The 1,153,433-nt window shown below is 41.5% G+C and overlaps 5 protein-coding genes across 5 annotated transcripts; 3 read left to right on the top strand and 2 right to left on the bottom strand.

Annotated features, from left to right (window-relative positions):
- Window positions 1–200,862: 200,862 nt before the first annotated feature.
- LOC126412931 (uncharacterized) lies at window positions 200,863–237,082 on the top strand. Its single transcript, XM_050082820.1, has 5 exons — window positions 200,863–200,982; window positions 203,767–203,824; window positions 204,148–204,316; window positions 221,144–221,244; window positions 237,033–237,082. Exons 1-5 carry the CDS (start codon window positions 200,863–200,865, stop codon window positions 237,080–237,082), a joined length of 498 nt encoding a protein of 165 aa, XP_049938777.1.
- A 37,036-nt stretch (window positions 237,083–274,118) lies between these two features.
- On the bottom strand, window positions 274,119–274,844 carry LOC126412930 (uncharacterized). The gene has a single exon (XM_050082819.1). The coding sequence runs from the start codon at window positions 274,842–274,844 to the stop codon at window positions 274,119–274,121; it is 726 nt and encodes a 241-aa protein (XP_049938776.1).
- An 89,868-nt stretch (window positions 274,845–364,712) lies between these two features.
- On the top strand, window positions 364,713–951,270 carry LOC126412579 (calcium/calmodulin-dependent protein kinase type IV-like). The gene is made up of 10 exons (XM_050082230.1): window positions 364,713–364,755; window positions 509,158–509,270; window positions 740,308–740,380; window positions 790,135–790,203; window positions 873,087–873,242; window positions 896,360–896,513; window positions 907,233–907,308; window positions 916,111–916,243; window positions 926,206–926,349; window positions 951,034–951,270. The coding sequence occupies exons 2-10, from the start codon at window positions 509,158–509,160 to the stop codon at window positions 951,130–951,132; spliced, it is 1,017 nt and encodes a 338-aa protein (XP_049938187.1). The 5' UTR covers window positions 364,713–364,755; the 3' UTR covers window positions 951,133–951,270.
- Window positions 896,502–926,261, bottom strand: LOC126412580 (uncharacterized). Its single transcript, XM_050082231.1, has 3 exons — window positions 926,183–926,261; window positions 924,893–925,082; window positions 896,502–896,790 (listed from the first exon to the last, which is right to left on the bottom strand). Exons 1-3 carry the CDS (start codon window positions 926,222–926,224, stop codon window positions 896,672–896,674), a joined length of 351 nt encoding a protein of 116 aa, XP_049938188.1. The 5' UTR covers window positions 926,225–926,261; the 3' UTR covers window positions 896,502–896,671.
- A 95,612-nt stretch (window positions 951,271–1,046,882) lies between the features above and the next one.
- LOC126412929 (probable aconitate hydratase, mitochondrial) lies at window positions 1,046,883–1,051,768 on the top strand. The gene is made up of 3 exons (XM_050082818.1): window positions 1,046,883–1,048,670; window positions 1,048,793–1,049,107; window positions 1,051,718–1,051,768. Exons 1-3 carry the CDS (start codon window positions 1,046,883–1,046,885, stop codon window positions 1,051,766–1,051,768), a joined length of 2,154 nt encoding a protein of 717 aa, XP_049938775.1.
- The last annotated feature ends 101,665 nt before the right edge of the window (window positions 1,051,769–1,153,433 follow it).

Here is a 1,153,433-nt window from a genome sequence, read left to right as displayed (position 1 = left end):
AGACAAAATAGTTAGTAGTAGGATTAGAGCATAATAGACTTAAACTTTTTCTATTTTGATGGTGCACACACAGAGGACAGCTGCAGCAACAATACCAATAACTTACTTCTCCTAGCAGTTGCTTGTATATATAAATACTCACCTGCTCACGCAGCAGCGGCTTCCGTCTCCTTCCGAAAGGTTCCGATAGGAAAAACTGCTTAGTGAACAAGACAGTACGTCTTGCAGTCTCCTGGCGTGTTGCATCTCACCAACTTGACAAATCAGCACATGTTGTGGCCTGCAAAATACAACATCGTGATTTCTAACTCCTTCATCTGTATGCAGCGGCTGTTGTACAGCAATTACATGTTTTATTTTGAGTATTTCTTGGGTATTTAGCCTGATGTCATTTTACAGAAAGCTTGATAGTACGGCAAGGCGATTTCTTCCCATCTTCAGGCGTTCCTGATGACTCGCTACCTTCATATGCTCTCCCATCCATGCACAGCCTCGTCTCTGGGCGGAGACCTAGTGCGAGGATGGGGAAACTGCGTCAGCAGGGAACATTCCTACGCCCACATTCACTCTACCGCCAGCGTCGGATGAAGGTCTGGGCAGACGCAGCGAATATCCGGCCTTTTATTCTTCAGTTGCCATGACAGCGACGAATTTCCGCGTGTTGGATCTCAATCCTTTCTTATCTGAAAACTCATTTCTCTATTTATTAGTTCACCATGTAGTCCAATCTTTACAGCCTCTTTTAGAATACAGTCCCAGAAGGTACTGGACTGTTGCTACAACTTGCCCCCCCCCCCCCCCCCGGTTATTCAAAACGTGTCTGTGACAAAAGTAGTGCTCTTCCACAGTGGACTTTGTCAGCTGTTAGTTGTATGTGTGGCGTTTATTTTCAGTGCATCTCTCCTGTACTGTGAGGGTAGTCTGGCGTACATGCATTTTGTCACACTAGCAAGGGATGTGGTAGGCTCCTAGTTTCCGAAGTGCTATATCATCCTTAATTGATCTCAACATGGATTTCGTCTTCGCTGAATCAGGTGGTGCAGGATGTCTTGTAGGTCAGATTACGGACCTATCATATGCATATCGAAAAAAGCACCAAGGCTTGTAGACTGCCAACTCCAGGGATTCTTCTTCACATACCCCAATAAACGTATTGGCCACCAGTGGTCATGGACAGCCCATCACCACTCTTGTAAGAAAATTAAATGCCTATAGCCGTTCTTGTGGTCTTATTTATTGTGTAGCTACCAGTTTTGGCACTTTAGCGCGCCACCTTCAGGCTGTAGTCGATACTGAAGTGATTATCGCGATCCATATATACATTGCATCAGTGGCTAACACAACTGGTTTGCACATACTATCTGTAACTGTGGCGTCAGAACAATCAACTGCCAACTGACTGGAGACACATTCAGTATACAACATTCAAGAACATGTGTGGCTGATCTGTATTTCGAATGTTTCTCCAGTCATTTGGCAGTTGAGGGATGAAGTGGTGACACCACAGTTACAGATACTCTCCGTCAACCAGTTATGATGGCCAGTGATGCAGTGTATATATGGATCGTGATAATCCCTTCAGAATTAACTACGGCCTGAATATGGCTCAATGCAGAGCCGAAACTGGTAGCTATATGATAAAAAAGGTCATAAGGAAGGCTGTAGGGGTTCATTTTCTTACAATGGTGAACGGCTGTGGCCCCAAAGACCTACAGTCAAAGGGATGGACATACAAAACATCAGCACTCTGTCTGTTCATTCATAGTAATTCCCATCAAAGAATTGGTAGACTGAAGTAAGCACGAATTAAAACATTTTTACGATATTGCAGCACGCTGCAGATAAAAAGAAGATCCGCAATTTGTTCTATAAATGAAATAAATGGTTGTAGCTCCTTTATAAGTTGTATTAGCAAGTACCTTTCTTTATTTCTTGGTGGTGACTAGTTTCGGGCGCCTATGTGCATTTTCAAACCTCGCGTCGAAGATAAAATGTTTGCTGACTAAACAATATATTGCCCGCCCAGCTATCTGCGCGGTCTAACACTGCTTCCCAAGCTGGAAGGCGTGCCGGTCCCCGGCACGAACCCGCCCAGTGGGTTAGTGTGTCGGCCAGTCTGTGGATGGTTTTCAAGTCGGTTTTCCGTCTGCCTTGGCGAGTGCGGGCTGGTTCCCCTTATTCCGCCTCTGTTACACTATGTCAGCGATTAATGCGCAAACACTGTCTCCACGTACGGGTTCACCGTAATTGCTCTACCACGCAAATATTGGGGCTACACTCGACTGGTATGAGACGTTCCTGGGAGCGTGGGGGGGGGGGGGGGAGCACTGGAGGCCGAACTACACTATAACTGTGTGTTCGGTGTGCGGCAGCTGTGGGGTGGGTGGACTGCTGTGGCCTGTTGTGGGATTGTGGGTTCAAATGGCTCTGAGCACTATGGGACTCAACTGCTGAGGTCATTAGTCCCCTAGAACTTAGAACTAGTTAAACCTAACTAACCTAATGACATCACAAACATCCATGCCCGAGGCAGGATTCGAACCTGCGACCGTAGCGGTCTTGCGGTTCCAGACTGCAGCGCCTTTAACCGCACGGCCACTTCGGCCGGCTGGGATTGTGGGCCACTGTGGGCTACGGTAGGACAAAGCCTCTCCATCGTTTCTAGGTCGCCAGTGCAATACACAATACACACACAAACAATACATTCACTTTTCTTTCATTAACTTAATATAGTCTAGAAAACCCTACAACGCAAAGGTTTGTTTTTATGCGAAAACCATTCATTGGTCCCCAGTGAGTCAAATTACACCAAAGTGTTATGCATTACGTCATGACATGTCGCCATCTGCAGGAGACACTACAGTTTCGTGAGCTGCACTCAATACTGTCATGCATTACACATAATTTGCGCCCTGACCCCAAAATGTTACAAGTCTTTACAACAGCTCAAAATCAAAAAGAGCGCGAGCACCCCGTTCCAAAAATAAATTAACGTGCCAGTTTACAATAAGACTGTCTGCCAAGAAAACCATCTCAACAATAACACATTATTTTACATTGACTCCTCTAATGGAGAAAAGAAGCGTCTTACTTTAATATAGAATGTAGTACAACAGTTTCACATTCAGTGAGCAGAAATTGCATTTCACTATAATAACTTAAAATCACAACATACTGCTCTGCACACAATTACTAAAAGGTAGAAACAAACAGCCAGCATACAGTAAATCACCGGCAGACGAGCCATTTGCAACGGAGTATTATTAAGTCACATAATAAGTTTAATCTGCTAAAAGAAAGGATTTGCTACTTTTATTATATACTTTAAAGATTTTTAAATACTTCAGTTTTTACTCATCTGGATTTTGTCAATCGACAGTTTATCGTAACCTAACTACATTTCAATACAGCAGTTTGCTCTCGCACCAGTTTGCGCTGAGAATCTAACATGAGTTGTATAACAAAAAGTTTACTCCTTAAAAAGAAGGATTTGTTATCTTAATGACATAATTTAAAACTTTTTAAGAAATCCAATTTGCATATTTCTTACAGTCTTCGTCAATCGATGGTGCTTGTTGCTACACTATTGGATGTGCTGTGACATGGTTGCGCTATGCATTTAAAAAAAGAACTGTACATTTTGCTCGTTAGAGCATAATATATAAAATTAAGAACATCTGTGATAAATGGCTTGCCTGTGTGTAATTTACTGCATGCTGATTATTTGTTTGCACTTTTTGGTCTTTGTGATTAATACTGCGTGTTGTGATATTATTATTAAATGTAGCTTTTGGTCTCTGTATGTAGAACTGTTTTACTACATTCTGTATGAAATAACTCATTTCTCGTATCCACTGAGGACTGAATACAGACCATTGGATTACTGTTGAGATGATCTGCTTAGCGGGCAGTATTCTTGTAAATTGGCAGATTAATTTATTTGTTTTGGAGTGGAGGCTGCCACATTTCCTGGTTTTGAATTGTAGTGGAGACATGCAATTTTGTTTCATTCTTTATTGTAATTTCATGTCCCTGCCCCAGTTGGGCAGGGAGGCAGTGTCACAGGCAGTGTCACAGTCAGCCACTCTTCAGCCAAGTGGCTTTGCAACAAATATAAAAAGAGGAACTTATACATAAAAAGGGAGAAAAAAAGGGGGACATGAAAACACAGTAAATGGAGATAATGAAAATAAAATATACACTAATACGGGGACATTCACTGGGGGACAGTTAAAAAGTCGACATAAAGTTAAAAGAACACAGCTGGCAATTCGTGGGGAACTTAAACTACACTGGAGTCAAACACAAGTTAAAAGTCGGCCATAGTATAAAAAAACACGCACGGCGAGACGCTTAATAACCACTGTAAACGACACTTAAAAAACTACTGTAAACAACAGAGTACACGTGAAGAATAAAAACCACTGGTTGAGACCTGCCAAGGGATGGGTTGCCGGAGAGGAGGGAAAAAGAAGGGAGGAAGGTGGGGCAGGAGAGGGACTGGAGAGTGGGAGGAAGAGGAAAAAGAAGGAGGCAGGTGGTGCACCAAGAGGCAGGAGACGGCCAGGGCGGGAGATGAAGAGGGGAGGCAGGAGGGAGCACAGGGACACAGAAGGGGGACACAGAAAAATAAGTGGTGAGACAAACCGCCCAGAGGAAGGGTAGGGGAGAGAGAGCCCTGAGGAGTAGTGGGGAGGAAGCTGAGGTTAGAGTTGGTAGGAGAGGTAGACGTCAGCTCGAAGCTCATCATCTGGGGGAGGGGTGAGGGGGGGTAGGTGCTGGAAGTTACAGTGCGAAAGAAGGTGGGGGGGGGGGGTGTGACGATGTACAGGGTGTAGATGTGTTCAAGGAAAAGAAGATAGTACAGCAAGGGGGTTAGGTTGTAGAGGATGCACATGGGGCCCAGAAGGCAGATATGGAAGGCGAGGCAGACTGCATGGCATTCCAGGATGTGAAGGGCCTTTAGAATCTGGGAGGGGCGGAAATCCAAGCGACACTGGCATAACTAAGGATGTGGCAGATCAAGGATTTGTGGGTGTGAAGGATGGTGCAAGGACACATTCTCCATGTCTGGCTGGGCAGGCGTCTCAGAAGTCAGAGTTTATTGTGGGCTTTGTTTTGGATCATAAGGAGTTGGGGAGTCCAGGTGAAGTGGTAGTCAAGGGTAAGGCCAAGGTATGTCAGGATAGGAGTGAGAACCTTAGGTAGAAATCACTGGAGATGGAAGGAGCGGATGGTGCGGCCTATGATGATTGCCTGGGTCTTGTAGGGGTTGCACCAAGTGGTGAACTGATCATGGTGGGTTTGGAGGGTACGTTGGGACCTTGAAGGGTAGGATAGAGTGCTAGGAAAGTGGTGTCATCAGCAAATTGGTGGAGATAAACAGGTGGGGGAGAAACTTCCTGGCAGATTAAAACTGTGTGCCGGACCGAGACTCGAACTCAGGACCTCTGCCTTTCGCGGGCAAGTGGTAGAGCACAGTTTTAATCTGCCAGGAAGTTTCATATCAGCGCACATTCCGCTGCAGAGTGTAAATCTCATTCTGGAAACATCCCCCAGGCTGTGGCTAAGCCATGTCTCCGCAACATCCTTTCTTTCAGGAGTGCTAGTTCTGCAAGGTTCGCAGGAGAGCTTCTGTAAAGTTTGGAAGGTAGGAGACGAGGTACTGGCAGAAGTAAAACTGTGAGGACTGGGCGTGAGTCGTGCTTGGGTAGCTCAGCTGGTAGAGCACTTGCCGCGAAAGGCAAAGGTCCCGAGTTCGAGTCTCGGTCCGGCACACAGTTTTAATCTGCCAGGAAGTTTCGTATCAGCGCACACTCCGCTGCAGAGTGGAAATCTCATTCTGGGAGCCGGCCCGGTTGGCCGAGCGGTTCTAGGCGCTACAGTCTGGAACCGCGTGACCTCTACAGTCGCAGGTTCGAGTCCTGCCTCGGACATGGATGTGTGTGATGTCCTTAGGTTAGTTAGGTTTCAGTAGTTCTAAGTTCTATGGGACTGATGACCTCAAAAGTTGAGTCCCATAGTGCTCAGAGCCATTTGAACCATTTTTTTCTCATTCTGGAAACATCCCACAGGCTGTGGCTAAGCCATGTCTCCGCAATATTCTTTCTTTCAGGAGTGCTAGTTCTGCAAGGTTCGCAGGAGAGCTTCTGTAAAGTATGGAAGGTAGGAGACGAGGTACTGGCAGAAGTAAAGCTGTAAGGACAGGGCGTGAGTCGTGCTCGGGCAGCTCAGCTGGTAGAGCACTTGCCCGCGAAAGGCAAAGATCCCGAGTTCGAGTCTCGGTCTGGCACACAGTTTTAATCTGCCAGGAAGTTTCATATCAGCGCACACTCCGCTGCAGAGTGGAAATCTCATTCAGGTGGGGGAGGTTTGTGCATATCGGCAGTAAGACATGCAACTTGTTACGGACTGGCTTTACGGTATGTCTAATGTGTAACTACTGAGCATAGCTCATGAAATTGTAGGTTTTGTACAGGTAATGTCATATCATGATGTAACAGAAAAAATAGTTTTCAAGCATACAGTAATGAAAGAAAAAAGAACGTATTGTTCAGTCAACAAACCTTTATGTTCAAAGCGCGCTGGTGTCAGCGGCCTCTAGGGCTTTCCTGGTAACCACTGGTGTCTCAGTACACCTTTTCTCCAATGTATGTCCTATATGGTCTGTTTATTGTTGCTGCGCGGGATTAGCTGAGCGGTCTAAGGCGCTGCAGTCATGGACTGTGCGGCTGGTCCCGGCGGAGGTTCGAGTCCTCCCTGCGGCGAGTATGGGTGTGTGTGTGTGTGTGTGTGTGTGTGTGTGTGTGTGTGTGTGTTTGTCCTTAGGATAATTTAGGTTAATTAGTGTGTAAGTTTAGGGACTGATGACCTTAGCAGTTAAGTCCCATAAGATTTCACACACATTTGAACATTTTTGTTTACTGCTTACTGTTTTTGTACATACACTTCCGCCTCTGTTGTCAAACTTATGATACGCTATGCAGCTGCTAAGACAACTCAAAAACCTAAAAATCGTGACAAATTTGCGTACTTTAGATCTATATTAGTGTAATATAATAGTACTGCAAATATATACGCCTCGTTTGTATAAAATCCTAATGCCTAGTTTTCTTTGCTGAATGGTTTGAAAATGGACGTGAGTGTCCGAACCTAGTCACCATCAAGAATTCAAAAACATGCTTCCTAAAGCAACTTATGACGTAGCTACAACCATTTATTTCAAATAGTTGTGTTTGCACTGGCACAATCTTTTCTCTTTTGAGGCTTACGGAGTGTCCTATAGATACTCTTGTAAAGAGAGAGACCATCATATCGAGGCTCATCCTGAGGTCTTTTTAGCCCAGTCGGAGGTTCTGATAGTTCTCCACGGAACGTGCCGAATTTCTTATGTTATGCATTTGCCCATAAAGGGTCTGAGTATTGGCTGTCATCTGTTTTGCTAATTTATACGCTGGTATGCCAATTTTGCTAACAGTTGGGTGGAGTGGCATTTCTTCTTTGTGGTCTTAACTTAATCTGCAAGTAAAAAATAAATTCATCCTGCAGCTGCGTAATTTCCGACTAAACCGAGAAGACCTTATAGGAAGCTCGAACGTAGCATCTTTCATTACAAGAGTATCTCTAAGGAACTCCATAAGCCTCCTAGGAGGAAATTTTGGGTCAGCATTCAAGAATCAGACTGATATTTGAATTAAATACAGTCTTGATTGAAGTTTGTTCATTTATTGGCTACGCATTTCGCCTTCGTGGGATATCTTCGGATTATCTTAAAACTTCCCTCACGATTTTCTTAAAGTCTGACAGAGTCGATCTCTTTCGACGTGTACTTCAGTTTAGCACAGAGCTGAATAATGTTTTTTTTTTAATACAAAAGGAAAAGGTCTCTGCGGGTTCACCTGAATCGACACGTGCTTCAGTCTAGCACAGAGACATTTTACGGTTTTTGATACAGTGTAAATGGAAAATTGTAAGATAATCTGAAGATGTGCCACAAAGCTGACACGTGTCGTTAATAAGGGAATAAGCTGCAACCAACACTGTCTTCAATTCACATATTCTACATACAGTTGCTGTATCAAATGGCATAATGGAGTGGAAAATATTTTACACAACCATCATTAATACCTACACTTCGACACCCGTCTCTCAGTCTTTCTATACAGCCTAATCACCCATGGCCATTGCATATGTAGTGATGAGCGGTTCCTCTCGAAATATACCGAAGCCTTCAACCTTCTACAGAAACAGACCTCCCATACTTTATCTCTCCAGTTTCACGCCACCAACCTAAGTCACACTATCCAGGCCACTAAGGAGCGTTCCCCCCCATGACTCGGTACCACCCAGGACTGAAGCAACTGAATCACATTCTCCACGAGGATTTCGACTACCTCTCATCATCCCTAAAGTGAGGGATGTCCTACCCACTATCTTTCCCATCCCACCCACAATGGTAATTCGCTTCCCAACGAACGTACACAATATCCTCTTCCAGCCCCAGTCCACCCCTGCTCCCAACCCCTTGCCTCATTGCTTGTATAGTTGTTACAGACGTAGATGCAAGACCTCTCTCATACATCCTCTCATCACCATCTACTCCAGTCCATCCACAAGCATCACCTTTCCCATCAAAGACAGGGCTACCTCTGAAAGCAGTCAAGTCATCTATATGCTAAGCTCCAACCACTGTGCTTCGCTCTACATGGACATGACACCAAACAAACTGTCATGCCAAAAACCAGATGGACCACCCAGTTGGTGAGAACATTGCCCATCACAACTTCCTTTACTTTAATGACTGTCTCACAGTCTGCACCATCTGCATTCATCCTACCAACAACAGATTTTTTGAATTGCCCTGGCAATCTTCCTTATTCACTGTTCTTTATCCACCTATACCTTTCCCTGTTTCCACTCCAGCACTATACAGCCTTCTGTTCTACCCCTGCACCCACAGTCTTTTTACTTCTCACCTTTCTTGCTACCTCCCTTATCTTGCCCTCCATCTAACCTCCCGACGGCATGTAGCTGTCTTACCCTCTCCCCAAGATATCCCTGTATGATCCCACAAGCAGCACTTTACCGTCCCACACCCCTAACCTTCTATCCCTCCCCTTCCCAATCTCAGCCTCCTACTTACCCCCACTACCCAGAATGCTTCTCCTATTATGCACAGCTGCTTGTAGTCCAGCCTCGGTAGCCAGACACATTGGTCATATGTGTGCGAGCTGTGTGTGCATGTATGTTTGTGTGTATGTTGTCTCATCCAGAAGGAAGCATTTTGGCTGAAAGCCTACTTGTTTAACAGTCTTCTTGTTGTGCCTGACGGCGACTCGACACCTCCACTATATGGTGAGTAACAATCTGTCCTTTTCATAATATTGTCATTACTCTATCCTTGATTTTCCATTGGTTAATTCTGACAAATAGCTTGCCTTCCGTCCCAAAGCTCATTGCTGTTTTCCTTTGATACTATTTTCAAGCGCATTACCTTACTCAGTGTCCGCCATATTGTTTCATTTCTTTCCTATCTTTTATATGTCGCCTTCTAAACTGTACCACACACTCTGGCTTATGAGTCACACTGTGTCACCCGTCTCGCTCGCGTACAACACACTTTTATGTGACCACTTTGATTGTTGGTGCAGCATCTCATAGTCCATATTACTCCCTCTGAAATCATAAACCCTAGACCTTGAAACAGGTCACTCTTCCTGCGTCACTCTCGCGAATTTCCTCGAGTTATTTTCCGTACCTTCCTGTGCCACCTAACCTTTACCTCGTCCTACCAGCCCCCTCAACCAAAACTCTTTCTCCTCTCTTGTTTCACTATGCGCTTACTAACCTCACCTAAGATAGTCGCATCTGCTGTCCCCTTCTTCATACTTACGTCTGTGCTCACCGACGTGTAACCCCCAATATAATCTGTTTATTCATTTTTTCTTTGCTCTCGTTGAGTTTCCACGTCGATTTCTGTTCGTTTTCACCTTTCATAATCGGCCCCTCTCCCTCAGGTTTCATCATGTCTCCCCATACTTCATTCATTCCGCCCTTTTTGTGATTTTTCCCACGTAGTTTTGCATAATTTTGTTAATTTTTTCACACATATTTCTACGCTATTTACGTATTTTTACGCATTGCACCAAATTCGATCATGTTGGACTTGTTAAAGACCTTCATTCCTTCTCCCATTCCCAACAGTGGAACACTTTTTCGCCACCAGCCCTATCAGTCAGACTCAAACCAAAAACTATGTTGAGCACTGCCTGATTCAGTTCACTCGTCCATCCAACTGTGATCTACCCCCACTGCTTCCACATCACCCTCTGTTAACTTTCTAGAATTTCTTAACGTCGAACTTTATCTCACCATCATTCGCCAAATCTCTCAACATGCAAGATAACCTTACATCCTCAGAAAAACCGCAATCCCTAACTTAATAATTCTACCTGCTGACAAAGGCTCTATCACTGTGCCTTTGAACTGCAAGGATTACCTGGCGAAAGGACTTTGCCAACTGTCAGATTCTTACACCTACAAACACTGCCACAGTGACCCCATTCCAGATATTCAGTGAGATATCCAGTCTCTTCTCAAATCCTTGGTCCCATCCCAGAACCACTCTCCTAACTCTCTCTCCTCATCCCTACCCCTCCCTGCACTGCTACCTTCTACATGCTTCCTAAAGTCCACACAGTGGCCCCATTGTGGTCAGTTACTCTACCACCACTGAGAAAATCTCTGCTTTCATAGACCAACATCTCCAGCCTATAACCTGAAGTTTGCCCTCCTTCGATTCTATTCCTGTTCCTTTACTACATGGTGAAGTGCTCATCATTATCGATGCCATCTGCCTTTACATTAACAACCCAAATGCCCATAGTGTCACTGCCATTGAACACTCTCTTTCCCTAAGCTGGGTGGACCTAAAACCTGACCACCATGACCACCTATATCCTCACCCACAATTATTTCACTTTTGAAGGCATCAAATGCAATAAAATCCATGGTACAGCAATGGGCACTTGTAGAGCATCATCCTATCGAATATGTTCATGGGCCATCTATATGAATCCCTCCTAAGCAGCTGGAATCCTAAACCTCTCACCTGCTTCAGATTCATTGATGGCACCTTCATGATCTGGATCGTTCCTCCAGAACCTCAATGCCTTCTCCCCCATTCACTTCATCTGGTCCTCCTCAACCAAACAAAACTCCTTCCCCAATGTTGACTTCCTCTTCAAAGATGGCCACAAATGAGCATTCTCCCCATGACACAGTATCACCTGGGAGTGGAGGAACTGAATCACATTCTCTGCCTGGTTTTCGATTACGTCTTGTTGTACCCTGAAATGTAGAATGACCTGCCCATTATCCTTCCCAACTCTCCTACAGTCGTATTCCGCTGATCAACAAACCTAAACAGTATCCTCTTCCATCCCACTCCACCCTTACTCCCTGCCCATTTCCTCATAGTTCTTATGCCTGCGACGAACTCTTAGCCCTGTAATGGACCTAGATACAGGACTTGTCCCATACATCCTCCCATCACCATCTACTCCACTCCAGCCACAAGTATGAGCTATTCCATCAATGGCAGGGCTTCCATTGAAAGCAGTCAAGTGATCTACAAGCTAAGCTGCAAGCACTGTGTCGCATTCTATGTGGGCATGACACCCAATGTGCTGTTTGTCTACATGGTGGTCACCAACAAACTGTGGACAAGGAACATCTGGACCACACAGTTGCTGACCCAACCAAGGAATGTCTGTACCATCCAGTTGCTGAGCACGCTGCACAACACAATTTTCTTCACTTTAGTGATTGCTTCACACTCTGTGCCACATTGATCCTTCCTTTCGACATAATATTTTCTGAACTGCGCAGGTGGGAATTCTCACAGCAATTTACCCTATGTTCCCATAACCACTTGACCTCAATCTTTGTTAGTCATTGTCCTTCATGCAACTACCCCTCCCATGTTCCCTCTCCAGGAGTAAAAAGCATTCTATTCGACCAATGTACCTACAGTCTTTTTATTTCTCCCGTTTTTCTCTCGTTTTCCGCCCCTTCCTCCCCACCACCACCTACCTCTGTAACCATCCTACGACACCCAGCAACCTTACCATCTCCACTACATCCCGGTATTATCCCACAAGCGGCAGTTTACCATCTCTCACCCCTACCCTGCTAGCCCTCTCCCTCTAACCTAAGCCTCCTCCTTTGCTCAGTCACCCAGAATGCTTCTTCCAACATACACAGTTGCTGGCCTCCGCAGCCAAAGACAGTGGTCATATATGTGTGAGTTGTGTTTGTTTGAATGTATGTTTATATGTTGTGTACTTCAAAAGATGGCCTTCTGGCCGAAAGCGTACTTGTATGGTAGTCTTCTTGTTGTACTTGTCTGCGACACACCGTCTTCACTATATGGTAAAGAATCAATTAACAATGAATTGCTTTAGCCCACTTTAGCTGTGGTTGTATTTTGTGTTTTTGTCTCTTTTAATCAAACCATTCTCATAGATATTTTAGTATAGGCACTATATGCCTGAATGTCATTGGCAACATCATTATCAAGGCTCTAAAACTGTCATTTACACAAAAAATGAGTTGTTCTTCGAGAAATGTCGTGCCATGAAACCTATATTTTATACCTTACAAAAAAAAGTATGATATCCCACAGAATTACTGAGTATCCTTCCTCATTGTGAACAAAAACTCTGTACTCCAGATTGCATGTTGGTGAGGGTGGGAGCGTGTGGTGCACAAGTGTTCCCTCTTGCCCTCAACCCCTCAACCCATTATGGCCACCTATACCAACAGGAATATGATGTTAATATATACACACATCAATAAAAAATTTCCATCACCTCGGTTCCGAAAGTTACGGAACCTGTACAGAAAATTGAATACGCAGAGATCAACATAAACATTATTTCCGCCCTTTTTATTGCTCATGAAAACCACACATTGCATGTTGTACCACAATACAGCGAGACGTTCAGAGGTGGTGGTCCAGATTTCTGTACACGCTATCTACATCTACATCTACATACATACTCCGCAATCCACCATACGGTGCGTGGCGGAGGGTACCTCGTACCACAACTAGCATCTTCCCTCCCTGTTCCAATCCCAAACAGAACGGGGGGAAAATGACTGCCTATATGCCTCTGTACGAGCCTTAATATCTCGTATCTTATCTTTGTGGTCTTTCCGCGAAATGTGAGTTGGTGGCAGTAAAATTGTGCTGCAGTCAGCCTCAAATGCTGGTTCTCTAAATTTCCTCAGTAGCGATTCACGAAAAGAACGCCTCCTTTCCTCTAGGGACTCCCACCCGAGTTCCTGAAGCATTCCCGTAACACTCGCGTGATGATCAAACCTACGAGTAACAAATCTAGCAGCCCGCCTCTGAATTGCTTCTACGTCCTCCCTCAGTCCGACCTGATAGGGATCCCAAACGCTAGAGCAGAACTCAAGAATAGGTCGTATTATTGTTTTATAAGAGGTCTTCTTTACAGATGAACCACATCTTCCCAAAATTCTACTAATGAACCGAAGATGACTGCATTAATTTACATTTATCTATATTTAGAGCTATCTGCCATTCTTTACACCAATCACAAATCCTGTCCAAGTCATCTTGTATCCTCCTACAGTCACTGAACAACGACGCCTTCCCGTACACCACAGCATCATCAACAAACAGCCGCACATTGCTTTCCACCCTATCCAAAAGATCATTTATGTAGATAGAAAACAACAGCGGACCTACCACACTTCCCTGGGGCACTCCAGATGATACCCTCACCTCCGATGAACACTCACCATAGAGGACAACGTACTGGGGTCTATTACTTAAGAAGTCTTCGAGCCACTCACATACTTGGGAACCAATCCCATATGCTCGTACCTTAGTTAGGAGTCTGCAGTGGGGTACCGAGTCAAATGCTTTCCGAAAGTCGAGGAATATGGCATCCGTCTGATACCCTTCATCCATGGTTCGAAAGATATCATGTGAAAAAAGGGCGAGTTGCGTTTCGCAGGAGCGATGCTTTCTAAAGCCTTGCTGATGCATGGAGAGCAACTTCTCTGTCTCAAGGAAATTCATTATATTCGAACTGAGAATATGTTCGAGAATCCTGCAACAAACCGATGTTAAGGATATTGGTCTGTAATTTTCTTCTTATATACAGGCGTCACCTTCGCTTTTTTCCAGGCGCTCGGGACTTTACGTTGGGCAAGAGATTCACGATAAATGCAAGCTAAGTAAGGAACCGATGCAGTAGAGTACTCTCTGTAAAACCGCATTGGAATCCCATCAGGACCTGGTGATTTATTTATTTTCAACCCATTCAGCTGCTTCACAACCCCAGGGATGTCTATCACTATGTCCTCCATACGGGAATCTGTACGAGACTCAAACGGCGGTATGTTCGTACGATCCTCCTGCGTGAAAGATTTCTCAAATGCTAAATTTAAAATTTCAGCTTTCGTTTTGCTGTCTTCCGTTGCCAGGCCAGACTGATCAGTGAGTGACTGGATGGAAGCCTTCGACCCGCTTACTGATTTTACGTAAGACCAGCATTTCCTTGGGTTTTCAGCAAGATCTTTTGCTAAGGTATGACGATGGTAGTGGTTGAATGCTTCGTGCATCGCTCTTTTTACAGCCGCACGAATCTCTACTAACTTTTGTCTGTCCTCATTCTCCCGATCTTTCTTGTAAGGCTAGTGCAACTGCCTTTGCTTCCTGAGCATTCCCCGAATTGCGCTGTTAAACCACGGTGGGTCTTTTCCGTCCATAACCCACTTTTTCGGCACATACTTGTCCAATGCGTGATTTACAATGTGTTTAAAATTTGCCCATAATTCTTCCACGTCCATCGTACCTCTAATACCCAGTAGCACGTCCTCTTGCATTGATGCATGCCTGTTTTCGTAGTGGCATACTATCCACAAGTTCATCAAGGCACTGTTGGTCCCGATTCTCCTACTCCTCAACAGCTATTCGGCATACATCCCTCAGAGCGGTTTCTGGGTCACATCGTCCATAAACAGCCCTTTTCAATCTAACCCAGGCATGTCCGATAGTCAATAATTCAAGAACAGTCTTAATCACATTTATTATTGTTATAATACCGCCAACCGGTTTCAACCCGACGTAGGGGTCATCTTCTGGGCGTTCACACCATTGGTCGACTGCTGGTGGTGTCACTCCTGTCTACATAACGGCAGGAAACTATGTAGACAGGAGTGACACCACCAGCAGTCGACCAATGGTGTAAACGCCCAGAACATGACCCATACGTCGGGTTGAAACTGGTTGGCGGTATTATAACAACAATAAATGTGATTAAGACTGTTCTTGAATTATTGATTAATCATACTAATCGCTGCTTCTCTCCACAACCATGTTGCCAAAAATCAATGTTCGATAGTGTTCTTGTCTGGAGAACATGTTGGCCACTCTAGTCGAGCGATGTCGTTATCCTGAAGGAAGTCATTCACAAGATGTGAAGAGGAATGCCTCTCCAATATGCTGCCGATATGGCTGCACTATCGGTCGGAGGACGGAATTTACGTATCGTACAGACGTGACCACCAGCGGTGTACATCGGCCCCACATTATGCTACCCCAAAACAGCAGGGAAACTTCACCTTGCTGTACTCGCTGGACAGTGTATCTAAGGCTTTCAGCCTCGTCAGGTTGCCTCCAAATACGTCTCCGATTATTGTCTCGTTGAAGGCATATGCGACACTCATCGGTGAGCGGTCCATTCGGCATGTTGCTGGGCCCATCTGTACCGCGCTGCATGGTGTCGTGGTTTCAAAGATGGACCTCGCCATGGACGTCGGGAGTGAAGTTGCGCATCATGCAGCCTACTGTGCACAGTTTGAGTCGTAAGACGACGTCCTGTGGCTGCAAGAGAACAATTATTCAACTTGGTGGCGTTACTGTCAGGGTTCCTCCGAGCCATAATCCGTAGGTAGCGGTCATCCACTGCAGTAGTAGCCCTTGAGAGGCCTGAGCGAGGCGCGTCATCGACAGTTCCTGTCTCTCTGTATCTGCTCCATGTCCGAAGAACATCGCTTTGGTTCACTCCGAGACGCCTTCACACTTCCCTTGTTAAGATCCCTTCCTGGCATAAAGTAACAATTCGGACGCGATCGAACCGCGATATTGACCGTCTAGGCATGGTTGAACTACAGACAACACATGCCGTGTACCTCCTCCTTCCCGGTGGAATGACAGGTTCTGATCAGCAGTCGGACCCCCTCAGTCTAGTAGGCGCTGCTCATGCATGGTGCCGGCCGGTTTGGCCGAGCGGTTCTAGGCGCTTTAGTCTGGAACCATGCGACCGCTACGGTCTCAGGTTCGAATTCTGCCTCGGGCATGGATGTGGATGAGGTCCTTAGGTTAGTTAGGTTTAAGTAGTTCTAAGTTGTAGGGGACTGATGACCTCAGATGTTAAGTCCCATAGTGCTCAGAGCCATTTTTTTCATGCATGGTTGTTTACATCTTTCGGCGGCCTTAGTGACATCTCTAAATAGCCAAAGGAACTGTGTCTATGATACAATATCCACAGTCATTGTCTATCTTCAGGAATTCGGGGAACTGGGTGATGCAAAACTTTTTTTGATGTGTGTATTTTTAAGATATATTTCTTAAACTTCTGTGACAAAAGATGTTACAATGTGCAAAGGTCATCTATAGAAATGGCTAAATAGCTTTAAATTTTTCAGTTCATGTGAAGATATGATGAGCTCATGTCTCTTATATGATGGAGAAGTTCAACTTTATCACGATTGTTCTGCTTCGTGATGCCCAATCTACCGTTCCTGATATCTCTGCTGAGTGTTACCATTGTGTGTGTAGTTATTTGACAGCATAGTTTCTTTCCTCTTTTTGGAAACTTTCATTCAGAATAAACGTAAATGAAAATGTTTAAGTTGAAAGTATTGGACCACCTGTTCCTACACTGATTACACCCCTTTGTAAATGAGTGAAGCAACTAATATCTTCCCAGTGCGATGCGATCTTAAGAGGTGTGACGCATCAGTGAGAAACACGATGTGCTAAGTGACACGTTAAGTTTTGTTTTTACACGTTTCACAGAACGCATCAACAAGTGCTTGCGGCAGCGCTCAAAGAGTCCGCCTGTTTAGCTGGGTGGCAACGTGCTTGCCTCCTATGCACTGAGCCCGAGTTCGATTCCCTGCCATGTTGGAGATTTTCTCCGCTCGAGGACTGGGTGTTATGATGTCCTCATCACCATTTCCTTCTCATCACCGGCCGCAAGTCACCCAATGTGGCGCCGACTGAAATAAGACTTGCACTTGGCGGCCGATCCCGACTGGAGCATCCCGGCCAACAATGCCATACGATCATTCCATTTCAGCGCTCAGGGAGTCATACAAATTTCCCATTTGTGTGTACGGAAGAGAAATGTGGAAAAATACGAGAAACAACTGGCTGTATTTGAAAAGCGTTGTTACAGAACGATGTTAAAAATGAGTTAGACACTGAAACTACTTAACAGAAAAGCACAGGGGCCATACCGAATGTAATGAGAAACAATTTTTAATTTTTTTTAAATTTTTACTTTTTAGAGAAACTTAGTAAATCATCTCAATAGAACCAGTGTAAATCACTTTCCAGCATAGTCTTTATTTAACTTCCTGGCAGATTAAAACTGTGTGCCGGACCGAGACTCGAACTCAGGATCTTTGCCTTTCGCTGGCAAGTGCTCTACAAACTGAGCTACCCAAGCACGACTCACACACCGTCCTCGCAGCTTTACTTCTGCTCAGTTGGTAGAGCACTTGCCCGCGAAAGGCAAAGGTCCCGAGTTCGAGTCTCGGTCCGGCACACAGTTTTAATCTGCCAGGAAGTTTCATATCAGCGCACACTCCGCTGCAGAGAGGAAATCTCATTCTGGATAGTCTTTATTTCTTTGCGCACAATTTCTCAATTTCCCCATCATTCTCCAAGACTTAAAACACACTTACACTAGAATTCCGTTCTAGCTTCCCGAAGACACCGACACATTGCTGGCCAAACATCCTCTATCACCTCGCATTGTTGACCTCACTTCTGTTCCTTAACAGAACTGAGAAGACAGTACTCGGAGGGTTTCTCACCCAAATGTTCTGACCTTCTCCGCAGTGGCACGAGCAGTGTTGCAAGTAATACTGTATTCCTGACGAAAACAGTGTGAGAGGGGGGGGGGGGGGCTCACCTGGAGAAGATTCCATACGTTGGAGCATCGCGCAGTCTGCTGCACATGTAGATTAACCTTGCTGCACTGATTGGCCTCGGCATGCAAATGTGTTCTGATCCACACTTTGCTGTAATCCTCGGGGTTCCACAGATGCAGCGGAGACCCCACAACTGAAATAAAGGGAAAGATTGCAAACAGAAAGCGGATTCCACAATGTTTATAACTAAGTCCATTGTGCTGGTGCCTCTTTAACAGTCTAATGTGCGAATAGAGAGTTTCTCATCACAAACAATTCTAATTCCAGGACTTGAAGAAAATAAATACAGACAGCCGTAATTTTACTGATTATCTTATTTAACTACAAGTTTCCGTGTCTGATTGGCACTATCTTCAGGCTCATGAATGAACGGACACAACCAAACTTACAATAGACAAATGTGATATGCAACACCAGTTGTCACTATTTAAAATAAATTAACCACATATATGGGTTAGTAAAAAGTATGAGAAGAGAGATCATAGAAATCCAGACGGTAAAGTAAAATGCATGACGTACAGCGTTGGTCACAGTATTCTCATGTATCCATTAACTGTATCAATAAAACAGTTTAAAGTACAATAATAACATAATATTGCACAATAAAAAGTAAAGGTTCTCATATTTTAGTAATTAGAGCAACCTTCATTGAAAAATACTCTATTACACGCACTATAAGGCATTTAAATTACAGGTACATACTCCAAAAAAAAAAAAAAAATACGCTTTCGACCTTGGACTCTTACTTTGACCTAAACGCATGGTTACTTTCAGGTTGTATGGTTTTTCTAACGGTTATCGTATTCTTTCATACTTCAAATACAGTGCTAGAGTTCGTTTTCCTTACTCCTTTCTCGCGTTTTATGCCTTCATTATTCCTGCTCCTTATTTTTCGATATTTAAATATTGAGACAGATTCTTTGTATTCAGGACGTTTAAGTACGACCACTGTTTGTACGAGATTATTCCGTGTATTCTTCAATTAAGGTTTCTCTAATTACTACAGTATGAGAACGTCTACTTTATTTCGTAAGTTACGTTAGCATCGTGTTTTAAGCGGTTTTTACTAATACAGTTAATGGGTACGTTATAATTCTGTGACCAATGTCGTGTGTAATGCATTATACTTTACCGTCTTGGTGTATTGATCTCTCTTCTTATACTTTTTACAAGTGCATGTGTATGGTTAATTTATTTTAAATAATGAGAACTGATATTGCATATCAGAATTGTCTATTGTAAGCCTGATTTTACCGATTTATGCAGGGGTCTGAAGACGGTGCCAATAAGGCACCGGAACTGTTTGTCAAATTAGATAATTTATAAAATTATGGCTTTCCGTTTTTATTTTCTTCAAGTCTTCGACAAGCTGCAATCCCATTGTATTTACGCAAAGTGGAACTACAGTTGATTTTACGTTTTCAAGAATGTACTCTCCACTGTTATCAAAAATAACCTCTGAAACAGGCTCTTACATTTAGAAAAGCGATCATATATTTTTCTTTGATTATTTCTCTCTTCAGGCATTCAGCTTACAATGTCACAAGCCATTTTTTACTCTTTAGTATATCAGTCTCTTTCATGAAGTGTCTGATTTCTTCACTGTCATTCTAAATTAACGTTTGCTTCAAATTGTCACTAAGGATCTGACAGAACTGTTTCCTAGCAATTTGGTTAGTCATTCTGCTTGACTCTCTTCTGGGAACCAATGAAACGTCTCTAAAGCACACTTCTGAAATAGCTTTATTTACTTCATTCATGCAAGCACCACTGATTTCCTTCAGTTGTTCAGTAACGCTTACTGACCTCGAAATGTTTCTAAATGATGAGCGCATGTTGGCCCTGTCCTTTGGGAGGTACTGTGACAGGATATTACTGTCTTCAAGAACGCCACAAAGCAGTGCAAGTTTACATAGGAACTTTCGAGATGATAGTGTTTTCTGCAACCCCTTATGAGCGGATACTATTCTCTTCAAGAGCGTCACAGTACAGCGCAATGTTTCATACGAACTCACGACTTGATAGAGTTTTTCGTAACCACTTCAAATATTCCCTTACATTTAGTTTTCTTGTTATGTCATTAGAATGTGCATCCAAAGCCTGGTAAGTCTTCCATGCTGCTTGCGCTGATCTAAAGCTTGAGGCCACCCAGTGCGCTGACAATACTTCGGGTATCTTCAAAGTTCTTCACCTGACTCTTGTGCAACAACTGACAGTTCATGTTGCATAATGATGGCATCATGCATACAGCTTATTAAGAAATTGTTGATATGATTCAAACCCAGAACCTGTTCAACTTGATCAGCAATCTCTAATCCAAATCGGTAGCACAAACAACGCCATTTGAGCAGTTTGTTACTTGTTCCTGAGTCGTTCTAAAACACCTGAATTCCTAGCTAGTATTACACCATCACTACAGGTTCCAATCAAACTGTCATTCAAGTAGTTTGAAGACAAATATTCTGCGACAGATATTTTATAAGTTCAGCCTCTGTTTTTTTACGTTTCCTTTTTAATGTTCAGTAACATCCGGGTAGAAGGCGTTTCCTTTACCATCCCTAACTTCTAACCTTAAATACACTATTCAAATAGACTGTGAAGCCACCGTTGTAGACTCATCAATGAATGCAGAGGTTTTGTAATTCTTCGATATTATGGATCATAGCGTACGCAATGCAGTCTGTGATGTTCGCACAACTGAGTTTACTATGCAGTGTTTCGTCCATGTGGAGACAATTTTGAATTTGCAAATCCACAAGCTTGTGAAAGACTAAATATGGTTTGTTTCTCCTTGCTTCAAAATATGCTGTGCGAAACACTCTCCTTACACTTCGAAAAATGGCATTATCCTGCTCAGTTACTCGTCTTTTCAGAACACTGTCGCGTCTCGTTTTTCCTTGTCAGGAAGCAGTTAAATGGGTTTCGGAATACCTGTGTTTATTATTCTTTTCTCTCAATGATATTTGGGATTGATCACTTCCACAAACTGGACCCACCGAAATACTACTCCGTTCTTTAGAAATGCACATTTCCTATGAGTTACTCATCTTTATATTCTGCACTGAGCACCCCAACTTATCTTACCTAAACTTCACCCAAGCGTATTTCGTCTTAAATTCCCTCCACGTACTATTATTCCAGGAAACAGGATTACGAATTGCGTTTTGAAAATTCAAATAACAATGAATTGCATCACATGATTGCATTTTATCTTCAGCAATGCCCTTTCCGATGTTACTATTCTTACACGATGTAGATGGGTCCGTATCAGTTTCACATCATTTCGAACCACGCAGAACATCTTCTGTAGCTGAAAACCTGGATCTAGATTTACCGAAATAATCTGCTATACTAATCTACTGTACAAGGTTTCATACTTGAAAGAGACGTCTTTCAATTGCTAGCACAATTTATAGACTTCTCGTAAAACATAATACACTGGGCATTAAAAGAGCGAAGTTACATTTAGAATCGCAGAAGTCAACAGAACTGTCTGCTACAATGCCTATAACTTCACTGAGAAGAAACGTAAACCTCTATAAGTTCTATAAGTAACGAAAGTGGTGTTCTGTAATAAGAAAATGTTCTCCATATGAAGTAGTGTAGGGATGATGTATCCATCGGGAAAAAGTTGTGGGGACGGCAGTAGCCCTCCAATACGGCCCTGGTTGCAGGGCAGCACTTACTGTCTGTGCAGGTTCAAGAAAATCTGAATCTTTCCTTGTTACATTCCGTGGATGCAGTTGGAGGGCGACCGCTACTAGGCTTATCATGGGTACTTGTGTTTCCATCTGTGAAATACTTCACTCATCTTGCAGGTGGTCATCTTCATAGGTACAGTAATGTCTGAGGTGAATTTCAGCAGCTCATTGTCCTCTTTCACAAGGGATTCAATGAAACCACCCTGCCAAGAACAAACAATGATGTCTGTCATTTTGGAATTATTGCCTGTCATCACGTAACGGACGGTAATGACGTTGCAATATGGCATCATGTTGTGTGAAGTCAGTAGTTTGTGATCCTGCAGTCGTTTTTGTTACATTGCTGGAATTTTAATTTTAACTCAGGGTTGCTCACAGCTTCCAACATGGCCTTCACAGGATAATGAATGAACCAGCAAATAAGTTACAAGCAAATTTTATGTGAAGAGACGTGTTGGTGTGACTTATACTAAGACGTTTTGCAGTAGTCAAGTAGACTTTTCAAGGAGCAATAGAGAGGATTGGCTGCGGGATCAAAGATACGCAAAACGTTATTGAGCATGTTTTACATGGTGCTCTAGTTTGTAGACCTGCACGATGATCACAAGACTGGAAGCTGTAGAGGGCAGCAGAAGGATGGTAGAACGTAGATAACAGGAAAAAGTATGATATGTATGAAAAAGTATGATAGACGATACAATTTTCATCCAGGAAGTTCCTTAAGAACTGGAAAATAAAACATTGCATAGTTAAACATGGGTAACTTTTACAAATTTGATATATGAGTATAATTTGGAGAAATATTTCAAAATGATTTTTGTTTGTTTTGTTGGCAGGTACCTTAAAACAAAATCAAAAATGGATATATTCCAGTTTGGTGATGCTCTTAAAGAAGTGGTGTACTTCACTGGGCGTCTAGCCAGCTATAAAGCAGTTTGCATGAAGGAGAATGTTTTTGACCCTGAATCCAAGTGTTTTAGAAACAACTTTACGCATCTGGTATATTCAGTAAGTATTCCGAAGAAACATACAGAACTGTCAAATTAAGTAAACTAATTTCTTCGTGAGATTCAGATACTTTATTGTATGGGTAAACTTATTCAATAAGTTTTGAATCTAAATTAATTCTATAGACATTGTGTTGAGGAAAAGACGTGGTAGTTGACTATCGTCCGAACATCTCTTAATTTTCCGATCAGTCCTAAGGATATCAAAAAGTACGATCGGTTTCTGTTGCATACAATAAGCATCTTCAAATGTACTATAGACTGAGATCCGTGTAAGCAATGTAGCTGGAAAATCAAATCTATAAAAATTATAGGATTTTCCTTCTTTGGGAAGAATTTTATATAATCGTCTACATCAATATTCTCCCCTTCAAAATTGTCGCTTGTTTTCCGACTATGCCAGTCCTTTTCGCTATCCCTGGAACACATCTGGACCTCATCTTAGGAAATAGCTTTAGCTACCTCAGTGATGCCTTTTTAACTTTGTATATGCTTGTACATCGACGTCGCTTTATTTTTTTACCAGAGAAAAGTCAAGTGGGGCCATGTCTGGCGAGTATAGAGGCTGACGCTGAATTACGGTATTTTTTTGGCCAAAGGTTCACGAAGAGGCAGCGAAGTGTAGGCAGGCGCATTGTGGTGCTGCAAAAGCCATGATTTGTTTCGCCGTAAATGTGGGAGGTTCTTTTTCTTCGGACTGCTTCACGCAAACGGCGTTTATGTTATGAGTAGTACTCCTTCCCGATCATTCGACCTTGCGGCGACAGCTCAGGTGTATTAAGTCGTTAGAATCTAAGTTCACACTGAGCATAACCTTTGCATCTTACCGCAATTATGAAGCCTTTTTCGATCTTGAGTCCTAGTTTCGGCGTCATATCCGTAAACCCACGGTTCACCACGTGTTATGACATCTTTCAGTTGTTTAACATCGTTGCTGACTTCATGCAAAGACTCCTGAGTGAAGTGCTCTCGCAGCTGCTTTGTTCGGAATTCTTTAAACTGTTGGCACAAATTTTGCTGTCACTCGTTTCATACCCATAACATCGGCAAAATTCCGTGGCAGGAGACAACTGACACATCAGCCTCATTAGTGAATTCTCCGATCGTGATTCGACGATCGTTTATAATCATTTATTTCACTTTTTTCACGAGATCAACGGTTTTCGATGTTCTGGTGCGTCCAGGATACTGATCATCATCATCATCATCATCATTATCTTCAAAGTCATCTTAGAAACGCTTATAGCACTCGTAAAATCCTGTTTAATCATGGAAGACTCATGAAAAGCACTATTTAATACTTCCAAAACTTTGCTATACTGTATTCCATTCATACGGCAAAACTTGAAATAACGACCGCTACTACTAAAAAACATGTAACTTTTTTCCGGCTGACAGCAGAATAAATATCCGATGTAGCTACCAATATACAGACACAGTGGCGTAGCTTAGCCCGGCTAACTGGAGAGTGTGTGACTCCCCCTCCCTCAGCACACAAACACTTCTACTAACTACGCATACTCACGGTCCGTGCTTACCTCCTCTCGACAGCGCAACGGCGCATTTAAATTGACATTGCCACCCATATCTTTTCTCACCAAAATTTTAATTGCAGGTGCTTGAAAATGGTGATAAAGCCGAAACAGTCTTTCGTAAATAAAGATCACTTATTATAAGCAGCTATTTGATATATCTACTATAATAATTAAATTTTTTGATACAGTCATGCAGTTTGTTATAAATTTGTTCATAAAAACTGTAAAAGTAATTAATCCAGAGTTTGAACTTCATCAGATCAATAATTAATTCGTTTCCAGCATACGAGGCATGTTTATACACTGATGCAGGTTCTTCAGCACAATTTTCACTTTCAATAAAATGCCAGCAGCAGTTGCAATTTTCATTTTACACAACACGTTTCGTTCCCCACCGCCATTGACCAGTGATTCTTTACATTTTATCGAGAAACAAAGTACACAGTGGAATTATTCATGTAGAGAAGAACGTAGCAAAATGTATCATCAAGTGTAATACAATGATGTTGAAGAACAACACGTCCACGAACTTCACCATACCAATATAATAACATAAATAATCTGATATAAAAACTATTAAAGAAATAGATACAGGTAATGTAAACAAAATAATGTTGAAAACATCTCTGCTACGAACGTTATTAAGCTAGCATTATAACATAAATAATGTTGTAAAAATTGATGCACAATATGAGAAATCGGTGTATGTAACGTGACCTACCATGTCGTAAGCCCTGAAAACAGGGAACGATTGATGAGAACTGCAAGGAAGTTGGAGGGGCAAGTTACAGGGGGGCCTGCAGAGGGCCGAGAGGTAAGCAGGGTGTGCAGGTAATAATAAGAATATAGGTGCAATGCTATAAATGTAAACGTGATATCCACCCACTGGCCATGACGGGTCCATCTGTTCATGTCATCATGATGGAGAGCTTTTATATCATTCTTCCTGTTAACTGGTGATAAACCATCTAGCTTCTCGTGTCTTTCAGTGATGGTATTCTATTGTGCCAATACATAGCATACACTACATTCATAAATGTAATCAAATTGAAGAGGAGTCAATAGTTTACAGAGTTGCAACATAGGGTTCAAAAGATCGTGGATGCAAGGTGGAGGAGCGTTGGACAACGTTATAAAAATAAAGTACTGGCTTATTTGGTATTTACCGTATTAACGTAGCTACATAAAAAAATACTGTGATATTATGAAAAGAATAAGGACAACAGACGACACTCAGAGAATATAAGTCGAATGAAGAGTCGATCATGGAAACCAGTGATGGGAAACAGGTGGAAACAGCAAAGCGTATCTCTGCGCAGAAGCACGATATTTGTAAAACACTCAGCCTGAAGGACTCTTGTAGGTGTCTGTGTAACAAAAAACGATCTTTTGAACCCTAAGTTGTATGAAGCCCGTTTGCAACTCTGTAAACTATTGACTCCTTTTCAGTTTGATTACATTTATGAATGTAGTGTCTGCTGTATATTGGCACAATAGAATACCATCACTGAAAGACACAAGAGGATAGATGGTTTATCACCAGTTAACAGGAAGAATGATACAAAAGCTCCCCATCATGATGGCGGTGGTCTGGAGACCAACATAGGGCTTAACTTTCTTAACACAGTCCTCAGCAGAACCAGTACAGCTATACCAAACATGGAACTGACATGCTAGGTAAAGGAATGGAATATAGTCTTCATAGCAAACCAGCACAATCCTACGCCACACATCTTGTTTAGCTACTGACAAAATTAAAGCTAGTAAAAGTCAGTAAATTAAGCTTGCAGTCACAGCTGATAAAATCTTCTCCAGTGATTTTAATACTAAGTGATTTCTTAATCATGAACATGCAATCTCCAGTAGAATAAATCCTAAATTATCACTCAGGAATTCCCTAATACGAAAGCAAGTAGGTAGAAGACAGTGGTTGTTAGTCATGAAACAGAATATATTTCTAAGACAATTGTTTTGCAGAATATAACATCATAGAGATAACGTCCATTCCCATCACTACCTTTAAAACCCACATTCCAAAGGCTAGATTTTTCCTTAACGAATTTGAAAAAATGTTTCTAAAATAATGAATATATTGACTGCAGGACTGAGGACACAGTTTAAAATATATTAAGAAAATGTGCCAATAAGACTGATTGTTTATGCGGTTGACAGTACAGACAATAGACACTTCATCATGCAGCTGACGCATTTGGCTATGAAGCAGTTGAGAAACAACTTTTTCACTGAATAATTTCTTTAAAATATTTTCAGAAAGGTTGTAGTGCAGCCAGCATGTGCACACCCCCATTCCCGCGGTGTAGCCGTGGTGGGAAACGAGTGTCTCGTTCATAACAGATGAAACACACAGCTAGTAGGCGACAGCAAAGTGAGGCAGCCCACGTCCGTTCCTTTGGAACAGAGGGGTGGACTCGCCCATTGCTGAGAACGAGAATGCGATTCTGCGCACATAACAAGTAGTCTTGTGCAAGCTGTATCACACATCGCACGTTACTATCCCCCTTTGTACTAGGGCGTAGGATGGTAGAAAACTGAAAATCTCCACCCACCAGGCGTCTTACAGTGATGATCTTGTTCCTACACAGAAGTAGCACTTATCAGACACCGAAGTTTTCTTTTTTTAATTCCATGTAAGATAGCCATGACCACACCTCTCAAATACATCACACTAGCTATTAATAATTTTGGCCCCATATAGCTGTAACGTAGTGGCATCTGATACACCAGTGGGGCTACTGTAATCGTAGTCGGTTAATTATTATTACTTTTTATCGTGAGATGAGCTAAGTGCATTGCATTCTCCGTAAATCTTTCCTTAACTTGGGAGACAGTGTGATCTTTAGTATGAGATATGCTGGTGCAATGTGCTCCTCAACTACAAATTAGACATTTTTAACTTCAAGAAACGTTATGTAGCATTGAACAGTAAGACTTCTGTAATACGCGTCTATTGCTCTAGCAATATCTCTGCTTCAGAAATATCGATGCACAGACGATTGAGCGCATGACTGCACAACAAGAATAATCTCAATGTTTAAAACTGACCTCCCCTCATGAACCATGGACATTGGCGTTGGTGGGGAGGCTTGCGTGCCTCAGCGATACATATAGCCGTACCATAGGTGTAACCACAACGGAGGGGTATATGTTGAGAGGCAGACAAATTTGTGGTTCGTGAAGAAGGGCATCAGCCTTTTCAGTAGTTGCAGGGGCCACAATCTGGATGATTGACTGATCTAGCCTAGTAAGCTAACCAAAACGGTCTTGCTGTGCTGGTACTGCGAACGGCTGAAAGCAAGGGGAAACTACAGTCGTAATTTTTCCCGAGGGCATCAGCTTTACTGTATGGCTAAATGATGATGGCGTCCTCTTGGGTAAAATATCCCGGAGGTAAAATAGAAACGATCACAATTGTGATCGTTTCTTATTTTTCGTTACTGATAATAACTTGATATCAGTGCCTATGAGTTTAATTTGTACACCACAGCACTGAAGATGATCACTATGTAATTGAAAATCGATTTTTCTATCAATGAACTATCAATATTACGCCCAACGCTGACCTTCCTTTTAATTTCGTAGAAATGTTGGAACACATGAGGCAATACTGACCCTACGACTTATCTCAGAAAATAGATTAAGGAAAGGCAAACCTACGTTTCTAGCATTTGTAAACTTAGATGAAGCTTTTGACAATGTTGGCAGGAATACTCTCTTTCAAATTCTGAAGGTGGAAGGGGTAAAATACAGCGAGCGAAAGGATATTTACAATTTGTACAGAAACCAGGTGGCAGTTATAAGAGTCGAGGTGCATGAAAAGGAAGCAGTAGCTGGGAAGGGAGTGAAACAGGGTTGTAACCTATGCCCGATGTTATTCAATCTGTATATTGAGCAAACAGTAAAGGAAACAAAAGAAGAATTCGGAGTAGGAATTAAAATCCATGGAGAAGAAATAAAAACTTTGAGGTTCGCCGATAACATTGTAATTCTGTCAGAGACAGCAAAGGACCTGGAAGAGCAGCTGAACGGAATGGACAGTGTCTGGAAAAGTGGATAGAAGATGAACATCAACAAAAGCAAAACGAGGATAATGGAATGTAGTCGAATTAAATCGGGTGATGTGAGGGTATTTGATTATGAAGTGAAACGCTTAAAGTAGTTAATGAGTTTTGCTATTTGGGGAGCAAAATCACTGCTAATAGTCGAAGTAGAGAGGATATAAAATGTAGACTGGCAGTGGCAAGGAAAACGTTCCTGAAGAAGAGAAATTTGTTAACATCGAGTATAGATTTAAGTGTCAAGAAGTCGTTTCTGAAAGTATTTGTATGGAGTGTAGCCATGTGTGGAAGTCAAACGTGGACAATAAATAGTTTAGACAAGATAAGAATAGAAGCTTTCGAAATGTTGAGCTACAGAAGAATGCTGAAGATTAGATGGGTAGATCACATAAGGAGGTGTTGAATAGAATCGGAGAGAAGAGAACTTTGTGGCACAACTTGACTAGAAAGAGGGATCGGGTGGTAGGGCATATTCTGAGCCATCAAGGGATCACCAATTTAGTATTTGAGGGCAGCGTGGAGGGTAAAAATCGTAGAGGGAGACCAAAAGATAAATACACTAAGCAGATTCAGAAGGATATAGGTTGCAGTAGGTACTAGGAGATGAAGAAGCTTGCACAGGATAGAGTAGCATGGAGGGCTGCCTCAAACAAGTCTCTGGACTGAAGCCCACAATAACAAAACTGATATGCATCTGACTCTGTAATTGCTTGATCTATAACTGTTTTTCAGTCTTCCAAAAATTATAACAAATAAAAAGGCACTGAAAGCGCATTGGTAATAATGTTCATTGCTTTTACTAGGGTAAATGCCGAACATGGGATAATGAACCTGTGTTTTCTTTTTATTCAGCAAAATTTGTATGTTGATTGACAATATAGTTGGGTCAAAACAAGTGTCATATTACCCCACTGTACAAACTAAGCTTGCTCATCACAAAAATAAAACAAAAACCAGAGCTATCTGCAGCTGACACCGCCACTTCCCAGCCTACCAAACAAAAACAGACAGTTTCTTCTTAAGGCACTGTCACCTATCTATCATCAAAAACTCTCTCAATATTAATCTACACAGTATTTTGTCAATCCTGCTCAAAGGCCATGTCTGGCTTGAGAATTAATACAGGTTTGTTTACTATCTTCCAGGATATTAATATAGGCGTACACAGAATAGGGTAGCATGGGGAGATGTGCCAAATGATTCTTTGGACAGAAAACCGCAGCAACAACATACAGTATCATCAGTCACCAAATTCGAATCGCTGGCTTTGAATTCATACTCACAATAAAACTCACATTTATAATTTTCGACCCACAAATAAGCGTCTTTTAATGCTTTACAATCCTTATAATAATAGTAGCCTTCTCCGTCGGTGGACGTAGCACTCCAGAGTGACATCTTTGGGGCTCAGCACCATCTGTAGTCTGGGTTATCGCTAAGCTACTGAAATCAGGAGACCAAAGTAGTCTCTCACATGCCGCCACTCTTCCGCCCTCAGAATGTCAAGCAACGCCCTTTTCATAACAATACAACAATATTTTTTGCATAATAAACAAAGATATTTTCAAAAATAAGGGCAATAACTCAGTATACTTTGTTTGTATTCTATAGCTCTATTCTATAAGGACAGATTTTCATAATATCATTTTCCATTCTACAAGTAACCCCAAATAGAGGATAAGGGCTACAACTTTTCCTTCTGGAAGCTATTCTTCAAAACTCTATTTCAAGTTCAACCTCAATTTTTTTATTATATAGAAATAACACTACCATCATCGTACAACTTTCTAACAACTCTTCAATTTTCGTTTTATCTGATGTCTTAATTTACATCTTTGCCAAGTCCATTTGCATTTTCAGGAGAATAAGAGGCTACAGATGCTACAAGAGAGGCGTTGTGTATCACAGAGAGGTTTTAAATTGAAATTTCGAGAGAGTACTTTCCGGGAAAAGTTGTACAACATATTGCTTCCTTCCACATACATATCGTCACAACGAGAAAACGGGAGATATTAGTTCCAATACAAAGGCTTACTGACAATCATTCTTCCCATGCACCATTCGCGAATGAAGCGGGGAAAGAAGGATCGGTTTGTGGTACTTATACGTTCATTTACGGATTCTTTTTCTTTTCTGTCCAGTACTCTGCCAGCAAAATGCAATTCAAATTAGAATCAGCTTCCGCCTAAATACTTCAGTTTCCATCGTCAGCTCGTCATCTTGACGACACAACAACAATACAGGTTGTTCATTTTACCTTAAGACTTTGAAATATCTCGAAAACTACACATAGTATCAAAAACGTTATAGTTGAAATTTGTTTGTTTCCGACGGGGACATCCAATGACACCACACTCGACCCTTTCCCCACCCCACCCCGTGCGTGGATGGCCAGGGACAACTTTGAAATCTTCAATCGAAACCCTCGTTTCTTATTTCAAATTACGATTCTGCGGCAAAATCTGCATCCGCTTTGTCTGAAGCATTTTCTTCGTTTCGCCAAAGATGGCGCTGTAATCGGAGAAACGACACGCTACTCAATGGACCTTGAACATCCAGTGGCTTGTGACCCCACCTCCACGCTGCGAGGGTAGGGCACGCCAATATTTCATAGCTTCTAGTTGGAAATCGCATTCGCAACGATGTATTCCTCCGACATATCGAAAAGGGAGTACTCGTTGCACCACTCGATGCACTCGAGGCGAACGCTACTCAGCTTTCCCAATTAGAGTAACTGTTCAGACACCAACTTCAATCAACTTAATGATACGCTTTTCAAATTACCGTACACGGGACAGAAGCATATCTACTGGAATGTCAGCACAAGCGTTTCTGACACCGTCGACTAAGTCTTCGCGGCCCGTTGGCGCTTGCTGGTACACCTTATCTTTTAAATGTCCCCACAGAAAGGAGTACGGCGACATCAAATCCAAATTAATAGGGCCACCTTTACCATTCCACTGACTATGTAAATGCTGTCTAATACCTCCCGTGCTTAAGTTGCGAGATGCGCTGTGCAACCGTCATGTTGAAATCAAATACGTTGTCGGACGTCCAGGGCAACATCCTGCAGTAGTACCGGTAGCTCCTGTCCCAAAAACTTCCGATATCTGCGCCCATTCAACGTGGTGTCGATGAAATACGGACCATTGAGTTTGTTCCCCCTCCCCCCCCCCCCCTTATGCCTTATCATATGTTAAGAGGCCAAGGACGTTGATGGTCATCTCAACGTAAACAGTGGGGATTGCCTACGCTCCAGTAATGTATGTTATGCCGGTTAGCGCTGCCATGGTTTGTCAACGCATACTCAATGGAAAATAGTATCGCGGCAAAGAACATGGGCGTCGTTTGCATTTATTGATGTGCCCATTCACAAAACACCACCCGGTTATGAAAATCGGCGCCTTGAAGTTCTTGATGCGGTGACACTTGGTATGGATCACACTTACGACGACGCAGTATTGTGTGACATATCGGAATCGCAGGGTAACTGCCGTGCGTTTATCGGTGGGTTGTGGTGCGCTGCCGCTGGTACAGCTATTTCATTAGTTTCTGCTGTAACGCGTTTCCTTCTTTTCCTTTTGCCGGTCTGTACGCTGCTGTCAGACATAAAGGCGTTCACAACCTAGTAAGAGCGAGCTTCTCTGGAAAACGCTCGGCGCACAAGGCAACAACTGCCCCAACACATCTACATTCTCCGTAAATCAGGAGCACTTCATTTTTTTGTTCTGTGGTTGCAACATTTACCGTCCATATTCACTTCTCTCCTCCAAACGATAGGTAGGTGTGCAGGCAATACACACTGTGCAAGTACTGTAATGTTTAGTGCCGCTATCTGTTCTACGCCAGTAAGGGGACTACTTCTTTTTCCAAAAAATCAAAAAATAAACATATATGTCGGTGATATTTTTTCTACCGATATACCCCGATTAATCGATATCAAAATGGTAATATCGAAAGTCGATATTTTTGTTTTATATTATATTTTTTTCGCAATTTTCGGTAAATATTTGAAGTTGTTCTTTTGAAACTATAGTAGAACATAATTTTACTTTCACTGTGTGAAGGAGTGTTACTACTTTTTGAGCTTTCATCACGTCCAATCTTTCTCTTTGATTGTGTGGGGCAAGTATAAGTGGCACGAAAGAAGAAGTCCGATTGCACTGGCGGTAATTTTTAACGCAACTCGTGTGCTGTTTCTTCACAATGGTATTCTTCAAAAACAGTTGCTGAAAATGACGAACAAAAATTTATATGACAAGGATGGTCTTTACCCTGGGCGGAGACATGTGAGGGGCAATACTGACGTAATCAGCGCTTGGCGCTATCAGTAGAAACTGGAATGTTTAGATTCGCCAGTCAGTTGCCATGGCGATACATTAAAGCGTGTTCCATCTTTTTGTCATAGAGCCAGCACCCAGCATTATGCTGGAAATAATTATGTAACTTCCAGAAACCATCTGAAGATGAGCCTGAAAAGGTTCGAAAACCGGTCCATGGAATAAAACATAATTATTCAAAAAAGTGACTGCTTGCAGTCGTATATAAATTAATTACCTTCGATTAACAGTCACGGGTCTAAAAGATCCGTAATGGATAAGCATAATGAACGTCTGGAATCCTCGTCGCCAGCTTTGTAAGGGCCTCGTCGCTGTTGCTGTGGAGGACGAGTTGCAGCCATTGTTGAAACGTCCCATCAGAAAAATTTATTAATGACTGTGCTGATAAACCTCTTATGTTATTTGATTTTCAAACATCTGAGCAAAACTGAACGTACTCAGACATTTCTCTCTTTACTTATTCTGATCATCACTAAACCGACACACAATATTTTTTTGCGCAACGCAATCTGACTTTCAGTAATCCCTACAAAAGATTGGCCCTGACTAACAATAACCTATACCTTTCATGAATCACTTACCTCAGAAAATCTTCGTTACTCGAACTACTGCAATCCAGCGAGCGCCAATACTGCCACCTAAATGATTCTACTAACTACTGATAGGCATAGTTAGCAAATAAAGATTTTGATAGAGAACAAACAATGTATTTACGTGAATAGTGTTCAAGAGTCATCATATATATATATCTATCAATTCATGACATCGATCTTTACAAACTTCCTTTTTATGGCGGAAACACGTCCAGATCGCTTATAGCAACTTATCAAAACTCTGCCATCTCTCTCTCCACATCCACCACCGCTGGCGGCTCACTTCCAACTGCACAACACTACGCGCTGTTCACTTCCAACAACCCAACACTACAATAGCGAATATTCCAACAATGTCAACCGGCCACAGACTGCACACAGCACAGTCAGTGATTTTCATACAGAGCGCTACGTGGCGTTACTAACATAAAAATCTAAACAGCCTACTTACATTGTTAAGGTAGAAAAAAATTGGTGATTTCGTGAAACGGCTTTTGGTGCAGTACACCGCTAAGTTAATTGTTCCCTACCGCTATTACATACCTGTGCCCCAAGTCAGTTAACAGCATAGGAGAACGAAGGTCGTACAACACTCCAACAGTTAGTAACAAATGAGTTGAGGTTTACTTACCTTTGTGACTTGTCGAATAGTGAAGTCTGCAACACAGCATGTAATATAACAGAAAATAGGCCCTCAGCGGCCAAGTGTAAATAGTAGTAGGTGAATTTCTCAGTACATAGGAAATGCAATTTACAACAGCTGTTTGTTCACTTGTAAGAGTTCACTAAACGACGTTCCCTGTCTAAGTCAGCAGTGGACGATGATCTATAAGCGTGTGGGCGAGAGCTCCTCTTCTATCTTCCGAATAGCCTTCTGCCCGTTGTCATCCGGTCATTGGCTGATTGTACTCGGCCGGCAATTGGGCGAGGCGAAGTCAATATCTTCATCATCCTCATCGCCGCCCGTCGTGCTGGTGGAACTCGCGCTAGTGCTGAGTCTCTATGGCACCGGCTCCGGCTCGCATCTTTGCGCCTGTGGTGCTTTTGTCCTGACCGTGTCTTGTTCGGACGACTCAGCAGAGATCATTTATTAAATCACACATTGTTACAGAGACTGTGGCCTAATACGCGCTGTACCATGCACCCACAGAGCCGTAGCATGTTCTCTCTCACACCTTCACATCGGCCAGCCTGCATCCGAACAGAGTCAAAGGCAGCAAGAATAAGCTGCTCCAGAACCTCCCCATCTGAAATGGGCGCTGCATACAAGGTACTTTTGAGATAACCAGAAATCGCACGGGCTGAGAACCGTTGAGCGAGCAGGACATACAACTGGACCCCCTAGGGGAAGACACGGTTGAGATGCGTAGCGACATTAGCGGTGAAGTGGCCTGGAGCACCATCATTTATCGTCCAAGGGCTTCCTGTTCCCAAACAACGGTAAAGTCTTTATAGATGACAGTGCTCTGTGCCACCGGTACACGGTTGCTCGTCTTTGCTTTGAAGAACATTCTGGATAATTCGAGCGAATGATTTGGCAACACAGATTGCCATACATGAATCCCATTGAATATTTAAGGGGCATAATCGAGGGGACAGTTAGTGTACAAAATCCTGCACCGTAATTATGGGCGGCTTTAGAGGTAGGATGGCTCAATATTTCTGCAGGCGACTTCCAGCGACTTGTTGAGCCCTTGACACGTCGAGTTGGTGCAATACGCCGGGCAAAAGATAGGTCTGACATGGAGTCAGGAAATATCACATGACTTTTGTCACCTCAGTGTAAAGTTACACGAAAAACGTGCTGACCTTAGCACACCTACACAAGCACCAGTTCTTCAACGAACATTTTATAGTCATGTAAGACACACAATCTATTTGGTTTCTGAAACACTGCCTTGACAGGCCTGGTCATGAATCAGAAACAACACCTAAACGAAACGGATCTGCCCCGCAACGATCGTAACCGCGACTATCACACTGCCTAAGAAGCCACGCTGTTTGAATGTAACTCGCCGGGTCGTAAAATAAATAACCGCATTACCTTGAGTTGCAGAATAGGTGCATAGAGAGGAGCTGTATATCCTAATTAAAATCACTTCGTCATTACAAGTTCATTACTACTTCCACGAATGGTTTCCTCTTTTTCTCTCAGTTGTATGTTAAGGGAGCAAAGCTCGCAAGCGCACATATCAGCACGAGCAAAACATCCTTCAGTCCAGGGCAGCCGAAATGAAATAGATTGACGCAGAACGCTTTGTTTTCCTTCCAAACTGTAAAGCCATCAGTGGTGACCATGCCCTCCCTAGACACTGGCCGACGCGTCGATTATCTCAGGCAGATACAATCGTGTATCAGAAGCAGCCGTGAATAGGCAGAAGTCGATCAATGTGCCACAGATATAACAGCAAAGCTCGCTGTGAGAGGAAGATACGTAAAAACAGAACATACTGAAGACTGCCGTCCATAACAGACACCTTTCCGGTGGAAAGTTCAAAGTAACATTTGTCTTAATTATATTTTTAATATAGTATTGTCGTACTACAAAAATTTATGTAAGTTAACTTGACATGCTATCAACGCTCTCAAATTATATTGCTTATCAGTTGCAGATGAAGTGCAAAGATTTATTCGATACCTGTCACTGGAGAGGTGAAGAGATAAACTGCTGTGACAATTTTTTGCCACTCCACTCAGACAGAGGGATTTGCTACGCCATCAACAATGTAAATACATGGTGAGTGTCAGTCATTATTTTTCATTGTAAGTACAATCAGGAGACAAATAGTGTCTTTGTTGGTGAGTCCAAATTGAAGTAACAACACTCATATTGTAAACTTGTTACAAAGAAATTTCCAAGCTCTGTCTCTTCTCACTCTTTCTCTCTCTCTCTCTTTCTCGCTCTCACTCACACACACACACACACACACACACACACACACACACACACACAAACGCACTACCCTACAATAAAGTTTTGATTTTGAAATATGAAATTAAGTCAATCAATGGACTCACAAGAAATGAAGAGGTTGTCCACAGAATCGGCGAGGAAAGGAATACGTGGTACCGAATGACTGGAGGAAGGAAGAGGCATCTTATGTGAGTGTTAAGACACTATGGGGTAACTTCGATGATACTAGAAGGGTAAAAACTGTTATGGGAAGAAGACAGAAACATAACTACCAAACAATCGAGGACGTTGAATATGACGCTATAAATACCGAAACGGTGAGTATTATAGTAGATGGTTCACCTGAGGAAGAAGGAATGTCCCTAACAATGGTAATCATGGAACTTGGGCCGACAAATATTGCTATAAGAAGGATAACTACGAATAAACTTTGGGTTATTATGCAGTTCATCGACGAAAGAAGGAAAGTTAGTAATATTTAGCAATATGAATGAATAGAGCAATATAAATTATTCAGGATGAAATAAATTGCAAATTCAAGGAAGGTAGGCAAAATGGATGCACAAAAAGTTTGGAGATATCTAAAGTAAAATGCCAACAGAAAGGCATTCAACATTAGGAAAATCTAAACCGCTTCCTGAGACTTTAAAACCAAAGGCTTCCACATTAAGTACGCACACTTAATTTAACAAGAGAACTTAATAAAACCACCTTTTTAAATTTGGAAATTTGTGGTAAGTTCCTATGAGACCAAACTGCTGAGGTCATCGGTCCCTAGGCGTAATCTAACTTAAACTAACTTACGCTAAGGACAACACACACACCCATGCCCGAGGAAGGACTCGAACGTCCGACGGGGGGAGCCGCGTGAACCGTGGCAAGACGCCTCAAACCGCACGGCTACCCTGCGCGGCACACCTTTTTAGAATGGAGCACGACAGAATATCGAAGTTTGCCAGTAGATGCCATCCTGCTGAAAGACGAGAAGTTGGTCGACTCATGAAGAGGTGGCAAGAATACTGAGGTCAGAACAGACTAATAGTCTGATCCTACAAATTGAAGTAAGTGGAAAGAGTGCTACTGGACGGAGGAACAGCTTGCCAACATAAGTAAGATAGCTGCAGCAGTACAAGGACAGATAACGATCTTATCTCAAGGTTACTTCTCTTTTTGATTTTACACCTGAGACAATTGGGCCTGTTATCTTCATGGTTACCTCCCTGCCCCATGGGAATCCCCACATCTCAGGCACTACTGTGTGGTACTTTCAGAACCATCATCCTCCACTGATCTCGTTCAGTAGGTTGGCAGGATCCCCTGGGCCAAAGGAACACATTAAGAAGCCGGGAAACCCATCCTCTTCTACCTGTTATCTGTAGTTGGCAGTTGCACGAGCTTCGCCATTGAAGGTCTATACGCTGTAGCGAGAGGACCATTAGCAGCAGAGCTATCCTACTCGAAAAACGGGGGCAAATATTAATATAATTTATGGATTAAGAGACTTTCAGATTATAATGTATGGCTGACTTACTATAACGGAGGCCCGGGATAGCGGCCTCTACTGTAGCTGGGATAGTGTCGTGGTCTGCAGATCTGCTAACCAATTTCCGGGCTATTTCCGTGTACGTCGGAGACGACACCCAATAAAGGCGCGAAGGCTTACATCACGGTCTCTCTGCAGCACAACGGCCTGTGACATCAGGGTATGTCTTGAGTTCGAATCAAGATGTTGGTTGATCAGCTCGCCAGGAACCCATCAGTGAGGTCTGCAGGTGGCTGGTGTTATGAGGCACCAAATTCTTTCCATCAGCATAGGCGAGGATGAGGCAGCAGCAGCTCTCGTTAGCAGAGTGAATCAGATCTTGTTGGCGTTGAGTGTTAGGTGTCTGTTAAGCTGTTTAGAAAACCTCTAAGATGCTATAGATTTTATCCCCGGTGACGTGCAGGGAAGGGAAACTACCCATAAGATAACGCAAATGTACAAGAAATAAAATAGCGCAAAGATTAATGTCTAAGTTGAATTCACTAATAGTAACCCAGTCTTGTACCACGTCTCACATGGACATGTTAATGAAAGGAGCCATCAAATCAGTAAACGAAACTAGTGGTCACTATAAAAATATGGTTTATTGCCCTAACACGTCTCACAGAATGATTTGCCCATTAAATCAACTACTTAAACATCTGATAAGTGTACGACAGATTATAAATATGAAGCAAAGCCTTGGCACTGGTGGGTGGACACGTAAATAAACAAAGTGAAACTGTGTCGCAAGTACGCCCAATGATTCCTAAAAAAGTTAGTGATTTTAAAAAAAGGTTTATTTGAATACGTGATGTAAGTCCTTTCGGAGATGTCCAAAAGAACAGACACCACGCTTTCATATTATTGATTCGCCTGGATGGGCAATGGATCCACTTTCTTCATTGCGGTTACACAAGTAGGTCCTACCTCTGAGGGGAATCTCAGAGTAGCGAGCATGGAAGAAATGGACAGGGACTGCGGACAGGTGGCGATCCGTGGGAATGTCGGTCAGCCGTGAGGGGTACCGACGCATTTGCGATAAACACTGCGTCTTAGCTGATGCAGCGGTTAACGGAACTGCGTCATAAGCAATATCTCGTACGATCGAATCCCGGTCCGGCACACATTTTCGCTCGTCGCCACTTTTCGCTCGTCGCCACTCATGTCGCACAGACTCCTGATGAAGATGATGTCACAAATGTCTTCCATTTCCTTTTTCCTCCCTCCTTCTTCAATTAAATCATAAGTCCTGGTCCCACACATGTTCTCTTGGGGACAGTACTGGGGATCTTGCTTGCCATATGAGAACCTCGGTACAATAACACACAGTTAAAAGAGGCTAATGCCGTGAGTTGAATGACATTGTACTGTTGAAAAATGTCACCAAAGTCCATGAGACGTGACACGTAAGGACGCAGGATGTCTGTGATGTACCGTTGTGGTGTCAGAGTTCCCACGATCACTACCAGCCATGACGTGGAGTCATATATGGCGACTTCACCCACCATGACGGCAGGCTAAAACTGCTGTGCCTTTCTAAGACATCTGAAGAATGGAACCTGTCACCAGGTAACCATCACGCCAACTACAGTCATCCAGGATAGTGCAGAACTGCGATTCATAGCTGAACACAATGTGGTGCCGTTCATCAGCAGTCCACGCTTCCCGGTGGCCGGGGAACGCCACTTCAAACGCAGCACTTGGTGTTGCATTAATCGCGGGCTACGCATGAGATGGCGATTGCCCAGTTTGGCTACTGATAGTCTCCGATGAATCATGTGTGACCGCACAGAATGTTGTAGGTAGTCCATTACTTGTTCTGCAGATGTGAAGGGGTTACAATGTGCTTGGTTCTTAATACAGTGATACTCTCTTGTAGTCGTTGGACGTGGTTGACTGGAATCATGACTTGCCTGCCCCCATGATCCCGCGCATTCCAAATCGGTCTGTTGCCATATACAAATGCACCACAAATCTGGATACTGCACGATTCGATCAGCAGCCTAGTGGAAATCAACAATGAGGACACTGTGAAACTCTGTCAGGTACTAATAATGCTGTGTCACTCTAGTTCGCAGCATCTCCATGTCCTTCACTCAACATCTCATGCTGTTCATGAGTACTTATACGCGCTTGAAACTTCTACGTTTTTACTTAAACTGCTTACTTAACTTTCTAAAACTGCTGAGTGAAATTTCTTAGACTTAACCACGAGATGAAATTGCTGAATGCAACTGAATTTGCTTAAACTGCTGAATGCTTTACTTTCTTTTATCATTTTAACACTGGCCTATAGAATTTTCCCTGACAAATACAACTCAAATTTAACCTATTTATTTATTACCCACAATATACATTATCTACCTCAAACGTACTTCAAAAGTCATGATCTCATTAAATATACATCACTCGAAGCTCTCGCAGTTTCACAGTGGTTCCGAAAATCTAAGTGAACAGATCCCAAAAGGCAGACAAAGTACGATGTTATAAATGCAAAGTAATCCAACTGTGTAATTACATAGATAAGTGTCAGAGACGTCGTAAAAAAGTGTTTATTTCTTTCAGTTAAATGACCAGGTAGCTGTGTAATTCTGTGTTAGAGAAATATGGTACCGATGTGTAAAACTGAATAAGCAAATACCATATTAGCTACGGCTCTTTGCACTTACCACACGCATGGTACACAAAGTAGGCGTACCCCCCCCCCCCCCCCGGGCTACTGTGCAGACATAAAACAGATTCAGCGCAAAAGCAAGAACATTACTTCAGATGTTACAGATTAAACTGTGGAACGAAAGGTATCACCAGAATCCTTCTTTGTATCATTGTAGTTCAAAAATATTTCTAAAAATGTTGCAAGTACAAAAAGTAATCACTCAAATGCCTGTCCTGTGGGCTAAACTATACTTCTTGTTGTAAGAATATTTCTGTAATCGCTCAGCGGTAAAAATGTGGCAAGTTTCGTAGTTATCGTCGTCCATAAGCAAAGGTCTCCAAAAATCGATGGTAAAAATGTGCCAACTGTCGTAGTTATCGTCGTCTATAAGCAAAGGTCTCCCAAAATCGATGTACTTAACTTATCATAAACAAAAGTAAAGAGCTATGCGTATAAATGTCCTAGTTATTACGTTCATTGCCGTGACCTTCAAAGTACTACACTGTAATGTTTTCTTGTGTTACAAAAATAACTGTCTCATTGTAGCTATGCCACAAAAGTCATTACCAAAGCGTGTTTTACTTTTCAGAAGAACGCAGAAAAACTGTGCAGACATAAAACAGATTCAGCGCAAAAGCAAGAATAAAAATTGTGTCACTCGTTAGTAGTGTCGTAATGTAATTGTACAGCTGTCAGACAAACCAAACATCGTGTCATCGATGACCTCTCTGAAAGCATTTTAAATAAAAACAAATGTTTCTTCAAGTAAACCAAAATGTTGCAGTAGAACCTCACTAGCAGTGTATGCTCCAAGAATCTGAACCTTATAGTCGTTATGTAACCGTGCAACTAACAAGCAAAAATGTACAATTGAGAGAATGGTAATGACGCAAAACCTGAATGTACGGTATTTACAAGATTCCATCCTGTTATTTCGCACTCCTGAGGCGAACAGCTACTAACAGATCGATAGACAATATTTCCCTGTTCACTGATTGTTTCCATTTCCACACCGTTATTTACTGCCTGTTCCATGTCCCTATGCCCAGTTACCAAATTATTGTCTTGAATATTTGTCACTTCGTTACTAGGTACTGCTAAAACAGCTACTCTCGCCGTCGCTGTCATTTCTCAATTTACTTTTAGCATAATGTTACGCTTGTGACACGCCTTGATTATCACAGTATTTCACAGGGTAACACACAAAAAAACAATTTGAAAAGCAAAAATAGGAAAATGGACTAAAACTGCACTGAAAATAATCAATATCGTATTAGCTGAAAAAGCGACTACAAGATACTTAGTGCAAATCCACATGCATGACACAACTGCTTTGCTCATTACAATATAGTACAACAATAAGAGACTACAACTGCAAAGCAAATTCCATATACAGTTACGCGCTAGCAGTACACAATATCAAATTTCTCGTCATGCACTAATTATTCAAACTGAAAGAAAGTGAGAAGATTCCAGTGAGTATTCTCGGCTAAGGGTCGACAGATGAAACTTCTAAATATGTTTTTACTTAAACTGAAATAACTGAGAAGTTGAAACTTCTACGTTTTTACTTAAATAGCTGAATACTTACTTAACCTTCTTAAACTGCTGAGTGGAAATTCTTAGTCTTTACCGCGAGATGAAATTGCTGAACGAGTTCGAGTCTCGGTCCGGCACAAAGTTTTAATCCGCCAGGAAGTTTCACATCAGCGCACACTCCGCTGCAGAGTGAAAATCTCATTCTGGAAACATCCCCCAGGCTGTGGCTAAGCCATGTCTCCGCAATATCCTTCCTTCCAGGAGTGCTAATTCTGCAAGGTATGCAGGAGAGCTTCTGTGAATTTTGGAAGGTAGGAGACGAGGTACTGTCGGAATTAAAGCTGTGAGTACGGGTCGTGAGTCGTGCTTGGGTAGCTCAGTAGGTAGAGCACTTGCCCTCGAAAGGCAAATGGTGCCGAGTTCGAGTCTCGGTCCGGTACACAGTTTTAATCTGCCAGGAAGTTTCGAAACTGAACGTGCTTAAACTGTTGAATGCTTTATTTGATTTTATTATTTCGACACTGGCCTGTAGAATTTTCCCCGACAAATACAACTGACACTTAACCTAATCGTTTTTTACCCACAATATACAAGAATAACGCAGTCTGACTGCTCAAATAATTAACACAAAAGAATGGCCCTGAATTACAAGAAATTATAATAATAACGTGCACTTTTTCATAATTCAGTAACCTCACAGCAAATCTTCCTCACACGAACTACAGCAATAACAGCAAGCAGGAACTGCAGCCAGCTGAATAAAAGATTCTAACTACTGTAGGCCCTAACTACAAATAGGCATGTGGCTAGCAAAGGAAAGATTTTGTTGCAGAGCAAACAATGCCTTTAACAGATTTTACCTTAAAATGTGACATCCAGTTCCAAAATTACACTATTGGCCATTAAAATTGATACACCACGAAGATGACGTGCTACAGACGCGAAATTTAACCGACAGGAAGAAGATGCTGTGATATGCAAATGATTAGCTTTTCAGAGTATTCACACAAGGTTGGCGCCGGTGGTGACACCTACAACGTGCTGACATGAGGAAAGTTTCCAACCTATTTCTCATACACAAACACCAGTTGACCGGCGTTGCCTGGCGAAACGTTGTTGTGATGCCTCGTGTAAGGAGGATAAATGCGTACCATCACGTTTCCGACTTTCATAAAGGTCGGATTGTAGCCTATCTTGATTTCAGTTTATCGTATCGTGACATTGCGGCTCGCGTTGGTCGAGATCCAATGACTGTTAGCAAAATGTGGAATCGGTGAGTTCAGGAGGGTAATACGGACCGCCGTGCTGAGTCCCAACGACCTCGTACCACTAGCAGTCAAGATGACAGGCATCTTATCCACATGGCTGTAACGGATCGTGCAGCGACGTCTCGATCCCTGAGTCAACAGATGGGGACGTTTGCAAGACAACAACCATCTGCACGAACAGTTCGACGACGTTTGCAGGAGCATGGACTATCAGCTCGGAGACCATGGCTGCGGTTACTCTTGACGCTGCGTCACAGACAGGAGCGCATGCGATGGAGTACTCAACGACGAACCTGGGTGCACGAATGGCAAAACGTCATTTTTTCGGATGAATCCAGGTTGTTTACAGCATCATGATGGTCGCATCCGTGTTCGGCCACATCGCGATGAACGCACATTGGAAGCGTGTATTCGTCATCGCCATACTGGCGTATCACCCGGCGTGATGGTATGGGGTGCCATTGGTTAGACGTCTCGGTCACCTCTTGTTCGCATTGACGGCACTTTGAACAGAGGACGTTACATTTCAGATGTATTACGACCCGTGGCTCTACCCTTCATTCGATCCCTGCGAAAACCTACATTTCAGCAGGATAATGCACGACCGCAAGTTGCAGGTCCTGTACGGACCTTTCTGGATACAGAAAATGTTCGACTGCTGCCGTGGCCAGCACATTCTCCAGATCTCTCACCAACTGAAAACGTCTGGTCAATGGTGGCCGAGCAACTGACTCGTCACAATACGCCAGTCACTACTCTTGATGAACTGTGGTATCGTGTTGAAGCTGCATGGGCAGCTGTACCTGTACACGCCATCCAAGCTCTGTTTGACTCAACGCCCAGGCGTATCAAGGCCGTTATTACGGCCGGAGGTTGTTGTTCTGGGTACTGATTTCTCAGGATCTATGAACCCAAATTGCGTGATGACGTAATCACATGTCAGTTCTAGCATAGTATATCTGTCCAATGAATACCCGTTTATCATCTGCATTTCTCCTTTTTGTAGAAATTTTAATGGCCAGTAGAGTATATAATCATAAATAATCCCGTTATTCAAACATTAGCAGATACATCAATCATCATTTTACAATCCATTGCCAACCAATATTAAATCTCCCTGACGGCCACATGTCCGGATCGCTCACACACTGCTACCTCCATCACTACTAACTATTAACTTCCAATTGCGAGTCCAACCTCCATCACTACTAACTGTTAACTGACAACTGCGAGTCTGACTAGCCACAGAGGCTCTTAGTAAGGACGGAGAGTGCTGTCAGTGATATTAATGCAGTCTACAGCGCTGCCATCATACGAACACATGACCAGGCTACTTATATCCTAAGCAGCCCTGGTAAGAAGACTAAACGCAAGCTACATTAACACATTCTGCTGGCCGTTCCACCCTCCAGAGAATTGCTACTCTGATTTCCGCCGATGGTGTGTTCATGTACGATTCTACACTGATACCCGCCCATGTCTTCTGGGTGCATCACTCTTTTTGCAGCCAGTGCCTAGTGGTCATTAGTAATTCTGGAGTAAGGCATTTTGTCCCAGAGCACAGTTCTGTATTACTCTTATTGGTTTCAGAGCCCGCAGCCTCACCGACAACTTGTAAACTCAATATTTCAAGAAAATTACGATGACAAGAAGAGTATTTCCCGGCGTAGAAATACAAAAGTGAGAATTTAAATAAAGAAAAGTGCCACCGACTGAGGTGCTGTAGTGGGGACTCGTGTCCTGGAGAACGACAGTTTATATCATCATATGGCAGCTCAGATTTGGGTTTAACGTGATTTCTTGACATAACCTAAGGCAAATGCAGTGCAGTTCATTTGAAAGGGCACGTTTGATTTTCTTCTTTACCACTCCACAACCCGGGTTTGTGCTCCATCTCTAATGACCTCAACGTCGACAGAACGTTAGACGCTAGTCTTCCTTCTTTCTTTTTTTCTACGCCATTACTTTCTGTTAAGGTTTTCCTTTCAGTAGAAATTATACACAGTCCGTCCATAAAGTTCCGGGTCTTATCTTTTCAATATGACATTGGTTTCTGTATGTGCCCTCATAGCCGTCTAAACAGTGTAAGGAGAGACCATGTGTGTCGACAATTCACAACATTCATTAAGGGCCAAGCCATGCCCTGATACGAAGTTACATAGACTTAGACTTGGCATGCGACGCCTTGGATTCTACAACACTCTCAGTGGCATTGTAGTGAGAAGGAAGTACTTCTCTGGGTGGTATCACTAACCTGGTGTCTTCCTCTTCGGTAAGTCCCTCGTAGCACAGTGGTAGCCCTCAGTCGCCAGGTTCCATGTAGGTGGTGATCCTGCTGAAGTGGAGTGTTTAGGGATGCCAGTTGTTAATTGTCAACAACGTTTGAACTGTACTTCTTTCAATACAGAAATTGCTTTGTCACACACGTCATAGAATCAGAATTTGCAATATGGCGGCTCTGGACTACGCCATTATTCGACCCTTCACACACATTAACATAGTTTTCTGAATTTACATAATGATAGACACCGCCCACAACACGCGGAGTTCTTATAACTAATAACTTCACTTTATATCACGCTTAGCATCTGAAATATGCACTCGCGACCGTTCTTTTAGAGCCGCCCCGGTTACCCGACCATCCGTTTTGCTGGCTCCTCGCGACTAGCTCTCCCTGTCCTCCCGAAGGACAAGAGAGACCACCCCCACCTTTCTCCGTCAGCCAATAAGGACATTTCTCTCGTTCCCTGTATATATCCAAACTTTCGGGGCCAATGGGCGTTCAGATCGCTGTTGCAACAGCTAGGCGGATCCGACGTCACGTTTGCGGACATTGTGACGGAAGTTTGTCTCGGAACACTGTCTCAGATTGTAAGATCCTACTCCCGAACAGTCGGATCCTATCCCTACTAAGGTTGCACAACATTGCCTCCTATGATTTCATCACTAATGCTCTTTCTGACGCTTAATTGTTAAATGTACATGTAGGCTGGCTGCTACTGAGCATTCCCGATCGCATAAATGTGAGTAATACTTGGCTTAAACTCGTGAAGGGAATGCATATATGCATTAAAATTCTATTTTCGGCACTATTATGATGGTGCGAAGATAAGGGCAGCGCAACATCCGGTCCCCGTGCGAACAAAATCTCAGATGTAACCAGAATTCGAAGCCGGACCCCCAATGTTAGCAATCTGCCGCGCTGACGCCGTAGCTACAGAGGTGGACACTGAGACTGATTTTATTCCTCAGGTGTAAGTGACATCAGTACAGTCACCACGGTGGCAGCTTCAAATAATAACTGTAAATAACGTATGTCCTTTCCACTATTCAATTGTGAGCAGCCAAGGTTAAGTAGCGGACGCGTGGCGGTACTGTTTCAAAGTGTCACAAATCGCAACGCAGCAACGAACTGAACGCCTCTAAATCAAGCGTTCAAGATATTATTATCCATTACACTTTGAAGCAGAGAAAAATGCCCGTGAAGCTTGTCCCTCGCATCTTGACTCCAGAATAAAATCGACGAAGTATGAACACCTGCTGCAACGTGACTGATATGAACGTTGCTGACGAGTCTTTTCTGGTAAAAACCATCGCAGGTGACGTGACTTAGCGCTGTTAATACAAACATACCACAAAACTACAAAGTGTAGACTGGATCTCTGATGGTTGGACAAGACTGAAGCAGTGTGAATGTGACACTCAAACATCCCTAAGAAGAACTTTTCTGACAGTTTCACTGAGTTGTATGAATTTTCTGTGCCATTTACTCAAGTGACAGGAGACTATGTAGAGCACCAAAGGCGTTAAAAACAATATCTTAACTTTTTCCTACTTTTTAGTAATCCCAAAATGCTGTTCTGAAAAGATTTGGAGAAAACTACTGCTAGGATTATATACCTACAAAAGATTTTCCGACCACGTATTCCTTAAGATACAGGAATGAATATAAATAATGGTTTGACAAATCTGACGAGTAGAATGTATTTTGCAACAAACCTTACACGGCAGATAAAAGGAACCTGATTTTAAATACTTTTTAACGTGGTGACGCGTTGTCGACCTCGGTACTTGAAGATCAGCTGCTCTTTTGCGAATGGATTTTGATGAAATTGGCTGAACCGCTTAATCGACTGCAGCAAACTTTTATTCCCATGTTGATGGTGTTGGGATAGCAACTAGTTACAATTTTACTTTCAGTTCCTTTATTCTAAGGGTATCGTTACCGGTTTCGAACCGTTGTGATTCATCTTCAGACGGTTTACACACTTTCCTTATAACATGTGATGGTTTTTTTTTTACGTGTAAACCGTCTGAAGATGAATCACAACGATTCTAAATCGGTAACGGTACCCTTTGAATAAAGGAATTGAAAGTAAAATTGTGGCTGGTTGCTGTTCCAACACTATCAACATTTGTCTTCAAATAACAGCCACGGTCTCCAACCATGTCATCATATGACAAAATTGCATTTTATTACTATGTTTTCTTACGTCCACTAAGCGGGCTGCATTTGACACTGGCTCAGTGCTGAATTTCGGCCGGAACTGGAATTATTCAATACCGTAGATTTAAAATAGACACGTATATTAAATCGCAATGGAACCATAATTTGCCGCTGCGCCAGAACCACTGAACATGACAACGTATGACCACCGTAAGTGTTGGGCACGGGTGCGGAACGAGGCAATGTCTATGTGTGTGTGTCAGTGTCTGTGTCTGTGTGTGTGTGTCTGTGCGTGAGTGTGCTTGCGTGTGTTGTGTGTGTGTGTGTGTGTGTGTGTGTGTGTGTGTGTGTGTATGTGTGTTGGTGTGTGTCTACACTATACCCAAAATATGTCGAGCTTCATTCTGAAGTAGTGATCGGTACACATCGGAAAACCTTCTGTTGACTGTCTTAATTATTTATTGTAACGAAAATGAATGTAAATCATTCCATTTCTAACACAGCTCAGTGAGTAGAATACAAATGACCTTTAAAGCTTTTGCTAAATCTCTAACTCCATGCCTCATGACACATCGTCTTTTGTTTTTCCTAACTCTTCGGGAAGTTAGAATTGTATGTGACGCCGACAGCCCAGGAAACGTTCATCGTCATTCACTGCTATAAGTTTTATTAATTAATAATGGACGCACGTACACCGAGATGCTACAACGGAACTGTTTGGAAGTTGCTGCTGGCAGCAGTTGAAAAGATGACGTCATAGTCACGAAGACTGCCGACTTTTGCCGATATGTATCGAGTAGAACTAGGTAGCAAAGTGACAGGCTGTAGCTCATGTTGTTCATAATAAATTTTTTGGTTCTATTGTTTTGATTATAAGAAATCGTGTTGTAAGAACCTGAATTTCACAGCAGTATTTTGTAAGAAATGATTTCTCATTGTAAGCTTTATCACAAGTTTTCAAAAACTTGTGATTTTCGCGGATTAAGTACTGCACTGCTGAAACCAAAGCATGCTTGCCGTGTCAAGCGTAGGTGCTTAACGGCTGTGGCCCTACCCAAGTGTTCTCCAAACCCACCCATTATCTGCGCCTTTGTTTTACCCGTCTGTGGCCGTTCACACAACCACAAACATGCCACTAATCGCTTTTCAGCCGCATTATCGTGTTCGCTTACATCAGCCATGGCTTCCACACTGAAATGATGCAATGCTGAAAAAAAGCAATGTAGTACTGACATACATGCTTTTCCCCTTCTTGAAAGCAAGGATACAAGAATGCTCTTTTTTCCCCCGTCGTAATATTCAAGAAGATATGGAGACTTCTCGAACTGACTGTACTTAGTGAAATTTTAAATTTCTCTGTTTGAAAGTTAAGTTACAATTCTTTGCAACATTTTATGTTGTTTCTAGTGTAAATCAACGGTTCTGTTAAAAACTTTTTCTTATTTAATAAAACAGTCCCTACTGCACAAATATGTTTATTTATTTATGGGCGACCAGCTTCGACCACCGTTCTGATTCTCATCAGATCGCTTTCTCTGTGAAGAGAATAACATGATTGTACTTAGAAGAATGTAAAATTCAAGTACAAAAAATGAACATAAACATCAACAAATAGTGAAAGAAAGACAGCTATACCCATGGGAGTCGGCAGAAACTGGCGAGGAGCAGACGCCACTCTAGCAGGCTTACAACCACTGCTGCATGACATGCAATTTAATCGCTTAAATAGCGGAAGCTCCACCCAACGCCTCCAGCAATACATCATTCCCAGCCAATGGCCGTAACACACCTTAAATAAAGTCTAAATACAATTATTTGCATACAGTATTTACGGCCAGACCATAAGCATGTCGAAAATACAAAGAAGCTTTATGAAACCATAATACAAAGCTTAAAATTGAGTAAAAATAAAGAAACTTAACTATTACTGTATAAGAATACGCATGGTGACCATTAGAACCTGAAATGTTTCAGAAAGAAGTTAATATTCTTAAGCAGATAGCGAAAGCCAATGAGTATGAAGCTGATGACGTTGATCGTTTATTCAGAAAGTTGCAAATATCGTATTAGAATTCGCTTCCACTTAATGTTAACAATAACTGTGAAATTACTAAAATGATGTACTTAGGTAGCACATCCGACCAAGTAAATAAAATATTTAAGAATACAGAATGAACTACAGCTTTCACAATTAACAGTGCCTTCCAGTTTAAACTTTGACACACCATTGATAACCATCACCATAAGTATTCAAACTCCGGGGTATACAAAATAATCTGCGTCAAATGTAACAACATTTATATTGGACAAACAGACCGGAATTTTCAGACCGGATTCCGTGAACTTACTTCAGTAGAATCTCTTTCAAGCAACGTAAAGGTTGTTCATAAAGCCCCAAAAAGAGCTCTTTGCTCAAGACGTTACAAGAATTAGAAATGTATGATCATCATAAAAGAAAACCCCTATCTTTGCTTAATGAACCCTTAGATTTCAGAGAACAATTCTTTCTCGATCTCTTCGAGAATTTACTCTTGGATTCCTCGCTCGACTGTTTCATTCGTTTATACATTTGCTATTTCGTTGCTGAAAAAGTTTCCTCTGAATATATCGTTGTATTCGACGGTGTTTTCAATAGCGAACGTCCTAGTCACTTTATTTTCTGAACTTTATTTATACAACAAGAATGACATAATTTTAACCAACAACTTTGTTTAATCAAAGAAGAGGTTCATTAATGGACCACTTTTGTTACTGAATATTCGCATTTTTGTGCTATAGCTGATTACAATTCAAGTCAAAGCTTTAATGACTGACCAACGTTTTTTTATTACCGGAATATTGAACACAATGTTGAAATACCTCTGGTTATCAATGTTAGCTCATGTTTCGTGCTGAGGGCACTGTATACTCAGGAGTATTAATTTTGACAAAAGAACTAGTTCTCCTTTTACAGTTGACATAATACAATTTATTTTCATTGTACATATTAATATGTAATATTTATAGAAACCAAGAAGTGATAGCAGCTCAGCGCTTACTCTATAATAAGGATACATTCATGTTTTTGTTATTACCAGGGTACCTGTGAGGCACAGTCCTAACCGTGGTTACCTTACATATGTTTATATTCCAATTTTGGACATTTGAAGTTAATACCAAAGACTTCTTTCAATTTATTTCGGCGTTATTCCATTGAGGTTCATTAATGCCTTTAATTTTATAAATAAACTCGAGAATAATTAACCTCACATCTAATGTTTTACATAATGTTAAGAATAGGCATATGTCAAACTTCATACGATTCAGGCTGTGATGGCTTCAGTTACACAGCTTGAGGCTGCAGTGGATGGGCTCCACTGGTGTGGGCCGGCCGAGGGGATCCAACGGACGTCCAGCACGTCCGACTCCTCCGATCGGTCATCACCGGTGGCCAGCCCAGTTACTGCTCGCACTAAGGTTGACCCCTGACTTGTGGTCGAGTAGGAGGTTGCCCCTGGGCGTAGCAGGCGGCGAGAGACTTCCCAGACGGTCGCACCTAAGGCCTCCCCGGTTTGTCTGACAAGCAGGGTGCAGATGCAGTCTGTGGCTGTCACTGTCGTTGAGTTAGATGTTGTCACCTGTACTGTTTCAGAGGAAACCACTCAGCCTGCGAGAACCGGATAATCACAGAGGGTGGGATTATTGATAGTTGAAAGCTCCAACAGTACGTGCGTTATGGAGCGCCTCAGGGACGTGGCTGCCAAGAATGGAAAGAAAACCAATGTGCACTCCGTGTGCATACCGGGTGGAGTCATTCCAGATGTTGAACGGGTCCTCTCGGATGCCATGAACAGCACTGTGTGCAGCCAACTGCAGGTTGTTGCTCACGTCGGTACCAATGATTGTGTCACTTTGGATCAGAAAAGATTCTCTCTGGTTTCGAGTGGCTAATAGAAGTGGTAATGGCTGTCAGTCTTGCCTGCAAGATGAAAGCAAAGCTGACCATTTGCAGCATAGTCGACAGGACCTATGCGGATCTCTGGTACAGAGCCGAGAAGAGGGTCTGTATAAGAGGCGCAGACGGTTCTGCGATCGTGTAGGCGCAGATTCTTCTACTTGGTTGGGTTTCGGGTTCCGCTGAATAGGACAGGTGTCCACTATACGCAGGAGGTGGCTACACTGGTAGCAGGGGCTGTGTGGCGTGGACTGGGCGGTTTTTTAGGTTATAGGGTCTCGGGGAAACAAAATCAGGGCTTCAGTCACAAAGGCTGCAGGCCGAACACAGGAAGAACGTGGACACAGGAACCATCGGTACAACAGTTGTAAATTGTCGTACCTGTATTGGGGAAGTACCAGAGCTCCAAGCGCTAATAGAAAGCGCTGCTGCCCGAATCGTCACAGGCAGCCCGAGATAAGCTCAGCCGAAGAACCTAACGGTCTTCCGAAAGTTAGAAATAGTTTGTCTTGTCGCGGAATTGAAGTGAATAGTTCCTGTGAGTTAGTATGGGCAGAGGTCATTGTTGGCCACCGGAATAAAATAAATAATTGGATCCTTTTTCCGACCTTCCAGTTCAGATGATAAAGTTGCTGAAAAGTTCAAAGAAAACTGGAGTTTGATTTCAAACACGTGCCCGGCTCATACGATTGTAGTTGGTAGTGACTTTAAATTACCGTCGATATGTTGGCGAAAATACATGTTTAATTCTGGTGGAACGTAAACATCATCCGAAATTGTGTTAAAAGCATTCTCTGGAAATTATTTCGAGTAATTAGTTCATGAGCCCACGTGAATAGTAATCGGTTGTGAAAATACACTTGACCTCTTAGCAACAAATAATCCTGAATTAATAACGAGCATCAAAACGGATGCATGGATTAGTGAACACAGGGTTGTCGTAGCGAGATTGAATATTGTAACCCCCAAATCCTCCAAAAATAAACGAAATATATATGTATTCAAAGAAGCAGATAAAAAACACTTGGCACCTTCCTAAGAGGCTCCACTCCTTCCAAATTAATAATATAAGTGCACACCAGATGTGGCTTGAATTCAAAGAAAAAGTATCGTTAGCAACTGAAATATTTACACCAAATAAATTAACAAAGTACGAAGCTGATTCTCCTTGTTACACAAAACGGGCCAGAACATTGTTACAGAAACAATAAAACAAACATGCCAAATTTAAACAGACCCAAAATCCTCAAGACTGGTGATCTTTTACAGAAGTTTTTCCAGAAGCTAGATGCTTGCAACGGTTTCCACAACGAAACTTTGGCTCGAAACCTGGCAGAAAATCCAAAAGGGTCCTGGTCGTATGTGAGGTATGTTAGCGGCAAGAAACAATCAATGCCTTCTCTGCGCAATAGCAACGGAGATACTATCGAAGACAGTGCTGCCAAAGCAGAGTTACTAAACACAGCCTTCCAAAATGCCTTCACAAAAGAAGACGAAGTAACTATTCCAGAATTAGAATCAAGAACAACTCCCAACATGAATAACTTAGAAGTAAATATCCTCGAAGTAGTGATGTAACTTAAATCACTTAATAAAGGCAAGTCTTCCGGTCCAGACTTTATACCAACTAGGTTCCTTTCAGAGTATGCTGATGCATTAGCTCCACACTTAACAATCATGTACAACAGTTCGATCGACGAAAGATCCATACCCAGAGACTGGAAAGTTGCACAGGATACCAGTATTCAAGAAAGGTAGTAGGATTAATTACCTAATTACAGGTCCATATTATTAACGTCGATATGCACCAGGATTCTGGAACATATATTGTATTCGAATAGTAGTAGGCTCTGAGCACTATGAGACTTAACATCTGTGGTCATCAGTCCCCTAGAACTTAGAACTACTTAAACCTAACTAACCTAAGAACATCACACACATCCATGCCCGAGGCAGGATTCGAACCTGCGACCGTAGCAGTCGCGCGGTTCCGGACTGAGCGCCTAGAACCGCATGGCCACCGCTGCCGGCTGTGTTCGAATATTATGAATTACCTTGAAGAAAACGGTCTATTGACACAAAGTCAACATGGGTTTAGGAAACATCGTTCTTGTGAAACATGACAGGCTCTTTATTCGCATGAAGTGTTGAGTGCTACTGTCAAGGGATTTCAGATCGATTCCGTATTTTTGGATTTCCGAAAGGCTTTTGAAACTGTACCACACAAGCGGCTTGTAGTGAAATGGCTTGCTTATGGAATATCTTCTCAGTTATGTGACTGGATTTGTGACTTCCTGTGAGAGAGGTCACAGTTCGTTGTAATTGACGGAAAGTCATTGAGAGAAACATAAGTGATTTCTGGCGTTCCCCAAGGTAATGTTAAAGGTCCTTTGCTGTTCCTTATTTATATAAACGATTTGGGGACAACTGAGCAGCCGTCTTAGGTTGTTTGCAGATGACGCTGCCGTTTATCGACTAGCAAAGTCATTAGAAGATAAAAAAAAGTTGCAAAACGATTTAGAAAAGATATCTGAATGTTGCGAAAATTGGCAGTTGACCCTAAATAACTAAAAGTGTGAGGTGATCCATAAGAGCGCTAAAAGGAATTCGTTAAACTTCGGCTACACGATAAATCAGTCAAATCTGAAGGCCGTAAATTCAACTGAATATCTAGGAATTGCGAACAACTTAAATTGGAAGGAACACATAGAGAATGTTGTGGGGAAGGCTAACCAAAGACTGCGTTTTATTGGCAGGACACTAATAAAATGTAACAGATCTACTAAAGAGACTGCCTACACTACGCTTGCCCGTCCTCGTTTAGAATACTGCCGCGCGGTGTGGGATCATTACCAGATGGGACTGACGGAGTACTTCGAAAAAGTTGAAAGAAGGAAAGCACGTTTTGTATTATCGCGATATATGGGAGAGAGTGTCACTGAAATTATGTAGGATTTGGGCTGAACATCATTAAAAGAAAGGCATTTTTCGTTGCGACGGAATCTTCTCACGAAATTCCAATCACTGACTTCATCCTCCGAATGCGAAAATATTTTGTTGACACCGAACTACTAAGGGAGAAACGATCACCATGATAAAATAAGGGATATCAGAGCTTGTACGGAAAGATGTAGGTTTTCGTTCTTTCCGCGCGCCATACGAGGTTGGAACAATAGAGAATTGAGAAGGTCGTTCGATGAACCCTGTGCCAGGCACTTAAGTGTGATTTGCAGAGTATCCATCTGTACCTAGCATATCTTATGAACTTGTCCCTATACAAGGACGCTAATGGTTTTTAGCTTAACACTGTTTGCTTGTAGCTCATTTCAGTAGTGAAATGCCACGTCAGTTTTGAATATAATTGTGACAGAAACTATTATCAACGTATAATAACTATTGCGTTTTCTGATCGGTAATAGTAACATATCAATCTTGACGGTGATAACCTTGATTACTGGCTAGCCAAAGATTGTAAGCCAGTACTGATGTATCTGTGACGTGCAGTCATAATACGTACATCGATCTTCAGGACGTTGACATGATTACTGGTGGCGTTCGTGCTAAAGATCTTTACCTCATGGTTGTTACACACAGGGAATTATAGTGGGCATCATGCGAAGTTTTAGTGGCTACTAGTTACCCCTATGATCTGGACGTAAATATTGTACACATATAATTGTATTTAGACTCGATTTAACGTGTTTTGCGATCACTGGCTGGCACTGTTGGAATGCTGGAGACAGTGGGTGGAGCATCCGCTATTTAAGCAAATGAAACTGCGTGTCATGCAACAGTGTTCATATGTATACTAGAGTGGGGCCTGCTCCTCATCAGTTTCAGCAGACTCCTATGGACATAGCTGTCTTTCTTCTACGTTTTCGTTGCTGTACTGTGTTTATTTTTTTGTGCTTATTGTTTACATTTATCTAAGTACATTCATGTTACTCTCTTCATCAATAAGCTGTCTGATGATCAGAACAGTGGTCGAAAGTGGTAATCTATAAATAGATCAACATCTTTATGTGATGTGGACTGTTTTCTTATGTAAAACAAAGTTTATTTACAGTTAAAGTTAACATTTACAGACCTACATTGGTTCATGACATTACAAAATTCATAAAATTAATCGCTGCTGTAACATTTTTAAATATTCTGACTATTTTTTCAATACCCAAATATTTTAAATAACTTATCATTTTAAGTAGTGATGTGTAGTTCATGAACGAATTAGTTCAAATGAACTCTTCTAGGAAAGGAACTGTTTGAAGCAGTGAACTATCTTTTACTACTCATTTTCCTACGTTCTGGAACTGAGAATGCACATGCACAAATCTCCCCTCTTTTTATACTGAGTACATCCTACCTCCCAGGACCTAAGTGTCTGCAGTTCTGAACTCTTAACGGTGAAATGTATGAACTGAATCTTATTGAAAGACCAAAACATTTCCGTTAGTTCACTTAGTTCAGTTCTGGCCCAGCATCGAACTGTGTGAACTGTGAAGGATTGGAAAACTGAAACCCTTCTGTTAGTTCATTTAGTTCAGTTCAGGTTCCAGTTCCGGACTGTTCCAGATTGAAAGACCAAGACCGTTCTGGTAGTTCACTTAGCTCAGTTCAAGCTCCAGTTCGAAACTGTACCAAACTGGAAGACTGAAACCATTTTGTTAGCTCACTGTAGTTCAGTTAGGACTCCAGATCAAAAGACCAAAACCCATCCGTTTTTTCACTTAGTTCAATTCAGGATCCAGTTCCGAACTGCGTCGAATCAGAGGACCGAAACCACTCCGCTAGTTCACTGTAGTGCAGTACAGGCTCCACTACTGAAAGACTCCAATTCCGATATTCTGTTCCTTGACACTTGCTAGCACTCGCTACATAGTTTTATTTACACTGCAGCTAAATATTTCTTCCTCATCTTAAAATTTTTTTTTTAAACTAACTAAGAATACGTTTAATTTCTTTTCCCAGGCCCTATCAGATAAGAAAAAGCAGACAAACGCTCTTGGTGACTATAAGAATAATTTAATTTTTGGTGGTTCGCATTACACAAGTTTTCAAGCAAAGGCTAGGGTGACAACTGAATGCGGTCAGCCCATCCCTAACTAAAACATTCCATGTAGAAAAAAAAGTTCTTAGAAATATGCACACTGGGTTTTTTCCTAATGGTCACACAGTTCTGTAGGCAGTAAAATCTTGCTTCAAATTTATTACTTCAAAGATTTGTTGGTAGTATTTTAAAACGAAAAATGAACTATGTAGTCCTTTTGAACTTGTTCAGTGAGAAGACCTATCTCAGAATGTATAGCTCTGTGAGAAGAACAACACTGTCCATGTCTAGTTTTAAGAGCCCTTAACCCTCAGATGGAGTTCTGACTTTGCGGGGACTTTACCACAGATACGGCAGTGGACCAGATAAGGCTCTCTGAGCAGCGCGGCAGTCCCTCAAGTGGAATATCTTGATAGGGGTGTGGTGCGTTCTTAGCTTAACGGCGCGTACTGGGCTGTACCGCTGTAAATAATAAAGCGCATTTTATCTGTAGCAGTGCCGTTATTATTTCAAGGTTTTATTATTTCCCAGGGTAAAATCAACAAGTACTTTGTATCATAAATTATGTTGGCGAAGAGTTCTCGGGCTTCCAGCCGGGTGGCGGTGTCTTCAAACTGCGACGTTTCGAAGAGTGATATACCCATCATCTTCTGGCGAAGATAAGTAAATTTTGATCACATAGAAAATAGAAACACTACACTTCGCCAGAAGATGATGGGTATGTCACTCTTCGAAACGTCGCAGTTTGAAGACACCGCCACCCGGCTGGAAGCCCGAGAACTCTTCGCCAGCTGTATACGGCGAGAAAGCATACATTCATAAATTATGTTGTGGCTTTAAAAAAGGAAATCGATTTGGCTTAGTGATGAAAATAATTTATATTATTTTAATCACAAATATTTATTATATATTTCATATTTGTATGTATCAGAATATAAAACATCAGCTGAACAAAAAAATCAAAATAAATCATAAAACGGAAACAAGTTAATGTAACACTTGATAAAAGTGTTGTGGAATGAAAAACAAAAATCCAAACTACTTTATTGTCTTGGAAATAACATGATAGAGTAATAGATTCCTGTAAGATGAACACATACGGCATGAAAAATTAGCAGCATATAATGAACTTCACATATGATATGGTACACTGTTTTTCATTTGTATTGAGTATTCACGCACGTTCTCTTCTCCACACTCTTTACACACTACACTTTGGCAAACTGGACGACTGTAAGAGGTGCAATATTTGTTACTCTTTTCCTCGCACGCGTGGGGCAAAGAGCGCATCACTCCCTCTTCGAGTTCAGATTGGGTATATGTGATCTTGGGAGAGGTTTCTTCAAAACTCTTGAGACTATTAATCTTAGTTCTTTCAGTAGTCTGCCTCTGATCAGCCACCTTGAGAAAGTGTTCAGTAAGCGCCTGGCAGGTGTTTTGATAATTAAGCATAAAAATATGATATTTAGTTGATAAGTAAATTTTGATCACATAGAAAATAGAAACACTAATGGTACCAATCAAATTTACAGCTGTGCACTGAGAAAGTGGATGCCTCCAAAATGCTTTCAGTTTGCCTGCAGGACGGTTAACAATTGCCGGCGAAGTATGTGGAACCGCCAACAATACAATGGCCAACAGAAGAAATGGTAGCGGCGTACAGTTTCACTGGTATCAAAAAGGGTCCTAAAATTCTGTTTGTGGGCTAAAATTATTCATTTTCTTTTATACCCACCACCTACCTGAGCCAATTAATCATCACAATCTGTCTTCCTCAAAAGCCTGCTAAGAGAAAACTGATTCAGTCCTTTCACCATACTGCAGGGCAAGGAATGCTTTGCAGTCACATTAAAGGAAGAGATATATAGATAGATACACATAAAATGAGAGAGCTCTCATTCCCTGCAAATGAAAATTGTTCGAATTGGGCAGAACAGGGATTTAAAGAATACAAATTCTTCTGATCAGCTTTTGAGATATGTTCCAAGCAGCTAAGTCCAAGTAACTTGTACAGAGGTGACAAGAGACGTCTCAAAACTGTCAAGTGTTTATTGCTCTAACATCATACACGAAGTAGCTTCAGTTGTAGTTTCACCTAGTGATCAAACCCCACCATATTGCAATAAAAAACATCGCGAATTTAAGCGAGGTAGCCGCACCTGTAAGACTATGATGGAGACGCCTACACGTCCGTTTGACAACACACAAGCACTCCCTCTTCCATTAGTAGTGTTGAATCTACCATGTCGTCAAAAGAGATTTATCACGCCATGTGCATCCTTATAGAAATTAGCACTAACAAAATACCCCATTCATAAACTGAGCCAATTTATTTCCTTGTGCCAAGTACTCTCTGTAATTTTCTCCATCCTTCGAAATCTTTATGCACATTGCATACGTGTGGTAGGAACCTTTTACAGATGAAGGAGGGAACCATACATGTTAGGATTAAGATAGACCACGAAAAAATGTTGGAGCTATAGAAACTCTCCCGGGGCTTTGATCAGGCTGCGGATTGTAGGTATTATTCTTAATCGTTTCTTTCGTCTTGGTGTTCTGAAAATGGAAATAATTTCGTCAAGAACAACAGAAAAACATCGTCTCTGTATGTTCATATTTCCAGAGATGGTTCGAGACCTCGGCCATCTCGAATCAAACACTTTTCAGCAGTCTAAATTTGGAAATTTAGACGACTGAAGGGTGTTTGATCGTCAATTGTGGAATACAGTGTAACGAACGCTATAATTTGTAGCCTGCCAGATACTAATTGCACAAATTGGAGACTATTTGTAAAGATCTGCAATAAAATTTCGAAACATTCTCATAGAGCACTTCGTTAATTAAAATCTAGGTAATGGTTGCAGTTACAAAAAGGAGCTTCAAAATTTAAAACATTAATTATTGTATAACAGAGAAAATAACGTATTAGATTAATTTCTGCCGCCACGTTGAAGGGGATCGCCTAGTTTGTAATGGCCTACCTGCGATTATAGGCCTACTTTGCTTAACGGGAAAGAGCAGACACTTGCTTTAGAAATAACCTTCCTGTTCAAATTCCCACGAGGCCGCTACTACACTGTGAAATAACTTATATATTGTTACAAACACGTCGTATAAAATGTCGGAAATAACAAAGTTTGAAATCTAAGACAATGTATTGAAGAGAGCGAAATGGAGGTCATAACGGTCTTTCTCAGGAAGTACTGCACTGTGAATCTTTTTTCCCCCTTGAGAACGCTGAAAATTGTAAGTCCCTCTGCCCAAACGTGTACAGCCGAACTCGCATCAGGGACTGGCATGAAAATGCTCTCAGGCTGAGAGTCACAACAAGAAGCTTAAGGCTCACATTTTACACAATGCCAGTAGGCGACAACCACAAAATAATAGAAAACTATACGGTGGTAATCATGTCTTATACTAATAGGCATTAGTCACAGCTTAATCTAAAACCCATGTCTAGAGATAGCCATGCGCAGACAAGTCGGAGCTTCTCAAAATCTCTAAGACAAAAACAGAAAAACTTCATAGGAGCTAACACGCTCTCCAGAGTAGATAAACTCAAACAACTCACAAATACTATTGAAAAAGCCCACATAAAAACCCTTGCGATTCAAGAAACACGGTTTACTGACGAAAATGATTTTGATCCAGGAAACTTCAGAATCTACAAAGGAAAACCAGCTGTCCAACTGAACAAGGGACTCAAACAATTTGGCACAGCTTTTTTAGTGCACAAATCAATTGTAGATTCAATAATAAACTTCCATTCAACATCAGAAAGACTCTCCACAATCTCAGTGATATCTGGAAACGAGGTATACACAGAGACAAATGCACATGCCCCCTCAAATGATTACAATAGGAAAATCCAGAGGTAACAGATTACTCGTGGGCACTATTGGAGGAAGCCTCAAATAAAATCCCTACTCATCATGTGAAAATTATTTAGGAAAATTCAATGGACAACTTGGTAAAATGAAAAAAAAATCAGGAAATGTAGGAAAAGTAAAATGCCAATTAATAGCTAGCAGCAATAGCATTAAAAGGACACATTAAAAATGGGGTCAATTTAAACCTGCTAACCAACCGTCGACAACTAATTGAGGCTTACATTAGATTAGGTATTAACTGGCATATTATTTTCTGACAGTATAGACTGTAAGGTGTCGCTACTTTCCTTGTTGATCAGTAACGTGAGCATGTAAATAGGAGTGGCACATGTGCATGTGCTTTTAACTGATGACTGTGGCGCTTTGTTCCACGTTGCCACTTACATACCCCCACTAAATTTAAAACTTGTTTGCCACTCATGTAAAAGGAAAGCTTCATTGCGCTTTTCTGTTTATATAATAATTTTATATCGCACCTTCCACTCAATTTTACCGCAGTTCTGGACCGACCTGTTCAATACGCTCCTTTACTACGCATAAAGCACTTTTAACTTATATCGTGTATTTTTTAAGTAACTTTTTATTTTTTTCTTCATTTTAAATGTAAACCACTAAATTCAAATTGAGAACGGCCGGGCTAGTGGCGCCGTGTTCTTCTCTCCGTCAATACATGGCAGCACTTTTGCCACTCTTGTTTACCAATTTTCCTCCTCGTTCGCATCCGCCACTCCCTGCTCTGCGCTCACCGCGCCTTGTACGCGCGGCGCTCGGGGACCACGTGTCGTGACATCATTTGTATATATTCCCTACCCAGGCAGTCGCCCGTAGTACTGTCTGGTGAAACTTGCACATTGACATAGGTTTCGTAGCACCTACCCCGACTGGCGGTTTCGAAATTTTTTTTAAGTTTTTAAATCTTCTTAGAAAAAATTGTTCTTTGTTTCTTATGTGTGTTGCGGCTTGTGTATATCATCTCCAGTCTTTTGCTATTTCCAGTGCGACACCCTTGAGGATAGACTCATAACAGTCCGAAACCGGTCGTGTGAAAATCAAGTAAGTTACAACTGAAGCGGTATTTTCAACCTCTGCTATAATGCTCAGTTGCGGACGTTCTGCCAACAGGATTGCTTGTCTCTATAGATAATGTTGTTTGTTAGTCTAATTTTAATTGACTCCTTTAATATACAAAAATGGTTCAAATGGCTCTGAGCACTATGGGACTCAACTGCTGAGGTCATTAGTCCCCTAGAACTTAGAACTAGTTAAACCTAACTAACCTAAGGACATCACACACATCCATGCCCGAGGCAGGATTCGAACCTGCGACCGTAGCGGTCTCGCGGTTCCAGACTGCAGCGCCAGAACCGCGTGGACACTTCGGCCGGCTTTAATATACAAACACAACAGCGACATGCAGATGAGATTGTGTCTCACAAAATGTCATTCTGTGCCCCTGATTAGACAGTGCTTGGTCACTGCAGATTCCTCAGGTGGTACGTGCGGTGCGAATTATTTGGCCAACATGCGAGTACGTTTCGCCACAATGGCAAGGGATTTTGTGAATGCCGTATTTCCTGATTCCTAGACCATCTTTTAACGAGCCAAGGAGCGCTCTAGTCTTGGCTGGTGGACGTAAAACGCTTTTTAAAATCCTTCCTAACTTTGAAGGTATTTGTTTGCCTTTGGGTCTCGCTATTGGGTCTGTCTCTTAAGGTATCCAATCGGAAGAAGACTGGCAGAAAACGCTATAAACAGAGGAAAGTATTGTCCTTTAAGTAAAATTTGGAAAAAATGGTTCAAATGGCTCTGAGCACTATGGGACTTAACATCTGAGGTCATCAGTCCCCTAGAACTTAGAACTACTTAAACCTAACTAACCTAAGGATATCACACACATCCATGCCCGAGGCAGGATTCGAACCTGCGACCGTAGCAGTCGGGCGGTTCCGGACTGAAGCGCCTAGAGCCGCTCGGCCACCGCGGCCGTCTAAAATTTGGAATCCTGTTTTATGTTGCATTACAAAATATGGACTTTAATGCGGCCGGTAGATTGTGGCGTCAGTGGTACTAGGCATCGGTTCATCGTTTTTGGTGGCTTTCACCCTGAGTCGCCGTACGTTCACTTGTGTTAGTGGGCAACAGCGACGATTTCTGTTTCACGCGCTGTTCCTCTTAGACGGCGTATAAAATGGCCATCGTTCACAGTAGAATCCTATTAAACATCCAAGAGAAAGCCCACAATAGACTAGAACTACTGCCACAAGTTGTGGATTATACCTCCCATTACCCTTCACACCCACAAAACCTTCATCCGACCCATCCTCTCCCATACAAATATCACATGTATACCTGCCCATAGTCAGCTTTGTCAGTTCCTACAAATTATTGAACGTCACACAATCCGCCTTGCTGTCCGTATCCAATTACCCTCCCTTATCTGGATACAACATAAGATCCACAATAGACTAAAATTACTAATAGTCAAAAGCTCCCAAGCTTCATCAGTCGCCGAAAATTCTTGAACATCATGCACTCTACCTTGTTTTCCACATCCGTTTACCCTCCCTGACGTGAATCCACTGTGATCTCATCAAACTTCCGACACACCTCCGCCATATCGAACACCTCCACTATTTACTAACGAGGTTTCAATAACTCCATTGCTGTCCCTCTGCCCATAGTCCTGGTATGCTGCCGCGCCTTCAAAAACACGTCCCGCCATCACTGCACCTACACAGACTCCATATCTCATAACAATGCATTTTCAACCAGCTCCTTCTCCCAGACAATGAAAGCCGCTTCGATAATTGTCCGTCCTATTTATAAGCTCTTTCCACCTATACCTCTCCACATGAGGGCTCCACCGCCCTGTTTCCTCTTCATCTCTCCCCATCTCTTCTCCTCCTGACACCACGAGCCTGAGCACCCATCAAACTCCTCTTCCTTTTCCGTCTTCCACTGTCCACCCAACCACCTACTTTCTTTTCCATAGAAGCATCCCAACGGTCCACGTATTTGCACCCTAAAGAACATCCATTCTTTCCTCTCTTGATAACATGTTTTCCCCAGTGCAGAAACTTCACCCTTTTCTGTGTAAGTTCAGCGCTGCTTTTTAATGAATGTCGTCGTCCTTTTGAAGGTGTTTAAGAGTTTTTTCGGTTTTATCTTCGCCTGTTAGGCTTTTTGATTTCAATTCTAAACTAAGAATAACAGCATTGTATTTTACGTAAATAACGTCATACAATGATCTTTATATTTTCAAAAGCTTTTGAATTTGCATCCATAAATCTTGTTGTATTTGTATTGTAAGAGCATTTGGCTGAAGATCGTGATATTGTACCGCTGGCAGCCCAAAACAGCAAATATGAGGCAAGGGAGATGAAAAAACATTAAAGAAAAAAAACTTGGTATGCATTAGTTCCAGTAAGATTATCCGAAAGCTTCCTCTCCTGAAGGTGGCGGCCAGATGGGCCACTGAAATATTGTGTCTATATGAATGAATGAACTGACTGCAGACCCAACAAGAATAACTTATGTTGAAACGCCAGGGAAGTCCACACAGTCACATTAACAAGTTTTTGTCTACAAAACAGAGTGTTGACTCGCTGAAACTTATATTTAGTAAATTAATGAATAGTGTACCACACGTACTGTATACCCACCCTTCAGCAGCCCACAGTTTACACGCCATATGGAAGCAGAAAAATATTTAACGACGTGGAATAATCTAAGTGGGCTTTGCAAAATTTGGAAAAGTAAATCGAAAAATAAAATAAATCCCTATTCCGCCTTTTTCCTTATAACCTGGCTCTTTTGTATAAAACAAATCTGAGACTGTTCGCTAAAACGACAATTCAGGCATAAATACCTCATATTCGAGACTGTTATGTTCCATGAGTGCTGTAACGTTGGGGGGAAATATGAAAAGCGGAGATGTAAGAAAACAACAGTATGGAAGATGAAAAATGCACAAAGTTCAGTCCCAGAGAAGAGGCTATTACACAGTGTTCTCCAATATCGACTTTAGGTAGAGGAGATACTGAGGAAGACACTGCAGTTATCTGAATGAGCAGTCTGAGTAATCACAGAAAAGAAACTCGCCTAATATTTTTAGTGGATGATTACATTAATAACGATGGTGATGATGAAAGCATAGCACCCTGACTTCACCCAGCATGGTATATAGATTATTCTCGATAGTGTGCCTGTTCATTTGTTCTTGTGCAGCACTGAATTGGAAAATGATTTACTGCTACGTGGCACGACTATCTACTGTTCAAATCACATCAGTTATTGACACAAAGTTTGCCAGAACATCTCATCTTGGTGGTGGTAGTTTTACCCCAACACAGGATACACCCTTCAACGGTGGCCTGTAATGTGTGGAGGATGTTCGTACTGTTACACAGAAAGGACGTCTGGCCCCGATGGCCTTACCCGTACTGCGTTCAAATATATTAGTCTTTTCCCTGCTGCGATACATTTGGCACATCAAATACGTTGATGAGAAGTGCGAATCTGCGAAGAAATACTATTTTTTGTAGTGGGACTCAATTAGAGAGCAGAACAGATTCTCAGACTGAAGTTATACCGTGCTTTAGTACGGCTCGTTTTGATTATGCCTGCCATTGCTTTTGATCGGATTTTGATTAAACATTAAATCCTCTTGACATGTGCGAACATAAGAAACTAAGAGTTTGGTTAGAAATGCGAGGAGTTCGTAAAAAGCTGAAGCCTGGAGTTTTCCATGTACCACGCTCATATATCAAATTCCTTGCTGAAGACAGGGGCCCGAGTTCAGATTCCGGTGTGCACTATAGTTGTAAATTCTCGCCTACAGTCACTGCATCAAATACTTTACTTCGAGTAAAAGAATTAATTCTCAAGCTACTTCATTTCCCCCCTGGTCTTGGTAGCCAAAAATCTGTTAGTGGAGACAAACGAACATCGCTTCAGATAAGACCTCACTATCTCCGTGCGATATCTACATCTACATCTATACTCCGCGAGCCACCTTACGGTGTGTGGCGGAGGGTACTTATTGTACCACTATTTGTCATAATGAGTACTAAGTATTTATGAGCTAACTAGAGCGGACTTACTTCGAAATATCGGATGCACAAGCGATTTCTGCCACCTGTGGTGTATCTTGCTTCTGCTGGTGCAAGAAATTGTCGTTAGCTATCCAGAGAGTATACTGCTTTGGTTCTAGCTACCAGAGCACTGTCTCTCAGCAGGAGGTATCGTGATACCTCATTTTTACCGACGGAAACGTTTACTGTATCCTAGCAACGTATATCTCCAAATGGAGAAGTGTCAGGTTACCCACTATCATACACTCACAGCACTCTGCCCTAATATCGCCCACGTTGTGTGTACGAGGAGGAATCATTTCTATTCTCCAGTGGCATTATACTGCCGTACTATGAGAACTGCCTCCTGCTGCCTTCAATAACCTCGTTATTCTCAGAGAAAAACTGCAAAATTCTTTCGCAGGAGTTTATTCGCTTTTCGATATACAAATTTAGTTTTATGGTTCTGTAGCAGCTTATACAAAGTTTAGTGAAATATGTAACGCGTTTTGACCACACTACACTACTAGTCATCAATGTAAGACGTCTTCTCAGATTTTAACAAAAAATAAATTCTTTTCATGCACAGTGACTCACTGATTGCCTGTTATGGACATCACACTCGGTGCAATGACATTCAAGCTTATTATGGATAGGATCGTATAACAATTACCAATTACATTACTGTGTATATTGCATTTTTCATAACTTAAACTTTCAAAAATACCAATAAAGCTCCATACTTATTTTTCAGGAAAGATGGACGACGGCCAAGCACTGCCATTGATATGACTTCGAATGGAACAACTAAGGATGCAAGACTGGTAGTAAAATTTAAGGAACTTACAACGACTGATTGGCCTGTGGTGAGTGTAACTGCCAGCTACATTGTCAAAAATTTACTGTTTAAACCTTAAGTTATTGCTGGGAGTTGTTGTTAAGAGCGTAATCAGGATATAAGTGCAAACTGTATGTAGCTAGGGTACGTTATAGTGGCGTCGCAATAGACATACTGGGCAGAAAAGTGCTGATGTAAGCATCAACGTGGTGTCATATTACTGTTGACACAATAGCGCATGTCATATTTCACTGGCAGCAGCAGCAGCAGCACTTCCTTACTTCCAAGGTCATACTGGTAACCGCAGATGCCAAGGTCAAGATGGGGAAGGGAGGGAAAGGAGGACACGGCCAACCCCACACAGTTCTGCTAATTTTGCTTGAAAAATCCCCAGCACTGAATGCCCCTCGCTCTGTAATTATTATTTTTGCATTAGCGACTTTCAAGAGTTCTTTTAAGAACTGGCTCACCAGTCAAATTGCAAATTTTTTTCCTTTATTTTTATTATATTCCGCACCCCATATCAGGGTCCATGGTACAGGCGACCACTGATTAGTCAATGGACAATAAAACAGTAAAGTAGATGAAAAAACAAGAAACAGATAACGGAGATACACTGGCTTTAAAACCCTTTCAAGAGGAAAAAATAAAGTGGAAGTTTTGAGATACACAAAGGATGACTTTTGCACCGGTATTTAAAAAACATTATTAATAGCTAAAATGAAAATCAAGTACAGGAATCACACATTTAAAACATGTTGCCGAAACGCTAACTTGTAAAAGAAGCACTTTTCTATCACTGGAAATTGGAAGACCGTGCCACAGGACAGGTAGTCTGCTGTTGAATGGGAAAGGTTGGCCAGTGAATAGAATAGCAATGTGGTGGTATAACGATGTAGGACCGGTGCACTGCTGTGATGGGGTGACTGATGGGACAGAAGAGGGGTGGAATAGAGGTGGGAGCCGGTGACACTAACAGTTGTTGGGTAAAGGAGGTGGGGAAAGAACGTAGAAGGGAAAAAGAGGGGGTAAGGTTATGTGGAGAGGGGAGGGGAAAGAAGCCCTAATAAGATGGACTGGGTGGGGTGGACATATATCTGGTAGGATGGGTAAATGTCGGAACGGAGTACATGATCTGAGAGGAGGAAATGGTTGAAGTTTCCTTGGGAGAGCATATGGAGGGCGAGTAAGTGGAGGATTGGAGGAATGTGTTGGTAAAGGCGCAGCTGCATGTGAGGATTGGAAAGTAGAGAGGAAACGATAGGATTATTGGAGTCGAGTTTGTGGATGGTGTAAAGTGTTTGAAGGAGTTCCACATGAGTGAGGAGAGACTGGAATGTGATGAGCTGGTAAAGAATCCTCAAGGGGGAAGCTTGTGGACCTCTGGTACAGAGCCGAATGGAGGGTCTGATCAGAGGCTCAGACGGGTCTGCCACCTTGTAGGCTGCCGTTTCCTAGGCTTGCGCCATGGAGTGACTGGGCTTTGAGTTCACTGAATAGGCCAGGAGTCCACTACAGGCAGGAGGTGGCTTTGGGGGTAGCAGGAGCTGTGTGGCGCAGACTGGGTGGTTTTTTAGGTTAGAGGATTTCAGGAAAACACAAAAAGGGCTTCGGTCTCAAAGGGCGCAGGCCAAACACAGGAAGAATGTAGATACAGGAACCATCGGTATAACAGTTGTAAATTGTCGTAGGTGTACTAGGAAAGTACCAGAGTTACAAGCACTAATAGAATGCACTCATGCTCAAATCGTTACAGGTGCTGAAAACTGGCTAAAGCCGGAGATAAGCTCAGCCGAAATTTTTGCGAAAAATCTGTGTTCTGAAAGGACACAGTTGGCGGTGTCGTGTTTGTTGCTGTTAAAAGTTGTTTACCTACTCCCAAAATTGAAGTGGATAGTTCCTGTGAGTTAGTATGGCCAAAGGTCATTCTTGGTAACCGGAATAAAATAATAATTCGATCCTTTTACCGATGTCGTAATTCAGATGATAAAATTGCTGAAAGGTTCAGAAAAAACTCGAGTTTAATTTCAACCAAGTACCTGACTCACACAATCTTATACAATTATAGTTGACGGTGAATTTAATTTACACTAAATATGTTTGCAAAAATACATGTTTAAATCCGACATTGTACAAAACGCACTCTCTGAAAAGCGGTTAGTTCATGAGCCCACATGAATAGTAAACGGTTGTGCAAACACACATGACCTCTTAGCAAGAAATAATCCTGAGCTAATAACAACAATCAAAATGGATACAGGGATTAGAGAACAACACAGGGCTCTCGTAGCGAAATTAAATATTGTAACACCCACATCCTCCAAAAATAAACGTTTACAAAAGCAGATAAAAATTCACTTGACGACTTCCTGAGAGACAATCTCCACTCCTTCCAAATTACAATGTAAGTGGAGATCATATGTGGCTTGAATTCAAAGAAATAGTATCGGCATCAACAGAGAGCTTTATACCAAATAAATTAACAAAGTACGGTGCTGATCCTCCTTGGTACACAAAACGCGTCAGAACACTGTTGCAGAAACAACTAAAAAAACATGCCAAATTTAAACGGACGCAATGTCTCCAAGATTGCCAATCTTTTTACAGGAGCTCTAAATTCTGTCCGTACTTCAATGCGAGATGCTTATAATAGTTTCCACAACGAAACTTTGTCTGGAAACATGACAGAAAACCCAAAGAGCGACAAGACACAATTAATTTCTTCTCTGCACGACAGAAATGGAAATACTATAGACGGCAGTGCTGCCAAAGTAGATTTACCAAACACAGCCTTTCTAAATTTCTTCGCAAAAGAATACAATGTAAATATTCCAGCATTCGAATCAAGAACACATGCCAACATGAGTAACGTAGAAGTAGATATCCTCGGAGTAGTGAAACAACTTAAATCACTTGACAAAAGCAAGTCTTCCGATCCAGACTGTCCACCTATTAGATTCCTTTCAGAATATGCTGATGCAATAGCTGCATACTCAACTATCGTATACAACCGTACGATCGACGAAAGATCCGTACCCAAAGACTGTAAGGCTCAAGAGGTCACACCAATATTCAAGAAAGATAGTAGGCGTAATCCATTAAATTACAGGCCCATAACATTAAAGTCGACATGCATCAGGATTTTGGAGCATATATTGTGTTCGAACATTTGACATACAGTCAACACGAATTTAGAAAACTCACATAAAGTGTTGAGTGCTACTGACAAGGGATTTCAAAACAATTCCGTATTCCTAAACTTACAGATGGCTTTTGGCACTGTACCGCACAAGCGACTCGGAATGAAATTGCGTGCTCATGCTGTATCGTCTACGCTATGTGACTGGATTCGTGGTTTCCTGTCAGAGAGGTTACATTTCGTAGTAATTGACAGTAGGTCATCGAGTAAAATAGACGTGATTTCTGGCGTTCCCCAAGGTAGTGTTATAGACCCTTTGCTGTTCCTTACATATATATTTAAAAACCATTTAGGAGACAATCTGAGCAGCTATCTTAAGTTGTTTGGAGATGATGCTGTCTTTTGTCGACTAGTAAAGTCATCAGAAGATCAAAACAAATTGCAAAACGATTTATAAAAGATACCTGTAAGGTTCTAAAATTGGCAGTTGATCCTAAATAACGAAAAGCGTGAGGTCATCCACACGAGTGTTAAAAGGAATCCGTTAAACTTCAGTTACGCGACAAATCAGGCAAATCTAAAGGCCGTAAATTCAACTAAATACCTAGGGATTATAATTAAGAACAACTTAAATTGGAAGGAACACACAGAAAATGTTATGGGGAAAGCTAACCAAAGACTGTGTTTATTGGCAAGACACTTAGAAAATGTAACAGAGCTGCTAAAGAGACTGTTTACACTATGCTTGTATGTCCTCTTTTAGAATACAGCTGCGCGATATGGGATCCTTACCAGATAGGTTTGATGGAGTACATCGAGAAAGTTCAAAGAAGGGCAGCACGTTTCGTACTAAAGCGGAATAAGGGAGACACTGTCACTGAAATGATACAGGATTCAGGTTGGACATCATTAAAATAAAGGCGTTTTTCGTTGGGGCAGAATCTTCAAACGAAATTTCTATCACAAATTTTCTACTCCGAATGTGAAAATGTTTTGTTGACTCCGAGCTACATATTGAAAAACGATCATCATAATAAATTAAGGGTATCAGATCTCGCACGAAAAGATATAGGTGTTCGTTTTCTCCCCGCGCAATACGAGACTGGAATAATAGAGAATTACTGAGAATGTGGTTCGATTAATCCTCTGCCAGGCACTTAAAAATGTGATTTGTAGAGTATCCGTGTAGATGTAGAGTATGTTCGGTCACATGTCGATGATAATGTTGTTTCTGGTACTGCGACAGTATTTCGGCGAGTTATTTTAGCAGAAGTTGCAGGAGATGTGATTTGTGTGGCAACAGTTGGAAGTAGGGGATATGTAAAGGATGCGTTAGAAGACGTGGAAGAGGTTGTCGGAAGGGTAGGGTAGGCAAAAGAAGCTACTGCAAATGGAGGCGATACTGTTGGAAGGGGAGGTTGGACATACGGCGGTAGGCCAGAGGGAATGCTCCGCACAGTGATAGTGGGAGCAGAGGAAGAGGTGGTGTAAATCACGTAGCTGCGTGGAGTGTCTGTCATGGGTCATAGGAAACAGGGAACAGTAGGTGGACGATAATTACCGGCGGCGGAGCGTCTGGCGCGATGTGACGACAGTAGGTGAGGAAGGCGGCGCCACTGAAGACGGACGCGGCAGCGGCGAGTAGACTGTGGCGACGGAGCAGGCGGAGGGACGGTACAGGGGCGACAGCGGCGGCTGCGACGATTCAAAGGCAGCTGAACACGGCGGAACGCGATGGTAACGGCACCGGCGCCAGTGCCGGCTACGAAGACAATAAAACGATGACACGCAAGGATGTGGCGTACAGACGCACACAGAAGACAGTCTCGACGACGCAAGCAAATTACGTCGGTGGACACAAACGTACGCAAAGCGTAGCGGAGTGCCCCTACCAGACTATGCACAACAAGACGCATGTGGTAACTTTGATTTGAAGCTACACTACTGGCCATTAAAATTACTACACCAAAAAGAAATGCAGATGATAAACCGGTATTCATTGGACAAATATACTAGAACTGACATGTGATTACATTTTCACGCAATTTGGGTGCATAGATCCTGAGAAATCAGTACCCAGAACAACCACCCCTGGCCGTAATAACGGCCTTGATACGCCTGGGCATTGAGTCAAACAGAGCTTGGATGGCGTGTACAGGTACAGCTGCCCATGCAGCTTCAACACAATACCACAGTTCATCAAGATTAGTGACTGGCGTATTGTGACGAGCCAGTTGCTCCGCCACCATTGACCAGACGTTTTCAATTGGTGCGGGCCAGGGCAGCAGTCGAAAATTTTCTGTATCCAGAAAGGCCCGTACAGGACCTGCAACATTCGGTCGAGCATTATCCTGCTGAAATGTAGGGTTTCACAGGGACCGAATGAAGGGTAGAGCCACGGGTCGTAACACATCTGAAATGTAACGTCCACTGTTCAAAGTGCAGTCAATGCGGACAAGAGGTGGCCGAGACGTGTAACCAATGGCACCCCATACCATCACGCCGGGTGATACACGCTTCCAATGTGCGTTCACCGCGATGTCGCCAAACACGGATGCGACAATCATGATGCTGTAAACATAACCTGGATTCATATGTAAAAATGACGTTTTGCCATTCGTGCACCCAGGTTTGTCGTTGAGTACACGATCGCAGGCGCTCCTGTCTGTGATGCAGCGTCAAGGGTAACCGCAGCCATGGTCTCTGAGCTGATAGTCCATGCTGCTGCAGACGTCGTCGATCTGTTCGTGCAGATGGTTGTTGTCTTGCAAATGTCCCAATCTGTTGACTCAGGAATCGAGACGTGGCTGCACGATCCGTTACAGCCATGCGGATAAGATGCCTGTCATCTCGACTGCTAGGGATACGAGGCCGTTGGGATCCAGCACGGCGTTCCGTATTACCCTCCTGAACCCACCGATTCCATATTCTGCTAACAGTCATTGGATCTCGACCAACGCGAGCAGCAATGTCGCGATACGATATACCGCAATCGTCATAGGCTACAATCCGACCTTTATCAAAGTCGGAAACGTCATGGTATGCATTTCTCCTCCTTACACGAGGCATCACAACAACGTTTCACCAGGCAACGCCGGTCAACTGCTGTTTGTGTGTGAGAAACCAGTTGGAAACTTTCCTCATGTCAGCACGTTGTAGGTGTCACCACCGGCGCCAACTTTGTGTGAATGCTCTGAAAAGCTAATCATTTGCATATCACAGCATCTTCTTTCTGTCGGTTAAATTTCGCATCTGTAGCACGTCATCTTCGTGGTGTAGCAATTTTGATGTCCAGTGGTGTATATATCATTCGGCATCGAATATTGGAACCAGTGAAAGCATATTTCTCTACAAATAATAAAAATCAAAATTTGATTATAAAATATCGATAATGAAATATAAATTTGTATTTGTTGAGAATGAGTTTAAATACAATATCTCAGGCTCTGAAAACGTAGAAAAGCAAGTCCACTTTCACATTCTGTTTGCTCCTATCACCAGCAGATCGCTGGATTGTACAGAGCGAGTGCTTTGCGCCACCAGAAGATTGCTGCATGTTAAAACAAAGAAGTTCGTTCTCTGAATTATGATTTCGTACTACCACTAGTAGATTGCCGCACGTTTAAAAAACGGAACAGAGTTGTTAACTATTTTCCACACTTAAGATGCTGAAAAAATTGGAAAACGTCTGCAAAATATGTCAGCACCACGAAAAATGCGATATTTATATAGCTAGTTGAGGGGAAATTCGATCTTTAGGCCATGATTTCCTACTGTCGCCGATATATTGATGGAGGGCTAAAAAACGCAACAGAGTTGCATATTAATTACTTTTTCCACATCTAAGTTATGGAAAAAATTCTAAAATGTCTGCAAAATACATCAGCAGGACGAAAAAGTGTAAAAGAAAGCACGAGTCAATTTCTACATATACATACATTCATTAAATCAGTGCCAAAATGCTAAATTGTGTACCCTAAAGGCAGAGTTCAATGCCTAATAACAGGTGACATTTTAGAAGGTAGGACTGAAATTTCGATGTCGTAAAACTACACTGACCAGACTTATAATAACAGAACAATAAGTGTTAGCTATGCAGGCAGATGGACAGATTAAATGTAACTAATTCTGTCTACTCACAACACAGCTTCAAATAAAATATTTCTTAGGTAGCGAAAAAAGTACGATGTTTCCAGTTTTATTTTCGGTTAATACGCGAAAAAAAGGCTGTAAGACTCAAATCGATTGAGGTAATGTCATACTCATCTGCAGTGTAAAAGAAAGCGTACATTTCAACACCTAATAATAATTTCACAAGCAGTATTTTGGGAGAAACAAAAATATTTCATTCTATTATTCACTAGAAAAAACTATAAACGAAGCTTTTCGTACAGGCCCACTGAAGACTATGTAAATAATAGCAGTCTGCAGTCAGAAGGATCTCTAGAAGCTTTATAGTCAGCAGAGCGTAAACTGTGTATTCAAACTGTACAGTTGGATTTTCGGAAAATATGGCTCCCAAAATAAAAACCTCTAACCAACTATACCTTCAACTACACACACGATCAACATAGTTGTCTTCATAGGGAAATATTTAAAAAATTATGTGTTTTTAGTACTAAAATGTTACTTAGGCGACAGAAGAGTATGTAGGCCTACTGCTTGTAAATACACGGCCAAAGACAGTAAAAGTAAGAGATTTGAGATTTCCAAGGACAATGTCAGAGTCGATATTTCGGAAGAATGACTTACCATGTAATGTGGAATATTTCACAGGTTTCAAGTACAAATTAAATATCGTCATATCTACACTGCCTGTTTAATACGGTAAAATACATGTTTATCACAATATAAGCAAAATTGCTACGAAGATTCGATTCTATACGCCTTGCAAACACTAAGAGCCATCATAATACGCCTAACAACTAAGGCAAGACTCTATATGGCTACCCTCAAGTGTTATAAATGGTAAACAAATGCCACAACATATATTAAAGTGATGCTATTCTCTGTAACGCACAGATATGCAGACGCAGATGTGGATGTCGTAGTGTTCTAAAAAATATGTGGATCACAAGCGGAAATGTCATTGGAGATTCTACTAGTCCATGATGTTGCCTCAGCCGGAATATATGCTTCATGTCAAGCCTACAAAAATATCGTCCATGGTAGGACATTAACAAGCAAAGCTCAAAAAAAAAGGCTGTAAATGTTACCTCTACATTTCAATGTAACAGCATGAGACAACCGGTTTCCAGAGACGAAGACATCGACGTCGTAATACACGGAAAGCAGAAACGGAAAAATGTGACCTCTGTGACATTAGTGGCATGGGCTTACCAATAACTGCCGAAGTGACATAATTATATTCCATAACGCAGTTGAAAAGAGAGACACAAATCATCTTCTACTTACCTAAACAGTCATGCACAGGGAACAAACACGAGATCCATTCAGTGGTGGTCTCCAACCGGGTAATAGCATGTTCTTAATCCAAGGAATACATAATTTTTCTTTAGTTTCGTGTCCGTAGATGGTTAACAGTAATGTTGCCTCCTCCTGGGCTTGTGATTTGACATATATGATCTATAAGCTTTACTCTATAATTGGAGGTCACCGACGTTAAACTGTCAACACTAACTTTCTTGTCATATAGCATAACTGCGTAGCCGTATGTGTTGCTGTACACTGACGTGACAAAAGTCATGGGACAGCGGTATGCACACACTCACAAGTAGGGGTAGTATCTCGTACACAAAGTATAGAAGGGCAGTGCACAGGTGAAGCTGTCATTTCTACTCAAATAATTCATGTGAAAAGATTTCCACGTGATTATGGCTGCACGACAGGAATTAACAGACATTGGAAGCAGAAAAGTAGTTGAAGCTTGACGTGTTGGGCATTTCGTTTCGGAATGCGTTACTGAATCCAATATTCCAAGGTCCACTGTGTCATAAGTGTGCTAAGAATACAAAATTTGAGGCATTACCTCTCATCAAGGACAAAGCAGCGGCAGATAGCTTTCATTTAGCAACCGAGACCAGCGGCATTTGCGTATATAGGGTGGTCCACTGATCGTGACCGGGCCAAATATCTCACGAAATAAGCGTCAAACGAAAAAACTACAGAGAACGAAACATGTCTAGCTTGAAGGGAGAAACCAGATGGTGCTATGGTTGGCCCGCTAGATGGCGCTACCATAGGTCAAACGGATATCAACTGCGTCTTTTTTTAAATAGAAACCCCCATTTTTATTAAATATTCGTGTAGTAAAGAAATGTGAATCTTTTAGTTGGACCACATTTTTCGCTTTGTGATAGATGGCGCTGTAATAGTCACAAACATATGGCTCACAATTTTAGATGAACAGTTGGTAACAGGTAGGTTTTTTAAATTAAAATAAAGTACGTAGGTACGTTTGAACATTTTGTTTCGGTTGTTCCAATGTGTTACATGCACCTTTGTGAACTTATCATTTCTGAGAACGCATGCTGTTACAGCGTGATTACCTGTGAATACCACATTACTGCAATAAATGCTCAGAACGATGTCCGTCAACCTCAATGCATTCGGCAATACGTGTAACGAATTTCCTCTCAACAGCGAGTAGTTCGCCTTCCGTAATGTTCGCACATGCATTGACAATGCACTGACGCATGTTGTCAGGCGTTGTCGGTGGATCACGATAGCAAATATCCTTCAACTTTCCACAGAGAAAGAAATCCTGGGACGTCAGGTACGGTGAACGTGCGGCCATGGCATGGTGCTTCGACGACCAATCCACCTGTCATGAAATATGCTATTCAATACCGCTCAACCGCACACGAGCTATGTGCCGGACATCCATCATGTTGGAAGTACATCGCCATTCTGTCATGCAGTGAAGCATCTTGTAGTAACATCGGTAGAACATTACGTAGCAAATCAGCATACATTGCACCATTTAGATTGCCATCGATAAAATGGGGGCCAATTATCCTTCCTCCCATAATGCCGCATCATACATTAACCCGCCAAGGTCGCTGATGTTCCACTTGTCGCAGCCATCGTGGATTTTACATTGCCCAATAGTGCATGTTATGCCGGTTTACGTTACCGCTGTTGGTGAATGAGCTTCGTCACTAAATAGAACGCGTGCAAAACATCTGTCATCGTCCCGTAATTTCTCTTGTGCCAGTGTCAGAACTGTACACGACGTTCAAATTCGTCGCCATGCAATTCCTGGTGCATAGAAACATGGTACGGGCGCAATCGATGTTGATGTAGCATTCTCAACACCGACGTTTCTCAGATTCCCGATTCTCGCGCAGTTTGTCTGCTACTGATGTGCGGATTAGCCGCGACAACAGCTGAAACACCTACTTGGGCATCATCATTTGTTGCAGGTCGTGGTTGACGTTTCACATGTGGCTGAACACTTCCTGTTTCCTTAAATAACGTAACTATCCGGCGAACGGTCCGGACACTTGGATGATGTCGTCCAGGATACCGATCAGCATACACAGCACACGCCCGTTGGGCATTTTGATCACAATAGCCATACATCAACACGATATCGACCTTTTCCGCAAGTGGTGAACGGTCCATTTTAACACGGGTAATGTATCGAGAAGCAAATACCGTCCGCACTGGCGGAATATTACGTGATACCACGTACCTATACGTTTGTGACTTTTAAAGGCCCATCTATCAAAAAGCAAAGAAAGTGGTCCAAATAAATCATTCATATTTCTTTACGTACTACACGAATGTGTAATAAAAAATGGGGGTTCCTAATTAAAAAAACGCAGTTGATATCCGTTTGACCTGTGGCAGCGCCATCTAGTTCAAGCTAGACGAGTTTCGTTCTTTGTATTTTGTTCGTTTGATGCTTATTTCGTGAGATATTTGGCCCGGTCACTATCAATGGACCACCCTATATATAGCCATCACACGAACTTTGTGATGTATTACATGTACAATGACATGGTTTGAGAGCACTATGGCCGCAGTGTTGGCTTGCTGTTGATCACCAACATCGCTGCAGCTTTACCTTCCTGCTGCAGTCAAATCGTTTACAGCACATGAGAGCCAGACGATAGATGACAATTTAATATCACTCAATTACAGTAGGTTCCACCCACTCCGGCAGTGTGTCTCCTACACTTGTATGCTGTGACTTCGGTATGTGCTGCTAGCATTGGGTCAAAAGGCTCTCTGTTGTTTGTCTGATACTGTACAGGTGGATCCTTAACTCTATTCTATCCGTACTCGTCTTTAATAAGCTACCTTGATTGCGACAGAAGTGCTATATTAAAACAGAGGAAGTGTTGTTCTCCACAGTACCGTTGGTGGTTCAATCTGTCCGTCGCTATTTGAAATTCTGTCACATAAATCACGGAATATAGCACTAAATTATCCCATTACGTTATTATTCACCGTCATTTTTTTTTTTTTTTTTTTTTTGCAGTTTAAGCTCTGACGCCATTAATTTATACATAGCTCATGTGGGATTCACATACTATTCTACATCACCAAAATGCACTATAAATCTACCTGAACGGAGTCGACCTGCTTCAGTAATTCTATAAAGTTTTTCCTGGGTGGAGCAAAATGTTCGGTTAAAGATGATATCTCGCATATACAGCAACATGTAGGACTATACGGTGCGATAAGAGAGGGGTTGAGAGTTCAACATCGATGACCTTCCGTATTTTAGAATAAAACTTATGTATGTCAAATCGCAAGCCCAGGAGTGGGCAGCATTATTCATAATGACCTTATGTATTTCATCAAGTGGCCAGACACGTAACTACAGCAAAGTTTTTATGTCTTCCTTTGCTAAAGAACTCGGTGTTACCTAGCCGGAAATCGCTACTGAATGGGCCTTGTGTTTGTTCCCTGTGCAAGACCGTCTAGCTACATAGCTTATATGATCACTGGCATCTTTCTTTTAAACTACTCTGTTATGGAGTATAATTACGGCACTTCGTCAATTAATGGTAATTTCACGCCGGCATTGCTACTGTGATCACATTAATTCTTCTCTGCTTTCTGTGTGTTACGACATCGATATCTTCATCTCTGCAAATTGGCAGTGTCATGCTTTTACATGAAATCTTGAAGTACAATACCTTGTAAAATTTACAGACACTTTGTTTGAACTATGCTTATTGGAAGTCCTAAAATGTACGATGTGCTTTGGATCTTGATATTAAGCGTGTGTTCCAGTTGAGGCAGCATCATGGGCTGGTAAAATCTCAATCGTCATTTCCGGCTGTTATTCACAAATTTTTGAGAACACGATGACGTCTGCATCTCGTCTGCATATCTGTTATAGACAATACCCTTATTTTAATACATGTTGTGGTATTTTTCAGCATTTATAACAACTGAGGGTGGTCATACAAAGTCTTGCGTTAGGCGTTAGGCGTATTATGATTGCTCTTAGCATCTGCAAGCCGCATGAAATCGAATTTTTGTAGCGATTTTGTTTGTACTACCATAAATAAGATTTTTAATGAGTGCAACAAACAAAATTTGATATGACAGTATTTAATTTGTGCCATTAAAGTGTGAGACGTCTCACAATATACAGTAAATCGTTTTTCTGAGATATCAACTCAAACATTGTCCTGGTAACGTCACATCTCTCCCTATTACGGTCTTCGTTCATGTATTTATAAGTACTAGGCCGACATGTTATTTCAGCAATATCTTGGTATTAAAAACTACTTATTCTGTCCCTCTTTCCCTAATAAGAAAATTGTACTGAGTGTCCGTGGCTGTGGTGATGTAGTTGGTTACACGTTTCTATTTTCATGTGGCATAGTCTCGGGAAATGAAACTGCAAAGTTTGAATGTAGAATTTACGTATTTAGATATGTGAACATCGTTCTGTTTTAGAATATTGTGAGCAATAATATCTTACAGACGCAGTGTATAAATACACTCCTGGAAATGGAAAAAAGAACACATTGACACCGGTGTGTCAGACCCACCATACTTGCTCCGGACACTGCGAGAGGGCTGTACAAGCAATGATCACACGCACGGCACAGCGGACACACCAGGAACCGCGGTGTTGGCCGTCGAATGGCGCTAGCTGCGCAGCATTTGTGCACCGCCGCCGTCAGTGTCAGCCAGTTTGCCGTGGCATACGGAGCTCCATCGCAGTCTTTAACACTGGTAGCATGCTGCGACAGCGTGGACGTGAACCGTATGTGCAGTTGACGGACTTTGAGCGAGGGTGTATAGTGGGCATGCGGGAGGCCGGGTGGACGTACCGCCTAATTGCTCAACACGTGGGGCGTGAGGTCTCCACAGTACATCGATGTTGTCGCCAGTGGTCGGCGGAAGGTGCACGTGCCCGTCGACCTGGGACCGGACCGCAGCGACGCACGGATGCACGCCAAGACCGTAGGATCCTACGCAGTGCCTTAGGGGACCGCACCGCCACTTCCCAGCAAATTAGGGACACTGTTGCTCCCGGGGTATCGGCGAGGACCATTCGCAACCGTCTCCATGAATCTGGGCTACGGTCCCGCACACCGTTAGGCCGTCTTCCGCTCACGCCCCAACATCGTGCAGCCCGCCTCCAGTGGTGTCGCGACAGGCGTGAATGGAGGGACGAATGGAGACGTGTCGTCTTCAGCGATGAGAGTCGCTTCTGCCTTGGTGCCAATGATGGTCGTATGCGTGTTTGGCGCCGTGCAGGTGAGCGCCACAATCAGGACTGCATACGACCGAGGCACACAGGGCCAACACCCGGCATCATGGTGCGGGGAGCGATCTCCTACACTGGCCGTACACCACTGGTGATCGTCGAGGGGACGCTGAATAGTGCACGGTACATCCAAACCGTCATCGAACCCATCGTTCTACCATTCCTAGACCGGCAAGGGAACTTGCTGTTCCAACAGGACAATGCACGTCCGCATGTATCCCGTGCCACCCAACGTGCTCTAGAAGGTGTAAGTCAACTACCCTGGCCAGCAAGATCTCCGGATCTGTCCCCCATTGAGCATGTTTGGGACTGGATGAAGCGTCGTCTCACGCGGTCTGCACGTCCAGCACGAACGCTGGTCCAACTGAGGCGCCAGGTGGAAATGGCATGGCAAGCCGTTCCACAGGACTACATCCAGCATCTCTACGATCGTCTCCATGGGAGAATAGCAGCCTGCATTGCTGCGAAAGGTGGATATACACTGTACTAGTGCCGACATTGTGCATGCTCTGTTGCCTGTGTCTATGTGCCTGTGGTTCTGTCAGTGTGATCATGTGATGTATCTGACCCCAGGAATGTGTCAATAAAGTTTCCCCTTCCTGGGACAATGAATTCACGGTGTTCTTATTTCAATTTCCAGGAGTGTATTTGTAGAGAGCCTTCTGACTGCAAGCTGCTGTTATTAACATAGCTCCCAGTTGGCCTGTGACGTTTGTAATAACAGCAATAACTGGAAATGAATAGCTCCGTTTATATTTTCTCCAGTGAATAATGTTATGAGATATCTTTGTGCGTCCCAAAATGCCGCTTGAAAACTTTTTTAAATGCAGGAATATATTCTTTGAGGATGTCTTGTGAGTAGGCCTCATTAGCTACATTCAGTCTATTTACCTGCTTAGTTAACATGTATTTTTCTGGTCAGGGTAGTTTTACAGCATCAAATTATTAGGCCTGATTCTAAAACGTCAGCTGTTATTAGACATTGAAATCTACCACTGGGGTAAATACTTTGAAATTTTGGCACTGTTTTGATGAATATGTGTATATATGAAAATTAATTCCTGCTTTCTTTTACATTACAGAGGTTTTTGCAATATTGTGACATCAAACAGTCTTTTTCGTATGTATTATACTTACTCAGCAATGTAAAGATAGCCCTTTCTGGCACTACAGATGTATTTTGCTGATATATTAGCATTTTTTAGAATTCATTTTTCCTTTATTGTGTTTCAGTGCCCCATCCGAGACGGGCTGGCAGCAGTATATGCGCCGCTCTGCAGCCAAAACACAGTAATAAGACATTTAAAATAACAGAATGGAGAAAACATGGCGTACATAGATATAAAAAAAATGGGGATCAGTATGTAAGAGAACAGACAAAAAGGGGGCGACTGTAAAATGGAGATAAAACAGTAAAAAAAGTAGTTACACAAAAAAACCACACACTGAAACAATTAAGGAACACAAAGTGAAGTATGACCGTAGTATAAGAGTATTGACGGTCGGCGTAGCACATAACAATCACTGACAGTAACGCTATGTATAATACCAGCACACAACTAAAATCATAGCTCTTGATGCACGGGAGAACAGCACCAAACACAACACGGACGTAGCACACTGGTTATGACGAGCATACTGAGAGCATCTTCCAGGGGAATAGAGAGGAGGGAGGAGGAAAGGGGGGAGAAGGGAATAAACTGAGGGAGGAGAGAGGGGAGATGAGTGGGGGGCGTGCTGAAGAGCGACAGGGAGGGAAGGACGTGGGAGGGAAGCTGTAGAGGAGGGGGTGCAGGAATTCAGGGAGGGAAGGGGGAAAATCCGCTCTGGGAGAAGTAGGGGAGAGTAAATATGGGGCCCTGGGGAGGGGAAGGGGAGCAAGGCCAGGTTACAGTTGGAAGGAAAGGTAGATGTCATGGCGAGTTCAACATCTGGGAGGTGGAGGTGCTGGAAATTGCCCTGTTGAAGGAGATGGAGGGTGTGGAGGTAGAGAGAGGGAGGGTTACAACGATAGAGGCGCAGCAGTTGGCGGGGGGTGGAGGGGAAGGAAACCAGGGGGTGGAAGGGATCAAGCCTGCAGACAGTGTAAAGGAGGCGGAGATGTTGCAGGAAAAAGAGGAGTTGGGGGAAGGGTTCAAAAATGGTTCAAATGGCTCTGAGCACTATGGGACTTAACATCTGAGGTCATCAGTCCCCTAGAACTTAGAACTACTTAAACCTAACTAACCTAAGGACATCACAGACATCCATGCCCAAGGCAGGATTCGAACCTGCGACCATAGCAGTCGCGCGGTTCCGGACTGAAGCGCCTAGAACCGCTCTGCCACCGCGGCCAGCTGGGGGAAGGGGATGAGGTCATACAGGAGTTCTGTGCAGGAAGGAAGGCAGATACAGAAGGCAAGGCAGAGCGCATGGCATTCGAGGATTTGGAGGGCCTTGTAAAAGGGTGGGGCGGGGGAGGGGGTGCGATGTAACAGAGGATAGGATGGATGACGGATTTGTAGTTGTGGAGGATGGTGGAAGGATGCAGTCCCCATGTCCAGCCAGACAGGAGTTTCAGGACTCAGAGGTTGGAATGGGCTTTCTGCTGGATGGTTAGAAGGTGAGGGGTCAAGGTGAGGTGACAATTGAGGGTGAGGTCAAGGAATATCAGGGTGGGGTGAGCTATATTGGATGACCATAAATGGTGAGGTAGAAATCATGGTGACGGAAGGAGCAGGTGGTGTGGCTTCTGATGATTGCCTGGGATTTTTTTGGGGGGGGGGGGGTGAGGCAAAGGAGCCATTGGTTACACCAAGTGGTGAACTGGTCAAGGTGGGTTTGGAGGGTACATTGGGATTGTTGAAGGATAAAACAGAGAGCCAGGAAGGCGGTGCCATCAGTATACTGGAGGAGGTGGACAGGTGGGGTTGGCTTGGGCATATCAGCAGTGTCCGGGAGATAGATGGGAAGGGAGAGGATGGAGCCCTGGGGGTCACCGACCATGGCATAAAAGATATGGGAATTGGTTTTTTAGAAGTAGAAAGATAATCGACTTACAACTTGGTTGCGCAGCAATCTATTAGCAGCAGTAAGATATTATGGTCTAGTGATCAAACATCGTCTCAAGTACCTATACAAACTTCGCTGCAGACGTATTTTGCAGACTTTTAAAAATTTTTCTACTTCTTAGATGTAGAAAATAATTAAATTAACGACCCTGTTGCATATCTAACTGTGCAGCTATCTACTGATGGTAGTATGAAATCGTGGTACAAAGAACAAACTTCTTTCTTTTACCATGGAGCCATCTGCTGGTGGCGCTATGCACTCGTTCTCTGCAGTTTCAGGGGCAAGTAGGATTTAAAGGTGGACTTGCTTTTATTTACGTTTTCAGAGCTTGTGGGGTAGTACTTAAGCAAGAAAACTTATTTTTCAACAAATAAAAATTAATATTTCGTTATTTATGTTTAGTAAAGGTTTATAGAGAAAAATGCTATCTACTCGTTTCACTATATGATGACGAATTATATATGCCTTCATATCAAAATTACGATTGTGCACATTCTGTGGATTGGAGTCTCATACCTCCCAAATCAGAAGATTCTGCTGCCTGGGCTACACTCAGAGCTCAATAGAAGTTTTCGAAGACCCTGCCACAGCCGCTCCCACCCATGTTTGTTCTCATCCACACTTCGATGATACCTGTCACTGGGAGAACACACAGTTCACCATGGACACCCACAGTACCACCATCCCATTCACCTCACTTTTTACTGCACCAACTGTTACCACCATCATATCACCTCCCCTTCCCCTGCACCCACCATTACCTCCCGGAGTGCCTCCTCTGGGCTTCCCTCATCTCGTCTACTCCATCCCCTCTTCTCACAGTCTTCTCCCTTTCTATCTCCTCCACACTACTGTATCGCTAACTGTATGCTGCTCCTGTGCTTGCTCCTCCTCCTCCTCCTAACAATACTCCTGTATCTGCTCCTGCTCCTACCCCCCCCCCCTCTCGCCAGTACCACCTGTCAGGAAGACTTTCCCCCACTTCCCACTTGCCCTGCTATGACCGCCCCTGCATACCACACCCGACTCATCACCTTCCATGCCACCGTCGCCACCATGGAGCTCCCATCCTCTGTTCAAAGTGCCTCTGCCACATGCGAGGGGCCTGCTTCCCACCACCTCCCATTCCAATCAGTCCTTCACCCCTCCTCCAGGCGACCCCACATTAAAACCCCCAAGTGCTCAAGTGGCCACCTCACTTCCACCCCTCCAAAAAACCACCACCCACCCTTCTTCCTTCTGATCCCCCATGGACATCACCCCTCCTCCCGCATCCCCAGTCCTCACACTGCATTGCTTCATCCCTTCCAACACTGATCCTAAATTTCTTGATGCCGACACCCCGCCCTCTAAATCCACAAATGTATCCCCACTGCTCCCCATTGCTCAACTTATCCTCCACAGAGACTCTGCCCTTATCAAATCCCCGTCCACCTCTTTCCACACTGATCTCCTCTGGAAACATCCCCGCATCACCTTTAGCCCTCATGTGTCCCTCACACCTTTCCTTACCTCCTCCTCTCCCCATCAGTGCCAACCTCCTCATCATCTGTCAACCCTCACTGACATGATCACAAAACTGGTCCTGGTGGCAGAGGTGAGGCAGAACTGAATGGCCACCCCACCCAGGAAATCTGCACAGCCCACCGTATCTACAACATCTCCAGCACTACCTTCCTGATGTTTATGTTTACCAAGTCCGCCTCTTCCGTAGATCACCTCCTCACCAAGGGAGCCCTGATTTTCAACTATCACCATCCCGCTGCCCCCTCCTGTTCCCCTCCTCAATCCTACTGCTACCAACACTGTCTCCTCTACAATGACCACCTCACCAAAAACTGCCAACCTCACCCCACCTGCCCCCACTGTAATGCCTCCATTTCCTCAAACAGTGTCCAGACCTCATTTATTTTCCTTCCTGCAACACCTGCAATGAACCCCATCCCACCACCCTCCCAAATGCAAGGCCAAACCCCCTCCATCCAACCCCGAGCTCACTCCCCCCATTCATCCCACAGACCAGCCCATCCATCTGAACAAATTCCTCTGCCCTCCCTCTAAGAGGAAAGATACCATTCTGTTCCACACCATCGTGCTCCAGAATATCCACCACTTCCAACAACCTCATACCCTCCAGCAGATCTCCCTTGCTGCCCACTCCATCTTCCATTTGAATACCTATGCCACACACTCTCACAACCAGCCCCACTTCACCTTCACCTGTCTAAACACCATCGTTGAAGCCTCTCTCCCTTCCTCCCCCCTCTCCCTTCTCCCCTGTCACCTCCTGGTGCACCAACAGTATTGTAGCCTACACATAAACATTTGCTCCCTCCCTGCCAACAAATACCTCTTCATGCATACCCTGTCCCAGCAACGGGTCGACTCCTTCATCCTTAACGAAACTGTCCTCCAACCTCACCAAGTTTTTCACACCTCTCCCTATTTACTTCACTGCACTGACACCCTCCTTCCTTTCGCATTCGGTGGGGTCGCTCCTGGCCACCTCAAGCATGACCCTGTCCGGCCACAACCCCTGCTCAATGACCTGATGGAACACCTTAGCATCTTTTTTCCCTTGCTCACTGTCACCTGTACCACTATCTATGTCCACCCCACAGCTTCTCTCCCCTATGACTTCATCTCCTATGCTGACCACACCTTCACCTATGTGATTGCTGCAGACCTCATCATTCACAGCCATGACCCTGTCATTCTTCAGCAGTGGCATCAGTTCCTCACCACCTTCCATAGTGACCTTGTTCCCCTCATACAGCAAACCCCTTCCCAAAAGTAAGTCCTCCCCAGATGACATCCTCGCTCTCCCCCCCCCACCCAATCTCCTTCATTGTATCACTGCAGAGATCCTCGACCCCATTGGTAGCAACCACCACCCACTTCTTCTCACCATCTCATCAGCCCATTGTCCCCCTCCTGTACCCCCACCATGCTGCTCCTCTGAAGTATGTCTGTGACTACTGTAGTGTCAACTGGAATACCTACTGAGAGTCCATTGCATCACAGGCCAAAAGCCATCCCCTTACCTTTCACCATCCAGCTGACATTAGGCATGGCTCATTCTACCTCCAGAAGACCATCACTGGTGCCATGGAGGCCCATGTTCCTAGTAAACTTATCCACCCTCACTGCCTTACTCTTCCTCTTCAGGCTGCCCTTCTCCTCTGTGAATCCTGCAGCCTCTGCCACTCCTTCTTCTGCACCTGTGACCGGGATACACTCCTCCGCCACTGGCAATTATGATGACACATCCTAAACCTCCTAACAGCAAAGAAACTCTGGTACTGGCGCCAAATTCCTCCAAGTACTGGTCTGCCTTCCAACGCCTTACTAGTAGCCATCCCACCCTACATTACCCCCCTGCTTCAAGACAACTGCCCCTTCCCTGGCAATCTCAGTAAGGATAACCATTTTGCTTCCCACCACTCCAAGGTCTTCTACAGTCCCCATAATCCCCAGTTTGATTTCTCTCTCTTCCCCATAGTCCTTGAATACACCAATACCTCTGTCCCACACCTTGCCCCTAGCGTCTGACACTTGGATCAGTTACCCCCCTCAGACATAAACACCCCCATTACCAAACACAACATCACACATATCCTCCACTCTACTGTCCGCAATATTTTTATTTTTCAGACAGAGCACAATATCCCCTTTCCTGGAGCTCGTACTTCATCATTTGTCTGTAACAGCTGAATGATAGCTGGTACAGTAATTACAATGACCGGCTTCGAAACTAGGTATGGCAAGAATTTCTCAGTGAATCACTTCTTGAAAGTGACAGCGGTCATTTCCGAATGGTACTCACTATTGATTTTCTCAGACTTAAATAGAAGTTTACTCTCAGGAACCAAATCAGAAGAAGATCCAGCATGTAGAATAAGTATCCGAGAACCTTTTTCTAACGGAACTTTAAAACCGTCAGTATCATCACTCATTTTCCAGAAGGTATTCATTGAATGTTTCTGATTCACCCATATTTCATCAACGTAATACACTGTAGAATTACCTCCTCCTCTCGTATGGTGCATTTTTATAAAGGGCTTGCTTCGTGCTGGTTCTATGTCATTTCTTTCAGTTAAAAAGTCTCTTCTAAACATATTTGAAACCAATCTATTTTAAAATTTTTAGCATTGACGATTTGCTCAGGCATAACTGTAACAAGTTTTTGCGATGTTTGGTATTCCTTTCTTATATGAATTTCACACACAGAGCGCTTTGAAACATCGTTGTCAAACCAATTGTTTGTGTTTTTGTGTTACAGGTTTCTTGCGATTTCGATTATTTTCAGGCGACACGAAAACAAATTTTACTGAGGCTTCTACAACTCAGACACTTTTGTTACCATTGTCGATACAGTTCTCTTGCCGACACGTACTTCTGCAGTTCGTTCTTGAGCCTTCAGAATGTGAAAAATAGGAGTATCGCTTTCAGATTCACATTTGAAGAACTTATGAATACGGGATATAAACCTCCTCGACTGCTTGTAAAGCATCTACATCTACATGATTACTCCGCAATTCACAATTAAGTGCCTGGCAGAGCGTTCGTAAAACCACCTTCAAGCTATTTCTCTACCGTTCACCTCTCGAACAGCGCGCGGGAAACACGAACACTTTAATCTTTCCGTAATTTCTCGCTTTTTTTATTATGATGATAATTCCTCCCTATGTAAGTGGGCGCCAACAAAGTATTTTCACACTATGAGGAGAAAGTTGGTGACCGAAATTTCAAGAGAAAATCCTGCCACAACGAAAAAGTCTTTGTTTTGGTGATTGCACCCCAATAAGCGTATCATATTCGTTGCAGTGTCAACCCTAGTTCGAGAAAATACAAAATGAGCTGCCCTTCTTTGAATGTTTTCCATCAGTCCTATCTGCTACGGATTCCACACCTGCCACCCGTATTCCAGAAGAGAGCGGAAAAGCATAGTATACGTAGTCTCTTTAGTAAACCTGTTCCATTTTCTATGTGTTCCACCATTTAATTGCTGTCTTTGATTTGCTTTCCATGCAACGTTATCCATGTGATAATTGCATTTTAAGTTATTCGTAATTGTAATCCCTAAGGATTTGGTTGAATTTACAGCCTTTAGAATAGTATGTTTTATCCCATAAACCGAATTTAGTGGATTCCTTTCAGTACTCATGTGGACGACTTCAGACTTTTCATGTATAGAGTCAATTTTGCAACTTTTCTCGCCATACAAATAGCTTGTCTTTTCTAACTCGCTTTAATCTCTCATGACTTTATAAGACCGTTAATCATAGCATAATCTGCAAACAGTCCAAGAGGGCTGCTCAGATTGGCTCCTAAACAGTTTGTAAGATCAGGGCAGAGGAGCGTCCATAACACTTCCTTGCTAACGCCAAATACCACCTCTCACGAATATGGCCGAACAACTAAGACGATACTCCACAGCCACGCAATTAAATTAAAGTTGTTCGTGAGGGACTTAACGTTTATTGCCGTCACATGACATTTTCATTTGAAAATCACACTAAAGCGTTTACAGATACACAATCACAGCTATACTGCTACAAGAAAGCAGCAGGACATCTGAATGAATAGTTTGGTCGTTCAGTGAATTAAACTGCTTTGTCGCAAAAAAAAGGCAACGGCGCAGCGTTTGGGAGAGAGATTCTCGCAGTGTAGTTCACAAATCGCGACTAGCCGCTCGGAATGACAATGAATCTTATTGGCTGCTAGCAATTAATGGTGGGGTATGCGCAGAACTGCTGAAAACAGGACCGCCTTCCAACATGACGCGAAGTAGAGAAATTTGTGAACCCCTACAGTCACTTACATGTATATATCGAATCATTTCTCAGAGTGGAAGTCTTTGGTACTGTTATGTTTGCGATATCGCCATCTTTGTACAATGCGTCCATGTCGTGAAAGTTCTTTATGTGTGAGTGGTGGTGTAGGTTATGTGAATCCCTACATGTAAAAAAAGTGTGTCATACAGTCTTCACTGCTGCATGATCACAAGAAGTCAGCACTGGAACGTAATGGCATGGATTTTTCAACGTAATTAACCAAAACATCTTCACTTTAGTAATTTGTTCACATAATTAAAAATCGTTATGATGCATCATTACAGTAAAAATACATTGTGTCACATTGGTTGTACGGCACCACAACCCCAAAAAAATTTCATAATTTGGGAAAACAAAGTGAAAGTTAATGTAAAATATATGTCAAAGTGAACTAGCCTTCTGAAGATTAACCTATAATGTTCAGAAGCGGTAACGGCGCTGTTAAAATAAATAGATAGCACTGCAAAAAGTGGCTGGTCGCTGTTATCTTCTATGTAAAAGTCAACCTATATTTCGTACACAGCCACAGGCTCAGAATGTCAGTTTTCGACACAATAGCAACATGCCTCTTCATTTGTAAACAACTACCGCAACCTACATCCTTCTGAAACTGTTTACTGTAATCATCTCTTGGTCTCCCTCTACTTCCTTCCAAAAGTAAATTGGTGATACCTTGTTGTCTCAGAATGTGTCGTACCAACCGACCCCTTCTTTCAGTCAGGTTGTGCACAAATTTCTTTGCTCCCCAAGTCTATTCAAGACCTCCTTATTATTTTTGTGATCTACCTATCTGATCTTCAGCATTCTTCCGTAGCCCGACATTTTGGAAGCTGCTATTCTCTTCTTATTTTACCTGTTTATCGTCCATGTTTCACTTCCATACAAATATATTTACAAAAAACTCCTTGACACTTAAATCTATACTCGACATTAACAAATTTGACTTCTACAGATACGATTTCCTTACCAGCACCAGTCTGTCCTTTACATCCTGCCTACTTCGGCTGTCTTCAGTTATTTTCTGCCCAAATAGCAAAACTCATCTACTACCCTAAGTGTCTCGTTTCTTAAACTAATTCGCTTAGCAGCACATGATTGAATTTGACTAATTTCGATTATCCTCATTTTGCTTTTGTTGATGTTCATCTTATATCCTCCTTTCAAGACACTCTCCAGTCTGTTCAACTACTCTTGAAGTCCTTTTATATCTCTCATGGAATTACAATGTGACCAGTCAACCTCGAAATTTTTATTTCATCTCCCCGCACCTTAATTCCTACTCCAGATTTTTATTTTGTTTGTTTCATCGTTTCTTCAATGTACAGATTGAATAACGTAGGGGATAGACTGCAACCCTGTCTCACTCCCTTCTCAACCACCAATTCCCTTTCGTTCCCCTCGAATCTTGTAACTGCTGTCTGATATATGTACAAGTTGTAAACAGCTTTTCACTCCCTGTATTTTACGCTTTCTACCTTCATAATTTCAAAGAGAGTATTCCAGACAACATTGTCAATAAAACTGCGTGCCCGACCGAGACTCGAACTCGGGACCTTTGCCTTTCGCGGGCAAGCGCTCTACCATCTGAGCTACCGAAGCACGACTCACGCCCGGTACTCACAGCTTTACTTCTGCCAGTACCTCGTCTCCTACCTTCCAAACTTTACAGAAGCTCTCCTGCGAACCTTGCAGAACTAGCACTCCTGAAAGAAAGGATATTGCGGAGACACGGCTTAGCCACAGCCTGGGGGATGTTTCCAGAATGAGATTTTCACTCTGCAGCGGAGTGTGCGCTGATATGAAACTTCATGGCAGATTAAAACTGTGTGCCCGACCGAGACTCGAGCTCGGGACCTTTGCCTTTCGCGAGCAAGTGCTCTACCATCTGAGCTACCGAAGCACGACTCACGCCCGGTACTCACAGCTTTACTTCTGCCAGTATCTCGTCTCCTACCTTCCAAACTTTACAGAAACTCTCCTGCCATGTCTCCTGCCATGTCTCCGCAGTATCCTTTCTTTCAGGAGTGCTAGTTCTGCAAGGTTCGCAGGAGAGCTTCTGTAAAGTTTGGAAGGTAGGAGACGAGATACTGGCAGAAGTAAGGCTGTGAGTACCGGGCGTGAGTCTTGCTTCGGTAGCTCAGATGGTAGAGCACTTGCCCGCGAAATGCGAAGGTCCCGAGTTCGAGTCTCGGTCGGGCACACAGTTTTAATCTGCCATGAAGTTTTAAAAAAAACCTGGTTTATGATCCTAACTTAAGTGAGTACCTACTGCCACGGGGACATTACATTTCGTCGCTCATACCCAGAAAAACCATAACAGCGGAATATACTTCTCTTTCACTGATCTGTGCAATCATTGTTACAGTTTGACAACACATCACGTAATTAACATTTCCAAATTTGGGTAACGAATGGATTCAGTAACCACTGTTTTGTACGTTTTACGTCTTCTTGTTACTTTTATTTTGTTTTTCATGTCCAGATGCAACCAAATTTTTATAGATTTTCGGCTTAGATGTGATCTACATCTCAGGTACATTTATTTGTATCCCATACATCCGCAAAGGTAGTAGGGAAAAGAGAAGCAACATACTGTGCATGTCTTGCACCCATCTGCAATCACAAAAGATGTTGTCTCAATCTTCAGGGCTCATTTTTGTTGGCGTTCACTACTCGCAGCCGATTTAGCATTCTCAGCTGATTCTACGAAAGTTTAATATCAGTACTTTCATCGTCTTCACGTAGGTAATAGCTTAGCGGTCCTACGGCAAGCTGAGACGCTATTTCTCCTTGATTTTGGTCGTTGCTGTACACCAAACGTTTCCTCCTCCCTATTCATGACAGACCTTTCTTCAGTGATGTGCTTAAATTTGCTCAGTATATTCAAAGAAATGCTCATTACATTGTTCGCAAATCTCATTAAGGATGACATCTGCTTTCCTGGTGGGGGTAGACTGGGAAGGCAATAGTCGAGTGCCGAGCGAGATACTCTGTGCGTTGTACTTGAAACATGACTACGAAACTGACAGGGCTTTTTATAATTTTGAAGATATTTGTAGTTGTTATTGTGTTAGTTATCAATTTTTTCCTCCTAAGAACTGCTGGTCGTTTTATTAGAGGTGCAAACGTTCTCTAATTGTGGAGTGGAATTCTCAATGACGTTAAGTTCCAAAATACTTATAACTGAGATTTTCGGTCTCATAAGCGCTAGGATCCTACTCGTCGACTTCGGGATAAAACTGATGGCGAAACTGGTGTCAAATCCAGCACTCATGACCTCTTGAAAAGTGTTAAGGGCCGCATTGATCTTATCACCGATGAGACTGTTAATGTTGGCGGTATTGAATTTAGTGCGGGTCATGCTTTATGAGGCGGAATTATATATATTACCTGTATTTAAAGTGAAAATGGTTATATTTTGTTGTTATGATCGTGCCTGCCAGTCTAAAACTAAAGAGAAGAAATCTCCAGCACTTGATGTGACTGAGTTTCAGGTTAAAATTAATTATATTAAATTGTGATTTAAAACTGAAACCATTATCTAGGATAGATATTGGTGATTACATCTTCGTAATTCAGTCTTGCAGAAAATATGTAAATACAAATTCCAATGCGGAGAACTCGAGAAATATTCCAAACTGCATCTCTTCATTAAATGATGTAAGCTAGATCTGATAAGCCAGAAAAAATCTTATATAATATGTCAACGTTGGAGAGGTCCAGAGACACCAAAAACGCAATAGCATAAGTGAAGGTGAAAGTAGGCAGCAGATTACTGCAGTGTACAGTGTCCCAAATGGGAAAGGTGAGTTACTTCAGGTTTGCAAAAATACGTTTATGAACATGAACGATGCAGGCCGCAACGAAACATAAGTGTTAATTTCTAAAAAGAGACAGAGTGGTAACAGTTACATTGACAATGGGAAGCCTAATGCACCATCTATGTTACAGATGATGACGAGAGCAAAGTGAAAAATAATATTAATTCATTTACGAAGGATGGAACCCATTCGTCAAGGGCAAAATTTATCACCCAATTTCTGAGTCCAGACTTAAATATCCACAGACTGTCAGTTGCGTTCAATGAAATAACGAAATTGGATACAAATATTATGAGAAAAGCTTTCAGAAAAATTTCCGTGAACGGAAATTCCGTCATCCAGAAGACAGATACATGTAAAACAGGCAACAAACTGCAATGCGGAATTCGAGGGCAAAGTTCACAAAGCGTACCCACAATACACGCACTAGAGTTACACATATGTAAAGCAGAAAGCGCTACGGTCAAGATGAAAGCCACAACTGCTTTAGCGCAAATTCCAGGAAGTGAAATATCTATTATTTCTATGGATTAGGACAGAGTACTCTATGTCCCTACTCTTATTCGTTCTAAGAATTTTTATCGTCATCATTTGAGCTGTTTTATCTTCTACATCAGCTTAGGTGACACACGTACTTCTTATGTGTGTTAATGGTATGAATGTATTGCTGAGAGAGGGTTTAACGAAATAGCTTCATGTCTTTTACGAATTATCAGTGTTGCTACTTCAGAACGAAAGGAACTGCATACGCCTAGTGATAATTGTGCAGGACGAAATAAAAGCAGAATAATATTTTGGGTCTGTTCCTAATTTCTCTTGGAATTTTTGAAGTAATTCAGCAAAATTATCTTGAAGCACTGACACCTATTTACAGTACTACCGAGGTTTTGCTCTTGTGAGGCATAAAAGAATAATGAAGTCATTTATCCCAGCAAAACTTTGGAAAGTTATTACATCAGGAAAAATATAAATAAGTTAAAAGATGTACACATAGAGGTAAATCATTTCGTTGACTTGCAATTTGTTGCAGATTCCTTAATTTCTATTAACAAAATGAACATAGCAAAAGCCTCCTGCTTCTGAATAGATGCGAGATATCCTGGAAAAGTATTGATGAAAACAATTTTCAGTAATATAGAAAAACGCAGAAAATTTTATCTTTTGAAAAAAGCAAAGCCATTGAGGGGTACACAGGAAGGTTAAATACCTGTCTACATCTACATATACATGGTTACTCTGCAATTCACACTTAAGAGCGTGGCAGAGGGTTCATCGAACCATTTTCATACTACTTCTCTACCATTCCACTCTCGAATGGCGCATGGGAAAAAGGAACACCTAAATCTTTCGGTTTGAGCTCTGATTTCTCTTATTTTTTATGATGAATATTTCTCCCTACGTAGGTGGGTGTCAACAAAATATTTACGCATCGGGAAGAGAAAGTTGGTGATTTCGTAAATAGATCTGATGTGTATGAAATCTTATGGGACTTAACTGCTAAGGTCATCAGTCCCTAAGCTCACACACTACTTAACCTAAATTATTCTAAGGACAAACACACTCACCCATGCCCGAGGGAGGACTCGAACCTCCTCCGGGACCAGCCGCACAGTCCAAAACTGCACCGCCATAGACCGCTCGGTTAATCCCACGCGGCAAATAGATCTTGCCGCATAGAAAACCGCCTTTGTTTCAGTGACTGTCACCCCAGCTCGCGTATCGTATCGGTGACACTCTCACCGCAATTGCGCGATAACACGAAAGGAGCTGCCCTTCTTTGCACTTTTTCGATATCCTCCGTCAATCCTACCTGGTAAGGATCCCATACTGCACAGCAGTATTTCAGCAGAGGACGGACAAGTGTAATGTAGGCTGTTCCTTTAGTGGGTTTATCGCATCTTCTAAGTGTTCTGCCAACAAAGCGCAGTCTTGGTTTCGCCGTCCCCATAATATTATCCATGTGGTATTTCCAATTTAAGGTGCTCGTAATTCTAATTCCTAGGTATTTAGTCGAATTGGAAGCCCTTAGATTTGTGCGATTTATCGTATACCCAAAATTTATCGGGTTTATTTTAGTACCCATGTGGATGACCTCGCACTTTTGTTTGTTCAGTGCTAACTGCCAGTTTTCGCACCATACAGAAATTCTCTCTAGATCATTTTGTAATTGGAATTGATCGTCTGATGATTTTACTAGACAGTAAATCACAGCGTCATCTGCAAACAATCTAAGGGGGCTGCTCAGATTATCACCTAGATCACTTATATAAATCAGGAACAGCCATATATCACTTCTGTTCTACTCGATGATTTACCGTCTATCACTATGAACTGTGACCTCTCTGAGAGGAAATCACGAATCCAGTCACACAACTGAGACGGTGCTCCATATGCACGCAATTTGATTAATAGTCGCTTGTGAGGAACGGTATCAACAGCCTTCAGGAAACCTAGGAATAAGAAATCGATCTGAGATCCCTTGTCGGCAGCACTCATTACTTCGTGGGAATAAAGAGCTAGTTGTGTTGCACAAGAACGATATTTTCTGAATCCGTGTTGGTTATGTATCAATAAGTCATTTTCTTAAAGGTGATTCATAATGTTCGAGTACAGCATATGCTCCAAAATCCTACTGCAAATTAAGGTTAGTGATATGGGTCTGTAATTCAATGGGTTACTCCTATTTCCTTTCTTGAATATTGATGTGACCTGTGCTACTTTCCAGTCTTTAGCAACAGATCTTTCGTCAAGTGAGCGGTTGTATATGATAGCTAAGAAAGGCGCTATTGTGTCTGCATACTCTGAGAGGAACCAGACTGGCATACCATCTAGACCGGAAGACTTGCCTTTCTTAAGTGATCTGAGTTGTTTCGAACACCTAAGATATCTACTTTTATGTCAGTCATGCTAGCAGCTGCTCTGGGTTCGATTTCTGGATTATTTACTTCGTCTTCTTTCGTGAAGGAATTACGGAAAACTGTATTTAGTAACTCCGCTTTAGTGGCACCATCATCGGTAATATTTCCATCGCTATGGAAAGAGCAAGGCAGAAATGAGAAGTAGAATAGCTCAAGCAAAGGCTGCTTTTAACAAGAAGAAAAACATATTAACATCTAAGAGCATCAGCCTTGAAATCAGGAAAAGAATTTTGAAATCATGTGTGTGGAGTGTGGCATGCTATGGGTGTGAAACATGGACTCTCGGGACAGAGGAAGACCAGAAGCTAAATTCTTTTGAAATGTGGTGCTATAGACGCATGCTCAAAATAAAATGGATCGACAAGGTCACAAACGAAGTGGTTCTGGAAAAAGCAGGTGAGAAGAGAAGCTTCTGGAGCTTCATTGTTAAAAGAAGAGTGCAATTTACAGGCCATCTATTAAGACATAAAGGACTCCTGAACACAATCATAGAGGTATATGTCGAGGGAAAAAGACCAAGAGGAAGACCACGACTGAGGTACATGGACCAAATCGTGAAAGATGTGGGATGTAACACCTATAAAGAAATGAAGAGAAAAGCTGAAAGACGCACAGAATGGAGACAAGCTGCCATCGTATCTGTTGCAAACCAATCCTTGGATTGACCACTACAGAAGAAGAAGAAGAAGATCGCGCAGTGACGGTATTGACTGTTGCCTGAAACATCAAAGTAGTATCGTTGCTGAAAAGAAGAAAGATGTGTTGTCAATGTTGAACTACATTCCTGAAGAAGTAAACTTATTCTACATTGAATCCTGTCAGGATTAATAGTGAAAAGTGTTCATATTTCATACTGCTTTTAATTCTAGTCTTTTTGGTAAATATATTTAGTGTTATTATTGTTCGAAAAATATGATTTTACAAAATCAGTGACAAAATACTTCAATGTTTCATACTGTTGAACCCCAGTTTTGTACTGATAAAATCATTTTAATTATATTAACACTTAATCACATGTTTTTGTAAGCTAAATGACATAACACCTTTCAGAGGAAATCTATCGTAGTTTAGCACTTTAACTTATTTCAGATTTAAAAATTACATTATACGCTTTTTAGCTCAGTGTTATTTGCATATGCTTAATATGGTAAATAGTCGAACAAGAATACTTTACTCTAATGCAAATACCTTATTAATATACAATTTTGTTTATAACTAAATAGCAATGTTATGTCACTTAGCACCTTTGAGAATGCCTATTTTCAGCTACGTTTTTTCGTCGAAATGACATTAATAAGTGTAATATGAGTGGGAAATGATCAGAGTATGAAGCATTGGCCAGTGTTGTTTCATTATATCTTCACCCTCCTACCACTTCTTCCGTTTCTTACCACTAGAACTCTATAATCTACTCACAGCATACTGATAACTTTTCTCTTTTAGTTAAATGAAGGTTTTTCTGTTTCACTCTTAAATATTTCACGTCTTTATTATTAGAAGCAATTTATATGAATACCATTCAGTTGATTATTCTAAACACAGTGTTACATATTTGAGTATAATTAATCTTTCTTTTAGGCATTTGTGATGCCCAAAGAAGGTATCCCTTACTACGGCATCACTCATTGGAAGTTCATTGAATACATGAAGATGTACATTCAACGCTACGTTATTACAGAGGTATGTTATGGTAAGCAAAGCTTAGGTCATTATATGATAGAGCTGTAATAATGTTTGTGAAGTCGGAACACAGAGGGAGAAACATGAAAATTCATTTTAAATTAATACGAATTAGACTTAATCTAATGTACAAAACCATCAATACAACACAACAGTGTCACATGCCACACCCAGTGTTTGGTAAAAAAGCCACTAAATGGTACAACAAAATATTCTACGTATTATAGTATAGATTAGAGGGACTTTTTAATTTTGTGCCATGGGAACTTTATTTTATACCCTACTGTAGCTGAGTTTAAAATACAGCTCTACAGACAACTATCAGGATTATGTCGCCGAACAAAACAGATACATGCCTGCCCACCTAGGAAACAAAATACGTGGTAATTAAGCTTCACACCAGTTATATAGTTTAGTCTGTGAAGATTACTAATCACAAAAATGTCATCCCGATGTTAACAGTGAGGAGACTAATTCACGTGCAAAAATAGCGTCAGCTGTACATCAAGGAAGTGTGATGGAAACTTTCTGATGAACGATTGTAATTTTTTACATTTAAAGCTGGCGATTTTAATTCTTTCATAGAACCGTTTATTATTTCTTTTTCTTTGGAGAAACCTTTTGAAGAGGACTTCAGTGGCATAACATGTGTGGAACTTGATCAGGCAGAAAGACGACGACGGCGCGTCACTGGCTTGCTGTCAGGAGAAGAGATCCCATAAAATCCTGCCCTATTGTAGCATATGCATGCACACACATACCTCAGGTGCTGTTACAGTGTTTGCCCGCGCGCTTCAAGCTCACTAGTCTATGCTCTGCTGTCGTAGCGGTCACACAACTTGCTCGTGAAGCTGCTCATACTTTCACAATGTATTCGACTACGGTCGAAAAGTAGATAGGATTTTCGTTTAAGGTGACTGCTAGAAAAAAAAAAAAAAAATGTTACAGCAGCAATGCGGTTATATGCTGAAAGTTATCATGATAGTGCCAAGCTCTCACCACGATTGCAAATATTAAGAACGATATCGAGAAAGTGGAAGCGTCAAGAATAAAATAGATAAATGAAAAGAACTTTCTATTGATGAAACAAAGACAAATAAAGTTTTCCGAGAAGTGACTCAAAGTCCATGTGTCATTTCGAGGCAGCTTGAATGTAAGATTTGGGTCACCCAATGGAATGTCGTGCGAATACTAAATTCCAATTTCGCTGCGTCACCACCTTCATGACAATGAGTTTCAGAATCTGTTTCAGTTCTCCTAGTGGTATCTAGAAAAACTGAGAAGTGAATTTTTGTACGTACAATTTTGGTAACCGATTATGCGTCATTTACAGTCCATGGACAAATCAATCTTCGCAATATGCGCTAAACATCAGCTGAAAATCCACGCTGTCTGAGAGAAGTTGATAAACAATAACCTTGGCCTACTGATGTATGGTGAGGGCTTTTTAAGAATCTCATCATTAGTCCCTGTTCTATTGATGGAGCTGTAAATAGTGACAATTATCTACATTGTGAGATAGGGACGTTGCCTCAGTTATTGGAAGACATCCCAATGGACGAAACGCAATCCAAACGGTACCAGCTTGATGGAGGAGGTGATTTTCTACATTCTGTACTGTCTCCCCGAACCAAGTTCGGTTACTCTACTGGACATATGTTTGGGAGGTGTACGGTTCAAATCCACTTCCAGCTATTCCAATTCAGGTTTTCTATGATTTCTCTAAATCGCTTAACTCAACTGCATAAAATGACGAGATACAGTTGCATCAAGTTGTTTTGGTATTTGAACAGTATGATGAGCTCGGCTCGCTAACGTGCTTCACCAAGTGAATACATGAAGTTCAATTTCTATCTAGTAGATGGCTCTTAAATGTATTCTAAAACGAAGTACACGTCAACTCTACCACATGGGAGCTGAACTTCGTAAACAACTAACTTGGCGAAAAGAGTAGTTTTTGGTGATGATGAGGAGGTTATACAGAAACTTATTGTTACTCCTTTCAACAGTGGTAAGAATGTAAGTGGTCTGTCTTTCAGTGATTCAGGTACTGAAGAACCCCAAACGATAATTCAAAGAGCCCCTCACTATCAGAATGTAATGGTTGTCGGCGTAGATCTTCAAGACAATCATACGACGCGGAGTGAAGGGGTATACTAAGAAATCTTTTATATCATTGATATGAGTTTTTTAAACTCCTTCATTATATACCACAAGATCACTGGAAAGAAAAGAAACTAGTGCACTGATCTCAGGACCAACGTCGCACAGTCCAAAGGAACGGACAGCTATCTAAGTACACTGTCGCAGGCAAGACTCCTGTGAGATTTCACGAAGGAAAAAAAAAATACATGAGCGCATTTTGCAATGCTCGTACCCTCAATTGAGAAGGAAAAACTGACAAAATGGTGTTTTGGAGCTAGTGAGCAGAAAAAAGAAATGAAAGGGCACCCCATTGTAAAAAGTGTGCTATTGCTCTATGTTTAGAAAACTGTTTTGATGTCTACCGTACTCAAACATCATACATCTGATATCTAAAACAGCCATACTAGCTGATGTGTATAAATTATGATTTCACAGCGACCAGTATGGCGTTTACGGGTTGAAATAAAAACTACAATGGGAATCAAAAGTATTTTATCTGCAACATTTGGCCACACCATTCAGCTCCTTCTCTACACAGTAACCACTCAGACACAAACACTTTTCATAGCCATGTATCACCTTCCCCAAACCTTCATAGAGGGAAGGGAATTCCCTACGCTGTTTTGCAGTTCGACATCTGTGCCAAAATGTTGTCTTCACATCCAGCAGTTCATATGAGAGAAGAGACGAAAATCTCATGGAAAAAGCTGCGGGAGCATCTTCGTTGCCCCTTTCATGAAGAAAGAAACTCATGATAGTTTAATCAAATGGCCTGGACGAAATCAGGAGACGCCAGTTTCTATGCATCTTTGCGTATTCGCTGTGACCTCAGAACTCAAAAGTACGACGTGGCACTATAGACTGACATATTAGAGACACTGCGCAACACATACGCTCAAAGCTTCATCAGCTTTTCCGTCCGGTATTAGTTTAGCGACCTCATAAATGCGCTGTTATTGGGTTAAAGCTAAGGTCGACATCCCTCCTTCGAAAGAATACGACAGATTTCCTTTCCTAACCAGAGCTTTCGATCGGTCTCTGACGACCTCGTTGTCGTCGGGACATTAACTGCATTCACTCTTCCTTTGTGTTTCCAGAATCTCTTTTTAACTACCGACGCAAAGGGAAAGGTGTTATAAGTTTAACGTGTATATCTGTATATCTGTCTGCGGCATCGTAGCTCCCATACGAAAAATTCGATTTTATACAGGTTTTTTTTCTGGCAGCTGGTTTAGTAGCAATGGTTCTCACCCGTACCATGTAAGTCTGTTCTGCCGTCTGCATTTCATCAGATAAATTAAGTTAAAATATTTTCCGCCAGTGCACTCACTCTCTCGTTACACGCTACGCAGTACGTAAGAGCTACATTGGTTCAAATGGCTCTGAGCACTACGGGACTTAACAGCTTTGGTCACCAGTCCCCTAGAACTTAGAACTACTTAAACCTAACTAACCTAAGGACATCACACACATCCATGCCCGAGGCAGGATTCGAACCTGCGACCGTAGCAGTCGCGCAAAGAGCTACATTAAGTTAGGTAATACCAGAATGTAGAGCTCCAAAAGATCTAAATGAAAGCCCCATACAACATATGTTTATCTTCTGCGGTTGACCAACAATATTGATTTTTGGCTTTAAAGTCGCCCACTTCGGCACCTACAAAGCAAAGAAAGGGTGATAGTGACTCAGTTTAAAAAATAAACATATGCTCTTGCAGGTTTTTTCTAGTTCTTTTTTAGGTCTACAGTTCAGCACTAAACCTAATAATTTAGAAAGCCTATTGCAAGAGAGCATAATAGGAGCCCACTTTCTTCCCACTTGATTTAGAATTATCGTCAACGTTTATTGCTTGTGTTACCTGCGCTAGCTAAATATATGCTAAAACGTGGTCAATGAATATATGTGTGAATTAAAAAGAGAAACATGTAAATCACGTAAGTGAAAGAGATCGCAAGTTGCAATTTCGTGTATTGTGTGTATTTGTGTGAAGGGGGAGTAGACTGTCAATCGTACGAGGGTAATCCCAAAAGCAAGGTCTCCTATTTTTTATAAAGACATTGACTCGTTTATTTCTATAATGGTTTACATCAGTTTACAGCTTGAACATTCAGCTATTTTTCAACATAATCACCATTTCTGTCGATGCATTTTTGTAGACACTCAGGCAATTTTTGTATGCCCATGTCATACCAGCTCGCCGCCATGCTGTTCAGAAAGTTATGAACGTCTTCTTTCACCTCGTCGTCGGACCTGCGTCGCTTTCCGGCCAAATGCGCTTTTAACCTAGAGAAGAGGTGCTAGTCACTGGGCGCCAAGTCAGGACTGTAGGGTGGGTGGGTGATTCTGTTCCACTGAAACTGTCGCAGGACAGCAACGGTTTGCCGAGTGATGTGTGGGCGGGCGTTGTCATGGAGAATGTGTGCGCTCTTGCTCAACATTCCTCTTCTCCGGTTCCGAATTGCCCATTTGAGTTTTTTCAGAGTCTATCAGTACCTGTCAGTGTTAATTGTGGTTTCAGTGGGCATAAAGTCGACTAACAGTACCCCTTTCCGATCCCAAAAAAGGTTGTCATGACTTTACCGGCAGACTGTGTTTGTTTGAATTTCCGCGGCCTTGTCGAAGAAGGATGCCACCACGGCGTAATTGTTGCTTGGTCTCAGGTGTAAAGTGGTATTCCCAGATTTCGTCACCCGTGACAACTGAGTCCAGAAAGTTGTCCTGTTCGGCTGCAAAACGGCGAAGAAATGCGTGGGAAGCACCAACTCGTTGCCGCATGTGGTCCTCAGTCAGCATCCGTGGTACCCGTCTTGCGCACACCTTCCGGTAGTTCAATGTTTCCGTTAAAATTCTGTGTGCAGTGCTTCGGGAAACCTCAGGAACCCACGAGCAGAAATCATCCAGGGTGACCTGTCGACCTTCACGCATGTTTTGCTCAACCTTCAACACTGTCTCCTCAGAAATTGACGGTCTCCTACTCCTTTGTTCGTCGTGAATTTCGGTTACACCAGCTGTAAACTCTCTACACCACTTACGAACATTTTTGACATCTATGCACGACTCGCCATACACTTCCGTCAATTGGCGATGGATTTCAATCGGCGCAGTGTCCTTTGCGTTCAAAAACCGAATAACTGCGCGCAATTCGCACTTGGCGGTAACATCCAACGGAGCTCCATTCTCAACGGCTGCCAAGCCAAGACTAAGCGCCTCTGCGCGGCGTGCACGTGTTTACACACAGTGCGTGAAGCACTCTTCATAACAGTGTGACCAACTGACACACAAGCAGAGTTCCGTACTCATAAAAAAATAGGAGACCTTACTTTTGGGATTACCCTTGTACTATGTCTACTAGTAAGGTATGAAGTTTAAAAAGCGTGTAATAGAACTTGAATCAACAATCTAAAAAAACTCCAAGACAAAAAAAAAACCTGTAAAAAGTAAAAAAATACTACTGCCCCCTTAAGTTTAATGCCAGTAGTGATATTTTTATTCAGGCATCGTCACATTGGGGGCAAATATCAAAACAACAATATCAAATTGTTGAGTCTAATAAGTCTTAATTAATCTAATCTGAAAAATTCGCAATATACACGTAACTGTCAATGAGGCGTGCTCTCGCGCGCCTGCCTGTCCGGGTCACCGCAGTTGGTCACGACCTGCGTGCCGCAAACACCCCGCGCGACTCGTGCTTGCTGTTTAATGATGTGTGAGTTAGTATTCTATTATCAAACCATTGCATGACATAGGCCTCGTAAGACAGATAACTACAAGAGAGTAAGTTCGTATGAAACTATGGAAGAAAACTGTATATAAGAATAAGGAACTCTATTCTTTAACACTGTTAGGCTAATGTTAAGCACATATTGGTTTCCATATTTTACGTAACAAGTAATTATAACTTCACTAGCTATTTTGAGGTGTAGATGTGGGACGCGAAGGCCTGGAAGAAATGACACTAATCAGAAGTGGCTTATACTGGGCAAAAATGAAAGTATGCTGTTCTAGAAAGGAGAGCTGCTGTGAACTACTTTTTTTTTATTTACTTAGCGGTCCCCCACGACGACGACGCTTGGATCAAAATATTACAACTTATATTAAACTTAAATGAGCAAAGCATTCTTTTTTACTTTTTAGGGCTTTTATAAGGTTTTCTAAATTTCTAATTTAAGCTTTACTAGCATCTAGGATTACATGTATCGTTTGTAAGGGTCAATGTATTGAGCACTAAATATGACAATAAACAGATTTGAGTTACATATTAGCTTACATTTGCTACAGTAGGCAGATGTTTGTAAATCCAGTTCTCCAGTTGGAATGGCGGCGGTTAGCGGCGCTGCTATCTTGTTACTGTTTAAATAAGCTCGACACATGGTATGTCGCTGAAGACCTCCCGAAGGCTCTTTCCTCTTGCACATAAAATAGCAGATAATTCCATTAAAAACAGAGAGAAAATGGAAAACATAGTAGTTCGTCCCGCCGATATAAACTCTAAATGTTACTTGCGTACGTCAGAAATTTCGTCACGTTTCCGCTGTACCTGGAAATAGTCACTCATTCTAGAGACGTCGGGGTCGATTATCTTAACTGAACCCCCCCCCCCCTCGTATGAAGGGTCATCGCACTATTAAAGCTATAACAGTGTTACAAAATCTCGCGTAATATCGCATAAAATAATTCAGTGTTTTGCCATTTACAGTAGCCTATGAAACGTTTCTTATTCTAATGCTGCATAAAATATGTCGAGAGTCACCATGTGTACTAGATACCTTCAGTAGGCTGTTTTCCTAACGTCGTGATCCTTGAATGATCCATAAGGTTACCCTGGCTGTATTTTAATGCAGCCTTAGCACGGGAATCGTTCCGTGTCTACTGAAAATGACTGGTAATCAGAAATGAATTTGGCCACTGAAATATTTTATGCAAGATTTTGATCGTAATTAAGGAAAAATGCGCTCGCTGTTGCTATCACCAAGCTAAGTGGGACACTTAGATATTATTAAAAACTGAGAGATGCACGAACACCAACAGGTGACCATCAATTGTGCAACATCTGTTACCTTCATTAAGATAGAATCCCTGATGGCATCATAGTTTGTCCAAGCCATTCCACCTACAAAACTCTGACTTTTCTAGATTCATAGTAACATCATATTCTTTGAAAATACTTAATAACCTAGTCCAAAATCTCAATGTATTTTTTCCAACTATCTTCAGCAAATGAAACATCTTCATTGTAAGTGATTAATCTTTTTATCACATCTGCTGGAAGATTGCTATTAAAGCCTCTGATAAATGCAGACAAACTGACGTTCATCCCAAAGGGCAACTTGTTAAATTGATAATAGGCGCCACAAAATAAATATGCTTTAAATTTATTACATTAAATTTGCGACTCAAGCAGCCAAAAACTACACTTAAGTCAATATTAGGCATGACTCAAATACCACGAAAGTTTTGCAAGATTTCATCTAATGTCAATGGTCTGGCAGTTTCTAGCATTGTAATTTTATTTATTCTCTAGAATCTGAAACCAAATAGTACCATCTTTCTTCTTAAGAACCACCACCAACAGACTATTGTGTGAACTGACAGAAATGACAGCATGCTCAGTCACACATTGCTGCTACATTTTCTCAGCCTCAGCCTTCACTCTCTCTTTATAAATCAGTGGTGTGGGATATGGTCCGATAAAACCTCTTTGTTTTCTTTAATACTGAACTGACATGAAAAACCCTTAGTTGCGTGAGCATGTTTGGGAAACACTGGAGAATAAGTTCAAAGTACACCAAATAAATTTCTTTCATTACTTCTTCCCCCATCTCAACACACTGATCACAACACCATATTTCGTGTGAAATACAAATACTGCAAAATCGCTTAAGCACACCCTGAGTCCATCTCTCCTTGGTGTGTAGACAAACAATCTGTGTCTAAAATTGTATCAATTACCAACCTTGGTACAGTCACAAAATTTCCAGGATCCCTATTAACTTTACACAGAAACTCAGTACCAACTTGTCTCTTCACCTCTACAATTTTTCCATTAATCCGCACCGCGTTTCAACTTAGTTCACACTAAAGAAAGAGTAGCACCTCTGAAATTCTGACCCACTCAACACAGACATCTAGCTATTCATATCTAGAACACTAGACAAAACAACTCCATTGGCGTTTATTAGAAACACTGGAGCCACAAAGGAATTTTTTCCCATCTCTCACTAGCCAAAAGTTCCCTCAGATCTTCGAAATTCAATATATTCATTGGTTCATAGCCATAGCTTGTCATATTTGCAAGACCTCAATTGTCTGCTGGCAGCAACTGTCCATTATATGGCTGCTAGCTCTCATTGTTCCTTAAATCTGCTGATTATACCTCCACAGTGCATGGACCTGAACCTCTGACATCCCAGCGACCATCTCTGCCATTTCCTCTACTGCCGTGATTATGACCAAAGTGCCAAACATTTCAACGTCGTTCTGAGGCCTCCTTTTACTTTATCCATATCTCTCACAAAATCTATTAAATGGCCCACAATCATAATTCTAACTTCTCTGTAGCCACGGATCAGGATAACAGAACTGATCGTCTTTCTTGCCACAAACATTCTCATCACTTTTGTTATATTCCATATCTCACAATAAACTCTGACAAGCTTTCATATCATCTTTACACCTTCTAGCAAGAATAATGTTGCATAAACAAGAAGGATGTTTCAGAAGATAAATGCTAATGAACTCAGCATGACTGTAAGGATTGTACAGAAATTGATTTTTGATGACATACCTTTATGTTCAAAGAATTAATCAAGACTGCTCGAACCAGAATGACTGAAATTTGTACCATGAAAAGAAAGTGTTCTGCTGTGCCCTGTGCTGTCCTACGCCAATATGCTCACAAGAACAAGTGTATAACTTCTTTTTTAGTTTAGCAACCATTCCCACTAATCAGCAGTTGCCAGTTCTCAGATGCCCCAAACTTATTACCTGCCAAACTTCTCCTGATAGACCTCTCCTTTCCATTGCTTTGTCTAATCCCATCCATGTTTCCCTTAGCCTTCCTTAGTTCCTTTTTCCAGGCAGAGTTGAGTAAACAATGCAGTAGTTGTTCTTTCATTTATCCGATGTATCTATATTGTCACAGTGCTCAAGCATTAGTCCTGTCTGTGAATGGTGCGACTACATCCATCTCTATACTTATTAATTCATTTGTAAGTCCATTTATGTGGGGTCGCTCTATGAGCCATACGTCAGAATGCTTTCAGCCGCAGCATGTAGCAGTACTTTCTTTGTTCATCTCGATATGTCCTGACACCAAAAGATGCCATTTAATGATCTAATGTCTAGTCTTATCAATTAGCGATTCCATATACTTAAACATTTCCACATTTCGTAGCCTTGCATACTCAAAATCCAAATCCTTACCTTACCCACTTCCAACAACAAAATATTCTGTTTTATCTATACTGACTGTTAGTCTCCAGTGTTTATAAGTGTTCATTAACAGTCTTATTTGATACATGGCACCATCCTCATCCGGAGCTATAAGTGCTTGATAGTTGGCTAAAATTAATGAATGTAAGATTTGATGCTGTACTGTCACACCCAAACACTTGCAATGTCTACTCCAGTAACCAAGAACAGCTTCTAAATACAACTTAAATAAGGTTGATGACATACAGTATGCCTGTCTTAGCTTCTTACTTGTTTTAAAACTTTGTGATAACTTACACCCAACCTTCACAGTTGCCTTGTATTGGTGATATATAGTTTCCACCAAGTTCGTTAATGCACCATCCACTCCATCCTTCCCTGTGCTGTCCATAAAAAACCCCTTGGCACAGAATCATAGCCCTTTTCTAAATCAAAAAACGCCAAACTGAGTTCTTGACTTTTTCAGAGCATTTTCTGGCGTACATAAAAAATGTTATCAACATAGTTTTTCTCAGCAGTAAAACCCGACTGTTTCTGTGATACAACAAGCTGTGCAAGATTTTCCAGTCTGTTCTTTGCTTTACCACTGAAATACCTCCTTCCTGAAGCTATTACACTTCTTCCCCTGTAATCAGTCAGATCTCTCCTGCCCCCTTTCTTACATATGGGTGTAGTGTGTGATACCTTTCATTCTTAGAGTAATTCATCTCCTCAAACCACTTTATTAAAAACAGGTACTAGTACTGCTAATGCTTTATGCCCTGTTTACTTGAATAATTCCGTTACTATACCATCAGGACTCGTTGCCTTTCATTCTTTGATTCTTGAAGGACCTGATAAACTCCATTATCACCACCTCTTCCACAGGATAAATCTCCACTTCTTTCTGCTCTTCTTGAAACTATTCTCTATCCTCTGCAACAAGATCTTTAAAATGTGTCTTCCATTTAAGAACAGCAGTCATACTGGCATCCTCCTCTAATTTAAGTAGGAGTTCTCAGTTGACATATAAATCGCCAACCTTCTGATCCCATGCTTTATCCAACTAAAGACTCTTCATTGTCATATTTCTTCCCCCACAACTCTTCTTTGCCTCAGATAACCATCCTTCTTAGTACTCTCTTAATTGCATTCTATTGAGCTCTATCTTCCTTTCTTTTAGCGCTTCACCATTTCTGGAAGGCAGTCTTATTTTCTTCAGTCCTTTCTCTCCAGGCATGAGTCATCCAATCAGCATCCCTCCCTCATTGTCCGTATCTCCACAGTTTCTAATGACCTCAATGTCGATGGGATGTTGAACCCTACTCTTCATTCCTTCCTTTCTTTACTTCCAAGAGGCCCCTAACTGCTCCCAGTAAACATGAATTTAAGTCTTCATTTACTGAAGCTGCAGTTCTGTCCTTATTCACTCTGTGTTTCTGCTCAACCTTTCCTGGTACAGATCTCATATACTCCAGTGCGAAAGAAGCCCTATATTTGGAGGTCGAATTTTTATACTAAGTTCTTCTTTCTCTTTCCTCTCTACATATTTGGCTCTCAGGTCGGATTATGACTCTTCGCAATACTGTGTGGTCATATGATTCACATTCTAGCCCTTGAAACTCTCTTACATCTTGAACTACCGAACTTCCATCCTGCTTGGCAATTACTAAATCTACGGTTGACCTTAAGTTCCTAATTTGTTGAATCCATATGTTCTTATAGATGTCCTGCTTGCTGGAAAAACCAAATCATAATTTGACATTATATCTGCTGACATGCTTCAATTAATCTACTCCTACTGATGTTCAGCGTTTCATCGCCAAATTTCCCAGCCACACTATTATTTATTCGAGGCCCAACTCTACTGTTTAAGTCGCTGAGAACAAACAATTTCTGATAGGGAACAGTCGCTTCAGTCATATCCCTAAAGCAGTCTAACTACTCCCCTTTATCACTGATGGTAGCATCATCACTGGGATCACATGTTGCTCTTATGGCCACAAAGTTTTTCATGACAGAGCCCTTAAATAAAAAGTTCTCGGTTTACTTGTCAAATAAAATTGGAATAAGATTCCAAGCTTTTGATGATTGCCTCCATCACTGAAACTATGGAATTTCATCAGAATTTGACGTGACAAGTAAACCAATAACATTTTACACAAGCTTATGTTGCCATTACAGCCACTTTACAAAAAAATTTCAGTCAACCACTTCAGGAATCTGACATTTAGCTCCTCCTAGTTCTTTACTCTTCCTTTCTGTCTGGTCTTTATCAGAATAAATGTGTATTATTTTCTCATACAGTTTTCATCTTCAAAACAACCATTCAAAAATTCAGTCTTATAACCAATAGGCCAAGTGGGCAGGAGTAAATAATAAAATTGCTGTGACCAAGCATGAGGATGAACACTATTTGACACATTTCTGGACACTAAATTTGTTAACAGATAAGAAATGATTTTACTCAAAACCAGATATGCCTTCATGACATACTTTTTCATGACTGAAATGACCACAGTTTTAATGATATCTTCTCATATCGTTATGAGACACAGGATATGCCTTATGTTAATGACCTGAATCTACATAATGATTTACATGAACTCTGCAGTAACAGTGGCTGTACTTTCACCTCACTTTCCTTTGGTGTTAGGTACACACTCATTTAATTCCTGACCTAACTCTATTCATGTCTTATGAATCTCCACCTGACTTTCATTAACCTTATCAATGACCCCATCTCTTCAGATTCACTAACACCTATAGGCATAATACCACTGGAGTTCTGTTCAGCATTAACAACCAACTGTGTAACACAAGTTGTCAGATCATCAGCCTTCTTAATTTATTGTTTAATCTCTTCCTTATTTTCTGATATTTCCATTTGATCTAATGCCTATTACTCAAAATTCTCTTTTGAACTCTGTAGTGCTGTACATAATTGTTTGAAACTTTTTATTGTTTCTGAGTAATAACTTCTTGGATAGGCATCACCTCAAATCTCTCGAACAAATCTCTTTTATTCATCTGACCTTACTCTCATGAAGTCAGAAAGTCATTTTGTATCTTCTTATTCTATTTACTAACAACCTCCTGAAATTTATTCTGCTCTTCCTGAACAATGGCAAGTTTATTTTCAACAATAATAGTCCTGAACAGAACTCCTTTGTTAACTGCATATTAAGTACACCAGGTCCTCTGTAACCTCTTCCTCAATTAATTCAAATTTTTCCTCTGAACTGTGGATCTACCCCTGTGAAGTAATAATATTAGCTTGCTGTTCTCTTGCATTTGCTTCTAATCTCACAGATAACTCCCTAGCAACTGGCATATAATCTTTCTCCTCATTCCTCACACTAATCTGTATCTTCTCATCAAGTCCCTTTACAACAGTTTTCAGTTTGTTACTAAGTCCCTTTACATTAACTACTTGTTCCTTGTTTTCCACCTTCATAGCTAATAGTAACTTTATAATATTCTGAATAAAACTAGTTTAAGTGAATTGACATCCTGCCATTCAACTACAACATGACAAGCTCCTGAAGCCCCTGCTGACACACCAAAACTACTAGTAAGCTTAAGTGGGTGAACCATGCTATATTCAATTGCGCCCTAATTATGCAAACATTCCTGATTTCTTGATTCACAACATAAACATCTCTGACTCAAGCACTTTCACTTGAATAACCAACAAAACACAAGACTTAAACTCTTCTCAGAAACAATCAGATATTCAATCAAAGCAAACATCATATCAAGAATATTCAGAGTTCACCAAAACACAACTTTAGGAGTGAATTGTTTAAAGAACTCTAAAAATTGATCAAAAGTGTCATCTGTATGACCAAAAAGTCCCAGAACATTCTTAATGTTCCCTCAGTATAGTCAACACTACACCAGATCAGACTCACTAACAAATTTTATCAAAGTACATGTCTCAAAGTCATATAAAAATAAGTGAATAAATTAGGTAAATTATAGTTTGCTCATTTACATTCAGTCAACTCTGTATCTAACCTCTAACACTTGAAAATACATGTGCGGACATATGTTTTTCGAAGGTTTACCACAAGTTACAAAGACTGATTCACTAAGAAAAATTACACCTTCAGCACTATCAACTTCTCCAGAATATCAGTAGACTTCCACATAAAGTTTCCCTTACTAACAGCTGATCTAGAAGCTGAAAAATTAACAACAGAATAAACAACTTTTCTCAGTCAAAAATATAATGAACAAACATCCATACTTATAAATAAATATCCCACATGACATATTACTGTAATGAAAAATAAAAATTAGCACTGCAAGAAAATTGCAACGTTAAAAGGACGAAACATTTCAACAAATTGTGAAATATCTGTCATCTAACATGCAAAAAACCAATAAGAGAGTGGTATAGTTTCTCCATTTAAACATAAGACAGTAATATCCCTCTCATTTGAAGTTGTTGTTCCATATATTTTCAGACAAACACAAGTTTGAACGAAAATCGTAATTACACCCTAACTCCATATTATTCCTCCAGTACTCCACACTTTCGCAAGATGGCGGCGAGTATAGACGTTATAGTAAACTGCTCCGCGAAATTTAGTAGTATTATTGATATAAATTGCGTATTGTGCAATGAAGAGGTTATAGAAGGTATCAGATTGTGTCCAGTGATTAATAAGTGGATTCACTCATCGTGTTTGTGTAAAATAAATACGACAGATCACTCATGTTGTTGTGGCCAGGCGCAGTGTGATCCACAAGTAACTACTCTCACGAAATTTTTAAATGGTCACAATGAATCCGTTGAAGATTGTTTAAAACAGGATTTACAGAATGCAAGAAAATACGTCCTCGACATTGAAAAAGTGGTAAGTTCTTTTGAAAAAAGAAGAAACTCGGAAGAAAGTGTTATTTGTAATCCTTTCCCTAATCCTATAGAAACGATCCATTCAAAACATCATAAACCTATGTTAACATTATTCTCGGCAAATACTAACAAGTGCAGCAAGCTGTTATTATACAGGCCTACTGAACAATTAAATGCTGCGAGTGTGATGTTTAAGTCTGCCAATGATGAAAACAGCAACCTCAAAAAAGTGAGTTGAACTTGTAAATCTACAGGGAAGAAACTTAATGTCAATCCAGTGCCAAATAAAAGTGAAATATGTATATTAGGAGATAGCCATGCCAAAGGAGTAGCCAGTATAATGATAGCTATGCAATCTCGCTACAAAATTACTAGTGTTGTGAAATCAGGTGCACCTCTTGGCGAGATTGTGAAAAACTGTGAAAAGCTAACAAAAAATTCCTCTGTCTGTGTCATAATAGGTGGTGCAAACGATGTTTATCGTAATGAAAGCCATCATGCAACAAGAGCACTCAAAGAAACTTTGGAGAAACTCTCACATATAAAAGTTTTCGTGCTTAGTGTTCCACATAGGCATGACTTAATAAGTAGCTCGTGTGTTAACCTAGAAATTAACAAAGTCAACAGGAAAATAAGAAAACTCTGCTGCAGTTTCCCACAGGCTACCTTTATTGACGCAAACAGCATGGAGAGAGCTCACTTTACAAAGCATGGTATGCACAGGAACACACAGGGAAAGGAAGCTATGTGCAAACAATTGTTAAATTCTATTAACTGCAACACAGTGGAAGGTCATGCTGTAATTCCTCTGCCAGTATGCTTAACAACAAAATAGAAGAAAATGAATGGATCAGAAGTTTCAGTACCTAGATGCTCAGATGATTCTGTTTCTTCACCAAACAGAGATAACTCAATGGTTACATGTCCTGCAGAAGATGAAAAGGCAGCATTTCCACTCTGTGAACCTACAGCAACACCACTTGTGCACCTGCCTACATGCAGTTCGTCAAAAATATCACTGCCAGCAGAAACACCAGCTGCAACAGCAGTACAACCCCTGGAGCCTACAGCAACAGCAATCTTATCCCCACCTGCAAGCAAGTCAATAGCTTCATCATCTCCAAGGGAATTGACAGCATCAGCTCAAGGTAAATCAACAAGCAAGTCATCAGTTTCATCATCTTCAGTAAAGAAGGAAGCATCTACTGAAGAAAAATCGACATCATCACAGAGAACAGGAGGTAAACGTAAAGTTGTGTGTCCTCCTCATCTGAAGGATTTTTTAACCACAGGCATGAGAAAGAAGAAACCACCAAAATAGGTAATAATCCAAACAACTTCTCCATTTTTCATCAAAACATAAGGGGAATAAGAAGCAAACTAGATCAATTAGAAGTTAACATAAATAACAAAAACTTTATGAACAATGCTCAGATCTTATGTTTCTCATAACACCATATTACAGAAGGAATTGAAATGTTACATATAGACAGTTATAGCCTTGCCACCTACTACTGTAGAGATAGCATGAGAAAAGGTGGAGTAGTAATTTTCATTAAGAATAATTTAACTTTTAGATCTGTAGATGTAAGGAAATATTGCAGTGACCAACAGTTTGAAGTGTGTGCAATAGAAGTGACATTAAACAGTTCCAAATTAATAGTAGTTACAGTGTACAGGGCACCAGGAACCAATTTCACAGTCTTTATGGTTCAGTTAGAATTGTTACTATCAACCTTATTTTCTAAAAATAATGACATTATCTTACTTGGGGACTTTAATGTCAACTTCGCAATGGAATGCAACAACAAAGTAGAGCTCCAGAATTTGCTGAGTTCCTACAATCTTACATCAGTGGTTGACTTTCCTACTAGGATCACACCTGACTGTCAATCTCTGATAGACAATATATTTTTAGATGTAAATTTATACCAGAACTTCACTGTCACTGCAATAGTAAATGGCATATCAGACCATGATGGACAGCTCCTCACTCTACATGACTACAGACCTGTCAAGAAAGCAGTCCCATCCTGGAAGGCAATCAGACTTATGAACAAAGAGACCCTGGAATTTTTTAACCATAAGCTGCAGCATGAAGATTGGAATTCAGTTCGCAGAGTAGATGATGTTGATACAAAGTTCAACATATTCATAAATGAATTCCTATCCCACTTTGAAGAAGCTTTTCCTAAAAAGTTTGTTAGGAACAATATTTCCTCGTCCTTAAAGAAGCCGTGGATCACAAAGGGTATTCGAGTGTCATGTAAATATAAGAGAGAACTTTATGTTGCAACCAGAGGGTCAAGGGACAGAGAATTAATCAGCCATTATAACATGTATTGTAAAATCCTAAAGAAAGTTATTCAGACATCAAAAGCACTGTATTATGTAAAAGAAATTGATAACTCCAATAATAAAATGAAGACTGTCTGGCAAATAGTTAACAAGGAGACAGGGAACAATAAAAAAAGAACTGTAGAAAACTTCATAATCAAACATGAAGGGAATCTTGTGCAAAATCCTGAGATCATAGCTGAAATCTTTAATAAACACTTCCTGTCAGTGTCTGAGCAAATAGGCTGCAAGGGTTCTGTGAATGATGCCCTGACCTTTTTGCGAAATGCTTTCCCTAACAAAATCATCCAAATGCATATTAGACCTGTTACAGTATCAGAAATTGAAAGAACAATTGCCTCCATGAAAACCAAGAACTCCTGTGGAGTAGACAATATTTCTAGCAAATTGTTAAAGCAGTGTTGTACTTCTGTAAGCAATATACTGTGTCATATTTTCAATGCCTCTTTGCAGCAAGGAATTGTTCCTGATAGACTAAAGTATGCTATCGTGAAGCCTCTCTTTAAGAAAGGGGAGAAAACTGATGTTAAAAATTTCAGACCAATATCTAAAGCTCATGTATTCTAGAATTTTAGAACACCTACATAAATTCAATATTCTCAGCAAACATCAGTTTGGTTTCCGGAAAGGTCTGTCAACTGAACAAGCAATATATGCTTTTATAGATAAGGTTTTGGAATCTCTAAATGAGAAAATGGTGACAACAGGGTTATTTTGTGATTTATGTAAAGCCCTTGACACTGTGAACCACCAAATACTGTTACTGAAGGCAGACCATCTAGGAATAAGTGGTGTAGCAAATAACTGGCTTCAGTCATACCTGACAGAGAGGAAACAGAAACTAGTCTTAGATAATTCAGACAATTTGTGTGGTGGAATGATTTCATCGGAATGGAGAGACATAAATTGTGGAGTTCCACAGGGCTCTATTCTTGGTCCTTTACTGTTCCTGTTATTTATAAATGATTTACCTTATTCTTCAATGATTCAGTGCAATTTTACCATCTTTGCAGATGATACTAACATAATGGTTAATGGTCTTAAATGTGAAAATGTTCAAGAGTCTGTTAATACTATTCTTATAGATTTAATGAAATGGTTTACTGCAAATGGTCTTTCACTTAACCTGAGTAAGACTAATTATATTCAGTTCACCCCAACTGCCAAAACTGAGGAAGAAATGACTGTTAAATATGCCACACAGGTCATAGAAAGAGTGGAAGTAACAAAGTTTCTAGGAGTGAAGATTGACTGTAGAGTAAACTGGTCCCATCACATTTTAGATCTTTACAAGAGACTCAGCTCTTCAGTTTTTGCAATGCGAATCATCTCTGTCAGTGCAAACTTAAGCATTAAAAAAGCTGCATACCATGGTTACTTCCATTCTTTGATGGCATATGTAATTATTTTCTGGGGAAATCAACCTCTTGCAAAGAAAATATTCATTGCTCAGAAGCGTGTTGTAAGAGTGATGTCTGGTGTAGATCCTAGATGCAGCTGCAGAAGCCTATTCCGGAATCTGGGAATTCTTACAACTACTTCTCAATATATATACTCACTTATGTGTTTCATAAGTAAAAACACTGATTTATACAAATGTAACAGTGAATACCATCAGTATAACACAAGGAGGAAACATGATTTCCACACTGAAGGTAAAAATTTGAAGATTGTGCAGAAGGGTGTACAGTCCTCTGGTATAAAGATATTTAATGCTCTTCCTCCAGAAATCAAATGTGAAATTGCCAACAAATCTACATTTAAAGAGCTTCTGAGGCAATTTCTTTTAGCCATGTCATTTTACAGTTTGGAAGAGTTTATGAAACACAGTGAGAAACGGCCTTAAAATAAGATGTACTATCATATAAATTGAACATTAAGCTGAACATTCTTGTCACATATGTAACTCTTTTAGTGTTAACTGCTTATATTTAACAGTCTGGGTTATATGACCTTTTCAGGTTTAATTTACTTTGTTTTATACCTGTAATCTGTAGGTCTAAGGATTCTCATTCCATTATATTGTGTTATGGATCATTGTAGTGGTTAAGTAACTTTATATTCTTTACCTGTAAACATAGTGTACAAGTACTTGTCATTGACAATGTAAAAATTGACACACACTACATCCATGTGAAATTGTCACAGTTGGATCCATGGTGTAAGAAATAAATAAATAAATAAATCATTGTTTTAGTTCTCAGGATAATTTCAATGAGTGATCACAAATAGCCTCGACTCACCTTCTACTTCACATATGAAGATCAATTTCTCTCTGCAGTACATGAGCAATACAGCAACTCCTAACCACAGTTTTCATACCCCAGCTATAAACGAAAATTTAAAACTATTACCTTCTCTCTAACTTAGCTGCATATTCTTCCAACAATATCAAACAAGCTGACAAGTATCAAATAGCACTAAACTACAGAAAATCTATTTTCCAGAGGATCATCATAGTAATTCCAATTTATGACATACATTTTGTATTTAGTATTCAAGTAGTCATTGATTATTAAGTTGCTTGCAAAACATGAATATCAATGTAAAGTTATACATTCTCATTAAAGGTAGCAGTATCAACATCTTTAAGTAAAACATTTAATCATAAATATTGCAGCTAACTGAGACAACTGTAGCTGAAAAGCAATTAGGAACTCACAGAAAAGAATAACTATGCAATGATAACCAATAGGTGTAATAAATGAAAAGTGCTACTTTGCTTTTGTTTCACCGAAGAGCAAATACAAACTTGCACTTTTCATTTATTATAATGTTATTCTACCAAGAACCATACACACACACAGCAATATGTGGTTAAATAATCTTGCACAGTTGAAATTGGGCTTTTAATAACTATTTTTTGTACGCTGACTTGTGAATGATGATCCATCAACAAAGTGATTAAGAACTGAAGGAGTATTTGCATTCTTCTAGTAGCGTCCAACAGTGCACATGAGAATGTTTCTTTAGTTTTGAAATCATTGGCTTTAAGCATAAAAGAATAGCTGAGCCATCAATGTCAATACAAAAATTATGAATATGATTTGCATCTTATATCACAATAATGTGTAAGATCACTCTACAGCACTTTTAGCAAGCATTGTTCATTGAAACAGCACTCATTAACCTATCTTTCTGCATCTCCAACATAGTATCAAGCAACGGAAATTACTCAATACTAATGTTTAATTAATGCAATTCAATATGTTGTCTCTCAATATTCATGGGTCATGACTGTAAATCAACAAGTTCCAGCAGTTTTGCAACCATTTAGTGGGCCATTGTATTACACATAAGTATGACTTGTTTTGGTTATGCTTAATTCAACTTCATAAGAAATGTGCAAAATCTTGTGTTCTCAGTACATGACTTGAGACACAGCAACAGCTTTTTTAAATTCTGGATATGATGACGACCTTGAAACTGCAGCATCACAGACTGAAAAGATAATGTTAGTCACTATATTCAGTTTTCACTTAATGAAAATAAAGCAGCCTATGAGTTTCCATCTCTCCATGTGGTAGAATACTACCACTTGCCATGAAAGTGTAGTAAACAGAGTAAACAGTACAGAAATGTGGCAAGCAGTCCTGAAATAACTTAACCACTTCACCCAAGTTCTACCCACCACAAGAAATTTTAATAGTCCCACCCAATTCTTACATAATTGTAGACTATGAAAACCAACGCACATTGACACCATACAAGGTCAGTCTGATTCCCAAATCAGAAGTCAGAACAGACCTCCAAATAAAGATCCATGAACTAGAATGACATAAGCTATTTCAAATCAAGAAAGTCTCATGCCTTCTAATCTGTTAAGGCTTACCATTGGCTGAAAGACAAACTGAAAGTGCCTGAGTGACTATGCAAAAAGGTTACTCAGAGACTTCAGTCGAAGCTGAATACAGCAAAAACATGCAACATGTTGCAAAAGACAACTGTTGTGATCTACTAAATGCAAAGTATAGTGGATAAAAGTGAAACTGCTGGATGAACAAACAACTTTTAACATACAATTTCACATTGAGTGGTATTTATGCTTAAAATATAGTTTAATTTTTAGATATAATATTTGTAATTTCAGGTTTACAATGATCACCTGGTACCATCAGTGGACCCAGAAGTGAGACAATGTAGATTTTCATGGGAAACTGATGGACTGAAACATTATAAACGATACTCGCAAAGTATATGTATTTTGGAGTGTAGGAGGCAAAAAGAACTGGAAATTTGTGGTTGCAATACTCCCTTGATGCCATTTGCAGGTATGTATTCTCATAACTGTTGCATATTGCAATTTCCATCACTGCACATTCTCAAAAGCCACTGCTGTTGTTCCAGTAGATCTCAGTGTCTACATCATACAAAATGTATTTCATATTCATCAAATGTGCTGTAATCACAGTATTGTACTGATGAAGTAAATATATGGTTTGGAAGCAATTTATTGGTCAACTGAAAATGTATACAACTCATAATATACGGAGAAAAATCGCATTCAATCTGACAATATTCCTTGAAACTGTGTTGAGGACGAATGCGTTGTTTGGTTTAGGCCAACATAAATACTGAGTGACGTAATTAATTTCAGTTTGAGCACACGAGTTGCAATGTGGCTGTTGCATTCTTGAAGTTCAGTTACATAGAGCAGTGATGGATTTGTTAGGCCCTTGTTTATGTGTTAATTAAAGCTGATTACATTTATGAGATTATTGCACTTGATTTACCATATACAGTTATCAATAAATAAATGACATACGTGTAAAAGCTACATGAATTAATTTAGTACATTATAATCTATTCATTTTCATAAAATGGTATGTTTTTGGCAGTGGTTAGTTAATTTCAGTTACCCCTTATAGAAAAATGATTAGAAAACGATTTATATTTTTAATTTACTATAATTACACTATGATAAAAATTAGATGTCCATTACATGAATGAAAAATTTGGTAATAAGTTGTGTTGTTTCTCTGTAGCATACACTTTTCTCGCATTGAAACGTACTCCCGTGTGACTCTATTCTGTAAAAAGCAGATGAGTTGTGTGTATCGTCTCCAACATCGGCAAGATCTTTGTCCCTCCATCATCTGCAGTTCGTGAATTCTGTTCAACACGCTTTCTTTATGTAACCTAAATATCTCTGCACTTGTTGCCGGCTATGACATACGCTGCGTGTGCACCCACCCGAGCTGGTCAGAGAATGGTGCTTGAAAGCTGATTCTACTTTGTTCTTTACATTTGTTTAAACTTCTTCCAACAGGCCGCTTTGGATGCGTTGAAAGCTACTATAGCTTATTTAAAAGTTAATTTTGCATGTCCTACTCTTTTTCTTTTTTTGCAGTCTCCACATGTAACTTTTTAAGTACTTGGCAGCATGTGCTTCGTTTTACTTTATCACCCATCTCTGCCTCGTTGTCTTAATTTCAGTGTGTTATTTGCCTCAACTAACAGAACCAATTGAATTGTATACTGTTGCATAATTAACATATATGGAGACATTATTACATGACAATCAGACTTGTCCATGTAGGTGCCGATGACTTAGCACATAGTACAAGGGTAAAGTAAAAATGACACACTTGTTGGTCGGCATGCAAATTCTTCATCCCATTTCAAGACAAAAGTCAGTCTAGCAAAACCTAGTCCCGCCAGTAGGTTCAACAGAAACGTGAATTTAAAAAACAAGGTTCTGGCATCGCTGTATCTGCGTGCAGTATGGCCAAGAAAAGATTGCATGAACTCTGCACTGTGCCGGAGCCGTTCCATTAGCTCAGCAAGACATGGTAATGCAATGAGGAAAGATATGCAGACACGCCAATGTTTAAGTTGCATTCGCGCCAAACTTCGTTTTCAGTTAAAGTCTCAAACTGAATCCAGTTTACACCTCTACAAAGCAGTATCTTGTATATTTCTCACTGTTACTGTTACCTATATTTGAACATTAAGACATAACATGAACTTCTTACATACGTGGATGACCACTTTGTTCCGTCCATGACACAAATAAAGCCAACAGAGAATAATAGTGGTCACAGTAACTTCGACTGTATCCAGTGGGATACATAAAACACATTGCGGAGGCTGCACTAGATTGCATATTACGCTGTGCACAGTAACTCCATTCTGTATATCTGACGTCTAGACTTATCTTCACATAGCCGTCACGCACACATACGAGCAACGGTCACTTTACAGATGATGTTCAAAGCAACAACCTTGCATTTGCAAACAGTTTGCACTCAGTAGATCATACTTTGCTGGACCCTAAACAAGTCTCCAGCATCCACCACTCCTGAATCAGCATGCACGCTACTTATTAGGTTGTATACATCCATGGGCGAAATATTATAAACTCGTTCCTTTATGTGTCTGCACAAATAAAAATCTGGTGGATTAAGGTCTGAGAAACGTGGAGATCAGAGCAATGGACCTCCATGACCAAGCCTTTTTCTTGTAAATACTTCATTTCAATAATTACACATGTTCATTCCAAAATGTCGTGGTGCACGTGACTCCATAGCTTTCGCTGAACACCAAATGAAACATTTTCTAATGCATCAGGTAAATTATTTCAAAGGCATGTACGATAGAGGTGAACATTCAACTTGTAGCGCCAAAAAGCACTCCTCTCACACTGCCAGCCCACGGTTTATGCCAAAGCTTTCCCAAAAGGCACACATTCACAGGTGGCATGTGGGTTGAGTTCTGACCAATAATGTCTGTTGTGAAAGTTGAAAATTCTTCACTCGTAAAGCTAGACTCGTCATTCCATTTAACGTCCTTTATAAAATGTTCGTTTGTAGGAAAGAAATATGTGTTCCGGATGAGATAACGATGTTATCGCATACGGTGTCATGTTGCACATCTGGTGTTGGGTTACGTATTTGGGCTCCTCGTTTCCCCCACCGCCTCTCCACGCAGGGAAGTCGCCCAGACAATTGTGTCAGTGACGTAAAAATGACGGGAACCTCCGTCGCCTCCCCTCTGGACCAATGACGATGATGCACCCACCACACAGCTTCATCTTTTATAACTGGGACACTTGTGTGAGGTGGATCACTCAGGAGCTGGACAGTGTAGGGCGAGGATGTGTCTATTCGTTAATAACGAATTCCATTAAGTCACATCACTTGAGTTATATTAGATAACACCACTATTATGTGTCACTAACAGAGACCGCAGCAAGGCAGATTCATTTTCGTGTATTTTCCCATACTTTTCATAGCGTCCTCAGTTATACGTATTTTTCACCCATTTCTTACAAATTCCCTGTTTTATAGCTGGTGGCACTCTGGAGCAAATGGAGAGGTTGTAGACGTTGTTTGTATGTTCATATCAAATTACGACACTCTAGGTCTATTTGTTAGCAACAATTTAGGAGGCCTATCTAGGCAGATATGTCATCACTGTGAGATTTGCATATTTTTCGTATTTTCCTCAATTTTACTTAATTTTGGCGTTTTTTCCACTGTAAGAGTATATTGCCCAGTTATGCAGGGCTGTTCCTGACTTCACGTAGATGTCATAATGCGCTAAGACAATCACCTTATAAATTAGATGTCATTTCACTGAGGCACACATCTACAGCTCCATCTTTTCTAACTGGAGGCACTCTGGAGCATAGGAAGGGGTTGTTTATAATAATTACGTCACTCAAGGTCTATTTGTTTAATATTTCGAGGCATCAACAGACGACACACCTAAGCAAGTAATATGTAACTACCCTAAGTTCTACGTATTTTGGACAATTTTGCACATTGTACGCAATTAATTACATCACTTTACATTTATCGTTTTCCATGGATCCCTTGGAGAGGAGTGTCTGGGATGTGGAAAGAGTCAAGGTTTTTTTTTCTCAGATACATGGATATTGTACAATTCTAATGCAGACAGAGTTATGAGCTGCAATCCTTGTGAAGATATTCATCAATGGAGTAGAAGGAGTTGGCGAACAGGAAGTTCTTTAATTCACTCTGAAACCGATCTTTATCACTTAGAAGACCTTTGATATGCTCTGGTAAGTTATTGAATATATGAGTATCCACGTATTTAGCTCCTTTATGTATTAATGTTAAGCTTTTATAGTCCTTACACCGATTGTTTTCGGTTCTGGTATTATAATTAAGTTTTGCACTACTTTGTGTAAAAAGAGACATGTTGGAAATGACAAAGTACATTAGTGAGTATGTATACTGAGTAGTAGTAGTTAAAATACCCAGTTTCTTAAAGAGGTCTCTGCATGTTGATCTAGGACTGACACCAGATATAATTCTAATGACTTGTTTCTGAATTTTGAAAATGTTCTCTTTGTGAGAGGAGTTTCCCCTAAAGATGATTCTATAACTCATTAGTGAGTGGAAGAAGGCCGAATAAACTAAGTTTTTCATTTTTAAATCACCTATTTCTGCTATCATGCGTACTGCAAATGTGGGTGAACTAAGGTGTTTCATTAAGTTTAGAGTGTGAGTTTTTCAATGTTGGTTAGCCCTAAAAATTTGACACTGTCCACAGCTTTAATTTCATTGCTTGAATACCTTATACTTATGGGATCAGGTGTTCTTTGTGAGGTACTAAACTGCATGTACTGGGTCTTGTCAAAATTCAGTGACAATCAATTTGCTGTGAACCACCCACTGATACTTAAAAATATTTCATTAGCTGATTGCTCAGTGAGATCATGGGTACTGTTTTTTATACCAGTACTTGTATCATCTGCAAATAAAACAAAACTTGCATTTTGTGACGCTGCATATAGAAGGATATATAATAGGAACAACAAGGGACTTAAAATAGAGCCCTGGGGCACCCCTTGTTTGATGGTTTCATATTTTGAATGACTGTTGTTATGTGGTAAGCCTGATACAGACACACACAGTTTTCTGTTAAAAAGAGAAGATAAGAACCATGAGCCTGCTACTCCTGTTATCCCACAATAGTTTAACTTTTGTATAAGGATATCATGCTTAACACAATCAAAAGCTTTAGCCAGATCACAGAATATTCCAAGTGGTAGTAACATTTGATTTATTGATTGTAATATATCATCTGTAAAAGTGAATATAGCTTGATCAGTTGACAATACTTTCCGAAATCCAAACTCATTGCGAATGAGAATATTTTTCTGTACTAAGTGTTTATAAAGTCTGTTGTACATTACCCTTTCAAACTCTATTGAAAATATTGCCAATAATGAAACGGGACGGAAGTTTTCCACTGATGATTCGTCTCCTTTTTGTGTAATGGTCTGACAATATCATATTTAAGCCTATCTAGAAAAATACCATTGTGGAGGGATTCATTACATAAGTAATGACGTCGCGTCGCATCAGCATCATCATGTTGCCAGCTTTGGTCGCAATTTATGTATTACTTCTAACCCATCATTCAGTTACTATTATTTGAAGTCATAGCGTTAGAAATTAATATGTTGGTAGAAATGATGACGACATAGAGAATTCTATAAGCCAAAGATAGTGTATAAAAAATACCACTTTATATTGCTAGATTGTGCGACGTCATAGTAAGATTATGATTCTTCCCACTTAAGATACTGTATTTGTAGGACAGCACTAGAGAGAGTCGTCCAGTATCTGTGACAAATGCAGCGAAACTCATGCCGCCTGCTGCAGGGTAGTTCAGCCCCCTCAGACATCGACTTGGAGGTGTGTAACTGCGAATGCCGACGATCGCGGACGCAGTGCCCAGCAATTGCCGAGAAAGTAGCGGTTGGTGTCTGACATTGCCGCTATACCAATTCTGGACGATAAATCTTGTGCTCGCGGTAATAACGGCAAACAGATCCCAAGTCCTAGGTAGAAACATCAAATACCAGTACACACATAGATTATGAGGAACTCCTCACGTGTATTCGCCGGATATTGTCGATTCGGTAAGATAATCTTTGTACGATCAGGGCCACCAGGTCGAGAACGTGAGGGAACCACACGTCTGTCTAACACTACGCCATACCATCTCCCTAGAAGTGGTAGAGAAATTTCCGCAACACATGTGTAACCACTTCCGACATAGCAGCTGTCACAAATAGCGCTCAGTCGTCCATGGAAAGAGCGTCCTTACACAGCAAAAATTGTCTTAACTTATGGACGCTTTTGCAGCTGAAAACCGCTAACAGTTTTAAGCGCCGAACACCACCCTTTCCAGCTCCTCTACACCTAGACAAACCAGTATTAGCTCGTTGACACCTACACGCTCACCAGAGGAAACCTGTGTACTCCTTTGCGGATAACAGATTCTAACAGTTTCAGCTTCAAGCCCACCTTTCTCTAGCGACCTTTCTTTCAGACCAACCGGAAACGTATTCCCATCCGCCTGTTTTCAACGGTCATGTTTTTGAAACTAGCATGGGTGACTCCATTTTGACCTAGGCGGCCTCCTGGGTGGAATGAAAACTCGTAACAAAGTAAATTGTGCAAATATATGCGACATTACTATAAGCCTTATATAGTAAAAATGGCAAAATCTGAGGACGGTTTGTTATTTCTACTGCTAAAGACACGCTGCACCGTCAGCGCGCAGCTATATCTGCTACTAAAAGTTATTTGTGCATTAATAATGAGCATGTCTGAAAGGAGAGTAGTATTGGTGCAATAGACGTATTCCCCCCACTACGCGTAATCTATAACTGGTACGACGGTGAAAAAAATTTAGGAACCAAGTACAATCATAGGGCCACGTCACTGGTAGATTAGATCTGCCAGACATGTAACTTTAGCAATGTTATGTCACGATAAGTCTCGTAAACAGATGCGGAAATAATCATATAAGTCATGACCACACGCAAATGAGATAAAGAAATGGTTGCAAAGCAGCAGAAAAAATAAACTCTTGCTACACACAAAATCATAGACAGACTTGCAGAGGTCACAGTGCTATAAAATGACCAGTTCCTAACCTGATTCAAAAATGGAAACAACACATGTACAATGATAGATGCATAACAGCGCAATCAGCACCGTATTTATGACGATAAGATATGTGTCTCTATTGACTCAGAACCACGACTCCTGCAGAAGTCACTACGAGCCAGCAGACAGACCTGGGAATAGTTAAACTTCAACCGTTCATCCCGTGTATGCGCTCGCCAGTCGCGGGGAAGTGACATGTCATTGGCTGCAAGTAACCCTGAGAAAAATCATATGCCAATTGAGGGATGTTGGGAATCACCTATCGGTGGGTAGTCTAACAGTCAGCAACAAGTGCGAACGCCTTTGCCTCATAAGACGAATGCGCCAGCAATTGTTGGAGAAAGCAGGATCTGCAGACTGCCCATGTGCTGCCGGGATCAGAGAAAGCAAGTCATTGATATTGTTATGTAATTCTTAAAGCTTTCCCGGCGAGACGTTGTCATGTTGAACAATCGGGTTCCTGCCGGTTATTTGCGTCTTCCTTGCACCTTATGTTAAGCACGTGATTCGCAGTCTTCTTCAGGTGCTCTCTGATAAACACGAAGAAGACTACGAGTCATGCATTTTGCTGTTGCCAAACAGATGAAATTCGTTCAAAACAGACGCGAATAACCGGCAGAAAGTTTAATATTTTATCCATTCTCAGCAGCTGTAGTCGTATTAATGAAATAACAAGCAAAAAGTTGCATAAAAGAAATTTAATTTCTTTACCACTTTCTGGCACTTAGTGTCATTGTTCAGATGGTTGTGCCATGGTCCTAAAAATATGGAGAAGCAATAAGCAACACAACACTGAATCCATTAATAATTATATTAAAGGATTCGGTGTATACCGGAGCAATAAGTAACACAATGCAGAAACCATTAATAATTGTATTAATGGATTCCGTATAGTGTTACTTATTCCGCCTGTATATTTTTAGGACCATGACATTTTGCTGTATGCACTTCGCTCTTGACACGCGCAGGTAATGCGATAGGTATAACCATCTGAAGAAGGGCACTAAGTGCCCAAAACCGCTAAAAAAATCTATCTCTTTTTGTGCAATTGGCTGCTTATTATTTCATTATCACCGGAGAAACCCCTATTGTTCAACATGATACTAATAATATCGACAGTGTATGCCATCTGGCGAAGACTCGTAACAGTCAGTGGAATAAAAACCTACTAAAATTAATTTATATTACACGTCTGTGAGCTGCTGCTTAAATCTTATTAATAAAATCAGCACCATTTATTAGCTACTCCATATTTGTACTCGAGACAATAATATCAGCAGACGTTGGACCCTAAGATTCTACCCACGAATCCGCCCCTCTTATATCGTTAGAGCTTCGAAACGCAATGTTGTCAATGTCAAGTCACAAATCAGGAGTCTCATACTTCTGCGAGATATGGAAGTAGAGTCTATCTGCAAAGCGAGATTTTATTAAGTCGATTATATTACGAGAAAAACCTGACACAAATAAGCAGTAACATGTGTTCCTTTTGCCATCTTGATAGAACTCATTGGAAAAAGCGTTCGGACAACATTTCTAGTGACATATTATGATCGATGTCTGATGTTTCAAAATGGTTCAAATGGCTCTGAGCACTATCGGACTTAACACCTGAGGTCATCAGTTCCCTAGAACTTAGAACTACTTAAACCTAACTAACCTAAGGACATCACACACATCCATGCTCGAGGCAGGATTCGAACCTGCGACCATAGCGGTCGCACGGTTGCAGACCGAAGCGCCTAGCACCGCTCGGCCACTGCGGCCGGCGTCTGATGCTTCCTAGGAAGAAGAAAAAAAGAGCTATGATCAACCAAAGTATTTTATAAGGTTGCTGACCACCTTCCTAGCACTGTCTCTTTTGTCGCTGTAACACACTACCTAGTAAGTAGATGAGCTCTTAAAAAAATTCAACAGGGTAATGCTGGAATTCTGACTGATAGAATCAGTCAACAGGCTCGAAAACACGTTCAGAGTCAACGTAACATGAGGGAAATTAGGCCCTGCACAAACATATGCTTTCCTCTCCCTTTAGCTCTTGAGTGGCATTTGGCACGATAAAGAATATGTTTCTGTTTCTCAAACGGGGATACCTCATGATGGAATGATCCTCTTATACACTGAAGCGCCGAAGAAACTGGTACAGGCCTGCGTATTCAAATGAGAATACACTACTGGCCATTAAATTTGCTACACCACGAAGATGACGTGACACAGACGCGAAATTTAACCGACAGGAAGAAGATGCTGTGATACGCAAATGATTAGCCTTTCAGAGCATTCACACAAGGTTGGCGCCGGTGGCGACACATACAACGTGCTGACATGAGGAAAGTTTCCAACCGATTTCTCATACACAAACAGCAGTTGACCGGCGTTGCCTGGTGAAACGTTGTTGTGATGCCTCGTGTAAGGAGGAGAAATGCGTACCATCGCGTTTCCGACTTTGATAAAGGTCGGATTGTAGCCTATCACGATTGCGGTTTATCGTATCGCGACATTGCTGCTCGCGTTGGTCGAGATCCAATGACTGTTAGCAGAATATGGAATCAGTGGTTTCAGGAGGGTAATACGGAACGCCGTACTGGATCCCAACGGCCTCGCATCACTAGCAGTCGAGATGACCGGCATCTTATTCGCATGGCTGTAACGGATCGTGCAGCCACGTCTCGATCCCTGAGTCAACAGATGGGGACGTTTGCAAGACAACAACCATCTGCACGAACAGTTCGACGACGTTTGTAGCAGCATGGACTATCAACTCGGAGACCATGGCTGCGGTTGCCCTTGACACTGCATCACAGACAGGAGCGCATGCGATGGTGTACTCAACGACGAACCTGGGTGCACGAATGGAAAAACGCCATTTTTTTAGGATGAATCCAAGTTTGTTTACAGCATCATGATGGTCGCATCCGTGTTTGGCGACATCGCGGTGAACCCACATTGGAAGCGTGTATTCGTCATCGCCATACTGGCGTATCACCCGGCGTGATGGTATGGGGTGCCATTGGTTACACGTCTCGGTCACCTCTTGTTCGCACTGACGGCATGTTGAACAGTGGACGTTACATTTCAGATGTGCTACGACCCGTGGCTCTACCCTTCACTCGATCCCTGCGAAACCCTACATTTCAGCAGGAATAATGCACGACCGCATGTTGCAGGTCCTGTACGGACCTTTCTGGATACAGAAAATGTTCGACTGCTACCCTGGCCAGCACATTCTCCAGATCTCTCACCAATTGAAAACGTCTGGTCAATGGTGGCCGAGCAACTGGCTCGTCACAATACGCTAGTCACTACTACGAATGAACTATGGTATCGTGTTGAAGATGTGTGGGCAGCTGTACCTGTACACGCCATCCGAGCTCTGTTTGACTCAATGCCCAGGCGTATCAAGGCCGTTATTACGGCCAGAGGTGGTTGGTCGGGGTATCGATTTCTCAGGATCTATGCACCCAATTGCGTGAAAATGTAATTACATGTCGGTTCTAGTGTAATATATTTGTCCAATGAATACCCGTTTGTCATTTGCAATTCGTCTTGGTACTGCAATTTTAATGGCTAGTAGTGTATATGTAAACAGGCAGAATAGGGTGATGCGGTCGGCAACGGCTATATAAGACAACATCTGTCTGACGCAGTTGTTAGATCGGTTACTGCTAATACAATGGCAAGCTATCAAGACTTAAGTGAGTTTGAACGTCTGTTACAGTCGGCGCACGAGCGATGGGACATAGCTTCTCCGAGGTAGCGGTGAAGTAGGGATTTTCCCGTACGACCATTTGGCGAGTGTACCGTTAACATCAGGAATCCGGTAAAAAGTCAAATCTCCGACATCGGTACAGGCGGAAAAAAATTCTGCAAGAACGAGACCAACGACGATTGAAGAGAATCGTTCAGCGTGACGGAAATCAACTCTTCCGCAAATTGCTACAGAATTTAATGCTGGGCCATCAACAGGTGGCCGGCCGGAGTGGCCGAGCGGTTCTAGGCGCTACAGTCTGGAACCGCGTGACCGCTACGGTCGCTGGTTCGAATCCTGCTTCGGGCATGAATGTGTGTGATGTCCTTAGGTTAGTTAGGTTTAAGTAGTTCTAAGTTCTAGGGGACTGATGACCTCAGCAGTTAAGTCCCATAGTTCTCAGAGCCATTTGAACCATTTGAACCATCAACAGGTGTCAACGTGTGAACCATTCAACGAAACATCATCGATGTAGGCTTTCGGAGCATAAGGCCCCCTCATGTAACCTTGATGACTGCACGACACAAAGCTTTACGCCTCGTCTGGGCCCGTCAACACCGACATAGGACTATTGACGACTGGAAACATGTTGCCTGATCGGACGAGTCTCATTTCAAATTGTATCGAGCGACTGGACGTGTACGGGTATGAAGACAACCTCATGAATCCATGGACCCTGCATGTCGGCAGGAGACTGTTCAAGCTGGTCGAGGTCTGTAATGATGTGGGGCGCGTGCAGTTGGAGTGATATGAAACCCCTGATACGCCTAGATACGACTATCTCAGGTGACACGTATGTAAGCATCCTGTCTGATCACCTGCATCCATTCATGTCCATTGTGTATTCTGACGGACTTGGGCAATTCCAGCAGGACAATGCAACACCCCACACATTACACGCCCCGAATTGCTGCAGAGTGCCTCCAGGGTCACTCTTCTGCATTTAAACACTTCCCTGGCCACCATACTCCCCAGACATGAGCTTTATTGAGCATATCTGGGATGCCTTGCAAGGAGCTGTTCAATAGAGATCTCCATCCCCGCTTACTCTCAACGATTTATGGACAGACTTGCAGCATTCATGGTGTCAGTTCCCTCCAGCACTACTGCAGACATTGGTCGAGTCCATGCCACGTCGTGTTGCGGCAGTTCTGCGTGCTCGCGTGGGCTGTACATGATATTTGGCAGGTGTACCAGTTTCTTTTGCTCTCCCTTGTAAGTGACCGACTGCCAGTATAGCATTTTCGTATAACTGATTTCTACATTAAAATTATAGACACACAGCACGTGGTTTCATAAACAACTGTAGTTCAAGGCTGTCTAATTTTTTAAGTAGAGCATCAAGGTATTGTATTATTCCATTACCGAATAATCCATTGAAACTGCCGTCTTCCACGCCATGTACACATCCAGCCAAAAGTATAATACTTTTATATTCTAACTGTGGGAGTCATGACCAAAAAGGACGTCATGATCAATTCCGTATGATCTAGAAATATCTTAGGGATATATATACTTTAATAGGTAATGGTCTAACATTTCTCAGCAAGTAATGTGTCCTACACGTATCACAAGGGCGTAATATATTCTATATCAAAACCAACCAGACCTTCTCCTACAGATGCGTAGATGTTCTTCGCATTCTCAGATTTACTCTTACTATAATTTTCCATACTGATTTGCTTATGACTAGTATACAGTCGTCCGAATGTGCAACTTCAGTAGTGTCAGGTCACCATTTGGTATTTTGTGTAACGTCTTATCAGTCCATTTTGATGGAGGTGGACGTGCTTCGACCCAGTCATCTACACATATCTACATTAATTCGCTTGATGGTTATGGTTAGACCCCATGTCAGTCTATCTTAGTCACTTTATATATCCGTCACTTCACTAGTAAGTCCTGATTCGGCGATATCTTTTTTTGAAAGTACCGTGGAGATCCATGTCCAGGATTGAGAGAAATATATTTTTCATGCATTAATATAGCACTTCTGTGTAATACTTCCATCGTCTTTTTTGGAATCAGTGTTAATATGCTCTATGTTGTTGATAATTAAAACTGTATGCAGGTAGAACGTAATGGACAAACTTTCCACGGTCTTCAGTGTCAGAACAGTTTAAGGCAATTTTCGAACATTCTTACTCCATCCAGTAGTCAAATTGCTGCTGTTCCGCAAGTTATCTCTTAGTTGACACTACATGGACATAACTGGGTCAGATTTCACTGTATCAAATTGTAAATACTGTTTTGTATAATTCAAAAACACTTAAACAGTCTTGCACGGGTCAAATACGAGTACACGATCCATTTTGCAGGAATACATAAAAGCTCTTCATAGTCACATATCTTTACACTTTATAAAATCCATGAGATGGTTACCAATAACTTAGTTGTGATTTGACATATAAATTTTTATATATCCGTACTCTATAATAGGTCACCCATTTTAAACAGTCTATTCAGACTGTCGTATAGTTATCCACAATCACATACCAGTTTCCCTGGCAGCCTCCTTCTCTGCAGAAGTCATGGTCTGGTGTTATGTAACCAGTGTAAGCGGCATCGCTACTATCCCAATATCTAATCGTTACAGCTCCTCTCTATCAATTACACCCTCTGTATAATGATCATGTTTTTCTCCAAGGACATCTGTTACGCTGCGTCTATCACTTCCTCTGTATAAGGAACAATTAAATCGATATCTTTTTTCCAAGGGGTCAACAACAAGTCCTCTCTCTCTCTCTTATCCTTTAGCGCAGATCTCAGTCAATTAGGAGGCACATTGCGCAGTGATTCTAATAGATCACTGTATAATGTTATGTTTTTCTTTTCTAAGTAGATCTGTTACCCTACGTCTATCACTTCCTTTGTGTAAGTAACAATACAATCCATTTTTTTTTCCAAGGGGTCTACGACAAGCTCTCTGTCTCATCCTTTGGCTCACATCTCAGTCAATTAGGAGGCATACGGCACAGTGATTCTGAAAGATCACTCGTACTCTTAGCTTTCTAGGTAAGTGTCTAAGTGTTCTCCCCCAGACACTTTGATCTAGTGCTTATATCACAATTCGACTACAATCTGAGTAAAATGCAGATATCTTATGTAAGCATAGAGTATCAAGATTTACAATCAAATTTCTTGACATTTGACGCTTTCTTCAGTATTCATCCATTTTTTCCACATTCCGTATGCAAGTATAAACATGCTCTTACTGATTACACGAACATATTTGGCAAGCTATTTTTTTATGCCATCCACCTATGATACAGAGCCTCAAATAAGCCAGGGTATATCGTTATTCCTCCAAATGGCAACCCATGGACTGCTGTTGGAGGTACTGTGTTGACTTAACATCATGTAAACACACAGTTATATTATTTCGTGGGTAAGCTCCCCCTCTCTCCGTCCTCCAACGCTGGGGGCGTCGTCGTTAGAAGCAGAGGCGGCAGGGGCGCCGATGGCAGCTGCAGTGGCGGATGTGGCGTTGGACCTAACGCAGGATGATCCATCCCGGGTGTACTGAATGCTGAATCCAGCCCCGAACAATATTTCCCCTACGTACTACTCACTGGGTCCGCCCGAACAATATTCCCTACGTATCGCCCGAGGATCGGTCTTTCAAACGATACCTCGGACCATACGCGGGCGGATCCATACAGAACATTATTCAAGAACTATTGAGCATATAGATCGACCGTGGACTTTGTGCAGATCGTTCCACACTGAATGAACCCATGCTGGACCCAAGCTTGAATAATATTCCTCGATGTACAGCCTGCTGGATCGAGCCAGAACAATATTCCCATGCGTATAGCTTGAGGATCAGCTTTTTGGAGGATACCCTGGATCATATGAGCGTGGACCCATACGGAACATAATCCATTAATTTTTTTGTGTGGATGGATCCACCCAACTGACATCCTGGCTAATTATGTGAATGGATTAAACCCAGATATAGTGCATCCTGGATTCACACCCAATAATAATATCCCTGACCATTCTGTGTTGTAGATCCAGCCCAGTAATATCCCACACCTAACACAGGGCGGTCCATCATTTGGATTCATCTCCAAATGTATCCCAGAAAACCATCTCCAGCGCCACTGCTGACTCCAAAACCGCCACCCCCACTGACGACGATCTGAAGGCGTCGGTGGATGGAGTGGGAAGCCTACTCGCAACATAGCGTAACTGTGTGTTTATAGCCGAATAACATCAACACACTATCCCCAACAGCAATCCGCATGTTTTAACGTTGGTGTTGCCATTTAGAGGAATAAGTACCGGTATACATCCTGGCTGGGTTAGGGCTCTGTATCAAAGATGGAGTGTCTAAATAAAATACCATACCACAGCTGAACATGTAAAAAGTTAGAGCACATTCGTATTTGTACATTTACTTATGGAATAGGGAAAAATTGATAAATATTGAAAATATGTTGGAAATATCAAAACATTCGATAGGAAACCTCTGTATTATATGGTCACATAGGATATCTGCATTTACACTTAAAGTGTAATTGAGATTTGATATAAGCATTAGATAAAAGTGTCTGGAGAAGAAGTCTTGGGCCTTTGCATAGAAACCAATGAGTATCAGTGATCTGTTACAATCACTACGCAATATGCCACCTAATTGATTGAGACCTGTGCTAATGATTGAAAAGCAATCTCATCGTAGACCCCTTGGGGAATAAAATGAATTTATTTCTTACTTATACAGAGGAGGAGGCGGACACAGCATCACACAAATAGTTAGAAAAAAACCTTATACAGAGGGCATAATTGGTCGATAGAAGCTGTAACGACTAGATTCTTGGATAGTGGTAACGCCACGTACACTGGTTATGCAACAACAGATCTTGACTGAGACTGCCAGGGAAATTGCTATGTGATTTTTGACAACATTTAGACTGTCTGAATAGATTGCTTAAAGTTGATGATATCCTATTGTAGCATACAGAAATATAATAAATTTATATGTCAAATCACAAACCAAGAGTTGAAAAATCACTTTATGGATTTTATAAAGTGTCCAGACGTGTGACTACGATGATGATGATGATTATTAGTGTTTTGGGGCGCACAACAGCGAGGTTATCAGCGCCCGTTCCCAAAAGTTCAATTCAGAGCCAAATTGTGAGAGAATGGGTATTGTTCAAATTGCAAGATTGGACACAGCACATCAAAACAGGGAGATAAAACTAAAAATAAAATAGCAGTACAAACAGGTAAAAATAATTAACGGTGGCTGAGTGACCACTTACAAATAATGGGTGACCAAACCACTGGACAGCACATTAAGACTTCGATCCCAATATTTTGGGAAGAAGGCAGGACATCACACAAAAACGTAAAACTCTAGCGACACTCGCCTCATTATTAGTTAGAAGAGAGGGTAGGTCTGGTGGGAAACTGAAATCTTCCCTCAAACCCGCATATAAAACACACTCAGTTAAAATACTCAGTTAAAATATGTCGTATCGACAGCTGTGTCCCACATGTCTGACATGTTGGTGGCTCCTCACGACGTAACAGAAAACCATGTGTCAAAGGACAATGTCCTATTCTAAGCCGTGTAAGGGCTACTTCCTCAGCGCGTCGATGTCGGAAGGAGGTGAGCCACGGTCGGACAGAATCCTTCACCGCTCGCAACTTATTATCCCTCACGTCCAGCCACTGAGCCTCCCACCAACGCATGACCTTCCGAGTCACGAAAGACGTAATGGCCTGCAGGGGGACGGAACAGCGAGCAGGAGGTGGGATGGAGCAAACCTCCTTGGCAGCCGCATCTGCAAGTTCATTTCCAGGAATCCCTATGTGCCCTGGAACCCAGCAGAAAATCACATCCTTACCCTGCTGTTGCAAGAGCAGGAGTGCGTCCTGCACCTCTTGCACCATCCGATCTGCTGGGTACATCTGTTCAAGAGCGTGTAGAGCACTTTGGGAATCGGAGCAGATGATGAATTTCGTGCCACGATGTCGGCGCATATGCTCTAATGCTTGCAGAATGGCAAACAGTTCTGCATAGTAAACTGAGAACTGCTCTGGGAGCCCTATCCGATGGACAGTATCGGGAAACACAGCAGAGCAGCCCATAAAATCCCCCTGTTTAGACCCATCCGTGTAAACAGTAATAAAATCGGAATGACGTTCTAAAATCTCAGTAAGTTTAATTTTAAAAAGGTGGTCCGGGGTACAATACTTCCTGTAAGCAGCCAGATCAAGAAGCAATCTTGGCCTTTGTAGTCGCCAGGGAGATCCCCTACTCCATCCCTGGTGGAGTACCTTAATGCCCTCCAGGTGTACTGACTCGAGACTCTCCTTTGCACGGATGCCAAACGACTTTGTTGCCGCCGCACGGTGGCGGAAGCGACGTGCCAGTGCCGGCTGGGAAAAAGTGTTGGACGCCAATGAAAGAGGAGTGGACTTGGCCCTGTACGCGTGCCGTACCACGAGGAGAAGACGCCGAATGGACAGCGGAGGCTCTCCCGCCTCGACACACAGACTAGCAACTCGACTCGTGCGATAAGCCCCCGTTGAAAGCCTAATACCCTCATGGTGAATCACATCCAACATTTTGAGGTAGGAAGGTCTTGCAGAGCCATAAGCTTGACATCCGTATTCCAGTCGAGGCCGTACAAAGGCCTTATAAAGTTGGAGCAGACGTGCCCTGTCAGCGCCCGAGGATCTATGACTGACGCATTTAAGGACGTTTAAAGCCTTGAAACAGCGGACTTTTAGATCCTTTAAGTGTGGCAACCATGTGAGATTCTCATCAAAAATAAGCCCGAGATATTTCACTTTTTCCATAAAGGGGAGAACAGTGTCTCCTAGTTTTAAAACAGGGAGATTAAAAAGAGAACGGGAACGGTTAAAATCTACACAAACAGTCTTCTCCAAAGAGAATTTAAAGCCTGTGGTCTTAGACCATTCCTCCAATCGCACGAGTGTCAGCTGTAATTGGCGTGTAGCAGCTGTGAGGGAGGAAGACGCACAGAAAATGGAGAAATCGTCCACAAACAAGGAGCACTGCACGGGCCGTCGTACTGTGGACGCAATACTATCGATGGCAATTGCGAAAGCTGTCACACTGAGGACACTTCCTTGAGGAACACCGTTCTCCTGCTGAAAACGGTCAGACAGGACATTCCCAACCTTATACTTAAAATACCTGTCCGACAGAAAGGATCTGATGAGTGTGGGTAAACGCCCACGGAAACCCCACTCATAAAGCTGCCGCAAAATGTTATGCCTCCAGGTAGTATCGTACGCCTTCTCCAGGTCGAAGAAAACGCCGATAAGGTGTTGCTTACGTAGGAAAGCATCTTGTATCGCTGTTTCGAGTAGGATCAGGTTATGGAGGGTGGAATGATACCTCCTGAACCCACACTGGCAGCGGGTAAGTAAGGATCTGGATTCGAGAACCCACACCAGGCGCCTATTGACCATACGCTCAAATGTCTTTCCGACGCAGCTCGTGAGACTAATGCTGCGGTAGCTACTGGGTTCGGTCCGATCCTTCCCTGGTTTTAAAAGGGGAATTAAAATCGATTCTTTCCATGAACTAGGAAAGTCGCCTGTCTTCCAAATTTCATTAAAAAGTTGAAGGAGGACTTCCTTTGACCGCAGATCCAACTGCTGCAGCATGCTATACGATATCAGGTTTGGACCAGGTGCGGTATCCCGAGATACGGACAGTGCAGAGTCCAACTCCCACAAAGAGAAAGGCTGGTTGTATTCCTCAGCGTTCTTTGAACGGAAATCAAAACCAGCCCTCTCCTGTGTACCCCGATAGCGCAGAAATTCTGGGTCCTGTCTAGAATCGGCCGTAATAGTTTGAAAAGATTCTGCCAACGCCTGGGCGATGTCTCTTGGAGATGTTAGGAGACACCCCCGCTCACGTATAGCTGCTAGTGGCGGTCGAGAGTATCGCCTTGAGATCCTCCTAATGGCTTCCCATACTTTGCTTGAAGATGTGGACCTATTGATGGAGTTCAGGAACTCACGCCAAGACCTCCGTTTACTCTCCCTAACGATTTTTCTCGCCCGCGCCCGTGCTATTCGGAAAGTTGTCAGATGCGCAGCAGTGGGGCACCGACGGAATCTCCTCAAAGCCGCCCACCTGTCTCTGATGGCGGTACGACAGTCGTCATTCCACCAAGGGGCAGGCTGCTTCACAGGTGTTCCCTTTGACTTTGGTATGGATACATCAGCGGCATGGTGCATCACCGCCGTAATGTGATCCACCCAATCCTGGACGCCTTCACACCGTTCAAAAACAGCCAACTGCCGGTAGAGCGTCCAGTTTCCCTTCCGGAACAACCATTTCGGCGGCTGTGCGACACGACCCATTTCAACTGGCAGATGGAGCCAGATAAGATAATGGTCGCTGCCATGAAGGTCGTCGTCTACGACCCACTGAGCAATGTCCGCAAGCACAGGCGAACAAATAGAGAGGTCTATGGCAGAAGACGAACCTGAAGCGGTGCTAAAATGCGTGGCCTGACCTGTGTTCAGCAGTATGATGTCGGAAGTCCTGATCAACAGCTCAATCATCTGGCCTCTGGGGCAGGTTTTGTTGGAACCCCATAATGCATTATGAGCATTAAAGTCTCCTAAAATGAGAAAGGGACGGGGTAGCTGATCAATGAGCCGTGCGAGGGCTTCGCTGTCAATGAGCTCAGCGGGTGGTAAATGCAAGGAGCACACTGTGACATTAACCTGGGCCAGGATCCGAGCTGCAACCGCTTGTAGCGTTGTGGTTAAGGTCACAAGTGAGGAGTGGAATGTGTCCTTAATGAACACTGCCACCCCACCCTGAGCCCTATTACCAGTCAGGTCGTCTTTCCTGTACATGTGATATCCTGTAAGTACAGGCGTGTCAGTCTCTTTAAAATGTGTCTCTTGCAAAGAGATGCAAAAGGGGTTTTCCTGTACTAACAGCCGCAATTCTGCAAAGCGAGGTCTGACTCCATTCATATTCCACTGAAGTATGGGAGCCATATCAGCGGTTCGGTTTAGATTTCCCCCTGTCTTTGCGCCGCGCTGGTAAGGCACTTGTAGAGCGAATGGCAGCAGAGGGGCTGCCAGGTTCTGGGGAAGAGGTATCAAAATCCATGACGATTTCCTCCTCATCAGTCAGGGATGCCATGACGACATCCGATGGTGCCTTTGGCAGGTTTGACGTCAAACGCCGTGCCCCTTTCCCTGGTCCCGTTTTCTTTGTGGAAGTCGGGGATGGGGGAAGTGGAGAGGCACTCTGTGTCTGGAGGGCCTTCGAAGGCTTCACTGTAGCTTTCTCTGCAATAGCGGTTGGTGCAGGCGGAGCAACCTGAATAGCTATGTCGTTATTGGGAGTGCTCTGGCAGGTACAAACGCAGGTACAGGTATTGGTGGAGGATACTGCTACGCTGGACATGGTCTGCGTCGAAGCGTCTACTTGCGACGCACGGTTGTGCACCAAGGAGGCATAGGATGTGGCAAAGACAGGGGGATTTGTAGCCCTATACTCTTTTTTGGCTTCCACATAAGGTAGCCTCTTTGTCACCTTGATCTCCTGAATTTTTCGTTCTTCCGCAAAGACGGGGCAGTCTCTGCTCCAGACGGGATGGCTCCCAGAGCAGTTGATACACAGCGCTGGAGATGTGCAGTTGGTCCCAGCTTCATGAGCTGCCTTGCCACATATACCGCAGGTTGGTTCACCCCCACAACTCATTGTCGTATGGCCAAATCGCTGACATTTGAAACATCGCATAGGGTTAGGTATATAAGGCCGAACCCTAAGTCGGAGGAAACCAGCCAGAACGTATTCAGGTAAGACAGGCGAATTGAAAGTCACAATGAAGGTGGCAGATTTCTCAATAACTCCATTATTCCTACGTATCCTTTGTTCCACGTCTACAATCCCCTGTGTTGCCCATTCTTGCTTCAGCTCGTCGACATCGATATCCATTAAATCACGGCAGGTGACATCGCCTTTACTGGAGTTGAGGGAATTGTGCAACTCGACAGTAATATCATACTCGCCTAACTTGGTTGACTTTCGAAGCAGCTCCACTTGCTTTGCCCTAGTAGTCTCAACTAACAGGGTACCATTCCTCAGGCGTTTGATAGATTTCAGTGTACCTGCGAGTCCTTCTAAACCTTTATGTATGTAGAAAGGAGACACTTTTTCAAATGAGCCCTCCTTCCTCTTAATCACGATGAAAACATTCTCATTTATGACTCCATGAGCCCTGTTACTCTTTTCTATCTGCATATCTGGAAGACTAGCCTCCCTCATGCGCTTGACTGATTTCGAAGTTGGTGAAGGGAAATACGTGGTTGCCATGTGCGTCCCACGAGCAGCTAGGGAATTAAAGGGCCGCTCAGACAAAGCCCCGCGTGCCTGAGTAAGCCTTATACAACTGGGGTGCGGCAGGTGCCCCAGAGATTGCCCGCTTGCGACTGTTCCATCCCAACAGCCATGCATCTCATAGGCGCGCAGCACACCGGAAGATTGAGGGGTTTTTATAGAGGTTTACCTTGCTCGCAATCCAGGCGGTCAAGCCAAGATTACCATTCCCCGTAGCACACAACATTCCACCGCCGCGCCATACGGTGGTCGCTGAAGCATGTCCGGGGGTTACGGTGACAGGAGACTGGCGGCGCTGACCAGTCCCCAGCTCAGGACCCTGGAGTCGCCAAGCCCGTACTCAGCAAATGAATGCTGTGCCCCTGGGGGGGGGGGGGGTGACTACGAGGAGGTTTTAAGTATTCCTTGGATAAAGACCATTGTATTACCAGGCTGTAGACTACAATATACAACTACAAAGTGGATCTTGTGTTTGACCCAGTGCAAGACTGTTGAAGTGTTTTTTTAATTGCAACAAACAGTATTTTCAATTTGCTGCATTGTACTCGGTGCCAGTTACATCCATGTTGTGTCATCTAACGGATGACTTGCTGAAGAGCAGCAGTTTATCTACTGCAGGTGGAAAGAGTATTCGAAATTTTCCTTGCACTGTCCAGATGTTCGAGACCGAGGAAAGCTTGTTAGTTATGTCCTGTCTGCATATAGTTTTAATTGAGATTCTTAACATTGACTCCAACAAAGGTGACGTAAGTATTACCCAGAAGTCCTACATTAAAGTATGAGAAATGTATTTTTCTCAGTCCCGGACCTGATTCTCCGCAGTAATGTCAATAAAGGTATCGCCGAATTAGGACTGGTATTCACAGACTATACAGACCATAACAGCAGATCCGTGTGGTAGGTCACGGCTGTTGTCGTAACCGAATCATAAGGAACGCCGCAATCGAGCACCACGCACCAGTCAACGTCTCATCGCTGCTGGATGTGGCAGGTGGTGTCTAACATTGTCGAAGAGTCCAGGGTCGATTACAGCTCTATCTGCCATCCTGCGATCTTCTCCTATCATAGTCCATTGGTTGTAAAAGAAATTGTTGCTTATAAAACAGATTCCAAGCGCTAATGGATATTCTTCGCAAGTAAATTAGTATGCTGTAGAAAGTGTGAAATTGGTGGAATGGTCGTCTGTTCGTCATAAATGTTACTGCTGGGGGTCTGGTACACGCCATTGAATCAAGACTTGGAGACATGGTTATTATTTACGGTTTCTAGAACCGTCCAAAGCATCGACACTCCCAAAGATTTTTTATGGTATGTTAAGAATATTAAGGAAAAAAAATCTCGTGAAATTATTTCTGGTAATGCAAAGAAGAGGCCTAACTGGTGATGGTACGGATGTCTAAAGTGTCACATGATCGTATATTAGATGGCTGAAAGGACACCAACCCTGTACTGTTGAATCCTGCCTAGTTGTCAAACATGGGATGTCTGGGAAACCAGCTTCTCAGATCACTAGACAACAGTTCAGACAAATCGTATTAATGAGTTTTATTTCGAAAAGTACATAACAATACTTAACTTTGTGTTAAACAGATGTGTCACAAGCAAAGAGTGACAGACAAAATAAACAATGTTCTTCAGTATGTACATTTCCTTAGTAAATGTCTTGAAGTGCCTAATCTTGATGCTGCTGTTGAACTGGCGCCCAGCTGGTGGCGCTTATGTCCTCTTCGCATAGAGGCCGCTTATGTTGCGTTGTCGTCTGAAGAAGGGTCGGTCAGCGTGCTATTGGCTGACGCCATCTCACAGCCCTCTCTGCTCTAACGTTCGCGACTGGAGTGCCAGCGCTTGACTTTACGCCGGAAGGTGTACTTGGAATGTTGTTTTCTGTCATCAGTACGTATGATCGTCATTCTATGTTCACCATACTTATTCAAAAGATGACACATGTTAGAGAGAAGTGGTCAAAACTGAGACTAGTCGATGTGAGAGCTGAAACACAACATTCCGGGAGTAGAGGTAGATATGGGTGACATGCAGAAAGTCATGCGTATTCCTGACCATCAGGTCGAATTATCGGTTATAGAACTGTATTCCTATAGTTTTAATTATTTAATGTCGAAACATGCATTCCAGGGGCTGACCTACCCAGTAATAGTGAAGTAACAGATATATAAAGGTACTAACATAGATTGACATGGGATTAACCAACTGTCGTCCGGAGAATTGGTGAGTGACAGTACTGAAGTGGCACATCTGGATCATGTCTATTCGTCATAAGCAGACCAGTGCGGAAAATTCTAGTGAGAGTAAATCTGACAGTGCAAAGAATAACTAACTACACACCTGCTCTACAATGTCTGCTTGGTTGCTCTATAGAATAAATTATGCTTTCCTGATATGAGACATTGGTTGTCGAGCAGACCTCTTAAAATTAACGAATGTGTATACCTAAGATAGTTCCGAAATTTGTCTATTGCGGGTGTGTAATACTCTGATGGAATTGACCATGGTGTCTTTTCTGATCACGACTCATAGAATTCGAATAGGTCTTATATTTTAACTGAATGTGTAAATTTTGTGGGATACTGTAGTTTTAATGGATTATCGGTAGTGGTAGGATGCAATATCTTGATTCGCTACCAAATAAAAAACCAGTCAGGACCTATAATTGCTTATAAAACAATGTGCTTAGTGCCCATAGTGAATGTCTGTAGTTTTAACATGGTTATCGGTTACACAAAACACCTCTTTGGCAGCCGCACTCTAGATCACTTATAAGAACATCATTTGGACATGTATCCTTCCAGCTCTTTTTAAAACACAGATTCCTTATTGTACCAAGTCCACTTAAGAGCTAGAGAGAGATAAACGTTTCTATCTATACAAGGTCTATTTTCGCTTACATTTCGTTACCTGGGAATGTTGGTTCTCAACACTGTTTCTGAGCGAACTACCACTAACAAATCCAGCATTATGCTATTGAATTTTTGAAGAAGTTATCTGCTTACTAAGGAGTGTGTTACAGTGACGAAAGAGTGCCTGCTACGAAAATGGTCAGCAACCTTATAAAACAATTTGGCTGATCACAGCTCTTTTTTCTTCTTCGTGTGAAACAGTGTGTGAGTGTATCTTGCGATACATCGATCACAATGTAACACCACATATGATGTCAGATCGCTTTTTTCAATGAGTCTCATCACACAACTAAACACGACACAAGTTAATACATACCTGTCTCAGAACATTTTTCTCATAGTACAACCGACTTATAAAATCTCCCTGTGCAGGCAGATACAGCTGCCATATCTACCAGAAGTATTAGGCTCCTGATTTGTAATTTGTCATCGACAACATCGTGTTGTTGGAGCTCTAACGATGTATGAAAGACGGATTCAGGCTAGATTCTTAAGGTCCAACATCTGCTGATGGAACTGTAACGAGTATGATGTATTTTTGCAAGTAAATAATGCTGTTTTTGTTAATAAGACTGTAAGCAGCAGCCCCCAGGCGAATACTATAAATTAATTTTAGTACGATTTCATTCCTCTGACTGATACCGATGTTCGTCAGGTGGCACAAACTGTCGATATTACCAGTCGCCAGCCTCCTCTGATACCGTCAGCACGTGGACAATCCACAGGTCCTGTTCCTTTCCAACTGCCGCTGCAGCACTCGTCTTAAGAGACTGCGCCAGTTAGGCGAAGACGTTCCCACGTGCGGCTATCCGTTAAACCATCCCATCTCTCAGCTTGCTTATGATTTCTTCCCACGGTTACTTGGAGCCGATGACATAGCACTTCCCCGCAACTGCGGGCACATAGACGTGACTGATTATTTCCAGATCTGTCTTCATGCTAAAAGTGGCTTCTGCAAGAGTCGTGATCCTGCGGCAGCAGAGACACACATCTTCTCCTCTTAAGTTCGGTGCTGACTGCTCTGTCATCAGGTCCGTGCAATCCGTGTTTTCCATCTATTATTGCGCGAGTGTTGTTCACTTATTTTAATTACGTTCGGAATAGGTCTTTCGAGAACTGGTTTATCGGTGTACGGTGCTTAGTCTCTAAGGTGGCATTTTATATGACCCCTGTGAGTCTGTCTATAACTTTGTATGTAGGAAGAGTTTATTTTCTCTGCTGCTCTGTAACCATTTCATTGCCTCATTTGCATGTGCCAATGTCGTATATGATTATATTTAAATCTATTTACGAGTCTTTTAGAGACGTAATATAGATAGGGTTACATGCCTGGCAGATCCAGCCTACCGTCGACGTGATCTTTGATTGCATTTCACTGCTACAATTTTTTCGCTGATATGCCAGTAATGGATCACGCATGGTGGAGGAAATTAGTCTTTGCACCAGTTCTGCTCACGCTTCAGGTATAGCCCACTCATTATTAATGCACTAGTAAGTTTTAGTAGCAAATACAGCTGTGTGTCGACGGTATAGCGTGTGTCTTTGGAATTCTATGGATCAGTTAAATTTACATAACGTACTTAGATTTTCCCATGCTTAATATAAACTGAAGAGCAAAATAAACTGATACACCTGCCTAACATCGGGTGCAGCCCCCACGAGCACGCAGAACTACCACAACACGACGTGGCATGGATTCGACTAATGTCTGAAGTAGTGCTGGAGGGAACTGACAACATGAATACTGCAGGGTTGTCCATAAATCCTTAAGAGTACGAGGTGATGGACATCTCTTCTGAACAACACGAAGCAAGGCATCGCAGTGTAAGATGTGTATATTTCTATTGTCTATTGTCAAACCACAATTTATGAAAGATGTTTATATTTTATTAATAGGATTAAGTAGGAATAATTAATATTTGTCATTTTGGAAATAATTGTGGTAGCAGGGAAAGTCTGCACCAAAGTATTGTTGGCGAGAGAGACCGCACATTGATATAATTTTAAAAGGGCGGGAGAGACCGCGTATGGATACATTTTAAGAAAATAGCGGGAAAGACCGAGCATTGATACATTTTGTAATGGTTGCAGGGATTGTCTTCACCAGAAAGCATTGTTGGCGGGAGAGACCGCACTTTAGCGTTCGTAGGAAGTCAGTACTAAGCGAGAAGTGAAGCGGATCGGCAGCAGGTCTGAAGCGTGAGGTTGAGAGGAGCGGTGTTCTGCCAGCCACCAGCTATGATTTACAAGAGATTATAAACGGATGTACAGAGACATCAGCTAACTACACTCCTGGAAATTGAAATAAGAACACCGTGAATTCATTGTCTCAGGAAGGGGAAACTTTATTGACACATTCCTGGGGTCAGATACATCACATGATCACACTGACAGAACCACAGGCACATAGACACAGGCAACAGAGCATGCACAATGTCGGCACTAGTACAGTGTATATCCATCTTTCGCAGCAATGCAGGCTGCTATTCTCCCATGGAGACGATCGTAGAGATGCTAGATGTAGTCCTGTGGAACGGCTTGCCATGCCATTTCCACCTGGCGCCTCAGTTGGACCAGCGTTCGTGCTGGACGTGCAGACCGCGTGAGACGACGCTTCATCCAGTCCCAAACATGCTCAATGGGGGACAGATCCGGAGATCTTGCTGGCCAGGGTAGTTGACTTACACCTTCTAGAGCACGTTGGGTGGCACGGGATACATGCGGACGTGCATTGTCCTGTTGGAACAGCAAGTTCCCTTGCCGGTCTAGGAATGGTAGAACGATGGGTTCGATGACGGTTTGGATGTACCGTGCACTATTCATTGTCCCCTCGACGATCACCAGTGGTGTACGGCCAGTGTAGGAGATCGCTCCCCACACCATGATGCCGGGTGTTGGCCCTGTGTGCCTCGGTCGTATGCAGTCCTGATTGTGGCGCTCACCTGCATGGCGCCAAACACGCATACGACCATCATTGGCACCAAGGCAGAAGCGACTCTCATCGCTGAAGACGACACGTCTACATTCGTCCCTCCATTCACGCCTGTCGCGACACCACTGGAGGCGGGCTGCACGATGTTGGGGCGTGAGCGGAAGACGGCCTAACGGTGTGCGGGACCGTAGCCCAGCTTCATGGAGACGGTTGCGAATGGTCCTCGCCGATACCCCAGGAGCAACAGTGTCCCTAATTTGCTGGGAAGTGGCGGTGCGGTCCCCTACGGCACTGCGTAGGATCCTACGGTCTTGGCGTGCATCCGTGCGTCGCTGCGGTCCGGTCCCAGGTCGACGGGCACGTGCACCTTCCGCCGACCATTGGCGACAACATCGATGTACTGTGGAGACCTCACGCCCCACGTGTTGAGCAATTCGGCGGTACGTCCACCCGGCCTCCCGCATGCCCACTATACGCCCTCGCTCAAAGTCCGTCAACTGCACATACGGTTCACGTCCACGCTGTCGCGGCATGCTACCAGTGTTAAAGACTGCGATGGAGCTCCGTATGCCACGGCAAACTGGCTGACACTGACGGCGGCGGTGCACAAATGCTGCGCAGCTAGCGCCATTCGACAGCCAACACCGCGGTTCCTGGTGTGTCCGCTGTGCCGTGCGTGTGATCATTGCTTGTACAGCCCTCTCGCAGTGTCCGGAGCAAGTATGGTGGGTCTGACACACCGGTGTCAATGTGTTCTTTTTTCCATTTCCAGGAGTGTATTATCATAAGGGGAACTAATATTATTAAATTATTTTTTTGAGAAACTCAAGACTGCTGAAGGTATGTTTGCGCAATGCTAGTTGTAAGATTGTTGTAAAAAGTAAGTCAAATTTGAACGCTTGTAGAATCATTTCACTCAGAATATAATTAATTTTTGCCAGCAATGTTGCGTTACTGATTATAATCCATCCCAAAAGCCATCAACATAAAACTTTGCAAAATTTTATTGTTGTCAAGAAAGAGTTTAACTATGCATTACGTGACTTCGTCAAATTAATCAAAGAATAACGTCAGCTTTGGTAATAAATACAGCCACTTATTATGACAGCCCACCAGCAGCTAATAGAGTGTAGTAAAACAGAGTAAGTATATTTATGTCGCAGATCGATGTAGCAGTCAGATGGCGATCCAGTAGCAGTAAAAAGGTAAGGAACAGTTTTGGGTTACTGCAGATAACGACTGAGGGCAACGACGACGACACGTTGTATGTTTCGTCTTAATAATCAGAAAATCACTTTTAATAAGCAGCATTTAAATTTGTATGCGAAGATTGAGAAAGAGAATTAATTTCAAATGGAAGATTTCATTTGTTATTATTAAGCAAGAGATAGAATTCCTATGGAAGGTTTCATAGGTTATTGTAGAAGGGAAGGTTGCGTAACAAAAGAGATATAGAGCAGACGGGAAGGTTTCACCAGATATGCTCAATAATGCTCATGTGTGGGGAGTTTGGTAGCCAGGGAAGTGTTTAAACTCAGAAGAGTGTCCCTGGAGCCACTCTGTAGCAATTCGGGGCGTGTGAAGTGTGGGGTGTCGCATTGTCCTGCTGGAATTGCCCAAGTCCGTCAGAATGCACACTGGACATGAATGGATGCAGGTGATCAGACAGGATGCTTACTTACGTGCCACCTGTCACAGTCGTATTTAGACGTATCAGGGGTTTCATATCACTCCAACTGCATACGCCCCACACCATTACAGACCTCGACCAGCTTGAACAGTCTCCTGCTGACCTGCAAGGTCCATGGATTCATGAGGTTGTCTCCATACCCGTATACGTCCATTCGATCGATACAATATGAAACGAGACTCGTCCGACCAGGCAACATGTTTCCAGTCATCAATAGTCCAACGTCGGTATTCACGGGCCCAGACGAGGTTTAAAGCTTTGTGTTGTCCACTTATCAAGGGTACACCAGCGAGCCCTCGGCTCCGAAATCCCACATCAATGATGTTTCGTTGCATGCTGATACCTGCTGATGGTCCAGCATTAAAATCTGCAGCAAATTGCGGAAGAGTGCATTTCCGTCACGTTGAACGATTCTCTTCAGTCGTCGTTGATCTCGTTCTTCCAGAATCCGCCCATAGCGATGTCGGAGATTTGATATTTTACCGGATTCCTGATGTTCACGGTATACTGGCCAAGTGGTTGTACGGGAAAATCCCTACTTCATTGCTGCCTCGGAATAGCTGCGTCCCATCGCTCGTGCGCCGACTATAACACACGTTCAAACTCACTTAAATGTTGATAACCTGTCATTCTAGCAGCAGTAACCGATCTAACAACTGCGCCTGACACTTGTTGCCTCATATAGGCATTGCCGACCGCAGCACCGTATTCTACCTGTTTACATATCCCTATATTTGAATACGCATGATGATACTAGTTTCTTTGGTGCTTCAGTGTACGAGGGTTATAGTAATATCGTATGTACTTGAAAGGTTTATTTTGTTACGAGTCTTAATTCCGCCCGGGCTGCCGCCTGGGTCCAAATGGAACTATTTATGCTAGTTTCAAAAGCATGACCGTTTGAGGAAGGAGCAGGGAAGTATGTTTCCAGTTGGTCAGGAAAGAAAGGTTGGTGGGGAGAGATGTGCTTGGCGCTTAAACTGTTAGCAGTATTTATCTGCAAAAGCGTCGACAAGTTAGTACAGGATTTTCCTGTTACAGGACCACCTCTCTCTGGACGACTGACCGCCATTTGTGATAGCTACTAGGTTGGAAGTGATTACACTTATGTTGCGTACATTTCTCCAGCACGTCTGCGGAGATCTTCTGGCATAGTGTTTTGCAGACGTGTGGATCTCTCACGTGCACGAAGTGGTGGCTACGATGGTGTAAGGATTCTGAATCGGCATTATCCGGTGAATACAGATGAGTTCCTCGTAATCTAGTCTTTAATAGTCTTCGATATTTCCACCTGCGACTTGGTATCTGCCAGCCGTTTTTACTGCGAACGCGAGATCTAGCGGCTAGAACTGATATAGCGGCAGTTATGAGCACCAGCAGCTACTTTCTAGGCAATTGCTGGGCACAGTATTGGTGTAATCGGCGTTCTTGGTTACACACCCACACGTCGGAGTCTGAGAGGTAATGTACCGTCCAGCAGGCGACATGATTTTCGCTGTGGTTGTCATAGAGTAAATACCTCTGGAGTGAGCATTGCGTTCTGCGCATGTTGTCAGCATTAAACCAGGATTGTCACGTGTTCTCGGGACTTCGCTATGCGTGTGTGCTTTCCGCAGAGTTTGAAGTTTATAATATCAAGAGTTTTTGTTGTGCTTTCACCGTTTGTTGATAGTGTAATAGCGATGGTGAATTACTGTTGTTGCTACGGATGCAAAGTAAAATATTTGAACGGAGGGATAGTAACTTTTCATGGGTACATACCATGTAGCTCTAATTATAGTTAGCATATTAGTAAGAGACACTGTATATGTTTAAAAATATCGAGACGCATTATAATTAAGGCTTGATTCTGTAGACCTATTTTTCTACAATTTTATGACTATATAACAGATATTACGGCTGGTACAAAAGCTTACAAACAATCGCTTCCAGTCGTAAATTTGCTAGTGGAACAGGAAAGCGAGTGGTTAGTTGTTTCAGCAAATACTATCCTCCATGCATTTATCAGTGACTTGTCGACTATGTATATAGATTTGAAAGATGGGAGACAGATAAATTCAATAGAGTGGGAGTCTGTAATATGTCTTCGTATAATATGTGTCCAGACCTTTTTGTTTGCTATAAAGTTACAGTAGGAGACCATGTTAAATGTGTCTAGGACATGGAGAATGATTATTTGTGATTTATATTTTAGTTTCCCGAATGATGAACAACGAGTAATGATGTGGCTCCAGAAAATAGGGAGGAGTAATTTTGTCCCCACAAAATATTCCAAAGTATGTTCGAAACACTTTGAAGAGGAATGTTTGGACAGAGAAAAATTTGGACGTGTGTGGCTGAAGGTAGCTAATCAAAGTACACATTCATCTTCTTTGGTGTATTTTACCTTCAATTTATTTTCTTCACCATTTGGTTAAGAAGCGTAAAATATTAGTAAATATGTCCCCAAACTCTTTCATTTGTGTCACTTTCCACTTCCCTTAATGGTGTTATATGGGTTGACTGTTACATGACCAACTGTATTTGCTTTAAAGTACATTTATTCTCCAATCGTCTTCCCCCCCCCCCCCCTTCTTACTCAGTCTAATATTTATTTAACAAACTGGGAGCAAGTACGTAAAATGCATTAAATAAATACTTCAAAGTATCACCAGTAAGAAACATTGTGCTTTAGGTCGCAAAAACGAGAAAATAAATACGCAGAAATAGCAATAAAGAAGGACGAATTAGCAGGGATATAATCGCTAATGTGTGGCAAATTCGGTGTTTTTCGGACACTTTCAAAAGTACTAGCGTACTGTCAAGTCGTTTTGCAAGACTATCACTGCAAAAATGTACGCCAGGCTCTGTAATACTATAAAGTGCCGTATCATACCGAAAACTACCAAAAATCGAGTGCATCTGAACTGTGACACCTATCGCAAAGAAGCAGAATGCAATATCACTTGCTCTTAAAAGTTACGTAGCTGGTTTATTCCCGATATGAAATGGATACTGTTAAAGTGTCTGCGCAATCCACGACACGTACGAAAAGAATCCATCTGTACTAAGGATGTAGTGACATTCTAAATATACAGGACGCTATACGGACAAACGCACGACGTCCCGAGAACACGTGACCAGGCCGGCAATAAATGTTGACACCACAAAATCTGTCCTGCGCATGTGAATGCTCACACCCGAGATATTTACTCTATGGTGGTTGTCACAGATAATCGACGAATCTCTCTAGAGTTGTGCTACGCAAACAGTATCTTTGGTTTGATGCATCACTATTTTAACAGACATCATATAATCTAGTAATGTAGTGTGATATTTCTTGTACCATATCTTTGGCTGATAGAATTCTCTATAACTACAGTATTTCTACCAATGTGTTCGTTTCTAACACTACGACGTCAGACACTAGTAATGGAGAGGTTGCTTGGAAGTGATACATAAATCGATCCAAAGCTGACAACACCAAGATATCTACACGACGCTAAGCGAAGTCGTGACGCGAAACGATGTAACTCTCGAAATCGGGTATCACGTGCACAATTGTGGAAAATACTTGAAACTGAGAATACTTACACATTACTTGTCTGGGTTTGGCCTCTGCTATATTAAGTAAATTGGCCTAGAGTGGCGTAATTTCTTATAAACAGACAGACACAACCCCTCCCTATGCTCCAGAGTGCCTCCTTTAATAAAAGATGGAGATGTGGTCGCAGTAACAGTGATATCTAATTTGTAATAGGATTGCCTGAGAACATTACAGTATTGCATTGTCGAGAACAGTGTTGCATAATGGGACGAAACACGCAAAGTTGTGAAAACACTGTGCAAATACGTAAATCTGAGGAAAATACGCAAAATCTGTAAAACTGAGAGTGCTTCCGTACCTGCCTATATGAGATCTCTGCTAATTATTTCTTTCCGCTGCAACGAGCGCAGTCATTGATGATAGCGATTTGTATCGCGTGTTTGTCTGTGTTTTCCTTAGAAACAAATCAAATGTTTGCTTGATGAAATCTAATAGTGCACAATACGAAAGTAGATTTTATAGCGTTTAATAACCATTTTAAATATTTACTTACTTGCTCTAACAATAGAAAGTCTCTATCAATTGTCTGCCGCCATCTTAACAATTATCTCAGCGGCAAATTCAAATTTAAATTACGCAACTCTGCAGAATAAATGCCGAAGGTGATACAAATGTGTAAAAATGAGTGTGCACTGGTGGTCCCGAACTCATTTTAATGAAAATAATTCGAATCAGATTGGTTCTCAAAAAACAGTGCTCATAGCACGAACGTTACAACAAACTTTTCTAGCTGATGTATGGAACCGAAATTAATTACGCACGAGTTGCGAAGAATATTGTTTCAGGTAACATACGTCAGTGTTGTGCGCGGCTGATATTCGGTGGTTTTATTGATCATTTTGCTGAAGATAACTGCTTCCATCTTAATCAATAGTTGTATAGAATCTGTTGTATGAACTGTGATTTAGTGACACTTACACAACTTACAGACAACACTTTAACACGACGTTAACTTGGAGTTCTTTAGCAACTTGATCAAATCTATAGCCGGGAGAAAAATTATTTAGTAACTACTCAATGTAATAAAATAAGATTATCATTTCCATTTACAAATTAGTTAAATACCAAACCACTGAATAACACAGCGAACGCCACACCATGCTGTCCAGCTAATTTGTAACCTCTCTCACACAAGTATTCCAGTTGTAAAAGGTGTAAAGTAGGTGCTTCATCCTCATTGGTCCAGAGGGGAGAGGAAAGATGTCCTCGCAATTTTTATGTCATGAGGCGCAACTGCCTGGGTGAATGCCCCGGATGAGTTTGATCAATTCCTGGTAGTTCCCCGAGGGAGAGGGAATGGAGGAAACGAGGATCCCATGAGTGTAACCCAACACCAGATGTGTAACATGACACCAGATGCGATAAGATCGATATCTTGTAACATACACTCCTTTCTTAGTCTGTTATTTTCCACTTGTTGCAAATGCCATTCACAAAACTGTACTCTTCGAATGCGGTCTTCTTTCTGCTGGTGTTGAGTTAACGTGTAATGATATGGATACAGTTCTTTATAGTGCAACACTTCAACAACCAGTCTTTGAGATATCTGGAACTGCCTGGTAATATCTTGGGTACTTTCCTGAGATGATTGATGAATAGTTTCAAGAATCATGTTTCAGTATGTGGAGTACATCTAGCCTGTGGATGACCTCTGTTTAATTGTGGATGACGATTACAGTTTCCCGAAGGCATTGCTCCAGGCAAAGGAAAATGTTAGCGGGATGATGCCTTTGAGGGTACTGTGCAGCATAAAGATGAACAGTAGCAGCAGCAGCCGCAGCAGCTTGGTTGTCATATGTCTCCAGCGCCAAAAGCGTGCTGATATATTTATCATTTGTGTGCTCCATCAGGAATCCCCCCTTCATGACCTTGACCTCGTACATGACAATGCCATAATAAAAGATTAACAACGCTAATAGCTTCTTTCAAGCTTCATCAATGCATGTTTTCTTTTCATATAAGCAATGTGATATAGTCATTATTCGAGAACATATTTACTTTCATGAACAAATTTAAATCACAAAACCCATACCAGCCAGGAAAGAATGGTACATTACAACAAGGCAATTAGAACACAAGATTTACATTTGTGTGGAATTTGCTTTTTATTGTATGACATTAGAATCCATCTATTATTACCTAGTTAAGCAGTGTTTTTAACATTTCAGTCTGTCCTAGTCGTCAAACTACCACTGCACAGAATTACAGTTTAATTTATTTTTATTTTAAATATCTATATTTTAACACGTCTCATTTATATGTACTGTAGTCACTGTAATAAATTAACCTGTAACACAACAGCACATGTTAATACATGACATGATTTGGCACTACTATTCGATCTCAACAGTCAAACCAGTTCTCTGACATGCTGTCATACCTTAATTGTGGAGCTTTTTGTGTCGTTTTATTGTAATCACACAACAACTGACACTGGTGATAACAGATGTCCTATATTATAAGCAACTTGATACATCTGCATATACTTTCACATACAGCTAAACGGCCCACCTCACATACACTATCCGATACAAAGTATCTGTACACATAGTAGTGGCCATCAGTATTAGGTGCGTACACCCTACACCTTGATGAACTCTGCTGGGGACACTTACAATGAGTTGTCTGAAACCAGAGTCTGGAGCGAAGTCGATGTCATAACTCATCCCAAAAGTGACCCATTGGCTTCCGGTCGGGACTCTGGGCAGGCTAGTCCATTTCAGGAACGTTTTTAGTCTCATACCGTTGCCTCACATATGTCGCTGTATGACAGGGTGCATTGTTGTGCTGGTATAAACAACCATCGTCTCCAAACCGTTCCTCTACCATACACTGCACACAGTACTGTAAAATTTGTTCATATCCGTCCGCATTTAGCATTTTCTTAAACACAATGAGGAGACCACAACCTAACCACGAGAGATACCCCCATCCATAACATCACCACCTTTGTACTTCACTGTCTGCACTATCCATGATTTCAGAATTTGCCAAAGCCAGAGCCTTCCATTGGATTGCCACAGTGTATAGCACGGTCCCGCATTACATATCACTTTTTTCCAGTCATCCACCATGCAGTGACATCACTCTTTACACCACTTCAAGAGTCACTTAGCACTGAGTACAAAAAATGTGTAGCTTATGAGGAGCTGCTCGACCATTGCATCCCTTTCCTTTCAACTCCCTACGCACAGTCATTGTGTCAGTTGGAGTGCTGGTAGCTCTTTCGAGCTCACGAGTGATCCTTTCACCTGATGTCACGTGATTCTTTACAACCACCATCCGAATTGCTCAGCGGTCCCAGTCCATCAGAACATGAAACCCACCTGGTATCGGTTCAGCTTTGGTTGTTCGTTCGCGTTTTCACTTCACAGTCCCAGTAGCAACTGTCGACTTGGGCGTCTTTAGAAGGGTTCAAAGGTCTCTGATGGAATCGTTACTCAGGTGACATCTAATGACTAGCCCACTAGTCTCCTGACCGCCCCATTCTCTTGTAACTGTTTCTCTACCGACAGCACAATACCCCCAGTCTCCTGTTATACTAGTTGTTCCGCCCTTTGTGTGGTCTTACGGTCACTTCAGTATTACATAAGGGTGTTCGGATACGTTTGAAGAGATCGTGTATTTCCTGAAATAGTTTAAGACATCGAAATTCTGTTTTCACCCAGATTAATTTTGAAGAAGATCTACCCAAACGACGAATAGCGCATTTTCATAGCTATATTAATTACAGAAATACCGGTATCAATTTCGATATTAAAATAGAAGTATAGTAATTTCTGCAGCTTGTGCTGTGCTGCTAAAAGCGACGAATTCAAAAGTCGTCCAAATCCGATTACTAGTTTCGGAACATAGGACGTATCTATTTTGAATATGAAACTGATTGCCGTCTCAGGATAAAGTTCGTGATTTATACGTTTTCAAGTTCGTGATTTCATACCCAATTAAAGATAAACTTCACGTCGGATAAGAAGGAAATAGTGTTCCACCGCCACTATGGATATATGAAAGGGCATGAAGAAAATCTAGCTTTCATTCTGTTTCTATTGCTCACATGAATGAAGTGCTGCTTGTTTGAGAACAAAAATGTGAAACAGAAAGCGAAAAGGAACCTGTTGCTGGAGAAGTAAAATTTTCAGTACTAACAAAAATCTTAGATAAAGTCTAAAATATTCATTTTTTTGCGTATTACGATAATTTAGTTCATTCTGTACGTGTTCGCATCGATCTGAAAGTTGTTTGAATATAACAGGAGTCAGTAACAGCGTTAGAAGCAATCGACATGTCTTCTGAAAACGGTCCTCATGTTGTTAAGGGGAAATAATTTTGACCCAACAAAATCTCGCGGCTGTGTGCATAAACGCTTCACAGAACAGAACCTCCTAAATTTTAGAGGCATTTTAAGAAGTTCAGAGTAGCTTTGTATAAATGAAGGACAATTTGTGATTACAGTCATGCCAAACAAGGCAAGATGTCCCTTTTTTACATGAGAGTTATAAATGCTTGCAGATGCTGCCATACTGTAGAATAAAAATACCAATATTGTGGCAAAAAGAGCACCACGCGTTTCCCTGTTTCTCTCAACTTGAGGCCAGTTTACTTGGTTTTAAATTTATCTACGATGTAATGTACTATGGATCTGAAACGGTTAACCACATCATGTGTAATTTTAACTAAAAAATTCTGTACCACCTGACAAAGGACATTTAAAGGGTCCTGGGCGATTCACAATTCATATTACACATTACTAGAGGCTGTGTAGGGGACTTAATGGATGAAAATGATACACTTATCCATCTCCATCATCCTCTAAAGTTAGTAACATCATCCCTGTATATGTATAGGCCTATACATTTACGGGTGCTAGCGCCTATAACTTTGACGCTCCGTAGCATCGCCAGATGACATTTCTAGACATGGATTCTAGTCTAAAGCTTGATCTGCTAAGTACCCCTACAACTTCTAGAAGTGTGCAACGTGAATAGTGAGACACCTTGTACATGAAAGATTTGTTTTTATATTGGTGCGGTTAAACAATGGCAATAAAATTAAATTTTAAAACACCTCTTTTCCATCACAGATATTCAACCTGTAAAACTCACTCAAATTCAGATATAGAAATCAGAAATTGTTTACATGTTAACAGAAATTGCGATATCTCAAAATTCAAAATTTTCGGAAAGGAACACATTTGTTTCACCAATCAAAAGGAAGTTAATAGGTTCGCCCGCTCGCTTAGAAGCGCTGGCTTCATCAGCCAGGTGTGGGTGCAGGGAAAGCAGCCAGGCTGCTGTTCCTGCATAGACCTAACCTGTGGGTTATTGGCCTATTAGTGTGGATTGGACTCTGTGAGCACCTTCCGGATTTAGAGACGCTATTTGTGTCAGCATCTGCGCCGCGGGAGACACTACTCCCGCCAGCAGGTCAGGCTAACGTATCGTCGACCTGTGGTGGACTAACGTATCGTCGACCTGTGGTGGACCTGGCGGCCCAGTCAGCTTCGTTGTAGAACACCCTGGTGGACTGTCCGAAGCGATCGCGCAGGAGGGGAATGCCGGCTTCCTCGTGTAGTAGTCTCGTGGAATAACGAGGCGGCTTCCAATTGTTTATAGAAAGTGCAGAAGAAACGTGATGAGAACAGTTCAGTTGTATGTATAAAGGTGTGTCTCCCACCATGACAGACTGTGTTCAACAAGAATAACAATTCAGCAACTGTGCAAAAAAATTATTACTGCTATGGTACTGGAATACTACCATGAGTGTAAGGAGCATGCAACGAACGGAGCGAACGAAATAGATGTTATGACAGCTGGTGCTCATAATCAACATGTTATGTCGAGAGAAATAAGTCGCCCCAGCGTTGTCTGACACACGTGCACGCGCGCACACACACACACACACACACACACACACACACACACACACACACACAGGTACATAAGATAATGAAAAACAAAACAGGGTATACATAAGAAATTCATAAATTCGTAATACGAATATACATATACACAATTTATCATTAAAATGCATAAGGCAGAAAAAGTCTGCTAAACATAAGAGAAATAAATCATAAGACTCCTCCAATAATATAATTTAGTTTTGTCTTGCTTGGCGTAAATTACAAACTACAATGTATTGTGTTGCTTACAAGCATATTCCATTCTCTTTGTAACTGGTCATCCTGATCATTTATTTCTAATGATTTTATGTCGAATGAACTCTTTAATGGTGTAAAAACTATTTGTAGTAAACATTCTTGAAGGTGTGTTTTAAATTTTTAGAGTTTCTTTACGTTTTTGATCAATTTTAGCAATTTGTTATATACCTTGTCTCCCTGATAAAACACGGTGGTTTTGGATCTTTATTCCTGGTGCAAGCAGTCGCTGTATCGGGTTTGATGTTCATGTATTGAGCTGTTTGTTGCATACTGGTCAATGTTTTTTGTATAAAAACTGTAGTTTGCAATATGTAGTCACTTGGAACTGTCCCAATACCTCTTTTTTGAATGGCTTAATCAGTGGGACCTTTTGTGACTCTTGCTCATTATACTAATGGCTCACTTTTGCAGTTTGAACACATTCTCCACATTCTGAGCATTTACACCCCAGAAACTCGTCTTATAGTTGATGATAGACTGAATGTTTTTATAGTTATATTCTTTTAGCCATAAGTTTTTACACACTGTGATTAATATTCTTAAGGCATAGCACGTTGTGCTAATTCTTTTTCTAAGTACCTCCTAATGTTCATCGTTGATCAACAAGCACACATAAAACGTTTGTGGCAGTTACACCCCCTACAGTTTAACTACATACTTTAAGTTTTGTTATAATAGTTTTTTATTTATGTAGAAGTTCATGTTATTAGTCTTTTTTACATTAAGGGTTACTCTATTGTTATTTGACCAGTTGTGGACCACCATAATTGCCTTTTCAACTTTTACTTCCAACATTTCTGGTGTCCTATCTGTAATTATTATGTTACTGTTACTAGCAAATAACACAGTTTCTCTTTGTGTAAGCCATAGTGGGAAGTCATTTTGCATGCAAACAGTTTGCATTTGTATCGTGTGTCACTTCACCAGCAGCTTAACCAGTGGGATTGCAGATGACAGATGGAATTCTATGCTTCAGTTCTATGTCATATCAACAAAGAATGTTATTTCTTCAAGTAAATCTCTTTGTCTGTGAAGCTACCTTTAGAAATAATGGAATTATACATGTACAAAATATGCAGTGTTTGGTCTCTGGGAATCCGCACAGCTGATGTAGGTTGATCATTAAAAAAGTAGAATCTGAACGTAAGTGGGATTATTGGATACTAAGTGACTGGTCCTTACTTCATTGAAGAAACCTTAAGAGGAAAAAGACATACACAAATTATTAAAATAGTGCTAGCAGGTCTCCTAGAGGAAGAACCAACTAAACTTCGTAGACATATGTGGTACCAGCACAACTGGTGCCTTGCAATTAGATGCGCATTTTGTGGAAGACTGTGAGACAACATTATTTTGTGATTTCCTTTTTGTTGTTGTTGCTGCAGTAATTTTGTACGTAAGTGTGCTTCCTGACGTTAACCTCATGAGCAGAAGTTATTATCTAACAGTTTTTGCTCTCATTTCCCTGATTTTCTTTTAAGGTTCTGGCAGAAATAAGAACAGATATGCTATCGTTTTAACTAGTATATCGTACTTAGTTGCCACATCCTTTGCCTTATAGTTCATGTGTTGGCCCAACCACATGCATCTAGATGTGATTAATATTAATTTTTAGTTAAACATTTCTCCACTATTCCGCTTTTGTTAGTAGACTCTGTCAACTGCATTAAGCTGCATCATCTCATGACTACCCATCTCTCTCATCTATGACAGTTTTCCTCCTCTCACTCTGTCCTTAGAGATATTTCTACTCTTTGACTCTGTCCAGCGATTACACGCTCGTATATGCACAGCATATTTCAAGTCTTTGATAACACCTGAATGAGAGCTCTCTCATAACTTACCGTAATCGATAACGTGATATGGGTCACTGTGTATACCAAAAGTAAGAACACATATTCTGTAAACAAAACATGAACATAACAGCGACCTTAGTAGACTAATGCTTCTAATTTCTCGTGTTTCTGGGTGTATCCATGCATAGACCTACACCCTGTCTGGCAAAACACAATAAACAAATGAAAATGAAAATTAAACTCATGTGGTCAAAGTACCACAATCAAATTACTTAAGATTCTTTGTGTATTCTCCATTAATTTTGGAACGACTTATCAAATGGACCATTTATATCGTTCCAACAATGCAGTTTTGATCATGGGTGCTGTTTCAAACTCTCCTGACAACCAGCTGACATGATGGTAGCAAGAAACAAAAATTACCTAGTGAGTCACCTACCATTTACAAGTGTCTGAATAAAGAGGATCAGTCGGATCAAAACCCACTCACTCTGCTATCCAGATCTGACACAGTCACTAAACCTAAGACCAAAACATGACACAAGCAATCAGATAGTACTCTTCACAAGGAATGCATGCAATGTACAAACTTTTTGTTTCAGTAGCAACAACTTTTTTCATTCAAGATCAGAATGGCCCAAGCCAATGCAATTGTACTATAGTGAAACAAAGTTCCTCCCTGCAAAATCTACATCTACATCTACGTGATTACTCTGCTGTTCACAATAAAGTGCCTGGCAGAGGGTTCAACGAACCACGTTCAAGCTCTCTCTCTACCATTCCACTCTCGAACGGCATGCGGGAAAAACGACCACTTAATTTTTTTCTGTGCAAGGCCTGATTTCTCTAATTTTATCGTGATGATCATTTCTCCCTATGTAGGTGGGTGCCAATTGAATGTTTTCGCAATCGGAGGAGAAAACTAGTCCAAAAATAAATGTTTCAGATGGCTCTGAGCACTATGGGACTTAACTTCTGTGGTCATCGGTCCCCTAGAACTTAGAACTACTTAAACTTAACCAACCCAAGGACATCACACACATCCATGCCCGAGGCAGGATTCGAACCTGCGACCGTAGCGGTTGCGCAGTTCCAGACTGTAGCGCCTAGAACCGCACGGCCACTCCGGCCGGCAGAAAACTGGTGATTGAAATTTTATGTGAAGATCCCGTTGCAACGAAAAACGCCTTTGTTTTAATGATTGCCACTCCAATTCATGTATCATGTCTGTGACACTATCTCCCCTACTTCACGATAATAGAAAACGAGCTGCCCTTCTTTGTACTTTTCCGATGTCATCCGTCAGTCCCACCTGACGCAGATCCACACCGAACAACAGTACTCCAGAATCGGGCGGACAAGCATACTGTAAGCAGTCTCTTTAGTAGACCCATTGCACCTTCTAAGTGTTTTGCCAATTAATCGCAGTATATGGTTTGCTCTACCCACAATATTATCTATGTGATCGTTCCAATTTAGATTATTTGTAATTGTAATCCCTAAGTATTTAGTTGAATTTACAGCCTTCAGGTTTGTGTGATTTATCGTGTAATCGAAATTTAGTTGATTTCTTTTAGTTCTCATGTGAATAACTTCACATTTTTCCTTATTCAGGGTCATTTGCAACTTTTTGCACCATACAGATATCTTATCTAAATCATTTTGCAAGCTGTTTTGATCATCTGATGACTTTGCAAGATGGTAAATGACCGCATCATCTGCAAACAATCTAAGACGGCTACTCAGATTGTCTCCTATCTCGTTAATATAGATCAGGAACGATAGAGAGCCTATAACACTTCCTTGGGGAACACCGGATATTACTTCTGTTTTACTCGATGACTTTCCGTCTATTACTACGAACTGTGACCTTTCTGACAGGAAATCACGAATCCAGTCGCACAACTGAGGCGATAATCCTTAGGCATGCAGTTTGGTTAGAAGACGCTTGTTAGGAACGGTGTCGAAAGCCTTCTGGAAATCTAAAAATATGGAATCAATTTGACATCCCCTGTCGATAGCATTTATTACTTCATGAGTATAAAGAGCTAGTTGTGTTTCACAAGAACGATATTTTCTGAAACCGTGCTGATTATGTGTCAATAAATCGTTTTCTTTGAGGTACTTCATAATGTTCGGATACAGTATTGTTCCAAAACCCTACTGTAAATCAACGTTAGTGATATAGGCCTGTAATTCAGCAGGTTACTCCTACTTCCCTTTTTATGTCAAGATGGCGTCAGTTGCGGAAGTTTTGAATATAGAAGTTCGCGAAAATAATGTTATATAGTGTCAATCTTGCAAAAAGTGCGCGAAACCTGTTAAAAGTGGCTTCGTCTGTGTCCATTGGAACCATAAATTTCATTTTCGTTGCGGAAAGCTTGATCCTTCCCTGAGAAGCGAGGATAACTGTGCGACTATGTGAAACTGTGCGGATTGTAAACAAAAGGATGCATCCCTTAATGATAATGAAACGTGTACTTGTGATGCGGCAAGGAAGACCGACAGTATCAAAAAGGAAAACCTATCATATATTACAATTATTGGACTCTTACAGGACGAATTAAAAAAACTGTACGAGAAATATGAATTAAATCCACACAAGTCAGAGCAATGGCGTGGTAAAACAACGACCAAAGATGTGAAAATCGGTGCTTCATCCTCCGAAAATGATCTGTTGTTAATTATTGCTGGGCTACGGGAGGACACCAAAATTCTGAGTGAAGAAAACGGAAGACTCAAGCTTAAATTGTCATAGGGTGATCATCAGGTATGTCTTAATATGTCGAAACACATTGAAGGATTGCCAGAAAGTGAAGCTACGACTAAAACGGCTCTCAACAGGCCTAGCAGTAGATGGGTAACTGTAAAATCGAAGGGGAGCTCTTACAAACATATTAACAATAAACATAGGCAGGACTTTGTGTTACCGTTAAATAACAAATATAATTCACTTCAAAACACAGATGACATAGAAGTTGTTTCAGCATACTCATCTGATAAGGTGGTGCAGGATACTCAAAACTTAGCGAACAGCCACGTAAGATATAATAAAAAACGTAAAATCAAGATTTATTCAGACAGTTATGCCAGAGGATTAGCAGCTGTGTTAACGGAAAGCGGACCTCATGTGATTAACGAGTCTGAAATAGAAGGTACCGTTAAACCAGGAGCTGGTTTCTGAGACGTTTCAACATCAATCAAGAAAGAAAGCACAGCCCTCGCAGAAAGAGACTTTGTAATGGTAATGGCCGGAGCAAACGGCGTCAGCAGAAACGAAAGGAAGATAATTTTGGTAAACATTTTTGGAATACAGTGATCAATTAATTGTTATATTTAGATTAAAGTTCAGTCTTGATCACATTATGTCTGTTTTAATGAGTAACTGGTTTCGGTTTTCTCTATAAAACCATCATCAGACCTGTGAATAAATTTTAAGAAATACTAGATACCAATCTTTAAATAAATGAAAAAGTCTAATGATGTCAAAAACAATTTTTTTTTGACATCATTAGACTTTTTCATTCATTTAAAGGCCGATAAAGGAAATACCCTTGTAATTATTAAAGAAGACGATTATATATTTAAAACACTCTCATTTTTTAACGAAAATGGGATCGTTGAAGTGACTAAAGACCCCACTCCAAAGTTCCAATTAAAGATTAAGAAACTAGTCGATCAAAATAATCACCTCTTGACCCCTGAGGAAAAAAATATGATGGAAAAATATGAATCCCCAAATACCTAAATTAAGATCACAGATTAAACTGCATAAAAAAGAGAAATCTATACGACCTATTGTCAACTACAGAAGTAGTTCTTCATATAAACTAAATATGAAACTTAATAAAATTTTGAAAGCATTCTATACATATGACAGCAACTTCAGTATCAAAAACAGTTATGAACTAACACAACAAATCCACAATATAGACATTCCAACTAGTGCAAATTTCGCCTCATTAGATATTAAAAATTTATATACAAATATACCAATTACTGAGACGATTAATATAATTAGGGATAACTTAATACAATACAAAAATATGACTAAAGACGAAATAATCGAACTTATAGAACTACTTGAATGCACTTTAGATTACAATTATTTCTCGTTTAATACTAAAATCTACTGTCAGAAAGATGGCTTAGCAATGGGAAATTCTTTGTCTGGGACAGTAGCAGACATTTTCATAAACCACATTGAGATGCAATTCCTGAAAAATAACCCTGATATCGCAAATAAAATCACATATTACAAGCGATATGTAGACGATACATTATTACTTTATAATGGTTCAAAAGACGAAATTGAGAAACTTGCTATAAAATTAAACTCTATGCATCCGAAGTTACAATTTACAGTTGAGCATGAAAATCGAAAATCTATTAACTACCTAGATCTCACTATAACTAATAACAATGGGAAACATTTATTCACCATATACAGGAAACCTACAACCACTGATGTTATTATTAATGCTACATCATGTCATCCTGACAAGTATAAAAAAGCATTTTTTAAGTCTATGATACACCGAATACTAAAATCACCGCTAGAAGCTAATGAGATCAAAAAGGAAACTACCATCTTAAAACAAATTGCAAAAGCCAACTCTTTCGACACACGACAGGTAGATATCATTTTTAATAAAGTACAACAATCACAAAGTACTCCACTAATAAGTAATCCAAAATATATGAAGATGACATATATGGGAAACATATCAGATAGAATCACTAACTGATTCAAAAATTCTGGAATAACAATAGCATTTACAACTAACAATACTTTACAACAAAAATTAAGACATACCGTAAATAAAGATAATGGAAAATCTACCAGATCAGGAGTGTACAAGATCCAATGTAGAGACTGTGAGAAAATATATATCGGCCAAACAGGTCGAAATTTTGCAGTAAGGTACAAAGAACATACGTCAGGTACCTCACGAACAAAGTCTGTTTTTGGTCATCATATAACATTCAATAATCATGCTGAGGGGACAGTACAACAGAATTTACAAGTTCTTCATTATGCAAATAAAGGCTTACTTATGAATATCCTAGAAGAAATCGAGATATATGCTCATTTGAAAACCAAATCATCAATGCTGCTCAATGAACAATTAGATTTTCGCGAAAAATATTATTACAAAATTTTATAATAAAAGCATATACTCTTTTGTTTTTTAAAAATATAAGATTAGTTATACCCATGGCAAAAGCAATGTATGTAAAATATGCTGCATCAGCAGTCTCATCAGTTATTCAGATATACATAATGTGGAACGTACTATTGGCTGCTAACTTAATGCTATAAAGAACATTGCCACAAAAACTACAGTTAAAACAAGACGATTCTGCAGCATCCAACAAAGATGCAATTGTGATGTAGACGACTTGGTATAATCGATATATACCACAACGCCAAGGATTTTACATCTTTGATGTAACTGGCACTGTAATAATATTAAGGTTGTCCATAGAGGGCACAGCTATCACACATCGTAATTCACTGTTTTTATCCAAAATATAAATAAGTTGTAGACACAACTATTATCTGTTAATCAGATATTTAAATGAATCAATTTTATGTTATTAGTGTATTTCCTACTTTTATACTTTGACGATGGCGTCATATTATGAACGCTGATTGGCAGTTATGAAGTAGTGTGACAGGAAATAGGCGGAGCCTCTGCATGTTTAAGCTCCTGCTCAGCCCTCATAACCATCAGTTGACTGCACAGCAGCAAGGAGAGCTCCACCTACCAACCCACGGGAGCCAATGGGTATAACTAATTTTATTTTGTTTTGTTAAAAATTTTTGACATCATTAGACTTTTTCATTCATTTAAAGATTGGTATCTAGTATTTCTTAAAATTTATTCACAGGTCTGATGATGGTTTTATAGAGAAAACCGAAACCGGTTACTCATTAAAACAGACATAACGTGATCAAGACTGAACTTTAATCCAAATATGAAGGGAAGATAGCTACTCTGGCACTGAAGAAGACTCTCGGAGTGTTAAGCCACACCAACGTGATTGTCGTTAATATGCCTCATCTACATGATTTGCCGCGGTGGTCATGTGTGAATTAGGAAGTACAGCAGACCAGCAAGGAGTACAAAGCTATCAGTAAGCACTTTAAGAATGTTTCCTTAATAAACACCAGTAGTTGCAGCAGAGAACGGCATACCAAGCATGGTCAACATTTCAATAGTTTAGGTAAATGTATCAATGCAAATCTTGCTCTTAGTATACACAAGAGACAGTAAAGACGACGAAATTGCAGTGCTTTTAAGTGAAATGTGCGCTTTACATAACAGATGTGATTAACTAGAGAAGAAAAACAGCCAATATAAGAAACGCTTATACACTGATGAGACTCTAAAACTCGATCCCCAGAGTACTTATGTTGTACTGGTTGTGAGAACTTACATTCAGACGCAAACACAGCAGCTGTAGAAAAATCTGAAGTGAACAATTTAGCACAAGAAAAGTGTAATAAGTCGCAGATGTTTGGTAAAAGTGAAGAAATAGTTATTTACTCTTACAGTCATGGACGAAATCTCTCAAAAATATTTCGTTATGAGCTCAATGTGAAAGCATGTGGCTTTGTCAAACCTGGGGCACCCATGAAGGAAGTTATCAAAAGTATCGACCAGGAATATTTAGAAAACGAAAACAGAAGTATTGTGTTGATTGGGGGAACCAATGATGTTTATAGAAATGAACTAGCATCCGCTATCGGTAACCTGAAGCAAGTTTCACATTCTGCAAGAGAGAGCATCGTAATTGTAACTGGAATACCTCACAGACACAATCTGATGACTACTTCTTGCGTAAATTTCTAAATTAAAAAGGCAAACAGGCATTTGCACAAGATCTGCAAAATGTACCCAAATGCACATTTTCTTAGTGTGGACTTTCTTCAAAGGTGCAAATACACAAAACATAACAGAAGTAGCAAAAGGTTACTCAGCGAAAACATTGTATGTACACTAGAATGACTCAGTTTGCAAGATAACAGTCCTCACAATACAGCCATCCCAATGATGTGGGGAGGCTTGCAAGCCTCAGCGATACAGATGCCCGTACCGTAGGTGCAACCACAATGGAGGGGTATCTGCTGAGAGGCCAGACAAACGTGTGGTTCCTGAAGCGGGGCAGCAGCCTTTTCAGTAGTTGCAGGGGCAACAGTCTGGATGATTGACTGATCTGGCATTGTAACATCAACCAAAACGGCCTCGCTGTGCTGGTACTGCGAACGGCTGAAAGCAAGGGGAAACTACAGCTGTAATTTTTCCCGAGGGCATGCAGCTTTATTATATCATGGAGAGCTGCATCAAACCAGTCTCAGGACTGAAGACAACAACAACAACAATGATATATCCAAAAACAGTCGAGCAGCTATCAGTATTAGTTGATTACCACTTTAAAAGCAATGGTACTGTAAATACAACTCCTGCTAACATGCCAACAGAGAGAACAGTGACAGAAGCAGTAGGTCTACCTGAAAACGTGAAGTCAACAAAAGCTACATTAACAGGAGCATCAGTCCCAGCGATGACAGAATCACCCAGGCAGCCAATAGTACCACCAGCAACCACAAATGAGAAGACAACTACAACAGATAGAATGGTGCCTAGTGGAAGAAATGTTGTGCCGCCTTCCTGTTTCAAGGATTTTTTGTGTGCAGGCCTGAAGAAGAAAAAGTCAATACCCTAAACAGTATCAAATGTTTACTACTACATGACTTTAGGCAGACTCCTCGGCAATCTCAGTCAAGAAATAACAGCACTGACAAAATAAAGAAGGTAGGGTTATCAATTTTTCATCAAAATGTGAGAAGCCTTTCTAACAAAATAGGCCAATTGCTTATCAACATTAATGAGAGAGACTGTATAAATAACACCCAGATATTGTGCTTAACTGAGCACCATGTTACTAGCAACAGCATCATGCCCTTTTTACCAAGTTACGACTTAGCAACCCAATACTGTAGAGTAAATAAAGAAATGGGGGGGGGGGGGGGGGGGGAGTGGCAATATATGTTAAGGAAAATTTTGAATACAAAGTAATTGACATTACAAAATACTGTATGGACCAATATTTTGAAGCATGTGCTACTGAAATAAAAAATAATCTCAATTCATTAATAGTCCTGGCTGCTTACAGGGCACCATCAGGAAATATAAAAATGTTTTTTAGTCTCATGAACCTGGTATTGTCAGTTTTATTTTCAAAAACAAGGGATATTGTAGCCTTAGGTGATTTTAATGTAGACTGTCTGACTGATAATAGCAATAGAAGTAACTTCCAGAATGTGATGTCCACTTATAATCTGAATTCAGTAATCAATTTTCCCACTAGAATCACACCAGATTCCCAAACTATGATAGACAATGTATTTTTAAATGTAAGTAGATACCAGAACATGAATGTAAACCAGGTTATGAATGGTCTCACAGACCATGATGGTCAATTAATCACTCTTTACAGTGTTAACCCTCTTGTTAAACTATTTCCCCAGTGGAAATGTATAAGAATAATGAACAAAGAGGCAAAAGAATCCTTCAACTGTAAGTTGCAGCTAATGGACTTGTCCTTTATTTACAACATTGATAATGATAATGACAAATTTAACTATTTTATAAATGATTTTTCAGCCCTTTTCGAAGAATCTTTTCCAAAGAAATGGGTCAAAAATATTAATCTAAATTCCGTAAGTAAGCCTTGGATCACAGAAGGTATTAAACCGTCATGCAGAACTAAGAGAGAAATTTATGCTAAAATCAGAACAACTAATGATACACAAAAATGTAATCATTATAGATCATATTGCAAAATTTTAAAGAAAGTAATACAGAAGTCAAAAGCCCTTTTCTATAAGGAGAAAATGGATAAATCTAATAATAAAATGAAAACAATTTGGAACATCATAAAAAGTGAGACAAAGACAAAAACAAGTGACACAGATGACCTAAAAATCAGGCATGGGGGTAACATAATAGAAAATCAAAAAAGTGTGGTTGAAATTTTTAACAAACATTTCCTTTCAATAACCCAACAAGTTGGCTGTAGGCCCTCTGTTGAGGAAGCTATGACTTTGTCAGGATGCATACTCCAACATAATACCAGAAATGTACATTAATCCTATCACTGTAGAGGAAATTCAAACAGTCATCTGATCTTTAAGGTGTAAGAACTCTGCAGGAGTTGATATTGTATCCAATAATTTATTGAAATTTTCATGTAAATGGATTAGTGATATTCTGTGCCATATTTCTGATGCTTCATTTCAGCAAGGCATTTTTCCTGAAAGACTCAAGTACGCCATTGTGAATCCCCTGCACAAGAAGGGTGATAGAGCTGAGCTCACTAACTACTGCCCTATTTCACTGTTAACAGACTTCTCTAAAATTCAGAAAAAATACTGCACAATAAAATTACTGAACACCTCATAATGAACAGACTTATCAATAAGAGCCAGTTTGGCTTTCAAAGGGGCTGTTCAACTGAGGATGCAGTGCATGCGCTTACAAATGAAGTACTTCAATGTCTAAATCAAAAAATGATAGGAATTGGTGTTTTGTGCGACTTATCAAAGGCATTTGATTGTGTAGATTGCCAAATTCTCATGCAGAAAGCCAAACTACTTGGAATAAGTGGTGTCACAGGTAACTGGCTGCAATCTTATCTTCAGGAAAGAAAACAGAAAGTAATTTTAAACAGCTCAAATGAGTCAATGGATACCTCCACTCAGCCTGAATGGACTTCTATTAGTTGTGGTGTGCCTCAAGGCTCAATTCTGGGGCCACTGTTCTTTTTATATTTATAAATGATTTACCATTGTATGCAAGCCTGCCCTGCAAATTTACTCTTTTTGCTGACGATACCACCATCTTCAAGAGTGGAAAATCAGATTTTAGTTTCGTGGAGTCAGTTAACAACATACTCTCTGAAGTGATTAACTGGTTCAGTGTTAATGGTCTCTCTCTAAACTCAAGTAAGACAAATTTTATCCAGTTCCATACAAAAACAAAAAAAAGTGAGAGAAATAAATGTAACATGTGGAAATCAACCAATAGAAAGAATGGATGTGTCTAAATTTCTTGGAGTACATATTGATAGCAAAATGAACTGGTCCTTCCATATACAATAGACCCTAAAAATTTGAACTCGGCTATGTATGCTATCACAATGATGTCTTCCATTGGAGACCTAACCACTATGAAGTCCGCATACTAAGGGTATTTTCACTCCATTATGTGTTACGGAATTATCTTCTGGGAAAATTTAGCTTTGGCAAAGAAAATTTTTGTGGCCCAGAAAAGGGCTATTAGAATTATGTGCAGAGTACCCCCTAGGACATCATTCTGTAACCTTTTCAAAAAGCTGCAAATAATGACCACTGTATCCCAGTACATATTTTCGCTGATGTGTTTTGTAATTAAGAATCCTGCACAATTTCCATCAAATAAGAACTACCACAAATATAATACAAGTGGGAAAGAAAATCCTCATTGTGAACTTAAGAACCTGACAGTTGTTCAGAGAGGTGTCAAATGGTCAGGAACAAAAATTTTTAACCATCTCCCTGACCAGACAAAATGTTTAAGAGAAAACGAATCTCTTTTTAAAGCAAAACTAGAGGAATATTTGTTAAATATCTCTGTTTATACATTAGAAAAGTTTTATGATGCAAAAAGGGAAATAGCTTTTAGATAGAATTATCCATCTTGTTAACAAAGAAATGTGCTTGTAATTTTTCTCCAAATTAAAACATGAAATTTTGTATTAACACTCAAAGAAATCTGCTGTTATATGTACAATATCTGTTTTTCCTCTAAACTTTGTATTAACTATATGCAGTTATGTAGAACATTTTGATATATTTAATGAAGACTGTTTTGTATCTTTTTGTATGTTTGACTCGTTCCACATCTCATGCGACGTGCTCACAATACGAGATCTACGGAACATGAAATAAATAAATAAATAAATTTAATAAATATTGCATTCAGTTCATTGAAGAAATTAGTACTTCAATAAACATAGCCCCTGAAAATGCATTTAGTATTATGAACGGCTGGTTTGAAATGCTTCCGCCAAGCATCTTCACTTTCACAGAAGTGAGCCCAAATAATATCCTAAACATAGTGAAAAATTTCAAAACCTTCAGTTAGCTCTAATTACTATGATATGTCATGTAATTTGTTGAAAAATGTTGTTGCTTGTTTGATTTATCCTTAACTTTTAGTGTTGACAAATACCTAGTTGAAAGTAAGTTCCCCGACACTAAAAATTTCTAGAGTTGTGCCCATATTTAAAAAGGGGGAAAAGAACTGTCACTCTAGTTACAGACCTATATCCATACCCCAGTTTTTTCAAAAATTTTAGAAACAATTATGTATGAACAACTTAGTGTCTACTTGGGTACATTAAATATAATTAGTGATAAACAGTTTGGATTTAGGAAAGGTAAATCCACAGCAGATGCAATGGACTCCCTTTTAAAAATAGATGTATGTTTTCGAAGCTAGGGACTATGCCCAGGCTACATTTTGTGACCTGAGCAGAGCCTTTGATTGTGTAGAGCATGACACTGTACTGAATAAGCTAGTTTACTGTGGTTTTGATGACAACAGTATAAATATGTTCAGGTCTTTTGTAGAGAACCGTCAACAAGTTGTGTGCATTGGTAGGGAGAAATCAAATTTGGTTATTGTTAGGTATGGAGTGCCTCAAGGGTCAGTGCTTGGACATTTACTGTTTATACTAATGATTAATGACCTGCCCTCATTCATAAATTCTCACACAATATTGTATGCTGATGACACAACTTTTCTATATAAAAGCTCTGATCTAGGTACACTAAAAACACTGACCGAAAATACCCTTGCTCAGTCCTCATTATTTCAAGGCTAATGGCTTCTTACTAAATGAAACAAAAACCCATACACTTTACTTCAGCCTCAAAGAGATTCCTAACTACCAAGAATTAGAAAATGTTAAATTTTTAAGTGTTACTATTGACAATAAATTGACATGGGAACCACACATTAAAAATATATTGGCTAGCTTTCAAGAGTTATTTATCTATTAGAAATTTAAAAAGATGTGTTCCCAATGATTATGTGACATCACCATATTTTGGTTTCTTCCAAAGCATCATCTCTAATCTAATCTTACTGTGAGGTAGTAGCTGTCATGTAAATGACATTTTACTGTTACAGAAGAAAGTAATAAGAATAATAACGGATTCTGATAAAACAGAACATTGTAAACCTCTGTTTATTAAATTTCAGAGTCTTACGGCAGTAAACTTATTCATCTATAATGTTTTATTGTACATTAGAAACAATGTCTCTAATTTTGTGTTGATAAGTGATATTCATAGCCATAATACTAGAAACAGAACATCTGTAGACGTGCCATATCATAGATTATCAAAATTGCAGAACTCCTACCTTGGACTAAGGATGTTTAATAGACTAAGTGCTGACTTTAAAGAGCTGCCTGTAAATATTTTTAAAGCTAATTTATACAAGCTACTAGTGACAATCCGTTTTACACCATTGATGAAATTCTTGTAGATGAAAGTACTGTATTCTAACGTGTACCTATTTTATGTAAACAAATTTACATCGATATAGTAGTTTATGCAGAAATATATGCTCTTGACTTTGTCTGTTGCTGTAATCAGCTGAATAACAATAAACTTTTTATTATTATTATTTTGGTATTGGCATTACAATATTCCAGTCTTTAGGTATGGATCTTTCTATGAGCTTGTGGTTGTATATAATTGCTAAATATGAAACTATTTTATCAACTCACTCTGAGAGGAACCTGACTGGTATACAATCTGGACCGGAGGCCTTGCCATTATCAAGTGATTTAAGCTGCTTCGTTACTCCGAGGATGTTGTTGTTGTTGTGGTCTTCAGTCCTGAGACTGGTTTGATGCAGCTCTCCATGCTACTCTATCCTCTGCAAGCTTCTTCATCTCCCAGTACCTGCTGCAGCCTACATCCTTCTGTATCTGTTTGCTGTGTTCATCTCCTGGTCTCCCTCTACACTGCCCTCCAATACCAAATTGGTGATCCCTTGATGTCTCAGAACATGTCCTACTAACCGATCTCTTCTTCTAGTCATGTTGTGCCACAAACTTCTCTTCTCCCCAATCCTATTCAGTACTTCCTCATTAGCTATGTGATCTATCCATCTAATCTTTAGCATTCGTCTGTAGCACCACGTTTCGAAAGCTTCTATTCTCTTCTTGTCCAAACTATTTATCTTCCACGTTTCACTTCCATACATGGCTACACTCCATACAAATACTTTCAGAAACGACTTCCTGACACTTAAATCTATACTCTATGTTAACAAATTTCTCTTCTTCAGAAACGCTTTCCTTGTCATTGCCAATCTACATTTTATATCCTCACTACTTCAACCATCATCAGTTATTTTGCTCCCCAAATAGCAAAACTCCTTTACTACTTTAAGTGTCTCATTTCCTAATCTAATTCCCTCAGCATCAACCGACTTAATTTGACTACATTCCATTATCCTTGTTTTGCTTTTGTTGATGTTCATCTTATACCCTCCGTTCAAGACACTGTCCATTCCGTTCAGCTGCTCTTCCACGTCCTTTGCTGTCTCTGACAGAATTACAATGTCATTGGCGAACCTCAAAGTTTTTATTTCTTCTCCATGGATTTTAATACCTACTCCGAATTTTTCTTTTGATTCCTTCACTGCTTGCTCAATATAGAGATTGAATAACATCGAGGAGAGGCTACAACCCTGTCTCACTCTCTTCCCAACCACTGCTTCCCTCTCATGCCCCTTGACTCTTATAACTGCCGTCTGGTTTCTGTACAAATTGTAAATAGCTTTTCGCTCCCTGTATTTTACCCCTGCAACATTCATAGTTTGAAAGAGAGTACTCCAGTCAACATTGTCAAAAGCCTTCTCTAAGTCTACAAATGCTAGAAATGTAGGTTTGCCTTTCCTTAATCTAGCTTCCAAGATAAGTCGTAGGGTCAGTATTGCCGCACGTGTTCCAACATTTCTACGGAATCCAAACTTATCTTCCCCGAGATCGGCCTCCACTAGTTTTTCCATTCCTCTGTAAAGAATTCGCGTTAGTATTTTGCAGCCGTGACTTATTAAACTGACAGTTCGGTAATTTTCACATCTGTCAACACCTTCTTTCTTTGGAATTGGAATTATTAACCTCTTCCCAAAGTCTGAGGGTATTTCGCCTGTCTCACACATCTTTCTCACCAGATGGTAGAGCTTTGTCAGGACTGGCTCTCCCAAGGCTGTCAGTAGTTTTAATGGAATGTTGTCTACTCCTGGGGCCTTGTTTCAACTCAGGTCTTTCAGTGCTCTGTCAAACTCTTCACGCAGTATCATATCTCCCATTTTGTCTTCATCTACATCCTCTTCCATTTCCATAATATTGTCCTCAAGTACATCGCCCTTGTATAGACCCTCCATATACTCCTTCCACCTTTCTGCTTTCCCTTCTTTGCTTAGAACTGGGTTTCCATCTGAGCTCTTGATATTCATACAAGTGGTTCTCTTTTCTCCAAAGGTCTCTTTAATTTTCCTGTAGGCAGTATCTATCTTACCCCTACTGAGATAACCCTCTACATCCTTACATTTGTAATCTAGCCATCCCTTCTTAGCAGTTTTTCACTTCCTGTCGATCTCATTTTTGAGACGTTTGTATTCCTTTTTGCCTGCTTGATTTACTGCATTTTTATATTTTCTCCTTTCATCAATTAAATTCAGTATTTCTTCTGTTACCCAAGGATTTCTACCAGCCCTCGTCTTTTTACCTACTTGATCGTCTGCTGCCTTCACTACTTCATCCCTCAAAGCTACCCATTCTTCTTCTACTGTATTTCTTTCCCCCATTCTTGTCAATTGTTACTTTATGCTCTCCCTGATACTCTGTACAACGTCTGGTTCTTTCAGTTTATCCAGGTCCCATCTCCTTAAATTACCACCTTTTTGTAGTTTCTTCATTTTTAATCTACAGTTCATAACGAACAGATTGTGGTTAGAGTCCACATCTGCCCCTGGAAATGTCTTACAATTTAAAACCTGGTTCCTAAATCTCTGTCTTACCATTATATAATCTATCTGAAACCTGTCAATATCTCCAGGCTTCTTCCATGTATACAACCTTCTTTCATGATTCTTGAACCAAGTGCTAGCTTTGATTAAGTTATGCTCTGTGCAAAATTCTACCAGGTGGCTTCCTCTTTCATTTCTTAGCCCCAATCCATATTCACCTACTACATTTCCTTCTCTCCCTTTTCCTACTGACGATTTACAGTCACCCACTACTATTAAATTTTTGTCTCCCTTCACCATCAGAGTAATTTCGTCATACATTTCTTCAATTTCTTCGTCATCTGCAGAGCTAGTTGGCATATAAACTTGTACTACTGTCGTAGGTGTGGGCTTCGTATCTATCTTGGCCACAATAATGCGTTTACTCCGAGGGTATCTACTTCTATGTTTCTCATCTTGGCAGTTGTTCTTGATTGGAATTCAGGAATATTTACTTCGTCATCTTTGGTGAATGGGTTTCTGAAAACCGTGTTTAATAACTCTGCTTTGGTGGCACTGTCATCAGTGACTTCACCGTTGTTATCGCGCAGCGAAGGTATTGGTTGTGTGTTGCCTCAGTACCATCACTTATTAATTTATGTGGTATATATGTTGATACTATCTCTTTGAAAACATTCTACAACTTTTCTACATTTACATGATCAGATCGGAAGGAGTGAAGACTGTCTCTTAAAAAGGCGCTAAGACCATTTTATCAGCTTCTGTAAATGGATATAGGTCCTACTTTGCATTTCTTTTTGACGGTTTTAGGTGATACGGTATTCAACCTAGCAGCAGCTGTATTGTGGTCGTTAATCCCTGTATTCATCACAATACTCAATATTTGTCCCGGATTATTTGTTGCTAAAAGGTCAAGTATGCCTTCGCAACCATTTACGCTTCGAGTGAGCTCATGAACTAATTGATCAAAAAAAATTTCGGACGACATTTTATGCCTGCTGCTGGCCTTAAACGTATAATTTTTCTAACATATTGAGGGTAGATTAAAGTCACCACCGACTATAATAAATAATCCACCACCAACTGTATTTAATCTATCCTTTCTGAACACTGTAAGATCATTTGAAAAAATTTCGGCTGAACTTATTTCCGGCTTTAGCCAGCTCTCTGTACCTACAGCTATTTGAGCTTCAGTGCTTTCTACTAAGGCTTCGAGCTCTGGTTCTTTCCCAACACAGCTACAACAGTTTACAACTACAATACCAATGGTTTCTACAATTACCTTACTGTGTTTCACCTGCCCACTTTTAGATGGACATCCCTTCTGTGATTCCCTGAGACTCTCTAATCCAAAAAAACAGCCCACTCCCTTCCACACAGCCCCCACTACTGATGTAGCCGCCTCCTGTGTATAGTGGACTCCTGACCTATTAAGCGGAACCCAGAAACCCACCACCTGATGGCGCAAGCCAAGGAATCTGCAGCCTACACGGTCACAGAACTGCCTGAGCCTCTGATTCAGACCCTCCACTCGGCTCTGTACCAAAGGACCACAGCCAGTTCTATCAACAATGCTGCAGATGGTGAGCTCTGCCTTAATCTCAGAAGCAGACTGGCAGTCTTTAACATTTCTGCTAGCCGTCCGAAACCAGACAGTATCTGCTCCAATCCAAAGCGAAATACATGATTGGTTCTGACATGCGGCACCACTTGCAGTTGGCTGCACCGTGTACTCTTCATGGCATCTGGAAGCACCCTTCCACATCCGGAATGACTCTCCCCTGGCATGCACACGGAGCGCACACTGGCTTCCTTCCCCTCCTTGGCAGCCATGTTCCTAAGGAGCCCCATTATGCACCTAACGTTGGAGCTCCCAACTACCAGCAAACCCACCGTCTGTGAATGCCCAGACCTTGCAGGATGAGAAGCTTCCTCTGTAACAGGATGGACGACTGCATCCGGCCCAGAGACATCGTCAGCCACAGATAATGCCTGAAACCAGTTCATCAAACAATCGGCCCTTCGGAAACTTTTTCACTGCCTGCCAGACTTTGGAATGATCTCCCACTCGACCACGGGTGACAGGTCAACCACAGTGCAGACAGTACCCGCGGTGGCCACATCAGTGGACCGATCAGAGGACACGTGGGACGTACTCGATGTCCATTGGCAGGAGAGCTTCTGTAAAGTTTGGAAGGTAGGAGACGAGATACTGGCAGAAGTAAAGCTGTGAGGACCGGGCGTGAGTCATGCTTCGGTAGCTCAGATGGTAGAGCACTTGCCTGCGAAAGGCAAAGGTCCCGAGTTCGAGTGTCGGTCGGGCACACAGTTTTAATCTGCCAGGAAGTTTCATATCAGCGCACACTCCGCTGCAGAGTGAAAATCTCATTCTGGAAACACACATTAAATACTATAGAGGGATGACACCAGCTGCAGCCTGTTCAGCCACACTTTTACTCTCTCTGTCATCTGCAGTTCGATAACAATAAGAAATATTACCCCCCAAAATACACACAACATGGATCCTCAGTAAACTACCCCTTCAAAATTTTAACTTAAACATAAAGAGCACACAACAAATTGACCCCCATAACATTATCCTAACAAATATACCCATGACAGTATGACCCCCAAAAATCTTATGCTACACAGAGCCAATTGTGCAGTCCATATACACCACTTTAATTTGAAAGAACACCGACTATAAGCTGCTACTGCTCCTTACTGGCTTACTGTAATGTCCAGTAGCATTTTTATTTCTCACCCCTGTGACTGAAAATTCAACTATTTGCTTATTCTTAATATGTTCATTGAAATTCTCTGCTATCCCACAAATGTAACTACCAATTGCATCAAAGTACCGTCTCATATCTCTTCCACTTTAATATTTGTTATAGGCTGAACTTTTTGAATAAAATTATGTTTTAGTTGTGTTACTGCCAAAAATCCTGTTATACCTCATGTACACAGTCTCTAGTCATTGTGAACATCTGCTTTTAACTGAATGTCTCAATACTAACACCCCAAGCAAATATAAAATTAAAGGCCTCTTTAATTTCTAAATTATGCACTTTTAATACCTTAACTTTCTAGCAATACTATATTTCTTTCTGTCCCATGCTGCTGGTGAAAGTCTGCAAAGTCTATCCAGTCTTTGTCTACACATTTACATTCACCTTTCTCCATCCACTAACTGTTTTATTCACACTCTTCCACATCTATATGTTGTTTATTATTAATATCAAGAGGGTTTGAATTTCATGATCATCCTTACAGTTTTCACCAGGTGAACTTCTATTAATTGTGTTGTTATTTCCTATGCTATCTTTTCCCATCATAAACTCATATTCTCCCCCAAATAATTCAAAATCTTTGTACCCATTAAATATTTCATGGGTAATAGTTCTTTTCACCTGGCCCTTTATCTGCTTAGGTTAATCGAGCTTAATAAGCTCTGAAGACCCAGGTGCCTGCTTTTTAAACTACTTGGTCCTGACTACCCAGTCATTATAATTGAGATCACTGTCCTTCCTACTTTCCCAAAGTTCCACAAAAAAATGTGCATGCCCAACTTCTTCCTTCACACTAATTGAAACAGAATATACTTCAGTAGGCTTTAATGTATCACTCACACTTTCTACCACGAAAGTATTATCTGCAGCTCTATTCTGCACATCACAACCGTCAACAAAAATCATCTGATACAGCAACCAGTGCCTGCTCGCAATTACTCTCAATTACATCACTGGAGCATGCACCATCTTCTACGTCTTCACCCACACTATATTCAGGCCGCATTGCCTGCACATAATTGACACTGATTGCACAGAAGCAGGTTTCATTTTACCTACATTATTATTATTATGTTTGCAGTTCACACTCTCATTACACCACTATTTCTCAGCCTCCACACCTTATTCTGATGTGTTATGGAACATCAATGCCAAACCATCTCTAGCATTGTCACTGCCCTAATTAAATAAACAACCAATATTAATTCCTCCCCTTTGATGCACTGTTTCTTTGCAAGATTTTCTCTTATTAACATTCCTTTTATCGTTCTGATTGTGAACATCTGCTTTTAACTGAATGTTTCAATACTAACACCCCAAGCAAATATAAAATTAAAGGCCTCTGCATTAACTTTCATAACACAAAACTGCCTCCATTACACATATTCTCCCTTCCTTTACTTGCTCAGTTTTATTATTCTCGTCAAACTCCTTCGTATTTTGCTTTTAATTGTTTTTTTTACTCTTGATCCTATTCCTGACATTATTTACTACCCCAAAGACGATGCCACTTAAAAAAATAGTTTGACACATTCTGTCCCTGTTAAGCTCCTCCTGAACAGGCCATGAAGGCCCAATGGTACCGATCGGCTTCCATGTCATCCTCAGTCCATAGGCATCACTGGATATGGAGATATAGGGGCATATGGTCAGCTCACTGCTCTCCCAGCCATGCATCAGTTTCTGAGACTGGAGCCACTACTTCTTAATCAAGTAGCTCCTCAGTTTGCCTCACAAGGGCTGAGTGCACCCTGCTTGCCAACAGCACTCAGCAGCCAGGATGGCTACTAGCCCAGCCCAATAGCACTTAACTTTGGTGATCTGATGGGAACCGGTGTTACAGTGTGGCAAGCCGATGGCTATTCATCCCTGTTGCCCTCTATTATTCAGTTTGACAGTCCTGTTTCCTCTCCAATTCTCATCCTTATTTCTATTCCTGTTCTGATTTTGCTGGTTGTTTCTGCAGTTTCTTTCATTCCTATTATCTTGGTACTTTCTCAGATTCCTGCACAAATTGTTTTATCCAAAGTTTGTTTTATGGCACATTGCCAGATCCATGATCCCTATAAAATCCGAAAAACTTTCTTATATGCATGTCTGAGAGAACAGTCACTATTGACGAAATATAGCTGTATGAAACACTTCAAAATTAGTTCATTGACTGTGAAATCCTTGACATCGACTGTATTAGGTATAATCTATTACCCAATTCTGACATATGTAAATTTGTGCCAGACTAGGGCTCAAACAATTATTTCTCAGTTATAGTGAGCAGTTGCCTTAACCATATCTGTTCACTATCCCTGGACTGACCCAAAATTTTGTACATCAAACTGCTTACTTCTGTATATGACAGCCCACTGAATTCACCACCTAGTGCTCCCAACATTACTTGGATTCCCATAACTGAAAGAATGAGACAATGGGGAATCAAGACCAGTGTTCTTATCATTGTGTGCCACCTAGGTTTGTAATACTTACATTCATGACCGAAAGAACAGTCACTATTAAAGACCTATGATAACAACATTGGTCTTGACTGCTTGTTGTCCTATGCACCCTGTTGTGAAAATCAAAGCAATGTTGCGAACATTAGGTGATGAATTTAGTGAACTACGATACAAGGATGTAGACTTCCTCTTAATGCAGAAATTTCAGAGAGGGCACCCAACGGTCTATCCATATTTACCAATTTTCTAAACTCCTGCTGAGAAAAGTCTTTCATAGTGTATCTGCCTCTTCTGTTAACAGGTCCACTGAGAAACTCAGTTTGTAAATACATTGCTTAGGTAGGTCTAGTATTTATTTAAAAATTATTATTCAGCTACATTGTAAGAAATAAACTGGTCAGAAGATTAATTTGTCGCAGACGGGTGTATCTTTCATGTTCTATACATAGTTCATGGACAGTTCTTGTCGTCTGGCCAATATATGCAGAGCCACATTCAGGCCAGACGACAAGAACTGTCCATGAACGATGTATAGAACATGAAAGATACACCCGTCTGCGGCAACCGTCAAAATCGGCAGTAGCAGAGCACTGTATTTCATTAGGACATTCAATGGAATACAATGTAACAAAAATTTTATCCCCAGTTTCCGGTTTTTGGGATTCCGTAATCAAGGAATCAGTGCAAATACGTCTTGCCAATAATCTTATAAATCGTGACAACGGCTTTCAGCTGGATAAAAATTGGAATCCTGTTATTAAAATTATACAATCACAGCGGAATCGACAGTGTCATTCGATACTGAATGACTAGATGAACCTTTATTTTCACCACCGAGGGCAGCACGTACAACTCGGCTATGCTGCGCATGTCAACACCTGACGCACGCGCTGTAGGATGCCAGTACATTTCACATGCGCGAGATTCGGCATAAATACCGCGACTGCACCTGGGCTCTTCAGTAGTTGTGTACCCACCTGATGATGGCCGGACATCTCTGGGCCGAAATATCGTGGCAGAATGTCGATGGGATCCGGCTGCATACCCGGAAATTATTAGAAGACGAAATACGCCGGGAAAATTTCAGAAGTCACAGTTTCAATATTATTTACGGCAACCACATTCCCATCTCTTTCCTTAGATTACCAGCTGTGGCTGCCAATTCACCCACCAATAAAATTATTGTTTCTTTACTATTGGCTACAATCTTTCTATCCACTATCCACCTTAGTCAGAGCCCACCTTATCTCTTCATCTCTTGTGTTACAAAATTGCCTGCATGAGTCAATCTCACCTTGAATTCAGCCTCAACTGTATCAGCAAGCAAATTCTTTTCTGATTCCACAAACTCTTCCCTTAGATCCTCCAATTTGCTGATGGCTTCCTCTCTATCATTTAGTACCTCAACCATGGAACTATCTATTTTCCTGTCTATTCTGTTCCCCATAGAACTTTCCAAACTACCCAAGGACTCATGTATTTGCCCATTAATTTGAATCATCAACAAAGTCAGCATGTCTTTTGTAGTTCTATCCCTTGCTTCTTTCTGTCTCTGTGAGCTAATAGGCTCTCTCTCACCAGTTGTGGAGCCACTAAGTAACCTCTTAATCTTGTACTCCATCACTATGGCTAATAAGAGAACTGAATTACAAAAATAGCATACCTACAGCAATATTTAACTTAAGCTGTTGCGACAGTGATTTTGCTGCTGCCGCCACTGCAGTAGGATGCTGCTCTGATGTGGAAAGGTGTGCCCCCTTGTGTGTACAACAGCTGTTGATAGCTTTCTGGTGTCCATTGCTTTCAGTGTAGTTGTGTGGTACAGTGCTTTGAGGAATGGCTTGGCAGCTACCATGGCTGCAACTCCTGCTGGACTGGTCAGTGCTCGGACGATCATGATGCACTGATACTGCTGGTCACTCCAAAATTTTTCTCACAGCTTATTTAAATGGTTTCACAAGCAGGCCTGCAGTGCATACCAAGTCATTTACTGCAAGTTATCCCCGACCCGCGCCCACATATGTGATGGTTGTTGTTGTGGTCTTCAGTCCTGATACTGGTTTGATGCAGCTCTCCATGCTACTCTATCCTCTGCAAGCTTCTTCATCTCCCAGTACTTACTGCAACCTACATCCTTCTGAATCTGCTTAGTGTATTCATGTCTTGGTCTCCCTCTATGATTTTTACCCTCAGCCCTCCAATGCTAAAAGTGTGATTCCTTGATGAATCAGAACATGCCCTACCAACTGGTCCCTTCTTCTTGTCAAGTTGCGCCACAAACTCCTCTTCTCCCTTATTCTATTCAATACCTCCTCATTAGTTACGTGATCTACCCATCTAATCTTCAGCATTCTTCTGTAGCACCACATTTCGAAAGCTTCTATTCTCTTCTTGTCCAAACCATTTATTGTCCATGTTTCACTTCCATACATGGCTACACTCCATACAAATACTTTCAGAAACGACTTCTTGACACTTAAATCTATACTCTATGTTAACAAATTTCTCTTCTTCAGAAATGCTTTCCTTGCCATTGCCAGTCTACATTTTATATCCTCTCTGCTTTGACCATCATCAGTTATTTTGCTCCCCAAATAGCAAAACTCCTTTACTACTTTAAGTGTCTCATTTCCTAATCTAATTCCCTCAGCATCACCCGATTTGATTCGACTACATTCCATTATCCTCGTTTTGCTTTTGTTGATGTTCATCTTATACCCTCCTTTCAAGACACTGTCCATTCCGTTCAACTGCTCTTCCAAGTCCTTTGCTGTCTCTGACAGAGTTACAATGTCATTGGCGAACCTCAAAGTTTTTATTTCTTCTCCATGGATTTTAACACCTACTCAGAATTTTTCTTTTGTTTCCTTTACTGCTTGCTCAATATACAGATTGAATAACATTGGGGAGAGGCTACAACCCTATCTCACTCCCTCCCCAACCACTGCTTCCCTCTCATGCCCCTTGACTCTTATAGCTGCCATCTAGTTTCTGTACAAATTGTAAATAGTCTTTCGCTCCCTGTATTTTACCCCTGCCTCATTCAGAGTTTGAAAGAGAGTACTCCAGTCAACATTGTCAAAAGCCTTCTCTAAGTCTACAAATGCTAGAAATGTAGGTTTGCCTTTCCTTAATCTAGCTTCCAAGATAAGTCATAAGGAAAGTATTGGCTCACGTGTTTCAACATTTCTACGGAATCCAAACTGATCTTCCCCGAGGTCGGCTTCTACCAGTTTTTCCATTCATCTGTAAAAAATTCTCGTTAGTATTTTGCAGCTGTGACTTATTAAACTGATAGTTTGGTAATTTTCACATCTGTCAACACCTGCTTTCTTTGGGATTGGAATTATTATATTCTTCTTGAAGTCTGAGGGTATTTCGCCTCTCTTGTACATCTTGCTCACCAGATGGTAGAGTTTTGTCAGGACTGGCTCTCCCAAGGCTGTCAGTAGTTCTAATGGAATGTTGTCTACTCCCAGGGCCTTGTTTTGACTCAGGTCTTTCAGTGCTCTGTCAAACTCTTCATGCAGTATCGTATCTCCCATTTCATCTTCATCTACATCATCCTCCATTTCCATAATATTGTCCTCAAGTACATCGCCCTTGTATAGACCCTCCATATACTCCTTCCACCTTTCTGCTTTCTCTTCTTTGCTTAGAACTGGGTTTCCATGTGAGCTCTTGATATTCATACAAGTGGTTCTCTTTTCTCCAAAGGTCTCTTTAATTTTCCTGTAGGCAGTATCTATCTTACCCCTAGTGAGATAACCCTCTACATCCTTACATTTGTACTCTAGCCATCCCTGCTTAGCAGTTTTGCACTTCCTGTCAATCTTATTTTTGAGACGTTTGTATTCCTTTTTGCCTGCTTGATTTACTGCATTTTTATATTTTCTCCTTTCATCAATTAAATTCAATATTTCTTCTGTTACCCAAAGATTTCTACCAGCCCTCGTCTTTTTACCTACTTGATCGTCTGCTGCCTTCACTGTGATGGTACAAAACTAATAAAACATTAATATTACTTCTAATTTATTTGTTTTTGAGCCCCAAGTGCGACTGCAAGTATTATTAATTGAAATACTTAAGTTCTGAATTTTTGAGTGAGTAGTTAGTTTTTTGTGATCTGCTTATGCTAATGTCTAGGGGCCATCCAAATATATTTTTTGCATTTTCCCTCAAAATGCTGTTGCAAAGACCAAAATATATGCAGACAGAAATATGCAGTGACAATTAATGACCACAACTCACACTGTCTTACTATTTAACAAAACTGTGTGCTTTCACTGTTTCTTTAGCACTGTATCAGCTCATTAACTGTTTACTACTGAAGTAAAGTGTGACTGTGTACGAGCTTGAAGCAAACAAGATCAGTATCTTACTTTAAGTATTGGGTAAGCCTCTAGTAAAATATCTCAAAAATAAATATAATTTTAAATAGCAAAGCTTTAAATTAAAGTACCACATATACGACAGGTCAAAAGCACAAGTTCAGATCATTTGAAAACGATTACAGTACAGTTTCAGAGTTCAGACTAGTTTGCCTAACATGCATATCGTAAGTTCACAAGCTGAAATATTTCAGAGCATTGAGTATTGACACGTGCAAATATCACAAGTCACCGTTTCAACACTTGGAAAATTTTGGGTACTATCAAAATGTGACCAACTCATCAGTCACACACATGTGTCGCCTCTTCGAGTTCTCATAGCTGAATGACCCCAGCTGATGTCAAGAAAGACGTGGATGCTTGAAATGACCTGGGTCACATTTCTGTGCATATTCGCTAGGTGACAGAGCTGTTTTTAGCAACACATCATTTCCGTTCTTAGCTCATTAGTTACGGTGACACAATGGATACTGATTGTGAGTAAAGAGTGAACAGTAAGACCTATGTTAAGCTTGCGAAAACCCCCTAGTGAAACGTAAGCAGTGATTAAGCAAGCACGTGCAGATGTGTCACTTTCAAGAAGTTGTTTTTTCGACAGCAATGACAGGTTTTGTGAACGTGAGATTCAGTGCTAGACAATCCCACAGCTGGTTGCCCGTCTATAGCACATGCCAATGCAAATGTGGAGCATGTAAAGCTGTCAGCAAACAGACCATGCATCCGAACGTTGAGCATTGAGCATGCAGAGTTTCTGACATCCTAGGTGGAATAGCGCATTCAGGAGTCTTTCCGAAAAGGCAGAGCAATATCTACCATGTCAGATATTCTGAGCGTCAAACAATGAGATGGCACAATGCCATCTACGTCACACGCATGCCATCTTCCTTCCATACAGAGTTGCGAGGTGCCATATTGGCATTCATTTCAAGCCTTTACATATATATATGCTGTTTCTGAGCACCATTAAATTGAGAATCACTTGAAACCACATTGTTAACTCTGTGATTCGTTGAAATAAAATATGAGAAACATCATATTCATGGCAAAAGAATTATTGTAACTTGTGTATTATGAGCCTATGCCATTTGATGGCAATGGCACACTGAGGATCCACCAAAAATGCAGTGTTCTTGGTACAATTTGTTGTAATTAAATTTAAATTAGAAACATAGCTATGATTCAGGCTTTTAGCAAGAGGAAATATGCTAAAATCGGCGATCAACAACTTGTCATTGGTTTAGCGTAGTGAGTAGTGCCACTCATTTTCTACAGCATGCGAGTTATGGCAGCAGTTCACGTTTTATCATAGTTGATTTTTTTTCCTAACATTCCCATTTTAAATAGGATATGATGCTTTATTATTAGTTTAATAGAAATGTATAATGGAGGTATATACTATAATATTTTATGTTATGTAAATAGACCATTGAGCACTGAACAGAAAGATGGAACATGGAGAATTTCTGATGAACTACTGGATAGAGCTAGACGTGATTCCACATTTCTGTCAATGATTATTGCTGGGGGTGAAAGTCGCATCATTTCTGAGCATTCACCAGTACATTGAATTCAGTACATTCAACAGCATGGTCCATGTGCTGATGGCAAGACACAAAGAACTGCTTTAATGTTGTTCCAGAAACTGGTTAATCCAAAGATACTAAATTCCAAAACTCTGGTTCAAATAGTTTTGAGATACCATATGAATTATGAAAAGTGTTCATACTGGCCACAGCCTCCCATACTAGTGCTAAATGCCCATACAGTCTCAGATCGTTACCTAGTGCCCTGCATCAGAGATTTCACCAATGAACTGGCAGGAGCAACAGCGTTTAGTGTCATTAAATACAAAAAGGTATGTGACCAGTTACCACTCACAGGAGACGTAATGCAGACAGCTATCATAATGTGATTCGGGTTATTGGAGTACATCCAGGTGTCATTTGGTCTTAAGAATGCAGCACAGTCATGGACTAGTGGCAGCAGTTTAGATACGAGTGCTAAGAGGGTTGTAGTAATGTTTTGCTTGCCTGGATGATATTTTGGTGTTCTCAGAGTGAGATGTTTGTATTTTTCCACCCCCGCGTTGCAAATGTTTTGACTTTTGAGTGAAATGCCCAGTCGATGTGCTGTTGTTTTCACGTCAATTCTACCAACAGTGAGAGTTGTTTAGTTCTGTGGGTGTTGTAAAATTCCTGGATTCGTCTCGGCGCTGTGCAGCCTATGAAAAGCATTGTGGAAGACTCCCAAATAAATTCCAAAGTTCAGTGCAGTTTTAACACCAATATATTTCCAGGACTCTGGTGTCCGAGCCTGGTGAACTGTACCAGTTACATCACATGTACCCAAAGTTGACATCAAACGACACAGAGTTCACAACAATCAACAAACCAGTGAGCCTACAATACATATGCTCGCAACCCTAGCCAAAAAACGAGTGCCCCAAGGCACTTGCATGACCTCTATTTATACTTTTGTTAACAATTACAGACAATGAAAATTACAATTTTATGTAAAATCACAATTAAAAGTTAAACCGAATATGAGATTCACATAGCTAAAAATTTACAATCTCAGTGCTGAAAAAGGTGAACCTATTTTCAGCTTAGTTACGAGTTAATATAACATTTTCTGACTAATTATGTTACAGGTAACAAATCAACTAGTGCCTGAATTTTAGTGCTAACATATATCGTAGATTCAATTAACATGCTTTATTTCTATGTTCTATTTAATTTGCTGTAGTAATTTTATAATGATAGGTTTACTGGTGCATCCTGACCATGTGGTACATTTCTTTCGATTAGTTACAGTACTAATTTCACATTTATATTGTGTTTTTCACATAAGAACAATGTTAATCAGTAAAGCTAAATTTTTGAATTATATGTATACTGAAATAGTGGTTATTTTTGTATGTAATTTGGAAACAGGTAACTTTACAATTAGGCAATTAGGACTGGTGTTTATCGTTAATGCTCTCCGAGGGGTTCTGATATGGCAATGAGATACAGTAATATTTCAATACCCCCCGAAGAGTTTTGCCTAGCCTGATAGACGAAACTCTTCTCACAGAAATATTAGTGTGATTGATGTGATACGGTACTAGTTGGACAAAATAACACAAACTGCATATATCTTAAAAGGTACAAAATTGAATCATGCAAATTTACATACAGATAAATTTTCCAAATAGCTACAAACATATAGATCAAGAAAACAAGAATTGGAAATATGAGATTACAAAGAAATTTCCAAACTTTTACAAAATCAATATTTACGTCAAATTGTCTGAATCAATGTTTTTCTGAAATTATGACTTCTAGAGCGTCCATTAATTTTCCCTCCTTCAAACACTCAAACACAACTAAGCTAACAAATCACTAATTTGATTGGATTGATTACGTTGCACTTTTAAAGTGTCCATATGACATGTTCTAGAATAATATCATCATATAAAAGACAGAAGAATAAAATTTATCCTAACAGTTTGCAATACCATAAAATATTTTACAAATCTTATCAAACATGAATATTCAAAATTATATTTGTATATTTATATTGTGACAGTATAGAAACTGTTCATTTATATCCAATCCGGGTTGTTGTCACAAGTATCTGAATATACTACGTATAGTCAATATTTCTTGGCTTTGTACATCAAATGCAATAATGTTTCAAAATGTTTAGCAGACATCCAGAAAGTCAGATCAAATTAACACTGCGAAACAGCTTCAAGATTTCATAAATGGTCACAAAATAAGTATTATGTCAATAAAATTCCTGAAAGTGGCAAGATACACTTAAGCAAGTGAAAATGTAATTGTGCTATAGTTAGCGACCTTGCAGTAAGGAGATTCTGTAAAAAAAATCCAGAACCTTGTCACATGGCATCTTATATTTCATTTCATCAAAGTCCTCAGTCTGTCTATTAAAGTTGTTATTTCCTAACCCTCAATACCAAACTAATCTCCAGATTGTGTCTTGTGAGATGTGACTAATGTAAAATAACAGTTTTTCAATGTGATTTGTGTGCTATGTGTTGTCATAGTTGTTCAAAAATAACTCTCAATTGTAATTTCACATCAGCATTTCCTTCAATCAAAATGTATAAGAGTTCTACTTCATGTGATTCAAATCATTCATAAGTTTCGTTGTGTGTGACTGCACAGTATCATCATCATCATCATAATCCTCTCAATTAAACTAATCATCAAAACCATTAATAAATGAGGGTTGAATACCACCGAACCACCTCAGCAGCATTGCATATCATATAACCTAAACTCATCATCATCATTATCATCATCATCCTCATCCAAATACCCCTATGAAAATGCAATATTAAATCAAACCATCTTCCATCAATAAACGGTAAACATCAGTTAATGTGAATCAGAAACAGGAATGAGTCAGCAACCTCAAATCCTTAATACAAATGCAAATCACAAACTCACTTACCTTATTTCAAGACAATCCTCAACAATTCATAGCAATTTCAACATCTCTCTCGTGTGTACATAACTGAGTGAAACATGTATATAGTATATCATGGTGATAATCCCTTCTTAACAAATCACTTCAACCCTTTCATAAATCATAACGTCTTTCAACATCTCATGTGATCTTATATATAGTAACATATCAATTCAATTGTTAATCGTATAATGGTATGAGAAGCAAAACATAGTAATTCCTTCCATGTGAATAATATATATAAGATAAAAAAAAACAGTGAAAAGATGTATATAGTTCTTTTTAACTGCACAAATGTACCATAAAATCTTTAAGTATGTGTTAATAAGCTTAGTGTATCTTCACACAATTCACCTTTCATTTCTGGTTAAGCTGCTATAAATACAGTATGGTCTGTTGTCTGTAAAGATGTGTAACTGTTCCTCACTAGAAAATACATATTCGTTTTTCCTGGCAACGTAAGTTCAAATCATAGTCCTCACATATCAGTAATAGTCACAATTGGTAGGATGTAAATGTCAAATTATCAATACATCTGATGATGCAGATTACTCAATCAAAACAAAATGTATCTTATACTACAAATTAAATCACATGAAAATATCTTACATAACAAATATAAGCAAACATAGGTACAAAAAGTTAACATATGTATTGTCGGATGTTTGTGTGTCAGAAAGGTATTGCAGAATGTGGCATCAGTGTTTTCGAGAAGAAAATGTCACATTAGCTGGGGCACCTTGCATAAGCCACATGCATAGTACTCAAAGATTGTGTACCCCCCCTGAGGGATTGCAATTATTGCACATAAGGTTTCAACTGAGTGACATTTCTTAAACCAAATAGCTTTTTTGATTTGGGATAGATAAGTCGGTAGGCATTTGGATGTGGTTTTTCATAAACTTCAAATGGACCAATGTAAATATCGAAAAATTTCTTGATCTCTCTATTGATTGCCTTGGATTTCTCATAACTTTTGGTTAAGACTAGATCACCTACACTGTACAGTGTAAACTTTCTTTTCGAATTATTTACCTTATTTCAAGACAATCCTCAACAATTCATAGCAATTTCAACATCTCTCTCGTGTGTACATAACTTTCTCTTGGCACAGTGTGTTTCAATATTTTTCTTTACTATTTCCATTCTCTCATCCGGTGTTAACTCATTACAGACAGGAAAATTTATCAGTTCATACAAGATGTTTGGTGGGTGTTTGTTAAAATGGACTTCATAAGGCCTAAAGCCAGTTGTTGTATGTTGTAAGGTGTTCAAAACATCTTCAAAATTACATATGTAACTTGACCAATTTGTACGATCTTTAGAGCAGTAAGTTCTACAAAGCCTGCTATTTTATGCATATAGTACTCAGTTGGGTTGCAAGACGGAGAATATATGGAAATAAGAATGTGCTTAATGTCTTCATCTTTCATGAAATCTTTCCAAACGTTAGATGTAAATTGGCTCCCATTGTCTGAAAGTATGGCTTTTGGTTTTCCAATCTGTGTGAAGTAATCATTGCAGAAACAGTTTAAAATTTTCCTGCTTGTTGCCTTCTTTAGTGGATACAATTTTACTAGTTTAGTGAATAAGTCAACAACTACAAACAAATATGTATAACCCTCTTTAGTTCTAGGCAATTGACCAAACAAATCAATTCCTATCAGTTCCAATTTGCCTTTTGGCACAATACTCTGTAAATAACCTTGGTCTTTCTGATTTGTGACTTTTACTCTTTGACACCGATCACATTTTTGTATAACCTGTCTTACTCTTCTAAACATATTATTAAAATAGACATTTTCCTTAAGTTTGTCAGTGCATTTCATGATTCCACAGTGTCCATAGCTCTCATGTGTGTACTTAATTAAAACATCAACACATTGTATAGGCCAACAAACCTTCCAGATGTCAGAGTCAGTGTTATGTCTCCTGAATAAAATACCTTTAAAGTTTTGATAATACATGCCAAACTTTTCATAACCCTTTTTACCAATAAGGCTTTTCACAAGTTTCAAATCATCATCCTGGTACTGGTATCCCCTAAGCTGACTGCAAATGTTAGTAATTTCCTTTTCACCCTTAATCCCTCTCATGTACATTATTTTAAACACTTTGTTATCCAATAGTTCTTCTTCCTGACCACCCCCCACAGGTAATCTAGACAAAGCATCAGCAATTATATTCTGATCCCCTTTTATATACTGAATGCTATAATCAAATTGTTGTAAAAATATGGCCCACCTGGTTAATCTACGATTGAAAAGTTTACAGTCTTGAATATGACATAGAGCTTTGTGATCCGTGAAAACTATGACTTTATGGCCTGCTAGATAGTTCCTGTATTTAGTGAAACCCCATACAATGGCAAGTAGTTCCCTCTCAGTCACTATGTAATTACGTTCATGTTTCTGCAGACCTCGGCTGGCAAAACGGATTGAAAGATGTTCTATTTTTCGATCAATTTCCTTCTGTTGAAACAAATGTACACCCAATCCGTAATCTGAACTATCTGTCATTAGGCAAAATGGTAGTGAAAGGTCCGGTCTGTGGAGTGATTGACTGTTATTTAGTTGTTGTTTGATCTCATTGAATGCTGCTTGACACTGATCTGTCCATTCCCATATGGTGTTCTTTTTTAATAGCTCTCTCAAACACAGTGCATTTAAAGCATGGATGCTGACATACTTACGATAAAAATTGCATAGACCATAAAATGACCTCAGCCGTTTCTTGTTCTTTGGACATGGAAACTGGACAATTGCAGAAATTTTATCACTGTCAGGTAGAAAGCCTTCTCTGTTAATTATATGGCCTAAAAACTTCAAGTCTGATACTCCAAATTTGCATTTACTTAATTTAAGGGTCATACTGCCTTGTCTGAACTTATTGGCTAACTTGTACAAAGTATCAAGGTGTTCCTCCCAGGTTTGGCTGGTTATTAATATATCATCCACGTAAATAATTAGTTTAGATAGTAGTTCACTTCCAATCACATGATCCTAAGCTCAAATAAACTCGGCTACAGGCACATTCAGCCCAAATGGAACAACACAATAATGAAAACATTTACCATTATATAAAAAGGCTGTGTACTGCTTGAATCCTGTGCTAATGTGATTTGATGAAAACCTGAGGTCAAATCCAGGCTAGAAAAATATTTTGTCATTGAATTTGTACAGGACTTCCTCCATGGATTCAGGATGATCTGTTTCTCTTTCTATAACACCACCATCCTTTTTGAAATACAGACCATCGGGCTGTTATATGGACTGTGACTTCTCTCTATTATTCTCCATTTTTGCATTTTCTCGAGTTCCCTCTCCACTTCTTTCCTTTTACAGATGGGTACCCCATAAGGCTTAATGAAAAAGGGTTCATGTGGCTTTAACTTCAAATGACATTCATAATCTTTGACCCTAATAGGTTGATCACTAAAAATATTACAGTTTTCCCAGATAACATTTTCCAATTCCTGCTTTTCAGACTCAGTCAAGTCATTTGCTTCTTTTACCTTTTGTGATATGGTTAGGGAGTAACTATCATCAACCAAATTCTGGTTATTGTGATCCCTATTTTCCTCTTCCTCCATGTAATGGCTACACTCTGGATAAACTGTTTCCCTAATATGGTTACTACTGCTTGTACTTGAATTTAACTGGATTACTACTTTTCCTTGAATACTGGTCTTTGATTCAGTGAACAGTAATTCTGAATTTTGCCAATTAAAACCCACCTTTGCTTTAACTATCCAGTCCATCCCTAAAATCATTTGCTCATTGAGGTCTGGAATAACTAAACAACCATGTTCAAAATTAATGTTGCCAACAGAAAATGTAATTAAAGCTTGTTTATTTATTAACTTACTAAACTTGCCAGTGGCACCTTTAATCCGTACACCTGTGATTGGAAATTAGATGTAACTTTCCATGTCTTTTATCCTGTTCCTCAACTTGTCTGAGATACTACTAATGGGACTGCCAGTGTCAATCAAACAAAGTCCTGACCAATTGTTAATACTTATTTCTACATAAGGACTACCTAAGGTAATGTTTGGGTCACTATTCACGTTCTCTGCCAACAAGTCACTTTCTAATTCAGTTGTATTGATGTTGTTACATACTTCTTCACTACGGGTTTCAATGTCAGAATCAACATAAGATTGAGTGTCATTATGACTGGAATCAAATACACATGAGACAGATACCTTACTTTCACTAGACTTAAAATTATCTTTCATGGATGGATCTGATTTGATGACTTCACTTTCCTTATTATTTTCTAAACAAACTTCATTTTCACTGATAATAGATTCCAAAATCTTCTCACATATCAACTTAGCTTGTTCCTTCTTATTAGTAGATTTACTTAAGATTTCTTTTATACAAATTGGTACCAATACATTGTTTGCACTGTTAATATCTTCACGTGAACCAACTTCGCATTCAGAGTTACTTTCAGTTGCAACACCATTATCAATAACTTCAACATTAATAATGCCATCTAATTTCTCTTGTGTACATATATCATCAAATGCATCATCCTTCACAACATTATCTTTATCAAAATCATCATCAAAATAATCTGTGTGTGATGCCTCTGCATGCACATCTGCCTTAACTACTAAGTGTTCGACATCTGAAGTTACACTACTGAAATCGCTACCTGTTTCATTATTTAAGTCAGGTGTTATTTCCTCATTTTGGCTACCAATTTCTACTAACATAGATACCTCATTATCCTTATCTTCATCAGAAAACAAGCTAGTGATACCATACATATCATAAGTTATGTCTACATCAGATGTTAATGTGTCACCAATTAATGCTAAGTCATGTTCATTAAGTTCAAACTGTGGTCCTGCTTGAGTATGTGCATTATTCAATTCACTCAACATGTGATCCCAAAAGTTTTGCTTATAACTAGTATCATCTAAGTAGTAGTCCCTATTTACATTACATTTATGATTGCTTTTACGTTTCTGTCTCTTTAACCTCCTATTTGCCTGGTTTGTGCCATAACTATACACCCCAAATTGACAGGCTCCCAACGAGGTGGTTACCTGTTTCCCTGGTTGGAATTTCTGTTGTGAAGCTGGTTACTGTTTCTCTGTTCTTGATGGTTTTCATGTCTGTTGTAACTACTGTTTTGGTTACCATGCCAGTTATTATTTCTGTGTCCATTATATTGTTGTGACCCCCCATTCCTATTGTGAGTGTTTCTGAGGTTTTGATTGTACTGTCTGTCATCATTCTGCCATGCACGGTCAATTTTGCCTACATGACGTAAAAATTCGCCAACACTGTCATCTGGTCCATATACAAGTCACCACTGAAAACGGTGGGATAGGCGCCGTTTCAGTGTCTCAATCTGTATCAGTTCGTCCAAAGGTTTGCTCAAATGTGACAATGTCTTTACTTGTTTTTCACAAAATTCTCGCATGCTAATTGCGAGACCTGTGTGATATTTGCTACCGTTAAGAAATTCAGATTTTATTCTTGCCTGTTTGTTTTCTGACCAAAACTTTGTCAAGAATTGGTGTTCAAAATCAGCAAAAGATGTAGTATTTGTATCATTGTTTTGGTTCGCCCATGTAAGGGCTTCACCATCCAAAAAACGTTTCGCAAATTTAACTTTAGCAGACTCCGGCATGTTAGGTTGGAAACTGTCTTTGCACTAATGCACAAAGTCAACCAGATGCAATTTCACATCACCTGGGTAACATTTTAAACTAAAATTGTTACAATTATGCACAAACATCTGGTTCGAATCAAAATTGGGCATTATATTATTTTGCAATTTTGAAACTTCATAGCTGAATGTTTGCAGTTCTACTGTTACACTTTCTACTTTCTCGTCAATACGAGATATCTAATCAGAAACAACTTCAGAATTTAATTTCAATCTTTCCCCTACCAATTCTTTTTCTGAAACAATGAGTTCCTGCAACATTTTTAACTCATCTGTTCAGTTCACTAATTCATTTAAAACAACTACCTCCGTGTTTTTCACATGTTCATTAACTAATTCAATGCTTTTGTTTGTTTCTTTAAATTCGGAGATTGTGAAAGCCTCCAAACAGTCAACTTTGGTTTCTACCCTTTCTATGTCACATGCAACAATTTGTACTTTGTTATTTGTTGCGTTGATTTCTTCTCTCAATGATTTTAAATTTTGGTCCAGATTTTCTGTGACCTCTTTAATGTTGGTACCTAACTGGTTATTTTGAGTTACCAGTTGTTCTAGTTTGTTATTCAACAATTGAGATATCTGATCAATTAAATTCAGTTGCTGATTTGCTCCCGAAAAACCATGAAAAGGCGAACTACTGCTCGCGGAATTTGCTTCACTGTTTAAGTGTACATTTGGAGTAGAAGCATGAAATTGATGACCTGACAGCGTGGTCATGCCTATTTGATTTAACTGAGTTTCGCTCATTTTAATCAAAGTGGCTAGACACTAGACAAAACACTTTCCTGCCTATCAAGTAAAATTGTCACATGCATACAATGAAACAAAAACAGAAAATTGTAGCACACAATTAAAAGAGGTACTTATCTGATTCATTCCCGATGTCATTCCAGAATATCACTTTTGCTCCTGGTGACGTCCGTGGCGCAGTCTGCAACATACAAGATTATGGTTCCTGCCTCTTGTACATGGAATTCTTGTGAGTTGTCCTCTTCACAGTCTTCCACTTGCTCCCAGCACCTCCACCACGTTGAGATGTTTGTATTTTCCCACCTCTGCATTGCAAATGTTTTGACTTTTGAGTGAAATGCCCAGTCAATGTGTTGTTGTTTTCACGGCAATTCTACCAACAGTGAGAGTTGTTTAGTTCTCGGGGTGTTGTAAATTTCCTGGATTCGTCTCGTCGCTGTGCAGCCTATGAAAAGGATTGTGGAAGACTCCCAAATAAATTCCAAAGTACAGTGCAGTTTTAACACCAATATATTTCCAGGACTCTGGTGTCCGAGCCTGGTGAACTGTACCGGTTACATCACATGTACCCAAAGTTGACATCAAACGACACAGAGTTCACAACAGTCAACAAACCAGTAAGCCTACAATACATTTGCTCGCAACCCTAGCCAAAAAACGAGTGCCCCAAGGCACCTGTGTGACCCCTATTTATACTTTTGTTAACAATTACAGACAATGAAAATTACAATTTTATGTAAAATCACAATTAAAAGTTAAACTGAATATGAGATACACATAGCTAAAAATTTACAATCTCAGTGCTGAAAAAGGTGAACCTATTTTCAACTTAGTTACGAGTTAGTATAACATTTTCTGACTAATTATGTTACAGGTAACAATTACATTTCTAAATTTGTTTATAACAAATCAACTAGTGCCTCAATTTTAGTGCTAACATATATCAGAGATTCAATTAACATGCTTTGTTTATATGTTCTATTTAATTTGCTGTAGTAATTTTATAATGACAGGTTTACTGGTACATCCTGACCGTGTGCTACATTTCTTTCAATTAGTTACAGTATTAATTTCACATTTATATTTTGTTTTTCACATAAGAACAATGTTAATCAGCAAAGCATCATTTTCGAATTATATGTATTCTGATATAGTGGTTATTTTTGTATGTAATTTGGAAACAGGTCACTTTACAATCAGGCTATTAGCACTGGTGTTTATCTTTAATGCTCTTTGAGGGGTTCTGATAGGGCAATGAGATACAGTAATATTTCAAGAGTTGACGGAGCTGCACGAAGAGCACCTCAAGGACATTTTTGAGTCAATTAACAAATTTGGCATAGTGATCAATGAGGCGAAATGCACACTCCCGCAACAGCAAGTGACATTCCAGGGGCAGGTGCCATCGACAAAAGCAATACACTCCCTTAGAGTCAAGATAGATTTAATTGAAGAAATACCTTGACCACCTAATCAATACAGCTCAGAAAATTTTTAGGGGCGATATATTTCTATTGGTAATGCCTGCCAGGATCTGCTGAGGTGCAAGCACTGTTGACAGCAGCACTGGTGGGAAAGAGCGCGAGAGGCTGATGGCTGCTACAGTCACCCACAGAAATGTGAAAAGCATTCGACCAAGTGAAGATAGATTTACAGATGGCAGTTCTGTTAGCACGCCTAGTATCACACTAACATGTTACATATCCCTTACTATCAAAATGTTCATACAAATTAAATATCCTACATTGAACTAACTATTCTAGTGTTGTCAATGTTTATATAGTTTCATAATGGCAGAAACATTATATTAGCAAATAAATGCTACTTATCTTGGTGTGGCTGTCTCATTCTCTAGGGTGTTAGTTATGTTTATGCCTTCCAATTAATAGGTTCAAGGTACATTTTTTTGGAAGTTTGTGGTAAGCTCTTATGGGACCAAACTGCTGAGGTCATCGATCCCTAAGCTTACACATTACTTAATCCAGTTTAGACTAACTTATGCTAAGGAAAAAACACACACACACACACACACACACACACACACACACACACACACACACACACACACACACACGCCCATGCATGAGGGAGGACTCGAACCTCCAATGGATGCAGCTGCGCAGACCATGACAAGATGCCTCAGACTGCACAGCTACCCCATGCGACTTCAAGGCTTCTTATTTCAGTAAAAGCATCTGGAATATTCTTACTTTTTAACATCATCAGCATTAATTCATGTATTCTTGACACTTTCTACAGCACACTTGTTAAGAAAATGCATTGTGCAACATTTTAATATGAAAGAAAGAAGTTGATAGTTACTTTGGTGTCTACAATTTCTATAAGTATTGCTTACATGACTTCCATATTGTTCTAGAACAGAATGTAGTTTAACTAAATTTTATTATGACTGTGTTAATTGCAATTTCAGGTATAATTTACATAATGTTTTTTTTTGGAAATAACTATTTATACAAAGATTTCTGCCCTAATAATTAATAATGAAGGTTTGTCATATAATGGAGCAAAAATGTTTTTGCGTGGTGAAGTTTGGGATGCGTATCATTGCTTAACAGAAGAAAAACAATATGTCACATCATAATATGGCTATCCTCCATCAAATAAATAATATGTATCTTGTGTAATCCGTGGTGCTGCTTCTTAATGCTGCCATAGATTCATCTTAATGTTACTACATTGCCATAAAGGAATTTTTCAATGGTTGAAATAAGTTCCAGTATTTCTTGTCCACAAAGATTTTTATTTCACACACTAGAAGTGTAAAACTGACTTAACACTGTCTCATGACTGACATAAGACTGACTTCAGATTGACTAATGGCGGTGTGCAAATCACCTCTATTTATATGACTTCTGACATTGTTACATATTAAATTTTTAGATTTATACAATTAAAATTTTTAGATACATCTTCACAAATTGCATAGACATTTACATGAATTAAGAGTGAATAATTCCATACAAAGTCAGGAAAGACTCTATTTCTATTAATATTATAAATTATTTTTTTATTACTGCAACAATGTATTTCATTAGTTTGTATACATCATTTTACTTACTTAGAGAATGATCACCGTATCATTTACAGGTAAACAGAGTGATTAGTTTTATGTAATGAAAGACCTAGATTCAGTTAGTTAAATTTTGTAAGAGCTAAACTTTATATTCCTACATAATTGTAATCACAGTTCCATTAACTAATTTCAATTAAAATATGAGTATGCTTAATTCTGATTGAAAAATCATCATGTCATATTTCTATTAGGGATTTAAACAACTTTTTAGCTTGAAAACATAAAAGTAGCTGTCTCTTGATGACTAGAAATATTGGAACTTTAATTGTTAATTACTCCATAATTACAATAGCAAAATTATTACTACCACATGACTGAAGTTTGTATTATGTAGAAATTTGTTATAGTGCATTAACTTTTAATCCAACATGTTTCCTTTGTTGTGCATACTGGTGAGGCCCAATGTACACAATGTCCAAACAGTAGCTTAAATTAGTGCAAATTATAATCTGCTACAAAAGAAATCTTCAGTGTACTCAAATCCAGATAACCAGAAAAGACAAAATCAAATCAGCAGTTTAAATTGGAGTAAATTACTGATATTACACATATGCCCTCTTTAGGAGAGTGGGGATAAGACTGGGAGAGAATACAGGATCTCAAAAGGGTTGTGATATTACAGGTTGCAAGTTTTGACAATATAAAAACTATCAGCTTCCTGTTTTCATACAATTGCCGATATTAGCAATAGTGAATTAGCGATGACAAATTTTTAAAAATTAAAAATTAAAACAGAAGTTTTGTTTACATGAAAACTAAAGCTTAACAACTTTAGTTTTACTATAAAATGTTTTTTGATTCATTAAGGCTAATAGCTGTGATTACTAATCTTCACGGTTCAAGCTCTATGTTGCTAAATGGATCGATATGAAAAATAAAATTACATTGTCAGAAAAATAGTGTGTTCTTGATCAAATAAATGAAAATTGTCTTTAGATGTGGAATATATAATTGAAGCATAAAAACTAGTCATGCTGAAATTTACGTGGAATCGAACATTTAAACTGAAGAAGGGTAGTTCAGTGATATGCGAATGAGGTTGGGCAACATTTGTTTTATGTAAACTCGAAGCAGAATATATGAAGTGGAGCACATACCATAGAGAGCTCCTGGTAATTTATGAAGCTGTCATTATTTTTGTCCTTAGATAGGGGGCACGGCTTTCACAATTTATGCCGACCACACACCAGTGACGGATACATATGGGCTGCGTGCGGGGCGCACACCCCCCTTTGCGGGGCCACCCGCATTGCCACCCATGCCGTCCCCACCAGTCAGCCTGCACGCTATTTGTTCCTTTCTTTCATCAGTCAACTCAACTGAACTGAGTTATCAAGTAGCTGTACTTTCCTATGTAGCATGCGCATCCACGTCTTCGTAGTTTATATGTTTCTGTCTGACACATAGATACCTAATACATGAAGAACTTAACTAATCTCCATCTGAACAGGTCTCTGAAGAACCTAACAGTACTGATGGACCGCCTGTCATCCTCAGCGTACAGGCGTCACTGGATGTGGATATGGAGGGGCATGTGGGCAGCACACCGGTCCCCTGGCCACTGGTTCTCAGTCAAGTAGCTCCTCAATTGGCCTCGCAAGAGTTGAGTGCCAAATAGGAAGCTAGTTTACATTCAGGAGCAGAAATATTAAGACTGCAGAATGAATAAGTAAAAAGTCCTATTGAAGAAGAATCACTCTTTGTGATTAAAAAGAGACTAATGGGAAAGATTCTCAGTACAAGCAAACTATCGTAAACGCCCTTAATGATCGTGACTGTTATGCAAGTGTTGTCAGTTTGTCCCAGATCTTATTATCCTACTTCGTACATGCTGTACAAAATATTTACTTGTCTATCTGCATCTATTGCCAGGGTAGAAAGAAGTTTTTCAACAATGCGGCTTACAAAGACACGGCTGAGGTCAATAATGAAGGAGGAATGACTTAATGGCTTAGCTCACCCTGATGTTGATTGTCCTATTGATGACGTAATTATCCTATTTGACAGGAAGAATAGGCACATCGAATTCATCATTTAAGGAAGAGAACAACAACTGTAACTTTTTTATATCATAAGATGGCATTGTCTTGTATGTGTGTATAATCAGTTTAAACAAAACTCTCCTAAAATTTGCAACTGGTTACTTTTTACTACAGTAAAAGTAAAGGTAGCTGAAGATATCTTTAGTGCCCCCTCCTTGAGGTTTTTCCGTATTTACCACTGCCACAAACCGATAACATTCACATTCAGTAAATTGAAGGACAGCTACTCCCCATGACAAATCTGACTGTTGGAAACCTCGCATCCAATTAATTATTGGTCCAATGTAGGAAACACGTCCCAGACCACTGATTATCAAGAATTGGCAGCAACACAGGCCACTGATCAACAACTACAACAGGTCCTGCAGGACGACACTATCGGACTGAAGCTTCAGCAAGTATGGCCAGCAGTGGAATAGGTCAACCTTTGTTGTGAGTTATTGTGAGCTGAGTCTAGACCTTACATTTCTGATGAATTACGGAAGACTATCTTTGACAGTGTTCATGGAGTAGCCCATTGAAGTGCAAAAGCCAGCATCAAATTTATAATGGACCACTATGTGTGGCCGAGCATTAAGAGGGATTGTGGGAGGTAGGCAAAGGCGTGCTTGGTGTGCCAGAGATGTAATGTCAGTCAGCACATTCACAAACCAGTAGGAGAGTTCACGCAGACTATCCAACGATTCGTTCATGTCCATCTGGACATTGTGGGCCACTGATGCCTTCAGAAGAGTAGGAGCAGTGCCAGTTGCAGATACATCAGTGTAAACAAGGGTACAAGCATTCTTATCTACCTGAGTCATATGGTTCAAATATCCTTTGCATTGTAGTTATAGGTTGCCAGTTTTAATCGACATTATTTTTGGAACTAGCCAAACTGTGTGGATTCGGACATCACTGCACAACTGCCTACCACCCAGCAAGTAACTGTGTAGCTGAGTAGCGGCATAGGACTTTGAAGGCTTTCCTGATGTGCAACAACATGGCATTGCTGCTGGTGTTGTGGGGCCTCAGGACTGCTTGTAAAACAGAGTTATAAGCTTCCACAGCAGAGTTAATTGGGAAGTACTAGACTGGAGTTTTTTGCTGCACCACCGGAAGAAACAATGATCAATATGCCACCTGTCCTGCAGTTGGTGCATAAACGTATGTCTAACCTCTGCCCAACAAAGGGTAAGTGGCATATCATATGCTAAATGTTTGCACATAAATATCTAGGTTCTTGCTCTCATGTATGATTATGGACGGATGCAATATGACTGCCACTGCAACTATCATATTCTGCTCGCTATACGGTAATAACAAGAGGTGAATGTACAATATAGACAGTAATCAATGGAAAACAGCAAACCATCTCACTAGACAAAGTGAAACCAGCACACATGGTGTTGCCAGATGATGACACAGTTCATCAGCAACAGAAAGAGATGGCATCAACACAGCCACTTGGACAAGAAGTGGTGACAACACAGGATGACAGCCCACCATTTCTAACACACGAGGTGTGCTAGAGGGAGAAGACACCGACTCCAGTGAGATATTCTAACACGGACTGACAAATAACCTACAAATTACCATACAGCCTCAGAGTATAACAATACTGCAGGGAGTATCCGTGGGAGATGCCATCATGTGAGTAAGGTGCACTTAGTCCACATTGACATTTTATTCCTTGTAACTTCTAAAGTTACAGCTCATTTAGTATTTGAGAGTTGGATTATTCTTTTGTTTCATTGAATTTGATGTTTTATCTTTAGTCTTGTAATTCTGATTAGAAAAATATTTCATTATATTGTCCTGAAGCTTATTATTTCATCTGTAGTGGAATAAGACTAAACAGGACTGCTATTGTGTGTTTATTCCATACTTCTGCACTATTTGTTGCACAATGTAGCTACATATTAAATAATGTATAGCTACTATACACCGTATCCAGTATTTGAGAACAAGAGAACTTAGTGACTTGATACAAACTTTACATATAATTTCAAAACTTAATGAAACTTTTTCTTGCTAACAAGCCCTACAAAAAGATGAAAGGAAAAAAGTTTATAGGATACTAAATTTTTGATGTTCATTCAGTAGAACTGTCGCATCACGCATGATGTCATGACTTTTATATGTATTGCTTCATTGTTATTAACTCTATTTGCAACACATTTAGCAGATGATATCCACATATGCTACTGAATGTACCTAAAAAATTGTATCATTGTATGGCATATAGTTCAAGAGGTATGAGGGAAAAAGGACATGAAGAGGGGTGGAGGAGGAGATGGACAGAGAAAGGGGAAGAGAAGGATATGGGCAGGCAGAGTGGAGAAGAGGAGATGGACATAAAAGGGAAAGAATGGAGAAGGGTAGAGAGGGGATGAGAAGGAGATGAACAGGGAGTGGGTGTGGAAGAGGTGGACAGAGAGAAGGGGCAGAAGGAGGTGGACAGAGAGGGGGCAGAGGAAATGGACAGAGAAAGGGTAAAGGAGGAGATAGATTAATACAACTGAAATAAGTACATACCAGGGCAATGCCAGATACTCAGCTAGTTGTTGAATATTTCTGCCCCAGTCACAAGGAACATTTATATTACGTAAACCACTTTCTTCAAAATATTTGAAGGAAACAAGCGAATATTTTGAAAGTTTCTAGTATTTTTGTAGAGCGGTTTTATACCCTGCAACTGCTGTCTCTTCATCAGTTAGTAATTGGAAAAAGTTGTTTGTTTTTTTACTGGTACTGTTGTAGTTTCTGAAACATCCTGGCACTTATGACATTACCACCTTCAATTATGACAAATTAAATTTATATTCTGAATATGACCATCAAGAAGTATGCAATGTTATGCAAAATTATTTATTTGAACTCTATCTATGTTGATAAGATTATAAGAAAACTGTGGCCAGATTATATATTTGGATTAATCTCAATTACTTTCACGGTAGTCAGGAGTGATAATAATACTATTACCTTCCATCAAACTACGAAATAGCTATGGCGCACACCTAGCCTGGAAATTATTGTTTGGTATTTACTTGACTATGAAAAGAAATTAAATTTACTTTCGTAATAATATCAGTCAAAAATTTAATGGACTACAAGAAAAATAAATGACTAGAGGTTCTAATGGCTGTAATATGCGAGTAGTAATTATACACAAAATGGCTTTTAAAATAATCACGAACCAAACAAAAAGCTTCCGTATTTAGTTATCTCACTTGCACTGAATGAAATTCATATTTTATTTTTATCCAAAATGAAAGAGTTTCTTCTAATGACACAAAATATTTTAATGCTCTTAATGGATATTCAGTCTAAATGTGGAAATACTACTCACATTTAGTAATACAGCTTAGTGATAAAGACCTAATCCCATCCAAGATCCAATAACATAAGAATTTGAGCAAGTGAGCTTTTCACACTTTTAAATGTTGTTTTACAACATTCTAACAGTGTTATCCTTGCATGACTGTTATCTTAGTACTAGTTACACGATTCATGCTTTGCTGTATGTCATAGATGGTGGAACCAATAAAACTAAATACTGTACAAAAACGCTGGCAGGTCGATAGACACACAAACAAACACAAACATACACACAAAATTCAAGCTTTCGCAACAAATTGTTGCCTCATCAGGAAAGAGGGAAGGAGAGGGGAAGACGAAAGGAAGTGGGTTTTAAAGGAGAGGGTAAGGAGTCATTCCAATCCCGGGAGCAGAAAGACTTACCTTAGGGGGAAAAAAGGACAGGTATACACTCGCACACACGCACATATCCATCCACACATACAGACACAAGCAGACATATTTAAAGACGTGGAATGTTTCCTTCCATTATATTGAAACTAAATACTGTTTCACTCAAACATACTAGACACTGTCATTTAGTAATTAACTCTATTGATATGGGGGAAAATTCGTTAAGCCTGGTTGTGTCCCCAGGGACTTGACATTTAGGAACTGTTTGCAAAGAAGAATTACTATACAGTACCATCTTGTAACCAGATATGCTTATGTCCAAAAACCACAAACATTTCAAATAAAAATATTCCGATAGTACTTGTTAACTGCTAACACACTGCAACCAAGTTTTATTCAAGTTCAGACTCTGTCAACAATTAGAGAAAAAGTAGTGGACTTCAGAACATGTAAACAAGAGAAAAAATGTCAGTCATCACTGAAGATGCTTCGAAATAAAAGCAAAATGCATCTGGTGAAAAAACTCTCAAGTTGCAGTAAGCTGAAGATGGAAAAAACAATAACAATGGATTGCCATTGGTTTGCCTTTACAGAATTCAGATATCCAGCTGTCATTTGATAAAGTTGATAGAACAGGAGGTGCACTATGGAGTTGGTGCATTCTATTGGTCCAGAAGACGTAAACACTACTTGTATACTTGTGATTCATTTAATTTTTTAGAACATTTCATTAACAAACACACTGTTGTCTAATTTACAAATGGAGTAATAATAATGACAGTATTAGACAAGATAGTAACAACAACAAAAAACATCAAAATAATTACAATATTAATAGCTCTTACATTTTCAAAGGCAATGCGCTCTGTGACATCATCCCATACATCTTCACAATTATGAACAAGGTCTGTGATCGCTTACTTTGTCAGTAAGTATGAAACACAATTAGATGATATGTTTTTGTTTCATTTCAGAGGTGAAGGATGTCTGTGACATAGAGGGATTGCTATGTCACCACATGACAGAAAAGTTACATAGGCTGAAGCCAAAATCCAGCAATGATACAAATGCTATCTATTGTCAATGCCCCAGTGGATGTGAAGAGATTCAAATAGATGAGACATACAATAGTGAAGTACTCAGGTAAATTTTTGTAATAATATTGTTAAGTCTCAGTTTCATTCTTCACATTTTTGCTTCAACATAAATAATTTTGTACTTTATATATCCAAAAACAAAGATGATGTATTTTTCCCACTTGGAATATTTCCCTCTATTATATTAATTTTGTACTTTGTTTTATAATGAACACCAATTCACTGAAATCAACTGAAAACGTACATTAATTTCATGTGATATTGGGGCTACACCTGGATGATATTGGCATCTTGTCACAAAATTTTGTACAAGAATCATTCAGCCATCTTTACCCGAAGATGGCTGAATAGTTGCCAGCCAAATATGGCAAGATGTCAATGTCCTATGGCTGCAACACGAAACCTCACAGAATACTCATTACACAGCCAAAACTTAAGGAATTGTACCTCATTAGGGGAACTCTGCCTATTATTGCACCTCAGCCTAATGTTGTAACCTTCTAAATAGCCCAAAGTAGGTTCTGCCACCTGGCTGGATTAGGTTAATCGGGTACGTAACATCAACTCTGCAGTACTGTGTCATCTTTAGTTGGATGTACTGCAGCATTCAGTTTGTGTAATGTTTCAAAAGTTTTGTGCACAGCAAAAGTTTTTGACATTCCAAAAGTACAGTAATCAATCTTTTAAGAGGCAAGCTATTTTTAGAAGTGCAGCATAAAACAGAACCACAAATAATGTAGCTTGACAAGACATCGGGATATTGTCATTTGTATTGTTAGTTATGACAATAGAGTCAGCCATAATGGAATGTTGGTTTGCACCTAATACTGCAGCTCTATGATCATTCTAATGTCACATTGTGTGATAATAGGCTCACTTTTTTATGCATACCATTTCTGACATATCATTGTTCTATCTGTACTTGCAACAAGTTATCACATATTGTTACAGATGCCACCTAAAAAGAGAAATCAGTGGACTGAGGGAAGTATGAAAAGAGCTATCATTGCTGTTAGGAATAGAGAGATGGGCCTGGGACATGCATCAAAGCAATTTGACGTTCCAAAATCAACTTTTAAAAACAAAGTTAAGTCTAGATTCAAATAAGTTAGTGTCAGTTAAACTTGGGAGAAAACCTGTGCTTAACACTGAGCTAGAGCAATCCCTAGACAAATAGTGCTTGGACATGGAGGCCAGATTTTACGGTTTAACTGCAAAATCTATGAAGAAGATGTCTTTTGACTCGGCAGAAAAAAAATCTGTGTGAATTCCTTCTAATAAAGAGACAACTATTGCTGGCTGGAAGTGGCTCCACTCACATATGCGGAGACACCAAGAGCTTAGTTTAAGAAAACCTCAACAAATATCAGTGAAACATATTAGAGGATTTAGCAGGGAAAATGTTCAGCAGTTTTTTGACATTTACAAACCTCTTCTACAGAAGATAAACTTTGACCCTAAGAGACTTTACAGTTGTGATGAGACAGTTATATAGCATACGACAGTGGAAGTTTTACACTGAAAGCTAAAAGCTAAATTGGCTCTGTATCGTCAGCAGAGAGAGGATTGTTAGTAATGGCTGTTAATTTCATGAGTGCAACAAGTCACTTTATACCTCCTTTATCTGTATTTTCATGAAAAAATCAAAATCCAGAACTGTTAGATGGGGCACCAAATGCAAGCATGGCTGTCTAACACAAATCAGCATGGATAGAATCTGAAAGTTTCCTTAAATGATTTGAAGACCAGTTTTCAGAAAGTGTGAAACCTATCAAGGAAGACCCCATGATGCTGGTCTCAGATGGCCACCATTCACACACAAGAAACTTACCTTTACTCAGGTCAGCTAGGAAAAGTGGTGTACACATAGTGAGCTTATCAGCTTACTGTTCTCATGAGATGCAACCTCTTCACAGAGTATTCATATTTCCTCCAAAAACTTACTATGCACAGGAAATAGAAAGCAGGTTGAAAAATCATACAGGTGGAGTGGTGAGTCATTTCCAGATTGCAGAGCTGTTTGATTAAGCCCACAGAAAGTCAGCCACAGTAGCTACAGCAGAACATGGTTTTAGAATAACTGGGTTGTATCCACTGCACAGAAACATTTTCCAAGACCATGAATTTTCAGTGGCTGACTCTACCATGTCCACTGCTCAGTGAGACAACCCACAAGACTCTGTCCATCATTCAGCAGAAAATCACAGGTATTCAGCTGAAATGAATCACATCAGACAGGAACTACTTGAGCCCCAGCCTGGACCTAGTGGCTCCCAACCACCTGAAACAAGAGTGGTATACTTATTGTTCAAGGACAAGCCAGGTGTGAAACTTCCTCACTCTCTGCAAATGACAACAGCATTTTTCCAACAGATATAAGTCCCTCACCACAACTGAAAGACCAAACAGTTCATTTGAAGAGAAGAGGATAACCAAGCTGCCCAGCAACTGTTCTGGCAAGTACACCAAATAAAATGAAACTCAGCGAAGAGATTTCAAAAATCAAATAAAAATGTTGCAAAAACTGTTTTTGCTGATAGATAAAAAAAATCAACTCACTATATAACATAAAAAGGAAAAATCATGCATAGGAAAAAAACTATTGTAATCAAGAAAAGGAATGTCCCACATAAGCCATTATTGGAGATATCCTCAGAATCAGATGTAGATCCCGATAAACGATTTACAGTGCCCACAGATGACAAAGACAGTGAAAATGATTGTGAGTGTCCTTTCTGTAACCAGCTTTATATGACTGACAGGCTCAAAGACAAATGGATAACTTGTACTAAATGTTGCATGTGGTGTAATGAACAGTGTACTGGCTATAAAACCTTTATTTGTGATTTCTGTTTGGAAGCATAAATTCCAGCTTTGTGTAATGTATGTAGTGTATGATATTTTTCTATGTGAAATTGTGTGACAGAACTGTATCTGCACATGTAATTAAATATAATAATATTCTAAAATGTTCAGTTAATTTATTTTCATTCCTTAATTCTATTTTAAAATTGTTAGAGCTAGTAACTCTAATATTGCATGGGGCAATATTAGGAAGACGCCTGGTGCTATATTAGGAATACCTTTTTCCAAACTCCTATATGTATTTGGTGTGGTTTTTTATTTTTGAATTATTTATTAGATGAAATATTCACTTAATTATTTCAGATGAGGGACAGCAATAATCATGTTGCTAAAAAATTAACAAAGCAACTCAATAAAAGTAATACAACAAAATTACACCCAAAAAAATGGTGCGATATTAGCCATAGTTCCCCTAACTGTGTCTTTTAGCAATGAATTCTCTAGTAGGATATTCATTATAGATTTAAAATGCTTTTATCAGTAAAATACTTAATTATCTAACATAATAAAGCCTTTTTCTTTATTGCTTCTCATGATCTGATGCATGGGGCCATGTTAACTAACAGAAGGAATGTGACACTTGCCATCTCTCTTTACAACTACTGGAAATCATTTTATGAACAGAGTGTTGAGTTTATTTTTGGATTGTACTTCCCTGCTCTGGGTCAGAATCTAGTTCCAGATTCACCTGAACTTCTGTGGAGAATCATCCAAAAGAGACATTAAAGCTGGCATGTATACCAAATCAACAGTCATCAAACCAGCACACAGATTCAGCCCTTGGCAGTCTCATGTCCCTATTACAATTGCTAGTGCACAATGTGTTACATCACATGAAAGCTTCTGGACACTTATTCCTTGACAGAGCAAAATGCTTGAAGACTACACCACTGAGAGGCTTGTGGGTAAAGTTACAAGGCTGCACATTTTGAGTACTTCAGCAACAATATTTCTTTCTCTCTCTTGTGCAAATATAGAGGCCTACTGACAGCCATTCTTCCAATGTTCCCCTCCTGACAGACAAGTTTGGTGTCTGTCACTGTGTGTTTGTGGTGGCTTGGAGGGGGGGGGGGGGGGTGATGGCAGGAGCAATGGATGGCAGTTGGATGAATGGATGGCTGAAGGGGGAGGAGGGGAAAAGGAAGGGTACGATGACAGAGATACTCAATTTACCTGGTGTTTGTGGAGGTTGAAGGAGTGGGTATTGCCAAGCATGTCAAAAGCATCCAATGCATGATACTTGGCTTCCACAGAAAAGTAAGAGAGTGCTAAGGAGTATCTCTGCATGTGCTCTAGTGACCACCATTGGAATGTTGAACATCTTAATGTATGGAGATCTTGACTTTATCATACAGATCATGAGGATGACATAAACCTCTGATGCAAAACAAAAATATGTCTGTAGATGGCCTTGTAAGCCAAAAACTGGTTAACATAATAAAAGCTCAGTACAGCCGATAGATAACACAAAACAGAACAGAAAATTTACATTCCTAGCTTTCGGAACTTTGTTCCTTCATCAGGGAGGAGAGAGGGGAAAAAAGGGAAGAAGGGAAAGTGGATTTAGTTACTCACAACCCAGGTAACTAAATCCACTTTCCCTTCTTCCCTTTTTTCCCCTCTCTCCTCCCTGATGAAGGAACAAAGTTCCGAAAGCTAGGAATGTAAATTTTCTGTTTTTTTTTGTTTTATCTATTGGCTGTACTGAGCTGAGGTAAGTACTGGCCAGCCCCTCTATCTCTTTGTTAGTATTTGTTTCACATCTTTATATGAGACTTTCCATTAATCATTAACATAATAAAAGTAATACAGCAGAACAAAATCAAAATAGCATGTTGCACTTATTAAAAAAAGAACTCAAAATGAAGTACGTTCACCAACAGACTGAGTGACAACTGACATAATGCAGTTGTTATTGGTCAACCTCTAGAGCTCTTTCCACACCATTGTATAAAGGTTCCTCAGGTATGCCATTGGGCTGCTCAGCAGGAGCTGACACAGTGTCAAGCAGGGGCAACTGTACAGCAGGGGCAAGCATGCAACCTTCGTGATATTGGAATTTTTATGACTTTGGCTGTAATTCTGTGTTTATTTAAGATCTAATTTCATACCCTGGGGAGTTATTTCATTGCTTGCAGAGGGGATATTGTTTATTTAGGGCTTATCACTATAATTTTTTATCCTTATCTTTATAAGTTACAACTCATGTTAGCTGGATATTTTTACAACAGAACTTTATCTTAATTAGTATAGTTTTTGACCCAGTGTAAATGCCACTGTCAAAACATGGCTGCTTGTATATTTATGACACTCTTATCTTTATCACTATAATTTATGATACGCTGTGTCTGCCACAATCAAAACACAACACAGTTGCCATTATACTTAGGCCACCTTATTTTTATTGCTGTAACTTATTACCCAGTATGTTATTCCACTTATCTTAATGTGTTTAATTTATGGCATGATAAATGGTTACCACACTCATAACATGCTTTTTTTTTTTCATCATCAATCTTAAGTCTGCTTTGATGTGGCCTGCCACAAAATTCCTCTTCTGTGCCAAACGCTTCATCTCAGAGTAGCACTTGCAACCTACATCCTCAATTACTTGCTGGCTGTACTCAAAATCTCTGTCTTCCTCTACAGTTTTTGCCCTCTACAGCTCCGTTTAGTATCATGGAAGTCATTCCCTGATGTCTTAATAGATGTCCTATCATCCTGTCCCTTCTTCTTGTCGGTGTTTGGCACACATTCCTTTCCTCTCTGATTCTGTACAGAACCTCCTCATTCCTTATTTTATCAGTCCACCTAATATATAGCATATGGCTGTAGCACCGCATCTCAAATGCTTCAATTCTCTTCTGTTCTGGTCTTTCCACAGTCCATCTCTCACTATCATACAATGGTCTGCCCCAAACATACACTCTCAGAAATTTATTCCTCAAATTAAGGCCTATGTTTGATACCAGTAGACTTCTCTTGGCCAGAAATGCCCTTTTTGTCAGTGATAGTCTGCTTTTGATGTCCTCCTTTCTCCATCTGTCATTGGTTATCTGCTGCCTAGGTATCAGAATTCCTTAACTTCATCTAATTTGTGACCATCAATCCTTATGTTAAGTTTCTTGCTGTTCTCATTTCTGCTATTTCTCATTACTTTCATATTTCTTTGATTTACTCTCAATCCATATTCTGTACTCATTAGACTGTTCACTTAATTCAGCAGATCATATAATTGTTCTTCGCTTTCACTCAGGATAGCAGTGTCATTAGAGAATCATGTCACTGGTGTCTTTTCACCTTGAATTTTAATCCCACTTTTATTCCCATCACTGCTTCTTCCATGTAGAGAGACAGGACAGCAGGAGTGAAAGGCTACACCTGTGTCTTAACTCTTTTTAATCTGAGCACTTCATTCTTTGTCACCCATTGTTATTATTCCCTCTTGGCCATTATACATATTGAATATTTCCCATCCTGCCTATAGCTTACCCTCATTTCTCTCACAATTTTGAATTAAAACATGCACATCACCACTGTTGATAAATATATTGCAGAAATCGCACACATACAATACAAAGAAAGGTACCACCATCACACTAGATTCTTTTCACAGAGATGTTTTTTTCACACTCTGCTCAAATTGCACCATAGAAGCTCATACAGAGAAGAGAAGCATACACTAGAAACCCTTGGCTTCTTTGTGCTCTGGGAATGGCGCTAAATTCAAATGATGGTCACTGCATTAAGTAACATATGTACAATGGAATACTTGGATGGAACAGGCCCTTGTTGGTTTCTGTTGTTTGCCATTGCTATCACCACATGGTGGAAGACTAGTACACATCTTCAGCATGAGGATGTAGAAGGCAATAAGTATAATGCTCTCCTTCTTGCTACTGAAAATCCTGAAATGTTGAACAATCTGTTTGGCCTTATTGTATTGCTTTTCATGGTATCAACCTTGAGTCCTATCAAAATGAATGGCTGCAAAAGCATGTTCCACAACATCTGATATATCAATGTCTCTCCTTCTATGGTTGCTCTTGTGCTCTTCTGGTCTTTTTTTTTTTTTTTTTTTTTTTTTCACCGCTCATTGCTTAGTACCCATCTACATGTTCCCCAAATACACAGAACCCTATAAATTTCTGCTTTTTTCCAGTGGTTTGCGAGTATCCATGACCAGTTTTAGATGATTATGTATCTTCCAGATGGGTTTGTAGATTACAGCAGTGTTCTATTTTGTCAAAACTTTCCCTACACAATCAGGCAGGAAAACTTTTAAAAACATTGCCAGGTAGAGCAAGAAACATCTGCAAACCAGAGCTGCTTGATGCAGGATTAAAACACATCATCAGTGCAGTGCTCAAGAATAGTTCTTCATCTGCTGAGATAAAAAGAGTCTTAAGACATCCACACAAATCCATAGCGATGAACAAGTGCCAATGAAATTGGAAGTTTTTCTGCCTTACGTTAATGATGTTGACTGTATAGGAAACATTTTGACACAACTAAACATTGCTGTAATCTACAAACCCACTCAGAAGACACAGGATCACCTGAAATTGGCCATGGATCCCCGAAAACTGCTGGAAATGCAGGATTTATAGAGTTCTGTGTATTTGTCAGGATGTGTACATGGGTACTAAGGAAATAGCTGTAAAAAAAACCAATAGATGAGTACAATGCCAGCTGTAAAATTGGAGACTGACAGATCAGCTATGGCAAAACATGAACATGTTTGCAGCCTGGAACCACCACATTCATTTTCATAGGACTGAAGAACTGGCAGCCCGAAGTGGATGCCACAAAGGGCTGTGCAAACAGGCCAGACAGATTGGTAAATACTTCAGGAATTTAAGTAGGAAGGAGGAGGGCAAGAAATTAATTGACATCTTGATCCTGGTACTGAAGATATGTGTAAAAGTCTTCCACCATGGGGTGATACCAACGGTAGAAAACAGCAACCTACAATGGCCTATTGTGCTTCAATATTCTAAGAATGTGGCATCACACCACTATGCAGGAACACATGAAAATGGAATTTTGCTGCAGTTGTCCATGTACCCAAGGTCTAGGGATAGTGTCCCTAGTCACAGGTTGAAAACCCGCCACTGCTTAAATTTTGATTAATAATCAGCCTTGGTGCCAAAGACTTCCAGCATATGAAGTCACCCTCATTTGAGGATGCAGAAGGCAATGGAAGCCACTGAATTAAAGATATGTAACTTGTAGGACATCTTGCCTGTGATTGAAAAAGTGTCATGACGATTTCTCTGTTGGTAAAAGATTCCAGAATTGTCCCCTCAATTCAGATCTCTGGGAGCAAATGGTCTACAGGGGAGATGACCATGAGAAAAAAATTGAATAACCAACAAAAGCCTAATGGAAGCTTGAACATTGGTAGGGAAGCTGGAAAATCTGAAAATGGAAATGCAAAGGCTCAATCTAGAGATAATAGGAGTCAGTGAAGTGAAATTGAAAGAAGGCAAGGATTTCTGGTCAGATGAGTAAAAGGTAATATCAATGGAAATAGAAAGTGGTATAATGGCAGTATGTTGCATTATAAATAGGAAGTTAGGGCAGAAAGTGAGTTACTTCTAACAGTTCAGTGATAAGGTTGTTCTTATCAGAATCGACAGCTAACCAACACCAACAATGATATTCAGGTATACATGCTGACATCGCAACCTGAAGATGAAGAGACAGAGAAAGTATGTGAGGATATTGAAAGGGTAATACAACACACAAAAGCAGACAAAAATCTAACAGTCGTAGAGGGCTGGAATGCAGTTGTAGGGGAAGGAGGAGAAGAAATGGTTACAGTAGAATATTAGTTGAGACAAGGAATGAGAGAGGAGAAAGACTAATTGAGTTGTGTAGTAAATTTCAGCCTATAATACTGAATATTCAATTCAAGAATCACAAGAGGAGGAGGTGTAACTGGAAAAGACTGGGTGATACGGGAAAATTTAAATTATCTTATATCATGGACAGACAGAGTTTCTGAAATCAGATACTGGTTGTAAGGCATACCCAGGAGCAGATATAGACTCAGATTATAATGTAGTAGTAATCAAGAGTAGGCTGAAGCTTAAAAGATTAGTCAGGAAGAATCGGTATGTGAAGAAGCAGGCTACAGATGTGCTAAGGAATGATGAAATATGCATGAAGTTCTCTGAGGCTATAATAAAGCAATAAGGAATAGCTCAGTAGGCAGTACAGTTGAAGAGGAATGAACATCTCTCAAAATGGCAATCACAGAAGTTGGAAAGAGAAACATAGAAGCAACTGCAAAGAAACTAAGGGTAACAGATGGAATACTTAAGCTAATCGATGAAAGAAGGAAGAACAAAAATCTTCAGGGAAAATCAGGAATACAGAAATACAAGTCAATGAGGAATAAATAAATAGGAAGTGCAGGGAAGCTAAGATGAAATGGCTCCAGGAAAAATGGGAAGAAATTGAAAAAGAAATGATTGGAAGATCTGACTCACCATGTAAGAATGTCAAAACAGTCTTTGGTGAAATTAAAAGCAAGTGTGGTAATGTTTAGAGTGCAACAAGAATTCCACTGTTAAATGCAGAGGAGAGAGTGGAAAGGTGGAAAGAATACATTGAAGACCTCTATGAGGGGGAGGACTTCTCTGATGTCATAGAAGAAGAAACAGGAGTCAATTTCAAAGAGACAGGGGTTCCAGTATTGGAATCAGAATTTAAAAGAGCTTTGGAGGTCTTAAGATCAAATGAGGAAGAAGGGATGGATAACATTCCATCAGAATTTCTAAAATAGTTGGGGAAAGTGACAATAGAATGACTATTCATGTTGGTGTGCAGAATGTATGAGTCTGGCAACACACCATTTGACTTTCAGAAAAATATCATCCACACAATTCTGAAGACTGCAAGAACTGACAAGTATGAGGATTATTGCAAAATCAGCTTAATTTCATGCATCCAAGTTGCTGGCAAGAATTATATACAGAAGAATGGAAAATAAAACTGAGGATGTGTTAGATGACTATCAATTTTGCTTTAGGAAAGGTAAAGGGACCAGAGAGGCAACTCTTGACATTTTGGTTAATAATGGATTCTAGACTAAAGAAAAATCAAGACACATTCATAGTATTTGTTGATCTGGGAAAAGCATTTGACAAGGTAGAATGGTGCAAGATGTTTGAAATTCTGAGAAAAATAGGGGTAATCTGTAGGAGAGACATGTAATATACCGGGTGATCAAAAAGTCAGTATAAATTTGAAAACTGAATAAATCACGGAATAATGTAGATAGAGAGGTACAATTTGACACACATGCTTGGAGTGACATGGGGTTTTATCAGAACCAAAAAAATACAAAATTTCAGAAAATGTCCGACAGATGGTACTTCATCTGATCAGAATAGCCACCTTCATTCCTCAACAGTAGCTGTAGTCAAGGAATAATGTTGTGTCCGGAGTTATGGTGAGGCATTGGCATCGGATGCTATCTTTCAGCATCCCTAGACATGTCGGTCAATCACGATACACTTGCCACTGCAGGTAACCCCAAAGCCAATAATCGCACGGACCGAGGTCTGGGGACCTGGGAGGCCAAGCATGACAAAAGTGGCAGCTGAGCTTATGATCATCACCAAACGATGCACACAAGAGATCTTTCACATGTCTAGCAATATGGGGTGGTTCTAATAAAACCCCATGTCATTCCAAGCATGTGTGCCAATTTTTACCTCCCTATCTTCATTATTCCATGGTTCATTAAGTTTTCAAATTTATACTGACTTTTTGATCACCTGGTACATATGTGCAAGAGCCAGGAGGGAATAATAGTGAATGGACAACCAAAACTGAAGTGCTTGGATTAAAATGGGTTTAAGACAGGAATGTAGTCTTTTGCTCCTACTGTTCAATCTGTACATCGAAGAAGCAATGACATCGATAAAAGGAAGATTCAGGGGTGGGATTACAATTCAATGTGAAAGGATATCAATGATATGATTAGCTGATTTCATTCCTAGCTTGAGTGAAAGTGAAGAACTACCTGATTTGCTGAATGCAATGAACAGTCTAATGAGTACATAATATTGACTGAGAGCAAATCAAAGAAAGACGAAAGTAATGAGAAGTAGCAAACGTGAGAAGACAGAAACTTAACACCAGGACTGATGATCACAAAGTAGATGAAGTTAAGCAATTCTATTACCTAAGCAGCATAGTAACCAATGAGAGGTGAAGCAAGGAGGACATCAAAAGCAGACTAGCACTGGCAAAAAGGGCATTCCTGGCCAAGAGAGGTCTATTGGTATCAAACATAGACCTTAAATGAGGAAGACATTTCTAAGAATGTATCTTTGGAGCACAGCATTGTATGCTAGTGAAACATGGACTGTGGAAAAACTGGAACAAAAAAGAATCAAAACATTTGAGATATGGTGCTACAGATGAATGTTGAAAATTAGGTGGATTGATAAAGTAAGGAAGGAGGATCTACTGTACAGAAATGGAGAGGAAAAGAATAAGCGGAAAATTCTGATAAGGAAAAGGATGATAGGACATCTTTTAAGATGGCAGAGAATGACTTCCATGGTACCAAAGGGAGCTGTAGAAAGCAAAAACTGTAGAGAAAGGCATAAATTGGAATGCATCCAGCAAATAATTGAGGATGTATGTTGCATGTACTACTCCAAGATGAAGAGGTTGGTACAGGAGAGACAGGCTGCATCAAAACATAAAAAAAGAGAAAGAAAGAGAAATGAAAAGAAGGAGTGAGCCAGGGTGTGAATCAGACACTCAAAGAAGCTAAAATGGGGATAAACTATTCAGTTTTAATATGAAAGCCATCTGACTATGGCATAATAGCCCAGAATGGTGTAATAATTGTGACATTACTAGAAGTAAAATTACAAGCTTTCATCAAGTTTTGTTAAATGAAACTGATTTTTTGATTTAAAGTGTCATTTTTAAATAAATTTTGTGAAAGTCAATAAAGCAAGGAATTAGGGTTTAATTATATTATAATTAAGAAGTACTTAATGAAGTAAAGATACATTAATGAAGTGAAAATATGTAATGAAGTATGTGAAGAGCAACAAGGAACTGATGAAGATGTGTGGAGCAATAAGGAAACCGGTAATGAGGTAATAATGACAAGTATGAAAAGTATTGTGTAGGACAGCAATGGTTAGGAACTCTGGCTTTGTGTTAATTTGTTTTGCAAATTCAATTTTGCAATTTACAAGGTTTGTTATCGAAAGTATTTCAAGAAAACACAAGAAAAAGAAAATTATAAAGGCTAACTACCATATGCAAAGGTTAATATAATTCTGTTATGGTAAAGTGTCTGTATGATTTGTCACATAGTTTGGTACTTTGCTTATAGTTTGTAACACTTTAAACAAAAATTGAATGAAATATTATTGTTTTAATGCTACATGGAACTATATGGCACAATAGAACTCATTTTTCATGTTGTTACAAAGTGCTATTTTCATCTTTGTTTCCAATGGATTCAGTGAATATGCATTACTAGAAAAGATGATATGATAATTAACTAGTTGCAATACCTATAGTAAATATGAACATTCTGACAGGAGAAACAACAGTAAAGCAAAAATTTACCAAAAGTTAAGTAAGATTTGATACTAATAGTAAATTTGACTTTTTCCTCAATAAGTTTAAGTAATTTGTTTTGAGTGCAATGAATTGAGATTAAAAGACAGCTTCCATCCACCTAACTGAAGTAATTAAGTAATATGTTGCCATAAAACAGAAATAAATGTTAAATTCATAATGAAACATTTTCATTATTTTGCTCTAGATTTAGAGCATTTTGTCAATGTAAGTTATTTTGTATATACTTTCCATGTAATTGTTTGCTGAGCATGAGCATAACCATACACACTGTCAGGGCTGCATGAAAATGAACTCATGGCTTGAACATTTCGAGGCTGTGAATAGAGATGGTTGTGAAGTTGGTTGGATTATAAATGAAGTATACTGCAAGTGTAAAATGTAAATATGGTGTTATTCCTATTATTATCATCATTGCTATTTATTTATAAAATAGTAGAATTTTTTCTTATCCAAGAAATTTATTGTCTATACATATGTAAAACTTTTGTATAAAATTTGTAAATTTTTGTCTGGAAGCCAATGACCAAACCTAGTTCCAGATTAATGCTGTTATTAAAAATGAAGGTTACGTGAAAAATTTGATAATTTATTTACATTGTACTTTAAAATGTTTGCAACTAATTGCTGTGCAGTGGGCTATACAGCCAGCTGTTTGTCAGTATCTGTCCATAAAATCCAGTGTTGGGCGATGAGTAATTGCTCCATCTGTTAGGACTTCAACTCCTGTTAATAACTATGTTTTTCCCCTTTTATTATTTCTCAAATTTTGTTCAGTCTCTAAGTTTTCGATATTAAAAAACATCAGTTAAACTATTTCCCACATAGATTCATTAGTCATGGTAACATTTTATTGTGTTGACCCCAATATCTTGCTTAGTTTTACCAGGAAATCTGTTTACAAAGTGTTAAACCTAATTGAAAAATCCACTGCGTTACATAACGTGAAATACACTATGAGCTAATATGTACTTCTGGGCATACTGAAACCACTAGTAATTAAAATCGGTAGTTCAACTTCCAAATAACATATTTCAAATCCTATGAAACTACTTAATTTGTGAGATAATTAATATTCAGTCTCAGAAGCAGCTACATCTTCCATTGCAGATTTTGCCTCCATTCTTATTAAATTCCAACATCAATCAGTATACTTTTATAGACCTAAATTATATGCTCAAGCTGACATACTTCACTAATTGATAAATTCATTAAATTTGAGTAATTTACCAAAATTTCCAATATGACAGTTGGATTCATAAGTATGGTATTCCTAATATGGATGCATAAAATTGTTCCACAAACATTTCTAAATTTTTAGACCACCACATTTTTCACAAATAAAATTTTTATCAATACTTACATACCATTCTGAGTGGAAAAATTTAATCAACCTGTTTTCCAAATGATTGTGTAGTTTCCAAAATAACATTGTACTCATACGCTGATCTTTAAATAGTTGAATGTCCCTCAAACTCAGCAGTTTGTCCCAAATCCCAGTCAAGTTAACAAACATGTAACACCTATATCAAGTCTGTTCCCCTGTTTGCTAGTGCAATAGGTATCTACAAATTGTTGGCAAAAATATGTATATTGACATCGACAAAAACTCAATGATGACAGTGTCAAAAACCTTTAAGTGATTTCTGTAACTCACATTAATGAATATTTTTACTAAACAGTGTTGTGGTTGGTGGATACATGAACTATCATTGTCATCTGAATGGACTGTTTTTGAGCATGGTGATTTTTATTAAGGGCTGTCCTGAGTGAAACACTGTTATGAATTTTTCTCTGTTAGAGTACTAGATGACAGTACTGCATGTGAACTGTGGTATGTTGTATAAATACGAACTGTGTTCTATGCCACACTTAATTGCTTTGTTTAGTGACTTAGAGCTACCACTGATTCTTCAGCAGTGTTATTAATTTATACTGCAATCACTTAAAAATTTAAATTCTGCCACTGGATTCTTATTCATTTGTGAATTCCAACCTGATTTTATGTGCTATTAATCCTGAAAAGTTGAAAAACCAGTCATCTAAACAATAGGACTTCCCAGATAATAAATGCATGAGAAAGTGCAAAATTGTAGTTTTGTGTACATTTTTGAGTAAGCACCATTCTGTACTCAATTAAATTTTCAGCCTCATGACTTATATTAGGTAACGTCCTATTCAAAGTCATAAGCCTTTGCTTTCCTCCAACCTTTCAACTCACTTTCCTGTTCAGTTATCAGGAGAGCTATAATTTGTCAAGGCATCTGAACCATAGTGTAACTCAGCATTTTTTTCACATTAACAATCACTGCCAGAAGTGAAACTAGCAATAAGTGATAAACAAAAATTCTAAGAGTGACAGGGCATTGAATCTGATACCTTTGGATCAATAGTCTGTCACTAAAACACTAATTTTGTCACACATACTGCTACTAATTTTTGCATAACAAGCAATTCATAAAAATAGTATGTTGGTGTGCACTATTTCTTGGAGCATGAGCAAATTACATATTTTGGTAGCCCTTAATGTCTTTATCACACTTTGATTTGATATGATTCTTTATTTGGTCCTGCTGATTACATATTGTACAAAGGGTGTACTACATGGAAACACAAAAGAAATATAGAGACATGTAAACAGGCAGAATACAGCACTGTGTCAGCAACACCTATATAAGACAACAAATGTCTGGCGCGGTTGTTAAATCAGTTACTGCTGCTACAATGGCAGGTTATCAAGATTGAAGTGAATTTGAATGTGGTGTTATAGTTGGCAAATGAGCTATGAAACACGGCATCTCTGAGTTAGCGATGAAGTGGGGATTTTCCTGTGTGATCATTTCACGAGTGTATTGTGAATGTCAGGAATCCAGTAAAACATCAAATCTCTGACATCACTGTGGCCTGAAAAAGATCCTGCAAGAACAGGACCAACCACAACTGAAGAGAATTGTTCAATGTGACAAAAAATGTAACCCTTCCAAAAATTGCTGCAGATTTCAATGTTGAGCCATCAACAAGTGTCAGCATGCAAAACATTCAATGAAATATCATTGATTTGGGCTTTCCGAGCTGAAGGCCCACTCATGTACGCTTGATGACTGCACGACCCAAGACCTGAGCCCGAGCCTTGGCCCATCAACACAAAAAATTGGATTGTTGGTAACTGGAAACATGTTGCTTGGTCGGACGGTATTGAGTGGATGGACGTGTACAGTTATGGAGACAACCTCATGGATTCATGGGCTCTGCATGTCGGGAAGGGCTTCTGCTGGACGCCAAACTCTCGAGACATGAGCTTTATGGAGCAGATCCGGAATGCCTTGCAATGTGCTGTTCAGAAGAGATCTCCACCCCCTTGTACTCTTACAGATTCATGGTGTCAAATCCCTCTATCACTACTTCAGACATTAGTCCATGCCACATCATGTTCTGGCACTTCTGTGTGCTCGTGGGGGGGGGGGGGGGGGGGGGGGGATGTCCTACATGATATTAGGCAGGTGTACCAGTTTCTTTGGCTCTTCAGTGTAGTAATAAAGAACAAGTCAAGTAAAATGAAATAAAATTTTATGAGTATTTTATATATCATACAAATGCATATTTTTGATGAACCATTAGTTGTGGACAACATTACAAGCTGCATTTTAATAGTATAAGTTCAAGAGAATGCTTAAAGAGCAAACTGAATAGAAGCACACATTCCAAGCCACAAATAAATAATTAAATTTACATTCTGTCATTATGATTTAAATTGAAATACAAGATTTTTATCTTCATCACATAAGAAAGTTTTAGCGAATACTTAAAGTGTAGAATAAATGATAGTAGACATTTTAATCTATAATAGAAATAAATTTACATTTCATCATTGAAATTTACATCAGGAATATACAATTTTGTCTTCATGACATAGGTAAAGATTTCCTTCTAAAAGGGCTTTTTTTTATGTAAGTGGTTTCCTCTAATTTTACTCAGAAGGATGCCTTATTACTCTAGGAATTCATTCATTTTATAATAAGTTTGTTCTCTAAGGAATGTTTTTAATTTCCTTTTGAATACCTACATGTTGTTAATTTCCTTTTTTATTTTGATGGGAAGTTTGTTATATACTTTTATTTGTGACTTAGTTACTCCCCTTCAGACTTTTGTGAGAGTTGCAGAGCCTTGGTGGAAATTTTTCCCCTCTCTTGTGTTATGCTTGTGAATGTGATAGTTTTTTTTTTTTTTAATAATTCATTGTTTCTGGCTAGAAACATCATCAGTGAGTATATACATTGATTTGTAGCAGCAAATCTGCTGAGTTGTTAAAGAGACCTCTGCAGGATACCTTCTGTCCATTTTCCTTATTATGCTTAATAGATTATGGAATGATTTCTTGCAGGAAAGACTTGGGAGACATAGCCATATTAGACATTTCCTTGGAAAGATCTTCATCTCTTCGTTACCGGAGAGTTGTAGTCCGCGGGAGTTTGGACATGGTTGGTGAGTAGTCACCTTTAATTCTTTAAAATAATTGTGCTATTTTATTTCATATTAACTAATAATTAAACAAAATGGAATACTTTCATTAATATTTTCAACAAATGTGGGTGCACAACCTTTGTGAAATGTTTCAAAGGAATACTTTTCTAATCTGAGCTGTAAACATTTTTATTTATATGTACAGTTGGTAAATTTTCACATTTTGATATGTCAGACAAACATAATAAACAGCATTAATGCACAGTGTGTGACTGTTATGTATAGTAGGAAAACCATGTAAGGCACATAACTGATTATTCAGTTTCCTGCAGAAGTACAAGTCTATATGTAGACACACATATTGAGTGTATAAATTTGGATATTATAATTTATGAAGTAAATTTTCGTCCATTGTAGAAAATTGAGTGTCCCTTATATGATATTGTGTGAATGTTAAAATATCATTATTTGGGACATGAAGCACAAACATAGCACTATGTAAAATAAGAGAGTGAGGGTCAAGGTCCTTTATTACCCACCAACCTTCACTAATAGCTTCCAAGCATGTAACTGAGAACTGGGCAGTATGAGCTGTTGTAATGGAAATAATGCTTGTTATTGTCTGCCCATTGCACACATATACATTGAACTGATCACATGTTTGTTCCTGTGTTGGAAGCTGCTTGTACCCAACCTGGAACAAGCTGTATTACATTATTCACCACACTGATATTCCACATTCAAAAATTGATTAAGTAGCTTTATTTATTTATGTAGATGTTCCACTTATTAAACTGATTTATTGATTCACCCTATAAATATTTACAGATTGTGGGCTACAGAACATACACACACACACACACACACACACACACACACACACACACACACACACACACTATATATATAAGGGAACTTGCCCTTCAGTATACCCTCTCTTCTCATTACCCACGAGGCCTCAACCTCCGCTAATTTCAAGCTGCTGCCGCTCATACCTCACCTGCCATTCAACAACATCTTTGCCTCTGCACTTCCGCCTCGATTGACATCTCTGCCCAAACTCTTTGCCTTTACAAATGTGTGCTTGTGTCTGTGTATGTGCAGATGGATATGTGTGTGTGTGTGTGTGTGTGTGTGTGTGTGTGTGTGTGTGTGTGTGTGTCTGAGTCTGAGTGTATACCTGTCCTTTTTTCCCCCTAAGGTAAGTCTTTCTGCTCCCGGGATTGGAATGACTCCTTACCGTCTCCCTTAAAACCCACATCCTTACGCCTTTCCCTCTCCTTCCCTCTTTCCTGATGAAGCAACCGTTGGTTGCGAAAGCTTGAATTTTGTGTGTATGTTTGTGTTTGTTTGTGTGTCTATCGACATGCCAGCGCTTTCATTTGGTAAGTCACATCATCTCATATATATATATATATATATATATATATATATATATATATATATATATATATTATAATAGAGGGAAACATTCCATGCGGGAAAAATATATTTAAAAACAAAGATGATGTGACTTACCATACAAAAGCGCTGGCAGGTCGATAGAAACACAAACAGACACATACATACACACAAAATTCAAGCTTTCACAACAAACTGTTGCCTCATCAGGAAAGAGGGAAGGAGAGGGAAAGACGAAAGGAAGTGGGTTTTAAGGGAGAGGGTAAGGAGTCATTCCAATCCCGGGAGCGGAAAGACTTACCTTAGGGGGAAAAGAGGACGGGTATACACTCGCACACACACACATATCCATCCACACATATACAGACACAAGCAGACATATACAGAGGCAAAGAGTTTGGGCAGAGATGTCAGTCGAGGCGGAAGTGCAGAGGCAAAGATGATGTTGAATGACAGGTGAGGTATGAGTGGAGGCAACTTGAAATTAGCAGAGATTGAGGCCTGGTGGGTAACGGGAAGAGAGGATATATTGAAGAGCAAGTTCCCATCTCCGGAGTTCGGATAGGTTGGTGTTGGTGGGAAGTATCCAGATAACCCGGACTGTGTAACACTGTGCCAAGATGTGCTGGCCATGCACCAAGGGATGTTTAGCCACAGGGTGATCCTCATTACCAACAAACACTGTCTGCCTGTGTCCATTGATGTGAATGGACAGTTTGTTGCTGGTCATTCCCACATAGAAAGCTTCACAGTGCAGGCAGGTCAGTTGGTAAATCATGTGGGTGCTTTCACATGTGGCTCTGCCTTTGATTGTGTACACCTTCCGGGTTACAGGACTGGAGTAGGTGGTGGTGGGAGGGTGCATGGGACAGGTTTTACACCGGGGGCGGTTACAAGGGTAGGAGCCAGAGCGTGGGGAAGGTGGTTTGGGGATTTCATAGGGATGAACCAAGAGGTTACGAAGGTTAGGTGGGCGGCGGAAAGACACTCTAGGTGGAGTGGGGAGGATTTCATGAAGGATGGATCTCATTTCAGTGCAGGATTTGAGGAAGTCGTATCCCTGCTGGAGAGCCACATTCAGAGTCTGGTCCAGTCCTGGAAAGTATCCTGTCACAAGTGGGGCACTTTTGGGGTTCTTCTGTGGAAGGTTCTGGGTTTGAGGGAATGAGGAAGTGGCTCTGGTAATTTGCTTCTGTACCAGGTCGGGAGGGTAGTTGCGTGATGCGAAAGCTATTTTCAGGTTGTTGGTGTAATGGTTCAGGGATTCCGGACTGGAGCAGATTCGTTTGCCATGAAGACCTAGGCTATAGGGAAGGGACCGTTTGATGTGGAATGGGTGGCAGCTGTCATAACGGAGGTACTGTTGCTTCTTGGTGGGTTTGATGTGGACAGACGTGTGAAGCTGGCCACTGGAAAGATGGAGGTCAACGTTGAGGAAAGTGGCATGGGATTTGGAGAAGGACCAGGTGAATCTGATGGAACCAAAGGAGTTGAGGTTGGAGAGGAAATTCTGGAATTCTTCTTCACTGTGAGTCGAGTTCATGAAGATGTCATCAATAAATCTGTACCAAACTTTGGGTTGGCAGGCCTGGGTAACCAAGAAAGCTTCCTCTAAGTGACCCATAAATAGGTTGGCGTACGAGGGGGCTATCCTGGTACCCATGATGATGTAACTTACCAAATGAAAGTGCTGGCAGGTCGACAGACACACAAACAAACACAAACATACACACAAAATTCAAGCTTTCGCAACAAACTGTTGCCTCATCAGGAAAGAAGGAAGGAGAGGGAAAGACAAAAGGATGTGGGTTTTAAGGGAGAGGGTAAGGAGTCATTCCAATCCCGAGAGCGGAAAGACTTACCTTAGGGGAAAAAAGGACGGGTATACACTCGCGCACACACACACACACACACATCCATCCACACATTTACGGACACAAGCAGACATATTTAAATATATTTTGGTCTTTAAATATGTCTGCTTGTGTCTGTATATGTGTGGATGGATATGTGTGCGTGTGTGCGAGTGTATACCCGTCCTTTTTTCCACCTAAGGTAAGTCTTTCCGCCCCCGGGATTGGAATGACTCCTTACCCTCTCCCTTAAAACCCACATCCTTTCGTCTTTCCCTCTCCTTCCTTCTTTCCTGATGAGGCATCAGTTTGTTGCGAAAGCTTGAATTTTGTGTGTACGTTTGTGTTTGTTTGTGTGTCTGTCGACCTGTCAGCACTTTCATTTGGTAAGTCACATCATCTTTGTTTTTAGATATATTTTTCCTACGTGGAATGTTTCCCTCTATTATAACTATATATCTGTAATAGAGGGAAACATTCCCTCCTACCCTTGTAACCGCCCCCTGGTGTAAAACCTGTCCCATGCACTTTCGTTTGATAAGAGAGAGAGAGAGAGAGAGAGAGAGAGAGAGAGAGAGAGAGAGAGAGAGAGAGAGAGAGGGGGGGGGGGGGGGGGGAGGGGGGGGAAACATTCCACATGGGGGGAAAAATATATATAAAAACAAAGATGATGTGACTTACCAAATGAAAGCGCTGACATGTCGATAGACACAAACATACACACAAAATTCAAGCTTTTGCAACCAACGGGTGCTTCATCAGGAAAGAGGGAAGGAGAGGGAAAGATGGAAGGATGTGGGTTTTAAGGAAGAGGGTAAGGAGTCATTCCAATCCCGGGAGCGGAAAGACTTACCTTAGGGGGGAAAAAGGACAGGTCCACACTTGCACACACACATATCCATCCGCACATAAACAGAAACAGGGAGACATATATATTTTTCACATGTGGAATGTTTCATTATATATATAGTAATTATTTCAGCAGATACATGAATTTTAGCTTTATCCACAAAGTTTCTCCTGCAGTAGCTGCTACTGAATAGAAGCAATGATCCATTAAGAATGCCCTTAGGGTTTTACAAAAGAGTAAGAATGATGAAATGTCTTTTACTTTATATGGAACACTATTGTAAATTCACATAACACTGTTTACTGTGGAGGTTTTATAGGATGATGTCCTTATTGACTGTATATGTATGATGACAGGAAGTAAAGTAAGTCAAAATATAAATGTTATAAGCAAATAGAAAATGTAACATGAAGTACAGTAGCCATTTGTAAACATTTCCATGGATTGAAGTGACTGTGCTTAATTTAGCACAAAAAGAAGAGAAAAATAAATACACAAAAACTAGACACTATGCCCAGGAAAGAAATATGTAAAAGTAACTTTTCAAAACATAATTCTACAAAGAATCAAATAAAAACAAACAAAAAGGAAGCATAAAATACTCCACTTCTCTTGACTGACAAATGCATCTAATGATTACAAAGTTTTACCAATAACTACACCTTAGATTTCTTTTTATGTAGAGCATCATTATCATATAAACCTTGAATGTTATTAGGATGTGGGAAATGGTAAGTACAAGATTTTGACTGGGAAACTGTGATGTGATAATAGCAGGAAAGTTAAAGTTAGGTAAGAGTAACTAAACAAGAATGAGACTAGCTGATGTTCAGGTCAAACAGATTGTGAGGATAGAGGTAGTTAAAAGAAAATGGTTTTGTAAGGTGAGGAGAATCTGAATGACATGATTACTGAAGCAGCTGTTGAAGTCATTGGTGGTGTGTTGTGCTGGTGTGCATATTTGTATTTAGCCACAGCCTGGAAGTAAGTACTCACATGAGTTGGTAGTTTATCTGTTCTCTGTCCTATATTGAATGATGCTTAGTAATTGCAGAACAGTTTTTTATTTATTTATCTACTCATTCATCCATAGACAACTTTCGTTGGATGAGTGTCATCACTATTCTTGGGATGTGACGCTTTTATATCAATAGTAGTGACTGTGTTGATAGGGATCTCAACTATGAATGTTGTGTTTAACTGCACAGCAGTTAGTCAGTTAGTTTTAAGCCATGAATGTCTTCACTGTGTAAATAAAGATGAATTTGTATTTACCTTTTTCTAAATAAACATTCTTAATGTGATAGCAGTCCACAATTGTAAACTAAAAAACAAGAGTGTCATTCAGAAAAGTAATGATCAGCTATCATCTAAAAAGAAGATTGTTATTCAAAAAGCATGCTGTGTGAAATTGGACATGGCTGGCATTAAGATACCAATGTTTGATGGAGAACACTATGGGAACTGGAAACAAAAAATGGAAATGTATCTGAAAATGAAAAAATGCTATATAGTGGCTTCAAGAACGAAAATGAGCACAGATAAGGTGGATACTAAGGATGAAGAAAATCTGACTACAATGAACTACATATATAGAGCAGTCTTGAACAAGCATCCAAGTTTCATGAGTGATTAGGAAACCACAATTTGAGATAATGAAGTAATTTGATAAACTATATTCCAAAGAATCAACAGCACTACAGAAACAAGTTGGACAAAAACTATAGTGACACGGCAACATTCTGTAGTATTTTGGGAAAATGCTGAACAAATTAAAATTGGCAGGTACAAAAGTGAATGCAAAGTAAAGCCAAACTACATATTGAGAGTCCTGCTGGAATCCTGAGCTATGTCAGGGACTTGATCAATGTTTTGAAAGAAGAAGATCAGACAGAAGACTACGTTAAAAGTAAATGTTAAATTATGGATTTAAAAGACAAGGATGGAAATGAAAAAGTGTAAAATCCAATGTGTTTCATACTGAAAAGGAAGCCAGTATGGGCTGCCAGGAGCAGCTGTGTTACAGATGTGGCAAATCAGGACATTTGAAGAACTGCTGCCAGTTGGGAACAAGCAGAGATTCATGGATATGTGGTGGACATCACCAAGGAAGTAGTTGCAGCATTTGGCAACATAGGCAAACCAATCAGCAACAATTGGTCACATTGTCAAAGTAAACATTATATCTCAAGAGGCAGTCATCATCAAGGATGCCAAGGATATCAATAGAATAGAACTGGCATGAGCAGTTTTGCAAGAGAGGTACTATCTGCAGTGGTGAGTAATAATGTTGAGTCAGGTAACAATGTACAGACTATCTGGTTATTGGACAGTGCTTGCACAGATCATATTGTTCATAATGAACATTATTTTTCTGAGTGCTTAACCTTAAAACACCTGTGAATGTAAAAATAATGGGTCATAAAGTTTTGCAAGCTCCAAAGTAGGAAATATAATTAGTTATCTTACAGTTTATGATGACATGATTTCACTTGAAATTAAAAACGTATTTGGAATTAAAATTATGGACATAAATTTGGTAAGTGGTGCTAAAGTAACAGAAACGCATAAAATTGTGCCTGTAGGCAATATCTCGAAGATTTTTGATAAAGACACTAACATACTTGCAGTTGCTTTGAAAGAAGATAGGCTGTATAAAATGACAACTAAAATTTACAAGAAAGAGATTAATACGATCAGTGTGAGTAATAAGGAGAGTTTATCACTAAAGGAGAAATGGCATCATACACTTGGACATGTAAATTTTAATGATTTGAAGACATTGTGTAAACATCGTATAGCAGATGGATTGGCAACAGATTTAGAATCAGAATTTATGAAGTGTAAAGTTTGCATTGAAAACAAAATGCACAATTTACCTTTTGAAAACAGTAGAAGCAAATCAAAAGAAGCATTATAGTTTATTCACAATGATCTGAATGGGCTTCACTCATCTCCAGGTTTGCATGGGGAAATATTTTTTCTCACTTTTATTTATGATTATAATAAAGCAGCTACAGTCTACACTATCAAATCTAAAAGTCAAATATACAGCTTTTTGTGGAATATGTTATTGAATTTTAAGATTTAACTGATAAAATGGGAAAGAATAGTTAAATTCTAGTGTGTATCAAATTCTAAGACAGAAAAGAACCATCTTAAATGCCTGTCCTCCTTACATACATGAATTAAATAGTGGTGTTGAAAGACACAACAGGTCACTTATGGATATGTCAAGATTACTGTGAGAGTAGATAGGATGTTTTAGCCAGAACTGGTTTGTGTAGCTGCATACCTTAAAAGCAGAACTTTAGCTAATACTATTGAAAGGGAAACTTCTTGTGAGATATTGCTTGGGAAGAAATTTAATATTAAATATTTAAAACTGTATAGAAGTAGTGTTTCTGTATGTGTGCCAGAACAATTGAGAAAGTCAAAGTGACATTGTAAAGCAGATTTGGAAATTTTAATAGAGTACAGGTCCACAGCTCATGGTAGCATTCTTGCTTGCCACGCACAGGGTCCCAGGTTCGATTCCTGGTGGGCTCAGGGATTTTCCCTGCCCTGAGATGACTAAGTGTTATGTCCTCATCATCATCATTCATCCCCATTACAGTCTGAGGAAGGCAATGGCAAACCACCTCTGCTAAGAACTTGCCTAGTCAGCGGTGCAGGTCTCCCACATTGTCCCCTATGGTCCTTGAAGTATGGGACCTCATCATCATCATCATCATCATCATCATCATCACAGTAAAGTAGGATACAGAATATTGATTAACAACAAAAGTTATCTTTGCCACACATGCTGATACTATGAAAGATGATGTCAGATGTATTGATATTAAGGACTCTTACTCAGGGAATAAAGATTTTAGTGATTCTGAGTGCAAAAGCACAAACAATGAATCAGTAAATGAGCAAATTTAAGAAAGGTGCATTGAAGGCTGTCCAAGCAATCATAAACAAAAATGGAAACATGATTTGTGAAGGTCAACTAGAGAATGTAGAATGCCTGATAGATTTAATGATTATGGAATGAATAGCTTCATTTATGTAAGCTTCTGTATTGCTGTCAGTCCAGAAAACTTTGGGGAGGTGATGAACAGAATTGAGTCAGAAATTTGGAAGCAAGCGAGTCTCGGTCGGGCACACAGTTTTAATCTGCCAGGAAGTTTCAATGGATAAGGAAATTGAAAGTTTAAATAAAAATGAAATGTGGAAACTAATAACCAAACCAGTGAATGTAAATGTTCACATTTAAAGTGGGATTTACACGAAAATCAGATAACACTCGTAAAGCAAGATCAGTTTTAAGTGGCTTTCAACAAACACAAATTCTGGATGATATTTATTTGCCAGTAGCTCTGATATGAACATTGAAAGTTTTGTTCCATTCTGTTGTCCAAAAGGTTTAATTGTAGAGAAATGGATCTACAAGTGAATTTCTTAATGGTAAAGTTTTCTCAGAAATGTATGTGAAGCAACCTCCTAAATGCAAGGAAGGAACATACAGAGTTTGTAAGTTATTTGAGGCATGATACAGCTTAAGGAAAAGTCCTAGAGCATGGTATGAGTGTTTTAAAAGGTTAAGGTCTAAAAAGAAGTCAGTATTATTATTGCCTTTATCTGCTGATGATTAAATTACACTGAAGAGTCAAGAGTCATGGGATACCTACTAATATAATGATGGATCTCCTTTGTATGGCATAGTGCAGCAATTCCATGTGGTGTGGACTCAATAAGTCATTGGAAGTCCCATGCAGAAATATTAATCCATCCTGCCTCTGTAGCAATCCATAACTGCAAAAGTATTTCCAGTTCAGGATTTTGTGCAACTCTCCTGTGCCCTCTGTCTAACCTGCAGCACTTCACTGTCCACCATCCCTGCCATACTATCCCTCCACAATTGTTCCCTCCTCACATTGACAATAGGGTGTCTCTGATACACCAATTCTACATAAGTGGGGAGGCAAAGATCCATGACTGAGACGCATTCTCACAATGGATGTTATAATTTTCCTTGAATGTTTGAAGTTCACAAACCATGTCTGTCTTGGTATGAATGTAAGTATACATGCTAGCTTTTACCTCTTGTTTGTTGGCTTTCATTCCATTCTTCCTGCCATGAGAGAAATGCTTATCTTTTTTTACTTTTAGGAGGTAGTCTGTCTATGGGAGTTTAATGTCCATAGGTCTTCCACTGTTAATCACATCTCTTGCTGGTTGAACTGCAATATGGCTGCTCAGCTGCAGAAGCTGATGAGATTAAATTCACAAAGTCTTAAAGCTATGCGTCACTTAACGGAAGATGCATAGGGGAGTTTCTGTTTTTGAAAAATCTTAATTTCTTCCAAACATCAGTGATACTAACATTGTTATATAAAGATTCACAGAAATTTTGCTAGCTATTCTTTTTACAGTCTGTTAACTGTCTTCAAACTTTTGCTGCTATTTTCTGATATGCAATGAAGTTTTCTGCATTTTGTTGTTTAAAGAAATTACAGTGTGCAAATTTGCACTGTGCTTTGGCTCTAGAGCACTCTGGTGTCCACCAGACTGGGGGGCCGTTGCTTCAAAACGATGACTTCCTTTCTTCTTGTAATGGAAATTGTTGCAGCGTCTTCAATAATTGAAATTAGCTGTTGGTAGGCCTCTTTTGGAGCTAACAAATTGTTAAAAGATTGAAACTTCACCTAGACTATTGCAGTATACTTTGGCCAGCCAGCATCCTTTATTTTCCACCTGCTGTTTGGGTAGATAATTTCTACTGTATTTATAGGTAAGTCTATTGTGATTTCCAGAGTGAAATGATCTGAGCCAAGAAGGTCTTGTTTGACTGTCCATTCCATTACACGGTTGAAGTCAACAGAGCACAATGTCAAATCGATGGCCAACGGTTATCTTTTTGGGTTATGTATCATAGTAGGAGAACCATCATTTAGAAGAATCAAATTGAACTTTTCAAAAAGTGTAACTAACTCTCTGCCATCCATGTCATCTATTTTGCAACCCCACAGTTAGTGGTGTGCATTGAAGTCTGCGCAGAGGAAAAATGGCGTTTGAAGCTGGACTACAATCTGATCCAGTGAAAGATCTTGTATTTTACTCTTAGGTGGTTTATAAATGGTGACAATGGTGAATGCGTAATTAGGAGTCTGAATCACAGCAGCAACTACCTGGCATTCTGTTGTCCTAACAATGATGTCCAATTTTTTAAATTTAACTGTCTCTCTAATCAAAATGGCTACTTCTCCTCCTTTCCCATCATCTCTTTCATTTCTGAGAACAGCATATCCTTTGAATTGTATTCGTTGGGTTGGCTGAAACCAAGTTCTGCAAATACAAGCTATCGGTATGTGGTTGCTGCTAAGCTCCTGATAAAGACTTTCTCTGTTCGAGATTGCTGACTGTGTATTCCACTGGAGTATTTAAAAAGCCATTGTCAGATTTGCAGAAGTCTTCAACAGTATTATGTGTAAGAACCTGTGTTGTTACCATATCTGTTTCATTTTTTAAGAGAAAGAATGATCTGCATTATTAAAGCACAAAGACTGTTAATAGTAGTTCCTTGACCAGCATAAGATGTTGCCAGAGGAGTGGGAGGATATGGATTGTTTTGTATTGTGTTCTGTGGACACTGAAATTTGTATAACATATCAGAATAACCCTGCTAGTATGGACTGCAAATAAATGGTATATTTTTGTAATACCTGGGTGCTGGAACCAACATAGCTGCATGCTTAGGTCCCTGTTGTAACCTTTTGTCCATCATGTTCAAACCTTTTGGTTTCTCGCATATTTTAGACCAGTCACTAGAAGAGAGGTCTTGTGTTGTAGAAACACCAGCAATAGTCTATGCAAATGATGGTTGCGGTGACGAGACAGTAGTTGTGTAAGAGATGCCATAGGCTTTGCTGCACTTTGCTTCCATGTGCTGCTGATAAATTGGGCAATAGCAATCAGTAGTGAGGTGGTTTCCATTGCAATGCAAACACCTGGACTCTCTGGCATGTGAGCACTGTGAGGTCTCATGGGCTCCCATGCATTTGGCACAGCGGGCACTACTACGACATTGCAAACTTAAATGGAAGTATCTAAGGCAATTGTGACATTGCAAAACTGACTGGACATACAGTGCAACAGGGCATCATATACTGCACAAATATACATACATTGTTGAGGCTTAAATGTTACAACACATTTCGGTGTGGGAAATACTTTCAGTTCTCTGTTTTCTATTACTTTCTTTGTGAACCTTCATACGTTGGTTACTAAAAATGCCGACTTTATTTCTGCAAGGACATCTTGGTGGGATAATACAATATCAGCATCACAGATAACTCTCCTTCTCTTTGTTAGGAAATTTGGAATGTAAGCCTCCATATTCTTCATCTGAAAAAAACATCAAGCAACTGCAACCTGTTTGCAGGCTGCCCTGTTTTGGTTTCAATTTTATACCTGTTTCTACCAATAGCTGAGATATTAACTATTTCTTGTCTTAAGTTATTACTTTCTGCAAATAACATTCTTCCAATAGCTATCAGATGTAACTTTCCTACATTACCATTTATTATTTCCTGTAGGAGGTACCATTGTGGTCACTGGATTGTCCAAGTTTTTATGACTACCATAACAGACTTTAGGGAAGTAGGCTGCTTATTGCAATTCCTGTCTCCTATATTTACACTCAAGTTACTGTCTACTTCTAGAACTTCCACAGTGTATGCAACATTTTTAATATCTACCATATTTATGTCCCCTTCAACATTACTATTGTGCTTTTCACTTGCCTTAGCCATCTTCGGAACATTTGCATCCGGAGCTGCTGCCTGTTGGGGTGATGGTGATCGGTGTCTTGCCTTTTGTAACTGGGTGTTGTTTGTCAGACACTGAGACAAGACAGCTGAACTTGATGAATGCTGATCCATCTCCATCTGATCATTCTGAGGACAGTGATCTTGAGAGCATATTTTGATGGTTCCCAGTTGATGCTTATTTGTAATTAACAGTGTTGAAGGAGGGTGCATCGTGATAGTCTTGATGTTGTGACTCATATGCAAAGTGATAGCCAACTATTGGCCAGTATTGACTGGGATTTCATCATTAGTTTCCACTTTAAAAATAGTGCTGAGAGAAATTTCCCAGCGACAATGCTTTGACACTTGTTGCTAACTGCTTGCAGGTAAAATATCCAGTAGATTACACTAACAAGAAAACTTGGTAACAGTTCCCCAAAACACCTGATTAAATCAGCACCAGTCACCAAATGGAGCACAAACAACTGCTCAGCATGGCTACCATAACCTTTCTCAATATTCTTGAGAGAGATTGGAAAAACAGTGTTATTTATTTTGTTGCTAACCAAAGAAATTTTACTTCAGCAGCTTCTGTTCTCTGAACAGAACTGAAACCAAACATTTCTTTGCACAGAATTTGCAATTTACGTAGATAACCCATAAGTCTGTTTTTCATAAGAGTTTCTACTATTTTTGAAAAAGAAAACAGTAATGAAACCAATCTCTAATTCTCTGCATTTTCTGCACTTTTTTGTGACTGGTGTTCTGAACTCCTCCTGTGTTGCTAATAAAAATCTTCAATGGTTCACATGCACTTTTTCAGGAATAATATCACTAAGTGTGTGCAAACATTTTATGCAAGAAGGAATTTTGAAATAATAATTAAAATACTACAATGTACTCATCTCATTCTGATGGCTCTTTCTCAAAAGCATGGGCTGTTGATCACATGGCTTGCTGAAAACAATAATTATCTTATATCTAAGCAGTATAATTAGGTTCATATTGACCATTTTGCACACTGCATGATTTCGTCATCATCTTCTTTATTTTCTTCATTTCATATTTCCACATATCACAAATCAGCCTCCATTCTGGTGCAATTCAGTCATTTGAACATAACAATTTCACATCTCCATAACAACTGTTTAACAACTTGCCATACCAAAACTCACTGACTAACATCTTGTTACACAAAGCAACAGAAGTTGCAGTTCAGTGATATTAAAAAACATTGACAGAGTCATCTTTCTTTGGTATGAATCTGTTCACAGCAGTGATATCGATTACAGTTTTAACATGAATGAGTACACCCTCTCACACTGCTGTTATGGGTTGCCAACATAATTTATATTATGTTGATAACAGTGTATTAGTTATCTTTTTATCATCTGACAATAAAAATTTCATATTTCACCTAACATAATGATGTGAATTCTTTTATGAGCCTGACGATGGTGAGATGACTGAAATTGGTTGTGTAAATAAAGTATTTATAGACTAACTTTGTTATTTTTATAGATGAGCATAATTTTTAATTAGAATAGTGGTACGAAAAATAAATATGTTTTCAGAATAAGTTAAACAAATAGGAATAATGACAATAATTTTAATTTAAAATTTCAGTTTCAAATTATGCTGGAAATAAATTTTGTGTTAATTTTATATATTCATTCTGTTTTGTGGTAAATATAAGAGTGAATTACATTTCCAGTCTTATGATTTTGATTCTACTGGATTGTGTCATAAATTTAATGTATCATTTTCTGCTATCTGTCAATTACCAATTTCGGAAAATATAAGTAATTGAACAGATAAAAAAGTCTATTCACCAAGCAGTGGCAGGGGAGTACACATATAAAAGGTATCACAGTTTGCAAGCTTTCAGACCCAGTGGACCCTTTTCTGGCAGAATGATTGAGAGGGGAGGGAGGGAGGTGAAGGAAAAGGGGTAGAGTTTGGAAAAGTCATTGAGGCCCCAGGTCGGGGGAGACTTATTGGGCACTATGAGAAAGAAAGACTGGATGTTGGGAACTTCTCCAACAATCACTCTTTCCTTCTCATTCCATCCAATAAGTCTTCCCTGAACCAGAGTTCTGAGCAGTTTTTCTAAACTCCACCCCTTTTTCTAAACTTCTTCAGTCCTTTTCCTTCACCCTTTTTTCTTCCCCTTCAACCCTTCTGCCAGAATAAAGAGCCACTGGCTTCAAAAGCTTGCAAACTGTAATGCCTTTTGTAAGTGTTTTTTCCTGCCACTACTTGGTGAGTAGAATTTTTATCCATCAAAATTACTTTTGTTCTACCATGTGTGATAGAAATAGGACTGGCCAGTTTTATTACAATTGGAAGAATTTTTTGTGCTTTAGGAATCAGTGAAGCAGCAGGATATGAATGACTCATTTGTACTGTCTGTTGGAGGACCTTCCATACTGCTAATGCAGTCTTTTAGTACACACAGTTAAATTTCATCTATACCAGTGAATATTTTACTCTTATTTATATCCACAAACTCACTGGTTTCCTCCCCAGTGGTTGGTAGCAGCAGCATTGTCTAACGTACAAAGTTGTTTGTAGCTTAGGTGGTATTTTTGGTAATTATTATTGCAGCTGATATATCATATGATTGTTTTCACAAATAGCCACGCCTTTTAAAGGACAGAAAATGTCTGTGACTCAACTGCATTATCGGTTGGTGGCTGGCTTTATGTGGCAGGTCATACAGTTAGGGTATTGATAGGGGGAGGATGTTGGTGTACTCATTGGTAGTTCTCTTTAAGCACAGATAAATGTGAGATATTATGACAAAGAAAAAGAACCTGATTACAAGATAAGTGATGAACATCTTGACCATGTCACAATGTGTAAGTATTTAGAGGTAATTCTAAGAACAACATTAAATTGTATGAGCACATATAATCTGCAGCAGGAAATGGGAATGAAAGGATTAGATTATTTCAAAGCTTTCTGGGGAAGTGTAATGTATCTGTAATATGAATTACATACAAGACACTAAAAGTAACCAATTCTTGAGTATTGTTTAAATATTTAAAGTCCTTGTCAGGTAAGCACAATGATAGACACCAAACAAATTCTGAGACATATTGCTAGAATTGTAAGAGGTTGGTATGGCCTATACAGAAGTGTAACAGAATTCTCAGGAAACTTAAATGGGAATACTTGGACAAAAGATGTAGTTCTCATGAAACCCAGTTGAACAACTCTAGAGAATGTGAATGTAAAGAATACTGTGTGTCCATTATGCTACCCCATCATTTATCTCAGTTAAGGATCATGATAATAAGACAAGAGAGATTAATGCACACACAGAGGTATACAGACCATCAAATTTGCTTTGTTCAGTACCTGAATGGAATAGAACAGATAGTAGACAATAATAGTGTGCCCTTTGTCATGCACTGTACAGTGGCTTACAGAGTATATATGCTGTTGCATATGAGTTGGAATAGAAAGCTCCTTTGGACGAAACTAGGACTTTGGGTAGGCTTTCCTTCAGCTCTGGGTGTGATGAGAGGTAGCTGACTGCAGTCTGCACTGATAAATGTTGTAATTCAATTTTTAAAGGACTAGATGATAAGATGATTATTGCCCAGTGACTTCACAATGGTGATGGGTGTGGTGGTGTTACAGGAAGGGTGAGCAGGTAAGTTTTATTTCTGGACTGGCTTGGCAAGATCGTGTCTGTGTGTACTGATTCTGACAAACTTACTGACATACGCATTTTGTCATCTGCAACTCCAGGATCAATTGAACCAGATGTAATTCAGAGAATAACATCTTGTTGGAACAAGAGGCATATGCTTTTAAAGGTTCTGTGTGATGTGAAGATGCCTATAAACTCAAAGCCAAAGTTTATAAAATGGCTGTCTCACCCGTGTTATTGTATTACAGTGATGCCTAGGCATGAAAAAAAGACTTGTTATGATGGATGGGAGATGTAACAGTGAAAGATAAAGTGCACTTGTAATGAATATACAAGAAGTAACCTTAAAGTTGCTTCCACAAATTAGAAACTCTCATAATCCAGGCTGAGATGGATGGTCACTTAACATGAAGAACAAATGACTTAGTCATGAAAAAGTATCTTTCCATGGCTTCAAAGAGGGAAGAAAGAGGGAAACCTCAAACTACCTGGTTCACAGATACCCAAAGTGATATGAAGAAACTAAGCATTAATTGAAATGCTGCTTTCCAGCAGCATAGATTGTTTTGGATGATTAGGAAAGCCAATCCCTCTAACAGGAAAAGCTAAGGATGAAGAATACAATAAAAAAGGTGGATAGCTGCTGCTTCCCAGTGCTGATGTGGCACCCACAGAAGCCATGCCTGTAGGTAAGAAACATTTTAATGTGGAACAGGTGACATTCACATGGTCTTTTTCTACTCAGTGATTTACCTTTCTTGATACTGATCTTGGCACAAAGAAAGACTCTCTTTGTATCACATGCACAATTCACTAATAACACCTCCATTTTGACTGCTATTGCCTATTACCCATTCCTTGCATACATCCTTCATATCTGTGGACGTGTGTGTGTCAGATTGCATACCCAAACTGGAAGGATGATAGCTCATAAGGTAGTGACATCTCTGTCCAGCTACATGTGTGTATTTATCATCCATTAATAATCTTAAATTTTCTTTTTATAATCTTTCTGAATTTGTATTTATTATCATATAATGCTTTCCATGCTTATAAGATTATCAGCAACAAACAGATGCAATATCATTTGTATACGCTGCAGACAATTTAAATGAGAAGTTATCTTTTTTATGTAATACGTTTTGACCACATGCCAATTCTATTTAATTTCAATTCATATTTCACAAATATGAGGTTATTTATAAGTTCCTCCAGGGTTTCAAGGAACAACTGTTAGAAAACATACAGAAAATAAAAGAATTGTTACAAGGACTTGTCTCATCCATGTTTTTCAGAGAAGTCAGTGTAGAGGTGAATGATCCAAATGGTATGGGTTGTAAAGTAGCCTTTATAACTAAGCCATTCATTTCAGTGGCCAACTGACTGGTGGTCATGCCTGTATAAAGTATTATGTAGATGTTACAACAGATGGTATTTGATGTGACTGATTTCACAGGTGGCCCTGGTTTTCATAGGATGGGAGTCTTGCACCTGTGTCTCCCACTGTCTTCCCTTGTGGCTTTATAATGTAAAATATGATACGCTGCAAAGATTCCCACTTAACAATTGTGTGACTGATGCTATGTCATCCACTGATGATGAGAAAAATAGGAATTCTGAGAAGAAACAAATGGACCTAGGGAAGCATGCTGACAAAGGACAGAATTTGTTAAAAGAGGAATAGGTAGCTAGTTGACCAGTGTCTCAGAAAATCCTTCCCATGGCTGATGTTTCCACTAAAGTTTTGTTGACATTTCCACAATTTTCCCACAATTTTTATTATTTTTTAGTTTTTTATTGTTTTATTTATTTTTTACAATTGAGAACATTTTTCTTATTGCTAATATTATGAGAAGGATATGCCATTTGACAAAACAACCTGAAACTTTCAGTAATTGTACAGCCTATGAATTAATAAAATTTGTCATATACATTTCATTGTAGGACAAGAATATAAAATTGGTCTACTCAAAAGCGATAACAAGTTATTTTGATTTTTCAAGATGTATTATTTTTAGAACAATCACCAATGTACTTAAGTACATAAAGTAAGAATTGTTAAACATTTCTGTCATGCTGCTATAAAAGTATCTTTCTAATACAAATGACATTGAAAAAAATGATTTTTAACTGTCATTAAGCAACTATTAATGGGTGTAAGGCCTCCTAGTATCATTATAAAAGATGTGGAAATGAATGTAAATGAGTTAGTAAATATGACAGGTAGTAATACCAAGAAATGTTAATGTTATTGTGACTGGTAACTGCTACCAAAAGCAGTGTATAGCTATAGTTTGATAAACATTGTATTATGACAAGGGGGCCAAATAAGCAATGAAATTGGACATTTTAAATGCTTAAGGTTGATGCTAGATTGAAGTTTTTCTTGAAAGTATCAAATTCAGAATATTATGGACAAATTAGGTTCTGCTCTTCTCCTCATCAATACAATAATATCCACATTGTTTTTTATATGAACATTGCCAGTTTTCATTTTTCATGCTGTCTCCAAACAAATTTGTGAATAACTTTATGTGTTTAAAAGGGACTGCCTCATGATAGCTACCTTGGCTCAGCAACTCCCTCATCAATTCACCAAAGAACATGGGCAAGAATGCTAAAGTCTAGAATCAAGTAGCAGGGGACAGTACTATATCACAGTGAAAAATCCAAACACATATTTTTGGTACAGCTGCACCCAACTCAACATTCAAACAGTAGGTACATTGGAGCTCAATATCTGCTGACATGGAAGGCAGCAGGAATAGAAAAAAGTAAATCTCAATAATATATTACACCATAACCACTAGATGACCACTGCAGTCAACGAATACAGACTCATCATAGGCATTGCTGACTTTGTCATATTATAATTAATACAGAAACCAAGTGTGTAATTATGATGACTACTGTCCCACAATGATAAATGTATGACCAGATGCAGTTACTGATAACTTCTGTAAATTTAGCAATATTTTATGGAAACAACAGCAGTAATATTTGAAGCAAATTAATTAGCAGTATGGATATGTGCAAGATCTGTCTCCCATTAGTGATTAGTTCAGGGAATAAAGGAATCTTGTGCCACTGACTGTCATTCTCAAACTAGAGAGAAACCTTTGACAGTAGGCCTTACAAGAGAAGTATTTACCATGAAACAAAATTAACAAAGGTCACAAGGTGAGACATTGTACAATGAAGAGCCAAAGAAACTGGTACACCTGCCTAATATTTTGTAGGGCCACTATGATTATGCAGAAGTGCTATAACACTAGGTAGCATGGACTTGACTAATGTCTGAAGTAGTGCTGGAGGGAACTGACACAATGAATCCCTCAGGGCTGTCCGTAAACCTGTAAGAGTATGAGGGGGTGGAGATCTTTTCTGAACAATATGTTGCAAGGCATCCCAGATATGCTCAATAATGTTCCTGCCTGGGGAGTTTGGTCACCAGTGAAAGTGTATTAATTCAGAAGAGAGTTCCTGTAGGAATTATGGACATGTGGGGTGTTGCATTGTCCTGCTAGAATTATCCAAGTCTGGTGGAATGCACAATGGACATGAATGGATTCAGGTGATCAGACAGGATGCTTACATACATGTCACCTATCAGAGTCATATGTAGACGAATCAGGAGTCCCATATCACTCTAACTACACATTCCCCACACCACTATAGAGCTTCCACCAGCTAGAACAGTCCCCTGCTGATATGCAGGGTCCATGGATTCATGAGGTAGTCTCCATATCCACACATGTCCATCCACTCAATACAATTTTAAATGAAACTTGACCAACCAGCCAACATGTTTCCAGTCATCAACAGTCCAATGTCAGTGTTGATGGGCCCAGATGAGGCATAAAGCTGTGTGTGAAGTCATTGTCAAGGTTACATGAGTGAGCCTTCAGCTTCAAAAACCCATATCATATGTTTCAATGAATGGTTCACATGCTGACACTTGTTGCTGTCCCAGCATTGAAATCAGCAGCAGTTTGCAAAAGGGTTGCTCTTCTATCATGCTGAACAATTCTCTTGTCATCATTGGTCCCTTCTTGCAGGATCTTTTTCTGGCCACAGTGATGCCAGAGGTTTGATGTTTTACTGGAATCCTGATATTCATGGTACACTCATGAAATGGCCATATGGGAAAATCCCCACTTCATCACTACCTCAGAGATGCTGTATTCTGTTACTTTTGTGCCAACTATAACACAATCTTCAAACTCACTTAAATCTTAATAACCCGCCATTGTAGCAACAGTAACCAATCTAACAACTGTGTCACACATTTGTTGTCTTATAAGGCATTGCTGACCACAGCACTGTATTCTGCCTGTTTACACATCTCTGTGTTTGAATACCCATGCCTACACCAAACACAATCAGAAGTATGAAGATACCATGCATTCAACAATTTAAAGCCAACAATTCATCTCCATTTCCAGGGCATCACATATGGCACACCACTGATAACAGAGTGCTTCATAAAATATTAAAGTTTTTATGTGAATGAAGCTTCCATACTGCATAAATATGCATCTACATCCAGCCTATTCATTGGGTTAATTAAAAAACAGATACCTTATCTTGATAGAGACATTAGCCTAAAAACGGCTAAAGTAACTCCACTGTTCAAAAACAGGGACTCTGAAAATGTAAATAATTATTGTCCAGTATCCCAACTCAGTGTTTTCTCCAAAATATTTGAGAAAATTTTCTACAATAGACTACTAAGCTACATTACAAAAAAATCATTACTCTCAGCAAATCAACATGGATTCAGTAAATCAAAGTCTACAACAACAGCCATGTATGAGTACATAGAAGCTGTGCTTAAAGCACTGGATGACAGAAAAGATGCTACTGGTATCTTTCTGGACCTTTCAAAAACTTTCAACATAATTGACCATGACTTTCTCATTCGCAAATTAGATCAAAAAGGTGTCCCAGGAAGCCCAAATCAGTAGATAAGATCTTACCTAGAAAACAGGCAGCAAGTGGTGGTTTTAAGGCATGATGACATTTCAGTACAAGGAAATGTTATCACAACAACATATGTCTCCAGTAAATCAACAATAAAGTACAGAGTGCCACCAGGTTCTGTCCTAGGACCTCTACTGTTCCTCCTTTATATTGATGATATAAATGACTTTATTAAAGTGGGAAAACTAATCTTATTTGCTGATGACACCAGCATATTAATAACAGCTGCTGACAAAATCTCATTGGAAGTAGCAATAAATACTGTAATGTCCCAAACTACTAGCTGGTTTCAAAAAAATAAAATAATAATAAGGAAAGAAAAACTGTCTTTATGAATTTCCACTTCTCTCCACATGTGCAAAACTTTGTTACAGTACCATACCTTGAAAATCCGTTACTGAACTCAGTTACTGACACTAAGGTTCTAGGCCTATGGGTACAAGATAATTTAAAATGGGACTGTCATATAAAAGAACTTGAGAAAAAACTTTCAAAAGCTTGTTATGCTCTGCGTGTGTTAAATAAAAGCGCAAGCAAGTCAACAGTTATTCAGGTGTGTTATGCATACTTCCATGCAATACTTCGATATGGGCTAATATTCTGGGGAAATTCAGCCACCGGCATAAAGATCTTTAGGATGCAGAAAAGAGCAATCAGGGCTATCTGCAACCTAAGAAAACTGGAAACATGTAGACCACATTTCATCCAGATGAAAATAATGAGCCTACCAAGCCTTTACATATATGATTGTATCCTGTTCCCAAATGAGTATCTTTTAAACGAAACTGGACATCTTCAACAAAATAAGCATATACACAGTCACAACTCAAGAAACACAAATAATATCCACATATCACAATGTAGAACAGCACAGTACCAAAAAAGTGTATCACAAATAACATTTCAGCTATATAACAGCCTACCCAGCAACATAATTTTCTTTTTAAACATATGGTAATCTTAAGTCATTTCTAGTGGAAAAATGTTTGCCGTCTGTAAAAGAATTTTTAAATTACAAAAAATAGCCTTGTAAACAATGATTATGTAATATTGGTTAAATTTAAATTGCTATATTTGTCACTTGTAATTTATGATTGTTATCTGTAATTAATTTTGCCATGCTCTCTCTCTCTCTTTGTGTGTGTGTGTGTGGGGGGGGGGGGGGGGTGTTTCTACTCCTTTCGCAATTTTGACTTGTCCTATATTCAATCTACTGTTTAAGTATGTAATGAATCAAATGGACTAATGAATGAATGAATGAATGAATGAATGAATGAATATGTGCCACCACTCATGCCTATAAATGCCAACATGAAGCACAACAGCACACTCATGCAAAGTAGTGTTGTAATTCTGCAGAGCCATCACAAACCTCATTGACACAGCTCTATGTAAACAATATTTGGGAACATAATATGTTTCCAATTGAACATTGTCCTACAAGAACCATTGCTTCATCAGTCCTGTGTAATGTTTTTGCAGCTTTGTATCTCATCTTCAAATAATTCATTGCCTGCCCTTAACAAACACAACACATCATACCAGGTTATGTTTTAACAAACTAGGCTGACACACAGTGCAGTGTCTGATAGGAGTGACTGTAAATGGGAAATGCCTTTAAGCTCATAGGCTCACTCCCACCAGAGACTGCACTGGGTGTCAACTAAGTTTATGGCAACAGTAAATTACTGTCCCATATGGTACAATGAACAAAGTGGCTGATAAGACAACTCATATATCATTTATTACAGATCTCCCTGTATTACTGTGAAAAACAACTAAATGGTTGAAACTGAGAAATAATAGAATTAGCAATTCCTACACTAGTGTAGTGCAACTACCAAGAAGCAAGACCAAATAATATAAAAAACACATAGTTGCCCCATCTGCTTGTCAAAAATATGGTTCATTGAAAAACATGACTCATGCACAACAAATGTTACATCTAGGAATATGATCAGGTTTTATAGTTTAAATCTGAACACTGATGGTTTCAGTTTCTACCAACAGTTGTTGGATTTTCTCCATTTTAGATTTCCACATAACATCACAGATTAGTCCTCATACTATTCTTTTACATCCAGAGAGAGATACATGTAAGTAATTACATCTTTTCAAATAAATATTTTCAGAATAAATTACAAACATAGCAGTAATGACAATAATTTGGAATGTAATTACAATTTCATTTGGAAATATCGAAAAAATTGTGTTTTGAAAAATAATTAAATCAATAATTATCCACTTTAATACATCATTTGAGCATAAATTTTTATTTTGGATATAACTAAAGTAATGCTTTACTTTCTGATAACACAAAACTCAAATTTATGTAATTTCAGAAAAAAATGTTTATGTATCAGGTGGTCTAATTCACAAGATACATGGTAAGTACAAAACATAATGAAAATTGGAACATTGATCAGTTCCATTACTCATGAAATATACCAGGGCATAAGTTATTTATCAAATACTCATCTTCAGTTCTTGGTGATCTGTATTGGTGCAGTATCTGTAAAATAATTTTGTGAGTATCTACTCCATCAAAATTTGCTGCAACTTGTTGAATTCTTGAGAGTGTAACTAATGTAGTAGTGCCAAGAAAACTTTCCAGAAATTCAGGTTGATATGATGTTCACTTTCAGAATTACATATTTATGAAAAAAGAAACAGCTGGCTCATGAAAGTTGGTTTGAAAACTGAGACCCCAGTGACTGATTCACTGGTTACATATATTTCTAACAATCACTGCTTATGTCATCCACTGTTAGAAACAGAAAATTTATGGATTAAAATCAAAACCTTGCTTGTGTACTGCATATCAACTGGCCACATCCAGTAATGCATCAATTTGTTGTCCTCTCATCATAACATACTATTTCATGTGACTTTTAGCTTTTAGTATTAACACTAGAATGGCAGAGTTTCTGATATTCCTAAAATGGCGGAAAGGGATCACTTTTATCCAACATAAAATACTTTCTTATTTGACTTAAACAAGTACTTTTTTGTGTTTGTTAATCCATACTTCACTTCTCGTAATCACATCAGTTATTTACAATTATAAATAATAATTACCAATTTATTTGAACACTAATGTACTATATAAATTTATTGTTGCTACTGCTAACAAGTTTCTCAACTATAAATTTTACTTTATTAACTATTCATACAATCTTCTAGACACATTTAATATATTTGGTTCATTTTACTCTAATATGGGTTTTACAAACAGCTCTGTATTACTTTTCACTCAAGTCATTTGAAACTGCTAGATGAACTTAGCACAGGTGATTCCTGTTTTATGCACACATCTTCTGCACACAGCTTTGTGGCTCTTTACAAAGTTTCCACTGGTCTTGTTGCCTTTGCAGAGTCTGATTTGACACTTCCTTTGCTTTCTAGGTGATTTCAGTCCCATATCCTCTTCCTTTGCCTGATGTTCTTGTTCTTTTGTTCCATTGAGTTCATTTGCCAGTTGAAGTATGAACTTCTTCCTTTCCATTTTCTTGTGCATTACTATGTTATAGATGACCCATGCATTTATTACCGCCATGTCCAGTATGTTGTAGATGACATGCATTTGCCTTCTCCTACATGCAACCTTCGTAGTATATATATGGGTCATTTGGTCAACTGCATCCACCCCATACATTGTTGCATTGTAGAATGCTATGATTCCAGGTTCTTTCCTTCCTTTCTTGCTTACTGCTGCTTCAGCATGCAGCATACTCAGTACTCAGAAAAATTACATTTTTATTCTTCTTTCCTTGGTGTACAGTCAAGGTGCAGTTTGTATTGCCATATTGTGCAGTATTGTGGTGGAGTGTATTTCGGCATTTGGCTTACTTACTCATTGGGGATTTCACAGCAGATCTTATTCATTGTGCCAACTAATGTATTTTTCTTTTCTTTGAGTTTTTTTAGCATGTTGAAGAGATGTAAAGAAGTTGTCTGTGGTCACATTATTTCCTTAATTTACAAGTGGCTCCATGAGACACAGATCAATGTACTCTCCAAGTGGTTGTTTCTCTCTGTGTGTGTCCTCTTTGCCGAGGTTTGGGAAAGCATTACACATATACTTTGTCGTTAAATCAACAGCCAACCAAAATTTGAGACCATATTCATCTGGTTTGTTGGATAACAATTGGGTAAATCTGCATCTTGCTTTGCTTGGTAACAGTTGCTCATCAGTGATTATACTTGTATTTTCTCCAGGGCAGTAAGCACAAAGAATGTTTTCAATGAACTTTACCCAAATTTCAGATACAAGAGTGAATTTATTGGATGCCAAGCTTTCAGCACAGGTTAATTTTTCATCAAAATGGAGAAATTTGAAAAGCTCCTGATATCTGTCCCTTGGGATAATGTCCTTGATAAAAACTGGCCCCCAAGTGTTCAACCAGAGGTTATCCACAGACATACCTTTTTTGCACTGTACACCCTGAACATACATGGTGGCTGTCAGTTTCTCCAGTTCCTCAAGTGACAGAGTCCAGTCATTGTTTTGTAGTACTTTTCAAGCATTTGATTCTGTATATTTCTTCATGAGATGTAGCATTGCTTCATCAAAAATAAGATGAAAGGCACTGATGACAGAGGTGTCCACTCATTGGCAAGCAAATTTAGTGGGACCTCCTGTCTCCTTCAAAACATTCACAGCTGACCGCCTTTCAGAAGATGAATAATTTCCAATATCCCACAGAGTTCCATCCCTTGCAATCATCTGTACCTGCTGTGGTGATAGAAGTAATAATTGACATATATCAGCATCAGAATCCTGTTCCACTAATCACCCCTCACTCACAATGTCTTCAATTTCACTTGTCAGATACATAATCATCATCTTCATCAGTGAAATCAACTTCTGATTCAACTTTGGAATCCTCTAAGAGATATAACACTTCTTCATCAGAAACTCCATGATGACATACGTGTTCAAAAATGTATTTCAGGGACAAAGAGTGCCTGAGTGACACAACAAGTCATATGTCAAGTCATACCTGTTAAACAATGACTGCACACTAAAATTCAATGGAGATATTCATAACTATGCAACAAGGCAGCAATCTGACCTACATATGATTCAGTCCAGAACTACCTGCTATCAAAAAAGTGTTTTAAATGTTGGAATACAAATGTATAACAATTTACCCAATGAAATCAAAGCAACGAAGAACCCAAGAGCCTTCACACATAAGTTAAAAAAATATCTCTTGGACCATTGCTTTTATGCAGTTGATTATTTTTTTGAAAGGGGTTAAAAATGTAACAATATGATAAATGTTCAATTAGGTCTGAAAATTATATACTGAGCATGTCTGTGAAATATACTGGATTATTATATACTGTGCATGTCTATGAAATACACTGGACTACTTTACTATTACATTTGTATTGGCTGTTTGTATTTTATCATACAACATTTGTATTTACTGTTTTGTTAAAGATAGCTAACTTCCTCATTGTAAAATAATGTAAAATCAATTTATTAAATATTACTTGCAAATATGTTCCCTTGTCCTGTCCAATATCGTATGTACAACCTTACAATTCTATGATTTGTGTTAACTGTTTTGTTTAAGATAGATCATTTCCTTGCTACAAAATAATATAAAAATCAATTTGTAAAAATTACTTGTAAGTAGCTCTCTTGACCTATCCAATATCATATGTACAGCCGTACAATACTATGATTGCCTGGATCAATAAAAATACAATACAATGCAATACAACATAAGCTGTGGCAGACTGGAATGTACACATGCCAAGTTGCAACAATGAGGAGCAACTGCTCTGCATTACTGCTCACTGTTGACACTGCATTGTTGGATAATTTACTTATATTCAGAAGAAAAATTACAGTGGAGTCAAATTGACCCATTCTGCCATTCTAGGTATACAGAATGAAATGGCGAAGAAAATTAAAATATTTTATAAATACTGAAACATCTTCAGAAAGAGGAGAAAAAATTAGTAAAAGTCATATAATTTCATTAATGAAGTACATAAATTTATTGGATATGACAATCAACGAAAAATGTATGATGGGTCATTTTGAACCCTTCCACCATCCTAGTCTTAAAATTCAGCCTAAAAACATTCATAACATTTGCATGAGAGTATTCCATAAATACTAATGAAAAGTTTATGTTCAAGTATCAATTAGTAACCGTCCAACCAGCTCAGAGATATTTGTGCTCTTTCTGATGTTGAAACAAAATTAATGTCAAAATATAAATCAGTGTAATAAATTCAGTTCAAAGAGACCAGATAAATGAAATAAAATCATTATAAAATTTATATAAGCCTATAAATTTGGTGGCCTGGCACTTGAAGTAAACACTTCATGTCATACTTATCCGAACAATCTTATCAGTATGTTTCACACAGTCCATGCAAATTAGATCCTCTGTGTTAATGATTTAATTTATGAATGACATTACACTGAGCCAACAAGATGACAACTTCTGTCACTTCATTTCAAATGGTAGCACTAAATTTTTCTCTGGAATGAAGAACAGACTTTGCACACAATCACTACTGTACTCAAAGTTGATTTGACAATGAAAAATGGTAGTAATGAACAAGAAATGATGCTTTGCTAGATGCTGACATTGAGCTGAAATGTCCAGTTTGGTGCTGATGTCATGTGAAATTTTTAACATGTTGTGCCTGAGCTACTATCTGTCATAAGAAAGAAGAAAAGATTTGTGTAAACAGTATTTCATCAGTATGCACTTAGAAACTGTGGACATCACTAATAAGCACCAGGATTAAGTGTGGACAGGTGAATTTGCTACATTTTATGTTGAAGATAAATGCACTTGGCAAAAGACAGAGAGTCCTTGTGTGGAATTCATTCAGAAGTTTCATATAAAATGAAACAAGAAGTTACTACATATACATTTACAATGAAGATTTTGCTCTGACATACCATGTAGAAAAACACATTAGGAAACATCAGTTAGAAGTAGTGTGTTTTAATAAGTCTGATATTTTAGTATGTTCTGAGGTGGTCTCTCCTTCACTTCCTATTTTTGTCTGATGCTGACTGAAGTTAAGTTCAGTGTTAAATTAACTTATTTCAACATGTATTTTATTAATTAATGAGTTCTATGAGCAAGCTGACTGAGTTGTGAGGAGAGCCTTTTGAAACCTGTTATTACAAATATGGTTATGAAAGATTTCAAGAAGGTGCCCCAAAGTCGGTGGCCATAAAACCAGGATGCTTTTTTAGATAGGTTGATGATATTTTTGTTGTTTGATCTCACAACAGTGAGAATTTGTACAGATTTTTAAAACATCTGAATCCTGTGCACCTGAATATTCACATCACTATAGTGGTGGAAAAGGATGGCTGCCTTACTCTCATTGATCTGTCAGTCAGGAGTTTCATGCTACATTAGGATACAATATTTATAGGAAGCCAACTGACACCAGGCTAATGGTTGTCTCAGTGTGCCCTCAAAATCACTTTTTGCCAGAACAATTATAGTGAAAGATAGATCAGACATGCATTGCCCTATCATCAATAATGAACCGTGAATCAAGTGAGTGATGATTGTAAAGAGGTGGCATCTGAGTCTACGCCCCCCCCCTCCCCCCAAACATGATTGATCACATTATGTGGAAACATTGTGTGAAAAGTGTCTTTTGACCAGTATCTGAGATTAGGGCCCTTCCATGGCCCTTAAAAGAATAATGATCCTCAGGCTAATAGTTGTCATCAACTGTCTCAGTGTGGCCTCAAAATCACTTTTTGCCAGAACAATTATAGTCAAAGATAGATCAGACATGCAGTGCCCTATCATCAACCAACCATGAATCAAGTGAGTGATGAATGTAAAGAGGTGGCATCTATGGCCCTTAATGAATGATTTTTATTTGTGTAAGGTAAATTCATACTGTATCTCACGCAGTTGTGGCATGCCATACATTGGTTAGACCATCAAGACCATGAAGGAACATTATGTGGAGTGTAAAATGACAACAGGTTACTGCAGCTGAGCATTCTGGACTTGAAGCTACTGGGACAGTGTTGTTAGGGAAGCAACTGAGATTAAATTAGTAAGTGACCTCCTAGACAGAGGTAGGGGTTTTTGCTTAAATTTTTCTTGATATCCTCCTCTCTCCCTGATCAAACAATGCAGGCACAGAGTTAAAGCTGTTTGTGCACCTACTGGTAGTTAATATTCACTATCAATAATTTATGATGTTGGTCGTCTCTTGTTGTGTGGGATGTTGGTCGTCCCTTGTTGTGTAGTGATGATAGCTGTTTATGCTGTGTGTTGCTGTCTTTCTGCATATGCCGTACTATGATTCTCAGTCAGCATAGTCCCACCTACCGATCATTTCCTTGTATGACACTCTCTTTGCATTTATGCCTTGATGATGATGGGATATTCAACTGGTGGAATGTTGGTGGTTGTCAAGACACCATCCAGTTGCACTCCTGCAAGCTATTCAAAGAATACCCATACTTCAACAGTTCCACCCCTTTCACAGTAAACACTCAATTTGCTACAGCCTAGAAATCTGTGGCACATGTAGCTTCTCCCCCATATAATTCCTCAGCAGGTTTACCAGCAACATCTCCCAGGCATTTGTCTCCTGTAATTATCCCAAATTTCATTCACAAATAAATCTCCCAGACAGTACCCCCTTATCCTCTGACTATTACAGCAGCCACTTCAAAAAACACTCACAAGCATCCCCCTTGCCATCCAGCACTGCTTAGGCCTCGAATATCTCAGTACTTTACTCTGCCAAGGGTATGAGTTTCTTAAGTCTATATCCTCAGCACGCCACCTACTCTCATCTTCTATCATACTCCTAAATTCCATAACATCCTAGTCAAACCTAATGACAATCCTAACTAATTCAGCCACCCACAATCAACCACTCAAGCCTTGCCACTGGTAAACACTACATCAAAAGAGCAACTTGTGATGGCTCTAAGCACTGTGGGATGTAACATCTGAGGTCATCAGTCCCCTAGATTTAGAACTACTTAAACCTAACTAACCTAAGAACATCACACACATCCATTCCCGAGGCAGGATTCAAACCTGTGAGCATAGAAGCAGCGCAGTTCCCGACTGAAGTCCCTAGAACCGTTCGGTGAGCAACTTGTGAAACACACATGTTGTTTATCATCTAACATCTCTCCACTGCACATTGATTTATATGGCATGACTTCACTAATCTGGCTGACTGCATGAATGTGCATAGAAGAATTGTTGGCCTAAGGGGCATCCAATATCTAGTTGCTCAACATGTTCCATAGGCTGAGTCTAAGAACCTGTGTGCTTTCTGTACCATGTGGACTAAATCAGTTCTCCCCATAAATACTAGTTCCTCTGAACTCCAGAAATGGGAACTTGTCCTTCTCCACATTCTCATATCTCACCATCTCATGGACTTAATCTCCATTAACACATCCCTCCCACTCTTTTTTTTTTGTCATACTTTTTTATTGATCTCTCTTTCTCCTACTCTATCTTTATTTCACAAACTGACATCTTATCTTGAGTGAAGCTGCCACAATGCTCACTAGTGTACTGTCTCTGACCTATTCTCTCTGATCCTTCTTCCTTTATCATTGACTGTCTTCATCCTCATTATAGGTGGATCCCTCCTGCATTGAGGTCTGAGTGACCTCCCCTTCTTCTTTACTCACTCCCAGACTCTCCCTTTCTCCTCTCTGTGGAAGGAACAGTTAGTTCCAAAATTTGTGCAGTGTGTCACTTTTAAATTGACTGCCAGCAGGACTACACAGTTTGCCTCTTGAAGGTGAGTACATGCCAGCAATTCCATCTCATAATTTACTACCATATGGATACTAACAGCAGCTGAGCATTAGAACCAGCTATAATATTTCACACATACTGCATATATTTTCATACTAAATAAACATTTTCATTATTCTGTTTCAGTGAACATTGGTGGAACTCTGGGATTATTCATAGGTGCCAGCCTGCTAAGCCTCGTTGAGATAATTCACTATTTTGTGCTTCCCCTTATTTTTGGTGTCAAAGATACTCCAAAGACACCTGTTAAAACTACAGGTATCACAATGTTTAACCGACGTGTGAAAGCTCAATACCAAAGACATCTTCACAGTGTTCCCTCTATGTTCTATTAATTAATCTAGAACTGTTAATTCTGGTCACAAAATTAATGTAAATCTATATCATAAGTCAGTCTATAAGTTTAGTGTCTCATGTTACTAACAACAATGATCATTACATGAATAAATGTCATGCACAAGTGTCACAAAAAGTAGTATAAATTATGTGACGATTTGCCATTTACAGAGTGATTATAATAAAAGTTAAACTTCCAAACCACTGTAGAAATAACACCAGTGGTCAGAATGACATCAAATTGTAATGGAATATTATTGGAGAAAGGGGGAAATGTATGACAGAATTAAAAAAAAGTTGCAAAATTTAGCAATAGATGGCGCTGTAAGCATCAGAATTTAATAGTGGTCGGCTCCAAATGCCAAATGAATCATACAAAAATGCCTAAGGTGTACCTTTGACATTAAAAAAACTGTACTACTCAGTGTGGGTGGGTGTACTGGTATGATACTGTTAATTATGTAAGCCCATCCACCATGGCAAGGTCCTATCCCATCAGATGGGAAAAACTGGTTTTTAATTGTCCTGAGGCCAAAAATTGCATAAAAAGCATCTATCAAAATCAAATCTGATTATTAATTTCTATGTGGCTGGTGCAAAACACGTTCAATATGTTGTCCACCCATTTCTGCAACAAGTTGAAATCGAGAAACAGCAAGTTCCAAATTTATCGAAGTGTTTGTGGGGTCATGTTCAGAATGTGTTGCACAGTGCATGCCTTCAATGCAGCTAAGTTTGCAATTGGAACACTGAACACAACATCTTTCAGATATTCCCGCAGCCAGAAGTCACACAGATTAAGATTAGGTGATTATGATGACCAGGCTGTAAGGAAATGGTGGCTGATAATTCTAGCATTTTCAAAATGGTGCTTCAGAAGCTGCTTAACTGGATTTGCAATGTTTGAAGATGTGCTATCTTGCATAGAAATTACCCCATCCACACATCTACGCTGTTGGAGAGCTGGAATGACGTTGGACAAAAGACACTCATAGCACTTACCAATGATGGTACAGGTAACAGGACAGGAAGCATCTGTCTCTTTGAAAAAACGTGGCCTTATGATAAATGATGCTGTAAATCTGCACCACACAGTGACCTTTTCAGGATGAAGTGGTACTGGTTCATTTGTGTGTGGATTTTCCATTGGCCATACTCAACAATTCTGTGTATTGACATTTCCTGTCAGATGGAAGTGGGCTTTGTCCGTCCACAAAATCTTCCAAGGTCTCTCTTGCTGGCAGGTCAACAGGAAGCAACTCGTGCACATGGATAATTTTGAATGGATAGCATAGAAGGATATTTTGTATGATTTTACGCACTGTGCTCACAGGTATGTCCAATGTTAGGGTAATTCTGTGCACTACATGTTTGCTCACCGCCACTCATTTCCTCCTGCATTTCTGTGGCCACTGCTTCTACTGAAATTGAATCAATTCATTTCCTCCTTCTACCAGGTAGTACATCAAAATAATCTGTCTTTTCAAATTTCCAAATCATTTGCTACAGACATATGGCAGTCTCAGATGAATGCCTTTTTTCAAACCCTTCAGTATCCGGAACTCCTGCAGAGTGATGTGTGCACAATCATCATTCTTGTAATACAGCTCTACAAGCAGAGCACAATCCTGCATTGAGACAGTCATAGCAAATGCCACATTCATGAAAGGAGTGTGTTTATACAAACTTCAATGGGTTGTGCACATGACAGGTGTTTTCATTCTGACACATACAGCACTATCTATTGATCAATTTTCAAACTTTTTTTTCTTCTGCCATACGGTTACCCCTTCTCCGATAAAATTCTGTTGCAATTTGACATAATTCTGACCAGTGGTGTTATTTCTACAGTGTTTTGGGGGTTTAACTTTAATTATAATCACCCTGTATATCAGAATGAAATAGTGAAATAATCAGTGTTGCATAAATGACATACTGAAGTCATTAGAAAATCAATCTGTATCTTACATAAGCAGTCCTTTAGACACCTAAGGTACTAAAAACTGTTAGTGAATTCTTTATGTACATAAAGAAGACATAGACAGTTAAATTTGCACATATTGTCTAAGAACTGTATCTGTTTGAATTAACATATGTCACTTATTAATAATATATGTTCACAGTAGTAGGGTTTTATCCCTGACTATGAATCACCTGTTACCTGCTTTTACAATAAAAAGTGTTTTGTCAATATCATTTACTTACTTATATTTTAAATTCCTAAAATATTATATTAGTGCGTTCTTGGAGTTCAAATTATTTTGACAAAGCCAAGAATTTTCATAGGTATTCAAATTACACATATTCAATGAAAATTTACTGACCATCAGTTCTCAGAAAATATGATACTATAATATGTCTCAAAGAACTTTTACCATCACTGCTCACCCTTCTTGACCTTTTTTTATCTGAAAATTGTTTTAAGTACAATGCGTTGCTGTTGTGATCTTTAGTCCAAAAGCAGATTTGATGCAGCTCTCCATGCTATCCTATCCTGTGCAAGCCTCTTCATCTCTGAATAACTACTACAACTTACTGGATAACTACTACAACTTACAGCCTTCTGTATCAGCTTACTGAATTCAACTATTGGTCTCCCTCTAAGATTTTCACTCCAACACTTCCCTACAATATAATATGGTGATTCCTTGTTGTTTCAGAATGTGTCCTATCAACTGATAGGACACATTCCTGGGTTGTGCCACAAATCTCTTTTCTTCTCAATTCTATTCTTCACATCCTCATTATATGCATGATCTACTTGTCTAGTCTTTGGCATTTTGCTGCAGCACCACATTTCAAAAACTGCTATTCTCTTCATGTCTAAACTGTTTTACATCCATGTATCACTTACATACATCGATACACTCTATGAAAGTTTGTTAATAAAAGACTGCCTAACACTTAAATCTAGATTTGATATCAACAATTTCTCTTTTTCAAATATGTTATCAGTCTACATTTTATATCCTATCTACTTGAGACATCATAAGTTATTCTGCTGACTAAATAGCAAAACTTATCTACTACTTTAAGTGTCTCATTTTGTAATCTAATTCCTTCAGCATAGCATGATTTAATTTGACTACATCCCATTATCGTTGTTTTTCTTTTGTTGATTTTCATCTTATATACGCTTTCATTTGTGTTCAGCTTCTCTTCCAAGTCCTTTGCCATCTCTGATAGAATGACAATGTCATTGGCAAACAGATTGAATAATATTAAGTATTGGCTACAACTCTGTCTCACTACATTCTCTACCACTGCTTCCATTTATTTCATACCTCTTGACTCTTATAACTTTCATCCATTTCTGTACAAGTTGTAAATAGGCTTCCACTCCCTGTATTTTACCCCTGGTACCTTCAGAATGTGAAAGAGAGTTTTCCAGCCAGCATTGCCGAACGCTTTCTCTAAAGTCTACAAATGCTATAAACATAGGTTTGCCTTCCTATAACCTATCTTCTAAGAGAAGTCATAGGGTCATTACTGCCTCATGCGTTCCTACATTTCTCCAGAATCAAAACTGATCTTCCCTGACATCAGATGTACCCATTCTTCTGTAAAGAATTTGTGTTAGTATTTTGCAACCATGACTTATTAAACTGGTAGTTCAGTAATTTTCACACCTGCCAGGAATCAGAATTATTACATTCTTCTTGAAGTCTGAGGCTATTTCGCCTGTCTCATACATATTGCTCACCAGATGGAAGAATTATGTCACAGCTGGCTCTTCCATGGTTACCAATGGTTCGGAAGGAATGTTATCTACTTCCAAAACCTTACTGCAACTTAGGGCTTCAGTGTTCTGTCAAATTCTTCTTGCAGTATCATATCTCTAACCTCATCATCATCATCTAAGCCCTCTTCAATTTTTAAAATATTGCCTTCAAGTTCATCTGCCTTGTATAGACCCTCTATATACTACTCCCACATTTCAGCTTTCCTTTCTTTGCTTAGGACTGGTTTTCCGTCTAAGCTTTTGATATTTGTACAGTTGCTTCTATTTTCTCCAAAGGCCTCTTTAATCTTCCCGTAGTCATCATCTATCTTTCTCCTAGTGAAATACGCTTCTAAGCCCTTACAACTATCCTTTTAACCATTTGGACTTAATGTCAATCTCATTTTTAGATGTTTGTATTCCCTTTTGTCTGCTTTATTTACTGCATTTTTTAAATTTCCTCCTTTCATCAGTTAAATTCAGTAAGTCTTGTGTTATCCAAGTATTTCTACCAAGATTGTCTTTTCATCTATTTGAGCCTCTGCTGCCTTCACTATTTCAGCTCCCAAAGCTACCTATTCATCTTCTACTGTTTTCCTTTCCCCTGTTCCTGTGTATCATTACCTAATGAGCCCTTTGAAATTCTCAATCACCCCTGGTTCTTTCAACTTAACCAAGTTCTACATCATTAATTTCCTATCTTTTTGCAATTTCTTCTGTTTTAATCTACTTCAGTGATCTCATCTTTGACATTTTTAACTTCATTATTAAAAGTTCAGTTTCTTTCACTTTAAACTCCACAGATTCTACTTGACCATCTAACCTCTAAATTTTTTGATCAATATCATGTAATTGAAGTGTATTTTCCAATACAATCAAATAATGCTCCTATTGAATGAACAGATTCTGTGAACTGACTCGTATTTTCTTGTTTATGATTTTCAAGTTGCTCATTTATTTTTGCAAACTGATTGTTAATAATTTTTATTAACTGATCCTTACATCATTGTGCATTTTTATTAACAATGACAGTGTGGTACTTATATCATTATTATCATCTTGTTTTAATTCATCCATTAGTTTATCCTGTTTTATAAGTTTGTCACAAACATTTTCCTGTTGTTGTTTCACCACACTAATTAAGTCTCTCATGTCTGTATTATTCCCTATTGTTACAGATTCTTCAATGACTGCCATTGTTAATAATTATACAACAAAACAATGAACCAAAAATGTAAAGAAAATATTTTCAGCACTTACCTTTGTTGTTGGCTGTCAACATTGTTAACTGTTCACCTCACTTTTTATTTTTTCCATCCTTTTCTCCTCTTTGTTTGTGAACTCCTTCTTTGCTGCTGTTATTGTTGTTGTTTTGTATCTGTGGTTCATATCTGGCAAATCATTCACATAAAATATACACAATATCTTTTAATCTGCAACAAGAAAAATTGTCCAACACAGTATCCACATTTCACTTTCAGAAAATCCCAGATGATGTCACCATATTCTAAACTTCACTACCCTCTTGTTGTCCAAAGTTGATTCATTAATGTTTGCAGTGTGTTAGTAATTTGGATGCTCAGTCGCATTTCCACAGCAGTTTCAAGGCTGAAATAGTGACAAAGTGCAGCGAGTGACAGGGACAGTTGAATTTAAATAACCAGTTCTATTAATAATAAAAACACTCATCTTTTTTGTTGCTGTTCTTTCTTGTATGTTGATGGCTTGTTATCCATTTCCTTTCTGTGTTTTATCTCTCAATAATCATCTAGAGGATGATTAGATTGCTGTTTCAATAATAATGTGAAATCTGACTTTCTGCAGAATTACACATATATTTTCAGTCATTTGACTAAACAATATAAATCAATAAAACACATACAACTCATTCTCGATTCTTGCACTTCAAACTCATACAATTAATTGCATAAAAGAACAAAGATTTGCCTCTAACAATATGTAGCAAGGAAATTATTATCATATCTCAATCTATTTATGCAAAACAATCTTTGGAACATACATTTCATAAATGAAACACAATCAATTGCCTATCTTTCTTGAGAAGTGCATAATCATCATTGTAATTACATTAAGTATTTAGAAACATATCTCACATAGCTATGTATTAGTGGATTTTTATTTTTATTTCTTTGGTGCAGTATCACCCACTTCATATGATCCAGGATTGATTAGTACGTTTATCTCACTATAATCAGTTTCATTAACACATGACATGCATGAGATCCCAACCAATGTGAGCAGCAATAGCATACCAGAGTCTCAGTAAGCCACACTAAGGCCACTGTCAAATTCCAACACATGCTATTGTACATTTTTGCTACTTATCCAAGGCATAACATAATCTTCTTGCAAACAAACAACAATCAAATATAATTCTGAATGAGAAATCCATGGCATAATCTTTCCTTACACAAGGTGAATCACCTAAAACTTGCACCACAAATATTGCGGAAATGGAAAATGCCATTGATGTGCATTTTTCACAGAATGGATTGGTAGTCACAAGCTTATATCATTAGCCAGTCAACAGACTGTAATATTACTTATAAAGTGTAATTTTTGCGTAAACATGCAGATACTACTGACATTAACAAACTAAAACTAGTGTAAATCAGAGCATCAGTGGTGAGTTGTTGCAGGATTTTAGTGCAAGTCATTTATGAGAAATTGTATTATCAAAAGTTCACAGACTGACATTTCTAAGACAGCTACGACAGCACATACTAAATGACAACACAACTGAATAAACTAGTTACGTGGATTCTGACCAGTAATGAGGCAACAGACCAACACAGATTATGTTCAAAATTACCACCAGCAGCAGCAGTACACGCTTCCAGTCTGGTATAGAGTGATGGCTGCACAATTGCTAGCATTTCAGTGGAGATGTCAAAGCACGCTGCAGTAATAAATCATCGCATATCATCGGATGTCATTGGTATATCCTTGTAGACAGAGTCTTTCAGTTTTCCCTACAGAAAAAATCTACAGGCATCAAATCTGGGGAATGGGCCAGACAAGGTACAGGTCCTCTGCATCCAGTACAATGATTTGGAAACATGTTTTGTTCTGTGGGGCCTACAACATAGCATGTGTCATTATAAGACACAATGAAAATGTAGGTCCATAACTAACTTCAATAAGATAGTAAATTTCCTTAAATATTTTACATAACAGGCCTGTTTCAGCTTGTTGCCGTTATCAAGTGATGTCTTCTAGTTGAAAGTGACGACCATATTGCACCTATAGTAAATTTTTTGTGCCATATTTCAGTAAATATATTAATTTCTGTAGTTACAAAATGTATAAATGCAATTCAGAAAGACATGTGTAGTATTTTGTGCACTATGGGCTGGACAGCCATCATGTTGGTACCACAGGATTCTCCTGGTCTGCAGAGGTATTGTATGTATTCTGGCATCGATTGAAGATGGTCTGTTAGCAGGCTGTAATGATCGTGCAAGTTCAGCGTTCCATCTATGGAAAACATGTCTGTGAGCTGATGGTTCTCTGCCCCACACCATATGTTTACACTCCATGGATGCTGACACTCCAACTAACAAAGCCAACAAGGATTGTCAACAGACCAACAGTGCATGTTTCAGCAGTTTGCCATGATTGGTAAATGTGGCTTCATCACTGTGCAAGATATGATACATCTGGAGTATCCTGTCTTAATGCCCATGTGCAGAAGTTAACAAGACTCTCATAATTGTTTTCATGCTGCTCTTGATGGAGAGAGATGTGATAGGGATGAAAGCTATCTCAAGGAGAATGCTAAGGATGCCTACCCAACTCATGTCATCTCCTTGTGTGATTTTGCAGAATTTTGCATACAAAATTGACAAAAAATTGAACTTTTTGATACCACACTGTGAAATAAAATGAGGGAGATGATACCTGTTGAAATGGAATATCATAACTTAGATATATTACATCAAACAATGGAAAATCCAGGATGGAGTGTAACAATATGAGAGAAGGGAAGTTGCTACTCACCATATAGTGGAGATGCTGAGTTGCGATAGGCACAATAAAAAGATTCACACAGTCATAACTTTCGGCCATTAAGGCCTTTGTCAGCAGTCACATTCTGCATATTGTCATAAGAAAGACTTGATATCTTTCATATGTTTCATGTATCTTTACTGACTACTTCTAATGGATCACAATCAGACACTGATATATGTATTGTCCTACAACAAACTAGAGTCATCCTTGTGATAATTTCACATTAAGGATAATTATTGATATCCCCTTGTCAGTGATATCAAAATTAAATCCTCATCATTTTACAAAAAACTGAGTCTGTTTCTTTACATTCTGCTAATTTTGGCCTTGCACTAAAAATATAACGAAAACAGAAAGTGCTATTGATGTATGGTTTTGACGGAATAGATTGGTAGTCAGGGGCTCATATTGTTAGCCAATTAACAGATTGTAGAATAATTAGAAAGGGTTTTTTGTGCAAACATACACTTTTGTAAATGGGATAATGCCTGTTGACATTAACAAATTAAAAGTAGCACAAATTAGCAAGTCAGTGGTTTTTGTTACAGGATTCAAGTGCAAGTCATTTATGAGATATCATATTTTGAAATTTTCCACATCAACACATGTTTGTGCCATTCAATCTGCTTAGTTGTTAGGTAAAATGTTGTTGAGTTTGCTTACATTGTGCTTGTGTGTTACTTGAGTTGTTAGTACTGCAACTTGCTAGTCAGTTAGCATGTGACAGTCCAAGCAGTAGGTTATGAGTGGACAATGGGATTTACTAATACAGATAAAGCTGACATGCTCAAGGTGTATGGAGAATGTAGGAGGAATGCATTTCATTCTTGTATGGCTTATGTGGCAAGATACCTCAATAGATGACAACCATATCGGAAATTACATATCAACCTCCTCGGCCAGTTACATGAAACATCTACATCTACATTTATACTCCGCAAGCCACCCAACGGTGTGTGGCGGAGGGCACCTAACGTGCCACTGTCATTACCTCCCTTTTCTGTTCCAGTCACGTATGGTTTGCGGGAAGAACGACTGTCTGAAAGTCTCCGTGCGCGTTCGAATCTCTCTAATTTTACATTCGTGATCTCCTTGAGAGGTATAAGTAGGAGGAAGCAATATATTCGAGACCTCATCCAGAAACGCACCCTCTTGAAACTTGGCAAGCAAGCTACACCGCGATGCAGAGCGCCTCTCTTGCAGAGTCTGCCACTTGAGTTTGCTAAACATCTCCGTAACGCTGTCACGGTTACCAAATAACCCTGTGACGAAACGCGCCACTCTTCTTTGGATCTTCTCCATCTCCTCCGTCAACCTGATCTGGTACGGATCCCACACTGATGAGCAATACTCAAGTATAGGTCGAACGAGTGTTTTGTAAGCCACCTCCTTTGTTGATGGACTACATTTTCTAAGGACTCTCCCAATGAATCTCAACCTGGTACCCGCCTTACCAACAATTAATTTTATATGATCATTCCACTTCAAATCATTCCGCACGCATACTCCCAGATATTTTACACAAGTAACTGCTACCAGTGTTTGTTCCGCTATCATATAATCATACAATAAAGGATCCTTCTTTCTATTTATTTGCAATACATTACATTTGTCTATGCTAAGGGTCAGTTGCCACTCCCTGCACCAAGTGCCTATCCACTGCAGATCTTCCTGCATTTAGCTACAATTTTCTAATGCTGCAATTTCTCTGTATACTACAGCATCACCCGCGAAAAGCCGCATGGAACTTCCGACACTATCTACTAGGTCATTTATATATATTGTGAAAAGCAATGGTCCCATAACACTCCCCTGTGGCACGCCAGAGGTTACTTTAACGTCTGTAGACGTCTCTCCATTGATAAAAACATGCTGTGTTCTGTTTGCTAAAAACTCTTCAATCCAGCCACACAGCTGGTCAGATATTCCGTAGGCTCTTACTTTGTTTATCAGGTGACAGTGCGGAACTGTATCGAACGCCTTCTGGAAGTCAAGGAAAATAGCATCTACCTGGGAGCCTGTATGTAATATTTTCTGGGTCTCATGAACAAATAAAGCGAGTTGGGTCTCACATGATCGCTGTTTCCGGAATCCATGTTGATTCCTACAGAGTAGATTCTGGGTTTCCAAAAATGACATGATACTCGAGCAAAAAACATGTTCTAAAATTCTACAACAGATCGACCTCAGAGATATAGGTCTATAGTTTTGCGCATCTGCTCGACGACCCTTCTTTTCCAATCATTTGGAACCTTCCATTCTTCTAGAGACTTGTGGTACACGGCTGATAGAAGGGGCTCAAGTTCTTTCGCGTACTCTGTGTAGAATCGAACTGGTATCCCGTCAGGTCCAGTGGACTTTCCTCTGTTGAGTGATTCCATTTGCTTTTCTATTCCTTGGACACTTTTTTGGGTGTCATCCATTTTTTCGTTTGTCATCTGGATATGCTGTTTCGAGCCACTTACTGATTTAACGTAAGACCAGAACTTCCTAGGATTTTCTGTCAAGTCGGTACATAGAATTTTACTTTCGAATTCACTGAACACTTCAAGCATAGTTCTCCTTACGCTAACTTTGACATCGTTTAGCTTCTGTTTGTCTGAGAGGTTTTGGCTGCATTTAAACTTGGAGTGAAGCTCTCTTTGCTTTTGCAGTAGTTTCCTAACTTTGTTGTTGAACCTCGGTGGGTTTTTCCTGTCCCTCACAGTTTTACTCAGCACGTACCTGTCGAAAACACATTTACAATTGCCTTGAACTTTTTCCATAAACATTCAACATTGTCAGTGTCGGAACAGAAATTTTCGTTTTGATCTGTTAGGTAGTCTGAAATCTGCCTTCTATTACTCTTGCTAAACAGATAAATCTTCCTCCCTTTTTTTATATTCCTATTAACTTCCATATTCAGGGATGCTGCAATGGCCTTATCATCACCGAATCCCTGTTCTGCACTTACAGAGTTGAAAAGTTCAGATCTGTTTGTTATCAGGAGGTCCAAGATGTTATCTCCACGAGTCAGTTCTCTGTTTAATTGCTCGAGGTAATTTTCGGATAGTGCACTCAGTATAATGTCACTCGATGCTCTGTCCCTATCACCCGTCCTAAACATCTGATTGTCACAGTCTATATCTGGTAAATTGAAATCTCCACCTAAGACTATAACATGCTGCGAAAATTTATGTGAAATGTATTCCAAATTTTCTCTCAGTTGTTCTGCCACTAATGCTGCTGAGTCGGGAGGTCGGTAAAATGAGCCAATTATTAACCTACCTTGGTTGTTGAGTGTAACCTCCACCCATAATAATTCACAGAAACTATCCACTTCTACTTCACTACAGGATAAACTACTACTAACAGCGACAAACACGCCACCACCAGTTGCACGCAATCTATCCTTTCTAAACACTGTCTGTGCCTTTGTAAAAATTTTGGCAGAATTTATCTCTGGCTTCAGCCAGCTTTCTGTACCTATAACAATTTCAGCTTTGGTGTTTTCTATCAGCGCTTGAAGTTCCGGTACTTTACCAATGCAGCTTCGACAGTTTACAATTACAATACCAATTGCTGCTTGGTCCCCGTATGTCCTGACTTTGCCCCGCACCCTTTGAGGCTGTTGCCCTTTCTGTACTTGCCCGAAGCCATCTAACCTAAAAAACCGCCCAGTCCACGCCACACAACCCCTACTATCCGTGTAGCCACTTGCTGCGTGTAGTGGACTCCTGACCTATCCAGTGCAACCCGAAACCCCACCACACTATGGCGCAAGTCGAGGAATCTGCAGCCCACATGGTCGCAGAACCGTCTCAGCCTCTGATTCAGACCCTCCACTCACCTCTGTACCAAAGCTCCGCAGTCAGTCCTGTCGATGATGCTGCAGATGGTGAGCTCTGTTTCATCCCGCTAGCGAGACTGGCAGTCTTCACCGAATCAGATAGCCGCCGGAAGCCAGAGAGGATTTCCTCCGATCCATAGTGACACACATCATTGGTGCCGACATGAGCGGCCACCTGCAGATGGGTGCATTCTGTACTCTTCATGGCATCCGGAAGGACCCTTTCCACATTTGGAATGACTCCCCCCGGTATGCACACGGAGTGCACATTGGTTTTCTTCCCCTCTCTTGCTGCCATATCCCTAAGGGGCCCCATTACGCACCTGATGTTGGAGCTCCCAACTACCAGTAAGCCCACCCTCTGTGATGGCCCGGATCTTGCAGACTGAGGGGCAATCTCTGGAACAGGACAAGCAGCCATGTCTGGCCTAAGATCAGTATCAGCCTGAGACAGAGCCTGAAACTGGTTCATCAGACAAACTGGAAAGTGATAGTATAGCACATAGACAACATAATAGCAGGAAATGAGTGACAAATGAAGAGGGGGAAATTACTGTCCTTGCTGCTGTTGCAGTTGATCTGTATGTTAGAACCCATGCAATCACACAAGGAGATGGCATGAGTTAGGTATGCGTTCTAAGCATTCTCCATTGAGATAGTTTTCATCCCTTTTACATCTCTCTCCACCAAGAGCAGCATGAAAACAATTATGAGAGTCTTGTTAACTTCTGCACATGGGCATTAAGACAGGATACTCCAGTTGTATCATATCTTGAACATTGATGAAGCCACATTTACCAATCATGGCAAACTGCTGCAACATGCACTGATGGTCTGTTGACAATCCTTGTTGGCTTTGTTAGTTGGAGTGTCAGCATCCATGGAGTGTAAACATATGGTGTGGGGCAGAGAACCATCAGCTCACAGACATGTTTTTCATAGATGGAACGCTGAACTTCCATAAGCATCACAGTCTGCTAACAGACCATCTTCCATGGATGCCAGAGTACATACAGTACCTCTGCAGTTTTGAGAGATGAAATAGTGAAGGCAGCAGAGGATCAAGTAGATAAAAATATGAGGGCTAATAGAAATCCTTGGGTAACAGAAGAGATATTGAATTTAATTGATCAAAGGAGAAAATACAAAAATACAGTAAATGAAGCAGGCAAGAAGGAATACAAATGTCTCAAAAATGAGATTGACAGGAAGTGAAAAATGGCCAAGCAGAAATGGCTAGAGGACAAATGTAAGGATGTAGAGGACTATATCACTAGGGCTAAGACAGGTACTGCCTACAGGAAAATTAAAGAGACCTTCGGAGAAAAGAGAACACCTTGCATGAATATCAAGAGCTCAGATGGAACCCCAGTTCCAAGCAAAGAAGGGAAAGCACAAAGGTGGAAGGAGTAAATAGATGTGCAGGGAGGAGACCCCCCAAGAGGGATCATTGCCGACAAAGTTTTATTAAATAAAATTTTCCATGTATAATGTTTGGCCGTAGCCGGCTTGGGCATACTGTGGTGGAATGTGCCGACCATGGTCTTCCGGCCAGCATTTTCATATGTATGATTATGTTTTATGTTTTGCAAGCAATGCCACGCAACTGACTTGCTTCAAATGCAACCAATACACTTGGTGTTGGCAGTACCGCGGCTGCTAACTCCGAATAATATTCTTCAATGTCCTCTATTGCCATCTATTTGGCAAACCAGTCCATGTGGAGTATTTTTACTCCGAGCTTTTCTTAATACTTGTTACGTTGACGTCTAGTGTATTGTACTATATGTCATAGTTCTGTATTTGCTGCAGCTATTCGTAAGTAATCAGAACAGATAAAGCCAGGACTTGAAATGCATACACCTCGTACGCTTTGTTTACGGGACCAGCTGTTGGCGGGGCAACACATCAGCTGTCGCCTCCCTTCTTCTCTTCAGCGCTGTCCCTTCTCCTTGCCAAGAACTGGCCAGCGGCCATCATTTTTTCTCAGCCAGTAACAGCACTCCGCGCGATGATGTATCTTATCACCACGTGCGCTGCCGCCGCCAGCGTCTCAACACGCGGCGCATCCTAGTAGTTACAAAAACAAACCACAAATTACTGCCCTATCCTCCGTGTATGACAGACTACAATGTATTTACCATCATTTTATATAACTATCAGCCTTTTTAAAAACTCTTATTCTAGATAATTATCAATTTCTAATTCATCGATATTTCTGGTACACGCTAAGCGCGTGATATTTGTCGAAGCAGTAGCGGCCGGTCTCTCGCGGCTACACTCCGTCTCACATAACCGCTGACGTGCTGGTGCCTACTCTGCACCTACGCGTGCACTGCGTGCTCGCCAACAGCTCCAAGCTGGTTTCTTTCATGCAGCCGGAAGACACGGCAAACAAAATTCATTCAAACATCCCAATAAATCTTAACATAAATATTAAGTAGATGTGATTCATTGTTTAAATTATTTTCCTTGTTTTGTTTCACATTAGCTGGATAAATCACATGAAGTTCTTAACGATTTACATTATTCTGCATACCTTAGTCTGCCAATCCTATAAGTGAAGTTTCACGACTACTTTGATTCATTGTATAAGCTACAAACTACAGCCCTAACCCTCTTACACATCGAACTATGATGACATTTAACGTTATCTGCCTTGGACAAGGCCAGATATGGGAAAACCAATGCAATGCCACGTGTTTTTCACGCTACTGACGAGGCACAAACGACCAATCATCCGGGCTGCCGTATATCGATGGGCTATTGTTCCTTGGTTGCTACGCAGTTATTTTTGCCCTCCCCATTTATTTTACTCCACCGCTGTGGTCATTGTTCTATCCTGTTTTCCTTCTTCTGTCGATGAGGAGACCCCTACAACATGTTAGGTACCCTCTTCCGACAGTACCGGTCTTTTAATCTTACCACCTATTTACACCGAGATATTGCTCTCCCTTGTTGCAGTCTTGCCCCAAAATATCGGCCGATGATCCATTGTGAGATACGTACTTTGCGTCTGATTAGCCGGTGATGTAAGCGCTATGGGAACTGTGCCTAGTTGTCCTTTCAGATCAATTTGTTATCGTCAGTTTTAAAACTAACACACACACATCTTAGCAGCCAGCCCCAGGTGGCCAGTGTTACATGTTAACGTTGAGCGTTCCGACTACTTACAGCATTATTATTATACATCATTGTGTTTTTATTTTCCTGTCAATATATGTCATTGTTTTTAATTATGTCATTATGCTAGCGCTAGTGATTTATAGTTCATGATTTTCATTTTATGTAGTGTTATGTACTGCACGCACAAAAAGTGACGCTATTTATGCATGTATGCTATTCTAGCTTCAGAGCTAATTTTTATTGTTTGAACAGTTGACATTTTCCTAGTACAGCAGGTCGCTAATAACGCCGCTGATACTTTTATTACATGTATCGCAGGAAACCCATGTGCCTACACTAATTCTTATTAAGTCAGATGGATGCCCTTAGGCCCGCTGAACCACAGTATCGCAGATAGCTCCAATGCACTGCCTACCCCTCAATTATTAGACAGGTTGCTTAGCACTGTCCGCAGGTTGCTCCATTGCCCTGCAAATTATATAATCATCAATCCAAGTCTGCAGATTGCACCAATGCACTGTTGAACTTAATAGTCGAGTCACTCGCAGGTAGCTCATATGCACCGCGAACTTGTACTTACACGTCACTGAATCCTAGGCTCCTTGGTTGACCACGAAACAATTCATACATCAATTACCGTGAGACAATTTGCACTCACACTACGCCTTTGGCACTCAACCACAAATGAACTGAGCCCCAGATGCTCTTTTATTACATTTTATACAACGCCACTTTCTTCTAGATGGCAATTCCATTGCAAAATCATCGGATTCTGCCAAAGATTCAGATACCGTTCACCAGATGGCATCCTTTTCTGTTGCTGAACGGATTAGTTGCTTTTCACCATCTGGCAGTGCAAACTGCACTTTTAAGAACAATGTTGTTATATTACACACACTGTCGGATTCTACTGACGTGGTCCCTTATGCACTTCGTCAACCGACTAAAAAGAACAACATCCCCTGACGGATTTCGTATCCGATTCAGAAGTTATGTTCAGGAAATATTCCCTTTATTTTATTTCTTGTCAATTATTATCACTTCAGTGTTATGTTTTATTGTTATCAATTTTTAGTTATGATTAATGTTAGTACACTTTATGGTTATACGTTATTTTTGTGTCATATTCGGTATTCCCTTTTAACTTTCATTGTTTCTGGACTGGAAGTATCTCTGATAGCACTTATTGGCCTTCAATTCGTATCCGCCATCAGCTACCATTAGTCACACATTTACACAACATTTCATACGCCCAATAACAACTTACAACACCCTCACACTGTTCATATCCACACTACTTTGGTGTAACTTGTTGATGTTACCAGACCTCTATTGTCATATACTAAGTACATGAACAAGGCTTTTATCGTTTATGCCCTCCACTCTTCGGAAGGGGAAAGGGAAGTACGTACGTATGTACGTTATGTTCAGTAGCAGTTTCTTTTAATCAACAACGTAATCAATTTACCTGTTGAACACTTAAGTTGTTTTGTTAAAATGGAATCAAACGTCCTTGTGACATCAGCTATTCGTTTATTATTGCTTTTCAACAAACTGTTACTTTTAAGTTGCACTTACAATGTCTTCATCTCGGACGCAGAGCCACTTGCGCTCTCCGACGCTGTTATCTGAGCCCAGCACTCTGCCGCCTCAGTGCTGATAAAGCTGCACTGCGCCGCCTCCACTGCTTCATGCCCAGCCTCTGTATTCACGAGCAACAGACTCGCTCTCGCTAACATTCATTTCCGACTTCAGTACAGTTAATCTCTCTATTGACCACTTCTGTAAGTAAAGATCCTATGATTATTGAGTTAACTTGAGTTGTCCTACCCTCATTTGGGTTTTCTACAGCTGAAAAACCACTCAATATTATTTCTGAAATTTATTAAGTACTTCACCTGTCTCGCCATGTCGAGCCTTAGCGGGGTGGGTGCCCTTGCGTAGTGGCCAATGCGTGGGAGGTGCCTAGGCTGTGCAGGTTTACACCGCGATCACAGGATTCCTTTTCATTTTATTCATTAAAAAAGAAAAAAACTGTTTTTTCGTACAAACTCTCAAATTAATTAACAACACTTGGCGTTCATCCCATAGCAGGTTGAAAAATTTTTTCCAGCAAGCTACGCTTAGTCTGCGCTGTGTAGTACTGCCTCCGCGTTCAGCGTCTTTTTTTGCTGATGCGTGATTGATCAGCGGATACTCCGTGTTGAATTACACCATTGTCTTGCCACCTTGCTACCCCCACGGCTGCCAAACTGTTGGTTGCCTGCCGTGATTCTACTTCGTGGCCTTCTTCATCAGTAAGCGTGACTGAACGGGTCCATCGTCACTACTTGCCAGGTAATTATTGCTACAACGTTGTACCCTGTCTCTCATCTCTGAATTACTCATCAAGTAAGCCAGGAAATTTTTACTTGTAGGGTCACTAATACCTTCTCTCGCAGTCGACTGTTATCAACATTGGAAGCTGAAAGCAACCTCCGTTCAAATGGCTGTCAATTTATCATCCACCATGGGAAGCATTTTAATCCCAATGGTTGTCGTCGTCGCCGTTAAGGCACCTCCATTTCACGTCTACCCTTCCACATCTGGCGTGCTTTTTGGACGTCGTCACTATCTGGTGCATACTCCACATTATGCTATTGTGTTAGCTGATGTCAACTTAACATTATTAGAAGAGGAAGACCGTTCTTTATATGACACAGCTCAGCAATTGTCAAAATATGAAACCTTCTTGACGCAGACGAAGGAACATGAATTTCTCCGATCTTTGTGGGAAGTGACTAGAATTATTTCAACCCTTCAAAGTCAATTGAACAGTATTAGGGATGCAGTACCACTGCCTCGTTTCAAATGAGCCTGGTTGCCCATTGGAGGTACATTATTAAAATCTGTCTTTGGGACTCCTGACGAAACAGACGCAAAATGCTGGGATTTGGACACACAGCAAGCGCTTTCGGAAACACAAGTTAATCACGAAGTGTTGGTACATCAACAGGTGCACCTGACACATCTTGAGAATAACCTGTTAGCCACAACTAGACAAATACAAGTTGTAGCCGACAGATTAACACGACACTATGGTGCACTTGAACAATCTTTTAACCAAGAGTGGACTCATCTTCGCTCAGGATTATGTAATCTAACTATCACATTGGACATTATGAAGACCACGCAGATTCTTTTATTTAATATACACACAGCACAGTTGCACGTGCACATGTTACACTCGGCCATTCAACTCGGACTGCAAGGAAAGTTCAATCCACATCTGTTACCCTCAGAGCCCTTCTTGCACATCCTACACAATGTGTCGTCGCAAATTTTGGCCCCTAAACAAATGCTTTATGCCGTGCAGGAAAGCAACCTCCCCTTTTACTATGCTGCGTTGGAGGTCCGACTTACCCGTGATTCGGACGGTATTCGGATGCGAATGAGGTTGCCAATCACATGCGCAAATTACGAATATGAGTGCTATCAAATATACACTTTTCCAGTCTCTTGGGCTACCCTTCACCACGATGTTGTTTGGCAGACTCAAGAATTTTTAATAGTTAGTCGGGATCGACAAACTCACACCACTCTCTCTCGCGCTGAACTATCCAGTTGCTTCCATACAACACATTACTTATGCTCCACGCTAATTTTACACACTAACACTACTGAGTGTGAGATATCACTGTTTTTAGCTGAAACTACTACACCTCCATGTCATTGTGTTCTAGTCTCACTTCGTCAACCAATACTTCAGCCTGTTCGCAACAGTTTTCTGTTCACTGTTCCACAGACTGTCACCGCCACCCTGGTGTGCCACCGTTCAATGTCAGAGACTGAATCGTACCGGGTAACACTGAATAATAGTGGCCTAGTGTATAATAGTTCAAGATGTGACATATACGCTGCTTCTATGAGGATATCAGCTCAATTGCACTCCACCTTTCATGTCGCCATTCCCACATTTACCTTATACCTTCCTGAATTCTCTTTTAAACTCCATCACCATGAGAAGCTAAAGAATTTACCGAATACCAATGATTCAGATCTACTCCAATCGATCAATCATCTCCTTACCCAGGAACACAACCAAGTTGCTCTTGACCGAGTGGCCTCACATATTGCTGATTGGCACCAAACCATGCGATTAACCACCGTTGTATTACCCAGCGCTGGTTCGGTAATAATCATTGTAATGATTCTGATTATAGTATCCTGGATACTCTGTAAAAGAGGGTTTTGCAAATGTTTCACTTCCTTCCGAGAAGTAGTACCACCCACACAACCTGAAGGTGAATATCACACCTGAAACTACCTGCCAACCTTGGTGCATGCGATCAGGCATGACCCCCCCCTTATAATTAAGTTGTAGTCTAGGTGTCAGGTCAATGAACTAATTTTGTAATGGATTTGTATTTCTATGTAAAGTCTATGGAATCACAATTTAACTGTCTAGTCTTAACCCTCATGTAAGTCATTTTGTTTTCTCTTTAAATTTTTGTCATTTTGTAATGTTCTCATTCACCCACTTGGGCAATTACCATTGTAATCCTAGATTTAAGAACTCAAAGTAATATTATGGGGAAAAACCCCCTTGTGACTGTTAGGCCTGGGAGCATTCTCTCACCCCCACGAGGGTGGAGTGTTTCAGTGTGCTGTGATCCGGTGCCCCTCATCATCGCCTGGGTACCCACCACCACTGATACCGCCGACACACACTCACAGCATGGCGACGCCCCACTGCCGTCGCACCAACTTCACAAGTTTGTTTTTCAAGAGCCTTCCTTCAGGCCCTTCAGGCCACGTTGTAACTTTTGCACATATTTGCATATATTTTTAAATGGAATAATCAATTAGAATAAGCTCATTTATTTTCATCCAGAGAGCCTTCTTTGGAAGGGGAAAGGATGTGCAGGGAGGAGACCACCCAAGAGGGATCATTGCCGACAAAGTTTTATTAAATAAAATTTTCCATGTATAATGTTCGGCCGTAGCCAGCTTGGGCATACTGTGGTGGAAGGTGCTGGCCGGAAGACCATGGTCAGCACATTCCTGCCACGTGCTCCTCGGTCAGACTCAAGTCCCACGGGTTGGTTGCGCTGATGGGGGTACGCTACTAGCAAGGTGCGTTGGCGGAATCAATCCTCCAATCAGAGACTAATCGTGTGATCATGTGGGGATGCGGTCGGGAGTGGCGAGGGCAGCTTGGAAACAGCTCCGCGCTCTCTTAGCTTCTGACCTCGGCCCCGAGTAGTTGCTCCTCTAGCCTCTGCCTCTCTGATGAGCAGACGGCAACCCCTCTTGGGGCTGCTCAGCCCTACGTAGGCATCACTGTACCATCATTACAAGAATAAACTGGGTCCATTCCACTCAATTAATTGTCATTTTACAACGCCCTCTGCTCCTGACGAACATAGAGGGTCTATACAAGGGCGATGTTCTTGAGGACAATATTATGGAAATAGAAGAGGATGTAGATGAAGACGAAATGGGAGATATGATACTGCGTGAAGAGTTTGACAGAGCACTGAAAGACCTAAGTCAGAACAAGGCCCCGGGACTAGACAACATTCCATTAGAACTACTGATAGCCTTGGGAGAGCCAGCCCTGAATAAACTCTATCATCTGGTGAGCAAGATGTATGAGACAGGTGAAATACCCTCAGACTTCAGGAAAAGTATATTAATTCCAATCCCAAAGAAAGCAGGTGTTGACAGATGTGAAAATTACCGAACTATCAGTTTAATACACCATGGCTGCAAAATACTGACATGAATTCTTTTCAGATGAATGGAAAAACTGGTAGTAGCTGACCTCGGGGAAGATCAGTTTGGATTCCATAGAAGTGTAGGAACATGTGAGGCAATACTGACCCTACGACTTCTCTTAGAAAATAGATTAAGGAATGGAAAACCTATGTTTCTAGCATTTGTAGACTTAGTAAAAGCTTTTGACAATGTTGACTGGAATACTCTCTTTCAAATTCTGAAGGTGGCAGGGTTACAATATAGGAAGCAAAAGGCTATTTACAATTTGTACAGAAACCAGATATCAGTTATAAGGGTTGAGGGGCATGAAAGGGAAGCAGTGGTTGGGTAGAGAGTGAGACAGGGTTGTAGCCAGTTCCCAATGTTATTCAATCTGTATATTGAGCAAGCAGTAAATGAATTAAATGAAAAATATGGAGTAGTAATTAATATCCATTGAGAAGAAATCAAAACTTCGAGTTCACTGATGTCATTGTAATTCTGTCAAAGACAGCAAAGGACCTGGAAGAGCAGCTGAACGGAATGGACAGTGTCTTGAAAGGAGGATATGAGATGAACATCAACAAAAGCAAAATGAGGATAATGGAATGTAGTCAAATTAATTTGGGTGAGGCTGAGGGATTCAGATTAGGAAATGAGATGCTTAAAGTAGTAAATGAGTTTTGCTACTTGGGGGGCAAAATAACTGATGATGGTTGAAGTAGTGGAGATACAAAATGTAATCTGGTAATGGCAAGGAAAGTGCTCCTGAAGAAGAGAAAGTTGTTAACATCAAGTATTGATTTAAGTGTCTGGAAGTCATTTCTCAAAGTATTTGTATACAGTGTAGCCAGGTATGGAAGTGAAATATGGATGATAAATAGATTAGACAAGAATAGAATAGAAATTTTCAGAATGGTGTGCTACAGAAGAATGCTGAAGATTACATGAATAGCTCACATAACTAATGAGGAGGTATTGAATAGAATTAAGGAGAAGAGAAATTTGTGGCACAACTTGACTAGAAGAAGGGATTGGTTGGTAGGACATACTTTGGGGCATCAATGGATCACCAATTTAGTATTGGATGGCAGTGTAGAGGGTAAAAATCATAGAGGGAGACCAAGAGATGAATACACTAAAAAGATTTAAAAGGATGTAGGTTGCAGTAGGTACTGGGAGATGAAGAAGCTTGCACAGGATAGAGTAGCATGGAGAGATGCAGCAAACCAGTCTCTGAACTGAAGACCACAAGAGAAGAGAGGCAATTCTAGTAACCTAACTGAAAAGTAAACTGAATGAATATGAATTAGCGTCCAAAATGGAAATCAAAACATTTAGTTCTGAACAGGTTCATGTTGATGAGTGATGGCTCATCCTTAGAAGAGTAGCTAACCAAGCACAGGATAGACTTGCACATAGTAGAACAGTTCGTCATAGGACACCCACTATATATGAAGAAATTGCTGATGTCTTTAATTATGTTTGGCAGAAAATGGTATATTGGAGTAAAAATAGCTTATTCCTACTTTCTTTATTGTAACCAAAATTATACTACAATCATAACAACAAAAACAAGAAAACAAAGATATAATTTTATAATGTCACAGAACATGGATGCACACAGAATGAGCATAAATATCTTGTGTACTCATACCACGAAGACTGAAAATGAAGCCACCAAAGAAAACTCAATACAACAAGCTCACTGCTGTCAACACTCCCACTCTTATTTTATTGAGGTTTATTTATTTATTTATTTTTTTGAGATCATTGGCACAACTTTTCTGTTTGATATTAATTTGTCTGTGCTTAAAGGTTTTGTGAATAAGTCTGCCAACTGTTTATTACAATAAACACAATAGACTTCAGTTTCATTATTTGCAATATGTTCATGTATATAATGGTATTTAATGTCAGTGTGCTTGGTGTGTTTGTGATGTTCTGTGTTTTTAAACAGGTGAATTGCACTCTGATTGCCTACATGGAGTGTAGTTGGTTTGTCTAACTGAAAACCAAGTTCACTGAGGAAACTGCACAACCAAACAACTTCACTAGCAGCATCTGAAGCTGCTATGTATTCAGCCTCCATTGCTGATCTGCTTACACATTTCTGCCGATGTGAACACCATGTCAGAGGCCTATCTGCTAACAAGCTCATATTGCCTTTTGTTGACCAACGAGTGTCACAATCACCAGCAAAGTCGGCATCTGAGTAGACCACCAGTCCAGTAGAGTCAGCTTTGCGTCTTAAGGTCAGGACCCTGGTCCCCTGTAGATACTTCATAATGTAATTATGTAAAAACCTACTCACCATGCTCACAGCAAACATGATGTCTGGCTGTGAGACAGTTGCTGCAAACATTAAGCTGCCAATTGCCTGCCGATAAGGTTTGCTTTCCATTTCCTTTACCTCATGTTGATTTGCAGGAGACTGCCTACTGTGCAACATGGTTCCAACATCAAATGGAGTGGAGTTCATTTTTTAATCATCCATGTTGAACTTATGAAGAAACCAATTGATGTATCTTTGCTGGCCTATATAGACATCTTTTGCAGAAGGGCTGTGTCCAATCCTCAGAAGTATTTTCCATTGCCTACAGCAATTTCAAACATTGAGCCCAGTGCTATCAGAACATTTTCCAGTACTTTTGGAGACTTCTAAATAAGAAAGACATCATGCACATAAAGTGCCAGGGACACATCAGTGTCATCTGTTAAAGTATGGAAAACGCATTTCTCTGCAATCAGTTGCACAAAGCTAAGCATTGTCAGAAGCTGTACAAATTTTTGATTCCATCAGCATGCTGATTGTTTGAGTCCATATAGACTCTTCTTCAGTTTGCAAACATTATTTGAGCCTTCTACAACAAAACATTTTGGTTGCTCCTTGTAAACTTCTTCTTTCAAATCCCCATTAAGGAATGCAGTCTTAACATGAAACTGCTTAATTTCCTTATCCCGTGAAGCTGCTATGGCTAATAAAACTGTGATTGAATCATATTGGACCACAGGAGAGAATGTCTCTTCATAATCAATGCCTTCTCATTGAGAATAACCTTTTGCACATAATCTAGCTTTAAAGTGGCCAATTATTCCCTTAGAATTCTGCTTAACATGATAAACCCATTTACATGCAGCTGCCTTGCAGTTTTGTGGTAATGGTACTAGATGTCAAATTTTATTCTTCTTCAAGGATGTCATTTCCTCTTCCATAGCTTGTTTCCACTTTGATGCCATTGTTTCTTCAAAAGTTTGAGGTTCAAAGATAATGGCAGAACAAGTTATATCTTGGTCCGAAAACTGAGCAGCTGCTTGTAGATTAGACCTATCTCTCAGATTCATTCTTTGATTTTCTTTCTTTTGTTCACCAGTATTGTCCTCTTCACATTTCTCCTGAACATCTTCTGCAGCATGGTCTGCCAGTTAAAATTCAGTTTATATTTGTGCTATGTTTAAGCTATTGGTTTGTTCTTCATTGAAAGAGACATTGCAGGAGATTTTAGTTTTCTTTGACTCAGTACTGTAGAGGCGATAATTGGTACTGTACCCACCATTGCCAACCATGATCAGTTTCTTTGATTTACTATCCCATTTTGATTTAAGTTTATCAGGAACATGTACATATGCTGCTGATCCAAACTTCCTCATGTGTCGTGAAGGAGGAGGTTTTCCAAACAATTTTTCATATGGCACAATATTGCTATATTGTAGGTGATTTAAGATATATGCAGCACAATTTACTGCCTCAGCCCACAATTCATGAAACAAGTCAGTACTTAATAACATAGTGCATGCACACTCAGCAATTGACCTGTTTTCTTGTTCAATTCTACCATTCTGCTGTGGTGTAAAGGGACTTGTTTTCTCATGTATTATACCATTTTTCTTGAAATAATCTTCGAATTTCTTATTTATGAATTCAGTTCCACTGTCACTTCTCAGAACTTTGATTTTGTTTCCAGATTGTCTTTCAATCACTCTCTGAAATTCCAAAACCACAAGGAAAGTATCGTGCTTGCTTTTAAGAAAATACATGAACCTGTATGAAGTGCAATCATCCTTGAAAACTATGTACAATTGTGCACCTCCAAGAGATGGTTTTCTCAATCATTCACTCAAATCTACATGAATAAATTCACCAGGAACTTTTGATCTTGATTCCAAATTTTAATTAAAAGATTTTCTTTTAATCTTGCCATACTGACTGGGTTCACAATGAAGACTGTTGACTTTATTCTTATTGAAACCATGTATTAAATTCAGATCAGCCACATTCTTGAGGCCACTGAAATTAATGTGCCCAAGTCTCTCATGCCAGATCATGGCGGAATTCAGGGAAGCAGGATTTGCCTGTTGTGCATTTGGACATTTAAACAACATTTGATAACACTGATTGTTCATCTTAATTCCTGCTGCAATTAGACCTGAACTGCAAACTTCCATTCTCTTTTTGTCAAAAATAACTTCCATTCCACTTTTTGTGACTGCTCCAACAGAAAATAAATTTTTCGTTAGCTTATGAATATATAATGTGTTTTCCAAAGTGTGAGGTTGCCATTTGCCCTCAACTAATGACAATACTTCAATGGATCCAATGCCTTCTGCTGTGATGATCAAATTGTCTCCAATTTGAACAAAGTGTCATCTGACTAAATTGGCTTCAATATTTTTAATCACTCTTTGTGTGACATCATATGTTTTGATGCAGCACTGTCAGCTAACCAAATGTTTTCACAACCTGGAGCAAAAATATATGCATGTTCTGCACTAAAAGCTTGGTGCTCACACTTATTAGATTTCATATTAGCCCTTGAACAAGCATGCCTCTGTATAAAGCATGCCAACCACGAGTAACATTGTTGTGAATAGTTCCATTGTTGTTTTGCAATAGCAAGCCCCTACCTATTCCTGCATTATTGTTTCAGCTAGCACAGTGAGAAGTTGTGTTGTCATAGGTTCACAAGAGGTACAGTAATTTTAAATAAACTTTGAGTGTGTCATCTTAGTGTAAAAAGTACGCCACACATCCTATCATGCAAGTAATTTTTCCTTCATTTTTATTTCATTCTTCTTTAATTGAATCAAAAGATAACATGCAACAAGCAGGTATAACACTGTGCAGGGCAAGATCAAAGCTGACAGACAACGAGCTTCATAGGTTACTCAATGAGGATCCAGAGTTCAACTATGTACCAGACAATGGAAATGATGATGACTCTGAAGAAGAAGAGGAATTTATCACACGAAGTGACCACTATTCAGATTCTGATCAAGTCCATGATTCAGATGATGACTGTGAAGAGCCCCTCTCCACTGGCGGTATTTTTATTGGGAGGGACAAGACGTGTAAATGGAATAAAATATGTCCTAATGTGACTTCGGAAACAAAAAGAAAGAATATTGTGAAAATATTCTCTGGCCTACACTTGTTGCCAGAGGGCTGACAAGTGAAACAGAGGCTTTATGAATAATACTTAGCCTGGAAGTGATTGATGAAATTGTAAAAATCTAAGAAAGAACATGCACAATATTCCAGAGAAAGGGATGCTAAAGAAACTAAAAGAGGTGAAATAATGGCATTGTTGGGATTGCTGTATCTCAGCAGGACTATGAAAGCAAACCACACAAATGTCATTGAACTATGGATAGCAGATGGTACTGGTATGGAGATTACAAGAGCTGTGATGAGCTGCAGAACATTTCTGTTTCTCTTACAGTGTATCTGTTTTGATGACAAGAGTAAAAGGCAAGAAAGAATAGTAGCTGATAAACTTGCTGCAATAAGGCAAGTATTGGATGCCTGCAAGAATGCTTATAGTGTAGTGTAATTTGTGACAGTAGGTGAAAAGTTGCAAGCTTTCTGGTGTCGCTGTTCTTTTGTTTAGTATATCCTGAACAAACCAGCAAAGTATGGGACAAAGATTTTTGTTTTAGCGGATGTTAACACATTCTTCACTAGTAACATTGAAGTATATTGTGGAAAACAACCTAAAGGTCATACGATGTTTCTCATTCTTCCTGTGATATTGTAGGAAGGCTATTTACTCAGACTGAAGGCTGAGGTAGAAACGTTACAGTAGATAATTGGTGCTTTACATATTCCTTAGCCCACTCCCTTTTGAAAAAGCAACTAATATGCATCAGCACATTGAGAAAAAACAAACGTAAGACCCCACAAGAATTTTTACCTGGAAAATATAGAGCTATCCACTCCTCTTTATTTGGTTTTCAGAATGACATGACCCTAGTTTCACGTGTGCCAAAACAAAACAATGCAGTTAGTTGTATTACTTTCAACTATGCATGATTTTGGAACCACTGACTAAGTTACAGGTAAACCAGAGATAGTTTTGGATTACAATATAACAAAGGGAGGAATTGTCATAGTCAATCAACTGGGAGTTGCGTATTCCATTGCATGGGTGACAAAAAGATGGCCATTGGTTGTGTCCTATGCTCTAATGGATATAGCGGGAATCAATGCTCAAACAATTTTTCACGCAAATGAGGTAAACCAAAAAAGAAGAGAGAAATCTTCTTGAAAGCTTTAGCTCTGTCTCTTAAGAAGCCTGAACTGGTGCAAAGAGCTAATATTCCTTCACTTCCTGCTGATATTGCAGCTTTTCTCGTGAAATACAAAGATCAACATGTTGAAAGAACTGAGGAGCCTACCACCAAGAAGAGAGGTTGGTGTGTAACAGGTGAACAAGCAAGAAACATATCTACTACCATAAGGTGTAACTCATGCCATAGCTTTGCTTGCAAAGGACATGTAAAAACAGTGCATACATGTGAGAAGGGTAAAGCATTTCCTGAAACTGCACAAGACAAATAACTGCATAGATGGAAGGAACTTCATGATACTGATACTTCTTCAATATAAGCAACCTTTGTCCTTTTATATTGCAATGAAAGAGTGTTTTTGTCCAGTATGTGCTTAAAAAAGTTTTGGAATAGATTGATACATCAGCTGCAGCAATAGAATGATATGAAAGTTTCTTATTTGTTAAATCAAATAGTAAATTAGTGATGTAGTGTCAGTTTCTTGTATTGTTGTTTGAATAAACTAAAATTAATGTGTGATTTAGCTCATACATGTTTCCCTTGGTAGCATAATGACAGCTTTTGACTACTTGTGTACAAAGTACGTCGTGCACCCAGTCCCTTTACAAGAATCAACACACCTGCTTGAGGTTTAAGTTTTGCTAAAAGTTTTCTGCACTCATATTTAAAATGTCCCTTTTTGTGACAGTAATAACATTCAACATCTTTTGTACTGACCATGTTAGACGCACTGTTGTTACTGGTATTTGAACTGAACTTGTGTGTTTTGTTCACATTAACTGCTGTGAAGGCTGTTGAGTTTTCATCGCATTGTAAAAGTTTTTGTTTTCCTTTCAATAACCTTAAAATCAAATTATTTAACATTTTTTTGATCTTCAGCACACAAGTCCCAAGCTGTTGAAAAAGTTGCAAACTTTGCTGGCAGACTTCCCAAAATTTTTGCCATTTTGTCAGCTTCTGTAACAGGTTCCCCAATATCAGCTAATGCTTGTGCCAAGGACTCAACTTGAATTATGTCTGCTGGTGACATTCTGTAAACAAATAATGTCTGCTTCAAGGCCATTTTATTAACTGTAGATCGCTGTTCATGAATAGTCTTTAGTCTGGTCCACATTTCCACTGCATTTGTGCACGTCATAACAGATTGCAATTGGTCAAATTCCATCACAGTAGATAGAATGAGCATCATCTTAGCATTTAAGTCATCCCAAGCCGTTTGACTCTCACCTGTTTCAGTTGGCCTCGGTTTCCCCTTGACGATATCAAGCACTTTTTCAGCACAAAAAGTAATTTGCAACTGATATTTCCGCAGTTGGAAATTTTTACTGTCAAATTTCTGGATACTGCACATTTTCAGTTTATCCATCTCCATTTAGGCTCAATGTAAGTCAAACTTATAATACTCAGTTAAAAATGAAAACGAAGGTTTTCCACAATATACCAGTGAAATACAACCATTCCAGAACTAGAGCATCACAGATAATGTGAGCAAAACTCCAATAAAAAGCAATGAATAATACTGAACAGTTATTCAGTTATTTGTATGCCACCACCATTCACATACATTGTCTTCAATTATGTTTGGCAGAAAATCACAGAGCAAAATATGATATATTGGAGTAAAAATAACTTATTGCTCCTTTCCTTATTGCAATCAAAGTTACACTGAAACTGTAACAACAACAACAAAAAAAAGAGATATATAATTTTATAATGTCATAGAAAACGGCTGCACACAGAATGAACATAAATATCTGGTGCACTCATACCATGAAAACTGAAAATGAAGCCACTAAAGAAAACTCAATACAAAAAGTTCACTGCTGTCAACAAGTGCAACTCCACAAGTATAAAACAACACACAGTATTATAGGAAGAGAACTGCTGAATAAAATGTGACTGTATGACCAAAGGGCATTGCATGAAATCTTCAGTGATTATCAAGATAAAATCTTATTGAAAAATCTCTCACAAACACCAAAGAAATTCTGTTAAGCTGTCAGTGGCACCAGAGGTAGTTTCTGATAGTGATGGTTGACAAAGGAATTGAAATTGTGGATAGTAAAGCAAACAGACATACTGAATTATGATTAAATGTGTCTTTACAAAGGATGATCCTGAAAGCACTCCTCTGTTTGAGTCTCACATCACTGCAAAACTAGTGATTAGATACAAGTGTCAGTGGTGTTGTGTAACAGGTGGAACAGCTTAAATTGAGCAATACAGAAATATTGTTTCATATGACCGTAACATCAATGAGTCACAATTAAAATCAGCCATCTCATACAAATACCCTGATACAACAAGTTTTAGAGATATGAAATGGAATGATTGTAGAGATTCAGTCATAGGTAAATCATAGTCCTTTTCCCCATGGTTCTGGCTCCTACTCCTCACATCAAGTATCCCTTTTAACATACGCAATTATGATGCAGTAGTAAGTTCTGCCAGAGTAGTGTATGGCCATTAAATTTGAGCATGGTTTGCTGTCATAAACAAGGGGTGGTCACACAGTGTCTCTCTTTATCCCAACAACATCACTGTTCATCCGAACAACACAGCACAATAATGTTGATAACAAAACCTTATATTAACAATGAAACATTAGTGAATAATTTAATAAAAGATGTACAAAGAAAAGCACAATGTATGTGAATGGTGGTGGCATACAAATAACTGAATAACTGTTCAGTATTATCCCAAGTACGAAATTGGGAATTGCTTTGTGCAATTTACACCCAGCATCATGCACTAAATTATAACATACATGTCACAGTACATGAAAATAGCATTCATGTCATACACACCACCCATAATGTTATGGATCCAGACAAAATAAAGACAAAAATACCTCATCAAACCATCAGATGAAAGACAACAGGCGATAGAAACCAAACTCTGCCCTGCACATTTATTTGAAGGTTTGGTCACATCACCACCCCTCGATTCAGTGCAGAAGCTTTGATCCTGATCACCATTTGTAATTTTCACAATAATTTTACATACATACTTATGATAAAACATACAGAAATGAGAGGCTTGAGGAAACACAATGGTAAGTGCCAAAATCATATTTTGACATACAGTGGATTTAAAGTTAGAATTGACTTACAAATCTGAATAATTTTTTTTCCACATTGCTTTTATTCTGTAGTGCCTTTAACATCTGTCTTCCTCTATGCAGACACAAATAAAACTGAAAACTGACTAAAACAAATGAAATATACAAGAAGTATTACATTAGGGTCGTATAGATACAATTACGTTTTACCAACCACACATCATTAAAAATATATGGAGATAGAAAATTACTTATGAAAATTTACAGCAGCTATTCAACACTTTACTCAAACTATATTGTCATTCACCACTCTCATCACCAATGTGTTCTCTGCCTGAAACAGTTTCCTTAGTGGCAGGAAAAGTCCATGATGGACTGGAGATATGTGATCTACAAGCAACAGCATGTCAGCAACTTTCTTCTTTTCAATAAGTTTTGGCCCATTGTATTTAAGTTGAAGGGTAGAAACAGGGCATTGCCATCCACATTTTGTGAAACTCATTTCATGCCAGATGTCATGACAGAATGACTCACTTATGCATAAAGATGACGGAAATTCTAAGGTCACCTTCCAACTGCATACATTCTTTGGTTGACATCTCCACCGTCAACTGTCTTCTTTCTTAAGACAAATGCTTCTTTTGTGTATCCTATTTGAAAGAAATGCTCTTTTTTCATATTGGACACAAAAAACTGGATTCTTCTTTGCTGACTTCTGGATGATATCCAACCACTGATCTGGACTGTACACATCTTGTACTTGCCGGCAGACATAATTTTCAATTGTTGCCAAAATCTCTATCAGAGGGCAACACTGTGTGCCCACTAATGGGGAAGATACTTCCAAAACACAACCATGTTGGAGTTCTTATATTTTTGGCCATGGCAATTATCAGATATTGCAATGAGAGTCTAATTCACAACATGAAGATATCTGTCTGGTTCTGCCTGTTTTGTCTGGATTCCAATGTTAGCCTGCCTGGCCTCTGTGTGACATTGGTGTAATTCCAACTGACACTCAAGACTTGCTTTCAGCTGGGGGTCAACAGTACTCTCAATTTTCACTTTCAGCATGTCACAAGTCATACACATGTCGTTCTTTGGTGATTTTACTCCTATGTTAAATTCTTCAGTGAAAATTCACCTGTACTTACCTGCAGGTACAGAATCATAGGACATTTCATTGCAAAAGATATTCTTATAGTGATCGTAACAGAAGGCAATTTTTGAGCCTGCGCCCTAGTACAATCTACCACCATTGTTTGAGCATCTGTAGTGACTCTTGTATTTCAGTATTTTGTTGATGCATTCCCTGTCATGATTAACACTTGTTTGAGGGTAAGCGTGTGGACACATGGAATGCTTGCAACATTTGTTCTGGGGTAGCATGATCAATCCAGATGAGGTTTTCTTCTGTATATTTTCCATGCAGCTGCAATTATTATTATGCAGATCATGAATGTCAAGAAAAGCTTGCTTGCAGACTTTAATATCAGTTTCACAAACTTTTACATAGTAGGAAATAGTAAAATTTCTCTGAGATTCACCAACTACTTTTTGAAGATGTGCAACAGCATTACATTTCATTAAACCAAATAAAAATGCATTTTGAATGTTAAAGTCACCTATTTCCCCAAATTTTTTGAACGTTTTCATCACATTTGAATATCCTACTTTGTCGAAATACTTACAAGGGCACTGGCAATTAGATACCACACTTCCTTACTTACAGTTTCTCCTGTGTATGAAACATATTCTTTGTCCAAATAACGCCTCTTCTGTTTAATTTTGCACTAAGAATGGAACCTCAACCTTTTCCAAGGCAACCTCTTCATCTCTTCGAGTGTCCCATCCTGACTTGTTTGTGCAGCAGCAATACACTGTTCTTTGTTTTAGGAAATACAATCTGATTCGCTATTAACCTGTATAACAACAAAAATTACTATTATTATTACCATTAATATTATCAGGTGTAATTATGTACATGAAAAATATTTATACATACGTCACTTAACCAAAAGAAGTAGTGATTCTAATATAACCTCAAAATTCATGTACTTCAGGATCATAATGGTATGTACATGCACTTACCACTATGTTCATGAAACATACTAAATGCAATATACTTACAAATTAACATGCCCCTGAGTCATCTGAGTCAGCAAAAATTTATTCTGAATCCTTCTTGGAAATATCAGTATCACTGGAAGTACACTCATCATCTTCTATCATGTTCAATCTTGCCATAATTTCAGAAGTACACAGGTTGTTATTAATAGCCCCCATTTTCTCTGTCACTTAACATTATGTTTCCATAACAGATGGACACTGGTGCTTACCAATAAGCTTCACCCTGTCATCTGTTGAGTGAATTTAGAACTACTAATAAGTGTATTGCATTGTGTGCATCAGTAGCCATCTGTCACAAAATACACGGCAATGGCACTTACCACTGTGTTCCCCTGAGCCACTCAAATCTTTGCCTGAGCCACTCAAATCTTTGCAGTCCTTTTGCAACCTCTTTATTAACTCACTTATACATTATTTCAACAATTTTAAACAAATCTCAGACATGTAGATCACCACATTTGGCACTTTAGTCAAAACACTAACTTCACGTATTTTGTGTATCACAACTATAATTAAACACACATATTGAAAGTTATGGGAATACTGAAGATGGAAACTCATGCTAGTAAGATCTTTTGTGTCTATAGAGGATTCCATAGTTGATACTATTTGCACAGCAAACTTAAATTATAACATTTTCTTTTATTTGTTTGATTAGAAAAATAATCTATTTATAAATTGTGGGCACTATTCCCTTTCATCCGGTGCTTCACAAGTGTGACTTTTGCAATAGCTTCAGTTGTTACCATTTATTGTACACCATAATGGTAATAATGTTAATACTTCTTTAACTATTGAAATGCCAAACATGGATTTATGTGGAATGAGCTAATCCCATTGGTACAGTTACAAATTGTCATTGGTTTTTTTCCAGCATACTTTTGAGAAATTTTATTTATTTTTTTATTAAAAGTATATTTGCGACAACATTCCAAGTCACAGGTCCCTCTGTATTAGCTCGGCCCATGACCATGCCACCATAACACACCCCTCTTTATGCCTGCTGAGTGGTCTATGAAGTAGCACCATACATTGTCGTTCGTATAATGTCAATTAATACCAGTTTTGTCAGACAATTAACTGTGTTAAAACTCATGTAATAATTTTGTGAGTGGTGAACCAATCAGCATGAGCACTATCACTGGCAAACATATATACATTAACTTAAACATGTATCTAACTTAAACATATATCTAACCTAAACATGCTGCTAGTAATTTGATAATAAATCTTTCACTGAACTAGCAACTAAAATGATTTTACAGGAAATAAATGCCTATGTTAGTCTTTGTACATGCAGTGTTCAACATTACCATACGTTAACACTTTCACTGTTTTTAGCCATATAAAGTTGTTCCTGTAGTTGAATCAGGATGGTGTAACTGGATTCTTGTGTCTTGACACAATTGTACACTTTCCACACTCGTCAGTGTACATCCAGTGGTGCTGTGCCACCCATCACCAGCCAAGCCATATCCTATCAAAATTTTCAAACAAAAGCCACAATGAGTAAGTGCTCAAAATCTTTCAACCAGGACTACCCAGTGATCAAGTCATAGAAAGCCTTCCCTGCTTCACAATGTGGGCACTGCGTTTAGATCTCAGGTTAGAGTTATCTAGACAGTACAAATGCTTAAACATGGATTAAAACAGCAGGATATTACCATAATATTAAAGGACAATAAACAAATCAGTCTTAAATTTTTCATCCACAGATTGCCTATGATACTAACTGACAAAATAAATCAATTTCTGCTTTTCCATCTGCGAAAATATCCACTAACATATATTGACATAATCCCAAATCCATTGATCTCCATAATTCTAAATTTGAACAGTACATTCAACAACTAACACAAGAAAAAACAAGTAAAGTACTGTATATCACACTACTAATCGCACCCACATGTGTGTGTGTGTGTGTGTGTGTGTGTGTGTGTGTGTGTGTGTGTGTGTGTGTGTGTGTGTGTTTGTGTGTGTGTGTGTTTGTGTTTGTGTAGTAAACACTTAATGATGAACAACTCCGAAATTGCTTATAACTATACAAAAACAGTAAACAAATAAACACTTTACAATTGAGCACATTGCCTTGTCATGTTTTTATTTCTTCTGTAAATGTGCTATCATATCTTTATCTCTCAGTTCTCTTTAGAACTTTACTTTTTCTGGAATCCCCATGAAACTCTAGAGCTCTGTCTTTTACAGTTATGCTACATCAATAATTATCAAGAAAATCCATTCTGAGAATAATGTTCTGAGCATGACCAGCCACCATAAAGTAAACTATCTCAAAATACTGCTCCCCAGTCTTAAAATTTAACAGAATTTGCCTATTTATTGGCTTGCTACAGCCTCTAGATGCAGTTTATTTTAACCCCAGTTTCAGTCAACATCAATTCCACCAAATCTCTGCTTCTTATCTGTTGCCTGAATGATTCAGATACAGCAGGACACACTAGATCCAGGATCTAACACTTGGTACATTTCCCACTTTAACATTAATAACAGGTTGGACTTTTTCCATAACTATCCACTTTAATTCAGTTTCTTCCAACAGGACTGCTTCAATTTCTTCAATACTTTCTCTATTGCGTTATACAAACACTCTTAATACCCTTATAACAATATTATGAGAAGGAAAGTTTCCACTCACCACATAGTGGAGAAGCTGACAGCATCTTCACTGTATGGTGAGTGGCAACTTTCCTTCTCATAATATCGTTATATTCCATCCTGGATTTTCCATTGCTTGATTAATACCCTTATACACATCTCCATACTCTGAATCTGCATTTTCCTGAAAGAAATCCTTAACTACTTCCCACATATCCTGTTAACCCTCTAATTCTTCAATTTTCCTTTCCACTTCAAATATTAAATGATCTCATTCCGCAGGGAGTAACATTTTATGGGTCTTACCATAAGATACCCAGTCATCAGCACCATACTCAGATTATTTTTTTCCTCATCCAGTCACTACTAATATTCTTATACAGAATCACCTGATTACATTTTATAAAAACATGTGTCTCAACTTCTTCTTCAGCCAAAACTCTACAACATTTTCATTACTGCAATCAAACTTAGCGTCACTCACTTATTCATCATTATCACACACAACATTATCAGGTGCACCCACTGGTAAAGTCACAGGGTTTTCATACTATCCATTGCTTCAACATGTGCACCCACTGGTACAGGCATATTATCAATATTATCACTAACAGCACATGCTCCATCTTGAACAGGCTCACATACATAAATATTTGAAGAACTCTCATCATTAGTCTTCTTCATGTACACCTACATAACCACATCAAAAATAACTTCATTATTATTTGTTTTCCCTTCATTTTCACATTAACACTTATTTCTGCTTATGGCAGAGCCACTGCTTCTATTCCAGGGTTCTTAGCAATCTCCATTGAAGCTAACCCGTTCTATTGTCTTCATTATTTTCCAGTTCAATCATTTTATTTCTGGCAAACAGCTCCCCATCATAACTGATAGAATCATCAGTATTAAATTTATTCCTGTTGCACATATTAGTAACATTGTTCCTCCTGTTCCAGTTACTGTAGTTATTAAACACTTCCCACACATTTTCATTACCTATAATTGTGGGAACAATGACCTAGCAGTTTGGTCCCTTTCCCCCCTATTTAAACCAACCAGCCAACCTATAACTGCATCCATGCTGCATATAGCCATTTCTCTTCTTTGTTTCTCACTACAATTTTCTTCCTATTGTAGCCTAGAATCTGGTCCTATTCATTGCATATCCATTAGTTCTACGTGGACCTTAAGTGAGGCTCTCATAAGTCTTCTGGCTTTCTGCCATGACAACTTGCACCCTGTGCACTCATGTCTAGACCCTAGCCTTACTGCCTTTCTGTCCAAAATTTCCCTTTTTTCATTATAATTCACATTATCTCCCTGCTCTCTGTCTCTCCAATTCCTACTAAGATTGTTATGTGCATTACTATCATCTTTCTTGCCAGGCCTAGGATTTCACTGAAATAATTATTTAATTACCCCTGTCATGCTTTTTGTTACTAACCTTCTGCTCAACAGATTTTAGTCTCGTGATTGATGAAACTAAATTTGCCTGGAGGCATATGAGTCCTAATTTTATCTTCAATAAGGACAGTCACTGAAACGGTGCATTAAAATTTGTGCCATAGCTGAGACTTCATCGCAGTAATGAAAATATTGTTGAATTTTTTTCTGAGGAAGAATTTTAGTCTGTAACACAGAGCCCTCTCCATGTCTTCTATGAAATAGAGAAACTCCTCTACAGAATCCCTAAGGCTGTGGATGATATCCCACTGCAGTGATTCTTGAAGTCTCCTTTTCAATGTAGACATTTCTGTAAGCACTCCTCCTGGCCTGTCCAAATGTGTAAATTTATTTGATTCCCTTGCACAAAGTTCCCTCGTGCTCTCTTTACTGCACTTATATCATGACACATTCAAAAATTCATTTTGTAATCTTACTTGTTTAGCTTACCCCAGTATTTATTCAAGAACCAAGTTTTAGTTCCATTCCTTTAACTTGTGTTTGAAAAGTCTGAAAGTCAAATTGCTCTGCGTGCTGACTATCTCATGACTGAGCTCACCCTTCCTTCACAAATTTAATTTTTGTCATGTCACTTATGCCAGCAACAAAATTAACTTTACTTGCAGCCAAGAAGTCCACTTCACAGTATTTACCCTCTCTACTGAATGGTTTTGTATGCAATCCTTACACTATGGATGCCCCATCATTAAATCCCCTTGTCCAACTGCTACACTACTTATCGATTCCTTCAATTCATTTGTCTGTTTCTCTCTCTTGCTATCTTCCCTTTCCAGCTTTTAATGCACACATCTATAACATTCAGCAATGCCTACATTCACTAATTTAAACTCTGTATTTGTTTGTATTTCATAATTTATGCAATTTTCTTCTGCCTCAATTTGTTTCACAACACAATCTTTGACAGTTTCAATTTTGGCTATCAATCCCTTTTCAACCTCATCAACTCTGAGATTAACTCCCTTGACCATTTTAACCATATTTTCATATTTATTTATAATCTCAGTAAATTTAATATGTAGCTGATCACATTTTCCACTCACTGCACTTATCACCAAGTTTTAGTTCCATTCCTTTAATTTTGAATCTATATTCCCAATTATTTCAGTTTTTATACTCTTCATTTGTAAATCTATCTTTTCTAATTTGTTACGCAGTGTTTCAAAGAATGCTTGAAATCACTTTCTGGTCCCCAGCCTATTTCTTCCCTTCTCAGTGGTGTGCTGTCAGTGCTAACATCATTTCCTGCACCCTCTGACTCACAATCACTTTGCGATTTGTGAATTTCACTGGTCATGGCTGACTATGAGAAAACAAATTAACATTGCAGCCACTGACTGTACTTAACTTGTGTTTCTCCACTGACATATGCGGCCTCTACTGCTCTGTATTTGATCCAGTGCCGATGCAGTATCACACACAACATGGACCACCATTTGTGATGCTGTGTGAAGATGCCATCTGTTCTGCTTGGTGCCGATACAACATTCCTCACATGTGATGCTATGTGAAAATGTCACCTCTGCAGTTTGGTATTGGTTCAATTCCACCGTGTGAAGATGCCCCCTCTGGAGCTCAGTGCCAATGCGATTCTGCTGTGTGATGATACTGTCCCTGCAGTTTGGTGCTGATGCGATGCCTCCATGTGAAGATGCTGTCTCTGCAGCTTGGTGCTGCTGGGATAGTGCAGTGTGAAGATCCCAACTCCGCAACTCAGTGCTAATGTGATGCCACCATGTGAAGATGCCATCTCTGCAGCTTGGTGTCAGTGTGATCTTTCCCATGTGTGACACCATGCTAAGATGCCACTTCTGTCACTTGGTGCCAATGCGATGTCACCGACATATGATGTCAAGTGAAAATGCTACCTCTGCAGCTCAGTGCCAATGCAATTATAAAAACTCTAAAGAACAAAAGTTCTTGTGGGATTGATGATATATCAAACAGAATTCTGAAAAGTTGTTCCAACTTATTAAGGAATGTCCTGTGTGATATATTCAGTGCATCACTGGCACAGGGAATTTTTCCAAACAGGTTAAAATGTGCAATGATTAAACCACTTCATAAGAAAGATAACATGACAGCCTTAAACACTTATTGTCCAGTTCTCTTACTAACATCTTTTTCCAAACCATTGGGGAAAGTAGTGTACTCAAGAGTAGTCACACACTGAACTGGCAACAATTTGCTTAGCATGCCACAGTTTTCTCAACTGAGAATGTGTAAATAGTATTTAATCATCAAATAGCACAAGCCTCAAATATTAACATATAGCCGGTTGGTATAAGACCTTCAATTGTGTAGATCAGCATTTTTTTTTTTTTTTTTTTTTTTTTTTTTTGTTCCTGCGAGCTGATATTGACATTGTAGGGTGACTCCTTGGGCTAAATAGGAAGTGGGTGGGGGAGGGGGGGGGGAGGGGTCTGCTAAAGCATCCACTCAGGAGGAAATTTAGTTTTTACCAAACCATTATTGCTAAATTGCTGATAGAAGCTTACCAGTTACACATTTTGAATCTACATATGACATGGTATCACACGAAATATTTTTAAGTGAAAAAGAAAATAATATATTGGAACTAAACGTAATTTTCTGAAGTCATACATAGAGAACAAGCTGCCATACCAAAGCAGGCAATGCGGCCAGTGCTTTCTAAATAGGATTCCACATTTGTTTTTCTGATTTCAAGGCATATTTTCTAGCTGTCTTCAAGTCCTAATAAGTGAAATAATACCAAGCACATGCAGCAGACTGTTTTCAGTTGGACTTTTGTATTAGGCCAAATATAACAGAACAGAATGGTGCTAAATAATATTACTTTGTCAATGCAAAATTCCCACGAAGGGTCCATCCCCTTAGCTTAGTGGTCAGCACATCTGACTGCCATGCAACAGGCCTGGGTTCCATTCCCAGCCTGGTCAGGTTTCCTCTGCTTGAGGACCAGGTGTTGTGTTGTCATCACTGCTTCATCATAATCAACACACAAATCATCCAATGTGGTGTTGACTGAACACACTTACAACTCAGTGGGTGAACTTCCTCAGGTAGGAACTTCCAACCAGCAATGCCACATGATCATTCGCACCAAAGCTATAGAATAGCAGATGGTACATTTATATATAAAAAGGTTTGGAAGTCAGTTTTGTCTGATGTATTATGTGTGTTTTTTGGAAGTAACTAATTTGGCCAAACACCCTGGGCCACTTTTCTCAACAAATGGTGTGGGAACTCTTCCAAGTCAGACATCATGTCGGCATTAATTTTCATCGTGTAGAGCTACTCATACTTAATATATATTCAGACACGCACTGAGAATATACTTGAATCATTTATTACTTGGTGTTACAGAAAAAGGAGCACAGTTGCTACAGGTAACTTGTAAACAACAAAAACGGTAACCAACAAACAGAATAAACACAAAAAACAAAAGTTAAAACTCCAAGGAGTAGGCAACAACATTATTCAGTGCTTCAAGTGGCGGATTCAAACTTGGCAGTTTACACCGTTCATTTGTTGCTGTGCAGTCTGTGAATTCATGACACAAGTGTATCTATGGATGGCATGAATGGACCTAATGAGTGCGGAACAGCAGTCAATGTGAGTAGCAGTTGCTACACATTAATCTCTAATTCTAGTTTCTCTTAATATTGTACATAGCGTTTATCATTCACAGCATAAACTTTTCCCTACTGTTTGCTCATGTACTCAGACACACTGTAGAATTCTTCTTCTATTGAAAACTCTTTTAGGCATGCAGGGACCATCATCTCGGCTTAGAGATTTTGTAAGTACCTTGGCAATGCCTGTATTAATTTTATATCAACATATTTAGGTCCTATTTCAAAAGTATGGAGTCTGTGAGAAATGCACCACAGTTGTTTTCTGATCCTTGTGTTGTCAGGATGAACAGTCTCATTGGTCTCCAGCTTTGTGGGAGCTTGTAATGTAGCCACAGTGATGTAAATGTCAAAACCTTAAATTATTTGAAATAGTTTCTACAAGATTCTTTCTGCTTCTTTTTCAATATAATTCAAACGTCTTTTGTTTGTAGTGTGAATATTCTTTTCATTCCTGTGGTGGTTGAGTCCCTCATAGTGTGATACCATATTGCATGTATGGTTCAAAAAGTCCAGTATAGACAGTGCACAAAAGGTCTTGATGTGCATACTGAGCCAGTTGTTTCATTACTAATATCACTAAGGTCAGCTTGTTGGGTATAGTATTTATTTGCTGCTTCCTGTTTAGCTGACTGTCTATTATTACGACAAAAAATTTAACTGAAGTTACATCTTTCAGTTCTTTTTCACCTAGAAAAACATCTTTATGTTCTTCCTTTTGTTTCCAGATTAATTATTAACTCATTGTCTATAAGCCATTGTGATGTGTCATTGACTGATATGAAAGTGTTCTTCTCAAGTGCTTGAAAGTTGTTGGAAAGATTTAGCAGAGTCATATCATATGCCTGCAGTATCTTATGGTCATTTTCATACATTTGTACATTATTTAAAAATAAATTGAAGAGGATAGGTCCCACAACAGATCCTTGAGTTACATCACATTTAATGCTTTTAACTTCTGACGTGTTTAAATTGTTAATAGTTACATGTCACCTCCTACTACTGAGACATGATGATATCCAATCTGCTCTTTATCCATGAATACCAGAGTTTTCTAGTTTCTCTATTAGGACTGCATCATTAATTGTGTCAAACACTTTTCATAAGTCAAGGAAAACATCTGACACTACCATCTGGTTGAATAAGCCCTGTACAATAAATTAAATTGCTATTTCTGTTGGTTTCCCTTTCTGGTATCCGTGCTGTGTCGTACTGGATGATTTTCTAGGTACCGCAAAGTGGGATGACTTTGAATGGCGAGGTGACTTTGAATGGCGAGGTGACTTTGAAAGAGAATTCTGCATCTTTTTGAGTAAATGCTGCACTGTAGTGTGCAAATATAGAACTAAGGTCATAGTAGTCAATACCCCCAATAATTGGGACTTTCAGATGATATGACAGTCAATGCGAAATAGCAGAAAGGAGAGAAATAAAAAGAAGAAGAAATTAAAAGACTGGGAGTAGTGGTGCAATGACAGCTGTGTAGTGATGGAGTGACCAACTATATCCTCACCCACAATTACTTCTCCTTTGAAAGCATTACCAACAAACAAATCCGGGGTATGAGTATGGGCACCCATGTGCCACCATCCTATGCCAACCTATTCATGGGCCATCTAGATGAATCCTCCCTAAAAAACCCAGAATCCTAAACACCTCACTTGGTTCAGATTCATTGATGACATCTTTGCTACCTGGATTCGAGACAAGGACACACTATCCACATTCCTCCAGAACCTCAACAACTTCTCCCCCATTTGCTTCATCTGGTCCTACTCAACCCAAAAAGCCACCTTCCTAGATGTTGACCTTCACCTCAGAGATGGCTACATCAGTACCTCCATCCTTATCAAACCTACTAACCACCAGAAATACCTCCATTTCTACAGCTGCCACCCATTCCATACCAAGAAGTCCCTTCTGTACAGCCTAGCCACCTGTGGTCATTTTCGGGGATCTCACTGAAGCCTTCACTGACTGTAATTATCCTCCCTACCTTGTACAAAAACAAATCTCCCATGCCTTTTCTTTCCAGTCTCCCACCACCTCCCAAAGTCCCACAGTCCGGCCACAGAGGAGCATTCCCCTCGTAACTCAGTACCATCTGGGACTGGAGCAACTAAATTGCATACTCTGCCAGGGTTTCGATTACCTCTTGTCATTCCCTAAAATGAGAAACGTCCTGCCCACTATCCTTCCCACCCCTTCTGTAGTGGTATTCCGCCATCCACCGAACCTTCACAATATGCTAATCCAGCCTTACTCAACTCCTGCTCCTAATCCCTTACCTAATGGCTCATACCTCTGTAATAGACCTAGATGCAAGACCCCATACATCCTCCTGCCACCACCTACTCCAGTCCAGTCAGTAACATCACCTATACCATCAAAGGCAGGGCTACCTGTGAACCAGTCACGTGATGTACAAGCCAAGCTGCAACCACCATCATATCTGCAGTGATGAGAAGTCCCTCTAAAAATATACCGAGGGTCTCACTGAAGCCTTCACTGACATGGATTTATGTTCAATGAGCTATCCCCATTTGGCAGTTCAAAAACTGTTATTGGTTTTTCTCTAGCATACTTGTGGTAAATTTTACATATTTTTCATTAGAATTGTATTAATAACAATGTTCCAAGTCACAGGTTCCTCCATCTTAACTCATTCCATGACCATGTCACCAGAACACACTTCTTTTTTCTGCCTGGGAAAACCTTGATGGCCACTGAGCCTCATGGCTAGTTAGCCACTTTTACTTATGCTCAGCTCACCGACCAGCAGCTGGCCACACCAACAAATTTTCATGTTCACTCACAGCATCCTGTGGCAGTCAAATCTTCTACTTGTAACATTACAACAAGAATCAACTTTCAGTACAAAAGCCTGAAGGAACATCAATTGCTTGAGACATCGATTTCAATCAAGACGGTGTCATGAAATTTTTTGATTTTCTGGAAGCCAAATTCACTAGACATTGTTATCCTCCTGGCCTGGATCTCCTCCTAACCAGATCTTAAAGTGTTGGTAAGTCTGGTCGAAGTGTAGTGTAAAAAAATTCCTCATGTAATTGGCATGAAGGAAGAAAACAGATAGGAATCCACATTTCTACAGAGAGAAAGGGCTGTTGATGATCATCTTGTGCTTCAGTGCAGGCAGCAACTAATTGCCTCCGATTGTTTTTTTTTCATGCACCAATGGTACAGCCAGACTGATGAAAGGTGGACTTCCTGGAGTTACTGCAAAATGTCATCAGTCAGAAACTTCCTGGCAGATTAAAACTGTGTGCCTGACCGAGACTCGAACTCGGGTCCCGAGTTCGAGTCTCGGTCGGGCACACAGTTTTAATCTGCCAGGAAGTTTCATATCAGTGCACACTCCGCTGCAGAGTGAAAATCTCATTCTGTCATCAGTCAGGTTGGGCACACTTCTATCTGTTCACCGAATAATTTACCCACTTCATTAAACATACAAAATCTATAGCTGATCAGTCTTGGTCATATTGGATGGGCATTATTTTCTTATCAGGAATACAGGTGTCATAATAAAACCAAAAGATAATGATGTGACCATCCTCTGCTTGCCTCCTCCTACTAAACATAGATTACAACCCCTCAATAAGACTTTCGTGGACCCCCTGAAGACATTATAGTAAAGAGATCAGACAGGCTTTAGGAACAGGTGGTATATACATCTATGATTGTGCAGAACTTTGGAGAGCCATACCTCAGAGTCCAAAGTGGTGCAATAGTCGTCAGTGGATTTAAATGTATGGGCATTTATCCAATAAACAGAGGAGTTTCCACAGTAGCTGATTTCATTGCAGCTGAACATGAAGCAGAACATATTGCTGACAGTGGTGAAGCACTTTGTGATGGTGAAGTTTGTGACCTACAAACTTCTGGAACTGAAACTGGAGGTGATTTGATGGAAGGCAATGGACAGTGAACGGAAGAGCAGATAGCAAGTTTATCAACATCTGTAGGCTATGTCAAGCCCCAACACATTTCTCCAGGCCAAACCATAAACCAGAAGACATCAAAGAGAGGGCAGAAAGCACTTGCATTTACTGTCCTAACCAGTTTTCTCAGTAAAAATGTATTTAAGTGTTCTATAGCAAGAAAAAAAGTGAATAGAATCTACAGAAGAAGGCATCACATGAGACAGATTCCTCTCATAGGATTAAAATGACACAACGATCAAGCAGGAACCAGAAAAACATCAAATAGACCTACAAAAGAGAAGACTTCATACTGGGAAATAAAGACTCTTATCTAGGACAAAATGAAATGAGGATGAATTTTCTAGTGAGAAAGAAGAAACAGAACTATCTTCTGGTAGTACAAACCTGACAAAACCTGTAGGGGAAAGAAGTTCCTGAAGAGGATGATCCTGACCATCTGTTTTGTAGTGCGGCATTTAAAAAGTCAATATCTGGAAACTTTGGGTTCAATTTGCCATATGTCAGGAACAGGCTCATATGGTGTGCAGCACTTGTGAGACTAAAGTGCTCATTTGCGAGTATTATTCATGAAGAACTTTAAATTGTGAACTCTAAATGTGGTTTATAGCTCATAAATGCTAATGCAGCATGCCATGTAGTTGCCTTGGGGATGGTATGAGTGGGGAAATAGGGCTTGAACACCATTCCTGACTCAAATTTTAAATACCGTATTACTATCATGAAGTTAATTGACAAAGTAAAAAATTAACAGTGCAATAAATAGGTATCAACTGAAGCTCAAACAACAAGTTTCGACTCCAACACCATTTAATCAGGATACTTCACATGCTACACTGATCAAGGAACTCAGACACACTCTTACTCTAAAACACAAACATAAAACAACCTTGAAATGTGCACGTATAAGATAAGATTCAGTTTTCATTCCATAGACCCAAAAAATGAGATGATTCTCATGAGTGTGGAACATGTCTGAAAGTATATAACACAAAAGCAGAAAACATTTGAATATAATACTTACTGACCCGATCATTTGTCATAAGATTGTCAAAATAAGTGAATACAATGCAGTAAGATGGAACAGCAAATATTTACAGAATTAACGTGCTGTCAGACTGAAACATTGTTATGCACTACTAATAGGTTTATCATACACAAAATACCTAATATTGACTGTTGTGACCAAGTGCTGTAAAAACTGAAATCCAACAGACATTTTTACTTAAGCTGTCTTAACAGTCTCTGTTAAGATTTTCATCTATAGAGTAGAAGAAGTTGCCTATCAAAAAGTCTTTCAAACTCTGTTTAAACAGTGCTTTATTGGAAACCAAGTTTTTAATAGTTGCTTGCAATTTATTGAAAACGTGTGTTTCCTAATATTGGACCCCTTTTTGGAGCAAGGTAAGTGTTTTTATGTCTTTATGTAGATTGTTCTTATTCCTAATACTGATACTATGTATTGAGTTATTGGCTGGAAATAGAGGTGTATTACTTGCAACAAATTTCATTAAGGAATAAATGTACTGAGAAGCAGAAGAATTTACACCACAAATGATTCTTATCACACGCTTTTGCACCCTACAACTTTTGCTCAGTTTCATGAGTTGCCCCAGAACATGATCCCATACAACAGAATTGAATGAAAGTAAGCAAAGTATGGAAGTTTTTTATATTTATATCTCCTACATCTGACATCATTCTCACTGCAAATACAAACTTGTTTAGGTGCCTAAGCAATTCCATGGTATGTCCTTCCCAACTGAATTTACGAGGTGCATTCAAGTTCTAAGGCCTCTGATTTTTTTTCTCTGGACTGGAAAGAGATAGAAACATGCGCATTGTTTTAAAATGAGGCCGCGTTCATTGTCAATACATCCCAGAGATGGCAGCACCATATGGCAGATGGAATTTTACCGCCAGTGGAGAGAATGAGAACTGTTTTAAATACTTAAAATGGCGACGTTTTCCTTACTTGGACAGTGTGAAATCATTCGTTTTCTGAATTTGCGTGGTGTGAAACCAATTGAAATTCATCGACAGTTGAAGGAGACATGTGGTGATGGAGTTATGGATGTGTCGAAAGTGCATTTGTGGGTGCGACAGTTTAATGAAGGCAGAACATTGTGTGACAACAAACCGAAACAACCTTGGGATCGCACAAGCCGGCCTGACGACATAATCGAGAAAGTGGAGAGAATTGTTTTGGGGGATCGCCGAGTGACTGTTGAACAGATTGCCTCCAGAGTTGGCATTTCTGTGGGTTCTGTGCACACAATCCTGCATGATGACCTGAAAATGCGAAAAGTGCCACGAATGCTTACAGATGACCACATGGCTGCCCGTGTGGCATGCTGCCAAGCAATGTTGACGTGCAACGACAGCATGAGTGGGACTTTCTTTTCGTCGGTTGTGACAATGGATGAGACGTGGATGCCATTTTTCAATCCAGAAACAAAGCGCCAGTCAGTTCAATGGAAGCACACAGATTCACCGCCACCAAAAAATTTTCGGGTAACTGCCAGTGCTGAAAAAATGATGGTGTCCATGTTCTGGGACAGCGAGAGCGTAATCCTTACCCATTGCGTTCCAAAGGGCACTATGGTAACAGGTGCATCCTACGAAAATGTTTTGAAGAACAAATTCCTTCCTGCACTGCAACAAAAACGTCCGGGAAGGGCTGCGCATGTGCTGTTTCACCAAGACAACGCACCCGCACATCAAGCTAATGTTACGCAACAGTTTCTTCGTGATAGCAGCTTCGAAGTGATTCCTCACGCTCCCTACTCACCTGACCTGGCTTCTAGTGACTTTTGGCTTTTTTCAACAATGAAAGACACACTCCATGGCCGCACATTCACCAGCCGTGCTGCTATTGCCTCAGCGATTTTCCAGTGGTCAAAACAGACTCCTAAAGAAGCCTTCGCTGCTGCCATGGAATCATGGCGTCAGTGTTGCGAAAAATGTGTACGTCTGCAGGGCGATTACGTCGAGAAGTAACGCCAGTTTCATCGATTTCGGGTGAGTAGTTAATTAGAAAAAAAATCGGAGGCCTTAGAACTTGAATGCACCTCGTATTATTGAGTTGTATTCCCATAAATTTATCTCTGTCAACCTCTTTGATGTGCATGTCTTTGTATGTTATACGTATGCTGGAAGGAAATCTCTTACAGTTTCTCAACTGCATATAGTGGGTCTTCTCATAGTTTGATGACAGCAGATTAAATTTAAACCACTTATTAATGTCAGTGAAAATTTGATTAGCAGTTATTTCTAAATCTGTACTTGACTTGCTACTTATTGCAATGTTTGTATCATCTGCAAACAAAACAAACTTAGCATTTGGCAATGTAACAGATGACAGGTCATTAATGTACACAAGAAAAAGCAATGGCCCCAAGATGGAACCTTATGGAACACCACATGTAATTAATTTCCAGTCAGGTGAAGACTGACTGCTTACTACACAGGTATTTTGCAGTGACACCCTTTGTCTCCTGTTAGATGGATAAGACTCAAAGCATATCGCAGCATTGCCAGGGACACCATACTATTCTAATTTACTTAAGAGGATGCTGTGGTTCATACAGTCAAAGGCTTTTTACAGATCACAGAAAATTCCAGTAGCCTCTAATTTATTATCTGATGACTTAACTGTAAGTGTAAACAGCTCTCTCTATATCCCAACCCTTAAGAAATCCAAACTGTAACTTGAACCATATATTATTTGCAGTCTGATGCTTAAGGAGATGTGACAGTTATTATATAGGACAGACAGGGCGGAATTTTGAAATTTGATACAGGGAACATTGCAGTCATAGCAATCGGACAGCATTTGGAGCGCACGTAAAAGATAGTAAACATGAAGTGAGTAATATAAATGAACAAATGGAGGTGCTACATAAAGCTCCAAAAAGTCTCTATCTCAACGTGCTCGAAGAGATTGATATATACGCTCATCAAAGAAAAATCCCAGGCCTACTACTTAATGAGCAAAGCGATTTTATGCACAGGAGTTATTATGAGATTTTTAAAGACCTGTCTTAGGCTTACTCTTGAATGCAACAGCACGCTCCAGTAAGAACCAACTGCAGCGGAACGGTCCTCATCGTAGTGGCAGCGAGGTGAATTGGGCGGAGCGGAAGAGAACTTGGCGTGGCGTTGTGTACTGACGTAGGGAAATCCTCTCCACCACCAGTCAAAACAAAGAAGAGGAAAGCACATTTTCGAAAGAATATCTAGATTTTAATTATATTTTTAAGTTTCTTCATAAAGAAATTTTAAATTGGTGTAAATTAGTTGGGTACATGGTCCACTCAAAAAAAAAAAAAAAAAAAAAAAGATTATTCATATGTTATTACTTTAAAAATTGTTTTATCAAAAAGTATATTCGCCATTAATATGTACGGTGAAATAATAACATATGCACAATTCTTATAGGTAGAGGGCACTTTTTTGACTGTTACCAATCATGTTTCTCTAAAACTGCGATATAAGGTTTTAACAGATTAAAATTTACTTTAGTTATGACAGCGAACCGATAGTTGTGTACTGACAAGTTACTCTGTAACTATAATATATGGTATGTTGGCATTTAATACGTTCCAAATTTTCTTTTTGTAAACTAGGATATTCCTATCACTAACTGTATGCCGGCCGCGGTGGCCGTGAGGTTCTGGCGCTGCAGTCCGGAATCGCGGGACTGCTACGGTCGCAGGTTCGAATCCTGCCTCGGGCATGGGTGTGTGTGATGTCCTTGGGTTAGTTAGGATTAAGTAGTTCTACGTTCTAGGGGACTTATGACCTAAGATGTTGAGTCCCATAGTGCTCAGAGCAATTTGAACAATTTGAACTAACTGTATCTCTCTTGTTAATTATATTTTAACTTTGTCTAACAGATCTGAAGATGGGCAGCTAGCCTGAAACCGGTCATTGAAAATAAAAAATAGCGATCAAAGACTGAAATGCCATATTTTTATTTATTTAATGAACGATCGTGGAAATCCCATTACGACAATCATGTCTAGTTTTGATAAACTTGTTTTCAAATACTTTTGAGAAAGGCGACAAAAGTGAAATTGGTCAATAGTTTGATGATATCTCTTTATTCCCCTTCTTGTAAAGAGGTTTAACTTTAGCATATTTTTGCCAGTCTGGAAATGTTCTGCTGATAAGAAATTTATTATACAAATAACTTAAGATAGAACTCAACTCGCATGAGCACTCTTTGATTAACTTCATTGATGTTATCATACCCACTGGAATATTTAGATTTTAAGGATTTTGTGATGGATGCTACTTCTTTGGGAGACATAAGCGACATTTCCATTTTAATGAAGTTATTTTTAAAGACAGGAACAACACAAGTGGTCACAAGATGTTCTTTCCAAAAACAAAGTGAATATGCTTGAGGTCCATCAAATCGAAGGCTGTATCTCTTTTCTCACATGACAAATAGCAAGAAAGTTACACTATTTATCTCTGGCACGCCTCCCGCGAAACCCACATTCTCAACGTATTGCCCCGCACTACATTCGTAGTGCCCTCGCCCATTATACCCATTACTCGCGGCGAGTTGCCGATTCCCGTAAGAGTTCGGACACCGTTTGTGCATCCGCACAGAAGAAGAAGATGGTCAATAGGCCGGTGAGCCTTAACTATACATATATACTAAGATGGTATTTGGCGCGGAAGTTCTATTATTTAAGTGGAAAATGGATAACTTTGTAGTACATTTGCTGAGTTTAACACGTTAAATACAGTTCCAAGATGTTACAGCATGAGCAGAAATGCATGATTGCACTTTCTTTATGTAGAAATATCATCAAGTTGATTTCACACCAAACTGACATGAAAAGTCAGTGACTTGCTGTATGTATGTCACCTGACGTCTTTTAGATGTTCTGTGGAGATGTCTGACGTTTACACCATAAAACACAGATGGATTCTGAGTTTTGTATGACGTATTCGAAATGTATCAGTGCTATCAACAGCATTTTCTTCTTGTGTAACAAAGGATCGACGTTGTAATTTATAATAACATGCTATTCAACAACTGTTTCCATTTTTCAAGAACTGACAGTAAGTCTCATACGTTTTCTGACTTCTGTAGAGACGACACCACTTTGCTCTTGGTATTTCGACGTTCGACTTAGAAATCTAGTAGAAACCTCTGACGTCCTTATACTCAGCAAATCTTTATGTGGTGCATATGGAGTATATTGTATACCACTATTGTCATTGTGGGTGAGCTGACTGCAATACAGACATAACAACATCACGCCACATGACGAGAGGGGGAGGCGCTGCTGTATACTCTAAACTGAATAGCATAGAAGACGTCAGTATGATCAATACTGTGTGTGTATCATACACTGATAATAGAAGAACCACTCTATGTCAACTGCTTACAAACACAATTTCATAACTACGATAAGCTGTGGCTGTGCATGTGACAGAATGCCAGCCTGCTGCACTCCACCGCATACATGTGATTCATAGCCCCAGTATCCTGGGAGCACCATGCTCAGTCATTACACGGATGGACTATGGGGTCTATTCGCCTACACTCTTAAGACCATGTCGGCAGGTGTTCTGTGGTCTGGCGTTTGATACTGGTGACAGTTTTTCATGTTGAAATGCTGTGGATAAGAAAGCTACAGGCCATTAAACTCGTACGATTCTGTTTTCTCATCGTTTGTATTTACCACTTCTTTGAACGTTACGATTCTCCTTGTAAATGAGAGCTCTGCCCAACCTGCAGTAGAGAAATACAAGCCTTGAGGGCCCATCGGCACCGATCGGTCGCCATGTCATCCTCAGACCTTAGGCATCACCAGATGTGGATATGAAGGGTCATGCGGACAGCACACCAGTCTCCCAGCCATAGTCAGTTTTCATGACCGGCGCCACTATTTCTCAATCAAGTAGCTCCTCAATTGGTCTCACAAGGCCTGAATGCACCTCGTTTGCCAACAATGTGTCCACCCTGCCTGCTGCCTATGGCAGCGTGTGACCATGACAGTCCCATGAGTGTTTGTGGACGGTCTGCAGACGGTGAACTTACTAGAAGAGACCCTTCCTGGTGTGGTGTTTGTTTAAATAAAGACGCAATTGTCCACTTTCTGTCTTGGCTCTCAGCAAGGATGCTACAGATAGGGTGTTAGCAGAGTTCTCAACCAGTCTTGTGATCGAGAGCTTTGCGATCACCGAGTAGGGAGTTCTGCCCGGCAAGGTATTTGTTTAATTAAAGATGCGAGTGCTTCTACTACACAGCGTACAATTTGAACTTACGATCCTGTATGACATACGTGCTGGCCAAATATAAACATTTGTTTAAGCAGGGGGAATTACTTAACTTGAGACAGGCAAGATAGAATTACACAATGACCTGTTTGCTATAAATAGCCCCAGAGGTCTCTACATGCAAGTCACTTCCCTATGTCCTATCACCTTGGATTGTGACGTAATAAAGTTGTGATAGTTTTCCTGCTCTGGGCCCGCACACCAGAATTCCTAAGCGTTATAGATAGACTGACAGTCTGAGCTGTATTATGACATCGTAGAGGTGCACCAGTATGCCCAGGTTTCCATCTTGTATTCCAGATCAAACATCTTGGATTCTGATGCTTGCATTCCAAGTCAGCTAGCAAGCACTATATTGAATTTTGCATGGTTTATAGTCGGGACAACAGCCCTACATGAAACACACTTGCGCAATTGGGCTATTTTTTTTAAATTTCCTGGGAAAATTTTGAATTTCCCGCCAAAATTTGGATTCCTGCTGTTTTATACATAGGGCAATTGGCCTTTGTCAGAAGGAGGTGGCGGTGGGAGTGGAGGTGGGGAAATCCCATCACTCATCAATGACATCATCGATGATGTTAGCACGCCATAAGATCACGCCATACTGCCCCTTGTTATTCTGCTTACATAAGAAAGGAAATAAATAAGTTATTTACATCTTTGTTAAAGATGTTATTTAAACTGGGAAGTGTCTGTTGATTCAGCCACCCTTCATTTGGGTCACGAATTTTTCGCATCAGTAACAGGATAGCTCTTAAGTTTATTTTCCGATCGCAATTGATCGATTTCGATATTTGTGTCTGCTACCTGGACGTCTTTGGAGTCAGTAGTTGGGCCAATGAGCGGCTAGGAGGTGGTCATGTCACATGAGCAGGTAGAATTTGAAAGGAAGAAGGAGAGGCAGTTATAAGTGTCTCGTTTTGTGGGAAGGTATGTGGAGTACGTCTACTGGACTTCTGCCCTGCAATATTATGCGGCCTAGAACCAATCCTTGGTTACACTTCTAAATTAAACGCGACAGGATATTTATGCACAAACGACTAAGTTGGCGCCCTGCCAGTGAAACTGAAGTTGAGAAAACGTGTAATATTCAGAAATAACTCTTTTTATGGCTTTGAGCACTATGGGACTTAACATCTGAGATCACCAGTCCCCTGGAACTTAGAACTACTTAAACCTAACCTAAGGACATCACACACATCGATACCCGAGACAGGATTCGAACCTGCCACCGTAGCACCCGCGTGATGCCCGACTAAAGCGCCTAGAACCGCTCGGCCACCGCGGCCGGCTAACTCTTTTTATGTCCCATATAAGTGAATCAAATTAATAAGTGACTAAGGATTGTTATCTTTTGAAATAACAATAACATACAAGATAATAAGAGATTTATTTTTATAAATGGCATTGGACACGTACAGCTATAAACAACCTTGATTTGATACTTGCTCCTGCTTAATGCAATGAAGTATGTACTGATGTACGGTTGCCAAAGTTGGGGAGTGGTGAATAACTAACTTCAACTTTCACTATGGATAATGCAATCTGGCTGACTATTTTAACTGACAGTGATTGTGAACTGCAAAGTTTCAAGCTACCACGATATGCGTAAATTGAACAGCAACTGCTTCTGTTCGAAAGAGCACACCGTGGACAATGAAACTTCACCCTAAAGATTCCTAAAGTGCCAGAGCTGCAAAATGCTCAGCATACACCTGCGGGAGTCTGCATTGTGGCCACCAGTGCAGGTCTCCGTCCACTCGAACAATGGACTTCGTTTCCTCCCGTCCCAGGGTCTGCGACCGTGTCTTTGGATCAAAAGTAATATACTATCAGTCTCGCTTCATGACCAACACCCAGACGAATAAAACCACCAAGTCAAAGACTGAATCTATCTGCTCATGGCCAGAGCCTGAATCTATCTCCGAACGTCTCAGTCTCTCCACTACCATTTTCAAAAATGCTCCATGTTGATTACTCTCAAAAAGCTGAAACAATCAGTCAAAATACAAGAGTGCTTCTATATGCCAGTCACGTAGTTCTCCGCTCTCAATACAGCCTCCCTCCAGAAAACAGGTAAGTTTTGCTCCTCCAGTCCTGTCGCTTTCTGTCACATAGAGCAGGCGGCCGCTGGTGTGCCTTCTGAGGTCACCATAGGCGTCCCAGTCCACATACTGTTTCTCCAGTGGTATGGGAAGCAGTTTGGCATTGTTGCTTACGTGACTATAAAAAATATAGCGTCTGCCATGCTGGCCCACTTCAGCCATTGTGTCCTTTTTTCACGAACTTAACAGATACGAATCTCTTAGGAAGGTCTACAGGGAAACGTCAAGGGGATACCTGCAGAATCTGAAGATTGCACTCTCCTCGACAGAGAACAATCATCGTGACTCCGGTCGTCGCGATTCGACTAAAGCAGCTATAAAAAGCTCTGCTGTAAGCCTCTGGGACAATGGACTGTGGTCCGCTCAGAGTACTTGTCTGCCCGTGGCTAGGCGACTTCCTATTTCACAGGCTGTATGTGCCAACGAGCGCTCTTTTGCACGAAAGTAGTACCAGAGGCTACCAGGCCCTGTCGCTATATCTGCATCCACGTCCTTTCCTTGGTTTCCGAGCTGACGCTAATAGAGCGACCTCTTTCGCTGTCTATGCTCGGCAAGTTTTTTTTCGCCCAGCTGCAGCCGTAACTGCCCACCAAAGCATGAACTCAGTCCTATCACCTGAAAACTACTCAATGTAATTAGCTACCAGTGAACTCAGTACACAGTATCAAACCTCTTTAATAAACATCATATCGGTCACAGTGTCAGTCTAACTCGATATAAATGTGTACACATGAACTGGATAAGTGAAGTGAAAGAAAGGCGCGCCCAAAGTACGTTTTTTCTGGTCAGACGTGGGGAGTCCTAAGTTGTCTCGCCATGTAATGGTTTTCATGCTGTTGTGAGTTAGTAAGCGCTGAGGAGCAGTTTTACGTATGATATACCTTTATTGTCAGTTTGTGCGGGCACGCATCGCTGATCCGGTACAAGCCGTTTGAAAGCTGTTTTATTAGACAAGCTGTGATCTGAGATTTTCGCTGCCATTCAGCTGAAGAGAAGGATAGCACAATATTGCAAATGGTATTGAGAGATGCTACACTATTATACATTGAGAGAGCGAGGTATATTTTTTGAACTCGCGCTCCTCTCTTTTCATCCTGCTTAGTGATACGAGGCAAGGTGTCTTTGTTTTTCTCACCGTTTAGTGTGTTAAGAGACTGATTAGGTTTCCCTAACAAGCGTGTATCAGATTGACGATTAGACTGTTCAGCCCGCTATCTGGAGTTTCATTCACGGAACAGATCCATAATATTTCTGAGTTTTTTCTTTCTTTGTATTGTCCATTCAGTAACCTGGCACAATGCGCATAATAAGTGTAACAGGTGGTTCATGTCGTACTACCCTGTCTAACGCTTTGTCATAGTAATCAATATATATTAAGAAAGTAAGTGTAAAATGAACATGACGCTAAAACTCAGAAACCAGTCCTGGTACGATCAAGGGAGTTGTATGAGGTGGTGTTTCGCAGTCTAGAAAGTTCTAGAACATTCCAGAACATTCGATAGTATTCGAGAACATTCCAGAATATTCGAGAGTATTCGAGAGCATTCCACATTCCAGCATTCCAGAATGTTCTAGAATGAGCTGGGACGTTTTGGAATATTCATGAATAGTCTTAAAAATTTGGGAAGATTCCAGAATGTCTGGAACATCTCGGAAGATCCCAGGTCACTGTGGAACATTCCAGTACACTCTCGAATGTTATGGAATGTTCTGGAACAATGTCAACCATTCAGCTGGGTCCCGTCTAGGTAGATTTTTTATTTTTTTATTTTGCCTGGTCTAAAATCTTCTTTTTTCAAACATGAGAGATTTGGAGTCACTGATTGGCTCCTGTCAGGATATGCAAAGTGGAGGCTTGCTCCTCCAGCATGGGAACTCCGGTGCTGTGTCTGGATTGGCTGCCAGGACAACAGAACATTCAAGAGGGAAGATTCAATCAGTAGAGGATAGTTAGATTGGTTTGTGCAATGTGGGGGCGGTTTCGCTTTTGCTAATTCATCTCCCGTACCGAGGCTTGGTGGAAAGCGGTAGTTATTCTTTGCTTTCTATGTCTTATGGCCCTCCCCTGGTGGGGAACTTCAGGTCTTTCCCTAGTAGCTGAGACTTGTGGACGGTATCTTGTGGTGAGCTAATAGCAAGTGGCAGTTTCCAGCTATACAACAGTGGAACTACATATCATTTCGGACATATCATGTGTCACGAGGGTGAACTTATTCGTCCTGAGGCGGTTGTCTGACGTTTACAATTCCAGCACGCACCATCGTGCTTGGGAGTCAAATTGATTGGCCATACCAGCGGATGGGTGCACCTGACACTGAAATCTGCCGGGATTTCAGGGCTCTAACAGGGAAGTGTTCTGATAATCAGAAAGCCAGACCGCGTAGTTTGCAAATTTTTGTGGACGAGTCAGAACATCACAGCTGCCGCAACGCGCCGCTCCCCGTACACAGCGGGCCGTTCCTGCTGCCGCCTGAATCAAGGTGAAGGGGTAAAATACTGCTGCATCGACGTAGGGTTGTTAAATGATATTCACAGCTCCCTGTTCACAGGTGAACCGTAGTTTGTGGTATACTTGCTCGTAGTTGGATTTGAATAGAGTTGGGCCTCAGAGTGGCTTCATGTAAACAATGTCAGATTGCGTTGTAAAAGTGATTAATTCAGGGGAGAATGTGTATAGTTCTCACCACAATGTATACTTTGCCCTTTTCTGATTTGTGTTTGTCTTTTTTTTGTGTAAGATTTATCAGCTCGTTGTAGTTATAAAAGGATTAATAAAACTTGTCATTATTTTGTAAACTTAAACACGCTATTTTTCTCATTCATACTCCCTCAAATATCCACTGATTTGATATTATTGTGGTGGTACATGGATGCACCAGCAATTTAAGGTTCCATTTTATAAAATTAATTACTTTGATTATTAATTTGTGTTCTGGAAGTGACTGCAGGCTTAAGCGACAAAAATGCCATGACTGTATTCACTAATTTCATATAAAAAATTAAGGGTGTAGCTCTCAATTTGAAGGTTACTGAGGAGGTAATGCTTTCCATTATGCAAAGATAGCATCACTCAGACATATATTTACGACGGCTTGCAACATCAACAGTAACAAAACAGGCCGGCGGATTTTCGGTTCTCCCATACATGAACGTGAACCAACTGTGCAACATCTAGCAGTGCATCTGGAGAAAGAACAGAGAGTTTACTTCCACCGCCAGAAATATCACAAACAAACCACCTTAGAAAACAACAACAGATTTTTACCAACTGTATCAAAGGGATCCATTCGCGAAAAGATTACTATGTGTGGACGCCCTACTTATTACACATGAAACACAACAAGAAAAATCTTTCAATGACGAAAACAAGGAATTCCAGTAGATGATCATCCAGGAACCATGAAAACTGGGGCTCTAGGCCGTGTACCGGTATACACCGTACACCCGAACAACGCCGAATGTTTCTGTCTCTGGATTGCTACACGAAATACGAGGACCAACAAGTTTCACAGATCTCAAGAATATTGACGGTTACCTATGTCAGACGTACGGATAAACATGCCAGCGCTTAGGACTACTGGAAAACGTGAACCACTTGGAATTAATGCTACAAGAAGCCTCACTCACAGCCTCAGCTGAAGAAATGAGTCACTTATTCACCGTAATTCTAGCAACATGTAGCCATCGATTCCAAAACAGCTGCTGGACTTCCTCAAAGAAAGTATGAATAATGACTTACTGTATCATATCCGACAAGCTCATCCTCAAATGACCATCAAATTTAACAACTACATCTTCAATGGAACACTCACTCACCTAGAAGATAAATGTTTAGCAATAAGCAACCAGACCTTAGTACAACTTGGGATGCAAGCATCACGAAGAGATGCTATCACTGTGTTAAACTACGAAGCTACAAAGGGAAAAAGCTACAACATCAACGTACAACTTCAATACATTGCTCACAACAAAAAACTCCTCAGTGAAAATCAAAATCAACTTACAACGTGGTCATGTACCGGATCGACAAAACACTTGCGGAATTGTTTGCTTGGGTGCATCACGGGGCACAGGGAAAACGTTCCTAATAAATCTACTGCTGGTGGAAACGTGCTAAACAACACATCGCACTTGCGCTGGCATCATCCGACACTGCAACTAAATTTTATGGAAAGAGGAAGAACTGCCCATTCCGCCCTACAGTTACTGTTGAATATAGCCGAAGACAGTTCCCAGTATGTAAAACCTCAGGAGCATCTGGACAGGGTAAACTTTTAAAGCAAGGTAAAATTAACTCCTGGGACGAATGCACAATGTTACATAAAAATCACCAGAGCCATGGACAGAACATTATAACACATGCGAGGAAACTCTGAAGTGGTGCAAGGAGCTCTACTCATACCCTGACGAGATTTTCGACGAACACTTCCAGTTATCCAAAAGTCAACTCCAGCGGACGACAGCAGTGCATGCATAAAAAGATCACATCTCTGACCATACATACAAATACTGAGACTAACAAAAAACATGAGAGCTGAACTATCGAAAGACGAAACAACAGCACATTTTGCTTAACAATTTTTACAAATAGGCGAAGGCACATATAGTACTGATGAGACGACCGGCCTCATTAAACTCAACAGTTATATCTGCAACATAGCCACTGCAGAAAGCAAACTCATCGACCAAATTTATCCGAACAATCTTCACAACTATACCAATCCGGAGTTGCTATTTGGAAACTAAAAATAATATTGTCGATGGTATCAACTTTAATATTCAAAAGAAGATTCTGGTGGAGAGAGAATATACAAATCGATCGACGCGGTGGTAAACGTTGAAGAAAGTGTGAACTTACCTCAATAATTTCTAAACTCATTACACTGGCTTTGACTTAAAACTGGATCTCCGAGCATACTACTCAGAAATCTCAACTCACCAAAACTATGTACAAGGACGATCGTCAGACAGCTATCGAATAACATCATCGAAGCCAAATGTATGACTGGAAAGTACAAGGGATACACACTATTTATCCCCAGAATACCACTGATCTCTACTGAATTGCCATTCCAGTTTAAAAGAGCGCAGTTACCAATTAAATTAGCCTACTGTCTTACAATTAACAAAGAGCAAAGACAAACTTTAAAATATTGCGGCATCAACGTCAAAGTCTACTTCTTCGGCCACGGTCTGCTATACATAGTTTTCCCTCGAATAGGATATTCGGAAAATTTGTACTTATATAACCCGGATAACAAAATGAAAAATGTTGTTTATGAACAAGTATTGTAAGTAGCTGGAATATGTTTTCAATAAAATTTTCTTACGTCTATATACTTAAAACAGCTATCATTATACTCCAACTACCATGCATGCTCATATCAACTCCCTGAGCGAAACCGGGTGCCACATCCGGTAATTCTAATAAATCAGAAGGTTGTTTGAAATTTCCGTTTCCATTACCATAGTAAGACTAATGTTCCAATATTTTGCCTTTCTGAAGCAATAACAAATAAATATTTTGTGAGTAATGCTAGTTCAGATTTTTAACTTATTTTTGCCTAAGTAAGATGTGTATGAGGAGTCAGTGTTGTACAATAGGGCCGATTTTGTAAACAAATGGGTTCTCCCTCGGGCATGGGTGTGTGTGTTTGTCCGTAGGATAATTTAGGTTAAGTGGTGTGTAAGCTTAGGGACTGATGACCTTAGCAGCTAAGTCCCATAAGATTTGACACACATTTTTTGAAACAACTCGTAAGCCACGCGGTAGAACGACGAAACTGCGCTTGCCGAGCACTTACTCTTTTCAGGCGCTGTGGCATTGTCAGCCCCTGTTTGAGAAAACTTATCTATAATGTAATTTCTATATCCCATATATAGGGATAGGAACTGGCTGTTTATTAGCTCAGCCACACCAGAATATCTTCAAAGTAATGATAGATTGTACCGTTGCGTAGTATACGTATTGGTGTCCGTTTAAACGTATATACGTTTGCTAGACGAAGACACTTGACTATTAACGGCCGCTGCACAAAAATCACATATTATAGTTAACGAAATTTAGTTAAAATAAATTTCCGTATTTCGTATTAAAACTAAAAAATATCCTAATCACACAAAATATAAACAGTCATGCATGAAATAACGCATTTTAGCAAACATAGGCTTTATATGGACCTTTTCACTTGCAAATGAAACTAGTGATACCCATCGATATCCAGAGGGTTCAGAATGTGTAAAAGAGGTGATTATATCTCACTGTGTAATGTATAAATCTTAAATTTAGTGCAGGTGATCTCAGCTTAGTGATTTTTTTTTATTGTGTCATCGGTCTTCTGAGAGATTGATGCTACCCGCCACGATTGCCTCTCCTGTGACGTAATACGAGGGTTGAATGAAAAGTAATGCCTTCGCCTTCGTTAACTGGCTTTGGATGGGAATATTTTAGTACGTGGAACGCAGGAATAATCCTTAGAATGTGATCTTTAATTTCCAATATTCACTTTTCCACATAATCACCAGCCAATTGGGTACATTTCTGCCAACAATGAACAAATTTTCTGAAACCGTCACGGATGAAGTCGACACCCTGTTTCCGTAACCACAGTCGCACAGTTCTCTCAACGTCTTCATCAGAAGCATAATGATGTCCCCGCAGATCGTATTTCATTATCGGGAGCAGATGGCAGATCCTGGCAAATTTCAAGTCTGGGCGCTTTCATTTCGGGAGTCAGCATTAGAGATACCCATTGTGGACAGATCTTCCGATAGCCAAGCAAAGCAATATGGGGCCCCACACGTTCTTGTGAAATGCCGATTGTGCTTGCAGTTTCTGCCTGAGTGATACGACGATCATCCTGAATCAATGTGTCAACATTTTGCTTCTGAAACTCGGTTGTTGCTGCCACAGGAAGTCCAACTCTTTGTTTGTCACGCAGGTCAGATGTTCCCGCCTCAACATCTTTAAACTTACTCGACCGACGACGCACAATACTCACATCAGCAAGATCACCGTAAACTGCTTCCATTCTCTAATGAATCTCCTTTGGGGTGGCACCTTCTGCTGTCAAGAATTCAATGACTGCAAGTTGCTTAAATCGCATTCACCGACCGTCTGTGCAGTGTTCCAACTTTATACTGTAATAACACAACCGTTCAATGCTAAATCTTCCCGCCAACTGGAGCTGCAGAGAAGAGGCTGCGGAACGAGCCAGTACCTGCAGCATACCAATGCTGCCAACTGTTAAAGAGTTACGAAGGTGGAGGCATTACTTTTCAGTCAACCCTCGTATTATGGTAAACTAACGTACTTTTGGTAAACGGATTACATACCAAATACCTGACAGTATGGAATATGGACGAAAAATTGTTACGACTTCATTTGACTTCCCAGTGTTGCAGAAGTGTTGCCCTAGAAAATTCGCAGAATTTGTTTCAGTAATTATGAAGCACATCAAGAGTGTATGACAGGATACTATTCTTCCTGGCTGATTAAAACTGTACCAGACCGTGACTCGAACCTGGGGCCCTTGAACGTTCAAGTTCCGATTCGGCACACAGTTTTAATCGGCCAGGAAGTTTCAAATCAGCGCATACAGTGATTTAGAGTAAAAATTCGCTCTGGATGACAAGTTACGTTATATTAAAATGCGGTCATTAGTGACGTTCACGTTCTTAGTCAATGTATTGTAAATTACGAAGTCCAGCAGCAGGAGACGAAACTTTAGGCCAAACGCTAGTATAGTGTCAGGGCTCCGGTGTACTGACCACATTAGAATGAAAATTTTAATGTCGATAAAAGGGGTGTGGTGGTGTGGATGCAGATAGCCTTTCTCTTATCTGTAAAGACCTCAACTCGTAGCATGCCTAGTAGCACGAGAGCCTACGACCAAAATTTTTGACTTGTACCAATACGACAAAAACATATCAAGTCGATAGATTCGATTACACCAAACCAAAAGATACTAATTTTAGAAATTTTTCGAGTCACATCTGATCGGACGGCACTTTCAAAAATGTCAACAAATTTTACCTGTTGTGTCATAGCAGCATGTCTGATTTTTCAGACGCTTAGAGCGTAGCGTAATCCTGGGGAACCGTTTGAACAAATAAAAGATGCAACCAAAAAGCCAAATCATAGAAAACCACCTAAAAATCTCTTTTATTATCAGATTTGGGTCAATTAATAAGTAGAAACAATTTTGCAGAAGAAAATATGAGCACCTTCCATTCTGCGACTGTTACAAAACGGTTAAAAAATTTTACCGGTCGGCAACAAAACATTATGTCAGAAAAATTTTGGATATGATAAAATAAGTTGCTCAGGCGCAGAAAAAATAATCGAATTTACTGCAGCACCTTCCTAATCACAGCCTTTCACTACTTTCGTATGAAAGTCTATGTTGCAAGTAAATGAACATTCTGCAACCCTGAAATTCTGACGTGATTAGTATAGAGCTTACTCGAAACCATCGTACTGCAGGATTTCTGAAATAAATTACACAAAAAGAAAGTGGATAAACTTACAAAAATACAGTTCATTTAAAGAGAAAAATGAGAATATTTTTAATCACTGTCGGACTCATCAACATTATCGTCCTCATCAAAATCACCCTACAGGTCACTACCAATTTCTTCAGTGTCTTCTTCTGTAAAACGAGTATAATCAGACAAAATCACTCATTTATTTATAAAAAATATTATGGTGAAATTCACGTCGGCTATCCGTTTTGTGGATGTTGATTCTTCGTCTAAAATAACGTCGCTCATTTCTGGTAATTGACGAGTAATTGGAGAGTCATGAAAAATAGTTAAAGCCCCTCGTTGTCATACCATACGAAATCTGTGGGGTTTCGACATGTTAGGTTTGCTCCATATTTGCGAAATGTATTTTCTTTTCAATAATTGCTGTTCCATTTCTGTTTTACACGGTGGTAGAATCCTGGTGTCAAAATTAGATAAAAACAAATTTAGAACTTTACACGAATATTCACGTTTCATGTTATATGTTGGTATAGAAAACGTTTAATCTAACCGAATCGGCATCATTAACTTTTTTTCTTTGATCCGCACTTTAATTCTTCTAAGACGTTAAATATATTCCCAATATCAGAAGCACATCTGCAAAATCTGTGAAAGCCTTTTGGTACTGCGTTGGATTTTTCAACATTTTTATGTCCTTTTTTTCCTTGTGATAGAAAGCAGGAATGCAATCACAGGCGGTCACAGCATGAAGAGCAGGCGAAGATTTAGCTAGCGCAATTCGATTGTTTCACGCAGATGGATAACATCAATTTAATCCGGGAAGTATCGATACCAACATCCATTTATCCATTTTCCCTAGCATTATGCGAGTAATTCAAATCTCAGTGTTGAATACTGCATAGATACTCAGCCTCGTTAACTAATTTGACAAACTTGGTAACAATCTAAGTATGTGCGTCCTCGTGTTCTTGACAAGTTATATCTTCATTAATCGTTTGATTAATAGTATTATATTCAGTACAATATTCATAACACATGTCGTGATTTATGTGGACGGTTTTGTTTGCGATAATTTTCGCCATGTCCTATTGTGACCAATTATTATTTCAAAATTCGACCAGAGCTGATTTAAATTTTACATTTTATTCAATTATTTTGCGAAATCCAAAGGTCTAGCTTGTTGCGTTCGTGAGCTGTGAATCGAGGGACAAGAGCGTAACAAGTAAATAGCAATCTCAAAGTAGGAGGGTAACAAACGCTGGGATGTTCTTTTCATCACTGTAAGTATGGTTGACACCTGAAATGTCTGAAAACAATCATTTTGTTAGTAAAATGACAGAATCTATGTGCATTTTTAACATGAAACATATTGTGATAATATCGTCTGCCTTTTTGGACTTAGCAGAAAAGGACCCCCGTGAACCTGTGACATTTTTGACCGTTACTGCCCATCTACTCTTGATTCAGGATCATCTAATCTAACGATTTTGTACAGTTTTGGCCGTTGAATGATCAGACATGGTGGTTCATGATTCGTAGCAAATACGTTAAGTGCTCGTCTAGATTGTTCGACTCCAAGGTTCCCCGCAGGGGTGGTGTTCATGTTCATTAAAGTGTATCAAGACTCGTGCTACTGATAGAACGTCATCGTGTGTCTTCATTGTTGTTTACTATGACGTATTTCTGTCAGTCACGACAGGCAGGACAGTTGCCTCGAAAAACATTATCTGATATCTTGTTCCATCTTGGCATCGGGACATTTTGAATAATTATTTTTTAAATGTTGTAGAGAAAATAGGATCTAAATGTTCATTAGAAGAAGCAAGGCAGTTAATGGAAGAGACCTTACCCACACCATTTGATACAACTGAAATTCCACCCACCTCCACTGCTGAAATTAGGAAGATAATAAACACTCTCAAGAATAAAAGCTCACATGGAATTGATGGCATTTCCAGCAGGATAATAAAAGCTTGTTCCCAAGAAATAAGTGGGATTATTAGCCGCATATGTAACAGCTCTCTGAAGCAGGGCATTTTCCCAGATAGACTGAAGTATGCCATTGTTAAACCACTGCACAGAAAAGGGGATACGACTGATGTCAACAACTACCGACCAATCTCTCTTCTGACTGCCTTATCCAAAATTCTTGAAAGAGTAACGTATTGTAGAGTAGCTTCACACCTTTGTAAAAATAAAGTTTTAACAAAATGTCAGTTTGGTTTCCAGAAGGGTTATTCAACGGAAAATGCTATATATACTTTCACTAATGAAATATTAAATGCTCTGAGTAACCGGAAGTCACCCGTTGGGATTTTTTATTATCTGTCGAAGGCTTTTGATTGTGTAAATCACGAAATACTTCTAGACAAGCTCAAGTACTGTGGTCTGAATGGGACAGTGCTCAAATGGTTTAAATCATACTTAACGGGAAGAGTGCAGAAAGTAGAAATAAACAGTTCACATAATATGCAAAAAAACTGATGATTTCTCAAACTGGGGAGCAATCAAGAATGGGGTGCCGCAAGGTTCGGTCTTGGGTCCTCTGCTGTTCTTAATATACAGGGTGTTACAAAAAGGTGCGGCCAAACTTTCAGGAAATATTCCTCACACACAAAGAAAGAAAATATGTTATGTGGACATGTGTCCGGAAACGCTTACTTTCCATGTTAGAGCTCTTTTTATTACTTCTCTTCAAATCACATTAATCATGGAATGGAGACACACTGCAAGAGAACGTACCAGCGTGACTTCAAACACTTTGTTACAGGAAATGTTCAAAATGTCCTCCGTTAGCGAGGATACATGCATCCACCCTCCGTCGCATGGAATCCCTGATGGGCCGATGCAGCCCTGGAGAAAGGCGTATTGTATCACAGCCGTCCACAATACGAGCACGAAGAGTCTCTACATTTGGTACCGGGGATGCGTAGACAAGAGCTTTCAAATGCCCCCATAAATGAAAGTCAAGAGGGTTGAAGTCAGGAGAGCGTGGAGGCCATGGAATTGGTCCGCCTCTACCAATCCATCGGTCACCGAATCTGTTGTTGAGAAGCATACGAACACTTCGACTGAAATGTGCAGGAGCTCCATCGTGCATGAACCACATGTTGTGTCGTACTTGTAAAGGCACATGTTCTAGCAGCACGGGTAGAGTATCCCGTATGAAATCATGATAACGTGCTCCATTGAGCGTAGGCGGAAGAACATGGGGCCCAATCAAGACATCACTAACAACGCCTGCCCAAACGTTCACAGAAAATCTGTGTTGATGACGTGATTGCACAATTGCATGCGGATTCTCATCAGCCCACACATGTTGATTGTGAAAATTTACAATTTGATCACGTTGTACAGTACATACTGACGAAACTAAAATGAGCTCTAACATGGAAATTAAGCGTTTCCGGACACATGTCCACATAACATCTTTTCTTTATTTGTGTGTGAGAAATGTTTCCTGAAAGTTTGGCCGTACCTTTTTGTAACACCCTGTATATTAATGACTTGCCATTCTATATTCACGAAGATGCAGAGCTGGTACTTTTTGCCGATGATACAAGTATAGCTATCACAGCCGACAGACGAGAATTAACTGGTGAAATTGTAAATGATGTTTTTCAAAAAATCATTAAGTGGTTCTCTGCAAATGGGCTCTCATTAAACTTTGACAAAACACAGTATACACAGTTCCACACAGTAAATGGAAAGACCCCATTAATAAATATAGACTTCGATCAGAAATCGGTAGCTAAGGTAGAATATTCAAAGTTTCAAGGTGTATGCATTGATGAGGGGTTGAACTGGAAAAACACACTGAGGATCTGCTGAAACGTTTGAGTTCAGCTACTTATGCTATTAGGCTCACTGCAAATTTTGGCGATATACACCTGAGTAAATTAGCTTACCATGCCTATTTTCATTCTCTGCTTTCGTATGGCTTCATATTCTGGGGTAACTCATCATTGAGTAAAAAAGCGTTCATTGCACAAAAGCGTGTAATCAGAATAATTGCTGGAGCTCATCCAAGATCATCCTGCAGACACTTATTTAAAGAGCTAGAAATCTTCACTGTAGCCTCACAGTATGTATATTCACTTACGAAATTTGTTATTAACAATCCGAACGAATTCAAAAGTAATAGCCGTGTACATGGCTACAACACTAGGAGAGAGGATGATCTTTACTACTCAAGGTTAAATCTAACTTTGGTTCAGAAGGGGGTAAATTATGCTGCCACAAAAGTCTTTGGTCACTTACCTAATAGCATCAAAAGTCTGACAGATAGCCATATAGCATTTAAAAGGAAATTAAAATAATTTCTTACTCATTAGATGCATTTTTGATATAGTACGTGGGTAATTCCCCAACCTCAAAAAAAAAAAAAAAGTATTGAGTGGCATGTAATATTTTGTCTAATGTAATATCTTGTATGGACACCTTTTATTAACCTGACACGTTCCACATCATTACGAAGTGTCGTATTCACGATCTATGGATTAAGTACTAATCTAATCTAAACTAACCTCTGCTGCGACTGGTTCCCCAGCGGACATGTAAACTCGTGTCTTTGCCGGATACCCAGGCGGTGGACACCGAAATGTCGCCTCACTAAGGCGACAACTGACGGAAACGTCGGTCATGCTAGCCTCAACTGGTGCTTTTACAACACGACTTTCTAAAACGCATGGATCACGGCAACCATGTCAGTACAGTACTTCTTGGCTTCCGAAAAGCATTTCACTCATGCTACCGCCTGTTAATGAGTTGTAGGAACGAGTCACCACTCCTGCAATCTAGACTTCTCTTAAATAGCCCATGTTACACAGGAAAGCAGACTCGCCAGGCGAAGCGAGTCCACCAGCAAATGTATGACGGCCTCTTGAAGTTGAGAATTTGTCTGAATTTATATTTGTGAACCAGAGTTCTATTCATTTCAGTATTTGTGTAATATGTGAGTCTGGCGTTCGTCTGGGAGTAGCGCCCCTGATTACATCGACATCAGTGGTACCTTGGTCTTTGTTATCAACGTACGCACTGACGACAAAGACTACTACAACAATATCAAACGATATTTGTGACTGGACTGGGAATTTCTTGATAGGTAGAGCACAAGCTTATATATCTCAGATGAAGAGTCATCAACAGATGTAGATGTAACACCAGGTATGTCCCAAGGAAGTCTGTTGAGACGATTAATGTTCATGTTAAATATTAATGATCAGTCAGACAACATTAATAGTAACCTCAGACTGCACAAATATCCAGTCATATCTTGATAAGATTTCAAGATGAAGAAAAGATGGACAGCTTACTTTAAACCTCTACAAATGTAAAGTTGTGCACTTAACAGATGCAAAAATGTAATATCCAATATGTACGACGCCTGAATTACAATCGGAATCAGTCAACCCATACAAATACCAGGAAGTAGACTAAACCCCCCACCCCCTCCCCCTCCTTCCTCAAACGACGTGTATGACGTCATGCGCTAAACTTAGTCAACAAGCTGTCAAACGAATCAAGACTTGTTCTAAATTTAGGAATCATGAGCATGCAACGGAGGCCTGTGCTAAGATGTGTGCCTATGTTTAGTCAGCAAGGTCTCAGACAAGTAAAGACATTTCGACGTATTCAAACTTACACTTGTCTTATTTCTCATATTATACAGATATGGGTTGCACATGTATCAGGTTGCTATCAGAAGGGGAGCAACTTTGTACTTGCGGACTGCCAAAACCAATTGGAGAAGAGATTGTCTGTAATGTAAAAGGAGTAAAACTATGGTGTATTTAAACGTTTTCTACGTGTTAAAGCCTCCACGATGAGCTGCTGCCTGCAATACTGCAGCGACTTCGTGTAGACGGCTTTTACCTTTAGACCTGGATTTAGCGCAAAATTTTGCTGGGATTTTTAAGAAAATTGAAATATATGATTGCCTAACATAAAACCATGACTTCATTGTGCAAGAAGACTACTAAGGAAACAGCAAGACGATTTTTAAAAACGATAAGGAGGTTGGAACAGACAGTTTAATGTGGAAGAGTTCCAAGTGTTGAATAAAGATATACTCTGCGTTAAATTTATAAGTCAAATCACAAGCCCAGGAGTGAATCATCACATCGGTAGCCATCTTACCTATTTTATGAAGTGTCCCTAATGATTTTCTACGAGGAAATTTCACATCTTCCTTGGCTAAACAACATGGTTTTACCAAACTGGAAGCTATGATTTATAACTTGTGCTCGACCCTATGAAATAATTTCTAAGTGTATTAAAGATCGACTTCCACTGCTTGACAGTATAAGTTAGCATTACCAACAGGAGATGGTAAGCGTTTTGTACAGCAGGGAAAAGCTAATAATGTTTGGCTAACATTGAAAAGTATTGGAAGGTGGACAGTTGAAAGCATAGCAATTCTAATTTCTTACCTTTACGAATGTGTATTAAATCCAGATGTTTAAATTACTATTAAGCATGTTATCTTATTGATTTGTCATGTTGTTTACCACTGCTGTGACAGCATAAGTTAGGATGATCACCAGAGAATGGCAAACGTTTTGTACTGAAAAAAAGTAACTATCCTAGCTAAGCCACTATAATATATGGTTAATACTGAAAAACAGTTCAAAGTGGATAGTTGATAGCACAACAACCTTCGTTTTTTACCTGTATGTATGTGTATTAAATCCAGATGTTAGAACTACTAATCAGAATGTTAATTCATTGAAGTCTCATGCAGTTTTCACTGTGCCACAACATGAGTTAGTCAGTTATCACCAAGTGTGTCTCAACCTGTAAGTTAGATCGGTAGTGCCAGTAAATGACCCTCATGCGTTTTCTACTCTTATAGAAAAAGTCTTTATGTGTTTCCACAAATAACACAGTTTTAAATTATGTTTTACTTGGATGTGAAGATCGAATTTTTGTACTCAATGAGAAATCGAAATTTCCTCTATCTGGAACGTTGTTTATCCTTGTCTTTGACAGAAGCAAACCGAATAGCTACCATGCGTATCTTAGTGTTTACGATGCTAGCATATCGCATTTGATGCTTTTCGTAGATATACTTGCCTATTACGAAAATATACGGTTTAAGTGATATATCATATTAAACAGTTGTCTAAACCACACCATGCTTTGTTATGTGAAAGTCCTGGAAAGCGTGACGTCGGTCGATAAACTTCCTATTGATCTTAGTATTATTTGGCAGTTGATTATGGAAAGGAAAGGAGCTACAGTTCAAAAACTTTTTAGAGAGCCTCAATAAGAGAGCCACGTGAATTCTGGACCGTTGTAGAACAATAATAACATTGTGACACTGAATTTGAGGGCCCTTCGTGCCTTGCACCAAGTGGAGTACAAATATCGAACGTGAGGCGTTGTTAGGTGGAATACAGAGAATAAGACGGTCGACTCTAGAGGATAGGAACTGGATGTTTGTTTTTAATGGATGGTAAAATGGTGGTAAAATAACGTTATTGGGAGAGCAAAATGTACGTGTGTGTGTGTGCGTGTGTGTCAGGTTGCTGAGAATGCTGACGAATTATGTCAGGAAATGTATCCACAATTTATGAGTACGATTATGCATCAGCCGTGCCGTTTACTCGAAAAGCACGGAAATTTGTACCAGACAAGGTCTCGAATCTGATTTGACCCATTATCGTGAGCAGTTGCCTTAACCACTCCTGCTATCCGAGCATGTCTCCAGGACATGCATGCACGTCTGGGGAACATTTGCATCTAACTACACAGACACTGTAATGTACAGACACTGTAATAACTGATACTGTGCCAGGTTGTTGTGAAGTCAACAAGGTCTCTGACAAGTGTAGACTTGATAAATCTGTGTCTGTGTTCTGCTGATGAAGCTATGTCAGGTTGCCCTAAATTCTGACAAGACGGCGGCTCTAGGTTGTTTAATTTTAATGGCTGGTAAAACAAAGGGCTGTATTTGGGAAATCTAAATACTCTGCTCAACAAAAGTTTGGAATTCTATTGCAAAACGTAGTCCATGATACTAGAGGTCTCATCGACCTAGGTACTTCATGCATTGTCTAATTAGAGCCCATAAACTGGACGGCGTTTACTACTGGCACGCTTCGTGGCCGTTTCCAAGTTATGTAAACATAACGCTGCCACAGCGTCACATCGCGAGCAATCCAGTATCAACAACAGCTTCGTTCAGTTTGTGTTCAGCACTGCATTGCCATGCCACTTAGAGGTGTACAGCACTTTGATAGCGTCAGGATAGTTGCTTTACTTTCAACAGGTCATACACAGCAAGATGTTGCCGATCGGTTACATGTTACTCAAAGTGGTGTGTCTAATGTGTGGAGAAAGTACAGAGAGACGGGAAATGTGAAAGATAGACCTCCCAGTGGTCGTCCTTGTATGATAACACCAAAGCAGGATCTTTTCCTCCAACGGTCGCCTTGCAGGCGCCCAACATCTACTGCTAGACATATTGGAAAGACTTCTCCCGGTAACGGGGTTTCGTATCTCAGAGAAAACAGTGCGTAAGAGATTGCATTAGGGTGATCTCCATTCCAGAAGACGAACGAGAAGTTTTGCACTGAACCAATGGAGCCAACGCAAAAGAAGGACCTGTGCAATGGCCATCAACATTGGACCATTGTAGGATGGGGTAATGTGATGTTCGTTGACGAGACCAGGATTGGTTGGCGACTGGACACTAGAAGTGTTAGGGTTTGGAGAAGCACTAGGTGACACCAGGAACGCTGATACGTTCATGAACTCCATACATTTGCAAGTGGATGTGTAATATTCTGGACGGGAGTAATGATGGGATGGCAGGCCCCTCTAATCCCCATCTATGGCAGTTTGACTGGTCCCCGATACTTCCAAGACGTCCTACAAACTATTGTAAGCCCCTACAGACGTGAAGTCGGTGGCAAATTCATCCTAGTCGAAGACAATGCAAGACCGCACCTTACTCCAGCAATGTCTCTGTATCTTCAAAGATGCAACATCAACCGAATTCATTGGCCAGCGCAGTCACAAGATATGAATGTAACTGAGCATGCATGGGACTTGTTGAAGGTGACCATCGTATTGCATCCGAATTCATTTGACAATCTTCAGGACCTCACTGAAGCTGCCAATGAGGAGCGGGAACTCATACCCCAAGGTAAACTTGGGGTATGAGTCCATCAGACTCATCCAGACCATGCCTCGCAGAGTGGAACAACTCACTACTAAAGACTGATAATCATCATCATCATCATCATGAGATAAAGATTTTCACTGTTTTTGTTTTCACTATATACGCTTAGGAGAGAGCTTGCGTTGTTCTGTAATTATTTTTTCTAACTAACCAAAATAGTTCTTGTTTTCAGGAGGAACTATGTTTATTTTGTTAATAAGGTGTTATACAAATGTCAGTGGGTGTACTATAAGAAGTCATAGTTGTAAACTCTGTGATATTCCAATCTTTCGTTGAGGCGTGTTTGTGTAAGTCCGCTTACAAGCTCTCTGACTGATTTATTTCCAAGAAAGGGGCATGGATTAAAGGAGTAAAGAAATAAGAAATGTGATTAGGATATCTAATGCGCATATGTTGCCTGAGAAGCTCTCTAATTTGCCTATTTGAAAGAAAGGGACTTGACTTAGGAGAGGGAAGGGCATGATGATTCCATCTCGTCGGCGCTGCCACAGCCGTGCCCCTGCATGTAAGCAATCTGTGAGAGACAATTAAATCATTTTTATCCATAAAACTTGTTGCTCTGCTACTCCAACGTTAAACATAACCCATATTTCTCTAGTATTTGTGCCACCTCCGACTACGGTAAGTTAGTTTGCATGCCACTTTATTCTCCAAAAGTTGTCTGAGTAATTTTGAAATCGATATACGTAAAAATATGAACACTTTTAGAAAAATTCACATTGGGGGAGACATGTCATGACACCGATAACCCCATCCTTGGATCTGGTCTTGAAATACTGGGAATATTAAGTGTACAACGGAATTTAACTACAAAGCTCATGTGACACATGTTATATTACTGGTCAACTGTACGAGACCCATACCGAGTAATGGAAACAGGTACACAAAATAAGACAGCCTAGTAGTCACAGATTCGTTTGACATAGCGCCAGGGAAATATGAAAATCCTGAATTGGCAGATGCTAGAAGGTAGATGCCAACTATCACAGAACCACAGTTTATTCCCGACTGGGAATAAACTACAGCCCCTAGGTATGCTTCTGTAGGTCGCGAAGAAGACTAAGAATATCACATTCTCCTTGCCAACGAGAACTGTTTTTGGGGGGATATCCATGGAGGCGCAAATGAGCGGTGTGCATTACTAGCCTCGCTCCAAGGACACTGCACGCTTAATATTTAGTGCTCTGTGTGACCAGGTTACAGTGGTGTGTATGTCTGACCGACGTGGACCGAATAAATTATTCGTGACTCGGAAGGTCATGCGTTGGTGGGAGGCTCAGTGGCTGGAAGTGAGGGATAATAAGTTGCGAGCGGTGAAGGATTCTGTCCGACCGTGGCTTACCACCTTCCGACCACGACGAGCTGACGAAGTAGCCCTTACACGGCTTCGAATAGGACATTGTCCATTGACACATGGTTTTCTGTTACGTCGTGTGGAGCCACCAACGCGTCAGACATGTGAGACACAGCTGTCGATACGACATATTTTAACTGAGTGTGTTTTATATGCGGATTTGAGGGAAGATTTAAGTTTCCCACCAGACCTGCCCCCTATTTTAACTAATAAGGAGGCGAGCGTGGCTAGAGTTTTACGTTTTTGTGTGATGTCTGGACTTCTTCCCAAAATATTGTGATTGAGCTCTTAATGTGCTGTAAAGTGGTTTGGTCACCCATTATTTGTAAGTGGTCACCCAGCCACAGTTAATTATTTTTACCTGTTTCGTACTGGTATTTTATTTTTAGTTTTATCTACCTGTTTTGATGTGCTGTGTCCAATTTGGAAATTTGAGCATTTACAATTCTCGCAAAGATCGGCTCTGAATTGATCCTTGTTTAAAAAATCTTGGCTGCACTCGTCAACATTTATTTTGGGAACGGGTGCTGATAACCTCGTTATTGTGCGCCCTAACACACTAATAATCAATCAATCAACCGAATGAATTCACAGGCTTTTACAGTGGAGTATTTGTTCTGAGCGAGCTCCTGCGTTCCAAAGTGTTATTTACGTAGCACCACTAATGGCTGGAGTGATTTAGATGCGGTCTTCGGCTGCGCGAGGTTACCGGCAAATGAACTACTTGTTGGAAACAAACGGAGCTCCTCTTCAGAGCCGTTATGGCATTCGCTGTGTTAATTTTCAGTAGTTCTTGGTCGCCCTATGTGGGAACATTAGTGCTGGCCGAAGCATGATGGCGGCATGTAAGAAACGTCAAACAGGTGCGTAATGTACTGCGTGCTTGAATATAAAAACGATTAGCGTTTCTGCGTGGCAGCACAGCTTAGGTAAGAGTAACATCAACCACATTCTGTATATAAAGAAAGATTACGCAGAGGGTTTTTTCATTGACAAAACGCATTTGATTGTTAGAAGAGAGCGTTATGCTTTGTATAAAGATGGTGAAACGTTTACCAGTAGTTTTGCAGCCTAGCGTGACTACGAGCTGTCGGTCCATGATACTGCTGCTCGCGTTGATCAATATCTTGCGACTGTCATGCCAATATGGAATCAGAATTTTCATACTCAGCGCCATGCAAGGTCTCACTGGCACTAACGCCCGAGAGGATGGACATATTATTTGCTCTGCCATGCAGGATAATAGAGCACGTCGGGAAATGCACTGGTTCGCATGAAGAGAAGTATCCACTTTCTTTCAATTTTATTATTATCTTCTGAACTTTACATAGTTAATTCAGTATCAAAAATCTGATCAACGTGAAACGTCCCCTTAGAAAAATTATACATGACTGTGCTTATACTGACACACAATATCTTTTAGCGCAACGCAATCTGACTTTCAGAATTCCCTACAAAAGAATGGCCCTGACTAACATTAAACTATACCTTTCACAAATCACTTACCTCACAAAAATCTTCGTTACTCGAACTACTGCAATACAGCGAGCGCCACTACTGCCAGCTAAATAAAAGATTCAAACTACTGAAGGCACTAACTACTGATAGGCATAGTTAGCAAATGAAAGATTTTAATAGAGAACAAACAATGTATTTACCTTAATAATGTTGAAAACTCATAATATACATATCAGTTCATGACACCCAGTTTTAAAAATTTCAAAACTCCGCCATCTCTCTCCCCACATCCACCACTGCTGGCGGCTCACCTCCAACTGCGCAACGCTACGCGCTGTTAACAGCCCAGCTGCCCAACACTACAATGGCAGACAACAATGCAAACCAGCCACAGACTGCACACAGCACAGCGAGTGATTTTCATACAGAGGTGGCGTTACCAATAAAAAAACCTAAACAGCCTACTTACAAACGGAAATATTTTTATTCCTGACACAGTAATAACATAAAATTATTAATGAAAGAGATAACAGAAACATACAAATTAGTAATTTACAAAAAATGTATTTCGGTTTCATTCATGAAACGGCTTTCAGCTCCCATTCCATGATCCCTGTCCATTCCCGTAATTCGCAGCTGGAAGTTCATTGTGACTGGGTGTTCCTAAGAAGCCGACTGTGTGTAGAGGCATGCCTCGTTCGACAAACTGCAGCAGCTTTCTTCTAGGTCTTGACATGCCATTTTAGTGCAATGCCATTTTAGTGCATCTTTCTATTGATATGAACGCGTCGGTTTGGTGCTGTTGTTATACAGCTTGCTGTCCAGCCTTGTTACTGACATTAGTCACAACCATTCAAAGGCTGTATCTAATGCAATGTCTAGGAACATAAGGATTTCCTTTAACGTGGAGTTTTCCTTGTTTTTCAACGTTGTTCCCACATGTAAGTTAGAATTGTAATTTTATGATGTGCCGCAGCTGAAAGATGGAGTGCGCTGTTCATTTGGATCGTTTGTTGGTTTACCTATACGGTTATAAGATTTTTTGTCTGTTTTTATCGTCATTCGCCTAAGTAGTTTACGGCAAAGGATAAAATGTGGTACGCCCATAGCAATCAAGCCTGTGGAGCTAGCGAGAAAAGATTGAGAATATTAATTTTCTTGTGTTATCGGATGTTTCATCGATCTTGCACGATCTGTCTTTTCCCGTCTGTGATAGAGAGAGGACGTGAATTTCTGTTTAGTTCACCAATAGTGCGAAATATATCACTTCGTACATTACAAAGACAGCATCACTACTAGTTTCTTATTTCACCTGATCTATCTGCGTTACTGGTATCAGAGAAGCAAAAAAGCTGGATATCGTAATTTTGTTTTCAAAGAAGAAGAGGAGCTTAATAACTTCAAGCCTCGAAGAACTATCGTCTAATAATCCGATATTGTATGTTACAGATTTTTCGTGTATACGAAAAATCATAAGCATGACTGTCTGGAGTGCGTGTGTGTAAGTTACCTGAGACACATGCTGACGGGCCTACTGACTTGTCGCACCTCTTGTTTGGCGCCAAAAAATTTCCATTGTAATTATTATTCTTAAACTTACTAATTAATTAGTAGACTGTGCAGGTGGCCATCCATTTGGTGGCTGAGCCTTGTGTACATGTAATGCCTTGAAGGATGGTACGGGTGATAGCTGTTGCGTTAAAATGGTTCGGCACGGTTCTGTCGACCAGGCTGAGTATTTGTTTACCAGTCTGCCAAATGGGTGCGACCTTTTGACATAAGACCCTGTGCTCCACAATATGTAGTTTACTGCGTGTGTCGTAGTCCTCTGTTCGGAGCAAGTGAATGGCTGCCAGTTTTTCATTGGCCGGTATCGCCCTGTTAACAACTTTGAACCACGCGCTGTGGGTTTCTGGTGATAAACGCACTGAGACATTTTGCCATACGATGTTTCATCAGTACTGCGCAAATTCTGACAGTGTTATTCCTGACGACGGTGACAGCTTCAGGTATTTTCTTTTCTGCGTTGCAGATCTTCTGCATTTAATACTGTCCCGTGTCGACGAGGGCAGTTGGAATATTTGTGTATTCCATCGTTGCTGTTGCGGACTCTGGTCTGTGTCTGGCGAATGAGGGCGCTGTCGTACTGGCCGGGTCATTGTCTATGACTTTCGATGTCTCGTGTGTCAGCAGAGACCGCTTTCTCGTTTGAGGGCATTGCTGCAGCACATAAGCAACGTAGATCGACTACAATGCGGGTAGACAAGCACCGACATGTAAGCATGGATTAGTGTTGCATTCGTCCATTTCCGACATGTGCGCGATAAATGTGGAAACACGAAGTATGGCGACGTTATTTCCAAATGCGTCTAAAAATGGTTCAAATGGCTCTGAGCACTATGCGACTTAACTTCTGAGGTCATCAGTCCCCTAGAACTTAGAACTACTCAAACCTAACTAACCTAAGGACATCACACACATCCATGCCCGAGGCAGGATTCGAACCTGCGACCGTAGCGGTTGCACGGTTCCAGGCTGTAGCGCCTAGAACCGCTCGGCCACCCCGGTCGGCAAATGCGTCTAAACAGAGCCAATGTGCCGTTCTTCTTTTCTAGGCAGCCGAAGGGAAAACACCGGTAAAAATCCATCGGAGAATGAGGGACTGGTGTGGGTTAGCATATCTGTCGAAAACTACCGTTGTGCAATAGTGCACGAAGTTCCGTGCTGGTTGCTATTCGACACAAGACGGCAGTCGATCTGGGAGTCCAACCTCATCCACTACAGACCAAATCAATGGAAGACACTCGAGAGTGCTGATCCCGGCTCATGCCGTAATCACGCCTTCAGTCGCTTAACTAAGGTGTCGAAGGTTCGACGATTCCCGTCGGACGCGGATGTGTAGTAGTCAGAGAGTCTTCTTCACGCAATAGGACACGGTGCTTTACGAAACGGGTATCTTCAACCTGATGCGTCGGTTGGATTATTTCCTCAATGTTCAGGGTAGCGTCGCCTCAGTTCGTGCCGATTCTGGACGTACAGCCTTCGAACAGAGCATTTTTATCTCCCCTTATAGTTCGTCCCAGATCACTGGGCAGATGCGGAATTCGAGATATGTAACAAGCCATTAACAGTAAGAATTTGTTTATTTACTTTACCTTTTTTGTCAATGTCAGGTTTCTTGTTGCATTTGCTTTAATTATTTCCCTGTTATAATATAGTATTGCTTACTAGTTACAAGCTGCCATTTATCGAATACTGGCCGGGACACGTACTCCGAGGATTTTGTGTTTCTTTTTTATTACGTAACAAAGCCGCTGGAATTGCCTTGTACTTGTCCCTTAGCTATGGGCATAGTTTTTGTAGGGTTTATCGTTAAACACGATGCTCTTTCGTGTAATTTAAACCTTGCTTTAGCTTGTACGAGTTTTAGACATTTGTAATAAATACCACCAGGTTATCCGCTTAAGAATTACAAAATCTGCTTGAGTTTCCAAATGTCACACCCGTGCTGGATGACTAGATTTTGCGTAGTAATGGGTTGAGCTATATGACAAACTGTGGTGTAGATAATATGCGCATCCTTGTTTACTGCGCACTTGACAGAGAACGGATCTGCTGCATCTTCATTTACGAATATTCAAGAAATTGAATTTCTCAGTAGATTAAAGATTGTTGCCCATAAATTATTCTTAAATCCAAGGGTGTTCATGGCTGAATCTGTTCGAAGATTTTCTGAAGTTCGTTTTTATGTAGTACCACTATCTAATCTTTGAGGAAAACTTGTAAGTCTTCAGCAAATGTATTGGCAAGTAGTGCGGAAGATGCCCTACTGTGTAACAGCCGCAAGTCGGTAGCTGCCAGTGTGGTAACGTGTGGTCACAATAACAGACATGCAAGGTGGATTGCGAAGCCAGGATACCTGAGTGCAGCATTAAATTGTACTGCACAGCAGTAACCGGGATGCTGACGTCAATAGCGGTGACCTCTAAAGGCTGTCAGCTGACCACAGGCCTTCCGTCAGCAATGCGGAGTCCCGGGTCAGTAGGCGAAATTCGCCGCCCACTCATCGACACTGGAGAGGGAAAACAGTTAGAGGAGGGCTCGCCTCACCACGTCATGTATTAAAATCAATAAAAGCAGTTCTCAACTATCAACAGTATTTCCACTGGTTCCTCAACCCCACGACTCTCCCGCACCCTTGAAATATTTCTTATGTGGAAGTGAGGGTGGTTGTTGCTCATCCAATACAGTCGCGGTACGTCACAAGTGCATCCAGTTTTGATAAGCCTGGTATGCCGCACGGTTTTTTGGTGTTAATAAGTTTGTACATCATTTCCTTTGGGCGTCCGAAAAATCATCGCGCTCTGGTTTTACAGTCACAGCTTAGAACACTGATGTGCTGAAGGTTTTCGATGCAGTATTTCTTTTGACCTTCTGGCATTAGAGCACTTGGACCTTCAAGGAACTATGGTGGCACGTACTCTCCACACGCACTTTCATTGGCGATCTAAAGGTACATACCTCTCACGATGTCGACAATGACAGTGCGGTGACATCTGGTGCACCAAGGAGTGTAAACACAGGGGTGATTATCACGGCTCCCCTTGACAAGGCGGCAGGGAAAGGTGTGCCAATGGTCGTATGCCCAGTAAAACTGAATGCAGAGGTTGTACGTCATTGTCTTTTCAGACGAGTCCCGGTTCTACATTGACCAGCAAGAACATTATGATCACGGATCTACTATAGGTATAAATAAATACAGGCGATAGCAGCGTCTCCTGGTGAGGAATCATTGCTAGTCAGAAGCACGCAAAGTGCATGTAGTATCACTGAGTATGCTGTCCGTACGTAGAATGGAGAAGGCGCGCGATCTACCTGACTTTGACGGAAGGCAGATTGTGATGGTGCGGAGGCTCGGCACGAGCGTTTCGGAAACTGGACAACTTCTTGGGTATTCGAGGAGTACTGCATGAGTGTCTTCAACATGTGGCGAAATCAAGGTGAAGCCACATCCAGATATCGTGGTGTTGAGCGACCAACCCTCATTACAGATGTAGGACATCAGAGGTTGGGCAGATTACTAAAATAAGATAGACAGCGGTCTGTGGTGGACTGTGGCGGAACTAACATCAGACTTTAATTCTGGGCGTAATACAAATGTGTCTGAACACGCAGTGAACCGAAAACTCAGAACGATGGGCCTTCGCAGCACACAAACCATGCATGTGCCAATGTTAACACCACGACATCGGCAACTATGACTGAAATTGGCATGTGACGATCGGCACTGGACGTTGATGCAGTGGCAGAGCGTTGCATGGTATGAGGAATCATGATACGTTCTTCGTCACGTCAAAGGGAGGGAGCAAATCCGTCGTCTTCCAGGGTAACGGCTCCTTGACACCTGTACTCTGGTGGACTGCGATAAGCTGGTGCCGGTTTCATTAAGCTCTGGGAAGGATTCATATGGGCATCCCTGGGTCCAGTGGAGCTCGTAATTAACACTGGTTGCAGACCACGAAAACAGCTTCATGACGATCAAGTTTCCTGAAGCCAGTGGCATTTTTTAGCAAGATAATGCCCTCTGTCACAAGGCCAGGAGTGTGGTGGAGTGGTTCGAGGAACACCGTGGCGATTTCCAATTGATGTGCTGACGCCCCAGCTCGCCAGACTGAACCCAATAGAATGCATCTAGGATGTGACTGAACGTGGTGTCGAAGCTCATCGCCCCTCTCCCTGGATTTTACGGAAATTAGGTGACTTGTGTGCAGATGTGGTGCCAACTCCCTCCAGCAACCTACCATCGACTGCTTCCAAGCCCCGACGCATCGCCGTTGTTATCCGTGCCGAAGGTGGTCAGAAAATTCTTTCTGATCAATGTAAGTGCAGCATGACGATGAACATAGCCGTATGTGAAGGTTTTCAAGCAACATGAACTTTTCCAATTTCGTTCATGATCAGCATACAGGCCTGCCCCACAGGGTGTGGTGTGCAATGCAGTTGGGAACTCAACACGATAGCCTCTGATTTGCAAAGCCAGTAATGTGCACAGCACCTCCTCCATACTTGATGTTTTAATCCTGATGGCTGTGCGCTGTGCCAAAGTCTCCGTGACGTTATCTTTCAAGGAGACCACAAGTTGCGTGACGCTCCTCGATGTAGAGGGTGTTCGAATCTTGCATGGGCCAGCACATTCTCCATCTCTCTCATCCACTGAAAACTTCTTTCATGGCTTGCCAACAGCTTGGCTTGCCTCTATTCGCCAGCCACAACCGATAATGAAATCTGTCATAGCATTCAGGCAACTTGGAAAGACATACCCGTCCCTGCCATCCCTGTACGTCCTCCAGTCATCTAAAATGTAATCATGTATTGCTCATATTATAGACTATTAGCGACAGGGTCCAGGATCGCATGGGTAGGACTAAGTATGTACGGCGTGGGGTATTTTGTTTGTGGATCACGACTAAAATTATTCAGAGGACAACGTGAACCATGTGAGTATTATCAATTTCACATAAGCCATGCAATGTAAGTACTGCACGGCGGGCAAGTTATCTGGAGACAAAAATGTTATGTGTTCCATACAGAATTGACGCTTGGAGTGATATTTCATGGCAGTAATGGGAGCACATGGTGATGTAAGTAATATGTTTACACCGAAAGTAAAGGTACTGTAAGCGAATCACGGATGTATATGTGTGTTAGTGATTCAATACGTGTCGGAGACTGGCTGAGGGGTCATAAATAAAAGAACAAATAAGAAAGAGCTCGCGTGATGTACGTGTTTCGGTCCTGTCACAGAACAAATTCTTGTGGACCTTAGTACATGAGGCGCTGTTTAAACTCATTGCCGAAGTTTTTGTCGAGGACTTTTTATAACAGACTTCTTTGCGGTGCCACGCAAAGAATAGTGTCCACTTCTAGGTTTGATTCAAGGAGCTCTGAAATCTGAAAGTTGAAATGTGAAAGGACGTATTGCATGTAAACGTAGTGAAGCTGCCAATGTTGCGATTGCTAACTTGAGGGAGGCAGAAATTGTTTGTCCGAACTTGTCGTCATAATTGTAAATCCGTCGCCAGTGTGGATACCTTTACCAGTCTTCTGCATAATCTGGAAGTGCACAAACGAGTAATATATTTCGTCTCAGGATGCAGAGAATTATGTTCGTTTCTATACTTGACTCAAGGAAAGGAGAAAGCTGAACGCCGGCCAGGGTGGCCGAGCGCTTCTAGGCGCTACAGTCTGGAACCGCGCGACCGCTACGGTCGCAGGTTCGAATCCTGCCACGGGCATGGATGTGTGTGATGTCCTTAGGTTAGTTAGGTTTAAGTAGTTCTAAGTTCTAGGGGACTGATGACCTCAGAAATTGAGTCCCATACTGCTCAGAGCCATTTGAACCATTTGAGAAAGCTGAACGTTGAGTCATAAGTTGCGTTGCTGTAAAGCTTTCTTTAAATAAACAAAGCAAAGATGCACACCACACTGCGTTTTACATTATGTATAAAGAACTGAAAACCATAGGTTTCGAATTCGCACGTTATTTGCGATATGCAGTTGTTTCAAAACGACCGCAATCAAGTGAATGGTACTTAGGCGACGTGCATGTTCCTAGCCAGTTATCCAACCGGGAAAAGAGGAGCTACACTATAACGTGGACTCTGAGCCACGTTTCGCTTCTGGCGAATCTACAGGTGCTCGAGAGGTGAACACTAACGTAAAAGGCAAAGTGAAAGAAAATGTGACCCAGCCGTGATCCGATAGTACAGCCTTTCGGTTTCTAGCCAGAATCCTTAACGCGTCACTATCACGCCAGAAACAAACTGCGTCACGCTTTCCAGTCTCTCAAGTAACTGCTCCTCTGTAGAATTACGGTGGTTGCTCGCTAGCTGGCACTGGCTTCGCTTTCACACTAAACTTTAATTGTTGGTAATTTATACGAAATATTTATGAACCGCGTACAGTGACCACACTTGTGGGTCGGTGTATCCATTATTCAGAACGAGACCAAAATCCCTGCAGAACTTTCTGAGATTAGCGATTAGCCTGCACATACAGACAAATGCAAGCAGGCGACTTCAATTTATTATATATATATATATATATATATATATATATATATATATATATATATATATATATAGAGAGAGAGAGAGAGAGAGAGAGAGAGAGAGAGAGAGATGCAGATTAAATAAAATTTCTTTATTTCCTACCCTTCCTGTTGTGGAAGTTTAAATAGTCAGCAGCGTAAAACGCCCTCTATAGAAATATGTAGACGCATATATATATATATATATACATATGTGTGTGTGTGTGTGTGTGTGTGTTTTCATGGATAGTTCTGCAATGGGACGCCAGGAGCAGATCCAACCAAATGAGACAAAAATATGACCTACTGTCTGGGAAAAAAGTACTGGAGAAAGGTGTGTAATATCGCTAGCATGAATAGAGGCGCGGTGACATGAGATGGGGGATTGGAGGGGGGGAACGTGATGGAAAGGATGAGAAGCATGTAGCCTTGTAAAATAACTGGAAACGATCGATATTATTGTCATACCTTCAGAACTCGGTTTCGCAAGGATGTGGTGATGGAGATATGGTGAAATAAAAATGGACGACAATGATTTGTATATGCGTGATATCTAAAGTATTTGGGTTTTCTAGGTTCAATAATAATAATAGTCCTGATAATAAGGTTGTGGTAAATGACTACAGGTATTATAAGTAATATTTTTTTTTAAGTAGGAAATTATTTGTAGTTAGTAAGAGTGATGAGACACAATTTGCAGACTAGGGCAGTAGTCAACATGAAATATATAACTCTCAGGATGGAGATGCGGGGACAAATCTGTAAAACAAAAACATTGAAAGGGTCCAGTGATAAGTCCTGGTCATAAGGCTTTGATAGATGACTATGGATGTTACAAGTAATGTTAAAAAAGGTAGGAAATTATGTTTACTTAATAAGAATGATAGGACAAAAATTTCAGAGTATTGAAGTAGTCGACATGAAATATTCAGCTCTCGGGATAGAGATGTGGGGACAAATAGATGAAACTCAAAAGAACGGTATGGGTTTAATCGTAAGTCTTCATAATAAAGCTGTGATAGATCACTGCAGGTGCTACAGGTGTTAGATGACCCATGAATTGTCACTCATGGAGTATGAAAAGATACATCAGAATGACAGTAGATTTGTTTATTTAACTTATATATTCCGGCCCTCGGCCCTACTACATCAGAAACAGCTTGGTGGAGGTGTCCAGTTGTCTCTCATGTGAAACAATTGATGTCTGACTTTGCTGACAGTCTAAAGAGTGAGGAAAAGGATGGCATCACTCGAATACCGCTGTCAGGGACGTCTCCAGATGTGACCATGACAGCGGCCCAGCTGACCATACCACGGAGTCGGCCACCACCTCTCTCCACGAAGCAGGCGGCTCTCTGCTCCAGTGGCGGTTGCTTTCGTGGCCCAGGGCGGGATTCCCCATCCCATGGTCAAACAGCAGACCGCGTGCTGCATTCAGGGACGTCACTGCAGGTGTCACAGGCTTGTGGCGTAGGCTGTGATACTGAGACGAGAATATTTTAGTACCCGAATAGTGGAGTACTTATATGCTCCAGATTATGTTCGTTTAGGGCTTAAGGCACATACTCTAAATACTTCTGTGGTGCCAAGTAAGGAAAGGCTTCCGTCCTTCCACTACCATATTGCTGCGTTGGCTATTGCTATACCACACTCGTCGGCCGTGTTTTGCTTCACAACGCATGACACTCTTGTCCGCCTGCAGCTGGTTCTGTTGCAACTCACTTCGTTTTGGTGTACTCTTTGACAAAATACGGCCGATGCTCTACATTGCCCTCCTTTTCATCATGACCCGGTCCCTAAGGTCGACCAAATTAGATTAACCTTTACACTAGAGTTCCTGGGGACTGGTCCTTCTAACCCTGTTTCGCCTCTTAAAAATAATTCTAACAATTGATTTCCTTAGCCCATCACTTAATCTTACACATTTATACTGGACCCCTTGCACTGCTCCTTAACCAAACACTGTGTAACTTACTTTATTACTAGTCTTCTTGCGCAATAACTTCTAACTCTGTATTCCAAATTTATAAGCTAAAAAGAATCAATTATCCGTAATAATATTCCCTTGTTCCGTCATCTTCCTTCTGCTACTTTTATGTTCAGGGTATCTAATCCACAGGAATCTAAATGATGGCTGGGCCCTTGTTAATTAATAATCTTTGTAGACCTAAACGCTCATGAATAATATTAGATAAAAAATTAATCCAGAAGAACACAAACCATGCTCAACTTTTAAAGAAAGTGAACTCCGTCATGTGCTTCGTTTTCTGCATACCAAAACAAGGACTACACTCAGCAGAACAAGTGTCTTTGTGGTAGTTAGTGTGACAGTAGTCAGCATTGTCTCCTTGCGGTACTCATTTTCCTGATATAAATTTACATGCCGCACTAAAGTTCCCAGGGTGACTCGTCGCTCCTGCTGGTTCAGAAGTGTGTTTATAGACTGCATTGATTCCGGACCTAGAGTTTGATTTAATGTTGTTTGATATGCGGGAGGTAGCAGTTCCATGGGCTACTCTGGCCAATACAAATGAGGCTGCGAAACGTTCAGGTGAGTTAACCTCGAAATCCCGGCGGGCAAGTGGAAATTAGGTCCCATTATCTCGCACACTGTTCCGTTTAATAAAAAACCACTCCGTTCAATTTTAGCCTCTTTGCTGACGTATGCTTCCCCTGCTCGAAACAACTAGCTGTAACCGAGCCCGCCCATCCCACGTGTGACCGATTTACCTTTCCATTTTAAATGTCTGAATCGCATGTAATTGAAGCGTTTCTAACGTTACGGAACAGAGAAAGAAATGCTTTTGAATTCTGAACGCGGCAATATTTAGCTGTATTATTCACTAATATTGCTTAGAATGAAATTAATAGTGCGCAGAATAATTTTTGCATCTCTCCAGAAGTGAAAATACGGCGTTGGAGCGCTACGGAGAATAAGCACTGTTGGCGGTCGAATTTACGACAGCATGCACTAGCTGTCGGGACCGCTTCACAAAACAAAACATTCGTCCTACCCGAGCTGTCTATGTGCTGCTTTTCAGGAAAAAACTGTTTTTAATTTGTCTAGTAGAGTATTTTGACTGCAAGAGCACAACGTTGCACCGTTTTTACTAACATTAACAACAATCTCTAAAAAAGTTTTGACATGTTTTACCCAAAAGAATACAGTTATTAGCAAGGCCCCTAATTATAATTTGAAGTTCGTTCCAAAGCGCGGTGTGGGTAATGGGGTCCGATTTTCAGGAGTGGTACATCATACAAGTTTTTACATCCAAAACAATTTATATGGCCTACCTGGATTTGGTCCTATCTCTACCCCTATAGCAAACAGTTTTCAGCTACTGTTTGGCCATGATAACTTGACGATTTCACTAGTGCTGCCAGAAGCGGAGAAAATCGGCACTACTTGAAAGATATTCATTTGTCTCCGAGTGCTGCCAACCTCAAACTGACCCTAGACGCGAAGTATTACAAAACTAGCAAGCAACTTCTGTAAGTACTTGTTGATGTGTTTACATTAAAACAAAAACTTACTCAGGTTTACTTCTTCATGCCACTGGGGCAAGTTTACTTCAGGAACTCGCAGCAAGTACTTGTCACAGAAGAGCAGTTATTCTTTAAAGCCAGAGCAGTCGCCACTATTGCTGCTTCATTATTAATGATTAAAAACCATAACTAAACACAAACATAAAGTATTATTGGAGTACATATTGATGTTACCAAGAAACACTATCCAATTAACTGAAATTAGAGGATTTCTCGTGTCTATTGTATAATCAGGTACTCGATAATAGGAAACAAAAATGCGGCGTGGTATCTCTCCAACAGACAAACTTTTAATTACTCTTCGATTTTTGCAAGCAGATTTATTACTTTTATCAGAAATGTAATGCATTTTTGTTTACGATAACATTAAATAAATCAGTTAATATTTAAAGACGTCTGTACTGGCGTTCTACTTTGCCTTCTGGTGAAACAAATTAATTGGTAAACCCGTTTATAGTTCCTTGACTGATTCAGCCAATTATGTGTGTTTAGGGATTCCAACGGTACATTTGTTTCTACCCATCTGTCTTTGTGCCACTCTCCTTTTTGACAATGATACTTTCGCACCAGTACTGAACACACAACTTCTGCAAGTTTGAGAAGAACTTCCAAGAAAAGACAAATTTGGCGAGTAGGCCTACTTGCAGCAAGCTGCAAGAAAGTAGAAAAATTTCTCCCTGCAGCGGAGTGTACGCTGATGTGGAACCTCCTTACAACTTAAAACTTTGTGTCGGGCCGAGACTCGAAGCTGGGAGCCCGTTCAGGCACACGGTTTTAATTTGTCAGGAAATTTAAATCAAGAAACAGTTTCCACTATTAATTGCGAACTCCTTGAGTCTGACGAAACTAGAGGACCGGACGTAGGTGAGAGGGGGGGGGGGGGGGGGGTTGCAGATATGGTCGTTCGTAATATTCCACCCAATTCTGTGGTTGTGTAGATAATGCGCCATACCACAGCAGGAAGTTCGATTTCAGGATTACGACGTTAGAGTGATTGCAAGATGAGCAAAGAAAGTGCAACGACTCAATGAGTAAAACTGAACTGTTATCTACAATTAAGGAAAACAAACCCGCCTTCAAAGTGTACGTTGTGGATAAAATCGCTGAGAGCAGATGCCACAAAGTAGTGCGTTTACCGCCCTACAACTGAGATCTAAATCCGGTAAAATTGGCATAGGCCAAAATAAAACTCAATTCCAGTGACAACAATGCCTCTGGCGAGATGTCGAAGCAAAGACTGCAGAATCTTGTTAATGTTGTTTACTGCACAGGACTTGCAAGGTTACTGCAGGAATGTACAGCAGCTGTAGTAAGAGTACTGTACACGAGATAGAATAATGGAAATGGCCATCGGTGAAGTTATCACCAATACCATATCCGCAAATGGCGATGATAATGATGAATGCAATGTGAAAACTGATCCCAAAAATCAGTGTTTTTTTACTTTCTGTGCATAGTGTCGAAAGTCGTACACCCATCTATACTCATTTTTCATTGGTTTCGATACATAAATAATGCCTACGTTGTACGTAAGAATCTCGGTCACGAATATGTCAACAAATTAGGTGATTTCGACCCGACGGAAGTTTGACTCAAGCAGGTAATACTTCCGCGAGTGCCACCTGCGATTTCGTGTTAAGTGCAAAACGCAGGCAGTGGTGGCAGCACTGCTACGAGCAGCCGATTATCCCTTCGCCTCACCGATCCTCGGCAGTCGAAATGGGTGGCACGGCCGTTCCCGACAGCCACATTGCCAATCGTCAACTTATCGTGGACAAACATTATGTAGCCATACCTGACGACAGATCCAGTGAAAGAAAAACTATATCTATGAAGATTGTTTTGGTCGCCAACTCTGAAGGAGCGGATTAAATACCTTCCTTCAGTTTACATTTTTGAATGTGCCCTCCTCTTAATACCGTATTCCGACAGACTGTGATTTTCGTCGGAAGTATTTTTGTAACTTTGCTTTCTCCATTTATACATATCTTCCTTTGTCTTTTGTAATTAATAATAGTCGCTGCGTATTTACTATTATAAATTTCCACAATATCCCACACTTCACAGGATACACACGAGATATGTAGCCGTGCTTGTTTCCCTGCTACTGGTATATAAATGGAAATGGAAACTTCCGCTCCATCAATTCTCATCAGTGCTGTGGCTACCTTGAATATCACTTTATCACCCTGCGATGACTGCTTATCACTACATCTTCCTGCTTGGCGAAAAATACTCCATCTCCCAGGTGCTGGCTCCGTAACACTTTCACCCCGACGAAGATCAGTAGTCCCACTATGAATCGCATCATCTCGCCTTCTCTGCACCTCACCTACCGGCACGGATACACACGCTTTCCTCCACCTTAAAATTGTTACTGCTCCACAGTAGCTTATACTAATTACACTAAATCCGTACCTAATCTGAAAAAAAATTAAGTGACTGTCTCCTAGTCCTCAATCCATAAGGATTCCTCGTTACCATTTCATTCACAACCTCTCGTTTATCTTCCGATACCTTTCTCCTTACTTTCGCTTTCCGGTCCACATCTGTTATCCCTGGAATGACTTCCAGGCCCCCTCGAAAAGGTTTCAACCGCTCTACATGCACTATCGTCGTTCTCATTGGCAAGTGAATCTTTACATTTACTGGCGATGTAATGCCTACCGCTTGGAATGGCCCCTGAGATACATCGAACTAACTTTTTTATCTTTCACTTCGGCGTATACTAAGTTGATAGCATCACACACTGACCAACCTTGTTTTGGGGTATTCTTGCCGTACAGCCCACTGCTTCTTCGTGCTTCTCCAGTGGTCGTGTATTTACACTCCGTACTCTATTCCAAATTTCGCTGGTCACTCTGACACTCTCCAGCCTTCTCTTTCTTCGTTTACAATATGTCGAACTGTGATGGAATTTTACGACCTTATATTGCTTCATATGGCGATAATCCTGTATTCATATTCTGTTTTGAGTTCTAGGTGGAGACAACATACTTCAGATAGGCATCCCATTTGATGTGATATGAGACAACGTAATATCCATATATCTTCCCGATTGTCCTATGCACTATTTTAGTCCTTCCATTGGCTTGCGGATGGAGAGGACTCGTCCTTAACTACTTCATATCCAATAACTTATACAATTCCTTGAATAGATCTGACATGATGTTCGTTCACTGGTCTGTTACCGTCGTTTCAGGCTCTTCTAACGTCAGTATCCAATTACTCAGTATTCATATTGGGGGTAATGAGTATAAGGAATGCCGGCCCGAGTGGCGGAGCAGTTCTAGGCGCTACAGTCTGGAACCGCGCGACTGCTACGGTCGCAGGTTCGAATCCTGCCTCGGGCATGGATGTGTGTGATGTCCTTAGGTTAGTTAGGTTTAAGTAGTTCTAAGTTCTGGGGGACTGATGACCTCAGATGTTGAGTCCTATAGCGCTCAGAGCCATTTGAACCATTTGGGTATAAGGAATGGCAAAGTGCACAGAGAGCGGATAACGAATATAAGCAGTATTCTAAGCAGTCACAGTTTTGTATGCAGGATGGGTTGCTACGCAGAGGAACCCGCCATTGTTGTTGCCTGCTGGTTTAGCATCGCGACCATTCCTTCGTATCTTGAAAAATGATCTATGATTGTATGTACTTTATCCCTCCAGGTGTTCAATGAATGGATCTAAAACATCAGTCCCAGCAACTCGAAAGGTGCTAATGCTTTGGGTAACCTCTGCAATGGTACTCTTGTTTGACACAAATCCACTCTCTGTGCCTGTTCCTCTACCAATATCTTTCTGCTACTCGTCTGTTGGTAGACCTGCAACCCCCATGACCCGCTAATACGTGACCATCAGCTTCTTGTAGCACTCTATTCCTTAGCTTCACTGGTACCACTACCAATGGTCCTAACTTGGTTTCTCTGCATAGCAATCCATCCTGCATACAAAACTGTGACTGCTTAGAATACTGCTTACATCCGTTATCCGCTCTCTGTGCACTTTGCCATTCCTTACATTCATTACCCCCAATATGTAATACTTATACTTTTCTACTTGAGCCATCCGTATTTCAATGCTTCTTCCCAGGTTTATGCGTGACTTCAAAATCAAATTCACTTAGGCTTACAGCCCATTGCGTCGATCTACTAGAAGGATCCTTTAACCCCATCGACAATTTTAGTGACACATGATCTGTTATTGCACTAAGCTTTTAGCATACATATAACATTTGAAATATGTGATTCCATAAATAAAGCTTAACATCTCTTTCTGATTTCTTTTTGGAGAATTTAGCTGCCTTGATTTGTAAGATGCGGGATGTTCTACGCCTTCTATCTATCGCGACAACATACATGAAAGTGTATGGTTTGATGCATCACATGATAAATTCCCTATTAAAATCCGGAAATATCAGGCTCGATGTTAAAGCTTCTTTAGCTCCTCAGAAGCATGTTGCAACTCTTATGACCAAACAAATTTAGTAACCTTTTTAACAACTGTGTCAACAGTCTGGCTTTTTACGAACCGTTGATAATAGTTCGCAACTCCTAAGAACAATTGCAACCCGTTTGTAGATTCTGGCACAGAAATACACGTACTGCTCTAATTAATCTTGGGTCTGTCTTAACCATATCTTTACTTAAAATATGACATAGACATGCTACCTCTTCCATCACAAAACTATACTTTTCTGTACTCAGTGTTAACTTCGCTGCTTTTAACCTTAGGAATACTTCCCTTAATTCTTCGAATTTCGTGGCTCTTTTAAGAGCTTTTGTATACCCTACACAAATTTTAGCTTCTCCTATTAGTTTCAGTTTTGCAACACTCATTAATTCCTTCTCAGACCGACCTCGCATTTCAGCTAGATTTCCAAGGTCTTCTACAAAGGCCTGCGCATCCAGAAAGAAAAGCAATTAAAGTTGCCACTAACAAATCTACATCCCATTGTGACGACTGCGATTCTACCAGCCCACGCAGTTCTGTGTTATTCGCTGTTAATGGTGCTGCCTTTTCTAACAATATGCGTACTGCTTCTGCCTCTGACACACCTTGCCTCTCTGTTTCTGTCGAACCTTTGTCCTTGACAACACTCATTTTCAGAATTAACATTCATAATACAAAAACACTAAATAGATTAAATTAATTCTTACGTCTAATCATGAGCCATCTAGAACTCCAGCGTTCCCTAGCCATATGCTTCTAACGATTATATGTATAACATTTTACTGGAACTGATTCCGTACATGGCGCTGAGTGGGCCTCAAGTTTACTAACGGACACTAACCAATCGTGACTTCCATTACCTCTGAAACTAGACAAATCCACGGGTTCTCTACTCACAATAAAATCCACTTTACAAAAAGCACGACCTTCAAATCTTTTCTCCAAGACCAAAATACTGTCAAAATATTTTGGACTCACCGTTCCGTAGGCTGTAGGTTTAGACGTTCCTCTAAGAAGGCGACATCAAAGATCTGACACCAGTGTTAGATGACTCGTGGGTTCTCACCCACGAAGAGTTAAATGGGATGTCAAGAGATGCAATATTAGTAATTTTGGCCTCACAAACATTAATATACGCTCAATATTAATCGCCTGATGGCCTAAAGTTATCGAACAATTGTAAAGTAAAAGATATGAACCATCGCATAGCAGCGACAGAATCTATTATTCTTTATCTTTGCCGTTCTTGCGCGGTGCCCGTAAATCTCTGTGTACATGTATCGATTAATGATATAAAGAAGAATTCTGTTATTTCAAGACAAATGAGGCATTGGGCGCCTCACCTTTTACTGTTTGTATTGCATGAAACGTGGACGCGGACTTGCTGCGTTCCGCATCGGTATTTTCTATTTTATATGAAAATATTCAATAAATGTGCTAATTGTTATATTTCCAATCAGAAAACATGTAGTTTCTTGTAACTGATTATGAACAGACAGCATCAAGTGGACATTTTGACTGTTATGTATAAAGTATTTAACCACAATGGTCATCTATTGTAATTTAATATGAAAAGGTACGTAGCATTAAAAAAAAAGTGTGTTAAAGATAAGTGTGCTTATTTTAGTAAATTAACCGTGATGATTTCCATCTCCTCATTTACTTGAATGATACTTATTTTGTGTCACCACCAGAAATTACGATCACGCTGATGGACCGAGCGCAGCATGAGGCAGAAGGAACATTATCGTATTCCTATTATTTATGAATCAACTCTTTTTTTTAATTGTGTAGTGTTGCATTTCTTTTAAAGTCTATAAATCTTCTGGTTCCTTAGTGTTGTTCCGGATATCACTACATCGCGACTATAAAAATGAACAGAAATGATAATGTTTCTCCCGAACCATCTCAAATAAATCAATCTGCTGCTCTTACTCAGGTATTTAATGCTCAGCGTATGTTATTATAATAGTGTAATCAATCCCTGATTCTGTTGCCAAGTGACCCACCAAAATATTCACTTTTTCGACATTTTTCAAAAAAACATAAAATAACAAGTCTTTTTCTTTTCGCCCCCCAAGAGCAACGCTACAGAGAACAGTAGATTTGTTTAATTAACTTCTTTATTTCGGCCTTTACCCGTAGTACATGAGGAACAGCTTGGTGGGGGAATCCAGTTGTCCCTCATGTGAAACAATAGATGTCTGTCATTTCTGACAGTGCAAAGAGTGGGGTCAAGCGTGGCATCACTCAAATGCTGTTGTCAGCGAGGTCTCCAGCTGCGACCACGATAACAGGTCAGCAGTGCAGCTGACGATACCGCGAAGGGGGGCGTGACTCCCTCCAACGAGCACGTGGCTCTCTATTCCAGCGGCGGCTGCTCTCGTGACTCAAGGCAGGATGCCCAGCCCGAACAGCGGACCCTATAATGCATTCGGGGATGTAACTGTGGGTGTCACAGGCTTGTGATGTTGGCTTTGTTACTGAGACGAGGATATTTTAGCACACGAATGGTTGAGTACTTATACACTCCAGACTATGTTCGTTTAGGGCTTAAGGCACGTGCTCGAAATACCTCTGTTCTGGGAAGTGAGGAAAGGCCTCCGTCCTATCGATAGCGTATTGCAGTGTTGGTTGTTGCTGCACCACGCCCAGTTGGCTCTGCTTCGCAAAGCCTGTCGATCATCTTTTGCTTCCCATTGCATGATTCTGTTGCCTGCCTGCAGCTGGCTCTGTTGCAACTTATTTCTTGTCTGGCATACTTTCTGACTAAATACGGTCGATATGCTACAAAAGCAATGTTAAAAAAGGCAGGAAAATATTTGTGGTTAACAAGAGAGGTAGGATACAAATCCGGGAGTATTTAAGTAGCCAACATCAAATATTCTGCTCTCAGGATGGAAATGACTTCCCTCCAGCAATGTGCCGGTTTACCTCGGAGCAGTGTTCAGACATTGGCCTCAAGTCACTCTGGTAACGGAAGTTTAATGTATTTTCGTATTGCGTTGTGAAATGATAGCATTCTTTTTATGTGAGCAAAACTTTCCAAAAAGTGAAAAACGGTTCCAAGGCAACATGGTCATACATATAGAAAGAAATATTCTGCTCAAAATCAAAGGCTGGCCGGTGTGGCCGAGCGGTTCTAGGCGCTTCAGTCTGGAACCGCAGGATCACTATGGTCGGAGGTTCGAATCCTGCCTCGGGTATGGATGTGTGTGATGTCCTTCGGTTAGTTAGGTTTAAGTAGTTCTAAGTTCGAGGGGACTGATGACCGCAGATATTAAGTCCCGTAGTGCTCAGAGCCATTTTAACCAACAAAATCAAAGTGTTGCAATCGAAAAAAATCTTGACAGTACTACATTTAATAATCTATATGTTACACTATTACTCTACCACACACCAATAAACAATTAGTAAAGTCAAATTAAGACGAAGTGTTACGAAAAACAAGTTATCAAAACCAGTTACAAGTTAAAAACATTCTGAAATAGAAGCTTTCGGCAACCAATACAAGTATCCATGGTAAAATCATTTTCGGTTTCGAGGTACAAGATGAACATTCAAAGTACGGCTTAATCGTCCACGCGTTATGTAACTAGTTTTAAAAATATACAGAGTTTTACTTGCCACAAAACTCTGTAACTGAAGAATTAACAATATGCTCAAAATAGCTTTAATATATTACACAGTACTTAAATGTGTAAAACTCTTAAAATTTATAGACGCTGCACAAAATACAAACTCACTTTTCACTCACAACAACAAAAACAATAAAAATAGCCAGAAACTGCCGATAGCTGTCTCTAGTTCGCGGTCGTTCATGTGGCTTCTAAAATGGATTACTGGGCTGAAGCACCGACCAGGAAGCGTCGTATGTTACTAGGTACATTATATTCCAGGTAGAACGCTTTACCTTAAAATATATCTTAGGCAAATATGTGGCGAGCAAGGCTGTGAAGGATGGGAAAATCCTACCGTGGTACAACAGGCATGTTAGAAAGTTGTTGCCTAAGGAAAGTGAGCTTCATCTGTGATTAAAGAAAAATGGAAGCCTAGTAAACAAAAACTGAATGAAGTCAATATGACGGTAAGATGAGTGAGACGCGTAGTATTCAGTAAATTTCAAAGTAAATTTTTCCCAAGCGATATGTAAAGCCAGTCAGCTGATCGAATTCGTCTATTCACTCGTTCAGGACTACACTCACACGGAAGCAGATGATGACAGACAGAAAAAAGAAATGCTGACTTCGGTCAAAGGAAATTATGTCACCACAGAAGACGTAATACAATGCCTCTTTTCAATGAACGCGCGAATGCTGAAACGGCAGATATTGAGATAAGTAATCGTGGAATAGATACCTGTGAGGTTCCACAGAGATTATGTGAAATAACTTCCTCTCCTTCTGGTAGTAGTTTTCTGGAGTCCGATGGAGCAACGAAGAGTACTTGGCGACTGCCAAAAAGAGCCGGTCATTGCCGTTTAGGAGAAGAGTTGTTGGACTGAGACGCATAATTATAGGCCTGTAACGATGGTGTCAATCTGTTTCAGAATCATGGAGTATGTTCCGTAGACAAGCATAATGAGGCTTATGGTGAACGAAAATCTCTATAAAAATCAGCGTTGAGTCCGCAAACAGAGATCTTGTGAAAGTCACCTCACTCTAATATTATCTTGGAACTCTGCCATTTGGTCCGTGTTTGCATAGAAAAACAGTCAGAAATTGAGTCCGCCTTCATGCAAAACATCTTGTTATTCGTTTATTTTTTTTCTCTATTATCCCAAACTTACAATTCGTGTTTTGAAATATAGTTTTAAGTTTGTTAAAGGGCTTTACTGGAAATGCCTGGCATGGCGTACAAACAATAATATTATCTTGGAACTTTTCCATTTGATCCGTGTTTGCACAGAAAAACAGTCAGAAATTGAGTCCGCCTTGATGCAAAACACCTTGTTATTCGTTTATTTTTTTTCTTTATTATCCCAAACTAGTTTGGGTGACAAATATCACCATCATCAGTGAACTTTTTAATCTAAAACATGCAGAAAATGGTACGGTTATACATACACAGTAAAACATTATTACATTTTTTACAATTCATCTTTTGAAATGTAGTTTTACGTTTGTTGAAGAGCTTTACTGGAAATGCCTGGCATGGCGTAGAAACAATAATATTATCTTGGATCTCTTCCATTTGGTGTTTAGGGTAAAGCTCTTCAACTAACTTAAAACTATATTTCAAAAGACAAATTGTAAAAATATAATAATGTTTTACTGTGTTTTTATAACCATGCCATTTTCTGCATGTTTTAGATTAAAAAGTCCACTGATGATGGTGATATTTGTCGCCGTAACTAGTTTAGGATAATAAAGAAAAAAAATAACAAGGTGTTTTGCATCAAGGCGGACTCAACTTCTGACTGTTTTTCTGTGCAAACACGGACCAAATGGAATAGTTCCAAGATAATACACTCCTGGAAATTGAAACACGAACACCGTGAATTCATTGTCCCAGGAAGGGGAAACTTTATTGACACATTCCTGGGGTCAGATACATCACATGATCACACTGACAGAACCACAGGCACATAGACACAGGCAGCAGAGCATGCACAATGTCGGCACTAGTACAGTGTATATCCACCTTTCGCAGCAATGCAGGCTGCTATTCTCCCATGGAGACGATCGTAGAGATGCTGGATGTAGTCCTGTGGAACGGCTTGCCATGCCATTTCCACCTGGCGCCTCAGTTGGACCAGCGTTCGTGCTGGACGTGCAGACCGCGTGAGACGACGCTTCATCCAGTCCCAAACATGCTCAATGGGGGACAGATCCGGAGATCTTGCTGGCCAGGGTAGTTGACTTACACCTTCTAGAGCACGTTGGGTGGCACGGGATACATGCGGACGTGCATTGTCCTGTTGGAACAACAAGTTCCCTTGCCGGTCTAGGAATGGTAGAACGATGGGTTCGATGAAGGTTTGGATGTACCGTGCACTATTCAGTGTCCCCTCGACGATCACCAGTGGTGTATGGCCAGTGTAGGAGATCGCTCCCCACACCATGATGCCGGGTGTTGGCCCTGTGTGCCTCGGTCGTATGCAGTCCTGGTTGTGGCGCTCACCTGCACGGCGCCAAACACGCATACGACCATCATTGGCACCAAGGCAGAAGCGACTCTCATCGCTGAAGACGACACGTCTCCATTCGTCCCTCCATTCACGCCTGTCGCGACACCACTGGAGGCGGGCTGCACGATGTTGGGGCGTGAGCGGAAGACGGCCTAACGGTGTGCGGGACCGTAGCCCAGCTTCATGGAGACGGTTGCGAATGGTCCTCGCCGATACCCCAGGAGCAACAGTGTCTCTAATTTGCTGGGAAGTGGCGGTGCGGTCCCCTACGGCACTGCGTAGGATCCTACGGTCTTGGCGTGCATCCGTGCGCCGCTGCGGTCCGGTCCCAGGTTGACGGGCACGTGCACCTTCCGCCGACCACTGGCGACAACATCGATGTACTGTGGAGACCTCACGCCCCACGTGCTGAGCAATTCGGCGGTACGTCCACCCGGCCTCCCGCATGCCCACTATACGCCCTCGCTCAAAGTCCGTCAACTGCACATACGGTTCACGTCCACGCTGTCGCGGCATGCTACCAGTGTTAAAGACTGCGATGGAGCTCCGTATGCCACGGCAAACTGGCTGACACTGACGGCGGCGGTGCACAAATGCTGCGCAGCTAGCGCCATTCGACGGCCAACACCGCGGTTCCTGGTGTGTCCGCTGTGCCGTGGGTGTGATCATTGCTTGTACAGCCCTCTCGCAGTGTCCGGAGCAAGTATGGTGGGTCTGACACACCGGTGTCAATGTGTTCTTTTTTCCATTTCCAGGAGCGTATTATTGTTTCTACGCCATGCCAGGCATTTCCAGTAAAGCTCTTCAGCACACTTAACACTATATTTCAAAAGACGAATTGTAAAAATGTAATAATGTTTTACTGTGATTGTATAGCCACGCCATTTTTTGCATGTTTTAGATTAAAAAACCCCACTGATGATAGTGATACTTGTCGCCGAAACTAGTTTGGGATAACAAAGAAAAAAAAGATAAAAATAAACGAATAACAAGGTGTTTTGCATCAAGGAGGACTCAATTTCGGACTGTTTTTCTCACCTCACTCTGTTCGTCCATGAGATCCAGAGCACCATAGGCAAAGGCGGTCTGGTTGATGTCATGTTCCTTGACACCCGGAAGACATTCGATGCAGTTTTGCACTGTCGTTTAGTGAAAAAAATAAGAGCTTACTGTTATTGTACCATATCTGAGACAGGATTAATGACTTCTTTACAGACGAACCCAACTCGTCGCTCCTAACGGAATGAAATTCATAAATGTACGCTGACCAGCAAAAATATTATGACCACCGTCCACCGCGACGTTGGTTGCCACCTGGTGGAGTTGTGGACACGTGACGGGGTAAAAAAAGTATGTAAGCGGAGCAGACACTGATAGAGAATCACCCTAGTGAAGATATGGACTGCAAATGGGGAACTTCATTGAGATGAGCAACGTTGACAAAGGGGGATTAGTATTACGCAGGTCCTGTTGAAGACTGTCTTTGAAACGGCGAAGCAGGTCGAATGTTCACGTGCTACTGTCCTGAGCATCTACGGAAAGAGGTAGGACAGTGAAACTACCACTAGGCGCTAAACGGTTGGACGTCCACGACTCCTCACAGAACGTGGGGTTCGAAGGCTTGTCTGCTCTGTAACGTGGATAGATGGTTGACTGCTCTGTAAACTGTCATATATGGTGATCTGTGGCATCTCTGCCGAAAGTGCACAATGCTGGTGCACACACAAGTGTTTCGGAGCACGCCTTTTATCGTACATTGTTGAATATGAAGCTGTACAGCAGACCACCTCTACATGTTCACATGTCGACCCAACGACTTAGTCAATTACAATTGCATTGGGCACAGGACCACAAGTTTCGACCACGAATCAACGGATAGGTGTCAGATCTACAGGTGAATCACATTTTTGATACACTAGGTCGATGCTCGTCTTCGAAAACGCCGTCATCAAGGTAAACAGCGCCACAACTCGTGCAGATCGCCACGGACGCAGGCTGGTGACAGCAGTATTATGTTATGGTAGACATTCTCCCGCGATTGCATGGGACCTGTGGTAGTGATTGAAGATGCGCTGCCGACCTCGGTGGCCGAGCGGTTCTAGGCGCTTCAGTCCGGAACTGCGCGATTGCTACTATCGCAGGTTCGAGTCCTGCCTCGGGCATGGATGCTTGTGATGTCCTTAGGTTAGTTAGGTTTAAGTAGTTCTATGTTATAGGGGACTGATGACCTCAGATATTAAGTCCCATAGTGCTTAGAGGCATTTGAACCATTTTTTAAGACGCGCTGACTTTTGCTAACCACCTGGATCCCTTCATGCTGCATGTCTTTCCCTACGGCTCTGTGGTATTTCAGCAGTATAACTGTCCATGTCTTGGAGCCAGAACCATGCTACAGTGGTTTGAGGGGCTTTAGTGAACTCTCGTTGACGTCTCAGCGACGAAATGTAAATCCTATGGAGCCCATCTGGGTCACTATTGGGCGCCATCATCGCGTAAGCAAGTCATTGGTCCATTATTTCCGAGAAATATGTGACCTGTTTGTAGACATCTAATGCCATATACCCCCACAAACCTACAAACTGTCGGATCCATGATACGCCGAATCAGTCATGTATTTCGTTCCAAAGGACAAACAAGCTATTAAGCAGGTGGTCATAACTTAAATGTAAGTTTGGGAGTATTATAGGGCCACTACTAATTACAACAGGCCGGCCACAGTGAACCAAAAGTGCGGACTACTTGCGGCCCAAGGCTCGGCCTGTCTCAACTCTGCTCTGTTCTTCTCAGAGATACCTGGTTGTTTGCACAAAAAGAGATAGTTTAGCGATCTATCGCCACAAGCCTTTAGGGAGATGACAGAAGAGAGGGATGAGAATTGTCAGTACCTATTACGCAGTCGCATAATCGACAGGTACAGCAAATTTGGTATTAAACAACAATACCATACAGAAAGAATTGTAAGATTTAGTTGATACCGAAAAAACAGAAAATTACAACGATCGACAGACGGGAGTCATTATTCTATACATCAAGAATTTGTACGCATGGAGCACATGAAGAAATTGGGGAAACGAATAATAAAATCTCTGAAGTCGAAAAGATGTCAGTTGCAACATTTTTCGATGGAATTGAACGAAGAATATGGAGACTTTATATATTGCTGCAAAGTGCACTGATTAAGTCAAGGGGAATGGCTGGAACGATTTTTCCATTTAAAGCCTCATGTTGTTGAATTTATGAAGGAAAAAGGAGAGCAGGAACGGAAATTAGAACATCTGGAATGGACTGCAGATCTCGCATTGTAAGTGGACCTGACTGCACAATGCGCATTTTAAGACTTTTTAGGTAAGAACTTCTTTCTAAGTTCATGGGGATGCATTTGAAAAGAAAATAGTTCTGTAGAAGGGACAAATTCTGACAAACAGAGAACAATTCCCTAAGCTCACTTCTGTTAAAGCAAACGCGAGTTTGAAGAATCCATTGTGGCCTTGAAAGAATTACAGAGGATAGTTTCCTAAGCGATTAGAGAACACTACCAATCTTACATCTGTTTTCAAACTGTTTTCGAGAACATTCGCTGTTTCAGTTGAAAGCGTCCCTGTGTAAGTGCAGATGTAACTCGTTCGCCTGCAAGTTAATTTCCATTTAATGTCAGATCTTTTACTTTAAAACTGTCCAGGGCGTCTACATTGCTTTCCTCAGGTAGTATTTCCACTCTCTATAATGAGGTTGCAACAGTGCTACAATATTTCGATCAAAATAATACACTGACGGAAAAAAATGCAACACCATGAAGAAGTTGTGCGATTTCAGAGAAAGATGGGAGGCCTGTTTCTACATCCTAAAGATGGAATTTATTGAAATTTAGCGCCAGTCGGATAAGTGTGCCACTAACGGCGCTGGCACTATGAGAATGCAACACAGGTTGGTTTTAAATACGCGCTGTAACTTTCGTGAGGGTTAGTTACCTTTGAGGCGGGACGTGGTGAGTTGATGTAAGTGCAGAATGTCTGTAAGGCATCGACAACTCCATTGTCGCAGCTCATTGAGATTGAACGATGTCGTGTAATAAGGTTACGAGAAGCTGGTTGTTCCTACCGCGATATTGCAGAAAGACTTGGCGGAATGGAGCCACTGTAATGAGTGCTGGCAACGGCGGTTACAGTAAGATACTGTAGCAAGAAGACCGGTCTTCGGACGGCCACGTGGCACTACCAAGAGGGAAGGCCGTGGTGTTCGGCGGAAGGCTGTGGCGCATCGTAACTGTGTCTGCAGCAGCAATTCGAACTGTAGTTGGCACCACAGTGACCCAACCAACTGTTACAAATCGTTTACTTCAAGGAGAGTTCCGAGCCAGACGCCCTGTTCCGTGCATTCCACTGACCTCAAACCGCCACAGTTTGCGATTTCAGTGGCGTCAAGCGAGAGCTTACCGGAGGGGGGGTGAAAGTCTTCGTGTTTTCTGAGGAAAGCCGGTTCTCCCTCCTTGTCATTAATAGCCGAATGCCGGTTGGAAGGAGTCCACACAAGCACGTGCAACCAACCTGTCTGCAGCCTAGACACAGTGGACGTATATCTGGGGTTGTGGTCTGATGTGCAATTTCATATGACAGGAGGAGCATTCCCGTGGTTACTCCACGCACCCTGACTGCAAATTTGTACGTCAGTCTGGTAATTCGTCCTGTTTTGCTGCCATTCATGAACAGCACTCCAGGGGGTGTTTTCTAACAGGATAACGCTCGCCCACATTACGCTGTTTGATCAGCAGATATTCTTCACTGGAGCACGTATGGGATATCATAGGACGACAACCCCAGCGTCATCCACAGCCAGCATTAACCTTCCAGTATTGTCTGACAAGTACAATATGCATGGGACTCCATCCCACAAACTGACATCCGGCACCTGTACGGCACAATGCATATCCGTTTGGCTGCCTTTAGTCAACATTTTGCCAGTCACACCGGTTGTTAATATACCAGCACTTCAAATTTTCAGTGACTTTTCTCGCACTGACATTATCCTTTGATATTGGAACGATAATCACTTAAATATTTTACCTCAATAGATGTATATCCGAAAATTCATTGCTCTACATTACTTGTTTCTTCGTGCTGCGATTTACTTTCCGTCAATGTATGTGTGTGAAATATCTTGTTTCAATTATGAAACTAAATAAGTCCCGATTACAAGGCAACCTCAGTGTAAAAATCTGTGAAATTGTCTGCGTCTGTTTGAATGCCAGAAGCTCGTTCCACACAAAAATTGTTCCTTTAGCCCACCAAAAATAAATAATACTGAAAACTTGTATTGTGTGTGGTATATGTTGTTTCGAAATGTGAAACAAAGTCGAACGCAGTGCGACTGTACTGCTGTTTAGGTGCATTCAATTTCCCCTATTCCCTCACTCAGTGCTCAGTTCGGTGTGATGTGGAGGTGGGGTAGTGGGGTAATGTGCTGCAAGGCTGTGCACTCCTGCACTCATGTCAGGGCACGGTTCGCAAGCCAAACTCTTGGCCACATCTGATTCACAACTTATATTCATGATCAAGTGGATGACTCCAGTGGCTGCGTGAGGCTATTTGCGGACGATTATATTGTTTGAAGGACGTTGCAGTGTGAGAAGTCTGTAGCGTAATGCAGGAAGACTTGCAGAGGACAGACGATTGCTGCAGGTGTTGGCAGTTTCTCTGAATGCAAATGAATGTAACGAACTGCACATAAATAGGTAAAACGATGCATTACTGTGCGATTGCGCTATTGGTAACGAATAACTAGAAAGCGTAAAATACACTGGGGTGATTTGGCAGTTTCTCTGAATGCAAATGAATGTAACGAACTGCACATAAATAGGTAAAACGATGCATTACTGTGCGATTGCGCTATTGGTAACGAATAACTAGAAAGCGTAAAATACACTGGGGTGACAAAAGTCTTTGGACAGCGATAAGCACAGACGCAGATGGCCGTAGTATCGCGTACCGAAGGAATAAGAGGGCAATGCAAAGGCGAAGCTGTCATTTGTACTCAGGTGATACATGTGAGAAGGTTCCGATGTGATGACGGCTGCAAGACGGGAATTAACATACTTTCAACACGGAATGGTACGAAGGAAATCCCAAAAGTAAGGTCTCCTACTTTTTTACTTTGTGTAGCAGTTGGCCACACTGTTATGAAGAGTGCTTCACGCGCTGTGTTTAAACATGCGCACGCCGCGCTGAGGCGCTCAGTCTTGGATCGGCAGCCGTTGAGAATGGAGCTCCCGCTGGATGTAACCGCCAAGTGCGAATTGCGCGCTATTATTCGGTTTTGAACGCAAAGGGCACTGCGCCGATTGAAATCCATTGCCAATTGACGGAAGTGTATGGTGAGTTGTGCATGGATGACAAAAATGTTCGTAAGTGGTGTAGAGAGTTTGCAGCTGGTCGGACCGAAGTTCATGACAAACAAGGGAGCGGGAGACCGTCAGTTTCTGAGGAGACGGTGTTGAAGGTTGAGCAGAGCATGCGTGAAGATCGGTGGATCACCCTGGATTATCTCTGCCCGTTGGTTCCTGCCGGGTAATTCAGAACCGGAGAAGAGGAATGTTGAGCAAGGGCGTACACACTCTCCATGACAACGCTCGCCCACACATTGCTCGGCAAACCGTTGCTCTCTTGCAACAGTTTCAGTGCCCAGTGACTTATCACCTGTTACCTAGGTTAAAAGAACATTTGCCCGAAAAGCGATTCAGCTCTGACGACGAGGTGAAAGAAGAGGTTTATAACTTTCTGAACAGCATGGCGGCGAGCTGGTATCTACATCTACATCTACATCTATACTCCGCGAGCCACCTTACGGTGTGTGGCGGAGGGTACTTATTGTACCACTATCTGATCCCCCCTTCCCTGTTCCATTCACGAATTGTGCGTGGGAAGAACGACTGCTTGTAAGTCTCCGTATTTGCTCTAATTTCTCGGATCTTTTCGTTGTGATCATTACGCGAGATATATGTGGGCGGTAGTAATATGTTGCCCATCTCTTCCCGGAATGTGCTCTCTCGTAATTTCGATAATAAACCTCTCCGTATTGCGTAACGCCTTTCTTGAAGTGTCCGCCACTGGAGCTTGTTCAGCATCTCCGTAACGCTCTCGCGCTGACTAAATGTCCCCATGACGAATCGCGCTGCTTTTCGCTGGATCTTGTCTATCTCTTCTATTAATCCAACCTGGTAAGGGTCCCATACTGATGAGCAATACTCAAGAATCGGACGAACAAGCGTTTTGTAAGCTACTTCTTTCGTCGATGAGTCACATTTTCTTAGAATTCTTCCTATGAATCTCAACCTGGCACCTGCTTTTCCCACTATTTGTTTTATGTGATCATTCCACTTCAGATCGCTCCGGATAGTAACTCCTAAGTATTTTACGGTCGTTACCGCTTCCAATGATTTACCACCTATGGCATAATCGTACTGGAATGGATTTCTGCCCCTATGTATGCGCATTATATTACATTTATCTACGTTTAGGGAAAGCTGCCAGCTGTCGCACCATGCATTAATCCTCTGCAGGTCCTCCTGGAGTACGTACGAGTCTTCTGATGTTGCTACTTTCTTGTAGACAACCGTGTCATCTGCAAATAGCCTCACGGAGCTACCGATGTTGTCAACTAAGTCATTTATGTATATTGTAAACAATAAAGGTCCTATCACGCTTCCCTGCGGTACTCCCGAAATTACCTCTACATCTGCAGATTTTGAACCGTTAAGAATGACATGTTGTGTTCTTTCTTCTAGGAAATCCTGAATCCAATCACAAACCTGGTCCGATATTCCGTAAGCTCGTATTTTTTTCACTAAACGTAAGTGCGGAACCGTATCAAATGCCTTCCTGAAGTCCAGGAATACGGCATCAATCTGCTCGCCAGTGTCTACGGCACTGTGAATTTCTTGGGCAAATAGGGCGAGCTGAGTTTCACATGATCTCTGTTTGCGGAATCCATGTTGGTTATGATGAAGGAGATTTGTATTATCTAAGAACGTCATAATACGAGAACACAAAACATGTTCCATTATTCTACAACAGATTGACGTAAGCGAAATAGGCCTATAATTATTCGCATCTGATTTATGACCCTTCTTGAAAATGGGAACGACCTGCGCTTTCTTCCAGTCGCTAGGTACTTTACGTTCTTCCAGCGATCTACGATAAATTGCTGATAGAAAGGGGGAAAGTTCTTTAGCATAATCACTGTAGAATCTTAAGGGTATCTCGTCTGGTCCGGATGCTTTTCCGCTACTAAGTGATAGCAGTTGTTTTTCAATTCCGATATCGTTTATTTCAATATTTTCCATTTTGGCGTCCGTGCGACGGCTGAAGTCAGGGACCGTGTTACGATTTTCCGCAGTGAAACAGTTTCGGAACACTGAATTCAGTATTTCTGCCTTTCTTCGGTCGTCCTCTGTTTCGGTGCCATCGTGGTCAACGAGTGACTGAATAGGGGATTTAGATCCGCTTACCGATTTTACATATGACCAAAACTTTTTAGGGATCTTGTTTAGATTGTTTGCCAATGTTTTATGTTCGAATTCGTTGAATGCTTCTCTCATTGCTCTCTTTACGCTCTTTTTCGCTTCGTTCAGCTTTTCCTTATCAGCTATGATTCGACTACTCTTAAACCTATGATGAAGCTTTCTTTGTTTCCGTAGTACCTTTCGTACATGATTCTTATACCACGGTGGATCTTTCCCCTCGCTTTGGACCTTAGTCGGTACGAACTTATCTAAGGCGTACTGGACGATGTTTCTGAATTTTTTCCATTTTTGTTCCACATCCTCTTCCTCAGAAATGAACGTTTGGTGGTGGTCACTCAGATATTCTGCGATTTGTGCCCTATCACTCTTGTTAAGCAAATATATTTTCCTTCCTTTCTTGGCATTTCTTATTACACTTGTAGTCATTGATGCAACCACTGACTTATGATCACTGATACCCTCTTCTACATTCACGGAGTCGAAAAGTTCCGGTCTATTTGTTGCTATGAGGTCTAAAACGTTAGCTTCACGAGTTGGTTCTCTAACTATCTGCTCGAAGTAATTCTCGGACAAGGCAGTCAGGATAATGTCACAAGAGTCTCTGTCCCTGGCTCCAGTTCTGATTGTGTGACTATCCCATTCTATACCTGGTAGATTGAAGTCTCCCCCTATTACAATAGTATGATCACGAAACTTCTTCACGACGTTCTGCAGGTTCTCTCTGAGGCGCTCAACTACTACGGTTGCTGATGCAGGTGGTCTATAGAAGCATCCGACTATCATATCTGACCCACCTTTGATACTTAACTTAACCCAGATTATTTCACATTCGCATTCGCTAATAACTTCACTGGATATTATTGAATTCTTTACTGCTATAAATACTCCTCCACCATTGGCGTTTATCCTATCCTTGCGGTATATATTCCATTCTGTGTCTAGGATTTCGTTACTGTTCACTTCCGGTTTTAACCAACTTTCCGTTCCTAATACTATATGCGCACTATTTCCTTCAATAAGAGATACTAATTCAGGAACCTTGCCCTGGATACTCCTGCAGTTTACCAATATTACGTTAACTTTTCCTGTTTTTGGTCTCTGAGGACGGACGTTCTTTATCAACGATGATAATGTCCTCTCTGGTAAGCCGTCAGGTATTTTATCGTTTCGCCCAAGGGGGGGTCCCTCTAACCTAAAAAAACCCCGTGTGCACGCCACACGTACTCTGCTACCCTAGTAGCTGCTTCCGGTGTGTAGTGCACGCCTGACCTGTCTAGGGGGGCCCTACAGTTCTCCACCCAATAACGGAGGTCGATGAATTTGCAACCATTATAGTCGCAGAGTCGTCTGAGCCTCTGGTTTAGACCCTCCACACGGCTCCAAACCAGAGGACCGCGATCGACTCTGGGCACTATGCTGCAGATATTAAGCTCAGCTTGCACTCCGCGTGCGATGCTGGTTGTCTTCACCAAATCAGCCAGCCGCCGGAAGGAACCAAGGATGGCCTCAGAACCCAAGCGGCAGGCGTCATTCGTTCCGACATGTGCTACTATCTGCAGCCGGTCACACCCAGTGCGTTCAATAGCTGCCGGAAGGGCCTCCTCCACATTACGGACGAGACCCCCCGGCAAGCACACCGAGTGCACACTGGCATTCTTCCCCGACCTACCCGCTATTTTCCTGAGGGGCTCCATAACCCGCCTAACGTTGGAGCTCCCTATAACTAATAGGCCCGCCCTCTGTGACTGTCGGGACCTTGCCGGAGAATCGGCCACTGGCCCAACAGGCGAGGCATCCTGTGGTGGCTCGGAAACGATGTCATCACCACTAGGAAGCACCCCGTACCTGTTGGAAAGGGGTAAGGCAGCTGCCACGCGGCCAGATCCCACCTTCGCCTTTCGGCCAGGCACGCGCGAGCCCACCACTGTCCGCCATTCACCCTGGAGTGATGGCTGACCGGTAAGATGCTCACTGCCGGAAGACGCAGCGACATCAGGGGTTCCATGCGATTCCAAGGCCACCGAAGTAGGCATAGGTCTCACCACAGTTGCCCCAACGCCACTACGAGCCGACGCCTGCGCCTCGAGCTCGATGAGCCTAACAGACAAAGCCTCCACCTGCCCCCGAAGAGTGGCCAATTCTCCTTGCGTCCGCTCACAACAACCACAGTCCCTACACATGACTATGTTTACCCTACTCTATACGGTGACAAATACCCAAGATAATCTTCTGATGAGCTACTCTGATAATCAAGAAACACTCACTGAAATACGAGACGCGAAAACTACGCTAGGTTTTCCCAGAAAAACTATTTAAAAGCTAAGCGCAGCAAATAAGTACAAAAACGCTTTATACAAACAGTACTCGCTGCTGCTGGTGCTCTCGCTCTGGCTGTCACAAGACAACTGCTGATTCAAGTGACTAGTGGCTAACGGCCGCGAAACAAACAAAAGACGGTTTTAGGGCGCTTTCTGTTCTGAACGATCAAGAAAACACTAAGAAATCTAACACGAAAACTACGTAAAGTTTTATCAAGAACTGTTAGTTACTATGCAGAGCAGATAAACACAAATAGAATCCCTTCCTTAGTGGAAGGTCGTAAACAAAATGCAAAATAAACGCTTTATACAAACAGTACTCGCTGCTGCTGGTGCTCTCGCTCTGGCTGTCACAAGACATGAGCATACAAAAACTGCTACAGCTTATACAAAAATCCATCGACATAAACGGTGATTATGTCGAAAAATCGCTAAATGTTCAAGCTGTAAACTGATGTAAACCATTGTAGAAATAAACAGGTCTATGTACTTATACAAAATAGGAGACCTTACTTTTGGGATTACCCTCGCAGATGGAGCTAGAGACATGGGACATCCCATTTCTGAAATCGTTAGGGAATTCAGTATTCTGAGATCCATATTGTCAAGTGTGTACCGATAACACCAAATAACTGTCACAATCTCTGAGCACAAACAATGCAATGGCCGACGATGTTCAGGTTACAACCGAGAGCAGTGGCGTTTGGCAGAGTTGTCAGTGCTAACAGACAAGTAACACTGCGTGAAATAACCGCAGAAGTCAACATGGGAGGTACGACGAACGTATCCGTTAGAGTAACGCGGTGAAATTTGACGTTAAAGGGCTACGACAGCAGACGACCAACGAGAGTGCAACAGTACGACGCCGCTTGCAGCGCCTATCTTGGTCTCGTGACTGTATCAGCTGGACCCTAGACAACTGGAAAACCGACGCCTGGTCAGATGAGACCCGATTTCATTTGGTAAGGTGTGACGGCAGGGTTGCAGATCCCACGAAGCCATCGACGTTGTTGACAAGCCACTGTGCGACTTGGTGGTGGCTCCGTAATCGTGCGGGCTGTGTTTACAGGGAATGAACTGTGTCATCTCGTCCAACTGAACCGATCACTGACAGGAAATGGTTCTATTCGTCTACATGGAGGCCATTCTCAGCCATTCGTGGACTTCATGTTCCCAAACAACAATGAAATTTTTATAGATGACAATGCGCCATGTCACCGTTCCACAGTTTTTCGCGGTTTGTCTGAGCAACATTCTGGACGATTCTGGCGAATGATTTAGCCACCCAGATTCCGCGACATGAATCCCATGGGACATTTGTGGGACATAACCGAGAGCTCAGCTCGTGCACATAATGCTGCAGCGCAACGCTTCCGCAATTATGTACGGCCAAAGAGGCAGCATGGCTCAATATTTCTGCAGGGAACTTCCAACGACTTGTTGAGTCCATGTCACGTCTAGGTGCTGCCCTACGCCGGCCAAACGGAGGTCCGATACGGTATTAGAAGATATCCCATGACCTTCGTCACCTAAATGTACTTAGGTAATAACAATACGGAATTACTTACCGTGGGATGACCTGGGATGACCACACAAAGCCAATGATATGAAAAATCAGATGCTGGAGTGAGAATTTTAAAGAGATGTAATTCTTTCATGAAATAAATGCTATACGAAGCATTCATCTCACTGATTCCTGAGTACCATTCATCAATATGGGACTCTTACCAATTACAGATAGAGGAGATCCAACGATGATCGACGCGTTTCATCACGGGACCGCTTAGTGAGCGTTGGGATGTTAAGGTTCAATAAACTCCCGTCGCAGGCCGAAATTGCAAGAGCGCTTATTCCAAGAAGGGACAGGTAAAACATGACTTCCTGCCACATACGTCCCGTGAAACGACGGCGACGAGAGAATCAGATGAATCATATGTCATGAATTTTACCCAAAGTCATTCTTACCACACACCTTAGGATGGGTTGCCCTGTATAGATATACACGAGGACAACCCATATGCTTGGTCACGTGGGTGCAAGTGTGGAAAGGAGTGAAGGTAATGTAATGTCGTGTGAATAGGGCCTCCCGTTGGGTAGACCGTTCGCCGGGTGCAAGTCTTTCGATTTGACGCCACTTCAGCGACTTGCGCGTCCATGGGGATGATATGATGATGATCAGGACAACGCAACTCCCAGTCCCTGAGCGAAGAAAATTTCCGACCCAGCCTGAAATCGAACCCGGGCCCTTAGAATTGACATTGTCACGCTGACCACCGCTACCCGGGGCGGACAGGAGTGAAGGTAAAACATTGTTGTGGAATGTACGGAGCAGTTTCAGTCAAATTTGGTACACATACCACTAATTATTTGGAGAATTACTGGGTGTATGACTTGCCTAGTGCCCCTGCCCCAAGCAGTTGGGGTGGATCAGTCGTGACACGGGAAACGATCGAAAATACCAGATATTAGTGTAATAAGGAATTGTTGGGTGATAGATAATGGACCGATGATATTTCACGCCTATTGCATGGTATCCGTTGAACTGGCGTGATATAAAACTACATAACGAGGTAACATCGCATCGGATAATCACTTAACAGTTTGATGTTCAGTAATAATAGCAGAGTGCAGCCATGGACTAGGTGTCTAGACACCTAGACTGGCGATATATCACGAGACTTTCGAAAGATTTCAGCTACACATTTTCCACTGTTGTAAAAGCCGCCAAGTGCGAGAATTGTCGGACAATCAGATTAATAGTTCATGCACCCAAGCTGCTGACAAGAATAATACACAGAAGAATGGAAAAGAAAACTGAGGATCTGTCACATGGCGATCAGTTTAGCTTTAGGAAAGGTAAAGGCACTAGAGAGGCACATGTGACGTGGTTGGTGATGGAAGCAAGACTGAAGAAAAATCAAGACACGTTCGGAGGATCTGTCGACATCAAGGTCATTAGAGACACAGCCCTAGCTCGGATTGTTTCAACGATTGGGATGTAAATCGTCCATGCGCTTCGAAAGGAACCATTCTTGCATTTTCCTGGACAAATTTAGGGAAGTAACAGAAAACCTAGGTCTGGATGGCCGGGCGCGGATTTGAACCGTCGCCCTCCGAATGCGGTGTCAATGTGCTAAGCACTGCGCCACCTCGCTAAGTTGGAAAAAGCGTTCGACAATATAAAATGGTGCAAGATGTTCGGAATTTTGAGAAAAATAGGGGTAAGGTATAGGGAAAGACGGGTAATAATCTGTACAACAACCAAGAGCCACAGCTTGTAGCTCTCTGTAGTGGCATCGTGAGCTACCATTCACACAGGACGCCAGAAATTCTTTATAATCACAGTTTTCAATATGGCGTCATTTAAATAATATGGGCGAGTATGAATGTTATAATGCAGGTTATGGCATTGGAGCTGTGACAAGAGTTAAATACAAGGAAGACGAAATCCAAATTTTGAATCTGGAAATAAATTTCGCATAGGGATAAATCAGAGGCACAAACACAGTTATAAAAATATTAACACTCGGGGACGAAAACGCTGGCAGGTAAATATCAGCTGCAGACACGTTACTCTTCCAAGATTTTAGAATAGTATTGTATTCATTGTTACAGGCATTTCGAATAACTAATTTTTACTTTAACGGCTGTCACATCACACTCTGAAGCTGTTTCTTGCAGATAATCCAAAATTTGTACAATGCTTGGTCTCACGAATCAGGAAGTTTATATGACTCGCCTTTTTGTTTACGTATATAGGTTTATTTATATATTCATTCAAAAAACTTTTAAGGTTGTCGGGTACGTCATTGTTTACACACACACACACACACACACACAGACAGAGAGAGAGAGAGAGAGAGAGAGAGAGAGAAAATCGAACATAAGCTGCCGTTGTAATTTCAGAAGTTGCGAAACTGTACCTGCCATCCACTGTTGGGAGCAGTTGTGGAAAGGAAGTGGCGCATCAAAATACAACAAAGCTGAACTATTTCTGGCATGACAAAAGTTGCTTCTCATAAGTTGCGTCACTAAAACTGGGAGACCACACATGGAACTGCGTTGCAACTCCAGTATGCCACTAGCTGTGGCGACAGATAAATTGCATGTGTGAACTCGACTTTAGTTAAGTTCTAAAGTTTTGCTCACCAGTGTATAATTTAGCCTCTAACTTACCTTAGTTCACTGTTACGGCACCAAAGTACACTACTGGCCACTCAGATTACTACACCACGAAGATGACGTGCTACAGACGCGAAATTTAACCGACAGGAAGAAGATGCTGTGATATGCAAATGATTAGCTTTTCAGAGCATTCACACTAGGTTGGCGCCGGTGGCGACACCTACAACGTGCTGACATGAGGAAAGTTTCCAACCGATTTCTCATACACAAACAGCAGTTGACCGGCGTTGCCTGGTGTAACGTTGTTGTGATGCCTCATGTAAGGAGGAGAAATGCGTACCATCACGTTTCCGACTTTGATGAAGGTCGGATTGTAGCCTATCGCGATTGCGGTTTATCGTATCGCGACATTGCTGCTCGCGTTGGTCGAGACCCAATGACTGTTAGCAGAATATGGTATCGGTGGGTTCAGGAAGGTAATACGGAACGCCGTGCTGGATCCCAACGGCCTCGTATCACTAGCAGTCGAGATGACAGGCATCTTGTCCACATGGCTGTAACGGATCGTACAGCCACGTCTCGATCCCTGGGTCGACAGATGAGGACGTTTGCAAGACAACAACCATCTGCACGAACAGTTCGACGACATTTGCAGCAGCATGGACTGTCAGCTCGGAGACCATGGCTGCGGTTACCCTTGACGCTGCATCACTGACAGGAGCGCCTGTGATGGTGTACTCAACGACGAACCTGGGTGCACGAATGGCAAAACGTCATTTTTTCGGATGAATCCAGATTCTGTTTACAGCATCATGATGGTCGCATCCGTGTTTAGCGACATCGCGGTGAACGCACGTTGGAAGCGTGTATTCGTCATCGCCATACTGGCGTGTCATCCGGCGTGATGGTATGGGGTGCCATTGGTTACGCATGTCGGTCACCTCTTGTTCGCATTGACGGCACTTTGAACAGTGGACGTTACATTTCAGATGTGTTACGACCCGTGGCTCTACCCTTCATTCGATCCCTGCGAAACCCTACATTTCAGCAGGATAATGTACGACCGCATGTTGCAGGTCCTGTACGAGCCTTTCTGGATACAGAAAATATTCGACTGCTGCCCTAGCAAGCACATTCTCCAGATCTCTCACCAACTGAAAACGTCTGATCAATGGTGGCCGAGCGACTGTCTCGTCACAGTGCACCAGTCACTACTCTTGATGAACTGTGGCATCGTGTTGAATCTGCATGGGCAACTGTACCTGTAAACGCCATCCAAGCTCTGTTTGACTCAATGCCCAGGCGTATCAAGGCCGTTATTACGGACAGAGGTGGTTGTTCTGGGTACTGACTTCTCAGGACTATGCACCCAAATTGCGTGAAAATGAATCACATGTCAGTTCTAGTATAATGTATTTGTCCAATGAATACCCGTTTATCATCCGCATTTCTTCTTGGCGTAGCAATTTTAATGGCCAGTAGTGTATTTGTGGCATGACAAAAGCTGCTTCTCTTAAGTTGCGCCACTAAAAACTTGGAGATCACACATGCAACTGCGTTGCAACTCCAGTATGCCACTAGCTGTGGCTACAGATAAGTTGCATGTGTGAACTCGGATTTAGTTACGGTCTTAAGCTTTGCTCACCAGTGTATCATTTGGCCGCTCTAGCATGCCTCAGTTCACTGTTACGGCACTAAGGTAGGTAGCGATCACCACTTCGACGCAGTCGCTGCTCGAAACCTAGTGGCAGCGGCTGCGCTGAAGAGTTGCGGTGTCAGAACGCCGGCAGTTGTTGCGCGGAGAGATGAGGGGGGGGGGGGGGTGAGGGGGCGTGGAGGGGCGGCTGTCGGCGGCTGGTCTCGCGCCGCCAGTGCGACGCTGCGCGGCATACGACGCGGATGTGAGGACTGCCAGCGACGGTGAGTGCCGGCGATGCGCTCGCTCGCTACACACGCTGCTGGCGCGTCTTTTAAACATCGCATGCTCCTTGACGGAAGAGTACCAGCTCTGACGGACGATGCCAAGGGAGGGTTCTCCTGTGTTAATGTTGGAAGGAATCCGTAGTGATTTAGTGCACTTCTAAAAGCCTTACTTCACACTCGATCAACGCTAGTTCAGACTGTTCTGCAGTATCTCGATCACCGTTCCAGCTCTCTGAAACAGATTTATTTTGTTTTCCACACACTCTTTTTTTCATACATTGTAATGGCCCCCACTACGGTGGGGTGTCTCCCATTCCTCAGCGATACAGATAACAATACCGTAGTTGCAACTACATCGGTGATGTATCTTCGTAGAGGCCAGACTGACGTATAAGAGAGCCACCAATCTTTTCAATAAGTGCAAAAGCAACAATCTGGACGATTGACTGATTTCGCCTTGAAACACTGTTACATTTGACTTTCTTAAAAGGAGGATTTTATTTAAAAGTTATTTGGTAGCTTAGTAGTGAGCGCTTAATTTCAGCATTATGGAATCTAATTACAAGAGCCTGGAAAATTTACTTTTTACGGTACAAAAGTCGTAACTGGTGACCTAGATTCAGCATCTGACTGCAATATAAACTTTACACCACTCTGGCGGCGCCAGCTGAACAGTTCAACACAAACGTTACTCCACGGAATAAATGATTATAGCTCAGCTCAAAATTAAGGAAATTGTAAACTGAGAAAATCTGTTTGTGAATAATGGAGTGCGTTTTCACATCAGTTCATTTTGTTAAGGAAGCGACTAACTACTGGGGAACAACATTTTTTTAAATAATCTTCAAAAGCACTGCGCCTCTTGTAATAAATTCTTTTGCAGTTCTCTAGGCTACTTCTCACCAACTTGTATCCAAGCTTCTTCATCCCTGCATAAATATTCTTTTAAATTTCTTCTTTGCATATCCTTCTACATTTGATATTTCTGTTCTGTGCAGGGTCTTCCCCCTTTTTTGTTTTCTTTCATGGAGATTGCCGGCATAGTGCTTACTCTTTATTTTCAGCCATCGTTGAACCCCTAACCTCATCACACGCCATACAGTTTTAAATGCCGGTTTTTTCAGTTTTTCGGTGATGTACTTGAGCTTTTTCATTCGCTTCCTGATTTCTGTATTTGGGAGATTCTCTCACCTTGAAACTCTATCTCAGAAAATCATGTGCAAGGATTCAATTCCCTTTCTGTCTTGTTTTATCATTTCCCAGGATTCTGCTCCATATAAATGAATACATTGTTTCATTGCTTCATATAACTTTTTTTCTTAATTTCATCTGATGGAATTCAGCTTATTGATTGATTGTTTATCTTGTGTGGTCCCCTGATTTATTTCGTGTTTACGGGAACCCAGATGTTAAACGACACTCGTAACTCTCAGTTATTTATACTTTTGACATGCCTCAACAGGTTTTTCATGTATTACAATGTCATGCTCTTCGGTGCTTATAGAGAGATATATTGCTTTAGAAAATTTTATTGTCACCCCTAGTTATTCGAAGTTTTACTCCATCATGCACTCTATATCATCGTCATCTGCAGCCAAAATTATTTGATGATCAGCGGATAGTAAAATCGATAACTACCCCGCTTGTACGTCTAGGTCAATTCCTCCACATCTTCTCATCTATTCTTTAAGAACTTTAAACAAAGTAGGTATCTTTGGTTGGTCGTATTGTTCTGGAGATTTCTTTTCCAATTTTAATTCTTGTCTATAATACTTTGTAAGCTTTTTTAACTATAGGAACTTGTATCTTATGTATTGTGCTCTCATCAAGATATCGATATAGATTCTTTACTGGTCCGTTATCCTATGCCTTTGTAAATTATGAAAGTCGTATGTATGTCTCCTCCCCTTGTTGTTAATTTTTCGACTGGCTCTTTTATAGCAAGATAGGTGAGAGACCCAGAGTTTCCTGGATATTTATTTATTACAATCTTTTATTAGTCTATCTCCTCCTCCCTCCTCTTCCTATCCACCTCCTCCTCCTCCTTCTCTTGTCCATCTTCTTCTACCCCCTCTCATCGTCCATCCTTTCTGTCTCTGTCTGCCAATCTCCTCGCACCCTTCTCTGCCTATCCATCTCCTGATCCCACTACTCTCTGCCGACCTGCTCCTCCCTCCTCCACTGTTCTTCACCAGGTTATTACACCCACCTCCATCCCAATGGGAGGTTGGTGGTTTTTACCCTCACAGCATCTCTTTCCTAGTAATGATTGATATGTGCACCTAGTTTGGTTGACGCAGATCGGTGGGCTTAGAAAAGAGATATTGACCATACGCGTATGTTACATATTGCAGGTATATGTGTGTGATTCGCTGCTGTTTTACACCATCGACTCGAGAGAGGATGTTAAATTTATCTGTGATATATAACCGTGTGGATTCATCTTAGGTTTCGAAACATCTTTACAAAATTAATGGTTTGCTTTTGTATTGGTTCTCGCGGTCTGGTTTACACACTGAACAGCACACACAAGATACAAACTGGATTTCATATTTTTAAAAGGATTCAAAATCAAATAAATACAGGAAATAAATTCTAAAAGATCGTTTTCGAAAACTTTTGACTCAGACCTTCTCATCCATACTCCCATGGGTAGTAGTGGTGGGAAATCTCACTCTCACATTATTTTCATACAAATAATAAGTTATGAATCTACCAAATTTGGTTGAAACTGCTCCAGGTATTCCTGAGCTGTGTCTTAATGTCGCCGCCTTTTCATTCCCACCCCACAGTGCTCTTTCCAGGCAGTAAGTAGCTAGTAAATCTCTGATTTATTAAGGGGAGATGTACGGCAAAACCCTGCGAAAAAATTCGAACTCTTTTATTCCGTAATTTGTTACACTGATTGTTTAAGAATAGCATCGCAAAGTTTCATAATTGAATTCTAGCCAGAAATATGTTTAAAAAAAAAGTTTTTTGGGCATCTACGCCTGCCACGCCCCCTCTTTCTATGCTGTGACTCACACCTTCTCTATCCTAGAATTTTTTATGCGTTAATTTTTCGTTCACGCAATCGAAACGAACGGCAAATGAGTCTAGAAGGCTGAGAGAAAGATTATATTTACTCATTCCTCTGTTTATAAGGTGGTTTTCTTAATAGTATGTGCTACAAACTTATTTCAGTTTTTAGTGTTGCTTATACCAACCCGTTTTGCTCGAAATGGGTCGTACCAGTGCACGCATATCCAAAAAGGTGAGGAAATATCGAATTTAAATAACAGTGTTACAGATACTGCTCCTACGTGTGAAGAACGATTTTCGACAAACTCATTGAGTTCATTTGAGAGGAAATTTAGTGAAGACTAGTTTTCCAAACGATTTAGGTTAACTGACTTAGATGTACTAGCCCATATGTTTAATATTTCATGTGCGTATGGTAATTGTGGCTCAAAGGACCATAGACTGTATGATGATTGTGACAGAATTGGCACTGTAAGTAATATACATATTTTGGGTAAAGTTTGTAAATATGATGTTCAGTTCAATACATCTGCTCTCCATGGGAAGATGTACCAGGTGAATACAATATCGTGTTACGCCATGAGGTGCTTGGTATAGGCGGAGAAGGCACAAATTTGTTTTGTGGGTTGATGAACATGCTGGCAACGGTGACTAGATTCAGCGATTACAACGGAACACTCCTCAGTGCTCTTGAAGTTGAGTGCAAGGAGGACAAGATAGAAGATGTAGATATTAACAACGAGGGGTAAGGAGGACACTATGTAGTGAAGACCGATCTGTGTGTCTCTTGTGATGGAACCTGGATGGAGGAGGCCATACATCACTTCATGGTGTATCATCTGTCATTATTACGGATACTGAGAAAATCTTAGACTTCCAAGTAATGAGCAAATATTGCTGTCAGTGTGACACAGGAAAGAACAGTGATGGCAGTGAAGAAGAAAGGTGGCAGCAACAACACAAGAAAGTGTGCAGCATGAATTACCAGGGGTCAAATGGTGCAATGGAATCAGCTGAGATGAAACTAATATTCCGAAGGTCAGTTGAACAAGATAGTGTTAGGTATGTGAAGTATCTAGGTGATGGAGATTCCAGTGCTTTTAAGACTGTTTTAGAGAGTAATCCTTATGGTTCGTCACAAACTAAAACTGAAAAACTGGAATGTGTTGGGCATGTTCAAAAGCGAGTGGGAGGTAGACTTCCCAGGTTGAAGAAAGAAATAAAAGGCAAGAAAATAGAAGATGGAAAGCCACTAGGAGATGTTAATAGACTGACATACAATGAAATTCACACTTTACAAGTATATTATGAAGAAGCTGTAAGGTATAAGTTAGATAGTGTGAAAACAACGCAGAAAGCTGTATGGGCACTATTCTTTCACAAACTTTCCTCAGATGATAATCCTCAACATTCCGTTTGTGACATATGGAGCAAATATCTTCAGGCAGAAGCCACTGGAAAGCGATAAATCGACAAACATGGTTTGCCACTTGCTGTTTTAGATGTTATAAAACCAACTATCAGGTAGCTAAGCAATCCTCAACCGCTGAGAAAATGTGTACAGGCGAAAACACAGAATACAAATAAGAGGTACAATAACTATGATATGGGTGCGCAGTCCAAAAACAGTATTTATGTCTTCAATTGTTATGAAGATAACTGCATGTGATGACTGTCTAGTGTTCAGTAGTGAAAATGTAGGTAGGAGTAAGTGCGTATAGAGACTAGGCTTCCATCCAGGAGCATTCACGCTGTAGATACTCAGAAGAATTGATGAAGCGCGACTGGACAAAGCTCAGGCAGCAGAAGAAAAAAATGCAAAAGTTAGCAAGACAAAGGAGGCAGGGAAAGAGATTACTCCAGGGAGACCAGGAAGACAATAAAGATTACGGCTAGGGACAGTGTTAGCTACTAGAGGTATAGCAATATTGTCAAACATTGAAATAAAAACGCTAAAAGCGAGTTGCCATAAACTGACTTTTTGAGCTATAATGTAGCTTTTCTCAGGAACTATAAAAGCTAATATCCTGAAAATTTGCATAGTCTTATGTATTACTTACTCAATAATCGTGCGCAGCACTTTCCCGTTATCGTTTCTCTGTGAAAAGTTCCCCGTTTATAATTAGACAAAACTAGAGGAGTCCCAGATAACATAAAACTGAAAAAATTAATTTCAAAGCAACTGCGATCTTAAACAAAAATCTGTTCCACATATTTTATTAACCAATTATGCAGATGTAAACTGTGATATTCCAATTGTATTGATTGTTTAGTTTACGAGAAAAGGTACATTATAGGAACAATGGTAATTAAAAATTCGAATCCTTATAAAATGTACGTCGATGAGCATTTTCAAACACAAATTATACAGAATATCAAGTAGCATGTTGAGCATAATAGTCTCAAGTTTTACTTTTTAGCTGTAATGTTTTTGCAGATATATATTTTTAAGTACAAGAATGCATTTTGCCTTATATCTGCCCTTTAAAAAATCTATGTCGTTTCATAAAAAGCTTCAAATTTATGATTACTTTAAAGAAGAGCAAAAACGTCAAATATTTGACGTTAAAGATGTGAGTGAAAAAAAAGTTTAGAAAAAGTTTCTAATTAACTTTAAAGTGAGTTGGAAGTCGCTAAGTGTTCTCATCATCAAACACATGATGAATATAATCTGAATAACTTGCGCTCCGTTTTTAGAAAAACGTAGTTTATCGGGTATCTCACTGTTTATGACGTCATATCTTCTGAACTACGTGACGAATAATAGTATAATTTTGCAGGGACGTTTAGTGGTATATATCAATACTGTCAGCAAAACGTTTTGGGAATATATGTAGTAATGAAGAATTAATGCGTTAAAACTCACCCCTGATGCGGCAGTTTTACGCCACGAACAGCGAAAATGTAGTAAGCGATAAACTTGTTTCATTTCCTCATTTTTAGGGCGGATATCATCGAGAAAAACTTTCGTAAGGGTTTGAAATTGTGTCCAAAGCTAGTTGCAAGTCGCTAAGTGCTCTCATTGTCAAATACTGGGTAGAACCCGGGCAATTACATGCGGAGCGTTACGAGGTACACTCTTTGTAACATATTACGTACCGTATGTCAAAGATCAATAATACTTTAACAATGTCGCGCAAGTTAGTCGCAACGCAACTGCCACGAACACTGTCAGTTCCACTACGAGAGAGTTCGACGCCGTTTACACTGTGACATTTATTCCGTGAAGTGATAATTCACCAAAATACCAAAATGTAACTGAGGCTGACTGACTTCTGATCGCGAGCTTCAACTACACAGTCGATGTTCGAGGACCAGATTATCCTGTACGTCTCTCTGCTTCTTCCTCACATTTATTTGCAGGATTTATTCTTGGCTTTTATTTAAAAAAATTTCGTCTCTATTCTAGCTGTGATATACGGTTTCCAATCATATTAATCTTTCGTAGCTAACCATTTTTCACATGCCTTCCGTTTATAATGTACCTCCATGTCCTAATGTCAGCAGTTTTGTGGTATATGTATTTAGGGATCAGACCTAATGGTTCAAATGCAGCCTCATATAAGACATTCTTTAACCGTTTACACTTAACTTGGATCAATAATAACTGCAACAGCCCCAGCCTGGGAATCTAAGATGACCTGAAAGTTTCAAATTTCAGCTCAGTTGCACGCTGTGTCCTTGAACAATTTGCAAGAGGGGCTGGACAGATGTGCACTTACAATACCACTACGGGAAACAATAAAATGATCGATCGGGAATTTGAAATTGCGATTGAGGTTTTAAAGAACTACAGAATTTCTGAACTGCTTCTCTCTACTGCATTCAGAACGATGAGGAAGGGCGTACTGTGTGACAGAATAGAGACAACAACAAATACCTCTGCAAGACATAGTCCACTGTGATTGCCACGCTGGGTAACCACGCGGTCTTGGGAGCTTTGCCACGGTTCGCGCGGCTACCCCCGTCGGAGGTCCAAGTCCTCCCTTGGGTATGCGTGTGTGTGTCGTTCTTAGTGGAAGTTAGTTTAACTTAGATTAAGTAGTGCATATGTCTAGGGGCTGATGACCTCAGCAGTTTGGTACCATAAGAGCTTATCACGAATTTTAAAGAATTTCCACTGTGCTGTACTGAGAACCACTAAACACGACACTCTTAAACTATAATCTAATCTGTACCAGTAGCATCTATCATGGCTAGATGTCAAAGATCACTGTAACACTAGCGCATCCCGTACAATCACGTCCTAATGCCCACATGCAACAACCCAAGCCAGATGTCGCACATAGCTGGTTGCCACCATGGCACGCTATCTCAGCAATCATGCCCCGTCTGCAGCTGGACTTGGCCTTCCAGAGAGGACCGTTTAATCGCAGTGGGTTTCCAAGACGACTGAAGTGATTGGAATTTGGATGTTATTAATATGTCCAATGCCAGCACTTGGCAGTGGTCGATACTGAGTAGCTCTATTTTCCACGGAGAATACATGCAACACATGCGACAGTGGAGACAGCCCAAAGCATACTGAGCATTAGTTCGTTATTCACACACCCAGGGGGCGACATGGTTAGGCCAGTTACATGCCTGCTCCCCACCTGACTGGTTTGGAAGCTCAATGACGACTTACACCTTAGACTGGAACTGTCAATTCATTCCGGGCTTTGACTACACACATTATGCATTCTGCATACCAAATCGTGTCATCCACGGAAACCAGCTACCTATTTATTACTGTAATTACGTACAATTAAATATTACGATTGCACCCCCAATCTGACATTTGACAACGAGCAAAGTATCGGATATTCCTCCTCCTAATGGCTGTGGCTCTGAAAATGTCAGTATCTATATCCTTCTTATGACTGGACATAATTTTCCATGTAAATTTTTTCATCCCCCTTGCAGCTATCAGTGCAATGAAATCGCAGTTGCCTACATCAAATCCATATCTCCCTTACAACCAAATATAGCCATTTTTTTGCGTATGTTAGAGTAATGACCATAGTAGCGTTACACCCCCAACAAAAACTTCATAAGGCTGCCAATCACAGAGAATCTATCACACATCCCCTGCTAAGTACAATACTTCGCCAATAGCTGAATCCTGGTGGCACCAGACAATATTGAGTGAAAATCCGCAAGGGACAGGCATGCCTCATTTGTTTTTCTTGCGAATAGTAACAGTGTGTCTTAGGAAGAGAGACGTAAACGTATTATAAGAGACCAGCTATTACGCGTAAAACCAAGACTGCAACGACTATGTTACTGTCACCTTGCATGAAAAGCGGTCTTGGTTTTAGACTGCCCCTATGCATCTTGTAACTGCTCCTCAGTCTCTGCCCTGCCCTCTCTGCAGCTTTGTCCATGTGATCATTACAGTTTAACTTGGAACTGAGTGGAAGTCGGAAGCACTATGTCAACTACCTTCTGCATACTGTGAGCTGAGTTAATGCGACAGGACCTTGTTTTGACCACTCAAGATAAATATGAATAGCTCTGCCAACCGTGTACAATGTGTAAGGCCTGCGCCAAACGAAGCTTTCTCCCACAGCACGAGGTAGTAGAAAAGACTATGAGCAGTTATGGTTTTGTTTCTTATTAGGAAAATTAGTATATGAGAACTGGAAGAAGGAAGAGGATTTTGTTACTGGATCGTGGTACATTTCCAAACTACATACAGGTACTGCAGTCCAATGGAGATCTGCATCCCTCGAGGTGCATTAATGACTGTCACCCAAACATTCTCTCTATACTCGTTGCTTTCTACCATACAACAGGGAAAAACTCTACAAACTAAAAACATTTCACTAACGTCATTCAGTAAAGAACTTGAGGAGATGACCACATCCCTCTCTTCCAATATACCAAAAATAAATATTGTCTGCATGGTGACATCGAGCATATGTGGTGATCCTATTAAATACACAGGTATTGGTACATTGAAGAAGGTGGCCAGTGATTGAAGTTGCTTCCTCAGACAAGTGTAAAATTTCGTCACCCGTACTGTAGGAGGACCATATCCCACAGACTATCAATCGCTAGAGAGGGTCCTGTGTTGTACTTTCATAAGCAGTTTGATACATTGTATTTCTGCTCCACAGAATGTGCCTCTACAGCTTTGTACACTGCCATGCACTTTGTTTATTCACCACAACTTCAAAGTCTGTATATGGTACTAAATCAACAACACTTCAATCCATTGACTCTCGCAGAAAGCTGGACATCACATGGTGTAAACTATGCTGCTCCCACAACACACAGGATGGTTGAAGTAAAAGACAGAGGCGGTGTTTCGTATTAATAAAAATGTGGAGGACATCGCAACATATGTAAACTGGAAGAGTTTGTGGCATAGTGGTGCATTTCCAAACAGCTGCCCGAAGGTGATGACTTCTACATTTAACCTCATCTTCCACAGTGACGGGGTAGCAGATGTCTATGTGTTCGGTTTCAAAGAGATCAAGAACACTGATTCCTCGTATTGCAGCCATGTGCACGATCAGTTTTTTGGTGCTGGCCATCCACAGAAGTTGTTGCTCCCACGAAGACTTTCTCCATGTCAAACACGTGGCGTCACTTAATCATTATGTAATAATCAACAGCATAAAAGTGGACAGATAGGATGCAAAAGGCACTGTCGATATGGGACAATGTACTGTACTAAGCACCACAGTTGATAGTATGTTCAATTTTAGCAATTTTACTAGTTTTCTGGCCGGACGGTGTGGCCGTGCGGTTATAGGCGCTTCAGTCTGGAAGCGCGTGACCGCTACGGTCGCAGGTTCGAATCCTGCCTCGGGCATGGATGTGTTGATGTCCTTAGGTTAGTTAGGTTTAAGTAGTTCTAAGTTCTAGGGGACTGATGACCTCAGATGTTAAGTCCCATAGTGCTCAGAGCCATTTGAACCATTTGAACTAGTTTTCTGTAATTTCAACACCAATCAATGACACAGCAGCATGCTTCTAATTTCTGTATCATCGATAAACCATTCGTCCACTGCTTTGCATGTACCATATAATAGATTGCGAATGAAGATGGGTGACTGTGCAATACATTCATTTATGGATAATTCTCGGGCATATACACCAAAATATACCAGACAGGGTCCAGTACCGATGAAGTTAGGTTATTTACACGTTTCTAGCCCTTCTATCATAGTGCATCATTTATGATTACGATTGGCTGTCTCTCCCTACGTTCATGGGAGTATTAGAGTTTTCTCAGACTCATTGGATAAAGTTGGAGATTGTAAGATCTCCCCATACTGTCTTTGGCAACCCTCCCTGCAACACTGTTGCTGGTTTGATTTACAGCTGACAAAAAGTCAGAGGGTACTGTACCCACTACATTCCACATCTCATGAAGGAACAGAATGAGCTGATTCCATAACTGCTGTTCCACACCAATCTTACTCACGGCACCCATCCAAGTGTACAAGGTCATGGAACTTATCACCCCTTATCGTTGTAGAGTAGATATGAGAGTGCCATGATGATGTAACGGATGGTTAAGAAGAAATGTGTGGTTTGTGCATGATGGCGCTCCAGACAGATGGGCTTTCAAGCTTTTTCATAAATTAACGGTGCTATCAATTTTATAGCATTGGTCTAGCGTCCAGGGTCAGTACCAAGAAGGTACTGGAATGAGAGAAATGGTCATAGTACATAAACAGATACTCTCATAAGGCTACACAGTTCTGCGCTTGAATATGGTATAATGTTAAAGCCATGTGGTTCCAAAATATTAGTCATGCAGTATGCTCTTAATATTCTAATGCAGGACATGTATGTCCAACATCTGACATACATCTGTCCTGCAAGTTTTCTACCTCACTCACTACAGTGACAAACTTTAAGATGATGAATCTACTTCCTTCTACACCAAAGAAAAACGTAGATTCTTTGTCATACGTGCGCAATACAGCTTTCCAGAGGTGTATAGCACCCAGAGCTCACATCCGATTATGGTTTAGAAATTATGCTATGCTCGCAGCAGTCCCATAAAATGATCGTCAGAACCGAAAATGTCTCTTACAAGGAAACAAACGTACAGCAGCAGTGTTTGACAAGTGAAATTACATGCCATTCTGCAGAAACAGGACAACTGTCAAGCAAATGTATACACAGGGTTTGCAGCACCTAACAAATGTGTGTCACTAACCTAGAATAATTGGAGTTATGAAACTGAAGATTCGATTTATGTCCAAGATGTGGAAGAGAAATGGAGTACTTTGCATACATCTTCGTTTATCTGGAGGAGGATGTTCATATAGGTTGTCCATTGATTGACATTATTCATTACACATGTGTTGGAAGTCCTCTTCTAACTGTGGTATGGAGAGATTTACTGTCAACGATTGCAAGCTGACAGCGCTTTCAGTCGCACACAAAACATGCGATTGTATTGGAGTCGATTTTAAGTTGTAGCACACAAATGATGCACCCTGAGAGAACATAAAAGGCATGGTTAAATGTATCATAGATGACCCGCCACAACATCTCTCTCTCTAAAATGCATCATCAGCCTATCATTAAATAATACCTCATTATAACCCCTTTCAACCGATCACTCCATCCACTTTCCTTCATCCTTTAATGTAGATGCTCGTCAATTTATAGGAAGGTGATTCTCCTTACCAGGAATGCATCAAGGACCGTAGTCAACTTGCATGTATCACTATTACCTCAACAGACATACAGCTGAATGTTGTTACAAAACCATGCAGCAGCTGTTAGCGGACACCACATGGCTGTGATTGGTGGAGAGTACAGAGAAGTACATTGCAAATACTGTTTGTTAGGATTTAAAACATCTAAACAGTCTTGCATAGGGTCAAACACAATCCATTCTGTAGTTCTACATTGCAGTCCCCCAGCTGGTAATACAACGCTCTTTAGCTAAGGACACATTTTAAAAATCTACAAAGTGGTTGCCAATAAATCTGAGGTCACACCTGGGCCTCTGATCCGACATATATAAATTTATTATTCTATTGGTGGTCATCCACGTTAAATATTCTGTTACAGCCGTCTTATCGCTTTAACGAAAAACGGCCGTTTGCCTGGTTCCCAGTGCTTCCAAGTCAATTTTTTCTCGTATTCCTTTTGCTGTAACATTCTCACTTGCATGTACAAGAATGTTCCTGCACCAAATTGAAGACATGCAAGTACACTCCCATCCCCCCTCAGCTTCCACCGCATTTTAGCGTATTTTCCCTCATCTTATACATATTTTCCATCAGTTTTCGTAATTTTACTGATTTTGTGTCACTCCTGCCCATGCGATTGTGACATCACCTCTCACCACACATTCTAAAATGGCTTGTAAATGTTGTCAACACCTAGCGCAGATACACTATTTTCTGATCGGACAGTACAGTATAGCACTGTATTCGGATGCATCCAGTCACTTCCAGCCACATATTCTACAGCTGCAGTGCATTTGACTTGTTTTCTGTATATCTGTATCTGCGCATCTGTTGCAGTCGAAAGTTTTTAAGAGTGTAATTACGTGTGCTGAGTGTTTCATGACAGTATACCTTGTGCAATCAGAATATAAAAAAAACGATCGATTTAATTACTTCTTTTCGATGTATTTTACGGGACCTGCATCTTCCCAACCATTAGAGAATGACGAGCAAGAGAGATCCAACCTCTGAAAGTTGAATTTTATAAATAAACAATCTAGCCTCTTCTACATAATTGAATTTCTGGTTGTGAGATCCTATCTCTCCAGCACACCCCCACCAACTTACAGATGGGGTAGGGGAGGGGGCCGGGGGATTTACCAGGGGGGAGGGGTTAATTAATTGATCAATTCAATTAGTTATCAATCATATTGATAGAGTGAAGGGGGCTATTCGAATAACTCAAGCCTGAAACCGTGTTTGTATCGACGAGGGTAGGGGGGGGGGGAGTGTTGGAGATTTTCAGAGGGATGGGAGTGGTGGAGGGGGAGGGCTGGGGGTGTTCCTCGGAAGGGCAAATCATCCCTACAGTGTAATAAACCATTTCGCAGAACATTAGATTAAGGGGAGGGGGAAGGGGTCATAAATCAATCAAGTATTCCCTGAATGTATGCAACCCGCAACGTGCTTCGATATCCCCATTACCTACTACTAATGTTGCTGCGTCCGCCACTCGTGGTCTCGCGGTAGCGTTCTCGCTTCCCGAGCACGGGGTCCCGGGTTCGATTCCCGGCGGTGTCAAGGATTTTTCCTGCCTCGAGATGACTGGGTGTTGTTGTGTCGTCTCCATCATCATCATCATCATTCATCCCCATTACGGTCGGAGGAAGGCAACGGCAAACCACCTCCATTAGGACCTTGCCTAGTAAGGCGGTGCGGGTCTCCTGCATTGTTCCCCTACGCTCTGTAAAGAAGCATGGGACTTCATTTCCATTTTTCAACGTTGCTGCAGATGTATAGGCCTCCGCAGCAGGTGCCTGGTTCATGCACCCATGGTGACAGCTGAGGCTGGATTTTGCACGCCATTATTGCAACTGGACATTCACTGAGTGGTGACAGGTGGCCTTTTCAGATGAATCACGTTTTATGCCTCACCAGACAGATGGCCATTGGCGTGTACTGTATGAAACGTTTGAAAACCAACAGCTGCAACAATCGTCGGAAGAGTTTAGGCCGGAAAAGGGAGCGTTGGTTCAAATGGCTCCGGACTGAAGCGCCTAGAACCGCTCGGCCACTGCGGCCGGCAAGGGAGCGTTACGGTATCGCGAAAGTTTCGTGGGATTCGCTGGGTGATCTCGTCATTCTGGAAGGCACACTGGATCAACAAAAGTATGCATCAATCCTTGGGTACCATGTCCACCCCTGCAAGTAGTTTGTTTTTCTTCGGCATGATGGCATCTTCCAGCAGGACAATGCAACGTGTCAAGTAATTCACGGCGTACGTGTGTGGTTTGAAGAGAACCACATGAGGTTACAGTAGCTCTCTGGCCCCCAAAGTCCTGGGACCTAAACCCAATCTAGAATCTGTGGGACCACCTAGATCGGGCTGTACCTGCCATGGACCCTCTACCGAGAAACATAAAGCAGCTGGCCACAGAACTGGAGTCAGTATAGCTCCACATCCCTGTTAGTAACTTCCAGAATCTCACTCACTGTCTTCCTGCACGTATCCCAGCGTTTGATCGCTAGAAATGGTGGTTATTCAGACTTTTGGCAGGTGGTCACAATAATGTAACTGGACAGCATACTGCTCAACAGGAAAATTTACGATTCTTCAGTTTTTTTTATGTGGATCAGGAATGGAGAGTTTGAGGGCGAAGCTGTGTCAACATGACCAAGATGCGCAATACAGGGCTGTTCATAAGTACCTCTGGAGTTTCAGAAGATGGACTGCACAAAAACTACAAAACCTACAGAAAAATGACATATATCAGAGGACAGAGCATATCCCTAAATATCAATTTCTAATACGCGCTGTGGCGCAGTTGCACTAGGGGGCAGGGGCGTCAGAACCCGTGGACAAATCATCCACTCCATACTGTAGCATTGAATTAGTTCACACTCAATGAACAGATTTCCGAAGTGGGCAGAGACTTCCAGTAATTATATGTACGTATTGTCATTTCATGAAACACAAACGCTTCCTATATTGAGCAAGTGTAATGCGACTTAAAAACTTGAAGAGCTGCTCTGTCCACTGATATGCGTTGTTTTTCTTTATATGTCTAGTAGCTTCCGCACAGTCGTGTTCTGGAAACAGGGAGCTACTTATGAATAACACCGTATTTCAACAGCATAGCGTGCTTTCGTTATCATATGCACTGATCCATTGAGGACAATTCACCAGCATGCCAGCTGAAGACAGCTGGATGTGTTATCAAATTTTTTTTTGTATATGTTTCCCACGATGATACTCTTGTTCAGCCGATTACTTTTTATTTCGCATAGTAGTCACTAATGTTCACCCCTCTGACGGACTGAGTTAGTATGACAGTACTGCTACTAATATGTATTTCGCAAGTACCCCACTAACGAAGTCAGGCAAGTAGGCCTGGCAGGTGAGTCATCTCCGGTGTCTCCGTAATTTTCATTTGCAGGTTAATTTTTGTGTCTGAGCGCTATCTTACCAGACGTCATCAACAAGGCAATAAATACTGCAGAGTTACTGAATTTGTGATTTTTTTTCACAGAGGTTCAAGTTGCTTGTTATTATTATTATTATTATTATTATTATTACTATTCTCTAATAGTGTGGGCATATAGCAACATGACAGCTGTGCAGAGCTGAAGACAACTTAACAGTATAAGTAATAACACACATGACAGCGCCGTTACTAATGGCTTTTGTAAATATGACATGGCTATGGCACAATGTGGCGACTTCTTCTGTCTAATGCAGTGAACTTTACAACATATGGAGAAGCCCAGATGAGGCTGCAGACCCACACTTCACACGAAGAAATAAAACTGATTTTTGAAGTTCTCCAGAATACTTTCCAATCGCTGAAGATGGTAAGGCTATTTTCTCCCAAGCAGCCCCACTTTATGTATATTCCTCTGCTGTCCTTTAACCAGTTATGAGCCTCATTTGAGTAACTAGTATCTCTAGCTAAAGCTGAAGTTGTATCAGTACAAAGTATACACAGTCGTCAAAATTTTAGGAAGATAATTAACGTGCCTCTGTTCTTATAGGTATATCAGAGCCGAGCGAGGTGGCGCAGTAGGCAGCACACTGGACTCGCATTCGGGAGACGACGATGCGAACCACACAAATGTCAGGAAGATTCGTTTGACAGGGCACGACAGCTTCCCTTCCATAATCCGATGGGACAGATGATATCGTTGTTGGCCCCCCCCCTCCCCCCCCCCCCAAAATCAACGAACCAACCAATGTATCAGAAGCTTTGCTGTTTTCATTGTGCATATAAGCTACCTATAATACTATCGAGTTAATTTGTATTAATTCATTAAAACCTCCCATACTGAAATTATGAGTGTTCACCTAGCATCACGCCCTTCGAGGGCAAGTGAAAGAAGTTCTATAAAGAACCCATCTACGGCGGCCATAATTACTTCACTGAGTAGAAAACATTTCTAATACATATATTCAGTTGGTATGGAAGCAGGTGGAAGTAAAATGAATTTGCTGAATGATATGATGTTCCAACAGTTCATATTTCAAACCTGTTTCCAAAGAACTATTGTGGTCTGGGGCATTATCCTAATGAAATATCACAATTCTAATCTCCTTACACATATATTTCGTTCAGTTGGTCCAAAATAGTTGCGTAGTAGCCTGTCGATTATTAGTGTAATGTATAAGATGAACCTCTTCTGAATTTCAAAAAAACAGTCTTTTTGGTGTGTTCCTCATTTGGTCTGATTACTTTTTCTGTTATCGTCTGAGGTACTGAACCCACATCTGATTCACAGTAACAAGTGGACGCACCACACTTGTATTCATTTTCATTCATGTTTGCTCCCGCTCGTAAGCCATCTCCAAATTTTCCAGGATTTACGTTATTAATAGGCCGCTTGGAAAAAAAGGAAAAACTATGTCTGCACGGTATTTCACCGAAACAGACAAAAAAAGGATACCTTATTTAAAGCCTTATAAACAAAACTGTTTCGCAGAAGAAGGTGATAGATACCTCAATTAAATGCGTAACGGGTAGCAAAATAACAAAGCTATAATATCACTGATATCAATGGTATATCTTAGTCGGGCTGATGTTTTTCAATATTGCCCATTTACTGTAGAGCCTAGCAATATTCCAGGAACTTGTCAAATTATTCATGCTTCTATGGTCACTAAATATTTCTTCATATTTTTCGGCACACTCGTGTTCAGAAGATTTCCTAAATATTGACTGACGCCATTGTCACAGGTGTAAGTGGATAGTGGTTAATAGCTGTTTCTGGTGCCACGGACAAGGACTATTCCGATACACTGCGCGATTGCTGGTCGCTTTCTGTTTCCGGTTTTTGTATACATATCCTAACACAGCTGTGGCATAATTTTGGGACATTTCAGACTTTTATTAGTACTCGTTCTGCTTTCGTAAAAACTACCTTTTATTCACTCCAAAACGATCCTCTTCAAAGAGGAGCAGTAAGTCTTCACTATGGTTCGTATTTAGAGTGCTTAATATCGAGGTTATCTCAGCATTCTACTATAATATAAAATAAAAATAATATCACCCACATTAAATGGCAGGGCACTCTATGATGGCAATTTAGCCAGGACAGGGTTGTAGTGAAAGCGAAAGAATAAAAATTAATATCAACAGCAGGGAGTCTGTACACTCTTTATAAATATATAAGTTGCTGAGTTATATAACGACGCAAGCCCTAAGGAATACACATATCTTATGAAATTTCAAGCAGGAAATGTGACAATCACAGTGATATCAGTTTTATGACAGTTACGACATCTGCACTCATAAGCACAATGATGGTGGATGGTATTTAAATACAGACTGATGCAAAGGCTTCTACGGCATAATGTGCCTATGATGAATATTTTGTAAGGTAAGTTTTATTATTCCTAGCACATTTTAGAAGCTAACTTTCATGATGTTTAACTTTTAAGTGACTGCTAATACACTACATGTATGTTGCTACTGTTTAATATGATGCTTGATAAGAATCTAAAACTGAAATTGTGGGACTGTACAATGAATAAAGAAAAAACTGACAGCTGCAGGTAGTCTTAATTCATTCAATCTGGGTCTGATGGAAGGCATGCTGGGGTAGTGTGTGCAGTTCCGATGACCACTGTGTCCAGATGGTGCAGTGTTCAGGGCATGCCTAGGTATCAGGATACCCAGGTTCGAATCCCACTCTGACACGAATTGTCAACTTTCCCCATTCATGTAAGTCAACGCCCACCACCAGCTAATATAATTAATTCCTTAGTGTAAAACTTATTGTGGTCACATCGATGGCAAGAAAGTGATATACGGAAGACTTGAGAATCAAAGTACATTCCTATTCTGAAACTTACGATGCCATTGTAATATCTCTGGTTAATGGAACAGGGGCGTGCTTGCATCCTGGGATGTTGGTGGACAAAAGTGATTCTCCCACTTGTTTCACGGAACAGAGAAGTATATGTAAATGGACAGTTAAAAACTAGTCTCCACATCCGAAGTCCCTATGCACACTGGAATCAGAGGATTCAATACCTGGCAGCAGACTGTTTTGCCTGTAGTTGGTACGAGGTGGCGTGGTCAACTAATGGCACTTCAAATATTTATTAAATGGAGAAAACATGAGCATATGTATTTACATTATGAACAAATTAGTTGAAAACATATAGAACTTACATTTATTGGTTGTCTGTTCCACACTGGGCTTTTACATGCGTTACTGTTCATGTATACGAGCTGTAAACTGCCACTGCTTTTCACATCAGATGACAATGAAGTTACTTTGTCCTGTAAATGTCTTTTTTTCTTGCAGCTGTTTTATTTTACATCTTAATTTTTCTTTCCCAGTACTAAGAGCTGATAAATCAACTTCACTTCCAACAGAAACATCTTTTACCGGACATTCTGCAGAGTTTCAGTGTTTGCATCAGTGCTGGAATTTTCATTACGTTTTCAGCCTCAAATTAACACGTAGGTATTACTTTAAATGATGACAGTATACTCCAATAAAATTCAATTTATACAAATATTTTGAATTAAGCCCAGACCTGTAAGTTCACCCCAACATATTATTTATTTAATAAGCAACTACCTTAGTATGAAGCAGCTACCGCTTCGCTTTAACCTGTTTCAATATGTCGTCGAGCGCAACGCTTGACTTCATACAAATCAAAGGAGCCACCCTCTGATTTCGCTTCTTTACGCTGTCCATTCTGTCGTTGGAGATGGAACTTCATCACTGAGCATCAGGCAACCAACGTGTTAACATGTAATGAGTCATATTCGTTTAATACGCAATTCAAAAGAGTTTTGCATCACCTCGGTTCAGAGAGTTCCGGAACCTGTACAGAAAACTGGAATAGAAATCAACATAAACATCATTTACGCTCTTTTTATTGCTCATGAAAACCACACACTGCATGGTGTACAACCATACAGCCGGCCGGAGTGGCCGAGTGGTTCTAGGCGCTACAGTCTGGAACCGCGCGACCGCTATGGTCGCAGGTTCGAATCCTGCCTCGGGCATGGATGTGTGTGATGTCCTTTAGTTAGTTAGGTTTAAATAGGTCTAAGTTCTAGGAGACTGATGACCTCAGATGTTAAGTCCCATAGTGCTCAGAGCCATTTTTTTCTAAACGAGCGATGTCGTTATTCTGAAGGAAATCATTCACAAGATGTGCACGATGGGGGCACGAATTGTCGTCCATGAAGACGAATGCCTCGCATTATGCTGCCGATATGGTTACACTATTAGTCGGAGGATGGAATTCACGTATCGTACAGCCGTTACGTCGCCTTGCATGACCACCAGCGGCGTACGTCGGCCGCACAAGTCACCCCAAAATAGCATGGAACCTGCACCTTTCTGGACTCGCTTGACAGTGTGTCTAAGGCGCCATTCCTGACCAGGTTGCCTTCAAACACGTCTCTGACGATTGTCTGGTTGAAGGTATATGCGACACTCATCGGTGAAAAGAACGTGATGACAATCCTTAGAGGTCCATTCGGCTTGTAGTCGGGCCCATCTGTAGCGAGCTGCATGGTGTCGTGGTTGCAAAGATAAACCTCGCCATGGACGTCGGGAGTGAAGTTGCGCATCATGCAGCCTATCGTGCACAGTCTGAGTCGTAACACGATGTCATGTGGCTGCACGAAAAGCATTCTTCAATACGGTGGCGTTGCTGTCAGGGTCCCTCCGAGCCATAATCCGTAGGTAGCAGTCGTTCAGTGCAGTAGTAGCCCTTGGGCGGCTTGAGCGAGGCATGTCGTCGATAGTTCCTGTCTCTCTGTATCCCCTCCATGTCCGAACAACATCGCTTTGGCTCACTCCGAGACGCCTGGACACTTCCATTGTTGAGAGCCCTTCGTGGCACAAAGTAACAATGCGGATGCGATCGAATCGTGTTATTGACCGTCTGTCTTCAGGAGTTCTGGGATCCAGAGTGATGCAAAACTTCTTTTGATGTGTGTAAATGACGATTGATAAGTGACGTACAGGAACTTCTGCCAAGTTTTGTCCTAAGTACGAGCTTTTGCATTATGCAACTGTTGGTGTAGAATGTCTTCTTCTTTATCAGTTTCTTCAAGAGGTAAGTACGACAATAATTCGTGACCAGGAATTTGAGAATCGTCCGCCCCTGGTAGCTGACTGGTCAGCGCGTCGGAATGTCATATCTAACGACCCGGGTTCGATTTCCGGCTGGGTTAGAGATTTTCTCCGTACAGGGACTGGGTGTTGTGTTGTCCTTATCCTCATCATTTCATCCCTATCGACACTCAAGTTGCCTAAGTGGTGTCAACTCGAGAGACTTGCACCAGGCGAACTGTCTACCGACGGGAGGCCCTACCCACACGGCATTTCCATTTCCATTTGGGAAACGGCTTCCACGAACTATTCACGGCTGACTATAAGCTGCAGGCTACAATAAATGCACGTGGCGCGCTCAGGCAGCGCGTTCGGCGCTAACACGCTCAACTAAAATGCTTCAACTTCTATTTTTTCCATATTGTTGTAAGATGTGGATTTCCTTCCAACTTCAGAAACTATTTTTATATGTTGGCTAAATTTAACACAGAGCATCGTATCACGTAACATGAATCAAACGTAGAGTAACCAGCAACCACAAGTTTTCACTACAAAACCTTCAAATTCTATGCTATAGTGTGCATCAAAATGTAACACAGATGCTATGATCAGTATCAAAAAGTACACACTTCATTATCAAGCTATGATATGGAACTATAAGACACAACAGATACTAATTTTGTGAGCCAATTAGTTTCTACAAAATCAAATGAGGCTTATTATGTACAGTAATGAAGAAAACGCAAAAATGCGAAAATGGTCGCCTTTTAGGTTCTAAAGGAAAAGGAGAACCCCTACCGAATAATTAACTCCAAGAATTAATGTAGCTTTGCTTCATTCATACACAGTATTTTTTACAATGTAATGGGCTTTTGTTGTTTACAGGAAGAAAATCGGAAAACTCATTTTTCTCATGTGCTGCTATCAGACGGTTCGTGGAAACTGCTCATTACTTTCCTGTGCGGTCTTTTCTCTTACTACTGCTCAGTATACATTTTTAACAGTACGTCATACATCTGTTTACTTGTAGGTAAGCGCAGCGGCTAAAATTCGCAATTAATAAAATAAACAAAACATATCTGTTGACTTCAAACACATCTGTTTACTTGGTATCAGTACGGTAGATTCCGCGCATGTGCACTAAATTTTGGTTCACGGATTGCAGCCGAGTTTCCATTCTACGTGCTCTCAATTCTGCGGCCAGGCATACCCAGAGACACGGTGTCAGGCGTGTGGTTCCTCTGTGGCTGCCACGCCTACACAGCAGTCAACGAATTAAACGTATCTTTTTCGACGGAGGTGGGAGCGACGTGCGGTGCAGCCTGTGCGGACGACAGAGAAACCGTCGATACCGCAGTTTAAGTATTCACCATCTGTATTCGGTCACCGTCTGGAGAAGAGAGTGTGGTGCGAAGTCACTATAATTGGCACCATCGCACGCGTTATCTGGAAAAATGCAAGCAGCGTGTGTCATTCTTTATAAAAAACTTTTGTGTAGTAGGCTACACCATTTTTTTAAAAGTATCAATTACTTCAACAATATCAAATGGTGCAAGATGATCGAAATTCTGAGAAAAATAGGGATACACTGTTGGGAAAGACGGGTAAATATACAATATCTACAAGAACCATGAGGAAACAACAAGACTCGAAGATCAAGAACGAAGTGCTCTGATTAAAAGGGTTTAACAAAGGGACGCAGTCTTTCGCCATTACTGTTCAATCTATACAACAAAGAAGCAATGTCCGAAATAAATGAAAGAGATTTGAGTTAAAATTCAAAGTTTCGCTGATGCCACTACTTGAAAACGTGAATGGGAATAAACATATTATTGAGCTGCTTAAATAACTGAGTCCAGCTATTTATGTCTTTCTATAATTGCTAGTACGGAAACAAGCGTACCAACCTTCTGACATATTTTGCATATTTTCACTTAATACTGTCGTACATAATAATTTCCTGAGCTAACTCATCATTTAGAAATAAAGTACTGATTGCACAAAAGCGAACAGTAACAAGGAGCTAGGCATTTTAACTGCGCAGTCACAATTCATATTTCCGCTAATGAAATTCGTCGTAAATAATATATCACAATTTGAGAAGAACAATGATGTACATACCTACAATAGTAGAGAGAAGGAATGACCTTTATTACCAATTATTGAAGCTGTCAGTGGCTCAGAAAGGAGTTCTATATGCAGCAACAAAATGTTTTGAACATTTGCCCTGTAACATGAAATGTCTAACAGTTGGTGAAGCAAGGATTAAATATGATTTAAAATTATTTCTCCTGGACAACCCCTATTCCGCTGACGAATTTCTACTTAAAAACTGGTAGACAGAGAAAAACTTGTTTTAAAGTGTACTTGTATGAGTAGGAACGATATATGAAACATGTAACTAATTAAGGAAGTAACTAATTATCCTCAGTGAAAGAGAAGAACAATTACAGGATCTGTTGATTGGAATGAACAGTCTAATGAGTGCAAAATATGAATTGTGAGTAAATCTAATAAGGATAGAAGTAACGAGAAGTAACTGAAACGAGAACACAGAGAAAATTAACATTAGAACTGTGGATCAGAAAGTAGACGAAGTTAAGGAATTCTGTTACCTAGGCAGCACAATAAGCCATGTAGGACGGAGCAAGGATGACATAAAAAGCACACTACCACTAACAAGAACGGCTTCCTGGCCAAGAGAAGTCTACTAGTATCCAACATAGGCCTTAATTTGAGGAAGAAACTTCTGAGAATGTACGTTTGGAGCACAGAATTGTATGGTAGTTAAACACAGACTGTGGGTAAACCGGAAAAGACGAGAATAGAAGGGTATGAAATGTGGTGGTACACAAGAATGTTAAAAATTAGGTGGACTGATAACGTAAGGAATGAGGTTCTCGACAGAATCGTCAAGGAAAGGAATATACGGAAAACACTGACAAGGAAAAGGGACAGGAGGACAAGAGATCTTTTAAGACATCATGGAATGACTTCCACGGTACGAGAGGGTTGAGGAAGATAGATATTGGAATATGTCCAACGAATAATTGAAGGCGTAGGTTGCAATTTCTACTCTGAGTTGGGGAGATTGGCACATGAAGGGATTCGGTGACGGCCAGCACCAAACCAGTCAGAAGACTGAGCTAAAACAAAAAAAGAAAGGAGACAATAACTACAAAAGACAACCGTTGTTTCGACCGTCATTGCAGCGCTTCTGTTCAGCTCGTTGAAACAATTGATTCTTGATCTTGATATTCCTCATTTACCCCTCGATTTAGAATTTGCGTGTCATCTCACGTCACTGTTCTAGAACGCTACGGGAGAGTCCAAAGACAAGGTGCCCGTAAAAGGGTGGTAGCATGAAAGGCTATTTCCAGTGCTACTATAGTTATTAGCAGTTATAACCAACAATGAGCTTTAGTTTCAGAACTGGTGATGTCCTTTGCCATATGGAACCAACAGATTGGACATCGTGAGTAAAACCACTGAAAAAAAGCGACAGAGAATCCATTTTTGCTTAGTAGCTGTTTTTAGTGTTATAATATCCAGTTAGATTTTATCGAAATGGGCACTGGCTATGGAAGCCCACACACTTATATCGTATGGCCTTTTACTCTGAGATAACCACTTCGGGTTCAGCTGCTTAAATTGGGAAAGATTTATTTATTTGCACCCATACCCATGATTCGAGCCACTACCGAGGCCTACCAACAATTGTTCTTCCCACATGCCATCTAAGACTGGGACAGGAATAGGGGTAAGCGAGAGTAGTACACAAAGTACTATCCGCCACACAGCATAAAGTGGTTTATGGAATACAGATGTAGACAAAAAAATGGTTCAAATGGCTCTGAGCACTATGGGACTCAACTGCTGTGGTCATAAGTCCCCTAGAACTTAGAACTACTTAAACCTAACTAACCTAAGGACAGCACACAACACCCAGCCATCACGAGGCAGAGAAAATCCCTGACCCCGCCGGGAATCGAACCCGGGAACCCGGGCGTAGGAAGCGAGAACGCTACCGCACGACCACGAGATGCGGGCAGATGTAGACATTCCACGACAAATAGCTCTGGGTACCTTCCCACTACCCAATAGCCATTACATATCCTGGCTTTCTTCAAACGGATACTAAATTGATACGTTTATCTATTTGGTGGCTAGGATGCGAGTTCGGTTTGTGAAGATTTTTCTCTGAAGTGGAGGGGAAGGGGGAGCTAGGTATTCCTTTGACCAAGAGCATATCTCGAGACAGTCGTTTTGTTATAAAAGCGTAGGAAGACGGAACGTCTGCCGAGCGATAGGACTGTGGTATCAGTAGTTTCATTAATATCGTGTTTGGAAGAAGAAAATGGAGAAGAAGAAGCAAAGCAGATGAAGAGGTAGTGGCGTAAAGTTCCTGAACATCAGTGTTTGGCCTTATGTACTAAGCGAAATTATAAATTATTCCACTGTGTTAATTTAGTGAGGGCATGTAAAATTACGATGGATATCCGGTCGCCAGATGAAGATGTTAACCTCATCGAACCCTTTTGTGCTATTCGAAGAACGTATGCCGTTTGCTAGTACCGAGCTTCACCATTTGTCTTCTCTTTCATCATCACCAACAACACACCGACGATACTAGATTCCACATGCCCTCATCATAGTCATCTCAGTAATTACACCTGAGACACAATGCACAAGGGAATGGTGGCCAATGGTACCAGTGTGGTCTCTCCGCGAGATACACTTAGGAGGAAGCAACGTACAGGATGAATTTTGAAGGAATGTGCGCTGCCAGAATATTTTCAGTAATGTGATGCACAATGCCTCTCTTTTAGTGCCTGCCACGAGAGTCGTGTGAGCATCTCCGTAACGCTTTCTCTTGTACTGAAAAAAATATGTAACGAAACGCGTTGCTCTTCTTTGGATCTTCTCTATTTCCTCCCTCGCGCGGAGTGGCCGCGCGCTTTGAGGCGTCATGTCACGGACTGCGCGGCCCCTCCCGCCGGAGGTTCGAGTCCTCCCTTGGGCATGGGTGTGTGTGTTGTCCTTACCATAAGTTAGTTTAAGTAGTGTGTAAGTCTAGGGACCGATGACCTTAACAGGTTTGTCGCTTAGGAATTCTCACACATTTGAACATTTTTTCTCTATTTCCTCCATTTATCTTATCTGGTAAGGGTCCCAAACTGACGAGTAATACTCGAGTAACAGTCCGACGTCCGACATGGGTCATGTATGTTACCTCCTTCGTGGGTGGACTACACTTGCTGAGGTTGTCTCTGGAGAAAATTTCCTTCGGTTTCCATGATTTTATTTCGTTTTTCTGGTAACATTCTCCTATTCTCATTGTATCCTCATTGTCGAATGCAGGGAACATAGACAGAATACAATTAGTACTTCATAAATCACTGTTAGAGTTACGTTACTTTTTACTTCCGATTCGAAGATTGCGGGATCTGGTCTCTGTTTATTGTATTCTTTTTTTTTTTTTTTAGTACTGGCTCGATAATGAATTCGAATTTTTGAACTGGAAATGTTTTCTGACTCTTAACTGTGAAGTCATAAACGGAAGTTCATCAAATGCTTTCACGGCCGGCTGCCGAACAGACACCATCAAACACATCTGAAATAAACTTTCTAGGAAGTTTAATACTAAATTTTGTTAGTTGTGTGGATAACTTTACCCCTTCTTCTTGCTGCGACGGTCGTCTCGAATACAGCCGCCGTACAACTTGCTAATTGTTGACCATGTCACCTAATGAAAGGAAATCGCATTTCGATGCAGTGAGATGAACTGTTTGTCAAATAAAAAGACAGACACCGTAATTCACTTCTCGTTAGTTATGTTAACCCAAATGCAATTTTATTAACAGAACTGTTACAATAGGAATAGGAAGTGCGATAAAATGTTCGCGTCCTCTTTTCGTGAAGACAGATCACCGACTTCTCTCTTTTTATCGACATAAAAAAAATTGACAGGCTCATCTCTCTCATCTAAAAGCATCTCTGCTTCAGCGCATCGCTTCCGTTTGTATCTTACGTATACCTCTTTGGCAACATCTAACATGTGCCATCACAATACTGAGGACTTTGTATTGGTGGCTTTTGTGCTGAAATACCACAGGGCAACCTGCAGTCTTGGATAGCTTCGGAATTTACGTTCATGTATGCATTTCTCACCGTGTTTTTATATTGCATTTTTATTGTCTTTGGTAATTGTGTACTTCCTCAGTTATTTTATAAGTATTCATTTCCATTAGGACATATCATTTCTAATTTTTTCTCATAAAATCGTTTTCTCTGTGCATAAAATCTCATTTTTTTATGTTCCCATCTTGTTATCTAGCTGTCTTAATAACCTTATCTTAGTTTCAGAAAACTAAGCTAGTTTTGAAGTGATATTAAGCGTTATAATTTTGCGATATTTTCTCCTAAGGTTTTCAAAGTTGATGTTAATACATCTATTCTAGTCTGTATCTATGGATAGTGTCTTCTATTTCAGTATCATATCTGTTATTGTAACCCAGACAAGTAAACAAAGTTGGCTGATGTATTTTTTTCTCTAAGCACTGTGCCGGCCGCGGTGGCCGTGCGGTTCTGGCGCTGCAGTCCGGAACCGCGGGACTGCTACGGTCGCAGGTTCGAATCCTGCCTCGGGCATGGGTGTGTGTGATGTCCTTAGGTTAGTTAGGTTTAAGTAGTTCTAAGTTCTAGGGGACTTATGACCTAAGATGTTGAGTCCCATAGTGATCAGAGCCATTTTTGAATCTAAGCACTGTTACAGCAATCTGTAAAATAACATTTTTCTCGCATAGCCATTTGTTTCATGATTGTTATTTTGAGCTATACGTCCCGAACGTTTTATTATTGTTACATTCATCTGCAAATTTTCCTCTGACTCCGCTGTTATCATTGGTCGTTTGCGCGCGATGTAGTCGTAAAGTAACTGTTATTTTCCAAGTTTATTCCTTTTGGCTACGTGTTTTGACACACCTGTAGGATCTTATATGGCAAACAATTTTGCCTTGATTGACTACTAGGGGTTTTTCCCTTCTTATTATCTGTCAAATGTATGCGTTCTTGAGTATATAGCGATTTCATACCATTGATTAAATTAAACAGTATTTTAAAATCTTTCAGTATATTTCGCAATATAATCTTATATTTTTCCGTGATCAAAAATGGCATATAGATTGGTAGGTTATGTTCCTTCTTTCATTCGTACTTGGTTTCCTTAATGACAGTCTACCTTTTCTAAAGTCGTACTGACGTAGGCGATCCCTCTTGCTCCAATTAGGGAAAAATAGATTACGTGCCACACTAACTTTCATCTCTCTCTCTCCTCGAGCCATAAACTCGTCGCTGTCTCTGCACGATATAGATATTAATTATTTTTCTTAGACCCCATGGTGCTTTACGAAAAAAAAAACTAATCGAAAACGGAATGAGTCTGTACTTAAATTACCAAATGCTGATAAAAATTTTATAAAATGAAAACGTATGGTAGCCGCACTGCAGCAGGGACACAAGGAGCAACTTCGATCACGGCTGGAAGCACAGGGACCACCTACGGCCCAATACAAGAGTCACAGCAGTCGCGCGGCCAGGAAACAAATTGGTCTCACGTTTGACGAAATGAATTCGTCGCCAGGGTTGAATTACTAGCACCAAGTGCGGAGAATAGCCAACGTTGCGGATGGTAACGACTGTAAGAAATAGTAATGTTTAGCACGGTATATTTCTTCCTTCCAATTTTAATTCAATTTACGAGTCGAAAAAGTGCAGTTTCTGTAGACTCGTAACTTTGCATACTCTGCCGAAAAATCATGTCGATGTTTGTTTCTTAATAAGATGACAATCGCATGCACACCGCAAGCATACGATAAGAAAGTTGTGTGGAGAGTGTATGCTGCATATCGAAGCAGGTGGGATGGTATGGACAGTGGTTGCCGCTGGAAGATATAAACACTGCCCCGAACGTGGCTCGCTGCCCTATCACTTTTGTGCTGAAAACATCCATACTGTTATCTAATACTTCGTGGATACTTCTCTTGTATATCGTCCGTCAGTGTTTTTCTTTTTTTTTTTTTAAATATTACAGATCAATAAGTTGTGCACAGTGTCGACTAGAGCGAAGCCAGTGGTGCTTGCACCATTCAGATATGCAACAAAACAAGAGTGCTTGTCATTTAAAAATAATGCCATAATCGTTCCCTGGAGTTTGTTACCCCTCTGCTGGCTTTGGAACCTTTACTGTAGGGTGGTCCTTACGTGTGAAACCAAGCGTCTAAAACAAAAACAGGTGAAAACAGCGAAGTAGTGTAAGAATAGCAAACTTGTGAGGTTTTATTACTAACATGGCGGAAATTTTGGAGACCAACATCATGAATGACAATCGTAAATTTCAGGTACAAAGGGGCTCATATGACATGTTTGACAGATAGAGAGTTACAGGAGAAAAACAATGGTGATTTTCATCTAAGCACATTCTCAATTTATGTCTCATTTTGTGCTGAACAAGACAAATGGTGGCGATAAAACGTAGATGCTACAGGATGCCCTCAACGTATTGTCCACCTCGTTGTAAGGTTGTCGTTATCCACTTGACCCATTCCTCATTGATTTCAACCATCACATGTATTGGAATGTCAGCACAAGCACCAATAATCCGCTCCATGAGATGTGCATTCCAGATACACAATTGTCTGCACATGTTTGAACTGGCCGAACGGTTCTAGGCGCTACAGTCTGGAACCGCGCGATCGCAACGGTCGCAGGCTCGAATCCTGCCTCGCACATGGATGTATGTGTTGTCCTTAGGTTAGTTAGGTTTAAGTAGCTCTAAGTTCTAGGGGACTGATGACCTCAGAAGTTAAGTACCATAGTGCTCAGAGCCATTTGAGCCATGTTTGAACAGACAGAAATTTAAAGGACTTAAATCCGGGGAAGATGGAAACAGAGGACGGTACCATTATTGAAGATCCAGGGAATATAAAAGATCTCTGGAAAGAACATTTTAAGAAGCTGTTAAACGCTGAGGAGCAGGTACATGAAGAAACAACAAATAATGAAGAAATTGAGAGAAGTTGGGAAGCAGAATTAGGACAAATTACACGGGAAGAGCCGGCCGCGGTGGCCGTGCGGTTCTAGGCGCTGCAGTCCGGAACCGCGGGACTGCTACGGTCGCAGGTTCGAATCCTGCCTCGGGCATGGATGTGTGTGATGTCCTTAGGTTAGTTACGTTTAAGTAGTTCTAAGTTCTAGGGGACTGATAACCTAAGATGTTAAGTCCCATAGTGCTCAGAGCAATTTGAACCATTTTTACACGGGAAGAAATGGAAAAAGCTGTCAAGAAGATGAATGGGGGGAAAGCCCCAGGACCTGATGAAGTATCAGTGGACATGATAAGAGCAGCAGGTCCAGTGGGAATGCAGTGGCTGTATAGAGTACTATCAAGCGTGTGGAGAAATAGTAAAATACCTGACGACTGGAGAACAGGAGACATTGTTCCCATCTTCAAGAAAGGCAATAAAAGACTTTGTAAAAACTACAGAGGAATAACCCTCATGAGCCATACAGCCAAGATTTTTGAAAGAATTTTACTAAATCGAATAAGTGAAAAGATAGAAAAGGAGCTGAGTGAATAACAGCATGGGTTTAGGAAAGGAAGGAGCACGATCGACCTGATATTTTCTATCCGTCAACTGATGGAAAAAAGTTGGGAGTATAACAAAAGGGTGATAATGGTTTTTATAGACATAGAAAAGGCATATGACTCAGTTAACAGGGAAAGACTCTGGGACGAACTGAAGAAGATAGATATAGAAGATGGATACATTAATGTTATAAAGACAATGTACAGAGGCCACAATTGTAGAATTAGAACACCATTGGGGAACTCTGAATACTTCGAAATAAGACAAGGACTTAAGCAAGGAAGTATTCTATCTCCTGCGCTTTTTAATGTTGTGATGGAGGGAATGAATAGGGCAGTTAAAGATATAGTAAAAGAAAAAGACAAAAGGATGATTTTTGCAGATGATATGGTAATATGGGGTGATAAAGAGGTAGATGTACAGTTACAGCTTGATGCGTGGAAGGAAATAATGAAAAGGTATGGATTAAAAATAAATAAAGATAAGAGTGAAGTAATGGTATTTGGAAGGGAGAAAGGAATCAACGGAAATATTACCTTGAATGGAGAACCCCTCAAAGTGGTAGAACGTTTCACTTATTTAGGGAGTGAAATATCTAGGAATGGAAGAATAACTAACGAAATTAATAGGAGGTTACAGAAGGGAGGCAATTTCTACCAAATAATAAAACATCTGATTTGGAACAATGAAGTTTTAGATAGAGCAAAACTCCTTATGTATAAGAATTATTACATCCCTATTGTCACATATGGTGGAGAAACATGGACAATGACAAAAAGGGACTGGAACAGACTGCAAACAGGGGAAATGAAATTTCTCAGAGCAGTTAAGGGAAAAACAAGAATGGACAGAGTAAGGAATGTAGAGATTAGAAAGGACCTCAAACAAAAAAGTATGAGAGAAGAAATTGAAAGAAAGAGATTAAGATGGTATGGGCATGTTAAGAGGATGCATGGGCAGAGACTCCCCAAAATTATGGAAGAACTAAAGATGGATGGGAAAAGACCTAGAGGGCGCCCAAGAACACGGTGGAAAATGGGAGTGAGAATATCTGTTGAAAGGAGAGGTGTGACCTGGCAGCAAGTGGAGGAAGAAAAGTGGTGGGAGGACCGAGCCAAATGGAGAGGACTCGTCAGCACCCAGACCCGGCAGTAGCTGGAGCGGGATTCGGATACAGATAGAAATTCGGGGAAAGTAGTGGCCACTCCACCAGACATCGGTCAACTACCGGGGTATCCAGTTATTCCTGGCCAGCTAGCCCGTAATGAGATGGACATCATCGCGTCGAAAGAAAGTTGCAAATATCCGTCTTCAGACAGCACTCCTCCGTCTCTTACGACTGCACATGGCAACAGGTTACGTTAGCGTGCAGTGAATAGAGAACTGCTGACCAGTACGAGAAACCACTTTTTTTTAAACATCAGTCTTCTGTCTGGTTTGGTTCCTCTCCTGTGCTAAACTCTTCGTCTCAGCAGAGTAGCACGTGGGGCCTACGTCTTTAATTATTTGCTGGACGTATTCTAGTCTCTGTCTCACTCAACAGTTTTATCCTCTACAACTCATCTAGTACCGTGGAAATTATCCCCTCATATCTTAACACATGTCCTACCAACCTGTCTCTTCTTCTAGTCAATGTTTCCCGTATATTACTTTCCTCGCCGATTCGGTGGAGAACTTCTTCATTCCGTATCTTATCAGTCCATTTAATTTTCAACATTCTTCTGTAAAACCATATCTCAAATGCTTCGATTCTCTTCTTTTCCAGTTTTCCCACAGCCTTTGTTTCACTTCTATAAAATGCTCTGCTCTAAACGTGCATTCTCAGATACGTCCTCCTCAAATTAAAGCGTATGTTTGGTACTGGCACACTTCTATTGGCCAGGAATGCTCTTTTTGCCACTCTAGCCCGCTTTTAATGTCCTCCTTTCTCTGTCCATCGTGGATTATTTTGCTGCCTAAGTAGCACAATTCCTTAACTTCATCTACTTCGTGATCACGAATCCTGATGTTGCTTTTCTCGCTGCTCTTATGTCTGCTACTTCTCATTAATTCGATTTACTCTCAATCTATATTCTGTGCCAATTAAACTGTCCATTCCATTCAGCAGCTTCTGCAATTCTTCTACACTTTCACTGAGGATAGTAATGTCTTTAGCGAATCTTACCATTGATATTTTTCCATCTTGAACTGTAATTCCAGCCTTGAACTTTTCCTTTATTTCCGACATTGCTTTTTAGATGTATACATTGAACAGTGGGGGCAAGAGACTACATCCCTGTCTTACATCCTTTTTAATCCGAGCACTTCGTTCTTGGTCTTCCACTGTTATTATTCCCTCTTGGTTCTTGTACATATTGTATATTACCAGCCTTTCGCTATAGAGACACCTGTTTTTCTCAAAATTACAAATTTCTTGCACCATTTGACACTTTCGAAAGTTTTTCCGGGTCGACAATTCCTTTGAACTTGTCTTGATTTTTCTTTACCCAAGCTTCCATTATCAACTACAACGTCAGAACTGCCTTCCTGGGTGCGGCTGGTCCTGGCAGAGGTTCGAATCCTCCCTCGGGCATTGTCCTTAGGATAATTTAGGTTAAGTAGTGTGTAAGCTTAGGGACTGATGACCTTAGCAGTTAAGTCCCATAAGATTTCACACACATTTGAACATTTTTTGCCTCCCTGGTGCCTTTACCTTTCCTAAAGCCAAATTTATCCTCATCTAACAAATGCTCAATTTTATTTTCCGTTCTTCTTTTTCTTGTCAGCAACTTGGATGAAGGAACTTTTAAGCTCATTGTGCGATAATTCTCGCGCTTGTCGGCTCTTACAATACCCCTAATTCTGTGGGTGATGTTTTTCCGAAAGTCAGATGGTATATAGCGAGTCTCATACACTCTGAATACCACCGTGAATAGTCGTTTTGTTGCAACTTCAGCGATGATTTTAGAAATTCTGCTGGATTGTCATTTACCTCTACTGTCCTATTCAATCTTAAGTCTTCCAAAGCTCTTTTAAATTCTAGTTATAATAGTGGATCCCCTATCTTTTCCATATCGACTCCTGTTTCTTCTTCTATCACATCATCGTCTTCCCCACCATAGAAGACTTCAGTATACCGTACTCTTACTACCTATCCTCTTCTCCTCTGCAATTAACAGTGGAATTCCCATTGCACACTTAATGATACCACTCTTGGTCAGTCTTTATGACAATCATTTCTGTTTCGATTACTTCACATTTTTCAAGCAGCCATTCCACCTTAGCTTCCCCGCACTTCCTATGTATTTCATTCCTAAGTGAGTTGTATTTCTGTATTCCCTAATTTCCCTGAAAATTTTTGTGCTTCCTTTTTTTATCGATCAACTGTAGTATTTCTTCTGTTACCCATGGTTTCTTCGCAGTTACCTTCTTTTTATCCTTGTTTTTCTTTCCAGCTTCCGTGATTGCCCCTTGAGTTGAACTACCTATTGATGTACTCCTTATCGCAGTATTTATAGCCTTCAACCATATCTCTTCATTTTGTAGTATCTCCATGTAACACTTCTTTGTGCTTTGATTCTTTCTGTTTAGTCTCTTAAACCTCAGCCTATTATTCATCACTACTAAAATTCAGATCTGAGTCTATACATGCTCCTGGGTGCGTCTAACGATCCAGTATCTGATTTCGGAATCTCTCCCTAACCGTACTCCACACCAAACTATCACTTTCGATGCTCCGGCTACTTTCGATGAACCATCCAGTGAGAGTTGACATCTGACTTGTATCTGTGATTTCGTAAACAACAGATCTTAAGCTGCTGCTGCTGATTAAGAGTTTGAAAAGCTAAACACCTAAAATCATCAGTCCTTTATACACCTACCCGCCACACCCCCTCCCCCACAACAACGGAATGTGCGTACACTATCTGTATGCGCATAGAGCTAATTCTGAATGCAAGTACGATAACTTTTCTAAAAGTTCGTGTAGTATGTATCTGAGGCAGAATGTGGGTACCAGCCTGGTATTAACCTAATGAGATGTGAGAAACCGCAAAAGAAAAAAAAAAAAAAATTGCCAGCTCACCAGCCATAGTTGTCGTTGTCGATGAGGATTTGGTCAGGGTCAAGCTCTCCTCCCCGAGTCCTGGAAGCGGCGCGTTAACGTCTTCGGCTATCCGAGTGGGGAAACGACGATTTTCGTCCAGTATGCGTTTCACCCATATTCAAATGGAACACGACTATCTGAATAGCTCTCAGGGAGATTTTGTAAGATTTGTATTTCGTAATGGCGACTTGGTGAGATAAACGAGCGGTGGAGAAAAGTAAACAACGACGCTGCAAGCCCCACTGCAGGATCAGTTTCCGTGGAGGTATTGGTGTATACTGTTTGTAGCGAGGACGTGCTTGCGCAGATGGGATAGCTCGTGCGTGAGCGAGATCAGAGGACAGCCTGCTAGAGCAATACTGGCGCCAGCGCAGCTCGTCATCGCTGAAGGTGTTTACGTATCTTAGTCGGGGACACGCATCGTCATTGGAAACAAACAGCGCTACACAGCTTGCCGAGTACACACTGAAGCCAGCTTTAAAGCACTGTTCATTCACGATGACGTCAGCACCTATACGAATGCGGCCCCCAGCATAACATCGTCGCTAGCTATCATTCAATAGTCCAGCGCACGTATCACTGTCGTGTGAGAATACGTGTGATGGTAGCATATGTTGCTGTTGTGTTTATATTGGCTAGAAAAGTTTTCTCAATGACGCTTGCGTTTATCAGAATGTGCGAGCTGCCTCAAGCAGATACCTGTTTTTCGTTCACACAGTCTTTGAATATGCGTTCGAAAACATTTTTGACTCAAAATATGTAGCACTCTTCCTTGATTTGGAAATTACATTCATATTCTTTCAGTTGAAATCGTGCCAGGCAAATTCAATAACCACTGAGTAGTTAATCAGTACATCGGAGCAACAGTAAGTGAGCAGATTTCAGTGAAGTATTACAGTCACACATTCGCACCGTAAAATTAATTTACCAACTAGTTTCGGATGGCAAGCACCCATTTTTAAGCTAAGTACAATAACAATCTGAGGTACACGTCAAAATAAGTCGCAATTGCGAATAAGGACTACCTTCAGGTGTATATTGAAATGACGACAATGAAAATTTGTGCCAGACCGGGATTCGAACACGAATTTACCGATTATCGCGAGCGGTCGCTTTATTAGGTGGCCATGCGTGCACGAGTGGGATCCACACCCAAACTTCCATATATCATGCACGAATAGCCAAATGGTAAGACGACCGCACGAGATGATCGAGAAATCAGGGTTCGAGTCTCGGTCCGGCACAAATTTTCACTGTCGTCAATCCATTCTACAGCTGATGGTTGGCAGTCCTTATTCGTAATTGCCAATTCATTTGATGTGTTTCGTAACGCCAGTGGTCGCAGCAGTGGATCGTAATCAAAGTAACACTGGCACTACAATACCGTATTTACCTGCCGATATCGGGCAAGCGACTTTGAAGTACAACGTCTGACCTGTACGCGAACGCACATAACTGATGTACGAGTGCAGGTCATAGACGCATGGTTAACATGTGGAAGTTGGGGGCTGACCTTGAGTCGTCAATTATAGGCAAATGGTTAAGCCGGCACGGTAACTCAGTGAGTTCGGTTCGAGGGTTAGCTGCCCTTGGTAATAAAAAAAAAACTGAGTAAATAGATCAACTACGAACTTGAATTGGTGTCTTCGGTCGTCCGCCCCGAACAAACGCAACGATCGATTACGAACAAAATGAGATGATTTAAAAAATGGTCAGGTGACCTCTCGCGGTAAGCGGAAAATCCGGGTTCGAGTACCTGTCCGGCTCAAATTTTCATTGCCGACATACTATTCTGCAGCTGATGTAATCCTCATTCGCAAATGCGAATTCATTTGATGTGTTTCGTAACGGCTGTGATCGCCGCAGTGAATCGTAATCAGAGTAACACTGGCGCTGTCATATCGTTTATACAATCTAAGGTTGCTAACATTACTGTGATTACAATAATCTATTCATATGAGGTAAGCTCGAACTCTGTTGGTCAAAAGGACCCATGGTCGCGGGTGGCTCTTATAGAGTAACTGCATACCGTTTTCATTTATTACCCCTATTTACTTTTGTTTCTACACTGAAATAAAACTATTTGCGCAAGAGTTCAAGAGCCAAAGAAACTGGTATTGGCATGCGTATTTAAATACAGAGTTGTGTAACCAGGCAGAATACGGCGCTGCGGTCAAGAACGCCTATATAAGACAAGTGTTCAAATGGCTCTGAGCACTATGGGACTTAACATCTGAGGTCATCAGTCCCCTAGACTTAGATCTACGTAAACCTAACTATCCTAAGTACATCACACACATCCATGCCTGAGGCAGGATTCGAACCTGCGACCGTAGCAGCCGCATGGTCCCGGACTGAAGCGCCTAGGACCGCTCGGCCACAGCGGCCGGCCAGACAACAAGTGTCTGGAGCAGTTGTTAAATCGGTTATTGCTGCTACAATGGCAGGTTATCGAGATTTAAGTGAGTTTGAACGTGGTGCTATAGTCGGCGCACGAGCGATGGGCACAGCATCTCCGACGTAGCGATGAAGTGGAGATTTTCCCGTACAATTTCACAAGTGTACGGTGAATATCAGGAGTCCGGTAAAACATCACATCTTCGACATCTATACGGCCGGAAAACGATCCTGCAAGAGCTGGACCATCGACCACTGAAGAGAATCGTTCAACATGACAGAAGTTACGCAAACTGCTGCAGATTTCAATGCTGGACCAGCAACAAATGTCAGCCTGCGAACCATTCAACGAAACATCATCGATACGGTCTTTCGGAGCATAAGGCCCTCTAGTGCACCTTTGATGATTGCACGACACAAAGCTTTACGCCTCACCTGGGCCCGTCAACACCGATTTTGGACTGTTGATGACTGGAAATAGGTTGCCTCGTCGGACGAGTCTCGTTTCAAATTATATTGAACGCATGGGCGTGTACAGATATAGAGACAATCTCATGAATCCGTGGACCCTGCATGTCAGCAGGAGACTGTTCAAGCTGGTGGTGAAGGGCGTGTGCAGTTGGATACGTCTAGATACGACTCTGACAGGTGACACATACGTAAGCATCCAGCCTGATCACCTGCATCCATTCATGTCCATTGTGCAATCCTGTCTGCTTGTCTGTAGGTCATTGCATAGTACATCGTAAAACACAGACACTGCAAATAGTATTACATGCCTAGACAGGCCGCAATAATAATAATAATAATAATAATAAAATCTCACCCTCTGCGGGAATCACAGTAACTGCGACTGCAGGACGTAGACACACGGCATACGGAAGTGTGCTCGGATAGTCGAAACGATGAAGGCAACCGCTCGGCTAAATCGGAAAATCCGGGTTTTACGCTTCGCCCTTAAGTTTGCATAAAATTCTGCTTAGGGTAGTTTTTCTGGCCGTGTTCGTTGTGCTATAACAGTGACACATAGCAGTATGGATAGATTTACTGGCGAAAAGTTAGCCGATATGATCCTCTAGCATGGGTTCAGTGAATGCAGTGGAAGGACGGCACAGTACGGCTTTGCTGGTCTGTTCCCGGTCTGGCAGAAGTCACGTCACACTATTTTTATATCTCAGTGTTGTTGCACTACTCTCTGTTTAGTGTTGCACCTTTTGGTGATTATATGTTACAGGCTTTTTGCCGAAACTGAGGTAATTGGGTAACAAACAGAATAAATCTAAATTACGCGATTGCTCTGTAATAAGCCATTGCAAACCACAGCCTTTCTACCATAATGCTTAGAAAATACCCCTGAACAACAGGGTTTGGTTCTGTATAATACATCTGTTCAAAAACTTAGAGACAGCCGTGACGACACCACTCCGCCTCTGTCTCATAAAACCGCAAACACTTGCTAACCTAAGTCCTGTCCCAGTATATAATCTTGTAGGATGTGCTCAAAGATATACTACGTTGTTTAGCGTGGAAGGAAGTTCTGCGCAGGGTAGGGAAGGTAAATTATTTAATCACTGAGGTTTGGAAGTATTTGCTGCCAAAGTAAACAAACTTGGATCACAACTTAATTTTTGTTTAGCAGCTATTTACACCACTATATCTTTATTATATTAAGACGCGTTATAAAACAGATCTGAAGATGGTCACTGCTGATCGATACCGATAGTCTAAGGACCAAAGGTTTTGTGATCATTGGTGGGAACAATAAAAATTCACTTATGTAAATAGGTATTTTCTGCGTTCGTGTGATGACTGAAACAAGATACCATATTGCGATCTCCCTCAGTTAAACAAATTTGATAGATGGAAACCGTATTCCGTCATTTCTGTGTCATCTTCCATTTGTGGCCGGTATTATGAATGAGAAACTCTATGAATGATTTACATCCTTTAATCGAACACTTTCTATTGCCCTCCTAACGTTCATTTTGATTTAATTCGGGTTTTATTTATCAAGAAGAGTTTGACTTCGTTTAAATCCGTGATAAACCTCTAAGGGATTGTACAGCGACTTTCAAACTCGGCTTCTGAAAACCGAACCAATACTTTTCCGAATATTATGTAAGTTGTCTTCAAGTGGCCGAGTACGTGGTGTTTCAATCCTCTTACTAAATAAATAAATATCCTTGGCTATACCGGGTCGGAATACTAAGCCACACATGTGGCTGCCAGACAGATATACCGTCGAATTAAGAAAAAACCATTACACATTAACTATTCGTAAATTAAGAGCTAAGTACCTTTACGGTCACACACGATGTAACATTTCGGAACATAATAAACCGCAGTGCAACAGGTCAAAATAAAAAACGCAGAAATTTAGGAAAGCACTTAAAACCAATTACCAGCGATTTTGTTTTTAGTGTAACGCATTCTGTTTGTAGTGGACCAAAGCTCACGATAACTTTAACATATCCTATTAAAGGAGTATTGTTTTTTGTTGTTATTATGTTTGCAAACAAAAAATCATCCTCTAAGAACTTTTATGTCACAAAATGCGTATGTTATGTGTGAAAAACTGAATAACAAATGTCAATTACAACTCACAGACAATATTAGTATCGCACCACGTAGTTTAAGCGTTGTAATCTCAAAAAGTCTAGAGATTTATTTTTACGAACTCCAAATTATATTCATTACTATTTTTTACGTGGAAGTCCATATAGTATTTTCTGCGTCAACGAGCCTTCAAAGAATAATTGTTCACTAGCCACCAGGGGCTGTTTGCTGCAGTATAGGTATTTGATGGGAGTAACTCAGAACAACAGAAAATTTGGTTGTCACATTATTAACCACACCGTGCCGTCGCATTTGTGACATTTCTTTCCCAAGACAAACCTTTATTTATGCATTTCATAATTTGAGCGAGATTTAAATATTTCTCTTACTTTTATTTGCCGGAAAGGTAACAAAGAATGGGATGCTGAACGTTTATGCGGTGTCATTGTACTGATTTTCAGCATAGTAATATGAAGGCAAGATCTGTACAATGCACGGCCGTGGCACGAGCGGACAGCGGCGTGAAACGTAAGTCAGAAGTGGAAGGCGTATATTGATCGCGGGGCCCGTGACCACGGGTATAGATAGCATCAGGACGGACGCTTCCGCGACGCGAGAAACGGCTTGGAAGGGTCAGGGCCGAGTATCGATGGCGCAGGAAACTTGAAGCAAGTTGACATCGCTTTTAAACTGGCCATTCGCACTAAATGCGCTCTCTGAAATATTCCTACACAAAGAAACGTCCAGGGGTATTATGCCACTTTAGTTCTGGTGCCACTCGAAAAAGAGGATAATGGTCGCTCTGGAACGCTGCTGGTAGCGTACAACTGGTACCACTAGGTCACATTTCCCTGCACCACTGACGTAATTCACTGCAGCGAAGTGTTGTGTGTGTGCCAATCGGTTGTGTGGATTCGGTGAAGTAAGATGCAGGGACTTAGAAGGGTGACAGAATGTCGGAAAGGAGCTATCGTCTTTGGTCTTGCACATGACCGCGAAGTGAATGAAGTTGCCCGATATGTTGGCGTATTAACCTTGACTGCTCATCTCGTCTGCAAGAAATGGTTTGCCAACCGCTGCAGCATAATTATAGTGGACGTAGAAAGAAGCTAACCGACAGCGACCGACAACGAGTATCACTTTTGTCAAAGACAACCGGTTTCATATCCGTCAAGAGTTGCTGCAGTCAATGAATGCAGATCCATTTCTGTCAGTTTCCGATCGAAGATTTCGTATCTGCAAGCAAAGGACACATGAAGTCGAGTGCCTCGAAAAAGGCCTTTGCTCACAACGGCAAATTAAGCAATGGGTGAAGCGACTGGAGGCGTGCAGTTTTAGTCTGTTGTGCGCTTTGTTTTGAAGTTTTAGTTTTCGACAGATTTTTAGTGCAAGATTTTTAGTGTTTTAGTCAGATGAATTGGTCGGCTGTGGATTATCATTTAAAAGTGTCCGTCCAGCCGGAGTTTAGACGTCTCCATTTACACGTTGTTGTTTGGCGAAGATATAAAAATAATTTCTCTCCTAAAAATGAACGTGATAGCCATTCTTTTTTGTAGACAGTAAAGCGAGCGCTCATAACCGATTACGATTGTTTTTATTCTCCTTTTCCGCTAACTGCTTTCATTTCGCTTTTTTTCAGCTGTTGTACAGTGTGTTCGGGTTAAACAACAATAATATGAAATGTAATAAATGAGAAGTAATTGACATATTTATAGACGGTATGTTTCCACAAGTATTGTGACTTGCGGGCTTTCAAAAACATAAATGATGTGGTGTGATGGTGTGTAGCCCCCAACTACATATCCTCAGACACAGAGTTGAAATATTGAAAGTTTTGGCTGGTTTCGTTGTCTAGGGCATGGGATACGTAGTTGCCGCATTACAAGCCAAATATTGCTGAGTCTACAGTATTACAATATGAATATACGCATGAATCAAATGGTCGAAGGTTCCTTTCAGTCGGCAATTACAAATTTTGAACGTAATATAGACTTTTATAAATTAAAGACTGCAAGTAAATAAATTCTGTAGATACTATTTTAACGACTTTAACTGATGAGTACGATAACAGAAGTACCTTTAAGAATGTCCTTTATTACTGTAATGCACTTATTGGTGTCGATGGTCCAGGAATTAAATTACATGTAAGTTGTGTAACCGGGAAACAATAGAGTCCTACTTCACGTAATTAGTTATGAACAACAACATAGTTAGCAAGATATTCACTTCTAAACGCATACTAAGTCTTCACTGTAGAAGCTAGGGAAATCTCGCAAGAACACAAGTCGGCACTACGAAATATTTGTATCTCCCACGCCCACACGCAAACTGCTCCACTCTCCTAGTCTTCCCAGCGACAGTGCGTCCGTCGCGCCGTACTGTCCGGGACTCTCTCGTGTCATCTCCCGTACTGTTCTCCCACTCTCTCTCTGCTCTCTGGTATGGACAACCTCCCCTGAGGTGGTCTACAATATCGGAATCTGTTGTCTATTGTCATTTACTCCACGAATATAAGATAAAATTGACTGGGATTAAAAGGGTTAGCTAAAACTTGTCTGAGCTCGACAGGAAAAAATACAGTGGGTGCTAGGAATCTAGCGGTGCGAAGAAGAGGAATGTTTGTTCTTCTTCTTCTGCTTAACTCTTGGAATAGCAGCGATTATGCGCTGCCAGTCATACTCGGTAAAAATAGGGAAGCGGTTTATAAGGTTCACATCACTCTTAGGAACGACGGCGATTAGATTGGCAATTGCCCAACCGAAAACATATGACTTGTGGGGTAGAGGTGGTTTAGCAACGTTGGAGTCGGTAAAAGGGTACGGGACATTGTGATGCGCGTACGTCTTGTCACGCAATGATTTTTCGACCATCTTCAGTAGTCCTGGCGCAGTCATCTCTGTCTCTGCTGGCGGCGTATTGACTATCTCTTCTGTGTCTTGTTCTTCGATGGGCGCAGCAGTTGTGTCTTCATCTCCCAGCAGCGGCTATTCCGTCTTGTCCTCGGGAAGGCGGACGACCGGGCAATTCGATGTCTTTGGCCACGTCGTCCCGTGTTCCTGGTGGAGCTGGCTCGGAATCTTGATTCCGCAGACCCTCCCCTTTCGAGGAGGGGGCAGACATCTCATTCGCCACCTACGTGAGCACCCCCATAGCGCCCTGCGTTACCGCAGGAGCCGGGAGAGCGTCCATCTGCGTGGCGATGGTGGCAGTCGTAACGTCTCGCGCCTTGCGAGACTTGCAGGCCAGCGACTCGCGGAGCTGCACGAACCTCGTCCAGCAGTGCAGCCCTCTCCTCTGCCATGGCAGATTTGAGAACGGCAACTGTGTGGGCGACAGCATCATCGATCTTGCGAAAGCTATCGGGATTGCAGCAGCATGATCCTCCACTCGCGCCAGCGCCAGCACCAGCAGAAGTGCCGGTGGCATGATGCGCGGGAGGAGCGTTTACCGCTTCTTGGTTCATTGCGACCTCTTCTTGCGCGGTAATTCGCCGTCGACGTGTGTGCCGCCCCTTCCCGCGGCCACAGTTCTTGAGATAACGGTAGCCACGGTGGTTGGCGGCGTGTGGACCGCCGCAGCTGGACCATGTACCGGAGGCATCCCTGGGCTTCGTGCACTCGCTTGTGAGGTGTGACTTTGTACATTTCAAACATGCGAGTACTCCTGTGCAGTCCGCGGCGAAGTGCCCCAGCTTCTGACAGCGGAAGCACTGTGCAGGTTTCTTCCTCTTCTGCCTGTTGGGCCAGGAGGCTGACGACCGCGGCAATTTGTTCTCCTCGTCTTCCCTTCGGGCGTCCAGGTATGTTGGCGCGGCGAGCGAGAGTAGCAGCGAGCAGCAGCAATGTGACCCACGTGTTCTCCCACTTCCATCCAGTCTCCCCATTCACGAGCGTTGTGACTGGCTAGAGCGCTCCCGCCCTGTCTTCAAGCCAACGTACACCCACAAACATAATGAAACACATTCGATATATTGGGTTTGCATTTAAATAACTTGAAATTAAACAAATATTCCTATGACTGGACCATAAGCACGCTCTACACACATTATTAAAGACATAAACAACTTAAATAAACGAACATCAAAGGAATAGAAACAAAATTAAGCCAGTAGCCTAATGACTCTGTGCTTTCTAAAACACAGTAAATAATTGACCAGTTTCTTCATGAATACTATACATCAGTTATAAACAAAGACGTAGATGAATAAATATATTTATAAGCATGCTGCTACCGGTTTTTCGTGTAACTGTGGAGCACTTATGGCCTGACGCGATCGATAGTAATCGGTCACTTTGACCTCCAGTAACTCATGTACAATTAAAGTTACTTGCCTGTAATTTATACAAAGTTAGGTTTACACTAATAACTTTATAAAGATACATAGATCGAGAAAATCGGATGAACCGTATAGATTTTGGAAATTCGTTGCTGGGTGTTACTTGTATAATTTATTGTCAGATTCTAAACTTTAAACTAATAAAGATATTGAAAATCTGATTACACCATCAGAATCGTCGTGCAAATAATGGTAATGTACATGTTTCTTTTTGAGGTATCAAGATTCCTCTGGCTACTATCAATTTCTATATGAACAGTAAAATTTCAGCCATTAAGGTTTCACAAAGTCCGCCATCTTTGGCACTCTCAGCATGTCTCCTTCATTGATACAGCGTCACTGTGGAATTCTCAGCCATGAAGTCCCTGGACCACGTGGTCCGGCCATTACCTCTTAATATAGCTTCGGACCTTCTTTTTCCGGCGTAGTGCAGCAACTCGACGTGCATAGACTCAACAAGTTGTTGGAAGTCCCCTGTAGAGATACTGAGCAATGCTGCCTCCATAGCCGTCCACACTGCGATAGTGTTGCCGGTGCAGGATTGTGTGCATGAACTGACGATTATGTCCTATAATTGTTTGATGTCGGTCGCTCCGGGTAGCCAAAACATTCGCTCGAATTATCCGCAATTTTCTCCAAACCAATCGCGATCAACTGTGGCCCGGTGACATGGTACATCGTCATCCCTAAAAATTCCATCATGATTTGGGAACATGAAGCCCGTGAATGGCTACAAATGATTTCTAGGTACCCGAACATTACCATTTTCAGTCAATGATCGGCTCAGAGAACCCAGTCCATTGCATGTGAAGATAGCCCACTCCACTATGGAGTCGCTAGCATCTTGCACAGTGCGTTGTTGATAACTCGGGTCCATGGCTTCGTGGGGTCTGCGCTGTACTCGAACCCTACCATCAGCTCTTACCAACTGAAATCGGGACTCACCAGACCACGGTTTTCCAGTCGTTTAGGGTCCAACCCAAATGATCACTAGCCCAGCAGAGATGCTGCAGACGATGTCGTGCTGTTAGAAAGGCACTCTCGCCGGTCATATGCCACCTCTGCCCATAAACGCCAAATTTCGCCGCGCTGTCGTAACGGATTACTTCGGTCATCCCACATTGATTTTTGCGGTTATTTCACGCTGTGTTACTTGTCCGTTTTTCGGTTGTTAAGTGAAGGCCGTCGGCCACTGCGTTGCCCGTAGTGAGAGGTGATGCCTGATATTTGGTATCCTCGGCACACTCTTAACACTGTGGATTGTGGAATATTGAATTACCTAACGATTTCTAATATGTGATGTCCCACTCGTTATCTCCAAGTACTATCGCGATTTCAAAGCCGTGCGTCCATAATCACGTCGGAAATCTTTTGCACATGAATCCCTGGAGTACAAGTGATACCTCCGCCAATGCACTGCACTTTCAGACCAGACCAATATTTTGCAGCTTTTCAGGAGTCACATTTGCAACAGCTGCAGAAATGTGATGTCGTAGATATGGTAGATCATGAATTGGTGTCTGGTACAATTGATTCTTGAAAAAAAAAACCACAGAAAAAAAAAATCAAGTGGCTTAATGTCTGGTCTTCTAGATGGCAATGCAGTCGATGGATTACCTCTCCGAACCCAGCGATCCGAGAACTCATGATTCAAGAAATTCACCAATGTTCACAAACTGGTTTGGTGCACCACACTGTTGAAAAATCACGTCCCGAGGAATTTATGACATAGCATACAGCTCCAACATGTCCACCTATGTTGCTGCATTAAATGTAGGCTCCGCGAAGAAGAGTGGGCCTATAACCCTGTCCTTCAACAATCCATTCCACTTTCGGAGAGTCCCTTTCACACTCTTATCACTACGTGCAGAAGAGACCCAGTTTTGTTAGAATTGTTTCCGCGAATGCCTACCATCGTGACGTGTCCTCAGCCTTGATTTTGTGACGAGGCTGCAGCTTCTACGAACGTAGGCACAACCTTTCGTGAACAACATCACGTATCGTCGAACGAGGTAACTGCCTACTTGCCTGTCAGATTGTCTTAGGAGCGCTCCGCTGGTAGGACGTATGGATTAATTTTACAGTGGCCTCTGGAACTGCGTGCTTGCAGTGGTGGCCCAACACCGAAAGCAAGCTCCCAGTTTCCCCTTTTATTGATTGTTACGTAAGTGAGAACATCGTGAGTTGGTCGCAGTCCATGCTCGACCCGAAAACGACATTGGGTCAGTGTAACAGACTTTAAGCTCCGCGAGAGAAAGAACTTTTCTGGAATCCATATGGATACTGAAGTGCATTTACGGGAACGAAGCAATTACGCGCATGCTCACATTGTACCAACTGTAGCAAACAAACACAGAAAACATTTTGGGTTACGATAATTGTAGAAGCAAACTCTGAATTGCGTTTCAAGTTATTACATTTTATGTTATTATACCTTGAACCTGGTCATCCTTTATTACACCGTCTCTTTTCATTCCTCTGTCTCTTCTCTCTCTTCCCTCAGGTTCGTTGCTCCCATATAACATCATCGTCCCCTTCCCTCCCCGCAAATTTGCTGATTTTAAAATGAAATACTTTTCTTTGCGACGATCGAATGTGGGTAAGGGATAGTAGAGAGAACACGATTAGTTCAAAATCTGACGTATTGCCTACACGAGACCATGCTTCTTTTATTAAGTAACATTAATGTCCTTAGTCTGTCAATGTAAATGAAATCTACTGTTGAAGAGATGTGACGTTACATTATGGGTTTAAAACAATAAGGCAAGTATTACAGTTAGAAAGTATGTGTATGTCTTGAGACTGCGTAAATCACGACGTGCAAATTTAAGTAAAAGCACAGCAACTCCCAACAAACTTTACACTTAATTTCAAACAGTTTTGAAACGATTTTCGCTGACACCGCAAAATAATGAAAGGAAAAATGTTCATGGTTTTCTAGATTTCGCTGTTCACGAAATTAAATTTTAGCAGTGAGCACGACGCTTTTATTTGTAACTTTTATCCTACATGCTCTGTTCGCAACACATTTTCGCAGAAACTATCCCAGTACACCACTGAATGTACCTGCAAAATTATATCGTTGCAAGACATATAATTCAGGAGAAATAACGTCATAAACACTGAGATGCGTGAAAAAATACCTTCTCATAAAACGAAGCGCAAATTACACACGCTATACTCATCCTGTATTCGACAATGAAAGCAATTCCAAGAAACTTAAACATAATTTGAAACAGTTAGCAAACTTTTTCTGGCTTACGTGCTTAACGTCAAATATTTATTTGACACATTAACTTATTTTTAAAGTAATCGGAAGCTATTCATAATAATGGATGGAGGTGAGGGGGGCGGGGGCGGCTTACTGGATGCTGGATGTTGAATGAAACAGCAAGGTATGCTTAACTCCGAATGTTCACGAGAGCCAGCGACGTGTAAGTTGTAATACTGATTAGGCCATACGGCTGACAACAGTAGTAGCACTTACAACCACAGCCTACATCAAGTCTAAGGTTGGTGTCATGCAGTTCCCTCTTCTTGTCGCTTGGCAGATATACGTTCGTTTCTGCACCACTGCAGCATCGTAAGGTATTAGAGGTATAGGTACAATACTGAGATTGTTGGTACCTTAATATGTACCATATTCAGTCTGAAAGTTGTTTTCTCTGTATGTCTAACAGTCTTCTGCAAACGCATAACATGATTTACTACCTGACTTCTCCACACAGTCGTAATTGCACTGCGAAGTGCACTACGCCTGTCAGTATAGACTATCCTTTTGCCTTCAACACCTGACCTGTTGCCCAGGAGAAAATAAACTTGAACGGTTTACTTGTGTCACTCGTACCTTAAGTCACTTACCGACCTAAAAGACATACTATTCGTAACAGCTGTAATTATTTGTCTTCAGATGTAGTAGATACTCATGTAATGTTCAGTACACTGTCCTCAGTCATCACTATAGGTATCTGCACTTACAGTCCTAACATCCTGAATAATCCTTACGGCAAGAGCAGATCTCTGATGGAGTGGGTTGGCTGCTTCACGCATCTACCACGACAGATCTCGTAACGCAATTTTGTTTCTGTTTCTTTGGTAAAGTCTTAGTCTTACTGCAGGGTTAGACTGCTATGGCTTTCAGTCAGTGTTGCGGAAGCCGTTTAAACTTCTGGATTAAAAGCTGGCAAAGACTCTGATATCTGTCAATTACCATCTATTACCGTACGATCGATATCCACACCAAACTCCGCAAGCCACCTAATGGCGTGTGTAGGAGGGTACTTTCGGAACCACTACCTGATTCATCCAACTCTGTTCCACTAGCGAATAGTGCGTGGATAGAATCATTGTCAGTAAGCCTCTGTAATGGCTCTAATTCCTCGAATTTTCTCCTCGTGGTCAATACGAGAGATGTATGCGAGGGGCAGTAATATGTCGTCTGATTCCTATCCCGAAATTTCAGTAATAAATCTCTCCGTGATGCACAACATCTCTCTTGTAACGTCTGCAAGTGGTGTTTGTTTAGCATCTCTGTAACGCTCTCTCGCCAGCTAAATGATCCCGTGACGAAACGCGAAGCTCTTCGTTGGATCTTCTCTATCACCTCTATCAGTCCTATCTGATAGGGATCCAAGATAGATGAACAATACTCAAGAATCTGGCGAACAAGCGCCTTATAAGCCACTTCTTCCGATGAATCTGAGTCTTGTGTCTGCTTTTCCAACTATTTGGTTTATATGGCCATTCCACTTAAGGTCGCTCTGGATAGTTACGCCTAGATATTTTACAGCAGACGCTGTCTCCAGCTGTTTGTCATCAATAGCGTAGCTGTACACTAGTGGATTTCTTTCCCTATGTATGGGCAATATGATACATTTATTTACGTTCAGGATCAACTGCCAGAGTCTGCACCATTCATCAATTCTCTGCAGGTCGTTCTGCAAATTCTTACTATCTTCTGGCGTTCCTACTTTGGTATAAACAACTGCATCATCTGCGAATGACCTTAAAGAACGTCCGACACTTTCTAATAGATAATTTATATATATTGTGAACAGCAACGGTCCTATCACACGTTCGTGTGGTACTCCGGATATTACCTTTACATGTGTCGATTTCATTCCGTTAAGAACTACATGTTGAGTTCTATCTGCAAGAAAGTCTTGAAGCCAATCGCAAGTCTGCTCCGATACTCCGTAAGCTCGCACTTATTTCACTAAACGGCAATGCGGGATGGTGTCAAATGCCTTACTAAAATCAAGGAACACGTCATAAATCTGAGCGCCGCTGTCCACTGCGATGTGGATCTCATGGAGGAACAGAGCGAGCTGAGTTTCGCAGCATCTCTGTGGAATCCATGTTGATTTTTATAGAGGAGCTGTTCATTTTCCAAGAACGTCATAATTCTTGAGCATGAAACATGTTTCTTAATTCTACAACAGGTTGACGTCAAAGATATAGGTCTATAATTGATTGGATCTGTCTTACGGCCTTTCTTCAAAACGGGAATGACCTGCGCTTTCTTCCAGTCGTTAGCTACCTTTCGTTGCTCAAGCGATCTACGATAAATTACTGTTAAAAGCGGAGCAAGCTCTTTCGCATAATCTTTATAGTATTTTATCGGTATCTCATCTGGTCCTGACGCCTTTTCACTACCAAGCGATTGCAGCTGCTTTTCAATTCAATGATCGGTTATCTCAATATCTGCCATTTCGACGTTCGTACGACGATTGAAAGGAGGGACATTGTTACGATCTTCCGCGGTGAAACAACTTCGGAAGATTGAATTCAGTACTTCGGCCTTCTCTCTGTTATCTTACGTTTCGGTGCCGGTGTGGTCGTTGAAAGAATGAGTAGATGATTTTCACCCACTTACTGATTTTACATACGACCAAAATCTCTTAGGGTTTTTACTCAGATCGGTTGACAACGTCTTACGTTCGAAATCATTGAAGGCTTCTCTCATTGCTCTCTTTGCACTTACTTTTCGCTCCGTTCAGCTTTTGTTTGTCAGTTAGGTTTCTACTTTTCTTGAATCTGAGATGAAGTGCTCTTTGTTTACGTAGCGCTTTCGTAACACGTCTATTAAACCATGGTGGATATTTCCCATCCTTTAAAACCTTACTCGGAACGTACTTGTCTAGGGAATATTGAACGATGCCTTTGAATTTTTTTCCGTTTGTTCTCCACATCTTCGTCCTAATCACCGAATGTTTGCTGACTGCTGAGATATTCTGAAATTTGTACCCTGTCACCCTTGCTGAGCAGATATATCTTCCAACCTTTCATAACATTCTTTGTAGGACCCGTCGTCATATATGCCGTCACAGCCTTATGATCACTGATACCTTTCTCTACGTTACCCTCACGAGCTGGTTCTCTATCTGCTCAAGGTAATTTTCGGACAAGACATCCGGAACAATGCCACACGATTCCCTGTCTCTGGCATCAGTTGTGATAGCAATGACACTCCCAATCTATACCTGGCAAGTTGAAGTCACCCCCTATTACAACGGCATGATGAGGAAAATTACCAATGATATTCTGCAAGCGATGTCTGAAGCGCTCTACAACTACAGATCCTGACCCAGGTGGTCTATAAAAGCATTCGATCACCATTTTTGACCGTTCTTTGATACTCAATTTCACCCAGATTAATTCAAATTCAGAATCCGTGATAAGCTCGCTAGATTTGATAGAATTTTTTACTGCGATAAGCACACCACCACCATTGGAGACTAACCTATCCTTACGATAAACATTCCAGTCTGAACTTAGGATTTCGTTGTCATTGACATCTGGCGTCAACCAGCTTTCTGTTTCCAATACTAACTGTGCATTATAACCTTCAATAAGAGACACTAATTCTGGGTCCTTTCCTTGGATGCTCCTGCAGTTTAATAAAATCATATTAATCTTTATCTGTGATCTGCGAGGACCAAGATTCTTTGAGGTCCTGTGGTTAATTTAACAGGCAAATCGTGTTTGCTCCCAAGGGAAGGGTCATCTAACCTAAAAAAGCCCTATGTGCATGCCACACGTACTCCGCTACCCTAGTAGCCGCTTCCTGTGTGTAATGCACGCCTGACGTATAAGGGGAACCCTACAATTCTGCACCCGATAGCGGAGGTCGAGAAATTTGCGTCTGATACCGTCGCAGAACCGTCTGAACCTCTGGTTTAGACTTTATACTGATGTCTAGGTTCTAGTTTCTTTTTTCCACCATTTATTCAACAACAATTTTCAGGAAGGACTCTTCATGCGATGCTGCTACAGTAGCAGGATCGAATCCTGTCTCGGGCATGGATGTGTGTGATGTCCTGAGGTTAGCTGGGTTTAAGTAGTTCTAAGTCTAGGGGACTGATGATCTCTGATGTTAAGTCCCACAGTGCTTCAAGCCATTTGAACCATTTTTGATCAGGTAATGTTCTTCAGGCATCCGTCAAATCCTAACCCTTCCATCGGATTGCAAAAGGGCACAGCGTGATTCCTCACTCCAAAACAGCCGTTTCCAGTCATCGATTGCCCAGCAGCGTCGCTGTTTGCACCATCTTAAGCATCGCTTGACTATAGAAATATGTCGTTTGTGAGGATCTGTTTCACTATTGCACAGCATTCGTTTTAATGTCCTACGCACAGCCATTGTGCTTGATGGAGTGTTGGCAGCACTTTGGAGATTACAAGTGATTCCTTCCGCTGATTTAACTCGATTTTCTTATTCAGTTTCCCTCCACAATGCTCGATGCGTCAGTACATGAGGTCTTCGTGGTCTTGGTTTAGCCGTGGTTGTTCCTTCGCGGTTTTACTTTAAATTCAAGTGGTCAATAGCTTTAGATGGGTTTAAATGTCCCTGATGCATTTGTTACTCAGGTGACATCCAGTGATTGTCTGCGTTGGAAGTCATGCTGAAGTCTGGTACATCTTGGCGAAAGATTGGTGACATGTGTTGTAACCGCAACAGGAATGATGCGGGGTTGCCGCTAATGAAAACGTGGTGGGACGGAACGGGAGCGCCCCGTGAACAAACAAGACGGACGAATGGGAATGGAAGGACAAGCACGACGACAGACAACCGAGCAAGACACTAAGATCAACAACAAAGTATTAACCAATGGGGTCACAAGAGATAACCTCACGAAAACAAAACAACGTCCACTCGTAAACGGGAAGTAAGCACACGCAATGTAAACACGATGTCTGTCAGCGAGATATCAATCGAAAAAAATGTTCAAATGTGTGTGAAATCTTATGGGACCTAACTGCTAAGATCATCAGTCCCTAAGCTGACACACTACTTAACCTAAATTATCCTAAGGACAAATACACACACCCATGCCCGAGGGAGGACTCGAACCTCCGCCGGGACCAGCCGCACAGTCCATGACTGCAGCGGATATCAATCGACTCAATACGAATACCAGACTGCCTTGATGAGTAAGAGGTAGCTGCCTAAATCCACGACGGGGTACGTCGCTATTGGCCGCTGGGACCACGTGCTCCACAGTGGTGCCCTCACATTAGACTCGGGGCCAGGAACGTGCGCAGCCACGGCTTACGGCACCACTGTTGCAGAAACCTCTAGTGGTCATCGAGTTCCACGCCGTCTGGCGCGGAGTCTAGCCCCGCGGCGCTCGGTACCAGAACATATATCCATTAATATAGGAAAAAACGTAGGAATAGCAACTTCATTTCGCAAATATGAGAGTAGATTTTCTACGAAGGGACCAACGAAAGTAAAATTGAAAAACATAATGAATTTGGTGCATTACTTTTAATGAGCACTCGACGAGATCTTGGGGAAAACAAAAAAGTACCAACTGCCTCATTGACACAGTACCAACTCTACGTTCCGGCCCTGACCACCGTGTAAAGCCAACGATCCGCCATGTCTTAAGCTCACTCAATTATTTGGATCCGATACGGAGAGGCATGTGGTTAGTATAGCATTCTCCCAGCCGCTGTTACCATTCCAGACCATGAGCAGCTACTATTCAGTTGGCATCGTGAAGTGCAGTCCGCCTACCAAGGAAACATTAGTGGCCATACAGGGAATAGCGTCCGTGTACTCCACTCAGCCAAGGACGAGGACCCGTAGACACATTATTCCTTGGCTTTATAAAAATCTACAAAATCGCTGAAATTTTATTTGTTTGGATATTAATTAATCATTAACAGTAGCAGAGGGACATTTTTCAATCTAAAATTTAAATTAGGTGTTAAACGTCTTTGGAGCTATAGCCTGATACAGTATCTGTTCATAAAAAGATTGGGCACCACTGTTTCATACGCTATGCTTCTCCTCTCTCCAGAAGTTATGAACTTCGCCTTAAGTTTTTTTAAGCTCTCTTTCATTTTCTCATGCAAATATTAATATTTTGAGTTACTCGAAACAAGTATGTGTAGGATGAAATTTTAAACATGTTGCGTCGGAACCGTGTTACCAGCAGATAATCGATATGCTGCATGTACTGCAGCTGACTCGAAACGGCGTCGTATGTCTCGCTGCAGGAAAAACCTAGCGCCAGTCGGAGGGCGTATCGTGGGTTTAATTAAGCTGCCGTCCATTGACTTAATGGCGGCTCACGCAGTGCATGCCAAACAGCTTGCTGTCCCGAAAAACTGACTCCACCAGACAACCGCGGCGGAAAGAAGCTGTGAACTAGAGAGAAAATGCTGAGGGTAACGCCTCTTTTACAGAAGGCGTTTGTCAGATCTTGAACACTGTTCTGCCAGAGAAGAAACAATCCAATACCGTAGCAGCTACATTAGTGAATTAATTACCATCATTTTCCCTTAGCACCCAATATAGATACATCGACAAAAGTAAAGGAACTTGCTATATCCATTCTGGTTTGAGAACCAGGCAGCTGGTTTTGTGAATATTACGGAAGAAAAAATTGCAACCAGACACATTTATTAATGAATGATTTATTTCATCGTAACTAGTTTCGGGAAAGAGCTCAACGTCAGACGACAACATAGCCACTGAATACGGAAAAGTGGATCCACTAAAGCTAAAAGATTTAAATAAGTCAACTTTTGTTATGTATATGATCCGACATGGCGCCACAGAAGAGCGCTCAACACAACTTGGAAATACTAAATTTTGCTGATAAAGGACTGCAGATGAGTTTGTCGGAAGAAATAGAAAAATAAAGCCACCTTCGCAACCAACTTGATCGAATCTTGAATGAAAAAAACAGAGCAAAGAAACCAAATTCCATCTCCAGCAATGACAATAATGAGCATCAATGGACTAAGTTCAAAGGCACTCTTCAATACGCTCGTGCTAAGAAAGTTTTGAGGGAGTGAAAAGACGCGCCGTCGTTCGACAGCTACTTTAGACAGCAACGAAATCAACGAGAGTTGCACTGCAACATTCGTAAGTAGAGGCACGCATGAATCGTTCAAGAATTCTAAAGTAAACTGACTGGACAGAAAGTCTGAATAAGTTTTTGTCTTATGTTAAGTCAGTAAACATACCGGAGGCATCTGTCTAGACACTCTGTCACCATTATAGCATTAACACGGAGAACGACACAGAAAAGGTCGAAATACTAAACAGCTTTTTCCAAAAATGTTTCACTGAGGAAGATCGCACTGTAGTGCCTTCTTCAAATCGTCGCACGAACAACGAAATGGCTGACTTCGGAATGAACGACCGTGGGATAGAAATTCAAGCAAAATCGCGCAACAGGAGGCAGATCGGTGGACCTGGTGGGATACCAGTACGATTCTACATAAAGTATGCGAAACAATTTTACCCTCTAGCAGAGGGGCAGTGCACCTAGTTCTTCGGAGGAGCGAAGTGTTCTAGATGATTGGAAAATAGCACAGGTCATTTCCGTTTTCCGAAAGAATGTATGTAGAACAGACTCAGCTATAGGCCTATTTCTCTGACGTCGGTCAGTTGTATAATTTTGGAACATGTTTTATACGCACGTATTATGACATTTCTGGAGGCTGAAAATCTTCTCCCAAGGAACGAACATGGGTTCCAAAAACAATGGTTGTGTTAAACTCATCTCGCACTGTTCGTTCATGAAATCCAGAAAGTGGAAAACGAACGCGCCCAGGTTGCTTGGCTTCGGAAAGGCATTCGATACAGTTGCAGACTGCCGCCTAATGAACAGAACGCAAGCGTACGGAATAGCTGAACAACTATGTGACTGAACTGAAGATTTTCTAGAAAACAGAAGCCACCATGTCAAAGTAAAGAACTCTTCACGAGTAAAAGTAACTTCGACCGTGCCACAAAGGAGTGTTAGAGGAACATTACTTTCCATTGTATGTGCAAATGGCCAAGTAGATAACATCGGAGGATCCATGAGGCTTTCCGCGGATGACTCTATTGTATACAGATAAGACGTCACGCTAGAAAATCGTAGCGAAATGCTGGAAGATGTGCAGTGGATCGATGGATCGACGCTTGGTTCAGGGAGTGGCAATTAAACAGTTACAAATACAAATGTAGCATTTTGCGAATACATAGACAGAAAGACTCTTTATCGCATGATTACAGGATTTCGGGGGACAATCACTGGAAGCAGTTACTCCCATAAAATATGTAGGAATATACGTACGGAACGATTTAAAGTGAAACGACCACATGAAATTAATCGCTGGTAAGGCAGGTATCAGACTGAGATTCATTGGAAGAATCCGTAGTATATTTAGTCTACCAAAAAGGAAGCAGTTTAGAAAACATTCGTTCCACCAGTTTAATTTTGCTCGACCCGACCCGTTCCCCATCCCCCATGAACCATGCATGACCTAGCCATCGATGGTGCGGCTTGCGTACCTCAGCGATACAGAAAGCCCTACCGTATGTTAAGCCACAACAAAAGGTTATCTGTTGAGAGGCCAGACAAACCTATGGTTCCTGAAGAGGGGCAGCAGCGTTTCCAATAGTTGCAGGGGCAACAGTCTGGGTGACTGACTGATCTGGCCTTGTAACATCAAGTAAAACGACCTCGCTGTGACGGTAGTGTGAACATCTGAAAGCAATGGGAAACTACAGCTGTAATTTTTTCCGAGGGGATGCTGCTCTTCTCTACTGTTAAATGATGATGGCATCCTCTTTTGTAAAATATTCCGGAGGCAAAATAGTCCCTTGTTCAAATTTCCGGGCGGGGACGTCGTTATCAGGAGAAACAAAACTGGCGTTCTATGGATCGGAGTGTGAAATGTTAGATCCCTTGATAGAGCAAGTAGGCTAGAAAATTTAAAAACGGAAATGGGTAAATTGAAGTTAGGATTGAGGAAATGTACGAAGAGATAAAAGAAATTATTCAGATAGTTAAAGGAGACGAAAATTTAATTGTGACGAGGAACTGGAATTCGATAGTAGGAAAAGGAAAAGAAGGAAAAATACGGGGTGAATATGGATTGGGGGAAAGCAATAAAAGAGGAAGCCGCATTGCAGAATATTGCACGTAGGATAAGTTAATCATCGCTAACACTTGGTTTAATAATGATAAAAGAAGATTGTATGCGTCGAAGAGACCTGGAGACACCGCTAGGTTTCAGATTGGTTATGTAATGGCTAGACAGAGATTTAGCCAGATTTTAAATTTTAAGACGTTGCCTGGGGCACTCTGACCACATTTTAGTGGTTGTGAACTGTAGAATAAAACTGAGGATGTTCCGGCGTAGCGACAAGCGCCAGCACGAGGATGAAGAATGCAAGAGCAGAGAAGGCTGTGATACGACGTCAGCCAATAGTTCGCTGACAAGGACCGCACCACGACAGGAGCGGCATCTAGCCGAAGAGAATGTAAGCGCCGTTCCTGCCAGCCTCCGCGAACAGCAGGCAACACAAGACCCATACTAGAAACCACACACTAGAAGAGAGGCACTACAACAGTCGTTATTAGTGATCCATATCCATTACTCGCGTGGACATTCTATATAGCGAAAGACACTGATTATTTGCATGTCGCCAATAGCTTGCGACACGACATTGTAAACCAAAGTTAAGCACTGTCAATCTACTTTATGGGAATAAAACCCATTTTGTGATTTTCTTGAACTGTTATATAGCTATCCAGAAAGCAGCAACCTTTAGGCACCCTATAAGATACGAGTGGGGAGGACTCCACAGAAGAAATTGTAAAAAGGTAGGAAATTAAGGATGTAGGACCTGGATAAGTTGAAAGAACCAGAGGTTATTGAGAGTTTCAGAGGGAGTCTTAGGCAACGATTGACAAGAACGGGGGAAAGAAATGCCGGAGAAGAAGAATGGATAGCTATGAGAGATGAAACAGTGAAAGCAACAGAGGATCAAACAGATAAAAAGACAAGGCATAATAAAAATCCTTGGATAACACAAGAGATATTGAATTTCATTGATGAAAGGAGAAAATTTAAAAATGCAGCAAATGAAGCATGCCAAAGGGAATACAAAGATTTGAAAAATGAGACTGACAAGAAGTGCTAAATGCCTAAGCAAGAATGGATAGAGGACAAATATATAAGCATATTTCCCCTTTAGGGAAAAGAGAGCAGCTCTGTGAATATCAAGAGCTCGGATGGAAAATCAGTCCTAAGTAAAGAAGGGAAAGCTGAAAGGTGGAAGGAGTATATAGAAGGTCTGTACAGAGGAAATGAACTTGAAGGCAACGTTATAGAAAGGAAAGTGGACGTAGATGAAGATGAGAGGAGAGAGAATTTGATATATCTCTGAAAGATCTAAGCTGAATTAAGGCCCCGGGGATAGACGATATTCCGTCAGAACTACTGAGAGCCAGCCGTGACAAAACTCTTCCATCTGGTGTGCAAGATGTATGAGACAGACGAAATACCCTCAGACTTCAAGAAGATTGTAGTAATTCCAATTCAAAAGTAAGCAGTTGCTGACAGATGTGAAAAACTACTGAAGTGTCAGTTTAATAAGTCGTGGCTGAGAATACTAACACGAATTCTTCATAGAAGAATAGAAAAACCGATAGGAGCCGAACTCGCGGAAGATCAGTTTGGGTTTCAGAGAAATGTAGGAACACGCGAGGCAATATTGACCCTACGATTTCTCTTAGAAGATAGGTTGAGGAAAGACGAAGCTATGTTTATAGCATTTGTAGACTTAGAGAAAGCTTTTGCAGTGTTGACTGAAACACTTTCTTTGAAATTTTGAAAGTAGCAGGGGTAAAATACAGGAAGCTACAGGCTATTTACAACTTGTACGGAAACCAGACGGCAGTTATAAGAGTCAAAGGGCATGAAAGGGAAGAGTGGTTGATAAGGGAGTGAAGCAGGGTGGTAGCCTATCCCCTATGTTATTCAATCCGTACATTGAACAGGTAGTAAGGAAATCAAAGAAAAATTTGGAGTAGGAATTAAAGTTCCAGGAGGAGAAATAAAAATTTCAAGGTTTGCCGTTGACAGTGTAATTGTGTCAGAGACAGCAAAGGACTTGGAAATGCAGCTGAACGGAATGAACAGTCTCTTGAAAGGAGGATATAAGATGAACATCAATAAAAGTAAAACAAGGATAATGAAATGTAGTGGTAGTAGTAGTAGTAGTAGTAGTAGTAGTAGTAGTGGGCTTCTAAAGGAATCGAAGCTCCCTTGCTGATCTCACATGGTTCTTCCAAATGGTCCTGTCTTGTGCTGCCTCTTGTCAGTTATTTATTCCCAATATTTCGCATATGCAGTCAATTTCATTGCGCCAAGTACTCCTTGGTCTTTTGCCATATGGCTTCTCCCTGAATATTCTGAACACAATTTAGTCTTCTTTCATTCTCATCAGATGTCCAGCCCATTGCAGTCTTTTAGCATTTGTTATGTTTACTATCGTTGGTTGTTGTGATAGCTCGTGGATTTCTATGTTGTGTCTTCTCTTCCAGCATTGTGATTCATTGTCATAATATGGACCCAAGATTTTTCTATAAACTTTATTCTCAAACACTTGTAAATGGTGGTGTTCTGTTTCCGTTAGGCTGCATAATGGAATATAATCGAATTAAATAAGATGATGCTAAGGGAATTAGATTAGGAAACTAGACACTTAAAGTAATAGATGAGGTTTGCATTTTGGGCCGCAAAATAACTAATGGTAGCCAAAGTAGAGAGGATATAAAATGCAAACTGGTTCTGGCAAGGAAAGCGCTTCTGAAGAAAAGGAATTTGTTTCCACTGAATATAGATTTAAATGCAAGTCTTTTCTGAAGGAATTTGTCTGGCGCGTAGCCATGTATGGAAGTGAAACATGAACGTTAAGCAGTTTAAACAAAAATGAGAATAGAAACTTTCGAAACGTGGTGCTATAGAAGAATTTTGAAGATTGTGTGGGTCAATCACGTAACTTTTGAGGAGATACTGAAACGAATTGGAGAGACAAGAAATTTGTAGCACAACGTGATCAAAGGGAGGGATCGGTAGAGAGGACGCATTCTGAGAAAATGATCACAGTTTAGTATTGGAGGGAAGTGTGCTTGTGGCGCAATCGTAGAGGGCGACCAAGAGACGAATACAGTAAGTATATTCAGAAGGATATAGGAGTTGCAATAGTTATTCGGAGGTCAAGAGGCACGGACTAGAGTAGCTGCATCAAACCAGTCTTCGGACTGAAGAACACATCAACGACATGGGACACGCACTTGATAGGCCTGATAGAGGAAATAGAGAAGCTCGAAAGAAGAGCAACACGTTTTGTTACAGTTTCATTTAGAAAGCTCAAAAGCTTCATGGAGGCTCTCAGCTGACTTCAGAGGCAGACGCTGCAAGAGGGGTGTGATGCATCACGGTGCAGTTTACTATTAAAGTTCTTAGAGCGTACGTTCTTTGAAGAGTCAGTCAGTATATTGCTTCCGTCTACTTACATCTCGTGGAAAGACCATGAAGGTAACATTAGAGAGATTCGAGACCACACAGAGGCTTTGCGACAATTGTTCTTTCCCCGAACCATTCGTGACTGCAACAGGAAAGGGGGAAAGTCACCTCCGCCACGCACCGAAAGAAGTAGTAGATAGATGTAGAAGAATCCTGAACAGCAACGGCAAGTAGAGAGTTTCGTCCAACATTCAACCATTCTTGGAAGCTGAAGTTTTATTCGTATATCGTGACATGCTATTACGACTTCTGCTCAAACATGCTTTTCGATAAAGAATATAATCAACGATTAGTGGCATCTATGCATAGCGTTTCATGAAATACATCCAACCGATCACTAAATAATAGTAGCGTTCAAATAAACCATCGTCGAAAAGGAGAAGGGTAATTATGAAAAAAGTGAGACGATGCGGTGGGAGCCTGACAACCCTTTTTGAAAGCTCATCTGCACCTGAGCTAACACGATAGCGCACGATACTAACAAGGGAACCTCCCCATCGCACCCCCCTCAGATTTTGTTATAAGTTGGCACAGTGGACAGGCCTTGAAAAACTGGACAAAGATCAATCGAGAAAACAGGAAGAAGTTGTGTGGAACTATGAAAAAAATAAGCAAAATATACGAACTCAGTAGTCCATGTGCAAGATAGGCAACATTAAGGACATTGTGAACTCAGGAGTGCCGTGGTCCCGTGGTTAGCGTGAGCAGTGCCGGAATGAGAGGACCTTGGTTCAAGTCTTTCCTCGAGTGAAAATTGTACTTTCTTTATTTTCGCAAATTTATAATCCGTCCGTTCGTTCATTGACGTCTCTGTTCACTGTAATAAGTTTAGTGTCTGTGTTTTGCGACCGCATCGCAAAACCGTGCGATTAGTAGACGAAAGGACGCGCCTCTCCAATGGGAACCGAAAACATTTGCTCGCAAGGTCATAGGTCAACCGATTCCTCCACAGAACAACACGTCTGATATATTCTATACGACACTGGTGACGGCATGTGCGTCGCCTGACAGGAATATGTTGTCGACCTATCTAACTTGTACACTTGACGACGAATGGGTAAAAAGATTCTTCTACCTTGCCCGATTTAGGTTTTCTTGTGGATGTGATAATCATTCCCAAAAAAGTGATGAAAACATAAGTGTTTGTCACATAAACTGCAACAAATGAATGTAACAGTTTCACAGTCGCACAGTTTTCCCTGTGCTCTGTCAAAACATATGTTTTTAACGTTTTCAAATTTTTCCGTGTGTAGACCGTCAAATCCTGCATGTGTCCAAGCAAATCTGAACATGTCCTGGAATTTTGGAGAGCGAAGTTGATTATGTTTGAGTGCCTGAACTTTAATAATTGTCTGAAAAAAAAATTTTGAACTTTTCACTCGAGGAAGGCTTGAACTAAGGACTTTGCATTTCGCAGCTGCTCACGCTAACCACGGGACCACGGCGCTCCTGAGTTCACAGTATCCTAGATGTTGCCTATGTTGCGCATGGACTACTCAGTTTGTATATTTTGTTTATTTTTTTCATAGTTCCATGCAACTTCTTCCTGTTTTCTCGAGTGATCTGTGTTCAGTTTTTCAAGGCCTATACACTATGCCAACTTGTAACTAAATCTGAGGGGGGTGCGATGAGGAGGTTCCCTTGTAAGTGCTTTTACATCTCTTCCTTTATTCGTGGGAGGAGATAAATCTCAGTATATTTCCAACTTGAAAAAATATTTCGAACCTTTACCATCATTTTTTACACTATAATGTGTGATCTTAAACTTATTGAACCGTATGTTACACGCAATCACCCTTTTTCAGTACAACATAAGCGAATCAACTGCGCGTGAAGTGATTGTATTTCACAACGAGCATGGTAAACAAGATGTTCGTTACGAAGTTAAGATGTTACACGATCCCATGTGGGTTACGGTGTGAAAAATCGCGCGAAATTAAAAATATAAGAATTTATTTTTCACATGGACAGTAATATAGCCATAAATAACTAATTGCACTAACAGATTTGGTATACTCCCATTTACACAAAAATGTTTTCATAGAAATGAAATCGGACAAGCCATCATATAGTTATCGGATTCGACACAAAGTCGGAACATGTGCAAAGTCAACAGCAGCCATGGCACAGAATAGTAGAGTGTAAAATAGGGCTAGCCTCGTCTCTTCATTGCTAGACCTTTCGGCTCCGCCCCATCAACAGCCTGCGCTCGCTCCCATTCGCTGCCTTAAGCGGGCAGCTGTTGTGGCACTCATCTCATTGAGATGATTGATGATGCAATTGAACCACTAGCCAGCCTCAGAGAGTCAAACCATTACCGTGTCCAAATCTTACACCTACATGTGTTGCTATAGACACCCAACCACGCTTTGCTGTGTCCTCGTACTGACAGAAGAAAGCCATTGACAATTCTCGCATTTAGAATGCGTTGTGTGTACCAGCAGAAACTTAGAATTACGGCCGTAGCAGTCTTTCGAATCATTGCACCTTTGAGATGCAATGACACTGGTTATACACTATGTGATCAAAAGTATTCGGACACTTGGCTGAAAATGATTTACAAGTTGGTGGCGCCCTCCGTCTGTAACGCTGGAATTCAATATGGTGTTGGCCCACCCTTAGCTTCGATGACAGCTTCCACTCTCGGTGGCATACGTTCAAGGTTTGGAAGGTTTCTTGGGGAATCACAGCCCATTCTTCACGGAGTCGGTCGCCCGCATCTCGTGGTCGTGCGGTAGCGTTCTCGCTTCCCACGCCCGGGTTCCCGGGTTCGATTCCCGGCGGGGTCAGGGATTTTCTCTGCCTCGCGATGGCTGGGTGTTGTGTGCTGTCCTTAGGTTAGTTAGGTTTAAGTATTTCTAAGTTCTAGGGGACTGATGACCATAGATGTTAAGTCCCATAGTGCTCAGAGCCATTTGAACCATTTTTTGAACGGAGTCGGTCGGTGAGGCCTGGCACGCAGTCGGCGTTCAAAAACATCCCAAAGGTACTCTATAGGGTTCAGGTCAGGACTTGGTGTAGGCCAGTCCATTACAGGGACGTTATTGTCGTATAACCACTCCCCCACAGGCCGTGCATTATGAACAGGTGCTCGATCGTGTTGAAGGACGCAATCGCCATCCGCGAATTGCTCTTCAACAGTGGGAAGCAAGAAGATGCTTAAAACATCAGTGTAAGCCTGTGCTGTGATAGTGGCACGCAAAACAACAAGTGGTGCAAGCCCCATCCACGAAAAACACGACGACACCATAACACCACCGCCTCAGAATTTTACTATTGGCAGTAGACACAATGGCAGATGACGTACACCGGGCATTCGCCATACCCACACCCTGTCATCGGATCGCCACACTGTGTACCGTGATTCGTCACTCTACATAACGCTTTTCCGCTGTTCGATGGTCCAATGTTTACGCTCCTTGCACCAAGCGAGGCGTCGTTTGTTACTTACCGGCGTGATGTGTGGCTTATGAGCGACAGCTCGTCCATGAAATCCAAGATTTCTCAAACGGTTCAAATCGCTCTGAGCATTATGCGACTTAACTTCTGAGGTCATCAGTCGCCTAGAACTTAGAACTAATTAAACCTAACTAACCTAAGGACATCACACACATCCATGCCCGTGGCAGGATTCGAACCTGCGACCGTAGCGGTCACGCGGTTCCAGACTTAAGCGCCTAGAACCGCACGGCCACACCGGCCGGCAAGATTTCTCACTTCCCGCGTAACTGTCATAGTACTTGCAGTGGATCCTGATGCGTTTGGAATTCCTGTGTGATGTTCTGGATATATGTCTGCCTATTACACATAACGACCCTCTTCAACTGTCGGCGGTCTCTCTGTCAGTCAACAGACGAGGTCGGCCTGTACGGTTTTGTGCTCTACGTGTTCCTTCACGTTTCCACTTCACTATCACATCGGTAACAGTGGAGCTAGGGATGTTTAGGAGTGTGGAATTCTCGCGTACAGACGTATCACACGAGTGACACCCAATCCCTTGACCACATTCGAAATTCGTGAGTTTCGCAGAGCGCCCTATTCTGCCCTTTTACGATGTTTAATGAGTACCGAGGTCACTGATATGGAGTACCTGGCAGTAGGTGACAGCACAATGCACCTTGCATGAAAAAACGTATGTTTCTGGGGGTGTCCGGATGCTTTTGATCACATAGTGTACATGCATTGTGCTCGACCCTACTTTCAAGGGGTTCAAACCTGATTAATTAAGACGCTGAGGAGGTAGACAGGGGCTACAGCAGACAAAGTGAAAAATTATGTTTAAAATCCATACATACTATAAAAACGTGTGTGAATGTTTTTAGGTTCCATATCTTCTTCTAAATCTCTGGGCCGAATTAAAAAAAACTTGGTACACGTACTCCTTACGTCAGGCAACAATCACTGTGGGGGAGAAGGGGGGGGGGGTGTTTATGGTTCAGGGGATCTGACACTGAGACGCGAGGAACGTTGCCGCAATGTGCATGGCGTTTAAGTTCATTACACTTTTTCTATTGACTCGGTTTGTAAATATTTTGCTGACAGTATCCGCACATGCCGCTGACAGTATCTTCTAAACATACGATTGTATGACACTTCGTTCAAGAGATATGACGTCACAAAAACTGAGATGCGTGGCAAAAATTCCGCGTCATACATGAAGATTTATTAATTTATTCTTTACTACTAAGACACTCCTACAGTCAAGTCAACTTAAGGGAATCCCTGATACATGACATCACTTTTGACAGCTTTCATCTCGAAGCACAAAGGGCTGCAGGCGAAAACGACAGCTCTCTATAGAGGTATGACAAGGCATTAGAGACGGTTTCAAAATCGCGTTGTAGACGCATGAAATACCTCCGCCCAGCGTACAGAACCTGTGCGGCATCACTTTTTTATTTCAATAGTAAACTTATACATTTTCACATTATGCAGATTTCTTTGTAGGCGTTTTCATAATTTCACAGGCGTTTTCACGAATACATGGAAATGAAATATTTTCGATACTTCAGCAAAAACATAGTTATTTTTTGTTTTAGTTTCTTACGGAAAATCGGCAAAATTAATACCCTGGTAGTGCCATGTTTGTCAGCTAGTATTTACGTATTACAGCAAGCAACTTTCACATTGCTAGGAACAGTCTGCACAAAAGTACGGTCGTCGCAAATACTCTACGGCAGCCAGCCGGAGTGGCCGAGAGGTTCTAGGCGCTACAGTCTGGAACTGCGCGACCGCTACGGTCGCAGGTTCGAATCCTGACTCGGGCAAAGATGTGTGTGATATCCTTAGGTTGGTTAGGTTTAAGTAGTTCTAAGTTCTAGGGGACTGATGTCCTCAGCAGTTAAGTCCCATGGTGTTCAGAGCCATTTTGAACTCTACGGTGGACAGTCTTAAACAAAATACTGACTCTAAAGGGAAACAGAACTTGTTGGTAAATTACTGAATTAATAATTGGAGAGTAGTGGACAACGTGACTTTACTCTAGAAGCTAAATTTAATCTCTACACTGCTGATACTACTGTTGACGGAAAACTTTTGAGACAAAACAGTGAGAGAGGAGAAAGATCATTACATTCATGATAATTCAGTCCAGATGAGTAGGAGACAGAAGGGTTGCGATGTCTTCTTACCAGCAGGCTGCCCCTACCCGAAACAGTTGATCGCGTCCTGTTAAACTATGGCGCTTTAGAAAACCCAAAAACCCGTAACGACAGCCAGGACCAGTCAACATCCAGAAGGCAGAGCGCACAGCGCTGATACTTACAATACAGGACCCAGGAAGTCTTGCTTTAAGGGGATCGACGAGCTACGTTGGCTGGGGTAATTACTCGTCTCTGTCTAGCGTAAGGAACAGCAAAACAGTGACGAGACTCCAGGCGGCAAATGCATGAGCCGAATGCGATAACCATTGGTGTCTTTCGAACGTGATGTCCGAAAAAGGAGAATGAGAGTGAGATGGCCGCGTTCCATAGTTTTTATGATCGAGTGACCGGTCTTCAGCAACTCTCCGACTCCAAGAAATAGGTCTCCTGCCAACTGCTGAGAAAGGCAGGCGTCACGTTCTACCTTCTGAGACATACAAAACGGGTAATGCCTTCGTTCCTCAGAAGTTTTCCATCATGCCTGGGTGCCAACTGGAGGACGAATTTTCTACGGATTCTAGGACTGCCTCGTTTTCTCATGACGATCGTACACTATTTTGCATTACGTAAGGAAACTGTCCATGATTGTCCCTTTAATTTCCGATTTCTCTTTGTGAGGTAATAAGTATGTAAAGCTATGTAAACATCGAAATAAATTTGATATTAAAAAAATGAAATACACCAGAGTGTTAGTTTTAATGCGTAGATCAGTATTCCGTAGGAATATAAATGTGATTCTGATTAATCGGACGCTCACGCGCGTGTCCTGGCACGTGACTCGGCTTGCTCGAGTTGTAGTGTCACAGGGTAACGGAGCACAACGCAACGAGCAACTCGCACAGCATATCTTTCCATCACTAGACGGCACAGACTTCATTTTCGAACTGCCTATTACTACTTAGACTGAGTTAAATGCATTAGTGAGAAGTAAATGGGGTCTAAATTGACCGGCAGAGAGCTGTAAGTCCCAATGACTCCTGCTGACTTCAGTTCTAACAAGGCAGACGCCCAAGCCACATTTTATTCTCAATATCTAATTTCTGTTGGGCTACAATTCGAAAACAAAAACATGACAAGCTAATGATGCCGAAACTATATATTAAGAGAGGTTCTGCAGTCCCGGGCCTGAACAGAGCGCAGATTAAACTCAGGTAGGTCTAATAATTGACCATGGGAACTTCAGAAAACACTTGAACACGATTGTCACAGAGCATGGAGCCCCTAATTACAGACTGTGTGGTTTGTGGGATCAATATGCACACATTTAATCTTCCACTACGAAGCGCCAGAGGCCAACGCTGAAAGATTGTCGTAGGGTTGTGTTTTGTGTTGTGAATTTCCAACTTTAGAATCGAAACGAAAGTTGTCCACGTTCTTCTCCTTTGCATATCCTTGGATCCTAGCTTTAAAGAGCAACTGCTCTTATATGAAGGCGATACCAGGATGGCGCCTTGCAATAGCTCGCTGAAAATCCATACGTTTATCGTCATCTGCGTCCTAACAGTAATAATGTTTCTCCGTTCCTTTACAGTACTTGACCAGCGACCTCCTATATAGGGAGATGAGATAGTTTCACGACTTAGTGCAACATTCAAAATATCTGCAGATTCAGCGTTTTAAGACTTCAGAGTCTTCATATACGTCCTCAGTGTTTTACTCGCTATTCCAAGTTCACCTACTGCTTGTTTAAGTAACATATTTTCTTCTTGAACAGAATTAATTGCATTGAACATTGCATTTTTATCCCAATATACACTTTTAGCCATCTAAAAACAGGATGAGAGAAAAGTTAAAGATATTTAGCCAAATATGGCCCCAGGGCCTTCATTAGAACAGGCATGTGGGCCGTATTAGAAGAACGGTCTGCACTGCCTGTGGTGCTTGATTCCCAAGATACAACTGAAGTAAAATACGAGCGCGTACGGAAAAGTAAAGCCTACGAATGTTTTATGTGAAAACTCTTAAGTCTTTTTAAATAAAGCAAATGTTATCAACATTCTATTTCTTCATTCTTCATGCCTACATGTTTGCAGCTCTCTGACATTAGAGAGCTCCGATTTGTAGCATATAAAATGTATAACGTTGCTATGTCGGTGCATGAAGAACAGCGTGCTCAAATCGAGTTTAGAATTCGAACACTTGGTCCACACTTGGAGCACCATGTCCTTCAGCATGAGAGTGGAAAACCAAACACGAGCGCTGCGACGTCTGCAACAATTCTACGTCTTGAATTCTCTGTCATCGATCATCCTCCGTACGGTCCCGAATTGCCCCCCCCCCCCCCCCCCCTATGATTTGCAGCAGTTTCCAAAACTTGAAGAATACTTTCGAGGGCTTCACTTGGACAGTGATGAATCAGAGCAAGCAGAGGTGAGATTGTGGCTCTGTCAACAAAGTCAAACACTCTACAGTGACCGTATAAAATGTGTTCGTCGCCGGAGTGACTACCTTGAAAAATAAATTAGTACGCATAAAGAATTATGATGTAGAATGTTCATAACGTTTGTGTTATTTAAAAAGCTTTAAGGGTTTCCACACAAAAAGTATGGAGGCATTATTCGTCAGCATGCTCTTGTATGAATCTTAACTAAAGCAGAAATCAATTTTTATAGAATAGTTTCTGCAAAATCGTGTGAGAAGACTGCAGAGCTAATGGAGTGCGCGACGTTCTACCCGAACTGGCACTGCTGCGCCTTGACTAGCAGGCTAACCAGCGCTCTCTGTGTGCACTCAGTAGGTGCGTACAGCTGCGCTGGATAGCGCTGCGAATCGCCCTGCAGATGCGTTCTTTATGTTCTTACACTTAGGCTCCTTCTGCCTACGAAGTAAAACATATGACACAGACGTAAAAACAGAATTGCTCGATATATCTATATATCTTTATGGCTCTCCTTATTCCTCCTCATTCCTCACGTTTACGTCTTAAGCTTGGAATGACCCTTAGTTGTACGTTCTGTCCTTCGTCACTGGAGTGCCTAACAAAGGCTACACAGGGCGGAGTTGTATATATTTGGCTATCTGGCTGGATTTTTCTTGAGTCATCAGTTTCTGGCTGGTTTGATGTGACCCGCCACGAATTCCTCTCCTGTGCTAACCTCTTCATCTCAGAGTAGCACTTGCAACCTACGTCCTCATTTCCTCGATGCATTCCAATCTCTGTCTTCCTCTACAGTTTTTGCCCTCTAAAGCTCCCTCTGGTACCGCTGAAGTCATCCCCTGACGTCTTAACAAATGTCCTATCATCCTCTTCCTTTTTCTTGTCGAGGTTTTACACATATTCCCTTACAATTCTGTGCAGAACCCCTTCATTATTTACCTTGTCAGTCCACCTAATTTTCAACGTTAATTTGCAGCACAATATTGCAATTGCTTCGATTCTCTTCTGTTCGGGGTTTCCAAAATTCCATGTTTCTGTACCATTCAAAGCAACGCTCAAAACGTAAATTCTCATGAATTTCTTCCTCGAATTAAGGCCTATGTTTGATTCTAGTAGACTTCTCTTGACCAGAAATGCCCTATATGCCGCTGCCAGTCTGCTTTTGATGTTCTCCTTGCTCCGTCCATCGTTGGTTATTTTGCTGCCTGGGAAGTAGAATTCCTTTACTTCATCCACTTCGTGACCATTAATGCTGATGTTAATTTTCTGGCTGTTCTCATTTCTCCTGCTTCTCATTGGTTTCGTCTTTCTTCGATTTACTCTCAATCCATATTCTGTACTCATTAGACTGCTCATTTTATTCGCCATATCATGTAATTCTAATTCTCTTTCACTCAGGATAGAAACGTCATCAGCGAATCGCATCATTTGTATCCTTTCACCTTGCATTTCGTTTCCACTCATGAACCTTTCTTTTACTTCTGTCATTGTTTCTTCGATGTACAGACTGAACAGCAGGGCAAAAGACTACGTCCCTGTTTTGCACCCTTTCTATCAGAGCAGTTCGTTCGTTGGCTCTTGTACATATTGTATATAACCCGTCTCTTCCTATAGCTCACCCCTATTTTTCTAAGAATTTCGAACATCTTGCACCATGTTACATTGTCGAACGCTTTTTTCCAGGTCGACAAAGCCTTTGAAGGCCTCTTGGTTTTTCTTTAGTCTTGCTTCCATTGTCAACCGCACCGTCTTCACTGTCTGTCTGGTGCCTTTACCTTTCCTAAATGCAAACTGATCATCATCTAACATATCCTCGATTTTCTTTTCCGTTCTTCTGTGCATTATTCTTGTGAGAAACTTGGATGCATGAGCTGTTAAGCTGATTGTGCGGTAATTGGCTCAAATGGCACTGAGCATTATGGGACTTAACTTCTGAGGTCATCAGTCCCCTATAACTTAGAAGTACTTAAACCTAACTAATCTAAAGACATCATACACATCCATGCCCGAGGCAGGATTCGAACCTGCGACCGTAGCGGTCGCGCGGTTTCAGACTGTAGCGCCTAGAACCGCTCGGCCACTCCGGCCGGCTGTGTGCGATAATTCTCGCACTTATCAGCACTTGCAGTCTTCAGAATTGTGTGGGTGATATTTTGCCGAAAGTCAGATATGACCTTAAAAAGCCGGAAATGATCGGCTAAATCTGGTCGCCTGACAACACTATTCGGGATGGCCATACTCAACGTCATGGAGGATGTAAGCGGTTCCACGTGATTAGCACGTATTGCTCGCACGGCCGAATGGATAGTGCAGACACCGCATCCCTAGAAACTGGCATAATTGCGACAACGTCTGTAGCTCCACGGCCTCTCAGGATGACGACCACCCGTGACGGGGCAGCAGAAAGATGTGTTTGTATTACTGCCCGAGGCAGGATTCGAACCTGCGACCGTAGCGGTCACGCGGCTCCAAACTGACGCGCTTAGAACCGCACGGCCACACCGGCCGGCGTTAACATAGGAGCTGGAGGGACAGCAGGTGCTGCATTTAATACATGTTAAGGACGACGACTGTGCCCTGAGGTCTCCGTGACTTTATTTTTCAACAAAATAACGTAATTATCCAAAGTATATACACCTACATCTACAGCTACATGATTACTTTGCAACTCACACTTAAGTGCCTGGCAGAGATCATCGAATCACTGACACTCTATTTCTCTACCGTTGCACTCTCGAACAGCGCCCGTCAAAAACTAACACTTCAATAATCCCATGCGAGCTCTAATTTCTCTTATTTTACCACAACAATCATTTGTCCCTACGTGGGTGTCAAAATATTTTACATTCGGAGGAGAGGGTTGGAGACTGAAATTGTATGAAAAGATCTCGACGCAACGAGAAACGCCTTTCTTTTAGTCCATTAAATTTCGGGCATGGAGCCGCGCAAAAAGGATCAGTCTTGTGACTCACTCTGAGGATGGCCGGACGATACGCGGCCGATGTATCAGTGGAAGAAATTTCATTTGCATGGCTACATGCCCGAAATTTAATGGATTATTCATTACGCCGCGAAAAGTTGAAAATGCAAGCCTTTGTTTTGTTTTGATGACTGCCATCCCAACTCGCGTATCATATCAGTGACACTCTCTTCCCTATTTAGTGATAATACAAAATGAGCTGCCTGCTTTGAACTTTTTCGATACTCTCCGTCAGTCTTATCTAATAAGGATCTCATATCGCACAGTAGTACTCTAGCAGAGGACAGAGAGGCATAGTTTAGGCAATCTCTTTAGTAAACCAGTGTTCTGCATATAACACGCGGTCTTTGGTTTACCTTCCTCCACAACATTATCCAAGTGACTGTTCCAACTTAAATTGTTCGTAATTATAGTTTCTAGCTATTTAGTTGAATCACAACCTCTAGACTTGTGTGATTTATCGGTTAGCGGAAAATACCTTATCCAAATTATTTTGCAGTTAGCTTTGATCTTCCGACGACTTTACTAGATGATGAATGACAGAATCATTTGAAAACGGTATAAAGGCGGGACCAGGGTCTCACAAACTAGGTTCTACGGAACGCTGGTGTCCCACGGGACGTGTGCTCCGAGAAAAGGTATTAATAACATGGGGTTTTCTGACTTCCTTACGACACTAACTATTTTTTGATGTTATTATTATTTCTGTGTTATTAGTTATTATTTAAAATTAATCACTGAATACAACAAAGTTACTCATTTTTAAAAGTTTTATTAACATTCAAAATAAACAAGCTGTACCACCAAAGTATCGGCATTCTCTAAGTCAGGAAAAGTTTGGGCCCCTTTCACTAGACCAGCGAAAGATAACCAAGCGACAACGAAGCGATTGACCTTGTATGCTGTTCGAATTGCCAGTGGTAACATCAGAGCTTTGGAGGTGAGCTGGCCTTGCGACCCACGGTTCTGTATTTATCGTGTCTAAAAATGTTGGTGTATTGAGTGGGATGTGGAGACAGCATTAGAGCTGATAGTTTAATCGCAAACGGGAATGTTTCTGGGATGCTACGAACTGCCATTGTAAATTTTAAATAGCAAATCTTAGGCGCTCGGAGGGAAATAAATGAGCTGTTACAAAATAATGTACACGATGTGAAAAAGAAAATGGAATCTTTATGGATATCTTCAGGCATATAACTCCTAAAAGAAGTGTCATCTATAGAAATTTTAGGGCCTACACAATTCAGTAAAAGCTGGTGAATGACGCTGGTTGCGTCATTCACCAACTATCATTAACAGTCGCGGAGTTCACAATATACAACACAGATAAATGAAATTCAATAACAACTCGAAATCTGCAGCTAAGATTCACAAAAAAATTTGAACTAGCCCATAATCCAATCCACCTTCAACGTCTGACACTGATTTTGTACCGCCACACTGCTCCCTATTTTTTTTTTTTTTTATAAAAGGGCGTCGATTAGCGTCAATGCTTCTTCCTCTTCTTTTACTGATGATCAGCGTCTTACAGTAAAATAAATGCTGCTCGTGCGACGTGCTAAAGCCTCTTCTTCCGTCGTAACCTCGGCCGTTGAAACCGTTATTAAAACGCTACTTTATAGAAATAAAAAAATGGGAGAAACCTTGACAAGCGGCGATTCCATGTGGCCGAACGTGTTGGTCCCAACTGGTTTGGTGAGGATGAAAGGTCGGACGCCAATTCGTTGGCGACCAAAGTCCGGCGAATCCATTCGCTGTCGATCGTTTGCCTTATTCTGTTAGTGTGTATGCGCCTTTAGATGGCCGCTCAGCCATGTACAAACGGGTCATATTATTCCAGATACATTACTCACATTTTTATCGACTGCATTCACTCTCTTACTCGTACTTAGCGTGAGTCCTGAAGGGCTCCAGTTCCATCACAAATGACATGTTTCTCGCCGTGGCGAAAGAGACCGGTTTTCAGCTGCACCGTCACAAAGGCATGGCGGGTATTGTCAACCAGAAGAGCCTGTGCGGCAGCACAGCGCACACATTTAGTGCGCGTTAACAGTGCAACCCAAGTCTATGGAGTTATTACGTGTTGCTACTTTTATGTGCCTGTGTGGTGTTAGCTTCAGTTTTGTAACCTGAGACTCTTTAGCTGCGCTTGTCTAGTGTCCCTGTATCTGTCTTTGAGGCACACTTAAGTGGAAACAAATTACTAGGGTCGTTCAATAAGTAATGCCCTGCATTTTTTTCTCAGAACATATTTATTGTTAAGAGTGAGAATTTGGTGACAATATACAACAACATGTCTTGTCCGTATCCTGTTTTTCTACACAGTCACCATCAAGTTCGATGGCCGTACGTCAACGTTGTGGAATAGCATGTATTCCCTGCTGGTGAGAGCTCTTGTCCTGTAGGCGTAGCCATGTTTTCGTCATCTTCAAAATGTGTTTCCCGTAGAGAACCTTTAAGCGGCCCAAAGAGATGACAGTCCTAGGGTACCAGGTCTAGACTGTAGTGTTGATGAGCCAATGATGTCCAACCCCATTTGGCAATATGTCACCGGTTCTCAGACTTGTGTGTGCGCGTGCATTTTCGTGATGGAGCAAGATTTCTGCTAGATTCTTACCCGATCGAACAGGTCGGAAAGAATGTTAAGTTTACTCAGAGTCTTCACGTATGCCACTGAATTGATGACTGACCTTATTCGCATCACTTCCATGAGATCCCAGAAGACTGTCACCATGACTTTTCCGGTGGAGGGTGTTGTCTTGAATTTCTCCTTTTGTGGTGAATGAGGATGATCCCAATCTATGGACCGCCTTTTTGTTTCCGGCGCAAAATGGTGCACCCTGGTTTCGTATCCCGTAACGATTCGTGGCAGAAAGGCCTCTCCGTCGGTCTCAAAACGCTCCAACAATTCAGATGAAATGGCCTTTCACTCAATCTTCTGGTCCGCTGTGAGCATTCCTGGAACCCATCGTGAGCATTTCTTTGTATATTCGAGACTCTCGATCATTGCAGACGCCCTGCCAATGCTGACAGACAACTGAAGAGCCAATTTTCGAGTTGTGATGCGCCAGTCGGCACGAATAATGGCATCCGCACGATTCAGCTCGTCTGGAGCAGAGTGACTGTGAAAGGGCGTTTCGAGCGTGGCTAATCATGGAGCTCTGTTTCTGCATTTCCTGAGGCTGTAACTTTCTTTACCCATCGCCCAACTGTATTATCAACTGCGGCATCGAAATACACTGCACACAAACGTTTATGGATGTTCATCATGATTTCTTTTTCTGCACACAAGAATTCAATAACAGCACGCTGCTTGTAACGTGAGTCGTATTTAGACGCCATGTTCTGCGGCTCTGCGATCTGCCAGATCGGTTCGAAACTTCACCAGCACACAGAACAAATATCAAATGTGAATCACCAACAAGGACGTTTGTCTACGTATATTAATGGCCTTTTTTTTAAATGTGGGGCATTGCTTATTGAACGACTCTCATACTTTGCACATCGCAGTTTGGATCCCGGAAAGGTTGCTCGACTAAAAATGCTATGTGTACATTCAATCGGCAAACATTACAAGCCTTAAATAATAATATATCGCCAGCTGATATTTTTTTTATCTCTCGAAGGCCTTCATTTGTATAGATTTTGGTACTCTCAGGTTTTATCGAACTGATGGCCTTACACCTGCTGGTTTGAATCATACTTGACAAACACAATGCAAAAGCTTGTGCTGCATAATGCAGACATTGTCAGAAAGACACAAAATTTTAGTGCTTTTTTTTTGGGTGGGGGGGGGGGGGGGGGGGGGGAGGGAGCGGACAAAATCACAAAGGGAGTCCCACAGTGTTCAACTGCGGGTTCACTCTTATTCCTAATACATATGAATGACCTTCCACTTAACTTTCAACAAACAAAATTGATGCCTTCTGCAGACAATACTAGTGTTGTAATAAATCCCAGTAGAGAAAAGGCAATGCAAGAGCTAGTAAATGATATTTTTTAAAGACTTATTAAGTGGATCTCTGGAAATAGACTCTACCTAAATTAAAAAAGAAAACACACTACATTCAGTTCTGTACAACAAATATAACCATACCAATAATTATGTAGCACATGAGCAAGAGTCAGTAAGTAGGGTAGAATGTTCCAAATTTTTGGGTGTACATATTGACGAAAACGTCAACTGGAAGAGACATTCTACTGAGCTTCTTAAACAATCAAGTTCAGCTTCTATTGCTCATCGTATAATTACTAATATTGGAATAAACGTATCAGACTGATATATTTTGCATATTTGCACTCAATAATGTCGTACAGAATACTTTTCGGAGGTAACTAATCACTCATAAAGGAGGTACAGACTACACAAAAGCGAGAAGTAAATATAATAAGTTGTGTTCACCAATGGACGTCTTGTAGGCACCTGTTCAAGGAGCTAAGCGTTTTAACTGCGCCGTCCCAATACATATTTTCGCTAATGAAATTCGTCATAAATAATCCATCGCAATTTGAGAAGATTAGTGATGTACATACCTTTATTACCCCTTGTTAAAGCTGTCAGTGGCTCAGAGAGGAGTTAATATACAGCAATAAAAATTTTTGATCATTTTACCAGTAACATAAAATATCTGATAGGTAGTGAAGAAAAGTTTAAACACAATTTAAAATAATTTATCCTATACAGCTCCTCCTAGAGAGCTCCTTCTATTCCATTGACGAATTTCGCTTAAAAAACTGGTGACTTGTATTTTGAAAAATCTTGTTTTTAAGTGTGTTGGTATGACTTGGAATAAAATTATAATGAGTTCATTAATGTTTACACTAATCATGTAAACATATCCTGTAAACTGATTGGGCCCTACTTCCGCATCATTTCGATAAAAGAATTGCTCAAATGATCTAAGGAACATGTAGCTAACTAACTTCGTTTGTTGTTCAACTGCCTAGCCCTGGTAAGTTTAATGCGCTGCACACGTGTTGCACACTTTGTTCAGTGCGCCTTGAAGATCCTCCTGTGCGTGCATACTGGCGGACATTGGTTGGCGTGTTTGTAACTTTCCATATCACTTTCACTGCAGTCTATTATGATTGTGAGAGCCCGTATCATTCTGCCAGCCACCTCCGTATGGAAGACACACACGTGCGAGCGAATTCCGTGAAAATTCTTGAAACACTAATAAGTGGCGCAAGTTCAGTTGAGCGCTAAACTGTTTAGCGCTGTCTTGGTATCACGAGATCCGCCAACGAAAAATGTTTACCGTCTCTCTGTACGTTGTTTATATAATTACAATTCTCACAGTTGTTGGATCGCGAACTATATGTTTACGGAGGTAGGAAGTCTCGCATGGCTGAAAATTTTGAATGGAGTTATTACTTGTTACCAATTTTCTGTGGTGTTTAGCTGAGAATTTTCTCTTTGGTACTGATCTTCTTCGTATCTGCCTAGCGCTGGTGACCTTAATGTGTTCAGTGTTCAAAGTAACTGTTACGCGTACAACGTGTAGTATTTTAGGGGATCTACAGCGAACTTAAATGTGGATACACAGATGGCGATCTGAACCCTATCCTCTGTGAATATGGTATGCGCCCACCACTGTGATACTTCAATCGATATGGAACATAGTCTAAGCTCTAAAAACGAGTGTCTGTGTTTTGAGGCGTGAATGAGGAACCAACCAGCGAATCATAGGAGCTGGTGTAATAATCCTCCGAAAAAGACATCAATTCTAGTTGTTGTATGTCCAATGACTGTCAATACCACGTGAGGAATCGATTCGATCTGCGTTTGATTTCCCCTTCCTGTCGATCTATGTGTTCCCGTATACAAATATCCCGTACATCGATTTGGCCAATAAAGCTTCACAAGATAACCTGAAGGACACAATTTTCCGCCGGCCGAAGTGGCCGCGCGGTTCTGGCGCTGCAGTCTGGAACCGCGAGACCGCTACGGTCGCAGGTTCGAATCCTACCTCGGGCATGGATGTGTGTGATGTCCTTAGTTAGGTTTAACTAGTTCTAAGTTCTAGGGGACTAATGACCTCAGCAGTTGAGTCCCATAGTGCTCAGAGCCAACACAATTTTCCTCGGAAGATATAGAAAAAAATATTCTTCATCAAATCAGCGGATAATTGCTGTCGAAAATACTAGCAACTTACACTGAAGAACTCTACAAGCTTTGTTTTCTCAGTAGCAAAAATGGACGTCTCCTGCGACAAAATGCTTTGCGCTTTCCGTACTTGGGCTTAGGTACCCACCTGCTGATACGTAATTTGTTAAGCGTTACCCGTCGCTCTCTGTCGCAACGAAGAAGACGTGTATTTTTCAGTCAGGTGCAATAGGTTCGTGGCTCGTAGGGCAGAATCATACACGCATCCTAATTTGAAATGAAGCACACCCCTGCTGATAAATAACATTCGAAAATAGGACCGAAAATTTTAGTTTTGCGATGGTCTTTAGAAATAGCTGCTACTGCCTTGTGAATTTTATCTTGGCAGTAATGTAACACAATTGACTAACATGAAAATTCGGAAACTTTTCATTGTTACTGTTACAGGGTTGCCACAAGTTCTGAAAATCAGGGAATTTCAAACGTGTCTAGATCTACATCTACATCTACATACATACTCCGCAATTCACCATACGGTGCGTGGCGGAGGGTACCTCGTACCACAACTAGCATCTTCTCTCCCTGTTCCACTCCCAAACAGAACGAGGGAAAAATGACTGCCTATATGCCTCTGTACGAGCCCTAATCTCTCTTATCTTATCTTTGTGGTCTTTCCGCGAAATGTAAGTTGGCGGCAGTAAAATTGTATTGCAGTCAGCCTCAAATGCTGGTTCTCTAAATTTCCTTAGTAGCGATTCACGAAAAGAACGCCTCCTTTCCTCTAGAGACTCCCACCCGTGTTCCTGAAGCGTTTCCGTAACACTCGCGAGATGATCAAACCTACCAGTAACAAATCTAGTAGCCCGCCTCTGAATTGCTTCTATGTCCTCCATCAATCCGACCTGATAGGGATCCCAAACGCTCGAGCAGTACTCAAGAATAGGTCGCACCAGCGTTCTATAAGCGGTCTCCTTTACAGATGAACCACATCTTCCCAAAATTGTACCAATGAACTGAAGACGACTATCCGCCTTCCCCACAACTGCCATTACATGCTTGTTCCACTTCATATCGCTCTGCAATGTTACGCCCAAATATTCAATCGACGTGACTGTGTCAAGCGCTACACTATTAATGGGGTAGTCAAACATTACAGGATTCTTTTTCCTATTCATCTGCATTAATTTACATTTATCTATATTTAGAGTTAGCTGTCATTCTTTACACCAATCACAAATACTGTCCAAGTCATCTTGTATCCTCCTACAGTCACTCAACAACGACACCTTCCCGTACACCACAGCATCATCAGCAAACAGCCGCACATTGCTATCCACCCTACCAAAAAGATCATTTATGAAGATAGAAAACAACAGCCGACCTACCACACTTCCCTGGGGCACTCCAGATGATACCCTCACCTCCGATGAACCCTCACCATCGAGGACAACGTACTGGGTTCTATTACTTAAGAAGTCTTCGAGCCACTCACATACTTGGGAACCAATCCCATATGCTGGTTCCTTAATTAGGAGTCTGCAGTGGGGCACCGAGTCAAACGCTTTCCGGAAGTCAAGGAATATGGCATCCGTCTGATACCCTTCATCCATGGTTCGCAAGATATCATGTGAAAAAAGGGCGAGTTGCGTTTCGCAGGAGCGATGCTTTCTGAAGCCGTGCTGATGCATGGACAGCAACTTCTCTGTCTCAAGGAAATTCATTATATTCGAACTGAGAATATGTTCGAGAATCCTGGAACAAACCGATGTTAAGGATATTGGTCTGTAATTTTGAGGGTCCGTCCTTCTACCCTTCTTATATACAGGTGTCACCTGCGCTTTTTTCCAGTCGCTCGGGACTTTACGTTGGGCAAGAGATTCGCGACAAATGGAAGCTAAGTAAGGAGCCAATGCAGTAGAGTACTCTCTCTAAAACCAAACTGGAATCCCATCAGGACCTGGCGATTTATTTATTTTCAACCCATTCAGCTGCTTCACAACCCCAGGGATGTCTATCACTATGTCCTCCATACGAGAATCTGTACGAGACTCAAAAGGCGGTATGTTTGTACGATCCCCCTGCGTGAAAGATTTCTCAAATGCTAAATTTAAAATTTCAGCTTTCGTTTTGCTGTCTTCCGTTGCCAGACCAGACTGATCAGTGAGTGACTGGATGGAAGCCTTCGACCCGCTTACCGATTTTACATAAGATCACAGTTTCCTTGGGTTTTCAGCAAGATCTTTTGCTATGACGGTGGTAGTGGTTGAATGCTTCGCACATCGCTCTTTTTACAGCAGCACGAATCTCTACTAACTTTTGCCTGTCCTCATTCTCCCGATCTTTCTTGTACCGCAAGTGCAACTGCCTTTGCTTCCTAAGCATTCTCCGAATTGCGCTGTTAAACCACGGTGGGTCTTTTCCGTGCGTAACCTACTTTTTCGGCACATACTTGTCCAATATGTGATTTACAATGTGTCACAGAAATCAGGGAAATATCAGGAAAATTAGAAAAAAACACTGGAAAACTCGTTTTTGTCTCAGTAGATGAAATGTACTGAGATGTCGGTGGCTGGGTGCAGCTGAATACGTGCGCTGCTTCCTACTCCATCATTCTTACTGCCTCTCCCCTTTCTAATACTCCCCTCAACTTCCAGTCATTGCTGCCACCACTTCTTGACCCTAACCTAGCAGTTGCCGACGAGAGGCGGGGAGACGTGAGGAGTGGTTGGTTTGTATCTGATTCTGATTAAACTATTGACGTGGTAATGTATGCATTAGTTGTGTCTGAGTGATTGTGCGAATGTCAGCGCTCTCGTTTTCTGACAAAGCCTATGGCAAAAATTTAGTTACGAGAATGTTATTGTCTTTTCTACGTGCCAGTCCGCGGCTCGCCGATCATCTTTAAGGTAAGTTGCTACCTGTCCTCATTAGTATTGATTCTCGGTTTATTTGCACAAGTTATCTGTTGCATGGAGTGATCAACGTGTTCCCATTTCATCAACAAGGTGTATGTGACACGTGAATAGCTGGCCACACGAGTGGACTTCCCCGACGGGTCATTTCTGTAGGTTCCTCTGACGGATCGGGACTGCCGGTCTGAAGACCATCGTTTCCCGCTAATGTGTTGGTCCTGTCCGACGGATCTAGTCTCACCAATCTGCTTGCACGCCAGGTCTGTCAGTGTGTGGCGTAATGCAGTGGATTTTCGTGGTTTATCCGTGAACCCAGGACTGCGGTGCTCTTCGGCAGGCCAGAGGCCATGCGCTACGGATTTCAAGGATTGCAACTGTCTCGCCCCAAGTACATTGTACAGTGCGTCATTTTATTAGTCTAGTGTATTTTTGACACTCCGAAAGTAGTTTATACATTAGAAATTGTGGACGATAAGAAGAAGAAAATTGTGGCAGTCTCTGGCAGTTTGTACGCTATGTTCTCATGTATTTCTTGAAAGAAAAACCACACAATATCTGTAAAATAAAAGACACAACACATTGGGTAATAATCGACAATAACAAACATAGTAGAACCAACATTTTATTGGCGGTCACCTATAGTGTTGGTTTACTCAACTCTTCCCCACTTTATGCACTTTTTGCAAGAGGCTTACTTTTTTCTGAGGATATTTCTGAAATCAGTAAAGGTATTTTAAATCTTTCTTGCGACTACAAGAAAATACCTATTTTTGTCACCGAATGTGTTTCGTTTTGTTGAAATAAAATAACATCAGTGGTCTTAATGAAACATATATACCAAGTTGCTTGCTTTCTCCATCTGAAAACAGTTCATTACAAAAGATGTTGGTGTTAGTACTTAAGATTTTTGCTCACACCTTTAGAAATACAGAAGTCCTTAAATTTTTTGCCAGCTTATGTCTTTATTTACCCTTGAGATCCCAAAATTTGTCAGGTAAAAATAATAAAACTTGTCTCGAAATCAGGGAAATATCAGGGAATTTCACTGGGGGTAACGTGTGGCAACCCTGCTGTTAGCTTTCTCCCCTACAGTCAAATTTCGCAGAATACTGTATGCCAATGCTTTTAATTTACCCTGCATTGAGACCACCAATAGTAATAGAACCCAGTACGTTGTCCTCCATAGTGAGTGTTCATCGGAGGTGAGGGTATCATCTGGAGCGCCCCAGGGAAGTGTGGTAGGTCCGCTGTTGTTTTCTATCTACATAAATGATCTTTTGGATAGGGTGGATAGCAATGTGCGGCTTTTTGCTGATGATGCTGTGGTGTACGGGAAGGTGTCGTCGTTGAGTGACAGTAGGAGAATACAAGATGACTTGGACAGTATTTGTGATTGGTGTAAAGAATGGAAGCTAACTCTAAATATAGATAAATGTAAATTAATGCAGATGAATAGGAAAAAGAATCCTGTAATGTTTGAATACTCCCTTAGTAGTGTAGCGCTTGACACAGTCACGTCGATTAAATATTTGGGCGTAACATTGCAGAATGATATGAAGTGGGACAAGCATGTAATGGCAGTTGTGGGGAAGGCGGATAGTCGTCTTCGTTTCATTGGTACAATTTTCGGAAGATGTGGTTCATCTGTAAAGGAGACCGCTTATAAAACACTAATACGACCTATTCTTGAGTACTGCTCGAGTGTTTGGGATCCCTATCAGGTCGGATTGATGGAGGACATAGAAGCAATTCAGAGGCGGGCTACTAGATTTGTTACTGGTAGGTTTGATCATCACGCGAGTGTTACGGAAATGTTTCAGGAACTCGGGTGGGAGTCTCTAGAGGAAAGGAGGCGTTCTTTTCGTGAATCGCTACTAAGGAAATTTAGAGAACCAGCATTTGAGGCTGACTGCAGTACAATTTTACTGCCGCCAACTTACATTTCGCAGAAAGACCACAAAGATAAGATAAGAGAGATTAGGGCTCGTACAGAGGCATATAGACAGTCATTTTTCCCTCGTTCTGTTTGGGAGTGGAACAGGGAGAGAAGATGCTAGTTGTGGTACGAGGTACCCTCCGCCACGCACCGTATGGTGGATTGCGGAGTATGTATGTAGATGTAGATGTAGGTGGCGCGGTGGTTAGCACACTGGACTTGCATTCGGGAGGTCCACGGTTCAAATCCGCATCCGACCATCCTGATTCAGATTTTCTGCAGTTTTTTAAAATCACTCCTGGCAAATGACGGAATCATTCCTTTGCAAGCGTACGGCTGATATACTTCCTCGTCCTTGGAACAATCTGAGCTTTTGCTCCATCTCTAGTGACCTCGATGTCGATGGAACATTAAACTGTAATATTCCTTCCTTTTCTATTACGCTGACTCCTGCAACATAACAGATAATGTTTCTTCCTTTTCTATTACACTGACACCTGCAGCATAACACGTAGAAATCCTCCAATGTATCGACTTTCTTTCCACCTCAGACAGGTGTGCTACAGAGTCGTAGATAGAGTTGCAAAGTTAATTGTATGGAGGTGCCGCCGCTACGATGTCAGCGCGCAATTGCTTCGAGACCTTGAGAACAACACTAGGCCGTGACGGTGCAGCTGTTGAGAGCCGCCAGCTGGTACTCGGTACGTTCGCCACGAGCATCTGATGTTGCAATTGTATGTTGTTTGTGCGAACGCTAAACTGTTCCACGCCAGCAAAAACTGTGCACAGTCACTCCGCACAATTGTTTAAATAGTAATAAGCACCGATGTTGCGTCGAGAATTATGTGTTGGACCAGCCACTCAATTTGTAGCGGGACTCATCACTGAAGGCAGTCCTACTACAGCCAATGAGAGACCAGGTCGAAGACGCGTCTGGAGACGTCCTGTACGGCTGTGGGGTACCAAGCCGACTGTCGCCCGCAGTACGACCCAACAACCAAGAGTGATGGTCTCGTGCGCCATTTCTTTTCATAGCAGGACTCATTTGGTTGTCGACGTGCCACCCGTACAGCACAGCTGTGCGTCGACGATATTCTACGTCCCATTTGGTGGCCTTTCGTGGAAGGCCATCCTGGGCGTATATTTCAGCAAGATAATGCTCGCCTGCACACGACGAGAGTTTCTGTTGCTTGTCTTCGTGCTTGCCAAATACTGCCTTGGCCAGCAGAGTCAACGGATCTGTCCCCATCTGAGAATGTTTGGCGCATTATGGGTAGGGCCCTCCAACAAACTCGGGATTTTGACGATTAACGCGCCAGTTGGACAGAATTTGGCATGGTATTTCTCAATCAATGCCAAGCCGAATAAATGTTTGCATAAGGGTCGAAGGTGGAACAATGCGTTACTAACTTGCTCAATTTGTGAAGCTCTTTCTCTTCAATAAATCATCTAGTTTTTCTGAAATTGCAATAATTTTGCTTGTCTACACATGTACATCACTTCTATCATTTTTGCCGTACCATTCGGATAACTCCTTTGTGGTGGGTCTTTTTTTACCTCACAGTGCATAAGATATATTTTTAAAATTATTTTAAATACTCGCTGTTGATTACATCGCACTAAGTAAAGCTTACAGTATTTTACTTTCTGTCACAAAAAATCACATACTTTTGTGCAGTCTATTAAATAGCACACGCAAACCAACTGTTAGAGAACTGAATTTGACGTTCTGAAAAACTGTAGTATCTTTGTACTAAGTATAATTGCTTATAAAAGTAAATTCCAGGGTTTAAATCTGCAAATAAAAACTGCGCTCAATAGGTATAAAAGAAAGTCTGCAAAACTGACATTCAGTGCTGGAATCTACGTTTTACTTTACGACTACTCAGGACACATTTGATTTTAACTAACACTTTAAGTATTTTATTGTAGAAGCAGAAAGGTCCCCATCACCCTTATCCGGAAGTTTTCACCTTGACTGATCCTGTTGTTGGCTAGCAGAATTATGATCATTGGCTACTGCAAAATCGTCATCTTTTTCGTCTATTTCTTAATCTATCTTCCTCCATCCACCGACTAATAATCTGATAAAACACAGGATCGTAAAAAATCGACAATGAAAAAACGCCAACGCCTGCCAAGAACAAAGACTGAAATAACACACCGACAGCAAGTAATATATTGCGGGGTTGCCGTTGTAAGTAGGGTAGGGAGCAATATGGAAACATTTTGCCCTAACTGAAGTTGGAGAGCGAATTCGAAAATTTTCGTGCAGTCTGAGAGATGCACATCACGTGAGTTAATGGTTAAACAAAGTGAAACCCTCCGCACAATTCTTTGAAGTGAAAAATAAGCATGACGCCACAATACTGATGAGTCAAATATCCAACAGCGGTACCGAACCCTCACACAGTACTGCAACTATTTCAGAGTGTCACAAACCAACTTCTAAATTCGTGGAAATCAGATGACATTTAAGAAAAATAAACGTGCTTCAACGCCAGAACAGGTCGTCATCTTGGAATGAGAGGAGAGTGAGGCATGGGGAGGGAAGTAGGGAGGATAACTAGGGATAAGCTGTAACTCTCTTCAGACTCTCTTTCTTCCACTACTAATACGTTGTTCAAAAATCAAAAGGGGTGAGGGGAGGGTGGGGGGAGGCGTATTTGGGAATGGCCAGGACTCACAAGAAGATAAAAGCTGGATTACAGCCTGTTCAAACAGAAATTCTGATATCAAATATTGAATTATAAGATGTATCCGAGAACAGATCCAGATCCAGATCACGATTTAGTAATTATGAAGAGTAAGCTCAAGTTTAAGAGAATAGCCCAAAAGTATTAATGGGGAAAGAAGTGGGACACTGCAAAAATGAGGAATGATGAAATGCTTTTGTAGGTCTCTGAGGCTGTAAATGCAGCGACAATAAATACCACAGCAGTTCAGTTAAAGAGGAATGGACAACTCTAAAACGAGCAGTCAGAAAAATTGGACTGAAATCCGGATACCCAGGTAAGAGCGGTTCAGGTTGTGGGAAGGGGCCATGATCAGTTACTGTTAGCTACACGAGAACACACAAGTTTATTCCTCCAAAACCACTGCACAGTTTTCTCTTTAAAACAACAAGGACCAATTCACGGCTGAGAGCCCAACTAGCTTCTCTGCAATAAGGTTTAAATAATTCCTTTTAAAACACAAGAATTTAGACAAACGGCTGAAGGCCTTACTTTAAGTAAAATTAAAATATCTTCTCGGCTAAAGGCCGAAATAATATTTGAGATCCCCAAAGGAAAGTCTTTAAAAGGCAAGCATTTACCAATTTCGGCTAAAAGCCATATTAAGGAAAATTTAAATTAATTCTTCGGCTGAAAGCCCAATAATATTTCGACATAATAAAAGGCAACCTATAAAGACAAGCATTTACAGTACAACAGAAAACCATCTTAAGAAAACCTCAAATATCTTGTCGACTGAAGGCCTAAACAATTATTCAAAATAATTGCCGGCCGGTGTGGCCGTGCGGTTCTAAGCGCGTCAGTTTGGAACCGCGTGACCGCTGCGGTCGCAGGTTCGAATCCTGCCTCGGGCATGGATGTGTGTGATGTCCTTAGGTTAGTTAGGTTTAAGTAGTTCTAAGTTCTAGGGGACTGATGACCTCAGTAGTTAAGTCCCATAGTGCTCAGAGCCAGCCAAAATAATTAAAGACAAACCTTAAGATAAACATTTACAGAATACGGCTGAAGGCCATAATAAGAATTCGATATAATTAAAGAGAAACCTTACAGACAGGAATTTACACATTTCGGCTGAAAGCCACAAATTTTAAAACAATCGCGGCTGAAGGCCTCAATACAGAGCAAACAAGAATTTTAAATAAAACACGGCTGAACGCCTATTCTTAAAATACTTCACATAAGGTTTGGCTGAAGGCCATATACTAAACATAGAACAGACAAAATTAATACACGGCTGAAGGCTTGGCACAGTACTTGCGACAAAAGAAAATCACGATCACAAGCAACAGAACAGTGGTGCTCAGAAGTGATCCAAGGGTCGGCCTAGGCAGGAAATTGTAACAACAGTTTAGGTGAGGCAGGCAGCCAAGCGTAACACTAAATAATCGAGTGGCAGCACGACATAGGGACTGCTGAAGAACGAACCAACAACTTAATCAATTCCCCTCCGTCGCAACCAATCAACTGGCTACTCCAGTACGCAGACAGCATTCATCTGCTCAGAGGAAATCACAGAAGCTGCACACAGTTTCACGTAAACACTTGCACCAAGAACTCCGACAATCCTAAAACCATTCAACGTGGAACAACAGGGAGAAATGACAAGTCGGCACACACAGAGTTTCCATAAGCGGTCGGCGACCAAATACACGTCGTCCAATGAGACGACCGACCGGGAATGATCAACCAACGGTCGTCGCCGCTCAAGTCTCCTTCCGTCGGACAGTACATGTGTGTCGCCAGCGGTCGGCGAGTACCGGCTACCCGGACCTCACTGGCGCTCCGTCCCTACTGCTGCTCCGTGCCCGACTCACTTCCAGACACACGACGACCCGGTAATACTATCGGTCGCACCATAGATAGTACGACAGAGCACTTATCGATAAGCGCTGCTGCTGCCACTCAAAGGCATGTAAGGCAGGAAGTTAATGACGCCTGTAAATGGAATAAGAAAACGAGGCGGCAGGACGGTAAGAGAAGATGACAAACGATAAACGGAATGAACACGAGCCGCGCACGGCTCATGTACGGATAAACATAGGGACAAGGAACTACCTGCGAAGAAACCTTGGGTAACATAAGAAGTGTATCAATTGACCGGCGAAAAAAGGAAATACAAAATGCTGAAGAAGAGACAGGAATACAGCAATACACGCCACTGAGGAATAAAATAAAAAGAAGTGCAGCGACGCCAAGGCGATATGGCTGCAAGAAAAATGTGAAGAAGTCGATGAAGGAATGGTCGTCGTAAGCACTGATTCACCATATGTAGAAAGTCGAAACAGCCTTCCTTAAAATTACAATCAAGGGGGATCAAAATAAGAGGGCAAATGGAATTCCACTGTTAAAAGAGAGGTGGGATTACACAGAAGGCCTTTAAGAGATGGAGAACTTGTCTGATGGCGTGGTAGAAGAAATGGGAGTTGATATGGAAGACGGATGTAGTTAACAGAGCTTTGAAGACTTGGGAGCAACTAAGGCAAAAGTAATAAATAACATTCCAACGGAAATCTCAACTTAATCGGGTAAATAGCAACCAAACGTCTATACAAGTGCCGGCTGGTGTGGCCGTGCGGTTCTAGGCGCTTCAGTCTGGAACCGCGGGACCGCTACGGTCGCAGGTTCCAATCGTGCCTCGGGCATGGATGTGTGTGATGTCCTAAGGTTAGTTAGGTTTAAGTAGTTCTAAGATCTAGGGGACTGATGACTATAGATGTTAAGTCCCATAGTGCTCAGAGCCATTTCTATACAAGTCGGTGTGTAGAATCTGTGAAAGTAGAGACATCGACGTCATAGATTCTGTGCAGCTATAACGGACTGACTCAGCATACAGAAAAATCAATACAACCTTTGGGGAAACTGAAAGCAAGCTTGGTTACATTAAGAGTACAACAGGAATTCCACTGTTAAATGCAGAAGAGAGAGTTCATAAGCGGAAAGAATACATCGATGAACCCTATGAGGCGGAAGACATGTCTGACGACGTGGTAAAAGAAGGAATAGGAGGTACAATAATAGAATCAGAATTTAAAAAGAGCTTTGAACGACTTAAGATCAAATGAGGCGGGAGGGATGGATAACATTCTAATGGAATTTCTAAAATCGTTGCGGGAAGTGGCAACAAAACGACTATTCACGTTGGTGAGTAAACTGTACGAGAATGGCGATGTACCATCAGACTTTCGCAAATATATCATGCACACATTAACGATAACATCATGGGCACATAAGTGCTAGAACTATCACACAGTCAGCTTAACGGCTCATGTATATAAGCTGCTGATAAGAAAAATATACAGAAGAATGAAAAAGAAAGTTGAGGATCTCTTAGATGACCAACAATTTGACTCTAGGAAAGGAATGGCACTAGAGAGGTGTTCTGAAGTTGTGACTGATAATAAAAGCAAGACAAGAAAGTTTTCTGCATTTTGGTTAGAAAAAACCGCGGCTGTTATCGTAAACTATGCTCTAGGAAATACTGCAACCAGCCACAAGTTTTCTTGAAATAATTTTATTATACCATTACTAGTTCCGGGCCTGAGCGCATCGTCAAATGGTAGTGTTGAAATTTATTGAAGTTTTGCATTTGTTTCTAAAATATAATAAAGTTTTTGTGATTACATAGTTTTTACACTTATATGCGTTCTATTCACAAAAGCTTTTATTATATATTAGGAAATGTAAAACCACTTTAAACTATGCATCACAAATCTTTGTTATGTTTTATGAGACAAATGTAAATTTTGCAAAGAAGTCAACGCTATCATCTGACGATGGGTTCAGGCCCGATACTAGTAATGGTATAACAAAATCATTTCAAGAAAACTTGTAGTTGGTTGCATTATTTCCTACACAGTAACTAAAGACAAGAAAAATCAAGACACGTTCGCAGAGTTTGTCGACCTAGAAAAAGCGACCGACAACATAAAATAGCGCAAGACGTTGGAAATTCTGAGAAAAATGGGAGTAAGCTGTAAGGAAAGATAAGTGTTATACAATATGCACAAGAACCAAGACGGAACTATAAAAATGGGAAAGAAAGAATGAAGTGCTCGGATAAAATGGGGTACAAGGCAGGGATGATTCCCTACTTTTCAATCTATACATCGGAGAAACAATGAGAGAAGTAAAAGTCGGAGACTAAAATTCAGGGTGAAAGGATACCAATCATAAGATTCGCTGATGATATTGTTATCCTCAGTGAAAGTAACGAAGACTGTAACATGTGTTAAATGGAATGAACAATCTAATGAGCGCCCAGTTTGGAGTGAGAGTACACCGAATAAAGACGAAAGTAATGATAAGTAGCAGAAATGAGAACAGCGAGAAACTTAACATCAAAATTGGTGACTAAGAAGTTATGGAATCCTGCTACCTAGACAGCAAATTAGCCCATGATGGATGGAACAAGGGCGAGATAATAAGCAGAACAGCACTGGTAAAAAAAGGCATTCCGGGTCAAGAGAAGTCTAGAGTGTGGGAAATCCTAAGAGAAGATAATCCAAGTATTTGAAATGCGTTGCTACAAAAGAATGTTGAAAATTATGTGGATTGATGAGATAAGGAATGGGGAGGCTCTCCGCAGAAAGGAGTATTACACTGTAAAGTATCAATCAGCAGAATAAAAGACGGACTATTAATGTCAAATAATGGATAAAAATATGTAAACAGAAATATAACTCCTGCCAAAAGAGGTCACAAAGAGCTGCTAGGTCTTAATTTACCTACCTTTCCCCTCCACCGGTTCCTGTGACGCTATCTTCCACAGCACACAGGAACTATTCAGGTGCGTGATAGTCCATCGTCTCACATTAAGAGAGTATAATTGTAAAGCTTGTCTGATTCTCCTCATCTCCGGCGTTTCCACTTCGCAAAGGTAACGGAATAGTACCAAACGTTACAACATGCGAAGACATGCAGAGAAAAGACTGGTTGCCGCGTATTTCGGAGAGGTAGTTATGTTTTCAGAGGTAGTGTTTGCAAATGGTACTGGTGATCCGGTTTTTAACGCATGAAGAACACTGCATAGTGCAAAACAAAAAAGCGCCGTCCCCTAAGCCAGTGCTTAATATCATATATACTTTCCACTCGAATTAGTATGCAAATGTTTGTAAGATGTTTATGCTTGCTTTTTGTCCGTAACCTGTGCTGAACTAATTTCCAGAATGTCCGCAGCAGCACAAGCAGCAGGAACGTAATTGGATTTTGTAATGGGATCTCAGTGGACCGTGGCGAAGCAGAACAGGGATCAGATCAGCCGTACTGATACAACCACCTCACCACCACAGTACCTGCTGTTGCTGTTTCGTTATTGAGGAAAAACCACAGCGTGCTTTATAATTACTCCGCAATATTACATCGTGTTGTCCATTTTGATCATCACATTAACTTCCAAGAAGGCAAAATTTTAAATAATTGAGATAATGGCAGTAGCGTCCTCCAGATTAAATCTTTTGGTCCCCGTTACCTCTCTTGTAGCAGTGTGACTGCACGAAGAATCTCAAATGTGTGCAAAAGAAATTATACGTGAGTAAAGTATCGACTTATGTTGTTGAGACTGGCAAGTCTGTACGTCACCTTTAGGGGTTGCGAGCGGTCTACGTTAATCAGCTGCAATGTTAACGCTAAAAATAGAGGTACACTATGTGATCAAAAGTATCCGGACACCTGGCTGAAAGTGACTTACAAGTTCGTTGCGCATTACAACGGTAATGCTGGAATTCAATATGGTTTTCGCCCACCCTTAGCCTTGATGACAGTTTCCACTCTCACAGATGCTGGAAGGTTTCTTGGGGAATGGCAGCCCATTCTTCATGGAGTGCTGCACTGAGGAGAGGTATCGATGTCGGTCGGTGAGGCCTGGCACGAAGCCGGCGTTCCAAAACATCCCAAAGGTATTCTATAGAATTCAGATCAGGATTTTGTGCAGACCAGTCCATTACAGGGATGTTATTGTCGTCTAACCACTCCGCCACGGGCCGTGCATTATGAACAGGTAGGTGCTCGATAGTGTAGAAAGATGCATTCGCCATCCCTGAATATCTCTCCGGGTTCGATTCCCGGCGGGGTCAGGGGTTTTCTCTGCCTCGTGATGACTGGGTGTTGTGTGTCCATCATCATTTCATCCTCATTGACTTGCAAGTCGTCGAAGTGGCGTCAACTAAAAAGGACTGCAATACGGCGGCCGAACGTCCTCGCATGGGGCCTCACGGCCAACAAAGCCATACGATCATTTCATTTCTTCAACTGTGGGAAGCAGGAAGGTGCTTAAAACATCAATGTAGGCCTGTGCTGTGATAGTGCCACGCAAAACAACAAGGGGTGCAAGCCCCCTCCATAAAAAAACACGACCACACCATAACTCCACCACCTCGGAATTTTGCTGTTGGCACTACACACGCTGGCAGATGACGTTCACCGGGCATTCGCGATACCCACAATCTGCCATCGTATCGCCACACTGCGTACCGCGATTCATCACTCTACATAATGTTTTTCCACTGTTCTATGGTCCAATGTTTACGCTCCTTACACGAAGCGAGGCGTCGTTTGGCATTTACCGGCGTCATGTTTGGCTTATGAGCAGCCGCTCGACCGTGAAGTCCAAGTTTTCTCATCTTCCGCCTAACTTTCATAGCACTTGCAATGGATCCTGGTGCAGTTTGGAATTCCTGTGTGATAGTCTGAACAGATGTCTGCCTATTACACATTACGACCCTCTTCAACTGTCGGCGGTCTCTGACAGTCAACAAACTAGGTCGTCCTGTACGCTTTTGTGCTGTACGTGTCCCTCCACGTTTCCACTTCACTATCACATAGGAAACAATGGACCTAGGGATGTTTAAGAGTGTGGAAATCTTGTATGACACCCAATTACCTGACCACGCTCGATGTCCATGAGTTCCTGTGAGCGCCCCATTCTGCTCTCTCACGATGTCTAACGACTACTGAAGTAGCTGATATGGATTACCTGGCAGTAGGTGGCAGCACAGTGCACCTAATATGAAAAGCGTATGTTTTTGGGGTGTCCGGATACTTTTGATCACATAGTGTAGCTCTATGTCCTGTGCTAGGGACATCGGGCTCGGTTAGTTGAGGAATTGTTTGGAAACAAAGGAATTGGGAATTTCAACGAATTGCTGCTGATGGAGGAGGAGGAGAAGGAAATTAGTGTTTAACGTCCTGTCGACAACGAGATCATTAGGGACGGAGCACAAGCAGTAGAAACAGGCGCCGAAATAGATATCGTTTTCTTTGACTTACGAAAGGCATTCGATACGGTGCTGCAATGCCACCCAATGAACAAAATACGAGTGTACGGTATACCAGATCAACTGTGTAACCGGACTGAAGAGGTTCTGGTACACAGGAAACAGCATGTCATACTGAATGAACAGAGGTCTTAAGACGCAAAAGTAAATTCGGGTATGACCCAGGGGAGTATATATATATATATACAGGGTGGTCCATTGACCGTGACCGGGCCAAATATCTCACGAAATAAGCGTCAAACGAGAAAACTACAAAGAACGAAACTTGTCTAGCTTAAAGGGGGAAACCAGATGGCGCTATGGTTGGCCCGCTAGATGGCTCTGCCATAGGTCAAACGAATATCAACTGGTTTTTTTTTTTTTTTTTTTAAATAGGAACCCCCATTTTTATCACATATTCGAAATGGTTCAAATTGCTCTGAGCACTATGGGACTTAACTTCTTAGGTCATCAGTCCCCTAGAACATAGAACTACTTAAACCTAACTAACCTAAGGACATCACACACATCCATGCCCGAGGCAGGATTCGAACCTGCGACCGTAGTGGTCGCGGTTCCACACTGTAGCGCCTAGAACCGCTCGGCCACCCCGGCCAGCTATCACATATTCGAGTAGCACATAGAGAAATAGGAATATTTTAGTTGGACCACTTATTTCGCTTTGTGATAGATGGCGCTGTAATAGTCACAAACAAATGGCTCACAATTTTAGAAGAACAGCTGCTAACAGGTAGGTTTTTTAAATTAAAATGCCGAACGCAGGTACGTTTGAACATTTTAATTTCGGTTGTCCCTCTGTGATACATGTATGATGTCCGTCAACCTCAATGCATTTGGCAATACGTGTAACGACATTCCTCTCAACAGTGAGTATAGTTCGCCTTCCGTAATGTTCGCACATGCATTGATAATGCGCTGACGCATGTTGTCAGGCATTGTCGGTGGATCAGGATAGCAAATATCCTTCAACTTTCCCCACAGAAAGAAATCCGGGGACGTCAGATCCGGTGAAAGTGCGGGCCATGCTATAGTTCTTCGACGACCAATCCACCTGTCATGAAATATGCTATTCAATACCGCTTCAACCGCACGCGAGCTATGTGCCGGACATCCATCAAGTTGGAAGTACATCGGAATTCTGTCACGCAGTGAAAAATCTTGTAGTAACATCGGTATAACATTACGTAGGAAATCAGCATACATTGCACCATTTAGATTGCCATCGATAAAATGGGGGCCAATTATCCTTCCTCCTATAATGCCGCACCATACATTAACCCGCCAAGGTCGCTGATGTTTCACTTGTCGCAGCCATCGTGGGTTTTCCGTTGCCCAATAGTGTATATTATGCCGGTTTACGTTACCGCTCTTGGTGAATGACGCTTCGTCGCTAGATATAACGCGCGTAAAAAATCTGTGATCGTCCCGTAATTCTCTTGTGCCCAGTGGCAGAACTGTACACGACGTTCAAAGTCGTCGCCATGCAATTCCTGGTGCATAGAAATATGGTACGGGTGCAATCGATGTTGATGTAGCATTCTCAACACCGACCTTTTTGAGATTCTCGATTCTCGCGCAATTTGTCTGCTACTGATGTGCGGATCAGCCGCGACAGCACCTAAAACACCTACTTGGGAATCATCATTTGTTGCAGGTCGTGGTTGACGTTTCACATGTGACTGAACACTTCCTGTTTCCTTAAATAACGTAACTACCTGGCAAACGGTCCGGACACTTAGATGATGTCGTCCAGGATACCGAGCAGCGTACACAGCACACGCCCGTTGGGCATTTTGATCACAATAGCCATACATCAACACGATATCGACCTTTCCCGCAATTGGTAAACGGTCCATTTTAACACGGGTAATGTATCACGATGCAAATACCGTCCGCACTGGCGGAATGATACGTGATACCACGTACTTATACGTTTGTGACTATTACAGCGCCATCTATCGCAAAGCGAAAAAAGTGGTCCAACTGAAACATTCATATTTCTTTACGTACTACACGAATATGTAATAAAAAAATGGGGGTTCCTATTTTAAAAAACGCAGTTGATATCCGTTTGACCTATGGCAGTGCCATCTAGCGGGCCAACCATAGCGCCATCTGGTTTCCCCCTTCAAGCTGGACGAGTTTCGTTCTTTGTAGTTTTTTCGTTTGATGCTTATTTCGTGAGATATTTGGCTATGTATATATACGACGCTTGATGCATGGAGTGAAGATTCACCCTCAACATAAAAAAATGTAACGCATTGCGAATACGTAGAAATTTCCTTTATGGTATGGTTCTGCAAGAACAACCACTGGAAGTAGTTACTTGCATAAAATATCTACGAATATGTGTACAGAGCGATCTGAAGTGGAAAAAATTAATTGCGAGTAAGGCAGACGCCAGACTGACATTCATTGAGAGAGTCATCAAGAAATCGTCTGTCAACAAAGGAAGTAGCTTACAACACATTCGTTCGATTAACATTTCAGTATTGTTCGTCAGTATGGGATCCGTACCAGGTATGACTGACAGAAGAAATACAGAAGATTCAATTAAGAGCGAGAGAGAGGCGTTCTGCACCACGTAATGGTCTACTGCTAAAGTTCTGACGGAGTACATTCCTAGAAGTGTCAACCAGTATATTGCTTCCTCCTATGTATATCTCGCGAAAAGACCATGAGGGTAAAATCTGAGAGATTAGATCCCATACAGAGGCTTACAAGAAATCGTTCTTCCCGCGAACCATACGCGACTGGAGCGGGAGAAGGAGGAAGTAAGCTGGTACACAAGTTCCATCACACACATGCCGTAAGATGGTTTTCGGGGTATAGGTGTAGGTGTGGCCTGGAAAACTGCTGGGTTATGAGTTCGCACGAGTGGAAACTGGCAACAACGTGCTTACAGCCGGTCTGATACAACTGTGTCACTGGATATCTCGTCGTGGGCAGCATACGCCCATCGTTTAATGTAACAGCTATGTTTAGCGGCTCCGCACAGGGTTGCATCCCAGCTGTAACTGGGCTCTTACGGATATGAAACTGTACTCGGTGGGACCCACAGAAAGAGCGTTGGAGTTTCTGCTGCAGGTTCATCCATAACACTCTCCGCTTCTGGTACCGTCTCTTGATTTCTATCGCATTATACTCGCGGCTGTTGCTAATCACTACAACACATTTGAATTAATTTACAAGGAGACTCCTTTCTCGGAATAGAGAGGCGAATAACCGATGTAGTGTGTGCATGAGAAACATCAGACGGTCTGATAAGTCACGTTTCTAAATTTCTGGCTAATATAAAAGAGGAGGTAAACGAGATGACATATGATACTGAGAGAAGTTTGGCAGTGCACTGAAAGACGCGGGAGTAGACGAATTTCAATCCGTGTTATTGGGATCTTCGGGAGAGCCTTCCATGGTAAGACTACTCCACCTTAATTGCAAAATTGAAACGAATTATTTACGAAAGTGTTGAAAAATTGGCAGCATCTAGAAGATAAGCAGTACAGCTACCTACTTACGTGGGACACTTTCCACGCGATAAGCACTGAGAAGAGCGATGTCCCCCTCTGATGTCACAATCCAAGACGGCGGAATCCGAAATACTGCTGGCAGGAATTTTGAAAATGCAAGGTGGAACTGGAACAAATTAAAAAATTAGAGACTGCAGGAAACTAAAAAAAAATATAAATTATAAAATCAGGGGTCACAGAAGTAGCTCACTTGTACTAATTGCCATTTTGGTGCCCTGTTCAAAACCATCCAAGTGATCTGAAATTTGTACAGCATTCAAAAATATATGAAAAATCTAAAATTTTTTTACTATGTTCGAAATATCCGAATGATATGAATTTTTTGCGCCATCTTCGAAAGTATCCAAACGGTTTCTATTACTTATAAAAACACGTCAATTTCACCTAAATCACGTAAATTGGTTTCATGTCCAAAAGCATCTGAACGATTTGAATTTTTTTCATCTTATTAAATAAACGTATGGATATTGACAATATTGCTGTAACTTACAGCATTTTCGCATCAGGAAATATGTAGGTACACACGTATTTCGTCTCTGTTTTCATATTTCACTAGAAAGAACAATTTTTATGTCAAGTACTGTACCGTCTCACCAGTAAATTTCATCTCATGTCTGTAAAATTCATTGGAAAGTATATTGCATTCACTGTGGAATATGAGAACGAGTACACAACATTTCTCTGGAAATAGTTAAAAACCAACATCTGCTTACGCAATTTTTGAAAAACTTAAAAATCTGAAATAAAATCAGCTGCTGCTGGTTGCTTATCGTAAGGAGTAAGTACTGTGTATGATATTTCGATGGAATAACATACTGAACACTCGTAATACGTGCTGGTCTTGAAGATAACGAAATATCTGGCACTAATGTTGAAGGAAGTATTGTAAGAGGAAAATTCCAAATAACTAGACCTCCAAGTAACGATTTTATTTCAATAATAAGTTTACAAGCATAGGGTATTTGGAAAAGTGAACAGCCCGTACCCCTTAAAAGAGGAAATGGAAATGTTATGGCTATAAAAATACAGAACCGATGAGGAATGCATGGTTTAATGGAATCATCAGGGCTTAGATTACAAATAAACGTGGTAAAGGAATGTTACCTAGTTCATATCTACAAAATTAGAATTTGAGACTTTCTTAGATCTACCCTGAAAGTGCAAAAGAATCAGCTTTGATTCACCTATTATTAACTTTCACTAAATATCAAAGGTAGCAAACAAAATTACACCTCAAATTAAAGCAGCGGAAGGTTACCCACCTCCATTACTACATTTTAAGTACGAATAACATAAGCATGAACTGTATAATAGGAACCTGTCTAAAATACGCTTACATCAGGACACCTTATTTGTGTATGTAACCATTTATAAACAAATGTGTAAAAATGTAATGAAAATTCAAAAGTCGTTAAATGTAGCTGGCGGAGTGGAGACAGATATAATCAAAAATCAAATTTAAAAAATGGAATACCAACCAGTTTGTGAATTCTAACTATATTAAGGAACAATAAGAACCCTGTTACATCGACATGTTCGTTTGAAGCTTGTTTGTATTCTGTACAAAACACACTTACACATAGACTATCTTGCAGAAGGAACACACTTACATAGAGCTTTTAGCCAGCCATCTGTGAGGAGGATGTCTTTTTCTCTCCAGAACGACGTTTCGTTTGTAACAGAACTTGTGAGTTCCAGAACTTAAACGAAATAGAAACGCCCAAGAGATGATAAACGGATACATAGCGAAGATTTTTGCAGCTCTATACAGTCCACAGAAACATAAATCGACTCTTCTTCAGAGAAATAGGAATCATTTCATCCTTTTTCGGATAAAATAATTTTGGGTATTGGGCCACATCACTCCTACCTACTAAAAAGCCGAATTACCGACATTTCGGCCGACTTGCTGCGGTTCTCTTTAGTGTGGTTCACTGTTAATACTGAAAATTCTTTTATCCTTAATGACACCAGCCATGAAAGCCTACGAACTTATATTATTTCAGCCCCGTTGCAATCTGCTGTTGGTAATCATTGTTTAATTTCGCTACTAGTGAAACAGTGACTGTAGGAAAGAAGTGCATTCTTATGACTGAAATACAACAAAGATTTAACGAGAGTACAGCGAAAAGCGGAATGACATGTCGGCTGATAGTACAGCGAACCATGCACAAGCACAGTTATATCGAAATATCGATAGGGAGTTCCAACAAAGTTTTATTTTTGTACTCCATTTTTATTTTAGTATGTAGCTATGTTCTGTGTAATAGAATCATTTTTCTGTCGAAAATGCAAACAGCGACTGCAGAAGAAAAGACATCGTGCAGCATAACAAGGTCGCTGCTAACGAAAAAAAATCGTCTACCGTTATGAAGGCGAAAGACTGCAATAAAGGAAGCGCTGCAGAGCCGAGTAAATCAGTAAGAGGTGTCATAAAAACTTGTTTTACAACAATATACCCGGCTATGAAGCAACACTCCATTAAGAGATGTTGAGCCCCCACCCTTCGTTCCTTGCACCCTCTCTCTCTCTCTCTCTCTCTCTCTCTCTCTCTCTCTCTCGCTACATCGACACAGATTCAGGTGTTCCTTCTCACACCCCACGACAAATAATCAGTAGTAAAATCAACGTATGTATGTTTTGATGCTAATACCTATTTTAATGAGTGTTTGATGATAAGGCTTATGCGACAAACTGAGAACGGAGGCCGCTATTTATTATCTGAAGAGTTTCATGTTACTGTGATCAGAACACGCTCGGAAACTGTGCTTTATAGAATGCTCATAAATACACAACGTTCGCTGCTTCTATAACCAACAGCTTCTGTCTCTTTCAAGCACTTTGAACCATTTTTATGGTTCATAAATTTGAAGAATCACTACTATAGCGTGGATACGAGCACAGGAAAATGAATCTTTTCTTCTCCACAGTGATGTGTTTTATTAACCAGTTTCCAATATTTCCAGGTAGACGTGTTCTGCAATTCGCTTCTCGCAACAGGAAGAAATGGTTGAGAGACAATTCGTCTGGAAGGAGAACAAAATATTTTTACTTTTGGACGGGCAAATTGTCTCTGTTTAGCGAAACGTTTGCTTTGCCCTAGCGTCCGATGAGATAATATAAGCACGCCTTATAGCAAGGGATTAGTGTGGCATTCGTGTCTTTCCGACGTGCATGTGGTAAACAGGGAAATGTGAACTATGGCGACGTTATTACAAAACGGGTCCAAACAGAACCAATGTTCTGTTATTCTTCTCTTTGTTACTGAAGGACGAACACTGGTAGACATCCATGGCAGAATGAAGAATGTGTATGGACGAGCATGTCTCTCGAAAACCACCGTTGTGGACGGTGGGTCACGTTTCGTACTGGTCGCGATTCTATACAAGTCACGGGTCGATCTGGGAGGCTAGGGGAAGTTCGCCAATTCAAATGGGGGACGCTCGAACACCCGCCCTGTAATCCTGATCTCTCCACACCTGATTATCACGCCTTCGATCGCTTAAAAGGTACCTTGAAGGGTTAATGATTCCTGTCACACGAGGGTGTGCAGCAAGCAGTTACGGGCTTCCTCACGCAGCTAGACACGGTATTTTACCAGATGAGTGTCTTCAAGCTCAAGCGTCTGTGGGTTGATTGTCTCAATGCTCATGGGGATTTTGCCTGACTGGCATACCGATTCTGGACTGTACTGCCTTCGAACGGAAACTTTTTGATCGCCCTTTATACGAGGGGCGTTTGAAAAGTCCGTGCAAAGTCCGAGAGATGGCACCACTGGCGCGTATCGAGGTGACGTTTAGTTAGTAGCATCTTTAGAAAGAACGCACACCAAGTTTCAGCCATATTGGTATATTTCTTTGTGTTTGGCGTTCGTCAGAATCAAGGAAGTCGAGTGATGGTCAAAAAATGGACGAAAAAGAATTTCGTATGGTGATTAAACATAACTTTATGAAAGGCAAAACGCCTCAGAAGGCTAAAGAGTAGCTTGATAAACATTACGGTGACTCTGCACCTTCGATTAGAACAGTTTATAAGAGGTTTCAAAATTTTCGGAGTGGCCATATGGGCACAAGTGGTGGTGAACGTTCTGGACGCCCTGTGGAGGTTACGACTCCAGAAATCGTTGATAAAATCCATGATATGGTGATGGATGACAGAAGAGTTAAGGTGCGTGAGATGGCTAGTGCTGTGGTTATCTCGAATGAACGGATACACAATATTTTGCATAAACGTTTGGACATGAGAAAGCTATCCGTAAGATGGGTTCCGCGATTGCTCACGCTTGACCAAAAACGGAATCGTGTGAAGTGTTGCAAGGATGGTTTGCTGCCTTTCAGGAAGAATCCACAGGACTTTAAGCGTCGTTTCGTCACTGTGAATGAAACATGGATACATTACTATACTCCTGAGACCAAAAAACAATCTAAGCAATGGGCTACCAAGGGAGAATCTGCACCAAAAAAGGCGACTGTCTTTTGGGATTCGCAAGGGATAATCCTCGTCGACTATCTGCAAAAGTGTAAGACTATTACAGGTGGATATTATTCATCGTTATTGAACCGTTTGAAAACCAAGCTGCAAGAAAGACGCATGCGATTGGACTGCAAAAAATTCCTTTTCCATCACGACGATGCACCAGCACATACCTCAGCAGTTGTGGTCGCAAAATTATTGGAAATAGGATTCCAACTCGTTTCACATCCCCTCTATTCTGCAGACTTGGGTCCCTCGGACTACTATTTGTTCCCCAATTAGAAGAAATGGCTGGCGGGACAAAGTTTTTATTCAAACGAGGAGGTGATTGCAGCAACTAACAGCTGTTTTGCAGACTTGGACAATTCCTATTATTCGATTATTCGGAAGGGATTAACAAATTAGAACAGCGATGGACGAAGCGTAGAAGTCTAAAAGGAGACTATGTCGAAAAATAAGAAAGGTTTACTCCAAACACGTAAGTAGTTTTTATTTTTGCACGAACTTTTTAAACACAATAGAATCAAGTTTTGCCTCATAGTCATCATCATCTGTATTTATCTCAAAATGATGATGCATCTTCCAGCCACACGTCGACGTGCGGTTTCAGCAGTTTTCACCTACTACTATCGTGGGATTTTCTCTGCTAGGTGAGGATTCCCTTATCCCCTTGGTCTATCGAGCTTGCCCTAAGTCTTCTCCTGTTTCTTGGAATTTATTACATGACCAGGTTTGTCCATTTTTTGTTCTTGGTTCTGGTGAGGTGGCTGGTCCACTCGTATTTCATTTAAATTTCCCATTTCAGTAGGTTGCTGCGGTTAGTAACGTATCATAAGACATTCGATCATTCTTTTTTTACTGTGAGTGTGTTTGTGTGTGAGTGTGTATGTGTGTGTGGTTGTGTGTGTGTGTGGGTGGGTGGGTGTGCGTGCGTGGGTGGGTGGGTGGGTGAGTGTACAGTCAGAGATCTTTTCACAACTCTTTGGAGTTTTCTGAGCGCTCCGTTGATGAATTCATACAATATCGTCACAGAGTCATAGATTATTGCTTGTAGATAGCACTGCTCATAAATTGCTTTGTTCAGTGAAATGTTTTCTTAGGTGAACATCCTTCGAGATAGCTGTTATATGTCAACTTACTAGCCATACGGCAATTTAACATAGTATTACCGTACTTCACAAGTTTTTACCTTTTATTTACAAATCATCGTTGGTGACGGTTCTGTAAATATAGCACACATGATACATTTCTTCAGCGTTAATTCATAGATTAAAAACTGTTTTTGTTTATGAATAAGGTATGAAATTTACACGTACTGAAGTCGTGTTCAGTGTTTTTCAGAGTGTTTCGTAACTTCGTTTGATCACGTCAAAAGGAGTATTAAACGCCGTAGTAAATTCTACACCACATTCATAATCAAAGACTGTTTTTTATGTTTGCTACGTCTACAGAACCACAATTAATGCTCATTAAGTGAAAGCGAAACGTGTAATTTGTAACACTCTCTTAAACTGCAGTACGCATAAGAAAAAAGTATGCCATATTTTCTTCAGGTTGGTTTATATGTTTGATGTGAAGACCACTGAATGTTTCTGAAAGCTTGTCATTCTAATCTGACGCGGCAGAGAATTCAGTCTTACTCTACCTTCACATTTAAGAGCTGGCAAAAATAAATGTACTCGCTGTTGTTAATGAAATACTTGCTGCTCTGGCTCATTTGTTTCAGTTTTCGGCATGTTTATGCTAAGATTTCTCATTTGGACTATCAGTGACCACAGTGCCCTTAGGCAATAGTACGAGGACTTGTTGAAAGCCGGCCGCGGTGGCCGAGCGGTTCTAGGCGCTTCAGTCCGGAGCCGCGCGACTGCTACGGTCGCAGGTTCGAATCCTGCCTTGGGCATGGATATGTGTGATGTCCTTAGGTTAGTTAGGTTTAAGTAGTTCTAAGTTCTAGGGGACTGATGACCTCAGATGTTGAGTCCCATATTGCTCAGAGCCATTTGAACCATCTGAACTTGAAAAATAATGTCTCCGACTTTTTATGCGGAAGCACTGAAGGCTTTTTAAATAAAACAAACAATATTAACACTATAACGTCATTTTCGTATCTACATAGTTTCATCCCTCTGGTAGTGTGTAACGTAACTACACTGAGATGTGTAACCTCCCCGCAAAATTTCGAAAGACAATATTTTAAATGTTAATGGGAATAGACCTAAGTGTAACCTCTCAGCAATTAAATTTAATGACAACGACAATAAATCAGAAATAGCAATCTGAGCCAAATGCAAGCTGCCCACAAAAATGTAAGACAATTCAATGATAATGAAATCTCAGTGACAATGAAAACGCAAATAGACCGAAATGTCGATCTTAGGCCCTGTTCTTACCTCAGTAAAATTGCATCTGCTCTTATTTTTCGCCATAGCTTGGAGGAAATGCATCGCAAAAATTCTTTGAACTTAAGTAAATTTTTTCTTTAAGGAAATGCATAGGAAATTTTCTTTCAATAAAATGTTTGTTTTGTTAAAATGCTTGGTTTTAAAACAAAATTATTATTGGGGCGATTCTTGAACAAATTAATTACACTTACGATGCATTACATTATCAGATGAGCGCAATGCTGCTTCATTACCTTATTTAAAAAATATACCTCGTCCTGAATCTTGACCAGAGTCCCATGTCGACGCCCGCCGACTCCTCACACAACTCCGACTGTCTCTCGCGCGCTACTAGCACTGACCGAGTGCAACTAGCAACTACAACTCCTGACTTCCTACATGCAACTGAACTCTCGCGCGTTCAAGCGCAGACTAGCCACGATAAATAACTCTCTGGTCAGAGGTTCTGTCATGCCTCGCCATCGCTATACTAAATACATACGCGTTTCAGATGAAAAAGTCATGGGATATCTCCTAAAATCGCATCGGATCTCCTTTTGCCCGGCGTGTTGCAGCAACTCTACTTGGCAGCGACTCAGCAAGAAATTCTAAGTCGTGCTGCCTCTACTGCCATCCGTAATTGCGAAATAATTGCCTGTGTAGGATTTTGTGCACGAACTGGCCGCCCGCATCTCGTGGTCGTGCGGTAGCGTTCTCGCTTCCCACGCCCGGGTTCCCGGGTTCGATTCCCGGCGGGGTCAGGGATTTTCTCTGCCTCGTGATGGCTGGGTGTTGTGTGCTGTCCTTAGGTTAGTTAGGTTTAAGTAGTTCTAAGTTCTAGGGGACTGATGACCATAGATGTTAAGTCCCATAGTGCTCAGAGCCAGCCACGAACTGGCCTCTCGATTATGCCCCATAAATGTTCGATGGGATTCATGTCGGGTGATTTGGGTGACCAGATCATTCGCTCAAACTGTCCAGAATGTTCCTCAGACTAACCGCAAACAACTGTATCCCCGTGACATGGCTCATTGCCATTCATAAAAATTCCATCGTTGTGTGGGAAGATGAAGTCCATGACGGTCTGTGTGAAAGGTCTTCAAGTGGCCGAACGTCACCAATTCCAGTCAATGGCCGGTTCAGTTGGACCAGAGGACCCAATCCATTCCATGTGAACACAGCCCACACCATTATAGAGCCACCACCAGCTTGTACGGTGCCTTGTTGACAGTTTGAGTCCATGGCTTTGTGCGGTCAGCGCTACACCTCAACCCTACCATCAGCTCTTACCAACAGGCGTCGGGACTCATCGGACAAGGCCACGGTTTTTAAATTTTGTGGGGTCCAACTGATAAGGTGACAGGTCCAGGAGAGGCACTGAAGGCGATGTCGTGCTGTTAGCAAAAGCACTCGCGTCGGTCGTCTGCTGCCATAGCCCATTACCACAAGATTTCACCACACTGTCCTAATGGATACGTTCGTCGTACGTCCCACATTGATTTCTGTGTTTATTTCAGGCAGTTTTGCCTTTCTGTTAGTACTGACGACTCTACGCAAACGCCGCTGCTCTCGGTGTTTAGATGGAGGCCGTCGGCCAATGCGTTGTCTGTGGTGAGGGCTAATGCCTGAAATGTAGCATTTTTGGCACACTCTTGACACTATGGATCTCGGAATACTGAATTCCCTAACGATTTCCGGAATGGAATGTCCCATGCGCCTAGTTCCAACTACCATCCCACGTTCAGTCTGTTAGTTACAATTGTGCAGCCATAATCACGTCGGGAACCATTTCACATGAATCGCCTAAGTACAAATGACAGCTCCGTCAATGCACTGCCCTTTTATACCTTGTGTACGCGACACTATCACCATCTGCATATGTGAAGATCGCTGTCCCACGGCATTTGACATCTCAGTGTACGTCAGAGCACGAGAAAGGGCGTGCTGTATGAGGAGTACCCAAAAAAAACAGAACAGGAATAACACTGCCGAGGGGGAGCTTGTGAAGAACGTATTTCTGCCGCTAGGCTTGTATAACGCAACTCATTGTCAGTTCACTGCCGTCTGTGTTGTCGACCTGGCTTGTTCTGTTCATCTGCAGTGACTGCTTTTGCTAGCGCTATTTTGTTTCCCCACCCCCGTGAACCATGGACCTTGCCGTTGGTGGGGAGGCTTGCGTGCCTCAGCGATACAGATAGCGGTACCGTAGGTGCAACCACAACGGAGGGGTATCTGTTGAGAGGCCAGACAAACGCGTGGTTCCTGAAGAGGGGCAGCAGCCTTTTCAGTAGTTGCAGGGGCAAGTCTGGATGATTGACTGATCAGGCCTTGTAACAGTAACCAAAACGGCCTTGCTGTGCTGGTACTGCGAACGGCTGAAAGCAAGGGGAAACTACGGCCGTAATTTTTCCCGAGGGCATGCAGCTTTACTGTATGGTTAAATGATGATGGCGTCCTCTTGGGTAAAATATTCCGGAGGTAAAATAGTCCCCCATTCGGATCTCCGGGTGGGGACTACTCAAGAGGACGTCGTCATCAGGAGAAAGAAAACTGGCATTCTACGGATTGGAGCGTGGAATGTCAGATCCCTTAATCGGGCAGGTAGGTTAGAAAATTTAAAAAGGGAAATGGATAGGTTAAAGTTTGATATAGTGGGAATTAATGAAGTTCGGTGGCAGGAGGAACAAGACTTTTGGTCAGGCGAATACAGGATTATAAATACAAAATCAAATAGGGGTAACGCAGGAGTAGGTTTAATAATGAATAAAAAATAGGAGTGCGGGTAAGCTACCACGAACAGCATAGTGAACGCATTATTGTGGCGAAGATAGACACGAAGCCCACGCCTACTACAGTAGTACAAGTTTATATGCCAACTAGCTCTGCAGATGACGAATAAATTGAAGAAATGTATGATGAAATCAAAGAAATTATTCAGATAGTGAAAGGAGATGAAAATTTAATAGTCATGGGTGACTGGAATTCGGTAGTAGGAAAAGGGAGAGAAGGAAACATAGTAGGTGAATATGGACTGGGGCTAAGAAATGAAAGAGGAAGCCGCCTGGTAGAATTTTGCACAGAGCACAACTTAATCATAGCTAACACTTTGTTCAAGAATCATAAAAGATGGCTGTATACATGGAAGAAGCCTGGAGATACTGACAGGTTTCAGATAGATTATATAATGGTAAGACAGAGATTTAGGAACCAGGTTTTAAATTGTAGGACGTTTCCAGGGGCAGATGTGGACTCTGACCACAATCTATTGGTTATGAGCTGTAGACTAAAACTGAAGAAACTGCAAAAAGGTAGGAATTTAAGGAGATGGGACCTGGATAAACTGACTAAACCAAAGGTTGTACAGAGTTTCAGAGAGAGCATAAGGGAACAATTGACAGGAATGGGGGAAAGAAATACAGTAAAAGAAGAATGGGTAGCTTTGAGGGATGTAGCAGTGAAGACAGCAGAGGATCAAGTAAGTGAAAAGACGAGGGCTAGTAAAAAGCCTTGGGTAACAGAAGAAATATTGAATTTAATTGATGAAAGGAGATAATATAAAAATGCAGTAAATGAAGCAGGCAAAAAGGAATACAAACGTCTCAAAAATGAGATCGACAGGAAGTGCAAAATGGCTAAGCAGGGATGGCTAGAGGACAAATGTAAGGATGTAGAGGCTTACCTCACTAGATACAGCCTACAGGAAAATTAAAGAGACCTTTGGAGAAATGTGAACCACTTGTATGAATATCAAGAGCTCAGATGGAAACCCAGTTCTAAGCAAAGAAGAGAAAGCAGAAAGGTGGATGGAGTATATAGAGGGTCTATACAAGGGCGATGTACTTGAGAACAATATCATGGAAATAGGAGAGGATGTAGATGAAGATGAAATGGGAGATACGATACTGCGTGAAGAGTTTGACAGAGCACTGAAACACCTGAGTCGAAACAAGGCCCTGGGAGTAGACAACATTCCATTAGAACTACTGACAGCCTTGGGAGAGCCAGTCATGACAAAACTCTACCATCTAGTGAGGAAGATGTATGAGACAGGTGAAATACCCTCAGACTTCAAGAATAATATAATAATTCCAACCCCAAAGAAATCAGGTGTTGACAGATTTGAAAATTACCAAACAATCAGTTTAATAAGCCATAGTTGCAAAATACTAACGCGAATTCTTTACAGACGATTGGAAAAACTAGTAGAAGCTGACCTCGGGGAAGATCAGTTTGGATTCCGTAGAAATATTGGAACACGTGAGGCAATACTGAGCCTACGACTTATCTTAGAAGCTAGATTAAGGAAAGGCAAACCTACGTTTCTAGCATTTGTAGACTTAGAGAAAGCTTTTGACAATGTTGACTGGAATACTCTCTTTCAAATTCTGAATGTGGCAGGGGTAAAATACAGGGAGCGAAAGGCTATTTACAATTTGTACAAAAACCAGATGGCAGTTATAAGAGTCGAAGGACATGAAAGGGAAGTAGTGGTTGGGAAGGGAGTGAGACAGGGTTGTAGCCTTTCCCCGTTGTTATTCAATCTGTATATTGAGCAAGCAGTGAAGGAAGCAAAAGAAAAATTCGGAGTAGGTATTAAAATCCATGGAGAAGAAATAAAAACTTTGAGGTTTGCCGATGACATTGTAATTCTGTCAGAGACAGCAAAGGACTTGGAAGAGCAGTTGAACGGAATGTATAGTGTCTTGAAGGGAGTATATAAGATGAACATCAACAAAAGCAAAACGAGGATAATGGAATGTAGTCGAATTAAGTCGGGTGATGGTGAGGGAATTAGATTAGGAAATGAAAAGCTTAAAGTAGTAATGGAGTTTTGCTACTTGGGGAACAAAATAACTGATGATGGTCAAAGCAGAGAGGATATAAAATGTAGACTGGCAATGGCAAGGAAAGCGTTTCTGAAGAAGAGATATTTGTTAACATCGAGTGTAGATTTAAGTGTCAGGAAGTCGTTTCTGAAAGTATTTGTATGGAGTGTAGCCATGTATGGATGTGAAACATGGACGATAAATAGTTTGGAAAATAAGAGAATAGAAGCTTTCGAAATGTGGTGCTACAGAAGAATGCTGAAGGTTAGATGGGTAGATCACATAACTAATGAGGAGGTACTGAATAGGATTGGGGAGAAGAGAAGTTTGTGGCACAACTTGACTAGAGGTAGGGATCGGTTGGTAGGACATGTTCTGAGGCATCATGGGATCACCCATTTAATATTGGAGGGCAGCGTGGGGGGTAAAAATCATAGAGGGAGACCAAGAGATGAATACACTAAGCAGATTCAGAGGGATGTAGGTTGCAGTAGGTACTGGGAGATGAAGAATGTTGCACAGAATAGAGTAGCATGGAGAGCTGCATCAAACCAGTCTCAGGACTGAAAACCACAACAACAACAGCATTTTGTTCTTATTTCGTTTTTTGTGACCGCAACTTTAAGTGAACAACGTGCAGCTGTGAAATTTTGTTTTCTATTTGGTAAAATTGCTGCTGAAACTGTTTTAAGGTTGAAAACAGCTTACCAAGACGCCTTGCTCGATTTAAAAATGGGGACATGTCAATTGACGACAAACCTCGTCCCGGATGTCGATCAACTGCCCGAATCGACAAAAATATTGAAAAAGTTCGAGAGCTTGTGCTCACAGACCGTCGACAAACAATTGATCAACAGTCACATTAGTCAGAGATTGAGCAACAATGTGCGTCAAAAAAGACCCAATTTGTGGCAGGCAGGAGACTGGTTCTTCCACCACGACAACGCACTTGCACACACAGCTATCTCTGTTAGACAATTTTTGGATGAAAATGGCATGTTTTCGCTGCCTCGCGCTCCTTACTCACCTGATGTGGCTCCCTGCGACTTTTTGTTATTTCCACACATGAAAAGGGACATAAAGGACACTGATTTGACAACATGGTAGAAGTCAAATAAACGTGGCCGGGAGCTGCCAGCCATTTCTAAAAATGATTACCAAAAATGTTTCAAGCAGTGAAAGCACCAGTGGGACAAATGTATTAGTTTTAATGGAGGACGGGAATACGACTGTTTTATAATCAATTCGAAAGTATATAGGTTTTAAAAAATAATTCCGCCGTCTTCTTCAACATGACAGTGCGATACACAAACAAGGCCTGTGACGTCTGCTACAAACAGACGTCTTGGGTTCACTGTTATCGATCGGGTTCCATAAAGTGCCGACTTGGCGCCATCGCACTTTATCTTTTCCCAAAACGTAAAGAAAACCTTCGAGGATGTCATTTCGACAGTGATAAAGCTGTGCAAGGAGAAGTGAGGTTGTGGCTCCGTCGACGAAGTCAAACGTTCTAAAATGACGGTATCAACGGACTGGGCTCTCTTTGACAGAAATTTGTTCCTCGGCAGAGACACTATGTTGAGAATAAACATGTATACATGAAGAAGTAGAATGTTGTTTGTTTCATTTAAAAATATTTAAGAGTTTACACATAAAAAATTCAGTGGCCTTACGTTTCAACACTCCGTCGTATAATGTAGTCTGAAAGTTTTAGGTTCTTGAGCCTTCACAATATTCTAATTATCTTTCTTTTCGAAATCTTCATTTCCAGAACAGCTAGGATTAGCCTAGGCGAGATGGACTCGCTTTATTGATGCCTCTTCCTATGGAAAATTCTTTGGTCGTTTATGCCATACGTATAAAAGCTAAGGACGTGAAGTAAATGTTCAGTATTCGGATGTAGGCAAGATAAACATCATGGTCAGCTATTGCTTGCACGCCAAATGTGTCTAACGCCATTTCAGAATAGACAAAAGCCACACACATCAGCTTCTGGTAATTTTTTGTCTGACTCGCGACCTCACGGTTGGCCAAATGTGATCTATTGTGTGCCGAATCTTGCTTGCTCATCATAGTGAGTTGAGTCAATACTGTAACTAATTGTATTTAATATGATTCTGAAGATAATATTGTACAGCACAGAAAGAACAGTGATAGGAGTACTATTCTAATTGACGGATACCTCCTCTTTTGTGAATTAGGATTGACTTAGATGTATCTCACGATCTTAGAAAAGAGCCAATAAGTGCAATTTGTCTCAAAAGTTTTGTACTTTTCTCATGCACTAGCTTCATGGTATCAACAGGAAGACGGTTCCCGGTTACAGGTGACGGCCTTTTTTTATTATGTCTATGGGAAATTCCACTTCAGGAGGAAGTATATCTTCAAAGAGATCAAGTAGTGACTGTTTCCATTCTTTTCTTTTCGGAGTTGATGTCTATAAAATATTCTGACAATGGCCAGATTTCGTGTTCACTGATGCAAGTATTATCTCGATTCATCGTTACGGTAATTTGACCTGACAGATTGTCATCATCTAATGCGTTCATTGTTAACGAATAATTAAGCTGCAGGTTGTGTGCCAGTCATAGTTACTGTGTGATCTCTTGGCTACACTGTGGTTTTTAGATTATCGTGTGCTACGTTTTAACAGACTGCGTTTTGTATATTTAGGCATCGGCTAAGCTGTCAGCATATCTGCCCTTCATTTTAGCTGGCAACAAGACGAGTGTAATAAGACTCTTAAGATTCCATGAAATGTTGAACTTAATCCTTATAGTACAAGGAGAGAGTTTTTTTAAGTGTAGTTAGGATGGCTGGCTCATCCATGTTTTCTTGTGAGTGATCTGCCAGCCATATATGACAATGTAGTTCTTTTTTGTGTTACTCACCGTAAAAAACGTTTTAGAACATTTGACCAAATTATTACTAGCGTACAGTGTGCGTAGTAGGAATGTTCGAGTAGACATTGGTGAGATTGGGAGAGAGTGTAAGTTTAAGAAAACCTATATTTTACCTTTTACACACACACTCACACACACACACACACACACTCGCACTCACGCAGACGCACACACATGATCTCCGTCATTGCATAAGTTAGTAGCTTCCAACAGCTGTTTAGCTCTCCCCTGTGATTTCTGCAACCTCTTTCGGACTGCCTCGGGAAGAACGCATCTCCGAAAAAAATTCGAAGCAATGTTCAAACATTCGCCACACCAACTCTTCTCACAATTTTAATGCGACATTCTCCAATAATAACAACAACGTAGATTTCTCGCAGAAGATGGCATTTGCAATCAAATGCCGAAGTGGAAACTTGAATCATTTGGTCCCCTTTCACGCACTTACTGCTACTGAATAGCCGCTGTCAGACACAATATTTTAAGTGAAATCACGGAGTTGGAAAAATAAAACGACTCGGAAAGTAGTTCACGCACCGTAAGATAGGCAATCCAACTAATATCATCCGCCCAGCCAAATTTGACGTAAGTAGGGACGTTGATCTTAAACTGTATGGAATATTTATCGGGTCACCTTTATATATAAGACAACAAGTTTGCGGCACAGTTGTCAGATCAGTTACTGCTGCTACAATGGCAAGTAGTCAAGATTTAAGTGACTTTGAACGTAGTGTTACAGTCGGGGCACGAGTGATGGGAGCATCTCCGAGGTAGCGGTGTAGTGTAGATTTTTCCGTAGACCATTTCAGGAGTGTACCGTTAATATCCTGCAAGAACGGGACCAACGACGGCTGAAGAGAATCGTTCAAAGAGACAGAAGTGCAACCCCTCCGCAAATTGCTGCAGATTTCAATGCTGGGCCATCAACATGTGTCAGCGTGCGAACCCTTCATCGATATGGGCTTTCTGAGCCTAAAGCCCATTGGTGTACCCTTGATGACTGTTAGACACCTCGCCTGGGGCACTCAACACCGATATTGGACTGTTGATGACTGGAAACATGCTGCTTGGTCGTACGAATCGTGTTTCAAATACACTCCTGGAAATTGAAATAAGAACACCGTGAATTCATTGTCCCAGGAAGGGGAAACTTTATTGACACATTCCTGGGGTCAGATACATCACATGATCACACTGACAGATCCACAGGCACATAGACACACGCAACAGAGCATGCACAATGTCGGCACTAGTACAGTGTATATCCACCTTTCGCAGCAATGTAGGTTGCTATTCTCCCATGGAGACGATCGTAGAGATGCTGGATGTAGTCCTGTGGAATGGCTTGCCATGCCATTTCCACCTGGCGCCTCAGTTGGACCAGCGTTCGTGCTGGACGTGCAGACCGCGTGAGACGACGCTTCATCCAGTCCCAAACATGCTCAATGGGGGACAGATCCGGAGATCTTGCTGGCCAGGGTAGTTGACTTACACCTTCTAGAGCACGTTGGGTGGCACGGGATACATGCGGACGTGCATTGCCCTGTTGGAACAGCAAGTTCCCTTGCCGGTCTAGGAATGGTAGAACGATGGGTTCGATGACGGTTTGGATGTACCGTGCACTGTTCAGTGTCCCCTCGACGATCACCAGTGGTGTACGGCCAGTGTAGGAGATCGCTCCCCACACCATGATGCCGGGTGTTGGCCCTGTGTGCCTCTGTCGTATGCAGTCCTGATTGTGGCGCTCACCTGCACGGCGCCAAACACGCATACGACCATCATTGGCACCAAGGCAGAAGCGACTCTCATCGCTGAAGACGACACGTCTCCATTCGTCCCTCCATTCACGCCTGTCGCGACACCACTGGAGGCGGGCTGCACGATGATGGGGCGTGAGCGAAAGACGGCCTAACGGTGTGCGGGACTGTAGCCCAGCTTCATGGAGACGGTTGCGAATGGTCCTCGCCGATACCCCAGGAGCAACAGTGTCCCTAATTTGCTGGGAAGTGGCGGTGCGGTCCCCTACGGCACTGCGTAGGATCCTACGGTCTTGGCTTGCATCCGTGCGTCGCTGCGGTCCGGTCCCAGGTCGACGGGCACGTGCACCTTCCGCCGACCACTGGCGACAACATCGATGTACTGTGGAGATCTCACGCCCCACGTGTTGAGCAATTCGGCGGTACGTCCACCCGGCCTCCCGCATGCCCACTATACGCCCTCGCTCAAAGTCCGTCAGCTGCACATACGGTTCACGTCCACGCTGTCGCGGCATGCTACCAGTGTTAAAGACTGCGATGGAGCTCCGTATGCCACGGCAAACTGGCTGACACTGACGGCGGCGGTGCACAAATGCTGCGCAGCTAGCGCCATTCGACGGCCAACACCGCGGTTCCTGGTGTGTCCGCTGTGCCGTGCGTGTGATCATTGCTTGTACAGCCCTCTCGCAGTGTCCGGAGCAAGTATGGTGGGTCTGACACACCGGTGTCAATGTGTTCTTTTTTCCATTTCCAGGAGTGTAGTATGGAGCGGATGGACATGTATGGATATGGAGACGACCACATGAATCCATGGACCCTGCATGTCACTAGGGGACGGTTCAAGCTGGTGGAGGCTCTGTAATGGTGTGACAAGTGACACGTACTTAAGTATCCTATCTGATTACCTGCGTCCATTCATGTCCATTGTGCATTCCGACGGGCAGTTCCAGCAAGGCAGTGTTATATACCACACATCCAGAATTGCTACAGAGTGGCTCCAGGAACACTCTTCTGAGTTTAAACATTTCCGCTGGCCATAAAAAACCCCAGACATGAATATTATTGAGCATACCTGGGATGCCTTTTCAGAGGAGATCTCCACCCCCCTCAAACTCTTACGGATTTATGGACAGCAGGATTCATGGTGTCACTTCCCTCCAGCACTACTACAAACATCAGTCGAGTCTGTGGTATCGATAGCTACGATGCCACAACGTAGATGCGCTCTGCTGGGTTGGCACTACGACACAGACACCGACACCGACGACAGCGCCCTCTAGCCGGCGCTGTGCAGCTCTACGAGCGTCGATCCGGATGCAGCCCATTTGATCCCGGGGAGACGACATAGCAAAGGGCGAGCCATTACAGAAATTGCCTGTGTAACTTGTTAGCTTTGATACATCCGATTTCGCACCTACGTGTCTCTCAGCCAAAGTTAGGTAACAGTTTATGTATTCAAGTTAATACTGTTGATATAGTAAAATCACTTTAACCTATACGCAGTACCGAGAGTTTTGCCTCACCTGCTCCTACTCGCTTCCTACATTCGGCCTACCCTTAAGTTTACAGGAGCAGACCCACGCGCCGCCTTCCAGGTGGGATACAAAAAGAGTCTATGCCACGTCGTGTTGCGGCACTTCAGCGTGCTCTGTGGGGCCCTATATCCTAGTAGGTATGTGTACCGGTTTCTTTGGCTCCTCAGTGTACTCTACATAACGAACGAGTGAGCTAAATGCCCTAGCAAGACCCCTGCCGGTAACCACATGATCCGGCAATTTAGAACTGGTGCTAAGGTATACTTTTAGAATTATTCCGTAACTTAAAATCTACTTCAAGTTTCTGTCTTCATTCGTATAGTAGATATTCTGCCTCTGTATATGAGTCTGGCTGGGATTGTCATGGCTGGGATTTGCATGTTTAGACGAAAAATTGTATTAATATTGTAGCCAGATTCGTACAACGGTACTATTATTTGTCTTTAACAACCAGTCAAATAAATCGTTTTAGGCAAGGTTTGCTTCACTCTAGCTTCAAACATGTGCCCGTACATGCTGGTATGGTTTATATCGTAGACCTGACTAATTTCCAGAACAGGTTAGCGTGGGGCTAAAAGGCTACAATCACAAGAGACAGCTAGGTTTTAGGGATGAGAAAGATAAAACGGATTATACGGTGTAAGTTTCAATGTTTTGTCCAGGGTAGAAGTACCTACAGTAGTGACATTATTTCTGGACAATTTGTAGAGATCCCTGAACATTGCATTCAGGAGTTCATTTTAGCTGAATTATACCATATAAATCACTACAAATTTATAGAAAATATGCCTCAATGTCCTCTATTGGAAAATTAAAGTTTAGAAAAAAATTTATGAAAAATTTCAAGGATATCCTCTTTATTTAATCTCTGCCTCGCCTCTGCATGGTATCGAGCCCACCAAATCTCGCAGATCTTCCGGTTTGATTACTCTGAACCACGAACTGAAAATGTGTAGGAGCTACCTCTTGATACAGATATTCCGTCGTGAAACCGTGATTTTAAATCCTGACCACAAGTTCACAGCTGGGTTCAGATCGGGGTGATGGCTGGGTGTTGTGTGATGTCCTTAGGTTAGTTAGGTTTAAGTAGTTCTAAGTTCTAGGGGACTGATGACCATAGATGTTAAGTCCCATAGTGCTCAGAGCCATTTGAACCATTTTTTCAGATCGGGACTGCTGTCAGACCAAGGCAGCACACTAATTTGAAGGTCATCGAAACATTTGCTGTTGATCTTCTGATGAATCTGTCTTGCATCTGCTTTACCTGCGATTAGCTTTATGGCTAGTTCAAAATTAAATCGCTCTGTATGCACACTCCCCGATATGAGTGCTTCCAGCGGTTGTTCTGACATAGTGTGATCACATAATGATGGGTCTTACTGCCTGTTTATGCGCGGTAGTTACATAGTCTTGAATAATAAAATGAATAATAAAATATCTAGTATGTGACATCACATACGAATACAACTATGACGCGGACTAAAAGTTAAATAAATTTACTTCCATATGTGGAATGCTCGTAAAAAGTTTGTAGAATAAAACCAGGAAAGAAATCCAGTTGAAGTTTTATAAGAGAATAACAGTAACAATCCTTACCCATGGAGGTGAAGCAACAAGACATCAAGACAAAAAATGAGATTTCTAAGAAGAGTAGGAAAATGTACAGGGGACGATCGGAAAAGAAGTGAAGATATAAGAAATGATTAAGGAATATGTAACCTAAATGAAAAATAAAGGAAAATAGGAGAAAATGGAGGGAACATGTAGACAATATGACCGGAGAAAGATTCCCGATAATGGCTCTCGATTGTAAAAGCACTAGAAGAAGAAAAGTAGAAAGATCACACAAGAGATGGAGTGCTGTAACAGGCAGTCTGCCTAATACGTGAAGAGAAAAAGAAGAAGTTACATTTGTTTATGTTGAAGGCCGACTGCTAATCCTTACATAGAGCGTTTGCTCTTTGCGGGTGTTCCTCGATTTACAGTTCATTTAAGCAATATTATTCAATAACGCTTCATTCTTGTTATAAAATTTATTATTATTTTTTATTTTTTATTATTTTATTATGAATTATAAAATTTCGCGTAAACAATTCCACGAAGGTAGTTTTAAGCGAGAGAGATTGGGTTGGGGGCAGCTGAGTTGTGCCAGTAGTGATGGGTTACCTCGACACGGTTCTGACAATATGAGTCAAGAGAATTAGGCAGTGAGCAGGACGTAGGTGACGTAAAGCGCCCATCATGGCTTTCGTTTTTATCGGCCGGAAAGGGCGCAGCATGTGTCAGCCTAGAACATCTGAAGAACAGAAAGCAAGATGCATCCAGGTCATCACGAAAGCGCTCGAATTTAGTGCGAAGCCTGATCGGAGAATCAGGAACGAGGATTCAAAATGAGTTTTAAATGTGGATACTGAATAGAACGTGCCGAATATAAAACAACGAAAAAATAAAGAACGACCAGCATTCTGACTGTGGTATGAGTCAGACAATAATATTCACGACTGTGATAATAAATCCACAAGGTAAGAAAACAGCCTAAGATCTGCGGACAAAGATACCGTTGAAGAAACAATGGACGGGTTCCAGTGGCCTGTGGCATTGGCTGGCCATTAAAGCTGCGGGTCCCTGATTTGGCAATGCACGTTGCTACGTGAGAATTGGCGATAGCAAAACATGATCCTAAGGAAAACATAAAGCACATCAGTTTGATGTAACATGCACATCTGAAGATGAGGCTAGAAGCCTCGAAATCGACCGCGTTATAACAAAATTGAAGATCATTTAATTGCAGTTCGAGGAGAGTTCATTCCTACACTCATTTTATCATCGACTGCGCTCCCTTGGTTCCAGTGACGATCGAAAGTTTAAATGTTTATGTAAAGTCTTTAGTTTTCTTATCTGTTGTTTTCGTTATCAAGTGGGAAGGCAGAACTACCTCTCTAGGTGACTTCATCATTCCTGAAGTCTGGCTAATCGTATCTAACAGATTCCCAACTTCCCTTATCAATTTCCTGTACTCTGTTCTGATCTGCAATTTGGATGCATGAGATATCAAATTGTTTGTGTGACAATTCTCGCTTTATATACCGTTGCTGTATTCACGATTGTGTGGATGAGATTCTCCTGAAAGTGTGTGTGTGTCTCAGTTCTCATACACTCTACACATTAGCATGAATAATAATCGTTTGGTTGCCACTTTCCCCTATGATCTTATAAATGTTATTTATACATTCTTCTGTCTTCAAAAACTCTGCTAAACGGTGACATTAAAACTGGATCCTTAATATCGACACACATCTCTTCTTTTATCGCGTTAGGAGGCAACTCCTTCTCGTTAATCGTATCTAACAGATTCTCAACTTCCCTTATCAATTTCCTGTACTCTGTTCTGGTCTGCAATTTGGATGCATGAGATATCAAATTGTTTGTGTGACAATTCTCGCTTTATATACCGTTGCTGATTTCACGATTGTGTGGATGAGATTCTCCTGAAAGTGTGTGTGTGTCTCAGTTCCCATACACTCTACACATTAGCTTGAATAATAATCATTTGGTTGCCACTTCCCCCCATGATCTTGTAAATGTTATTTATACATTCTTCTGTCTTCAAAACCTCTGTCAAACGGTGACATTAAAACTGGATCCTTAATATCGACACACATTTCTTCTTTTATCGCGTTAGCAGGCAACTCCTTCATCTGGTAGTCACCCTCAGTGAATTATTTCCAGCTGCCAACTCACTTCTCTGCGTTTAAAAGAGTAGTTCGTTTTTCACTCGCAAGGTTGATGCTTTTTGGAAAGTCTCCGAAAGTTGTTTTATCTTTTTCTGTCTGTGTATTTTGGCCGCACTGAGACCTGCTCATGAAGCGTAATGCGCAACGCACTAGATTGTGAAGTAGGGAGGTGAAGCACACCCGAATCGAATTCGAGTGGCGGGTTAACGGCCAATGGTCTGGTGTTCTGGCCAGCATGAGAGTGGTTTTAAGCGGCTCTCGCCGCCCATGTAGGCAGTGCTGGGCTCGTCCTCAATCCCCACCTCCAGAAATACGATATGCAAGTAGTTACATACATAGTTACACACAGTATAAAGTTTATACGGTTCACAGACGGACAGCGAAACGATTTCCCTTCCTTCGCGTGACATATGACTCTGGCGATGTGGCTACAAAGTTAAATAAAATACAGTTGCCAAAGTATGAAATCAGCGGACCCCATACGACGAGATAAAGAAAGATGAAGAGGATTTTTGACCCTATTGGAGACCTAAAATCTGTAACAATCACATGGATACCTTACAGAGCAATCTTGGTAAAACGCAGCTCAGGCAGTTAATGTATGGCACACAGAAAACAGTAGACAACGACACCCAGATTGGTGCCGTGCTTCTTGATTTCCGTAAGCATTTTAAAAACATCCGTCTTTCACTTAGTCAACAAAATATCTTAAGGAATAACGAACCAACTTCATGATTGGGCGCACAACTTCCTATATGACACAAACCAAAATGTAGGTCTTACCGTGCACAAGAGTAATTTTAGCGCGCATAGTGGATAACTGTGAGAGATCCTTGAGATCATTCACTGCAGATGCTGTTATACACTATATGATTAAAAGTATGCGGACACCCCCAAAAACATACGTTTTTCATATTAGGTGCATTGTGCTGCCACCTACTGCCAGGAACTGCATATCAGCGATCTCAGTAGTCATTAGACATTGTGACGGAGCAGAATGGAGCGCTCCGCGGAACTCACGGACTTCGAACGTGGTCAGGTGATTAGGTGTCAGTTGTGTCATACGTCTGTACGCAAAATTTCCACCTTCCTGAACATCCCTAGGTCCATTGTTTCCCAAGTGATAGTGAAGTGGAAACGTGAACGGACACGTACAGCACAAAAGCGTACAGGTCGACCTCGTCTATTGACTGACACAGACCGTCGACAGTTGAAGAAGGTCGTAATGTGTAATAGGTAGACATCCATCCAGACCATCACACAGGAATTCCAATCTGCATCAGGATCCAAGTACTATGACAGACGGGAGGTGAGAAAACTTGAATTTCACGGTCGATCGGCTGCTCACAAGCCACACATAACGCAGTTATATGCCAAACGACGCCTCGCTTCGTGTAAGAAGCGTAAACATTGGACCATTGAACAGCGAAAAAACACTGTGTGGAGTGACGAATGACGGTGCACAATGAGGCGATCCGATGACAGGGTGTGGATATGGCGAATACCTGGTGAACGTCATCTGCCAGCGTGCGTAGTGCCAACAGTAAAATTCGGAGGCGGCGGTGTTATGATGTGGTCGTATTTTTCATGGAGGGGCCTTGCACCCGTTGTTGTTTTGCTTGACACTATCACAGCGCAAGCCTACATTCATGTTTTAAGTATCTTCTTGCTTCCCACTGTTGAAGAGCTATTCGGGGATGAGGATTGCGCCTTTCAACACAATCGTGCACCTGTTCATAACGCACAGCCTGTTATGGAGTGGTTACACGACAATGTCACCCCTGTAATAGACTGACCTGAACAGAGTCCTGACCTGAATCCTATATAACACCTTTGGGATGTTTCGGAACGTCTTCTTCGTGCCAGGCCTCACCGACCGACAGCGGTACCTATCTCAGTGCAGCACTCCGTGAAGAATGGGCTGCCATTCCCTAAGAAACCTTCCAGCACCTGATTGAATCTATGCCTGCGAGAGTGGAAGCTGTCATCGAGGCTAAGGATGGGCCAACAGCATACTGAATTTAAGAATTACCGATGGAGAGTGCCACGGACTTGTAAGTAATTTTCAGCCACGTGTCCGATTACTTTTGATCACCGAGAAAAGTCGCAACGCCGCAAAATGGTGGCGGAATGCAAGGAGAACTGCATTGACCCCAATAGAAATCGATGTACTGTATTGGCATATAGTGACGGATATTCCCAGCATAGTTCAACTAAACAACTGGCCATCACTCGCTATGAACATTAATAGCTCTCTTTTACTCGGTACTGCGTCCGAAACAGTTTAAAGAGGATCGACCACATGAAACTAGTAGGAAAAGCAACTGACAGATTAACTGGAGGAGATTTTTCTCAAACTGTCCTTACCGAAAGAACATTATATGAAGTAGCTTACTAGTGGGTGCCGACAATTGTTCACCCAAGAACGTGCAGATCGCTCATGGAGACGTGCCGTAGCTTACGAAATCATCATTACATTTGTTCTTAAGTGTTACATTCCTTTCTGGGTGTCTCGCCAGGTACACTAGTTGCGACATAATTGGAGCAAAATTCACAGTGATTCAGTTAAGGTTTTTTTTAATATTCATTGTAGTTACAGACAACAGATCATACAGCAGGTAGTTCATCATCTTCAAGGCCAGATTAAAAACAATTTTGCAGTCGCTTCGAATCAACATATGTAAATACGGTACAGTCTTCTTCTTTTTTCTGCCCTTATCCCGTGTCACCACGTAATTTATTGGATTTGGCAACCTTCTGGCAGAAGGTGGCCAGATGCCCTTGACCGTCGCCATCGCTCCCCCTGAATTTTCAAAAACACTGAAACACTTATTTTCTACTTTCTGACCAAGAAGTCAAATACTAATTTTCGTAGATGTAGCTTTGAAACTGCTTCAGTAGTTCTGTAATAACAATTTATTTAAGAAAAATTTTCAGCCACTATTTTACACCCTTAGTAGTTGAATTTCCAAAACTTCTGAAACAGTGTTTCTTTTTTTTTGTATTTCTGACCGAGAAAGCAAATACCTATTTTAGTGGGTCTAGCTTCAAAATTGTCTTAACAGCGATATATTCTGAAAAAACATTTTATCCCGTAATTGACCCCCTTTTTCATCCCCTTAGGCACTGAATTTCCAAAATCACTGAAACACGTATTTATTGTGTTCGAAAAACCAAATATCAACTTTCGTTGTTTTTGCTTCAAAATGGCCTTGGTAGCGACAGACTTTAAAAAAAGCCTTTCATCTCTTTAGTGGTGGCATTTCGAAAAATGCCTTCTTATACTATGCTTACTGTATAAGATTAGCACCATCTCAAAATTTCAAATTTCTATCCTTAGCGTTTTGTACTAGATGATGATGTGTCAGTCAGGATACTTCCCTTTTATGTATAGAGATTTAAGTACCATATTCAAACTCCGTACAACAATTTGTGTGTGGTACTTACATTTTTACATAAAACGACGAAGTTGGTTTGGCGTACTACTTTCTGACTGTATCTTGTTTACAAATGTTGACTCCATGTGAATGGGAAGTTGTTTGTAATGAGGTCTTGAAAATGGTCATCATAAGCCAAAATTAATTATGTGGTGCAAAATCTGTGGTACGTAACTGAACCAGGTAGGTTTAATGTACGACACAGAGAAGATGAGAAGAATAGCAACGGATTTCGTTTCGATTTTTCTAGTAAGCACCAGAGTTTTAAGATCAGACTGCTGTGATAGTATCCAAAACAGCGTTGCGGTTGCGAAGGGCATTGTTGACAAAATTTCGAGAACTTTTTCGAAGAAAATGTCGACAAAATTCTGCTTCCTCTCGCATACATCTCGCCAAACAACCATGACGGGAAAATCAGAGGCGCACGGTCTGTCGTTCTCCTCGCGAATGGAACAGGAAAACTGCGAGGAGGGATTTTATTTATTTTTCTGGTGGGGGGGGGGGGGGGGGGGGAGGGAGGAGATGGACGGGATTATAACGGTAGCGGTACGGAGAAACCCTTCGCCAAGCAGCTTAGGGTGCCTTGCGGAGTATAGAAGTAAATAGACGGCGCACCTTCGCAGTGAACAAACACGTTCCTGAATGTGGCGGCTGCTCAAAGACGTGACGTAAGCCTTCCGTGCTGAGCAAACACAGTTCTGTTGTAGCAGAGCAAACTTATCACGTCAGCTTCGTTAGGCAAGACGTAATTCATCTTAAAGGACTTTATAGTGAAGCCACTCGCCAAATTCGGCGATGAAAATATCTCCCAGCACTAAGTTTCGTGTCTGACACATACTGACATTGTGTCACAGCTATATGTCGACTTGACCACGGAAGCTTGTTCGTAGATGTCTACCAGAAACGTGGCTAATGTGACTAGTGTTTTGGTCTACACCAGAACAGACATTGGAGTATAAAAGTGTTTTGCTTACGTATTAAGCATAGTTGCGAGTAGTTTCTGTAGTAGTAGTATAAAAACGGTGCTCAAATAAAAAGGGATTATAATTCTTAATACTTCTCCCTAATATAGAAAAGGTATCTATCACGAACCTCTTCCTGTTACTGATGAAAATCACCGACTGTTCTCGCCCACATTTTGAAGAATGGTATCATTAAGAGTGTGCACCCATTCTAAATGAGAAGAAACTTCACAATGACACTTAAAAACTAAAAATACACTCATTTGGCTCTTGTAGATCTTTGTCGAAATTGAGGCTCGTTCAGTAACCGTTGTCTAGTAGGCATGACGCGCTCGGTTCTTGACAGATAAGGAGTCTGTTGCGTGAGGAATTTTTATTCTTCCTTTTATTTTGTTCTTGCTGTATTCCGGTATAATTTCACAATTTGGATTCTATTCTCTAACATGACAGTTTCATTACAGATACTTAGCAATATTTTGCGCTATAACACAGCAACTTCTATCGTACAACCGCCATAACTCAATGAAAGATTACTATTCATAATACTCCATACCTGACACATAAAACTCAACGACAAGGATACCATAGCTTACAGCTCAGAGATATTTGAATACATTAATCTTTACATCCAAAGAGTCTAATACAATTTACTACATTCGTTAAATGTTTCCTGGATAAGCAATACAAATACTAATAATGACAATTGTTTAAAATTATGATCACAATTTAAAAGTATTTGGTAATAAATCTTGTGTTATTTTTATGTAACAGCTCTCTGTGTGAAAAGTGTGAGAATGATTTAGGTTCCTAGATTACAAAAGACACTTCCGTTGGATTGTGTCATAAATTTAATGTGAGTATCGTATACCGAGATAAGAGAGATAGAACTGACCAATTCCTCTTCATTGTCGAGATAATCTATGAGTAATGTCATACATATTACAAAACCACACGAAACAGACAGAATGGCGTGCTATGAAACGTTCGAGAAGAATTGAGACGCACGTATACCACAATTGCAAAACGCCTACTTGACAGCAGTACGATTACGTAAAAAGGTATGACGTACATAGCGTGCATTTATCGCGTTTACTGTAGTTGTGAGAGGTTGGTTTTTGGGTCTGCAGATATAAATCTGTTTGTTGTGAAAGTACTTTGCTTGATTGTGTCATGATGTACATAAATACAGTACATTGCAATTGTATGAAATCCCAGCTTTGACCTATCTCTGTTATCACAACGCCAACGAAACCTGAATCATTGTAGTGTGACGTCCATCATTGGCGTCGTATCTCCATTGTGTTTTAAAACTCTGCAAGCAGCGGTTCATCGCTGTGCGTTCTGCATCTGTGCACAGACACGTGGACAGCGAGAATTCCGCGCTTGTATTCAGGCCTGTATCTTAATTTGTACTCAGAACGGTAACACTAGTGTACAGCGTTTCTAGAGCACTGTAAAATAATATAGGACATTTCATCTTCATTGAGACTAATTTCATTGCAGTAAGGACTGTATTTAATGACGAAATTCAACTTAGTTATAGTATATGTTCCGCAGTACTTAGTGTCACACGCTTTAGGTAAAAATGCACTTACTTTTTTTTTATCTAGTCCCGACTTAAATCTATGCACTTTGCCGCATTAGGTGTTTACTGTAGACCTCATCTCTGAAGTACATTTCTGGGACATCTAAAAAATTTCCCGTACACTACTGTCAGAATTTCTTTATTAGACGGAAAATCATTTTCAGCCACAAATATCTTCAGATATTTGAACAAGTGGAAGTCACATTGCGTTTGGTTGGACGCTTCCGGTTTCTTCCGTTAGATTCGCTTTCGCTGTTGGACAAATATGAGAGATCGCAGGCGATGAGATGCTGTCACACCATTCGGAAACAGTGCCTTCTTATCGCACTTGCATAAAGTCTATGTTGGTTGAATATTGTCCTGGGGGGGGGGGGGAAGTATGGCATCGAGATGCAGGATTTCGCCAACACAGTGGGTGTCCTGTGACTGAAGTCAATAACTTTCGCCCTATCATAACCCATCTTCTAAAGCAGACCATCCTAGCTTTGGTCTACTGTTGTTCAGCCACTTACGGACTCACTGAACCTCCACCTAGATTGAGTCAGAAGTCACCGTTGAACACCGTAAGCTCCTAGTTTGAATGTGTTGGTGACATCTTCACAAGACACAATCCCACTTTCTTACATTAGTTGTGATTCAGATGAACGGTAGCAGAAGCCGAGAGAAGATAAACATCATTGTACAACTCGCCAAAGAAGAAACTTCGGAAAATTACGACAAATTCGCCTACTTTCTTAACTAAATTCGCTAGTTACTGTTTATTGTATGGCTAAAGAATCACTAAACCATCAACGTACCGTTCATGATTAGCTCCCAAATTAATTCTGAAAACATGTGTAACAGGATAACAAAAATACGTGCTATGATTCCACTAAAACAATTCCCCGTCGCGAGCTCGTCACCGTACCTTGGAGAATAGCATTTTCAATTTATGACAACTTATGCTACTGACTGAGAAGAACTACAATTAATTACCTACCATCACATTCGGTACAACAGGAAAAAATAACATATTGTGCATAATGGTTGTGCGTACGAGGTCTCGCAAGATAAAATAGTGCGCTGAAGTCTTGTCTCCAGATGCTTATCGTACATCTGCTAAGAAGGTGTGCATCGACAGTTGGGCGTTTATCACAAGAATATGTGAATAAGTAAAAGGAAACCAACTGGGGTGAAAATCGTTGGAACAATCGCTCTTATAATTTCTGCACAGCCATCAATCACGAGATTCAATTGCAGCAATCTTGCCCTGGAGGATAAAAACGTCCAGTAGAACAAAGATGTCAGCCATGAACAATCGTGACCAGTAGGTTAATTTGCAATGTCTCTTAGGCTATGAGCAGAAGGGGGCTGAGCAAGTGCAAGTGCTGGGGCAGTAGGGCAAACAACACAGCATGTAGATGAAATACGAAACGTCAGCATTTCCACGGAAATTAAGAAATTTGCTGACCGCAGGAAAAGCAATGTTCATTACTCGTTGAGTGACTGTTTCTCACAACTACACCATATAATCAAAAGTATCCGGAGACCCATTACTAGACATTAATGGCAGCTTTAACGTTTCTGGGGAACGGTATCAGTGAGGTGTCTGTGAAGCAATTGCAGGCCATTCTTCCTCAAGAGCTGGAACCACAAACGGTAGTGATCAGTGATATAAGGGTCTGGGCCGAGGTCGACGTTATACAGTTTGTGATCAAAAGTGTCCGAACACTTGGCTGAAAATGACTTACAAGTTCGTGGCGCCCTCCATCGGTAATGTTGAAATTCAATATGGCCTTGGCCCACCCTTAGTCTTGATGACAGCTTTCACTGTCACAGGCGTATGTTCAATCAGGTGCTGGAAGGTTTCTTGGGGAATGGCTGCCTATTCTTCACGGAGTTCTGCACTGAGATAGGTACCGCTGTCGGTCGGTGAGGCCTGGCACGAAGTAGACGTTCCGAAACATCACAAAGGTGTTCCATAGGATTCAGGTCAGGATTGTGTGCAGGCCAGTTCATTACAGGGATGTTCTTGTTGTGTAACCACTCCGCCACAGACCGTGCATTATGAACAGGTGCTCGATCGTGTTGAAAGATGCAGTCGCCATCCCCGAATTGCTCTTCAACAGTGGGAAGTAAGAAGGTGCAACTTCAATGTAGGCCTGTGCTGTGACAGTGGCACGCAAAACAATAAGTGGTGCAAGACCCTCCATGAAAAACACGACCACATCATAACACCACCGCATCCGAATTTTACTGTTGCACAACACACGTCGGCAGATGACGTTCACCAATAGTACTTGCAGTGGATGCTGATGCAGGTTGGAATTCTGTGTCTGGATAGATGTCTGGCTATTTATTACACATTACGACCCTCTTCAACCGCAGCGGTCTCTGTCAGTCAACAGACGAGGTCGGCCTGTACGCTTTTGTGCTGTACATGTCCCTTTACGTTTCTGGTTCACTACCACATCGGAAACTTAGACATAGTACGTGAGTTCCGCGGAGCGCCCCATTCAGTTCTCTCACGATGTCTAATGACTACTGAGGTAGCTGATATGGAGATCATGGCAGTAGGTGGCAGCAAAGTGGACCTAATATGAAAATCGCATGTTTTTTGGGGGTGTCCTGATACTTTTGATCGCATAGTGTACCTCATCCCACAGGTATTCCACTGGGTTGAGGTCTGACGCTGAGCAGCCCAGTCCAATTTCATTTCACAAATGTTATTGTCAACAAACTACTGTCCAACATATGCTGTTTTATGACAATGTGCACTGTCATGCTCATGCAAACAATCTTCGTCCGTGCGCAGTACACAATGCTGTAAAATGTCATCGCGTCCTCCTGCATTTCATATTTTCTTAAGCGCAATATGAGGACCATACCGCAACGACGAATAACACCCCCACTCCGTAATCCCACCTCCCTCTTACTTCACTATTGGCATTACACATGACGGCAGGTAAAGTTATCCAGGCTTTCACGAAACCCATACTCATCCATCGGATTGCCTCAGGATACAGCTTGATGCAACACTCGCTATCTTTGGTTTTCAGTAATCCACACTCCAGAGGCGTCGTTCTTTATATCACCTCAAGCATCGCTTGGGATTGGAGAAAGAAGTATGTGCCCTGTGAAGAATTGCTAGACCATTGTAACCCATTCATTTTAACTCCCTACGCGCAGTCGTTGTACTAGTTGGACTGCTGATTCCACTTTGGATCTCACGAATTCTGTCCACTGTTTCCACGTTGTTTTTTTACAACCGTCCTCTGCTCGAAAGTGCCTGTCCGTCAGTACATGAGGTCTTCTTGGCATTGGTTTAGCTGTGGCCATTCGTTCGCGTTTCCACTTCACAATAACAACTGTTGAATTGGTTAGCTTAGAATGGAAATGGAAAAGCCGTGTGGCTTGGGTCTCCCGTCGGGTAGACCGTTCGCCTGGTGCAAGTCTTTTGAATTGACGCCACTTCGGGACTTGCGTGTCTATGGGGATGAAATGACGATGATAAGCACAACACAACACCCAGTCCCTGAGCGAAGAAAATCTCCGACCCAGCCGGGAATCGAACCCGGATCCTTAGGTATGACATTCCGTCGCTGTGACCGCTCAGCTACAAGGGGCGGACAGAGATTGCAAGTTTTCTTTTACTCAAATAAAACGAAAGCCTAGTGCGCATTAGAAGACACTGAGCCCTCCCACTGACTCATTGTGCTGTGGCTGTTTCTCTATTGACAACCCACTACTCCCAGCCTCTTTCCCGCAGGTCACGGAACAGACTCCTGATTCAGTTCATACGTGCCACTCTGTACGAAACAGTGTAAAGTGCATGTCAAAAGCGCAAGTAGTTTTACAGGTGCTTAACGTTATCATATCATCTATTTTTTTTTTTTAAAAAAGAATTCTCTCTCGTCTCTTCTATTGTCTGCTGCATAGCCTTCAGTATGGCAAACTTACATTGTAAAACAGATTTTGCACATTTCACGGGGTTTATTTGGTCACGTTAAAGCAAGGGAGTGGGAACTATATACAAATAACGAAAATATAGTGATGCTGAGCACCTGAAGTTTTGCTTCCATTTTTTAATAAAATCACATTTCATGACGGCGTATGTCTCCTGTATTGTTTTATGTTTCACGGTCTCAGCTCCAGTGCGACTCGCAATGGACAAAAGCGGAACATTTAATTTTTTTAAGAAAGAATTTGTAGGGATTAAGGTCGATAACCGAATTCTACAAATAGTGGATGATAACGTAACAGTAGATATTAGAGCAAGTTATCTTAAGCTCAGTAATGATAACGTAAGATAACCCACTTAACACTGTCAATATACAGCTAAAATATGCTCTTGGTTGACAGAAACGCAATCAAATGACATTTAACACTGAAATGTACGACCAAGCTGCTTGACTCTGCGGATGAATCGAAGAATGTCGATAAAAAAATGGCACAGTTCGAATTCAAAAACACTGCCCTGAATTTGGAACCTCTTATCAATTACTTCACTATTTTTTATCAAAACCATTATTTACTCAGAAATTAAATTACACTTAGTGTACTAGAGAGCCAGATACTTTTCAGTACAACATTATGATACTGCAGCTGATTGACCGTGATGCAAACTTCCAATAACTCTGCCATGAAGTAAAAAAAAAATACGTGAAAAATAACTATCGTAACTGCCGTTCATAGATTATGCATGAAATTCTAGTGAATAATACAATTTCAGACAATATAATTACAAACTGAACTAAAAAAAAATTAAAATTTCATTATTTACTGTTTTATGGTCGTTCACTGAGTTCAGATAGGACAGAATTCCCAACGATTAATGGTAACTGCATATACACATTGTTTACATTTCTTTCGAGGTAAAAAAAAAGTTAACTTTCCCTGTGTCACCCTTTTTTTCTTCTTCTTCTTCTTTGTCTACTTCTTACTATTATTATTTGTATTACTTCCATTGCTATTACTGTGGATGTCTGAAGTCTTACATGTGTGTGAGACTGGTACTTTCAGTAGGCACAGGAGCGTATGCTATTTCGAACTTTCTGTCAGATTAAAACCGTATGTTATCAGAACTAGATATTCCAGTCTGGGCTGTGAGTCGAGTCGGATAGCTCAATCAGTAAGAGCATTATAAGCGAAAAACCCAGTTCAAAGTTCTTTCTGATTCCAGTTTTTGCCCAACACACAGTTTTAATCCGCAGGGAATTACCACTTGTGTAGTTTACAATGGTTGATAAGTAATTAAGAAAATAATGATCCGTCACCTCTCAGTTAATTATTTGAGTGGAATTAAGTGTTATGATGACATATTTTAATTACATTTCTCAAACTGGGGCAACTGCCCATTTATTTTTGTTGCTCCCAGATTAATTACTCTAATTAGCATAGCTAATTAAAATTGCCAGATTTTAGTGAATTATTTGTAATTAACATATTCGGTTGTTGTAAATTTATTCTACAAACTAGACAATGCAATAAATCCGTCACAACGTAAATGGTTTGCTGAAAGTTGCATTAACGGAGAGACACCATATAAAACTGATTGAGAAAGGTTGCTCATCCTGAAGGAAGTATGTCACAAAAGCCTCCTACTGCAATTCTTTTTCTCTTTTCACCCGGTGATTCTGACCAGGTACGATTCATAGAGAGACGGGTTTCTAAGAAGAGTGAAGCGTTTCGTTACGGGTCTTTTAGAAAATACGAGAGCACTGCAGAGATAATCTCTAGCGGCATACTTCAAAAGAGAGGCGTTGTCCGTGACGGAGAAGTTTACGATTGCAATTCCAAGAGCGTGTAACACGGGGAGTCTAGCAACGTATTACCAACTCCCATAACAATAACAACAAATGACGATGATGAGTTTCTCGAGCTCATATGCGGTTTTAGGGATATCGCACTTCCCGCACATCATTCACTGATAGAACAGGAAAGCAGGAAATGATAGTAGTACCTGAAGTAAACTGCGTAAGTATGTGGAAATAACGAAATAACATGAATCTACAGAAAACGTATCTTTCTTCGAAAGTGTCAAGTTTATTTGAGATGGAAGGAAGCAGCCGATGTAGGATTCGTCGTAATAACTATATGGCGCTGCCTCAAATCGACAAATCTGGCTTATGTACCCTAGACAGAGGACACGAATACCACACCGTATATCAGATGCAGCGATGGTGGAACCAGCATAATAGTTACTCTTGGTCTCACACGCGTATGACATAAAACACACGTCTTTAACGTGACTCAGACATTATTCTTCAGCATAATAGTTACTCTTGGTCTCACACGCATCTGACATAAAATACACATCAATGACGTGACTGAGACATTATTATTCGTAGCTTTTAGTTTTGCGAGACATTTACAGCTATCTCCGGCATCAGACTGCCACACTTTGGCGTCGCTCATTTACAATCGCTACTTGCGATCGCTTACCTCAACAAGTACCACAGATCCGCTACCTGGTCTAGGGCGATGAAAGACGTAGCAAAGTTAAGGAAAGCTACAAAAATTTATTTCATTTGACGTGTCTCTAAACTGCTTTGTTTGACTGCTAATCTGATATATGTTTGTCCTGCATTCCAAATCTAGCCCACTAGCTATGTGACGTGAGCTCTTTGAAAAATAAGTATTCATTTTTTCGTAGCCTGCAGTCACAAATACCGTCACAAATTTCATATTAAACTACAAGTGCATGTTTCTAACTCACAGTTTTTGGTTCAAATTGATTTATTTTATTATTTAGTTTGCTCTATTTGCACAATCTCACCTATAATCAGTGGCCTTCCAAATAGAAACCCCAACTAAAAGCAGTCTGTTTTTATTCAAAACGTTCGCAGCGTATTCTGTAAAAAGGTTTGCTCATCAAAAAACATTCTTTTTTTCTGTGCTATTCTTTTATTTTAAACTGAGACTCAATTTCTTAACTGACTTTTTATACAAACAATAGAGCTTCTGCAATGCTTGTTTCAAATCCTGTGTTACGGAATTCTTGAATCCTGTCACGAAATGAACGTAAAGCATCAGTAGCGACTTTCAGGTTCACTTCAACCTATTGCCATAGTTTACTTATACTGTTGACACGTTGTAAAACCTCATACCACACGTGCATTTCAACAATAAACTCAAAAGTTAACATTTCCTTCAAGACTGCTTCACAGTCGCTAGGAGTTTCTGAATCACCAGCTCTATTTTTCAGGTCACTCACGCTTTCGACGACGTCATCAAACTGCTAAAATATCGGTTTTACAGCTCCGATTCTACTTTCCCATCGTGTTTCAGACAGAGGTTTCACTGTCAATTTCAGTTAAGTTTAAATAAGATCCCAACGCTTGCTTGATTTTGTAAAAAGCACATAAACTTTATTGATGAGGCCGAAAAATGTTTTAGCTGTTGTAGAATTATTAGACGGATCTGGCTAAAGCAGATTGCAACAATGACATCCACAGGTCGTGAACAAAGCTCGTCGATTAATATTAAGTATTCTTGTTCTAACACCTTTATTAATGCCAGCCATATTGGCACCATTCTCATATCCGTGACCTCGACATTGCGGATGTCTAGGAAATTGTTTTATTGTTCCTTTAAAATGGCATTTGTTAAATACTCTCCCGTTGTTTCAGCGACGTCAATAAACCCAACGAAATGTTCCTCTACCTCTCCAGTTGAGTAATTACAAAATCTTAGTATTATTGACATTTGTTCCACAAGGCTCGAAAACCTGGTACAATCGAGCATGAAGGCATAATATTTTTCTTGTTTGACTCTGTCTATAATTTCGTTGATAACAGATTTGGACACTAATGTAATTAATTCATTTTCGATGTCGTGGGTTAGATAATGCTGACGAATTTGCTTTTCATTAATACGGATGATCGGACGTGGGACTGAACCATCGTCTTCCCGAAAGCGTGATACGTTGCAGGTGCTCTTTTAGTGTTAGATAATATTTGGATAACAATTTAAATAGGTCTATGAAATTTCCAGTGTTTCCGCTGTCGTTCTGGTTAAGGGATTTTCGATGCTCTCTAAACACCAGATTGTGTGAAGCTAAGCATTTCATAATATCGATCATTCTTTCAAAAAAGTTATACCAATACTTTTGTGATTCCCTAATCAATCTCTCGTTTTCTTTATCTACCGTTTTTCCGTATTTGCTTCCTTTACAGAATACGCAGATCCTTACAGTCACAACATCCTTCTTTTACTGTTTCTGCAAATGTGAAAAAAGTAGCCTTCAACAGGTTTCCCTAGGTTTTGTTGGGGACCATTTTGAATTAAATCATGATACTGCGAATCTGTTAATAGAAATACCCACTTTCCCGAATCTAATTCTATAAATGACTCTCCTATGTGAACATTTTACTCTTCATTATCACTTTTGAAGTCTTTATTCGGCTCACATTCTCAGATCAGAGCAGTTTCACCCAACTCTGATGCTGTGTCAGAAAGGGTAACAGATTCATTTGACCCTGAAGCTGGTTCTGTTTCAGAAACTAAAGACGCTTGGATAAGAGCTTCATCGGAAGTCACTGGAGCAGTTACACCTGAAGTTTTTTTAAGAAATGTCATCATGCTCGAACTCATAGCTTTGTTGTATGTAATCGTCTCAGCTTTTCATTTTCATTTTGATGCGCCGGATTCCCATTTTCCCCCCGTGTCCCTGTCTCTTGAGGGCCCTCCAGACATGATGACCTAAAAAATATTTTGTGCTAAGTACGTTGATAAGTACAGTAGGACACTTAAAGTTCAGAATGTCACAGTATAGAGCGAATAAGCTGTGTGATTATCATACGTGGCAGAATATTTTTTTGTACTCTTTCATGTATGATAGCAGGCAAATAAACAAGCGATTTTCATACGTGGCAGAATAATTTTTTTAATTCTGTGATGTATGACAGCAGCCAAATAAATACGCTGAGAAATGTGTTTGTATACTTACAATCGGAGGGATTCCTTTAGTGTGTATGACTGATATTGGTACAACCACACCTTCAGAGATAAAAGACTTATTCACTTGTACCAGTTCAATAACATGAAACGAGAATGAATTGTCACTAGGTAGGATTGGTTCCAGAGAGCTGATATAACTGGCAAAGACAATGCTCCTGCCTGTATTGTCTCTTCCACAGAGCGCTGTTTCGTTTGCTTGTTGTCGGCTTGAAGTGTCAATACGGAAACACTGTACCTATCAAGCGAGCTGTGAATATGGAATAAAGAAAAGTAAGTGTATTTTCCATTTAACATGTATCTTTCTTTAATATGGAAATCAGTTTCTTAAGTATTAAATTTAATAATTTATTTTACAAATTTTTTTAGTCTCTATGAACGACTTTGCAACAGTCTCCCTCGAGTTCCACGCGTTACTGCCGTCTAGTGCGCATGAGCTGATTTGCGACAGGTACATCCCGCGCGAATCGTCTAATGTTATAGGCCTAACCAGAACCAGTGCACGCTTGGCGCGCTGCCGCATAGGAGTACACCTTAGATTCAGTTTGTAATGGGGCTTAACTATCATAATGTTGCAAGGCGACCCTCTCGATAAATACTACTACATTCGTACCGAAATAGAGATGGACAACTAAGTAGCTAAAATTTTAACAGTTTAATCAACTTTTTTGCGAGTCCCCCACAGGCACGAGGCCGTCAGCGGTCGCCGGCGCCTAACGCCGCCACTGAAAAAATTTAACAGTTTCTTACCTCTCTGTGAGCTAGCGTCTTTAAGAAAAGGCTGTATAATACGACACGCAGTATTACGGCTTGCAGTAAAATGACAGCTTTCAGTTTCGCTAGCAAAATTTTCGGAAAAACCGTCCAAATCGGTTATTCAAGTTTGTGCCCACTTGACACTGTCCTCTGTAACAATGTTCCAGACCTGAATACGTATCGGAACATTTTACCGACGCTTTCAAAGTAATGGGAGATTCATCCATCTTCTATAAAGACTGGATTTCGATTCTCGAGAGTTAGTCAGCGAAGCCAGTCTCTCATCTGCAGAAAGTAGGACTGCGCTCATTTTTGGCTGAATGAGACAAACTATCGCCAGTTGTAGCGTTGTTACTGCCATTATACGTATAATTAGGCACTTACCATACTCAATTACTTTTAGTATTCTACCAAATTACGGGCTCTAAGAAACCAAACTGTAAATAATGGTATCTTTACATATTTGGAGGACTAGAGTAAACATACAGCGTCGTCATATAAGTGCTGATTGTTTCACAAAATGCCTTTCATACAATCTACGTAAGCCACTGCTAGGTCGCTCAGCTTACTGTTCTGAGATTCAGTCATCGTGTACAGTCTCCATCCCCTCCACAAGACATTCTCATAGAATAAAACTGTATTTTATTAGTCAGAAACAACTTAAACGGAAAACGTATTGTCTGATAGACAGGTTGGTCACTAATAGTTTGGAACGCTTTTAACAATGTTGCAGGGTAGAGTGTGCTGAGGAATAACTTATATGAAAAAAAATCGATACGTTCCGCCGTTTCCGAGCAAACAAGCATTAAAGTTAGCCAATCAGACCGTTGGACTCACAAATTCAAGCAGCCCGCCAGAGCCGGTGTCGCCAAACGTGTGCTTCGTTTGATTTCCTAAAACTGAATGAGAGAGCGATACAAAAGATGAACATGGGACACTAGTAACTACTGAATCTGAGCAGTCTCCGTGCGCTATCATTTACGCTGCAGAGCAACTGACTCTGGCGGGCCGCTTGAATTTGCGCGCACAACCTTCTAATTGCCTAATTTCAGTGCTAATTTCCCAGCACAACCTACCCTGCAACACACTTATGAGATTTTCAGATTTTTCCGACCCCCTCAAAAAATCGTCTTCTGAGTATTTGATTGTAATATGTTTAGCTACATCGCTTCTTCGATGCGTATACAATATTATGTTTGTGCATTGAAGACATTCTTCATCAAAGACTGATAATTCTGAGTAGGGTAAGGCAGTACAATTTCGATATAGGTATAATTCCGATCAACATAAGGTTCGCGCCATTTTTCAGTTTCGTAGTCTTTGGACCCTTGCCTTTGCATGGCGTTGCGGAAGGTTTCTACAGCTCACCCTGTCTTTCCCCTGAATACGACAGATTGTGCTACAGAGATAATATTTTTTTTCCTGAGAGGTAAGTGAAGTTACACAGTTTTATGCGCTTTTATAAACTGATCAGTTTCCATGTGCTTGTAAATTCTGTATTAGTAAGGTTGGAGACTTGTTTTCCTTTCCGGCGTGTTCTGAGGCATCTATAAAAAAAAGACGGTGTGACATGTGCTGCCGTCCCTTGGCACAGTTCAGTACTATTATTTACTCAGGATTTCACTGTAGCCAAAGCTCATTTCAAACCAGAAAAAGGTACAATTTCGATAGCCCAGTAAAATTTCGATCAATGCAGTTCTTTAGTTTAATCCGTCAAGACTAGTTATTGTGTCCTCATTATACACTATTACTACAAATAAGTTCTCTACATTTAAATATATTTTGTCTCGTGAGTTTTCAAAGAAAATCCATATTTTTTTCGCTTACAGTCCCTGAAAGCAACCAAAAAAGAAAATTTACAATGAATGGATTCCAAATTCATTACATGAGGCAATAAGAGCCTTCTAACTGCGTCAGAATTATACGATATTCCTTTCAGCACCCTGCATCGTAAAGTACAAATTAAAAAGAAAATACAAGCTGGATTACCTCCTACTATAGAAAACAGAATTGGTCCTCCAGCGGTATTCAGTTCTGAAATGGAAGATGCTTTGGTTCAGAAAACTTTATTTCTAGAACAGCGACGATTGGATATATTGCCACTCCAGTTAAGAAGAGCTGCATTTCGGTTGCCTGTGAAAAATAATTTGAAACCTCCATGGAACTTAGGAAGCAAGGTTGCTGGAATCGATTGACATAGGGCATTTATTAGGAGACACACTAAGCATAGCCTGCAAAAACTCGAGGGTCTCTCACGATCCAGAGCTGAAGCCTTAAATAAAGCGAGAGTAAGTAAATATTTCCAGAATTTGGAAAAAATCTTAAAGGAATATGATTTGTTTGATAAACCGGAGTCTATTTGTAATATGTATGAGTTCAGCTTTTTCTTAACAACAGACCCCTAAAAATAGTCGTAAAGGTAAGCGAGAAATTGTTTCGCTAACTAACGTGGAATGAGAGTAAAATGCGACTGTTGCTGCATGCATGAATACATCCGGTACGTATTTACCACCAGTGGTAATTTTCAAAGGACCGAGGAAAGCTCCTGAATTTCAAAATGGGTTACCTCCTGGCTCCATTGAGGAGATGAGTGAATCAGGGTACATTAATGAAGAAATCTTTAAGAAATACAAAAGAGTGGTTAGTATTACAGTTGTTATGGACGACCATGGCAGCCATACCACCTTGGATGATGTAGAGTACTGTCAGGAAAAAGGGATAGAACTTTCGGAATTGCCTCCACACAGTACACTTTTAATACAGCCATTACAATTAAGTTTCTTCAAGTCTCTGAAGGCTCAATATCACAGAAATGCAACTGAGTGGATTCGTAACCCCCAATGAAACCACTACAAAGCCAAGATTCTGTACTATTTCCTGTGATGCCTGGAGTAAAACTGCATCTGAATGGTGTGCAATCAAGGGTTTCCAGTGCACAATAATAATGCTCTTCTGCAAAGATGTTGTTCCTGAGGAGAAATTTGCATCTTCAACGTTGTTCGAGGCTCCTGCTTCTTCAGCCTCAAAGAATCAAGCTACTACCAGAATTCTGGACGAGGTGCGCATATCTTTAAAAGATGTAACCGAAGACCACGGAAAATCCGTAGGACCAGCATCCAGTACAATTTCTCAGCACGATTATGTCAAGGACATTGCCAACTCCAGAGAGAAAGGTATCGTCTCGAAAAAGGAAAACACAGACATCAATTCGACTAACTTAAGGTGAAAACCTGGAAAACCACCGCAGCAAGACAAATATCTTCAACAGGCACCAAACACAGAAGTAAACAAATGCAACAAGAACAATAAAAAGAAATGTAATACTAGGAAAAATGATGGAAGAAGTGTTAAAAGCGTAAAACCGCCAGTAAACAACGAGAATAACTGTGGATTCTGTTTCTTGCATTATTATAGTGCTGAATCATTGGCAAAGGGTGACTGGATTCGCTGCTTTCTAATGTTTGGTACCACGAAGTTTCCGTCGGCGCCCGGGGTAAAAGTGCTTTTTATGTGGAAGGTGACAATGATCAGAATTGTACTAAGATGTGATCACAATTGTACCTAGTGTGGTACAATTTCGAACAATTTTACTCAATTCTGCAACCTTTCCTTGTGTTTAAAGCAAGACTTGAAATGGTGTAAAATTTGTGCTGTACATTCATTAAACAACATAGAACAAGTGCCATAATTTAAATTATTTCTTTCCTCAACGTGTTTTCAGTTGCAATAGCATTTGTCCGAAATGAGCGAAATTGTACCAACTTACCCTATTGATTAAATTTATACGTCAGCAACCATGTATCACCTTGAGTCAAGAATGGTGATCTGCCAGTATCTAAAAGCATTGATTGAAGTGTGGCAAACTACTGTTACTATTATTACAATCAGAGTACTGGGTCAGACAAAATTAGAAGCTTGATGTATGATTTAGCGACTCAATATAAGCTCACTCAGTGACTCTCCAGACAGCGCAGGTATAGCGAGAAAATTGGTCCTCTAGAGCAGAGCTTCCCAAAATTTTCCTCTGATAGAGTGCTCTGAAAATCCTATTGGTGTGATGGAACACCTTGCTTATTTTGAAAGTTAAAAAACGTTTATGAATAAAAAAACGTGTTTTATTCAGTGATTACTTTGATCACTTCAATTTCAAATCATTATTAATAAAACAGAAGTCATAGTAAAACAATTTAAAAAAATTTGTATCGTCAAGATGTCGGAAAACTGCCCCATTATTGATGGTTTTTCGTAGAGCACTTAGCCACTTCCCCGGAAAGTCATTGTTCCGCGGAACACAGTTTGAGAAACACTGCTCCAAAGCTACATCACTGCTCAGCGAACTGGAAGGTTATCAGACTGCCTCTTGACGAATGGCCAATATTGCTATAGTTAGAAAAATAATCAGGATTTACCATGTCGTCTGTGCTACAGGCGATCATACGAAAGTAGAAATAATTTAAAATAAAATACTAGCGCGCTGTCAGGTTCAACTGTTTATAAAAGCTTTACTACAGTCGTTTTATCGTAAGATCTACCACTGAGCACCATCCTCTCAAAATACTGTCAGTTGGATCTCATTTATTCAGCTACATTTATCAAAACGCCGCATTATTCAACGGTGCACAAACCCACACCAAAGTGATACGAATCATTCTACCTTGACAGCTCACATACGTCTCTCACAATTTTGAAAAGGCAAAAGAATTTTTTTTCATTTTTTACCAGATGCTTTTCTTTTATTGTGGTTTATGTCCTTTATCAGCAAAAAAAATGCGAAATTGTGTAAGTCCATCTTTAAAATTTAGTCCTCCACAGACAAAATCCACAAAAATTCTCTCTCTTCCTAACCTGAATTATTTATCACGTTCTTTACGAGAAAGTGTTTCTGACCTCTGCTAAACAGCTCAGCTGGACAATCACAGTGTTCTTTTTCCATTTCGTTGCCTCCGAACAATAAATGAAGAGTGAGTTACAGTTTCTTCAGACACTCTGTAGAACAATGGTCATAGGTACGATTTCTTTACACTTACAATCTCGTATGGCTTTCGTTACCTTGCAAACAGTTTCCTGTAGTAAATCAATTTGCTACATCAACTCAAAATACATTATTTATACACATACCAAAAAAGTTTTGCTTCACCCCGGTTGCCAGAACTCCTGAAGATAGACGGTGACTGTGGATATTGTATCACAGACACAGTCCCTTTAGTCGGCCGCTGTGGCCGAGCGGTTCAACGTGCTTCAGTCCGGAACCGCGCTGCTGCTACGGTTGCAGGTTCTAATCCTGTCTCGGGCATGGATGTGTGTGATGTCCTTAGGTTAAGTTAGGTTTTAGTAGACCTAAGTCTAGGGAACTGATGACCTCAAATGTTAAGTCCCATAGTGATTAGAGCCATTCGAACCATTTGAACCACAGTTCATTTGACTGCTCAGAGATGTCACTAAACCCGCCTAAAGATGTAAACAACCATGCATGAGCAGCGTATATTAGATGGAGGGGGTCCGACCGTCGATCAATTCCAGTTATTGCACCAGGAAGGAGGTATACGACTCGTGTTGTCTGTACTTCAACAATGCCTACATCTACATCTACATCTACATACATACTCCGCAATCCACCATACGGTACGTGGCGGAGGATACCTCGTACCACAACTAGCATCTTCTTTCCCAGTTCCACTCCCAAACAGAACGAGGGAAAAATGACTGCCTATATGCCTCTGTACGAGCCCTGTTCTCTCTTATCTTATCTTTGTGGTCTTTCCGCGAAATGTAAGTTGGCGGCAGTAAAATTGTACTGCAGTCAGCCTCAAATGCTGGTTCTCTAAATTTACTCAGCAGCGATTCACGAAAAGAACGCCTCCTTTCCTCTAGAGACTCCCACTCGAGTTCCTGAAGCATTTCCGTAACACTCGCGTGATGATCAAACCTACCAGTAACAAATCTAGCAGCCCGCCTCTGAATTGCTTCTATGTCATCCCTCAATCCGACCTGATTAATCGACGTGACTGTGATAAGCGCTACACCACTAATGGAGTATTCAAACATACGGGATTCTTTTCCCTATTCATCTGCATTAATTTACATTTATCTATATTTAGAGTTAGCAGCCATTATTTACACCAATCACAAATCCTGTCCAAGTCATCTTGTATCCTCCTACAGTCACTCAACGACGACACCTTCCCGTTCACCTAGACGATCAATATCGCGGTTCGATCGCGTCCGCATTGTTACTTTGTGAGAGGAAGGGCTCTCAACAAAGGAAGTGCCCAGGCACCTAGGAGTTAAAGGAAGGTAAGTTGTTCGGACATGGAGGAGATACAGAGAGAGAGGAACTGTCGATGACATGCCTCGCTCACGCCGCCTGAGGGCTGGTACTGCATTGGATGACCGCTAACTACGGATTATGGCTCGGAGGAACACTGACAGCAACGCCACCGTGTTGAATAATGCTTTTCGTGCAGCCACATGGCGTCGTGTTACGACTCAAACTGTGCGCAATAGATAGACGGATGCGTAACTTCACTCCCGACGTCCATGGCGAGGTCCATCTTTGCAACCACGACACCATGCAGCGCGGTACAGATGGGCCCAACAACATACTGATTGGACCGCTCAGCATTTGTATCACGTTCTCTTCACCGATGGGTGTCGCATATGCCTTCAACCAGACAATCGTCGGAGACGCGTTCGGAGGCAAACCGGTCAGGCTGTGCGCCTTAGACATACTGTCTAGCGAGTGCAGTAAGGTGGAGGTTCCCTGCTGTTTTGGGGTAGCATTATGTGGGGCCGTTGTACGCCGCTGGTGGTCATGAGAGGTGCCTTAACGGCTGTACGATACGTGGGTGCCATTCTCCAACCGATAGTGCAACCATATCGACAGCATATTGGCGATGCATTCGTCTTCATGGACAACAATTCGCGTTCCTATTGTGCACGTCTTGTGAATGACATCCATCAGGATAACGACATCGCTCGACTAGAGTGGTCAGCCTCTTCTCCAGACAGGAACCCTTTCGAACATGCGTGGGATAGATTGAAAGGGCTGCTTATAGACTATGTGACCCAGCAACCACTCTGATGGATCTACGCGGAATCGCCGTTGAGGAGTGGGACAATCTGTACCAACAGTGCCTCAGTGTAGTTGTGGATACTATGGCACGATGAATACAGTTATGCATCAATGCAAGACGAGCTACTGGGTATTACAGGTACCGGTGTGTACAGCAATCTGGACCACCACTTCTGAAGGTATCGCTGTATGTTGGTATAACATGCATTGTGTGGTTTCATGAGCAATAAAAAGGGCGGAATTGGTGTATATGTTGATAAGTATCTGTGCAGGTTCCGGAACTCGCGTAACCGATGTGACGTAAATCTTTTTTTGATGTGTATTCACTATCTTTCAGTGATATAGGTTTCGTTGAATATCAGTTTCCAGTGGAATACTGTAGGTATCTGTTGGTCAACTGACGTGACTTCATGTCGTAAGTTTCCACCGACCACATCAGTACTGTCAGTTTTAGCAGAGGCCAAAATGCCATCTCTACGATCTTTCTTCTTCATTTGCATAAATTCAACAACTAAATAACTAAATTCGGTTTAGATGGTTAGCTCTACTGCTATTATTTACCGCATTATTTATCTATACCTAACACTTCCTTTCATAACTAATTGTCAAACCAAAAAGTATCTAAGGTTGGGCACTTTTATTTATAAAAGTCATGTAAGGCAATGTGCCTGTACAATAATATCGTAACACGCACAATGACATGGTTGAGTGTACAGGGATTTGACAGGAACATGGGACCACCAAAAACACAGTACGGTGTAGGAAACTTGTTGGCATCCAAAACAGCTTCCATTCGTCTCGGAATGGGTGAATACAGGTCCTGTATGGTTTTAAAGGGAATTTTGTATCATTTTTCCTGCAAAATAATGGGATGTTAAGGGAACGATGACTGAGCGGTCACGCACCTTCGCACCTTTCTCTCCGAAGCAGACCACAAAGACTCAATAATATTGAGATCTGATGCCTGTTGTGCGGGTTGGGAAAGATGCAATAATTCAACCTCGTGCTCACAAAATCAGTTCTGGACGATACAAGCTGTGTGAACAGGAGCCATATCGTCTTTTAACACAGCATCGGCTTTGAGGAAAAACATTATCAAGGGGTGGACCAGACAAGCGAGAGCAATCATGGAATACCATGCTTTGGCTGCCGGATCATCACCAAATCTCCGCTATGCCCTATTGGGCCGTAAGCTCGGTTAGAATACGGAAAGAATTTGAGACAAGTCTCGTCCGGCCAAATGACTTTCTTGCATTGCTCCATAGTGCAGCTTTTACGGCTTCGGTACCGCGTTTTCCTGTTACGGGCATATACTTTACTGATCAGTAATTTTGGAACTCCCCTTGCCAAGCATTTCCCTGCAAATGATGCTTCCTTCGAAATGTTTTGGTGCTGACAGGGTTCCTGTCGTCCTCTACTTCGTCACAGTCCTCTTCAATGACCGTGTGTGACGATCACTCAACAGTCACTTTTGTCCGCGTCCTGATTCGGCAGATGAAGTTTTTCCCCTTCTCTGTGTGTGGTATAAATCTTCGATGTGGTGACTCTAGAAAAAAATCGACGGCTTGTCCCCATTCAAATTATTTAGTTCCTGCATACCGTAATCACAACGAAACATGACACTATTCTGGCACGACCGACAACTGCAACGTGTTGAGGACTTCGTACATGTGCCGTTCCTAGACGAATAAGACAGCGCAACCTGCAGGCTTGGCTGTCATCTGCGTTTATGTTCAAACATGCACTTCTCTAGTAGTTTCCTAATTTTCGTGTAGCCCCTGTATCTTCAATGCCGAAAGGACAAAGATACCTAGTGACAATTAGTGTATGGCTCCTGGGAAACGCTGCAACGACTGACTTGCGGCGGGAGTGTTTCGTGGGAGGAGGAAAGGGGACGGGACCGGGGGATGGTAGGGAGGAGAGGGTTGGTCCTCGAGGCGGCGGCTGTGTCAGCTGAGCTCGTCTCCGCTGGGCCAGGAGGAACAATGCGCGGCCAACCGCGGCCTGGACAGCGTCTTCGCCCAGCGATTATCGGCTTCTTCGGACACCTAAAAATCGATGCCGCGCCTGTCGCGGCGCTGCATCAGCTCACCCTTTCCGCAACGTTGAACCCGCACTGCTTCTCACAGACCGTAACGAGTGAACTGCGCTGCCTGAGCTTTTCCTGTTCGCTGTTATTTTCTTCTTTATCTGTAGTTGTTTACCTCCCCAATGTAGGCGGAGTCTTAGCATGGAACCTCTTTTCAGAGTCATTGCCTTCTCTAATAGATAAGAGATGAAACCTTTGTCGATCATCTTTTAATAGAAAACGGGTCGTATGGTGTAGAATGTTATGTATTATATTCTTTTAAGGAAAACAGTAAGATGATCCCACTGGAAATACTATGCACAGAATGCCAGCTTAGTAGTAAGTGACCTATTCAGTTTCCTATTTACACAATGTTAAACTAAGTTTCAGTTACAAATAGTAGATGAAGATTGTAAATTCAAGTTCATTTTTCATCAGTTGTTAAATATACAGTGTTGGGGGTGTACGTGCAGATATTTTTGTTGATGACTGAGCACAGTATACTGAACAACATCCCATTAGTATTTACTTCATTTGCAGACTAAGAATTATTGCTACTGCAAATAATATGTTTTTAGGGTGGTTCGCACCTCAAAGTATGCGTGGCACAAACAAGCCATTAATGTTTATTTTCACCTGGACAGCAGGTTATGTATTTATGCGTGGATGCACGGACACAAAACAGGTAGTCTGTACTGACAGGCATAGATCATTTTGCGGTGCAGCTATGAGTGCGCAGAAAACATCAGGTTGTAAATTATTTGGTACATCTGCGGGAACACTGTTAGACACAGAGAAAACCAACTAACACATTGATGAGGATACATATTAAGGTACTAATTATCACCGTATTTCTACCTATACCACTAACATATCTTATCTTTACATAAAAATCTTTTGTTTTCTTTTTAGGGTGCTGTGCCTCAATTAGTAAAAACGGAACCCCTATAGGACTGCTTTGTTGTCCGTCTGTCTGTATGTCCGACTGTTAAAAACTCTTTTTCTCGGGAACGGGTAGACGTATCAAGCTCAAATTTATGTCGTATATTAAGGGCTATCGTCCCTTGGCAGTGTAAAAGTGTAATCTTCTAAGTCAATGTAATCAAATGATACGACCATTTATGTGGCTCGAAAACTCTCTAATCAAAACCTGTAGGGCGTTTCCAGCTGATCTAGAATCATGAAAGCAGAGTTGCACAGTATAAGTAGAGGAAAAACTCCGAAACCGTTAATTTGTGTTGGTCTGTCTATTTGTCTGTTAAAACCCTTTTCCTCTGGAATAGTTTAACATATCAATTTCAAATTGAAGTCACATATTAAGGTCTATGGTCTCTTGGCGGTGTAAAAATTTTAAGCTTCTAAGTCAGTGAAGTCCCCAACTTGTGTGACATATTTTGATACTCGCAAACTCACTCATCAAAACCGATAGTGTGATTTCCCTTGACCTAGAATGATGAAATTTGGCAAGAAACAAGACTTGGCACTATAAGTAAAGGACTAAATCCAAAAATTGTTAATTTGTAATTATAAAACACGAAAAAAATTTTGTTGTTTTTTTATTATCCGTCTGTCCGTTTGTCTGTCCGTCTGTTGACACACTTTTTCTCTGCAACAGGTGACATACCGAGTTCAAATTTATGTTACATATTAAGATGTATGATCCCTTGGCGGTGTATAAAATTTCAGATTCTAAGTAAGTCCAATCTAAAGATTCGGTCATTTAAGTCTACTGTGACAGACAATGCGCAATTTTTCAAAAACACAACTTTTACTAATGCAAGTTTAGAAGGTTGATGACTGAACAACAAAAGAAGGTAACAATAACGATGCCAGTAAGTCTCCTAATTAAGGCAAACAAAACTTCACTTATAATTTTCCACAAAGGTCCATGGTAACACACACACACATTAGTAAAAGTCCAATTCAGAGACTAAGACATAATCTTCAGCAGTCGAAGTCCACGAGGTCGGCATCCGGAGTGAACTGAACTTCGGGGCTGGTTCTAGCTCCTAAATAGCTGTCTCCAGTCAATCAAATTTTGGCGTAGTGACACTTCCTGCAAGCCGTGGCTCGAGCTCCCCCTGCAGGAAGTAGTGCTCAGAATGTCTGCTTCCATTATCTTGTACGTAAATAGCCGGTGTTTACCATGGTGCTTTTGGTATGCCTTGGACATAGACAACCCCATCCTCTGTTGCGTAATATGGGTTGCCAGCCCTCAGGGGCTACCTTGGCTCCGGCATAACAATGTCACTTATTTTGATACTCGCAAATTCGCTGATCAAAATATATAGGTTACTTCCCGTTGACACAGAAACATGAAATTCGGCAAGAAGAAAAGTTTCACAGTAGAAGTAAAGTAAAAAATCTGAAGGTTTTTAAATTGTAAATATGTGATATAAAAATATCTTCAGAATCATCATCCATCAGAAACATACCAGACGAACTCTACTACATGCAAAGACAAAATATAAGTTTCGTAATGTTTTAGTAAGCAAATAAAAACTGAAGTCGCCTGCTCACTTGTTTTTGTATATTTGGGCTAGTCCTCGGAACTGGTTCAAATGGCTCTGAACACTATGGGACATAACTCCTGAGTTCATCAGTCCCCTAGAACTTCTGAGCGGTTCTAGGTGCTTCAGTCTGGAACCGCGCGACCGCTGCGGTGGCAGGTTCGAATCCTGCCTCGGGAATGGGTGTGTGTGTTATCCTTAGATTAGTTAGGTTTAAGTAGGATAAACCTAACTAATCTGAGGACATCACACACACCCATTCCCGAGGCAAGATTCGAACCTGCGACCGTAGCGGTCGCGCGGTTCCAGACTGAAGCACCTAGAACCGCTCGGCCACATCGGCCGGCTAGTCCTCGGAACTACTGTAGAGATTTTGATACTGTTGATATTTATATATACATAATTAAATTTGTATGGGACCCTCAATGTGCGAGTCCTACTCGCAACTGCCAATTTTAGTTAACGTAAATACCGCTGTGTGCCAACAAAATGTAATGTTTTTCCTTCTAAACATTCTGAATGTCATAATTTTTGCATCTCTTGTATCTTCTCTATCTTCTCTATAACTCACACGCCATTTCATGTGCGTTTTCGACATTTATCTGTCGTCTGAAGACGGCCTAAGATGTCAGATATCGGTTGATGAGGGAATATGTATAATTTTGTGCATTAGGAAGTGTTTTCTATTTAATATTATTCTGTTGTTCAAGCACCAACGGTAAGTCCAGCTAATATTTGTGGTTACTTACGCGTCATTCTTTCGTTCCATGCTTCTCTTTAATATAAGTCCACGCACGCTCGCTGTTATGCTGGCGCTGGAGAATATGTTTTGAGAAATTTACACTGAAGCTGATATTTCTCGACCTTTGCTCGGCAGTGAAGAAATTCTGTTTGCCTGCAGATGTCGGAGACAAAGCCCCTACAACTGGACGTGGCGGCTCAACAGCCGTGGCTGCCGGAGCAGGCCGGGAAGCGACTCGAGGACTGCTACATCCTGGGAGACGTCATCGGCAGGTCAGTGCTGCTTGCACAGCTTTTGGCACATCAATATCGTGGAAAGAAAGCCAGTCTTTAACTGTACATATTTTTCCTGAATGTCCTTGCCTTGTATGTAGTCACCGAATTCAACATTGAGCACAGTAAAGTTATCTAGCATTTATTCTTGAACGGTAGGTGATAATGCGTCCGGTTCGAATTACGAAATAATTTTTAAGTTTAGTTATATTTCATACACAGCGCTACGTGACTTCTTGCTCTTTGTGACTCAGAGTCACAAAACGTAAAACGTCCAGGGAGCACTTTTATGATGCTAATATTAAAATTATAAGGGACTGTGAACTAAATTAACAACCATAACGATAACTGCAATAATGAAACGATAATTATTTTGTAATGAATGTACGAACTAACTGAACGTAAGAGGTTAAAGATTTTTAATCGAGTCCTGCTTTAAAATTCAAAATAAGCAGGGTTACTGTGCGGAATCGCAAGCCTGAAGAAAAACTGATTTTTAATTTTTATGCACAAAAACCAAATACCCTGTGCAACAGAATTAAAAGATCACGTTTTTCGAAATCCTGTAATTGTCTCCCACTGCGATGCAAATGTTGAAACTGGGCCGAAAAGTGTCTACAGTTAGCGTAGTTAAAAATTTTCAGCATTTCGCGGCCCTGTCAGGAACTGTATGAATAATAATTTTAATTTTAAAAACCAACAGCCTCAGTTGCAAAGTTTACCTAGATTTACCTAGGTTTCAGTCGGAGTAACCAGACCATCTTCAGTATAAAAGTAACTACCGTTTGTCCATAGTGGACATCGTCAAGCTAAAGCAACAAATCCATAAATTATCGTCAGACTGTAAAAAACTTTGCCGGTCAGACTGGCCGAGCGGTTCTAGGCGCTACAGTCTGGAACCGCGCGACCGCTACGGTTACAGGTTCGAATCCTGCCTAGGACATGGATGTGTGTGATGTCCTTAGGTCAGTTAGGTTTAAGTAGTTTTACGTTCTAGGGGACTGATGACCACAGCAGTTAAGTAACATAGTGCTCAGAGCCATTTCTTTTTGTAAAAAACTTATGTGAAACTGCTTCGGCAGCCACGAGTGCTGTACTAGAACTGACCATAGCGTCATGAGGCCCGCCTAGGCGGTCTCAATACCTTGCGCCTGCGCATACTGTGTGTTGGGCACTTGTTGGGACAAGACGAGAACCTAACTCCTGACTTTGAATTTACTAGTAAAGTGAACTAAAAGAAAGATACAGCTGAGGAAAAGGGAGTATATGTTATCCTGTGCAGAACGTACTTAGATCGACTGCCTTAACATTTATGAAGTATTCGTTGGTCATGATATGAGGAAGACATCACGTCCTTACCACGTATGACCTGTCTAGGAAAATGTTGTGCTTAAACACGAAGTTTAATCACCCAAAAAGAACATAGGAGTAGGAAGGATAATATAAAGCCAACATCGTCATTATTATGACTAGGTCTAAAAAAATTTTGAGACGTTAATTTAAGCATTTGCTTAGCTATGGTACAACGCATCAACATCCTATTGACTTAGCACACAAATGGTCAAAGTGTCAGTGTCGTCTGCTCCATATCTGCTGTGCAGCGAGCTACGTTAATTTAAGTATTAACTGTATATTTCTTACTTGTCACTTCTTCTTCCGTGTGTTTTTGCTTTTAGGAAGATTTAATTTTCGAGTACTAGTAAATGTTTCATAGATTTCGTGTTTGTTTTGAATACAGTAAGAGAGAGTCCCTTTCGTCAGCTGTAGTGCCAGTAGTGCTAGCGTTTGTTTTGAATACAGTCGAGAGACAGATAGTGCTTATTTTCATTGTTTTCAACAAGAAGTGTCTAGTAACCACAGCTTAGTCAGCTATCAGCCGCCTTTAGTGAATTAGCAGTCTAGTTAAAAGTGATTAACTCTCTACAGTAAATTCATTTCTTAGGATGGATAGCATGTGTGACTGCTGTGTACGGATGCAGGAGGAGCTGGATACTGTTCGCGAACAGCTGAACGTGTTGATGACCGCGGTCAGCCGTCTTCAGGCAGCTGCCTCGGAGTGTAGCAGCAGTGGGGAGTCTGGTGCGTCGCATGGTACACCCCAGGTGTTACATGCCTCGCCCACGGTCCCTGTTGTCGAGACATCTTCGCGCGTTCCGAGCGGGGTTGGGCCACCAAGGGAAGTGGTGGGTTCAGCGGCGTTCGCGTCGCACGAGGCGGAGGGTCAATGTGGAGGCTGGCCGTGTGGCATCGCCCGCTCTGCCTGTGAGTGGACATGTGGCCGCTCCCTCAGCAAGGTCCGAGCAGGCACACGGGGGGAGGGTTTTTTTAGCGATTGGGAGCTCCAATGTTAGGCGGGTGATGGAGCCCCTTAGGGAGATAGCGGAAAGGTCGGGGAAGAAGGCCAGTGTTCACTCAGCCTGCTTGCCGGGGGGTCTCGTCCGAGATGTGGAAGAGGCCTTGCAGGCGGCGATAGAGAGCACTGGGTGCACCCGACTGCGAATTGGCACCAATGACTCCTGCCGCCTGGGTTCAGAGGTCATCCTGAGTTCATACAGGCGATTGGCGGAGTTGATGAAGGCGGAAAGCCTCGCTCGCGGGGTGGAATCTGAGCTAACTATTTGTAGTATCGTTCCCAGAACCGAACGCGGTCCTCTGGTTTGGAGCCGAGTGGAAGGCTTAAACCAGAGGCTCAGACGATTCTGCGGAGATCTGGGGTGCAAATTCCTCGACCTCCGCTATCGGGTAGAGAAATGTAGGGTCCCCCTGAATAGGCCAGGCGTGCACTACACACAGGAAGCGGCTACAAGGGTAGCGGAGTACGTGTGGAGTGCACATGTGGGTTTTTTAAGTTAGAGAATTCCCTCCCTAGGCCCGACAAGATGCCTCCTGAGACGCGACAAGTTAGTATTGGGCAAAACGCAACAGGGAATAACGATGTTAATGTGCTAATAGTAAACTGCAGGAGCATCTATAGAAAGGTCCCCGAACTGCTCTCATTAACAAACGGACATAACGCCCACATAGTACTAGGGACAGAAAGTTGGCTGAAGCCAGATGTAAACAGTAATGAAATTCTAAACTCAGATTGGAATGTATACCGCAGAGACAGGCTGGACAGTGAAGGGGGAGGCGTATTTATAGGGATAAAAAGTATAATAGTATCGAAGGAAATTGACGGAGATCCGAAATGTGAAATAATTTGGGTGAAGGTCACGGTTAAAGCAGGCTCAAACTTGGTAATTGGATGTCTCTATAGGCCCCCTGGCTCAGCAGCTGTTGTGGCAGAGCACCTGAAGGAAAATTTGGAAAATAATTCGAGTAGATTTCCCGACCATGTTATAGTTCTGGGTGGAGATTTTAATTTGCCGGATATAGACTGGGAGACTCAAACTTTTATAACGGGTGGCAGGGACAAAGAATTCAGTGAAATATTTTTAAGTGTATTATCTGAAAACTACCTTGAGCAGTTAAACAGAGAACCGACTCGTGGCGATAACATATTAGACCTTCTGATGACAAACAGACCCGAACTATTTGAAACAGTTAAAGCAGAACAGGGAATTAGCAATCATAAAGCGGTTACTGCATCGATGATTTCAGCCGTAAATAGAAATATTAAAAAAGGCAGGAAGATTTTTCTGTTTAGCAAAAGTGACAAAAAGCAGATTTCAGAGTACTTGACTGCTCAACACAAAAGTTTTGTCTCAAGTACAGATAGTCTTGAGGATGAGTGGACAAAGTTCAAAACCGTCGTACAATATGCATTAGATGAGTACGTGCCAAGCAAGATCGTAAGAGATAGGATAGAGCCACCGTGGTACAACAACCGAGTTAGAAAACTGCTGCGGAAGCAAAGGGAACTTCACAGCAAACATGAACATAGCCAAAGCCCTGCAGACAAACAAAAATTACGCGAAGCGAAATGTAATGTGAGGAGGGCTATGCGAGAGGCGTTCAATGAATTCGAAAGTAAAGTTCTATGTACTGACTTGGGAGAAAATCCTAAGAAATTTTGGTCTTACGTCAAAGCGGTAGGTGGATCAAAACAAAATGTCCAGACACTCTGTGACCAAAATGATACTGAAACAGAGGATGACAGACTAAAGTCCGAAATACTAAATGTCTTTTTCCAAAGGTGTTTCACATAGCGAGACTGCACTGTAGTTCCCTCTCTAGATTGTCGCACAGATGACAAAATGGTAGATATCGAAATAGACGACAGAGGGATAGAGAAACAATTAAATTCGCTCAAAAGAGGAAAGGCAGCTGGACCTGAGGGGGTACCAGTTCGATTTTACGCAGAGTACGCGAAGGAACTTGCCCCACTTCTTGCAGCGGTGTACCGTGGGTCTCTAGAAGAGCGTAGCGTTCGAAAGGATTTGAAAAAGGCACAGGTCATCCCCGTTTTTAGGAAGGGACGTCGAACAGATGTGCAGAACTATAGACCTATATCTCTAACCTCGATCAGTTGTAGAATTTTGGAACACGTATTATGTTGGAGTACAATGACTTTTCTGGAGACTAGAAATCTACTCTGTAGGAATCAGCATGGGTTTCGAAAAAGACGATCGTGTGAAACCCAGCTCGCACTATTCGTCCACGAGACTCAGAGGGCAATAGACACGGGTTCCCAAGTGGATGCCGTGTTTCTTGACTTCCGCAAGGCGTTCGATACAGTTCCCCACAGTCGTCTAATGAACAAAGTAAGAGCATATGGCTATCAGATCAATTGTGTGATTGGATTGAAGAGTTCCTGGATAACAGAACGCAGCATGTCATTCTCAATGGAGAGAAGTCTTCCGAAGTAAGAGTGATTTCAGGTGTACCGCAGGCCGACCGGGGTGGCCGAGCGGTTCTAGGCGCTACAGTCCGGAACCGTGCGACCGTTACGGTCGCAGGTTCGAATCCTGCCTCGGGCATGGATGTGTGTGATGTCCTTAGGTTAGTTAGGTTCAAGTAGTTCTAAGTTATAGGGGACTGATGACCTCAGCAGTTAAGTCTCATGGTGCTCAGAGCCATTTGAACCATTTTTTGTACCGCAGGGGAGTGTCATAGGACCGTTGCTATTCACAATATACATAAATGACCTTGTGGATAACATCGGAAGTTCACTGAGGCTTTTTGCGGATGATACTGTGGTACATCGAGAGGTTCTAACAATGGAAAATTGTACTGAAATGCAGGAGGATCTGCAACGAATTGACGCATGGTGCAGGGAATGGCAGTTGAATCTCAATGTAGACAAGTGTAATGTGCTGCGAATACATAGAAAGAAAGATCCTTTATCATTTAGCTACAATATAGCAGGTCAGCAACTGGAAGCAGTTAATTCCATAAATTATCTGGAAGTAGGCGTTAGGAGTGATTTAAAATGGAATGACCAAATAAAGTTGATCGTCGGTAAAGCAGATGCCAGACTGAAATTCATTGGAAGAGTCCTAAGGAAATGCAATCCGAAAACAAAGGAAGTAGGTTACAGTACACTTGTTCGCCCACTGCTTGAATATTGCTCACCAGTGTGGGTTCCGTACCAGATAAGGTTGATAGAGGAGATAGCGAAGATCCAACGGAGAGCAGCGCGCTTCGTTACAGTATCATTTGGTAATCTCGAAAGCGTTACGGAGATGATAGATAAACTCCAGTGGAAGACTTTGCAGGAGAGACGCTCAGTAGCTCGGTACGGGCTTTTGTTGAAGTTTCGAGAACGTACCTTCACCGAGGAGTCAAGCAGTATACTACTCCCTCCTACGCATATCTCGCGAAGAGACCATGAGGATAAAATCAGAGAGATTAGAGCCCACACAGAGGCATACCGACAATCTTTCTTTCCACGAACAATACGAGATTGGAATAGAAGGGAGAACCGATAGAGGTACTCAAAGTACCCTCCGCCACACACCACCAGGTGGCTTGCGGAGGATGGATGTAGATGTAGATGTAGAATGAACTTATGAACAAGTCTACATCTAATCTGTAACATCTGGCAATACGGGCCATATAAAATAGATGGTCATTATTCAAGATTAGCGTATTTGACCTGAAATGGTCTAGAATCAAGTCAAAATGAACTAATACACCTGCCTGATTGAGCTGCATGACGAAGTTATGGTTATGAATTACGGAAAACACTAAAGTGGGGGATATTGTGGCGGCAATGGGGTACTCAATTTGCCTTCATGGAGGTAATCCACACACATACTGTAAAAAACTGTGTGGAACACTATCATAATTCAGACTTGGTGACCACTGCCACCGAACGTAGGGAATGACAGCAGAATTATGTTTAAAGCTAAAGTGTGACTCGGCGAACATCGCTCCGGTCAACACACTTCAAATAATTGACCGACAAAGGTCAATATGTACTTAAAGAACTAGTCTAAACTATGGGAGGAAGACGGGAAATTGGTTAAATTATGGTGTGATTTGGCGAACAACGCTCCAAAGGACACCTTTAGTGACCGGAATGACGATCACCAAGACACTACCCCATTATAGAATATAGGTGCTATCACATAATTCTTCAATATGACCGATTGTGGTTAATGCTATGTGTATATGATAGCACTGATGCCATCATCTGATCATACACAACTTATTACTAACATAATTAATGGCAGTCATATCCACATAAGGGTCACAGGAGGGTAGCGTCACCTTGTCACAATCTACTGGATACGAAGTTTTGGTTCAGACTAGCTGGATCAGTTTGAATTGATCTAACTCAGTGACGTTTAAAGGTGTCCTTTGGAGCGCTGTTCGCCAAATCACATAATAATTTAACCAATGGACTTGTAGATTTAGCTTGACGATGTCCACTATGGACAACGGTAGTTACTGTTATTCTGAAGAAGGTCAGGTTATCCTGACTGAAACCTAGGTAAATTTAGGTAAACTTTGCAACTGAGGCTGTTGGTTTTTAAAATTAAAATTAACAAAAGCGTAGTGCGACGCTTCCAACAGCATTGTGTCGACACGTGAGAAGTAAAACGGCAGAGCTTAGAAGTTGATGTGTCGTGTAAGGTATGTTAACGACGTCACACTGGCACCAAACTTCATCACAACTCTGTCCAATCGCATCGTGGACGTGTCACACGGCGAAATGTCATCGCAGCCCCTGTTGCATCTCACTCCCACACCCCCACTCTTGACACCTGTGTGATAGAAGTCATAATCACGACTCTTAGCATTGAAATCACATGATTAACTTATGTGTGGCCGACGAAAACATTTCAGACACACCACCGCTCACAATCGACAATATAAGGTCTCAGGGGGAGGCATTAATGGTGTCACTGAAACTACCCCTTCCTATAGGGCGTTGATTCCCAAGCATTTTGGGTTCAGAAACTACAATTCAAAGTGTAATGACCAACAGGCTGACATTCCTGACATTTTTTGACACTGCTGGCACCCCACAGACGCTTCACTCATTCCCTAAAGACATCATGGCTAGCCATACTCTTGAAAGTGATCGCACCCCTTTAAAGTGCAGTGCGACCGCAGTTTTTGCTCTGGTGTACAATGTGGAACTATATGGGACCGTTCAAAAAAATCGATGAAGTTTGAAAGCTATCTAAAGCAGCAAAAGGTGTTTATGTTTCTTTAGCCTTCCTGTCTTGAACCCTTGTTTGGCGTGGCCATGTAACACCCCCCAGTTCTGATGGCTACTAGAAGGCAGCCAAGATTCACATCCGGGTTTTCACTGTGTAAGTAAATTTTTAAAGTGCTCAACAAATGTGGACAGGTGGTACTCACAGTACAGCAAGACTGCGGGTGGGAGGGGGGGGGGGGAGGTCTTTGAGAGGTCCTTGTCATTTTATTCACACGTTTGTCAATATCACACCCCTCCATGACCATACCACAGGAGTGCGAAAAGCAGGAGGACTGAAAACACATAAAAGCTCTCTGCTGCTTCGGACAGCTTTCAATATTCGTAGAATCGTTTTTATCTGTCCCATGTGGTTCCACACTATACACCAGAGTAAAAATTATGGTCGTACTGCACTCCAAATGGGTGTGGCCACGTTCAATGGGTTGCTAGGCTACGATGTCCTTAGAGGTTAAAGCGGCCGTCGGGCAGTGTCAAAGATTATCAAGAATAACGTCCTGTTGTTTATTGCACTATGTTTTAGACCGCAAAATGTGTTTGAATCAACGCCTCAGGGGAAGTGGTGATTTCATTAATCCTCTTTATGCCACGTTTTAGACCGCAAAATGTGTGTGAATCAACGCCTCAGGGGAAGTGGTGATTTCATTAATCCTCTTTATGCCACCCCAAATACTTTTTTGTGTCCAGACAGGGCGGCGGTGTGTCTGAAACGTTTTCCTCGACCTCACATAAGAATACCTCGTGATTTCAATGCTAGGCGTCACAGATGCGTTAAAAGAGGGGTAAAATGTGGATAAGAGAGGGAGCGACGATCTTCCCGTCGTATGACACGTCCACGTGGCACTGGGCAGAACTGAGATGGAATGTGGTGCCAGTGAGACATCATTAACCCACATTGCACGTTATATGAACTTCTGAGCCCCAGCTTTTTTTCGCATGTGTCGACACTTCGGTGTCCGAACCGTCACGGAACCAGAGGGTGACGTCGCAGGGCGCCACACTTTTGCACCATTATAGAGGAAGATTTTAGGCGCCTTTGAGTGAAATTACAAGCTTTTCGAGCTTGTACGTCGCAGCGGGGAATAATTTCGGTATTACGAAAAGTGATCCTCTAACTGTCTTGTTCGTTGTGTTAACTACTATATTACCTTGTAAGATGAATTTAGCCTTGCTTCGTTTATGGTATAATAAAATATTTTTTCAGTATATTCTCACGAAAACGAAATCACCGCCAGGAGACATCACGCTAATAGCCTTGATAACGGCTATATTTCGGCGAGGAACGGAGTCCACACATTTCTACATGTGACATATCCAGCGGAAGCCACCCTGTGATGATTAGATGTCGTAGAACTTCAAAATGGTAAGGGTGTTGACTACTACTTTTAATCCCCCGTTCCAAACAGTCACAGACATATTATGTGGAATTACGATTGGGTGTTTTAGCTAGCCTGTCAGGGTGCGATAGAGTACCTCGATGTTAGTCAAAGCGGGAACCTATGTGTACAGTGCTGTGAACAAGACTGCCAAGTCGAAAGTGTCCACCGTATATGTACCGGGTGGTTATAATTAAAGTGCAGCTACTCAGAGAGGTCCAATGCGGACTGCAGTTATAGTATGGCAGCGAAATTTGGTGCATATGCCGATGCGTTAACGCGGAACTGATTTACGCTGGGAAAAAATTAGTTCAGATTTTGGCCACTAGCTGCAAGCCTGGAGAAGGAGGAGATTAGTTGTTAACGTCCCGTCGACAACGAGCTCATTAGAGATGGAGCACAAGCTCGGTGAAGGGAAGCGTGCGGAAGGAAATCGGCCGTGCTCTTTCACAGGAACCATCCCGGCACTTGCCTGAAGCGATTTAGGGAAATAACGGAAAACTTAGAATGGCTGGACGCGGGTTTGAATCGTCGTCCTCCCGAATGCGAGCGCAGTGTGCTAACCACTGTGTCACCTTGCTCGGTTTGCAAGGGCTGGAGTGGTGAACGAATGCAAGAAATACGTATGCAAATGTTTGCACATGTATTGGATTATGAACTGGACGTGAGCAGAGAAGTTCAAACAAATGAGGAAAGCATTACGTTGATTTTATTATTAACCGTTTTGAGCGTGGATGTCATACCGTCATATCAACAGTGTAGGCGTCAGATTTACAACCATTGGCCAAAATTTGAATTTCTTTTTCGGCGTAAATCCTTCCGCAGTAACATATCTATGAGGTTTCCTACCTACGATAATTACAACCGCAATGGACCTCCGTGAGTAGATGCGCTTTAATTGTAAACACCAGGTATTAATCACGAAGCTTTGGAACAAAATGCACATCTTGGTTACCGGTAACGTTGAAACCAACATACTGTTTCACGTTTACGGTAACCATGATTAGTCGGCCGAAGTGACGGTATGAAAAAAGTACACCCCTGAACCACTTCCGGTCTGAACTACTCAGGACATTTGTGTGTTAAACGCCTCAATGGACCGTAGGTGCACACGACGCCTTGTGTCATTTGGAAGGAGTAGACATTGCAACTGGTCTCATACTACAAGCATCCAGTCAGTTATTGTCCAGTTTTTACGTTGTTTGGCCCCATGGAAGACGGCCAGCGTGAACAATGGCCTTTTGCAAGTTCACCAACTACATCTGCCATTTGCATGCTGTTGCCATCACAATATTCGTTCGGGATTTGATTGAAGCAGACCTGCACACAATGACAGCAGAATTTCCTACCGGGCTTGGAATCGATTGTTACTGGTGCAGCTCAACTATCAATAGAGGAAAGTCCACTGGACCTGACGGGATTCCAATTCGATTCTGCACAGAGTACGCGAAAGAACTTGCCCCCCTTCTAACAGCCGTGTACCGCAAGTCTCTAGAGGAACGAAGGGTTCCAAATGATTGGAAAAGAGCACAGATAGTCCCAGTCTTCAAGAAGGGTCGTCGAGCAGATGCGCAAAACTATAGACCTATATCTCTTACGTCGATCTCTTGTAGAATTTTAGAACATGTTTTTTGCTCGCGTATCATGTCATTTCTGGAAACCCAGAATCTACTATGTAGGAATCAACATGGATTCCGGAAACAGCGATCGTGTGAGACCCAACTCGCCTTATTTGTTCATGAGACCCAGAAAATATTAGATACAGGCTCCCAGGTAGATGCTATTTTTCTTGACTTCCGGAAGGCGTTCGATACAGTTCCGCACTGTCGCCTGATAAACAAAGTAAGAGCCTACGGAATATCAGACCAGCTGTGTGGCTAGATTGAAGAGCTTTTAGCAAACAGAACACAGCATGTTGTTATCAATGGAGAGACGTCTACAGACGTTAAAGTAACCTCTGGCGTGCCACAGGGGAGTGTTATGGGACCATTGCTTTTCACAATATATATAAATGACTTAGTAGATAGTGTCGGAAGTTCCATGCGGCTTTTCGCGGATGATGCTGTAGTATACAGAGAAGTTGCAGCATTAGAAAATTGTAGCGAAATGCAGGAAGATCTGCAGCGGATAGGCACTTGGTGCAGGGAGTGGCAACTGACCCTTAACATAGACAAATGTAATGTATTGCGAATACATAGAAAGAAGGATCCTTTATTGTATGATTATATGATAGCGGAACAAACACTGGTAGCAGTTACGTCTGTAAAATATCTGGGAGTATGCGTGCGGAATGATTTGAAGTGGAATGATCATATAAAATTAATTGTTGGTAAGGCGGGTACCAGGTTGAGATTCATTGGGAGAGTGCTTAGAAAATGTAGTCCATCAACAAAGGAGGTGGCTTACAAAACACTCGTTCGACCTATACTTGAGTATTGCTCATCAGTGTGGGATCCGTACCAGATCGGGTTGACGGAAGAGATAGAGAAGATCCAAAGAAGAGCGGCGCGTTTCGTTACCGGGTTATTTGGTAACCGTGATAGCGTTACGGAGATGTTTAATAAACTCAAGTGGCAGACTCTGCAAGAGAGGCGCTCTGCATCGCGGTGTAACTTGCTCGCCAGGTTTCGAGAGGGTGCGTTTCTGGATGAGGTATCGAATATATTGCTTCCCCCTACTTATACCTCCCGAGGAGATCACGAATGTAAAATTAGAGAGATTAGAGCGCGCACGGAGGCTTTCAGACAGTCGTTCTTCCCGCGAACCATACGCGACTGGAACAGGGAAGGGAGGTAATGACAGTGGCACGTAAAGTGCCCTCCGCCACACACCGTTGGGTGGCTTGCGGAGTATCAATGTAGATGTAGATGTAGATGTAGACTCTGGCCCCTGTCAGTTGCGATCTTTTTATGACCACTATCCTCATTCCGTGTTACGTGGCACACGTGATCATGGGCACGTCCTAAGAGGATACCTCTTATCTGCCAGTCTATTACATCTCCACGTCGATCCATCTTCTTGGGCAGATTCCTTACAGATGATTGCTGGTACGTACGCACATCACATGCCATGACTTACGTCCCCGTTAGAGAGTCACATAATACCTAGTACCAGTACTACACAATCTGCAGCGTTGCGAAACGACCAGTGTGCTCTTCTAAGGGACTCGCTGATGTTTAGTCCAGTGAGTTTATTAAGAGACAATTTCTTTCGGTTGATATTTGCCATGTGTGAACGACAGAACGTTACTTCAGTTGGGCTGATTTGGGGTATGCATCGTAAGTGACACAATTTCCTCCACACTCAGTCCTGCGTGTTGCCTGACAGCTATCACGCCCGAAAGATATATGCCTCATTGTTGGCTCGATCGTCCTCATAACTGTCACTCATTCAAGTTACTCTCTTGTGAAACCTCCACCAAAGCCTCTCCGTTCGGATGTAGGACTGTTGATTTTTTAAATATCGGGAATCCATAGATCGATATTTAAAATGATGTCATTGTCAGCCTTCGAAACATCGAAAAAGATCATCGATACATCGGTACATCGGCTGAACAAATTTCGAAGTAACGGCCAAAAAAGTATCGGCTGTACATTTCAAATATGCTACAAGTTCTAGAGCTGCATATTTAAGTATTGATTTATTATTAGATATTCTGTACATCAGCAATCTAGCAAGATCTCTGGAGCAAGAATTGATAGCAAAACGATGCACGTTCATGCTTGGGGATATACATTTCGCTAACGATGGTAACTGCATGTATCATAAGTGACACAATAAAAGGTGTCCAATGAGTCCGCTGTTCGTTTTCGTCACATATCGGATTTGTCCAGAACATTTCATGTCGACTTCCCTCTTTTTTCATTTCTGAAACGACAGCGAACTAGAAGTCACAATGTCAAAATTGAGTACTGGAGTTAAATGTTGAGTTTGTCTTGGTAGTCTCGAGGGCCGATTACGCCAGCATTTCCCGCACACGTCTCCGCCCACCGCAAAGGCCAATCTCATCATTCACATTTTTGTTCATCAGTTTCAGCAACTGCATTTGAAGAATGCCGAAGTGAAGAAATAGCACACTAGTTGCGTTATTCCATCATTCACCCCCCCCCCCCCCCCCCCCTCACACACACACACACACACACACACACACACACAGAGGGCAATCGGACTTCTTCTTCGTGCCATCTGCACTTGCTTCACCCAGACAAGAGAAAGAAGGAACATCATTAAACCTCAAAAAAATAGTAAGACTCCGTCACACAGTGAAAGTAAAATTATGTTTACTACAGTTCCAAAAGAACAATTTCAAATATTTACCGAAAATTACGAAAAAATGTAATACAAAATAAGCATATATATCGATATCTATGTATCGATATATCGGTGAAAAGTAGTCGTAGATATTCTTCGGAATTTTTTGGAAAAAATGTCAGTATATCGACATTTTATCAACAGTCCTCATCAGATCACATCCATAAATCGAATAAAACAACTTTGTGATTGACATTTGGTATTGACGGGGACTCTGTTGCAGGTATGAAGCCAGTCACTTTTCACAAGGCTCTGCTTACCTATGAAACAGGCAGCAAAAGGAGTACGTAGCGCTGAAGAAAGAAAAAGAACTACAGTTCGCAGGTGACTGGACCCTACCACTCAATTCACTGAAATGTCACTCCAAATTTATTTAATCGAAGTTTTGATGGAAACATTCTCACGTATATCAGATATGTTACGTCAGATGCTGCGCTCAGTATCACTGGTCAACAAATTGGAACTTTTTTATGCATCTGGTTTCTAAGTGGCTTTATTCAACTAATTTTGGGATGCTGAACTGAAAGTTACTACCAATCCTGGGGTGCTTAATTGAAAGTTACAACCAGATTTTCTATATGACGATATATTTCTCAGAAAGAAAAGATAAAAAAATCGAATCGATTTTATTTCCAATCTATTGTGGAACTTGTTAAAACTAAAGTATTATAAACATCAAACGAGAAATGCTCAAATAATTACATAAAATAACATAACAATATTCTTATCATACAGTAAGTCAAATACACGATAAAACCACTAAAAATAAATGCAAATGTTAATGTTTTACAAAGTTTAATGTCAGTTTATTTAGAGAAATGGGATGAGAATACGTTTCTTTTCTAAGATATCTCTTTAGTCTCTCTAAGCGAAACTCAACAATAATCGCTCATCACTGAAGAGTTCCACAATCCAAGTTAGCTACATTCCATGAGAAGGATATATTGAAGGATACGTTCACCCCGTTCGTGCTATCAATTCTTAATTTTTGAGAAAAAAAAGTGAAATAAAATAAAAATAAAAAAGTGAACGAAAAAAATCTTTTTAGTGACATTCCATATGCCACATTTTTGTACTTGTCCAATATTTCAGTCACTATAGAAAGACAAATCTCTTTTCTTCTGTTACTTAACAAGCCATGAAATGTGCCTTTGAAAGAAGTAAAAATTTGTAAGTCAACATTCGCGAATTTAGCATAAAGGTATCATCAGTTAACGAATTTCTGAATTGTCCAATAAACAGACGTTCTTTCAGCTTGGCCTTGTTGACACTGAGAAAAACATCTTTCAAATGAATGAAAAAGCCTTTGCAAAAATCTCTATTCGGCATAACTTAATACGGAGCGGAAGCAACATCACTTTGTTCGGCACCAAAATATGTTTTTCTTAACATTATCCTTTCTTGCAATATGCCTCATGCCATTTTGTGACATACTAGTGGTTTTTGATGTCTTTGGTGTCCCACAAACACAGAAAACAACAGTATGTTATGAAACCAGTCCGCAATCCTGTACATAGTGCAACCATTTCTAAATCACCGCACATGATCGGCTATGGCCTTTTCATTTGATGGTCCCCCTGGCAGCAGGACCATGCGTTCATGTTTCCTTCTTACCTTCTGAATGAGCCAAAGATAGAGATGGAAGTTCATTGTCATAGTGTAATAACATTCACACCAGTGCACATGCATTTTGATTTTTGATTTTTGACATATGCAGACAAACCATTTTTTCTAGTCCTTAACGTTTATATTTTTCTTGGAGCTACAAGGCTTTATAGAAATAAAATAAGAAAACTGAAATTTAAGGAAAGTAATTTACACTTTTAAATAACTCGAAAAGATTTTTTAAATAACACGAAAACTTCACATTAAACAAAATTTCTAAGGGTACTTTTTAATTCTACAAAAAGGAATGCAAAATGGTTGTTGATCAGTGTAATACGTTGGACGAGGAACCCGTCACCGGCCAGAGCAGAGATGCACCCTGGCTAAACAAGCATGGCGACTTTTCAGTCGGCTCGATGGATCAATCGCTGCGAGGGAAGTACGGAGACTAGAAGATTGCAAATTCTCTCAACACCAAACTGTCGCATATGTATTTCTAGTCATGTCCTACACCCCACCTAATATTCTTGATGCATCACGATATTTTGTACATCGAACGCTGCCTGTTTTCCCTTTGAGAAAGTGTCATGCTGGATAGCTTTAAGGCGATCCCAACCGAAACAGAAAATTTTTAAAGCACAGTAGCATATGCTACTTCGCCTTTAAGTAAAAATAAAATTGAAATTGCAATTGCTGGCTGGCTCTGGCTACGTGACAGAATTACTGAGGTGCTTAGGACTTCTAAATTGGAATAGTTTGAGAAACCACAGCATTGCTACGTAAATTTAGAAGATCAGTTTCCACTGTCTGTTGGCACTATCGAACAACGCCAAAAGAAGTGTAAGAAGGAGAGTGCACTCATAAGCTTGGAGAAAGTTGTTTTACTCGAGCCATTCCAGAACAGGAGTAGGAAGCTCACCACTTACTCTCTTAATTCTCTTTTGCGATAATATTTGCAGCGATGTGTTGAGTAGACATACTTGAAAACACTGTGGAGTAAGAAACACTACCTCTCATTGATGTGAGGGTGAAAATGGAATGGCACAGATGGACAGAGAAACAGAGAAATGGGAGGGGAGGAGAGGGACACAGAGAATGGGGAGGAGAAGATAGGCAGATAGAGGGTGAGGTGAACATGGGCATATAGAATGGAGAGTAGTAGGTGGATGTGGGTGAGGATACGGAATGAGAGAGTGGGAAGGGGCTCATGGATAGTGGAAATGGGCAGAGAGGGGAAGGAAGAGATGGACAGAAGTGGGAGGAGGAGGTGGACAGAGAGAGGAGGAACGAATAATAGATGGAGAGAGGGGAAGGAGGAGATAACAGAGAGAGAGTGGGGAGGGTGATGTGCGCAGAGGGAGAGGTGAAGCTCAGAGAAAGGAGGGGGGGGGGAAGAATAGATGGACTGAGCGAGGGGCAGGGCGGATTGAACAGAGAAGGAAGCGCATGAGACGGTCAGAGGTGGTAGGAGGAGATGGAGAAAGAGGGTGGTAGGGAAAATATGCACAGAGAGAGAGAGAGGAAGGAGGAGGTGGACAGAAAGAGGTGAGAACAGGAGATGGGCAGAGGGGGAAAGTAGTGCAAGTGTAGGAGGCAGGTGGAAGATGTAGAAGAGTAGTGGATAGGCGGGAAAGGAGTAGGGTGTGTGTGGAGGGAGGTTGATGAGGTTCAGAGTGTGGGGAGGCTGATGGAAGAGGAACTGGGTGACATGAAACAGACAGGGAGAGAAGTAGGGGGAACAAATGCCGGAGAGTTTTAATTTTTCCTGATTAATGTTATGAAAGCATAGCTACGATATAGGTAACTGCCGTAATATCTCTCCTGTGTGTGTGTGTGTGTGTGTGTGTGTGTGTGTGTGTGTGAGTTTCGGGAGAGGGGTGATGTACAAAAACTGTGACATATCATCCTATGTCTGTAACGCTTGAAGAAATTTCTACCAAACTTGACAAACTTATTACTTGCAAACTGAAAAAAAATAATAGTGTTACAGCGATATCCACATAGCACGCTTTCAGTGTGGTTTAGAAAAAGGGATGACATGAAAGCATAGCCCAGGAACACCTGGAGAAATTGCTGAAAACTATTTGGTAGACAAATGACTCAGTTTTTTAATAAAAGTAGTGTGGGAGAGATGGGGATGTGAAGGCGATGTTATGTAAAAATGTTCTAGATCCATCTCTTTGTATTTCTTTCCGGAATTTAGTTGACTTGGAAATCTTTAAAAGTGTGAAATGCAATTTATGTCTTATTTGCGCTGCTCGGTGTGTCAACCAGGTCTCGAGAATTAGCCCAGCACCGAGCTAATATTCTTGTCAACGCGACTGGAAACCAAAACTTGCCAGAGAGATAGCACATGTAAATTTAATATTCACTCTCGAGTCGTAAGGTGTAAGACAGCAGAGATTTAGACATGAATTTATGTACGCATTACATAAAGGGCGGTCAGAAATAGCCTGAATAGCTTGTAAGTTTTGCATCACCTCGGTTCCGTGAGTTCCGGAACCTGAATATAGACATCATTAGCGCCCTCATTATTGCTCATGGAAACCACATTGCATGTTGTGCCACCATACAGCGAGATCTTCGGAGGTAGTGGTCCAGATTGCTATACAAATCGGTACTTCTAATACCCAGTAGCTCGTCCTCTTGCATTGATGCGTGTGTGTATTCGTCGTGGCATACTATCCACAAGTTCACCAAGGCACTGTTGGTCCAGATTGTCCCACTACTCAACAGAGATTCGGCGAAGGTACCTCAGAGTGGTTGGTGAGCCACTTCATCCATAAACAGATCTTTTCAATTTATCCCACGCATGTTCGATTGGGTTCATGTCTGGAGAACATGCTGGCCACTCTAGTCGAGAGATGTCGTTACCCTGAAGGAAGTCATTCACAAGATGTGCACGATGGGGGCGCGAATTGTCGTCCATGAAGACGAATGCCTCGCCAATATGCTGCCGATATGATTGCACTATCGGTCGGAGGACGGCATTAAGGTATCGTACAGCCGTTACGGCGCCTTCCATGACCAACAATGGCGCACGTCGGCCCCTTACAGTGCCAGCCCAAAACAGCAGGGAGCCTCCACCTCGCTGCACCCGCTGGACAGTGTGTCTAAGGCGTTCAGCCTGATCGAGTTGCCTCCAAACCCGTCTCCGACGATTGTCTGGTTGAAGCCATATGCGACACTCATCGGTGAAGAGAATGCCAATTCTGAGAGGTCCATTCGGTATGTTGTTGGACCAATCTGCATCGCGCTCCATGGTGTCGTGGTTGCAAAGATGGAGTTGCGCATCATACAGCCTATTGCGCATAGTTTGAGTCGTAACACGACGTGCTGTGGCTGCACGGAAAGCATTATTCAACATGGTGTCATTGTTGTCAGGGTTCCTCCGAGCCATAATCCGTAGGTAGCGGTCATCCACTGCAGTAGTCGCCCTTGGGCGGCGTGAGCGAGGCATGTCATCGACAGTTCCTGTCCCCCTGTACCTCCTCCGTGTCCGAACAACATCGCTTTGGTTCACTACGAGACGCCTGGACACTTCCCTTGTTGAGAGCCCTTCCTGGCACAAAGTAGCAATGCGGACGCGATCGTACCGTGGTATTGACCGTCTGGGCATGGTTGAGCTACAGACAACACGACCCGTGTACCTCTTTCCTGATAGAATGACTGGAACTGCTCGTCTGTCGGACCCCCTCCGTCTAATAGGCGCTGCTCATGCATGGTTGTTTACATGTTTGAGCGGGTTTGGTAAAATCTTTGAACAGTCAAAGGGACTGTGTCTGTCATACAATATCCCAAGTCAACGTCTGTGTTCAGGAGTTCTGAGAACCGGGGTGATGCAAAACATTTTTATATGTGTAATTGTTGATATAAATTCAATATGTGCTGTTGTTTCCGAGTTAAAAAGCACTGCAGTTGGCCGTTGAAGTCAGACCACAGTGCACGCAAATTTAAGCGTCCCTCCAGAGATGATGTCGCCAAACTGAGCAAGAGAACTATATAAAAATTGGACATGGGACGGTAGTAAGGATCGAATCCGAGCCAAAGGCTGAACAGTCTTGTGCGCTATCATCAAGAACTGAGACCAATTGTGCGAGTATTTGGCGGGCCGCTTGAATCTGCGAGACCAACGAACTGGGTGGCTAACTTCAGTGGTAATTAATTCGGCAACGACGCAAGGTATCGAAACATCCTTACAAGCTTTTCAGACTGTTTCTAATTTCTCTGTATATACTATACGCATCAGCTGGCGAAGCCACGGGTAATAAGGTAGCTTTCTGTAAATACAAGGCCCGCATCTCGTGGACGTGCGGTAGCGTTCTCGCTTCCCACGCCCGGGTTCCCGGGTTCGATTCCCGGCGGGGTCGGAGATTTTCTCTGCCTCGTGATGGCTGGGTGTTATGTGGTGTCCTTAGGTTAGTTAGGTTTAAGTAGTTCTAAGTTCTAGGGGACTGATGACCATAGATGTTAAGTCCCATAGTGCTCAGAGCCATTTGAACCATTTGTAAATACAAGGTGTTACAAAAAGGTACGGCCAAACTTTCAGGAAACATTCCTCACACACAAATAAAGAAAAGATGTTATGTGCACATGTCTCCGGAAACGCTTAATTTCCATATTAGAGCTCATTTTAGTTTCGTCAGTATGGCCTCATTCCAACGTGATCAAATTGTAAATTTTCACAATCAACGTGTGTGGGCTGGCCGGGAATCCGCAAGCAATTGTGCAATCACGTCATCAACACAGATTTTCTGTGAACGTTTGGGCAGCCATTGTTGGTGATGTCTTGATTTGGCCCCATGTTCTTCCACCTACGCTCAATGGAGCACGTTATCATGATTTCATACGGGATACTCTACCTGTGCTGCTAGAACATGTGCCTTTACAAGTACGACACAACATGTGGTTCATGGACGATGGAGCTCCTGCACATTTCAGTCAAAGTGTTCGTACGCTTCTCAACAACAGATTCGGCGACCGATGGATTGGTAGAGGCGGACCAATTCCATAGCCTCCATGCTATCCTGGCCTCAACCCTCTTGACTTTCATTTATGGGGGCATTTGAAAGCTCTTGTTTACGCAACCCCGGTACCAAATGTAGAGACTCTTCGTGCTCGTATTGTGGACGGCTGTGATACAATACGCCATTCTCCAGGGCTGCATCAGCGTGTCAGGGATTCCATGCGACGGAGGGTGGATGCATGTATCCTCGCTAACGGAGGTCATTTTGAACATTTCCTGTAACAAAGTGTTTGAAGTCGCGCTGGTACGTTCTGTTGCTGTGTGTTTCCATTCCATGATTAATGCGATTTGAAGAGAAGTAATAAAATGAGCTCTAACATGGAAAGTAAGCGTTTCCGGACACATGTCCACATAAGATATTTTCTTTCTTTGTGTGTGAAGAATGTTACCTGAAAGTTTGGCCGTACCTTTTTGTAACATCCTGTATACACGAAACATAGTGTTTCGGGTCGAATAGTACGTGTTTTAGATTGTGACACTATTGAGTACTTCGAATAAAACATTCGTATAACGTGTGCCAAATTTTTATTGATTACGGAGATAAGGCTCATTATAGAGATAAGTTCCATTTCTCGTGTTGTGCTTGAGTTCACATAACTAAATTTTTACATTTGTGACAGTGACTGTGACTTGTTGGCTGAACGCTGTGTCGTTTAAGTTCGCGCACGTATTTACAAATGCTGATTATGCGTTTTTGGCATCTGTGTACGGAAACGCCACTGGTGGTTGTAGAGAATAGCATAGACGATTTCCTAATTGCAGAGTACCGGTATCGAGAGGGTTTACTCGCGTTATCACTATACTGTTTGGTGCCAACGGCCCTGCCGTAGTGGTAACAGAGGTTCCCGTCAGATCACCGAAGTTAAGCACTGTTGGGCTTGGCTATCACTTGGATGGATGACTGTCCGAGTCTGTCGAGCAGTGCTGGCAAAGTTCGGTGCACTGAGCTCTCGTCAGGTCAGATGAGGAGCTACTTGACAGAGAAGTTGCGGCTCCGGTCACGAGAAACACGATGGCTGGGAGTGTGGTGTGCTGACCACATGCTCCTCCATATCCGCATACAGTGAGGTCTATCAGCTTAGGATGACATAGCGGTCGGTGGGTACCGATTTTTGGACGGAGTTAGTTGGTTAATTAGTGTGAGGTTGGTGCTGTGTCCAAGAGCCATTAAGAGTGATTCGGCTGCCCCTGCTGCTGGGTTTTACACAAACCCCAGTGCCTCCAAATACCAAACACTTCATATTCTCAAGTATACTACGTACAAGCTATTAGTTCTGCAGAAATAATGAATAATAACTTTTTGTATGAAAGGTAATTTTCGGTGGAAGCCAAAGTTCTCAAGGTATTCAAGAAAAACCCATTTGAAGGTCACTTATGTACATTTTTCTTGAATAATTCGAAAAATACGGTATCTAGCGAAAATATATCCAAAATATAAATACATTAAATTTCCTACGAAAAGATCCTGTTCATCTTTTCTGGTATTCAAGAAAAACCCATTTGAAGGTCACTTATGTACATTTTTCTTGAATAATTCGAAAAATACGGTATCTAGCGAAAATATATCCAAAATATAAATACATTAAATTTCCTACGAAAAGATCCTGTTCATCTTTTCTGTAGGACTAATAGTTTGAATGTAACGAGCGAGAGAATACGAAATTCTAGCACATAGTATTTCAAGGTACTACAGGTTACATGAAATCCAGAGGTAGGGACAACTGAGTCACCGTGTATTTCATCTCATCGTATAAAAGAATAGAATGTAGAAGTAGTAGTAGTAGTAGTAGTAGTAGTAGAAGAAGAAGAAGAAGAAGAAGACACCATTAAGTTGGCAGAACATAGTCTCTCAAGAAGCACACATAATTTCTCCATGTGTCGGTGAGATGTATGATGGGCTGGGATTTTTGTGTTACAGCAATACAGAGCCTCATTATCTACACTTAGACTTTTCTGTAAACGAGTTCCCAGCTTCATAGGAAGAGGCACTTTTGGCTACAAGGATGGATATGTACTTCCAGCACGATGGGGCCTCTGGGCATTCTAGTCGTCACATGGCTTAACATTCCCCGGCAGAAAAGAATGTCGAATTTGGGGCGACGAAGGTCTCAAAAGCTTTCCACTTTAGTCATTTTCCTGTTGGGATTGCTGATAGGCGAAATGTACAAAGAAAAAGTAAGTAGAAGAGACAGTTTGAGCGTTCGGCTTATGAATAGTGTTGCCCTCATAAATGAACTTCAAGATGACCTCAGAAAAGCTACATGTGGTGTTTCAAGAAAATTCAAAAGCGTTTGAAATCGGAGGTGGAATTTATTAAAATCAACTTTGAACTTAATCATTTGTCTCTGCTTAACACCTTCTTTGAATATTTCTTTGTAGTACGTAATAACAGCTGTATATATGTAACCATAAAAACTAGACACATGTTACATGGAATTCTTCATTGGAATTAGCCTAAGCGTTTCCCAACCGCCGTTTCATGCCGTTTCTCGTTCCTGTCACATGCCAGAATACATATAAGGTACGTCGCGCTATTTGTAATGTCTTGAAATCTTCTGCAGATAAAATAACTAGAACACAAAAAATTTATCGCCAAACGTTTTTACAGTAATAAACTTGTAAAATATCTACCTCACAGTCGTCCCATCATAAAAAATATTGTATGTACTTAATTACTTTGCATTTTTGTATCTATGAAAAAAAATCATATGTAGGAATGTTGCGAGAGTTTGAAACGTACTTCGGTGTGCCCCAAAAGAAAAAAAAATATTGTGAAACGGGGCGCGTATACTACCACCTCCTAAAATATTTAGTATTCTTCCTGAAACAACTTGTATTTCGTGATTGGCACAGTTGATCAGTAGGTGACGTATTCGATTCCTGGGGACGTCTCAGGTTTTTCTATGGTGTAAAGATCGAAAGGGTCTCTCGAAGACAACTGACGGGCTATTTGAATAAACAGGCAGAGGGCTTGGCAAAAAAAAGGTCGCAAGAATTCCTAACGCTTGATCAAGTCTATGAGCTGCACAACATTAATATTACCATATATTATTACTAAAATTTTCATCGGTTTCATGAAAAAGTACTGTTAACTGTTTCAAGGCTATTCATATACGAATGTAATATACGAGAGATATCACAGCAAAAAATTTTCAGTTCTCTCTGTTCTAAGGCACAATGTTCTATGCTAGTGTTGGACGATGTTTTTAAGTTCGATGGGCCACTTGCGTAGCCAAGAACTGCTCAGCATCTCACATAAGCGACTTACGTGTACAATATAGGCCGGTGTTCCAACAACAAACCCCCTTTAATTACAAGTAGACCGTTATTGATTACTTGTAAACGTAATTATTTATTTAGCCAATTACCGAAACAAGCCAATTACGAGAAATGAATATTGCGAAAGTTTTATTTGCAGATCGTCTTCTTTCTCTCTGCATTAGTAGCTCGTTATCAGACTGTCAGGCTTTACTCGCTTTATTCCAAATCAACTCGAAGAACCATTATTCAGAGCTGTATTTCTTTCATTACTGCATAAGCAGTATAAGGGCATTATCAGTGGAAATAATACTGTATACATATCTCTGACCGAGTTTTAAAACAATATTTCGCATCAGTGGTCTAATACTGGGCGTCCCAGGAGGAATGACGAATTATCCACAATATAACAGGAACGATAATTTGAAGCAAAAAAAGTGTAGTAAACATGGGCTCTAAAATGAACCCCTTAAGACCTATGAGCACTTGTTCGGTAGAAGAGCTGTGTTTCAACGTGGTGAAGATTAAGAAGTGCTGATATTTCTCGAGATATGCATTTTGGAGCCCATATTTACCAGACTTTTTCGATTCGTATAGTCGTTCCTGTAATATCACTGAATAGAGAACCTTACTCCTGTATAAAGAAACAACCATCCGTTAACAGACCGTGGAGAGGAATCATCATCATCTTCTTCTTCTTCAGTACACGTGAATACATTTCCAGGCGTTTAGTTTCAATAATGTTCAATTACAAGTCTGCTGATATATTACGTAGAAAGAAGGAATGTAACAGTAAAATTCTGCAAAAATCAGTTGGTAATTGGTACAATCTGTTGAATGGTACCATAAACACAGATACATTTTGTCTTATAAAGATTGATTTTTACTGTAAAAACTTCTGAATGCATCTTCATCCTACTCTTCGTTATCATCTTGTTCACCTGCATCTTTTCTCCAGCATTTTCCTGAAATTGATTTTCCTGACTGGAAGAGTCGAATGCATATAATTCTAAATTTTACGAATATCAATTGTAAGAAATGTTATTTACCTTGAGAATGCAATTCAGTATGGATTTTAAAGGTAGAACACTGTTGTGACAAATTAAATCCTAACAAGATTCTTAGGATTTGGAAAGATTTGAAATGAAGTATAGACAGGAAGAGGCATTTACGGTATCCACAATAAATAAACAAGGTCATGTTAGGAAACGACGGTTACTACTCTGATTATTCATCTCTGCTGTATAGTGGAAGCAGTATAGGAAATAAAATATGTTCTCTACAGTGAAGAGGGTTACATACAATGTTTTGGTTCCGCAGGTGACATGGCTTTTCTCAGCTAAAATAACGAGTTTAAATGACGTATTAGATGAAGCAAGTTTATTTCTAAATGTACGCTCAACAAACAATAGTTGGGAAGGTTAACTATTATTTCCTTCCATCTATTCATATTCCCCCCCCCCCCCCCCCCCCCAATGAACCATCGACCTTGCCGTTGGTGGGGAGGCTTGCGTGACTCAGCGATACAGACAGCCGTACCGTAGGTGCAACCACAACGGAGGGATATCTGTTGAGAGGCCAGACAAACGTGTGGTTCCTGAAGAGGGGCAGCAGCCTTTTCAGTAGTTGCAAGGGCAACAGTCTGGATGATTGACTGATCTGGCCTTGTAACAATAACCAAAACAGCCTTGCTGTGCTGGTACTGCGAACGGCTGAAAGCAAGGGGAAACTACGGCCGTAATTTTTCCCGAGGGCATGCAGCTTTACTGTATGATTAAATGATGATGGCGTTCTCTTGGGTAAAATATTCCGGAGGTAAAATAGTCTCCCATTCGGATCTCCGGGCGGGGACTACTCAAGAGGATGTTGTTATCAGGAGAAAGAAAACTGGCGTTCTACGGATCGGAGCGTGGAATGTCAGATCCCTTAATCGGGCAGGTAGGTTAGAAAATTTAAAAAGGGAAATGGATAGGTTAAAGTTAGATATAGTGGGAATTAGTGAAGTTCGGTGGCAGGAGGAACAAGACTTCTGGTCAGGTGACTACAGGGTTGTAAACACAAAATCAAATAGGGGTCATGCTGGAGTAGGTTTAATAATGAATTGGAAAATAGGAATGCGGGTAAGCTACTACAAACAGCATAGTGGAAGCATTAATGTGGCCAAGATAGATACGAGGCCCACACCTACTACAGTAGTAAAAGGTTTATATGCCAACTAGCTCTGCAGATGACGAAGAAATTGAAGAAATGTATGATGAAATAAAAGAAATTATTCAGATAGTGAAGGGTGATGAAAATTTAATAGTCATGGGTGACTGGAATTCGGTAGTAGGAAACGGGAGAGAAGGAAACGTAGTAGGTGAATATGGATTGGGGCTAAGAAATGAAAGAGGAAGCCGCCTGGTAGAATTTTGCACAGAGCACAACTTAATCATAGCTAACACTTGGTTTAAGAATCATGAAAGAAGGTTGTAAACAGGGAAGAACCCTGGAGATACTAACAAGGGAACCTCCCCATCGCACCCCCCTCAGATTTAGTTATAAGTTGGCACAGTGGATAGGCCTTGATAAACTGAACACAGATCAATTGAGAAAACAGGAAGAAGTTGTGTGGAACTGTGAAAAAATAAGCAAAATATACTAATTGAGTAGTCAATGGGCCACATAAGCACCATAATGGAGCATGCGAGATTAGGAGCGCCGTGGTCCCGTGGTAGCGTGAGCAGCTGGAGAACGAGAGGTCCTTGGTTCAATTTTTCCCTCGACTGAAAATTTTACGTTCTTTATTTTTGCATAGTTATTATCTGTCCGTTCGTTCATTGACATCTCTGTTCACTGTAATAAGTTTAGTGTCTGTGTTTTGCGACCGCATCGCAAAACCGTGCGATTAGTAGACGAAAGGACGTGCCTCTCCAATGGGAACAGAAAACATTTGTCGCAAGGTCATAGGTCAACCGATTCCTCCACAGGAAAACACATCTGATATATTCTATACGACACTGGTGACGGCATGTGCGTCACATGACAGGAATATATTGTCGACCCACCTAACTTGTACTCTTGGCGAATGGGTAAAAAGATTCTTCTACCTTGCCCGATTTAGGTTTTCTTGTGGATGTGATAATCACTCCCAAAAAAGTGATGAAAACGTAAGAGTTTGTCACACAAACTGAAAATAAAAAATTAAACTTTTCACTCGATGGAAGATTTGAACCCAGGACCTTTCGTTCCGCAGCTGCTCACGTTACCACGAGACCACGGCGCTCCTGCGTGCCTATTGTCCTTAATGTTGCTTATCTTTCCTTGAACTACTCAGTTTGTATATTTTTCTTATTTCTTCACAGTTCCACACAACTTCTTCCTGTTTTGTCAATTGATCTGTGTTCATTTTTACAAGGCCTATCCACTGTGCTAACTTATAACTAAATCTGAGGGGGGTGCGATGGGGAGGTTCCCTTGTAAGAGGTATCAGATAGATTATATAATGGTCTCAAAAATGAGATCGACAGGAAGTGCAAAATGGCTAAGCAGGGATGGCTAGAGGATAAATGTAAGGATGCAGAGGCTTATCTCACTAGGGGTAAGATAGATACTGCCTACAGGAAAATTAAAGGGACCTTTGGAGATAAGAGAACAACATGTATGAACGTCAAGAACTGAGATGGAAACCCAGTTCTAAGCAAAGAAGGGAAAGCAGAAAGGTGGAAGGTGTATATAGAGGGTCTATACAAGGGCGATGTACTTGAGGACAATATTATGGAAGTGGAAGAGGATGTAGATGAAGATGAAATGGGAGATACGATACTGCGTGAAGAGTTTGACAGAGCACTGAAACACCTGAGTCGAAACAAGGCCCCCGGAGTAGACAACATTCCATTGGAACTACTGACGGCCTTGGGAGAGCCAGTCCTGACAAAACTCTACCATCTGGTGAGCAAGATGTATGAGACAGGCGAAATACCCTCAGACTTCAAGAAGAATATAATAATTCCAATCCCAAAGAAAGCCGGTGTTGACAGACGTGAAAATTACCGAACAATCAGTTTAATAAGCCACAGCTGCAAAATACTAACACGAATTCTTTACAGACGAATGGAAAAACTAGTAGAAGCCGACCTCGGGGAAGATCAGTTTGGATTCCGTAGAAATATTGGAACACGTGAGGCAATACTGACTTTACGACTTATCTTAGAAGAAAGATTAAGGAAAGGCAAACCTACGTTTCTAGCATTTGTAGACTTAGAGAAAGCTTTTGACAATGTTGACTGGATTACTCTCTTTCAAATTCTGAATGTGGCAGGGGTAAAATACAGGGAGCGAAAGGCTATTTACAATTTGTACAGAAACCAGATGGCAGTTATAAGAGTCGAGGGACATGAAAGGGAAGCAGTTGTTGGGAAGGGAGTAAGACAGGGTTGTAGCCTCTCCCCAATGTTATTCAATCTGTATATTGAGCAAGCAGTAAAGGAAACAAAAGAAAAACTCGGAGTGGGTATTAAAATCCATGGAGAAGAAATAAAAACTTTGAGGTTCGCCGATGACATTGTAATTCTGTCAGAGACAGCAAAGGACTTGGAAGAGCAGTTGAACGGAATGGATAGCGTCTTGAAAGGAGGATATAAGATGAACATCAACAAAAGCAAAACGAGGATAACGGAATGTAGTCGAATTAAGTCGAGTGATGCTGAGGGAATTAGATTAGGAAATGAGACACTTAAAGTAGTAAAGGAGTTTTGCTATTTGGGGAGCAAAATAACTGATGATGGTCAAAGTAGAGAGGATATAAAATGTAGACTTGCAATGGCAAGGAAAGCGTTTCTGAAGAAGAGAAATTTGTTAACATCGAATATAGATTTAAGTGTCAGGAAGTCATTTCTGAAAGTATTTGTATTTAGTGTAGCCATGTATGGAAGTGAAACATGGACGATAAATAGTTTGGACAAGAAGAGAATAGAAGCTTTCGAAATGTGGTGCTACAGAAGAATGCTGAAGATTAGATGGGTAGATCACATAACTAATGAGGAAGTATTGAATAGGATTGGGGAGAAGAGAAGTTTGTGGCATAACTTGACCAGTAGAAGGGATCGGTTGGTAGGACATGTTCTGAGGCATCAAGGGATCACCAATTTAGCATTGGAGGGCAGTGTGGAGGGTAAAGATTGTAGAGGGAGACCAAGAGATGAATACACTAAGCAGATTCAGATTCAGAAGGATGTAGGTTGTAGTAGGTACTGGGAGATGAAGAAGCTTGCACAGGATAGAGTAGCATGGAGAGCTGCATCAAACCAGTCTCAGGACTGAAGACCACAACAACAACAACAACAACAACAACAACATTCATATTCCATCTGTCAGTAGAACCCATTTGACCATAACTGACATTATGCGAGATGCTTATGGAAGGATAAAATATATATTTTGAGGTTTAAAGGAACCTTTTCTGAGGTGCCCCACATCGATTCTATAGCATCTCCCATTGTTGTATTTTTGTGACACGTTCGCACGGTTTAAGCAAAGCCATGGCAAATAGCGTAGACCTTGATTCAATATTCTCCCTATCTTCTGTTAATCCTACTTTGTGCAAGTGCCAGAGACCGCTGTGCACTGGACAATACTCAGCCGAAAGGGTTTTGTGTAAGCGACTTCCTTCGTGGAGGGTCATCCGACGAACCTGTTGGTACCTGCCCTTACCCTGTACTATACTCACTTGGACGTTTAACTGTAAAATTTTTCCGGCAATGTAAAAAACTCATACTTGGTACTCTTCCCAGAGTTTGTGGATGCTATAATCAATATTGTTATCTTCGTGTATTTGCCCATTTATTAAGAGGAGTGGCTGTCAGTCTCTGTAACAAACCTTGTACCGTTGCAATTCTTCGTTCTCGTAAGATAATGGAACTAATAATTACAAATATATAAATATACCTCTTAACAGCCACTTTAGCATGTCGGCTTCCGCGAATGTAAATCTTAGGGTCTTTAATAATGTTAAAACGACTTCAGATTAATCTTCGTCCGAGACGACAAACACATAGTGACTATGCCACCAAGCGACAATCCCATGAGGCGGTGTCGCATACCGCACAACAAAGGTTCTAATGTTAAGGCGTAGAGTATCTTCGGTAAGGGGCATCCCTGTCAAATAGAGCGGCGAATCTGCAAGGTGTTCGACAGTCTACCGTTGATAAGCGCTTTCGATGTTGCACCACATAGTAGTCGAAGCACCGCCTCGGCGAAGGCGCCCCTGTAATGCAGATTCTAAAGAACGGCATTTAAGTGCGTATGATGTACATGATCAAACACTTGACTAAAGTCGATTGCATCCAGAGCTCCTTGTGCACGATGCAACTTAGCGATGGAAAATCAGGTCTCTGTAGTGGCACAGTGCGGTGCGGATATTAGAAGTCTCACCCATCGATGCCTAATCCAGTGATAGGACATGAGACATCTTACGCCGAATTCAAGCTGCCAGTAGACGTGTGATGAATTTCATATCACCTTTCAACAAAGTTAATGGTCGGTAGACCGTAATACGTGATCCTCCGCAACGTTTGCGGATTGGGATAATGGCACCTTCCACAAAGGCAGCTGGAAATTGCACTTCTGACGTCATGAGCTCTTGACATGTCCAACAGCGTACCAAGAGCCTCGGGAAAGTCCTGTAACACTCCAGGGGTAACCCACCCGGTCTTGGTCTTTTCCAATGGTATCCAACACTTATTCTTCAGTCACCGGTTCTAGCAGTTACTGTTAGAGTTCCGGCGTAACCGCGGCGTGCGTCAAACCAGCGGCAGCAGCAATGACCTCTGGATCAGATCTCCACGTACAGGTGAGAATAATAGATAAAGTACGCATTGCTTATGTCTCTTTGCATGACCTGACCTACGCCGTCTTCCGTTGTGACCTCATGGATCAAAGTCCTGTGTCTGCACTTTCGTTCCATAGCTTTATGGTACATCGAGGGCCTTTTGTGAGCAGTTTCGACCGTTTAACGTGCACGAATGGTGGTCCATTGTAAGTGCTGACGGATCATAGTCACAATCTTCACTTTTGCTCTGCTGACAGTCATCTGGCGGTCCTACAATTTCGGGATAACGGGACACTCCCTGAGGATGGCGTAGAACTCTGTAGTGCTGCGTCTCCAAGCCGCAGCTTCCGTACTAAACCTATTCAAGGAACGTCGAAGACTCGGCTTGGCACAGTCCAGCCACCCTTATAAAGCAGGCGTATACGCTCCTCGTCGTCGTAGGCACTGTCTTCCCATGTCTCGTACCGCCCTCTGACAATCCGGTGAGGTTAAATGTTCACGGGCTGCGGCTACGTTACACCTTTTGCATCTAAGCGTGATGGTACCGATGTAAGCAGTATCATCAGTAAATGCTGCTAACCTGTCAATTATGCTGGACGAATGTTCCGTGAAGTGTGTGAAAACCGGTCTACCTGCGTAGATAACGTCCCAAGTGTCTACCAATAAGAGCTCGCGAATGACAGCGCTGAATCTGGTCCTTGGGAAATCGTGTGCAATTAAAATCGCCCCCGATCATCATATCTATCCTCCCTTTGCTTAATTGCCTTAATTCCTCAGTAGGAATAGCAAAAGTTCACGCCTCTTGCTGGTAGCGGCAAGTGCGTAACCATTGACGAGATGTATCACTTGGACCGTAAGCGCTATGCACCTGGGATTCGGTAGTTAACGTACATCGGTAGCTACTAAACCTTCTTTGAGAAGTATTGCGACGCCACTGTCCGTATCCAACGCATGTGATATGCATGTCGTGTATTCAGAGATGTCCATGAAGCCAAGAACGTATACCTATTGCAATAAGGCCACGCCAATGTCGGTCGCATAAAGTGTTTCGCGTAACAACGACAAATCACGTGCAATTGGATTGTATTGATGTCGATAGTCGCGAATCGATATGACTAAGGTAATGGCAGTCGTCAGTGTTAGCAGTGGCGATGAATTTGCTCACCCCAACTCCATCCTGTCGTCTATATTATCATGCTGTCCGACGGTGACGAGGGGTTGATTGGGGGGGGGGGGGGGGAATTCCTCCTCTTCTACAAGGGCTGCGCCTGCCAAATAGTCGTCATCCACGTCGTCCGCCCACGAGTCACTGGAGAGAGGCTGCCGGGGGGCTATAGCAGCAACCAAAGATGACTTTGCCGTGGTTCCTCGGGGTTGCGACAGTGTTCCATTGCCCCCTTCATCTCCGAACGGGTTTCCAGGAGAAGAAGAATCCATCGTCTCAGTTCTTAAACGGGGAGAAGTGTCAGTCGACGCTTCCGTAGCAGGTGCGTCCACGACACGTTCGAAATCAGTACGTTCGTTATCTGCCCACAAGTGACAAGTGACAGGTGGCGTCTGTCTGCGTTTCTTGTGCTTGCGAGGCGAACGCTGCTTCCGGACGTGCGTCTCCGAGTCAGAATGTGAGAGCAGAACTGACTCCTCTGCGGCTTCTGAGAGGAAAGCGTGGATTGGCAGGACTAGCGGATCAAAATCAATCCGCTCGTTGTGGGGTGGCACTTGCTGTTTGGGGTTATCTGGCGACTCCCTCAACAGCGAGCGGGTGGTATGGGCCTCGTCAGTAACGTGTTAGTTTGTCTGCAGTGGTAATCTGTCCCAATTACCAGTGGCAGTCGTTGTAGGTGTCGGCACTTCTGCGCCACACTTGGTAGGTGCATAGTTAATTGGTAGAATCGAACGAGGAACATGTAGTACCGCTTTACCTGATGGAATCTGGGTGATCCGCTGCTGCAAACAATCAGGACGAATATGATCCTGCTGTCCACATCCTGAGAATGCGAGCAGTTGCCCATCGTACACGATAATTGCCCGATAACCGGCAATGTTTAGGTATGAAGGAACGTGCTTCATGAGTTCGATTTTGACCTGCCCTACTCCATTGAGTACGGGATACATTGTAAAAGTCTGCCAAGTGGCTGACAGTCCCGTATGGCTAAAGAGCAGAAATAACGGAATCGACGGGTACCTCAAAAGGCAGCTCGAATACCCCGAGGGTCCTCATGCCCAGGCCTGCATGTTCATCGGTAACAGCGCCACTATGCCCACCTGAGTGCCTGACCTGGAGTTTTCTGGCAGCACCGGTAACCACCTTCGTGCACGCTTCTTCGTTAATCATCTTAACATTGACGACACTGACCGTGATCGGAAAGTGAATATCAGTGATGTCCTGTGGATCTAGCTGTAGTTCATCTCGCAAGAAGGTTTTTGTTCAAATGGCTCTGAGCACTATGGGACTTAACATATATGGTCATCAGTCCCCTAGAACTTAGAACTACTTAAACCTAACTAACCTAAGGACATCACACAACACCCAGTCATCACGAGGCAGAGAAAATCCCCGACCCCGCCGGGAATCGAACCCGGGAACCCGGGCGCGGGAAGCGAGAACGCGACCGCACGACCACGAGCTGCGGACAAGAAGGTTTCTACTTACAAGGGAACCTCCCCATCGCACCCCCCTCAGATTTAGTTATAAGTTGGCACAGTGGATAGGCCTTGATAAACTGAACACAGATCAATCGAGAAAACAGGAAGAAGTTGTGTGGAACTGTGAAAAAATAAGCAAAATATACAAACTGAGTAGTCCACGGGTCGCATAGGCAACATCATGGACAAAGTGAGCTCAGGAGCGTCGTGGTCCCGTGGTATCGTGAGCAGCTGCTGAACGAGAGGTACTTGGTTCAAGTTTTCCAACGAGTGAAAATTTTAATTTCTTTACTTTTGCATAGTTATTATCTGTCCGTTCGTTCATTGACGTCTTTGTTCACTGTAATAAGTTTAGTGTCTGTGTTTTGCGACCGCATCGCAAAACCGTGCGATTAGTAGACGAAAGGACGTGCCTCTCCAATGGTAACCGAAAACATTTGATCGCAAGGTCATAGGTCAACCGATTCCTCCACAGGAAAACACATCTGATATATTCTATATGACACTGGTGACGGCATGTGCGTCACATGACAGGAATATGTTGTCGACCCACCTAACTTGTACACTTGGCGAAGGGGTAAAAAGATTCTTCTACCTTGCCCGATTTAGGTTTTCTTGTGGATGTGATAATCACTCCCAAAAAAGTGATGAAAACGTAAGAGTTTGTCACATAAACTGAAAATAAAAAATTAAACTTTTCACTTGATGGAAGATTTGAACCCAGGACCTTTTGTTCCGCAGCTGCTCACGTTACCACGAGACCACGGCGATCCTGCGTTCCGAATGTCCTTGACGTTGCATATCTTCCCATGAACTACTCAGTTTGTATATTTTGCTTATTTTTTCATAGTTCCACACAACTTCTTCTTGTTTTCTCAATTGATCTGTGTTCAGTTTATCAAGGCCTATCCTCTGTGCCAGCTTATAACTAAATCTGAGGGGGGTGCAATGGGGAGGTTCCCTTGTTAGTATGCTCGCGGTCGTGGATATTCAGTCGTATAGGACTGCGCCATGTTACTTCAATGAACTTCTAGCAAGCGACTCGCGCTCGCGCAAAGTAAACAAACTCACATACGCCACTAGACTGGCGGGACACAAAGCAAATGCTCCCGCCGCTCCGTCGCTGACGGCCAACTGGCCACTAAACCGTCGGGACTCAGGGAACATCGCGTCTGCACGGAATACTCTAGCACGCCTCTCGACAGACCCAAATTGCCAACTTATCCACGCGCTACTAATATAGTGCCCTTGCCGGTTATCCTCATTACTCGCGCCGTTTCCATGATTCCTGTAGTAGCTCAAGTCTGGTGTGTATCCGCACTCAAGAGATCGGTGGCCGCCCCCACATTAATGTGGTGACTGTTCTTTCGGGCATGTGGCCAGCAAGTGACATTTCTGAGTACGATATCGGATGATTGGAAACACTATAGTTTATACCGCTTTTGTATCATATTTTTGCAATAGAGAGTGCATGTAGCGCCACAAAAATTTACACAAACAAACAATTACACTACGTTTGTATTTCTTTAGTTTCCTGAGGACTGTGGTAGGTTTGAAACGATACATTACAGGAAAGATTATTTACGATTCTCTTGTAACGTACAAATTTTCACTGAAGAAAGTCGTTTTCCTTTAAGAAGACAAAATTGGTAGTAAACACCAGAAGACCTGCCCTTTTGATGAAAGACATCGTATACCTAACCAGCAATGCGAAGTTTTGCTGGCTGCACTTCCAGTCATATCAGTGAATGTGGAAAGTAGGAAACCTGTTTGTAATAATACTTACATTATTTAATGTACCAAATAAGCCATCTCACTTGGAATTGAAAGGAAAGCCACACAGATGTCACAATAAAATAACAGCATTGAAACTGTTTTCCAACAGCCGGCCCGTGTGACCGAGCGGGACTAGGTGCTTCAGTTTGGAACCGCGCGACCGCTTTGAAGCAAAGGTAATTAATTACCTTCACAAAAATATATTTATATCACAAAATCGATTCCATAAAAAAATGTTTATTATGTGTCAAGGAAAGCGACTATCGTAATAAGAACAGAAAACAACAATATACGCTTCTCATGCATGAAATATGTTTTTACATTCTCTTAGAGTCAGTAGAGTAAGCTGCAACTGTACACATAATTGAAATATTTCTTCATGCATAAGCCGTAGCTTACGTCATTGAATCACTGAGATACGGCTGCTTCTACATGTATTTCGCGATAATTCAAGTCCCTTGGTCATTTACTAATGCAAGGAACGCAAAAATATGACTATTATTTCGTTAATTAAGTAGAAAAATAATCTAAAACACACATTATTCTTACGACACATGTGACTATTCGCATTACCATCGCTTGGAGCGCAAGTGCCATTACAGCTGTCAAACGGCAACAATATTCACACCAGAGAGTATCGTGACTGCATGTGTTACACTGTGCTAATATGTTCTTTGCGTCTATGAGCAGCCTAATGTTGGCAGCACTCGGAGACAAATGAATATCTTTCAACTACAACTGCCATCACGAAAATAGGCGATGACCTCAATGTCATCACACAGTCCTGTTAGTGATAATTTCAAATGCTAGTAACAATACCGAAAACTACATTAAACATCTCCATTTTTAGTCTAGAATCTCATGGAGTACTTTCCAGAAGGAAATTCTTGCCAGCTGCCGAGAAAAAATATATTTTTGAAGAAAAATAAATTTTTAATTCCTGCAGAAAAGCGGAACTACTGACAAATTTGTACTGAAAATAATCTATGAATATTCTCAGCGTTTATAGATGCATGTGATACATATTTTATCGTGGAAACATGAAAGTATTCCGAGATAAAAAAATAAAATACCGTGAGAGATGCGAAACTGTCCCGCCTGTGTAACGAAAAATGTCGTTGCTTATAAATTTGCTTTCTGTTGGATCTTGCAGAAACTTCCAGAGAGAAAACTGTTGAGAAAACTGTAGAATTAATTCTGGGAGCATCTGAAACATAATTATTGTATCGTGTAGCGTTGGAACGTATTTGATTTGGCTCAAATGGTTCAAATGGCTCGGAGCACTATGCGACTTAATTTCTGAGGTCATCAGCCGCCTAGTACTTAGAACTAATTAAACCTAACTAACCTAAGTACATCACACACATCCATGCCCGAGGCAGGATTCGAACTTGCGACCGTAGCGGTCGCTGGGCTTCAGGCTGTAGCGCCTAGAACCGCACGGCCACTCCGGCCGGCCGTATTTGATTTACGAGAGACCTCGTGCACAGTAGCGCACGAGTACTTGTACGAGGTCTGTTAAAAAAATTCAGAAACTTTGTCCACAAAATTTTTCTGCACTTACCTTTTACTTATTGTGTATGTTCTCCTTTGAAATACCCTTCACCACAATTGATAACACCTCTCCCAACGTCGTTTCCTCTTCCAGAAGCAGTCTGGGTACTCCTCTTGCTGGATCGTGCGAAGCGCCGTCTGCGAATTTTCTTTTATCTCGTCTATCGTCGAAAATCTTTGTCCTTTCAACAGGGTTTTCAACTTTGGGAGTAAAAAAAAAAAAAAAAAAAGCTGGCGGGGCCAGGTGTGGAGAGTACAAAGGATGAGGTAGTCATGCACCAACAGGGGTGAACGTGCGGATGCGTTATCGTCATGCAAAAGCCATGGTCTCGCCACATTTCATGCCGTTTCCTTCTCACCTGTTTTCGCAGGCTTCGCAACACGTCTCGATATTACCATCGATTAACAGTATGTCCCTGTGGCATGAATTCATGAGAACTAATCCTTCAAAGGAAACTATCAGCATGTCTGTGACATTTGACCTGACCTTTGGTGTTGAAGAACCTTTCCCGATCCACTGTGAAGACTGAATCTAGGTTTCAACATCATAACCGGAGACCCACGTCTCATTACCAGTTATGATTCTCTTAAGGAACATCTCATTCTCATTTGCGCGATCCAAAAGCTCTTCACAGACTGCGAGTCGAAGGTCTTCCCGATCTTGACTCATGAGCCGTGGGTCGAACTTGGCAGCAACATGACGCATTCCAAGATGCTGTGTCAAGATTTCATGAGATAATCGTACTGAAATGTTACATCTCTAGGATAGTCAGTCTGGCACGCACCATTTTGTAGACGTTCCCGACACGTGCGTCGTCGGTAGATATCACAGGACGTCCTACACGAGGGTCATCTTTAACTTCTGTCTGGCCATTTTTAAACTGTGTGAACCACTCATAACACCGAGTACGCCTCAAGCATTCATCACCGTAGGCTTCCTGCTCATTTGGTGTGTCTCTGTAAAGGTTTTCTTGAGTTTGACGCAACATTTAGCGCTGACGCGTTGGTCCTCTAGGTCGGCCGTCTCGAAATTCGCAAACTGTGCGACACAACATTCTACTCAATACAGCACTGAACAATAACTAACAGACACACAACAATGAAACTTCGGACAGTTAGCCGGCCGGTGTGGCTGTGCGGTTCAAGGCGCTTCAGTCTGGAACCGCGTGACCACGGTCATCCTGCCTCTGGCATGGATGTGTGTGATGTCCTTAGGTTAGTTAGGTTTAATTAGTTCTAAGTTCTAGGCGACTGATGACCTCAGAAGTTAAGTCGCATAGTGCTCAGAGTCATAGTGCTCAGAGCCATTTCGTACAGTTACACATTAAACACAGGCCTGTGCCAACCGCATTTCGCTCCAACACGCCATTGGCGCCTTATTACGAATGTTCCGGAATTTTTTCAACAGACAACATATGCCGCTGCCATGATGTCATTTCGTCTTATAACGACCGAAAATATTCCATACCTCTCGAAAATTTTTGACTTTCAGCTCTTACTGATTCTTCGTCACTGCACCCATCACCCTATCGCGGATACTTGCTGTACAAACGCAAGTGTAATACTTTCATGCCAGCATTTCTGTTGAAGTCGAGTAAAATATGTTTTTACCTGTGATTATGTGAAACCTAAGTTTCATCGGAGTCACTACAAAGACTATTGCCCTCAGGACGCAGTAAATGCATTTTACACATTTGTTTTCCATCTTTATACTTTATAAATCAGAAATCAAGTGAGTGGTGAAAACAAACAACAGAGGTCTCTGGGCGAGAATAATTAAGTTTTTCGCGGAGATCATTCTGTAGTTTTCTAGCCGTCGGATAGTTTACTGCGTCTTAGAATCAAAGTACAGTTCTGTATACTGATATTTTGTGAAAGTCGTCAAAGTCCACAATTGGCGTTTTTATTTATATCATTTTCATAAAGAATCAGAACATGTGCTCATGTCTAGAGATTCTGCAGATGATACTGCATTGTTAATAAGTAATATAGTCGTTTCGAAAATACCACAGTGTTTTGTTGTCGTTTTATGAACTTGTGCAAAATTTATATTGGTCCTGGCTTGTTCACTGTTGGTGAGCTCAGCAAAAAAAGTCTTCTCTACTTTCGATACGACAACTTTAGTTAGTTTTCGTATGTCTTTTCGCCCCTTACGCACGCTGACCGGAATAGCTCTACTCATAAGCCCTTGCTCCTGCATTTTGCTCACTACCAAACACACACATCTTTCCATGGAAGGCAGAAACCACGTGTGTGCACATGATATCGCAGGGAAACACAGGCGCTGACGTACTGTATATATGCGCCAACAAAGCTCTGAAGCAGGCTAACCATAGCGCTTAGCGCTGGGGGACTACAGAGAGAGGGTGTGACCTTGAGCTGTCTAATTTCGTGACTACCACTTCTAGTGTCGATATTCTCCACTTCTGGCAGCACCAGAGAAAGCGTCAAGTCGCCTCAAGTTACCGTGGACACACAATACTGTCATGATGCTTCTCTGCAATGTAGTCGTGCTGGCCAAGTGGACCTCGCACACGCTCCGGCACCGGTCTTCCAGCGAAATATTCGGACTAACACGTCAGCTGGAGCAAATGCGGGAGCGTACAGCGAGGTGGTGGTAGCCTGCCGATTGCAGGCGCTTGCTGCCAGCCCCATAAACCCCAGGAGATTGCCTGTCAGCGGAGGCGTGGCTAGATTTATCGGACACGACTGGCCAGTGGCTCAGGCCAGGATACCCGCTTTGTGCGGTCCCAGTTATCGGCGCTACGGACGAGGCGACACGCTGCCACCATCAGTGCCATTCTATATCGAAGTGCGCATTTGGCGGGGATACAACAGCTGGCTCGAACATACTGCGGTTGAAGATGGACCAGAAAACTTCCTCCGAGAATAGCAGGTGATTCTATTCTGTCGCTGGCGACAGGCAGACAGCATTACAGCTCACGCGGTACCAGGTGTGCCTCCCAAGAGTAGTCAGGTGAATTTTCTCTGGCGTTTATACTGGCGTACAACCAGCATGGATTCAGAAAACATCCTTCTTGTGAAACGCAAAGGGCCCTCCATTCATACTATTGACACGGGATGAGAAAGTGATTCCATCTGTATACGAGTAAAAAAAAGAAGGCTTTAAGCACTGTTGCTTATAGGCGGCTCGTAATCAGATTGTGTGCCTGTGGAGTATCGTCTCAGTTGTCCTGTAAGAAGGGAGAAAATTTGCAGTAACCGACTGGAGACCATCTAGTGCAGGCTGTACGAATGAAATGTTTGTGCGACCCACGGTTCTCAGCCATATTTTACAATATACATCTATCAATTAACAGCCCAATCCTAAAATATCAACTAACGTTAAGAGTTTCTTATGAGTGTGAGTTTCCAGTTCAGTACGAAATAAAAATACACTTTCCTCGGAGACATAAGTAGCGTGGGCACTGTGGGGTTAGAAGGCGTGCGAGTGGAATTATTTATTGTTTATCTTCTACTACTGAAAAATCAAGGCCGTGTGCGACTCGTGCCGATCAGCTTTCAAACGAAAGTAAAATGGATTCGAAAATGATAATTATAGAGACGCTCATCTTCACACGTGGTACATGCAGGGTGAGTCCATAATGATACTACAAAGTAAAAAGGGTAACTGCATGAATATATGGTAAGGCATCATGGTTCGGAAACGGCCAAATCGAAAGTTATAAGAGAAAATATTTATGATATATCTGACAGTGGAATCCAAGTACCGATACTGTTCTTGCTAAGGTTGTAAGGTAGGAAGCTCTAAGAGGTGGTAAACTGAATCATAAAGGAAAAAATGTCTAGTACACATGAACTCAAAAATGAACACCTTAAGAGATAAGAGCACTTGTTCATCTTCGATAATATGTAACCGATCTCTTCTAGTGCAAGCTGTTCGGTTTCCATATATTTGGGGGAGGTAGTATGGACCGAAACAAGAAAAATATTTCCAGATAATATGGGCTCTAAAATGCATACCTTAAGAACTATGACCCTAGTTCGGTAGAAGAGATCTGGTCACAGTATAGAAGATGAACAAATGCTCATAACTCAAGTCTCCATTGTAGAGCCTATGTTTACAACACTTTTCTTTCTTGTTTGATCCGTACTACCATCTCTGAAAGTTGTCTTCCTTACAGTCTTAGCATCAACAACACCGGTACCAAATTCCACTATCAGAAATATCACAATGGTTTTCGCTTATAACTTTCGATTCGTCTGTGTCTGGAGCAGGATATCTACCTCAAATTCATGCAGTTATCCTCTTCTATCATCCTTAAAAGTTCGTAATATCATCGCGGAATCACTCTGTATTTCAGAAAGAATTTAAAATTAAATTGAGATTGTTATAATACAACGAAATGAGTAGAAGGAAAATGACATTCAAGACGTTTAGTTAAGATTTCCGGTCGTCCCCACACTGCACAGTGCATTTAAATATGATTACTGTTACTAATCAATTGATCATGCGCTCACACAGACAGGATAACAATACTTCATCAGTAGTTTACAGTATTCCAACTCTAGAGTCCCTGAGGTTAAGATTTCCGGTCGTCCCCACACTGCACAGTGCATTTAACTATGATTACTGTTACTAATCAATTGATCATGCGCTCACACAGACAGGACAACAATACTTCATCAGTAGTTTACAGTATTCCAACTCTAGAGTCCCTGAGGTTGACAGGAATCCGAAACAAAACAGTCGGCACGAAATGGTCCGGACGGTGCCGACTTTTAGTGATCAGTATTTGGGGGCAGGCAGACAACTTACCACGTCCGTACTAAAGCCAGTCTATTGGGGGCTCCTAAAATACTAATTTATGTAGGTTACTAATTAATAATAAGGTCGGTACATATGTGACCCAAGGAGCCACCACACAGTGTCAGTACTGGCTCTTGAGCAAGAAAATTTGACAGTCACTGATCCAGTGAAACCGAAGTGGTTATGTTTCCCCAATGACGTGTTATAAACCCTTCCTTGTTCTTAATCTATATTAACGATTTATGAAACAACCTAGGCAGCTTTCTTGTATTGTTTGTGGATGATGCTGTCGTTTATCATCTAGTAAACTCACCATAAGATTAAAATTAAAACGACTAAGATCATTCAGACAAGATATCTGCATTATGTGAAAAGTGCTAGTTGATCCTAAACAAAAATGTGTGAGGTCCTATACATGAGTATAAAAGAAAGAGAAAATCGTTAAGTTCAGTTTATAAACCACACAGATTTACATGTTGTCGATTCATCTAAATACCTAGGGATAATTGGTCCATATTCTTAACAGGCAGGACTGAATTCAAAGAAGGGCAATTCGTTTCGTATTATCGGGAATTGTGCTAAAGAGAGTTACAAGGAGATCTTTTCAGTAAATTTTGGTCATCAACTATCTCCTCAGAGTGTGAAAATATTTTGTCAGCTCCCACCAACATAGGCAGAAATAACGATCATCTATGTACATAAATGAAAATTTAAATGTTCGTTTGTTGAAAATCGAGTGTCTCCGAAAGTTCTTGACCTATTGCTTTGAAATTTTGGCACAGCGTAGCATTATAATACAGGCATATTTTTAGGTATCTATTTCTTTTTTATACATGTAAGACACAATTTTTATAAATTTATTACTAGGGAAACATTGTTATTAAAATAAATAAATATATATATATATATATATATATATACATATATATATGTATGTGTGTGTGTGTGTGTGTGTGTGTGTGTGTGTGTTATTTTTGGAGTTATTTTAATAACAATATTTCCCTAGTATTAAATTTATAAAAATTGTGTCTTACATGTATAAAAAATAGGTTTACAAAAACATATATGTATTCCAATGCAACTTTGTGTCAAAATTTCAAACCAAATGGTCAAAAACTTTCGGCGCTTTGCGATTAGGAACATTTATAGTTTCTATGTAAGTACAAATGCAGATGTTCGTTTCTTCAAAAACTCAAATCTCACAGTTCTTTGCGTATTGTTTTGAAATTTTGGCGCAAGATTGCATTCTAATACTCAAGTATCTTCAAATATCTGCTGATATATATTTAATATACAGGCAATAAAAGGGGAAACGTTACAAAAATGCAAATGTTGATTGGTTCAAAATCGTTAATCTCTGAAAGTTCTTGACCGACTGCTTTGAAATTTTGTCATAACCTGAATTCTAACATAGGGGTGTTTGAGGTACCTAATTTTTTAATATATGTATATTTTTAATGCATATAATACATGAATATATATATCTAATACATAAAGGGAACGCGTTGTTACCAAACATATCAAAACATTCCTTCACGATTTACTTCAAATTCTTACATGTTACTGTAAAAAACGCATAGGCATATGTAGACTATATACTTTCTAATAAACAGGGTCTTACAAAAAGGCACGGCCAAACTTTCAGGAAACATTCCTCACACACAAAGAAAGAAAATATGTTACGTGGACATGTGTCCGGAAACACTCACTTTCCATGTTAGAGCTCATTTTATTACTTCTCTTCAAATCACATTAATCATGGAATGGAAACACACAGCAACAGAACGTACCAGCGTGACTTCAAACACTTTGTTACAGGAAATGTTCAAAATTACCTCCGTTAGCGAGGATATATGCATCCACCCTCCGTCACATGGAATCCCTGATGCGCTGATGCAGCCAACTGGCGGTGAATCGAGGAAGTACAGTACATACTGACGAAACTAAAATGAGCTCTAACATGGAAATTAAGCATTTCCGGACACATGTCCACACAACATATTTTCTTTATTTGTGTGTGAGGAATGTTTCCTGAAAGTTTAGCCGTATCTTTTTGTAACACCCTGTATAAATCTATACACAAAATAGTGAAACGTTGTTACCAAACAGAAAGTTGTATTTACGGCTTGCTGGCTTATGCATAGAATACGACTACAGAATCTGAATTTAGAATAACAATAAACAAGTCTCAAGGCCAGAGAGAGGAGGGAACACGAGATGAACAGAGGGGCGGGAGGAAATGAACGTAGAAAACAGGAGATGAAGAGGAAGTGGGGGCAGGAGGAGATGGAGAGAGACGGGGCAGGAGAAGATGGACAGAGAAAGGGTGGAGGAGGTAATGGACTCTGAAAGAGGGAGAGGGAAGGGGCAGAAGGAGATGGAGAGAGAGGATGAAGAGAGAGGGGGAGGAAAAGCTGGACAGAGAGAGGAGGAGGAGATATTGGATAGAGAGAGGGGGAAGAAGGAGGAGAACAAAAATGGGGAAGGAGAGATGGACAGAGACCGGGGAGAGAAGGAGATTGAGACGTAAATCCAATTCCTACACATATTACAAACCTGTGCTATCTCTTTTCTTTCATATCCATCTAAAGAGACTGAGCCACAACAAAGCGTGGCCGGCTACAGCTAGTAATAAAATTAATCAGAGCTCGCACGGAAAGATTTAGGCGTTCAATTTTCCCACTTGGTATTCGAGAGCGGACAAGCAGAGAAATACGTAGTCTAAGAAGGTTTATGAGCCCTCTGCCACACACTTACGTGTGATTTTGAGACTAATCGTGTAGGTGTAGGTGTCATTTAAATGTTTCCGTAGATGTTTGCGATTTCGTTTTGGAGTCTATAGATGGAGTCAGCCTAAAAAATTATTGTGACAGAAATACTGTGACAACGTAGACTTTCCCGGTGTATTAACTGATGATGTTCTTGCCTCTGCGTCCCGTTGTTATGACTGTGTTTTAAAGGTATCAATCTAAATTACACTGCCAGGCTACATTATAAATGTATACGAGGGTCACCCTTGAAGTAAGATTTGGAACCGTGTTTTATATGCCATAATTTTTATGATTAATGGACAACGGTATTGACCCGGCTGACAGAATGTCTAGACAGTAGTAATCGATAGAGACTCATCGCTTTTGCAGGCTTTCGCCGCTGGGGCGCTGCACTTTGACTTGCGTTAGGGGGCAGCAGCAACGATTTGTGACGCATGCGCTGTCGGCATTCTGCTGCTTATAAGAAGGTCACCGTTCACGGTGTGAACCAGGACTCCAATAATCCTATAGTTTCCCGTTTCCCAATCCTCGTATGCTGCCTTCGCCTTTACGAACACATCTCACCAACCCTACGCTTGCACATTCTCCACGAACTTCAACCATCGCCCCCGCCCAGATCACGAACTCCGCCCTGAAATTTACTCATCCTACCAAGTTCATTCCACCCACTCCACCTCATCAGGGCTACCTCTTCCTCTTCGTCTCACATTTCCTTACACTTTTTTTTCTTCAGCTGGTCTTCTTTCCCCACCCCCACTCTCTCAACAACTGTTAGCATCACCCATACCCACCTCCACTCCACCCCTTCTTCTGTTCTAAAGGTCACTCCTACCCCATCGACACTATTCACCATTTCTCCGTCCTTATTGCACCACATTCTTACCCTTCTCACCAGCCAACCTTTCCCGCTTCAACAATAGACCCCCTACCGCAGGGCAGGTCCTTCCAGGCTTTAGTCCAAGGAAAGTGCTATTTTTAAATATCAGTGTTTCAGCATCATATCTTAAATGTTTTAATGGTGTTATGGTATTTCGTTTAATCTTTTATAATTACAATTTTAAATAAACGTGCAAGAAGCCCTACCTCTGGTTTATATAAAAACTTCGCTTTTATTTTCACCTTCAAAAAGTATTAAATTAGCTGTCTGTTTCTTTTCGTCTCATTAATGTTTATTATCACCTGGCTGAAGAGCGCGCTGACTGTGCCGCTGACAGTCTCCCCCCCCCCTTCTCCCACCCCCACCACCATCCATATGGGGCGCGGGAGGAAAAAATCTGCGATCTAGTTCCGGCGAGATCAGGAAGATAGCAGCTACTTAGACTACGGAAATATTATGTGTACGTAACTACGTGTGATTCGATTGCATATCCGACAAAAGTGCGTTCCTTGACACGCACATTGACAACGAGAAACAACTGTTTGTTTCTCGTCAAAAGTGAATCGTGCCCATTTGATAATACGTTCTCAAAGTAATTTAACGCGATATTCAGCTTGACGAAATGTCTCTAAGACATGCAAGTGGCGATCATTTAAGAGCTACTGTGTGGCGGTAGCAGACAGCGAGACGGAGTTTGCACACTAAACGAGAAGGGGCAACCCGTGCACGGTGCACGTGGATGTTTACCTCTCAACCGGTCCCTGTTGTTGTTGTCGACTGCATTAGAGACTGACCGAAAGCGAGGCACATGCCCGCAGCACTAATTAGAGCACTGCAGGCGCGGGCCCGGTCCACGTGGTGTGATCTCGGCCGTGAAGTGCGAGAGAGAGGCCCAACACACTTCGCTCCCTTTGGCGGAAGTTGCCGAAAATTTCCAATACTGACTCGCCTAAGGCGCCCCCTACACGATCAGTATTGTTGCTCAGTATTTACTGAAATTCAACAATTAAGAACATGTGTGCGCTGCCTGATAAACATTGTGCCTTCTGTGGGCAGTATTGACAATATCCTTGCCAGTTGCTGACACCTCCGGGTTTCTTTGTGTTCGCTGCTGTGTGTACCTGCTAAAACGTTTTGAAACAGGAAGATTATTTCAGAAGCGTATAATTAAGAGTGATACTTATGAGTTGTTGCTCATTAAATACAGAGGGCGGTACCAACAATTACGACAGAAGATCTTCCCTAAAAATTAGTTTTTAAAGAACAAAATTCAGGAATTTTTTATATTTCGTTTTTCATCCAGTTCCTTTTCTCTCTTCTGCTTGCAACAAAGTAGAGCAGTAACCCTGCAGCAGCCTCTTGATCGTCCGACATTTCTAACCAGACTAAACACTGCGCAACATTACCAACACTGACTCGCCTAAAGCGCCCCATACACGGTCAGCATTGTTGCTCAATATTTACTGAAATTAAACAATAAAGAACATGTGTGCACTGCCTGAGAAACATTGTGCCTTCTGTGGGCAGTATTGACAATATCCTTGCCAGTTGCTAACATCTCCGTTGCTGTGTGTACCTACTACAACGTGTTCAAAACAGGAAGATTATTTCAGAACCGTATAATTAAGAGTGATACTTATGAGTTGTTGCTCATTAAATACAGAGGGCGGTACCAACAGCTACGACAGAAGATCTTCCCTAAAAATTAGTTTTTAAAGAAAAAAATTCAGGAATTTTTTATACTTCTTTTTCCATCCAGCTCCTTTTCTTTCTTCTGCTTGCAACAAAGAACAGTAACCCTGCACCAGCCTCTTGATGGTCTTCTAACCAGACTAAATACTGCGCGGTAGTACTGCACTCCTTTCCTTAGCAGTATAGGGAAAACATCGACAGTATCCCAAAATATTAATAAACATTAATATTGACCTACTGTAGTCTGTCTAGTGACACAATCACCTATTCGACTTGCGAAGCGACGTGGAACTAACAAGGATGCGCACAGATCTCAAAGCTGGAGTGTGTGCAGGTTCGACGCACTTGCCGTAAGCCGCCTTACCACCCCTGTTCGACATGCACCACCTCGTGTGCTAGTCCACAGCGTACTGTTTGCCATGGCCGTACAGCAGTGCTACTCAGTCGCTGCTGGTGTACTGGTTATTTCTCCTGCTTTATTGTTCTTATTAACACATATCTTAAACCGAATATCGCAGTAGACTAAGTTACGACCGGGACACACCAGATTGAGTTATGAGTACCAAAATACAAGAAACTCTCCGTGAAATAAACACAGAAATCAGCATGGAACGTACGACGAACGCGTCCGTTAGGACAGTGCACCGAAATTTGCTATTAACGGGCTACAGCAGCAGACGACCCACGCGAGTGCCTTTGCTAATAGCACCGCCTGCAGCTCTCCCGGGCTCGTGGCAATTTCAGTTGGACCCTAGACGACTGGAGAACCGTGACCTGGTCAGGTGAGTCCCGATTTCAGTTGGTAGAGCTGACGGAAGGTTCGAGTGTGCCGCAGACCCCACGAAGCCGTGGGTCCAAATTGTCAACAAGGCATGCTATCTACAAACTCATTGTGGCTCCATAATGGTGTAGGCTGTGTTTATGTGGAATAGACCGTGTCCTCTAATCCAACTGAACCGATCATTGACTGGAAATGGCTGGGTTCGGCTGCTTGGAGACTATTAGCAGCTGTTCAACGATGGAATTTTTATGGATGACAATGCACCATGTCACCGGGCCACAATTGTTCGCGAACGATTTGAACATTCTGGACATATCGAGCGAATGGTTTGGCCACCCAGATCGGCCAGCATGAATCCCACCGAACATTTATGGTACATGATCGAGAGATCAATTCATCCCGAAAATCCTGTATTGGGAAAATATTAGCATTTATGGACGGCTATAGAGGCAGCATGGCTCCATATTTCTGCAGGGGACTTCCAACTACTTGTTGAGGCCATTCCACGTCGATTCGCACTACGCCGGGCAGAAAGAGGTAGCCCATAACTTCTCTCACGTCAGTGTACATCGCACAGAATGAAATTAGCGCCCACAGGAATGCTTGTCCCCCATCATTCTGTCGCATTATTCTCGAATAGAACTTCATTTATTTTGTCCCGTAGAGTATGTTCAGTTCCGTGCTACGACACATGGTTGCGCAGCTGTCTCCCAACGTATAGTCAGAAGTAGTTAGAAAATCAATGGCGGATAAAAGGGACAGTCTTATTAGCGAAGGTCGGAAAATCGAGACCTTACTGCAAAAGTAATAACTGTGTGAAAATAACTCTGTGGTCACTTGCCACTTTCTTAACCCTCGTATAATTTCCAATTGCTTTTGGTACCAATTCGCCGTTCCCACCAATGTGGTATTGTCACTAAATGGTGTAAAACAGGACATTTTATACTTATTTTTCTGTAACATACCACTGGAGAGCTTGTGATTGTAATTACATGATAAATGAACTATAAATTATGGCTTTTTTTGAATAAAAGCCGTAAAATTTATGATGACTTACTAACAATGTAACATCCTCCTCCCTTTAGTGTTATAGGGTTAATGATGTCAGGGAAATTTGTCAGCTGAAGAGCGCCACGTTTTACCAACTTTTTCCGTGTTGGTGTACCCTCTGAGCCGCGGCTACCCATCGTCCGCAGGTGGGGCTTGGCAGCTGGATTAATTCCATTCACCGCTTCCAATTACGTGGCGCTGCAATTCATTACGCCCGCTTATCTCGTTAGCGCGTCACATCGCCTGCTGCCCGTAGTCACCAGTAGCTGTTTATGTCACGGCCGGCAGGCGTCGTAGGACACGGGAAATTGTCGGCAGACTCCAGTACTGAAAGGTACTGACTTCCCTGACGTCCATTCCACTCGTATGCACCTATCTCGTCTCCGAACTAACTTATCAAATGCAGAACAAAGAACAACATAGAAACTGGCTCTACTTTTTTTAGGTTTTGCGTTTTCCTCGGAATTTAAAATCACCTAACGTAAATCTGACAAAACGGAAAGTACATAAAATTTTAGGGCTTGCAGCAGTGTCACTTAGCTACAATCCACGAGGTTTAATCGTAGTTCTCTTCGATCGTTTTCAAGTGGTAACACACTCCCGTGTAGTTGTTGGCCTCACTGATGTTTAGTTCATTACAATTGAACGTAATGTTTTCGCCCTTTTTGCTACACCCACTTTAATCTTTCGATGGCCAGATTCCACACTTCGTCGTCGTCGGACGATAGTAAGGAACTGCATTAAGAGTAGGCCAAACTTTCTACTTCCTGTCGGCCTAATATGTGGTAGTTCTTTCTGATTGTGCATAAATGTTATGTAACAGCCCTAATAAAGAGAAATAACCCGGTAGTATCTGATAATAACTTTAGTGGTGCGTATCTTCAGCACGTCACATCATATTACTAACAAATTACTAGAAATAAATAAAATCAGTATTAGGGAAAGCGAATAAAAGAGGTTTGTTGGAAGGGTTCCAGGAAAATGGAGTCCATCCCTAAGGAAAATGCACTTCATCCGTAAAGGAAATCCCGTATAACACGATAGAGCCACCAATTGTAGGATATTACTGTAATGTTTGTAAACCTTATCCAGTAGACACAACGGACACTGAATGAATTCAGAGACAGGCTGCTAGCACGGTAACATATGGGTATATTGTTGTGTTGGCAGAAGAGCCAACACCGTGTTACAACTGCAGGCCGAAATGCACGCGTTTTAGCTCACGCAGGCTGGCGTGAGGAGGGAAGATCTATACTGACGTGAGGTCTGGAACATGACAAGAAATTAGAATTCAGAAAGCGGTCGTAATTAGTTTGATACTTAACTTTAATCCATTAATGATGAACTTCGCTCTTGACGGTACATGATTCAATTATCTGTTCAGAATAGTAACTGAATATGGCGCCTTGCTAGGTCGTAGTAAATGACGTAGCTGAAGGCTATGCTAAACTGTCGTCTCTGCAAATGAGAGCGTATGTAGTCAGTGAACCATCACTAGCAAAGTCGGCTGTACAACTGGGTCGAGTGCTAGGGAGTCTCTCTAGACTAGACCTGCCGTGTGGCGGCGCTCGGTCTGCAAACACTAATAGTGGCGACACGCGGGTCCGACGTATACTAACGGACCGCAGCCGATTTAAAGGCTACCACCTAGCAAGTGTGGTGTCTGGCGGTGACACCACATATATCAAAGACAGAGCTGTAACAGAAACGCGTGGGGAAATAAAATGAATATCCTTCTAGGGAAGAGGAAATATCAGTACGAAGGTTATGATGCACCTGTTATCCGAATATGTGATTTAATTTTAAAACACAACATCTTTCGGCAAGACATGATCCCAATATCAAGTTCTATAAACAGGGAAAACGCAAATCACTACTTGGCATTATTTAATATCTTTACAAACAAGTAACAGAAATTTGTGTGTAATGTACATGTACCGTAGTATTAAGTATCTTATAAATATTATGACTAAACGCGGTTGAAAGTAAGCAAGCAGAAAATATGCGCAGTCAAAGAAACAGAGGTTAGAAAAAAATACGGAAATGCCGAAAGCAAAACATTACCATCCGTAATAAGGTGTAGGACGCCCATTGGCATTGAGAACATCTTCCAGTCGCCTCGAAATGGATAAATCCAAGTCCTGTATGGTTTTCAAGCGAAACTTATACCATTCTTCTGACACAATAGTGGCAACTTCAGGTAAGACTGATAGAGGTGGATTGCGATCACTCACTGCTCTCTCCAAAGTAGACCACAAAGGCTCAATAATATTGAGATCCGGTGACTATTGTCGTCAGAGGAGATGCTACGATTAATCCACGTCTTCGCACACTCGCGCTCACAAAACGAACTAGACAATGCGAACTGCATAAAAGGGGATCCTGTCCTCTTAGAACACAGCATCGCCATTGGGAAAGAAACATTGTGCCGTAGGATTGATCTGATATGGGAAAATGGTCACATAATCCTTGACAGTAATGCGAACATAGAAAAGTAACAAAGGGGCCCTTGGAATACCACGATACGGCTGCCCAAATAATCAACGTATCCCCGCCATATTTCACTCTTGAAAAATAAATTCGGCCAGAAGTTGGACACAGTGTGAAAAAGACTCATCTGACCAAATGACTTTCTTCCATTACTCCACAGTCTAGATTTTATGTCTTCGGAACCACGTTTTCCTGTTACGAGCATTTATGTCATTGATGAGAGGTTGTGGAATTGCAGTTCGCTCTGGAATTCCCTGCTTGTGGCTCACACATTGATTTCTGTACTGACTTTTGCAGGTCATCCTCCTATTTTTCGTCACAATCCTCTTCAGTGACCGTCTGACACGATCACTCAGCACACACTCGTCTGCGTTGTGACTTACCACGTGATTTTTTCCGATTTCCGTGTGTGCGGTATGACTTTCCGACATGGTACCTCTTGAAGCACCAAATACTTTGGCTGCCTGGGTTACGTAAACACCCACTACACGAGCACCAACAAGTTGCCCACGTACGAATTCACTGAGCTTCGACATAATGCACACACGACAACAGAGACCACTGCTCTGATCATGACTGACACACGCAACATATTGAGAAATTAGCACTGGTGCTGTTAGTGGTCAAATAAAATACTGCAAAGCAGGCTTCGATACCATCTGCGTTTATGTTCAAGAATATCTTTGCTGCGATGTATCCATATTTTTATCCAACCCTGTGTAAGACTTTCATTTATACATATGGTGCCATAACATTCGCAATTACTGATGGCACTTAATACTCTCACAGAGCTGTGTTTACTGACCAGCGAGTCATTATGAATCACCTGTCAAAGATTGTACTTAACAAAATATTACAATCCTAAGTATGTGATTGACAGTTGACTACTCTCGCTGGTCAGGAAATATATGTAGAATGAACTGTCTTGTATATTTGACAGTGTATAATTGCTCCTTGCTTATTTTTGACTATCCTTAACGGCATATTAATTTTGAGATACGTAATACTACGTGAGCAATATAGACAGGTTTACATTACATGTTTACTAGCATATGAAATAATGTGAAGTAATGATTTGTGTTTTCCTTGTTTACAGACCTTGAAATTGAGATCATACCTTCCCGAAACGTGTCGTGTTTTAAACTGAAGAAACCACATATGTGGGCCACTGCTGCGTAATAATCTCCGTACTGATACCGTGATACAGTTCAACTATGTCTTCACAAAAGATAAAGTTAACGTGATTCTGATGAAAACTTGGGTAAATTTTGACGATCTGTATTCAAAGAAGGCTCTGCAACCACAGAGCTGCCACCATAGTATCTCTCGCGAACTATCAAGATAATAAAATGAAAGAGATGAGAGCGCATACATACAAATAGTCGTTTTTCTTTCACGTAATACGTGAATGAAATAGAAAAGAATCGATAACGCTGGTACGATGTACCCTCCACTATGCTCTGCATGGTGGGCAATGGAGTAAATAATTATGTAATGTAAACGTAGATGTAAATGTACGTGTTACCAGGTCTTTATTTTATGTGTTATTAGATGCACTTGAAACGTCCCCTTTGAAAAATTATGAATGACAGTGCTGGAAAACTCTTACGTTATTTGAGACAGAAACAGCTGAGTAAAACTGAACGTGCTCAGAAATTTCTCTCTTTACTCATTCTGATCATCACTAAACTGACATACAATATTTTTAGCGCAACGCAATCTGACTTTCAATAACCCCTACAAAAGAATGGCCCTGACTAACATTAACCTATACCTTTCACGAATCACTTACCTCACAAAAATCTTCTATACTCGAACTACTGCAATATAGCGAGCGCCACTACTGCCAGCTAAATAAAAGATTCTAACTACTGAAGGCACTAACTACTGATAGGCATAGCTAGAAAATGAAAGATTTTGATAGAGAACAAACAATGTATTTGCCTTAATAGTGTTCAAAAGTCATTATATATATATATATCAGTTCATGACATCCATTCTTACAATTTTACTGTCTCTGATGGACACACGTCCAGATCATCCGCTCTGAAAACTCCGCCATCTCTCTCCCCACATCCCCCACTGCTGGCGGCTCACCTCCAACTGCGCAACGCTACGCGCTGTTAACAGCCAACTGCCCAACACTACAATGGTAAATATTCCAACAATGAGTCCAACCAGCCACAGACCGCACACAGCGCAGGCAGCGATTTTCATACAGAACACTACGTGGCGTTACCAACATAAAAACCTAAACAGCCTACTTACACACTCTACGACAAAAAAGAAAGACGCACCTTGGAGGAATTATCCCAATGGCACCAAAACCTGTAGATGAGATCTACATGTACGGAAGCACAAATGATTACAATTTTATAGAAGTTGGATGATTTATTCAAGAGAAAGAGCTTTACAATTTCAGCAAGTCAGTGACGCCTATGACTGGCGACAGTCTTGTCTTGCCGCGCGGCCTTAGGCGTCTTGTCACGGTCCGGGCGGCTCATCCCCGTCGGAGGTTCGAGTCTTCCATCGGGCATGGGTGTGTGTGTGTGTGTGTGTGTGTGTGTGTGTGTGTGTGTGTGTGTGTGTGTGTGTGTGTCTGTTGTCTTTGGCGCAAGTTAGTTTAAGTTGGATTAAGTGGTGCGTAAGCTTAGGGACCGATGACCTGAGTAGTTTGGTCCCTTAAGACCTTAGCACAACTTTCAAATTTCATTTCAGTCTCGTCGGTATCCCACCACTGTCCGGGGCGTCTCCAGACACGTCTTAGGCTGGAAATCTCATTGACTGGAGTGGAATTGTCTTCAGTGATGAGTCCCGCTTCGAACTGAGCCCCGATGACCGGTGAAGAGCGTGTTTGGAGACGCCCCCGCACAGCTGTGCAATATCAACTGACTGCCGCCCGCCATATTGCTCAACAACCACGAATGATGGTCTGCGGTGCAACTTCTTTTCATAGCAGAACCCTTTTTGTAGTCATTCGCGGTACCTTTACAGCGCAACGGTACGTCAGAGATATCCTACGCCCGGTTTTGTTGCTCATCATGGCAAACCATTCTGGGCTTATATTTCAGCAAGATAATGCCTGCCCGACACACGGCGAGAGTTTCAACTGCTTGTCTTTGCGCCTGCCAAACCCTGCCTTGGCGAGCAACGTCCCTCGATCTCTCCCTAGCTGAGAACGTTTGGAGCATTATGGGCAGCGCCTCCAACCAGGGCAGGAATCTGCTGATGTAAAGCCCCAATTGGACAGACTTTGGCACAATATACCTCAGGAGGACATTTAACAACCCTGTCAATCAATGCCAAGGCGAATAAATGCTTTAATAAGAGCCAGAGGTGGCCCAATGCGTTAGTGATCTGCTTAATTTATGAAGCTCTTTCTCTTGGATCAATCATCCAATTTTCCTGAAAATACGATCATTTGTTTGTCTACACATGTACGTCACATCTACTGATTTCCGTCTCACTCGTGCAATTCCTTCGTGGTGCATCTTTTTTTATTTTGTATTACACTCCTGGAAATTGAAATAAGAACACCGTGAATTCATTGTCCCAGGAAGGGGAAATTTTATTGACACATTCCTGGGGTCAGATACATCACATGATCACACTGACAGACCCACAGGCACATAGACACAGGCAACAGAGCATGCACAATGTCGGCACTACTACAGTGTATATCCACCTTTCGCAGCAATGCAGGCTGCTATTCTCCCATGGAGACGATCGTAGAGATGCTGGATGTAGTCCTGTGGAACGGCTTGCCATGCCATTTCTACCTGGCGCCTCAGTTGGACCAGCGTTCGTGCTGGACGTGCAGACCGCGTGAGACGACGCTTCATCCAGTCCCAAACATGCTCAATGGGGGACAGATCCGGAGATCTTGCTGGACAGGGTAGTTGACTTACACCTTCTAGAGCACGTTGGGTGGCACGGGATACATGCGGACGTGCATTGTCCTGTTGGAACAGCAAGTTCCCTTGCCGGTCTAGGAATGGTAGAACGATGGGTTCGATGACGGTTTGGATGTACCGTGCACTATTCAGTGTCCCCTCGACGATCACCAGTGGTGTATGGCCAGTGTAGGAGATCGCTCCCCACACCATGATGCCGGGTGTTGGCCCTGTGTGCCTCGGTCGTATGCAGTCCTGATTGTGGCGCTCACCTGCACGGCGCCAAACACGCATACGACCATCATTGGCACCAAGGCAGAAACGACTCTCATCGCTGAAGACGACACGTCTCCATTCGTCCCTCCATTGACGCCTGTCGCGACACCACTGGAGGCGGGCTGCACGATGTTGGGGCGTGAGTGGAAGACGGCCTAACGGTGTGCGGGACCGTAGCCCAGCTTCATGGACACGGTTGCGAATGGTCCTCGCCGATACCCCAGGAGCAACAGTGTCCCTAATTTGCTGGGAAGTGGCGGTGCGGTCCCCTACGGCACTGCGTAGGATCCTACGGTCTTGGCGTGCAGCCGTGCGTCGCTGCGGTCCGGTCCCAGGTCGACGGGCACGTGCACCTTCCGCCGACCACTGGCGACAACATCGATGTACTGTGGAGACCTCACGCCCCACGTGTTGAGCAATTCGGCGGTACGTCCACCCGGCCTCCCGCATGCCCACTATACGCCCTCGCTCAAAGTCCGTCAACTGCACATACGGTTCTCGTCCACGCTGTCGCGGCATGCTACCAGTGTTAAAGACTGCGATGGAGCTCCGTATGCCACGGCAAACTGGCTGACACTGACGGCGGCGGTGCACAAATGCTGCGCAGCTAGCGCCATTCGACGGCCAACACCGCGGTTCCTGGTGTGTCCGCTGTGCCGTGCGTGTAATCATTGCTTGTACAGCCCTCTCGCAGTGTCCGGAGCAAGTATGGTGGGTCTGACACACCGGTGTCAATGTGTTCTTTTTTCCATTTCCAGGAGTGTATTTATCTGTGTATCTTACAGTGTATCCCTCTTGATAATAGACGTATCAGTGGATGCAATTTTGTATCCATATTACAAGGTATTTTAGCAAGGTATATCGATCTCTGAGTAGAATAACCAGGCATTGTACTATCGCGCGCGGTCCACCCATACCTTAACCGTGATTTTTAAACGACAGGAACCCCAGCGCTACGTTATCAATGAGAAGCCTGATAGCGTATTTTATCTGGAAGCCTGAATACTGGCTAGATTTATGTCGTTTCAGGAAGTTTCTAACCTTCTCTGACACTGAACCACAAAATGGCAAAAACGCAACCTTTTTACTTCCCATCTAGGACATATTCTACTTGCGTGTAGCTTCTGTATCTGCTTGTGAAATTTGTTGATTGTCACACGAATTCTCACGGAAGACTTTTCGCACATACTTCAGTTCTTTTAGAAATTTTTAGGCTTTAGAAACGGCTTCCATTCGAAGAACCGGGCTCTCAGAACAATGCGTCTTTGGGCCAGGTGTTGGTGGATGTGGGTATTGGTGTGCATGAATGGGTTTACTGTCTGACTGTGGTTCAGGCAGTTATTGGAAAGAGAAAATTAAAAAGATATCGTCAACAGAGTAGTGATTAAATAATTATGTTTTTTCTTGCGGCAAAAGTCGGAAAAGCAATTGCTAGTTTCTACGTGTGGCTTTTCCTCCTGCCTCACAATAAGACGATCACTGTATAGGTTTCTCAAAGGTACAACACTAATTAGCAATTAGAAATTAATGCAATTCAGTATAGTATGAGAGTAGTGACATGGAGGCAACCCACATTGAGGATGGGTAATTTGCGGACAAATAGCACGAAGTTTCTACAGTTTTATTTAATCTCACCTGTTTTCCCCCGAAACAAATACAAAGTAAATTGAATAAGTGGCAAGAAGACAAGGTGGTAGTTCAAATTAATCGTAGACTCAACAAAATATATATCTCTAAGTAATATTTATCCAGCAAACAGCTAAGAGGTTACCTAACTTACATCTGGTCAGCTTGAGCTCCCACGAACAAGAGACAAGTTAACAAGAAGATGACAAGTGAAAAGTACACCTTCACATTTTTCAATGGCTTTATATTCCTCACATATACATTTCTCTGTATAAAACATGGTCTTTGGATCTTCTGGGAATATTTTCTTTCACTAGATTGTTTCCCATTTTATAAATGAAATTATTTTTTCTTATTCAACGTCATCACATTGTTAATAAAATGAGCAGAAACTAGAGAAAACACAAATAAGAAGAAACACAAGATAAGAGACAAGGTACTGGCGGAACTGAAGCTGTGAGGACGGGTCGTGAGTCATGCTTGGGTAGCTCAATTGGTAGAGCACTTTCCCGCGAAAGGCAGAGGTCCCGTGATCGAGTCTCGGTCCGGCACACCGTTTCGATCTGCCAGCAAGTAACATTTCAGACGAGCCAGTCGTCTTCATCTCATTGTCTTAAGTTGACAACGCGACGAAACCATTACGTCACCACTTGCTGCAAGTTTTCTTCTTCTTTTCTTTTTCCATCAGTCTTCTGACATTAGATGTGGCCCGCCACGAATTCCTCTCTTGTGCCAACCTCTTCCTCCCGGAGTAGTACTCGCAACCTAAGTCCTCAATTATTTGCTGGATGTATTCCAATCTCTTGTCTTCCTCCACAGTTTTTCCCCTTTACAGCTCCCTCTAGTACCGTGCAAGTCATTCCATGATGTCTTAATAGATGTCCTATCGTCCTGTCCCTTCTCCTTGTCAGTATTTTCCACATATTCCTTTCCTCCTCAACTCTGCGCAGAACCTCCTCATTCCTTACCTTATCAGTCCGCCTAATTTTCAACATTCGTTTATAGCACCACATCTTAAATGTTTCGATTCTCTTCTGTTCCGGTTTTCCCGTAGTCCATGTTTGACTACCATACAATGCTGTGCTCCGAACGCACATTCACATAAATTTCTTCCTCAAATTAAGGCCTGTGTTTGCTGTTAGTAGACTTCTCTTGGCCAGGAATGCCATTTTGACAGTGCTGACACCCTTTTTACGTCCTCCATGCTCCATCAGTCATTCATTATTTTGCTGTCTAGGCAGAGGAATTCCTTAACTTCATCTACCTGGTGACCATCAATCCTGATGTTAAGTTTCTCGCTGTTCTCATGTCTGCTGCTTTCGTCTTTCTTCAATTTACTCTCAATCCATATTCTGTACTTATTATACTGTTCATTACATTCAGCAGGTCACGCAATTTTGCTTCACTTTCACTAAGGATAGCAATGTCATCAGCGAATCGTGTCATAGATATCGATCCACCTTGAATTTTGATTCCACTACTGAACCTTTTTTTTATTTGCAATATTGCTTCTTCTATGTACAAGTTGAATAGTAGGAGTGAAACATTACAGCCCTGTCTTACACGCTTTGTAATTCGTCGTCCACTCTTATTACTCCCTCTTGGCTCTTGTACATATTGTATGTTACTCGTCTCTCCCTGCAGCTTACCCCTGTTTTTCTCAGATTTCGAACATCTTGCACCATTTTACATTGACGAACGCTTTTTCCAGGCCGACAAATTCTGTAAACGTGTCTTGATTTTCATTAGTCTCACTTCCATTATTAGCCACAACATCAGAATTACCTCTGTAGGCGACTTGCCTACAACAAATAATTGCATAGCTGTCCGGTTAATTAGTTAACGAAAAAATATTTATTCGTAAAAACTCACAATGAGAAGGAACTAAAAAAACAACAGAAGTAACAAAAACTAGGAGACTCTATAGTCTTACGGCAAAGATAAATAACAACACATGACAAAAAAAACTCTCGCGCATTTTTTATATCACTTTGCACCAGACATGAAAAATATCACTGCCACACAGCCCCCCCCCCCTTAAAGTGCGGAGCCCCAGGGATATCTTGATACTTAAATTTTATTCGACATCCAGCTCTGGTGTGCGTCGGATGTCTCGGGGGCGGTTGTTGTTTGTCGCGTTGCGACCGCAGCACAGTTTACTGTTAAATCGTCAGTTTGGTCTTGCTGGTAATGATAGTTACCGTACGTGGCATCTGTCGACGTCATTGCGACTGTTGCAGTCGGCTCGTGCGTCTCGTAGATTCTGTCTGCAGCGAGCAGCAGTTTGTCAACTGATCTTTCGTCGTATATAGCTAGTGTAGTTTTTACTTGCGTTGGTAGCTGTTGTTACCATACGTGGAGTAACAGTCTATCAGAGACTGTCGAACTATCTACCAGGCTGCGTAAACGACGCCAGTATTCTGACGGTGTCCTATCTCCCCGTTTTTCTTGGTACAGTACTTGTTTGACTCTGATGTCAACTGACATCACACACCGAGAAATTAGTTCTTCTTTCAGTCTACAGTATGCTCCTTCTGTAGGCGGTTTCACTATAATGTCAGATATCAAAGCCGAGGTCTGATGGTCCAAATTACTTATCACCAAGGTGAACTTCTCGTGATGACTGACTATTCTTTGTTGTAGAAATATATTTTCCATTACCGCGAACCATGTGTGTGGCTGAGAAGGCATGAATGTGGGCGCCCGTAATTGCAACCGTTGAGTTGGTGAAGCGTTGAAAACATCGGGTACTTCCATTGCTGTTACTTGCTGTGGTTGTGCTGCGGTAGTCCCAGTTTCCGATGACGTTGCCTTGCTGGTGTGTGCCATGGTTGTTGAACCAACGTCATTCGTTTGGTCCGGTATATGCTTGAAGTTCATTTCTTTCGAAATATGCAACTGTACAGTTTCTATCTCATTCTGAAGCCTATGAATTTCTTCCATTTTCGAACCGTATCGTTTGCCGTCGTCGTTCATTGCTTTTGCAGTTAATGTTCGACGTAGCTAAAAAAATACACTCCTGGAAATTGAAATAAGAACACCGTGAATTCATTGTCCCAGGAAGGGGAAATTTTATTGACACATTCCTGGGGTCAGATACATCACATGATCACACTGACAGAACCACAGGCACATAGACACAGGCAACAGAGCATGCACAATGTCGGCACTACTACAGTGTATATCCACCTTTCGCAGTAATGCAGGCTGCTATTCTCCCATGGAGACGATCGTAGAGATGCTGGATGTAGTCCTGTGGAACGGCTTGCCATGCCATTTCCACCTGGCGCCTCAGTTGGACCAGCGTTCGTGCTGGACGTGCAGACCGCGTGAGACGACGCTTCATCCAGTCCCAAACATGCTCAATGGGGGACAGATCCGGAGATCTTGCTGGACAGGGTAGTTGACTTACACCTTCTAGAGCACGTTGGGTGGCACGGGATACATGCGGACGTGCATTGTCCTGTTGGAACAGCAAGTTCCCTTGCCGGTCTAGGAATGGTAGAACGATGGGTTCGATGACGGTTTGGATGTACCGTGCACTATTCAGTGTCCCCTCGACGATCACCAGTGGTGTACGGCCAGTGTAGGAGATCGCTCCCCACATCATGATGCCGGGTGTTGGCCCTGTGTGCCTCGGTCGTATGCAGTCCTGATTGTGGCGCTCACCTGCACGGCGCCAAACACGCATACGACCATCATTGACACCAAGGCAGAAGCGACTCTCATCGCTGAAGACGACACGTCTCCATTCGTCCCTCCATTGACGCCTGTCGCGACACCACTGGAGGCGGGCTGCACGATGTTGGGGCGTGAGCGGAAGACGGCCTAACGGTGTGCGGGACCGTAGCCCAGCTTCATGGAGACGGTTGCGAATGGTCCTCGCCGATACCCCAGGAGCAACAGTGTCCCTAATTTGCTGGGAAGTGGCGGTGCGGTCCCCTACGGCACTGCGTAGGATCCTACGGTCTTGGCGTGCATCCCGTGCGTCGACGGGCACGTGCACCTTCCGCCGACCACTGGCAACAACATCGATGTACTGTGGAGACCTCACGCCCCACGTGTTGAGCAATTCGGCGGTACGTCCACCCGGCCTCCCGCATGCCCACTATACGCCCTCGCTCAAAGTCCGTCAACTGCACATACGGTTCACGTCTACGCTGTCGCGGCATGCTACCAGTGTTAAAGACTGCGATGGAGCTCCGTATGCCACGGCAAACTGGCTGACACTGACGGCGGCGGTGCACAAATGCTGCGCAGCTAGCGCCATTCGACGGCCAACACCGCGGTTCCTGGTGTGTCCGCTGTGCCGTGCGTGTGATCATTGCTTGTACAGCCCTCTCGCAGTGTCCGGAGCAAGTATGGTGGGTCTGACACACCGGTGTCAATGTGTTCTTTTTTCCATTTCCAGGAGTGTATTTAAAGTTCCTTAATCGGAGGTCACCAATTATGTAGGCGACTTGCCTACAACAAATAATTGCATAGCCGTCCGGTATAATTAGTTAACGAAAAAATATTTATTCGTAAAAACTCACAATGAGAAGGAACTAAAAAAAAACAACAGAGGAGTAAAAAACATTAGGAGACTCTATAGTCTTACGGCAAAGATAAAAAACAACACATGACCAAAAAAACCTCTCACGCACTTTTGATACCACTTTGCACAAGACATGAAAAATATCACTGCCACACCTCTTTGGTGCCTTCACCTTTCCTAAAGCCAAACTGGCCGTCAGCTAACAAATCCTCAATTTTCTTACGTACGTTTAGGCTGTTGATGAATACTGGGCGGTCGGACCTGTCAAGTGCATTTTGAAGTGCTTTTGTGATTGTCGTCTCCAGCTTAGAGCATGAGATTTTTGCCGTTATGTGGTTATGCGGAATTCCGTTCGTATTAAACTCAACTTTCACTTTGCGAGATGGACTTTATTTTACTGAACCTTCCTGACAGATTAAAACTGCTTACCGTTCCACAACACAGTTCCGAATGACGAATGAATCTTTGCGTTCAACGGAGTGTACTCTTTAATGAAAGCTCCCGACAGATTAAAACTGTATTGCGGACGGTATCGGCACGGTAAAGCTATGAGTGGGACCGGTCGGCGTGCTCCCGTGCCCCGGATGTTGGTATGTTGTACGCAAAAAAATAAATACAGGTTCGACTTCTGGTGCGGGATAGAGTTTTTACAGCAGCGTATACTGACCATTTATCACAGAGTGCTTTTCTCTTGCAGCGATGTGGTATGCACCTTGATCATTTATTCCTGTGTTTCAAATATTTCCGTTTACTACTATGTCGTCGTCTTATTTAGGTTTAGGATGTGATTCGTCGTCAGAGTAGCAAAGACTGCTGTCAGCTGTAATTAATATAAATAAATAGTATAATTTTTTGTGGTGCCTCAGTCTCACAAAGCGCGATGTATCCTACGAGAAACGGCAACTATTGCATTACCACGCTTTTATTCGGACCAAATACAGGAAGTGTATGTACTGAAAGAATATTGTTCGGATTTTTATAGTTGTCGAGTTTTGTAAACGATCACCAACCCTGCCTTCGCCCTCACCTGTTTCTTAACTACCGTTGTGCTAAGGGACTGTTAGGGAGTTGGCTTTTGGACTGTTATGGAGAAGACTTTAACTACAATAGGTCACGCCAGGTTTTAGATTATCTACCGTAAACATGAAGAAATTTTAGCGTGCCCAATACTATTATTAATTTTACTATTATTTGCTGTAGACATTAAGTTACTTGTCAATTCTATAAACTTTACCAACAACCGTATACCAACTGAGCCCGCATCACGCTTTCGTATGGATCAGTTGCACAACGATTGGGATTCACGATATTCAGTTTTATGGCGCTTTACAATAAGCTCGTAGATTCGAAAAAAGCATGTGGGGCCTAAAGATGGCAAAACGAATTGCCGAAACTGGTGGCGTTCGAAATAAAATAAGCTAAAGTACAAGGCTGTTGGTGGAGTTTATTGAATTGAAAAATATGTACCAGCCGATGTCCCCTGGCCATAATGGACCAACAGCCGGCCGCGGTGGTCTCGCGGTTCTAGGCGCGCAGTCCGGAACGGTGCGACTGCTACGGTCGCAGGTTCGAATCCTGCCTCGGGCATGGATGTGTGTGATGTCCTTAGGTTAGTTAGGTTTAAGTAGTTCTAAGTTCTAGGGGACTGATGACCACAGCAGTTGAGTCCCATAGTGATCAGAGCCATTTTTAATGGACCAACAGAGACTTAAGTTACTTGGTTCAAACCGTCTGTAGCACGGATTAAGTTTACTACAGTAATTGTTCAAACAACTTTAAATTGTAGATACTACAACCACAATGTTCTTCCCACTACAGCCCTTCTCTCACCCCAAGATACGTCATTGAACTATGCTACTTTCAATATTTTTAAACATGTGGTTTTGCAGAATCACTAGTCCCCTCGCCATTTAAACTTTTCTTCGCACTTCTGTCCCATTTAGCAATTATGACCTCAGCGATAACGTTACCTTCTCTCCCACTGTCTCCTGCGCTTTTTTAGCCAGCCATCGTATGCTGGCGAGCGACCACATAATGGCTCTGAGTACTATGGGACTTAACATCTTATGTCATCAGTCCCCTAGACTTAGAAATACTTAAACCTAACTAACCTAGGGACATCACACACATCCATGCCCGAGGCAGGATTCGAACCTGCGACAGTTGCAGCAGCGCGGCTCCAGACTGAAGTGCCTATAACCGCTCGCCCACAGTGGCCGGCAGCGACCACATATTCCTATATTGCACCTGAAGATTGTAACTGCCACGTTGAAATATTGTGCTGTTAGCATGACACCATCCGACGCGACGCATGAGAACCTTTCCAGGGATCTTTCTCGTGTTCAAAATGTCGTGCAGTACATTGACAACTGATCCAAGACTGATTTTGACATTTTTCACTATCGCTTTGATTGTAATACGCTGGTATTTCAGCACTAGAGGTACTACTTCTCTTGTAATCCCATTTCTTCTCCGGGTAAATTGACTGCTCCTTCGTTCTTCATCAATCTGAATTGTCTGAGCACACTGACTGCTACTTCGTTCTTCGTCAGTCTGAATTGTCTGAGCGCGCTGGATGAGTGTGCGCCTCATAACCAGTGTGTCATATGACAGAGCACACTTGTACCAACTCAGCTCGTAATCTTGCAGTGTTGTTCCCCTTCAAATGCAGAAAACGAATTTCCGCACGGTACTCCAGTACGTCAGTGGACTGGGTCAACTTTGGGTCCTCTAGTGGCGTGCTGCGGTACTGCGTTGCGGGAATTTCACTGTGTATCACGAGTGAAAATATGTATCAGCAAACAGTTAAAAAAATAATTATGCAACATTTTTTTGAGATGAACTTTCAGACTTTGCCTCGCAAAAGCCCTGAGTTGGGTAGGTAGGGTAAAGGCTCTCAACTTTCAGGTTTTCCTAATATTCTGGTCAATGAGGATAGATTTTTCCCTCGATTTGAAATTGAAGTCATAGATTGGATTGTTACCTATAACCCACCCAAATCCAGCTCTGAATAGTTATTAATCATAGAGAAATTTACCGGTTTGCTAAACGAAAATGGCGGGATTTTACCCCACAAAATATGTTAAAGCCCCGCAGAGTGAGTCTTTGCTCCACTTGAGATAAACGCGGATAAAAGTAAATGACATCGTGATGAAAGCAGTTGAAATAATCCTTTGTAACACTGTTGTATTGTGGCCAAGTTACCTTACACAATAAAGAACTGCACTGTCTCGTAAATTTGAACGTAACACTTAAAAATACTTCTACAAAAACAATACTTTCTTCTCCATGAAAGGAGTATTAGTAGGGAAAGCTGAGAGATTCAGTTACTGAGGCTAAGCTATTCAGGTACCTAGTAAATAGTGCACTTTGTTAGGTGCTCTGATATTTCGTTGAAATTCAGGCTCTTGTTTTTCTTCTTCTTCGGATATTTCTTCGCGAAATAGTAAATCCATATCTACATCTTAGCTACTGTCATGATGTGAGAAGTATGAATCTGACTGAAGAATAATCAACTTGCTGTTTGATCTATTTTCTTCCTTTTTTGGCATGGGTGAAATGAGATATAGCTTACTTCGTGTTGTTTCTACAGCAAGCTCTTTTTTCTTTTCTATGCCACGGCATTCCTTCTCAGTAGATAACTTTCCTTTTCGCACCCCTTCTTCTTTCCAGTCGTTCTTTATTGGGTTCCGACGTAAGGAGCAAAGATATCAATGTTTTGCCAGAAAGTTTCCCCTCAGTCTTCATGTTATACAACGGAATTATAACTTCATGTGAGATAATCTCAGTCAATGTGTGTTGAAGGTCATCCTTGGCGGGGGGGGGGGGGGGGTTATCTCTAAATAATTGTCGTCACATTGTTGGAGCTGCGGGATTTATCCCAAACTACCTGCGGGAATTTGCTTCATTTCTCCATTTTCTCCATGCGCCAATGTTGATTTTGGAGATTCGCTGGAACTATTATTTCCACGCGAAAGTGAATCTTAAATGCAGTAGTCTCAATGAGTAATCTATTAATTCCTCTTTCGAACCCTACATTATACAGTGTTCTCACCTTCAAAGCGACCTGCGATACGTATCGTCCTTCGGTCCATTGGCTGAGATTTCACGAAAGCGACAGCACGAGAGCAGATGACGCAAGATATGCGCTACCCGTGAGATTTTCCGCAGGAATGCTGCTGCGGTTTCTCCAGCAACTGCAGAAAGTGGGCCAAGACCGCCGCGGCAGGTCAGCGGCGCGGCGGAGGTGGGAGCAGGCATAAGACACCAGACAGCGTGGCGACGACCGCACCCCACGTCACGAAGCAAGCGCACACACGTGGCTGGCGGCCCAACTCGATACGAAGCAATGCGTTCTTCCGTGCAGTTCGCAGATCTCCAATGCGAGCATCACTTCAGTGTCGCCTGCTTGACAAGTTGCTACATCTACATCTGTAATCCTCAAGCGAAATTGCTGTGATTCACGGAGTCATATACCACTGTCACTTCCCCCTTTCACGTTCATGCAAATGGTGATCGCAAAGTAGTGGTGGATTTTGTCAATAGGGACGCCGGATGCAGCAAAAATTATGCAGTCCCCAACAAACAAAAAACGGTACTGAAATAAGGCACCACATTATCATTAATTAAAACTTCCGGGCTGAATTGCCGTGGTCCATATATAAAACTTCTCCTTCCTGACCTTTCGTTGCCTACTGTGGGCAACATCTTCTGATGTGAGTCGCCGACTCACCTCAGAAGATGTTGCCCGCAGTAGGCAACGAAAGGTCAGGAAGGAGAAGAAGTTTTACATATGGACCACGCCAATTCAGCCAGGAAGTTTCAGTTAATGAAGACGCCGACCGTGAAAGCTTACATGTTATGATAAGGCACCCCATGTTTAAATAAATAAACCATGAACCTTGCTAAGGTGGGTTGGCTTGGGTGCCTCTACGATAAAGATAGCCGAACTGTATGTGCAGCCACAACGGAAGGACATCTATTGAGAGGCCAAACAAATGCGAAGTTCCTAAAGAGGAGCAGCAGTCTTTTCAGTAGCTGCAAGGGCAAAACTCAGAATGATTGACTGATCTGGCCTTGTAACATTTAGCCGAATGGCGTTGCTACGTTGGTACTGCAGTGTTTCTATCTGACGGCAAGTAGGTAAGCAAGGAGAGAACGAGCTAGAATTTCGCTTATGTTAATATCAGCGTACCTGGAACTGATGACATCAGCATCAGCTCTTTTCCCTTAATCGCTGACTCCAGCTCGGGCAATGATTTTCTTCCCGTAACTGTCTCCCGTCCCCCGCCTTGATCCTGCAGCCAAAGGCGAAAACGCGGAGTTTCCAATAGCATGCAATTTTGCAGCAGCCCTCCCCCGCCTCTCTCCCCCCCCCCCCCCCCCCCTCCCGTCTTCCATACCGCAACCACGCGAAAGCGAATCTTAAATGCAGTAGTCTCAATGAGTAGTCTATTAATTCCTCTTTTCGATCCCTACATTATACAGTGTTCAAGTACAACATCATAAAAGTTACACGTAAGCACTGAAAAACAGACTTACCTCATTTTCTCACCTTCGAAGCGTGCTCGCCGTCATTTAGCGTCCGTTCGTCCGACCTGTCTTAAATATTCCGAAGGTAAAATAGTTACCTATTCGGATATCTGGAGGAGGGGGGGAGGGGGCGGGGACAACTCTGAAGGATGTTCTCGTGGTCGCGTTCTCGCTTCCTCAGCGCGGGGTCCCGGGTGCGATTCCCGGCGGGGTCAGGGATTTTCACCTGCCTCGAGATGACTGAGTGTTTGTGTTGTCCTCATTATTCATCAACATTCATGAAAGTGGCGAGACTGGACTGAGCAAAGGTTGGGAATTTGTACGGGCGCTGATAACCGCGCAGTTGAGCGGCCCACAAACCAAACATCATCATCATCATCTAAAGGATGTTGTATTCATAAGAAGCAAAACTGTTTTCTTGTACAGGAGTGGAACTTGGACGACAGGCAATCAGACAAGAATAAAAGGTTTTGAAATGTGATTGTTATTGTTGTGATCTTCGATACGATATATATGGTCTATACTGTGTAAGGCTCTTCATCCGTGCGTAACTATTGTAACCTACATGCATCTGAGCCTGCCGTACTTAAGTCTCGGTCCCGTTCTACAATTTTATCCCCTCTAAGACACGGACACTTCCCTCCAATATCAAATTGATGATTCATTGATGTATCGGAATCTTCTCTTTCAGATCATACTTTCTTTTAGATAATTGTGCCATAAATTTCTTTGCTACCCACTTCGATAGCTCTCCTAGATCTCTGATACCAGTAGCACAGAAAAGAAGAGATCAATAAAATGACCATCTCACCGACACAATAGTTTCCTAGTTAATGTACAGAGTGGTTATAATTAACTTTCAATACCTGAGAGGGCCATCATCAGAAACGAATGATTGTAAGACACTAAAACTTTGTGCATACATTTGTAAGGACATGTGGGAGACAAATAACGAACAAACCACTGAAAGAGCCAAATTTTAATTTTTTGTTGAGAGGGTAGTATATGCTGATTGCATACCATGTTTACATTCCAGGTCACAAACGCTGCTCAGTGCGATGACCATCTGCATCCGCGACAACACTGAGCGGCACCAGAGACACCGTTTCACAATTGTTCCCAGCACTTTTCGAATAGTGGACCATGGAATGTTCAGCTGTCGTGACACAGCTCGTACACTGCTTGAAGATCGCACATTCTCAGCCATGGTAATAGTAACTTCTTCAATAATTTGTGTCGCAGTTGGCCGTTGGCCTATCCGAGGAGCGGTTCCCTATTCGCCAGTTAACTAGAATGTGTCTGTATTCCTTTAATGCGCCAATAATCGCGAAGATCAGCAGCGTTGTTGCTGTTGTTTTGATAAAACAGCTTTCCGAACAAAGCCTTGTTCACCTTGTCCAGACCGATGTTGACTGTGTGCAACTGTAATGGTCACTGAAGCATGTGTTTCAACCTTATGGCCGGCCGCGGTGGTCTAGCGGTTCTAGGCGCGCAGTCAGGAACCGCGCGACTGCTACGGTCGCAGGTTCGAATCCTGCCTCGGGCATGGATGTGTGTGATGTCCTTAGGTTAGGTAGGTTTAAGTAGTTCTTAGTTCTAGGGGACTAATGACCTCAGATGTTGAGTCCCATAGTGCTCAGAGCCATTTGAACCATTTTTTTCAACCTTATGCCCCATCGCAGTACCGGCGACTAACGGCAAGAATACTAACACTACTAACAACGCAAATGCTGCACTCACAGTCTGAATATCATTCCCAGCAAGTGGTACCCATACGGTAAATAGTTTTCCATCTACACTGACTCAGGTAGCGGAAGTTTCCTTATAATCGCCCGGTAATGGAAGGACTTACTCGACGCAAGAGAAGAAGAAGACGACCTGGATTACTGTATTCCAGACAAATTGGATATGGCTCTAAGCACTATGGGACTTAACTGCTGAGGTCATTAGTCCCCTAGAACTTAGAACTACTTAAACCTAACTAACCTAAGGACATCACACACATTCATGCCCGAGGCAGGATTCGAACCTGCGCCGTAGCGGTCGCGTGGTTCCAGACTGTAGCGCCTAGAACCACTCGGTCACTCCGGCCGGCCAAATTGGATATGATGTAGAGAAAACACAAAACTAAGCAGCGACGCGGAAACAGAATCATCATCATCCCAACGCCCATCAGACAGTGATATGGAAACAGACACCCTAGACTGTCTCAGTGGGGCGCGATGCTCCTCACGCAAGCTCTGAGCCAGCAGAGGCCGCCAGAGGAAACATCTGCTCTGGCCAGTTTTCCTTCTTGGTCGGGTACCAATAAAGCTGTGAGAGGAGCGAACAGCAGTCATGCGTGTAGTGGTCCTCACGTGTATTCTTTACTACCTCACTTCTGTTCAGTCAAACTGATCGCTTTTGTATATTCGACACTATCTGCAAACACCACTCCACTGATTTCATTGATCCCCCTCAAATTTCGAGTCCCTGGTATGCTGCGACGACTATTTCGACATATCCAACCAGCCTGCTTTCCAAAGTAATTTTAGCCGACTCCCTCTTCCGTACAATGACACCCGCCAGCTTCGTTATTTATTCATCCCAACACCTCTAAGCCTCTTTTCCGTACCGCGGTCGACACGAGTGCTCTTCGTCTTCCTCTACCTCTTTTCTCTTCACACCGTTGCACAAGCACACCTCAGCCATCTCCTACAGCTCTGTTTCCGTCCATTCACACGAATACTTTTCACCCGAGTACATTCCACTTGAGTACTTTGTTTATAGCCACACTCTAAGAACACCTTTCTCTTGTAACTTCAACTTGTAGTGAATGTGTAGTGATCCATTTTAAGATTTTCACCTTTCCGTACCATCTTTTAACATGCATTTCTTATTTTATTTTTGTAAAGTGCAGACGAGGAGAGCTAACAACTTTTTAATAACATCAGTGAAAACCACTTCTCTAAATAATTATAAAATATTCACATTTTAATTAGGTTGTTTCGATATTATGATCGTAAATCCAGTGGTTGACGATGAGGATGTTTGTACCACTGACAGCGATCCTTGCCCTCTTCTCCTATGTGACGCGAGGAGGGTTAAAATACAACAAAGAAAGGAAAAGAAGAAAGACAACAGTCAGTTTCCATATGCGTACGAAGGCTGTAGTTATGCACCATATTTTTACTGTGTCGACGACATTGCCTTGCTTTCGGAACTTGATTTGGATGGGATCTGGACTTGCAGTAATGCACTAACGCCAACCTTTGCTTCCTTCTACGAATAATTTGGCTCTCAGATTCACAGGTGAAATAGCTCGTCCCTGTCTCTGGGCTTGTAATGGGAGCTTTAATGTACTCGTTTGTAAACGTATCGTTCTGCTATCGTGCATTCGTGTACTTTATTCGAGCGCTGCTTTGCCAAACCCACTTTTAACGTGGGAAATGAACTATTAGTGTTACCATCTAGCGAGGTACAAAACGTATACCTTCGTTTCAGGAGAAAACTTTGACAATGTGAACTAATAAAAGCTGTCGAAACAGGGTTATTGATAAGTACCTTCAGGATTTGAGATGACAGCTGTGCAAAACTGAAAGCCACACAGAAAAATGACATACCAGCGGATAGAGCGTCCCTCCATGCTCTGATTCATAACACTCGCCGTGGCGTAGACGCATCAAGTAGCAGTCGTGTCGTAACAGTTATAAGGTGCAGTGAAGTGCAAAGCGAACACCCGCCACAACGGGACAATGGAATGTATCCATTCAAAAGTAATCACCACACGCATTAAGACATTTATCCCATTGGGAGACGAGACGATCATTTTCTGTTTTGTAGAACACGGTCGGCCGCTGACTGATCCACAGTCGCACCCACTCTTGCACTAGCCATGGCCGACCGAAAACGAGTTCCACGCTTATCTTTCTTCAGATCGCCGAACATGTGAATATCACACGATGAAAGATCCGGGCTCTCCGGACGATGTTGCAGTGTTTCCCACCCAAATAGCTGAAGCGTAGCCTTCGTCAAATTGACAGTGCTGGGGCAGATTTATTGTCCGACAGGATGATTCCGTCCGCCAGCATTCCTCGGCGTTTTGACTTTACGGCGCGTCACAGTTTCTGCAAAGTGTCCTCATAGTGCTGCACACTGTTTGTGGTTCTACGCTGGAGCAACTCGACGACAGTAGGTCCCCCGAAGTTGAAAAAGAAGGTCTTCATGACCTTATCGGAACTTGGCGATGTGGGATGTTACCAGTCTTGTGTTTGCTGGTAACCCTCGGTCTATTGAATGCTGTCGGACGGAATCATGCTGTTGCACTATAACGCCCTCCCCCACACTGCCAATCGCTTCGGCTTTTTGTTTGGGAAACACGGCTACATACTCCGTACAGCCCAGATCTTTCACCGTGTGATTTTCACGTCTTTAGCGACCAGAAGGAAGATATGCGTGGACGCCGGTTTCAGTCGAACGAGAATGGGCTGGATTGGGTGCGGTTGTGGTGCCGTCAGCAGCCGATAGTATACTATGTAACAGTAAATTATCGTCTCGTCTTCCAGTGGAATAAATTTCTTAACGCTTGTAGTTCTAACTTTTGAATGGAACCATGGAGGCTGCATGGTTTTCAGTTTACAGTCACTCGTAGACAAATCATTCAGTCAAATTACTTCGTTCCTGGAATTAGGCAACCCAAAGAACAGATTTCTAAAGCGGACTGCAGTTCCGGTTTCCTAGGCCATTCGTGTCAACGACTTCAATGAATTTCATAGACGTGTTCAAGTTTGCCGTGTAACAAATAGTGTCCATATTGAGAACCTGTAACATGAGTTAAAATAAATGTGTGGATGGAAAGACAGATGGCTCCTATGTTTACTAATTTTGATCAGATAACTGCATAGCCGAGATAGGTGATATGCGGTCTTTACGTTGCACAAAATGTGATGTGGAGGATGGAGTAAACCTCCAAGGAACGCACCGTCCAAACTTTTATAAAACAGGCAAAACATTTCAGTGCCTTTTTTTCTCCATAATCTAATGTTGCGCACATGCGAGAGTTGTACTAATGAATTTATCTCATGAAAATGTGTTGATCTGCCGCAAGCGTATCATCTGTTTAAGAAAAGAAATAAACAAAGTAAAGCTCGTGCCTGAATACCAATAATTAAGAAAACTGAACGTGCTGGTTCTTCTTTCATGAGCCCCTTGTCACTGTTCGCCTAATTAACAAGAGGTTAAAAATTTCTTTTTACATGCTTCATCCTGCGCAGGGAAAGAAATGTGAGCATGAGCACTGTTTACTAACGAACTAGGTGGTAATAATGGTCGGAAAATGCAGTGTCTGAGATTCGCATATGACCTATCTGGTCTAGCCTGGGGTGTAGAAGAGCTCCAAAAACTGGTAGAAGATGGAATCTACTGGAAAATTTCGTGTGATGAAAATAAACAAGGAGAAAATTATAAAAATTGGTTCAAATGGCTCTGAGCACTATGGGACTTAACTTCTGAGGTCATCGGTCCTCTAGAACTTAGAACTACTTAAACCTAACTAACCTAAGGACATCACAAACATCCATGCCCGAGGCAGGATTCGAACCTGCGACCGTAGCGTTCGCGCGGTTCCAGACTGTAGCGCCTAGAACCGCTCGGCCACCACGGCTGGCAGAAAATAAAAGTACATCGGTGGGAGGAGATGAAAAAATAGGGCTGTAGAGACAGAAACTGGAATATGTGCAAGATTTTATGTATGTAGTTAACAGAAAAGAAAGGAATTGCAAGTATAGCAACAGCATTAAATCGAGCATAGTATTGTCAAAATTGGCAACTCTAAGAAGAGATTATTCTCTGCAGCGGTTTGGAAATGGGATTAAGTAAAAGTTGACGAAGTGTCTTCTATTGTGGCGACACACCTAACCTGCCAACCTCTTTCTCAACCTAGGCTGGCCCACAGAAAGCTTTTCCGTTCCTTGTGGCCACGAAAACAAAGTACTCGGCACATTCGTGAATAGTGCCGTCAGTTTATTAGTCAGGGACAGATGAAGAGCCCTAATATGATTACATAATTGACATATATGTGCAACAAAGATGTACACATAATTAAATGAACAACCAGACTGGATTCAAAGATAAGCGGTTTGGTCCCCTGTCCGTCCAAGAATTTTATCTATCAATTGTCACTTCTTCCATCTCTCGCTGTGGTTGATATTGTGAAAATACTGAATTGCATCGAGGTTCAGATTCCACATTCAGCTGTAGGTAGCCCTATAACTGGTTGAATGAAACAAATTTTGCCAATAAGGCAACGCCTAGTAAGGCACTGTGGCGTTCAAACCAAGTTTCTGACGTATGACAACTTTACGCCTTAAGTAAACAAATGTACTGCTTGATAAAAAGAAAAGAAGAAACATTGTAACTTTGTACACATTCACATCATCTGCGTGTGAGTAAATTAATAGAGTTTCAATTGTCTGTGACCGGTAGAACCGCCACCAGAGCGCATTGGTGTTAGTATTTTTGTTACCAGGACTGATAGGGAGGGTAAGGGGAGTGGACAGCGTCATGGCTGCCTGGTCGAAACGTGCAATATCCGGAGCTGTGGACCATTCAGATGTGACAGCAGCTCAATATTGGACTGCATAGGAAAATGTGGACAGCCATACTCAACGCTAAGGCTCCGGTCGGCCACGTCTGACCACCAGAAGGGTGGATCGCCGTGTTGTGCACCAAGCACACCATAATTCCTTCACTCCGGCGCCTGCCATCTGAGATCAAGAACTGACTTCCTGCATGATTCTGTGTCATCATGCACCATTAGTCGGAGAACGGCAGCAGCCAGACGGGGGAATTGTGTCCCATGCATGAATCGCCTGGCTACCACGGATGACCATCGTCGACGAGTATGATGGTACGTCGGGAGAGGTCTCATCCTTCTAATGTTTTGGAGAGGCACGGCGTCGTTATTCTTGGTGTTATCCAGTGGAGAGCCATGGTTACGGCTGCCAGTGACCGGAGTGATCTGACGACCAACGGTACGTCACAGACATCCTCTGACCTCAAGCATTAACCTCTTGCGACAGTATCAGGGTGCTGTTTTCCAGCAGGACACTGCTCGTCCACACTTGACACATGTCTCTAAGATCTGTGTGTGTGATGTTGCGGTACTCCCATAGCCAGCAAGCTCCCCAGATCTGTCTCCTATAGGAGATATCCTATTCAGCATATCAAGGACCAGTTAAATAATTGTATGCCAGCTTGCCTCAGGAAATGATATAACAGCTCTGTATAGCTTTCTCAACTTAATCTGGCAGGAGAGGAAGGCACATAACTGACTCAAATCTATCTGCATCCTACACGCGCTGTGATATCATACATAGCCCAGAGATGAGGCTTCCGCCACCTACCTGACACCGGTAACTTTGACCAAAGGGGAGCAAACCTCTTTGCCTACCTGAAAACTACAAGGGTTGGCCATTCTGTACGACTACTGCTGATTCTCTGCAGCAGACTAAACTACCGTATAGTAAAATGAAACACAGCCACATTCATTCACTCATGCATGCCAGAGATTTCTGTATCACTGGAAAGCAAATAAAATGATAATGAAAGAAGACTACATGACCCTTTTATCACTGCAAACGTCCCGGAGAAGTCTGTGCTGTGAAATTTCTGTACATGCTAGGAGTTTCGCCAACAGTCTTCGAAACAAACGTAACTTAAGAAACAATTATCATAAAAGACAAAAAGCAGCTCAAAAGAAACGACTAATCTACATCATTTAAATGAATTTTGGATGAAATTTGTCAGTAGTTGTGACCTCATGTGGTCTGCAAAGCGAACAGATTAAGATAAACAACCATGAGATATCATGTTAAAAATTGCTTTAAACAGTTATTATGAGTTATTATTATAAGATGATCGGTACTTGTGTCTTGATCATAATGCTCAATGCAATAGCCAAATTACAAGTATTTCTAATAAAATTTTAAAGAGAAAACACGAAATTTATTTGACAAAACAGACCTCTGTCGGTCATCAAAGTAACATTGGAAATTAAATTGTTTAACGATATTCAACAAAAAATCGTGATTAACACAGAAACAAACACAATACTACACGGTTTAACTCGTGAGTTCACGGCTAGACTAGACAATATTACGTCGATGGTTTGTAAGCATGACGTCGCAGCTTCCGTTGACACTTTGTTTGTCATCATAGCTAGTTTCACGCCGTAACACGCTAAAGATATACGCGCCTCGATGGATTATTTCAAGACAATCACACATCCATATTATGTGGCGAACACTTCACTGATCGTGGGGTGACATCACCCCCGAATCCACTAGAGCACACGCCATCGTCCCACAGAGTAAAGGACCTCATTGGTAGAACGCCTCCCGCCGGCATAGCTGTCAGCACGCATGACTGTCTGTTCGCCACGCCTACTCGACAGTTCCGAAACGCGCGGATGTACTTCGTCGTGGCCAGTGTCAATTCTTCCGTTAGGACACCTTAGTGCACCGTGGTCGTTTGTCATTCCTGCCCAACGGAGGCAAAAATGGCTCTTCTGATAGCGCCGCCCTCGGCAAGCAAGGAACATCGACCAGGACTGCATTTCTTCTGAACGTCAGGGTACGTCACTTCAGTCTTCGTACAATCGTCGTCATCGTTTGTGCACAGTTCAGTTGGTAGAGCCATGCAATGTTCGTCAGGACATTCCCGAGCGAGAAAGGCACTAATAAGCTCTTCTTCGTGCCTTCCCTCAGCAAGGAGGGAACGTCCACTTCAGGTGCTATTTGGTAGCGGTCAGCTGCACAGCACTGTACTTGTCACATGGCCACGTCCCCGTGCCGTGAAACTCAGCGAAACCATCTTCCTCCCTGAGATGGTAACGTCTCAATAGACCAGGAGCCATGCCGTCGTCAGACCGTACTAATGTTTTTTGGTTCACATGGCTCTGAGCACTATGGGACTTAACTTCTGAGGTCATAAGTCCCCTAGAACTTAGAACTACTTAAACCTAACTAACCTAAGGACATCACACACATCCATGCCCGAGGCAGGATTCGAACCTGCGACCGTAGCGGTCATACGGTTCCAGACTGTAGCGCCTAGAACCGCTCGGTCACTTCAGACGGCTAATGCCTCCGGCACTGCCCAAATCTCTCACTTGTGTGTGCGCGAGTGACGCCCTTCAGCGTCACGCTAACCCAGCGCGGCCACATCAGCGACCAGGGCGACGCCCTGTCGCGCAACGCTGTCTGCGCCGGCCGACAATATGGGGTTTGGTGAAAACCAGCATCCGACCCCTCTGGCGTGGAAACAGCCGTGACCACTCACCACACCACTGGCTCGCTGTTGATAGCAAGGCTCCGCAACACTTGCCTTTGCAGCAGGTCCCTTACTTTCTGATGCGCAGCCTGACGATGTTGCTCCCACTTAATAGCTGCACTCACTGAGACTTTCACATAATTTGGTGCGTATATTACAAAAAGAAAAAATCTGCGGAAATTCCTAGTACTGACTAAGCCATGAAAAATTACCCGAAATTTGTTTTAGAAAGAGAGCCTTCTTAATAATCTAAAAAAGAAAACTTATATGACGAATTACTAAGCATTAGGATTAGTTTCAAAGATAAAAAGAAATGAATTTAACTCTTAGGAAATTATCTGAGTTCCCTTAACAAGAATGACATGATACTCAAAATTTAAACAACGAAGATACTTCTTATATCACATAGATACAACATTAAATACGTTGAGACAATTGTTCAGGACAGGTCGTGTACAAGATTTGGTAAGGAAATGGAGTAGGTTTGGTGACGCTACTAAATATAAACACAAAATTTTATCTACTGCTAACTACATTCCCACACAAAATCTACAGAATTTATACCAGTCACCACAGACACATAGGACGACCACGATCCCCACACAAAAATGTATTTTTTCGATACCCATATTGCTATTTTTTTTGACTGCTTCTCCATGGTTTGCAGTACATGTTTGATGATCTGTGGAAAATTTCTGTGATATCTTTTCTATGAACATTTCACAATAGAATTTATGGTTATTGAGACACAGAAGGTTCATACAATTCGTACCTGGAATTATTACGTGTTAATATTTAAGCATGAGATTGATCTAAACGGAATTAGTGGGCATAAAGCAGAAGTCAGAATCACTTTATCCTATGCGTAAACACATAAACGATTGTAAAAAAAAATCAAATCATTTGTCCAGGGCCATAATTTCTCATCTTACTAATTGTCATATGATACAACCACTGCACCATTACTCACTACGTGTCGCCAGGGATCGTCACATACTTTCACGATATTTTACATTTATAGGTTGTTACCTTGATTATTTACCAAATATCAAATTGCATGCTTTTAAAACGTGTTTCAATATTCATCATCCAGGGCTTCCATATTCTGGTATCCTTAAACGTACCTAGTAGTAGGTGGTGGCGAATTACACTTCTAATCATCTTATAACGTGGCATCACTGAAAATCAAACGCTATTAGTCTCACTTCATACACAAATCCATCAGCCTACAAGTTGTCAAAAAATGGGTCAAATGGCTCTGAGCACTATGAGACTTAACAGCTGTGGTCATCAATCCCCTAGAACTTAGAACTACTTAAACCTAACTAACCTAAGGACATCACACACATCCATGCCCGAGGCAGGATTCGAACCTGTGACCGTAGCAGTCGCGCGGTTCCGAACTGCGAGCCTAGAACCGCGAGACCACCGCGGCCGGCTACAAGTCGTCAAATCGTTTCATAAACATCGCAGTACATTTGAAAGTCTCACAAAATCATCCTCACCTAGAGGCAATAAATACACGACAACTGAAGTTAATCATAAACAAACACTTTACTATCATTTTCCCGGGTTCGATTCCCGGCGGGGTCAGGGATTTTCTCTGCCTCGTGATGACTGGGTGTTGTGTGATGTCCTTAGGTTAGTTAGGTTTAAGTAGTTCTATGTTCTAGAGGACTGATAACCATAGCTGTTAAGTCCCATAGTGCTCAGAGCCATTTGAACCATTTACTATCATTTACTCGCCACACCACCGTACTCTATACCTTGTCACTCATGAGGAAGAAAAATTATCTTACTATGAGAGAAAGCACCTCATCTGACCCTCATTACCATTCAGACTCTGATGTTATAAAATTACACAACACGACACTTTTCTGCTGAAAAGAAGATACAACAGTAAACATATTGAGGAACCCTTCACAATTCGTAGGAAATAATGCACTTTAATTTTACCCACATAAGAATTGAATAAAAAAACATAGGGGAAACACGTCGTTCCGGTCTCAGAGATGCATGATCATCTGCTTTCTTCTCAATCAAATGTACTCCAATATCGACAATAGCATTGGTCCTCAGTAAGTTGACGCCTTCTGCGTCAGTCAACTGTCATTGTTCCATTTGATTAGGGGCAGTAGGCGGATTTTGTCGGGGGTTTGCCGGACGAATTTTTACACCCTCTGGCGGGCCACCTGCACTGTTTATAGCACCCCTGCCATTGCTTGATCGGTTATCATTTTGGGGCCAGTCATAATTACCGTTCCCTGGTCTGCCGTAGTTACTCCTACGTCAGTCCATATCTTTCTACCTCTCCGTGGTGTCTCCGCTCGCGCAGCCGCTGCCGGTCGGAGTGGCCGTGCGGTTCTAGGCGCTACAGACTGGAACCGAGCGACCGCTACGGTCGCAGTTTCGAATCCTGCCTTGGACATGGATGTGTGTGATGTCCTTAGGTTACTTAGGTTTAATTAGTTCTAAGTTCTAGGCGACTGATGACCTCAGAAGTTAAGTCGCATAGTGCTCAGAGCCATTTTCGCGCTGCCGCTGCTCGTAGGCGCTCCAGCCATAACTATGCGCGCTGCCGTTCGCACCGCACTCACGTTCTAAGAGCAGATTACGGAACCCCCTATGTCGTCCTTACACCATCCTGCAAGGATAACATGCCGCAATTGCATGGGAATTTTTCCCAGACAAATGTCAATAATTTCCGCAGGCCCATGGGGATCGTTTAAATACTCATTCGCCTGCAGCATGTGTTCGAACATCTGCACAGTGCTGGAGAATTTCGACCCGTTGGGTTCTGGTATCGTGATAAGTCCGTGTTTTACTCGACTTTGGGCTGCTACTGACCAATAAATTGAAAGAAAATGTTGTCGAAATTGCCTGACTGAGTAGCAATTGCGTGCAATTGACCTCATTAGCACCGCTGGCTCACTTCGAGGTAAACGATCATGTATTCAATTTTGTGCGTACTTGGAAGCGTCGGAGAAACGGAGGAACGGAGAATTCGAATTGTTCCATATAGGCCTGCAGCTGAATTCCCGTGGCCGAATTACGCAAAATTTCAAAACTCCTCACTGTCAGAAACTGTTTGAAATCAAATTCATGATTTCTACTCCTTCGCGAACATTCCTGAGGGGATCCCAGCCGTTCGCACGTGGTACGAGAACGGTGGTCGTAACGATAATCAAACTCGCCACCGTTCCCGAAATCACTGTCGGAGTAATTGCCCTTGCGCTCATTTATTTTAGCTTCATGGGCCGTTACGCCTCTCATGTGTAATTCTAAACGGGCCATGCGCTCACATACCTCTTTGGTAGCACCTTCATGTTGCGTATTTATCCCACACTATCCATGTTGAAACTTCATTAGCGACCGTATTTCAGGGTCGCCATGTGTAAGTAGCGTGAATAAAAGGTCTATGTGTAACAAGCGTGAAGAGCACTTTGAAAATATCCTGATGGCTAAAAGAGCCACGCGCACTTTGAATAAGAAAATGCTATCTGACATTGAAACCAACTTAAAAGATTGGGTCGACACCCACTCTAGCCACACGACAATTAAGAGGTTGCCCTGAGTCGGAAAACTACTTAATTTATTCATATGTAAAACTGACAGAAGAACATTGATTGTAAAGTCACTGATAAAGAATGATATATGATCCATGCATTGTTCACGTGAATCAAATATTGAATAAAGTAAAGAGTGCGTGGACACTGTGCATAAGTGCAGCTTGTAGCAACATTCCTGAAAACAAGATCTATTCCAAAGCATTCGTTTTAAATAAAAAGGGACACTAATTATTGGACCTGTAGGCTTGGAAACGCTATGGATGGGCTAACAAGGAAAACTATAAGGTAAATGGCGTAGGTAACAGAGACGTTACATAGGTACACTGATTAAGATTGGAGGCAAAATTATTTATTCCTTAAAACATTGATGTAATAATGTATCTATACAATTGCTGTTGCCTGGTAACTAAGTACAATTGCTTGCGAAATGCTGTGCGTTTCATGACAGACTCATGTGCCCATGTGGTTCGCGAAGACACCATTTCTACGTACCGTGGCCAAATTTTAGTAACATCAAACCACACAGTCGCGAACAATTAACATTTTACTGAGGACACATTTGAATAGACAAATGATAATGGCAGAGGGCCAACAAACTCTGATATTGACCCTTGTGGATGGTTTCAACAGGACATAAGGTAATGAGAAAAAGAAAATTCACAAAGGAGCAAAAATTACCAAGATTCGGAAAAGATTAGAATGCATATACACGCAGTTGCTGGCACACAAACATTCTCAATAAACAGAGGCCGCTTCCACAAACGCAACACCTTTGTGCTACGTTCTTCTTACGAAACAAACTAAAGTCTACATTACGAATCAAACTGAAAGTCTGCAAAAGCCTTGCTTTCCTTGTTGCGACCCGGCAAATCAATATTTATAAGAGGAAACGCGAGACCAAAATCTAAAAGCTCCCTTCTTGCTATGGGACAACGCGCCACCCGGAAAGAGACTTCGGCTGCAGACCCTCGGCGAGGTGCAAGCTGACTGACCGTCTCACTCACTCCAACGTCTCCCACGCCACCCCGTGGCCAGAAAAACCCAGAGATGTGGCTTCCGTCACCAACCTAACACTGATAACTTTCACACAAGGAGAGCAAACCTCTTTGCCTATCTGAAAACTACAAGGGTTGGCCATTCTGTACGACTACCGCTGATTCTCTGCAGCAGACTAAACCACCGTATAGCAAAATAAAACACACTCACATTCATTCACTCACGCATTCCAGAGTACTGTATCAATGGAAAGCAAATAAAATTACACATGCACACACAAACACACACACACACACACACACACACACACATATATATATATATATATATATATATATATATATATATATATATATATATATATATATATATAATTTTGTGTCTGTGTGTGTCTGTGTTCCATATCACCAAAACTATTGGATCGATATCAACCGAAGTAGGTACACATATTCCTTACTGGCAGGCAACAGTCGCTGTGGAATGTAAAAACCACCTGTCTATCGTAGTCAAGGAGATATTACGTCATGTACATAAACCACGGACCTTGCCGTTGTTGGGGAGGCTTGCGTGCTTGAGCGACACAGATAGCCGTGTCGTAGATGTAACCACAACGGAGGGGTATCTGCTGAGAGGCCAGACAAACGTGTGGTTCCTGAAGAAGAACAGCAGCGTTTCTGTAGTTGTAGGGGCAACAGTCTGGATCGTTGAGTGTGATCTGGCCTTGTAACATTTACCGCCGGCCGCGGTGGCCGAGTGGTTCTAGGCGCTTCAGTCCGGATCCAGGCGACTGCTACGGTCGTAGGATCGAATCCTGCCTCGGGCATGGATGTGTGTGATGTCCTTAGGTTAGTTCGGTTTAAATAGTTCTAAGTCTAGGGGACTGATGACCTCAGATGTAAAGCCCAATAGTGCTTAGAGCCATCTGAACCATTTTTTTAATAATAACCAAAACGGCCTTGTTGTGCTGGTACTGTGAACGGATGAAAGCAATGGGAAACTACAGCCGTAATTTTTTCCGAGGGCACGCAGTCTTACTGTGTGGTTAAATGATGATGGCGTCCTCTTCGGTAAAATATTCCGGACGTAAAATAGTCCCCCATCCAGATCTCTGTGCGGGGACTACTCAGGAGAACATCGTTATCAGGAGAAAGAAAAGTGGCTCTCTAAGCATCGGAGCGTGAAATATCAGATCCCTTAGTTGGGCAGACCGGTTAGAATATTTAAAAAGGGGAAATGGATAGGTTAAAGTTATATATAGTGGGAGTAAGTGAAGTTCGGTGGCAGGAGGAACAAGACTTCTAGTCAGGTGAATACACGTTTACAAATACAAAATCAAATAGGAGTAATGCAGGAATAGGTTTAATAATGAATAAAAATCTAGAAGCACGGATAAGCTACTACGAACAACATAGAGAACGAATTATTGTAGCCAAGATAGACATGAAGCCCACGCTTACCAAAGTACTAAAAGTTTATATGCCAACTACCTCCGCATATGATGAAGAGATTGAAGAAATGTATGATGCGATAAAATAAATTATTCCGATACTTAAGGGAGATGAAAATTTAATAGTCCTGGGGAACTGGAATCCGATAGTAGGGAAAGGAAGAGAAGGAAAAACAGTAAGTGAATATGGACTGGTGGCAAGGACTGAAAGAGGAAGCCCCGTGGTAGAATTTTGCACAGAGAATAATTTAATCATAGCTAACACGTGGTTTAAGAATCGTGAAAGAAGACTGTATGCTTGGAAGAGGCCTGGAGATACTGAAAGGTTTCAGATAGGTTACATAATGGTAAGACAGAGATTTAGGAACCAGGTTTTAAATTGTAAGACATTTCTAGGGGCAGATGTGGACTCTGGTTATGAAATATAGATTAAAACTGAAGAAACTGCAAAAAGGGAAGAATTTAAGGAGATGGGGCCTGAATAAACTGAAAGAACCAGAGATGGTAGAGAGTTTCAGAGAGAGCATTAGGGAACGATTGACAAATACAGGGGAAAGTAATACAGTAGAAGAAGAATGGGTGTTTTTGGGAGATGAAATAGTGAAGGCAGTAGAGGATCAAGGAGGTAAAAAGAGGAGGGCTAGTAGAAACGCTTGGGTAACAGAAGAGATACTGAATTTAATCGACGAAAGGAGAAAATATAAAAATGCAATAAATGAATCAGGAGAAAAGGAATACAAACTTCTCAAAAATGAGGTCGACAGGAAGAGCAAAATGTCTAAGCAAGAATGGACAGAGGCCAAATGTAAGGATGTGGAAGCATATATCACTAGGGGAAAGATACACTCTCTACAGGAAAATTAAAGAGACCTTTTAAGAAAATTAAAGAGACGTGTATGAGTATCAAGAGCTCAGATGGAAAACAGTTCACAAGCAAAGAAGGGAAAGCAGAAAGGTGGAAGGAATGTATAGAGGGTCTATACAAGGGCTATGTACTTGAAGGCAATATTATTGAAATGGAAGAAGATGTAGATAAAGATGAAATGGGAGATATGATATTGCGCGAAGAGTTTGACAGAGCACTGAAAAACCTAAGTCGAAACAAGGCTCTGGGAGTAGACAACATTCCATTGGAACTACTGACAGCCTTGGGAGAGCCAGTCCTGACAAAACTCTACCGTCTTGTGAGCAAGATGTATGAGACAGGCGAAATACCGTCAGACTTCAAGAAGAATGTAATAATTCCAATCCCAAAGAAAGCAGGTGTTGATAGATGTGAAAATTGCCGAACTAATAGTATAATAAGTCACTGCTGCAAAATACTAACACGAACTCTTTATAGGCGAACGGGAAAACTGGTAAAAGCTTCGGGGAAGATCAGTTTGAATTCCGTAAAAATGTTGGAACACGCGAGGCAATACTGACTCTACGACTTATCTAAGAAGACAGATTAAGAAAAGGCAAACCTACGTTCGTAACATTTGTAGACTTAGAGAAAACTTTTTACAATGTTGACTGGGATACTCTCTTTCAAATTTTGAAGGTGGCAGGGTTAAAATATAGGAGGCGATAGGCTATTTACAATTTGTACAGAAACCAAACTGCAGTTATGAGAGTCGAAGAGCACGAAAGGGAAGCAATGGTTGAGAATGCAACGAGACCGGGTTATAGCCTATCTCCGATGTTACTCAATGTGTATACTGAGCAAGCAGTAAAGGAAACAACGGAAAAATTTGGAGTAGGAATTATAATCCGTAGAGAAGAAATAAAAACTTTGAGGTGTGCCGATGACATTGTAATTCTGTAAGAGGCAGCGAAGGACCTGGAAGAGCAGTTGAACGGAATGGACAGTGTCTTGAAGGAGGATTTTAGTAGAACATCAACAAACGCAAAACGAGGATAATGGAAAGTAGCGGAATTAAATCAGGTGATGCTGAGGCAATTAGATAGGGAAATGAGACACTTAAAGTAGTAGACGAGTTTTGCTGTTTGGGGAGCAAAATAACTGTAGATGATCGAAGTAGAGAAGATATAAAATGTAGACTGGCTACTGCATGGAAAGCGTTTGTGACGAAGAGAAATTTGTTAACATCGAGTGTAGATTTAAGTGTCAGGAAATGTTTTCTGATAGTATTTGTATGGAGTGTAGCCATGTATGGAAGTGAAACATGGACGATAAATAGTTTGGACAAGAAGAGAACAGAAGCTTTCTAAATGTGGTGCTACAGAAGAATGCTGAAAATTAGATGGGTAGATCACATAACTAATGAGGAGTTACTGAATAGAATTGGGGAGAAAAGTAATTTGTTGCACAACCTGACTGAAAGAAGGGTTCGGTTGGTAGTACACGTTCAGAGGCATCTAGGAATCACCAATTTAGTGTTGGAGGGAAGCGTCGAGGGTAACAACCGCAGAGGGACCCCAAAAGGTGAATACACTAAGCAGATTCAAAAGGCGGTAGGTCGCAGTATTTACTTGGAGATAAAGAAGCTTGCACAGAATAGAGTAGCACGGAGAGCTGCATCAAACCAGTCTCTGGACCGGAGATCACAACAAGAACAACAACATACAATAAGATGCGTGAAAAACTTTCGCATCATGCATGACCTTTAAATGTATTACTTTTGTGTTACTAACTGTATTCGCAGTAAATTTCGCAGGCAGTATCCACACATGCCGCTAAAAGTGCCTACAAAGTATACCATGGTACCATACATAGTTTTCAGGAGATATAATGTCATGAACACTGAGAATCATGGAAAACTGCTAATTGTGCATGACGTTTAATGCCGGCCGGAGTAGCCGTGCGGTTCTAGGCGCTACACTCTGGAGCCGAGCGACCGCTCCGGTCTCAGGTTCGCATCCTGCCCCGGGCATGGATGTGTGTGATGTCCTTAGGTTAGTTAGGTTTAATTAGTTCTAAGTTCTAGGCGACTGATGACCTCAGAAATTAAGTGGCATAGTGCTCAGAGCCATAACGTTTAATTTTGTAACTTCTTTGCTACTAACTCGATTCACAACGTATTTCGCTAACAGTATCCACATATGCCTCTGTATGTACCTGCACAAAAATATTGTGCGACACATAGTTCAAGAGGTTTGACGTCATAAGCACTGAGATATGTGAAAAAAATGGCTCACCATGCGTGAAGTTCTAAAACATTTACTCTTTGCTACCCAGACTCTGCCATAGTCGAATCAACATAAGGAAGTCCCGACACTTGAAAGCGCTTTAGAAAGCTTTCAACTGCGAAATACAAATGAGTGTAGGCGTAAACGATAGCAGTGCTATGAAGAGTTGTTACCGGGGAGATGTTTAAAAAATGGCGCTGTAGATACGCGAAGCACCTGCGCCCAGAGTACAGAAATTTTTCGGGTTCATGTGTCTTGGTTTGGAAACTTCTCTTATGCATTTGTACATTGCGGGTATTTCATTGTAGGACTGTTTCATAATTTCAAAATTGTTTTCTTGAATACATGAGAACGAAATTACTTCTATACGTCACTACAAACACAGTTAACTTTTTGTTTTCGTTTGTAATGGAAAACTGGCGAAATTAATACCTTTTCAATGCCGGGTTTGTCAGCTAGTGGTTTATATGAGTGGTCGATACATTGTTCTGGGACAAAATGAGATTAAAATAGTAAATTTAAAAAATTGATGTGATTATTCAAAATTTTAGAACATCTTCAAAGTGAATGCTGTTTATGTTGTAAAACAACTGAAATATGTGCAATACTGAGAAAATTCGATACTAAGCACCTTAATTTTATGAAAACGACTGGATTGGCAAGGGGTAGGTTGCTACCGAATCTAGTCCCAACGTTACATCGAAAAAAGAATTATCATTATATTGTTGTGAAATAGTATGCTGTCACTGTTTGACGGTATATTATAGTGACATCTTGGATATTCGGGAATCCAGCCGGATGTTCGCGTCGTTCTCGCACGATATTTCAACAGCGTGCCTCGCTGTCTTCTTCAGGTGCTACCTGAGACAGTCTCAGGTAGCACCAGAAGAAGACAGCGAGGCACGCTGTTGAAATATCGTGCGAGAACGACGCGAACATCCGGCTGGATTCCCGAATATCCAAGATGTCAACAGATCGCCGGGAAAGCAAGAAGAATTACATCAGTATATTATAGTGTTTTCTAAATAACTTCTATATCAAAATTACTATCACCCAATGGGAACTTGCAAGAACGAAAACTATTGTTGCAGTGATAGCACATGGTGTAAAGTATATGCAAAAATGTCGTAGAGAGAGTTTAGTTTATTCCCTGAATTAGAAAAAAGATTTGGATACAGCATATATGCTACAAGAGATCTGAGGAGGCTATACTAGAGCCTGTAAACATCTGAGTGTATCAGCTTTCAGTACAAGACTTTCAGCAACACGGCGTGTAGCACGAGATCCGCTGTGGTGGACACTGGCTATGCGACGCGGACATTAAGTATTGGTTGTTACAGAAAAAAATTATTCTGCTGGTCCCAATAAAGGAAACAGCATAGTACCGTGGATGGCACTATTTTCTGATGTTACATGAATGGGGCGTTCCAAAAAACGTTTATCCACTTTTATTAGCTAGTTCTGAGGCGCCTCTTTTTTCGTGTTAGCCTATCATCTGCTTTTAGCGTCTAACCCTCAGCTACTACACATCAGAGATATCCTTGAGCTCATTACATCTTCTTCCAAACGAATGACTCTTTCTCACATTCGGCGCTATTTTGGTAAAATTAGTTATTATAATTTGAAGCGAGCTACATCAAAATTAAAGTCATCCATAAATTGACGCTTAACCAAAGAAAACATTATCGGATCTCTGTAGCCTCCTCATTTGGGAAGACATACAGTAAAAACCGTTAGTTTCAGTATTAATTAGAAAATTATTAGCGGAACAAAGCTTTACACTTCTGTTACGTGCTCCTGAGTGTCAGCTATACAGTTGGACAGGGTGATCAAAAAATGATGCCACCTTCTTTCTGTTATTCTTCACTACATTTTCAGAAAGAGATTGTACAACTTGTTGCTACGATTCCTCAATTATCAGCAACTCTCAAATTGGCATGCCACGTATTACACTACAAATCAAGCGATAAAGGTTTAGTCGATTGGGCGATTGAACAGTGGAAAAACTTCGTGTGGAGTGACGAATTACGGCACACAATGTGACGATCCGATGGCAGGGTGTGGGTTTGGCGAATGCCCGCTGAACGTCATCTGCCAGTGTGTGTAGTGCCAACAGTAAAATTCGGAGGCGGTGGTGTTATGGTGTGGTCGTGTTTTTCATGGAGGGGGTTTGCACCCCTTGTTTTGCGTGGCACTATCACAGCACAGGCCTACACTGATGTTTTAAGCACCTTTTTGCTTCCCACTGTTGAAGTGCAACACGATCGAGCACCTGTTCATATTGCACGGCCTGTGGTGGAGTAGTTTCACAACAACATCTCTGTAATGGACTGGCCTGCACAGAGTCTTCACCTGAATACTACAGAAAACCTTTGGGATGTTTTGGAACGCCGATTTCGTGCCATGCCTCACCGACCGACATCGGTACTTCTCTTCAGTGCAGCACTCTGCGAAGAATGGGCTGCCATTCCCCAAGAAACCTTCCAGCACGTAGTTGAACGTATGCCTGCGAGAGTGGAATCTGTCATCAAGGCCAAGGGTGGGCCAAAACCATACTGAATTTCAACATTACCGATGGAGGGCGCCATTTTCAGCCATATCTCAGATACTTTTGATCACATATTTTAGTTTCATGTCGAGCTGCAGCGAATCCTCCTGTACAACTGGACTCAGATATTCCTGTAGACGATAACCGTATTAGGGAATCGAAACGAACCAGTAGACCATGTAAGAGGGCGCCGAGAAATCCAGATTTCAGCAGGCGATGGTCGTTGCATCTATACCGAAGCGAAGCTGAACTCCACTCTGCTGGATTATCCACACTCACGGATGATCCAATAGTGTATCCTCCAACAATTGATTATGTGCATGAAATTGGTACATCTTGGTATGTCTATTAATGAATGAAGTAATACGTCTAACAAGCTGCAAAGCTGGCCAGACACATGAAAGACCGTGTTTCCAAGAGGAGACTACAAACATCTCGTTACAGGTCGAGATTGTTCAGTAGAGAGTGCCCTGATACCTGTTGAATAATTCCGCGCTTTTACAGAATTAGCTGGTATTCACAATCAAAGATCTTAAGTAGCTCCAAATGTAGCGCGCGGAATATAAATGAGTCGTGGTGCGTGACTGCGCCACATGCCTGTCCACTTACGCAGCTGCATGGCTGTGTAACCTGTTGCGAGGCCCCGACACGCGCGCTGGTGACAGTTTGAGGGCATCACGCGCGCTCTTTGTTTCGCAATCGCATCTGCTCTTTCCTTTACGCCTTTATCTTCTGTCTCGGCAAACAACCTAGTTTAGTCGTAAAAACTACATGCATATTTCCTTTCGAGTCACGGTCTGCGTGTAATTCTTAGGTGCCTCTAGATCCATTTCAGTGCTGCTTTTGCTGCGCAAACATACTCCACTCGTAGATTAGTAAGTGTTCTTGTACTTGCATGTATATTTTTAAACAGTCTAAATACTGCTGAAGAATACTGTCAAAGCTAACAATTTGGGTTTTGTGTGCTTCTCATGGTGCTCACCATAGAAAAAATGTCCATCCCAAACACTTGAGCACTAAAGAGACGAGAGCCATTCGAGCACACAAACCGATCACCAGATTTTTTTAGAAATGACCGGCGTTTAATTACAAACCATTCAGCAGTGTATCACGAAACGATAGTCCGCCCCCGGTAGCTGAGTGGTACAGTTCGGCGCTAGCGGCCGTGCGAAGCGGAGGTCCGATACTTCCGCCTGTGCGGCGTGTGCGAGTGTTTGTTTACTTGTGGACTTAGTTTGCGCGCGGGCTAGTAACAACGATCATGGCGAACAAGTACAGCAAAACTACATTACGATTCAATTTCTGCAAAGACTACGAACGACCAAAGGCTTTAGCAGTGGAACGATTCATTCGAGAGGACGTCAAGATACCGCCAAACGATATTGTCGGAATTCACCTGTCCACCGTTAGTCCCACGGTGTATGTTAAGATGATAAATGACGCGGCGTGTGAGAGAATTCTACAGGTGACAAAAGCAGGTCTCCGATTTTGCCATAGTGACGGGAATGTCGGCACGGTAACTGTAGATCATGCTGGTCTGGGTGTACGGACAATACGTGTTTTTGAGCTGCCATTTGAGCTCCCGGCTTTTAAGCCATACGGCACGGTACATGGTCACACAGCAGAACGCTGGACTCCATTCGCCACGTACCCCGTTCTTAACGGAGTGCGACAGATCACTATTGATCTTCAGAAGCATGTACCGTCCTATCTGGCAATTGGTGGTCGTCGGGCGGTGGTGATTTACGATGGTCAACCACGTACATGTTCTGGCTGTGGCCAGGAGGGACACCTCAGGTCGAACTGTATGCAACGGCGGATTGCGCAACTGCCTTCAGATGTGCGGGAGCCGTCGCCGGCGATGACAGTATTACCGATCACCTATGCCAAAGCCCTCACTGCGTCCGCTGATGACCAAAAAGACACAGCCCCGGTGGATGATCAAGATGGCACTCTCCGAAACCTTGTAGCAGACGTCGGGATGACAGAGGATGCTGCTCCATCGAGCATACAATCTACGGCGACAACATCAGATGAGACCGAACTCCAACCAAGCACACCGATAGCACACGAAGCAGTTCCAGCCCCTACGGATGCTGTTCCGTCTGGAGCGCACTCTGTGACGACAACATCAGTTTCGACCGAACTCCCGCCAAGTACAACGATGAGACTCGGAACACTTCCTGTTCCTACGGATGCTTTTCTGTCGGGCTGCCGCGATTCCCTACAATCTGGGGACACGGAAGGAAGATCACGCAAACAACGTTCCCCGAAAAGGAGGAAACGGCGTCGTCGCACGACATCTCCTAGGGATGACTCCTCTTGCCCCGACGACGATGTGCCTGTGGACCAAGACGACACAACAGCCTCTTCGAAACAGGATGAGGCAATGGAAACTGTTCGATCAGACCCGCAGCGGTCTGTCACATTGACGGTACCGGGACGTGGTGATGCTGAAGAGGTATCACAACCAGTTGGCTCTCCAGACGCAGATGCTGCGGCAATGGACGCGAATATATCACTGGCTGCAAAGATGTGGTATGACGATATTGAGGAGGCGCCGGACGTCATACAGAGGCAGCCGGCACTCACGAAGACGGCCTAATAATTGCTGAAGGTGAAGGGAGAGGGGCGAGAGAACGTCTTCTAACTCAGCCCCCAGCGCCGATGCAGGGAGATGTTGTTGCGCATCGACGGAGTGGGATTCAACGCCGTGCGAACCGTATTGCGACATTAAATATAAATGACGTGCGTTCACCTGCCAAAATACACCTACTGAAGGAAACGATTTGGGCATCTGATGTGGATATTGCTTTGCTGCAGGAAGTCCACATAGCTGCACTCCCATACATCGCAGGCTACCAATCCTATTCGTCACATGGAGCTCACAATGGGAGTGGGGTGGCAGTTTACGTGCGAGATGGCTTCCCAGTGGAAAACGTGTGTTACCTTCCGTCGGCCAGAGGAATGGCTTTCACGACGTTTGGGACACGCATCATCAATCTTTATGCACCGTCGGGAAACAATCGGCGGCGGGAAAGGGCGCGATTTTATGCAGAATACATTGCCCCACTTTTCCATGGACGTTACGAATGTGTAATAATTGGTGGAGATGTCAACTGTGTTCTCGGCCAGAAAGACCAATGGCCGTAAGCAAACATCAGCCAGGAGTTGCGAATCGTTGTCAACGACCTTGTACTTAGTGACACGTGGGAATTACGACATGGAGATGCACCGGGATACACCTATGTGACAAGTCATTCGGCAAGCAGGTTAGATCGCATTTATATCTCACGGGCTCATGCAAATGATGTCCAGGACGCGGAACGCTGGCCATTGGCATTTTCCGATCACGGCGCTTACATCTGTACGGTGCTTCTTCCCCGTAGAGATGTGTGGAACAGTAAGGCCCCGTGAAAATTAAACATTCAACATCTACATGATCGTGAATGCCGTCACCGTATCCTTGAGACATGGACGATGTGCGAGCGAAGGGTTGGAAGGTATGCGACGAAGCTTGATTGGTGGCTGACTTGTGCTAAACCGGCGCTTCGCCGTACGTTCATCTCATATAGCAGGGAGATGGCAGAATGGCGCCGCCGTACGACCGACTTTTATTTTGCAGCGCTGCGCGACCTGGACGATTGTCCGCCGGGACAGGACGTCTGGATCGAACGCAAAAGGATAAAAGCTAAACTAGTGGCTTTAGCTCGGAAACATCTTCAGGGAACCATGGTGCGCGCCAGATGTCACGATACGATAATGCACGAGATTCCTTCCATGCACCACGTCGTGAATGAACGAAAGCACCGACGACGCGTTTTGGTACGGGAATTAATTACCCGCGAAGACCGAAGAGTGACGCGTCAAGCGGACATTGTCTCTGCATTCGTCGACCATTACCAACACATCTATCGGGAAGAAGCAGCCCCTGTCGATGACCTCGAACGTATAGCCATGTACGTCTCCCGTACACTGACGATGGAAGCTGCGGGAACCTTACTGGAAGCCATTAGCTGTACGGAAGTACATGATGCGATCGCAAAGGGTGCGTTGAATCGGTCCCCAGGCATTGATGGACTTCCTGCTGAATTTTATCGAGAATTTCGCAGCGAAATGGCACCGCGATGGACGGAAATGTACAACGAGATGTTAAATTCCGATGCGCCTATTCCACCGGCATTTATGGAAGGCCTCTTGGTTCCAGTACATAAACCGAAGCCAGGAATTACGGTCACACATTATCGCCCCCATCACCCTGCTTAATGCCGACTATAAGATCTTTGCACGGTTGCTCGCGTCCCGATGTCGTATGTTCAAAAATGGTTCAAATGGCTCTGAGCACTATGGGACTTAACTGCTGTGGTCATCAGTCCCCTAGAACTTGGAACTACTTAAACCTAACTATCCTAAGGACATCACACTCATCCATGCCCGAGGCAGGATTCGAACCTGCGACCGTAGCGGTCGCGCGGTTCCAGACTGTAGCGCCTAGAACCTCTCGGCCACTCCGGCCGGCGATGTATGTTAATTCGTAGCGTTCTCTCTCCGGAACAGACGACACCGGGTGGATCGGTGAATGTGCAAACAGCTACTGGCGAACGCCGTGATGTGATAGCGCTGGCGGAGGAGTGCCGACTTAAAGCGGCGATGGTGGCGGTTGATTTTGACAGTGCTTTTGATAAGGTGCGCCACAACTATCTGTACGCTGTACTGGAACAAATGGGATTTACAGACCGTTTTACTGGTCTCATTAGAAGGATTTATGGGGGTGCACAATCCTTGGTACAGGTTAATGGGCGTATAGCAGGGCCCATTCAAATTCGACGATCCATTCGCCAGGGCTGCCCTCTTTCGATGCTGCTGTTCGCGATAGCGTTGGAACCATTAATTGGGAGGCTAACAAATTCTCTTTCTGGGATGGAACTGCGGGGCTACACCTTCAAATGTCGTGCCTATGCGGACGACCTCCTGCTACTCGTTCGTTCTGAGGAAGAGGTGAAGACGGTCCTTGAACAGTTGTTGGACCACAGTGTGACGGCGGGTAGTGCAGTGAACATGAACAAATCGGCGGCAATGCTGGTTGGAAGGGGCCTTACGCCGGAAGAAATCAGTCCGTTTACTTGTGTGTAACGATTCCGCTATCTCGGCATAGACTTTACCTCATCTGTAAAAAATACTGCGGCAGTTAACTACCGACGTATTTTACAAACAGCACGTACCATGGTCCGACAACATCTCCTGCGGCGCCTTGATCCTTTGCAGCGAGTCGAATATCTGAACACTTATGTGGTTTCTCGAATGGTGCATATTTCGCAGATCCTGCCCCTACCACTCACGCTCGGACGTCGACTTCAATCAGCATTAGGCTATTTTGTGATGATTGGATCGCCCCTCAAGGTGCGATACGAAACGCTCACGCTCCCTATGGACAAGGGGGGACTCGGACTTACGAATGTTCACTGCCGAGCGACGGCCCTCTTTCTAGCCACTATGTACAAGCAATGGCGCAGCGGGCGTGATTCCTTTACATCCCGCCTACTGGATCTCCTAGTTCCAGCGTCCCTCACACCTCCGGTGGCGGTGGGCAACATTACATCACATTTTGCGCATGTATCAACATTTATCGTGGAACTTAGTTATATCAGAGACGAGCTTCCGCGCACGAGACCACCATGCGCGAAGTATTTTTATGTTTGGCTGCTACGACGGATAAGTCGTAATGTCATTGAACTCAAACCCCCCAAGTTGCATTTGTTGTGTCTAGACAAGACAGCCTAGACACAATGAGAGGAAGCCGAAAGGCACGCGCTAAGCTAAAGCTGGATGGCGAGAGGTCTGAAACAGGATACGTAATGAATGCTATAAAGAAAAGTACGTAGCTCCTGGAATACTTAACTTTAATCCATCCTTTTGTTACATCTGGAGATTGTGGCGATACAAGTGAGACTCTTTAGATACATGCAATGTTACTAATGGCACCTTGCTAGGTCGTAGCCATTGACTTAGCTGAAGGCTATTCTAACTATTGGCTCGGCTAATGAGCAATGCTTCGTCCATGTAGTCGCTAGCAAAGTCGTCCGTACAACTGGGGCGAGTGCTATCCCGTATCTCGAGACCTGCCTTGTGGTGGCGCTCGGTCTGCGATCACACAGTGGCAACACGCGGGTCCGACATGTACTAATGGACCGCGGCCGATTTAAAACTACCACCTAGCAAGTGTGGTGTCTGGCGGTGACACCACAGCATTGGCCGAAGATTTGGAGACATGTGCACCAAAAATTCCTTCCTACCTTCGTTCGGGCACTGTGGTTCTCAGTCACCTGTGGCAAGTTTAAAACCAACCAACGACTCCATGCAATTGGACTAGTGGACACTCCACTATGCCCGAAACGTCACCAAGTGGATGACGACCATCACCGCTTAACTTGTACCGCGGTGGAGAACGTATGGTTCCTAGGAAGACAGATAGTGGCTTGCTACCTCCGTGTGACCCCGCAACATATTACACCTGCTACCTTCTTACATCCGGAGAGTGACTACTTTCCGGCGACTAAATCACACTCGATCATCTGGGTCAAGGGTTGGTCGATCGCGTACCTCTATGGGGATGCTGCCAAGTCGCGACTCGACTTTTGGTATTTCTTGCAGCAAGCCCACAATGAGGTTCATAGATGGTCACACTATCAGAAAACCATTGCCAACTATCTTGAGGCAGTCTTCCTCGACTCCCCACGCAGTTGGGATGTGCCGGGTGCAGTCGGTGTGCACATTTGACAGCTGATAATGACCCTCACGCTTCTCTCACCGCTCCATATATAATTCACATACTATACCATGAAATGATCTACATGTTCCTTTTAACAAAGTGATCTTTATGGAAAATAAATAAATATATAGACTGTCCATCCTAAGGGCCCGGGTTCGATTCCCAGCTGGATCGGATATTTTCTCCGCTCAGAGACTGGGTGTTGTGTTGTCCTAATCGTCGTCATTTCATCCCCATCGCCGCGTAAGTCGCCGAAGTGGCGTCAAATCGAAAGACTTGCACCCGGCGAGCGGTCTACCCGACGGGAGGTCCTCGTCACACGCCATTTATTACGAAACGATAGCTTGAGGCGCTGCTGATTCATCCTTCAGACACATTCGCACGCCACCGGCAAATAAAGGAACACATTAGATATCTAAAAATGCAAACAATGGCCGGGATTGGCGCCAAACATCAGCCAATCTCAGCACCACAGTCCTCAATGTAATGGGAAGCTTTCGCCTCACCGGCAACAACGCTGCTCTGTAGTACCCTCTCCATTTTGCTCGATAGTCTAAGCAAAGAAAACCACTTTACATCCTACCTTTACAGTCCCAGATGGCTCCCCACTTACTGCGAACTGGCCATGAACGTGCCGATACCACTGTCCCAGCCCTTGCTCTTGGCTTCCAGTATGTAGAGAACAATTACAGCACAACAAATAAAACAGATACTTCATAAGAATTTCCACACTATTCCCAGTCATGATTACATCACGTACAGACACCTGAAAGAATGCTTGCATTGAAACTTCCTGGCAGATTAAAACTGTGTGCAGGGCCGAGACTCCAACTCGGTACTTTTACCTTTCGCGGGCAAGTGCTCTACCAACTGAGCTACCCAAGCACGACTCACGCCCCGTCCTCACAGCTTTACTTCTGCCAGTACCTCGTCTCCTACCTTCCAAACTTTACAGAAGCTCTCCTGCTTGCATTTCTTCCCAGTGAACTTTGCCACCTTCTACACTGTTATAATCCACCTAGGTTGCTATTCTGAGCTCTGAAAAAATTCCCACATCTAAATCCAACAAATCTCCCAGCAACATCTCCTTCTGTCTCCCCGTCAGCCTCAACTTGGTGTGTAGAAAAATCTTCGAATCGAACTTCAGCTGAACCAGCAGTTATCCCTGCCTGTTAATCAGTATGGTTTCTGTCCATACTTCTTCTCTCACGACTAATTCATCTACTTCACTTATTTTCTGTTCCATCAGTTCAATAATCTAAAAACCACCATTGATGTGTTGGTGCAGCGTGGAATTCAACCTTTTACACAACGACACAAGCTCAGAGCAATAGGCTTTGGGCATGGTAGGTTCAAAATGGTTCAAATGGCTCTGAGCACTATGGGACTTAACATCTATGGTCATCAGTCAGGCGTGGTAGGACTGGACCAAGTGACACATCAGGCAATCAGCATCGACAGTTGCACTGAACATTTATTTGGCACATTTAAACAAGACAAATAACAAAACCATCAACACATTTTTAAAATTACCACACATCTTTAAAATTACCGTTAAGGTGAGTGCAAGTTACTTCAAAATTTAAACATTCATAAACCACGGCACTCAAGGCCTATTACACATTTGGTGAAATTAGTTAAAAATTATTTCTCAAAAACTATGATCAACATCAAGAACAATTTACTAAAATTTAACGAGAAAATGTAGTCTTTCGTTACTGCAGTGATTGGTAACAAAGTAATTCAGAGTATAGGCAACAACAAATCAGATATCCTGGCACACAACCACGCAACTTAAATGGCAGGCACCCTACAATGTAGGATATAAAATATAAAATTTCATGTGACCAAGGAACCTCGTGGGATTCAACAGACTACGCCCAGAAGCGGACGCCCGCTCACTCAGCTGTTTCCAATACAGGCTCGGCATGAACCCCAAACGGAAGCAGCAACGGTCACGAATAGTTACGAAAAATCCCAGAACTAGTGGGTATCTACAACAGACTGACGTCTGCGTTAAGTAACTAGAAACACAATAATTCACTACAGCACATAATCTGTAGAATTAATCAACCTATTAATCAACATCAGCTAAGCAGTACAAATCTATTATCTTATGTGTTTAATGCCAATTATACATTAAGCCGCGAGCAGACTAGATACACGGCTAGCTTAACTCCGTCGTGTGATATAAATACAATAACCAGGCGGCACTTAGGCAAGAACTAGCCAAACTGTTTTCAATGACGGTCAAACACTGGCAGTAACAATCTACAAACAGAATGTATCAGCATCCCAGGCCATAGTAAATGTTAATCATCACATCACATGCAACTCTCACTAGAACATTGCGTACTAAGCAAGTTGAAATTAAAAGCATTCAAGGACAGGCTCAGTAGGAGTAGCAACGGCAAGTCAAGAAAATGAAGTCAACAGCACAGAACCCAGTAGTCGATTCCGGCCACAATTTACAGCACAAGCAAGGGGACTGATGACCTCAGTGTTAAGTCCCATAGTGCTCAGAGCCATTTTGAACCATTTCCTACAGCGCCGTCACCCGGGTAAACAGCCCCTTTTAGATGTGCTCTTCCTGCTGCCTCGCACGGCACCTGTACTCTCCGCCAGACTTGGCAAACGACGTTACTGCTAGGCGTCCCAAAGCAAAGTCCCACGCTACCTGCTGGAGCTTATCGCTCGCTCCCCGATCGGACCGGTAGGTGACGCCTCTGCGCGCTCTGCGCACACCACCGGAAAGATGACCCATACCGGCCGCGGGAATATCGCTGATCGAACCACACAGCTCATCCTCCACCTCAGAAAACCGGAAACCATCCCCGATTCGTCCAAGACAAGAGACGAGAGCTAGCTCCCTCCCTTGACCCTAGAGATGTGAACCCGTGAGGTTTCCCCCGTCCGATTATTCCGAACCAGCAAACTGACTAGGTTCAAGACCCGTAACACCTTTCAGGGTCCCACGAACGTGGTGATATCTTGCTCGAGATTTTGTCTTTTCCTTGCTCCTTGCCGCAAAATTACGAATGAAAACTGTCGCCCCTGGTTGGACCTTAAATGGACGGCGCCCTTCATTGTAGCGCTTTCCGGTGTGCAAGCTCGATATTTTCCGTGGCACGTTTCCAATTCTGCTCGCTGGTCACCTCCTCTGCCAATAAATCATTGATGGACCACAAATTGGCGAGTGGGGAGTTCACAAGATAACTAAACATCAGAGAGAGAGAGGGGCAGCCTTACTCGCTTCGTGGCAGGCAGAGTTGAAGGCTTAGTTCAACCAAGGGATCGTCTCGTCCCATCTTCGCTGCGACGTCTGGTGGAAGGGTATGAGAGAGCCCTTAAGATGGCGATTCACTCCCTGCGCAAATGAAGGTTGCGGGTATTAGGGAATAGCGGTGACATGACTTTCGAAACAAAATTTCCTGAACTGCTGCGACACGAAAGCAGGGGCGTTATCATTAACAAGCGACCTTAGTGGACTAAAGATCGAAAAAATGTTAGTAATGTGGCGAATGAGTAAACCCGCTGTTATTCCACTACTAGGGATGAACCATATAAAGCTTGTGAACGCATCCACCACTGCCAAAAATTTCTACTGCCATTCCGCGTTCTCGGCAATGGTCCAATATAATCAATGAACACCTGGTCCATTGGTGCATTCTCCCTGGCAGATTGCAGCAACCCTCTTCTCGCATTAGAGTTGGGCTTGGACCCTTTACAAACGTGACATTGCTCTACTAATCTACGAATGTCCTTATACACTGTCGCCTAGGTTAGACGCTCCCGAATCTTAGCAATAGCCTTGGTGACTCCCAAGTGGCCTCCCTAAATGGTGGTTTTAAAGATGTGTGGTAATTTTAAAAATGTTTTGATGGTTTTATTTGTTATTTGTCTTGTTTAAATGTGCCAAAGAAAAGTTCAGTGCAACTGTCGATGGTGATTGCCTGATGTGTCACTTGGTCCAGTCCTACCACACCACAGCCTATTGTGCTGAGCTTGTGTCGTTGTGTAAAAGTTGAATTTCATACTGTGCTAACACATCATTGCTAGGCGTCCCAAAGCAAAGTCCCATGCTACTTTCTAGAGCTTACCGCTCGCTGCCCGATCTGCCCGGTAGGTGGCGGCACCCATACGGCAGTGGGGATATCGCTGATCGAGCCACACGGCTCAGCCATTTTCGAATAACTTGGCCTTGAAAAATACCATGGCCATATATGACATTCTAGTTTCCTGTTCAAACTCCAGACCTACGCACAAGCAATTAATTATATCCGCATTGTTGCAGCCTTTCTATTCAACCACACATACTTTGTCACAGAAATCAACACCAGTTCCGTTATCTCCCATCCCGTAGCAGTAGTGCCCTGAGGTTCCTTCCTAATCCCAATACATCCTTCACACAGCTGACATAGCCAAACCATCGCCTCCTATCCATTTACTCCAGCAGGCCTATGACAAAGCCTCCCTAGTAACTCTGTGTCCCACCCTCCGGAAATTCTATACTCCCTTCAACTATATCATTAATATTCCACCTCCTGGCGCAACCAGTGGTTTCTTAAGAGATTTGTTTATTATTTTATTTATTTATTTCATCCAAGGATCATCTCACAATGATACACTAAAACACAGTAATACAATAAAAACATAGTAATGCAATAAAAATCAATAGCTAAAATATACATATAAGTAGCACACTTAAATATGCTCTATATGGGTAGGACAGCTGGTAGGTCGTGGCTTTGATGAAGGAACCATCCCGGCATTTGTCTGGAGTCATCCAGGAAAACCATGGGAAATCCAAATCAGGTTGGCCGAGCAGAGCGAACACCATCCTCGTAACATCTGTACCTCCTCATTCCGTTGGTCCTATTATACAATGTGTTTTTCTTATTTACACACAAATATCTCCTAATAGCTCTTCAACTCCGCACACGCTAAGGACACCCGTTGATAGTGCTATGGCCTGTTCGGACAACCAATTCTTGGGCTACCAACATTGAAGTAATATCCATGTTTCCTTCCAGTCCTCTCTTCTTTCCACCCGAGAAGTACTGCGTTACAAAGACGTTACCACCGTACACTTTAAATCCTGAAGACTTTCTTCCGAAAGCAGTAGACCATGATCACGTATTAAAACGCTACAGATAGTATGCGTTACATACGAAGAATGGTTTAGCTGGCTTTTTGAACAGATATGTATTTTAACAATGTCTCTCATTTCCTTGGGCAGTTTATTATACAATTTTATTCACTGATAGAAAAATACCGTTTTGAGCTTTTCCTTGGTAACTGTAAGTCCACACTGGCTCTTGTTCCATGATTATGTACAGATCTATTAGTAGAGTAGCTAGCAATATTATCCCTGATATGCACCATATATTTTTAGTTGCACTCACTTGGTGCAGTAAAGATGCCCAGTTTTCAAAATAGCTCTTTGCAATGAGGCCAACTACTACTTCGAGCTATTATGCTTATAGCTCTTTTCTATAGCTTAAAACGTGCGTCGCGTTTCGTGCCTTCTATCCACCATACATATGCATCCAAAACCCAGGCAGTAAGCTGTGCCATTGTGAAACCCACCCTGAAATGTTCCCTTCCCGTCCTCTCCTACTTTTTCTCCCCATAACCACGACAAGACCTCCATACTAGCCTAGCTATACCCACACCAAGTCCCATGTTTCCCTACCACCCATCCTTCTTTTATGCCCATTCCCAAATACCAAACCTCTTTCTTTATTGACACTCCACAGCTTACTCCACCAGAACCACTCAAGGTCTCCTCCCCCCCAAATTATACTATTCCAGTGCAAGTGCTTAACCAGTTTTATCAGTCCTTCTTTCAAAGGAGTGCGAGTGTTAAATCGTTTGACAACAATGTGAAAAATCTTATCTTTCTATTATTTTTTATAACTATTCGTTTTGTATTTTTCTGGTTGAAGAACGGAAATTGTACCTTTGCCAGACCATACTCGCCTGTTAGAGTCAACGGAATGAAACTGTAACAAAGGAAAAATAATAGAAAATACGATTTACGATTCCTTTTAACTCCTGTGTACCTATTACAATACGCTAATGACATCACTGCTGTCTTTTCCAAAGATCATCCATACCTCAACTCTATAATTTCATCTTCAGGTGCATCCAGGAGTATATTTCCATGAACCCTTGAAAAACCCAGGCAAAGAGGATAGCCCACCAGAGCTTTCCATCCATAAGACCTTTCCCCACAAACCACAACTATCCAACTCACACCACTAACATACTAAGACTTTGGACCCCCACTTTCTAGCCATATAAAAGAAAATCCACAACAGCCCATAACTGCTAGCAGGCTGAAATTGTGGTTCAACTTCTCGACTGTTATGCATAGCTACTGTTCCTCTTACTCATCCCACCCTCACCTCTTCAAATGCATGGGCCTATAAAAACAAAGTTGTAGGGTGCTCCATGGTCAACAGTTTTGAACAGTTTTATGATTGCTGATTACCACTGTAACAGAAAAGGGACAGAGGAGCCTGTGTTGGCGAGTTTATCTTTCACTTCTACTCCATTTGTCCAAGCTCTCTAACTGTCTCAAGTGCCAAGTCGCATACCGTCTCATTTATATCCTGCAGCTATGCCATCGAAAATTAAGCAAGCTACGCAAGTAATCGTCCAGTCGAAATTCTAAATTGTTAATTAAAGTGAACATATTATTTAAAAATAAATAATAGAGACACCTATCTTATAATCAATAACGGCAGGCTACGTGCGTAGACCACAGAATTTGCCAGGACGATCGTCGCTCAGTTTGGCAAGGACAAGGCAACGATCACATTCAGCTGTTAGAAAGAAAGAAAGAGCCTTTTATAAATCCAAACAATTACAATGAAATCAAAGATTCTCACAGCTGATGAAATTACCCCATCAGGGATTGAATACATAGGCATTAAACAACTAATAAACTTGATATGCAGATCAATTATGCACGAGGTTTTGAGTTGTGGAAGGATTGGATTTTCATACAGTAATGTCAGAAACATTATTGATTAGCATACATCGCAATACAAGAAATCACAATATTGCGGTGGTCATTATCAAAAGCTGTTTGAATTCAAATTTTACACGTGGCCCGTGCAGTCACGGAGGGAGCCATTATTTCCGTGTCTTCGTGTAGGCGCCACTTGATGATGGCAGTCCTAAAACAACTCCTCGTCCTCGATGTAACGACGTAAGCAGGGGCAGATGAGGGCGGCTACTTCTACATGAGTACTCAGCCACTCACAGTTAAGTGCCTGCAAGCTATTGCTCTATCGTTCCACTCCCGACCAGTGCGCGGAAAAAAAACAACATTTAAATCTTTGTGTCAGTCCTGATTTATCGTATTTTATTACGATGATCATTTCTCACCATGTTGGTGGGCGCCAACAAAATATTTTCACACTCTGAGGAGAAAGTTGGTGATTGAAATTCCATGAGAAGATCGTGCCGCAAAAAAAGGCTTTGTTGTTAATGACTGACGGTCCAATTCCCGTATCATACGGTGGCACTCTTTCCCCTGTTTTGCAATAATACAAAACGAGTTGCCCTTCATTGAATTTTTTCGAAGTTCCCCCTCAGTCCTGTATGATGCGGATCTCGTGCAGCATAGCAGGACACCAGAAGAGGATGTACAAGCCGCAATGTAAGCTGTCTCTTTAGTAGACCTATTGCATTTTCTAAGTGTTCTGCGCCGGCTTGGGTGGCCGAGCGGTTCTAGGCGCTACAGTCTGGAACCGCGTGACCGCTACCGTCGCAGGTTCGAATCCTGCCTCGGGCGTGGATGTGTGTGATGTCCCTAGGTTAGTTAGGATTAAGTAGTTCTAAGTTCTAGGGGACTGATGACCTCAGAAGTTAAGTCCCATTGTGCTCAGCGCCATTTCAACCATTTTGTTTCAGCGGTGGGTTTAGAAAATACGTAAATCGCACAAATTTCAAATGACTCGAGTCCTCATTTCTGAGATATTTGCGCAATTAAAGCCTAAATTTAGACTGTGTATTAGTTATAAATGGGAGACGGTGACTATAGTTAGCTCCGCCAGCTATCAACAAGCTGCTGATAGCCAAGGTCCGCACACAGCACTCGCACTTCCTCCCCTCGCGATTCTCTCCGCTGTACTGCCTGTGCTATTCCTCGAACAGCCGTTCCTCAGCAGGCACCGCCGCCTTGGTAACAGAAGCGGAAGGATCGATACTAGATGACAAATCGCAAGGATTGCTGGCGCACGGCACAATTACTGCTCGTGTCACCAGACCGACCCATTCTGCTCTTACCGCATCTCTTCTGAAAATACAATATCCCAACCCCTTATAATACTGGTGAGTCCGCCTTTCTTGACATCTAGTGGTTAACTCCTCAATACACTGGGGTATTCGAGTATTTCTGATCAGATAAAAGCAAACACCCTCCGAACACGCCTTGAAGGCCTAACGGCACCGACCGTCCGCCGTGTCATCCTCATGTCTTAAGCGTCACCCGTATGCGGGTACGGATGGACATGTGATCAATTTTCGTGACGGGCGTAGCTACTTCTCAGTCAACTAGCTCCTCAATTGGCCCACAAAGGCTGAGTGCATCCCGCTTGCCAATAGCGCCCGGCAGACCAGACAGTGACCCACCCAAGTGTTAGCGAAGCACGACAGCGCTTAACTTCGTATTACCACTCCGAACTTCTGATTATATAGCAAACAAATGTTTTGAAATACACAGCGCGAATCGTTTATATTTTCAGATTAAGTAGAATGTATGGACAAAATAAAAATGTTGTGAAAATCGTGAATGTGTCGCTCGTAACGAAAATTTGTTTCAAACTGGCACTGCAAACTTGATTTACTGGATTTCGCGCCGGCCACTGTGGCCGAGCGGTTCTAGGCGCTTCAGTCCGGAACCGCGCGACTGCTACTGTCGCAGGTTCGAATCCTGCCTCGGACATGGATGTGTGTGATGTCCTCAGGTTAGTTAGGTACTAATAATTCTAAGTTCAAGGGACTGATGACCTCAGATGTTAAGTCCCATACTGCTCAGAGCCATTTGACTCATTTGGATTTCGCGAACAATCACTTCACTTTTATGGTACCGTACCTCAGTCTGTACAAACAGAACCCTTATACTACTCAGCCACGATATTATTGCACTTGCCCGTTATCGGACACATGCGGTGACGTTACGGTAAGCAAGTACAGTGATGGAACTTCCTGGCAGGTTAAAACTGTGTGCCCGACCGAGACTCGAACTCCGGACCTTTGCCTTTCGCGGGCAGAAGTAAAGCTGTGAGTACCGGGCTTGAGTCGTGCTTCGGTGGCTCAGTTGGTAGAGCACTTGCCCGCAAAAGGCAAAGGTCCCGAGTTCGAGTCGCGGTTGGGCACACAGTTTTAATCTGCCAGGAAGTTTCATATCAGAGCACACTCCGCTGCAGAGTGAAAATCTCATTCGGGAAGTGCAGTGATGACTATGCGACACGCATCGCATTGTCAGTGCTTCAAAGACAGTTGTGCACGTACTACCGACACCGATTACGCACTGACTCATTCTAAGCCGACCGAAAGACTCTTACTCCCAGGTGCATTATCATTGTTTTCGACTAATACCATCACTTTGTTATCTGTCTGCCTGCCTGTCTCTCTGGCCGACTGTTCGAAACCCTTTTTCTTAGGAACAGGTAGATGTAACAAGCTGAAATTTATCTCACATTTTGAGGTCTCCGATCCCTTGACGGTGTAAAATAGAGAAGCTTTTAAGTCAGTGGAGTCAAAAGATACGGCCAGTTTTGTTGCATATTTCAGTGCTCGCAAACTCACTCATCGAAACCTGTAGGGTACTTCCCGCTAGTCTAGCATCATGAAATTTGACAAGAAGCAAGGTTTCACAATGCAAGTATAGGAAGAAAGAGAAAATTGTAAATTTGTAATTACATCAAAGGAAAAAGTATTGCTATTCTCATTTTCTGTCCGACTTCAAAATTGAAATCACAACATTCTCAGAAGTCTTGGAATCCCTGGGGCCGATATTTTGCCAGTATCAATGACGACAACAGGCAAAAATTGTCGAGACCCTCGATTCCCGGAATGGATGAAGTATCTGTATACATAAGTCTGCACGGAACCCTCAGTGCGTTAGTCCTACTCACCCCTAGCCAATTTTTTCTTTTGATCACACGTCTTTTCTGACTTTATAGACATGACATTTCTCTCGCTTAGACTGCGTTCCCGGGTGGATTACTCCGTCATTACTTCTCATTTATACAACAAACTGACAAGATCACTGAACCCTTCTAATTGAAACTGGGAGACGAAAAAAAATAAAAACGCTTCTGTCGTGGTTTAAAATAACTAAAAAATATTATGCGTCTTTTGCTTGTACACTACGTGATCAAAAGTATCCGGACACCTAGCTGAAAATGACTTACAAGTTCGTGGCGCCCTCCATCGGTAATGCTGGAATTCAATACGGTGTTGGCCCACCCTCAGCCTTGATGACAACTTCCACTCTCGCAGGCATAAGTTCAATCAGTGCTGGAACGTTTCTCGGGGGATGGCAGCTCAATCATCAGGGAGTGCTGCACTGAGCTGAGCTATCGATGTCGGTCAGTAAGGCCTGGCACGAAGTCCGCGTTCCAAAACATCCCAAAGATGTTCTACAGGATTCAGGTCAGGATTCTGTCCAGACCAGTCCATTACAGGGATGATCTTGTCTTGTAACTACACCGCCATAGGCCGTGCATTATGAACAGGTGCTCGATCGTGTTGAAAAATGCAATCGCCATCCCGAATTGCTCTTCAACAGTGGGAAGCCAGAAGGTGCTTACAACATCAGTGTAGGCCTGTGCTGTGATTGTGCTACACGAAACAACTAGGTTCCATGAAAAACACCACTACACCGTAACACCACAGCCTCAGAATTTTACTGTTGGCACTACACATGCTAGCAGATGATATTCACCGGGCATTCGCCGTACCCACACACTGCCATCGGATCTCCACTTTGTGTACCGTGATTCGTCACTCTTCACAACGTTTTTCCACAGTTCAGTCGTCCAGTGTTCACACAAAACGAGGCGTCGTTTGATATTTACCGGCGTGGTGTGTGGCTTCTGAGCTCGATCGTGAAATCGAAGTTTTCTTACCTCCCGCTTAACTGTCATAGTACTTGCAGTGGATTCTGATGCAGTTTCGGATTCCTCTGTGATGGTCTGGATAGATGTCTGCCTATTACACATTACGAGCTTCTTAACTGTTGGCGGTCTCTGTCAGTCAACAGACGAGGTCGCCCTGTACGCTTTTGTACTGTACGTGTCCCTTCACTATCAGATCGGAGACAGTGAACCTAGGGATGTTTAGGAGTGAGGAAATCTCGCGTACAGATGTATGACACAAGTGACACCCAGTCACCTGACCACGTTCTAAGTCCGTGAGTACCGCGGAGCGCCCCATTCTGGTCTCTCACGATGTCTAATGACTACTGAGGTCGCTGATATGAAGTACCTCGCCGTAGGTGACAGCACAATGCACCTAATATGAAAAACGTATGTTTTTAGAGGTGTCCGGATACTTACGACCACATAGTGTACATCGTGTGGATTATTTGTTTATGATGTCCTATATTTTATATTGGTTCAAATTGATGTTGATGTTTCTTCACTATTTACTAGAAAAACCAATAACAATCAGAAAATATTATTTCTGTATTATGATCCCATGTTCAATCGAGCATGAACATTTGACCAACAGTATTTGCGTTTCGATGGATCTCGCTCTTATAGCTCCTCTCTTTTGGATTCATTTCATATCTTAGTTCTGTTCTTTTGTGCCCACTTGATCATAAATTTTACATACTGGAGATGAGACACGTTTTGTTTCATTCAAATATTCATCTGTGGCTATCGCATTGTTTATAATTTCTTATCAAGTTTCTCGTATCCGAGATATCAAACCTGGCCTAGAAGTATTTTTCTGTGTTTCTGATGGCTCCTGGACGATGAATCTCGTTTCTATCCGATTCTTAAAGCTGTATTTTTTCCAGCTTGCTATTCACTTCGTTGACGGCCAAGCACTCTTTGGAATGGTGGAATAATGTGTGTCAATTGCAGGTTCTGAATGAGTTCTTGGGAGTTGTATTCAGTTGTCAAGTAAAGATTTATGAGCCTCTTTAAGGTACAATGCTATACAGTGGGCTGTAACATCTTTTTAAGGCGTATGTCTGACTGTCGTAGGGGTAACGTTGTTGTCTTGAAGTGGTCTTCGAAATATTCTCCCTCCACACACTCACAAGCAGCTGAGATTTTATATTTAGATGGCTGAAACCGTGGGGATGGACAGGTCTTGCACTGTACAGTTTATGCAAATCATGAGCAGACGCGTTATCCATTAGGGTATCTGAGAATATCTAATACAGCCCTGACTCAAATTTCCATGGTCACTAATAGTTACATTTATGATTTCCGTTTATTACAACAAAGGGCTCTCATATGGCTTATGTATGACTTGCTCCATTTGAAACCTAGAAAGGCGGAATAGTTGCGCTTGCTATAATTCCACAACGTAAATAAACATTTTATTGTCTTTTCTGATACCTTTCAGACACATAATCATTTCAGAAAATCGATAATTTATTATTCCCACTGCCTTTTGCTAAGCTTTATTATTCATTCTATAGTTTTCAGGCTACTGCTAATAGTGTTATAATTAGTTATTATTTTGGTAAAAAGTTCACAATTTCACGTTCACGTAAAACCACTTCCACTGAAAAATTCGACCATGCTGATAACCGTTTGTCTTAGGACTGGCATAACTTATTTGATAATCTTCACTCGGTTCTTTCAAACAAACATTGTAATTTTTCTAAAACTTATTATTTTCAAAGTTATTCCTATTTAAAATTATCATTTTCTAGAATGGTCGAATCTTAAACTGTAATACAGTATTGTAGGTCTGTAGCCCCAGTTTTTCTGTTTCAAAAATGTATGTTCGCACTAAAATAATATGTTAGGTAACAAAATTTTCAGGTTTTGAAAATTTCACTTTGCAGAATATTCTTTGCTGGCTTTTGTAGATACAGATTCGTGAAAACCTTACCCCCATCAAACAGAACTATTACTTATACCAGCCGGCCGTGGTGGCCGAGCGGTTCTAGGCGCTACAGTCTGGAACCGCGCGACCGCTACGGTCGCAGGTTCGAATCCTGCCTCGGGCAGGGGTGTGTGTGATTTCCTTAGGTTAGTTAGGGTTAAGTAGTTCTAAGTTGTAGGGGACTGACGACCTCAGAAGTTAAGTCCCATAGTGCTCAGAGCCATTTGAACCATTTATTACTTATACCAGTTTACAAAGCTATATCTAATGGGTAAACAAATTATTTCTATATGTAATGCGATTGTTTAATTTTTACTTTCACGCGAATATCTTAAATATGTCGTAGCTTTATGTTCTAATTTTTTATGATATCTGTCCTACGCACATCATTAAACTGGTATCACGAACAAAGCATCAGTCACTCGTCGCCAGTCATTCAGCACAGATACTTCTGTGTCAGTCAGTCGGCAGTTAACCTTAAAAGAGTGCAGTTAGTATGTTACGCTGTATACAGTCATTACAAAAGTTCGTGATTTGCAGTCTATCAGTGAACTATTGATGATACTCAATCACTTGTTTAACTAGGAACAACTCCTTTTATTAGGCTACCTGTACAATTACGTTTGTACAGTTCAATATAGCTAATCTTCAATACTTTTAAATGCTACGAAAATAAATTACGTGTAAGTTAAACTGAACTATGTCATGTACAATGTTTTAATAGTTGTTTAGATTACGTAATAATCATCAAAAGAATTAAGGCTGTGAAGAAGTTCTAAGAGACTCATGAGGCAGAAAACACGAGTGTGGCGATAGACACAAGGAGAAAATTTTTATGGAGCTCCTTGACTTCAGCTGTCATACGGATTATACAAAATAAATTTACTGAAGTGAAACAAACGGAGTCAATGCGGATGAAATAGTCGAAATACTATGATATGATAATAAATTAGTCTCGCACAAATTTTCATTCGTTACGAGATATTTATTGGAGTCACCATTTCTCAATCATTTCATGTTATGTTGTAGCATCTTCCTTCATTTCATCCCTATTTATTATTGCACTGAAGAGTCTGCATTTCTCAATCATTTCATGTTTTTGCATCTTCATTTATTTCATCCCTATTTATTCAGTCTTTTCATTTCAGTAAATCTAAATGAATTGTACATAGCGTTTCGCTATGGATTATAATGTCGCTAGACACTTTCGGAACAGAATTAATGCACAGAAAAATATAGGACTACGTGTAACAGAATCAGAGATGTGCTGACTGTTACGCGAATTTATGTGTACGACGCAGTGCCCTCTCATCCCCCCCCCCCTCAACCCCCCGTCCCCTCCCAGCAGTATAGAGGTGTGGACCACATCGCGATGGAGGAAAATCAATCAGCCACCAACATTACATTCTCATTACATTCTCTTGTATCCACCTCTCACATGCTGTCGGATGTCCTGTGTGGCCGGCCGGTGTGGCCGTGCGGTTCTGGCGCTTCAGTCTGGAACCGCGTGACCACTACGGTCGCAGGTTCGAATCCTGCCTCGGGCATGGATGTTTGTGATGTCCTTAGGTTAGTTAGGTTTAACTAGTTCTAAGTTCTAGGGGACTAATGACCTCAGCAGTTGAGTCCCATAGTGCTCAGAGCCATTAGAATCATCTCACATGCTGTCGGATGTCCTGTGTGGCCGGCCGGTGTGGCCGTGCGGTTCTGGCGCTTCAGTCTGGAACCGCGTGACCACTACGGTCGCAGGTTCGAATCCTGCCTCGGGCATGGATGTGTGTGCTGTCCTTAGGTTAGTTAGGTTTAAGTAGTTCTAAGTTCTAGGGTACTGATGACCATAGATGTTAAGTCCCATAGTGCTCAGAGCCATTTTTTTTGTCCTGTGTGCCATGTTTTCCTGAATTATCCCGTCGTCATCATCATCATCAATATCATTTCCCAGTTCCAGTTTCCCGCGTGTGGTGAACAATCGCTCGCTATTTTCTCCCCTTCGCGTCTGATTTCATTGTATCTGTCTAGCGTATTTCAGGATTTCCGCTTGATTTTTGCCTTTAACGTTTGTTTCGAACTGTTTTATCGATTCTCTTTTTTCGTCCATTCTCGCAATGTACATTTCTACTGCAGTCTACGTACCTTATTATACTAGGAATAGGAATTTCGATGACGATTAGCCTACATTCCTTTTCACGTCTCTTTGAACGGCTGTAGTTTAATTCATAGTTTTTATCAGTGTATTTTATGTCGTTTGAATTCTGCTGTAGCCCCTTGTCAGAAGGGTACGTGTCTCTTAATCTAAGTGAGAAATGACACAAAGAATGTGAGGTACTTTGTTGCTTTTGCTTTGTGTGGTATTTTGCAGTCCCTTAGAGGAGTTATGACTTGATTTTAAAAACTGCGTGTTCTCTGTGTCACGTGAAATATTATCTGGTTAACAATGTATTTTGAAATTGTACTTTCGACGTATCTGAAATGGGAAACCTACCATAATTTCATTCGTTCTGATTGTAATTTCGTTCGAGCTTTTTCCTTTCTTGCTGATCATTCCACGTGTTGGTGTTGTGTATCTTCGGTCCAAAATTTGTAAATATACTGTTTCATTCTGTCAGTTTTTTCTGAATCTCAACTTCTATTTCTCCCCGTAGCACAACAATGTCAGTGAATACTAGGTCATTAGGTTCATTGTCCATTTCCTTGAAAGATATTATAATATTGTCCATTACTATTACGAATATGCATGGCGATAGGGGACATCCCTGTTGGATATCCGCTTTGTGTCGAACTATTTCGATCGTTCACTGCCTGTCTGGACAGGGTGTAGCCATTCTCCTAAATATCTTTAGTTTTCCAATTGAATACTTCGCCATCTTTATATCTGATAAGCATTTACAGATCTTGTTTCGAGGGACACTACCGTAGGCTTTTTCAGTGTCCAAAAATGTACTCGCAATATTCTCACCATGTTCCCAGTACCTTTCTTCCAGTAATCTTAATGCAAAAATGAGGTCCATAGTGCTATGTTTCTCCCTGAAACCATGTTACTTCCCCTCTCTTTCTCCTCCTCCTAAGTCCCATTCCTCTCAGAATTGTCTATTAGTTTTAGTGTGCGGCCCTTCGGTTTCCCTTCTTGAACAATGCGGTGATAATCCTTTTTTCCAGTCTTCTGGGATTCTGTTTTCTTCCCTTTGCCTTGTTGTTGCATTTCCGTGCAGGCGCATGGTTCTCAGGTCATAATGAAGAAAATTATGTCTGTATGTTATACGTCGTGGTCAGTGCCAAGACAACCGGTCTGGCGTTAAGGTCTCTGTAATTACGGATTCTTACTGCAGATCTCATTTTATCAGCAGCCTACCAAACAAATTGCTCCGCTCTCCTGCAACCGTCTAAGCCTCTCGTTTAAAATGCCTTAGAGTATCACGTGATATTGACTTCTGTCCATCATGGAAAGCTTTTGGACGCTTTTTCAAGTCGGTGCGTGTGTGTATGATTAATGCATACGTACACTTGGCAAAATTGCTGTGATATTACTCAGAAGTTGAAACTTCCAGGATGTTTCTAGGCAGAAACCGGAAGGTACTATAGCTAATATCGTGACCGAGACTCAACCGAACAACTACCTGGCTGGAGCAGTGTTCTGTGCGATGTATTATGAGTTTTATGTTTATGTAGGTGTGCCACTACGGCAGTAATTTTATTTTACAGCGTTGATGAATGCGGAACATTGTTCTCACTCGTGCCTTCTACGAGCCTACGTGTTGAAATAAAAAATGTACATTTATATACGCCCGCAAAGAGTGATGGCGTAAATTTACGCGTATAGGAGTATAAGCTTGAAAATGGCAAACAGCCGAAATCTGCGGGAAGTGGTACGAATGACAGCGATTTTATCACAGCCAGGCTGAAAAGTGGAAATGCCTTTCTGTAAACAGACGTATTTCAACACACAGTCCGCTCTGTTAGTCTTTAAGATTCAAAATATCGTAGACTAAAGAACCCAGGCGGATGCTGTGTCCCTTCTGTATCGGAAGGCGCTCGGTACATTTCTGTACCGTCGTTTAGTGAAGAAGATACGGAATATTGGATCAGATTTGTGACTAAAATCTGGGCCTCCTTTTTGAAAATCTCTGTCTGTTTACTGGTAGAGGCAGCATTCAGATGCAGCACACGGCATTAGTAGCGCTTGACAGTTCAGTGGAATCTCGTCGACCCAGGACCAGGAATTCAAGAAAAAGACGCCTCGCGTCACCAGGAAGTGCCAGTGAAAATTCTGTCTCTGACAACAGTTGTTTCCCATGACGTGATCTATCATCCATAGCAGTTTGATGGAAATATTTTGAAACACCCTGTATAAACGATCTAGTGGATAAGGTGTTGGTAGTGCCATGAAGCTGTTCTCAAATGCTTCCATTGTTTACAAGAAGGACGCCAGAAGACTGGCGATATGCAGGAAGTGTAGGCAGTAGCAGCGTGAACGTAAATAAATGCAAGGCATAGCTAAGAAATATACGAAGAGACCCATTGGTATTCGAATGTGCTGTTGGCGAAAGATCACTGAAAATGGCAACGAACGTAAAATATCTGGGAGTAACCGTCCGGAGCAACTTTAAGTGGTAGACCGCACAAAAGAAACAGTAGGAAGAACAGGTGCCAGACTGAGATTTATTTAAGGAATCTTACGGAAATATAATTCGCCCACGAAATAACTGACTGTAAAATACTTGTAAGACCGCTTCTTGTGCATTTCACATAAGTTTGAGACGCTCATCAAGTTTGATTAATAGAATAAATAGAAAAGATCCGACGAAGAAGGGCAGATTTCCTTACGAGGTCGTTTAGTAAGTGCGAGAGCATTACGGAGATGCTCACCAAACTCTGGTAGCCGGCCGCGGTGGCCGTGCGGTTCTAGGCGCTGCAGTCCGGAACCGCGGGACTGCTACGGTCGCAGGTTCGAATCCTGCCTCGGGCATGGATGTGTGTGATGTCCTTAGGTTAGTTAGGTTTAAGTAGTTCTAAGTTCTAGGGGACTGATGACCTAAGATGTTAAGTCCCATAGTGCTCAGAGCCATTTGAACCATTTTTTGAAACTCTGGTAGCACGCTACAAGAGAGTCGTTGTGTATCACAGAAAGGTACAACTGCTGAAGAATTGAGAGAGCATACATTCCAAGAAAAGTCAGACATATGTGTCTCGTAAGGTGACTTGCGGAGTGTAGGCATAGATTAGTTGCTGGCAATCAGTATCCACCCGTCAGCTAATCGAGATGCTGGTTTCCACCGGGGCCCGCGAGAAATACGGGCCCCGCAACGAACTAACTGCGCCACAGTAGTTACCTTGCCTGAGGCCAAGACAGAAATCAGTACGTGAATGAAAAGTTACCTACCAAAGTCCTTAACTTTGTCATTTGTTATCGAGAGCTTGAATGTATTTAAAGGCGTTGCTGCAAAGCATTAAACTGGCGTGGAATAGTAACTCACTTCCTGCAGCAAACAGTGGCTGCGTTTCGTAAGATCTGTAGTGTCACGTGCTGCGAGGCACAGCACAGGGCCAGACATCTCGTTGGCCCCAGTTTTCACATAATGACGTGATGAGCTGCGTAGGTCTTCTATGGTACCCAATGTATCAAGCTGCAAGTGTCGCCTGCATTTTGCAGCACGTGTTCGTTGCTGGCGTTCCGCGTATTCCGTGCTCCGCCGCCGCGTTCGAGATAGGTTTACTCCACGCGTCATTGAAACACAAAACAGCCGGATGGACACGGATTACTGACTGCCTAGCGGAACTGCTGCTCGCTGCAGGCTGCCAGCTTTCTGTCGCCTGGCCAGAAAACGCTGCGTGTCTGTCCACATTGTAGGCTCAAAGTAAGCGGCTGCAGACACACTCCGAGTCAGAATGTAGGGCACTGCGGCTAGCGCCCGCCAGACACGTAGGCGATTGTACACTGACTGCTTTTGGTACCAAGTTCTCATTTTCACGGTGGGAGGACAATTTCATTCAGCCACATTCCTCGTTGTGCTTGCCAGCTTGCTTCGATGCGATATACCACTGGTCGTCAAATTATAGCCCACGGGCCGCTTGCTCCCCCGAATCAAATATTCGTGCGGTCTGCCGCAATATGCAACTAGAAACTAATTTTGCAAAAACAGGCATAATGTCTGATGGGATACGGCAATCACTGGTTATACAATGTTACTTATAATCTGTCTAGATTGCAAAAATGTTTATTCACGTGACAGGTTTCGGTTCCTCTAGAAACAACTTCAGACCTGAAATGACAATGATACTAATTTACTATTTCACAAATGCAAACCTATTTCATTCTATCCGATCAACATCAAATGTACCAGAACGCAATTTTGGTTACATGAGTAACCCGTCCACACACAGTAACCTTTACATGCTGCGTTACATTAAATTGGTTGGCACAATGCACGTGATTTATATTAATTATAAAACTCTTACCGACAGGTGGCGTCTGGTACATTTGTTACATTACATATGAACATTATTAAGTAGATTATTCTAATTTGCTTTTATCTCTAGAAATACTTAGTTAAAATCTGTAGTTGTCAAGGTTAAAATCTGTACTAGTCAAAATTAAAACACACAATAAAATTATCATCTTTGTACGATCGAAAACAAAGGGTGATTTCTATATCCGTGGCGCTGGGTAGACTTGTTTTCCTCCATGGTCTGCTTCTGTCGTTGCTGCTATTTCGGTGTCGTGCTGCGAGCCGTTCAGTCGTCTGATGTCCATCGCCGTGGGTAACTAAGTATTTCTAGAGATAAAAGCAAATTACAATAATCTACTTATTACAGTATGTTCATATGTAACGTAACAAATGTAAGAGACGCCACCTGTCGGTAAGAGTTTTGTAATTAATATAAATCACGTGCATTCTGCCAACCAGTTTAATGTAACGCAGCATGTGAAGATTGCCGTGTGTGTGGACGGGTTACTCCAGTAACCAAAATTGCAGGTACGTTGTGGTACATTTGATGTTGATCGGATAGGATGAATTAGGTTTGCATTTGTGAAATAGTAAATTAGTATAAATGTCATTTCAGATCTGAAAATGGTTCTACAGGAACTGAAACCGGTCATGTGCATTATCATTTTTGCAATCAAGACGGATTATAAGTAACACCATAGCAACTAATAGCCGAATCCAAAACGTCAGATAAAGTTAAGAGCTTCGTTATGAATGTAGTTGTCTTGCTCAGTAATGAAGAAAGTTACTTAGGTCAGAAAAACGAAGAAAGCACTCCACATGTAAATGTAAGCAAAATACCCAAAGTTGGCGATCTTTTACAGAAGCTCGAAAACTAGCTCGCACTTCTGTGAGAAGTGCTTAAAATAGTTTACACAACTAGACGTTCTGTCGAAGCATGGCTAAAAATCCAAAGAGATTCTGGTCGTCTGTAGCGAAATGCTTAAAATAGTTTACACAGTTAGACGTTGTCTCGAAGCATGGCTTCAAATCCAAAGAGATTCTGGTCGTCTGTAAAGTACGCTAGTGGCAAGACAGTCAATGCCTTCTCTGCGCGATGGCAATGGAAATACTATCGATGACAGTGCTGCTAAAGCAGAGTTGCTGAACACGGCCTTCCAAAATTCCTTCACCAAAGAAGCCGAAGTAAATATTCCATAATTCGAATCAAGAACAGTTGCCTGCATCTACATCTACATCCATACTCCGCAAGCCACCTGACGATGTGTGGCGGAGGTTACCTTGAGTACCTCTACCGGTTCTCCCTTCTATTCCAGTCTCGTATTGTTCGTGAAAAGAAAGATTGTCGGTATGCCTCTGTGTGGGCTCTAATCCCTCTGATTTTATCGTCATGGTCTCGTCGCGAGATATACGTAGGAGAGAGCAATATACTGCTTGACTCCTCGGTCAAGGTATGTTCTCGAAACTTCAACAAAAGCCCGTACCGAGCTGCTGAGCGTCTCTCTTACAGAGTCTTCCACTGGAGTTTATCTATCATCTCCGTAACGCTTTCGCGATTACTAAATGATCCTGTAACGAAGTTGCTACTCTCCGTTGGATCTTCTCTATCTCTTCTATCAACCCTATCTGGTACGGATCCCACACCGGTGAGCAGTATTCAAGCAGTAGGCGAACAAGTGAACTGTAACCTACTTCCTTTGTTTTCGGACTGTATTTCCTTACGATTCTTCCAATGAATGTCAGTCTGGCATCTGCCTACTCCCAAATAATTTATGGAATGAACTGCTTCCAGTTGCTGACGTGCTATATTGTAGCTAAATGATAGAAGATCTTTCTTTCTATGTATTCGCAGCACATTACACTTGTCTACATTGAGATTCAATTGCCATTCCCTGCACCATGCGTCAATTCGTTGCAGATCCTCCTGCATTTCAGTACAATTTTCCATTGCTACAAGCTCCCGATAAACTACAGCATCATCCGCAAAAAGCCTCAGTGAACTTCCAATGTTATCCACAAGGTCATTTAATAGCAACGGTGAATACCAAAGGTCCTACGTCACTTCCCTACGGCACACCTGAAACCACTCTTGCTTCGGAAGACTTCTCTCCATTGAGAATGACATGCCGCCTACATGAGTAACTTAGAAGTAGATATCCTCGGAGTAGTGAAGCAACTTAAATCACTTAATGAATGCGAGTCTACCGGTCCAGACTTTATGCCAATTAGATTCCTTTCCGAGTATGCTGATGCAACATCTACACACTGAACAATCATATGCAGCCACTCGCTCGGCGAAAGATCCGTACCCATAGACTGGAAAGCTGCACAGGTCACACAGACAGGCAGTAGGAGTAATCCACTAACTTACAGGTACATATCATTAACGTCGATATGCTGCAGGATTTTGGAACATATATTTTGTTCGAACATTATGAATTACATCGACGAGAACGGTCTTTTGACACACAGTCAACACGGATTTAGAAAACATCGTTCTTGTGAAACACATCTAGCTCTTTACTCAAAGCGTTGAGAGCTGTCGACAAGGCATTTCATATTGATACCGCATTTTCAGAAAGCTTTCGACACCGTACTTCACAAGCTGTTTGTGAACAAATTAGTAGCCGGCCGGAGTGGCCGTGCGGTTCTAGGCGCTTCAGTCTGGAACCGCGGGACCGCTACGATCGCAGGTTCGAATCCTGCCTCGGGCATGGATGTGTGTGATGTCCTTACGTTAGTTAGGTTTAAGTAGTTCTAAATTCTAGGGGACTGATGACCTCAGCAGTTAAGTCCCATAGTGCTCAGAGCCATTTGAACAAATTAGTAGTTATGGAATATCGTCTCAGTTATGCGACCGGATTGGTGATTTCGTTTCAGAGAGGTCAGAGTGCTTAAAAGTTGACGGAAATTCATCGAGTAAAACAGAAGTGATTTCTGTCGTTCCCCAATGTAGAGTTATAAGCCCTCCGCTGCTCCTTATCTATATAAACGATTTAGCAGACAATCTGAGCAGCACTCGTAGGTTTCTTGCAGGTGACGCTGTCGTTTACAGCCTAGTAAAGTCATTAGAAGATCGAAACAAATTGCGAAACGATTTAGAAAAGATATCTGTATGGTGTAAAAATTGTCAGTTGGCCCTAAATAATTAAAAGTGTGAGGCTATCCATATGAGTGCAAAAAGTAATCCGTTAAACTTCGGTTACACGATAAATCAACCCAATCTGAAAACCATAAATTCAACTAAATACCTAGGAGTTGCAATTACCAACGACTTAAATCGGAAACAACACACAGAAAATTTTGTGTTTAAGGCAAACCAAAGACTGCGTTTTATTGGCAGAACACTTAGAGGATACAACAGATCTACTAAAAGACTGCCTATACTACGATTGTCTCTCCTATTTTGGAGTTCTGTTACCCGATGTGGGATCCTTACCAGTTAGGGTTAGTAGAGTACATCGAGAAAGTCCAAAGAAAGACGGCGCGTTTTGTATCATCTCGTTCCTGCGAGACTAGTTTTTTCCTCCGAATGCGAAAATATTGTTTTGACGCCGACCAACGTAAGGAGAAAGGACATTATAATAAAATAAGAGGAATCAGAGCTCGCATGGAAAGACATAGGTGTTGGTTTTTCCGCGCTTTTCGAGAGTGGAATAATAGGGAGTTCTTGTGAAGGTGGTTCGATGAATTTGGAGAGTATCAATGTAGATGTAGATATAGATGTGAGAACAATAGAATTTTAAGATATGGTTAATTTTTGTTGACGTTGGCGAATTCGGCCGTGGCTATTTACAGTTGGCTGCTAACCTCAGGGGCAGACGAGTAAGTAACGCGAACGCTGCGGGCAGATGGAACGTGATAGGGAAAATGTTTTATTGTTCGGCTTCCAGTGCTCACAACTCGTGGGCGTATTTGCAGCGTAACGATCACCTGTTATGGCACAAATTTCAAACGGAAGTAACAATGACTCGTGAATTCACATTACAGAAAGGTTATCTTAGCAAGAAATATGAAGTTAAATTAAGTTTGGGGGTAACACAGTGCAAAGAGAAGAAAAAAAGACATTCACAACGTTTAGTAGATATTTGAGATCGTGTCTCATATTGGTAAACACGTTTAAATAGAAGTGCAGTTACCGTTATTAATCAATTAGTCATCCGCTCTTGCAGACATGCAACCCATCGTTAGATAGCTACAGTGTCACAACTTTGGGGTCGCTTAGTATGACAGCAGTAGGAACCAAAGAGCAGTCGACACGAAGTGTTCCCAAAGTTGTTGACTTTTAACGATGAGTACCTGGCGGCTGGGTGCCAGCTTGTCGCTTCCTTTCTCTATCTAGTCCATTGGGGGGGGGGGGGGGAGGGGGATAATAAGACACTATTTAATGTAGGTTACCGATTAATAATAAGGTCTATAAATGTGCAGCGTGAGATGTTGCCGCACAAATCCAGTACTGGCTCTGGAGCAAAAATGTTTGACGACCACTGCTGTCCTTTTCCATAGAAGACAATGGTCGATCTGCAACAATCATTTCACTTGCCATATACACAAACCCCCATGCACCAGTCGATTAGGCAAAGATTCTCGTCGCTTCAGAACATGAGTTCCAAAAGAAATCCGTTGGAATTCGATTACTCGATAAATAGGACAATTTTCAAGGCTGTCAATTCAACGAAGTACCTGGGTGTTAAAATTATGAACAACTTTAGTTGGAAAGACCACATAGATAATATTGTGTGGAAGGCGAGCCAAAGGTTGCGTTTCATTGGCAGGACACTTAGAAGATGCAACAAGTCCATTAAAGAGACAGCTTACACTACACTCGTTCGTCCTCTGTTAGAATATTGCTGCGCGGTGTGGGATCCTTACCAGGTGGGATTGACGGAGGACATCGAAAGGGTGCAAAAAAGGGCAGCTCCTTTTGTATTATCACGTAATAAGGGAGAGAGTGTGGCAGATATGATACGCAAGTTGGGATGGAAGTCATTAAAGCAAAGACGTTTTTCGTCGCGGCGAGATCTATTTACGAAATTTCTGTCACCAACTATCTCTTCCGAATGCGAAAATATTTTGTTGATCCCAACCTACATAGGTAGGAATGATCATCAAAATAAAATAAGAGAAATCAGAGCTCGAACACAAAGGTTTAGGTGTTCGTTTTTTCCGCGCGCTGTTCGGGAGTGGAATGGTAGGGATACAGTATGATTGTGGTTCGATGAACCCTCTGCCAAGCACTTAAATGTGAATTGCAGAGTAATCATGTAGATGTAGATGTAGATGAAGCCTGAAAATTAAGGCCCTCCACATACGGAGCGACTCAAATGAAACCGTCTGCCGACGCGAGTTGGTAGCCGGTCGATTGCGAATCACTTCCTGTGTAGTTAAACAGCGCTCTGTCAGTAGAAATATGCTCTGAGTCGCCGAGAAGCATCGCCGAACATTGTGTTTCTAGTAAAAGTTCTTTCGTGATTTGTCACCAGTAGACGTCGGATGCAAGGACTTCGAAACATCCTCTTCAGTGAGCAATAAGGTTTTAATGAATTACTTCCTTCCATATTTTCAAACGAATTACAACACGAAGCACGGAGATTACAGGTTGAAAGTAATATGGGAAAAAATGTTCCATTTTCAATGTGCTGCACTGCTCTGAAGTTGCCCGAGTGTCAGATCCGGTGCAGAAAGGGTTTTGGGTTTCCATGTGAGGGAAGGGCTGTCGAGCAAACTTTATATTGGATGCTGCCGCCAGGAGATTGCGAGAGCCGAGGTGTCGGCTGTCAAGCGGCGAGTGAGGCCGCCAGCAGGTGCGGCCAGGGGACGGTGCAGGCGCTGACTGCGACGCGCCACCGGCTGCCGAGATTACTCCTCCTCTCACAAGTACGGTCAGCGAACATGCGCGCTTGTGCAACGGAATAAAGAAGCCGGGCACAGCCTCTGGCAGTGGCTTTCACCTCCTCCGTGTGACGTAAGAGAATATTCGGCTGGCACCGGCAGACGAGCCGACCTACTTGCGTGACCCAGCGGTAGAGCAGAGATCGCTCTTTAAGGGCACTGAGCGAGCGCCGCAGTCGAGGCAACGCACTCTCAGTCTACCGGCAGAAGTCGTTAGCGGTCAGAGCTCTACCACTTCTCCCCTCCTGGACCAACAACCGAATACTCTCGAATCTGTAGTAATACGGAGTAACGAAAGGCCTTTTAACTAGCCAAAAATGTAGTACTATTGAAACGGACAATATCCACTGCTCTCCAAACACAACCTATTAAGCCGGCCGGAGTGGCCGAGCGGTTCTAGGCGCTACAGTCTGGAACCGCGCGACCGCTACGGTCGCAGGCTCGAATCCTGCCTCGGGCATGGATGTGTGTGATGTCCTTAGGTTAGTTAGGTTTAAGTAGTTCTAAGTTCTAGGGGAGTGATGACCTGAGAAGTCAAGTCCCATAGTGATCAGAGCCATTTTTTGAACAACCTATTCGATGGAAGTGAACGAAAGTGCATGAGCGGCGTGCGGTCATCGTGATTACAGCGCCGAGGCGAAAAGGCTACATGAAAATATGAAGAGATCGAAAAAGAAATGATTATCTCAAGGACTGGCTCAGCATGTAGAGATATCAGAAGACCTTTCGGTGAAGCAAGGGCAGTAACATTAAGAGTGCAATGGAAGTTCCACTGTTAAATTCAGAGGGGAGAGCAGATAGATTGAAAGAGTTCACTGAGGGCCTCTACGAGGGTGTAGAACGATAGAAGAAGAAAAGGGAGTCTACAGGGAAGAGATAGGGAATCCAGTACTAGCATCAGAGCTTAGAAAAGATCTGGGCCGCACGGGATTAGCCGAGCGGTCTAAGGCGCTGCAGTCGTGGACTGTACGGCTGGTCCCGGTGGAGGTCCGAGTCCTCCCTCGGGTGTGGGTGTGTGTGTTTGTCTTTAGGATAGTTTAGATTAAGTATTGCGTAAGATTAGGGACTCATGACCTTAGCAGTTATGTCCCATAACATTAAAAAAAAAAGAAAAGAAACAAAGAGATCTGGAAGACTTAAAATGAAATAAGGCAGAATGGGTAGGTAACAGCCCACTCGAATTTCTAAAACCGTTGGCGGTAGTGACAAGAAAACGGTTATCCACATTAGTGTATAGAACACATGAGATTGCCGATATACCAAAAAACTTTCTGAAAAATATCATCCACACAATTCCCAAGATTTCGAGAGCCGACAAGTGCGAGAATTATCCTAATACTTCATGCATCCAAGTTGCTCACTAGAATAGTACACACAAGAATGAAAAATAAAATTGAGCGGATCTGTTAGGTGACGATCAGTTTGACTTCAGGAAAGGTAAAGGCAACAGAGAGGAAGTTCTGGCGTTGCGGTTGATAAGGGTAGCAAGACTAAAGAAAAATCAAAATATGTTCATAGGATCTGTCGACCTGTAAAAAGCGTTGGACAGTGTAAAATGGTGCAAGATGATAGAAATCCTGAGAAAAATACGGGTAAGCTACAGGGAGTCACTGGTAATATAACAGTAAGTACAAGAAACAAGAGGAAACAATAAAGACTGGAAGATCAAGAAAGAAGTGCACAGAGTAAGAAGGGTGTTAGACAGGGACGTAGTCTTTCGCCCCTGCTGTTCAGTCTGTACGCCGAAGGAGCAATGACGGAACTAAAAGAAATGTTCGGGAGTGAGAGTAATATTCAAGGTGAAAGGATACCAGTGTTAAGATTTGCTGATGAATGCATAGCCTCAGTGGAAGTGAAGAATTACAGATTCTGCAGACTAATGAGTACAGAAAATGAATTAAGAGTAAATCGAAGCAAAAATAAAAGTAATGAGACGTAGCAGGAATGAGAACAGCGAGAAACTTACCATCATAATTGGTGATCACGAAGTAGATGAAGTTAAGGAATTCTGCTACCTAAGCAACAAAATAACCCGTGGCGGACGAAACAGGGACACAGAAAGTAGACTTGCACTGGCAAAAAAGGACATTCCTGGCAAAGAGAAGCCAAATAACATCAATAGTACGTCATAATTAGAGGAAGAAATTTCTGAGAACGAACATTTGCAGCACAGCATTGTATGGCAGTGAGACATGGACTGTGGCAAAACCACTACAGAAGAGCATTGGACAATTTGAGATGTGGCGCTACAGAAGAACGTTGAAAATTAGATGGGCAAATAAGGTAAGTAATGAGGAGGTTCTGCACAGAATCGGAAAGGAATGTATGGAAAACACTGACAAGAAGAAAGAAGAAAATGAAAAGACATCTGTTAACATATCAGGAAATAACGTCTTTGGTACTAGAGAGAGCTGCGGAGGGCAAAAACTGTAGAGGAAGACAGAAATTGGGATACACCAAGAAAATACACGAGGAAGTAGGTTGCAAGTACTACTCTGACATGAAAAGGTAGATACAGGAGAGGAATTCTTGGCAGGCCACATCAAACTAGTCAGAAGATTGGACGCGCGAAGAGCCAGTTGAAGCAACGGGAAAACACAGTGTGCTAATCACCGAGCAGTTACGGTGCACTGTAGAGATGTTCTTCATTACGTCATGACCCTGGAGACAACATCTGGATGACTGCACATGGGGCACAATCGCCGCGAAACTGGAAGAAGGACGAGATGTGACGACTATAGTACAGGGATTTGTTGTTGTTCTCAGCATGGTTTCACGTGCAAGAGGAGCGTTCCGAACTAGGAAGTACGGCTGCCCGAAAGAGAGGATACCGATAACCGCTACATTGTGCAGCAAGCAAGAACGGACCCACATCAAACAGCAGGCGCAACTACAACCGCGTTAGTGGTATAACCACAATAACAGGTCTCTTCCTGCACTAAGTTACATTTATTTACGGTAGGCTGTGAACCGATAGTCTCTGCGCTATACGTCAATCTCTGCAGGTGTTTCTGCAGTTTGCTATGATTTTCTGACGTTGCGATTTCCCTACGCACGAGAGTGTTATCCGCCAACACCCTCCAACATTATCAGACTTCATCGGTCTGGAAAGACTTAACATTGTTAACACTTCTCTATATGGTCTTCCATGCAGTTTTAATTTGTTTTGCCTCGCCCTTGCACCAAGCGTTCGTCTCCCGTTATAAGTACACCGAAAAAAGTTTACCCCAAGGTACATCTACATCTACATGCCTATTCGGCAATTCACATGTTAGTGCCTGGCAGACGGGTCTTCGAGTCACCTTCAGACTATTTCTCTGTCGTTCCACTCTCTAACAGACGGTGGGAAAAAAAGAGCAGTTAAATCTTGTCACATGAGCTCTGATTTTCCAGCAGTAAAATATTTTGGCATTCAGAGGAGAAAGTTGGTGATTCAAATTTCTGGAAACGTTCTCGTCGCAACGAAAAATGCCTTTGTTTTAATGAATGCCACACTAAATCGTGTATCATATCCGCGACACCCTTTCGATATTATCTGCCATTCCTATATGGTACGGATCCCATATCACACAGCAACATTCTATCAGAGGACGGACTAGCGTAATGTAGGCAGTCACTTTAATAGACCGGTTGCACCATCTAAATCTTTTGCCAATGAAACACATTCTTTGGATTACCTTCCCCACAACATTATCTGTGTGGTCGTTGCAATTTAAATTGTTCGTAACAGTAATATCTACGAATTTAGCTGAATACACTACCTTTATATTTGTGGGATTTATAGTGTTAATTAATCGATTTCTTTTCTTTGCTTATGCAGATGACCTCCCACTTTTCCTTATTCAGAATAAACTGTCATTTCTCGCACCATGCAGGTATCGTGTCTGTCATTTTGCAACTGGTTTTGGTTATCTGATGACTTTACTAGACACTAAATGACAGCATCATCTACAGACAATCTTAAGAGGGCTGCTTATATTGTCTCCTATATCATTTAAATAGATGAGGAACAGCAGAGGGCCTATAACATACCCATGAGGAACGCCAGATATTACTTCCATTTTACTCGATGGCTTTCCGTCGATTACTATCTACAGTTACCTTTGTGACAAGAAATCACGACTCTAGTCGCACCACTGCCACGATACTCCACAGGAACGCATTTTGATTTGAAGTCTCTTGTGAGAAACGTTGTCAAAAGCCCTCTAGAAATCTAGAAATATGGAATCAAACATATTTTCAGAGGCTTAGCAGCGCCTGAACTGTTGAAAAAGCGTGTCCATGGAAAAACTCACAATCCCAACCAAAGTGTAAATAGTGTTATATGATCAAGAATCTCCAGCAGTGTGTCTATATTAAAAATGAAGAAATTCCTCCAGCTCTATTTAAGGTGTCGATTTTATTTTGGCAACTAGTTTCAACGTTATTTAAGGTGTCGATTTTATTTTGGCAACTAGTTTCAACGTTGTAAGAACGTCATCTTCAGGCCCATACACTTGTCGACGTCAATTGCGTGCGGGTGATACTAGAAGTCAGTGGTGAGATACGGACGTGCTCCGTGTGAAAGGTGGTTAGTAATACAACTGGAGGAATTTCTTCATTTTTAATATAAATTTTGTAGCAGCTGACGTCCCACTGTCCTCCATTTCAACTATGGATGTACGAAGATTAACACTGTGTTTGTTGGAATAGAAACACTTCACTTTAGTGTGTATTTTGCTATTGTTTCAATGACGGCAACGTTCTAATGTGCAAAGTATTTCGAAATAAGGGGATGAAGACAAGTTTCGACATGATACGAACGATGCCTGCTTTAGACAAGGAACTTCTTCGGACTGCTCACAGGGCTGCAATAGCCTAGAAATACAAGCCAGAGTAAAGAGGAGGAGGTCAAAGAGGAAGCTGGGAGAGGACTTTGCAGAAGATGAAGATAATCCATCCTGTGGACTTGGACTGCACTAAAAAGGTAATCCAAACTTTGTCGCTCGATTTCCAAGAGTTTTATTTTTTCATACAAATTACATGTTTTCTCAGAATCTAAACTATCAATTTGCTTAAAATTTTCGTGATATGTTACACAGGCTATCCAACAACTCTGTCAATCAATGCGAAACCGAGTAACTGCTTTCATAAGGTCCAGAGGTGGATCATCATATCCTTCGATGTCGATCCCATTCGGAAAATTCCTTCATGGTTTTTTTCCCTTTTTTCAATGGAGTGTTTCATTGACTTACCTTCCCAAACGCAGTCTAAGTTAGTTTTGTTTCTGCTAATGTGTTGTCTGTACATGTCGTTGTCGTCTTCAGTTACACTAAATAGCAAAAGACTCTACCACTGCTATCATGATTTCTTGTTAATACGCACTATTTTATATTTAACGGGATTATATTTAAGCTTTGCGCATTAAACAAATTGAGTAAAATACAGGGTCTTGTTTCTATCCGTCTGTCTGTAAGAAATTAAGTTTTTGTTCTATATTCCCTCTGGTCGGATGGTCCCGGTAGGCCACTAGTGCCCTGAACACGGAGTGCATTTTTCTTATTCCCCCGCTAGCTAAAGAATGCTTTCAGGATGTACCATTTAATTGTGTATCAGAGTGTTATGTGATTAATATATGGCTTTTTAAGATCTTTTCTGTGCAAGAAAAAGAAAAGGATGGTTAGCATTTAACATGCTGCGGACGCCGAGATCATTATAGACAGAGGACAAGCTCGGTTTTGTTAATAACGTGGAAGGAAACCGGCCGTGCCGTTTGAAACGACCTCTCTAGAATTCATTCCAAGCGATTTTGGGATAAAACAAAAGCCCTACATCTGCATAACCGAACACGGATATGAAACTCCGTCAAGTGACTTAACCCCTGCGTCACCTCGCTGAATAGGAGCATTCATGTTTCTAGTACGGTTTTTAACAGTCAAAACAGTATGTTTTCTCTTTCGTTAACTTCTACGACCTACATATCATGACAGTGCTCATCCACAGACCTAATTTTTAATCAGTTCAGAACTCGTCTGCAAGGCAACTCGTTCAGCTAGGCATTGCATTATTATTTTACCAATACTGTTAAAAAATCAACTAAGAACACAACTGAGGTTCCATTCTGACTTGGCTTAGGGACGTTTGGACAGATGTCCGCTTCAAGTAAGTGGCAGCGGTGTCGTAAATCTGGTCCGATGAACCGGCACTGTTGGTACCAAACCATTGTCTCTCATTTTCCATACAACAGCTGGAAGTCAAACACTTCAATACTTCCTAACGCTCCATTTCGACTGAATATAATCTGTATGCGCTGTAACGGTCCGTTACATAAATGTTTTTTATTCCAGTCTTTGATCACAATATCAATTCTTTAGACGATGACCGGTTTCAGTCCGTAATGACCATCCTCAGATCTACAATATACAAATATATATACCTAGTGAGCAGTGTGTCTTTCAACATAATACAGCAATATATATCACAGTATACTATCATACAACCAAGGAAATGTACAGATAAAATACGGTAAAATGTACCTTTTTTGCACCATGTCCTAAAGTGATACGGCCATAATGGTATCGTGAAAACATATAGACATAATCAGCACAGCATCGTCACATAGATCTAAAATAAGGTTTAGAATAGGCCACATCGTCCACACAGTCATTATTGCAACTGGCTTCTGAAGTACAGTAGCTACCAGGAATCTGTTTGCCTACTCTTCCCTAGATGTAGTCATCATTTACGGAAAAAACAATCTGATAAAAACACATTAGGTAAAATACATGTAGCAAACTTTCAAATTTGGTAACTATCATAGAAACCAATTGCGGTACATTAAAAGACGAATACAGTTACCCATATAAAATTATTAAAAGGAAATATATGAAGCGAATAGGTCCGACCCTTTTTGTGGTGAATTTACGTTCAACAATTAATATACGTAATACATTGCCTGTGGCAACCTATAAATTGCCTATGAAAGATAAAATGTCTGTATGACAGCTGAAAAAAGACAGATCAATGATCAGCGCCCTCTGTTGGGTCGGCCGCTAGGATGTTATGTAGGAGCGCACCGATCGTAAGAACTTAACCACTAGAGGGCTTTACATACATTGTGATATTTCTTCCGCAGAAAACGTTTAAACAACATATTAAGAGTCAATAAATAAAATTATATAGTCTGGCTATACATTCCATGTATAGGTAGGATATAATCAGTTAGAGGATTAGAGCGACTAATGTACGGAAGTAAGGCAGATTCCTACTGTTCTCAACATAAATCATCAAGTAAGGCTAAGTATAAACACGCGAGGCATTTTTAACATCGTTTTCACATCTACGGAAATACCATTTTTGACTATGTTACGATGATTTGAAAATGGTTCACAACCCGAAATTAGCCATCGAGTGAATAAAAAAAAAGTAAAATTTGCAGCTTTGAACTGGTTTTTCGTTGTACTGATTAACAGAAGTTGCTGACCCACAGCTATTCCAGCATCCTGGAATTTCGTAAGTAGCTTTTTTTTTTTTTTTTTTTTAAAAAAAAACCCTGAGTTGTACTTCAACGAATGCATCTACTTCTACTGTTGCGTTCGGACGCAAAATACACTCTAAGACAAACAAAAATCGACGCACCACGAAGCAGTTATACGAGTTGGACGGAAATCAGTAGAAGTGATAGAGTTGTTGGATGTCCTTCTGGGGTATGTCGTGCCAGATTCTGTTCAACTGGCACGTTAGATTGCCAGAATCCCGAGCCGGTTGGAAGGCCGTGTCCATAAAGCTCCAAATGTACACTGGGACCTTGCTGGCCATGGTAGAATTCCGCAAGCACGAAGGCAAGCATTAAAAGGTATAGTCGTGTGCGGGCGGGCACTGTCTTCCTGAAATGTAAATCCAGGACAGGTTACCATGGAAGGCTGTGTTGTAAGGGTGCCGTGGAAGACAACCAGTGGGGTCTTGCTATGAAAAGAAATGGCACCGCAGACCATCACTCCCACATTTCGGACCGTATGGCAGACCACATTCGGATTGTTATCTCACTGCAGTGTCTCCAGACACGTCTCGCTTGTCATCGGGGCTCAATTAGAAAAGGGACTCATCACTGAAGCCTCATGCTGTTCATTTCCTCCTCGCTTCTTTCTCTGTCCATCTCCTCCTTTCTCTATCTGTCTCCTTCTCTCCCCTTTCTCTCTCCATCTCCTCCTTTTCACCGTCCATTTCCCCCACCCCTCCCCCTGACCATTTCTTCCTCACTCTCTCTATGCGCATCTCTTTCGCCGCCCCGTTTCTGTCCATGTCCTCCTCTTCTACCCTCTCTCTGTCCATCTCTTCCTTCCCCTCTTTATCCGTTTAGCTCTTCCTCCTCCTACTCTCTCGAATAGGACGTTGATGGTACATACGCCATCCCAGTGGGAGGTTGATGTTACTTACCCCACTGTATTTCGTTCCAGATGGTAACTAATATGTGTACCAAATTTGATTGAAATCGTTCCAGAGTTTAGGATTACCCTTTTATCTGTGGCTTTGCACATATCAAGTATTTCATATATATTTAACATATTTCGCTCGTATTTCCAGTAAATTTCATTTTCACACAGCTCTATGTTTATGACTTCGCATCTTCTGAAGTGTGTCGTACAGTGAGATTCACTACTGGCCATTAAAATTGCTACACCAAGAAGAAATGCAGATGATAAACGGGTATTCATTGGACAAATACATTATAATAGAACTGACATGTAATTACATTTTCACGCAATTTGGGTGCATAGATCCTGAGAAATCAGTACCCAGAACAACCACCTCTGGCAGTAGTAACGGCCTTGATCCGCCTGGGCATTGAGTCAAACACAGCTTGTGTGGCGTGTACAGGTACAGCTGCCCATGCAACTTAACACGATACCACAGTTCATCAAGAGTAGTGACTCGCGTGTTGTGACGAACCAGTTGCTCGGCCACCATTCACCAGACGTTTTCAGTTGGTGAGTGATCTGGAGAATGTGCTGGCCAGAGCAGCAGTCGAACAATTCCCGTATCCAGAAAGGCCCGTACAGGACCTGCAACATGCGGTCGTGCATTATCCTGCTGAAATGTAGAGTTTCGCAGGGATCGAATGAAGGGTAGAGCCACGGGTCGTAATACATCTGAAATGTAACGTCAACTGTTCAAAGTGCCGTCAATGCGAACAAGAGGTGACCGAGACGTGTAACCAATGGCACCCCATACCATCACGCCGGGTGATACGCCAGTATGGCGATGACGCATACACGCTTCCAATGTGCGTTCACCGCGATGTCGCCAAACACGGGTGCGACCATCATGATTTTGTAAACAGAACCTGAATTCATCCGCAAAAATGACGCTTTGCCATTCGTGCACCCAGGGTCGTCGTTGAGTACACCATCGCAGGCGCTCCTGTCTGTGATGCAGCGTCAAGGGTAACTGTAGCCATGGTCTCCGAGTTAATAGTCCATGATGCTGCAAACGTCGTGGAACTGTTCGAGCAGATGGTTGTTGTCTTGCAAACGTCCCCATCTGTTGAGTCAGGGATCGAGACGTGGCTGCACGATTCGTTACAGCCATGCGGATAAGATGCCTGTCATCTTGACTGCTAATGATACGAGGCCGTTGGGATCCAGCACGGCCTTCCGTATTACCGTCCTGAACCCACCGATTCCATATTCTGCTAACAGTCATTGGATCTCCACCAACGCGAGTGCCATGTGGCGATACGATACCCCGCAATCGCGATAGGCTACAATCCGACCTTTATCAAAGTCGGAAACGTGATGGTACGCATTTCTCCTCCTTACACGAGGCATCATAACAATGTGTCACCATGCAACGCCGGTCAACTGCTGTTTGTGTATGAGAAATCGGTTGGAAACTTTCCTCATGTCAGCACGTTGTAGGTGTCGCCACTGGCGACAACATTGTGTGAATGCTCTGAAAAGCTAATGATTTGCATATCACAGCATCTTCTTCTTGTCGATTAAATTTCACGACTGTAGCACGTCATCTTCGTGGTGTAGCAATTTTAATGGCCAGTAGTGTATATTTAACTTATTTCGCTCGTACTTGTGCACGTATTTCACCTGTATCTGTAGTGAATTTCATTTTCACACAGCTCTATGTTTATGACTTCGCATCTCCTGAACTGTGTGTCGTACGGCGATATATTTTTGTGTGTACATATTACTCTAGTGAATGAGATACCAGAGCGAAGCTATACCGGGGGACGCCGGGAACAGCGGTGGGACACTAACCTGACTGTCGCCCACCACACGGCTCGATAACCAGGAGTAATGTTCTTGTGTGCCATTTCTTTCATAGCAGAGCCCATTTGGTTGTCATCCGCCGCACCCTTACAGCATAGCGGTACGTCGACGATATTCTACGCTACATTTTGTTGCCCTTCATGGCATGTGCTCATAATTTAGCAAGACAGTGCCCGCCTCCACACGGCAAGAGTTTCTATTGCTTTACTTCGTGATTGCAAAACTCAATCTTGGCCAGCAAGGTTGCCGGATCTCTCCCCAACTGTGTACGTTTGGAGCATTATAAGCATCGCCCTCCAAACATCTCGTGATCTTGACAATCTTAAGCGTCAATGGGACATAATTTCACAATGGCAATGGTTCCAATGGCTCTGAGCACTATGGGACTCAACTTCTAAGGTCATCAGTCCCCTAGAACTTAGAACTACTTAAACCTAACTAACCTAAGGACATCACACACATTCATGCCCGAGGCAGGATTCGAACCTGCGACCGTAGCAGTCCCGCGGTTCCGGACTGCAGCGCCTAGAACCGCACGGCCACCGCTGCCGGCAGAATTTCACACAACATCCTCAGATGGACATCCAACAAGTCAGACCGAATACCTGCTTGCATAAGAGCCAGACGTGGACCAAAGCGCTATTGACAAACTCTATTTGTGAAACTATTTCTTTTGAATAAATTATCCTGTTATCCTAATATGTCATGTTACGTTACGTTTGCCTTTACATGTCTATCACATTTACCGATTTCCGGCTCATTCGGATAACTCCTTCGTGACGCTTCGTTTATTTTATTTATTTATTGCGAAGGGTGTACTTTCTGAATTATTTTTATTGGCGTACGAAAAGAAGAACGTCGCGAAGTCTCAAATACAGTTAAATGTTATGGAACTGAAAATCAGGCATGAAGTTATTATTTTTTTGTAGGGCGGTCGTTGCAAATGTGGGAATGTTTATCATTGAGTATGGTTCAAATGGCTCTCAGCACTTAACATCTGAGGTCATCAGTCCCCTAGAACTTAGAACTACTTAAACCTAACTAACCTAAGGACATCACACACATCCATGCCTGAGGCAGGATTCGAACCTGCGACCGTAGCAGCAGCGCCGTTCCGGACTGAAGCGCCTAGAACCACTCGGCCACAGCGGCCGGCTATCACTTAGTAATTCGGAATGAAATGAAATGATTTATGGAAATGCCTCCGTTTGTCTTTACCTAATAAGTATGTCATTGTGCACGTCATCGGTCTTTTGCTGGGTGCGAAGACGCATCTCAGTTACTGGTGACGGTTTCCCGCGGCGCAAAATGGGAAACCGCCGGCAGTAACTGAGCTGCCGAGGGGACGCGTCGCGACGCCAGTCGGCGGGAGACTAGGGCGGCGCGGCGCCTCGGGTCGCCTCTCGCCGCTGGAAATGAATTCTGGCAGCCAGCAGCCCGCCTTAAGTGATTGCTTCCATTCCAGCTCCTCTGTCACGCTGCAAATTCCCTCTCCTTAAAGCTAAACACCGCACCGTCTGCTTCACTGAGGGAACAGCATCGCACTGGACCGTGCATCAATAGTTCGGGCATGAGCATTATTGCTCTTGACTCCTTCTAAGTGACGAATGAACAAGTTTGTCGTTTTTTATCTTTCCAGTAGAGGCGAAATAATTTCTACGAAGCCTGCCTGCTGAACTTAACTTTCTTGCTTCATTCATGCACGATATCTTGCAGACAGTTGAAACATCCCCTTATAAAAATTAAGAATGACAGTGCTGGTAAACCTTTTACGTTATTTGATTTTCAAACAGCTGAGAAAGACTGCACGTACTCAGACATTTCTCTCTTTACTTATTCTGATCAACAGTAAACTGACACACAATATTTTTTTTTAGCGCAACGCAATCTGATTTTCAATAATCCCTACAAAAAATAAGGCCCTGACTAACACTAACCTATAACTTTCACGAATCTCTTACCTCACAAAAATCTTCGTTATTCAAACTACTGCAATACAGCGTGCGCCAATACTGCCAGCTAAATAAAAAGGTTCTAATTACTGAAGGCACTAACTACTGATAGGCATAGTTAGCAAATGAAAGATTATAATAGAGAACAAACAATGTATTTACCTTAATTGAGTTCAAAAGTCATTATATATATATATATATATATATATATATATATATATATATATATATACTCCTGGAAATGGAAAAAAGAACACATTGACACCGGTGTGTCAGACCCACCATACTTGCTCCGGACACTGCGAGAGGGCTGTACAAGCAATGATCACACGCACGGCACAGCGGACACACCAGGAACCGCGGTGTTGGCCGTCGAATGGCGCTAGCTGCGCAGCATTTGTGCACCGCCGGCGTCAGTGTCAGCCAGTTTGCCGTGGCATACGGAGCTCCATCGCAGTCTTTAACACTGGTAGCATGCCGCGACAGCGTGGACGTGAACCGTATGTGCAGTTGACGGACTTTGAGCGAGGGCGTATAGTGGGCATGCGGGAGGCCGGGTGGATGTACCGCCGAATTGCTCAACACGTGGGGCGTGAGGTCTCCACAGTACATCGATGTTGTCGCCAGTGGTCGGCGGAAGGTGCACGTGCCCGTCGACCTGGGACCGGACCGCAGCGACGCACGGATGCACGCCAAGACCGTAGGATCCTACGCAGTGCCGTAGGGGACCGCACCGCCACATCCCAGCAAATTAGGGACACTGTTGCTCCTGGGGTATCGGCGAGGACCATTCGCAACCGTCTCCATGAAGCTGGGCTACGGTCCCGCACACCGTTAGGCCGTCTTCCGCTCACGCCCCAACATCGTGCAGCCCGCCTCCAGTGGTGTCGCGACAGGCGTGAATGGAGGGACGAATGGAGACGTGTCGTCTTCAGCGATGAGAGTCGCTTCTGCCTTGGTGCCAATGATGGTCGTATGCGTGTTTGGCGCCGTGCAGGTGAGCGCCACAATCAGGACTGCATACGACCGAGGCACACAGGGCCAACACCCGGCATCATGGTGTGGGGAGCGATCTCCTACACTGACCGTACACCACTGGTGATCGTCGAGGGGACACTGAATAGTGCACGGTACATCCAAACCGTCATCGAACCCATCGTTCTACCATTCCTAGACCGGCAAGGGAACTTGCTGTTCCAACAGGACAATGCACGTCCGCATGTATCCCGTGCCACCCAACGTGCTCTAGAAGGTGTAAGTCAACTATCCTGGCCAGCAAGATCTCCGGATCTGTCCCCCATTGAGCATGTTTGGAACTGGATGAAGCGTCGTCTCACGCGGTCTGCACGTCCAGCACGAACGCTGGTCCAACTGAGGCGCCAGGTGGAAATGGCATGGCAATCCGTTCCACAGGACTACATCCAGCATCTCTACGATCGTCTCCATGGGAGAATAGCAGCCTGCATTGCTGCGAAAGGTGGATATACACTGTACTAGTGCCGACATTGTGCATGCTCTGTTGCGTGTGTCTATGTGCCTGTGGTTCTGTCAGTCTGATCATGTGATGTATCTGACCCCAGGAATGTGTCAATAAAGTTTCCCCTTCCTGGGACAATTAATTCACGGTGTTCTTATTTCAATTTCCAGGAGTGTATATCAGTTCATGACATCCAGTCTTACAAATTTCCTTTTTCTGACGGACACACGTACAGGTCGTCCGCACTCAAAACTCTGCCATCTCTCTCCCCACATCCACCACTGCTGCCGGCTCACCTCCAACTGCACAACGCTATGCACTGTTCACATCCAACTGCCCAACACTAAAATAGCGAAATGCCAACCAGCCACAGATTGCACACAGCACAGTCAGTGATTTTCATACAGAGCGCCACATGGCGTTACCAACATAAAAACCTAAACAGCCTAATTACACAGTAGATGCAAGCGAACAGGTAGACACTGAATCATACTGTCAACTGCTAAAGTACGACCACATGAAATGTCAGCGCAGATTATGTGATTTTCTCTGCCGATATTTGACTGACAGGCATTGCACTGGACGGCGAATGTTAAACAGAAACGAAAATGACGTCAGATGCGCCCGAAGCCAACGTAACAGGATCCCTAATGTTAACAACATAAAGTGTAGTTACAACAGAAGTGTAGAAATTCACAAAGGTATGTTGCCTGCGACTTTAGTGGTGTATACGGTATATAGAGCTGTATCAAGATGTTTGACATGATAGAAGTACAGAGTCGGTGCTGGCCCAGACTAAATAGTTCATATTTATTAGCATCTAATAAAAAACGATCACATAAGCTATATTTTTGCACTTGATACACGTTGGTTCTGTAAGCCGTATACATACACACATCAAAGAAAAGTTTTGTATCACCTCGGTACCGAGAGTTCCGGAACCTGTACAGAAAATTAGAATAGAGATCAACATCAACATCATTTCTGCCCTTTTTATTCCTCATGGAGACCACACATTGCGTGTTGTACCACCATACAGCGAGACCTCCACCGGTGGTGGTAAAGATTGCTGTACACACCGGCACCTCTAATACCCAGTAGCACGTTCTCTTGGTTTGATGCATACCTGTATTTGTCATTGCATACTATCCACAAGTTCATCAAGGCACTGTTGGTCCCGATTCACCCACTCCTCAACAGCGATTTGGCGCAGATCCCTCAGTGGTTGGTGGGTCACGTCCTCCACAAACAGCCCTTTCAGTCTATCCCAGGCATGTTCGATGGGGTTCATGTCTGCAGAACATGCTGGACACTCTAAATGAGCGATGTCGTTATCCTAAAGAAAGTCATTCACAAGATGTGCACGATGGGGGCGCGAATTGTCGTCCATGAAAATGAATGTCTCGCCAATATGCTGCCGATATGGTTGCACTATCGGTCGGAGGATGGCATTCACGTATCGTACAGTCGCTATGGCGCTTTCCATGACGACCAACGGCGTACGTCGGTCCCACATAATGCCACCTCAAAACAGCGGGGAACCTCCCGCTTGCTGCACTCCCTGGACAGAGTGTCCAAGGCGTTCAGCCTGGCTGGGTTGCCTCCAAATATGTCTCCGGCGATTGTCTGTTTAAAGGCATATGCGACATTCATCGGTAAAGAGAACGTAATGCCTATCCTGAGCGGTCCATTCAGCATGTTGCTAGACCCATCTGTACAGCGCTGGAGGGCGTCGTGGTTGCAAAGATGGACTTCCCTTGGACGTCGGGAGTGAAGTTGCACATCATGCAGCCTACTGCACACAGTTTGAGTCATAACACGACGTCCTGTGCCTGCACGAAAAGCATTATTCAACATGGTGGCGTTGCTGTCAGGGTTCTTCCGAGCCGTAGCGGTCATCCTTTGCAGTAGTAGCCCTTGGGCGGCGTGAGCGCGGCATGTCATTGACAGATCCTGTCTCTCTGTATCTCCTCCATGTCCGTACAACATCGCCTTGGTTCACTCCCAGACGCCTGGACACTTCCCCGTGTTGAGAGGCCTTCCTGGCACAAAGTAACAATGCCGACGCGATCGAACGGCGGTAGTGACCGTCTAGGCATGGCTGAACGACAATACGAGCCGTGTACCTCCTTCCTGGTGGAATGACTGGAGCTGATAGGCTGTCGGACCTCCTCCGTCTAATGGGCGCTGCTCATGGATGGTTGTTTACATCTTTGGGCGGGTTTAGTGACATCTCTGAACAGTCAAACGAACTGTGTCTGTGATGCAATATCCAAAGTTAACGCCTGTCTTCAGAAGTCCTGGGAACCGGTTTGATGCCAAATTTTTTTGGTGTGCGTATACCCACCACATAAAACACCTAATTATGAGGCAATAAAATTATTTACAACAAAGGTAAATTGTTAAAATTCGTGCTGAACCTTCAGCAGTTGAACAGCTCAAAGTTCACCATGAATTTTAACAGTTATTTTGCGACTGAATATCCCCACCTGCAAACATACATAAATGTAAAATTACTCACTCCTCACTATCAGTATAACTGGAAATTAAGTATCAGTTACTTACGCAGTTTCATACAGTCAAGCTAGGATCGTAGGATTTACCCTTTCCCACTTACGTCAAGTTCTGGTATTTAAATCAATGTTCTGATGTTTAAATACGCTCCAGGATCATTTATTCCATATTTTAAGTATTTGCTGTGCGCTTTTGATTTTAAATATACCCGAATTGAAAAAGTGCATAGATCAAATGGCCGCCAGCGATAATGCTTTTTGCCTCCGCAGCAGCTGAGCTAAATTACTGGAAATTGTCAAATAAGTGCTAAAATGAGGTTATTATCTAATAAATGAATACATGTACGCTCAGCCTTGCTTTACAATGGATTAATAATCATAACCATGATACGACAATACCGACCTTTAAGTCCAGATGAGAATAATCGCTCTTATAACAAATGAAACAAAATTAGCTCGATACGACATACGAGCAACAAGATCAAAACGAAACGAGCAATGAAGATCAGTAGAGAGAGATTCTAATTGTAAGTTGCTATTTGCATTATTTACAATGGCAGCTTTTCCTATATGTCTGCTTGCATCTACATCTCTTTGATTATCTTTCATATTGTTAATATCTGATATAATTACATAAAATATCCCTACATCAGAGTGTGTTCTTTTTTATACGCTTAAAAATACTGTTTGTTAATTTTTAATGTCAGTCGTTCTATACGTTATGTAAAATTGTTGAATTCACTACCCAAGGGATGCAAAACTTCCTTCATTCGTGCACGATGTCTTGCAAACAGCGAATGTAAGTGAACAGGTAGACACTGATTCATATCGTCAATTGCTAAAATACGATCACACGAAGTGTCTACGCAGATTATGTGATTTGTCTGGCCAACATTTGACTAACAGACTTTACACTGTTAAACAGAAACGAAAATGACGTCAAATGAGCCCCAAGCAAACGTAGCAGGATCTTCTCAGTATTACGGGTGGTTATAACTAAACTGCAACTACTCACAAAGGTCCAGCGTGTGCTGTAATTATCGTATGGCAGCGGATCTTGGTAGATATTCTGATGCGTTAATGTGGAACATATTTACGGTGGAAAACGAATTAGCTCCAGTCTTGGCCACCAAGCGCTAATACTGCACTGTATACTGTTTGTATGACGACATGACACCCACGTTGTCGCTTCAAAAGCCATTACGTGAGTGAACAGTACAGCTATGAAAAAGAAAGACCGTGCGCTGTTAGTGAAGCTGTTGTGTGTGAACGGCAGCAATTACAGTGCTGCATTGCTGCATTGAGAGAGTATCGTCGACTGAAGGGTCCGCAGAGAGCCCCCATGCCATTAAAGACGGTAATGAAATTCGAAAACACGGGTGATCTGGGTACCTGAGGAGGAAGGCGTCCTATCCCAGTGGAACTCACTGACGAGGTTGCTGTTAATTGACCATAAAGCATATGCCCCGTGTAGAGCTAGTGCTCCTGCAGCGTTACCATAATTGTCCATCCAATAGTCGACAGTTCGGAAAGTTTTGCGGTCTATTTTACACTGGTATACGCACAAGATCCAGATGGTGAAGCAACTGAAACCTTTTCATCCACAGCAACGTTCTGAATTTCCTCTTTGGTTTCTGGCGCAGATCGAAGTTAACGAAAAGTGATCAGGTAATAGTGTATGGAGTGACGAGGCTCATTTTACACTACAGGGTGCAGTGAACGCACAGAACTGTCATTCGGGATACTGCTAAACAGCGTCTTGTACAAGAAGAGCCGTCGCACTCGCCGTACGTGACAGTGGGGTGAAGATTCAGAAGAACCTTTATTCTCGTTCCGTTCTTTTTTGAAGAGAATACATTCAGAGGGCCTGTCAAGTGTAGTGTGATGTCTGAATGTTATTGAGACCTCCTTGTACGGCATGTGACTCCTGCTTTGGAAGAGTGCAACTATGTAGAAACCTATTGTTTCCACGCAACATGGGGCAACACCTTACGTCGCTGGGCAGTGAAAGATCTGCTTAATGCAATCTTCCACGAACGTCTGTCTATAGTGATTTTCCACAGGCATGACCTGCGAGATCATCTGATCTGGATCCATGTGAAACCTCCTGGGAGATTAAAACTGTGCGACGGACCGAGACTCGAAATCGGGACCTTTGCCTTTCGCGAGCAAGGTTCGCAGAAGATCTTCTATGAAGTTTGGAAGGTAGGAGACGAGGTACTGGCAGAATTGAAGCTGTGAGGACGGATTGTCAGTCGAGCTTGGGTATCTCAGATGATAGAGCACTTGCTGAAAGAACGCGTTTAAAAGGGATGCGTTCGATCTCTACCTGATCTGAAGGCCAATACAGGGGAATGATTTTCTCAGATTCCACCGGAATTGCTGCGAGCAACTGCTGGTCACGTCGATTCACGGATGGAGCATCTCGTCATCGTCTCCGATAGTCATATTGTACAAATCGTGGAAGCGTCGGTTATAATAAAATCAACATTATGCCTTCTCGTTACTTTTTCTGCTCACGTCCCGTTCCTAGTGCATTGAATATGGAAACATTTCTATACGTCTTTCTTGCATCCACAGCACCAGATTTGCATCTGGCTGCCAAAATTGGAACTAATTGTTTCCAGGGTAAATCGGTTCCGTATTAACGCATGAGAATATCTACTAAGTTCCGCTGACATACGATAATTACAGCTCCCACTGGCCCTTTGGACATAAACCATTTACTAGACATGATTAAAAACATTATAAAATTGTACACTGACGATGCTGTAGTCTACAGAAAAGCATTGTTCTTTGAAGACCGCACAAAATTTCCATTTGGTGTAATGAAGGGCTGCTCTCCTTAGACGTGGGTAAATTCACGAGGGCGTGCTGAAAAGTAATGCCTCCAAATTATTTACGCGAAAACTCTTAATTCGTTTAAGTAAAACCCAGCGTTATTAACATTATATATCTTTGTTCTTCATGTCTACATTTTTATTTCTCACCGTAGTCACCCTGGCGACGAAGACATTTCTCCCAAGGAGATACCAGTTTGTTGATACCGTCACTGTAGAATGTTTGACGTCGTTGACGAAGCCACAACTTCACTTCTGCCGGCGACCGCTTCATCACTATCGAAGTGAAGTCGTGCAAGGTGTTCTTTACGTTTTGGAAACAGTGGAAAACCGGATGGATGGAAGTCGGGACAGTATAGAGGACGATCGACGACAGTGAACTCTGTTGGAAATGCAGGGGGACGGCGTAGGTTATCTTCACTCAGAAAGATTCCAAACAATTAGTAATAAGATGATATTAATTATGTATGGAGAAATAGCTTAAATGATGCTTCTTCCTGTGAAGTGTCCAGCACTATTAGGCGTTTGAAATTATTACAACTCCTCTAAAATATTAAAATAGTGCACTGTGCCTCTGAGTGATACCTTCGTTGGGTCTAGACATGGCCTACGTTGTCTACGGAGCCTAAATCTCGGAGACGACGGACTAATACAGCAGTTTGTAGACTCGACGGTAACTGGAGACTGTACACGTCTCGGCCCACTGAAGATAATTGTCCGCCGTAGCTCAGTGCTATTTAACGAGGCATCGACTGATCACTATCCAGACACGTGAAGCCCATAGGTTGGCAGCTGCGGCCACTAGTGGACCTCGGTACAGTTTGTACTGTCATCCCATACAGCTGCTACGCTACGAATGTTTGGAGCGCGGCTTGTCGATTGTGGTGCGTTACTCTCTGGAGTCGTGAAAATCGTCACCACAAACCCAACGCGCCGGATTGGTGCAGATGTTGCAGTGGTCATGTGCTGTTTGCCATTGTCATTCTGAAGGGAAAGGTGCACCATGTGCAGACGATCTCTTCGAAATCGTGCTTTCGATTATAGCACGCTGTTTTCACGCAACGACATAGTTACATTACACGCCGCAATATCACATGCTACAATTCGGATCCCACTAACAGCAGAGGGTTTTAAATATTTATACTTGAATAATAAAGATGTAGAACGTTTCATTTACAAAAATTTACGAGTTTTGATTAAAATTTCGAAGACATTACTTTTCAGCACTCCCTCGTAAGATAATGCCTGTAAAATAGGGAGAAAGAACCCTATAGTACCCCATTAAAAGGTTGCTTGGGAATATGTTGAACATATCATATCGTATAAGAATGTAGAAGTAATACTAAATAGTGATGTACACATCATATCGTATAAGAACATAAGAGTAATACTAAATAGTGATGTACAATGTGATTACCACGTAAAATCAGTATCAGTAAAAGCGATCTTGTTGAAGGATTCCATTAAAACGCAAAGTATATGCAATGGAAATTGCATGTCCCCAGAGGGAACAGTTGTAGAGTACTAGTCCAGTGTTTGGAGTCCTTATCAGGTAGACATGAAAACAGAATTCAGAGACGCACTGTTACGGTCGTAACAGGCAGGTACAGCCAGCACCTCCTGTACCCATCTAATGGTGTAACAGACGCGCTCGGGGAATTTAATGGCTATTCTTGGCAGAAAGACGACGTAGTTCTTGTAAAACCATTTTTGATAAATTTAGAGGCCCTTTATGCGAAACAGTGCGACATTCTGCTGCCACCATCGTGCATCACCTATCGAAAGGAATAGGACTTAACTATCACTACTGGTAGGACGTACATTACGCTATGCACTTTGCAGTGACTTGCGGAGTACACATGTAGATACAGACACTTTTACCCTGAGAATCGACCTTCTTTCTGTCGGTCGATGCGTGGAGCCTGTTTAAATGGACATTTCGGATTTATAGCCCTCCGCAAAACCCAGACATTTGATAAACAACATTTTAAAATATATTTAAGCAGTGTGCTAATGATTTATTATTCGACTTGAGTTCAGGACTAGCCCATAGCCATGAATATTTCATCCAGTTGGCATAATGTATACTGTCTAGTAATTGTCAGGGTTTCTTTCGTCAGAGGAAAACTTGGAAACTTTTTTTTTCCTTTGGGCCATTAAATCTTCTGACTGGTTTGATGCAGCCCTCCACGAAATCCTTTCCTATCCCAAGCTCTTCATCTGTGAATACCACTTACACCCAGCATTGTCAATCATTTATCGGGTAAAATCAAATCTTCTCCTACAATTTGTACCAACTACAGTTCCCCAAATAAACATGGAAATTATTCCTCGATATCTTAACACACTTCCTGTCATCTTACCCCTTCCTCTTGCCAGTTTTCTGACAGAGGTTCCTCTACTCAGCGACGCTGCAGAGAAACTCCTCATTTCTTATCTTTTTGGTCCACCTAATTTTCAAAAATGCCAACGTCCTTCTACTACATCTCATTCGCTTCGATTCTCTTTTTTTCGTTTTTCCCAAAAGCCATGTTTCACATCTACACAGATCTGACCCCTAAAAGTACTTTCTCTCATATTTCTTTCTCAAATTAAGGCCAGTGTTCAATACTAGGGATGCCCGCTTTGCCTGTCCTACTCTACCTCTTACTTTCTTCTTGCTTCGTCCGTCATGTATAATTTTCCTTCCAAGGTGGCAGATTTCCTTTACTACGTCCATGTAATGGTCCCCAGTTCAGATGTTAAGTTTATCGTTAATCCCATTTCTGCAGTTGCTCATTCATTTCGTATCTTCGATTTACTTTCAGTCCACAGTGTGTGTCCATTCTGTTCAATAGGTCCTGCAACTCTCCCTCACTTTCAATGTGGATATCTTCTTACTGACATCCTTCCAGTCGGCCTACTAATCCTATATCTAAACTTTGCTTTTATTTCCATCATAACTTCTACATCTGCATATAAATACGTACTCCGTAAGCCACCGTACGGTGCGTGGTGAAGAGTACCTTGTCTCACTACTAGTCAGAGCGAGGGACAAACGTCTGTCTACAGGCCTCTCTGTGAGCCCTAATTTCTCCTATCTTATCTTCGTGGTCCTTACGTTAAATGTACTTTGGCGCAGTAGAACGTTCTGAGGTCAGCTTCGAACGTCGGTTCTCTACAGTTCCTCATTATCGTTCTTCGAAAAGAATGTCGCCTTCCCTTCAGCGATTCCCATTTTAGTATCCGAAGCATCTCCGTAACACCTGTTGTTCGAACCCACCGGTAACAAATCTATCAGCCCGCCTCTATATTACTTCGACGTCTTGCGTCACACCGATCTGCCGGGGATCCAAAGCAGTCGAGCAGTTCTCAAGAACTAGTCGCACTAGTGTTCTGTACGCGGTCTCTTTTACAGTTGAACCACACTTTTCTAAAACCCTTACAATAAACCGAAGTCGACCATTCGCCTACCCTATTATCGTCCTTACGTGCTCGTCTCATTTCATTTCGCTGTGCAATACTACACCTTGGTAAATCAACAGGCCGGCTGGAGTGGCCGAGCGGTTCTAGGTGCTTCAGTCTGGAACCGCGCGACCGCTACGGTCGCAGGTTCGAATCCAGCCTCGGGCAAGGATGTGTGTGATGTCCTTAGGTTAGTTAGGTTTAAGTAGTTCTAAGTTCTAGGGGACTGATGACCTCAGAAGTTAAGTCCCACAGTGCTCAGAGCCATTTGATAAATCAACATGACTGTTTCAGGCGGTGACCTACTTATGCCTTATTCGACCATTATGGGTTTATTTTTCCCACTCATCCACATTAATTTACACGTTTCTACATTTACAAGTAGGTGCCATCCATTTCACTAACTAGAAACTCTGTCTGAGTCGCCTTGTTCGTCCTACAGTCACTCATCGACGACGCCTTCCCACACGCCACAGCACTAGCAAACAGCAGCAGATTCCTTCTCGCCCTGTCCGTCACATCATTTATTTACATAGAAAATAACAGAGGTCTTATCACACTTCCGTGGGGCACTCCTGACGATGCGCTTGTCTCTGATGACCATTCGCCTTTGAGAACAACGGATTGGATTCTATTACTTAAGAAATCTTTGAGACACTCACATAACTGGGAACCTATTCCGTACCCTCGTACCTTCGTTTACAGTCTGCAGGGGGCACCGTCTCTCACGCTTTCTGAAAATCTAGGAATATGGAACCTGCATGTTGCCCTTCATCCAGAGTTCGCAGTATATCGTGTTAGGAGAGGGCAACCTTTGTTTCTTACGAGGGATGCTTCCTAATTCCGTGCTTATTTGTGGACAGAAGCTTTTCCGTCTCAAGGAAATGTATTGTGTTCGAAATGAGGATATGTTCAAGAATTCTGCAGAAAGTCAGTGTTAAGCATATTGCTACAGAATTTTGTAGATCTGTTCTTTTATCCTTTTTATATACAAGAATCACATGTCCTTTTTTCAAGTCGCTCGGGACTTAGCGCTGGGTAACAGATGCGCTATAAATGAAAGGTAATTGAGGGTCAATGCCGTATTTCGTGAATAAATGAATTTTCAAATGTTAATGGGCTTTTGGGTCACCCTGTTATACACAGCGGAGGAGAGACCCACTGACACAAGCGACTTAGACAAAGGGCAGATTGTTATTACGCGATGGCTGGGAATGAGTAAAGCGGAAACGTGAAGTTGATCGGCTGTTCGCGCGCTATTGTCTAGTGGTTGAAGGACGGGAAAACCACAAGTAGTCGACAAGGTGCTGAGCGGCTACGTTTAATCACACAGCTTGGTCAGAGTTTCGCACTCTGTGTGAAGGAGGATATGAAGCAGACGTGACTACAGAATGCTGGTGTAAGCACAAGCGCTTCGGAGCACACCTTTCAGCGCACACTGTTAACATTTGCCTCCGCAGCAGACGATCATACGTATTCCCATATTGACCAAATACATCGTCAGCTAAGGGTTGCAGTGGGCACAGGGTTAACGAGAATGGACCATGTATGAATGAAAACGTTTTGCCTGGTCGAATGAATCACAGTTCTTGTTACAGTAGGTCGAGGTTCGTTTCCAGATACCCCAACTGTTCGAAATAAGCACAGCACCACAGGCGCAGAGCACCTGGGCTTCCATGAGGCCTGTGGTAATAATCAGAGCCACCATGACAGCTGTGGACACGTGAACATTAAAGTGGGTGCGATGCCATCTTCCAACACGATAACCTTACATGTCCCAAGGCCAGAATAATGCTGCAGTTGTCTGAAGAGCATGATAGTAGACACACGTTGCTGTCTAGGTTACCAAATTCGTCTGATCCGAATCCCATGGAACACATCTGGGGCGCCATTAGGCGCTAGTTTAGAGACGGCAAACCACTGACATATAACTTATTAGGTGCGCGAGTCGTGGGTGAACTTATCGAATCCGCACCACACAAAATCACTGCTGCATTGCTCTCCAAAAGTGGAACAAAGCTGTATTGAGAGGATGGCCATAAAATTTTCGTTCATCAGATAACGTCCGTCTTCTCGGATGATAATCGCGCTGGGCCTTATTGATCCTGTATGGCGTTGAGTACCGTCCTCCTGGACATACCGATACCATATTCATTTATTCAATAACAAAGGAGTACCCAGCGTTGTTCGTGTGTGTATTTATTCTAATCTTCTGCTAGTCCGTCTCCTCCTACCATCCCTCTCTCTGTATATCTCCTCCTTCCTCCTCTCTCTATCCATCTTCTTTGTCCACCATCTCTCTTTGTCTACCTTCTCCATCCCCACTCTCTGCCTACCTCCCCCACCATCCTCTCGCTGTCCATATGAGCCGCCTCCCATCTCTCTGTCCAACTTACTCTCAACTCTGTCCAACTACTCCTTCCCTCTCTGTCCATCTCCTCCATCCCCTCTCCTCCTCTTCTTTCCAATATGTCACTAATATGTGAACCAAATTTGGTTGAAATCATTCCAGGTGTAACCAAATTTGGTTGAAATCATTCCAGGTGTTTAGGATGAGCCTTTTACCCATGAATTTGCCTCCGTACACTTGGGTCGAACATATTTCACATACATTGAACATAATTTCAAATGTATATTCGTACACGTATTTCATTTGTATCTGTAGCGAATTCCGCCCTGCAGTTTCATTTTCACATAGATCAATGTTTATAACGTCATATCTCCTGAACCGTGTATCGTACGATGGGAGCATTATAATATTGCGGTACATTTTGTGGTATATGTCACTGCTGTCTGCAAAAACAGTCTCGAATACATTTTCTATAAAGAAAGTAATAAATTAAAACGTCATACTTCATGCAGCAGCGGCCGGGGTGGCCGAGCGGTTCTAGGCGCTACAGTCTGGACCCGCGCGACCGCTACGGTCGCAGGTTCGAATCCTGCCTCGGGTATGGATGTGTGCGATGTCCTTAGGTTAGTTAGGTTTAAGTAGTTCTAAGTTCTAGGGGACTGATGACCTCAGAAGTTAAGTCCCATAGTGCTCAGAGCCATTTGAACCATTTTTTCATGCGGCGGTTTTAATGCATGAACAGCGAAAATTTTGTTCCACAAACTTTTTTTTCCTTTGTTCATTTTGTGGAGGTTGTCAGTGAGAAAAAGTTTCGTAAAGGTATTGGCGCGTCGTGGGCTACAATATTTTTGCGCCCTCATCCCCTTCGTAGGTAAATGGTTCTTACACCCACAGCGATTCTGTCCAGACAGTAAGCGATATGTGTACCAAGTTTGGTTAAAATCGCTGCAGCGGTTTAGGAGGAAATGTGGAACATACATAGATACATACATCCATTTTTATAGTATGTATGGATTTTCCTTATTAAACTACGTGTCACCAACATTCAAATGGGATTTGTGAATGAGAAACCCTTTGTGTAATCTTTCCTTACACACAGAATGTAAATGGCCTCACTCCTGCCTATTGTTTTTTATTCCTTTACTGATTTTCAATCCCCCCCCCCCCCCACCCTCCTGGGGCGGGGCGGGCTGACAGCAACTTAATACGCTGCTCTGCGCCGACAGAAAAGTTAAACAAACAATGGTGAGAGAACAAGCAATATAAAAAGGCGATAAAACGGTGACTTTGTTAATAACAGTAAAATGGCGGAAAGTTGCGGAACTTAAAATACAAAAACACGGCGTTGACGGTGCGGATGAAGCCACACAGGAAGCAGAAATGCACAATTAAAAAACACGGCGACAGTCTGGTTTCTGTTCGCACGAGATAAAAACACAACTAGCGGCGGTATCGTGGCTGTTCGCAACAATGACGGGGGGGGGGGGGGGAGGGGGGGGGGCGCAAAACACTGAACTCTCACTTGAAATGCTAGTCGTTACCATATGCAAACATGTAGTGCGCTTCATGCCAACTTGTCATGGAGATCAGTTTGAACGACAAGCAGTTTACATAAACACCGTAATGTACAGCTGCGTGTGATAAATAAGGGCTGTTAGTTTATGTTTAAATGATGACAGTTCAGACCAAAGATATATGAATGCAGCGCCATCTGTTGACTGCCTACGAAGCCACAGAAATCATTACTTTTTCCTTAGCCCTTCGACTGTGCCTGAAAGCAAAAAAATTAGTCATTCTGAAAATCGGCACTTCCCCAACTACGCAGCAGTAATTGATTGTTTATAAAAAAGGATCTAGAGGTGCCCAAATTCATCAGCAATTGTGCAATGTTTATGAGTGAAGGAAAGATTAGACAAGGGTGTCTATATTTTAAAACGGTCGTACAAATCTGTATGCTGTGAAGCAGAGTGGCATACCCAATATTCAGACCGATAAAATCGTTCTGCCAGTGGACCAAAAACTGGGATGCCATGGCTGATAGATTTTCTCACGGAAAAACTCGAGTATGGCAAATTCTGTGCGATGTAGGTACCTACAATGCTTGCAGATCAAAATAAACAACAAAGAATGTCAAGTAGATGACAGTTCTTGAAGCGCTATAGACTGGTTAAGGGTTTTATAATTTACCATAATGTTATGGGCGACGAGACTTGTATGTAAGATACTAACGCAGAGTAAAAAATCACCCACAGACAGTCAACTTCTCCAAAATCGAAAAAGTTCAAGCACGAGACATCTTCTGTTTTCTGGATGAAAAGAATGTTACTTTAGTTATTTCCGTGGAATGTGTGTCAAAACTTTCTGGCGAAATATACTGCGACACGCGCCCCTCACACTGAGTCATGGCATCCAAAATCGACGTAGCGGAAAACTGTCGTCCAGGATAGTCGCCCAGCGTTCACACACTACTGCCCTCGTTAACGATAAGATTCGGCACTTCCGTTGGGAACTTTCCCATCCCTGATCCTACAGTTCCGATCTTGCACTCTATGACGATCACCGCTTCTTGTACTGCAAATAATGGCTTGATGAACAGTGGTTTGAATATGACGAAGAACTCAAGGCGGCCGTTCTCAGGCGGAGAACTTCTAATGTGGAGAACACGGCAAGTGCCACAACTCGATTTCCCAAAAACTTCGCTCAGTGTAAGGGGAGTCAAAATAAGCGAACACTTCCTTGTCTCAGCTTGTGCTTGGATACTCAACCATTTCTGAGAAAACGAGAGTCAAAGTTTTCGAGGTACTCTGTGTGCATTTCAGCGAGTAACTAGCTCAACAGAAGCAGTGATACAGTGCTAGCGTCGCAGGTTCACACTTTGCGCCCTGTGTTCGAATCCCGATTACGGATTTATTTTTGTTTTTCATTTATTTACCCGGTCCGTAGAAGATTACCACACGCATGTTTTCCAGTGTATATCGAAGTAACGTTGTCCTTGTTCGTCTACTAATGGTTTATCTGTTGAATGAATTGCCAAAGAAAATAATGAGAAAATAATGAGAAAATTAATTCAAATTGCCTTCGGTCAAATCTCTGCAGTGTGTCTTGATTTATAATCAGTTGCAAGCGCCAGTTTTCGGAAAAGTTACGCATGGTCTGAAGTGAAATTCTTGCAAACGCGTGAGATCTTCTGCATTGTTGACCACTTTTTCTCTCTCGAGGGAGATTCATGCGAAGATATGTCACTGTGGCAAAACATGCCCTCGTGCGATGCTCGTAATTTTAGAAATATCTATGTTTAGAATACTTCTGTCAGTATCATCCAAGGGATGCACGAAATTTTCCGAGAATAAAAGTAAGGCTTACTATGAGAAATGAAATTTAAGAATATGTGAATATAAAGGATTGTAACCCCTGAAAATACCATACGCACATATATCATATTATAAATGTATGACGTTCTGAAAGTCAGTTGTAATTTTACAATTAGTATAACGCCTTTCTGCTCTCAATCTCGATAAGAAACATTCGTGTAGTAACCCTCTACGGACGTGAGCAGATAAACGAAAAAACAAAAGCTGAATTAAAATAAATAAAAACGATTATCGGGTTTCGAACGAGTGGCGCAAAATTGAGAAGCCGAGACGCTACCTTAATGCCGCCATTTCGCCTGAGAATCGCGCTATGAAAAGCATCTAAATTACGTCGAAAACTTTCACCGTCTTTTCTCAGGAACGGTCGAGCATCTACGGATAAGACAGACACGAGTTCGCTTATTTTGATTCGCCTTTCTTTGAGCGAAGTTCCTGGGAAATCGAGTTACGGCATTTGCCGTTTTCTCCTCTCCGAGGGCTTGAAGAAACTGGTGGAAGAAGTGCACGTCGATTATGTGGAAATACGAAGTAGGTTTATCGGAACTTAAAACCGCCGAAAACAACGTTTTTTTTATACTGATGGAAAAAAATCTCAAAACCAAGAAGTAGTTATGCTACATAAACGTTAGTTGGAGCGCATGTTTCTACATCTGACAGATGGTGTCTATTCACATTTCGCACTAGTCGCATAAGATTGGCGCTAGCAGCGCCGCTATGAGGATGCAAATCAAGTTTGCTTTAAATACGCTTTGTACCTGTCGTGAGCGTTATATATCTTTGACACTGGACGTGGTGAGTTTCTATTAGTGAAGATTGCCTCTAAGGCGACAAGGATGACATTATCAGCACTTCACTGATATTGAACGCGTTCGTGTAATATGGCTACGAGGAGCTGGATTTTCTTTCTGCGATACTGCAGAAAGACCTGGCAAGAATGTAGCCACTGTATACGTTTGCTGGCGCCGGTGGTGACGAGAATGTACAGATGCAAGAAGACAAGGCTGCAAATGGTCGCGTGTCACTACCGAGAGGGAAGAGCATTGTGTTCGGCTTTTACTTTGGCGCACTATACTGCATCTTCAGCACCAATGTGAGCAACCGTTGACACTACAGTGACACAAACTACCGTTACAAATCGGCTACTCTGACATCTCCGAATCAGATGCCGTGTAGTGTGCTTTCCACTGGCCCTAAACGTCCGCCATTTGCGACTCCAGTTGTGTGAATCGAGAGCTCACTGGAGGGCACAGTGGAGCTATGTTGCGTTTTCTGATGAAATATGGTTCTACCTCGGTGCCAATGAGGGCCGTGTATTGATTAGAAGAAGGCCAGTTGATGGCTTGCAACCAACCTGTCAGCGGTAACCGTCCCTATATGGACTGAACAAGAAGTACAATAGGCATGGAACTTCGTCCTACAAACTGACATTCTGCACCTGTCCAGCCCGATATATGCACGCTTACATTCAACATTCTGGCGGTTACATTTGCAATGGCTTATCTGGCGGTTACATTAATCTGTGATCTTGCAATGTTAATCACTTAAATATGATACCTAGACAAATATATTCCCGGAATTTCATTACTCTACATTCATTATGTTTTGGTGTTGCGCTTTTTTCCCGTCAGCATATATCCTTGATGACAGACTAGCCCTTATATTTCAAATAAGTAATGCCTCTTATTTTTAATGCCATATACTTCCAATAAAATGTGCGAGCCGAGACGGGCAAATAAACACTCATCGTTTCATAAAGAGAATTGTTCGAAATATAGCTTGTAAGTTGTGCATGTGTTCAGAAAAGTATATACTATTCCCAGAGTACTGATAATTTGCCCTGATACTTCCAAGATATGCAAAATGAATCATACTAATGACACAAAAACAAATTGGAAACGCGATATGACTCGTGAATTGAATTACAAAAGTAGTCTCGCAACACCCATCATTTCATAGATTGAGCGCAGAGGAACGAAATGAACTTGCGTATGTAATATTTGCAAATTACACAGTGAATAGATCAGTTTGCAAAGGCGATGGATTACATTGCACATGTGTTAAACTTATCCTTACAGCGTCCAGCTGTGCAACGGGACTGTCTCTCTGTCCGTGTAAGCGTATGTTCAGTATACAAAACCAGTAATCATTGAGTGAAATTTTAAAGCCTGATTCACCTTTATACATAACATCATAATCGAAAGTGAATTCACTTAGTCCAGTACTCCATAATCATCAGACAGCAATGCAGCACCCTTCGAAGTACGTTTCTCAGCATCTGTAACCTAACAGCTTGCAGAGGATTGCTTGTTGCTAATAAGCTGGTGGGAGCTTAACAGTTGTGTGCCTGTTCATTAATATGTTTTTGAGTCGTAATAGTCGATTACGTAGCACAACCAAACGGTGGCCAATCAGCCAGACGCGCTCAAATCACCAAAATACAGAGAAATGACAAGGTTCAATTTCAAATGAAACCGAGAGAAGTGAATCAAAAAGCAGTGTACTGTCGGTAAGTATAAATTAATAACATTATATTCCTCGTGGGTATTCCAACATACAATTCCAATACTTGAATGTACAAGCAGAAGAAAATCGTCTACGTAACATATAAGTCTCATTGCGAAAACTTTCTCTTTATATCTACTTCAACAGAATATGGTGTATTTAAATTTAAAATACCACGAAGAAAAGTTATGTGTGAGAAATGTAATAATGAGCTTCCAAACAATTACACAATAGCATTCTACGAACCCACACTTCACTGCACGGAAGTACACAACCCGGTGCCCGTTCGCAGGATAATCTTCACTACATACTGGAAAAAGCATTCGCCAGTGTAAAATGTTGCTAGATGTTGCAGATTCTGAGAAAAATGAGGATAAGTTATGGGATTCGACCGCTAATATAATGGGTGAAGAAACATTTGTGCACTCGGACTTCGCGCCGCGGTTCCTCAACTGCTGGCAATACAAAAATCTCTCATTAAATATCGTCCTGCGCATATGGCAGTGAATGGAAGTTAAAGACGATAAAGACTGGCAATCTGGCAACGCTATAATCACATGTACGGTGTTTCAATAGAATGGGGCTGTACAGTGGGTGCAGTGGATAGCGGTCTGGGTTAGCACGCAGAAGGTCGAGGATTCGAGTCTGGATCGAGATTTCTTCGTTTTTATTTCCTAAAAGTAAACTACATCTACTGGCGTCTTAATCGTCACACAGCTCTTACAGTGGGTCTTCTACAAACCATTTGCAGTTACATATACGAACACAGAAATGGAAGTACAATAATTTTCATTGGTCAGCTTTTAAAGAAGCCTTTTCTTTCGGGCCACTGCACCTACTAGATTCCAAATCTGTTTTCTGTATACTCTCCTCTTAATGGTCCCATAGAAATCATTTGCAAAACACGTTGCTAGACCTACTGGTGACGTAAGGCCCTAACGGAATGTAATGGAGCTGAATAATAGTTGGTACTAATCGATGAGGTCATTGGGGGAGGGTACACACAAAAAAGGTTTGGAATCTAGTAGGTGCAGTGATGCGAAACAATTCACGCCCACGACATACGAAAGCTTTCTTTAAAAGTTGACCGATGAAAATGATTGTATTTGCGTTTCTGTGTTCATTTTACATAACTGATATTTTGTAGAAGACCCACTGTAATCGCTGTATGACGACTACGAAGCCAGATACCGCACCACATAGACTACTTTTAATAATAAAAACAAAAAAAATCCTTCAACCCTCTGCACCAACTGCACAGCATTGTTGCTATCCCCGGACAGAGGTAGTTACCGTATACGGGATTACAGTGTTGCCAGATTGCCAGTCTTTAACGTCAATTTACTGCACGAAATATGCGCGGGACAAAATTTTGTGAGAAACATTTTTGTATTGCCAGTATGTGAGCAATCACGATGCGAAGTTCGAGTGCGCGAATTTTACTTCACTTGTATAATATACTCACTACATTACTGCGCGTTATTTGTCAGGGAGGCTGCGTAGAAGCTTCGCAGTTTTCCTTTGCGAAAAATAGCTGGAGATGTTGTTAGCAGCTGATGCTGCTAAACAAATTTCTATGAGTAGTGGAACGTAACTGTAATCAGGAGTCAGTGCGTGTTATTTCACGACGCAGACGGTAGTTTCTTTTTACGGAAGTCTCGCAATAGGTTTGTTTGTAAAATAATTTTTTTTTGCTACAAGGCGCTATTTATTTTATAAACAAACTTATTGTTTTGACAGAGCTGAGAGACAGCTGGCTGTACGGAAAAAATGAAACTGGTCCGGAAAATATACAGGGTGTTACAAAAAGATACGGCCAAACTTTCAGGAAACATTCCTCACACACAAAGAAAGAAAATATGATATGTGGACATGTGTCCGGAAACGCTTACTTTCCTTGTTAGAGCTCATTTTATCACTTTTCTTCAAATCACATTAATCGTGGAATGGAAACACACAGCAACAGAACGTACCAGCGTGACTTCAAACACTTTGTTACAGGAAATGTTCAAAACGTCCTCCACTAGCGAGGATACATTCATCCACCCTCTGTCGCATGGAATCCCTGATGCGCTGATGCAGCCCTGGAGAATGGCGTATTGTATCACAGCCGTCCACAATACGAACACGAAGAGTCTCTACATTTGGTACCGGGGTTGCGTAGACAAGAGCCTTCAAATGCCCCCATAAATGAAAGTCAAGAGGGTTGAGGTCAGGAGAGCGTGGAGGCTATGGAATTGGTCCGCCTCTACCAATCCATCGGTCACCGAATTTGTTGTTGAGAAGCGTACGAACACTTCAACTGAAATGTGCAGGAGCTCCATCGTGCATGAACCACATGTTGTGTCGTGCTTGTAAAGGCACATTTCTAGCAGCACAGGTAGAGTATCCCGTATGAAATCACGATAACGTGCTCCATTGAGCGTAGGTGGAAGAACATGGGGCCAAATCAAGACATCACCAACAATGCCTGCCCAAATGTTCACAGAAAATTTGTGTTGATGACGTGATTGCAAAATTGCGTGCGTATTCTCGTCAGCTCACACATGTTGATTGTGAAAATTTACAATTTGATCACGTTGGAATGAAGCCTCATCCGTAAAGAGAACTTTTGCACTGAAATGAGGAATGACACATTGTTGGATGAATCATTCGCAGAAGTGTACCCGTGGAGGCCAATCAGTTGCTGATAGTGCCTGCACACGCTGTACATGGTACGGAAACAACTGGTTCTCCCGTAGCACTGTCCATGCAGTGACGTGGTCAACATTACCTTGTACATCAGCAACTTCTCTGACGCTGACATTAGGGTTATCGTCAACTGCACGAAGAATTGCCTCGTCCATTGCAGGTGTCCTCGTCGTTCTAAGTCTTCCACAGTCGCGAGTCATAGGCTGGAATGTTCCGTGCTCACTAAGACGCCGATCAACCGCTTCGAACGTCTTCCTGTCGGGACACCTTCGTTCCGGAAATTTGTCTCGATACAAACGTCCCGCGCCACGGCTATTGCCCCGTGCTAATCCATACATCAAATGGGCATCTGCCAACTCCGCATTTGTAAACATTGCACTGACTGCAAAACCACGTTCGTGATGAACACTAACGTGTTGATGCTACGTACTGATGTGTTTGATGCTAGTACTGTAGAGCAATGAGTCGCATGTCAACACAAGCACCGAAGCCAACATTACCTTCCTTCAATTGGGCCAACTGGCGGTGAATCGAGGAAATACAGTACATACTGACGAAACTAAAATGAGCTCTAACATGGAAATTGAGCGTTTCCGGACACATGTCCACATAACATCTTTTCTTTATTTGTGTGTGACGAATGTTTCCTGAAAGTCTGTCCGCACCTTTTTGTAACACCCTGTATACAGTAGGAGTCGAGCGATGTTCTCTTGTCGTCGAACTCTTTTTGAATAGTTAGTGTTTTTATTTGCTATTCGTCATTTTGCCGCTAAGTTTCGCATTGCAGACTTTGCTGGAGGTTTTGCCAAAACACTTTTAGTCCTAAATTCTTGCACAAAAAATTCCGCAGTCGTTTCCCACGGATTGCGCTTCGTATAACACTCGACAGACAACGCGCACTGTTTTATCGTTCACACTGTTTTGTGTTCCCATTAAACACATCTGCTCCTCTCACGCGCCGAGCGAGGTGGCGCGGTGGTTAGCGCACCGAACTCCCATTCGGGAGGACGGCGGTTCAAATCCGCGTCCGGCTATTCTGATTTAGGTTTTCCGTGATTTCACTAAATCGCTTCAGCCAAATGCTGGGATGGTTCCCTTGAAAGGGCGAGGCCGATTTCCTTCCCCATCCTTCCCTCATCCGATGGAACCGATGACTTCGCTGTTTGGTCCCCTCCCCGAAATCAACTAAACCAGCGTCTCATGCACACTTACGTAATGACAAGGCGAAGTACTCGGAACTTGGGTAGATATAGGGATTGGACAAAAATATGGAAACACAGTAAACACAACACATTAACATGCCTAATACGGTGTAGGAGGGCCGGCCGTGGTGGACGAGCGGTTCTAGGCGCTACAGTCTGGAACCGCGCGACCACTACGGTCGTAGGTTCGAATCCGGCCTCGGGCATGGATATGTGTGATGTCCTTAGGTTAGTTATGTTTAAGTAGTTCTAAGTTCTAGGGGTCTGATGACCTCAGAAGTTAAGTCCCATAGTGCTCAGAGCCATTTGAACCATTTTTGAACGGTGTAGGAAAGCCGCTGGGATTCAAACCAGCTTCCATTTTGAATTTGACAGTCTGGGCCCTCTATTGTTTTCAAGGGAATCTTATACCATTCTTTCCCTAAAATAGTGGCAAGTTCAGATAACGATGATGGAGACGGATAGCGATTCTCCACCCTTCCCTCCAAAGTAGACGACAAAGGCTGAGTAATACTGAGATCTGGTGACTTGAGGTGACCGGGGGAGAGCGACAGTTCAACCTAGCGCTCACAAAACCAGCCCTGGGCGATGCGAGCTGTTTGAACAGGGGTCCTTAATCTTGGAACACAGAATCAGCATTGAGGAACAAACATTAGAGCATGGAATGGACCTCATCAGCTAAAATGGTCACATAATTCTTGGCAGTAATGCGACCTCACAGAATAACAACGGGTCTCATTGAATACGACTATACTGCTGCCCAAATCAACACTGAATCCCCGCCAAATTTCACTCTTTGGATGTGATCTCGGTCAGAAGGCCGGCCGCTGTGACCGAGCGGGTCTGGGCGCTTTAGGCCGGAACCGCGCTGCTGCTACGGTCGCATGCCTGGGGCATGGATGTTTTGTGATGTTCTTATTAGGTTAGTTAGGTTTAAGTAGTTCTATGTCTACGGGACTGATGACCTCAGACGTTAAGTCCCATAGTGCTTAGAGCCATTCGGCCAGAAGTAGCAACATCCTATACGGAAGCACCCCCCCCCCCCCCCCCCCCCATGAGACCACCAACTATTTTCCCACGTTAGAACTCACTTAACTCCGACATAATGTACTCATAACTAGTGTAACTACAGACAACAGTGTTCTGGCCACGACTGACACTTGCAGTGTATTGAATACATTTTATCGGTGCCGTTTGTGGTCAAATACAACAGCGCAACCTGCAGGCTTCACTAGCATCTGATTTATGTTCAAGCATGCATTGTATAGTATGTTTGTGCAACCCCTGTATGTGACAGCAACCGACTGGCGCATCGAAATTATGCTTATGAATTGAAGACATAAAATCTGAAAATGAGTCCGTGATCATATTTTTGGCACTTTATTTTACAGGTCCGTCTTGATCTCTCAGACTTTTACACTTCACTATATTGAACTGTAAAAGTTTGTGTGATCAAGATAATAACACTTTCCAGCATTTTCTGTGATTGGCAGGTCTTTTGATATTTAACAAGGGCCACGTCTGCGTCAACCTTATAAAAGTTTTTTCTCACCAGTTTTAGGTTATCCGACCTGTATGTAACAACGACAGTCTTCTCCATCCCGTCAGATAGTTTTTATGAGAGAAAGCCCAATAGCTATGGGTTAGAATACTGCACCTCTAAGGAACACCCCGAAAGTATTGGCATCAATCTTATCCATGTATGGTCAACCCTACCCATTGCCCACAACTCAGCCAATCGCAGGTCGGTCCGAGGCGGGCACTTCTCGTTCGATTTTTCAGTAGGATTGACATCTCGAAGACTGTTCCTCAAATCGTTCAGACACATTTAGAGAGCCACGAGGCGGTATATTGCTGTGCTAAAAGTGGAAATGACCCGCGAAATGCTGTCGAACAGATTCACATGATCGGATATACACTCATGCTCATAAATTAAGGACAATGCTGATACACTGTGAAGCAATGCTCTGGTGGGCGGTTTTGTGGGTTTCAATCACCTAGGGGTATGACCATGCGGTGCATTTGACCTGCGGTCGTCGCACGATGACGCTGGTAGCAGTCCACATACGCAGAGGTGTGTTGGTGCATGTCAGACTACGGTGCAGCGAGTAAGTGTGCAGACTTTTCCAGACGTGCTAATGGTGACCGCCTGTTGAAAATGTCTCAGAGAACACATATTGATGACGTTATGAGGGGTAGAATACCAGGGTGTCTGGAGGCTGGTCAAACACAGCACGTCGTAGCACGGGCCCTCCGTGTGACACAAAGTGTGATCTCAAGATTATGGCAATGATTCCAGCAGACAGGAAACATATCCAGACTCTACAGTACGGGACGTCCACAGTGTACAACACCATAAGAAGACCGATATCTCACCATCAGTGCCTGCAGACGGCCACGGAGTACAGCAGGTAGCCTTGCTCGGGACCTTACCGCAACCACTGGAACAGTTGTCTCCAGACGCACAGTCTACAGACGACTGAACAGACACGGCTTATTCACCCGGAGACCTGCAAGATGCATTCTACTGACCCCTAGTCACACGAGAGCCCACAAAGCCCGGTGTCAAGAACATAGTACATGGTCATTGGAACAATGGTCCCAGGTTATGTTCACGGACGGGTCCAGGTATAGTCTAAACAGTGATTCTCGCCGGGTTTTCATCCGGCGTGAACCAGGAACCAGATACCAACCCCGTAATGTCCTTGAAAGGGACCTGTATGAAGGTCATGGTTTGATGCTGTGGGGTGGGATTATGATTGGTGCACGTACACTCCCGCATGTCTTTGACAGAGGAACTGTAACAGGTCAGTTGTATCGGGACGTCGTTTTTCACCAGTATGTCCGCCTTTTCAGGGGTGTAGTGGGTCCCACCTTCCTCCTGATGGATGATAACGCACGGCTCCACCTAGCTCCCATCGCGGAGGAGTACCTTGAAACAGAAAATATCAGGCGAATGGAGTGGCCTGCCTGTTCTCCAGACCTAAACCCCATCGAGCACATCTCTCGGTCGGCGTGTCGCTGCGCGTCTTCAAACCCCTAGGACACTTCAGGAGCTCCGACAGGCACTGGTGCAAGAATGGGAGGCTATACCCCAGCAGCTGCTCAACCACGTGATCCAGAGTATGCCAACCCGTTGTTAGGCCTGTGTACGTGTGCATGGTGATCATATCCCATACTGATGTCGGGGTACATGCGCAGGAAACAGTGGCGTTTTGTAGCACATGTGTTTCGGGACGGTTTTTTCAACTTATCACCAATACCGTGGACTTACAGCTCAGTGTCGTGTGTCTTCCCTATGTGCCTATGCTATTAGCGCCAGTTTTGTGTTGTGCCACGTTGTGTGGCACCACATTCTGCAATTATCCTTAATTTATGAGCATGAGTGAAGCTTCGTGTACTGCGAACCGGTGAAAATCGATGACAGACGAATCAAGATCCCCATTTCATCCTTCACTCGAGCAAATCTGCAACTGAAGTCCTAATGGTGCCGTATCTTCTGAGTCTGCAGGCTGTGAGAAGTAACGGTACAAAATCAGCATGCGATACTGTTGAGAGAGGCTGCCATGGCCATTTCGATTTTTATCAATCGCATCGTACTTTCCTCACGTTTCGGCATGCGCCGAACTACAACACACATATCAAAACCTCTCTTTGCAGCACGTTTAGTATCGGTCGCTGGAACAACAAACCATTCCGATCGATTGTAAAAACGTAGGTACACTCTAAGGAACAACAAAAAAATACGATACACCACGAAGACAGTATCCGAATGGGACGGAAATCGGTAGATATGACGAACACGTACAGATAAACAAATACAGTTTCAGAAAAACTGGGTAAGTTATTCAAGAGAAAGGGCTTCACAGACTGAGCAACACAATAATGCGTTGGTCTACCTTCGGCACTCATGCAAGCAGTTATTCGGCTCAGCACTGATTGACAGAGTTGTTGAATGTCCTCCAGAGGGATATCGTGCCATATTCTGTCCAATTAGCGCGTTAAGACGTCAAAATCCCGAGCTGGTTGGAGAACCGTTCCATAATGCATCAAACGCTCTCAATAGATAGATCTGGCGATCCTGCTGGCCGAGGTAAGGTTTCGCAAGCACGAAGACAAGCGGTGAAACTCTCGCCGTGAGCGGAAGTGCATTTCTTCATCTACATGGTTACTCTGCAATTCACACTTAAGTGCCTGGTAGAGGGTTCATCGAACCATTTTCATGCTAATTCTCTACCATTCCCCTCTCGAATGGCGCGTTGGAAAAAGGAACACATAAATCTTTCCGTTCGAGCTCTTATTTCTCTTATTTTATTAAGATGATCATTTCTCCCTAAGTAGGTGGGTGTCGAGAAAATATTTACGCACTCGGAAGAAAAAATTGGTGATTAAAATGTCGTAAATAAATCTCTGCGCAAAGAAAACCGCCTTTGTTTCAGTGACTGCCAACCCAACTCGCGTATCATATCAGTGACACTCTCATTCCCTATTGCGCGATAACACGAAACGAGCTGCCCTTCTTTGCACTTTTTCGAGTCCTCCGTCAATCCTATCTGGTAAAGATCCCATACCGCGCAGCAATATTCCAACAGAGGACCGACAAGTGTAATGTAGGCTGTCTCTTTAGTGGGTTTGTCGCAACTTCTAAGTGGTTCAAATGGCTCTGAGCACTAAACTTCTGAGGTTGTCAGTCCCCTAGAACTTAGAACTACTTCAACCTAACTAACCTAAGGACATCACACACATCCATGCCCCAGGCAGGATTCGAACCTGCGACCGTAGCGGTCGCCTAGAACCGCTCGGCCACCTCTGCCGGCTCTTCTAAGTGTTGTGTCGACAAAGCGCAGTCGTTGTTTCGCTTTCCCCACGGTATTATCTATGTGGTCTTTCCAATTTAAGTTGCTCGTAATTGTGATTCCTAGGTATTTAGTCGAATTGCAGCCCTTAGATTTGAGCGATTGATCGTATACCCTAAATTTATCGAACTTCTTTTAGTACCCATGTGGATGACCTCGCACTTTTCTCTGTTTAGTGGTAATTGCCACTTTCTGCACCATACAGAAATTCTCTCTAGATCATTTCGTAATTGGAATTGATCGTCTGATGGTTTTACTAGGCGGTAAATTACAGCGTCATCCGTAAAGAATCTAAGGGGGCTGCTCAGATTATCACCGAGATCATTTACATAAGTCAGGAACAGCAGAGGGCCTATGACACTACCTTGCGGAACGCCAGATATCACTTCTGTTCTACTCGATGATTTACCGTCTATCACTATGTACTCTGACCTCTCTGAGAGGAAATCACGAATCCAGTCACATAACTGAGCCGATACTCCATATGCACGCAATTTTCTTGCTGAAATGTAAGCCCAGGGTGGCTTGCCATGAAGGGCAACAAAACGGGGCATAGAATATCGTCGGCGTAATGCTGTGCAGTAAGGGTGCCGTGGGTGACAACCAAAGTGGTCCTGCTGTGAAATGAAATGGCACTCCAGAGCATCACTCCTCATTTTCGGGCAGTATGGCAAGAGACTATCAGGTTGGTATCCCACAACTGTCCAGGGCATCTCCAGACAAGCCTTCGCTGGCCATCGGGATCTGGAATCTCATTGAGTGGAGTAGAATTGTCTCCCGCTTCGAACTGAGCTCCAATCACCAGCGAAGGCGTCCCCGGAGACGCCCCGGATATTGCGTGGATACGAACTTGACCGTCACTCGCCATACAGCCCAACAGCTAGGACTGATGGTCTGGGGTGCTATTCCATTTCATAACAGGACACCTGTGGTTTCCATCCGCAGCACCCTTGCAGCTCAGCGGTACGTCAACGATATCCCATGTCCAGTTTTGTTGCCCTTCTTGGCAAGCCATCTTGGCTTTACATTTCAGCAAGTTCATACCTTTCCTCATTTAGGGAGAGTTTCTAGTGCTTGTCTTCGAGCTCGCCAAACCCCTTGGCCTGCAGGGTCGCCAGTCTCTCCCCAATTGAGAACATTTGGAGCATTATGGGCTTGGCTCTCTCACTGTCTCGGGATTTTCACGATCTAAAGCGCCAATTGGATAGACTAAAATTGTGTTTTATTCAGTTGCTGTCAGACGGTCCATAAGTACAAATTATCAATATACTGTAATGTTACATGCAACTCAGGAATACAGGACTACAAAAGTTGAAGACGCCAATTGAACAGAAAAAAATGGTTCAAATGGCTCTGAGCACTATGGGACTTATCATCTATGGTCATCACTTCCCTAGAATTTAGAACTACTTAAACCTAACTAACCTAAGGACATCACACAACACCCAGCCATCACGAGGCAGCAATTGGACAGAATTTGATACATTATTCCTCAGAAGGACCTCCAACAACTTAATCAGTCAGTACCAAGCAGAATAACTGCTTGCATAAGGGCAATATGTGGACCAACGCGTTTTGACCTGCTCAGTTTGTGAAGTTATTTCTCTTGAATAAATCATCCAGTTTTTCTGAATCTGTGCGTATGTTCCGTGGGCTTCAGCTAGAAGTAAATAACGGTGTCCGGGTTGATGGAACGTTTCTTGAATTGCGGAACGCTCTTCGCTCTGTCCACAAGTGAACAAAGACTGTCTTACACATTATTTGACCAGCTTTCGAACTTTATCCAGAACTTCTTAGCAGGTGAACTTATCGCGTCATTGTTAACGGAGCCAATTCGTGAGATGTTAAAAAAAGTTCGAGAATTTAGTACCGTCACTGTTCACGGTACTTATAACTGGTCTGGTTCATAACGTCTGAAGCAAAATGAGTGTGCGTGTTGCGAGTGTTGTGAGTGATGAAGTATGAGGAAATGAAGCGACAGCAGAAAGCTGCAGCGGAATGTAATAACAAAATGGTTCAAATGGCTGTGAGCACTATGGGACTCAACTGCTGTGGTCATAAGTCCCCTAGAACATAGAACTACTTAAACCTAACTAACCTAAGGACAGCACACAACACCCAGCCATCACGAGGCAGAGAAAATCCCTGACCCCGCCGGGAATCGAATCCGGGAACCCGGGCGTGGGAAGCGAGAACGCTACCGCACGACCACGAGATGCGGGCAATGTAATAACAGTCACAGAGCATCGACGCATGGCACAGGCCGTGGCAGTTGACTCGCATCGTAAATAAACGTAACGTATTGGCATAAATATGAGGAAATGCCCATTATTGTTCGGAGATCAGTTACTGGAAACAATAATAACCGTTAAAATACGGCCGTGGCGACATAAATTGTTACGACCGCATAAAACTTTTTTTACGGAGAGCAGATGCCGGACTGAAAGATTCGCTTGTTCAGTCGAATATTGAATTCCGCTCGTCAGTCAACAGATAGGATTAACAGAGAAAGTCCGAGCATTAGATTATACAGAAAAGGACGAAATAAGAGCTTGTTTTTTGTCACTTTAAATAAGCGTCAGTACGTCCCGCAGATACCTATTCTTCTCCTTTGGCAGACGCTACGAGATATACATTATGCATCAAGTAGAAGTTTATTGTCAAAATTTCCAAAGTATACTTTCCTGTACGAGTCAGACAACGTATCAGTTCCCCCAAAATTATCTTGCGAAATGACCTTGACGTCAAAATCAGATATATTCGTCCACATAATTATGATAATATGTTAGGTGATGATCAGTTTGGCTTTATGAAAGTAGCCCTGTCGTTGCGGTTGATAATGGAAGTACGACTGAAGAAAACTCAAGACACGTTCATAGGATTTGTCGACCTGGAAAAAGCTTTCGACAGTGTAAACTGGTGCAAGATGTCAGGAATTTGGAGAAAAATAGCAATAAGCTGTAGGGAAATACGGGTAATATACTTCATGTACAAGAACCAAGAGGGAAGACTAAGAAAGAAGTGCTCGAATTGAAAAGGATGTAAGACAGGGATTTAGTCTTTTACCCTACTGTTCAATCTATAAATTGAAGAAACAGTGATGAAAGTAAAATAAAAGTTCAGGATTGGAGTGAAAGTGAAGAATTACATGATCTTCTCAATGGACTGAACAATCTAATGAGTACGGAACATGGACTGAGAGTAACTTGAAGAGGCAGGAAAGTAATGATAAGTAGCAGAAATGAGAACAGCGAGAAACTTACCATCACTATTGATGGTCACGAAGTAAAAGAAGTTGAGGAATTCTGCTACCCACGCAGCAAAATAACTAATGACGGACGGAGCATGGACGACATTAAAAGCAGACTAGCATTGGCAAAAAGGGCATTCATGGCCAAGAGAAGTCTACCAATAGCAAATAGGCCTTAACTGTAAGAACAAATTTCTGAAAATGAATGTTTGGAGGACAGCTTTGAATGGTAGTGAAACATGGGCTCTGGGAAAACCGGAACAAAAGAGAATTGACGCATTTGCGATTTGGGGCTGCAGACGAATGTTGAAAATCAGGTGGACTGATAAGGTAAGGTATGAGGAGGTTCTGCGCAGTATCGGAGAGGAAAGAAATATTTGGAAAACACTGACAAGAAGAAGGCACAAGATGATAGAATATCTATTAAGACATCACGGAATAACTTCCGTGGTAAATAAATTCCATGGTATTAGAGGAAGTTGAAGAGACTAAAAACTGTAGAGGAAGACAGAGATTGGAAAACATTCAGCAAATAATTGTGGATGTAGGTTGCAAGTTTTGCTCTGACATGAAGGGGTTAGCACAGGAGAGGAATTCGTGGCTGGCTGCATCAAACCAGTCAGAAGCCTGATGACTCCCGCCCACCATTCATGAACGGAACAGATTTTTTTTCTTTGTCTAGTAACTTTTATTGTTATCTTATGTATTTTAGATGGTTAATTAAATAGTTTAGATTTGTGACACGTAGGTTTTGCCACAACAAAGCACCAAAGGGATAATGAAAAAGATAACAAATGATAAACATACGCATTAGTGATTTACAAAAACATGTCGTTCCATTTAACTTACGCGAAATCTCTCAGTTTCAATAGTCGTATTCCCAGTTGGATGTTTATTGTGGCTGGATGTTCTCGGGAAGCTGATACCATGTAGAGAGATGCATGACCAAATAGTATCGGGACTTCGATAAGTGGACATTCATTTGGGATGTGGCCACCTTTCGCCTTTATGATAGCTTGAACTTTACTGTTGACACTTTCAGTGACACTTCTGAATGTCTGTGGAGGAATGGAAGCCCGTTTTCCTGAAGAACCGAAACTAGATATAATAGTGGTTACTGGGATCTGGGACGAAGTCGATGTTGTAATTCATAGCAAAGCTGTTCCATTGGTTTCAGGGTGGCACTATGGGCAAACAAGTCCACGTCCACAAATCACAGTCTCATAGATGCCGCAGTACGATGGAGTTCATTGTTATGCTGATACATACACTATTGGCCATTAAAATTGCTACACCAAGAAGAAATGCAGATGATAAACGGGTATTCATTGGACATATACATTATACTAGAACGGACATGTGATTACATTTTCACACAATTTGGGTGCATAGACCCTGAGAAATCAGTATCCAGAACAGCCACCTCTGGCCGTAATAACGGCTTTGATATGCCTGGACATTGAGTCAAACAGAGCTTGGATGGCGTGTACAGGTACAGCTGCCCAAGCAGCTTCAACACGATACCACAGTTCATCAAGAGTAGTGACTGGCGTGTTGTGACGAGCCAGTTGCTCGGCCACCATTCACCAGACGTTTTCAGTTGGTGAGAGATCTGGAGAATGTGCTGGCCAGAGCAGCAGTCGAACAACTCCCGTATCCAGAAAGGCCCGTACAGGACCTGCAACATGCAGTCGTGCATTATCCTGTTGAAATGTAGAGTTTCGCAGGGATCGAATGAAGGGTAGAGCCACGGGTCGTAACACATCTGAAATGTAACGTCCACTGTTCAAAGTGCCGTCAATGCGAACAAGAAGTGACCGAGACGTGTAAGCAATGGCACCCCATGCTATCACGCCTGGTGATACACCAGTACGGCGATGACGAATACACGCTTCCAATGTGCGTTCACCGCGATGTCGGCAAACATGGATGCGACCATCATGATGCTGTAAACAGAACCTGGATTCATCCGAGAAAATGACGTTTTGCCATTCGTGCACACAGGTTCGTCGTTGAGTATACAATCGCAGGCGCTCCTGTCTGTGATGCAGCGTCAAGGGTAACCGCAGCCATGGTCTCCGGGCTGATTATCCATGCTGCTGCAATCGTCATCGAACTGTTCGTGCAGATGGTTGTTGTCTTGCAAACGTTCCCATCTGTTGACTCAGTGATCGAGACGTGGCTGCATGATCCGTTACAGCCATGCGGATAAGATGCCTGTCATCTCGACTGCTAGCGATACGAGACCGTTGGGATCCAGCACGGCGTTCCGTATTACCCTCCAGAACCCACTGATTCCATACTCTGCTAACAGTCATTGGATCTCGACCAACGCGTGCAGCAATGTCGGGATGCGATAAACCGCAATCGCGATAGACTACAATCCGACCTTTATCAAAGTCGGAAACGTGATGGTATCCATTTCTCCTCCATACACGAGGCATCACAACAACGTTTCACCAGGCAACGCCGATCAATTGCTGTTTGTGTATGAGAAATCGGTTGGAAAGTTTCCTCATGTCAGCATGTTGTAGGTGTCACCACCGGCGCCAACCTTGTGTGAATGCTCTGAAAAGCTAATCATTTGCACATGACAGCATCTTCTTCCTGTCGGTTAAATTTCGCGTCTGTAGCACATCTTCGTGGTGAAGCAATTTTAATGGCCAGTATTGTACATACATTCACAGTAGAAGAGCTCTTCTACTTTACACAGCTTACAAAGCTACAAAACGTGTGCATATCCTTCCACATTTTAAGTTTTCTTAAATCCAGTTAGGGGACCACACTCCAACGACGAAAAACACCCTCATAACGTAACAGCACCTCATTAGTTCTTATTGGCACGTAACCAGAATCCTTACCTCTGACTGCCACGGTGTATAGTGTGATTCATAACTCTAAATCATTCGTTTCCAGTCACCCACTGTCCAGTGGCGTCGCCGCTTGCGCCATCTCAAGCGTAAGGAAACACTGAGTACAGAAATGTGTGGCTTACGAGGAACTGTTCGACCATTGCACCCCATTCTTTTTAACTTCCTACGCAACTAATTGTGCTATAGAACTTTGGAACTGACGAGTGATTCCTTCCGCTGATTTCTTGCAATTTTTTTTAAAAAACACCCCCCCCCCCATTTCGAAAAAAGACCCCTCACAATGTTCCGCTGTCCCCGATCGTCGGTACATGAGGTCTGCCTGGGCTTGGTTTAGCTGCGGTTGTTCCTTCACCTCTCCACTTCACATTCTCATCACCAACAGTCAATTTGGCAGCTTTAGAAAGGTTTAAGGGTCTCTAATGGATGTGTTACTCAAATAACAAGCAGTGACTAAGCCACGTTCGGTTTCACTGAGCTCTCCTACGCGATCTATTCCGCTAATTATTGCTTCTCACTGATAATACAATACACCCCACCTTGTCTTATGAGAACAGGTCCGTCTTTTCTTCACGTATAATGATCAGTCTCTCACTACATAGTGGTGGCAGAGCACACTAAGGTGACAAAAGTCGTGTGATATCGATATGCACATTTACATATGTCTGTAGTGAGGCGTATACAAGGTATGAAAGGGCAGTGCATTGGCGAAGCTGTCATCTGTACTCAGATGATTCATGCGAATAGGTTTCGGACGTGATTGCGACCGCACTACGGGAATTAACAGATTTTCAACGCCTAGTGATAGTTGGAGCTAGACGCATGTAACATTCCATTTCGGAAACTGGGAATTCATCATTTCGAGATCCACAATGTCGAAAGTGTGCCGAGAATACTAAATTTCAGGCATTACCTCTCACCACGGACAACGTTGTGGCCGACGGCCTTCACTTAACGACCGAGAGCTGCGGCGTTTGCGTCAGTGCTATCAGACAAGCAACACTACGTCAAATAACAGCAGAAATCAGTGTGTGACGTACGGCGAACGTGTCCGTTATGACAGTGCAGCGGAATCTGGCGTTAACGGGCCATGGCAGCAGACGACCGAGGCGAGTGGCTTTACTTACTGCACAACGTCGTCTGCAGCGCCTCCCCTGGCCCCGTGGCCACACCGGCTATACAGCAGGACATGATAGAGCGATCAGTTCGTGCACAACTTCCTGCACCGACTACATTTCCATAATTACGGACAGCTATAGAGAAACCATTGCCCCATATATCTGCAGGCGACTTCCGACGGCTTTGTGAGTCCAAGACACGTCGATTTGCTACAGTACGCCGGTAAAAAAGTCCTTCACGATATTAGGATGTTTCCCATTACTTTCGTGACCTCAGTGTACGTCTACCACTTTTTATTGGTCGGCATCGTCTCGTTTACAACCTTTTACCAGGTGCTGCGGACTTAATGTAGTAAGAAGTTCTCCCAGCTCTTCAAAAACTTCGGCTCTTTGGTATTCCTGAGTGTGTTGCCTCTGACAGAGTAGTATAATGCCTGTGCACGCCCAGTTATGCAACTCTTCAGTATAACGTACTCTCGCATGTGATCGAATCTAAATCGAACGTTTGTGTTGTCCATGAGCGCTACTGCCAACTCTGGTCTGTATTTTGTCAAACAAGGCTACTGTAGGGCAAGAAAGATTGTTTTCTGTGGTTATGGGTGTCCTATGTATCAATGGGCCACCACACATTAGCAAAAAGACAATCAGGCCGTGTCTTCCTTCTGGTTTTATAGCGTATGCGTTGTATGCCACCTTAAAGTATGTCTCCACGCAACAGTAGTCAGCAGACTGGTTGTATTATTATCCGCTTCAGTTCTGTGGTAGGGGATTACATTTTTGGCCACGTACCAATATTTTGACAGAAAAAATGTGTTTACTAGCTTTACATTTTCTGTCAATGTCACGGTTCTCCTTGCAGCTGTTCTCTTTTGTACCACATACCACAATGTGCATTCGCGAAGTATAGATGTAGAACCTGTAAGAATGATTGCATATAATCATTCGGCCAATGACCTGGCAAGTGTTGACGTTTCATTATCGTAGCATGGCTGTCACCTGGCGCTCGTGTTTCGTTACGTCATTCATGTGGCGAAGCAGCCTGTTCGGAGTGACACGCCACAGCCGGTGAGGGCAGCGCAGCCGACTGCCTAATGAAACGCAGCCAGCCGCGAACGAGCGATAACCGCGCCCGTGGTTAACGTTATCGTACAAGACGTCAACTCACGCCGCCTTCCAGGAGCGCCGTGAATCAGGCCACTGTGCGAGGATCGTTCCGAAACTAATGCCTCCTATTTTTTTGTGGTGACGTTGGATGTCGGCGTCAGATATCGTTGGTGTAATGCTAATGCTTGAACCCTCCTCTTTCCGTTGTTCTGCGGCGGTTGGCGGCAGCAGAGGAGTGTCCCAAAATGGAGTTTGATATGGATGCGCGTATAAAACAACGATGTGTGATTGAATTCCTCACCGCTGAAGAAATTGCGTCGGTTGATATCCATCGGCGCTTGCTGAAGGTGTATGAATGCAATACAATAGAAGTGCGCATTGTGAGGCGATGAGCACGGCATTTTCAAGTTGGTGAAAATGCTGTGCATGACAAGTTACGGCCCGGTCGACCCTGCACACCTGTCGTCCCTCGCAATGAAGAGCGTCTTTGTGAACTCACCAGCACCGATCGGCATTAGTTTCATTAGTTTTTTAAAAAAATATTGACACAAAGTATTACTACGAGAGACTGCTGAAAAGTAATTCCTCCGAATTTTTCATGTGAAAGTTCTTAAGACTTTTTATGTAGAAGAAACGTTACTAACGTTTTTCATCTTTATTCTTCATGTTTACATATCTGCAGCCCTCCGACGGTAGCATGCCAGAATTGTGAAATGTAAGATGGCGGTGCATGAGAAACAGCTTACAGAAAATGAGTTTCGAATTTGAAGAGTTCGTCCACGCATGGAGCACCTTCTCCTTCAGTACGACAATGCTAGACCACACACGAGTGCTGTGACTGCTACACCGATCCGACCGTTCATTTGGTTCACTTTTGTCGATCATCCGCCATACAGCATACAGTCCCGACTTGGGCCCATCCGATTTTCATCTGTTTGCAAAACTTAAAGAATATCTTTGAGGAACTCACTCTGATAGGATGAAGCGGTGCAATCATAGGTGAGGTAGTGGCTCTGTCAACAAAGTCAAACATTGTACAGTGAATGTATCAACGAAGGTGTATCCCCTTAGGAGAAATGCTTTCGAAGCCAGGGCGACTAAGATGAGGAACAAATATGTCGACATGGAGAATAAAGAAGTAGAATGTTAATAACATTTGTTTTATTTAAAAAGCTTTAGGAATTCTCACATAAAAACCACGGAGGAACAATACGTTTCACCACGCCGTCGTATATGGTTCAACTTACTGTAACTCTGCTTTAGAAATTTTATAAAGTAAAGTTACTTCTCTACTTTAAGAATCACCATTATTGTGGAACCAGTGAGGAGTTAGAAAATTTTACTACTAACAGAGGTACAAAAATGGGCGGTAGGTAAAAAGAGGTTGATTGACCCTTTTCTGGATGATCTCTCCGTTTTTTTTTAGTAGTCGTGTTTTTTGGTTATACGTTTGCTACTGTTCACTAATCTCTCCTCATTTTTAGATCAATCTCATCTAGAACAGTTTCTATAGATCTCAAATATTTCATTTTGTACGCGTCTTTTCTCTCTCCCTCTCTCATTATCGATGACTCACTTCCATAAAGTAGCATAAGGATGGTCATTCCATTACAGAACATGAGCTGGGTGTCCTTCTGTGTTTCGTTCTTTAATGTTATTCTTATGATACCGCATATATGTGTCTTCTGCTGATGGTATTGCTAAAATATATTTAGTCAGTCGTCTTTGATAATATCCTACAATCCTGTAGTAGCCCTATTCCAAACTTCTCATTGTCTTTTCCCTCTTTGTGCTCTGTACCGTATCTCTTCCACATAGCCAAAACAATAATTTTAGTAACAACTACCATGCCACTTCCCTGCAGACTCGTGCGTATCAAACAATTCTCGTTTTTTCATGAACTGTTACATAGAGTATTTGTGATCGCAGTCCTCTGGAATCCAAGTATTTTTATGTATTTCTTTTCCGCGTTAAAATGTATTTTGTAGCTAAGGTTTGCTACATTGTTCTTAAGGCGTGCTTCTGCATAATTTCCTACCACGTTTTCTGTTTCCATATTCCCTAGTCTTGCGATTAAATCTTTTGCCAGAATTAAATTGTCTGCTTTATTTGTTTTGTCTAATTGAGCCTGCAGTGTGTGAAAGAAATGCTCTGCATCTTCTTCCCTTCCTTTTTCTGGTGAATATAGTCCAATCAGGGTAAATATCATCTTCCAGTCTTAAATCGAGCACCAATTATTCTCTGATTTACATCTATGTAGCATGTGCGAGGCCTCTCCCACTTCTTATCTATTAATATTCCAATTCCATCACTTGTCCAGTTCTGCTGTTCTACGCCGCTATATGTCAGCATGTACTCAATCCACATTTTGGTGCCTTTCAATTTTTTTCTTAGTTTCACTAATATCTGTCATATTTATGTTTTTAGAGTTTAACTATCTTTCTGATACAAGAGCCATCATGTTAAGACCGCTTACATTCCATTCGGCAGTCTTCGCTGTATTTATTCCGTCAATTTTGTTTACCTTTTGTCTTGCCTTGGTTGTTGCCATTAGATCCGTCCGCCTTTTTCCTATGAAACTTATGAGCGTTCATAGGAGTATCAAACACAGAAACATAAAGCTGTGTCTAATGACATACTTTTGATATTTTTACTGCACTTCTTACTAATAACACAGAACTGACTATACAGCTCAGTTTGAAAGACCAAAATTGCCGTTACGTTAGAGTTTGGGAAAATATTTTCAAAATTTTGCTTTGCTGCGAAGATGAACCTAGTTTTTCTCCGTCAAATGCCACAAACGTTTTATGAATCGAGATTCATCTCAAAATGCCACCTGTCGCCACTCGTTGGACGTCCAGGTGCAGTATAGGTGTGAAAATTCCAGGTTTCGTCGATGAACAGCAGTCAGCATGGGTGCGCGAAACAGGCGTCTGCTGCGGAGGCCCATGCGCAGCAACGTTCAAATGGTTCAATTGGCTCTGAGCACTATGGGACAACATCGAGGTCATCAGTCCCTTTAGAACTTAGAGCTACTTAAACCTAACTAACCAAGGGACAATACACACATCCATGCGCGAGGCAGGATTCGAACCTGCGACCGTAGCGGTCGCGTGGTTCCAGACTGAAGCGCCTAGAACCGATCGGTCACACCGGCCGGCGCAGCAACGTTCGCTGAACGGTTTTCAAGAGACACTGTTGGTAGCCACTTGGTTCATTTGATCGGTCAGCTGCTCCCCAGTTGCACGTACATTCGCCCGTACATATCACCGCATCCGTCTTTAACCCCTGTCTTCTATGGCCACTGGTGCACCACATTTGCCTTAACACCGGCTTTGGAAGCGCCATTTTGCCACGCACGGTATGCTTTAACCACGGTGAACAGTTTACAGATTTAGCCGTTTCGGAATTGCTTCCACCCTTGGACGTAAAGCCAGTTAACATGCCCTTTTGGACGTCAGATAAATCGCTCCGTTTCCGCTTTACGACAACGACTGCAAAGTTTTCTACGTCCCCCGACATGCTTTATGTTACCTCCTCTGCTGGTGCTGCTGCCTGCCGTCTGTGAGTTGTTATTGCAAGTTGACGTCGAAACAGGCTGTAGTCACGTTAATGTGACGGGGCCGTGTAACACTGACGATCTCTTCGCCATTTTAATTTTCCTTCTTTTATTACCCTATTTTAGTGCACGAGAAAAACCTTTGAATGGCTCAGTGCAAGCCATTCTTTCTGCAATATCTCATCCAGTCGTTGCCATCACGCTATGGGGCACACGTTACTCTGCTTATAGTAAAGCGATTTTAGTTACTTTTGGGTCGCCTTTCGTATGCACAAATGTTTTTTAATATCCCGAGATAACTCTGGGCTACCAAAAACGGCCGCTTAAATGCACAGTCTTGAGTAAAACACTACTGATCACGTATAGTACTGTGAGACATTAATTACTATTCGTTCCTCAGCACCTTTGGCTATATGTTTCTCATTCCCAGAGTTGTTGTTGTGGTCTTCAGTCCTGAGACTGGTTTGATGCAGCTCTCCATGCTACTCTATCCTGTGCAAGCTTCTTTATCTCCCAGTACCTACTGCAACCTACATCCTTCTGAATCTGCTTAGTGTATTCATCTCTTGGTCTCCCTCTACGATTTTTACCCTCCACGCTGCTCTCCAATACTAAATTGGTGATCCCTTGATGCCTCAAAACATGTCCTACCAACCGATCCCTTCTTCTAGTCAAGTTGTGCCACAAACTTCTCTTCTCCCCAATCCTATTCAATACCTCCTCATTAGTTACGTGATCGGCTCACCTTATCTTCAGCATTCTTCTGTAGCACCACATTTCGAAAGCTTCTATTCTCTTCTTGTCCAAACTATTTATCGTCCATGTTTCACTTCCATACATGGCTACACTCCATACAAATACTTTCAGAAACGACTTCCTGACACTTAAATCTATACTCGATGTTAACAAATTTCTCTTCTTCAGAAACGATTTCCTTGCCATTGCCAGTCTACATTTTATATCCTCTCTACTTCGACCATCATCAGTTATTTTACTCCCTAAATAGCAAAACTCCTTTACTACTTTAATTGTCTCATTTCCTAATCTAATTCCCTCAGCATCACCAGATTTAATTTGACTACATTCCATTATCCTCGTTTTGCTTTTGTTGATGTTCATCTTATATCCTCCTTTCAAGACACTGTTCATTCTGTTCAACTGATCTTCCAAGTCCTTTGCTGTCTCTGACAGAATTACAATGTCATCGGCGAACCTCAAAGTTTTTACTTCTTCTCCATGAATTTTAATACCTACTCCGAATTTTTCTTTTGTTTCCTTTACTGCTTGCTCAATATACAGATTGAATAACATCGGGGAGAGGCTACAACCCTGTCTCACTCCTTTCCCAACCACTGCTTCCCTTTCATGCCCCTCGACTCTTATAACTGCCATCTGGTTTCTGTACAAATTGTAAATAGCCTTTCGCTCCCTGTATTTTACCCCTGCCACCTTCAGAATTCCCAGAGTACAAACAGCTAAATAAAGATATGAACACTATACCTGGACCAGGTTTTGTGTTGTTTGAGACAACACTAGACTCGAATTCGTGTGGAGCGTATACGAAGTCCTCGTCCAGCAGTCTAGAATTACACTGGATTTGCTTAACGCGCCAGTTAGTAATTTTTTAAAGCCATCCTTATCCAATTCGAGGATCTGCTCTGCCCCTAATGCCGTTGACGTTGACGGCATGTTAAGACGTAATGTCCTTATGAGTTGGTACTTCGAATAATTTCGAAATTTGTCTTTTTTTTTTTTTCAGCCCTGTAGATCAAGTGATAAGAGAAATTTTGTTCAGTTTGCGTACCTATGAAGAAGTCATGTTATCCTACATTCCCTGGGAGCAGGAAATGAAACCATAATACTTTTTTTAGTCATCAGTGCGGCCCGCAATGAATTCCTTCGCGTGCGAAACTCTTCATCTCAGAGTAGCACTTGCACCATACTTCCTAAATTATTTGTTGGGTGTATTCCAATCTTTGACTTCTCCTACAATTTTTACCCTCTACCGCTCAATCTAATGGCATGGAGGTCATTTCTTGATGTCGTAACCGATGTCCTGCCATCCTGTCGCTTCTTCTTGTCAGCGTTTTCCATATATTCCTTTCATCGACGATTTTGTGCATAACGTCATCATTCCTTACCTTATCAGCCCACCTAATTCTCAACATTCGACTGTAGCACCACGTCTCTGATGCTTCGATTCGCTCCTGCTCCGATTTTCACCCAGTCCATGTTTCACTACCTTACGACCCTGTGCTCCAAACATACATTCTCAGAATTTTCTTCCTCAGATTAAGGCCTGTGTTTCATACTAGCAAGTTTCCCTTGACCAGGAATGTGCTGTCTGTCCGTGCCAGTCTGCTTTTCGTGTCCTCCTTTCTCCATCCATCATGAATCATTTTGGTGCCTAGGTAGCAGAATTCCTTAACTTCATCTACTTAGTGATCACCAATTACGATGTTAAGTTGCTACTGCTCATTATTTTCGTATTTCTTTTGTTTTCTCTCAGTTCATATTCTGTACTCATTAGACTGTTAATTCCATTCTATACACCCTGTAATTCTTCTTCAGTTTCACTGAGGATAGTAATATCATCTTATCATTGATATCCTTTCACCTTGAATTTCAATCCCACTCTTGAACTTTTCTTTTATTTTCGTCTTTGCTTCTTCGACGTACAGGTTGAGTAGTAGTCTTACACCTTTTTTAATTCGAGCACTTCGTTCTTGGTCTTCCACTTATTGTTCCCTCTTCTACATATAGTATATTACCTGCCTTTTTCCTATATCTTATACCTACTTTTCCACGAATTTCGAACATTTTGCACCATTTTAAATTTGAGAACGGTCTTTCCAGGTCGACAAATCCTATGAACGTGTCTTGATTTTTCTTAAGTCTTGCTATCATTATCAGCCGCAACGTCACAATGGCTACTCTGGTGCCTTTACCTTTCCTAAAGCCGAACTGATCGTCATCTAGCAAATCCTTCATTTTCTTTTCCATTCTTCTGCATACTGTTCTATCAGCAACTTGTTGCGTTGATTCGCGCACTTCTAGTTTATTGCGATCTTCGAAATTGCGTAGATGATATTTTTCCAAAAGTCTGATGGTATATCACCAGTCTCATACATTCTACACATCAACTTGAGTAACCCTTTTGTTGTCACTTCCCCCATATGATTTTAGAAATTCCGATCTAATGTTATCCATCCCTTCTATCTGATTTGATCATAATTCGCCCAAAGCTCTTCTAAATTTTGATTCTAATACTGTCGACTCATGTTCTTTCTTCCATCACGTAATCAGATTAGTACTCCCCATCACATAGGCATTCAATGTACTCTTTCCACATATTCACTCTCTCCTCTACGTTTCACCATTGCACTCTTAATATTACCGCCCTTGCATTTAACGGTACCGAAAGTTGTTTTCCAATACGCTGATTCAGTCCTTCCAACAACCAATTCTTTTTGGACCTCTTCACATTTTTCATGCAAGCAGTTCGCCTTGGCTGACCTGCACTTCCTGTTTACACTATGTGATTAAAAGTATCCCGACACCTGGCTGAAAATGACTTACAAGTTCGTGTCGCACTCCATCGGTAATGCTGGAATTCAATACGGTATTGGCCCACCCTTAGCCTCGATGACAGCTTCCACTCTCGCAGCCATACATTCAATAAGGTGCTGGAAGGTGTCTTGGGGAATGGCAGCCCATTTTTCACGGAGTGCTACACTGAGGAGAGGTATCGATGTCGGTCGGTGAGGCCGGCACGATGTCAGCGTTCCAAAACATCCCAAAGGTGGTATACAGGATTCAGGTCAGGTCTCTGTGCAGGCCAGTCCATTACAGAGATGTTATTGTGGTGTAACCACTCCGCCACAGGCCATGGATTATGAACAGGTGCTCGATCGTGTTAAAAGATGCAATCGCCATCCCCGAATTGCACTTCAACAGTGAGAACCAACAAGGTGCTTAAATCATCAATGTAGGCGTTTGCTGTGATAGTGCCACGCAAAACAACAACGGGTACAAGGCCCTCCATGAAAAACACAACCACACTATAACACCACCGCCTCCGAATTTTGCTGTTGGCAATACACACGCTGGTATATGACGTTCACCGGGCATTATGTATGCCCACACCCTGACATTGGATCGACACATTGTATACCATGATTCGTCACTCCATACAAAGTTTTTCCACTGTTCAATCGTCCAATGTTTACGCTCCTCACATCAAGTGAGGCGTCAGTTTGGCATTAACCGGCGCGATGTGTGGCTTATGAGCAGTCGCTCCACGTTGAAATCCAAGTTTTCTCACCTCTTGCCTCACTGTCATAGTACTTGCAGTGGATCCTGTTGCATTTTGGAATTCCCGTGTGACGGTCTGGATAGATTCTACCTATTACACATTACGACCCTCTTCAACTGTCGGCGGTCTCTGTCAGTCAGCAAACGAGATCGGCCTGTACGCTTTTGTGCTGTACGTGTCCCTTCACGTTTCCACTTCACTATCACTTGGGAAACAATCGACCGAGGGATGTTCAGGAGGGTGGAAATCTCGCGTACAGACGTATGACACAACTGACACCCAGTCACCTGACCACGTTCGAAGTCCGTGAGTTCCTCTGAGCGCCCCATTCTGCTGTCTCTCTATGTCTAATGACTACTGAGGTCGCTGATATGGAGTACCTGGCAGTAGGTGGCAGCACAATGCACCTAATATGAAAAACTTATGTTTTGGGGGGTGTCAGGATACTTTTGATCACATATCACATAGTGTATTTCATTTCTTAGTGACTTGTATCTCAGTAATCCTGAATTTCCCTGAACATTTTGTACATCCTTTTGTCTTCGATTAGCTTAAATATTTTTTCTGTTACCCATGGTTTCCTCTCAGTTTTCTTCCTTGTACCAACGTTTTTCCTTCCAATTTCTATGATTGCCTTTTTTAGAGATGTCCATTCCTCTTCAGCAGAACTGCTTACTGAGGTGTTCATTATATCTATAGCCTCAGAAACTTCAAGCGTACCTCTTCACTCTTTAGAACTTCCGTGTGCAACTTTTTTGTGCGTTGACTCTTCCTGACTAGCCTGTTAAACTTTAGCCTATCCTAATGAAGGTAAGAAAATAATTTTAATGTGAAATAAATAAAGATCATAACCAAAAGAAAGCTTCTTATTCGAATAAAGTACATCTGTGAAATCAAATTCTCTTGCTAGATAATTTCAACATCTTTCCGTAACGCCGTGCACTGAAACACAAATGTATCCACAAGATACAGTTCGTGCCTGTTCCACTCTTCGTGGGCTTCTCCCTTAAGGTCATCCATTGTGTGATTAGAGTCTCTGTGAAGATGTACAGTGAGTTTTATCCGCTCTTAAATAGACTCAGTCGGACTGATGTGGACAGGTAGCGCAGACTGCTCCATTTTGTTGATTCCGTCTCCTAAAACGAAATGTTCATGAGGCGGATGCGGTGTGACCGTGCATGTCGTCTGTCGAATTCGGCAATGGAAGGGGCATCCAGTCCCATAACTGTGGAGTCCTCAAATCACCCCGATACTGGGGAGAGGAGGAGGAGGAGGAGATTAGTGTTTAACGTCCCGTCGACAACGAGGTCATTAGAGACGGAGCGCAAGCTCGGGTGAGGGAAGGATGGGGAAGGAAATCGGCCGTGCCCTTTCAAAGGAACCATCCCGGCATTTGCCTGAAGTGATTTAGGGAAATCACGGAAAACCTAAATCAGGATGGCCGGAGACGGGATTGAACCGTCGTCCTCCCGAATGAGAGTCCAGTGTGCTAACCACTGCGCCACCTCGCTCGGTCTGGAGATAGGCATTCAGCATCCGTACAGTAGATATTTCTGATCCGCCTTCATGCTGATCGCCTACAACTGCATACCTTCACATTCTTCTACGACCGAAAAAGTATACTACATGAACAGGCCGTCTTTTGTGAAAGAGTTAAAAATAGCATCCAAGGTATTGTTCCCATATACGTATAACCTACACCTAGAGACAGTAAAATTTCACGAAAACGGTGCCGCGAAAAATAAAGCGAAATTAAACGTTTTTAGCGAACTAATGCGATTTTAAGAGATATCGCGATATTTGTTATTTTGTCGTGTAAAAATGTAATGTCAGATGGCGGTTTCTAATATTCTGAACTGATAGTTATTGAATATTAAAATTGGGTTTTGTCTTCTAATCACTGCAAGCCTGAGGTTCGTGTCTAATCTCAAAATGACGATCAATTCCCGGGTAACGAACTTCGATATGACCACAAAAATAGCACCAAATTTGGCAAAAAGCAGCAAATGTGGCAAAAATTAACATCGAATTTGGGAAAAATCGACACCACATACTGGAAAAATACTACGAATTGGCAAATAAAACATTGAATTTGGAAAAAACTTAATTAAAAAACAATGTCTTATTTTGTAAAAGAAAATGCCGAAGCACCGATTTTGGCAAAAAATAAAACTGAATTCGACAAAAAAACATCGAGTTTAAGAAGAACGGTCAAAAAGGGACATCGAATGTGGCAAAAAGGAGCTCCGAATGTGTCAAGAAAGGACATCCAATTTCGAAAAAAATCACCGAATTTGGCGTGAAACAATTATGAATTCGAAAAAATAGCAACTAACATGCTAAAAATATCTACAAATCTGGCAAAAATAACTAAGAATTTGACAAAACATATCAGCGAATTTGCCATAAAATAACTCCGAATTTGGCTATAAAATAAAACGATTTTTTTCACTTCAGCAAGGAAAGAATGTGCAGATTAACTCCTTAAAAATGTAATTTTTTCTATAGAAAATAGCGCTAAAATATTTCAAATCCATGCAACCTTAAAGAAGGCATCAATTACACAAACATAAAAAAAAAATTTTGCATCACCTCGGTTCCGGGAGTCCGGAACCTGTACAGAAAATTAAATTAGAATAAAGATCAATATAAAAATCATTTGTACCTCTTTTTATTGCTCACGAAAACCACACATTGCATGTTGTATCTCCATACTGAGAGACCTTCAGCGGTGGTGGTCCAGATTGCTGTACATACCGGTACCTCTAATACCCAGTAGCACGTCCACCTGCATTGATGGATGCCTGTATTCGTCGTGATATACTATCCACAAGTTCATCAAGGCACTGTTGGTCCAGATTGTCCCACACCTCAGCGGCGATTCGACGTAGATCCCTCAGAGTGGTTGGTGGGTCACGTCGTCCTTTAACAGACCATTTCATTCTATCCCAGGCATGTTCGATAGGGTTCATGTCTGGAAAACATGCTGGCCACTCCAGTCAAGCGATGTCGTTATGCTGAAGAAAGTTATTCACAAGATGTGCGCACGATGGGGGCGCGAATTGTCATTCATGAAGGCGAACGCCTAGCCAATGTGCTGCCGATATGGTTTCACTATCGGTCGGAGAATGGCATTCACGTATCGTACAGTCGTTAAAGCGCCTTCAGATGGTTCAAATGGCTCTGAGCACTATGGGACTTAACATCTGAGGTCATCAGTCCCCTAGAACTTAGAACTACTTAAACCTAACTAGCCCAAGGACATCACACACATCCATGACCGAGGCAGGATTCGAACCTGCGACCGTAGCGGTCGCGCGGTTCCAGACTGAAGCGCCTCGAACCGCACAGCCACACCGGCCGGCGTTAGAGCGCCTTCCTTGAGCACCAGCGGCATACGTCGGCCCCACATAATGCCACCCCAAAACAGCAGGTAACCTCCATATTGCTGCACTCGCTGGACAGTGTCTCTAAGGCTTTCAGCCAAACACGTCTTCGACGATTGTCTGGTTGAAGGCATGTACGACACTCATCGGTGAAGAGAAAGTGATGCCACTCCTGAGCGGCCCATTCGCCGTGTTGTTGGGCCCATATGTACTGCAGTGCATGGTGTCGTGGTTGCAAAGATGGATCTTGCCATGGACGTCGGGAGTGAAGTTGCACATCATGCAGCCTATTGGCACAATTTGAGTCGTAACGCGAGTCCTGTGTCTGCACGAAAAGCATTATTCAACATGGTAGCAGGGTTCCTGCGAGCCATAATCCGTAGGTAGCGTTCATCCACTGCAGTAGTCGCCCTTGGCCGGCCTGTGCGAGGCCTGCCATCGACAGTTCCTGTCTCTCCGTATCTCCTCCATGTCCGAACAACATCGCTTTGGTTCCCTCCGAGACGCCTGGACACTTCCCTTGTTGAGAGACCTTCCTGGCGCAAAGTAACTATGCGGACGCGATCGAATCGCGCGGTATTGACCGTCTAGACATGGTTGAACAACAGACAACACGAGCTGTGTACCTCCATTCTGGTGGAATGACTGGAACTGATCGGCTGTCGGACTTCCTCCGTCTAATAGGCGCTGCTCATGCGTGGTTGTTTATGCCTTTGGGCGGGTTTAGTGACATCTCTGAACAGTCAAAGAGACTGTGTCTGCGATACTGTGATACAATATTCACAGTCATCGTCTATCTTGAGGAGTTCTGGGAACTGGGGTGATGCTAAACTTTTTTTGATGTGTGTAGTAAATACAGGGTGTTTCAAAAATGACCGGTATATATGAAACGGCAATAAAAACTAAACGAGCAGCGATAGAAATACACCGTTTGTTGCAATATGCTTGGGACAACAGTACATTTTCAGGCGGACAAACTTTCGAAATTACAGTAGTTACAATTTTCAACAACAGATGGCGCTGCAAGTGATGTGAAAGATATAGAAGACAATGCAGTCTGTGGGTGCGCTATTCTGTACGTCGTCTTTCTGCTGTAAGCGTGTGCTGTTCACAACGTGCAAGTGTACTGTGGACAACATGGTTTATTCCTTAGAACAGAGGATTTTTTTGGTGTTGGAATTCCACCGCCTAGAACACAGTGATGTTGCAACAAGAAGAAGTTTTCAACGGAGGTTTAATGTAACCAAAGGACCGAAAAGCGATACAATAAAGGATCTGTTTGAAAAATTTCAACGGACCGGGAATGTGACGGATGAACGTGCTGGAAAGGTAGGGCGACTGCGTACGGCAACCACAGAGGACAACACGCAGCTAGTGCAGCAGGTGATCCAACAGCGGCCTCAGGTTTCCGTTAGTCGTGTTGCAGCTGCGGTCCAAATGACGCCAACGTCCACGTATCGTCTCATGCGCCAGAGTTTACACCTTTATCCATACAAAATTCAAACGCGGCAACCCCTCAGCGCCGCTACCATTGCTGCACGAGAGACATTCGCTAACGATATAGTGCACAGGATTGATGACGGCGATATGCATGTGGGCAGCATTTGGTTTACTGACGAAGCTTATTTGTACCTGGACGGCTTCGTCAATAAACAGAACTCGCGCATATGGGGAACTGAAAAGCCCCATGTTGCAGTCCCCTCGTCCCTGCATCCTCAAAAAGTACTGGTCTGGGCCGCCATTTCTTCCAAAGGAATCATTGGCCCATTTTTCAGATCCGAAACGATTACTGCATCACGCTATCTGGACATTCTTCGTGAATTTGTGGCAGTACAAACTGCCTTAGATGGCACTGCGAACACCTCGTGGTTTATGCAAGATGGTGCCCGGCCACATCGCACGGCCGACGTCTTTAATTTCCTGAATGAATATTTCGATGATCGTGTGATTGCTTTGGGCTATCCGAAACATACAGGAGGCGGCGTGGATTGGCCTCCCTATTCGCCAGACATGAACCCCTGTGACTTCTTTCTGTGGGGACACTTGAAAGACCAGGTGTACCCCCAGAATCCAGAAACAATTGAACAGCTGAAGCAGTACATCTCATCTACATGTGAAGCCATTCCGCCATACACGTTGTCAAAGGTTTCGGGTAATATCATTCAGAGACTACGGCACATTATTGCTACGCATGGTGGATATGTGGAAAATATCGTACTATAGAGTTTCCCAGACCGCAGCGCCATCTGTTGTTGACAATTGTAACTACTGTAATTTCGAAAGTTTGTCTGCCTGAAAATGTACTGTTGTCCCAAGCATATTGTAACAAACGGTGTATTTCTATCGCTGCTCGTTTAGTTTGTATTGCCGTTTCAAATATACCGGTCATTTTTGAAACACCCTGTATGATTGAAACAGGAATAAGAGTAAATACTAGTGGGGCCGATGCTAACTGCGCCGTCCGGAGTATTTCGTGCAATAATCGCCGAAATTCAGTTTTTATCTGTGGAGCACAAGACCATCACACATATCCTGTCAAATTTGTTAGGAAACGCCGCAGTGAGTGAGGTAAGATATCATGAACGAACTAGTTTTCCTCATTAACGATAACCGAAAACTATTTCCACTTCTTATAAAATGTCTACAAGCGACCCTGAGAAGCGATACGTAAGATGTGCATATTAGTAGGTTTTTTTTGCTCATCTGCGTTTATGTTCTCTCTATACGCGAGTTCGTTAAACATCTCTAGTAATCCGACCTGTGTACACTTTACAGATTTTCGATCGGTTCGTGCCATTGCTTTTATAAGTGCCCGACTGCAAATATTTATTCGTCCCTTGTCAAACAATTTGGCGCACAGGATGCCTTAATGCTTTAAATGCGCTAAACGCAACTTTTATGTTATATTTACAAAAATAACGTTCAGTTTTCTTCGATGACACCACAACATGTCATGTTTGCAAATCTCTAGTGTTCCGTATTAAAGTTCTCATGCTCTTACGCCGTATCCTGTTGTACACACCGTCCGTCCAAAAAGTTCCGAAACCGAGTTTATTCCTGGAGTACAAGCGATGCCAGCGCAGTAACTAGGGTGGCAGCCTGAACTGTCAACCGCAAACAACCGATATGCATTGCCAGTCGGTTGTGAGCGCTTGTGTTAGGTAGTAGACATGCAACCACAGCATGTCAACGTTGCTATGTCAGCAATCGCAGTGGAACAACATTTCTAAATCAAGTGTGCAAGACGTTCTCCAGAATGTTTTGAAGAAGATAAAAGTGTGTGGAAAGTTTATCCCGCACATCTAGACTCCCGAACAAAAAACAACGACACATGGACCTCTGCCGCGACCTGATTGAAATGCAAAATGAGGACAATTATTTTCTTAAGAAACGTCACGGTTGACGAGACTTGGTGTTATCGATACGACCCTACCTCAAAACGACAAAGTGCAGAAATTCACGTAAGGAGACAACACTTTGACGACATAATCGATATTCAAGATTACGTGTCGTGCGAGCTGAACAGCATCCAAGAGAAGAACAAAACGACGAAGTTCACACAATAGGACAATGCTTTGACGACATAAGTGCCACCCAAGCCAATGTGACACAGTAGTGGACAATGTGACATCACGTAAAAGAAGTACTTTTCTAAAATATTCGCGTGGTTGTACCAACGCTCTGTGCGTTGTGCTCAAGTGGGGTGAGACTCTGTAGAACAGCTCAAGCACTAAAACCACACCTCGTTCTTCTATTTTTTGTTAAACCAATCTTAAGACTGTTTGGACTGAAAGGGTGTGTATTGTACAGGTGATTTCACATGTCCACTCGATACGGCAATTTATCTCCAAATGTAGAGAGCTTTCGAAACATCTTCCTGCAATGTCGGTAAACGCCTCTTTCGCTGCATTTCTATATCAAAGTGGATAGCGTGTCGGACCCCGTTAGCTGAATGGTCGACATCTTTATAACGATTTTAGTTCTTTATATACACTACTGCCCATTAAAATTGCTACACCAAGAAGAAATGCAGATGATAAACGGGTATTCATTAAAAAATTGTCTGCGCGACATAATGTCAATCCTAAGGACCCAGGTTCAATTCCCGGCTAGGTCGGAAATTTTCTCCGCTCAGGGACTGGGTGTGGTGTTGTCCAAATCGTCATCATTTCATCCCCATCGAGGCGCAAGTGGCCGAAGTGGCGTCAAATCTAAACGGTCTACCCGACGGGAGGCCCTAGTCACACGACATTTACATTTTAATGGGTGGCGTGATGCTGTCCTTCTGATTTTCTAGAAAGGATCCATTATTTAGTTTTCTTCTTATGCGGCCTTGAGCGTCAGTTCGGAGAACGCTATACGAGGTGTAATCAAGAAGCAACGGGAATTTTTGTTTTTCTTAACGAGTATTCATTTATTGGTTCAAATGGCTCTGAGCACAATGGGACTTAACTTCTGAGGTCATCAGTCCCCTAGAACTTAGAACTACTTGAACCTAACTGACCTAAGGACATCACACACACCCATGCCCGTAGCGGTCGCGTGGTTCCAGACTGTAGCGCCTAGAACCGCTCGGCCACCCCGGCCGGCTATACATTTATTAATCGACATCAACTTTGTCTCCTGCAAAGTAATCTCCTTAAAATATAGCACAATCGTGCCAGCGCTTTTTATTGGAAGCACTTCTGGAAACACTTCTCCTTATGACGTTCAGCTCCTTCAGCGATTCTGATTTCGTCTCATCGACAGTGGCAAAACGACGTCCTTTCATGGTCCTCTTCAGCCTCGGGAATAGAAAGACAACGCAATGGGCCATGTCCGTTGCTCAGGCAACATAACAATTTAGATTTTTTTCCAAAACATCACGAACGAGCATTGAGATGCGAGCTGTAGCATTACCGTGATGCAATTTCTGCGGGTGGTTTTGTCACAATTCAGGTCGTTTTCTTCGGGTTGCTTCGTGACCGTGTGACCATAAGGTAGGAACTCTTAATGCACTATCTGATTTAGTCGGAGAAAACAGTAAGAAGAACCTTCACATGTGACAGAACTTGTCCAACTTTTTACGGTCTAGGCTCTTCAGACAGTTTCCACTGGGACGATTGGGTCTTAGTTTCGACGTCATATCCGTGTACCAATGTTTCGCCAGCTTTTATAACCTTCTTTAAAAGTTCTGAATCGTTGTCGACTTGATTTATCAGTTCCTGAACGACGTCGTTTATGACCGAAATTCAACATTTTCAGGACAAACTTTGCTGCTACACTTTCCATGCCCAAAACATTTGAAATATTGCTTGCATGAGTCAAAAGATGTACCGACATTATCAGCATCCTCTCTGATGGTGATTCGGCAATTTTGCAGAACCAATTGCTTTGTTTTTTCCATATCGCGATCTGTAACTGGTGTGCTAGGGCGTACATACAGATGAGAATCTTAATTGGAAAATTCATATTTTGGATCTTCCAAAGCGACTAGGTTCAGCAACTTTTGCAATCAGAATAATTGCCAATTTTGAGGATATAGAAACTAGAAAGCTAACATACTTTGCATACTTTCGCTCTCTGATGTCATACGGAATAATAGTTTGGGCTAACTCAACACTTAGACAAAAAGTATTCACTGCTCAAAAGAAAGTGGTTAGAATAATGTGTGGGGTTTTTAATCGCACGTCTTGTAGGCGTCTTTTTAAAATATTGGAAATTCTTACAACAACCTCACAGTACATTTACTCAATAATAAAATTTGCTCTAAATAACATGGGCCAGTTTAAAAACAACAGTGACATTCATGATTATAATACCAGAAAAAAGAAAGACTTACACTATCCTTTACTCAACCTATCTTTGGCACAGAAAGGGGTAAAATATGCTGCTATAAAAATTTTGGACAAATTACCAGATGAAATAAAATGTCTGACAGACATCAGCAATAGCTTCAAAAATAAATTGAAATCCTATCTCGTTGACAACTCCTTCTATACCATAGACGAATTCTTGAATAACAATAAATAAATCTTTTAATATAGTATACGCATGTGGTGCCATTTAAGGGAATGAGGTAAATAATAGAAACATTAACACGGTACTTTATATATTAAAAAATCTTGTATGATATGTGCATTTCTTGTGCACTTAACACATTCCACATCATAACGGCTTCCGTACCGTGCGACTGATCAATGGAACACGCAACCAACTAACTAACTAACTAACCGGGCGGTCGTCGTCTTCAAAGTATTCTCGCCCCGATATGAATCGTTTATACCACTCGTAAAATCTTGTCATAACCGTAGTAGATTCGCCAAAAGCCATAGTCAACATCTCGATTGCGGTGCTGCCCTTTGAGTGACTTTTAAAGCAAAATTTAATGGAAATCCTTTGATACAACTTTTCTGAAAGAAAAAATTCGCCGAGAACTCAAAAACTCGCATCACCTTTTCGACTGTCAACAATAAAGTACATACTCGAAACAGGTGAAAATATAAACGCACGTCAGGAGCATGGCTATAACAAGATAAAAAAATTAAAGCTGTGATGCATGAAGCCCGTGAAATCAAAAAAATCCCGTTACTTTTTGATCACACCTCGTAATTTTTGCGAGATTGATTCCATACCGTATTCCCTTGATGTGTGGCGCAGGTGCGATGCAATGGTCTACATATTGCAGACCATTCATCTCTGGAAACAGTTTCGTTTCACCTGTTGATTCACAGCTGCCGCGTGCTGCGTGTAGGCACTGTGATGAACGACGCAAGCAGGCCCACATATTTGTACGGCGCTCCTGGCATCTGCTGCTGTTGTAGCTGTGCTGGGTGGGAGGGGGGCGGGCGACGTTCGTTTTGACGTACGATGCCGCCTGCGGCAGGCGTCGGTGATATTTCGTGACACTTTACAACCAGAAGGAATAGCCGTCTTTTACTGCGGACTTGATGCCAATATGACGGCAATATTTCCTCCGACTTGTGTATCGAAGTAACTGGATACGTCCCATCCTGGGGCACGAGATACATGTATCATGTAGCGTAGTCGTACCATACAAATGATGAAGGCATCCTCTTGCGTAAAATATTCCGGAGGTAAAATACTCCCCCATTCGGATCTCCGGGTGGGGACTCTCAGGAGGATGTCGTACTCAGGAGAAATAAAACTGGCGTTCTGCGGATCGGAGTGAGTTGTGTAAGATCCCTTAATCGTGTAGTTAGGTTAAAAAATATAAAACGGGAAGTGGGTATGTTGAAGTTAGATATATTTGGAATTAGTGAAGTTCTGTAACAGCAGGAACAAGACGTCTGGTCAGGTGAATATACGGTTATAAATAGAAGACCAGATAGGGGTAATGTAAGAGTAAGTTTAATAATGGGTAAGAAAATAGGAATGACGGTAAGCTACTATGACCAGCATAGTGAACACACCATTGTAGCCAAGATAAACACAAAAGCCACCATAGTAATACAAGTTTATATGCCAATTAGCTCCGCAGATGATGAAGAGATTGAAGAAATGCATGATCAGATAAAAGAAATTATTCTGGTAGTTAAGGGAGACGAAAATGTAATTGGGAGGGGAGACTAGAATACAGTAGTTGGAAAACGAACAGAAGAAAAAATAGTAGATGCATTTGGACAGGGGGAAAGGAGTATAAGAGAAAGCCGCCTGGTAGAATTTTCCACGGAGCACAATTTAATAATCGCTAACATTTTGTTTAGGAATCGTAAAAGAAGATTGTATTCGTGGAAGAGATCTGGAGAGACCAGAAGGTTTCAGATTGCTTATATGATGCTAAGACAGTGATTTAGGAAGCAGATATTAAATCGTAAGACATTTATAGGGGCAGATGTGGACTCTGAGCACAGATTATTGGTTATGAACAGTAAATTAAAGCTAAAGAAATTCCAAAAAGGTAGTAAATTAAGAATATGGGATCTGAATAAGTTGAAAGAACCAGAGGTTCTTGAAAGTTTCAGAGGGGGCATTAGGAAACGATTGACTAGAACGGGGAAGGAGGTGGAAGACGAATGAGTAGCTTTGAGATATGATATAGTGAAGGCAGCAGAGATGAAATAGGTAAAACCACAAGGCCTAGTAGAAATTAATTGATGAAAGGAGAAAATATAAAAATGCAGCAAATGAAGCAGGTGAAATGGAATACAAAAGCCAAAAAAAAAAAACAGATTTCTAGGTAATGCAAAATGGCTAATCAGGAATGGGTAGAGGACAAAAGTAAGGATTTGGAAGCATATACAATTAGAGAAAAGACAGGTATTGCCTATAGGCAAATTAAACATACCTTTGGAGATAAGAGAAGCAGTGTTATGAATATCAAGAGCTCAGATGGAAAACCAGTCCTAGACAAAGAAGGGAAAGCTGAAAGGTGGAAGGAGCCTATGGAGGGTCTGTACAAGGGAGACATAGTTGGGGGCAATATTATAAGAATCGAAGAGGACGTGAATGAACATGAGACGCCAGCCGCGGTGGTCTCGCGGTTCTAGGCGCGCAGTCCGGAACCGTGCGACTGCTACGGTCGCAGGTTCGAATCCTGCCTCGGGCATGGATGTGTGTGCTGTCCTTAGGTTAGTTAGGTTTAAGTAGTTATAAGTTCTAGGGGACTGATGACCACAGCAGTTGAGTCCCATAGTGCTCAGAGCCATTTGAACCATTTGAACATGAGACGGGAGACATGATACCGGGAGACGTAATACTACGAGAAGAATGTGATGGAGTACTGAAAGACCTAAGTCGAAGCAAGGCCCCAGGACTAGACGACATTCCGTCAAACCTAGTGGTAGCCTTGGGAGAGCCAGACACGACAGTACTCATCCACCTGGTGTGCAAGATCTATGAGGCAAGCGAAATACCTCAGACTTCAACAAGAATATAATCAATACAATTCCAAAGAAAGCAGATGCTAACAGGAGTGAAATATTACTGAACTGTCAGTTTAATAAGTCATGGTTGCAAAAACTAACACGAATTCTTTGCAGAAGAATGGAAAAGATGGCAGAAGACGACCTCGGGAATGATCAGTTTAGATTCTGGAGAAATGCAGGGACACGTGAGGCAATACTGACCTTACGACTACTCTTAGAAGATTGGTTACGGAAAGGCAGATCTACGTTTACAGCATATGTAGACTTAGAGAAAGCTTTTAACAGCGCTGACTGGAATATTTTCCTGGAAATTCTGAAGGTATCAGGAGTGGAATACAGGGAGCGAAAGGCTGTCTACAACTTGTACAGAAATCAGACGGCATTTATAAGAGTCCTGGCGCGGAAAAAGGAAACAGTGGTTGAGAAGGGAGTGAGACGGGTTTGCAGCCTATCTGCGATGTTATTCAATCTGTACATTGATAAAGTACTAAAGGAAATAAAAGAAAAATGTGGAGAAGGAGCCCGCATCTCGTGGTCGTGCGGTAGCGTTCTCGCTTCCCACGCCCGGGTTCCCGGGTTCGATTCCCGGCGGGGTCAGGGATTTTCTCTGCCTCGTGATGGCTGGGTGTTGTGTGCTGTCCTTAGGTTAGTTAGGTTTAAGTAGTTCTAAGTTCTAGGGGACTTATGACCGCAGCAGTTGAGTCCCATAGTGCTCAGAGCCATTTCAACCATTTGTGGAGAAGGAATTAAAGTTCAGGTAGAAGAAATAAAAATTTTGAAGTTTGTCGATAACATTATAACTATGTCATAGAGAGCAATGGACTTGAAAGAAAAATTGAACGTAATAGATAGTGTCTTGAAAGGTGGATATAAGATACGCATCAAAAAAAGCAGAACAAGGATAATGGAATGTAGTCTAATTAAATCAGGTGATTCTAAGCCAATTAGATTAGGAAATGAAACACCTAAACTAGTCGATGAGTTTTGTTATTTAGGCAGCAAAATAACTGATTGTGGTCGAAGTAGGGAGGATATAAAATGTGGATTGGTAATGGCAAGATAAGCATTTCTGAATAAAAGAAATTTATTAGTCTGGAATATAGATTTAAGTGTTCGGAAGTCTTTTCTAGAAGTATTTGTATCGATTGTAGCCACGTATGAAAGTGAAATAAGGACAAGAAACAGTTTAGACAGGAAGAGAATAGAAGCTTTTGAAATGTGGTGCTACAGAAGAGTGCTGAAGGTTAGCTGGGTAGATCAAGAAACTAGGAGGAGGTACAGAACAATTGGGGAGAAAAGAAATTTGTGGCGCAACCTGACAAGAAGAAGGGATCGGTTGTAGGACGCATCTGAGACATCAAGGGATCACCAACTTCGTGTTGGAGATAACTGTGGGGAGGGGCGGGGGGTAAAAATCATAAAGGGATACCAAGGGATGAAGACCTTAATCAAATTCAGGAGGATGTAAGTTGCAGTAGTTACTCGGAGACGAAGAGGCTTGCACAGGATAGAGTGGCATGGAGAGCTGCATCAAACCAGTCTATGGACTGAAGTCCACAACAACAAGTTGGTTTTATTAAAATGCACAGTCTGACAGATGCACTTACCGTATAATAGGACGATGACATTTACTTTTATTTCCATAGGTGTTAAATTTTTATATTTCATACTTTGGGACCTAGTACACCCTTTAGCTACCATACAGCCCGCCCCCCCCCCCCCCTCCCGAACGCAATTTATGACCTATAATTTTTATGTTGCAGAGTTAGGGAACTTTTAGGTGGTGTGTTGGTTTAGATTTTTCTGTATGGCCATTCTATTTGTACTGGGTTTTGCAATTTTCCTAGATTGTCTGAAGATGCCTTTAAATGTAGGCGAAACGCGTCGCAAATGAAGAACTAACAAAGTCATCTTTATTGAAACCACGACTGATTCTCTATATTACATTATCACAGTTTCCGTGTCAGTACCACAGAGTGTGAGAATGAAGCAAAAGGACTTTTGAAATAAATGTGTGGTTCTATACTGTTATTCATAGTCAGCGCTGTGACCTCACGGAGGTATTTCTTGTTGGAGCCTGCCGTTTGTCTCTGACAGTGGCTGGTGGCCACTGCAGTCCCAGAGTCCCTGGGGTTGGTCCGGGGGCGATAGTCATTTGTAACGCCACAGCACAGCACGCGGCTCGCGTGTCGCCGCCATCGACCAGAAGGCCCTCGCTGCCCTTAACGACTCTGCTACCCGCGACACACGCACACTCCGCCACGCCTTAATTGGATTGCGAGACAATGGCCGAACTGCAGGCAGCTCCCCGCTGCAATCGCTCTCACAATGCTGCTGCCTCTTAAGGAAAAGCTTCTTGTCTGATTACGACCGTGTGGCAAAGGCTACCACCTTTTCTCGGGGTGCAGGATTCGGCGATTCTGGAACTTAGATAGGACCAATGTGAACAAACGGTGAAGGTTTTTGTGGATGAACTCAGGTGGAATGCTTTAAGCCGGTATTACACGACGCACCTATCGTTTACAAGTTCCAAACGTACAGGTCTGGAACTACCAACTTTTTCGTTAGCTCTATTACGTGATACACCTAACATGCAAGTCTTCACTAGCGCCTCAGTGGTACAAATGTGGAACTGCAGGACTGTTTACTCGTTGAGTGTGAAAGTTGGTATGTTTTTGAAGCTGCTCGTTTACTATTGAAACTTCTGAGAGGTCTAGGTACGTATTCAAATAGCTGTTATTGTTGCCTTGAGCAACTAGATTGAAATTACGTTATGACTATACAGAATTGTGGACTAAAGTGTTCGTTTTATGTCATGCAAATACAAGCAGACTATATTCTATGTTTACGTTTGACAGAATTTTAGGCATGGAGGACGCAATCATGTACCCAACATTTGCAGTGCCATTGTCCGCCTTGGTCGCTAGAAGGGCAGCACGATGACGTAATATGAGGAGTAGGAACTGGGGTGAAGCTAGGGAAATAATACTCCCTGTTGATGAAGAAACTGAGATCTGAAGCTCCACGGGAATTTACAAAGTTCGTCAGAATGGATGTGCCTTGTTTTGACAAGCTGCTGTCGATCGTACATGACAGGATTCGCGCAAGTGACACAGTAATAAAGGAAACTGTTTCATAATAGCGCGAGTACAAAGATGCAAAAAGGCTTGTCCAGTCATCACTGATCGTGGTAGGCACAGCTACTCTGACTCTTGGGGCTGTTCTCTCAACACTATCCTTACTGGCATGCTGAAATAGCATAGAAGATGCAGTCAAATCAAACGCTTGCTGTACTTTCCCAATTAAGCTGATACATACAGATATCGAAAGTAAAATTATGTGCACATTTACGCAAAACATGTAAATTCATGGTAGTACAGTGCATCTAGAGGATCATATACACACCTTTCCTTGCTGTTTGTCTCAATAAGCACTCTTTGTTTCGTTCCATTTTTACAATAAGAAGGTATTATCAGGTATAAAGGTTTTCTCAATGGTAATACAAAAAAGAGAATTTTCTTTCGTTTGATTACAGTATCTATAAAAAATTACTCACTGAAAAATGTATACCATATCTCGCGCTAGCCATAAGAATTCTCAACAGCTCATCTATTTCTCCTCTGCTGACCACAAATGGAAACGTTAACAAGCAGAATGCCCTCTCGAAATACAGTGTTCTGCTCATGCGCGCATACGCCTCTTCTACTGTGGATGCGCGTATCCGCGGCAGAATAGAACCGTTTCTATGTCTCCCCGGCGGATAAAATGTCTACTAAAATAGCAGCTTCACCCATTATGGCGCTAGACGGCAGGCGTCTACATGCACATAAGTACAAAAATTTTGCATCCTTCGCGTGCAAGACATCTTTCCTTGGCGGAAACGAGAGTTGTGTGTAGACTGTAGATGGATGTTACGAGAGTACGTGCGTAGTGTCATGTACTTGTGTTCTAAGACCATGAAAGGAGAAGGACGACGAAACCGGATGTCAGCACATAACTCCTCTCGGATAGCACCGAGCAGCCGACCTTAGTGTCCCTATCTGACTGATGGCTCACTATCGGCAGCGTCACATGCCCCTCTCTTCATGAGACACGGAGGAGAGGTTTAGAATTTAATCCAGGAAATTGGTGGTAAGACTAGTGACCAGGAACTTAATATCACCATATCTTCCGCTTTTGCCGGTCAACTGCTGGCGGCGAAATTTCGATCACCAGGATTCGAACCGTTAACTTCCCGTCGAGCACCACCGCACACCTGTGAGTTAGCGACCTCTTTTAAAGAAACTGGTAAGACGAAATAACTGGGTGAAAGATTGTAATTCATCACTTCTATGTGTCTGATTTTATTCAGATCCACTATTTTATTCTGAACCATTTGTCTAGATATTGGTGTGTCGGTGCGAAATGAAGCAAATGCAGCTGTCATGAGGTCACACACACCATACACCAGTTATTTAGTCGGTTGTTCCCTTCACCATCAGTAAGGGTACGCTGTGTCACCAACAAAGTAGCCATGTCAAATGTAGTTTCTCATGAAAACAGGTAACCATGTTTTCGTAATCCCTTCTATAGAAGCTATAACTTATAACTTGAAAGCTACCTTTTAACAGTACATTTCGCGTGTTTGAAGTCATTCCACGCAAATGAAACGTTCGGCAGTTGCTGCGTGCAACGTAACAGAATGTGATAAGATTCCGGCTACGTAAATAACAAGAATCCATAACTGAAGACATACGCTAACGTTGCAAGGAAATTAGCATATGTAAATTACCATACACGGGCAGAAAAGTAATGAGGTCAACCTGATAATTGCTACCCTGTTTACGCTATTTGAATCAAACACCCAGTAGGTAGTAACAAAATAATCCCGCACAGCCAATCCTCCTTTGTTTACCACACTGCAATTGCCATCCAACACTCATCAGCATACAGATGGTGAACTATCTTATAAATGAAAGTCATTTATTCCCGTTGTTTTTCGTATGCTGAATCTTAATATATCTACTATTTTCTGCAATGAGTACTCAGTATTCAAAAATTTCATTTTATTCGATTTAAATGATATATACTTCATATACTGTTTGAAATAACTACGACAAGAAATTCAAATTTTGTGTGGCATATGTTGCATTGGTTAGTATATATTGTAACTACAATAACAGGCTTTCTGACTCCTCTTCCTTTTTGCGAGATGATCTCCACACATTGAGTTGGACCTAATGAAAAAAGAATAGTAGTAACGATGGAGACTGTTTCAACTATTTCTGCGAGGAATTTCCTCATCTATCACAAGAGACATTGAAAACACTTGAAAAATGATGTTCGATTCCAACTTTGCATCGAGAATCATTGTCAGTGACGTGGAGGTTCGGGTTTCATTAAAGATATTTGTTAGTGAGCTCTTGGATGAGGTTCAAGAGACGTTAATTAATTATGCCAACGGATTTACCTCTTTGAATAGACCGTTTCTTATAAAACAGCGCGAATGGTGGTGCTGTAAGGTTCTCGATCACAAGTCTTTGCGCCAGTGTCCTGGTTTAAATTCCAAACAGCTCCTCGGATGGGGGCGTTAAGCTCGGTGGGCTCCTTCTCTGTATTATTCGAGAGGAGCAGGTCACGTGCCGGCACCGGGTTCCACCACCTGTCTTCACTCATCGTCATCCACAACAACCATAACACGTCACTACATACAAGGGTCAATCAAATATAAACCAGAATTTTTTAATTTTTACTTAAGCTACAGAAAAATTCATACATACAAACATATCGTTGTATACAGTCTCCTGGACGGGAAACACATCTTTCCTAATGGATTGACAGTTTTTTGATTCCATTTTTTCAGCAACTCTTATTCGGCGATCGTCTACCATAAGGCTTTCTAACACTGCGAATATTCTCTTCATTCATTTTGGTGCTCGGGTGATGACGGTGAGCAAACTCAAACCGTTCCACTTTGTCCGCCTCGGTAGCTGCGCGATCAGAGCGGATGATTGCCAAGTGATTTCGATTCCCGGCCGGGTCGGAGATTTTCTGCGCTCGGGGACTGGGGTGTGGTGTTGTTCTTAAGTTCGTGTCGTCGTAATTGATACTGACAGCTGAATGGACATCTCTCGAAGGTCAACAACAACAAAAATTGTTCCTCGTTCTCTTAAAAGCTGTTTGTGTCATGCGCATACTTGAGCCTTTCTCAGGGTGTTGTCACCGAACTGTGCCGCAAAACTTTTCGAAATTTCGGACGTTTTACACCCTCTGAGTCTAAAATGTAAACTTTCACGGCCAGAAATATCACAATTAATAAGATGTTCCGGTCTGATAGGCCATGGTTGAATGGATTTCATCTTAAAACCCCAACTTTTCGTTCCTACCTGCGAAGGAAATTTTCAAGGGGGATTGCAGCTTCTCTGCGTATCCGATTGACACCCTGGCTCACTACTGTCAATAGCAAGCCAGAGTGTGAATCGGACATTCACAGAAGCTACTATCCCCATTCAAAATATCCTACACAGGTAGGGACGAAACGCTGCGTTTGAAGATGAAATCCATTCGATCGCGGCATAATTGTAATGTGTTGCACAACAAATGACGGTACCTCTTGCTCTGTAACTGCGATTCTGACTGAAGAAACTGTACGTGAACGTTTTAACACGTTTTAACTCTGTAGAACAATCTTTGAAAACGAAAGCAACAATGTGCAGAGATCGCACCGCTCTCCCTTTACAAAAAGCGCGTATAACAAAAATTCTGGTTTATAGTTAATTCACCCTACTATACTCATTAGTCTCCTACTCTTAGCAGATGGTCAACGATTAAAACACACAACTCTGATACTTTGCGAATATTCTCTTCAGTCACGTTGGCCCTCGGCGATGAAGACGAGCTGCTTTCTCAACTGTTCCACTTTGCCCGCCTCTGTAGAGGAGCCGTTGTGCACCAAATATAGAAAAATCTTTCCAATTATGCGGCTGAACCTACTCTTACGGCTACCTATGTTGAACATAAGGGACAAGACGAGCATTTTTACCACGAAATCAAAATGATGGAAAGACGCTACCTAGGTCGCTGGAATTCTGATGTGGTGGGATGCTACTTTTGGTACCTTCTAGACGTTCAACAGGCAATTAATCGTACAAAAGGCCACATTAGTTTCTTTCAGGAGAAGAGAGAAAGTAAATATAAACATATAACATAAATATATCTATTATGTCATAAGTAGGTGTGTCCATGTTTATACTTCAATAAATCCTTTGATCATATTGAACACTTAAATTACATTCCATTCTGATTACACATGTTTTAAAATAATTTAATTTTTCATCGGCGCTTGACAGAATATGATACAAAGATGAGATAGGAAACACTTTTTAAAGTTATAGAAATTACATTTATTTCACCGCGAGCTGGCTTTCGGCTTCTTATCCCACATTCAGGTGAAAGCTTAATGTTGCCAACACATAAAATCACATGAGACTTACACAGATATTATTGACACAGAAATTTCAAAAGATACATAAATAATCATATGTAGAACGTTTACATAGGGAGGCATAACGTTTATTGTTACGCAGAAACACTAACATTAACTAAAAGAAAAGAAACAATTAAAAAACTGTTGACATACTGAATGTTTACGTAGAAAAGCATTACATTTTTTGCCACACAGAAAACTTTATTTCCCTTTGTAGTTAATTTAACTATTTCTGCCTGACAAAGACGCAATGCTTTCCTATGTTAAAACTCTGCATATCATTATTTTTGTGTCTCATGTATCTTATGTATAAATATTATCTCTGTAGGTCGCACATCATTTTATCTGTGCGTGCGACATTCAGGTGTCACCTGAAGATGACCCAGGATGCCGAAAGCCGGTTCGCAAGCAAATAAATATAATTTCCATAGCATTAGAAAATGTTTCCTATTTAATATTACACGTGTTTTTTTTTTAATTCTGTACTTTTAACTAAGTCATATTGAGACAAAATTGTGTATCATAGGGAAAAACTGAGATTAGATATGGGTTCATTCTGCAAAACTTCATGAGATGAAGCTGTTACCCAACAAAAAAGTAGTCCTACAAGGGTTATCCGTCGACCTGCTTAATATACCTGACCCATAAACAAGGAAACGTGGTCACAAAAGTAGCAAAAATCTCAGGATATCCAAAACAATAATTAACTGCAAGCGTAATTTCAGTTTAGGAGAAAAAACAAGACGAACTGCTTTAAATACACAAATAATTATTGCACAAAAATTCACAAAACTTCGTCATGCGCTGTGAAGAATCTATCCAAGCAAAAACAAGAAGATCTGAGGACATAAATATCTACTAGAATGCAACACTAAACTGTGATGATCTGGACTTAATTAGAGACAATTATATAATCAACTGACAGGTACCAACGTTTACGTTATTCTTGCAATGCTGAATTGTGGTCGCTGTCGGATGAGGTAGCAGATACATTCTCCCAAATGGAACTTGCGACGTGTTTATCAAACTCTAAGTCACGGGCAACTGGTGAAGCAGGCGGACGAGCAGCTAGGACTACAGTTCGGACTCAGAAGGGGTTATCGGTGACTTCTGAACTGTCTGCAGACGATTTGTGGTTCCATTTGTCGTCTTCTGTTAACTTTTGTATTCTGTGCTATGTAAGACGCCTTATGCGGTAGCTATATATCGTGCTCATTTTCTCTGCGCGTATGGGTCCGATATGATTCCAGTTAAATGCAGCTGATGGAACCTAATCCAACCATGTAGTGCCACATATGTCTATAATTAAGGGGCATGTTTGAATTTTTGAGTGGGTACACTAACACCTGATACACTATGTGATCAAAAGTATCCGTACACCCACAAAAGCATACATATTTCATATTAGGTGCATTGTGCTGCCACCTACTGCAAGGTCCTCCATATCAGCGACCTCAGTAGTGATTAGACATCGTGAGAGAGCAGGGTGGGGCGCTCCGCGGAACTCACGGACTTCGAACGTCAGGTGATTGGGTGACACATGTGTCACACGTCTGTACGGTAGATTTCCAAACACCTAAACATCCCAAGGTCAACTGTTTCCGATACGATAGTGAAGTGGAAACGTGAAGGGACACGTACAGCACAAAACCGTACAGGCTTTCCTCGTCTGTTGACTGACAGAGAGATCGCCGACAGTTGAAGAGTGTCGTAAAGTGTAATAGGCAGACAAATGGTTCAAATGGCTCTGAGCACTATGGGACTTAACATCTGTGGTCATCAGTCCCCTAGAACTTAGAACTACTTAAACCTAATTAACCTAAGGACATCACACACATCCATGCCCGAGGCAGGATTCGAACCTGCGACCGTAGCAGTCGCGCGGTTCCGGACTGAGCGCCTTAACCGCGAGACTACCGCGGCCGGCAATAGGCAGACGTCTATTCAGACCGTCACACGGGAATTCCAGACGCATTACGATCCACTGCAAGTATTATGACAATTAAGCGGGAGGTAAGAAAACTTGGATTTCATGGTGCAGCGACTGCTCAATAAGCCACACATCATGCCGGTAAACGCCCAACGACGCCTCGCTTGGTGCAATTAGGGTAAACATTGGATGACTGAACAGTGAAAAAACGTTGCGTGGAGTGACGAATCACCGTACACAATTTGGCGATCCGATGGTGGGGTGTGGGTATAGTGAATGCCCGGTGAATGTCATCTACCAGCGTGCGTAGTGCCAACAGTAAAATTCGGAGGCGGTGGTGCTATGGTGTGATCGTGTTTTGCATGGAGGGGGCTTGCAATCCTTGTTGTTTTGCGTGGCACTATCACAGCATAGGCCTACATTGATGTTTTAAGCATCTTCTTGCTTCCCACTACTGAAGAGCAATACGGGGATGGCGATTGCATCTTTCAACACGATCGAGCACCTGTTGATAATTCACGGCTTGTGGCGGGGTGGTTACACGACAATAGCATGCCTGTAATGGACTGTCCTGCACAGAGTGCTGACGTGAATCCTACAGAACACCTTTGGGATATTTTGGAGCGCCAACTTTGTGCCAGGCGTCACCGACCGACACCGATACGTGTCCTCAGTGCAGCACTCCGTGAAGGGCTGCCATTCCCCAAGAAACCTTCCAGCAACTGATTGAAAGTGTGTCTGCGAGAGTGGAAGCTGTCATCACGGCCAAGGGTACGCCAACACCATACTGAATTCCAGCATTACCGATGTAGGGCGCCACGAACTTGTCATTTTCAGCCAAGTGTCCGAAGACTTTTGATCAAATAGTGTATCATAGAAGGGACCAGAGGTGCGAGGGATGTTGGCGACGCTTCAGGGAGGACTGCTACATTGGTTAGCTAGTATAGTCTTTAGCCGTACTCTGGGCTGACCTATCCTCGCCGTACTTTAGTTTTAGGATGGGATAGTTTAGGTTGGTGATGAGATTATATTAAGGTTAGATTTTTGTTTCTACTTATCTTGCCTATTCTTTCGCGCTTTTGTTTCTTTTGTTGAAAACGTTATTTTACAGGTGTATGTTGAAAACTGCTATATCCTGTAGGTGATAACCTTATACATCGAAATAACCAAACAGATAACGAAAATCTATCTTCAGTGTGTTGTATTCGCAGAATTCAAAAAATTGTACATTCTGAAAACCTAACTTTTGGAATGGTGTGAGCGGGTAAGGATGAACAAGAAGAATGGAAGGTGAAAATATTTGTGTAGAAGTATGAAACAAAAATAGAGTTGAAAAACATTTGACATGAGTTTGAATGGTGCTCGAAATCATGTACAGCAAATGAGGTATGCCAAATTTTTCTCTAACATATATTACTTCCTACTCTTAGACAAAGCATATTTATTTAAAAACTCAAGTCTTGCTTCTAAACTATGAAATTCAATATATTTAAATATCGATTGGTATTCTATTGTATACATCAAGAGAAAGCAGGGAAGTTACAATTTGTGCTATAGCTTGATATTTAATTTATTTGTTCAATACGACAGAAAGAATTCCGTAATTTGTACACCAGTCCAACTTTTTATGCGCAGAATGGCTAGCCTCGGAGAGATAAAGTTTTCGACACTTCATTTACATAGATAGCAGGAACTGTTGCTGAAATATTTCAGTTTTCCCTAAAATCACTAATACAATTTATCTTACTTACCCTGATTGCTTTCAATCAATTAAACCTGATTTGCAAAACTAAACCACACGCTAGTCTATTTGATAACGCAATGATCCATTTCACACTCTCCGTTTGGCTATAAAAACTCGGACAAAAATCCATTGTGTAATTTCTATGGATTTTTTTTCGCTCCGCTCAAACATTTGCCCTAAACTATGCCTTCTGCCACTGAAAACAGTATGTAGTGTAGACATTTACTATTAGATTTTTCAAATAACAGACATAGCAGCTGAATAGACTCATTGTCGATGACAAGTATTGACTTGCATCATTTGTGAACGGCCAGATTTTCATTGGTTTTGTGAAACCACAAGAAACTTAAATCAAGAGGGACGGGGCTATCGGCCCCACTCCTCCGAAGTGCGTGTCCGTTGTGGTGACCGGCGCGCCGCCGGCTCGCTCCCTCGCTCGCCTGCCTGTCGTGTCGTGTGACGGTGTTGCACGCCCACCTGCCGAGTCCCGCTGCCGCCGCCTCTGCCGCGTATCTCCTGGGCTAATCGCGGCGCGCCGCGCCTCCCCGGCCGTCGTATTTGCTGAGCGCAGAGTCTCGCCGCTGTCACGGGCGTTTCCGCTGATTAGCTGCAGCGCTATCGATGTGGAGCCACGCCGTTGCAGGTTGCGCGATAAAAGAGTCGCCTCGGGAACTAATCTCCCACCAGAGTAAAGCGCTACGCAGCAGCTGTTGGCGAAGCCTGCAGCGCGTCGCCCACTTCCCGTAATAAACCCATGTACTATTCTGTCAATAATATGTTTCTTGTCTAATACTGGAAAGTGGGCTCTCAGAATTTTGAGAGTAAAGCTTTAGTTGCTGCAAAGGGCGTTCGTTCCTTGTAACACCTCTCACTGCTATTCAGGGTGAAAAGTATTTAAACCGACAAACTCTGGGAGGTTGTAGGGGACATAAAAACAAATATTTTTCCCTAATGTCATTTTTCCCTATGAGGAGTATTTAAACCGGTAGAGGAAGATTTATTTGGCGGCAAATTAATCAAACCACCAAACACTTTTCCATTTTTTATGACCAAGGGACAACACATTAACACAACCCAATTTCAATTACAGTAGATTTTCAAAAATGCTTCCATTGACACGTAAAAAAAGGTTATACCGTCGGGTCATGTTCTGTCTTACACGGGCAAAAACCCCAGGAGTACCCTGAATTGTTCCTGCTGCTGCTGCTGCTGCCCAGGCCACCATATCCTCTTCTGATGCAACAGGAGTTGGGTAAACAATGTTGCGCATCTCTCCCCACACAAAAAGTCCAGAGGGGACATGTCTGGGGATCGAACAGGCCACGGTACAGGATCGCCTCTGCCAATCCACGTTTCTGGGAACCGTCGGTCCAGGAATCGACGCACACGACGACTGAAATGTGTCGGCGCCCCGTCATGTTAGAACCACATGCGTTGTCTTGTAGGGAGCGGGGCGTCTTCCAGCAATTCTGGCAATGCTCTAGCGATAAAATTGGATGGAAATGTAGGATGCATTTCACACTGTTCCAGGTACCACTGCGAAAACTGTGCTCTGGGTGGATAATCAACTGGTTTCAGGTTGTGGACACGCTGTATGTGCAATGGACGTAACAATTGCTCTCGAAGGACTGTTCTTACATTCGTCTGATTCGTCCCCATGTTACGTGCAATTGCACGAGTGCTGATTGAAGGATCCCGCTCCACGTGCTACAAGACAGCTTCCTCGCGGTATACGGCGATTAGGATAATGTTGTTGATAAACACGCTGTGCAGCTCGTCCGTTGTGGTGCGCTACGTAGTACGCACCAACCATATCAGTGTACTCACTCCAGGTGTATCGCTCCATTAGTAAACAGAGACAATGCACGACTACACTGGTGGACAGCAGTTTCCTACAACTGAAGAGCGTAATACGCCCTCTAACAACTGAAGATCCTAATACGGCCTGTAACAACTGAAGAGCGTAATACGGCCTGTATCGGTTTAAATAACCCCCATAGGAAAAAATGACATTAGGGAAAAATATTTGTTTTGATGTCCCCTACAACCTCCCAGAATTTGTCGGTTTAAATACTTTTCACCATGTATGTTGGCCATTTCCTTAGCGGTCTCCTTCTTTAGTAATTAAATGTCCTGTCTATTCCTCCGATAAATCAATGTGCCACTAGCTTTCTCTGTGGCGATATTTTTGTGATTGTGCTACATTCAGTCGTTCCTAACACGTCATGTGGCTCATTTCAGTGACTATTCGCGCGATCGTATACTCGTATGATATCATGCTATGCATTCTTACAAAATACATCAGGTCTTTTCGTCTGCAGTATTTGCGTAACATTTATTTTTGTTAAGGCTCAGATGTTTGCGTAAGTCGCAATTCCTCTCGAAGTCTCATTTATTAACATTTTTTTCACCTCTTGACTTCTCCGCATTGTCTGGAAACGATCTGAGAGAGCTGAAAACATTATCTGCTAAGCCATTTAGTAACACCACGAATAGTTACGGATCTCTTATAATTGCTTTAACGCAAATATTTTTTGACATGGTCTGTGACGTCAGATGATCACTGCATACCTGTGATTCCTGGATAACAGTCACATGTAACCTCTGGAAGACAATTTGTGCCTGAAAGAGCTATTGGGCATACTTCTAACCGCGAAACGCCAGTTGTAGCAGTTGCTGCCCAGAACGTGCGACGTGCGGTGGTATACAATGCCGCACGCATTTAACACCATGGAAGCAGTTGCCCCTCTAGCAAGGAACAAGTATTATTCTATCTTAAAAGTGCTCAACTGCGACATAAACTGAAATATTCCACAGTGGAAATCAGTAATGAAAAACATCTGTGATCCCAAATAATTTTGTCACCATTGGACGACGCTTAGGGATTTCCACATCTGCGTGTACGTTGCTCCGATGTGCAGTTGCGCTCATTTCACCTCAACTAACTTAAATATTCTTAATTTTCCCGCTGGACGTTTAAGAATCAGTGCACATTACTTTTATTTGTAGGAAAATTAAGTTAAAAATACTGTACATTGTTTGAAATTATCGGCTCTCAGTTCATGTCACTTACAAATTTTGTAACGACACCTCTTTAAGATGATTCTAAGCGATCGCTTGGCAGTCATCTACTAACCGCAGTTCATCTAATAATCTCACGCGCTCTATACTCCTCACGCTTAAGCCATGAATTTGAACTCACACAAATTTCCATATGTTTACTACATGTATTCTGAAACGTTCTTTATCTCGTTCAGTGAGAGGTGTCGGACCGTTTCCATGTTTAACACGTCACTTTCAAGAACAGGAACGTGAACTGTATTTTCACATTTGTAGCTCCTAGGGGTGGGAAATTGCCCCTAAAGGAGGAAGAATCAGCAATGATCAACGACATGAGGATGCAGAAGGCAATGGAAACCACTGCATTAAAGACACGTAACGTGTATCCACAGGACATGTGGCCTGTAATTGAAGAAGTCTCATGATGATCTCTCCATTGGCAAAAGATTCCGGAATAGTCCCCCATTCGGATCTCCGGGAGGGGACTGCCAAGGGGGAGGTTACCATGAGAAAAAGATTGAATAATCAACGAAAGGATAACGTTCTACGAGTCGGGGCGTGGAATGTCAGAAGCTTGAACTTGGTAGGGAAACTAGAAAATCTGAAAAGGGAAATGCAAAGGCTCAATCTAGATATAGTAGGGGTCAGTGAAGTGAAGTGGAAGGAAGACAAGGATTTCTGGTCAGATGAGTATCGGGTAATATCAACAGCAGCAGAAAATGGTACAACAGGTGTAGGATTCGTTATGAATAGGAAGGTAGGGCAGAGGGTGTGTTACTGTGAACAGTTCAGTGATCGGGTTGTTCTAATCAGAATCGACACCAGACCAACACCGACAACGATAGTTCAGGTATACACGCCGACGTCGCAAGCTGAAGACGAACAGAGAGAGAAAGTGTATGTGGATATTGAAAGGGTAATGCAGTATGTAAAGGGGGACGAAAATCTAATAGTCATGGGCGACTGGAATGCAGTTGTAGGGGAAGGAGTAGAAGAAAAGGTTACAGGAGAATATGGGTTTGGGACAAGGAATGAAAGAGGAGAAAGGCTAATTGAGTTCTGTAACAAGTTTCAGCTAGTAATAGCGAATACCCTGTTCAAGAATCACAAGAGGAGGAGGTATACTTGGAAAAGGCCGGGAGATACGGGAAGATTTCAATTAGATTACATCATGGTCCGACAGAGATTCCGAAATCAGATACTGGATTGTAAGGCGTACCCAGGAGCAGATATAGACTCAGACCACAATATAGTAGTGATGAAGAGTAGGCTGAAGTTCAAGACATTAGTCAGGAAGAATCAATACGCAAAGAAGTAGGATATGGAAGTACTAAGGAACGACGAGATACGCTTGAAGTTCTCTAACGCTATAGATACAGCAATAAGGAATAGCGCAGTAGGCAGTACAGTTGAAGAGGAATGGACATCTCTAAAAAGGGCCTTCACAGAAGTTGGGAAGGAAAACATAGGTACAAAGAAGGTAGCTGCGAAGAAACCATGGGTAACAGAAGAAATACTTGATTGATGAAAGGAGGAAGTACAAACATGTTCCGGGAAAATCAGGAATACAGAAATACAAGTCGCTGAGGAATGAAATAAATAGGAAGTGCAGGGAAGCTAAGGCGAAATGGCTGCAGGAAAAATGCGCTAGGTGACGATCAGTTTGGCTTTAGGAAAAGTAAAGGGACGAGAGAGGCAATTCTGACATTACGGCTAATAATGGAAGCAAGGCTAAAGAAAAATCAGGACACTTTCATAGGATTTGTCGACCTGGAAAAAGCGTTCGACAATATAGAATGGTGCAAGCTGTTCGAGATTCTGAAAAAAGTAGGGGTAAGCTATAGGGAGAGACGGGTCATATACAATATGTACAACAACCAAGAGGGAATAATAAGAGTGGACGATCAAGAACGAAGTGCTCGCATTAAGAAGGGTGTAAGACAAGGCTGTAGCCTTTCACCCCTACTCTTCAATCTGTACATCGAGGAAGCAATGATGGAAATAAAAGAAAGGTTCAGGAGTGGAATTAAAATACAAGGTGAAAGGATATCAATGATACGATTCGCTGATGACATTGCTATCCTGAGTGAAAGTGAAGAAGAATTAAATGATCTGCTGAACGGAATGAACATTCTAATGGGTACACAGTATGGTTTGAGAGTAAATCGGAGAAAGACGAAGGTAATGAGAAGTAGTAGAAATGAGAACAGCGAGAAACTTAACATCAGGATTGATGGTCACGAAGTCAATGAAGTTAAGGAATTCTGCTACCTAGGCAGTAAAATAACCAATGACGGGCGGAGCAAGGAGGACATCAAAAGCAGACTCGCTATGGCAAAAAAGGTATTTCTGGCCAAGAGAAGTCTACTAATATCAAATACCGGCCTTAATTTGAGGAAGAAATTTCTGAGGATGTACGTCTGGAGTACAGCATTGTGTGGTAGTGAAACATGGACAGTGGGAAAACCGGAACAGAAGAGAATCAAAGCATTTGAGATGTGGTGCTATAGACGAATGTTGAAAATTAAGTTGACTGATAAGGTAAGGAATGAGGAGGTTCTACGCAGAATCGGAGAGGAAAGGAATATGTGGAAAACACTGATAAGGAGAAGGGACAGGATGATAGGACATCTGCTAAGTCACGAGGGAATGACATCCATGGTACTAGAGGGAGCTGTAGAGGGAAAAAACTGTAGAGGAAGACAGAGATTGGAATACGTCAAGCAAATAATTGAGGACGTAGGTTGCAAGTGCTACTCTGAGATGAAGAGGTTAGCACAGGAAAGGAATTCGTGGTGGGCCGCATCAAATCAGTCAGTAGACTGATGACCAAAAAAAAAAAAAGCTCTAATTACAACGTTTCTCTAAAATGATCTGATCCCGTTAAGATAATCTGTATCGCATTAACAGAACAAATAATTTAAATGAAAAACAATAAACGAAAACGTTTGTTTGCATGCTGCGAAAATCACATTACAAAGCTACTGTAAATATAGATTTTTTAAAGTAATTTGGTTCTTTTGAAACACTTAGTAGGCAATATTGTTGCAGTACTGTTCTGGTTTAGTGGACTTTTTCTCGAAATGTTAGTAATATGGAAGCAAAAGATGTTCATTCTTGCTCTCTTTAAATGTTTCCTGTAAACGCAGCATTTACAGAGATGTCACTACGGCGCAGCCACTCTCTCAGATATGACATGACTGTGAAAAGTACTTATCTTTCAGCCTTGCAGCGATGTTATGATTAATTGTGTCAAATTGCAATTCCGGCTTCTGCCAGCGCATATAAAATTTTCCACGTGTGATAATGTTTTTTTTGTTGAAAAATTCAAAGTGAAACTGCAGTCCGCTCCCTTTCACGCCGACAGCACTCGTCCTCCTCCTCCTCCTCTTGCAAAAGTAGTATGGAGGCTCAGTTAGCCGATTGGAGGAACGCTAGGGCCTACAGCTTTGGTTAGCCGCATTGCTTATGAGGCATAATGTTTTTCAGACCAAACTTCAGAATGAAGAGTGCTTTAATTTTTAGATACAATTATAGCCATCTGTGTAGATAGCTGTAAGCTAGAATAATCTGTCGGTACTGATAGATCGCTGATATGTCCTTAAATATGACTGACGTTATCAGGTGGCAAGCCCACAGATATACAGAGGTACTTTCCTGCACATCCATCGCACAGCTTCTCATTGATCAATGATTTCTGCTACATGACCCTGCAATAATACGTTTCGCTTTTCAATACTTTTCTTTCTCCGTTTCACTCGTCTTACAATGGAGCAACTGAAACACACGTTTCTCAACGAAGTGATGCAGCGATTGAAGATCTTACTTAGACTGATATTATAGCATACTACAAAATCGACCTACTGACCAAGTAAGATGACGTAATATTTAATGTAATACACTTGTATCCAACAGAAGTGAGTTACAAATCCTGAAATCACTGAATGGTTCGTTACAGGGGTGCTGACTGCTTGTATTTTTAGACTTTGCGAGGTTACGATGATATTACGTGGGTTGTTGGTCACTGCTACAGGTGCTTCGCTTCGCGTGTTACTCGGAGATACGTCACTTTGTTTTGCCCACTTTAGCGCAACGTGTTGAGCCTGTAGTGAGTTACTGGAAACGAAGTACATTAACACGCTGCAACTGTAAAGGGCTGTCTCCAGATTCGGTCTGAATGTTACAACGTAGAGGACACTGGCTATAAACTAAGTTTAATTAGCCTAACTCTACAGTAGATTAATGCAGACGTAATTACTTGCCTCAGTGGTGTATCGAAATGGTCGCTTGGTTTCATAAACACAACGTGGCAGTATCTGATCAGCCTGCGGCGTTTGAAAACTGTGCACTTTTTCCCACCACAGTGCATTCTTACTCCTGTAGTGCAATTAATAAATGATTTGGACACTCGTACCCTCATGCCTATAGTACGGTACACCACTGGTGATTTTTATGGCCCATATTCGCTACACAACTCCGTCATCTGCTCGCTCCATACTTTATTTGTGCCGATTACTTCGATCTAATAGGTTATCCCTATCACTAATAGTCTCATAAAATGAAAAAAGAGATTAATCTGATTATATTTTTAATTTGATTTTCGGCGTCAGATGTAGTATGGAGACACCCAACAATCAGTTTCGAAACTGTAGTTTTCTGCATAAATTGGTTAAAATATGTCAGTTCGTTGGATGTAATCTTGGACCAAATAACTAGCGAATGAATTTATCACTTGAACATAATTAAAAACATAAGGAAAATTTTAAATTTATAGAGACACAAGGTGTTTGATCTCACGAGACATCTACTTCCGAGCCGTTTGGCCAGAGTCCTAATCAATGTGGCAAACCTGTGATGAAATTATTTGATTTGTTCACCATGGTGTGCGTGCTTATTACCACCTGGTTAGTGCAACGTGTAGGCGGCAGGTCAGATGAGGAAATGAAAAACTTGAATAGTCAATTAATGTCAGATAAACGGGTGGTCCTCTCACAGTGAAATGTGAAAACCACCGGTTATTTGGGTCGTGGACGTAGCCCAGCTGTAAGTGAGGGCTACCATCTACATCTACACGTAGATCTACCTGGCTGTTCTCAAATTCACACTTAAATGCATGGCACAGCATTCATCGAACCACCTTCAGCATATTTCTCTACCGTTCCACTCTAGAACAGAACGCGGGAAAAACGAACGCTAAAATCTTTCTGTGTGATCTCTGATTTCTCATATTTTATTACGATGACAATTCCTCCGTATGTTGGTGGGCGCCAACAGAGTATTTTCGATGTCATAGGAGAAAGTTCGCGATTGAGATTTCGTTAAAAGTTCTCGCTGCAACGAAAAACGCCTTTGCTTTAATGATTGCCACTCCCTTGCGTATCATATCCGTGACATTATCCCCCTATTTCGTTGCCCTTCTTTGATCTATTTTTATGTTCACCCGTCAATCCTATCTGATATGGATTCTATACCGCGCAGCAATTCTCCCGAAGAGAAGAGACGAATGTAGTGTAGCTGTCTCTTTAGTAGACCTGTTGCTTCTTCTATTCTGCAAATAAAACTGTCTTTAGTTCGCCTTCCCAGTGACGTTTTCTGTGTGATCATTCCCATTTAAGATGTCCATATTTGTAATCTCTAGGTATATAGGTGAATTGACAGCCTTTAGATTTGTGTGCGCAGCTCATGGTCTAGCGGCCCAGCCCGCACGATGGTAGCAACGGCAGTAAGAAAATGACTGAAATTGTCATCGATTGACTCTTGTCACACGATAGCAGCACAGAAGTGGTAACTAGAAAACGACAAAGAAGCAGGTGGAACGGACGACAAATGAAAAACAAAGACGTAGCTAAATTTGCTCGACCAGGGGACTGGCCACCTTCTATAAAAAAACCACTGAGTGAAGTTCTCAGTCATGGATTTTGAGAAACGTCATGGAACATCTACCCGGAACCACTGACCAAAAAACGACGGAGAAGCATATCGAAAGAAATATGGGTAAAAAACTCAGGGTATTCCACCCAAGTCACCGATGTGGCGTCAAGTAAAAAGACTTGGCTCTGAGCGCTATGGGAGCTTCTCAGATCATCAGTCCCCTAGAACTTAGAACTACTTAAACCTAACTAATCTAAAGACTTAACACACATCCATACCCGAGGCAGGATTCGAACCTGCGACCGTAGTGGTCGTGCGGTTCCAGACTGTAGCTCCAAGAACCGCTCGGCCACTCTGGCCGGCGCTGCAGTCCGGAACCGCGAGGCTGCTACGGTCGCAGGTTCGAATCTTGCCTCGGGCATGGGTGTGTGTGATGTCCTTAGGTTAGTTCGGTTTAAGTAGTTCTAAGTACTAGGGGACTTATGACCTAAGATGTTGAGTCCCATAGTGCTCAGAACCATTTGAACCACTCTGGCCGGCTAAAAGGACTTGGACTAGGCGGTCGAACAACCCTGGCCATTAATTCCACACGATCATTCCATTTCATGTGATTTATCGTGTAACCGAAATTTAACGGATTCATTTTAGTGTTCATGTTGATGACCTCACTCTTTTTATTGTTTAGACCCGATTGCCACCTTTCTAACCACACAGAAATCATATGCAAATCATTCGTAGACGTATGGTAAACGACAGCATCATCTGCAAACACTCAAAGAGGGATTCTCAGATTGTCTCCTGAGTCGTTTATGTAGATTAAGAACAGCAGAGGGTGTATGACATTTGTCTGGGAAACATCGGATATCACCTCTATTTTATTCGATGTGTTTCCGTTAGTTACTGCAAACTGTGATCTCTGACAGAAACTCACGAATCTAGTCGGTCAAATGAAGCGATAATTCGCAGATACGCAGTTACATTGGAAGCCAGTGTCAAGAGCTTTCTGGGAATCTAAAAACATGGAATCAACTTCAGAACGCCTGTCGATAGCACTCATTACTTCATGTGATTAAAAGGTCAGTTGTGCTTCACAGGAACGATATTTTCTACCCTACGGCTATAGCATTCGTAGCTAACTGGCATTCAGCTAGAGTTGAGGCTTCTGATTTTTTTATGTTTTTTTTTATTTATTGAGTCAACAGTCTTCTGACTGATTTGATGCGGCTCGCTATGAATAATTTCTCTCGTATGCCAACCTGTTCACCTCAGAGAAACACTTGCGCCGTACATCCTAAATTAGTTTTAGGATACATTCCACTCTCTGTATTCCACCGTTTTTACTTTCTGCAGCTCCCTCCAGGGCCATGGAAGTTATTCCTTGATGTCTTAATACATGTCCTATCATCCAGTCCGTTCCTCTTGTCAATGTTTTCCGTATCTTTCTTTCTTCCTCGATTCTGATGAGAACGTCCTCATTCCTTATCATTCCACCTAATTTTCAGCATTCTTATGAAAAACAACGTTTCAAAAGCTTCGATTCTCTTTTGTTGCAGTTTACCTAAATTCTGTCCACCAAAGGTACAGTGCTGTCCTCCAAACGTACAATCACAGATATTTCTTCCTCAGATTAAGGCGTAAGTTTGATACTAGAAGGCTCCTTTTGACAAAGAATGCCCTCATTGTCTGTGCTAGTCTGCTTTCATGTCGTCCTTGTTTCATCCGTCATGGGTTATTTTGCTTCCAAAATAGCATCCCTTAATTTCCATGACTCTACTGTGATCACCAATTTTGATGTTTAGCTTCTCGCTATTCTCGTTTCTGCTACTTATCTTTGCTTCAGACGTTCGTCGGTCTACTTTCAATCCATATTCTGTACTCAGTGTCTGTAATTCCTTTTCATCTCCATTGATGGTAGAATCATTATCAGCGAATCTTATCCTTGGCCCTGAATTTTAATCCCCCTCTTGGACCTTTCATTTATTTCCGTCATTGCTTCTTCGATGTAGGGGTGAAAGACAGCATACCTGTCTTACTTCCGTTTTAATCCGAGCACTTCGTTCTTCGTCTTACAATCGTATGTTCCCTCTTGTTTCTCGTATATATTCTGTATTACTTATCTTTCCTATAGTTTACTCCTAGTTTTCTCAAAATTTCAAACGTCTTACACCATTTTGCACTGTCGAACGCTTTTTGTGAGTCGACGAATCCTATGAGCATGTCTTGTTTTTTCTTCAGCCTTGCTACCATTATGAAGCCCAAAATCCGGATTGACTCTCTGATACCTTTACTTTTCCTAAAGCCAGACTGCTTGTTATCCAACACAACATGAGTTTTCTTTCCCATTCTTTTGTATATTACTCTTATCGGCAGCTTCGAAGCATGAGCTGTTAAGATGGTTGTGCAATAGTTCTCGCACTTATCTGCCCTTGGTGTCTTCGGAATTGTGTGAATGATATTTTTCCAAACGTCTGGCGGTACGTCGCCGGTCTCACAGATTTCACAACAACATGAATAGCAGTTCGGTTGCTACTCCCCCTGATCATTTTACAAATTCCGGTGGAATGTTATCTATCCCATCTGCCTTATTTGACCTCAGTTCTTAAAAATCCGTTTTAAATTCTAATTCTGGATCCCCTATCACTTCCATATCGACTCAACACTCTTCTTCTATCAGATCACGAAACAGTTCCTCCCCGTCACAGTTGCCTTTAATCCGCCCACTTACCCGCTCTATCCTCAGCGTTTATCAGCAGACAAATCAGCTAGGACAGTAGGTCGACTAAAAGTTCGTAATGTTTCTGCAAAGTGAATGGAGTATCACAGGCCAGCAAGGCAAGTAAACAAATGAGTAGGCAAGTATGGTCGTCTCCGACCCGCGTCAGCTCTCTTCCCCTTCTAGGACCAATTCACTGGATGGACAGATCTCAGGTATCTTTTCTTCCAGCCACCGACTTTGTTCCAGCTCTACTCTATTACTTTTCGCCTTTTTTCCTCTGCTTCCGACCTTTCGGGGAGATTTCGTTATGCCCTTGTCGTTGCACAGTGCATCAACGACAGATGAAGTTTACTGCCTTCTCAGTTCTCACATATTCCGACGTTCTGGCCTGTCCCCTAGTCCATACGCCTATACACGCCGTAAGCCGTCAGTTGCCCTCCAGTCTAATACAGTGGTCTGTGGCGACTATTGTTTTTGAGTCCACTTATGCCAAGGAGCTGATTCTGTCTGTCCGCTACAACTGGGCGGTCCCTTGTAAACAACCGACCAGCTTATGGCAACAGCTATACTTGCACAGTATTCAGTTACGTAAGGACATCCACTAATTTCAATATTTATTGAAAATGTCAATAAGTAGATAAAAGACATGGAAAATGATGACTCTTCTATTTGAATTGATGGATAATAGGTAGTTATGCTCGTTTGTTGAGAAGGTTGGTGAATACAGTAAATATCGTTCGTTTGCAGTCACTTAAAAGAAGATATTTTCTGCTTTGTTAGAGGGTCGTTTAACGGTTTTCGTGTCAAAATCGAGCTCACAAAAGATACACGAATACTTCATTTCGGTCGCAAGTTATAGAAGGAACTCTGTTCCATTTTATGCAGTTGTTCCGAGTTATCTGCTCATACTTTCTACTGTCTCCTGGAAGCGAAAAAAATGAGTATCAAGATTAGTCACCGTAAGAAGAAAAGAATCTCTTTTCACCAATATTAGAGTACGTGAAAGGAAGCAATTTCCGCAACACTTCACTAATAATTTGGTTTTTTATCAGTTTTGATGTGGCTCTATGAATTCAAGGTGTTGCGTGCTCTTCAGACATGTGAAGAAGTTTCTAACGAACCCACCCGTTTATTCGAGTGGTACAAGCTGCGTAGAAATTCCATCAGTCCATTCTACCTATTTGGATATCTCAATGTTCCAGCAAAATTATTATTTCAATACCACGAAATGGAACATCACCATATCAGGAGCTCGCAAAACATAAAATTCATTGTTTAATCTAGAGTTACCAGCCAGGGAGCTTGTTCGCACGCATCAATACTTCTCATGTTTTTAGTGATCACTTACGATATAAGTTGGTAGATTGTAACATTTGACATGCATTACGATAAAGAGAGAAATAATAACCATATGCATTATAAATTTACAATTTTTGTGAACAGTTTTGTGGCTAACTTGCAGTATTATTTAGAAAAGATATCTGAAAATCAAACAATAACAATACTTACATAATTTTGGTGACTGCGTTTTCCACAAGCTGATGCATTGGGTATATCATTCGGTGCTCGCACGCTCCTTTTGATAATGATAAACATGACCTATTTAACGCTCAACTTCTCATAAATGAAGAAGGGGAAAGATAATTTTCTAGGAAAGAACACGTCAAAAAAATCTCACTCGTACATGAATATTATCAACGCGATAGCGAATCGATATAACAAACAGCTGCACTTTAATTGTGTGTTTGTGTGTGTCTGTTTGCGGCGCGAACGTGCGCACATGTTTGAAGTCAAGTCGTAGAAATCATTCAAATAGGCGTAATTGTGAAGACCTTGTGTGTGCATCTTGTTAAACAACATAAACTGTAATTTCTAAAAGTAACTTTCTGAAAATGACTTATTACGGGTTAGAAGTCGGTTGCATTGATATAACTGTTTTTATACTACCCTGATGGTGTAATAAACAAAATTTAAAGCAATTATATCGCAATACGGGAACAGATCTTTAGACGAAATTTCACTTAAATTGACTTAATTCGTCAACAACGGTCAAGTTTCATTTAATCTGTTTCGGATTATCGAGTTAAGTGAGTCTTTAAACGGGTATGCTTCTCGCGGATTACGTCGCGAGCTCCCAATTAAAATTTAATTAAGCCATGAATACCAAGAGGAGAAGCTCTTAATTAGAGTAACTGAGACGTTGCACATTACTTACGTCGTCAGTCTCATTACTGCCAGCATTACAGGAAATCTACCCCCTAACGCCTCTGTTAAACTACGAACGGGGCAGAATATGGTCTCATGTATAGTATCTTCGTAACAGGTTAATCCAAACATTTTGTAAAAATAGTGAAAAGAGAACCACCTGCATGAATATCAAGAGCTCAGGTGGAAAACCGGTCCTAAGCAAAGAAGGGAAAGCAGAAAGGTGGAAGGAGTATATAGAGCGTCAGTACAAGGAAAATCAGCTTGAGGGCAATATTATATGAATGGAAGAGGACGTGGATGAAGACAGGATGGGAGAAATGATAGTGCGTGAAGAATTTGACAGCGCACTGAAGCAATCTACCAACCAGTTCGTCTTGAGTTTTGACTGAGATTCAGTACACCATCTACTTTAAGCAATCTGTAGGTAAAAAATAGACAATGGACACATTACATATGATTGTATATTATAATGCTTTTAATAACGTTGGAGAAATGTAAGCGGTTTCCATAAACGTGCCTCACACGCACTTCTCATTCAGGACGTCGTTCCATCGGAAATATCTATTCTTTAACTTGCGGGACACAGATACTTTGTCGTGGAACGAATCAGGACATAATTTACAGACTACTGATCAAAAAACCTATAAACAAAGTATTAAATAATTAATATAACATAAAAAAGGGAATACAGGAATAAATAACACATTACAGAGAAAAGATCTCATCTTCTGCGAGAAACTGGTTTACAAAACAGAGAGAGAGTGCCAAAGGGAAACCTTTGAACTTGTATTTGAATACTTGTGGTCTATCGTTCTTTTTCTTAGTTCTGCTAGATACCTTTGAGAATGAAACTTGCTGAGCAATACACACGTTTCTGTAAAGTGTTTAGGGAAGTGTTATCCAAGTGTATATCGTTTCTCCGTCTAGTACTCACTCAATGAATGTTGTCTTCTCTTCTAAACGAGAGTTGCGATCATTGGTTCCTTGTCTCAAAATACACTGTTTAGAATCCTGTCCCATCTACTTAATTTTGACGCTAATGGTTCTGGATACTCTGTATTTCCGGAAGAACTAATGGTTCATTAAGTAATGGCGTTGGCATTGTGTCCGTAGAAATTTATCCAGGGGGCGAGAACAAGACACTGAAATTGCAAGTTGTAGGTTAGAATATTACTTCTAAGGCTAGAGTACAGTATCACAGCGATCAGCCACGTAATGCTAGAACTGATTAAATAAGATATGTAGTAGCAGGAATACGGGAAATCACATCTTACAAGTTTCTGAGAGTTCTGTAATGAATAAAAATTTAGGCTTCAGAAAGGACGTTCGTGTAATGGCAATACATTTATAATAAAAAATATTAGAAAACATCGGGAATTTACTTAGAAACGCAATTAGTATTTACTGATTATGAGAAAGCCTGTGAAAAGGTAAAAGACCTCTTTTGTGGAAAATATTGGAAGTAAAAGATATTCCTAAACACCTCATTAATACCATAAAGACTCAGTGTGTAAGTACAAATATAGTTATGAGTTCAGGCTAAAAAACGTCAGTCCAAATTTTAATAAATCAAGGTGCAGTTTATCACCCACTTCATATAATTTATATACTGACGATCTAGTTATAAAACGGAAAGATGAAATACAGTTAGGAATTAAAATAGGACCTAGCACACCATTAAATACTCCGTTGTATGCTGATGACCAGATAATTATAAAGGAAACATACGACAATTTGCAAAGAGCAGTATATAGACAGAGCTAAAATGCAATATGCCAACGGCCTTGCCGCGGTGGTACCACCGGTTCCCGTCAGATCACCGAAGTTAAGCGCTATCGGGCTGGGTTAGCACTTGAATGGGCGACCATCCGGTCTGCCGAGCGCTATTGGCAAGCGTGTTGCACTCAGCCCTTGTGAGGCAAACTGAGAAACTACTTGATTGAGAAGTAGCGGCTCCGGTCTCGGAGACTGACATATGGCCGGGAGAGCGGTGTGCTGACCACATGCCCCTCCACATCCGCGCCAAGGGACGCTTATGAGCTGAGGATGACTCGGCGGCCGGTCGGTACCGCTGGACCTTAATGCCCTGTTCGGGAGGAGTTTAGTTTAGTTTTACTTAACTATATCTGATGGTAAGACAAAGATAATTACTTTCAAAGGAAAGAATCCAGTCACATCGAAAATAATAATAAGGGAAAAAAATTTAGAACCAATATCCCACATCATTTATCAAGGATGTGATATTTGTTTTAAGTATGACAAAGGCCTTGAGAAGAAGGTTATCTGCGGAACAAATGGAAGAACTTTAGGAAGAAGCACAAGAAAGGAAACACAAATGATATTTTGTAAAATTATGATGTAATGGTTCCGAATCATGAACAGTAACAAAAAAAGAAAAAGCACATATACAGGTAGCAGAGGCTAAGCAGGGGTAAGTTTATGAGATATTTAATAAATTGTATAAAATGGGGAATGATACGATAAGATCAGATTTAAAAATATTTTCAGTTGTCGGGAACGTAGAAGAGAACAGAATGAAATGGAAGGATCATGTCGATAGAATGATAGAAAATAAATTGCCAGAAAATGCAATGAATTATCAGCCGACTGGAAAAAGAGGACTAGGAAAACATCATAAGAGATGAGAGATGGACAGATGGATGATAGAGACAGGAACACATAGCTGCAACACCTAATCCTTGGAAGGAGATGATAATGAATAAGAACTCCTTACTCCAAATGTTAAGAGAAAGGGGGGAGGGAGGGAGGGTAGTGCCTCCTCTTGATCTCTCCCCCACCAAACTCCCCTAAAATGGGGAAAGGAATAGTTATTAGATTGTTAAAGGGAAATTCGGAGTCGGAGCATGCTTCCTGGTACTTTCAACCAAGATGCAAGTTTGTTCCACGTATGCCTATCACATGACAGTCAACACTTATTGTTAACTACGATGCCCTAACCAAACCAGGTAGCTTGCAAAGTACGTTTAGCTCATGTACAGCATCAAGAAATACTTGGAAAATAATTTCCATTTTATCGTCAAGTACACAAAAATTTGATCCTGATATCCTCAAGGTAACTGTCAATTATAAGCACGGATAGCCGGAGAAATTATTTTAATGTTAACTTAAAACTCGCTGTATTTATGTTTTTTACGTGCGGTCTTGTCACGTTCTGAGAGGGAGCTGAAAACTGGACAATTACGTGCGGCTGCGGATCTGAGTGGGAAACTCGTTGCCATCAACATCCTGCTAAAGACCAGAACAAGGAAGACAGCAAGCAACTACTGATGGATTTTGTAAGATAAGGAGCTCTGCAGGCTACATCCGAGGGGTGGAAGTAAAGTGCGCGAAGAGGGATGGAAGTAAAATGCGCGAAGGTGGTTAAGTGGTACAGAATGACTATATGAGGCGATCTACCGAACTGCAATTACCATTTACTCCTACTGCAGCATATACAGTGACACATTAGTCGCAATCGCAGACTCTAAAGACTATCGAAGACTCTACCCGCTGGGTCGCTGCAGCGCCCGGTATAAGAACCTTCTGGTGACGTGCGCTTCCTGCGTCACGTCCCAGAGTCCAAAGTTGTTTCTACTCGAGAAAGCTCCACTGCAGTCTCCAGCCAAGTGTATGTAGTCCATTTACAGCAAGTTGCACTTTGAGTGCGTGGTGCGTGATTTGCACTATTTGTTGTCTCTCGTGTTATATACTCGGTGGCTACTGGCGTCCAGCAAGCACTCCGTACGTGGCGTAAGACTAATAGATAGACAGAAGAAAATCGCAGCACCAAGAAAAAGTCATGCGACATAAACAAAAGTTGATAGGCATGTATCTACATCTGAAAGATGGTGTGTGTTCAAAATTCTAGCCAGTCGCATACGAGTGGCACTAGTAGTGCCTTTATGAGGATGCAATCAATTTCATTTTAAATACTCATTGTAACGGTCGTGAGCATTAGTTACCTTCGGGATTGGACGTGGTGAGTTGATGTTGGTCAAAAATACCTTTAAGACGACAAAGACTCCATTATCAACACCTCACTGAGTTCGAACGAGTTCGTGTTATAGGGCTACGAAAAGCTGGATGTTCCTTCCACGATGTTGCAGAAAACCTTGGCAGGAAAGAAGCCACTGTACGTGCACGATTGCTGGCAGCGGTGGTCACGAGAATGTACAATCGCAAAAAGACTGGACTCTGACAACCATGTGGCACTACCGAGAGGGACGGCCATCGTGTTCGGCGTGAGGCTCTGGCGCATCGTACTGCATCTGCAGAAGTAGTTTCAGCAGCAGCTGGCACCACAGTGATACAACGAACTCTACAAACGGATTACTTCAAGGACATCTCCGAGCCAGACGCGCTGTAGCGTGCAATCTACTGACCCAAAACCTCCGGCATTTTTAGCTTGAGCTGTGTCACGTGAGAGCTCATTTGAGTGCCAGGGTGGAGGTCTGTTGTGTTTTCAGTGACAGACGCGTCTTGCCTAGAAGGAGACCTCGTCCAATAAACCCGTCTGCGTGCTAAACACACTGGACCTACATCTATAGTTATGTTCTGGGGTGCGATCTCGTATGACAGCAGGAACACTTTCGTGGTTATCCCACATACTCTGTCTCAAATTTGAAAGTCAGTATGGTGATTCGACCTGTTGTGCTGCCACTCATAAAAATCACTGCAGGGAGTGTTTTCGAATAGGATAACGCTCGCCCACATACCGCTGTTGTAACCCAACATGCTCTGCATAATGTCGACATGTTGCCTCGGTCTGCTCGATAACCAGATCAGTATCGAGTCGAGCACATATGGGACGCTTTCGAACAACTTCAGCGTCATTCACAAACGGCATTAACCGTCCCTGTACTGACCGACCAGGTGCAACAGGCATGGAACTCCATCACACAAACTGACACATGGCACCTACACATCACAATGCATGCACGTCTGCATGCTTGCATTCAACGTTCTAGCGGCTACACCCGTTATTAATGTACCAACATTTCAAATTTGCAATGGCTGATCTCGCGTTTACAGTAACCTTTGATATTTCATTGTTGACCACTCAAAAATGTTATCTAGACAAATGATTCCCGAAATTTGATTACACTAATTATTTTTTGATGTTGCGATTTTTTTCCGTCAGTGTGTAAGCGTCACATCCTCTCGCGAGGCGACATTAGTATGAGACTACAGTTTATCTAAAAAAAATGTGGAAAAACATTCTTCAGTCAAAAACCCTTCCAGTACTCTGGACACATCCATTGTCTCTAACTAAGCTTTCTGCTCCGCCGGGCCGGCCAGTGTGGCCGAGTGGTTCTAGGCGCTTCAGTCTGGTACCGCGCGACCGCTACGGTCGCAGGTTCGAATCCTGCCTCGGGCAGGGATGTGTGTGATGTCCTTAGATTAGTTATGTTTAAGTAGTTCTACGTTCTAGGGGACTGATGACCTCAGATGTTAAGTCCCCTAGTGCTCAGAGCCATTTGAACCATTTTTTGCCCCGCCCGCGCCACTGAGTACATGTAGCATTCTGTAGTACGCTTAAACTTCAGTGCTTGGCTTAAATTCTGACAAAATACTCTCAAGCCTTGTTTCCCTCTCTTGTTCACTGTACGCGACAGTCTGTCGAGATGCAAAATTTGAACTTCGTACTAACTCCTCTCAGATCCAGTCATATTTAGGCTCTCCCGAAGCGCTAAATGACTAGCATTCCCAATCAGTAACAATGGACATCCCGTAGAGTTTATTTTTTTTCCACACTGTCAGAGCTGTAACTACGGTTGGCATTCTTTTAGGCGGGGGGCAGAAACCTTTACCAGATGAAACAGTACTTTTTGAAAAATGATTTCAGTTTCAGGAGAATCCACGTAATTAAAACAAACCAATATTATACTTCTTAAACACTGTACTTTATCACTTCTCACGGGACACGTAATGAATGCAAAAGAAGATTTAATTTAGTTGTTTCAGTCCTTGTGTAACAACAGAAGAATACAGGATGACGTAGACAGAATTTCTATTTTTTGTGATAAATAGCAGCTTGCTCTAAATTCAAGAAAGAGAAGTGTAAGTTAATGAAGATTAGTAAGAAAAACAATCCTGTAATTTTCGAATAAAACATTAGTTTTGTAATGTACCTTTACAAAGCGATATGAAATGAAACGAGTATGTAAGGACATTAATAGGGACGGTCATCTCCGGTTTATTGGGAGAGTTTTAGGAAAGTGTAAGTCATCTACAAACCAAACCCCGTGTAGAACACTTTTGCAACCCATTCTTGAGTACCGTTCGAATGTTTGGGATCCCCACCATGATGGATTAAAGGAAGACATCGAAGCAATTCAGAAGTATGCTGTTAGATTTGTTATCAGTAAATTCAGTCAACACGTGAGTGTTTCGGAGATGCTTCTTGAACTCAAATGAGAGTTCTTGGAGGGAAGACGACGTTCTTTTCGCGAAACCTCTTGAGAAAATTTGGAGAATATGTATCTGCCGCTGACTGCAAAACGATTCCTCTGCCGCCAACGTGTATTTCGCATAAGGACCGCAAAGACAAGTTAAGAAAAATTGGGGATCTTACAAAGGCATGTGTACGACGGTCAGTAACACTCTGAAAATTTATAAGGATGTTGCACCGTAGGTTGTGATAAAAAATAATTCATAATAAACAATTCGATACCTTGCGCCGTTTCCGAGTTAATTAGCAATGAAGTTAACCACCAGGTCATTCTGCGCGCAAATTGAAGCGGCCTGCCAGAGACGGTGTACTTCGTTTGATTTCCTTAAACCGAACAAGAGAGCGCTACAGAAATTAGATGTTCGACGGTAGTAAGGATAGAACGCGAGCCAAAGACTGAGCAGTCTCGTGTACTATCGTCTAAGCTTTGAGAACAATTGACGCTAATTGTGTCTGGCGGGCCGCTTGAATTTGCACACGCAATGGCCTGATTGGCTAACTTACATCTAATTAACTCCGATACGTAGCAAAGACTCATTTTTTTTACAATTATTTCTCAGCACAACCTACCCTGCAACACCTCACAAGACCTTTAGACTGTTTCTGATCACGCTGTACACAGTAATTTTTTCCTCAACCTGTTTGCGAGTGGAATAAGAAAGAAAATGACTAGCAATAGTACACGGTACCCTCCGCCATACATCTTATTGTGGCTTACAGAGTGTGTGTGTAGATGTAGATATAGATGCGGCCCGCTCCTATTACTTCTCCTGTACCAGTCTCTTCATTTCAGAACGAAAACTGCACTTCAGTTACTTTTTTTAAATATTCCAAATCTCTAACTTTCCCTACAATTTTTAGTCACTAGAGCTCACTCAAATACCATTCCTTGATGCATAGAAGTTATTCCTTGATATCTGAAGAGATATCCTGTTATCTTATCCCTTTTTATTGTCAATGTTTTCCGCATGTTCCTCTTCTCGTCGTTCCTGCGGAGCACCGCTTCATTTCCGATGTTATCAATTCACCTACTTTTCAGTAAACGTCTAAAGCACCATATCGTCTTTTCTGATTCTCCCACAGTCCCTGCTTCACTTGCTTATAGTGTGTGCTCCAAATGCACATTCTCAGAACTTTTTCCTCGAAGTGAAATCGATGTTTGCTATTAGTAACCTGCTTTTGTCCAAAAATCCCTGCATTTCCTGTGTTAGTCTCACCTTTAAGGCCTTCGTTATTTGTCCATTATATGTTGTGCTTCCAAGAGAGTAGAATTGCTTAACTTCGACTACTTCGTGTCCGTCATCTTGACATTAGGTTTATCGATAAACTCATTTGTACAACTCCTCAATATTTACATGTTTCTTTAGCTTGCTCTCAATCTGTCGTGTGCGCTTATTAGACTGTTCGTTCCAGTTAACATGCCCTGCAATTCTTTCTTACTTCTATCTGTGCTACTGTTAATGAAATAAATTAAGAAAACACATAAAAACACTGCAGCAATCGGTGCAACGTTTTTTGGTCAGCTTTTGTGCGTTACATACGCTGCTGGAAAAAAAGAACATGCTGAAAGACTGTGTTCAGTTGCACCAGGGTATAATATGGGCGTTCTGAGGGGTTGTAGTAGCAGTGATTCATCTGTCACGGTCAACGACGTTCAGATGGTGCTATAGAGACCTGTCCGTGCGCCCTCTGTTTTGACTATCCATGCAGTAGCTGGACTGAGTTTGGAGGTGAACAGTGTGTACAATATTCATTCTAGGGCATAATCATATCCCGCCGACGATTACGTACTCCATGTTGAACGACTTTAGTTATTTAAACATGGTCGCTGTACGAACCTGCGGGAGGCTGGTTGGATGGATCGACGGGATCATATGTGGCTCTGCCCATGCTGATACTGACGCTATGACACGCCAATCACGGCTACTCCGGTGTGGTGAAAGAGTCGACTAGAGAATACGTACGCGAGTGATGGACTTAAAGGTGTACGGCGTAGACAGGCAGAGGGGCCTATTCCAAAGTGTATTCGCCCACAACACACGTGTCCTGACCCAGTCTTCGTGGCGTAGCGAGCAATCAGTTAGAGCGCGCGGTCACGTCTGGTTTTCTTTCAGAAGGGTAAAGTAAATGTCCACTACATTGCACATGTTGTTATCCCCATGCTACGGTACGGCCATTTCTTCGACAGGAAGACGATGTGCTTTGCAGCGCGTCAGTGCACGACCACATACAGCTGCTATGACGTAACCTGCTCATCATGGTACAGAACTATTCTCTTGTCAGTAAGATCACCAGGTCTCTCACTAATTGAACACGTGTGGATGATAAAAAGGGAGTTCTCTCTTTATCTAGAGCCCGCAAGAACTATGGCCGAATTGCAACAAAAGGTGCAAGGTTCTTGAGACAACCTATCGCAGGCTGCCATTAAGCACCTTTACGAGCCTGGGGGGGGGGGGGGGGGGGGGGAGGGGGGCGTCATTGTGTATCGATGCTGCTGTTTGGTCTGACTTTGTTGTCATATACTACTAATAAACTACCTGTCACGTCGACTGTCGATAAAGTGGCCTTGTCCTTAAGGGTGTTGCATATTTTTTCCGGCAGCATATTAATAGGCAGAGAAGGAGTTGATTAGAAAGGAAAAGAAAGGAAATAAAAAGTGTGTTAGGAGTGATACAGAGGCAATTGGATCTGTTACTTTCGCCAACGTTTCACTTGGCTCGGCGATCAATTGTTTCTAGTCTGCCATTTGCGGCAGCCTGTTGTCATTTCGGGCTCCTTTGAAACGTACAGAGCAGAGAGCGGGCGTGCAGAAACAGAGGCGCGGATAGCAGGTGGCGCGTAGCGGGCCCACAATGGTGGGCCTCATTAGAGCGAGTGCCCGGGCCGTCTGCAGGGTCACGGGGCTGCGGCTCCCGCAGTAGGGTCCCCAGCGTCGCTGCTACTCGACATTAAGCTGGGGCCCGGATGCGGCGCTACCACTTATCGTGGTGTAGCTTGGCGATTCTCTCACATCTACCCAATAGTCTTCGGAAGACACCGGCAGCTCTCGCCATTACACTGTAACGGAAATCAACTGAAGAAAAAATAGCGAACACCTCCCAATCCGAATCGATATCGCAACACAAATAACGAGTTTGTAGAGGGCTCAGAAACATTTTGACGCTCACAACGCACCGGCCGGCGACGTGAACCGAATCCATTATTTTTGCGTGTTTAATTTTTTAATGAAACACTGCGCCTCCCATCGATATCCCTCACCGGTCCGCAACGTTGGGCAAGATCTCAGCTTCCTGCTCTTCCTTCTCTACCTGGAGCATCATTGGGATTCACTTCAGCAACCGCAAAACTCCAGTTTATCCATTATGCAGGAGACAATAAGGATTCTGAAAACAAGGATCTTTTGAAACCCATCCCGCTGTATTCGGCCTCGAAACTCGCCAGGAGAGACCGATATTTTTGCCGTGCTCCCTGTCTTGCGAAAGGCATTCGATACAGTTATATACTGCATCACGAACCCGCCAGGTTAGCCGAGAGCGCTAATGCGCTGCTCCCTGGACTCAAGTAGGCGCACTGGCCCCAGATCGAATCCGCCCGGCGGATTAACGACAAGGACCAGAGTCCTGGCCAGCCTAGATGTGGTTTTTAGGCGGTTTTCCACATCCCACCAGGTGAACGCCGGGCTAGTCCCCACGTCCCGACTCAGTTGCACAACTCGCATACATTTCAAACACGTTCACACTGTTTCATGATTTATACTAGACGCAGACAGCTGGGGCACACTAATTCTGTCACAGGGAAACGCTATTGAGAAAATTTAGAGAACAAACATTTTCTACACACTGCAGAACAATTCTACTGACCAATGTACATCTCGCGTAAGGGACACTATGTTAAGAGAAATCAAGGCTCGTACGAAAGCGTATAGCCGCTTTTCTCTCGCTCCATTCACGAGTGGAATAGGATTGGCTGTGGTGTAGGGCATCCTCTATCATGCAACGATGGTGCCTTGATGCGCATCTTTGTATAAAGAAAAAGAATTGTACTAGCATTTTTCGTGGACAGTGTAGAATATAGGGAAGAGGCAAAGCCAGAAAATGGTAGTGAAATGCTAAACTATTGCAGAAGATGGCCCTTATTTCAGGTTCACTTCAGGAAGGCATTAGACTCCGTCCCGCACTGCCGTTTAGTAAAAAAAAAAAGAGCTTATCGAGTATAGGACCAGATTTGCGACTGGTTTCAAGACTTCCTTGCAGATAGAACTCAACAAGTCGGTCTTAAACGAACAAATTCGACAGACGTAAAGGTAATTTTCGGAGTACCCCAAGAAGTGTCGTAGGGCCGTTACTGTTTACAATGTATATAAATTATCTAGTAGAAAACATCGGATGCTTTTTAAAACTGGTCGCAGATGATGTCGTCGATATGCAGAATGAATTGCAGAGGACTGATAAATAGTGCGGGCTCTGGCAGTTGGCATAATTAAATGTAACGTTTTGCGCATATATAGGAAAAGAAAGCCAGTACTGTACAACTATGAGAAATTACTGGAAGCGTAATATATCTAGAAGTAACTAATCAGACCGATCTCAAACAGCAGCAAAAGCTGATACCTGACTGAGTTTCATAGGAAGAATCTTCAGGAAATGGAATTTTTGTACAAAGGAAGTGCTTTATAAGGCGATTGTTCGACCGATTCTTGAGTATTGTTCATGAATATGGGATCCTTACCAGGTACGACCGACAAAAGATTGAGAATATCCAACGAAGAGCGGCACGTTTCGTTCAAGGGATTGTATAGTCGGCTCGAGAGTGTTATCGAAATGCTCAACAACCGCCATTGACAAGCATTACAAGAGAGGCATTTTGTATCACAGAGAGGCTTACTGTTGAAATTTGGAGAGACCACTTACCGGAAAGAATCGGACAACGTATACATATGTCTCACGTAATGACAATGCCGCGAAAATTCGAGAAATTAGAGCCAATACAGGAGCTTATCGACATTTATTCTTCCCACGCGCCATTCTCGAGTGGAAAAGAGTAGGGGATGCAGAAAATTAGGCGGAAACACGAATTATAATTTGCTTACACGATGGCCGAACAATAACTGGTAACTGACACGTCTATTAAATATGCGAATACATGTGTACGGAGCGATTTAAAGGGGATCAACACCTAAAAGAAATCGTAGGATCGACAGATGTCGGACAGCTTCAGTGGAAGAATTGTAGTCTGCCTACGATAGAGATGTTCGGCCGATACGTGAGTATTGCATCTCCGTCCTGAACTTACCAGAGGGGACTGATAGAGAAAGTAAATGAGATGCAACGTTTAGTCACGTATTCGATAAACGATCACGAAAGCATTACGCAGATCCTCATCAAATCCAGTGGGGGACGCTACAGGAGAGGTATTGTGGTTATGGTGGGGTTCCGTATTAAAATTCCAAGAGCGTACGTAACTAAAAGAAGGTAAAATTAGAGAGACTCGAGCTAATATGGTGGCTCTGTCAACGGTTGTTCTTCCGCTCACCAGTCGTGACTAAAACACAAGAGGGGCGGAAAGTTAGAGTGATGCACCAAGTGCCCTCTGATACACACTGTAAAGTATGATTTTATTCATACTGGATGAGAGGTCGTGGTTGTAAATGTCAGTGTTAAAAAATATATCGGCTCAACCACTTGTTTATAGTGTAAAACACTAAGATTGACGCGTTTCGGAAGTCAAGCTTCCATCATCAGAATAATAAAAAGAACCTGTTAAAACTCGCTAAAATGGAACATTGCCCAGGCACAATAAAATTGATAATAAAATTAAAACATCGTGGCTACTTCCCTTGTTGCAGCCGTGTCTTCAAAAGGTGCATCTCCACATAGTCGTCAAAATATTTAAAAAAAACTCTAAAATGGTGTGGCCTATGGTGTTCAACATCTAACATCTGTAAATTATTTCTTAGTTTAAACCGCAGCGTATTATTGGTCTGAAAAGCTGTATCAACTTTAAAAGGTTTAAACCAAGAAATAATTTACAGCTGAAAAGGGATAAATATGAGAGAGCTGGGGTCTATAAAATTCAGTGCAACACATGCAAGGCAAGCTATGTAGGCCAAACTGGTAGGTCCTTTAAAGTACGTTACAAAGAACATAGCGATGCTTTCCGGCTTAATAATTTCGAAAAGTCAGCTGTAGCCACGCATATTTGGGAAACGGGACACCCCATGTTTGGAATAGATCAGGATCTCTTTATTTTAGATAGGTAGAACAAAGGTAAAAAGGTGGATGTACTAGAACAGCTGGAAATTACGATACATAGCGTGGATAATCAGAACACACTGAACAGCTAACTGGTGATACAAATAACTTTTTCAAGCATTTCACTGGTTTCTTTTAGTAATTACATTTTTAGCAATTGGCAGGATACCATCATTTCATGAGGTTCTTGTAACATGTATACGTAATCTGTTTGTATAGACATCTCTGTGATTTCCTTGTTTACTTGCGCGTGAGCTCACTCGCGTTTCAGTGTCATGTTTGGCTACGTGCTGTGTGGTATCAACGAAGACGCACGGGCGGTTACGACGATAGAGGAGAGAGCCATGTGGTTAGATGCTGAACACCATAGGCTACACCATTTTAGAGGGTTTTTTTATATTTTGACGACTATGTGGAGATGCACCTTGGAAGACACGGCTGCAACAAGGGAAGTAGCCACGATGTTTTAATTTTATTATCAATTTTATTGTGCCTGGTGCATGTTCAATTTTAGCGAGTTTAAACAGGTTCTTTTACTTTTCATTATTCTGATAATGGAAGCTTGACTTCCGAAACGCGTCAATCTTAGTGTTTTACACCATAAAGAAGTGGTTGAGCCGATATTTTTTTAACATTGACACTGTAAAGTGGCTTGCAGAGTATAGGTCCAGATATATTCACTGTTCTTCACGAGCTAGATAAGGTACCATAACGTATTAACTACTCGAAGAAAGATGGAATTACATAAACATTAACTACTCTGCGGAAATGTATGAAAGTGAGGGAGCATGTTGCCTGCTGTCTCGCAGTCGTGCACAGAAACCGGACATCGCATTGCATGAGGTCAGCGTGGCCACAGCGCCTAATGGGGCTGGCGCCACAAAACGCACAGGAAGAGACAATGTATCAATCAGACAATAAGCAGTTACGGTGAGCAATGGGAGCGCTCATCAGTATAACGTGGGCAGGTTACAACATCTGTTTGACTTCAGACAGGGAAAAAATCTTCGGGAAACTGGAAGGAGGACGAAGTGCGACGCGTGTAGTACATGCTCACAGCATGGTTTCACGTGGATGTGGTAATTCCGAATCATAGGCATTGCTGCCCGAAGAGCAACTACACCATCAGACGACTGCTGCAATGCGCAACAAGCAAGAAGGAGTCGACGTCAAACACATGGTGCAATAGCAACCAACATCTACCAGGACTCAGGACTGCAAGCCACGCAGTCACGTGCTCCACAGTAGGACAGCGACTGCATGTGGGAGGGGGGAGGGTGTTGGGGGGGTTGGGGGGATGATCTCTTTGCCGAGCGACCAGTACGATAGTCCGTTAAGCAGCCTCATACCTCATATCGTCATTACCGTTTACCTGCTGCCAAGAGCTTTGGATTGGACCAACGAGGGCCAGCCAGAGTGGCCGAGCGGTTCTAGGCGCTACAGTCTGGAACCGCGCGACCGCTACGGTCGCAGGTTCGAATCCTGCCTCGAGCATGGATGTGTGTGATGTCCTTAGGTTAGTTACGTTTAAGTAGTTCTAAGTTCTACGGGACTGATGACCTCCCATAGTGCTCAGAGCCATTTGAACCAACGAGGTCACGTTCTCTTCTCGGATGAGGTCAGATTCAGTCCGATTAGTGATTCTGGAAGTACTCTCATACGGAGAAAAGTGGAAACACGTGTTGTACCCAGTAATATTGTAGAACATCAACCTTTCGGTGAATATTGTACACTCACCGCTCAGCGTTATTGTGACGTTGTCACCCTTCCACATGTGCGTCTTTTCAGGAATGCATTAGGCCCTGACTTCATTTTTATGGATGACAGTGCTCGACAGCGTCGAGTTGCGCAGGTGGATGAGCTCTTGGAACGAGAGGATATTCGATGCATCGAGTGACCTGCCGAACCACCCTCGCCGCTCTCCCTTCTCCGGCTTAAACCCCAATCAGCACTTGTTAGATGCGTCCCGCAAGTACTGCAGCACGTCCACATGTACCAGCGACCATCCACAAGTTATTGACTCCGATGGCCAGCATGGGGGCACGTTGTAGAGCATAAGGTGCCGTCTGCAACGATCACACACCCTGTCAAGGACCATGTCCCACCTTTTGTCATGTCCTGAGGATCGTTGTAAATCGCAGTGACTTTAGTGTAATCGTTGTCGTTCCTGTTCGTCTCATTGAATATTTCTTGCAGTTATTATACTGTAGCAGTTCTTTCTATATTTTGTCCGTGTTTCATCGAGCTACGTTACTTGCCAGTGAAACATCGTGCAACAATTACGTTCGTCCTTAAGTTTTGCACACCAGAGTAGTTGTCTATCCATTAATCGCTAGTAAAGGTGTCCTACATCGCCGTTTTACTCATATTCTACATTCCCTGCCCCTCCGACCCTTGTCCACCCTTTCGCCTCTGAATTTCAGCCTCATAAAACCGACCAATAACGATATCAGAAGCCCCGCATAAGCATTTCGAGCAACTTACAGATGTCAGCCATAATTGGCCATTGAAATAAGTCAAAGACGAAAGTTGAAATTAGTACCAGACCGGGACTAGATCCCGGATATCACGCATTAAGTGAGCAGTGCCCTTAAATGCTTCAGCTATCTGAGCAAGCTTTCCGTCTGACCCAAATTCTCAACTTATCCCACACTCCGAAGCAGCCTCCCTGTCCATGTACCTCGTTTGCTCGCAGCGTTTCCTATATTCCCGCAAGAGGGTCGGACCCCGTTGTGCATCCGCACGAAGCATGTCATATAAGTGAAGCTTGCAAACGTATCATACATGTGTTGTGTCTGTTCTCTCCGACATTAGCCGCAATTGGGCATTTAAATAATTAGATATCTGAAAGAACAGACACCACACATTTATACCCTACATGAACGGTCATGAGATAAGGACTGTAGGAACCGCCAGTGGTTTCTGACGCTGCTGTACTCTACAGGACAGTAATGGATCGTAACGAAATGTAAAACGATTTATGGGACTTAACATCTGAGGTCATCAGTCCCCTAGAATTTAGAACTATGTAAACCTAACTAACCTAAGGACTTTACACACATCTATGCCCGAGGCAGGATTCGAACCCGCGACCATAGACGTCGCGCGGTTCCGGACTGAAGCGCCTAGAACCGCTCGGCCACAACGGCCGGCGCCGATTTTACAAAGAGCATTCTACCGCACTGGTCCCTTACCTAGCTTGCACTTATCATGAATCTCTCGCCCAGTGCAAAGTCCCAAGCGACTGAAAAAAAGCTCAGGTGACTCCAGTATGTAAGAAAGGTAAAAGAACGGACCCGCAGAATTACAGACTAACTTGCCTAACTTCTGTTTGCTGCAGATATCTTGATCATATTCTCAGTTCGAACACAATAAACTTTCTTGAAACAGAAGCTTATGTGTGCGAATCAGCATAGTTTTAGAAAGCGTCGATCTAGAGCTATGGATGAAGGGCAACAGGCAGATTCCATATATCTAGATTTCCGGAAAGCATTTGACACGGCACCCCATTGCAGGCTATTAACGAAGGTACGAGCATATGAAATAAGTTCACAGATATGTCAGTGGCTCGAAGACTTCTTAAGTAATAGTGCCCAGTTGTTCGCGACGGGGAGTGTTCATTAGACAAGGGTATCGTCAGGAGCGCCCCAGGGAAGTTTGATAGGATCGGTGTTGTTCTCTATAAATGATTTGGCTGACAGGGTGGACAGCAATCTATGGTTGTTTGCTGATGATGTCGTGGTGTTGGCTCTGAGCACTATGGGACTTAACATCTGTGGTCATCAGTCCCCTAGAACTTAGAACTACTTAAACCTAACTAACCTATGGACATCACACACATCCATGCCCGAGGCAGGATTCGAACCTGCGACCGTAGCAGTCGCGCGGTTCCGGACTGAGCGCCTAGAACCGCTAGACCATTGATGTCGTGATGTACCGTAAGGTGTCGATGTTGAATGACTGTAAGAACATACAAGATGACTTAGACTAAATTTCCAGTTGGTGTGCTGAATGGCAACGTCCTCAATGTGGAAAAATGTGAGTTAACGCGGATGAGTAGGAAGATCAAACCTGTAATGTTCAGATACAGTATTACAAGTGTCCAGAAAGACAGAGTCAAGTCGTTTAAAAATCTGGGCATACTGTTGAAAAGCAATGTGAGGTGGAACGAGCATATGAGAATTGTGGTAGGAAAGGCGAAAGGTCGACTTCGGTTTATTTGGAGAATTTTAGGGAAGATTGCCCGCATCTCGTGGTCGTGCGGTAGCGTTCTCGCTTCCCACGCCCGGATTCCCGGGTTCGATTCCCGGCGGGGTCAGGGATTTTCTCTGCCTCGTGATGGCTGGGTGTTGTGTGATGTTCTTAGGTTAGTTAGGTTTAAGTAGTTCTAAGTTCTAGTGGACTGATGACCATAGATGTTAAGTTCCATAGTGCTCAGAGCCATTTTTTAGGGAAGATTGGTTCACCTGTAAAGGAGACCGCGTATAAGGCGCTGGTGCAATCTGTTATTGAGTTCTGGGATCCATACCAGGTCGGATTGAAGGAATACATCGAAACAACTAAGAGGCGGGTTGCTAGATTTGTTACCGGTAGGTTCGAACAACACGTAAAGTGTTATGGAGATGCTCTGGTAACTCAAATGGGAATCCATGGAGGGAAGACGTCGTTCTTTCCGAGAAACACTATTGAGAAAATTTAGAGAACCGGCATTTGAAGCTGACTTCCGAACGATTCTGCTGCCGCCAACATACATTGCACGTAAGGACCTTGAAGATAAGACACGATAAGATAAGACACGATAACTCACGAATGATTTCTGCTGCTGATTCAAGAGTGATTCCTGGTGTTGAGTTCATGCGATGCAAGAGTGATTCCTGCTGGTGATTTCATGCGACATTTTTCAGCAATCATCCACCGCTGTGCTCGACGTTTCCTTTCAGCCAGTACTCAAGGTTTTCCTGGTCTTTGTTTAGTTGTGGTTGTCCGTACGCGTTTCCAGCTTACAATCACATCATTATTCGAACTGGGCACCTTTAGAAAGGTGGAAACGTCCGTGATAGATTTGTTACTCATGTAACATTCGTTGCCTAATCCAGTATCAAATTCATTGAGCTCTGCTGACCAACCAATTCTGCTGTTTCTGCTACTCTGCTGACTACAAAATAATCCCCGCTTCATTTTATACTAGCAAATCCACCTCTTGTAATGTCTGGTGGTCAGCCTCGCATTGTGCAGGTGTTGCCGGATTCTTTTAATCAGAGTTGAGTAACATAACACTGAATAATCCTGATTATTTGCAGGTGATACGCTGAAACAAAAGCCACATAAACATACATACCATACTAAAGTATATATTTGCTCTGTTAATGTTTCTCTGTCAGTAATTTTGTAAATGTAAATATCAAAATCCAGTACTACATTCATAATAATGCAAAATTACTTTATGAAACACTCCCCTGTTGAAAAGGGAGAATGTGGGTTTAGTCAAGGCAAAACCGTATTTGCACAATTAAATATGCAAAGTTCTCGTTAAGAATTCCGGCCAAGCACACATTAGGTTTGAATTTAAAACGTTGCTGACAGTCAGCATTCTCTTAGCTGGAGATGTTTAGTTCTGTGGTTGCTCGTGTTGCCTTCGAAGAGGAGTAGCATTCGTTACGACACCTTCACCATTCTTGTCAACAGACACACACACACACACACACACACACACACACACACACAAAGTCAACGGTGCGCTTTGTAAACTCAGTGGAGCGTTGATGGAGTGTTCTTAGATAGCAGGAGCGTTAGGTCTTTCTGCGACTTAACAACGGCTCTAGTTAATTACATGTGAAGTCTAAGAAACAGTGGTTATAGCACCAGACTGCCAGAACAAAGGAAGAGCGCAAAGTACGCTGCAGCACGAAATCGCAGCTGCAGACTGAAATCCATTATCTCTCTGTTGCAGGGGGGCGTCGTCCACAGTGTACAAGTGCTTGTACAAGGGCAAGAAGGAGTACGCCTGCAAGGTCATCAACAAGGTCAGTGCTAAACTACCCAAGCATCAGCTTACATTCCTTAGCGCATAATTGTAGTAACACAAGTTTCAAAAGACTTGGTCTCTTGTCAATTAAAGTCATTACGGTTAAGCGTTAAATACGAGGGATATTGGAAAAGAAACTTCAGTTGTCTAACACGGGAAGTAGAGGACGGAACGCAATCGTCACTACACTAACATTCGCATTAGGGCAGTGTGTTTTGTGTAGGGACAGTGAGAAAATAACACCGCCTATTTAGCCTACGGTAACCGTTCAAAGCAAGTACTGGAACTGACATTTGCGCCAAATGTGATATCCGTAGTAATCTTTTTAGAGGCAACGAATTTAAAACGTGCTGACATTCGTCCCAAAATTTGAGCTGTATAGTGTATACGGAAACAATGTCATAAGTAAAGAGATATAGTGCGTCAGCATGCTGTATGTTTAAGAGTGGTTCGTCGAATGTCAACGATGCTGATAGAAGTGGCCATCCGTCTGTAGCTAGCAGCAAACTTGTACGGAAAATTAACGAAAATATTCGCGAAAACTACTGTCTCAACTGTCGGACACGTTTCTTCAAATTTCTCGAACTTTTCTGAATAGATCGTATCTACACAATTACTCATTTCAAAAATTCCTTCCCGAGGGACACAAAATTCAAGGTCTGACAGCTTGCTTGGATTTTCTTTGTTAGGATGCGAAAGTGGAAGACCTATCGAACGTAATCACGACTAGTGACGAATAAGTGAGCAACAGTCTCGTTTCTATTGGAACAGTTACAAGTTTTTTAGCTTTTTGAGAGGCAATTCTGGACACCTATTTGTCCCAGATTTAACAACTATGAAACGATCTATCTCGAGTTAGATATTTATTTCATCTGTATACGTACACTGTATAATTAGTTTTAGTTACGTTGGTGAAACTGTTTGACAAAGTGATCCAAAACACCTTGCTATAGAAACTACTAAAGCAATGTTAATGGCTAGAGTGAGTTATGACGAAACTTGTGTTGAATTTTTTCATGTGCAGGCTGAAGACAATCCAGAGCACTGGTAAATACAGTTGGTCTGTTCACACTTCTTCGTCTTAGAAGATACCGATACTAGTAAAGTATTACTACATTCAAATAAGATCTTCCTCTTTCTTGGAATATCGAAAGTTGTAATGTGACCCGAATTTGAGCGTGGAAATATGATCAACTTAATGACAAGGCAAGGGTTAGCAATTCTAGAAGTAGGCAAAACAGCAGTCAGTGGTATACCGCTGCGTCCTACAAACCATAAAAAATTAGCCTAACTCTGTCAGCCAGAAAGGTTGTGGCTACTGCTAGCGGCACGATAAAGAAATCTTGTTTTATGACTTTATGGAACGTGAAAGGACAATCAGTTCTCACGCCTATTGTGAGACATAAGAGAGCCATTCAAAATAAACGACGCAGTCTCTTTGACAACTGTGCCGTGTTTTTGCACGACAATGCCCGACCACACTTTCTTGGAAAACACAAGAATTGCTGCGTCACTTTAAGTGGGACGTTTCTGAACAACAGTCCTTCATCACAGACTTGCCTCTAAGTGATTTCTTCCTTTAATGCACATGGAAAAGTAATTCGGCTCCCGAAAGTTAGTGCTACGACGTAGACCTTGCAGATGCTATTATGGGTTGGCTGCAATATCAGTTGACTGAATTGCTTCTAGAGGGAATTTGTCAGCTCGGTAAGAGGTATGACAAATGCTTAAATCTGGATGGTGATTGTGTAGAAAAACTGCACAATAATGTAAATATAATATATTTTTGATTTAACTATTTCAGTGTTTTAATTATAGCCTCACGGAAAGCTACTTTTCAGTTAACCGTCGTTGACTGACAATTTCCATTTTTATGGCTCAAATGCATTTAATTAAACCTCAAGAAAATATCACTCAACTAATGCCATTATGAAAACTTGTGCACAACCAGAATCACTGAAAACTTTCTGTTCGCCACGAAAGGCATTTAGCTCGCAGACGATACGTTTGCGTCTCCAGAATGAGTATCGCAGTCTACCAAACAGAGTGCAGAATAATAAGAACTTATATCGAAATTAAAGAGGCCCTTGGAGAAAAGTGATGCAGCTGAATGAATATCAAGAGCTCAGAAGGAGAACCAGTCCTAACCAAAAAAGGGAAAGCTGAAAGGTGGAAGCAGTTTATAGAGGGTCTGTACAACGCAGATGAACTCCCAGGCAATATGAAATGGAAGAGGACGTAGATGAAGAGCAGATGGAAGTCATGATTTCGTGAGACGAGTTTAACAGAGTACAGAAAAATCTAAGTCGAGACAAGGCCCCTGGAGACCTACTGGTAGCCTAGAGAGAGCCAGCCATGACAAAACTCTTCCATCTGGTGTGTAAGATATGTGAGACAGCCGAAATACCCTCAGACTTCAAGAAGAATGTAGTAATTTCAATTCCAAAGATAGGAAGTGCTGACACGTGGGAATATTATCGAGCTATTAGCTTAATGAGCCATGGTACCAAATTACTAACTCAAATACATTACAGAAGAATGTAAAAACTGATATAAGCCGACCACGGGGAGGTCAGTTTGGATTCTGGAGAGATGTAGGCACACGCGAGAAAATACTGGCTTTACGACGTATCTTAGAAGATAGGTTAAGGAAGGGCAAACCTAGGCTTGTAGCAGTAGTAGACTTAGAGAAAGCTTTTGAGAATGTTGACTGGAATACTCTCTTTGAATTTCTGAAGGGAGCGACAAGCTATTTACAACTTGAACAGAAACCAGATATAAGAGTCGAGGGGCGTGAAAAGAAAGCAGTGACTGAGAAAAGAGTGCGTCAGGATTGTAGCATATTTCCAATGTTGTTCAATCTGTACACTGAGCAAGCAGGAAACGAAACCATAGAAAAATTTGGAGAAGGAATTGAAGTTCAGGGAGAAGAAATAAAAAGTTTGAGATTTGCCGATGGCATTATAATTCTGTCAGAGACAGCAAATGACTTGGAAGAGCAGCTTAACGGAATGGATACTGTCTTGAAAGGTGGGTGTAAGATGAAAATCAACAAAAGTAAAAGTTGTCGAATTAAATCAGGTGATTCTGAGCGAATTAGACTAGGAAACGAGACACTTGAAGTAGTAGATCAGTTTTGCTAACAGCAAGATAACTTGACGATGGTCGAATTAGAGAGGAGATAAAGTGTAGGCTGACAATGGCAAGAAAAGCGTTTCTGAAGAAAAGAAATTTGTTAATATCGGATATAGAAGAGAATAGAAGCTTTTGAAATGTGGCGCTACAGAAGAATGATGAAGATTAGACGGATAAATCACATAATTGGTGAGGAGGTACTGAATAGAATTGGGCGGGGGGGAGGGGGGGGGGGGGGAAGTTTGTGGCACAACCTGAATAGAAGAAGGGATCAGTTGATAGGACACGCTATTAGACATCAAGGGATCACCAATGTAGTATTGGAAGAAGTGTGGGAAAGGGGATAAAAATCTTGGGACCAAGAGATGAATACAGTAAGCAGATTCAGAAGGACGTAAGTTGCAGCAGTTCTTCGGAAATGAAGAGGCTTGCATGGGACAGAGTATCATGGAGAATTGGTAACTAGTCTTCAGACTGAAGAACGCAACAACAACACATCGAAATGCAAAGCACTGGCAGTCTGTCACTCTGTGATTGGTGAGTGAACAGTCATGGACTTTTTATATCTTTATATGAAGTCAGTTTGTTAAATATTAATTTTCCCCCTGGAAATACGTATTATAAAAAGTGAAGGAACATTTTTTTCGTTCCTAACACACAAATATAAACTTTTACCAGTAAATGTTTCATTTTCTGGTAGATACCGTGAGATGCTGATTACAGTCCACGTGTTAATAAAGTCAGATTATACCAGTAAAGCAGAATCGTTAGTAAGTGGACATAGCAGTAACTCACTTGAAAATTGCAGTAATTGTCATTAAGAGTTAAAGGTGACTCGTCACAAAGTGGCATGTATTGCCATTTGTATGTGTGCTATACATTTGTGAAGTTACGTGTTATAGACGTCAGGTTGAGAGAGTTTAACTAAATAAACAAATAAGTGATGTTAGTGGTCACTTACGCACTCTTATAACACAGAAAGTGGAAAAGACGAAGCAATAAACGTGTGATGCTCACGGATCACGATGGATAATTGTTTTGTTACTGGTTTCTGCCTGCGTATGATTAGGGTGTTATTTTTACTACCTACATAATGGAAGTTATTCAAGCACAGTGTGCACTTGATACTTCAATGCATATTACTGTTACCATCATCATTATTATTGATGCCTTTTGTTTCAGTAACACAAAACAACATGCACGACATTTCATTCAAAAAAAAAATATTTTTTACAGGAAATATTAAAGCCGGACAGATTTTCTTGTCTATAAGAAACATTATTTAAATGTATAGTACTTAAAACAGTTTACTAGTGGACAACATAGAAACATTACTTTTCACGGGAATATAATTTATCATAAAGTATGCTGTTCAACGGTTAAGCTAAAACATTACTTGATTTACTGTACGCGCAAACTAAGTTGCCACTCGGCACCGTGACTAATGGGAGTGGCCGTAAATTGGAAATGCATTTATGGTTAGCCCCACCGTCCACCGTGCCGAGTGTCAGTTTGTTTTGCGCGTTTAGTAAATTTGGAAACAAATCGTGTTCTCTGTCTCAATCATAATCTCAAACAAAGATGACTGCAACAAAAATGAACAGTGAAACTTCAAAGATATTGAGGCAACAGAGATCATATGACGCGAAGAAATGACTGCATTTCATTCACAGGAAGTTCAACCATACATTAAAGAAAATATTGACGGCTCAGCGATTGGTCGTCGAATGCAGCACGCCTACCCAAGAAGTGATGCCACTGGAAGCAAACCATAATTGTACATCGGTTATTTCGTTGTTATTCTAGAGCGAATGGCACAGTGAGACACGCTAAAGCATTGAACGCATTCGCTGTTCTTGAAGTGCTTAACCTATGTAGTAACTGTTTCAGATCGTTGTATAGTTGCGTACCTTACTGATGACACGTGTTTGAAGTTGGCTAAAGATGTGGATACTGTGGTAAGGAATACCACAGTAGGCCGCTCAGTTGAAGAGGAGTTCTTTCTTTCTTTCTTTCGCTTGTGCCTTTGTCCCGCAGTTTTCACAGGGTTGGCATTGTTACAATCGGATTTGGCATGGTTAATCTGAAGCGGTGACCGGATCGGATGCCCTTCCTGCCGTCACCCCGTACGTACCCCCCCCCCCCCCCCCCCCCCTCCCAGCAGTCTGCGTCTAGTGTAAATCATGAAATAGTGTGAACATGCAGACAAGTGTCTGCGATTCGTGTATCTGAGGCGGAACGTGGGGACCAGCCTGGTATTCACATAGTGGGATGAGGAAAACCACCTAAAAACCACATCCAGGCTGGCCAGCACACCAGCCCTCGTCGTTAATACGCTGGGCGGATTCGATCTGGGGCCGGCGGGCCTACCCGACTCGGGGAAGCAGCGTATTAGCTCTCTCGGCAAACCTGGCGAGGTCAGTGGAAGAGGAGTGGACATCTCTAAAAAGAGCACTCACATATGAAGGGACAAACATAGGTTAAAAGATGGTAACTGCGATGAGATCTTGAAAAACAAAACAAATACTTCAGTATCTCCAGAACGCTGGGGTTGAAACAGGTCTGTAACTTTAATGTGATTACAATAACTGTTAGAGAGTTTCTGTAGAAATTTTTGTTTACTTATTGATGACTAGTTACGGACAGTCTGTCCATTATCAAATCATCCTGAAGAACAAAATATAGTGGATGTCACGATACTTAGCACTGACGACTTGAAATATTCCAGATCTCTTTGAAGGTAAATAGTGCATCATATACGTAAGTATCCCACTACTACCGGACGTGTGTGTAAGTTTCTAGCCACAAAATATAAACGTGGCAATATACAATGTAGCCTCTACATATGAACATCGCTGGATGTCAAAACGTAAACTTACACTAAGGGATACCTGCAGTGCTCGCGTAATCTTGACCAGAGGCGGCAAGTGGTGACATGCGTCAAAGGGCTGGGACTTTTTATTGTGATACAAATACATGTTAAAAAAAAAAGTGGCTCTGAGCACTATGGGACTTAACATCTATGGTCATCAGTCCCCTAGAACTTAGAACTACTTAAACCTAACTAACCTAAGGACATCACACACATCCATGCCCGAGGCAGGATTTGAACCTGCCACCGTAGCGGTCACGCGGTTCCAGACTGAAGCGCCTAGAACCGCACGGCCACACAGGCCGGCTAAATACATGTTACAACAATTATTGATCGTTCATTCTTTATATTTTAAAATGTTTTATTAATCTACTGTTCACAACTTAAAATTGTTCTCTAACAGTTATTGTAAGAAATACTTCACTTGATCGAGAAAAGAAGAAGTATAAAAATGTTCAGGGAAAGCAGGAATACAGCAAAATATATCTCTTAGAAATGAAACGAAGGGGAAGAGCAGGACAGCCTAGGCAACATGGCTGTAGCTAAGATGCAAAGAAATCGAAAAAGACATGATCGTCGGGAGGACTGACTAAGCAAACAGAAAAGTCAAAACAACCTTCGGTGAAATTAAAAGCAAGGGTGGTAACATTAAGAGTGCAAAGGAAAGTCCACTATTAAACGCAGAGGAGAAAGCGGATAGGGGGAAAAAGAACGCTGAAAGGCTCTATGAGGAAATTGGAGTCGGTTTGCAAAAGACAGGGAAGCCAGTATTAGACTAAGAATTTAAAGGAGCTGTGCAAGACTTGAGATCCAATAAGGCAGAAAGGATAGTCAACATTTCATAGGAATTTCTGAAACCCTTGGAGCAAGTGGCAACCAAATGGGTATTCAAATTAGTGTATAGAATCTATGTGACCGGCGACGTACGATCAGAGGTTCGGAAAATAATCATCCACACAATTCCGAAGAGAGCAAGGGCAAGTACGAGAACAATCGGCTTTGTTGCTGATGCATCCAAGCTGCTTACAAGGACAGTATACCGAGGAAAGGAAAGGAAACGAAGGATCTGTTAAATGAAGATCAGTTTGGCTTTCGGAAAGGTAAAGGCACCAAAGAAACGGTTGTAACGTTGCGCTTGGTAATGGAAGCACGACTGAAGAAAAATCAAGAGGCTTACATAGGATTAGTCGACCCAGAAAACGCGTTCGACAGTGTAAAATGATGCAAGGAGTTCGGAATTCATAAACAAATCAGAGCAAGGCGGGTAATACACATCATGTACTAGAATGAAGACGGAACAATAAGACTGGAAGACGAAGAACGAAATGTTCGAATTAAAGAGGTGTAAGACAGGAAAGCAGTCTTTCACCCCTACTGTTTAATCTATATATAGAAGAAACATGACGGAAATAAATAAAGGTTCAGGAGTGGGATTGAAATTCAGGGTGAAAGCAATGTAAGACTCGCTGATGACATTGTTAAAAAATTTTTAAAAAATGTTCAAATGTGTGTGAAATCTTATGGGACTTAACTGCCAAGGTCATCAGTCCCTAAGCTTACACACTACTTAAACTAAATTATCCTACGGACAAACACACACACCCATGCCCGAGGGAGGACTCGAACCTCCGCCGGGACCAGCCGCACAGTCTATGACTGCAGCGCCTGAGACCGCTCGGCTAATTCCGGGCGGCAGTAAAAGTTAAGAAGGATTACAGGATCTGTTGAATAGAATGTACAGTCTAATGAGTACAGAATATCGATTGAGAATTAACCTGAAAAAGACGAAGTAATGAGAAGCAGCAGAAAGAATAGCGAAAAACTTAGTATCATTGGTGATCACATGTTAGACGAAGTGAAGAAATTCCGCTACCTTGGAAGCAAAATAACCCATGACGGACGAAGTAAATAAAGAGCAGACTCGCACAGGCAAAGCGGGCATTCCTGGCCAAGTCTACTGGTACCAAACACGAGCCTTAATTTGAGGAAGAAATTTCTAAGAAGTTACTAGTACGGTTTCTAATTCCACACGGGTTCAGAAACAATATGTAAATTATGCACTGTGGTCTCTTGCACAGTTCAAATTGGCCAAACCATACACGGTCGTCTGCACTACTAAGATTTGCACTGATCACAGCTGTAACAATCTCCTTTAGCCATCGTACCCTAACACACAGCACAGCTAACAACAGATTGTATCCTGGCCACGCCACATTCACAGCATCCATGAAGCCAAGCACAATCCGCTGTTCCTGACAAAAACCGTGGCTTTTCTTGATGGCAAGCTACTGCAAACCCACACTGCGGAGCCCAGCAGGCTGCATCGCTGGTGGGCTCCACCACTTCCTGCTTCACCTCGTCGAGGCGGTTATCCCCTCAGCAAATAACTGACAGTGTTTCCTTCTTGCTGGTGTTTTTGATGCTGCATCTCCTCTGTGAGTCATTGTGATGACGACAGAAATAGCCCCTTCCTCCACCTACAATCGTCAGCCAATTCCCTAAGCCAGCCACACGTGGATGTAAACAAGCTGGACCAGTACACCATGCATGTCCCGGTGCCATATGCAAAGACTTGTCAGCCGCTGTCCACCGCCTCAGACGCTAGCCCCAAGTTGAGGTTGCTGGTCCACCCACGTACACCTAATGGCTCCTCAATGTGACAGCACGCCATCCATGCGTCACTGTGGCCCTGCAAGCGAGTATTTTGCTGATGCAGTTGCACTCTGCCTTGGCGAAAGGTAACACCAGTACTGGCGCCGACAGCCAAGTGAGTTGGGGATACAACTGTACGGTGAATCGCTAATTCACAGCATAAATAATACATGTTCAGCAAAACGCCAATAACTGACGAGTCTAGTGGCAAGAGGATTTCTTTGTATTTAGTTCTCTATTAAAATATGTCATTCTCGTTTCACTCGTTTTGTCTTTAACGTAATCGTTATTATGTTTTTTTTCATGTCTTTGGTGCATTTCATAAGACATTATGTAAATGTACTGTACCTGGATAGACAACGCTCGTCAATGGTCTCACACTACAGAGTTATCACCTGGAATATACAATGTACCTACGAAATGATGACCTATGTTACATGACCAGTCTTCTCTGAAACTGTCCCCTAACATATTTTAGTGTATTTTATGCTCATTTCCCTTTATCAAATAGTCCATATAATAATTGCTATCGAGATACGTCCGGTGACTCTTCCTTTTATTGCTTTCTGTTCAGATCTCTTTTTTGGTTTGGTGGGAGACTGCTCAGCTGTGATTCTACAAGCTGGCTAGCGATAGGTGAGGATCCTTTTAATAGGAGTTGGCTACCATCAAAAGTTCCAACTGCGAGGCAGAAGCGCTGTTGCAGTTAAACGAACTAGCATTACGTTCCCTCACTCCAATCTATCCAGGCAGGATTTGAGATGGTCGCCATCTGTCGAAAAAACATAGACATCTTCGCAGAAGCTTTTTAGCAGACAAGAGGTCTCGAGCAGGTGACACTTCCCAAAGGTCCGTGTGAATTTTCCTTACGTCACATCGAAATAACATTCGGTTGGAACTTACAGAATCCAACGTTCTGGTTCGTTCTTACTGTTATGTTTTCATAGAGCACACAGTTATCGCTTCTGCCCACGTGTCCTCTATAGTGAAACAGGTCTATTGGTAGTTCGTTATTTGCCTTTCTGGAATTTGTACATACGCTAAGCGACATCTTTGAATCACTTATCATTCATAGTCATTGGTCAGTAGGCTGACATAAAAACTAAACTCCGCTCGAACAGGTCGTGAAAGCACAACGGTACCGACCGGCCGCCGTATCATCCTCCGCCAACAGGCGTCACTGGATGCAAATACGAAAGGGAATGTAGTCAGCACACTCCTCTCCCGGCCGTATGAGTATACTGACATAGGTTGAACTAATATCTTGTTTCTCGAAGTATATAAAGGGCTCTCCATGCCCCATGGCCTTTCCTAAGTTCTGCTAAAAGTGAAAACGTGCCTGAAAGCTTTCAGTTTGTATACAGATACTAAAACAACTGATTTCTTTTCCTACTGGCAGGGTTAAATTAAATCCAGTCCTTTGCTCAATAGCAACTGACATGTTTAGATGTAAACTGTAGGACAAATGTCAGACAAACACTGGTCAGAAGAGAGCCGTATTTAAACTTAAATAAAACAGATACGACCCTCAAAACTACAAGCAATTAGAGCACAAATGAATAACATCAGTAGCAGAGAAAAGATTGCGCACAGTGCCTAAATAATTAAACAAGAATATAAGAAGAAATCCGACGGACATTGCTCGGATGATTGAGTTCAAAAGAATAAAAAAACAGTTCAGAGGCCATAAGAAGATTTAGATAGCGAGACAATTGAGAAAGATAGCAAAGTTGATTACGAGCATCAGTTGTGGTCATACATTCGTGCTAGCATCGTAAATTAGCCAAAGAGTTATCACGGTTTACTAATAGCAAAACGATCGAAGTGATTGCTCGCGTTGTAGTTGCGTTCCGTATTCCTCTGAGGCTGCTTCTGCCAACATGGCCCCTAAGTCTCAAGTCCATGTTGCCTAACTGCAGACCACATCGAACGAGAAACCATGTGTCGCCTCCTCGATTTCTAGCTAAAAAGTGGAGGAGACAGTTTTTATTGGGTCGATTTAAAGACTCGTATCCAAGGAGAAACAGACGACAGGCTACAGTGAAACTGCGTTACCACCCTAAATGTGTCTTCTGCAGCAAGTACCGGACTGTGGTGACTGTTGAGTACCAGGTTAGCCTTGCTGGAATATCGCTAAGCTTGAAGTCGGGCTTTTGCTCATAAATAGCCATATTGACAAACATCAATTTACATATTAATCCCAATACTTTCATAACAAGAACCGAAAACATGGGGAACATCATCACGTTTATCGTTATTTCTCCATAGCCTCGAGTACATACATAAAATTAATGTTCGAATTTCATTATTTAATAAATACTAAACTCATACAGTTAATTTATCTTCGATCACTTGTATTTAAACTAATCGGCACAAAAAGAGCTGCACCCAGAAGGACAAGGCAAGTTGCGATCTTTGTAATCAGGCAGGCAGATGGTACCACACATAGGAAATGACAGCATATTCATCTTTGAAGGACCAACGTTTATTGCGCCACACGGCCACAAAACGTACATGTTAGTATAGGGGGTCCGACCACAGGGCTTTTGAATACAAGCGTCCATACGTCGCGGCATGGAGTTGTACGTGTCTCTGATGTAGTTCTGTGATATGCAATCCCACGCCGCTTGTGCCTGTGCGCTCAGACTGGAGGGTGAGATGGAGTCCTGGTGCACGCCCCATGGAGCCCCACATTTTCTCGATCGGCCGGAGATCGGGAGGTGTGGTTCGCCACGAGAGAGTATCCACAGCGACAAGGCACGCTCGTGAGGTGGTAACAGTATGAGGGCGAGCTTTGTCCTATTGAAATAGGCTGAGGGCATGGGTGTTTACGAATGACTGAGTCACTAGTTGACGGAACCCATAGAGGACACTAACAGTGAATGGACACCATAGAACATCGCTCCCCATACCATCCCACCAGGCTGGCGGGACGTGTGATGGGCAACGACAAACCACTTCTGCAGACACGAACCTGTTGGTCGTAGCCTCCGAGATAGAAACAAGAATTGTCACAACAGATGACCCACTGCCAGTCTGCACGACCCCTTGTCCGTTGTTGTCCACACGAGGCGAGTCAGGAGCGTTGCTGCGTGGATGTGAGTCGCAGGTGCCCTAACGGACGGCGTATAGCGAGCCCTGTATCATGCAACCGGTTGCCAATGGTATTAGCACTCAAGGGATGTTGCGTATAAGAAAATACAGCCCGGAGAATGACCCCTGTCGTTGCTGTCGAACCCGTTGTTGTGTGGCAGACAATATGTCAGTCCATAGAAACGTTTTATGTTAGTCTGCAGGTTTTCGTAGCCGTTGTCACTGAAGTTAAAATCTTTTGGGTTGTTAAGCCGCGTCATATATCCTCTAAAATAATCGATGTTTCGACCCCTCTGCTGTTATCTTCTTCAGGATGTTCCGGTGTTCTAGCAGTAGTGGACACCGGAAAGTCCTGAAGAAGATCTCAGCAGAGGGGTCGAAACGTCGATTATTTTAGAGGAAATATTATGCGGCCTAACAGCCCAGAAGATTTTAACTTCAGTAACTTCAATACGTCAGTCCCCCCTTCTTGTGATGCATGTTGGACATACAGATGCCACATGCCATGCATGTGTGCCTTTCTGTGTCTACTGTCGCCAACAACGGACAAGGTTGATGTCTCTACGACTGGTGTGGAGCGCAATATGACGATAAGACCACCCAGCCTCTCACAGTCCCACGAAGCGGTCCCTCTCAAACTCGTCTAGCTGTGGAACCCGTTGCAGGTAGTGTCGCCTGGACATCGTGCACGCCCGGCCAAGGTGGCCGAGCGGTTCTGAGCGCTTTAGTCCGGAACCGAGCGACTGCTACGGTCGCAGGTTCGAATCCTGCCTCCGGTACGGATGTGTGTGATGTCCTTACGTTAGTTAGGTTTAAGTAGTTCTTAGTTCTAGGGGACTGACGACCTCAGCTGCCGACAGGTGTTTTTGCCTCTAAGGGTGTTTTCATCACAAAGAAATTTTAAGAAACCGTAAAATTACATCGTGAGAAAGCAACGGTCAAAGTTTCGAGCAGATATCCTCAAATCAAAAATTAAAATTAAACTGTTCAAGGCTTGCTAGGAACGACATCAGACTAAATGGAGTTGTTCCTAGCAAGGCATACATTCAAAAGGCTTGAACGGTTTAATTTTAATTTTTGACTTGAGCATATCTGCTCGAAACTTTGACCATTGCTTTCTCGCAATGTAATCTTACGACTTCTTAAAATTTCATTCCAATGAAGACATTCTTAAAGGTGTAGAAGCCTAGGTCAGTGTATCAAACAATTATTTGCAACCGATTGGTTGTGTGATTCCTATGCTGATAATTGAAGCTATCGTGATGAAAAATGTTATTTGAGCACCATGGCCGTGTCTTAAATGTCACGTAAACGCAGCCACCAGTCGCATTTGTCCACTTGATTTTGTGAAGAAGCCTTACCGGCTTCCGTTCAATTTCCGTTCGCTTGATGCAGTGACGTATCTTCCATTTTATCGACAAAATTTTGAGTGCTGCTTTCACTAGCTCTTTTTTCTATTGTTAGGAACATGTTATACACGCCACTACATTTAACAATACACACTGTTCAAATTGTGGGTAATGGCAGTGCGTTACTCTCTACTAACCTTCGACTCGCAAGGAGCCCGAATTATCTAAGGCACGTTGAGTGCCGGCTTGGAGGGTTCGCGCGCTCCAACCAAGTCGAGAGCTTCGCCGGTGGTCGCATAGCTACCAGAAGGGCCACTCAGTGCAGGCAGGCTTCGGCAGAGTAGCTGTACCAGTCTAAGGCGAGGCAAGCCTCTGGGGGCTTTGTGTAGGGGCTTCTCTAAAAAGGAAATGCTGAGATAAAGTCCTGCTAACGGAGACAAACCTGTCACTGTGCTTACCTGCACAGCTTGCGTAACATCACTTTTTTCTTTTTTTTTTTTTTGGTCATCAGTCTACTGACTGGTCTACTGACTGTGCTAACCTCTTCATCTCAGAGTAGCACTAGCAACCTACGTCCTCAATTATTTGCTTGACGTATTCCAATCTCTGTCTTCCTCTACTGTTTTTGCCCTCTACAGCTCCCTCTAGTACCATGGAAGTCATTCCCTCATGTCTTAGCAGATGTCCTATCATCCTGTCCCTTCTTCTTATCAGTGTTTTCCACATATTCCTTTCCTCTTCGATTCTGCGTAGAACCTCCTCATTCCTTACCTTATCAGTCCACCTAATTTTCAACATTCGTCTATAGCACCACATCTCAAATGCTTCGATTCTCTTCTGTTCCGGTTTTCCCACAGTCCATGTTTCACTACCATACAATGCTGTACTCCAGACGTACATCCTCAGAAATTTCTTCCTCAAATTAAGGCCGATATTTGATATTAGTAGACTTATCTTGGCCAGAAACGCCATTTTTGCCATGGCAAGTCTGCTTTTGATGTCCTCCTTGCTCCGTCCGTCATTGGTTATTTTGCTGCCTAGGTAGCAGAATTCCTTAACTTCATTGACTTCGTGACCATCAATCCTGATGTTAAGTTTCTCGCTGATCTCATTTCTACTACTTCTCATTACCTTCGTCTTTCTCCGATTTACTCTCAAACCATACTGTGTACTCATTAGACTGTTCATTCCGTTCAGCATATCATTTAATTCTTCTTCACTTTCACTCAGGATAGCAATGTCATCAGCGAATCGTACCACTGATATCCTTTCACCTTGTATTTTAATTCCACTCCTGAACCTTTCTTTTATTTCCATCATTGCTTCCTCGATGTACAGATTGAATAGTAGGGGCGAAAGGCTACAGCCTTGTTTTACACCCTTCTTAATACGAGCACTTCGTTCTTGATCGTCCACTCTTATTATTCCCTCTTGGTTGTTGTACATATTGTATATGTCCCGTCTCTCCCTATAGCTTACCCCTACTTTTTTCAGAATCTCGAACAGCTTGCACCATTTTATATTGTCGAACGCTTTTTCCAGGTCGACAAATCCTATGAAAGTGTCTTGATCTTTCTTTAGCCTTGCTTCCATTATTAGCCGTAACATCAGAATTGCCTCTCTCGTCCCTTTACTTTTCCTAAAGCCAAACTGATCGTCACCTAGCGCATTCTCAATTTTCTTTTCCATTCTTCTGTGTATTATTCTTGTAAGCAGCTTCGATGCATGAGCTGTTAAGCTGATTGTACGATAGTTCTCGCACTTGTCAGCTCATGTCGTCTTCGGAATTGTGTGTATGATGCTTTTCCGAAAGTCAGATGGTATGTCGCCAGACGCATATATTCTACACAACAACGTGAATAGTCGTTTTGTTGCCACTTCCCCCAATGATTTTAGAAATTCTGATGGAATGTTATCTATCCCTTCTGCCTTATTTGACCATAAGTCCTCCAAAGCTCTTTTAAATTCCGATTCTAATACTGGATCCCCTATCTCTTCTAATCGACTCCTGTTTCTTCTTCTATCACATCAGAAAAATCTTCACCGTCATAGAGGCTTTCAATGTATTCTTTCCACCTATCTGCTCTCTCCTCTGCATTTAACAGTGGAATTCCCGTTGCACTCTTAATGTTACCACCGTTGCTTTTAATGTCACCAAAGGTTGTTTTGACTTTCCTGTATGCTGAGTCTGTCCTTCCGACAATCATATCTTTTTCGATGTCTTCACATTTTTCCTGCAGCCATTTCGTCTTAGCTTCCCTGCACTTCCTATTTATTTCATTCCTCAGCGACTTCTATTTCTGTATTCCTGATTTTCCCGGAACATGTTTGTACTTCCTCCTTTCATCAATCAACTGTAGTATTTCCTCTGTTACCCATGGTTTCTTCGCAGCTACCTTCTTTGTACCTATGTTTTCCTTCCCAACATCTGTGATGGCCCTTTTTAGAGGTGTCCATTCCTCTTCAACTGTACTGCCTACTGCGCTATTCCTTATTTCTGTATCTATAGCGTTAGAGAACTTCAAACGTATCTCGTCATTCCTTAGTACTTCCGTATCCCACTTCTTTGCGTATTGATTCTTCCTGACTAATGTCTTGAACTTCAGCCTACTCTTCATCACTACTATATTGATATCTGAGTCTATATCTGCTCCTGGGTACGCCTTACAATCCAGTATCTGATTTCGGAATCTCTGTCGGACCATGATGTAATCTAATTGAAATCTTTCGGTATCTCCCGGCCTTTTCCAAGTATACCTCCTCCTTTTGTGATTCTTGAACGGGGTATTCGCTATTACTAGCTAAAACGTGTTACAGAACTCAATTAGTCTTTCTCCTCTTTCATTCCTTGTCCCAAGCCGATATTCTCCTGTAACCTTTTCTTCTACTCCTTCCCCTACAACTGCATTCCAGTCACCCATGACTATTAGATTTTCGTCCCCCTTTACATACTGCATTACCTTTTCAATATCCTCTTACACTTTCTTCAGCTTGCGACGTCGGCATGTATACCTGAACTATCGTTGTCGGTGTTGGTCTGCTGTCGATTCTGATTAGAACAACCCGGTCACTGAACTGTTCACAGTAACACACCCTCTGTCCTACCTTCCTATTCATAACCAATCGTACACCTGTTATACCATTTTCTGCTGCTGTTGATATTACCCGAAACTCATCTGACCAGAAATCCTTGTCTTCCTTCCACTTCACTTCACTGACCCCTACTATATCTAGATTGAGCCTTTGCATATCCCTTTTCAGATTTTCTAGTTTCCCTACCACGTTCAAGCTTCTGAAATTCCACGCCCCGACTCGTAGAGCGTTATCCTTTCGTTGATTATTCAATCTTTTTCTCATGGTAACCTCCCCCTTGGCAGTCCCCTCCCGGAGATCCGAATGGGGGACTATTCCGGAATCTTTTGCCAATGGAGAGATCATCATGACACTTCTTCAATTACAGGCCACATGTCCTGTGGATACACGTTACGTGTCTTTAATGCAGTGGTTGCCATTGCCTTCTGCATCCTCATATCGTTGATCATTTCTGATTCTCCAGCCTTTAGGGGCAATTTCCCACCCCTGGGACAAGAGAGTGCCCTGAACCTCTATCCGCTCCTCCGCCCTCTTTGACAAGGCCGTTGGCAGAATGAGGCTGACTTCTTATGCCGGAAACCTTCGGCAGCCAATGCTGATTATTTATCAAAATTTAGGCAGTGGCGGGGATCGAACCCGGGATCGAAGACGTTTTGATTGTGAATCAAAGACGCTACCCCTAGACCACGGGTACAGAACGTTCAAAACGTATTTTCATTCCGAAGACGACCGTACAGCCTCGGATAACAGCTCTCATGTTTGCAGTTGATATATTACGTCACAGCTACTCGAGAAACACTTCTGCCACGTTGTTTATTGTAAAATTCAATAGTGTAGAAAAAATTTGGTCATACAGTGTTATTATCTATTCTCTGCCAAACCCTTCTCAATTACATTTCTATTTTGTTGCATACCAGGCCACCCAACTGTACGTGAACAATGTATTACCAACGTAAGTTCGTTAGGCTATAACTCAAAGAGTTTTGATAGTTATATCACAGTCGATCAAAGTGTTTCCGTTTGAGTGCGTTGCCTGAACGTATATGCAACCCACCGCAGCTCCGATGCGGTTGTGTGAACACCGACGCGTAGGCAAGGGGTAAATCTTGCTTTTTAATGGAATCTTCTTCATCGGTCTTTATATTACGTATGTTCTCGTTTACTTTATCTTATTATATAGGGTGTATCCAAAAGAACCATCCGACTTGGCACATCTGTACTTCTGAAACTAATAAATATATACAATTAATTTTGTTTCTTGATGAACAGGAAACTCAAAAAAAATTTTTCATACCTTTTCATAGGTGTTCAATATGCCCCCCTCAGATGCAAGGCATATGTCAATGCGGTATTCAGATTGTTCCCACACTCCAGCGAGCATATCTTGAGTTACAGCTTCCACAGCTGCTGTTATGCGACGTCTCAATTCATTCATTGTTGTTGGTAACGGAGGCTCATAAACAGAGTCTTTTATAATCCTCCACAAGAAATAAACACATACAGTTAGGTCCGATGACCGTGGAGGTCAGTAATGTAGGGCTAAATCATTTGGTCCAATGCGTCCGCTCCATCGCTCAGCAATACCGCACTTACAGATGTGAGAGTGGCGGTGCCCCATTCTGTTGGTAAATGAAAATCAGTCTCCAACCGTGGGACAAGAAAGTTCTAAGGATATCAAGATATTTGCTTCGCGTAACAGTCTTCTCGGCAAAGAAAAATTGATCATACACCTTTTCCCATGAAACTCACAAAACACATTGAATTCTGAGAGTCCCTCTCATGTTGTACAACTTCATGTGGTTGTTCCGTGTCTCATATTCTCACATTATGACGCTTAATCTTTCCATTTAAATGGAATGTTGCCCCGTCACTCAACACGAAGCGTGGAAGAATACTGTCATCCTCCATCTTGCCAAGAACAAAATTACGGATCTCCACGTGTTGTTGTTTATCCCCTTCATGAAGAGCTTACAGTAGCTGAATTTTGCATGGTTTCGTGTGTAAACGTGCGCCCGACGGACATCTGGAGCATGTTTGAGCTGTCGAGCTGCACGGCGAACGGATTTCTCCAGGCTCCTTGTGAAACTATGGCGGATGCGTTCGATGTCTGTGTCGGACACTCTGGGCGGTCCGGCGATTTGCCCTTACACAAACAACTTGTTTCTCGGAATTGTTCATGTCTTCGCCTAATGCTCTGTGCTGTAGGAGCATCAGTACGAAAATCACGCTGAACAGTTATCACTGATCCGCACTGTGCAAAACGTAGAACAAAATGCTTTCTGTTGTCCCGAGATCATTTTTATTAGAACTGAAGTGGGCGCACGGTGCGGCTTCCTAGCTGGAACCATGAATACACGAGAGCTTGCTCTTTCCAACAATACGTCGTTAAACGCACATATCTCAAATAACATAACAGATATGATTCTTTTTTAAATCGGATGGTCCTTTTGATACACCCGTATATTTTTCCTGCTGACTAAAGAAGTAATGTTTTTCTTTAATATTTCTGTTTTAACGATTTTATATCTGATACGTGCAAGGGCCGTTCAATAAATAATGCAACACTTTTTTTCTCGGCCAATTTCAGTTGAAAAAAATGAGGAATTTGGTGTGGGAGATCGTGGAATGTTCCCTCTTCAAACCCTGGAGTTTCACGAAGTTTCAATGCGTGACGACGCTGTAACTAACCTTCACATTGGCCTCTGTAACGGAGGTGCGTTCTGATCAGATAGCTCTCATTTCATTATCTCTGGTTAGCAACGTCAACAATCATCAGTTTTCGTGTGGTGCTCGAGAAATATTGAAAAATATAGACAATTTAGTGTCTGTTCACCTACAAATTAGTGTTGCCGTGTGTTTTTGCGGTGTCAACGCATCCCTGAGCAGCGCCAAGTCGTGCTTCGGTGGGCGAGCTGCGCGGACGGGCCTTGTTTACGTGCTCGGTGCGGCCGGCCGCGTGCTGACAAGCACATTAACACCTGACATTACTATCGGTGACGGCAAGCCCCTGCAATGTATGGTGGGGTGTATGAAGAAGGGGGAGGTGCTTCGACGCCCCTATGGTACAACATCAACAACAACCACCTGCCCAGAGGCTACATCCAGATGCAGCATCCTTACCAGCTCCTCCAGGAACTACATTGGACAATACGACGGCTGTGATCAGCCACTCGTTAGCAGCTGTTCGGGGAGAATCTGGGATACAGCCAGCAGAAGAGCATATGGATTTATCGGAACAGGATTCCTCCAGCTTCTCCGCTACGAGAAACAAGCGACAAAGTGAGGTCAGTCTGGATTTAAGAAATTCCAAAACCTTCATAGCAGACGCTAATCAACTCTTACCTGTAACTGACGTTTCAAATGTAGCTGACCCCCTGTAGCAACTGCTTCTGGGCTCACTCCTAACCAACATGCTGCAACTAACACTCCTCCTGTGGGACCTGCACCTACTCCGAGGTCTCTCAACTTTTACAAACGTACAGACAGGGGACCATTCGTAGTTTACATGGAATGTTTGGACACAAACTTCGGCCGCTTGCACCCTATGGCACTAGGGAAATTATTGCATATTTCCTTGCCAGAAGTGAAGAATTCTATCCTTAACATCTCTTCAGCAGGAAAAACAAAAGTTAAGGTGGAACTGAAAACCCCAGACAAGGCTAATTTCCTAGTTACCAGTGAAGTATTAAAGTCAAAAAATATAGAAGCTTACATTCCTTCCTTTGTCGTCCATAAGCTGGGAGTAATCAGGAAAGTAGTCTCCAACCTTGAAGAAGCGGAGGTTTTGGAAGTCGTACAATCTCCCTTCCCTGTTGTAGGCGTTCGGAGGTTTACGAAGAGATATCGTAAAGACCAAATCGTTCAATTGCAGACCTGTTTGTTAACCTTCGACTCTCAAACCTTACCGGAAGCCGTGTCTATTCACAGAATAAGATGTCCCGTCGACCTCTATGTACCAACTGTCAGATAGTGCTTTAACTGTCTTCGTTACGGGCACATCAGCAAACAATGTCGATCTCAGATGATATGCATTAAATGTAGTGGTCCACATAATGTTGAATCCTGTGTCTCACCTATCACTATTTGCGCTCGTTGCGGGGGACAACATTCATCCACGGACCGTTCCTGCCCGGAATACCATATACGGCGACGAGCTCAAGAATTAGCTACGTTCAACAACACTGACTTCAGGGATGCGCTGTCTATTGCTGGTATGCCAACCTATGCATCCGTCACCGGGGTTCAACAACATCACTTGCCGGCTCCGATCATTCCTGCTCCAACAAATTTGAGCTCTCCGGACTTTCAGAACCCACAACTCTTCCCGCCGCTAGCATGCAGAGTCAACAACGCGGAAGTGCGGACGCAACTCAATGTGCAACTGTGCCCCAGCAGACACACGTTTCTTACCGGCCTCCCCGGCGGCAGGCGCAAGTAAACAACCAAAGTAACGTTCGTGAGTGGTCTCAGTACCGCAGCCTGTTATATCCCATGCAACATTCATTCACTCCTACCAGCCAAAATCCATACCAGCCTGCTACTCACAGATTAGCAACCCCACAAGCGCCGAATCAACGACAGCCTCAAGGTCATGCTGAATTTATAGATAAGATAATAAATGTGATTGATATTGTCATGCAAAACATGAGACAAAATAGTGCTATGAACAATTCGGATATCCGTCACCTCGTTACGGGCATATTTCAGTCTCTCTCTCCTTAAATTATGGCGGCTTTAAAAGTATTGCAGTGGAATGCGAGATCGGCTAATTCTAATAGAGAAAGCTTGCAACGAGAACTGTTCGTAAGTCAGCCTGATATCGTTCTGTTATGTGAAACTTGGTTCAAATTCGAACGAACTGTTCGCTTTCAAAATTATTCTATAGTAAGGGAAGACCGTCTCGATGGGGGAGGCCTCTTATAAGGAAACGGTTCGGCGGGCACTCGCAAATACGAGACGTGACTTACGGGACGAACATGCCTACCCGGTTTTACTCAATGCTATGAACATCGCAGCTGGCATCAGCATCCCTAAGAAAAAAGAGTTTACAGTAATGAAGCACCGTTATCCTCCTTGGTGGAATTCTGAATGCTCTCGGGAAGTTGCGAAGCGACGGCTCGCCTTGAAAACCTAGCGTCAGAATCCTTCATTGGACAACTTCTTGGCTCTGCAAAAAGTGAATGCGCGAGTTAACAAATTCCTGAAGACAACCAAGAAGGACAGTTGGAAACAATTTTGCCTGTCCCTATATAATGAAACCAGTATGGCAAGCATCTGGCATAAAATAAAAGCCTTTGGAACAAGAAGACTGTCTTCCTCCCCTCCTGCTACCACGACCTGGTTAGAGGAATTCATAGCTACAATCGCTCCTCCCACGGTGCCATTTTTAAACCATCGGTTCCCTACGGAAGAAGACCGCTATCATGTCCTCCTTCGTCCTTTCTCTAAAGAAGAACTCAACGAAGCTATTAAAAGTATCGAGCGACAGTTGCCCTGGCATTGATAATATACACTGCTCTATGCTTGCACACCTGCATATAGAAGCGAAAGACTTTCTCTTGAACATTTTTAATCAGTACTGGATGAAGACAGACCTCATATCAACATGGAATACGCAAGTAATAATTGCAATTCTCAAAAGTGGTAAAGATCCAAATATCGGTACTAATTATAGACCTATTGCCTTGTCGTCGTGTGTTGCAAAAACACTGGAACGAATGGTAAAAAGGAGACTAGAATGGTGGCTTGAAAAAAGTAATTTGTTGCCTCGGAGTCAATACGGCTTCAGAAAAGGCAAAGGGACCATGGATAACCTGTTTTTGCTTAATATGGATATCACGTCAGCCTTTCAAACGAAAGAGACAGTAGTGGCAGCTTTTCTTGACGTTAAGGGTGCATATGATCACGTACAAATATCGATACTCTTGGACAAGCTGGCAGGATTCGGAATTCCTTCACGGATGATCTACGGTATCAGTACCCTGATTACTCAAAGAACGATCTACGTCCGTTTCAAAGGTACCATGATCGGACCTTTTTATGTCTCCCAGGGCTTGCCGCAATGTGCAGTTTTAAGTCCTCTCCTGTATACTCTATATACGCACGACCTAGAACGCATAATTACTCCCCCCACAAAAATCCTACAGTATGCTGATGATATATGTGTTTATTCCACTGCTGCTTCATATCTTCAGGCCAAAACGGCATTAACAACAACCATCGCACACATCGATGAGTGGCTCTCTATCATTGGGCTGGAGATCTCGGCTGAGAAATCAGCAGTCGTTCCCTTCTCCAAATCGACGACAGCTCGCACTGAAGATCACATTACCTGTGGCAAGTACACCTTCCAAATAAAATCTCACGCTCGATTTCTGGGGATGATTTTTGACTCTCGGTTAAGCTGGGCGCCCCACATCCGATCCACCGTTACCAAGTGTGAAGAAGGTTTAAATGTAATCAGATCACTCACTCGTGTCTGGTGGGGAGCGCACCAGAGTGTTTTACTCACCATGTACCGACGGATAATTCGATCTCGATTAGACTATGGCTGTCAATTCTACCACACTGCGCCAAAGATTCCAAATTAGATACTCTTCAATATAGAGCCATTCGTACCTGTCTTGGAGCCATGCGATCGACGCCCACCAACGCCCTTTTAATAGAAGCAGGGGAGATGCCCTTGAGCATTAGGCGCCAAATGTTATCGGACAAATTCTACATTCAAGGCATGGCCATTATGGACAGTTCCGTCTATCAAAGTAGAGACTGCATTTATCGACTGTGGATTGCATCCCACAGAAGGAATAAAGTGCCAGCCGTTTGTGCCAGCTTTGACACTTGGTCACCTGTCATACATTCTATACGGCGTTCAGCGCATCTACCTGTTTTTGAATATGATCTTCAAACGCTCTGCTCCCTGCTCCCAGCTCCCAGTCCATTATTTAAGTACGACCTGGCTGGACAGTACAAATGTCAACGTTGGCTTCAATCGTCTCGTTCAAGCACAATGGCCGGGTTTTCTCTGTGTATATACCGATGGCTCCAAAATTCCGCAAGAAGAGTGTACAGGATGCGCTTTTTTCTGCCCTCAGATCCAGATCCGCAAAACCTTCAAACTGCCTACGAGCACTTCTATTTTTACGGCGGAGACAGTGGCAGTTTTGGAAGCACTTAAGTTTGTCTCTAGCACTTCCTTCCCCAAGATATTGATAGTATCTGACTCGCAAAGCGTTCTTAAAAACATTCAGTACAGTCGATGGAACAAAACAACCAACAGTTATATCTTGGATGTGATATCTGAATATATTCGCAGCACACGCACGGGCCGGACGATCCATTTGTTGTGGGTACCTTCCCACTGTGGTATCCTCTACAATGATGAAGTTGATGCATTAGCCAAACAAGCGGCAACCTTGGGCACCGTCCTGGATCTGCACCTTCCTTATACAGACTACTTACGTGAAGTCAAGGATCACGCAAGACAACAATGGCAGGAAATGTGAACGTTTCTCAACAGACAAAAGGCGGTTATTACGCAGTGCTACAACCTCGGATTCCTTCACAGCCGTGGTTCATGAGGACACATCTGGACCGATTCACGATTTCTACCATCATAAGACTCCGCTTCAATCATGCCTCTTTCCCACAACATCTACATCGAATCAACGTTTACAGTTCACCAGCATGTGAGTGTGATCCTGAGTCGGAAGCTGATGTCAACCACATCTTATTTATGTGCCCCAAATTTGACCGTGAACGGTTGGTCTTTCTGAAGTCATTGCTGAGTATGGGCTACCATCTTCCTCAATCAGCTTCTTCTCTTTTGTGTACTAAAGACGTTCGTCTATGTAAAGTGATAGTTAACTTCATCAAGAGTACTGGTTACAATATGTACGTTTTAATGGTGTACATAAATTATAAATATGTCTTGCTGATGAAGATATTTCACAATTGGTGTGAATTGTAAGCCAAGACACTTTTAATTATTTTCCAATTCAATTCAATTTTTAAAACATTATGTACAAAACTGTAACAGTTAAACTTTTTATTCTTGTAAATATGCATTTCTGTATTTGTTTATTCAATTATGTGTACATTGTCACTATATGTTGCCGATGGCTAAATTGAGTACACACTCGTAGGCCAAATTAAAAAAAATTAAAAATTAAAAAATTAAAAATTAAAAAATTAAAAAAATTAAAAAATAGCTCTCACATTTTTTTCTGTGACTTCTACAGTGTTGGAACATGCGGGCACTCTCATTCGAAGTGATCAACAGATCAGCTCCTCGCTGCACAATTGGCCGTCCCTGCCTATAGTACTGACACACTCGTCCACCAGTTGGGGTACTGAAACGTGTGTGCCCGCTAGGATCCTCGCTGCCGAACAGAAGTCCACTAAGAGCAATGAAGGACCATCTGTGCGGAATTGCTTGCGCGTTACGAGGCTGGTAGCGACATTTTTTTGTCAAAAATCGTCACAGATGATGAAATTTGGGTCTAAAAGTTCGAATCGGAAACAAAATGGCTCTTCATGGAGCGGTATCAAAACACCTCTTCTCCGAAGGAAAAGTTAAAAGCGTGGTCCTCAGCCGGTAAGGTCACGGCGACGGTCTTCTGGGACTCTAAAGGAGTTGTTCTGTTTGATGACCCCATCATGGTGCAACGATCAACTGTCAAATGTGTGTGAAATCTTCTGGGACTTAACTGCTAAGGTAATCAGTCCCTAAGCTTACACACTACTTAACCTAAATTATCCTAAGGACAAACACACACACCCATGCCCGAGGGAGGACTCGAACCTCCGCCGGGACCAGCCGCACAGTCCATGACTGCAGTGCCACAGACCGCTCGGCTAATCCCGCGCGGCCAGACTGAAGACAGGACGGTATTATATCAATTTGACGCCAGACGAATCCATATATAGTTTTTGTAATGCACAAAACAAGTCAAATATTCCTATTACATTACTCTTAAGCATTATATTGTCAATGGAAAATCGTCATGAAACATACACAAAAATCGTACAGTACAGGCACAATATCCAAATATTTCATCGAGAGAGAAAGCAAGGCAAAGTCCACCATTAGAAATTACAAATTTTTTTTTATTAAAATGTTACAAACAAAGCAAGGAAGCTCCAACCTATGAAATTCTCTTATTAGCGCTAGTTTTCGAATTGCAACCATTGTATGTATTTATGTTATTTTCACTAAATGTCGGGCCCATATACAAGCAATTAGTACTACTGCCTGAATATGTCGTAATTCTCACATAATATTATCACTACGCGATGATACACAGGCTTTGCACATGTTCATCACGTTATTATTAGTGTTGTGGGCAGAGAAGAGCATTTAGTTCCTAACAGTTATTATAGTAAACTGGCGAATAAAACGACATATTCTGTTCGCGGAAAAGTTGGCCGAAGTGACCGACAGTGACTCGTGGAATACAAAAATTTTGTACATGAAACACTGATAGAACCAAGAAAAGTTTTGTTTGCGGAAGTACATATAAAACTAATGCTTATGAAGAATTTTGTAAATTTGTTAATGTAAACATTGTCATAGTCACTTCCTTTCGGGAGAAGTTCTCCAGGTTCAGTTTCCGGAAAGCGTGACCCGTTGTATTTTTCGACCCGCAAGTCAGAGCACGTTGGAAAGATACTCGCTGAGGCCGAATTAATGCTAAAATACAACGAGGAAAATACCTATCAAATACTTTAAGATTATTTCGAATGATTTTCTGGGAAATATCAAAGCAGTAATGTTCAAAGAAGTTTGAATTATCTGATCCGTCCGTTGTTTGAACAGTTCTAACGCGTATTTTGTAACCACACGTGGATTCCTTCCCGTGAAATTATATTTTGTGAGCGAAGAACATGATGAGTGCTCACGATGGGCTCTTAAACTGATGAGGCAAAGGTAGAACGGGATGTATAGTGCTGCCATCTTAAGTCGGTATTGCTCGATGGTGAAATAGGGGCTATCCTGGAAAAAAGTAACAAATGTGGGCCAAAATAGACGCTCATATTTGCAATTCTTCATCTTTCCTTGTAGGATGGATAAAATGAATATCATTATCCCAAATATGAGCAAATCAATAAAGAAAAGCTTACTATTCGGGTTTTCAGGTAAAAAATAAGTAAATAAAAATAAAAAAGTAGAGGAAATCGTGTTCTGTTTACCATAAAATTCAACTTTTCAAAATTTTTAGGACTGTGTTATAACCAGACAAAGAATTTTGAAAAATGATGAGCGTTGAATACACTTCGTGAAGTGTAAGACGTGGGTTCAGCTGGGACTGAGTTGTAAAATAAACTTAAAATTATTGGTTTGAATAATGATAGTAGCCAAAAAATCGCGTAACTGTGAAACTGTCTCACTAGACTTCAATATACAGCGTGTATTGCCAAGTCCAAAATTGTACTAGTTCCGTAGGTGTACCGATTGAGGTGCTATCTAAAAATAGTGGACTACTTATGAATGGGTAACTGAATGCATAATACTACAAAAAATAAAAACGCAAGTGTTAGAATTGTGTGGTCCAGAGAATAGAGAAAATAAATAACATAGGCCAAATTATGACAAGCTGCAAGAATCTTATAGTTGTTTTCAAAAATCATTATGTTCTCATAATAAGAAGTCAACTTCTTGAGCTCGTAGCGAACTTCTATTGAATGTATATTGAACCAAATTGAAAGAATTTTAGAAATTTCGATTCACGTTTTTTGTATTTTCAGTGACTTTGGCAGTAGTATTATCTATTATTATCAGAGCAAATGGATACTCATATTATAAATTTCTGACTTAATGCATGAAAGAGCTCTTCAGATTAAATCAAGCAATGAGTTGACAGTCTTAGAAAATGCACAAATACCTGGAGCTTAAGAATACTGATAAACCTGAAATGAAGGAGAGAGGTATCGGAAATTACGTTGTCTGATAATTTCAAAACTGGCTCCAAGCACTGTGGGACTTAACATCTGAGGTCATCAGTCCCCTAGACTTAGAACTGCTTAAACTCAACCAACCTGAGGACATCACACACATCCATGCCCGAGGCAGGATTCGAGCCTGCGACCGTAGCAGCCGCGTGGTTCAGGACTGAAGCGCCTAGAACCGCTCGGTCACAGCGGCCGGCTCTGATAATTTCTTGAAAAACGCTTTCCACTGTCGAAAAAATTCTTTATCGAGAGGCTGAATCGCACTAATAGTTCCAGGCGGAATCGCCATTACATCTACAGATTTTTCGTCCTCCTCCACAAAAACAGAGGTGTTATTTCGTCCAGATCATGAATCCAACAAAAGCAATGAGTTAGTTTCTGCAGCTGGTAGGAATAGGTTTCGAACGAAATGTTGAAAATTATTCTTTCCCATTTTTCCAGATTTTGGTACGTCGATTGCAAGATTTTTTCAACTAACCAGTCGATTTTTTTTTACTCTTGGTCCTTATTTGTCTTGCAGTTCTTGAAGACAGATGTACGAGTGTAGCTGCGGAAACAGTAAACCACTCATACTTATCACTGGCCTTACCGTATATGAATGTGTCATTGCCTTCACTGATTGGGCAACCGACTCCGTCTTTGTTTGACCCCGAAATGATTAAGTGCGGTGTGCATGCAATTCTTTCACGAAACCTGACTGATCAGCGTTATAAACAGCAGTTGCGGGGATAACAGCAAGTTTCGTCCTTACGTCAGCTCTGAATTTCTCTACAGCATTGTGTATCACTGGCAGCTGCTCTACACGTTTACGTGAGGTAAACTTTGTAATTTGGCGACTTCTTACTCTATACGATATCTTGAACCTGCGTAGCCATGTCGACGAAGCCTGGAAATCAGCTATGTTCATATCAGATGCAGTTCGGAGGGCCCAGTCTCGTAGATCTCCATCGGTAACCTGCTTAACCTCTCACGAGCAGTTCTAAATTTTTCGAACAGTTTTTCATACAGATGGTTTCGGCTTTCCGTTTGCCGCATATTTCTTACTTCATGTAATTCATTCTTCCATTTGTACAGTTCACGCTCCGATTATACGAAACGAAAACGCCTTTGCACACTGCGTAACTTCAAGCGTTTTTTCCGTCCTTCGTTTAATCCATATTTCATTGATTTTTCTTTGTCGCTGAAAGCTGTTGCAGTACGTGTTTTTCTAGGCTTGGAAGGTATTCTTCTTCAGAACTGTTACTGGCACAACTGACGTCGTCCGAACCACAATTCATGGAATCGTCAAAGTTATTTCCTATTTCTTCTAATGTATCCACAATTCCAAACGAAATGTCGATATCATTCAAATGAATGTCAAGGAAATCAATTAACAAACGACACATATGCACGTCCTCGTGGCAAGTAGGTGATTTCGGCTGGAAACCATGTTCTTCATATTTCATCACTGCTAAATCGAGAACGTCAATTGGATTCCACATTACTGTGAAACTGGAAGAAAAAAAGGTACTATTAGTAGGTATGCCTTACGAAAGCACAGTGAATATTAATTCAGCATTATCTGTGTTGTCAATCAATACTTACCAATGCTGCAAAAAGCAACTCATAATTAGTAATAGATGTTACTTGAGTGGCTAATTCGAGAGAATAGTAACTGTGTATTGTAGTTCAGAGAAACTATCAACGAACGGTAACCTGAAACGTCCTTTACAAACTACGATCGGGTTGTGTCGTCTTTCCTGTTTACAAATGTACCGCCGACCTCGGCTGTGTGTGTGTGTGTGTGTGTGTGTGTGTGTGTATGTGTGTGTGTGTGTGTGTGTGTGTTTGTGCCTAGTTGCCCCTAAGGATGTGCTACAGCGCCAGTGGGGTTGTACATTTTTTACCGCCTCCTGGCGCGCTCCGAATTTGGCAAGTGTCAGCGATTTTCTTCAATACTTCCAGTGCCTCTTAGCAGTTAATACTTTGACAGTACATTTCTTTCGTTGTCTCCTTCCTGTGTAAAAAATTTCAGGGTAGGTTTCGACATGTCTTATTGAACCATTCCCTTTTGAGAAGACGGCACTATGGCGAGCCGCGTGCGGAGGTTATCCAATGGCCGTGTCTGGTCTGTGGGAGACGTAGCCGAAGGTACTCAAGCGAATTCTGCATACAGTAACAACCGATAGCTCACGGGTGGATGGGTTTAGACCTGGTCCTCGTAAAAGCCATCGATTGGCGGTTTTCGGTATCCACAGTGAAACTGCCTGCTATGTTTTCTCTCGTGACGCTGTATTACTAAGCCAGAATTATTGCCGCACATGCACTTGGAAAATCTTTCCAGTGCACCTTTTGTGGAACGAGGCTGGTAGCCTTCCTAAAATTGAAGAATTTCCCTTCAAGAAGAATCAGCCACGGGAATCTTCACCTAGACCCTGCTGGCTAATGAAACTAAGGTTTTCATTGGCTGATGCATGATGAATTATATGGTGGCAGACAGGAAACCAGTTCCCATGACTGGGATTGGCGGTACATTTACGCCCTTTTACTGATTGGTTACGGGGATTTTTGCAAGTACTTTCCCGAGGCATCGAGAGAGTCTTGCGGGCCTCGGCAGTTGATTTCTTGGTTGATCATATAGCAGAACTGCACGTCCTCGGGAAAAATTACGGCTGTAGTTTTCTCTTGCATTCAGCCGTTCGCAACGCCAGCACAGCAATGCCGTTTAGGTTGAGACTAGACGATTCAATCAACCAGACTGTTGCCCCTACAACTTCTGAAATGGCTGCTGCTTAGAGTGCTTAGAGTGATGAGATGGTTGCACTTTTGCCGCCTTCCAAGTCATTCCGGAGTTATACTTTTAACTCTATCGCAAGGTAGAGATTAATCAACCGCGCTGGCGTCAACAGGATGATAAGTTCGGCTTCACCCAGTCAACTCGCTACAACCAGCGGCAACACATTTTAGCAGACCTGATGCCTCAGCGGTCGGCGCCACCACCTTCGGCCACGATTGCTGCGGGCACGTTAAGAGGACAGATGTCGATGATCGCTTTTGACTTCAGGTCATGAGGCAGAGTAGAGAAAGAGAGGCTTAACCTCAGAGTCCAGACAAACGTGTTGTTCCTAAAAAGGGCAGCAGCCATTTCAAAGGCTGCAGGGACAACAGTCTGGTTGATTGACTCCTCTGGTCTCAACCTAAACGGCCTTGCTGCGCTGGCGTTGCGAACGGCTGAAAGCAAGAGGAAACTACAGCCCTAATTTTTCCCGAGGACATGCAGCTCTGCTATGTGGTCCTGTTGGATAAAATATTGCGGAGATAAAACAGTCCCTAGTTTGGATTTCCGGGCAGGGATTACTCAGGAGGATGTCATCAGGAGAGTATTTGTCTGGATTGATGGTACCAAACTGCTGAGATCATCGGTCACTAAGCTTACACACTACTTAATCTAACTTTAACTAACCTACGCTAAGGACAAACACACACCCATGCCCGAGGGTGGACTCGAACCACTCGAACCTCCGATAAAAAGTTTAAATAAAGAGAGAATAGAAGCTTTCAAAATGTGGTGCTACACAAGAATTCTGAAGTACATGTGGGTCGATCACGTAACTAATGAGCAGATACTGAATAGAATTGGGCAAACAAGCAGTTTATGGCAAAGCTTGATCAAAAGTAGGGATCGGTTGGCAGGACACATTCTGAGACATCAAGGGATCACCAATTTAGATTTGGAGGGAAGTATAATTGACTGGAGTATAATTGTCTTCAGTGATGAGTCCTGCATCGAAATGAACCTCTATGATCAGCGAGGAAGTGTCTGGAGGCAATATTTGAGCCTCCAACAACTCCTTGTTTTCTGCTTGAGAAGTATGATTTGATCTACTGCAAAGAATCGTAAAAATCGTAGAGGGAGACCAAGAGATGAACACAGTAAGTAGATTCAGAAGGATGTATCTTGCAGTAGTTACTCGGAGATGATGAGGCTCCCACAAGACAGTGTACCATTCAGAGCTGCGTCAAACCAATCTTCGGACTGAAGACCACAACAGCAACAACGTGCCCGTACTTTGTTTTCTGGCCACCAGAGAGGAATATAGGTGACGACCCTCGGTAATTAATCATTCAATAACATCTTGTGAAAGAAAGCCGTGTTCCAGTGGCTCTTTTGATGGCAAACTATTCATGAATCTTTCCGGCGTTCTTAGCTTTTCCATGAATAAAAATAAGATGTTATCGGATCTACCTCTCTCATTTAGTATTTAGTAGATTACCTATTATATTGGTGGCCAGAGTTCTCTAACCATTACCCAGTGAAATGTGAAATGTCGTGTGACGAGAGCCTCCCGTCGGGTAGACCGTTCACCTGGTGCAAGTCTTTCGATTTGACACCACTTCGGCGACTTGCGCGTCGATGGGGAGGAAATGATGATGATTAGGAGTACACAATACCCAGTCCCTGAGCGAAGAAAATCTCAGACCCAGCCGGGAATCGAACCCGGGCCCTTTGGATTGACAGTCTGTCACGCTGACCACTGAACTACCGGGGGCGGACATTACCCAGTAGTTGAGGCCCTCTGTCAGTTTCAGGTATTTAATTCCAGCGTTTCTTGGACGCAACAGTCGATATAACCATGTAACCAAAGTGCTTCATGGGGTATGTTTTCAATTCTTAGAATCTGTTGCGATAAATTAGCGAGGTTTGGTCATTTGCGTACTCACAGTGAATTCGTTGAGGCGATGTCTGATCTCAGAGAACACCGACTTGTGGCATAATGAGGCATCGTAAATCACGGCGCACAAATTGTCCAGACTATATTCATCCAGCATTTGAGAATGACAGCACTTGGCGACTTCCAACAAATTTTACACATACTTCCCAGTCTTCACGAAAATCATTCACGCTCCCGTCACAAAATGATGAAAGCAAAATAATTTATAGCTTACTACATTTTTGTTGTTCATGCAGTGAAACTTCTTCATCAGACATGATGTTACTTCTTTACAGCTAACTCTATTCGCTTCACATTTGGCAAAAGGTATCCAAATACCAGTACGTTGCCCTCGACGGCGATTGTTCATCAGAGACGATGGTATAGTCAGGAGTGCCCCGGGGAAGTGTGATAAGACCACTGTAATTTTCTGTATACATAATTTATCTGGCGGACAGAGTGGGCAGGAATCTGTGGCTGTTCGCTGATGATTCTGTGGCGTACGGGAAGACGTCTTCGTCGAGTTACAGCAGGAGAATGTAAGAAGACTTACGCAGAATTTCTAGCTGGTGTGATGAATGACAGCTAACTCTAAATACAGAAAAGCGTAAGTTAATGCAAATGAGTAGGAAAAACGTACCATTAATGTTCGAATGAAGCATCAGCAGTGCGCTGCTTGACACACTCACGTCTATTAAATATCTGGGCGTAACGTTGCAAAGCGATATGAAATATAATGAGCATGTGAGAACTGTGGTAGGGAAGGCGAATACTCGACTTCGATTTATTGGGAGAATTTTAGGAAAGGGTGGCTCATCTGTGAAGGAGACCGCATAAGGGACGCTGGTGCGACCTGCTTTTGAGTACAGTTCGAGTGGTTGGGATCCGTACCAAGTTGGATTCAAGGAAGACATGGAAGCAGTTCAGAGGCCGGCTGCTAGATTTGCTACCGACAGGCTTGAACGACTCATAAGTCTTACGAAGATGCTTCGGGATCTCAAATGGGAATCCCTGGAGGGAAGGCGACGTTCTTTTAGAGGAACATAATGAGAAAATTTAGAGAACCGGCATTTGAAGCTGACTGCAGAACGATTCTACTGCCGCCACTAACATTTACAGTAAGGACCGCGAAGATAAGAGAAATTAGGGCTCGTAGGGAGGCATATAGAATGTTGCTTTTCCCTCGTTCTGTTTGCGAGTGGAGCAGGAATAGAAATGAAGAGTAGTGTTACAGGGTACCCTCCGCCACGCACCGTATCGTAGCTTGTGGAGAATGCACGTGGAAGTAAATATAGACGTACCACTGAATGTACTTGTAAAATTGTATTATTGTACTACAGAGAGTTCAGAATATATGACATAATAAACATTGAGATGCATGACTAACTATCTTTTGCCTAAAACGGAGTACAAGTTAGGGAGTACAAATTATCCATACTGTACTCATCCAGCGTTTGATAATGAGAGTACTTAGTACGAATCCAGTGTTGATAATGAGACTCGTACTTGGAGACACTAAACATAATTTCAAATCTTTCCTAAATTTTTTCCCGCTTACATGCTTAATGTCAAATATTTAACATATTAACACATTTCTACTTACTCTGACGTTTGAAGTTGTTTTACACAAGGGAGTTTGATTCTTTATACAATAAAGGGAGGGGAGGGGGTGTTTACTAGTTAATACTAGCCGGTAAGGCTCCCAGACTGGTGAGCACTACTCAACAGTCGCTCGACCGACGGTTTTATAAGCTGTTTCTTTCGTTGGTGTGTTATATTTCCTAACAATTGTTCCAGTGAATGTATGTGACATCTGTTCTTTTTCTACAACTATCTTTACTCGATCGTTGCATTTTATTTCGCACTGGGCAGTCACATTCATATACTTTATGATCGTTATGGTCGCCGGTAGTTTATCGCCAGTGGTGTAATCGAACGGGCCGTTCCGCCTGATTATGCGCAGTACGTTACAATGGTTTATGCTAAGGATCAGCTACACGAATAGTCGACGTTATTCTGGTCTTCCTGCTTTTTGCTTCTATTTTATGGTTTTGCGACTTTCCTATTGCCATATAATTCAGTTGAATTATCCACAATTTTGTCGATGTAAAAACAACTGGAAGCATGCCATGTGCATCTGATTGACTGATTCAGCTGTAAGGCTATTTTTTCACCATAACTTAAATTTTCACATAGTCAAAGTCTAAAACATGAATTTGCTTGAAATTATCCGTCTCTTTTCGAATCACTCATTGTACTTGCATTTACTTCATCAGATCTCATTGTGTGATTAAAGTTTCGATGGGGGTTTTCTTGTTAGAAAACACTCTCAATATTATTAACATTATTGAAAGTCAGAATTACATGTTATTCGGAGTGACGTAATAGGTTTCGTGGTGCACAGCTTCCGTAAACAAACCCCAGCAATACGACAACACTGCTCGATATTGTTTTTAACTCTTCCTTTAAGAATCTTTTTCAAGCAACTGAGATATCTCAATCACATTACAACATCATAGTGCAACGACACTCTTAACTTGTTTCATTTAAAATACGATGTCTTAATTAAGAGTAATTTGTTAGAACACCGTTACAAATTCGTAGATGGTTTTCTTAACACTTTTCTTTGAGATAATTTGATTCCATGTATGTACTCCTCAAATGCATTCATTTGATATACATATCATCATCATTGTGTTTAATCTTTATTCCGAAATTTTTATAGTGGTTTTGATTTTTGTATGTTTTAGCGCTTCTATCCCACGTCTAGGTAAAAAATGATGGTATGTCGTCAGTGGCCGGGAGTTCCCAGTCGGGAAGTTCGGCCGCCAAGAGCAAGCCTTACTGAGTGCGACGCCACATTGGGCGACTTGCACCTCGACAGTGGGGAGGCGACTTGTGCGTCGATAGTGGGGAATGAAATGATGATGAGGACAACGCAACACCCAGTCCGTGAGGGGAGAAAATCTCCCTCACCGGCCCATTCACCCCTGCGTGGCATTCCAACGCGCTGATCGTTCAGCTCTTGGGCGGACATGTCTAGGTAAACACAGGCAGATAAACAAAATGAAATCTAGTAGATGCGTCTGGGTTTTGACATAAATGGTAATCAATTAGTATTTTTAGATAAGTGAATTATTACTCGTACTTAGGAATGAATGACATCTCTAAACCACTTAAAACTGATCTATGATTGAACCAAATTGCAAATAACTGGTATAGCAGGTATATTTGGTTTGAACGTCCGTTTCCTGAAACATTTCATAACTGTGGAACACTGCTTGCGAAAAGTATTTTGAATATCAAATCTCAAAAAAAATTAACTGGAATAAGGTGGTGTATAGAACCACTAAAAATGAAGACAGAGCTGAAAAATTTATAGTTGAGAGGGATGAGATAAGTCGGGCAACGGTAAGCTGGTAGGGAATAAGGAAAGGTGTCATTGGAACGGACGATGAAGTAGTAGGAATAAAGAAGCTGAAGGCAAGAATACCAAGCAAGATACAAATAAAAATAGTTCTTCTAAGTAAAGGAAATAGGATTAGGATAAAAAATATTGGACGATACAAATGTAGTTCGGTATTCGTGTACAACACCATTTCACTAGAGCTTCTCGACTGTACGCTTCAACTTGTAGAGGCAGACGGGAGACTTCCATACCTTTGTATGAGGACGGGCCATCTCACTGGACGCATCACGTAATTTGCTGTTCCTAGAAGTTTTCTGTCATCCGCTTGTTTGTGTAAACCACGTTTATTTATTTATTTATTTTTTTTTTTTGACCACGTTAGAAATGAGGAAATAAGAGAAAGGAGAGAGACCCATTATAGTATTATGGATAAAATAGAAGAAAGACAGCCGGGATGGTTTGGGCGTGTCAAAAGAATGGATGAAGGCAGATGGCCCAAGAGAGCACTTTCATAGGAACCTTCTAGAAGGAGAAGTAGAGGGAGGTCACGGAAATAGTGACAGAGTGGTATCCAAGAAGCGACTGAGAGACAGGATGAGGAAGAATGGCGACATCAAGGCATCTGGCGACAGAGATGCAGGGGCCGAGCGGTTCTAGATGCTTCAGTCTGGAACCGCGCAACCGCTACGGTCGCAGGTTCGAATCCTGCCTCGGGCATGGATGTGTGTGATGTCCTTAGGTTAGTTAGGTTTAAGTAGTTCTAAGTCCTAGGGGACTGATGACCTCAGATGTTAAGTCTCATAGTGCTCAGAGCAGACAGAGATGCAGGATACGGAGACAGCCATAGGACCCCCGCAACGAGGAAGGAAGGCTCTTACCTACTACGTAAATTAGATTGTATGTGCGCCTTAATGTCCTCCCTCCCCCTCCCCTCCCGCACCTTTTTGTCAATCTCCTCCTGCCCCTTCTCGTCCTCCTTCCACTTCTCTCCGTCCATCACTCCCCCCCCCCCCCCCCTTCTGTTGCTTCATCTCATCCTCCAACTCTCCTTCCCCCCTCCATGTTGTTATTGGAAACGAAACATTGGTGGGGATTGAAGTCGCTGAAAATGAATGGGTAAATCGCCTGTAGTCTTTGGCGTATGGGGTATGAGAGAGACCTCTCTAATTGCTGGATCTATCAGGACAGTAGTTTCAATGACAGTATTTCGTATAGGTTTAATCTTTGAACGCATAGTATTACAAAGTTTCCGAGATTGACTTTCCGTACGTAGTAGTATTTTGACCGTAAGCTAGTAAGCCGTAAATACAACTTTCCTGTTTTCTGTTAGAATCGACTACGAAGAAAACTAAACAGCTCTATGTTGTGTACACAATTTTTGTTTTAAATTATATAAGAAAAAATGGTTTAAATGCCCTGCTGTCATAGTTAAATCTGACCGCTAGAAATAAAACTAAGCCGCACATTTTCACAGCACAGCGTTTTCTTCCTCGAGTCACTTTTAGCAGAGAACCCGTATATTGTTGTTAAAAAAGTATATATTATGTGGCTGTCTGAATGTTTATTAGAGTACAGTTTGGAAATCTGAAGTAAGTCGGCCAAGAATTTTCCAAAGTTTTGCTGACAACTTTAAATAACGTCTTGCCTTTATATAGAATATACATTTATTGTGTCGTACAAACATTGATTCGTAAGTTCTCGTATTCCACTGACAGAGTTACCACACAATACGTTTTCCTTTGTAACTTTTGACTCAGCGGTTCCCAAACCAGGATTTACCATTTAAAACTGTTCCGTCTGTCCTTGTCCGTCAGCCTTGTAAATATCCATCAGCCACATTTAAAAACACACTGTGTCATGTTGTTTGCACACGTTCTAATTTCCACAGCCTCTTTTATGCTTGAGTTCAATTATCTTGAAGCGTAGCCTGTAAACTGTCTCTGCTCCAATACCAGTTTGTTCTTATACGTTAGGTTGTTTTCCTAGGTTCAAAATGGGTCAAATGGCTCTGAGCACTATGGGACTCAACATCTGAGGTCATCAGTCCCCTAGAACTTAGAACTACTTAAACCTAACTAACCTAAGGGCATCACACACTTCCATGCCCGAGGCAGGATTCGAACCTGCGACCGTAGCGATCGCACGGTTCCAGACTGAAGCGCCTAGAACCGCTCGGCCACACCGGCCGGCTGTTTTCCTAGGTTTCATATGCCGCTATGTTCAGTGCAACTCAGCGAATTGGTTCTAAAAAGTCAGTCCGCCCGAAAGACTTATCATAACGCTCATATCTTAACCTCAGGCCAACAAGAGACGCATCTTCTCTTTTGTCAAACATTTTGCCAACTGGTCGTGTATTGGTGATAGTCACCGTGTAACTGTTGGAATCAACCTACAATTGCTAATGTAATCTAGTCTAGAACTGTACGGTCCTACAGCCAAGAAATGTATGAAACCCTTCATTAACTCCTTTTAACATATTTATAACCTGTTACTTCGCTTACTTATCTCTTTGTTATTCATTTGTGATATCACTTTCATTTTCTCCCTTTATTTATTGACAGTACGCGTTACGCGTTGATATGTATTTCTTGCACCCAAAGTACGCGTCATCAATTCCTGCCACTAAGAGCTGTCAGTCCTCTTTTCCTAATATCTGACTGTCCCAGTATTTATTGCGACGCAGTTCGTCGGCCAAACCTCGCTGGAAACTATTTTCACTTCTGCCATTTATCTAGCGAAGATGGGCAGCGAAGCAGGTCCCGGCCGCCTCAGTGGCCGCCCGGTGCTTGCGAACCTGCGAATGGACACATAAAGCGTTTCATGGCCTGGCGACTTATTGCTGCCAAGATCACGAAGGACCGACACCACGCCATAAAGTCTCTGCTGTCGGAGCTCGCGTTTCCAGCTAGTGTAAGTCCAACGAATGAATCCATTTCCTCACATGTCGAACGACCTCTGCCCTTTGCCGTAAGAGTACTCTGACGCAGTGATGTCGGTTAAATTCTCCCCGTAGGCGTTGAGTACGAAGAGGCAAAGTACATCAAAGTGGCAGAAAGGGAGAAAGACCGGGTCCTAGTAGGATTATCGATCTGATGATTACGTACAAACTTAATAATATATATAGACAGTTCATCCATCCTGGGAATCGAGAATCTCGGTGATTTTTTCCTGTTATCGATATTGGTACTAGTAAGAAATGGTCCCAAGTAATCTCAAAACTTACGAGAATGCTTAAATTTTAATTCTGAAGTCGGATAAACCATGACAAAATAAATTTTTTTCGTGTGATGTAACTGCAAATTAACATTTTTCTGGTTTTATTTATTTTCTTGTACTGTGAAACCTTGCTTTCTGTCAAATTTCATGATTCTAGGTTAATGGAAAGCACCCTATAGGTTTTGATGAGTGAGTTTGCGAGTATCAAAATATGTGACATAAATGACCGTATCTTTCGACTGCATTGACGTAGAAGCTTACATTTATTACACCGCCAAGGTAACCTAGACCTTGGTATGTAAATAAATCTGCCCGTTCCAGAGAAAAGGGTGTATAAACAACGGACGGACGGAAACAATCGGATAATAAATTTTAAAAAAAGTATGATATAGTTATAAATTAACAATTTTTTATTTTTTCCTGTAGTTGTAATGCGGAAACTTGCTTCTTACAAAATTTCATGATGCTGGGTCAACGGCAGTTATTCTATGCGTTTCGATGAGTGAGTTTTTCGAATATCAAAATATATGACATAAATGGCCGTATCATTTGATGGTATTGACTTATAAGCTTACATTTATTACAGTTCCATGGGACTATAGACCTTAATATGCGACATAAACTTTAACTTAATACTTCGACCAGTTCCAGAGAGAAAGGTATCTTAACAGACAGGCGTCCGGGCAGACAGACATTCGAATAAAAATGACAAAAAAAGGGTTTTCGTTTGATATTATTACAAATTAACGGTTTTCGGATTTGTTTCCTTTACTTAGGCTGTGAACCATTGCTTGTTGCCAAATTTCATGACTATAGGTCACCGGGAAGTACCCTGTGATTCTGCTGAGTAAGTTTGCGAATACTAAAATATGTGACTTAACTGGCCATATCTTTTGATTGCATTGACTTAGAAGCTTCGTTTTTTACACCGCCAAACTAACTGTACACCTTAGTACGGGACATAAATTTCAACTTCATATGTCCATCCGTTGCTCAGTAAATGGGTGTTTAACAGTCGGACAGACAGGCAGACAGAGAGACGGACAAAAATTGATCCTATAATGGTTCCGTATTTATAGACTGGGACACGGGATCCTACAAAACAGTGAATAACGCTGTCAGCTTATTCAAAACATCGGTTTCCGCCTATGAACCCGACCAATAGAGGAAGAGTGACTGAAGAAATGAAAATCTATGCTGAAATTGTTTTTGTATACAAATTCCATTCAAGAGACAGATGACACCCAACTGCAGAACTCGGAGCCTATCTTTATCACTGAGAACTGAGAATTGAACAGAAGGCTCTCCAATTCGAAACAACTGACAGAGTTTTCATGCCTGCTACTTGCTTTGCCGATATCATTCTTGTGTAACACCACATTTCAAAAGCTTCTTTTCTCCTTTTGTCTGTATTCAATATTGTCCACATTTAGTTTCTTAGAGGCTACACTCCAAGCAAATACTTTTAAAAATGACTTCCTAACACTTAAATTTATATTTGATACTAACAGTTATTGACAGAAAGGCCTTTCTTGCTCCTGCAAACAAATATTTTATATGTTCTTTACTTCTGCCATCGCCAATTACTTTGGAGCCCAAATAGTATAAATCGTCTATTACTTTCTTTCTGTCATTTTCTAATCCCATTCCGTCAGTATAACCTGATTTAATTCGATTACACTCAATGCCTTTGTTTTCCTTTTGTTGTTGTTCATATTTTAACCTCTTATCAAAAATATCTGAACCCTGGTACTACTCCATTCTCTAGAAAATCGAAATTACAATCTCACTACAGTTATTTAAAGGAGATAGGAACCTGGGATCACTGGTAATGGACAAGTCTGTGATTATTATACAATTTTAATTTGGCTCAAAAAACATTTATTATAAACTTCAATTCGGACATTTGCCCTCTTACCGATACAGTATACAAAACTTCAGTTTAACAGAATTACATAAACAAGAGTAAGAATCATATTATTTTGCGTCCACAACCAACATCATTGATAGTAGGGACGGTGAATAATCATTCACAAACAATCGTTCTTGTTTAACCACATCACTAAAGACTAATAACATTATACACTTGCAACCAAAGTTACACAGCCACACAATACCACAACTCCATAAACAACAAGAGATCTTAAAGCTTAATAAAACTGAACTGCCCACATAAAGGACCACAGTTAAACATGCTTATACTAAAAATACAAGGTGGGCCAACCACGGTCGCAAAACTTGCACACAGAAATAAGAACAAGTTCCATGTTCATTAAAGATACACATATGATTAAAACAGGTGTTAGATAAGAATGGCTACTAATAACGCAACCAGTAAAATAACTTACAGAAACGCTAATATTATAATAGGGTGGCCTCAACTAATAGACATAATGACTCAGAATGATTCCCAAGTTGAACTTAACTTTAAGGAACAGCTTTAAGGCCCATAACAATGTTTGGAAGCAATAACGCTACGGCCGGCAGACAATACGAGCGTTCACTGCCCACGGCTTGTGCACAGGGTCACATAACAGGCGGTATATATTTATATACCATTGATCGTGACCAGGCCAAATATCTCACGAAGTAAGCATCAAACGAAAAAACTACAAAGAACGAAACTCGTCTAGCTTGAAGGGGGTCTAGCGTTAAAAGGTTTTTTCGCTTTTCTCATTTAACCAAATATAACAATGATGATGATAATTTATGGCAATGTTTGCCGACAAGATAAAGTATGCAACATTTTAACACTAGATTGTGTACTCACGGCAGTTCTCCTTGGCCGTTTTTTTTTTGGTACGACTTGGAAAGAGAGAAAAATTAATGAATGATCGACGATGCGTCGGTTCTCGATTGTGTTCAGGAGACGTACAGATTGACTGCGTGAAAATAGTGTCTCAAATGACCTCTTAACCCGGATTGCTTTCACTCAATCAGACTCTTCAATGAAATTACCTAAGGGACCTATTTGAATAATAAAAAAAAATGGAAAACGGTGAAATTTTGTAAAAAAAGTTGTCAGATCGGAAACTGAAGACATTAATGGTCTCCCAAATACAATTGAGACACCGCGATAAAGAGCGAACCTGTAACAAAGCTCATTTAAACATAAACATTATTTGTGGTTAATTTAAAGAAAAGAATAAGCATAGATTTTCTGTACAGTGAAGCATCAATATATTCTCAAAGAACAAAGGCGTTAAACTATAAACATTAACAAATTTACAATGAATACAAAACTTACTTTTTTATGTTTTTCTCATACATGGAGCAGTCCAACAATCGCTGCTTTGGTATGTGTGATATTTTGTAAAAATTAAATGTCCTGGCGTGCGCGTAAGTATTTTTTATCGTCACAAGGTTTACTAAAGCGTTTTTTATCTTGGTGATAACGTGGTTTTTCACACTAAATGAAATATAACTTGTAGCGGTGCTACACAACACGTTTTAACAAGTCGGCGACCAAACATCAAAGGTAATGAAGTACATGTTAACATATCGGCGACCAGAAGCACAACTAACTATAAAGACTCTAGAATTTTCCCAACAAATGATAAATTGTTCTTTCTTCTGTTTCGCATCTTCTTGCTATCAAGCACTGCGGCAATGATTTTAAATATCTGCGCCCAGCGAGTCATAGTGTTTAAAAGTACCTTTTAAACGCTGGCCGCGCGCCTTGGTATAGGCGCACGTTATAAACAGATTTCGTTTCTTTACTCTCGCGTTGTCATGCTTAGTATCATTACAAACTACAGCTCGATGGCTGTCCTTTTCTCATATGCAAAAATGTCTGTAATCCAATAATATCACAGGGGAAACCAGATGGCGCTATGGTTGGCCCGCTAGATGGCGCTTCCATAGGTCAAACGGATATCAATTGCTTTTTTTTAAATAGGGAACCCCATTTTATATTACATATTCCTGTAGTACCTAAATAAATATGAATGTTTTAGTTGGATCACTTTTTTCGCTTCGTGACAGATGGCGCGGTAATAGTCACAAACGTGTAAGTACGTGGTATCACGTAACATTCCGTCACTGCGGACGGTATTTGCTTCGTGATACATTACCCGTGTTAAAATGGACCGTTTAGCAATTGCGGAAAACGTCGATATCGTGTTGATGTATGGCTATTGTGATCAAAATGCCCAACGGGTGTGTGCTATGCTGCTCGATATCCTGTACATCATCCAAGTGTCCGCACCATTCGCCGAATAGTTATGTTATTTAAGGAAACAGGAAGTATTCAGCCACATTTGAAACGTCAACCACGACCTGCAGCAAATGATGATGCTCAAGTAGGTGTTGTAGCTGCTGTCGCGGCTAGTCCGCACATCAGTAACAGACAAATTGCGCGAGACTTGGGAATCTCAAAAACTTCGGTGTTGAGAATGCTACATCAATATCGATTGCACCCGTACCCTACTTCTATTCATCAAGAATAGCATGGCGACGACTTTGAACGTCGTGTACAGTTCTGCCACTGGGCACAAGATAAATTACGGGACAATGACAGATTTTTTGCACGCGTTCTATTTAGCGATGAAGAGTCATTCAACAACAGCGTTAACGCAAACCGGCATAATATGCACTATTGGGCAACGGAAAATCCACGATGGCTGCGACAAGTGGAACATCAGCGACCTTGGCGGGTTAATGTATGGTGCGGCGTTATGGGAGGAAGGATAATTGGCCCCCATTTTATCGATGGCAATGTAAGTGGTGTAGTGTATGCTGATTTGCTACGTATGTTCTACCGATGTTACTACAAGATGTTTCACTGCATCACTGAATGACAGAACGGCGATGTACTTCCAACATGAGGGACGTCCGGCACATAGCTCGCGTGCGGTTGAAGCGGTATTGAATAGCATATTTCATGACAGGTGGATTGGTCGTCGAAGCACTTTCACCCGATCTGACGTCCCAGGATTTCTTTCTGTGGGGAAAGTTGAAGGATATTTGCTATCGTGATCCACCGACAACGCCTGACAACATGCGTCAGCGCATTGTCAATACATGTGCGAACATTACGGAAGGCGAACTACTCGCTGTTGAGAGGAATGTCGTTACACTTATTGCCAAATGCATTGAGGTTGACGGACATCATTTTGAGCATTTATTGCATTAATGTGATATTTACAGGTAATCACGCTGTAACAGCATGCGTTCTCAGAAATGATACGTTCACAAAGGTACATGTATCACATTGGAACAACCGAAATCAAATGTTCAAACGTACCTACGTTCTGTATTTTAATTTAAAAAAACCTACCTGTTACCAACTGTTCTTCTAAAATTGTGAGCTATATATTTGTGACTACTACAGCGCCATCTATCAGAAAGCGAAAAAAGTAATCCAACTAAAAATTCATATTTCTTTACGTACTACACGAATATGTAATAAAAAATGGAGGTTCCTATTTTTAAAAAACGCAGTTGATATCCGTTTGACCTATGGCAGTGCCATCTAGCGGGTCAACCATAGCGCCATCTGGTTTCCCCCTTCAAGCTAGACAAGTTTCGTTCTTTGTTGTTTTTTCGTTGGACGCTTATTTCGCGAGATATTTGGCCCGGTCACGATCACTGGACCACCCTGTATAATCCGACCGGCACTACAATGAGCGGTTCTGACAGTCCATAACCGCGCCGACGCCCAGTAACAAGCAGTCTTAACAAATGGCCTGCAACACAAAATAGATTGCAATGAAAAGAAGGTCAAATCACAGCCACACTGGAATAAATAATAAGCACATCCCCAAGTTCGTACGGATCAATACTCTAACATTATCCGTCTCCCAGTAAATTAGCGGGAAAAGCACTTTCAACATTAAATAAAAGTACCAAATGTTGCCGTGACAAATGATTAAACCATCAACTCTACGGCTGCCGGGCACGTACACAACCACAGCCAGTCCGAAAACTGGCAATATGCGCTAAAACAAGTTAAAATTTGCATGAAAACCACTTAAAACATACACTCCACCAATAAACAGAAACGGAATGTGGAACATAAGTCTCCTTAAAAACAGCCACTTTGGAACCAAGTTCAGAACCATCTCTGACAGCTACCCATGCCACCATAAGTTTCAACAATCCTCTTAGTTGAACACAGAATAAAAGTCATACGTAACTTGGAGCTTGCAAATTACGAGCTGGGAAGCTGCTCAGCGTGAGACGACGAACCCAATACAATTTTGCACTTCAAGGCGCCCAATGATCGGCACCGTACATCCGGCGCGCGCCGAAAGACAAAGGCGGCGAGCACGGCGAGGCCCATGCACAACGGTTAGGGACGCGGGCTTGTTTTCAACACAAGTTGGCTCGTTGAAAGCCGACCGGAGACTCCCCCGTCACACGTTAATCCGGAAAACCGCAAGGGGAGGCGCCAAAGACAGCAGGACAGCCGAATATCGATATCAGCGATGCAAGTGGAGCACGCTGGTGCCAGCCGCCATGGCTCAATATCTATTCCATTCCATGGAGCTCCCAAGTACTTTGCTGTCTCTGAGAGAGCTACACAGCCATCGACAAACCTTAGCTCTTTAATTTCTTTTCCTAAACTTCAACTCTTTATCAAAGTTTCTCCTTGGTTTCCTTACTAGGCTTGCTCTGTGTTCAGATTGAATAACATACGGAAATTGCTACATCCTATCTCATTCCCAGTCTTCAGGGAAACGGCTACATCCCATCTCATTCCCTTCACAACTAACGCACCCCCTATAATTGCAGTCTGGTATCTCTAAAAGCTGAGAAAACCTTTTTCCCCTTTTATTTTAACACTAACAAGTCCAGAATAGCGAAGAGTGTATTCAGGGCAACGCTGTAACAATCTTTTGTACATCTCTAAGCGTTTTAAATGTATGTTCGTCTTACTTTGGTGTCCGTTCTAATATATACTGTCAAACCACATTAATGTGATCACCTGTCAGAAGCCTGAGTAAGCACCGTTTACAGAGCAGGCCCCTGTGAGACACGCGGGAAGAGAGCCAGTCAGGCTCTGGAAGTTATCAACATGGATGTGGAGTCTTGTCCACTCCTGTGCCGTGGCCAGTTGCGCTAGGTTTCTTGGTTAAGGATCCATGGCGCCTACAGCACGACCGAAGTAGTCCCACGGATTATCTGTTGGGTTTAAGCCGATGAGCCTTGTGGGCAGGAGACTACGGTAAACTCATCCTGGTGCTATTCGAACAACACCTGCACACAGCGAGCTGTGTGAGACGTTGCTTTGTCCTGCTGGTAGATGACATCCTGCAGAGGAAAAACAAAGAGTATATAAGATTGAACACCCCGCTCAAGGATAGACGCATACATGTGTTGATCCATTGTGCCTTCTAGGATGACGAGATCACCCAAGCCATAACGCCGTACACGCCAACGTCCATCTGTTCGATGGAGCATAAAACGAGATTCTCCTGAAAAGGCTACCCGTCACCACTCAGTTGCGGTACTGGCGTGAAAATTGTAGCCTGAACATCTGTCAGCATCGGTGCACGAACCAGGCGTCTGCTGCGAATGCCCATACGCAGCAACATTCGCTGAAAGGCCGTTGAGGGACACTGTTGGCAGCCCCTTGGTTCATCTGGGCGGTCAGCTGCTGATCAGCTGCACTTCTTTTCGGCCGCACACATATTCGCATCCGTCGTTTATCCCTGTCGTCTATGGCCCGTGGTGCCTCGGCACCTGTTTTAGGTAACGCACTTAGGGGTTTTAGAAATTTTGGCCCATAAGCCAATGATCATGCCATTTTGGACGTCAGATATAACGCTCCATTTCCGCACTACGCCAACGACAGCACTGCTTCCTGCGTTCGCTCTACACGTTTTATAAACCCTCCACGGACAGTTGATCAGCTGCCATCTATGAGTCGTTTTTACACGTTCACGTCGAACATACTCGATAGTCGCATTAATGGAAGTGGCCCGTGAAAGTCGTAGTGTCGGTATTTCCTCGCATTTAATAACACTCCTCCGGAACTCAGCCTGATCTTTCCCAAGGTCATCTTTTAATTATTGTTTCAGTGAAATTTATTGACAGTTTAAAACTGTGTACTAGACAAGGACTCCAACCACCAAACTTTGCCCTTTGTGTTTAAGTGCTTGTGTCCTGATTTGGAAAACTATGAATACCACTAAATCCAAATGCTTTAGCATTAACGGGATAGGAATAAAATGTCATGTGAAATGAGACGAGAATACCCATAACAATCGATTCCTGCTTTATGGTAGAGAAATAGTGTTTTTTTTTTTAATATCAGTTGTCCTTACCTTCAGTCTCAACGACTCACAGGTTAATGTAATCAAACTGATCTAAGTTTTGACAGGCAACTGGTAACTATTACTGAACCTATGGCATTTCAATCCCAAAGAAAGCAGATGTTGACAGATGTGAAAATTACCGAACTATCAGTTTAATAAGCCACAGCTGCAAAATACTAACACGAGTTCTTTACAGACGAATGGAAAAACTGGTAGAAGCCGACCTCGGCACGATCAGTTTGGATTCCGTAGAAATGTTGGAACACGTGAGGCAATACTGACCCTACTACTTATCTTACAAAATAGATTAAGGAAAGGTTAACCTACGTTTCTAGCATTTGTAGACTTAGAGAAAGCTTTTCATAATGTTGATTGGAATACTCTCTTTCAAATTCTGAGCGTGGCAGGGGTCAAATACAGGGAGCGAAAGGCTATTTACAATTAGTACAGAAACCAGACGGCAGTTATAAGAGTCGAGGGGCAGGAAAGGGGAGTAGTGTTTGGGAAGGGAGTGAGACAGGGTTGCAGCCTATCCCCAATGTTATTCAAGCCGTATATTGAGCAAGCAGTAAAAGAAACAAAAGAAAAATTCGGAGTAGTAATTACAATCCATGGAAGAAGAAATAAAAACTTTGAGGTTCGCCGATGACATTGTAATTTTGTCAGAGGCAGCAAAGGATACGGGAGAGCAGTTGAACGGAATGGTCAGTGTCTTGAAAGGAGGATATAAGATGAACATCAACAAAAGCAAAACGAGGATAATGGAATGTAGTCGAATTAAATCGGGTGACGCTGAGGGAATTAAACTAGGAAACGAGATGCTTAAAGTAGTAAATGAGTTTTGCTATTTGGGGATCAAAATAACTAATGATGGCCGAAGTAGAGAGGATATCAAATGTAGACTGGCAATGGCAAGGAAAGCGTTTCTGAAGAAGGGAAATTTGTTAACATCGAGTACAGATTTAAGTGTCAGGAAGTCGTTTCTGATAGTATTTGTGTGGAGTGTAGCCATGTACGGAAGTGAAACGTGGATGATAATTAGTTTGGACAAGAAGAGAATAGAAGCTTTCGAAATGTGGTGCTACAGGAGAATATTGAAGATTGGATGGGTAGATCACATAACTAATTAGGAGGTATTGAATAGAATTGGGGAGAAGAGAAATTTGTGGGACAGCTTGACTAGAATACGGGATCGGTTGGTAGGACATGTTCTGAGGCATCAGGGGATCATCAAGTTAGTACTGGAGGGCAGCGTGGAGGGTAAAAATCGTAGAGGGAAGCGAAGAGATGAATATACTAAGCAGACTCAAAAGGATGTAGGTTGCAGTAGGTACTGGGAGATGAAGAAGCTTGCACAGGATAGAGTAGCATGTAGAGCTGCATCAAACAAGTCTCTGGACTGAAGACCACAACAACAACAACAACAACAACAACAATGCTGTAATGCACTTAAAGTCAGAGTAAAGGTTATTCAGCAGAAGAGAGTAGTGATAATATTGTATAATTCACTTGGCCATACATTTTACGCAAGACATTGTTTACAGATTTTGGGTTTATTACATTCATTTTCCAAGACATGTACTCAGTAATCACACAATAAAAATCAGTCTCAGCTTAACAGCGATTTGCACAGTTACAATGTGTTTACTGTAAATTGGCTGATTTCACGTGGGTCTACCGGGAAGAGGAGGAAGCAAGCCCGGTCACCACACAGAGCGACACACATTTATGAGCTGTGTGGGAGGTAAAGAGTCACGCTTGACCCTTCGTGCTTATACGAAAGCAGAAATCACGCACAGAAGTAAATAATCCCTAAATACTGTTCACAAAACATCTCAAATGCTCATATGCGTCGTCATGTTTAATAAAGAACGTAACTGCTGAAATAGCGTACCCTTATCACCTGGTAAATAAACAGTACTAAATACAGTTAAGCGGTAAAAAGTATCACAGCAGACGAAATTGGTTATCTCATGCAGTACTATCAGCTAGCCAATGTTAACCACAACCAAAAGCAAAACACTACCGACCGAAGCCGTCCAGTGAACCATTGCACAACGCAAGGCACACCGACAGGTGTCATGCAAACTTTGCCCCCTTGTCTAGGGCCCAAAGTAGAGTTATGTACTCTGGTGCAAAGTTATCCAACAAGCTCGGGTCTAACATAAAGCAAAAAATTGAGAATCCGTACCAATTCACAAGATAATTAAAGACATACTTCGTTAGAAACGGCTATATCACTTCTCTGAATGTGTATTTTTAGGGATTGAAAACTTCTGTTAGATGCGTGGCAAATACCAGTGCCCATTGTCAAACTGTATGCGTAGTAATAGACTGTAAATAGGTCTCAGTATTTCCATATGCTGGTAAATATGTTGTTTGAAAGTCAAGCGCACTTGAAGCTATTAAAAGAAGATAAACAGCAGCTACTCTAGTCGTTATCTTTGAAATTTATATGATTAAGTTTAGCTGGCATAAGCATGACTAGCATTAATCAGTGCAGTGGTAGTGTATTGTTAATATAGCATATAGATAAAGGGTATCTCAATGACTTCTCCTTTCCAAACGTATAGCTGAGCTCGTTCCACATTCACATGAATGAATGCAAATCTTCGAACTGATAAAACGTTGGGTACACTAGAGAATCCTTGAAGCAGTCTAGAACTGTGAGTGGAATATCAGGAAGGCCTGTTCTGGGAGCCATCCTGGGTCCTGCCGCCTTCGGATTACGTATTCAAAGGTCCAATCAAATACCACTCTGGCGATACAGGTGAAGTTTTTCCGTGATTTCCATAAACCGCATAAGGCAAATGCTGGGATGGTTGATTTGAAAAGGGCATAGTCGATTTTCTTCCCCACACTGCCCTAACACGAACTTGTGCTCCATCTCTAGTGACACCGATGTCGACGGGACGTTTATTCAATCTTCCTTTCTTCCTTCAGTTAATGTCTTTGGACCGCAAGTGATACTGTATCCAACATACTTTTCTGGAGCCAGATGAGTGAGTCGGCTACCATTTTTTTGTTGCAGACGCGGCTGGTGAGGAGTGCGGCGATGAAGCAGCTGCCGATCCTGCGGACGCTCAGACATCCCAACATCGTGAGTGCTCTACCGTAACTGTACAGAAATTTGCCTCCAAATCAAGCAATTTAATTAGCTGATACGAGGGCTATCCACAAAGTACATTACGTTTTGGAATTAAAAATAAATAAAGTATTGGAAATTTTTTTTATTATATACAGATGAAAGCCACACTTCAATACTGCTTTTCTACATAGTTGCCATTTAAATTAAGGCACTTATCGTAGCGATGAACGAGCTTGGAAATTCCTTCGTCGTAAAATTCGGCCGCCTGCGCCTTCAACCACGTGGTTACCTCTTCTTGAAGCTGTGCGTCGTCATCAAAACGCTGCATAGCCAACCACTTCTTCATTGCTGGGAATAAGTGGAAGTCGCTCGGTGCCAGGTCGGGACTGTACGGCGGATGAGGAAACGACTCCCACTTAAAATATTCGAGAACTTCACGAGCGGCATTTGCCATGTGGGCCCGGGCGTTGTCGTGAATCAGCAAGATCTTTGAGCCCAACTTTCCCCTGCGCTTGTTTTGTATTGCTCCTTTGAGGTTGTGCAGAGTTTGGCAATACCTTTGAGAGTTTATTGTAGTGCGTCTTTCCAGGAAATCCACAAAAATCGTATTTCTACCGGATTACTGATTAACCACGTGGTTGAAGGCGCAAGTGGCCGAATTTTACGACGAAGGAATTTCCAAGCTCGTCCATCGCTACGATAAGTGCCTTAATTTAAATGGCAATTATGTAGAAAAGTAATATTTAAGTGTGGCTTTCATCTGTACATAATAAAAAAAATGCCAATACTTTATTTATTTTTAATTCCAAAACGTAGTGTACTTTGTGGATAGCCCTCGTATTAATAATAAGTACATTATCTGATCAGAAGCGTCCAGACACCTATTAGTGGACACCAATATGCGGTACACCTTTCACCTTGATGACCATTTGAACTCTTCTGGGGTCACTTTCAGTGAGGTGTGTGAAAGTGTGTCGAGGAATGGCAGCACATTCATCCTCAAGATCAGAAATTGGGGAAATTAGAGATGTTGGCAACGTTGTTCTAACTCAGCCCAAAGGTGCTCCATTGGTTTCAAGTCGGAACCCTGGTCAGGCCAGACCATTTCAGGAATGTTATTGCCAACAAAATGTTGCCTCACAGATGCTGCTTTATGGTGGGGTCCATTATCATGCTGACACAAACAATCATTATTTTCAAACTTTTTTTTTTTACTATATGCACTATACAGTGCTGTAAAATATGTTCATATCCTTCCACGTTTAACGTTTTCTGAGGCTGACTACGGGGCCACATCTCAGTCATGAAAGAAGCTTCCATTCCATATTGCACTATTCGCGCTACATACGACGGCAGGTAACATTGCACAGTTATACAAAAAATACAAATGTGCGTCAAATCTTATGGGACTTAACTGCTAAGGTCATCAGTCCCTAAGCTTACACACTACTTAAGCTAAATTATCCTAAGGACAAACACACACACCCATGCCCGAGGGAGGATTCGAACCTCCGCCGGGAGCCAGTCACATAGCGTGTGGCTTACTACGAGCTGCTCGCCCGTTGTACCCCATTATTTTTAACTCGTAACGCACGATCATTTTCTAGTTGGATGCTGATAGCTCTTTGGAACCTGTTTTGTACTGCTTTATCGTATCCAAGGACGTGTTTCGGACGTTCACCCATCTTCAATTTGCTTAGTACATTAGATCTTCATCTATAGCGTTTTCATTTACAAGATTTTTGATGCTACAGCTGCGCTTTCCAAAATAACAATTTGTTTTGGCACAGGGTAGCTGCTGCTTCAAAACTGCAGTCAATAAAAAGTTGTACTAGTCAAGATCTAATGTGTCATGCAAGGTGAAGATAGCAAAAGACAAACTGCGCACTTGCATTAAATGAAACTGTACAAAAGAAGTGGTTGATTGCTGTATTTCTTCAAATAATTCAATCAACAGCCACAGAGCAAAATCACCATTAATACCGAAAAAATTATGTTGTTCTTATTAACTACAGTGTAAATACTTTTTTGCACAGTGAAGCTGAGTCACAGAATAGAGTTAAAACCTGTATAAATGAGTTAAAATTTTGGTATTTGTCAACAGCTGGAGACCGCGCAAAATACCGCGGCCGGTGGAAGTGCAGACATCAGGGCACCTGGGGGGAAGGTGATAGTTAGGTTAGTGTTAGTGTTAAACGTCCCGTCGACAACGAGGTCATTAGAGACGGAGCGCAAGCTCGGGTTAGGGAAGGATTGGGAAGGAAATCGGCCGTGCCCTTTCAAAGGAACCATCCCGGCATTTGCCTGAAACGATTTAGGGAAATCACGGAAAACCTAAATCAGGATGGCTGGAGATGGGATTGAACCGTCGTCCTCCCGAATGCGAGTCCAGTGTGCTAACCACTGCGCCACCTCGCTTGGTGAGGGTGATAGTGGTAGGGGCTGTGGGCAGGTATAGCGAAAATGCCGAGCGCTGGAGGGGAAGTGCCGTTCTAATCTGGAGCCTACACTCACATTTTTTTGTAAATATTAAGTATAGCCCCTCCATGTTCACGCTTGCATGGTGGCCATTCAAAAAGATCTTCCACCCCTGCTTTGGTCAGTATCTAAAAAGAACTCAGCCGAAAATGCAGCGAACTACGACGGTGAGTCAAATGAAAACCTTAAATTTGTAATACCAAATCGAAATTTCGCACCGTTATCCTGTAAGTTGGTAAGCGTGCTACAAACAGAGTGCAGAATGGCCTGTAGGTGGCAGCATAGTGCAGAAGCACACACACCGTTGCAGTGTCAGTATAAAGATGGCCGCCCCACTTGCGACTTGCACCAGGGAAGAACAGCGTTCTGTTATTCAGTTTTTGCGTAGTGAAGGTGTGAAACCTATTAAAATTCATCGACGAATGAAGGTTCAGTACGGTGATACATGTTTTTCACAGCAGCAACTCTACGAATGGAGTAGGAAGTTCGCAAATGGTGTGACTTCAGTGGAAGAAGCTCCTCGTCCAGGTCAGGCACAACGCATTGTCACTCCACAGAACATTGCAGCAGTTGATGCCATAGTGAAGGAATACCGCCGAGTGACACTGAATGACACTGCAACATGTTTACAGATTAGTCATGGGTCAGCACACCACATTGTGCGTGATGTGCGACAGTTTCACAAAGTGTCTGCAAGATGGGTGCTACAGCAGCTGACTCCTGAAATGAGAGAATGACGTGTTGATGCTTGTGAAGAACTTCTTCAGCGCTTTGAACGAGAAGGTGATGGCTTCCTTGCAAGAATCGTTACTGGGGACGAAACCTAGGTACACTTTCACCAACCGGAAACGAAGAGAGCGAGCAAGGAATGGCGCCATTCCTCATCACCAAAACCAAAGAAGTTTCGACAGAACCATCTGCAGGGAAGATTATGCTGACTTTCTTTTGGGAAAAAAAGGCGTCATTTTGGAGCAGACGTGCCTAGAGGGACCATTGTCACCAGTGCATCATACATAGATCTTCTAAAAAATCATCTGCAGTCTGCAATCAAATCAAAGTGACGTGGATTGCTGTCAGCAGATGTCCTTTTGCAACATGACAATGCAAGCCCCACACTGCCTGTACAACAGTTGCAACAATCACAGTCCTGCATTTTGAGTGTCTTCCTCATCAACCATACTCACCAGACCTTACCCTAAGTGATTTCCATATGTTTGGACCACTCAAAGACGCAATGGGAGGGAAGAAGTTCCGCTCTGATGAAGAGGTACGCCACGCGGTGCATGAGTGGTTGCGTGGACTTAAAAAGAATTTTTTTCTAATGGAATTTATGCACTATGTAAGCGCTGGAGGACTTGCATTGAGCGTGGGGGAGATTATGTTGAAAAGTGATACAGCTTTGTACCACTTCTGCTCAATAAATAATATTTAAAAAAATATTTAAGGTTTTCATTTGACTCACCCTCGTATTTTCGCCTGGCTTATTAACCATTTGTAATTTTCAGCGAAGTGTCACGAGTGGCGAATTTTGAGTAAAACCTACACATTTCTTTAATTCCATGTTGAAATTTGCTCCTTTTACCAAATACAGCGTAATTTACACAGTCTCGTCTCACTAGTTTGTTGTGCAGACCCAATTAGGAGAGAGTTCTGAAACAGTGGTTTATTAAGTATATTAACTGAGGAACCTTATGAAAAAGCACATCCTCAGTACAAAATAAACGTTTAATGTCTTCGTTTATGTTGTTCCAAAACCCACTGCATTTCTCATTTCACCAGCTATCGATGACCATTAAAAATTACATTCTTTCATTGGAAAAGTTTGTAGTTAGTGGAATAATACCCCAGATAACGAAGTTTTTCATAATAACCGTAAGGAAACATACTCTTCTCTTTGCATATTATCATTTGCCAAAATCTCATTTCGATATCCCAAACCGTTAATGAAATATGAGAAATATTGTGGATATTTCACTCTGGCTTTATCGCTGGGGCGGTAGGATCGCATACGAGTGTGCTACATCACATCAAATTTTCTCGATATTGGTGACAGATAGATGCCTCGACGTAAGTCTAAAGAAAATTCAATATGTTAGATAAATTTCATGTAAAGCAACATATTATGTAATATGTACCAAACGCAAAATCATAGCGACACCTATTTTTCATCGCCAACTTTTTCGAATTTCGCGCAGTGTCTTACTTCCATGTAAGTGTCACAATAACTGTGACCGTTAACTAAATGATGGGCATGTCATAATGAAGTTGACATAAAGGCTACTAGTAACGCAAAAATGATTTTTTCCGAATGGTTTCTGTAAAATCATTTGAGAAATATTGCAGGACGTGCGCCTCGATTTCGTCATCACCTACCGGCTGAAAGGTGGAAAAACACCGTGAGGAAAAGGGTATCAACTGCAATAACTAGAAAAGATGGAAGTATCCCTATCTATGCTACGCAAGACGCCCGCTTCCACATTCAGACACCTCTCATACATTTACCAATCTTCCACAGTCATCAGAAGAAGAGGACGAATCAGCCGAAAGCTATCCTGAACAAAATGACAGTGATTCTGCAGGACCTTCATCAGTTGCAACTGGCTTTAATCAAGCAGAAGTGAACGACATAATTAGACATTTAAGTCCTCCAAGAAAGTGGCCTGAATTGTTAGCTTCCACGCTGCAAATGAACACTGCTGTTACCGCGAACAAAAGTCACATTCTTTCGCAAACGAGAGATATGTTTCCTGCCAATCTTCATAAAGGAAAACCAATTTGCTTTTTCTGCCAGTGTTGAAGGACTGTTCATGAAACGATATACGAATATGACCACCAGGTGAATGGCGGTTATGCAGCTCCAAACGCAGCCTAAAATGTCTTCTTTTGCATAATGTGAACAAGTACAAGAAAATTCCCAACTGATCACTGAGTTTCTATGCTTGAAAATCAAGCTTAGAGAATATCTCTTTCTGCAGCCACCAATGGGTTATCTGCGTCGATCTCAAGTAATTCTCTTCTGGGACAACAAGGGGGGGGTACACCAAATACCCACGTTTTATACGCCGATGGGACGCTAGAGGTAAAGATCAACACTGGGTGAAAATACAGCGGCCTCTAGGTGAAAGCATGATCGTTGGAGAAACAAAATCATCACAGACCTTTTGGCTGATAGAAATAACATCGTACTGGAATCACTGCAAATCAAACTTGTATTAATGAAGCAGCTAATCAAGGTTCTGAATAGACATGGAAAATGGTTTGGCTATGTAAAAAATGTCTTACATTGAGTAAGGAGAAAATAAAAACAGGTATATTTGATGGATATAAATCTATCATCTGATAAATTACTGGAAATTTCAAGGTTCAGTGAGGGGTCTCAGGCAGCTGAGTGCTCCTCATTCTGCAAGGTAGTAAAGAATTTATTTGAAAACGTAAGGCTTATAACTATGAAGAACTAATGGAGAATAGACTCACTAGTTTTTGTGCACTTGGTTGTAAACTGAACATAAAATTACACTCTCTTCACTGTCATTTCGACGGATTTCCAGATTGTCTTGGTGAAGTAAGCGATGAACAGGGCGAGTGTTTTCACCAGGAAATACGTTTGAAGGAAAGGTATCGTGGAGTAGGGGCTATACGTACGTCGGCGGACTGCTGTTGAAGTATCCAGAGTGTATGTCCGAGATCAATGCAACGGAGAAGTCCCAGAAACGATGTGCCAGTGACCTAACGGAAGCAAATTTATGAACCTAACGCGACTTATGTGTAAATAAATGATGGTGGTTAGATCAATTCAACCGCTTAATAAAAGTGGAAGTGCTTGAGTCATCTAAATGTCTCCTACATTTATTTGTATGTGAGTTATGTAGCTGTATATGCGGAACATAATGGTTAGATAGGCATATAACGTGAATAAGCTATATCTATAATGCTAGAGCTAATGGGATAGAAAGTGAAAGCACTTTTGTAATAAGTGGCGCAAATATAACGAGAAAAAGTTCAAAATTGGCGTTCACTGTTCCCCAGCGTTTTTAATTGACGCCACAGCATTCTACACTGTAGCGCCAAAGAAACTGGTACAGGTATGCGTATTCAAATGCAGAGACATGTAAACAGACAGAACACAGCGCTGCGGTAGGCAACGCCTATTTAATATAACAAGTGTCTGGTCCAGTTGTTAGAATGGCAGGTTATCAAGATTGAAGTCAGTTTGAACGTGCTATTCCAGTCGGCGCACGAGCGGTGGGACACGGCATCTCCGAGGTAGCGATGAAGTGGGAATTTTCCCGTACGACCAATTCACGAGTGTACCGTGAATATCAGTAACCCGCAAAACATCAAATCTCCGACACCGTTGCGGCCGGGAAAATATCCCGCAAGAACGGGACGAACGACAACGTAAGAGAATCGTTCATCGGGACAGACGTGCAATCCTTCTGCAAATTGCTGCAGATTTCAGTGCTGCACCATCAGCAAGTGTCAGTGTGCAAACCACTCAACGAAACATAATCGTTATGGGCTTTCAGAGCCAGAGGCCCACTCGCGTAATCTTGATGACTGCACGACACAAAGCTTTACTCCTCGCCTGGGGCCGTCAACACCGACATTGGACCGTTAATGACTGGAAACGTGTTGCCTGGTCGTACGAATCTCGTTCCGAATTGTATCGAACGGATGGACGTGTACGGGTATGGAGACAACCTCATGAATCCATGGACCCTGCATGTCAGCAGGGGACTGTTCAAGCTGGTGGAGGCTATGTAATGGTGTGGGGTGTGTGTAGTTGGAGTAATATGGGACCTCTGATACGTCTAGATACGATGACAGGTAACACGTATGTAAACATCCTGTCTGGTCACCTGTATCCATTCATGTCCATTCCGATGGACTTGGCCAATTCCAGCAGGACAATGCGACATCCCATACGTCCGGAATTGCTAGATAGTGCCTCCAGGAACACTCTTCTGATTTTAAACACTTCCACTGGCCAGCAAACTCCCTAGACAGGAGCATTATTGAGCATATCTGGGATGCCTTGCAACGTGCTGTTCAGACGATATCTCCAGCCCTCGTACTCTTACGGATTTATGGACAGCCCTGCAGGATTCATGATATCAGTTCCCTTCAGCACTACTTCAGACATTAGTCGAGTCCATGCCAAGTCGTGTTGTGACACTTCTGCGTGCTCGCGGCGGCCCTACACAATATTAGACAGATGTACCACTTTGTTTGGCTCTTCAGTTTATATTTCACTTTATCTGCTTGGAAGGGCCGAACGATGGCGAGTGGCAGAACGCGCAGGCGCACTCGCAGCTGTGACCTTCCACGCTATTTGCTCTCTCAGACCCGTCTGTGGTGGCCAGTTATGTTATTGCAGCGACGCCCGCAACACCTGACTTTTAACTTCGTTCGTAATACAGGGTAATTCAAAATTCCTGTCACCTACTTCTAGTAGCTTTAGACGGGTCTTAGTAGAGGAAACGCCCGGAAATATACCCTCTGGATACAGTAAAATTAGTCTGAGGATGGGATCACTTTCGAATCTCTCGCTTCACGGTACACACACATTGGAGACAATGAGCTAAAAAATGGTTCAAATGGCTCTGAGCACTATGGGACTTAACATCTGAGGTCATCAACCCCCTAGAACTACTTAAACCTAACTAACCTAAATACATCACACACATCCATGCCCGAGGCAGGATTCGAACCTGCAACCGTAGCGGTCGCGTGGTTCCAGACTGTAGCGCCTAGAACCGCTCGGCCACTCTGGCCGGGGGAAACAATGAGCTCTGAGCTCTTTGCTGTAGGAGCACATGGCACGGGCAATATTTCACGTATTTGTCCCCGAGTTCTCTTCTACGTGGAAAAGGACATTCTCTTCAAAGTCGAAACTGCAGCCCGTCCGTGGAGCTCCACAGCCAAACACCTTAGTTTTGAACGTACCAGTTTCTCGCTACCATTATTAGTGGGATGACGGTGTCATGTGACGTGCCTAGGGTGAATTGGGATATTTGAAAGTGATCCGACCTTAAAACTAGTTTCTATCCATATGGTACACTTTCAGACGTGAATTCCTTATTAAAATGTCATCTACTGAATCCCCTCTACAACCACTAGAAGCCTGTAATAGGAATTTGGAATCACCCTTTATACGATTGTTACAAACTATGCCTTCATAACAATGTATTATGGCACTGCTGGGACACTGGAATCTCGTCCCACTTAACACTCTTGAGACTGAATTTTAAATGAGTCGAAACCAATGGTGTGAGCGACGCTAAAATACAACTGACATCTAGATCGTTTGATTTCAAATGGTTCTAATTGGTCTGTGCACTATGGGACTTAGCAGCTGAGGTCATCAGTCCCCTAGGACTTAGAACTTCTTAAACCTAACTAACCTAAGGACATCACACACATCCATGCCGGAGGCAGGATTCGAACCTACGACCGTAGCGGTCGCGCGGTTCCATAATGAAGCGCCTAGAACCGCTCGGCCACACCGGCCGACTGTTTGATTTCAGTTCGCATTTTAGTGCCTTCTGTTTACTGCATTTGCACAGTTGTTTCGAATGTGTTGGTAAAGTTTAATGTTTTGCGTATCACATGGATATTGCAAGAAGGGAGCAACAAAGAAAAAGTAAAATCTAAGTGCTTTGTTCGTTCGCTGAACTAGGTAGCAAGGAAGCGCTTCTGTTAATCATAGGTTACCGTTCATGAGAAAAATAAGAAATTTTCTAAGGGAGCTCCTGTAACCCAGTTACATTCTGAATAACACTGAGCGTCAGAGTTTGCATTCTCCACAACACAAACTTATTCGCCAGGGACTGGCGTCGAATATAGATAGGCATTTATGACTCTTTCAGAAACATAGCTTTGGCTGCAGCACAGATTTTAAGGAAGCCATGATATATTTTGTCTAATTTGGGGCGAGTGCTAACTTGATGCATCGTAATCTGAGGCCGCACCAGCGATCGATACAGGGTGGAGGGATGCGCGCCTCACCATGCTAGCGCGGGGGCTGGCTAGCAGCAAGTAATTATCCTCTCAACTTAATAGCGGCTAAAGGGTCGTTGAGAAGAACGCTGGTACCGCTTGATTATTGCAACGGTTTTCGGCGATAGATTCAGCAGATGCTTGCCAGGAATCAGTTATTGGGTGAAGTTGTAACCTGTCAGTTCAAAATGATATTGAAATGGACAATCTCTTAAAGTGCATCGTTAAAGAGAACCTTATGTATTGTCTTTATAACAAGCTTGAGTCAAAAAGACTGTCCATGAGTGGTGGGCTGTAGATTTCCAATGAAAAAAATGTTCACGGCGCAGCCATCTGCAGCATACGTGACGAGTCCGGTCTTCCAGGTGTGTTTCTTTTCGTGTACCCCGCCTCTTACCGCATGCTTTACGCGTTCTTTCTCGGAATTTTTTTAAATTAATATGTTGATTCCGGCGTTTCGTCGAAGTATTAGCCCTGTTGCAGCTTCTTAACGTTTTTAGTCGTATCATGAACGATAAGCGATGCCCCTGTTATATGCTTATTCAGTATTCTGAACAGTATTGTGAAGCTGCATTAAGTGGATAATCCACAACATGTTGCTGCTGATTTCATTAAAAACTGCCACTTCACCCAGAAATCAACAGTGATTTGTCTTAAAATTATGGGAGTTGCTCTTTCGCACAGAAGTTGCATTACCGCATTTTCTTCCAAAGGCTTTCTATAAATGTTGATCCTAGTGAGTAGTGTTTTAATGGCAGTTTCCTTTTATAGACTGAAATTTCCAGATTTCTGTAGATAGTTGACCAGCTCCATTTCGTGCATGTATTAAGAGGACGACGTCGATCATCATTTTAATTATTCTTTAGAGCTTATGGATGCTTGCAAGAAAGTGTATGTTTTTGCATTATCTCTGCAGACGGAGTTCTGCGTGACAATTTGAAGAAAAGTAACATTTAAAAAGTCACTGTAAGCTGTAATTCAAAACATATACATTTTTCCTTGAAATTTTTTGAGATTTATACACTTTCACTACACAAATAACCACTTTTACTGAATAAAGTTTCAGCTATAGGTCCAATCGCTGTATATTGTAATCTCAAGTACAGTGAGCAGCTACTGAACAGCATCTGATTGAAGCAACAACTCAAAAGCAACTGAATATAAACAACTCTTTTATTACATTTTCATACAGAAATGGCATCCGGACACCCTCCACCAGTAACACTGCAAAATCCAAACAGTAATGTGCCACCTCCTTCAAGACACGGGACACGGCACAGAAAAATAAGTAATTCTAAATGTTGAACTGTACCTTCTTTTTTACACGGTTACTAACGGTTGAAGTACCTTTGTGTGTCTTTTGCAGAAAATTGATTACTCTTGCTCGTCATAGTGAGGGTAACTAAATCGTTAGCCTACCGACAGACGCCCATTCACTTGGTAATTGTTGAAATGTCGCTGTGTTCTGTTGCGATTATAGACAATCTTTCCATAGTTTTGATCACACTTCGGGTAAATTACTTATTTCTCCCGTAAACGCGTCACTACCATGTTGATTACTGAATACTGATGCGGCTCCCACATGTACGTGTATTTCGTCATTTACTTCACAGAAAGCAGATTCCCAAGTCCATATCTCCCGTGGATACACTCATCCTGTGATCGCTGGTTCTCCAGGATTGCCGGTCCACGGACCCATTTCGTATGTTCGAGCTCATCTTAACTTTGTACACCGTCCACAAACATTAATGTTACCGCCTATCAAAAGCCTGAATAACTACCTTTTGTAGCACGGACCGCTGTAAGACGTGCAGGAAGAGAATCAAAGTGGTCCTGAAAGGCACCGACACGGGTTTGGAGCCATGTGACTCCAGTGCCATGGCCACCTGCGTTATATTTCTAGGTGGAGGATCCATAGCGCGAACAGCCCTATCGAGGTGGTCCCACAGTTTTCCGGCTGGATTTAAATCCTTCATCTGGAGAATCTGGTGGCCAGGTGTCTACGGTAAAATCTAGGTGTTGCTGGTTATAAACCATTCTTCACTATCAGGTACAACAACCGCTTATGGAATTTTTTTAATAAGCACAGTCTCGGTGGCAAAATTGTTTTTATTAATACCTTTCTCTCTTTCCTGAGCCTTGTCCTACGGTTATGCAGGGTCGGCCATGGTTAATCGGATGTGGCATGTTAATGTAAGGGGTGGCCAGATGCCCTTCCTGTCCCCACCCCATACCGCCCGGCGTGGAGGTAGTGTACCCCAATTGCCTGCGTCTAGTGTAAGCCATGGAAGAGTCCGAATTTCTTCAGATGTCTGCGAGTCGTGTAAATGACGCGGAACGCGGGGACCAGCCCGGTATTCACCTAGCGGGATGTGGAAAACCGCCTAAAACCACATGCAGACTGGCCGGCACACTGTCCTTCTTTGTCAATCCGCCAGGCGGATCCGATCCGGGGCCGGCGCGCCTACCCGTATCCAGGAAGCAGCGTGTTAGTGCTCTCGGCTACCCTGGCAGGTGTTTTTATTAATACCACCAAAGTGTAATTGGTATTAATAATAGCAGTTTTGCAAACGAGACTACCTTTGAAACTTCCTGGCAGATTAAAATTGAGTGTCGGACCGAGACTCGAACTCGGGACCTTTGCCTTTCTCGGGCAAGTGCTTGCAGGAGAGCTTCTGTAAAATTTGGAAGGTAGGAGACGGGGTACTGGCAGAAGTAAAGCTGTGAGGACGGGGCGTGAGTCGCGCTTGGGTACCTCAGTTGGTAGAGCACTTGCCCGCGAAAGACAAAGGTCCCGAGTTCGAGTCTCGGTCCGGCACATAGTTTTAATCTGCCAGGACGTTTCATATCAGCGCACACTCCACTGCAGAGTGAAAATCTCATTCTCGAGACTACCTTTATTTTAAAAAAACATTGAGATGCTCTCCGTACCAGGCACCTATACTGCGAGCTGTGTGACACGCTGCACTGTCCTCCAGGTGGATGTCATCATGTGGAGGAAAAACACACTGCATGTAGGAATGGACATGGTTCCCAAGGATAGATGCACACTTGTGTTGATCCATTGCGCTTTCCAGAATGACGAATCACCCAGGGAACGCCTTCCTACCTGGATCCTTCCGACGATTGTTGTAGGGTGTTTGCTTTCAGACGTCTCACGCCGTATACTCTAACGGCCATCTGTCCGAGGGAACATAAAACGTGATTCATCTGTAACAGCCACCCGTCACCACTCGGTGGACGTCTAGGTGCGGTACCGGCGTGAAAATTTCAGCCTTCGTCGCCGATCGACAGCAGTCATCATGTATGCATGAATCAAGCGCCTGCTGCGGAGGCCCATACGCAGCAGCGTTCATCGTATGATCGTTAAGGAGAATTGTTGGCAGCCCCTTGGTTCATTAGGTGCACAGCTGCTCAAAAGTTGCACGTCTGTTCGCCCGTACACATCTCCGCAGCCGTCGTTTCACCCCTGTTATCTATGGCCCGTGGTGCACCACAGTTGTCTCAGCGCTGGCTTTAGATATCGGTATTTTACCTTGCACGTTTTACTTAACCGCGGCGACACACGAAGTTTACGAACTTAGCAATTTCGGAAATACGTCCACCCTTGGCCCGTAAGCGATTGATAATGCCCTTTTATACATCAGATAAACCGCCTCGTTTCCGCATTACGACAACGACTGCGCTGTTTTTCTTTTTCTCCCGACACGCTTAAATAGCCTCCGTCTGGTGCTGCCAACTGTCATCCGTGAGTGGTTTTTGCACGTTGACGTCGAGCACAGGCTGTGTTCACATCAATGTCACAAAAGCACCGACCTACGTATCTCAGCATTCTCCAGAGGTGTTCAGACAACTGCCCTCATTCAGCTAAAACTGTTTCGTTTGGTCTGGTGGCGTGTAACGTCATTTCTATGGCGTCAAACAAGAACCAAGTCAAAATCTCGATGTTTCTAGTGAATCAAATTAAGTTTCATACAATTTTCAGTTATGCTCGTGGCCAGTTACATGAGTGTTTCAGCGCATTCAACTGACATTCGGAGCCCCTCACCTACTACGCCGGGGGCCTGGGTTCGATTTTCGGCAGGGAACTGGGTGTTGTGTGTCTTTCATCATCATCATCATTGACTCGCAAGTCGCCAAAGTGGCGTCAACTAAAAAGGACTTTCACTGCGGTGGCCGAACTCTGTCGAATGGAGCCTCCCGGCCAACAGTGCCATACGATCATTTCCATACAAACTGCGGCTCTGTTACAGTGTAAAACACGTTTATAATATATTGTCTGAGTCGAGTTGAAAAAGAAATGCCCGCATCTCGTGGTCGTGCGGTAGCGTGCTCGCTTCCCACGCCCGGGTTCCCGGTTTCGATTCCCGGCGGGGTCAGGGATTTTCTCTGCCTCGTGATGGCTGGGTGTTGTGTGCTGTCCTTAGGTTAGTTAGGTTTAAGTAGTTATAAGTACTAGGGGACTGATGACCATAGATGTTAAGTCCCATAGTGCTCAGAGCCATTTGAACCATTTTTGAAAAAGAAATGGTAGATTTAAAAACACAAACAAAAAACTATAAGGAAACACCAAAACAAAAATCTAACAGAAAGCTATTGTGATACGTATCAAACGACATACATATCAAACGACTCCATTTCGTCAGACGATTACTAAACTGAAATTGGTTTTCGTCTAGACAGTTACAAGTGCTGTCGATGCTGTAATTAATTAATTGTAATCAGAACGTTGCCTTTTAATCAAGACTAGTTATCAGAACCAAGCATTTTGACCTTGTGCTTCGACTGAAATACTTAATTGCTTCAAAAAGCTTTACTGAAAACAGTGTCGCCGGCCGTAGTGGCCGAGCGGTTCTAGGCGCTTCAGTCCGGAATCGCGCTGCTGCTACGGTCGCACGTTCGAATCCTGCCCCGAGCATGGATGTATGTGCTGTCCTTAGGTTAGTTAAGTTTAAGTAGTTTTAAGTCAAGGGGACCGATGACCTTAGATGTTAAGTCCTATAGTGCTCAGAGCCATTTCAAACATTTTGAAAAAAGTGTCAAAATTAATATGAACTTTTCCCTCATATCACTTGGTGAAATCAGTTTACGAAAGCTGTCTCCCATAAACTCTATTACGTCACTGCGAATAAGTGGTGGCTCTGACATCCAATTCATATTAGTAAATCTGGAGATAACTTCTAAAAGAGAAACCTTATGCGACAACTTGAACCACACAATGTAAGCTTACAAAGTATACGGAAAAGGACGCACAATTTCAAGCAATTTTATGTGCTCGCCACAAGTGTCTGTTACGCTACATCACAAAATACTTTTATTACGTGAAAATTTAGATAATGTTAAAAAAGGCCCTTCCTTCCTTTTGCTTTAATCGACTGGGACAGATCAAACGGTCACAGCCGATCTCGAATTTATGAAGAGTGCAGCGAATTCAGCAGAATTATGCCACAACTCGTAAATCAGACGAGTCAGTTGCAATTTACACTTCTCTGCATTTAAATGATGCAGCTCTAACACTCTTATAATTAACTCAACACTTAACAAAACTCTGCCGTGTGACTTCTTGCGCAAATTTGCGCGGTCGTGAACGGTACTTACTAGTATATGATAGACTATTTCAAGGACTCATGAGTGTACAAACGCTTTCAAATGATAATCGCTTTCCCGTGCCTTCTGTAAATGAAGAAATATTTGTAGTAGAGGGAGCAGTGCCGCGCAATGCTCACCTCCTGATCTGATCCTGTGCTCAAACTTTGTTCGTGCATCACGATTCTCATTTCATTTTTTTTCCTCGGAATAACGATAGAAAAATTAGTGAAAAATGTTACTGTAATTAACTTTATAAAATTAACTGCTTGTTTTTTGTTAATCAACTGCAAAATTTTTCATTTTACATCAAATGAAAGCAGTGGGTCTAACAGTACGTTGCTTACACAGACAACTATTACGTTGGTGCATTAAGTTCGTAGAGTATCTGTTTTGTATGTTGGTATTCCCGTTGTTATGGGTTTATTTATCGATTGTCATTTTTTATTTGTAGTTAACTGGTCCTATTTTAGTTTACATTTGTCGTTTTGCCATTTGGAGACTGTGAGTGGAGCAGTGGACGCTAGAAAATGAAGTGCCAGGTGGAGAAACCGGAACTTTTCCAACATATTCTACTGTTCAGTTTCAGTAACCGGCTGACAACAACGGAGGCAGCTACAAACATTTCTACCGTTTATGGGGATGATGCCACTGGACAGAGCACTGCAAAGAAATGGGTTCCTTGTTTTGAGGAGGATCGTTTGACATTAGTGACTTCACATTCGGGAAGACCTTCGGAGTTTGATGAAGTTAGTATAAACGCATTGGTCCACAATGATCTACGTCAGTTTACTTGAGAACTGGCAAATGTGAACTGTGATCATTCCACCACCGTGCGACGTTAGCATGCAATGGGGAAGGTTCAAAAACCGCCTGTATGGATACCGCTTGCTCGTAGCCAAAACCTAATACAAGAAAAACAAAGGAATGGTTTATCCAAAACAAAGCAGTTACTCCCCATACAAAGATTGGCGCGTATCCACAAAAGATAATGCGTCCGTAGCTCATGGTCGAGTGGCTAGCGTTGCTCCTTCTGGATCACGGGATCCCGGGTTCAACTCCTGGCCGGGTTCCGTGGCTAGATTGGACTGTTTAAAAACAGGACTGGGCAAAAAATTGGGACCTTGTACGGGTGCTGATGGCCTCGCAGATGAGAGCCCCACAAACCAAACGTCATCATCATCAAAAGATAATGCATCTGATCGAAGAGAGAAGGTGTGGTACACTACGAATTGCTTCCCCGACGTGTAGTACTCACTGCTGACATTCACTGTCAACAACTGAGACGTCGTAGTGGCTAGCACACTGGACTCGCATTCGGGAGGACGACGGTTCAATCCCGCGTCCGGCCATCCTGATTTAGGTTTCCCGTGATTTCCCTAAATCGCTTCAGGTAAATGCCGGGATGGTTCCCTTCAAAGGGCACGGCCGACTTCCTTCCCCGTACTTCCCTGATCCGATGAGACCGATGACCTCGGTGTCTGGTCTCCTTCCCCGAAACAACCAACCAACCAACCAACTGAGACGTCTTGCAGACGTAGCCCAAGAAAAGCGGCTAGGAAGACTGCGTGAAGTGATGCTAACTCCACGATAACGCCCGCCTGCATTCTGCTAGACTGACTAAAAACACTATACAGGAGTTTGGTTGGTAAGTCATTCGGCACCTAACTTATTTACCTGATCTTGCAACCTCAAATTTTCACCTTTTCCGCTCTCCATCTAACAGCCCTCAAGGAACTTCCTTTCATGATGAAAACGCGCTCCGAACATGGCTCGACAAGTTCCTCGCCTCAAAACCACGTGATTTCTACAGCTGCAGAATCGAAAATTTACCTCGGCGTTGGCAGACCGTTGTAAATAGTGAAGGAGAATATGCAGCTATCATTGATGACTAAAGTCTCTGTTATCTGTATCGGTTGTGTTTATTAAACTTACCGAAAAACGCTACGAACTTATACAACAACCCTATATTTACACAAGATTTTTATATGAATTTTTCGATACACAATGAAATTGAGGGATTACGGTTGTTGACCTCACAACATGCGCACGATGTCACTTTACACCGATAAGGCTTATTCTAACGCGAAGTGCCCGCTTATTAGTTACTACAAACGACATCACTTGAAGAACATTGAATAGCTATCGTGGGACACAGTACATTGAATACATTCCTCATAGTGTTCGTCAGCGTCAACAACTCCAGTTTCTGATGACCGCCTACAAATTGAGATTCAAATATAGCCGCAGAGAATGAAAAAGACCATTGTATTTCTCTTGACCCAAACCACCGGGCACCGTTGTGCGCGAAGAGGGTTGGGAAGGAAACGCCTGAAATGGAACATGGCTCACCGGCATCCAATTCACTTCACCGACTAGCGCAAAATTCCTCTGAAGCCCGATGATTGTAGTATAAGGGCGTGGAGGCCACCAGGTACCAATACGCATCTCAGACTAGCAGCCCGCGGGTTGACCAGGATGGCCGGCCGGTGTGGCCGAGCGGTTCCAGGCGCTACAGTTTGGAACCGCGCGACCGCTACAGTCACAGGTTCGAATTCTGCTTCGGGCATCGATGTGTGTGATGTCCTTAGGTTAGTTAGGTTTAAGTAGTTCTAAGTTCTAGGGGACTGATGACCACAGATGTTAAGTCCCATAGTGCTCAGAGCCATTTAAACCATTTTTGACCAGGATGGTGGGACAGTCACGTTTAGGACCGGTACTGCGTTGGAACTCCTCCTGTCTGTACCGAGTGTAGTTTTTCGGCTGTGGTAATACGCGATGCTTCAATCTTTTGTCCAGCGTTACAGTCAACATTCTAGTGATCGGTTCGTCTCTCAAGACGTAATGAACGACCACATCACGACCGCCTCGCGAATCTCTTCCTCCAGGAATGAGCAGTCTATCGTACAGAGGGTCCTTTGGTATCTTCCGAGATGAAACCTACTGATCAAGCCTGGGACTGTATGAAATTTATAGTGCATTGTCACAGCAACCCTCCTCAAACAGTGGATAATCACAGGAGAATCCCCTCCGCAGAGTGGAACAAGTTTGATCAGCAACGTCTCGATCGCTTTTGGGGGAATATCATTGAGGATCCGAGCATGTAAAAGTGCACGTGGTACAACTACACGGTACTGAATGTTACGCAACAGCTTATGCAATTATGCAGATAAATGCACTTTCGAACAGTCTGTATTCATTTTCGTTTTGTTTTACTTTCATTTGACAGTAAATTTATGTTATCAGCTTTATAGAGCTATAGAGCTTATTAACCGCTCCTTTTAATACGAACAGCAAGGAAAAGTAATGGTTACCGTTACATCAGCGATGAGTGCAGCAGTTGCCTTAATCCTTTCACTATCAATTGTTTTCGGATTGTAATATAATTAATGTATAGTCATAATTAACAACATGAAAAAAATATTTTCCATCACTTCGTTTTACAGCTTGGGGAAGGGTGGGACATACTGGGTTATTCTTAAGTACCTCTGGGGTTTCAGAAAACGACTGCTCCAAATCGCAAGACATACAGTAAACAGACACATCAGTGGATAGAACCTCCCTCCAAGTTTTCTGTTCACATTACAGATGCTCATGGTTACAGTTTGTGACTCAACAAACATCAGTTCTTGCGAACAATTCATTACACGAATTGTTCGGATAGGCGCGATCGCAGCCCGCTTTGCAAAGCTGTTCATTGGGTTGCCTACCTGCATGCGCGAACCAATGCAATGTGACAATATGGAGCAGATGGTTAACAATGAAAGTTGAAGGCGGCACAGCCTGGGAAGAGACGCCATCATAACAGACATGGTCGCCAGCCTCACTAGGGACAGCGGTTTTCGTTTACGCTTATTCTTTTCGTCTCCAGTTCAAGCTGACAATCAAAAGTGCTAGAAAAAAAATGGTTCAAATGGCTCTGAGCACTATGGTACTTAACATCTATGGTCATCAGTCCCCTAGAACTTAGAACTACTTAAACCTAACTAACCTAAGGACAGCACACAACACCCAGCCATCACGAGGCAGAGAAAATCCCTGACCCCGCCGGGAATCGAACCCGGGAACCCGGGCGTGGGAAGCGAGAACGCTACCGCACGACCACGAGATGCGGGCAAAAGTGCTAGAAGTAACCGGCTTCAGAAATAAACGATTTCCGTTTTTTATTTTTGTTTTTCTGTTACTTCCAATGAACAACGTAGACGTAGTGCAAAGACTGTAAAATTCTAAAGAAAGTGAAGGAGTAAGAGACCGTGGTCGATATGGGGTTGAGGCCATGGCAGGGAACGGTCTCATCGTCTCCAGCAAAGATTGCAGTGGCGAAGGAGACAGCTGCTGCGACAGCGAGAGCAAAAGGTCAAAAGTTGATGACTTTTGGATGGTATCATCTTTTCACCCTGAAGCGACCACAAAATTAGGGGATTCAGTTATTATCCCAAGTTTGTAGCACGTCAACCAAGTAGTAGGTATATCAGTCAAATGTAGCTTCGCCTCCAACGAACACTGTGGATATTTTTTTTTCTCCTTCACTGCTGACTCTGAATTGTTGTACTTCCTCCCGTTTTTAATCCTTTGAATTAAATAGAGCATTGTACTTCATTGCGACTGCACTTCACAAAATACTTACCAACTAAGTATGGTACCATTCTGCAGTACAACTCATACCCGATGACAACATCGAGAAGCTAACCTGTAGACCAGGCAGGGGCAAGACTTGCATACTCCATATGCGCGCGAAACACCTAATAGGCCGTGCCATATGCCAACAGTTACGGTATTGTCTCTGCTATGTTTTCCGATTCTTATACCATGTGTTTCTTGCTAGGTTCTAACTATAGACGTTGTTATTAAAATAGTGCCGATCGCTTTTGCAGATTTGTATAATAATATGATGTTTCAAAGCAGTGGAAATTTCCGGAGTAAATATTACTCGTTTTTAAAAATGTTTTATTTAGAAACCAAAAATTTTAGCACTGCTGCTGCGGCAAATTGACATGCCGGTTTTTTACAATTTCATTAATAAATAACGGAAAGAAGACTGTTATATCCGAGACCAAACAAATACCGGAAAGTGCCAGTTATTCAGAACTAAAAGACAGAGTTAATAAACTGCTAGATAGTCTTGCTTCAACCTAGTAGTCAATATGTAATATGTTTCCAAGCTCATTACATTGTTAAAGAGACCTAAGGCTGAGTACACAGATGTCAACACATTTTTCTAAAACACATAGAGAGTCACACTTATTCCTAAAATTATAACCGAAAAAACGACCGAAAATCTTCTTACGACACTCCATCTGTTAAGGTTGAAGCCGTATCCGTTGTTTCAGGGAAATTATGTCGTCTTCGGCGTAACTCGAGGTTGGAACGATCGTTTACTAGTTCAGTTAAATCACCTTTGAGTTTTCTTTGGCACACATTTCACAGCTCCCGCAGAGTAGCGTTAAAGTAACTGTGCAGCTATCATCACACTTTACCGTGCACGAGAACCTCTGAAATATGAAACGCAGATTTTCCGTTAAGTTCTTTGTCCAGTCATGTGTCTGGCACAACTACTCCTTCGCCTAATAAGTGGTTTCATGGCAGTGCCAATAACAATCTACATGATTTGATAAATATGATTTATTTTTGGATAGCCCAAGCTACTTCCAGACGTCAAAACTTTTGGCTCCTATGTCGTAAGCCATAGCTTCAATGCATAGCTCAACTCCTTCCGGTTCTTTTATTATTCTTTCAACGAACTCACTATTCATCGTGAATACAAAGTAGAATATAGTTGCTGCTCCCATGCTCACTAGTTCAGTTAAATCACCTTTGAGTTTTCTTTGGCACACATTTCACAGCTTCCGCAGAGTAGCGTTAAAGTAACTGTGCAGCTATCATCACACTTTACCGTGCACGAGAACCTCTGAAATATGAAACGCAGATTTTCCGTTAACTTCTTTGTCCAGTCATGTGTCTGGCACAACTACTCCTTCGCCTAATATTTCACCATCAACCGAAGTATCACATCAGCAGATGTAATTCAGTCGACTACCAGAATTCATCCCATCGAAGATGAGAACACGTACCTCTTCGATGGTTCAGAATAATCCTCCTGCAGCTCTAATTAAGCTGTCTCGTCGAGATTTGGAGTTTTGAGCGGTTGGGCCAAAGAATAATTCTGTTTCCTCAAATAATTACGTGAATGTGGAGCAACCAACACGAATTGTGAAAAACGTCATTCCAGTCAGTTATGCGTCAGACTAGGCACCTGTATAACCGGAAACCCTGTTATATTAATGTCAAAAGTAGATGCAAAGACAACTGGGCTCTAAATTTGCTCTCAATTTGTTCAGAATTGAAGATAAGACACGAGTGCCTTGAAATGCCTGGCAGGATACAGTGTCTTCAAATGCAAGAACATCGACGATTCACTGGAAGGTCAAACAATAAATTGTCAGCCTGCTACAAAACTTATCGCCAGTCGTGATAGAATTACTGTGATTTCTGAAAGTGGTCTCATCTCCACCAGCAGAATGTCTGAGTACATTGGTACAGTTTGAATATATTCTGAGACAGATTGTAACATCACCTTTATTCTTTAATTTTAGTAACGCATTTGATGCGTAACAGTACTATTGTTTTTTAGTTTATATACATTTTTCATGAGACCATGTCGAGCTGATGTAAGTCCTTTTTAGTCAAATACACAAAAAATTGCGAGTTAGGCAGTGGGAAACTATTTAGACAGTGGGAATCTCAAACAGGAATCTTTTGCGGGAAATGAGGGAAGGATTCCCAGAAATTCATCCTTCTCACTCATATACGCAACAGGCTCTGAGTGGAGTAGAGGGAATCCCGATTACGAATCATTGGGAGAGAAATTTCTTTTTTTGAAAAACGTTTCACTCCTCTGGCGGGCTGTTTTAAGACTTATCTTCATGCCCTTTATCAGACAGATGGTTCCAATTTATTTAAAATATTTTATATTTGCTGTTTTACATGCTAATACATTATTATTGGGCCGTGCGGTTCTAGGCGCATCAGTCCGGAACCGCGTGACCGTTACGGTCGCAGGTTCCAATCCTGCCTCGAGCATCGATGTGTGTGATGTCTTTAGGTTAGTTACGTTTAAGTAGTTTTAAGTTCTAGGGGACTGATGACCACAGATGTTAAGTTCCTCAGTGCTCATAGCCATTTGAACCATTATTACTGAGTTGAGAATACTTATACATTGTTTGAACAGTAGAGTAATGATTTACAAACAATATCTTCCTGTAGTGGTACTACGATCGTAGTTTTGCTGACAATATGAAAAGGATATAACGATTATACAATTGATATAAACGTAATTATTACAAACAGTAAACATACGAAACTGCGAGAGACTGTGAGGCTCGCTATGCAGAATTCCGCTGCTTTCATCTGTCTCGTTCTGGTAGTAATTTACCGAGTGAATGTATGAATCCTAGCTCAGGTGGGGTCTTGGGTTTACGTTCGGCAAAAATATAATAAAATAATCAAATGAGAAAACAATAGCTTCCAGTGTGACGAAATGGAACATTAATTATTTTGAAATGTCCTGGAGTTTACACCGAGGAAGAAAATCGCGTTCATCGCTTAGCGCAGAAGTCACAAAACTTTTTTCACAGTTGGCTGAATAACAACAATTGTGGTCGGCAGCGCCTATATAAGACAACAAGCAGTTGTTGGATCGGTTACTGCTGCTACAATGGTAGGTTATCAAGATTTAAGTAAGTTTGAACGTGTGTTACAGTCGGCGCACGAGCGATGGGACACAGCTTCTCCGAGGTAGCGATGAAGTGGTATTTTCCCATGCTACCATTTCACCTTGATGGCACGAATTCGGTAAAATATCAAATCTCCGACATCGCTGGTACTGGAGAAAGGTCCTGCAAGAACGGGACCAACGACAACTGAAGAGAACCATTCAACGTTACAGACTTGCAACCCTTCGGAAAATTGCTGCAGATTTCAATGCTGCGCCAGCTGGGTCAGCGTGGGAACCATTCAACGAAACATCATCGATATGGGCTTTCAGAGCTGAAGGCCCACTCGTGTACCCTTGGTAACTGCACGACACAAAACGTTATGCCTCGTCTGGGCCCGTCAACACCGACATTAGACTGTTGATGACTGGAAACATGTTACCTGGTCAGACGAGTATCGTTTCAAATTGAATCGAGCGAATGGAAGTGTACGGATATGGAGACAACCTCATGACTCCATGGACCTTGCATGTCAGCAGGTGACTGTTCAAGCTTGTGGAGACTTTGTAATAGTGTCGGGCATGTGCAGCTGGAGTGATATGAGACCCCTGACACGTCTAGACATGAGTCTGACAGGTGACGCGTACGTAAGCATCCTGTCTGGTCACCTGCTTCTATTCCTGTCCATTCTGTATTCCGACGGATTTGGGCAATTCCTACAGGACAATGTGACACTCCATACGTCCAGAATTGTTGCAGAGTAGCTCTAGGTACACTCTGAGTTTAAACACTTCCGCTGGTCACCAAACTCCCCAGACATGAACATTTTTGAGCATATCTTGGCTATTCAGAAGAGATCTCTACCCCCTCGTACTATAGGGATTTATGGACACCTTTGCAAGATTCATGGTGTCAATTCGCTCCGGAACTACTTTACACTTTGGTCAAGTTCATCCCACGTCGTGTTGCGGTACTTCTGCGTGCTCGACGGGGCCCTAAACGATATTAGGCACGTGTGCCAGATTCTTTGGCCCTTCAGAGTAAATTAAAATTGTATCACAACATCTTGCGTTCCCTAAGTTTCATCAGTCAAATTTAAGTACCGTCGATGGAGCGGGTCCGGGCCGTAGTTTGGTGACCCCTCGCTTAGTGCAACGTAGAACTGTGTAACCTGCCACAATAAAATAATATGAATAATATTCACATTTAGCGTAACTACCCAACAGTGAAAATATGTATAGCATTGACATTTAGTGAAACCTAGCAACAGTTTATTATTCCGTAATCTACCAATAATAACGTGACTAATTTCTCAATAACAATTGTGGCTCACTTATACCTTTCAATAATTGACTGTGGATTCAAACTGGTAAATTTTGAACGTCAGCGGCGCTGCGTCATGGCCCTGAAAAATCATTCTGAATAAATAGAAAATTCTTACCTCAACAAGGTCGCCGGATAACGCGTATATATCTGCTCCTATAAGAAATTTTTCTGGCACAGCTCAGTGCAATGCTGGCCGATAGATTGGTCATGTATAAAAAGAAACAACTGATTTTTCTTTACAATAATCAGGATGACTATCGATTGGAGAAATTAGTAAATTCTTTAAATTGAAATGAATAATTGTCAAAAGTTAATTTTTTTATGAGAAAGATTATTATTAAGAGATTTTTTAAAATATTTTACATGGGGCCTGATACAACAATAGTACATATGCGCGAGGGTGCTTTTACCTTATACTACAATGCTCAGGGTCCGCCATCGCTCCCCACGACCGGCCCAGCCAACTCCACACACGCGACACACTACGACTACTACAACTGCTACACAGTTCCTACTACATACAACACTGCTCTGTGGTCTGAGATTCTCTTACAGCTTACATATCTCAGACAGCGCGTGAGCAATCCATCGAAATTACATCTGCTCGAGTGCGCTAGCAACAAATTCCTTAATCATGGACCTCTTACAACTGCGTCACTGCAGTCTCCTCGGTGACGTCAGGACAAACTGACCAATGATAGCTTATCAGAGGCAGGTACTCTCTACATGGTAAGTTCCTGCCTATCTTGCTTTTAGGTCACCTCAGAGACGTTCGCTGATATGCAAATGATGGGAAACATTGTTTTGGTCACTTTTATTTCAGTACGGTACGTATTTGCTGTTTCAAGTATTAGCCTGTGGAGAACTTATCTGGCACGTGTTCACATACGGTCGGCAGAGTTAGATGCGCTGCGGTGTCGCTGTATGCAGATAACTCCACGCCTAGCGTATCTGCCGGCCTGGAAAACGTAGCGCGGCGCTGTCAGCGGAAGTCGCCACACCGGACAGGGCCGAGAGGGATGAGAAGCTGTCCGCAGCAGCGCAGAACTCGCGACACACGTCACGTGGGCGGCTGCGGCAGGAGGACAGCCCGGCGTCAGGTCTCGTCGTGTCCGAATAACAGAGCCCAGCCCGCACCGCGCAGCCCTCAAACACGGCCACGTGCTCATGACATAGGCGAGCTTCAGTGCCACCGCGTCCCCGCCGCGATGAATTTGTGAAAGCACGTCTTGTATATAAATTAGTTTATGACTCATTAAAGATTTTTCGTCAGCTGATCCAGGCGATTATTAATTTGGATCAGTCCGCCGTCTGAGGGGTCGATAACCGTTGAGGATCCTGGGGCCTTCGTAAAAACCTGAATATCTTGTAGACCGCACCGGTTTCAAACTCAGTGTTTAAAGCTTGGGAATAAGACAAAGTTTAACACCTTTTTTGACGGAGGTAACAGTGATAAAATACTGAGAGCAAAAATTATCTACAACTTACGCAGAAACCAAACTGCAGTTATAAGGGTCGATGAACATGAAAGGGAATCAGTAGCTGCGCGTGCGACAATGAGCAAGTAGTAAAAGAAACCAAGAATAAATTTACAAAAGAAATTAAAGTCCATGGAGAAGAAATTAAAAGTATGATATTTGGTGATGATATTGTAATTCTGCGATAGATGGCAAAGAACTTGGAAGAGTAGTTGAACCAAATGGATAGTATCTTTAAATGAAACAACAAGCTTACTGTTACCAGCCACCGTTTTATTTATTTCCATGACGCGTTTCGAAGGTTTAAACCTCCATCATCGGGTGGATTTACATTGGATAGCATCCTCTGTGTGTGTGTGTGTGTGTGTTGTGTTACGATTTTTGGAGGAACTTGTGGCACTGCCTCCAGTTGCTGTCGTAACTTGAAGGAACCTGTGACCACTAGAGGCAGCGCCACAAGTTCCTCCTAGAATCGTAACACAACACACACACAAATTAATACTAACTAATGTAGATCCACCCGATGATGGAGGTTTAAACCTTCGAAACGCGTCGTGGAAATAAATAAAACGGTGACTGGTAACAGTAAACTTGTTGTTTCGTTTAATGTCAGTAACAGTCACGGTAAAGCCTAACCTAAAAATGTTCGCATTTAAAGGATAGTATCTTTAAAACGTTATTTATGAATGTAAACAAAAGTAAAACCAATGTTATAGAATCTAATCAATCGATGCTGAAGGAATTAGATAAGAAAATTATGCAAGAAAAATAGCAGATGAGTATTACTACTCATGTATGGGCAGCAAAATAACTGATGATGGTCATAGTGGAGAAGATATGAAATACAGACTGGTAACAGCAAGAAAAGCGTTTCCGAGAAAGACAAATTTGTTAAGCTGAATACAAATTTTAAATTTTGGAAGTTTTTTTGGGAGGTATTTATCTGAAAGTGAAACGTAGCTGCAGGTGATAAATAGTTCAGACCAGAAAAGGAAAAATGTAAGAATTTAGGCTCTCGCGGCGGTAACAATGAATAAAATGCTTCAGAACTTCCAGCCAGTGGCGTCAGGTGATTAAAATGCCACTATCTTCCCACTAAGCACTGCTTGGTCATTGTTAAGTGGAATGACTGCTGAAGGCTGCTGATGCGCCCTTACATACTAGCTGGCGCGAGGCCCACGAGAAAGACAGGCAGTGGCGCGTACGTCGCAGCACGTGATAGCATCCTCTCTGGCGGGGAGCGAATTATTATTTCAGATGGGTTTAATAGTTCTTAACTGCGCATTTAAATGCATGCAAACTCTCGATATAACTCGACGAAGTTAAGGCCTTCAGTGGTTACATTATCATTTTGATTTCTCGTGGGCCCTGCACGAAGCTGAGCGTTCGCGAAGTGTGGCAGACAAGCCGACTAGTGTGATCACAAGTTCATTGAGAGCCCCGTGTTTCTCGTGAGCCCAAGCTGCCGGCTATGACGTCACTGGTGCTCACAACATCACCATATGTAGGCATACATAGACTCCGCGTTTGCCATGCCCGCTAAAACCTCTTAATACATGGATCCAAGGCCGCCTTAATTTGCAGTCCATCGTGTCATCGGTGCTTTTTCTTTCTATGACTTCTTTCATTAAACAGTCCCGTAAACCGTTAGTGTGAGCCACGAGTCACAATGATACCACCGATAAGGACAGGAAAAGAAAATTCCTTTTTAGCCGTTTTGTGGTTCCTTTTCGGCCTAGATACGCCGCCTGCTGAAAAGACACAACATCAAATCGATCTTAAGGCCTCCCAACAAACATCCGGTAACTACTGAGAGCAATTAAAGATGGGGCAGATATCAGAATACCTGGAGTCTACAAGAAACCTTGCGAGTGTGGTCAGTCTTAAGTGGGACAAACAATGCGTAATGTTGAGCAACACAGGAAGAAGCATGAGAAGTTCATCACCTCCGCTATTCTGAAAAATCCGGTTTAGCCAAGTATGCGTTAGAAAATGTTTACTGACTCGAATTTGACGAGATCTCTGTCAAGGCTCACATTTTCGGCTTCTGGGATTGTGTAACTAAAGACACCATCGAAATAAAAATCGTCCATAACACTCCTAATAGCGGTGACGGCTTGCAGCTCAGATCAGCGTCGGATCAAGAGGTCGCAAGATTGAAGCGGGCACAGCAAAAGCGAAATAAACCAGTGCCCATATATGGCGAGGCTGTGAGCACCAGTAACGCCACAGGCGGCAACTCGTTTATATTAACCTTCGTACATCCATATTTAAATTGTATGATGGTGGGACATCAACTGGTATAATTTTTATTAAAAATCTTTCATATTAGGACGTACCACCAACCAATCAGGAATCATTCCCCTTGACGATGGGCAAGAAGTGCTTGGTCGAAATCTCTTTGCATTTTAATCACTTGACGCGGCTGCAAGCCCGAAAACATTTTATTCAGTAGAAGAGAGGCTTTTCAAATGTGGAGCTACAGTAGAAAGCTGAAGGTCAGATGTGTATTCCAGATAATGCGGAGGTACTGAATCGAATTGATCGGGAAATGAATGGATAGCACAGTTTGACTACCAGAAGGGATCAGTTGATAGCACACCTTCTGAGGAATCACTGAATCGTTAATTTCCTGAAGGAGGGCTGTGTAGTATGAGAATAAAACTTGAAGAAGGAGACCAAAGATTCACTACATTAGTCAATTTCAAATGGATATAGGCAGAGATGATGCCTGCACAGTGCAGTAGAGCGTAGAGAGAGGTACCAATCCAGTCATTGGTCTGCTGTGATCACAACAGCAACAATAGTAACAGTCTTGGAGTCCCAGAGAGGTGGCTTCCGCCCTCTAAACGAATAATGTTGGTTGGTTTGTTGATTGGTTGATTTGGGGGAGGGGAGCAAATACCGAGGTCATCGGTCCCATTGGATTAGGGAAGGATGGCAAAGGAAGTTGGCCGTGCCCTTTCAAAGGAACGATTCCGGCACTTACTTGAAGCGATTTAAAGAAATCACGGAAAATCGAAATCAGGATGGCCGGACGCGGGTGTGGACCGTCTCCCTACCGAACCACTGCGTCACCTCGCTTGGTGCGAATAATGTTCTTCCTTTGCGCACAATGGTATCTTTCATCGTGGTGTGTAACAATTGTGTCTTAAGCGTATACGTTGAATGTATGTGACTAATGGGTGTGCATACAGTTTGATGTCATGTCTGTATTTGATGATGAGAGAAAGCAGACGGTGAAATCAGGTACCGGCACAAAGATCACTCCTCTCGAATGACACCAAGGGCCGCCGACTTCAGCAGTACCACAGGCTTCCATCTCATTAACACTAGTAAAATCGGGTTGTTGTTCATTCATCGGTCAACATTTTGTACAAGAAGGGGAATATCTTCAGAGTCATAACTGCTAAGGTTAAAGTGTAATAGGTAGTAAGGCCCATCAATATTTTGAATAATTTTCAAAAATTAGCCTATGAACGGATGTATGAAGCAAAGTTCCTGCAGCAGTGTGGAAATTGTGTTTCCTTTTGTGTTCTTCTCATAAGGTTCAGTAGGTTAAACAAAGCATCGGAGTAGGTTTCACAATTGTGCTGATTAATACAATCAAAGAAAAAATTTCAACCTGCGTCCTGCCAGCTTCAATAAGCCAAATTACTTTACAACAAATGTTCAAAATGACGACCACGTTACAGATCATCCAACGACCGATCATGTTTTATCTCACTCTCTGTAAGATTGCATGCTGGCTTATTATGGAATTAAACGCTATAAAGATGTACTTAGTAGACTTGTCTACTGATACTGCCGAACTGGATGCGCATTGGCCTCTCTGAATTTTTATAGGGAAAAAAGCTGTAGTGGGAGGTCAGGAAAGCGCGCAGAGCAAGGGGCTGGGTAACCCTTCCTCTTACTTCCTGTCACAAGATGCCTATGAAGCATGTTCAGGGGAGGCAAAGAAAGAGCGCTGGATCATCATCTTCTTGGTACCATATACCAATGTGAAGTTTCGAGGAATCTTCCTTCACAAATCCACGTAAGTCGCTCTCAAGACAAATACCTCGCACCAGTCAAGAAATGTGGTAAAATGAGAAATTCAATAAGGTGGTCTCCATCAACTACGCTCCAAGTGTTTATTGAGGCTCTCCCGTGGTAACTTCTCGTACGGGTAGTGCGTGGACTTTCAACAGCCCATATATGGCTTATCAATGAAACATGATTCATCAGACCATATCATGATTCTGGACAACTGGAGACGCTCAGGTGTTTGACCTGGATTCTATCTCAATTGTCTTGGGTTACCAACATGTTACAAAACATCTTTTTTTCAAATTTAGGAGCCCATGTCCTTCTCCTTGCACCTGCCTGATGACTACCACCTGAGACTGTCACTGTTTCCATCAGTTGACGATCGCGTTGAACTTTTGTTTGGTCGGAAGCTGTCTCTTTGAGAATCTGCCCGCATACAACCAGTGGCCTCGCCCGGCATTCCCAAAAACTTGTACATAATACAAATAAAATTTTGGCAGTTTTGCAAATATGTAATTACCGTACTCGAAGACATATTGTTTTCATATCGGTTGCGGACGATCTGCAAGTATATACAGCTGTCTCTAACGATGTCGTTTTATGCAACCTGCAGTGTTATAACTGGCCTTCAAAACCAAACGCGGCATTTTCATATTCTCTCGTTCGCTACGCGCAAATTATTAGTCCTACAGAAGAATGAATAGGACCTTTGTGTAGGAACTGTGATATGATTAAATTCTGTACTAGCATACATTTCGCTAGATATCGTAATTTTCGAGGTATTCAAGAAAAATGTACAAAAGTGACCTTTAAACAGACCCCTAATGCCACACACAGCCTCCACTGGTCAGGATTTTTGATATGTTGTTTAAGGCACTCCCTCCTACCACTACAGAAAAATTTGCTACTGCACAAATTATTTCAAACATACTACCGTTTCCGGTCTTGATAGAGTGGCTCTATTACGCCACCACCTTAGTCGAGTAATTACAAATTGTAAAACTGACATTTGGGTAAATTTTACCTAACAGTTTTGTGAATTTTAACAGCATAAAATTAACAATTGCATCGTTGAATTCGTCAGGTCTTCTAACTACGAATTTACTGTGCTTACCAGGGTTAAATTTTCAACGTAATTCCTTTTAACGTAACGTTTACAAAAGTCGTCTTTCCTTCAATACCTTCACTGGCACGTTCAAATTAATAATGTTAACAAAATAGCCGACTACGCTGCGGGCATAATAGCCCAACCGATAGAGACCAATAGTTCGTGTTCTTGGCACGTTTTGTTCAGGGTAGAGCGAAATGTCACGAACAATGTTGTAGAAATCCGGACTGGTGAGGGATGAGTGGCGGGGTGGACTTGTGTTTGAAGGTCACTTTAATACGTTTCTCTCGAACAACTCGAAAACCGCGTCCTCCACCGAAAACGTATCCCACTACAAAATTTAACTACATTAAATTAAAAAAAAACTATGTTCATTTTTTCTGTAGAACTAGTAGTTTGCACGTAGCGAGTGAGAAAATGTGAAAATGTCGTGTGTGTTTTTTGAAGGCCAGATATAATTCCGGGTTGCATAAAACGACATCGATAAGGGCAACTGAATCAGCCTGTACGTAGTGAGACCAACTTAAGCACCATAAACAGCAATAATTGTACGCTAGCTCAGATAGATCAGCTTGTAACCTCCCCGCAAAATTTTAAATGTCAATAATAGTGAAATTGTAACCTCCCAGCAAGAATATAAAAGTCAATGTTAAGTGAAATGTTGTTTTCCCACAAAACTGAATAATAAAAAGGAGCCAAGCGTAACCTGCTTGCAAAATTAAAGAATAATAATGGGCCAAATGTAAACTCCCACAAACATTAACTAACGAAGAGTGATCATAAACCCACAATAATATTAATTAAATAATGAAGCATGAACTGAATGTAACATGTGAACAGCAATAATTAAACCTGATAAATCTTATAAGGGCAGCTGCGCTGACCTTCGGCCCTGTGAAATAATTAAACCTAATAAATTCTTACCTGAGGAAAACTGTATCTATATCTGCTCTTATTTTTCGGCACAGCTCCGTGCAATGCTGGCCCATATTTAATTTTGATTCTTGGAGGGTATGGATGGGAAGTATTATTTAAGTTGAAATGAATCCTTTTCTTTAAATCAGTTACTTTATAAGAAAATTATTATTGGGGCAGTTCTTGAACAAATTAATTACAATTAACATATGTTATTAGCTGAGCGCAATGCTGCTTCATTACCTTCGATAACAATATACCTCGTCCCGAACCGTGACCAGAGATGCAAGGAGAGCACGCCGCCGACGCATGCCGACGCCCGCTCAGTACAACCGTCCACTCGCTACTACTACTGCCGACTGAGTGCAACTCGCAACTGAACACTCGCGCGGTCAAGCGCAGACTAGCAACGATAAATAACTCTCTGGTCAGAGATTCTGTCATGCCTCGCCATCGCTGGTAATGAATACATATGAAACGTACGCGTTTCATAACACTCCACTGGGGGGGGGGGGCAAAAATTTGGCAGCGACGGTGAGTCATTTGGACTTGCCATGAGCAACAAATTTTTTCTTAACTAATTAACTTTACAATTACAGAATATATACAGATATATATAGGTGTAGAACATGAAGTAAATATAGTGCACACGCACTGAGTACAGAACATATCAGACAATGACAAAATATATATATGTATACAATGAGTACAGAACATATCAGCAAATCACAAAATGTATATACAAATCATATTGATAAATGACAAAAGTGCACACTCACTGAAGTAGTGAACGTATCAGGAAATCACAAATGTATAGGCAACGAGTACAAATCATATTGAGAAACGACAAAGGTGCACAGGCACTGAAGTTCAGTACAAACCATATTAACAAATGGCAGAAGTGCACACACACTGTAGTTCAGAACATATTAAGTAAAGACAAAATGTATATACAATGAGTACAGAACATATTCACAAATGGCAAAAGTGCACATGCACTGTAGTTGAGACCAAATCACAAAAATGCATATGCAATGGGTAGGAATCATGTTTACAAATGACAAAAGTGCACATGCACTGTAGTTCAGAACATATTTGCAAATCACAAAATTGCATAGGCCATAAATACAAATCATGATAACAAAAATGATTTTTTTTTTGTACTATGTCACAAGAATTAGGATAGGAAAGGGAAGGATTGCATCATGGTTGTAGCACTTTAGGTTGCACGCAGCTGCACTGAAAGTCCATATCTTTCTACAGAAGCACAACACCAAGTGAGACAGTCTGAAGTTCTTTTCCTTGAAGTATTAATCAGTGTAGCCAAGACACTGAAATGTTGTAATAATATTCCATGCTATCATTTTGGTAGTACATTAGGTACACCAAACAGTGGGACCATAATAACATCTCCATCGCTCAAGGTGGTGGACAGCATGTCGTGTCAACACCTCGTTCTTGTAAAGTAGAACAACGTAGAATTAGTGCAAAAACCAAATATAGTGCTCCATGATCATGAGGATAGACAGGACAAATGGATATTGCAGTAATTTCTGGTAATTAGGTCAGAAGATTAAGGACATTAAGTCACATAGTAGTCTTCATTGAGAATTACACTAGTAATGGGTGGCACTCATCGTCCAGTTACTGAACATTTCTGTACCATGTATGTAGTATTACAGAATAATGTTCATAAAATTAACTGAATATAGTAATTATTGGCATGAGAGGTAATCTTATCACTATAAACAGTGGCATTCATTGGCCAGTTACAAAGCATCATTTTTTGTATTATTAAGAAGTCATCATTGAAAATGAGTTAATTACTGGCATAGAGGTAATCTTATAATAATAAACAGTGGCATTCATTAGCCAGTTACAAAACATCAGAAGTCATCATTCAAAACATAACCTAATGAATGGCATAGCATCAACATAATTCACTTAATTATAGTAATTATTGCCATTATGGGTAATCTTATTACAATAAACAGTGGCATTCATTGGCCAGTTACAAAGCATCATTTTTGTGTATTATTAAGAAGTCATTATTGAAAATGAGTTAATTACTGGCATAGCATTTATGCATACTTAATAATCATGGGCATCATAAGCAATCTTATTACAATAAACAGTGGCATTCATTAGCCAGTTACAAAGCATTTTTCTTTTTGTATTATTCATAAGTCATTACTGAAGTGACATACTATTCAGAGCTGATCAGTATTATTCAGAATTCCCTTAAACTAGTAGCATTATTTGGGACTGGTAATTACTTTGTTTGTGTGGTGTCACCGCCAGACACCACACTTGCTAGGTGGTAGCCTTTAAATCGGCCGCGGTCGGGTAGTATACGTCGGACCCGCGTGTCGCCACTCTCAGTGATTGCAGACCGAGCGCCACCACACGGCAGGTCTAGAGAGACGTCCTAGCACTCGCCCAGTTGTACAGCCGACTTTGCTAGCGATGATTCACTGACAAAAACGCTCTCATTTGTTGAGACGATAGTTAGCCTAGCCTTCAGCGTCGTCATTTGCTACGACCTAGCAAGGCGCCATTACCAGTTTATATTGATATTGTTAATAATGTCTAAACAAGAGCGATGTTCTCCAAGTATGGATTAAAGTTAAGTATTCCAAGAACTACGTTCTTTTCTTTATAGGATAATTACTTTACCTTGTTCCAGACCTCACGCCAATCTGCGTGAGCTTAAAAGCGTGCATTTCGGCCTCCTCTAGCAACACGGTGTTGGCTCTTCTGCCAACACTTCAGTTTGCTTTTCAGTTATTGCTGCAAATGAAGATGTGTAACGTCATTCGTCATGAGTCAGCTGTAGCAAGGTTATGAAACAAGGCGGTATATGTGATCACATTTATAAATGATAGACACAACTGGGTAAAAAAAAATGCAAGTACTAGTACAGGTTTAATAAGTAACAGGTTTAGTAAGTATCATGAAAAGCTTCTCCTGGAAAAAATACAAAATGGATTATTGAGCTGAAAGAAGAAACGCATACTATGCTGAAAAGTAGTGAACTTCGAATTAACAGGTAGTGAAATGTGTATAAAAATATGTGTTCTCTAGCTGTCCTTTCCAAAACCTTCAGTCATCATACCATACGATATAAAACATACTGTCAAAACGAACTGCAACAAATACTTAAATAACTACATAGCATCTCTTAACTAACAGCAAATATATAAACTTCATCATCATTTTCATCTGCAAAAAAAAACTTCATTATCCATATCACCATAACTCCATTATTATCATCACCTGTAAAGAAAAACTTCATTATCCATAGTAGCATATTCTTCATCATTATTCATCATCATTCATTATCATCTGCAAAAAAATCACTTCATTATTCATTATATAACTATTCCTTACTTCTATCATATTTCATCACTAAAACTAAGATGTGTAGTTCTGTCTGACAGTTTGCATCAATCGCTTCGTATTATGAAAGAAAAAATTAGTTAAGACTGCTATTCTACGATGTGTATCGTATATTCTTGTTAATGGTTGTTAATTCTGATCCATTTACTCTTCATCACGAAGTATTGCATTCTCTTTCGTTCATTCCGAAGGTGAAATTCCCATTTCTGTTTAATTTATTTCCTTTAAACGTTATTTCTTTCTGAAAATGATGAACAAAGATTAATGTCTTGCATTTAATTCATATACCCATTAGATAAAAACTGGTTTATAGTAACATAATTGAGCGTACAGCATAGCATGACAGAAAACGTAATATGTCAAAAAACATAGGCAGTGTTCAGATGCAAAAATGTACACAGAATATCATACAGCAGCAGCAAAAAATGTAAAACAGTCACGGTGTTGAGATATCATGGGGCAAAAATGTCAAAGTCAACTGGTGTGTGTTATATCTGAACTATTTCATAGTGCATACAAAGAAAACAGGAAAACAATCATACATACAAAAAAGATGGAAAATATGCACGGTCTGATGTGTAACGACAAGAAGAGCGACCTGCTAACCTTACCTTGCCGGGCACTTGCCAAGAAAAAATGCGATAATCATCAGTAAGTAGTCACATAAATATAATTGCATAAGTGGTCATAAAATGTGTAAATTCATCTGGGAAAATATGCACGGTCTGATGTGTAACGACAAGAAAAGCGACCTGCTAACTTTACCTTACCGGGCACTTGCCAAGAAAAAATACGACAATCATCAGTAAATGTTCATGTGAATATAATTGCATAAGTGGTCATAAAAAATTAGGAAATGGCATTACAGTGTGATAAATCATAAAGTATCTTCATTCAATAAAAGGTTTGACGTTCGACACGTGATGGTTTCCTTTCGATTTTCTGGTTCTCAAAGTTTCGACGTGTACAACATTAGGGTGAGGAATGCTGCGAATTCGATATGGACCTGCGTATAGCAGCTCAAATTTACTGCACCTACCTTTTATTTTGTTGGATACATAGTGTGTACGTACTAATATCTTCTGTCCAACGTGAAAGTCACGGCGTATACAAACCTGGTTTTGTTGTCTTCTCCGGCGCTCTGCGGCACGTTTGATGCTGTTCAGCGCAATGTCAGTTATTTCATGGTGTCGTAGTCGACGAGATGTAGGAAAGTTTACTAATTCTTTAATTTTGTTATGTGGTTCAGCATTTTTCAGTATAACAGACGGAGATAGCATAGTAGATTCATTTGGTATGGAATTAATTACATCCTGGAATGAGTGTCTGTGTGTGTTCCAATCAATATGTCTTTTATGGCAGTATATTCTACACAGTTTACCAATTTCTTTCATTAATCGTTCACAAGGGTTCGAAGAAGCATGGTACCTGGATATATATATCGGAGAAATGTTTCTAGCTCGTAACATACGTGTCCATATAGCAGATCGAAATTGTGGTCCATTGTCGGAAATTACTTTCAATACATGCCCTACATGAAATAGAAAATGTTTTACAAATGCTTTCGAAACAGTTTTAACAGTAGCTTTGCGTAACGGAGTGAAGGTAACAAATTTTGAAGTGAGTTCAACAGCGACAAAGATGTAGCAAAAACCTCTATTAGTTCTGGGAATCGGACCAAAAATGTCTACAGCGGCCATGTGTCTTAATTTAACAGGTACAATTGGATGTAATGGAGGAATATGTGAAGTCGTATCTGATTTAGCTTTCTGGCAGATTTTACATGACGCTAAAACTCGTCGTATACGTTTCTCCATGTTGGAAAAATAGCAGTTCTGTCTCAGTATAAGAAAACATTTTCTAGCTCTGTAATGTGCGTAACTTAAATGAGTATACCAGATTAATTTGTTAACAAGCTCGTCAGGTATGCATAATAACCAATTGTTGTTGTCAGGATGAGAGCGGCGAAACAGAATATTATTGCGGACAGTGTAATGGTTTCTAATCGTAACATTATTCCTATCTTCCCAGAGGTGTTTAATCTCTTTCCATACGTTGTCTTTACTTTGCTCTTGTGCTATGTCCTGTAATGACGACGAAATAAAATTTTCGAACGCAACTTGTTGAATGTACATGACGCTGAAATTTGCTTTGCAGAAGTTGGTTGCGATGTCTTGCTGATTGTTGCCGAGAGATCGAGATAGTGCGTCTGCTACAACATTTTGTGTGCCGGGAATGTGAACTATTGTAAAATTAAATTCCTGCAAATAGAGTTTCCATCTACTTAATTTGTCGTGTGTAAATTTAGCCGAAAGTAAAAATTGTATCGCTCTGTGGTCTGTGTAAACGGTAGTATGTCTTCCATAAAGAAAATGCCGAAATCTCGTAAAAGCCCCAACAACACATAATGTTTCCAGTTCTGTAACAGAATAATTTCGTTCAGCAGGTGACAGAATGCGACTTGCAAATGCGATGTTTTTAATTACTGTAGAACCATCTTCTTCAATTTCTTGGAAAATGTGTACGCCTAAAGCGGTGTTAGAACCGTCGGTAGCAATGGAAAAATTTCTAGTAAGATCTGGGTGCGATAAAAGTGGTGCATTCAACAAAGCTTCTTTCAGGTTCACAAATTCAGAGTGTGCTTGCTTATCCCAAGACCAAATAGTGTTTTTACCTGTCAATTGACATAAGCTAGGGGTGTCTAAAGCAGAGAAATGAATAAATTTACGTAAAAAGTTAATTAGACCCAAAAAGCTGCGTAGTTGTTTTTTCATCGTAGGAACAGTAATGTCACGTAAAGCTTGAAGTTTTTCCGGGTCAGGCGTAATGCCTTCTGCTGAAATTACATGTCCAAGAAATTTTATAGAAGTTTTGCCAAAATGCGATTTACTGAGATTAACTGTGAGTCCTCGTGCATGAAAAGTTTGCAACAGTCGTTCAAGAATCAGATTGTGTTGAGACCAGTTAGCTTCTGCAATAAGAATGTCGTCTACGTACGTTGTGAGTCTGTCTTTAAGTTTTGTCGGAAGTATTGGGTTCAAACCGCGAATAAAAGCTGCTGAGGAAATTGTTAAGCCGGGTAATTTACAAAATTGATAACAGTCACCAAAACAGAGAAATGCTGTGTACTTTCTGCAGTTCGAATGGAGCTGAATTTGCCAAAATCCCGATTTCAAATCTAATGTGGAATAAATAGCAGTACCGTGAAATTTCTGTAGTAGTTCCTCTAGTATCTGTGGTCGATCTGTTTCATTAATAATTATGTCATTGATGTGACGTGAATCAAACACGAGGCGAAGTGAGCCATCCTTTTTCTTAACAATATGGAGCGGGTTTATGTACGGACTAACTGCCGGTTCAATAATTCCTTGGTCGAGCATATCTTGCAGTTCCTTCTTAACTTGTTCTCTATGGATATATGGAATGGGACAATGCTTGGCTTTAAATGTATCGTGCTGTTTGACTTGAAATTCATACATAAAACCGGACATAGTACCAGGAACGTTGTCGAAAACTGGAGCTTGCTGTAAAAGAATTTTGCGTAGTTGCGTGCGTTCGTCGTCTGTATTTGCACTGCTCTGTTTAACTTTATCAGAAATCATCTGTATTACGTCATAGTCAGCTTCGTCTGGAGTATTATAGTTATGTACGTACGTATCTGTGAACAATGTGGAATTACAGTCTATGTTACGTGATACGGAAATGACCTGTGTGCGATTAATTGTTTGTTCTTCCGCAGATAAAGAGTGCTGAAATTCTAAAGCCAATTGTACATTTTCATCTTTTAACATTAAATAGGAATTTTGAAAATCAATAACTGCGTCATGTTGTACCAGAAAATTCGTATCTAGAATAACGTCTGTTGTCAATAATGGAACAATCCAAAAATTTGAGTGAAATGTGTGACCTGCAATGCAAAATGATAAATGTGTCTGTAATTTAACGTCTACTCCTTTACTCGATACTGCTCCTTTCACTTTCATTTTGCCTAATGGTAATGTAGGATAGATATTCTCTTTGTTACACTCGTTGAAAGTTTCTTCATTTATTACTGACATAGGTAATCCGGAATCGATTACTGCTAAAAATTTCGATGAACCAATTTTAATTTCGATGACAGGATGTGAAATGGTTTTCCGAACAATTGGTCTTTCCTGCAAAAGAGTGTCTCTGATGTCGTCAAAAGTAATAACATTTTCGTGAACAACATTCTGCGTGTCAAAAGTAGTGCTTGTGTTACTGGAAGATGCGACCTGTACTGTATCTAGTCAAATTCTATCTGACTTGTTATTATTTTCTGGAGGATGCTGTGGCATTTCCACTATTTGAACTGTTCTGTTATTTCTTCCAGACGTATTACGTTCTGGATGATACCTTCTGTCGGGTTCATTCATGAGAATATGTTGTTGCTGATCATTTTGCTGCTGGTAAGACCGACTGTTATTAAACGTATGTTGATAATTGTGCTCATTGTTTTTACGTCTGTCGTGATAGTCATTCCTATACGGTGCATTGCGATAGGAATTGAAGTACTGTGTTTTCTGCACGTAGTTAATTCCTTGCTGCCGTGCGTTACTATTTGTTGGAGCTGAGACTATACGTGCACGCGGCGAAATAATTAAAGCCTGGTTGACCTTGTGCATTACATTGTTGGTTAGGTATGCTACCGGCTGACTTTCATGCTGTTGTAGTGAAAAAACCTCTATTGTTACCAAAATGCGGCTCCTGCTGCTGATAATTTTGACGATACTGATAATTAAAATTTTGTCTGTTATTAAAGTTCTGGTGGTTGTCGTTCCTAAAGCGTCTGTTACCTTTGCTATTGAAATTACGTGGCTGATCGTAATTGCTGTACGTTTGTTGACCTTGGTTATTATAAGAAAAATTTTTGTTTATAAAGGAATAATCCGATTGCTGTACTTCCAAAAGCTGTGACAGATCTCTGAGTGCCGAAATGTTTTCCTTCTGTTGACCCGTTAAAAGAGACACACGTAATGGTCGTGGAAATTGGAGATACATAGTTGAATAAGTGCAGATTCACTATATGGTTCACTTAGGTACTGGTTTTGTTGAACCATGTGTTCAAAAAATTGCGTGACAGTGGAAAAATTTGAGTTCTCATAATTTGGTAAACTAATTAGTTGATCCTTAATTCCACGCTGTGTCGTCTTCGACCAATACGCTGACAGAAAAGCATTCTGAAATTCTTCTACCGAGTAACATTGTCTCGCGATCGGTCTCATACGAGTTGCCAGTTCGCCTTCCAAAAAGCTGCAAATAAATTCAAGTTTGTGCGTTACAAGCCAAGTCGGTGGAAAAGCAAAGCTAAATCGTTGTATCCAATCCAGTGGGTGAATCTGTGTTCTGTCATTTTTAAATACTTTAAATTTTCTCACTGATAGAAAATGTTTGTAATCAAAATTATCGTCTCTGTATGTCGGAACAGGTTCAGGATTGTATGGGAATCTGTTTGACTGTGACTCTTCGGAATCTAACTCATGTACTCTCTGTAGATTACCTAAATTATACTGGCTGTGTGAGTGTGAGAAATGTTCGGAATTCGCCGTATGCCGTGACGTGGTATTAACTGAAATATTTTTTATCTCTGTTACCTCTTGCTGTAAACTTGACAATTTTCTACGTAATGTGTTATTAGACGAATCGATCTCATTGATTGTCTGCTGTAAATTTTGGAATTCAGGTGTTTGGTTAAACGAAACCGGTGAAGTATCGTCTGATTTGCAGTCATTATTATTTTCAATAACGTCAATACGACTGGCCAATTCATCATATTTTTCAGTCAGTATTTTTACCTGATCATCGTTTTTAGTGTCAGAAGTATTAACCTGTTTTTGTAATTTACGTGTGGTTTCGTTCAATTTTTTAAAGTCAGCTTTGATGACATCGGAATCCTGTGTTAGTTCTAATTGTTCGAATCTTCCTGTCACTGTCTGAATATCTGCTGTGTGTGTATCTGTTTTTGATTTAAGATCAGAAATTTCATCATGCAATTCGATGTTCAACTGTTTGATGGTATTAATTTCGTCTGACACTGTAGCAATATTGTTATCTATGTATGTTTTTGCCTTTGCAAACAATTTACGTTTATCTTCCTGTGTCTGTGCGGTTATTGTTTCCATGACTTGTCGTTTTACTTTATTCTGTTCCTGTATAAATTTACGGAAACGCGTGTCACTGTTTTGTAGGTGAAGATTAAAACGTTCGTCAATTTGAGTGTTCTGTTGTTCAAATTTCGCGTCTATCTTTGCATCCATTGTGAGCGAATGTTCTGCTGTCATTACTTTAAACTCGTCGCATAATTGTTTTGCCTTTTCAGAGCATTGTTTACCGACTGCACTGATTTCGTCTCTAAGTGTTTCTGTTGTAGCTGTTTGCATATCCCTTAAATCTTGAGCAACAGATCTAACATCTTCGCTACTTTTCCTAGCACAAGTCTCAATTTCCTCACGTAATTGTTCCTTAGTATCATGACACTGCGTGGCAACGGCTCTAATCTGTTCACTAAGCTGTCTGGAATTGTTGTCTAATTTTTCATTTAGCTGTCTGGAACTGTTGTCTAATTTTTCATTAACGTGTTTGTTCTGTTCACTAAGTTGTTTGAAATTTTCATTAAGGTTGTCTTGTTTTTCATTAAGTTGTTTGAAATTTTTTTCTTGTCTATCATCCGACCGTTTTAATTGCTGTCTATTTTTTCATTCATTTTGTCATATTTTTCATTCATTTGTTGTAAATACCACATCCCACGATATTTTGACTAGATACCTGCCAGTCACCTTCGATTTAGCCATCGAAGTCTTCTATGGCTGACCTGAAGATGAATGACAGGTGCCCAGTCGAAATACCGTGGGTTGTAGTTAATAACGAATGCAACGAGCCTGAACTTCTTTGAATATGACGTTCACTGGAAAAGTTTTATAATTCCTAACCACAAGTTAACATCCTCCCATCTCAGTCAATTACTTACCGTTAGACGATGATAGGGTAGTTTTTGAAGGGATTCCGTAAATTTTCATTTTGGGTCATGGATTCCTGAGTGAAAAATATTCAGAGCTCACCAAAATGTGAGAAACTAACCCCGTAATACAATGTACATCATGTGTAATACATGGCAAAAGATCACCTATGTGGTGCGGCGTCTCCAGGCTCCTTATTTTCCATCTTTCGTAAGTGTGTTTCTAACACTTACGATCCATCACACAACAATCCTCTAGGAATTGTCAAAACGCTTTATTTTTTGTAATCAGCGCAACACACTCAGTGTATTACGGAAAGCAGAGGCAGCACTGCGGTATGCTCTCTCTCTCTCTCTCTCTCTCTCTCTCTCTCTCTTTCTCTCTCTCTCGCACTCATTCACAAACACACACACACACACACACACAGATATAAGGGCGCGCGCACACGCCCACACACACACTGGTTAACTCGCTTGAGTTCGTGCGTAAGCAGGATAGCGAAACACGTATTCCCATTACTTGCGTTAAACGCGTCGTAAGGCACTGAAAATATTTTACAGATAGCGGTATGGCTCGAGCAGATAACAAACAAGCAAGAAAGAGCGGTCGGTGCAGTATTTGCGCTTAGTGAAAAACTAAACCACGCAGAGGAAAGTAAGCGTCATTAACGCATATAGAAATAAAGACGACGATTGAAGCACAAACCAGCTCTACAAGTGAGCAAATTTCAAAGGTAAATTTCTTCAAACACTTAACAGATAAAGAGTGTTACCTGCAATCCGACACTCATGTCGGAAACCCTGCACAATGAACCGTATTCCCCGCTCTCAGCCTCTGTTCTGTAGCAAGAAATGCTTTTGTTGGGAAATACAATAAATGCAGCTACGGCCACGCTCGGTCAGTACATCTGTTCCCCACCTTTTTAGTCCACTTTCTGCTCCGTTATCAAAGAAGTGGAGGCCTTTGAAATCGTACCACTGTATTTCGCGCTCACGCAACCGTTTGTTCCTTTCTGAACTCGGCGACCTGGCCGCCTGGGCAGCTCTCACTGAAGTAGGAGAGAACAACACAACCCGTAAAACGTATTTCAGATCGTTCGCTGACGTAATAAAACTTCATTTCAGCTTTTACATGACGAAGGAAATCTGCATATAAAGGTGGCGAATAAAAACGGCGGATTAATGCAAACTCGAAAAACGAAGGGCTAAACATATTCTTTAACGATGCTAAAACTCTCCAGTTCCTGCGTTACTGATGCGGACCACCCCGCCCCCCCCCCCCACTCCCTCCTCCCAGTTCAAAGAGAAATAAAATGACGAGTAAATAACGAAATCAAAATACGGTACATTGACGTGGGCCTTGGAGATCACACAGTTTGCAGCCTATGCTTCTAGCTCGGCACATCTAACTAGACGTGCATGGTCCCGGATTCCTGTGTTATTTGTTTCTTTTCTCCACTAACAAGTGTCCAGTCCTCTCTCAGGCACTCTAGCGGCCAATGAGCCGCGCTTGAGGTGTCTCTGTCTCTCGAAGGGCTCTAACAGGCAGAGTAAAGTCGTGCGGAAGTTATGCGTCCGCATGTACATGAGTGCATTTTACATTTAATTGTTTAGCAGAGGGTTCATAGAAACATTTTCAGACGACTTCTCGAACGTTCCACTGTCAAATAGTACATGGAAAAATGGATACCTAAATGTTTCCGTAAACGCTCTGATTTGTCTTATTCTATTACGATAGTCATTCATCCCTATGTAGGTTGGAATTAACAATATATTTTCCATTCAAAGAAGAAAGTTAATTATTCAAATTTCGTTGAAAGATCACGCCACAACGAAAATTGCCTTCGTTTTGATGATTGTCACCCCAGTCGTTTATCATACACTTCGATACACACACCCTATTTTGCGACAATGCAAAACAAGCTGCCCTTCTGTGTATTTTTTCGACGTCCTTCATAAGTCCTACTTGGTAAGGATCCCATACCATATAGCAAATACTCCAGAAGAGGACGAACAAGTGTAATGTAGGCAATCCCATTTCGTCTTCCCAACGGCATCCATAGGTATTTAGTCGAACCCACAACCGCTAAAATAGAGTGATTTATTGTGTAACAAAAATTTAACGAACTTTTTTTTAGAATCTCAAACTTTTTATTGTTCAGTTTCAGTCGTCACTTTCCTGCCATGCAGATAACTTGTCTAAATAATTCTGAAATTAGTTTTGATCTTCTGATGACTTTTCCATATGGTACTGACAGCATCATCTACGAAAAATCTAATAGACTATCTAGATATACGTCTATCTGAATCATATGCCAGATCCTGTGTCCAGCTTTGCCAGTGCCTTAGCTTATTATAGTCAATGATTGTTAAACCATTTCTTTGTTTATGTAGATAAAGAACAGTAGAGAGCCTGTTCATTGGGGAACTACAGACACACAATTTGAGCAACGGTGTCAAAGACCCTCTGGAATACTAGATCTAGTATCTGAAATACTAGAAATATGGAATTAACCTGAGATCCCCTCTCGACAGCATTCATTACTGAGTGCCAATAAAGATCAAGTCGTCAATAAATCGTTCTGTTCGAGGTAATTCATATGTTCGAATACATTATAAGTTCCAAAATGCTACTGTAAATCATTTACAGTAATGTGGACATATAGTTCAGCGAATTACTTCTGTTTCATTCCTTGTGTTTTGATGTGGCATGTACAACTTCCCAGACTTCAGATACAGATCTTCGTCAAGCGAGTGCTTGTGTATGACTGCTAAAACTGCAGCTAGTTCATCTGAAGGCTCTGGAATGAAACTAACTGGTACGAAATCTGGACTGGAAAACTTGCCTTTATTGTCTTACTTTGCTTCCCTACTCCAAGAGTATATATTTCCAAATTACTCATGTTGGCACACAGTGAGACCAATTCTTGGGGAGCTATACTCACATTTCATTCTGCCATCGAAATTTAGGGTTTCTGCGAATTCGTTGGAATGTTCAGGGAAATGCCGATATAGCTTTTTCGAAAAGTTGACAGCCAGTTGTAAGGTGTCATTAGGGTGGCAGTGGTGGTGGTGCTTAAAAAACTGAATCTTTAATTTAATGTATTAAAGTGGGCCTGTCTGTGTGATATAATTAAATTATTGGCCACCAAAATAATGATAAAGGAGTTCGATTATCTATGAAATTAAACAATGATCTCAGTCAACTCAACTTATTACACTCAACTGCAAAAGAAATGGTTTGACAGTCATTGATAATAATAAGCCAGAACATTGACAAACCTGGATACGGGATCTGGCATGTTATTCAGATACACGAGTATCTGGATAAAACAATTACAGTATATTCACGTAAGTCACACTGTGATTTCCGAAGGTTAGTGTGTAAAGGTAAAAAACGCTATAGAAGGGTATGAGTTTGAATCTACGGCCGGAGTTGATAGCATATCGAACCTTTAACTGCAAACATGTGTTCACAATGAAGACTGAAATTACTGAACATAGTTAAAAGTGAGTGACCAGGAAATTATCGCACGAATACAATAGGTCAAGGTTTGCAATGGGAAAGCTGTTAAAGTCCAGGCTTCTATCGAGATCCACAAAGACCAAATTCTACAAGACAATAATTCAACCTGTAGTCTTATACGGAGCAGAGACCTGGACCATCACTCAAAAGATGGAAAGAAAAGTGTTGACATTTGAGAATGTCATCCTCAGACTGATTTTTGGGCCAGTGGAGGATGGAGATGAATGGAGGAAAAGAATCAACGGTGAATTGCAGGAGCTTTACAAGTCAATGGACATAGTGGCAGTGATCAAAGAAAGAAGAATGAAGTGGTATGGACACGTAATGAGTCGAGAAGGCCAGATCATCAGGCAAGTAGTGGAGGAAGATATTAGAGGCAAAAGACCACGGGGAAGACCACGACTCCGATGGATTGATCAGGTTAGAGAGGATATGAGTACGCTGGGGCTGTCTGAAGAAGAATACATGGACCGAGAACGCTGGAGGAGACTGATTGGTGAAGCCAATGACCGACTGCTGTTTGTGTGGCCAACGCAGTAAGTAAGTTAAAATTAAGTGAACGTGCCCTACAGTTCACCTCGGGTTTGAGGTCGGATCTGACTGTACTCACCATCTGCAAGTTGAGGCTGAAATGACTGCAAGATCAGTCATTGGGTCTGTAGCACAGACTTTCATCTAATTTCAGCTTAGGCAGATGAGAGCGTTTCACTGCCGAAGTAAAAACTGCCTGATGGGAGCCTGGCCGAAGAGTATTACGGGGGACGGCTCCTGGCTTTCAGCAGTCTGCTTCCAACAGGGGAGACTCGGTTGTGTTTTTCTGGAGCCACGTAATTTTCATCGGCTGAATGATAAATACTTTGAGTGCCAATCAGTGAGAAACTATCTTGAAAGGCGCTGGTCTCCCTCTACCACCCACGTTTCCAGTGGTAAACCCGTTACGAAATTCGTGATAATTAGTGCTCCAAAACTATGTCCTCCTCCCCTCTTCCCTCTGTCTACGTTCGCGTGTTGGCCACTAAGGGTGAACCTCTGTAAGTACAGACGTGTTTCTTACTCTCACTTCTAAATTGTTTATATTAACCAATGGTATCTGTTTTTGTACTTCATTAAACATTTTTCCTTGCAGGGCCTGAGTGCAGTGGCAGTGTCTTATAATTTTCAAAGGTGCTCCACACATCCTTGTTCCCATTCTCTCTCTCTCAGACGTTGCCTTAGCAGTCTGTGAATTTCAAAAATTCTGACTGCCAGCCGTAGCGTGCACAGTATGAGTGCTACCGGAACAGTCGGCAGATGTGGCCGAACGGTTCTAGGCGCTTCAGTCTGGAACCGCGCGACTGCTACGGTCGCAAGTTCGTATCCTGCCTCGGGCGTGGATGTGTGTGATGTCCTTAGGTTAGTTAGGTTTAAGTAGTTCTAAGTTCTAGGGGACTGATGACCTCAGATGTTAAGTCCCATAGTGCTCAGAGCCATTTGAACCACTTTTTTTCTTCCGGAACTGTGAAACACAGCAAGCATCCCCAGGCCACATACAACTTGTTAAAAAGAGTCTCCATCTTCCCGCACAGGCTAGAGATACAACGTAGTGTGTGACTTCGAATGCAGCCAATGCCAAGTCGGCTTGCTTCAAAGCATTGTCTAGTCTGACAACCCGGGGTTTGTGCACCTGCTGCGAATTCTGCTGAGGCTGTTACGGCTCACGGCACATCCCCTCACCTACAGCCAAATGCAAGACGGTTTCACAGAGGCTTCGTACTTAGGTGTGCATGCCGCTGAATATAACAAATTGTAATCTACATAGATAAACATTGGCAGTCACTGGTATTGATTCATGTTTTATTTGTTGGTGGGATTAATTTATTCCGATTTGATTTGTCTTTTTATTTTGCGTCTTACATCAGTTACCGGTCAGCTTGAGTAAAACAAGCACGTAAAATCACCCCTTTTTGCTCTCTTTAAATTTGTTCAGAATTTCTTATAACATAGGTTCATCAAAGAAATTTGCCCTGAAATGGCTCTGGGATTGTGAGTAACGTGGCAGTGCTATCATGTACTCTTATTCGGCACTGTGTGTTTGGAGAGGGATGGAATTTTACCAAGGGTACACATCATTATTTATTATGTTCGGTACCAATCTAATAAGTCATCGCATACTCTCTCCTTGCTGGCATAAAATGTGAATTTCTTTTATTAAACATGTCAGATTTATCTAGTGTTCCAGCTCACAACTCGTTCACGGTTCTTTCCAAATTAACATAACGATTTCTGTTCTTGGTTTGACTCATATTCACAATCAAACATTTTATAAAAATAATGTATTATTACCTTTCTTGCTCATTGACTCACTGATGGCTAATGCCCACTCATACTTTTTCAAAGTTTAAACATCAATTAATCATTCACTCTCACTTACAACAATTTTTTAAAATTTAACTCATGCATACTTATTCACGTGTACATAAATTAAGAGACAGCAAACACAGTAAAACACTTGAAGGTACATCATCATGCAATAATATAGATATTACAAGATATACGTAATATTCAAGATAGATACAGCAACAAACACGACAAAAAACAATGTAAAATCCTTGGAATGCACAAAAAAATATAAAACTGAATTTTTCATACAGAAATCACACTTGTGTCACTCTGCATAAAATGGTGTACACATCTGTAAATAGCGGTGTGGTCAAACACGAAGTAAATAGCAATACAGAACTGGAGGTATCAAACCTTATATCATCCGTTTTCCGTACAAGATGGTATTTAAATAAATTAAAACAAGAAAATTAGTTAGCAGAATTGGTGTGTTTTATAATGAATATCCACAGCTCAGTGTCTGTTATACAACAATATATAAGATTGTCCCGGAAAGAAATCCACACAGAATTGTCATCAGTTTGAGGGACAAAACAAGTCCGTCACAAGAGATGGTTTGGTGTGAGAGGTATGGTAATAGATACTGTGTTCAAGGTTCATGGCAACGAGTATAGCTTGGCACATTGACATCAGTTTGACAAGAAGTTGAACTGTGTGCAGTGAGAGATTGTACACGACATGAAGTTTCTCCCCACTTTCTTCATTGCACACAAATACGAAGTCGTAAGAACAGGTGTTCACAGTAATGGTTACCATAATCTTCCTTACAAAAAGTTCGTCCTCGGTATGATCACAAAAGTCAACACTAGTTCTCAGGTGCAGGTGTAGGAAACAAAGTCGAAATAGTGTCCCTTCCTTCCTGTATAGTGTCACAAGATACATCAAAATTGAGTAGTTAGCGTCTTTTCACTCACCCAACATGAAACGTAATTAGTGTTCGCTTGATAAGCGGTCAACGACCTCCTTTCAGTCGACAGAAATATTCCATTCCAGCCAAGAGGGTCTACATTAAAGCCAGAAGTATTTCATCGCACGCAAGACTTTGGAAAAGATGAGTATTGTTGAGATTGTTTCGGTGCTCATGATGTGTAAATGACATGTGGAACATGTACTGCTTCGTTGGCAGTAGCTACGTGCAGTCTCCATGTGACGTCATCATTTTACATACATAAAAAGGGTTGCTATTGGACGCGTTTTGTAGCAGTGAAGTCTCAGAACGTCCAGCTGTGAGTTCGTCCTCGATGAGGTGGTGAGTGGTTCCGGACATCCCTTTGAATGTTCGCTTGTGTGTGTTTGGGGGGGGGGGGGGGGGAGTCATCCAGCTCCAAGTAGGTAAGAGATATGAGGGTATCGTCCACGCGTAAGCTTATCTTGGCTGGCGGACAGTGGCTGCTCAACCTGCTGTGCCAGTTTCTTGCGCTTCTGGGCGTGAGTGTGACTACGGCTGTGCCATAGCGCATTGTTTACTTGTTCCAGTTCTTTCGTCTCATCTGCCATTTGCGGCGCTCTCTTGCCTCCTTCCAACGTGTGACTGGTGTGATCTCAAACAGTTTCCAGTACGAATATTACTAACACAGATCTCATAAAATTCAAACATAATCCCCTCTTCTTACACTTCCTTCAATAGTAAAATGTTTTAAATTGTTTTGAATATAACTCAAGTACTTCAGCAATTTTTATATGTCATTACTATTAATTCTTACATGAATTTCTACTCTTTCAAAGATTTATCTTTAAACATTTCATTTACATCAATTCTTTTACAAGTTATTATTATACGTTGCCATTAATTCTTCACTCTTTCCAAAATTCATATTTACATTTAATTTATTCCATGACAGTTAAATTTTAATTACAAAAATTTTTCAAACTCCATTTTTATTCTTTATGTAATGATACTTTTCTCAATATTCTTTTCGTTGGTGCTCAGGAGAGGTCTGTTAGTGGTTAATTTTTTTCATACAGTTATTTATTGTTGACATGCTCTACTGGTTAGCCCAGAGAGGTCTACCACTACTCGTAGACATCTCGTAATTATCTTTTACCCAAAGCAGATGTGGTGGCCACCCTAAATACTTTAATCATCTTCTGTTCTCTTCATTCGCTATTTTTCCTTCGACATGTCAAATCCTCTATACATCCACCACTCTCCATCTTATGAACTCGTTTTGTCTCTTATTCTGTGGGACCCTCAAATTGTGGTGATTGCCAATCTGAAACATAGGCACAAGCGTAACACAGTTCTCGAAACCTACGTGAAAATTTACAAGACAAGATATTACATTACCCGTTTTTTATTTCGCTGATTCCTTACCATATGATTTCTTATCCTTCATGGATATCTTATTTCTCATTTGCAATTGTTCATGGCCTGCATATCTTTTACTGAAAATCCTTGTATAACTTATTCCTTCCTTCAATCAGCGTCATGCCAAATTAATTTTTTTTAGTATTTTTATTCGTTTGCTTTCGTCATAATTTTCCTCCAAAAGTTCATCTCTCTGTACTGTCAACAGTACCTGAAGACACACAAGAATTATCACATTTCACTCTCATCAAACTAACAATTACTCACGTAAATCACATATTATTATACTCATCAATTATGCCCATATTGCAGCATTTCTTGACGTGTGCTAAATCCTCACAGGCTATCGTTCCTTCACGTCTGCTATCCTCAAACTCCCGCCACTCTTTATTACCTAACATCAACCACATAAGAATCAAGCTCTATGGCTTCTTGCTAAGTGTTCCTTCGCATCTGGCAAACATATGAAGTAAAATAAACCTCACCAACTCGCACAATTTCATCAAAGGGCAACTACAGCCAATGATCCCGTTTAATGTTTCTCTTCTCAGTACCTGCTAAGCCATCTTCCTGACTTCTCCTGCTGACACTGGACTTGTTCCTTGATAAAACTCTCCTTTACGATCTGATGACTCCTTTTTCTTATGTTATTTCTCATTATTATTGCAACCTCTCAGAACAGACCTGAGACTGAATGTAGTGTCTCTGGTTTCTTATTCTTCTCATTCTGTAAATAATAATTTGACATATGAAGTACGATGATTTCCAATTGATTTTTGGCTTCACAATGTTTCTAATTCAACGACATTGTCATGTCCAATTTCCAACACGCGGAAAGGTTCAAAAAATACGTAAAATAATTTGCTGCTTACATATCGACACATCCTCGATAGTAATAAATCATTATCGCCCATAATAAGCTTTGCCTCCGTTATCGGTCCTTGCTGATTTTCCTTCCTCTTCTCTGCTTTTGCACTGACGTTTTCCTGAGCTAATTTTGCTATTACTGGGTGGCATTTACGCCTAACAAGTGGTTAGTCTACAGTTTCTCTTCTTTTTCTGATCAGACTGACAGCCCACTACAGAATTTTCGCCTACATGACTTTACTAAGTTTATTCACTTTCCTGAAATTCCCAATACATATTTACCATTTCATTATTTCCACAGAACGGGTTACGCCACGGATCGTCTCTGCAATCACTTTTGATACCTCTTTGTTGTTGTGCCATTTCTTTTCTGCTCCTATCAATAGCACATGCAAACATTTCTCAGCATCTGAAACGTGCTCATCCTTGCCCGTGTCCTCTTCCTCTTTTGGTGTGTTTAACAGAGTGCCAACAAATCCTCTCAATTAAAAAATTGAATAATCGTCTTCTTTTACGTTGCATCCTAAGAATTCTGCCTCCTCCTCTTCTGATCCACTGGTACACACGTCTTCCCATTCTTCGTCGCCTTCGTCATCGTCTAAATCATCTACGAGGGTAATCCCAAAAGTAAGGTCTCCTATTTTTTTTATAAGTACAGAACTCTGTTTTTGTGGCAGTTGGTCACACTATTATGAAAAGAGCTTCACGCCCTGTGTGTAAACAAGCGCACGCCGCGCTCAGGAGCTCAGTCTTGGCTTGGCAGCCGTTGAGAATGGAGTTCCCGTTGGATGTTACCGCCAAGTGCGAATTGCGCGCAGTAATTCGGTTTTTGAACGCAAAGGGCACTGCGCCGATTGAAATCCAACGCCAATTGACGGAAGTGTATGGTGAATCGTGCATGGATGTCAAAAATGTTCGTAAGTGGTGTAGAGAGTTTGCAGCTGGTCGGACCGAAATTCACGACGAACAAAGGAGCGGGAGACCGTCAATTTCTGAGGAGACAGTGTTGAAGGTTGAGCAAAGCATGCGTGAAGATCGGCGGATCACCCTGGATGATCTCTGCACGTTGGTTCCTGAGGTTTCCCGAAGCACCGCTCACAGAATTTTAACGGAAACATTGAACTACCGGAAGGTGTGCGCAAGATGGGTGCCACGCATGCTGGCTGAAGACCACAAGCAGCAACGAGTTGAAGCTTCCTGCGCATTTCTTCACCGCCTTGCAGCCAAATAGGGCAGCTTTCTGGACTGGTTAAAAGAACATTTGGCCAGAAAGCAATTCAGCTCCGACGACAAGAGGAAAGAAGAGGTTCATAACTTTCTGAACAGCATAGCAGCGAGCTGGTATGGGCATACAAAAACTGCCGCAACGTCTACAAAAATGCATCGACCGAAATGGTGATTATGTCGAAAAGTAGCTAAATGTTCAAGCTGTAAACTGATGAAGACCATTGTAGAAATAAACAGGTCTATGTGCTTATAAAAAAATAGGAGACCTTCTTTTTGGGATTACGTATTTTTATTAAAACTTCTGTGATCGAGGCTGAGGTCACATCTTCGGTCAAATCATCTGTTTGAACCTCCTCACAATCTTTTGTTCGTTCAGGATAATTTCACCTACTGCTTCTTCCCTTGTTCCTCTTACCTCCCATCAACACCTCTTCAATTTCATTGGTAGTGAAGCCTAACGAATAACTTCCTTCTACCAGCGTTTCTGCATTACCTAAGAATCTTTATTTAATCTTCTCATTATTTAAATTCACCAGTACAAATCCCTCTTTCAAATGTAGCTCGACGTGGTAATTTTTTCAGAAAATAGAGTCCTAGTATGGCTTTCACTGTAAAAAAATTTCACTAAATACATGTGATCTGAACCAAAATTCACTCACACTTGCTCCTTCACCTCTGCATATTTTTCGTTCCTGCTTGCTGATTGTCGTGTTTCCAGATATCTTATTTCTCATGTCCCCAGTTATTTCTCCTGTCATCTGGCTTCACCTCTGCATATTTTTCGTTCCTGCTTGCTGATTGTCGTGTTTCCAGATATCTTATTTCTCGTCATGTCCCCAGTTATTTCTCCAGTCATCTGGCTGATTCTGTGGTCCCATCGTCTGTTTTCATTTCGCATCTATCCCACCCATTTTCATTCCTTCGCAGTCGCTGTCCAATCTCCAATTTTGGTTATTCTCTTGCTGATTTACAGATAGAAAGTGCATCAGAGTGCACAGGTTCTTTTACTTCTGTTCGGAGGAGGTGGAGGAGATTAGTGTTTAACGTCCCGTTGATAACGTGATCATTAGAGACGGAGCATAACATCAGATTAGAGAAGGATGGAGAAGGAAATCGGCCGTGCCTTTTCACAGGAATTATCCCGACATTTTGCCTAAAGCGATTTAGGGAAATCACGGAATACCTATGCAGGATGGCCGACGCGGGTTTGAACCGTAGTCCTCCCGAATGCGAGTCCATTATACTAACCACTGCGCAACCTCACTCGGTTTCTGTTCTTCGGTTGTAACCAAACTCTTGTGTACAGATTCCATTATTTCTCAACTTCGATTGCAACCTGACTCTAGCAATAAATGCTGGTATCCACTTACATCGTGCCTGTTCCCAACGGCGATTATAATTTTCATCTGGATCTGATGCGGAACTTTCGTCAAACAAATACATATGAGCTCTGCTGCCTCATAAGGTAGCCTACGTCTAAGAACTGATCTCTGTCTACCATCTCCTATAAATACTGCATGGAGTTCTGTCATTTCGAATCTGCATAATTTTCCATAATCGGGAATCCCAGTTTTACTTGATCTTGTTTTGCCTTCTACCAGTATTCTTTAAGGAAAGCACTTTTGAATCTTTGTCTGTCTTACACTCTCCTGCAATCACTCAGATTCTTACCCATGCCTTCTCTGTAAAGTGTGTGCGTAAAAAATTAATTTTCATAACATGTGGCCAAGATCGAGATAAAGCGTCTTGGAATTGCCCAGTCCAGATCTTTGGGTGTAGGCGGTTCGATGCATCTGGAAAAAATGAGTATTTTCACACACATACAAACTGTTTTCTAATTTCTTTTTCATCTATAGGGCACGATAAGGTCTCCGCTGCTGCAGTGGTGATCACCAGCGAAGTTGAATTTGTTGGCACTTCCCTGATACTATGTAGTCTACCTGTAAGTTATCTTAGTTCTCCTTCGTCTCGATTCTTTCCTTCTTCACTTTGGTTTGTCACATTCACATTGCAGGACCAAAATGGAGTTTGTTCTTTTGGACATGTCCGCAAGAACAGACACCACATACATTCTCTCTTTTGCTACTACTTGGGTTCCTGCTTCCCTCCACCTCTTCCACTAACGCATCTAACGTTTCTCTATTCTTTCGGTTAATATGGGTCTGTGTCTTCGAATATACGTAATGGTGCTGTTCTATCTGATGTGATTTCCTTGCGTGTCGATAACTGCTCAGCATCAGGATTTTGGAACATGTATCGTGTTCGAACATTATGAATTACATTGAAGAGAAGGGTCTATTGACACACAGTCAACACGGTTTTAGAAAACATCTTTCTTGTGAAACACAACTAGCTTTTTACTCACATGAAGTGTTAGTGCAGTTGACAAGGGATTTCAAATTGATTCTGAATTTCTACATTTCCAGAAGGCTTCTGACACTGTACCTCACAAGCGGCTTGTAAATAAATAAGGTGCTTAAGGAATACCGTTTCAGTTATGTGGCCTACATAGTGAGAAGCGATCATCATAATAAAATAAGGGAAATCCCTGGGGGAGTTGCTAGTCTCCTACTAGGCGCCTCTCCAGGTGGCGGATAGGGGAATGCTCACCAGATATGGTGGGTACCGGGGAAATAAAATACCCGGGGTGGACCAAAACTAGCAAACTAGGGCACGACGGTTCCACATGTCAGTGGCGGTTTCCCGACAGCGTCTGTTCCACATGTTAGTGGCGGCTGATTTGTGTTTCAAGGCTCCACAACCTTGATCCTACCAACTGGCACATGTCAGACCAAAATACAATTACAAGTAAAATCATGGTTCGTGTATGTAATAACAAAAGTACCCCAGGTGGTGAAATCCACCCACCTAGCAGAAAGGTGGCAACCGGTCTATCGGATTCTGGGGAGACCGGACCTACACGACTTGTGAGTGGATCGGAGCACTCTGGAAAACTTCCCAAAAATGAAGATTACATTGGAACAGTAAACATACGGACACTAATACAAACCGGAAAATTATACACATTAACAGAAGAATTAAAGAAGCTGAAAATCCAAATCCTAGCAGTACAAGAGACTAGATTTCCTGATAATCAAATCACTGACTACAATGGCTTCAGAATTTTCAAAAGTGGAACGGACAGAAAAATTGGTAAAGGGGCAAACATGCTTGGTATGGCCTTTATGGTCGAAAAATCCTCAGTTAAATTTGTAAAATCTGTAAAAACTATTAGCAATAGACTAATGTTTCTTAGGTTGAAACACAAGAATAAATATTACACCCTAATTAATGTTCACGCACCCTGCAACGTTGACAATAGGAAGGACCTAGACAATGTGGATAAATTTTGGGAACGATTAGAACTTGAAATGTCAAAGATACCGAGGAATGATGTCAAAATACTTCTTGGAGATTTCAATGCACAGATTGGCAGAGAAAAGAAATACAGGAAGACGGTTGGGCTATACCCAGCACACAAATTGACCAACAAAAATGGCATGCGACTCATCCAACTTTGTCAACAATTCAATATGAAAATCAGCTCAACGTCGTTCAATAAGAAACCAAGAAAACAGAAGACCTGGAGATCCCCTATAAGTCAATTGGGAGAATTTCAAATTGACCATGTGGCCATCTCATATAACTTCCAAAAAGAGATCAGAGATATCCAGGTTAGGAGAGGTGCAAATATTGACTCAGATCATTATCTCACAAGAGTTCGGGTCCAATTCACCCCAAGAAGGAAAACACCAAGAATTCCACCAGCAATCCCAAAATTTGACCTACAAAAACTAACAGAATCAGAAACAATTAAAAAATGGGAAAATTCTCCCGCAAACAACTGGGAAACATTCAAGGAAAAAACCACAAAAATAGCGAAGGAGCAAATACCACTGAAGAAGAAGCACAAACATCCATGGTGGAATATGGAATGCGAAAAGGCAATTCAAGTTCGTACAGAAGCCTTTGCGAAGTACAGTTCAAATAAAAATGAGAAAACTCTTCAAAACTTTTTAGAAACACGGAAACTTTCAAATAAACTCATTAGACAAGAGAAGAGAAAGTATGTAACTCAGCAACTGGAATCAATAGAAGCAGATTTTAAAAATTATGGATTCTACAAAACTTTTGCAAACCAAATTAAAGGGTATATCCCTCAAAATGTCTGTTTTCGGAAATCAGATGGGAATCTGGCACTAAGCGACGAAGAAAACTGTGCAGAATTAGCCAAATATTTTGAAACGCTACTAAACTGTCCAGAACCAACAGAAGCTCTTCCAATATCCAGCACTAAAGCCCCGCAACAGCAAGACTCTGTACCGCCAACTGAAGAAGAAATTATCAAACACATAAACAAACTCAAAAATAACAAAGCATCAGGAGAAGATGGAATTGTAGCCGAATTTCTCAAAACTCTAGGGTCTAACTCAAGAAATGAGCTAGTTAAAATTATTCAAAACGTATGGGTTACTGAAGAAATACCAGAAGATTGGAAATGTGCCCTAATACATCCGTTACATAAAAAAGGGGATAAATCGGATGTGAACAACTATAGAGGAATCTCCTTACTTGCCGTCACATACAAGATATTATCAGCTTGTCTTCTTGAAAGAACACAAAAACTGCTAGAACCCAAAATCTCAGATTTCCAAGCTGGTTTCAGACCAAACAGATCATGTCCAGAACAAATTTTAAACTTGAAATTGATTACAAGGATGAGACAAATGCGAAGGAAGCCTACAGTATATGTCTTTGTCGACTTTAAAAAGGCATATGATTCAATTCACAGACCCACACTATTTAAAATTCTTGAAGAACAAGGACTGGATAAGAAGACACGGAACATCATAGAGCAGACATTAACAAATACAAAATGCAAAGTGAAATTCATGGGAAAACTTTCAAAATCATTTGAGATAAAAACTGGGGTTAGACAAGGTGATGGATTATCACCTCTGTTATTTAACTTAGTTCTGGATAGAGTCATGGCAGAATGGGAAAAAGAACTCAAAAAAGAAAAGTACTGGAAACCAATATCACTGGGAACCAAAAAAGATGACCTACAAATCCCCTACTTAGCTACGCAGACGATCTTGCAATAATGGCAGATTCTAGTGAAATGGCAGTCAAACAGATAGAAACCTTAAAAGAGTGTGCAGGAAAAGTTGGCCTACAAATATCTTTTGAGAAAACGGTGTTTACAACAACAAATCTAGAAATTTCTAAGTTACAAACCAAATATGGAGAAATTAAGAGGGTACCATACTTTAAATATTTAGGAGATATAATTTCTGAAAAATACTCACAACAAGAAAGAATATTAAAAGCTCGTAGGGGTCTAGGGCTGGTCCAAAACATTTACAATAAAAAATGTCTATCTATAAATACAAAAATTAAACATTATAAGTCGGTAATTAAACCAATAATGCTATATGCCAGCGAAACCTTGACACTTAAAAGGAAAACAGATATGGAAAACCTGAAGAAAGAGGAAAGGAAAATCATTAGGAAAATTCTGGGACCAAGATGGACCAAAGAGGGGTATAGATTACAGAAAAATTCTAAAATTGAAGAATATTCTAACATAGAGATAGACATGAGGAAGAGGCGTCTAAAATTCTATGGCCACATAATGAGACTTCCCGATCACAGACTTACAAAAAAAATAGTAAGATACGTAGCATCCCTTGTTAATGGAGGAGAATGGATCAAAAATGTAAAGAAAGATCTGGAATTAGCCAACATTACTACTGAAGACATGAACAAAAGAAACAATTTCAAACTTAAAGTTGACGAATGGGAGGTCAAACCAGAGACAAAAGCGCCGAGAACTGGAACAAAATGGAGCGAAGAAAGAAAAGCTGAATTCTCGCAAAGAATGAAGACCTGGTGGGCAAACAAGAAGAATAAGAAGCCCCAGAAGTGAACCATCTTTACATAGCGTCTTCCATGTTGGGAGCTTTACGACTAATAATAATAATAATAAAAATAAGGGAAATCAGAAAAAAAAGGTTCAAATGGCTCTGAGCACTATGGGACTTAACATCTGAGGTCATCAGTCCCCTAGAACTTAGAACTACTTAAACCTAACTAACCTAAGGACATCACACACATCCATGCCTGAGGCAGGATTCGAAACCTGGGACCGTAGCGGTCACGCGGTTCCAGACTGAAGCGCCTAGAACCGCTCGGCCACACCGGCCGGCGGGAAATCAGAGCTCGCGCGAGAAGCCACATATAGATACCAGAAATTTCGTGTCAAGACCCAGTTTTGTTGGAATTTTGATCTTACGTTTGTACTCGATTTCATACTCAGCATAGATCATGAAGAAACAACCACAGTTTATATATTTCACCTTGTATTTTAAATAAAACTCGGAGACACTCCTGTTAAACTAGGGACTAATACGTCTCGTATGTTATTGCTACTAGGCTCCTGGGAGCAGGGCAGTGACCCAGACACTGGCGACCGGTTAGGCATTTACACGGTGTGATGCTGATGGAGCGCGAGGAATCAACACTCCGCAGACTGCGACAACGCGCTGTGCAGTCCCGGATTTTGGATAAAAAGGGCCAGTATAATGAACCAAGTCGTACGCGTCGCAAGTGCAGAATAAGTTATTTTTACAAATCTGTCCGTCTGCTCAATGAACAGCTTGGTGGAATGTAGTTGTCCATCCATAACGCTTTTTTTCCTGTAAAAACGGAGGAGCCCAGCTGGTCGGGAGATATTCATATACGCTTTCTCGTGGGGAGCTCAGTAGTTATTTGTTGTTAAAATTTTTTTCTTCTTCCCTTGTGGGGGAGGAAGTGTGACAGTCGGCTGACACTCCACGTGGAGTGAGAACTTGTGTCTGTGACAAGGCAGAAAGGTAGCTTAGTGGGGGTCGAAAAAAAACATCTGTAAATGGGAGTTCAGTTCGCTGTTTTCTACAAATTTCAGAGGAAAATTGATGTCTGAGAAATAAAAAGTGGAAGTTTAGAACTCATTTTTTTTCCAGAACTGTAAAGGCCAGAAGGCAGGCCACTGGATAACTTATAAAACACTTGCTAGATGGGGCATTGAGCTGCTGTTTAAAACAGAAATATCTCCTTGGCCAATTCTTGCCGGAGCCTTCTCATTTGTGGAGTATCTTTTGCACCGGTTTCGCGCAGAGCAGAGAGGAAAGATAGAATTTTTTGGACACTCTGGATGCATACGTGGTTGAGGATTCTCTGGCATTAGAGGCATGAAGAAGCAGATATTCTGACTTCCCAGATGTGCCAGAAGCCAGACTTGCGTTTCTGAGCAACAGCTCACCACATGGCAGCTGCTGACTGGCGACTGATAGCAGGCCACGTCATACGTCTTTCTGACAGGATCGGGCCAATCACTGCACAACCATTCTTTTTCGAAAATATTCGATGACTTGTGGTTTGAGAGAGCCGGTTCCACTGAGTATTAAATTTTAGTGAAGGTATTTTACTAATTTCTTATGATCATGTTTTTCGTTGTTGGACGAGCCTGGGGGTGCTTAATTAAGTCGCCGCTTTGTGTTCCTCTGTATTTATCTTGAGGGTTTCCATTGTGATTTTCTTGTTCTTCAGGACTGCCGTTGTGCAAGTGTTATTTTACAGACGTGTCCATGTTTATTAAGCTTAGCTTTGGTTCGTTGCTGCCGTGGTCAGTTTTTCTTAGTGACGGACGTAATGTTTTATTTTCTAAGTCCTACACAGAGATGTGTTCTCTTTCTGCAGTGATTAATTGGCCTACGGGGACTTTCACTGTTAGTCAAGCTACAGTCTGAATAGTTATAAAAGGCTTAGGTCCTCCCCGTAAACTGGAGAGCTAGTTTAAGTTAGGGATAATGCTCATCAGCGTAATCATAGTTCATCATAAGGACCTAGTGGCATAGTTATAAGCGATGCTTAGCTAGTTAAGGTTAACTAACTGTGTGCGCTCTAGTTCAAGCAACTTAGGAGTAATTAGGGCGGCCGCTACTTTGTCTACTGTCAGGTAACTTTCGTTACTAACTGGCTACATGGGGAGATGCTAGCTATATCTCTACTTCACGATCAATGCTCGTTTATTACCCGTTGTGCTTGTTGTTTTCACGTTTTATTTATTGAGATCCGAACCTAGCTAATCTTTTTCTGACTATTTTAAAGCAACGCTCAGCTGACTGTTTTTTGTCTGGTTTGAAATGGCGTCGGACAGCGGAGGTGCTGCTTGAAGTGAGACGTAGTTACTTATTTCGATCTCTGTTGCAGAGCAAGAGTGTTCCACTTTCCGTGCATCTTGCTCTCTAGACAGTCGATGGGGAGCGCGCCGGCGTTACCATGTACGTCACCGTGGTCGTGCCGGTATGGGTCTTCACTTCCGATACCTGACTCACTCGAGGGACCTCAGCCGTTCCGAATTGGTGCCGCATCCGGACAGTTGTTGATGGAATTTGAGAAAAAAGAGAAGAAACAGTAAAATTTGAAAAGTAGTCACCCCTAAAGAACCTCAGTCGCTAACGCCCCTTCTCTCGTACTCCCGGCCGATTCTGTTAGGCCGTGGTCGAAAGAACTCCTTGGCCATCTGTACAGGACGTCCTCAATAAGTACGTAATTTCTGATTGCGAAAATTTATATTTTACAGAACAACTTGTAGCTTCGCTTTTCGGATGATGTCGTTAGTCTAACCAAAAAATGAAATCGTCGACAAAAACCAGCTTCGTCGTACAAGCCCGTATACAACTTTCTAAAGTCTTAATACTCAGATGTGGCTTCTCAGTAGTTTACCCATGACATAGACTTCACTAGATATCGCAAGCGTTGGGGAGCATTCTGCATCCATGTACGGTCGACCACCGTCTGTAAATGACGAAAATCGATCGGAGCTTGGTCTGAGGCATTTACATTTCTCTCGATGGCGTCAGCGGAATTCGAAACATGTGAACTGAGGTCACACAAGTACCTTCATGTCAGTGGAGTGTTCCTCACTCCTTTGTCCCACAATGAAGCGGTGAGGAGGCGGTGTATTGTCTTATTGAAGATATAAAAAGTGTGTAAGCGGGCCATATACGAATGGGGAATCTTTCTGGCGACGATACGGGCCGCAAGTGGGGAACTGCAATGTATGACGCCCCTCCCTTCGTTTAGAAGTAAGAAATTTTGTTTATAGTTCACATCGACATTGCTTAAAAACAGATAGTGTTTAGTATGCACTCTACATTGAGGTGACAAGTCATGGGATACCTATACGCACATATACAAATGGCGGTAACGTCGCGTACGCAAGGTGTAATGGGACAGTACATTAGCGGAACTGTGATTAGTATTCAGGTGACTCGTGTGAAAAGGTTTCAACATGGTTACTGCCACACTTCCGAAATTAACAGATTTTTAATGGGACAATCTGTTTCGAAAATCGTTGGGTTCCAAGATCAACATGTCAAGAGTGTGTCGAGAACACCAAATTTTTAGGCATTACCTCTCACTACGGGCAACGCAGAGGCCTATGGGCTTCACTTAACGACCGAGAGCAATAGCGTTTGCGTACATTTGTCAGTGCTAAAAGACAAACAACACTGCTTGAAATTACCGCAATAATCAGTGTGCGACATACGACTATCGTATCCGTTAGGACAGCGTGGCGAAATTTGGCGTTAACGGGCTATGGTAACAGAAGACCGACACGAGTGCCTTTGCTAACAGTGCGACATCGCCTGTATGGCATCTCCTGGGCTCATGACTATGTCGGTACGACCCTAAACGACTGGAAGACCGTGGCCCGGTCAGGTGAGTCCCAACTGGTAAAAGCTGATGACAGGGCTCGAGCGTGGCTCAGGCCCCACGAAGCCATGGACCCATTAGTCAACAGAGGACTGTGCAAACTGGTGATGACTTCATAATAGTGTGGGTTGTGTTTACATGTAATGGACTGCGACCTGTTATGTTCGGCTATTTGGACATCATTTGCAGCTATTCAGGGACTTCATGTTTCCAAACAACGATGCAATTTCTATGGATGACAGTGCGCCATGTCATTGGGCCACAATTGCTCGCAATTGGATTGAAGAACATTTTGGACAATTCGAGCGAATGGTTTGGCCACACAGATTGCCCGACGTGCATCCCATCGAACATTTACGGGACATAATCGAGAGGTCAGTTCGTGCCCAAAATCCTTCACTGGTAACACCTTCGCAGTTATGGACGGCTATAGAGGCAGCATGGTTTGATATTTCTGCAGAGGACGTCGAACGACGTGTAGAGTCCATGCCACGACGAGATGCTGAGCTGTGCAGAGCAAAGGAGGTCCGACACGATATTAGGAGGCATCCCATGGTTTTGTCACCTCATTGTATATTCAATTGCAAGAAAGGTGAACTCAAACAATTGTAAAAATTTCCCTTAGCTTTTTAATAGGGTTCAGTGTCCAGAGGCATTGAAATGTTTCGTAATTTCATATTTGAGTTCCAGGGTGCCAAATGACAAGGCATGAAATTAATATTTATTATGTCATATTTATTATGTCATTCCACATAAAAATTTCACACGTAGTTTCATATGTCCAAATGCACATGTTAGCTACAAAACATAGAACTCTTTTCATTGTCTATCTGCCACATACATTGCAAAGATCTTTATAGGTTCTAGCTCAATCGATATCAAAAACAGTCTGACGCAGATAGCGTCTCCGAACAATAATATATGTCAAGCTGGTTTCTCTCGAAACCACCAGAACTTTCGATGAGTGAACGTTAAGTTAGTGTGATCTCCTTTTTAAGATTATTCATCAAATTTAGTTTATTGAACGTTACTTGAGGACATGCATTTATGTGAAGACTTTTAGTAATAAGTTAACAAAGGTTAAAACAGTTTCAAATATTAAAACTGGAAACTTTGTGCTATGTTGCAACATCGATTACATATCGAAATAAGAAATATAAAAATATAATTGGTGACATAAATTTTATCTGTAGTTGAAATAGTCTGTTAAAAATGTTAATAAATACTATAGTTTTGTTAAAATATGCTTTGCTGATGATTTTTTGTGAACTAATCTTCAAAGGGCACCTTGCAGAAAGTGAACATATCGATGTATTTACAGAAAAATTTACCCTCGACAGTTAGAAACACTCGCAAACATCCACAGTAACGGATGGTGCACTTTATAAACGACAGAAAGACCAAATCTGGCCAGAATTCAGGTTGTCACTAGTGGGAGAAAAGGTTCTTTCAAATCTTGTTTTATTACAAATGACATAGACGACTTCGACAAACGGCAGACTGATATAGGCCGGCGCCTGGAAACGAGCATTTCGGAAATGGTGAAGCTAGTTGGGTGTTCGTGTGCTGCTTGTGAAGATATTACAATAGACAATGTAATTTTGTGTCTTTCTCTTTTTCTTTTCTTTTTTTTCCTATGTACATCGGAGATAGTTGCGCTATTACTGGATTTGTGTTACTGTTACGCTCTGTAGCTGCCACTTATGAAATTGTTATTATTCATTATTTCGGATGTTATATACTTACACATTTAGTAACATTTGATATAAAACATTTCTACGAGCATAATAGTGTGAAACAGCACTTTCATTTCAGTGTCTGGACAGTGTAATCTGTGTTAATGTTATGCAGAGAGGTCGACCTTTAGAAATGTATCGAGAGGTCGCTAGCCATAAACGGCAACAAAGGTGACTGAAGAGAGTTTAAGAAGAGGGGATTGTGATGTCTTGTGCGAGAGAGCGAAGTGTGTGCAGACAGTAGCAGCTATAGGTTGTTTCCTTTCCTTCTTTTTTTCGGTGCATAGAGGGCTATAAATTTAAAATATAAATATCTTGAACTGGTTCATATTATGGACTGATATCTCACAAGGTGGATTTGACAACGCGACGTGCAGACACTTGAGTCTCCTGTTAGCAGAGTGGACTGCTTTGCCTTGTCGAGCAGACTATGAAGTTAATGGACACACAAATTAAAGTGATTCTCGGTGTAACTTATTGTACCAGAACTTAATAAGATGAAAGCTATCAATCGGGACAGTGAAGAAAAAGTTGTCTCAAATTGACCACTTTCTGCGAACAGTATGGGCTCTGAAGTTGAAGTAAGAAATTTAATTTCTTGTCACTAATATTTCACGAAATAATAACGGGAAATCTATGGTGTTTGGACTGCGTAACCACGTACTTTCCCAGCGAACGTTTACTGACACACATCGCGGACTGAGACATGAAGGTTGTCCCAGAAGTCTTTCCCTCATTACAAACATGGATAAAACAGAAAATATAACACATAGACACATATTTTATATCTTGAAGTGCAGGTTAAGCATATACAAATTTTTGTGTGACACACACACACACACACACACACACACACACACAATTAATAAATTTCCACGTGTGCTCCTTTCGTTGTCCGAAGGATACCCAGGCGTTATTCCAACTCCACCAAGGTGTTAATCTACATTACTTAAGGAATGGATGTTATGGCTTCAGTAATACTGCGCATCATACTGTGATGCCGTTCACACGCGTTTGGTGATCCTTTGTCTTTATATGACCCCAAAGGAAGAAATCCAGTGGTGTTATGTCCGGTGATCGCGGAGGCCGGTTGATGGGACCACCACGCCCGTTCCATCTCCCCGGCAAAATGGCTCTGAGCACTATGGGACTTAACTGCTGTGGTCATCAGTCCCCTAGAATTTAGAACTACTTAAACCTAACTAACCTAAGGACATCACTCACATCCTTGCCCAAGGCAGGATTCGAACCTGCGACCGTAGCGGTCACGCGGTTCCAGACTGAAGCGCCTTTAACCGCACGGCCACACCGTCTCCCCGGCAATGTTGTATCCAAATAGTCAAGAACGTCTAACCCCCAAAGAGGTGGTGCACCATCTTGTTGCAAAATTAATTCCGGAATGTTCTGAATCTGTCGCACAACAAAAATATTACAACTGATCAAGATAGGTATTGAGTTTGATTATAATTTTACAGAAGAAAAAAATACCTATAATTTTATAGTGCATAAAACCACACCAAACGTTCAACTTAGGGCTGGCTGTAACGGTCTCAAGCACTGCGTGGGGATTTTCGGTGTCCCAGATCCTAGCATTGAGTCGGTTGACAACACCGTCCAAATGAAATGTGACCTCATCTGAGTAAAGAACACGTTTCATATAGTCATCATCTTCCTCAAACTCAGCCAGTGTGGCAACAACCAAGTCATAACGAGCGCTGTAATCCATTGGTTGGAGGGACTGCACGATCTAGACTTTGTACAGATGGCACTGAAGTTTTTAAGTTTTCGAATACAGCCACAAGTCGCACTTTGTATTTTCTATTTATCGGTTTCGCTCTTTAAATGGACCAGAGCATCATCAGAATATGAACCGGAAAAGATACAAATTGACATTATGTGGGAAACTTATATTGCCGCTGCATAAAGAACATCTTCCATTTACAGTACGGTGACTTACGTTTAAAGCTAGCTGACAGCATTAAAGACTGTGTTTAAAGTTGGCTGACAGCCCTAAAGATTAAACTGGCTGTACTACAGCACTCAATTACTTTTAAAGGAATGTACACTGATGCTCATAAATTAAGGATAACTGTAGTATGTGGTGCCACACAACGTGGCACTACACAAAACTGGCTCTAATAGCATAGGCACATAGGTTCAAAATGGTTCAAATGGCTCTGAGCACTATGAGACTTATCTTCTATGGTCATCAGTCCCCTAGAACTTAGAACTACTTAAACCTAACTACCGTAAGGACATCACACACATCCATGCCCGAGGCAGGATTCGAACCTGCGACCGTAGCAGTCGCGTGGTTCCGGACTCAGCGCCCAGAACCGCTCGACCACCGCGGCCGGCAGGCACATAGGAAACACACACGACACAAATCTCTAAGTACACGGTATTGGTGATAAGTTGAGAAAACCGTCCCGAAACACATGTGCTACAAAACGCCACTGTTTCCTTCGCATGTACCCCGACATCAGTATGGGATATGATCACTATGCACATGTACACAGGCCGCACAACGGGTTGGCATACTCTGGATTAGGTGGTCGAGCAGCTGCTGAGGTATAGCCTCCCATTCTTCCACCAGTGCCTGTCGGAGCCCCTGAAGTGTCGTAGGGGTTTGAAGACGTGCAGCGATTCGTCGACCGAGAGTATCCCAGATGTGCTCGATGGGCTTTAGGTCTGGAGAACAGGCAGGCCACTCCATTCGACTGATATCTCCTGTTTCAAGGTACTCCTCCACGATGGCAGCTCGGTGGGGCCGTGCGTTAACATCCATCAGGAAGGTGGGACCCACTGCACCCCTGAAAATGCAGACATACTGGTACAAAATGACGTCCCGATACACCTGACCTGTTACAGTTCCTCTGTCAAAGACATTCAGGGGTTTACGTGCACCAATCATAATCCCACCCCACACCATCAAACCACGACCTCCATACAGGTCCCTTTCAAGGACATTAAGGGGTTGGTATCCGGTTCCTGGTTCACACCAGATGAAAACCCGGCGAGAATCACTGCTCAGACTATACCTGGACTCGTCCGTGAAAGTAACTTCGGACCACTGTTCCAATGACCATGTACTGTGTTCTTGACACCAGGCTTTACGGGCTCTCCTGTGACCAGGGGTCAATGGAATGCACCTTGCAGGTCTCTGGCGAATAAACCAAACCTGTTCAGTCGTCTGTAGACTTTGTGTCTGGACACAAGTGTTCCAGTGGCTGCGGTAAGGCCCCAAGCAAGGCTACCTGGAGTATTCCGTGGCCGTCTGCGGGCACTGATGGTGAGATATCTGTCTTCTTGTGGTGTTGTACACTGTGGACGTCGCGTTCTGTAGCGCCTGGATACGTTTTCTGTCTGCTGGATTCGTTGCCATAATCTTGAGATCACTCTTTGCGGCACATGGAGGGCCCGTGCTACGACCCGCTGTGTTTGACCAGCCTCCAGTCGCCCTAGTATTCCACCCCTCATAACATCAATATATGTTCTTTGAACCATTTTCAACACACAGTCACCATTAGCACGTCTGAAAACGCCTGCACACTTATTCGCTGCACCGTACTCTGACGTGCACCAACACACCTTTGTGTACGTGGACTGCTGCCAGCGCCACCGTGCGACGACCGCAGGTCAAATGCACCGCATGGTCATACCCCGAGGTGATTTAAACCCGCAACCGCCCACCAGAGCGTTGGTTCAACATGTATGAGCATTACCGTTAATTTATGAGCATAAGTGTTGTAAACGATGACACTGACACTGCCAAAGATGAAATTGGCTGTACAACAGTACTTGTAACGTCCGTGGTATAGTGTATCCAAAGATAATTTACAACTACGGTAAACTAAATTTACATTTTAATCTCCTCTTTTATGGGCGTGTATATAGGCATCTCATATTTGTACATACCTTCTTATCTTTCAAAAAATACGAGAAAATCTGTAAAAATTGAAATATCCTTCAAAACACAGTATAAAAATACATATTTAGAAATATCTTTACGGGAATACATTCAAAACTACTGTTCTTAAAAATATTTCTTTTGGGATAATACTGTAGGCGTTATAATTTGGTTACTTATCTACAGCATTTCACCAGATAAGTACAAGCACCCACGTAAATTAAAACCGGTTTATTGGTTTAATAAATTTTGCCTATTTTGTTCTTTTCTACGAAAATTTATAATTCTTCCAAAACATTTAACAGAGACCTTTATTTGCGGTGTGGAAAATTTTTATACTATATTGAATCTCGCCTAAAGTATGTTTAGTTGTTCTCAAATGTTCACCCAATATATATTTTCTTTAGTGCGTGCCTAAGGGAGATGCTACTTCGAAATGCTACTTGAACTTTCTATTTTGGGAACCATTTCACAATGCGGTCTGTTATAGGACCTTTTTATGTGAGTGTAATATACTTTTTCTTTTCTTCTGGCTTTCCTATACTATTGTTCTTCTTTCGTTTAATATTTTTCTGTAGCGTGTGGTACAATTTCATTATACACTATTGATCAAAAGTGTCCGGATACCTGGCTGAAAATGACTTACAAGTTCGTGGCGCCATCCATCGGCAATGCTGTAATTTAGTATGGTGTTGGCGCACCCTTGGCCGTGATGACAGCTTCCACTCCCACAGGCATACGTTCAATTAGGTGCTGGAAGGTTTCTTGGGGAATGGCAGCCCATTCTTTACGGAGTGCTGAACTGAGGAGAGTTACAGATGTTGGTCGGTGAGGCCTGGCACGAAAACGGCGTTCCGAAATATCCCAGAAGTGTTCTATAGGATTCAGGACAGGACTCTTTGCATTACGAAGATGTTCTTCTCGTGTAACCACTCCGCCACAGGTCGTGCATTATGAACAGGTGCTCGGTCGTGTTGAAAGATGCAATCGTCATCCTCGAATTGGTCTTCAACAGTGGGAAGTAAGAAGATGCTTAAACATCAATGTAGGCCTATGCTGTTATAGTGTCACGCAAAACAACAAAGGGTGCAAGCCCTCTCCATGAAAAACACGATCACACCATAACACCACCGCATCCTAATTTTACTGTTGGCACTACACACGCTGGCAGATGACGTTCACAGGGCATTCGCCATGCCCACATCCTGCCATCAGGTCGCCACATTGTGTACCGTGATTCGTCACTCCGCACAACAGCCGACCGGAGTGACCGAGCGGTTCTAGCCGCTACAGTCTGGAACCGCGCGACTGCTACGATCGCAGGTTCGAATCCTGCCTCGGGCATGGATGTGTGTGTTGTCCTTAGGTTGGTTAGATTTAAGTAGTTCTAAGTTCTAGGGGACTGATGACTTCAGCAGCTAAGTCCCATAACGCTCCAAGCGATTTTCCACACAACGTTTTTCCACTGTTCAGTCGTCCAATGTCTACGCACCTTACACCAAGTGAGGCATCGTTTGGCAATTACCGGCATGATGTGTGGCTTATGAGCAGCTGCTCGACCACGAAATCCAAATTTCCTCACCTACCGCCTAAGTGTCATAGTACTTGCAATGGATCCTGATGCAGTTTGGAATTCCTATGTGATGGCGTGGGTAGATGTCTGCCTATTACACATTACGACCCTCTTCAACTGTCGGTCGTCTCTATCGGTCAACAGATGAGGTAGGGCATGTACGCTTTCGTGCTGTTCGTGTCCCTTCTCATTTCCACTTCACTGTCACATCGGAAACAGTGGATCTAGGGATGTCTCGGAGTGTGGGAATCTCGCGTACAGACGTATGACACAAGTGACACCCAATCACCTCACCATATTCAAAATCCGTGAGTTCCGCGGAGCGCCCCATTCTGCTCCCTCACGATGTCTAATAACTACTGAGGTCGTTGGTGTGGAGTACCTGGCAGTAGGTGGCAGCTTCTAATACGAAAAACGTATGTTTTGTGGGTGTCCGGATACTTGTGATCACATAGGGTATCACGCTCTTGGTAATTGTTCCTTAATGCTTTTTGATTGCCTGTAACTCTGTAGATCTGTCTTCTTCTGTGGACGGTAACTGTAACATTCTGCGTAAAGCTGAATAGAAATATGCTTTTTCGTACTGCATTGGATGACATGAATTATTCCCAATAGTTATACCTGAATATGTAGGCTTCACGTAAACTTTAAAGATATGTTTGCCATTCAATATACTAATTGACAATTTGAGGAAAATGATGCTACTATCAGCTTCATGTTCAACTGTGAACTTAAATTTTGGGAGCATTCGGTTGAGTTTATCTGTTACTTCATTTAAATCTTTCTTGGTTCCTTTAAAGAGAACTATACTGTCGTCAACATGCCGGTGATTATACAAGATTTTCTACTTTATATCGGGGAATTTATCAGAAAACCTGATTTCCAAGTCATTAGGGAAAATTTGTGATAAGATGCCGGTAAATTATTATCCATCACTTGACAGTCTTCCGCGCGGTAAATTTTTCCATCAACGGTAAAGTAACTCAAATCAAGGCTAAATTGCAAGAAGACTTAACAACTCTACAATCTCACCAACTGCCATAGTTTATGCTGTGGTAAATTACGCTTAATTATTTCTAATATTTCATCAATTGGTATGTTCATAAACATATTAATAACATCCCCAGAGACAAAAATTGCATCTTCTTGGATAGTCATGTTTATTTACTATATGGTCAGCAACTTGGATGCTATTTTTAACGCTGAAAATTTTGTCAGATTTGTACATACTTTTAAGTTCTTTATCGAGTATGAAATTTAGTCCGCTATTGGGAGGACATTCGTTATTATTAATAAATGTAATTGACTTGCTACGTTTATGTATTTTAATGTGAACTCTTGCAGTAGGAAGCCTTGGATTCATTAACTTTAATCTACATTTTTCTCGTGAGTGCAACAGAGACGGAGAGGCATCAGATTTTCTTTTTAGTTCTATTTGGAACTTATTGAGTGGGTCATTACTGATTTAGTTTATGCCGTTCTGTTCGAGATACTGTAATATTTTGTCAGTGTAATGTTTTTCATATAATAGCACTGCCGCATTACCCTTATTTATATTTTATGACTAGAGCTCCTGCATCTAGAAATTTCTTATTTAAATTTTTTACTGTGGTAAGTTCTGGTATTTTAGAAGTATTTGCATTTAGTGGAAACTTAAAGCCGGAGCAATTTAATTAACATTTTCAGTGAATTCAGTAACCGAAACTACAATGAATTTGTTTTGTTAAAGGACTTTCCATAGCAAATTTTACATTTTTGAAAACACTTTACCTTTTGACACTGCTTTCATTCTTGCAGCATTTTCGTATACTTCCTATTTTTACACTCTGATACAATTTTTTCGATTTTTGTTTTCTTCCGCTTTCGATGCCTTCGCATGTTTATTCAAATTACATGTTTAATTTTGAGTTGTTTAATGGAATGTGCTAGAGAACTACACGCGTCATAGGTGAAATTTCATTGGCGAAGTATTTGGATTGCCAGAAACCTTTCAATCTGACAGATGCGTGTACGTGGCATTTGTTTATATACCAGGATTCGTCATACTACTATATTGCAGGTCCATTGTGGGGCCTTGCTTTCATGTTTGCGGAATATAAGTAATCATTTCAATGCGAGTTAGTATTATTGAATGTTGAATGATTCCCCACTGGTAGGCGGAGATCTTGCCGTTTTATATATCACAGTTAATGTCTTCGCGCTTGTCACCAATACGTCATGTAATCGACGTCTGTTCTATTTCTCGCAGACACTATATCTAACGTCATGTTGGCACTGACTGTGCTAAAATATTAGCATTTCACGTTTTGGTGGCTTTCAGTGAAGAGCTGTACAAACAATTGATTTCTTAGCAAGCTTGCAACTGTTTTGCATTTTGTTTATGATGAACAATGCCCCTAAAGTTGAGCGCCACCACCCACGCTGACATTTTGTGAAGTTATTGCGAACTGTCGGTAAAATGGAGTCTGTTCCGGGGAAATTGACTGGCGGAGGCAGGAAATTTGGACTTAATGCAGTTACTGAAAATCGTTTTCTGCCCGACCTTTTATCAGTTCTACTAGCGTTCTACCGTGCTTTCAGTTGTGATTTCGACTTCTGCTAACAGTTTACTACCGGTCGACAAAATGGAGTCTGTACCGAGAAAACTGATTGGAGAAGACAGGTAATTTGAGTTTAATGCAGTGTTCTGTTGTCTTTCTGCCTTGGTTTCCCTTCTGATTTCTACTTTCATGACCGCTGCGAACAGGTTACGTCTGCAGCAAGACGTGCTAATGTCTCACTTCTGTACCTGTGAAGAATGTTATCTGGCTGTCGTGATACCCGTTGAAATATAAAATGTACTAAAATGGAAAAAAATATTACATACGACGAAATTTGGTCCTTCTAGACGGGAAGTTCGGCATCCAGCTATTTTTTTCTGCCTCTATTTACCTGTCGAGAGTTTGCAATATAGACTTCAGCTGCAGGTCATTTAAATTATACACTCGGTCCGAGATCATCTTTCAAGTCTTCCTCGCATTCCACAGTTGATAGCAAGCCGAAGAAACAGACATTTGGCATGCTTCATAGTCTATGTCTGCTAACAGTGAGGAACTGTAATACGACAGATCTTTCTGTCTTTTTTTAATAGATGGTTTGTGTCTCACTATATCATGTGATTTCGAGCAGTTATGACAGTTCGATGATTTCAGTTACTCAACGATTTTGCATAGACTTCGCTTTCGTAAGTGCCACGAAGAAAACTCCGAGAAGATCCGCTCCGTATTCGTCACGATGGATCACGGACACCTAACCACGCAACGCTTGGTTTATATCGAGACGCGGGACAGAATGCACGCAAGTACTGGAATCCAGGTATGCTATCCTCGTTTTCTGTTCCTCATTGGGTACCTGTAAGTTTCGAAGAGTGAGGGTTTCCAGCAATCAAGGCATATGTCACGATAGGCTGGAGTTGTTCTGTATCATTAGTCCGTTGAAAACCTCAAGCATACCTGCAGTGAATTTTTATCGTACATGCGTAGAATAAAATGCAGTTGGTTATAAATAAACTTTCGCTACTTGATGGTCCCCAGTGAGAAACGACTGATCGTACGACAATGAAACTTTGTAGAAAGGACATACGGAAGAGAAGTTCCGCATAAACCATTGAAAGAAAAATATATTAATTTCCATATGAGAGAGTAACATTTGTTAATTGGATACCATGTTTAGGTTCCAAGCCACAAACGTTTCTCAATGTGGCAACCATTGGGATCCACGACAGACTGGAACCGCACTAGAGATTGGTCTACTGCTGCCCCAAACACTGAAGGATGACGGAATGTTCTGGTGTAGTGACACAATTCGTGCACTACTAGAAGATCGCTCATTGCGTCCAGCATTCTCAGCCAGGGCTGAGGCTCAATTGGGCTTCGGCCTCTCCTAGAAGCAATTCCCAAATAGCGAGTTAATTTGGACTTGCGAATCATGTTCTTCAATCCCGGTACGGAAAGAGGACCTTTCCGTATTCCTTTCATGCTTCGGTACTCGCAAACAGCAGCAAGACTATTGCTGTTGTTTTGACAAAACAGCTTTGCGACTAAAACCCTGCACACATTGTCCAGACCCAAGCTGACTGTTTGAACTGTAACGTACACCGATGTTTCTTTCAACCGTACGTCGTCGTACCAGTACCGGCGCCTCACGGCAAGTTAAAACACTAACACTACTAACGACGCAAATCCTGCAGCCCACAGTCTGAACATCATTCCTATAAGTTGGGTAAATACGATAAATAATTTTCCGCTGAAGCAGCGGTAGTTTACTTACAACTATCCTGTCTGCTTTGTGAAATAATATAATTATTTTCCGTTAGTAACACCTGCTTTGTGCAATATGTAATTTGTTGTAAATTGCATTTTTGTTTATGTAGTAATACCAGGTTGCTCACTAGAATTTTTCAGTTGAACAATTTTAGCAGTCGAGGAACACTGCCTTTGACCAGGACTCAAATAAACACTTGTGAAACGGCCACAGAGGATGTCAATCGTAAATGATCGACACTGTGCTTTTATTTGTGCAAGAACTGCAAGAGAGATGCATTATCCGAAGCAGGCAGCTCTATTTATCGGCATTCAGAATTGATAGGAGCGGCTATCGTCGAGTGACTTTTGGAGTTGGAGAACTAAAAACGTTTTGTTGATGAAGAAATGTACCACGAAGTCGAAGCTGAAGGGGTTGAGATATAAGCCGTCGAGACTAGTGAATCATAATCGTTTCTGAAATTTCCGCATCGCGTTCAAGCTGTGCTTCGTTAGTGCCGAGTGAGAATTCGTATGAACGGTAATAAAGCAATATAACTACGGAGGAATGCCCCTTGAAGTTAAAAGCAATAGCGTTGGCCAGGTGCACTGCAAACAGAGCAAAAGAAAGGGGGCAACAACGGCCCTGTAAAGATAGGATTTAACACTGTCGAATCTCGTCATCGTAAAGCGAATGAGACAATGACCATGCTCAAGCAATGGGCTGGAGGTGCATCGCTTGAATATACGACCAGTACGGAATTGGTACATCACTAAATTGTTCATCGGCATGTCACGAAATACGTCTCACACGAGAAGGTAGAAAATATCGAAGATCCACAGAAATATCCAGCACGCAGACAGCGTCACATTTTCACATTACTAGTTTCAATTGTGATTATGAGGACAACACCGACCAAGAAGGATGCGAGAATCAGACGAACATCCAGCGCACGTTATTTCATGAAGGACAAAAAAAATTAACCTTTGTCGCAGTCGTTAGTACACATAAAATCACTCATCCGTATACGGCACAATACCCCATCACAGCATCTGGAAAATTCTTGTTTACAAGAAACTGCTGGTAAATTTTGTTTTCGCCTTATATAAGAGGCCAACCCTTGCACATCATTACGTGTATCGTGAATTTTATCTATGAAACAAATGGCCATCTAACTACAAACAATGATCGATCCTAACTGTTCCTCTACTGTACGCAGTACAGAATATCGTGAAACATGTTGCTATCATCCTGCAGCCCTTTCTTACGCGTAATAAGGGTGCCCCACCCTAACCAGAAACACTCCCCCCTTCCCTCCCTTACTGTAACACCACCTCCTTCGTAATTTAGGGTTCACACTATACATGATGACAACGTTATCCAAGGATTCGCCAAATGCAAAGGCTTCGATCGGACCATGGGACTGTCACAGGGTACAGCGTGATTCATCACTCCAAACCACCGTTTCTTACACCACCTGAAGCATCGCTTAGCATTGACTACATAAATGCTTATCACTAGCTGTTCGACAGTTGTACCCCGTTCTTTTGAAGTTGCTACGCACATTCACTGCTGTCAGCACTTGGAAACTCACGAGTGCTTGACTCAGCTGATTTCATGCTATTTTCTACAGACACACTCCGCTATGTTGGCCAGTCCCCGCCCGTCATTACATAAAGTCTCTCTGCTCTTGATCTAGCTTGGTTGTCCCTTCTCGTTTTCACTTGGTAACGACACGGTGCAACACAATTACAGTGTCAGTTTCTCGAAACCCCGTAATTACCTCCCATTGCGACGCGAACGTTTGAAATTTTAGTCAAAGGTGCGTACAACCTGTTTCTGTAATGGTGCAAAAGTGTGACACTGTGCAACGTCACCCTCGGACTCGAAGACGCTTCAACAGCAAGGTGTAGACACATGCGAAAGAAAAAGGGCCAGAGCTCCGAAGTTCAAGGTGGCCTAATGACGTCGCAATGGCATCAAACTTCACGACAATTCTGCACAGCGTCACCGCACACCTGTCACAGTATAGGAAGGTTGTCAAACCCCCTCTTACCCACATTTCACCCGTACTTCCAACGCCTCTGCGCTGGAGGTCAGAACCGCGACGACCAACGTTGAAATCACGCGTTTTTCTTATAGGTGACCGAGAAAAACATTTCAGACTCAACGCCTCTTAAAATCGACACGAAAAGGCCTCATGGGGTGGCAGGAAGGAGTCAATGAAACCATCCTTTCCTTGAGGCGTCCTTGTTCCCCTAAGACACTGCTGACACCCCCAGACGGAGAACGGCGGAAACATCCGGGAGTGTCAAAAGTGTCAAATTTTGTCGAGAATGTAATCCTATTGCTCATCATGCTGCAAGCTGTTGTTTTCCCCCGCGAAATGAGTAGGAATCAACGCCCTTAGGAAATGGTGATTTCATTGACGTCCTTTCTGCTACATCACAAAGCCTCTTCGCGTCGATTCTGAGAGGCTTTGAGTCTGAAATGTTTTCCTCGGCCACCAAGAACAAGACCGTGTGATTTCAGTGTTGGTCGTCGCAGTTTTCCTTCTTTCGCAGAGATGTCGAAAGAGGGGTTGATGCGTGGGTAAGAGGGGATGTGATAACCTTCCTATCGTGTGACAGGTCCACGGTGGAACTGGAAGAATTGTGGTGACATTTTGTGCCAATATGACATAGTTCACCCACCTTACACTTCGCCTGAACTTCCGAGTTTTGGTCCTTTTTCCGCATTTGTAGACACCTCGCTGTTTGAAGCGTCGCCAGTCCGCGAGTGACGTCACAGGACGCCACACGTTTGCACCATTAGAGAGGAATGTTGTAGGCACGTTTGAGCCATATTTTAAACTTTTGCATCGCAGTTGGAAATAATTACATTGTTTCGAAAAAGTGATCCTTTAATAATGTTGTGCAATGTGCATCTCCAAATGTCGACTTGGGAGCTTAAGATGAGTTGGAATGTTCTTGGTGTATTTATTATTCAGGTGACATCAAATGTCTACTCCACGTTGGAAGTCGCTGTGCTCCCCTGACCGACCCTTTGTCCTCTTACTGTTTCTCTGCTGATAACACGTTTCTCCCGGCCCCATTTTATACTGGATGACTATAATTATACCGACGGTGTTCGGAATGCGGCAGTGCTGGTTGTATACATCCCAGGAATACTTGTGAAGTACGTCGAAAAAAAACAATAGTTCCACTTCCCGCCACTAGGCGAGAAAAAGCGCTGTAAGCAGTCAGAATGTGAAATGTTTCCTGTTTTGATGTCAGTATGCTGTTCGTCGCTTGGTAACGTTTGTTGATTTCTTTTGTGAAGTGACTGTTGGTATAAAGGATTAAGAAGGTTGATGTTTTCCGTCGAAATGCAATGGTTATTCGGAAAAAAGATCGTGCACTGCTGGCAAAGTTGTTTTATCAGAACGGCAGTAATAGCAGCGCTGCATTGTGGGAATATCGTCGACAGAAACAGCTGCAAAGTGGCCCCGCCTCAATAAATCGGCTAAAGAAGATGATCAAGAAATCTGAAGAAACGGGTTAATTAGGTAGTGCAGCAGGAAGAGGGCGGTGGCCCATTCCCATGGTAGTTGTTGATGAAGTTGCTGTAGCTGTAGGCGAACGTGCAGCACGCGCCTCATACTCTGCAGCCAGTGCTCGAGCTGGAGATTCTTGGAGATTCCCTCCCCCATGGTCAAATGTTCAACACATTTTATGGCGCATTTTACAGTGCTATCTGAGATTCAGAATGTGCACAAAATGAAGATACAGGGGGTAGGCAAAATAATGTGAACACGTGTACTTACTTGGGAGTGGTTTATTGATAAGGGATTGGACCCCCATTTGCCTGTAATACAGCTGCGATTCTTCTTGGAATATTGGCATATAACGATTGTATAGTCTCCAATGGAATGCTATGCCACTCTTCAATCAGAACCTCTTCTAACGCCTGTAGTGACGAGTGAGGCGGAAATCTGCTCTGGATTCTGCCCTCCAATACTGCCCCTAACACTTTGACGGTGTTCAAATCCAGGGACTGTTCTGGCCAGGAAAGACGCAGCAGTTCAGTTTCAGGCTCCTCATACCACGATTGTGGTGCATTATCATCCTGAAATATGGCTTCATTTTTGGGGAACAATATTTGAATCATGGGGTGCACTTGATCACCTAAAGTGTTCACATAATCGTTGGCTGTAACACGGCTTTTGAGAGTAATGATGGGACCAGCAGAATACCGTGATATGACTGCCCACACCATCACACATCCACCTCCATGCTTAAACATTGGAATCAGGCAATCAGGATTGTAGGCTTCTTTTGACACTCTATAGACGTAAATCCAGCCCGATGTTGGAAATATCGAGAACGTTGACTCGTCGGACCATATGACGTGTTTCCACTGATCAGCCGCCCAGGATTTATGCTCCTGACACCATGTTTTACGCTTTTTAGAGTTGGTTGTTGTCACTAATCGTTTCGGTATAGCAGCTCGTCTATGAATATTCGCTGTGTGGCGTTGTCGGCGGACAGTGTAGATTGATGCAGGGTCTCGAAGATGGCTATTGAGCTCTGCTGTCACTTTAGCCACCATAGTTCTGTGTTGTTTAGACGCAATTCATGTTAGCGCACGACGATCTCTGTCACTTAGTTTTGATTTGCGCCCACTATTACGTTTACATGATGATGTCTTTCCATGTTTTGTGTAGGCTGTCATGACTGTTGATACAGTTGCTCTTGAAACATCCAAAAAGTTGGCTGTCTTTGTTACTGATGCTCCAGCTAATCGGGCCCTACAATCTGCCCTCTTTGGAACTCTGTTCGGTCTTTCATTGTTCTTCGCCCTCGGGCTATGAATGCAGATACGAAGTATGCACTATTCATGAACAACCTGCGCTGATGCCTAGACCGTACTGGACACGCACAGTCCAACGTGATACGTGCCTTACTTGCGTTGTTGATTGTCAAACGAAACCATCCCATTGCTACCACTAATCACATTATTTTGCCTGTCCCCTGTATGCTACAACGTTGTGACTTCGCCCTTCATTTTTTGGCATGCTTGGAAGTGGATGTCATGTGTCTGGGGAATATTCTTTGGACGGACGAGACACATTTTACTCTGCATAGTGCAGTGAATGCACAGAACTATACTACTCCGCTACATGTTGTGAAGGGACATCCATTGCACTCAGCTTATGTGACTCTGTTGTATGGTTTCACATGCTCCTCCATTTTCGGTCCGTTCTTCTTTGAGGAGATGACACCTCACAGACCAGTTAGGTTTAGAATGACATCTGCACATTGTAAGAACCACTTTGCGCAACACGTGATTCTACACTACTGGCCATTAAAATTGCAACACCAGGAAGATGACGTGCTACAGACGCGAAATTTAACCGACAGGAACAAGATGTTGTGATATGCAAATTATTAACTTTTCACAGCATTGACACAAGGTTAGCGCCGGTGGCGACACCTACAACGTGCTGACATGAGGAAAGTTTCCAATGATTTCTCATACACAGCGTTGCCTGGTGAAACGTTGTTGTGATGCCTCGTGTAAGGAGGAGAAATGCGTACCATCACGTTTCCGACATTGATAAAGGTCAGATTGTAGCCTATCGCAATTGCGGTTTATCGTATCGCAACATTGCTCCTCGCGTTGGTCGAGATCCAATGACTGTTAGCAGAATATGGAATCGGTGGGGTCAGGAGGGTAATAGGGAACGCGGTGCTGGATCCCAACGGCCTCGAATCACTAGTAGTCGAGATGACAGGCATCTTATCCGCATGGCTGTAACGGATCGTGCAGCCACGTCTCGATCCAGGAGTCAACGGATGGGGACGTTTGCAAGACAACAACCATCTGCACGAACAGTTCGACGACGTTTTGCAGCAGCGCGGAGTATCAGCTCGGAGACCATGGCTGAGGTTACCCTTGACGCTGCATCACAGGCAGGAGCGCCTGCGATGGTGTACTTGACGACGAACCTGGGTGCACGAATGGCAAAACGTCATTTTTTCGGATGAATTCAGGTTCTGTTTACAGCATCATGATGGTAGCATCCATGTTTGGTGACATCGCGGTGAACGCACATTGGAAACGTGTATTCGTCATCGCCATACTGGCGTATCACCCGGCGTGATGGTATTGGGTGTCATTGGTTACACGTCTCGGTCACCTCTTGTTCGCATTGACGGCACTTTGAACAGTGGACGTTACATTTCAGATGTGTTACGACCCGTGGCTCTACCCCGATCCCTGCGAAACGCTAGATTTCAGCAGGATAATGCACGACCGCATGTTGCAGGTCCTGAACGGGCCTTTCTGGATACAGAAAATGTTCGACTGCTGCCCTGGCCAGCACATTCTCCAGATCTCTCTCCAATTGAAAACGTCAGGTCAATGGTGGCCGAGCAACTGGCTCGTCACAATACACCAGCCACTATTCTTGATGAACTGCGGTATCGTGTTGAAGCTGCACGGGCAGCTATACCTGTACACGCCATCCAAGCTCTGTTTGACTCAATGCCCACACGTATCAAGGTCGTTATTACGACCAGAGGTGGTTGTTCTGGGTACTGATTTCTCAGGATCTATGTACCCAAATTGCGCGAAAATGTAATCACATGTCAGTTCTAGTATAATATATTTGTCCAATGAATACCCATTTATGATATGCATTTCTTCTTGGTGGAGCAATTTTAATGGCCAGTAGTGTAGTTGTGCAAGAATGCAACTGTAGCCACGCCACTATTTTCAGGAACGATGGGGCAACACCACATGTCACTTGCCAGGTGAAATATTTACTTTGAGAGACCTTCAGTAACAAACTCATCATCTCTTGGCAATTTCAAGATGTGTGGCCTTCCAGATACTCCGACGTAAATCCACGTGACGCCTATTTGTGCGAATATCTGAAAGATTGTCTCTATCACGGATGTATCCAGACTCTCCCTAATATGAAGGATAGCATACGATGACGTATCACTCTGCTTACGCTGGATATGCTGCGAGCAACTGTCGACCGTGCCATGTTATGGATACAGAATGTCGCTCAGTGGCGAGACCGTATTCAGCACCTGTTGTAACTTGTGACCATATTCTACTAACCGTACCAGAACCACCATTATCAAGTGGTTCATCGTTCCTCACCTTTTGCTGCATCCACATCATATTCTCTCTGCTTACAGCGCTTTATTTTCACCTGGTGATAGGAAGTGGAACTATTATTTTTTCAGGATACTCTGTGAGCGCACCGATTAATGAGCGTACCTAAAGCCCGTATTACACGATGCGCCTAAACCGTAGATCTATGCACCAGCGCCCCAAGCGTGCATATCTGTAACTACAGGCTGGTTCATGTAGACCTATTACACCATCCATGCGGAATATACCTGGCGCGCATGCGTAGTAGACAGTGATAACGCTCGAAAAGCAAACAGAACTGTCTGATCTCTCGTAAAGTCGTTCGAACTACAGCACGAAACACAAGGGCGTCCATGTGACATATTGGGGTGTCATCCGTTGTTATTATATATGTAGCTCAAGGTTCCAATTTCATAATAAGATGTTTATTATTATTTATTACGTAATTGTTTTTCTCGTATGTAGGTTGCTACTGTTCTAAATTTGAGACTCAACAGTTAGCTTTATATTACGGCACTCGGTTACACAGGTATGTGTATTATACAGCATTTTGCACATGGAGGACCCATTTGTTTTCGGAGCTATTGCCCTGGTAGTGACAGTATATCTTCTGATTAGGGCAGAACGACGACGAAAACAAAAAGCCAGGCGTTGTTGAGTTCGATCCTCGCTGAAAAGAAGGGAGAAAGGCAAGGGATTACATTCAATACTTATAAAAGAACTGAAGCTCGAAGATCCGCATAAATTTCGGAGCTTCGTGAGGATGGACACGGCCTGTTTGGCCTGTTTCGAGAAGCTGCTGTCTGTGATAGGAGATGGAATTAGCAAGTGTGACACAGTCATGAGGGAGGCTGTCTCACATTCTTGAAAGTAATAATTACATCATATGTTTATACGTTTTGTGATTATACCAGCCTAGATCACGAATAAAGCACTGGTAAATGCTTCGTTACGTTGCAGGCTGGATGTACCAAATGGTTCGAATGGCTCTGAGCACTATGGGACTCAACTTCTGAGGTCATCAGTCCCCTAGAACTTAGAACTACTTAAACCTAACTAACCTAAGGACATCACACACATCCATGCCCGAGGTAGGATTCGAACCTGCGACCGTAGCGGTCGCGCGGTTCCAGACTGTAGCGCCTAGAACCGCTCGGCCACAACATGCCGGCGGCTGGATGTACCATTACGTTTCCTGGCGACTGGTGAATCTTTTAAGACTCTAGCTTTTAGCCACAGAATAGCACAGCCCACCATTTCGAAAATTGTTGTGGATATATGCACTGCAATTTGCAACACTTTAAAGGACTCATACTTAAAGGTGTACTTGTGTTATTTTTCCAAGTTTTGCACTCCTCGTCTGTCGCACTGGGCCACACTGCAAGGACTTTCTCGCTTTCACTGCCAGTTTCTCTTTTCTGGCATGCTGAAATCAAGCAAGAGATGCAATCAAATCAAACCTGAACTTTCGTAAACTAAGACATTACGATGCAAATCGAAAATCACCGTATAACGTTATATGCATGTTACTCAGAAAGGGACAATTACCAACTACCTTATTATATGATACAGTGGGTTATACATACACCTTTCGTCGCTGTATGCCTGATTTAAGACGCTTAACGCCTCTTCGCTCCATTTAATTTCTAGAATACGAAGCTATCAATAGAAAAACTCCTTTCACAAACAGCTAGTATAAAACAGTCTACAGCAAAAAAAGGTTATTTTCTGGATTTATGAAACCTGCTTACTGAAAAAAAATGTGGAAGAGCCCCAACGCGAAAAATCCCGAACACGAAAATCTGAAATTAGCCACTAGCCGCCTAACAATAACCAAACAACAAACAGAACACACTGTGGTACAACCTTCTGCGCATGCGCGAGCTATCGGTGCCTACTGCGCATGCGCCGATTGACGGCGGTTTAGAACTGCTCTCTATTCGGGCGTGCGGATAATGTGTCTACTAATTTTCGTAGTTTCACCCATTATACCGCTAGATGTCTATCGCCCTAGACCAGTACCGTTCGCGGCGGATCGTCGTATAATGCCCACTTAAGATGTTTCAGCGCCTTGGAAGACCGTCAGTTTAATTATAACCATCCCGTACTTGCGGGTCGCCCGCTCTTGACGCTTAGCGGCGAGTTTCGCACGATATAGTGGGATGACGTTGCAGGTGCAGGTACGCGACGTGTTGGAGACCGAGTCGGAGGTGCAGCTGGTGGCGGAGCTGATGTCCGGCGGCGAACTTCTGGAGCGGCTGGCCGGCCGTGGCCACTACAGCGAGCGAGACGCCGCAGCCGCCGTGCGCCAGTTGCTGTCGGCCCTGCAGGTAATCGCTCTGTCTGTGTAAATGTGGTTCCTGAAAAGGGGCAGCAGCCTTTTCAGTAGTTGCAGGGGCAACAGTCTGGATGATTGACTGATCTGGCCTTGTAACATTAACCAAAACGGCCTTGCTGTGCTGGTACTGCGAATGGCTGAAAGCAAGGGGAAGCTACAGCCGTAATTTTTCCCGAGGACATGCAGCTTTACTGTATGATTAAATGATGATGGAGTCCTCTTGGGTAAAATATTCCGGAGGTAAAATAGTCCCCCATTCGGATCTCCAGGCGGGGACTACTCAAGAGAACGTCATTATCAGGAGAAAGAAAACTGGCATTCTACGGATCGGAGCGTGGAATGTCAGATCCCTTAATCGGGCAGGTAGGTTAGAAAATTTAAAAAGGGAAATGGATAGGTTAAAGTTAGATATAGTGGGAATTAGTGAAGTTCGGTGGCAGGAGGAACAAGACTTTTGGTCAGGTGATTACAGGGTTATAAATACAAAATCAAATAGGGGTAATGCAGGAGTAGGTCTAATAATGAATAAAAAAATAGGAGTGCGGGTTAGCTATTACAAACAGCATAGTGAACGCATTATTGTGGCCAAGATAGACACAAAGCCCATGCCTACTACAGTAGTACCAGTTTATATGCCAACTAGCTCTGCAGATGATGAAGAAATAGATGAAATGTATGACGAGATAAAAGAAATTATTCAGGTAGTGAAGGGAGACGAAAATTTAATAGACATGGGTGACTGGAATTCGTCAGTAGGAAAAGGGAGAGAAGGAAACATAGTAGGTGAATATGGATTGGGGGGAAGGAATGAGAGAGGAAGCCGCCTTGTAGAATTTTGCACAGAGCATAACTTAATCATAGCTAACACTTGGTTCAAGAATCATAAAAGAAGGTTGTATACCTGGAAGAATCCTGGAGATGCTAAAAGGTATCAGATAGATTATATAATGGTAAGACAGAGATTTAGGAACCAGGTTTTAAATTGTAAGACATTTCCTGGGGCAGATGTGGATTCTGACCACAATCTATTGGTTATGAACTGCAGATTGAAACTGAAGAAACTGCAAAAAGGTGGGAATTTAAGGAGATGGGACCTGGATAAACTGAATAAACCAGAGGATGTAGAGAGTTTCAGGGAGAGCATAAGGGAACAATTGACAGGAATGGGGGAAAGAAATACAGTAGAAGAAGAATGGGTAGCTCTGAGGGATGAAGTAGTGAAGGCAGCAGACGATCAAGTAGGTAAAAAGACGAGGGCTAATAGAAATCCTTGGGTAACAGAAGAAATATTGAATTTAATTGATGAAAGGAGAAAATATAAAAATGCAGTAAATGAAGCAGGCAAACAGGAATACAAACGTCTCAAAAATTATATCGACAGGAAGTGCAAAATGGCTAAGCAGGGATGGCTAGAGGACAAATGTAAGGATGTAGAGGCTTGTCTCACTAGGGGTAAGATAGAAACTGCCTACAGGAAAATTAAAGAGACCTTTGGAGAGAAGAGAACCACGTGTATGAATATCAAGAGCTCAGATGGAAACCCAGTTATAAGCAAAGAAGGGAAGGCAGAAAGGTGGAAGGAGTATATAGAGGGTTTATACAAGGGCGATGTACTTGAGGACAATATTATGGAAATGGAAGTGGATGTAGATGAAGACGAAATGGGAGATAAGATACTGCGTGAAGAGTTTGACAGAGCACTGGAAGACCTGAGTCGAAACAAGGCCCCGGGAGTAGACAACATTCCATTAGAACTACTGATGGCCTCGAGAGAGCCAGTCCTGACAAAACTCTACCATCTGGTGAGCAAGATGTATGAGACAGGCGAAATACCCTCAGACTTCAAGAAGAATATAATAATTCCAATCCCAAAGAAAGCAGGTGTTGACAGATGTGAAAATTACCTAACTATCAGTTTAATAAGTCACACCTGCAAAATACTAACGCGAATTCTTTACAGACGAATGGAAAAACTGGTAGAAGCCGACCTCGAGGAAGATCAGTTTGGATTCCGTAAAAATGTTGGAACACGTGAGGCAATACTGACCTTACGACTTATCTTAGAAGAAAGGTTAAGAAAAGGCAAACCTACGTTTCTAGCATTTGTAGACTTAGAGAAAGCTTTTGACAATGTTAACTGGAATACTCTCTTTCAAATTCTGAAAGTGGCAGGGGTAAAATACAGGGAGCGAAAGGCTATTTACAATCTGTACAGAAACCAGATGGCAGTTATAAGAGTCGAGGGGCATGAAAGGGAAGCAGTGGTTGGGAAAGGAGTGAGACAGGGTTGTAGCCTTTCCCCGATGTTATTCAGTCTGTATATAGAGCAAGCAGTAAAGGAAACAAAAGAAAAATTCGGAGTAGGTATTAAAATTCATGGAGAAGAAGTACAAACTTTGAGGGTCGCCGATGAGATTGTAATTCTGTCAGAGACAGCAAAGCACTTGGAAGAGCAGTTGAACGGAATGGACAGTGTCTTGAAAGGAGGATTAAGATGAACATCAACAGAAGCAAAACGAGGAGAATGGAATGGAGTCGAATTAAGTCGGGTGATGCTGAGGGAATTAGATTAGGAAACGAGACACTTAAAGTAGTAAATGAGTTTTGCTATTTGTGGAGCAAAATAACTGATGATGGTCGAAGTAGAGAGGATATAAAATGTAGACTGGCAATGGCAAGGAAAGCGTTTCTGAAGAAGAGAAATTTGTTAACATCGAGTATAGATTTAAGTGTCAGGAAGTCGTTTCTGAAAGTATTTGTATGGAGTGTAGCCATGTATGGAAGTGAAACATGGACGATAACTAGTTTGGACAAGAAGAGAATAGAAGCTTTCGAAATGTGGTGCTACAGAAGAATGCTGAAGATAAGGTGGGTAGACCACGCAACTAATGAGGAGGTATTGAATAGGATTGGGGAGAAGAGAAGTTTGTGGCACAACTTGACTAGAAGAAGGGATCGGTTGGTAGGACATGTTTTGAGGCATCGAGGGATCACAAATTTAGCATTGGAGGGCACCGTGGAGGGTATAAATCGTAGAGGGAGACCAAGAGATGAATACACTAAGCAGATTCAGAAGAAGGATGTAGGTTGCAGTAAGTACTGGGAGATGAAGAAGCTTGCACAGGATAGAGTAGCATGGAGAGCTGCATCAAACCAGTCTCAGGACTGAAGATCACAACAACAACTGTGTAAATGAAAGGAAAAGAGCGGGTCGTGCGGTATTGGCGGCTGAGAGATCCCGAAGTCCCGAGGGGTACGTAACTGTAATGAACCCTGTTGTGACCAGACGTTGTGTAATGCGCCACACAAAAAAAAGAAAAAAAAGATTCAAATGGCTACAAGCCTTATGGGACTTAACATCTGAGGTCATCAGTCCCCTAGACTTAGAACTACTTAAGCCTAACTAACCTAAGGACATCACACACATCCACGCCTGAGGCAGGATTCGAACCTGTGACCGTAGCAGCAGCGCGGTTCCGGACTGAAGCGCCTAGAGCCGCTCGGCCACAGCGATCGGCTTAATGAGCCACAGACAGCACACAAACTTGCTCCCATATGGAGAAGGGATCGTTACATGCTACGTCGCTGGTGCAGTTGAAGTCCCATCTAGTAATAGAAAAAACGACAGATTTTAACGACCGATGGGCCAATCGATTGTTTATCTGTTCATTCCTTTTTTCAGTAAGTCATGTCCCGGCATAGTTTCCCTACACCAACCTTTTTTTTTTTCTTTTTGATTCGGTGTTATCTGCGTGGCTTAGCCAGGATCTTAGTGACAATATGAATTCAGTTAGCTTGTTTGTCAACATTTATTCCGGAGATGATAGAAAAGAGCTCCCCTTGATTGGGATTAGTGTTCGGTTGCAACATGTTGGTAATTCTTGTGGAGTTGGTACGACTAATCTGCTGAAGTAGCAAGTTATTGCTTTTAGTCAATTCGTTTATTGTTCTAACCAACACATTTGTTTATCCAAGTATCAGGTTGAACCTCTTAACAGAATGTCAGTTGCATGCAGTAATCACTAGGGAGGACCGTTATCAGAAACGAGTGCCTTCATCGCCACTACTGGCCACTTGGCCTAAATCGTAAACCATGAAAATTTCGAAATAATTCGCTGTCAATCAATGGGCTCTTGGTTGGGTTGGGTTGTTTGGGGGAGGAGACCGGACAGCGAGATCATCGGTCTCATCGGATTAGGGAAGGACAGGGAAGGACATCGGCCGTGCCCTTTCAAAGGAACCATCCCGGCATTTGCCTGGAGCGATTTAGGGAAATCACGGAAAACCTAAATCAGGATGGCTGGACGCGGGATTGAACCGTCGTCCCCCCGAATGCGAGTCCAGTGTGCTAGCCACTGCGACACCTCGCACAGTAATGGGCACTTGCCCTACAGTAAAGGAGACAAGTACGAATCTGTAACTTGTTCCTGCTATTTAATGAAATTCCTCTAACTTAGTTCTTTGAAACAGACAGGAGGTCTCTGTTCAATGCTATCCTAATGAATAGTGAAAACTTCTACTTAACTTGCAGTTGTCACGTGTCCACCAGAATTTATCACGATCTTCTCGTAAATGAACAGTCTATTGCCCCACCAGGTGCTACTGTGCAACGTCAAAGCACTCCGGCTGCACTGATTACTCCCTGAATCTCTACTCTCCTTTAATCTGCCCCTCTCTGACCTTTTTCTCCGTTTTACACATCCTGGGTACACACAGCCCTCTGCAATATCTGTCGTGAACATTCCCTCGGGAACTTTCCTCGACATGTGTTTCTTGAAATGTGAGACTATCATTCTAACTTCCATTATGTGCATCAAAAGGTTGCCACTGACGCCTGTGACCTCGACCCTCATAATCTTAGCGAACCATCAAAAGAATCCTCAGTGAAGTGTTTGGTCGGCCGCTGAGAAACAAAGCTTTTGACTGCGTCGGGACTCGTTATTTCATTCCCCTGAAAGCCTGTGCCCACTTCTAGTTATGATTAATTTCTAACTAAAATTGTAAACATCTCTGATCTTACATGTAATTAAAAATATTAACATTTCCTACAGCCATGGCAAGTCAAATGAAATTAGTCTCTGCAGCCATGTGAGCTATAACGAATGCTTTCCCTCACTCTCTGGATTTGAGTGATTTCATTCACATGTTTCCTCAGCTTTTTCGATTATACATGAACCGTGACTAGCCCCAAAGCTCTAAAAGGGGGAGGGGGGTCGTGGTTAAGAAATGTTACATTGCTACATGGTAAATTTCACTACTCCAAATTTTATTCAACGAGAACCATAGATTTACAGATTATTCACCAGTTTATTTCTATTTTTAGATCTCCATTGGTATGTTACGTACAATATAAGTACAAGATGTCCTGTTTTATAACCTCTAATGACAATTATATTGCTCAAAATATTATTTGAAAGGAATTCATAATCTGTTATACACTAGTTACAAATTATTATAATTAATATAACTCCAAAATGAGAAGGGAGTCTTTTGTTTCGGACACTGTTATTTCAGTCTAAGCAAGACCTTGCTCGGTTTTCCACAGTCACCCAGGGAATCTTCTTCCTTGGTTCAAATGGCTCTGAGCACTATGGGACTCAACTGCTGAGGTCATTAGTCCCCTAGAACTTAGAACTAGTTAAACCTAACTAACCTAAGGACATCACAAACATCCATGCCCGAGGCAGGATTCGAACCTGCGACCGTAGCGGTCTTGCGGTTCCAGACTGCAGCGCCTTTAACCGCACGGCCACTTAGGCCGGCAATCTTCTTCCTGTTACCCCTTTTGTTTATTTGCAGCTTCAAACCCTGTGTCCTACATCATTGTCAGGGGTACAAACAACATTATTTTCTTCAACAAAATCATCCTCTTCGTTAAATTCTCCATTGTGTATGTCTTCATCAGCTTCTTCAAACGAATCATCCAGTAGGTCCATGTTAGGGAGAAAAAAAAAACTCAAAAGCGTCCATATTGTGCCAATTTCAGTAGCAAGAGTTGATATTAGCGCCGAAGATGGTCATTGTCATACAAACTAGTACTTTCCGAACTGTAACTGCTTGATATTTCACCTAAGATGCCACACTAAGGAAAAAATCTAAGCGATAAAACAATTATGTCAACTATTAGAAAACAGGCACGCCATTACTAAAGTCCGTAATATTTACTATAAGAGCACAAGTGTCAGCAAACCCCAGTACTCAGGCAATAAATAAATCAGCCATATGTCAGTTACATCTGTCGGTGTGTTACTAGCTGTCGATGTGGACTTGTTTCTTGACGAAGATTATCGTACACAGTTATTATTATTAGAAATGTTTTACGTACTATGGTGGACTAAAAAGAACAAATTATTTTTGTTCGAATTATGGTATAATTTTCCTGTTGTTTATGCCAGCTAAGCTTGATACTGCTAATTGACCGAAACTAGTACCGAATTGTGGAAAATAAAAGACAACTGAAGTTTTCACCAAGAATTTTAACATTGTTAACAACAATGTTTGCCGTATAGGTACTCAAGAGCATGTGTCGCTCATGTGTCCAGGTTGGTGGGAACGGCGAAAAGATACCAACTCCTATTAAAAATTGTACGGGGGTTTAGTAATCTAGCTCTACAGACTTTTAGAGACAAATGCTCAGTTTTCTGTTATTTGTCCATCTCATCAGTTCTGAGTCGTTTGCACGTGACGAACTGTAGGCGCAGTTTCCTCAAAAGTGGGGCGTTGTTGAGCCAAAATATCTTGGAGTCCTTCATTTTAGCTTGTGCGCAGACGACCTGCCAAATAGAGTCGAATCTGTTGGCCGTGTCTGAGGCCTTCCCCTTGTGGATATTCTTTTGAAACTGCCATGGTTAACCAATAACACATGACGCTCCTAAGGCGCAAACGGTCACAGGAGCATACTGCCGAAATCTCACGAGGAAGCGTGGCAGGATGCTTAAAAAAGGGTAATTTTGCTCCATGGCAGTTCATTATGTATACTCCTTGTATTCTCTCGAGACTGCATTATTTCACCCATTGATTACTACTTCTTTTCTCAGATGAAGGAACCATTGCATAGCAGGCATTTTCAGAATGACAATACGTTTGTTTTCGAAGTGGAATATTTCCTGAACAGCCAAAATGCAGATCAGTACAACATAAGTTTCTGTCGAGTCATCTATCGTTGGGAAAAAATGTGTTGGACTAAAATGTGAATATGTATAGAATTAGACAATCAATATACACCATTGTCACAGCTCGATTTTTTTTTTCGAGGTGGTAACTGAAACTTTACCTTACACCCTGATGATCTCCTTCACAATCTTAATTTTTGTGAATCAGTTGATGGTGATCAGGAATTGTTACCAAGGTCTCATCTTACCCTCCCTAACAATTCAATAGCATTTTACTCTTGCAACCCAATAGGATGTGCGGGTTTCTGTAGCTTACTGGCTTTTGAACCTATGCAGAGCCACCTGTCTGCCTGTGATTACAGACCATCACCCACTATTCTGTCAAGTGACAGGCTACCCTTGTAGGTGGCCTGTGGTGCAGATGCTGTTGTGGATTATATTCGTAGTATGATGCAGCCATTCTTGCACAAGTGCTCTGCACCCTGTTCGATAGACAATGCATTAGAATGCTCTCAGTGACTCTAGCCTTGATGCAAGTAGTTGCTAAACCCCATAGGACACTGTGTGCTAAAATTGCATCCAGGAAGTGTGGTTGGAGGAGCTGTATAATGATCTCAGAGGAACTTCTTGGCCGAACTTTGTGTGGGTGCAAACACAGGGTACATATTCTTAACATTTGATGTACGTTCGCTGGTGCAGTGACTGCTTATAGGCTAGTGATGAGGAGGAGAGGTGAGGAGTGGTATGCATTGTTTCAAAAATAGCCACTTCTGTCTCTTAATGAGGTAATACTTTTTGTAACCAGATAGCACAGGGGCGTCAGAAACTTTAAGGTGTATCTCTTGGAGACATATATACATTCGTCTTCCATGTGCTGGAAACCATTGTTGCTCCACATTTGTTTTAAATTCTTCGGCGTCTCGCCATAGTATGATAGCAGGGGTGCCGACTTGTAAAAAATATTTGGGGGGGGGGGGGGGGGGGGGGGAACTGGGGGTCTTTCCCTGGGAAATTTTCTAAATTTTAGATGAAAAATAGTGAGTTTTAAAGTTTTTTAAGCATTTTAGAGTCATATGATCAACATTAGAACCCCGAAAACTGGACTCTCGATAATTCGACACTCCGGAAACTCGACAAGCTTGACACATTTTTTGACTCTAAAAAAAGAAAACATAAACGTGCATGGCATTTTCGTAAAAAGCTAATTTAATTTACAGTAATAATCATGCTTATAGACTATTACAGAGCAGGGAATATATAGCTCTGAAAAGACTGAAATTATATTTAAATAAATCCTAAACTATCATTAAAAGAATAAAACATAAAATATTGCTGTTGCACAGTAATAGCACTTCGATTAACAAGTGAAATAGCTAATTTAAGCTTACTTTGCATAAGGCTCAGATTTCATTAAATAAAAACAATATCTCAAAGTTAATGCTTTAATACAGTTAATAAAGTTAATACAGTATGCCTAATACTTTCAGTCAAAAAGCATGTAAATAGCGGGTTTCAATTGGGTCTTAGACCCTAAAAATATTTAAGTATTTGAAAATAACTAATACAGTACTATAGTAATACAGTTCTAAACTAGTACTAATATTTCGAAACTGAAAATTTATCATTATGCACGTATCTAATTCTCTATTTTATACAGATTTTTGGTATTGCTCTAAATGCCATTATTAGGGCTAAAGTGCCTTTAGAAACGTGCAAATGTCGACCGTCTGACTGGATTCCTGAATATGAAGTCGTTGATGACTGGTCGGATATCCAAAACATCCCGGTGGGCATGAAGAACAGCCAAGTTGTTCAATCACTTCCGTCCCAGTGTTGATCGGAGATACGACTTCAGACGTCTAAGAGCGCTGAATGACTGTTATGCTGTTGCAGTCGTGATTGGAACTACTTGGAAAAGCTTAATGCACTTCACTGCTTCACATAACATTTCTCCAACTGCAGACTTTTGTGTAATGTACTTTCTTACATCACGCATGGTTTTTTTTTTAAGACCAGTTGTTTTTTATTAGTAACATCGGCTAACATATTCAAGTGTAAGCGCCGTCTCTCAATGTCTAGGTCATTTTTTAAAAACTCAGTTGATTTTTCCAAATTTCCTTCACCTCTGTTTACTAAAAGCAAGCACTCTTGTTCAACAGCAATGATCTGTGTGAGTCCAGTTGAAGCAAACCGCTCAGTAATGTAAGATTGCACCGTTTCACAAACTTCAATGTAAATAGCTTTGTAGTATTCCTTTGGGGTTTTGAAAGTGCGTGGTGAGCTGACTCTGTTGTTTTCATACTTCTTTGGTTTACTTCGATTCCGAAGAAGCAAAGGATCATCAACTTGTGAAGGTTTTTCTTTTAAAAACAATTCCCAAAAGTGTTCAAAACTATCACGCCTTACATTCAATATAAAAAATGAAATCTCTGTTGATGATTAAGGAATCATCGGCATTACGAATACAAAATGACATTTGTTCGTGAATCGAAGACTCACTTATTTCGTGAACCAAAATAGAAAAATGTTCAGGCTTCTTGATTGAAGCCAATAATAGCATCATTTTTTTAAGAAAATTGTAATAGATGTTTAGTGTGGTGTCACCGCCAGACACCACACTTGCTAGGTGGTAGCTTAAATCGGCCGCGGTCCATTTAGTACATGTCGGACCCGCGTGTCGCCACTGTGTGATCACGGACCTAGCGCCACCACAAGGCAGGTCTCGAGATACGATATAGCACTCGCCCCAGTTGTACGGGCGACATTGCTAGCGACAATACGGACGAAGCCTTCCTCTCATTTGCCGAGAGACAGTTAGAATAGCCTTCTGCTGAGTCCATGGCTACGACCTAGCAAGGCGCCATTAGCCTTACCTAGTTTGAGAGTTATCGTATAAATGTCTCAAGAAGAACGTTGTAAACCAACAAAGATTAAAAGTTAAGTATATTCCAAAGCTACGTATTTTCTTTATAGCAGTCATAACGTATCCTGTTCCAGAATTGACGCCAGTCGGCGTGTGTGTACGCGTGCCTTTCTTTCGGCTCCCTTCCCAGTGTGGCGTAGCAAGCTTGTTACGCCACAACATTTAGCATCTGCCTCTTTGCAAGATTTGCAAAACCCTTTTTCGGTAGATGCTTCATATTCTAGCCACGTATATTTGATCAACCAAGACTTCTGAAATGATCTTCCCTTACCGGATTGTCCAAGTTTCGTCTGTGAACGGTTCTCGCCCGAAGGCGACGAATCAATTGATGACACAATAATTGCTGGAGGTTGACTTGAAGTATCATCAACTTCCAGGCGCGCCTTTTTGATAACAGATTTATCCATTGCAAACTTAATTCACAATACACTAAGAGACTAAAGTAAACGAATAAAATATGGTCATACGAAATAGTCCACTAGACACTAAAGTCGGAACACTAAACACGTCTGCAGCATGCACTGAACGAAACTACCCACACTGAATCACTACGTCAGCCTCACTCACTCTCATCTGATGCTTTCCCCTCTCTGGGGAAGTGTTTGGGGGCGTTTGTAGCATTGCGGCTTTTACTCCACTTTGTACTTGTGTGTGTGTTTATTTCTGTGATTTTTGGTTGTCTGTGCGATGTGATGATTGTTCTGTATGTGTCTGGTACTTGCCTAGGGTTGGCGAGATGATTGATATTATGGGGGAGGGAAGAGGATCAGGAATTTGATTTAGGGATTTTCTCTTCGACTTAGTCATTGAAGATCGTCACTGGGCGTTAATGCTTGTCACGGGACATGTCATGCCGACCTAGGGCGTGGATGAGGACGTTTCCTGACCTTGAAGGGCTTTCATAGAAGGCCCTTGCCAGATCTTGGAAGCGCTCTTTTAGGAGTGGGATTTCAACAGCGGCGTGCAGATCGTTAATAGGAAATCTGACGAGCAGGCGCAGTGCCCTCCTGTGGGCGCAGTTCTGCAGCCTCTGGAGTTTGTCCAGGTGCTGCTCGCCGCCTATCCCCAGACAGGGCATGCATACTCCATTACTGGCTGTATCAGGACCTGATATACGTTCACACCCACAGAGCAGGGAAGGGAACTGGTTGAGTTGAGGATTGGTTATAGGATGGGCATTCTGGCACAGACCTTCCTGTGGACCTCGTCTATGTGGGGTTTCCACGTAAGACAAGAGTCCAAGGTTACACCAAGGTACTTGGCGGTTCTGCGCCAGGGGTTAGGTTCCGTTTAGGTGAAGGTGGGGTGGGTGGGGGGGGGGGGGGGACGTTGAGGAGCTCCACGCCTTCCAAGCCTCCGGGTGATCAGCATAGCCTGCGTCTTTTCAGAACTGATGGTAATGCGCCAGCGACAGGCCCTAGTTTCTGTGTCATCTAAAACCCTTCGTAGCCTATGGATGACCAGGTCCTTGTTCGCATTTCATTTGTAGAAGGCTGTCGTCTGCGTACTGCGCTGTGTGCACCAGGGGGGCCGTTGGTGTGTCCGCAGTGTACAGACTGTACCAAACGGGCCCCAGGACCGATCCCTGTGGCACTCCAGCACGAATACGCCTTTTGGTGGAGGTGGCGGTTTCTACTTTGACAGAGAAAGTCATATTCGTGAGATAGCTTTTGATCTGCTTAACTGTGCTCCCAGGGAACCCTTGTGTCTATAACTTGTAGAGTTGCCCTCTATGCCATACTGAGTCGAAGGCTTTGGCTATGTCTAGTAGCACTACCCCACAGTAGCCTCTGTGGCAGAAGCCCTCCGTGGCTGCTTCAACCACTCTCATGATCTGTTATGGGGCAGAGTGATTCTGCCGGAATCCAAATTGGAAATCAGGCAGAAGTTGCACTCTGGTAATATGTTCCTGTATGGGTTTTAGCAGAAGGCGCTCATAGATCTTGCTGAGAGTTGGCAAGAGGCTAATCTGCCTGTAGTGCAGCTACATTTTGACATGCAGGTTGCTGTCCTTTTATCAGCTGTCATTGTCTGTGCACCAACATGTACACAATTTTCTATATACACTGTCAGAAAGAGGTTAGCACACACTTTTAGAAACATTCAGTTCACTCAAAATTTATTGTTGCAACAGTGCATATGGACTAAATGAAATGACTACATTTACAGGTCAATAGCACAAGAGATTATGAGGTACCAGGTATCGACCCATGCTGAAACTCCCATATTCGTACGTAATGTAGCCTCCTTAGGCGTCAAGGTAGGCATCGACTCTGGCATCCAGTTGGTTGAACAGATCGCGAATATTGTCCTGGGATGAGTTACACTATGCCTGCTTAACCCATTCACGTAGTTCTGTAAGAATTGTTGGTTGGCGAGTTGCATGAGTCACTTTCCATCCATCATATCCCACAGGTGCTTGGTTGGAGACAATTCCAGAGACTGCACTGGCCATGGAAGTCACTGCACATCCTGCAGAGCATGTTGAGTTTCACGATCAGTGTGGGAGCGAGCATTATCCTGTTAGAACAACACGTCACCTTCCTGACACATCACCTTCCTGTTCCAAGAATAGCAAAAGAACAGGTCTAACAACATTCTGCACATACCGAGTGTCTGCTAGTGTCACCTTCAGAAATACAAAGGTGAACGACAGTTGTAGCTTATCATACCCCAGACCATAAGGCCTGGAGTGGAGCAAGTACGTCTCAAATAAATTCACTCTATGAGACAGTGTCCAACAAGTCTACATCATATGCACAAATGACCGTAGTTGCATGCAGGCAGAATCTGCTTTTCATTGTTGAAGACCACAACATGCCGTACCATCATCCAAGTGATCCTCTGGCTGCAACAGTCAAGCTTTTTGAAATGCCTTTTCAAAGTTCAATTTAAACAACGTGGAGAAATTAGAGAATTTCATATTCACATTGGTTTCCTTTTACACTTCATCCCAGCTTCTGTTTTGCTAGTTCTTTGGAGAACTCTTTTATTTTGATTTCTGATAGGTGTCGTTTGTAGGCTTGTAGTTTAGGGAAATATTCGATGCCTGATTTTACTGTTGTTATTTGACAGAGATGGTCTGATAGTCCGAGATCTTTTATATCACATTCCCTGTCCATATTTGTAGCCACATGGTCAGTTACTGATGCAGTAATTGCATAACCCTTGTTGCACTACTGACAGATAGGAACATGACAAAACTTTGAAGGATATTTATGAGTGTGTTTCTGGATTCATTTATGATATTAGTGTTGATGCTGATGTCCTCACACAGAATTATGTTGAACTTTGTACTTGAGACTTTATCTAGAACTTCTGTTAATTTATTGAAAAAGTGTCCACACTACCACTGGGAGATCTATACACACACACAGAATGATTAATTTCTTGGTGATATCAAGCCCTGTTAATTCAATAGCTGATATTTCAAAGTGTTTGTTGTCCCTTACTGTACTGAGGTCATCTCTGATTTGAACTGTGTTCCTTTTCTGTTGTAAATGCATGATCCTGCACCCCTTGAAGCAGTTCTGCAGTAAGAGTTTGCCCTTTCATACAATGATAATACTACATGTTGGATTTCTGTGTCTCTATACCAGTGCCCTGTAACACAAACTACTGTGCAGTTCAAAGATTGGAGCTCAACTCCTGATAGTTGTACTTTATTTTTTTATTAATTTTATGTTTTGATAGAGGATTGTTTCGTTTATGAAATTCCCCATGTTACTCTTTCCAATGGTTTGTTTTTCTTTGTGACATCAGGTATGTGTGATATTTGGAGTGTTAAAATCTGTCTTGTGAGTGATTGTTTCAGTATTTTTTAAACTGATGGAGATATTCTTTAGGCAGGGGAACCTGTTGTCTAGATTTATCCTAAAAAAGACTTACTTTTCCTACCCATTACAACAGATATTTGACCATGTGTGGCCCAAGATCCACCCCCTATACTTTCATGAATCAGCTGTACCAATCTTCCCTTCCCAGTCCTGTTTAAGTGTAGGCCATGCCTAGTGAAACTCCATCTGTTGATAGTCCCGACAGGCACCAGAGAAACATGAGCAAACTTGGCTGCCCTGAGAGCCATCTCTAACACCACATTGATTCACCTCACAGCTCCAACAAGGTGTGGTTGATCATGATGCCAGAACAGCTCAACAAAGTGTACATTGGTGTCATGAGTCAGGGAAGCTATCTTGTCCAGGTCATCACCTATGCCACATGCCCCATTGCTATCAAACTGTTTCCCACCCCACCCACTATCACTACGTGGTCCTCTTTTGTAAAGTCCTTACATAAAGACCCTAAGTCCTCTATCACATGACTTAGCCCTGCATTTGGCTTGGAAGATATTGGTGGCCTGGTACAATGCCCCTAAACTTTCCTGTAACTAAGGGCCTACACCTCGCCCATGGCTACTACTGCTAGCAGCACTTTCTTCTTCTCAACACTTTGTACATTCCTAGGCTTCTTGGCCTCAGTTGAAGCGTACTGCACATTTCCTGTTCCTTTTTCTATCTGAGGCTCTTCTCCACGTAACTCTGGCAATGGTTTATGATAAAACTGTCAGATTGCATTCTTTCTTCCTATCCTCCTACCAGCTTCCATTTCCCAACACCCCCCTCCCCCTAACTCCATTGATCCTTATCAGTTCCTTCCTTGCTTCCTCCAACTATGCCTGAAGGGTACAGATTTTTCCTTTCTTGTTCCCCAATCAGAATGTTCCTACTGCATACTATGCAGTTCCAGGAGAGAACCTCTTCTGTTCTCCCAACAGTCTATCCACTGCCTCCCCCCCCCCCCCCCCCCAGTGAAAATATTTCCTTCAAGATTGACAAAAAATCCTTCTACTCACTACCCTGTAACCGCTCCCACATTTCTCACTCATGGTCAGTTTCGAAGGAATAATTAAATTTAAAGAATGTTTTAAATTTGTCAAGGACACTAGTAAGTAAACAAAGAACGACACAAAGGTCTTACATGCAGTTGTTGTTGTTTTTGTACTGATTTAGAGATACAATGACAGAAGAAAGAATTAGTAATTACTTTGCTTTTAGAGAATTTACGTTATCAAGCGTGTTTGGTCAAGTTTTTAAACATTTATAGCTCGGAAAATTTAGGCCTAGATCGCGTATATCTAACTAGTAAACATACGAAATGTGTTCATTAAATACGATTTGGAAACGTTTAATTACACTTTCATTGCGACAATAGACACTGATGAAACTAGTAGCTGTCTTTTGTAACGAATTTTGCACTATCAAGAAAACCTGAATAGATTTTTTTGTGTTTATGTCACGCAAAATTTTGGGTTATGTTGCGATTATCAGGCCTTCAGATAACACGAAGTTTTTTCAAGAAGCTGTGCTGGGACGCTAATATTCAGTTGTGTGACAAGAACGGACACTACAGCAAGTAGACGATACAAAGAAAATTTAAATTTGACATTACTTCCTATTAAATAAATTCTTTTAGTGGATGAAGAAAACACCTGTGATCTCACTCGGCACTCGGCGGCCATCTTGCCTAGTCTGTGCCACACAATGTTCATTGCACAACCATTGTACCACCAAGAGCTCAGTGAAGGATTCCAACAGCTTAGTTACAGAGGTCTTGTTGTGTTCATCAGTCCCAGATCAGGAGGCCAAACGAGCTGATTTTCTTGAGGAAGCCCATTTCTCCTGAAGAGCCGAAACCAAAGAAGGTAATGATGTTGGATATTGGGGCCTGAAGCGATGTCGATTTTTTTACTCATCCCAGTGATGAGTCTACAGTTCGGGGCTCTGGGCGGGCCAGTCCATTTCAGAAATGTTACTGTCCACAAACCATTGGCTCACAGACGCTGCTTTATGACAGAGTGCATTATCATGCTGGAACAAACAATCATAGTTTCTAAACTGTTAATCTATTGCATGCAGTACATAGTGCTGGAAATTATGTCCATATCCACCTGCATTTAGCATTTTTTAAGCACTATATCCTAAAAATGTATAAAACTCCTATGCAATACACCATATCCCCCATACTTCATTGTTGGCACTATGTATGATGGTAGGTAATGTTCTCCAGGTGTTCCCCAATCCCCAACTCTTCCACCAGATTGCCACAAGATATAAGCGTGATTTATCACTCCAAATCATCCATTTCCAGTCACCCACTGTCCAGTGGCATTACTCTTTACACTGCACTGAGTATAGTTTAGCACTGGTTGCAAAAATGTTTGACTGGTGAGGATCTGTTTGACTATTGTATCCCAACATTTTTAGCTTCTTATACGCAGTCATTGTGTTCGCTGAAGGCAGCACTTTGGAAATGACTAGTAATTCCTTCCCCCAATTTCATACAATTTTTTACTGTTACCCTTCTCAGGACTAGGGGAACCTGGCGTAAAATGAAATACTAGGATAAAATGAGACACCACTTGTTTCTCGAATATCATGATACTCAGCTGTAAATCTAGTGTAGTGCGCAATTCATAAGTTGATAGTAGTGGTACTGTGTTAATAGTGTATGCCTCTTGTGTTTATTTTCCGCACTAGAGCTCAAAGTTGTAATCAACAGGTGCTGATCTAATATCGGTAAGTCACATAATGCTCTAAATACGTACTTTATTATATTGTTATCAAAAATGTAAGTTAAGGTCATGGAACCATATTCTTTTCTTTGTTTGTTGACTACAAAGTTTTGTTGATAGACATAAGCTGGTCATGCGCCTGTTGTTCCGAGTACAAAATGGCTGTCCAGGGTAAAATGATACACCAGTTACTTGGGTATAATGAAACAGTGGGTCATTTTACCCATATATAATGTGCCGTTTTACCCTGGAAAATAAATCGTATATTTTGAATCTTTATTGTTGTGTTTACATATTAAAATTAATTATAATACTAAAAACAACAAAACAGTATTAATAAGATAATGAAATTATATATCGTAAATGTTTTATATACAGAAATATTTGTAGGCTGAGGCTATAACTGCTGGTTGATAGTAATTGATGCAATATAATAATATCATATGCCTAACTTAAAGTACGCTGTCTATGTAGGATCATAAAATAATAGGTGCGTAACACTCAGCTTCTTTTCAGCACAAATGGTTGGGACCTACAAGAAAGAGACAGATAGTCAGTCATGGAGCGAAGACTCAATGAAACAAGCTATTCAAGCTATTGAAAGAAAAGATATGAAATGGCTAAAAGCTTCAAAGACAAAAAAAAAAAAAAAAAAAAAGACTCTGAGCACTGTGGGACTTAACATCTGAGGTCATCAGTCTCCTAGAACTTAGAACTACTTAAACCTAACCAACCTAAGGACAACACACACATTCATGCCCGAGGCAGGATTCGAACCTGCTGAAGCGCCAGACTGAAGCGCCTAGAACCGCTTGGCCACACAGGCCGGCGCTTCAAAGACATTTGGCGTTCCAAAAGCTATGTTACGTCGAAGAGTTATGGAAAAAAACAAACGTATCACTGGAGCAGACAAAGGCTTGGGACGATTCATCCCTACATTTTCTAAGAGACTTGAAACATTGCTGGTCGATCACATAAAAGATTTAGAATCCCGAATGTTTGGTCTTACATGTAACGCTATACGAAAATTAGCTTTTCAGTTAGCAGAGCAAAATAGAATATCTCACAGATTCAGCAAAAAAGATGAAATGGCAGGCTGGGATTGGCTTAGGGGATTTCGAAAGAGAAATCCAGACATTGCTCTCAGAAAACGAGAGCCCACTTCAGCAGCTAGAGCCCAGTCTTTTAACAAACCGCAATTAGAAAAGTTTTTTAACATTCTTGAACAAACATCACAGAAAAATAATATTGAGCCCGCTAGGGAATGGAATGTTGACGAATCAACACTTTCAACAGTGCAGAAACCTCAAAAAGTGTTTGCAGCAACAGGTAAAAAACAAGTTGGGACAATCACCAGTGCAGAGAGAGGACAGCATGTTACTGTTGTATGCTGCATGAGTTCATCAGGAAACTTTATCTCGCCAACTCTACTTTTTCCAAGGAAAAGATGGAATCACGAGCTTTTAGATGGCGCACTTACAGGATCACTAGGGCTGCCTAGTGGGTCTGGCTGGATGACAGGAGATTCATTTCTCATTTGGCTTAAACGTTTTCAAAAGTATGCAAATGGAAGCAAAGTTAACAAAGTTTTATTACTATTAGATGGACATAGTACGCATAAAGGCTTAGAAGTAATCACTTGCGCGAGAGAAAACGGCGTAATTATGATTTCTTTTCCTCCTCATTGCACACACAAGCTGCAACCTCTAGAAGTATGTTTCTATGGTCCTCTGAAGACTTACTATGATCTGTCCGCCACAGTGTGGTTAAAAAATGATCCAGGAAGAGTCATAACTCAATTTCAGGTAGCTGAAATATTTTGTGAGGCGTATGGGAATGCTGCTACCATTAGTAATGCCTTTAGTGGTTTCATGAAAACCGGAATTTGGCCGTTCAGCCCACAAATATTTCCGGCGCACGAATTTTTGCCTTCTTTAGTAACAAACATTGATGAAAAGCGCGAAGAGATTGGCAATGGAGGAGTTACAGTGGAGAATATAGTTGAGCCAACACATTGAGAAGAACAACGTATCCAGAATGACTCGACTTCAAAAGCAGACGTTACACTTCCATATGGTTCTAATGAAAATAGTGTGAATAGTCCAGATACCCCTCTACCAGATCTAAGGGAAACATACTGTTCCAAGACCCAACATATCCGAGTTTCACCACAGGATATATTACCAGTCCCATCAGCTTCTGGATCTTATGTTCGAAGCAAAAGAAAATGGGATGTTTCCCAAATTTTACCAGTAGTCCATATCTATTAAATTTACAAGCAAAGTTTGCGGGAAAGCGAGCATGCCGGCCAGTGTGGCCGAGCGGTTCTAGGTGCTACAGTCTGGAACCGTGCGACCGCTACGGTTGCAGGTTCGAATCCTGCCTCGGGCATGGATGTGTGTGATGTCCTTAGGTTAGTTAGGTTTAAGTAGTTCTAAGTTCTAGGGGACTGATGACCTCAGATGTTAAGTCCCATAGTGCTCAGAGCCATTTTTGAAAGCGAGCATTAGAAGAGAGAAAAGCGGGAAGATGTGCAAAAAGACAGCTGATATTCAGGGATGAAAGTGAAGACAAAGGAGATATTTTGGGCGGAGATGCTGACGAGGACGATGCTCCTTGTATTTACTGCAATGACCTATTTAGTCGTTCTAAGCCTAGGAAGACTTGGCTGCAGTGTGTAAAATGTGCCGTGTGCAGGTCTTCCTAGGACAGCTAAGAGATTTGTATGTGACATATGCAAAGACTGAATACTTTATGACATGATATTTTTACTAGGGTAAAATGACCTACACATGTTTCTTTTTACCCCCAGTAACTAGGGTAAAATGAAACACTGAAGTAATTTTGCAATGCTGATTTTGTGCAATACATATTTTCTTTTTTTAAATATATTGTGTACAAAAACATGTGTTTGTTAGTTATATTCATGTTTGCAACTTTGTACAAAAAAATATAAATAAATTTGGAGTACAGAGTCAGTTTTGCTTTGGGTGTCTTATTTTAGGCCAGGTTCCCCTATATGGTCCCAGTCGATCAGTGTATGAGGTCTCCCTGGTCTTGGTTTAGTTGTAGTTGTTCCTTTGTATCTTTGCTTCACAGTCTCATCACCAACAGTCAACTTGGTCATCTTTAGCAGGGTTGAAATGTCCCTGTTGACGTTGTTACTCGGGTAACATCAGATGACTAGTACACATTCAAAGTCACTGAGAACTCTTTACTGATATATTCTGCTGTTATTGCTTCTCTACTGTCAACACAATATTCCCTGATTACTTTCCTATTGGTTATCCATCATGAGCTGACTGCTATTTAATTAAAGATAATTGCACCAAACGCATTTTGCTTTTATTTATAAAGCATCTTCCGTGGTTACTGTGCAAATTGGATGTATAAGTTTGTACATTCTTTGTTATTTTAGTTTAAAAACTTTTTATTTATTTATTTTTTATAAAGCTGGTGTGCAAGTTACTTTCAATGTTACCTTAAATATTCTACTTAATCCTTCCTTGCTAGCAGCGGTTGACATTGAAAGACTTCGATTCACATATGCACTTGGAAGTCTTTTCCATTCTACAGTATTTCTTGTGCTGAATTGTTTACACTTAACTTTTGTAAACTGTTTCTTACTCTGCACAGTAACAGTGTTCATTTCTGTTTGTTTCTTTTCATTCACACTGTGATTGTTGCCAACCTGTGAAACTACTTTGTGTCTGTGTGTTTGAGAGAGAGAGAGAGAGAGAGAGAGAGAGTGTGTGTTTGTGTGTTTGTGTGTGTGTGTGTGTGTGTGTGTGTGTGTGTGTGTGTGTGTGTGTGTGAGAGAGAGAGAGAGAGAGAGAGAGAGAGAGAGAGAGAGAGAGAGACTTAGTGTAAATTAGTGAAATTATCTTGTAAGTTATGGTACGTTATGTAGAGATGTGGGAGGAGATGAGGGGGAGATTTTTTGTTTGTTGTTGGGGGACTGGATAGTGACCGTATGACAGAATCTGGAAGGAGATGGTAGTGGTAAATGGAGCTTGTGGCTGTATGTGCATATTTAACGTTCTATTAAGTGATCAGTCAGTTTAAGGAGTGTGTGGTTTGCCAGGTTGGTGTGATCAGTTGCGAGTTGTTTCTTTTCTTTTGTGGTTTTCTGAATGTGGTAGTTTTCTTGTAAGGTGAGGAGGTGCTTTTTGTTGTTATTTATCCTAATGGTTTCCACTTTCATGTCTCATTACCACCAGAGCCATAGACATGGAAATTGTTAGGACAAATAACAACAAAAACTACCACATTCAAAAAACCACAACAGAAAAGAAACAACTCATAAAACATAATATAAACTTGGCAATTCACAAACTCTTTAAACTGATTGATCCATCTTAATATAACATTAAATAGACACATATAACCACAGTCTCCATTTACCACTACCATCTCCTTCCAGATTCTGTCCTACAATCACCATCGAGCCTCACCCCCTCTCCCACCAAAAAAGAAAGTAGGTTAAAGGGGTGGGTTGGCAATACTTACAACTTGAATGAAAACAAACAAACAGACATAAACACTGTTACTGTGCAGTGAGAAATGGTATACTAAAGTGAAGTGTAAATAATGCAGCACAAGAAATACTGCAGAATGGGAACAACTGCCAAGCACATATGTAAATCAAAGTCTTTTGACATCAACCACTGCTAGCAATGAGGAAGGAAGTAGAACATGTAAGGAAGCACTATGAGTAACTTGCACACCAACTGAACAAACAAGACACTGTTTTTAACCTAAAACAACCAAAAATGTACAAATGTATGTATCCATTTTGCAGAATAACCACGGAAAATGTGTCTGGTGTAGTTCTCTTTAATTAAATTTCTGTCAGCTCAAGACAGATAACCAGTAGTAACTGATTTTAACAGCTGCTGCTGAAGATGGCGAAACAAACATATTTCCTGGTTCATTTTCTACTGGGGGAACCACTCTCGTGACATTTAGTGGTCCATTATGCATTATTTAGTCCTGAAAATCAGTGCTGATGTCCAGGACTAAATCTGAACCTCTCTACAATGTCTCATGGCATGAGGGCAATTGACACCTTTGAGGTGATCAGTCTTCTAGATGGAGACAAGCTATGCAGCCTCTTGGTGGTATGTAACAGGAGTAGTCTGTGTGCCAGCATAATTTTCCACTCTCTCACTTGCATATCTGGTGGCAAAAAACTTCATACCACCACCTCTCCTCCTCATGCCAACTAAATGTTGGTGATGAAACTTTCTTCCACCATCAGGATTCAAGAAAGATACCTTTTCAGTTGAGCACCACAGCACAAGCATATGTTAGTGACCTCAGTTATGGAGGAGGCTGGCAGCTTAAAAGTTAATAACTTTTCATCTCAAGCATGAGATTTTTAAAATTCCTCAGTGAAGTTGTGTATAAATAATTTAGTTTTGAAATATATCCACAGTTGTCTGAAGATTACATTTAAACTGTCTAATTTAACATATGTGACAAATCAAAAACATTCATAGAGCCTTGATGATATTATTGAATGTCACAGACATGTATGGCACAGCCTACATGAAAATGTACTGTATTAAATATAAACTACATCTGAAGGTAAACTAAGAAAATTATCTGACAAACTGATGACATGTTACATACTAACACATCATTCTGACAAGTAGTCTGAGTCACCAAATAAAATTCAGCGAAGGTATTCCTTTTAAATCTGTGCATACTTCAATATAGTCTGTGTATCTGCTGCTGATGTACTTACAACCACAAAAGGAAATCTGTTTTCACTGATAATATTTAATTTGGCATGAAAATGGATGGAGATTGTTCATTGGTTCATAGACAGTACGGTACCATCAAAACAGAAAGTTATTGTTTTCATGTGAACAACATTTGTGTAAATAACGTATTAAGCTTCACATAGGGAGGAGATAGCAGCAGGAATAAAGTTAAACAATAAGAAATTTTAAGAATATACAGAGATACTTCAGAGGCTACAGAGGTATGATGCAAGCCAATTTTGCTGCTCAGAAATGCCATTTATTTTAATGTATCACGTCCACAGCATCATAACTCTTTTCTATTCTCACACAAGTAATTTAATCAAAAACTTCATAATCTACCTTTAAACACATATATAAACGTTACCTAGGAATGGAATTTGTTTACTCTTCAGATTCATTAACATATCCACAAAAGTTTACAAATGGCTCTAAATTTTAATATTCCTGATGAAACATTACATTCTATTTCTACCCCAGTGTTAGTACAGCTACAAGCTACAGACACATATTTTAAGAAATATGTCATAAAATCATTTTAATACCATTATTGTTGTAATGCATTTCATAATACATCCTAATAATTTTCAAGAATGTTGTAAAGCATAAACCTTTGAATAATCTATACACACATTCTGAATTTTTTACTTTCTTTTAATAATTTGCATATAAGACAGGATTACTATTGGTTTCTTGCTTTCAGATCCCTTACGTTATATTGCATTGTATTGACAGTACCTGCATGATTCTGGTGTGGTTCATGGTGATCTGAAGCCGGAACATCTACTTTTTGAATCTGAAGATGAAAACTCTTGCCTCAAGATGACTGACCATGGCCTAAACCATCTGCTTCAAAAGAGGCATCCTGGGTTTCCAAGGAGCTATTCTGGTTAGTTCTACTGCAGAATATTGTTTTACACATACTTATTAAACACTTTGATTATATAATGGGGTAGTGTATTCGAAGCCCTAAGTACATAACTTATGTATCATGCAGGCTTTAGTATAAAACCTCTTGTTCTATATCTTATCTAAATGCAAAACTTTCTACTTCCAATTACTGCTCTCTCCTTGTCCTGCACGATCATTATGCAGCTTACAAACCACTAAACTCAGTGATGTAGCATCCAGTTTAAAATATTTTCTTATTTTGCCCTTCTCTTCAACTGAAAAAAAGATTAACTCAACATAAACTGTTGAATTAAAAGGATAAGATATCATTACATTATTCAATACATTTCTAGATAAAAGTTTGTTAACGTCTACATGTGACTTCAACTACAATCTGATAAAAAATTACAGTAATAAGTCAAGTACAAAACCATTAGTCATTAGAGAAATCGTATCTATGGAAAACAAAATAAACTAGAAAAAGTAAAGTGCTTATTATAGTTAAACACAAAAAAGTTCCTTTATTATCTAGGATAGTCATAAAAATTTATAAGTTTACTTGTATTGCAGTATTCAGATAACAAATAACATGGCTATTACTCTTGTTCCCCCCCTCCCATGAACCATGGACCTTGCAGTTGGTGGGGAGGTTTGCGTGCCTCAGGAATACATATGGCCGTACCATAGGTGCAACCACAATGGAGGGGTATCTGCTGAGAGGCCAGACAAACGTGTGGTTCCTGAAGAGGGGCAGCAGCCTTTTCAGTAGTTGCAGGGGCAACAGTCTGGGTGATTGACTGATCTGGCCTTGTAACCCTGTGCTGGTACTGCGAACGGCTGAAAGCAAGCGGAAACTACAGCCATAATTTTTCCCGAGGGCATGCAGCTTTACTGTATGGTTAAATGATGATGGCATCCTCTTGGGTAAAATATTCCGGAGGTAAAATAGTCCCTCATTCGGATCTCTGGGAGGGGACAACTCAAGAGGACGTCATTATCAGGAGAAAGAAAACTGGCATTCTGCGGATCAGAGCATGGAATGTCAGATCCCTTAATCGGGCAGGTAGGTTAGAAATCTTAAAAAGGGAAAGGGATAGGTTAAAGTTAGATATAGTGGGAATTAGTGAAGTTCAGTGGCAGGAGGAACAAGACTTTTGGTCAAGTGAATACAGGGTTATAAATACAAAATCAAATAGGGGTAATGCAGGAGTAGGATTAATAATGAATAAAAAAACAGGAGTGCGGGTAAGCTACTGCAAACAGCATAGTGAATGCATTATTGTGGCCAAGATAGACACGAATCCCACACCTATTACAATAGTACGTGTTTATATGCCAACTAGCTCTGCAGATGATGAAGAAACTGATGAAATGTATGATGAGATAAAAGAAATTATTCAGATAGTGAAGGGAGACGAAAATTTAATAGTCATGGGTGACTGGAATTCGAGAGTAGGAAAACGGAGAGAAGGAAACATAGCAGGTGAATATGGATTGGGGCTAAGAAATGAAAGAGGAAGCCGTCTGGCAGAATTTTGCGCAAAGCATAACTTAATCATAGCTAACACTTGGTTCAAGAATCATAAAAGAAGGTTGTACACGTGGAGGAATCCTGGAAATACTAGAAGGTATAAGATAGATTACATAACGGTAAGACAGACATTTAGGAACCAGGTATTAAATTGTAAGACATTTCCAGGGGCAGATGTGGACTGTGACCACGATCTATTGGTCATGAGCTGTAGATTAAAACTGAAAAAACTGCAAAAAGGTGGGAATTTAAGGAGATGGGATCTGGACAAACTGATTAAACCAGAGGTTGCACAGAATTTCAGGGAGAGCATACGGGAACATTTGTCACAAATGGGGGAAAGAAATACAGTAGAAAAAGAATGGGTATCCCTGAGGGCTGAAGTAGTTAAGGCAGCAGAGGATCAAGTAGGTAAAAAGACGAGGGGTAGTAGAAATTGTTGGGTAACAGAAGAATTACTGAATTTAATTGATGAAAGGAGAAAATATAAAAATGCAGTAAATGCAGCAGGGAAAAAGGAATACAAACGTCTCAAAAATGAGATCGACAGGAAGTGCAAAATGGCTAAGCAGGGATAGCTGGAGGACAAATGTAAGGATGTAGAGGCTTATCTCACTAGGGGTAAGATAGATACTGCCTATAGAAAAATTAAAGAGACCTTTGGAGAAAAGAGAACCACTTGTATGAATATCAAGAGCTCAGATGGAAACCCGGTTCTAAGCAAAGAGGGGAAAGCAGAAAGGTGAAAGGAGTATATAGAGGGTCTTTACAAGGGCAATGTACTTGAGGACAATATTATGGAAATGGAAGAGAATGTAGATGAAGATGAAATAGGAGATACAATACTGCGTGAAGAGTTTGACAGAGCAGTGAAAGACCTGAGTCAAAACACGGCCCTAGGAGTTGACAACGTTCCATTAGAACTACTGACAGCCTTGGGAGAGCCAGTCCTGACAAAACTCTACCATCTGGTGAGCAAGATGTATGAGACAGGCGAAATACCCTCAGACTTCAAGAAGAATATAATAATTCCAATCCCAAAGAAAGCAGGTGTTGACAGATGTGAAAATTACCGAACTATCAGTTTAATAAGCCACAGCTGCAAAATACTAACGAGAATTGTGTACGGATGAATGGAAAAACTAGTAGAAGCCAACCTTGGGGAAGATAAGTTTGGATTCCGTAGAAATACTGGAACACGTGAGGCAATACTGACCTTACGACTTATCTTAGAAGAGAGATTAAGGAAAGGCAAACCTATGTTTCTAGCATTTGTAGACTTAGAGAAAGATTTTGTCAATGTTGACTGGAATACTCTCTTTCAAATTCTGAAGGTGGCAGGGGTAAAATACAGGGAGCGAAAGGCTATTTACAATTTGTACAGAAACCAGATGGCAGTTATAAGAGTCGAGGGACATGAAAAGGAAGCAGCGGTTGGGAAGGGAGTGAGACAGGGTTGTAGCCTCTCCCCGATGTTATTCAATCTTTATATTGAGCAAGCAGTATAGGAAACAAAATAAAAATTTGGAGTAGGAATTAAAATCAATGGACAAGAAATAAAAACTTTGAGGTTCACCGATGACATTGTAATTCTGTCAGAGACAGCAAAGGATTTGGAAGAGCAGTTGAATGGAATGGACAGTGTCTTGAAAGGAGGATTAAGATGAACATCAACAAAAGCAAAACGAGGAGAATGGAATGGAGTCGAATTAAGTCGGGTGATGCTGAGGGAGTTAGATTAGGAAATGAGACACTTAAAGTAGTAAATGAGTTTTGCTATTTGGGGAGCAAAATAACTGATGATGGTCGAAGTAGAGAGAATATAAAATGTAGACTGGCAATGGCTAGAAAAGCGTTTCTGAAGAAAAGAAATTTGTTAACATCGAGTATAGGTTTAAGTGTCAGGAAGTCATTTCTGAAAGTATTTGTATGGAGTGTAGCCATGTATGGAAGTGAAACATGGATGATAAATAGTTTGGATAAGAAGAGAATTGAAGCTTTTGAAATGTGGTGCTACAGAAGAATGCTGAAGATTAGATGGGTGGATCACATAACTAGTGAGGAGGTATTGAAGAGAATTGGGGAGAAGTGGAGTTTGTGGCACAACTTGACAAGAAGAAGGGATCGGTTAGTAGGACATGTTCTGAGGCATCAAGGGATCACAAATTTAGCATTGGAGGGCAGTGTGGAGGGTAAAAATCATAGAGGGAGACCAAGAGATGAATACACTAAGCAGATCCAGAAGGACGTGTGTTGCAGTAAGTACTGGGAGAGGAAGAAGCTTGCGCAGGATAGAGTAGCATGGAGTGCTGCATCAAACCAGTCTCAGGACTGAAGATCACAACAACAACAACAACATTACTCTTGTTGAGGTCATAGATTATAACCCATGGGAGGGACATGTCTAGAGACAAACTACACTGATCACATATAAACTTAGATTGTATACTTTGGAATCAAGAACAAATGATCAGAAATGAATATTTAGCATTTTATAAATAAAAACAACTTACATCTGGCAGTATCAACTTAAGCCTCTAGTACCTTTTCAGTCCCAATGCACGTATTACAATAGCTCATAAATTTTTTCTACTCTCTGTCAAAATATCCCTGTTGTTTATCGTATACTGAGAGACAGAGCTAGGACTCAACCACTCATTTACCTTCAGTTTCTATTTGGGTTTCACATACCACTGACTTTGTTGTAACCCAGTTGAAATAAATCCACAGGAGTGAGATCCATCCATGACATAGCCTCCATTTTCCAACCAGTTATGAGAATGTAATGTAATTGGATAGATAAAAAATCCACTCACCAAGTAGCAGCTGGAGAACTCACATGTAAAGTTATTTAAATTTGCAAGCTTTCAGAGACACTGGCTCCTTCTTCTGGTAGAAGGGCTGAAGGGGAAGGGACCCCTCTACCTTCCCTTCAACTTTTCTGCCAGAAGAAGAAGCCACAGGCTCCAAAAACTTACAAATTTTTATGCTTTCAACATGTGTTATGCTGCCACTTGGTGAGTGGATTTTTTTATCTACACAATTACATTTATTCTTAAAAACTAATTATATTTGGTGATGTACTTGAACCAATTATGAAGTTATCTGCCATTTATGATCTCACAGGCGATAATATTGAAATGACGTGCTGCAACATGAGATCAGATCTCACAAAAGTAAGAGGAATAGTCTCAACAGCTGCCACAGAAAATATTGAATGAACACTAGGTACTGTTTACTATAACATTAGGATCACAGCAAATAATGTCCTATTAGATGATCTTATAAAACTACAGCCCATGATTTGATAAAGATTCAGTGCTGATGAACTGAGATGAATGTAGGGAACAGATTTTCATTGCTCCAGACATAGCTTTTGTGGTAGTTTAGTTACAGTTGAAAGAAGCCTGTGAAAAATTTGTACTGTTGGAAGTTCACTCCTGGAGTACTGTGGTGGATAATGTATTGACAGAACTAAATTTAGTATTCAAAATCATTTGGCCTCATTGCCTGTATACGATGTTCATGACATGGGTGCAATTGCTGCTCCACCAGTACTTTGCTAGCTGTTTTCTTTGAAACATAAATTTCAAATGGAACAGCAACAAAGTTCAGGACACTGTGACTGCAGTGGAGCTGTGTACCTATTCATAAACACTGAAGAAGCAGTGCTTTGTTAGTTTGGTTTTGAGGAGGAGACAGTATGCAGTAGCTGTTAATGAAATATTCATGAAGAGAATTGAGAACCAAATCATAAACAAAGTATGGGCCAAATAGTCATAAACTTGAGAGTCCAAGAGCAAGTTCATAGTGTAAACAAGGGGGGGGGGGGGGGCAAGTCATACACAGTTATCTGAATGTTACTTCATGCACAAACACTGCTGTGAACATCTAAGTGCCACAGCTGCCTTATTGTGTTTGGTACATCACAGGCTCTGCCTGTTACAATCTTTTGGCATGCCACAAGCGAGAATATCTGAAAGCCACACAGTTGAGACATGTAGAATCTCTACTATATCATCCAAGATCATGTCTCAGAAGTAGAGTATTAAAACTGTGTATTGTTTTCTCAAGCTAACACTACCAATTTTGATGTAACTGGTATTTGCTTGTCATGGAATATCTACTTCTAAATCTATACACTGCAAATCACTGTGAAGGCAGAGGGTACATCCCACTGCACCAGTTACTACGGCTTCCACCAGTTCCACTCATGTATGAAGTGTGGGAAGAATGATTGTTTGAATATCCTTGTTCATGCAGTAATTATTCTAATCTTATCCTCATGATCCTTATGTGAGTGATACTCAGGGGATTATAGTACATTCCTAGAATCATCATTTAAAGCCAGTTATTGAAACTTTGCTAACAGACTTTCTTGGTGATAGTTTACATCTATCTTCAAGTGTCTTCCAGTTCAGTTCCTTCAGTTTCTTTAGGACACTCTCCCATGGATCAAACAAACCTGTGACCATTCATAATGCCCTTCTCTGTATATGTTCAAGATCCCCTGTTAGTCCTATTTGGTATGGGTCCCATACTCTTGAGCAATATTCCAGAACCAGTTGCACCAGTGGTTTGTAAGCAATCTCTTTGTAGACTTATTGCAGTTCCCCAGTATTCTACCAATAAACCAAAATTTATTTTACCCATGACTGAGCCTACATGATCATTCCATTTCACATCCCTACATAATATTACACCTAGGTATTTGTATGATTCCAGTTGTGACTCATTGATATTATAGTAGAAGGATACTATGTTTTTTCCATTCTGTGAAGTGCACAGTTTTACATTTCTGGACTTTTAAATCAAGTTGCTAATCTTTGCACCACTTTGAAATCTTATCAATATCTGATTTAATTTTATGCAGCTTCTTTCAGACAGTACTTCAACATAGATAACTGCATCAGCTGCAAACAGTCTGAGGCTGCTATTAACATTGTCTGCAAGGTCATTAATCTACAGCAACAACAGAAAGAGTCCCTAAATGGTTCCCTGGGGTATACCTGAAGTTACTTCTACATCTGATGATAGCTATTCAAGATAACATGCAGCATCCTCCCTACTAAGAAGCCCTCAGTCCAGTTACAAATTTCACTTGATATGCCCTATGACCATACATTTTACAATAAGCATAGTTTGGTACTGAGTCAAATGAATTTTGGAAATCAAGAGATACTGGATCTACCTGACTGCCTTGATCCAATGCTTTCAGTATATCATGTGAGAAAAGTGCAAGTTGGGTTTCACATGATAGATGTTTTCAGAATCCATGCCGACTGGCAATGAAGAGGTCATTCTGTCCAAGATATCTCATTATGTTTGAGCTCAGAATATGTACTAAAATTCTACAACAAATTGATGTCAAGGATATTGGACAGTAGTTTTGTGGAACAATTTCAATTACCTTTCTTGTAGGTGGGAGTGACCTGTGCTTTTTTCCAAGAATTGGGCATGGAGACTTGTTTAAGGGATCTAGACAGATTACAATTAGAAGAGGGGCTATCTCAGTGGAAAATTCAGTATAAATAAAAGGCACTGGAGCTTTGTTCAGTTTTAATGATTTCAGCTGTTTCTCAACACAACTGACACTAATACTTATTTCCTTCATCTTTTCAGTGGTATGAGGATTAAATTGGGGCAATTCTTCTGGGTTTTCCTTTGCAAATGAACATTTGAAAATGGAGTTAAGCATTTCAGGTTTTGCTTTGCTATGCTCAGTTTTAGTTCCTGTCTCATTTTCTAGGGACTGGTGCCACTGACAGCCTTTACATATCACTAGAACTTATTGAGGTTTTGCAAAAGATCATTTGACAATATTATGCTATGGTAGTCCATGAAGGCTTCATGCATTGCTCTTTTGAAAGCCAAATGTGTTCCATTCAGCATCCCTCTATCTATAGCCCCGTGTTTTGTTTTACACCTATTATGCAGTAGTCTCTGTTTCTTTAGAAGTTTCTTTGCAGTAACGGTATACCATGGTGTGTTTCCCATTATGAACTATTCTACTGGGGACATTTCTGTCCAGTGCATGATCTAGTACTGTTTTAAACTTGCCCCATTGTACCTCTACATGCACCTGCCCTTTGCTGAAAGTTTCAAGATTCGCATTGAGATACGATGGTACTGATTTTTTAACTATTTAATGAACATTTATGTCTTTATGCTTGTTTTAGTTGTCCTTTGTACTTTGGTAATCATTGTTGCCACAACCACATCATGGTCACTGATACCAGTTTTGATGTGGACATCCTCAAAAATGTCAGGTCTATTTGTTGCCATTAAATCCAATATATTTGCATCATGAGTGGAGTTCCAAACTATCTGTCCTATGTAGTTTTCAGATAAGGCATTTAGTAACATTCCACAGTATGTCTTATCAGGTCAATCACTAAGGAAATTGTAATTTTCCCAGTTAACTGTTGGATGATTAAAATCTCCACTGATGATTGCAGAACTTACGTACAAGTGAACTGAGGTTTTCTCTATAGTTTTGGTTGCATCAGGAGATGAGTTTGGTAGGCAATAAAAGGCTCGAACTATCATTTTATGTCCATGCTTGATATTGAGTCTTCTCCACACATTATCATATGCTGCTTCAATTTCTATCTTGGTGGATTTGAGTTTCTTGTCTACTGTGATGAATATACCAATTCCATTTCTATCATTTTGATATATACTTAAATGTTCCCCAAAAACCTCACTACTATCAATGTCAGATTTCAACCAGCTTTCTGTACCTAATATTATGTGAGCTTCACTGCTTTTCATGAGCAAACTCTTGCTCTTTGTTGCAAATGCTGTGGGAGTTAACTGTTAGGATTTTAGTACTCAGAACTGTGGGAGGCATTTCTGTTAGTGTTACTCTGGTACTTCTGGGCTTCCAATTCCAATTGTTATCTGGATTGGATGGAGTGTCACCTAATCTAAAAAAACTTTATGTGCACCCCTCCCATAGTCAGCTACCTAAGTAGCAGCCTCTGATGTGTAGTGCACACCTGGCACATTTAAAGGGACCATACAGAGCTCTATCCTATTGTGGAAGTCCAGCGAGTTGCAGCTTGTCTTATCACAGAATGTTCACAGCCTCGGGTTAAGTCTGTCCACTTCATTCAGAACCAAAGGGCAACAATGAGTTCCCAGGATAATGCTTAAAATTGTGAGCTTCATTGAAACTCCATGCAAAAGGCTGGTCTACATCTGCATCGATACTTTGCAAGCCACTGTTTGGTGCAAGGTGGAGGGTACCCTGTACCACTACTAGTCTTTTCCATTCTTGTTCCACTTGGAAATAGAGCAAGCGAAAAATGACTATCTATATGCCTCCATATGGGCTCCAATTTCTCGTATCTTTTCTTCATGGTCCTTATGTGCAAGCTATGTTGCCAACAGTAGAAGCATTCAGCAGTCAGCTTTGAATGCCGGTTCTCTAAATTTACTCAGTAATGTTTCTTGAAAAGAACATCACCTTCTCTCCAGGGATTCCCTTTTGAGTTCCAAAAGGTTCTCCATAACACTCATGTGTTATTCGAATGTACTGGTAACAAATCTTTTCAACCATCTCTGCCAGTCACTGAAATGACTCAAGTATGACTTTGGAGCCCATATTACAGGCATCATATGTTCAAACATACACCATAGTCTTCAGTTGGTTGCACCCTGTTCCCTCAATGGCTGCTGGAATAGCCTCTTCAACATGTTGAATGAGGCTCCAGGCATACACACTGAGTGCACCTAGTGTCCTTTCCAGTCCCTTGCTTCCATTTCCCAAAGGGGTACCACCATTTGCCATGTGTTTGAAATGCTGAAGATTAATAGACCCCTACACTTTTGTGTTGCCTCCTCTTCACACTAGAAAAAAAACAGGTTCCCTCAAAACAGGTGAAAGACAGCAACTCAAATTTGTTGATTAGAAGGACTGATACAACATCCTGAGTCCTTCGTGCTCCCAATCTACCATTGACATGCCACTCACAGTCAAGTGGACTATTAATTGCAGAGCCTGTACTTTCTGCAGAGGAGACAGGATCCGCAGGAGAGGACAGAACTTGGGGTACCTCTGATATCAGTGTCACAGGTATATGACTCTTGAATGCTCTTCCAATGCCTGATTCACAGCAGCTGCCAGTTGTCAGGGCAATTTCCAGCTTTTTATGAACATCAAGCAACTCATCCCATGTTCAAGCACAGCAGTCACAGTGGGGCTGCATTTTGGCTGGAGCAATGTATTACAAGGCAGTGAACAAATAACTTTAAATTAAGCCTGTTCATTATCTTCTTAATTGTTGAGCTAAAAGTTGCTAATTCCCTATAAGAATTGGAGCAGTTACATGAAACGAGATTTCTTCAGTAGCTTATAAACACAAGCTTTGCATATATTGCTCATTCAGGTCTTAATACTCCCTAGAATATTCACTGTCCTCCATTACTGCTTTATATCGAAATACTAAGCTTAGGATCCTCTACCATCCATATCATTTTATGCTAAAACTTTTGGACACCTTGTATATGTACAAATTATGTGCTGTTATTATGTTAAGAGAGACAAAGTGGCATCAGCTAGACTTTTTGGGTGCTAATCCTAATACTATATGCATTTACTTTCATTTACATCATCTCAGAATCATCTTGCTTTCAGACAGACATCCTTTCACTGTTTATTTACTATGTTTATCACTATTGTGATTTTAGTCATTTAGTAGACAACAACTCTATATTCATATTACATTTTAGAATGCCTTCAGTTGTAATTCCAGTAATCTTTTCATTTTCAACACTAACTGTGTATGAACAATTACAGTTCAGTCACTGTAATAGAAAATCCTGATTATGATACAAAACATGAAAATTAACCATTCACAGAGTAGAGAAAGAAATGAGCTGTGTACAGACTCATGACAAGACCATTAGATCTCAACTTTCAACCTTGCAGTTTTCTGCAGAGCATGGACACACACACACACACACACACACACACACACACACACACACACACACACACATATACAGAGAGAGAGAGAGAGAGAAATTTATGACTAATAGTGCAGTTACTATAGACTTTCACTCAATACTCTAAGGCAGTATAATTTTAAGACCGACATCGAGGGTTTCTTAAGTGCCGTTTAATGGTTTATATATGTACAGAGTATATATACAAAATAATAAAAATCTTGTATTTTTCAGCTCCAGAAGTGCTGCTGAATAAAGGATTTGGACCACCTTCTGACATCTGGAGCCTTGGTGTGATTATGTACATCATGTAGGTCATTTGCCTTTATATGCTTCAAGAACTAATTTACTGAGTATTTTGCACTTTTATTTGTCAATTCTGTTAGCATCTGTGTCTTTTTGGAATATGAATTTAGCTGCACTGTATGCTTTGTGTGATTTCCAGATCAACAAAGTCTATAATCAAGGCAAAGTTTAGTTGTTCAGCACTTTGCCTTGTAGTTCCCATGGTGAGAATATTCCCCTTTTCATTTGGCAAATAAGGTGCTTGAATTTATTTTGATAGTTGTAGGATGTTTAAAGACCAATCCCACAAAATTTTCTGCTTCTTGTTATGGCAGTGTGTTTTGCTTCAGACAGTAAGACATTATTTGCACCTGCCTCAAGTTGTTGTCAGAAGTTTTCCATTCACTGGCTGATTTTAAGTTTTGAAAGCTGACCTACTGTATTAATAATGCTTCAGGAGACTCCCTTCAGCTGTCACTTTATGGACAGTCTCTTTCTTCACACCTTCTCCAGTTGCTGTGGGACAGAACTTTTCGATTGTCTCCAGAGACCACACTTTAAAAATATTTTGAAAGAGTGTACCAGGCAAAAGTCCTAAAGAAAGAACTTGAGGTATATGAGGGAAACAGATATCCAAATACACTGCATGAGCTGTACAATACTAATCACATTGAAATCAATGACTGGATGGATAGAACACTCCGGGATGGGCTCACTCAACCATATCTGCCTCACTAGAGTGAAGAGTAGATCATGGTGGTGATGATGAGGAGGAGGATGACAATTTATGATGATTCGTTCCTTCTATATCTATTCTTGTACCTTACAAACAACTGTGAAGTACATGGAAAAGGGTGCCTCCCATTAGACCACTTATTAAAGCTTTTTTCCATGCCATTCAATTACAGAGCACAGGAAGAACAACTGCTTAAAAGCATCTGTGTGCACTTTAATTAGTCTAACATTGTGTTTATGATCCCTACAGGACTGATACATAGGAGTCTGGTCCCAAAAGTTATCAAAGTGTTGCCTTAACTAACTGTGTAGTAAAGATCCTGTAGCACATGGTAAACTGCACCTTGTTTACGCCCTTGAGACCATGGAACTTTTTTGGCATTCTCAGTTTAATGACAGGAGGTATTGATCCATTGTTGACAACTTGACATTGCTGCAGATGGCTATATCACAGTCTTTCCTGTGGAGACTGCACCTAGTGGGCATATTTTTTGATATAGACAAGTTTTATGAAATACTTGGATGCACAAATATTCTCATACAGCTCCATCAATGGGGCTTCTTTGCAAGATTGCCTGTACTCATACAGTTTTTCCTATCACAGTGGTTTTTTAGATGCCAAATTGTCGAAGCTCTGTCTGACAGATTTTATCAGGAGAATAGCGTGCCTCAACACAGTAGTTTAAGTGCACCTCTGTTCTCAGTTACTATTAATGGTATAACCTATATGGTATGGAACTCAGTGGGGTGTTCTTTATTTGTGGATGACTTTGCATTCTTTCTTTCCTCTATCAACCCAGTAACAGCAACTCACCAATTGCAACTTGAAGGTTGTAAGAATAGGTGACTTGGCTCATACTGATTTCATATTTTCTACAGTTTAGTGTGTTTGTGTGGAGTTTAACCATTCTTGTTGTCATTTCAATGTATCAGGCCTGCAAATGAAGGACACTAATTTAATTTTTTTTTAATCTGAGGTTTCTGGGCCTCATATTTCATTCAAAATTGTCGTCTTTAGTCGCAGGTCCTGGGGAGTAAACATGGCACATCTGCTCCAGTTTGTAAAGGTTTTGTATGGCCCTGGATGCACTTATGGAGGTATGCTTTATGGATCAGCAAGACCTAGTTACCTCAAGATTGTTGATGCTATCCTCCATGAGAATATTAGTCTGGCCACAGGTGCTTATAAGACCAGCCCTATATGCAGCCTCCATGATGAGGCTGAGGAGTTACCACTTGCCATCCAGTGACAGCTCCTTATGGTGAACAAGTCTTAAGATTTCTCTGCTGTTCCAGATTCACCAGCTCATCAAACTGTTTCTCAGCATTCCATGAAAGCAGTTTTCACAACTACTTCAAGAACAACATAGCCTTTTTGAATCTGTACAATGCATAGCATTGCAACACTTAATGTGGGTCAAATAAGAACCCTGACCTAGGAATGGAGCCGATTGTCACCTTGGTGACTAAAGATGCCAGAATAGTTTTAAACTTAGTAAGATACAGGACAGTTGGTACTCTTGCTTGTGTTTTTAATTCAAAGCTTAATAAAAGTTTATGTAAACACAACAACTATGTAGCTGTAGTGACAAATTGGTCAGTAGGGGAGACTCATGTGGCTATTTAGTCGTTTTCCTTGAATACATCATAAAGATTCATTTTCCAAATGAATTTACTATATACAAAGAGTATTCAGTAAGTAATGCACCACTTTTTTCTGAAAGCAGGTTGGTTTATTCAGGGTTCCAATACACAATATTATTTCCCATTCTTTTGGCTACAAAACCCTATTTTTCTACATAATTTCTGTTCAGTGCTCTGGCCTTTGCCACCTGACTGGGATAGCCTGTGGTGCATGGTATCACTCCGCTGGGCAGGGTTTGAGCCAATGTCTTGCTGCATCAATAAACTCCTCATTGTCAACAAACTGCTTCATATGGAGGGCATCCTTCACTGGGCCAAACATGTGGAAGTCAAAAGGTGCAAGATCTGGGCTGTAGGGCGGATGAGGAAAAACAGTCTAATGAAGTTTTGTGAGCTATTCGTGGGTGTGAATACTTGTTTCAGGCCTTGTACTGTCACAGAGATGGAGAAGTTCATTTGCCTTTTTTGCATACGACATGAACGTATCCTCATGCTCCAAAAATGCAGGAGTCACCACTGTTTGCAGCTGGCAGGCACATGGGAGATCAGACAGGTTTGTGTGAACTTGTTGCTGTGATGACAGATGCCTTGGCCAATGACTCACCATGCTTTTGTTCACGGCAAGGGCTCTGTAGAGATTCTACAAGTGCCTACAAATATCTGTGATCCTCTAATTTTCTGCCAAAAGAAATTCAATGACAGCTCTTTGCTTGAAATGCACCTCTACCAGAGACACCGTTTTGAAGGCTGGGGATAGTGCTCCCACCTATCACAACTTCATGAAACTACAGAGGCTGAAGCAGGAAAACTCCACAAAGTCACACATCAAATTATACATATTTTCAACTGAAATTAGCTGAAAAAAAAGTGCTGCATTACTTACTTAATAAATCTCACATGTTGCAGAGTTTTATGTGATCTTGCGGACACTGAAGGTGAGACTGTAGCTAAATACTGATTCTGATCATATCTAGGAGGCAGTGTACAAAGACTAAAGATAATACAAACCTCAAAAAGGGCTAAACATACAACAGACAACATTTATTTATACAGGAATTCCACAGAATAACATATTAGGATAATATTGTTCCTCCTATACATGAATGACTTTTCCAGTGGTGTTAGTCAAGGGAAAAATTCAGTGTGCTGATGATAAAAATATCAGTCACTAAAAAACAGGATAACTCCTTGAAAAGAAATCAAATGAATTCTTGGAGGAAGTTTATAGTTGGTCAGTATGCTGCAAAGTGAGACAGTATAAAGAAAACAGATGCCATGAAGTTAAGATTCTAGAGGGAAAATGACTGTTAAATTAAATGATACCTCTATACACTGTGTAAGAGACACATAATTTCTAGGAATGAATACTGATTCTTTGCTGAAGTAATGTGAGCACACCAAGATACTTGCAAACAATATGTCAACAACATGTTACACCCATAGAGTCCTATCATCTGTGTGGCACAGCCAGTGTCTTATAGTTAAAACTGTTCATGTATACACTCATTTGTTAGCTATGGAATTGTTTTCTGTGTTACAACTTCTACTGATGAATAAAACTGCAAAATAAATCAACCAAGATGATTAAAGATATTACTAAAAGAAAACGTTACTCACAAAGCCATGGAATGTACAATACTAATATTCATCCACTCTCTGAGTTCAATATCTCACTTATAGATAAATGCTGGATCAATTTTGAGGCTTGTAAACTGTGAAATTCCAGAACATAAACAGGAAAATCAAACTTCATCACTATGGTCCTGAGGTAAGCCGATATGATGTGTAGTGTTACATTGTGAAACAATGTGCGTATTTTGTTCACAGTGATTAAGAGTGAGAAATGAATGAAAAATTTAGTACTAGTCTTTCACATTATTAAATAATTTCTTTATAAAACGGCTCTGAGCACTATGCGACTTAACTTCTGAGGTCATCAGTCACCTAGAACTTAGAACTAATTAAACCTAACTAACCTAAGGACATCACACACATCCATGCCCGAGGCAGGATTCGAACCTGCGACTGTAGCGGTCACGCGGTTCCAGACTGAAGCGCCTTTAACCGCACGGCCACACCGGCCGGCAATTTCTTTATAAAACAGTATTGTACACTGCAGATAAACCGAATGAGATAGCACTGTTTTAAACATGCTAGCTGTATATTCAAGAGTGTGGATGTTCCAGTCTTCACCCACCCAACCTGATTAAGGTTTTCCATGAATGCTATTTTAGTTGTTCTTAAATTTTAATACCATGACATTTTCAGTCTCCTTGTAAATGTAATCCATGGATGAATAGAGTTACTACCAAACAATGAAAAGCCCAGGTGGAATAATGACAATGTTATGAAAATGACATATTGATACTCACCACACAAATGAGGCACTGAGTCACAGACAGGCACAATGAATGACTGCTAAGCATTTAAGCTTTCAGCCAAAAGACCTTCTTCAGAAATATCCCTGAAGAATTCATTTTGGCCGAAAGCTTGAATATATAGCTGTCTTTTCATTTTGCCTGTTTGCAACTCAACATCTCCTGTATGTGGTGAGTAGCAATCTACCCTTCTCATGCTACTGTTGTTTGAACTGCAAGTACTACTGCTATTACTACTACTACTGCTGTAACATTACGAGTCAAGACAGCTGTAATGGAACTTGAATAGCGTAAAGTTGTCATTAAAAATGCACGCCACGCGATTTGTTATGATTTGGTCGGTCATAATAGTAGTAACATGCTTTTGAATACAATTAAAATATAACGGCGATACCTGTTTAGCGTTATTGGAAATAATATGTAATAAATTAATGATTAAGGTAGCCGATCCTATAAGAAGAGGTAAAATTGGGCATATTAAGGTGCTTTGCTTTATATCGACTAAGCCAATGATACGGCGTCTTTTTTTTCCGTTTACTCTTAGAAAAAAAAGAAGAAAACCCGTAACGAAGTGCTAGTTGTGCGTTGTGAAAAATATAGGGGCGAATTTTAAATAGTTACAGTGTATAATCAGACAAACAAATGGACATTCAGTTACGCGAAATAGCAGACAGTGTAGTGTGGTCATTAAATTGAGTACACCTACAGGGCGGTCAATTCCAGGATAAGTCTATTCGCGTCTCACGAGGCACGCAGTATTGAGACCGGTTTTTTTTATTATATCACGGAGAGCGGGCTTCAATTTATAAAAAGGAGAAAAGCTGTATCATTATCATTGACTGTTGGTGTTATGCAACCAAAACTGTTCATCAAAGGGTTTCGGTGAATGAGTGGTGAATGCAAAATGAAACTGTGAACGAAGTTATGTTAAATAAAGCAGAAGAGACAAGACAGTTTGGTCGTATCTGTTATTATTCCATAAACTGTAACATGTACTCTCGTTGTACGAAGCCTTTATAGACGATCGTATGACAATTTGCTTTGAAGGGATCTCGTTACGAGTTAAGTTTTGGGGACCTGGTCAACAGGGGATAGTTCGTAGATCTTAACTACTGCAGCTATTCTGGAATCAGGTGCTACCGTGACCGTTCTGTGTTGTCTATGGCTTAAGGTCATCATATCTCATCCTCTAAGATCGACGCGCCTTTCCTCTTGGTATAACGGTGTCTCACGGTAACCACGACAACGCCGACGGCGAAGGAAGATACGGTAGACTGCTACTACTACTATTACTACAGATGTGGCTGTCAATGCCATCAGTTAGGTCATTGTACTGTCTCCCTACAAGCTATACACATGTAAAAATCCTGAATGCTTGGTGCTTCACAGTTTTCAGGTATTTATTAAGGGACATCATCTATACACCATGAGTTGCACTATAAATGTTTATTTGGTAAAACCAATTTTCAGGTTTATAACTGATCATCAGTAGATACTATGTATCTCTAAAGCAGTGACATGCATATCCCTTAACATGATAGGATCCAAAATCTGTCCTATTATGTAGTACACAGGCTGATATCAGTAAAATACAAGACAGCTTGTATACTATGTGACAGGATGGATTTCAGATTCCATCACATTAAGTGGCATGTGTGTTGCTGCTATAGAGGTACATAATATGCCCCTGATGATGGGTTACAAACCCCAAAACTAGTTTTGGCTCTATTGAGGTAAAGAGTCATGCATCAGTAGGAAAAAGAGTGGCTAAAGGGGACAAACAATAAGTTGTGGTTAGGAAAACCAACTACTAGTCAGTAATGGGGTGCCGCCTTCTGGTCCCTGAGATGACATGAAGTCCTTCTCATTCATCTTCAGACAGGATACTGTCTGATGACACATGGCTTCCTGCTATGGTGAGAGGGCCTTCTGCTGTATGGTTGCTGTGTTGTACAGATTACAGTATTCCACATTTTAACGGAACATATTTTATATTCAGACATGAGGGCAAAGATTAGCATATGACCTGATCTGTTTTATGTTTTAGTTAACAATGAGAAAAATGTGATACAACTTTTAAGATTTTGTGATATGTCTGACTTGCTCCCTAAACTGTTAGAAAGTAAGTTTTAATGCATTACCATTGTCACTAGTTCATCCCATTTTTTAAATTTTTTTGGTAAGTTATCAGCCAGACACATTCCTGATATTTTTTGAACCTTTATCCTATGTTTTAGTTGGGATTTTAATTGCACATTTTAATATTGACAACACTGCACAGTTTACTCTTTTCATGCCTGGGTATGCCTTGTTAGGTGTGAGTGAAAATGGGAGAGAGTTTTGTAATTTTAAGTATTGACTTTCTTCCTACTTTTATTATCTTAATTTTAGCATGAATAAGCACAAATAATTAATAGCAATTTAATAATAGTAAATTATTAATACATTTGTCACTGAAAATGAAATGAAATTTGTCACTATTATGTTATAACTGTGCTTCACAATGAACTAAGGTGTAAACTGGCTAGTAGCACTGAATAAAGTATTGTATGCATTTCAACTGAGCAGCCAGTGTGGAAATTGTTTTGTTTTTCTTTGAATTTATTGAGTGTAATGTCTGAGAAGAAGTGTTATTAGGCCACTGTGTGCTGCAATCAGAGCTTCTAATCATGGAATGAAAGAGATTCAGAAATCTTCGTAATGAATGTCCCTTCAGGTGAAAGCATCAACAGAGGCTGTTGAAGGATACTGATGCACAAATTGTTAACCAACAATATCACATAAATGTGTAATGGGCAGTCAGGTGTACATGTTGGTCAGAGAAGGAGCAGTACTTATTGTTATTTACAAAAGCCTTACATAAGCCTCACCATATGATGTTGGGCAGTCTCCTGTTGAAATGTGACATGTGGAATTGTCTGAAGGAGGGATATTACCTCATTCTCTCAAATATCCCTTATGTAGAAGTTACTATTCAGACTCTCCTGAATATGTAGGTGTTGAGATCACATGTTGTAACCAACAACTGGAGTTTGTCTGCCATACAGCTCAACATTGAAGACTACCAGATTATGGTCACCATGTTAGCTTCTAATATGTATGTGATGATATCAGCAGGACACCTTGAAGCAGTACTCATCCTAACACACTTCATTTTGCAGCCCAGTATACCACTGATTCAGCCACATTTCTGTCATAGTCTGAGGCATTTGTGTTTCCTGGACAGTGGAAGCTAAGCCAATGGCTTGCCTCCAGTCTGGCCTACATTAGATGCATTCACACTGATGATTCAGAAAGGTCCACACCTGTTGCAGCTTTCCATCACAATGAATCAAGCCTTATTGTTTATTAAGGTTTTCAGTACAAGACAGAGCTTAGCTGGTGCTTATTTTAGCAAATAGCATAATCTATCTCCCACTTGTCATGTTTGACCCTGACCCTACACAGATTCCACACACACATCACTGTCATAATAAAATGCCCAGTATGAGACATAATGCCATGATATGACAAATCAGCTTCCCAGAGACCAGTCATTATGCTCATTGCAAAATCTCTGACAAACTGTTACTGTGTCAATATTAGAGAGACATTCTGGTAGTAATTTACAGATTGTCACTTTCTTTGAGGCCTCTTCATTATCTGAGCTTGGTCTAATGCTCCAAGTAGTTCTACATGAATACCCTCTCTATCCAGTCTTAGTCACTAACATTATCTTAAGTACACTTCTATGTTCATCTCATTATATTTCAGTGTTAACTTAATCTGGGGCTTTTTTCACAAAAAGGTGTAGTTTGTGTTTGTCACCCAGCTGAGTACAGTTTTTATTTATGTTACAGTTTTGTGTATGTACATTGTATATTATAAACTTATTGCTACCAGCACTTCAGTTTTATTTCTTTAAAATTAAAAATTTTCAGAACCGTTTTTAAATAGTCTCACATGAGACAATACAATTCATAATATTGGTGGCAGGTAATATTTTGATAAGGTAATCAGTGACAATAAGACTTTTGTGGGAAATATAAATGATGCCTTCATCCATTATTGTGTGTTTTTATTTTTCACAGGCTTTGTGGTTTTGAACCATACTGGAATGATAGCAGTGAAGCTGAAAGAGACAGCTACATGTTTGAGCCCCCAAACTTTACTTCTCCATTATGGGAAGAAGTGTCTGACAGTGCCAAAGAGCTTATTACACAGGTACTGACAATAATATTAAAAAAGTATTTTACCTAATTCAGTAATGATTTGATTATTGTTCAGCTGCATTTATCAATTAATTTATGACAATGTTCACATTTCAGAAGTAATGATCTGACATTGATTTTCAGTGTAAAGTATAATATGTAGGAATGGAGGAGCAAAGATGTTTTATCTTTTGAGAGATAGCTGGTAAGTTCCAAAGAGCATTAGCTTTATTTTCACCAAACCACCATCATAGCTTCATGCTTACTCTACAAGCCACCACACACATCATAATGGACAGTACTATGTAGCATTACCAATCTTCTCTTTTCTGAATCAGAAATGGAGCAAGAGAAAACTGAGTCTCTATACACCTACATATGAGAACAATTTCCTCTTATCTTTTCTGGCTGAAGTCAACCATTTACCTTCCCTACTACCACCCTTATGTGTTCACTTCATTTTGTATTACTTTGCAACATTATGCATACATATTTAATGAAAAGAACTGTGTCAAGCAGCACACCCCAATATGGTACAGAGACATTACAGAATTGTTTTTCCTACTCATCTACACTAACTTACATTTCTCTACATTTAGACCAGGCTGCCTTTTGTCAAACAGAAATTCTGTCTAAGTCATCCTGTATCCTCCTACAGTCACTCAATGATGACACTTTCCTGTATATTATAGCATCACCAGCAAACAATCACAGCTTGCTGATCACCCTATCAGACAGACTGTTTATGTAAATAGAAAACAAGAGCAGTCCTATCACACTTCCATGGGTCTCTAATTATGATACTTTTGTCTCTGACAAACACTCACTGTCCAAGACAACATACTGTGTTCTGTTGCTTAAGACGTCTTCAAGCCACTCATTTATCTGGGAACCTACTCCATGTGGTCAGATCTGCATTAACTTTTTTCGATGTGGTGCAGTGTCAGTTGCTTTCCAGGAATCTAGGAATACTGATTCTGCATGTTGCCCTTGATGCATATTTCACAGGTTATAATGTGAGAAAAGGACAAGCTGAATTCTGCAAAAAATTTCTAAATCTTTGTTGATGCATGGACAGAAACTTTTCTGTCTCAAGGAAATTTATTATATTTGAACTTAGAATATGCTCACTAATTCTGCAGCAAATCATTGTTAAGAACATTGAGCTGTAATTTTGTGCTTCTGTTCCTTTACCCTTCTCATATGTAGGAGTCACCTGCACTTTTTTCCAATCATTGGGACTTTGTACTGGAGAAGAAGTTCTCAATAAAGACAAGCTAAGTAAGGAGCCGATGCCAAAGAGTACTCTCTGTAAAACCAAATTGGGATGCTGATCCAGATCTGGCAACTTATTTGTTTTCAACTCTTTCAATTGCTTCTCAGTGCCAGGGATATCTGTTTCTATGTCCTCCATACAGTAAACTGTGTGCCAGTCAGATCCTTCTGCATGACTGATTTTTCAAACATGAAATTTAAAACTTCATTTTTCCTTTTGCTGTCCTGTATTGGCACACCAGATTGGTCAATGAATGACTGTATAGAAACCTACAATGCACTTAGTGATTTTACATAGGACCAGAATTTTCTGAGGTTCTCAGCAAGATGTTTCACTGAGGTATGAAGGTGGAAGTTTTATGCTTCATGTGTGGTCATTTTGTGCATACACAAATTCTACTAATTTTTGCCTGTCATTATTTGCACATCATTTTTTGAACTGAGAGTGCAAGATTCTAAGCTCTACAGCATTTTTCTGAAATTTATCAGTAAACCACAGTGAGTCTTTTCCATTATTAATTCACCTGCTTGACACATGCTTCTCCAGAGTGCAATTTGCAGTCAGTTTAAACTTTCTGCATCTACATCAATACTCCACAAGCCACCTGACGGTGTGGGCCAAGGATACCTTGAATACCTCTATCGGTTCTCCCTTCTATTCCAGTCTCGTATTGTTCATGGAAAGAAAGATTGTTGGTATGCCTCTGTGTGGGCTCTAAACTCTCTGACTTTATCCTCATGGTGGCTTTGAAAGACATACGTTGGAGGGAGCAATATACTGCTTGAGTCCTCGGTGAAGGTATGTTCTCAAAACTTCAACAAAAACCCGTACCAAGCTACTGAGTGTCTGTCTTGCAGAGTCTTCCACTGGAGTTTACCTATCATCTCTGTAATGCTTTTGTGATTACTAAATGATCCTGTAATGAAGCGTGCTGCTCCATCTCTTCTACCAAAATGTAGACTTTCACGGCCAGAAATATCATGTCCATTATAATTATCTGGGCTATTATGCCATGGTCGGTTGACGAATTCTGTGTCGATTCCCAACTTTTCGTCTCCGACTGCGGGAGACATCTTCAAGGGGGTCCGTAGCTCAATGGAAGGTCCAACACACCCACTGGCTCGCTACTGACAACAGTCAGTGGACATCTATCTCTTCTGTCAACCCTATCTGGTACTGAGCCCACACTGGTAAGCAATATTCAAGCACTGGGCAAACAATGGTCATACGACACTCCTATGTGGCACACCTGAAATCACTCTTACTTCAGAAGACTTCTCTCCATTGAGAATGGCATGCTGCATTCAATTATCTAGGAACTCTTCAATCTAATCACACAACTGGTGTGTGTCCAATGCTCTTACCTTGTTCATTAAATGACTGTGGGGAACTGTATCAAATGCCTTGTGGAAGTCAAGAAACATGGCATCAACCTGGGAACCCGTGTCTTTGGCCCTCTGAGTCTCATGGACGAATAGCATGAGCTGGGTTTCACACGATCGTCTTTTTTGAAACCCAAACTGATTCCTACAGAGTAGATTTCCAGTCTTCAGAAAAGTCATTATACTCAAACATAATACATGTCCCAAAACCTCTACAACTGATTGATGTTAGAGATATAGGTCTATAGTTCTGCACATCTGTTCAACGTCCCTTCTTGAAAATGGGGATGACCTGAGCCCTTTTCCAACCTTTTGGAATGCTACACTCTTCTAGAGACCTACTGTACACCACTACACGAAAGGGAGCAAGTTCCTTCACATACTCTGTATAAAATCGAACTGGTATCCCATCAGGTCCAGTGACCTTTCCTCTTTTGAGTGATTTTAATTGTTTTTCTATCCCTCTGTAATCTATTTCGATATCTACCATTTTGTCATCTGTGTGACAATCTAGAGAAGGAACTACAGTGCAGTCTTCCTCTGTGAAACAGCTTTGGAAAGCTGCCAGCATGCCTATCTGAGTCCAGGAAGCAGTGCATTAACACTCTCGGCTACCCTGGTGGGTTACTCTGTTTCCAACATACTGGAATTAAATGATCTCCATTCATTGTCTAAGTATGATTTCAACAATACTTTAACTGCTCTTCCCAGCATAAAAACTCCCCTAGCCTTCTTGAGGGATTTATTAACTTTATTAATCGTTGTCACTGTGATAACATCATGATCTATAATGATTGGAGTGATGAATAGCATGGAGCTGTGAGCTTTCAGCCAAAGCCTTCTTCAGAAAAGAAAAAAAAATACCATACACACACACACACACACACACAAGCAAGCATACCTCACACAAGCATGTATGCATGAGGTACTCTTGCCTGTATGAATGTGTGTGTTTTCTTTTCTTTTTGGAAGAAGGCTTTGGCTAAGAGTACAATGTGTATCAGTATTTTGTTGTGTTTGTCTGAAACTTAATGGGTCATCTTCATGGTGAGTAGCAATCTATCCATTTCATAATATTGTTTTTACCCCACAGGTTTCTATCTAGGAGGATGTCATCATCATTTACCATACAGTAGAGCTGCATGCCATCAGGAAAATTTATGGCTATTGTTTCCCCTTGCTTTCAGCTGTTTGCAGTACCAACAGAGGAACTCCATATTGACTAGTGTTACAAGACCATATCAGTTAATTATCCAGACTATTGTCTCTGTAAATACTCAAAAGGCTGCTGCTCCCCTTTAAGAACCTTTGTTTTGTCTGGCCATTCCACAGATATCCCTCTGTTGTAGTTGCACCTACAACATGGCTAACTATATCATTAAGGAACACAAGTCACCTCACCAAGGCAAGATTCACAGTATGGGGAATGCGAACTTGATGTTTAAGAACTTATATACCATCACAGTTTATACACTGTTATTGACTAAAATGAATTCCCTGCAAATAAGTCCTTCCTTCATCTCTCAGTTGCAGCCTATGCTCCTTTCTTTTCTGTTAGTAAGATACTTCCATGAATTCCAGGTGGCAGGATAAGACATAATTTTGGATGAACTGTGAAATTTGCAACCACAAAGCTGGTTCAAATGGCTCTGAGCACTATAGGACTTAACATCTGAGGTCATCAGTCCCCTAGAACTTAGAACTACTTAAACCTAACTAACCTAAGGACATCACACACATTCATGTCCGAGGCAGGATTCGAACCTGCGACCGTAGCGGTCATGCGGTTCCAGACTGAAGCGCCTAGAACCGCTCGGCCACAACGGCCGGCTCCACAAAGCTGGAAGTAAACATAATTTCCACACAGATTCTGTGTGCTAGTTTAGAATTTAGACTGGAGTTTTATATCTAGTGTAAAAACCTTTAACAGGTTGCTAGCAGATATTGGATAAGAAATTTGATTTTCTAGATATTCAACAATACAGTAAAGACTACTATTTAACCAACATTAATACTTGGTAAAAAAGCATTAAAAACAAGTTGCATATGTGGAAGAGATGTAGAGATACAAGAAGGCTCCAAAATGATTAACGTAATGATAAGACAAAGATTCCAAAACCAGATTTAAAACTACAAAACATTTCCAGTGGCAGATGTAGATTCTGATGATAATTCTTTGAATATGAATTGCATATTAAAACTGAAGAAATAGCAGAAAAATAGTAAATTAAGAAGGTAGGACCTGGGCAAGTTGAAAGAACTGGAGGTTGTTGAGAGTTTCAACAATGTTATTTAGGCAATAATTGATTGTATGTGTAAGGAACACAATAGAAGACAAAGGTGTAAACCTGAGAGATGAAATAGTAGAGACAGCAGAGGACCAAAAAGGCAAAATGACAAAGCCCAGTAGAAATCATTTGACAATGCAAAAATGTTGAACATAATAGATGAAAGGAAAAAATATGAAACTGCAGTTTATAAAGTAGGCAAAATGAAATACAGATCTCTAAAAACTGTGACTGATAGGAACTGCAAAATGGCAAACCTCTGGGAAAAAGGAAACAGTTGTATCAATATAGAGAGCTCAGACGGAAAATTATTAAGCAAAGAAGGGAAAGCTGAAAGGTGGAAGCAAGATACAGGGTGTTACAAAAAGTACCAACAAACTTCAAGTTACTGTAGAGGATGTCATGAGGAACAAACTGAGGATAGGAAACTATGTCTGGAAACATCATCCAATGATGTTACAGAGCACTGAAATTATATGTGCTGGTGCCTGCTGTTAGGCCACCTTTTGGCACCAAACATGACATTGTTCACTGACAGACCGTGCGCGAAATGTCTTGCAATGTTGTTTATTGTTCAGTGATTCCACCCTGTTGCTGCACACACTGCCAAACATGACCTCCTTCATTTCTATGACTGCTTCACAGCCAGTGCCATATGGATCCTTCCCACTGACAGAAGCTTTTTTGAATTGCGCAGGTGGGAACTTCCCTGCAATACATCATATGTTCTCATAACCCTCCTGGCTTCAACCATTGTTAGACACTGTCCTCATATATCCAACCCCTTCCCTGTTCCCATTCCAGCACTAAACAGTTGTCATTCCACCATCACACCCAGTCTTTTTACTTCTCTCTTTTCCCACTACTGCCCCCCCCCCTCCCCACCTCTACTCTGCCCAAAATCTAACCTGCAGCACTTCACTGTCTCCTCCCCCACCACATGAGCCCCCCCCCCCCCAGCCTCCTCCTTACTCCCACCTAGTTGTCACTCCCATCATGCACAGACGCTGCTGCTTGCAGTGTGGTTTCAGTTGCCTGAGACTGCAGTCATATGTGTGAGGGGTGTGTGTGTGTGGGGGGGGGGGGGGGTCTATTGTTGATGAAGGCCTTAATAACTGAAAGCTTTATTTGTGACAGTCTTTTTGTTATGTCTATCTGTGACACAGCATCTCTGCTGTATGGTGAATAGCAACTTTCCTTTCCATAAATTTGTTACAGGTTTTTTGAGGTTTTAAGGCAGTTTTTCACTGTGTTTTAAAAATTCTTCCAAACTGTGAAATGACATGGCTAAAAAAAATTACCTCAGAAGCTCTTTAAATGTAGTTTTGTTGCCTATCTCCCATTTAATTTCTTGAGGAAGAGCATTACATGTATTTATACCAGAATATTGCACTTCTTTCAAATTTTTACATTCATTGTGAAAATCATGCTTCCCCATTGAATTGTACTGGTGGTATTCACAGCTACAATGGCATAAATCAGTGTTTTTACTGATGAAACATGTAAGTGAATATATGTATTGAGATGTAGTTGTAATAACTGAAAGTTTCCATAATAGGCTTCTGCAACATGTCACTCTTACAAAAGGCTTATGAGCAATGAATATTTTCTGTGCTAGGGGTTGATTTTCCGAGAAAATGATTCCATACGACATCAATGAATGGAAGTAACCATAGTATGTTGCTTTTGCAGTGCTTAAGCTTCCATGGTCAGAGATCATTCACAGAGTAAAAATTGATAATCTTGTAAATATCTAAAATATGATGAGACCAGTTTACTCTACAGTCAGTCTTAACTCTCAGAAACTTTGTTACTTCAACTCTTTCTGTTACCTGTGTGTCATATTTTAACAGTTATTTCTTCCTCAATTTTGGCAGTTGGAAATGAACTGAATGAAGTTAGTCTTACTAAAGTTTAGTGAAAGATCATTAGCAGGAAACTGTTTGATTAAATATATAAGATTATAATTAACAGAGTCTTGAACATTTTACATTTACAACCATTAACCATTATGTTAGTGTCATGTGCAAAGATGGTAGAATTACATTAAATCATTGTAGAATGAGGTAAATCATTTATAAATATCAGGAATAGTAAAGGACCAATAATAGATCCTTGTGGCAATCCACAGTTAATGCCTCTCTATTCTGATGAAGCCATGCCACCACACAAATTGTTTAATCTATCTAAGACTACTTTCTGAGTGTGGTTTCAGTTGCCTGAGACTACAGTCATGTGTGTGAGATGCATTTGTGTGAGTGTGTATGTGTATGTGTGTCCATTGTTGACAAATGCCTTAATGCCTGAAAGCTATAATTGTGAGATTCTTTTTGTTGTGACTATCTGTGACTCAGCACGTCTGCTATATGGCAAGTAGCAACTTTCCTTCTCTAATATTGGTACATTCCATTCTGGATTTTCCATTGTTCGACTACTTTCTGTTTCCTGTCTTTCAGGTGTGACTATACTGAGATATTTGCTACACCATGTATTCATAAATGGTCTGCCTTCAATAACAGTATTTGGTAGTTCAAAGTGTTAAAGACTTTACATAAATGACAAAGTAAGCTTGTTGTCACCATTTTCTCATTTAGAGATTCCAAAACCATATTTATAAGAGCATAGATTGGTTATTCTTTCACAAGCTGCAACACTGTCATGAAAAACAGTGACCCGTATATGTAATAAGTTTCCTGTAATTTACATCTATGGTCACAAACTTTTGTTAATAGATTATTGGTTTTGGTCTTTAATGACCATCATCAGATCTGCAGCAAAAATGCTGAAGATCTGATGCTGGTCATTAAAGACCAAAACCAGTAATCTGTTAACAAAATTTTGTGACCATGGATGTAAATTAAAGGAAACTGATTGCTTATTCTGTTAAGAGACCTTTTTGGAAACCAAACTGATTTTTGCTATGAATACTGAATTTATGCAGGTGTCCTAAAATTTTAGAATACATAATTTTTTCAAGTATCTTCAAAAAAAAAAAAAAAAAAAAAAAAAAACAGTCCAGAGAGATACTGCCCTGAAATTCGTAGCATCATTTTTCTTGAACAGAGGCTTGACCAGAGCATACTTAAGTCTTTCAGAAATAATTCCTTATTGCAAAGAGGCATTGAAGATGTGATGCAGTGTATCATTTACAGAAGCACAACACTGTTTTAACAACTTGCTACAAATATTGTCTACTCCACAGGAGTTTTTATTTTTTATGGAGGCAACTGTTCTTTCAATTTCAGTTACTATATGCATTTGACTAATTCAGACACTGACAGGAAGAGCTTATTGAAGTTATCAGCTATGATTTCGGGATTTTGTACAAGATTCCCTATTTGTGTGATTCTGGAGCTGTCTACAGGTCTTTTTTTTATTCCTTCCAGTCTCCCTGATAGCTTAATGTGAAATAGTCTTCATTTTATTATTAGAGTTATCAATTTCTTTTTCATAATACTGTGCTTCTGATATTGGAACCACTTTCTTTAGGATCTTCCAATAAATTTTAAAGTAGCTAGCTATTTCTGTGTCCTTGGACACTCTAGCTGCAATATAAAGTTACCCCTTTGATTTACATGACTGTCTAATCCCACTTGTGACCTATGGCTTCTTTAAGGACAAGGAAATATTGTTCCTAACAAACTTTTTATGAAAAACTTCTTCAAAATGTGATAAGAATTCATTTATGAATATGTTAAACTAAGCATCAACATTACCTGCCCTGTTTACTAAACTCCAATCTTCATGCTGCAGTTTATGGTTAAAAATTTCCAGAGACTCCTTATTCATAAGTCTGATTGATTTCCAGGAGGATGTTGTTCTCTTGAGAGGTCTATCGTCACATAGAGGGAGGTGCTCTCCATGAATGTCTGATAGATCATTTAAGACTGGGGTGACAGTGAAGGTCTGGAACAGATTTACATCTATAAATATAGTCTGTCAGAGTTTGACAGTCAGGTGTGGAAGAGGTTATAAGATGAACATCAATGAAAGTAAAACAAGGATAATGGAATGCATTTGAGTTAAATCAGATGATACTGTAGGAATTAGATTATTAAATGAGACATTAAAAATTTTTAATGAGTTCTGCACTTTGGGCAGCAAAGTAACTGACCATATCTGAAATAGAGAGAATATGAAATGTGGACTGGCTGTAGCAGGAAAAGCGTTTCTGTAAAGAGAAGTCTGTGAACATCAAATATAAATTTAACTTATATGAAAGTATTTGTCTAGAGTGTAGCCTTGTACTGAATGAAACATGAATGATAAACAGTTCAGTTCAGATGAATCTTTTGAAACATGGTGTTACAGAAGAATACTAAAGATTATGTCTGTAGATTGATTACTAATGAGGAGGTACTGAATCAAATGGGGAAAAAAGAAATTAATTGCATAACTTGACTAAAAGAAGGGACTGGTTAATAGGACACATCCTGAAGCATGAAGGAATCATCAATTTCATACTGGAGGAAAGTATGAGGAGTAAAACCTGAAGAGAGAGACCAATGGATGAGTACAGTAATGAGTTTCAAAGTGTTGTATTTTGAAGTAGTTCTTGAAACATGAAGAGGCTTGTGCAAGATAGAGTAGAGTGAAGAGCAGCTGAGTTTTCTGTAACACCATGTTTTAAAAGGTACTATTCTCTTCTTCTCTGAATTCTTTACCTTTTATGTTTCACTTCCACACAAGGCTATGCTCCAGGCAAATATTTTCATAAAAGATTTGCTAATAATTAAATTTATATTTGATGTTAACAAATTTCTCCTTTTCAGAAATGCTTTTCCTGCTACACCCATAACAACAACAACCATCAAGTAAAACAAAAATTTCTAACATACTTAGTAAAAATCTGTTCTAAGTTGTTCATGATGTAAATGTGTCTCAGCATACTTGGTGTCTTCAGTTTAAAAAATAATGATGAAACTGGGTTACACTGGTCTGAAAGAAACATTTCAGAAGAACATGAAATATAAACATGACTCAACAATTATGATTAAAACACATACTGATGTCACAATATATGTTGCAGCTTCTTCATGTGGATCCATCGAGTCGTCTCTCAGCAGAAGAAGCACTTAATCATCCTTGGGTGCAAGGCGAATCTGGTGGTTGCAAGCATCTAATCAGCACAGTGAAGCGACTGCAGGAGTTCAATGCCAAGAGAAAATTTAGGGTAACATTATTTATCAAAAACTTCATGTACATCAAATCAATGGAATGGATTCAAACCAACATTGTTAATATTCCTCTCTCCTTTTTCTTCTGCGTCTTTTACTGTAAGATTCCAGGTAACATTTCTATTCAGTTCTATAGTTGAACTATTTTCTCCAGAATTTTCTTCTGTTTCTCAGCTGAGGGAATCTCTAGCTGTAACAGGTAGTACATTTTCACCTTCTGTTCATGAGAATAGCAAGTGGCATATAGCAAGAAAAAAACTATGACCGTTCCGTCTATTGTAAAAGTAACATGTGTTATTTGTTAATACTGTATTTATTAACAGGTAGTGATTTATGTTTTATTCTGTTGTGTATATGTGATTCTTCACTTCTACCAATATTATTCTTGATGAAATAGTCAGTGACCAACAGGCACAATATTTCGGCAAGTGATCACATTGCCATCGACAGGATCACTGACGAACAGTTTGTCAGTGCATTTGATGAAGGCAATGTGGTCACCTGGCAAAAAATTGTGCCCATTGGCGCTAATGTCCAACAATTCATCTGTGAACTGTGTCATAGTTATGAGAGATATCACATAGTTTCTTAGTTAAGTATTTAGAAGTAAGTCTATAACATCCAGAACATATGCTTAATTTATTAGCTATTACTGCTGTTATTTTGTACACATACCTGTAGTAACACAGGATTTCTGTCTGAGAAAGTGGGTGGATTAACCTCCATAGGGCCTGACAGTGGTATATGAAGTATGAACATCAGTCCATCTATTGTTGTTTAGCTCCAATGTTTACAGTCACTCTTAGGAAATTATCATTAAATTTGGTGGAATATGTCACCACTTCTGTCACAGCAATTTTACAGGAATTCAGTCTCATTCGTATCACTGCTTTAATTTGTTTCTTATTCAATAATGTAGCAGATCTTTTTGGTTTATTCTTCAAGTACCTGTTAATAATTATTGATACATACTGACATTTTGGTACCCTTAAATAGGTTAAAAACAGTAATTTCAATTATTTAATATAAATTCAGAAAAAAAGGATATGTGTCATGAGATGGTAATACAGTCAACGATTCATAACAAGTTTGACGTGCAGCTGAGAATGCAACATATAAGGGAAATTAACCACCATCAGAAACTTTTATATTTTTATGGGACCTGTGCCCAACTGGTGTAGGCCGCATGATGACATCATTGTTAGCAGACAAATGATCGAATCATTCTTTGCATAGCTCAGATGAAAATCCTGCAAGATACAAATAAAATGACTGGTCCACGTATCTCAGGGATGTATAGCATAAGACGCAATTAAAAGTATTGACTGAATATAAAAAGTGTTTGTCATTAATGTCCACTAACATGGTGCCATCAATGCCTCTGTTCCAGCTGCAATCACTGCAAACACATCATACAAATTAAAAACTGTATAAAAATGGCATGGCATTTGTTAGAAATAAAAGGCAGAATAAATTTAACTTCCTATGATATTAAGAAAATCTAATTACCATGTACATAACAATCTTTACAATGAGCACAGCAGAATGGCATCTGTTCCTTTAATGGGAGCCAGACAGTGAAAGACAAAACTCACAAGGTAATAACAAAAGTCCTAAGCGCAAAAATAAAATATGAACAAAATAGTCCAGTGATTAGGTATGTTGTTTCAGGTGTTGGTACAGTCACATAAATGTGTAAATTTAAAGTAAGAGCAGAGGTGAATAATTTACAGAGTTATTTCACAAACATTTCACACATACAAAATAGGATGGAATTAAAAGTTATAATACATGGCCCCCTTGAAGGCTTGAGGTGTTGGAAGTATGGTACTTAAGATAGTAGTTACATATAATAACAACTAACAGGTCTACCATTTCATACTAATATATTTTATTGCCCTACAGGGTACAGAGTATGTTGTCACAATCATTGATCAGAGCGATCTAAGTGCAGGTCCATAGAGGTTAGTTGAGCTACCTCAGGGCAGTGAGATTGTTCTGGGCAACTCCACAGAGCTACCTCCCCAGAGACGCCCCCCCACCATAATGCAGAGTATGTGGTAGAAAGCTATGTGCACCAGTGGAATGTCAGTGTGGTGGAGCCGTAAATTGCTGAAATGTCATAATTGACAAGTTGTACTGGTGGGTGCAGTGCATAGCCAAAGCACAAAGTGAGAGGAGCTACTGAAGGCTGAGGAGAAGGGGACAGCAGTGCAGTGTAGATGATTTGATGGTCTGTGACTCGTAAGGCAGCAGGAGGTGTGACATCATCATCACAATGGAGGAGTAGGCATCATACCCGGCATGATGACAAAAGCTGGCATTGTGGTAGTAGAGGCCGCATCATCCTCAGCATCAGCTGTGAGAGCAGCATATACAGGGTTGGTGATGATGAGGGCTCCATCCGTCATGAAGCGAGATGTTAAACCTACCGTATCGATGAAGGAGGGCAGGGGTGTGGCATGTTTGATTGACCTGGAGACTATAGTGGGGCAGAGATGACTAACAGTGAGCCATGAATGGTGACATCAGTATCTTCTGGCAGAAAGTCAGTCATATTTAGTTGTACCTGTAGTAATTGTCTGTCTGCTGTGGAGTTGCCTATGCAGGGCACGCATGCAAGGAGTCAGCTCAAGTCCATGCAGGCCTCAGTCTGTTTAAGGGCACTGCAATGGTCTTTCCTAAGATGATAATGTCAAATGTGTAGGTGTCCTGCTTGACTAAGTGGTGTTGGCCACTGTAGTGGGGGTGCAAAGCCAGCTTGATGGCACCTGTGCACAGCATAGCAAGAGAGCAGGTATTTAAGTTCTTATGAACAAATGTAGGCTTTGCATGATGGGTAGGCAATGGTACACAAATGTTGCATACATGCTCATTTGCATGTTGCACTAGTTCCAAATACTTATCATCCAGTGTGTCTACACCTTGAGTGACAAATGGAGCAGCTGACCATATAGACCTCAGCAAGCAAGGCATTCAAATCTTCTTTAAAAGCAATCCTAATTCCTAGAAGTACCCATGTGGGGCATTGGTCCATGACTGTGAGTGGCAGATTAATGGTGCCCTGAGCATGTGGTGCCATCAGTTCATTAGGTCATTTGACAGGGTGGGATAAGCAGTTGTGGGGAAAATAATGGCACCCAAAAAGTTGGTGCAGTTCGTTGAACAAGAGAGACTCAAATTTTCAGCCTTTGTCTGTCATCAGCAATGTAGGACAGCTGAACCTGTCAATCCAGATGCAAACAAAGGCCTTGGCAACTGTGTCAGTTGGAATGTTTGGTAACAGGTTGGCCTCAACCCAATGTGTTGTACAATCAATTATCCCTGTGACTCAGGGAGTGGCCTGACTAAATAAATGTGAATGTGTTGAAAATCCCCCTTTTGGATGAGGGTGGGGCGGGGGGGGGGGGGGGGGGTTTGAGTGTAAAGTCCAAGCTTTGCCTGTTGAGAAATTGACAAGGGATGCAGGCCCTGGTTCATGCAGTGCAATCATGCCTAACACTGCACTGGGACAGATGAAGAGTTTCATGACTAATTTGAGGGTGGGACATACATCAAGATGTGCAAGATTGTGCAACAAGTCAAACATGTCACATCACACCAAACAGGTTTGATGGGTCCAGGCAGTGTGTGCTGTTGTAGTTGTAGCCCAGTGTTTTTTCTAGCGAGTAGTTGTTGTAGGTCAGGATCTGTGACCTGAGGATCAGTGAGTAGATCAAAGTCCAGCTGAGTAGATGTGACCAGTAAATGAAACAGGTAGTCCATGACTATATTTTCCAAACACATACATGTCTGATGTCACTGGTAAATTCGAAAACCAGGTCATAGTGGGAAGCATGACTTGGTGTGGTGTAAACACAAGGGTTTCTGATCGCATCTGTGAGAGGCTTGTGGTCAATGTAAATGATTAGAGGGCATCCTTCAGTGTCATCCTGGAAATAGTGGACTGCCTTGTAGATGGCCAGGAGCTCACTATCAAGAGTCAGCCATTTCTTCTGAGTATCGGTTTGCTTTTGAGAGAAGAAATGCAGTGTTTTGTTGCACTGGTGATCTATTCTTGCAGAACCACATCAATTGCATGATCGCTGGCATCTGCAGTGATCACAAGGTACACATCCCACAACAGAAGGGCAAGGATGACAGCCTTTGTGAGATTAGATTTAATCTTTCAAGCATACACATCAGGTGTTGTTCATTGGTGGTGTTATTGCCATGCAGTGGCTAGGTCAGAAGCAAGAGAGTTTCAGCAGTGTGTGGGAGGGGAGATGATGCCTGTAAAACCTGATAACTGATGACTCTGAGTAAATGTTGTAGTGTTGTAGTTTGTGGTTGTCTGAGGGAGGGGAGGGTGGGGGGAGGGGGGAGGAGGAGGCAGATTTGTTCCGATTTTTCTCCAGCATGGGGTATATCCCTGAAGTGTCAACCAAATATCTAATGAAGGTAACATGTGATTGCTGAAGTTGGCATATAATGGTATTGATTATGCCATGTGCTGCTAACTTGTCTAACACAGTGTGTAAATAAATCTCATGTTCATTGGGAGGCTGCAAGAAAATTATCACGTCACCTAGGTAAGCATAGCAGATCATCATAAACTAAAGGCTATGCCTTGTCAATTTAGCCATGACCCACTCTCCATTGTCACCCCTCTTCAATTCTTCATACGATTTTATCCCCATATCTTCTTTGATGTTATTAAAATATGTTGCTCTTGGCCTGCCTCTTGGTTTTTTTCCTAAAACTTTTCCTTCAAATACATTCTTTAGGAACTGGTGTCTCATTATGTGCCCTATCATTTTTTTAATTTTCTTCTTCCTATATAATTTAGCAGCGTTCATTACTTTTTCTATCTACCCAGCTTGTTTTAGTCATTCTTCTCCATATCCACATTTCCATTGCTTCCAGTCTCTTTTTCTCTGCCTTTCCCAGAGTCCATGGTTCACATCCATATGTTAAGACACTCCAGATAAAAGCAGAAGGACATATTAAATAGGAGGCTGTCAATAAATCTGTGCCAAGTCTGGACCACATTTTTTAGTCCATATGCCATAAATAAAACTCAAACAGATCGAATGGCCTGATTATTGCAGTTTTTTGTATATTCTCGTCATCCATAGGTATCTATAAATTGCCCCTTTCACAGTCAACAACACTGAATATACTGGCACCCCAAGTTTGTGTGTGAAGTGTTGTAAGTTCAGTACAGGATAGCTGTCTATTATATGCTGGGCGTTCAGGTACCAACAGTCGTCACACAATCACCTTTTTGATGATTACCTTGATAGCATAAGCCCAGGCACTGTTAGATGGCCATATAATACCAGCATGTAAGAGTTCTTCCATGGTGGCCTTTGCTGCTTTGAGTCTGTGCGGAGGCAGGCAAGGTCGGCAATGGCAGACCGATGGGCTGGGGGTGGTGTTGATGTTATGAACTGTCCCATCACAGAGGGTACAAATAGTCTGAGACTGGATGGGCTGGAAGTGGTGGCTAAGGGCACAGCAATCGATGTTATTGTAACACTATCATCAATGGACAACCCAGTTATGGAGACACTGTCAATAATGCTGGATGTGATCAAATGAGCACAATTAGGTAATGGCACTTAACTGACCTGTTTTGAGGTGGACATAACATCTTCATCATTGGACAATGGGTGTAGATTTTGCAGAATGGTGAGGTACTGTTGAACTCTGTGAAGTTTTCTAGATTTAGACCCCTCCTAGAACCTCTGTCCAGAGTCCATCTCTCTGCTCACCCCTACCATTCCCCACATTCCTATCTTCTACTTGCTTCCTAAAGTCCATAAATCCAACCATCCAGGTCGCCCCATTGTGGCCTGTTACTTTGCTCCCACTGAGAGAATGTCTGCTTTCATAGACCAACACCTGCAACCTATTATCTGGAATCTACACTTCTACATAAAAGATTCCAACCATTTCATCCACTGACTCTCCACAGTTCCTGTACTTTTACCACATGATGCCCTGCTTGTCACTATTAATGACATCTCCCTTTACACTAACATCCCTAATGCCTATGGCCTTACTGCTATTGAACACTACCTTTCCGAATGGCCAATGTATTCTAAACCAACAACCTCCTTCCTAGTTGCCATGACCAACTATATCCCCACTCACAATTCTCCTTTGAAGGCATTACCTGCAAACAAATCTGGGGTATGGCTATGGGCAACTGCATGGCACCATCCTATGCTAATATAATCATGGGCCATCCAGAGGGATCCTTCCTAAACATCCAGAATACTAAACCCTCACCTGGTGCAGATTCATTGATGATCTGGATTTAGGTGAGGACACCCTATCCACATTCCTCCAGAACCTCAGGAGCTTCTCACCCATTTGCTTCACCTGATCCTACTCAATCCAACAAGCCATCTTCCTAGATGTTGATCTCCTTCTCAAAGATGGCTACATCAGTACCTCTGTCCATATTAAACATACTAACCACCAGCAACATCTCCACTTCGACAGCTGCCATCCATTCCATACCAAGTCCCTTCCACACAGCCTAGCCACTCATGGTTGTTGCACCTACAGAGACAAACGGTTCATCTTGAAATATATCAATGGTCTGATTGAAGCCTTCACAGACCATAATTATCCTTCCAACCTTGTACAAGAACAAATCTCCTGTGCCTTATCTTTACAGTCTCCCACCACCTCCCAAAGTCTCACCATCCAGCTGTAGAGGAACATTCCCCTCATAATCCAGTACCACCCAGACCTGGTGCAACTGAATTATATTCTCCACCACGGTTTCAAGTACCTTTCATCATGCCCTGAAATGAGAAATGTCCTGTCCACTATCCCTCCCACAAAGGTATTCCACCATCCACTGGATCTACACAATAATTTGTCCCCTGCTCTCAAACTCTTACCTCATGGCTCATATCCCTGTAATAGACCTAGATGTAAGACCTGTCCCATACATTCCCCCATCACCACCTGTTCCAGCAGGGCCACAACTGCCGCTGAGCCGAGAGAAGTGCAGCAGAGCAGCAGCAGCAGCACTTGTGTGATGAACTGTAAATTAATTTAGTCTTTGCTTTTTGTTCATGTGCTTCTGCAAAAAAGTGAACTGTACATGTGTATTTTAATGTGTAGACTAGTGGTTAGAAAATTAATTGTAGTTTTTGTTTTTGCATAAGTCTTGTACACATCTTTGTGTAGGATGGCTACCTAGTGTAAATTTTCTGTGTAGAGAAATTTATTTCTGTTTAATAGCTTGTGGTCTCAGAGTTCATTGATAAATCTGCACACCAACTTTTAGTTTTACTTTATTCTCCTTTGGTATATTTTCAAACTCAGTAGCATCATGTGAGACTTCATATCTATTTTATACACAGTTGATATGGCTAGAAACTGTGCTTGTTCTGAGAGGACACAAGGAGAGTTGGATCCTGTCTGTAAACAGCTTGAAGCTGTGTTGGCTACTGTTGACAAGCTTCTAGCTAATGCTTGAAGTTGGGGTGATGTCAGGGCATAAGTAACAAGACCTGTGACACCTTTGGTGTCACTGGAATCCGCTGGTGGCCTTGGCGTCACTGCAGCTTCTGATATGTAAAATCTGACCAGTCCGTCCTCACTCCAGAGTGGGTGGCAGACAGTGGTGGGTTTGCATGTCACTGGTGGAAGGCAAAAGAGGGAGCTGGCCATGCAGCTGGCTCCCTATGTCTTAGCAACAGGTATGATGTGCTTCCCAGTGTTGACGATAACTCTGAGCCAGCATGGGATGACTCTCCTGTTGGGCCAGCGGTCAATTTTCCTGCCCCGTCGGGACAACTACAGAGGGTGGGTATGCTAGTCACTGGGAGCTCCAATGTCAGGTGGGTGATAGAGTCCCTCAGGGAGATAGCAGGCAAGGTGAGAAAGAATTCCAGTGTGCATTCGGTATGTTTGCCAGGAGGTCTCACCCGAGATGTGGAGGAGGCCCTGCTGGCAGCTATCAAGCGCACTGGGTGCAACCAGCTGCATGTAGTAGCACATGTCAGCACAAATGATGCCTGCTGTTTGGGTTCTGAGGCCATCCTCTGCTCTGTTCAGTGGCTGGCTGATTTGGTGAAGGGAACTAGCAATGCATGCAGAGTGCATGCTAAGCTGTCTATTTGTAGCATTGCACCCCGAGTTGATCATGGTCTTCTGGTTTGGAGCAGAATGGAAGGTCTAAACTAGAGGCTCAGATCGCTCTGTGACAGTATCGTATGTGAATTTCTTGACCTCCACTATCGAGTGCAGAATTGTAGGGTTCCCCTTAATAGGTCAGACGTGCACTACATGCAGGAAGTGGCTACTAGGGTAATGGAGTACATGTGGTGTGCATATTTGGCTTTTTTAGGTTAGAGGACCACTCCCTTTGGAGCAAACATGATTTACCTGTTAAATCAGCCATAGAAACCTCAGAGAATCTTGGTCCTCACAGATCAGAGATAGAAAAGATTAATATGATTTTAGTAAACTGCAGGAGCATCCGAGGAAAGGTCCCAGAATTAGTATCACTTAATGAAGGTTATAATGTACTGATAGTATTGGGAACAGAAAGCTGGTTGAAACCAGATGTCAGTGACAATGAAATCCTAAGTTCAGACTATCATAAGGATAGGTTAGTAACCAATGGTGGTGGCATGTTTATTGCAGTAGAAAATTTGATAAAATCTAGCGAGGTTATCACAGATTCCAAATTTGAATTAATCTGGGCAAAATTGAGTATGAAAGAACAGTCAGTCAAAAATGGTGATTGGATGCCTTTATAGACCACCTGGGCCAGGATCTGTAGTTGTAGAGTGCTTCAGGGAGAGCTTGCAGAATAACATCAGTAATTTTCCTGAGCATGCCATTGTATTAGGGGGTGACTTCAATTTGCCAGGTATAGATTGGAAATGTTATGCCATCAAAACTGGTGCCAGAGACAAGGAATCATGTGGCATTGTTCTGGACGTCTTGTCTGAAAATTACCTTGAGCAGACAGTTAGAGAACCAACTTGTGAGGGTAACGTCTTAAGCCTCATGGCAACAAACAGATCTAAACTTAGAATCAGTTAACGTAGAGGAAGTTATCAGTGATCATAAGGCTGTGACCGCATCTAGACAACAGGTCCCATAATGAATGTTAAGAAAGGTAGGTAGATATATTTGCTCAGCAAGGGTGACAGGATAAAAATTTCAAAATGTCTCAGCAGTCGGCATCAAATATTCAGTGATGAGGATGAAGATGTGGAGAACAAATGGAAAAAATTCAAATGTATCATTCAATGTTCCCTAGGAAAGTACGTTGGGAGTAATGTTTTAAGGGATGGGAAACATCCACCATGGTTTAATAGCCATGTTAGAAAAGTGCTAAGTAAACAAAGAGCACTTCATCTCAGATTCAAGATAAGCAAAAACTTAGCTGATGTTCAAAAGTTGAAGGAAGCAAAATGAGCATAAGGAGAACAATGAGAGAATTGTTCAACACAGTTATTAAATGGAGAACATGTGCTTGTGCTTTTGAAGTACTTCTTGGATAACTTAAGGGCCTACAATGGGGCTTTCCAAATGACTTCTTTTGGAGTGAATCATACCACTGAAGGGTTGTTAATGCCTGCTTTTGAGTTGCAGGGCCACATGTATCACCTGATTGGCTCTTTTCTGCCAATAGATGTTCCAAGGTTTTTGAAGTTTATTTTTTTGGCTAATTACCAAGACTAGGCAAATATTGGGCAACAGCATATTACAAGTTTAAACTCAGGTTTGCTGAGAAGCCTGCAAATTGTGCTACACCATGTAAACCTATATGTCAAGAGCTTTACAGTGGCACTTCAACCAGCTCCAAATGATGAGTGCAACAATTACAAGATTCTTACCATAAAGAATACATGTCAGGTTGAAGATAAGCACATTTAAAAGACACCTACATAAAGCCTTTGGCCAGTCTTCATCAGTAAAAGAGAGACACTCATCATTCACACACACAAGCAAGCACACGTCACGCACACATGACCGCCAACTCCAGCATCTCGGGCTGGAATGCAACTATCTCATGTGATGCAAGCAACAATTTAGAGGTGCCAGGGAAGGGGGAGGGACAGTAGTGTATGGGTGGGGAGGGAGACGAACACTGTCTGGTGGAGAGCACAGGGACTAGACTGCCAACAGGTGCAGCATCAGGAGGTTGTGGGGCAGGGAGGTGGGGAAAAAAGGAGCAAAAAAGAAGACGAGTGGAGAAATATGGGCAGATTCATTGGCAGAGGGCTGCAAATGAACAGAGAGGAAGATGAGAATGAGGAGGAAATGATAGAAAAGAGTGGGTGAAAACTGTTGAGTGGAGGGTTGGAGAGCATAGAATGTGTTGTAAGGATAACTCCTATGTGCACAGTTAAGAAAAGCTAGTGGTGGAGGTAAGGATCCAAATGGCTAGGGTAGTGAAGCAGCCATTGAAATTAAGTGTATTATTTTCAGCTACATGTTGTGGCAGAAGGGGGTCTGCTCTGCTCTTTGCCACCGTTTGGTGGTGACCATTCATCCTGCTGGGCAACTGGTTGGTAGTCATACCAATATAGAAAGCTGTGCAATGATTGCAGCAGAGCTGATAAAAGGTGTGGCTACTTCTACAGGTGGTCCATCTCCTGATCGGATAGAGTGAACCTGTGACAAGACTGGAGTAGGAAGTGACGGCTGGGTGGTTTGGGCAGGTTTTGCACCTGGACCTTCTACAGGGAAATGATCCTTGTGCCAAGGGGTTTGGATTAGGAGTTGCATAAGGAATGATTAGGATATTGTGGAGGTTGGTTGGGCAATCGAACACCACTTTAGGAGGTGTGGGAAGTATCTAGGGCAGGCTGTCCCTCATTTCAGGGCATGATGATAGGTAACCAAAGCCCTGGTGAAGGACATGTTTCAATCACTCCTGTCCAGGGTGTAGTGGGTGATGAAGGGAACACTCCTTTGTGGCTGGTTCTTGGGGATGGTGGGAGGATTGAGGGTGTGAGGGGAAATGGCATGGGAGATCTGTTTGCGGCATAGGTCTGGGAAAAATAATGCCTGTCAGTGAAGGCCTTGGTGGGACACTCAGCATACTCCCTTGGTGGCCAGGTTGTATGGGAGGTATTTTTTGTTGTGAGAGGGATGACAGTTGTCAAAATGCAGGTACTTTTGGTGGTTGGCAGATTTAATGTGAACAGAGGTGCAGATGGAGCTATCAGGGAGGAGGAGCTCAATGCCTAGGAAGGTGGAACGCTGGATTGAGGGGGCAATGTGAAGCAGATGTGAGAGAAGGCATTGAGGTTTTGAAGGAATGAAAACAGGGTGTCTTGGCCCTGGGTCCAGATCATGAAGATATCACTGAAGTATCTGAACCAGACTAGGAGTTTGGTGTTTTGGGAGGCTAGGAAGATCTCCTCTAGATGGCACATAAAAATATTGGCATAAGAGGATGTCATGCAGGTGCCCATGGCTGTGCCACAGATTTGTTTATATGTCTTCCCTTCAAATGAAAAGCAGTTGTGGGTTAGGATAAAATAAGTAAGGAATATGAGGAATGAGGTAGTGGATTTGGAGTCTGAAGGCCATTGGGAAAGGTAGTGTTCAATAGCAGTAAGACCTTCGGCATGAGGGTTGTTGGTGTACAGGGAGGTGGTGTCAACTGTGATGAATAGGGATCCAGGTGGTAAGGGTGTAGGGATTGTGAAGAGTCAGTGAAGGAAGTGGTTGGTGTCTTTAATATGGGAGGCTAGATTGCAGGCAATAGGCTAGAGGTGTTGGTCAGTGAGGCCTGAATTCTTTCAGTGTGGGTACAATGACCAGCCACAATGGAGTGTCCAGGATTGTTGGGTTTGTGGATTTCGGGAAGCATGTAGAACGTGGGTGTGTGGGTTGTTGTAGCATTGACAAGTGAAAGTGATTTCTAGGAGATGTTCTGGGAAGAGCCTGAGGCTTCAAGCAGGGACTGGAGGTTGTGTTGGACTTCTGGGATGGGATCACTCTGGCAGACTTTATAAGTGCAGGATTCAGATAGTTGGCAGAGGCCTTCTGCCAAGTAGTTGTTGTCATTAACATCAACTGCAGTGGAAATGTTTTCTGCTGATAGGATGATTAAGTAATGATTTGTTTTGAGTTTGTGTATGGCTGTTCTTTCTTCTACTGAAAGGTTTGTGTTCTGAGGAAGGGACTTGGGGAAGGATGATGAAGCTAAGTTGGAGATAGGGAATTACTAGTAGGTGAATAGTGGATGGTCAGGCAGGAGAGTGAAGGATCACGGTCGGATGGTAGTAGGAACTAGAAGAGGCAGAATTCAGTGTTGGAATTAGAGAGGTTTTGGTTGGAGGGATTGGCAGCAAAGAATTGTTTGCATTGCAGGAATTGGGAGAAGGGAAATAGGTCTTTGACAAGCTCAACATGGTTAAATTTGTATGTAGAGCCAAAGGTGAGGTGTTTGAATAGGCTGAAACTTCTGTGGAGCTGAGGGTTTTGATGGAAAGGTTAACAACAGTGTTATGGGGATGTTTTGACTCAACTTTCCACCAAATCCAGAGCCTACATTGTTGATATTCATACCTCGGAGTTTCCATTGTTTGATAATTACAAATAATTACAGCTAAAAGAAGACCAAGAGGACCTCACCTGAGTCACTATAATGCACCAACTAGTAGACCAGAGCTGTGATAGGAGAGACTTGGTGTTACATACTCATGATAATTGTCTTCAGAGAATCAATGAAATACATCATGCTTATAACTCATTACAGTATCCTAGAATGTTTTATCAAGGTGACAACAGCTACAATTTTACTGTGTATAATGTTGATCCATGCACAGGTGCTCCGAATTTTAACAAAAAATTTCTGCAGTGCTGTTCTACATTTTTTAATCCAACTATGTGAGAACAAACATACATGTTGACATTGTTTTTAAGACCAATTTTTAGTAAATGTGTATCCAAAAATTAAAATTCTATTCATCTGCAATCATCAGAGACAATTACATGCGGAAAAATTGCATCACCTTATAATTGTTTTACAGCAAGGTTTTGATACTAAAAACTTGTATAGAATGGTGATTCTCCCATCCACATTTACCAGTGCCTCCAGGTATATGGCCGAGGTGCTCGGGGTGCATTTTGCTATGGTAGAAAATATGGCAGTACGGATTTGATTATTACTACAACCACCAGTCCAAAGTGGCCCTAAGATAGAGAGCAACTTGTTTGCCGGCCAGGCATTCTATGACGGGCCTCACTTGATTTCTCAAGTACATCATTTTAAACAAAAACAGCAGACGGATTCTTCTTCTTACCCGTTTTTACAAAAGAAAAGGGATCAGGATCAGTGTGGTGCTAAATGTATTCAATAGATTGGCAAAGGCAAAAACATGATTTGCCTCTTTTGCACAACCTTTTGTGGCCGAAACAGAAAGTAGGCAAACAATTTTGATTGAGTTATTAGCACTGAAATATGATATTCTGACACAGACCCCATTCTGCACAGGATTGTCTAAACCAATGGCATACTTGATCCTTGTGGCTCATTAAATACAATTTCACCTTGCATGAAACAAGGCTGTTGCATGAAGAGGTTTCCAAAAAAAGCTTCATTGATGGAACGTTTACTGGTGAAAATATTACTGATGAAAACAGTACTTAAGATAGCAGTTAGGTGAACAATATATCTAATTATCGCATTGATTCACTGTTTTGTTGGTTCTTGGTAGATATTTTATATATTATAAATGAAAAAACACATGACACTGTTCTAGTATTCTACAATATTCATTACTTCTTTTTTTTTTTACAAAGCAGTTTTTGGCTGTGGTTATGGAATGTTTGTAGGATCAAAGATTTTAAACTAGTGCATCTGCAGAGCATTCCAGTGTGTTTCCAAAGGTGACAGTGTTAATATTCAATTTAAGACTAAGAAGAGAGGAATTATTTCAGTGAAAATGCAATGGAAAAACTACTGAACTTGCATAAAATATGTGACATATTAAATAATGAACTGTACATGGACTAGTTTAAAATTTTTGATACTACAAAAATTTCACAGACACACATATTTATCTTTGTACCTGATGATGATGTAACAGCCTGAAACTGGTTTATAAAAGAAAACAATAAATATTGTAGAATATTACACATGTATTGTGTGCATTTTCATTCCTAATACTTTATAATCACTTATTTTAAGTAGCTGAGAAGATTAGCATAGACAGTTCTAGGGATAATGTAATAAAATGTATGCAAGAAGCAATAACTCATATATGTAGGCAAATGACAATTACTCTAAGCTCTGCTTCCCCAAAGAACACTGTAATCACTTGATAGTTCACACTTCTTGTCCAAAAGGGCACATCATAAACACAATCAAGAATCTAGTCCAGTGGAAACCCAGTAGGCAGCAAGGTCACAAAAGTAGGTGCAAGACAAAGACTTCAGCACAGTATGATTCAAAATGTCTTGCAGTGGCCCCAAAGCTGGGTTTTACCTGCAGCTTTATGCAGCAGGCAGGCCCACATGATGGCCTTCTGGTGATTCTTACCAGCTGCCAGAGGAGATGTCAGTAGTGGACATTGCAAGGTACCAACCTTACTGTCAGATGGCAGAGAGACAGCAGTGATGAGAATACTATTTTTCACTATCATGACTTGTATTCAATCATAAATGTAACACGTCACTATCACATGGTATATTTCCAGACAGAGTGAATTATGCTACTGTCACACTACTTTACAAGAAAGTTATTAAGACAGATGTTAATAATTACTGACCAGTTTCAGTGCCTACCTCCTTCTTCAAGGTACTTGGAGAAAAAGGTATTTAGTCAACATTAATTTGTATTTCAAATCCCTTTTTTCCAAATCAAAAATAACATTATACACGCTTTTAATTTCTGTTTGTGCTGTTTGCAGTAAACCTCTAGTGAAGCTCAAATATTATGGTATCATAGATCTTGTTGATAACTGACTTTCATGCTGCGTAACTACATTTTCATGCTGTGTAACCAGTAGTGTGCAGGGTATTTCATTAAGAAAATCAGGGAGTGCACAGAATGAAACATCATCTTCAGAATGGAGAGTAATTACTATAAGTGTATCACAGATGTCAGTTATGTTTTTCCTCCAGTTCTTGTTATATATAAATGATCTTCCATTCTATAATTAAAAAAGTAGAAATAATTCTCTTTGCAGACAATGCAAATATTATAATCAAGCCTAATGGAAAAACTTCAACAGTTGAAAGTACAAATAACATTTTCTTGAAACTTAAATGATTTTCTGCAAATGGACCATCACTGAATTTAGACAATACTCTATACCTGAAATTCAGTACTACTCAAGGCATAACCACACTATTAAACAATGATACATAATGATAAATCAATGAATGAAACAGAATATTCTAAATTCTTAACTACTTATACTGATAAGAACTTGAACTGGAATTCACAACTTACAGATCATCTTAATGTCTAAACTCTGCAACTTTTATGTTACAGGTAATCAGATTTTGGAGATGAAAAAAATTGACAAACTTCTCCAATTTTTATTCACTAATCTCTTTTGGCACCATATACTGTGGTAATTTGTCACTGAGGGAAAAGTGTCATTGTTGCACAGAAGCATGAAATAAGGACAATATGTGGTGTTTCCTCTAGTACTTCTTGTAAACAGTTATTTAAGCCTCACTATTTATTTACTCTCGTAAAAAGTGTCTTGTCAACATTTAATCAATGTCTGAAAGCAATAGTAACATTCATAAATATACACTGAGGTGACAAAAGTCATGGGATAGTGAAATGTGCATACACAGATGGCAATAGTACCATGCACACAAGGCGTAAAAGGACAGTTCATTGGTGGAGCTGTAAACTGTAATCAGATGATTCATGTGAAAAAGTTTCAAATGCGATTATGACTGCACGACAGAAATTGACAGACTTTGAATGCAGAATGATAGTTGGAGTTAGATGCAAGGGGCATTCTATTCCAAAAATTATTAAATAATTCAATTTTCCAAGCTGCATAACATCAATAGTGTGCCGAGAATACCACATTTCAGGCAATACTGTTATCATGGACAATGCAGTGGCTGGCAGCCTTCACTTAATGACCAAGAACAGTGTAAAGTTGTCAGTGCTACCAGACAAGCAACACTGCATGAAGTAACTACAGAAATCAATATGGGACATATGATGAACCTACTCATTAGGATAGTGCTGTGGAATTTGGTGTTGATGGACTATGGCAGAAGGTGACTGATGTGAGTCTTTTGCTAACAGAACAAAATGACCTGCAACACCCCTGCTGGGTTCGTTACTGTATCAGTTGGGCCCTAAATGACTGGAAAACTGTGGAATAGTCAGATGAGTCCTGATTTCAGCTGGTAAGAGGTGGAGGTAGGATTTGAGTGTGGTGCAGGCCCCACACAACCATAGACCCAAGTTATCAACAAGGCACTGTGCAAGCTGTTGGTGGCTTCATAATGATGTGTGCAGTGTGTACAAGGAAATGACTGGGTCCTCTGGTCCAGCTGAACTGATCATTGACCATTTGCATTCATTCATGGACTTCATATCCCAAACAGTGATGCAACTTTTATGGATGACACTGTGCCAGGTCACCGGGCCACAATTGTTCATGATTAGTTTGAAGAAAATTCTTTACCATTCAAGCAGATGATTTGTCTACCTATATTGCCCAACATGAATCCCATCAAACATTCATCAGACATAATCAAGAGGTCACTTAGTGCATAAAATCATGCATCAGCACCATTTTCATAATTATGGATGTCTATATTTGCAGCCTCGCTCAATATTTCCACAAGTTATTGAGTTCATGTCATGTCAAGTTGCTGCACTACTCTGGGCAAAAGGAGGTTCATCACAGTAGTAGGAGGTATCCCATGACTTTTGTCACCTCACTGTAATAAAAGAAGGAAAAGTAATTTGCACTATCCACCTCTCATTTATGGGTCATCAATTCCTGAAGAAATTATGTTTAGCAAAGAACTTTTAAAGGGATTGGATTGGATTGGATTGTTTGGGGGAAGAGACCAAACAGCGAGGTCATTGGTCTCATCAGATTAGGGAAGGGAGTCGGCCGTGCCCTTTCAAAGGAACTGTCCCAGCATTTGCCCTTTTGCCCTTTTAAAGGGCCTCCTACTTCTCTTTAAGGGTAGGTAATGGTTGGTTTAACTCATAGTTTCCCATATGTGGCAGAAGAGAAAGGAAAGAGTTGAAGCAAGTGGACTTACTCAAGGGTTAACATGACATTCAGCTATAATCCTGAGTGAAAATAAAATGTTCTTGCTACCTTTTATACAATTCTATTTCACCCAGCCCTATTATTTGATAAAGGAAGCCCAGATGCAGAAAGAAAATAAGTTTTCCACCTTACACACTCACACACAGTAGTTTTCTGTGGAATTCTTAAATTTATCCACTGCTGTAATATAGAATATAAATGTATAACCTGGTTACAGCAACATCCACACACATACTCACACAAAATGTACTCTGGCAACATACAGTCATTCTGCTGCAGTCAGCTGCAAATGTTGGTTATCTAAATTTTATCAGCAGTGTTTCACAAAGGAAAGGTTGTCTTCCTTCTGAGGATTCCCATTTGAGTTAGTAGGATTTCTGTAATCCTCGTGCATTGGCTGAACTTAATGGTAACACATCTGACAGCATGCCTCTTAATTGGTTCAATGTCACAAACACTCAAGAATGGGTTGCACCAGTATTTTATACACAGTCCACTTTATAGGTGAGCCAGAATTTTCTAAAATTCTACCAATAAACCAAAGTCAAACATTCACCTTCCCTACTACCAATCATACATCCTTTTCCCATCTCATATTGCCTTGCACAATCACACCTAGAAATTAAATCATGATGCTGGATTGTTTTCCCTACTCATCAGCATTAACTTATATTTTTCAACATTTAGAGCAAGCTACCATTCATCATCACACCAAATTTAAATTCTGTCTAAGACATTCTGTATGCTCCTACAGTCATTCAATAACAACACTCCCCCCCCCCCCCCCCCCCCCCCCCCCGACACTATAGTGTCACCGTGTCACCAGCAAACAGTTGCGGCTTGCTGCTCAGCCTATCTGTCAGATCATTTTTGTATATGAAGAACAAGAGCAGTTCTATCACAATTCCCTGGGACACCACTGGTGATATCCTTGCTCTGATGAAGACTCGCCATCAAGGACAATGTTCTGAGTGTACTCCTTAAGAGATCTTTGAGCCACTCACATGTCTGGAAATCTATCCCATAAGCTCAATCATTCATTAACAGACTGCAGTGGAGCACTGTGTTAAATCCTACTTGGAAATCTAGGAATATGGAACGTGCATGTTACTCTTCATCTGTGGTTCACATGATGTCAAATGAGAAAAGGACAAGCTGATTTTTGCATGAGCAATAGTTTCTAAATCTGGATAGCTGGACAGAAGCTACTGTGCGTCAAGCAAATTTATTGTATTCAAACTTCGGATATGTTCAAGAAGTCTGCAGCAAACTGATGTTAAGGATATTGGTCTGTAAGTTTGGGGGTCCATTCTTTTATCCTTCTTATTTATAGGAGTCACCTGTGATTTTTCCAGTTGCTTGAGATTTTGTGCTTGGTCAGAAATTCATGATAATTGAAAACTAGGTAAGGGGGCACTCCTGAAGAGTAGTATCCACGAAACCAAATTGGAATTCTATACACACCAGGCATGTTATTTGTTTTCAACTCTTTCAGTTTCTTCTGAATGCTAGATACACTTATTTCTACATCATCCATACAGGAATTTCTGTGACAGTCAAACAATGGTATGTCTGTATGATGCTTCTGCTTGCATGAGTCTATAAACAGATAATTTAGAATTTCGTCTTTCTTTTTGCTGCCTTCTATTGCTACAGAGGACCGGCTAATGAGTGACTGAATAGAAGCCACTGAATTGTTTAGTGATTTTATGTAGGACCAGAATTTTTCATGTTAGCAAGATCTTTTGCTAACATACAAGCATGTATCAATCTTTTTATAGACGAATGAATTTCTACCAACTTTTGTCTGTTGGCATTTCTGCATCCTTTTTTGAACTGAGAGCACAACAATCTCTGCAGCCTCAGCATTTTCTGCATTTTGTTTGTAAACTAAACTTTTTCCCTCTTAATACACTTACCTGGCATATATTTCTTCAGAGTTCAATTTGCAATCAGTTTAAACTTTGCCCCTAATTTGTATATTATTATCATATTGTAAGTGAATTATTTCCAGTCATTGCCTTAGTAGGATGCTAACAACTGATTATGTGCTCTTTCCAACATAAACATTCTCCTAGCTTCCTTGAGGGATTTATGAACTTCAGTAACCATTATCATTATGATGACATCACTATTACTAATCCTAGTCTCTATATTGACACTGTCAATAAGGTCAGACCTATTGGTAGCTACAAGATCTAAAATATTTCCATTGCATGTTGGTTGCCAAACTTTCTGCTCAATGCAGTTTTTGGAAAGTATTTTCAGGACTGCTTCACAAGACTGACTTACCTTATAACTTCTAATGGACCTACACATATCCCAGTCTATCCTCGGAAGGTTAAAGTTGCCTCCAACCAGTATTCTATGATCAGGGTACTTCCGTTTTTAGCATAGATTTTCTCTGAATGATTCTACAACTGGTACAGTTGAATGAGGTGGTTGGTAAGGACATATGATGATGGTCTTGAGTTCACTTAGGCTGGTTACTTGTTGTGTAATAACTTCACAGCCAGACTCAGTTTCAACCAACAAAATATTTTAGTCCATGCAATGATCACTACCCTCCCATGATGTATAATCTGTCTTTACAATATGTGTTCCATATTACTAAATATTTCAGAGCTTTCTACTTTGGATTTTCTCCAGCTCTTGGTTCCATGTGACTGTTCCTAGAGTGTGGTAAATTCAGGAACTCTGTTATGAAAGCTTTGGTGATTTACTGTTACAGTTTAGACATCTGAAGTGTCTTTACCTTGTACAGAATCTGATTTCACTCTCTGACAGGTATTGACTGATGAGCAGTCATCAGGCCTCAGTATTTTGCCTAGCCAAAAAATCCACTGTTCTCCACAAATACACTGCCACATGAGCAGTTGCTTCCTCTGTGTAGTGCACCCCCAGTCTATCAAGAAGAGTCCTGCAATTCCCAGCTCTATAACACAGGTGCAGAAATTTACTGCCAAGACCTTCACACAGTCTTCAGACCCTCTGATTGAGAGACTTCACTTGGCTCCACATCAAAGGATCTGGCAGTTATAGTACGAGAGTCACTCCAAAAGAAATGCACACTATTTTTCTATAAATACAATTTTCATTCTGCATGTGCGAAAGTTTTACAGTGTGTAGATACATCCTTCCCGCTTGTTTTCAAACTTAGTTCAATCTGTTCCTGTGAGTGGCGCCATCACAGCATGTCTTCAAGATGGCTGCTACACTTGACATTCATCAGAAGCAATGTGCTTTTTTCCTGTACTGTGAAAACGAGACAATGGGAAACATCCACAAGAGGTTGAAAAAGGTGTATGGAGATGCTGCTGTCGATCCCAATACAGTCAGTGGGCAAGCAGGTTACGTGATGAAAGAGGGCATGACAATATTGAGGATTGTCCTCACAGTGGCAGGCCTCATACTGCACACGTCCAGACAATGTGCAGAGAGTTAATGAATTGGTGACTGCTGACAGACACATTGAATGAATTGTCATGCTACGTTGGCATAGGGAAAGGAAGTGTTTGCAGAACACTGAAAGTCTTCGCAATAAAAAAGGTATGTGTCAGGTGGGTTCCCAGGATGTTGACAGTGGCTCACAAAGAAACAATAAAAACGGTATACAGCAAACTTTTGGAACAGTACGAGAATGGTGGAGATGAATTTCTTGGAAGAATTGTGACAGGTGATGAAACATGGCTCCATCATTTTTCACCGGAGACGAAGAGGCAATCAATGGAGTGGCATCATGCAAATTCACCCAAGAAAAAAAAATTCAAAACCACAACTTCTGTCAGAAAAGTTATGGCTATGGTGTTTTTCGATTACGAAGGACTCTTGCTTGTAGACATCATGCCAAGTGGAACCACCATAAATTCTGATGCATATGTGATGACTCTGAAGAAACTTCAAGTTCAACTGAGTCATGTTCAACCACATTGGCAAAAGCAGGCTGTTTTGCTGTTGCACAACAAAGTACAGCCACATGTCAGTCAAAAAACCAATGGAAGCGATCACAAAACTCGGATGGACAGCACTGAAACACCCGCCTTACAGTCCTGACCTGGCTCCATGTGACTATCATCTCTTTGGGAAACTGAAAGCTTACATGTAATGAAAGATTATCTTTGTGGAACAAAGTTTGAAGATGATGACTCCCTTGTGCACGCTGCCAAACAGTAGCTCCAACAGGTTGGTCGAGAATTTTACTGTGCGGGTATACAGGCACTAGTTCCAAGATGGCATACGGCAGTTAAGAGGGATAGAAATTATGTGGAGAAATGAAAATATTGTTCCTAAAGGATGTATCTACACACTGTAAAACTTTCAAACATGTAGAATAAAAGATGGATTTAAAAAAAAATAGTGTGCATTTCTTTCGGAGTGACCCTCTTATAATACTGCAAACTGTGAACTCTGCTTGCATGCCAAAGCAGGGTCAGCATTCTTCACTATGTCCACCAGTCTTATGTACAAACTGAGGATGGCTTCAGAACCCAAGCAAGAGGCGTCATTGGACCCAACATGAGCCACAACTAGAAGACAACTTCACCCCGCACTCGCTGTTGTTGCAGGCAGGGCTTTCTCCACATCTCAGATGAGGTTTCACAGAAGGCATACTGGGTGCCCACTGAACTTTTTGCCAGCCCTAGATGATATTTCCCAGAGGTATCCCATAATGCACCCAACACTGGAGCTGCTGATAACTAGCAAATCCCTTCCCCTGTGTTCCTGCTACCCTTATGAAGGAGCAGCCACTTGTCCACTCACGGAGAGAATGGACATGGCCAGACAGACAGTGCCCATATTTTGAGTCACGCAAACATGTTACAACCTCCCACTCACTCTGTGATGAGCACAGTTCCCTCATACCAGGTACACTGGAAGTGCTTTGGCAAAAAAACCTGTGGGTGAAACAAATGACATCTGAGATGTCCCATTAATATGCCAGTTTCTCCACCAATGCTATACCCCAAGGCAGCAGCCTGCAGATGGCTGACCATGGCAACAGTGCCTTCAAATGTTCTTGAAGTGTGGCCAATCTTTTGTTGCACCCCAGAAATGCATAGGCTAGGGCCATCTCTGCCAGTGAAATTCTGGGTCTTGCACACATAACAAATTATTTTAGCTCACCAACACACTTATGTTTTATGGTGTAGTCATGGTCAGTGGAAGAGGGACATGTCATACCTGTAAGTATCAATTTACCAAGAGCATAATAGCACCTCTGCTGCACTTCATTGACACTTCAGATCTAGTTTTTATCCTGAAAGTGTTGGTTGAGGAAGGTGTGATGTAAGAACAGTAGGTGTTAAGGAAATTACAACAGATAGGTTTATTAAGTAATGCACCTTCAACCAGTTCACCTGCTGTACCATTACTACCCAACCTATAGGCACAGATCATGTAACCAGTTGGAGGATGTAGCTGTAGCAGAACTTACACAAGTACCACTGTCAGAAAATGTTGCCATTAAAATCACCTGATTTTGCACCTTGTATTGATTTGTATAGTGGTAGCACAACTTACACATGCACTATTGTCAGATGATGTTGGCATTAAGACTACCTGATTTTGCGCCATATGTGGATTTATCTAGATGTTTCTTCATCAAAGTACAAAGGGTAGCACATGTGATCCACAAAACTACCATCCAATATCCTTGATATCCATCTATTGTAGAATCTTGGAACATATTCTGAATTTAAAAAATATGAGATACCTCAAAAAGAATGACCTCCTCCTTGCCAATCAGCATGTGTTCTGAAGCACTGATCATGTGAAACAGCACTTGTGCTTTTCTCACATGACATCCTGAAACCCATGGATCACAGCAGTCAGGCAGATGCTGTATTTCATGATACCCAAAGAGCATTGGGCACAGTTCCACACGTACATTAATAATGGATAAAGTGAAGTTTGTGATAGGATTGAGGATATCTTGGTAGGGGGTATCTTATCTTGGGTGGAAAGTCATCAGCAGATGTAGAAGTAGTTAAAGTGTGCCTCCAGGACATATTAATAGCAACATTAGACTGTTCACAGATGATGAGATTATCTGTAGTGAAGTAATGTCTGAAAACACTAAACAAATATTCAATTAGATCTTGACAAGATTTCAAAGTAGTGCAGAGATTGGCTACCTGCTTTAACTGTTCAGAAATGTAAAATTGAGCCCTTCACAAAATGAAAAAAAGTAGCATTTTAAGGCTTATCAATGAGTCGCAATTAGTCAGTGAAACCATACAAATACTTGGGTGTAACAATTTGTTGGGATATGAAATGGAAAAATCACATAGGCTCAGTTTAACATAAAGCAGGTGGCAGCCATCAGTTCATTGTACAATACTAGGGAAATGCAGTCAATCTACAAAGGACATTATTTACTAGACTCTTGTGCTATCCATTCTAGAATATTGACCAAATGTGTGGTACCTGTACCAGATAGGAATAACAGAGGATATTGAATGTATAGAAAGCCGGGCAGCATGATTGGTCACAGATTTGTTTTCGTTCTTTTTTGTGTATGAATCATGAGTGAAGGTATTCTGTTCTTCAGTAAATGGTTTCATTTCCTATTACATTGTGAATCTGAGAATAGATGTAAACTGTCCCTTGGTGATGGGGGTTGGGTGGGGTGGGAGTGCGGGTGAGGGGAGTGGGGGGTGGGGGGGGGGGGGGAGGAGGGGAGGGGCAGGTATCAGAGCAAAGATCCAGAGCTCCAAGTAGTGCCAACCAGAACTTATTTTTCTCTTTAATTTTTCTTTTCCTCTATTAAAAATGCTTTTCGTACATGGAAAATTCCACACTGCAAAGTGGTTGGAGTCCAAATTTAAATGTGTGTTACTATGAAACTGTCTAGATATATCAGCTCATAGGTTGCAGAAAGCCAAGGGTGTATCATCTCTAGCAAGAATATGATTAGCAAAGCACTCTAATATTTGAATCACCATTAGGACTGAGGAAAATGTTATTTCAGCAAGCATCTTGAGAATACTGATGTGATAGTTACATTTCATGTCACCAGGATACAGTAGAAGAGGGCTTTATAACAGCTAAATACTTCCTGAATTTTAAGTTCAAAATGGCTCTGAGCACTATGGGACTTAACTGCTGTGGTCTTCAGTCCCCTACAACTTAAAACTACTTAAACCTAACTAACCTAAGGACATCACAGACATCCATGCCCAAGGCAGGATTCGAACCTGCGACCGTAGCGGTCGCGCGGTTCCAGACTGTAGTGCCTAGAACCGCTCAGAATTTTAAGTCTTCATATTCACTCAGTCTGTAGTGATTTCTCATTACCAATTACATTACTCTATTATTCATCTTCATGAGTGAAAAAACATCAATAATTTTTCAGGCTTTCATTCTTTAATGTAAAATTACTTAAGTTATACAGTACATGAAAAAATGTTTATTTCATTATTATTCCAGGTGGCAACATGTGCCGTGCTTGCTACACAACGAGCATTGCATCTTATCTCTCCTGAAAGAAAACAGAAGAACAAAATACAACCTAAAAATACATTTTAAGTATCAATGTAAATGCACATCTTACTTTTTCAAAAGTTAAGTATTCACATTTCTACTGAAATAATATTTTGGTGTTTACTATAAATTTTGTACAAAAATTAAAGTTTATTCTTTGAAAAATATTATGTAAATGGATCTAATAAATCTACTGAAAAACAGGTGACAATTTTTACTGTGGGAAATACATTCCTCCTATCTTGTAATATTTGAGCTCAATTTGTACCATGCAGTGGCACACATGGGATTAGGTCTGCAGAATGAAATAACAGGGCACAGAAATGTTCTCACAGCCTGTTTATTGGAACTGACACAACTATATTGTAGTAGTATTACATAGGACAATCTATTACCTTCAGCTGTCCAAAAAAAAAGGAAACTATTACTTCTCTTCTCATGAACACTACTATTCACATGCACCTGGATCTAGTGTGCATACCAAAGTGAAACTAAATACTACATTGAAGATGTTCACTTCATTTGACATAGCACCCTTCAGCATATGCATCATTATAGGAGAGACTGTTTTTATGCTTAGAGAGGGCAGCTACCAAACTGCAAATAAGTTGCAGTGGGTGACACACAGTGGGTGCTCACAGTTTGAGGTGTGGACTTCATTTATTAAATATAACACTGTCAACACAGCATTAAGCAACCTATAGCTTGTGACACACTCATAGTGGTCTGCATAAATTACAAGGGGATGGCCAGAGTTGTCATGTCAAAGCCTGTGTTGATTTTTTCACCATTGCAAGCTAATGTTGAAAAAGTCCATATGCAGTATTTTATCTGCTGACATGACCTGGAAGTCTGTAAAATTTTTTAAGAAATCTGTTACATGTTTTCTGCACTCATAACTGAGTAGTATAGCCATGACCTCTCTTGCTATGTTATGCCAATGCCATGTAAAGACATGGTGGTGTTAGCTATGTGTAACTCTCTTGCCACAGCAGTGAGAGAGCAGATTCACCATGTGAAAGTGCTCATAAGATAATTAAACATTCATTGACAAGTACAACTGATATGTTATCTATAGCATGCCTTCCAAATGCCATGGAATAGATTCAAATAAATATCATGGCTTGGAATACATAAAAATTCATTTTAATTCTTGTTACTGCCACAAAAATGCAAAATATTGATGCAATGTTCCAAACAAACATTTTTTGTACACCAAGAACATACAAGTAAAGACAAAATATGACAGTGCTGCTAGTCACAGACATTATTAGATGTCCTTAGATGAAACTGGGCCAGTGTTAAGAAATGAATGAGGTCTAATATCAATAGATTTTGAAAAGTGCCATACAAAGTTAACCAAGTTTTGAAACCATGAAGAGGAAAACTGACAATGCACTACCGATTGCAACTTGGGAATATTGTCACAATGGTAGACTTGAAACTGCAGTGATCTGCACACAGTTATTTTCTCTGTTAGTTTTATGTAAAATGTTTTCCACTACCAAAAAGATTCTCTGTCTAATTGTTGAATTACGTTCGTCATGCCAGTTGGAATCTGAAGTATCTCTACTTCTTTGTCATACTGAGCACAAAATACAGCTTTTAATGAATCAGAACTTTTATGACCTGGTCATGAATCTAAAAGGAAAAGAGATTTGTTCCTGTGGAATGGAAGAAAAGCATGATGCATGAAAATAGTAACATTTTCATTTCCCATTTTTCCCCGACTTTGGTGTGTCTACCATAAGATTGTCTGCTAAGAATATTGTTCTTTTGACATGAAGTCCAAAATATGTGGTTGATTCTTGAAGACATGCACTTAGTTTAGGCAGCAAGAAACCATCCAGACTCATTATGGGCATTTTAGTGTATGAGTGTGTGATTGCAGTAATGGACTGCATAGTTGCCTCTGTATGGTTTTCCCCTTAGAATGACAGTGTTCTTTTAACAAACTTTTCTTTTTGGAAACCAGACTGATCTGCATTGTGAATGTAAGAGTCACTAAAACTAGTAACCTTATGATTTGCAATCATAATAAAAACTTCTATCATTTCATTCCTCCCTCCATTAACCATAGACCTTGCCACTGGTGGGGAGGCTTGCGTGCCTCGATGGTACAGATAGCCGTGCCGTAGGTGCAACCACAACGGAGGGGTACCTGTTGAGAGGCCAGACAAACGTGTGGTTCCTGAAGAGGGGCAGCAGCCTTTTCAGTAGTTGCAGGGGCAACAGTCTGGATGATTGACTGATCTGGCCTTGTAACACTAACCAAAATGGCCTTGCCATTCTGGTACTGCGAACGACTGAAAGCAAGGGGAAACTACAGCCGTAATTTTTCTTGAGGGCATGCAGCTTTACTGTATGATTAAATGACGATGGTGTCCTCTTGGGTAAAATATTCTGAAGGTAAAATAGTCCCCCATTTGGATCTCCGGGCGGGGACTATTCAAGAGGGCGTCGTTATCAGGAGAAGGAAAATTGGTGTTCTACGGATCAAAGCGTGGAATGTCAGATCCCTTAATTGGGCAGGTAGGTTAGAAAATTTAAAAACAGAAATGGATAGGTTAAAGTTAGACATAGTGGGAATTAGTGAAGTTTGGTGGCAGGAGGAACAAAACATTTGGTCAGGTGAATACAGGGTTATAAATACAAAATCAAATAGGGGTAATGCAGGAGTAGGTTTAATAATGAATAAAAAAATAGGAGTACGGGTAAGCTACTACAAACAGCATAGTGAACGCTTTATTGTGGCCAAGATAGACATGAAGCCAACGCCTACTACAGTAGTAAAAGTTTATATGTCCACTATCTATGCAGATGATGAAGAAATTTATGAAATGTATGATGAGATAAAAAAAATTATTCAGGTAGTGAAGGGAGACGAAAATTTAATAGACATGGGTGACTGAAATTTGAGAGTAGGAAAAGGGAGAGAAGGAAACATAGTAGGTGAATATGGATGGGGGCTAAGAAATGAAAGAGGAAGCTGCCTGGTAGAATTTTGCTCAGAGCATAACTAAATCATAGGTAACACTTGGTTCAAGAATCATAAAAGAAGGTTGTATACATGGAAGAACCCTGGAGATACTAGAAGGTTTCAGATAGATTATATAATGGTAAGACAGAGATTTAGGAACCAGATTTTAAATTGTAACACATTTCCAGGGGCAGATGTGGACTCTGACCACAATGTATTGGTTATGAACTGTAGGTTAAAACTGAAGAAACTGCAAAAAGGTGGGAATTTAAGGAGATGGGACCTGGATAAACTGAAAGAACCAGTGGTTGTACAGAGTTTCAGGGAGAGCATAAGGGAACAATTGACAGAAATGGGGAAAGAAATACAGTAGAAGAATGGGTAGCTCTGAGGGATGCAATAGTGAAGGCAGCACAGGATCAAGTAGGTAAAAAGACGAGGGGTAGTAGAAACCCTTGGGTAACAGAAGAAATATTGAATTTAATTGATGAAAGGAGAAAATATAAAAATGCAGTAAATGAAGCAGGCAAAAAGGAATACAAACGTCTCAAAAGTGAGATCGACAGGAAGTGCAAAATGGCTAAGCAGGGATGGCTAGAGGACAAATGTAAGGATGTAGAGGCTTATCTCACTAGGGGTAAGATAGATACTGCTTACAGGAAAATTAAAGAGACCTTTGGAGAAAGGAGAACCACTTGCATGAATATCAAGAGCTTTGATGGAAACCCAGTTCTAAGCAAAGAAGGGAAGCAGAAAGGTGGAAGGAGCATATAGAGAGTCTAAACAAGGGCGATGTACTTGAGGACAATATTATGGAAATGGAAGAGGATGTAGATGAAGATGAAATGGGTGATATGATACTGCGTAAAGAGTTTGACAGAGCACTGAAAGACCTGAGTCGAAACAAGGCCCCCGGAGTAGACAACATTCCATTAGAACTACTGACAGCCTTGGGAGAGCCAGTCCTGATAAAACTCTACCATCTGGTGAGCATGATGTATGAGACAGGCGAAATTCCCTCAGATTTCAAGAAGAATATAATAATTTCAATCCCAAAGAAAGCAGGTGTTGACAGATGTGAAAATTACCAAACTATCAGTTTAATAAGTGAATACTAATTAATTTAAAATACTAATGTGAATTCTTTACAGATGAATGGAAAAACTGGTAGAAGCTGACCTCAGGGAAGATCAGTTTGGATTCCATGGAAATATTGGAACACGTGAGGCAATACTGACCCTATGACTTATCTTAGCAGAAAGATTAAGGAAAGGCAAACCTACATTTCTAGCATTTGTAGACTTAGAGAAAGCTTTTGACAATGTTGATTGGAATACTCTCTTTCAAATTCTGAATGTGGCAGGGGTAAAATACAGGGTGCAAAAGGCTATTTACAATTTGTACAGAAAGCAGATGGCAGTTATAAGAGTCGAGGGGTATGAAAGGGAAGCAGCGGTTGGGAAGGGAGTGACACAGGGTTGTTGCCTATCCCCGATGTTATTCAATCTGTATATTGAGCAAGCAATAAACGAAACGAAAGAAAAGTTTGGAGTAGGTATTAAAATCCATGGAGAAGAAATAAAAATGTTGAGGTTCGCCGATGACATTGTAATTCTGTCAGAGACAGCAAAGGACTTGGAAGAGCAGCCGAATGGTATGGACAGTGTCTTGAAAAGAGGGTATATGATGAACATCAACAAAAGCAAAACAAGGACAGTGGAATGTAGTCAAATTAAATTGGGTGATGCTGAGGGAATTAGATTAGGAAATGAGACACTTAAAGTAGTAAAGGAGTTTTGCTATTTGGGGAGCAAAATAACTGATGATGGTCAAAGTAGAGAGGATATAAAATGAAGACTGGCAATGGCAAGGAAAGCGTTTCTGAAGAAAAGAAATTTGTTAACATTGAGTACAGATTTAAATGACAGGAAGTCATTTCTGAAAGTATTTGTATGGAGTGTAGCCATGTATGGAACTGAAACGTGGACGATAAATAGTTTAGACAAGAAGAGAATAGAAGCTTTCTAAATGTGGTGCTACAGAAGAATGCTGAAGATTAGATGGGTAGATCACATAACTAAAGATGAAGTATTGAATAGAATTGGGGAGAAGAGGCGTATTTGGCACAACTTAACTAGAAGAAGGGATCGGTTGGTAGGACATATTCTGAGACATCGAGGGATCACCAATTTAGTATTGGAGGGCAGCGTGGAGGGTAAAAATCGTAGAGGAAGACCAAGAGATGAATACACTAAGCAGATTCAGAAGTATGTAGGCTGCAGTAGGTACTGGGAGATGAAGAAGCTTGCACAGGATAGAGTAGCATGGAGAGCTGCATCAAACTAGTCTCAGGACTGAAGACCACAACAACAACAACAACATCATTTCTGTTTGAATCACTTAATTTTCTGACCTGTTTCTCAATATAAATTTCATTCTTTTTCTTGCCAATATTTTATAAAATATTTTGAAGTGACTAATCAAACTTTGAGAAGATGTCAATTCTTTAGTGCCTACTGCATTGCCCAATCATGTAAAGTTCTATCACTGACACTAAATGACTTTTGTCTGGCTTTGGTAAATAGCTCGAAAAGATACACATTTAACTCCATCGCAATTTCCATTTAGCTCTTACAATGTCCAGTGACTTCCTTTTTTCTTCTATACTATTGATGTTCAGATGGACAGAGCAATATATATTTTGAACAGTATTTGGGAAATGGGGTACCAGTAGTGTGATAGCACAATAGTGACAAAGCACTGAGATATAATTTTCATATATTTATTGATAAGCACAATATTCGTACCTGACAAAATCATTACAAGCATACAGTGCATTCTAACTCCCACTGCCTACAGGGCAGTGATCCTCCTTTTTTCAAGTCAGAAATGTTACATCGCTACAGAGAGCCCCTCTCCCCTCCTAGTGCAGAGCATGTCAGGAGAGGCTGTGGCAGGCACCATCTGTTGGAAGTGACATGGGTGGCTGTGTGACAGTGGATACGATGGAAGAAGACATATCGTAGTCAGCAAGGTGCACCGGAGGGCACAGGGCATGCCCAAAGCATGATGTCAGCAGTGCAACTAATGGGTTGATGCTGGCAGAGGCAACAGATAAGTACATAGTTTTTTCCAGTATCTTTAATTGTTGCTGGCTCAGCAGTGGTATTTGAAAAGGGAAACAATTTGGCAGCATTGTTATGCATTCTTGCATCCACAGAAGACGTTGTGGGGCCTGTGGTGCTGTAAGCTGGGGCAGTGACTGTGAGTGTACCATCTGCTGAAAAACAGGAGGTGAATCCTGCCTGTTGAAGTTAAATGTTTATATTAATCTCTCTGCTGTGTACTATATCTATGTCTTTGGTTGGTGTCACAAAATAAAATACGTGTGCCTTGTTATAGCAACTATGTCGTGTATATGCTTTATGTTGTGCTCTTTAGTTCTTTCTTGAAGTTTCTGCAATAGGTTATAGGCCCAGTACATGATTCAACAAAGGAATTGGGTATTGCAATTTTACATTTCGTGGCACCAGAAATGCGTTACCGTGTTTTGTTTTATACGCGCAGGTCGTATTGTATATACGTGAATAATTGCTGCACATTTCTCTTGTAGAATTTTTGCAGTTGTAAATCTGAACTGTTTTACAGGACAACAATGGATTTTCATGGTATAGAGAAGCTGTGTGGGACTGAAAATTGGACTATTTAGAAGTTCGCAGTATGAAATTTTTTATGTGCATTAGACGGTGCTTACGAAGTGTGTATTGGCGAAGTAGAAAAACTGGCAGCTTTGCCAGTGGATGCAACATCAGCACAAATAGATGTGTTTAATTCTGTGCTGAAAAGATGGAACAAAGCTAATCATGCAGCAAGTCAGATTATTGTTAGAATTGTAGAAGCAAAAGTCATGGCATTGTTAGTTGCATGTGAGAGTGAATGAGATATGTGGGACAAGCTACATGCTGTGTTTGAACAGAAAACAAAGCAAGCTGCACAATTTGTTCAGTCAGAATTCTTCAATTTTTACATGAGTTCAGGTGATGACATGGTGACCCATCTCGCTTTGAAAACTTGATTCTTTGAATGTGAAACCTGATGAACCATCATCAATGGTGCGACTGCTTAACACACTTCCCGACAGTTATGAAAGTCAGCAACAGTCATGGTGGGCAAGATCTGAAGATCAACAAATGCTAAAACATTTAATGGATGTGTTAACTTCTGATGACAGTCGTTGTGCTTGTTGAAGGGAGAAACGAGATGAGGTAGTTGCACTTTTCGCTACCAAAGCAAACATTAAAAATGCAGACAGCACCACTGTGAGGAACGTTACTTCGTCAAACAAATACAAAAAGTCTACAAACAAAAAGAAGCTCAAATGTTTCGGTTGTGGTGGATTTGGCCATATTAAAAACATATGTCCAAATGTGAAACACAAACAAAATACCGTCCACAACCAAAATAAAAGTGATTTGCCTGACCAGGCTTTCATTGGTGAAGTAATAAGTGCAGAGTTGGATGAGGACTCATGGATTGCTGATCGTGGAATGACAAATGACATGGCTAAGAAAACTGAGTGGTATACATCATTTACTAAGTTTGCATTGCCACTGCAGATATGCATGGGCAATGATTCAACTATGAATGCTCTAGAAAAAGGGACTATTTATTTGGAAGCTTTCATCAATGGAAAATGGAAGTTATGCCATATGGATAATGTTTTGTATACTCCAGAAGGGCAAAGACATCTCTTTTCTGTATCGTCTGCTACGGACAAGGGATTAGACTTTTATTCATTGAAAGACAAGTGTGAGTTTCAAAACAATGGCATTGTAAAAGCATGTGACATATGTAGTAGCAAACTTATTGAAGGTGTTGATTCAAGTGACAACACAAATTGAGCCTTTTGATCCTGAGATAAATCTTGCGTCAAAGGACTCCCTGCAAATTTGGCATGAATGCTTGGGTCATCAAAACAAGCATCATGTCCAACAATTCTTGAAGCAGCATGGTGTTGAAGTTAAAGACTTTGGCAAAGAATTTTTTGAGGCATGTGTTATGGGAAGCAGCATTGCAGCAGTTTTCAGTTATGACAGTAGCGTGCCACACAACCTGGAGAAGTGATTCATGCTGATCTATGTGGACCTATGGAGTGTAAATTGCTGGGAGGAGCAGAATATTTTCTTTGCTTCACTTGTGACTTTTCAAGATTACACATGATATATTTTCTCAAGCAAAAGTCTGAGGCTGCAGAGAAGATTGCAGGAATGGTGAGCATTGTGAAGAATTTTTGTGGTCAACTACCAAAAGCATTTCAATGTGACGGTGGACTAGAATTCGATAATACTGAAGTTAAAGATTTGATGAAATTAAATGGCATACAACTCATCATCACAAATCCTTATACTCCAGAGCAGAATGGATGTGCTGAGCACACTAACAGAACAGTTGTGGAACTAGCTCAAACCATGTTGCTAGCTCAAGGCCTGCCTAATTTTTTGTGGCAGAAGCAGTAAACACAGCTGTTTATGTGTTACACAAACTGGTACAAGTTGTGTGGATGGCAAAACACCTTATGAGGCATTCACTGGAAAGACGATACAGTTAAATAAACTTTATATTTTTAGGGTGGAGTATTTTGTTCATATTCCAAAGAAACAGCGACAGAAATGGGATCCAAAAGGAAAACCAGGAATCTTTGATGGTTATTCTGATGGTATTGATGGCTTTTGAGTGTGGATTGAATCAGAAAAACGGATTATTTGGAGTAAGGATGTTGTTTTTGAACCTGAGAAAACTGGTAGAACAGTGGTGTTACTCCCAAGTGAAACAGACAATGAAGAATTGAAGAATCATGAAGATGTAAATGTGTTTAAGGAACCTACAAAAGAAAGTTCTAGTGAAAGAGAATTGAGGAATAGGCAACAACTGAAGAAACCAGAGTGCCTTATTAAAATTATGCTGGCTGAAATAAATGAGCCAAAGAATTGTACTGATGCTATTAATTCTGTAGACCATGAACACTGGAGAAGAGCAATGGAGGAAGAAATGACTTCACTGAAAGAAAATGCTACGTGGACTTTGGAACCTCTGCCTCCAGACCATAAGCCCATTACAAACCATTGGGTTTGTGGAATTAAGTGTAAGGCTGATGGTAAAATTGATCACTATAAAGGAAGACTAGTAGTTGACAAATTTTGTCAACGAAAAGGTATTGACTCTAATGAAATGTTCACTCCTGTTGCTAGATATGACACAATTAGAGCAGTTTTGAGTGTTTCTGCTAGTGAGCAACTTCAGTTGGCGCAGTTTGATGTAAAATCTGCTTTTTTGAATGGCTTCTTAAAAAAAGAGATATATATGGAGCAGCCTGAGGGATTTAGTGATGGAACTGATCGGGTATTCAAGCTTCAAAAAAGTTTATATGGACTAAAACAATCTCCAAGGTGCTGGAACCAATACTTCAAGGACTTCCTAATAAATCTTAGGCTTGTGGAAAGTAAGGCAGATCTGTGTTTGTTCTATCGAGAAAACTCCAATGACAAGTTGATGGTAGTTCTGTATGTTGATGATGGATTAATATCTGCAAGTAAGAAGAAGGATATTGAAGTTTTCCTGAAGGAAATTCAAGAAGAGTTTAAAATTACTGTTGAGCCAATAGGATATTTCTTAAATATTAATATTGTATGTCATGATAATGGATCAGTAGAGATTAATCAAGAAACTTATGCTAAAGATATTCTTCGACGGTTCAACATGACCGAGGCCAATCCTGTGTCAACTCCAATAGAGCAGTACCTGCAGCCAAATGAGTTAACCAGTGATAAACCAACTAATGCTCCATATTGAGAAGCAGTTCGCTGTCTTATATATTTAGTTGTTGGTACAAGGCCCTATATAGCATTTGCAGTGATCTATGTGTCAAAATTTTTAGATAATCCTCGAGAAAACACTGGTCTATGGTAAAAAGAATCCTAAAGTATATAAAAGGTTCAGTGTCATTGGGTATAAAATATGATACTAGCCATGCAAACAAAAAACTTGAGATGTATACTGATGCTGATTATGCCAGTGATCCAGCAACCCGATGCTCAGTTAGTGGAGTGGTTGCAAGATTTTGTGGAGGATCAGTTACCTGGGCTAGTAGGCAGCAACATTGCATATCACTGCCAACAACAGAGTCAGAGTATGTGGCTGCCAGTGAAAGGGGCAAGAGAAGGAATATGGCTGTCTAGGCTCTATGAAGAAATTTTGCCACTGGAGAGTGTTCCTGTTCTTCTTGTTGATAATGCAAGTGCTATTAAACTGGCTAAAAATCGTGAATTTCACAAGAGATCAAAGCATATTGATGGTCGCATGCACTACATCTGTGACAAGATTCAAGAAGGCCAGCTAGCCATTGAGCATGTACCAGGCAATCAGCAAGCTGCAGATATTCTCACCAAACCATTGCCACATGTCCGGCTTAAATATTTAAGATCATTAATTGGAATGTGTTAAGTTCTGCATTTAGCAAGATATACATTTAGGGGAAGTGTTGAAGTGAAATGTTAAATTAATCTCTCTGCTGTGTACTATATCTATGTCTTTGGTTGGTGTCATAAAATAAAATACATGTGTCTTGTTATAGCAATTACGTCATGCATATGCTTTATGTTGTGCCCTTTAGTTCTTTCTTGAAGTTTCTGAAATACTTCCAAGTCATCTTCTGGTGGGACAGGAGTAGTGTACATGAAATTGTGTGTGACAGTGCTTGCACCCAACCACCTGTCCCTGTAGGTTGCAGTAATCATGAGGTCAGTATCACGTAATGTGATGGATATTTCGTCAGGTAGAAAAACATGGAGATCACACACACGTGGAAATTGACTAATCAGTGCATAGGAGACAGTGGGGTTGGGAGTGTCTTTATGAATAAAAATTTATTGTGTCATGTAACAATAGCAGTGTGGCACATGGATGTTTTGTATATGTGTGCACACACGTCCAACTAAGTCTGGTAAGTCCTGGACTGTGGAGACCATTTCATGTGTAACGAACCAGCTGGTAGAGTAGGGGCTCACCGTGCAGTATTTCGCAAGTGACACACCAAAATCATCTTTATGTGCCATGTGAATGCCAGGAGATCACACAGAAGGGCCACTACCCATGATTCTAAGTGATACTTGACAGCAGCTTTCATCATCCACTGCCACCATTCCATGAGGTCATTGGACTGGCGGTGGTAGGCACTTGCGTGAAATCAGTGGCACCTGCAAAGGTGGCATAAGCCACTGAATAATAGGGATTCAAACTACTGACCTTGGTGTAACATTAAGGAGGCCAGACAGCTGAACTTGGCAATCCAACTGTCAATGAAAGTTATGCTACTGCCTCTGCTAATACGTCAGAAACGGGCATTACACCCACCAATCATATCACGTGATCTATCAATGACAGAATATAATGGTAACTATGCAATTCAGGGAGTGGTCCTACAGAGTCAATGTAGACATGCTGGAACTACCCCTTTAGAATGAGGAATTTTTCAAAGGGAGCTGCGCATAACAGCCAGTTTCTGCCTGCTGACACAGAATGCAAGTCTTGGCCCAGGTGGCTGAATCTTTTTTAATGTTAGGCAAAACAAACTGTTCCATGATGAGGTGTATGGTAGGGCACATGCCTCAATGTGGAAGGTTGTGAAGAAGGTCAAAAATTGTCCTGCAATACAGCTCTGGGATGACTGGTTGGACACATGTATTCAAAACATCACACCAAATTTGTTTGGTCACACCAGGTAGTGCGCGCTGTTCAATTGGAATCTCGTGTCTGGTTTGTTAAATAAGTTGCGGAGATTGGCATCTGTTGCTTGTGCAACTGCAATGCTACCGAAGTCCAACTGGGCAGAGGTATCTGTGGTATGGGAAAGATAGCCCAAAACAATATTATTGGCATGTTTAATGTATCTCAGGTCAGAAGTGAACTGTGTTACAAAATATAGGTGGGTGCTGAACCTACCAACAGCTTGTGGAATGTGTCTGCCAATGGGCAAGGAGTCTCCCCTCAACAAGTGACAAACTGCTTATATATGGCTAGTAATTTGGGGTCAAACATAGAACATTTTTCCTGGGTGTCGGTAAGTTGTGAGAGAAAAATCTAAGAGGCTGAGGAATTCCACCAATATCTTGCTGTAACACAGCCCTGACTGCAACATCAGTACCATGATGTGTAAAACAGGTGTTTATTTACTTAGTTGAAGGCCGCCTGTATTTGCAGTGTCCGATTTAAATGTCATTTACCAAATGTATTCTTGCCATGCCATGCTTGGATGACTGGTAGCAAAGTCTCAGCAGCGTGTGGCAGTTGGTTCCTGTAGAAGTTTATCATCCTGCAAAACCTGTGCAGCTCTTGGTAGTTGTTGGGATGTGGGAGAAGGTGTATCTGGTGCATTTTCTCAGGAGTAGAATGCACCCCAGACATGTCAATGTGGTGTCCAACAAACGTCACCCAGGTTTGCTGAAGTTGGCACTTGTCATTGTTTGCCAAGACCCCATGAGAGGCCAGCTTATCAAGAATGATAAACAAGTGATCATTGTGATCTTGCTCATTTCACAAAAAGAATATGACATCATCTAGATAGATATAACAAAAAGAAAAATCGTGTAGTATGCTCTCAATAAATCATTGCTACACCCGTGCCACATTTTTTTAGCCCATACGGCATACAGAGGAACTCAAAGACACTGAGTGGCATGATTATTACAGCTTTTGGTATGTTCTTGGCTGCCATCAGAATTTGCAGGTATGCTGTTTTGAAATTGACAATGCTGAAAATTTTTGCCCTGGCCAAGACATCAGAAAAATCATGCAAATTCAGAATGGGTTAGCTGCCAATCATTGTACAGGCATTGAGATCGTGGTAATTGCTGCATAGGTACCAAGTACCACTCTTTTGAATTAGTTTAACTGGGGAGCACTGTCTGATGGTCTAACTATGCCAGCTCGCAAAAGTTCTCCGCCGTGGCATTAGCTCCTTTAATTTTGTGGGGAGCTAGATGACAGGGGCATCAATGGATAGCAAGACCTAGTTTGGTTGTAATGTGGTGGATTGTACCATGCCGCATGTCACAGACTGATTGTGATCTAATGAGGGAACATGGAGCAGGTCCAGGAGGTGGGGTGCAAAGTGTGTGATCTAATGGGGGAACATGGAGCAGGTCCAGGAGGTGGGGTGCAAAGTGATTTGCTGTCACTTTTAAGTCAGTATTGTCTCAGGAGCACACTCACATAGGGGTTGTGACACTTCACTAATATGGGAAGTGCCCATAGTAGTGGAACCACGGTAGTAATTGGTGTCAAGATGATGAAGGTCATCAAGATGCTGTTGAGTTGCATGTAGTGATGCAGAGGTGTGCATGATTCATTTCTGTAGTTATTTGCTTTGAGGCACATGAGCTCACTGTCATGATGTACTGATGAGTACCCAGCTGCCTTTAAGCATAGCTGGTTGTAAAGTGCTTCACTTTGTAGCTTCAGGTCAAGTGGTGTAACAAGCAGCTGCAGCATGACCGAGGGCATTACAGTGCCAGCAGGAAGTGTATCGCTGCCCAAACCACAGACCAGCTGCTGGCTGTCCCAACATAATAGGAGGGCACGATTTATATCCAGCTGTAGTTGGTAGTGCCAGAGAGAATCAGCTGCAAGGGCTTGTTCAATTGTCTCTGCCACTAGGGATTTCCAAGGTATTTGCATATCTGTGCCAAGTTCGAGCATGATGTGTGGAATTCCCAGCAACTGTGACTACAGAGTAACTGGCCACATGCAGTTACAGTGGTAATGGTGACAGTGTAGCAAGCACAAGAGCCAGCAGTACAGAGCTTACATTGGTCCCAGTGCCAATTAGGAAATGCATGTGCAGGCACCTGTCATGGATGAATAGTTGAGAATCATCTTCTAGTGAAATGCTGCATTGGTGCTCTATTGTTGTTAATGAAGAGCATCCTGGTGCACCTACATCAGGTCACAGATCTAGTTGGGGTAGGTACAGTGTTGTCTACAGCACTGTGCATCCTGCCCTAATCTGCTGTTAAACCAGCAGTAGCATTGCTGTGTGTTGAATGTGGTAGCAGGTGATGCAGTTTGTCTGCATGGCTTTTGTTTATATACAGAGTCAGCATGAAGGCGGCAACCTTGGCTGTCATGGTAAGTGACTGTTGTCCACTGGAGCAATGAAAGTCACTCGTGGTGGTAGAGAGGGTGGTATAGCATGGTTTGGATTGGATTGACCCAGCCGTTGTCGGGCAGTCTGCAGCTGCACTGAACGTCAGGACAGCTTGGCTGGGATCGTGCAAAATCAGTTTCAGCACAGACATTCTAGGTATTGACTGCAGTGTAACACTGTTGATTGTTGACTAGAATGTGGTGGTGTGATTGTGTCTGCCTTCTGTCAGCGAGTTGAAGTTTGAATTCCAGCTGTGCCTCCTCATGTGCTAGCATTGCTGTCTGGATGTTCTCTGGCAGTTTTAGGTGCCAAATTGTCCATAGTGTGCAATCAGGCAGGAGTGTTGGGTGAATTAGAACTCAACAGATGGTGCCAGCATGAAGACAGTGTGCTGTTGCCCAAATTAATGTCATTGATGACAGGGTGTAGCTGCTGAGAGGAATGCATGTTAGTCATTGCAGAAGTAGTGTCTTGGCAGTTTTGTATTTGTAAGAAGTTGGAACATCCAAAAACAAGTCACTGATAAGGTCTGCGCTGTCTCTGAGATGGTTAAGAAAAATGGAAAATTTCTCGTTGTCCCCAAAGATGCCATTGGCTGACATGAAACACTTACTGAGGGCAAACTACATTGTGGGAGACTCTGCATGGAACAACAGTAGTTTAGACAATGGTGGATGGTATGATAGCTGCCAGTGATTTGATTGTAAGGCACCATCGCAATGTGGTCGTTGCATGGTGCAGGAGTATCAGTGTGTGAGATGGGTAGGAAATGTGGCTCAATGTAGGGATATGCATGATGAGGTAAGTAATGTCATGGAGTGGATGGCATTAGCATCATGGGTGATGTGCATAGGACACAGGTGGCTGCTTGAATAACTGCTGTGTGTGTGAGTGAAATTTTGAGGCCAATGCAGTATGTACAACTTTCCTAATGTCAGATGTCTCAGATGGCAGAAAATGTATGTGAGAGTGTGCATGTGGTCCTGGATATGTAAAAAAGGAAGACGTAGTGCATTTATTATCCTGTGGCAGAGACCTTGTCTCATGGGGTTTGTGTAGGTGTGCAAACATTTGTGATATGGTTGACACAGTTGTGACATCACTCGAACTGGGCGGCAGTGGCATCTGACATTGTGGAGGTGAGGTGGCGAAAAACATGTTCTCAGAGTCCATAGTTGGTTTTGGCACTGGGTGTAGGTGACACAAATGCAAAGCACAATGAGGGACCAGAAGCTAGTCGGTTGTGATGCCCAGCATGGCTGGTGTGGCTGAGGTATGAGTGACTCATAGTCTGTCTTCTGGAACTTGCATTTAGTCACAAGGGTCAGAACCAGATTTGGGAAATTGGAAGGCACAGGTACTGAGAGGTGATGAAAATCTTGATTCCACTGTCCATTGACAGATGAATATCGTAATAGAATGATGGCGTGGTATGCCACAGGCCATTGTTATTCAACTGTAACAGCACTGTGGGAGATGTCCATATGGTTCAGGTTGTAAATGTGAGTGTCATAAAGCTCATTATCACTAGCACTGGAACAAGCTATGTTTTGTCCTATGCAAAAGTTGAAGTCAGTTAAACTAACGTTTGTTATGGAGGCAGGTAGCGATCATTTTTTTCAATTCTCTGTTGCCGTTTTGTCTGAAGTGCAAGGAGTAGATTCACTTGGTGTCAAATCTGGAACATTTATTGTGAAGTCACTCGAGGAAATCAACATTTGTCTTGGGACAATTCATTGCTTGGCATGAGTGGCAATGCAAGTTTGGTCTGAAGATGTGGCAGATAATGAAGGCATTGTCACTATGTCCTTTGGCACTGTAGTACCGGCCAAGCCCTGGTGGATATTTAGCGATTTTGCACATGGAATGTTCTTGGAATTCATGAGCACTTGTTAAGAGATGTTGATGCATTCTCAACGGCGTAACCAACACATCATGTTTTTGAGTTAACAGCAATATCGCAGTATGACTCTGAAATCCGGTGTCACTACTATGGGAAATGGGGTACTGGCTGTGTGATAGTGGAATAGTAACACATTATAGAGATACAATTTCTACACTACTTATTGGTAAGCACAATATACATAACTGATGTAATAATTATGAGCATACAGAGCATACTAACTCCCATTGTCTCACGAGCTGCGATCCTCATATTTTCAAATTGTAGATGTTACGGCACAACAAATACATCACTGCTCTTTCATTGTCTAATAAGATAATTTTAGTTCCCAGTGTTGCTTTTTGAGATAACTGATGGTTATACATGACACTAATACTCTCTTTGTGAGTACAATTTTCTCCGGTTTCTTTGCCAATGGTTGATTTTCAATCTGCACTATCGAATGTTTCAATCATTTCTAGACACATGTTTGCATTATTCATATGCTTGTCTAGTAGTTTAACTACCATTTCACCCATCACACAGTCTTCATCAATGTTTTCTATTGAGAGCTTCATCAGGTGTGTGGCGCCAATGAGTCGACACCAGCATCGACATACGTTTGTCTCTAGACTCTGAGCATCATATTTGGACGCTAAGCTCAGATTATCTTTGCTCTCTTCCACCATAGGCAGTTCTTTGTAAGCCTTGCTTGTGTAAACAGGTGAATAAATGAACTACTGTCAAAAAGGTGTTGTTTGGTGTAACTGACCCGAACATCCACCTCACTGGTGACCCCGACGAGTTGTAACGTCTTCTGTTCTTGCTGTTTTACTGTGTCTGCGGCCCCCACATTGGTCATTTTTGTGTGTATTACATCAACATAGCATTCGAACAATGACTTCAGCCCAACGCCTAACACCGGATTTTGTGACCGACATGCATTGTGTTGCACACGACGTACCCCCGCCAGGACTGCAACATGATGCCCCTCACTTGATGATTACGCCGATTTCGCCAGACATTTTAGAGCCTGCAACAATAAGTGAGGTTGGGAACAGGCATGACTCTGGTTACCAAACGCCTTTGTTACTGCCACCTTATATGCCTACCTCCACCAGCCGTGCCACCACTATTTATGGCTCTTGATGCAGTGCAGTACCAACGTCGAACTCCATTAATATTTCATTGGACAACTTTCCACTGCCGGAGCAACAATTCTCGACGCCCTACTCTGTGCAACCCCACATTTACTACAGCCACGTGGTCGGCCCTGCCAGGCTCACGGGCCTTTCACCTCAGCTTCCGACCACGCTTGGTGCTACTTCTGTCCCATATCAATATGTGTCTTCTGACTTCAGCACATCAGCCTGCAACGTGAACAACAAGTGGTCTAGTGGGCCTAACGACACCCTATGTTCTACTTCTACGTCCCAGTGCTCTGTGCCATGGCTCCCACCTTATCTGAACGTGATTTCGAGTGGAGTGACTATGAACAATGAACCTTTTTACCACTCACCCCATGTTCGGCATCACTATACACATGGTGCTTCGGTTCAGCCCACACCTCCGCCGCCTCATTGCCACACAGGTGAATACGGCTCAGCTCTCTTGTCAAGCTATCAGCGTGTTAACATGCACCCACAGTTCATGAATTATTTCTCACCTGTTGCATCTGCGCCAGCTCCAGTTGAGCTTCCGCAACCATTTTCGGCACAGCCGGGCGCCTCTTCTGCGTCAGCCATCCGCGACGGGCCACCTTCCATGTAACACATCTCTCCTGTCACATCCGCGCTGGCTCCTGTCAAGCTTCCACATTCATTTTCGGCACAAACCGGTGTCTCATCCGCGTCAGCCTTCTATGACACGACACACCATTCCCCACCGCAATGTGCCACCTTCACTCTACCGCAGGGCCAGTTCAGAGCTCCATCAAGCTCCCCAACCATGCCATGAAGGCTAAAGAATGCTACTGCTGCCCATGCTTTGGACCTCACATCTGCTTCCGCACTTCACCCCCAGGCTGCTTCCAGGCTGCCACCACTCGCGAAACTACCGAAACTGCTTGCGTTATCCATTGAGAACCCCGAATTCTGGTTTGCCTTAGTCAAGCAGATCTTTCAATATTATTCGCTTGATGGCCGGTCACACTATATTTGTCTCATTAACAATCTCCACGACCATGCTGACTTGATTCATGATTATTCACCACACCTCCTCAGGTAGACGTATACGCTTCTGTCAAGAGGACGACACTGGAACGTGTTACACAGACATCAACTGAAAAGGTCCAGCAGCTCATCTACAAGGAACAACTCGGTGACTCGACTCCATCACAGCTGTGGTGCCATCTCTGACTTCTTGTTAACAACCAGGCCATGCCTGATAACATGCTCTTGTCAATCTGGATCAAGAAACTTCCTCTTTCTGTCCAAACTGGCATCTCTTGCCTTGAAGATCAAGCAACTGACGTACTTATCCACGCCGCTGACCGAGCACATTCTGCACTACAATGCGAGCTTCACATCTGGAAAACTGAACCTGCCTCCTACCGACAGCTTCGCCCTCCCCCTGCACGCCATGGACGTCATGTTAATTTGAACACCGGTAACCACTCGCTGACACCGCTGATGGCCTCGCCCCCTCCTGCAGTCAACTCTTCAGCAGGCACATTTACCCCATACCCAACATTGCCAACTTTACCAGTTCCCTCGCAGGTGTGACCACGTTCTCTGTCATTGATTGCAAATGGGCCTACCACCAGATCCCCATGGCACCTGAAGACATCGAGAAGACAGCCATCACCACCCCAGTTGGGTTATTTCAGTTTCGATTCATGCTCTTCAGTCTGAAAAATGCAACCCAGACCTGGCAACGCTTCATCAATAAAGTGCTATGCCATCTAAAATTCTGCTTTGCATACCTTGATGACATTCTTGTGTTCAGGTCCTCCGTCGAGGCCAACATTCGACATGTGCAAACTGTTATGAACACTCTCACGGCAGCAGGCATCGAGACCAGACCAGGACAAATTGCAGCTACATCAACCCACTGCCACTTTTCTTGGTTTTCAGGTTTCTGCCGATGGCATTTCACCACCCCCTGAGACGGTACAAACAATACTAAACCTACCCAGACCTGTGTCATTCAAAGAGCTCCGGCGCTTTCTAGGGACGGTTAATTATTATCGCCGACATCTAACTTGGGCTGTGGATATTCAGGCTCCACTGACGGATGCCTTGGCAGGCACCCACACTTCTGGATCTCGGCCCATTCCATGGACCCCTGCCATGACTGACTCTTTCACCGCCCTCAAAAGTAATCTTGCCAAGGCCTGCACCATTGCACATCCTCATCCCAATGTGCAGCTTTTCATCACCACAGACGCGAGTGATTCTGCCACCAGCCATGTCCTTAACCAGACAATCGATGGCCAGACTTCAGCTGTCCAGGTCTTCTCGCGCAAGCTCACCAATGCACAACGGAAATATTCCGCGTTTGACAGGGAGTTGCTCGTGGTCTATGAAGCGATCAAGCATTTTAAGACTGACGTTGAGGTATGCCCTTTCTATGTTTTAATGGACCACAAACCCCTGGCTGTGGCTATTACAAACCAGCTGACCCGCCTCCTTGCCGCTTCAGATACATGGACTTCATATCTCAGTTCACCACTGATGTCAGACACATAAAGGGTGCTGACAATATAGTTGCTGATTTCCTTTCACGAGTCGATGCTGTCCATTCGCTGTTAGACCTCTCTGAATTACCTAACCTCCAGCCCGTCGATGAGGACACACAAAACCTGATCTCAGACTCTACCTCTTCACTACACTTCATCTGCTCCACCTTCCCTGGCATTTCTGGTGAGATCTGGTGCAACGACAGTACGGGCACGCTACGCCCCCTCATCCCTACCTCGCTCCGTCAAGCTGTCTTCAACGCATTGCTTAATTTAGCCCACCCTGGTGTTCATGCATCCGCCTGCATTGTAGTGGAGCACTTTGTGTGGAGAAATGTCAACAAGGATTGCCAGCAATGGGCACACTCCTGCTTTGTGTACCAACAATGATAAGTACACAAGCACACTTCACCCCCACCTCGGCACCTTTTTGATCCCTCCTGGGCGTTTCCAGCATATTCATATTGACATTGTCAGCCCTCTACCCCCCTCTAACGGCTCTCATTCTGTTCTCTCGTCTATCGACCAAACAACTCGCTGGGTCGAGGCTGTCCCCTCCCCAATATTATGGCAGAATCTGTTGCTCGAGCTTTCGTCGAGTCATGGGTATCACACTTCGGATGTCCAGCTACCATCACGACTGACCAGGGCAGACAATTTGAGTCAGCCCTGTTCAACAAGATTTGCAACATTTGCGGCATCCTGCGCATCCATACCACAGCATACCACCCGCAAAGTAACGGGCTAGTTGAGCGCTGGCACCGCACTTTCAAGGCGGCTCTTTGATGCCATGACTCTCTTTGGACAAAGGCCCTTCCTCTTGTGCTACTCGGCATTCATGTGATCTACAAGAAAGTCCTCAAAGGCACAATAGCCGAGTTCGTATACGGCCAGAACATTGCTCTCCCTGGCGAACTTGTGAGGCCTTCTGCTTCTCTCCCTCAGTCTGACTTACCTTCCTTCGTGGACCGGGTCAGACGCCACTTCATCAACCTCCACATCACTCCACCCACCAGCCATTCCCACCCTAAGGTTCACGTCCCAAAATCTCTGGACAATTGCGAGTACGTCATGCTCTGAGATGACACTGTCCGTGCTCCCCTCCAACCTCCATATACCCGCCCATACCAAGTTCTCCAGCGCTCAGCCAACACCTGTTACATCCAGATGAAAGATTCAGTCGTCACAGTCTCTATCAACAGACTTAAGCCTGCTCATGTAGAGCCTTCTTCTACCCCCCTTCAGGCCACGACCACGCCACTCACTGTCGTGGCTAATGACACTACGACCACTCCCTCCAGGTCAGACCTACACACTCAATCGAGTGACTTCCAGCTCCAATCATCAAGCTCTCCTCTGATCTCGCCCCCTACTCCGGTCTCATGCACTCCGTCAAGCGCCGCATGCTCTCCACATCGAGCTTACCTACAATCACGCCCTCGCTGCTGGGCCCTTTGCCGGTCCCTTTCACGTCTCCTCCATCACTTGCATCACCCTGCTGAGGTTTCTCACCCCCCCCCCCCCCCCCCAATCTTGAACGTGGAACATGCCCTTGCTCGAGGTGTTTGTGCCTGTTCCCCCAGACATAATCCATGACACTGTTCGTCATGTGTTTCCCTTCATCTGGTGCTCATAACACAACCTTCGCCATTCCCTGCCACCTGGTGAAATGTGTTCCCCTCTCACCCGACGTCCACCTGGACATGCATCGTGTGTTCGCCACACCCACCGGAAACATCATTGTCATTGCTCTATTCCACTCGCAAACCGCCGGCCTACCTGTTGCCCCACGGCCGGCATGCCCAGTACGACGCCCGGTGCACTTCAACGACTTCCAGGTTCGGTGGCCAAACCTTCCTTCACGTCATCTACAGCTCCCCGACAATGCTGTTCAGCTGACCGTGGCTCGGCTCCCGCGGACCACCCCTGCCGATGCCTTGGTCAAACCCCCCGCCCCCCGGCCTCTCAAGAGTACTCCGTACTGCGTGGGGGGAAGGGGGGGGGGGGGCTATGTGGCGCCGATGAGATCAACACCAGCATCCAGCATCGATATACGTTTGTCTCTAGACTCCGAGCATCATCTTTGGACGCTAAGCTAAGATTATCTTTGCTCTCTTCTGCCATAGGCAGTTCTTTGTAAGCCTTGCTTGTGTAAAGAGGTGAATAAATGAACTACTGTTAAAAAGGTGTTGTTTGGTGTAACTGACCTGAACATCCACCTCAGGTGTCTGTTGTATATGTCCATAGCAAGCAGCAAAACATTTACAGAGTTCGCCAAAACCTGTGAGGGGAAACTGAATATTCAGTGTTAAGAGGCTTGTGAAGCATACGTGTAGATGAACACAATATATTTCACAACTCAAACTAGCTTCAGGATGATATGTTTCTGAAACATGGCAGAAATTGAAAGAACGTGGATCCCAGAGAGACAAATATTGGTTTCCCTTATTCTCCAAAACCTAGCAGCGATATTCCTCTTCAGTGAATGCTGTGATAAGACAAGCACACTTTCTGACCATGTGCACAGTGCTCACTATACCAACAGCTCATGGCTCATGATTTGCAGGAGTGGCCAGCCTTCACTGCAAGTGCCAAGTAAGAAAAACAGCCGTTTTTGTGATTTTGTTTAGATGACTTCCAGTTCATGTCAGCAGGTAAAATTTTGCATATGGACCTTTTTCATTGCTAACAAGCAGTGGCAAAAACATCAATCTATGTTTTAGCTTCACAGGTCTGACCATCTCCTTGTTAGACAAATATGTCAGCATATACTTATAACCAGACTGTGCACACACAGTATTATCGTAACTGCAAAACACTATCATGCACTCAAAATGCAAGAGGAAGCGGACAAAGTGACCATGCGTGAATTTACTCTAAGCTTAATCACTCATGACACGAACAATACAATTAAATACTTTTGCTACAGTGGTGTGGGAAATGGCATTTTGTCTGTGTGGGTACAGTTACACACTACTACCACAATGTGCATGAGACATGAAGAAAACAGGTAGGTAAAATTACAAGTCACGTATGAATTTACTAATACAAGCAAGGCAATACATTAAATATTTCTGCTACTGAGGAGAAGAAAATAGCTGGTTATCTGTGAAAAGACAGTCTCATGCTGGTGCACATGTGCACTCCTGTGATAATGCGCTTGGTAAGACTGATATGGTCCATCAGACTGCAGACATTAATACAAGAGAGTCTGTGAGGCAGAGGAAGTAAACTGTGAAAACGAAGCTACTTGGTAGTGCGTAAGGATTAATAACAAAACTTATTCTATATCCAGAGTAAATGAAGCACTCTATCGCTAGTTCTCAATAAGGCTTTCAGATGCCAGCAATTACAATTCAGCCAAAGCTTATAGTACTAACTCACTGCCACTGTCTTTGCTTCACTCGAACCTATCTGGAGCAATGTTACAGCAAACCATCAAATGTTTGTTCTTATAACACAAAACACTCTGAAATTAACACACAGAAAAATGGAATCTTGTTCAAACAGAGATGAAAGTCAATCAGTGTTGCCACAGGAGGTGCTGATCAGGGAGCACTTTCTGTCACATGCCTTTCTGGGAAAAACCCCAAGCTGCAGCAAGGAAGTGCATGGTGTCTGCTTTTGCTTATGGTCCAATCTGGTGCTGTGCAACATGTCATCTGCTGTTGACATCTGTTGAAGCAGATGGGTGGCTGACACTTACGCACTATAGAGTGTCACCACATTATCACACAGGTAGATGTTTGTGTCTTGTAGTACACATCAGCAGTCTTTAGGGATGTCAGCATTTATCTGCAGAAGCACTGTCCACTTTATTATTTGACTCTAATTGTGCCAGTGAAGAGAGAAAAAATTTCATTCCTAATCTTTTATGAAATGTGAAGGGACTGTTTTCTAGTCTATGCACATCATCACACCATCAAACATCATAAACAGAGCCATTAAAAAATTAGTTTTTGGAAATGGAGGTTTCTTCATTTACTGAAAGAAAGAGTTGGAAAGAAACCACATAAACTGGAATTAAATTAGAAAATTCACTCAGATCAGAATGCCAAAGGAGAGCAAGTAGGACAAGATAAGAGCAAAAACATCAATTAAACACATGTAAGAGATGAGGCCTGGAAAAAATTGTAAGTGACAGAGATATCAGCTGAGAAGTGAGGGAAAGGATAAGTAAGATGAGAATGGTGGGAAAGACTAAACTGGATGACAACAGATAAAATTGAAAGATGATTTTAATGGAGTAGAAGAAGATAACAAGGAAATAAAAGATAAAAAATGTATAAAATGTAAAATGATGGCAGGGCGATCAAAAGCTAGACAAAGGAAGGAAGGCAGTTAGGAAAGAAACTATTAACATGCTCATCTGGACAAGAAATTTAGCTATACAATTAACTACACATACATCCATATTCTGCAAATCACTGTGAAGTGCATGGCAGAGGATACTGCTTACTGTATCAGTTTTTGTGGCTTCTCCCTGTTCCATTCACATATGGAGCATAGGATGAACGATTGTTCAGATGCTTCTGTACACTCTGTAATTATTGTAATCTGCTTACCTTGCAGATCATCTAAGATCTCACCTTTGAGCAATGTTGATGAATTGATGAGGATTTCAAACCTCCTGAATAAGAGAAATGACTTATAAACATTATATTACAGTGCTCCATATGTTGACCACAATAAAAGTAGTTCATCAGGTGCAAGTTATGTGTGTATGGTGGGAATCAAACATATAATGAATTAATAAGTTCCTACCTGTGAATTACTGAAGCGCTGATACTGGGAGGCATAAACCAAATTCAGTATCTGTTGAGAAGGCATCAGTGTCATGATTACTGCAGAGAATGATCTGCAAAAGGCCACTATGTGGTACCACGCCTAATGTCTGCATGTGTTCATTTATTCTCACTCACAACTTTAGGTCATCATTCCTTCATCAACACAGAAATATGATTGCATATCAGATAGAATGTAACATGGATTTTGCCAATTGTGGATTTCCTTTCTATAGATTCAGCATTGTCCGCAAGAGGGTTGAGCAACTATTAATAGTTGTACAACTCTTGAAGTAGCGACCATTGTCTATTTCTAAACTACTGCACCTCCTCCTGAGCCCATCTCCATCTGCCATTACCTACATTACCCTACAGTATCTCTTTACACTGTGTCTTTTGTTCTCCACTGTTTGGTTCTTATATTTCATTTTCCCTATAGCTTCTAATTTTTCTCTTGTCTCAGATTCTAGTCCATCTGTCCTTCACTTTTGTGACACACCAACTGCTCTTTCACATCTTATAATTTCAATCTCTCTGACTCCTAGCATTTTTCCTGATCCATTTGTTTGTTTCCCCCATCCCTTCTACATGCTGCTATCATTCATAGCTCTATTATTCACTGAGCAAAATTGGTTTTAATGGTTTGTACATTAAAATCCCATGTCTAATTGCACCAAGAAAAATGTTGTAATATACATTGTCTGTATGCTTTCCCTTTTTCACACACTAAAAGCTTGATTTTTAAAAACTCTGTTTAGTTTACCAATAGCAAACCATGCCATGTATACACTTCTGTTTATTTCTTTTGTTGCCTATCCAGCTTTTCCCTTCAGCTGTTTTAAATTTGAAATTTGTCAGTGGTGTCTATGAATTTTTAATAATTTATGCTTTTTCTTTTCAATGTGTTGATTATATTTTATTTTAGTCTAAATATTATTACTTTTCAGGCTTATTTTCAAACTTCTTAATTATGCTCATGCAGTTTATCTGCATTAGAGGCACACAGTACATCAGCAGCAAAATAAAGGTGATTGAGAAGTGGGCCAGTAACACATATTGCTTCTTCTTTTTCCCAGTTTGAGAATCTGGAATAACGGGACAACCTTCTCTAGCATTACTTTTCCTTAACAGTAGTAGTTGATACCAGTATTATTTTTCGAATTTTGGACAGGTCAGTATTATCTCAGTTGATTTTCTGAAAACTTTCATATAATTTTATACATAGTATGCTATATTTCAAGCTAAAATTTATGAAAAGGAATGACTATAAAAAAATTTTTAATCTTGATGTTACAATCGATAAGTACTAGCTCTGAATGTACAGTTAAAATTATATTTTTAAAAACATTTGAAATTACTAATTATTGGTACACTTAAAATTTCTATTATTAATTACACAAACCTGTAGTGTTTGCTATGCTTATTTCTGGATTCATTTATGAAATAATAATCAAAATTAATAAAATAAATAAAGCTAATAGGAATTCATTTGTTGAGAATAATTGTAAATCATTTGGAATATTGTTATTTCTGCAGAGTGTGAAAGCTGTAAGCATGTCTCTGATGTGATTGGATTTATTTTTTTATTTTCGTGTGAACAATGTAATTTTGGCCTTGTTAATGTGAAAAATCAAAATACTCCATGATATACTAAAATGTGAGAAAATATGCTGACATAAAAAACAATGCTCCAACAATAATCTTCAGATTTATTTAGTTCAAACCCATGGTGAGGACATGCAGTGACATTTATAGTTTCATGAATCAGACCCCTAGAAAAGAAGAACTGGAGCCATCTCAACATGACAAGCTAAGTAAGCTAGAGAATTTATTGTAATCTTCACTCCTCTCAAATGTTCATAAATGACTTCAGTGTGGACGATAGATGGAAGTAGGATGGAGGGAGTAGATTAGAAGTGTGGGTGTCATCTGTGATTAATTGACTAATAATGAAGTTTTGTCTGTTTCAGAAATTCTTTTATTTCATTGATTTCTTAAATTTATGTAGTAATTAATTTTCTATCACATGGAGCAAAATTGAAGGATGCCCAACAAAGGATCTTTAAACCAACTGTGATGATGCACTTCTGAAAATGATGGACTGGATCTAATGAAAGTGAAAAGGACTTTAAACTACAGTTAGGGACATCAAAAAGGAAAGATAATTACAAACTATTTGTGAAGTTAATTTGTTTGTGGACTTGTGTGCTTGTTGACAAAACAAATAGGGGTGAAAGCAAATGTGAGGTAGAAATGGAAGCTGCAAGATCCAGTCTGGCCATGTTTGAGCCAAGTGAAATAATAGACAGTAACAAAACAGTAAAGACTGACGTTTTGCATTTAATTTAGGCAAAACTAGATGAAATGAAGATAGGCAACAACAGCAAATTTAATGCAGATAATGATCATTTAACTAAAAGTAATAAAAGACTAAATGATTTGCAAACATCAATGCAAGGACAAATAAATGACTTGAAAATTGAAAATGATAGTAAAATGGACAGGGTACAAGATCAGATAGATCAATTTGGTAATAAAGTTTCAGAGTTAAAAAATTGGTTGTCAAAAGGTTTAAAAATAGTGAATGAAAAAGTTGATGTTTTAGAAAATAAATTCCTTGTTTTAGAAAATGAGTTGATAGCTGAGTCAACGAAACAATTAAACAATGTTGATGACATCAGAGTTGAACAGAAGGCCATACTGAAAAAACTGTGTGAGTTGGGAGCTACCACCCAAAAAAATAACACTAGCTTAAAAAAAAAAAAAAAAAAAAAAAAAAAAAAAAAAAAAAAAAAAAAAAAAAAAATTTAAATGTAGTGAACAAGGTGCAAACTAATGTAACTGTTTCAGATAAAAATATTTCAGCAGTTCAGAAAGTTGTATTAACAAAAATCTGTGTTCAAATAATGTATTGCATGGTCCAACACTCCTATCAAAGGTTTTCCACCATGTAATTTACATCCAGTGGATTTTCTGCACCATTACAGACATAGCTTTGTGTGAAGCATGACTGACAGTTAAGAAATTAAATTGGTTAAAAGATTTCTTGAAGGCAAAGTTCTGTCATGGGCAAATTTAAATTTAAGTCAATGGGTGACAAATCAGAGTTCTGAGAAAAGTTTTTTAAATAAACTTTGGTTGGAAGCAGAACAGGTGAGAATGAAAAGTGAATTTTTGACTGGTCCTAATTATAGGAGTTTATTTATTTATTTATTTACATGTCAAGTTCCGTAGGACCAAACTGAGGAACAAATCTCCAAGGTCATGGAACATGTCAGTACATGAAATTACAACACAAAAGTAATAACAGATAAAAATAAAATGTTTATGAGCCTGAAAAAAGTCAAGCCATAAGTTTAAGTAAGCGTAATCAACAATACAACAAGAATCAGCTTAATTTTTCAAGGCTCCTCAACAGAATAGAAGGAGTGACCCCATGAGGAAACTCTCCAGTTTTGATTTGAAAGCACTTGGATTACTGTTAAGATTTTTCAGTTCTAGTCATAGCTTAATGAAATGGATGCAGCAGTATACTCCACATCGTTCTGCACAAGAGTTAAGGAAATCTGAACCAAATGCAGGTTTGATTTTTGCCGAGTATTAGCTGAGTGAAAGCTGCTTATTCTTGGGAATAAACTAATATTGTTAATAAGAAGTGACAGTAAGGAATACATATATATTGCGAGGCCAATGTCAAAATACCCAGACTCGCGAACAGGTGTCAACAAGAGCTTCATGAACTTACACCACTTATTGCCCGAACTGCCCATTTCTGAGCCAAAAATGTCCTTCCAGAATGGGAAGAGTTACCCCAAAATATAATACCATATGACATAAATGAATGAAAATAAGCAGAGTAGGCTAATTTTGATATCAAACAATCACACACTTAAGATACCATTCGAATAGTAAAAATGGAAGCATTAAATCTTTGAACAAGATCCTGAACATGAGCTTTCCACAACAGTTTACTATCTATCTGAACACCTAGAAATTTGAACTGTTCAGTTTCAGTAATCATATGATCATTCAGTGAAATTAAAGCACCATACAGTACTGTTTGTAATGGGATACTGCAGCTTGATTGTGACCACTTCTAATATTTTGATATAACTCTCACTTTCTTCTACATGATATCTTTATCCCACTAGTCAGCCACCCAGGCTACCTTTCATAGCTAGTACCCCATTTACAGCATTCTAATGGAAAGCAAACTCTCAAAGAGCATGAGAAATCTATTAAGGAAAGCATTATATTTGTCATCTATGTAATCGGCACTATTAACATGCTGCCACTCTTGTTTCTTGACAAGATTAAAAAGACTTTCTACTGCTGATGGATTAACTTTCCTACATAGTTTGTAATTATAAGTGACATTTGTTTGAGTACAAAGGCCTTTTAGTGTTAAAATTTGTGCATCATGGTATGAAAGGCCATTCACACTTTTACTAACAGAATGCCTATCTAGTAATGAAGAATGAATAAAAATATTGTCTATGGCTGTGCTACTGTTCCCCTGCACCCTAGCTGGAAAAAACACTGTCTTCATCAAATCATATGAATTTAGGAGATCTACCAACATCCTTTTTCTTGCATCATCATATACAAAATTTATATTGAAGTCACCGCATATAACTAATTTTTGGTACTTCCTATAAAGTGAATCAAGGACCCTCTCTAGCTTGTGCAGAACTGCTCTGAAGCCAGAGTTAGGGGACATATAATCAACAACAATTAGAAGTTTAGGTTCACTAAATTCAACTGCCCCTGCACAACATTCAAATACCTGCTCAGTGCAGTTACGTGATACGTCTTTGGACTCAAATGGAATGCCGTTTTTTACATACATGGCCACTCCCCCAGCCCACAAGGAACTCCTTGAAAAACAGCCAGCTAATCTGTATCCTGGTAAAGGAAGCCTCTGAATTGTCAAATAATTTAAGTGGTGCTCCAGTATACCAATAATTTCAGAGTCAACACCTATAAGCAGTTGACTAACTTTATCTCTAATACGTCTTATATTTTGATGAAATATACTAATTCCTTCTCTATTTGGAAACATGATATCCTCTGAAGGTGAGCCCCTAGTTAGAGGGACTTCTTTTAAGCAGGTATACCTATCAGCTGACTTCGATCTAAAATAGGTGCAGCTATAACACCAACTATTACAGAAATTTTTCCATGAGTGATCCCACCACCACCAACTACACTGTCACCTGTAAGTTTTGCCAGCCTCCTCTTCCCATATCTATTGAGGTAGGGGCCATGCCTAATGAAACCCAATCTAGTGATAGACTCAACTGCCACCACTGAAATGTGACCCATGCCCTCTGCCATCAGTGCCTTCTCCAGCCCCATGTTAAAACACCTAACAGCCGCATTAAGATGAGGACTATCATGACACTGAAACAGTTGCATGAAATGCACGTTAGTGCCACCAGTTTGAGTAGCTATCTTTACCAGATCACCACCTACATCATATTCCGCATCCCTATCAAGACTGTTCCCTGGTCAACCCACTATCACTACCTTATCCTTCTTCATAAATTCCTACATAGCTCCCCTATGCTGTCAGTCACCTGAGCCAACCCTGCACTAGGCTTCACAATGCTGGTGACCTGGTACTCACTCCCCAACACTTCCTGCAACTGCTGGCCCACATCTCTACCATGCAAACTACCTAGCAGCAGAACCTTCTTCTTTCTGTTAGACCTTGTCAGTGACCTAGACCTCCTAACTACTGAGGACTGCTGCACATTCCCTACACCTACAACTACAAGACGCTCCACTCCACTCAACTCTGACATTTGGTCAAATCTATTGCACATACACAAATTATACCCGTATTTACTCGAATCCAAGCCGCACTTTTTTTCCGGGTTTTGAAAGCCAAAAAACCGCCTGCGGCTTAGAATCGAGTGCAAAGCAAGCGGAAGTTCTGAAAAATGTTGGTAGGTGCCGCCACAACTAACTTCTGCCATCAAATATATGTAGTGCTACACAGGCATGCTTTGTAGGCACAAAGATAAATACTGGCGCCAAAACCTCTGGGCCAGTAAATAAATTAAAAAAAAAGGTGGAAGACGAGCTTTTTTTCTCCGCCCCGCGTTTCGACCACTGCATTTTTATACATTATCCAACAAAGTAAATACAAATTCTGTATTGTTCATCTTCGAATGTAGCAGAATTTCAATGTACTGTGAAAATCTGACTGGTAAGACTGTTTGGGATGTTTGTCAATATGGCCAACTCTACGTTCTGAATTTTTTCCTACCTGTGAGAAGAGATGGTTGCTAATAGGATCCTGATGAAATGTGAATCACATGCAGTATTCTCTTCACAATAAGAATAATACGAATATAAACATTTTGCGATGTATTCTTTCGTGTTTGCTGTTATCTCATTTAAATCCTGTCTGCCTAATAAATTACGAAACTAGAGTGAGACAACAGCAAACGCGGAAGAATATACATATCGTGTCATGTTTATATTCGTATTATTCTTATGCCTAATAGTGATACAGTCAGAAATGAAGCACAGCAACTGATTAGATTTTTAAATCTAAGATGACTCTAATTTCTGTGCAGAATTTGATGTACTAAAGAAGCGGCCGCAAAGATTTTCAGACAGAGAAAAATTTTCGCCTAACTATCGTTCAGAACATGTTCTATCATATGCAATCTATTATTTGTTTCTTGTTGACTATTATCAAAGAAAGCAGCAGTGTAACTAACAACAAATAGCAGTCTCTTGCCATTGTTTCACTAATGAGACAATTCCTCTCTTTAAAAAAAAAAAAAAAAAAATTGTAAGCGGCGGTAGCGCGCACAAAAGCAAGCCATGCCGCGAGCGGCGACAGGCCGTAAATATGCACTACCAGAATGCGACAAACAGTGCATGACACAGTAAAGTAATGCATTTTCAGCTTAGAGTGACGTAAACACCTATAAGAAAAAAAACGGCAATTATCAGATCAAAGCAAAGTAAGCAATCGATTCAAACGAGACAAAGCACGTGAAAAAGGAAGGGTATCCGTATAAATATGGACGGAGCGCCTGATGCATAGCAATTGCTACCTGGTAAAGCTTAACTGCTAAGCTTACAACTCGAACCAAACTACTGTAGCTCAATCGTCATTCATTTGACCTAAATTGTCTCTCATATACAGTGTACCAACTTAGTTTCGATTTGGAGGTGCGGCCTAAAACTTTTCTCTCCCCTTGAATTTCGAGTCTCAAAACTCACGTGCGGCTTAGTTTCGGGAATTTTTTTTTTCCTTTATTTCGAGTCTCATTTTTCAGGTGCGGCTTAGATTCGAGTAAATACGGTGACTGTCTGACTGCCTCCTCCTCCTAGCTGCCTTCTTGCCAACTGCCAGTTCCCATTCCCCAGCACCCTTCACCCTCCTCAAACTATCTAGTTCCTCCTTTGTGTGTTATGACTGTATCTGAAGGGCACAGATCTTATACTAATGCTCCTCTATCAACTTATTTCTACTACAGATTCTGCATTCCCAGGAGGGGATCTCGCTAGAATGCCCACTGGCTTCCCCACTGCATTCCCTCCAATGACAGTACTTTGAACAAATCTCACATCATAACCCACTACTCACAAACCTATGACAGAGCCTACACTTCTCACTCATGGTAAAATTTTACAATTACTGAAAAAAAAACTATATATCTACGTTACCTAAGTTCAGTTACACCAGTAAAACTATTAATAGAACTAACAATAGCAGTCTCAAAATTCTCTCACTACTAAGGAAGCAACTACTTATATTAATATTACTAAAGCAAAACTAACACCAATACCAACAATAATTCACAAAATTATTATCTAAAATCAAAAATTCAAGCGGCCACTGGAACACTCAATGAAGTTAAAACACTGAATGAAAATTGTACTGAAATATTTCACTAGGAACAATAAGAAATGTCAGTTGAAAACTAAAGCAGAAAGTTTACTATGAAATACTTCAATGTACAGAAAGCTCTAAAAAACACAGGGGGCAAATGTTTCTGAAAGTCTATTAAATTGTTATTTCACCACAAACAGCAAGAAACACTGCTGAAAACTATTAAATTTAATAACTTTATGACATTGCACAAATAACTTTGTCAGTACCTAGCTTTATCACTGCAAAAGCTGCAAGCGCACACTGCAAAATGTAAACACACTACTAAGGTGTGAGGCTTGGATGAATGACATAAGCACATTCATGAATAACAGACCAGTGGAATAAATAACACAGGAAGAAAGACTGAGATTATTGAAAATCCACTAATAAGTTAGTTTTACAGCAAATATTAACACAAATAAACTTTAAAATAAGTAACTTAAGACAAAAACTTTATAAAATATTGACGAGCAATTTCAACAGCAGTCCAGCATATGTGATGTCACACCAAAGAGTTTTGTTAGAACGAACTTAAAAAATTAGCACATCTTGACAAATCATTTGGCAAAATGTCCTTGATTGATGTGCTTAAAAGGAGATTACCAGAAAGTCTGCAGTGGGATTTGGTACATGGACCTGACGATTGCCTTGAACGGTTTTTACAATATGTTGACAGGCTGGATAGGGCAATAGAAAGAAGCATGTAACATAATAATAGGAATAACAGAAATCACAATGGAAGTAATCACAGAAACAGAGATAATAGTAACTTTCATCAGGATCAAAGTGTCAATAGAGAGAGAAATTCTGAACATCAGCAGGATAGGAATAATGGGAATAACCATGGGCATTTTAATAGAAGAAACAATCATAGAAGTAACTACTTGAGAAACAGGTGTTCAGCTCAATGAAGGTGCACAGTTTTGGGGTGAGGAAACATAACAAGCACAGGACCCCTAAGTTACACCTGCAATTGCACAATAATAGCAGTGCTAATGATATGTATCTGAAATTGAACAGAAAGAATATCTGATTTCTTGTTTATGCTTTGATCAAAAGCTTTGTGATACTATATTTAATTATAGTGATGTAACTGCTAATCACAGACAAGAATGTGACAGTAGTGAAACTTTTGGTGTAGTATCTACCATGGACTAATGATTTCTTCTCTTGGGCAAAAAACAATATTGTTGAAGTATGTGAATCAGGTGATGACTTATTGAATCTGAGCTAGGTGGTATTTTTTATGTAGATGTGAGTGAGAGCTGTGAAGTAACTGAGGTTGGTAAGTCTGAGATGGGTGGCATACTGAAAATGAATATAGTTGAGGTAACTGACTTTTATGGAGATGAGACCTGATGATGATGTTCGGTTTGTGGGGCACTCAACTGCACCATTATCAGCGCCTGTACAAATTACCATTCCATACACAGTCTAATCTAGCCACTTCCACAATATGATAAGGGAATGATGAGGACAACATAAACACCCAGTCCCCAGGCAGAGAATATCCCCCACCCAGCCAGGAATCAAACTCGGGACCCTGTGATCCAGGGGTAGCACCGCTTGCCACTAGAGCATAAGCTGCGAATGAGATGAGACTTATATTGTCAGTGATGAAGTAATTTTGGAGGAATATGATGATGATGAGTATCAGGTATTCGTGGAAAGATTATCAGCTATTTGTAATGTTAATAATACAGATAAGGTAAGTGATGTATGTGTTGTTGTAAGTGAGGGTCATGGAATACCAGTCCAGTCAAAACAGTTTTTCATTAATGTCATGCACAGTAATGATCCAAACAGTAAATGCATGTATCTGTGAGCCAGGAGAATAAGGTGGAAACTTTTTGAAGTTTGTTTGGGACCAAGTTCATGATAATTTTGATAAAAGTGCATTCTGGAATCAGTTAGCTGTGGTTAGTCAGAATTTGTATCCCAGTTGGTGGAATGACGTGAAAGAGGATCTAACCAGGAAGTGCAATATTGACAGGAATGTGTTTTGCATTCCTTTTGTAACAAGTGACATTAGTTGTGCCTTGGAATCTATTCACTGTGTTCAGTCTTTACCTGACAACATGAGTAAACAAAGTAATGTTATGATACCTGTAAAGTTATTAAAACCTTGTGAAGATAGTGTGGATGGGGCATTGGATGAATCTGAAAGTGACCTTACGCACAAAATGTCTGACAACAGAGAGGATGATTGAGATCTTTGGTGTCCTTGCATTAAAATTAAGACTGATCAGTGGGAAGGCAACTGTTCGATTGATACAGGTAGCCCAATTTGTGATATATCTGAACAATTTAGAGACAAAATCAACTACAGTAAGAATTTTGTGGAAATGCCCATTGTCAGAGTAAAGGTAAGAGGAGTTACAGGGAAGCAAAGCAAATTGGTAAAATCTCAGGTACTTTTAACTTTCAGTATAGAAGACAAGATCTTTGAACATGGATGCTTAGTCATCCCTTGTCTGGAAGAAAATATAATTCTCGGTGTGGATTGGATAGTAAAAGTTGAGGCTTGGTTTGGATGGAGTGCTAAATAATTGTTTATTTTGGAACATAAAAGTAATACTTATATAAACACTAATTTCTGTATTTTAAACTGTGGGAAAAGTTGTAACTATTTGCAAAACATTGTGAACCAAAGTGATTACCTGATAATGATATAAATTTTGATGTGACTGAGGATCAAGATTTTGAAAGTGTAGTAGATTCTAAGATGAGGGAAGCTAAAACTCTTAAAAACCAACAAAAGTAACAACTTAAGAATTTGTTTTCAGAGTATGGAAATGTTTTCAGTGAAAGACCAGGGAAAGTGAAAGGCTATCAATGCATGCTTTACCTTAGAAATAATAAACCTTTCTTTCTCAAGTCATATAGTACACCATTTTCAAACAGGAAAGATGTGGATAAAAAATTCAGAAAATGGAAACATAGCGAGTAACTGAGAGAAATAGGAGAGCTTACAATAATTCTTTGGTTGTGGCAAGTACAAGAAATGGTGGAATGAAAATTTTTTGCACTCTAGACATCTTAATAAGTTTCTTATTGGAGAGAATGACCATCCTGAGAACATGGACAAGCTGCTACACAAATTTTATTGTGTAAAATTCATGAACTGACATCTGGATTTTACAAGTTTCCACTTGAAATTAATTCTAGAAAGTATACTGCATTTTTGTATGAAGGTAAGTGTTCTCAATACTGTGTGGTGCCATTTGGGCTAAATGTATCTGTAACTGAATACATAAGAGCTCTGGATTCTGTCTTGAGAAGTGAGGTGACTTCAAATTTAATTGTGTATGTTGATGACATTTTGACCACTGAAAAGACCTGGGAACAACATTTGGATGTGTTAAGAGATGTGTTTTCAAAACTGGAATCACAAGGTATGGCTTTAAAAATGAATAAGTGTAAATTTGGTGTGGAAGAAGTAAAATTTTTAGGACATGTTATATCTGACAAAGAAATTTCACCTGATAAAGAGAAACTTGATTCAAATGCCAATTTTCCTGCTCCTCACAACAAAAAACAGCTTAAATTATTTTTGGTTTAACTGGATTCTATAGAAAATTTTGAAGCAGCCAAGCTTTGAATACTTCATGCCTGTGTGAACTTTTGAAGAAGAATACTGGTTGGGATTGGAATCAGGAATGTCAGGGTGCTTTTGATGAGGTCAAAGGATATTTGTGTCAAACTCAAATATTGCTCAGATTGAATTTGTCTCTTTCTGTTATGTCTGTATTTGTCTTTTTCTGTTATGACAGACAGTACAGACAGTAGTGATGTTGGTTTGGGTGCTCATTTATTTCAGGAGGTTGAAGTTGAAGGTGTTGTTGAACATAGATCACTTGCATTTGCTAGTAGAGTATTGTAGAAACCTGAAAAGACATACACTGTAACTGAGAAAGAACTTTTGGGTGTGCATTGGGCATTCAAAAAGTTTAAAAATTATTTACTAGGTCACAAAGTCATCATCTATACTGATCACAAAGCAAAATGTTATCTACAGGAGTGTAAGCTGTACTATGACAAAATTACTCAATCGGCCTTGTTTTTACAGCAGCTGATATATGAAATCAGATACATTCAACGCACACACAATGTAGTTGCTGATGCTTTGTCTGGGGTACCTTAAGGGAGTATCTCTTCTAACAACTTTGGTGAAGGAGAGAGAGAGAGAGAGAGAGAGAGAGAGAGAGAGAGAGAGAGAAAGTTAGAATTATGTACTTGAGATGTGTGAAAGAGGAAAAAGAGATCTTGAAAATTCACAAAGACATCCACCAGTATTAAAGTCATGATCAAAATTGGAAATTGGTTAAGAGTATGTTGGGTAAGAAAGGAGGAGAAAACACTCAACAATATTATAAGGTACACAAGGTTATTTTATTCAGAACACAAAGACTGACCCGGATGATTGGCCACTATGTTGGTTAGAACAGTGTATTGATACTTCAATTACTAATGCACATGAGGGTTTTGGTCAATTTGGATCAACCAAATGTATACAAAATGTTGAGAGAAACATCTATTTTTATAACATAGGAAGGAGAATCAAAAAGAAGAGTGCCAGCTATGACAGATGCTAAAGAGTGAAGGTAAGTAACCAAACAAGTAGAGGTCAAATGCAAAACATATTGCCTAATAATAACCTAGTCCTCATGTCTGTGAATGTCTATGGACCTTTGCCTGGATCTAAAAATGGATTTTGTTATTTTTTGTGGTGGCCGATGTTTTTCCAAAGTTCATACTGCTGTTTCCTCTTAAGAAAGCATCCAGTAAGCAAACCATTTCTAAGTTTGAAAACATGTATTTTCATTAGATGGGTATTCCTAAAACACTTTTATCTGACAATGGTTCTCAGGTTACGTCATAAGCTTGGAAAGACTTTGTTGATCATGCTAAAATAAAGCATATTCTAATCTCTGTGTACCATCTGCTGAGTAATCCTGCAAAAAGATATATGAGAGAAATTGGAAGGCTGTTTAGAAGATATTGTAGTAAGAATCATACCAGTTGGATAGATTATGTCAGTGATTTTGAGGATATTATGAACAGCTTACAACATTCTTCAGGAGGTTTTTCACCATTTGAAATTATGTTTAATCGCAGACTAGCTAACTTTATTTCTGAGAATGTTGAGCTTCCACCATGAAAAATTCTGTCACCACTAGACAGAGAAGAATGTGTCAGGAAGATGATGAACAAGCAGGGGGATAGAAGAAATCAGAGACAAAATGGTAAAGACAGATTTTCTCTAAGTTTGACATAGGAGATATTGTCTTCATGAAAGGCAAAGAGAAATCTAAAGTGTTGACATCTGAGATAAAGAAATTCTTCGATATTTGTATAGGATCATTCAAAAGTCTTCGAAATCTGCACCCTAAGGCATACAGACTTGTGTATCCTAAATCTAAGAAGTTGTTTGGATTACACAATATCACTGAACTGAAAGGTTATAGACATGGTGCATAAGTGCATAAATATCTAATTTTTTTCTTTCCCGTTTTTCAGTTATCAGGAGAAAGAAAACTGGCGTTCTACGGATCGGAGCGTGGAATGTCAGATCCCTTAATCGGGTAGGTAGGTTAGAAAATTTAAAAAGAGAAATGGATAGGTTAATGTTAGATATAGTGGGAATTACTGAAGTTCAGTGGCAGGAAGAACAAGACTTTTGGTCGGGTGAATACAGGGTTATAAATACAAAAGCAAATAGGGGTAATGCAGGTGTAGGCTTAATACTGAATAAAAAAATAGGAATCCGGGTAAGCTACTACAAACAGCATAGTGAATGCATTATTGTGGCCAAGATAGACACAAAGCCCATGCCTACTACAGTAGTACAAGTTTATATGCCAACTAGTTCTGCAGATGACAAAGAAATTGATGAAATATATGATGAGATAAAAGAAATTATTCAGGTAGTGAATGGAGACAAAAATTTAATAGTCATGGGTGACTGGAATTCGTCAGTAGGAAAAGGGAGAGAAGGAAACATAGTAGGTGAATATGGATTGGGGCTAAGAAATGAAAGAGGAGGCCGTCTGGTAGAATTTTGCGCAGAGCATAACTTAGTCATATCTAACACTTGGTTCAGAAATCATGAAAGGAGGTTGTATACATGGAAGAACTCTGGAGATACTAAAAGGTATCAGATAGATTTATCTAATGGTAAGACAGAGATTTAGGAACCAGGTTTTAAATTGTAAGACATTTCCAGGGACAGATGTGAACTCTGACCACAATCTATTGGTTATTAACTGTAGATTAAAACTGAAGAAACTGCAAAAAGGTGGGAATTTAAGGGGGATGGGACCTGGATAAACTGAAAGAACCAGAGGTTGTATAGAGTTTGAGAGAGAGCATAAGGGAACAATTGACAGGAATGGGGGAAAGAAATATAGTAGAAGAAGAATGGGTAGCACTGAGAGATGAAATAGTGAAGGCAGCACAGGATCAAGTAGGTAAAAAGATGAGGGCTAGTAGAAACCCTTGGGTAACAGAAGAAATATTGAATTTAATTTATGAAAGGAGAAAATATAAAAATGCAGTAAATGAAGCAGGCAAAAAGGAATACAAACGTCTCAAAACTGAGATTGTGAGGAAGTGCAAAATGGCTAAGCAGGGATGGCTAGAGGAAAAATGTAAGGATGTAGAGGCTTATCTCACTAGGGGTAAAATAGATACTGCTTACAGGAAAATTAAAGAGACCTTTGGAGAAAAGAGAACCACTTGTATGAATATCAAGAGCTCAGATGGAAACCCAGTTCTAACCAAGGAAGGGAAATCAGAAAGGTGGAAGGAGTATATAGAGGGTCTATACAAGGGCGATGTACTTCAGGACAATATTATGGAAATGGAAGAGGATGTAGATGAAGATGAAATGGGAGATATGATACTGCGTAAAGAGTTTCACAGAGCACTGAAAGACCTGAGTCGAAACAAGGCCCCGGGAGTAGACAACATTCCATTAGAACTACTGACAGCCTTGGGAGAGCCAGTCCTGAGAAAACTCTACCATCTGGTGAGCAAGATGTATGAGACAGGCAAAATACCCTCAGACTTCAAGAAGAATATAATAATTCCAATCCCAAAGAAAGCAGGTGTTGACAGATGTGAAAATTACCGAACTATCAGTTTAATGAGTCACAGCTGCAAAATACTAACGCGAATTCCTTACAGACGAATGGAAAAGCTGATATAAGCCGACCTCGGAGAAGATCAGTTTGGATTCTGAAGAAATGTTGGAACACGTGAGGCAATACTGACCCTACGACTTATCTTAGAAGAAAGATTAAGGAAAGGTAAACCTAGGTTTCTAGCATTTGTAGACTTAGAGAAAGCTTTTGACAATGTTGACTGGAATACTCTCTTTCAAATTCTGAAGGTGGCAGGGGTAAAATACATGGAGTGAAAGGCTATTTACAATTTGTACAGAAACCAGATGGCAGTTATAAGAGTCGAGGAGCATGAAAGGGAAGCAGTGGTTGGGAAGGGAGTGAGACAGGGTTGTAGCCTATCCCCGATGTTATTCAATCTGTATGTTGAGCAAGCAATAAAGGAAACAAAAGAAAAGTTCAGAGTAGGTATTAAAATCCATGGAGAAGAAATAAAAATGTTGAGGTTCGCCGATGATATTGTAATTCTGTCAGAGACAGCAAAGGACTTGGAAGAGCAGTTGAACGGAATGGACAGTGTCTTGAAAGGAGGGTATAAGATGAACATCAACAAAAGCAAAACGAGGATAATGGAATGTAGTCAAATTAAGTCGGGTGATGCTGAGGGAATTAGATTAGGAAATGAGACACTTAAAGTAGTAAAGGAGTTTTGCTATTTGGGGAGCAAAATAACTGATGATGGTCGAAGTAGAAAGGATATAAAATGTAGACTGGCAATGGCAAGGAAAGCATTTCTGAAGAAGAAAAATTTGTTAAAATCGAGTATAGATTTAAATGTCAGGAAGTCGTTTCTGAAAGTATTTTTATGGAGTGTAGCCATGTATGAAAGTGAAACGTGGATGATAAATAGTTTAGACAAGAAGAGAATAGAAGCTTTCTAAATGTGGTGCTACAGAAGAATGCTGAAGATTAGATGGGTAGATCACAAGGTATTGAATAGAATTGGGAAGAAGAGGAGCTTGTGGCACAACTTGACTAGAAGAAGGGATAGGTTGGTAGGACATGTTCTGAGGCATCGAGGGATCACCAATTTAGTATTGGAGGGCAGCGTGGAGGGAAAAAATCATGGAGGGAGACCAAGAGATGAATACACTAAGCAGATTCAGAAGGATGTAACTGCAGTAAGTACTGGGAGATGAAGAAGCTTGCACAGGATAGAGTAGCATGGAGAGCTGCATCAAACCAGTCTCAGGACTGAAGACCACAACAACTTTTTCAGGAATGTAGTATTTAAGATGATGTGATCTTGTGGAGTCGATAGTTCTTATTGACCACGAAACTTAATATCTGTGATCTCTAAGTGCTCTGTCGAGCCTCCATCTTAACTTTACTTTAGTCAGTTTTTTGTTATACTTCATTCTGTATGGACACAGTGTCAAATATATGGGAATTAAGTTTTCTATATCCCGATTACCAATCCCATTCCCATAGTGGTGACTCCACAGTTTGTTTGTGTTTCGCATCTTCCGTGCTGGTGTTTATGCAACAGGTTATATGCACTACATAATGAACAAGCCAAAAGATTGCCTTGTTTGAAGATGTGGAAGCACAACTTCGCTCACCGAGTTTCGTTGTTTCTTTGCCAATGGCATATTCATCATTTATGCACAGTGATTCGCATTCTCAACCAAAGCCATGTGCTAACCTCATTAATTTTCAATGGTCTACAACTACGTCGTTAGAGCAAACAATGGACCCAGGCTTCACGTCACCGGATTATGTCCATCCGAATGTGAAATGTGAACTGAACAATATTTCTAATTGCGTCTCTTCAAATTGAATGTTTCAAGAACAAAGTGATCTCCATTCGAACACATGTTTAGCCACCCACCGACATGCTATATCAGTTACTGTCAGGCCATGTGCAACACCGCCATAACCACAAACCACGCCGGATCCGTTCCACACACGTGGTGTTCCATTTGTGTCTGATTTACATGCACAGTTCAGTGTTTTGCGTAACATGGACCCCTTACCTCGGCTCAGTGGCCCGCCACATGTGCTACAGGCATGTTATGCATCAGATAGTTTCCACAGGGGTGGCGTTCTCACCTCCCCACACCCCAACACCACCCTCACTTATGGGGGTCCCTGTTTCTGGTTGCTCAACCACCTGTCGCTCCCACAGTACTGCCTGTGTCTGCCCCGCCGGTCTCTCACCCTGTTCCAGAAGCGGGTCATTTCCATTCAGCACTCGTCACTGACAGTCCAGTTTCCAGGCCTCCCTCATGTGCCACCCATCTGCCCGTTTCCAAGGTACTGTCCATGCCTGCCATGCTGTGTTTTCATGACACACAGTCAACTATGCAAGCTGCCGCTACTATGGATTCGCTCACCTGGTTTAAATCCGGGCCTACCGTGCCACTTTCTGACCTAACCTCAGTTCAGCTGCTACCTCAGGAGACACTAAAGCCGCCATCATGACCCCCTCCTGGCCACCTGCTGAAGCTACCACCCTTATATGAGGACAACCCAGCATCGTGGTTCGGGTTCATCAAGCATCTGTTCGAATTACATCATGTGTCTAACGACAACACAAAGTTTCTCTGCCTCGTCACACACCTCCATGACCACTCAGATATGATTTGTGATGTGCCCTTTTGCCGCTGCCTGCACCAAAATACGAGTTTGCCAAGAAGACTATAATGGAATGACTTGCCTGCTCACCACAAGAGTTAATAATCAAGATCCTCTACGAGGAGCACCTGGGGGAATGCACCCCCTCACAACTCTGGTGCCACCTCCAATAGCTCGTGAATGAGCATACCATGCCTGACGCTACACTATGGGCTGTGAGGTCTGCCAAACTACCTACCGATCTACTGATCCATCTGTTACTACACTCGTTCAAGTCCATTGGCTCCTGCTTACGCATCACTGACCAGCTGTATTCGCTGCTGCAGCAACATCAGCTGGTTCATTCCACACTGTTCGTTGACACAGCTGCCCCCGCATACTGATCTTCAGCCGACAGAGGCAGGGCTTTCTCCGCTGTCACCTTGTCTACTTCTCCTGGTAGTGTCAGCTCACTCTCTCTACTGTCCGAGCACTCCAGGATCGCCCACGCATCTTACGTACCAGTCTATTTACTGGAACAAATCAATGAGGACAAGCCACCCCCACTGTCACAGTCTCCATCTCCTCCTCACCCTGCTCACTCTTTCTGCTGGTACCACAAAGTGCTCGGCAACGACGCCAGGAAGTGCAGGTTGCCATGCCAACACCCAAACTCTAACTGCATGAGCTAAGAGATGCTGAGTCCTGCAGGGAACCTAACAGGCGTCCTCTTACATTACACTCCATTCACTCATCCACCTGGCTGAGTGGTCGTCTCTATGTGACTGACATTGTGTCAGGTCTAGCTTTTGTGGTCAACACTGGTGCTGACATTTCGATCATACCTACTTTGATGGCTCCACCTGCTTCTTCACAGACAAAGTCACTTCTACAATAAAACACTGCATCACATCCACTTACAGTGAGCTCGTTACAGCTCATACCTCACTTCTGCAACTGCAGTCCATGGCGCCACCACCTAAACAAGATTGCTCGAACTCTCACCAGGTTAGTCCACAAACTTTACTTGCGTGTGACGTTCCAAACCCCCCCCCCCCCCCTCGCTCTCGCTTCATCCAGTGCCATGTGTTTCTAACAGTGCTGCTAATGACAGTCACGTGCAGATTGCGACCACGCCCACCTCTCGGATAGTTATCGTGCATCTTGATAAACATTCCCCCTCTTTCATTCATCGGCCACATGACCCAGCAGCCACTGTGGCCCGACGTGCGACACCAGTGCTGCTCTCACCCACATCGGTTGTCCAGTGCAAGGCTGACAGCGGATAGTCGCCATCCGTTCCCCTTCACTCAGCACTGCGCACACACACACCCCCTCCACACAAGCGCACGCCACACTCCCGTAAGAGACATGTGACTTTGTTACGTTTCCCCACTTGTGGTAATGGCTACATCTCGCTGCACCCTACTCATCCGAAGACTTGGCGCCAGGATGTTAACCAATCTCATGTGCAGTTCTCAGTTTCTTCCATCACTGATGGAACGACACACAAGATAGTTACCACTGATGGCCCTCCTATTAGTCACAAGGTCAGACGCCTCAACCTTATCAAGTTGCTCGCAGCCCGGCAGCAGATTAATGAACTTTTGGCGGCAGGTGTTCTGCAACCTTCAGACAGCAACTGGTCTTCACCAATCCACCTCATCTCCAAACATGATGGATCTTCTTGAATGCGCGGCGATTACAGACACTTAAATGCACATACTGTCATGGACAATTACCCAGTGCCAAACATCAATGACTTCACTCATATGTTATCAGGCACCATAATTTTCAGTCTTATTGACTGTAAATGCGCTACCATCAGATTCCCGTGGCACCAGAAGACATTCCCAAGAAGGCTATTATCACACCGCTCGTTTTATTCCAATACCACTTCATGCTGTTCAGACTAAAAAACATGGCGCAAACATGGCAACATTTCATTCACTCTATCTTGCGACAGTTCGAGTTTTGCTTTGCTTATCTGGATGACATTCTTGTTTTCAGCAGCTCAGCAGAGGAACATGAAAATCATTTGTCTATAGTCATCCAGACCTTCAACTCCAACACATCTCGTGTCAGAATGTTTTGTTTTTTAAGAATATCAAATGAGACTGTCAAACCTGCGCATGCAGCTGTGTTGCTTGCCAGTGCAATGACATCAGCTGCCACTCTTCCCTGCCTCTGGGCAAGTTCGACATTCCCGCAGGACGAGTGACTGCGTGTGAGATCGCTCTCTAAGTTTTCATATATTTTTAGGTTTCAGATATATATTTTAACGGATTTTGTGATAATATTTACTATATAAGTGACTTATTAGTCGTTTCTTCATTCACATCTGCCTTTCTTGTGTTGTGATCTGATATTTGTGAGTGTTTCATATTGAGCAACTTAACCTCTTACCCATGTTTACATTACGCGCTGACCAGTTGCAGCTGTAGCGGCGCATTGAAAGCTAAGTACTAATTAATTGTTTGTGTATAGTGGTTTATTTAGGAACATTGTAGTCTTCAACCGGTGTTCATGGTGTTTTCTGGTGAAATAACTTCAGAAGAAATTTTTGGGAACTGCTTTCAGTTTCGTTACTGTGTCATTAGACATTTGATTTTCTTTCTGTGTTAGTCTTTTGTTATATTCTCAATTGTTGTTGATTAATACTGTCAATAATAGTAGTTACTTCCCTTGTAGAGCAAGTTTGTGATTATTGTAGTCTGCTTTTAACATCTTCTTATTGTAGTAGCAGAACTTAGATAAAGTTGTTTTCTTGTTTCAATAACTGTAGTAGGTTCGTGAGTAGTGGATTGTGGCGTGAGACTTGTTCGAAGTATTTTCACTCAAGGGAATGCAGTGGGGAAGTCAGTGGGCATTCTGGTGAGATCCTCTCCTGGAACTGCAGGTTATGTAGCAAGAGTAAGTTGATAGAAGAGCAGGAGCGTAAGATCTGTGTCCTTCAGGTGCAGTTGAAAAATGCACAGGAGGAGCTAGATAGGATGAGGAGGGAGAAGGGGATTGGGGAATGGGAGCCGGCTGTTGGCAAGAGATCTGCTAGGAGAAGGAGATTTTCAGATAGTTTCACTATTGGTGTTTGCAATAGATATGACCAACTGTCAGAGTCTAGTGGAGAGGAATCTCTAGTAGCTGTAGATGTAGGAAATATGCAGCAGACCTCAGCAGTTACAGTGGCTAGAACTGTTGCAAAGTTTAAGAGAAAGAAGAGGGTTCTGCTGTTAGGTAGCTCTCATGGTAGAGGTGTAGGCCAGCAGTTGCAGGAATTGTTGGGGAGTGAGTACCAGGTCACCAGCATTGTGAAGCCTAATGCAAGATTGGCTCAGGTGACTGTTAACATAGGGGGGTTATGTAGGAATTTTCCTAAAGAGGATCAGGTAGTGATTGTGGGTGGGGCTGGTAATAGTATTGACAGGGATGGGGAGTATGACATAGGTGGTGACCTGGAAAAGATAGCCACTCAGACTGGTAACACGAATGTGCATTTCGTGGAACTGTTTCAGCGTCATGATCGTCCTCATCTTAATACAGCCGTCAGGCGTAATAACATGTGACTTGGGGGTGCGCTGATGACAGAAGGCATGAGTCACATTTCAGTGGTGTTGGTGGAGTCTATCAGCAGGATGGGTTTCATTAGACATGGTCTGCACCTCAACAGGTATGGAAAGGGGAGGTTGGCAAAGCTTATAGGTGACAGCATAGGTGAGGGTGGTGGGATCTCTCATGGGAAAATTCCAGTAGTTGTCGGTGTTAGAGCTGTACCTTTTTTAGATTGAAGTCAGCTGATAGGTATTGCTGCTTAAGGGAAGTCTCTCTAACAAAGAAACCACCTTCGACAAAGCTTAGGTATCCGATTAATGAGGGAATTAGTATATTTCATCAAAATATTCAATGTATTAGAGATAAAGTTAGTGAACTGCTTATAGATGTTGACTCTGAAATTATTGGTATATCTGAACACTTCTTAAATAAGGAGATAGTTCAGAGGCTTCCTTTATCAGGATACAGGTTGGCTGGCAGCTTTTCTAGGAGCGCTTTGCGGTGTGGGGGAGTAGCCAGGTATGTGAAAAATGGTATCCCATTTGAGTCAATTGATGTTTCAAAGTACTGCACTGAAAAGGTGTTTGAATGTTGTGCAGGTGTGGTTAAATTTAGTGGAGCTAAACTTATTACTGTTGTTATTTATAGATCCCCAGACTCCGATTTCACAACATTTTTGCTAAAGCTAGAGGAAGTTCTTGGTTCACTTTATAGGAAATACAAAAAGTTAGTTATATGTGGTCACTTCAATATTAATTGTATAAGTGATTGTGCAAGGAAAAGGATGCTTAATTCATATAATCTTATGCAAACTGTATTCTTTCCAACGAGAGTGCAAGGGAACAGTAGAACAACCATAGACAATATTTTTGTTCATTCCTCATTACTAGAAGGGCATTCTGTTAGCAAAAAGGTGAATGGCCTTTCAGATCATGATGCACAAATTTTAACTCTAAAAGATTTTTGTGCTGCAACACATGTTAAATATAGTTATTAACTTTTTAGGAAAGCTGATCCAGTTGCTGTAGAGACCTTTGTAAACCTTATCAAGGAACAAGAGTGGCAAGATGTTTATAGTGCTGATACAGTAGACGGTTAATATAATGCATTCCTCAAGACTTTTCTCATGCTCTTTGAAAGTTGCTTTCCATTAGAACGTTCAAAACAGGGTACTAGCACAAACAGGCAGCCTGGGTGGCTGACTAAAGGGATAAGAATATCTTGTAGAACAAAGTGGCAGTTATATCAAAACGTTAGAAACAGTCACAATCTAAATGCAGCAGCTCATTACAAACAGTATTGTAAGGTGCTTAAAAAAGTTATCAGGAAGGCAAATAGTATGTGGTATGCAGATAAAATAGCTAAGTCTCAGGATAAAATTAAAACCATATGGTCAGTCGTAAAGGAAGTGGCTGGTCTGCAGAGACAGGTCGAGGATATTGAATCAGTGCATAGTGGGAATGTCCGTGTTACTGATAAGTCACATATATGTACAGTATTCAATAATCACTTTCTGAATATAGCAGGTGAACTAAATAGAAACCTAGTCCCAACAGGGAATATAAAGCGCTCGTAGAAAAGACTGTTACCTGAAATGCTCCTCCATGATACTGACAAGAGGGAGATTGAGTTAATAATTAAATCACTAAAGACCAAGAACTCTCATGCATATGATGGGGTATCTAGCAGAATACTGAAGTATTGTTCTATGTATGTTAGCCCAGTACTTAGCCATATCTGTAACTTTTCCTTTAGGAGTGGTCGGTTTCCTGACCGATTAAAGTACTCAGTAGTGAAGCCACTTTATAAAAAGGGAGACATTGATAATGTTGACAATTTTAGACCTATTTCTATGCCATTGGTGTTTGCTAAAGTTATCGAGAAGGTTGTATATACAAGGTTACTGGAGCATTTAAATTCACATAATTTGCTGTCAAATGTTCAGTTTGGTTTTAGAAATGGTTTAACAACTGAAAATGCTATATTCTCTTTTCTCTGTGAGGTTTTGGACGGATTAAATAAAAGGTTGCAAACACTAGGTGTTTTCTTTGATTTAACGAAGGCTTTTGACTGTGTTGACCACAAAATATTACTGCAGAAGTTGGACCATTATAGAGTAAGGGGAGTAGCTTAAAATTGGTTCACCTCTTGCTTTAAGTACAGAAAGCAGAAGGTAATTCTCCGCAATATTGAGAGTGGTAGTGATGTTCAGTCCCAATGGGGCACTTTTAAGTGGGGCGTTCCCCAAGGGTTGGAGCTGGGGCCACTGCTGTTTCCAATTTATACAAATGATATGCCTTCTAGTATTACAGGTGATTCAAAAATATTTCTGTTTGCTGATGACACCAGCTTGGTAGTGAAGGATCTTGTGTGTAACATTGAAACAGTATCAAATAATGTAGTTCACGAAATAAGTTCGTGGTTTGTGGAAAATAATTTGATGCTAAATCACAGTAAGACTCAGTTTTTACAGTTTCTAACTCACAATTCAACAAGAACCGATATTTTGATCAGACAGAATGGGCATATTATAAGCGAGATGGATCAGTTCAAGTTCCTAGGCATTTGGATAGATAGTAAGCTGTTGTGGAAAGCCCATGTTCAGGATCTTGTTCAGAAACTAAATGCTGCTTTACTTACCATTAGAACAGTATCTGAAATAAGTTACAGTTCAACACGAAAAGTAGTCTACTTCGCATATTTTCATACGCTTATGTCATATGGTATTATTTTTTGGGGTAACTTTTTGATTCAAAAAGGGTTTTTTTGGCTTAAAAATGGGCTGTTTGAGCTACGTGTGGTTTAAGTTCGAGAACCTCTTGTCGACCCCTATTCAATAGTCTGGGAATTCTGACATTGCCCTCACAGTATATATTTTCTTTAATGTCATTTGTTGTTAGCAATATTAGCTTATTCCCAAGAGTTAACAGCTCTCACTCAGTTAATACTAGGCAGAAATCAAATCTGCATGTGGAATGCACTTCCTTGACTCTTGTGCAGAAAGGAGTGCAGTATTCTGCTGCATCCATTTTCAATAAGCTACCACAGAACTCAAAAATCTTAGCAGTAGCCCAAACACTTTTGAGTCTAAACTGAAGAGTTTCCTCATGGCTCACTCCTTCTATTCTGTCGAGGATCTCCTGGAAGAGCTGAAAAATTAAGCAAATTCCAGTGTTACATTGTTGATTTTCTTTATTTAAACTTATGAATTGTCGCCTGAATATGTTTCTTATATTTCATTTTATCTGTTTCCACTATCATGTTATAATTTCATGTATTGACTCATTCCATGATCATGGAGACTTCTCCTTAATGTAGTCCCACGGAACAATAAATAAATAAATAAATAAATATTGATCTGATTGGGCCTCTTCCTCCTTCGGAGGGCCATAGATATATCTTATCAACTGTTGACCGTTTGTCTTGCTGGGTTGAGGCTGTCCCTCTCCCTTACATTACTTCCGAAATGGTAGCCAAGGCTTTCAATGGCTCGTGGATCACTCATTTCAAGTGCCCGACCTCTACCACCACCGATCAGGGTCGACAGTTCAAATCCTCCCTTTTCACCATCCTCTGCAATACCTGCAGTATTAAAAAAATACATTCTACCACTAATCACCCACAAAGTAATGGGTTGGTGGAGAGATGGCACTGCACCCTCAAGACGGTCCTTTGATGCCATGATTGTCTCTGGTCGGAAGCTCTCCCATGGGTGCTACTTGGTCTACGCTTGACCTATAAACCTGAACTACAGGGAACTATATCCAAATTTGTTTTCGGTGAGAATTCAGTCCTACCGGGGGAACTTATTCTTCCCCAAGTTAGCGAGGATCTTCCACCCTCGCCAGATTTCATTAGCAGGATGTGCACGCATTTTCAACAAACGTGTTTGCACCCACCCATCAGTCACTCACCGCCCGAGACTTATGTTCTCACAGCACTCTCCAATTGCTCCCATGTCATGCTGCGTGATGATGTGGTTAGGCAGCCCCTTCAATCTCCTTATCTTGGCCCCTACGAGGTCCTGTGGTGGTAGGACACAACTTTTGATATCATGATTAAAGACCGCACACAGACAGTTTTTCTTCATTGCCTGAAACTGGCTTTCATCAACCCTGATGGAAGGACTCTGCAGATGATCCATCCTTGATCGAGAATGAAGATGTGCTCCAATCAACCTCACCGCACACCTCTTCCGCCGAAGGCTGTTTACCACCATTCGCTGGTTTCCCAACCTCACACCCTGTTTCACCCTGCACAGGTTTCACGCCCTTACCTCCAACATTGGAAACACACACACCTATTATCAGTTTCTCCTGCAGTGTGCCACCACACCGAGTGAACAACATTTCTGTAGTGATGTTCGATGACCGAGTGCTCATTCTTTTGACAGATACTGAGGTCCTGCCATGGAACAGTCCCTTACACATCAACACAACCTCACACTCCTGTGCGAATGTGACTGAGCATCTCTACGTGCTTTCATTTCTATGGACAGCTCGATCCACTTAAAGGCCACACATGCCTCCACCAAGCCGACGACCACCCTGCCAGCTTACTCCCAGGCTGGCTGCCATCTCATTCGGCCATGGTGGCTGACTGACTATGAAGTGGACCTGCATCTCACCACTCTGCCTGCACAACCCAGCTCATTCAAGATGGAAGTACCTGTGGTGCGCCTGCCTATGTGCATAATTTCCACCAGTGTCAAGGCCCACACGCTATCACCCTTGGGCATCTGGAGTACTCCATACTGCTGGGGGGCGGGGGGGGGGGGGGGCGCTGTGTGGCATCAATAGTTCGTATCAACCACAAAACGTAATATCTGTGAACTCTAAGTGCTCTTGGCACCTCCATCTTAACTTTACTTTAGTCAGTTCTTTATTATACTTCATTCTGTATGGACGCAGTGTCAAGTGTAAATATATACGAGCTACGACATATGTGGGAATTAAGTTTTCTATATCACAATTACTGATCCCGTTCCCATAATTTATAAACTTCTGTCTTATCAATTGACTGAGTTTAAGTCTATGCCACACTATATTTGCTGGTTCATACAAATATGTAATTCTGTTATGTAATAGATTTTGATAGATATATGCCATGTGACTAAATGGGTAGATCCTACTACAATTTTGAAATAAGTCAATGCCATTGAGTATCTAGTGATAGATTTCTGATTTCAGAATGCTATTAGTGTTAAAAATTATTATTATTCTTGTTTACTCTGCAAAAAGTAACTTAATTGTCATGAACTGTTTCGAGTAAACCCATGGGTGTTGTAATAAATTGAATGACAACTCATTTTATTTCTGTGTACCGGTACTGAAAATATTAGGAATAGTATCTTGAAAATTCATATGTGCAAACCAAACACATGTGTATGTTAAACACAGAATTCTTATGTCAGTACATCGTGGACTATGGTCCATACCTCATTTTCTACGCATTTGCTGCATCAGTGCAGTCCAACTTGTCTTGTTTGTGTATATAATTCCCTTTAATCTGCTAATTGCCAAGTTAATGTTACTTTGAGGTATTTTTTATATATGTGTATATTACCTTACTAGTTCATTTTCTCATAATATTTATCTCTGTTTTTTAATGTACCATATATGTGAACACTTTTTAGCCCATTTTGACATCACTGCTGAATATTTGTTTTTCAATATAGACAGGCAAAACATATGTCGTTTGATGTGAGGGTAATATTGAACTGCATACGTAGTACATAAAACAATGTCTCAGGATTCGATGTGAAAGCTAGACAGGAAGTTAAGTATCAGTTCGAGTATGTGATGAGAAATCTAGGGATGAAACTGAAAGATGTGGGTGGACTCACTCCCACACTCCTGTATGGCTGTACCCTTTTTGGCCCAGTTGACCCCCAAGAGATCAAAGGTGCTAGGTAATGTACTCAAGCATCCATCAACTACATCAGTCTTGTGACAAATTTGTAAATTATGAGCCAAGAAATTATCCTACTTGCAAAATTCTTGTATTTATATAAATTTCAAGGAACTACTTGTTTAGAAAAGAAACCACTGGTATGGACAGTGCTATTCTACATAAACATTTGTCTTTTCAATTGGGGGATTAACTTCCCAATACAGTATGTAACATTAAATCTTGTTTGACTCAGGTATAAGGCTGTGGAAGGTTGATGTTCTATGACTGATGATTTGTTATGTTCAACACAGAAATGTGAAAACTTAAAAAGTTCAAGATTATGACTTGTATAGTAGATATTTTTCTCATGTTTTCTGTAATATGTTAAGATTTTGGTTTTGGGATCATTGTAATTATGTTGCGTAACACATTCATGTAATCCTATATTGCACTAAAATTGTACTCACTTCTTAAGTTGCTGATTTAAGGCAGTGTTTCTGGCATAAATTCATTCTTAATTAACAGCCTGTTACTCACACTCACAGGGATCATTCAGTCTTAAGTATATTGATTAATGAGACCTATTAACTAGTGTAATCAATATTCTTGTAATTAACATATTATGAGTGAGATACTTCTGTACGTCTGAATTCTATTTTACAATGGTTAATATGCTTACATTTGTGGTATGATATTTACTATGTTTATAGGAACAATGTTTCACTTTTGTATTATGTCATTTACATTAGGTTATTGTGGTAACATTTTTCTGTAATATTTTATTATTTATTTCTGCGTAACATAAATAGACACTTAAACCTCATTCATGGCATGGCAATGCTGAAAGAGACTTAAGGATTTTACTAGATTAAACCATTCTGTATGAAGCTAGATATGTTAGGGCAACTTCATGAGACTTTTGTCCACAATTTTGGAAATTGTCACCATGTGTTAATTTTCCATTTCACTACCCAGGTTTCACACTTATTTGGACTATAGACAAACTGTAAGCAAGAAGAACACTGTTTATTGTAATCAGAAATTTGTCAAATGCTATGCATTTCCTTCTTTACCTTTTGCAGTTCTTTGTAAGCTAAACTATATTTATGTTCATAGGGAAGTGATGATCACACAATGTAAAATTTTCTTGTAATTTTGGAACTTAACTTTGACAATCTGTATTCTATCTTTCGGTATCATTTTGTACACTGTTTGGCAAACCTTATAGTAGGTCACAAAATATTGTAAGCACATTATTCCATATTATGTGAGGGGGATGCTGTAGTGGGACACCCTTCTCTAGCATTGCTTTTCCTCAACAGCAGTTGTCAACACCAGTTTTATTTTTTGAATTTCGGACAGTTCAGTTGCTTTTCTGTAAACTTTCATATAATTTTATAAACAGCTTTTATATTTCAAGCTTAAATTTATGAAAAGGAATTACTATATAAAATATTTCAGTTTCGATTTTATAATCAATAAGTACTAGTTCAGATTTTTTTTTTAAACATTTGAAATTACAAATTATTTGCACACTTAAAATTTCTATTATTAATTATGCAATTGTGTACTGTTTACTATGTTTATTTCTTGATTCATTTATGAAATAATAATTGAAATTAGTAATTTAAATGAGACTAGTAGGAGTTCATTTGTTAAGAACAATTGTAAGCTCCTTGGAGTATTTTTATTTCCACAAAGATTGAAAGTCATAAGCATACCTCTGATGTGATCAGGAGTATTTTTGCATAATAAATGCAAGCAATGTAATTTCAATTTTGTTGATGTGAAAAATCAAAATACTGTATGATATACTGAAATGTGAGAAATCAATGGAAAATATATTTATTTAAAAAATTCTGCAACAACAATCTCCCAATTTATTTAGTTCAAACCAATCATGAGGACCTGATGTCAGATTATCAGCTTCAGGTATCAGACCCTTAGACAAGAAGAACTTGAGCCATCTCAACATGAGAAGCTAAGTGAACTTGAGAGTTTACTGTTATCTTTCCTCCTCTCAAATCTTTGTAAAAGATTTCGCTTATTAATTACTTGGACTAGGCATTATTTAATGTGGACAACAACAAAAATGTTCAAATGTGTGTGAATTCATAAGGGTCCCAATTGCTGAGGTCATCGGTCCCTCGACTTACACACTACTTAAACTAACTTATGTTAAGAATGACACACACAACCATGCCTGAGGGAGGACTCGAACCTCCAGCGGGAGAGGCTGCTCACTCCGTGACATGTCACCTCAAACCCCGCAGCCACTCTGTGAGGCTTGTGCACAACAGATGGAAGAAGGAACGAGGGGGCGATTATAACTGCCATAGATTGAATCAATGTGTTCTTTCTATAGCGTTGTCAGTACAGGTTAAGTTGAAACTGAGTCAAAAATTATCTTGAAATATTTTCTTTCCAGGTGCAGTGATAGCTCATACTACATTCTAACTGCTCCACTGAAAAAGTTTCTTCACATGTTGTAGGGTGTTCATTCTGCTATATTCATTTACAAAACCAACTTATACTTTATACTTTTATCTGATTAAAACTGAGTAGTTTTTGTTTACTGACTTTATAATAATTTTAGAGAATATTCTGTGTATTATAGGAAGGAAGATGAGAAGTCTAAAATTCATTTCATTTATTGTGTCTCCTTTCGTGTGAGGTAGTATTAATTACCACCATTGTTCTAGATTTGAGGAACTGTCTTTCTTGCAGATATTCTGCAAATAATTTTGATATATTGTTATCTTTTACTTTTTTACCAGCTATAACTATTATTCAACTGGGTATCAAATCTGAAAGAGCCTTTCCCTTCTCTTTTATATCTTTCAAGTTACTCTTCCAACTGATTAGGTTTGGATTTACCTAAAATGTCTACCTCATCCAACAAATCCAACAACACATTCTTTATTCTATTTTATGCACTAATTTCTCCCATAGATATGTGATCTTCCTACTGATTAATACATCCATAAGGTGACTTTCCTTGATGTTCACCTAGCTTGATATAAATAGTACTGAAGGTATGAAGTGAAAGTAAACTTCCCGGCTTCTGTTACAACTTTTTAGATCTAACAATTCCAGGAAATTTATTTTTCATTACTTCTAAATAGTATTTTTCTTCAGATACTCCCTCAGAATCACTTTTTTAACTATTTCTGTATATGACCCTATCTTCTCACAGTGCCACTTGATCTGCTACTTTATGTTTTCAACTATATTATTTAACTCTAATAATTAAGTTTGCTATTCAAACTTAAGCAAATATGTATTTTAGTATAATCCACTTTCTACAGTACTATTCTTATTGCTTGTAATTTTTTGACTAAAACATTCCCACAATCGACTCACTAAATTCTGCATGCCGCTCCTCAACCATCTATTTTTTCCATATTAAACTGAATTGCATATGACTTTTCCTTGAAAGGTTCACACTGCAATTACAGCTTTTCCACCCAGATATCAATCAGCCAATGATCATTCCATTCCTCTTGCATTGGCCCCAAGCTACTTCCACAAACTTCATTGGTTCACCTGCCTGTAGAGCTACAAAGAGGCATTTTAATAGAGACGTTTACAAAACTGCATTGTAGACATGCAAAGCAGCTGTGTCTAGGAAACAGAAATTGTCCAGGATACTGTACCTATATATCTGAATAGTAAACATTTTTCTTTGTATGGCTGTTTTATAATCTCAAACATGTTTTCACAAATATGTAGAAATGATTTTTTTTTAATTACACTTAACATACAGTCCATGTTTTGTTTTTGTGTCTAACAGAAAATTGTTAAAATGAATACCTTGATAATGCCAGCTTTGTCAGCCAGTTCATATATAAAATAAGTATATAAGTATTTAATTATATGATTGGGAGTTTTGTGTGTGTTTGTGTGTGTGTGAAAAAGAGAGGATAAACACAGAAATTCACACATGAGTAAGTGTCACTGTAGATGTGACATAAAGTTGCACAGGAGGGCTGTGACCATAACGTAATGCCGAGAGCAATTACGAAGTCAACAATAAGTTGGTTGCTAGAAACGAAGTGGTCACTCGCTGTTTACAAATTTTTATGTTCTTGTATTTTGGGTGCAGTCCACCTTCAGAACATGTGCAGTCCAGCTGCAGAACATCTGCCAAGCAAAATACAAAGTTGTAAGCACAATCATAATATGAAAAAGTCATTAAGAGTAAGGATACAGAATGTGTTACAAAAATGTAATCATAAAAAATAGAATAGCATTCATACAAAATATGGCATCACATGTGTCTGCCCTCACCATCAGTACTCAATTGATGGAGAGTCACCATTACAAAACCTAAATACTGATAAGTATTACCAGCTGGTAAGCCTGTATGGTTACAGTGGTATTACAAGCATCCACAGAATTAAATGAACAACTTGATAACAATAATACTAAAAACTGTACAGAAATAGAAACAAAGACTAAAGATAAAATTAAATATAAAAATTCTAAGAAAATATACCCTTACAGTGCCTGATGAATACATGGTTCAGTTAGGACCAGTAGGGAAGGGGAAGAAAGGATAGCAGGAGAGGTACAAATGGAGAACTAGTATATTGCGAGAATAATATACTAACCACAATCAACAACCCAAAATTCATACAAAGTACCAAAAAATATAAGCAATGAAAGAATTCTTAATGCTAGATGATAAACCCCAAGCAGCCTGACAGTTAAGGAAGGAAATCAGGGATGGGGAGAGGCATCTTTATTACATAAACGGTGCTGTTGCATTGACTGAATATTTAATACAGCACCAGGTTTTCTAGTAATCTTGGCATCTGTAAGCAATGTGTGCTTTTCCAAGTAACACTATGGGCAAGGGATACGATTATCAGTTGAATGCAGTAACTATCCCCATTAAATTCCACATAGAGGTATATTTCATAGTAAGTCATATATGTGTACACAGCTCGTCATGCCTATTATGTGAGCGCGGCATGTGCTTGTTTGGAGAGGTCGGCTGCACGCGCAGCACGGACCAGGTCGGGGTGCACAGTGACTGTCTGTTGTCAGCCTTGCCTTGGGTAATGGGAACGGGCAAGAGAGGCATTGGCATTGCATGGGGAACAGCGATGGCCACCAAGTCACATGGTTGGCACACGAGAGAGGGGTAATGTTTATCAACACACAGGGTGGCTGCCTGTACAGTGGGCGTGTTCGTATCACACATGGAACTGTCATTAGAAGCACTATTTGAAACACATGGCACTGAATGTGGTGCAACCGAAGGCAGTGCCAGGATTGTGATGGAGTTTGGTCCCCCAGATGTTCCTTGTATGAGATCTTGATGATTAATTCTTGTGGTGAGCAGGCAAATTGGTCTATAATCGTTTTATTCGTGAACTCGTACTTTGGTGGAGGTGGTGGCGAGAGGAGTAGATCGCAAATTAAGTCTGAGCGATCATGGAGGTGCGTGACGAGCCATAGGAATTTAGAGTTGTTGTCGGACACATGATTCAACTCAAAAAGATGCTCAACAAGATGAAACCATGATACAGGGTTGTCTTCATATAAAGGAGGCAGCTTCAGCAGACGACCAGTGGGAGGGGATGAAGGTGGCTTTGGTGTCCCTTGGAAAACCATCTGGTCCACGGTAAGAGAGGCCATACAGCATACCGGCACAGTAGGCATATGTGCGTTACTGGCAAGCACATCTGTAGCGACAGCAGGTTGCATTGTCCTTGACATGTCGTGAAAACACGATGCGGCTGGCACGGTCGGTACTGTGGGAATGAGCAGTTGCACAATACTTACAGGGGTCCCATGAACAGGACCGGAGATTACAGGTACTGAATTTAACTGACCCACCCCGGACATAATGCGGAAGCCAGCACAGCAGACACAGGCGATGCTGTGGGAGAGGCGAGCAGCAGAGTGACCGAAACCGGGGCTCCCTGCGAGTGCAGGGATGGGGTGGGTGGGAGGCAGAGGGGTGTGGTCAGTAACTCGTATGACCAAACTTTAAGTTCTTCTTAAGTGAGCACGGAGAATTGTGCACACTAAAATGTTCTTGATTAGTTCACCAATGAGGCAAAACCGGAACAGGTCACGGTTGATAGTGGCCGGGTGCATTTTGCAATAATGGCAGTGCTGCACATGGCATGACAGTAACTGTTGTTGTGGTCTGTTGAGAGTCAAAGTATGTATGCAAATGAAGATCACTTTGAGCATTATATGATCAATCAGTAGGTACACAGTTCTGAATATTATTCACTTCATGCTTCACATGCTGGCGAGCACAGTCCAGCAACACAAAACCTGAGTCCTGTGTTTGTGTTAGCAGTGTCGCACTCAACCATTGTAGAGTGACAAAGTTTGAAATTAATGTGGCTTGAGATCACAAATCACTGTGAATTAATGTAGAACTGGTTGCTGGTGAAGGAACGAAGATGTCCGGCAATCGTTGTTGTGCTTCAAAATCTTTGAACAAAGCATTGGGTGAGGTAGCCATGGCATCGTGCACATAACATGCTGATTTACAACACCCGGCACGGAAGTCATGGGAGACGTAGAAACTATGGGGTCACCAGTATGGGAATGGGATACGATTACTGGCTGAATGCAATAACTATCCCCATTAAATTCCACATTGATATATATTTCACAGTAACTCATATATGTGTACACAGCTTGCAATATAGAACAGAACTAAAAACTAAAATGGAGGCTCAGCAGAGCAATCAGAGTCAAAAGATGGTGTTAATCATGGTTGATATGACCTATTGATGCCACAACACTAAACTTCATTACATAATGAAGAAATAATACAAAATATAAATTTGAGAGTAATCATAACTAGGTTGGTAAAAACCAAATAATAATGAAAGACAATATTATACAAACCATTATACTAAGGACTATTAAAATATGAGAGTAATTATATATATTTAAATGGATGTTGAGAGGCTCTCCAAAAGGGACAAGAAATAATGTTACTATATCAATGAGACCAGGAGGTAGGGATGCTATATGTCTAATTTACCTGCATGTATAAATATTTGTTGTATAAAATAAGGCTTTGTAGAATTTTTTTCATAATGGACTTCTTCTTTGTAAGTAATTTTTGAAATTAATTTCTTGTGCATTTCATTTTAACTCTGTCACTTTTTACACAGCTTATAGTGTTGCCAAGTGCCTGGTCACATAACAGGCATGTGACCTGTACCATTCCCTTCTCTTCTGATATGCTTATGACACATACCAATAAATTCAGCAACATAATTTTAAGAATGCTTTGACTCTCAGTCCTCTACAGTTTTTGTTTGTACGTCATATACATTTGTGTAGCCAGATGAAACTGATTTTTTTAAATTTTAAACACATTTCAGTTTCCTTATATGCAGTTGCTTCAGTTATCTATTACATACTATAAAAACATTGCTGATCAGTTTTTGGAAACAAGTTGTGTGGCATATAGATAGAAATGTCAAAGTCACCCGAGGATTGCAGGTCAGATGGCAGATATCAGATGGGATATCTGCCATCTACCAAGGGGAAGCCGCATCGAACATTAGTAGAAAGAATATTGGTTTTCTAACAATAACTGAGAATAAATTATTTTAAGTAAGTAAATCTCCTCCATTATTTAATATTCCTTTTAGATAATTATCAAACCCCCCCAAAAACCATGGACCTTGCCGTTGGTGGGGAGGCTTGCGTGCCGTACTGTAGGTGCAACCACAACGGAGGGGTGTCTGTTGATTGGCCAGACAAACGTGTGGTTCCTGAAGAGGGGCAGCAACCTTTTCAGTAGTTGCAGGGGCAACAGTCTGGATGATTGACTGATCTGGCCTTGTAACACTAACCAAAACGGCCTTGCTGTGCTGGTACTGCGAACGGCTGAAAGCAAGGGGAAACTACAGATGTAATTTTTCCCGAGGGCATGCAGCTTTACTGCATGGTTAAATGATGATGGTGTCCTCTTGGGTAAAATATTCTGGAGGTAAAATAATCCCCCATTCGGATCTCTGGGCGGGGACTACTCAAGAGGATGTCGTTATCAGGTGTTCTACGGATCGGAGCGTGGAATGTCAGATCCGTTAATCGAGCAGGTAGGTTAGAAAATTTAAATAGGGAAATGGATAGGTTAAAGTTAGATATAGTAGGAATTAGTGAAGTTCGGTGGCAGGAGGAACAAGACTTTTGGTCAGGCGAATATAGGGTTATAAATACAAAATCAAATAGGGGTAATGCAGGAGTCAGTTTAATAATGAATAAAGAAATAGGAGTGTGGATAAGCTACTACAAACAGCATAGTGAATGCATTATTGTGGCCAAGATAGACACGAAGCCCACGCCTACTACAGTAGTACAAGTTTATATGCCAACTAGCTCTGCAGATGATGAAGAAACTGAAGAAATGTATGATGAAATAAAAGAAATTATTCAGACAGTGAAGGGAGACGAAAAATTAGTAGTCATGAGGGACTGGAATTCGGTAGTAGGAAAAGGGAGAGAAGGAAATGTAGTAGGTGAATATGGATTGGGGCTAAGAAATGAAAGAGGAAGCCGCCTGGTAGAATTTTGCGCAGAGCACAACTTAATCATAGCTAACACTTGGTTCAGGAATCATAAAAGAAGGTTGTATACATGGAAGAACCCTGGAGATACTGACAGGTTTCAGATAGATTATATAATGGTAAGACAGAGATTTAGGAACCAGGTTTTAAATTGTAAGACATTTCCAGGGGCAGATGTGTACTCTGACCACAATCTGTTGGTTATGAACTGTACATAAAAACTGAAGAAACTGCAAAAAGGTGGGAATTTAAGGAGATGGGACCTGGATAAACTGAAAGAACCAGAGGTTGTACAGAGTTTCAGGGAGAGCATAAGGAAATGATTGACAGGAATGGGGGAAAGAAATACAGTAGAAGAAGAATGGGTAGCTTTGAGAGATGAAGTAGTGAAGGCAGCAAAGTATCAAATAGGTAAAAAGACGAGGGCTAATAGAAATCCTTGGGTAACAGAAGAAATATTGAATTTAACTGATGAAAGGAGAAAATATAAAAATGCAGTAAATGAAGCAGGCAAAAAGGAATACAAACGCCTCAAAAATGAGATCGACAGGAAGTGCAAAATGGCGAAACAGGGATGGCTAGAGGACAAATGTAAGGATGTAGAGGCTTATCTCACAAGGGGTAAGATAGATACTGCCTACAGAAAAATTAAAGAGACCTTTGGAGAAAAGAGAACCACTTGTACGAATATCAAGAGCTCATATAGAAACCCAGTACTAAGCAAAGAAGGGGAAGCAGAGAGGTGGAAGGAGCATATAGAGGGTCTATACAAGGGCGATGTACTTGAGGACAATATTATGGAAATGGAAGAGGATGTAGATGAAGATGAAATGGGAGATACGATATTGCGTGAAGAGTTTGACAGAGCACTGAAAAACCTGAGTTGAAACAAGGCCCCGGGAGTAGACAACATTCCATTAGAACTACTGACAGCCTTGGGAGAGCCAGTCCTGACAAAACTCTATCATCTGGTGAGCAAGATGTCTGAGACAGGCGAAATAAAAAATGGCTCTGAGTACTATGGGACTCAACTGCTGAGGTCATTAGTCCCCTAGAACTTAGAACTAGTTAAACCTAACTAACCTAAGGACATCACAAACATCCATGCCCGAGGCAGGATTCGAACCTGCGACCGTAGCGGTCTTGCGGTTCCAGACTGCAGCGCCTTTAACCGCACGGCCACTTCGGCTGGCACAGGCGAAATACCCTCAGACTTCAAGAAGAATACAATAATTCCAATCCCAAAGAAAGCAGGTGCTGACAGATGTGAAAATTACCGAACAATCAGTTTAATAAATCACGGATGCAAAATACTGACGCAAATTCTTTACAGACGAATGGAAAAACTGGTAGAAGCCGACCTAGGGGGAAGATCAGTTTGGATTCCATAGAAATATTGGAACACGTGTGGCAATACTGACCCTATGACTTATCTTAGAAGCTAGATTAAGGAAAGGCAAACCTACATTTCTAGCATTTGTAGACTTAGAGAAAGCTTTTGACAATGGTGACTGGAATACTCCCCTTCAAATTCTGAAGGTGGCAGGGGTAAAATACAGGGAGCAAAATACTATTTGCAATTTGTATAGGAACCAGATGGCAGTTATAAGAGTCGAGGGACATGAAAGGGAAGCAGTGATTGGGAAGGGAGTGAGGCAGGGTTGTTGCCTCTCTCCAATGTTTTTCAAATTCGGAGTAGGTATTAAAATCCATGAAGAAGAAATAAAAACTTTGAGGTTCGCCGATGACATTGTAATTCTGTCAGAGACAGCAAACGACTTGGAAGAGCAGTTGAATGGAATGGATAGTGACTTGAAAGGAGGATATAAGATGAACATCAACAAAAGCAAAACAAGGTTAATGGAATGTAGTCGAATAAAATCGGGTGATGCTGAGGGAATTAAACTAGGAAATGAGACACGTAAAGTAGTAAAGGAGTTTTGCCATTTGGGGAGCACAATAACTAATGATGGTCGAAGTAGAGAGGATATAAAATGTAGACTGGCAATGGCAAGGAAAGCATTTCTGAAGAAGAGAAATTTGTTAACATCAAGTATAGATTTAAGTGTCAGGAAGTCGTTTTTGAAAGTATTTGTATGGAGTGTAGCCATGTATGGTAGTGAAACATGGACGATAACTAGTTTGGACAAGAAGAAAATAGAAGCTTTCATAATGTGATGCTACAGAAGAATGCTGAAGATTAGATGGGTAGATCATATAACTAATGAGGAGGTATTGAATAGGATTGGGGAGAAGAGTAGTTTGTGGCACAACTTGACTAGAAGAAGGGATCGGTTGGTAAGACACGTTCTGAGGCATCAAGGGATCACCAATTTAGTATTGGAGGGCAGCGTGGAGGGTAAAAATCGTAGAGGGAGACGAAGAGATGAATACAATAAACAGATACAAAAGGATGTAGGTTGCAGTAGGTACTGGGAGATGAAGAAGCTTGCACAGGATAGAGTAGCATAGAGAGCTGCATCAAACCAATCTCAGGACTGAAGACCACAAGAACAACAACAATTATCAAACAATAGGAAGTCCAAGTTCGAATGTCAACAGTTACGAAAAGGATAGGTTGCTACTGACTGTAAAGATAAGACACTGAGTTGCACGCAGGCACAACAAAAACACTGTTACACACTATGCTTTTGGTCATGCCTTCTTCAGAAAAGAAAGGAAAACACACACATTCACACAAGCAGGCAAACTTCACTCGTACATCTGCAGCCACTTTAGCAGTCTGGCTGAAAGCTTAGTGTACAACAGTCTTTTTGTTTTGCCTGTCTGAAACTCAGCATGTCATCTTTCTGTGAATAGCAATCCCTCCTTTTCATAATTGTTTTCACATAACTAATTTAGAACCACTCTGTATGTACAGTTATTTTCATATTCTAATAGTCTTTAGCTCGAGGCTTTCTAAAATATAGTTTTTCATTATTGTTTTGCCTTTTCTAACCTATTCATGATAACCATCAAGTTAAGTTTTGTATTTTTACTTCATTATGTAATGCTGATTAAATTTACTAGTAAAAGCATATGTTTATTGCAGGTGCCTAGGTTACTAGAAAACTTGGTGCTCCATTAAATACTCATTGGTGCAGAGGCAACATTTATGTAACAAAGATGTCTCTCCCCTCTCTGATTTCTTCCTCTATCTACTAGCCCACTAGGTTGTTTGCCATCTAGTACAAAGGATCTTTTCATTGCTTCATACTTTCTGGTCCTTTGTATGAATTTTTCATTATGACTGATTTGCTATTCTCCCAGTATCCTACTCCAATTCTCCTTTCTTCCACTCTCCTGTTATCCTTTCTTCCCCTTTCTTAATGGCCCTTCTTGAAGTACGTATGTATCTTTCACTGCTGTCTATATTTTTTTTAGAATTTCTGTAGTTAGCTTTTTATTTAGGTCATTGTTTTGATTTCTGTACAATTTTTAATACTATTGTTATTAAGTTTTTCATTTATGATATTTCTGTGGATGCTGGTAATGCTACTGTACCCATAGTACCCACCCACCTCCTGACACTTTTCAGTATTTCGGTTTTTTAACAGTGACTCTTCATCAACTGAGCACTGATGCTAAGGATGGATGCATCTGACTTCATGCCTTGTATGACTGTTACTCTATTTGGTATGATTATTTTTTGAATATTGTTTTAACAACTTCAGTATCTTTACTCTTAATGATGTTCATAAATTACACTTGTGCTTATAATTTTGAATACTGTTTGCCAGACATTTTGAAGATGGACTGTACTCAAAATGGTTCAATAATGAAATTTATCAACGCAAAGTGATATGTTCTTTTTTAGTGATCCATTTAGTCAGTACTCTCAAATTGACAGTTTGCTGCACACGCTTAAGAATCTATAAATAAAGTGTTATGATTTTAAAGTCATGTTTTGCTGGCACACCTTTAGCTGAAGATTTATGAGTGCAGCCTATGTTGCATACATGTCAATTGATGCTTGTTGAATTTATTATAAATATGGTTAAGATATATCCATAGTACAGAAGTGGAGAATGGACCCTAATGACCCTTGGATTATCTGGTGAATCACTCATTCAGTGGTTCATTTGGTTGTCCTTTTGGTATGTTTAAATGTGACAATTTGTATTTTAGGATGAAGCATGAGGCTGGAGAGGAAAACATTGTCATTTGTTGCCTAATCAAAAAAAGTTTTCCATCACCTCGGTTCCTAGAGTTCTAGAACCTGTACAGAAAACTGGAATAGTGATCTACGTAAACATCATTTCCGCCCTTTTTGTAGCTCATGAAAACCACAAATTGCATGTTGTACCACCATACAGTGAGACCGTCAAAGGTGGTGGTCCAGAATGCTGTACACACCAGCATCTCTAATACCCAGTAGCACGTCCTCTTGCATTGATGCATGCCTGTATTCATCATGGCATACTATCCACAAGTTTATCAAGGCACTGTTGGTCCAGATTGTCCCACTCATGAATGGCAATTCAGTGTAGATCCCTCAAAGTGGTTGGTGAGTCACATTGTCCATAAACAGCCCTTTTCAATCTATTCCAGGCATTTCTGATAGGGTTCATGTCTGAAGAACATGCTGGCCACTCTAGTCAAGCAATATCGATATCCTGAAGGAAGTCATTCACAAGATGTGCATGACAGGGGTGAGAATTGTCATCCATGAAGACGAATGCCTCACAAATATGCTGCCAATATGGTTGCACTATTGGTCAGACGATGGCCTTCATGTATCGTACAACCATTACGGTGCCTTCCATGACCATCGGTGGCATACATAGGCCCCACATAATGCACGCCAAAACATCAGGGAACCTCCACCTTGATGCACTCACTGGACAGTCTGTCTAAAGTGTCCAGCCTGACCGGGTTGCCTCCAAACATGTCTCCGTGATTGTCTGGTTGAAGGCATATGTGACATTCATTGGTGAAAATAACGTGATGCTAATCCTGAGCAGTCCATTCTGCATGTTGACGGGCCCATCTGTACCATGCTGGGTTGGGTTGTTAGGGGGAGGAGACCAGACATTTCGCCAGTCTTATCGGATTAGGGAAAATCAGGATGGCCAGATGTGGGATTGAACAATCGTCCTCCTGAATGCAAGTCCAGTGTGCTAGCCACTGCACCACCTTGCTTGATTGTGTACCGTGCTGCAAGGTGTCATGGTTGCAAAGGTGGACCTTGTCATGGATGTCAGGAGTGAAGTTGCACATCATGCAGCCTATTGTGCACAGTTTGAGTCGTAACATGATGTCCTGTGGCTGCACAAAAAGCATTATTCAATATGGTGGCGTTGCTGTCAGGGTTCCTCCGAGCCGTAGTCAGTGATCACCCATTGCAGTAGTAGCCCTTGAGCATCCTCAGCGAGGCATGTCATCAATAGTTCCTGCCTCTATGTATCTGCTTCGTGTCTGAACAACATTGCTTTCATTCACTCTGAGATGCCTGGACACTTCCCTTATTGAGAGCTCTTCCTGGAACAAAGTAACAATGCATAGGCGATTGAACTGCAGTATTTACCATCTAGACATGGTTGAACTACAGACTACACGAGCCGTGTACCTCCTTCCTGGTGGAATAACTGGAACTGATCAGCTGTTGGACCCCCTCCATCTAATAGGTGCTGCTCATGCATGGTTGTTTACACCTTTGGGAAGGTTTAGTGACATCTCTGAATAGTAAAAGGGACTGTGTCTGTGATACAATATCCACAGTCAATATCTATCTTCAGGAGTTATGGGAACTGGGGCAATGCAAAACTTGTTATGATGTGTGCATTATTGTTTATAATTTCATTATATGTTGCAAGACAATACAGCATGGTACAACAATTGCATTTTTCTTTTGTGAATGATGCACTGGTGCTCCTTGCAGCACCAATGTCAGTTAGTTTTATGAGGCTGCAAGTGGGCATATTTTAAGATGAAAACTCTCTGAGCTACGCACAAAAACATGTGCAAATGTGCACTGCCATTCCTGAGGAATTTACGGCAGCACACGCAAATGTCTGACAGGCAGATACCATGCACAGCAGAAACTAGAAGGTGGCTGAGATGAGATATAACAGAAAACAGAGATGGTAATATATCTGTCCAAATAGACAGCTGGACTGACAGGGTAATGTAGACACAAGGTGAAATGCAATCAGAAATGACTTACATGACTGCTTTAATCTGGCAAGCATAGGGAAGGCACCACTCAGACAATGTAAGCATAGGAATCTAAATAATTATGTACTAGTGTAACACATCAACAGAAAAGTCTCAAAGGCACAAAGAAACTAAGGTTAGGCAATAGATGGATGAACAGAAGCTCATGAATTTAGAAAATTCTTAACTTTTTGACCAAATGGAGCACAGACCTAAACAATAGGTCAAATTAAAGATAAAACAATGTGTAAGAAGAATCCAACTGCAGACTTAATGATTATTGAGTGTTTTGAAGAAAAATAACGAATTTCTAGTGATTCTTGTATCTTTAACCCTTTCGTGGGCTGTAGCGGATATACTTCCCTTAAACGTATTTCTTTACAGTGTTTAATGGGATATGAGTTACTACTTCTATACACTTCTGGCTTCTAGCAGCAGTCTGCTGCACCAGCTGTAGTTTCCGTTTGTTGTGAAATACAGCCTACAGGACTGTGGGAAGTATATATCCAATCAAACAACAATCTTTTAATGGATACTGTGAAGTATGGTTACCACCATAGTACTGTAGTTTCTGGAGGGGCTTGGGAGGTGTACTTCCCAGAAAATTAATCTGTCATTTATGGTCCTTGTGAAGCATACTTATCACCAACTCAGGGGTATCCTAAAGCCTTTGGAAATATGTCTTACCACCTCTGTCTACACCTGACATCTTGTGGTAGTACACTGCACCAAGTGTATGAAAACTTCTATAACAATCAGTTTCTGTTTGTCTTGGGATCTCTTCTGTTGTCAGAACACATTGCTTCGCATCTGCAATATACATTATTGTGATCTATATCAGCTCATACCATTATTGTGTGATAAAGTTTCAAGGACTTTTTGCATATTTTGGTAACTTAACTCCAACATCACGTACAAATAATTTTTAAATAAAGTAAAATAAAACAGAAAATAAAAACAGAAAACACTGTTCATTATTTTTTTACTTGTAACAGCAATGCGTAACTGCTCACAAAAGGGAAGTGGGAAATCTATTTACCACCATAGTTTTAATACCTCACAAAAGTGCCATGGTTTTATATGAACCATCATAGTGTTTGGTCCTAAATCACAAAAACAAAATTGTCAGAAAATAAATACAGTCAGTTGACCACAAGTCTAACAGGATGAAAAAAGAAATTATCTTCACTGAGTTGCTACAAAAATTGCACCTAAAAAGGGTTACTATTTGTTTCAAAAATACTACTGTAGATAAAAATTAACAAAGAAAATTTCAAAAGAGCATATGAAAATGCGGAAGACATGAAGTCAAAAGCAGAACAAAGAATTATAGCCTGGTCACAGAAACAGGTGATCTGCCCTTTCATGTGCTGCAACAATGTCATAGACTTACAAAGTAAGTGGCAATTCCTATGTTCAGATCAGTTAAATAAGACAGAAAAGCATTTAACTTCTTTTTAAAACCATTCTAGTACTATTGATTTCATCAAGAGTCTAGACAGGTAGCGAGACGCATGGAGAAAGGTGCATCCACACCTAAGTTAAATACGAAAAAATTAAAGGAACCAAATGTGATTTTGACTGCTGTTAGTGACAGTATCTGTGCCATCTTCCACTATAAATAGTAGACAGGACATGTGTGTCATACAGACTTTATTGGGCAATCTATGAAAGCAGTTTTTGGACACAAGTTGAGGCCCTACGAATATGGTATCCAGTTCATGCACTGCAACAGTAATGCTTTTCCAGTAGAAACAGGTGTTCACTCACTACAAAGAACATCTGCTTATATCTCAGCAAATACAGAGCAGCAGCCTGGCAGGATCAACCACCCTACGACAAGGAAGATGTCCCAGAAATCAGCAGTACTCACAGCTGATTTCAAACTGGGCAGCTCTCGACTGTTTATAAGAGACTAGTCTACAATGCTAAAATTCCTTATTGATACAGATGCAAATGTTTCAGTTTACCCTTCTTCTCCCCTCCATGGCAAAATGATGATGATGATTAGTGTTTTAGGGCGCACAACAGCGAGGTTATCAGCGCCTGAAACCATGGCAAAATGCCAATGGCCATTACATTTGTGCTGTGACTGGATCTTTCATCAAGACTTGTAGCCATGTTATCTTGCAACTCATCTTAAATCTTCAACATCAATTTTTATGGAGATACATTGTTGCCCGTGTCCTAAACAGACTGTTAGTGGTAAAATGTTAAGGTTGTTTTAAGGTGGCAACACTGTATTTCTCTTGATTCGTGTTAACTTCCATTATTGGATGCTTCAAATTTTTTCTTTTTATTTTTATTTTTTTTTATTTTTTTATTTTATTTTATTATTTTTTTTAATACTCTGAGTGTGCTATTGTTGGCTGCCATTGAGTGTCAGCTATTACATAATTAAATAAAATATGCACAAACAGACTCATTATTGAGCTTTATTTACTGTGCCTGATTACAGGTACAGCCCTATGTGCATAAGTCTGGTTTCTATGGTAGTGGCAGATTTTTTTTTTTTTTTTTTTTTTTTTTTTTTTTTTTTTTTTTTTTTTTTTTTTTTTTTTTGTGGTATCACAATAAACAGCAAACTTGATGTTACTGGCTTAGTATATGTGTTGTGCAATGGAAGTTTCTACACATCAGCATTTGACATTGTTTGCAATTGAGCAGAGTGGAAAAACCAAATGGAAGTGATATTAAGAAGAAAGAGATTTTTAGGTGTTTTCAATGGCACAGCTATTAAGCCTCCTAAGGAGAAATAAGCTGTGGAAAAATCACAGCTGAAAAGGACACAAAAGCATGAGAACTTACTGTATCATCAGTGCAGGTGGATATAGCATCACTCATTCACCTGCCTCTGTGTGTGATGCCAGCTGATATGTGGATATCAGAAGACTGTCTATGAGAAAGAGTCTGAGGAGAGCATTCACCAACTTCAGTAAAAGTTATTCTCACTCCAATTCGGAGATGACTCGGTGGTTACAGTTATGTCAAATCTAGAAGAAATCAACACTAAATTGAAGCAAACCAGTGAACTACTTTCAGAGAAAATGGCTAATCAAGGTGTTAATATTGTTGTTTGAGCAATATAAACATTTATGTTCGATGCAAACACTTAACAAGGTAAGTTAATTTCAGAATTGCCCACTGAGGAAGAGAGAAACAGTCAGTCTCATCAGCTGGAGGTAGCTTTCATCAGTGTAAGGAGACAGCAAAAAATTATTTGTGATGGTGTCGGGTGTCCGTCTGGCTCCAGTCATTTTCATAACACAATATTTCGATAGCATACTTTGCTGTTATCTTCAGGTGATACCTGTAGAATGAGCATCTTTGCTACACCTGCCTTATTTATACTCTTATCACCCCCCCAGTACTTGCTCCACTGCTGCTCACATGCCGCAATTGATGGAGTGGTGGGGGCAATGGTGCAGCTTCCAGCTGGAAGCTGATAGGGGGCTCTGGTCCCTCAGTAGTCCTACAGCCTGGATTGGGTGCAGAAGTTGCTCTCGGCTGATGCTGTGATTTTAGCTGGCTGAGTGCTGGGTCCTGAGCTTTACTGAGAGTGAACCCAGGGTCTCTGTTGATCAGTTCATCAGCCACTCACATTTCAATAGCCTTCTTCAGAACAACAGTCTCAAAATGACATGGCCTGTCTTAGCACTTCCATTTCCTCATACTTCATGGTCACCCCTGTATCCAAGCAGTGTTCTGCAACACAGCTTTTGTTGGTTGCTTAAGTTCTGTGTGCCTTCTGTGTTCCTTACATCTTTCTTTAATTGTCCATACAGTTTCCCCAATATGTGTCTCATCTCTCTATAGCTTACAAAAGGTTCATAAATGAGATGTTCCTCTACATCCTATTGTAAGCAACATAGGCCAATCAGCACACCAGCTGGACAGACATCTGATGGCAGTGTTAAGCCCTTACATCAGTAAATGTAACACATCAAGAACTCTGTACATTTCATTCAACAGACATGAGAACTATGGCACCGTGACCAGGACCTTATGGTGAACTTTGGTGAGGTATCTTTCTTCACCAGAGTGCCACTTGCTGATTCCCTCAAGTTGATCAAGAAGTAGTTCATCCTGACAATGAGTAATTGCTTCAAATCTGTCCTCACATCACCATTCTTTCTCTTCAGTGGTGACTATTATGAACAAATGGGTGGTGTCACCTACTGTCACCAGTTGGGCCAATCTTGTTTATGGAGGACTTCACAGAGAAGGCTCTGGAAACAGATGCACTGAAGCCTACATGGTTTTTGAGATATATTGGTGACATGTTTATGGAGTAGCCAGGTGGGACTAAAAGACTTCAGGAGTTCCTCCAGCATCTGAACCCTCCGACTCCCAGTATCAAATTCACCAAAGAGGTGGAGAAGAATGGCAAACTTCGCTTTTTGAAGTCTTAGTCAAGTGCAGAATGAACAGCACTAAACAGTACATACAGGAAAGCCACCCACAGTGACTTGTATCTCCATGCTGCCAGCTGCTATCATCCTTCACAGTGTGAGAGTGTGTTATGTACACTGGTACACAGGGCCCATGCAATATCACATGGAGAAAGCCTACCTAAAGCACCTTTTAAAGAAGAATGAATACAATGAGAGACAAATCTGACATGGTTCAGGCAGAAAGCGCAAGCCCAGCAGGCAGAACGCAATGAGAAGGAAAAGACAATGGCTTATCTACCGTGCGCAGGCAAACTATCAAACAAAATCAGCAGAAGCCTGCCTTGATATAACATTAAATGAATTTTTCATCCTTATTACGTATGGTAAAAGATGATATGGGGCTTCATAAAACAGGTGTTCACCATATTTCATGTAAATGCAGTATGGCATATATTAGGGAAAATGTACCAACAACTGAAGAAAGATTCACGAACACCGAACTTAAGCAATATGTGGTTGCAGAACACTGCGTGGCTATAGGGCAGAAAAGGAAATGCTGAGACTGACCTCATCATTTTGGGACTGTTTCCTGAAGATGGCTATTGAAATATGAACAGCTGACAGTGGAGGAAGGGATGAAGAAATAAGAATATAAAGGAGGCAGGATGTAGCAAAGACGCTCATTTTACGGGTATCATCTGAAGATGACACCAAGTTACACTGTTGAAATATCAGTATTATGAAAGTTGCTAGTCACCATATAGCGGAGATGCTGAGTCACAGATAGGCACAACAAAAAGACTCTGACAATTAAAGCTTTCAAGTATAAAGGAATTCATCAACAATAGATGACACACAAATACGCGCGCACACACACACACACACACACACACACACACACACAACACACACAGGCGCACGAGTGCATGCGCGTGCAAACAAACTCATGCAAACACAACTCACACACACAACTGCAGTCTCAGGCAACTGAAACCACTCTCCAAGCAGCAGCACCAGTGCATGATGGGAGTGGTGACTGGGTGGGAGGTAAGGAGGAGGCAGGGGCAGGGAGGGGGAGGGAGAAGGATAGAATGGTGGGGGCGGCAGACTGTGAAGTGCTGCAGATTGGACATAGGGCAGGGGAGAGGTGGGGATGGGGGGGTTAGCGGAAAAGGAGATAAATAAAAAGATTAATTGTGATTGTGGAATGATGGCTGTGTAGTGTTGGAATGGGAAAAGGGAAGGGGCTGGATGGGTGAGGACAATGACTAACGAGGTTGAGACCAGGAGGGTTATGGGAACGTGGGGTGTACTGCAGGGCAAGTTCTCACCTGGACAATTCAGGAAAGCTGGTGTTGGTGGGAAGGATCCATATGGCACAGGCTGTGAAGCAGTCATTGAAATGAAGGATATCATGTTTGGCAGCATGTTCACCAGCAGGGTGATCATCTTGTTTCTTGACCACTGTTTGTTGGTGGGCATTCATGTGGACAGATAGCTTGTTGGTTGCCATGACGACGATGATATTTGGTTCGTGGGGCACTCAACTGCTTGATTATCAGCACCTGTACAAATTTCCAACCTTTGCTTGGTCCAATCTTGCCACTTTCATGAATGATGAAATTATGAGGACAACACAAATACCCAGTCATCCGGAGCCAGGTGAAAATCCCTGACCCCACCGGGAATCAAACCTGGGACCCCGTGTTCAGGAAGTGAGAACACAACTGCGAGACCACGAGCTGTGGACATTGGTTGCATGCCTACATAGAATGTGGCACAGTGGTTACAGCTTAGCTAGTAGATCACATTACTGGTTTCACAGGTAGCCCTGCCTTTGATGGGATATGTGATGTTAGTGACCAGGCTGGAGTAGGTGGTGGTGGGAGGGTGTATGGGACAGGTCTTGCATCTAGGTCTATTACAGAGGTATGAGCCATGAGGTAAGGGATTTGGAGCAAGGGTTGTGTAAGGATGGACAAATATATTGTGTAGGTTCAGTGGATGGCAGAATATCACTGAGGGAGGGGTGAGAAGAACAGTGGGCAGGACATTTCTCATTTTAGGGCACGACAAGAGGTAATCGAAATCATGGCAGAGAATGTAATTCAGTTGCTCCAGCCCTAGGTGATACTGAGTTATGGGGGAATGCTCCTCTGTGACCAGATGCTGGGACTTTTGAAGGTGGTGGGAGACTGGAAAGATAAGTTATGGGAGATTTGTTTTTGTACATGGTTGGTAGGATAAGTATGGTCAGTGAAGGCTTCAGTAAGAACCTTGGTATATTTCAAGAGGGACTGCTTGTCACTGCAGACGCAATGACCATGAGTGGTCAAGCCATATGGAAGGGGCTTCTTGGTATGGAATGGGTGGCAGCTGTCAAAGTGGAGGTATTGCTGGTGGTTAGAAGGTCTGATAAGGACAGAGGTAGTGATGTAGCCATTTTTGGATGTGGAGGTCAACATCTAGGTAGGTGGCATGTTAGGTTGAGTAGGACCAGGAGAAGAAAATGGGAGAGAAGTTGTTGAGGTTCAGGAAAAATGTGGATAGGGTGTCCTCACCCTTGATCCAGATAGCAAAGATGTCATCAATGAATCTGAACCAGGTGAGGGGTTTAGGATTCTGGGATTTTTGGAAGGATTACTCTAGATGGCCCATGAATAGATTAGCATAGGATTGTGTGATGCAGGTGCCCATAGCCGTATCCCAGATTTGTTTGTAGGTAATGTCTACAAAGGAGAAGTAATTGTGGGTGAGGATATAGTTGGTCATGGTTACTAGGAACGAGGTTGCTGGTTTGGAATCCGTCAGGCATTGGGAGAGGTAGTGTTCAATAGCGGTAAGGCCATGGGCATTAGGAATGTTAGTGTAAAGGGAGGTGGCATCAATAGTGATGAACAGGGCACCATGTGGTAAAGGGACAGAAACTGGAGAGTTGGTGGAGGAAATGGTTGGAACCTTTTATATAGGAGGGTAGGTTCCGGGTAATACGTAGAAGGTGCTGGTCTACGAGAGCAGAGATTCTCTCCGGGGGGCCACAGTAACTTTCATAATATTGTTACATTCCACCCTGGACTTTCCATTGTTTGACTGTTGAAAAACGACTGCACCAGGATGGACAACTGACAACAGTACAAACACTTGATCCGTCGGAAAAGCCTACAACCACACAGTAAAAAATTACAAGTTAAGCTTGTTTTAAGGAGGGCCATTTTGTAAAAGACTGTACAAATAAAGTGAAGAGAGAAATGAGAAGCTGCAATTATTGTAAAAAAAGAAAAGTTCTTTGATAGAATGAGATTTTCACTCTGCAGCAGAGTGTGCGCTGATATGAAACTTCCTGGCAGATTAAAACTGTGTGCCCGACCGAGACTCGAACTCGGGACCTTTGCCTTTCGCGGGCAAGTGCTCTACCAACTGAGCTACCGAAGCACGACTCACGCCCGGTACTCACAGCTTTACTTCTGCCAGTATCTCGTCTCCTACCTTCCAAACTTTACAGAAGCTCTCCTGCGAACCTTGCAGAACTAGCACTCCTGAAAGAAAGGATATAGCGGAGACATGGCTTAGCCACAGCCTGGGGGATGTTTCCAGAATGAGATTTTCACTCTGCAGCGGAGTGTGCGCTGATATGAAACTTCCTGGCAGATTAAAACTGTGTGCCCGACCGAGACTCGAACTCGGGACCTTTGCCTTTCGCGGGCAAGTGCTCTACCAACTGAGCTACCGAAGCACGACTCACGCCCGGTACTCACAGCTTTACTTCTGCCAGTATCTCGTCTCCTACCTTCCAAACTTTACAGAAGCTCTCCTGCGAACCTTGCAGAACTAGCACTCCTGAAAGAAAGGATATAGCGGAGACATGGCTTAGCCACAGCCTGGGGGATGTTTCCAGAATGAGATTTTCACTCTGCAGCGGAGTGTGCGCTGATATGAAACTTCCTGGCAGATTAAAACTGTGTGCCCGACCGAGACTCGAACTCGGGACCTTTGCCTTTCGCGGGCAAGTGCTCTACCAACTGAGCTACCGAAGCACGACTCACGTCCGGTACTCACAGCTTTACTTCTGCCAGTATCTCGTCTCCTACCTTCCAAACTTTACAGAAGCTCTCCTGCGAACCTTGCAGAACTAGCACTCCTGAAAGAAAGGATATAGCGGAGACATGGCTTAGCCACAGCCTGGGGGATGTTTCCAGAATGAGATTTTCACTCTGCAGCGGAGTGTGCGCTGATATGAAACTTCCTGGCAGATTAAAACTGTGTGCCCGACCGAGACTCGAACTCGGGACCTTTGCCTTTCGCGGGCAAGTGCTCTACCAACTGAGCTACCAAAGCACGACTCACGCCCGGTACTCACAGCTTTACTTCTGCCAGTATCTCGTCTCCTACCTTCCAAACTTTACAGAAGCTCTCCTGCGAACCTTGCAGAACTAGCACTCCTGAAAGAAAGGATATAGCGGAGACATGGCTTAGCCACAGCCTGGGGGATGTTTCCAGAATGAGATTTTCACTCTGCAGCGGAGTGTGCGCTGATATGAAACTTCCTGGCAGATTAAAACTGTGTGCCCGACCGAGACTCGAACTCGGGACCTTTGCCTTTCGCGGGCAAGTGCTCTACCAACTGAGCTACCGAAGCACGACTCATGCCCGGTACTCACAGCTTTACTTCTGCCAGTATCTCGTCTCCTACCTTCCAAACTTTACAGAAGCTCTCCTGCGAACCTTGCAGAACTAGCACTCCTGAAAGAAAGGATATAGCGGAGACATGGCTTAGCCACAGCCTGGGGGATGTTGGAGGTAGGAGACGAGATACTGGCAGAAGTAAAGCTGTGAGTACCGGGCATGAGTCGTGCTTCGGTAGCGCAGTTGGTAGAGCACTTGCCCGCGAAAGGCAAAGGTCCCGAGTTCGAGTCTCGGTCGGGCACAGTTTTAATCTGCCAGGAAGTTTCATATCAGCGCACACTCCGCTGCAGAGTGAAAATCTCATTCTGGAAACATCCCCCAGGCTGTGGCTAAGCCATGTCTCCGCTATATCCTTTCTTTCAGGAGTGCTAGTTCTGCAAGGTTCGCAGGAGAGCTTCTGTAAAGTTTGGAAGGTAGGAGACGAGATACTGGCAGAAGTAAAGCTGTGAGTACCGGGCGTGTGTCGTGCTTCGGTAGCTCAGTTGGTAGAGCACTTGCCCGCGAAAGGCAAAGGACCCGAGTTCGAGTCTCGGTCGGGCACACAGTTTTAATCTGCCAGGAAGTTTCATATCAGCGCACACTCCGCTGCAGAGTGAAAATCTCATTCTGGAAACATCCCCCAGGCTGTGGCTAAGCCATGTCTCCGCTATATCCTTTCTTTCAGGAGTGCTAGTTCTGCAAGGTTCGCAGGAGAGCTTCTGTAAAGTTTGGAAGGTAGGAGACGAGATACTGGCAGAAGTAAAGCTGTGAGTACCGGGCGTGAGTCGTGCTTCGGTAGCTCAGTTGGTAGAGCACTTGCCCGCGAAAGGCAAAGGTCCCGAGTTCGAGTCTCGGTCGGGCACACAGTTTTAATCTGCCAGGAAGTTTCATATCAGCGCACACTCCGCTGCAGAGTGAAAATCTCATTCTGGAAACATCCCCCAGGCTGTGGCTAAGCCATGTCTCCGCTATATCCTTTCTTTCAGGAGTGCTAGTTCTGCAAGGTTCGCAGGAGAGCTTCTGTAAAGTTTGGAAGGTAGGAGACGAGATACTGGCAGAAGTAAAGCTGTGAGTACCGGGCGTGAGTCGTGCTTCGGTAGCTCAGTTGGTAGAGCACTTGCCCGCGAAAGGCAAAGGTCCCGAGTTCGAGTCTCGGTCGGGCACACAGTTTTAATCTGCCAGGAAGTTTCATATCAGCGCACACTCCGCTGCAGAGTGAAAATCTCATTCTGGAAACATCCCCCAGGCTGTGGCTAAGCCATGTCTCCGCTATATCCTTTCTTTCAGGAGTGCTAGTTCTGCAAGGTTCGCAGGAGAGCTTCTGTAAAGTTTGGAAGGTAGGAGACGAGATACTGGCAGAAGTAAAGCTGTGAGTACCGGACGTGAGTCGTGCTTCGGTAGCTCAGTTGGTAGAGCACTTGCCCGCGAAAGGCAAAGGTCCCGAGTTCGAGTCTCGGTCGGGCACACAGTTTTAATCTGCCAGGAAGTTTCAAGTTCTTTGATGTCAGACTGCTGGTTGTTGAAGTCTAAGGGATGATAAATGGCTCAGGATGTAACTGCCTTCATGTGTATGAGTCAAGGAATTAACCTAGAAAGTTATTGGTTCATGGATGCAGGTGCTAATGATCACATGTGCAATAATAGAGAATTGTTTAAGAAACCACACAGTGTGCAAAGCATGACAAAATTTACTGTGGGTGACGGTAAACTTAATGATGTGTTTGGGTGTGATACTGTGAAACTGAATGTGTGGAATGGTGTTAAATGTGGCAAAACAGTGCTAAGTGGAGTGCTTTTTATGCCTCAACTGAAATTCAGTCTGTTTTCTGTGGGAGCAATGTTGGACAAAGATTACTGTTTAGAGTCAAACAAAGAATAATGTGAATTCTTGAATAGTAAAAGTGAAGTCTGTGCATTATCCAAACAGGTCAATAAAATGTATCATATGTTGTTTCTCCTATATAGAACACAATGGAAACTGTCAATGGTTACTCTGACATGTGCAGATAAAATGCACTTCTTGTTGACAATGACTTTTCATCAGTCAGTATCAATAGTGGCCTGGTAAATTTGTCTAAACGTGTTGAAAACTTGAGTGTTTGGCATAAAAAATGGTGGGAAAGTTCTTTTTGCATAAGAGAGTGGACTTTGTTGACAACTTTGTTGATTGTGAATGTTGTTTGGCAGGTAAACAAATTTTCTTGCCTTTCCCTATTAGCTCATCAAGAGCTAACGCGGACATGTGTTGCACTTGTTTGGAGGAGTGAGATATCTTTTTTTCTTTTGAAGGATGACTACTCGGGCTATTGCAAAGTATTCCTTATGAAACAGAAGGGTGAAGTTAAAGATCTGATTAGGAATTTTGCTGCAAAAGCTGACAGAGAAATTGGTCTGAAAATTAAAGTTCTAAGGAGTGATAATGAACTGCAGTTTATGAATACTGACCTGGGTACGTTTTTGAATGAAAATGGCATAATCCATTTTAACACTCTTCCTCACTCAATTGGCATCAATAATAGCTACACCAAGAAATAATTAGCACAAATAAAAAAAATGATCAAATTGCTGTTAAAAACAATATAATTTACTTTTGTCTCATTGACTTAGAATTCTTCTTTGGCAGGTTGTTCACTTCAATGACCTTGCTTCATACAAGAGGGATGAGTTGTGCTTTCATGTCCTTAGGGTGTAATCAAATAATGAACCAGATATTGAGATTGTGCTTAATTTTTTTTAACATTTACAAGAATTATAACTCATCATTACTGTTTGCATCTCACTCCATCATAATCATAAAACACTAGATTTCAGAGTTCAACCAACTTCACCATTATACAACAGCAATGGGCTCATGACTCAATAATAGACCTACAGTACTGATACACAAAAATCAACAGCAAAGATACTATACCCTGCAGCTCACAGATGTTTCAATATATTGATATTTACACCCAAAGACATATGTGCAGTATTGATATGATCAAAATTAATTTCAAAGAGATACAAATGTACTTAATGTTTAATAAAAGCAATGGTTATAAGAAACAAAAATCATTACATTAATAATGTATCATAAGGGTCATTACTTTAATCAGTATGACATGAAAAAATACAATACTTCATGAAAATTAAGGTATGTGGAGCAGTTCCATTACACCACCAAACAAGTATCATGCACACACCACAGCAAAATGTAAGAGCTGACAGGAAAATCAGCACCTTGGTTGAAGCTGCTCATTCAATGATTTCAGGACTGCTCACACATTTCTGAGCAGAAGCAGTTAACACAGTGGTTTATGTACTAAATAAAACTGCCAAATCCTGTCAGAGGTAAAACTCCTTTTGAGGCCTTTTATGGCATAGTGTTATCCTTAGAAGATTTGAAAATATTTTAGGTTTGTTTGTCTGTCCTTGTACCCAAAGAAAAGAGATTGAAACTAGACACCAAAAACCAAGAGTTTTATTTAAGGGCTATGATGTGAAGGGGTACAGAATATTTATAGCTTCCACCAAGAAAATTGAGGAACATTGAAATGCAGTTTTATTGGCACTAGCAACATCTGAAAGGGAGAAGAAAATTGATATTCCTGTAATAGAATCAGATATTAAGATAAAATTTCAGACTTGGAGGGGCAGAAAGAAAAAATGAGAATTGAGGTTATCAGAGAAAAGAGAGGTCAGCTTACAGAAGAACCAGAAATTGGAGAAAACACAAAAGTTTCTTTTGAGGATACAGAGAAAAATGTAGATCATGAGGATGAGGGGACATACAGTCTGAGACCCAGAAGGAATATTCAATGCCTGAACTACTAGGATTATGAGCTGGGCCAGTCGACAACAGTGAATGATAATAACCCAAGCACCTGCCCTCAAGCAAAGTCTAGTGGTGGCGCTGAGAAATTGGGAAGATGCAAAAGCAAGAGAGCTGCAATTCCTGGAAGAAAATAATACATGGTATTAGATATATAACCAAACAACTGTAAAGTTTTTTTAGTGAAAAAGAGAAAGATAATGTATCTTACAAAGCTTGTCTTGTACCTAAAGGTTTCCAACACAGATTGATTTATTCGTAAATATACAGTCCACTTGCAAAATTAACTTTGGCAAGACTTTTTTTTTTTTATTTATTTATTTATTTATTTATTTATTTATTTATTTTTTTTATGAGAATAACTATACCATCCAGCAGTGGATGTTTGTAATTGGAGAATATTATTTTAAATTACACAGTAGCTGTTGCAATAAAATGAATGGTAAAGTTTGTAAACTTAGAAAGGCTTTGTACAATTTAAAGGACTCGCCCAAAAATTGAAATGTTAAATTTTGCACTGTAACAACTGCCAAGGGTTTGTAAGCAGTGATTTTGAATATTGCTACTATAAAACATACTTACTTGTTTACACGACCTGCTGATAGCTCCAACTTCCCAAAGTGAAACTGATAATTATTATTAAATGATACTTTAAAATGAAGGATTTAGGTCTGATTAGGAACTATTTGGGAATGAATATTGTTCAAAATTTAAGGGAAGGTACTATTACTGTTTGTCGAAGTACCTACCTTTAGAAGTGTTAAAAGCTTTTGATATGTTTGAAAATAGTTTTGTTCACACTGTGTAATAAAGAGAAAAAGCTGAAAATGAAGACATTTAAAAAAAAATGTAGAAAATTTACAGGGTAACTGATGTTTGCCATGTTAAGTTCCAGGCCAGATATTTGTGCAGCAATATGTATCCTAAGCAGGTACCAATCATGAGCAAGCTTGAATTTATTGAATTCTTTCAAACATTTATTGCATTATATGTTGGGAACCCTAAAACCAAATTGTTTTGTGCTAGAGATAAACACTGTTCTCATATGACAATTGGTTATGTTGACTCTGACTGGGCTGGTGACTGACTGGATTTTTCATATGATGATCTGCTTCACCATTTCCCTGACATCCCCTGCCCATCACACTATGTTGAATAAATTGTATTTTCATACAACAAATACATAAGCACATCATTCTTAAATTTGCTTCCCAGTATGCTAATTCCTTAACAAGATTTGATGCTAAAACAAGATCTGCTTCTGCTGAGGGTTGAGCTTGTGGAAGAAAATAGAAGTCAGCTGTGCAAATTACAGCACAAGGAAAAATAAAATACAAAAGGAATTTGCACAAAAATATACTGGTTAACCCCTTTCTGAACACTAAACAAGTCTTCGACAAGCTCCAATTTGAGATAAAGTAATAAAGAGGAAAACCTCTAAAAATTCAAAAGGAAATTAAAAGCCTACCTTATTGGCCACTCCTATAAATCATCTGATAGTACAGATTCAAGAACTGTAGTTTCCTGTTTGTAGCATGACAAGAATTTACGTTTACTGTAAGTTAGCCTGCATGAACTATGGTTCCATGACATATATCAGTGTGATCATTTAAAAATAAAAACTAGTGGCAGTAGATAAACGGCAGATATTTAAATGGTAACTGAGAAAGCAGAAAGTATTTTGAAAGCAGGAGCATTGTGGTTAAATTTTATTTTGTAAAATATCTTATAGTGTTTTTATGACATATCATTATAAATGTCATTTTAACACTTGCTTCATTGTTTCAACTGTATGTCTTGAACTGATCCACGTCCCTTTCACTTACCAATGGATGTAAACAGTAATGACTGAATTCTGTTCTACCTATATGCATGGTTATACAGATCTGGGGTTCACAGGTGTTTAAAGTGACATAAAAATGAATAGTTAACAATTAATCCAACATCAAAATATCTTGACAATTCCATAATGAATTTTCACTATGTGCCGATTTGAAACTTCATAGAAGGATAAAACTGAGTGCTAGACTGGAATTCAAACCTGGAACACCCAAGTTCTCTAGTGTCTACATCTACATTTATACTCCGCAAGCCACCCAACGGTGTGTGGCGGAGTGACTAAGTTATCAAAGCCCGTGTCATGACCTGCCCTTAGAGACCTACTTCCACCAGTAACTTTTCAGGACTAGCACTAAAGTAAGAAATCAGCACACACTTCACTGCAGAGTGAAAATTCATTCTGGAAACAATCTTTTAGTCTTTGGGCTGTTGGTAATACATTTCTTTGCAATACTTTTTCTTCCAGGAGTGCAAGATATACAGAACTTCTGTGAAGGCAGGAGTAAGGTACTGACTGACATAGAGCTCTAAGGGAAAGTTGTCATCCATGTTTGAATAACTGAGTTGTTAAAGCACTTGCATGCAATACACAAAGGTCATAGTTTTGAGTCCTGGTCTGGCACAATGTTTTAATCTGCCAGGAAGTTCCAGTCCTGACCCTTATTCTACTACTTCTTCTACTGCAGTCATTTAAAGCCCATTCCTTCTTAATTTATCAGACAAAGAATCAGAACTGTTAGTTCTGAAAAGCCAAGCTATTCATGCTTTTCTCTTAGTTGTCCTCTAGCACAGTTTACTTTTCAGAAAATTTGAAGCTTTTAATTATGATAATAACAACAAGAGGGAAAATAAGAATAACCCAACAAAGTGAACATGTGAACCATATTAGTTAGTCAGTTGCCTAGCAACAAATGGTAAGTTCATTCTCTGGAAATGTTGCTCAAAATCAACAGTGAAATCAATGACAATAGAAACAGACTTTTTCACAAGACAAATCATGGCACTGGTAAGTTATTAACTGTTTTCATTATTCATTAAATGTGACAGCTTGAAAATGCAAGTATAATTATCTGTTTCCTGTTATTTAAACCTTTGAGGTATATTCATCCACAGTTCATTTGAGTAACCATTTTCATAAATACTGATGTTCTGAGGACAAATATTTTTTTTCATAGATCTTTTCATTCAAAAATGTTGCTTGAGGAGTGATTGCAAGGAGTAAGATGTCCAGTTACTGTGTTAATGGCCTTTTTTCTTGGACCCATTTCTCTATTATAGAAAATTCCTTATTCACGATAATTTTTTCATTTTCTCCGTGTCTGCATCTACAGGATTTTCCTCATGCAGCACAATTCCCACCCAGAACCAGTTAATAAGATATTTTTATTCCTGATGTCTCACTTGGCTCTTTTTACAGTGTCAATTATAATCAACTTAACTTGGTTATTAAGAACCAAGGCATCAAAATTATTTACTTGAACTAGAGATGTGTTTCTTACGTTAAAATACCTTTTTGTGTACAGCATCTTTAGTTTTAACTTGATTAAGCACTCATCAAGATGTTAAACATGCACCTCATATCCTTCCCAGTATTTGCCAATTTTATATCACCAAACCAAATCATTGTATCTGTTTATCATCACTTTTGTGTTGTTTTTGTACAATCCCTCTGTATTTTTTGTAAAAAAAAAAAGTTAAAAAAGAAAGGAGAAGGAAGAATTCTCCTCTTCAAATATTTTGTGACCTCATTCGTATGTATTTCATAATGGCATTAATTTTTATTTCATTGTCTCAATATTTTAATAAATTTAGAATATTTTACCTTCTTTAGTAGTGTTGAATTCCACAAAATCAAATTGCTTAGCAAGAGAGTGAAAGTAAAGGAGGTGTTCAGTAACCAGAATAGTGGTTTAGAAGAAATATTAGAAAATTTTAGCGCTTAGAAAATGAGAAAAGACACTGATTTCTAATTATATGAGCAGCCAGCAGCAAAATTCAACTCTGCTGAAGAAAATTGGCAAAGCTGTGACACAAAATCTCAGTTAAATATTACATACCCTAAAAAAACTGGTTTCAGTTGAATGGGTTAAAACTGAACATAGCATAAACCCACATGGTACATTTTGGACCCAAACATTTGAACTGTGCGGAACTTAAAATACCACATAATAATCAGCTTATGAAAGAAGTTGACATGATCAAATTTTTTGGATTAAATATGGGCAAGAAATTAATATTTTCTGGCATACAAAACTGTCCCTAATGACCCCAGTTCATTTATCCAGGCTGAGCTAAAGAAAATTCTTAAAACATTATGCCTTATAACTACCTGCATATAACATGTTATTCCTCCTAACCCACACCCCACTATGTATTATCTACTTGCAAGAATACACAAAAACACTCATCCTAGCCGTCACATTGCTTTAGATTTCAAATCACCAATAGAATAAATCCCATTGTCAGACTTGGTACACTGACACCTCCAGTACACTGCCCAGTCTCTCCCATCCTACATGCAATAAGTCAAACACTCCCTGCAACATCCCTAATCCTTTTAGATCCCTCTCCCACTAGGATGCCTTCTTGACATTATTGATGCAACCTCAGTCTACATCATAAACCCTCATACAAATGGCCACTCGCTCTTGGAATACTACCTTTTACAGTGACCACCTGTGAGTCTGCCTAGAACCTTATTTATTATCATCCTACCCACTTCATACTTATCCATAACTACTTCAATCTGAGGATCTACAAAATAAGAGGATGGCCCAATCTTACCCCCACCTTTTAATGGTGCACAGAAGCTAGGCCACATGTCTTGATACTGATTTATTGAAGACAGCTTGGTTGTGTAGACACACACTGTAGAAAACCTCAATCACGTTCTGCAAAAACTTAAATCTTCTTCCTAACTCAATCTTGTCATTGTCCAAATCCACCTGTCTTGACATTGAGCACCATCACACTGAAACTTACATCCAAACATCTATATGTATCAAACCAAGCTAAGCAAAAATGCAGTATTTTTTAACTTCTAAAAATTACCTGACTTAGTACCATTCCATTACTTTTTAATGAAGGTATGAGCATTTGGGGTATCAAATGAAATTTACAGCTGGCCTGAAGATTTCATGGTAGATCTAGAGTCATAAATCTACAAGTAACATCAGGGATGCCTGCAGGAAGGGTTTTGGGACCCTTCCTCAATTAATTGTAACCTCAAGACATTTGTGGGAAATACAGTCACCTGTAATGAAGTCCTGTCTGAAAATACAGTAAAAATATTTTATAAGCATAAAGCCTTCTCCAAAAAAGAAAGCACACACACATTTTCACAAGCAAGCACACCCCAAACATGTCTTCTGTCTCTGGCTGCTATGAACAGAAAGTAACTTCATGTTGAACTAAAGCAGCAATCTTGTTTGGAGCAAGGTAAGAGAAGGATGCCAAACCCTTGGTTTGGATAGGGTGACAAAAGAACACTGTCTTGTGGAGCATACAGGACAGGACAAGGCTGCCAGGCACAGTGTTGGGAAGCAGTGGATGGGTGCTGGGTCAGAAAAGAAAGGAACAGAGAAGGGTAGAAAGACGGGTGGGTGAATTATCCGACAGCTGTGCACAATGGTGGTGAGGGGACATAAATCGGGAGGAGGAGACAGGACAGATGGGATGGAAGCAGGTGGGTGGAGGGCATGGGAATGATAGGTTACCATGGTTACCATACATTGAGGCCGGCACAATTTTGGAAGCACATAATGTGTTGTAAAGATAGCTCCCATCGGCACAGTTCAGAAAAGCTGGTGGTGGAGTTGAGGATCCAGATGGCCTGGGTTGTGAAGCAGCCACTGAAATCAATAATGTTATGTTCAGCTGCATGTTGTGCCACAGGATGGTCCACTTTCCTCTTGCCCACAGTTTGGTGGTGGCCATTCATCCTGTTGACAGTTGCTTGGTAATCATATCAGTACAAGAAGATGTGCAGCGATTGCAGGAGAACTGGTAAATGACATGGCTGCTTTCACCAGTGGCCCAGTCTCTCACTGAATAGGACAAGCCTATGACAGAACTGGAATAGGGTGGGCAGATTGGGCAGGTCTTGCAGCTGGATTTCCAACAGGGGTATAATCCCTGTGGAAAGGAGTTAGGATTTGGAGTGGTATAACAGTTGACTAGAATGTTGTGGAGGTTGCGTGGGTAATGGAACACCGCTGTAGAAGGGGTTGGAAGGACCTTGAACAGGATGTTCCACACTTCAGCACATGATGGTAAATAATCAAAGCCCTCACAATGGATGTGTTTTCCTAGTCTTGGTTGGTACTGTCATGAAGGTGGTGCTCCTTTGTAACTGGTTATTTGGGCTGGTAGGAGGGTGGGAATTTGGCACAGGAAGTCTGTTTGCAGATTAGATCTGTGGGATTGTGCCTGTCTGTGAAGGCCTTTGTGAGATCTTCAGTGTACCAGGCAATGGAGTTCCTGTCACTGTAGATACATCATCTCTGGGTGATCAACTGTATAGTGGGGATTTTTTGGTGTGGAAGGGATACCAGCTTGCTACAATTTGGGCCACAGGTTGGAAGTGTTGGCCAATGAGGGTCAAAATTCTTTCATTGGGGGCGCAATAACCAGCTACAATGGGGTGTCCAGCATTGGTGGGTTCATGGATTTTGGAGAGTATTAGAAGGTGTGTGTGTGTGGGGTGTCATAGGGTTGAAGAGGGAAATGGATTCAGGGGAGAGGTTCTGGGAAGAACCTAAGGCTTTAAGCAGGGATTTCTGGGATGGCCTCACTCTAGCAGAGCTTATAGGTGGAGTATTCAGAAAACTGGCAGAGCCTTCCACTGGGTACTTATCGTGATTTGTAATGACATTGGTGGAACATCTGTCTGCAGTTAGCACTATTAGGTCAGGATCTGCTTTGAGGCTGTGTTAACGATGTTAAAAATGTTAACCATGTTGGATTTGTCAAAGACCTAATGTCCTTCTCCCAATCCCTGCAATGGGATCACCTCCTTGCCACCAGTCCTTCCAACCAAACCCAACCTAATACCAACATCAAACCCTGCCTCTCCCCCCCCCCCCCTCCCACCTAACACCCCCTGGTCACCTCCCAGGAATTTCTCATCTCCTCACCTCCAACTTGGACCCACCTTCCTTCCCCAGGTACTTTCCTGAGAACACCAATCTTTCAGTAGAAGTAAGTGCAGCCATACACCACCTGTGGAAGCAGTTTCTGCTCCCTCTATCCTGTCATCTCCTTGCAATTCATACCCCTCATTGTCACTGTGCGCTGCTCTCTGACGACACTCCCACTAGTCTTTTTCCCCTTCTCTGCTCCTCTCCTTTCCTGCCCCTCCCCCCCCCCCCCCCAAACCACCACAGCCACTCAACACTGTGCATGGGAGCCTTGTCCTGCCACCATCTAGTCCCTGCACACTCCAGAACACAGTGCTCTTCTCTCACCCCACTCAAACCCGACATCTCTCCTTCCTCACCCCACACCAGATTGCTGCTTTATTCAACATGACAGATGCATTCTGACCCTAGTGGCCACAGATAGCTGTCATGTGTCCATTAGATGTGCTTACTTGTATGAATGTGTGTGTGTGTTTTCTTTTCTGAAGAAGGCTTTGGCCAAAAGGTTATGTGTAGCAGTCTTTTCATTGCACCTGTCTGCAACTCAACATGTCATCTTTATGGTGAGCAGAAGTCTATCCTTTTCATAGTATTGTTGATATTCCTACCTTGTTTTTCTATTGTTTAATAACAGGTGTGATAAAGTATGCACCTAGCTACATCTGTAGAAGCCACAGTTGTTACATGGTGCACTTAGTTACATCTGTAGAAAGTTATTACACGGTGGTAAAATTTGAATCTCATGCATTGCCCCTCAATATTGATACAGACATTTATAAATTAAGAATTGAGTGCTAAGTATCTGGCTTGAGGATTGAAGTCCAAGTCCTTCAACACATTTCTCATGTTTTAGTTCAGGAAGGGCCTTTGTTAGAGCAATTGTCAGCATGTCTTTTGTCAGCTGATATTCCAGTTTCAGGGGATACTTCTGTAGAGCTTGCTGTACAAAATGGTATTGTATGTCAAAGTACTTCAACTTGGAGCGAAAATCTGGGATATGTGCACCTGGCTTATATGCTACCTTTCCAATAACAAATTTACTCACCAACGACAACAGAACACATACATAAAAGAAGATTATTATTAGGCAAGCTTTTGGAGCCAGTGGCTCCTTCTTCGGGCAGAAGGGGAGGGAAAAGGAGGGAAGGAAATGGGCTCAAGACACCTAGGAAAAGGGGTAGATTTTGGGACAATGACCTGGTCTTTCTTTCTCATCCCATCCAGCAAGTCTCCCCTGACCTGTGGCTCTGGGTGACTTTCTCAAAATCTACCCCTTTTCCTCTCCAGTCCTTTTCCTTTGCCAATTTTCCTTCCCTTTCAACCCTTCTGCCTGAAGAAGGAACCACTGGCTCTGAGAGCTTGCCTAATTTATGTATGCATTCTGCTGCCACTTGGTGAGTAGATTTTTTACCTATCCAATTAAATTATTTTGTCAAAAATTGATTTGTTTTCATTGTTTTATATACATGGAACTTCCTCAATTCACATCTGTAAACAGAAAATTCCTTCCAGAATGAGTTGTGCTCTTTGAGTCCTCATCTGTCACACAGTTTTAAATTGTCAGGAAGTTTCAGAAACTTCCTCCTTTATACTTTATGTATGTCACTTTCTTTTCTATGGTTTCTTTGAGGTATCTAAGGATTCACTTGGCCACTTGCCAGTGAAAAAAGTTATGGTTGCTATTGTACTGTCTTAGCTTATTGAATCCATTGCACAAGCTGCATTGAGTACCAACAATGATGTACATCAATGGTTCAACCAGTTCTCTGAGTGGATAATGAGTACATCTTCCACTGTTGCTGTTGCATCAAAGTTTCTCCCAGTTGCCAATGGAGTCCTTACTGGTTCGCAGCCATCCATTCTTAACTGGTGTATGACTTCTCCAATATAACCACTTTGACATATGGTACTTTTGCCAACAGACTGACTTAATGTCGATCCTCCAATAACATCCTAAGGTACCAGGAACCCTTACATCAAATCTGGCAGATAACTCATCCAGGACTTTCTTCTGAAGTGATTATGATGTCATCTTCATAAATAAGTTGGAAGGCTGGGCATTTTCCTACACTGTCCAAATTTGTAACTTGCAATCCAACTGATGTTAGAGTTACAATCAACTTTTCATATCACTGTTGACCAGCTTGATACACCCCACAAATGACTTTCCAAAATTCATGCACTTTATCACTAGTTTTCAATGTCTGAGGTATTTCACTTGTCTTCTTGACTCTTTTGTCTTCTGTAAGAATTCATCAGCAAATCCAGCTGTTCCATGAATATTTATGTGTCAATTTTATCACTGAGAAATGTAGCCATGTTATCCAGTTGTGAGACATGCACATCAAATTTGACTGGCAGAGTGGTCTAAATGAGTTTACTCTTGCCACTGGAGAAAATATTTGCACAAAGTCAACACCAAACCACTGGTTGAATGCTTGTCCAACCATTCTTGGTTTTCTCCTAAACAAAGAACCATCATTTCTGTATTTATTCTTATAAACAGTCCTACACTGAATTACCCCTTGTTGTTCTGTCTACAATGCCACTGCTACTGTTCTTCCCCAGCGACCTGCTTTCATCATACAGGGTGTCCCATTCTAATCTATACTGGCCGATATCTCTGGAGTGGCACTCTGTTTTCAAGGTCAAGTTCATTTTTGCAAACGGTAACCCCTATTTTTTATTCCATATTTGTATTCTATGTGAAAAAATATGCATTGTTTGTAGGGAACATTTTTTTCAAAGAACCAATGATTTGTCGCCAGGGGCACTTCATTGTAACTTTACTAGGTTAGCAGTATCTTGAGAACGAAGAAAGATCAGAAAAAATGTTCAATGAAAATCTTGTATGGTTTCTGAGCTCTGCCTGATGGTGAAATTTTCATGATCTTGAAATTCTTCAGTAGGGATTAACCTGAAAGCAAATACCATTGGCATTATCAGAAACCAATGTGGACCACATGAAGGTTACCCAGTCGACTTCGCACATAGTTAGGCCTGAAAAGGGCTGATTAACATAGTTCTCACTGGAAATGTAGGACCTCAGATGCTTGATCAACAGCCCATTTTGCCTAATGCACATTTTCACTCTCTGTCAGAAACTAATCTCAACATTCAGTGTCTGATGGGTGATTGCCCAGAAAGCTGCCACGATCCTTTCTCTCCTATCTTCTGGCATCTTCACGGGAGTGGAGTACACCTGTTTCACAGCTCCCCTTAAGAAGAAGTCCAGTGGTGTTAAGCCTGATGATCTTGGCAGGAATTCATGAATTGCACTACCAATACCAATCCATGGATTTAGGTAAGTTGCGTTAAGGTATCTTCTGACAGGTTTGGCCTGATGTGCAGAGGCACATGTTGAAACTACATACATGCTCATATGTCTAGAGGGATATTTTCTAGCAAAGGAAGCATCAGATTCTGGAAAATATGAAGATAGTGCAAGCCATTCAACATTTCACTGTAAAAAACAGGACCCATCATGTAATCTCCAACTATGCCTGCCCAGACATTGATTGACCATTGTCTCTGTGTTCAATGATCTCATTGCCAGCAAGGATTTGCTTCCACCCAGTAATGTGCATTATGGTGATTGACTCCTACCATGTTGTCAAAGTTTGCCTCATCTGTAAAGAGAGTGTGAGTACACATTTGCATATCGGCCCATCACAAAGTGTCAGATGTCTCTCAGAAGCCCCAGACTCAATTTCTTGGGTGATATGTAACCAATAAGGATGGAATTTAAAGTATCTTAAAACACAAGATACCACTGATCGAGGCATGTCATGCATTCATTGAATCTGATGAGTCAAAAGGTGTGGATCTTCAGTGACAATAGCATGAACTCCCAGTGCAATGGCCTCTCTTGGGCCCACCTTTTGTCTCTGCCCTTTCAACGTCCCTCTTTCAGTTTGTCTTACCAGAGACCTAATTGTACCTTCGTGGGATGACGGGCATTTGGATACCTTTTGGCACACAATCTTTGCAAAGCTGCATAATTATCACAACACTCACCAACAATTATATTCTCACTATTTCTAATGGCACATAATCAGCCATTTTGGACAGATTAGAGTCGAAAAATAAATTATACTGATCACTTTTACTATTATTGATTTTCTTAGGTTTTTCCTTTAAGGAAACATCCAGCAAGCGTGTTGCAGGACAACTGACTTATGACAGTGTAAACGACCATTTTTTTACACATGCTCACTGTTGTTTACACCACAATGTGAAGCCAAAACATTCAGCATTCAAGTGTGCTCTTTCAGAAAATTACTTAGGTGTCTAATGGATTTGTGTCTTTCAAGAGGGCACCTTTACATATCTCAATATTGATGTAAATAATAAAATAATGAAATATCCCAAGGTAATCCATCTTTTTCAAGGCAGAGATGAAAGACGGGCCAGGGAAAGTTGATTGCAAGAGAAGGTGACTCAGATAAACTTTTCTCTTATGGACTCCAAACATTCATGTTGAGAATACTTTTGCTTGTACAGATGAGGAAAAATTTCACTTCATAGGAGCTCATTAGAGTCTCACGAGTCGAGACTGTTCGAAGTCCTACAAGGTAAAATTCATCAAAGTTCAACAAGGTGGAATTTTTCTACATCCATTAACACACATTTTTATTAAGTTCACAAGAGAAAAATTATGAGAATCAAGCCAGTCAAGAATCATTCTAAGTGAGCACAGCAAAGAAATTTTCATTGTCTCCAAAGGTAAAATTTCTCTGAACCTCCAGTCATGATTTCAAATTCCCCAACAATAATGCTTATTAGGTAGCCTCAGAGCTCCACCCTTCTCTTCTATGATTGTGCCAGCACAAGCACAATACTGGTCTCTGAGTCGGCACCCTCCCAGTGGTGCACATTGGGTTCTGCTAATGCTGATAGTATTTGCTTTCAGGTTAAGAATTTAAAGGCCATTTCAAGTTCAGTAAGCAAGATTTCCATTGAACATTTTTCCCGGTCTTGCTTTGTTCTTGAGATACTGGTAACCTGGGAAAGTTATAATGGAGAGCCCCCTGATGACAAACCATTGGTTTTTCAAAAAAAAGGTCATTTTGAGGTAATCACTCCATGACCCCCTTCAAACTTTACAACTTTTACTAGAGAAGTTTTTTGCAGAATTGTGCCACTCAAGAGATATTGGCCAATATAGATTAACATGAGACACCCCATTTAGATGTCTAAAAGTGTTCTGTAAAATTTATATACAAGCTATGCTTTGACTATTTGATAAAAATAGCAACTTAGTAGTTCAGGAGGAGGAGCAGTCACTTTTCCAGAGTAGCTGCTTTTACTCCTAATAAACAAACACATACATAACATGGTTTAGAAGCAATCCCCATAATTATCACTGCAACTGGATTAGCACATGATATAACTTGACGTTTGTTTAGTTTACACAAGTAGCTTTCAGTGGCTGTTTCTGCCTACTAATGTACAACTTTATTCATTTCACATCCCTAAGGCTCTCTTTCATGATGAGATTTACAGAATATGATGTGTGAATGAATGAAATGAGTAGTTCCTCACTATGATTTTCATTTTAAAGAGTATGTAGCAATGGGTAATGGTAAATACAGTGCAGCTAAATTTTCAACCTGTACAAAGAGTATTTTATATCAGCTAGTACAAAATATACGCAATAACCACTTTCCTGCAGTTAACTGATGTGTAAGGCATATATCACACAGGTAACAACAGAGTAGATTTCATCAGATTTTGAGTTACTAGTCTTTTCCCATTCAAGTACACACACACACACACACACACACACACACACACACACACACACACACACACACACACACACATGCACACACTTTAAATTTTGCCCAAACCTGGGTAGAGCAATACTAAATTTAGTGCTGGCCAGGGTGGCTGAGCGGTTCTAGGCGCTACAGTCTAGAACCGTGTAACCACTACGGTCGCAGGTTTGAATCCTGCTTCAGGCATGGGTGTGTGTGATGTCCTTAGGTTAGGTAGGTTTAAGTAGTTCTAAGTTCTAGGGGACTGATGACCTCAGAAGTTAAGTCCCATAGTGCTCAGAGCCATTTTTGAACTAAATTTAGGAAGCATATTTCTAAAGTACAATAAGTTTATTTGGGAGAGGAACAGAATGGTTGCAGTCTTACTACAAAATTTCCAATTACATGATCAGTCTTCAAGATGATTTTTAAACACCTTTGCTTTTATAGCCTTCATTGTCTTGTGACATGTGATGTATGAGAATTAATATTTAATACACTAATCAAATGAGTGGAATTCATTTGATGAAGACTAGCTGCTGCAAGTCTGATCATCAGTTCCACTCCAAATATGCCAGGGGTCTCAGTGAGGTCTTCACAGACCGAAACTACCCTCCTAACCTTGTACAGAAACAGATTTCCCAGACCTTCTCTCACTAGTCACCTATAATTCCCCACATACCCACTATCTAGCGACAAAGGAGCATTCCTCTCATGACTCAGTGTCACCCAGGATTGGATCAACTGAATCACATTCTCTGCCAGGAGCTTTGACTGCCTCCCATCATGCACTGAAATGAGAAATATTCTCCCCACTTTCTCCAACAGTGGAAATCTGCCACCCAACCAAGCTATGTAATACCCTGTCTGTTCCTACCCACCCCTGCTCCAAGGCCCTTGCACCATGGTTCATACCCCTGCAACAGACCGAGCCGAAAGACTTGTCCCCTACATCCTCCCGCTGATGTTGACTCCAGTCTTGTCACAGGCATCTCATACCCCTCAAAGGCAGGGCCATCTGTGCAAGCAGCCATGTAATCTACCAACTTAGCAGCAACAACTGTAGTGCATTCTAAGTAGGGATGACAACTAACAAGTTGTCTGTTCCATATGAATTGCCACCATCAAATTACGGCCAAGAGACAGATGGACCATCAAGTTGCTGAACATGCCACCCAACATAATGTGCTTCACTTTAATGACTGCTTCATAATCTACATCATCTGGAATGTTAAAATTTTCACAGTATTTAACATTAAAAACAATTTTCCGAACCTTGCTTCTGTCATGATAATTTTGGAATAATTTATCTTGAGCTTAAATTAGTCTGTAGGATGGTTAGTACAATACATTTAGTGATAATAGTGATAATAACAACTGGAAAATATCTCCTTTCTTGTTGTCCATTGCAGTTTTTCTTCAATTGTTAGCTCAGAAGTCTTGGTGGATGATACTCTCCTGCATTTCTATATAGGATTCTGGGTGTTCTAGTTTTATATGTCAGTGCAGTAACAAGGTGTTGTAGGCTTTTGAATTCTCTTCAAAACAGTTTTATTCTGTTTTTGGAAATACTTCAAAACAATACATAATCATGACACACCACAGGATGCTTCCAACAAACATGTTCAACTCAAACACAGCACTACGTGTTACTGCATCCACAACTACTACCTATTTAACAAGAAGAATAAAGAAGATACAAAAAGTTATGATAGATTTTCATTTTGAAATTTACTGATGCTCAAATATCAATTTTTTACATTCACAACAATTTATAAATGGTTAATGGTTTTCATTTCATATTTTTGTCAATTTATTTTTCAAAACAGTTATAGAAACCTTAAATACAATTATAGTATTTTTAAATGTCAGTGTTTCAATTTTGCAATTTATGAAAAAGTAATTATATTTTCTAAATAAACCTTATATTACCTTCAAGCTTTATTTTTGTTTATTAAAATACAAGGCCATTTTAGATATGCCATCAAAACTACACTGAATATAAGTTTACCATTTGTGCATTATTGGATCATGTAGTGAACCAAACTGTGATGGATTTTCCAGTACCTGAAGAAGGAAGGTGCACAGACCAGTTCCACTACACCACCAACATCAGCTTCTCTGAATTAGACAAGTGAGAGCTCTCCCTCCAACATATCCTTTGTTCCTGTAATTCCATGGCCTCAATGTTGCTAGTCCATGTCCTCCACTTGCCTATCCGCTTCCCTGCTCCCACTCCAGTACTTCTATCACACCAAAGCACTACGTGCTGCTTTCCTCATCTCTACTTCTCTCCTCCTCAGCACAGCCTCTCAACTCTGCACCTAGTAGCCCTATCCTGTCTCTGCATGCTCTCACAGGCAGCACTAGCATCTTCACTCACCCTACCCTACAATCCTTCCCATGCCTTGCCCCCACACCTCTTCCTTACTTCAACTACCCACTCCAGCTAGATTGCTGCTCATGTCTGATGCAGTTGCAGTCTGTCCTTAGCACCTCGAGACAGAGGACCTACATGTGTCAGCTGGCCTTGTTTGAAGATGTTAAGTTTACTAATTCTAAAGAAGGATTTTTTCAAAAAGCTGAAATATTTAGTGTTGAACTTTCCATTCACACTACAGCAGCCATACTATAGAAGAGAACACAATTACTTAATTATAGGATATCATGCCCTCATGACTTGTATCAGTAACTGAATGAAGGAATGTGAAAGAATTGCCTCATATCATTGTAGAAGTGTAGAAAAATATCAGCAAACAGGTATGTGACTGTTAAAGCATTCCAGGTAGCACATTTCAACAAACTGAAAACTCAACTAGACCTCTTCCCATGGGTGAAACTGATGAACATGTTGATGCATCTAAGTAAAGATGAAGCAGTCCCATCCAACTGAGAAGTAAGTGTAAGATTCTACTTCAGTCTGGTGAGTATCTCATAACACTAGGTCCGGCTGAGCTCCCATTTGTTTACTGGTTCCTATGTATCATTTACTTTTCATCATCCTTCATCCAAGAAGATAGACTTTCGAATTCTTTATTCATAGTCACAAGTTATGAATTTATCTGTCAGTCATGCCACATATTTGCTGTTGGTAATGAAAAACAAAATGAATCCCAACACTTTCAAAAGAGATCTGGAGGAAATACAAAATCCCACAATATTTACCACAATCATATAAAGAAACCGTCAAGACACCACAAAGTTTAGCTTTTCTATCTGATGGACAGATCATTATGAATGGCATCTTATGCTGTCATGTTTACAAAAATATATGGTATATGTATAGACTCTAACATTCAAGATTTATATACTGCCAGCTCTCCTCCCATTACAAGTCTAATTATGTTGATCAAAGTTCATCCACAAGCAAGGATTCAAACTGATTATCTCAGGTAATCTCTTGGAGGACACTATCACCAGGCATTCCACACTAGTAGCACAAAAACCTATTAGAAGCATTAAAATTTTATGATACTGAGGTGTTTTCTAACTTTATCAAAGAATTCTGAACAACTTTTCAATCTCTTATTAAAGTACATAGTTTTAAAAACACAGTCTACAACTGAAGAGATTTAACTTTAAAAAATGAATGCAAAAATTTAAAATTGAATTCAAAAATAAAAAACAAGCATGTTAGAGTTTCAAATTGAGAGAATAGGTTAGTACTTACACACTTTATGGGAAATAATTTAGAACTGTATCTGTACCTGGATAACAGACTTTTCTTTTATATTTTCATGTATAAAATAATAAATATAATGACAAATATGTTAAAAGTTACAATGTTTCCTCTAACAATAATGTAAGAATGATACTATATAATCATTTTTATACATTTTCAGCCTGTCATACATCATTTAAGAAAATGGATGATGCCTACAACAATAAGCAAGAACTTGCACACTTTGCAAAACAACATACATGAATTATGGTCAAAACAACTCAATGAAGCCAGAAGAAAACTCAAAAAACCTCTTTCATTGACAGAGAAAATTCTATACTGCCACAGAGCAGTTGACTCAACAAAACATATACCTCAAGGTCTTGATGTCCATGTGGACCACCTGGCACTTCAAGACAGGCAAGCCTTATTGACCATCCAGCAACTTCAACTATTAAATGTAAATTGTGACCATTTGTCATGTAGCCTTCACTGCGATGGAATAATAGAAGAAGGATATGAGGACAGCAAGCAGTTACTGCACCGACCCACTGACTATGATGATGAGATGTACAATTTTCTTACTGCAGCAGCTACAAAGTATAAAATGGATTTTTGGCCCCCAGGATCTGGTTCACCTCATCAAGTTCTCTTTTATAATTACAATATACCTGGGAGTTTCAACATTGCTACTGACTTTTATTCTTCATTTGCTGGTGGTCTGGCTTCTATGGGTCTACATATTAACAGCTCAACTGCTATTGATGTAATATGTGGCATTCCCATAAGCTTAAAGGATCTTAATATTGTCAAAGTTGATGTGCTTGGAGTACAGAAAAAATTTGTCAGAGCACATGATATTGTAGCAAAATTACATGAAAATTTAAAGACTCACCCAAATAATATAAACATTGTTGAGTATTCTGGACCTGGAGTACACCTATTATCATGTCTGGAAATGGCTAAAATTTGCCAGTTGGGTGCAGATATTGGCATAGATATTTCTTTGTTTCCTTATACTTTGAGGATGCATTCACACCTCAAAACAATGGGTAGAAGTGATGTGGCAGATGCATCAATGAAACATGTTGTCAATTTAACACCTGATAAAGATGCAGTTTATGATGACAAAATTACTTTAAATCTCAGTGAAACAGATCCATACATCTGCATACCATTTATACCGAGTGTGGACATCTCTGTAAATAAATTTCCAAAAGTGCTTCCTTTTAGTGTTCCAAGGAAACTGCATCTAGGCCTCATTGGGAGATATTCAATGGCAACATATAAGGATTTAATAAACTGTGCAGACATTGCCAGACAAGCTCTCTCACATGGTTTGAAGAGCAGAATTCCTCTAAAAATTAGCCCAAGTTCACACAATATTCTCCAAGTAATGGAAAAAGAAGGCACAGCACAAATTCTGAGGAAATTTGGAGCTGAATTTCCTGCCCTTTCCTGTGATGAAGTCGAAATTATTCGGACTGCTGGCAATAACGACAGCGCGATAATAACATCCTGCAATCGAGAACATCTCAAAGAATTTTCTATTACACCAAACTCAAATATATTTGTAGCATCCCCAGAACTGGTTACAATATTCTCTATCATTGGTACATTAGACTCAAATCCCCTAGAACAACAACTGAAAGATACAAAAGGAAATGTTTTCTCTTTACATGATGCAAATCTGGAAGGACTTTTTAGGTCGAGCCTTAAGAGGGATGTCCAGATCCCAGAAAATCAGAAGCAAAAAACAAATGAAAATGAAGAGCAAGGCTCACAACGAACAGAGTGGATAAATCACCTGCAGCCCTTCTCAGCTCCTCAGGAAAATGAGTACAAAAATATGTTGGTGTTGATAAAAATGAAAGGCTGTTGTGATATGGATATCATCTCTCCTAGTGGTCCATGGTTGAAATACTGTGGGAATCTCAGCAAATACTGCAAAAACCTATTCATCAGTGCTGTGAATGCAGAAAACAATCTCAGAAATCAGGTAAACTAGTTATCAATTTAAAATTCCATAATCTTAATGTGAAACATGCTATATTTTTCTATACACTGGAGGTATCATTTACCTTTTTCAGTTCAAACTAATTTTTAAATGCTTATCTATAGGTGCAGAGCCAGTTGTCTGGAAACTTGACAAGTGTTCATAATGCAGCATCATCATACAAGGCATCATCATCCCCATGGATAGTTGTTGCTGAATACGGTTTTGGTGCAGGTCGCACAAATGAATATGCTGCCCTTCAGCTTCGCTATATGGGATGTAAAGCTGTATTAGCTAAATCTTTTTCTTCAAAAATGGAAAGTGATCTGAAAAGACATGGAATATTACCTTTGGTGTTTATAAAAGCACATGACTACAATCAAATAAATTCTGATGATACATTCACTATTATTGGCTTCGATGATATCATATATAAAAGGGTAAGTATTCACATGATTAAAAGTAATTATGAAACAATTTCATCTACTATTAAAAAAAATTCTGTGTGAATGCTTGGTACTCTATCATAAAAAAGAAACGTATAGCATGTAGCATTAGATCTCTAGCTGCCCAAGGCATTGGAACTTGCTTTAATGACTTAAGAGGAAAGGGGAGAAAGAGAAAATAATAGAACTGCTGAAAAGTTTCTCAAAGTGAAAAGCTAGTGTGTTAAAACTCAGTTAAGGAATGATAAGACACAAATAAGAGGACCTGGAATTAAATAGTGTAGTGGAACAATGCAATAATAACTGAAACAATGCAATAATAACTTCAGAACCTAAAGATTTTGAGTATGATCTGCTAGCCACCCAAACAAAAACACAAAAGACAAATTAAAGTATTGTATAGGGTCCGCTCCTACTCTTAGACCATTTAAGTAACTTCCTCTTGACTTCAAAGAAATACTTGCTGATGACACAAGAATACTCATAACCGTTATCCCTCAGCCCCCAAAAAGCTATGTGCTGTTTTGTTTGATCTTCATCCATACCACTTTATCGATGAACAGTTGTTGTATATGCAGTAGACACCAGTTTACATGACAAAGAACTTCTTCTTGGTTTCTTGCCAGCATCATTTCTACCAAAGTACACTTGACTGGTTTTGAGGAGAGCTGTTCTTTTCATATAACTATACCAATTTAATTGCATTACTTCAAGTGCCTTCAGAGGTTTCTTTCAGTCATAATTGCAGTTTATCATTGTAGCTTTTCACTGCTTGTAGTGCCACAATCATATAATCATGACTTTGGTTTTAGCAGTCACTCTACAGTTTTAGTTAGTCTCCAGTTGCTTTAATCTGCACCTTCTCTCATGCAATATACAGTTTTACGTAGTAGGAGATGAACAGAAACTGTGCTTGTTGAGTATAAGTGCACACATACATTTTGCTTTCCAGAGATAGCTAAACATTGTGTTGCCCACGGTTTACAGGCTGCAGGCTGGTGCTTTGCATAATGGCAGCACTTACTCACCTATGGTAAAAACTGTGGCACTTCTGCTTTCTGTCTTTGCCTATGATCATTAACATTACTGAAACTTTTGATGCGCATTACATGAGCACCTCACATCTGTCCACTGGAGGCTACTGGCAGATAGTGAGGTCGCAGATTACTTGGTGGAATGCGAATGTGGATAACAGTTGCAAGGCTGTTCCCTTACATTTTAACAACAAAAAATAAGTGCTGACATCTGCTTAGAGCATATCTGGTGCACCACATGATTCTTTGTCCATTGACTGAGGTTTCTGTGAAGACTTGACTAGCATGTCAGGTGGACATAATACTCATTGATAGCTCCTGTATTAGGCATTGTAATAATGTTCTTCAACAAAAAAGCTCGTACGCTATAAAGGAAGAGCAGGATGAAATCAGAACATCTGCTAGAGAATTTTTTTTGTAATGTCAATGTGGCTCTATAAGCAGATACTGAACACACTGGGTGTAGCCAGCTGTAAGACCACAGCTCCTATCAGCATGAATGACACTTGCAGCTTGTTTTCATAATGTCATCCTCAATCCCTTTATTTGATGGTTGGTGGATTTTGTGAAGATAGGTAGCCTGACACAAGGTGTGGAAGTGTGCAGTCTTCTTCTCCTTCTTTTTCTTCTCAGCATGTATATGACAACCATTTAGATGAAGTGTAGCACTGCTGCAAGATAGGCAGCTGTTGAACTTGATGATGCCAGACCCTCTTGCATCACAATACCTGAAGAGATGGTGTAAACAGGCAGTGAAGGACATGAGTCATCATCTGTTTAGCATCACACACACAGGGCACATCTTGATTATCATAGAGTCCCCTTTTTAAGATGGAAGCTTTACTTCAACCAATTCCCACATGAAGATGGTTAAATGACCATCTTGTTGGCCAAGGCAGGTGTTTACTGTGAGCAGTTTCTCTTTTACTAGTATCCCAAAAATGTGTAGCTTTGGCTTGCCAGTGTTGAAGTCCCCTGCTGTCTTTTACTTCACTAGTGACACTGTACATGAGACAAATTTTTTCCTCCTGAGTCAATGTCAAGCAATAGGTCAATGCCCATGAAATGGGTGTGTATCATTAGAGTTGATTTTTATTCTTTTGGATTCAACTGTTACTATCTATCTGATGCCAGGTGTTGTTATTCCAGTCAGAACTTTGATCTCCTCAACTAGAGTTTGTATCGAGCATCTTGTCACCTGGTGGCAAGTTTAATGAAGAGCAACGTCAACCTTAGTGGCAAGATTGGTAGTACACTGGAGAAGAATGTTCTTCTTCCTAGTAACACAAGGCTAAAACCAACCTCTAAGGTACATGTGAATGTGCTTACCAACTTGTGACTTTGAGTTTTTTTTAAGATACTGTTTCATACTGTAACTTTAATTCTGATACTGACACATTGCTTTTTAAATGTTAGGCTCCTATCAAGAATAACCCGGAAGTATTTAATGGTGTGGAGCTGTTATTGAGAAGAATTCCCTGCCAAGAGTCTTTCAACTTTCAGTTTACATGTCTGTTGTAGTGGTGGTAAGCACTGACTACAGCACTGTTTTGCCATGATTTGGTTTCAGGCTATTGGCTTCATAATACTCTCACATGTTATCAAGACAGATGAAAGTTGATGGGATGCAAGCTGTTTTACTTGGTTGACTGCTGGTTTACAAGTTAAATACTGTGAGAGCAAGAAGTGACAATATGCAGTATCATTCCCAGAACCAAACACAGAGTTCGGGTTTGGAGACAAGTGTAGTGCTCAAATCAGAGGTTCAAAAAATATATAATGGTATCAGATGCAGATCTGTTGATCTCTGCAATTTGAAGACTCATATCCCATAGCCCCTCAAAAGGTCAGGAACACACTAGACAAAAGCAGTGGCTAATCAGATGGATGAATATGTTCACATGGGAGGTAATTTGGTTAGAATAACTCTTCTCTATAGACTCACTTAAAAATTTCTTGCTGGTTTTAGAGAAAAATACTACATCAGTCATTCCAAGAACAGAGGTGAACATTCTTCCTTCTATGGCAGATGTAGTAAGAAATACTGAGTTACAAAATTATGAGACAGAATTGCTGGTCAATACTTAACTATAAGAGCAAATTTTTTAATACTGTCAACTGACACATTCAGAGCTGAACGTGAAAAGTGCAGTACCAAAGAAGATAGCAAACAATTAACTTACAGTTATTGTACATATACAGCATACAGCATGTATGATTGGATTTGTAGATGATTTGGGGTGTACAGGATGTGAAATTTAGTATGCTGGGCTACCAAATCTGGCAGCTATGATGGCAATGAGTCAAACTAAGCTTGGATGACAGGTACACATACAGCATTTCATGCTGCTTTAACCCTGTGCTAGAGTTAATAAAGTGTGGCTAGTGAATAGTGGGGGTCCAGTTTCTTGGCAACCCATAATCTAATGTTTTCAATGGAAGAGATGACTGACCAGGGCAACAGTGTGCTGAGAGCATAAAGTCTTGCATTATCTTATTGAAAGTTAACATCACAGGGACTTTGGTGATAGAGCTAAGAGACAGGCATAATATGTCACAAATGAAATGGCTGCTGTCCAAATTACGATCTACATGAATCAGATATGGTAATGATTTGTGCCCAACAGCACCTGTCATATCTACACACCAACTGCTGAGCTCTTATGACAATGATGTATGTAATGTGACAATGATTATTCTCCTTGGATCCCCCACAAATCATGATGCAGTACATAGAATCAACACTCACCTGAAAAGATGGCACAGTGTCACATCTGCGTCCAATATTATCATTGGGTACACCACTGTTGATGCACCTCTCTCTGTAGTCACATCAAAGGAAGCCATACCACTGGTCACTGTACCAAGGATCCATGAGGCTCTACACTGTCCATGTCGATAACTGTCTTGCTTCAAACAAGCCCATTCCCTGGCTCAAGATATGTGGCATAGCTGTAAAATCATGCCCAGCCAAAACAACAGTATATATGTCTCTTCAGGCATTAGTCACAGGGGGCCTTTGAAATCCTGCTTGGCACTCCTGAACCCAATGATTCCGTATTCATAATCACTGATTCCAACCAGTAAGAACAGCAATATCATGGAATGACAAAGCTCATTCGTAATAGGGCACAATCCCGTTGCTATCACATTCCAACACATGCTAATGGAATTTCTCTTTCCTATGTGAAGCGTAACATAATCTTCTTACAACTATCGACATTCCAATATGATTTCTGAATGAGAAGCCCACTGCATAAGCTTCTTTTGTACACAGAATGTAGTTGGTGTTACAGCTATCTTCAGTTGTTATTGTTGTGCTGGAATACTTATCATTTATATATCCAAGCATACCATCTTGATGTTTATTTGCATGCAGCCTTCATCGTGTGGCAATTTTTAGCTGCCATCAGTGAATAGAAATATGCAAAACTTGTTAAGCTTTTAAAACTATTAATTTCTTCCTCTGGGAGGAAATATGGATAGGAAGGTCATAAAGGAAGGTAGGTCACTCACACACTAGCTCACAAAATTTTCCTTTTGATAAAATTAATATTGGATTAGTTACATGCAGGAGCTTTGAAGCTAATGCCTTAGAACTAATCTCAGTTATTAACAGTAATAACACACATGCATATTAAGAACAGAAAGCTGACTGAAGCCAGAAGTGAAAAGTGGTGGAATCTTAAATTCCAATTGGTTCATAGATCAAGGGTATGCAAGGCAGCAATGGCAGTGATGTATTTATTGCTGTAATAAATTCAGTCATATCAAGCTGGTTATTATAGATGCTGAGTGAAAAATAATCTGGTTAAATGTAAGAGCCAAAGTGGAGTTAAACATATGTGGATGCTTTTATAGACCATCTTCTTCAGAAGCTGTAGTACCAGAATGCTTTAGAGAATACTTGGAGACCGTTGTGCGGAAACATCCTGATTGTGTCACATAATAAAGGGAATTGCACTTGATGGGTACAGGATGAGAGGCTCGCTTCATTAAAAGAGGTGCCAGTGATCAGGATTTCATTGAGATGGTTCCAAATGTATTATCTGAAAATTCAGTAATCAAGAATCAATAATTAGTCTTGCCATGACCATGGCAGTGTGCATTTGGGTGCCTGTGTGGTTGTACTTGAATGTGTGTGCTACTGCTGGAGAAAGAGCAGTGCTTGATAACTAGTGTGAATGCAATTTTCTGTTATGTTTTACTGTGCTCCAAGAATCAATCTTCTATAGGTGAATGGTTGCTTTCCCTTATTTTATTTATTTCTGAAAATTCTCTTGATAAGTTAATGTAATGACTCCAGAGGCCAATATCTCTGATGTCCAGATAACTCACAGACTTGAACTTGAATTCATTAACATTCAGGAAGAAAATCACTATCCATTACATTGACATTGTTATGGCAGAAATGGCTACAAGTATCAAGCAAGGCAGGAAAATATTTCTGCTTATCAAGTGCAACAGCAAATGAATTGCATGTTATGTGCACAGACAACATCAAACATTCATCTCCAGGAACATCAATGCATAAATTCGAAAGTATTGTTCAGAACAGTTTAGATACATATGTGGCAACCTAGTTTTTCAGTGATGGGAAAAATCTATCTCATCATTCAACAACTACACTAAAAATTTGCCACAAAAGCAAAGCAAGTTTCGTAGTAGATGTAAATGGAGTCAAAGCCTGCTTGACAAATAATAGCTGAAGGTAACCAATATAAACATAATTACAACAAATAAAGTATCATGCAATGAATTTGAAAATGAATATTTATGCAGTCTTCTGAAAAAAAACCATAAGATTTTTGATCTTACTTAAAGTAACAGATCAAAATTATCTGTACGGTCATCTTGCAATCACACTGGCACAACAACAGTGGATGGCAGATACAATACTGATATAATGAATTCAGTCTTCTGAATTTGTTTCATTGAGAAAGATCGTATTACCATTCCATTTTACAACTGTCACACAAACGGCAAAATGATAGATATTCAACTAGAGTTGCACAACAGAAAAAGGATTGGGCCTCTTTAAATTGTATGGACTTGCCACGCTTGTCTTCATGTTATGATTTAATACCCTGACCTATCCTTATGTATGCCAGGATACATGAGAAGTACTTTATGGACTATGTGGAAGAGACTATTCCCCTTCTGGTAAGAGTTTACTGTGGGTCACAGGAGTAATACATCATTCCAAGTGTTTGTTAAAAAGAGGAACAATTCATTTTAATTTTCAAGAATGGTGATTGGAAATGCGTACATGACTATAATCTTAAATTACTGACACCAATCTGTGGTAGAGTTATGGAACACATTAATGTCCATGTATTGTGATTTTATACGAGAAACAAAATTTCTTCTGTAAGAATCAACAAATGAGCTAGGTGGCACAACTGTCATCACCATGGACCCATATTTAAGAGGATGATGGTTCAAATCAGCATCTGGCCATCCACATTTAGGTTTTCTGTGATTTCTCTAATTCACTCCAGGCAAATGTTAGACAGTTCCTTTCCCCTATATTTGAAACATTGCAAGCTTGTGCCCTGCCACTAATGATCTTGATGATGATGGCATGTTAGACTCTCCCTTTCTTCATTTTTTAAGTATCAATATGAATCCTGCAAATAGCAAACATCCTCCAATGAGATGTTTACAGCATGTGTTAGTGCAGTTACACAATTTCAGTCAGTCTGCTGGCCTGTAATAAGTAGGACCCAGGTTGGTGAGAGCTACAGTCCTTCTCATAGTTCATATTAGTAGGTCACTTTTCTATCTTTACAGGCTCCTTGATTTTTCTCTTGGTGATATCTGACTGTCTGGCTAAGACATAACCTTGTTTAAATTTTATGGTCTCACCACACTTGTCTTCATGCTCTGCCACTGCTAGTTTAGTGTAAAGTCAAAAGCTTACATATCACTTGTGCTCCACAATACACACACTGTTAGGGCATTCTGCCTCATCAATATACATGAGCCTACAATAACAGATAACCTCACTGACTTCTGGCATACAAAAGGATAGGTCAGGGTATTAAATCATAACATGAAGACAAGCGTGGCGAGTCCATACAATTTAAAGAGGCCCAATCCTTAGCCAGGAAGCCACTTACTAGCAAAAGAGAAAAAGGTGATACGATGTTGAGATAGGGAGGCAGCCAACCAAAATTAACTGATGGGGTACAAGCATTCATCTTTGTGATTGCCAGCTGTTGCAGGATGGCAGGCTGTGTGAGCTTCTGAATCTGTTCCATAATAACGCATAAACACCAGTTTGAAAGCATCAGGAAGCACTGACGGGGCCTAGACATAACCAACTAACGCAAAAACAGCACTTTGTCTTGATATAACAACAAAAATAATCAGTTATTGATTATACAATATAGACAGATAGATTAAGTATCTACTCAGCAAGTGGTGATAGGGGAACACACACACAAAAGCATTTGACTTTTACAAGCTTTTGGAGCCAGTGTCTCCTTCTTCTGGCAGAAGATTTGAAGAGGAAGGAAGAGAAGTGAAGGAAAAGGACTGAAGAGGTTTAGGGAAAGGGGTGCAGTTCAGAAAAGTCACCCAGAACCTCAGATCAGGGGAGACTTACTGGACGTTTTGAGAAGGAAATACTGATAGTTGGGGACTGCACCAGATGAGATTTGAAAACCTGAGATTTAAAGATGGAAGACAGTGTAATACAACAAACAGAGATTACTACTAACACATCATGCATGGATTAATAAGAGTGAAAAGCTAAGTGCATGAGGGAAGGTGAAAAACAGACAACTAAGAAAATGAAAGATGTAGGAAACTAAAATGGAGTCAAGAAAGGAGTAGTTACTGTGACGAAATGCTGAGATGAAAGGAATTAACGTAAATTAATGCCAGGTGGGTGGCAAGAACCAAGGACATGTTGTAGTGCCAGTTCCCATCTGCAGAGTTCTGAGAAACTGGTATTTGAGGGGAAGAATCCAGATGCCGTGTGTGGTGAAACAGGACCAAGGTCATGACTGTCATGTTGTACAGCATTCTCTGCAGTGTTGCCTGTATACACCATCTGCTTGTGCCCTTTCATCCTGACTTATAGCTGGGTGGTATTCATGCTGATGTAAAAGGCTGAACATTACAGCTGGTACATGGCATGTCACTACACAGGTGGCTCTCCCTTTGATAGTATATGTTTTGCCAGTTACTGGGCTCGAATAGGTGGTGGTAGGAGGGTGGATAGGGCAAGTCTTGCAGCAGCGATGGTCACAGTGGTAGAAGCCATAGGGTAGGGAAATGTGTGCACAAGGAGCATAGGAACTGACAAGGATATTGCGGAGATTGGGAGGGTGACAAAAAGCTATTTTAGGGGTGGTGGGCAAAATTTCAGACACAGTGGATCTAATTTCATAGCATGATTTTAGGAAGTCATGGTCTTGTTGAAGTAGCTGATTGATACATTCCAGACCAGGATAATACTGGGCAACAAGTGGTGTGCTCCGAAGTTGTTTTTTGGAGAGATCAGCAGTACCAGGATTTGATGCAATGGCCGAGGAAATCTGCTTTTGAATTAGGCTGTTGGGATCATTACATCCAGTGAAGGCTGAAATGAGAGTGGTGGTGTATCATTGTAAAGAGTCTGCATCTGAACAAATACATATGCCTAGAATCCCAAAGCTGTATGGGAGGGAACGTCTAATATGGAAAGGACGACACCTGTCAAAATTAGGTACTGTTGTTTGTTGGTAGGTTTTATGTGGGGGGAAGTATGTAATTGACCTTCAGTGGGGATGACATCAACATCAAGGAAAGTGGCATGGTATTTGGAACAGGACTATTTGAAATTTAATTGGGAGAAGGTATTTAGAAATTCCTGGAATTTCAACAGGTCAGCCTCACCATGAGTGCATACGGCAAAGATGTCATCAATGTATGTAAACCGAACCAGGAACTGAAGACTTTGGATCCCAGGAAAGCCCCTGCCAAGTGACCCATGGAAAGGTTGGCAAAGGAAGGAGACATCCTGGTTCCCATGGTTGTACCCCTGAACTATTTGTTTGTATGACTTTCAAAGGTGAAATAATTGTTGGTAAGTATAAAGTTGATTAAGGTGAGCAAGAAGGATGTCATAGGATTGGAATCAGGTGAACATTGGCTGGGGAAATGTTCAGCAGCAGACAGATCATATATGTGGGGTATGTTGATGTAGAGGTAGTTGGCATCAATGGTGACAAGGAAAGTGTGTGATGGGAGTGGGAGTGTCCCAGATTTCAGACATTCTAGTAAATGGTTGGTATTTTTAATATAGGAGTGTACTTTTTGTACTATGGGTTGCAGGTGTTGATCAACTAAGGCATATATACATTTGATGAGTGATTTGAAGCCAGAAACAATAGGATGGCCAGGATGATTGGGATTGTGGATCTTAGGAAGAAGATAAAAAAGGTGAGGGTGTGTAGTTTGGGTGGGGTAAGAAGTTCATATGGATTGAGGTGTAAGTTCTTGTGAGGGGCCTGAGGATTTTAGGAGAGGTTGCAGGTCAGTTTGAATCACAGGGATGGGATTTTATGGCAGATGCTGTAAGTAGAGTTGTCAGACAGATGGCACAGACCTTCAATAACATACTCCTGTTGGTCAAGAACAAAAGTGGTAGATCCATTTGCTTGCTGGAAGTATAATGTTAGTCATCAGCTTTTAGGGAATGTAGAGCCTGGAGTTCTGCAGAGGACAGGTTAGGGTCATGTTGTAGGGATCTGAGAAAAGGTTGTGAATCAATGCTGGACTTGAGGTATTCTTGGAAGGTTCTGAGGTAGTGGTGGTGGATCAAGTTGGGATCATTATCAGCACTGTTAAGGCAGTGTTCAATGTCAGGTTTTCTGTTGGAAAGGTTTTGAGATTTGGATGCAAAGTGATATTTCCAGTTGACATTAAGTGTAAAGGAAACTAGGTTCTTCACCATAGCAGCATCTTCAAGTCATGTTCAGTGCAGTCCCCAACAATCAGCCTTTCCCTCTCACCCTGTCCGGTAAGTTTCCTCTGACCCAGGGTCCTTTGTGACTTATGATCAGCAGCAACAGAGGGTTCTTCCAACTATGTTGATTGCGCCTTGAGTGTAGCCCAGGCAGCATAATCCTTTGATTTGGAAGTGAGGAAATCCAACCATTTTCTGAATTGTACCCCTTTCCCTAACCTGTCCAGTCCTTTTCCTCCACCCCTCTTTTTTCTATGTAGCTCTTCTGTCAGAAGAAGGAGCCACTGGCTCCAAAAGGTTGTAAAAGCTAAATCTTTTTGTGTGTGTATTCCCCCGCCACCACTTGGTGAGTAGCTTTTTTTATCTATCCATTTATATCATAATTTGTCATGATAACAGTTTACAATGGATTTGTCAATGATAACCAATTGAAATTAACATCAAATGTTCTTAGCACATTTCATATATTATCCCTCTTTCTTGGTTTTGTCATCCAGTCAACATGTAGTATGGCAGAAGACCCATTTATTTTTAACTAGAGGAGCCAAGATCTTGTAGTAGACATAAAACAGTAATCAGAAACCACAAGTCACTACTGAGAAAGATGCCAGCAATAATGGTGAAAATGTTTGTAATTTTATCACATCGTGATGTGGTCACACACCCAGAAAAGTTTTATTGAAGGAGAGCCAGAGATCTAATTTGGCTTGTGGTTCTACTTCTGTCTCTCACGTACCATTACCGTACTGAAGAAGACTAATGCATTAGGTGTTGGCGTCTTCTTTGACTGGTTTTACAATGCATCTTGATGAGGATGTACAGGAGTGGTCATACACACCTTTCCTGTTTGATCACACTCTTCATTTCAAACCCATCTGATCTTCTGTTCTGGGATTATAGACAGTCCTTGGTCTCATATAATGGTTGTGCCATGCCAAAGACCTTCTCAGGCATGCTTCAGAACTCACCATATATGCTTAATGTAAATGGATAGGTAAAGAAATCTACTCACAATGGGGTGGCAGGGGAAGACACAAACTAAAAACGAGTTTAGCTTTTACAAGCTTTCAGAGCCAATGGCTCTTCCTTCTGGCAGAAGAGTTGAAGGGGAAGGAAGAGAGCTGAAGAAAAAGGACTGGTGAAGTTTAGGGAAAGGGGTACAGTTCAGAAAAGTCACCCAGTTCCCGGAGTCTGGGGACACTCACCAGATGGGATGAGAAAGAAATACTACTTGTTGGGGACTGCCCCGGGCGAGGTTGAAGCCTGAGTGCTTAATGGTGGAAGACAGAGTAAGATGTGAGACAGAGATTACTGCTAAAATATTGTGCAAGAATTAATAAGGGTGAAAAGCAAACTGCACTGTATGTAACAGAGGTGAGAGTGGGGTGGCAAAAAATAGACAACTCAGAAAATGAAAGATGTAGGAAACTAAAACGGAGTGAGTAAAGGAGTAGTTATTGTGAAGAAATGCTGAGACTGAAGAAATCAATGTAAAAAACGGTCTGGTGGGTGGTGAGAGCCAAGGACATGTTGTAGTGCTAGTTGCCACATGTGAAGTACTGAGAAACTGGAGACTGGGGGAAGAACCCCGATGATGCGTGTGGTGAGACAGGCACCAAGATCATGACTGTCATGTTGTACAGTATGCTCTGCAGCAGGATATTGTGTGTTGCCTTATACACCCTCTGGCTATGCCCTTTCATCCTGACTGATAACTAGATGGTAGTCATGCTGATGTAAAAGTCCAAACAGTGTTTATATAACGGCTGGTATATGACATGTCATTTCACAGGTGGCTCTCCCTTTGATAGTATATGTTTTGCCAGTTACAGGGTTTGTATAGGTGGTGGTAGGAGGGCGCATAGGGCAAGTCTTGCAGTGGGGACAGTCACAGGGGTAGGAGCCATAGGGTAGGGAGATGGGTGTACAAGAAATGTAGGATCTGACAAGAATATTGCAGAGATTGTCAGGGTAAAAATAAAAAAAAACTATTCTAGGTGTGGTGGACAAAATCTCAGATAGTGGATCTCATTTCAGGGCATGATTTTAGGAAGTCATGATCTTGTTGAAGTAGCTCATTAATACATTCAAGATAAGGACAATACTGGGTGACAAGTGGCGTGTTCCAAAGTAGTTTTCTGGAGGGATCAGCAGTACCAGGATTGGATGTGAAGGCCAAGGAAATCTGCTTTTGAACTAGACTGTTGGGATAATTATGTCTAGTGAAGGCTGAATTGAGAGTGATGCCGTACTGCTGTAAAGAGTCTGCATCCAAACAAATATTTCTGCCTCAAATGCCAAGGCTGTATGGGAGAGAACATTTTGGATTGTAGTGTGTAGCTGGCCTTCAGTGAGAATGTGATCAACATCAATGAAAACGGCATGGGATTCAGAATAGGACTATGTGAAGTTTAATTGGGAGAAGGTATTTAGAGATTCCTGGAATTTTAACAGGTCAGTCTTGGTGTGGTTCCAATGGCAAAGATATCATCAATGTATCTAAACCAAACCAGGGGCTTCCAAGTGACTCATGATTAGATTGGCATAGTAAGGAGCCATCCTAGTTCCCATGGCCATATCCCTGATCTGTTTGTTTGTCTGCCTCTCAAAGGTGAAGTAGTTGTTGATAAGTAAAATTTGATTAAGGTGAGCAGGAAGGATGTCATAGGTTTGGAACCATGTGGTCACTGACAGGAAATGGTGCAAATGGCTCTGAGCACTATGGGACTCAACTGCTGAGGTCATTAGTCCCCTAGAACTTAGAACTAGTTAAACCTAACTAACCTAAGGACATCACAAACATCCATGCCTGAGGCAGGATTCGAACCTGCGACCGTAGCGGTCTTGCGGTTCCAGACTGCAGCGCCTTTAACCACATGGCCACTTCGGCCGGCGACTGAGGAAATGCTCAGCAGCAGACAGACCATGTATGTGGCAGATGTTGGTACCAAATAAGATGACATCATGGCAACAAGAAAGGTGTGTGGTGGGAGTAGGAAGGGCATGAATTTCATATGATCAAGGAAAACGTTAGTATCTTTAATGCAGGAGGGAAGTCTTTGTACTATGGGTTGCAGGTGTTGATCAACTAAAGCAGATATATGTTCATTGGGGGCTTTGAAGCCAGCAACAATAAGACGGCCAAGATGATTGGATTTGTGGATCTTATGGAGGGTTACACAATTTGGGTGGGGTAAGAAGTTCTATGGTTTGAGGTGTAAGTCCCGATAAGGGGCCTGAGGTTTCTAGGAGGTACAGCAGATCAATTACAATAACAGGGATGGGATGTTGATGATGGATGCTGTATGTAGAGGTATCAGACAGCTCTTGTAGAATTCACTAACATACTCCCATCTGTCAAGTACCTCAGTGGTAGGTCCCCTGTTTGCTGGAAGGATCAGCTTTTAGGGAATGTAGATCCTGGAGTTCTGCAGAGGACATGTTATGGTCATGTTGTACGGACCTGAGGAAGCGTTGCGAAGCAATGCTGACTGTGATGAATTCTTGGAAGGTTTGTAAGGGATGATTTTGAGGTAGTACAGGTGGATCAAGTTGGGATCATGGTCAGAACTATTCAAAGCAGGGTTCAATGACAGGTTTGCTGTTGGAAAGATTCTGGGGTTCAGTTGCAAAGTGATATTTCCAGTTGACATTACATGTAAAGGAAAGTACGTCTTTCACCTAAGCAGTATGGTTAAATGCAGGTTGAGGATTGAAAGTGTGACTCTTGGAAAATACAGATAATTCAGGGGTGGGAGAGTGCTTTGGATGAGATTTTGAGAACTTCTTACTGTTGTGACTTCTTCTTGGTATGAGTTGTTGGTGGTCTGCAAGGCAGTGGTGACGGTTGTAGGGTGTTAAGGAGGGTGGCCAAGCTTGGTTTGTAGGAGAGGAGTGGTGGTTGATGGTCTGGCTGTTTGGGGAACCGCAGAGGGACAGGAAGGGAAACACCACAGTTGAGGTAGATTAGGAGTAGGTGGGATAGCTTTTTGAGGTAAAGTCTGATACGTTGTTGCAGTCTGAAGTTGGCTTGGCGGATGATACCATCCAAGGAAACATGCAGGGCAGATAACAGCAGGATTTTGTAGTAGGAGAGAAGTCTGGTGGAGTGGAAACTGGCAGATGAGGCATGTAGGTCACCAACTAGTCAGGTAAGTGCAAGATATTGCTGTATTTGAAACTCTAAAAGAGGTTGATGTAGAGTAGTATTACATCCAGAAACAGGTGTTTCAATGTCATGCCTTTGAGAGAAAAACCCAAGGGCCCAGCAGGTTTCAAGAAATACAATGAGGGGCCTTAATTTTGATAGAGCAAAAGCATGTGACTCATCATGACAAGAGAGGAAGGTTTAGAGTGTCAGAAATGGTGCGAGTGGCAAAAACAGGAGGGAGGGTGGAAAAAGATAGGAAAATGGAAGAAAAGTGGGGGAAAATGGGGAAGTCATGAAAGTAGACAAAATTTTGAAAACTCACCAGACAGAAAGAGAAAGTCACTGGAGATAATGTAAACTACTTTGCTTGGCAAATAAAGTAATTTTGGAGATGGCAGTAAAAGCCGTTCAGAGTGGTTTGGCAAAATGCTTAGATGGTTCAAGATCACATGGTTTCTTGACATCTTGAAAGACAAAGATTTTTTTTTCTTGACCATTGCTTTGTTTTTTATATTTATTTCCCCAAACTACAATTCAGTGGGCAACTGTGTCTGTCCAACAGCTCAAGTTAACAGGCATCCAGGGGTTGTTATTTGTCATCACTGTCCAAATAGAAAACATTGCTTAATCAAATAAATGAGTGGTACACTATGTTAAGCTCATTATGACTGCCATGTAGTGCTACTCATTAAGGTGTTCATTTAACCGTCTTAGAGAAATGCATGCCAGGCATATTTATGGAGAGAAAATTATGCATCATTGCATGTTTACACTGTTCTGTGCAGATTCAAAGCTCTAAGCTCATTATTGCTGTCTTCTAGTTGCATACTTTCACCAAACAATAATACTGAAATGGCATGAGTATTGGTCAGATATGTGTAAAAATGCATTTTCTGAATATCTGAAGGTTAATGGTTACACATCTGAAACAAGAAAAGTGACTCATTGCTTTAGTATCTACATGTGGGAATAGTGACTTTCATCTCATTCACAGGTATCCTGATCTTATTATCCATTGGAACATAATTTATTACTGTGCCAAATGAGTTGTGTCATCTCATGTGATTAGTATAACTTTAATACTTGTGCCAGTACACAGGGGTTTCTGCTGGATGCTGGAGCCCTATGAATCCCCCTTCCCACTTCCTCTATCCCAACCATATTATTTAGCTAGTTTATATACAATATATGACATTAACTAAGGTTTATTTTAAACCACAACATAAAGTACTACACCATTTTTGTTTCAGCCACCCATAATTTCTTCATGCTTTTGAGACAACAGTAAGTATCTTATCAAGGCTTGTCAATTAATGCAAGGTATTTTCTATCATAATTATAGAAAGTTTATTTCAATATTTATTTATCTCCAGTCGACTGCTGTGCAGAGGACCCGAGTTGGATTGCTGGTACTGCCACGGATTTTCTTCCTTTCATGGGGGACTGGTGTGGGGTATATTCAACCTAATGAGGCCAACTGAGGAGCTATCTGACTGATTAGTAACAGTTCCAAATTCAAGAAACCCACAACAAAAGGATGCCAGTGTGCAGACCACATGCCTCTCCATACTGAGTCCAATGACATCTAGGGCCAGAATGTGGAACTTAACTTTTCATTTCAGCCAGTCAATACTGCAGCCTGTTACTGTCACATATCCTTGTCCTAATTTTTTTTTTTTTTTGTGACTTCTTCAATACACTAAACGGCTAGTATTTTATGGTAAGGTCATATTTCCATCTGTTTCTTGGCTTACCCAGGGTTCTTTGCAATGTGAATGATGGGACAAATTTGTTTATCTTATGTACAGATTTTCACAGTTTTCTATGCGTTGTCAATGATTTGTCTAAAATTTTGCTATCTTATATCTTCCAATTATGTTGCACCGTTTGATGTTATGCAACCATCCACTGCTCCTTTGAAATCACTGTAATATATGTCATGTGCAATTTGATGTGCATATCACTATCATGTGGATCCTAAAAATTGTACTGAGCATCCTGGAAATGCACAAACACCAGTTTTTGTAACAAGCTTGTCCTACCTTGAATATCCATAATTTTCCTTATGTACTATGTGATCATATCACTGTAGATGACCTTCCATGTACATAATTATGTTTCATATCCATTGCTTTACTAAATCACTGGAGATGGGATTTGTGGCTCCCTGCCCAACAAGGTTGATGAAAAATATGGCCCAATATCTGTTTAATATCACTTTTCACTTCTTAAGCAGATCCTGCCAGCATTGTACTCCTCATGTACATTGTCTGCACAGTTGAGCATATACCACACCACACATTCTACTGACTCATCTGGCAGAAATGCTATTATTTCATATGCCACTTCTTTTGTCACTCTGTGAAATTCCTTGGGTTCCTTTCTGACAAAATGTCAACTTTGGCATCTGTTGTTCTACATATAACACAATGTTTGCTTGGTTTATCTTTACTATTGCTCTGCATCATAACACATCAATGGCAGTGTAGCACTGTTGTGAGCTACTTGTTGACTTAGTAGTTCAAACATGCTCTGCAGCCTCCTGCTGTGCTTCCCATCCCCTGTCATTGTTAGCAGGCAATATTGTTATTGCATCATAGAGAATATGTGGGACAGCGAATGCCATAAACATCATTCGCCATTTGTGACCCACACTCAAGGAGTTCCCTGCAAATGTGTCTTGAATGGATAACTTAATAGGAAATGGAGATGATATATTTGTTGCAATAGACAAGAAACTCAGATACATCAAGACAGAAATTTAAGCTGCATTCAAGACTGTTTGGGTAAGACTTGATATCAAGGATGAGTATAAACTTATAAGTGTTCTCTTGTCACTACTAGACTTACACCCCTCCCCACCCCCACTCTCTCCTCCAGAGGTAACAAAAAATTTAGAGAAAACTATCACAACAGAAGAGACTTTTATCATTCAACATTTGACTGGGATAATTAGTTTTGTAAGTTGTGGACATGACAAACTGTCTTATAAAACAATACTACAGATGGACATGTATTAGATCTAGTGGTAACATATTAAGTTGACTTCTTTGATGGTGTTCACATAGAAACTGGTATCAATAACCACAAGACAGTAGCAGTAACAATGATTATGAAAGTACAAAGGGCAAATAAGAAAAGTAGACAGATTTACATTTTCAGTAAAGTAGAAAAAGAGGTAGTAGATGTAAAAGCAACTTCTTTTATACCCTGCAGAGAAGTGTGTTGAGATCTTTGCTGTTTATATTGTACATTAATGACCTGGCAGACAATATTAATAGTAACCTCAGAGATCTTGCAGATGATGCAATTATCTATAATGAAGTACTATAATAAAAACCCGTGCAAATATTCAGCCACATCTTGATAAGGTTTCAAAATAGCAAAAAGTTTAGCAACTTGCTTTAAATGTTCAGAAATGCAAAATTGTGCACTTCACAAAAACAGAAACATAATACATTGCAACTACAATATTAATTAATCACAACTGAAATCCATCAACTCATACAAATATGTGTGTTTAACAATGTTTTAATACAATATAGAATGATCATGTAGGCTCAGCTGTTGGTAAGGCAGGTAGTAGACTTTGGTTCACTGACAGGTTACTGGGAAAATGCAGTCAGTTTCAAAAGAGATTCCTTACAAAATAATCATGTGACCCATCCTAGAATATTATTCAAGTACGAGGGATCTATACCACATTGGTATAACATGATATTGAATGTGTACAGAGATGGGGAGCAAGAATGCTGCCAAGTTTGTCTGATGCATGAGGAAGTGCCATGCAAATGCTGTAAAATGTGGACTAGCAAACACTTGAAGATAGACGACAACCATCCCATAAAAGGTTACTAACAAAGTAACAAGAACCAGTATTAAGTGAGGAATCTAGGGACCTTTAAGACGAGGTTGTGCTAATTATTAAATGGACAGAGGCATTTAAGTAGTCATTCTTTTTGTGCTCCATCTGAGAATAGGACAAGAAGTGACCGTAAAACATAGTACAACAGGAAATATCCTCTGCAATCCATTTCAGAGTGATTATATAATATAAATGTACGTGCAGATTTAAATGTAAGAATGCCCATGTTGTATGTGCCACATACGTAAACATTAAATATAGAGAGATGAATGAACACACATGCTACCGTAAAAAAAAATAGCATCAGAAAAAAGACAAAAACAAATCTTTGTCACTGCAAACCTATTTTGCTGTCAATTGCAACACTACACAACAGTACATTACATTATCTGACGGACTTATCGCCTTGTGCTTATAACTTTATGCCAATACTGAAACAGCCATTGTGTGGAACATGCTTTTGAACATGTGAAGACATTGCGACTTCAGTGACGTATGAGATCCGATGATTTGCTCATGGTGAGGCCATGGGTATTCGGCATCTTCCACAACTTTACCAGTATGTAATGGATTCATTTGGAGACTATTTCAAAGGACTTGAAGATGTCACAAGTGTGTGTTCCTGCCCTGTACTAGTCTATACTATTGCAATTGACAGTAAAACATGTTTGACACGACAAAATTTGTTTAATCTCTTTCCTCATGCTATATCTTTATGGTGGTGTGTGTGCTCATCCATCTTCCTACATATAATGTTTAGATATGAACTAACCTTCCATTTGGATACTTCAGAATTTTTTATTCATTACATGTGAACTAACCTTCCACTTACATATTTCAGAATTTTTTAACTCATTACCATTTTCAAGACAAAAAAAGGTGCCTTGGCTTTTGCAGTGACCCTCATATTTAGCACCTTGGGATGTACATGAATAGAGCAGACCCAAGTATGTACCTGAAGTGTCAGTTTTTCAAAGCACACATATTAATTATTCATTATGATCTGCTATCTACATCAATTCTCTAGATACCAGTGTGAGCATCAATGCTGCTATATTAGTACGTCCTTTGTATCTTCATTTCATGCAATCCGTTGATTCCTTATTAATGCCGGTGCATGTGCTGCCATCCATCACAATGTCCACATTTTGAAATCACTTCCTCCCTTGCGTCCTCTTTCCATTTCATTTCCTCCCAGTATCATTACATTTGTTTTCTTTGCATTTATTTTCATTTCATAAATCTTTCATTAAGCTTCAATGGTATCTACTGTATCGTGTAATTCTTTTTGACCTGTTACTACTAGGACTATGTCATCTACAAACCTCAAACATCATATCCTTTTTCTTCCAATTTTAACCCTTGCCACTTTGTGGGCAATGGTCAATCATACTTTCTAAATAAAAACTGGAAAGGGTAGGAGACAGACAAACCACAGTAACACCATACAGGTGTATAGATATTGCAATTACTACTACACCATAGGACTGTTTCCAGTTTTTTTGCATCTAGCTTGTAATCAATGACTTTTCTCAGGGAATAGTTTTATCATTGGATTAAATTTTTCTTTCAAGCTGACATTTAAAATATGAGGTGGTAAATATTTGTACACTTTTATTTCCATGTAAGAAATGTATTTTTCAGGTGTATCTTATGTAATGTACACCTTTCAATGAACACAAGACAGAAAGTACATTCTCCTGTACTGGTTAATATGTGTTTTGTACAAGCAAGTTTGGGAGCAGTCAGAGACAAAATCAATAGCCTACCAGTATTTTCTCTTTTGAAAAAGTTCTTTTATTCTCTACAAGAAGACATAAGATTCTATTGTAACATTGCACAAACACAATATTATAATTCCCACTGACTAACTCTAAATTCACTTCCACATAAAGGAAAATATAGACACAATGAATGACAAAATAATCAATAAAAACACATGAAATCAGGAATTACATAAAGACACAGTCTAACAGTGAAGTATACATTTGTCACTTAAACATTTGAGTGGCTGCCAGCTGTTTTGCACACGGTGCAGCACTTGCTGTACTATCTGTGCTGATGTGAGGTGGCCTTTTCAGGCCAGTCATAGAGATGTGCACTGTTAAATTATCTGAGCTGACTGTATAGGGTTACAACAGATTCCTTAACTGTTATCATCATTACTGTCACTCATTAAAATGAAATGAAAAAGGAAAACATGATAATGAAAGCAGAGCATTGTTAGTCCTACTTAATTTAGATAGCCTCATTTGGGTTTCTCATCATTTTCCAAAATCCTCCCATGTAAATTCCAACATGTTGTTGACAACAAGCTACTGCTGTCATCTTCCCCTTTCTCTTCCCACAATTGGTAACTTAATGTCTCAGAAAATAATAATAACAATAATAATAACTATAATTATAATTATTTTTATTACTATTATTAATTTGTGAAGTATTATTTATTTAACATAGTCACATTTTGTGTGACTGTGACATTTTCAGTATGAAATAAAAATAAGCACATAGTATTTAATTTCAACTGGCAATTAGATCTTACTCAGAAAGATTACCCACTTTCCCTGATAAACATTGTCATATGCCACTCCCTCTATGGGAGTGACTAACAGTGAGTGCTTATGCAAAGGAAAAAGGCATAAAGGTGCTTCTAAACATACGTTGCTGATCAACAACAAACTAAACCATAGGAAATACATGGTATAACAAGGATACTCAATGAGGCTGGTGACTTCAATGACTCAACATATCTCAGAAAAAAAAGACTTCACCATGACACTGCAACTCACATATGGATTATCTGCCTGGTAGATGCCAGAGATGAGACACAACAGCAGTAAGATGTGACACAGTGAGGTGTCAGGATCCAAAGTAGTGACTACCTCTTCATCTGACTGGAAAGGTTCAGGGACAGTCACCAAATTCCAAAATAATCTATAGAAAATTATATGAAAGTTGTTAAAAGCCTTTCAAGTTCCTTTCATTACAAATTCCTGGATGGGAAGCCACCACTCACAGAACTTTAATTCTCAAAATACTGCCTTGGTAACAAATCATTCCAATGATGATTATTTCTTTAGTTTTCAATGGAAGCATAAGAAGTGCTCCAATGGCTTTCAATAATGCAATTAATTTTCTGTGGTTTTAGCAGTTATAAAAGTTTCATCTGTCACTCTCAAATTGGTAAGTTTTTATTGACCAGAAACTTTAACATACAAAAGTCAAACATTCAGAGATACAATAAGAGATTTTGGTGGGGATTGAAAAAGGGAATGTACATCAGTGAGAAGTATATTAATAAAGAGAGACATTATACAAAACTCAGCACCATTTTTCCTCTGAGGTTTCTCTAAGTACTGTCATACAATTACCAACATTCTAGGTTTATTTTTTATACACATTTAAATGGTATCTTGGATAGCACATTTTTTCTAAGCTCTTAAATTGATGACTACCATATCTGTAAAAAATTGTATCCTACAAGTATCAAATAGGTGACTAATTCAGCAATAATAACCATAATGTTATACTGATTTCAATGTGTCAGAATTTCATTAACTTTAAAACTATTTATAATATACTTTATTTCCCTTTTCAAGCCTCTGGTTTTAACAGTGGACTCAAGGGGACGTACTAAAACTCTCACAGTCAACCACAATCTCAGTCCTATAGAAATTGAGTGGTTTAAAGCAGGTGGTGCAGTCAATTATCTAAAGAAAGCCATAGATCTTCAGCTGAAGTGAATCAAATGCTTCCTTGTATGGCACATGTTATGCATTTTATAATACACTGTGTGAGGTAAGTGCAAGCTGAAATTTCATATTAAAATGCAACAAATGAATAAGGATCATATATATGTGAGCAGACAACAAATATGTAGGCCCTATTTAAGCTTTTCTTATGGAGGACGCCGTCATTTATAAATACTAGTTATGGACAAGGTCAGAAACATTCATCTTTTGAGTAGAAGCAGAAATTCTTTTAATTTGGTTGGTTACCTGTCTGGCTTTTAATGTTATTTGGCAAATGACCAAAGATTTTTGTGGCAGTGTAATTCACCCTTTTCTGTGCCAGTGTCAGATTTAATTCAGAATAGTGAAGATCATCCTTTCCTCTAGTGTTGTAGCTATGCAGTTCACTATTATTTTTGAATTTGGATGGATTATTAATAATGTATTTCATAAGTGGATATATATATTGTGAAGTTACTGCGAATACCCTGAGTTCCTTAAATAAATTTCTGCAAGGTGATCTTGGGTGGGCTCCAGTTATTAGTCTGTTACATGCTTCTGTGCAATGCAAACTTTTTCTCTTAATAATGAATTACCTCAAAACATGATGCTATATGAAAACAGCATAATTCAGTAAACATACAGCACCTATCAAGTTTTCTCAGTGTGGATAAATAATGGTAGTCACCCAGACATTCAACTAAGCTGTTGTTTCCATTTCATGCATGGTATTTGAATGACCAATCCAGTTATTCTGCAGCACCTGAAGAAGGTAATGAAAATGATTTTGAAATATTCTGTGTAAAATGAAAACAGAATATCCAGAAGGCTGCCATTAATTGCTTCATATTCTTCCTGTACAGCAGGATAACATACTGATACTTGTAACTGAAACACTGTTCATTTGCCCACAGCCAATGAAGAAAATAAAATTGTGCATGTGTTTGATGAAGTAGAACAATGTAAATGTGGATGGCTGAATGCAGTTTTAAAAAAACAGCCAAAACACACAACACACAACACACACACACACACACACACGCACACACACACACACACACACACACACACACACACACACACTTATTGGCACTGCCGTACTTTGTTATTACTTACTTTCTAAAATTTTCTTTTCCTTGTATGCTGTCTGCATACCTCAGAGTTTAGAAATTCAGTACTGTAAAGTACATTAAAGTGATTAATAAATTAACAGTTTAGGAAAAGACAGATTGCTACTTACCACAAAGAAGACACGTCAAGTTGCAGAAAGGCACAATTAAAAGGCACTCACGTATATCTTTTGGCCACATCCTTCACCAGTAAGAGAAACATGCACACACAGATATATACACACACACATACACACTCACACACACACAAGCAAGCACACCTTACACATACATGACCACCAACTCCAGTATCTTGACCACAAACTCCAGTATCTTGGGCTAGAATGCCTTACAACACATTCTCTGCTCCCAATACTACCCGGCCTCAACCTACACTAACATACCATACCCACAGCCTCCACTCAACAGTTTCCATCCCATCTGTCCTATCATCTCCTCCTCATTCTCATGTCCCACCCTGTTTATCTGCAGCTCTCTGCCAAAGCATCCACCAGTCTTTTCCTGCTCCTCTTCTTGTTTGTTCCTTTTTCCCCACCTCCCCACCCCACAGCCTCCTGGCACTATGCCAGTTGGCAGTCTAGTCCCTGCACTTTCCATCAGACAGTGCTTGCCTCTCTCTCCCCACCTGTAGACTACTATACCTTCTCCTTCCCATTCCTCGTCCCCCTTCAGATTATGCTTGCATCCCAGCTGATGTTGCATTCCAGCCCGAGATGCTGGAGTTGGCGGTCATGTGTGCTTTAGGTGTGCTTGTGTGTGTGAATGGTTGCTGGTGTGTGTGTCTCTCTCTCTTACTGATGAAGGTTGTGGCTGAAAGCAATATGTGAGTGTCTTTTAATTGTGCCTGTCTGCAGCTTGACGTGTCTTTTTTACAGTAAGTAGCAATCTATCTTTTCATAAATTGTTGATATTACTATATGGAATTTCCATTGCTTAATTAATAAATTATGTAGTAGAAGGTAGATGGTCACGTTTTACTTTTTTATTTGCTTCATTCAAAGGCATAAAGGTCACACACACACAAACAGACAGAGACACAAACACAGACACACATGCGCGCGCGCGCGTGCGCGCACACACACACACACACACACACACACACACACACACACATTCAAAGACAGAGTATGTGCTTGTCTTCATACCATATGATTTTGGTCAAGCACACGGGATGCTGTTATAACTATAATGTGAATATACGTATGTGTGTGTGTGTGTGTGTGTGTGTGTGTGTGTGTGTGTGTGTGTGTAGATTAGCCAGCAGTAGACAAAATGTCAATTATTTAACAAAGATACTTTTGCAGACAGCAAAATACATTGAATGTATAAAGAAAGTATATCAAATAAAGTAAATCAAATAAAACATGACAACTATTAAAAGCAAGATGTAAATATGGTAATGGAAGAGCTTAGTAGAATGTAAATAATTTAGGAGTGATGGTAACAACAAAGAGTAAAGTCATTGAGTAGTTCACAGGAACATAAAAAAGCTGAAAACTTGCTAAATTTCAGATAATTCCTTTTTCGAGCTACAGTACACACATTTTGGAAGATTGGCTGAAAGTACAGAGGGAGGCAGCAGTGCATGTGCATTTTAATTGAAAAATTGACTCTTCTGCCAGTTAATAAGTTTCCAGTCTTCTTTATTCCCCTGTCAATCACTCATTTCCTCTACCAATCAGTGAGTTGTTACCTCTACTTCTAAATTATTTACAAACTTAATGTGTAGTTTCACACTAATAACAATAGGGACTTCACACAGTCTCATGAGTTAAATACCACTATGTGTAAATTGTAATCCACCCGCTCTTTCCTACTTTAATCTATTGTCCACATTAAAGTTTTTTTTATGGAGATTTGAAAGGAGCGAAGATTAAAATCGACTTTCTAGTTTGCTTAGCTTGTCATGTTGAAATGACCCCAGTTCTTGTCTAGGGGTCTGATTCTTGAAACTAAAAATGTCACATCAGGTACTCACAGTTGGTTTGAACTAAATAAAAATGAAGACTGTTGTTGCAGCATTTTTTTAACATCAATATATTTTCTCACATTTTAGTATATCATAAAGTATTTTGATTTTTCACATTAACGAGGCCAAAATTACATTGTTCACACAAAAATACAAAAATATGTCTGATCACATCACAGCCATGTTTATGACTTTTGTAAAGGCAAAGAGTTTGGGCAGAGGACATCTCTGCCCAAACTCTTTGCCTTTACAAATGTCTGCTTGTGTCTGTGTATGAGCGGATGGATATGTGTGTGTGTACCTGTCCTTTTTTCCCCCTAAGGTAAGTCTTTCTGCTCCTGGGATTGGAATGACTCCTTACCCTCTCCCTTAAAACCCACATCCTTTCGTCTTTCCCTCTCCTTCCCTCTTTCCTGACAAAGCAACCGTTGGTTGCGAAAGCTTGAATTTTGTGTGTATGTTTGTGTGTGTGTCGACCTGCCAGCGCTTTCTTTTGGTAAGTCACATCATCTTTGTTTTATATATATGTATAAAAAATAGAGGGAAACATTCCACATGGGAAAAATATATCTAAAAACAAAGATGATGTGACTTACCAAACGAAAGCGCTGGCAGGTCGATACACACACAAACAAACACAAACATACACACAAAATTCAAGCTTTCGCAACAAACTGTTGCCTCATCAGGAAAGAGAGAAGGAGAGGGAAAGATGAAAGGATGTGGGTTTTAAGGGAGAGGGTAAGGAGTCATTCCAATCCCAGGAGCGGAAAGACTTACCTTAGGGGAAAAAAAGGAAGGGTATACACTCACACACACACACATATCCATCCACACATATACAGACACAAGCAGACACATGTCGTGAAGATGGTTCATGAGGCAGGCAAAGCGTGCATCGTCGTCCAAAGCACAGACATTGACTGTTTGCTCAACCAGGTTAAACCAGAACTCTCGGTGAGCGGGTTTGAAGTCTGGTAGTTTCGACAGATTCGGCACTGCAGTCACTGCGGAGGTGCGCCTATTATTTGGGACGGAATTAGAGCATGCAGAAGATAGCGAGTCCGAATTATTGGCGTCCCGTAATGCGAGAATCGCAAAATTCACTTGACGCCAGGGGGGCGGCTGAGAAACGATGGACGCTCAAACGGTGTGAGGATCGTAGTCCAAATGTAGATTCTCATTGACGTGGTAGCTACGAGAGAAGCCACAAGTACTTAAGTACGTTGGTGAATGTCCGTTATGCACACTATATTCACTCGACCGTGAGTGGTGGGGCTAGTTGTAGATGTCCGAGTAATTACTGACCAGCACAGAATTGTTGACTTGATTAGAAGCAACACAAGGATCCCACACACGTCCACTAGGATGCACACTCGGTGTGATATTTGCTGTTTGGCGAGCATTGAGCACCTGTTGACTAGCCGGCACGGAAGGATACACACGTGGCGGGAACTGATTCGAGTTTGAATTTACTACTGGATTTTCCAAAGTAGCAAAACTTCGCTCGATGCCACGAACCGTATTGAATTGTGCATTAGACACAGGAGTAGGAATGTTCCGAACAACACTCTGTGGAGAACATGTGGGAAGGTCTAGGCTAACAAAGCCATAGTCCACGACCATTGGCGGTTGGAAGAAACCGGCAGCACTCGATGAATTCCACTGCATGTTCTGGCTGAAGGATTCCGAAGAGTCTTGCGGCATGTCCACTATGACGGCAGGAGTGCTGGAGAGACATTTCTGAAATCCGGGCGGCGGTGAGTGCTGAAAGGCCATTGTCTGGGGCTGAACAAAGGCCCTCACGATCACGAAGAAACCCGACGCGGTAGGCGCGTAAATAACCTTCGGGCGGTAACTTGGGCGCGTATTACACAAAAAAACGGGGTCACCAATGTGGAATAAAGGTATAGTTGTAGGTAAACAATTCTCTCTCTCTCCAATACAGATTTATTAGCACTTCGCTTCTACACAGATACAAGTCCGGAGGCTAACAGCCGTTAGCACCCAACATCCTGCCCAAAGCCCTCTCCTCAAAGATAGCACACTTACGTACTGAATGAATATCGATATTTATGGCGCTCTACGCCACACACCCATCTCAAGTATATAATTTTAAACTCTCTCTCTCTTTCTCCAAAGTTGTTACATGAGTCACTCCCTTAAGGTCACCTAGACAAAGCATCAGCAGCTACATTGTCTGTGCCTTTAATGTATCTGATTTCATATTTTAGCTGCTGTAAAAATGAGGCCCAATGAGAAATTCTATCATAGCACAGTTTACACTCCTGGAGATACCATAATGCTCGAGATAACATATGCTTTGTGATCAGTATTGATTATGTCTTTATATAAATAAATATAAAAAATATATAAATAAATATAAATAATTTTTGAACTTGTTGAATGCCCAATGTACAACCAAAAGTTCTTTCTCAGTTACAGCATGTGTCTTTTCATGTTTCTGCAATACTCTACTAGCAAATGCAAGTGATCTACACTCCTGGAAATTGAAATAAGAACACCGTGAATTCATTGTCCCAGGAAGGGGAAACTTTATTGACACATTCCTGGGGTCAGATACATCACATGATCACACTGACAGAACCACAGGCACATAGACACAGGCAACAGAGCATGCACAATGTCGGCACTAGTACAGTGTATATCCACCCTTCGCAGCAATGCAGGCTGCTATTCTCCCATGGAGACGATCGTAGAGATGCTGGATGTAGTCCTGTGGAACGGCTTGCCATGCCATTTCCACCTGGCGCCTCAGTTGGACCAGCGTTCGTGCCGGACGTGCAGACCGCGTGAGACGACGCTTCATCCAGTCCCAAACATGCTCAATGGGGGACAGATCCGGAGATCTTGCTGGCCAGGGTAGTTGACTTACACCTTCTAGAGCACGTTGGGTGGCACGGGATACATGCGGACGTGCATTGTCCTGTTGGAACAGCAAGTTCCCTTGCCGGTCTAGGAATGGTAGAACGATGGGTTCGATGACGGTTTGGATGTACCGTGCACTATTCAGTGTCCCCTCGACGATCACCAGTGGTGTACGGCCAGTGTAGGAGATCGCTCCCCACGCCATGATGCCAGGTGTTGGCCCTGTGTGCCTCGGTCGTATGCAGTCCTGATTGTGGCGCTCACCTGCACGGCGCCAAACACGCATCCGACCATCATTGGCACCAAGGCAGAAGCGACTCTCATCGCTGAAGACGACACGTCTCCATTCGTCCCTCCATTCACGCCTGTCGCGACACCACTGGAGGCGGGCTGCACGATGTTGGGGCGTGAGCGGAAGACGGCCTAACGGTGTGCGGGACCGTAGCCCAGCATCATGGAGATGGTTGCGAATGGTCCTCGCTGATACCCCAGGAGCAACAGTGTCCCTAATTTGCTGGGAAGTGGCGGTGCGGTGCCCTACGGCACTGCGTAGGATCCTACGGTCTTGGCGTGCATCCGTGCGTCGCTGCGGTCCGGTCCCAGGTCGACGGGCACGTGCACCTTCCGCCGACCACTGGCGACAACATCGATGTACTGTGGAGACCTCACGCCCCACGTGTTGAGCAATTCGGCGGTACGTCCACCCGGCCTCCCGCATGTCCACTATACGCCCTCGCTCAAAGTCCGTCAACTGCACATACGGTTCACGTCCACGCTGTCGCGGCATGCTACCAGTGTTAAAGACTGCGATGGAGCTCCGTATGCCACGGCAAACTGGCTGACACTGACGGCGGCGGTGCACAAATGCTGCGCAGCTAGCGCCATTCGACGGCCAACACCGCAGTTCCTGGTGTGTCCGCTGTGCCGTGCGTGTGATCATTGCTTGTACAGCCCTCTCGCAGTGTCCGGAGCAAGTATGGTGGGTCTGACACACCGGGGTCAATGTGTTCTTTTTTCCATTTCCAGGAGTGTATGTTCAATAACACCTTCAATTTTAACCTCCTGAAATAAATGAGCACCCAAACCAATATCACTACTGTCTGTCATAATAAAGAAAGGATGACACAAATCTGGTCTGAATAATATCTGACTTTGACACAACTGTCCTTTGATCTCATAAAAACCATACTGGCATTCCTGATTCCAGTCCCAAACAGTATTCTTCTTCAAAAGCTCACACAGGCATGAAGCACTTAAAGCTTGGCTGCTACAATTTTTTTTATAGAATCCAGGTAACTGAAAAAATGATTTAAGCTCTTTTTTGTTGTGAGGAGCAGGAAAAGTGGCAATAGTAACAAATTTCTCCTTATCAGGTGCAACTCCTTTCTCAAATATATTACGTCCTAAAAATTTTACTTTTTGCACACCAAATTTACACTCACCTATTTTCAAAGTCATACCTGCTGATTCCAATTTTGAAAACATATCTCTTAACAGATCCAAATGTTGTTGCTAAGTCTTTTCAGTGACAGAAAATGTCATCAACAAACACAATTAATTTTGAAGTAGCTTCACTTCCCAAGACGGAATCCAGAGCTCTTATGAATTCAGCTACAGATACATTTAGCCCAAATGGCACCACACAGTATTGAAAACACTTACATCCATACAAAAATGCAGTATACTTCTTAGAATTAATTTCAAGTAGAATCTGGTGTAATCCAGAGGTCAAAAGCAAGCTACTAATAAATTTCATCAGATTTGTGTAACAGCTCATCCATGTTCTCAGCATTGTCATTCTCTCTGATAAGAAACTTATTAAGATGTCTACAGTCCAACACAATTGTCACTCCACCATTTCTCTTACTTACCACAACCAAAGGATTATTGTAAGCACTCCTTCTTCTCTCAATTACTCCCCACATTTCCATTTCCTGAATTTATTTGTCTACATCTTTCCTTTTTGAAAATGGTATACTATTTGGCTTGAGAAAGAAAGGTTGATTATCTCTGAAGTAAAGCATGCACTGATAGCCTTTCACTTTCCCTAGTCTTTCACTGAACACATTTCTAAACTCCAATAACAAATTCCTAAGCGGTTCCTTTTGCTGATCATTAAGAGTTTTAGCTTCTTTCACTTCAGAATCCACTACACTTTCAGAATAACGATCCTCAGTCTCATCAAAAATTATATTGTCATAAAACACCTGGTAATCACCTTGGTTCACAATGTTTTGCAGATAGTTACAACTTTTCCCACAGTTTAAAATACAGAAATTAGTTTTGGCATAAGTATTACTTTTAGGTTCCAAAATAAACAATTCTTTAGCACTTCATTGACAACAAGTCTTAATTTTCACTATTCAATCTACACTCCTCGAAATGCAAAAAAGAACACATTGACACCGGTGTGTCAGACCCACCATACTTGCTCCGGACACTGCGAGAGGGCTGTACAAGCAATGATCACACGCACGGCACAGCGGACACACCAGGAACCGCGGTGTTGGCCATCGAATGGCGCTAGCTGCGCAGCATTTGTGCACCGCCGCCGTCAGTGTCAGCCAGTTTGCCGTGGCATACGGAGCTCCATCGCAGTCTTTAACACTGGTAGCATGCCGCGACAGCGTGGACATGAACCGTATGTGCAGTTGACGGACTTTGAGTGAGGGCGTATAGTGGGCATGCGGGAGGCCAGGTGGACGTACCGCCGAATTGCTCAACACGTGGGGCGTGAGGTCTCCACAGTACATCGATGTTGTTGCCAGTGGTCGGCGGAAGGTGCACGTGCCCGGCGACCTGGGACCGGACCGCAGCGACGCACGGATGCACACCAAGACCGTAGGATCCTACGCAGTGCCGTAGGGGACTGCACCGCCACTTCCCAGCAAATTAGGGACACTGTTGCTCCTGGGGTATCGGCGAGGACCATTCGCAACCGTCTCCATGAAGCTGGGCTACAGTCCCGCACACTGTTAGGCCGTCTTCCGCTCACGCCCCAACATCGTGCAGCCCGCCTCCAGTGGTGTCGCGACAGGCGTGAATGGAGGGACGAATGGAGACGTGTCGTCTTCAGCGATGAGAGTCGCTTCTGCCTTGGTGCCAATGATGGTCGGATGCGTGTTTGGCGCCGTGCAGGTGAGTGCCACAATCAGGACTGCATATGACCGAGGCACACAGGGCCAACACCCGGCATCATGGTGTGGGGAGCGATCTCCTACACTGGCCGTACACCACTGGTGATCGTTGAGGGGACACTGAATAGTGCACGGTACATCCAAACTGTCATCGAACCCATCGTTCTACCACTCCTAGACCGGCAAGGGAACTTGCTGTTCCAACAGGACAATGCACGTCCGCATGTATCCCGTGCACCCCAACGTGCTCTAGAAGGTGTAAGTCAACTACCCTGGCCAGCAAGATCTCCGGATCTGTCCCCCACTGAGCATGTTTGGGACTGGATGAAGCGTCGTCTCACGCGGTCTGCACGTCCAGCACGAACGCTGGTCCAACTGAGGCGCCAGGTGGAAATGGCATGGCAAGCCGTTCCACAGGACTACATCCAGCATCTCTACGATCGTCTCCATGGGAGAATAGCAGCCTGCATTGCTGCGAAAGGTGGATATACTCTGTACTAGTGCCGACATTGTGCATGCTCTGTTGCCTGTGTCTATGTGCCTGTGGTTCTGTCAGTGTGATCATGTGATGTATCTGACCCCAGGAATGTGTCAATAAAGTTTCCCCTTCCTGGGACAATGAATTCACGGTGCTCTTATTTCAATTTCCAGGAGTGTATATCTAGAATCCATGTTCAAAGCTCTTGTCTTCTATACTAAAAGTTAAACGTACCTGAGGTTTTACTGATTTGCTTTGCTTACCTGTAGCTTCTCTCTCTTTGACTCGTTCTACATCGATGCGTAATCACGCCATACTGGATCTATGGAATATGTATCCCAAATAAAAAAAAATAAATAAATTACGCCTACAAAGGGCATTTCGACAAAATTCTTACTATGCTTGATAGTGTCCCTAAATTGTTCAGATTGACCAGAAATCAGGCTATCTGTATTAATCAAACAGTTGCCTTCCCACTGATCAATCTTAATCTTAGTGTAAGGACACACAAAATCTGAATCATCCTCTCTACTGGCAGACACTTCGTGCAAAAGATTACTTTCAATTTCATCAAATGCTATATCCACACTGTCTTCACAAGGTTTTATCAATTTTACACATGTCATAACATTACCTTGATTAGTCATGTTGTCAGGTAATGATTGAACACAATGAATAGATGGCACAACTAACATAACTTGTAACAGAAGGAACAGAAAACACATTACTGTCAAAATTACACATCCTGCTCAGATCCTCTTTCACTTCACTCCACCAATTGGGATACATATTCTGACTAATCACAGTAAACTTATTCCAGAATGTATCTTTATCTAAATTATCATCAATCTCGTGCCAAACAAACTTCAAAAGTTTTCACCTTTGTTCTCCAGACTCACAGATATCTCACCTTCATTACTCTGTATGACATTAATGAAAAACTGTTTTGACTGGACTGGTATTCCATGACTCTCACTTACAACATCACATATGTCACTTACCTTACCTGTATCGTCAACATCATTTACAAATAACTCTGAATCTTCAGTTTTCTTAAACTCCACAAATATCTGATACTCATCATCATCATATTCCTCCAAAATTATGTCATCAACAACATCACTAACAATACAAGTCTCATCTCCATCAAAGTCAGTTAACTCCCCTACATTCATTTGCAATAGGCCACCAGTCTCAGACTTACCTACCTCAATTATTTCACAGCTCTCATTCACATGTACATCAAAAACACCACCTAGTTCAGATCCAGTGCACTCATCACCTGATTTACATACATCAATAACACTGTTTTCTGCCCAAAAGAAGAAATCATTAGTACATACTACATAAAAATTCTCACATTCTGGTTTGTGATCAGAACTTACATCACGGTAATTAAACATAGTATCCCAAGACTTTTGATCAAAGCATAAAGAAGATCTCTGATATTCCTTCTGTTCAATTTCAGACACAAGGGCCATATCATTAACACTGTTATTACTGTCTAATTGCAAGTGTAACTTATGGGTCCTGTGCTTGCTATGTTTCCTCATCCCAAAACTGTGAAACTTCAATGAGGTGAACTGCCATTTCCTAACTAATTACTTCTGTCAATGTTTCTTCTATTAAAATGCCCATGGATATTCCCATTATTTCTATCCTGCTGATGTTCAGAATTTCTCTCTCTATTGAGACTTTGATCCTGATGGAAGTTACCATTATCTCTGTTTCTGTGATTACTCCCATTGTGACTTCTATCATTCCCATTATTACAGTACATACTTCATTCTACTGCTCTATCCAGCCAGTCAACATATTGTAAAAACCGTTCAAGGCAATCGTCAGGTCTGTGTACCAAATCCTGCAATCTTTCTGGTACTCTCCTTTTAAGTGCACCAATCAAGGCCATTTCATCAAATGGTTTGTCAAGATGTGTTAATTTTTTAAGCTGGTTCCTATCAAATTCTATCAAAGTGCTGTCCCTATTCCTATAATTAGGACCATTCAGAAATTCACTTTTGATTCTCATCTATTCTGCTTCCAACCATAATTTATTTAAGAAACTTTTCTTGAAATTCTGATGTGTTTCCCACTGACTTAAATTTAAATTTACCCATGAAAGAGCTTTGCCTTCAAGAAATCTTTTAACAAATATAATTTTTTTATTGTCATTCATGCCTGACAAAAGCTATCTCTGCAGTGGTGTAGCAAATGCACTGGGTGTAAATTATCTGATAGGAAACTTTTGACGGGAGTGTTGGACCATGCAATACTATTGTTTGCACACAGACTTCTGTTAATGTAACTTTCCCAAACTGCCGAATTTTTTTATCTAAAACAGTCACATTAGTTTGCATATTGTTTTCTACATTTAAATTTTTTGGTTTAAAATAGCAACATTTTGTCACACAGTTCTTCCACTACAGCCTTCTGTTCAACTCTGATGTGATCAACAATCTTTGATTGTTTTGCTGACTCAGCTACAAACTCATTTTCTAAAACAATAAATTTATTTTCTAAAACATCATCTTTCTCATTCAAACTTTTTAACCCCTCCAACAACCCATTTTTTAACTCTGAAACTTGATTACTAAGTTGACTTATCCAATCTATTTTACTATTTTTTTCATTTTGCATGTCATTTGTCTTTGTAGTAAAGTAAATTTGGTATCATTATCTGTTCTTATTTCAGTTAACTGATCATTAACTGCACTAAATTTGCTATTGTTATCTGTCTTTGTTTCCTCTAGTTTTTCCAAAACTAACAGCAAAACATTAGTCTTTACTGTTTCTTTATAGACTACAATTTCACTTAGCTCAAATATGTCCTTATTGGACCCTGCAGCTTTCATTTCTACCTTACTTTTGCTTTGGTCACTATTCATTTTGTTAACAAGCACGTGAGATCACAAACAAATTAACTTCACAAATAGTTTGTACTTATCTTTCCTCTTTGATATCCCTAGTCGTAGTTGTATGGTCCTCTTCACTTTCATTCAATCTGGTCTATCATTATAGGTAGTACATCGTCACTGTTGATACAAAGATCCTTTGTTGGGCAGCCTTTGGTTTCGCTCCATGTGATCAATAATTTGTTTGTACATAGATTATAGAAATCAACAAAATAAAACAATTTCTGCAACAGACAAAACTTTCTTATTAGTCAATTAATCACAGACAATGCACTCACTTGTACTCTATTGTACTTTATCCCCTCCTTCCTACTTCCATCTATTGTCCACATGAAGTTCTTTTATGAAGATCTCAGAGAAGTGAAGATCACAATAAACTTTCTAGCTTACTTAGCTTGTCATCTTGAGATAGCTCCAGTTATTCTTGGTTGGGGTCTGATTCTTGAAACAGAAAATGTCGCATCAGGTCCTCCAGTTGGTTTGAACTAAATAAATACGAGGACTGTTGTTGCAGCATTTTTTAACATCAATATCTTTTCTCAAATTTTAGTATCTCATACAGTATTTTGATTTTTCATATCAACAACGCCAAAATTACATTGTTCGCACAGAAACACAAAAATATGTCCGATCACATCAGAGGCATGCTTATGACTTTCACAGTCTGTGAAAATAACAATATTTCAAAGGGTTTACAATTATTCTTAACAAATGAATTCCCACTAGTTTTATTTACATTATTAACTTTGATTATCATTTCATAAATGAATCCAGAAATAAACACAGAAAACAGTGTAGGTTTGTGTAATTAATAAAAAAAATTTAAAGTGTGCCAATAATTCATAATTTCAAATGTTTCTAAAAAAATAATTTTAACTGCACATTCAGAGCTAGTACTTATCGATTATAACATCAAAACCAGAATCTTTTATAAAGTGATTCCTTTTCATAAATTTTAGCTTGAAATATAACATACTGTGTATAAAATTATATGAAAGTTTTCAGAAAAGTGATTGAGATAATACTGACCTATCCAAAATTCTAAAAATAATACTGGTATCAACAACAGCTGTCGAGGAAAAGTAATGTTGGAGGAAGATGTCTCATTACAAAATGTTGTGAGGTGATTTGAGAATATGCAATTAAAATCTCAAAAACAATAAAGGATGAATAGAACCATGCAGGAATGCATGTTGGGCATTTTTTCAGTTCATATGGCAGCTGTCACAATGACTATTGAATGAAAAATTGTGCAGGTAGTCCAATATTTCTTCCTGTTTGTCCTGTTCAAACAATAAAGCATGAAGACAGAAAGATAACCATGAAAATGACAGTCTATAAATAGTTCTGTATGAAGTAAGGAATAAAAAAAAGATGGGCACCTAGAGATGATTATGTTACAGTAGAAATTATCAGAACTGGAGGCAAAGAAATGCAGTATAAAACTATTTGCAGAATGTTTGCAGACTAAAGGAATACTTTGAAACTGAAACATTGCTGAAAGTATCCTACCTCACAAGAAAGGAGGCACTCAAGAATGTGGCCTAATGAGTCTCTATTTAGTAATGTGCAAGACACTTGCTAAAATTTTCAGCAACCCCATAGAAAAATGTTCAGGAAAGTACCCATGATGGACACCATGAGCATCTTAGAGGAGCACATGGCACCTGATATCTGCAAGCTAGTGCACCACTGTTTGACAAGCACCTATTTTAGGTGGAAAGGGGATTTCTACAGGCAGATGGATGGTGTATCTATGGATTCCTGTCTATTGCCTGTTGCAGCAGACATTTTATGCAAGTGTTCAAAGAAACAGCATTCCATTCTGCACCATTACACCCAGAAAGCTGGCTACGATACGTTGATGACACCTTTGCCATCTGGCCACATGGAGAAGAAGAGCTTTAAGCCTGATGGGAAGGTTGGACACAGAGTTTATAGGAAGCCTACCAACACGGACAGGTACCTGCATGCATCCTCCCACCACCATCATACGCAAAAGAAATCAGCCCTAAGAGAGCCTACATGATAAGTGATGAACGCAATCTCAAAGCTGAAGTACAGAACCTCAGGTCCATTTTTGGAACTAATGACTATGACATGAGGATGACACATAAAACAATGGCACTGAAGGAGGAGGGCAATAGGGAAATGCAGAATGGAGCATGGAACACTGTCCTGCTGCCAGACATACAATTGGTTTCTGAACATCTGGACAAAATTCTCTGTCAGGCAGGCATTAAGCTGATTTTTTGTAGCAACAACAAAATGAAAGACATTTTGGGCTCGACGAAAGATACAGTTGACAAGTTTCATGCCACTGGAGTTTATGAAATCGAGTGTGAATGTGGACTGGTGTATGTAGGTGACACTGGACATCCAATAAGCACAAGGTTATCTGAACACAAGAGATACATCCATCTCAAACAATACAATAAATCAGTGGTGGCAGAACACCAGGAACAGAGCTGGATAAAGATTGAATTTTGAGAGGCCCACGTATTGCTGAAACAGCCATTTAGTTTGAGGAGGATGATTAGAAAGGCTATAGAAATAGCCAAGTGACCCGACAACATGAACAGAGAAGATGGGTACCGGAACAGAGCTGGATAAAGATTGAATTTTGAGAGGCCCATGTACTGCTGAAACAGCCATTTAGTTTGAGGAGGATGATTAGAGAGGCTATAGAAATAGCCAAGTGACCCGACAACATGAACAGAGAAGATGGGTACCGACTTCCAGCATTTTGCCTGACAGCAGTGACAGCTTTGCGGAGGGACAGCTCTCGCAAAGCAACAGGCATGCGGTAGGCCACAGCATCAGAGGGTACATAGAGTGCTGATGCACCCTAGTCAATACTAAGCAGTTAGTAAACAACACTACACTGCAGTTGCCATTCAGTTTCCTGTTCACCAATTTCCACCAATGGCAAGCAATAAAGGAAACTCCAATGGAAAATGCCTATTTCTGCCAATGACACCATGCAATGCAAAGACCATTAAAAGAACAACTAATACCCACCCTCCTCACCCTCATATAGAATGACAGCACTCCTCCATTGTATATAAGTAACAAAATTAGTGCTCATTCAGGAGTTAGCAATACACCCTGAAGAAGGCATCTTTCAATAGTCACTGAAACGTTGGAATTTTATATTTGACAATGCAGCCTCAAACTCAGAGGAACTGGCCCATAGAAAAACATTGGATTTTACTCAACTGGCACAGCATAATGGAGTTTGTACATGCAAGTCATAAACAAAGTTATAGACTGAAGCAATGTATATGACTTTCCCCTTTCTTTGGGAATTATATTTCACATATTGCAAAAAAAAATTTTGACGGGGTCAAACAACGGCATCACATATCACCAAACCAAATTTTAACAGGTTTAAAGGAAGTGTAAGATCCCTAAACTGGGAAAATGAAGATAGGATATCCATTGATGGGATATATGGGAAGAACCCCTACCAACTGCTTCACAGAGTAAAGATGTATACATGAAGCACCTTCATTGTGTTGACAACAATATAATGTTTCACAGGTACTTTTGTGTGAGATTGTAACTGCCTCTAGTATTGATCAACCTCAAAAGACAGTTTCAGAATTTGGTAGAACATATTTGCAAGTAGCTCTGAAAAGTAGTTATAATATGATAAAAATAATGGATAATCAACATACTGAAAACATAACAGTAAAAATCAACAATCAAAATATAGAACTTGTTTATGAGGTTTCGGTTTAGCTCATCTGATGACGATGGTTGAAGGTACATTGAAACAGCTAAAAACAAAGGAAAGAATGCCCATGACTGATTTTGGGAAGCACTAAAATTTTCAAAACAGCTTCTGAAATATCTGAAAAGGAGAGTTTGCATACAGTAAACAGCTGAGAAGAATGCCTGAAGGAGGTGAGTTGGGGACCAGGAAAACAGTCCTCCCCTCATTCCATACCATTCTGCAGCTGCCTATGATTTGTGTTCATGGTCATTAAAAAAATATTGCTTACCAGTAGGCTTCTTTATAAGCATTTCCTTGCTGCACTTTTCGCCATTTCTGTCTTCCATTTTCATTTATTATGTATGTACAGCACCAGGTAAAGGTGAAAATTCAAGTGAAACATACATACAAAAGCAAGAAACAGTTGAGGAAACTCAACCATTGCTTATTTTTAACTGAATAAAATGAACCATTTACTGGGACAAAAATACAGTTAAATAGTTGCATACACAGTGCCAGTATGAATAACCTATTTATGCACCAGCTATTGGTAACACGTACACACAAATGAAAAATTTGACCACTACTATTCTGGAAGCATCAAGAGGTGAGATGATTTAATATATTTACATCACTCTAAATTCATCAATTCAGCCACATTTACAATCTTGACATAATTCTATTCACGAAAATGTTTTTTGAATGGCACATAGGATTCTGCTCTAGAGCAAATCACACTGTGGAACTCAGAAAGAGAAGGTTGCACTTGTGCAGAAATGTATCAATTAAAAATAAAAAAAATCAACCAGTCTAGATGAAATCCCAACTTGTGTTCTTAAAGAATGTGTAAATACCATAAAAGCTCCATTGATAAAAATAATCAATGAATCATACAGATCCAGCTGTTTTTCAAGTACTTAAAGCAAGTAAAAGTAATATCCACTTTAAAAATGGTGGTGTGGAAGATGTAGAAAATGACAGATCAATATCTTTACTGTCCATCATATCCAAAACTATTGAAAACCAATGAAAAATACATTAGTGAAGCACTTAAATAAATTTAACCATCTTTTTACTGAACGATATGATTTCAGGGCGAGAAGAGGTACTGAAACTGCTGTTGCACAGTTTATGGCTAAGAAATGGTTTAAGTCATATCTAGAAAAACAGGTGCAACGAATTGAGATCTCACATATTTCACAAGAATTTGTAGTAAAACACCTATCAGATCAAAAATATATTCATACAGGCTACCACAGGGTAGTGTATCAGCTCCCATTTTTTTCTTATTTATATTAATGATTTCCCACAGAGGGCTGAATGTGGAAAAAAAAACTGTTTGCTGATGACAGAAACATAGTCATCACAACTAAAACTCCAATGGAGTTGACAGAAAAGGCTAATGCAGCCCTCAAAGATGTCCACAGGTGGTCATTGAAAAATAAAGTATCAGTAACCATAAATGTAAAAAAACTAATTGTATGTACTTCCAGTTAAATAAAAAACCACAATCATGCTAGATTAAAAATTAATGATGATGTATTAGATTCTGTAACACAAAATTCTTAGGGCTGAATGTAGACTGTTGGTTAAAATGGACAGAACATGTGAAGCTTTTTACAGAACACTTAAATGTGTAGGCAAAGAGACTACCACAGCATCTTATTCTTGAACCAGTTTGCATATTTCAGGCCTCAAAGTGACTTATTTTGGATTCATACATTTAGTCCTCAGTTGAGAATCGTATTTTGCGAACAAATGCTGGAAATATTCAGACTGTCTTCACAGTGCAGAAAAGTATAGAAAAGGGCTGTACGGATAGTAAGAAATAGTAGCGATAAGGCCCATTGAACTGGTTTATTTAAAAAGCTAGAAATTCTGTCTGTCCCATGTGTATTCATTCCAGGTTATAATGCACGTAAGAAAAAATGTTCATCTGTATACTGCAAATAGCTCAACAGATGACTATGAAACTAGATCCTAGATGCTATCTAATGGCCTGAAACTGTATTAAGAGGCTAACACAGGAAATTAAAAGTGCAAATTAGCTTCACATCTTTAACCAAAAGCTGAAAACATATTTATTAAGAAAAAATTGTCAGATTCTAAATGAATATCCAGAATAATTGAAGACTGGAGATGGGAAATGTTGAAAGCACCAAAACTGTGCTACATCAGATTATTCTTGGAGATTACTGTGCCACAGCAAATAATGTGGAAAAGATTTTAAATATCACAAAGGTTTTCTTTTAGTCCACAAGACATCCAATAGACGTAAGAGAATGGATGTTCCATCAGCAGTGGCACAGTGAACGCTGAATGTGCCATGCACCTAAAGGCATAACTGTTGCAACCTGTGTCCAGTTGAGTTTCTACCATTGTAGTACTTTGAATATTGTGTATTTGTTTTCATAGTGTTTATTGGTATAACGGAAAGGAATGGGAAGGCTACTGACTTAAAATGAAACTCAGAGCTAATAATTCACGGGAAGCCCATATTCTGTGTACAAAGGGACAGTGGTTGCTCCTAATCAACTACCAACATATGATGTAAGTTCAAATTTGTTTCCAAGCGCTGGATAAATGAACATATTCTTGCAAATCATTATCATTTGAACACGAGGAGCTTCAGTTTTGCAGCTCTACCAATTCTCTGAAGAGCAATGGGGCACATACTTAATGAGGTGCATTCAAGTAGCTCTTGCTGCCAGTGAGAGCAGAAGGCAAGTCAGCACACATTACACGGTACCTAATGGTTCAGGAGGATGCTTGGGAATATGTTATAAAATGTTCTCGGATACAAATTTCTTCTCGACAGCTGCAAAGTCTTTGTGAGAAATTGAAAAAGGGGGAAACAACGTACAAGGACTGTAGAGGACATACTGCAAGTTCTCATACTCATAAAAAAAGTTCAACAATGAAGATGTGAATCAAATCCAAGCACACATTATTACTTTTCTCAGAGAAGAAACTCACTATGGCAGAAGAAAGTCAAATAAAGAATATTACAGCATGGACTTAAATATAAGTCATTCATATGTTTCTTTTAAAGAAAAACATGTGACTTCTTCAGTGACATACAAATATTATTCTACATCTTCAAGAAATTATTCAGCAATGTTTCTTTCAACAAACCAAGAAATGACACGTGTGAACTTTGTGAAAAGCTGAGTATGCATGTGCTAAAATTACTTCTGATGAAACTGCTTAGTCTGTAATGAAAATTCATCAAAAATTACCAAGGAAGCTCAGGACATGATGAAAATCAACTCTACAAATTCACAGACGGTGTGCTTAGGTACGGTATGCACTGTGTCCTCAGATTTGCATCAAGTTGTGTTTACACATACACTGGCACATAGCAGCATGTTTTACTCACAAGAACTCTCAAGTTACAGCTTGGGAATACATGCTGATTCAGGCAGATCATTAATATACATGTGGTGCGACAGCCTAGCTGGTCATGGAGGTAATGAAATGGCATCCTTTGTATTAAAGGGTATGGCTGCAGGACACACACAAAAAGAAACTCATTTCGTCATTTGATAAGTGTTGGACATTACAAAAATCATGTGATGTTGATAGCTTTAATGATGCATGTTTAGACAATGTCTTTGAAAGTGTTGAAATCAAGTTTTTGATGGCTTGTCACAATTACATGCTTTCCAATCAAGACTTTGGTATTATAGAGAAAAGGAAAAAGAATGTTAAATGCATGGTGCCTGAGTAACTGGATAATATGCTGCCCACAGCTAGAGTAGAAAATCCTTTTATGGTGATAATAATGGGTGAAGGTGGTTTCTTGGATCTGCCTTCCTTAGCTAATACATATCTTAAAACTAGCAAACTGAAGATAGCCAAAGCTGTAGTGATATGTTTCACTTCAGATGTGAATGACAAGCATCTAATGAAAACTCATTTTGATGAAGCAGACGACTGAGTTCCCTGTACTCAAAAAGGGAGAGAACTTCAATGATCTGCCATCCATAGGAAATGTGTCCAAACTTCCATTGGCTAGCAAATTAAGTGAAGAGAAAAAGAAGGACCTGCTTACTATGATTCTGTTTCTTGATGTAAAATACATCTAGCATTTCACAAATCTTTGTCCAAATGATATCAGAGTGTAAGAACTTGAATGGAGATCACAATTTACTTGGCTAAGTAGCATGGCACATTCATACTTACCAAAAAATTAAGTTTAATAGGAGTCTATGCTCAGCAACAAATGTTCATTTTTAAAATGCATTTGGGTGAAATTTTAATGGTGAAATATCAGAATTTATATTTCACTAAACAAAAATTGTTTGTAATATAATTTCAATAAGATTTTTTTCTCATTTTTCTAAATATATATTTGTGGCACATCCAGCCTTTTCCACATCCAGTCTTCAATTATATGTAGCCACTTAATACTCTGGGATATGTCACAATTAAGCAACACTATATGGAATAATCATAAATAATGTAAGAGTAATTATAAGAAATGGTAATAAATATTGTAGCAATGAATGATGACATTCATACAATTTGTATTGTTATACAGATGAATAAATATATCTATTAATCAATCAATTGTTGTGAGCACTGGGTGAGTCCACCCCATTGTTTTGAAGGGGCAGCCATGTCAATGGAGTGTCGCCAGCTGTTCTACACACTTCTAGCACTCTCATTGCTATTCCTTCACTACACAGGGTGGTACCACTACCTTCATGCACCGTAGATGCAAGTCCTTCATAATCATGTACATGTGATTATATGCAATGCCATAAAATTTTTGTTGGAAGAGGCAAATGAGAAGGCAAAAAACTTACCAAAAACTGTGCCTACAAGGGTTTCAGACACCTCTAGCTGTCCCATGGGCATAATCAAGAGAACAGAGGAATGAGTTTCCAAGGCTTCACAATTTCTTACAGATAAAAGGAGAAGAAAATGTTATATTCTACATTTTTTAACTTTTATTTGTGAGATTTGCTTCTGACAGCCTATGGTCAAACTTGTTTTGCTTTGGATGATCCTTCATTTACCAGAATATTTATTTTTTGGTAGCATACTTAGTAAGAAACTATTGACACTGAACATCTATATCTGTCAAATTATTGATTGTGCTAATACAATCTGTTAATATGAATGTTTTCAGTCATGCTTGTTATAGCTTAGAAGTTACATGAGATATGTATTTGTGCATAGGCTTCAGCCATTGAACTGGACCTTCCATACCATAGGGTGGTCTTTCAGAGGCTAGAGCCCCCTCAACTACCGGGGCCCACTCTCCCCCACAATCTACATTTGACTAGCCACCACATTCTTGTTTTGGGAAAAGCATTTATGTTTTTACATATCACTATACGAATTTCAAAATTTCTCAGCTAAGTTTTCAGAGGGAAAAATTACACTAAGAACAAGTGCCTCGAAAATGATAACAAATTTCTAAAAATTATGAGTTATGTTTAACACAGGATACTTTTCAGTTATTTTTGTGAAGGCTTGCTCACGTGCAATTACTTGGAACCTGACATCCTGTAGGGAACATTACAGCCAGGAAAAGGCGAACATCCACAAGCTGATCTCTGTTACTGTCACTGTCTGGCATGCTCTAACAATACAGTGCTCATATGTACCATATACAAAGTGATTGTCTGGTTGTGCTGTGCCAAGCAAGTAAGCACATGTGTAATGCCAGCACTGTGTGATGAAAGTGCAGATCCCTGTTGACTGAATATGGATTGGGAGTCAGTGGATGGAGCTTGCTTCCTCTGCTTCCCACACAACCTGAGAATTTTTTCAGCACATTGTAAACAAATTACACTATCAACAGCAAATCTGACAGAACTCATACAGACATAACCAGCAAACCAAAAGAAGTTGACTACAGCAAGATGGAAACAGAAAGATCCTCTCCTAAGACAAAAATAACAGAAAGGCTACCTTTGTGAATGTAGGCACAAATGACTTAACATTCTACTCATTTACACACTCACCTTAGCCATATTCTGCTCACCTTTGTCAATCATGGTGCTAAGTGAAATACAATTAAAAGTGCATGCACTACAATTTTATTTCAGATAAAATTTCATGTCCTCATAGTTGTGAGAGTTTGTTGCCATTACAGTTAAGTTACATGATATGTGTCCTCCTTAAATTTTTGGGTGGATGATTTTCAAAGGTCATGTTTTCCTTAACTATACACTAGTCAGCCAGAACATCATGACCGCCTAGCTCACATCTGGTATGTCCACCTTTGGCATGGATAACAGCAGCAACATGTCATGACATGAAACCAATGAGGCCTCGGTATGTCGCTGGCAGGAGTTGGCACCACATCTGCACAAACAAATCACCTAATTTCTATAAATTCCTTGGAGAGCTCTGACACCATGTTCAATCAGCTCTGGCAAGCTGGAGAGCCACCACATTAATTCGAACTTGTCACTGTGTTCCTCAAACAACTCCATCACGCTTCTGCTTTGTAACATGGTGGATTATCTTACTGAAAAATACCACTGCCATCAAGAAACATAACCATCATGATGAAGTGTACATGTTCTGAAACCACTGTACGATACTCCTTGGCCATCATGGTGCCTTGCATGAGCTCCACTGGACCCATGAATGCCACATGAGGGTTCCCCTGAGCATAATGGAGCTGCAGCCAGCTTGTTTCCATCCTGCAGTACAGGCATCAAGGAACTGTTCCCCTGGAAGACAACACATCCATACCCTCCAATCAACATGATGAAGAAGGTATTGGGATTCATCAGATCAGGCAATGCTCTGCCTCTCCGCCAAGGCCCAGTGCTGATGGTCACATGTCCATTTAACTCACATTTGCTGATGTCATGGTGTTAACACTGGTACAAACATGGATTGTCAGCTGCAGAGGACCACCAGTAGAAGCGTTTGGTACACTGTGTGTTCAGACATACTTTTACTTTGCCCAGTAGTGAAGTCTGATGTTAGTTCTACCACAGTTCACTGCCTGTCCTGTCTTAGTAGTCTGCCCAGCCAACAATGTCCAACATCTGCAATGAGGGATGATTGCCCAACCCCACAATGTCTGGGCGTGGTTTCACCTCGGTTTTTCTATGTGTTGAAGACACTCACCACAGTACTCCTCGAACATCCAGTAAGTTGTGAAGTCTGTAAAATGCTACTGCCGAGCCTCCAGGACATCTGCCCTTGGTGAAAACTCAGAGATAGATCACGTTCTAATGACAGACAGCATGCTCACTGATACTACATGCACCATACATGTGTCTAGTAGTCATTCCTCACCATGTGATGCTGCTAGTGCCTGGACGGGTTTATATCAATAGCAGGTCAGTGGTCATAATATTCTGGCTGGTCAGTATATGTGTGTGTGTGTGTGTGTGTGTGTGTGTGTGTGTGTGTGTGTGTGTGTATATATATATATATATATATATATATATATATATAATGGAAGGAAACATTCCACGTGGGAAAAATTATATATAAAAACAAAGATGAGGTGACTTACCGAACAAAAGCGCTGGCAGGTCGATAGACACACAAACAAACACAAACACACACACAAAATTCAAGCTTTCGCAACAAACTGTTGCCTCATCAGGAAAGAGGGAAGGAGAGGGGAAGACGAAAGGAAGTGGGTTTTAAGGGAGAGGGTAAGGAGTCATTCCAATCCCGGGAGCGGAAAGACTTACCTTAGGGGGAAAAAAGGACAGGTATACACTCGCACACATGCACATATCCATCCACACATACAGACACAAGCAGACATATTTTGTTGCCATATATGTCTGCTTGTGTCTGTATGTGTGGATGGATATGTGCATGTGTGCGAGTGTATACCTGTCCTTTTTTCCCCCTAAGGTAAGTCTTTCCGCTCCCGGGATTGGAATGACTCCTTACCCTCTCCCTTAAAACCCACTTCCTTTCGTCTTCCCCTCTCCTTCCCTCTTTCCTGATGAGGCAACAGTTTGTTGCGAAAGCTTGAATTTTGTGTGTGTGTTTGTGTTTGTTTGTGTGTGTATCGACCTGCCAGCGCTTTTGTTCGGTAAGTCACCTCATCTTTGTTTTTATATATATATATATATATATATATATATATATATATATATATATATATATATATATATATATTAGAGGAATGGTCAGTATTCAGGAATATAATAAGGACAGGAACAATCGTTCAAAGCAAAAATTGTATTAAACATGGGCTCTAAAATACCTAACTTGAAAGCTATGAGCATTTCTTTATTTTTTATACTGTGAAACAAATCTGTTCTTTGCTTTCCACATTTTGGGAGAAGTGGAATATGAAGCAAAACAAGTAAAAAATGTCTAGTAAACACAGGGTCTAAAATGCATACCTTAAAGCTATGGGCGCTTATCCAGCAAAAGAGATGTTTCTTATTAGCTGAGATGAACAACTGCCCACAGTCCTTAAGGCATGCACTTTAGAACCCATATTTACCAGACTTTTTTGCTTCAAATGATCATACCTGTATATCCCTGAATACTGACCATTCCTCCTGGGGCATCCTGTATGATCATTTCCCTTGGGGCACCCCATATGACAATTCCTCTTGGGGCTTCCTTTAAATACTGGATGAACCAGAGGTCCACTAACAAACATGCAGAGGTGGTAGTATGAACCAAAACAAAAAAAAGAGCCTAGTGAACATGGACTCTAAAACTCATACCCAAAGATATGAACACTTGTCCTTCATCGCTACTGACAGATGCATTTCTGATTTCCATATTTTGAGAGGTCATGGACCAAACCAAGAAAAAAAGTCCTGTAAACTTGGGCTTTAAAGTGCATAACTTAAAGAGCTATGAGCACTTTATCATCTTCGCAACTATGAAACATGTGTCTTCTACTGAACAACTGCTTACAGCTCTTAAGTTATGCATTTTATGAACCATGTTTACTTGACATTTTTTCTTGTTTTGGTCCACACTACCTATTTCCAAAATATGAAAAGCAAAGAGTTTGCAGTAGAAAAAATGTGTTTTTCAAAATGGTTCAAATGGCTCTGAGCATTATGGGACTTAACATCTGAGGTCATCAGTCCCCTAGAACTTAGAACTACTTAAACCTAACTAACCTAAGGACATCACACACATCCATGCCCGAGGCAGGGTTCGAACCTGCAACCATAGCGGTTGCGCAGTTCCAGACTGAAGCGCCTAGAACCACTCGGCCACTGTGGCCGGCCGTGTTTTACATAGTTGAAGACGAACAAATACTCACAGCTCTTAAGGTATAGATTTTAGAGCCAGTTTACTAGACTTTTTTTTCCTTTTTCTTTGGTCCATACTAACACTTTCGATCAATAGAATTATGATTCACAATATACTCTGAAGCGCCAAAGAAACTGGTTTAGGCATGCATATTCAAATACAGAGATATGTAAACAAGCAAAATTCGGCAGTGGGGCGGCAATGCCTACATAGGACAACAAGAGTCTGATGCAGTTGTTAGGTGAGTTACTGCTGCTACAATGGCAGGTTATCAAGATTTAAGTGAGCTTGAATGTGGTATTATAGTCGGTGCATGAGTGATGGGACACAGCATCTGCAAGATAGCAATGAACATCAATAATCTGGTAAAACACCAAGTCTCTGACATCACTGGGGCCAGAAAAAGATCCTGCAAGAATGGAACCAACAATGACTGGAGAATCATGCAACATGCCAGAAGAGCAAGTCTTCCACAAATGGCTGTAGATTTCAATCTGGACCATCAACAAGTGTCAGTGTGGGAGACATTCAACGAAACATCAATATGTGCTTTTGGAGCCTAAGGCCCACTCACGTACCCCTGATGACTGCACAACATGAAGCCTTACATATTGCCTGGGCCCATCAACACCAACATTGGACTGTTGATGACTGGAAACTTGTTGCCCGGTTGGATGACTCTCATTTCAAAATGTATTGTGCAGATGGATGTGTTTTGGTATGGGGAAAACCTCATGAGCCCATGGACCCTGCATATCAGCAGGAGACTGTTCCAAGCTGGTGGAGACTCTGTAATGGTGTGGGGTTTGTGCAGTTGGAGTTACATGGGATCCCTGAAATGTCTAGATAGGACTCTGACAGGTGACACGTATGTAAGCATCCTGTATGATCACCTGTATCCATTCATGTCCATTCCGCATTCCGACTGACTTGGGTAATTTCAGCAGCACAATGCAACACCCCACACATCCAGAATTGCTACATAGTGGCTCCAGGAATACTCTTCTGAGTTTAAACACTTCCACTGGCCACCAAACTCCCCAGACATGAACAGTGGTATGCCTTGCAACGTGCTGTTCAGAAGAGATCTCCATACATTTGTTCTGTTACAGATTTATGGACAGCCCTGCAGGGCTCATGGTGTCATTTTGCTTCAGCACTACCTCATACATTAGTTGATTCCATGCCAAATTTTGCTGTGGCACTTCTGCATGCTCGTGGGGGCCCTACGTGATATTAGGCAGGTGTACTGTCAGTTTCTTTGGCTCTTCAGAGCTTATATTTGATTTAAAATTTTTGCTAAAAATTGTACGCAGAATAGTGTTGAAGTACAGTGAGTCGAGACTATCACTCCTAATTATATGAAGTGATAAGTTTATGTGTTCAATGACAGCAACAGAAAAAAATAGAGACACACTCCTTGACATGATTATTCCTGAGTGAAGTATTCTTCCTTGTTCAGGTTTCAATAAACTGATCTAATACTTTGTGTTTGATGTAGCATCTACTCAACCCCCTCCAGAAGTAAATACAGATTTGCTAAAACCACTATACTGATGAAGCAAATATCTCAAGTGAATCTTTTATTTGGCATACATTTGATTACATAGAATATTTTACCTGCGTGATAACTGTGTAATGTAAGTGCGTACTGTAGAGCTCTCAGCATACAACCAAATACTGAAACCGTTAAACTACTTAACTACTTACACAGTCACCTGATAATCTCTCAATGCCTGTTACCTCAAAATTCAAAGAATCCACTTCATAACAGGGGCTGCTGCTGCTGTGATCAAGAGTTGATCAACAACATTGCCAAAGAAGCCCTGTAAGTGCCATACTTTCTCTGCATCTAACACAACATGCTGTTCTGCATCCCATTAAAGGTTGGATGTCCTATACAGCTACATAATTCAATGTCCTTACTACATGTGGTGCACTGCAGAGTGGTATTGTTTCTAGTGATATAAGATATCCTTTCATCTGACTTTAACTAAACATTACAGGGGATCTAGTTTGAATGGTAGGGCCATAACCTAAAGACAATAGGCCTACATACTTTATTTACATTTGTCACTTGTATGTTACAAACTTACCATTTATTGATGATTTCAGTATTTGACCCTGGATAACAGTTGTTTGTCATCTGAATCAAGTGGTCAATAAACTTGCAAGTGAGAATGTGTACTACATATTGTATTATGACCACTTTCTGTTGTTCTGTGGCACCATGGCATATATTACTGATGACAATGTGGCCCACAGCATCTGCTATTCCATCAACAACGTAACTCTTTAAATAACTGGAGTTTCAAAGCTTTTGTAGTAGTGTCGACACTGTCTCCTTTTTCTACCATTTTCTAGGACTTCATTCAACTTTGATGCTCTGATACTAAGCACCATCTATAATTATAATATGGAGGACTCCTTGTCTAGGAGTGTGCATCACTATACCATTTTTAAATACTTCACCATTCACGTTTGTATGATGATCTCTGGTTTTTAAGATTCAAAAATCAAATGACCTCTCTCTACAAAATCATTATAGCCTATCTGTCTATACAGGATGAACATTAATAAAAACCAATGAACCAGTTGGACAGATTCCTGACGGGAATGGAGGAAACAATGTCCTATGAGCATGTGTCAGGAAATGTGCCATGGTAGATGGCGCTGACAAATGACAATACCTCTGACCATGTGCCATGTGTTCCTTGTGTGTTGCAGGCTGTGTGACTGACATAACGTACTGTAAATAGCAGGATGGTCTGGTATTCATACTAAGAACAAGCCAACATAGTGTTCATGTATAGCCAAGGAGATGGAAATGGTCGAGAGGTAGCAAGTCTATACCTAAACAAGTACTCTCATGGACACCAAGCACATTACACAACATTTCAAGCCCATTTTGGGTTTTTGTGTGATCATGGGCCCTTTTAGACAGATGAACATGCACAGAGGTGGCAGACAGTGCGTACACCAGATTTGGAGGAACAGGTTCTACAGGATATTGAGATGAACCCTAGTACAAACTCCAACCAAGTGGCCTCCCAACTTGGTGTAAGCCAAAGTACAGTTATGTGCATCCTGCATGATACCTGCAATTATCCCTATCACCTGCAATCCCCTGGAGGCCACTTCGAACATCTGTTGGGTTGTGGATGTGATGCAGCTCTGTATTGTGTTGCTGGACAGTTTGTTGTCATTGCACGCACATGGTCAATTTCTGGACACATGTTCACAGGATGTTTTTTCCTCCATTTATGGTCAGGAATCGATCTCTGCAGTTTGTCAGTTTTATTAATGTTCAGCTTGTACATACAATAATGAATCTTCTACCTTCTTCCATCAGTTTTTTTTCTTTTTTACACTTATGACAGACCTACAAGAAATGGTTATCTTATCAGTAGTTATATTGTCAGTCCATAATTTTTATGTTACATGTCCTGCATGTGAGGCCATTATGTCAGATGACTTTATAATTTTTAGAGCCCCCCCCGCCTTGTCACAGGTGGTCACATCTGTGTGACCCCTTCCCTTAGTGTGACTTAACATATTTTGCAATTTTAATTTAGTAATTATTAAACTGAAACAGCACTTCCAAAATTATTTATATATTTGTACATTAAATCTTTTTTTGTCATCAAATCAAGAATAAATCAAACATTTTAGAAAATTTACATAAAGTAACAAACCAAATGAACGATACGAAGTTTACATTGAGCCAACAGTTAAAAGCATGTAAAATGTTGAATATGGACTTTTCACACAATATGTATACTAAACCACCCTGAGAAATCCAACTAAATGATAATGAGAACTGCATTAAAATCGTCCCTGTACTTTCCGAGATTACCTCCAACAGACAGACAGTAATATGAGGTTGTCGATTTTCTTTATAAGTAGTGAATGACAATATAATAATTCCAGTCCCAAAGAAAGCAGGTGTTGACAGATGTGAAAATTACCGAACAATCAGTTTAATAAGCCACAGCTGCAAAGTACTAACACGAATTCTTTACAGACGAATGGAAAAACTAGTAGAAGCTGACCTCGGGGAAGATCAGTTTGGATTCCGTAGAAATACTGGAACACGTGAGGCAATACTGACCTTACGACTTATCTTAGAAGAAAGATTAAGGAAAGGCAAACCTACGTTTCTAGCATTTGTAGACTTAGAGAAAGCTTTTGACAATGTTGACTGGAATACTCTCTTTCAAATTCTAAAGGTGGCAGGGGTAAAATACAGGGAGCGAAAGGCTATTTACAACTTGTACAGAAACCAGATGGCAGTTATAAGAGTTGAGGGACATGAAAGGGAAGCAGAGGTTGGGAAGGGAGTAAGACAGGGTTGTAGCCTCTCCCCGATGTTATTCAATCTCTATATTGAGCAAGCAGTAAAGGAAACAAAAGAAAAATTTGGAGTAGGTATTAAAATCCATGGAGAAGAAATAAAAACTTTGAGGTTCGCGAATGACATTGTAATTCTGTCAGAGACAGCAAAGGACTTGGAAGAGAAGTTGAACGGAATGGATGGTGTCTTGAAGGGAGGATATAAGATGAACATCAACAAAAGCAAAACGAGGATAATGGAATGTAGTCGAGTTAAGTCGGGTGATGCTGAGGGTATTAGATTAGGAAATGAGACACTTAAAGTAGTAAAGGAGTTTTGCTATTTGGGGAGCAAAATAACTGATGATGGACGAAGTAGAGAGGATATAAAATGTAGACTGGCAATGGCAAGGAAAGCGTTTCTGAAGAAGAGAAATTTGTTAACATCGAGTATAGATTTAAGTGTCAGGAAGTTATTTCTGAAAGTATTTGTATGGAGTGTAGCCATGTATGGAAGTGAAACATGGACGGTAAATAGTTTGGACAAGAAGAGAATAGAAGCTTTCGAAATGTGGTGCTACAGAAGAATGCTGAAGATTAGATGGGTAGATCACATAACTAATGAGGAAGTATTGAATAGGATTGGGGAGAAGAGAAGTTTGTGTCACAACTTGACCAGAAGAAGGGATCGGTTGGTAGGACATGTTCTGAGGCATCAAGGGATCACCAATTTAGTATTGGAGGGCAGCGTGGAGCGTAAAAATCGTAGAGGGAGACCGAGAGATGAATACACTAAGCAGATTCAGAAGGATGTAGGTTGCAGTAGGTACTGGGAGATGAAGAAGCTTGCACAGGATAGAGTAGCATGGAGAGCTGCATCAAACCAGTCTCAGGACTGAAGACCACAACAACAACAACATCGAAATCAGTGCGATGGCGGTTTTTGTCGAAGTCTCGAAGGCCTTTCGGCATATGTCAAACGTGGCCGCTATATGCCAAAAAAGTGATACAAATAAATATGGAAATAGAAGTGAAGTCCCATGCTTCTTGACAGAAGCGTAGGGGAACGATGCGGGAGACCCGCACCGCCGTACTAGGCAAGGTCTAATAGAAGTGGTTTGCCGTCGCCTTCCTCCGACCGTAATGGGGATGGGTGATGATGAAGACGACACAACAACACCCAGGCATCTCTGGGTGTGTGAAAATCCTTGACACCAGCGGGCATCGAACACGGGAACGCGGACGCAAATAAACATACGCATTTGTAAATAATTATCCTCGAATGTTTGAAAGTTTTTCGTTAGAGTTGAATTTTAGAGTTGTAATACAGAACTAAACAAAACTTTATACATGTAACACCACGAAGCTTATGACGTGCCCCGCCCCACCCCTCTCCTTGTCACGCGATTTTACCCTCTGTTGACGCCCTCCCTCCCCCTTAACGTACGAAGTAATTTATGGCTTGCCCGTTATGGTTATCTAAATCTTTGAAGGTAACATGTTTTTCGTTTCTCGCTTTTAAATTTGTAAATTTGGCGAAGATGACGGCTCCTCGACAAAGAAATATCGACTCTATCTCATTTTACGCCACTCCGCTGCATATTTTCGACTCCGCTGCATATTTTCGTATTGAAAGTCAATTTCTAGAAACCAGTTCTTTGGAGTGTAAACCAGTCTTTATCGTCATTTAGCAATGAAATACTTAGGTTATTGCAGGCGCTTTATTCCTAAGGCATTCACGTTCGACTGCACAGCACTTTTTGCAAAATTATGACATTTTTCTAATAGACTACTAAAATTAGCTCCAAAAACGGTGGCTGCCTTCTACAAGCCAGTGAATTCTAGGAACTGTTTTGCCTACACAAGTAGGCTTCTGATATTAAGAACCTGAGTTTGTCCCAATTTCTGAGTGGGGCTTCAGTGTTGATGAAAATAAAACCACCGAAATTCTAGACTTTTTCTGGTTTTATTCAAAGTCCTCCGAAAGTAAGCGTTTACTAGAAAAAGGTAGCGTTACCAAGAATGTAGAGCATTAAACTTTCATATAGCACACTGTTTACAAACAATCCCGTCACAAAGTCTAAGAGTAACTTGAGAAAACCAGGGGGGCAACATTTTCGGACAAATAGCGTATAAAGAGTCGCTGGATATTTGAATTCATGTCACATAAATGTACTGCCAAAAAGTTTATGGTCAGCCATGAGAGACGTGTGTAACTAAAGCGGAATACCCGATCTCACAAATCTATAAGAATAAAATAGCTATAATTCTAGTATGATACGTCATTTTAAACAGGAAACTTGGCGGAATATAATACGTCAATAAAACGAAAATCGATTTTTAACCCAAAATCCGATTCCGTATCCCCTTAAGAAGTACAATCGTACATTAAAGGTTTTATGCAATAAGACAAGTATTAAAGTATACACTATTGGCCATTAAAATTGCTACACCATGAAGATGATATGCTACAGACGCGAAATTTAACCAACAGGAAGAAGATGCTGTGACATGCAAATGATTAGCTTTTCAGAGCATTCACACAAGGTTGGCGCCAGTGGCGACACCTACAACGTGCTGACATGAGGAAAGTTTCCAACCGATTTCTCATACACAAACAGCAGTTTACCGGCGTTGCCTGGTGAAACGTTGTTGTGATGCCTCATGTAAGGAGGAGAAATGCGTACCATCACGTTTCCGACTTTGATAAAGGTCAGATTGTAGCCTATCGCGATTACGGTTTATCGTATCGCGACATTGCTGCTCGCGTTGGTCGAGATCCGATGACTGTTAGCAGAATATGGAATCGGTGGGTTCAGGAGGGTAATACGGAACGCCGTGCTGGATCCCAACGGCCTTGTATCACTAGCAGTCGAGATGACAGGCACCTTATCCGCATGGCTGTAACGGATCGTGGAGCCACGTCTCGATCCATGAGTCAACAGATGGGGACGCTTGCAAGACAGCAACCGTCTGCACGAACAGTTCGACGACGTTTGCAGCAGCATGGACTATCACCTCGGAGACCATGGCTGCAGTTACCCTTGACGCTGCATCACAGACAGGAGCGCCTGCGATGGTGTACTCAACGACGAACCTGGGTGCACGAATGGCAAAACGTCACTTTTTCGGATGAATCCAGCATCATGAAGGTCGCATCCGTGCTTAGCGACATCATGGTGAACGCCCATTGGAAGCGTGTATTCGTCATCGGCTTACTGGCGTATCACCCGGCGTGATGGTATGGGGTGCCATTGGTTACACGTCTCGGTCACCTCTTGTTCGCATTGACGGCACTTTGAACAGTGGACGTTACATTTCAGATGTGTTACGACCTGTGGCTCTACTCTTCATTCGATCCCTGCGAAACCCTACGTTTCAGCAGGATAATGCACGACCGCATGTTGCAGGTCCTGTACGGGCCTTTCTGGATACAGAAAACGTTCGACTGCTGCCCTGGCAGCACATTCTCTAGATCTCTCACTAATTGAAAACGTCTGGTCAATGGTGGCCGAGCAACTGGCTCGTCACAATACGCCAGTCACAACTCTTGATGAACTGCGGCATCGTGTTGAAGCTGCAGGGGCAGCTGTACCTGTACACGCCATCCAAGCTCTGTTTGACTCAATGCCCAGGCGTATTAAGGCCGTTATTACGGCCAGAGGTGGTTGTTCTGGGTACTGATTTCTCAGGATCTATGCACCCAAATTGCGCGAAAATGTAATCACATGTCAGTTCTAGTATAATACACTCCTGGAAATTGAAATAAGAACACCGTGAATTCATTGTCCCAGGAAGGGGAAACTTTATTGACACATTCCTGGGGTCAGATACATCACATGATCACACTGACAGAACCACAGGCACATAGACACAGGCAACAGAGCATGCACAATGTCGGCACTAGTACAGTGTATATCCACCTTTCGCAGCAATGCAGGCTGCTATTCTCCCATGGAGACGATCGTAGAGATGCTGGATGTAGTCCTGTGGAACGGCTTGCCATGCCATTTCCACCTGGCGCCTCAGTTGGACCAGCGTTCGTGCTGGACGTGCAGAACGCTTGAGATGACGCTTCATCCAGTCCCAAACATGCTCAATGGGGGACAGATCCGGAGATCTTGCTGGCCAGGGTAGTTGACTTACACCTTCTAGAGCACGTTGGGTGGCACGGGATACATGCGGACGTGCATTGTCCTGTTGGAACAGCAAGTTCCCTTGCCGGTCTAGGAATGGTAGAACGATGGGTTCGATGACGGTTTGGATGTACCGTGCACTATTCAGTGCCCCCTCGACGATCACCAGTGGTGTACGGCCAGTGTAGGAGATCGCTCCCCACACCATGATGCCGGGTGTTGGCCCTGTGTGCCTCGGTCGTATGCAGTCCTGATTGTGGCGCTCACCTGCACGGCGCCAAACACGCATCCGACCATCATTGGCACCAAGGCAGAAGCGACTCTCATCGCTGAAGACGACACGTCTCCATTCGTCCCTCCATTCACGCCTGTCGCGACACCACTGGGGGCGGGCTGCACGATGTTGGGGCGTGAGCGGAAGACGGCCTAACGGTGTGCAGGACCGTAGCCCAGCTTCATGGAGACGGTTGCGAATGGTCCTCGCCGATACCCCAGGAGCAACAGTGTCCCTAATTTGCTGGGAAGTGGCGGTGCGGTCCCCTACGGCACTGCGTAGGATTCTACGGTTTTGGCGTGCATCCGTGCGTCGCTGCGGTCCGGTTCCAGGTCGACGGGCACGTGCACCTTCCGCCGACCACTGGCAACAACATCGATGTACTGTGGAGACCTCACGCCCCACGTGTTGAGCAATTCGGCGGTACGTCCACCCGGCCTCCCGCATGCCCACTATACGCCCTCGCTCAAAGTCCGTCAACTGCACATACGGTTCACGTCCACGCTGTCGCGGCATGCTACCAGTGTTAAAGACTGCGATGGAGCTCCGTATGCCACGGCAAACTGCCTGACACTGACGGCGGCGGTGCACAAATGCTGCGCAGCTAGCGCCATTCGACGGCCAACACCGCGGTTCCTGGTGTGTCCGCTGTGCCGTGCGTGTGATCATTGCTTGTACAGCCCTCTCGCAGTGTCCGGAGCAAGTATGGTGGGTCTGACACACCGATGTCAATGTGTTCTTTTTTCCATTTCCAGGAGTGTATATTTGTCCAATGAATACCCGTTTATCATCTGCATTTCTTCTTGGTGTAACAATTTTAATGGCCAGTAGTGTATGTCTTGAGGCAGCATTGACTCATGGCGCGAAATTACGCAGGCTATATTCATCCAGTATTTGAGAATGAGAGCACTTAGCGGCTTCCAACTAACTTTATACTTCATTCTAACGCTTTTAGAAACTTTTTCTCGCTGACAACCCTACAGGATAATGAAAGGGAAAAGGTTTATTGCTTACTACGTTTTCACTGTTCATGCTTAAGTCTTCCTTTATCAGTTGCACAGCGTGATAATTTATTACTTCTTTACTATTTACTCTGTATGCAAAACATTTTTTCTGAGAGTATCCACGTGTACCACTGAATGTATCTGCTTAATTATATCAGTTCAGGAGATATGAGGCCATAAAAATTGAAATCTGTGAAAAACACTGCAGCTTTTCTTAACACATAGCGCAAATTAGCCATACTATATTCACCCAGTGTTTGATAATGAGAGCATTTAGCAACTCCTGAAAACAAAATTTCAACCTTTTGTAAACTTTTTCGTTAGTCTGTGGTAGCGTAATCCGAAACTAATAAAAAAAAACAACGTAATTAGGGTTTTGTGTCTTCAACTAAAAAGGTTGTATATGCTAAACGACGAACATGTAACACATTAACTCATTTGTAAAGTAATCAGAAGTTGAAACTCTTTTATACGTGGCTGTTTTATTCTTTAAAGAATCTGGGCTGGGAGTGGGGGGTGGTATGCTGGTCACTGCTAAGCAGCAGTCATCTGAATCACTCAGTTTATTTCAGAATCACTGAGTTTGTTGCAGGGTAAAGTATCACAATAATGGTCACGTCATTACAGACTTTGTTATTCTTCCCGTTGCTTCATGTATGAAGCGCAGGCTGAATGACTGGCTCTGTGCGCACCAAAATTAGTCTAAACTTGCATGCACAATCATTAATGGAGCAATACGTAGGGAGTTGTAGATTATTCCTAGACTCATCACTTGAAAGTTGGTTCTTCAGGCTTTCTAAGCAGTCCTTCACGAGATAGTTTGCGTCTCTCTCCACGCGTTTACCAATCCCGTTTCGTCAGCACCTCCGTGACACTCTCTCATAGGTCGAACACACCTGTGACCTATCATGCTGCCCTTCTTTGTATACATTCACTATGCTCTTTTGTCCTGTTTGGTTCGGATCCCACACACTTGAGCGATATTTTCATGTACAATACAGGGTGAGTCAAAAGTCCTTGGACACCTTCATAAGTTGGAAGATTAAAGGGAAAATTGAAATGTGATGATGGGAACATAGGTTTGACGTGGGGCCGCAACTTTTGGAGTAAATGCCATTCATGGCCGCCATCTTGAAATCCACCATTTTGGATTCAAGTCATTTTTTTAATGGGAAGGGGGGTGTATGACACATCAAATAACACTCGCTTGAGCTCTGGAATTGAGTGGTGTAATTTGCTTTTGTCTATCTTGTACAGTTTAGAAGTTATTAATGTTCAAAGTTGGGAAATTACCTTCATACCGACTGCTACAACACATGTTCTACGTGTTGTCCGTCCCGGTCTCAAGGTAACTTTGAACATTAATAACTTCTAAACTGTACAAGATAGACAAAAGCAAATTACACCACTAAATTCCAGAGCTCAAGCGAGTGTTATTTGATGTGTCGTACACCCCCTTCCCATTAAAAAAAAATGACTTGAATCCAAATTGGCGGATTTCAAGATGGCGGCCATGAATGACATTCACTCCAAGAGTTGCGGTCCCCCATCAAACCTATGTTCCCATCATCACATTTCAGTTTTCCCTTTAATCTTCCAACTTATGAAGGTGTCCAAGGACTTTTGACTCGCCCTGTTTTTCTGAAGTCCAGAGCGCGCTGTGTCCTTCGGAGGTTCGACAATATCGTAGTAGTTTCCTGTAGATCAGTGAGCAGACGCTAGCAGCAACTGTAGGACGTACCTACTTCGTATATAGCGTCCAATTTAATTGTTTCTCTGCGAAGAAGTGAACGTTAGCTGCCTGTCAGTGCTCAGTAGTGTTTATTACTTTTTTTATAAGGGTCTGAGTATTTTGGAGTATTAATGTCACATGAGCCAACATTTAGCAAAGTGCTCTAGACCTCGGCATCAGCAGTAGCCAAAAGCAGCAGCAGTGATACGTTGTGTAAATCTTGTTTAGTCGTTTTATTACGTGCTTCTATTTTTAAGTGATCTGAACCTGTTTATTTGTTGTTTGTGCTGAATAGTGCTTTTCATTTCCCTAATTATATAGGTATGTGACTACGGGATAAAATAACAACTAAAGTCGCTGTGGCGACAGGCCCTATCTGATACCCATACAATTCCACATAGCTTGTCTGAAGGAGCTAGCTCATAGGTTGCTGGAGGTTCGAAGCGTTCCAAGTGATTGCAAAATTGTGTAAGTCATTCTCAATTTGAAGAATGGTCGTCCAACGGACACATGTAGCTAGGGGCCTATAGCTCTGATGTCAGTCTACTGTAAAAGTTTAGAGCATGTTTTATGTCCAACTATATTAACACTTCTTGAAAACGATAATCTCCTGTGTAGGCATCTACATGGTGTCCACAAACAATGATATTTCGAAATCTAACACGTTTCGTTCGTCCAAGATACCAAGGCGTAGATACTGGCGCACAATCTGATGACAAATTCTTGGATTTCCGAAGACGCTCGATAGTACTGTACAGTAATCTAATAAACAAGATACAAGCGTACGGAATGCCAAAACATGTGTGTGACGGGACTGAAGAATTTCTTGCAAGTAAAGCACAGAATTTCGTTCTTAACGGAAAGAAATTATCACGTACAAAAATTGGGTCAGGCATGCCCTAAGGAACTGTTGAGGATCTTAGGCGAATAGAGCACTTAATTGTTAATTTACACATCGCCGAACTCTCACAGTGAGAAAATTCACGTCAATTAAACATCTGGAAGTATGCGTATGGAGTGATTTAAATGGGAACGATCACATAAAACGACAGTAAGCAACGCAGATGCGAGAGAGTCATTAGAAAATTCCTCAGGAAGTTTAGCCTACACACGAAGGAGGCAGTTTAGCAAGCATTCAAATCAGAACAGATGGATAAACATAAAATTACAGTCAAGTGCAGCATGAATTCGAGGACGGGGTAGACCTGTGACGCTATATTACCAACCAGACGGCCATTCTGATAGCCTCCGCCTTGGAAACTTCCAATTTTCGAAAGAGACAGATCAAACAGATAGATAATTACGCGGAAAAAAGAGACTGGTGTCTTTCATTTACGCACAGCATTATTCATTTTCGAGCTTTGTCGTGTTGTTGTTGTAAGGTTGTTGTTATCGGCTTAACCCCTTCGTTACGGACTTTAACCCAACGCACGTACAGGAATACGAGCACAAGCATCAACAATCCGCTCCCTGAGGTGTGTAAGGTTTCTAATCTTCATTGCATAGACAGTTTCCTTCACAAGTCGCCACAGACAGCAATCTAATTGTCCCACCCCCACACTTCCATTCATTACCAAATGGATGATTCCACAATATCTTAGGATGTAATCTGTCAACCCAGGCCTTCTTCTAGTTACATTACACCATATATTCCTTTTCGCTCAAATTCTACGCAACAGACAGGCCACGTTTCATTTCTGTATAAGGCTACTCTCGACTAATACCTTCATAAAAGACTTCCTAACGTGTAAATTTATATCTGATGTGAACGTATTTCTCCTTTTTACGAACACTTTTCTTCCTATTGCCGGTCTACATTTTATATCCTCATTTTGCTGCCCAAATAGCAAAACTCATCGACTGCTTTTATGTCTTGTTCCCGAACCTTATACCCTTAGTGTCACTCGGTTTAATTCGAATACATTCAACAATTTTTGTTTTACATTTGTTGATATTCAAAACGAGGATAATGGAATGTAGTCGAATTAAGTCGGTTGATGCTGAGGGAATTAGATTAAGAAATGAGACACTTAAAGTAGTAAAGGGGTTTTGCTATTTGGGGAGCAAAATAACTGATGATGGTCGAAGTAGAGAGGATATAAAATGTAGACTGGCAATGGCAAGGAAAGCGTTTCTGAAGAAGATAAATTTGTTAACATCGAGCATAGATTTAAGTGTCAGGAAGTCGTTTCTGAAAGTATTTGTATGGAGTGTAGGAGTGCAGCTATGTATGGAAGTGAAACATGGACGGTAAATAGTTTAGACAAGAAGAGAATAGAAGCTTTCGAAATGTGGTGCTAAAGAAGAATGCTGAAGCTTAGATGGGTAGATCACATAACTAATGAGGAGGTATTGAATAGAATTGGGGAGAAGAGGAGTTTGTGGCACAACTTGACCAGAAGAAGGGACCGGTTGGTAGGACATGTTCTGAGACATCAAGGGATCACCAATTTAGTATTGGAGGGCAGCGTGGAGCGTAAAAATCGTAGAGGGAGAACAAAAGATGAATACACTAAGCAGATTCAGAAGAATGTAGGTTGCGGTAGATACTGGGAGTTGAAGAAGCTTGCAAAGGATAGAGTAGCATGGAGAGCTGCATCAAACCAGTCTCAGGACTGAAGACCACAACAACAGCAACAACAGATATTCATCTTACGTCTTCGTTTCAAGACACTATCCATTTCGTATAATTGATCTTTCAATTCCTAGAGCAACTCTGACAGGATTACAAAGTCATCAGCCGGCCGGAGTGGCCGTGCGGTTCTAGGCGCTTCAGCCTCGAACCGTGCATCCGCTACGGTCGCAGGTTCGAGTAAACGCTAAGGAAGGAATTGATTGCTTTGTTTGATTTTCATTATTACGAAAATCTAAGTTCAGTATTAAAAATAAGTAAATATAGTTATCATGAAATGCGATTATTAGCAATTACAATTTAAGGGCTAACACGATGAATACAAGCTTCACAGGTTTGTAAAAGTGTTATTTTTCATGTATGTGTGTTTCTATGTATCGTAGCCAACACAGCAATGTTTCGCAATCGGAAAACGTGCATGAGAATTGGATGTAAGTCCTAGCTCCGTCTCCCCCCCCCCCCCTCTCTTTCTGTCCAACCTCCTCCTCCTGTCCGCAGCTCGTGGTCGTGCGGTAGCGTTCTCGCTTCCCACGCCCGGGTTCCCGGGTTCGATTCCCGGCGGGGTCAAGGATTTTCTCTGCCTCGTGATGACTGGGTGTTGTGTGATGTCCTTAGGTTAGTTAGGTTTAAGTAGTTCTAAGTTCTAGGGGACCGCTGACCACAGATGTTAAGTCCCATAGTGCTCAGAGCCATTTGAACCATTTTTTTACAAAGTCATAGTAAAAGTTAACAGATTAATCCTATATTGCCCGCCCACCAAGCTGTGCGGTCTAACACGCTGTTTCCTGACCGGGAAGGCATGCCGGTCCCTGGCACGAAGCCGCCCGGTGGATTAGTGTCGAGGTCCGGTGTGCCAGCCAGCCTGTGAATGGGTTTTATGGCGGTTTTACATCTATCTCGGCGAATGCGGGCTGGTTCCCCTAATTCCGCCCCAGTTACACTGTGTCGGCGATTGCTGCGCGAACACTGTCTCCAAGTACGCATGCACCATAATTACTCTACCTTGCAAACATTTGGGGTTACACTCGTCCGGTATGAGAGGTGGGTGGGGGGGGGGGGGGGGAGGGGCGGACCGCGGTGGGGTGGGTGGACTGTTGAGGGGTTGTGCACCACTGAGGGCTCCGGCGGGAGGAAACCTCTCCGTTTCTAGACCCGCGGTTTAATAGACAAATACACAATCCTATATTTCTTCTCGCCGAACCTTAACTCTCTTTCCAAATTTCTCTTTAGTTTCCTTTATTACTTGCTCAGTGTAAAGATTGAGTAACATCGGCTAAAACTGTGTTTCACCCACTTCTCAATGATCACCTCCCTTTCGTGTCATTCAGCTCTTTACACTGCAGTCTAGTTTCTGTATGAGTTGTCAATATCTATCGCTCCTTGTATTTAATCGCAGCCACCTTCAAAATTTCCAAGAGTATGTCTTTCTCTGCATATCTAAATTCTATCAATGTAAGCTTGCCTTTCTTCAACCTATCTTCTAGAACGAGTCGTAGGGTCAGTACTACCTTTCGTGTTCCTACATATCTCCAAAACCCAAACTCATATTCTATGAGGTCAGCACCTAACAGTCTTTCCACTCTTCTGTAAATAATTCATGTTAGTGGTTTGCAACCATGAGTGAAATGATGGTTCCATAATATTCACACCTATCACTGTCTGTCTTCTTTGTAACTGGAATTATTACACGCTTCATGAAGTCTGGGAATAATTTGTCTCAAAATCTTGTGCAACAAGTGGAATACTTTTGTCATGGTATGTTCTCCATGGATTTAAACAAATCCCATGTAATTTCATCTGCTCTAGGTGCCTTGTTCCGATATACGTCCTTCAGTGTTCTATCAAATTTTTCTAACAGTATCACACCCCTAACCTCATTTTCATCCATTTCTTCCCTTTTGATAATATTGTCTTCCAGGTTCTCTTCTTTATATAGCCCTTCTCACCGTTTGGCCTGATATTTTTTGCTTAGTATTTATTGTCTTACCATTTGAGCTTTAAATACTCTCGCGTGTACTTTTCTTTTCTCCAAACATTCCTTTAATTTTCCTGTAAGCGGCATCTATCATTTCTTTAGTCGTGCACTGCAGTCTTACACTTTTCTCTAGCGATTCCTACTTTGCATTTTGCAGTTTGTATCACCATCAGTTTTTAGACATTTGTATTCCCCTTTTGCCTGCTGCATTTTCTGTGTTTTTATATTTGCTCTTTCAATAGTTAAATTTAATATCTTGTGAGTTGTCCTCCAGGGCTTTCTACTGGGTTTTGCCTTCTTCCTAGATATTCCTTCACTATTCCATCTCTCAAAGATATGCATTCCTCCTTTATTGTGTTCCTTTCCCTTCTCAATTTAACTGTGGACTAATGCTCCCTTTTAGAGTCCCAACAACCTCTAGTTCTTTTAACTTATCTAGATCTCAACTCCTTAATTTCCTACCTCCCTGCAATCTCTTCAGTTTGAATATGTAATTCGTAGACAATAAACTCTGCTCCTGAAAATGTATTGCAGTTGAATATCTGGTTTTGGAATTTCTAAGACCCTATTGTATAAACTATCTGAAATTTCGCAGTGTGTCCTGGTCTCCTCCACGTTTACAACATTATTTCTCAATTCTTGAAGCAATGATCGAATTTTTCTCTGTGTAAAATTCTACCAGGCAGTTTCCCCTTTTATTTTTTTCCACAAGTCCACGTTCTGCTACTATTTTCTAATACCCCATGCAAATATATTTTAAGCTCCCTTCATGATTTGAATAATTTATGTTATCTGCGCCTTCATTCTTTCAATTTCTTCATCTGCTAGCTAAGGGGGCTATAAATGTGGGTATTGGCTTCGTATCTATCTTGACTACAAGAATGCGTCCAATAGGTTGTTCAATAAGAAAGAAAGGTCGAGAACGAAGTGCTCTGATTAAAAAGTGTGTAACATAGGGATGCAATCTTTCTTCCCTATCGTTTATCTCATACATCGAAGAAACAATGATGGATATAAAAGAAAGGTTCGAAAGTGGGATAGAAATTCAAGGTGAAAGGATATCAATGATAAGATTCGCTGATGGCTTTTAAATACTTAGAGAAAGTGAAGACAAATTACTGGACCTGTTGAGTGGGCTGAACAGCCTAACGAACACGCAACATCGATTCAGACTAAAGAAGGAAAGACGAAAGTAATGCGGAATAACAAAAACGGGAACAGCGATAAACTTAACCTCAAAATTGGGATCCACGAAGTTGATGACGTTAAGGAATTAACGCATTACAGGTGAAGGGAGCACATAAAAAACAGGTAAGGACAGGCAAGAGGGGTCCCTCTGGGCAAGAGTAGTATACTAGTATCAAATTTCAGCCTTAATTTGTAGAATAATTTCTGAGGATGCACGTTGAAGCATAGCAATATATGAATCATGGACTGTGGGAAATAGGAAAAATGAGGATCGAAGGGTTTGAAATGCTGTACTGTAGAAAGATGTTGAAATTATGTAGACTGATAAAAAGATATTAAATGAGGAGGAACTCTGCAGAGTGGATGAGGAAAGAAGCATGTGGAAAATCCTTATAAGAAGAACGGATAGGATAATAGACCATGTGTTAAGGCATAAGGGGACAGCTTTCGTGGTACTAGATGGAGCTGTAGACGGTTAAAGTTGCATAGAGGGACAAAAACTGGAATATATCCAACATACGAGGTGCAACAATAAAGTAATGAGACTTACGTGAAAAAAGTGTTGCTTACCGTTTTAGTCAAGTTTAGTGTTGCCTCCTTCAAGGTAGTTTCCTTCTGATTGCACACACTTTTTCCAGCGCTTCTGCCATTGGTGGTAACATTTCTGGAACTCATCTTCCGTAATATCCTCCAAGACCCTCGTCACAGCTTTTTGGACATCTTGTGTTGTTTGAAAATGGGGGTCTAGTGAAGCAGGGGATACAACCCGTCGGCTTTGACCAATGACGTCATACATTAGTCATAGATAGTAATGTCTTCACTTCGAGGCATAGATAATAAAACAGTTCTGTGTTCCTGATAAGCGCTATCATTGTACATTAAAATAATTACTCGTAATGATATTGAGATAATTTGGAGTATTAGTTTGTTATTGTAGAACAATTTTTAGTGTCTTATTTTCGTTTATAGGAATGAATTTGTCTCTTTGTGGGAATGTAATTTTCGTTACTGTCTGTGTAGTCGAGGTTCGGTTATTCCTCGATATTTCCGTGTTGTAAGTTCACTTTTCCATTTGATTCTTTCACTGTACTTCACTATTTTGACATATTTCACTGTTTTATTCCACCAAAATGTGTATTTTCGTGTTGTGAAGTACATAATAGAAATTTCTCAGCTGTCGATCTTCTTTCGTTTCTCAGCACTAGTATCAGTACGACATTTTCGAATGTGTACTTGCTATATCACAGGCGAAACCCCCGACACAACTAAAATTAGTATCCCGTCCTTCACTTCGCCTTTACACTGACGAGACAACTAAAATTTGTATCCCGTCCTTTACTTCGCCTTTACAGTGACACTATATATGTCAATTAGCGAGCAAGATACAAATGTTGCGTATAGCTATATAGCTCAAGTAACGAATGGGATACTATTAGCGTCCAAGGCAAGAAAACTGTACCCCATAGTGAAGTACGGGATACAAATTGTACATGTGTCGTCTTCTTGTCTCCCTGTAGTTCAATTGAGGTAGAGGTTTCAAATGTAATGTACGTCTATTTCCACCTTTTCGTTACCAGTGTACATGTATAGAGGTCAACGGAAGTCTGGCATACATACAGGGTGCTTCAAAAATGACCGGTATATTTGAAACGGAAATAAAAACTAAACGAGCAGCGATAGAAATACACCGTTTGTTGCAATATGCTTGGGACAACAGTACATTTTCAGGCAGACAAACTTTCGAAATTACAGTAGTTACAATTTTCAACAACAGATGGCGCTGCGGTCTGGGAAACTCTATAGTACGATATTTTCCACATATCCACCATGCATAGCAATAATATGGCGTAGTCTCTGAATGAAATTACCCGAAACCTTTGACAACGTGTCTGGCGGAATGGCTTCACATGCAGATGAGATGTACTGCTTCAGCTGTTCAATTGTTTCTGGATTCTGGCGGTACACCTGGTCTTTCAAGTGTCCCCACAGAAAGAAGTCACAGGGGTTCATGTCTGGCGAATAGGGAGGCCAATCCACGTCGCCTCCTGTATGTTTCAGATAGCCCAAAGCAATCACACGATCATCGAAATATTCATTCAGGAAATTAAAGACGTCGGCCGTGCGATGTGGCCGGGCACCATCTTGCATAAACCACGAGGTGTTCGCAGTGTCGTCTAAGGCAGTTTGTACCGCCACAAATTCACGAAGAATGTCCAGATAGCGTGATGCAGTAATCGTTTCGGATCTGAAAAATGGGCCAATCATTCCTTTGGAAGAAATGGCGGCCCAGACCAGTACTTTTTGAGGATGCAGGGACGATGGGACTGCAACATGGGGCTTTTCGGTTCCCCATATGCGCCAGTTCTGTTTATTGACGAAGCCGTCCAGGTAAAAATAAGCTTCATCAGTAAACCAAATGCTGCCCACATGCATATCGCCATCATCAATCCTGTGCACTATATCGTTAGCGAATGTCTCTCATGCAGCAATGGTAGCGGCACTGAGGGGTTGCCGCGTTTGAATTTTGTATGGATAGAGGTGTAAACTCTGGCGCATGAGACGATACGTGGACGTTGGCGTCATTAGGACCGCAGCTGCAACATGGCGAACGGAAACCCGAGGCTGCTGTTGGATCACCTGCTGCAGTAGCTGCGCGTTGCCCTCTGTGGTTGCCGTACGCGGTCGCCCTACCTTTCCAGCACGTTCATCCGTCACGTTCCCAGTCCGTTGAAATTTTTCAAACAGATCCTTTATTGTATCGCTTTTCGGTCCTTTGGTTACATTAAACCTCCGCTGAAAACGTCGTCTTGTTGCAACAACACTGTGTTCTAGGCGGTGGAATTCCAACACCAGAAAAATCCTCTGTTCTAAAGAATAAACCATGTTGTCTACAGCACACTTGCACGTTGTGAACAGCACACGCTTACAGCAGAAAGACGACGTCCAGAATGGCGCACCCACAGACTGCGTTGTCTTCTATATCTTTCACATCACTTGCAGCGCCATCTGTTGGTGAAAATTGTAACTACTGTAATTTCGAAAGTTTGTCCGCCTGAAAATGTACAGTTGTCCCAAGCATATTGCAACAAACGGTGTATTTCTATCGCTGCTCGTTTAGTTTTTATTGCCGTTTCAAATATACTGGTCATTTTTGAAACACCCTGTATATTGTATACGTAGGTCCTTCTGTCATCAGTAGTACTGATATGTACGTAAGAAAAGACTGTTGTTAATGTCGGACACGAAATAAACAACACATCTACAATTTGTATCTCGTGTTCCACTTAGGGTTTACTGAAGCGGAGGATACATCGTTCACGTGAAGAACAGGACAGTAATGCTAGTGAAAGCGAAGAAATCGACTTACGACAAACTCGTATTCCGTACTGTACTTAAGCAACACACTTCAAATGAGGTTTTAATTTGTATCGGGTGTTCCATTTACGGTTTAGTGAAGCATGGGATACATAGTTCAAGTGAACAACAGGACAGCAATGCTAGTTGAAACTAAGAAATCGACGTACACTGAAGTTGTATCCCATACTACACTTAAGCAATACAGTTCGAAAGAGTTTCGAGATACAACTGACATACATGTAACGTGATGTATTCTTTGCTATTTCATTCATTTCTTTCCATTGTATTTTGCGAAGAAATGCTAAGATACAAACACGCGATATCGTTAACGTGAAAATACTATTGGCCCTTATATATGTGAAGTACAGTTTTTCTCTCTTGCATTCCTTTGTTTCTGAATATTCTTCTCAGCTCATTCATCTTTATAATACATGCTCTCTGGCCAATTCTGACATCATTGGTCAAAGCCGACGGGTTGTATCCCCTGCTAAACTAGACCCAAAAATGGTGTCCCTTGAACACCATTTTGACTCTTGGAAATAGAAAAATGTTGCACGGAGCGATATCTGGTGAATAAGGTGGCTGTGGTAGCACTGAAAATTGTTTCGAGGTTAAAAATTGCCTTATTGACAGAGCAGTATGGGATGGCGCATTATTGTGATGGAGAATACATCAGCAATGTTGCCACGGACTCGAAGAACTCTTTTACGAAGTCTTTCTAAAATTTCTTTGTAGTAATATTGGTTAACTGTTTGTCCAGGAGGCACCCACTCTTTATGAACAATTCCCTTAGAATCAAAGAAGCACACAAGCATGCATTTTGTCCACTGTGATCTTCATCTTCAACATTCTTTCTGCCTTCACTAAATATTTTATGCCAACGAAAAACTTGAGCTCTTGACATAACCTCCTCTCCAAAAGCCTTCTGAAGCTTACTGTAAGTTGTCGTCGCTTTTTCACCCAATTTAACACAAAAAGAAATGGCATACCATTGCGCAGTATTACGCAGTTGCATTTCCGTGACGAGAGACATAAACACGTGTTAACTTATTACAGCGCAATTCACGGCTGAGTAGTTGCATCGATGTGCCACTTGGACTAGAAGCAGCTTATAGACGAAGGTCAAAGTCATTATGCCTACGCAAGCCTGCAGGGTTGCCACATCTTGCAAAGAAAATCATTCTCATTACTTTATTGTGATGACCACCTATGTTCGACATCAATGTGCAATAGTCACTTTCAGACGCCAGGTGGCAGCACTAGCAGTAGACAGTATATACAGGGTGTCGGGGACTGCGCGAAAAATAATGCAGTCGTTGTAACGGAGCAATATATCTAATGTTCAAATGGGCATGTCATTGACTTTCGGGCCAGTTGTGGAAGCATTTCCGAAACAGCTAGGTTTGTAAAACGCTCGCATGCTGCCTTGCTTAAACTACACCAGCATGGCAAAATCGCGCTATCCAAAATGACACCCAGGCAAATGTGGCGCACCATGGGCCGCAGATGACAGGGGTGAACGACGGCTGCGGTGATGTTTACGGGCGAATAGACGTGCAACTGCTGAGTAACTGACCACTCAGATGACCCGAGAGGCTACCAACAGCGTCTCCTCAACGACTGTTGAGAGAACGTTGTTGTGTGCAGCAGTTGACTGTTGCATTCACCCATCCTGGAAGCAGTTAACTGGCGATGAAGGCTGGAATTTGCACACCAGTACCGCAGCTGCACGTCCACTGAGTGGCGACAGGTATCCTTTTCAGAAGAATGACGTTTTATGCTCCATTGGACTGAAAGCAAACACCCTGCAACACATGTTGGAAGGGCCCGGGCCAGAGGGGGGAATGTTATGTTCTGGTGGATGCTTTCGAGGTATTCCCTGGGTAATCTCGTCATTCTAGAAGGCACAATGGACCAACACAAGTATGCATCTATCCTTGGGGACCATGTTCGCCTTGACATACAGTTTGTTTCTTCCACGGCATGATGAGATCCATCAGCAGGACAATGCAACGTGTCACACAGCTCACAGTGTATGTGCGTGATTCGAAGAGCACCACGATGAGTTTATCATACTCCTTTGACCACCAAACTCCCCGGACTTAAACCCAATCGAAAATCTGTTGGACCACCTCGACCGGGCTGTTTGCGCCATGAATCCTCGACCGAGGAGCTGGCGCAGCTGGCCACGAAAGTGGAGTCGGCATGCCTCCACATCCCTATCAAATGGTTCAAATGGCTCTGAGCACTATGGGACTAACATCTGAGGTCAACAGTTTCCTACAACTTAGAACTATTTAAATCTAACTAACCTAAGGACATCACACACATCCATGTCCGAGGCAGAGGCCGAACCTGCGATCGTAGCGGTCGCGCGGTTCCAGACTGAAGCGCCTAGAAGCGCTCGGCCACACCGGCCAGCACATCTCTATCGGTACCCTCCAGATCCTCATTGATTCGCTTCTTGCATGTCTCGCAACGGTTCGCACTACAAAAGGTGTTTATTCGGGCTTTTGACAGGTGCTGGTATTAATGTGCCTGGGCAGTGTATAAAAGTGGCTGATTTAGAGTGTTGTCCCCACTACCCCCCACTCTCTGCATAAACATTTCCGTGGATACCCACGGTTTCGTCTACAGCTTTTAGAATCTCGGCTAAATGAGAGTGTCTCAAATGAACAACGTTTTAAGGCCCGTGCTAGTTTTTGCGGCATACGGGAGCCGGGACTGTAAAATCCTAACTTACCATTCACCCTTTAAGCAGTAGAGTAGATGTATCTATGGGGTTAGTATTTAGATGTGCAGGATTTCTGTCGTCAACGTACATTGGGTCGTATGATTAACAAAGAGGACATTCTGCGGAGAAAATTCTCAGAGCAAAAGAACTTCTCTGAGAAAGTTCGCATTTTTGTGTGAATAAAGAATCCGATGGGAGTTCTACCTCCCCTCCTCCAGAACGTTCACGGCCCGTTCGGCACAGAACACACACCCAATCTACATTTCATTCAGTTCGCCCAAACAGGCAAACTATTCAGTGTACAACTGCGGAACTGGCTCCAGTACGTTCTGGAAGAGTTCCACAACGTTCCGATTTTTGTTTCAAATACGTAAACAAATTATCAAGACGTTTAAGGGCAGTTTACTAAAAAGCGTATTCTGACGATGTTATCGAATTTTCGATATGCAGGAAACTTTTTTGTTACTGAAGTTAGGTGAACGCATTATGCGAACGAAATCTTAAGAATTTTTTGTTATTGAAGTTGGGTGAACACATTATGCGAACGAAATATTAAGAATACATCACATTTTCATCTACTCCAAACCGGGACTCAGTCAGAGTTTTTAGAAAAGTTTTAATTTTGGATAAATGCGACGAATAGTGAACCGGTCTTGCGTCAAGTACGTCTTATACGGTCGCCCGTGTGGTTTAGTTACGAGAAACAGATCGCTAGGTTTGTAATCAACCAGTTATTAATATTGCTGATTCGCCTTCTTCTTTCTAACAAAGTATAAGATTTATGCGGTGAGAAAACATGATGATGAACTTCTGAAAATACCAGACACGCAGATGTCTGGCATATACTTGTCTTCTCCTACACCAGTCTGAAAAAGTATGTCTACTGAATAGCACAAAAAAGTTTTCTTTTTGGCTTCGTTTGAAATCCGTCCACTCTTCTTTCGTAAATAATGTTTTAATTGTTAAAACTGTATAAACTTCTACGGCTTCTCTCTTCTGCATATCTTTGGGCTACGCATATCTTTCTTTCTTTTTTTTTTTACTTTCTGACCAACATAAATTCTGCCATCTTTATTTTAAAAAACTCGCTAGAATTTAACCTCAGCAGTAGTCACTCAGCTTGAACTTCTCTAGTTTTATTCATACGAAATTGGAGATTGTTCTTCACGTTGAGCACCGAGCGAGGTGGCGCAGTGGTTAGCACACTGGACTCGCATTCGGGAGGACGACGGTTCAATCCCGTCTCCGGCCATCCTGATTTAGGTTTTCCGTGATTTCCCTAAATCGCTTCAGGCAAATGCCGGGATGGTTCCTTTGAAAGGGCACGGCCGATTTCCTTCCCCATCCTTCCCTCACCCGAGCTTGCGCTAATGACCTCGTTGTCGACGGGACGTTAAACACTAATACCCTCCCTCACGTTGAGCAACTTCCCCCACCCTTTAGCTGAATCCGAGAACATTCTCGGGTGAAGTATACTCTCCGACTAGCTTTATTCAATTCAGACCTGAGAAAGTTCTCCGAAATTCTGAGCAAAAAATATATTCTCCCTTTTATTCATATGATCTATCACCTCCTACGTCACGCGGCGTTGTGGTAGTTATTATGCGCGTGGAAAGTAACTATTCTGCCTTTCGTCTATTTCGATTTACAGCCGTAGTTCCAATAATTATTCATTATAGACTTTGCTTATGAATAAATATGTATTTTGAAAAGAGTAGTGATGAAGTTTCAGTCTTAGCGCAAAAAGTAAACAAACAGTGTTATTCTGAAGACACCTGAAAATTCCTGTTTGATGTTTGAATACACTATGCTTACTTCATAGATATTCCTGTTCTGTGCTTTATACTTGCAATTGTAAACTGTGCTGCAATTATATGTTCAGAAATAGAAAAATAAAATTTCTCGAGAAACACATGTTCATTCGTCGTAGGGTAAATTTTCTTTTTAACAGCAATTTCATCTCATTCCAAGGTACCTACTAATGATAAGAGTATTTCTGAAAATTTTATTGCTTGTTGTTGCATTCGATATGCGAGTAAACTGCCTGGAAGCTAGCAGATATTCCTGCATAAAGAAACATCTGAACGTCGTATTTAACTCGGTTTTCTTGTTTTGTGTTTGTGAACTGGAATTATCGCCCAGCTACGCAGGAGACGATTTCGCTTTGTGAGTGAGTTTCTACATGACAATTTCTTACAAAAAACTGTAGTCTGTTTTTAACATATGGAGTACTGCTCTGTATTTACTCGTGTTGACAATATTTGAACCCTGGTAGAGCTTCGCAAGCTCTCAGTCCAAGAGCGTGAAATAACTTGACTCATCCATAGTGAACTTTTTAACCGTAGTGCCAATCATCTCCGTTCATAACATGTGAATTTAGATCACAATTTCTTCTCAGTAACGAATGAAAAAACTTTCAAGGCACTTCACTCACGAACAAGCTAACATACTAGCTCTTTTGTACGATCTTCACGAAACAGCGTTTTTACTGCGATCTAAAATTAAAGTCTAGGGCTCAAAAAATAAAAACAACTAACTCCCTATATCGATAACGGAAATCTGCACCCACCTCCGGTGTTAGACATCTGCAAGAAAGTTTTCTGTGCGCTGCTGTACGTTTCTACTAGCCTTGATATCTTACAACCATCAGTCCTGAGACATCTCACTACTGTCAGTTTGAGGATAGCTTTCGTGTATCCAGTTCGTGAATGGCACATTCATTGATTTTGTAACGATCAATTTCTCCGTATTGTAGCATAACCTAGTAAATTTCTGACACTGATTTGTGTTGGTAAGTTGACAAAGTGAAAATTTTGATCTGCAAATTATGTGTTACTTATTATCTCTTAAGACATGCCTTTTACGTATTTTTAACTATGTGTGACGGATTCTAGACTATCTATTAGTTATTTCGTTGCAGGAACACATCTAACTTTACCTCTATACTTCACAGCATAAGACACCTTGTTGTCTGAGGCGGAGGGTACAAATTCGTACCACGATTATTATCTCGTTCCACTTCGCGAACAATACGCGAAGAGAACACCTTCGTTAAGTCTCCATATGATATGTGATTTGTATTATTTTCTCGTTTTGGTCACTTCGCGAGAGGAATGTCTGAGAGAGTAATATGTTTCTCGAGGCAATCGGAATGTAAACCATGGAATTTTAACAGTGCAGTAAACTACGTCGTTATGCAGACCGCCTCTCTTGTATCGCCTGCCGCGGGAGTTTCATGAGCATTTCCGTAAAGCTACAGAGCTTAATAAACGACACCTTGACAAAACGCGCACCTCTTCTTCGGTTCTTTCCTAAGTAAGGGTTCCATATTGATGAAAAGTTCACCCGAGAATATGTGGAGCTACTGCTTTGAAAGCCACTCTTTGGTTTATGATTGCATTTCTTTAAAATCCTTCCAGTCAGCCAGAACCTGGTGTCCAATTTTGCAATAGAGCTACGGTGCCCAGCCCTATTAATGTGACTATCTGTCAAAAGCCTGAATAACTACCTTTTGCAGCGCAATCCGCTGTGAGACGTGCACGAAGAAGGTATTTTTGAAGAATGATTGCCTATCGAAGTTGCGGTGTCCGAACGATACTTATCGAACGTGCGATCGATGGTTCAAATGGCTCTGAGCACTATGGGACTTAACATCTTTGGTCATCAGTCCCCTAGAACTTAGAACTACTTAAACCTAACTAGCCTAAGGACATCACACACATCCATGCCCGAGGCAGGATTCGAACCTTCGACCGTAGCGGTCACGCGGTTCCAGACTAAAGCGCCTAGAACCGCACAGTCACACCGGCCGGCAAACGTGCGATCGTAAATCGATCATACGACTCTGGTGGTGGGCGTTGTGATCAATTATTTGTGATCGTCATTTTTATCTGTTTTCTGTCGTTCCGTTAGTTGCTCTAAATTACATACCTCCACGAATTATTTGTGAGTTGCGAGGGAATCCCAGACGACTTATGTCGTTAGTGAGTGGGATGTCTGGTTTTCTTGATGTTTCTTCAGCGGATTCTCTCACATGGAAAAATCTAATTCATGTCTATCGAGCGTAGAAAACTGTACGACTTTCTGTCGCAAACATGGAGTACCACCGGACGAGGAAAGAAGAGACTATGTAGACTGTGGTGGTGTGAAGTGTTTACAACTTCGTAAGAACAGTTTCGATGCTGAAATACCGTTTACAATTTCATTGGGGACAGTTCGGAATACGAACGAGTATCAGGAAGAATACATGGTTCGACCCTTCCAAATTATCCATCCAGACCACCTAATGGACTTTCGCATGATGACAACACCGATGACGAGTAAGGTAAGTCGTCTCCTTTGCAATTACAAGTATTTCTGTAACGGTCTTCTTTTGTCGTTGCTGTAGCGACCATCGTAAACATACTCATAACTCCCGCCACCAGAGTCACATGATCGATTTAAGATCGCACGTTCAATATGTATCGTTTGGACCCCGCGACTTCGATAGGCAATCATTCTTGGAAATTATCACGAAGAAAGTCGGTGAAGTTCTGGAAGGTAGCGACAGGGATGTAAGGCCATGCCCACTCCAGTGCCTTGGCCGCTTGAGGACCTACGGCGCGAACAGCCTGATCGACGTGGTCCCACAGACTCTCGATTGGGTCTAAATCTGAGGAGTTTGGTGGCCAGGGGAGTACGGCAAATTCACCCTGGTGCTCTTCTAACTACGCATGTACACTGCGAGCTGTGTGACACATTGCTTTGTCCTGCTGGTAAATGCCATCGCAGAGCAAAACAAACTGCATGTAGAGGTTTACTGGTGCCTCCCCCGGCCTGGGCTCTTGCTTTCAGACGTTTCACGCTGTACACGCCAACAGCCATATGTACGAAAGTATATGTACGTGGTTCATCTGAAAAGGCCACCTGCTGTCAGTCAGTGAACGTCCGGTTGTGGTACTGGCGTGCAAATTCCAGCCTTCGCCAAGACGAATTTGGTCAGCATGGTTGCATTAACCAGACTTCTGCTGTGGGGGCCCATACGCAGCATCGTTCTCTATACGATCCTTGAGGAGACACTTCTGGTAATCCTTTGATTCATCTGGGCGGTCAGTGTTAAACAGTTGCAATTCTATTTGCCCTCACAGATTTCCACAGCCATCGTTCACCCCTGTCATCTATGACCCGTTGTGCTCCACAGTTGCCTCGGCGGCAGTTTTGGAAAGCGCCGTTTTGACAACTTTAACAGTGGCAGCACCCGAACACTTTACAAACTTAACTGTTTCAGAAATGCTTCCACCTCCGGCACGAAATCCAACGATCATTTCCTTGTGTACACATTACGATAACGACTGCACCATTTTCCGCGTTCCCCCGACACTCCTTACGTATCCCTCACTGCTAATGCAGTCACCTGCCGTCTGTGAGTTGTTATGGCATGGTGACGGCGAACATAGGCCGTGGTCACATCATTGTGAATGTACCATGTAGGACTAACAGGGAGGAACGTTACTGATCTTGCAAACACTTGAAGAGTGACGCAAACTAGCATGTGAAAGCCTATTTACAAAGTATCAAGAACCAACTTTAATGAGGAATCTAGGTATATACTACAACCCTCTATCATGAAGACAAGACTAAACTAATTACAGCACAGCTGAATAGCACAAATAATACTGGGAGGGTGGTAAATTCTAGTGACTGGGGAGTTATCACAGAGGGAGTCCCACAGGGTTCAATTTTGGGTCCTCTGCTGTTCCTTATTCATGTGAATGACCTCTCACTTAACGTTCAGCAGGCAGAACTAGTACTTTTTGCAGATGACACGAGTGTTATAATAAATCCCATTCCAGAAAAACAACTGAAGATATTGTTAAGGATTTCTTTCAAAGAATTATTAAGTGGTACTCAGAAAATGGACTCTCCCTTAATTTTGAAAAAACTCACAACATCCAGTTCTGCACACTGAATAGAGTCATACCGACAACTGATGTAGCATATGAACAGGGCTCAGTTAATGGGGTAGATTTCTCCAAATTTTTGGGTGTTCACATTGATGACAACTTGAACTGGAAGAAGCATATTACTGAACTTCTCAAACAATGAAGTTCAGCTCCTTTCGCTCTTTGTATAATCGCTAGTCTTAGCAATAAACAGTTCAGCCTCCTAAAGTACTTTGCATATTTCCACTCAATAATGTCTATGGAATAGTTTTCTTGGGTAACTCACCACTTAGACACAAAGTATTGATTGTACAAAAGAGAGCTGTGAGAATAATTAGTGGTGTTCACCCAAGGACGTCATGTAGGCACCTTTTCAAGGAGTTAGATAATTTAACTGCACCATTAGAGTACATATATTCGCTAATGAAATTCATTACAAATAATCCATCTCAATTCGCGAAGAACAGTGATGTTCATACGTACAACACTAGAGGGAAAATTGACCTTTCCTATCCGTTATTGAAGCTGTCAGTTGCTCAAAAAGGAGTACATTATTCAGCAACAAAAATCTTCGATCATTTGCCCAGTAACATAAAGTGTCTGGCAGGTAGCAGATCAAGTTTTAAATCATTTCTTTTGGACAACTCCTTCTATTCCATGGACGAGTTTCTGTTTCAGAACTGGTAAAAAAAAAGTAAAATAAAATAAATGTACCTTTCAATGTAGTTGCATGTGTAGAACTAAAAATTTCAGTAATATTAATATTAGCACTATTCATATGTGTATACATATCTTGTAATTAGACTTGTTCCACATCATATAGATAAAATAATTGGGAAAATGATCTACGGAACATGACATAACTAACACTAAAACTAAAAGATTTTATGCATTGATTCTCCTCGCATTTCATACGTAAATGGAACAGGGGAGAGCACAAATAGTTGATAGAATGGAAAGTACCGTATGCCACACACTTCATTTGTTTGTAAAGTATGCATGTAAATGCAGATCTAAGCGAACAGTAATAGAGCTCACCGTCTGTCTACGTAAACTACGTTACATTTATTTACGCTGAGGTTCAACTTCCAGTCCATATACAATCACCTATTCTTTGCAGGTTTTCCTGCATTTAGCTACAGCATTCCAGTGTTTGGAGACGACTTATCTATACAGCACATACTGCGTCTCTGTCAGGGACGCTGCAGCCTCACTGTCCAATTCTTCAGGAGATAATTAACTGTTAGCAGCTTTTAATTCAAAATAATAATACTGTATCGGACAACGTGCGCACGATTGTGCAGCACTGAAAATAATAGATTACTAACATGAAACGTCGCTCATTTTCGACTGTCTGAAGAATACATTCTACCGTATGAACTCACAATTTACATTTTTTAAAAAATAATTTTGAGTATTAGGCGCATCACTGTAAAGCAAAGAAGCAACTAAATTGTCGAATTTCGACGGATTTGCTGCGGTTCTCGTCAGGGCGGCTGACTGCTGGATAATGGTGAGTGTTTTCCCTGTATACTTTCTATTTCGGTTATATGGTGGCTACCGACGTCATATATCAGGGATGTCATTCCACATTTTGAAGAGAGGTGGCTATGGAGGTGGATGGCTGTATGATGGGCTATTGCCTGTGCTACATCGGTATCCAGCAGTTAACCGCCCTGAAGGTGACTGCAGCAAATCGATCAAACGTCGGCAATTCAGTTGCTTTTGTGTTTTATTGTGACGCGGCCTAATACTTCAAATTATTTTATTCAAAACGACGTAGGCCGTGGAAGAAAAAAAGTGCGAATACAGGAAAACACGAAGATCATAAACTCCTTAATCTTATGAGCCATTCCTTGAAATTAAGTTCTTGAATGTCATCCAGCAAAATCTATATGAAAAATGTGAGATAAGTATTAGTGAGACACAGGTTGAGTTTGGGAACTGTTCAGGCACAAGAGAAGGAATAGTGACACCATAAGTTCTACTTAAAAACTGCTACAATGAGGGTAAAAATTAGGTTCTTTTTTTATTAATTATCAAAAACCATATGACAGAGTACAACGTCACAAACTTATGGAAATTCTCAATATATTGGTTATAGATCAGAAAGACATCCGTCGTATAGAGAATTTGTATTGGAATCAGACAGCACTGGTTAAGGTTGATAATGAGGTCACCGACCCGGTGAATAACTGTCGAGGAGCCCAACGAAGTTGAGTTCTGTCACCCAGAGAGTATCTTTCAGGAATCGCTTGGTGATGTAGAAAAATGCATAAAGGTTAATGGAATCTTCGTCACCAACCTTTGCTATACTGATGATTTAGAATTGACTACTGATAATTTAAATTATCTTCAGTAACTTTTTAAAAGAGTGGGATCATAGATCAGTAATTGTCTAGATACGAATATCGGCACCAAAAAGACGCATTTTATTATTGTTACGCAATAGCCAGACTTATTTACGAATGCAAATCTAGGATTCAATGGCTCCTTTATAAAAGTCGATGATCTCATTATCAAACTTAAATGTGTTCTGTCTGCTTCCAATAAAAATTCTCTATTCAGCGGACGTCTTTCTGACGTATGCCCTTTCTACTGAGGCTTTCCATAAGTTTATGATGTTATGCCCTATCAAATCCTTATTACAAGTGTAAGTACGTTGGAAATTGACTATGTGATGGTTAGAGATCAAATGTCGCATAGAGAACGCCCGCAGTGCTTTCTTAAAACAAAAAAATTCTCTCAAGTATAGACTTAGACCTAAAACTTAGAGTTCGATATGTAAGATGATACATCTGTTCTGTACTTCTATACGGTTCCGATGGCTGGACACAATACAATATGACAACAGCAAAGAAGATCAAGGCCTCTGAAATACAGATTTACCACAGAATGCTTAAAAAACTTTGGACGACAAGAATAACTAACACCGAAGTATTGCAACAAATACACGAAAAGCGATAAATATCAACAACGCTTAAAAGAAGAAAAACTGTACAGTTAGGACAAACACTCACGGGAAAAAAATTAGTACACTTGGAAAGAAGACGTCGACTTTGATACCACGACGGCATATGCCAGCCGGGGGATAGCAGAAGTACTGATAATGTTTCAGTGTCGTCCACCAACAGATAACATAGGGGCGTAGCTACCAGGACACCATCTGGGTCTAGTCTTTAATCGAGAATACTCATAACCAGAAGGCTCAGTGTGATGCAGACGTGTGAGGCAAGCAGGCAACCATGGCACGGAGATACAATCATGTTTCCTACAGCCAACTGAGCGGTTTGAAAGAGGTCAAATTGTGGTCTTCCAAGAGGCGGAATGGCCCTTTCGGAGAAGTTCCACACAAGTTGGACGAGCCACCTCAGTTGTGCAACGATTCTGATGTCAGTGGTCACGTGAGGATTCTCACACCTGTAGATGAGGTTCTGGATGTCCTCACAGCACAGACGCCCGCCAGGATCGTCGTATTGTAAGAGCAGCAGTGGAAGATCGCACAGTTATCACAGCACATACAAGACGGCTTGTGAGCCCAGATGTGTCAATACGAACTGTTGCGAATTGTTATTAGCAGTGGGGATATGGGCACGCACACCTCTTACCCGTCTTCCACTCACGCCAAGGCATCGACGTGCACGGTTCGACCGGTACCGTCAAGGGATCACCTGGAAGATGGAATAATGCGCCGTGGTCTTCAGCAATAATAACAGATTTTGCCTGAACACAAGTGATAGTTGTTTGTGTATACGAAATAGACTTGCTGAGCGCTGTCTCGTAGCGAGCATTCGTCCAAGACACTGTGGTCTGTAAGCTACAACTCTCGTTCTCCTTTGGTATTTCTGGAGGGGACGCTAACCATCGCTCGGTACATGCAGAATCTTGTTAGATCCGTTCTTTTGCCATTCTCGTAACATCAAGGTGATGTGTTGTTACAACACGATAATGCTTGCCCTCACACTGCCCGTGAAACTCAACGTGCTCTTCAAGACGTGCAGCAACATCCACCGCCAGCATAATCTCCGGACTGGTCTCCAGTTGAGCACGTGTGTGATATGATAGGACGAGAAGTGACACGTGCGACTCGTCAAGTAACAACTCTTACAGAACTACGTGAGCAAGTCGAGCAGGTATGGCATAACGTAGCCCAGAACAGTCTTCGCCACCTGCACAATCGACTGGATGTGAGAGTCGGCGCCTGCATTGCCACCCATGGGAGCTACACCACCTACTAATATTTGTGTTTCAGCGTGGGTCGCTACCTGGTACATCAGAACTGCTTGTCCTATTGATAGTAAATGTATTCATTTCATATACTCCACATTAATTGGCGTAATATCTTTTTCCGGGTGTGTGTTTTATGTAACACCAAATGTAGAGGGTGAATCACCAAAACTTGCGCTGCAAATGTTGCGGAAATGAAAATTGCTGTTGATATGCGGTTTTCACAGAACGGATTTGTAGTGAAGAGCTCGTATTGTTAACTAATCAACAGACTGTAGTAATACTTAGAAAGTGTTTTTTGTGCAAATATACACTTTTTTTAAATGGAACAATGCCTATTGACATTAACAGACTAAAAGTAGGGTAAATTAGAAAGTCTGTGATGTTTGTTGGATTCTAGCGTGAGTCGTTTAAGAGATATATTTTGAAAAGTTTCCACACTGACGCTTGTTTGTGCCGTTCAGCCTGGATAGTTGTTAGGTATAATAGTGTCATGTTTGGTTACAGTGTGCTTGTGTGCACTTTGCGTTCATTGCGACTTGCTAGTCAACTAGTGTGACAGCCCAAGCAGTAGATCATGAGTGGACGATGAGATTTACCAAAGCAGAAAAATACGACTTGCTCGTGGTGTGTGGAGAGTGTAGGAAGAATGTAGTCGGTTCTTGTACGTTGTATGCGGCAAGATGTCGCAATGGACATCTCGGCAGTTATTTATCAGCCTCTCCAGCCAACACCTAGACAACGCAACAGAAAGAAACAAGGGCCGACAGAAGACGGAGAAATTAATGTTCTTGCTGCTGTTGCAGTTGATCGCATGTTAACTCCCCTGCGTGTTCTAGGCATTCTCCATCGACTTAGGCGTCTTCTCTATTTCATCTCTCTCCACCAACACTGTAGGAAACGATTATGAGAATCGTGAATCGTGTTAATTTCCGTACACGAGCATACAGGATACTGCAGATGTATCATCTACGTCTACATCATACTCCGCAAGCCACCTAATGGTGTGTGGAGGAGGGCATTTCTGTACCACTAACTGAGCCCACCAACACTGTTCCACTCGTGAATAGCGCACGTGAAGAATGATTGTCGGTAATCTTCTGTATTGGCTCTAATTTCTCGAATTTTCTCCTCTCGGTCATTACCCTAGATGTATGTGTGGGGGAAGTAATATGTTATCCGACTCTTCCCGGAAAGCGCTGTCTCAAAATTTCAACAGCAAATTTTCCGTGATGCACAACGTCTCTCTTGTAACGTCTGCTAATGGAATTTGTTGAGCATCTCCGAACGCTCTCACGCCAGCTTAACGATCTCGTGATGAAACGCACCGCTCTTCATTGGATCTTCTCTATCTCTTCTATCAGTCCTTCCTGGTAGGGATCCCAGATAGATGAAAAATGCTCGAGAATCTGTCGAATAATTGCCTTATAAACTAATTCCTTCGTGGATGAGTTACATTTCCTTAAGGTTCTTCCACTGAATCTGGCATCTGCTTTTCTCACTATTTGTTTTATGTGGTCATTCCACTTACAGTCGCTCTGGTTAGTAACTCCTAGATATTTTACGGTAGTTATTGTTTCCAGCGCTTTGTCATCAACAGTGCCGCAGTACAGTAGTGGATCTCTTTTCCTAAGTATGCGCGATATATTACATTTATTTACTTTCAGGGTCTACTGCCAGAGCCTACACCGTTCATCTAATCGACGGAGGTCATTCCGCAAATCGTTACAATATTCTGGCTTAGCTACTTTGTTATAGACAATTGCACAACCTGCGAACAGCCATAAAGAGACTCCAATGCTTTCTATCAAATCATTGTATTGCAAACAGTAACGGTACTATCACACTTCCATGAGGTACACCGAAAATTACCTTCCTTACGCTCAATTTCGCTTCATTCAGCTTTTGTTTGTCAGCTAGGTATTCACTTCTCTTGAGTCTGAAATGAAATTTTCTTTGTTTACGTAGCAGTATTCTGACACGGCTATTAAACCATGGTGGACGTTTCCCATCCCTTAAGACCTTACTCGGAACATACTTATCTACGGCATATTGCACGATGCCTTTGATTTTTTTCCATTTGTTCTCCACATCTTTGTCCTCATTACCGAATATTTGAGGCTGACTTCCCAGATGCACTGAAATTTGTATCATGTCACTCTTGCTAAGCAACATATATTCCTCTTAACGTTATTTGTACGACCCGTTGTCATAGATGCTATCACAGCCTTATAATAACTGATACCTTCATCTACGTTAACTGAACCGATAAATTCAGATCTGTTTTTTGCCAGGAGGTGAAAGACGCCACCCTCACGAGTTGGTTCTATAACTATCTGCTCAAAGCAGTTTTCGGACAAAACATTCAGAACAGTCGCACGAATCCCTGTCTCTGCAACCCCTTTTGATAGCATGACACTCTCAGTCCACTCCTGGCAAGTTGAAGTCACCCACTATTACAGCGGCATGACCAGGAAAATTATTAACGATATCGTTTAGTGAAAACGCCACATTTAGCAATCATGGCGAAGTAAACCGCCGAAACGTGCACTGTTGGTCTGTTGACAATCCCCATCGGCTTTGTCAGGACGTTAGCGTCCATCGAGGTTAAGCCTGTGGTATGGGATAGTGAACCATCAGCTCATAGCCTCGTTTTTCATAGGCACTCACAAGCCTCTTAACAGGCCATCTTCCACGGATGCTACATGACGTTCCTCTGCGGTCTAGGAGGAACCTGAGGTACCAACATGATGGCTGTCCATCCCATAGAGCACGAAGTATTACAACCTGTCTTCACGAATTGTTTCCAAATTGTTGGATTGGACGCACAGGACCTGTACCTTGTACAGCCAATTTCCTGAATTTCAAGCCTGTAGATCTTTTTCTACGGTGAAAGCTGAATGAAGCTGTCAACAAGGACATACCAACTACACTCGATGATATGCAACCACTTATTACTGCAGCCTCCTCGGACGTCTTTGAAATGCCAACACGTGAGCAGCAGGTGTTCCATACTAGACTAGAAGCTTGTATTGTCACTGCCGGTGATCGTTTTGAACACAACCTGTGATGGCCAATTGTCTCGTTGCTGGTCAGAATGCCCGTAAGTAGTGTATGCACTTGTATTCTTCTTTAGTGTGTGCTACCACAGATATTGTCTGTGTGGGAACTTTTCAAAATACGGTATCTCGTAAATGATTCGCACTAGAAACCTGCAACCAACACCCTGACATTCTAATTTACCCTACTTTTAGTTTGTTTATGTCAATAGGAATTGTTCCATTGAAAAAAGCATATGTTTTCATAAGAATTCACTTTCTAAGAATTATTAAAATATCTTAATTTGCTAACAATACGAACCCCTGCCTACCAATCCATTCTGTGAAAACCGCACATCAATAGCAATAGTTTTAGGTTATTCACCTTCTTTATTTCCACGGTTTATAATAGAAGGGAAGATCAAGGTTAAGAGAATAAAAGGTCGATGAAGCATATCTTCGTTAGAAAACATTAAGCAGTGCACAGATTTACCAAGTTCAGATCAACAACTACATACTGGTTCATGGAATAAAGACGCGTTGTGTGGTCACGAAATCTATTACTGGATAGATTGAAGAAGAAGTTCCACTCTTGTCTGTTGCTCATTATCACTAACCTGTGCCTCAGTATCGCCGACAGAACTGTTTGCGTTATATTGTTAACGGAGCATGCCTACAAGCATTCGTAGATATGTCCTTGCACCAAACGATGTAGGCCACTACCAACCTTGCTGTACAGCAAAGGCAGTTATTGATTAAAAACTGCATTATCATTACTTTTCCTATATTGCTGCTGAATCATTTTTTTGTTTTGTTTTGGCTGAACCCTCTGCTTTTCACATACGGTACGGAATTTTTACAAATTCATCAACTTCAGATGTGCTCTCGACAGCTAATACGATGCTACTCGCTAAGATAAGTTTAAGCGTAGAAGCACAGAAAGAGAATCTTAAAACATGTCAAGTTGTCTACATTTATCACTTTAAAAAATGAAAATTTAGTAAAATTAATACAAACGGTTTCAATATGAGAGATGAAACGGATGCTTCATTAGCAGATTCTCAACTATGGGTTGAATTTAGCTAGGTTTAACCTTAAATCTCCTTGCTCAGTGATTTTAAATTTTTTTAAGAAGATTGATAGCTGTGCATGAATGCCAGATGTGTCTCTCTGAAGCCAGAATTGGTGATATTCCTCTCTAAACTTTACCTTAGGTTCTTCATTAATGCTTGTTCCGATCAGTTCTTGCAGTAAGACATCCGTTTCTTCAGTATCATCATATATATTGATAATCCATTATCGTATTTCCACATACCTAGTATTAAAGCTTGTGTGACGGATATTGAAATGTTGAACGTAAGCTGAAATGTCATCGTCCTGACAGTTCGTCTGTGACACAGTAAGAAACTGGGGAAATTCGCACGGTCCATTGTTTTCCTTCATTAACGTAATTCTGGCAAGGTAAGCTGAAATTATGTGCTTTATTTTTATCAGATTTAAAATGTCGACGAGTAACTGCAAGTGAACCTTACTAGAGTTAACAAACAAATTTTTTAAATAAGCATTGTCTGGATTCCGCTTGCTACATATTCCTTTAAAGTAGGATCTTTAGTTTCTAAAAAATATAAAACAGTCTCAAAAAGTGAGAAAAATCTATTCAGACGTAATTCTTTCGACAGCTAGAATACTTCAGTGTGAAGGAGTGAACGATAAAAGTTCTCGTCGTTTTCTTCCCATAACTGCGCAAACAATCTAGAATTCAATGCATTACTTCGAATTTTGTTTACTGTGTTAATTACAAATTAAAAAGATTGATACAATCTTTTGCGTGGATTTTTTGTATCTGAATGGTATCGATCGATGATGCAGTGGGCTGCAAACAACCTCGATACTTTTCGTTTTAAATCCACACACATTATAAAATGTATGTATGTATGAGTGTACATAAGTTCCATATCGCCTCCTAAGGTACTGGAGTACTTTCAACCAAACTTGTTATGCGTGTGACTTACTGCCTGGGAATAATCGCTATGTGGGTAAGAAGGGTGGGGGGTGCTGGTGAAAAAGCATTGTAGTGCCTGACACATAAACAGCCACACTTGAGTCATCCAGTATTTGAGAATGAGTGCACATAGTTTATACAACGTTTATTCACAATTTAAAACCCTTACGAAAATTTTTCTGTGACAACCCCCATAAAATATGTAAGGGAAAAAGTTTATCATCTACTAAATTTTTGCTGTTCAAGTAGTGAAAATGCCGTATGATGCATGACATTTTAATTTATTAAGGAAAAGATAGATTGCTACTCATTGTAAAGATTACGAATTGAGTTGCAGACAGGCACAATGAAAAGACACTTACACATTGGTTTTCAGCTAAAGCCTTCTTCAGAAAAGGAAACACACACACATTCATTCACACATGCAGTTATCCTCATGCACACATGAAAGCCATCTCCCGTAGCTCATACCGGAATGCAACTGTAGCATAGAATGGAAGCAGCAATATGGAGGGGGTAGTGAATGGGAAGGGATAGGATGGTATTGGCAGGGGAGGGGGGGGGGGGGGGGGAAGGAGAAGATCGTGGTCTGGCGGAGCATGCAGGGGCTAGACTGCCAACAGGTACAGTGTTGGAAGGCTCTGGGGCAGGAACGTAGGGAGGGGTGGAGGGAGAAATGGGGAGCGTAAAAGGAGAGGAGCAGTGAAGGGGAAAAATGCGTGGGTGCATTGGAAGAGGGCAGCACACACAGTGGGTGAGGGAACAAGACTATGGAGGAGGTGATAGGACGGAGGAGGTGGAAACTGTTGGGTGGAGATTGTGGAGACAGTAGGTTACCATTGGTTGAGGAGCAATAGTTTTTGGAGTGGAGAATGTGTTGTAGTGTTCAGAAAAACTGGTGGTGGATGGGAGGGTCCAGATGGCTCGTGTAGTGAGCAGTTGTTGAAATGAAGTGTGTTACGTCCTGTTGCATGTTGTGCCACAGGATGGTCTACTTTTCTCTTGGCCACAGTTTGGCGGTTTATGTGTAATACACCACAAATATTTTTTTCCCGCTGACGTGGACCACTTGCAGATTGAAGTTGATCCCTGGGCGTCGATATAGATCACTTTCGGAATCACTGACGTAGAAAAATATCCTGCCAAGGACCCAGGTTCCCGACGGATATTTTCTCGTTTGGGAAGATTCAATAGTCATACAACTTGCACAGACGAAGCTGCCAAAGATACTGTTCTCGCTTCTGCTGCATTGAATCCACAAGTGAGCACACAATAGCTTGAACAGGAAATTGGCACTCCTAGAACCAGTATACAACACATTCTAACACGTCATCAGTTCCATCCTTATCATGTACGCTTACACCAGGAATTGCATGGTAACGATTTCCAGAATCGTGTAAGTTTTGTCAGTGGTCGCAGTAGCAAATCCTCGCCAATCAGAACGTTTTTCTCCGATATTCTTTTTTAACAATAACAGTGCCTTCACAAACAAAGGGTACATAAATACAAAGAACATGCATTAGTGGTTCAGTAAAAACCCACAATGCCTTGTTAGACGAATTAAAAATTAGCGTCAATAGAGAGTTAGTGTCTAATGTAGGATACTTGATGCTGCAATTATTGGCCCTTGCATCTGTGATAACCTAAATGGCAGGGCATATGCCAACTACATTGTCTTCTATATGAAGTGCCACTAACAACCAGAATGTTTATATTCTGTTAACAGTATAGATGTCTCACACATAACGGTTTTCATGTACATCGTATTCTGAACCTTTTGGATGGATTGGTCATGGAGGAAAAGTAGATTGGTCTGCTCGATCTCCTAATTTAAGTACTCTGAACTTTTTTTCTTTGGGGTAGCTGAAAAAAGACTTCGTCTATAGCGATATTCCAACAACTCCAGAGAATATGCAGAAACGTATTGTGATTGCTTGTAATTTACTTAATTAGACAATACTGGAAACAGCAATGCAGTTTTTTTAATCTAATGCACGGCCCATCATATCACTATGCATGGTCACCACTTTGAGCACCTTTGATTGTTCTACCCCTTTTCGTGCCCACAGTGGATTTCAATACTATTAAGTGGTATTAAAGATCCAAATTCCTTTTTCTCATTAAGTTGAATGTTGTGTTTCGTGACCGCATAATACGTTTTTGAACAGGTCTTAAAGAGAGGAACTGGATTACCAAATTAAAAACATAGGATGAAGCATAAAAAAGTAGGACTATTGTTCCTACTCTACCTGACGAAAAAAGTGAAGGGGACGAAAAAACGAAATAAAACTTCTTGGGTTGAAAGGTTATGTGATGTTATTTCAGTGATTACGAAATAAAGACAAATTTACAAAAACCTGGCAGTATGAGTCCACTTATCAAAATGAGGTAGCATTCCCTCCAGCCTGGATGCATGCAATAGTATGGCCAGGAAAAGTGTCACAAACCATTTCATCCACTCTTCAGACAAACTGGCCCACAACTGTTGTAGCTAGTCCTTTATATCCTGGATACTGGCACTGAGGTGGAACGGATGTCTGAAGTGGTCTCATAAGTGTTCTAGGTCTAGGAATCTTTCTGGCCACAGGAGTACCTCATCATGCTTCCGCACCAAGGCACCAGTCCAGACTGCCTTTTGTGTTGTGATGTTAATGGTTGGCTACACATGGGACAGTGAGTTCCTAATCAGGCTGTTTGTAGTCTCCAACAAATGTTGTGGGATGGCTCAGTATGTTGTAGGGAGTCTGCTACTTGTTCTCAGGTGACAGGCCCGTATGTGGTGGGGTTATAATGGGCTTGGTGCTCAATACTGCGATCCTCCCTTGTTGTGATCAGCTGAAACTGACTGGAATCTTGATGATGAGTATCCGTGCACTCACTTTCCAAACGATCCAATATTGGTCCACTGTCACATCCGAAAACCCCACATATATGGATAGTGCACGATTCGACCAGCCAGTCAAATGGAGACCATTAATGAGTCCCCTTTCAAACTACATCAGGTGCTGATAATACTGTTACACGCTAGTACACAGTATCTCAAGTTCCTTCGCAACGATCACTCAACATCTGGAACACAGACATCTGACCATGTCTTTTGGATGTTTCACTTTTTATGCTAGTGTATCTTAAAGGACATAGCTACAAGAAAGACAGTCACGTAGATTAATATCCCCCTGGTAGCTAAACAAGATTTGTTTGATGTATTTTTTATTTTCTTCTGGATAAAATGTTGTATTGGGTGGTCAAGCAAATGGAACACACTATGCATTTGGAAGTATACATAATAATACCAAGCAAAGCTCATACAATTTTAATTTTCCTTTCACAGAAATGAATGAAAAGGTAAACCCATTGGCAACGAATGTATTCATTGTTCTAAGAGCTGCTCTAAGAGAGAAATAATACCTAATTTTTAAACATAGAGCGATGAAATTGTTCTTGGATGACTGTATTTTCATATTCTGTTAAGATATGTACAACATTTAATGAAGCACGAATAGTACTTTGGAGAAGGTACTAATTTTAACAAATTTCTCGTTTTATTAATATGTCAGTATTAACAGTTTTTTGCTCTTGATGGTCATGTCTTCAGTGACCATTTTTGGTGTGATGCTACTGTATCCTGTGAGTAATGCGTTTGCTGGAAAACTAGAAAGATCCACCTGAACGTACATGATCGTGAAACAGCAGCCAATCGATTTCAGGCAAGTGTGTGACCAACTATGTGACCAGATTGGGAGTGAGAAAACAGTGTGATTTATTTACGCTGACGGCTCAAAGACCACAGGTATTTGGAGTGCCTATATTGTTGGCGACACCCCCAATAGATTTCAGTTTCCCGACCAGTGTTTGGTTTTACTGTGGAGCTTTACGCTGTTCCCCAGGCTGTCCAATACATCCGTCGCCGTAATCGGCTACAGTGTATTATATGCTCGGATCCGCTGAGCTCTCTCCTCAACCTACAAGCTCTTTATCCCTTCCACCCTCTGGTCCACTGGACTCAGGACTGCTTCCACTTGCTCCACTTGGGGGGCGTCTCTGTGGCATTCCTCTGGATCCCAGGGCACATTGGTATCCGCAGAAGTTCTCTTTGCCGATCTACAGAGCGTTTTATGTCGTCGTGTTGCACTTTTATGGCACACACATTGGTCTACACTTCCCGTTAAGAAACTACGTAAAACCTCTTCCCTGTGCTTGGACCTCTTCCTCCCGACCTCGTCGTCGAGAGTAGGTAATTTTAACTAGACTCCGGAGAGGGCGCTGTCTTTTTAGCCATCGACATGTTTTAAGTGGCGATCGTCCCCCTGTTTGTCCCCACTGCTCTCACCTGTGGACGATGAGACACATTTTACTTCAGTGCCCCTATTTTAATCCGCTACGCGCCCGTTTAAAGCTGTCACCTGATATATCTTATCTTTTAGCAGATGACACGCGCTCAGCCGATCGCGTCCTTGAGTTTATCAGTGTCAGTGAGATGACATCGGTCATATGAAGCTCTTTTTTGGAGCAAAAAACCCCTCCTCCCCCCCCCCCCCCTTCAATAGTAGTTCTCTAAACTTAACTTTCCTCCCGTTCTCAGTTTCCCTCCCCCCTTGAGTTTTGCTCCCACTGCTGCTGATTTAACATTCGGTTTTTTTACCATTCCCTAAGCCACAGAATGGGCGCTTATTATGGTAGCAGTTTTGCGCCCTAAAACCATAATTAAAGAAAAGTGTGATCACACGGATGAAGGATGCTGTCTAACTATTGATCGCCATCTTGCTTGTCATGGATGGGCACGGTTAAAGACTGCAAACAAAGAGGAAGAGCACACGTTAGTTTAGACCACTGGTACCCAAACATAGGTCCAGGTTTCGGTTCTGAAGGGTCACAGTACCTTACTGCCCCTCTCCCCCACGCCTCCCTTCCCTCCTCCACCAGAATATACACAGATCAGGCAAAACATTATGAGGACTGCCCACCGCGACGTTGGATGCCGCCTGGTGGCGTTGCAGGTCCATGACACAGTAACGAAAGTATATAAGTGGACCAGACATGGACAGGGGATTATCCTAGCAAAGATAAGGGCTGCAAATGGAGAAATCCATTGAGACAAGTGGATCTGACAAAGGGCAGATTATTATTACACATAACTTGTGAACGAGTATCTCGAAAACGGCGAAGCAGATGGAATGTTGAAGGGCTACTGTCGTGATGACCTATGGAAAGACGTTCGGACAGTGAAACTATCATTAGGCGCTAAGTGGTAGGACGTCCACGACTCGTCACAGAACGTGGGGTTCGGAGGCTCGCCTGCTCTGCAAAGTAGGATAGATCGTGATCTTTGACAATTCTTCCGGAAGAACAAAATGCTGGTGCACGCATAAGTGTTTCGGAGCATGCCATTCATCATACATTGATGAACTTGGACCTCAGCACAGATCACCCCTACATGTTCGCATGTTGACTCAATGACATCGTCAGTTACGATTGCAATGGGAGCGGGACCATCAAGCTTCGACCGTTGATCAATAGACACTTGTCGACTGTTCGGGCGAATCGCATTTTTTCTACATTAGGCCGCTGGTCGTCTCTACAAACGCCGTCATCGAGGTGAATGGTGGCTCAAAACGTGCTGAGCGCCACGGACGCAGCCTGGTGGGAGCAATATTATGCTACGGGAGACATTCTCCTGCGCTTGCATAGGACCGATGGTAGTAATTGGAGACAAGCGCCTTCATCCCTTCGTGCTTCATGTCTTCCCCGACTGCGATGTCATCTTTCAGCAGTGTAATTGTCCATGTCTCGGAATCAGAACTATGCTACAGGGGTTTGAGGAGCGTTATAGTGAACTCACACTGATGTCTAGGCGACCAAATTTGACTGATGTAAATCCTATGGAACCAATCTGTGTCACTATCTGGCACCATCACCAAGTACGCAACTCAATGACCCGTTATTTACGCGAATTACATGACTTGTGCGTATACGTCTAATACCACATACGTCCACCAACCTGGTAACAAACTGTCTGACCCCCAATACTCGGAATCAGTGATTTGTTTCGTTGCAATGACGAGGAAATAAGCTATTGAGCAGGTGGTCATAATGTTTTGGTTCATCAATGTAGCTTGCTGTCACCTCACCTTTACTCGACACAGATGCAGGGAATTTTAATAGTAAAGCAATGAAATGTTTAATAAAATAATAGTATTTATTATATAAGCGCTTAGAACAACGTTGTAGCATAAACTCCAAGAAATTACAGTTTACAGTAATACATCACATGAGCAGCTTTCTCAGAAAAGTTGACAAGTGTATTTTTCATGTGATGATAATAGGTATAATATTACCTTTAACATAATAATTTATACAATATAAAATCGATCTGTATACTCAAAATTACCAGTAGCCTATTTCATGTATCGTGCGAAAGTTTGTCTTTTCTTTTTTCCTATACCAAACATCCTGTGAATCACCAGTTCTATATACAGACTTACGATCCATGTCGTATTTGCGATTTGCAGCAGTTAATATCAGTCTCTGAATGGCTTAAATACGTATTTTCTGAAGGAAGTCAGTTCACAAGAACATATACTTGGGCTAGCCTTCAGGAAAGCAAATGAAAAGTATCCTGTGTTAAATATTGTTTACAATTTCCTTCTATCCATTGCGAATGGCTAACTGCAACAGTGCTTTAAACTGACGGTTTTTTTGTATGTATGATATTCAATTATTCACTTCTTGAATTTGACATGATTTATTGTACTATTAACTAGTTTTGAAGCCATGGCAGACTCATCATCAGATGGAGGTGTTACAGGAACATTACTTTCTGGACCATGTGCAGTTGCACACAATAGCCCTTGTTTGCCACTTGGTATCTGTGACTAATTCATTTCGATAATGTAAATTGTAGCCAGCTGTTTCATATACACAGTATTTAGGTGCACTTGGTTTGACAGTAAACAAACACCGAACATAAAAATAAAAAGTACCCAGACGTTGACTATGGATATTCAGACACAGTCCCTTTGACTGTTCAGAGATGTCACTAAACCCACGCAGAGATGTAAACAACCATGCATCAGAACTGCCTGTTAGATGAAAGGGGTCCGACAACCGATCAGTTCCAGTCTTTCCACGAGGAAGGAGGTACACGGCTCATGTTATCTGTAGTTCAACCATGCCTAGATGGGCAATACTGCGGTTCGACCACGTCCGCAATGTTACTTTGTGCCAGAAAAGGCTATCAACAAGGGATGTGTCCAGGTGTCTCAGAGTGAACCAAAGCAATGTTGCCCCGACATTGAGGAGATACAGAGAGACAGGAACTGTCGATGACATGACTCGCTCACGCCGCCCAAGAGCTACTACAGCAGTGGATGACCGCTACCTACGGATTATGGCTCTGAGGAACCTAGCAGTTAGGCCACTATGTTGAATAATGCTTTTCGTCCAGCCACAGGACGTCGTGTTACGACTCAAACTGTGCGCAATAGGCTGCATGCTGCTCAACTTCACTCCCGACGTCCATGGCAAGGTCCATCTTTGCAACCACGACACCATGCAGCGCAGTACAGATGGGCCCAACAATATGCTGAATGGACCACTCAGGATTGGCATCACGTTCTCGTCACCAATGAGTGTCGCACATGCCTTCAACCAGACAATCGTCAGAGACGTGTTTGGAGGCCACCCGGTCAGGCTAAACGCCTTAGACACATTGTCCAGTGAGTGCAATAAAGTGGAGGTTCCCTGATGCTTTGGGGTGGTATTATGTGGGGAGACGTACGCTGGTGGTCATGGAAGGCGCCGTAACGGCTGTATGATATGTGAATGCCATCCTCAAACTGATAGTGTAACCACATCAGCAGCAACTTGGCGAGGCATTCATCTTCATGGATGACAATTCGCACCCCCATTGTGCACATCTTGTGAACGACTTCCTGCAGGATAATGACATTGCTCGACTAGATTGGCCAGCATGTTCTCCAGACATGAACCCTATCGAACATGCCTAGCATAGATTGAAAAGGGCTGTTTGTGGACGATGTGACCCACCAGCCACTCTGAGGGATCTATGCCAAATTGCCATTGAGGAGTGGGACAATCTGGACCAACAGTGCCTTGATGAACTTGTGGGTAGTATGCCATGACAAACACAGGCATGCATCAATGCGAGAGGATTTGCTACTGGGTATTAGAGCTACTGGCGTGTACAGCAATTTGGACCACCACCTCTGGTGGTCTCTCTGTATGGTGGTACAACCTGCAACGTGTGGTTTTCATGAGCAATAAAAAGGGCAGAAGTGATGTGTATGCTGATCTCTATTCCAGTTTTCTGTACACGTACCAGAACTCTCGGAACAGAGGTGATGCAAACCTTTTTTTTATGTGTGTATACGTATGTATGTATGTATGTATGTATAAACAGCAGGCCTCACAAGTAGCAGCATCATGGGGCTTATGACCTCCTAGTTCCAGCAGGAGCATGTTTCTTTTTCCATCCCCTAGCATACAGGCTGTCCTGCGGGACTGCCATGTTGTGTGGGAACAGCATCAGGTTGCCAATCAACCTGCTTGTCAGGGAAACCTATTTGGTGTACTGAACTGTATTGCAGGAGCTACATGTGCTGATGAGCATGGCTGGGAACAAAATGAGATGGATAAAAGAGGGGATGCACAGAGTTTTTTTTTGTGGGGTTTAAGGGCGCTCAACTGCTGAGGTCATTAGCGCCCAGTCACTGTTGTTAGAGCACATGGAATCTAGTAAAACTCAAGGGGATGGGGGGGGGGGGGACACCAGAAGGACCTGACAAAGATGCAGATAAAATAAGTAAAAAGGTTAGATGTCTTTGGACAAGCCAGTTAAAGTTATAAAACGCAGAATACGAGCAGCTGCTCGAGCGTCATCAGCTAAAACATCTGGTAAAGTAGATGGCAGGGACAGGACAACACGAAATTGACTAAAATGGGGACACGACAATAAAACATGGCGCACTGTTAATGCCTGACCACAAGGGCACTGTGGGGCTGGGTCACCGGAGAGCAGGTAGCGGTGGCTAAACCGGCAATGCCCAATCTGCAACCTGGTCAGAAGGACCTCCTCTCGCCGAGATGGTCGGGAGGAGGTTGTCCAAGCAGTTGGGAGTGGTTTTACTGCCCAGAGCTTGTTTCCTTGAAGGGATGACCAAGCATCCCACCACAACGACACAAGCCTCTTACATACATCCCCACGAACGTCAGATGACGGGACACAATGGGAGGCTGGCCGAGGCAGAAGGACTGCAGCCTTGGCTGCAGCATCCGCAGCCTCATTCCCAGGCACTCCTACATGTCCAGGAACCCACAGAAAGCTGACAGGAGAACCATTAGCAGCGAAAGAATGGAGGGACTGCGGTATCCGTTGAATCAAGGGATGGACCGGATAGGGAGCTCCAAGGCTCTGAAGAGCACTGAGTGAGTCAGAGCAGAGTACATACGATGAATGGCGGTGGCGGTGGGCATACTGAATGGCCTGATGGAGAGCAAAAAGCTCGGCTGTAAAGCTGGAACATTGGTCGAGGAGCCGGTATTTAAAGGTGGCAGCCCCGACGACAAAGGCACAGCCGACACCATCGTCAGTTTTGGAGCCATCGGTGTAAATAAAGGTGTGACCGGCAAGTCGAAAACTAAGTTCGACAAACCGTGAGCAATACACTGCAGCCGGAGTACCCTCCTTCGGTAGTGAGCTGAGGTCGAGATAAATATGAACCGGAGCCTGGAGCCAAGGTGGTGTCGGGCTCTCACCCTATCTGAAGGTGGTAGGGAGGGCAAAATCCAATTGTCAAAGCAGGCGGCGGAAGCGGACTCCGGGGGGCAGCAGGGCAGACACATACAACCCGTACTGACGGTCGAGAGAATCAGCGAAGAAGGACTGGTAAGCGGGGTGGTCGGGCATAGACAACAGCCGGCAGGCATACCGACACAGCAGTACGTCGTGCCGGTAGGTCAATGGTAACTCGGCAGCTTCAGCATAAAGACTCTCGACAGGACTAGTGTAGAAGGCTCCGGTCGCAAGACGTATCCCCCGATGGTGGATGGAGTTGAGCCGGCGTAAGAGGGATGGCCGAGCAGACGAGTAGACGAAGCTCCCATAATCCAGCTTCGATCGGACTATGGACCGATACAAGCGAAGCAGGACAGTGCGATCTGCTCCCCAAGATGAACCGCTAAGAACTCTGAGGACATTAAGGGAACGTGTACAACGGGCCGCCAAATAAGAGACATGTGGAGACCAATACAGTTTCCTGTCCAACGTGAGCCCTAGAAACTTAGTTGTTTCCACGAATGGGAGAACAACCGGACCGAGATGTAAGGATGGCGGAAGGAACGCTTTATATCGCCAAAAGTTGATACAAACCGTCTTCTCTTCAGAGAACCGGAAGCCATTTGCCACGCTCCATGAGTAGAGGCTGTCTAGACAACGCTGAAGGCAGCGCTCCAGGAGGCATGTCCTCTGGGCACTGCAGTAGATCGCGAAGTCATCGACAAAGAGGGAGCCTGAGACATTAGGTAGAATGCAATCCATAATTGGATTGATCGCAATGGCAAAAAGGGCTACGCTCAAGATGGAGCCCTGAGGCACTCCGTTCTCCTGGAGGAAGACGTCGGACAATACGGAACCCACACGTACCCTAAACTTTCGATCCGTTAAAAAGGAATCAATAAAAAGGGGCAGGCGACCACGTAGGCCCCACCTGTGCAGAGTGCAGAGGATACCTCCTCTCCAACAGGTATCATAAGCCTTCTCCAAGTCGAAGAACACGGCTACCGTTTGGCGCCTTCGCAAAAAGTTGTTCATGATGAATGTCGACAAGGTCACAAGGTGGTCAACAGCAGAGCGGCGGCGACGAAAGCCACATTGGACATTAGTAAGTAGCCGTCGAGATTCAAGAATCCAGACTAACCGAGCATTAACCATGCGCTCCATCACCTTACAGACAAAGCTTGTAAGAGAAATGGGGTGGTAACTAGAAGGAAGGTGTCTATCCTTCCCGGGTTTGGGTATAGGAACAACGACGGCGTCACACCAACGCATGGGGACCTGACCTTCGGTCCAGACGCGATTGTAGGTACGAAGAAGGAAGCTTTTGCCCGCTGGAGAAAGGTGTGCCAGCATCTGAACGTGAATGGCATCTGGCCCCGGAGCTGAGGACCGGGACAGTGCAAGCGCACGTTCGAGTTCCCGCATAGTAAGGGGGGCATTATAAGTTTCCAGATTCAGCGAGTGAAAGGAAGGTCGCCGAGCCTCTTCTGCCTCTTTCCTGGGAAGGAAGGCAGGGTGGTAATGGGCGGAGCTTGAAACCTCCGCGAAAAAGCGGCCAAAGGCGTTGGAGACAGCCACAGGATCAACAAGGACCTCATTACCTGAGGTCAGGCCAGGTACCGAGGAGTGGGCCTTAATGCCCGACAGCTGGCGCAGGCCACCCCAAACGACGGAAGAGGGAGTAAAACTGTTAAAGGAGCTGGTGAAAGAGGCCCAACAACCTTTTTTGCTATCTTTGATGACTCTACGGCATTGCGCTCGGAGTCGTTTGTATTCAATACAATTCGCCAACGTAGGATGGCGGCGAAAGGTGCGTAAAGCACGTCGTCGAGCACGGATAGCGTTCCTACAAGCCTCGTTCCACCAGGGGACGGAAACGCGACGTGAAGAAGAAGTAGTACGAGGAATGGAACGTTCGGCAGCATTGATGATAACAGCCGTGAGGTATTCGACCTGACTGTCACAACTGAGAAGAAAACAGTGGTCCGGAAAGGTCGCCAGGGAGGAGTAAAGTCCCCAGTCAGCTTTCGGTATGTTCCAGCTCGAAGGACGTGGGGATGGGGTGTGGTGCAGGAGACGAACGACACAGGGGAAGTGGTCGCTTGAATAGGTGTCAGAAAGGACATACCACTCGAACCGACGGGCAAGAGTGGTAGAACAGATCGAGAGGTCCAAGTGGGAGTAGGTATGAGTAGAGTCCGAGAGGAAAGTGGGGGCGCCGGTATTGAGGCAGACAAGATTGAGATGGTTGAAGACATTCGCCAAGAGTGAGCCCCTTTGACAGGATGCAGGAGAGCCCCAAAGGGGATGATGGGCATTGAAGTCGCCAAACAATAAAAACGGCGGGGGAAGCTGAACGATCAGGTGCATCATGTCAGCCTGACTAACAGCAGATGACGGTGGAGTGTAGATGGTACAAACTGAAAAAGTAAAAGCAGAAAGACTAATGCGGACAGCTATTGCTTGGAGTGGGGTGGTCAATGGGATGGGATGGTAATAGACATCGTCCTAAACGAGCAACATTACCCCACCATGAGCTGGGATACCGTCCACAGGGGTGAGGTCATACCGCTCCGAGGTATAGTGGGTAAAGGCAATACGGTCAGTCGGGCGCAACTTGGTTTCCTGGAGACCAAGGATGAGCGGACAGTGCAGGCGGAGGAGCAGTTGTAATTCCTCCCGATTAGATCGAATACCTCTTATAAACAACGCCATCGCTAGTCAAAAAGTGGGGGGAATGAGAAGGGGGAAGAGCTGGTCACCTCGACAGCCGCGGAGGGCCAGGTTGCGAGGGAACAACGCTACAACCGACGGGAGGCGGATCCTGTTCCATCGACTCGTCGCCAGCAGCGGCCGCTGTCCCTGGTTGTGTAGGAGGGGCAGCATCATTTGCCGATGAGAGGCCAGCTGAGCGCCTGGCAGCAGAGCGTCCCGGCGAAACTGAGTACGGCCGGGAGCAGCAACTCACGGATGGAGCGTCAGACGAAACGCGCTGGGGTGGAGAGGGGGATAGAGACTTCTTCTTTGAGGCCTTCTTGGAAAGCCGAGGAGGCACAGGGATGGTGGGCTGGACCCGAAGAAGGTCCTCACGCGCGGGGTCCATTTTGGAACGCCGGACCTCGGAAGCTGGGGTCCGGAACGTTTCCCCGATGGACGCCTGAGAAGAGGATCGCTTCTCAGGTGGCGGGGGGGAGAGAAGGAGGAGGAAGGGTGGCCCCTGGGGCAGAGGGGGCGGGGGCCACGGGGGAGGAGGATTTGGAAGGGAGGGATTTGGGAGGCGGAGGCAGAGCCCCCTGATGGGTGGAGGAGGCGGAGGGGGGACAGGATAGGGGTGAGGATACCGCGGAATGAGTGGACACAACTGAGGCAAACGAAGTGGTCAACGGCACAGGTTGGAGGCGGTCATACTTCTTCCTGGCCTCAGAATAAGAGAGCCGATCCAAAGTTTTGAGTTCTTGTATCTTCTTCTCCTTCTGATATGCGGGGCAGTCTGAGGATCTAGGCGAGTGGAGGCCAGGGCAATTAATGCACCGAGGTGGTGGGGTGCATGTATGTTCCTCACGAAGAGGACGTCCGCAATCGCCACAAAGGGGCTCAGCCTCACACCGTGACGACATGTGCCCAAAGCGCAAACACCGAAAACAGCGCATAGGAGGCCGGACGTAAGGTCGCACGTCGCACCGGTAGCACATCACCTTTACCTTCTCCGGGAGAACGTCCCCCTCGAAGGCGAGGATAAATGCCCCGGTGTTGATGCGACGGTCTTTGGGGCCGCGCTGGACTCGTCGGACGAAATGCATGCCTCGGCGCTCCAGGTTGGCCCTGAGCTCCTCATCAGATTGTAGCAGGAGGTCACGATGAAAAATAATCCCCTGCGTCCTATTTAGTGCCAGATGCGGGACAATGGACACTGGGATGTCCCCTAGGCGGTCGCACGCCTGGAGCGTTGCCGACTGTGTGTCGGAGGTGGTCTTGAGAAGAACGAACACTGAACGCATCTTGCTGAGAGCCTCAATTTCCCCGAAGATGTCCTCAATGTGCTGAACAAAGAACATGGGCTTGGAGGTGGCGAACGTCCCCCCATCGGTTCGAGAACAGACCAAATAGCGGGGGAAGTACTTCGCCCCAAGCCGGCGGGCCTGTCCCTCCTCCCAGGGAGTGGCCAAGGGGGAAAGGGCAGGAGAACCAGAACTAGAAACGGTACCTTTTCTTTTGAAAGACTCGGCCGCAGAGTGACCTGATACGTGTTGACGTTTCATCTGCGTAACGTCCGCAACGATACCACCCACTCCGATCAGGGGCTCTCCCCAAGGGCGCCACCCAGCCTCAGCAAGGGCCACCTGGCAGGATGACCGTTGCCGGGAGTCCTGATGCCCCAAGGAGACGGGCATCTACTCCTTGGCCGACATGGGGAGGGTGCAGCTCAGGTATCAGCAGTACGATCCCTGTGTTGTCAGGGGGCTACAACCTAGAGGGTACATGACGACCCCACCACAATGGGCTGGCTACCGTGCTGGATTTCTGGTGCCATGGAAAGTCCATCATGATCGCTGGTGCAGATGGGGACGCACTATGGGCGTAACTTGTACAACCCATCAGGCGTTTAGGCCCAATTTGAGGAATAGCGGGCATGGTTACAACGCTGGTATAATGCTGAGTGCCAAGGTCTTAGTGCACTTAGGACCAGTGGTACACCACGTAAGGTGTCCTTCCCCAAAAGGCTCGTACTTCTGTAGAATTTTGAAAAATGGAGGTCAAACCCCAAGGGGGACCATCACATGGAAGGCCGAAACGGTTGAAACTCCTTTTAGTCGCCTCTTACGACAGGCAGGAATACCTCGGGCCTATTCTTACCCCGGACCCGCAGGGGGTGGGATGCACAGAGTGAGGGGTAGAGGGAAATTAACAGAGAGATGGGAGAAGAGGGAGATACATCAGGCAGGTGGAAGGTGTACAGGGGAAGTAGTTAGGTGAAAAATGAAGAATGGGAGGTGGAGATGGAAATGGTGAGGAGAATTTGGTCAGAGGGAGAGGGAAGAATATATGGTCACAGAAAGAGGATGGGAGAATGGATAAAAATGACATGAAGAGACAGAGAGAGTGGTGTGGAGGAGATTGACTGATGGAAGTGAGAGGATGAGGTGGACAGACAGAGGGAGAAAGAGGTGGACACAGAGAGGGTGAGGAGGAGGTGTATTGAATACACATGTCGAATACATATATGGAGAAAGCCACAGGGAAAAGGGTAATAGTACAATAAATCGTAGTGAAGTGAGACAGTTATCAGCCCCGTACTAGGCGTGATCTATTGGAAGTGGCATGCCATCGCCTCCATTCGACCTTTGAATTGACTTACACAGCTCGTTATAGGAGGCCTTACAGTTTAACTTGAGCTCTGAACCACATTTTCACATTTACAAACATTGTTAGAGTTGACAGAAGTGATAAGGGACAGGAATAAATATAATAAGGCTAGTTTAGAATTGACCAGAACTTTAGTTATAAAAGGCTAGAATAATATACAATCAAAAACCTTTAAAAATGCTATAAATTAGTAATGAAAGTGTAGAGCCAGTTGATGGAGTCTGAATGTCTGGCACTTGAAGGCAATAACTGGATTAACAGCATACGAGAGAAATAGAAGAGTAAAAAAATAACTGGGAAAGTACCTGGTAAAATAAATAGTTTTATCAGAACAATGATTCCCATGTGTCAAAAAATTTGAAGTTTACAATCAGTATTTATGACCACCTCTGAACTACAATCTTGAGAGATGGGCTTTTAACGCGAAAAACAGTCAAAAACCGGGGGTTGCTCAGACAGTAATGGAGAAACGCTAGTTGAGAATTACTAGAAGGTTGGTTGGTTGGTTGGTTTGGGGAAGGAGACCAGACAGCGTGGTCATCGGTCTCATCGGATTAGGGAAGGATGGGGAAGGAAGTCGGCCGTGCCCTTTCAGAGGAACCATCCCGGCATTTGCCTGGAGTGATTTAGGGAAGTCACGGAAAACCTAAATCAGGATGGCCGGACGCGGGATTGAACCGTCGTCCTTCCGAATGCGAGTCCAGTGTCTAACCACTGCGCCCCCTCGCTCGGTACTAGAAGGCAAAGGAAAACAAATAAATGGATCGGGAGACAAACCTGCGTAAGACATAATTACGACTGTATGGTAATATACGAAGATGTGTTTTACATTCGAATACCTCATTAACCATAATTTCTGTATTTGAGTGTAAACACCTTGGATGCTGTGAGTTTACGTTTCGTCCACAATTTATACCGTTTTAAGCGCAATTAGCGTGTCATTACGGGAAAATGGTACTCCACATTACTACTTTGGAGTCAAATATGCTTTACCATTTGAATACTCAATCTATGTGGAACCCAACACTGGATGTGTAAAGAGAAAACTGAATGTAACCACGTGAAGATCGGCATAGGTCCGAAACGGGTTGTGTTTTAAATAAACTACCTTCAATTTGATTGATAGCGGATTATCTTCAGCATTGCCCTTCAAAGGAACAGTCACGGTGTTCAAAAGCAGCCATCAGTGGTAAAATTAAATTGGTCCTATTAAGTGCTTCCATTATTTGTTGAAGATCATCTAAACTAGAGGCGTTCAAGAGTATCTATCAGTGGTAAAATTAAATTCGCCCTATTATGTGCTTCCATAATTTGTTCAAGTTCATCTACACTAGAGGCAAACGGAGAAATGTCATCCGAAAAATATAAGTGTTTTAAATATGCCCCATTCACATGAATTCCCTCTTTTCTTTCTACATCTAAATCTACGTGAATACTCTACTATTCACAGTAAAGTGCCTGGCAGAGGGTTCAATGAACCACCTTCAAGCTTTCTCTCTCTACCGTTCCACTCTAGAACGACGACCGGGAAAAACGAGCACTTACATTTTTATGTGCGAGCCTGATTTCTCTTATTTTATCGCGATGATCATTTCTCCTTATATAGGTGGGTGCCAACAAAATGTTTTCGCAATCAGAGGAGAAAACTGGTGATTGCAATTTCATGAGAAGACCCCGTTGCAACGAAAAACGCCTTTGTTTTAATGATTTCCACTCCAATTCACGTATCATGTCTGTGGCACTATCTCCCCTATTTCGCGATAATACAAAGCGAGCTGCACTTCTTTGTGCTTTTTCGATGTTATCCGTCAGTCCCATCTGATGTGGATCCCACACCGCACAGCAATACTCCAGAGTACGGCCGATAAGAGTGGTGTAAGCAGTCTCTTTAGTAGACCTGTTGCACCCTAAATGTTCTACCATTGAATCGCAGTCTTTGGTTGGCTCTATCCACCACATTATCTATGTGATCGTTCCAATTTAGGGTATTTGTAATTGTAATCCCTAAGTATTTAGTTGAATTTACAGCTTTCAGATTTGTGTGACTTATCGCGTAATCGAAATTTAGCGGATTTCTTTTAGTACTCATATGAATAACTTTACACTCTTCTTTATTCAGCGTCAGTTATCACTTTTCGCACCATACAGATATCCAAACAATTTTTCAACTCGTTTTGGTCATCTGATGACTTTACAAGGCGGTAAATGACAGAATCATCTGCAAACAATCTAAGACGGCTACTAAGATTGTCTCCTATGTCGTTAATATAAATCAGGACTTGAAAACTTTCACCGTAATTGATGACAATAGATTTGGTTATATGGATTCTCCTTATCTTGACTCCTCTTTCATTTATGAATTTATAACGATCCTGCCGAAGTCCAATGGACAATGTAGCTCTGGTGCAAATAATCTTCATAACGATCCTGTTGAAGTCTAATGGACGCTGTTGCTCTGGTACAAATAATCTTCAAGAGGGGACCATGTGAGTTTTATGCTCAGACTTCGACTAAAAAAAATGTGCAGTAGGTTCGTCGCAATATTTTAGCCAGATAAAAGGATTGACAACTGGGTCTAGATGTGAAGTTTATGTATCTCTCAAATTTAAATAGCTTTTGACCATGAATAATACATTAGAAATGGGAGCAATCAATACGGTGAAATACCTGCCAGTACCAGTGTACATACAAGCATGTAAAATGGAACAATTATGTATTCCTGCCAATTTGAAGCGAAATAGTCACATTAATAGGAAAGATTATGGGAAGCTGCAATATGTCTGTGGTTGGTAGATTAGTTCTGAAATACTACACGAGAATATGAAATCCACATAAGAATGAACGAAGAGTAAATGCTGAACATGCCTTAAGAATGACAACAAGCGTGATCAGAGATGGGACAGGAGTTTGTCACATAAATGCTATAAAATTAAAGCAAACAGAGAACTGATTTTCGATCAAGAAGGTAAAAAAATCACGTATTTATATACATTTCAGTTCCACAGCGATCTTGGAGATAATTAACACCCGCAAAGAGACTTACAAGCAATTATTCTCTACATATGTCAAAGTGATGCAACGAGGAGAAATCTTGATACTCAGTTCAACAAAAAGTATCATTTGTGACATAGTTTACAGTGAGTTATAGAGTACATTTGCAAATTTAAAGACTGTAATTGTTTGTGGAACTGGTCACTCGAAATTCGTTCATTTATGTTGCAGCCATGTTGTTATCTTGACCGAGCATAGATATTTTCTCAGCAAAACGTGATGGGACCACGAAGCTAATGAACTGACCTGCTAACTGTTTTAAGCAAGACTATTCAGCGAGGAAAATGTGTGCATTTGCAGGTGATCGTCACCGAATGTATAATCATGTATGTAGTTTCACACTGCTGTGAAATAAAAGTGATC

The sequence above is a fragment of the Schistocerca serialis genome, chromosome 7 (assembly GCF_023864345.2).
Source record: "Schistocerca serialis cubense isolate TAMUIC-IGC-003099 chromosome 7, iqSchSeri2.2, whole genome shotgun sequence".
NCBI classification, from domain to species: domain Eukaryota; kingdom Metazoa; phylum Arthropoda; class Insecta; order Orthoptera; family Acrididae; genus Schistocerca; species Schistocerca serialis.
Note: the sequence above shows the minus strand (reverse complement) of the source record. Positions and strands in the feature narration are given on the sequence as shown.

Bases quoted from the DNA above. Each gene is read 5' to 3' on its own strand.
- LOC126412931 (XM_050082820.1), top strand. From the start codon at position 200,863: ATGGTGTTGCCAGATGATGACACAGTTCATCAGCAACAGAAAGAGATG. The intron at 200,983-203,766 runs GTGTGCTAGAGG...TTGCCTTTACAG, and splicing joins CACCATTTCTAACACACGAG to AATTCAGATATCCAGCTGTC. The intron at 204,317-221,143 runs GTAAATTTTTGT...GATTTCTTGCAG, and splicing joins TACAATAGTGAAGTACTCAG to GAAAGACTTGGGAGACATAG.
- LOC126412930 (XM_050082819.1), bottom strand. From the start codon at position 274,844: ATGAACTCCACTCCATTTGATGTTGGAACCATGTTGCACAGTAGGCAG.
- LOC126412579 (XM_050082230.1), top strand. From the start codon at position 509,158: ATGTCGGAGACAAAGCCCCTACAACTGGACGTGGCGGCTCAACAGCCG. The intron at 740,381-790,134 runs GTCAGTGCTAAA...TTTTTGTTGCAG, and splicing joins CCTGCAAGGTCATCAACAAG to ACGCGGCTGGTGAGGAGTGC. The intron at 790,204-873,086 runs GTGAGTGCTCTA...ATGACGTTGCAG, and splicing joins CGCTCAGACATCCCAACATC to GTGCAGGTACGCGACGTGTT.
- LOC126412580 (XM_050082231.1), bottom strand. From the start codon at position 926,224: ATGGATCCACATGAAGAAGCTGCAACATATATTGTGACATCA. The intron at 925,083-926,182 runs GTATGTGTTTTA...AATCTGTTCCAG, and splicing joins CAACATATATTGTGACATCA to ACCTTCACTGTCACCCCAGT. The intron at 896,791-924,892 runs GTAATGTTGATG...TCTTTTTTTCAG, and splicing joins GAGTTTAGTAAACAGGGCAG to TTGAAGAGAAGGGCAAAATA.
- LOC126412929 (XM_050082818.1), top strand. From the start codon at position 1,046,883: ATGCCTACAACAATAAGCAAGAACTTGCACACTTTGCAAAACAACATA. The intron at 1,048,671-1,048,792 runs GTAAACTAGTTA...GCTTATCTATAG, and splicing joins AAAACAATCTCAGAAATCAG to GTGCAGAGCCAGTTGTCTGG. The intron at 1,049,108-1,051,717 runs GTAAGTATTCAC...ATTTGGTTTCAG, and splicing joins ATGATATCATATATAAAAGG to GCTATTGGCTTCATAATACT.